At 50.4% G+C, this 1059949-nt stretch overlaps 13 protein-coding genes, 14 long non-coding RNA genes, 1 other non-coding gene and 8 pseudogenes across 164 annotated transcripts, besides 230 other annotated features; 21 read left to right on the forward strand and 15 right to left on the reverse strand.

Moving 5' to 3' along the window:
* The first annotated feature begins 978 nt into the window (after window positions 1–978).
* Window positions 979–19062, forward strand: LOC100507351 (uncharacterized). The gene is made up of 2 exons (NR_040050.1): window positions 979–1130; window positions 14983–19062. It is a non-coding gene; the product is annotated as an uncharacterized LOC100507351 (long non-coding RNA).
* On the reverse strand, window positions 12784–19932 carry LOC124904103 (uncharacterized). Its single transcript, XM_047437264.1, has 4 exons — window positions 15906–19932; window positions 15747–15852; window positions 15201–15404; window positions 12784–12885 (listed from the first exon to the last, which is right to left on the reverse strand). Exons 1-4 carry the CDS (start codon window positions 16817–16819, stop codon window positions 12784–12786), a joined length of 1326 nt encoding a protein of 441 aa, XP_047293220.1. The 5' UTR covers window positions 16820–19932.
* Window positions 17402–17902: an enhancer, noted in NCBI's record as "H3K4me1 hESC enhancer chr17:75559446-75559946 (GRCh37/hg19 assembly coordinates)". NCBI's record gives its function as "activates a minimal SCP1, AML or CMV promoter by ChIP-STARR-seq in primed H9 embryonic stem cells {active_cell/tissue: H9 hESC(primed)}" and the evidence as "EXISTENCE:reporter gene assay evidence [ECO:0000049][PMID:30033119]".
* Window positions 17903–18403: an enhancer, noted in NCBI's record as "H3K4me1 hESC enhancer chr17:75559947-75560447 (GRCh37/hg19 assembly coordinates)". NCBI's record gives its function as "activates a minimal SCP1, AML or CMV promoter by ChIP-STARR-seq in primed H9 embryonic stem cells {active_cell/tissue: H9 hESC(primed)}" and the evidence as "EXISTENCE:reporter gene assay evidence [ECO:0000049][PMID:30033119]".
* Window positions 25601–26540: an enhancer, noted in NCBI's record as "H3K4me1 hESC enhancer chr17:75567645-75568584 (GRCh37/hg19 assembly coordinates)". NCBI's record gives its function as "activates a minimal SCP1, AML or CMV promoter by ChIP-STARR-seq in primed H9 embryonic stem cells {active_cell/tissue: H9 hESC(primed)}" and the evidence as "EXISTENCE:reporter gene assay evidence [ECO:0000049][PMID:30033119]".
* Window positions 26541–27479: an enhancer, noted in NCBI's record as "H3K4me1 hESC enhancer chr17:75568585-75569523 (GRCh37/hg19 assembly coordinates)". NCBI's record gives its function as "activates a minimal SCP1, AML or CMV promoter by ChIP-STARR-seq in primed H9 embryonic stem cells {active_cell/tissue: H9 hESC(primed)}" and the evidence as "EXISTENCE:reporter gene assay evidence [ECO:0000049][PMID:30033119]".
* Window positions 33902–34011: an enhancer, noted in NCBI's record as "active region_12851". NCBI's record gives its function as "activates an Ori minimal core promoter by ATAC-STARR-seq in GM12878 lymphoblastoid cells {active_cell/tissue: GM12878}" and the evidence as "EXISTENCE:reporter gene assay evidence [ECO:0000049][PMID:35858748]".
* Window positions 45150–45650: an enhancer, noted in NCBI's record as "H3K4me1 hESC enhancer chr17:75587194-75587694 (GRCh37/hg19 assembly coordinates)". NCBI's record gives its function as "activates a minimal SCP1, AML or CMV promoter by ChIP-STARR-seq in naive H9 embryonic stem cells {active_cell/tissue: H9 hESC(naive)}" and the evidence as "EXISTENCE:reporter gene assay evidence [ECO:0000049][PMID:30033119]".
* Window positions 45651–46151: an enhancer, noted in NCBI's record as "H3K4me1 hESC enhancer chr17:75587695-75588195 (GRCh37/hg19 assembly coordinates)". NCBI's record gives its function as "activates a minimal SCP1, AML or CMV promoter by ChIP-STARR-seq in naive H9 embryonic stem cells {active_cell/tissue: H9 hESC(naive)}" and the evidence as "EXISTENCE:reporter gene assay evidence [ECO:0000049][PMID:30033119]".
* Window positions 70631–71132: an enhancer, noted in NCBI's record as "H3K4me1 hESC enhancer chr17:75612675-75613176 (GRCh37/hg19 assembly coordinates)". NCBI's record gives its function as "activates a minimal SCP1, AML or CMV promoter by ChIP-STARR-seq in naive H9 embryonic stem cells {active_cell/tissue: H9 hESC(naive)}" and the evidence as "EXISTENCE:reporter gene assay evidence [ECO:0000049][PMID:30033119]".
* Window positions 71133–71632: an enhancer, noted in NCBI's record as "H3K4me1 hESC enhancer chr17:75613177-75613676 (GRCh37/hg19 assembly coordinates)". NCBI's record gives its function as "activates a minimal SCP1, AML or CMV promoter by ChIP-STARR-seq in naive H9 embryonic stem cells {active_cell/tissue: H9 hESC(naive)}" and the evidence as "EXISTENCE:reporter gene assay evidence [ECO:0000049][PMID:30033119]".
* Window positions 91261–91430: an enhancer, noted in NCBI's record as "experimental_47418 CRE fragment used in MPRA reporter constructs". NCBI's record gives its function as "activates a minimal promoter by MPRAs in K562 erythroleukemia cells, with activity observed for both the introgressed and non-introgressed 17:75633390 variant alleles {active_cell/tissue: K562}" and the evidence as "EXISTENCE:reporter gene assay evidence [ECO:0000049][PMID:34662402]".
* Window positions 98661–98830: an enhancer, noted in NCBI's record as "experimental_47431 CRE fragment used in MPRA reporter constructs". NCBI's record gives its function as "activates a minimal promoter by MPRAs in K562 erythroleukemia cells, with activity observed for both the introgressed and non-introgressed 17:75640790 variant alleles {active_cell/tissue: K562}" and the evidence as "EXISTENCE:reporter gene assay evidence [ECO:0000049][PMID:34662402]".
* Window positions 99616–100179: an enhancer, noted in NCBI's record as "H3K4me1 hESC enhancer chr17:75641660-75642223 (GRCh37/hg19 assembly coordinates)". NCBI's record gives its function as "activates a minimal SCP1, AML or CMV promoter by ChIP-STARR-seq in naive H9 embryonic stem cells {active_cell/tissue: H9 hESC(naive)}" and the evidence as "EXISTENCE:reporter gene assay evidence [ECO:0000049][PMID:30033119]".
* Window positions 101555–102129: an enhancer, noted in NCBI's record as "H3K27ac-H3K4me1 hESC enhancer chr17:75643599-75644173 (GRCh37/hg19 assembly coordinates)". NCBI's record gives its function as "activates a minimal SCP1, AML or CMV promoter by ChIP-STARR-seq in naive and primed H9 embryonic stem cells {active_cell/tissue: H9 hESC(naive and primed)}" and the evidence as "EXISTENCE:reporter gene assay evidence [ECO:0000049][PMID:30033119]".
* LOC107985079 (uncharacterized) lies at window positions 121016–134792 on the forward strand. The gene is made up of 2 exons (XR_001753032.2): window positions 121016–121226; window positions 131341–134792. It is a non-coding gene; the product is annotated as an uncharacterized LOC107985079 (long non-coding RNA).
* Window positions 144606–145485: an enhancer, noted in NCBI's record as "H3K4me1 hESC enhancer chr17:75686650-75687529 (GRCh37/hg19 assembly coordinates)". NCBI's record gives its function as "activates a minimal SCP1, AML or CMV promoter by ChIP-STARR-seq in naive and primed H9 embryonic stem cells {active_cell/tissue: H9 hESC(naive and primed)}" and the evidence as "EXISTENCE:reporter gene assay evidence [ECO:0000049][PMID:30033119]".
* Window positions 145486–146364: an enhancer, noted in NCBI's record as "H3K4me1 hESC enhancer chr17:75687530-75688408 (GRCh37/hg19 assembly coordinates)". NCBI's record gives its function as "activates a minimal SCP1, AML or CMV promoter by ChIP-STARR-seq in naive H9 embryonic stem cells {active_cell/tissue: H9 hESC(naive)}" and the evidence as "EXISTENCE:reporter gene assay evidence [ECO:0000049][PMID:30033119]".
* Window positions 149447–150416: an enhancer, noted in NCBI's record as "H3K4me1 hESC enhancer chr17:75691491-75692460 (GRCh37/hg19 assembly coordinates)". NCBI's record gives its function as "activates a minimal SCP1, AML or CMV promoter by ChIP-STARR-seq in primed H9 embryonic stem cells {active_cell/tissue: H9 hESC(primed)}" and the evidence as "EXISTENCE:reporter gene assay evidence [ECO:0000049][PMID:30033119]".
* Window positions 153691–153860: an enhancer, noted in NCBI's record as "experimental_47447 CRE fragment used in MPRA reporter constructs". NCBI's record gives its function as "activates a minimal promoter by MPRAs in K562 erythroleukemia cells, with activity observed for both the introgressed and non-introgressed 17:75695820 variant alleles {active_cell/tissue: K562}" and the evidence as "EXISTENCE:reporter gene assay evidence [ECO:0000049][PMID:34662402]".
* Window positions 170479–171067: an enhancer, noted in NCBI's record as "OCT4-NANOG hESC enhancer chr17:75712523-75713111 (GRCh37/hg19 assembly coordinates)". NCBI's record gives its function as "activates a minimal SCP1, AML or CMV promoter by ChIP-STARR-seq in naive H9 embryonic stem cells {active_cell/tissue: H9 hESC(naive)}" and the evidence as "EXISTENCE:reporter gene assay evidence [ECO:0000049][PMID:30033119]".
* Window positions 172849–173349: an enhancer, noted in NCBI's record as "H3K4me1 hESC enhancer chr17:75714893-75715393 (GRCh37/hg19 assembly coordinates)". NCBI's record gives its function as "activates a minimal SCP1, AML or CMV promoter by ChIP-STARR-seq in naive and primed H9 embryonic stem cells {active_cell/tissue: H9 hESC(naive and primed)}" and the evidence as "EXISTENCE:reporter gene assay evidence [ECO:0000049][PMID:30033119]".
* On the reverse strand, window positions 176910–182597 carry LINC01987 (long intergenic non-protein coding RNA 1987). Its single transcript, NR_104134.1, has 2 exons — window positions 182448–182597; window positions 176910–179040 (listed from the first exon to the last, which is right to left on the reverse strand). It is a non-coding gene; the product is annotated as a long intergenic non-protein coding RNA 1987 (long non-coding RNA).
* Window positions 178540–179040: an enhancer, noted in NCBI's record as "H3K4me1 hESC enhancer chr17:75720584-75721084 (GRCh37/hg19 assembly coordinates)". NCBI's record gives its function as "activates a minimal SCP1, AML or CMV promoter by ChIP-STARR-seq in naive H9 embryonic stem cells {active_cell/tissue: H9 hESC(naive)}" and the evidence as "EXISTENCE:reporter gene assay evidence [ECO:0000049][PMID:30033119]".
* Window positions 223211–223711: an enhancer, noted in NCBI's record as "H3K4me1 hESC enhancer chr17:75765255-75765755 (GRCh37/hg19 assembly coordinates)". NCBI's record gives its function as "activates a minimal SCP1, AML or CMV promoter by ChIP-STARR-seq in primed H9 embryonic stem cells {active_cell/tissue: H9 hESC(primed)}" and the evidence as "EXISTENCE:reporter gene assay evidence [ECO:0000049][PMID:30033119]".
* Window positions 224059–224914: an enhancer, noted in NCBI's record as "H3K27ac-H3K4me1 hESC enhancer chr17:75766103-75766958 (GRCh37/hg19 assembly coordinates)". NCBI's record gives its function as "activates a minimal SCP1, AML or CMV promoter by ChIP-STARR-seq in naive H9 embryonic stem cells {active_cell/tissue: H9 hESC(naive)}" and the evidence as "EXISTENCE:reporter gene assay evidence [ECO:0000049][PMID:30033119]".
* Window positions 229251–229451: a silencer, noted in NCBI's record as "peak3013 fragment used in MPRA reporter construct". NCBI's record gives its function as "represses an SCP1 promoter by STARR-seq MPRAs in K562 erythroleukemia cells {active_cell/tissue: K562}" and the evidence as "EXISTENCE:reporter gene assay evidence [ECO:0000049][PMID:32103011]".
* Window positions 244459–245269: an enhancer, noted in NCBI's record as "H3K27ac-H3K4me1 hESC enhancer chr17:75786503-75787313 (GRCh37/hg19 assembly coordinates)". NCBI's record gives its function as "activates a minimal SCP1, AML or CMV promoter by ChIP-STARR-seq in primed H9 embryonic stem cells {active_cell/tissue: H9 hESC(primed)}" and the evidence as "EXISTENCE:reporter gene assay evidence [ECO:0000049][PMID:30033119]".
* Window positions 250917–251416: an enhancer, noted in NCBI's record as "H3K4me1 hESC enhancer chr17:75792961-75793460 (GRCh37/hg19 assembly coordinates)". NCBI's record gives its function as "activates a minimal SCP1, AML or CMV promoter by ChIP-STARR-seq in naive H9 embryonic stem cells {active_cell/tissue: H9 hESC(naive)}" and the evidence as "EXISTENCE:reporter gene assay evidence [ECO:0000049][PMID:30033119]".
* LOC105371908 (uncharacterized) lies at window positions 251694–294676 on the reverse strand. 4 transcript variants are annotated; one of them, XR_934999.2, is made up of 5 exons: window positions 256470–257138; window positions 255103–255185; window positions 253131–253306; window positions 252455–252824; window positions 251694–252280 (listed from the first exon to the last, which is right to left on the reverse strand). It is a non-coding gene; the product is annotated as an uncharacterized LOC105371908 (long non-coding RNA). The 4 variants fall into 4 exon arrangements; XR_935001.2 differs by lacking the exons at window positions 255103–255185; window positions 256470–257138 and adding exons at window positions 259124–259314; window positions 294522–294676 and having other exon boundaries at window positions 251694–252824; XR_934998.2 differs by having other exon boundaries at window positions 251694–252824.
* Window positions 252694–253194: an enhancer, noted in NCBI's record as "H3K4me1 hESC enhancer chr17:75794738-75795238 (GRCh37/hg19 assembly coordinates)". NCBI's record gives its function as "activates a minimal SCP1, AML or CMV promoter by ChIP-STARR-seq in primed H9 embryonic stem cells {active_cell/tissue: H9 hESC(primed)}" and the evidence as "EXISTENCE:reporter gene assay evidence [ECO:0000049][PMID:30033119]".
* Window positions 253195–253695: an enhancer, noted in NCBI's record as "H3K4me1 hESC enhancer chr17:75795239-75795739 (GRCh37/hg19 assembly coordinates)". NCBI's record gives its function as "activates a minimal SCP1, AML or CMV promoter by ChIP-STARR-seq in primed H9 embryonic stem cells {active_cell/tissue: H9 hESC(primed)}" and the evidence as "EXISTENCE:reporter gene assay evidence [ECO:0000049][PMID:30033119]".
* Window positions 255613–256566: an enhancer, noted in NCBI's record as "H3K4me1 hESC enhancer chr17:75797657-75798610 (GRCh37/hg19 assembly coordinates)". NCBI's record gives its function as "activates a minimal SCP1, AML or CMV promoter by ChIP-STARR-seq in primed H9 embryonic stem cells {active_cell/tissue: H9 hESC(primed)}" and the evidence as "EXISTENCE:reporter gene assay evidence [ECO:0000049][PMID:30033119]".
* Window positions 257519–258472: an enhancer, noted in NCBI's record as "H3K4me1 hESC enhancer chr17:75799563-75800516 (GRCh37/hg19 assembly coordinates)". NCBI's record gives its function as "activates a minimal SCP1, AML or CMV promoter by ChIP-STARR-seq in naive H9 embryonic stem cells {active_cell/tissue: H9 hESC(naive)}" and the evidence as "EXISTENCE:reporter gene assay evidence [ECO:0000049][PMID:30033119]".
* Window positions 262726–263226: an enhancer, noted in NCBI's record as "H3K4me1 hESC enhancer chr17:75804770-75805270 (GRCh37/hg19 assembly coordinates)". NCBI's record gives its function as "activates a minimal SCP1, AML or CMV promoter by ChIP-STARR-seq in primed H9 embryonic stem cells {active_cell/tissue: H9 hESC(primed)}" and the evidence as "EXISTENCE:reporter gene assay evidence [ECO:0000049][PMID:30033119]".
* Window positions 264464–265152: an enhancer, noted in NCBI's record as "OCT4-H3K27ac-H3K4me1 hESC enhancer chr17:75806508-75807196 (GRCh37/hg19 assembly coordinates)". NCBI's record gives its function as "activates a minimal SCP1, AML or CMV promoter by ChIP-STARR-seq in naive H9 embryonic stem cells {active_cell/tissue: H9 hESC(naive)}" and the evidence as "EXISTENCE:reporter gene assay evidence [ECO:0000049][PMID:30033119]".
* Window positions 282417–283063: an enhancer, noted in NCBI's record as "OCT4-H3K27ac-H3K4me1 hESC enhancer chr17:75824461-75825107 (GRCh37/hg19 assembly coordinates)". NCBI's record gives its function as "activates a minimal SCP1, AML or CMV promoter by ChIP-STARR-seq in naive H9 embryonic stem cells {active_cell/tissue: H9 hESC(naive)}" and the evidence as "EXISTENCE:reporter gene assay evidence [ECO:0000049][PMID:30033119]".
* Window positions 297774–297873: a silencer, noted in NCBI's record as "silent region_9036". NCBI's record gives its function as "represses an Ori minimal core promoter by ATAC-STARR-seq in GM12878 lymphoblastoid cells {active_cell/tissue: GM12878}" and the evidence as "EXISTENCE:reporter gene assay evidence [ECO:0000049][PMID:35858748]".
* Window positions 299493–300142: an enhancer, noted in NCBI's record as "H3K4me1 hESC enhancer chr17:75841537-75842186 (GRCh37/hg19 assembly coordinates)". NCBI's record gives its function as "activates a minimal SCP1, AML or CMV promoter by ChIP-STARR-seq in naive H9 embryonic stem cells {active_cell/tissue: H9 hESC(naive)}" and the evidence as "EXISTENCE:reporter gene assay evidence [ECO:0000049][PMID:30033119]".
* Window positions 300143–300790: an enhancer, noted in NCBI's record as "H3K27ac-H3K4me1 hESC enhancer chr17:75842187-75842834 (GRCh37/hg19 assembly coordinates)". NCBI's record gives its function as "activates a minimal SCP1, AML or CMV promoter by ChIP-STARR-seq in primed H9 embryonic stem cells {active_cell/tissue: H9 hESC(primed)}" and the evidence as "EXISTENCE:reporter gene assay evidence [ECO:0000049][PMID:30033119]".
* Window positions 300791–301440: an enhancer, noted in NCBI's record as "H3K27ac-H3K4me1 hESC enhancer chr17:75842835-75843484 (GRCh37/hg19 assembly coordinates)". NCBI's record gives its function as "activates a minimal SCP1, AML or CMV promoter by ChIP-STARR-seq in primed H9 embryonic stem cells {active_cell/tissue: H9 hESC(primed)}" and the evidence as "EXISTENCE:reporter gene assay evidence [ECO:0000049][PMID:30033119]".
* Window positions 306242–306847: an enhancer, noted in NCBI's record as "H3K4me1 hESC enhancer chr17:75848286-75848891 (GRCh37/hg19 assembly coordinates)". NCBI's record gives its function as "activates a minimal SCP1, AML or CMV promoter by ChIP-STARR-seq in primed H9 embryonic stem cells {active_cell/tissue: H9 hESC(primed)}" and the evidence as "EXISTENCE:reporter gene assay evidence [ECO:0000049][PMID:30033119]".
* Window positions 310719–311218: an enhancer, noted in NCBI's record as "H3K4me1 hESC enhancer chr17:75852763-75853262 (GRCh37/hg19 assembly coordinates)". NCBI's record gives its function as "activates a minimal SCP1, AML or CMV promoter by ChIP-STARR-seq in naive H9 embryonic stem cells {active_cell/tissue: H9 hESC(naive)}" and the evidence as "EXISTENCE:reporter gene assay evidence [ECO:0000049][PMID:30033119]".
* Window positions 312761–313262: an enhancer, noted in NCBI's record as "H3K4me1 hESC enhancer chr17:75854805-75855306 (GRCh37/hg19 assembly coordinates)". NCBI's record gives its function as "activates a minimal SCP1, AML or CMV promoter by ChIP-STARR-seq in naive H9 embryonic stem cells {active_cell/tissue: H9 hESC(naive)}" and the evidence as "EXISTENCE:reporter gene assay evidence [ECO:0000049][PMID:30033119]".
* Window positions 313263–313762: an enhancer, noted in NCBI's record as "H3K4me1 hESC enhancer chr17:75855307-75855806 (GRCh37/hg19 assembly coordinates)". NCBI's record gives its function as "activates a minimal SCP1, AML or CMV promoter by ChIP-STARR-seq in naive H9 embryonic stem cells {active_cell/tissue: H9 hESC(naive)}" and the evidence as "EXISTENCE:reporter gene assay evidence [ECO:0000049][PMID:30033119]".
* Window positions 323620–323709: an enhancer, noted in NCBI's record as "active region_12852". NCBI's record gives its function as "activates an Ori minimal core promoter by ATAC-STARR-seq in GM12878 lymphoblastoid cells {active_cell/tissue: GM12878}" and the evidence as "EXISTENCE:reporter gene assay evidence [ECO:0000049][PMID:35858748]".
* Window positions 326521–327022: an enhancer, noted in NCBI's record as "H3K4me1 hESC enhancer chr17:75868565-75869066 (GRCh37/hg19 assembly coordinates)". NCBI's record gives its function as "activates a minimal SCP1, AML or CMV promoter by ChIP-STARR-seq in naive H9 embryonic stem cells {active_cell/tissue: H9 hESC(naive)}" and the evidence as "EXISTENCE:reporter gene assay evidence [ECO:0000049][PMID:30033119]".
* Window positions 328573–329073: an enhancer, noted in NCBI's record as "H3K4me1 hESC enhancer chr17:75870617-75871117 (GRCh37/hg19 assembly coordinates)". NCBI's record gives its function as "activates a minimal SCP1, AML or CMV promoter by ChIP-STARR-seq in primed H9 embryonic stem cells {active_cell/tissue: H9 hESC(primed)}" and the evidence as "EXISTENCE:reporter gene assay evidence [ECO:0000049][PMID:30033119]".
* Window positions 330122–330307: a silencer, noted in NCBI's record as "fragment chr17:75872166-75872351 (GRCh37/hg19 assembly coordinates)". NCBI's record gives its function as "represses an EF-1alpha promoter that drives an FKBP-Casp9 reporter gene in an ReSE screen in HepG2 liver carcinoma cells {active_cell/tissue: HepG2}" and the evidence as "EXISTENCE:reporter gene assay evidence [ECO:0000049][PMID:32094911]".
* On the reverse strand, window positions 333039–338125 carry LINC01973 (long intergenic non-protein coding RNA 1973). The gene is made up of 2 exons (NR_028337.1): window positions 337960–338125; window positions 333039–337576 (listed from the first exon to the last, which is right to left on the reverse strand). It is a non-coding gene; the product is annotated as a long intergenic non-protein coding RNA 1973 (long non-coding RNA).
* Window positions 336603–336962: an enhancer, noted in NCBI's record as "active region_12853". NCBI's record gives its function as "activates an Ori minimal core promoter by ATAC-STARR-seq in GM12878 lymphoblastoid cells {active_cell/tissue: GM12878}" and the evidence as "EXISTENCE:reporter gene assay evidence [ECO:0000049][PMID:35858748]".
* A 4462-nt stretch (window positions 338126–342587) lies between the features above and the next one.
* Window positions 342588–347881, reverse strand: LOC107985087 (uncharacterized). The gene is made up of 4 exons (XR_001753033.2): window positions 347718–347881; window positions 344123–344262; window positions 343429–343644; window positions 342588–342699 (listed from the first exon to the last, which is right to left on the reverse strand). It is a non-coding gene; the product is annotated as an uncharacterized LOC107985087 (long non-coding RNA).
* Window positions 344365–344865: an enhancer, noted in NCBI's record as "H3K4me1 hESC enhancer chr17:75886409-75886909 (GRCh37/hg19 assembly coordinates)". NCBI's record gives its function as "activates a minimal SCP1, AML or CMV promoter by ChIP-STARR-seq in naive H9 embryonic stem cells {active_cell/tissue: H9 hESC(naive)}" and the evidence as "EXISTENCE:reporter gene assay evidence [ECO:0000049][PMID:30033119]".
* Window positions 345306–345854: an enhancer, noted in NCBI's record as "H3K4me1 hESC enhancer chr17:75887350-75887898 (GRCh37/hg19 assembly coordinates)". NCBI's record gives its function as "activates a minimal SCP1, AML or CMV promoter by ChIP-STARR-seq in primed H9 embryonic stem cells {active_cell/tissue: H9 hESC(primed)}" and the evidence as "EXISTENCE:reporter gene assay evidence [ECO:0000049][PMID:30033119]".
* Window positions 361312–361853: an enhancer, noted in NCBI's record as "H3K4me1 hESC enhancer chr17:75903356-75903897 (GRCh37/hg19 assembly coordinates)". NCBI's record gives its function as "activates a minimal SCP1, AML or CMV promoter by ChIP-STARR-seq in naive H9 embryonic stem cells {active_cell/tissue: H9 hESC(naive)}" and the evidence as "EXISTENCE:reporter gene assay evidence [ECO:0000049][PMID:30033119]".
* Window positions 370681–371202: an enhancer, noted in NCBI's record as "H3K4me1 hESC enhancer chr17:75912725-75913246 (GRCh37/hg19 assembly coordinates)". NCBI's record gives its function as "activates a minimal SCP1, AML or CMV promoter by ChIP-STARR-seq in naive H9 embryonic stem cells {active_cell/tissue: H9 hESC(naive)}" and the evidence as "EXISTENCE:reporter gene assay evidence [ECO:0000049][PMID:30033119]".
* On the forward strand, window positions 374136–374296 carry RNU1-80P (RNA, U1 small nuclear 80, pseudogene; annotated as a pseudogene).
* Window positions 374351–374555: a silencer, noted in NCBI's record as "fragment chr17:75916395-75916599 (GRCh37/hg19 assembly coordinates)". NCBI's record gives its function as "represses an EF-1alpha promoter that drives an FKBP-Casp9 reporter gene in an ReSE screen in phorbol 12-myristate 13-acetate-treated (for megakaryocytic differentiation) K562 erythroleukemia cells {active_cell/tissue: K562(+PMA)}" and the evidence as "EXISTENCE:reporter gene assay evidence [ECO:0000049][PMID:32094911]".
* Window positions 380310–389404, forward strand: LOC105371909 (uncharacterized). The gene is made up of 3 exons (XR_935002.3): window positions 380310–380546; window positions 388770–388938; window positions 389169–389404. It is a non-coding gene; the product is annotated as an uncharacterized LOC105371909 (long non-coding RNA).
* Window positions 383720–384665: an enhancer, noted in NCBI's record as "H3K4me1 hESC enhancer chr17:75925764-75926709 (GRCh37/hg19 assembly coordinates)". NCBI's record gives its function as "activates a minimal SCP1, AML or CMV promoter by ChIP-STARR-seq in naive H9 embryonic stem cells {active_cell/tissue: H9 hESC(naive)}" and the evidence as "EXISTENCE:reporter gene assay evidence [ECO:0000049][PMID:30033119]".
* Window positions 385638–386249: an enhancer, noted in NCBI's record as "H3K4me1 hESC enhancer chr17:75927682-75928293 (GRCh37/hg19 assembly coordinates)". NCBI's record gives its function as "activates a minimal SCP1, AML or CMV promoter by ChIP-STARR-seq in naive H9 embryonic stem cells {active_cell/tissue: H9 hESC(naive)}" and the evidence as "EXISTENCE:reporter gene assay evidence [ECO:0000049][PMID:30033119]".
* Window positions 389041–389542: an enhancer, noted in NCBI's record as "NANOG hESC enhancer chr17:75931085-75931586 (GRCh37/hg19 assembly coordinates)". NCBI's record gives its function as "activates a minimal SCP1, AML or CMV promoter by ChIP-STARR-seq in primed H9 embryonic stem cells {active_cell/tissue: H9 hESC(primed)}" and the evidence as "EXISTENCE:reporter gene assay evidence [ECO:0000049][PMID:30033119]".
* Window positions 402767–403297: an enhancer, noted in NCBI's record as "NANOG hESC enhancer chr17:75944811-75945341 (GRCh37/hg19 assembly coordinates)". NCBI's record gives its function as "activates a minimal SCP1, AML or CMV promoter by ChIP-STARR-seq in naive H9 embryonic stem cells {active_cell/tissue: H9 hESC(naive)}" and the evidence as "EXISTENCE:reporter gene assay evidence [ECO:0000049][PMID:30033119]".
* Window positions 406511–406711: a silencer, noted in NCBI's record as "peak3014 fragment used in MPRA reporter construct". NCBI's record gives its function as "represses an SCP1 promoter by STARR-seq MPRAs in K562 erythroleukemia cells {active_cell/tissue: K562}" and the evidence as "EXISTENCE:reporter gene assay evidence [ECO:0000049][PMID:32103011]".
* TNRC6C (trinucleotide repeat containing adaptor 6C) lies at window positions 411595–562873 on the forward strand. 21 transcript variants are annotated; one of them, NM_001395512.1, is made up of 23 exons: window positions 411595–411906; window positions 458208–458307; window positions 459096–459117; window positions 485554–485880; window positions 490277–490448; window positions 502883–505486; window positions 518760–518975; window positions 521795–521961; window positions 525123–525203; window positions 527075–527132; window positions 529174–529316; window positions 531223–531372; window positions 533433–533579; window positions 537085–537204; window positions 540541–540624; window positions 540891–541131; window positions 545478–545645; window positions 546971–547162; window positions 547658–547801; window positions 552381–552575; window positions 556512–556582; window positions 557452–557591; window positions 558523–562860. In NM_001395512.1, the coding sequence occupies exons 6-23, from the start codon at window positions 503101–503103 to the stop codon at window positions 558881–558883; spliced, it is 5064 nt and encodes a 1687-aa protein (NP_001382441.1). In that variant the 5' UTR covers window positions 411595–411906; window positions 458208–458307; window positions 459096–459117; window positions 485554–485880; window positions 490277–490448; window positions 502883–503100; the 3' UTR covers window positions 558884–562860. The 21 variants fall into 21 exon arrangements, with proteins under 21 accessions (NP_001382441.1, NP_001136112.2, NP_001382438.1 ...); NM_001142640.2 differs by lacking the exons at window positions 411595–411906; window positions 490277–490448 and adding exons at window positions 412741–413306; window positions 551783–551899; XM_047436496.1 differs by lacking the exons at window positions 411595–411906; window positions 490277–490448 and adding exons at window positions 466041–466098; window positions 551723–551899 and having other exon boundaries at window positions 502883–505495; window positions 558523–562873.
* Window positions 412356–412405: a silencer, noted in NCBI's record as "silent region_9037". NCBI's record gives its function as "represses an Ori minimal core promoter by ATAC-STARR-seq in GM12878 lymphoblastoid cells {active_cell/tissue: GM12878}" and the evidence as "EXISTENCE:reporter gene assay evidence [ECO:0000049][PMID:35858748]".
* Window positions 412426–412885: a silencer, noted in NCBI's record as "silent region_9038". NCBI's record gives its function as "represses an Ori minimal core promoter by ATAC-STARR-seq in GM12878 lymphoblastoid cells {active_cell/tissue: GM12878}" and the evidence as "EXISTENCE:reporter gene assay evidence [ECO:0000049][PMID:35858748]".
* Window positions 412426–413117: a biological region, named in NCBI's record as "H3K27ac hESC enhancer GRCh37_chr17:75954602-75955161".
* Window positions 412558–413117: an enhancer, noted in NCBI's record as "H3K27ac hESC enhancer chr17:75954602-75955161 (GRCh37/hg19 assembly coordinates)". NCBI's record gives its function as "activates a minimal SCP1, AML or CMV promoter by ChIP-STARR-seq in naive H9 embryonic stem cells {active_cell/tissue: H9 hESC(naive)}" and the evidence as "EXISTENCE:reporter gene assay evidence [ECO:0000049][PMID:30033119]".
* Window positions 413118–413676: an enhancer, noted in NCBI's record as "H3K27ac hESC enhancer chr17:75955162-75955720 (GRCh37/hg19 assembly coordinates)". NCBI's record gives its function as "activates a minimal SCP1, AML or CMV promoter by ChIP-STARR-seq in naive H9 embryonic stem cells {active_cell/tissue: H9 hESC(naive)}" and the evidence as "EXISTENCE:reporter gene assay evidence [ECO:0000049][PMID:30033119]".
* UBE2V2P2 (ubiquitin conjugating enzyme E2 V2 pseudogene 2) lies at window positions 520303–520685 on the reverse strand (annotated as a pseudogene).
* RNU6-625P (RNA, U6 small nuclear 625, pseudogene) lies at window positions 520985–521091 on the forward strand (annotated as a pseudogene).
* TMC6 (transmembrane channel like 6) lies at window positions 561435–586465 on the reverse strand. Of its 43 annotated transcripts, none has more exons than NR_168291.1 (22): window positions 582697–582793; window positions 580815–580944; window positions 580562–580686; window positions 580315–580404; window positions 579764–579922; window positions 579196–579301; window positions 578927–579023; window positions 578562–578819; window positions 578027–578217; window positions 576643–576787; window positions 575594–575749; window positions 575051–575202; window positions 574691–574870; window positions 573335–573430; window positions 573009–573084; window positions 571840–571973; window positions 571506–571682; window positions 571307–571385; window positions 567586–567662; window positions 567043–567249; window positions 563089–566363; window positions 561435–561878 (listed from the first exon to the last, which is right to left on the reverse strand). NR_168291.1 is itself a non-coding variant. In XM_047435260.1 (21 exons), the coding sequence occupies exons 2-20, from the start codon at window positions 580868–580870 to the stop codon at window positions 567186–567188; spliced, it is 2292 nt and encodes a 763-aa protein (XP_047291216.1). In that variant the 5' UTR covers window positions 580871–580944; window positions 586379–586465; the 3' UTR covers window positions 561435–561878; window positions 563089–567185. The 43 variants fall into 43 exon arrangements, 39 of the variants coding, with proteins under 39 accessions (XP_047291216.1, XP_047291209.1, XP_047291211.1 ...); NR_168288.1 differs by having other exon boundaries at window positions 582650–582793; NR_168289.1 differs by having other exon boundaries at window positions 563089–567249; window positions 582650–582793.
* Window positions 566629–566688: an enhancer, noted in NCBI's record as "active region_12854". NCBI's record gives its function as "activates an Ori minimal core promoter by ATAC-STARR-seq in GM12878 lymphoblastoid cells {active_cell/tissue: GM12878}" and the evidence as "EXISTENCE:reporter gene assay evidence [ECO:0000049][PMID:35858748]".
* Window positions 568529–570515: a meiotic recombination region, noted in NCBI's record as "meiotic double-strand break mapped by DNA meiotic recombinase 1 chromatin immunoprecipitation followed by single-stranded DNA enrichment and sequencing in the germ cells of some male individuals with the PRDM9 A/A, PRDM9 A/B and PRDM9 A/C genotypes". NCBI's record gives the evidence for it as "EXISTENCE:chromatin immunoprecipitation-seq evidence [ECO:0000229][PMID:25395542]".
* Window positions 569236–569976: a repeat instability region, noted in NCBI's record as "repeat instability region; AluI fragment, displaying instability at the CEB72 minisatellite". NCBI's record gives the evidence for it as "EXISTENCE:restriction fragment detection evidence [ECO:0001124][PMID:11121218]".
* Window positions 569313–569325: a nucleotide motif, noted in NCBI's record as "nucleotide motif; similarity to the predicted 13-mer PRDM9 A binding motif (LD hotspot motif), CCNCCNTNNCCNC".
* Window positions 569625–569637: a nucleotide motif, noted in NCBI's record as "nucleotide motif; similarity to the predicted 13-mer PRDM9 A binding motif (LD hotspot motif), CCNCCNTNNCCNC".
* Window positions 569657–569971: a minisatellite, noted in NCBI's record as "CEB72 (D17S888) VNTR, 21 nucleotide repeat".
* Window positions 575218–575277: an enhancer, noted in NCBI's record as "active region_12855". NCBI's record gives its function as "activates an Ori minimal core promoter by ATAC-STARR-seq in GM12878 lymphoblastoid cells {active_cell/tissue: GM12878}" and the evidence as "EXISTENCE:reporter gene assay evidence [ECO:0000049][PMID:35858748]".
* Window positions 575318–575447: an enhancer, noted in NCBI's record as "active region_12856". NCBI's record gives its function as "activates an Ori minimal core promoter by ATAC-STARR-seq in GM12878 lymphoblastoid cells {active_cell/tissue: GM12878}" and the evidence as "EXISTENCE:reporter gene assay evidence [ECO:0000049][PMID:35858748]".
* Window positions 576528–576677: an enhancer, noted in NCBI's record as "active region_12857". NCBI's record gives its function as "activates an Ori minimal core promoter by ATAC-STARR-seq in GM12878 lymphoblastoid cells {active_cell/tissue: GM12878}" and the evidence as "EXISTENCE:reporter gene assay evidence [ECO:0000049][PMID:35858748]".
* Window positions 578827–579076: a silencer, noted in NCBI's record as "silent region_9039". NCBI's record gives its function as "represses an Ori minimal core promoter by ATAC-STARR-seq in GM12878 lymphoblastoid cells {active_cell/tissue: GM12878}" and the evidence as "EXISTENCE:reporter gene assay evidence [ECO:0000049][PMID:35858748]".
* Window positions 580907–580956: a silencer, noted in NCBI's record as "silent region_9040". NCBI's record gives its function as "represses an Ori minimal core promoter by ATAC-STARR-seq in GM12878 lymphoblastoid cells {active_cell/tissue: GM12878}" and the evidence as "EXISTENCE:reporter gene assay evidence [ECO:0000049][PMID:35858748]".
* Window positions 581007–581086: a silencer, noted in NCBI's record as "silent region_9041". NCBI's record gives its function as "represses an Ori minimal core promoter by ATAC-STARR-seq in GM12878 lymphoblastoid cells {active_cell/tissue: GM12878}" and the evidence as "EXISTENCE:reporter gene assay evidence [ECO:0000049][PMID:35858748]".
* Window positions 581427–581676: an enhancer, noted in NCBI's record as "active region_12858". NCBI's record gives its function as "activates an Ori minimal core promoter by ATAC-STARR-seq in GM12878 lymphoblastoid cells {active_cell/tissue: GM12878}" and the evidence as "EXISTENCE:reporter gene assay evidence [ECO:0000049][PMID:35858748]".
* Window positions 582357–582886: a silencer, noted in NCBI's record as "silent region_9042". NCBI's record gives its function as "represses an Ori minimal core promoter by ATAC-STARR-seq in GM12878 lymphoblastoid cells {active_cell/tissue: GM12878}" and the evidence as "EXISTENCE:reporter gene assay evidence [ECO:0000049][PMID:35858748]".
* Window positions 584809–597006, forward strand: TMC8 (transmembrane channel like 8). Its single transcript, NM_152468.5, has 16 exons — window positions 584809–584889; window positions 585319–585775; window positions 585920–586068; window positions 586397–586546; window positions 586826–586908; window positions 587444–587580; window positions 587891–588038; window positions 588432–588602; window positions 588908–589047; window positions 591273–591396; window positions 591755–591852; window positions 592043–592226; window positions 592387–592517; window positions 592612–592770; window positions 593200–593278; window positions 594872–597006. The coding sequence occupies exons 2-16, from the start codon at window positions 585627–585629 to the stop codon at window positions 595148–595150; spliced, it is 2181 nt and encodes a 726-aa protein (NP_689681.2). The 5' UTR covers window positions 584809–584889; window positions 585319–585626; the 3' UTR covers window positions 595151–597006.
* Window positions 584887–585016: an enhancer, noted in NCBI's record as "active region_12859". NCBI's record gives its function as "activates an Ori minimal core promoter by ATAC-STARR-seq in GM12878 lymphoblastoid cells {active_cell/tissue: GM12878}" and the evidence as "EXISTENCE:reporter gene assay evidence [ECO:0000049][PMID:35858748]".
* Window positions 585497–586016: a silencer, noted in NCBI's record as "silent region_9043". NCBI's record gives its function as "represses an Ori minimal core promoter by ATAC-STARR-seq in GM12878 lymphoblastoid cells {active_cell/tissue: GM12878}" and the evidence as "EXISTENCE:reporter gene assay evidence [ECO:0000049][PMID:35858748]".
* Window positions 586127–586516: a silencer, noted in NCBI's record as "silent region_9044". NCBI's record gives its function as "represses an Ori minimal core promoter by ATAC-STARR-seq in GM12878 lymphoblastoid cells {active_cell/tissue: GM12878}" and the evidence as "EXISTENCE:reporter gene assay evidence [ECO:0000049][PMID:35858748]".
* Window positions 587780–588305: an enhancer, noted in NCBI's record as "H3K4me1 hESC enhancer chr17:76129823-76130348 (GRCh37/hg19 assembly coordinates)". NCBI's record gives its function as "activates a minimal SCP1, AML or CMV promoter by ChIP-STARR-seq in naive H9 embryonic stem cells {active_cell/tissue: H9 hESC(naive)}" and the evidence as "EXISTENCE:reporter gene assay evidence [ECO:0000049][PMID:30033119]".
* Window positions 588306–588831: an enhancer, noted in NCBI's record as "H3K4me1 hESC enhancer chr17:76130349-76130874 (GRCh37/hg19 assembly coordinates)". NCBI's record gives its function as "activates a minimal SCP1, AML or CMV promoter by ChIP-STARR-seq in naive H9 embryonic stem cells {active_cell/tissue: H9 hESC(naive)}" and the evidence as "EXISTENCE:reporter gene assay evidence [ECO:0000049][PMID:30033119]".
* Window positions 588546–588655: an enhancer, noted in NCBI's record as "active region_12860". NCBI's record gives its function as "activates an Ori minimal core promoter by ATAC-STARR-seq in GM12878 lymphoblastoid cells {active_cell/tissue: GM12878}" and the evidence as "EXISTENCE:reporter gene assay evidence [ECO:0000049][PMID:35858748]".
* Window positions 591250–591891: an enhancer, noted in NCBI's record as "H3K4me1 hESC enhancer chr17:76133293-76133934 (GRCh37/hg19 assembly coordinates)". NCBI's record gives its function as "activates a minimal SCP1, AML or CMV promoter by ChIP-STARR-seq in naive H9 embryonic stem cells {active_cell/tissue: H9 hESC(naive)}" and the evidence as "EXISTENCE:reporter gene assay evidence [ECO:0000049][PMID:30033119]".
* Window positions 591412–591501: an enhancer, noted in NCBI's record as "active region_12861". NCBI's record gives its function as "activates an Ori minimal core promoter by ATAC-STARR-seq in GM12878 lymphoblastoid cells {active_cell/tissue: GM12878}" and the evidence as "EXISTENCE:reporter gene assay evidence [ECO:0000049][PMID:35858748]".
* Window positions 591632–591681: an enhancer, noted in NCBI's record as "active region_12862". NCBI's record gives its function as "activates an Ori minimal core promoter by ATAC-STARR-seq in GM12878 lymphoblastoid cells {active_cell/tissue: GM12878}" and the evidence as "EXISTENCE:reporter gene assay evidence [ECO:0000049][PMID:35858748]".
* Window positions 591882–591991: an enhancer, noted in NCBI's record as "active region_12863". NCBI's record gives its function as "activates an Ori minimal core promoter by ATAC-STARR-seq in GM12878 lymphoblastoid cells {active_cell/tissue: GM12878}" and the evidence as "EXISTENCE:reporter gene assay evidence [ECO:0000049][PMID:35858748]".
* Window positions 592172–592341: an enhancer, noted in NCBI's record as "active region_12864". NCBI's record gives its function as "activates an Ori minimal core promoter by ATAC-STARR-seq in GM12878 lymphoblastoid cells {active_cell/tissue: GM12878}" and the evidence as "EXISTENCE:reporter gene assay evidence [ECO:0000049][PMID:35858748]".
* Window positions 592892–593061: an enhancer, noted in NCBI's record as "active region_12865". NCBI's record gives its function as "activates an Ori minimal core promoter by ATAC-STARR-seq in GM12878 lymphoblastoid cells {active_cell/tissue: GM12878}" and the evidence as "EXISTENCE:reporter gene assay evidence [ECO:0000049][PMID:35858748]".
* Window positions 593176–593815: an enhancer, noted in NCBI's record as "H3K4me1 hESC enhancer chr17:76135219-76135858 (GRCh37/hg19 assembly coordinates)". NCBI's record gives its function as "activates a minimal SCP1, AML or CMV promoter by ChIP-STARR-seq in naive H9 embryonic stem cells {active_cell/tissue: H9 hESC(naive)}" and the evidence as "EXISTENCE:reporter gene assay evidence [ECO:0000049][PMID:30033119]".
* Window positions 594655–594844: a silencer, noted in NCBI's record as "silent region_9045". NCBI's record gives its function as "represses an Ori minimal core promoter by ATAC-STARR-seq in GM12878 lymphoblastoid cells {active_cell/tissue: GM12878}" and the evidence as "EXISTENCE:reporter gene assay evidence [ECO:0000049][PMID:35858748]".
* Window positions 595452–596651: an enhancer, noted in NCBI's record as "CDK7 strongly-dependent group 2 enhancer chr17:76137495-76138694 (GRCh37/hg19 assembly coordinates)". NCBI's record gives its function as "activates an origin of replication core promoter dependent on BRD2, BRD4, P300/CBP, MED14 and CDK7 cofactors, with strong dependence on CDK7, by STARR-seq in HCT116 cells {active_cell/tissue: HCT116}" and the evidence as "EXISTENCE:reporter gene assay evidence [ECO:0000049][PMID:35650434]".
* Window positions 595452–596660: a biological region, named in NCBI's record as "CDK7 strongly-dependent group 2 enhancer GRCh37_chr17:76137495-76138694".
* Window positions 596294–596373: an enhancer, noted in NCBI's record as "active region_12866". NCBI's record gives its function as "activates an Ori minimal core promoter by ATAC-STARR-seq in GM12878 lymphoblastoid cells {active_cell/tissue: GM12878}" and the evidence as "EXISTENCE:reporter gene assay evidence [ECO:0000049][PMID:35858748]".
* Window positions 596366–596660: a silencer, noted in NCBI's record as "tiled region #9330; HepG2 Repressive non-DNase unmatched - State 20:ReprD, and K562 Repressive non-DNase unmatched - State 14:Gen5'". NCBI's record gives its function as "represses a minimal TATA promoter and a strong SV40 promoter by Sharpr-MPRA in HepG2 and K562 cells {active_cell/tissue: HepG2 | K562}" and the evidence as "EXISTENCE:reporter gene assay evidence [ECO:0000049][PMID:27701403]".
* Window positions 597929–597998: a silencer, noted in NCBI's record as "silent region_9046". NCBI's record gives its function as "represses an Ori minimal core promoter by ATAC-STARR-seq in GM12878 lymphoblastoid cells {active_cell/tissue: GM12878}" and the evidence as "EXISTENCE:reporter gene assay evidence [ECO:0000049][PMID:35858748]".
* C17orf99 (chromosome 17 open reading frame 99) lies at window positions 599609–620335 on the forward strand. 12 transcript variants are annotated; one of them, XM_047435058.1, is made up of 6 exons: window positions 599627–600178; window positions 600917–600949; window positions 614993–615292; window positions 618133–618402; window positions 618604–618700; window positions 619927–620335. In XM_047435058.1, the coding sequence occupies exons 1-6, from the start codon at window positions 600013–600015 to the stop codon at window positions 619931–619933; spliced, it is 873 nt and encodes a 290-aa protein (XP_047291014.1). In that variant the 5' UTR covers window positions 599627–600012; the 3' UTR covers window positions 619934–620335. The 12 variants fall into 12 exon arrangements, with proteins under 12 accessions (XP_016879486.2, XP_047291017.1, XP_047291014.1 ...); XM_047435060.1 differs by lacking the exon at window positions 599627–600178 and adding an exon at window positions 600423–600482; XM_047435061.1 differs by lacking the exon at window positions 618604–618700 and having other exon boundaries at window positions 599620–600178; window positions 618171–618402.
* Window positions 601446–601665: an enhancer, noted in NCBI's record as "active region_12867". NCBI's record gives its function as "activates an Ori minimal core promoter by ATAC-STARR-seq in GM12878 lymphoblastoid cells {active_cell/tissue: GM12878}" and the evidence as "EXISTENCE:reporter gene assay evidence [ECO:0000049][PMID:35858748]".
* Window positions 602880–603379: an enhancer, noted in NCBI's record as "H3K4me1 hESC enhancer chr17:76144923-76145422 (GRCh37/hg19 assembly coordinates)". NCBI's record gives its function as "activates a minimal SCP1, AML or CMV promoter by ChIP-STARR-seq in naive H9 embryonic stem cells {active_cell/tissue: H9 hESC(naive)}" and the evidence as "EXISTENCE:reporter gene assay evidence [ECO:0000049][PMID:30033119]".
* Window positions 605792–606369: an enhancer, noted in NCBI's record as "H3K27ac-H3K4me1 hESC enhancer chr17:76147835-76148412 (GRCh37/hg19 assembly coordinates)". NCBI's record gives its function as "activates a minimal SCP1, AML or CMV promoter by ChIP-STARR-seq in naive H9 embryonic stem cells {active_cell/tissue: H9 hESC(naive)}" and the evidence as "EXISTENCE:reporter gene assay evidence [ECO:0000049][PMID:30033119]".
* Window positions 606370–606946: an enhancer, noted in NCBI's record as "H3K27ac-H3K4me1 hESC enhancer chr17:76148413-76148989 (GRCh37/hg19 assembly coordinates)". NCBI's record gives its function as "activates a minimal SCP1, AML or CMV promoter by ChIP-STARR-seq in naive H9 embryonic stem cells {active_cell/tissue: H9 hESC(naive)}" and the evidence as "EXISTENCE:reporter gene assay evidence [ECO:0000049][PMID:30033119]".
* Window positions 608403–608472: a silencer, noted in NCBI's record as "silent region_9047". NCBI's record gives its function as "represses an Ori minimal core promoter by ATAC-STARR-seq in GM12878 lymphoblastoid cells {active_cell/tissue: GM12878}" and the evidence as "EXISTENCE:reporter gene assay evidence [ECO:0000049][PMID:35858748]".
* Window positions 609293–609672: an enhancer, noted in NCBI's record as "active region_12868". NCBI's record gives its function as "activates an Ori minimal core promoter by ATAC-STARR-seq in GM12878 lymphoblastoid cells {active_cell/tissue: GM12878}" and the evidence as "EXISTENCE:reporter gene assay evidence [ECO:0000049][PMID:35858748]".
* Window positions 611397–613173, forward strand: EIF5AP2 (eukaryotic translation initiation factor 5A pseudogene 2; annotated as a pseudogene).
* Window positions 611962–612463: an enhancer, noted in NCBI's record as "H3K4me1 hESC enhancer chr17:76154005-76154506 (GRCh37/hg19 assembly coordinates)". NCBI's record gives its function as "activates a minimal SCP1, AML or CMV promoter by ChIP-STARR-seq in naive H9 embryonic stem cells {active_cell/tissue: H9 hESC(naive)}" and the evidence as "EXISTENCE:reporter gene assay evidence [ECO:0000049][PMID:30033119]".
* Window positions 612808–612907: an enhancer, noted in NCBI's record as "active region_12869". NCBI's record gives its function as "activates an Ori minimal core promoter by ATAC-STARR-seq in GM12878 lymphoblastoid cells {active_cell/tissue: GM12878}" and the evidence as "EXISTENCE:reporter gene assay evidence [ECO:0000049][PMID:35858748]".
* Window positions 613948–614107: an enhancer, noted in NCBI's record as "active region_12870". NCBI's record gives its function as "activates an Ori minimal core promoter by ATAC-STARR-seq in GM12878 lymphoblastoid cells {active_cell/tissue: GM12878}" and the evidence as "EXISTENCE:reporter gene assay evidence [ECO:0000049][PMID:35858748]".
* Window positions 614328–614377: a silencer, noted in NCBI's record as "silent region_9048". NCBI's record gives its function as "represses an Ori minimal core promoter by ATAC-STARR-seq in GM12878 lymphoblastoid cells {active_cell/tissue: GM12878}" and the evidence as "EXISTENCE:reporter gene assay evidence [ECO:0000049][PMID:35858748]".
* Window positions 614418–614467: a silencer, noted in NCBI's record as "silent region_9049". NCBI's record gives its function as "represses an Ori minimal core promoter by ATAC-STARR-seq in GM12878 lymphoblastoid cells {active_cell/tissue: GM12878}" and the evidence as "EXISTENCE:reporter gene assay evidence [ECO:0000049][PMID:35858748]".
* Window positions 618099–618599: an enhancer, noted in NCBI's record as "H3K4me1 hESC enhancer chr17:76160142-76160642 (GRCh37/hg19 assembly coordinates)". NCBI's record gives its function as "activates a minimal SCP1, AML or CMV promoter by ChIP-STARR-seq in naive H9 embryonic stem cells {active_cell/tissue: H9 hESC(naive)}" and the evidence as "EXISTENCE:reporter gene assay evidence [ECO:0000049][PMID:30033119]".
* Window positions 622282–622891: a silencer, noted in NCBI's record as "silent region_9050". NCBI's record gives its function as "represses an Ori minimal core promoter by ATAC-STARR-seq in GM12878 lymphoblastoid cells {active_cell/tissue: GM12878}" and the evidence as "EXISTENCE:reporter gene assay evidence [ECO:0000049][PMID:35858748]".
* On the forward strand, window positions 622583–627002 carry SYNGR2 (synaptogyrin 2). 3 transcript variants are annotated; one of them, NM_004710.7, is made up of 4 exons: window positions 622619–622753; window positions 624855–625092; window positions 625548–625687; window positions 625777–626758. In NM_004710.7, the coding sequence occupies exons 1-4, from the start codon at window positions 622655–622657 to the stop codon at window positions 625972–625974; spliced, it is 675 nt and encodes a 224-aa protein (NP_004701.1). In that variant the 5' UTR covers window positions 622619–622654; the 3' UTR covers window positions 625975–626758. The 3 variants fall into 3 exon arrangements, with proteins under 3 accessions (NP_001350707.1, NP_001307452.1, NP_004701.1); NM_001363778.1 differs by having other exon boundaries at window positions 622583–622753; window positions 625548–627002; NM_001320523.2 differs by lacking the exon at window positions 625548–625687 and having other exon boundaries at window positions 622583–622753; window positions 625777–627002.
* Window positions 622922–623081: a silencer, noted in NCBI's record as "silent region_9051". NCBI's record gives its function as "represses an Ori minimal core promoter by ATAC-STARR-seq in GM12878 lymphoblastoid cells {active_cell/tissue: GM12878}" and the evidence as "EXISTENCE:reporter gene assay evidence [ECO:0000049][PMID:35858748]".
* Window positions 625911–625980: an enhancer, noted in NCBI's record as "active region_12871". NCBI's record gives its function as "activates an Ori minimal core promoter by ATAC-STARR-seq in GM12878 lymphoblastoid cells {active_cell/tissue: GM12878}" and the evidence as "EXISTENCE:reporter gene assay evidence [ECO:0000049][PMID:35858748]".
* Window positions 626801–627070: an enhancer, noted in NCBI's record as "active region_12872". NCBI's record gives its function as "activates an Ori minimal core promoter by ATAC-STARR-seq in GM12878 lymphoblastoid cells {active_cell/tissue: GM12878}" and the evidence as "EXISTENCE:reporter gene assay evidence [ECO:0000049][PMID:35858748]".
* Window positions 627261–627370: an enhancer, noted in NCBI's record as "active region_12873". NCBI's record gives its function as "activates an Ori minimal core promoter by ATAC-STARR-seq in GM12878 lymphoblastoid cells {active_cell/tissue: GM12878}" and the evidence as "EXISTENCE:reporter gene assay evidence [ECO:0000049][PMID:35858748]".
* Window positions 627931–628060: an enhancer, noted in NCBI's record as "active region_12874". NCBI's record gives its function as "activates an Ori minimal core promoter by ATAC-STARR-seq in GM12878 lymphoblastoid cells {active_cell/tissue: GM12878}" and the evidence as "EXISTENCE:reporter gene assay evidence [ECO:0000049][PMID:35858748]".
* On the reverse strand, window positions 628117–641242 carry TK1 (thymidine kinase 1). Of its 3 annotated transcripts, none has more exons than NM_001346663.2 (7): window positions 640967–641090; window positions 640825–640856; window positions 639093–639203; window positions 636627–636720; window positions 629567–629656; window positions 629088–629207; window positions 628129–628826 (listed from the first exon to the last, which is right to left on the reverse strand). In NM_001346663.2, the coding sequence occupies exons 1-7, from the start codon at window positions 641030–641032 to the stop codon at window positions 628797–628799; spliced, it is 543 nt and encodes a 180-aa protein (NP_001333592.1). In that variant the 5' UTR covers window positions 641033–641090; the 3' UTR covers window positions 628129–628796. The 3 variants fall into 3 exon arrangements, with proteins under 3 accessions (NP_001350777.1, NP_001333592.1, NP_003249.3); NM_003258.5 differs by having other exon boundaries at window positions 628129–628988; NM_001363848.1 differs by having other exon boundaries at window positions 628117–629207; window positions 640967–641242.
* Window positions 628361–628660: an enhancer, noted in NCBI's record as "active region_12875". NCBI's record gives its function as "activates an Ori minimal core promoter by ATAC-STARR-seq in GM12878 lymphoblastoid cells {active_cell/tissue: GM12878}" and the evidence as "EXISTENCE:reporter gene assay evidence [ECO:0000049][PMID:35858748]".
* Window positions 629471–629650: an enhancer, noted in NCBI's record as "active region_12876". NCBI's record gives its function as "activates an Ori minimal core promoter by ATAC-STARR-seq in GM12878 lymphoblastoid cells {active_cell/tissue: GM12878}" and the evidence as "EXISTENCE:reporter gene assay evidence [ECO:0000049][PMID:35858748]".
* Window positions 629671–629790: an enhancer, noted in NCBI's record as "active region_12877". NCBI's record gives its function as "activates an Ori minimal core promoter by ATAC-STARR-seq in GM12878 lymphoblastoid cells {active_cell/tissue: GM12878}" and the evidence as "EXISTENCE:reporter gene assay evidence [ECO:0000049][PMID:35858748]".
* Window positions 629800–630578: an enhancer, noted in NCBI's record as "H3K27ac-H3K4me1 hESC enhancer chr17:76171843-76172621 (GRCh37/hg19 assembly coordinates)". NCBI's record gives its function as "activates a minimal SCP1, AML or CMV promoter by ChIP-STARR-seq in primed H9 embryonic stem cells {active_cell/tissue: H9 hESC(primed)}" and the evidence as "EXISTENCE:reporter gene assay evidence [ECO:0000049][PMID:30033119]".
* Window positions 629801–629850: an enhancer, noted in NCBI's record as "active region_12878". NCBI's record gives its function as "activates an Ori minimal core promoter by ATAC-STARR-seq in GM12878 lymphoblastoid cells {active_cell/tissue: GM12878}" and the evidence as "EXISTENCE:reporter gene assay evidence [ECO:0000049][PMID:35858748]".
* Window positions 630579–631356: an enhancer, noted in NCBI's record as "H3K4me1 hESC enhancer chr17:76172622-76173399 (GRCh37/hg19 assembly coordinates)". NCBI's record gives its function as "activates a minimal SCP1, AML or CMV promoter by ChIP-STARR-seq in primed H9 embryonic stem cells {active_cell/tissue: H9 hESC(primed)}" and the evidence as "EXISTENCE:reporter gene assay evidence [ECO:0000049][PMID:30033119]".
* Window positions 638303–639204: an enhancer, noted in NCBI's record as "H3K4me1 hESC enhancer chr17:76180346-76181247 (GRCh37/hg19 assembly coordinates)". NCBI's record gives its function as "activates a minimal SCP1, AML or CMV promoter by ChIP-STARR-seq in naive H9 embryonic stem cells {active_cell/tissue: H9 hESC(naive)}" and the evidence as "EXISTENCE:reporter gene assay evidence [ECO:0000049][PMID:30033119]".
* Window positions 641243–641382: a silencer, noted in NCBI's record as "silent region_9052". NCBI's record gives its function as "represses an Ori minimal core promoter by ATAC-STARR-seq in GM12878 lymphoblastoid cells {active_cell/tissue: GM12878}" and the evidence as "EXISTENCE:reporter gene assay evidence [ECO:0000049][PMID:35858748]".
* On the forward strand, window positions 641400–661740 carry AFMID (arylformamidase). 14 transcript variants are annotated; one of them, NM_001145526.3, is made up of 11 exons: window positions 641400–641471; window positions 645008–645098; window positions 656537–656641; window positions 656741–656789; window positions 658694–658779; window positions 658866–658938; window positions 659131–659228; window positions 659478–659556; window positions 659641–659791; window positions 659984–660088; window positions 660949–661740. In NM_001145526.3, the coding sequence occupies exons 1-11, from the start codon at window positions 641409–641411 to the stop codon at window positions 660973–660975; spliced, it is 927 nt and encodes a 308-aa protein (NP_001138998.1). In that variant the 5' UTR covers window positions 641400–641408; the 3' UTR covers window positions 660976–661740. The 14 variants fall into 14 exon arrangements, 11 of the variants coding, with proteins under 11 accessions (NP_001138998.1, NP_001010982.2, NP_001378928.1 ...); NM_001010982.5 differs by having other exon boundaries at window positions 659641–659776; NM_001391999.1 differs by lacking the exon at window positions 659641–659791.
* Window positions 653226–653285: an enhancer, noted in NCBI's record as "active region_12879". NCBI's record gives its function as "activates an Ori minimal core promoter by ATAC-STARR-seq in GM12878 lymphoblastoid cells {active_cell/tissue: GM12878}" and the evidence as "EXISTENCE:reporter gene assay evidence [ECO:0000049][PMID:35858748]".
* Window positions 665936–666139: a silencer, noted in NCBI's record as "fragment chr17:76207979-76208182 (GRCh37/hg19 assembly coordinates)". NCBI's record gives its function as "represses an EF-1alpha promoter that drives an FKBP-Casp9 reporter gene in an ReSE screen in both phorbol 12-myristate 13-acetate-treated (for megakaryocytic differentiation) and untreated K562 erythroleukemia cells {active_cell/tissue: K562 | K562(+PMA)}" and the evidence as "EXISTENCE:reporter gene assay evidence [ECO:0000049][PMID:32094911]".
* Window positions 668036–668937: an enhancer, noted in NCBI's record as "H3K27ac-H3K4me1 hESC enhancer chr17:76210079-76210980 (GRCh37/hg19 assembly coordinates)". NCBI's record gives its function as "activates a minimal SCP1, AML or CMV promoter by ChIP-STARR-seq in naive H9 embryonic stem cells {active_cell/tissue: H9 hESC(naive)}" and the evidence as "EXISTENCE:reporter gene assay evidence [ECO:0000049][PMID:30033119]".
* Window positions 668291–679673, forward strand: BIRC5 (baculoviral IAP repeat containing 5). Of its 3 annotated transcripts, NM_001012271.2 has the most exons (5): window positions 668291–668465; window positions 668718–668827; window positions 670004–670072; window positions 670702–670819; window positions 677503–679673. In NM_001012271.2, the coding sequence occupies exons 1-5, from the start codon at window positions 668355–668357 to the stop codon at window positions 677590–677592; spliced, it is 498 nt and encodes a 165-aa protein (NP_001012271.1). In that variant the 5' UTR covers window positions 668291–668354; the 3' UTR covers window positions 677593–679673. The 3 variants fall into 3 exon arrangements, with proteins under 3 accessions (NP_001012271.1, NP_001159.2, NP_001012270.1); NM_001168.3 differs by lacking the exon at window positions 670004–670072; NM_001012270.2 differs by lacking the exons at window positions 670004–670072; window positions 670702–670819.
* Window positions 683173–683373: a silencer, noted in NCBI's record as "peak3015 fragment used in MPRA reporter construct". NCBI's record gives its function as "represses an SCP1 promoter by STARR-seq MPRAs in K562 erythroleukemia cells {active_cell/tissue: K562}" and the evidence as "EXISTENCE:reporter gene assay evidence [ECO:0000049][PMID:32103011]".
* TMEM235 (transmembrane protein 235) lies at window positions 685331–695025 on the forward strand. 12 transcript variants are annotated; one of them, NM_001388481.1, is made up of 9 exons: window positions 685331–685379; window positions 685470–686251; window positions 687933–688013; window positions 688099–688182; window positions 688631–688768; window positions 690426–690551; window positions 690893–690979; window positions 693062–693311; window positions 693818–695025. In NM_001388481.1, the coding sequence occupies exons 2-9, from the start codon at window positions 686062–686064 to the stop codon at window positions 693828–693830; spliced, it is 969 nt and encodes a 322-aa protein (NP_001375410.1). In that variant the 5' UTR covers window positions 685331–685379; window positions 685470–686061; the 3' UTR covers window positions 693831–695025. The 12 variants fall into 12 exon arrangements, with proteins under 12 accessions (NP_001375410.1, NP_001375409.1, XP_047291718.1 ...); NM_001388480.1 differs by lacking the exon at window positions 690893–690979 and having other exon boundaries at window positions 690477–690551; XM_011524620.3 differs by lacking the exons at window positions 685331–685379; window positions 688099–688182 and having other exon boundaries at window positions 685845–686251; window positions 690477–690551; window positions 693062–693300.
* Window positions 695653–695702: a silencer, noted in NCBI's record as "silent region_9053". NCBI's record gives its function as "represses an Ori minimal core promoter by ATAC-STARR-seq in GM12878 lymphoblastoid cells {active_cell/tissue: GM12878}" and the evidence as "EXISTENCE:reporter gene assay evidence [ECO:0000049][PMID:35858748]".
* Window positions 695863–695982: an enhancer, noted in NCBI's record as "active region_12880". NCBI's record gives its function as "activates an Ori minimal core promoter by ATAC-STARR-seq in GM12878 lymphoblastoid cells {active_cell/tissue: GM12878}" and the evidence as "EXISTENCE:reporter gene assay evidence [ECO:0000049][PMID:35858748]".
* Window positions 696453–696582: an enhancer, noted in NCBI's record as "active region_12881". NCBI's record gives its function as "activates an Ori minimal core promoter by ATAC-STARR-seq in GM12878 lymphoblastoid cells {active_cell/tissue: GM12878}" and the evidence as "EXISTENCE:reporter gene assay evidence [ECO:0000049][PMID:35858748]".
* Window positions 696593–696742: an enhancer, noted in NCBI's record as "active region_12882". NCBI's record gives its function as "activates an Ori minimal core promoter by ATAC-STARR-seq in GM12878 lymphoblastoid cells {active_cell/tissue: GM12878}" and the evidence as "EXISTENCE:reporter gene assay evidence [ECO:0000049][PMID:35858748]".
* Window positions 700513–700713: a silencer, noted in NCBI's record as "peak3016 fragment used in MPRA reporter construct". NCBI's record gives its function as "represses an SCP1 promoter by STARR-seq MPRAs in K562 erythroleukemia cells {active_cell/tissue: K562}" and the evidence as "EXISTENCE:reporter gene assay evidence [ECO:0000049][PMID:32103011]".
* Window positions 702354–706529, forward strand: LOC105371910 (uncharacterized). Its single transcript, NR_164160.1, has 2 exons — window positions 702354–702803; window positions 705260–706529. It is a non-coding gene; the product is annotated as an uncharacterized LOC105371910 (long non-coding RNA).
* Window positions 702628–710223, reverse strand: THA1P (threonine aldolase 1, pseudogene; annotated as a pseudogene).
* Window positions 704101–704746: an enhancer, noted in NCBI's record as "H3K4me1 hESC enhancer chr17:76246144-76246789 (GRCh37/hg19 assembly coordinates)". NCBI's record gives its function as "activates a minimal SCP1, AML or CMV promoter by ChIP-STARR-seq in naive H9 embryonic stem cells {active_cell/tissue: H9 hESC(naive)}" and the evidence as "EXISTENCE:reporter gene assay evidence [ECO:0000049][PMID:30033119]".
* Window positions 704928–704977: an enhancer, noted in NCBI's record as "active region_12883". NCBI's record gives its function as "activates an Ori minimal core promoter by ATAC-STARR-seq in GM12878 lymphoblastoid cells {active_cell/tissue: GM12878}" and the evidence as "EXISTENCE:reporter gene assay evidence [ECO:0000049][PMID:35858748]".
* Window positions 707441–708159: an enhancer, noted in NCBI's record as "H3K27ac-H3K4me1 hESC enhancer chr17:76249484-76250202 (GRCh37/hg19 assembly coordinates)". NCBI's record gives its function as "activates a minimal SCP1, AML or CMV promoter by ChIP-STARR-seq in naive H9 embryonic stem cells {active_cell/tissue: H9 hESC(naive)}" and the evidence as "EXISTENCE:reporter gene assay evidence [ECO:0000049][PMID:30033119]".
* Window positions 708160–708877: an enhancer, noted in NCBI's record as "H3K27ac-H3K4me1 hESC enhancer chr17:76250203-76250920 (GRCh37/hg19 assembly coordinates)". NCBI's record gives its function as "activates a minimal SCP1, AML or CMV promoter by ChIP-STARR-seq in naive and primed H9 embryonic stem cells {active_cell/tissue: H9 hESC(naive and primed)}" and the evidence as "EXISTENCE:reporter gene assay evidence [ECO:0000049][PMID:30033119]".
* Window positions 708248–708397: a silencer, noted in NCBI's record as "silent region_9054". NCBI's record gives its function as "represses an Ori minimal core promoter by ATAC-STARR-seq in GM12878 lymphoblastoid cells {active_cell/tissue: GM12878}" and the evidence as "EXISTENCE:reporter gene assay evidence [ECO:0000049][PMID:35858748]".
* Window positions 708428–708697: an enhancer, noted in NCBI's record as "active region_12884". NCBI's record gives its function as "activates an Ori minimal core promoter by ATAC-STARR-seq in GM12878 lymphoblastoid cells {active_cell/tissue: GM12878}" and the evidence as "EXISTENCE:reporter gene assay evidence [ECO:0000049][PMID:35858748]".
* Window positions 710595–711053: a transcriptional cis regulatory region, noted in NCBI's record as "candidate enhancer chr17.5434 targeted for multiplex CRISPR interference". NCBI's record gives its function as "positively regulates SOCS3 gene expression with high confidence in K562 cells {active_cell/tissue: K562}" and the evidence as "EXISTENCE:mutant phenotype evidence [ECO:0000015][PMID:30612741]".
* Window positions 712002–712051: an enhancer, noted in NCBI's record as "active region_12885". NCBI's record gives its function as "activates an Ori minimal core promoter by ATAC-STARR-seq in GM12878 lymphoblastoid cells {active_cell/tissue: GM12878}" and the evidence as "EXISTENCE:reporter gene assay evidence [ECO:0000049][PMID:35858748]".
* Window positions 712062–712381: an enhancer, noted in NCBI's record as "active region_12886". NCBI's record gives its function as "activates an Ori minimal core promoter by ATAC-STARR-seq in GM12878 lymphoblastoid cells {active_cell/tissue: GM12878}" and the evidence as "EXISTENCE:reporter gene assay evidence [ECO:0000049][PMID:35858748]".
* Window positions 712553–713141: a transcriptional cis regulatory region, noted in NCBI's record as "candidate enhancer chr17.5435 targeted for multiplex CRISPR interference". NCBI's record gives its function as "positively regulates SOCS3 gene expression with high confidence in K562 cells {active_cell/tissue: K562}" and the evidence as "EXISTENCE:mutant phenotype evidence [ECO:0000015][PMID:30612741]".
* Window positions 712553–713568: a biological region, named in NCBI's record as "CRISPRi-validated cis-regulatory element chr17.5435". NCBI's record gives its function as "regulatory_interactions: SOCS3".
* Window positions 712704–713568: an enhancer, noted in NCBI's record as "H3K4me1 hESC enhancer chr17:76254747-76255611 (GRCh37/hg19 assembly coordinates)". NCBI's record gives its function as "activates a minimal SCP1, AML or CMV promoter by ChIP-STARR-seq in naive H9 embryonic stem cells {active_cell/tissue: H9 hESC(naive)}" and the evidence as "EXISTENCE:reporter gene assay evidence [ECO:0000049][PMID:30033119]".
* Window positions 712792–712841: a silencer, noted in NCBI's record as "silent region_9055". NCBI's record gives its function as "represses an Ori minimal core promoter by ATAC-STARR-seq in GM12878 lymphoblastoid cells {active_cell/tissue: GM12878}" and the evidence as "EXISTENCE:reporter gene assay evidence [ECO:0000049][PMID:35858748]".
* Window positions 713114–713283: an enhancer, noted in NCBI's record as "experimental_47472 CRE fragment used in MPRA reporter constructs". NCBI's record gives its function as "activates a minimal promoter by MPRAs in K562 erythroleukemia cells, with activity observed for both the introgressed and non-introgressed 17:76255242 variant alleles {active_cell/tissue: K562}" and the evidence as "EXISTENCE:reporter gene assay evidence [ECO:0000049][PMID:34662402]".
* On the reverse strand, window positions 715387–732530 carry LINC01993 (long intergenic non-protein coding RNA 1993). The gene is made up of 7 exons (NR_073178.1): window positions 732482–732530; window positions 725290–726005; window positions 724690–724884; window positions 723808–723983; window positions 720015–720271; window positions 717285–718260; window positions 715387–715951 (listed from the first exon to the last, which is right to left on the reverse strand). It is a non-coding gene; the product is annotated as a long intergenic non-protein coding RNA 1993 (long non-coding RNA).
* Window positions 721278–722001: an enhancer, noted in NCBI's record as "H3K27ac-H3K4me1 hESC enhancer chr17:76263321-76264044 (GRCh37/hg19 assembly coordinates)". NCBI's record gives its function as "activates a minimal SCP1, AML or CMV promoter by ChIP-STARR-seq in primed H9 embryonic stem cells {active_cell/tissue: H9 hESC(primed)}" and the evidence as "EXISTENCE:reporter gene assay evidence [ECO:0000049][PMID:30033119]".
* Window positions 722002–722727: an enhancer, noted in NCBI's record as "H3K27ac-H3K4me1 hESC enhancer chr17:76264045-76264770 (GRCh37/hg19 assembly coordinates)". NCBI's record gives its function as "activates a minimal SCP1, AML or CMV promoter by ChIP-STARR-seq in primed H9 embryonic stem cells {active_cell/tissue: H9 hESC(primed)}" and the evidence as "EXISTENCE:reporter gene assay evidence [ECO:0000049][PMID:30033119]".
* Window positions 724178–724902: an enhancer, noted in NCBI's record as "H3K27ac-H3K4me1 hESC enhancer chr17:76266221-76266945 (GRCh37/hg19 assembly coordinates)". NCBI's record gives its function as "activates a minimal SCP1, AML or CMV promoter by ChIP-STARR-seq in naive H9 embryonic stem cells {active_cell/tissue: H9 hESC(naive)}" and the evidence as "EXISTENCE:reporter gene assay evidence [ECO:0000049][PMID:30033119]".
* Window positions 726270–726959: an enhancer, noted in NCBI's record as "H3K4me1 hESC enhancer chr17:76268313-76269002 (GRCh37/hg19 assembly coordinates)". NCBI's record gives its function as "activates a minimal SCP1, AML or CMV promoter by ChIP-STARR-seq in primed H9 embryonic stem cells {active_cell/tissue: H9 hESC(primed)}" and the evidence as "EXISTENCE:reporter gene assay evidence [ECO:0000049][PMID:30033119]".
* Window positions 730285–730554: an enhancer, noted in NCBI's record as "active region_12887". NCBI's record gives its function as "activates an Ori minimal core promoter by ATAC-STARR-seq in GM12878 lymphoblastoid cells {active_cell/tissue: GM12878}" and the evidence as "EXISTENCE:reporter gene assay evidence [ECO:0000049][PMID:35858748]".
* Window positions 730785–730834: an enhancer, noted in NCBI's record as "active region_12888". NCBI's record gives its function as "activates an Ori minimal core promoter by ATAC-STARR-seq in GM12878 lymphoblastoid cells {active_cell/tissue: GM12878}" and the evidence as "EXISTENCE:reporter gene assay evidence [ECO:0000049][PMID:35858748]".
* Window positions 731396–732229: an enhancer, noted in NCBI's record as "H3K27ac-H3K4me1 hESC enhancer chr17:76273439-76274272 (GRCh37/hg19 assembly coordinates)". NCBI's record gives its function as "activates a minimal SCP1, AML or CMV promoter by ChIP-STARR-seq in naive H9 embryonic stem cells {active_cell/tissue: H9 hESC(naive)}" and the evidence as "EXISTENCE:reporter gene assay evidence [ECO:0000049][PMID:30033119]".
* Window positions 732230–733063: an enhancer, noted in NCBI's record as "H3K27ac-H3K4me1 hESC enhancer chr17:76274273-76275106 (GRCh37/hg19 assembly coordinates)". NCBI's record gives its function as "activates a minimal SCP1, AML or CMV promoter by ChIP-STARR-seq in naive H9 embryonic stem cells {active_cell/tissue: H9 hESC(naive)}" and the evidence as "EXISTENCE:reporter gene assay evidence [ECO:0000049][PMID:30033119]".
* Window positions 741696–742197: an enhancer, noted in NCBI's record as "H3K4me1 hESC enhancer chr17:76283739-76284240 (GRCh37/hg19 assembly coordinates)". NCBI's record gives its function as "activates a minimal SCP1, AML or CMV promoter by ChIP-STARR-seq in primed H9 embryonic stem cells {active_cell/tissue: H9 hESC(primed)}" and the evidence as "EXISTENCE:reporter gene assay evidence [ECO:0000049][PMID:30033119]".
* Window positions 745769–746038: a silencer, noted in NCBI's record as "fragment chr17:76287812-76288081 (GRCh37/hg19 assembly coordinates)". NCBI's record gives its function as "represses an EF-1alpha promoter that drives an FKBP-Casp9 reporter gene in an ReSE screen in phorbol 12-myristate 13-acetate-treated (for megakaryocytic differentiation) K562 erythroleukemia cells {active_cell/tissue: K562(+PMA)}" and the evidence as "EXISTENCE:reporter gene assay evidence [ECO:0000049][PMID:32094911]".
* Window positions 755814–756332: an enhancer, noted in NCBI's record as "H3K4me1 hESC enhancer chr17:76297857-76298375 (GRCh37/hg19 assembly coordinates)". NCBI's record gives its function as "activates a minimal SCP1, AML or CMV promoter by ChIP-STARR-seq in naive H9 embryonic stem cells {active_cell/tissue: H9 hESC(naive)}" and the evidence as "EXISTENCE:reporter gene assay evidence [ECO:0000049][PMID:30033119]".
* Window positions 762416–762638: a silencer, noted in NCBI's record as "fragment chr17:76304459-76304681 (GRCh37/hg19 assembly coordinates)". NCBI's record gives its function as "represses an EF-1alpha promoter that drives an FKBP-Casp9 reporter gene in an ReSE screen in K562 erythroleukemia cells {active_cell/tissue: K562}" and the evidence as "EXISTENCE:reporter gene assay evidence [ECO:0000049][PMID:32094911]".
* Window positions 768036–768505: a silencer, noted in NCBI's record as "silent region_9056". NCBI's record gives its function as "represses an Ori minimal core promoter by ATAC-STARR-seq in GM12878 lymphoblastoid cells {active_cell/tissue: GM12878}" and the evidence as "EXISTENCE:reporter gene assay evidence [ECO:0000049][PMID:35858748]".
* Window positions 769171–769929: an enhancer, noted in NCBI's record as "H3K27ac-H3K4me1 hESC enhancer chr17:76311214-76311972 (GRCh37/hg19 assembly coordinates)". NCBI's record gives its function as "activates a minimal SCP1, AML or CMV promoter by ChIP-STARR-seq in naive H9 embryonic stem cells {active_cell/tissue: H9 hESC(naive)}" and the evidence as "EXISTENCE:reporter gene assay evidence [ECO:0000049][PMID:30033119]".
* Window positions 769443–769642: an enhancer, noted in NCBI's record as "active region_12889". NCBI's record gives its function as "activates an Ori minimal core promoter by ATAC-STARR-seq in GM12878 lymphoblastoid cells {active_cell/tissue: GM12878}" and the evidence as "EXISTENCE:reporter gene assay evidence [ECO:0000049][PMID:35858748]".
* Window positions 769606–769900: an enhancer, noted in NCBI's record as "tiled region #6493; HepG2 Activating non-DNase unmatched - State 4:PromP, and K562 Activating DNase unmatched - State 5:Enh". NCBI's record gives its function as "activates a minimal TATA promoter and a strong SV40 promoter by Sharpr-MPRA in HepG2 and K562 cells {active_cell/tissue: HepG2 | K562}" and the evidence as "EXISTENCE:reporter gene assay evidence [ECO:0000049][PMID:27701403]".
* Window positions 769713–769762: a silencer, noted in NCBI's record as "silent region_9057". NCBI's record gives its function as "represses an Ori minimal core promoter by ATAC-STARR-seq in GM12878 lymphoblastoid cells {active_cell/tissue: GM12878}" and the evidence as "EXISTENCE:reporter gene assay evidence [ECO:0000049][PMID:35858748]".
* LOC105371912 (uncharacterized) lies at window positions 769754–800415 on the forward strand. Of its 2 annotated transcripts, none has more exons than NR_188632.1 (2): window positions 769754–769826; window positions 798003–800415. It is a non-coding gene; the product is annotated as an uncharacterized LOC105371912 (long non-coding RNA). The 2 variants fall into 2 exon arrangements; NR_188633.1 differs by lacking the exon at window positions 769754–769826 and adding an exon at window positions 796105–797024.
* Window positions 771065–771134: an enhancer, noted in NCBI's record as "active region_12890". NCBI's record gives its function as "activates an Ori minimal core promoter by ATAC-STARR-seq in GM12878 lymphoblastoid cells {active_cell/tissue: GM12878}" and the evidence as "EXISTENCE:reporter gene assay evidence [ECO:0000049][PMID:35858748]".
* Window positions 771566–771860: an enhancer, noted in NCBI's record as "tiled region #775; HepG2 Activating DNase unmatched - State 4:PromP, and K562 Activating DNase unmatched - State 5:Enh". NCBI's record gives its function as "activates a minimal TATA promoter and a strong SV40 promoter by Sharpr-MPRA in HepG2 and K562 cells {active_cell/tissue: HepG2 | K562}" and the evidence as "EXISTENCE:reporter gene assay evidence [ECO:0000049][PMID:27701403]".
* Window positions 776377–776920: an enhancer, noted in NCBI's record as "H3K4me1 hESC enhancer chr17:76318420-76318963 (GRCh37/hg19 assembly coordinates)". NCBI's record gives its function as "activates a minimal SCP1, AML or CMV promoter by ChIP-STARR-seq in naive H9 embryonic stem cells {active_cell/tissue: H9 hESC(naive)}" and the evidence as "EXISTENCE:reporter gene assay evidence [ECO:0000049][PMID:30033119]".
* Window positions 778008–778549: an enhancer, noted in NCBI's record as "H3K27ac-H3K4me1 hESC enhancer chr17:76320051-76320592 (GRCh37/hg19 assembly coordinates)". NCBI's record gives its function as "activates a minimal SCP1, AML or CMV promoter by ChIP-STARR-seq in naive H9 embryonic stem cells {active_cell/tissue: H9 hESC(naive)}" and the evidence as "EXISTENCE:reporter gene assay evidence [ECO:0000049][PMID:30033119]".
* Window positions 778550–779093: an enhancer, noted in NCBI's record as "H3K27ac-H3K4me1 hESC enhancer chr17:76320593-76321136 (GRCh37/hg19 assembly coordinates)". NCBI's record gives its function as "activates a minimal SCP1, AML or CMV promoter by ChIP-STARR-seq in naive H9 embryonic stem cells {active_cell/tissue: H9 hESC(naive)}" and the evidence as "EXISTENCE:reporter gene assay evidence [ECO:0000049][PMID:30033119]".
* Window positions 779094–779635: an enhancer, noted in NCBI's record as "H3K27ac-H3K4me1 hESC enhancer chr17:76321137-76321678 (GRCh37/hg19 assembly coordinates)". NCBI's record gives its function as "activates a minimal SCP1, AML or CMV promoter by ChIP-STARR-seq in naive H9 embryonic stem cells {active_cell/tissue: H9 hESC(naive)}" and the evidence as "EXISTENCE:reporter gene assay evidence [ECO:0000049][PMID:30033119]".
* Window positions 793021–793130: a silencer, noted in NCBI's record as "silent region_9058". NCBI's record gives its function as "represses an Ori minimal core promoter by ATAC-STARR-seq in GM12878 lymphoblastoid cells {active_cell/tissue: GM12878}" and the evidence as "EXISTENCE:reporter gene assay evidence [ECO:0000049][PMID:35858748]".
* Window positions 795694–795953: a silencer, noted in NCBI's record as "silent region_9059". NCBI's record gives its function as "represses an Ori minimal core promoter by ATAC-STARR-seq in GM12878 lymphoblastoid cells {active_cell/tissue: GM12878}" and the evidence as "EXISTENCE:reporter gene assay evidence [ECO:0000049][PMID:35858748]".
* Window positions 796164–796273: a silencer, noted in NCBI's record as "silent region_9060". NCBI's record gives its function as "represses an Ori minimal core promoter by ATAC-STARR-seq in GM12878 lymphoblastoid cells {active_cell/tissue: GM12878}" and the evidence as "EXISTENCE:reporter gene assay evidence [ECO:0000049][PMID:35858748]".
* Window positions 796320–796825: an enhancer, noted in NCBI's record as "H3K27ac-H3K4me1 hESC enhancer chr17:76338363-76338868 (GRCh37/hg19 assembly coordinates)". NCBI's record gives its function as "activates a minimal SCP1, AML or CMV promoter by ChIP-STARR-seq in primed H9 embryonic stem cells {active_cell/tissue: H9 hESC(primed)}" and the evidence as "EXISTENCE:reporter gene assay evidence [ECO:0000049][PMID:30033119]".
* Window positions 798852–799356: an enhancer, noted in NCBI's record as "H3K4me1 hESC enhancer chr17:76340895-76341399 (GRCh37/hg19 assembly coordinates)". NCBI's record gives its function as "activates a minimal SCP1, AML or CMV promoter by ChIP-STARR-seq in naive H9 embryonic stem cells {active_cell/tissue: H9 hESC(naive)}" and the evidence as "EXISTENCE:reporter gene assay evidence [ECO:0000049][PMID:30033119]".
* Window positions 802452–802511: a silencer, noted in NCBI's record as "silent region_9061". NCBI's record gives its function as "represses an Ori minimal core promoter by ATAC-STARR-seq in GM12878 lymphoblastoid cells {active_cell/tissue: GM12878}" and the evidence as "EXISTENCE:reporter gene assay evidence [ECO:0000049][PMID:35858748]".
* Window positions 805306–806820, reverse strand: LOC124904064 (uncharacterized). Its single transcript, XR_007065920.1, has 2 exons — window positions 806474–806820; window positions 805306–806143 (listed from the first exon to the last, which is right to left on the reverse strand). It is a non-coding gene; the product is annotated as an uncharacterized LOC124904064 (long non-coding RNA).
* Window positions 805966–806781: an enhancer, noted in NCBI's record as "H3K27ac-H3K4me1 hESC enhancer chr17:76348009-76348824 (GRCh37/hg19 assembly coordinates)". NCBI's record gives its function as "activates a minimal SCP1, AML or CMV promoter by ChIP-STARR-seq in naive H9 embryonic stem cells {active_cell/tissue: H9 hESC(naive)}" and the evidence as "EXISTENCE:reporter gene assay evidence [ECO:0000049][PMID:30033119]".
* Window positions 806782–807598: an enhancer, noted in NCBI's record as "H3K27ac-H3K4me1 hESC enhancer chr17:76348825-76349641 (GRCh37/hg19 assembly coordinates)". NCBI's record gives its function as "activates a minimal SCP1, AML or CMV promoter by ChIP-STARR-seq in naive H9 embryonic stem cells {active_cell/tissue: H9 hESC(naive)}" and the evidence as "EXISTENCE:reporter gene assay evidence [ECO:0000049][PMID:30033119]".
* Window positions 807007–807326: a silencer, noted in NCBI's record as "silent region_9062". NCBI's record gives its function as "represses an Ori minimal core promoter by ATAC-STARR-seq in GM12878 lymphoblastoid cells {active_cell/tissue: GM12878}" and the evidence as "EXISTENCE:reporter gene assay evidence [ECO:0000049][PMID:35858748]".
* Window positions 808618–809119: an enhancer, noted in NCBI's record as "H3K4me1 hESC enhancer chr17:76350661-76351162 (GRCh37/hg19 assembly coordinates)". NCBI's record gives its function as "activates a minimal SCP1, AML or CMV promoter by ChIP-STARR-seq in naive H9 embryonic stem cells {active_cell/tissue: H9 hESC(naive)}" and the evidence as "EXISTENCE:reporter gene assay evidence [ECO:0000049][PMID:30033119]".
* Window positions 809443–809492: an enhancer, noted in NCBI's record as "active region_12891". NCBI's record gives its function as "activates an Ori minimal core promoter by ATAC-STARR-seq in GM12878 lymphoblastoid cells {active_cell/tissue: GM12878}" and the evidence as "EXISTENCE:reporter gene assay evidence [ECO:0000049][PMID:35858748]".
* Window positions 810318–810817: an enhancer, noted in NCBI's record as "NANOG-H3K4me1 hESC enhancer chr17:76352361-76352860 (GRCh37/hg19 assembly coordinates)". NCBI's record gives its function as "activates a minimal SCP1, AML or CMV promoter by ChIP-STARR-seq in naive H9 embryonic stem cells {active_cell/tissue: H9 hESC(naive)}" and the evidence as "EXISTENCE:reporter gene assay evidence [ECO:0000049][PMID:30033119]".
* Window positions 810552–810739: a silencer, noted in NCBI's record as "fragment chr17:76352595-76352782 (GRCh37/hg19 assembly coordinates)". NCBI's record gives its function as "represses an EF-1alpha promoter that drives an FKBP-Casp9 reporter gene in an ReSE screen in HepG2 liver carcinoma cells {active_cell/tissue: HepG2}" and the evidence as "EXISTENCE:reporter gene assay evidence [ECO:0000049][PMID:32094911]".
* On the reverse strand, window positions 810816–814963 carry SOCS3 (suppressor of cytokine signaling 3). Of its 3 annotated transcripts, none has more exons than NM_001378933.1 (2): window positions 814894–814963; window positions 810816–813221 (listed from the first exon to the last, which is right to left on the reverse strand). In NM_001378933.1, the coding sequence occupies exon 2, from the start codon at window positions 813131–813133 to the stop codon at window positions 812456–812458; it is 678 nt and encodes a 225-aa protein (NP_001365862.1). In that variant the 5' UTR covers window positions 813134–813221; window positions 814894–814963; the 3' UTR covers window positions 810816–812455. The 3 variants fall into 3 exon arrangements, with proteins under 3 accessions (NP_001365862.1, NP_003946.3, NP_001365861.1); NM_003955.5 differs by lacking the exon at window positions 814894–814963 and adding an exon at window positions 813788–814115; NM_001378932.1 differs by lacking the exon at window positions 814894–814963 and adding an exon at window positions 813683–813705.
* Window positions 810875–811524: an enhancer, noted in NCBI's record as "H3K4me1 hESC enhancer chr17:76352918-76353567 (GRCh37/hg19 assembly coordinates)". NCBI's record gives its function as "activates a minimal SCP1, AML or CMV promoter by ChIP-STARR-seq in naive H9 embryonic stem cells {active_cell/tissue: H9 hESC(naive)}" and the evidence as "EXISTENCE:reporter gene assay evidence [ECO:0000049][PMID:30033119]".
* Window positions 813227–813466: a silencer, noted in NCBI's record as "silent region_9063". NCBI's record gives its function as "represses an Ori minimal core promoter by ATAC-STARR-seq in GM12878 lymphoblastoid cells {active_cell/tissue: GM12878}" and the evidence as "EXISTENCE:reporter gene assay evidence [ECO:0000049][PMID:35858748]".
* Window positions 813471–814119: an enhancer, noted in NCBI's record as "H3K27ac hESC enhancer chr17:76355514-76356162 (GRCh37/hg19 assembly coordinates)". NCBI's record gives its function as "activates a minimal SCP1, AML or CMV promoter by ChIP-STARR-seq in naive H9 embryonic stem cells {active_cell/tissue: H9 hESC(naive)}" and the evidence as "EXISTENCE:reporter gene assay evidence [ECO:0000049][PMID:30033119]".
* Window positions 813471–814156: a biological region, named in NCBI's record as "H3K27ac hESC enhancer GRCh37_chr17:76355514-76356162".
* Window positions 813877–814156: a silencer, noted in NCBI's record as "silent region_9064". NCBI's record gives its function as "represses an Ori minimal core promoter by ATAC-STARR-seq in GM12878 lymphoblastoid cells {active_cell/tissue: GM12878}" and the evidence as "EXISTENCE:reporter gene assay evidence [ECO:0000049][PMID:35858748]".
* Window positions 814167–814476: a silencer, noted in NCBI's record as "silent region_9065". NCBI's record gives its function as "represses an Ori minimal core promoter by ATAC-STARR-seq in GM12878 lymphoblastoid cells {active_cell/tissue: GM12878}" and the evidence as "EXISTENCE:reporter gene assay evidence [ECO:0000049][PMID:35858748]".
* SOCS3-DT (SOCS3 divergent transcript) lies at window positions 814486–827947 on the forward strand. 3 transcript variants are annotated; one of them, NR_110847.1, is made up of 5 exons: window positions 814486–814811; window positions 816711–816789; window positions 821231–821304; window positions 822766–822931; window positions 827813–827947. It is a non-coding gene; the product is annotated as an SOCS3 divergent transcript (long non-coding RNA). The 3 variants fall into 3 exon arrangements; NR_110845.1 differs by lacking the exons at window positions 821231–821304; window positions 822766–822931; window positions 827813–827947 and adding exons at window positions 815804–815859; window positions 818535–818969; NR_110846.1 differs by lacking the exons at window positions 814486–814811; window positions 821231–821304; window positions 822766–822931; window positions 827813–827947 and adding exons at window positions 815040–815098; window positions 818535–818969.
* Window positions 814537–814736: a silencer, noted in NCBI's record as "silent region_9066". NCBI's record gives its function as "represses an Ori minimal core promoter by ATAC-STARR-seq in GM12878 lymphoblastoid cells {active_cell/tissue: GM12878}" and the evidence as "EXISTENCE:reporter gene assay evidence [ECO:0000049][PMID:35858748]".
* Window positions 814967–815016: a silencer, noted in NCBI's record as "silent region_9067". NCBI's record gives its function as "represses an Ori minimal core promoter by ATAC-STARR-seq in GM12878 lymphoblastoid cells {active_cell/tissue: GM12878}" and the evidence as "EXISTENCE:reporter gene assay evidence [ECO:0000049][PMID:35858748]".
* Window positions 817477–818054: an enhancer, noted in NCBI's record as "H3K4me1 hESC enhancer chr17:76359520-76360097 (GRCh37/hg19 assembly coordinates)". NCBI's record gives its function as "activates a minimal SCP1, AML or CMV promoter by ChIP-STARR-seq in naive and primed H9 embryonic stem cells {active_cell/tissue: H9 hESC(naive and primed)}" and the evidence as "EXISTENCE:reporter gene assay evidence [ECO:0000049][PMID:30033119]".
* Window positions 819210–819785: an enhancer, noted in NCBI's record as "NANOG-H3K27ac-H3K4me1 hESC enhancer chr17:76361253-76361828 (GRCh37/hg19 assembly coordinates)". NCBI's record gives its function as "activates a minimal SCP1, AML or CMV promoter by ChIP-STARR-seq in naive H9 embryonic stem cells {active_cell/tissue: H9 hESC(naive)}" and the evidence as "EXISTENCE:reporter gene assay evidence [ECO:0000049][PMID:30033119]".
* Window positions 819786–820363: an enhancer, noted in NCBI's record as "NANOG-H3K27ac-H3K4me1 hESC enhancer chr17:76361829-76362406 (GRCh37/hg19 assembly coordinates)". NCBI's record gives its function as "activates a minimal SCP1, AML or CMV promoter by ChIP-STARR-seq in naive H9 embryonic stem cells {active_cell/tissue: H9 hESC(naive)}" and the evidence as "EXISTENCE:reporter gene assay evidence [ECO:0000049][PMID:30033119]".
* Window positions 820364–820453: an enhancer, noted in NCBI's record as "active region_12892". NCBI's record gives its function as "activates an Ori minimal core promoter by ATAC-STARR-seq in GM12878 lymphoblastoid cells {active_cell/tissue: GM12878}" and the evidence as "EXISTENCE:reporter gene assay evidence [ECO:0000049][PMID:35858748]".
* Window positions 824890–825173, reverse strand: RN7SL236P (RNA, 7SL, cytoplasmic 236, pseudogene; annotated as a pseudogene).
* Window positions 825816–826383: an enhancer, noted in NCBI's record as "H3K27ac-H3K4me1 hESC enhancer chr17:76367859-76368426 (GRCh37/hg19 assembly coordinates)". NCBI's record gives its function as "activates a minimal SCP1, AML or CMV promoter by ChIP-STARR-seq in primed H9 embryonic stem cells {active_cell/tissue: H9 hESC(primed)}" and the evidence as "EXISTENCE:reporter gene assay evidence [ECO:0000049][PMID:30033119]".
* Window positions 826384–826951: an enhancer, noted in NCBI's record as "H3K27ac-H3K4me1 hESC enhancer chr17:76368427-76368994 (GRCh37/hg19 assembly coordinates)". NCBI's record gives its function as "activates a minimal SCP1, AML or CMV promoter by ChIP-STARR-seq in primed H9 embryonic stem cells {active_cell/tissue: H9 hESC(primed)}" and the evidence as "EXISTENCE:reporter gene assay evidence [ECO:0000049][PMID:30033119]".
* Window positions 832576–833537: an enhancer, noted in NCBI's record as "H3K27ac-H3K4me1 hESC enhancer chr17:76374619-76375580 (GRCh37/hg19 assembly coordinates)". NCBI's record gives its function as "activates a minimal SCP1, AML or CMV promoter by ChIP-STARR-seq in primed H9 embryonic stem cells {active_cell/tissue: H9 hESC(primed)}" and the evidence as "EXISTENCE:reporter gene assay evidence [ECO:0000049][PMID:30033119]".
* PGS1 (phosphatidylglycerophosphate synthase 1) lies at window positions 832687–878697 on the forward strand. 22 transcript variants are annotated; one of them, XR_007065546.1, is made up of 10 exons: window positions 832687–833277; window positions 846514–846703; window positions 850346–850423; window positions 852290–852389; window positions 853386–853575; window positions 854715–854893; window positions 857606–858127; window positions 868917–869065; window positions 873584–877333; window positions 878099–878697. XR_007065546.1 is itself a non-coding variant. In XM_017025358.2 (10 exons), exons 1-9 carry the CDS (start codon window positions 832865–832867, stop codon window positions 873701–873703), a joined length of 1941 nt encoding a protein of 646 aa, XP_016880847.1. In that variant the 5' UTR covers window positions 832687–832864; the 3' UTR covers window positions 873704–873713; window positions 874252–878697. The 22 variants fall into 22 exon arrangements, 15 of the variants coding, with proteins under 15 accessions (XP_016880847.1, XP_011523789.1, NP_077733.3 ...); XR_007065547.1 differs by having other exon boundaries at window positions 873584–874361; XR_001752683.2 differs by having other exon boundaries at window positions 873584–873763; window positions 874252–878697.
* Window positions 832733–832972: a silencer, noted in NCBI's record as "silent region_9068". NCBI's record gives its function as "represses an Ori minimal core promoter by ATAC-STARR-seq in GM12878 lymphoblastoid cells {active_cell/tissue: GM12878}" and the evidence as "EXISTENCE:reporter gene assay evidence [ECO:0000049][PMID:35858748]".
* Window positions 839415–839644: an enhancer, noted in NCBI's record as "active region_12893". NCBI's record gives its function as "activates an Ori minimal core promoter by ATAC-STARR-seq in GM12878 lymphoblastoid cells {active_cell/tissue: GM12878}" and the evidence as "EXISTENCE:reporter gene assay evidence [ECO:0000049][PMID:35858748]".
* Window positions 842588–842797: an enhancer, noted in NCBI's record as "active region_12894". NCBI's record gives its function as "activates an Ori minimal core promoter by ATAC-STARR-seq in GM12878 lymphoblastoid cells {active_cell/tissue: GM12878}" and the evidence as "EXISTENCE:reporter gene assay evidence [ECO:0000049][PMID:35858748]".
* On the forward strand, window positions 853973–854101 carry LOC124900399 (small nucleolar RNA SNORA30/SNORA37 family). The gene has a single exon (XR_007065992.1). It is a non-coding gene; the product is annotated as a small nucleolar RNA SNORA30/SNORA37 family (small nucleolar RNA).
* Window positions 854566–855071: an enhancer, noted in NCBI's record as "H3K4me1 hESC enhancer chr17:76396609-76397114 (GRCh37/hg19 assembly coordinates)". NCBI's record gives its function as "activates a minimal SCP1, AML or CMV promoter by ChIP-STARR-seq in naive H9 embryonic stem cells {active_cell/tissue: H9 hESC(naive)}" and the evidence as "EXISTENCE:reporter gene assay evidence [ECO:0000049][PMID:30033119]".
* Window positions 864746–865291: an enhancer, noted in NCBI's record as "H3K27ac-H3K4me1 hESC enhancer chr17:76406789-76407334 (GRCh37/hg19 assembly coordinates)". NCBI's record gives its function as "activates a minimal SCP1, AML or CMV promoter by ChIP-STARR-seq in naive H9 embryonic stem cells {active_cell/tissue: H9 hESC(naive)}" and the evidence as "EXISTENCE:reporter gene assay evidence [ECO:0000049][PMID:30033119]".
* Window positions 865292–865835: an enhancer, noted in NCBI's record as "H3K27ac-H3K4me1 hESC enhancer chr17:76407335-76407878 (GRCh37/hg19 assembly coordinates)". NCBI's record gives its function as "activates a minimal SCP1, AML or CMV promoter by ChIP-STARR-seq in naive and primed H9 embryonic stem cells {active_cell/tissue: H9 hESC(naive and primed)}" and the evidence as "EXISTENCE:reporter gene assay evidence [ECO:0000049][PMID:30033119]".
* Window positions 869122–869171: an enhancer, noted in NCBI's record as "active region_12895". NCBI's record gives its function as "activates an Ori minimal core promoter by ATAC-STARR-seq in GM12878 lymphoblastoid cells {active_cell/tissue: GM12878}" and the evidence as "EXISTENCE:reporter gene assay evidence [ECO:0000049][PMID:35858748]".
* Window positions 869786–870080: a silencer, noted in NCBI's record as "tiled region #14012; K562 Repressive non-DNase unmatched - State 14:Gen5'". NCBI's record gives its function as "represses a minimal TATA promoter and a strong SV40 promoter by Sharpr-MPRA in K562 cells {active_cell/tissue: K562}" and the evidence as "EXISTENCE:reporter gene assay evidence [ECO:0000049][PMID:27701403]".
* Window positions 871612–872120: an enhancer, noted in NCBI's record as "H3K4me1 hESC enhancer chr17:76413655-76414163 (GRCh37/hg19 assembly coordinates)". NCBI's record gives its function as "activates a minimal SCP1, AML or CMV promoter by ChIP-STARR-seq in primed H9 embryonic stem cells {active_cell/tissue: H9 hESC(primed)}" and the evidence as "EXISTENCE:reporter gene assay evidence [ECO:0000049][PMID:30033119]".
* Window positions 873630–874314: an enhancer, noted in NCBI's record as "H3K4me1 hESC enhancer chr17:76415673-76416357 (GRCh37/hg19 assembly coordinates)". NCBI's record gives its function as "activates a minimal SCP1, AML or CMV promoter by ChIP-STARR-seq in naive and primed H9 embryonic stem cells {active_cell/tissue: H9 hESC(naive and primed)}" and the evidence as "EXISTENCE:reporter gene assay evidence [ECO:0000049][PMID:30033119]".
* Window positions 876588–877167: an enhancer, noted in NCBI's record as "H3K27ac-H3K4me1 hESC enhancer chr17:76418631-76419210 (GRCh37/hg19 assembly coordinates)". NCBI's record gives its function as "activates a minimal SCP1, AML or CMV promoter by ChIP-STARR-seq in naive H9 embryonic stem cells {active_cell/tissue: H9 hESC(naive)}" and the evidence as "EXISTENCE:reporter gene assay evidence [ECO:0000049][PMID:30033119]".
* DNAH17 (dynein axonemal heavy chain 17) lies at window positions 877735–1031434 on the reverse strand. 5 transcript variants are annotated; one of them, NM_173628.4, is made up of 81 exons: window positions 1031333–1031434; window positions 1028751–1029120; window positions 1026739–1026932; window positions 1025628–1025820; window positions 1025317–1025416; window positions 1024986–1025071; window positions 1024285–1024410; window positions 1023413–1023565; window positions 1023204–1023290; window positions 1021037–1021204; window positions 1020652–1020768; window positions 1015753–1016018; window positions 1014778–1014973; window positions 1012146–1012292; window positions 1006735–1006843; window positions 1005573–1005676; window positions 997895–998035; window positions 993775–993918; window positions 991337–991519; window positions 986520–986774; window positions 984381–984550; window positions 983510–983732; window positions 980918–981034; window positions 980689–980775; window positions 979047–979199; window positions 968812–969060; window positions 964422–964544; window positions 961496–961843; window positions 961316–961407; window positions 960758–960884; window positions 959331–959483; window positions 956924–957049; window positions 956629–956736; window positions 955780–955911; window positions 955222–955382; window positions 954343–954499; window positions 953046–953150; window positions 949913–950070; window positions 948997–949135; window positions 948631–948858; window positions 948074–948211; window positions 946671–946803; window positions 945481–945608; window positions 944737–944885; window positions 940262–940544; window positions 939998–940171; window positions 939588–939795; window positions 938906–939071; window positions 934722–934824; window positions 933523–933670; window positions 933063–933154; window positions 930610–930771; window positions 929707–929871; window positions 929316–929507; window positions 922655–922921; window positions 920693–920854; window positions 916882–917115; window positions 915582–915746; window positions 914200–914295; window positions 913822–914039; window positions 913039–913246; window positions 912603–912718; window positions 909682–909874; window positions 908508–908743; window positions 907381–907503; window positions 905507–905711; window positions 904720–904884; window positions 904292–904432; window positions 903452–903622; window positions 899596–899718; window positions 898642–898835; window positions 895089–895237; window positions 893128–893255; window positions 891679–891906; window positions 888067–888258; window positions 883159–883338; window positions 882563–882745; window positions 880964–881146; window positions 880495–880638; window positions 879384–879609; window positions 877735–878191 (listed from the first exon to the last, which is right to left on the reverse strand). In NM_173628.4, exons 2-81 carry the CDS (start codon window positions 1029093–1029095, stop codon window positions 877944–877946), a joined length of 13389 nt encoding a protein of 4462 aa, NP_775899.3. In that variant the 5' UTR covers window positions 1029096–1029120; window positions 1031333–1031434; the 3' UTR covers window positions 877735–877943. The 5 variants fall into 5 exon arrangements, with proteins under 5 accessions (NP_775899.3, XP_011523718.1, XP_024306781.1 ...); XM_011525416.3 differs by having other exon boundaries at window positions 891679–891918; XM_024451013.2 differs by lacking the exon at window positions 993775–993918 and having other exon boundaries at window positions 891679–891918.
* Window positions 879961–880461: an enhancer, noted in NCBI's record as "H3K27ac hESC enhancer chr17:76422004-76422504 (GRCh37/hg19 assembly coordinates)". NCBI's record gives its function as "activates a minimal SCP1, AML or CMV promoter by ChIP-STARR-seq in naive H9 embryonic stem cells {active_cell/tissue: H9 hESC(naive)}" and the evidence as "EXISTENCE:reporter gene assay evidence [ECO:0000049][PMID:30033119]".
* Window positions 880462–880962: an enhancer, noted in NCBI's record as "H3K27ac hESC enhancer chr17:76422505-76423005 (GRCh37/hg19 assembly coordinates)". NCBI's record gives its function as "activates a minimal SCP1, AML or CMV promoter by ChIP-STARR-seq in naive H9 embryonic stem cells {active_cell/tissue: H9 hESC(naive)}" and the evidence as "EXISTENCE:reporter gene assay evidence [ECO:0000049][PMID:30033119]".
* Window positions 891168–891796: an enhancer, noted in NCBI's record as "H3K4me1 hESC enhancer chr17:76433212-76433840 (GRCh37/hg19 assembly coordinates)". NCBI's record gives its function as "activates a minimal SCP1, AML or CMV promoter by ChIP-STARR-seq in naive H9 embryonic stem cells {active_cell/tissue: H9 hESC(naive)}" and the evidence as "EXISTENCE:reporter gene assay evidence [ECO:0000049][PMID:30033119]".
* Window positions 904145–904366: a silencer, noted in NCBI's record as "fragment chr17:76446189-76446410 (GRCh37/hg19 assembly coordinates)". NCBI's record gives its function as "represses an EF-1alpha promoter that drives an FKBP-Casp9 reporter gene in an ReSE screen in phorbol 12-myristate 13-acetate-treated (for megakaryocytic differentiation) K562 erythroleukemia cells {active_cell/tissue: K562(+PMA)}" and the evidence as "EXISTENCE:reporter gene assay evidence [ECO:0000049][PMID:32094911]".
* Window positions 904496–905074: an enhancer, noted in NCBI's record as "H3K4me1 hESC enhancer chr17:76446540-76447118 (GRCh37/hg19 assembly coordinates)". NCBI's record gives its function as "activates a minimal SCP1, AML or CMV promoter by ChIP-STARR-seq in primed H9 embryonic stem cells {active_cell/tissue: H9 hESC(primed)}" and the evidence as "EXISTENCE:reporter gene assay evidence [ECO:0000049][PMID:30033119]".
* Window positions 919912–920574: an enhancer, noted in NCBI's record as "NANOG-H3K27ac-H3K4me1 hESC enhancer chr17:76461956-76462618 (GRCh37/hg19 assembly coordinates)". NCBI's record gives its function as "activates a minimal SCP1, AML or CMV promoter by ChIP-STARR-seq in naive H9 embryonic stem cells {active_cell/tissue: H9 hESC(naive)}" and the evidence as "EXISTENCE:reporter gene assay evidence [ECO:0000049][PMID:30033119]".
* Window positions 921238–921899: an enhancer, noted in NCBI's record as "H3K27ac-H3K4me1 hESC enhancer chr17:76463282-76463943 (GRCh37/hg19 assembly coordinates)". NCBI's record gives its function as "activates a minimal SCP1, AML or CMV promoter by ChIP-STARR-seq in primed H9 embryonic stem cells {active_cell/tissue: H9 hESC(primed)}" and the evidence as "EXISTENCE:reporter gene assay evidence [ECO:0000049][PMID:30033119]".
* Window positions 926749–926838: an enhancer, noted in NCBI's record as "active region_12896". NCBI's record gives its function as "activates an Ori minimal core promoter by ATAC-STARR-seq in GM12878 lymphoblastoid cells {active_cell/tissue: GM12878}" and the evidence as "EXISTENCE:reporter gene assay evidence [ECO:0000049][PMID:35858748]".
* Window positions 928981–929030: an enhancer, noted in NCBI's record as "active region_12897". NCBI's record gives its function as "activates an Ori minimal core promoter by ATAC-STARR-seq in GM12878 lymphoblastoid cells {active_cell/tissue: GM12878}" and the evidence as "EXISTENCE:reporter gene assay evidence [ECO:0000049][PMID:35858748]".
* Window positions 929581–929640: an enhancer, noted in NCBI's record as "active region_12898". NCBI's record gives its function as "activates an Ori minimal core promoter by ATAC-STARR-seq in GM12878 lymphoblastoid cells {active_cell/tissue: GM12878}" and the evidence as "EXISTENCE:reporter gene assay evidence [ECO:0000049][PMID:35858748]".
* Window positions 938461–938600: an enhancer, noted in NCBI's record as "active region_12899". NCBI's record gives its function as "activates an Ori minimal core promoter by ATAC-STARR-seq in GM12878 lymphoblastoid cells {active_cell/tissue: GM12878}" and the evidence as "EXISTENCE:reporter gene assay evidence [ECO:0000049][PMID:35858748]".
* Window positions 938631–938680: an enhancer, noted in NCBI's record as "active region_12900". NCBI's record gives its function as "activates an Ori minimal core promoter by ATAC-STARR-seq in GM12878 lymphoblastoid cells {active_cell/tissue: GM12878}" and the evidence as "EXISTENCE:reporter gene assay evidence [ECO:0000049][PMID:35858748]".
* Window positions 938751–938980: a silencer, noted in NCBI's record as "silent region_9069". NCBI's record gives its function as "represses an Ori minimal core promoter by ATAC-STARR-seq in GM12878 lymphoblastoid cells {active_cell/tissue: GM12878}" and the evidence as "EXISTENCE:reporter gene assay evidence [ECO:0000049][PMID:35858748]".
* On the forward strand, window positions 938948–957094 carry DNAH17-AS1 (DNAH17 antisense RNA 1). The gene is made up of 6 exons (NR_102401.1): window positions 938948–939200; window positions 943413–943612; window positions 947125–947256; window positions 948052–948235; window positions 950894–951074; window positions 952882–957094. It is a non-coding gene; the product is annotated as a DNAH17 antisense RNA 1 (long non-coding RNA).
* Window positions 947088–948287: an enhancer, noted in NCBI's record as "BRD4-independent group 4 enhancer chr17:76489132-76490331 (GRCh37/hg19 assembly coordinates)". NCBI's record gives its function as "activates an origin of replication core promoter dependent on BRD2, P300/CBP, MED14 and CDK7 cofactors, and independent of BRD4, by STARR-seq in HCT116 cells {active_cell/tissue: HCT116}" and the evidence as "EXISTENCE:reporter gene assay evidence [ECO:0000049][PMID:35650434]".
* Window positions 951428–951976: an enhancer, noted in NCBI's record as "H3K4me1 hESC enhancer chr17:76493472-76494020 (GRCh37/hg19 assembly coordinates)". NCBI's record gives its function as "activates a minimal SCP1, AML or CMV promoter by ChIP-STARR-seq in naive H9 embryonic stem cells {active_cell/tissue: H9 hESC(naive)}" and the evidence as "EXISTENCE:reporter gene assay evidence [ECO:0000049][PMID:30033119]".
* Window positions 951977–952525: an enhancer, noted in NCBI's record as "H3K4me1 hESC enhancer chr17:76494021-76494569 (GRCh37/hg19 assembly coordinates)". NCBI's record gives its function as "activates a minimal SCP1, AML or CMV promoter by ChIP-STARR-seq in naive H9 embryonic stem cells {active_cell/tissue: H9 hESC(naive)}" and the evidence as "EXISTENCE:reporter gene assay evidence [ECO:0000049][PMID:30033119]".
* Window positions 960824–962023: an enhancer, noted in NCBI's record as "MED14-independent group 3 enhancer chr17:76502868-76504067 (GRCh37/hg19 assembly coordinates)". NCBI's record gives its function as "activates an origin of replication core promoter dependent on BRD2, BRD4, P300/CBP and CDK7 cofactors, and independent of MED14, by STARR-seq in HCT116 cells {active_cell/tissue: HCT116}" and the evidence as "EXISTENCE:reporter gene assay evidence [ECO:0000049][PMID:35650434]".
* Window positions 961139–961640: an enhancer, noted in NCBI's record as "H3K4me1 hESC enhancer chr17:76503183-76503684 (GRCh37/hg19 assembly coordinates)". NCBI's record gives its function as "activates a minimal SCP1, AML or CMV promoter by ChIP-STARR-seq in naive H9 embryonic stem cells {active_cell/tissue: H9 hESC(naive)}" and the evidence as "EXISTENCE:reporter gene assay evidence [ECO:0000049][PMID:30033119]".
* Window positions 964165–965364: an enhancer, noted in NCBI's record as "P300/CBP strongly-dependent group 1 enhancer chr17:76506209-76507408 (GRCh37/hg19 assembly coordinates)". NCBI's record gives its function as "activates an origin of replication core promoter dependent on BRD2, BRD4, P300/CBP, MED14 and CDK7 cofactors, with strong dependence on P300/CBP, by STARR-seq in HCT116 cells {active_cell/tissue: HCT116}" and the evidence as "EXISTENCE:reporter gene assay evidence [ECO:0000049][PMID:35650434]".
* On the forward strand, window positions 976197–976908 carry LOC100419624 (RAN binding protein 1 pseudogene; annotated as a pseudogene).
* Window positions 979795–980410: an enhancer, noted in NCBI's record as "H3K27ac-H3K4me1 hESC enhancer chr17:76521839-76522454 (GRCh37/hg19 assembly coordinates)". NCBI's record gives its function as "activates a minimal SCP1, AML or CMV promoter by ChIP-STARR-seq in naive H9 embryonic stem cells {active_cell/tissue: H9 hESC(naive)}" and the evidence as "EXISTENCE:reporter gene assay evidence [ECO:0000049][PMID:30033119]".
* Window positions 986406–987605: an enhancer, noted in NCBI's record as "MED14-independent group 3 enhancer chr17:76528450-76529649 (GRCh37/hg19 assembly coordinates)". NCBI's record gives its function as "activates an origin of replication core promoter dependent on BRD2, BRD4, P300/CBP and CDK7 cofactors, and independent of MED14, by STARR-seq in HCT116 cells {active_cell/tissue: HCT116}" and the evidence as "EXISTENCE:reporter gene assay evidence [ECO:0000049][PMID:35650434]".
* Window positions 986851–987093, reverse strand: RN7SL454P (RNA, 7SL, cytoplasmic 454, pseudogene; annotated as a pseudogene).
* Window positions 996496–999212, forward strand: LOC124904065 (uncharacterized). The gene is made up of 3 exons (XR_007065921.1): window positions 996496–996834; window positions 998018–998116; window positions 999004–999212. It is a non-coding gene; the product is annotated as an uncharacterized LOC124904065 (long non-coding RNA).
* Window positions 1011965–1013164: an enhancer, noted in NCBI's record as "BRD4-independent group 4 enhancer chr17:76554009-76555208 (GRCh37/hg19 assembly coordinates)". NCBI's record gives its function as "activates an origin of replication core promoter dependent on BRD2, P300/CBP, MED14 and CDK7 cofactors, and independent of BRD4, by STARR-seq in HCT116 cells {active_cell/tissue: HCT116}" and the evidence as "EXISTENCE:reporter gene assay evidence [ECO:0000049][PMID:35650434]".
* Window positions 1034835–1035336: an enhancer, noted in NCBI's record as "H3K4me1 hESC enhancer chr17:76576879-76577380 (GRCh37/hg19 assembly coordinates)". NCBI's record gives its function as "activates a minimal SCP1, AML or CMV promoter by ChIP-STARR-seq in naive H9 embryonic stem cells {active_cell/tissue: H9 hESC(naive)}" and the evidence as "EXISTENCE:reporter gene assay evidence [ECO:0000049][PMID:30033119]".
* Window positions 1041164–1041325: a silencer, noted in NCBI's record as "fragment chr17:76583208-76583369 (GRCh37/hg19 assembly coordinates)". NCBI's record gives its function as "represses an EF-1alpha promoter that drives an FKBP-Casp9 reporter gene in an ReSE screen in K562 erythroleukemia cells {active_cell/tissue: K562}" and the evidence as "EXISTENCE:reporter gene assay evidence [ECO:0000049][PMID:32094911]".
* Window positions 1042326–1042838: an enhancer, noted in NCBI's record as "H3K4me1 hESC enhancer chr17:76584370-76584882 (GRCh37/hg19 assembly coordinates)". NCBI's record gives its function as "activates a minimal SCP1, AML or CMV promoter by ChIP-STARR-seq in naive H9 embryonic stem cells {active_cell/tissue: H9 hESC(naive)}" and the evidence as "EXISTENCE:reporter gene assay evidence [ECO:0000049][PMID:30033119]".
* Window positions 1042839–1043351: an enhancer, noted in NCBI's record as "H3K4me1 hESC enhancer chr17:76584883-76585395 (GRCh37/hg19 assembly coordinates)". NCBI's record gives its function as "activates a minimal SCP1, AML or CMV promoter by ChIP-STARR-seq in naive H9 embryonic stem cells {active_cell/tissue: H9 hESC(naive)}" and the evidence as "EXISTENCE:reporter gene assay evidence [ECO:0000049][PMID:30033119]".

The raw sequence follows: 1059949 nt of genomic DNA on the forward strand, positions 1-1059949 counted from the left end.
GAATGTGAGTGACCTCCAGAAGCTGGAAACAGCAAGGAAGTGAATTCTGCCCTAGACCCTCCGGAAGGTGCACAGCCCTGCTGATGCCTTGACTTGAGTGCAGTGAGACCCAAGCCAGATTTCTGGCCAAAAGAATTTGTAAGATAATAAATGTGTTTTAGTTTAAGCCACTGGATCGGTGGCCATTTGTTACGGCAGCAGTAGAAAAGGAATCCACACACCTGTTTACATGTTGGCATTGTTGTGAGAAAAACTGACCAGGAATCCAAACAGGCAATTCAGAATGACTGACTGACCATCAGTCAATGCACTGCACACTGTGGACCAAACTGAACTGTGTAAGACATGCATCCTGCCCCTGAAGAGTTTGCATTTCACTTGGGAAGTCAAGACACACACAAATAGAAGAGAAATATTAACAATTTCTAGGGCACAAAAACGTATTTATTTATTTATTTTGAGACATAGTCTCGCTCTTTCACCCAGGCTGGAATGCAGTGGCAACATCTCGGCTCACGGCAACCTCTGCCCCCAGGTTCAAGCAATCCTCCCACCTCAGCCTCCCCGAGTAGCTGGGACCACAGCGCCCACCACCGTGCCCGGCTAATTTTTGTATTTTTAGTAGAGATGGGGTTTCACCATGTTGACCAGGCTGGTCTCAAACTCCTGACCTCAAGTGATCCTCCTGCCTCGGCCTTCCAAAGTGCTGGGATTACAGGCGTGAGCCACAGCGTGCAGCCTAAGGCATGAAAACTTAATGACAAAGCTGAGGAGTTCAACTTTAAACAGTGCATGCACCCACCAGGGGTGACTCGGAGCTTTCACTGGAGGAAGGAGTCTGGGCCTTAAACGCAGGAATCCTCCAGGGAGAGCTGGGATTTAATGAGGGTGGGGGAGTTTCCCTTGGGCTTATGCAGTGCAGTGGGGTGGGGCTGGAAACAGCACTGGGAGGGGCTGAGCAGAAGCCACAGCGGGGCAGAACAAAGGCCTGGAGACTGGAGCGAGCTGCGTTCTTGGGGGTGGGGGGTGGGGCGGCAGCTGGAGAGTGGGGGCTTCCCCAGCGGGAGAGGGAGGACGATTCTGGATGGCTTCCCTCCTTGTGGACAGAGTGAGTCTCTGCTATGAGAAAGGTAGGAGCTCTTTCAGCTCCGGCTGAGAATGCTAGTGGAGCCGGCTGGAGGGAAGGGGCTCTCCGGGCATGAGTGGCAGGGTGGCTGTGCTGATGACGGCACCAAGAAACCTGCCGGCTTTCTAGATGCTTCCTCTTATTTCTTTCCTTGTCTCAAGGCCTCCATTTTTGCTTCTGTAAGTTTTCCTATGCAAGTTTTGAGGTACAGGAGTGTTTGTGCCACCCCAGCATGTGTGGTTTCCTGGTGCTAGGGGCAGGGGAGGGCCTTGCAGGAGTGGGGTGACCCTTTGCAAAATCCTGCAGCGGGTGGGGGAGCTGGATCCTTTTTTTTTTTTTTTGAGACGGAGTCTCCCTCTGTCGCCCAGGCTGGAGTGCAGTGGTGCAATCTGGGCTCACTGCAAGCTCCGCCTCCCGGGTTCACGCCATTGTCCTGCCTCAGCCTCCCCAGTAGCTGGGACTACAGGCGCCGGCCGCCACACCCGGCTAATTTTTTTGTATTTTTTTTAGTAAAGATGGGGTTTCACCGTGTTAGCCAGGATGGTCTCGATCTCCTGACCTCGTGATCCAGCCTCCTCGGCCTCCCAAAGTGCTGGGATTACAGGCGTAAGCTACCATGCCCAGCCTGGTTTTGTTTTTTGAGACAGGATCTTGCTCTGTTGCCCAGGCTGCATTGCAGTGGGGCAAGCATAGCTCACTGCAGCCTCAAACTCCTGGGCTCAAGTGATCCTCTTGCCTCAGCCTCCCAAGTAGCTGGGACTATAGGCATGCGCCACCATGCTCGGCTAATTTTAAAATGTTTGGTAGAGATGGGGTCTCCCGAGTAGCTGGGACTACAGGCGCCCGCCACCACTCCCGGCTGATTTTTTTGGATTTTTTTAGTAGAGACGGGGTTTCACCGTCTTAGCCAGGATGGTCTCGATCTCCTGACCTCGTGATCCGCCCGCCTCGGCCTCCCAAAGTGCTAGGACTAACAGGCGTGAGCCACCGCACCCGGCCAAGCTGGATCTTAAGCTTGCTTACCGGTGACTTGTTGACCTCATCTTGGCTCAAAGAAGACACGGCCCCAGGTGAGTGCCTGGAGGTTATTTCCCATGTGATGCCTGTTCCAGGGCAGGAATGTTAGCTCTGTGCTGGCCACCAGAGAAGAAACTGGTGGCCTGGTGACCGCCAGGCCTCTGCCTGCAAGGCTAAAGACCTCTGACAGATATTAGGGGGCAGGATGTGAGTTCAGATGGAAGCAGTCGGATCTTCCTGACCCTGCCTTACCTGGCAGTATCCACCTGCAGCCTCTGCACCTCCTGCCCAGCTGCCAACAACACCTGTGAGCCTGACGGCGTGCCCCACCCCCTCCCCAGGTGGGCGGTCTACGGCAGGCCCCGCCCACCAGCTCTGGCGCATGCGGCATGGCCTCAGCGTCTCCCTTCCTGAGCGGACGGCCCACCCCGGAATTAGCCTCTTCTCTCCCAGGTCTGTGCAATGCCCAGCTCCTCCTCTCCTGGCCGGCCTGGTCTCTCTTCTGGTCCCTTTCCTCACCGGGCTTTGGGGTTCTAGGGTCCTTGAAGAGATGGAGACCAGTCAGCCAACTTCAAGGTGGAGGAGTTTGGCTGGAACGAGCAGGTGTGTCTAGTTGGCTGGTGCTAGGGAAAGGGGAGGGCCCTGCAGGGGCGTTGCACCTGTGGAGTAAGCCTTTGCAGAATCATACAGTGGGTGGGTAGGGGGGCTGGATCTTAAGCTTGCTCACTGGTGACCTGTTGGGGCTGGACTGCCTGAGGCTCCCCCTTTGGCTAAGAATCAGGTGTGGGAGCTACGCCTGCTCCCTGGGAGGGCAGTTCCATAGGGATGGAGCCTGAGCATCTGAATTTCCAAAGCTCTGCGGTTGACTCTGATGGACAGCCTGGGCCGAGACCCCCAGGCAAGGCTTCTGGAAAGAGTTGGCCCCGCTCACAGACGGGGAACCTTCTCTGGAACCTGCCCTGGCAGGAGTGCTGTTTTGGGAACGTGGGTTTCAGACTCACACCTCTCTGGGTTTGAGCCTTGGCTCTTCCCTTAATGACCCTGTGACTTTAGACCAAGACTTCCCCTTTCTGAGCCTCAGAGTCCTTACCAGCGAAATGGAAGGAGTTCCTCCATAGCAGAGCCTGCCTGAGGTTGCTTAATTAATTAAGCAGAAAAAATGTTGATTGTAAAAATGGGGGGTTCCCTAGGGCCACAGGACCCTTGAGTTCAACTGGATGCTGGACTCTAGGTGTCTCCTTCCTCTGCCTTCTAGGCCTATCAATTCATAGACCGGGCACCCAGGGAAAGACCAACCTCCATGTGTGTCTGTTCCAAGTTCCCAAGTTAGGACCTCTGCTGGCTCCTGGTCCTTCACCTGTGCACAGGGGCCTCCTGTACAGTGCAGGGACTGTGGTTTCCCTGCAAGCGCCTGTTGTACTGAGGAGTTGCTAGCTCTGTGCAGAATACTGCCACGCGGAGCTGGAGGGCAGAGGCACGTCCTCCCAGGTGATGGGGCATCCTCTTAATATTTGGAGCACAGACAGGACAGTGGCAAGGAGGGTATGGGCCCCGCACACGGACAGGAGTAGTCTGGGCATTGCCCTCGGCCTGTCCCCCGGGCCAGGCACCAAGGGCGCAGAGGGAGAGTCAATTTCTCTAAGTGGAAGGAAGAAGCACTCTTCCAAGGGCTCTGGGCTTTGAAGGCCTTTCCTTAAACGAACAGGAGAGTTTATTTATCTTCGGTCAAGCTGTATAAATGTCAAAGGGCTGGCGACCCCTTTTAACTTGCAGTGCAGGGATGGCTAGGTTATTTGCTCATGAGTCTGGAAGAGCCCCAGAGGGGAGGGCTTGAGCCCTTTGCCTGTCTGTTCACATAATCCAGACAGAGTAGATGGCCCATGATGGCTGCCACTAAGTGACACCTGGCACGACTTAGGTGGCTTCAACACTGTCCTCCACTCAGCACACCACTCCGCCTACTGTTTCTCTGTTTCTCCCCCTTTTTCCCTTGGCTTGTCTCTTTTTTTCTTCCCCCCGCCTTTCCACTGTAGCTGTTATCAATCACGATCCCCGCCCACCCCACCATGCGCATTTATCAGCCCTCATGAATGACCAGAGGCTGTGGGCATGTGGAGATGGCGTCTCTTTCCAACCTCAGTTCCTGCCATCTCAGTGATGGCCCCAAACCTCTAGGCAGGAAAGAACAGGGACCATGGGAGGCATTGGATGGGCACATGGGACCCCAGCCTCCAAATGCAGAGCTTCAACTTGCCAGCAACATTTTTTTTTTTGTTTTGAGATGGAGTTTCACTCTTGTTGCCCAGGCTGGAGTGCAATGGCGTGATCTCGGCTCACTGCAACCTCAGCCTCCCGGGTTCAAGTGATTCTCCTGCCTCAGCCTCCAAGTAGCTGAGATTACAGATGACCGCCACCATGCCTGGCTAATTTTTGTATTTTTAGTAGAGATGGGGTTTCACCATGTTGGCCAGGCTGGTCTCAAACTCCTGACCTCAGGTGATCCACCCACCTCGGCCTCCCAAAGTGCTGGGATTACAGGCATGAGCCACTGCACCCGGCTCAGCAACATTTTTTTACATTAGGAGGGGAAAAGGCAATGGGGCTGCATAGAAAGTCTAAACACTACATCTACGGACTAAATCATTTAAAAAATAACTTGCGTATGACTTATGTTAATTATTTTACTTGACATTAACACACTTACTTGATCCACATGTCCTGTTTGTTGATAATAAATAAGTTATACTGCTATGACAAATGTGTATATTTTTTCTTTTAAACATTTTTAAAAGAGATGGGGGGTCTCACTATGTTTCCCAGGCTGGTCTGGAACTCCTGGACTCAAGCAATCCTCCCACCTTGGCTTCCCAAAGTGCTGGGATTATAGGCGTGAGCCGCTGCACCTGCCCTGACAAATTTATATTTTAATGAGTTCAATCTGAACTGACTTCCATACATGTTCTTTTCAGTCAGGGTGATGGAGGTATAATTTGCATACAATAAAATTTTTGCATTTTGGCACACAGTTCTGTGCGTTTTGATAAATGCAGGCAGTCGTTCAACCAGCCCTGTAATCAAGATGTGAACAGTTCATTTGCTCCTCCCAAAACATTCCCTCATGTTCCTTTGTAGTCAAAACTCCCTCTCTCCTTGGTCCCTGGAAACTAATCATCGGTGATCTTTCCCTATAGTTTCGTCTTTTCCAGAATGTCATAGAAATGGAATCATATGGTAGGTAGCCCTTTGAGTCTGGCTTTTTTTCCTTAGCATAATGCATTTGAGACTCATTCATGCTGGTGTGTATAACAGTAGTTTGTTGTTATTACTGAGTAGCATCCCATTGTATGGATGTACCACAGTTTATCTGTTTACCAAGTGAATGATGTTTAGAATGTTTCTGTTTCATTTTGTTTTGTTTTTTTGAGACAGGATCTTGCTCTGTTGCCCAGGCTGCATTGCGGTGGTGTGATCATAGCTCACTGCAGCCTCAAACTCCTGGGCTCAAGTGATCCTCCTGCCTCAGCCTCCCAAGTAGCTGGGACTACCGGCATGTGCCACCGTGCTTGGCTAATTTTAAAATTTTTGGTAGAGCTGGGGTCTCACTCTGTTGCCCAGGCTGGGCTTGAATTCCTGGGATCAAGTGATTCTTTTGCCTTGGCCTCCCAAAGTGCTAGGATTACAGGTGTGAGCCACTGTGCCTGACCTGCTTCTGGTTTTTAAAGATGAATAAGGCTGCTGTGAATGTTGACATACCGGGTTTTATGGGAACATATGGTCCCAGTATGGACTCTTGGGTTGTGTAGTACATGTATGCTTAACTTTGTAAGAAATGGCTGTACCATCTTGCATTCCCAGCAGCAATGAATGAGAATTCTGTATCTCAGCCAATACTTAATAGTATCAGATTTTTAAAAAATTCTAAGGCAGGGTGTGGTGGCTCATGCCTGTAATCCCAGCACTTTGGGAGGCCAAGGAAGGCAGATTACCTGAGGTCGGGAGTTCGAGACCAGCCTGGCCAACATGGTGAAACCCCGTCTCTACTAAAAATACAAAAATTAGCCATGCGTGGTGGCGCGTGCCTGTAATCCCAAATACTTGGGAGACTGAGGCAGGAGAATCGCTTAAACCTGGGAGGCGGAGGTTGCAGGGAGCCAAGATTGCGCCATTGCACTCAAGGTCTCCCACCTTTGCTACCACTAGAATTTGTAACATCGACGAGTGCAAACCTGATTTTCTCTGGGTCCCAGGGTCCTTTTTCTTCCCCCTGAAGATCACCTCAGTTTTTGAAAAGGTGCCCTGGAGGTTCTGCTGTTCTTTAGCTTTGATGGGTTCTGCAAACCCTGTGAGCTCCTCAGTGCCCAGCAAGCCTGTGAGCATGACTTTTGTGAGCTCTGCCAGATGAACGGCTTAGAAGTCCTGGAGAGAGGCACTGGGAAAGCATTTCCATGCTCCTCCTTCCTCTTGGATGGGATGTGGCCAGAGAACACAGAAACCTACCAGTGAATAAAGAGAACTCAGTTCTCTACCCTTGGAACCATCGAGGAGCTGGGATTTGCTTTAGAGAGGGGCAGCCCTTGGCATCTCCATGCTGGGAGTGGAGCTTCTGGCTTCTTAAGAAGTTGGTTACAATAGGCAGCCTCTGTGCTTTGGCCTGTTTGGATGTTTTCTGCTGTTCTCAGGTGGAAAAAGCAGATTTTGTTGCTGCCTACCTTTTGAAGACCAGGATGGAATGGAGCTACCTTCTGGGCACTTTCCTCAAAAGGGCCTGTGTGTTCTGGAACCAGGGCCTTCTGATGCATGAGAACCAAGGCAGCTAGTGTGTGTGTGTGTCTGTGTGTGTGTGCGTGCGTGTGTGTGCTCATCTCTAAAATCTGCCTATGGCAAGTCTCAGGTGGCTGCTGGCAGCTCCTTGGGGCTCCCTGCTGTTTTGGGTCATGTCTAGTAACAGAGAGCTTCTCTTTTCCAGCGTTTCAGGCAAAGGTTCCTAGCTTCGCACTAATTGGTCTGGGTTGGTTGATGTGCCTACCTTTGAACCCATTCCCTGTGGCAAAGGGATGGGAAATTCACTGACTGGCTTAGCGTGGGTCTTGCGCTGTATCCCTGGACCCAGGGATGGAGTCAGCCTTCTGAGACCAACACAGATCCCCAATTTAGAAATGGAGGCTGAGCTGGGCTCGGTGGCTCATACCTGTAATCCCAGCACTTTGGGAGGCCAAGGCAGTCAGATTGCTTTAGCTCAGGAGTTCAAGACCAGCCTGGGCAACATAGTGAGACCTCTGCCCCTTGTCTGTACAAAAAGTTAAGAAGCAAAGCATGGTGGCACATGCCTGTGGTCCCAGCTAGTTGGAAAGCTGAGGTGGGAGGTTGGCTTGAACCCAGGAGGTCAAGGCTGCAGTGAGCCGTATTGTGCCACTGCACTTCAGCCTGGGCAACAGAGCGAGACCCTGTCTCAAAAAAAAAAAAAAAAAAAAAGAGAGAGAGAAACAGAGGCTGTTGGGAAAAGGGCATAAAGGGCATGGATGCTAGAGAGGAGATCAACAGGTATTGTCTTATGAAGGTTGGGAAGGTCAAGGGCAGGTGGCCACATCCTTTGAGGTAGATGCTCACAAGAGGATTGTGCAGTGTGCAGGTAGAGGCCCACACTGGGTGTGAGTGTGCAGTGTGCAGGTAGAGGCCCACACTGGGTGTGAGTGTGTAGTGTGCAGGTAGAGGCCCACACTGGGTGTGAGTGTGTAGTGTGCAGGGGTGGTGCCCACACTGGGGAGTGTGCAGTGTGCAGGGGAGGTGGTGTGTTGGCCTAGGGACTGTTGGTGCCTCTTACACTCAACACCAGCAGGAAGATGGCCTCGACTCAGTGACCATGTGGGTTGGGCCGAGGGCAAACACAAAGACGGAAGCCAGCCCTTGTCTCTGGGGAGCTTAGCTAGGGTGCCCTGGTGGGAGACAGGCTTCCTTTCTCTCAGTTTCCTGGATCCTCTTCAATAAAGAGCCCCCCTCCACGGTTCTGCCCCTTACCAATGTTGTTTCTAGCTCCATCCCATCCTTCTACACCCAGAGTGTTGCTTTTTTTTTTTTTCTGTGGCGGAGTCTCACTCTGTTGCCCAGGCTGGAGTGCAGTGGCACAATCTCGGTTCACTGCAAGCTCTGCCTCCTGGGTTCACGCCATTCTCCTGCCTCAGCCTCCCAAGTAGCTGGGACTACAGGCACCTGCCACCACGCCCAGCCAATTTTTTTTTGTATTTTTAGTAGAGACGGGGTTTTACCGTGTTAGCCAGGATGGCAGAATGTTGCTTCTAATCAAAGCAATTCTTGCACATGGGAACAAGTTCCAGCACAGGGGAGCCCGTGATGGCAAACCACGGCTGTTGAGTGTCTACCCTTATATTTCTAAATCAAATGCTTAGCTTTAAATAGCATCGCTGACCTGACTGTGGACGTGAGTTTCTAGCATACTCTGACCATGGTCCTTTGTATTGCTTGACATCTAATTGTTTTATTGTCTGTCTTTGCAATTAAGAAAAATCTATTGTTAGAAATTCTTCACTTTGGGAGGCTGAGGCAGGCAGATCACCTGAGTTCAGGAGTTTGAGACCAGCCTGGCCAACATGGCGAAACCCCATCTCTACTAAAAATACAAAAATTAGCTGGGCATGGTGGCACACGCCTGTAGTCCCAGCTACTCAGGAGGCTGAGGTAGGAGAATTGCTGGAACCCGGGAGGTGGAGGTTGCAGTAAGCCAAGATTGAGCCATTGCACTCCAGCCTGGGTGACAGAGCAAGACTCCCTCTCAAAAAAAAAAAAAAAAAAAAGAAAAGAAATTCTTTATTCTTCTACTTATTTCATCAACATTAGGTCATCTACTGGAAAACATCATGCAGACTGCCACTGGGAGCCAGGGTCAGACTCTCTGGTTTCAAATCCTAGGGCCTCTGTTTTCTCCTCTGTGAAAAGAAACTAACAATCAAATCTACCACCTAGGGATGTCTGGAGGATTCCGTGGCCAAGGCACATCAAGGGCTCAGCCAGGTGGAGACCCGCGATTTGGGCCCGTGGGGTGGAGCTGATCCCTGGGCGACCTCCAGTCCACAGGCCATGGCCCAGAGGGCAGGAGAGGTGTCACTTTCGTGGCCCCTCAACCAGGCCTGGGATGGCTGTTTTGTCTGAGCACACCAGTCTTGCCCAAGTCTGAATGTTCAGCCCTCCTTGTGCCCAAGATCCTCTGCAGGGGAAGAGAAAAAGAGAGCGAGAGCGAGCACGCCCGGGAGCTGGGCGCCCGGGAGCTGGGTGCCCGGGAGCTGGGCGCATGCACACTTAGCATGTCCTCTGCGTACCCAGTGCAGCCGCTGTTAAAAATAGAACTGTGCTTTGCAGAGAGATTCTCAAATGACACCCACCAAGTGCCCATTAACTCATCAAAGTGGTGATTCCAAATTGATTATTTCGAGTGTAAGACATAATAACATGTTCATCATGGAAAATAATTAGCGGTGGAGTGGGGCCGGGATGGCCTGCTGCCTGCCTGCCTGGCTCCCCCCTGCAGCCGAGAGGGAGGGGTGGGTGGGCGCCAGGGCTTGATGTGGTTTTCACTGGGAGAGTTGGTGACTTACGACTAATACTCACCCTGCCACCCAGCCCCTCCCTTAGCCTGACTGGCCAGCCAGGCCCTCTCCCAGGCATGGTGTGGGTCTCCTGTAGCCCCCGAGCCCCCTCCACTCTGTCCTGGGCCAGCCTCTCCTTTTTGGCTCCTCCAAGTGGGCAGTAATTGGCTGGGCTCCAGCTGGGAGCCTGGGTTATGGTTGACACACATTTCTCACTTGCCGAGTGCGGGCAGCCGCTGCGCACCTTCACACCGTTTCCTTGGAAACCAAATTGCTTTGGCAGCATTCCACGGACACACACACACACACACACTCTCATGCACATGTGTGCCCCACGAGAAAATCAAGTGCTATGGGAGCTGTCATCTCACTTGCCCTCCACCCCTTTCCCCTGGAGCCCCTGTGCCCCTGCCAGGCAGCCCTAAACCCAGGCTGAGACCCCACAGGGGGATGGTTGGAAATGCTCCCCTCTGGGGAAGGCAGATGAAGCGTCTCCTAGAAGAGCCGGCGTCTGCTGAGGTAGCAGATTGAGCAAGATGTTTATGGGCACTTAGATGGGAAAATGGCTCCTGAGGGTGTGAGGAGAGCAGCCAGCTCATGAAATGAGGACGGGGCTCTGGAAGCCTCCCAGCATCCTCGGAGGGGGCTTTGGTCCAGATCCGTGTCCCTGGGGGCGAGGTGGGCTGTGCAGGAAGGGCCTCTGCAGCTGCTGCGCCCCTGCCCACCTCTCAGCCAGCTCTCTTCTCCCTTCCCACCTTCCCTTGCTGCTTTGCACGCCCCAGGTAGAAAACATCGTAGCAGGAAATACTTGGGAAAAGGCTGTCCTCGCCCTGATTGGGGGATGTCCACCGTCACCCGCTCCAGTCCTGGGAAGCTCATTCCTCCTGCTCAGCTCCAGCTGAGTCCTTCTCCTGGACTTGCCTTCAGCCAGAGACAGTGGGCTTCCCAAATTCATGCCGCCCTCCACAGGCAGCTTGCAGCCCACGCTGGCCGGTGCAGGGGATAAAGGCCTGTGCAGGAGATAAAGGCTGGGATGCCAAGAGTCAACTGGAGCAACCTTCCTCACCTCCTCCCCAGCTCCAGAGCTGCCTGTTAGGATGGCTGAGGCTTTGTTGCAGCTGCATTGCAGCTGGATGTCTCCAAACTCCTGCACGCGGATCTCCATCTCTGACTCAGCTCCCCAATGTCCTTCAGCTAACCGTGACCTTCCTTACTTCCATCCCTTCTTCCGTAATCCTTTAAACAGCTGCTATGTGCTGAGCACTGTCAACAAGACCAGGTTCCCATTTGCAGGGAGCGTGTGTTCTGGTCAGCACAGGTGGAAAAGAAACAGTAAAAAAAAAAAAAGAGGGCAAGAAGTGCCCCCGCAGGGTTGAAATAGGTGCTGTGCTAGCAATTGCCAGGGGTAGGGGCTTCTTTCTTTCTTCCTTTCCTTCCTTCCCTTCCTTCCCTTCCTTCCCTTCCTTCCCTTCCTTCCCTTCCCTTCCTTTCCTCCTTACCTTCCTTTTTCCCTTTCCTTCCCTTCTCTTTCTCTTTCTCTTTTTTTGAGGCAGAGTCTTGCTCTATTACCCAGGCTGGAGTGCAGTGGCGCAATTTTGGCTCACTGCAACCTCCGCCTCCCAGGTTCAAGTGATTCTCCTGCCTCAGCCTCCCAAGTAGCTGGGATTACAGGCACCTACCATCATGCCTGGCTAATTTTTGTATTTTTGTAGAGACGGGGTTTCACCATGTTGGCCAGGCTTGTCTTGAACTCCTGACCTAAGGTGATCCGTCTGCCTCAGCCTCCCAAAGTGCTGGGATTACAGGCGCGAGCCGCCGCGCCCGGCCTGCATCAGCACCCACAGTTCTTACAGGGGTCTGGACACTTAGGCACCTTCTGCTTGGCACACCCCAAAATTCCAGACTCCCAGAAGGAAAGCAGGTGCTCACCACGAGCCACATTTTTTACACACGTAGCCTAGGCACAGGGAGCCACGCTTGCGTTAGGGAATGGGCCACGCTTCTGCAATCGTGTCCCCAGATGCCGCCAAGGGCTGGCCTTCCAGGCAGGCCTTTCCAAGGGGAGCAGTCTTGGGCCAGAAATGGCAGCCCTTTCCTGGGCGGGGACAGGGACACCCTTCCACTGTGAAATCATTCCATTTTCCTGCCTAGGATTTAGTGCCTTTCATGTGTTTGGGTTCTGCCAGCTGGCGGGGAATCACGGGGCAATTTCAGTCACTCAAGTTTCTTTCCCAATCCAGGAGAAACCTCAAGTCTCACTAAGAAAGTGGTAGAAGGAGAGTAACAGGCTTGGTTTGCAGGGGGTGGGGGTGGGGGTGGGGGTCAAGACCCTTAGACGAGCTGCAGCTCCTTGCTGAGAACGTGCACACACTCAAAATTTGTGGGGGGCCCATGGTCCTCTGGGGCTCCTCCGGCACCCCAGGTGAAGCTTCTGAAATGGCTTTTCCACCTGGACAATCCCTCCCTCCCCAGGTGGAAGGTGAGGGGGTTCTGCTTCTCCCCGGGCAGAAGCAGAACCACAGCCCCTTTGTCCCCTTTGCCAGAGGCTTCAAGGGGCAGCGTCCCCCAGCGCCCCCCGAGCAAGCTCCCCATCTGACAAGGGAGGCCCTAGCTCATCCCAGAAGCATCAGAGTCATCCTTCACACTCACCACCATGCTGAGGACCCAGAGGGGCTCATGCCTCCAGTGTCAGACAGGATTGAGATCCAGGCTGTCTGGCTCCGGGGTCTTAGCCCTGACACTCGACTTCAGAGGGAGTTCTTGCCTGGGAGTGCCTTCAAAGCACAGTCCCTGGACACTTTCCCCTGCGACATTTAGTCCTTTAAGGAGGCTGTAAGCACGTTGACCTGCCCCAGAGCCAGTCGTGCCCTCACGTCCCTCAGGACGGCCCACCATGGCCAAGCACAGGCCAGAGAACAGCCTTGTTGTTGGCGTCAGGACTGTTGGCATCAGGGTCCTGCTTGTCAGGTTAGGAACGTGGTTCCTTTACCTGCACCTCCAGGTGATGCTGTCTCCATCCTTAGAACCTGAAGGCCTAGGTCCCTAAAAGTAGCAGCAGCAGCAGTAGTAGTAGCAGTAATAGTAGGAGAAGGAGGAGCTGAAGACCTCACAATAATCATTGCCCAACCGCGTGAACCAGCCCATCTTAAGCATGGAACACACACTGTCGAATTCTCACACCTCCTTTTGGAGCGGGTTCTCTCAATTATCCCATTTACAGACAAAGAATCTGAGACTCCAAGGGGCTAAATGATTTGCTCAAAGTCAGGGTAAGTGTGAGAACTGGAGCCGAAACCCAGCCTGCTGGACCTGAGCCCCTGACTCTCAACCTTAAGCCACGCTGTCTCCCATGGATCCCTCCAGGGCCAGGCAGTTGGTGCTCAATAATTGCATACTGCGTGGAGGTGAGCTGGGCTCTGGGTGTGGCCAGGTGGTGTCCCTGGAGGGCTCAGCACACCTTTCTCAGGTAGGTGGTATTAGGCAGTGGGCTCATGTGGTCCTGATTCAGAGGCGGAGAATGGGAGTGTTTCAGGGATGCAGGTATGAGCCTGGTCCTAGCACGCATCTCTAGGTGGGGACAGACTCCTCTCAGCCACCCCATTGCCCAGTGATAGTTCCTTTGCACTGATGCTGTCACATCCTTGTCATTCTGGGGGATTAAACTCTGCCCTCTGGATGTGTTCATGGGCAGCTCAGTAATACAAAGAAGTCATTCATAAGTTTACTTTGCTTTCGACTGCCCTTTCATGGTAACGTTGGTTCAAGGGAATCCTGTGATTCCCCAAATGTGGGGAGCAAATCGAGTCACCATGAGTCACCTCCCCAGGCTGATGTCTTCTCTGGCACATGTGGCCACGGGGGAGCCAGGATGGGTCTCCTTCCTCACTCCATCTGCTCGCTGGGTCTTGGTCTCAGGTGCCTCTTCCCTTCACTGCCTGTCTTTTATTCCTCTGTCTACCCTCTCCTCATACAGAAATTGGGATTTCTCATACAGAGAAATGGAGTGATTGCTCCTGATTGCACAGCCGGGAGGGCTGTACACTGGAGCCCCTCCTGCTGCAATTAACTTATTTTCCACCCCTGCGGTGTGTGGTTCCTGGAGCAACGCCTGCTACCTGCTTCTCTGCCCCATCCTCTGTGAGGAAGGGTCCATGCTGTTCCTTTTTCTGTCTCAAAAATGTGCTCATGTGCCCCAAGTTGTGTGAACCACCGACTCTGTGCTCCTTCCAGGCCCTGACCAGTGTGTTTGAGCATTAAAGCTCGCAGGTACATCAAAGGTGCTCAGTAAATGCTGGATAAATCAATCCATGCTTTCCTGGGCTCTCCTGGTGGGATGCATTCTTTTAGCTAAGCGTCCCTGCCAGGGGAGTGGTTGGTTTCCATGAGGCCAGAGGGGGAAAAGCTGGTTGACCCCTATCCTGGGCATTCAGAGTCATTTCCCGCTCCTTTCTGTGGCTGGAACCAGAAGAATATATCTCAGGTCTAATAGGGTATGGACTGCATAAAGCCTGGGATTTTTGTGCATTCTGTTCATGACAATGTCTCTAGCCTGTTGAACAGCCCATAGTAGGCACTCAGCAAACCAATAGGAACTGAGGGGGTCAAGGAAATGCCCTGTGATCCCCCTGAATCCAACCCCTCTGTCTTTGCCCACCTTTCCTCCGTTAAAACACAGCCTATATCAATGAGGGCCTGGGAGAAAACTGGGGTGGGGGAGGACTGTGCCTCTCTTGACCTTCATTTACAAAAAATAAGTTGGCTCCTAGACCCGTGTTGGAGCCACACTGCCCGGGACAGCCCTGAAGCAGCCACGTCCCCACCTTTCAGGAGTCGGCCAAGAGCACGGTGGCTGCAGAAGGCCCTGGCTGATGGAGATAACATTTGACAAACAGGGTGAGCGCCTTCCCCCTCCGCCCCTCTTTTAGAAACCCGGCGTTCTTTATGGCTTTGCTCAGGTAGATCATTCATTGCCATAAATTTTCTTATCTCCAGTGCTTTTCCAATTATGGATAACAACAGAAAAGCAGTCATTGGTTTCTAAAAGGTCATCAAGATATAAAGCCCGTTTGGGAAGGGAATGACTTACGCAGTGGGCTTGTATAAATCTGGAGAAGTTTTATGCACAAGTCGGACAAGAAATGTAAGTGAGATTCATAAAATATATAACGATTCATGGTGTCTCGGCTGATGAAAATTGTCTTTCCTTTTGCTGTTTGTGTGGGAATTATTTGTTCTTTCCAGGTGTTCTACATACGGCTCGGGAGCCAGCAAGTGCGTATGAAGCCCCTTCACATGGCTAGTGGCATCCTAAGGACCCGGCGACAATTAGTCATGGCGTCATCGAACACCAGGCTGGAGGAGGTCTTGGATGCCACAGCTCCTTTTGAATTTCAAAGACGTTCAAATCCCCATCTGGCTGTTACACTTTTAGGCTATTGAGAGTGAAAACAAGCACTGACATGAACACCCAACCAGCTGCCGGTGACATCGTCCCCTTCTGAGATCTGAGGACATGGATACCCAACCACCTGCCGGTGACATCGTCTCCTTCTGAGATCTGAGGACATGAACACCCAACCACCTGCCGGTGATATCGTCCCCTTCTGAGATCTGAGGACGTGGATATCCAACCACCTGCCGGTGACATTGTCTCCTTCTGAGATCTGAGGACATGGACACCAAACCACCTGCCGGTGACATTGTCTCCTTCTGAGATCTGAGGACATGAACACCAAACCACCTGCCAGTGACATCGTCCCCTTCTGAGATCTGAGGACATGGATACCCAACCACCTGCCGGTGACATCGTCTCCTTCTGAGATCTGAGGACATGGACACCCAACCACCTGCCGGTGACATCGTCTCCTTCTGAGATCTGAGGACATGAACACCCAACCACCTGCCGGTGATATCGTCCCCTTCTGAGATCTGAGGACGTGGATATCCAACCACCTGCCGGTGACATTGTCTCCTTCTGAGATCTGAGGACATGGACACCAAACCACCTGCCGGTGACATTGTCTCCTTCTGAGATCTGAGGACATGAACACCAAACCACCTGCCAGTGACATCGTCCCCTTCTGAGATCTGAGGACATGGATACCCAACCACCTGCCGGTGACATCATCTTCTTCTGAGATCTGAGGACATGGACACCCAACCACCTGCCGGTGACATCGTCTCCTTCTGAGATCTGAGGACATGGACACCAAACCACCTGCCGGTGACATCGTCTCCTTCTGAGATCTGAGGACATGAACACCCAACCACCTGCCGGTGATATCGTCCCCTTCTGAGATCTGAGGACGTGGATATCCAACCACCTGCCGGTGACATTGTCTCCTTCTGAGATCTGAGGACATGGACACCAAACCACCTGCTGGTGACATTGTCTCCTTCTGAGATCTGAGGACATGAACACCAAACCACCTGCCAGTGACATCGTCCCCTTCTGAGATCTGAGGACATGGATACCCAACCACCTGCCGGTGACATCATCTTCTTCTGAGATCTGAGGACATGGACACCCAACCACCTGCCGGTGACATCGTCTCCTTCTGAGATCTGAGGACATGGACACCAAACCACCTGCCGGTGACATCGTCTCCTTCTGAGATCTGAGGACATGAACACCCAACCACCTGCCGGTGACATCGTCCCCTTCTGAGATCTGAGGACATTGATACCCAGCCACCTGCCGGTGACATCGTCTCCTTCTGAGATCTGAGGATATGGACACCAAACCACCTGCCGGTGACATCGTCTCCTTCTGAGATCTGAGGACATGAACACCCAACCACCTGCCGGTGACATCGTCCCCTTCTGAGATCTGAGGACATGGATACCCAACCACCTGCCGGTGACATCGTCTCCTTCTGAGATCTGAGGACATGGACACCCAACCTGCTGCTGGTGACATCGTTCCCTTCTGAGATCTGAGGACATGGACACCAAACCACCTGCCAGTGACATCGTCTCCTTCTGAGATCTGAGGACATGGACACCAAACCTGCTGCCGGTGACATCGTCCCCTTCTGAGATCTGAGGACATGGACACCCAACCACCTGCCGGTGACATCGTCTCCTTCTGAGGTCTGAGGACAGACACTCACATGGACACCTAAACACCTGCCGATGATATTGTCTCCTTCTGAAATCTGAGGACATGGACACCCAACCAGCTGCTGGTGACATCATCTCCTTCTGAGATCTGAGGACAGACACTCACATAGACGCCCAATCAGCTGCTGGTGACATTGTCTCCTTCTGAAATCTGAGGGTTGGAACACATTGGCCTGGCTCAGTGTTTCTCCATGTGGTTTTGAGACCACCTGAGTTGGAACCGATATGGGTTCCCAGCCTCACGCCTGGAGAGCTGGATTTTGCGAGTGTGAGGTTAGGTCCAGCATCTGCATGTGTAACGAGCTCCCAGGTGTTTCGTAGATGCATTAGGGCTTGAGAAGCTCCTTTCTAGCACCATCTTCCTTTTTGCGCATGAGGGAGTTCAGGTCCAGAGAAATAAAGCAGCAAGGTTAGTGGCACAGCTGGCGCCCCCTGCTTTCTAGGAATTTAGAATATTATTGAAGAGAGAGGTATTAGAACCTGTGAAGTCAATACAGAGACCTCCAGGCGAGTGGCATCCTCACTGAAACCACTGACAAGTATGCTGAATAGAAAGTGTCATTTCTCCTGGAAGACCCTCAGTGACCCAGCTGGAGGGTCTCTCCTACTCATCAGCTGTCCCTCACTCTGCCATTTCAGCAGCTCTGCTCACCCTGAGCATGCAGAGAGAGCAGCTTTTAAATGAGTTCTAATCCAGACCAGCTTGGCTAGCATTGTCTGTGTAGAGGTGTGCTAGTAAGTCTAACAACTGGCTCTCTGAGAGAGAGTAGCCCTACCTAACTGGTAGCATTTGCCACTTCCCATGGTGTAAATACTCCCAGCATGGCCAACTTCAAGCTTACTAAGAGGATTTCGCTGATCATGGTTTTGGGGAGAGATGTGCAGATTGACTCCTGCCAGCTAGTAGGAGCCGGCTCCAGCACACCACGGCATCTGTGTCCAGGAACCAGGCTGAGATGTGGGAAGGCCAGAGAAGGAGGAGGCTGGCAGATGCCTGAGGGCTGGGAAGGATTGCATCCAGGAGGACGGCCGTGGTGGGCATCCCTGCATTGGGGGGCAGCCGGGCCCAAGATCCAGGGGGACAGAAAGCACAAATGGTGCTGGGGTTCAGTGCCACACTCACCCTGGGGCAGAGGAGGGTGACACTGGCCCTGCCACCTGACCTCAGCCTCAGGGGCTCCAGATCCTAGCCAGAGGCCTTGAGTGCTTCCTGCCACAAAGGCAGGGGGTGGCCTGGGATTTCCTCTCTGATCGGAGCTGATGTTTCCCTCCAGGAAACCATCCCTGCTCACCTTGCTAGGCCTGGGGCAAGTTGGAGTGAAGGGCAGGTCCCTCAGCCTTGCCTTTGAGACCTTACCTTCCACTTCATTCCCGTCTGTGGCTCTCATTCCTTCCCCACCCCTGCCCTATGCTCTGGTGAGAAGGTGCAACCCTGTGAGCCCCCATAGCAAGGTTCACTCCAGCCGTGCTTTCTGCTTGCTTTTGGTTTGTGAAAACCCTCCACTTTCTTAGAGGCCTTCTGCAAATGTCATTTCTTCATAAGGATCTTCCTACCCCGCCCGAGCCAGGGAGATCCCTCCCTTCTCTGAGCCTAGAGCACCATGTCCCTTCCCTGTAGCCCTGGTGACGTGCACCCTGGATGGTGGCCCTTCCAGTGACATGGAGGATGTTTTCCCTCTACAGACACTGTCTGGTTTTAGGATCCCGGAGCCAGGCATCTCGCTCACCCCTGTAGCCACCACAGCATTCAGCCCTGCAGCCTGGGACCTTGCTAAGGTCTTGCTTTACCCCTAAAAACCAAAAATAGTGTGTCACCTTTAGCAGTGATTGCCAACGCCTCTGGAGTGCTGGCTGGGACAGGCATCTCTATTTTCATCCTCACCAATCCTGCCAGGGAGCTACTCTGGGGAGCCCCATCCTGCTGATGAATGACCGAGTCTCGCAGCGATGACGGAACCTGCAGGTCCCAGGCTTGGGCCCAGGTCTGTCTTTCTCCAGGGGCCTCACATCCATCTCCTTCCCAGCTCTCCTTTTCTGTAAGACTTCACAGAACAGGTTCAAAATCCATTTGCTGGCCGAGCACAGTGGTTCACGCCTGTAATCCAGCACTGTGGGAGGCCTCGAGGCAGGTGGATCACCTGAGGTCAGGAGTTCGAGACCAGCCTGGCCAACATGGCGAAACCCCATCTCTACTAAAAATACAAAAAATTAGCCGGGCGTGGTATCAGGTGCCTGTAATCCTGGCTACTCGGGAGGCTGAGGCAGGAGAATCACTTGAACCCGGGAGGTGGATATTGCAGTGAGCTGGGATCATGCCATTGCACTCCAGCCTCGGCAACAAGAGTGAAACTCCATCTCGGACAAAAAAATCCATTTGCTAATACCAGGCTGAGGGTGAGCTGCTGTTCTCACCTGGGAGAGATGATTTGTCAGAACATGTCTTAAAACCGGCTGCTGCCATGCAGAGATAGCACATGACACGTGCCACCAGCCAGAGCCGCTAGTCCATGGGCCAGGTAGGGTCCTCCCCACCCCAGCTCCGGGAATGGGACCCCAGGATTGGCAACACCTGTGGATGCCACATGGGTCTGAGGTCACTGTGCAGTGCGGCGCTTGGGCAGTGACCTGGTCCTTTCACTCTTTCCTCCATACTTCCTTATCTCAAGGTAAGAAAGGAAGATTGACAACTCAGGCTGTAGAGTCAGAGAGTCCTGGGATCAAATCCCAGCTTAACCATATAATCTGTGTGACTTTGGGTGAATGATTGAAACGATCTGTGCTCCGTGTCACCATCCACACGGTAGGGATCACAGTTGGTCTCTGTCTCTGGGAGGTCTGTGGGCTTTAAATGAGACAGTAGAGATGAAGTGCTTAGAGCTGTGCCCCGTGCATGGCCAGTGTGCAATGAGATGGTCTCAGAGTATTATGGCTGGAGTCACCACTTGTATTACCAGGAAGCCCAGCCTCTGTGATTACAGGATTCCAACTATGGTGACTCTGCACCTCTTCCTTTTTCTCTTGCTTTCTCATTCGTCTTATTACCATTTGCTGAAATTAAATCAGAACACACAGGGGAAGCACCTATCCTTGCCCAGCACATAGTAGGCATCGTGCAGGAGTCTGTGAGTCACATGGTTTACTCTTGCCCTCCTCCCCATGGTTCCTAGCACGGTGTTGAATGTGTAGCAGGCCCTCCCTAATGGACCCAGGAGATCAGCCTGGGCACTCTCTCATTCTCCTCCTGCCTCCCACCCTTGATTCCCTCATAAGACAGCAGCACAAGTGACTTCTAGGGGAACCGTATTAGTCTGTTGCTAAGACCAGATAATTTATAAAGAAACGAGGTTTCATTGACTCACAGTTCTGCAGGCTGTACAGGAAGCATGGCTGGGGAGGCCTCAGGAAACTTACAGTAGTGGCAGAAGGCAAAGGAGGAGCAGGCGTCCTCACATGGCTGGAGCAGGAGGAAGGGAGAGAGCGGGGAGGCGCCATCACTTTTAAACAAACAGGTCTCGTGAGAACTCACTCACTGTACAGTCCCAAGGGGGAATGTGCCAAACCATTCATGAGAACTCCGCCCCTCTGATCCAGTCACCTCCCACCAGGTCCCACCTCCAACACTGGGGACTATAGTTCGACATAAGATTTGGGTGGGGTGGCAGATCCCAACCATATCAGAAAGGGTCTTTATGATCAGTGGAGAGTGGCAGGGAGGTGTGGACCATGGGGAGACACAGTCCTCCTGGACCTTGGAGTGAGAGGATTCAGTTTTAGCAAAAACAGGAGATAAGACTGTCTGGAATTGTCCTTCTGTGTGAATGACCCGCTCAAGGTCTCAAGGCAACTGCATGGCCCACCCGCTCCACTCATGGCCCTCTCACCCCCATTCGGCACCCCAGCCTTCTCCTTGTGGGGTCACCCCGCCCCACAGTCCGACCCGGGCTGGAGTGAAATCTCGGCTGACTGATGCGCCTTCACGGAAGATGGCATGGAGGGGATCCACTGTCCCCCTCAGGCCTCTTCTCCAAGACAAAGGACAGTCATGTACACTGGCTCACAGACCACAGAGATGCTGGTAGTTGGTGTGCAAGAGCATTTATCATGTTGGAGAATGACAAAGAGGGAGCAGGTGTCTGACCTGGGATGAGAGAACACGGAGCGGTGAAGGCACACCAGGGGTGGAGAGGGCAGAGACAGGCTGTCATTTTTCAGCACAATTTTCCTCCCTTTAATGTTCCCATAGATTATGGGACCGGATCATCTGATGGCCGAAAGAGATGTTTTATGGTGCCAGGGTGGAAGGTTTGAGGAGAGGGAAAAATGATTGTGAACTTTCTGTCCTACAAAGGCTCTCATGGTCTATAGAATACAAAGTTGATTTTGCTTTGCTTTTCTTGGAAATGTGCTAGAGAGGAGAAAGGTAAATAGGATTTACCAGCCTCCTCCTGCATGCAAAGCAAATGGAAAGAACCCTCCCCCCTTGAACCTCCGTTTTGCTTGGAAGAAGCGGGATGTGTCTTCTTGTTCCCCTTCAAGGGAGATTTAAGAGGTCCTCTCCTGGAACAGCACAGAGTTTAATGCTAAATACTTTTCAAAATCTTTTGGTCATCTACAGTTTTCTCTCCTCGGCTCTGCGGTCAGGAGGGTTTGAGGAAAGAGGTGGAAAGTTCTCTCTCCGAGGGACCCTGTCCCCAGGCCTCATGTGTTCCAGGGCCCCGTTTGCAGTTCTTGGCTGTATGAGTGAAAATCTTTATTGAAGAACCAGATTTCTTTTTTGCAAGGAGAAAAAAGAAAAGAAACCAATATCCAATTCAAGTAGGGGCCAACAAGCAAATGAAAACATGCTCAAATTGATTAGTTTTCAGGGACATTCAATTTAAAACCACATGAGATAGCATTTCATGCCCATTAGGACGGCTGGAGTCAAGACGGATGACAGCAAGTGTTGGTGAGTGTGTGGGGGGTTCAGAACCCTCGTGCCTTGCCTGTAGGAATGTGAAATGGGGCAGCCTCTTCGAAAAATGGTTTTGTAGTTCTTCAAAAAGTTAAACATGAAAGGCCAGGCATAGTGGGGTGGCTCACACTTGTAATTCCGGTACTTTGGGAGGCTGAGGTGGGAGGGTCACTTGAGCCCAGGAGTTTGAGAGCAGCCTGGGCAATGTGGTAAAACTCCATCTATACAAAAAATACAAAAACTAGCTGGGCATGGTGGTGTGCACCTGTAGTCCCAGCCACTCGGGAGGCTGAGGTGGGAGGATCGCCTGAGCCCAGGAATTTGTGGCTGCAGTGAGCCGTGATCATGCCACTGCACTCCAGCCTGAGAGACAGAGTAAGACCCTGTCTCAAAAAAAAGAAGAGAAAAAGTTAAACATTAAACTATCATATAACCCAGGAATTCTGTCCCTAGGTATATGCCCCAAATAATTGGGAACAAGTATGTTGTTTGTTTTTTTTTGTTTTTGTTTTTGAGATGGAGTTTTGCTCTTGTTGCCCAGGCTAGAGTGCAATGGCATGATCTTGGCTCACCTCAACCTCCGCCTCCCAAGTTCAAGCGATTCTCCTGCCTCAGCCTCCTGAGTAGCTGGGATTACAGGCATGCACCACCATGTCTGGCTAATTTTGTATTTTCAGTAGAGACGAGGTTTCTCCATGTTGGTCAGGCTGGTCTCAAACTCCTGACCTCAGGTGATCCACCCGCGTCGGCCTTCCAAAGTGCTGGGATTATAGGCATAAGCCACCACACGTAGCTGGGAACAGCTATTTAAACAAATGTTGTACACGAATGCCCGCAGCAGGACTACTGACAATAGCCCAAAACTGACAACAACCCAAATGTCTGTCAATGGATAAATAAATAAACTGTGGTCTATAAATACAATGGAATATTATTCAGCCATGAAAAGGAATCTAGTACTGACACATGATACGAGGTGGGTGAACCTCAAAAACATCACGCTAAGTGAAAGAAACCAGTCACGTGTTGTAGATCCTATTTATAGGAAATATCCAGCAGAGGGACACACGCAGAGACAAAAGGCAGATTGGGGGTTGCCAAGGTTGTGGGGAGGGGAAATGGGGAGTGACCACTGACAGGTACAGGGTTTTCTGTTGGGGTGAGTAAAATGTTTTGGAACTTGATTGATACAGCATTGTGAACATATAAAATGCTGCTGAATTGTTCACTATTTTTTTTTTTTCTTTTTGAGACAGGGTCTTGCTCTATCACCCAGGCTGGAGTGCAGTGACGCGATCACGGCTTACTGTAGCCTTGATCTCCCAGGCTCAAGTGATCCTCCCACCTCAGCCTCCTGAGTAGCTGGGACTATAGGCGTGAGCGACAACATGGAGCTAATTTTTTTATTTTATTTTTGAGATGGAGGCTTGTTCTGTTGCCCAGGATGGAGTGCAGTGGCTCGATCTTGGCTCACTGCAACCTCCGCCTCCCAGGTTCAAGCGATTCTCCTGCCTCAGTCTCCTGAGTAGCTGGGATTACAGGCATGCACCACCATGCCTGGCTAATTTTTGTGTTTTTAGTAGAGACTGGGTTTCATTATGTTGGTCAGGCTGGTCTCGAACTCCTGACCTCAGGTGAGCCACCTGCCTCAGCCTCCCAAAGTGCTGGGATTACAGGCATGCACCACTGCACCCGGCCAATTTTGTTTACTTTTCTTAGAGATGAGTTCTCACTATGTGGCCAAGGCTGGTCTCGAACTCCTGACCTCAAGTGATCCTCCCACCTTGCTTGGCCTTCCAAAATGCTGGGATTACAGGAGTGAGCCACTGCTCCTGGCCAGAATTGTTCACTTCTAAATCATTCATTTTATGTTATATGAATTTTACATCAATGAATAGATACATGTTTATGTCTATACAAAATTCAAGCAGGGCCCTGGGAAGCAGGCTGGGAGAGCCGGGCTGACTCAAGGGAAATTGTTGTGAATGGGTGAAGGGGAGGTTGGTTTTTCTTCAGAATTTCTTGCTTCCCCCATCTTAGTAATACAGGTGTGAGAAGAGCATCAGGTACTAGATAAACTCCTCCTTGGGAGTAACCTCGGACAGAGCCAAGAACGCAGGGGACACGAAATGGCATCTTACCAACCTTGCTTATCTTCTCTCCTGCTGCAAAATCCCCCTGCCCCCAATATGACCACCTGCCCAAATGTCCAGCCCTCCACCTAGGGAATAAGCTGGCCCGTGGGAACAGCACAGGTGAGGGGATGGCTCCAGGCAGCCAAGCACGTGGAAGGTGAGCCTGGCCCCCAGAGAGGCTGTGGCCCTTCTGTCTCCACCCACCTGTGGGCACCACGAGGGCCTGGCTGGGGATATCTGGTTCCTGCCATGGAGGTAGCCAGGGACAGCCCCTTAGGCTGGTTCCACAGTGGCGTCCATGGAGGAAAGGGTGAAACTCTCGGTGGTGCTGGGGTCCCAGGCAGCACGGGACCTTCGTGGATGGGATGGCGGACATTCTGCTACCTGCTCCGTTCCCCGGGATCACACCTCAGAGCTCTCCTTGCCGACTCCACTGTGGACTGGATTTTGAGAAGCCTCCTCCTGGAGGGCTGTCACGTTCCCGCGGGGCCTCTCCTGCCCTGCAAAGGCTGTGTGGGGCCTTCTGTGCATGGCGCGTGGGGCCTTCTCTGCATGGCGCCTGGGGCCACAAGGCAGAGATCAGCTGAACCTGCAGCTTCTGCTGCCCTGCCCACCAGCCCCCATGTTCACCCCACCCTGATTACGATCTTCTCCAGTGCCTAGTGATGCCCTTGGGACACCTTCCCTTCCTCCACTATGTCCCCACCTGGCTGCCTGTCCCCCTGGCTGGAAGCCCCTGGGAGGAGTGGGAGGCTGCTACTGGCCAGCCTGAGCTCAGCCTGGACACTGTCTAGCTAGGCTTGGGGGCGGCCTGGAAGGACCCACATGGAACAGTGGGCGGGGGACAGTGCCGGGACCCCTGGCTCTGGCAGTCCACCAGATCCGGTGGGCTAGAGGGCCCTGCGTGTGGTGGCCACACCGCCCAGGGGAGGCCTGGCTGGTTCCACAGGCCCTGGAGGCGGGCAGATAAGTTTGGCCTTGATCTTTAACCTCCTGATCCTTGCCCAAGGAAATTGTAGGAGCCCCCAAAGCCAGAATAAACTTCTCCCTCTTCTTCTGGATGGGCCCATCCACTGCGGCCAGCCATATCTTTATTATTTTAAGCAAAAAAACTAAAGCTCTGGCCCCGTCTAGAACAAGAACCAGAGGAGAGGCTTATAGAGTTGTGTAAGCCTTGGGGGGCAGTGAGAGAAAGGTCCCCGACCTTCCACCCTCTCTGGACAGAAGTGGCTGCTGAGGGTCTAGAGAGTGCCCTCTCTCCTTGCATTAACCCCATGCAGAGTGAGTCCCCGCAATTAACGCTGCCACCCCCTGAAACTAAAGGAGCGGGGTTCGGGTGTGGAAAATCTTCCCGGATCTTCATCTGCGGCGGCCCCTGCCCCACCCCCACTGCCCCTAGCCATGGGAGCCCGAATAATCCTTGCGAAGAGAGGATAATTAATTCAAAAAGGCCACATCCTGGGGCCTCGGCCCTTTGACAAGGGAGAGGAGGGGAGGCGGGAGGGGAGGCGAGGGCCGAGCGGGGCCGCGAAGGAGGCTGTTGGAATAATCCCCATCTCAGGGCAACATCTTTCCAGCCCTAATTAGACTCCGGGGCATTATCCCTGCATGCGTTGTCGATGGCGGCCAGGAAAAGGGCGAGGCCAACTTTATTTCTGAATTTGGACTGACTTAAAGAAGTGGCATCACATTTGAAGGGCACCCAATCGCTCCGTTGCCCTCGCTGCATGAAATTGTATCTGCTTGCCACTTCCTATCTCGCCGGGCGCAGCTGGGCTGTAAGTCATTGGTGATAACATTCTTTATTATGCCGTCGTGTTTATGAACTGTGCCTGGAAAGAGATGATAGAAATATGCAGCAATATGCAAAGGCATCGGGGAGGAGGGGGAAGGGGGAGCAAATGTTAGTTGCCAGGGCAACGATGGGGCTATTTTGGGCATCGGATTTTGCGGATGATGAAAACCATTTTCCTGCAACGGTTGGACTCTCCCCTCCCCCTTCCTGGAGGCGATAAATGCACAGTGAATATTTAGGAAGGGGATGGCTTAATTTCTTAATTAAAAATTATGATCTTTTCCTCTCTGCCTCCTTTAAAAACGGATAAAAAAAATCGAAGGGTGTTGAGAAGCATTCTTGAGTGGAAGGCGAGCTTTCGTTCTGGTGGAAGGAGATGTGTGAATAATGCACTCACTTTACTGATGCCTGCCACCTCCCCCATCAGGCTCATCCACCGCCTTTCACCTACGCCGACTTAACTCTGATAAACTCCCCAAGCAAAATCCCCGAGCCCCAGACCTCAGCCTAATCTCAAAACCTCCAGGTGTTTATAAGCAAGCTGAATTCCAATGAGTCTCGGGGCAACTTGGCTTCCGACGAGATGGCTGGAAGATGGCTCCATCTCTGGGCACAGATGTCCCTGAGAAACAAAAGCTCAGGACCAGGGGCTGGGACGATGCCCTCCTCCTGCCCCTCCATCTGAGACACAGGCTTCCCGGAGGAGGGATTCGCCCTCTGCAGGCACTGGGCTGCTTATGTAAGCCTGGTCAGCTCCACACCCAAAAGGAGGCGAGGCTGGTGCCCGTCTGGATTTGTGACTGTGTCCCGCCATCCCACGTGCTGTGTCTGTTTCCATAGGGTGGAGGAGCTAATGGGTTTCAACCTTGCCTCCTCCCTGCTGTTTCCTCAGTGGCTCTCCAAGTAGGGTCCCCTGACCGGCAGCCACAACCGCAGCGTCACCTGGGGATTTGTGGAAAATGCAAAATGTAGGGGTCCCACTCCAGACTTGCTGAATCAGAACTAGAGGCAGGTTCTAAGGAAGCCCCTGCAGGTGAGGCTGATGCAGCTGCAGGGTGAGAACCGCTGTGTTAAAGACAGATGGTGCCCAGGTATGCATTATCCTGCCCCCTTGCCTGCCACACGCCCTGCCTCATAGCCTGCAGGTGCTCGATAAGTGGGTGTGGAATGAATGGATCTGGGGAAATAATCCTGCAGTATAATCTCCCACCCTCTGGCCAGCCTCTGTGCCCACTGCCCACCTGCCAGCCTCCCCAGCATGCTCTGGTGTGTGATGGGAGAGCCGAGGGCCGTGAGGACACAGCAGGTGATTTTCCAGGCTCGCAACCCAAGGTCTGGGGTTGGAGAGGGATGACTCATGGCAGCCTTTTTTCCTACTTGTCTGGGCCTCTGTGACTGGCTGGCACCCCTCTGTCAGGTGCCCCTATGAACAGGTCACCCAGACATGTCACTGAGTTCTGGTACCAGGTCTAAGACATGCTCCTGGGTCCAGAACCATCTTGCGGGGACAGCTGGCTTCTGGAAAGTTCCATAGGTGTCAAAGTTGGAGGAACAGAATGCATCTCATTGGAGGGTGGGTGGCTCTTGCTTTGTGGTTGGAATGGGTTCGTGCAGTTAACGTGCTCTTTCTGTATCTCTGGCTTTGTGACAATGAGTCGTGCTGTGATTCCCAGTACCCCTTCCTGCCCACTCCCTCCACCAGAAGGAGGACCCCTGAAGATGTCTGTGGGCCAGTTTTGGGAGGTTCTTTGGGATAAATTAGGAGAGCAGGTGGCTGGTGTCTTCAGCTGTAGGCTCTTCTTGTGGGGATGTCAGTTATCAGAACATTATTACTCTGAGTCTGAAGAGAGTAAAATGATTTATGCTTTCTTTTGAAAACAAACTTTTAATTGCTTATCAGCCAAGTAATACATTCTCATGTAGAAAAATTGAAAAATATAGAAAGGTATGAAGAAATAAAGTATCTACAGTTTTCCTGTCTGGAGATAAAAGATAATCTTTTTCTGCCTTTTAGTTTTTCTCTTTATTTTTACAGACTTGAGATCATATCGTATTCTGCTTTTTTTAGCTATCATCATAATGTGAACATTTTTCCATTTCCTTAAATAGTCTTTAATACATCCTTTTTTTAGTGGCTGCATAATATTTTATAGTGTGGCTGTATCATAGTTAAGCGTTTTTTTTTGAATAAATGATTTTCCATGTCTCTTTCAGGCTATGGAAGTGGCAGCTTGTGATTTTAATACCAAAGAAAGCCCAGAGCTCAGAGAGAGGCAGAGGTGAGTCTCTTTGTGTTTGACGCCTGGCATTTGAGTTGTGCTGAAGGAAGAGAAGCCAATCCATCACTGGGGATTGAAGTTAGCTTCTGTGGTGACATTCATGGGTGAGAGACAAAATCACTTCCCGCAGGGCAAGTGGCAGCATTTGGCATTTCGCAGGTTACCAGTGAGGTAATGGAGTCAAATAGAAGTTCACTGGAAGCTTCTTTTTAATGCCCTTGAATGGGCTGTCAAAGGAGGAAGAGGAAGAGCTGCCACTCTGCCAAGACCCGCCCTCTGCAGAGCCCTGGATACGTACCAACTGCCCCTCAGGTGCAGTAGGCCAGCAGGCTGGGGCCTTGTGCTCTTTGGGTAGGTGGACCTGCTGGCAGGGCCCTCCCCACTCCTGTGGGGGAGAAGCAGAGATCAGCCTGGAGTCTTGGGTAATATTTCTGCTCCATTTTCCCCCTCTATTTTGGGGTCCACACACCATGAATGAGAGTGGCTGAAATGAAAATCTCGAATGAACGGTATGAAGGTCAGCCCACACAGCGAGGTTTCCCGCCTGCTCCACTCTGTCCTCTCTCCGATGACACCTCAAACTTTCCATGCTTCTTTGCAGCTCTTCTTTTGCAGGAATTGGAACTTGCCACTTGTTTCCAAAGCCCTTCCAAGTCCACTCCCTTCTTCCCATCATTCCCATTACAGCCAGCTCTACCAACAGGGAACCCCAAAGGCCATAGGCGTGGTTAAGCAATACTCGAACCATGGGGCCTCTTTTGTACAAAGTTATTTCGGCAGAATTTATTGCAGCATAAGTGTAAATACCCCATGATCCTCTGGGGCAGGGGTCTCTGCAATGGCATTGTTGACATACGGGACCAGATAATTCTGTGTTGTGAAGGCCCGTCCTGAACATTGTAGGACGTTAGCAGTGTCCCTGATCCCTACCCACTAGATGCCAGTAGTAGGGTGCCCTGATCCCTACACACTAGACCCACTCAGTCATGACAACCACATATGTATTTCTTTTCTTTTCTTTTTTTTGAGATGGAGTCTTGCTCTGTTACCCAGGCTGGAGTGCAGTGGTGTGTTCTCAGCTCACTGCAACCTCCAGCTTCTGAGTTCAAGCAATTCTCCTGCCTCAGCTTCCCAAGTAGCTGGGATTACAGGCACCTGCCACCAGACCTGGCTAATTTTTGTGTTTTTAGTAGAGACAGGGTTTCACCATGTTGCCCGAGCTGGTCTCAAACTCCTGACCTCAAGTGATCTGCCTGCCTTGGCCTCTCAAAGTGCTGGGATTACAGGCGTGAGCCACCGCACCTGGCCCCAAATATGTCTTTCAACATCATCAGTTGTCCCCTGGTCATGCCCAGTTAGAACTGCTGATCTAGAACACCATTTCCCAAAATGTGTTTTGTGGAACCCAAGTTTACTGGAATGCCAGTGAGTACTTTCTGAAAAGTGAGGTCCTGAAATCAGCAGAATTTGATCAACTGTGGGCTGAACACAGTTAAAAGATTTAACAGGGCTCTGCCTCCATTTGCTTTGGATCGCTTTTCTCACTTCTCTTCTGTTCTTTACCCGGCTTTCAGCAGAGTGTCCTCTCCTGTGATTCTTTCTAGAACATCTTCATTTCTTCAGGGGTTTTATTTTTATTTTTATTGTTTTTTCCTTCCACTTCTCTGCATTATTCCAGATCACAAACCATTTCCTCTTATCTCTCCTGAGCTCTTGTATCTCTGATCTATTCTTTTGTTTCATATAGGTTCTTGCCTTTAATTTGAGTAAAGACTTTGGCCACATTTTTCATAGTTCAGTGGCAACATTTTTGGTGATGTACTGTGAATACCTCATGGCCCTGCTGCCTGGAACGTGGCGGGCACAGCTTGTCTCCACATCTGCTTCCTGCTCTGCCTGAACCTCTCCATAGCCCCCCTGCCCTCAGGCCACAGCACTTTCCAATTCTTTTTTTTTGAGACGGAGTCTCGCCCTGTCGCCCAGGCTGGAGTGCAATGGTGAGATCTCAGCTCACTGCAACCTCCACCTCCCGGGTTCAAGCAATTCTCCTGCCTCAGCCTCCCGAGTAGCAGGGATTACAGGCACACGCCACCATGCCTAGCTAATTTTTGATATCTTTAGTAGAGACTGGGTTTCACCATGTTGTCCAGCTGGTCTCAAACTCCTGGCCTCAGGTGATCCACCCGCCTTGGCCTCCCAAAGTGCTGGGATTACAGGCGTGAGCCACCGTGCCTGGCCTGCACTTTCCAGTAAAATGATGTCATTCTAAGGATAACAAGCCATGTTTGTCCAACAGATGACCCAACATCACTGGGGAAGAAAAAACAAGTGTTTGGCATTGGTGGGGAATCATTTAAGCCTGTCTGTCCCATTGCTGAGTCTCGGAGACCAATACCTAGAGTGTTTAATGATGGTGCGGCTTGAGAACAACAGGTGTGGCTGTCAGAGAGGATCATGCCCAAAGAGGAACATTCTCGATGTGGAAGTTGGGCAGATCTGCCCAGATTAGTGACTCTTCAAGAGTGGAGGAGCACAGCTTGTTTATCTGTGTTTATGAAGGGCTCCAGAGTAGACAGTTCATGTATTTATCTCTTTAGTTCTTATCACACATGCTTTCCAGGAGGTGCAGGAGAGAAGCGATAGCGTCTACTGCGTCTTTTGCTAGACAAGGGGAGAGGAAGCATGCTGTATGTATGGAGATACTTATTTAGGTTATAAATTTACCACTCACAGTCTCTAAGTTGGATTGCCCATCGGCAGTGATTTGCTCTGTTACAGTATTTAGTTTTGTTTCAAAAGCCATTGGTGATTTTAACTCTCTCCCTCCTTGTGGGCTCTAGTCTTAAATCCTACAGGACTGACACTAAATTCGTCACCTTTCTTCTCCTTCCCTCCATTTCTCCCCACAGTTTCCTTCACATGGACCACATTGTTAAGAGTAGCAGCTCACACCGGGTGAGGTGGTTTTTGCCTATAATCCCAGCACTTTGGGAGGCTGAGGCAGGCGGATCACCTGAGGTGAGGAGTTTGAGACCAGCCTGGCCAACATGGTGAAACCTCATCTCTACTAAAAATACAAAAATTAGCTGGGCGTCGTGGTGCACCCCTGTAATCCCAGCTACTCGGGAGGCTGAGGCAGGAGAATCACTCGAACCTGGGAGGTAGAAGTTGCAGTGAGCTGAGATCGCGCCACTGCACTCCAGCCTAGTCAACAGAGTGAGACTCCATCTCAAAAAAAAAAAAAAAAAAAAAAAGAAAAGAAAAAAAAGAGTAGCAGCTCAACTCTTAGGTTATGAGACTTGGAGTCACTCATTGTCTCTACTCCTTCAAACTCTAGACATTATCTGTCATCATATTTATTGTCTTTTTCCTTCCAAAATGGTTCTCAGCATCATCCCCAAAGCCCCTGCCCAGACAAACCACAGAAATGCTGCAGGCAAAAGGATAGGTGTGAGAACGTATGGCAGGGTTATGTGACTTAGCCAGGAAGAGTTGGTGGGCGTTGATGTCCAGGGAAGCACCCTCTGGGGAAACAGCTTTCTGCCTGAGACCTGAAGGACCAGCATCGTAGGAGTTCGGCAACCTGGGTTTCCTCCCTCCAGCCTGTTCCCACGGTCCTTCAGCCTGGTCTTCCTCACCTAACCCTTTGTGGCAGTTTTCTGGGGCTCCTGTAGCCAAGTACCACACACCGAGGGGCTTGAAACCACAGAAGTGTATCCTCTCACAGTTCAGAAGGCCAGATGTCCAACATCGAGGGGTTGGCAGGGTCAGTTCCTTCTGGAGGCTGTAGGGGAGGATCTAACCCATGCCTCTTCCTAGGTTTTGGGGGCTTCCGACAATCTTTGGTGTCCTTTGGCAGCCTGCAGCTGCCTCCCGTTGATATCTGCTCCATCTTCACATGGCCTCCGCATGTGTGTGTGTGTGTGTGTGTGTGTGTGTGTGTGTCTTCTCTTCTTTTTATTTTCAAAGGACACCAGTCATATCCAATTTAGGGCCTCCTGTAGTCCAGTAGGACCTCATCTTAACTTTCATTACACCTGCAAAGGCCCTATTTACACAGTAGGCCACATTCACAGATTCTGAACCTTGAACCATGAATTCTGGTGAGACACGATTCAACCCAGTACACCCTTGTTTAAGAACCGACCCAAGAGACTGTTTGAAGCTGTGCAATGAATCCCAGTTCCTGGATATCAAGTCCAAACTTCCTAGGCAGGCTTTTACTTATTTATTTATCTATTTATTTTTTGAGGCAGCGTCTCACTTTGTCCCAAGGCTGGAGTACAGTGGGGCAATTATGGCTCATTGCAGCCTCCACTTCTCGGGCTTAAGCTATCCTCCCACCTCCGCCTCCTGAGTAGCTAGGACTAGAGGTGTGACCCACCATGCCTGGCTAATTTTTTTTAATGTTTTTGTAGAGATAGGGTCGCCCTACATTGCCCAGGCTGGTCTCAAATTTCTGGTCTCAACGGATCTTCCTGCTTTGGCCTCTCAAAGTGTTGAGATTACAGGTGTGAGTCACTGTGCCTGGCCCAGGCAGAGTTTTTATTTTTATTTTTATTTTTTTCCGAGATGGAGTCTCGCTCTGTCACCCAGGCTGCAGTGCAGTGGCATGATCTTGGCTCTCTGCAACCTCTGCCTCTCTGGCTCAAGTGATTCTCATGCCTCAGCCTCCCGAGTTGCTGGGACTACAGATGTGCGCCACCATACCCAGCTAATTTTGTATTTTATTTTATTTTTATTTATTTATTTATTTATTTATTTATTTTGAGACGGAGTCTCGCTGTCTCCCAGGCTGGAGTGCAGTGGTGCCATCTCGGCTCACTGCAAACTGCGCCTCCTGGGTTCACACCATTCTCCTGCCTCAGCCTCCCGAGTAGCTGGGACTACAGGCTTTCACCACCATGCCTGGCTAATTTTTTGTATTTTTAGTAGAGATGGGGTTTCACCGTGTTTGCCAGGATGGTCTCGATTTCCTGACCTCGTGATCCACCCGCCTTGGCCTCCCAAATTGCTGGGATTACAGGTGTGAGCCACTGTGCCCGGCCTCTAATTTTGTATTTTAGTAGAAATGGGGTTTCACCATATTGCCCAGGGTGGTCTCGAACTCCTGACCTCAGGTGATCTGCCCACCTTGGCCTCCCATAGCTCTGGGATTACAGGCGTGAATCACCGCACCCGGCTAAGGCTGAGTTTTTACAAACACCATTCCGATCTATGGACTCACCCTTATATCCCACCACCCCCAGGACCATCTTCTCAGTCGAGCTCATGTTCCCGGCCCTGCCCATGCTTCTTCTGGTCACTCCTCCTACCCTTGTTGAAAGATACATTGCCCCTGCCCTGGCGTACCCCTGTGGTCCTCAGCTCTGGCCTGTCTTTTCCACGGCTGCACCAAGGCTCTTTGCCTGAGACGCTCTGTTCCCATGAGGTTCTCTTGGCCTGTGGACAGCAGGAGTTAGGAAGCCCCAAGGAATTAGCACCTCCAGGGAGCAGCCCTTATCCAGTGACTTGTGGGAGTAAGTGAATAAAGACCTCATCTTTCTTGCTCTTCTGGTGAGATAATTCTGAGGCGCATGGCAAGGATGCCATTTTCCAGAGTTCTGCAGTGGGATTAAGCTCCGCTCTCTCTCGGAGGAGACATGTTGCTACCTCACCCTTTTGAGGTTGCTTCACCTTCCCTGCCCCACTTACCCCCTCCCCTGCAGGTGCTTCCCATGACCACCTGCCACATCCACCCCCAGAAACCCTGCAGCAGGCTCCACTTCAGTGAGGATCCCAGCCTCTCATACTGCTTTCTGCACTTAAAATGCCTATTCACGGCTGATATCAAATGTATGCTCCAAACCAGTTCCACTTCCTTCTCCACACTTTCTAGGATGACGTCAACCTGCACAATTTCTCTTTTCTCAGAACCGTGAGTGCCACAAGAGTCGGAACTCCTTTGGCCTTTCTGCTGCTTTTTGGCTTTGTTTGATTTCTCTTTCACAGAGACCATGTTTTTTGCATCTCATGTGGAGCACGTCAAACAACTTCCTAAAATTTCCCCAGAGCTCGTATAGAATCTGTGCTTCCTCCAAGTCTGCAAAATTCTGTTCCTTTTTCCTTGTCCTGTGTCACCTTTTTACCGTGGGCTTATTGTTTTTCTTCTCTTGTCTTTTTTCTTTTCTTTCTTTTTTTTTTTTTCATTTTTTGAGCCAGAGTTTCGCTCTTTTACCCAGGCTGGAGTGCAGTGGTGCAATCTCAGCTTGCTGCAACCTTCGCCTCCCAGGTTCAAGCGATTCTCCTGCCTCGGTCTCCCGAGTAGCTGGGATTGCAGGCATGTGCCACCACACCCTGCTAATTTTTGTATTTTTAGTAGAGACGGGATTTTGACATGTTGGCCAGGCTGGTCTTGAACTCCTGACCTCGTGATCCACTCAGCTCGGCCTCCCAAAGTGCTGGGATTACAGGTGTGAGGCACCGCACCTGGCCTTCCTTGTCTTTTTATTCATTCTTGCAGGAGGAAAGAAATTTCCAGAGCCAACTGACATTTACCATCATGTCTATTTGCTGAAAAAGAAAAACAAACAAAAACAAAACCCTACTGGCCTCCCTTTCTTGGGTCTGCAGTGGGGCAGCCGTTCTTGGCAGGGTCCTGGGGTCTAGTTGAGTTTTTCCATGTGGTTCTGCTGTATTCAAGTAGGATTTTCTCCCACCCCTTTCCACTTGATGACAACACTCAGAACCAGGTGGATTGCGTGGAACCGTCCGAGCCTCCGGCTGCTCTGGAGTGCAGGTAGCCTGCCACCTGCTCCTGCTCTGACTGTGGTCACTGGAGCCATATCCACAGCCTATTTGTGGTTCTGTGCTGGTTTTCTCTTTGATAGACTATTTTATCCAAGATGTGCTAGGAATCACAGACCAAGGCTGAGGCTGTGGCTTCTGCAAAAGTTTGTTAATTCCTGCTCTTCCCACCTCCTGCTTGCCCAATACCATCGAGAAAGAGCCAGAGAGAAAAAGGGAAATCCCCTCCACACTGCTCCCTGCATCCTGGCTCCTCAACTTGCTCATCCTCAGGCCCCATGAAAGCTGCAGGGGATGGGAGCACTTGGGATTGTGAGGAGGTGGCAGCTGCAGAGGCTCTTCCTCATGGGGTGTTTATGCAAAGGTTTGTGCCCCAGTTGGGTGTGGGAGGACACACACGAAGTGGTGGCCAGACCCCTGTCAGCCTCTGGGCCCTCATTAAAGGCCGGTCCTCTCTGGCTGTCTTCTCAGCCCCTTGGCCTTATGCTTTGGTGCATTCATGTTTCTTAATAGTGTAAGGTGAACAACAGTCTTGGTTTGCTCAGGACTAAGAGGATCCCCCAGATGCAGGGTCTTCAGTGCTAAGTTGGTGACCCTGGTAGTTAGGAAGCATTATTATTATTATTATTATTATTATTATTATTATTATTAGAGACAGGGTCTCACTGTGTCACCCAGGCTCAAGCTGGAGTGCAGTGGCACAATCATGGCTCAGTGCAGCCTCAAACCCCCAGGCTCAAGCGATCTACCTGTGTCAGCCTCCTGAGTGGCTGGAGGCATGCACCACCATGCCCAGCTAATTTTTTTGCACCACTATGCCCAGCTAATTTTTCTGTAGAGACAAGGCTTCACTATGTTGCCCAGGCTGGTTGTGAATGCCTGGCCTCAAGCAATGCTCCTGCCTCAGCCTCTTAAAGTGTTGGGATTATGGGCATGAGTCACTGTGTCTGGCCTGGATACGTGATTTTTTTTTTTTTTGCATTGACACAGTCACAGCTCCCAGCCTATGCTCAGTATTTTTAGCTAGTGTCCTTCTCTGTATCCTCTTGGCTACTCACTTGGTTTAAATGAATATATTATAGATGATATATCTAATATAACCAATGCAAGTAATTTTCTACTCTCTTAATTTTTGTACACAAAAGTCCTACTAAAAAGGCTTGCCACATCCCTCCTAAACTAGAGAGATGTCACTGACAGGCATGTTGGGGAGAGGGTGGACAGGCCCTGATGAGTGGCATGTCCCTTGAGTCCCCAATAGCTCTCAAGCAGACAGATGCCATTCTTCCCGGCTGCTCCCCTCGGCCCTGCTGGCTTTTAGGAGAGGCATGCCGTATGGGTGGGAAGAGAGGGGGCTTCTGGGTGGGGGTGGGGGGGGTCCCACACATGTGCTTCTCCAAAAAGCATCCCCGTGGAGTCTGCTGGCCCAACTTTCTGTGATGCACCTCAGACATTCTCTAATCACAAGGCTTCTATTTGTGTTATTATTTCTATATTTAATTAAGGTATATATACATTGCATTTTAAAAACCTGGATTCAGGCCAGGCACGGTGGCTCATGCCTGTAATCCCAGCACTTTGGGAGGCTGAGGTGGGTGGATCACCTGAGGTCAGGAGTTCGAGACCAGCCTGGCCAACATGGTGAAACTCCATCTCTACTAAAAATACAAAAATTAGCTGGACATGGTGGTGCGTGCCTATAATCTCACTACTTGGGAGGCTAAGGCAGGAGAATTGCTTGAACCTGGGAGATGGAGTTTGCAGTGAACCGAGATTACGCTACTGCACTCCAGCCTGGGTGACAAAGCAAGACTCCGTCTTGAAAAAAAACAAAAACAAAAAAAAAACTTGGATCTGGTTTTTAAAGGGTTTGAAAACCTGATTATTTCAAGAGAATGTGTGATGAGCCCTCTGTGCAGTGAGGGAAACTGTAGCTCATCCTGTGGGTGGAACTATTACCTTCAATTCAATTTATTTATATTATTAATTCGGAATTTATTTTTCGTAGAGTCTGGTCTGTCTGGATTTCAACAGGCTAATGGCCAGAAAGAAATCACTGTCTACTGAACAGAAGCTAGTTTACGTCCTGATAAATAGAAAGATACAGAAGGGTGTTGGCTTAAGAGTAAGTGACACCCCCACCTTCTTCAACCCTCTGCACTTCTCAGTCTCATTCCTCAGACAACCATAAGTAACAGATTCCTGAATACCCTGAATATCCTTCCAGAAGTTGTGTATGGATACATAACAAATATCTGTATATATTTTTTTTGCACAATTAGGATCATACTACATCTACAGTTTTAATCCTTTTTTTTCACTCTATAATAGATCTTGGATAATTTCATTTAGCTGTAGATTGATTTCAATTGTATTGTAATAGACACAGCATTCCAGTTTATGGGTCAGACCTGATTTATTTATTTAGTTTTTTTTTTTTTAATAGTAACTGTTAGAAGTGCTGCTGCATTGCACAGCTCTGCACGTCTCTCTCTGCAGTTGTGCTGGTGTATCATGGGGGAATACTCTCGGATGCAGAGTCACTGGGTTAAAGAATTAAACTTTGATTAAACATTCATCAAAGTTATGAGAGCAACAAATGCACAATATTACCAACGATTAAAAGGTAATTTAGGCCGGGCGCGGTGGCTCATGCTTGTAATCCCAGTACTTTGGGAGGCCGAGGGCTCGTAATCCCAGTACTTTGGGAGGCCGAGGCAGGCAGATCACTTGAGGCCAGGAGTTTGAGACCAGCCTGGCCAACATGGCAAAACCCTGTCTCTACTAAAAACGCAAACATTAGCTGGGCGTGGTGGCATGCACCTGTAATCTCAGCTACTTGGGAGGCTGCGGCAGGAGAATCACTTGAACCCGGGAGATTTTAGTGAGCCGAGATCGCACCACTGCGCTCCAGCCTGGGCGACAGAGCAAGACTCTGTCTCAAAAAAAAAAAAAAAAAAAAAAAGAAAAAGGTAATTTAGACAGGCAATTAGTGCCTGGGACAGCCACATCATTCATCTAGGTGCACCTCACTTTCGAAATCCGTTTCGCACCTTAGGTAACTGAAGCAGAACAGGCAGAGGAGGATGGACAATTCTGCCTGGTGGGGGTTGGGGTATTCAGACATGAACAAGCAAAAGTGCCCCAGCAGGCAGGGTGGGATGAATGGGAATCCAGGAGTGGTAATATTTGGAACCTGTGTGTCAATAAAATGTTGATCTTTGGAATGATTTCCCCATCGACTTGTAAGACATCATTGTTTCTGAGATGCTTTAACTTCGGTTGATCTTTTTTGGTATAAACTTTCTATTTTGAAATAATTTTAGATCTATCTATAATGCAAAGATGATGCAGAGAGTTCCTGATTCTCAACTAGGAGCAACGTCAATTTGGCAATGTCTGGAGACACTCTTGGTTGTCCCATCCTGGGATGGGGTGCGGTTCTTCCTGGCATCTTGGGGGTAGTAGAGGACAGGGAGGCTGCTGAACGTCCTATGGCACACAGGATGGCCCCACAACAACGAATGATCTAGCCCAACGTGGCAATAGTGCCAGAACTGAGAAGTCGGCCCATACCCTTCACCCAGCTTCTCCTAATGTCAGCATCTTATAATAACCACAGCACCTTTATTAAAACTAAGAAATTAACATTGTACGATTCTATGATCACTGGCTTTTTTTAAACCTCTGTCTGTCTACTTAGGCTGCTATAACAAAATGCCTTAGACTGGATAATTTATAAGCAACAGAAATTTCTTGCTTACAGCTCTGGAAGCTGGAAAGTCCACGATCAAGTTGCCATCAGATTCTGTGTCTGGTGAGGGCTCGCTCCTCATGGATGTCAACTTTTGTGTACTCATGTGACAGGAGTGAACAAGCTCCCTCGGGCCTCTTTTATTATTATTATTATTATTATTATTATTGAGATGGAGTCTCGCTCTGTCGCCCAGGCTGGAGTGCAGTGGCGCAATCTCGGCTCACTGCCACCTCCGCCTCCTGGGTTCAATCAATTCTCCTGTCTCAGTCTCCCGAGTAGTTGGGACTACAGGCGCTCGCCACCACACCCAGCTAATTTTTGTATTTTTAATAGAGATGGGGTTTCAGCATATTGGTCAGGCTGGTCTCGAACTCCTGACCTCAGGTGATCCACCTGCCTCCGCCTCCCAAAGTGCTGGGATTACAGGCGTGAGCCACTGCACCCGGCCTCTTTTATTATTTTTTAATTTTTAAAAATTTATTTTAGATCGGGGTTCCATGTGCAGGTTCCTTACATGGATATATTGCATGATGCTGATGTTTGGCTTCCGTTGAAACTATCACCCAAATAGTGAATGTTGTACACAATAGATAGTTTTTCAGTCCTTATCCCACCTCCTTTTGGAATCCCCAGTGTCTATTATTTCCATATTTATGTCCATTTGTACTCATTGTTTAACTCCTGTTTATAAGTAAGAATACGTGGCATTTGGTTTTCTGTTTCTGCATTAATTCACTTAGGATAGTGGCCTCCAGCTGCATCCATGTTGCTGTGAAGGACATAATTTCATTCTTTTCATGGCTGCATAGTATTCCATGGTGTATATGTACCACGTTTCTTTATCTAATCCCCCATTGATGGGCACCTTGGTTGATTCTATGTCTTTGCTATTGCGAATAGTGCCGGGAAAAACATGTCAGTGCAGGTGTCGTTTCAGTAGAATGATTTGTCTTCCTTTGGGTATATACCCAGTAATGGGATTGCGGGTTGAATGATAATTCTACTTTTAGTTCTTTGAGAAATCTCCAACCTGCTTTCCACAGGGGCTGAACTAATTTACAATCCCATCAATTGCATATTTGCATTCCCTTTTTGCTGCAACCTTGCCAACATTTGTTATTTTTTGACCTTTTAATAGTACCCATTCTGACTGGTATGAGATGGTATCTCATTGTGGTTTTGATTTGCATTTCTCTGACGATTAGTGATGTTGAGCATTTAAAAAATACGTTTTTGGCCGCTTATATGTTTTCTTTTGAGCAGTGTCTCAAAAGACACTGTGTGTCCTTTGCCCACTTTTTAATGGAGTTGTTTCTTTTTTTCTTCTTGATTTGCTTAAGCTCCTTATAGATTATGGACATGAATCCTGCGTCAGATGCATATTTTGCAAATTTTTCTCCCATTCTGTAAGTTGTCTGTTTATTCTGTTGATAATTTATATTGCTGCACAGAAGCTCCTTAGTTTAATTACGTCCCAATTGTCAATTTTTGGTTTTGTTGTGTTTGCTTTTAAGGATTTAGTCATAAATTGTTTGCCTAGGCCAATGTCCAGAAAAGTATTTCCTAGGTTTTCTTCTAGGATTTTTATAGGTTGAGGTCTTACATTTAAGTCTTTAATCCATCTTGAGTTCATTTTTGTATATGGTGAGAGGTAGGGGTCAAGTTTCATTCTTCTGCATATGGCTGGCTAGTTTTCCCAATACCATTTATTGAATAGGATGTCTTTTCCCCATTATTAATTTTTGTTGACTTTGTCAAAGATCAGTTGGTTGTAGTTATGCAGCTTTATTTCTTGGTTCTCTATTCTGTTCCATTAGTCTATATGTCCATTTTTGTACCAGCACCAAACTACTGTAGCCTTGTAGTGTAGTTTGAAGTCAGGTAATGTGAGCCTCCTCCCTTGTTCCTTTTGCTTAGGATTGCTTTGGCTATTTGGGCTCTTTTTCGGTTCCATATGAATTTTAGAATAGTTTTTTCTAATTCTGTGAAGAATGACCTTGGTAATTTTATAAGAATTGCATTGAATCTGTAGCTTGCTTTGGTCAGTATGGACATTTTAATGATATCAATTCTTCCAATCAATGAGCATGGAATGTTTTTCTATTTGTTTGTGTCATCTATGATTTATTTCAGCAGTGTTTGGTAGTCCTCCTTGTGGACATTTTTCACCTACTTGGTTAGATGTATTCCTAGGTATTTGTGTGTGTATGACTATTATAAATGGAACTACATTCTTCATTTGTTTCTCAACTTGAGCATTATTGGGGTATAGACATGCTACTGATTTTTGTATATTGGTTTTGTATCCTGAAACTTTACTGATCATTTATTAAAGTTTAGGAGTCTTTTGGTGGAATCTTTGAGTTTTCTAGTTATAGAATTATATCATCAGTGAAGAAAGATAATTTGACTTCCTCTTTTCCAATTTGGATGCCTTTTATTTCTTTCTCTTGCCTGATTGCTCTGGCTAGGACTTCCAGTACTACGTTGAATAGGAGTGGTGAGAGTGGACATCCTTGTCTTGTTTCAGTTCTTAGGGGGAATACTTCCAACCTTTGCCTATTCAGTATGATATTGGCTGTGGGTTTGTCATAAATGACTCTTATTGTTTTGAGGTATGTACCTTTGATGCCTAGTTTTTTGAGGGTTTTTATCATTAAGGGATGTTAGATTTTATTGAGTGCTTTTTTTCTGCATCTATTGAGATGATCATATGATTTTTGTTTTAAATTCTGTTTATGTGGTCAATCACATTTATTGATTTTCATATATTGAACCATCCTTGCATCCCTGGAAGCAAGCCCATTTGAACTTGGTGGATTATCTTTTTGATGTGCTGCTGGATCCAGTTTGCTAATATTTTGTTGAGGATTTTTGTGTCTATGTTCGTTAGGGATATCGTGATTTCTTTGTTGTTGTATCTTGGCATCAGGGATCTTTTATAAGGGCCCCTAATCCCATCCATGATGGCAGACCCCTCACAATCTAATCATCTCCCAAAGGCCCTACCTCTTAAAACTATCACCTGGGGATTAAATTTCAACATATGAATTTTAGGGAGACACAAACATTCAGACCATAGCACCCTCTTACCACATTTTTAGGTGTGTAGTATATTATTGGTAAGTATAAGCACAATGGTGTACAGCAGACCTCTAGAACTTTTCATCTTGTGCAACTGAAACTTTATACACACTGAACAGCTGTTCCCCACTTTCCTCTCCCTAGCTACAGGCAACTAACCATTCTACCCTCTGTTTATATGAGTCTGACTCTTAGATACCTCATATGAATGGAATCATGCATTGCTTTTCCTCTGTGTCTGGCTTATTTTACTTACCATTATGTCTTCCAGGTTCATGTGTGTTGTTGCATATGGCAGGACTTCCTTCTTTTTAAAGGATGAATGATATTCCATTATATTTACCATATTTATTTTATCCATTCATCAGTAAATGGGCAGTCAGTTTACTTCCACATCTTGGCTATTGTGAATAATGCTTTTTTTTTTTTTTTGAGATGGAGTCTCACTCTGTTGGCCAGGCACGATCTTGGCTCACTGCAACCTCCACCTCCCAGGTTCAAGCGATTCTCCTGCTTCAGCCTCCTGAGTAGTTGGGACTATAGTCATGCACCACCACACCCAGCTAATTTTTGCATTTTTAGTAGAAATGGGGTTTTGCCATGTTGGTCAGGCTGGTCCCGAACTCCTGACTTCAGGTGATCCACCCACCTCAGCCTCCCAAAGTGCTGGGATTACAGGCATGAGCCACTGCGCCTGGCCTGCTGTTGTGAATAGCACTGCAATGAACACAGAAGTGCAAATATCTCTTCAAGGTCCTGATTTTGGTTCCTTTGAATGAATACCCAGAAGTGGGATTGCTGGATCCTATGGTAATTCTATCTTTAATTTTTCGAGGAGCCTCCAGACTGTCTTCCACAGCAGCTGCACCATTTCACATTCCCACCAATCGTGCACAAGTGTGCCAATCTCTTCACATCCTCATCAACACACATTATTATTATTTTTAAAATGGCTGCTCTAACAGATGTGAGGTGGTATTTCACTGTTGTTTTGTCTACGTGATTAGCAATGTCGAGCATCTTTTGATGTTCCTGTTGGCCATTTGTACATATTCTTTGAAGAAATGCCTGTTCAAGTTCTTTTCCTCTTTTTAAAATTGGGTTATTTGTTTTTTGCTACTGAGTTGTAGGAGTTCCTTGTATTATTATGGATATTAACCCCTTATCAGATATGTGGTTTGAAAATATCTTCTGTCTGGGCGTGGTGGCTCACGCCTATAATCCCAGCACTTTGGGAGGCCGAGGCAGGTGGATCACCTGAGGTCAGGAGTTTGAGACCAGCCTGGCCAACATGGTGAAACCCTGCCTCTACTAAAAATAAGAAAATTAGCCAGGCGTGGTGGCGGGCACCTCTGTTATTCCAGCTACTTGGGAGCCTGAGGCAGGAGAATCGCTTGAATCCAGGAGGCGAAGGTTGCAGTGAGCCGAGATTGTGCCACTGCACTCCAGCCGGGGTGACAGAGTGAGACGCCATCTCAAAAAAAAAAAAAAAAAAATCTTCTCTCATTCCATAGGTTGCCTTTTATTTTTTATTTATTTATTTTTTGAGATGGAGTCTCACTCTGTCGCCCAGGCTGGAGTGCAGTGGCACGATCTTGGCTCACTGCAACTTCCGCCTCCTGGGTTCAAGCAATTCTCCTAACTGAGCCTCCTGAGTAGCTGGGATTACAGTTGCACACCACCACGCCTGACTAATTTTTTTGTATTTTTAGTAGAGACAGGGTTTCACCATGCTGGCCAGGCTGGTCTCGAACTCCTGACTTCAGGTGATCCACCCACCTTGGCCTCTCAAAGTGCTGGGATTACAGGTGTGAGCCACTGCTCCCAGCCTCATAGATTGCCTTTTAAAATTTATTTTTCAATTGACAATGAAAAGTATATACACTTATCATGTACAACATGTTCTTAAGTATGTATACATTAAAGAATGTCTAAATTGAGCTACTTAACATATGCATTACTCATATACTTATTTTTTTCGTGAGAAGACTTAAAAAGTACTCTCTTGGCAATTTTCAAGAATACAACAGGCTTAATAATATTCCATTGTGTATATATACCACATTTAAAAAAATTCACTCATCCGTTGATGGACACAAGTTGATTCCATATTTTGGCTACTGTGAATAGTGCTATAATAAACATGGGAGTGCAAATATCTCTTCGACATACTAAGTTTATTTCCTTTGGGTATGTACCCAGTAGTGGGATTGCTGGATCATATGGAGTTCTATTTTTAATTTTTTGAGGAACCTCCTACTGGTTTCCAAAATGGCTATACTAATTTACATTCCCATCAACAGTGTGCCAGGGCTTCCTTCTTCCACATCCTCAACAACACCTGTTATCTTTTGTCTTCTTCATAATAGTGATTCTAACAGGTGTGAGGTGACGTCTCATTGTAATTTTAATTTGCATTTCCCTGATGATTCGTGATGTTGAGCATTTTTTCATATACGTGTTGGTCATTTGTACTTCTTCTTTGGAGAAATGTCTATTCAGGTGCTTTGCCCATTTTTTAATTGGGTTATTAGTTTTCTTACTATTGAATAGTTTGGGTCCTTACATACTTTTTATGTTAATCCCTTGCCAGATGCAGGGTTTGCCGGTATCAGTTGCTTCCCAAGCTGTGCTGGCTACGTGAAGAGGGACCCAGCCTGCTCAGGGAGGAGGCGCCAGACACCTGGAGTGCAGGGTCCCACCTTCTCTCCCTCTGTGGGTTTTTCGCTCTGCTGATTGTTTCCTTGTTTTTTTTTTTTTTTTTTTTTTTTGAGACAGAGTCTCGCTGTGTCGCCCAGGCTGGAGTGCAGTGGCACGATCTCGGCTCACTGCAAGCTCCGCCTCCCGAGTTCACGCCATTCTCCTGCCTCAGCCTCCCAAGTAGCTGGGACTACAGGTGCCCGCCACCATGCCTGGCTAATTTTTTAATGTATTTTTTAGTAGAGACAGGGTTTCACCGTGTTAGCCAGGATGGTCTTGATCTCCTGACCTTGTGATCCACCTACCTCGGCCTCCCAGAGTGCTGGGATTACAGGGGTGAACCACTGCGCTCGGCTTTGCCACGATCAGCTTGGCTTTTTAAAACTTTAGTTTTGTTTTTATTACTCCATACCTCTTCAACTCTCAGTAAGTCACTAGTGGCCTGAAACAAAATGTAAGTGCGCTAGGGAGCTTCCTCTGTGGGATGAGCCATTTTATAACACAAAACCTTCTGCCACACGGATCGCCTTTTCATCATTAATTTGTCTGGTAAATATCACATTAGTCCAGGCTTTACAAAATCAGATACTAGATGTACTTCCCATGAAAACATGAACAAATCTGCATTTGGAAGATCTGGGTGGCAGGACACAGAGGTGAGGGACCTTTCCGGAGGGTCCAAGTCCTCCCTCTGGAGGACAGTCACTATCTAGAACTGTGTCTACAGGAACTGTTTTCATGCATCCAGATGTGGACATGAAGGACCAGCCCACGGTAATGACTGGCTAAGTCAATTCCATACATATTTACTGAGCATTCCCCATGCCCTGGGCGCTGAGAGGGTCCCCCTAGGAAGCAGGTGCATCCTGCCCTTGGTGAGATTAGGCTTCTGTCGTACTCAGTCAGTGCAATATCGTCAACTCCCAAGACCCCTACCTAGCCAGGTAGAGGAGAGGATTGGAGAGAAATCATTAAGTCACTTCAGCCCTTTTAATTAGCTTTTTCCAGTCTCAAGTGCTACTGCAGGTATGAGGGAAGTGAAGCCCTGAGCGCTGCTCCGGAGGATTTGGCATGCGAGTGAGTGGGAAAGAAAGAAAGCTCCTTCAATGACTGCCGTGGAAAAAGTGCCCCGGATTGGCGCATCTGAAGCTGACGTGCGCACGGGTCACCTGGGAGTCCTGTCAAAATGTAGGTTCTGATTTGCTGGATTGGGGTGTGGCCCAACAACCTGCATTTCCGGTTTGCCCAGGTGATGTTCATGCCACTGATCCTGAGCCACACTTTGAGAAGCCAGGTAAAGCCCCATGATCAGCACGGGAGGGGGCACAGGGAGCTGTGGTGATCTGGGGACACTGCAGGCTGCTGGGGGCTGCCTTGGACCTTGAAGGAGAGACAGGTTGGAGGCAGTAGCAGTTGTGGAGGCCAGGATGTCACAGGGCAGGAGTGGGGCTGGAAAGGGCAGAGGGGGGAGGCCCCCAGCCCCTGCCTAGGCTGCTTTTATTCTGTAAAGAGGTTTTTACTCTAGACCTTCCATTTTCCTGGAAGTGAAGGTCTGACATGCATTGATCCAGAAGGTAAAAACCGAAGGATGGGTGAACAGGCACACTCTTCCTCACTTCATTTAACTGGAATCAAAGCAACAGGGAAGTGGAGGTGGGGTGGGAGTTGGGGAGAGGGGTGGGGGTGGGAGAAGGGCTTTCCCAGGCAGGCAAGTTCCTGATGGGTGGGGAGTGGATAGGGAGCAGCAGGTGGCACGGGGTTTCTGTGACCGGGACCTGTGATCCTCTTGCCTTTGGGCAGCCAGTGGGTCCACAAGCCATCCAAGGGCAAAGTTTGTGCTTTTAGAAATTTCTTTCCGAGGAAGCGATTAGCCAGCCAGACCTGTTGTCCTTTTGCAAGCAGCAAATTACCCAGGAAAATGTAATTACCCATTTGCTTTGTTATTAGTGCACAGCTAAGAAGATTGAAGCAATCGCCCCTTTCATGGTATTTCAAAGCTTACTCACACGATGCATCCCTGATATTAAACACAATGAGACTTTTTTGAATTCAATTAAGCATTTGCCTACTGTGACTCTTTATTCATTGCAAATTGTCTCAGTAAATAATCTTCATCAAAAGTCAGAACCAATCCCCATTAGTTGTTTAGATTAATTAATGGGTCCCCCTGGAGCCACCCAAATCAATTCAATTTGAACGTCAACAACTTGGCGATGGAGTTTCCCAGGTTGGCATTAAGACAATATTAAACCTGCAATAAGTCACATTTAAAATGTTAATTCAGAGAAGCTCTCCATTTAGAGCATTTAATTAAATCCTTAAATAAACTGCCTGGGCTCAGTACCAGATGGTTCTGCGTTTTCATGGCAGCACAAAACCTTGAAGTCATTGTGGGAAGTAATATCGGAGGCGCGGTGAAGACAACCAGGATATATAGAGTAATAAAATCTAATCTCGTTTCCAGCGGGGAGATTCAGTGTATGTACACAACCCGGGCTCAAATTGTAAGTTAATTACATTAACCCCAGTGTACTCCAGGATCTGAGCAGCCAGAGATGAAATTAGTCTTTTTCCTATCATAAGATTCTTTTCAACTTCACTATATTAATTTTTAGCCAAATACTCACTCATAAGGAAAATTGAAGTTAATGTAACCAAAGATAAAGTAAGGCAGCCTTAATATTCTGAAGGGATTATGGAGACCCGTGAAAATATACTCTGCAAATATCATCGACGTGGAGTGGATTTATGGAGTTGGGCGGGGGAGAAGAAATGAAGACGCCAAGAAGACCCTCGTCTCTGCCCATTTTCCCCCCTGCCAGCCTAGGGTTAATAAAGGACCTAATCTAGGAAATGTAGTCCTTGGAGCAAACAGCCTCCCAAGGGTGGTGGAGGGTGCTGGGGGAGGAGACAGATGGCCTCTGAGAGCAGTTAGGCCTTCATGTCAGGGGCAGGTGAGGGGCCCAAGTGTCCCCTGGCAGCAGGATTACCTCTGTCCGCCCCCTGGGTGGCCCAGAAATCTCCATGGTTCAGCCTCTTAATCTCCCTACTCTGAGGAGACAAGTCACACTTCTCGGTCTTTCCCTTGGGATGTCAAGAGGGACCACTGGCTCCTCTGTCTGCCAACCCGGAGACCCTCAGGTAGCACCCTTAGTTACTGCAGTGGTCCCGTGGTGACTGAAGATCTAACGCAAATTTCTTTTAAAACAGCTTCCTCCAAAAGTCTATCAATTCTCCAACAACTAAGAAAAACTACACATCACCCATTCAGTCTTGGGAGCCTGCATTCCCAAGGGGCTGTGTCTCCCACTGCAGTCCCATCACCCTGCCATCTGGGGAAAGAAAGCAAACCGAAAACCTTGTGAGTTTGTCTCAAAAGCATTTTTCTGCTCTGATCATTCCAAGTGAAGCAGTAGGAACCGAATTTCTGACAACCTCCTCCTAGGAAACGACTCTGTCGTGACCCGGCACTCACCTTCACTTGACCTTCTGTGATCCTAGCCCTCTGCCCGATGCTTGGTGCCATCTTACCCTCCCAAACTGGAATATCCCGAACCCCTTTGGGCCCTCCTCCTCCATTCTGGTCTTTGGTCTGAGAGAAACCATCACAGCCTCAGGGACCTGATTCTGCCGGGCCTCTGGGCTACTGAGAGTCCACTTAGCTTCCTTTTCTGTCCCGAATGTCACTGTTGTGCTTGTCACTTAAGGGTCCCCACACTGAGGTGGCTCATAGGTTTCATCTGAATGCCAACTGCAATTGATTGGTAGTGGTTGTTCACAGTGTTAAGAAGGATTCTGAGCCTGAATCCAGTCTCCAAGAGGAAAAGAACACTGCAGATATTAGCAATACATTTCAAGTGTGTGTGTGTGTGTTTACACTATGAATACTTTCCAATGTTTTTAAATGAAAACATGTTAATGGCTATACCATCATTTATTTTAATTCCATTTCTTGTTTTTGCCTTTTTTTTCCCCTTCACTACTAAGGGTAAATGACACATCTTTGTACACGAACCTTTGAATGTCTGACCCTTTGTTCAGGTAAACTCCTAGAAAGGGAAGCACTAGACCAAAGATTGCAAACAAAGACCAAGTTATTTAAAAGTTGAGCTCTTTATTATGACCATATATTCCCACACATGTGAGTGCCAGGATGTTTATTTCAAGAAAAAATTAATACAGCCCAAGTTACAAATATTAACAGGCAGGGTGGCTCCCACCAGGCACCTGGCAAAACCTCAGCCCAGAGGGGCGAGAGGAGCTGATTCTGGGTTCATTCTGGAACGGCGGGGGTGGCCCTGTTTGCAGGTCCCTCTTGGGGTCCATGCTGTGCCTGGGTTCACTTTGGCCTGAAATGAAATGACCAATTCTTTGCAGTGGGGCGTGGACAGTTAGGATGCTCAATCATCTCCTCAGCTCGAACTGTTCAAAGTGCAGACTTTGAGCAGAGCACAGACATTCCTAATTATTCAAATTAAGAGATCACACATGAGAGCAAGATTTAAAGCAGTTTAAGTAGGGGATTATTGTGTTCTCTGTCAGTATCTTCATTTTCATAATTCCTAGTCATAGAATCAAAGACATTAGAGCTGGAAAGAAAACAGGAAACAGGAGGTTGAATCCAGCTGTCTTGATGGACAGAGGAAATGAGGTGCTCAGAGAAGGTAAGTGGTTTAACCAAGCCACACAGCCAGTTCGTGGCAGGCCAAATCCTGTTTCAGTGGTCTTACCACCACAGCTCACTTCCAGCCACCCCTGCTTACACATACTCACCTCCCTGGGGCTCTGCTGGTCCCTGGGCTTCACACTCAGTGAGTCCAGAGCCCTCCCTTCTCCGTACACTTTTGGCTGTGGCTACCTCACTGCCTATTCTGAAGCTTAGAGCAATGTTCTTGTGATTTTTTCTGCAGCGCATGTCTATTGCAATTGCCTCCACATGTCTCTCATTTTGCTCTTCCGCCTAGTTCCACGTGGCAAAAGTGAGAAGAGATCAATCCTGGTTATGCTGTGTCTACATCCATATGGTATGCTCGCTCTACTTTTTTTTTTTTTTTGAGACAGAGTCTCACTCTTGTTGCCCAGGTTGGAGTGCAGTGGTGTAATCTCGGCTCGCTGCAACCTCTGCCTCCCGGGTTTGAGCGATTCTGCTGCCTCAGTCTCCCAAGTAGCTGAGATTACAGGTGTGCAACACCACGCCTGGCTAATTTTTATATTTTTAATAGAGACGGGGTTTCACCATGTTGGCCAGGCTGGTCTTGGACTCCTGACCTCAGGTGATCCACCCGCCTCAGCCTCCCAAAGTGCTGGGATTACAGGCGTGAGCCACTGCACCTGGCCTGCTTGCTCCACTTTTTAAGGGAGATAATAAAACAGGCATTGCCTGTGTTTGGTTTGAGTTAGTTTTGCAGAGAGCACCACCTTCTTGCCCCACGTGAAAGGAAATTGCAGGCCCTTTGCAACAGCAGCCGAACTCCGACCTCAGCTGCAGTAACTAAGATGCCCTTGTCTGCCAGAAACACTTTCCTGAGTGAGCCAGTTGTTCTGGAAAGAGGGCAGCAAAGGGACTGAGCAGGGAAGGAGGGGATGAAAAGCCCGGCTCAAGGCTGGGAAGGAAGGAGAGTCTGTGCTTGGTGGATGGGGTGGGAACAGCTGGAGGGTGAGATGCAGGAATGCCCATGGAGCACTCACCTCTTGCAAGGTGGGGAGACACTAGTGGAAGGCAAAAGGGGGTTATTCTTGTACCGCCCAAATCCAGGACATCTGTAGAAACCGCTCGTGTCTGTGGGTCAGGACTGATGCCAGGAGAGCACCCATGAAAAGTAGAGAAGCTGGGTTCTTGGGCAGCGGGAGGTGGGTCTGTGGTCGGTGTGCCCTATGAGGGGCCAGCCTGTTACCTCCTAGCATTGCACAGGGCTGTGCAGTGGGGCGTCAGGCACAGTGAGAGCCCAGTTGCAGAATTATCATTGATACAGACACCAAAAGTCTGCACTTCGAGCAGTTCGAGATGACAAGATTGAGCGTCCTTACCATCCATGCCCCAATGCAAAGAATTGGTCATTCCATTTCAGGTCAAAGTGAACCCAGGCACAGTGTGGCCCCCAGAGGGGGACCAGCAAACAGGGCTACCCTGGCTGCTCCAGGAGGAACTCAGAAACAGCTTCTCTCATCCCACTGGGCCAAGGTTTTGCCAGGTGCCTGGTGGGAGAGGAGCTCGAGTTGCCAGCAGAGCCCCCTGTCTGTCATCTCTGTGTTGGGCTGTACTAACTTTCTCCTAAAATGCACAGCCCAGCACACCACGGCTGGCTCTCTAGGCTGTCAGGACATTTGATTCCGACACGGCTCCCCTGGGCGGCCCTGCCAAGGCTCCGTCTCTGCTTGAAGGTGGTAACTGTTCCCCTGCTACCTCGTCTTCTCCAGTGAGACGCATTCCCTGCAGGAACAGTCGTGCCTTCCGCAGCCTGCACCTTCATCCATAGCCAGGGAAGCTGCACAGGGCCCGCCCTTCCTGGGCCACATCGACCCCTCAGCTTGCAGCCTGTGCAGTGTCAGTGCGACAATCACACTATCTTGCAGCCAGCAAGCGCCGGGCTGGGAAACCCAGGTACCTGCAAATCAGATGCTTCCCAAGGACAGGCAGGCAGCTATGATGGAAGAGGAAAAGGGAGGGGCCGTCCTACCAAGACACAGCAGCCCTGAGACCCACCGCAGTAACCACGGGCCTGAACCACCATGGAGATGGGGAGGTGCCTTATTATCCTTCTCGCCCTCTCTGGGGTGGTCCTCATGACCTCAGCCTGGCTATCTCATAAGCCAGCAGTATTTGGGTCAGCTACAAGAGAGGCCAGAGGCATAGGTGTTTTGATTTGTGCATTTTGTTTTGTTTTGGAAGTACAGAAATGGCATGAGCCTTGAACATTTTTCTCTCCTCCTTTCTCAAAGAGAACAGTAAAAGCATTCATCGCGTGGCCGGCTGAGGCTTGAGCTTGCTGGAGAAGTGAGGTTTCTAAAGAGCTCTGCCCCACTGACACCTCAAGCTGCCCTGACTGCTCCTCCCTGAGCTGAGAGGTGCCATCAGCTGTCAGACCTGGCCTCAGGGTAACAGGCAACGAAGGCACAGGTGAGCAGTTGGTAGGGACCACAGAATAAAACGCTGCATGATTTTTATGAATTTAGCCTCCATTCCGTTTTTTCCTGCCTGCCCGGAGAGCAGGGCCACGCTCTCCTCTGAGCAAGAATCAGGGGCGATGGTGGGCTTTGCGGAGAGCCCTGAAAGCTTCCTGGCGGGGATTGTCACCCGAGGTGGGATAGCTTTTGCTTTGGAGCAGTGGTGGGGTGTGTACTTGCTGGGGGCAAACTTGCCTAGAGTCGCTAGCTAGGATCACTCCTCCCTGTTCTCACTTTTCCTCCGCCCTGCCATGCTTTCTGTTTTGTTGCGCCCTGGGCCAGCTGCGTCCTGGTCCCAGGTAGGAATGTGTTGCTCTCATTCCCTGTGGAGTGTGATTCTCTGGGCGGCAGTGCCACTACTCTGTAGGATGCACCATCCAGGATGGCTCTTGGATCTTCTCTGCCTGGCTGTTCCCCAGCCAGAGGCTGCTTTATCCCCAAGGTGGGCACTGCAATGAGGATCCCCAGCCTGAAGCAGCCTCCAGAGCTGAGTCAGTCAACAGATGTTAACTGGGCACCTTGGGGTTCCCTCCTGGCGATGGAATAAACAGAGGGCCTGGCCGCCGCCTCTCTGGGGCCTCCAGCTGGGGGTGTCTGCTGATTGCAGGTGGAGTTCCAGCTCCAGCCCATGGACAGCACCTCAGGCCCCTGCCACGCAGCTAGCCCAGCGGCATAGGTCAGAGGCAAGTGAGTCTTGTCTGAGGGCACATCCTGGCATCAAAGGCTCTGACCTGGAAGGGGCTGCAGGGGATGTGGCTGCCCAGTGGCAGGATGGGGCTGAGGCAGATTTTGGGAACAGGAGAGAGTCACAGAGTCCCTTGGGCATGACTGAAGGCAGAAGGTACCAAAGACGAGCTTTTGCCTCCAGGAGAGGTGGGGACCCACGGAAGCGGCACTGAGCCAGGAGCAGGGGCAGTGAGCAACTCATAGGCCTGGTCCATCTGATGGCCTCTGGCAGCAGTTGTCTGTGCTGGCCCAGATGGTCACAGGGAGGATTCCACACAGGGTGCTTTGAAGGTTCCCCTCCCATTGTTCAGAGGAAGCCCCTGCACCGGACCAATGAGAACACAAGGCCCTGAGAGGGAAATTGAGGACCCTGCTGGGTCCACAGCCTGGAGCTTTTCAACCCACATTCTGTGTTTTTTCCTCTATAACTCTCTCTCTCTCTTTCTATATATATATATATATATTTTTTTTTTTTTTTTTTTGAGACAGAGTCTCACTCTGACGCAGACTGGAATGCAGCAATCTCAGCTCACTGCAACCTCCGCCTCCTGGGTTCAAGTGATTCTCTTGCCTCAGTCTCCTGAGTGGCTGGGACTACAGGCCCGTGCCACCACGCCCGGCTAATTTTTGTATTTTTAGTAGAGATGGGGTTTCACCATGTTGGCCAGGATGGTCTTGATCTCTTGACCTCGTGATCTGCCCGCCTTGGCCTCCCAAAAAAAAAAAAAAAAAAAAAAAAAAAAAAATATATATATATATATATATATATACAAAATTTCTTTACATGGTTTTAATGAAGTTAGCATAGGTTCTGTGTTTTCCCTGGCTGCTGGGAGATTGGGACAGTGTCTTCTGTGGGAGAGGATATGAGATGATGGTGGGCTGTGCACAGTCCTGGGATGAGCCAGCCTTTCAGGACGGCCCTGATGGAAGCTTCTGGCTAGGGTTTCTCACCCCACTCTGGGATCACTTCTGTTGCTACTGCTCAGAGCAGAGTAGGCTATGCTTCTTAAGGGACTGCACCTGCTGGGCAAAAGTTCTTCCCCCCCCCCCAAGAAGGGTGCCCCCCGACACTGCCCACCAAACAGGGACAGGATTCCCTTTTTAGAGCACAAAGGATCTCTGACAACATGGCGTGGCCTGTACCCGTTTGAGGTTTACGCCACCAGCCTGGTCCCTAGAGGCAAACTCTGCTGGAATCTGGGGTGTTGTCCCCCTGCAGTGGTGTCAGAGACGCAGTGGCCCTGGGTCTCCACCAGCAAGGAAGACTAACCCTCAGGAAAGGTTGTGCTTGATTGTGCCTTTTCAAATCAGCATTGTGTTTCATTAAAATAACAGAAATACTGAATAAGCAGTGATCACCTATAGTCACTTACCGATGTTAGGAGGCAGCTAGGATTTCAGGAATGTCCCTCTTAGACACAGGCTGGTGCTGCCTTGCTCTCTTATGAACTGCCTTTTCAGTTGAGCTCAGATCTGGTGGGAGAAAAAAACCATAATGAGCTTTTGAATTAGACCAAGCCTGACTTTTGGCCCTGGCTCTGTCCAGCTCTTGCAGAGGGACTCTGTGAAAAGGTGCATTAGACACTGCCAGCACATGGCAGGGACTTGTAGTAATCAGGAGTCCTTTTCTAAGTGACCAAAATCCCAAATTCAAATAAAGAAGAGGAAAATTCATTGGCTACAACAGCTTCAGGTATGGCTGGATCCAGGTGCTCCAACAATATGGTCAGGATCCAGTGTCTCTCTGTCTCTTGCTGGTCTCCTGTGTGTTCACATAATTCCCAGGTGAGCTGTTTTTCCATGGTGGAAGCTCCACACTTTTGTCTCACCAACTTTAAGACCACCTGAAAGCCAGCTATGCTTTCCCAACAGGCTGTTGGAGAGACTGGAGCCAATCACAGCACATGCTGAATGGAGGGCTCATATTCGGGCAGGCAGCTGAGGGGAAGGTACAGCAGACACTTTCTGGGCCCATGGCCTCTTACCCCTGTGAGTTCAGGTGTGGCTGTGTGGGTAGGTCCCATCTTTCCTCCTGTCTTCTGACTCAGGGCTTTTTCCATAGCTAAGGGCAGGGTAAGCTTGGGAGATACCATGCCCTGGGACAACCGTCTGCCAATGGGGGACAATAGTCTGCGCCCATGGAGGGACAACTCAGAGGCAGATCCCACGGATTTTTCAGAGGGCTCCTGGTGGGTCTGAGCCCCTGTTGCCCGCACCGATCACCAGCCCAGTGTCATCCTCCCATTGACCACGCTGATCACCAGCCCAGTATCATCCTCACAATTGGCCACGCTGATCACCAGCCCAGTGGCATCCTCGCAATTGGCCACGCTGATCACCAGCCCAGTGACATCCTCACATTGGCTTTCTCCCCACCCGGATCTCACTGCCCTGCCCCTCACTCCAGCTTCCTGGAGTCACCTCCCACCTACACTACCTGCACCCAAGGCCTTGTCTCAGGCTCTGTTTTGGGGGAACCCCGAAAGGCAGAGAGGTCAACCTCACCTGAAGCAGGTGAATTGAGAGGTATTAGGGCCTTGAGGACACCTGAGTTTGACCGGCCAGGCGTCTGACCTCCCTCAGCAGCAGGACCCTGTCTCAATTGTTGTCTCGTGAATCCTCCCAGTGTATAAAGAGTACAAGAAAGGGGTTGGTCCAGCCTCACAAGCATTTACTGAGCACCTACTGTGTGCCAGGCTTACTCCCTCTTCACATGAACTCATCATCACCCCATTCTACAGATGCAGGGAGTGAGGCCTAAAATCATCAGGAAGGATCTGAGGCCACACAGCTGGTAAATGGCAGAGCGGGGGCTGGAGTCCAGGGCCTCTCACTCCAGGTGCGGGCTCCTGTCCTCGCCCCGCTGGCTGGTCTGAGGTGGCTCACTGAGCTGGGCGTAGCTTGAAGCCTCCCTTGGTCCCCTCCAGTCAAGACTGGATTTTCCCGCCAGCTCCCAGCCACTGTCCTTCCTCCCCAGGAACCTTCCGCTGTGTTTTTTGCAAAGTCAGGCTCTCCTAACTCTCTCTCACACCCCTTCCTGTTCAGGCTCCAACTTTCTCTGCCCAGAAGCCCTTGCTGGCATTGGTGCCTGTGCCAAGCTTGCTCAGTGGGAGGTGGGTTCACAGCCTCTCACCTCCTTCCCTGCTCGCTGTCCACAGGACTGTCCAAGTAAAGGTTCCCCTCAACACCACCCCTTCCCTCAACCCCGTCCCAGGTCACCACTCAGAATGACAGCGCTAACCCTTTCTACCCTGCTCAAATCCCAACCCTCACCTTCTGGGGCTGCCCCTGCCTGCCCAGATCACCTTCTTGCTGAGAAAATGGAAGCGTTAAACTCTCAATCCTCTTCAAAGCTCATTAGCCAGAGAAAGCTACACATCAAATTGATTTTAATTCTCCGGGTTCTGGCTAACGCAATGACTTCAGGCCACAGGCGGGGAGGGCAGGGTTATTTTTTTGAGGCTTGCTGGTGTCTCTCTGCCCTTTCCTTCTGGCTGGCTCATGATTCTTGCAATGTGACAAGCTCTGCGCAGTCCCAGGGCCAGGACGCAGGGCGAGCCTTGTGCTCCCCAGGGGCAGGATGGGGGCGGAGGGATGGAGGAGGTGCTGAGCCCACAGCAGTCTCCCTTCCCAGGGCCCTACCCAGAAGCTGTCCCGCCACTCATAAAGAGCCTGAAAGATGGAAAGGATCTCTCTCTTATTCTTGTAATATACTTTGCCCAGAATTCATGATGAAATACATTTTCTCCAGAACGTTTTATGCAGTTAATGGTGTAAAATCAAACCGACTGTTGTCAGACCATTCTCAGTGCCTCCCCTAACCCCAGTATTTGTGCTGAAGATGGTGGGAACTCAATTTGCCCTTCCAGAATATCGCAGAGCCTGGCCCCAGCCTGAGCAATGGCAGCTCTCCAGGAGCCTGAGGTCTGAATCTGCCTGGTACAGCATCCTGGAGAGCACGTGCAGACACAGAAGTACTGTGTGCCCTGTGAAATAGTGGGCCAGGTAGGCATTCTGTCCCATCTGTCATGTGCTCCCTCTGTGTGGCTGCCCTGGAGGTTCTGAGGAGGCCTGCGGGGAGGCCCTAGGTTGTTCCAAACCACCTCTATAAATAGCCAGCTTCAGGAATTCACTGGGAGCCAGGCTGTTTTTATAGGCTTGTATCTTCGTTTTTCCAGTAATCCAGCTGAGTGCTTCTGGACCCGGGCCCCCACCAGGGAACTGACAACCCCACATCTGCCACAGGCAGAAAACTTGTGGGGGTCAAGGGAAGCTCTTTCTCTGCCATTTAAGAAGGAATAGTGGGGGCCGGGGCTGCCAGCCCGCTTGGCTCACAACTTTTGGACTGTCTGGCATTGTGGCCAGCACGTGACTGTGGTTATTTGGGGCAAGCAGGGGTGCCCAAGTCCAGACACATCTCCTCCCAGGCCTGTCCCTCACTGACACATCTGGTAAGCATGCGACGGAGAGAACACTGTGTAACAGGAACCAACGCTGGGCTGTCCCAGGCATCCTTTATGGAGAAAAACTCTTTCTATGGGATCTGAATGCTTCTGCTCTTAAATAATCAGTGTGAATTTCTTCTAAGCAGCCAGTGACTAGCCAACAGTTCGAGTAGGGCAAAGTCAATGATGGACTGGATTTCATTTCTCATCAGTGGCATGAGGGGGGTGAACCAGGGGGTCTCCAGTCCCACTTAGACTCAATTCCATAACCTCAACCAAGCACCTGAGCACGCCGGGCACCTGGGGAACCGAGGGACTTGGTACCAGGAGTGGGGCCCACAGGGCCCTGTGAGCGTGTGGTCAGGGGTGGGGAGAAGCCACGGAGGTCGAGGCAGGGTTGTGCTCGCTCAGAGAACCAGATGGCCAAAAGTCCCAGGAAAGCTGGTCTCTATCCATGCTCAACACAGCTTTTCCTTGTGAAGGGAGAGGGAGGAAAGGGATTACCGGCGCCGGGGAGAAAGAGCCCAGAGCCCCGAGGGAGGTGTGGACAGAGCACTCATGAAGATGAGGAAGAGGAGCTTGAGCGCAGGGACAGTGCACAGCACAGTCTGCATCAGAGGAGATGTCTGGGGTCAGACAGAGACTGAGGGGCCTGCCCCTTGGGGCCCGGTGGCCAGGACTTGGTGCAAAAGCCCCCGCCCCCCACAGCCTCCCTGCTCCGAGCCCCTGGCCTTGTGCATCTCCTGCTCTCCTTCCTGAACTAGCGTTGACCTCACATCGCAGCTGCCCTTCCCTGGCTTCATTTATTCAGGAGAGATCTATGGACTACCGCCATGAGGCACGCTCACTCTCTGTTCAGACCTGACGGCGGATCCCGAGCCACGGACCCTGGCGTTCTCCCCACAGATCAGCTCACCTTCACCCTTTTGATGTTGCCACTTCCAGCTGTTCCAGGGAGATGCCTCCTTGGTCTAGCCCAGCCCCAGGCACACTCTGAACGCAGACCTCAGGCAGCCACCCCAGACCCAGCAGAGGGGACACCAGCATGGGCAGCGCAAGTGGGCCTGACATCAGGAAAGCGACCATCCCTGCCTGTCCCTCCAGGGCTAGAGTCATGACTGTATTTGGGTGTGATTCAGATTCATGTAACAGAGCACAAGTGACATTAAAGGGGAAGAAGAAGTAGATGAAGACATGGCTGAAAGCAGACATTAGCCAAATTCTTACTCTAAGGAGAAATGAGGGGTGAGAAGCCTTTTATCCCTGTTGCTGACTTGTCTCCAGCTCCCAGGTACCAGACTACAGGGGTGGGGGTGGGGCAGGCTCTAGGGAGATTCTCGCTTGGTACCCAGCTCCACACTCTGCAATAGTAGTTGATTTGTCATTGCTGTTGGAATTCATTTTTTTTTTTTTTGAGATGGAGTCTCACTCTGTTGTCCAGGCTGGAGTGCAGTGGTGCAATCTCGGCTCAATGCAACCTCTGCCTCCCGGGTTCAAGAGATTCTCCTGCCTCGGCCTCCTGAGTAGCTGGGACTATAGGTATGCCCCACCATGCCCAGCTAATTTTTGTATTTTTGGTAGAGACGGGGTTTCACCATGTTGGGCAGGATGGGCTCAATCTCTTGATCTCATGATCTGCCCCCCTTGGCCTCCCGAAGTGCTGGGATTACAGGCATGAGACACCGTGCCTGGCCTGGAACTCATTTTTAAATCATGCAACACAGGACTGATTCCCAAAACAGCATCCCTGTGCCTTTGCATGGCCACGTCCTCTTGAAGAAGACCTGTGGACTCCGAGTGGCCAAGGGTGTCCCTTTGGAGCCCAACAGATGGGGCTGAATTCCACTTCTGCTGGTTGCCCGCTGTGTGACCTTAGCCGAGTGTCTGGATCTGGGCCTTAGATCCCTCACCTGTTAAATGAGGCCAGAGCTGGCCACTTTTCAGGGCTGTTGATGAAATGAAGGAGATAAAAGATGCAAAGGAGCTCCGTTTGGTGCTGGGGACGTGCAAGCATCCAACAGGCGACATTTGCCATTCTTAGATAATCACTGTCATTAGAGTGCATGCATTCAAGAACCCACAGACAAGAGGTGGAGGCTCCGCTGGGGCTGGGGCAAAAGATGCTTGCCCAGGACACCACAGATGTCCCTACCCTCACAAGTGACCAGTGGGAAGTGACGGAGAGGAGGTGTGTGGCAAAGCCCTAAGGGTGCCTGCAGCCCGGCCCTGCCAGAGTGCGGTACATTGCCCACTTTCGCAATGGCATCTTCAAGTGGGGGCCTCCTTGACACATGGGCAGTCCCCACTTCTGGTCGCCTCTCCCGCCTTTGACTAATGGCTGACCTGACATCTTTCAGCAAGTGACCTTGTTGCAGCTGGTAATTCAAATATCTTTCAGTGTCAGAAATAATAAGCACCACCATGAGATGAACAAGCAGAGCTTAAGTTAAGCGCAGATTAATGGGGTTTTAATATTCCTAATTTAATCACTCCTTTCTGTCACACTGTGGGCAACATGATGTAGCAGCTAATTATTTTTTTAAACCATGTTGGGGATCTTTCCTAATCAATTTTATATTTAACATGAATGAAGGGAGGGCAGTGATTAATGGGAGAATAAATCTCAGCAAACAGGCACAAGCAGGCGATCAGTTAAAAATACGGCAGGATGACTTTGCCTTCTCCTGTAGTAAATTCTTCAGGGATGGGATGGGGCACAATTTTAAGTCTCTTTCAATCTAAAAAGGGGAAATGAGTTGAAGATTTAAAAACCATTTTGGCTGAAAAGTCATGAACACACATTTTCATTGATGTAAAACAGTATAGACTAATCAGTGTGGTGACATTCCATACCTCTTACATTATATTCTAGCATTATGGCATTTCATACCTGCTACAATGTATCCCAGTAAGTATGTGTTGTTTCATATCTGCTACAATGTATACCAGTAAGTATGTGGCATTTCATACCTGCTACAATGTATGCTAAAGAGTATTATGGCCTTCTATAGTTGCTACATTATTATTATTATTATTATTATTATTATTATTATTATTTGTAGACAAGTCTCTCTGTCGCCCAGGCTGGAGTACAGTGGCATGATCTCAGCTCGTGGCAACATCCGCCTCCCAGGTTCAAGTGATTCTGGTGCCTCAGCCTCCTTGAGTAGCTGGGACTACAGGCAGGCACCACCACGCCCCGCTAATTTTTGTATTTTTAGTAGAGACAGGGTTTCACCATGTTGGCTAGGCTGATCTCGAACTCCTGACCTCAAGTGATCCGCCTGCCTGAGCCTCCCAAAGTGCTGGGATTACAGGTGTGAGCCACCCTGCCCTGCCTAGTTGCTACATTGTATACTAGTAAGTATAGTGGCATTTCATAGCTGCTGCCATTTATAGGGAGCATGCTGAGGGGTGAAAGACACTGACTTTCATGTCAGGAAAACGTGTATATTCAAATGCTGGTGCTGCCCTTTATCATGTGACCTTGGGCCTCAGTTTTCTTATCTTTTAAATAGGTGTAATGATGCCCCTGGGAGCATTGTGAGGGCTCAGTGTGTGGATGCACACAGCATAGTGCCTGGCATGTGCGTGCTGCCAAATCTAACTTTAATTCTCGCAACACTAGAAAGTGTGTCTTAGGCTGAGGTCCCCAGGAGCAGGCCCTGGGAGGAGGACCTGCATGAAAGGGATTTGTTAGATGTGCCCTGGAAAGCTGCGCAATGGAACAGGGACTCAGAGAGACCAGGAGGAGGAGGCTACGCAGTGCAGGATCAGGCCAAGCACAGGCAAATTTTGGAGATGATGATGATCATGCCCGAGAGATGTCCCAGTCAGGGACCCAGGAGCTAAGAACGTAAAACTCAGCCTGTCAGTCACGGGCAAGGGAGACATAAATTCCTATGTGTTTCCAGTCCTCCTGCCAAGTGGCTTCTAGCTTTCTGGGAACAATGCTCCCAACAAGAGACCCAGGCACCGTCTATGGAGTGAGGACAAAAACGGTGATACCAGCAGAGGTGGACAGTGCCTGCCCAGGAGGCTGGTCATTTGCTCCGGGTCACACAAAGAAGGCGTGAGCTGGCATAGACCCCTGGTCAGGTCAGGAGGTGGCTGGGTAAGATGTGAACTTGCACCCAAGGAGCTATGGGTCCCCAAAGACCTGGAGTAGACTCCGCATTCTAATATCCCAACCCATGGGGAAGCCCTTGGGGCAGACTGCAGGACCCCTCAGGACAAAGGCTCCCCACGTAAGCATTTCTCATAACAAGCAGAGTTGGGCATCTTTGCCATGTTTTCATTCATTCATCATTCATTCATTCATTCATTCATTCATTCATTCATTCATTCATATATTCACTTATTCATCCGTATTCATCCAACCTTTGTTTAGCAAGCGCCTCCTGCTGGCTGGGCACTGTTGTAGACATGAGGCATAACAGTCAAAAGAATTTTTAAAAATTAATTCCTTTTCTCACGGAGCTGACATTCTAGAGGGAAGGGATGAGCAACAAGAATGGCAAAACACAGAGACAGCACGCATCTTAGAAGGTGACGGTTTCCATGCAGAAAACAAAGCAGAAAGAGCGGAGAGCCGGGGCTGGAAGGAGTGCTCTGTCCAATGTGCTTCCAGCAGAGCCTCACCAAGGAGCTGTAAGCACAGACCTGAAGGGACCTCATTGAGTCTTGTAGCTTTGAATACCATGTAGATGCTGACAACTCCCAAACTGTTTATCTCCAGCATGTCCTCTCTTCAACTCCAGCTGGTAATTCAAATATCTTTGAATTCAAGAGCATCTTCAAGAAGAGGTGTTCTTGAAAAAGACTATTCCACGCAGCAGGAATAGCAAGTGCACAGGCTAAGAGGTGGGAGCCCGCCTGGTCTGCGGGAAGATAGCAGGGAGCTGGCGCACCAGCCGCGGAGAGGTGAGCTCAGGCCAGAGCAGCCGAGGAGGATGCAGGCTTCGTGAACAGGCAAGTCTGGATGAGGCCTTGGCTTCCTCTCCAAGTGCATTAAGGCCGGAGAGTGACATCTGATTCGCATGTTAAAATGCTAGCTGTGATAGTACAGAACAGTCTATGGGGGCATGGGGATGGGGGAGGTGCAAGGAGACTCGTAGGAGGTGAAAGGTGATGGTGGCTGCTCCAGAGTGTTGGAGATGGCAGAGGTGGGAGCGGCTGGACACTGGGCACTTTCCAAGGTGGAGTTGGCAGCATGTGCTGGCGGGTGGATGGGGGGTGCAAGAGTCTTGGAGGAGTCAAGGGCAAGTCCAGGCAGTTGGAGGGCGGGAGCTGCTGTCAACTGAGATGGGAAGATTCGGGATGTGGAGTAGTGGGAAGCTGAGTTTGGGTATATCAGGCTCATTCAACGTCTGTCTGAGTGAAGGGGCTGAGGACACAGTGGGATGTGTAAGTCTGGAATTCGGAGGAGAGACCATGCTGGAGATAGCCAATATAGGACTTGTGGGCATCTATGTGGTATTCAAAGCCACAAGACTCAATGAAGTCCCAGGGAGAGTGAAGGTGGATACAGAAAAAAGTCGTCCAAGCCTCGGGTGGCTCGTGGGGTCAGAGTGTGAGGAGACTAGGGCTCCAGCGAAGGAGACCGAGAAGGAGCAGCCAGGCGGGCAGGAGGAGATCCAGGCAAAGTGGGGTCCTGTGGGCTAAGGGAAGAGAATTCTCAAGGGAAAGGGAAGATGGGCAGCTGTATCCACACCGCAGAAGGACCAAGTCATATGACTACCGAGAACCAACCACTGGACATACCACGTGGAGGCCACTGGTGATCTTTTCTTTTAACTATCAAATACACATAACATAAAACTTACCATAGTAACCATTTTTAAACGCACATTTCCATGGCCGTAAGCACCTTCCTAATGCCGTGAGATCATCAGCACTGTTGTGTTCCAGAACATTTTCCTTCCTCCAAAGGGGGCTCCACACCTGTCAGCAGTCACTCCCCGTCTCCCCGCCTTCAGCCCCCGGCAACCCCTCATCTGCCTTCTGCCTCTAGGGGTTTGCCTAATCTGAGTGTTTCATATCCGTGGAATCACACAATGTAGTGTTTTGTGCCTGGCTCCTTTCACCCAGCGTCGTGTCTTCCAGGTTCATGCACGTTGTAGCACATGTTGGTACTTCACTTCTTTTTGTTCTACATTTGAATTTAATTGTTAAAAAAAATTGACAAAATTTTATAGATATATATTTATGCTGTACAATGTGGTTTTGAAATATGTATGCATAGTGCAGTGACTACATTGAACAAATTAACACATGAATTACCTCATAAACTATCATTTTTCTGTGGTAAGAACACTTACAATCTACTCTTTTGGCGATTTTGTTTCTTTTTAAGGCGAATGGCATTCCACTGTATGGATAGACCACACTGCATTCACCCATCCATCTGTTGACGGCCGTTGGGCTGTTTCTAGCTTTGTGCTGCTGTGAGTAATGATGCTATGAACATGTGTGGCCGTGTCTCCTTTCGAGTCTCTGTTTTCAGTTCTTTGGGGGTGATCCCTAGGCATGGCATTTCTGGTGACCTGCACAACGGGAGCTTCCATGGGGTGATGGGGTCCATGCCCAGGCTGGATGCTGGGAGAGAATGAGAGGAGAGGAATGGAGATGGCAAGGGTGCACAGCTCTTTTGAGAAGTTTTGCTGCCAAGGAAAGGGGAGATGTGGAGTGATTGCTCGAGGGAAAAACAGGGCAAAAGGGTTTAGTTTGGTTTTTGGGGACAGGAGAAGTGGCATGTGCTGTCATGCTGGTGAGAATTGTCCCACAGTGAGGGAATCACCCATGGCAGATGGAATGGGAGGGAGGGAGATCAGACAGTGACCCCACGGGTGGAACGGGAGGGAGAGAGATCAGATATTGGCCCCACGGGTGGAACGGGAGGGAGGGAGATCAGACACTGGCCCCACGGGTGGAACGGGAGCGAGGGAGATCAGACAGTGACCCCACGGGTGGAACGGGAGGGAGAGAGATCAGACACTGGCCCCACGGGTGGAACGGGAGGGAGGGAGATCAGACATTGGCCCCACGAGTGGAACGGGAGGTAGGGAGATCAGACATTGGCCCCACGGGGAGGTGGATGCTGGGGTGGGAGCTCCTCAGGGGCCCCTCTGCTGTCTTTGAACGGGTTCCCTCCCAGGGTTCAGACAACACCCCTGACCTTCTCCTGATCTGTTACGGACTGCAAGAGGATTAAGGACTGTGGGCAGGTCAGATATTGAGAAGGAGAGAGTTCCTGGTGGATTTAATTCTGTGAAAAACATGGCAGCAGGCCTGCAGTCAGACCGTGGGTCCTGTTCTTCTCCACTGTGAAGCTGGAACCTCCATAGGAGCAAAAGAAGTTGGAAGGGGGTGAGGAAGGAAGAGGGGCCATGTTGTGAAGAGTAAAAATAAAACAATAAGGCTGTCATCACTGGGGGGCTGTCAGCGCTCAGGCCACACCCCCTCAGCAAGTGACAAGGACAAACAGTTGCACGGTGCTTAACAAGTTTAAAAAATATATAATATTTTCACTCTGATAAAAGAAAAACTTCAGCCGAATTAAATTGAAAGGAGTTGAACTGAGCAATGAACAATTCGTGAATCAGGCAGCCTCCCGAGCCAGAGTGGGCTCAGAGACTCCAGGGCAGCCACGTGGTGGAGTAAGATTTATGGACAGAAAGAGGAAATCGACTACAGAAAGCGAAAGTGAGGTACAGAAACAGCTGGATTGGTTACAGGTTGGTGTTTGCCTTATTTGAACACCGTTCAGTCGGCCCCCTTTGATTGGCCAAAACTCAGTGACTGGCACAAGTGCAGGCTACAGTCTGTTGATGCCTCCGCTTGTTACATCGATAGTTCACGATGTACAGAAAAACCTTTAGGCCGAACTTAAAATATGTAAGGAGGCAGCTTTAGGCTAAACTTGATTTAACAACATGCATTTAGCTTTCTGAACTCAATGTTATTTCAACTGCTCTTCCCCAAGCTTCCAGATGGGACCGGAGTTTCGGGGATGTGGTTTGCCCAAGGATGCACACCAGAGGGTGGCTGAGCCTGGCGGGTCCCCGATCTGTGCCCCAGAGTGAGTGGCACCAGAGAGAGGATGCAGCCCTCAATGTTTCTGCACTTTGAGCTGATTGCTTTCCCATTTGACCCTAGAAGTTGGATATAAACATTGTCTTGTGTTTGATTTCCTTTGTTTGGGGAGGTCATAAAAAGGCCCCAACAGGATTCTATTAAAGCTTTTTCTTCCAAGTGAGTATCTAAGGCCAAGTTATAAAGCGTTGCAGGGGAAAAGCGAATATTTGCCTTGAAACCTCTTCCCTTGCCTTATAGAAAACCAGAAGAGAAAGAGCACTGAGCAGAGGAGAAGCATATTGCTTCCTTCCCTTGTCCACGTCCTCTGGGCCCCCAGTCCACGTGACTGTGGGGCCTGGGCGCCTGCCCCATCCTCCCTCCACCGAGAAGGGAGCTTCCAGTGTGTTAAGGGGGGCAGCACCGCAGTTCTGTTGTTTTCTTTCCACAGGCTTGGGGTTCACAAACTCAGAAGGGATTTGTCCCTGAGCATTTTTCTCCCTTGGTTTTTTAAGCCATTTGGGTTTCAAGGAAATTGAATCCATGTGTGTTTGGATTAATTGCTTAACTCCTAAAAACGTTGTTTTGTAACAGCAATTTGACATCCAAAAAGCTTGTTAAGTTACTTTCCATCCTTTTTCTGTGGTCCCAATCGGGGGAAATGGGAGATCCCTCCTGCACCAGCCCCATGCTTACAGCTGGAAAGGGCTAATGAGGAATTAGCGTGATGTTCAGTTTATCCCCAAATAAGGCGGGCTTGCAAACCCCACTCTGAAATCCAGGAAGCCTCCTGGGTCCTGCTGGGTTTCTGGGCTTTAGAGAATGTGGACACCTTCTGTGGTCTCGTGTTCAATTTGAGATTTCCTTTTCCCTGGGTCTCGTTTCCAGAGCTTGACTGATCCTCTGGTGGTTCAAATCGCAGTGGAGGAGATGTCAGGCCCCCGAAGGGATGCATGTCTCAGCAGTCAGGGCTCTTGAGGTCTAGGAGGTGCTGCTGAGGGAGGGAAGGTTCGTGTGCTCTGCTCTAGAAATTGTTCTGATGTTCAGGCGTGGTGACTGATGGGATGGCCCCGTATCATGAGTCAAAGAGGAAGAGTGCACCTTCTTGAATGGCCAGGTCCATCAGGAGGCTCCGGGGTTAATGTCATCCGGAAGAGAGGAGTGCTCTTAGGCTGGGCATTTACCCCTAGACCTCAGTTTTCCCATCTGTTAAACAGGAATAACCCCTGACCTCAGAGTTGTTCCACGAGCCGTTTCCTGGTGCCCCCGGACTTCATGTGAGCAGGCATCTGCATTGGCCCCAGTGGACGCTGAGGGTTTCCTCAAGTGGACCCTTTCCTCCTGGGGCCTTCCATTACCTTCCTTCTGCCTGATCTCATTCATCTACTCCCCACCTGGCCTCTGATACCTTCCCTGATGACTTCAGTCAGGCAGGCGGTCTTCTGCTTCCCTAGCGACCATCACAGACCACAGAGATTAGCAAGCACGTCAGTGTTTCCAGAAGGAGGGCGGTCACCCATTCTCCATATTCCTACCCCCTGCAGCACTCGGCAGAGGGCCAGGCACAGCAGCAGCTGTTCACTAAGTTCCCCTTGATTGATAAACTGCTCGGGGGTGTAGATGGGTGTGGCTGTGGGTGTGGTGGTGATGTTGGTGTTCCCACAGGTTCTGCTTTCAGACCCTAAGAATCCAAATGAACCCGCCTAATGACTTGGCGGAAGTTGGCTAGCTCCAAGGTCCAACATTATTTCATCTTCGTCTCAGCAACTTGACCAGGACTTCACTTCTAGCGGTGTAGGACCGATTGCCTGTAGAGGCTCACATATGTGACTTCATTGGCTGACAGGCACAAAGCAAGGTGTCTATACCCACAAAGCAAAGTGTCTATACCCCACTTCTGTGCTCCTTTATGGCATAAACGGCATGATCAAACGGTTATCCACCATAATATCTGCAGTGCAGCTCTGACACTAACCACCTGGAGTTGGTGCAGATGACGGATTGGGGGCTCTGTGCCCTACAGGAAGGCCCTCACTTTAGATGTTGGCTGCAAGTTCTGGCCCCCCCGGATACATGCACCTCTGACCAACTAGCTACAAATTCAGGAGTTTCCCTGACCTCCTGGCATTCAGCAATTCACAATGATGAACCACACAACTCAGGAAAGTGCTGTACTTAGGATTGCGGTGTCATTAGCAAGGATATAAATCAGAACCAGCTACTGGGAGAGGCACAGAGGGGGAGGTCTGGGAGGGTCCCAAATTCAGAGCTTCCATGTCCTCAAGACTATGCAAAGCCTCCCGGGGGACTGATGTGTGATTACGAACCAGGGACAGTCATCTGAGCTTCTGATGCTCAGAGGTTTTACTGGGGTTTCATGATGTAGGAGTGACTGATAGGACTTGATCTCCAGTCCCTTTCTTCTCCAGGAGGTGATGGAGAAGGGCCTCAGCCTGCTGTTCACATGGTCAGTCTTTCTGGCATGGGCTGTCCTAACCCTGAGTCCCCTCATTAGCAAAGACTTTGAGGGCTCACTGTGAATAACAAAGACTTGCCAAGGATTTGGGGGTGACTTCCCAGGAACAAAGGCCAGTCCAATTCTGTGTTATACAACAATTTGCTGGTGCTATCCAATGACGTGCTCTCACCAGCCCTTGCCATGGGATGCCGACTCTATGACTCTTACAAAGGATTCTCCCTGACCCAGCTGACGGAAGCTGCGTCCCAAGTGCTTTGCAGAGACAGCAGAAACCGTCCAGAGAGGCCCTTTCAATGGCCAAGTGAGTGCTTTGTTCTGAAGGAAGTTACAGCCCAAGTTCGCACGACTATCATGAAATCTTCAAAACATTTCATTTTTTAAGTCATGAGATTCCCCTGAGCCCTCCCTGTCCAAGTTGTGTGATGCTCACTTTCAGAAGGAAAGGAGCCAGGACAGAAACTCGAAACTCATTCCCCTTACACGAATGAGTCTTGTTTCGAGGGGGACTCCTCTCCATGGTGGGATTTTCAGCTCAGCTCAGCGTCCCTCACGCACCAGGCAATGCAGGTTCAGTAGGGATGCAGGCTTGAGCCCCACGGTGGAAGGCTTGCAGCCTCAGGTGCAGAGGGGTGAGGCTGGATCACGGATACTGAGCAAGAATTTCAGTTTGGGCTGGGAAGAGGTATATGCCCGGAGGGCACTGGGAACACAGAGCAGGTGCCCCTGGCTCAGACCAGGAGGGTTAGGGTCATCTTGGTGTCTTTAAGGGATCAGTGGGGGTGGCTAGATGATTGTGGGTAAGAAGACAGCATGAATAAGGCAGAGAGGAGCCAAACAGCAACCCCAGGCTGTTTGAAAATGTGGAAGTTTTGAGTGGGGCTTGAGGGCTTTATCAGAAGAAAGCTGGCCAGGCGCGGTGGCTCACACCTGTAATCCCAGCACTTTGGGAGACTGAGATGGGAGAACCACTTGAGTTCAGGAGTTTGAGACCAGCCTGGCCAGAATGGTGAAACCCTGTCTCTACTAAAAATACAACAAAATTTGCTGAGTGTGGTGGCGCACGCCTGTAATCCAGCTACTAGGGAGGCTAAGGCACAACAATCACTTGAACTTGGGAGGCGGAGGCTGCAGTGAGCCGAGATCGCACCATTGCACTCCAGCCTGGGCAACAGAGCAAGACTCTGTCTCAAAAATAAACAAATAAATAAGTAAAAAAAATAAATAAACAAATAAAGGAGATAGCCAAGGAGCTCAGATTGTCCTGTATAAAGTAGAGCCATCAACAGATGAATGGAGAAATAAATTGTGTTATACACACACAAGGGAATAACATTCAACCCTAAAAAAGGAATGAAGTACATATTGAGACAGGCCACAACATAGACAAACTTTGAGAACATTAGCTAAGTGAAAGAAGCCAGACACAAAAGACCACATAGTGTATAGTTCTATTTACATGAAACGTCCAGGATAGGCAAACGCACAGAGACAGAAAGCACGTGGTCACCTGGGGTTAGCGGAGGGGAGGGAAGGGGAGGGACTGCTTGATGGGTACAGGGGTTGCTTTTGGGATGATGAAAATGTTTTGGCCCTAGATAGAGGGGGTGGCTGCACAACATTGTGAATGTACCTAATGCCCCTGAATTGTTTATTTTTACACGGTTAATTTATATTATATGAATTTCATCTCAATTTAAAATTGTAAAAGATGAGGCTGAGCAATGGTACGAATTAAGAATGGGGAATGGCCACAGTGGACTTTTAGAAGGTTGCTCAAAGGACAGGGTAGGTGACAAAAGCCATCCAGGCAGGGTGGCAGAAGGGAGTGTTCAAAGGCCATTTCTTTCTTTCTTTCTTTCTTTTTTCTAAGACGGAGTCTTGCTCTGTTGCCCAGGCTGGAGAGCAGTGGCATGATCTTGGCTCACTGCAACCTCCACCTCCCTGGTTCAAGTGATTCTCCTGCCTCAGCCTCCTGAGTAGCTGGGACTACAGGCGCCCACCACCACACCTGGCTAATTTTTTGTATTTTTAGTAGAGACGGGGTTTCACCATGTTGGCCAGGATGGTCTCGATCTCTTGACCTCGTGATCCACCCACCTTGGCCTCCCAGAGTGCTGGGATTACAGGTGTGAGCCACCGCGCCCAGCCCAAAGGCCATTTCAAAAGTCTCCATGAATGACAATAAGGTCTTAAACCTGGAGAGGATTTTCATGGAAGGATGGCATTAAGAATTTTTAGGGGCTTCAGTGGGCATGCAGGGTGACTATAAGGAACGTATTTTTTTCAGAATGGCACATTAATAGAAAGTGGTCCTAGGGCAGCGCTTTGCCTGGTAGACTCTGCCTTTGTGCTCTATGTCCAGCCCTTACCAAAGCCCAGGATTCATGCCCCAGAGGTAATTGGCCAACGTGGAGCTGGAGACCTTCACCCCCTTCCAAGAGAAAGCTGCCTAGGGTTAAGTAGGATGAACTTGAGGACAGTTCTGGGAACAGTAGGCTCGATAGCCTCTAAAATAAACTTAACTTCTGAGTCTCTCTCAGCTTTGCCTCTGGAATCAGAACTGGAATCATTTACATACTCGGGTCAAGTAGAAGTGGCAGAATCACGACCCCCTCCTTAGCCCCACTCTGAAACGTTGTCTGTTTGCATAGCCTGAATCCTTTGTACAGCCCTTCCCTGTCTGAACCCTCATGACTTTTCTGAAGAGGACTTTGTGCTTGTTCTGTGTGCCAGGAATTTTAAAATGGCATTTAGCCCAAAGCAAGAAAGTTCTGGCCTCATCTTTATAAAATTATTTTTTAAAGGGAGGGCAGTATTTAATGATGCACAGAGGGACTATCCATGCCCATAGCTGGTCCCTCATCACTCAGCATATGCCAGGGTAATTGCTCTTTCCTGGTGGTGGAGGTGACCCCAGGGGACCCTAACTAATTTGAATATCAAGTCTGATAAGAATGTAATTAGGAAAGGACTGCAGAAAATCTGGTGATGCATTTCTAAAGTCAGACAAACCATGATTTGCCCAATTTCTGCTGTATATTCAACTCTCTTTTGGGTTCTTGCATAAGGAACAAACACCTCAGAGGCATAGAGTCATAGACTCTTAGATGGAAACTTGCCATGTGTCATCCAGTTCAAGCCCCACACCCGTGAGGCTGACATCTGCCCTCACACACACACCTGTGCAGAGATGGTCCCCTGAGCTGTCCTGGCCCATTAGTGACTTCCATCCTCCTGGTTACAGTGATTTCTTCCAAGGTGGTCAAATTGTCAGAGATGTGTGAAATAGAGCAACTCTATCTTCAATAAGAGCTGAGTAAAATGAGACTGAGACCTACTGGGCTGCATTCCCAGACGGTTAGGCATTCTTAGTCACAGGATGAGACAGGAGGTCGGCACAAGATACAGGTCATAAAGACCTTGCTGATAAAACAGGCTGCAGTGAAGAAGCCAGTAAAAAACCCACCAAAACCAAGATGGTGATGAGAGTGGCCTCTGGTCATCCTCACTGCTACACTCCCATCAGCACCAAGACAGTTTACAAATGCCATGGCAACATCAGGAAGTTACCCTAGATGGTCTAAGAAGGGGAGGCATGAATAATCCACCCCTTGTTTAGCATATCCTCAAGAAATAACCATAAAAATGGGCAACCAGCAGGCGTTGGGGCTGCTCTGTCTATGGAGTAGACATTTCATTCCTCAACTTTCTTTCTTTTTTTTTTTTGAGACGGAGTCTCGCTCTGTCACCCAGGCTGGAGTGCAGTGGCGCAATCTCGGCTCACTGCAAGCTCCACCTCCTGGGTTCACGCAATTCTCCTGCCTCAGCCTCCCGAGTAGCTGGGACTGCAGGCGCCTGTGACCACGCCCGGCTAATTTTTTGTATTTTTAGTAGAGACGAGGTTTCACCATGTTAGCCAGGATGTTCTCGATCTCCTGACCTCGTGATCCGCCCGCCTCGGCTTCCCAAAATGCTGGGATTACAGGCTTGAGCCACTGCGCCCGGCCCACTCGTCTACTTTCTTAATAAACTTGCTTTCACTTTACTCTGTGGACTCGCCCTGACTTCTTTCTTGAGCAAGATCCCGATAACCCTCTCTTGGGGTCCGGATAAGGTCCTCTTTCCGGTAACGAAATCAGTCTCCCGTGAGTCAGTCCCGGGGTCTCAGCTGGTTCACAGGGAAAGGCTAGTTCTCTTTTCTTGGGTGTGCAGGGTCAGAAGGATGGAAGGCTGGAGTTGCTGTTTCTGCTGCTACTTGGGTAGAATCTGCCGGGAAATGAAGCCAGCACAGCGGAGTTGAGAGATGGTGAGAGGTTCTTGGAGACGTTGTCTGCTCATTTGAGTCCAGCCATGTGGAACATTCTGGACTTTTTAGTTATATGAACCACAACTTGCTCCCACCACCTTTTAAAAAACTTCAGCCAATTAAGCTGATCTCTGGCTCTTTGTCCTCTAGTGCCCCCTCCGTTATCTGTGTGCGTGACTGTCAACTTCGCCTAAAACCTGGGGGGTTAGATGGCATCCCATGGAGGCCCAGCCCATCATCGGCTCCTCTGTCTGGTGACAAGGACGCTCTCCCCAGTGGCCTCACCCAATGTCCTAATTCTCTTTAGGGAACAGCACGAAGCATGTTGACCCCTTTTGGGTAAAACGTCTTTGTTAGCTGAGCTCCAAAAATTCTTGCCTCAAACTCTTCATTTGCATGTGGGGGGACCCCACCTCCCTCCTGAGCTTCCTGCAGTCTAGGGGACAAGGAGAGCAGGTAGGGGGTAGCTACGGTTTTCCTCTCAGTCCTACCTTTGCTGAAGGGGCCCTCACCTCAGCATCCCCGGCACTGGCTGCCTATGGCCCCCATCATCCTGGAACACAGGTCTGTTTCCCCAACATGTTCGCACAAATATTTGTGTGCAAGCAACTGTGCAGTGTTTGACCTGGTGATGGAGAAAAGCTCACACCACAGCCCCACTCAACCAATAGCCCCAGTCATACATTAGAGAGCCGTCCCTCCACCTCCTTCACCTCCCACGAGTAGGACCCCCTCCCACCCCAGCACCTTTGCCCACTGGCTCAGGCACCTCCTTTCCTCCTAGCCCACTTCCTGCTTTACACACGCCCTGCCTCCTTCTCCCCCAGTTGAAGTCTCATTGGTGTTTTCTAGGGCCATATATTCCCAGCCCCCGTGGCCTCCAGGCTCCACCCTCGTTCCCCCTCTCCCCAGCTCTGACAACCGTGAGCCTCCACTTCCGCAGCACAGCAGCACTGCCAGGGTCCCCAAAGGCCCATGATTTTCTTCTTTGTTCCTCAGCAAGGGTAGGGGGCAGGAGGCCAGATTTAAGTCCCCCCCAGCAGGAGTTACACCTCTCTCCCTGGGAGGCAGGGCCAGCCACAGTCACTTTGGGTTTTCAATAACCATTTGTTTTCTCCCTGCAGCATGGGAAATACTTTCAGCCTGTGATAAGATCTGGTCCCTAACTGTCCTCCTTCCAAGCTCAAGCTCAGCTAACATTGTCTCTCCATCACTCCTCCTCTTTCCAGACCCTTCACCTTCTGTCCAGAATGTACTCCCCTGAATGCCTCTTCCGTGAATACACCCTTGTTTGCTCCCATCTTTCTTAAACCAGGGCGTCCAGAATGGAAGGCTGAATTCCAGATGTGACCTGACCAGCGGCGTGAGGCTTTCCCAGGGGTTAGCTTCACGCAATCCAGGCTGTGCTGGCTTCTCCTGGCAGTGTCCCCATCATCAACTTCCATGACATTTGCTATCCCTATCCATCGTCGGTCAGCAGCTTCCCACACGGCACCCTGCTGTTGGGCTAGGCTTCCCCAGCTTGTGAGGGCGCCCTAAGTGTGAAGGAGCTCCAGCAATGTCTGACCCACCGGTTTTGCCACAGTGAGGCATCTGATTTAGTTGATTTTCTGTATCGACTCCATTATCCTTCACTTGAAACATCCCTCCCAGGTGTGTGCCATTTGCAAATTTGACAAAAATGCCCCTGCTTCTCTCTAAGTCTCTATGGAAGTGCTGGCTGGCACCAAAACAAGGAGGCCTGGGGCCTCCACTGTGGCTGTCCTTCAGGGTGACCCATTGTCTGCAGCTGTCCATCTAGCTATGAATTGACCTGGTGGTGCTACCATCTAGTCCCTGTTTGAGCACCTAATTTACAAAGATATATGCCAGTCAGTATATTGTCTGAGACATTCTTTGGATCCATAAATCTGGTAACTCATGGAAAATGGAAATAAGGTCCTTTGTTGAGACAACCAGGTGGGAAGGGGTCCCAAGAGAAACTCCAGCCGGCCTGCGTACTGGGAGGAATCCGCCCTGGGGTGGAGCCACAGAAGTCTGCACCATGTGCAGTGGGGAGGAGCCTGGCTGCTCCTCTTCTTGGGTGAACCTGGGATTCAATCTGTGAGGTGGGAATGCTATACTAGGTGGACTTGCTCTGCTGAGTCTGTTTCCCCTTTTTTTCTTTTTTCTCAATAAATACTATTATTCCCACCCTTCAAATTGTCTGCGAGCCTAATCTTTCACAGCCGTGTGACAAGGAACCCGTCTTTAGCTGAACTTTAGCTGAAAATGTCCAACAATATTGTGATGTGTTTTATTCCTGAAGAGTTTCGGTTTTGTGTTGACTTCCTTTACACATTCATTAACCAGCTGTAAAATCATCCTTTTCTAACGATTTACATCACATTTACTGGACTATCATTTCTAGAATTTTCTTCCTTGCCCCTTTTTGAAATCAGGTCAGCAGCTCACGGCCTGTTTTCAGCACTTCTCTTGTCCTTCGTCATTTCTTAGAATTGTTGGTTATAGCTCTGAGACGTTGACTCCTGGAGGCTTAAATACCTGAGATGCGATTCATCAGGGTCTGGGGAAGGAACTTGTTTATAGCAGCTGGGGTAGCTATTTTCTCTTTTCACTTATATCTGGACTTATATCCAGCTGCTATCCCCTCTCTGCATTTAATTCAACAAACAGTTCCTGAGCTCCCACAATATGACTGGCATCATGCTTTGTTTTAACCTTTTCAATTCAAAAACCATTCTCTTTCCTGGAACAGGCAGAAATAGGACGAGAGTTGAGACTGTCTGCCTTTGTCCTCTTCTTGAGGGGGTGTATTTGTCCATTTTCCTGCTGCTGATAAAGACATACCCGAGACTGGGTAATTTATACAGGAAAAAGGGTTCCACATGGCTGGGGAGGCCTCACGATCATGGAGGAAGGCAAGGAGGAGCAAGTCATGTCTTACATGGATGGTGCAGGCAAAGAGAGAGCTTGTGCAGGGAAACTACCCCTTATAGAACCATCAGATCTCGTGAAACTTATTCACTATCACAGTAACAGCATGGAAAATACCTGCCTCCATGATTTAATTACCTCCCACCGGGCCCCTCCCACAACACATGGGAATTCAAGACTAGATTTGAGTGGGGACACAGCCAAACTATATAAGGGGGACTTGGTGTGTCCTTGTCCACCTTGCTGAGGGTTGCTGTAAAGGGTGTGTCTGAGTGTGTGTGCTGTGTCCTTTGAAGGCTCTGGTTTGTTCCCAGTTCATACCCTTCTCTTCCCTCCAGCTCCATGGGCTCATCTCTAGAAGATGGGAGTTCCTGGGGTTGGCTCATGCAGCCCCATCCACTTCTTAAGCTATAGCTCCAGCCCCTCTCCCAGTGGAGTCCTTGCAGTTGCAAGACCAGAATTCCATTTACAAAAACATTCCATGAGCCACTTATCCTGGGAGAGACTCAGACCAGGGGCTCCTGTCTCCCTCTGCAACCTGTTTTCTGTGGTAGGGAGGGCAGGGTGGCTTATTCCTTTGCCATTTTGGAGTCAGGGGGTTAGAATCATTTTATTAAGGTTTCTGTAACTTCTTTATTACCAGCTAGCTCTTACTATGAGAGTCGTGGAACAGTCTATAAATCCCATTTCTGAAAACACCACTAAATTTGTGCATATGTGTATAAGAAAAGACATAGAAAAAATCTGGATGGGGTCACACAAAAGATGTTAGCAGAAGTGACTTTTGGCGAGGGGTGAGATGGGTATCTGGAAGATAAGGAGAGGGGCCATTCACTTTTACCATATGTAACATACAAAGTGTAATTTTAAAAAATTATATATTTATAGTTAAATAAAAATTATAGGAGGTCATTTTTTTGGCCTTCGCTCCTGCACTAGGCCCCAACAGACCAGACTAAAAAGAAAAATGCAGTCACTCATAGTAAATTCCACATCACCAAACCAAAACTGAGTTGTTAGCTGGCCTTCTAAAAAACAGAGACAGATAACAGGCACATTTCCCAAACAGGCCAGTTTCACTAGGCTTGAGAATGAAGTTCCCACTGCTTTAATCCTTACCAAAAAAAGGTAACCTGCAGTAACCTTGTGTTAGCCAATCAGTCACCTCTCCAGTGCTCCCTGTTCCCACCTTACAAGGGATATAGCTTTAAAATGATCCATCTGCTTTTTGTTCTTTCTTTCTTTCTTTCTTTCTTTCTTTCTTTCTTTCTTTCTTTCTTTCTTTCTTCTTTCTTTCTTTCTTTTTTTTTTTGTATTCGAGGGAGTCTCACTCTTGTTGCCCAGGATAGAGTGCAATGGCACGATCTCGGCTCACCGCAACCTCTGCCTCCCAGGTTCAAGCAATTCTCCTGCCTCAGCCTCCCTAGTAGCTGGGATTACAGGTGCCCACCACCATGCCTGGCTAATTTTTGTATTTTTAGTAGAGACAGGCTTTCACCATGTTGGCTAGGCTGGTGTCAAACTTCTGGCCTCAGGTGATCCACCTTCCTCTGCCTCCCAAAGTACTGGGATTATAGGCGTGAGCCACCGCGCCCAGCCTGTTTTTGTTTTCCTCAACCCTTCTCTGTCTATAAAGCCAACTTCCTCTGCTTAGTTCATTGGAACACTTATTCTATTTTTCATTTTTCTTTTCTTTCTCTCTTTTTCTTTTTTGAGACAAGAGTCTTGCTCTGTTGCCCAGGTTGGAGTGTAGTGGTGCAATCACAGCTCACTGCAGCCTCGACCTCCTGGGCCAAAGCGATCCTCCATTTCATCCCATTCCCTAAGTAGCTGGGATTACAGGTGTGCGTCACTACGCCAAATTTTTTGCAGAGACAGGGTCTTGCTATGTTGCCCAGGCTGGTCTTGAATTCCTGGCCTCAAGCAATCCTCCAGCCTTGGCTTCCCAAAGTGCTGAGATTACAGGCATGAGCGGCCTCGCCATGCTGCTTATTCTATTTTATATAATGAAGTGTTGCCCTGACTGTAAAATCACAAATAAAGCCAATTAAGATATTTAAACTAAATTGTAATTTTTTCTTTTGATAATATATAATATACATATCTGTGATCTGTGAGTATAAACTTTTTTCTTCATGACAATTATTTCAGTGTCTGCCTATCTTATCAAACATACCTGATCATAGCAAGTCCCAGGTACATTTTCAAATGGGTACATTTGGGACTGGCTTTTTTTCACTCAGCGTAAGCCTCTGGAAATTCATCCAGGTTGCCGTGTGTATGAATGGCATGTTCTGTTCTGTTTTTTCCTTTTTTTTTTTTTTTTTTGCTGAGTGTATTCCATAGTATGTTTGTTTAGCCATTCTCTTCTTGAAAGACATCTGGGTTGCTTCCAGGTTTTTTTGCTATTATTCATAACACTGCAAAACCATTCATGTGCAGGTTTTGTGTACGTGTGAACATAAGACTTCATTTCTCTGGGACAAATGCCCAAGAGTGCCATTGCTGGATTGTATGGCAGTTGCATGTTTGGTGTTTTAAAGAAACTACCAAACTGTTTTCCAGAGTGTTTGCATTTCACGTTCCCACTGAAAATGTATGAATGATCCGATTTCTCTGCATCCTGGCCAGCATTGCGTGTGATTACTTTGTTTTGGCCATTCTTATAGGTGAGTCGTGCATCTCACTATGGTTTCAGTTTACATTTCCTCAATGGCTAATGAAGTGCCTTTTCATACACTTATTTCTCTTCTGTATATCCTCTTCAGTGAAATGTTTTTTCATGTCTTTTGCCCATTTTCTAATTGGGCTATTTGAATTTTTTCACAGTTACATTTGAGAGTTCTTTGTATATTCTAATTACTAGTCCTGTGTTTGACTTGTAGCCTGCAAATATTTTCCCCCCATCTGTAGGTTTTCTTTCCATCCTCTTAACAGGATCTTTCAATGAGCAGGAATTTTAAATTTATTTTTAATTTTTTTTTTTTTTGAGACAGGATCTCACTTCGTTACCCAGACTGGAGTGCAGTGGCACAATCTCGGCTCACTGCAACCCCTGCCTCCAGGATTCAAGCAATTCTTGTGCGTCAGCCTCCCGAGTAGCTAGGACTACAGACGTGCACCACCACGCTCAGCTAACTTTTGTATTTTTAGTAGAGACAGGCTTTTGCCATGTTGGCCAGGCTGATCTTGAACTCCTGACGTCAAGTGATCCGCCCACCTTGGCCTCCCAAAGTGCTGGGATTACAGGCGTGAGCGACAATGCCTGGCCTAGTTTTTAATTTTGATGAAGTCCAAATTATCAAATTTTCCTTTTATGAATCATGTTTTTGATGTCAAGTCTAAGAACTATTTGCCTAGCCCTAGGTCCCTAAGGTTTTCTCCTATGTTTTTTCTAAAAATGTTATAATTTTATATTTTATCTTTAAGTTTATGATCCATTTTGAGTTAATTCTTATGAAAGGTGTGAGACCTAAGTAGAATTTATTTTCTTTCTTTCTTCCTTTCTTTCTTTCTTCTTCTTCTTCTTCTTTTTTTCTTATGGATGTCCAGTTGCCTTAGTTTGTTGTGAAGGTGATCTTTCTTTTTTTTTCTTTTTTCTTTCTTTCTTTCTTTTTTTTTTTTTTTTGAGACAGAGTCTTACTCTATCACCCAGGCTGGAGCGCAGTGGTATGATCTTGGCTCACTGCAACCTCCACCTCCCAGGTTCAAGGAATTCTCCTGCCTCAGCCTCCTGAATAGCTGGGACTACAGGCACGTGCCACCATGCCTGGCTGATTTTTGTAGTTTTAGTAGTGACAGGGTTTCACCATGTTGGCCAGGCTGGTCTTGAACTCCTGACCTCAAGTGATCCACCCGCCTCGGCCTCCCAAAAAGCTGATCTGTGTTACATTGAATTGATTTTGTACCTTTGTCAAAGATCGGTTGGGCATATTCTTTTGGGTCTATTTCTGGGTTCTCTGTTCTGTTCCATTGATTAATGTATCTACTCTTCTGCCAAATACCAATCTTGATTAGTGCAGATATTAATACATACAAAGTCTTGAAATGGGGTAGGGTGATTCCCTCCCATTTTATTATTTTTCAAAATTGTTTTAGCTATTCTAGTTCCTTTACCTTTCCATTTAAATTTTAGAATAATCTCATCTATATGTACAAACAACCTTGCTGGAATTTTGGTAGAAATTACATTAAACCTGTATATCAATTTTGGAAGAACTGACATCATTACTACGTTGAGCCTTTCAATACATGAACACAATATATCTCTCCATTTATTCAGATTTTCTTGGATTTCTTTCACAAGTCTCGTGTAGTTTTCAGCATACAAATCCATGTTTTGTTAGATTTACACTTCAGTAGTTCTCTTTCTCTCTCTTTTTCATGATCGTAAATGACATTGTAGTTTTAATTTTGGTGCTAGTATATATAAATAAATAAAATTTTGTATAATTATCTTGTATCTTGCAACTTTGCTGAAGTTATTTATTCCAGGAGTTTTGTTTTGTTTTGATTTTTTGGGATTTTCTAGGTAGACAAGCATGCCTTCTCTTTTTTTTTTTTTTTTTTTGTTGAGACGGAGTCTCGCTCTGTGGCCCAGGCTGGAGTGCAGTGGTGCGGTTTTCTCTCACTGCAAGCTCCGCCTCCCAGGTTCACGCCATTCTCCGGCCTCAGCCTCCCGAGTAGCTGGGACTACGGGCGCCCGCCACTGCGCCTGGCTAATTTTTTTTTGTATTTTTAGTAGAGACGGGGTTTCACCGTGGTCTCGATCTCCTGACCTTGTGATCCGCCTGCCTCGGCCTCCCAAAGTGCTGGGATTACAGGCATGAGCCACCGCGCCCGGCCAGCATGCCTTCTCTTAATAGGCATAGTTGTATTTCTTCCTCTTAAATCTGGATGCTTTTAATTTCCTTCTCTTCTGTCGTTGCACTGGTGAGAACTTGCAGTATAATGTTGAATAAGAGTGGTGAGGGTGGACATTCTTGCCTTATTCTCGGTCTTAGCAGGAAAGCATTTTGTCTTTATTTAGCTGCTGGGTGTTTTGGTAAATGAGCTTTATCAAGTTAATATCAATATTCCTTTTTTCTCTAAGAGTTTTTAAAAATTATGAGAGTGTTGAATTTTGTCAGATGCTTTCACTGCATTGATTGACATGATCCTGTGGTTTTTCTTCTTTAGCCTGTTAATACGGTAGAGGACATTTATTTTGGGATCTTCAACCAGATTTGCATCCTTGTGATAGATCCTTGGTCATATTACATGATTCTTTTAATGTATGGCTGAATTCTCTGTCAATATTTTGTTAAGGATTTTTGCATTTAAATTCATGAGGCATATTGCTCTGTAATTTTCTTTCTTTTTTGTATGATCATTGTACAGTTTTGACATCAGGTTAATACTAGCTTCATAAAGTGATTGAGAAGTGTTACTTCCTCTTCTATTATCATGAACAGACTGTGTAGAATTGGTTTAAATTCTTCAAGTTCTTGCTAAAACTCTCCAATGATACCATCTACGCCTGGAGATTTCTTTACTAGGAGTTTCAAAATTATCAGCTGGATTTCTTAAACAGTTACAGGGGTTATTTAAATGATCTATTTTATATTGGGTGAGTTGTGGTAGTTTGTGGATTTGTCTGTTTGTTGAGGAAGTGGTCCATTTCATCTAGGTTGCCAAATTTATGTGCGTAGAGTTGTTCCTAGCATTCCCTTATCTACTTATCTATTGATTCATTCCTTTCACAATGTTTATTATGCACTTGCATTTTTCTCTTTTTAAAATTGTGGTAAAACATATATAACATAAAATTTACCATTCCACTTTCTGTCTCTATGAATTTGATACTGTAGGTATCTCACTTTAGTGGAATCATACAATATTTGTCCTTTTGTGCTGGTTTATTTAACTTAACATAATGTCTTCAAGGTTCATCCATGTTGTAGCAGGTGTCAGAATTATCTTCCTTTTTAATGCTAAATAATATTTCATTGTATGGATATCACACATTTGGTTTCTCTGTTTATATCTGTTGATGGACACTTGAGTTGCATCTACCTTTTGACTATTGTGAATAATGCTGCTGTGAACACGGTGGTGCAAACACCTGTTTGAGTTCCTGCTTTCAGTTCTTTTGTGTGGATACCCAGAAATTGGATTGCTGGATCATATGGTAATTCTGCGTTTAATTTTCTGAGCAACTGTCGTACTATTTTCCACAGCAGTTGCAGCATTTTACATTCCCAGCAGCAGGACACAGGATTCCAATCTTTTCACATGCATGCCAACACTTACTATTTTGTGGTATCTCATTGTGATTTTGATTTGCATATTCTTAATGATTAGAGACAAATATTAATTACCTTTTCTTGGGCTTACTGGCCATTTATGTGTGTGTGTGTGTGTGTGTGTGTGTGTGTGTGTGAGAAATATCACTTGTCATCCTTATGATAGCTGCAGGGTCTATAGTGAAACTCCCTTTTGCATTCCTTACATTGATACTTTGTGTCTTTCATTTTTATCAGTCTTGCTAGGGATTTGTTAACTTCATTGGTCTTTCAAAGAAATGGTTCCTTGTCTCAAAAATTTTGTTTTTTTCTTTTTGTTTTTAGTTCCATTGAACTATCTTTATTATTTCTTTCCTTCTGCTTGCTTTGGGTTTATTCTGCTGTTCTTTCTCTAGGTTGATGAGGTGGGAGCATAGATTGTTTGAGACTCTTTTCAAATGCATACATTTTAATCCTATGAATTTTCCTCTAAGCACTGCTTTAGCTGTGTCTCACAAATTTTGCATACATGCTGTACTTTCATTTTAATTCAATTCAATGTCAGTTTTCCCCCCTTGAAGCTGCCTCTTTGATCCATGGATTATTTAGAAGAATGTTATTTAGTTTCCAAGTGTTTTGAGATTTTCCTCTTATCTTTCGGTTTTTCTTTTCTAGTTTGATCCCATTTTGGCTAGAGAACACATTCTGTATGATTTTAACCATTTTAAATTTGTTGAGGTTTGATTACTTTGTTTGAGGACTAACTTGGTGTATGTTCCTTGCACACTGGAAAAAAATCTGTATTCTGCTGTTGTTGGATGGAACGGTATATAAATGCCAATTAGATCCTATTGGTTGATGGTGGTGTTGAGTTCTTTTGGGCTTGCTGAGGTTACTAAGGCTACTTTGTTGATAAATCCAGTGGATATTTTCTTGTCTTCATCCAACTTGAACTCTCCTGGGTTTTTGCAGTAGCATCTTCACTCATCCTGCCTCAGTGTTGGTTCCTCTAGTCCATTTTCCATTTGGCAGCCAGAGCTCACCTTCTAGCAGGTGGGTCTGGTCCTATGGGCTCTTCAGAGCCTTTAGATTAATTTAAATTCCTTAGTCCAGCATGCAAAGCCCTTTGCAATGTGGTCTTGTTCACCTCCCCAGCTTTGTTTTCTGCCATTCTTCCTTGTACCCCATGAACCAGCCATCCTTGACCAATGCCACTCTCCTTGAATAGGCTACCTCCCTCCTCTACTTAATGCTTTTGCATGCACTGTTTCCTGTGCATGGAACAACACTCAGGTTCCCCTTTATCCTGCCAGTCCTTCTCTTCCTCTCCACTCAGATGTCCCCTCTTCCCAGAAGCCTGCCTTGAACTTTCTCCCCATTCCAAAGAGATGGACCATCTATGTGTTGTCATACAGCTTTGAGGTTCTCTAGCTCAGCATTAATCATGCTGCCTTCCTTACTTTCAATTAGTCTGCTTTTCCCACAAGACAGGAGCTCTCTGAGGTTAAGGATTGTGGCTCAAGGGGCCCCTCAGGACATCTGGGGCTTAGCAGATGTGTAGATCCTGGCTGCTGAGTGAAGCAGAAGCAAATGGCGTGTACATTAGAACCCAAATAGAGAAGTTGCTTGTTTTTTCTTTCTTGAAATGCAGCAGCCACTCCTTACTGCACCAAGGATGTAAGTGGAGCTTGACATTGGACTTTCCGACTGCATGCTCCTAGAGGGCAGCTCTGTTTTGGCCTTGCTATCATCCCCCAAAACACTAGAGCGTGGGGGTTAGTTTCAGTGCTGATCTTTATTGCTCAGAAATTTTATTTTGTACTTACTCAAAGAGTTCTTTTAGAATTACTTAGATACAGTGGGTTTTTAAATCATATGTTGCTTTTATGCACAATAAAAAGGAAAATATAAACAAAACTAATGGTTAAGAAATTCCTGACACTTCTTTGCCTTCGGAGTGAGGGATGTCCTTGTTTTTCACACAGTATTGTCCTCTGAGCCATCAAGAGCCTTTGTCAGGCAGGATTCCTTAGAAGAATTCTCCTTGGCCACCTCCAGGATTGTCTCCCAAGGCATTGGTGCCTGTATTGCAGAATATGCTGGTGCCTTGGACGTTTGCCCACATTTGTCTTCTCCAATTCTCCCACCCAACTGACAGAACAATGACACTAATTTTTTTTTTTTTTTTTTTTTTGGAGATGGAGTCTCGCTCTGCTGCCCAGGCTGGAGTGCAGTGGTGCGATCTCGGCTCACTGCAAGCTCCGCCTCCCAGGTTCAAGCAATTCTCCTGCCTCACCCTCCTGAGTAGCTGAGACTACAGATGCATGCCACCACTCTCAGCTAATTTTTTGTATTTCAGTAGAGACAGAGTTTCACCGTGTTGCCCAGGCTGGTCTCGAACTCCTGAGCTCAGGCAATCTGCCCGCTTCGGCTTCCCAAGTGACAACAATTTTAAGACATATCCCAAGTGTAGCATCCTTAGAGTGTGGAAAAAAAAAGTGTATCTTAGAGTTAACAAAATTTGATTAAATAATCCTTCCTTTTCCATTGTTTTGAATCATTTTTACCTTATATTCAGTTTCCATATGAACACGAGGTCTAAGTTCTCAGTTCTCTTCCACCAGCTGATCAGTTCTTGTGTGAGTATCTGGCACTCTGCCTTCTTACTATGGTGTGGAATATGCCTTCATGTCCAGGATGGCAAGTCCCCTCTTTATTCCTTTTTTTCAGTGTTATTAACCTAGCCTTATTTTTATCTATCTATCTATCTATCTATCTATCTATCTATCATCTATCTATCTATCTATCTATCTATCTATCTATCTATCTATCATCTATCTACCTATCTATCTATTTTCTTGAGACAGGGTCTTGCTCTGTTGCGGAGGCTGGAGTGCAGTGAATTCCTGGGCTTAAGTGATCCTCCCACCTCAGCCTCCCAAGTGGCTGGAACTACAAGTGTGCACCATTGTGCCCAGCTAATTCTTAAATTTTTTGCAGAGATGTGGTATTGCCATGTTGCCCAGGCTTGTCTGGAACTCCTGAGCTCAAGTGATTCTCCCACCTCAGCCTCTCAAAGTGTTGAGATTACAGGCATGAGCCACTGTGCCTAGTCTACTTTTATTTCTCTGTATACATTTTAGAATAGGTTTATCAAGTTCCTTTAAAAAAATCCAAGTAGAATTCTGGGTTTTTGTATTGAGTTTATTGATTCATTACAGTGAATATATAATTTATAATTAATTTATAATACAATTAACACAAATTTAAATTACAAATTAATATAAAGAATGTTGTTAATATAATTAATTATAATTAACATCAATTTATATTCATTTACATTACAAATCAATATAAATAAATTATGTTATAGAATACATTGTATTATATATTATATAATAATTAATATAGATTAATTTTAATCTATATTAATAGATTGATTTGGTAAAAACTGATATCTTTATAATAAGTTATCCTATGCAAGAAATGAAGTGTCTCCTTTTAATTCAAATCGTCTTGTGTTTTAAGTCATGCTTATTGAGGTATAATTTACACACAGTAAAATTCACTCCTTTTAGATACACATTTCTATGCGTTTTGACGAATGTATACCGCGATGTAATCATTGCCACAATCAAGATATGGGCTATATTTGGGGTCTGTCTTTACTTGGGGAGAGCCCAGTCATCAAGCCAAGAAATCAAGTGTTGATTCTGGCCTTCAGCCCCCTTTGAAAAGAGCTGGGGAGGAATCAGCAAAGCCCCAGGAGTGGGGCATTTGCTGGTACGGAAGGTGGGAGTGAGATTTGCAAATGGGCCTTTCAGGCAGGGTCCTTCCATGGGGGCTAGGGTGAGAAATGACCTTAGTGCTGCCAACCAAGTCAACCACTGGGTAGATATGTATATTTTTTTTGAGACAGAGTTTCGCTCTGTCGCTCAGGCTGGAGTGCAATGGCACGATCTCTGCTCACTGCAACCTCCGCCTCCCAGGTTCAAGCAATTCTCTGCCTCAGCCTCCCGAGTAGCTGGGATTACAGGCACCCACCACCACGCCCGGCTAATTTTTTGTATTTTTTAGTAGAGACGGGGTTTCACCATTTTGGCCAGGCTGATCTTGAACTCCTGACCTCATGATCCACCCGCCTCGGCCTCCCAAAGTGCTGGGATTACAGGCATGAGCCACCGCGCCTGGCTTTTTTTTTTTTTTTTTTGAGACGGAGTCTTGCTCTGTTGCTCAGGCTAGAGTACAGTGGCGCCATCTTTGCTCACTGCAACCTCTGCCTCCTGAGTTCAAGTGATTCTCCTGCTTCAGCCTCCTGCATACCATAGTTGGGATTACAGGCGTGCACCACCACACCCAGCTAATTTTTTGTATTTTTAGTATAGATGAGGTTTCACCATGTTGGCCAGGCTGGTCTTGAACTCCTGACCTTACGTGATCCACCCACCTCGGCCTCCCAAAGTGCTGGGATTACAGGCATGAGCCATGGTGCCCGGCCCCACTGGGTAGATTTTAAGTTGATCTGGCGGAATGAATCCTTGCTTCCTGGTCTCTCATTTTCAGCTGTTTTGCAACTGTATTCTTCCCCTCTGGGCTCCCCACTTTTCAAAGTTGCTGTTGGTGATGGCGTTGGGTATGTGGGTCTATGTTTTAATTCTAACCTTCTTTATATTAAGAGGGAAAAAGGTTTGTCTGACCGTGGCCAGGACAGAGAAGGTGCAGGGCATACCCGAGGTCCTGCTGTGTCGTGGCAGCCGCCACCCTAGGTCCCGGGCGGAGGAGATGGAGAGGGGAACCAGAGCAGACAGAGACAGAAAGTCATTCAGCAGAGAGCATCAGAGACCCTGAGCGTGCTCACTCCCCTACCTGCAGCTCTCCTGCAGTAGCCCCCACTGCTTCATATATGTGCACTTACATTTTCAAAGGCAACTCTATAAAGGCCAGCCACAGCCCAGGAGAGGCTGCGACATCTTCAGTGCTCTCAGCTCCTGCACAAGGAGCTGACTTACTTAGCTTCTGGATAAGCTGTCACTGAGTGTACAAAAGGGGTGAGGGCCGCAGACACCCATCTTTTCTTTTTTTCTTTTTTCTTTCTTTTCTTTGAGGTGGAGTTTCGCTCTTGTTGCCCAGGCTGGAGTACAATGGTGCGATCTTGGCTCACTGCAACCTCCGCTTCCAGGGTTCAAGCAATTCTCCTGCCTCAGCCTCCTGAGTAGCTGGGATTACAGGTGTCCGCCACCATACCTGGCTAAGTTTTGTATTTTTAGTAGAGACAGGGTTATACCATGTTGGCCAGGCTGGTCTTGAACTCCTGACTTCAGGTGATCTGCCCGCCTCGGCCTCCCAAAGTGCTGGGATTATAGGCATGAGGCACCGCACCCAGCCCCCATCTTTTCTTTTTCAGAAAAATCTGAAAAATCCCATGGACCCTGGGAAGCTGCCAAGGGCCCCTCGCAGGAATCTGTAGTTAGGAAAATTCCATTGATAACAGCTGATGTGGATTGAGTCCAGGTGGCTGCCACTATGCTACAAACCTATGAGATATTGTTAGTTACCCCCATGTGATGGTTAATTTAATATATTAACTTAAATGGGGCATGGAATGCCCAGATACTTGCTCAGACATTATTCTGAGTGTTTCTGTGAGGGTGCTTTTGGACGAGATTAACACTTAAATCCATAGACTGAGTAAAGCAGATTACCCTTCGCAATGCACTGAATGTTCTTGTCTCTCCCCCCAAAATTGATATATTAAAAACCTAATCCCCAAGGTGATGCTGTCAGGAGATGGGGCCTTTGAGAGGCGGTCAGGTCACAAGGGTTGAGCCTTCATCAGTGGGATTAGTGCTCTTATAAAAGAGCCTCTGGAGGACCCCCCACCCTTCTACCATGTGAGGGCACAGCAAGAAGCTGGCCGTCTGCAACCTGGAAGAGGACCCCCAGGGGAACCCCACCGTGCTGGCATCCTGACCTCAAACTTTCAGCCTTCAGAATGATGAGAAATAACTCTCTGTTGTTTACAAGCCACCGAGTCTATGGGATTTTGTAAAAGCAGCCCAAATGGACGAAGACACCCTCCATCATGAGTGGGCCTCATCTAATCAGTTGAAGGTCTCAATGGTGTAGTTCAAGGTTAGCCCTTTGCTGAGTGAGTGAGAACTCTCCTACCTGATGGGCTGTGAGCTGGGACCTTGGCTCTCCCCGCTTCTGCAGCACTCCTCTGTTTTTCTGGAGAACTGTCACTAAGGCATTTTACAGATATGAAGAATGAAGCTGAAGGCCAGGCGTGGTGGCTCACACCAGCACTTTGGGAGGCCAAGGCAGGCAGATCACCTGAGATCAGGAGTTCAAGACCAGCCTGGCCAACATGGTGAAACCTTGTCTCTACTAAAAATACAAAAATTAGCCAGGTGTGGTGGCATGCACCTGTAATCCCAGCTTCTAAGGAGGCAGAGGCAGGAGAATTGCTTGAACTCAGGAGGCAGAGGTTGCCATGAGCCAAGATGGCACCACTACACTCCAGCCTGGGCAACAGAGTGAGACTTGGAACAGATGCAGAGTGAGCCAGTCCAACAACCCCTGCACTTCCGCCCCACGCCCCTCTCCAGATGTAAACACTGTGACATTTTAGAGCATGCTCAAATAGGCATATCTTCCAGATCTTTTCTGCACAATAATATACATACAACAGCTTACATAATTGTCTGTACAAGAATATATACACATATAGGCACAATATATATGTGTGTGTGTGTCTACATATTTATATATTTCTAGCTTTAGTTGTTAAAAAATATTAAAAACTACATAATTGTTTGAAGCTTGCTTTTTTGTCTAAAAATATATCTTGGAGAGCTTTCCACATCAGATCATTCAGTGACCTTCTGTGTGTTGACTGGTGCATAGTATTCCATGGGATGTGTGCACCACTATTCACTGTATCGTCTTATTCATGGACATTTATTTCCAATCTTTCCGCTCAGTTAGAGCAATGCTACAATGCACAGCCTTGGCTATTTTGTATTGCATTAAAAAAAAAATCAGGCCAGGCATGATGGCTCACTCACGCCTGTAATCCCAGCACTTTGGGAGGCCGAGACGGGCGGATCACGAGGTCAGGAGATCGATACCATCCTAGCTAACACAGTGAAACTCCGTCTCTACTAAAAATACAAAAAAAATTAGCCGGGCATGGTGGTGGGCACCTGTAGTCCCAGCTACTCGGGAGGCTGAGGCAGGAGAATGGCGTGAACCTGGGAGGCGGAGCTTGCAGTGAGCCGAGATCGCACCACTGAACTCCAGCCTGGGCGACAGAGCGAGACTTCGACTCAAAAAAAAAAAAAAAAATCAGATGGGACTTATTACAAAACATACTATTATCTTATGTGGCACCAAGAAGGAAAAAGATGCTGCTAGTTACAATATGGCACAATGTTCACTGTAAGCACATACAGTTCAGAGATGTGAACGTGTGAAAAAGTGTGTACCTTTGCTCTGTTGTTTGAGCAAACCTGTGGGAGAGCATCTTCGACGTGGAGGTGCTGGGCTGAGACGTGGAGGCTGCAAGGTGGACAGTACTTAGGGAGCAACATGGGCAAGGCGAAGGTTGGAGGCTGGGAGGGACATCGATTCAAATCATTGACAGAGGCTAACAGATGGTCCCGCATCAGGGCGGCACCAATCCATCTTCCATGTGGGAGTCTTTGAAAGTGTTGACTGGCTGGGCGCGGTGGCTCATGTCTGTAATCCCAGCACTTTGGGAGGCCGAGGCAGGCAGATCATCTGAGGTCAGGAGTTCGAGACCAGCCTGGTCAACATGGTGAAACCCCGTCTCTACTAAAAATACAAAATATTAGCTGGGCGTGGTGGCCAGTGCCTGTAATCCTGGCTACTTGAGAGGCTGAAGCAGGAGAATCGCTTGAACCTGGGAGACAGAGGTTGCAGTGAGCCAAGATCGAGCCACTGCACTCCAGCCTGGGCCACAGAGAGAGACTCCATCTCAAAAAGAAAAAAACCAAAGTGGTGACTGACGTGACTTAGTGCCTTGGGAGGAGATGAATTGGTTTCCTGTTGCTGCTGGAACAAATGACCCCACACTGCATGGCTTAGAACAATGGTTTTAGACACCAGGAGTCTGAAATCACCGTGTCTGCAGGGCCACACTCCCTCTCGAGGCTCTAGGGGAAAACCCTGCCCTGTCTTTTCCAGTTTCTGGGGCCCAGGTGTTTGCTGGCTTGACATGCAGCACTTCAGTCTCTGCTGCCATCTGCACGTGGCCTCCCCCTGTGTCTCTGAGTCTCAAATCTTCTGCCTTTCTCTCATGAGGACACTTGTTATTGGATTCAGGGTTCACTTGGATTATCCAGGATAATCTCATCTCAAATCCTTAACTTAATGACACCTGCAGAGACCCTTTTGCCAAATAAGGTCACATTCACCGGTTCTGGGTGGACATATGTTTTGGGGGCCTCTATTCCAATCTGCAACAGGAGGTGACTTCCTTGGGTGTGCTTGTCCACTCCTTAAGTCCCCAGTGTCCGGTCCAGAGCTGGTCACAGTGGCCCAGGAGCTGGGCAGACATAAGGGGTGAGCCTGTTTCTGGAGAAGCCCCATGTCCCACCAGTACCAGAGGCAGAATGTGAAGACTGGGAGCATGGGGCGGGAGAGTAACAAAGGCAGGTGGGAGGGGCTGCTCTGGGAACAGAGGGGAGGACGGGGACAGAGATGAGGAGGCTTCCCTCCTAGGGTACAATGGTTGCTCAGCTGAGGCCTGGGAACCTGGGGAGAGACACAGACATTCAGGCCTGATCCAGGAGGGTCGGGCTGGATTCAAGAGGTTGGGAAGACTTCTGCAGAATCAAGATATTTTAAACTAAGGCTTAAGACCTGCTGACACCAAGGCCTCAATCTTGCCATCTGTAATTGCCTGTGACCTTATAAAACCTGTCCTCCCCTCCGGGGTCGTGTTTGTCTCTTTCCTGTGAGCTGGCTGGAGGCTGGGCTGTCATTCACCATCCCCAGTAGCTATCAGGTCTCTATTTGGCAGTAGGCACACACGAAATGCACTCTTTGCCTGCAAAGCATCCTTGTCCTGGAGGAGAGAAATGAAGGTAAAGAGCTGTCAAAATGCAGTATGGTAAGTGCTGAGTGCTGCATGCTAAGTGCTGAGTGCTGCATGCTAAGTGCTGAGTGCTGCATGGTAAGTGCTGAGTGCTGTGTGGTAAGTGCTGAGTGCTGTGTGGTAAGTACTGAACGCAGCATGGTAAGTGCTGAGTGCTGTGTGGAAAGTGCCGAGTGCAGAGTGGTAAGTGTTGAGTGCTGAGTGCTGTGTGGAAAGTGCTGAGTGCTGTGTGGAAAGTGCCGAGTGCAGAGTGGTAAGTGTTGAGTGCTGAGTGCTGTGTGGAAAGTGCTGAGTGCAGAGTGGTAAGTGTTGAGTGCTGAGTGCTGCAGGCCACCCAGGTGCCTTCCACTCATGAGTGCCCCCACCCCCGTTTTACAGAAGAGGAAACTGAGACTCTGAGAGGGCGAGCTCCTGCCTAGCGACCCAGTGGTGATGGGGAAGGGCTAGAGCTCCACACTGCACCCATCAGATCCCAAAGTCTTGCTCTTTCTGGAATAATTCAGGAGTGAGAGAAGTTTGGTGGGGCGATGCCTGTGCAGGGAAGGAGGAGAGAGTGCAGGATGGGGCAGGAAGAGCCTCCCACTGGGGTGCCCTCTGACAAAGCCTAGGATCCCCCAACAGGGAGCTCCAGAACAAAGGTTGCCTTGGAAGGGTCATGTGAGTGGCCCACCTCCCAGCTCCTCTAGGACAGATAGGTGCCCAGAAATGTGGGGTTCATACCCCAGGCCTTGCGTGACTTTCCTGGGGCTGCCGTGATGAGTTACCACAAACTCAGCAGCTTAAAACAATGGAAATTGATTATCTCAAAGTTCTGGAGGCCACAGGTCCGAGATCAAGGTGTCAGTAAGGCTGTGCCCTCCACAGGCTCTAGGGGAGACCCCTCCTTGCCCCTTCCAGTTTCTGGCTTGAAGCTGCTTCACTGCAGCCTCTGTCCTCACACAGCCTTCATCTCTGTGTGTCCAGATCTCCCTCTCCTTATAAGGACACTGGTCTTTGGATTTAAGGCCCACCCAAATCTAGTGGGACCCCATCTGAACTAACCACATCCGCAAAGACCCTATTTTGAAATAAGGTCACCTTCTGAGGTTTCGGGTGAGCATTTTGGGGGACACCGTTCAACCTGGTACAAGTCCTGTCCAGAACTGGAGGAGTTTCTCAGAAATGAGATCTAAATGGACACCTGCAGGGGCCGGGAGGAGAGGGTTCTAGGCAGGGGATCAGCCTATGCACAGGCCCAGAGGCTAAAGATTGTGAAGCTGTTTCAGTACAGTGAGAACATTCTAGAAATAAGGATGGTGGGGGTCACAGGCAGGCATAGTGCCAAGGTCAGCAGGGCCGCATCAGGAAGGGGCCTCTGAGCCAGGTTCTGGAATCTGGCCTTTCTCCTGAGCCATGGAAAGGCCCTAACCCAGGCTCCAGGGGATTGGCCTCCTCCCTCTCTCCAGGGCATGGGGTCTCCCTGGATGTCTGTCCCCGCCTGGGGATGCTGAATCTCCCCTCCCCCTCATCTCTTCCCCTTCCCCTCCCCCAGCACCTGGGCTGCCTGCAGTGACAGGTTCCAGTAACCCATGCTCCTATCAGATCGCCAGACAGAACTGGGGCCAAGAGCACGAAGAGGATGGGGAGTGGGCGGGAGCGCTGTTGCTGGGAAATGTCTGGGACACTTGCCCTGCCTCACAGAGAGTGTCCGGCCACCTCTGATGCGGGACAGGAGCGCTCAGGGGAGGAAGGCGAGGACCTTAGGGCCTGTGCACCCTCCTCTCCAGGTAGGAAGACGGGAGGAGGGGGCCTTGGGGCAGCTCAGGACTGAGACTTTCTCCCTCCAGGTGGGGCGGAGCTGCCTGCACCTGCCTCTCTGAGCTCCTCTTGCATTGCTGGGGACTGAGGCGATTTCCAGGGCGTGGCACGAAAGCCTCTCTTCCTTTTGGATGACTTAAGAATCTGAGTTTCTTCCTGACAGTTGATCCCAGCCTGGAGGGTGTTCCTATCTTGTGTGGCGGTTTCAGATCTAGACCCCAGCCATGTCAGACTGGAAGGCAGCTCCTCCTCTGGGGCTCCCGAAAGAGACATTCCTGGGTAATCATCGTCAGCAACCCACCCCCACGGCACCACACGGCAGACCCCAGAGCCCTGGCTGCGCCTCTCTGCTCAGCCAGCAGGTTGCCATGGCAACGAGCCAGTATAAGCATCTCCATCAATAAGCCGGAGGCTTCCCAAGACTCCTCGGGAGCCTGGCCCCCGACACAGCCTTGGGGTGGGAAAGAAACCACAAGGTTCCATACAGAGGTGATTAAATAGCAAGGAGAGGAACTGGGCATGAGAAAGGGCTCAGAGATGATTGCATCAAATGTCTGTGTCTTTTGCAAGTCCAATCCTGACACTGCAGTGAGAATTATTTGCTTGATGGGAAATGGCAGAGGGGATGTTCTGGATCCCAGACTATGGTGCTCACCAGACTTTGATTTGGGGCTACGGGGATGCAGGCTGCTAGTCTGTCTTTTAGCTGGTACACGTGTGTCCCCTGTGGCTACACCAGGCCTAATGAACTCACAGGGGTGCCCCAGGCTGAGCTAAATGTGTCTGCAGGCAGGAGTGCATTCACGTCTGCACACAACTGAATGTGCAGACCTAGGAGAGACGGAAAGAAGTGGGGGCCAGGCGCAGTGGCTCATGCCTGTAATCCCAGCACTTTGGGAAGCTGAGGCAGGTGGATCACTTGCGGTCAGGAGTGTGAGACCAGCTTGGCCAACATGGCGAAATCTCGTCTCTGCTGAAAATACAAAAATTAACAGGGCATGGTGGCAGGAGCCTGTAATCCCAGCTACTCCGGAGGCTGAGGCAGGAGAATCGCTTGAACCCAGGAGGTGGAGGTTGCAGTGAGCCAAGATTGCATCACTGCACTCCAGTCTGGGCGACAGAGCGGGATTCTGTCTCAAAAAAAAAAGGGGGGGGGGTGGGGTGGGGGGGAAGCGGGGACTTCCTCAGTGACCTGCTCTGTGATTTGTGAAGAACTTCACTCCAGCCTGAATCCTGTGCTTGGCACTAGAGAACCAAACAGCCTCTGCCAACTTGGGTTTGTAAAGGGATAGAGAATGTTACAGGATAATAAGGTCTTTCCCTTTGGCTCTCCGCTTTCTCCAGGCATAATCTTGTCTACATGGAAGATCATCCCTGAGCAATGAGCTGCCTGCTGAGGGGGTGTGGTGAGTTGCACAGAGTTGAGGCACCAAGGTCGGGGGCAGAGCCGGACCAGCCACCCCAGCCCTCTTCAAAACACAGCAGGTCTGGGCTTCTCGCATAGATCGGCTGCCTTGTTAGAATAACCTGAATATAAACCAAGGTCTTGTGGGGCCCAGTCTCCAGACACTCAAAGAGGCTGGATCTGGCAGCCCCAAGAGGATTAAAGGGGATTCATGTCCCAGCATCCTTCCTCTCCTCCCTGGCTCTCTTAGATGTTGTAGCATCTAACTCACCAATGGCAAGGATCAGGCTGTGAGTCCACTTGGCCAGTCTGTAGCACCCAGTTATTTGATCAGACATGAAGCCAGGTGTTACTGTGAAGGTATGTTGTAGAGGTGGTTGACATCTACCATAAGCTGACTTTAAGTAAAAAAGATGACCCTCGAAAATGTGAATGAGCCTTGTCCCATCAGTGGAAGACCTTAAGGGCAAAAACTGAGGTTTCCCTGAGAAGAATAAATTCTGCCTCAAGCTTGCAGCATCTCCTCCTGCCTGGGGTCCAGCCTGCTGGCCTGTCTTACAGATGCCAGACTTACCAGTCCCCCTAATCAGGCAAGCCCGTTCCTTAAAAAGAGACCTCCCTCTGGAGACCCCTGACACCAAGCTTTCTGACCTTGTCCAGGCAGCAATTAGTCAATTTCTCTCTCCTCCCTCCCTCCTTCTCTCGCTCTCTCTTTCTTTCTGTCTCTCCAGCTGCTGCTGCTGCTGCTGCTGCTGCTGCTGCTTCTTCTTCTTCTTCTTCTTCTTCTTCTTCTTCTTCTTCTTCTTCTTCTTCTTCTTCTTCTTCTTCTTCCTCCTTCCTTCCTCCTTCCTCCTCCTCCTCCCTCCTCCTCTTCCCTCCTCCTCCCTCCTCCTCTTCCCTCCTCCTCCTTCTTCCTCTTCCTCTTCCTCCTCTTCCTCTTCTTCTTCTCCTGCTTTCTTCTTTCTTCTTCTTCCGTTTCCTCTGTTGCCCAGGCTGGAGTGCAGTGATACGATCTCAGCTCACTGCAACCTCTGCCTCCCAGGTTCAAGCAATTCTCCTGCCTCTGCCTCCCGAGTAGCTGGGATTACAGGTGCCCACCACCATACCTGGCTAATTTTTGTATTTTTAGGAGAGACGGGGTTTCACCACGTTGGCCAGGCTGGTCTTGAACTCCTGACCTCAAGTGATCCTCCTGCCTCGGCCTCTCTAAGTGCTGGGATTACAGGCATAAGTCACTTCACCTGGCCTCTCCAGCTCCTTTTTCACTTTCCCTTTTTACATCACCAATGACCTGGATTCTCCACAACAGAAGCCCAGGAACTGACTCCCCACATAAGATCTATTTCCTTTATTTCCTTTGGTCCAGTGCCTCTCTCCTCCTCTTTCCAGTTCCACTCCCCAGGAGGCCAGGAGCTAGGTGGGAGGGAACCTCTCCCAGGAGGCAGGGCATAGAGGCAGGAAGGTGGAGCTGGGGAGAGGCAGAGACAAAGCTCTTTCCCTTTGAAATGGGCTGGGGTGGACCTGGGTGGGGCCGGAGGAAGATGGGACACACAGGTGAGATAATAGATCTTTCCTTCCTCGCGTAAGATTTTATTTGAAGATTAGATTCTACAGCCAAAGAGAAGTTGAAAGCCGCTGGTCTAGACCAGCCCGTAGTCTAAGCTGGTGACTGAAGCCGAGGGTGTCAAAGTGGCTTAAGGTAGCCCTTGCAGCTTAAATGCAGGATGGGGGTTGGCACTGGGTCTTCTGACCCCGAAGTCTGCACTCTGTGCACCATGAGATGTGTCCTCTGCAGCAAAGAAGCTGAATGAAGGTGTCATATACGGAGTGCAAAGAGGACCCTGGGAGCAAATTCCATGTGCGTGTGTGGGCGGTGGTGGGGGTGGGAAGAGTTCCATGGGGAGGGTCATATCCTTCTGAGGGAGACTGAAGAGACCTTGTGGGAGAGATCTCATTGGAGGTGAACCTTGTACTGTGACCGGGCTGCAAGTACTAGAAGTCAAGGGAGGGAAGGCATTCCTCCAGGAGAGGGTAAGAGCAGGAGCCAGGGCCGGGGGAGCGCTGGGGAGCACTTAGACTACAGCCAGAGGTCTCTATTGTGCTCAGCATGCCTGGAGCTCTGAGTCTACATGGGTGCAGGTGGAGAAAAGACCAGAAAGGTTGCTGAGGCCATGTCTGCATGGCTTTGCATGGCAGGTGGTTGAGTGTGTGCTGAGTTTGTTTGGCAGTGAGGAAGTTTAGGGCTTTGAGCAAGACAGTGGCATCCTGGATTGTGGGACACAGTGGGCAGAGCCTAGAGCTGGGAGGCCAATGAGGGCCAGGATGCCAGGAGGATGAGCAGGGCAGAAGGGGAGATGTAGCTTTGCCTGGAGGCTGGGCGATCTGTTCAGGCTTGAACCTAAGGGTGGAAATGCAGCCGGGGAGTGACCCCTGAAGGGGTGAAAGCTGCCTCAGCAAGTGATCAGCAAAATCCATCGATACTTGAAATGGACCAAAGGGTCTTCTGTTTAGAAGAAGCTGCTTGCGGTGCAGCACCGTGGCTCACACCTGCAATGCCAGTGCTTTAGGAGGCTGAGGTGGGAGGATCACTTGAGGCCAGGAGTTGGAGATCAGCCTGGGCAACAGAGCAAGACCCCATCTCTACAAAATTAAAAATTAAAAATTAGCCAAATGTGGTGTCTCACACCTGTAATCCCAGGTTAAGGCAGGAGGATTCCCTGAGCCCAGGACTTCATGGCTGCAATGAGCTGTGATTATGCCACTGTACTCCAGCCTGGGTGACAGAGCAAGACCCTATCAAGGAAGACGAAGATGAAGACAAAGACGAAGACAAAGAAGAAGGAGGAGGAAGAGGAGGAGAGGAAGAGGAGGAGGACAAGGAACAGGAGGAGGAGGAGGAGGAAGGGAAGGAGGAGGAGGAGGAAGAGGAGTGGCAGCAGCAGCTGGTTGTAAAGTGAAGAATCATTTTACGATAGGATTAACCATGACCAACCCATGTCCGTATAAGTTTGGATTTCCATGGGTAGAATTTTTTAAAAATCACAGCCTGTCTGTGGCTGTCCATGCTGTCTGTCACTGGCCTGAATCTGAGTGGTAGAGAGAGCAACTCCTTCCTCCACACCGGCCCTGCCCCAACAAGTCAGGTAGGCCCCCTCCCTCCCTGCTGATTGGATGGTGAGTGCCCCAAGCACGGTGCTGCATCCTTTTGCAGAGGAATGGGCCAAGCAGAGCCTGGCATAGCTGGGGTGGGGGCAGGGCCTCCCTGCAGCATCTTTCCATGACATTGTCACAGAGGGAACAGGCAAGTTCCATTGGCATTGTATTAGCTTCCTAGGGCTGCTGTAACAAATTCCTACAAACTGGGTGGCGTAGAACAACAGCAGTGTCCCTTCTCACAGTGCTGAGGTTGGGAGTCTGAAATCAAGAGGTCATCAGGGTCGTGCTCCTGGCAGAGGCCCTAGGGGATTCTGTTCTCTGCCTCTTCCAGCTTCTGGTGGTCATCTTGATTCCCGCACTGTGGTGGCACCATTCCAACCTCTGCCTCTGTCTTTATGCGCCCTTCTCTTCTTCTCTCTGTTCTTCTCTTCTTGAGTTTCTTTTTTATTTTTATTTTTATTTTTTCTTGGGACGGAATTTCACTCTTATTGCCCAGGCTGGAGTGCAGTGGCGCGATCTCGGCTCACTGCAACCTCTGCCTCCTGGGTTTGAGCGATTCTCCTGCCTCAGTCTCCCAAGTAGCTGAGATTACAGGTGCCCACCACTACACCCAGCTGATTTTGTATTTTTAGTAGAGACAGGGTTTTACCATGTTGGTCAGGCTGGTCTCGAGCTCCTGACCTCAGGTGATCCACCAGCTTCGGCCTCCCAAAGTGCTGAGATTACAGGTGTGAGCCACCTTGCCCACCCCTCTTGAGTTTCTTATAAGGACATTTGTCATTGAGATAATCTAGGAGGATCTCATCTGAGATACTTCACTACATCCTCAAAGACCCTTTTCCCAAATACAGTCACATTCACAGGTTCTGGGGATTAGGATATGAACATACGGGTTTGGGGGCACCATTCTACCCGCTACAGGCCTGCAGAGGAGTGAGCTCCACGGGGGTGCCCCAGCCTCTGAGGTGCTGCGGCTGGTCTATGTTCCGGTTCTGTCTCTACCTGCCCTCTCCTTCACGCCCTCCTTGGGTGTTGGGTACCCTCTTCTCTTCCCTGGGTACCCACTGTTCCCTCTGTGGGACCCCACCTGTGTTTGTTCCCTCTACGCAATACCCCATCTCCTCACCTCCTTTCCTCCTGGGAAATGAGCGTATTTTGCATCCTGTCTGTAACCTGGCCTGACAAACCCTCCTGTCCTCATATCATAAAGATCCAACATACTCTGTGTGGTCCAAACAGCGGACTGGATCCTGGACATTACCAGGTGCGGGTTTGCAGCCCAGCTCAGAGCTACATTAGCATGGCGGCCAAGGTCAAATCCTCTGACTTCCCATGTCTTCCATTCCCCATATGTATCATGGAGATAACAAGGCCCTGTGCTCTTTTGACTAAAAAAAAAAAAATAGTTTCTGGAATGCATTTCCTTCCACCTCCATCTCGGCAATCTCTCTCTCTAATAATAGACTTAATTATTTAAATTTAATTTGTTAGAGGTTTGATGTTTAATTTGAGAAACCTAATGAATGATTAACATTTAATAAATAGTAAAATTTAATATCTATGAACTTGGGTATAAATATATAAATGATTTAATATCTTAATTCAATGCCTACTTTTTAAAAACAGATAGGAATTGCTCCTCAGAGTTATCATGCCCTGAGTAAGCGCTTGGCAAAACCGCCACCCCATTCTCTGTGAGTGAAAAACAGCACAGAGCGGGTCCTGAGTCCTTGGATGTACAAGGAAAGGAGAATTGATCAAGAGGAGGTTGGGTGGCCACCTTGTCCAGTGCCCAGATCCAGGAGCAGCTGTGGCCATGGAGGAGGCTGAGTTACAGTTTAGCTACAAAGTATCTCCAGTGAACACCTTCCCCAGTGGTGACTGCTGCAAAGGGGGTGGCCTCCCCCCAGGGAAGGGGAGGGAGGAGGCAGTCTGAAGAATGAGGCTTCTTACAGGGACATCAAACTGCACATAAATAGACGTGCCGTGCTTTTTATTTGAATATTAATTGGCATTGATGAACAGCATGTGTCTAGTTACATTGGCAATTAGTTACCAATGAGGTTCTGGGACGCCACACTGCTCCTGTAATTCTGATATGGAGGTTCCTGGAAAGCGCCGTGGAGCTCTCCCTGAAGCCGCTGTCCTTGCGAGGAAGGGTGGCTGCCTGCATCTACACAGAGGCCATGTATTTGCCTTTTCATGGATGTGCTAAGCAACAGCTCACAGGACGGATTCTAACTGCATCCTCCCTTTAGGAGGGAACCACCTGCGGTGAATGAGTCCTGTGAACCTGCAAGTCTCAACCATTCCTGGGTTCAGGGATTTAAGGAGAACAGAGGAGAGGGTCCCCCCATTTCCTTGCCCTTTTGGGAAGCTGGGGACCTTCCTCTGGTCAGTCTGTCTTCAGAGGGAAGAGTGAGGGAGGCAGCCTGGACAAGGGGCCTGGGATCCTGGGCAGGGCAGGGTCCAAGGACACAGGCCATCTGGCCAGGAGACACCCCACAGCGCTGGGTCGGCTGCCCAGGATCTTCTGTTACCTCTGGCCAACGTCCAGGCAGGCCCAGCATGTCACTGTGTGTAAGTCAGCCTCCCCCTCCAGACTGGAAGCCCCTTAAGAACATCTGCCTGGCCCTGCCCATCTGTGTGTGCCAAGCCTCTAGCACTATGCCCGGCACATGGCAGGTGCTCCAGGAGACAGGGATTGGAGAGAGACTCAGAGCCCAGGAGCTGCCAACCGCTGAAGGGAGTAGGAATCCGCTAGTCATTGAACCTGTGCTAGGGAGGCATAAAAGATGGGGGTGGGGGCATTTTCTAGCGGAGCTTCCCCGGGTGAGTCAGTGCCCATAGCCCCCTGACCAGTATCCCCTTCCAGCTTCAGCCCCCACCCAAGACCCACCTTCTCCTTCCTCCCCCATTCTGGGACCCCCATCCCAGCTGGGCCGGGGCAAGAAGAAGGCACCCTGGCCTCCCGGGCTCTGCTGCAGGGGGCCTCAGTGAGCAGCAGATGAAAAGCTGCCTCCGCTGGGGGCTAATCCTCTCACCTCCACGCTCCCGGTGGCTGCCTCGCCCTGCGGCTCAGGCTGAAGGATCTCGGGGAGTTTTAAATGGAGGAGAAGGAGCATTTCTGATCTCATTTTCCAGTATTTCAGCTGTGCCATAATCTATTTACCACACAATTTGTGTCACTTTGATAAGCGGCTGCTTCAAGACTGCATTTATTAAAATCAAGAGCGGGGACAGCTTTCAAGTCTCTCAAGAATTGTAATAAATGTTTGAAATTAGTCATTACGGTGTTTGCCATGGTTCATATCATATACTCCATCTCGGTGACAAACGGTCACATCTTGCACACGTTCTTTTTGGGTGATGATGGTGAAGGCTTCACTTTGACGTCCCTGCATGGGACTCGGGAGGGGACGCCGCGGGGCGAGAGCCCTTCCGGGGGCAGCCGGGGTCCCCCGGGGCCACAGCTCAGCCCCGTGAAATGCTCTTTTAGCCTAAGCTTCTGTACTTAAAGAGGAGTGAAATGGCCCAGAAAGACTTTTCTTCCCTTCCCTCCTCCCCCATCTAAACCACCAGGCTCTTATTTCATCCTGGGTGACGAGGCTTCTCCTCCACCACCACCCCCCCTGCCCAGCAGTGGCATCTAAGGACGCTGCAACTTTGCGGCTGGTTTACTGTTTCCTTTGGGGGGTTTTGTAGTTGCAGGAAGTAACCCTGGCCAAAACAATGTCACATTCCTAAAGGCTCCAGTACAGCAGGGCTCCGAGCCCTGGGAAGGGGAAAGGAGGGTCCCAGAGGCCATCAGAGGCTTATTCAAAGACTGTACAGGAACCAGGCACAGAGATGGGATCCCAGAGCCATGCTCCTCCTCTATGGTGACTTGTGGCTCCCAATCCTAAAGAGACACTCGGGAGATGACAATCAGGGCGTGAAAACCATCAGCATTGGAGGCAAGCTAGGAATGAGGCCCAGGGTACCCGAGGCCGGGTTCCGAGTGGGCACGGTGGGGAGGGCCAGGGGACCTACATTTCCTAATAATTGGGGGATTTTCTGTCTGTGGGGTCCTCAGAGCTGGTGGCCGTCTCCCTAGGTGCCCCTGGAGCTTGGTAGGCACTGTCTGCCGTGGGAAACTCTGGGTGGACACAGCGGGAGACAGACACCGAGGGGCTGGGGGTGGGGGTGATGCCACTCCGGGTGACAGCTTCTCTTCTATGGAGAAATACATCTGAATTTTGCTTGTGTTCAGGCTGGTGAAAGGAAGTCCTTTCTGTTTCACAAACATATTGAAAACAGGCCTTCATCTCCTTTGAGAAAAGAGGTTTAGTAGGGCAGCCACCTAAAGCTCGCATGTTTAACTAACCTTGTTGGGAGGACGTGTGGGAGTGACAGAGACAGACAGACACTACACTGCATTCACAGTCCTCTGTTTCACAGTTAACATTCTTACCCAAAGATGTGAATGGTGAAAAAGACATTTTTAACCATAGCTTTATATAAAAAAAGAAAGCTTGGCCGGGCACGGTGGCTCACATCTATAATCCCAGCACTTTGGGAGGCCAAGGTGGGCAGATCACCTGAGGTCAGGAGTTCGAGACCAGCCTGGCCAATATGGTGAAACCCTGTCTCTACTAAAAATACAAAAATTAGCTGGGCATGGTGACAAGCGCCTGTAATCCCAGCTACTGGGGAGGCTGAGGCAGGAGAATCGCTTGAACCCAGGAGGTGGAGGTTGCAATGAGCTGAGATCATGCCACTGCAGTCCACCCTGGGTGACAGAGCAAGACTCTGTCTCAAAAAATAAAAAGAAAGCTTTTGCGGGGCAGGGGTCTGACCTTAAGGGAAATCTGTCCTCATTCTGGAAAATACAGAAAAGAATAAAAACATATTTGAGATAGAGTCTTGCTCTATTGTCCCGGCTGGAGTGCAATGGCGCCATCTCTACTCACTGCAACCTCCGCCTCCCGGGTTCAAGCAATTCTCCTGTCTCAGCCTCCTGAGTAGCTGGGATTACAGGCATGTGCCACCACGTCCGGCTAATTTTAAACAAATATGTGTTTTAAAAAGAGGCACAATTGTGCAAGCTGGAGATGGCTGTGTGGATTTCCGTGTATTTAGTGTACTTTTGTGCAAGCTGGAGATGGCTGTGCGGATTTCTGTGTGTGTTAGTGCACTTTTGTGCAACCTGGAGATGGCCGTGCGGATTTCCGTGTGTTTAGTGTACTTTCGTGCAAGCTGGAGATGGCCGTGCGGATTTCCGTGTGTTTAGTGTACTTTCGTGCAAGCTGGAGATGGCCGTGCGGATTTCCGTGTGTTTAGTGTACTTTCGTGCAAGCTGGAGATGGCCGTGCGGATTTCTGTGTGTTTAGTGTACTTTCGTGCAAGCTGGAGATGGCTGTGCGGATTTCCATGTGTGTTAGTGCACTTTCTGCTTTGCAAGCAGTTGCACATCCTTGGTTTTCACTCTCCTGCACGAGCTCCTGCCCCCACCACCCTCATGGCCGCTACACTTTCAGGGTGATCCCTGCACCTTAGGACCCAGAGCCCAGCCGTGGCAGGTGCTCCTGGAGGTTGCCAAGGCAGAATCCCCGCTGGAAAACCATGGCTGCCCCTTGGAGGCCTAGGTGCACGTTCAAAAGCACACTGGCGTCTCATGGCGTGCTCTTTGCAGGGCCTGGAAGGGTCAGCATCCACTTTAAGGCCAAGATCTACCTTGAGAAGCAATGTCTAAAGGCCCATGGTCAGGCCTAAAATCGATGAGATTAAGAATCTCCTGCAGGACTGCGTTGGCCTTACCTGTATGCAGGGCCTCCTTCTGCAGCCAACCCTGGAAACTCTGAGGTTGCTGGTTTAGCAGGGTAATGCCTACACCCTCATTAGCATCTGATATTATTCTGGTACATTTGTCACAATTAATTAATCCATATTGGCACATTATTATTCACTCAAGCCTATAATTTATTCAGACTTCCCTAGTTTTTACCTACTGTCCTTTTCCTGTCCCAGGAGCCCATCCAGGACCCCGCATGACACTCAGGCTTCATCTCCTTAGACTCCTCTTGGCTGTGACAGTTTCTCAGTCTTTCCTTATTTTTGGTGACCTCAACAGTCGTGTGGATTCCTGGTCAGGCATTTTGTAGAATGTTCCTCTATTGGGGGTTGTCGGATGTTTTTCTTATGATTAGATGGAGGTTATGGGTCTTGGGGAGGAAGAGCACACAGGTAAAGTGGCGTTGTGAACTTGTCATATCAAGGGTATGCACTATCAACAGAACTTGTTGCCAGTGATGGTGACCTTGATTGCCTGGCTGAGATCGTGTCTGTCAGGGTTCTTCTCTGTGGAGTTACCTTTTTACCCCTTTCCATACTGTACTCTGTACAAGGAAGTCACTGTGCAGGGCCCACACTTAAACAGAGGAGAGTTATGTTCCACCTTCTTTGTTTGTTTGTTTTTTTTTTTGAGACAGAGTCTCGCTCTATCACCCAGGCTGGAGTGCAGTGACATGATCTCTGCTCACTGCAGCCTCTGCCTCCCAGGTTCAAGAGATTTGCATGCCTCAGCCTCCCAAGTAGCTGGGGCTACAGATGCCTGCCCCTGTGCCCAGCTAATTTTTGTATTTTTAGTAGAAACGGGGTTTTGCCATGTTGATGTTCCACCTTCTTGAGAGTGGGATATGTACATACATTCTCTGCAAGCTAGATTTACGTATTCTTCCCCGTTTATTGTCCTATTTAATCATTTATTTATATCCATATAGACTCATGGCTATTTATTTCATACTTTGGGTGATGACCCAATGCAATGTTATTTACTTTGTTGCTCAAGTTGTCCCAGCCTTGGCCATCGGGAGCTCTTTCAGTTGGTTCCTGTGTCCCTTTGACATATCCCATTAATGTGGTTGTTTTTTGTTTTGTTTTGTTTTGTTTTGTTTTTTTGTGTTTCCTTACTTTCTGATACTACATCATGCTCCAGACTCATTTTGTATCTTTCCAGGCCCAATCCAAGAATTAGTCATTTCTCCAAGGGGCCCTGGTTCTTTTTACTAGAGAAGGTAGCAACCATAGGCTGGTACAGAGTGTGCTCATAACTCCTGGGATGTCATTTTTTTTAGGCCCTCTCAGCAGACAGGAAAGAAGATATACATGTTTATACTAATCCGTGTATATATGCATCTATACCCCTTTCTAAATGCAACTACCTGTATCTATGTCAAGTATAGTTCATCTGTAAATACATATATTAAATATGAGTTGATAGTGACTTCTCCAAATCTCATCCATAATTGCATGCATCATTCTAACTTTCTCTCCTTGCTTGTTTGTAACTTTTCATTCCAAATGCAATGTGAAACTGTGGTAAAGGCTGGTTTGGCTGGTATTTGTTCCTGCTTCCTGGGGAAGAGTCTCTAAACCCTTGAATTTCCTGTGATAGGAGAATCTTTGTTGTTCACAGTGGGACCCTTGGACAATTCCTGGGGTTGTGCTAAGGAGGTAACACATGGTGGGCCCCTAGATAGTTCATTCTAACGAGATGATTCAAGATGGAGGCTGGCCAGGCCAGAAAGGCCAACTGTGTGGTTGGAGGGATGGAGGGATGGGGCTTTGAACCACGTGGTATCAGCTTAGCCTCCAGGGAGGAGATTGAGCTCCATCATGTGGCCAGTGACTCAATCAATCATTCCTACATAATAAAACCCCATAGAAACTCTGGTCCCCTGGCGGGTCCAGCCCATAGACTTTGGCCAAACGACGGATGAAGGAATGCACTCAGAGACAGGTATCCAGTGAAAGAGCAGGCTAGGGGACTGGGCTGCTTACAGACCCTGAGGAGGGTGCTGTAAAGAGTCGGCAGCCACAGCCTTGACCAGCTGGCACTGCGGATATTTATTCAGCACAGATTTCATGACAAAGGCTTTGAGTCAACACACTTGTGGTTAATCAACGTGGTCACCACCCCCACCCCAGAGAGAGTAGTCTTGGGTGCAGATGATTAAAGCCAGGTTTTGAGGCCTAAGTAAACTAACTTATCAACATCAGTTTCTTTACATCCTTTCGTTATCTAACTTAAGCTCTTCAGAGAATTCAGCTGCCTTCAGCCAAATTTTCTTTCAAAGCTTTGCAGACCCCTGGCCTTCTAAGGAGGTTTGCATCTTTCTACAGTTTTTCCCACCTGATCGATCTCCTACAGTCCCCAAAGCTTGGGTGAACTTCCGAGGTTAACAGCACTCTTCATATCATGCACATCAGCGTGGGGGGAAAATGATGCATCCTGACTCCAGAGGGAGAACATGCAGAAGCTTCACATTTGGGACCCTCCCTGGTCTTGCCTTATGAGTCTCTTCTTTCAGCTAGTCCTGATTGTATCTTTTTTGCTATAAGAAAACTGTAATAGCAAGTATAATGCTTTCCTGGGTCCTGTGAGGCATTGTTGCAAATTACCAAACCTGAGTGGGTCATGGGAACGCCTGCATTTGTCGCCAGCTGGTCAGAAGTGAGGGGCCCCCAAGCTTCATTCAGCTGGTGTCTGAAGTGAGGGCAGTCTGGGGAGGACTGTGTGCTTGACTTGTGAGGTTTGGCCTAACTCTGGGGAATTAATGTCACAACTGCTTTGTAGAAGCTGCCTCCCACCATCTGCCATCCATTTACCTAGTTGTTCAGTTCCTGTAGACATATATACTGTTTTCAGAATCATGAACCCATACCAGTATGGGACACAGCTTTATCAATTACAGCGCAGTGCTTGTGTACAGTTCCTTTTGCCTTTAGTTTCACAGACTCTGCTCGTTCCCAAAGTTACTTAAGTGAGCATCTTTTCCTCTGTCCACATTGGCGAGACTGTTTCATGCATTTGGAATATGTTTGGATTCTTTGGTCACATTCTGCATTCCACCTTAGGATCTCCTGACCTTCTAAATGACTTCAAAAATTTTGCATACATTAAGATTCGTTCTTTGGGCCGTGAAGTTCTGTGGGCTGGGGCAAATGCACAGCGTCATGTATCCACTATTACAATATCATATACAATAGTTTCACCTAAAAAAACTCTGTGTTTCCCCTCAGTTTTAAAAAATGTCAGATATATTAAGGTATAGTTTATATACAACAAAAGTCAGCCTCTATAAGTGTGCCATTTAAAACATTTTGGAAAACGTATATACCCATGTAACAACCATCATAATTAAGATATGGAATATTTATATCACCTGAAAATTTCACTCATGTCCCTTTGGGGACATTCCCTCCCTTCCCAGCAGGCAATACTGATCCACTTGCTGCTCCTATTATTTTGTCTTCTCTGGAATATCACACAAACGGAATCACAGATTATGCTACTCATTATTTGTTTCTACACACAGAACACTTTTGATACCAAATGTGTGGGCTTTTTTCCCCAACAGTCAATTCTCCAACTCTCCAGACACCAACTGGGTGTCCAATGGTTCAACTCATTAATTGCCGAGAGTGAGTGTCAGACTCCGCAGGTTAAGGGCTCCATCCCACAAGACTGCCCCCACTGCAAATATTGTGGGTACCCAGGGTACCCACACTTCTGTCCAGCTTGGCTACACAGTCAAGAGTTCTTATGCCCCGCTCCTTGGATTTGATAATTTGCTGGAGCAATTCACAGAACTCAGGAAAAACAATTTTCTTACATGTACTGCTTTATTATTAAGGATGCAATTCAGGATTAGCCAAATGGAAGAACATGCTTAGCGCAATGTATGAGGAAAGGGGCAGGGAGCTTCCACGCCTTTCAGCCACCCATCTGTCACTTGCACATGTTCACCAACCCGGATGCTCTCTGAACCTCATAGTTTAGGGGGTTTGATGGTTCTGTTACATAGGCATCATTGATTAAATCATTGGCCACTGGTGATTGACTCAATCTCGAGCCGTTCCTCCCTCCTCGAAGGTCACTGGGTGGAGCTGAAAGTTCCAACCCTCCAATCACATGGTTGGTCTTCCCTGCACCCAGCTCCACCCTGAAGCTGCGTAGGGGGCTCTGGCCACCAGTCATCTCATTAACATACAAAAAGACAACTTCAGGGATTCCAAGGGCCTTAGAAACTCTTGCCAACTTCAGGGATTCCAAGGGTCTTAGAAACTCTTGCATCAGGAACCAAAGACTGAGACTACATATTATAACAAAAGACACTCCTACCACCCCTATCACTCAGAAAATTACAAAGGTTTTAGGAGCTCTGTGCCAGGAACTGGGATGAAGACTAAGTATATATTTCTTATTATATCACAACATCACACCATGTTTTGTGCATTGAGCTGCCTCTGGCTTCTTTCAGTTGACATAATGCCTTTGAGATGCATCCACGTGGTTCCATGTGTCAATAGTTATTTCCTTTTTAGTATGGAGTAATCTTTCAGTGTAGGGGCGTACTTTGCTTGTTGATCTATTTACTAGATATAGATACATGCATGTGGCAAATTTTGGGCTATGATAAGCAAGGATCCCCTGAGTGTTCATGCACAGGTCTGTGTATGCACACATGTTTTTATTTCTCTTGGGCTGAGATTCCTGGGTCATATGATAAGTGTATGTTTAGCTTCATAAGAAACCGCTAGTTTCCAAAGTAGCTATACCAGTATTTTTTGGTGTTGTTTTTTGTTTTTTGTTTTTTGAGACGGAGTCTCGCTCTGTTGCCCAGCCTGGAATGCAGTGGCCTGATCTCGGTTCACTGCAAGCTCCACCTCCCAGGTTCATGCCATTCTCCTGCCTCAGCCTCCCGAGTAGCTGGGAATACAGGCACTCGCCACCACACCTGGCTAATTATTTTGTGTGTGTGTGTGTGTGTGTGTTTCTAGTAGAGATGGGGTTTCACCATGTTAGCCAGGATGGTCTCAATCTCCTGACCTCGTGATCTGCCCGCCTCGGCCTCCCAAAGTGCTGGGATTACAGGCGTGAACCACCGCACCCGGCCCAAAGCAGCTATACCATTTTACATCCCCACCGGCGATGTAGGAGAGTTCCAACTGTTCCACATTCTCATCAACATTTGGTGTTCTCAGTCTTTAAATTTTAGCCTTCTAGCAGCTGCATAGTGGTATCTCATTTTGTTTTTAGTTTTCATCTCCTGGATTAATGATGCAAGCATCTTTGCATGTGCTTATTGGCCTTTTTTTAAAAAGTATTTAAAAGGTTAAATTACTATATATGAGCAACTCATGGACCAAACCTGTTGGTCCATTTCATAGTGTAAACAGTGGACGTCCCTCTCTCTCCTGTCTGCCTTCTCCATTCAAAGTGACCACTTTCACCGCCTGGGTGTATATGGCCTTCCAGACCTGGGTCTGTGCATGAACAGTGTGCCTGTGCCTCTTCCCATGTCAGCATCCAGAAATCTACCTTCTTCATAACTGCTGCAGATCCCATTTTTTTACCAGTTCCCTAAACCTAGAATCATCCTTGTATCCCCTCCCTCCACCCTCTTGTCTAAACCATCACCAAGGCCTATGATTTTACCGCCCTCCAAATATCTCAATCACCTCCTCTCTCCACCTTCTTCACCACCACCCAAATCTCCATCACCTCTTGCCTGGACAGTGGTCCCCGCCTCCCAACTCTTCTCCCACCTCCTTCTACTCCATTCTCTGTAGAACAACTGGAGTAAATTTTTCAAAATGCAAAAGCGATAATGTCTTCCTTCCCCCCTTAATGCTCTCAGTGCCTTCCTTAAAGGTCTGAAGATAAAGCCCAGGTGCCGATGGTCACCTGCAGCAGGTGGTCCTGCCCTCCTCCCTGCTGCCTGCCCCTACTTTGAGCTCCAGCCCACCTGCCCAAGGTCAGCCATCAGACACACGGCAGCCCTCGGCACAGGCTGGGAATGCCTCCATCCTTTTCACCCAGGAAACCCCTGTCTCTCCTGAGATCTTGCCCTGATCCACCACTTCCTCCGAGAAGCCTCTTCTGATTTCTCCTGATCTTCCATTGCCAGGGGACCTTCCTCTTGTTCCTCCTGGTTCTCAATCCCACTGCCTCTCCTTCGTGGCCCACATCACGGTCACACATTTTTGTGGATCCAGAGATTGTCTGATGAATGCTCGGCACCATTCCTTCCCAGTCCATAGGTCCCATCCCAAGGGCAGGATGGGGGGTTGTATGGGGAGGTGCTGAACCCCAACAGGCACTTAGCATGCTCAGGTGAGCAGGCACCTCGTTCCTGGTTGTAGCCAACACCTCTTCTCCAGGCCTGCCTTGCCTCCTCTTTCCCTGGAGCTCGTGCTCTGCTGGGGCTCAGGCTGGTGTCTGCCTGGCAGGGCCTCCTGACAGCGCCTCACCTGGGCAAGGCCTGGTGCCACCCAGAGTGTGGGGGCCAATGTCCAGAGGGGACGGAAGCCAAAGTCCAGTCCCACCACCATCTCCCAGCCCAAGCAAAAGTGTATCCCTCCCACCCCTCCTGTCTGCTCCCTGGAGCCACACTTCTCAATAAAATCCCCCCAGCAAACCTGTCTCAGGCGGGCCCTGTTTCTGGGTCACTCAGAGGCTAAGACGCCAATTTTTCATTCTTATCCTTGGGTTTTTATCCATTAGGATACACAGGTTTCTATGTGGAAAGCCCACTTTGTAGCCATTGTTTGGGTGTGGGGGACCCCAGGTTTTTGTGTTGGGTGTAGGAATCCTTGCAGGAGCCTCCTTTCTCTCCACGGGCCATTTCCTGTCATTCTTTCTTGCCTCCCTGTCTTTCCCCTCTCCCGCTTTCAGAATTGTCTTGCGGGCATGCCCGCTGCTGATATTTAAACATGCAGATCCCGGCTTCTGTTTTGCATGAATGTGTGACCTTGGGTAGAGCTGCTCATGCAGGATGGATGTGTTGTGCTTGCATTCAATCATCGGGAGCAGCCCAAGCCTTGAGAAACCACAGAGACCCGGTTTCCCATCCCCGGCCTCGGGATGGTAATGAACTTCTGAGAAATGGCTCATCAATAAATGGAGCTAAGAGCTCAGGGCAGCCAACCCTCTCTGTCAGGACCTTAATTACAATCGCAGAAATAAGTTGGAGGGTGAGGAGCCACAGCGGGGAGGCGGGATGAGGCGCTTATGGTTAACCCCTGATTTCTCGGGTAGAGGTGGGTGGACAGGGGAAGTGAAGTCCTCCTCTCTGGGGAGGAAAGGTTGAGGCTGAGGAGGCTGGGATTTGATTTTTGGGAGTAATTGGTTCGTCTGTCTCTTTCTGCCTACACCAAGCTGAGAGCACAGAGGTTTTCCCAGCTGGGCAAGACCTGGCCCCTGGGAGGCTGCCCCGTGCTCCCTGAGAGCCCCCGGTTTGGAAGGAGCTGCCCCTCGTATGTTTTGGGTCACACCATGGTGGCTGTGGGGGTCTGTGCTGGGCCCCTGTGGGCAGCGAGGAGCAGAGGAAAGGCTGCAGACTGCAGTGGAATGGTTTGATTCTGCTGTCATCTTGACCCCACCTAGCTGGGAGACCCTGGGCAAATCCTATCCCCTCTCAAGGCTGTTTCTGAATCTCCACCTGGGAATCCTAAAACCTGGCTCTTGGGGTCATTGTGATGGCCAGCAAAGTATGAGGCAGGCCTGGACATGGAAGTGGAGCCCCTTAATGTGGGTTTACCCTCTGCCACCCCCGAAGACCCAGCCACACCATCCCTCTCCTCCCCATTGTCAGTCCAAGGCTGACTCCCTTTGGGGGTCTTCAGAGAGGGCCCTGCTAGGAACTCGGGAACCATGGTCACCTCCCCAGCAGCTCAGAGGGCCCCACAATCATTCCCCCTGCTTGCCCCTCACCCCCTCAAGAGATGAGGTTCAGCCCTGCCTCAGACCCTGCCTTTGACCCTCCTGCAGGCTGGACAGAGGCTGCAGGGTGGAGGGCGGGTCCAGCCTTTTCTGCTTGGTATCTTAGTGATTCCCATCCTGCACTCTGCACCCTGGATGAACAGGCTCGGGGTGGATGGGAGACAGGCGGTGCTGCCGGCCTGCACTGACCATCCACGCCCCGAGAGCTGTCTTGAGAGAAGGATGAGAAGAGGATTTTGAAAACCCCTAAGGTAACTCTCAGCCATAAGAAACGAGGATCACCACAACTGTCCCCCTCGGCCAAGAACCCACCGGGTGCCTGCACTTCCCAGGTCCGCCATTTACCCCTCCAAGAAGGAAGGATTAGCCTGGGCCACTCAACTGGCCAAGTGACCTGCCAAGAGTTCCAGGAGCTGGGGGTGGAGGTGGCATCCTGGCACTCCTAGAGTCCCTTTCTCCCAGGGGGTGATTGCCCATAAATAAAGTATTTTATTAAAAAAAAATTTAAAAATTAGATAAGACCTGCTTGACTTTTTGACTTTTTTTTTTTTAGAAGGGGTCTTGCTCTGTCACATTCAGACTCGTGTGTAGTGGTGGGAGCTTGGCTCACTGCAAACTCCGCCTCCCAGGTTCAAGTGATTCTCCTGCCTCAGCCTCCCGAGTAGCTGGGATTACAGGCACCCACCACCATACCTAGCTAATTTTTGTGTTTTTAGTAGAGACAGGGTTTCACCATCTTGGCCAAGGTGGTCTTGAACTCCCGACCTTCAGTGATCTACCTGTCTCGGCCTCCCAAATGTTGGGATTACAGGCGTGAGCCACTGCGCCAGGTCCCATTTGACTATTGCAGAAAAATTAAAATTCAGATAAGCAAAAAGAAAAAGAATGAAATATAAATCATTCTAAAGCCTGCCACCTGGAAAACCCACTAACACCGTGTGATATGCTCCAGGATAATTTTCTCAGGGGCTTTCCTCCTCCCGGCTTTATAATCACGGGAGGGGGTGAGTGTGTGTGCGTGCGTGAGTGTGTGTGTGTGTGTGTGTGTGTGTGTGTGTGTGTGATGAGAGCAGGCAGCAGCAAGAAGCAAGATGCTGAGATGCTGGGTTGTGGCAAGCCGCCTGCCTTGGGGCCGGAATTTTCCATGGCAGTAAATCCATCTCTTCTGAGAGGTGGTGGCACAGAGGACATGAGCGAGGTGCCAGCGTCAGTGCGGTGTTTACTGCACAGATAGAATATTTACAGCTCCATCTTTGGTGTAAAATGTGGCTCTTTCAGACCCTACGAAGGTCACTAGAATGTCAGGGAATTTATGGATGTTTTATAGTACATCGTGCTGGCGAGCAAGATAACAGGATTCTGTTCCTCTGCACCCAGTGCCGAGAGACACCCAGAGTGGGAAAACAGTGAGCAGCTGGCTGAGAATCAGCTCCCCCCGCCTGCTCCACCCCGCCCAATCCTGCTCATTTATGCTCGTGTGTATTCTATTTGTCCGTGTGCATGTAGAACATATGTTACTCCAGGCAGGGGAGGGGAGGTTCAAGTGTGCAGAAGGGAGAACAATTAGAAAAATCATGAATCACGAATCTGTTTCTGCTTCTACTGTTAGGGCTAATTATTTCTTGGTTTTACGTAAGAGATGCTGTCTTAATTAAAGCTGGTAAGGTCCTGGGTAGATTATAGTTCTAGATTCTAGCATCACAGCAAGGGGCAGGGACCTTAGAGATAATAAAATCCATAGTTGTCATTTTCAATGAGGAAACCAAAGTCTGAAGACCGTTTGCTGAATGTGCTTTCATGTTATTAGAGTTTTGGGGGAAAGATTTTGAATGTTACCTCTTGTGCATCTCAGAGGAGAGCTGAGTTTGGCTGGCTTCTCTGGGAGTGGTCCCTAATCATCCTCTGCAGTTGGTACCTAGCTAGTTAGAAACCAATAACCAGCCAATAGAAAGCCGCCTGCTTCCTATTGTTGACACACACTTCTGCCTTCTTACGGGTTTCTTCTGCCCAGGCACTGGTTGGATCCTCTCGAATTTAAGTCATGTGTTTATTCATTCATTTGCCCAACATGTCTCTGGGAGGGCATCCTAATTAGAGAGCCTGTGACGTGGCTCTGGGGGACACAGATGGGAACAACACAAAGCCAGTACCCAAGGAGTTTCTATCTCATAAGGCACTGGAACCACTGTTGCTAAGTCACAGCCAGCAAGTCCCGGCAACTGCAGAGAGCTCTGCTCCCAGGGACGCTTCCCCAGCTACAAGTACCAGGCCAGGAGCCCAAGCTCTGCCATGGTACTGTTCCTCTTGGCATTTCCCTTCTCTCCTTTTAGCTTCAGCCACGCTATCTGTAAAAGCATTTTGCTGAATTAAGTGAGTGTCCATAATTCTGGGTTGTTCTAACTCTAAGGAGGAAGTGGCCAGCCAGCCTGAAAAGTATGTTAGGGTTGAACCTGTTGCTGATGTCTTCAGTACGGGGTTGGCATGGAGGGGAATTTGGAGATGACGGAACATTACAGGGAACAAAAGTCCATGGAAACAAACAACCGGGGGCAGGGAAACCTTCATGGTAGGATGCCAAGGAATAAATACAGAAGGGATGACAGCGACAGAAAGGTCACCAACAGATGCTGACATTAGTGGGTGAGAGCACAATTAAGATCAAGGTATTTATGCACCTCCAAACATCTCTTCACAAATTGTTTATTAAATACAAAGAGAAGAGAGTAACGTCATTGTGGAAACACCTGGCAGACAGCACCTGAACCACATGATTAAGGGTAGTTTCACCAATATGATGACAAAGGGCCAGGTGCCTCCAGATATGATGCACTGGGGAGGACGCAGTGTCACTTCCATGGCGTTCCCAGAAAAAATGCCTGACCTGAACCGATCACTAAGAAACATCAGAAGAACCCAAATTGGGGTATGTTCTGCAAAATAACTGGCCCATAGTCTTCAAAAATGTTACGGTAAAGGAAGGTGAAGAAAGGCTGAGAAGTTGGTTCAGATTAAAGGAAGCTAATGAGAGTGGCCAATGCAGCTTGTGGTCGCCAGTTTGGTTCTGGACCACGCAGCTCATGGCAAGAAAGGATATTATTTGGATAACTGGTGGAATTTAATATGAACTGTGGGGCTGGGAGTGGTGGCTCACATCTGTAATCCCAGCACTTTGGGAGGCTGAGGTGGGCGGATCATCTGAGGTTGGGAGTTTGAGACCAGCCTGGCCAATATGGTCAAACCCTGTCTCTACTAAAAATACAAAAAAATTAGCCAGGCATGGTGGTGGGTGCCTGTAATCCCAGCTACTTGGGAGACTGAGGTGGGAGAATCACTTGAACCCAGGAGGCGGAGGTTGCAGTGAGCTGAGATCACACCACTGCACTCCAGCCTGGGTGACAGAGTGAGACTCTGTCTCAAAAAATAAATAAATAAACAAATAAATAAATAAAAGACTGTGGATGAGAAAATAATATCTTATCAATGGCAAGTTTCCTGATTTTGATTGTTGTACTTCAGTTAGGTAAGAGAAAGTCTTTATTCTCAGAAAAGTGCACCTAGAGGAAGAGACGTGATGTCTCAGACTTACTCTCAAAAGGTGCAGGAGAAAAAGAATGTGCACAGAGGGCCGGGTGTGGTGGCTCACGCCTGTAATCCCAGCACTTTGGGAGGACAAGGTGGGCGGATCATGAGGTCAAAAGATCGAGACCATCCTGGCCAACATGGTGAAACCCCGTCTCTACTAAATACACAAAAATTACCTGGGCGTGGCGGCGTGCACCTGTAATCCCAGCTACTTGGGAGGCTGAGGCAGGAGAATCGCTTGAACCTGGGAGGCGGAGGTTGCAGTGAGCCAAGATTGTGCCCCACTGCACTCCAGCCTGGGCAACAGACTCCATCTCAAAAAAAAAAAAAAAAGAATGTGCACAGAGAAAGCAAGACGGTGATAAAGCACAAATGGAACTCCATGGAATATGGTGGGGTATGTGGGAGTTCCTGCTGCTATTCTTGCAACTTTTCCTAATTTGAAACAATTTCAAAATAAAAATTTATGAAAAAAACGTAAAAGCAGCTCAGTACATTGTGGAATTTAATAAGTTATTGGTCTTCAATCAAAACCTACCTGATTTGAGATTGATCTGTTCATCAAGACCATAAAAGCATAATGCAAAGGAGCCAGTGCAATTAACCAGGCCACTGAGACTCTTGGGTCCTTTGCCCTTTCTCTGGTAAGTACTCAGGTAGCAAAAGAAACTCAGTTATTCATTACTTCTACCTGGCCAGCCAAAAAGTTGTCCCAGTCATAAACTGAATCAGTGACCTCTCTTTTCCTTCTTCCCTCCTTTCCTTCTTCCTTCTTTCCTTTCTCTCTTCCTTCTTTCCTCCTTCCCTTCCTTCCTTTTCTTATCTTTCTCTCCAATTTTCATTTCTTCTCTAATACTGAATTACCAGCATTTTCTTTCTCTTTCTTTCCCTCCTTCCTTCTTCTCTCCCTCCCTTCCTCCCTTCCTCTCTCTCTTTCTCTTTCCTTCTTTCTCATTTAGCCTCCATGTCAATAATTGCTTTGATGTGAAAGAACAGCTTCTTCGTTCTTGCTTTCCTGGTTTCCATTTTTCCAGATAGAAGTGGAAGAAACAGTCTTGAAAAGTGCTCAGTGAGAAAAAAAATAGCAGAGTTGAAATTAAATATTGTAATGATGTAAAACAGTAAGCAGCCCTGCTTGACAGCCCTGACAGCTATTTGTTCTAGAAAACAGCATTTATGATGTCAGTCCTATACTGGAGTATGTTTGAATTAAAATAATTATGGCTGATAGCACAACAAAGATCCCTGGAAGTCAATCATCCTTCACAAATACCACAGATAGAACCTTCCCGGTGGCGGGAAAAGACTCTGTCATAGATGGAAGCAACAAAGGACTTGCCGGAGATCCCTCCAGAAACCCAGATGTCCTCTGGGAAGCCAGAATGCCTCACCTCTGAAAGAAGCCCATGTGTGTATGACGTGGCCTCTGAGGCCGCGGTGCCTGTAGGACTGAGAGGACAGGTCACTGTCACTCCTGGGATACACTGCGTCCTTCTCAGGTCAACTGTGTTGACTGAATTGACATGCTTATTATTATTATTATTTGAGACAGGGTCTCGTTCTGTCACCCAGGTTGGAGTGCAGTGGCGTGATCATGGCTCACTACAGCCTCAACCTCACGAGCACCACTGATCTTCTCACCAAGCCTCCCCAGTAGCTGGGACTACATCCATGCATCACCACGCCTGGCTAATTTTTCAAGTTTTTTACAGAAGGTGATCTCATTATGTTGCCCAGGCTGGTCTTGAACTCCTGGCCTCAAGCAATCCACCTGCCTTGGCCTCCAAAAGTGCTGAGATTCCAGGTGTGAACCACCGTGCCCACTGACCCACTGTTTTGGTGATATCATATGGACAACCCAAAGTGAACATCTTTGTCCTCTTTCTCTATTGCAGTTTTAAATTTGAAATTACCAATAGCGCTGATTCAATTTTTGTGCCAAAAAGGGGATCATTGAGGACCTGGCTGAGATGGCCTGATGCCCAGAAACACTTCTTGACCCATAGGTAGACCTCTTTCCAGCTTATTCCTGTTGTTTAGGATTTAATTCTTGGGCTGGGCATGGTGGCTCATTCCTGTAATTCCAGCACTTTGGGAGGCTGAGGCGGGTGGATCACTTGAGGTCAGGAGTTCGAGACCAGCCTGAACAACATGGCAAAAACTCGTCTCTACTAAAAACACAAAAATTAGCCAGGCATGGTGGCGGGTGCCTGTAATCCCAGTAACTTGTGAGGCTAAGGCAAGAGAATCGCTTGAACCCGGGAGGTGGAGTTTGCACGTGAGCCGAGATTATGCCATTGCACTCCAGCCTGGGCAACAAGAGTGAAACTCTCTCTCAAAGAAAGGAAAAAAAAAAAAAAAGATTTCATTCTTTCCAGAGTAAAGCACCTCCAAGGGGGTCGCAGCTTGGCACCCTTCAGGCTTAAGGGAAGTTGTTGGGTTTGGGACTTAAAGCTACTGGGGCTTGAAGGGGTAGGGAAGGAGTGAGAGGAGGGTCAGGGGGGCAGGAGATAAGCAGAGAAATGGGGGGTTTCCTGGGGCCCAAAGCTGGGCCCTGGTAGTGGGGGAGCCTTGTCCCCTCCACTCCTTCAGCTCTGTGCAGGCTGGGCAGGGCAGAGCTTGCAGATCCTAGCCTGGGTCAGAGCCCCCCATGAACACTCCACCCCTTCATCCTGCTCCTTCCTTCTCCCCTTCCTCCACATTCTGGACCTGCTCATCCCAGCCCAGGTTGTGAAACTCTGTTCAGGCTGATCAGTTTCTCTGCATGAGCTCAGGACTGGGGGGTGTGGAGGAACTCCCTCTTCATCTCCATACTGACCTCCCTCTGCATGTCCCTCTGGGACGGAACAGTGTCACCCCAGAATTCCCATCTGCATGGAACTGCAGAGCAGGGCTTGGTTTGGAGTAAGGGTCTTCATAGACATAATTGAGTTAAGGGTCTAAATGCAATCACCCTGGATTTAGGGTGGGCTCTAAACTGAATGACTGGGGTCTTTGCAAGAGAAAGAAGAGAACATTTGGGATGCACAGACACAGAGAGGCAGATGGGAGCCATGTGTCTGTAAGCTAAGAAACCAAGGATCGCCGGGAGCCACAAGAAGCTGGGAGACAGGCCTGGACAGAGTCTCTCTCAGAGCCTCCAGAAGGAAATAACCCCCACCTTCATCTTGAACTTCCAGGCTCCAGAACCATGAGAGAATACATTTCTGTTCTTTGAAGCCACTCACTTGGTGACAATTTGTTACAGCAGCTCTAGGAGACTTCCTTTCTTAATGTTGCAAATATTTATTGAGCAGCTACTGTATTCCAGGGGCTCTGCAACATCCTGGAAGCAATACCAAGACCAGGCAGCCCATGCCACAGCACAGCCCTGAGTAGCAGGCAGGTCTACTGGGACTAGAACTCTAGATCCCATAGATCAGGGGACCTCAAGTCCTTGTTAGGAACCTGGCCTCGAAGCAGGAGATGAGCGGCAGGCCAGACAAGCAAGTGAAGCTTCATCTGTATTTACAGCCACTCCCCACTGCTTGCATCACCGCCTGAGCCCCACCTCTTGTCAGATCAGGGCAGCATTAGATTCTCACAGAAGTGTGAGCCCTATTGTGAACGGTGCCTGTGAGGGATCTAGGTTGCATGCTCCTTATGAGAATCTAATGCCTGATGATCTGTCACCATCTCCCATCACCCCCAGATGGGACCGTCTACTTGCAGGAAAACAGGCTCAGGGGTCCCACTGATTCTACGTGATAGTGCAGTTGTATAATGATTTCATTATATATTACAATGTAACAATAATAGAAACAAAGTGGACAATCAATGTAATGTGCTTGAATCATCCCGAAACTATACCACCCACAACTCTCGGTCCTTGGAAAAATTGTCTTGCCCAAAACGAGTCCCTGGTGCCAAAAAGTTTGGAGACCCCTGCCACAGACCATCACATTTCCCTTCTGCAGACCGAGGCTGGGTCCACAGTGAGTAGACGATGCACCATTTGGCATCCTCTATGTGGACTGCAGCCGCTGAGGAAACTGTAGCATTGTCCCGGTTATTCTGACACCAGGACACGTTCTTTCTCTGGTCGTAAACTGAGCTCCAAGTGCTTTCGAATTGCCCAGCCCTCAGCTCTGAATATGAAATGCTGTTCTTTCACAGAGCCAGGGAAGTTGCCCAGGAAGACCAAATAAAGGCTGGGCACGGTGGCTCACGCCTGTAATCCCAGCACTTTGGGAGGTCAAGGCAGGCAGATCACCTGAGGTCAGGAGATCAAGATCAGCCTGGCCAACAAGGTGAAACCGCGTCTCTACTAAAAATACAAAAATTAGCTGGGTGTCTTGGCATGTGCCTGTAGTCCCAGCTACTCGTGAGACTGAGGCACAAGAATCGCTTGAACCAGGGAGGCGGAGGTTGCAGTGAGCCGAGATCAGGCCACTGCACTCCAGCCTGGCAACAGAGCAAGACTCTGTCTCAAAAAAAAAAAAGAAAAGAAAAGAAAAGAAAAAGAAAACATAGACTGGAAAGGGGATGAGCTCCAACCAAAGAGCTTGAGAAATTGTGCTTTGGATGAGGAGTCAAGATGGAAACTAAAAGGAGAAAGGTGCATAGGGGAGCCCCACAGAGGTGGGCCTGTCCCTGGAGGGAGCAAGGCAGGGCCTGCAGCTCCCGGTGGTGAGTCTTCTCTCTGACGCTGACGATGCTGGCTGGCCGAGACACTGCCCTCGGCACAGGGAGAGGAAGGAGCTGAGCAGAGTGTTTACCTTTGGGGCTCTGGACGCCACCCAGCCGGATCTCGACTTTGAGGTGACAGCCAGCTGGTAGAAGCCCTTGGGCATCACCAGGAGCACCTTTGGGCCACTTTTCAAGCACATATGGGGCCGAGCGCTTTCCTGCTTGACATCATTTGCTTCTCACTGAGAATTCACAAGGGAGGTGTCAGTATCCCCATCTCACAGATGGGAAGACTGAGGCCCACAGGAAAGTAATACCTTCCTGAGGTCGAATAGCTAGTAAATGTAAGCTGCCTGGCTTTCTGTGTCCACAAGAGTAACACATGGTGAAACGTATGGCTAAGTTTAAAAGGCCTCTTTTAATAACTGGAAAATGACATGATAACTAAGAAGAAAGCATGGTGTCATATGTCAATCGGCAGCATTTTCTCTTTCTTAATGGCAGAGACATATAGGTGCATTTTATAATTGATGGTGTCTTAGATTCCATGATACACAGTATTTAATGTTTATTCATTCAATAGGCATTTATCGGTGCCTGCTAAGTGCTAGGCTTGGCACCAGGCTGTGCAAATGCAAGTTTGAGAAAGTGCCTGCCCTCAAGGAGCTGATGCCTCATAGGAGAAGTGAGGCAGATGATTGAAATATTTATAATGTAATTGAGAAGTCCCTTGAGAGGCAGGCAAAGTGCCTCTGGGTGCAGAGTATGACAGATTCTCCAGATGGGACAGTGTTTAAGAGGGTAAGGACTTAACAGGGAGGCAGAGACAGAGAGCTTAGCAGGGCACTCTGCATGCACTCTGACCCCATCTCCATCTGATATGGTTTGGCTGTGTCCCCACCCAAATCTCATCGTAAGTTGCAGCTCCCATAATTCCCTCGTGTTGTGGGAGGACCCAGTGCGAGTTAACTGAATCATGGGGCGGTTCCCCCATATGTTCCTGTGACAGTGAATAAGTCTCACAAGATCTGATGGTTTTATAAGGGGAAACCCCTTCCGCTTGGCTCTCAATCTCTCTCTCGCCTGCTGCCATGTAAGATGTGCCTTCCACCTTCTGCCATAATTGTGAGGCCTCCGCAGCCACGTGGAACTGTGAGTCCGTTAAACCTCTCTTTCTTATAAATTGCCCAGTCTCAGGTATGTCTTTATCAGCAGTGTGAAAACAGACTAATTCACTATCTATCCAGATTTCCTTTCAGGTCTGGTTGCCTGACTGCCCATTGAGCCCCCAGATATAGGGATCTGGCCCTATATCTGCAGCCTCCAGTGCAGAGCTGTGTGGGGAAGCCTGGAATGAAGGCTGTGAGGGGTGGGGTCAGAGTTCAGAGAACCACTCACCCTCTACGAGCTGTTTGCCTGGTGAGGGGTGGTAGAGGCAGGAGTGGGGGGAGTGTATTATGATTATTGGTAGGGAAAAATTCTACGGGCAAGCTCCAAACATCACCCACATGGGGAGAGAGTTTTAGATTCCACACTCTGATGCATGGAATTGGGGTCAAATTCCTTCTCCCCGACTATCTTCCCAGCACACAAAACTCTGTCCACAGCAGCAAAGTGGGTGGAAGCAAAGCTCTGATGATTTAGAAGCTAGTCAGCCTCTGAGAGTGATTCCCTGGACTTGGGTGCTTACTAGCTAGGAAAGTCATTCATTCACTCTTCATTCATTCACTCTTCATTCATTCACTCTTCATTCATTCATGCACTCATTCATTCATTCACTCACTCATTCATTCATTCGCTCTTCATTCACTCACTCTTCATTCACTCACTCATTCATTCATTCACACACTCATTCATTCATTCACTCTTCATTCACTCACTCATTCACTCTTCATTCACTCATTCATTCACTTACTCTTCATTCATTCACTCACTCATTCATTCATGCATTCGTTTGCTTAAAGATATGTTTTCTGAGTTTCTGCACGCACTGGGTGCTGTTCTAAGCATGGAGATCCAGCAGGGAACCGGACAGGTGTTTAGATTTTATCCTGAATGGGATGATGGGTCGCTTGGGATTTCAAGTCAAGAGCACAGCCCCTGATGCAGGGGCTGGGGCTGGGGATATAGGGGTGAGCACACCAGCCGCGCACCGAAGGGAGAAGGTCTGTGCGTGTTTATGTGTGGGTGTCATGGAGTGAATGGTTTAATTATAGCAGCACTGTGCACCGGCTTCCCATTAATAATGCAGTGAATTTCAGCAGCAGATTAAATCCTATAAAGGAGTAAATTGCCCAGGAAAGTGAAGTAACATCGTGGTTGAGGACAATCAGTACATTATAGGTCTTTGATTAGATAGAAGCCCACGGCAGCGGGCAGATGGGCTCTTAGAAACGCACACATAAGAGAAAAACAGGAAGTGCATCAATCAACTTATCAACATCGCTTAAAAGGAATGGGCTTGTGCTAAAGGTGCAAAGGCTGGGAAAGGATCGGCTGGTCCAGAAAGATTATGGCTCTCACATTAGCACCAGGGCTGGGCTGTGGCTTAGCTGCCTGTCCAGAGTTCTAGCTAATGGGTCTTTAAGAACTTTACTTCCCTGCCCACTTTCTGATAGTTAGAAAGCCCATCCATAAAGTTTCTTGCCTTGGGCAGAAAGTTTCTATCCCTATCTCAAAACAACATGTAGGGGCCCTTTAAGGCAAAAACCTTAAGCTATTTCCTGTCTTCTCTTTTGCATTCAGGAAATACTCTTTGAGCTGCTGAACACTTTAGTGTTCAGCCCCTTAACCTAAGGAGGAGCTACACAAATGAAGAACTGTGGAACTGACCTCAGATGCTCTCTCGTTGGAAATTGGCACGCAAACCACAACCACGATGGCGGCTTCTGAGAGGTGGAGGAGAGGGGTGTGGCAAAGCAGCAAGGAAGGGGGTCTGGGGTCCAGCCCAGCTGGGACAGTGAAGGTTCCCTGTTCAAGGGTAAGTAGGCCTTGATCACCTGCTTCAGGTTTGTGGCAGATGAACTGATAAAATGCAATGAAAGACAAGAAGCCAGTGTCAGCACGTAACACGCATCTTTGATGTATGATCAGGAACAAAATCATGGGCAGCCCAAGTGGCTGTTTTAACTCAGTGTGGGGACAGCTGTAAGGAGCAAAGGTGATTGTTTTATGTATTCAGCCATCGGAGAGCCTTGCTTTCAAATGCTCACTTTCTAATTAAGAAACAAAGTATCCTGTTTGATTGGCAGCCACAGTGGATGAAGTCCCCAAGAGGGAAGTAAATGCCACCTGTGATCTGGGAGAGAAAGAGAATCAAAGGACACAGAAGCTGCTGCCTCCTGCCCTTACCACAGCCATCCTGGGAACATCGTTTGTTTGTTTAGTCTTTAGATCATTCACTGGCTGATTCAGTCATTCCCTGGTTCATTATACATTCATTCATTCATTCATTCATAACTCATTCTTTGTTTCTCTCATACATCAACTAACTCACAACTTGCCTTACTCACTGTGACAGCTGACATTCATTGAGATGCTGTGTGACAGACACAGGCATTGCAGATGAATTTTGTAGTTTGTACTAAAAACTACAAACATTACTGAGAGAAAATCAAGAAGGTCTAAATAAATGAAGTGATAGACTCTAATTTTGAATTGGAAGACTTAATATCTTACTATGTCAATTCCTTTTAAATTGATTTGTAGATAAAAATGTAACCCCTATTAAAATCCTAGCAAGATTTTTTTTAAAAATTGATAAACGTATTATAAAACATTTATGGAAAGCCAAAGGGCCTACAATAACCCCAACAATCTTGACAAGAACAAATTTGGGAAACATTTTCTGATGTCAAGATTTTTTCAAGATTTGCTAATAGGTTGAGTACTTGTGTGTAGCCTGTTGCTCCACAGGAGTCCCTACAAGCTGATATGGCAGAAACAATGCTGTATGTGAAATAAAGATCAAGGCAACAGTCTTGCCCTCAGTAGGCTCCCAGGTGCGTTCACTGTTCTCTGAGCTTTCGTCTTCTCTGGCTGAATTCTAGTCCTGTAGCCAGTGCCCCATGCAGCTGCTGGGAGTACCCCCAGCGCCGTTTCCCCCACACCAGCTTATAGGGACTCCTGTGGAGCGCTTTTGTTGTCATATATTTTATCTCTACATACATTGTAAACCTCACAATACAAAATATGAATGTATAAACATATTTAAAAGTACTTCTTATTTACCCACTTATTTACCATTTATAATACTCTTCCTTCCTTTGTGTAGATCCAGATTTCCATCTCGTATTTTCCTTTTGCCCAAAGGACTTTTATTAACAGTTCTTATTGTACTGTTCTTCTGGTGATGGGTCATCTCAGTTTTTGTTTGTGTTCATTTTTAAAGGTATTTTTGCTGAGTTCAGAATGTTAAGTGGACTTTTTTTTTTTTTGAGGACTTTAAAGACCACTCCATTTTCTCTGCCTTGCATAATTTTATATGAGAAGTCTGTTGTCTTATGTTTGTCTTTTTCCCCAGCTTTCAATATTTCCTTTCTTTTTTTGCTATTTTCCAACAATATGTTTACATTGTGCTTAGTGGAGTGTTTCTTCTGTCTGGTGTTAGTCAGACCTCTCGGATCTGTGGGTTTTATAGTTTCATCAAATTTGGAACATTTTCAGCCATCATTTTTTTCAAATATTTTTCTCTCTTCCGCTCTTTCTCCTCTCCCCCTGGGACTCCAATTACATGATGGTAGAGCATGTAATATTGTCCCACAAGCAGCCACTATTGCTCGATTTATTTTTTCAGTGTTGTTTTCCTTTTGTTGTTGTTGTTGTTTTGATAATTCTTATTGCTGTTAATTTCATGGATAATTTTATCTGATGTGTCCAATCTGTTGTTAATACCATCCAATGTATCTTTATTTCAGATATTATACTTTTTATCTCTAGAAGTTTGATTTTTGACTTTTCTACATTTTTCATTTATCTTATCATGTTCATGTTTTCCTTTGCTAGCTGTTTTAACATCCTATTTGGCTAATTTTATCATCTGTGTCATTTCAGGGCCTTTTTCCCATTTCTTGATTTTTCTCCTGGTTGTGGGACATATATTCCTGATTATTTGGATGCCTTTTAATTAGATGCTAGACATTTTCATTTTACTACCTTTCATTGTATTCATTTAAATTGTTGAACCATGTTCTGGAACACTGTTAAGTTACTTGAAATCAACTTGGTTCTTTGGGGAATAATTTTTAAAGTTTTGCTAGAGTTATAAATATTTGTTCACATATATTCATTTTATAAGCCCTGAACACATCCAGAGTAGCATTTATTCTGGGGCCAGTTTGGTTTCAAACAACCCTAAGACAATGCTGAAGGGTGGAGTCATCAGAAATAATTTTATTATTTATATTATTTTACTTCATATTTGAAAGGTATTTTCACTAGATATATAATTCCAGGTTAACAATTCTTTCTTTCAGCCCTTTAAAGATGTTATTCCTTTATTTATTGGCTTCTAGTTTTTTTTGTAAGAAGTCAGTTGTGATTTTTTTTTTTTTTGAGATGAGTCTTGCTCTGTTGCCTGGGCCGGTGCAGTGGTGTAATCTCGGCTCACTGCAACCTCCACCTCCCGGATTCAAGCAATTCTCCTGCCTCAGCCTCCTGAGTAGCTGGGATTACAGGCGCATGCCACCATGCCTGGCTAATTTTTGTGTTTTTAGTAGAGATGGGGTTTCACTACGTTGGCCAGGCTGGTCTCGAACTCTTGACCTCATGATCCACCTACCTCAGCCTCCCAGAGTGCTGGGATTACAGGTGTGAGCCACAGCGCCCTGCCCAGTGATGATTCTTATTGAGTGATTTTTTTTTTCCTGTATGCAATTAATTTTTTTTGGCTGCTTTTACATTTTTCTCTTTATCTTTGGTTTTCAGAAATTTGACTCCGATATGCCTAGCAGAAGTTCCTTCGTGTTTATCCTGTTTGAAGTTTGTTGAGATTCTTGGATATGTGGATTGATATTTTAAATCAAATTTGAAATTTACAGTTACTATTTCTTCAAATATTGTTTTCTGCCCCATTTTTTTTATCCTCTCTGTTTGGGACTCCTGTTACATGTATTTTAGATTACGTAACATTGTTCCACAAATCACAGCGATTCTATTAATCTTGTTCACTCCCACTTCCCTTTGTACTTATGTTTGGAGAGTTCCTATTGGCCTGCCTTCAAGTTTACTGATGCTTTCTTTTGCAATGTATCTGCTGCTGTTAAGCCCATTCAGTGAATGTTACAATTTCAGATCTTTTATTTTTAAGTTCTACAAGTTCCATTCAGTTTATATATATATAATATATATATATATAGTGTCTATTTCTCCGTTGAGATTCCCCATCTGTTCACTTTTTACATATATATTCATTTTATTTATATATATATTTTACATATTTATTCATTTTACATATATTCATTTTATTCATATATATTCATTTTATAAGTCATGAACACATTTATAAGGGCTGTTTTAAAAATCGTGTTTGCTAATTCCCATATTTATATTATCTCTGGGTTTGTTTCTATTGACTTGGTGTTTCTCTTGGGTATTTTGTCACATTTTCCTGCTTCATATATCTAGAAATGTTTTACTATATTCCAAATATTGCTGACACATTATTGATCATTTGGATTATTTTGTCTTTATTTAAAGAGTGTTGGATTTTTTTCTGGCAGGTAGTTAATTTGCTGGTGGATCGGCTGAATCTTGTCTTGGCTTGGTTTTAAGCTTTGTTAACGTGGATCTGAAGTAGCTCTTACTCTAACGCTGTAGTAGCCCTATTCCTAAGGTGTGGACTTTTGAAATCTCCACTAAATTTTTGAATGTTCAGCAATGTCTCCCCACTTTGGCTGGTCAGAACTTCAATGTCTCCCAGCACGGTGCTGGGAGACATTGTGCTTTAGAATCTCCATTTAGCTCACAGCTCTCTAATAGTTGTTCTGTGTCAGGCCTTATGTAGTCTCCTCCTAAGCATAACCTGCTTAGTATTTGACCAAAAACTCTAGGGAACTCCATGTCAATCTTGGGACATACTTGTATGCATAGCTCTCTCTACTCTGGTACCCTGCCCTGCAAATTCCAGATTCCTCAGCAACCTTGAATTATTTTTATTTTTATTTTTTATTTTATTTATTTATTTATTTACTTATTTATTTTGAGCTGCAGTCTCACTCTGTCACCCAGGCTAGAGTGCAGTGGCACGACCTTGGCTCACTGCAACCTCCACTTCCTGGGTTCAAGCTATTCTCCTGCCTCAGCCTCCCGAGTAGCTGGGATTACAGGCAGCTGCCACCATGCCCAGCTAATTTTTTTGTATTTTTAGCAGAGATGAGGTTTCACCATGTTGGCCAGGCTGGTCTCAAACTCCTGGCCTCAAGCGATCTGCCCATCTTGGCCTGCCAAAGTGCCGGGATTACAGGTGTGAGGTACCACTCCCAGCCAGCAACCTTGCTTTCTGTTTTCTACTTTGTCCACCCAATGATAGAGCTTTCTGTTTGGGTTCTTCTTTCCCATACCTCAGTTTGGAAATGCTCCCAGGCAAAAATCCTAGGTAGAAATGGATCTTACCTTGTATGTTTTCATCCTCCCATGGATCTTAGCCTCGTGCCGTATTCTGCCCAAAGCCTGTTGTCAAAAGCCTGCCTGAAGTAAAACTGCTCCTTTACTTATTGTACCACCTCTGTAGTAGTCTGTAGCAAGGCGGTATGTCTGATGCCCATTATGCTACCACGGCAAAACTGCTAAATCTCTTTCTAGCTATGGAAATGTTACTTCTCAGAAGCCACCTCCAGCACCCCCACCCTGGCCTTATTGTACTTATCTTTATAATCTAATTGGCATCACAAGTTCATGTCTGAAACAGTCATTGACGAGGTGAGTGGAATCACCATGATTAATTTTGACTACATCAAGCTCCCGCTTGGGCTGGGGGAAGGGATTCCCCCTCCCTAAGCACATGCATGTCCAGGATCTGGGCATGATCAGGTTCCATTACTAAGGGAGAAGGGGACAATGAGTGTGGGTGGCTCAAGGGTCCTGCCTCCCTTGTCCTCTAACTTCTCAGTTTCCAGACCCCATCTCAGGAAGCCCAGCTCTGCTCTTATGTCGGTCCTCAGGAGTTTGTGTCTTCATTGTAACCTTCTGCACTGGGCTGAATTTGTCCCCTCAAAATTCATGTCCATCCAGGATCTATGAATGTGAGCTTATTTGGAAAAAGTGTCTTTGCAGGTGTAATCGGGTTAAGATGAGGGCACACTGGATTAGAGTGGCCCCGATCCAATGACTCGTCCTTATAAGAAGAGGAAAATGTGGGCACAAAAACATCCACAGAGGGAAGACAAAGCCAGACACAGGGAAGGTGGCCACGTGAAGACACAGGCAGAGGGTGGAATGAAGCACTGATAAGCCAATAAATGCCAAGGTCAGCCAGCAGCCACCAGAAGCTAGGGAAGAACATGGAGCAGATTTTTCCCTCCAAGTCTCCAGAAGGAACCAACCCTGCCACTACCTTGACTTTGGACTGCTGGGCTCCAGAACTGTAAGAGGAGACACTTCTGTTGTTTTAAGCCACCCATAGTTTGCAGTGCTTTGTTAGAGCAGTCCTAGGAGATGAATATACATTCCAATAACAGGCCATTTTGTTGAGCTGGTTTGAGCAGTTTTCTATCTCTTTGCTTAAAGCAAAGGAAAATCCTTCACCATCATGCTCCTCTTCCTCCTTCACCTTCTTTGGAAATTCCACTTCCTCCTGTCCTGTTAAGTCTGCACAATGCCCTCACCAGCCCTCCTTTTCTCTCACCAGGGACCAGCTTTTGCCCTTCACATGCCCTTGGCCCTCAGCCGCATGACCTCTATGGTTTATGTTGCAGACTCTGAGGGACATCTGTTCTGTCTTCTCCCAGTATCGGGGTCCCACTGTCAGCACCCAGAGAGTAGACAGACTGGTGTGTTACACAGTGTGTGATGGACCGGCACTGTGATGGTTAATTTTATGTCAACTTAACTGGGCTAAGGGATGCCCAGATAGCCGGGAGAATATTATTCTGGGAAGGCCTGTGAGGGTGTCTCTGGAGGAGGTTAGCATTTGAATCAGTAGTTTGGGAAGAGAAGATCCACCCCCACCCACGTGGGCAGTCATCTATCAACCCTTCGAGGGCCCAGAGAAAACACAAAAGCAGAGGAAGAGCAAACTCTGTCTCCCTCCTTGATCTGGGACATCCATCTTCTCCTGCCCTGACACTGGAGCTCCTGGTTCTCAGGAACTTCAGACTCCAGGACTTGCCCCAGCAGCACCAGGTTCTCAGGCCTTCAGCCTCAGACTAAGGGTTGTGCCACCAGTTCACCTGGATCTCAGACTTTCAGACTCAGACTGAATGACACCTCCAGCTTTCCACGTTGTCCAGCTGGCAGATGGGATATCATACGATTTCTCAGCCTCCATGATCATTGAGCCAATTCATCACCTGTATCAATATCAACATCTATATCTATATCATCTATTAATATATCTATGTCTATTTCTATACTATCCATTTCTGTCTGTCTATCCGACTGTCTATCCACCCATCCATCCATTTATCTATCTATCTATCCACTGTCTATCCATCTATTTGTCTATCTCTGTCTGTCTGTCTGTCTGTCTGTCTGTCTATCTATCTATCTATCTATCTATCTATCTATCTATCTATCTATATATCTCCTATTGATTCTGTTTCTCTGGAGAACCCTGACTAATGTGAGGCAACTATTGGGAGTGGTTTGGGGCTGCAGAAATCTGTGAATCTGAAGCCAGTCAACCAGATGGAGTCTGGAGAGGCCGAGCCCTCAGCGCCAGGGCCCTCTCCCACACTCCAGCTCCGCATTTGGAGCCAAGGCCCTTCATCTGCTAAATGCAAACCCAAAGTGAAGGGCCCCCGGGACCCAGGATTATGGACACTCAAAACTAATGCCAAATAAACAAGGCAAAATTATTTGTAATTACTCCTAAAGTCATTTACTTGTATCAGTAATTGACCTGTGCATTCTTTAATCTTTAATGCGCTTTTAAAATTCAGCCTCAGGGAGTCATCTTGCTTATTGACATTTGTCCTGGTGAGGACTCTGGAGGCATGAGGCTTTGGTTAAGATGTCTTAAAAAGAAATAACCAATTTAGGAAGCCATGACTTTCACACATCAGGGTAAGGAGGCACAGGGAGAGGGGCTGTAGCTGCCTGTGTTTTCCCTGGTCAGGACAACAATGGTAGTGACGACGATGATGATGATGGTGACGACGATGATGATGATGGTGACGACGATGATGATGATGATGGTGACGACGATGATGATGATGATGATGACGATGATGACGATGATGATGATGATGATGATGGCGGCACTAAGATTTATTGAAGAATCTGTATGACTTCAATTAATCCTCTTAAGGAAGCTTTAGAATAGGTGCTATTATGAGCTTCATTTTACTGGAGGAGACTATGGCATGGAGAAGCTACATACATTTCCTTAAGATACGCTTTGATTAGATACTGAAGGCAAACTCGACCTCACATCTGCAGAAGCCTCAAACCTTCATCCTACTGCCCCTGATAGGGTGGCCAACAACCACTGCCTTGCAAAGCGGCCGACTGAGGATGCCATACCTGCAGGTCACCTTGGGAAATTACCTGTCTCATCTGTGGTTTTCTTGTCTGCGGAATGGGCATCGTTTTTCACACGTTATTGCAGGTGGTGAGGACTACATGAGATTACACGAACGCGGCTGCTTTACAGACACAGCTCTCTTAGCTTCCTTCCATGCAAGACTGGAGCAAAGGATCTGAGCTGGGTGCAGATGGGGTTTTTCCCCCTCATCTTCTGAAGATGGAAATGTGGACAGACACTTTGCTAACTCTTTATTTTACCCCTTTGAGTGCTGCCAAAGCCAGTGTTTAGCATTGCGAAAGAAACCACACGGGGCTAGTTTGCTGCGGGAGTTATAAATCTCTCTTGGAACAGATTTGAAAACTGGTGACACAGAACAATTGCCCCTGGGGTCAGCAGCTGGGCCATTTGGGGGCCAGACACCACCTTTAGGATTCCCGGTGACGCCTCCCCTCCCATCCTGGTTCCAGGTTCTGCCACCAAGGGCAGGAGAATGCTGAGGAGCATTTCTGGAACCTCTAGACTTCCGACTCCCCCGCTCTGAAGGTGCACTTTGAGGAGGGCTGGACAGTGGAGGCTCCACCTAAGTGGTCCTCTGAGGCCTGAGGTCGGGTGAATTCTGGAGTCTCCAGACCTTACCCAAGAGCCCCTGTCTGTCCTCTTTCCCCATTAGTGTCCCCAGCGGGCCTTCCTGTCCACTGCCGCGGCTCCGTGGAGACCCACCCGGCCATCTCCAACCACATTGCTCCTGCTCCAACCCCAAAGCCCAAGCCCTCCTCCCCTCCCAGCCATGGGTGCTGACACCCCCACACTGTTCCTTCTAGCCTGAACCCTGGCACTTGCCTTTCTTTGGGGCCTCAGCTCTAATCAGGTGCAAGCTTTGCTAATCCTTCCTATGAGTGACCTCTTGTGCTCCTCCTCCCTCCTTCCTCCCTCCTCCATCTGAGATTCTGCATCAGCTCCATCCTAATCTCTAACTGGCCTCTGGATGAAGGAGCCCAGGTGAGCCCCTCCATTTGCTGACCTCCCCCTCCCCGCTGTGGGCCCTGCAACCTCCTTGAGCTGGTCCCCACCCACCCACATCTTCTTCTTCACACTCCCCAGCACTCAGCACACCCCAGCCAAAGCCACGTTGTCACTAAGCCAGACCATGTCACACCCAGCCCAGGCTCCTGCCTTTTGGGTGTAATTTCACAGTTGACATCCTCTGCTTTATTTCGAGCCGAGCTGAGCTTTATTTCGAGCTGAGCTGCCCCTTCAGCTCTCAGCCAGTTTCCTGCATTTGCAGCCCTGGCTTCTGGGTACCTCACCAACCTGCCACACTCCCTGGGCCGTCCGCAAGAACCCAGCCCCGTGCCCCCTTCCTGGAATTCCTCAGGAGCATGGAGTCTGTTTCACATCGGCCACTTTCTGGCGTGTCTTAGACCAGCCGCCTGATTCCCTTTCCCGGACGGCGAGCGCCAGGAATGTGCCATCCGCATTCCACTTTATCTTGTATCTCCCTGGGCTCCCAGCCCCGCGCCGGGCGAAGAGCCGGCACTCAATCAACGCCTGCCTAATGAATTGGCTGAATAAATTAATTTGGGGTTCATTTTCCCGGCCCCCTGCTTGGATGGGGAGGCTGCCTCCCTGACCTGTGGGGTGAGGCCCCTGAGGGCGGGACAGGACTGTGCACTGCCTAGTACATTAAACCGGGTCTCAGATTCCATTAAATCGAGGGGGAGGGAGTGCCTGCCGAGGAGGCTCACCCCAGAGGCCCTGCACGCGGCTCGGGCTGTTTAAGGAGGTTAAAACGAGAGGAGAAGGCTCTACAGCTAATTGTCCTTGTGCGTTAATCACAGTGTGCTGCGGGGGCGCCTGTTAGAATGTGTTAATTTGGTAATTACCGAGGAGGGGGAGGCTGCTCTGTAACCCTCGGCCTTTGTCATTATTTTTTAACTGAAATATGAAATGGAAATGGAAAGAGTGAGAAATTCCAGCCAGGATTTAAACCCAGATAGTGGAAATTCCCATCAGTTCACGTCCTCCTCTGCCGCTGCTGGAATGCCCCACGCAGGTGTCTCGTCTTCGTTTCTGCCCAGCCTAGATGTCTTTGCCCCCTTTTGAGCTTCCGGGTCCCAACACTGAGAGGGGCTCTGTCACCTTCTGTTTCTTGGAGAGACAGGAATGGCGGCCACACTTTATGACAGATATCATAATAGCCCAAAGATTCCAGACCCCGGGGCTCAAGCCCTCCTCCTTGCAGGTCTGGCCTGTATCCCCCACGGCCTTCGTTAATGGGCTGGGGGCTCCCCACTCCCCCAGATGGAATCTTCTCATCTCCCTGCTCAGGCAAGGCTTCTTTTTGCCTGTTGCACTAACTATGGTCCTTGATTTCATCTCTCTCCTCCCTGTTTCCCCACCCCAATCACAGCTCAGATACCAAGTATGCTGGGAACAACCAAGACCCAGGGGGCCGCTTGCTGCTAGCTTATTGTTTGCGGAGTCTTAAATGTGCATAACAGCTGTGCACAGTGTTGCAGAGCCATGCACGAAGCGGACATTGCAACCAACCAGGACTGGGAATTCCATCTTCTCTGCTTTCAAGAGCTCAGGCCTGATTGGTGGTCCTACCTCCCAACTATCTCTGGAATCTCTGCTTTTCTCCTAATTCCATTGCTGCAAAGAGTCTAGATGAAGACTTTGAACTTTTGCCTGGACACCTCCAGTATCCTGATGAAGTCGTTCCCTTCAGCCAGGCTCTGTTTCCTCTGAGCCTGGGTGGAAACAAACAGAGCCTGGTCACCCAAGGACATGAGTATTGGGAACACGGACTCGGATGAAAATCCCAAAAAAAGCCAAAGTCCTCCCAGCGGCCCTCATCCTCAGTGATCAGGCCCCGTTGCTGCTCGGACCTCTCTCTCTCTGCTCCGGCCCCGCTGCCTGCTCTGCTGCACTGGGCTTGTGGGGCTGGGGTGGCTCTGGACACTGGGATATTTTTATTTAACTCCCAAGGCAATTCTAACGTGCAGCCGGGTGGACAGCCAGGATCTCCAGGAGAAGTTCACGTCCTTCTCTGCCGCATCTCTAACCCGGCCTGGGTCTATGGCCCCGGCTCCTCTCCCTCCCCTCCCCATCTTCTTCTCTCCTCCCAGCCCCCCACGCTTAAATCACATCAAACCTCAGCCCGTTCTCTTTTCACCCCTCTGTGCCTTTGCACTTGCAATCGTTCCTGCAGAAAAGAACCTCTGTTAATGTTTTGGGATTTCCTCCAGTCTGGGCAGCCTCCCGTCATCTCCTCAGTGGACACGTATCGACCCCTTCTCGTTCACTGTCTTACTTCATCTTTCAGCTCCACAGAGCAGACTGTGTTTATCTCTAATAGTCCTCGTTCTGCTGCATTTTAATCATTTGTTTACCGGCTCTAAATGTGGAAATACAGGGGCTTTGGTGCCAGCAGACCTGGGTTGGAAGGCTAAGTTCCGCCACTTATATTCTGTGGCTTTGCGTAAGTCACAAAACAGCTCTGAGCCTCAGTTTCCTCATCTGTAAACCACAAGCCTTCACTCAACCCATTTTTTATTGAGCACCTACTAAGTACCATGCAGGTCAGACCCATCTTCTCATTTAACCTTTGCAGCACCCCTGTGAGCTAACACATGGCATTTATGAATCCAAGCTGGGGAGGGGACCAGCTCCAGCCTGGCTGGCCATAGACCTTGGCCAAATTGCTCAGGACCACCCCACCCCGCCTGCCAACTGCTGTCCCCAACCCTGGATGTCCCATGTTTGTCTCTGGTTCTGTGGGTGAGACACCCACTCCATGGGGATGTTGTGAGGGTCGTGTTCAATGTAGGCATGTGTGACTTAACACTGGGAAATGTTCTGAGACATTTTTCATTGTGTGGACATCACAGAGGGTACCTACACAAACCCAGGTGGTACAGCCTGTGGTATATGGTGTATGCCTGTGGACCCAGGCTACAAACCTGTACAGCACGTTAGTGTACTGCAGTACTGAATGCTGCAGGCAATTGGAACATGGTAGTAGGTATTCATGTTTCTTTTCTTTTCTTTTTCCTTTTTTTTTTCTTTTTTTTGAGATGGAGTCTTGCTCTGTCGCCCAGGCTGGAGTGCAGTGGCACAATCTCGGCTCACTGCGACCTCCACCTCCCAGGTTCAAGCAATTCTCCTGCCTCAGCCCCCCAAGTAACTGGGACTACAGGCGTCAGCCACCACACCCAGTTACTTTTTGTATTTTTAGTAGAGACTGGATTTCACCATGTTGGCCAGGATGGTCTCGATCTCTTGACCTCGTGATCCACCTTCATCGGCCTCCCAAAGTGCTGGGATTACAGGCGTGGGCCACCATGCCTGGTATTCATGTTTCTAAACACATCTAAACATAGAAAAGGTTGGGTCAAAATACAGTATTATAATCTTATGGAGCCACCATCATCAATGCGGTCTGTGCTGACGCAAATGTTGTTACATGGTGCATGACAGTAGCACCTGCCGAGCACTGAGAACAAGGAAGCCCTCAGTGCACGTTAGCTGTCATTGTCATCACTGTCTTCTCATCACCTGCCAGGTGGAGAAATGGCTCTTACACCTTCAGTCTTGTAGGATTGTTCAGAAGATTAAATGAGATAATAGAGTAAACTGCAGCATACAATAAATTTCTTAATAAATGTCCCTTTCCTTCCTTCCTTTTCCCCTGACCCCACTACCTCCTTTAGGGACTCTGTTCCTTGGACAATGATTGCTTCCTTTATGCTCTGGAGTCCAGCAGAGACTGACACACAGTTGGGGCTAAACACGTCTGAGGGTGATGAAACTCCCATTTCTGACGCCGTCAACTTGTTTTCTGTAATGTTAGCCCTGCCATATTCCAGCTCGACAGAGCTTGGGCAGCCCGAGGTGGTGACTGTATTTGGCCATCAGCCATGTCCCTTGCAGGGCCAGTCTCTGAGGTGCCATGAGACCTTCTGTGCCTGGCAAGCCGGGGCACTTCGGAGAATGGCAGCTGCCTGGTTTCTCAGGGGAGCAACTACATTCCTAAGTCGCTTGGGGATCGCTTGACTTCCCTCATTCATTCACCCATCCTTCCATCCATCTATTCCTTCATCCAGCAAATTGGACCCCTTCCGTGTGCCAGACACTGTTCTGAGCAGAAGCACCTGCCCTTGAGGAAGTGACACTCCAGTGGGGAGAGACAAGTAAGCTCACAAAGATCTATCTGCAAAATCAAATTCCAGGTAGTGATCAGTGCCACGAACAAAAATAAAAATGAATAAAGAGATGTAAAATGATTTCCTTCCCCAAGGGCAGAGGATTCTTTCTAGCAGGTTATTTGGAAAAGTTCCCTCTGAAGAGGTGACATTTGATCATTGTTAAAGTCACATGCATCATTGTGAACATTTCACAAAACACAGAAGAACCTAATGCTTTCGCACAAACCATCATCTAGAAATCACACCATCTCAACATCTTGTCGTTTAAAAATTGATATATAATAATGGTACATATTTCTGGGGTCCCTGTGATATTTTGATACATGCAGACAATGTGTAATGATCAAATCAGGGTAATTAGGCTATCCATCACTTCAAACATGTATCATTTCTTTGCCAATGCCTTGTCTTTTGTCGTCTTAAAGTACAGATTTGCATCATGCTTTTTAAAATTTAACATTACACTATAATTATTTTGTAGCTGTGTTTATGTTTTTCTGTTTTCAAGTATCAATATATAGTATGGATTTTTAAAAAATTGGTACTGTAAATGTACATGAAGTTTTTCTGTCTTTACAAAAGAAGTGCATATTGTTGTATGAATTCTAGAAAATCAAGATAAGGAAGAAAATTAAAATCCTTCATAATCCTACTCATTGAGCATACTGGTCTATGTCTTTCCCATTTTTTCCTTCCTTATAAACATGGAAAGACATCATACCTAGAGCATGTTCAGTTTGTGTCTGGCTTTTTCATAATCATACTTTAAAACTGGAAAGCTGGTGTGTGCAAGTGGCAGGGGGAGCTTACCTCACAGGACACAGCAGCAGAACCCATGGGCTTTGGCCCACTCTGCCCCTGACTTTAATGTTGCCAAGTCATTTAATCTCTGAGTCCCGGGTTTCCCGTGTGCAAGAGGGAGTCATAAGTCCTCTCTGGACCTCAGGCCTGGGCTAAGAACCAGAGGGCAGAGAGTGGCCCTACAAGGTCTCAAGGAGGAGGGATGCCTCTCTGTGACCTTGCCCTAGTGTGAACATGCAGAGTTGACTTGGGAAAGATTCCAAGCACCTGGGGATGGGGTCATATGAAGCTCTTCCAAGACACAGTGGCTCACGCCTGTAATCCCAGCACTTTGGGAGGCCGAGGCAGGCAGATCACCTGAGGCCAGGAGTTCGAGACCAGCCTGGCCAACATGGTGAAACCCCATCTCTACTAAAAATACAAACATTAGCCAGGCATGGTGGCAGGCACCTGTAATCCCAGCTATTCGGGAGGCTGAGGCAGGAGAATCGCTTGAACCCAGGAGGCAGAAGTTGCAGTGAGCTGAGATCACACCATTGCATTCCAGCCTGGGCAACAAGAGCAAGACTCCACCTCAAAAAAAACCCAAAACAAACAAACAAAACACATGTATTGAATCTTCGCTTTACATTTTCCTTCTTTTCTTCTCTTTTTTTTTTTTTTTGAGTCTCGCTTTGTCACCCAGCCTGGAGTGCAGTGGCGCAATCTCGGCTCGCTGCAACCTCTGCCTCCCAGGTTCAAGCAATTGTCTTGCCTCAGCCTCCCAAGTAGCTGGGATTACAGGCACACACCACCAGGCCCGGCTAATTTTTGTACTTTTTAGTATGGATGGGGTTTCACCATGTTGGCCAGGTTGGTCTCGAACTCCTGACCTTGTGATCTGCCTGCCTTGGCTTCCCAAAGGGTTGGGATTACAGGCATGAGCCACCGTGCCCAGCCCTACATGTTCTTCTTTAACCCTTGCAGCATCTCTTTGAAGTTGGCATTACTCAGCCCATGGGACAGATGAGGAAACCACCTCAGCCAGCCTAGGAAACCTGTCCTGAGTCCCACAGTTCAGGAGCGATGTGGGGATTTGCACCAGGATCCACATGGCCCGAGGCCATGCTCTGAACTGTTCAGCTGTAGAGGATAAACTGTCCTGGCGTCTCTATGAAGCGGTGCAGTGGGCAAGCTGCCCAGAGCGTCCTGGGAAGAGCACATTTTGTTTGCTGTGAAACTACTCAAGTTAAATTGTGAGAGAGAATCCACTAAATGAGTCCTAACATTTCCTTCTCTCCGAGTTGACACTGGGCCCTCCTGGAAACAGAATTCAATGCCAGAAAGCTGTCAGCCAGAACGATGCATCGGTTCCCCTCAGTCCCCCTCCGCTTAACCCATGTATGCCTGAGGTTGCAATTTTTTGAATTTTTGCAATCAGACCTTGGTGCTGACCTTGAGCAGTAGGCTGTAAATAACTCCCCCATGCTTAGCGTTCCAATAATGGAACAGTAGGCATAAACAGACCCAGGGACTGACACATGTAGCCGGGGACTGAGAAGCCCTGATTGAGACAGGGAGCGCATGTCTCTGATGAACCCGAGCTTATTCATTTAGAAAAAAATTAGAGGCTGGGCATGATGGCTCACGCCTCTAATCCCAGCACTTTGGGAGGCCAAGGCTGGCAGATCACGAGGTCAGGAGATCGAGACCATCCTGGCTAACATAGGGAAACCCCATCTCTACTAAAAATACAAAAAATTAGCCAGGTGCGGTGGCGGGCGCCTGTAGTCCCAGCTACTCAGGAGGCTGAGGCATGAGAATGGCGTGAACCCGGGAGGCGGAGCTTGCAGTGAGTGGAGATCGCGCCACTGCACTCCAGCCTGGGAGACAGAGCAAGACTCCGTCTCAAAAAAAAAAAAAAAAAAGAAGAAAAAAATTAGAAATATTTTCTTAATGAAAAAGTAACATTTTCAAAATATAACAAATAAATTAGTGACAAAAAATGATTTAAGAGTACCTCTCCCTCTCGCCCCAGGCCCCCAAGTCCTCCTTCTCAGAAGCAACTGTTGAGAATTTCTAGTGTATCCTTCCAGAAGTTCCTTGTGTACATGTGCTCATATATGTTTGTGTATCTTTATACACCACTCTGCATCCTTTGCAAATAACCTGTCTGATCTCTTTTAATATCAGCGCATTTGCATCTGCCTCAGTCGTTTTATTGGTTGCATTATTCCACTGCCTTGATTAGGCCCTGGTTTAATCTTTTTTTTTGTTTTTTTTTTGAGGCGGAGTCTTGCTCTGTCACCCAGGCTGGAGTGCAGTGGCGTGATCTCAGCTCACTGCAACCTCTGCCTCCCGGGTTCAAGTGATTCTCCTGCCTCAGCCTCCAGAGTAGCTGGGACTACAGGTGTGGGCCACCATGCCTGGTTAATTTTTGTGTGTGTGTGTGTATTTTTAGAAGAGATGAAGTTTTGCCATGTTGACCAGGCTGGTCTCAAACTCCTGACCTCAGACAATCCGCCCACCTTGGCCTCCCAAATTGCTGGGATTGTAGACGTGAGCCACTGTGCCTGGCCTGGCCCTGGTTCATCCAACGAGCCCCATGCTGATGGGAGTTTTGGGGGCATTTTACAGTGCTCTACTCTTTACAGATGCTGCTGCAATAAACATTCCCGCACAGGCATCTTTGGACCCTGGTATGGTTTGGATCTGCGCCCCCACCCAAATCTCATGTTGAATTGTAATCCCCAATGTTGGAGGTGGGTCCTGGTGGGAGGTGATTGGATCATGGGGGTGGTTTCTCCTGGTTTAGTACCACCCCCTGGTGCTGTCATTGCGATAGTGAGTTCTCGTAAGATCTGGTTGTTTTAAAAGTGTGTAAACTGCCCCGTCCTCCCGACCCTGTCTCTCTCTTGCTCCTACTCTGGCCAGGTAAGACGTGCCTGCTTGTCCTTACCCTTCTGCCATTAGTTTAAGTTTCCTGAGGCCCCCGAAGAAGGCAAGCGGATGCCAGCATTATGCTTCCCAAATAGCCTGCAGAACCGTGAGCCAATTAAAACTCTATAAATTACCCAGTCTCAGGTATTTCTTTACAGCAGGGAGAGAACAGACTAATACAAACTCATATCCAAATATACCTAAAAGCCACAGCAGATTTTATTAGTGCTCTGCAAGTCCTAACAAATGTGGAGTCTCGCTCTATCACCCAAGCTGGAGTGCAGTAGCATGATCTCTGCTCACTGCAACCTCCACCTTCCGGGTTCAAGCAATTCTCTGCCTCAGCTTCCTGAGTACCTGAGATTACAGGTGCCGGTCCACCACGTCCAGCTAAATTTTGTATTTTTAGTAGAGACAGGGTTTCACTTGTCCGGGTTGGTCTTGAACTCCTGACCTCATGATCCACCTGCCTCGGCTTCCCAAAGTGCTGGGATTACAGGCTTGAGCCACTGGGCCCAGTTGACAATAGAATCCTCTATGTAGAATATCCAGTAGACTCAACTGACAAATTATTAGAACTAGTAGGAGAATTCAGCAAGATGACTAGATAGAAGCTCAACATAAACAGAATCAATTGTTTTCACACACTCCAGCAATAACTAATCAGAAAATGTAATAGGAAAGAAAAAGAAGTGAAATTTCGGGGCCAAAATGTCCTCTAAAGCAGTGGTTCTCGAACTTCAGCCTATATCAGAATTACCTGGAGGGCTTGTTAGAATGCATATTCCTGGGCCCCACCTGCAGTTTCCAACCAGCAGGTCCTGACTGGTGCCTGGGAATCTGTATTTTTTTCAAGCTCTGGGTGAGGCTGATGCTGCTGGTCTTTAAACCCTGCTTTGAGTAGCAAGGATCTAAAGATATTATTCCTGTTTCCACTGCGCCTATTCCCAAAAAGCCTTTGCTGTTTTCCCAGTTGGATGGGTGAAAAATCTTATTTTGTGGTTGTAATTTGCATTTCTTTAATTATGAATGAGGCTGAGGCTCTGCCCACATGCTTGGCCTTGGCCTTGATTTTCATACCACCAGATGTTAAAGGGACAGCTATGGGTTGAGGTGAACTCACATGACCAGATGGCAGCGCCATCCCCCATTGGATTCTGCCCACCTCTGCAGCTATGAATTCCCATTTATAGTGAGAAGAGACCTTGAAGGCCCCACAGGACAGTCCCTGCCTCCAGGAAGACTCTGTTCCATCCATCCAACCGGGAGCCGGGAGCCAGTACTCACAGCCCACGTAAGAGCATTTTCCAACATTGAACTACCTTTTTGGTGGAAAGAGCAAAGAATTTGAAAGCAGAAAACCTACTATCTCAAGCCACAACTTCACTAAAAATGCAAAGTGACGCCAGATGGGCAAGTAAGTTGAATTGCAGCAGTGCTAGCATCTCAGGCAAGGGCTTTATTACGTATTTAAAGCAATGCTTTGACACTCGGGAAATAGCAAGATGGATCGGAGGAAGCTAGAGAGCCGCCCTGTGTGAGGTGAGCGTTTTCATGCCATTTAAATTGCGCAATTTTAGCAATGCATCCTGGCATGTTTGTTAATAAAGACACAGAGCCGAGGCAACACATAGTGTTTTTGTTTCAGCCCATTGTCTATCTCCAGAGAAATGTTATTGGAATCATATTGCATTTTCAGGTCCGATGAAGCTGCAGTAATATAAGCATTTTATGCAAATGTGTTGTGGTGGAAAGAATGGCATGTCATGTGCCATAAATCTTAAGGTAACCGCAGCCCTTGTTACTCCTCAGTTTTAACACATCCTGATAGGAGGCAATTATTTCGGACCAACAAACTGCCTTTCATAGAAGTTTGTCTCTGCTTGAAGCTAGAGCCTGTTTACTAGTATAGATTTATGAGGTCTGATGACAGGCCAGCCCAGGTGGCCATGAGCATGGCCATGGAAGGAGATGAAGGCTTGCCCATTCACCATTCACATATGCATCCCTCTCTCCCTCCATCCCTTCATCCCTCCATCCATCACTCCATGCCTCCACCTCTCCATCCTTCTATCCCTCCATTCACCCATCTATCTGTGCATACATTCTTCCATCCATGAATCCCTCTATGCTTCCTCCATCTATCCATCCATCCCTCTATTCCTCCTTCTGTCGCCCCATCCATCCACTCTCCATCTCTCTATTCCTCCATTCACCCATCTATCTGTCCATACATTCTTGCATTCATACAGCCCTCCAACCCTTCCTCCATCTATCCATCCATCCCTTCATCTGTCGCCCCATCCCTCCACCTCTCCATCCTTCTATCCCTCCATTCACCCATCTATCTGTCCATACATTCTTCCATCCATGCATCCCTCTATGCTTCCTCCATCTATCCATCCATCCCTCTATTCCTCCATCCGTTGCCCTATCCCTCCACCTATCCATCACTTTATCCCTTCATTCACCCATCTATCTGCCCATATGTTCTTCCATCCATGCATCCCTCCATCCCTTCCTCCATCTATCTATCCCATCCATCCATCCATCCATCCATCCATCCATCCATCCACACATTCTTCTCTCCTTCCATCTACCTATCTATTCTTCCACCCATCCCTCCATCCACCCATCTCTTTGTCCTTCTGGGAGTTAGAATCAAGTCATGGAAAAAAGGGCTCTGGCCTAAAGCTCCAGTGCTAGAGCAGCTGAGATAGAGTCTTAGCTCTTTCACTTACCACCTGGGTGATTTGGGGCAGAGGTCTTAACCCCCCTCAGTTTCAGTTTCCTCATCAGCAGTTGTCAGAATCAAAACGGAGTCCACGCTCACAAATAAACCTGGAGAAGACCATAAAGAGAGGGTTATTATGCATAAATGCCTGATAACAAAAACTGTCCAAAAGACTCTGCAAAATACACAACCTTGTACAAAGGTCATCACAACCTTACACAAAAGATACCTTCTGCATGACACCTGCTCAGAAATCGCCTGTCCGCTCTGGCATCACCCTTGTTATTGGTCCTTGTAGCTAAGGGTAATCATTTCAGAACAATTATTTAATCCTCCTTATTTTATTTTATTTTCCCTTTAATACTCTTTGCCTTGCTTTACCTCCCTCACATGTACATTGTTTACTACAGCACGCGTCTTCCCATTGCGATGCCCTATTCATGAATGAGTATCTTTTTCTTCTAGGGAGCTGCTCTCTGTGTGTTATTTACGTTGATGGCATAATAGAGATGACAATGGCTCTTGGGAGGATCAAGTGGGGCAATGCATGTCAAATGCCTAGCACAGTGCTTAGCGTTCTTCTTTCTCTGTACGCTTACCCATTATAACGTTTGTTCCGCAATTTAACAACAACAAAGCCACTGGGTACCCACTCCTTAGAAGGCCCAGATGAAAAGAACAGACTGAGAGTAGGGGCAGGAGTGGAACATGCTTGGGGTGTGGGGATGCCCTGCAGATTGGAAAGGGCTCTGCAGGCTCTCGGAACAGGGTCTGTCTCTGTGCTGTGTCTGTGGCCTTCTCCGTACATTGCCCACAAAGAGTTTGCAGCGATCTTTCAAGGGACCAGTCACTCTCCAGGTCTCCTCTGTTCTACCCACCAGCATCCTTCACTTGGAGATCTGAGACACCTTCCCGGAGTGTGGAAAAAGAGAAACCACCACTCCAAGTCTGTCTTCTGGTTTGACCTGGGGCCAGGGCCTTAACCTCTCTCAGTTTCAGTTTATTTTGTTTGTTTTGAGATGGAGTCTCGCTCTGTTGCCCAGACTAGAGATTGTGCAATGGCACAATCTCAGCTCACTGCAACCTCTGCCTTCCTGGTTCAAGCGATTCTCCTGCCTCAGCCTCCCTAGTAGCTGAGATTACAGGTATGCGCCACCATGCCTGCTAATTTGTTTATTTTTAGTAGAGACGGGGTTTCCCCATGTTGACCAGTCTGGTCTCATACTCCTGGCCTCAAGTGATCCACCCGCCTGGGCCTCCCAAAGTGTTGGGATTATAGGCACAGCTTCCCTAGGGATTTTTCACCCCACCTAGAGATATTTATTGGCCGCTTCATATATGAAGGCAGCAGGGATAACTCAGAGGTAGACAAGACCAACCCCTCCCTGCCAGGAGCCAGCAGTCCCACGGGAATGGAAGAAGTGGCCCAGGTGACTGTGACCTCTCAGGTGTTTGCGGCGTGCTGGAGAGGTGGTCGGGGGAGTGGAGCCTTGAAGGAAAGATTGGTTTTGCTTTCTCCTCCCATGACGAAGCAGAGATGCCTGGCGTTCCATGGGCGTGGTCCCGCCCTGACCTTGTTCCACGTCCCCCTCCGGCTCCACCATCAAAATCAAGGACTGTGGATATTTCACATAAATGGGATCAGGCCACATGTGGCCTTTATACCTGGGCTTCCTTCACTGAGCGTGTTTTCAAGGTCCACTGGTGTCGTCGCGTGTGGCCATCGTGTGGATTCGTCACATTGGGTTTATCCATTCATCAGTTGGGTTCCTTCAACCTTTTGGCTATTTCGAATAGTTGCCATCACTGTTTCTTAAAATGTGACTGATGCTTTGTTGTCTGACTTCTCTGCTGGAACGGAAGTCTTCAGGGGGCTGGGGGTGGGAGGGGTTGGTTTTATTGCTGTCATATCCCTCAGGCTCATAGGTTGTAACAGGGAGCCCCCAGGGGATGCAGGTGGGCCGGTGAGAGGAGACACCCCCATCGTCATTGCAGAATGATCTCCTGCCCAGCACACCCCCTGCCGATCCTCCAGCAGCCCCATGCTAAGGAAATAACAGCCTCCCTACCCACCTCCCCCAGCCTTCCCCTCTGCTCTCTGCTCCCTAGAGTTCCTGGAATAAAGTCAAAGGAGACAGGAACAGGGCAGGTATCCACCTGCTCACTCTCTCCAATCAACTCTTTAGGGGCTTTTGCTATCAATGCAGCCCTGGAAGGGTATAGATCAATTCCCCTCACCTTTCCACCCTCCCACCCACCCATCCACCCACAGAAATCATTGCAGCTGGAAAACTGTTGGATGTGGAGAGTAAATCTGCAAATCTGAGTGATATGGACAAAAAGGCATTTGAAGTTCTTAGGAGGGGAATCGTGTAGCCTTGAGAGGCGTGAGGTAAAAATGGCTGTGGCTTGGACCCCGTTCCATGTGAGGAAGCCAGGGATCTTTTCTTTAGAAGTCTTGCTAATGTGGTATTTAAAAAAAAAAAATCAATGCCACATTGCCACGAATGGACGCATCTATTCCAGGTAGAGAAGGCTGTTGTCTGGGAAGCATACAGCAGCTATTATAAACACTGAAAGTCAGTTGTTTAGCCCCCATTCATGGGCACTCTCTGAGGACCAGGCACATGGGGCTTCTGAGAGCATAAGGGAGCTCTCCATTTAGGAGGAACCAGGTGATGAGCAAACAGGATCCATTGAGGCTCTGAGATAGACGCTTCCACCTGGCGTCCAACCCATCCCAAGAACTCTGATGAGCAAGTGCTTCCCATTTTGCAGAAAAGGAGACTGAGATTCAGAGTGGAGAAGTGAGCACCAAGCTCATTCAGCCCATTTTACAGACAAGGAGACTGACATTCAGAGTGGAGAAGTGAGCACCAAGCTCATTCAGCCCATTTTACAGACAAGGAGACTGACATTCAGAGTGGAGAAGTGAGCACCAAGCTCATTCAGCCCATTTTACAGACAAGGAGACTGACATTCAGAGTGGAGAAGTGAGCACCAAGCTCATTCAGCCCATTTTACAGACAAGGAGACTGACATTCAGAGTGGAGAAGTGAGTGCTCAGCCCACTCAGGTCTCCAGGGCCAGAGCAGCCAGAATGGGTGCCAAAAAAGAAAAAAGAAAAATTGAATAAGACCTACTATTTGATAGCACAATAGGGTGACTATAGCCAACAATAACTTAATTGTACATTTTAAAATAACTTAAAGAGTGTCATTGGATTGTTTGTCACTCAAAAGATAAATGCTTGAGGGGATGGATACCCCACTCTCCATGGCGTGTGTATTTCCTATTGCATGCCTGTATCAAACATCTCATGTACCCCACAAATATGCACACCAACCACGTACCCAGAAAAATTAAAAATATAAATAAGGCCAGGCATGGTGGCTCACGCCTGTAATCCCAACACTTTGGGAGGCAGAGGCAGGCGGATCATTTGAGGTCAGGAGTTCAAGATCAGCCTGGACAACATAGCGAAACCTCATCTCTACTAAAAACACAAAAAATTAGCTGGGTGTGGTGGCATGCACCTGTAGTTTCAGCTACTCGGGAGGATGAGGCACGAGAATCGCTGGAACCTAGGAGGCAGAGGCTGCAGTGAGCTGAGATCATGCCACTGCCCTCCAGCCTGGGAGACAGAGTGAGAAAAAATAAAAAATAAAAATAAACTTAAAAATAAAAGAAAATAAACCCTCCAAGAATTCTGAGCTCCGCCTACTACGCCATGTCCTCCCTGGAAGGAAGAGGCAAGATTTTCCCTTTCCAAGCCCTGAAACAGCTGCACTGACCACTCCCATTCCAGGGACCAGGGTCTGAGACATCTGGGTGGCTGTCTGCCAGGCAGACCCCGTAAAATGGGACAGCCCACCCTGCTCCTGCCACGTCAGGCCACTGGGATGGGAAGCTCTAAACAGCCCCCGCCCCCCCAGGCTGCAGCTCGAGGAGGAGCGAAGCCTCTTTCCTTGCACTAATTTGCAGTGCAGTGTGCTGTCTGCCTCGTGGGCACATGGAACGTATATAAATTACCCCGCCAGGACGATTAACTGTTTGTCCAGGCTAATTGTCAGTATTAAATCTCGCTCAGTCACAGTTTTAAAGCTTAATTTAAATTCTCTATCTTTAAGAAATCCATACTCCCTCCCACCACGGGAGAAAAAATAGATTTAATGGGTTTAGTCCATTTCCGTTTGTAGCAACCCAAGTTATAATTAGGCATGTGCAAAGCGGATGTTTCGGCGGGCGGTGAGCCTGCAGACCTGCTCCTCTCCTTCCCGGCAGGGCCGGTCCTGGTGGGGAGTGCCCTTGTCTTTGCTGCCCTAGATAAATTTCTGAATTAGGAGTTATTGCTCAGAGACCCCTGAGCCTCCATGGCAGCCCCTCCCGATTATGGCATTAATCTTGTCAATGTGCTTAAAGGTGGAGAAAGAATTCATCCTCAAAGGTGGAAGGCACAAGAAAGCAGCCAGGAAACCCCTCTGCCCAGGAGCCAAGAGCTCGGGGGAGCCATGGGATGCAGGCGGATGGGGGGGCTTCCCCTCATGTCTTCCTGAGACCACTGCCCCGCCAGATGCCCCCTTGCCCTGAAGGCTGATGCTGCCACTGCAGCTTATCAGGAGTGAGGACCCCTCCTTCCTCTCCTCTTTCTTTCTGTTCCCAGATACCCGCTTAGAAGCAGGTTGGAGCCAGGAAAATGCAGACAACTAAGGCATAGATGTAGAGGATGCAAACTGAACAAAGCTACTGAAAGCCCCCACACTCATCCCCCTTAATGTCCTAGGGGGAACTGAGACTCAGAGAGAGGCGTGACTTGCCCAAGGGCACACAGCTGGCCTGGGTTGCAGCTGAATCCCAGGGGACTTGGCACCCATTGCCTTGCTACACATTCATGACCAGGGTGAGGTGCAATTCCTTGTTCAAGGGACACGCTTGGAAGAGGAATCTTCATCGCCCTTCCTAATTCTATGCATCATCAACACCAGGGCACGTATGTTTACGCTCATTGTCCCTCACTGGGCTTGCCCCATGCAGAGGGTGGCCTGGGGGAGCAGAGATGGCAGGGAGGGCAGCTGGAAGTCCAGGTCAGAGAGAGGAGAGTGTGACCAGGGTGGCAGCAGGAGGCATGGAAAAGACGGATGCATGGAGAGGGGTGAAGAGCGTGGGAACCAGGGCTGGGGCTGCCCAGACCTGGGCACTGGGGAGGGCAAGGGAAGCGTCAGTGACAACTCCAGGGTCTGAACCTGCGGGGTGAGGAAGCAGGTGGTAGCAGTGACTGCCCGGGAGTCTGAGGAGGGGGCTGGTTAAGTGGGGAAGGTGAGCGTGATGCCAGGTGTGCTGGCTGCAGGGGACAGAAGGTGTGCAGGGCTCTCCCCGGGGCCCCTAGGCTCCTGAAAGGCGGTGCCCTAAGCATCGGCTCCATCTCGTTGTCCCTACCCCCGTCCCTACCCCCGTCACAGTGGCCGGCAAGGGCCCAACACTTAGCAATTGTCAAAGAATCGGCAGACGTGTCCAGTGGGAGCTGAGGCAGGGACAGGGACATCAGGCCCACGTGTTGAAGGCGTGGGCCTCCCACACCACTGCCCTCAGTGTTGTGTAACTCAAAAACCCATGTGTAACTTTTGACTCTCCTAAAACTTAACTACGAATAGCCTGCTGTTGACCAGAAGCCTTACTGAGAACAGTCAATGAACACATATTTTGTATGTCATTATGTGTATTTTATTTTGTAAGTTATATGTTACTGCATTCTTATGATAAAGTAAGCTGGAGAAAAGAAAATGTTATAAAGAAGATGATAAGGGACAGAAAACATATTTACTCATTAGGTGGAAGCGGATCATCATAAAGGTCTTCACCCTTCTTGTCTTTACATTGAGGAGGCTGAAGAGGAGGATGAGGAGGGGTAGGTCTTGCTGTCTCGCAGGTGGCAGAGATGGAAGGAAATCTGTGCATAAGTGGACCATGCAGTTCAAACCCATGTTGTTCAAGGGTCACCTGGAGTTGAGGAAGGTGCCGTCTTTCTCCCAAGGCCCAGGGTTTTCTTTGCAGAGAGCCTCGTGATTTAGCCCTCTGGAGAGGAGGGAAGCGAGGCCAAGCTTAGCAGTGTGTCATGGATGTGTTGTTTGGGCCCCAGGGCATGAGTCACCTGCCCTAGTTTTTTTTTTTTTTTTTTTTTTTTTTTTTTTTTTGTAAAGGTCCTGCTGTTGGGTGGATTCATATTTTCGGTATCAGCCTGGGAGATCCTGAGTGCAGGATGTGGTTCTGCCCCTCTGGTCCCTGTTCTGTTGTGTGCATTTGTGTACACGTGCACCCACCTCCCCTTCTTCAAGGTGCTTGCCCTTCCGCCACCCGATGCCCAACAGGGACCCAACTTAAGACACACACAATTATTTCTGCAGGTCCCTTGAGCTCAAAGTCACCCGAATGTGAGCTGGAGTGAATGCAACCAAGCAGTCCCAGCAACACAGACTGCCCTGCTGGATGCCAGCATGACTGGGAATTTCACTCCCCCACTGACGGGGGAGCCTGGGGGTGTTCATGTGTGTTTTCCTCGGTGGTGTGAAGAAAGTCATTTGGTCCTGTAACGGCTGCCCTGTCACGGTGGGAAGTTAGAAAACAAACTTGGCAATCACACCCACCTTGACTTCCCAACCCTGCGAGAGAGCTTCACAGCAGGACCAGGAGAACAGTTCTTGGGACCTTTCTCTTTCCACCTGTTTCATCTCACACTGCTGCCCCTGCTTCTGTGACCTGCAGCAGTCTGCAGGGTTTGAACCCTTGATCTGCCAGAAGCCCACCCCAGGGCTGGGACCAACTTGCTCTGCTGCCAGTCCCACCCCCCCTGGCACAGGGACACATGGATGGGGACGTAGATGGGTGCTGACTGGTCATGAATGACCTCCAGAACAGGAACAGAGGAGGGTTTTTCAGTGGGGCGGCCCCAAGGTGCCAGCGCGGGGAAAAGTGGCTGCCCGGCCATTAGGTAGATGTATTATTTGTCCTCAAAGGTCTGCGCAGGATCCTGGGCCAACTGGGGCAGCTCTCAGGCTGGGCTTTGCCAGATCGGAGAGCAAGGCCCCCAGGCTGCTCCCACATGGAATGCACGCTAAGGCATCCTCCCTCCTCCGCTCTGTAGCCTTTCACAGAAAAACAAAAAATCAAACCTGTTCTCGTCTCTATCAAAGCTCACGTTGAAGATGACAGTGTTTCTCATTTCCTCGACTCTCTCTGAAAATATGTGAAATTAGGGGAAATGAAGAGAAGAAATTGAAATAACAAGTGAGGCTGGAGAAGAACCAGCCTCAGAAACAGAGGTGCCTGGAGAAGGAGGAGGGTGGGTTGTGGGAGGAGGAGGAGAGGAAACTCAGGGCTGGCGATTTCGGATGAGGCAGGTGCTGGCTCTCAGGAGGGAGAGAAGCCTGCGGTGGAGACAGCATCCTCGTCTGCCCCCTGGGAAGCGAGGGAAGGACCTTGGCCGAGGGGGACCTAGGAGCATGAAGAGCAGGAGAAAGCAGGGGGGTGCCTGATATGGTTTGGCTCTGTGTTCCCACTCAAATCTCATCTTGAATTGTAATCCCCTCATGTCAGGGGAGGGACCTGGAGGGAGGTGACTAGATCATGGGGGTGGATTTCCTTCATGCTGTTCTCGTGAAAGTGAGGGAGTTCTCACGAGATCTGACGGTTTAAAGTATGACACTTCCCGCCTCACTCTCAATCTCTCCTGCTGCCATATAAGACATGCTTTGCTCCCCCTTTGCCTCCATCATGACTGTAAGTTTCCTGAGGTCTCCCCATTCATGCAGAACTGTGAGTCCATTAAACCTGTTTTCTTTATAAATTACCCTATCTCAGGTAGTTCTTTCTAGCAGTGTGAGAACGGGCTCATACAGTGCCACCATCCTATCCAGCATCCCCTTTCTTCCCTGGCTCTTGTAGCTGCCCTGTGGGTGCTCCCCACTCACCTTCTTCCCAGAGGAGCCCTCTAGGGAGGGGTGCAGTCTGCAGAGCCTCGACACCCCACCCAGCTCCCAGCCCACGCAGAAGCTTGGGAACACCAGAGATGGCCACTCTTGCCCCAGGAGGATCCCCCACCCCTCAGGCAGTCTCTGCTCTGGGCTCCCACCTGCCGACTGGGGCTTTCTGTGAGGCTCTTCCTCCCAGGCCTCCTTCCCTCCCCACTCCCTGCACAGGCTGGTCCTGCATCATGGAAGGAAACTCTTCCTGCTCTCTTTCCTTTCTCCTTCACAGACATTTCCCTGCAACAAGTCTCATGGACATCCAATTCATTCCTGGCACCTGCTTCTCAGAGGACCCAAACCCACAACCCCTTGTGGCTCAGAGCAAGTGGCTCCTATGGGCCTCCCCGCCCTGACTCCCTTCCACTCCCAGCAAAGGGCCTTGCTCTCATCAAGCAGCCCAGCTTGCAGCCCACCTGAGAGCAGCTTAGCCCCTATCAGGCTCCCAGGGGCCCTGCCAGGGTGGGATAAGGCAGGTGGGGCAGGAGGGCTTTTAAGGCAGGGACAGATGTGACCCCTGCCTCCTACTCTGGCTTCAACAGGTCAAAGGTGCACACATGGGGAGGAAAAGCCCTTTTCTGCACCTGAGGGCACCTCCCGGGTCCTGGGCTGCCAGCTCCATCTTCTGCGCACCAGGAGTGAGGAGCATCAACCACACCGGGCCCCAGGAGGTGGCTGCCTGGCCACCATCACCCTCCCACTGAGGGGCCCAGGGGAGAGAAGACTGTAACTGCTCTGGAAGCTTCCGGCCTTTCTTCGGCAACGAATCTGGGGTGTGGCTGGACCTGGACCCTTTCATGCCTGGGATCTTAACATTCACCATCTGGGTGGATTCTCCTTCCTGGTCTCTCTGTGGATGGATCTTGTCAGTCTCCTGGAGGAAGGGAAGATGATGCTCCACTTTCCCCGGGATGCTGGGACACAGATCCACAAACCGGGCCACTTAAAGTGACAGACATTTTTCCTCTCCCAGTTCTGGAAGCAGAGGGGAGAAATCAAGGTGTCGGCAGGGCTGGTTCCCACTGAGGCTCTGAGGGAGAACCTATCCCAGGCCCCTCTCCCGGATCTGGGGCTCCCGGGGATCCTTGGCGTCCTTCGCATGGCTCCAATCTGCTGCTGCTTCACCTGGATTTGCCCGTGTGTCTCTGGGTCTTCATTCCTGTTTCTTGCCAGGACGCTCTCATTGGATTTAGGGCCCACCCTAACCCAGGATGACCTCATCTCCATCCTTACCTTAATCACACCTGCAAAGACCCTATTTCCAACAAGGCTGCATTCTCAGGTTCTGGGAGGACATGAATTCACAGGTTCACGATTCAGCCCAGTACAGGATGACCTGGAGTAGAGCCAGGATCCCGGAAGTCCCCGGGGGCTGATGGGGCCCAGCAGGGAAGCAGGGATGGGCAGGGTCTCCAGGGCACAGAGGAGGGGTGTTGTGCACCTGCCCCCTTCCTGGGCTCCCCTAGTGCAGCTCTTTCTGGGGCCTTCTACCCTCTCCATTTACCCACTCGCCCCTGCAGATGGGGGGCGCATGATGGCACCTTTTGATTTAACCAAGTTATTATGAGTAAGTGATTCGGGAGCTCTTCTTCAGGCAGGTGATCGGGGATGAGCAGGCAGCTGAGAACAAAAGAGATGCCGCCACCGTGGGAGACGCCTGGGTTGGCGGAGCGGTGGGGGGAAGGGCGAGGAGGGGAGGATTGCGGGGGTTCTTCTGCCACAGTCAGGCAGGGGGAGGCGCCGCCTTGCCCTTCCCTTCCCTTCCCTTCCCTTCCCTTCCCTTCCCTTCCCTTCCCTTCCCTTCCCTTCACCGGGAAGCAGCGGCCGCGATTTAATATGCAAAGGTGGAAAGTCTGGCATTGGGTGCATCGCCCCGCATGCCGTATTTCAAACAAAGAATACACAACAAAGGGCCGGCCGGCGCGGGGATTTGTCAGAATTCGGCGGTGGGAGAGATTTATCTAAGCTGAGTGGAGGGGCCTGTGACCTTGGGTTTGAGAGCTTTAAAAGGAACAGGCGGCTGTTGAAGACGAACAAAGAGATGCTTGTGATTATCATTATTTAATATAATGGCCTTAAACTGTTAGGAGGGGGAATTAAGTGGCACAAGAGAATTGTTTTTTATTCCAGGAGATGTAAGAAAGATGTAATGGACAGGAAAAAGCAGGGGGGAGGCGGAGGGAGGGAGAGGCTGGAGAGATTTCTGAGATGAAGTAGGAGAGTGAGCGAGCCTGCAGAGGCAGCAGGCGGTAAACAAGAAACGCTCCCCTCCCCTCTCCCTTCTCCTCCTCCTTCCCCTCTTCTCCCCTCCCCTCCAGTCCCCTCCCTTCCTGGCAGGTTCAACCTCAGCCCCAAAGACAAGACAGTAGCTGGGAAGGAGGTGACCAGCCTTGCGCCAGGAAGGGGTTGGGCAGAAAGAGTCCAAGAAAGGAGGACGGGGCCTGGAGCAGTGTCAAAGCCGGGATCAGGATGCGGCAGGGCTAGCAGCTTCCCCAGGCTGGGGGGCCAGGGCTGCCAGGAGACCTGGGCATCCTGTTCAGAGAAAGCCTGGCACGGGGGACGGGTGGGTGTGTGCTGCCCCGGGGCAGTGAGGGTCTGGGAAATGGAGGCTGGTAAGGTCCTTTCACTGGCGTCCCCAAGAAGGTGGACTGTGAGCCCTCCTGCCAGGGTTGGATGCTGAAAGTGCCAATGCTCTGAGCTGCTGCAGACGGGGGGACAGTGGGGGCGGGAGGAGATGGCTGGCCTGGCAGCTTTGCTGCAGGGTTGACCTAGGATGTCTCCCACCTGGGTTGAGGCTTGTCCAGGTGCCTACCGCTTCCCAGAGCCTGAGCAGAGATACAGCTGAAGCCCAGGAGCCTCCTCTCTTTCATGGGGCCTGGCTTTCTCTTTTCATTTGTAATTTTGTAATCTTTTTCTTAAAGAGCCCCCTCCCAAATCTGCTGAGCGTCACCTCCCACTAAAGCAAGACCAACTAGGTCTTCACAACCCGTCATGGGGAGCAACTGCAGTTCTCCCCGGAATGTGTGGAAGCCTAGTTCCCAGGCAGCTGGGGGAGGAGGGCACCCAGTAGAGCTTCAGAGCCAGGCAGGAGTGGGAGGTGGGGTGGGCAGCAGGAGCCGGCTTTGTCCTGGCAGCAGGGATGCCAGGTGGACACCCAGGTGGCCCAGGAGGGCCCCACACTTCCTGCCCTGGGGTGGTCAGCCATCGGGGTGTGTTCCCGCAGAAAGGGGAGCGGCTCCAGCCACAGGTGGACTCACGTCTGAGATCTGATAAACTAGAAGAGGAAGGTAAAACAGGAGTCAAACTGGAGAGGATGAGGCCACGCAGGAAGGAGAGGGTGTGAGCTCCCGGAGCCCGGTGCCCAGAAACCTTGCTCTCTGGCTGATCTCAGGAGGCAGCAGAGACTCAGAGGCCCACAGTTAGGGGGCAGGAGGAGGCCGTGTGGACCCAGCCCAAGCAGCTGGGTGCCAGCTGTGGGGCATTCACTGGCTGAAAGCTCCAGGAGACCCAGACACAGGCAGCATGGGTGCATGGGGTGACGCAGATCACCCTGCGTGAGGGACACCCCATGCTTTTGGTGGGTGACAGCCTCAGCCACAGTTAGGACACCTGGGCCATCTCTGCCACCCACTTGAGGCTTGGCCCTGGGCCTCAGTCTCGCCTTCTGTAAATTGAGGGCAAGGAGAGGACCCACCGTGGGCTGACTGAGGGTGGGATGAGGTGTGTGTGTGAGAGAGAGGGCTCTGGGGGATACAGAGGGGTCTTCTCACTCCATCCTGTCACTGCCTCCATCACCCACAAGAGCAGCCCCCTCTGTCAACCTGGAAGGAAGCCTGGCTGGGGGAGTCAGGGGGAGGGGTCTTTAACCACAGGGGATGCCTGCCTTTGCTTTTTCCTACATCACTAATAACCTCTCCAAGGCTCAGGTTCAAAGCCATCAAGCACTGGCTGGGAAATGGCTGGGTTGTTGAGGACCTGGTCAACTGTCAAGATTTTTTCAGTTGGCAAAACTGATGGTTCAGCCAGAAATAAGCACTCGCATCTCTCTGATCCCGTCTCTCTGTCCCTCTCCTCCTCTGTGTGCCCAGGGCATGCTCCTAAGGCTGCTAGTGAGGTTGTGACCTCAGTAGTATTTGGTATTTTGGCTGCTCTCTTGGTAATGGCCTGGTCCCTGGCACAGCCATTCCCTCCAAATGCGAACTGCTCCCTGGACCATGAAGCAGCCATGAGATCTCCTGCTTGTGGAACATGGAACATTGAGCATGTCTGCAACTCTCTCCTCCTACTGGAAAATCCTTCTTCCCATCTAACCTAGATCCTTTGTGCTGTGGCTTAAACTTTGCTTTTAATATTCATTCACTTCTCTATTTAATGGACTCTGATAGAAGGAGTTTATCAAACTCTTAATTCTGTCTCTGAAGCCTTTGTTCTCTCTCTGCTGCAGGGGAACCTCAGCCCATCAGGGCTGGTGCCCAGGCACCCTAGGTGAAGCCCTCAGCTCGGCCGCCACCCTGGCCTTGGCAGGATCCAGGCTCTGAGGTCCTCTTCTGGAGGCTGGGTCCTCTCTCATTTCACTCCACGTCATTATTAAGAGATGATGCAGGTCTTGGAGCAAGAACCCTTTGGCTCTGGAAAAATTATGTGTGACACTTTACATATGGATCAGGTAATTAATGGACGCCCGGATTTCCTCCGCCATAACATAAAGAGCGTGAAGACGGCGCTTTAATTCCAGATAATTAAAGAGCGATCAGTTCGCGAGTGCTGCTCGGGGAGTGCTGGCTGCTGTCATTAACACCACCGAGCCCGCTCCATTCTCCACACCTCACTGCAAACCGCGGGGCCTCCTGCTCCCCGGGGGATACTGAGCCACAGAGCCCACTGCACTGCTGTGTAATTGAAGTGGCCACATCTGCTGCACCGAGCTTATGGAATGGGAGTAGGTGTGTGCACACATGCATGTGCATGTGTTGGGTGAGGAGCCGCAGCATGGCCAGTCTAGAGTGGCCACACACGACCTTAGTGACCTGGCCCTAGGGAATGTGCAGAGCTCAGGTGGCTGTCACTGCCACCAGGGAAAACACGGGTCTCACTGTACAGAGCATCCTTAATGAGGGCATAGCATCCCCACTTCAGCCCCAAGAAACTGTTCCTCATCCTACCAGGTCACAGGAAACTCCCAGGACATGCAAGGGGCTGTGCCTTCCCCAGAGCTGAGTGTCCCTGGGTTTGAAAAGTGACAATAATTGGCCGGGCACAGTGGCTCACGCCTGTAATCCCAGCACTTTGGGAGGCCGAGGCGGGCAAATCACTTGAGGTCAGGAGTTCAAGACCAGACTGACCAACATGGTGAAACCCCGACTCTACTAAAAATACAAAAATTAGCTGGGTGTAGTGGCATGTACCTGTAATCCCAGCTACTCAGGAGGCTGAGGCATGATAATTGCTTGAACCTGGGAAGCGGAGGCTGCAGTGAGCTGATATGGCACCACTGCACTCCAGCCTGGGCGACAGAGCAAGACTTTGTCTCAAAAAAAAAAAAAAAAAAAGGAAAGCAACCATAATTAGTACTCTTCAAGATGAAGATAATCACATTCCAGAGGATCATCTTCTCCTGCTGAAGTCCAAGGTCACGGGCAGCTGCTCCTCCTGGGAGAAGAGCAGGGGTGGACGGACATCCCACTGCAAAGGCAGAGCCCAGAGTCCTCAGTGGCCTCCCTGGGAGAGTGAAGTAGCGGCTAATTACGGCCGAGGGCACTGACAGGTCTTCCTGGTTCACACAGCACATCTGTCACATTTCCTGATAAATATCAGCCCCTTGCACTGTCAGACAGAGCCTCTGAGGGTGTCCACGCTTCTTTGCCTGGCTCTGCTCACTCCTGGTTAGTGGCTTCCAGAAAATCACTTGTGCTGATTCCCACAAATATTTACAGAGTGTCTGTGAGGGGCCGGGCAGGCACTGGGCTGGTCTCAGGACCTGGAGGTGAATGAGAAGAGGCTGCTGTACAGAAGAAGCATGTGGGCACCCAGGAGAAGGGATGGAAAGAAACCCAGGCTGCACAACAGCGGGGGTGCAGGCATGACCCGGAGCTGGGGACGGCTGGGGCTGGGGAGGCAGGGAGGCCGGGCCTGTCAGAGGACTTATCCTTGCCTACCAGGCAGGGGAGGTCAGGAACAAGAGGGAGCTCGTGCAGGGGCGTGCACAGCAGGCATGGTTTTGCATGCACCTGGATCTGTGGGTACACAGGCCAGCATATGCCATGGTGGCTTTGCTGATTGATACCTTCTGTCTTCCTCATCCATCTGTCCTCTGCCTCACGTGGCTGTGGTCATCCTCCCTTCAGGCACTTAGCCACTTCTGCTGGGAAAAGATCTGTAAGAAGTCTCCAGGGATGGCTGGCTGGCTGGCAATCGTTGCCTTCTTTTCTCTATGGTTTTAGGACAGAGTGAAGTTTTTTCCTAAAACTCCCCTTTCTCTAAGCCTGGGTCCGGGGTCAGGGGGGTGGCCACTTAAGTTGCATTTTTATTTCAACCTAGACCTCTTTCTCTCAAACCCTAGACTCTGACATCCAATTACCTGCTCAACATGTCCACATGGATGGAATCTCAAATATAAAGTCAAAACTAAATGCCTCTTCTTCATCTCCTAATCTGTTCCCTTCTTGGCTAATAGCACCTCCACCCTTGCAGTGCCAAGACAAAGAGCTTGGGGTCATCTTTCACTCCTCGCCTTCCTGATTGGCCAGGAAATCCTTGTGGCTGGACCTTCAAATTAAATTCAGAAGCCAACATTAGTGGAGAAACTGGGGAAATTCTAATAAAAGTTTAGCGAATGGGATTGCGCCAGTGATAATTCCTCAGTTTTGCTAAGTGTGTGGTGGCTGTGTGAGATAACAGGGAAAGCCAGGGGAACACAGTGAAGGCAACATTCTGGAATATCTTTGCAACTCTTCTATTAATCTAAAATTATTTCCAAATAAAAAGTTCGATAGATACATAAATACGAGCATTCGTTTGTTAGGGCTGCTGTAACAAAGCATCACAAACTGGGTGGCTGAAAGCAACAGAAATGTATTCTCACCCAGGGCTGGAGGCCACGTCGGAAATCAAGGTGTCTGCAGGGCAGGTTCCTCTTGAGGGCTGTGAGGGAGGAGCTGCTCCAGGTCTCCCTCCTTGGCATGTGGATGGCATCTTCTCTCTGTGTCTCTTTCAAATAACACTGTAACACTTCACAGGTAGTGTGAGCACCTTAACATAACAAAACCATCCTCATTCCTCCCTTTCATACCTCGTATCATTGTGTAACAGTGAAACAGCAAGAAACTAACGTCACTCACTTCATTTTTCTTTAAGGGGCTTTTACCCCTTCCTGCACGTAGGCTAGGATAATTTTAGAGAACTGGGATGAAATGCGAAACAGCAATCATGTAGTTTTTGAAACTAACTCTGGGAGTAAAGGGTGTATTAGTCCGTTCTCACATTAGTATAAAGAACTGCCCGAGACTGGGTAATTTACAAAGGAAAGAAGTTTAAATGACTCACAGTTCTGCATGGCTGGGGAGGCCTCAGGAGACTTACAATCACTGCAGAAGGGGAAGCAAACACGTCCTTCCTCACATGATGGCAGGAAGGAGAAGGGCTGAGCAAAAGCGGGAACAGCCCCTTATAAAACCTTCAGATCTCATGAGAACTCACTCACTGTCACAAGAACAGCATGTGGAAACCACCCCCATGATTCAGTTACCTCCCACCAAGCCCCTCCCACCACACGTGGGGATTATGGGAACTAGTATTCAAGATGAGATTTGGGTGGGGACACAGCCAAACCATATCAAAGGGGAAGTTTGTAAACAACTAAGTCTGTTTTGTTGGAGATTTACAGAAGCATTGTGACCTAACCAAGGACAGAAAAGTTCCCAACCTCCTCGACCCCTCACTGGCACCCAAATGTTTGTGGTCCTCGGTCACCTCTTGATCCCAACCACTGCACGTAGCCTCCCCATATCCCCTCACCCATAAAAACCCTCTGGCCAGCCTGAAAAACTGAAAATGGTACTTTAGAATGCTAGTTTGCCATCCTCTTGGTTTGACTGACTTTCCAAATAAACCTGCTTTTCTTCCTACCAACCCTTGTCTCTAGTGGCTGGCTTTCAGGCAGCAAACAGTCAAACCTGGATTCCATTACAATTGCTGCAATTCAGTTCACTTATAGATCAGCATACATAAGCACAATATATATATAAGACACTACATAAGCTTATGTAACTGAATACATCATTGCTATTATTATGTTGAACCAACTGCTGTCTGTCAGGTCAATCAAGAATAAGAAAAATAAAAGTTTTTATTTTACCTTCACTTTTCCTTTCTTTAATGCACTTCCTTTCTTTATGCAGATCTGAGTTTCTTACCTATATTGTTTTCTCTAAAGAAATTTTCTTTTTAACATTTTTTGCCAGCCAAGTCTACTGGCAACAAATTCCCTCAATTCTGAGAATGTTTTTTTTTCTCTTTCACTTTTTCATCTTATCTATTTTTTTTTTTACTGGGGTAAAATATATGTAACATAAAATTTAACATCTTAGTTATTTTTAATTGTACAGTTCAGTAGCATTAAATATATTCATAATGTTGTATAACCATCACCACCATCCATCTCTATACCACTTTCATCTTATGAAACTGGAACTCTATCCTCATTAAACACTGACTTCCCATTCCCCTCTCCCAGGCCCTGGTGACCACTATTCTACTTTGTTTCTATGAGTCTGACTGCTATAGGTACCTCATATCAGTGGACTCTTACAATAGTCGTCCTTTTGTGCCTGGCTTATTTCACTCAGCATCATGTCCTCAAGGTTCATCTGTGTTTTAGCATGTGTCAGGCTTTCCTTTTTTAAGGCTGAATCATAATCGACTGTAATGTATACACCATATTTTGCTTATCCGTTCATCTGTTGATGGACACTTTGGTTGTTTCCACCTCTTAACTATTGTGAATAATGCTTCTAGAAACATGGGTGTACAAATACCTCTTCAAAACCCTGCTTTCAGTTCTTTAGAGTGTATACCTAGAAGTGGAATTGCTGGATCATATGGTAGTTCTGATGTAGGAGAGGCACACCCCAAAATTGGGGCTTAGCCCAGGAGGGTCCTTGGCTTCATCCAGGAAATAATTCAAGGGGAAGCCAGCAGTGTTAGACAGCAATCTTTTATTGAAACAGAGCTGCTCCTTGCAGAACAGGGCTAACTCATAGGCAGTGCACCTAGAGTCAGCAACGTATGGGCTGTTGGCAACTCTATTTATACTCATGTAAACCCACTTTCAATTACATGCAAATTAAGGGGTGGGTTAATGCTAAGGGTTCTAATGGATAAAGTAGTCAGCATGCAAGAATAGGTGGGCAATGTAACCAGAGACAGAAACCCTGAGAAAAACCAAAAAGGAAATGCAGGCAAACAACAGCACTAACAAAAATGAAGACTGACTTTGTTGGGCTTATCAGTTAGCTTGGATAGGGCTGAACAAAGAATCTCTGAACTGGAGGCTATATCAATAGAAACCTCCAGAACTAAAAAAGAAAGAGAACAAAGACTCAGGAAAACACAATAGAATATCCAAGAACTGTGGAACAACTATAAAAGGTATAACATACGCACAATGGGAGTACTGCTATGGGAGTCCCAGGAAACTAATACAATCTGCTGAGAGGCCGAACAATGCTGTATACTATAGTATTGGTCACCATTTGTTGACTGTGTGTGTACTTTAACCTACCAAGGAAGAGGGTATTGCTGTGCTCATTTCACAGATGAGGATGCTGAGACCCATGGTGGTTATGCATCCTTGCCAAGCCCCTGTTCCAGGAAGAGAAATTCCAGATCTAACTGACCTGAGCCTGTGTGCAGCTGCTGTGCTCTGCTACCCACATCTGTAGGCTCTGATGAGCCATGAGATGTTCACTCTAGCTTTGCTGAAGCCCCATGTCCAGACTGGCCATGTGGAGACCCACAGCACTGGGGATATATCTCTGGTTTCAGGTCCAGGAACCCGGTTCTGCAGCCCAACCTCAATGTCATGGGCTGCCTTGACAAATGCTGTGCCTGCTGACCTGGCCTGGGGCTCCCAACAGCTGCAGGGGGGCCTTCCACTGCCTCCCTGTCCTCTGTGCCATTTCCCCACCTGGCCCCAAACTGCTTGAAACCATCACTCGACTACCAGCCTCTTCCCACTACTGTCAGGGACATATTTGCTGCTGTCAGTGGCTGCATTGCACAGAAGCGAAGAGAAAAATGGTTTCAGACTCTGAAGCCACTACTGGAGGCGGAGGTGTTCGGATTAACTCTGCAGTCCTTTGGAACAGCTGTTTCCTGGCTGTTCCACTCTAACATGTGAATGCTCTCAAGGCTATTCACAATATTACTTCCACCTTCCTAGAGAAAGATGCTGCAGAAATAAGCCAGGCAAATTGTCTCTGTGCGATGACATACACAGTAGGTGCTTAAGAAATGTTGGCTGGATTGATCTGAAAATAAGCATGCACAAACAGCAGCCATGCGCTATTCCCTTCCATCTGCTGGAAGGCTGGCATTGAAACCTTCCTCCTCCTGGTAGTCTTTTGCCAGAGAACCAGGCATGCTTGCCCAGAGAGCTGCCTCTTGAGGGTAGGGCCCTGGAGGCTCCTGCTACAAAGCAATCTCAGAAGGCTTATCACAGAGTGTCAGGTGAAAAGGGCAAGATACAGCTGCACTTGCAGCATCATCTCAGCCGTGTGAAAAATATGTGCATAGAAAATGCCTGGAAGGGATGCAAAGAAGAAAGAGTTTATATAAGTAGATCCACAAATGCAGGTGGATGCATTTTTTTTTTCTGGAAAGAATCACAGAAACTGTTAAGTTAATTTGGGGGAAAGAGCTAGGTTGATGGGAAGGTGACTTTCACAGTGGCCCCCTTTTGTGGTCTGTTTTCTAACTTTATGTGTGTGTGACTTTTATTCATACTTCAAATGTTAGCAGGGTTATTGGGTAGCACAATTTTGGTCCTTTTGTTTGCTTTCTTTATCTGTACCTCTCCAGAGTAAAAAGCATTTTTAGTAATCAATTAATTTTTATTCATGTCGTCAAACAAATGAAATAGAAAATTCAACATGCAAAAAAAAAAAAAAAAGACTGAAAACAATATGGCAGGATTTTAATAATGGTAATCTCCAGTTAGGTAGATTATTGGATTAAGATTTTTTTTAATTTTATTATTATTATACTTTAAGTTTTAGGGTACATGTGCACAACGTGCAGGTTTGTTACATATGTATACATGTGCCATGTTGGTGTGCTGTACCCATTAACTCGTCATTTAGCATTAGGTATATCTCCTAATGCTATCCCTCCCCCCGCCCCCCACCCCACAACAGTCCCCAGAGTGTGATGTTCCCCTTCCTGTGTCCATGTGTTCTCATTGTTCAATTCCCACCTATGAGTGAGAACATGCGGTATTTGGGTTTTTGTCCTTGTGGTAGTTTCAGCAAACTGTCGCAAGATTTTATTTCTTCATGTTTGATCTCTCTTGCAGCCCAGACAAGTAATTGTAAAGGGAAAATAAAATACCCAGACAACAGCAGGGAAAACCATGAATTGGTGACTTTATTTGAGGAGAGGGCACCCAACTGTCCCCTCCCCAACCCATCATGCTTGCTCTGTCCTTAGTTGCAAATTCCCTTTGGGATCTGGATTCCTAATTCATGAACCCTCCCTTTTGCATGGATCAGGGCTAATGTGCTGTGTCAGTAATAGTTTTTGTTGCCTGAGAAAACACAAATTCAAAGAAAAATCTTAATAGTGAATTGTGGCCCCTGGGGGAAGACACTGAACAGACAATCAGGACCAATATGGTTAAGACCACTGCTTTGGGTTGGCTGTGTCCCCACCCAAATCTCATCTTGAATTATAGTTGCCATAATCCCTATGTGTCGTGGAGGAACCAGGTGGAGATAATTGACTCATGGGGGCAGTTTCCCTCTTCCTGTTCTCATGATAGTGAGTTCTTGCAAGATGTGATGGTTATATATGGGGTTTCCCCCTTCACTCAGCCCTTGTTCTTCTTCTCTTCCACCATGATTGTAAGTTTCCTGAGGCCTCTCCCGCCATGCTGAACTGTGAGTCAATTAAACTTCTTTCCTTCATAAATTACCCAGTCTCAGGTATGTCCTTAGATCAGCAAGAGAATGGGCCACTACAACCACAGACTCTGCAAGCAAACTCCCTGGAGTCCCCGTCCATTGGTTTACTAGCTGTGTGACTTTGGGCAAATGACTTAACTCCTCTGTGCTTCATGTCCTCATCTGTAAAATGGGTATAGTCAGTGTTCCTAACAGATAGGGTCATTTGTGAGGCTTCTAAGAAGGACAATGGGTGGTACATATGAAGTGCCTACCAAAGGATGGCTGTGATTCTTCTTGCAGGGTGGACGCCTTTCCCGGCAGTTCGTCTCAGCACCACAGCCTGGGTGCCTGCATCGCCTGCACCATGCATACAGAAGCTAACACCAGGCTGTATCAATTCCGGGGCCCAAGAGAGAAACAGGATGTCCCATGTGACTTCTGCTACTTTGGAGTGGGGTCTTCCAGGAATCTTTGTGATATGGCTTGGTTATGTCCCCACCCAAATCTCATCTTGAATTGTAATTCTCACAATTCCCACGTGTCATGGGAGGATCCCAGTGGGAGGTGATTGAATTAAGGAGAGGGGGAGTCTTTCCTGCACTGTTCTCGTGATAGTGAATGAGTCTTGCAAGAACCGATGGTTTTACAAATGGGAGTTTCCCTGCACACGCTCTTTTTGCCTGCTGCCATCCACATAAGATGTGACTTGCTCCTCCTTGCCTTCCATCACGATTGTGAGGCCTCCCTAGCCATGTGGAACTGTAGGTCCAATAAACCTTTTTCTTTTGTAAATTGCCCAGTCTCGGGTGTGTCTTTTTCAGCAGTGTGAAAACGGACTAATACACTTTGGGTAATAGGAAGAGCTGAGGGATGTTAAGTACATTTCCTCCAGCCCAGAGGTGAGGGGCAGGTGGAGTCGGGGAGAGGCAACTGCCACAGGCTGGACATCTGTATCCAGGCTGGCCCAAGTGGGCTCTGACAAGGCTAAGGATGGCAAGTGGGCAAGCACAGAGGAGGGGCCGGGAAACTGGCCCTCACCCGGCCCTGATGGGAGGGGAGGAAGAGGGTGGTTGGCTCTGGAGTGAGGGGGCCCTTGTGTTAGCTCTGACAGGAACTCTCTGCAGGCTTTGCAGAATGGCAAATTTTGAGTTGGGAGAATTCAAAATAATAGGAACTTTCAAAACCCATTCCTGCTTAGCCCTTTCCTGGTGCAGCAAAGATCCTGTGGATCAGGGAGCACTGCGGATGTTCATTTAACATCATAGAGACAGAAGGAAGCCTAACCGTGAGCTTCCAGGATGGTGTCTGTGGCCCCAGCGTAAGTGGAGGATGCCGGGAGCAAGTGCAACACACAGGTTTCTGACCTGAGACGCCCAGGGGTGTGCAGAGGTGGTGGTGGGCATATCAGTTATAAATAGGCACTGGTATAAGTTTCCCTTTCCTGTCACAATCACATACCACAGTCAGAGTGGCTCAGAAAACAAATGAATTTGCTCACAGCTCTGGAGGCTGAAGTCCAAGATCTAGGCATCAGCAGGGTTGGTTTCTTCCGAGGCCCCTTTCCTTGGCTTGTAGACATCTGATTTCTCCATGTCTTCACATTATCTTCCCTCTGTGTGTGTCTGCCCAGATCTCCTCTCCTTATAAGGACATCTGTCATCTTGGATTAAGGGCCACCCTAATGACCTTGTTTTAACTTAATTACCTCTCTAAAGACCCTGCTTTCAAATGCAGCCACACTCCGGAGGTACTGAGGGTTAGGGTTTCAACATATGAATTTTAGGAAGAACACAATTTAGTCCACAACAGCATGTATATAATATTAAGGGTTTTTTGTTTGTTTCTTTCTTGTTTTTCAGACAGAGTCTTGTTCTATCACTCAGGCTGGAGTGCAGTGGTGCAATCTCAGCTCACTGCAACCTCCACCTCCCAGGTTCACGTGATTCTCCTGCCTCAGCCTCCTGAGTAGCTGGGATTACAGGCACCCGCCACCATGCCCGGCTAATTTTTGTATTTTTAGTAGAGATGGGGTTTCACCATGTTGGCCAGGCTGGTCTCGAACTCCTGACCTCAGGTGATCTGCCCGCCTCCGCCTCTCCAAGTGCTGGGATTACAGGTGTGAGCCACTGTGCCCAGCTGGTATTTTTTTTAAACCAAAAATTACCTTTGATATGTCTGCACACATAGAATAAGCTGTCTGTTTGCTTTGCTTTGTCCGGGTGCAGTTGTCCTCTGATGACTCAAGTGCCAGTGACATCCACTCTGTCCTGGGACTTGCTACCATCCAAGTTCTGTCCCGGGTGTGTGGATGAGTCCCCAGCATGATCCATGCCTTCAAGGAGCTCAGGGGGATGAGGGGCAGGGGACACAGGAGTGTGGACAGCAGCCGCCGTGATCCCACACTGCTTCCCATCCAGAGAGGAAGAAGTGATGAACTGGTGTTGGGAAAATGGAGCTGAAGCTGATGACCGGGGAGCAGGTGGAGTTTGGAAAAGTGGCCTAGGGTTCCTCCAGCTTCAGAGGCAGAAGAGCTTTCCTGGAAGAGGAGCCACTCTCGGCCAAGGCAGGAAAATGTGAAGAAAACGCAGCACGTTGGTTGGATCTCATTTTGTCTGACGAATGTCAGGGCCCTGTGGGAGATGAGGAGGGAGGGGACACAGAGCACCCGAGGGAAGGGTCCTGCCATCCAGGCTGCAATTAGTTTACCCTGCGCAGGTGCGGAGCTGGTGAAGGATGTCAGTCGGGAGCAACACAATCAGACTCCATTTTCTTAGGATAACTCTGATATAAAAATGCATAACTAATTGCTAATAAATAATTTATCAACATTATTCAAAGCTTGGAGTCTGGGTGGGGGCTGGGTATAAGTCATAGGCTCATTGACTGTGAAGCGAGGAGACCCTCCCCAGCAGGGGTTTCTGTCTGCTGAGCCATCTCATCACCACGTGCTCTGAAATGGATGTCTCCTTCTCTGAACTTCAGCGTCCTTAACTGAGGAAAGGGCCTGAAAGTTGATCAATACCATCCATGCCAGCCCTAAAACTGTTAGCTTAGCATAAGAAACGGTACACACATCAAGGGATTCCAAGGAGCAGCAGGAGAGAGGAGAGCTCAGAGAAGCAACACTGTATTTACTTTTAAATACAGGTTTCAGCCAGGTGCAGCGGCTCATGCCTGTGATACCAGCACTTTGGGAGGCCAAGTTGGAAGCATCACTTGAGCTCAGGAATTTGAGACCAGTCTGGGCAATGTGGTGAGAACTCCATCCCTACAAAAAAATACAAAAATTAGCCATTCAGTCCTGGTGGCATGATCCTGTAGTCCCAGCTACTCAGGAGGCTGAGACGGGAGGATCCCTTTAGCCCAGGAGTTCCAGGTTGCAGTGAGCTATGATTGCGCCACTGCACTCAGCCTGAGCAACAGAGTAAGACTCTGTTTCAATGAATCAATCAATCATCAACAGGTTTCCATGTTAATCCTCACCACAGTCCTGATCATAAGATGTTATGATCTCATTTTACAGATGGGGCAACAGAGAGTGAGGTTAGGGGACTTGCCCAGGGTTACACAGTTAGCAAGCTGCAGAAGTGGGATTCGAACCTGGGTCCTCCCATCAACCCATGCTCTATCCCTACTGAGTTAACAAGCCACATCTCTGGCTAGTCCCTGACCAGTCCTAGCCCTCTCCCATCTCTGCCCCCTCTTTGCATCCAGCTGTCCCTTGAGCACTGAGTCCCAGTCACGCTAAAATAACTGACACCTTTTCCTCTCTCTCAGGTACAGTTGAGTCTGGGTTGTTATTGCTATGGATTCTCAGGGACACAGGGGTTAACTCCACTGGAAATCATATGAGTAAGGTGGCAACAGAGTAAAGCTCACAGTGATGAACAGATAATGACCTGATGAAAAATCGCCTCATTGCAGATCATTAGCTATCTTCCCTCAATAATGCGGTTGAGCCGAAGGCCACAGTAGGTTTTCCTCTGTTGTTTGTTTATTGGAATCTGTCTCCAAAAAGTATAAAAGTGTGGTGGGCTCCTCACACTGGCTGGAGAGTGCCCAGCTGCTCAAGGTGAATATTTGTGTTGGGGGGAATATCATCCTGGTATTGAAAAACAGGACAGAGCTCTCCAGAAGGATCTGGACACTGATTTTTAGTTACTAGCTAAGTGTTTGGGAAATCCACTTGTCGTAGGTGGGGTATTCTGAGAAGCAGATTCTGAGACAGAGCTCTGTGTGCAGAGAGGATTCGCGTCTATGGGGGCAAAGGATCAGCATCAGGCAGAGAGAGAAACTGAACTCTGCTGAGGTCGCAACAAAGACCTCAGTGGATCCCACGGAAGCGCTGGAGCCAGGATCACTTTTGTAGGGGCCTGACTGGTGAATTAAGGGGCAGAGGCATATGGACTGCATGTGTCCCTCCAAAATTTATATATTGAAGCCCTAACCCTCAGTGCGATTGTACTTGGAGATAGGGCCTTTACAGAATGAATTAAGGTGAAATGAGGCTGTAAATGTGGAGCTCTGATCCTATTGCACTGTGGCCTTACAAGAGGAGGAGACACCAGAGCTTGCTCGTGTGCTTTTGCTCTGCCCTCGACACCCTGTCTCCCTGAGCATCCACAGATAAAAAGCCACGTGAGGACACAGTGAAAAGACGGCTGTCCGAAGCCAGGACGACAGCCCTCACAGGGTACCAACTCTGCCAATACCTTGATCTTGGACTTCTAGCCCCTAGAACTCTAGGAACATAAATTTCCTGTTGCTTAAGCCCCCTATTCTGTGGTTGGTTCTTTGTTATGGACATTCTTTGTTAATATAGGGGACATATGACCACCTCTGCTCCCATTTCCTCAGGATGGAATATTGGTTTTGATTTTTCTTCTTTTTTAGTTAACTTTGTTGAAACAGAATTTGCATACAATAAATTTCGCCCATTTTAGTGTGCATTTGATGAGTTTTGACAAATGTAAGCAGTAGTGTAATCACCATCATAATCATACTATAGAACATTCCCATTACCTTGAAAAGTTTTCTCCTGCCCTTATATACTCAATTCTCTCTCCCTCATCCCCCGACCTCTGCCATCTGGGCTCCCGCCGATCTGCTTTCTCTCACTATAGTTTTGCCTTTTCCGGAATTTTATATAAATGGAATCATGTAATATGGAGTCTTCTGTATCTATCTTTTTTTACCTCCCACAATGCTTTGGAGATTCAACCATGTCATTGCCTGTGTCAGTAGGTCATTCCTTTTAATTGATGAGTAGCACAGCATTATATGGATATGCCAAATATTTATTCATTGATGGACATTTGGGTTTGCTCTGATTTGAATGTGTCCCCAAATTTCATGTGTTGGAAACTTAATCCCCAAATTGATATGCTGATGGCTTTTGGAGGTGGGGCCTTTGGGAGGTCATCAGGATTAGGTAAGGTCCTCAGGGTGGAGCCCTCATGATGAGACTGGTGGCTTTATAAAAAAAAAAAAAAGAAAAGAGATGGGAGTTGGCACCCTCTTGCCCTCTCATCACATGATGCCCTGTGCCACATGATGCCACAGCAAGAATGCCCTTACCAGATGCTGGCGCCATATTCTTGGACTTGTCAGGTTCCACAACTGTAAGAAATAAATTTCTTTTGTTTTATAAATTACCTAGTCTCAGGTATTCAATTGTAGCAACAGAAAATGGACTAAGACATGGTTGTTTTCAGTCTGCGGGTTTTATGAATAAAGCTGCCATGAATATGCAACATACAAGTCTTTGTATGGATCTATGTTTCATTTCTCTTGGCTAAATACCTAGGGGTGGGATTGCTGGGTCATATAAGTGTAGTTTAGCTATATTAGAAACTGCCCAACTGTTTCCCAAAATGGCCATGCCTTTTCAGATTTCCACCAACTATGTATAGAGTTCCAGTTGCTCCTTGTCTTCACCAACACTTGGCATTGCCAGCCTTTTTGATGCTAACCATTCTAGCAGGAGTGTAATGATTTCTCATTGTGGTTTTAATTTGCATTTCATTAATTATTGATGACATCATGCATGTCTTCAAGTGCTTATTTGCCATGTATATATATTCTGTGATGAAGCATTCCAAATAGTTCACCCTTTCAAAAAATCCAAATTTTTCACCCATTTAAAAAAATTGAATTGTTTATATAATTGAGTTCTAGATACAAGTCCTTTATCTCTTTATCTAATACATGTATGCAAGCCTTTTCTTTTAATCTAAGCATTGCCTTTTCATTTTCTTAACAGTTTATTTTGAAGAGCAAAAGTTTTTAATTTGATAAAATCCAATTTGACAATCTTTTTTATAGTTTCTGGCTTTTTGTTTACTTGTTTTGTTCTAAGAAACATTTCCCTGACATCTTCCATATTTTCTTCTGAACATCTTAGAGTTTCAGCATGTATATTATTGTCTATAATCCATTTTAAGTTAATTTTGTATATGATGTTTAAAAATTGAGATTTTTATTTTCCCGTGTGAATATTTAATTTTTTCAGCACCATTTGTTGATAAGGCCATCCTTTCTCCTACTGAATTACTGGTACTGTTATTAAAAACCAATTGGCCATATATGTGTGGACTCTGTTACATTGATCTACATGTCTATCTCTATGCCAATATCACACTGTCTTCATTACTGTAGCTTTATAATAAGTCTTAAAACCACATAGTGTAAGCTTTCCAACTTTATTCTCTTCAAAATTATTTCGGCTGTTCTAACTGCTTATCATTTCCATATAAATTTTAGAATCAACCTGTCAGTTTCTATTTTTAAAAAAGCTTGCTGACATTTTGATGTGATTACATTGTATATATAAATCAATTTGGGGAGGATGTGGAGTTTTACAGTATTGCTGCTTTGGATTCATTAACATGGTCTACTTCATTTATTTAGGTACTTTAAAATTTTTCTCAGAAGGTTTTGTAGTTTTCAATATATAGGTATTGTAATATTTTGTTAAATTATACCTAAGTATTTTACTTTTAGAAGTTCTTATAAACAGTATTGTTTCTTAATATAAATATCCAGTTTTCTGTTGCAAATATGTAGAAATACAATTTTTTATATTAACATTGCATCCTGTGACCTTGCTCACTTATTAGTTCCAGTAGCCTTTTTTGTACATTTCTTAGGATTGTCTACATAGACAATCATATCTTTTGTGAAATAAAATTTTCATTTTGTCTTTCTAATTGATATGCCATTTACATCTTTTAATTATCTTATTGCCCAGGCTATGACTTCCAGCAAAATATTAAATAAAAGATAAAAGTGGATATTCTTGCCTTGTTCCTGATCATAGAGAGGAGCATTCAACCTTATGCCATTAAGTATGATGTCAGCTGCAAATTTTTTGTAGATGCCCTTTATCAAGTTGAGGAAATTCTCTTCTATTCCTAGTTAACTGAATTGGTTTTTTTTTTGTAATCATAAATCGTTTTGAATTTTGTCCAGTGTTTTCTTTACTAGATATAGAGATCTTTATATTTACATATTGCTCTTAAGTGAGCTTTGGTAACTTGTTTCACTTAAGGAAGTAGTACATTTCATCCAAGTTGTTAAATTAAGCTTTAAAGGTCTGTAGGATCTGTAGTGATGCCCCTCTTTTATTCTTGATGCTAGTAACCTGTGCTTCTCTCATTTCTTCTCTTAATTAATCTGGCTATAAGTTAATCAATTTCATTGATCTTTTCTAGGAATCAGCTTTTGGTTTTAGTAATTTCTTTGTTATTTGTTTAAGTTTTATTTCATTGATTTTTGCTCTTACCCTTACTATTGCCTTTCTTCTACTTACCTTGGGTCTAATTTGCTCTTTCTGTAGCTTTTTAAGGTGAAATTTTAGGTCATCGATCTTAGGTTTTTCTTCTTTTCTAATATAATTATGTAATGCGTAAATTTATCATTAAGCACTCTTCAGCTGCATCTCACAAATTTTGATATATTGCATTTTCTTTATTTAGCAGTTCAATGCTTTTTCTAATTTTTCTTGTGACATATATGTAATCTAGAAATCTAATTTAAGTTTTGTTTAATTTCAAATTTTGGGGATTTCCAGATGTCTTTTTGTTATTGATTTTTTAAAATTTAATTTTGTTATCAGAAAGCATACTTCATATTACTTCAGTTCTATTAAATTTGTTAAGGTTTGTATTATGGCCAAGAATATGATCAATCTTGGTAAATATTACATATGCACTTAAAAGACTATGTATTCTGTTGCTGTTGGTTTTACAAATATCAATAAGGTCAAGTTGGTTGCTAGTGTAGTTTAAATCAATACATAATTATTTTCTATCTACTTGTTCCTTCACATATTGAGAGAAGAGTATTGAAATCTCTGCTATAATTATAGATTTGTATATTTCTTCTCTCTATTCTATTTGTTTTTGCTTTAAATATTTAAGATTACATTGTTTTCTTGATGAATTTACTTCTTTATAATTATGGAATTCTCCCCTTTATTCCTAGTAGTATGTCTTGGTCTGAAGTCTACTTTGACATGCTGATATAGCCACTCTAATTTTCTTTTGATTAGTGTGTGTATGATATTTCTTTTTCCATTCTTTTACTTTTTAACCTTTCTATAGCTTTCTTATTTTGGTAGGCTTCATGTAGATAGTCAATACTTGGATATTACTATTTTATCCAATCTGACAATACTTGCATTTTAACTGTAATGTTAGAATATTAACATGTAATGCAATAATTTATACAGATCTACCATAGTAATATTTGTTTTCTCTTTGTTCCATCTGGGGTTTTTGCCCTTTTTCTTTCTTTTCTTTTCTTTTGAATTTATAGAGCAATTTTTATAATTCTGTTTTATATCCTACTACTATTGTATTATAAGCTTTTGTTCTTATTTTTTTTAGTGGTTTTTTTTTTTTTTTTTTTTTTGGCGGAGTCTTGCTCTGTCTCCCAGGCTGGAGCGCAGTGGTGCATCTCTGCTCACTGCAAGCTCCGCCTCCCGGGTTCATGCCGTTCTCCTGCCTCAGCCTCCCACATAGCTGGGACTACAGGTGCCCGCCACCACACCTGGCTAATTTTTTGTATTTTTTTAGTAGAGACGGCGTTTCACGGTGTTAGTCAGGATGGTCTCAATCTCCTGACCTCGTGATCTGCCCGCCTCGGCCTCTCAAAGTGCTGGGATTACAGGCGTGAGCCACCGCGACCTGCCTTTTAGTGGTTGCTCCATAGTTTACAATGTACATCTTAATTTATCACGATCTACTTCCAAAGAATGTTATAGCATTTCACGTATGGTGTAAAGACCTTAAAACGGTTTATTGTCATCCCCTACCTTCTATTTTTTGTGCTATTGTTGCCATGTATTTTCTTCATATACCTCTCAATGCATAATTATCATTTTTGCTTTTCTAGTCAATTATCTTTTCATGAGATTTTTTTAAATTAAAAGATATCTTTTATACCTTCCCACATATTTACCATTTCTGATGCTCTTTATTTCTTTGTGTAGAGTCAAGTATTAATTTTCTGGCTGAAGAAATTTCTTTAACAGATCTTGTGGTGCATGCCTACCAGCAATAAATTCTCTCATTTTTTTTCTTTGTCTAAAAAGGTCTGTATTTCATCTTTTTTTGAAACTTATTTGATATTTTCTGCTGGCTATATAATTCCAGGTGACTTTTTTTTCTTCCAGCACTTTAAATATGTCAGTCCATTTTCTCCTGGCTCTCATGGTTTCCAATAAGAAGTCTTCTGATATTCTTATTTTCATTCTTGTCTTTGACATTCTGATGTTAGACTACTTGATATTCTCCCACAGGTCACTGAAACTCTTCCTTCCTTTAAGCATTTGTTTTAGTCCATTTGGGCTGCTATAACAGAATATCACAAACTGGCTAATTTACAAAGGACAGATATTTATTTATCCCTGTTCTGGAGGTCTGGAAGTTCAAGATCAAGTCACCGGCATTTGGTGTTTGATAAGGGCTGCATTCTCTGGAAGGCAGGAATGTTGCATCATCATATGGCAGAAAACCAGAAAAGAAAGCTAATTGAACACCACATGAAGCCTCTTTTATAAGCACCTTAATCCCATTCACAAGGAAGAAGCCTAATTACCTCTTAAATGCCCCTTGTCTTGCTCACATTAGCAACACCTGAATTTTGGAGGAGGTGCAGTCAAGCCATAGCAGCATTCTTTTTTTCTTCCTGAGCTTCTCTCTTTTTTTTTTTTTTTTTTTGAGATGGAGTCTTGCTTTGTCTCCCAGGCTGGAGTGCAGTGGTGAAATCTTGGCTCACTGCAACTTCCACCTCCCAGGTTCAAGCGATTCTCCTGTATCAGCCTCCTGAGTAGCTGGGATTACAGGCATGCACCACCACGCCCAGCTAATTTGTGTGTGTGTGTGTGTGTGTGTGTGTGTGTGTGTGTGTTTAGTAGAGATGGGGTTGCACTATGTTGGTCAGACTGGTCTTGAACTCCTGACCTCGTGATCCACCTTGTCTTGGCCTCCCAGCCGAACTTCCTTTTTTGGATAGTTTCTATTGCTGTGTCTTCTGGTGCTCTAATTTTTCTTCTTCATGTGCAATCTGTTTTCAATCACACCCAATTTATTGTGTTGCAGTGTGTTTTCCATTTCTAGCAGTTTTATTTGGGTCTTTTTAATAGCTCTCATTTTTCTCCTGTGTGTGTTTTGCTCTCCATGATTTTGCTTTCCACAGTTTCAGTTACCTGTGGTTAACTGCAGTCTGAAAATAGGTGAATTTAGCACAATAAGATATTTTGAGAGACAGAGAGAAAAAGACCATGATCACATAACTTTTATTATAGCTTATTGTTATATGTTCTATTTTACTATTATTTATTATTGTTAATCTGTTACTGAGCCTAATTTATACATTAAACAGTATTATAGGCATGTATGTATAAGAAAAACCAGGTATATATAAGGTTCAGGACTATTTGCAGTTTCAGGCATCTACTGGGGACTTTGGAACATATGCTCCATGGATAAGAGAACCACTGTATATAGTGTGTGGTGTGTGTGTGTGTGTGTGTGTGTGTGTGTGTGTGTGTGTGTGTGTGGAGAGAGAGGTCCTTGTCTATTAATTCCATCATTCTAAAATTTTTAGATATATTTCTATTTATTGATTTTTTTTTCCTGGTCGTGCCTCTTACTTTCCTATTTCTTAGCATGCCTGGTAATTGTTAAATAAAATGTTAGACATGGTGAATTTTACATTGTTGAACACTAGTTTTCCTTGCATCCCTTTAAATGTTTTCGGATTTTGTTCTAGCATGCAGTTAAGTTCATTGTTTGGTCCTTTTGAGGCTCATTTTTAAGCTTTGTTCAGGGGGATCCAGAATGGCTTTTAGACTAACACTAAATTAGCCCCGATACAAAGGCAACATTCTTCTGTGGACTCCACTTAATCCCCGGCATTATGAAGTTTCTTCACTTTACCTACTGGGAACATGAGCAAAGTCCCAGCCTTTTGTGAGGCCCATGAAATGTTTGGGTACTTCTTCCTCTTTGTTCTTTCCGCAGCTTTGTGGATTTTTACGACATGCACGTGTGGGTGCACACACAAACACACACACACACACTCTCTCTCACAGGTCAGTACTCTGCCACTGAGTTGTGGGGACCACTCTGCAGATTTCTGAATCAATCTCTGTCTCTCTGAGTTTGTGTGTGTGTGCACGCATGCATGTGTCTGTGTGTGTTTGTGTGTGCATGTGTGTGTGTCTGTGTGCACACATGCATGTGTTTGTGTGTTCACGCATGTGTGTGTCTGTGTGTGTGCACATGGATGTGTGTGTCTCTGTATGTGTGTGTGCACATGTGTGTGTGCACAGTGTGTCAGTGTGTGTGTGTGCACGCATGTGTGTGTCTGTGTGTGCACATGCATGTGTGTATGTGTGTGTGCACACATGCGTGTGTGGCCGTGTGTGTTTGTGTGTGTTTGCATGCATGTGTGTGTCTCTGTGTGTTTGTGGGTGCACGTGTGTGTGTCTGTGTGTATGCACGCATGCGTGTGTGTCTGTGTGTGCACGCATGTGTGTCTGTGTGTGCACGCATGCATGTGTGTCTGTGTTTGTGTGTGTGCATGTGTGTATGCCTGCATGCGTGTGTGTATGTGTGTGTATGCATGTGTGTGGTTGTGTGTGCACACACGCATGCATGTGTGTGTGTGCGTGCACACATGTGTTTGTGTGTGGTGCGCGCAAGCATGTGTGTGTCTGTGTGTGTGTGCGCACGCATATGCGTGTGTCTGTGTGTGTGCATGCGCATGCGTGTGTGTGTCTGTGTGTGAGTTTGTGTGTGCGTGCACACATGCCGCTGCATCTCTTCTGGACCTGCCCTGAAAATTCCTGCTGCCTCAGTCTCCCTGAACAGGAATCCCTTTTTCTTCCATTTAGTGGACTATTGAGCTCTGTTGGGTTCTCCTCCCTACCCAGGGGCCTGGAATCTGCCTCCAGGAAATAAGCTGGGAGAATCTTGAGGCTCACCCTATGTTTTTCTTTTCCCTTAGAGATCAGGGTCCTGTGATACCTGTGACTCAATGTCTGGAAGCAATTATTTTATGTATATTTTTTTTTATTGCTATGGCGGGAGGGTCATTCTCCTAGCAGTTAATTCTTCATGGGAAAACTACTGGATTCACCCTCTATCTTGGTCAGAGGTGGGGAGGGGTCTAGTTCAGAGGCTTCTACTTGGTCCATGCCTCTACAACAGCTCTTTCCCTACATGCCTAGAAACAACATGGCACTTCTGCCCACTACCAAGTATGTCCAACCGTACATCCAGGGACCAGAGAGATGACCTCCGGTGGATCCATGGAACCTAGAACCTAACTTGAGCTGGATCTGACCAGGACTCCCTTGATGATATGACCCCCTCTTTTAGTCAGTTTGGGATGCCCTAACACAGGGGTGTCTCATTTTGTGGTTTCCCTGGGTTACACTGGAAGAAATGTCTTGGGCCACACAAAATACACTAACACTACTGATAGCTGATGAGCTAAAAAAAAAAAAAAAAGAAATCACCAAAAAATCTCATAATGCTTTAAGAAAGCTTAGGAATTTGTGTTGGGCTGCATTCAAAGCCATCCTGGGCTGCATGCGGCCCATGGGCCACAGGTTGGACAAACTTGCTCTAACAAATATATCATAGGCATAGGCTGGTGGCTTAGACACAAGCATTTGCTTATCACAGTTCCAGAGGCTGGAAGTCCAAGATCAGGGTGCCAGCAGATCTGGTGTCTGATGAGGGCCTCTTTCTTGTTTGCAGGTGGTCAGTCATCTTGTTTTGTCCTCACGTGGCAGAAAGAGAGAGGAAGCAACCTCTCTCATGCCTCTTCTTATAAGGGCACTAATCCAAGCAAGACAGCTCCACTTCCATGATCTAATGACCTCCCAGAGGCCCTCCTTCGATACCATCACACTGGGGACTAGGCTTTGACATTTGGATTTTCGGGGACACAAATGTTCAGTCCATAGCCCTATGCCATTGCTCTAACAGAAGCTATGATAATGTATTGTCGTTATTATGATTATTAGTTAATTGAATGGGCATTTTTGTGCCAGGCATCGAGTTTTACCTGAAGATTCTCTCTTTCATTCCTCAAGATGCTCTCGAATAGGTACCGTCATATTCTATATCTTGTAGGTACAGAAGTTGAGACTTATAAGAATGAAGTTAACCTGCCCAAGGTCAAGGATCTGAACTCAGGCTTTCTGATTCTAACTTGACCATTCACTTCCCAGCATGACAGCAACTCACAGTTGTAGAGGGCAGAATAGTGCAGAGAGTGCTGGGAAATGCTGCAGAGGGGAATGGGATGTGGATCAAAGGGCAATGGGGGTGCCCTGTCCAGTTCAGTGCCTTTAGGCCACTGCAAAGGTAGTGGCTTACTCCACAAAGAATTGGGCCTCAGGCACCTGCTCAGGACAGACCTGTGAAGATCTTCCAAGATTTTCAATGGCATTTAAAATATTAAAACTAATACATCGGCTTCTGTTTCAAGGAACCTCAGTTTGATGACCCCCAGACTAATAAACCTACTCATCCTGGAAACTGGCATAAGATCCAGTGAGACTGTGTCCTGGAAAGTAGCACATGAGCCCTGTGCCAGGTGCTGGGGTGCAATGGACGCAAAGGTCATGTGCACCCACTGTGTCCAGGTCTCAATGTAGAATCTAGATCCACACCTGGAGGTACAGGCTTAACTGATCTGGGCATTGACCCAGGTTGGCTAAAAACAGCAAAACCAGAGAGAAAGACTAAAACCTGGATAGAAAATAGATTTAATTTCTCATGCCAGTTCTGAATGATTGCCCGAGGCTTCCTGGAATCTTTTATTGAGAAAGACTGGGAGGGTGTGGAAGGGTCCAGTAAACCAGAGTGCGATGATGGATTAGTAATGTCTGCTATGGTCAGGGAGGTGGAGAGTGGCTGCCTGAAGCTCATGATTTGCTGATTTGCTGACCCTGGTCTAAGCTACTGTGCAGGAGAGGGGCAGACAGTCCTAGCCAGAGCAGTGGTGCAGACTCTCAAAGCTGAGTTATAAGGAGAACCAGGAAACGGGGCCCGACACAAGAGGGTTTAGAACGTGTTGGAAGGAGGATCAGCCAGATGAAGGCAAGTGGACTGGGACAGTCCCCGAATGGCAGGTCTTTGCAGGTCTTTCGTGAACCGCTATTTTGAATGCCAACTTGTCCCCAGTTCCTTTGCTCCACGAGTCTCCCTAGATCTGCCGTCTCCTAACACACTGTACATAACATTTACTATGTTTTTCATTTCTTCTGTCTCCCTGCTGCTGGCACATAAACTCTGAGGATCTCTGTTTTGTTCACTGACATACACCAAGCACCTCTAGCAGTGTCTGGCACTTAGTAGGTATGCAAGATTCTGAGATGTTGGGGGAACCTCCCCCTCTCAGCCAAAGCTCCTAAGCCTTGGCTCCCGCCCGGGTCTGGCTGCTGCTCAGAAACTGTGATTGGCAGATACATATGTCTTTGATTAATACGAATGGGGAAACACATTCACACTTACTTAATACATTCAGTTTTGTTGGCAATATATTTCAAAATATGGAGCCCTTCGGGGGAGGCAGTGGGGGTGAGGATGATAATGAAGGAGTCCTTCCCTGGGAGTCCTGGCTCAGGAGGAGGGGAAGGGCCAGCCCCAAGCTGGAGGCACTGGCTAACTGTTCTCCAAGGGGGGCCCTCCCTCCTCACATCCTGGTCTGTAACACCGGGATGCCAGCATCAGCCCTGTGTACCTCACAGAGGTGTAAGGTTTCAAGGAGATAATCTGTGCTAAAAGATGCTTCGTGACATGGTACACCTTTGCACTCCTTTTGTTACTGTTGTTATGATGATGATGTTTCCTTAAGTGGATGGGCGTTTCTGTGCCAGGCATTGTGTGGGGAGTTTTACAGGCATTCTCTCTTTTGTTCCTCAAGGCCCCATGGAATAGGTACCGTTATATTCTATATCTTGTGGGTACAGAAATTGAGACTCATAAGAGTGAAGTTCACCTGCCCAAGGTCGAGGATCTGAACTCAGGCTTTGTGATTCACACTTGACTGAGCAGGACAGAAAGAGATGCCTGGCATCTTCCTGCTTTGCAAACCAGGAAGAGGGTCCTCACCAGACCCCAGATACTGACTGTCCCCAACTGCACATCCAGCCTGTTAGCCACTAGGAAAAGAATGACATCAGGGGAAGGCTGAACTGATGCGCATGGGAAGGCAAACCCTCCCGTCAGTGAATCAGGTCACCCTGGGCAAGGCGGATGACGGTAGTGGAAATACAGTTGGCCCTCGAGCACCATACGGGTTTGCCTGGTGAGAGTCCACATAAATGCAGATTTTTTCCAATAAAGCTTACACCGAGCGTGGCTGCCTTCCCTTCCACCTTCTTTGCCTCTTCTACCTCCACCATCCCTAAGACAGCAAGACCACCCCCTCCTTCTCCTCCTTCTCAGCCTCTTCAAGGTGAAGATAACAGGGATGAAGACCTTTATGGTGATCCCCTTCTGCTAAATGAATGCTAAATATATTTTCTCTTTCTTACCGTTTTCTTAATAACATCTCCTTCTCTTTGGCTCGTTTATGATAAGAATACAGTATATAACACATATGCAAAATATGTGTTCATCAACTATTTATGTTATTGGTAAGGCCTGCATCAATAACAGGCTATTAGTAGTTACATTGTTGTGGGCATCAAAAAAAAAAAGACCTGGGGACTTCAGCATCACCGGCCTGAATTCAAATGCCACGCTGCCACTCAACGGCTCTGTGCCTTCGGCCACGTGGCCACCGGGTTAGTTTTGTCTCCTTCTCTGTTAGGCGAAACTGCAACAGTAGTTGTGAGGATGAAATGATAAATGCAGCCCCTAGCCCAGGACTAGGCTCCCAGCGGGTGTTCCGGAATCCTAGCTTCCATGTCCCCTCGGCAAACTCCCATGGAATTCAGGAAACACTGTTGGCTCTCTAAGGAGCATGTGGCCTGTCACCCTGGGTCCCACCTCTATTGGCCAGCAGCCCCATTTCCTGGGACTCTAGGTGCTGTTGGAATTTTGCAAGCGTAACGACCGACCACCCCTGTCCCCAAAGGGAGTATGGCAGAGGCTGGTTGGGGGGATTTAATTTGGACATAGCTCCGTTCCAGTTTGTCAAACATGGCAGCTGCTGCCTTTGGCACGTGCGGTCCCAGCTGCTGGTCACTTGCCAAGGAAGCAGTGCCCTGGGCAGAAGGCAGCTTTGTGCTCCTGTCTCCAGAGACAGCTGTGCGGTGACTGAACAAGGGGTTTCTTTCTCCCTTTGGGAAGGTACGTAACAGCCCCCCAAGAATTCATGCCCTGTCTTTATCAACAAGAGGCCTTCCTCAGTGACTGGCGTGCCACTGGCTCAGCTCTCCAGCTCTGATGTTGGCCCCGGAGCGGCTGGTCTTGGCGTCACTATCTGGGCTCTGTGAGTCAGTTGGTTTGCAGGCTGCTGAACACCCTTCAGTGCTGGGGAGCCCCTATGCCACCTGGAGGGGGTGCCCAGGATGCCTGGGAAGCCAGTGCATCCCCTGTGTGTGAACAGCCAGGCTGGCAAATCGGAGACTGGGGGGCTTGAGCCACCGCGCCCAGCCAGGGTCATCGCAGCCACATTGTTGCAGATCTGGGATCTGAGCCCCTGCAGTGTGATCCCAGGCCTGTGCTTTAATCACGACACCACCCGCCTCCTTGTCCCACGCAGTTAGGATACCTGTTCCTCGTGAGCCAAACGTTTTCACAGCCACTGTGCCCTCTCCTGCCTCCTTTATTGACCGTGGTTGCAATAAATGGCCATGACAGAGACAAGGCCAGAGCATCCCGGAGGAGGGAAGGGAGCCCTCCCGGCTCAGGCGCTGTCCCACACAGGCCTGACAAACTGGGGTGCCTGGACTCTGGGGTGCCTGATGCAGAGCCCAGCCTGAGTCAGGAGGATGGGATTACAAGGCAGCTACGATGCAGGAGGGATGGTCTCGTCCACACTACAGCCTGTTCTTTCCTTCCAGAGTTCAGGCTCTCACCAACTGGCCTGGCCTAACCACCCTGGGTTCCCAAGGGCTTCCTGGGGCCCTCATCCTAGACAAGGTCGCCGTCACCTCTCACCTGCCTAGCCAGGGCCTGGCCTGCTCATGACCTCTCCTTTGCATCTGCTGCCTGAAGCCAGCTGGCTAAAGTCTTGGATGTCAGCCTGTGACTCCATTCTGCAAATGGCTTTGGTCTGGAGTGCCCGATGCACTTACTTTCTCTGTTTTATTAGCCTAGGGAAGAAAAGGGGTTATCCTGGGACCATGGGTGGGTGCCGTATCGGCCAAGGGTTTCTTCAAGGTGGGATGGAGACAGGAGCATGTTTGTAGGAAGAGGAGGACAGGAGGGTGTGAGAGAGGCAGCAAGGACGTTACCAAGATTCGCGGGGGAGAAGGCCTGATGGGGAGTTTCTAGAAGAGGCAGCTGGTGGTGTGGGAGCCCTGGGGAAACCGCAATGAGAACGAAGGGACCCTGCCCATCGCTGGTACTGAGAGCCATGTGGGGCAGAGGCTGCCCCTGGGGCCTTTCTTAGCTGAGAAAAGAAACCCCTCTGATTCTCACCCCTCCCTTGTCCCTGTGGGGGCATCTCACCCCGATCCTAATGACTTACTGCAGCCTGGCTCGGCAATTCAGGTGCTCGTCAGTTCCCCCTCGGTGCACACAGGTGTGCGTGCCAGCCAGGTGTGGGCGCCTGTCCAGCTTCTCTTTGCACCTGAAAGTCAGCACAAATGCTGTGGTCAAAATGGGAGCTGAGCTGGGGGTGGGGACAGAAAGGGAACTTTGCAAGCTGAGCAGGGCAGGTGGTGGCGGGTTTCAGGGGCCGCCCAGGACAAGTCAAACCCCTCAGTGGTATGTGGTGGCACCAGGGGATCTCTGGGGAGCCACTTGCTGCTGAGGAGACTGTGAAGAGGGAGACACGCCCCCTCCAGAGCCTCCCAGCGTCAGACAAACAGCTCTCCCGAGCTCTGGGGAGGCTCCGACACAGCAGTGGCCAGTGTGTCCTCAGCAGGCCTCAGTTCCCGTGAAACCAGCAGGTGGGACTGAGGGCACCTGGACCCCTTCAGAGTCTGAACCGCCGTGACCCTGTGGCCTGCCGCCGCTCCTGGCTTACCCTCGTGTTTCTAGAACGTCCTCTGTGCCTCCGAAGGCAACACCAGGTGCCGAGAACCACGTGTTGATGGTGTTGCAGGGCCCGCGTGTCCCTGACATGGCCTCGCACCTCAGAAACGCTCGTGCTAAGGTGCAGAAATGGCACAGAAATGGAAAATGAGGAGCCGGGGGTCTGTGAGGCTCTTGATGCAGATACAGAAAGCTCCTCTGGCTGAAGTAGGAGAAGGAGGTTGGAGGGAAGGCTATGGAGAAGGGAGAGGTCCTCCCAAGATGAGGAAGTGTGGGGAGCCGTCCTGCAGCCATGGCCTCATGCTCACTGGCTTGTTCGGCAACTCCCTGAATGACTTTGCCCAATTCCTGTCCATCTTGAGTCACTTCCTCAGGGGTCGGTGTCCCAGGAGATCATCAGATTGGCTGAGCTCAGGACACGTCTGCCCCTCTGGAGGTCCTAGGGCAAGGAACGAAGTGCTGGTCTCTTTGTCTTCTGTGATGGGAAGGGCACCTGGCTTCACACTCCTCTAAGCATCATGCCAATCGGAGGGGAGACACCCCGAGAAGAAAGCAGGGTCTCCTTGCAGGCATGAGGTGCCCCCATGACCATCAAGCCCCATGACCACTTAGTGAGCATCAGTGAAAGGCTTGAGCAGGCAAGGAGATGCCGCCTGAAGACCCCAGTGGAGTGCAGAGCTCTGGGTGGGGAGGGGGTGCTTGTGGAGAATGCCAAGCCCCAAGCAGAATGGATGGGGCAGGCCCCTCCCAGAGCAGCATTCCAGCTATTTCTGCAGACCATGTGTCCTATTTAGACAGTTAGACAGTGGTCCCCACACTAAGTGCTAATCTCCGCCTCACAAAACTTCTCCAAGGGAATCAGCTTAACTGAATGTCCCCAGACACTGTTCCCATGAAGCCAGTCGGAGTATGTTTGTGTGGCTTTCTTTGATCCGTCTGAGTTGGGAAACTTCTAGGGAAAAGGGAAAGGTCCTCTCCAAAAATCTCCATTCCCTCATCAGTCCTTATTTTAGTCAAGAAACCTCAATTTCACATATTTATATTCTTGGGGGCTGTGGTTTTTCCTCTTAAAAATTGAGCTGTTCCACTGCCTCTTTGCATAGCCAGACACACAGGGAGGCGGCCGATGCTCCAAGAGCCCAGAGCAGAGAAGATTTCTCACACCCTCCCATTGTCCTTGTGGGGGCACCTCACCCCCGATCCTAACAACATCCTGCAGCCTGGCTTGGCAATTCCAGCACTGCTCAGCTCTCCCTCCGTGCACAGAGGTGTGTGTGCAGGTGGGGAGCAGGCACCCGCCCAGCTTCACTCTGCACCTCAAAGTCAGCACAAACGTTGCTGTCAAAAGGGGAGCTCAGGCCCTGGGGGGACAAAGAGAAACCTGCAAGCTGAGTGGGGCAGGTTTGGGGGGCTTGGAGGCACAGACTTCTATGGCTCATCCCAAGGGGGCTGAAAACCAAGAGGAGCTTGGCCCTGCACAGGAGCTTTCCTCAAAGCCAGGCCCATCTTCCATGCCCTACACCCCTCAATCCCCAATTGATTGCTAGTGCTTGAGGCTGGGCTGGAGGGGCCCTGGCCCCCTCTTTGCATGTTCCCTGGCTGATTCCCACCCAGAAGCAGGGTCTCTGCATCTCAGTGTCCTCCTCCTTCCTCTAGATCCTAGACTGGAACCTCCTTGGTCATGGGGGAATCGGGGTCTAAGGAGTCTGCGGGGGGAAGTACTGTCCCGCCGCCCCACCCCGTCCCACTCCCCCCGCCCTTCTCCTTGCCCTTTCTGTTGCTATTGCCTGCGTTGGTTTGCATGCCGTTTTGCTTGTGGTCTCCATAGCAACAACTACCAAATGGCCTATGGATAATAGGGGGACTCTCGGGGTGGGAGGGGATCCCGATGAGGCATTTGACTTTAAAAAATGGAAACGGTGATTCTGCCGCAGGCCTGGCACGGATGGTCACCCTTCTCTGCCCATCATCACTCAAGCCCCTCAGTCCCCCTCACCCAAGGGCCTGCCTCCACCTTGGCTGGGGGAGGGCAGGGAGGCCGCAACCTGCAAGAACAATGGAAAGGCCGGAGGGAAGCTGAGGGGCCAGAGAGGGACAGGAGCATGGAGGGCAGCCAGGAGCCTCTGCAACTATCTCCATCTCATGGTAAAAATCTCTAGTCAGAGTCTTCTCTGTTGTCCAGCTTCGTTTCGTGTCTCACCACTTCCTTCCACCCTTCCCAGAATCCCTTTCTCTCTCTCTCTCTCTCTCTCTCTCTCTCTCTCTCACACACACACACACACACACACACACACACACACACACACAGAAGCGTTGCTTCATGTCTTGGGGCCTGGCTTCTAGGTCCAATGTCCTGGGAAATAAGTCTCTAATTGTTTCCATGTGTCCCGCCCTGAGCTGTTTACAACAGGCATTCATAGCCCTGGACCTCGAGCCCTGGTGAGGCCACAGGGTCAGCACAGGGATGGTTCCCATTTGAAGATGACCAAACTGATGTGAAGGGCAGAGGGAGGGACCCAGGCCTCCCCCAGCCCCGAGTGTCTTCCACAGTGAGCTGGAAACCTGTTCTCAAGTCTAAATATTTTACATTTTATCTGGACTAGACTTTCCCCATTTTATTTATTTTCAAAGCATTTTCCCAGATAGTGTCTCTTGTCTATTCCCACGGCTCCGTGAGTTCAGGAGATCGACCCTGGACGGGGCTCCTGCCCACGCCTCGGACTCTGCAATCCTTGGCAGCGACAACCGGAGAGCATGGTGAGAGTGTGGTGGGGAGAATATGCCATAAAAAACAGAAGACAGAAACCAAACACATTGCCTGGGGAGCAGGAACAAACCCCGATCGTTCCCTCAACAGATGAAACATCTGAAGCCCAGAGAGCTTAGGCAGTTTTCCTGAGCATGTCTGGACACACACACACACACACACACACAGAGCTTCCATTAGCAACAGATGTCACAAAAGGACAGGCGCCACCTGACGATAATCTTTCTACTCACCACTGTCCCCTGTAGGAAGGATTCTCCAGGCTTTTCACAGTCAGGCTAGTTGTTAAAATGTTTACATTCATGGGGTGGGAGAAGACCTGGTCAGGTTTCAAGGTGCGGGCAGAGTGGGCCTACCCATCAAGAGTGGTACACAGCGTGCTGAATGAAGCCCAGCTGGGCTTAGGTTAGGGCAGGGGAAGCCCAGACCCAGCCCTCTGCCTGTTTTGTAAATGGCATCATTGGAGCACAGCCATGCCCATTTGTTTGTGTACAGTACACTGCTGCTTGCAAGCTGCAACAGCAGTGTGGCTCACAAAGCCTACAAGATTTACTATCTGTCCCTTTAAGACAAAGTTTGCTGACCCCTTGTTTAAGGGATTAATCCCAAGAATGTTCTCAGGTTCATTTTTTTTCTTTCCCATGCAACAGAGTCATATGGTCATCCAATTCCTATCTGTCAATCACTATTGTAAGGGAACCATTTATTTAAGGACAGTTGATTGAACCCCTGTTATGTGTTAAGCACCCGAACAACCCAAAACACACATAGAAGGAACACGACGTCCCTCAAGGGGCTCACAAAATCCCAAGTGATGGTAGCCAAACACAGGCACAGGGTACAACAAGGACGATGGTGACTGATCCAGCGTAGGCTGGGGCTGCAGTGGTAAAGGTGGAGAAAGGCTGGAGAAGTTAGGGACTGTTTTCTGCTGAAGGAGACAACTTACTAAGTTTTAAAGAGCCACTAGCTCATGTCAGAGAAGGATCTGAAGCCATATGATTTGGAAAGAACATGAGTGCATTCGGTTTTGGGTATGTGGAGTTTGGGGTGCTGGTGACATACCCGGGTGGAGATGATTCAAATGTTTTGTTATGTGTAGGGGTCCAGAATTCAGGAGAGAGAGAATCTGGGCTGGAGATGTAGAGTTAGGGGTATATAGTTGGTGTGGTAGGGATGCTGCCTTCTTGGTGATAAAAGCCTTAACCAAGAGGTAGAAATAATTTTCTCTTCCTGTGAGCAATTCTAACAGCTTGCCTTTACTGCTCTAAAGATATTATGGCACTTTGCATTTCAATTTGTATGTAGTTGGTATCTCTCTCCATTGAACTGTAAACAACAGAGACTTTGGCCATGATGGAGTAAGCATTTATTATTCCACCCTAAATAACTAAAAATAGACCAACTATATACAACAATTTTCAGACATTGGACCGCAGGTGTCACAGAAGTGTAATCTCTGACAGAGGAGAAGCAAATGAGGTGAGACCCACAAGTGCCCCAGCTGACAACCTGGAGAGAGTTTCCACGCCACCATACAGGTAAGTGGAAACCACACAGTGTTCAGTGGCTTCACTGAATTAAGGAGATAGTGTTTAGGGTGTGGGGAGGCCAAGGCAGCTAACATTTGTAGGGCAGAGCCCTGGAGAGGAGAGAGCTGCACACAGAAAGAGAGGACTCTAGAGATCTGCAGACGACTCACTTAAGGCCTTCGGCTGAATATTGATCAGTGCATGCATATGAGAAAATTACTAAGGCTGTGGAAAAGGAAAGTAGCAGATAGAAGAACCCCAGGAGCTCACAAAGGCTGGAGAATATCTTACATGCCCAACAGCCAGTGGAAAGACCTCCTCACCCAGGAAATACCAAGCAGAGTCCTCAGAAAGGCATTGCTTCAGAAGAGGGACTAAATTAGCCCTAGACTAAAGGTTGTTCTAAACGTGTGAAACAAAGCTTAAAAGTAATACTTGAAGAAAAATCAGATTGTTTCCAAGTAACTTAACTATGAACTAGAAAAAGAGTACGAATATATTTAAAGGAATAATTAGAGGAATTAACAATGTCTGGCATCCAATTAAAAATTAGCAGACATGCAAAGAAGCAGGAACTAGGCTCTACAGCCAGAAGAAAAGCAGTTCATAGAAACAAACCAGTAAATGACAAAGATCATAAGTTTAGTACACAAGGGCCTTAAAGCAACTATTATAAAAATAATGTATATGTTCAAGAAAGTAGAGGTAAACATAAACATGATGAGAGAAATAGAAGATAACATATATATTTTAAATCTAAATAAAACTTTTAAAAGTAAAAAGAAAACTGAGATGAAAAATATTGTGGATGGGATCAACAACAGATTAGACACAGAAGAAGAAGGAATAGTTAAATTGAAGACATAAGAATAGAAACAATTCAAAAGGAACTTTAGGGAGAAAAATAATTGAAAAAATAAACAAAACATTAGTGAAGTGCAGGACAACATCAAACAATGTAATGTATGTATAGTTAACATCCCAGAAGGAGCAGAGAGAGAGAGAAAAGGACAGAAGAAAATTAATGACAAAAAATTTAATATGTGATGAAATCAATAAACCACAGATCCAAGAAAATCAATGAAGCTCAAGACAAGAAAACATGAAGAAAACCACACCAAGCCACCACATAATCAAATCATGAATAACCAGTAATAAAGAAAAAAACCTTGAAAGCAGCCAAAGAAAAAAGGATGGATAAATAAATTATGTTTATCTAATAATAAATACACAGGAAAAATATAAAAATGACAGCAGACTTCTCATCAGAAACAACACAAATCATAAGACATTGGAGCTAAAGTTCAGAAAGGGTGAGCAAATATCAATTTAAAACAATACCTTGTGAAAATAGCTTTTTAAATGAAGGTAAAATGGAGAATTTTCCAGGCATAAACAGAAATAATTTATTACCAGCAAACAAGCACCATACAAATTTTTTAAGGAAGTCCTTCAGGTAGAAGGAAAATGATATCAGATGGAAATTTATATCTACACAAAGGAATCAAAGATATCAGAAATGGAAAATATTTGCAAAATATAAAAATAACAATTTTCTTATGTTTTAAATCTCTTTAAAAGATAACCAAGACAAAAATAACAACAATAACAAGATATTGGAGTTTATCACATACTTTTGAGATTCATACATGCTGTTTCACATATCAACAGTTTGCTATTTTTATTGCTGAGTAATATTCCAATCTGTGAATATACCATAATTTGTTTATCCATTCACTAGTTGATGGAAGCTTTAGATGTTTCCAGTTTGCAGCTGTAATGAACAAAGCTGCTGTAAATATTCACATACAGTTTTATGGGGGCATATGCTTTCATTCCTCTTGGGTAAAAACTGGGGAGTAAAACTGCTGGGTTGTATGATAAGCGTATGTTAACTTTTTAAGAAACTGCCAAACTGCACCATGGAATGTCTGCACCATTTTGCATTCTCCCCAGAAGTACATGAGAGTTCCAGTTGCTCCACATTAACACCAAAACTTGGTATTCCCAGGCCTAGCACAGTGGCTCATGTCTGTAATCCCAGCACTTTGGGAGGCCGAGGTGGACCGATTACTTGAGGTCAGGAGTTTGAGACCAGCTTAGCCAACATGGTGAAACCCCATCTCTACTAAAAATATGAAAAATTAGCCAGGTATGATTGTCCATGCCTGTAATCCCTGCTACTCAGAAGGCTGAGGCATGAAAATTGCTTGAGGCTGGGAGGCGGAGGTTGCAGTGAGCCAGGATCGCACCATTGCACTCCAGCCCAGGCAACAGAGGGAAACGGTCTCAAAAAACAAAAACAAAAAAAACTTGGTATTACCAGTCTTTTGAACTTCAGTTGCTTTAATGCACATATGAATTTTGTATATGTGTTTTAATGTTCTTGCTTCACTGTGGCTTTAATGTGCATTTCCCCAATAACTAGGGATGTTGAGCATCATTTCATGTGCTTGCCATTCATATATCTTCTGTGGTCAAGAATCTGCTTAAATCTTTCCCCCATTCATGGGGTAGGGTGTTAACCGCTTTATCGTTGAGTTATAAGAGTTCTTTGTACATTCTGAGCACAAATCATTTATCAGAGATATGTTTTTCAAATGTTTCCCTCCAGTCTGTGTTTGTCTTTTCACAGTGAGGGGCAAAATTTTCAGTTTTGTTAAAATATGACTGATCAATTTTTTCCTTTTGTAGTTTGTGCTTTATGTGTCCCATCTTTGCCTAAGCCAAGGTTACTAAGATTTTCTTCCTATGTTTTCTTCTAAAATTTGTATATCTTTAGCACTTATATTTAGATTTAAAAATCCATTTCAAGCTTTTGTATATAAGGTGAGTTAGGAATTGAGGCTTTAAAAAAATATGGTTATCCAGTTGATTCAGAACTATTTGGTGAAAAGACTATATTGAATTTATTTGGCATGTATGTATTAATAGAAGTAAAATATATGACAATAGCACAAATGCTAGGAGAGGGAGAACTGAAAAGACATTGCTTTAGGGTTCTTAAATCATACACAAAGCAGCATAACATTATTTGAAGGTAGACTTCGATTAAAAGGTGTGTTATGTAAACTTAAAAGCAATGATTTTTTTAATAAGGTATAGTTAATAAGGCAACAGAGAAGATTACATGGAATCATAAAAAATACCAAATCTGTCAAAACAAGGCAGAAATGAAAGGAAAAGAAAACAAAGAACAGATGGGACAAATATAAAACAAATAGCAAGATGGGCAGATTTAAACCCAACCATAGTAATAGTCACATTAAACGTGAATAACCTAAACACCTCAGTTAAAAGGCAGAGATTGTTCTGCGAGGGTGGGAGTAGAGAAACACTGTATCATTCAATCCCTGGTAACCAAAATTCAACAAGAGACATGGTAAGGTCAAGATATAATGTTTAAGAAATTATCTGTGTCATACTGGTGGGACAGCCACATCAAATCTAGTCCTAAATCCCCTGGTGGAACAGCCACATCAAATCTAGTCCTGAGTCCCTTGGCAGCAGAGATACAGCAAGCTAAATAACCACCTCCACCTTCCCACCATCTTTTCCCCAGAAAGCAGGGAAGAGAAACCTTGTCTTCAGATTCCCAAATGATTAACTGGGGAGAGAAGGGGGTCTGTGGTCAGTAGGTGAGACTCTATCTGCAGACTTTCCATGAAAATACTTGATAGAGGTTAAGTTGGAGAGAGGGGAATGTTAAATTGGAAATTCAAAGTTGGTCTTTCTGTAGCTCAAGCCATGACACGAACCCAAACAATGTTCATAATGATTCTCTCAGTAACCATATAAGAAGAATGACTGTATCACCCAGCAAAGCAGACCCTGGAAACAATTCTTTTTTTAATCTAGTACTCAAACGAAAGGTAGATGAATTCAGATTTTTGTAGCAGTCCATCTTTGAACTCCAGGTTGGTCAAATTGCCTTTCTCTGAGCTTCCCCAGCTTTCTCTGCTCTGCTCCACACCCAGCACCACATACACTACCTTGAGGTGATTTTGACATCATACTTGTGCACATCTGAGCTCCATGCTCTGTGACACGGGGGATGGTCTTACTCAGAACAGCAACCCCAGGGCTTTGACCAGAGCCTGACACATGCATGGCAGAGGCTCAGTAAATATCCCTTGACTGATTGACACCCTCAATGTAGGGTTTGTGTTCGTTTCTCTTCCTGGGGCTCAATAAGAATAATGCATGTGGATTTAGGCTGCAGCCAAAACAATGGAAGTAGAACGTTAGGGTGATCATTGCAGCAAAAGTTGTTTGGTCTTTGTTTTTTGTTTTGTTTCATTTTTGAAGCACGGGGCCAGTTGCTGAAGACAAGAGCAGCCCTGATCAACAGAACATTCTGCAATGATGGCAACACCCTACCCGCACCATCCAGGGTGGCAACCACCAGCCACTGGTGGCTGCTGAGCACTTGAGATGGCAAACGAGGAACTGAATTTTACATTTTCTTTCATTTCATCTCATTTAGGCTTAAATAGCTGCATGTGACTAGTGGTTTCTGCACTGGATGGCACAGCCCTGGAGGCTGTCCCCTTCCTCGGTGTGCTCCTACCGGTGGGGCCTGATGAATGTTGGGGGGAGGGGACAGACACCCCCATCTGTTGAACTGGCAAGTGCGGGCGGGGGAGAGGAGGAATTGACCTCCAAACAGCTGGCTTTGTTCTAGGCAGAGTACCATTCCCCCATCTCCCACCACCTCCCCAGGCCCTGGCACGTGGCACTGCGTTGGACACTTGGCACATAGGACTTCTCTGCGTGCCAACTCCCCCGCCTGCCTTCCTCCCTCCTTAATTAACTCTGCAGCAGCAACTTTGTTTCCCTTTGCCAAGATCGGGAGAGGGTCCTGGCATGTGCCAGCAGGGCTGAGAGCACAGGAACAGACCCGCACGGCCTGGCTCCACCCCCTCGCTGGGCTCTAGGAGCCTCCCCAGCCCACCAGAGAGCCTCGGGTCCCAGGCAGGCCACTGGCAGGCCACTGACAGTCCCTGGGCTTTGCCTGTGAGTTAAGCCGGGAGTTGAGTAATTGCTGGCTGGGTTCTGGCTCCTCCCAGGATTCAGCTGGGGGCTAGAAGATGTCTCCATCCCGGGAAACCTGGCAGTCAGCCCAGGGGGCGGGGCTGAGCGGGAGTGGGGGAAGGAGGCCCCTGGGCAGCTCGGTGCCTCTCTCCCCACTCTGCCCTCCCGTCTCTGATGGGCACCAGCGCTCCCTGCTGAGAGAAGCTCCAGCTTGGGAGACGCCTGTGTTTCTCTCTAATAACCAGGGGGCTCCTACCTGCCCTGCCTGCCCTGCTAAACTTCCCGCTGCCCCTCCAGCCTAGGTCTTGCCACAGAGGCATCTGGTCGTCAGCACAGACCAGGCCCACCTGAGGGGGTTGACAGACATGCAGATTTCCAGGCCCAAACCCGGCTATTGCCACCCAACCATCTGGAACAGAACTGGGGACTCTGCATGTTTAACCATCCCCCACGGCGATCCTGGGACTGGCCACCCTGTAGCTCCCAGCTAGGCAGGGGCCAGGCTGCAAGGGGCCCTGCCTCAGCTCCTGCAGGCCGCAGAGGTACCGACTGGTCAACAGAAGCCCGGGGGTCGAAAAGGGACCTCCCCATGCCTGCTGGTTAGAAGATAAAGACGAAGAGTCTCTCTTTGGCTCACAGCCAGGATGAGGAGTCCGTAGGTAGAAGGAGGAGTCTCACAGTCCCTCCCCTGCCCCTAAGCCTCTGCAGAAGTGAGGATCCTGCTCTGAGGAGGAGGATCTACCCAGCAAGGGCCATGCCAGTATTTAACAGCCCAGCCTCCCTTCCTCCAGTGCAGGGCAAGCCTGTCTGCGCTTGCTTCCCCCTCAGGGATGATGTAGAAAAACCCTGTGACCCTGGCCCCTCCAGTCCTGCAGGTGGTCGGGAAGCCCTGCCTGCTTCTGGCCCAGTCCCTGGCTGGAGCTGGAGGCCCTGTTCAATGGGCAGGTGCTGCGTGGAAGACAAGGAACCTCTTCACACGGAGGGCACTCCAGCCTGCCAGGCCCAGCCTGCCCTGGGCGAGCAGCCTCCCTCCCTCCCTCCCCGCCCACTGCTCTCCCCTTAAATGGCCCCTGATGGGTGTCTGCAAACTGGAGCTGAATAAAAATAAACACTACAGAGTGCCTGGCACAGGGAAGGCTCTCTAATATTTGTGAAAAAGGGAGGGAGGGAGGAGGGGAGGGGAGGTCAAGGGAGGGAGGGATGGAGGGAGGCGGGGAGGTCGGATGGGGGAGAAGAGAAGGGGAGGAGAAGGATGGGAAGAGGAGAAGGGGAATGGAGGGGAGGAGAGAAAGGAAGAGAGAGGAGTGGGGAGGTGGCAGGAGGAAAAGGAGGGAGGGACAGAGGAATGAAGGGAGGGAGGAATCATTTTTACAAAGCCAATGGGAGAACAGAAAGAGTGCTGAACTGGAAATTAGAGGACCTGAATTTGGTTCTTTCCCTCTCCTTAACTAATAGCGAACCCTCTCTCTCCAGACCCTGTAGGGGACCCACTGTCTCCAGGCCTCCGTTTGCTCATCTGTAAAGCGAGGGGTGGGCCAGTCACCCCGGCATGAGCTTTGACATTTTAGGATCCCAGCCTTCCCGCTGTGGTTGCAGAAGTGGCTCTTAGGATCCCAGCCTTCCCGCTGTGGCTGCAGAAGTGGCTCCTCTCCAGAACAGCATTTATGGCGTCTGGACTCCCGCCCCAGCTCCCTAACGGGGCAGGGAGCTCGCCTGCTCCTGAAGCATCCGCCTCCCAGCCTCGCGCAGGTGAGGCTCATCAATAACGATGGGCGAGGATGTCAGGCTGCGTCTGAAGCCACCAGGGGCCCAGCAGGCTGCCGCGTGCTTTGTCATAAACTATGTTGTCACCTGGGGAAGAATCATCACCGATAACATATTTCAGGAGACAAAAACAAGAGGTGCATTGATTTTTTCCACGAGGTCAGACAACTTCTGGGAAGGCTCCTGGAACTCAAGTTGTCACGGCATCTCTCCCTGAATATCCGTTTGACCCGGGGTGTTAGTGGCCTCTGACCCAGGTGGGCTCTTTTTCCTGATCACGGGCTGTTCTTTTCAGAGGCCAGCACCATCACTGGCCTTTCTCAGACCCTGAGGATCGAGGCTGACTTGGATCCAGGGAAGATTTGCTCTCTGGCTTCCCCTGATCTGGCTCCGAGAAAGGTCTGCACAGGTGGCTCCGGGAGGGGCTCTGCTGACAGCCAAATCTGCCATTTGTTAAGCTTATGACACACACCAGAGTGACCTGTCTATTTCCCTGGCCACCACCCAGCCCAAAACTGAAGACAGAATGTTCAAAAATACAGTATATTAATAGAAAATCTGAGGCATAGTGAGGCCAACAGATCAGGAGACAACTGCCATTAAAAAGGTAGTTTGCGGCCGTGAGCGGTGGCTCACGCCTGTAATCCCAGCACTTTGGGAGGCCGAGGTGGGCAGATCACATGAGGTCAGGAGTTTTAGACTCGCCTGGCCAGCATGGTGGAACCACCCTATCTCTACTAAAAATATAAAAATTAGCTGGGTGTGGTGGCGGGAGCCTGTAATCCAAGCTACTCAGGAGGCTGAGGCAGGAGAATCACTGGAACCTGGAAGGTGGAGGCTGCAGTGAGCTGAGATCGCACCACTGCACTCCAGCCTGGGCAACAGAGTGAGACCCCATCTCAAAAAAAAAAAAAAAAAAGGTAGTTTGTTACTCACAGTTCCCAAGAGGAGGGGAGCACCACGCCATGCCGCGCCACGCCATGCCACGCCATGCCACGCCATGCCATGCCATGCCACGCCATGTGGGGGCCACACCCGGAGAGCCCCAGAGGGAGCAAGGGGCAGAACGCAGGCAAGCAGTTCCCATGGGAAGGAACAGGCGAGGCAGGGTACACAGGTTTAGGACTAGCTAGTTTGAATAATTTCAGCAGGCTCTGGGACATAGGAGCTGTCTGTAGTTGTCTGGTACCTGGCCCTGGGGGATACAGGCAGGTGGATAGGGGCCCAGAGTGTGGTTGGGAGGTGTGGGCTCTAGAGTGGGTGATTTGTATTTGAAAAGCACACTCCCAGGCCATTGTCTGCTGTCTCTAGGAACTATCTAATCCTGGGAGGGACTCTCTCCAGTGTCAGCAAAGCCCCTGATGTCAAAGTATCACAATACAGAGAATAAAAGACGCGGCCCGTACGCAGAGCTGAAGTGGCTCTCTGTTATTTGCAGATGGAAATTGGAATCTCTACAGCATGACAGACACTTGAGCAGAAATTCTAAGCTTTTATGGGTTGCCACAGGTCCCTTTCAGGAGGATGGCGAAGGCTATAGTCATGAGCCGTCTAAGGTGGAGGTCACGAGCGGCAGGTGGCTCTTAATAAGCACTTGACATACCACTTCTCCCAACTGAGATGTGCTGTACGCGTCAAATCCGAACTGGATTTTGAGGATTCAGAATGAATAAAAGATTGAAAAAATCTCATTCATGATTTGTATATTAATTACATGTTGAAATGATAATATGTTGGATATATTGGGCTAAATAAAATATATTATCAAATTTAAGTTTGCTTGTTTCTTTTTATTGTGTCTGCTAGAAAAATGTCCTCAGTTAAAATCACCTCAGTGGCTCACATTCTCTCTCTATTGGACAACAGGGCTCTTGACCTCCCTAGGGGAATGGACCCAGGCACACATGATGCAGGTAAAATATGGTATTGAGGGGTGTGATTCCAGGATCTGAGGGTACACCGACCCCAAGTTGATTTCACTCTCTCTTTCCAGAATTATAGGGTGAAAAGAACCCTAGAGAAGGATCCCTGGCCCCAGACACATAACTATCAGTGAGAACCCACAGCATTGAAAAGCAAATCTTTCCCAAAGCTTCATGTTTTGAGCCAGCCTGCTGTAAAACTTTGTTAAAAAAAATCAGTAGACAATAAAGAAGAAAATCAAACTTTTTAGCCTTGATTAAGTGGTTCGATGGAGAGAAGAGTGGTAGCGTGCTTTCCTCGTTGGCTGATAATCGATTCTTTTCTTGGTCTGAGCCTTGGTATGGCTTAGGAGCTTGCCCAAGCCAGCACTGGTGTGGGGCAGGCAGGGAAGGGCTGGGACTGGGAATTGCTTCCCCAGCCCTGGATTTAACTTCTCAGGACAGATGATGGCTTGTGCACGTCATCAGTTCTCCATGGAGAGAGGCTCTGTGTCCTTTCCCAGAAGCCCAAGCACTGGTTTTCACTCCCTGCGAGCCAGAAGCAATTCTCATGGCATTATACAGTTCCTCCGTTTCTGAAATGGAATTCCCCCTCTCCTCACTTGGTCTGCACTGGTCCCAGGGAAAGTTTGCTCAGCGCTCTTCCTCCACCCACCCTTCACATGGTGGCAGTGGCTCAGTTTAGGGGTTAAGCCCAGAGAGTTTGAGGCTGTCAGGTCTGAGAGCTGCCCTTGTCTGTCAGAGGCCAGCTGCAGGATTTGGAGCCAGTTACTTCCTCTCTCTCTCTCAGCCCCAGCCTAAGCTTGGCAAAAGGACAATGACAACACCTCTGTGGTATAATAAAGAGTATGTCTTTGTCCCTGGTTCCTGGCACAGAAAACCGTTGGAATTTCCTGAATGATAGGAGTGTCTTGATTGTGTTGATGGTGTGACTCCTGGCACATGCCAAGAGGACTTCAGGATGGAGGCTGACCACCAAAGACCAACCACGTGATAAGAGGGCTGGAACTTTTGGTCCACCCAAAGTCCGGAGAGGGGAGAGGGGCTGAAGATTGAGTTCAGTCATGAGGACAATGATTTAATCAGTCATGGCTACGTAATGAAATCCCAGTGAAAACTTTGGGTCTGGTGCAGTGGCTCATGCCTGTAATCCCAATGCTATGAGAAGATGAGGTGGGAGGATCACTTGAGCCCAGGAGTTCAAGACCACTCTGGATATCATAGTGAGACCTCCTCTCTACTAAAATTAAAAAAATAATAATTTTAAATCAACCAGGTATGGTGGTGCCCGCCTGTAGTCCCAGCTACTCAAGAGGCTGAAGCAGGAGGATCACTTGAGTCCAGGAGATCGAGGCTGCAGTGAGCCATGATCACACCACTGCACTCTAACCTGGGCAACAGAGCGAGACTCTATATCAAAAAGGAACAACAACAACGACAAAACTCTGGACACTGAAATCTCTTGAGGATATCAATTCCTTACCAGATACATGATTTGCAAATATTTTCTCCCATTCTGTGGGTTGCCTTTTTACTCTGTTGATAGTGTCTTTTGACTCACAAAAGGTTTTAATTTTTATGAAGTCCAATTTGTCTATTTTTTTCCTTTGTTGCTTGTGCCTTTGACGTTATATCTAAGAAATCGTCACCAAATCCAATGTCATGAAGCTGTATCCTTGTTTTCTTCTAAGAGTTTTATGGTTTTAGCTCCTACATGTAGGTCTGTAATCCATTTTGAATTAATTTTGGCATATGGTGTTAGGTCAGGGTCCAAATTCATTCTTATGTAGGTGGATATTCAGTTTTCCCAGCACTGTTTGTTGAAAAGACCTTCTTTTCCTCATTGAATGGTCTTGGCACCCTTGTCAAGAATCATTGGACCATATATGCGAGGGTTTATTTCTGGGGTCTCTATTCTACTCTTTTGGTCTATATGCCTGCCTTTATGCCGGCGCCATACTCTTTGGATTACTGTAGCTTTGCGGTGAGTTTCAAAGCTCAGTGGGGCCTCCTGGTTGAACACATGGATTTGCTGGGAAAGTGATGCATCCTGATTCCACAGGAGAAGGCATGAAAGCTGCAAGTCCAGGATGCTCCCAGACCTTGTTCTATGTGTATCCTTTATAATAATGCTGTAATCGTGGGTGTAGCACACACCCACGTTCTGTTAGTCATTCTAGTGAATTGTTGAACCTGAGAGTATCATGACAACCCTTGAATGTGTACCCAGCTGGTCAGAAGTGCAGGTGTCCTGGGGACCCCGGCTGGTGTCTGAGGCAGGGCAGTCTTGCGAAGGCCTGAGCCCTTGACTTCTGCGGTGTGACACTAACTTGGAGTGGTTAGTGTCCGAATTGAATGGAGTTCACCCAGTTGGGATAGAAGCAGAATGCCTTCATAACGTTGTTATAAGGATTAAATGAACTAATCATTATAAAAACTCTAGTGCCCTACACACATCAAAAACTCTGCTGACGGTAGGTAGCACTCTCATATTTGATTTTTTAAATAACTGTCTTCTTCTGCTTCTGCCAATGGAAGATAACACTAAAGCCTGTCCCAGCCTAACTGGCCTTGAAAGAGCCACGTCACCTCTCTGGGCCTCTTTTCTTCATCTGTTAAACGAAGAGACCAGGCAAGATCACTTCCCATGCAGCCTCAGTCTCTAAAATTTGATTTCATGTACCAAATTGTACCTAAAATATGCTTCCAATCTTGAAAATGTAATATTCTATGGTACTCCAGGCTTCCTCATTAATAAAGAGCTCTAGTTCAAGAAAGATTCATTTCCATGGGAAATCATAATTGAACGGCAGTGGGCTCCCCGCCTCTGAAACTGACGATGCTCAAACAGCAGGGGACACCAAAGCACAGCGCCCCCAGGTGAGCACTCACCCAAACTGCAGGCAAAGTACCTTGAAAATCAAATGCCACGGAGGCAGCTCCATCCTCAAGAGTGAAAGTGTCTGGTCTCAAGACTCAAGATAGCCAGGGGCCGAGTAAGCAGGATTTGGGCAGGACTATTCAATATTCATCGAGCCCAGCCTAACTTTGAAAGGCTGTGCAAATTGTCCAAGACCGAATTGGGCTCTGGTGAGTGTATTCAATGACTTCCATTGCTTCCTGATCCTCTTAAGTCCGTGACTGTGTGCTATTTAGATAACAGGAAGCTGGCTTTCACCTGTGAAATGCCATCTCTCCAGGTCTTTCCAAGCCTCCCTCCTCTGCCTGTCAGCCACGTCTGCCTTCTCTTTGCAGCCGGCTGTCCACCACAGACCTTGTTCTTTCTCACCTGGCTTCTGAGGGCCTGATGTTCTTGGCTTCTCATCCAGGCTCACGCCTTGTGCAGGGCCCACATCTCCAGCCCTGAGACCCTGCCCTGGGCCCACCCCTCGCTCTGGGAGGGGAGGCTTACTATCAGAGGAACGGAGTCTCCCAGTCTCCCTCCATCCCTGATGGCGGTTGTAGAGATGGGACAGTGGTGGTTTCTACTGGTAACTAGCCTGGCTCCCTCTAAAGCAGCAGTCCCCAACCTTTTTGGCATCGGGGACTGGTTTTTTGGAAGACAGTTTTTCCACAGACAGGACAGGGTGGAGGAGTGCAGGATAGTTTTGGGATGAAACTGTTCCACCTCAGATCATCAGGCATTTAGATTCTCATGAGGATGACACAGCCTGGATCCCACACATGCACAGTTCACAATGGGATTCATGCTCCTGTGAGAATCTAATGCTCAGGTGGCTCCTAACAGGGCACGAAGCAGCGCAGGTCCATGGCCCGGGGTTGGGGAACCCTGCTCTAACCGATGCAGGTTCTGTCAGAACCACATAGCATTTGTGCTGGAAGAACCTGAGGCATCTCCTGAAGCAACCCCTCACATCACCAATGAGGAAGGGACCCAAGGTCTGCAGAGGGGAATAGCCCTGCCCTGGGTTGCATCTTTCACAGGGGTGGTGTGAGTTCAGGAGGTCCCTAAGACCATCCTCAGGTTCAAAAATTTGCTAGAAGGACTCACAGGACTCGAAACAGGCATTCTACTGCCATCGGTACAGTTTATGACAGTGAGAGAATATGGATTAAAATCAGCCAGTGGGAGAGATACATGGGGCAGAGTTGTCCTGGAGAGACAGGCATGGGCTTCGATTGTCCTCTCCCAATGGAATTGTGTGGACGGTACTTGCTTCTCCAGCAAGGATGCGTGACAACACACACGGGGTACTGCCAACAGGGAAGTTCACCCAAACCTTGGTGTCCCGAGTTTTACTTGGCCTCGGTCAGGTAGACACGACTGACCATCCATGTGCCGATACCATGTGGCCCAAGGCCCCTACATTGAAGTGTAAACTAACTGGCTGCCCCAAGACCCCAGGGAAACAAAGACACTCATACCAAGGACATTCCAAGGGCTTAGCTTTTCCCTCTCAAGAGCCAGAAACAAAGAGCCAAACCTTTCTTTGGGGGAGGTTAATCCTTTACCACACAGAAGGGACCCCGTAGTGCTCCTTTGAAAATCCCCTCCATACCAGCTAGAGTTCTAGGCACACACCAGTTATTTAATAATAAATGCTTAGTGCATTGAAGGCATGACTTGTCAGCTCTTATTTTTTCTATGGACTCATCGAACATGATTCTTTTAAATTTCCTCACTGACTATCACGTTCACGTCTCCAGCAGCACACTGCCAAGAAACAGGAAGAAAAGAAAAAGGTCCCTGATTAGCCAAAATTGGTATCATATAGTCATATCCTTATCAGCCAGAAACTTGGGTCTCACCCACAGTCTACTCATTTTATCTACTTACTTAAACAGTTTGAGTACAAATAATTTGGTTTTACAACCCACAGTGCATTATAAACAGCAAATTACAGGGGGAGAGGCAGCAGGTAGAAAAGACAGAGTGTTGCAGACATATCAGTAGCAGGAAGACTTGAGAGCAGGCCAGGTGTGGTGGCACACACCTGTAATTCAGGCATTTTGGGAGGCCGAGGCAGGAGGATTGCTTGAGCCTAGGAGGTCAAAACCAGCCTGGGCAACAAAGTAAGACCGCATCTCTACAAAAATAAATAAGTTAGCCAAGCATGGTGGCGTGTGCCTGTAGTCGCGGCTACTTAAGACACTGAGGTGGGAGGACCACTTGAGCTCAGGAATTTAAGGCTGTAGTGGGCTATGATCGCACTACTGCGCTCCAGCCTAGGTGACAGAGTGAGACCCTGTCCAAAAAAGAAGAAGAACTGGGGACAGACAAGAGGAAGCAGGGAGCAGAAAAAATATGAAAGACACTCGAGAAACCAAACACTGGGGCCATTTTGCAGAAGGGCAGATGGGTCTCCAAGCTATAGCTGCCATGGGCTCAGCTGCAGTAGGACACAGCATGGTGATGAGTGGCCAGAGACATCATTCCTGAAACATCAAGGGAAGGTTAAGTGTGGTTTATCATCTAAGATGGCAGAAGGCAAGCCATGCATTTTAAAAAGACATTGGTAAACTTGCAGCTGGTGGAAAATTCTCCAGCCTGGAGTATCCCCTTTCCCACGGGTGCTGATTAAAAGCATCCGTGTGTGTGTCCTATTCTCTTAGAGACTTCTGCCCCCTTCCTTCTACCTGACACTTAACAGAGACTGAACACAAAACCTACTAAAAACTTGATTCTCAAGAGCTACATCCACTTCTGCCTCGAAGGGCTCCGATCCCCAGGTGAGCCAGTCTCGGGCTGTTCCCTGGGTGGTAGTTGTGGACTGCAAATGACCTTCAGGACATCTGCGAAGTTCATGAGGGTAGAGGGTGGGGATGATTTAAAAAGACAGCCCTGGAGGTCGGGATTCACAGGGCAACCGTCAGGAGGAAACTGGAAGGGCCCTCATGGGGTCCCTGGGGCCTCCCTCTCTCAGCCAGCGGGGAGGCGATGGGTCTGGTTCCTCGTTTGTTAAGCTCCAGGGACAAGCGAAACTGCCTCCCGGGGGACCCAGGCAAAAAGATCTCACTTCACTTTGAAACTCTGGGACTTTGTTTCTCTGGAGCAGACTCAGAGCTCTAGAGGCTGACCTGGGCCTGAACCTGGACGGGGCTTGGCTGTAGGAAAGCATTCTGACGCAACAGGCACCCGAGGGAGCCGGTGAGGCTGTCTTCCCATCTCTGCAGGCCTCATCCCTCGTTTCACGTCTTCCTGGTTCTCATTACCAGCAATGCTTTCCTCCCTTGCTACCCTCTTCTAAGCGGCCTCTGCTCCTCTCAGGCCTGGGTCCAATGTGCCCATGGAGATGCTCAGGCCTTCCCTGCCCACTATGGTCCTGGCCTCACCACTCACTGCTCTCCTGGCTCCTGCCTGTCCCCACACCATCCACGCCACACCCCGGCACACTGGACTGCGCTTTACTCTCTGCCCTGTGTGTCCTCAGCCAACCTCTCTCACTGGCAAACACCCAACCTCCTTCCCATTCAGTCTTCATCTTGTCTGGACCATAGACCATTGTGAGGTTTTGACCAACACCATGGGCCAGAACAGGGCCAAACACAGCATCTAGGGAGGCTCTGACCTCCCCCAGAGTCCAGCCACCAAGCCCCTGGAGGCCGATAGACCCAACTCCAGGCCACAGCTCAGAGGTCGCTGCTACAGCAGAGCCTCTTTGGCCCATTCCCCCATCAGCCAACTTTTACTGAGGGGTTGCCATGTGCCATGCCCAGGGGTGGGCACCACTAAGATAATTGATCAAGAAGTGCCTCTCCTCCTCCTGGAGCTCTTGGCTCATGCCTTTATCATGGTGCCTGTTGTCTGCTTTGCACTTTATCTGTTTCATGATCAGATCCCCAAGTACACAACAAAGTCTTCTAGGACACACACAATCACAAATCAATGTTTTCATACCCAGCAGAGCTAGCACTCAATTTAAATGTTTGTTGAATGAATGAAGGAATGCACAGTCACAGAACATGTTAAATAAACATGATGTTTGCAAGGCTGGCTGATTGGAAGGACATGATCACCAAAGGCCCTGCCTACACTTGGCCTGATCACCCAGGGCCCAACCATTCTTATTAAGAATCATGAAGTTCTGGCTCTTACATAGCCTTTGTTTCTCATTTGTATGCTGTGTTAGTCCATTCTCATGCTGCTAATAAAGACATACATACCCGAGACAGGGTAATTCATAAAGAAAAGAGGTTTAGTTGACTCACAGTTCCACATGGCTGGAGAGGCCTCACCATCATGGCAGAAGGCAAAGGAGGGGCAAAGTCACGTCTTACATGGTAGCAGGCAAGAGAGTGTGTGCAGGGAGAGTGTGCGCACAAAACTATCAGATCTCATGAGACTTATTCACTATCAGGAGTACAGCATGGGAAAAACCCGCCCTCATGATTCAATTACCTGCCACTAGGTCCTTCCCAGGACTCATGGGGATTATGGGAGCTACAATTCAAGATGAGATTTGGGTGAGGACACAGCCAAACCATATCATATGCTTTACACAGAAATGCTCCTTATTATGTTGACTCTTGTTCACTTTATTGTTTTATTGCATAGTGTGTATATAAATCATTTTTTCTGTATGTGACAGTGTGGTTAGAGAAACTGGGCATTCTTCTTAACTTTGAACCTGATTATAATAACACCCTTGGAGTGAAACACCACAGTTTTGCAAAATGATCATATCCACATGACCTCATCCTAACCTCATAATAGCTTTGTGAAATAAATGGGTATCGGCTCTTATCTCCAATGTTAAGACCAAGAACTGGTAGCTCCCAAGGATTAGAAGACTTGCCCAAGGTCTCGCAGTTACTACCCAGCCCTCCCTGCTACCCCTCCTAAAGATTCTGTTCCTCTTCTGGATCCCTGGTAGCTCACTGTCCCTTGCCCACAAAGCCCCTTACCCTCTTTCTCTGCTTTTGCCCTCCCACCTTGGAGAACTCACTGGTCACTCCAGTCTCCTGCCCCCAAGATGAGACCTTGAGAGAGTCAATTCTGCTCATCTCTTTCCGACTCCACGGGCTCAGTGACATCACACCAGTGGTGTGAGATCAGCTTTGGCGGGAGTATTTACACCATGGTAACTGGCCAAGTCCTAGCGTCCATCCCAGGCCCTCTATCCTGTTCCCTTGACTCTGCCTCCTGACTCCAACTGGTCAGGTCAGAACCCTGGAAGCTTTGGGTCTCTCTGAGAGAACTGCACCCTTTCCCCGAGCACTGTGGAGCAAGAGCTGCTGTGCTTTGCCGGGAAGGGTAGGTCCTGCCTGCGGAGACAGAAGGAGCCTCCCTGGGAGGGGGCGGGAGTCAGCAGCCAGGAGTTGAGCTGTGATGAGCCCTGGAGCTCATTTTCTCCTGCTTGAGCCTCCTCCAGAGCCCCCTTATAAATGCCAGTCAAACCTTATGATTTTCATCTTTCATTATTCAGTGAGGAGAAGGCAGATTAAAAATACATGATGGCATTTTCCAGGTCGGATCGCCAAGCATGGTGAGGGTGTTTATCAAGGGTCCTTGTTCCTGCTGTGGCACCTGGGATGTAAAGCTCAGCTCCCCTCCCTCTCAGCCCCCTGGGCCTGCCCCAGCCCAGAGCCCCCTCCGCCTCCCCATGCCTCATTCAGGCATCGGCTGTCTGGGAAGTGTAAGACCGTCTCCTGCCAGAAGAGGCAAGGCCTTTGTGTTTTATTGAAAGAGACAGGATTTATTTTCATTGTCCTTTGCCTTCTGTGCTTTGAGGTTCCCTAAAGCCGGGGGATTCAGGAATGAGCAAAGAAATCAGATCCTCCGTGAGAGTGGCTCTCTGGCATGTGGGCGCTGAGAGGATTAGCTGCGAATCCACTCCTGCTTTGAAATCTGCTTCCTCATTAGGCCTTATTGATCCTTAGGTAGGACAATTCCCAGCTCCGCTTTCATTTTAGGAAAATTGCTAGAAACCTCACCCTTTCTTTGTATAGGGCTTTGGTGTGGGGGATGCTTCAGGACAACCTAAGCTGTGCTGGCTCTGTCCCCATCCTGGGCCCCATCTCTCTCTCCAGACCTCCCTGACTGGCAGATCCATCAGTTTTCCCCCAAAAGCCACCAGGAAGTAGAACAAAGGCCCCTGAGGCACAAGGCAGGGGTGCCTGGGAAGGATGTGGGGTCTTCTGGGGCAAGGGTTGCAGGGCTGTGTATCCCCCCTCTACCCAGCAGCATGTTGGAGCCAGCTTGCACCAATTGAGAAGAGGCCATTCTTTCCAACGCTGTGTTTATCAACATCACTTTGGCAGCTTGCAGTTGGCCATAGTGGGGGTATCTACACCATGGAAATTGGCAAGTGTGACCATCAGGGCTTTTATTTTTCTGGAGAGCGACTTGTTCAGCATTTACCGGCACGCCACCTCCCTTCTGTGTGTTGCTTCTTTCCCTCCCCAGGACTAACCCGTCTGCCAGGCACGTCTGCAGGGAACTGCTGGGACTCAGAAAGCAATACCTTAATTGAAGGCCTCAGAAGCAAAAGCTTTTATCTGACCCTCTCCTGTCCACTATCTCTCAACCTCATTCTCCCCTGAGGCTAGCCATAGAAACTGCAACCCCTCTTCTCCAAGGGGGTCACTGAAACCAGAACCTCTTTTCCCCAAAGCCAGCCATAAAACCTAAAATACATGACTTTAACCTTCCCTCCACCTTTCTGTGTAAGAACTGGCCATAAATAAATGATCTGTCCTACCTTGTTTGACTGGAGGCCATAAGACCCCCATGCCAGAGAGGGTCCAGCTCCTCACCCAGAAGGAAGGAACACTGCACAGAGAGGCCAAGAAGAATCTAAGCGGATAGGCCTTACTGAGCTTCCCCACTCAGTCCGTCAGCATCAGCTCAAACCATGTGTGTTCACCCTGTTTCTACACGGCTGGTTATACTTCGATGAACATAAAATGGACAATTTCCCCTGTATCTTTTGGTCTTCATTCTGAAGGCTGCTGTGTACACTTCAATAAATTTTGCATGACTTTTCTTCAATGAATCTGCCTTTTGTAAGTTTGCAGCAAAAGTTCAGAGGGCAAAGGGAACATGGACCCTACAGAACCAACCAAGCAAGGACTAAGGAGGGTGAGTCAGAACCAGAAAAAGCCAGTGGGCGCACCCGCCTTTCCACATAACAGAGCTGGGGCCTTGCGTGGGCTTCTCCATTTATCCCAGCTGATGTGAATGGGGGCTCCTGAGCCAGGCTCAGTCAAAGCCCCCCACTCCATGCAGAGGCCCCTGTGGGGTGAGAAGGAGCACAGGGGAGAGACCCACAGGGGGACGCCCGTCTCCTCCCCACCCCAGGCTTTGGTTCCATCTCCATTCTGAGGGTGGTCTCTGTGCCTGGGGTTTGGGGGAGTGAGTAGTGGGGATCCTGCTTACTCTGGCTCAATGGCAGTGCGTGCAGGCATGTGGGGAGGGGAGGGTGTGGCGGCAGAAATGCTGCTCCCAACCACACATGGTGGCTCACGCCTGTAATCCCAACACTTTGGGAAGCCGAGGCAGGTGAATCATTTAAGGTCAGGAGTTCGAGACATGGCGAAACCCTGTCTCTACTAAAAATGCAAAAACTAGCTGGGCTTGGAGGCACACGCCTGTAGTCCCAGCTACTCAGGAGACTGAGGCAGCAGAATCACTTGAGCCCAGGAGGCAGAGATTGCTATGAGCTGAGATCACGCCACTGCACTCCAACCTGGGGCACAGAGTGGTTTTTTTCCATCTCAAAAAAAAAAAAAGAAAAAAAGAAAAGAAAAGAAAGAAGGAAATGCTGTTCCCCGAGCTGCGAGGCTGGGCACAGCCAGCTTCTGTTCATGATCCCAGAGGTAGATGCCTCAACACCCCTGCCTCAGCTAGCTCCAGAACTGAGCCCCCAATCTCCTTCCCGAAGTCTCCCCAAAGCCTTGTGGTTCCAGCCGCGGCTCTGTCATGGGGGCCTGCTCCCCAGGAAAGGGCTGCCACCTGTTTGAAGGAGCAGTCACCAGGTTTCCTCTAACCTGACCTTGGCCTCCTTCTGCTTTTAAAATTCGCTCCAAGAAGACATTAGCATGAATCCCAGGGGAGGGTTCCAGGCCATCTGGGGCTTTTCCTCAAGGACAATGACCCCAGGGGCCAGGGAGAGCACCAGTGTGGTAAGGAGCGGCCTGGCCGATGAGAGCCTGGCCCTGGTCTGGGCCGCCCCAGGAGAAGGAGCTCCAGCCCCATCTGCCCCTCAGGAGCTGCCTCTGCTGGCCCTGCAGGTGATGGGCCCCTCTGCTTCGCTGCAGGTCTCACCTAGGGTGTGGGTGGGGCCAGGGTTAGGAATTTCACTCCAGCTTGGTCTTGCCCATCCTGAGCAGCCCAGGAAGGCTCCGGCAGAGAGCAGGGCACACCCAGAAACTGGACCAGACAACTAGAACCCCTGGCCCAAAAAGGAAAAGGTGATGTCTGATGTCTGGCTTTTTGTCTCCTCTGGCTACCCTGACCCAGGGGATTGTCCCAGAGCAGTACATCAGTTGCCACTTCCTGGACACAACCTAGTGCTGGCCCATCTAGGGACTCTCCCTAGTTCATTCCAATTAAACAGAGGCTTTAGCCTGGCTCCCAGAAGGAAACAGCTCCGGCAAAGCAATGAAGTCCCCAACCATCTTTGCCTAACCCCCTTTCAAATTAAAAGGGGCTCTAAAGTCTAATTATGGCGGGGAACGTGTTGCCTCTTTAAACCAGAGGATCTGACTCCACTCAAGGGATATTTGTGCTTGCCTCCAGCCTCCCCTGAGCTAAAAAATTATATGCTTTCTCTCTCTGCTAAATTACAACATCCTCAGATTGGTGCTGGGCCTGAAGGGAGTCCCTGCCGGAAAACCCAAGTGTCGACTCTCTTTGCAAACTCTGAGCCAGTAATTGGTTTGGAAATACTGAGTGAATGGCTCAAAAGGCTTCAGGGGGATTAATGTGAAATAATGCATCCCCCGATGGCAAGGGGGGCACTTACGTGGGCATAGATGGTGGCAGGCACGGCCAGCTCCTGTTCATTCCTGTAAATTTCAGCCCATGGCGGAGAAGCATCATTAGACTTCCACTGGAAATGCAGCTTCTGGAGCCCAAACCAGCCCATAGAGCCAAACAATGTTGCACCTTCTCAGCCACAGCCCCTTCCTTCCCTCAGGGGGGCGTCTCACCTGCATTCCCCTCACTTGAGCATCCTTGCAGGCCAGGGAAGAATAAAATTTGGCTCAAGGCAAATCACTTAACCATTCTGAGCCTCAGTTTGCTCATCTGTAAAATGGGAAGAATGATTCCAGTGACTCATGATGAGGATGAGATGCAGATAAGAAGTGTCGGGCTCTGGGGCCAGCCATGATAGGTGCTGGGCACATGGTGATCAGTCATTATTAGGACAGGGCTTAGCTCTGCACCAGGCACATCGCAGGTTGTCAGTAAATACCTGTCAGGCACTGGATACCTTGGGGACTGGATACACAGGTAGTGACAGGATAAGAGTAGGAAGAGGTCAGGCAGCCTTCACCAGCTGGGCCAGCTATCCCTGCAATGCCACCCTCAGCAAAGACTCCTGCAGAGGAAGTAACAAGCCCATCTGCCTTAGGCTGGAGCAACCTGGGACCTCCTTCTCCCTTCAGGCGACACTAAGCCCAGGTTTCAGAGCAATGGGAACGAGAGGGGCAAGGTTTCTAACTCAGCAGATGCACTCAGAAGGTCACTCTGCAGATACCAGGGAACACAGAAATTGAACCAGTGATGTCTCCCACAGGGATGCCCTGGAAAGGAATTATGTGCCCAGAAGACCAAAGTCAGGTACATTCTGGTGTACCTCCCCACTGTCTCTTTCAATTACAATGACTTTCTCTTTTTTATTAGTTATGTTTAACAAATTCTAACAATGAGAACTGTTGATTGTAGAAAATTTTTAAAGCATAAAAAGTAATAAGAAAAAAAGTTTCCATACACTGACAACTCAGAGATACCTGTTGAACATTTCCTATGCATTTCCTTCCAGTCTTTTTTCTATGCTGCAGTTTTTAAAAACATAGAACTATCCAGTGCAGAGCAGTAGCCTGCACATCTGGAGTCACATAAGAGTCACTTAGAGGCCTTCGAAAATATAAATATTATTTCCCCTCTTCCTATCCCCCTCCCACCCTATGCTGAGATTCTGACTCTTTAAGTCTGAGATACAGACTGAAAAACTATCTTTTTAAATGACCTTTAAAGTCCCCTAAATGAATATTATGTGCAGTCAAATTTTGAAAACAATGTACAATATTGTACCTTGCTTTTGAACTTGATATCAAAAGATGGCTTTCAAAGCACTGTTCTTAAGGTCCTCACATTTGTTCCTATTTGTATGTGGCTCTCTGTCAGACTGCAATCTTTTTTTTTTTTTTTTTTTTTGAGATGGAGTTTTGCTCTTGTCCCCAGGCTGGAGTGCAATGGTGCAATCTTGGCTCACTGCAACCTCTGCCTCCTGGGTTCAAGCGATTTTCCTGCCTCAGCCTCCCGAGTAGCTAAAATTACAGGCACACGCCACCATGCCCATCTAATTTTTGTATTTTTAGTAGAGATGGGGTTTCACCATGTTGGCCAGGCTGGTCTCGAACTCCTGACCTCAGGTGATCCACCCGCCTTGGCCTCCCAAAGTGCTGGGATTAAAGACGTGAGCCACGATGCCCAGCCCAGACTGTAAGCTTTGCAGAGCTTCTGATGTGCTCTGGACATGGTAACAAAGTGGTTCCATTCCCACAGTCGCTTTGGGTGGCCACTCCTTGGCTTCCAATCACATGCCTTCATTCTTTCATTTGTGCATTCACTCATTCATGTAGTGGGTACTTCCTGTTACTGTCCCCAGAACCCTGGAAGCAGCTGCCTTTTTTTTTTTTTTCCTGAGACGGAGTCTTGCTCTGTCGCCCAGGCTGGAGTGCAGTGGTGTGATCTCGGTTCACTGCAACCTCTGCCTCCCGGGTTCAGTGAACCCAGCTCCCACCTCAGCCTCTAGAGTAGCTGGGATTCCAGGCACCTGCCACCATGCCCAGCTAAATTTTTTTGTATTTTTAGTAGAGACGGGGTTTCATCATGTTGGTCAGGCTGGTCTTGAACTCCTGACATCAGGTGATCTGCCCGCCTTGGCCTCCCAAAGTGCTGGGATTACAGACATGAGCCACCACGCCCAGCCAGCAGCTGCCTGTTAACATTAAGCAACTTGATCACGGTATGCCACAGAATCATAGTGACGCCTCAATTCACAAACATGCTGTGAAGAAAACTTCTCAATGAAATTCATAATGTTGTCACCATTAAAAAATATCTTCCTGTGTCACACAGACAGCGACTCTGCTGCATAACCAAGCAGACAGAAGCACGAAGGTGACCAAACTGCCATCTGCCGATTTCCTCAAGGATTTTGGTTTTTACGAATGTCCTGGGCCGGGAGATGGCCAGTATGGACACTATGCAGTTCCATGTTCGATGATTTTATGCCATCTTGGGCTTAAACAGTCTCGGCTGGGAAGAAGCCTGGGGAAGGCAGAGGATGAGCAGCTTGGGACTCCCCAGCAGCGAGAATGTTCTGCTTTCTTGACTCGGCGTAGCAACCATGGGCTTGAGGGCCAGAAAGACCTGAGTTTGAATCGCTCCTCTGAGACGTGCTGTGGGGCCACGGGTAAGGAGTGTAACCGCAGGAACCGTTTTCTCATTTGTGCAGTGGAGATTCTGATACTCACTGTAGTGACTATGAGGCTTAAGGGAGTGGGGTATAAAAGCATTTGTGCACTAATTATATGCAGTCCATGTTCAAGACGGGTTCCTGTCTTCATCTTCTCCAAAAAGATATTGACACTCTGCATTCTGGCATTCGACACTGTTTGGGAAGCTTTGTGTGTGTGTGCGAGAGACATTATCTCATTCTGTCACCCAGGCTGGAGTGCAGTGGTGCAATCACAGCTCACTGCTGTCTCTGTCTCCTGGACTCAGTCGATCCTCCCGCCTCAGCCTCTCGAGTAGCTGGGATGACAGGCGTGTAATTCCCACGCGTGTAATTCCCATGCCTGTAATACCTAGCTAATTTTGTTTATTTTTTGTAGAGACAAGAGCTCACTATGTTGCCCTGGCTGGTCTCGAACTCCTGGGCTCAAGTGATCTTCCTGTCCCACCCTCCCAAAGTGCTGGAATTAGAGGCATGAGCCACCATGGCTTGCCTGGGAAGCTCTTAATTTTGGGTCATAGGTGGTCTTTCCTGACACTCAATACTATGGTGCAGATGGAAAGAGCCATAGGAGATCCCACGGGCTCCAGAATCCCTCTCTCTCGTACACCCCATTGAGGAGGTGTGTGGGGGAGGGGCTAGAGAACCCTTTTGTTCAGTGACCCAGGTGATTCGGATGTGTAAGCAGGTGAGGAGATGCCTCCCTCCACTAGCAGCATCCTAACAATAAAGCAAGTCCTTGATAGCACATCACAGAAGCCTGGGGCGCTTCAGTAGGGGCTCTCTCTGAGACACGCAAACCCACCGTGTTTAGATCCCCCGGATCTTTAGCTTCTCTCCAGCTGAAGGCTCTGATGCTCACTGGCCCCAAGCTTCCCACGAAGGCAGACTGCGGTGCCCAGTTCACCCCACCTCTCTCCAGGTCCTGCCTCCCACCCCCAGCCCTGAAGCCATTAGCTCTGGCCTGGTGCCTGCAGACCCTGGCTCATGGAGAGGCAGCATGGTGCAGTGGCTAGGGGCGTGTGTGTGAGATCCACACTCGAGCTGTCTTATAAAGTAGCCGCCAGCCATTTGAGTTACTTTATAACTCGAATCCAAATTCATCAATTAAAAACCCAGCGCCTCAGTCTCACTAGTGAGAAGGAGAAATAAGGGCAGCCCTGGCCTCTGGAAGCTGGCCTGGGCCTCACTCGGGAGTCCTGTTCTCCCGTTCACTCCCTACTCAGACAAGGCCGCTCTGAAACCACAATGAAATGAGACAGAGCGAGGATGCACGTGATTTTGCCCTTGCCCTTTGAAGGCATTGAATCTGGAGTGAGCTCCTGACTCCTCAGACCCTCCCCTAAGTCAGCCATAGACCACATCCTAGAATAAGTCCTCTCTGACACCCCCTCCCTGTGACACCCTGTAGTTCCACATGGACGTGTTCTCCCTCACTGCAGCCAATAATAACTCAGCTTGTTCAACCGCAAGTGCATTCCTGGTGGTCTTTGACTGGGACGACATTGACTAGCTACACTTCAAGTGCTCAGTGGTCACATGTGGCCAGGGGCTACCACGCTGGACAGCATACCCAGAACCATTCTGCCACTGTAGAAAGTTCTGCTGAGTAGCACTGGTCTACATGATCTGACTCCAAATCTTGACTGCAATTAAGCAGCCGTGTGAACAAGGACACCTCCTGTAACCATTCTGAGCTTTGGTTTCCTCGTCTGTAAGATGGGAGTTGTCCTGAGGATTAAATGAGGCAACACATGTTAAGCACCTAACCTTACGCCTACTGTGGTAGTCTTTAAATATGTTCTTACATTCTTTGATTCTCCTCCCTTTAAGAGGTGGAATTTAATTTTTCTCTTCTTGAAGGTGGGCTGAACTTAGTGACTCCCTTCTAATGAATGAAATATTGCAGACATAACAACGCCACTTGCAAAACCAGGTCATAAAAGGCTGGGTGGCTTCTTCCTTTTGTTCTTCTTCACATGCTCAGGGAAAGTCGGCTGCCATGTTGTGAGGACACTCAAGCAGCCCTATGGGGAGGGCCACATGGCGATGAACAAAGGCCCCCAACCGACGGCAAAGTGAGGGAGCCACTGTAGATGTGGATTCTTCTGCCCCTGTTCAACCTGTAGAGGCAGTGGCCCTGGCTGACAGCTGCACTGCAACCTCATGAAAGACTTTGAGCCACAACCACCCAGTAAAGCCATGCTCAGATTCCCAAGACCTCAGAAACTTTGTGAGATAACCAACATTTCTTATTTTAAGCCACTAAGTTTTGGGGTAATTTGTTACACAGCAATAGGTAACTAATACACATGGCATATGAGTGGCACTTAGTTTGTGTTAGCCATGCTAGCCAATGGTCCGTGGAGCTGGCCTACAGGGAAAGAATCCAGATCAGCTCACATAGGCAGCGGGTCTGCCAAGTTGTTCTCCATATGGCAAATGGAGAACTGACCTCTGGTCTTTGATGTCAATCTGTGAGTGTGGTCAGCGGGGTCACTCCAGAGATGAGCCACTGGACTCAAAGCAACAGCCAGGAAATGAGTCGGGGATGACACATCGGGGTTCTGGCTGTCCATGGCCTAGGACAGCTCTCAGGTACAGCCTACCAGGGAGCACCTTGTGAGCCAGAGAGGGTCTTTCCAGCAGAACCTATGGGTCGCCTGGCATCCACACTGTAGCCCTGAGCCTGTAGCAGGCTGCCCAGGGACCCACGGGTGAATTTCCACTTTTCCAGGAGAGGAGCTATGAGGTTGGAAAGGCAGAGGGAAGCCCAGCATGCCCCGGCCTTGGCACCAGCCCTTCCTTAGCTCAGCCCTCCCCTGTCCCCACCAGAGCCACAGGCTGCTTCACCGAGGTGAACCCTTCCTGCTTCCTGGGAACACCACAGTGTCCCCCCAGGAACACACAATGTCCCTGGCACGAAGGACAGTCAGAGAGAGCATGCACCGCCCCACACCACTCAGAGACCCCCATCTCCAGAACCCCCTCCCTGCACAAATGGGCTAGAACCCCAGAGAGAAGAAGAGGGCAACCCAAAGCAAGAAGGCAGCCTGGGACCCCACGGCCCTTCAGCGTGTGACTCAGGGAACATGGTGCATTCATCCCAGAACTGAATGTGCACATCCCTGGTTCTCTCTCCACGTCCCACAGCCAGGGAAGGGAGGGTGACCCTGCCACAAGCACTTAACAAGTTAACCTGAAATGCCCCGTCCCTAGCTCCCCAGACCTCAGGGCCTCCAAAGGGAGTGAGGCAGGGACACCCAGAACCCTTGCAAGGACATTAATTGAATGTTGAACTCTGCACTCAAATGAAGAGGTATGTCACCCCCCACCCACCTTGAATGCACAGTCTAGAGCTCTCTACCATACTCTGCTGGGGCCCCTCCATCTGGTACCTAATGGCTATGAAGAACAGGGGACCCCCTCTTTTTTGAGTAACTGCAAGTAAGCCGTCTACACTGGGTTAACAATATGTATTTATGATACAAAATTGCCAGCGGCTTCTGCATTTTCACACGTGTTTGTTAATGAAAAGTAACCCGGGGGTCAGGTTATTATGTAAATATCCACTGTGGGTGAGGGGGTTGGAGGTGAAGCACCCCATAATGAGGTGCCTCCATCCATCTCTCAGGAGCGCTAATGAATATTGGATCTGGTCATTTGCCCGGCACTCAGGCCTCACTTTACCAAACAGAGGGACGGGAAGGACGTTTGAGCTCAAATGAACCACTTCTCCCTTCATTTCCGCGTGACCCCAGTGAATTTCAACCCTCCCACCTCCTCCCTCCCCATTCCACCATGCTCGGGTGTTCCCGAGCCCACAGAGGCGAGAGACAAGGGACATTGGCTGGAGAAGCTTCTGGCTGTTTATAGTTTGCAGGAATCACAAAAAAACCACCCACCCTGCCTTGCTGCCTCTGACTCAGAAACCATCAACCTGCGCCTCCCCCAGAAAATAAGATGAGTGAGGATAGAGTGGTATCCTGGAGTCCCACTCAGGGTGGGAGGCGTTAACCACGTGGTAGGGGACAGAGGTCCTGCAGTTGACCCAAGGAGGGGCAGCCAGCCTCTTGGCATCTGCAAACAGGAGTAGTGGACTGGACCAGGCTGCCAGGTGAGGCCAGGAGAGGCTGAGCAGCAAAGACCACCCTGTCAGGAAGGCAGACCAGCTGCACACACAGGGTTCCCAACTGCAGGCTGTAGGGAAGAGTCTACCTTGTATTTTTCCAGTGCCCAAGCTGAAGGCTCCAACCAATGCCATCAAAGGCAGGAGGCAGCTGGTCCCAGCAGGCTCAGTCTTCCTGACGGTGGAAGGTCCGCCTGCCCTCCCTCCCAGGGTCTGTGCAAAGCTCATTTAGGGCTCTGAGTAATGGAATGTTGCCACTGGGGTGTCTCTACAAACGAGATACTACATCTCCCAAGACTTCCCTGGGTAAATAAAAGCTAAATATAAATGATGTGACTGTGTCGCACTCCAGCTCTGCCTTTGACTAGAGGGAACATGCTGAAATGGTTGATTAAAAATAAATAAAATTAGGCTCTTCTAGTTCCTCCCAACATAAAGGCAGGGCTTCTCCCTCTGAGCCGCTGAGATAAAGCCGCCCAGCCTGTAGCAGGAGCTCCTGGGGTCCCGGCCATGCGTGGGTTATGGCTGGTTTTATGGCCGCTGTATGATTTACACCCACTTGCAGGCATGTAGCAAACAGATACATTTTTAAGCAGTAATTGTCATGTATATGGGCCCTTGAGTGTCTGGAGAAACGTCTCTCCAGAGGAAGACTGGTGTTCTGTCTCTCCCATCAAGAGCAGGATCGTGAAGAGCAGGTGACTGGGGATAAATTTCAGGGGCTCCCCCTGGGGACCAGGAAGTAGGGACATCAGTAAGCCCAGCCTGGCCTTCCTCTGCCCTTCTTGGAAATGCTGACAAACACCAACACTGGAAACTGCTACTGTCACCCCACTTCCCGCACGGCACCCTCCACAACAGGAAGACCCCCGCTGCAACATACTCCTTTCTCCCAGGCTCTGGGCTCGGGTGGGGAAGGACAAGGTCAGCACCTCACCTTTTCATGCTGCCCTCAGTGCTGGGGTTCCAACGCTCAGGTGGCTGGACCCACCAACAGGATGGAGGCAACCAAAGGAAGCAGCTTGGTCCTTTTTTTTTGAGATGGAGTTTCGTTCTTTTCGCCCAGGCTGGAGTACAATGGTGCAATCTCAGCTCACTGCAGCCTCCACCTCCTGGGTTCAAGCGATTCTCCTGCTTCAGCCTCCCAAGTAGCTGGGATTACAGGGGCCCACAACCACGCCCAGCTGATTTTTGTATTTTTAGTAGAGATGCGGTTTTGCCATTTTGGCCAGGCTGGTCTTGAACTCCTGACCTCAGGTGATCCGCTCGCCTCAGCCTCTCAAAGTGCTGGGATTACAGGTGTGAGCCACTGAACCCGGCCTATTGTTTTCTTTCTCTGGCCTTCTTCAAAGTTCTCCCTCACTCTCATCTCTCATTCTTTCTCTGCTTCCTCCTTTCCCTTCCTTTTTCTCCTCTATTTCAGCTTTTCTCTTTGTCTCCCTCCCATTAATTGGCCAGAATACATAACTGAAGTTTATAAACTTCTCTTTTTTTTTTTTTTTGAGATGGACTCTCGCTCTGTCTCCCAGGCTGGAGTGCAGTGGCACGATCTCGGCTCACTGCAAGTTCCGTCTCCCACGTTCACACCATTGTCCTGCCTCAGCCTCCCGAGTAGCTGGGACTACAGGCGCCCACCACCACGCCAGGCTAATTTTTTGTATTTTTAGTAGACACGGGGTTTCACTGTGTTAGCTAGGATGGTCTCAATCTCCTGACCTCGTGATCTGCTCGCCTCAGCCTCCCAAAGTGCTGGGATAACAGGCGTGAGCCACTGTGCCCAGCCATATTGCAGCCAATTTCAAACCAACGACATGACATCTCTGAACCCATGGTGGGAAAGAGATGTAGCCCTCATTTCATAATAGTTCCACCATGCGAATACAAGAAATATCACTCGCCAACAACACTGTGACTGTCACAGCACCATGACGGCATTCAACAGCACCTTGACTGCATTCAACAACACTGTGACTGTCACAGCACCGTGACGGCATTCAACAGCACCTTGACTGCATTCAACAACACTGTGACTGTCACAGCACCGTGACGGCGTTCAACGACACCGTGACTGCATTCAACAACACTGTGACTGTCACAGCACCGTGACGGCGTTCAACAGCACCTTGACTGCATTCAACAACACTGTGACTGTCACAGCACCGTGACGGCGTTCAACAGCACCTTGACTGCATTCAACAACACTGTGACTGTCACAGCACCATGACGGCATTCAACAACACTGTGACTGTCACAGCACCGTGACGGCATTCAACAGCACCTTGACTGCATTCAACAACACTGTGACTGTCACAGCACCATGACGGCATTCAACAGCACCTTGACTGCATTCAACAACACTGTGACTGTCACAGCACCGTGACGGCTTTCAACAGCACCTTGACTGCATTCAACAACACTGTGACTGTCACAGCACCATGACGGCATTCAACAACACTGTGACTGTCACAGCACCATGACGGCATTCAACAGCACCTTGACTGCATTCAACAACACTGTGACTGTCACAGCACCATGACGGCATTCAACAACACTGTGACTGTCACAGCACCGTGACGGCATTCAACAGCACCTTGACTGCATTCAACAACACTGTGACTGTCACAGCACCATGACGGCATTCAACAACACTGTGACTGTCACAGCACCGTGACGGCATTCAACAGCACCTTGACTGCATTCAACAACACTGTGACTGTCACAGCACCATGACGGCATTCAACAGCACCTTGACTGCATTCAACAACACTGTGACTGTCACAGCACCATGATGGCATTCAACAACACTGTGACTGTCACAGCACCATGATGGCATTCAACAACACTGTGACTGTCACAGCACCATGACGGCATTCAACAGCACCTTGACTGCATTCAACAACACTGTGACTGTCACAGCACCGTGACGGCATTCAACAGCACCTTGACTGCATTCAACAACACTGTGACTGTCACAGCACCGTGACGGCGTTCAACAGCACCTTGACTGCATTCAACAACACTGTGACTGTCACAGCACCGTGACGGCATTCAACAGCACCTTGACTGCATTCAACAACACTGTGACTGTCACAGCACCGTGACGGCATTCAACGACACCGTGACTGCATTCAACAACACTGTGACTGTCACAGCACCATGACGGCGTTCAACAGCACCTTGACTGCATTCAACAACACTGTGACTGTCACAGCACCGTGACGGCATTCAACAGCACCTTGACTGCATTCAACAACACTGTGACTGTCACAGCACCGTGACGGCATTCAACAGCACCTTGACTGCATTCAACAACACTGTGACTGTCACAGCACCGTGACGGCATTCAACAGCACCTTGACTGCATTCAACAACACTGTGACTGTCACAGCACCGTGACGGCGTTCAACAGCACCGTGACTGTGTTCAATGCCACCAAATTGTTGACTTTTAAAATGGTTCATTTTATTTTATGTAAATTTTACCTTCATATAAGAAAAAAAGGGATGAGTTGGTCCCTCAAACCCCTTCCAGGTGTCAAATTTTGTGGATTATCATCTCATGTGTTCCCATCACTGCACTCCCCCCTCGGCCAGACGTCTGGAGACACCTAGACACCCTAATGGTCCCTGGTATTGGAACAACTCACCACAGCGCCTCAATTAATGGAGAAGAGGGGATCCTTCGTGGCCAGAACCTCAAGGGAAACCCCACACAGGAGGAGCACGTGTTCCAGCGTGCCAGAGAAGGGTGGCAGTGATGTGGGGGCATCGTGAAGTGGCTGCATGGAGAGTACAGGATCCACCAAGAAGCTGGCGGCACCCATGGAGGAGACGGCCCTGGGTCAGGTCTGGGGAGCCTAGCGGGGAGGTGGGGTGCTGTCTGGGGGTGGGGTAGGGACTGGGGAGCCCCAAGTAGGGGACGGGGATCAAGGTGGAGGCCACAGAGGATATTCAAACTGGTCAAAAACCGTGACAAATCTGCACATCCCGAATATCCTGTTTCTTCCTATCACGCCCCAGGGTGCTGTATGGGAACACATGACATTTTCCTTAAAAGGTTAGGGCTCCATCCCTAAGCATCCCTAATTCCTCCCAATGACCCATCTGTGTATTAGAACATGCTTCCTGGATCTACATTTATATAGCGTAATGTGTCCAGAGACGTTTCCTGGGGAACCCGTGGTAATCTTTTGCTGAGACCTGCAGAGGTGAGGCGCATGTCCCTCACAAGCCCCCATCTCCCTCAACCGCCGTTCCATGGGCGTGTGGGTGAGTACACCCTGCTTCCTCCCAAACTTCCTTCCAAATGAGCCCTCCCGATGAGGACAGAGCCCTGCATGGGCCTGGGGGTGATTATGGAGTCCCCTTTGGGCCAGGGGCACGAGGACACAGAGCCCTGCTTTCGGGCCCAGCCTCGATCTGGGCCTTATGAGTCTCTCTGCCCAGTTCTCTTTATTCTCCCTTCATTTTTAGAAATGAGGACACCAGCCTGGCTTCTGCTCTACTAAGAAGAATGAGGAGAACAGAGTTTTTATTCTGCTTGGACATGAGTCTAAAAAAGTGAGTCCCCCATGGGTAAACCCCAGAGGGAAGGTGGCTCGCCCTGCCCACACCAGCCCCCCGACGCAGCCTCAGATGCATCTGCACTATGGTTTCTGTTGGTATGGGAGAAAACATTGATAATCCTTTTCTTCTGCAATGAGAACAATCCATGTAATGTGGAGAAATTAGAACTTACAGAAAACATGAAGAAGAAAATGTAAATCCCAGCTGAGTGTGGTGGCTCTCATCTGTAATCCCAACATTTTGGGAGGCCGAGGCGGGTGGATCACCCGAGGTCACGAGGTTGGGACCAGCCTGGCCAACATGGTGAAACTCTGTCTCTACTAAAAATACAAAAATTGGCCAGGCATGGTGTCGCACACCTGTAGTCCCAGCTCCTCGGGAGGCTGAGGCAGGAGAATAGCTTGAACTTGGGAGGCGGAGGTTGCAGGGAGCCGAGATCGCACCACTGCACTCCAGCCTGGGTGACAGAGCGAGACTCCATCTCAAAAAAAAAAATTTTTTTTTAAAGTAAATCCCTCTTATCCCACCCAGAAGTGTGTCCCTTAACACTTTGGGAAACATCTTTATAGAAAAATGCAGGGCCAGCTTCATGCACGTGGACCTGGGCAATGCTGGGCTCTGTGCTCAGAGGCGCCCCGAGCTGGGTTTAATGTTCTGCTATCACCATCTTGAAATTTTCCATTTTATTTTATTTTATGTTAGAAATGGGGTCTCACGATGTTGCCCAGGCTGGACTCCTCAAACTCCTGGACTCCAGCCTCAGCCTCCTGAGTAGCTGGAGCCGGGACTACAGGAACACATCACTGTGCTCAGCTCCTCAAATTCTTAATCACTTTTGAACAAGGGAACCTACATTTTCATTTTGCACTTGGCCCCCAAAATTATATAGCTAGTACTGGATACGAGTTTTTAACATCAAAATTGAGATTATATGGTGTTTGTACTATTTTAACAAGTTTATTTAAGATAAACCCCTTCGAGTAACATATAAATGGTTTTCAAAAAATCGAATGGTATAAGAAGTCTACGAGACTGTAAGCACCCAGTGCCTGAGGACTGCCCCTTGTGGCTCCTGGCTCAGCAACTGGCACAAGGCAGGTGAAATGGTCAAACAAGTGAATGAACAGGTCCTAGAATGCTGGAGGGGCCTGTGAGATTAGCTAAGCCCCATGTTTCCTAACTGTGTTCCAAGAACCCATGCCGGGAGGGGATGGGGGCAGGGCAGGAGCTGGGGGTGCTGGAGGGGTTGTGGGGAGAGAAGGTGCCAATCTCTCCTACTGCAATCGGAGAAGCTTTGTTTTTATCTATTCTATATAGTGGAGTCTCAAGCAAGATTTGATCGGGTGAAAGAGTTCCACCGCAAATGAACAACCACAGCAATCCGGCCCATCATTTGCTTTTGTAAATAAAGATTTTTTGGAACACAGCCACACCCATTCATGTGCAGATTGTCTCTAGCTGGTTTGCTGTGAAGCAGCAGAGGCGAGAAGTTGCCACAGAGATTTCCTGGCTGAAGTATTTATTATCTTACTCTACAGAACAAGCTCATTGACCCCTGATCTAGTCAAATTCTTCCATTTTATAGGCAAGTAAAGTGAGGCCTAGACACGTGGTCAAGGTCATAAGTTAAGACAACAGGGAACAGGGAATAAAACTCCAGTCCAGGGAATTCTTGTGCATGGAGAATTGCAACAGCCACCCCCAACCCCACAGCTCGCCTCCAGGAAACAGCAAACCTGAAGACCTAGTTTCTACCTTTTCCAGAAAAGTCTGCAGAGGGAGAATGTTGGGGTATGGCTCAGTACCTCCTTCTCCCTGCAATTCTTCAACTTTGGCTCATTGCATCCTCTCTGCTGACCACGGACAGGACAGAGTGCCGTCTTCCATGGCTTTGAGGACAGTACAGAAAAGAAAGTGGAGAGAGACAGAGCAATTTGTAAACAATCAGCCAGCCACCTCCCTCTCCCCACCCTCTTCTCTTTTACATGGAAGCATCCCCAGTCTCTTGGGCTTGGAAATTGGATCTGCCAGGAGCCCCGCGGTAAGCCCAGGTGAGCAGGGCTCAGGCACCATCAATAATGAGCAGAGAACAGGTTTGCTGATGATGGAGAGACCTTCAGAGGAACGAAACAACCACAGCAACCAGGAACCCAGGCATGCCCAGAGATACTGATGACCAGACTAAGTGGAGTGGACATGTCATTAACACCAGCCCAGCAAAATAATTACATGCAAAGGGAGCCTGTCAGCAAAAAGGAAAAACAGATCAGAGCCTTGCAGTGATCCAGTGGTGTAAGAAGTCCGCAAGACTGTAAGCACCCAGTGCCTGGGGGCTGCCCCTCGTGGCTCCTGGCTCAGCATCTGGCACAAGGCAGGTGAAATGGTCAAACAAGTGAATGAAGAACAGATCTTAGAATGCTGGAGGGGCCTGTGAGGTTAGCTAAGCCCCATGGTTTTCTAACTCTGTTCCAAGAACCCATGCCTGGAGAGGTTGGGGTAGGGCAGGAGCTGGGGGTGCTGGAGGGGTTGTGGGGACAGAAGGTGCCAATCTCCCGCACTGCAATCAGAGAAGTGTGCATTTAAGGAGAGGTGTGGATTTCCAAAGTCTGCAGGTGTCTGTGCACACAGACCTGGGAAGATCCAAGAGAAACGATAGGATGTGCTGAGGATTCTACCCCAGTGAGCGAGCACATAGCCCCACTTGGGGACAGAGAATGCTTGCTATTCATTCTGAAGGGCCATCCTGAGCCTGAAACCCGGACCTCCTCTGAGTTTGTCCTAGACAACGATGCCCTAGCGAGGCCCAATAGTATTAGAGAAAGACTATGGGCTTGAGGGTGGACAGGCCTGTGTGGTTTTGGACCAGTCGCTAAACCTCTCTGAGCATCTGTGTTCTCATCTATAGGATGTATTTACCTCAAAGTGTTGTGCGAGCAAGTAATTGTCTTGGGCATTGGCTGAAAGGAGTGAAAAGCTTCAGCTCAGGTTGAAAGGGGGAATCTCCATCCAGCAATACTCATTATATAACCTTTTTTATAACCTGCTCTGAGGGAGCTCATCTTCCCATTGTCCATCCATTGCTGGAGTTTGCTTTCTTCCATTGCCAGTTCAGCTTGCCACCTACAGGGACATTTTCTGCATCAAAGACGAGACACACCTGGCCCTGTCAGTGTCACGCCCAGAGGAGCAGGAAAGACACCCTTCTGTGTCCCCACTTACTTCCTCACCTAGAGTCTGCAGTGGGCCTGGGGGAGGGTCCCTCCCTCTCTCTCATGCTATTGCCCTCTCCCGAAATGCCGTTCCCTCCTTCTCTCTCTGACCAAAAACATAAGAACCCAGCATATGTACCACTTGCTCTGGTGAAGCCTTCTCCACGGTCTGCCATCCCAAAAGGTGGACAGGATTCCTCAGCCTCCTCCCACTTGCTGCAAGCTGGCTGTATGCATTAGAGTGATGGGAGCAAGAATGCAATCTCTGTGAGGGCAAAGACTATTGTCCACTCATCATTATTAGCCCAGCACCCAGCACAGCCCTAACACATGACCAATACCCAGTAAATATTTGTGGCATGCATGTATGCATGGATGGATGAATGTGCAGATGGGCGGATGGAGGGATGTGCAGATGGGAACTTAGATGGATGGGTGCATGGATGGATGAGTAGATGGGAAGTTGGATGGGTAGGTGGATGGGTGGATGAATGGATGGATGGATGGATAGATGGATGGATGGAAGGAAGGAAGGAAGGATGGATGGATGGATGGATGGATGGATGGATGGATGGATATGCAAATGGGAAGTTAGATGATGGATGGATAAATGGATGGATAGATGGGTGGGTGGGTGGATACATGAGTGGCTGGATGGGTGGGTGACAGCACCCACTTGAGACAGCTAATTCCTGGCTTTGGCAGCTTAGTGTCAGCAAATGGGAACAGATAATTCCAGCCCAAGGAGGCCCTGAGAACATGTGGGGACCTCTCCCTCAACAGCATCTCTGTTTCCATGCAGTGTTTCCCACTTCAGCCCTGGAGACCATGGAAATTGACTTGACAACAGCCCAGAGGGAGTTTCTGTCTTCAGGCTGCAGCTTTCAGAATCATTCTCCCATCATCAGAGCCTGCAAATAAAATAGTAACTATGCCTGGCAACCTCAGAGGATCAAAGGCAGCAAGAGAAAAGCACAATCAAATTACCCTGGATGGCAGCAGCTCCAGGAAGAAACATGTCTCGAGAAACTGAAAGCAGAAAGCCTGGAGCAGGGTTCCCCACCCCTTCTCTCCCACCAGTTGCTCAAGATTTAGAGCAGGCCGGGCGCGGTGGCTCACGCCTGTAATCCCAGCACTTTGGGAGGCCGAGGCGGGCGGATCACGAGGTCAGGAGATTGAGACCATCCCGGCTAAAACGGTGAAACCCCGTCTCTACTAAAAATACAAAAAATTAGCCAGGCGTAGTGGCAGGCGCCTGTAGTCCCAGCTACTTGGGAGGCTGAGGCAGGAGAATGGCGTGAACCCGGGAGGCGGAGCTTGCAGTGAGCCGAGATCCCGCCACTGCACTCCAGCCTGGGCGACAGAGCGAGACTCCGTCTCAAAAAAAAAAAAAAAAAAAAAAAAAGATTTAGAGCAAAGTTTGCAAAGTACCTGGGTAAGGAAGGAGAAGCCAGCACACAACAGTTTTGTTTGGCCTATATCATGCTTTTTGATTTTAAAATTTGGATTCTAACATTTAAAAATCAAGCTTTCACATAAAAATCTCTATGTCTGGCTCCTCTAGAGAAACCGGGTACTCTGCAGTCTCCCTCTTCCATGTGGCAGCAGTCCCCAGAGTGAGTAGTTGCTGCCCTGCTGCATGAAGGCATTCTCCAGGTGAGCCCAGGCCCACCCACCTGTACCTGCCAGGCCCCTGAACGTGGGTGAATGTGCCACACTTCTGTTCGTGGAGGATCCTGACTCCCCCAAAGTGCACTTGAATGTCCTTGGTTAGGAGCACTCTTCCTGGTCTTCCACAGGATGGAGCCAACATGATTGTCTCTCTTTCGTCCCTCTCATTCATCTTTATTTCCCAGGATCCCCCAGGCCAGTCTGTCATCTCTTGGACTCATCTGTCTAAAGGAAAGAGGCCAGTGGGGGCAACTGAGGCTCATCTCTGGCCGGTTCTCAGCTTTCAAAATCTGCTGTTGTTGAGTCAAGGGTTATATGGGGCCGAGTTGTGCCTCTCTCAAGTTTAAGGAACAAAAGGGAAACATGACAAGGGCTTCACCCAGCCACTGCCTACTCCAGAAGGAGTATCAGGATCCCCTGTTGTTCCCCCAACACTTGGGCTCTGTATTAGTCAGGGTTCTCCAGAGAAACAGAACCAATAGGATAGATGGATGAATAGATAGATAGATGATAGATAGATAGATAGATAGATAGAGAGATAGATTAGATATAGATAGATAGGTAATAGATATAGATAGATAGATAATAGATAGGCAGATAGAGATAGGCAGACAGATAATAGATAAGTAGATGGATGGATGGATAGATAGATAGATAGATAGATGTAGATAGATAATAGAAAGGCAGATAGACAAGTAGATAGATAGATGGTAGACAGACAGACAGCCATATAGGCAGACAGACAGGCAGGTAAATGATAGATACATAGATAGATAGACAGATAGATGATAATAGATAGGCAGATAGAGAGATAGACACACAGATAGATGATAGATAGATGATAGGCAGATAGACAGACAAGGGGATAGATAGGCAGACAGGCAGGCAGACAGGCAGATGATAGATTAGATAGATAGATAGATAGATAGATAGATAGATAGATAGATAGACTTCTTATGGAAATTGGCTCATGCAATTATGGAGGCCAAGAGTTCCATGATCTGCCATCTGCAAGCCCCAGAACCAGGAAAGCCAGTGGTGTGACTTAGTCCAGGTCCAAAGGCCCAAGAACCAATGGTGGCACTGGTGTAAGTCCTGGAGTCCAAAGGCCCAAGAACCAAAAGTGCCGATGTCCAAGGTCAGGGAAAAAATCGATGTCCCATCTCAGGGACAGAGAGAGAGAGTCCGCCCTTCCATTTCCTTTTTGTTCCATCCGGGCCCGCAGCAGATTGGATGATGCCCATCCACACTGGTGGGGGCCGAACTGCTTCCTCCAGCCCACTGACCACCCTCACAGACGCACCCGGAAAGGCATGCTTTCCCTGCTGGGCACTCCTCAGCCAGGCCAAACTGACACGTAAAATAAACCATCGCCAGCTGCCTTCCCTGCAACTCAAGCTGGAGATCCCCCACCTCTGGGTTCTGTTCTTGGACCGCTGTTTGCCTGGAGGAGGGAGATAGAGCGAGAAGAGAGAAAATGGCAGGCTCCATACCTGTTTGCACTTGGATAATGCAGTGGGCTGTGTGTGCAGGGAGGAGTGCCAGCCAGGGCTGTTTGTTCTAGGAATGGTTAATCCCTGTTCAAATTTATATCCTGAATCTTTAATGCAACTATGTCAATGAAGAGTCGGCAGCATTGCTCGGCACCGCTGGCTCTGACTTGCAGAGTACTTAACTCAAGCGTGAGGAGTTCCGAAGGTCCTCGAACACATTGGGATCCCACCCTCCTCCCATACACACTCACACATCCAGGAACCCTGGAAGGCTGGCCTGGGGGAGAGAGACAGATCAGAGCAATGCAGGGCCGGATTTTGTAAGTGGTGATGCTGACCGGCATCTGCCTCCTGTTCACTGTGTAGAGAAATCACACTACGTGGCTCCGTGTAGGGACCTTGCTTGGTTTCAGTTTGCAAGTATTTATTTAAAAAATAAGTTCTGGTGTTGGCCAGGAGTTGAATAATCTCAAGAAGCCGACTGAGAGCAGTACAGACTGTGTAACCAGCTACACACTAACTGTAGGGGGGTGTGGCAGCCTGAGCTCTGGGCAGAGGCAGGAGAGCCAGGAGAAGCTAGCAGCCAAGGGCTCCTGGGCAGGACTGTCCCCTCTAACTGGAGAGGAACCTCTACAGGGCCCCGCAGTATGCACTGGTGAAGGTTCCATGGCCAGGTCTCCAGTGAAACGGCCCTGATTTGGAGCGTGTGCCGATTCCCAGGTGTAAACGGTCCCCTGGGGCTCATTTCCAGCTGTCAAGGTGAGGTCACACACCTGTGCAGGACACCTGCAGCACACCACCAAACCAGCAAGCTTTTATGTTACTCTGAAGTTTTATTCTCTTTTCTGCTGAGCCGCAAGCAGAAGAAATAGAAAACTTGGAAGGAAAAGCAGGGTCCTTCACCAGAGGAACAAGAAGCAAACAGCAAAAACCTTTGCCTGCAAGTGAAAGGGCCAGAGGGCTGGCCAGAGGCCACCTGCAGGGACAAAACCACCTGGGAGCCCCAGACATCCCCACTCAAGTCCAGGCTGGCCCCAGCCAGGGGCAGCAGGGCTGGGGGTGCTGACCAAGGTCACAGCTCAGGTGGGAGTGGGTCCATGGCACAGGGAGCCATTCCTAAGGGAAGATCCCAAAGCTGGTGTCTTCACAGAAGAATGGTGGGAGCTGTTTCCTCATCTGTAAAATGGGGTGATAGCACATCCCCTTCAGAAGGCTGTCGTGAGAATTAAACGAGCAGGTGACTTGAAGTGCTTGGCAGGATGCCTGGCGCATACTATGAGCTCATGCAACAGGGACCCAGTGGTACAGATGCCAGCGGTGTGTGGTGGGAAGGCCAGCTTGGGAGTAACTAGAAGTGGACGGGACCTGTCTATACCATGGGCCCGGGGAGGGGAGGCACACACCACAGCTGTGGGCATCTGCTCGGTGGCTGAAGAGTTGATCTTCAGCAAGGACAGGGAGGAAATCAGGGGATCTTTGCGGAGCTGGGAGCATGGCCTGAGACTTGGAGGACAGGAGGACTGAGACCTGCAAACCCACAGCAGCGGATGGGAAGGGATCTCCAGAAAAACAAAACGCGGAGATGGGCGTGCTGGACTCTTTCTCACTCACTGCTTCTCCATAGGGTGCACTGGACTCTTTCTCACCCACTGCTTCTCCGTAGGGTGCTCTGAGGCAGTGATAGCTGCGGTTCATGAAGTCTTGACCACTTACTGGGCCAGTGTTTCCCAGACGCATTCCCTGGAAGACAGCAGCCGTTAGGTCAATAGGTGTCACCAAAACAGGTTCCACGACTAACGCCAGCCTGCCTCCTGCCACAGCTTCCCTGAGAGCGTCCCCAGCCCTTCTGAGCCTCAGCCGAGTGACCAGGGCTGCCGAATTAACGGGTGCTAGTGAACAAATGCCCTTCTCAGATCTCACGCTTACATTTTAAGCTGGGTCTCAGTGGGCTTGCCCAAAGGAATAAAGAATTGGCAATTTTGGGCAGGCTGAATCTCTGTGGCAGGGACCTATTAAGGTGGAGTCTTTCCAGTCTCTTCAAATTATAACACCCTAGTAAGAGGTCATGTCGCCCATGCAGGAAACGTGTGCCCTCTCTCTCTCTCCCTCCCCTGTCTTCCTCTCTTCCTCTTTCACACTCCCTCTCTTTCTCTCTCTCCCGTCTTCTCTCTCATCCTTACCTCCCTCCCTCTGTCCCTTCTCCTCCTCTCCTTTCCTTTCCCCATGTTCTGGAACTGAGGAATCCCTAGAGCCAAGCAGTCCCTGACTGACAGCTGACTTGGTGATGCAGGTGGAGACTGCAGCAGGGGGGGCTGGATGCGGTGCTGGGGGCAATGGGCCTGCTGGGTGCGTTGGGCGGGATGATGCCCAGGTTGGCAGGATCACCGTGAACCTGGATGAGTGGATCCCTGGGCGCCCACTTCTCCGAGGGAGGGCTGGACGCCTCCTCCTGTCTGAGGTCAGGGCAGCAGTCTTCCCAGCCCCAGGATTCTCAAGCCCATGGTGGCCTCTCCTGGTCTGATTCTCACCTCGCCTACTCACTGTGGGCCCCAGGCAGAGGCCCAGGGAGAATTTCTTCTCACCTCTGACGCAGACCCCGAAGGACTGAGGACAGCACCCCCACTGCGTCATCTGATGACGCAGGGAGGGAGGGCTTCCCCCAGCCCACCCCCGGCTGCAGCCGACCCTCTAGAGCCTGCCCCAGCCTGCCAGGCTCCATCCCCTGAGACCAGCCTTCAGCAAGCGTGGGACGGCTCAGCCCAGGCACCTCGTCAGCATGACTCAGTGCTAAATGATCAGATGAAATGGGCCTTCCCAAGGCCCAGCTGGAGGTGATGAGCTTCAGCAAGGAATTTGTTTTACCTCAAACTGGGATGTTTAACCCCAGGACAGGAAAAAAAAAAAAAGAAAGAAATCCCTGCTCACTGCCTTCCCTGGTGATTTCCCTGTGTGTGTGGAGGGGCTGAGTTGCTGGGCTGTTTGCAGGGACAGTTGGATGGAGCTAGATTCCGTGGCGGGAAATGGTATCTCTTGTAGCCACTTAAGACAGGGTGAGCCCTGAGCAAGGCAGAGGCTGGGGTCTTCCCCTGTGTGGAGGCTCCCGGCATCTGACGCCTCTGATGTCAGGAAGGGAGCCCGGCCCACCACAGCGGGACCCAAACCTCCATCACGTGCCCTGTGGAGGCACTGAGTGCAAGTCGGTTCTGGCTGGGACGAGTGAAGGTGGAATGATGCCCTGGTGAGATGCGAGCTGAGCCCCGGCTGCACCCCTTAGCAGCTGTATGACTGACAGAAGGTTCCCCGATCTCCCCAGCCTGGGGTTCCTCATTGCAAAACAGGGTCCCAGACTCCCAGGTCTGTTGCGAGGGCTTCTCTCGGCACAGAGCCTGGCACATGCCGGGTGCTTGTAGGGGGCCTCAAATGGAGTCAAGAGATGGAGAAAGACGGCTGGACTCCGGGGCAAGCCAAGGTCAAGGGGTCAGGAGTTTCTCCTGAGGCTAAAGGGGACCCTAACAGGGCACAGGGAGATAGAGATGTCTGCTGAGCTGGGGACAGGACCGGGCACCCTCTCAGGGGCCCTCTCAGGGGCCTGGGGAGACAGACGGCCTCGGCCTTGGGGCTGACAGGGCTGACACGGCAGAACACAGCCTGCGCCTCCCTGGACCCACCTCAAGTGCTGGCCCTCATATCTGAGGCTCCTTCTTCTTTGCACGTGGTCTCTCACTCAGGATGCCTGAGGGCTGGAGCAGGTAACCCCAAGGTGACCCTGGGGTCTGGCGATGTGGGTCCTGGTCCCACCTCTGCCTCTTCCTTGCAGTGAGATCTTGGGCACAAGACAACCCCAGAATGGAATGGGTCTAGGAGCGAGAATGGGGTGGGACGGGCATCTTCCAGGGGAGCTCCAACCTGGGCAGCCCCACCCAACATGCCCCAATCCCCAGGATTCAGGGCCTTCCCTCCCTGCAAACATCATTCTCCTCGCAGGCTCACAGGCTCGTTACAGGCTAATCCCAACCCAGCCTCAGGGCCTCAAGGGCAAAGGGAGGGCAGACAGGCTCCTGCTCCAGTCCTGGCTCCTGTGTGACCTCAGGCAAGTCACATAACCTCTCTGAGCCTCCAGGTCCTACCTCAAGGAAAGGGAATAATGAGCTCTTCCATCCAAGGCTGCTGTGGCAATGAAATGTCACATGTCATGTAGTTTTAAATAAGGTCATGTGTATAAAATGTGCGGGTGCTAGGAGCCACCCAGCACATGCTGGTTCCTTTCCTGTCCCTGGACCTAACTCTGATCCCAGACTGCTGAGTTCTTGGAGAACGTTATTCCCTGGGTTGCAAGCCACCTGCCCATCCCAGGCCTGTCCAAGGTCCCCCAGGGCTTTGTTCTACCAGGCGACTGAAGGCATTCCCCTTCCTGCCCCCATCTGCCTGTTCCCAGGCCCTCCAGATGAGGCCGCTGTCTGCCCTCAACCCGCCCACAGCAGCCCGGCCCCTCCTAGCCCGCGTTTGCAGGGCTTGGTCAGCCGCTGTGTCTGAGCCTGCTGGAATCTCAGATCCCTCTCCCCTTATCCCATGTGACTCAGTCTCCTTCCACCCATGGAATCTCCTCCTATCTCTCCCTGTGTCTATCCTCACCCCCTGCCTTGTGTAGGGTGGGAGACTGGAGTCCTGCCCACTGCTTCAGACCTCTCGTCCTGGAAGGCAGCCCTCTGGCTGGGCCCTGCCACCTGGGGCCACATCGGATTTTGCTGCATCTCCAGGGACCACCCTGCCCCCCTCACTTCCCTTTTCCTCTTCCCACCAGGATGCCCTGATCCCCCTGCCCAACCCAGAGTCTGGGCTGTCCCCAGCCAGTCCCAGCTACGGGTTCCCAGTCTCCACTCTCCCCAACCCCTCTCCAGCAAAGGCCAGCTCTGCGCTTCTCCTCGCTAGAGCCTTGCCCTTCAGGCCCTCTTCTGGCCGAGATTCACCCAGCCTCCACCCCTCACCTGGGTGAATGGCACCTCTGGCCTCACAGTTTGGGTGTCAGATTCTGGAGTCAGGTGCACAGATCTCAAAGCCTGCCTCTGGGCCACTGATGTGCTGAGTGATCTTGGGCGGGTCCACCCTCCCTTGCAGACCTTCAGTTTCCAGATCTGATAAAGCAGCAGTGATTATGCAGCTGAGTCGAACAATTAGAGTTTGAATTGCAAGAGTTCCCTTATGCTGGGATTTTCTGCCTCTGTCACCCCTGAGACAGCAAGACCAACTCCTCCTCCTCCTCCTCCTCTTCCTCCTCCTTCTCCTCCTCGGTCTCCTCAATGTGAAGACAAGGAGAATGAAGACCTTTATGATGATCCACTTCCACTTAATGAATACTAGACTTTCTCTTCCTTATGATTTTCTTTTCTTTTCTTTTTTGTGATGGAGTCTCACTCTATCACCCAGGCTGGAGTACAGTGGCGTGATCTTGGCTCACTGCAACCTCTGCCTCCCGGGTTCAAGCAATTCTCCTGCCTCAGTCTCCCAGATAGCTGGGATTACAGGGTCCCGCCACCACACCCAGCTAATTTTTGTATTTTTAGTAGAGATGGGGTTTCACCATGTTGCCCCAGCTGGTCTTGAACTCCTGACCTCAGGTGATCCCCCACCCCCAGCCTCCCAAAGTGCTGGCATTACAGGTGTGAGCCACCGCGCCCAGCCTCCTTATGATTTTCTTAATACCATTTTCTTTTCTGTAGCTTATTTTATTGTAAGATTGCAGCATATCATACATATAACATCCAAAATATGTGTATTAGCTCTTGGTGCTATCAGTAAGGCTTCTGGTCAAAAGGAGGCTCTTAGCACTTACATTTTGAGGAGTCAAAAGTTATACCCAGATTTTCGGCTGTGTGGAGTCAGCACTCTAATCCCCACATTGTCCAAGAGTCAACTGCACAACCTCACAGAGCTGTCGTGGGACTGAACAGGACACCATACATCAAGGGCCTTGCACACAGTGAGTTCAATCCACTGAGGTTGGGCATGATAACCCCCAGGGTGGCAGACACAGCCCCGATACACAAATCCTGTTTGGGGCCCTGCCACCTTTTTCCCGAGACACCAGCTGTTGGGCGTCCTCTGCTTCTGACGGGCCCCGTTGCATTCTGGCTTGACAAATGCCAGCTTTTGCCGAATCTCCCGCTCTGGGACGGGGGACATCACAGTTGAGCAGTTGGAACAGAGAAGAGTGTTTGAAAGGGCATGCGGTATCTGGGCCATGGAGGAGGAAATGGGGCATTGGTGGGTGGGATGGCAGGGCTGCCAGCATCTGACCCAGGAGGCTGGGAGGAGGCTGCTGTGTGAATACACGCTCGGCCTCTCACAGTGGCTGCCGCCGCATTAGCCCCTTGTGCTTCAGGGAACAGAGCATCCGTGATGGATGAGACTTTAATTAAAGTAATGAGACATTTATAATCGCGGTTATCTCCAAAATTAGGCCTTTTAGCAATTATTCCTGGGGAATATTCCTCCGGTAGATAGCTCCCTTTTTAGAACAACGTCGGGGGGTGGTCTGTACCTGAGAGAGATTTTCCCAGCAGGCCCTGGGCTGTGACAGGTCAACGATGAGGTTTCCCTGGAAAACAGGACGTGGCTTCTGCCTCAGGTTTCTCTCCAGAGGAGCAAAAGTTCGATGACCCTGGGCACCTAGTCAGGTCATAGGACACTTCTAGTGCCCTCAGAGAGGGTGCCTTTGGGCTCAGAACCTGAAGATCTGGGTTCAAGTCCTGACTTTACAACCTTGCTGTTGCTGAGACTGTTTGCCAAGTGGGATGTGATGGTTGATACTGAGTGTCAGCTTGATTGGACTGAAGGATGCAAAGTATTAGTCCTGGGTGTGTCTGGCAGGGTGTTGCCAAAAGAGATTAACATTTGAGTCAGTGGGCTGCAAAAGGCAGACCCACCCTCAATCTGGTGGGCGCCATCTCATCAGCTTCCAGCGAATATAAAGCAGGCAGAAAAACGTGAAAAAGCGAGACCGGCCTAGCCTCCCAGTCTACATCTTTCTCCCGTGCTGGATGCTTCCTGTCCGTGAACATCAGACTCCAAGTTCTTCAGTTTTGAGACTCAGACTGGTTTTCCTTGTTCTTCAAACTTGCAGACAGCCCATTGTGGGACTTTGTGATTGTGTCAGTGAATATTTAATAAATTCCCCTTTATATCTATCTATCTATCCTATTGGCTCTGTCCCTCTAGGGAACCCTCACTAATACACGGGATGAAAAGCACACGGGCTGAGAGGCGCCAAAGCCATAAGGTCTGTGAAAGTACTTTGTAAGGTCTCAGGCATCAGGCCCCAATATGTGACCATCATGTGTTCCTAACAGCAGATTCCAGAACATTCCTCTTTAAACTCCAGGACAGTCCCTTCCCTAGGGTAGGGCTTTGCCCCCAGAACTACTCATTGTCTGGGTTTCCAACACTGTTCATGGCCATTGATTAAAAAAAAAAAACAACCCTCTCCCTCTCCCTCTCCCTCTCCCTCTCCCCCTCCCCCTCCCCCTCCCCCTCCCCTTCCCTCTCCCTCCACGGTCTCCCTCTGATGCCGAGCCAAAGCTGGACGGTACTGCTGCCATCTCGGCTCACTGCAACCTCCCTGCCTGATTCTCCTGCCTCGGCCTGCCGAGTGCCTGCGATTGCAGGCGCGCGCCGCCACGCCTGACTGGTTTTCGTTTTTTTTTTTGGTGGAGACGGGGTTTCGCTGTGTTGGCCGGGCTGGTCTCCAGCTCCTAACCGCGAGTGATCCGCCAGCCTCGGCCTCCCGAGGTGCCGGGATTGCAGACGGAGTCTCGTTCACTCAGTGCTCAATGGTGCCCAGGCTGGAGTGCAGTGGCGTGATCTCGGCTCGCAACAACCACCTCCCAGCCGCCTGCCTTGGCCTCCCAAAGAGCCGAGATTGCAGCCTCTGCCCGGCCGCCACCCCGTCTGGGAAGTGAGGAGCGTCTCTGCCTGGCCCCCCATCGTCTGGGATATGAGGAGCCTCTCTGCCTGGCTGCCCAGTCTGGAAAGTGAGGAGCGTCTCTGCCCGGCCGCCATCCCATCTAGGAAGTGAGGAGCGTCTCTGCCCGGCCGCCCATCGTCTGAGATGTGGGGAGCACCTCTGCCCCGCCGCCCCGTCTGGGATGTGAGGAGCGCCTCTGCTGGGCCGCAACCCTGTCTGGGAGGTGAGGAGCGTCTCTGCCCGGCCACCCCGTCTGAGAAGTGAGGAAACCCTCTGCCTGGCAACCGCCCCGTCTGAGAAGTGAGGAGCCCCTCCGTCCGGCAACCACCCCGTCTGGGAAGTGAGGAGCGTCTCCGTCCGGCAGCCGCCCCGTCCGGGAGGGAGGTGGGGGGTCAGCCCCCCGCCCGGCCAGCCGCCCCGTCCGGGAGGTGAGGGGCGCCTCTGCCCGGCCGCCCCTACTGGGAAGTGAGGAGCCCCTCTGCCCGGCCAGCCGCCCCGTCCAGGAGGGAGGTGGGGGGGTCAGCCCCCCGCCCGGCCAGCCGCCCAGTCCGGGAGGTGAGGGGCGCCTCTGCCCGGCCGCCCCTACTGGGAAGTGAGGAGCCCCTCTGCCCGGCCAGCCGCCCCGCCCGGGAGGGAGGTGGGGGGGTCAGCCCCCCGCCTGGCCAGCCGCCCCGTCCGGGAGGGAGGTGGGGGGGTCAGCCCCCCGCCCGGCCAGCCGCCCCGTCCGGGAGGGGGGAGGGGGGGTCAGCCCCCTGCCCGGCCAGCCGCCCCGTCCGGGAGGGAGGTGGGGGGATCAGCCCCCTGCCTGGCCAGCCGCCCCGTCCGGGAGGTGAGGGGCGCCTCTGCCCGGCCGCCCCTACTGGGAAGTGAGGAGCCCCTCTGCCTGGCCAGCCGCCCCGTCCGGGAGGATGGTGGGGGGGTCAGCCCCCCGCCCGGCCAGCCGCCCCATCCGGGAGGTGAGGGGCGCTTCTGCCCGGCCGCCCCTACTGGGAAGTGAGGAGCCCCTCTGCCCGGCCACGACCCCGTCTGGGAGGTGTGCCCAGCGGCTCATTGGGGATGGGCCATGATGACAATGGCGGTTTTGTGGAATAGAAAGGCGGGAAGGGTGGGGAAAAAATTGAGAAATCAGATGGTTGCCGGGTCTGTGTGGATAGAAGTAGACATGGGAGACTTTTCATTTTGTTCTGTACTAAGAAAAATTCTTCTGCCTTGGGATCCTGTTGATCTGTGACCTTATCCCCAACCCTGTGCTCTCTGAAACATGTGCTGTGTCCACTCAGGGTTAAATGGATTAAGGGCGGTGCAAGATGTGCTTTGTTAAACAGATGCTTGAAGGCAGCATGCTCGTTAAGAGTCATCACCACTCCCTAATCTCAAGTTCCCAGGGACACAAACACTGCGGAAGGCCGCAGGGTCCTCTGCCTAGGAAAACCAGAGACCTTTGTTCACTTGTTTATCTGCTGACCTTCCCTCCACTATTGTCCTATGACCCTGCCAAATCCCCCTCTGCGAGAAACACCCAAGAATGATCAATAAAAAAAAAAATAAAAAAAAAAACAACCAATCAACAAACAACCTCATAAGCCCAGCAGACCGTGAAGGCCCCAGGAACTCAGGGCAGAAGTTAGCAATGTGGGTTCTGCCCTCGTTGGCCAGAAAGGTGCGGTGTGGCCATTTCACTTCCCTCGCTGGGCCTTGGATTTCCTTACCAGAAACATGATGGTCATAGTCACTGGCCAGTTGACTGCCCAGAGGTGGCACAAGGATGAAATGCAATTGGACTCAGAGAACCGTACCATGAGCCTAAAGCATCTCATCATTCAACCCCACAAATCTCAGGACAAAGTCAGTGCTCCACGGCGTCCATCCCCGGCTCCTCCCTCCCTAACTGGCAGAGACCAGAGGGACACACACGTGCCTCAAGTTCACACAGCAACATGGAACACCCAGGCCTCTCGTTTTCTGAAGCTTTTCCACCCCTCCAAACCTTTGCTATAATTATCACCACTGCAACTTTTAACTAAAACTGATTAAAAGTTTACCACGTGCCAGACACTATTTTAAGCATTTCTCCTGCATCATCGCATCAAATCCTCATAGTAACTCTGTGAGAGTTGTTATTGTTGTTGTTTCTGTTTCACAGACACAGAGGAGTTGAGAGATTTCCCCGAGGTCACACGGCGACGTGGACCCAGGTGTACGTCCCTTGCAAAGCTCGTGCTCTAACCATGACACCACACTGCCTCTGGCCCTGATGACTCTTGCAGACACTCTGACGGTTTGGTCCCAGTTCCTGGTTGGAGGGGGACCCCTGATAAACAGGGGTCACTGCTGATCTGGCCTTTCTGGAATTCTGCAGGGTCTGCCCTCACTTCCCTGCCACTCACCCTCACCCCACCCCCAGCCTCTCTGCTGTTTGCTGCTGTACCGCACAGCCTGTTCACCCCAGGATCTGCCCCTTCCTCTTCCAGGGTTCCAGGGCTTCCCAGAAGTCAGGCTTCCATTCCCGCAGGAAGGGTGCAAACAGGCCAGTTCCTGCTGTGGGGAGGAGTGGGTGCCACAGTCCCTCAGATCACTAATCTATTCGATCCTACTGTGTGCCAAGTGCTGCTCTAGGTGCAGATGAACAAGCCAGGTGGGGCCTGCCCTTGGGGAGCCTGAGGCCAATGTGCCCGAAGGGTGCCCAGTGCCCTACAGCCCGAGACAGACCCTGGCTGCATGAGGCTGCCCAGCACTGCACCCCAGGAGACAGGACAGCAGGAGAGCAGGAGTTGGACGCCCGCCTGCCCATCCAGCAGCAACAGGCACTGGGAAAGGGTGAGGCCCTGGGGAGAAAGAAGGCAAGGGAGCCGGGCAAGCAGCAGGCAGGAGAATCACAGAGCAGCTGTGCCCAGGAGCCCTGGCATGGGGGCCATGGCCAAGCAGCTGTGGCTGCTTCCTCTGTGTCTGTCTTTGTGGCCCTGGCCGGGATGGCGCTGGACCCCAAGAGGCTGCCTAAGCCAGTGGGCATGGCCTCCTTAGGCAGCCTGGGTGATGAAACGGACCAGACCCCTGGGTGTGGGCATCACTCTTGCTCTGCCAGGAAGAGGCAGAAGGACCAATGGCAGCGGCAGGGGTGGATTCTTGCCCAGCAACAGCTGCCAAGACTCTGGGTCCCGGAAGCAGCCCCTCCCTGCCTCCTTTCAGTGCCCTGGCTTTGCAATGCAGGGATTTGCCAGCCTGAGCTCTGCCAGCCTGGGTTCAGCAAATCCCGCAAGAAGAGCCGGCTCCCCACGGGATTGCCAGTGGACCAGTGAGATGCCTCCTTACCAGTGCCCACAGCGGGAGGGGTGTGAAATCGGGACTGGCTCCCTGAGAGCTGTTAGAGGCCACCCTAACTGCCCATGGGTATTCGGCTGAAATTCAGCTCCTCTGGGAGAAAAATCTGGAACAGAGAAGGAGGCTTTAATCTGTCCGCAGGCACTTCAAGGGGAGAGGAAGGATTCCTTTAGAAGGGGGCAGGGGTTGCTGGAAAACAAGGCTGTGGTTTTAGAGGAGGGCAGTTAGGGTGGCCCCTTCCTGGGGGTCTGGGCTTGGGGCCCTGCCTGCAGATGAGGGGGATCCGCCTGGGGCAAGGTCTTGAGAGAAGCCCCATAGATGGCCCCGTCATGTGGAGTCAGCGGCTGTGGTTCGGGGGAAACAGGGAGGCCACCGCCTGCTTTCCCGGGCACCGTGTGGCTGACCCACCGCAGTTGGAGGTCTTGGCTCTCAGGGAGCTTGTCCCGATTTCCCACCCCTCCCGCTTAAGGGAACTATGGGCCGCCTGGCCCTGTGCTGCCCGCCTGCACTGGTGCATCTTCAGCTGATGAGAGGATGTGAGGTCTGGAGTGAGGCCAGCATGGCTTCGCCTGCCAGGAGCCTTCCTCTGCTCGCTCCTCTCCCCCAGCCCCGGGACAGGTCCCCATGTCCCAGGCACAGTGACACTCTCTGGCATGGAGCCAAGGCAGAACTTGCAGCAGCCTGGGAAGGTGGATCCTGGGGCCACAGATCTGGATGAAGAACTTTCCTCCCGGAAGGCAAAGGCAGGCACCGCTGCTTGCCCCAGACGGTGGGGGTGCTGAGGCCTTGGCGCCACGCCTCTGTGGGGTGAGGGCCATCTTGAGCCAGAGCCTAGAGTGCATTCCAGAACCTGATCTTATCACTCCACCAAGGACGCTAGTATTCTGGGGGATTGATTTGCTGCAACCAGTGATGGATTTAAAACACATGAGGAAGCCAATTCATTCCTTCACCCTGGGCCTGCAGAACCATCCGAGCTGCACTGGGGCAGTTCTGTACATCTCCAGTGAATCCAGCCCTGCACCCCTCTGTTAACGTGCTTTTCAAACCAAACAGTGGAATGCATTGGTCATCACAGGGTTTGATCTGATGTGAAAAGTGTTATAAAGCCATTCCAATTAAAGTGCCTCTGGCCTTGTGTTTCCTGAAAGCTGCTATTGAGAGGAATATAATTGCATGAGAACAGCATCCCCTGAACTTGCTGCTTCTTGGGGACCCCACCACATGGCTTGGGTCAAACAGCACACTGACAGGATACCCTGGGCCACAGGAGGCAGCCTCCCACCCACACTTCTCTTCCTAATCTCCAAGTAGCCACTCCCCTGGGTCTGCCTTTGTCCCCAAACTGCCCGATCCCCAGTGTCCCCATCGGTGGGTCAGCATTTACAGGGCACCATCCTTGTCCCCATGATACAACTCTCACCCCACAGGAGCAGGGTGCTGGTGGCCCAGATTTCACAGAGGGCTTGGTGGGTTTCCAATCTTCGTCTGTGAGTCTCGAGTCCCTGAGGACAACGCCCCGCTTCTGTGTGTCTCTCCGGACTTGTGCGGGGGTACTCAGCAGACTCTTGGGTGATCCACCTAAGGTGCAGTGCCCTGCAAGAGCTGGACACCTTGAAAATAGAAAGGGGGTTCACTCCACGCGAATTATAATCCTGGGAGAAAGGTGCTTGGCCTGGCAGTAGCAGGGGGCAAAGAAAACACAGTGGAGGGAGAAGTAAGAGAATGGCCACTCCTGCCCCTCCAACTCCAGCAGTGCCCCCCCGACTCCAGCAGCCCCCACCACTCCAGCAGGCCCTCCCCACTCCAGCAGGCCCCCCCACTCCAGCAGGCCCTCCCAACTCCAGCAGTGCCCCCCCCCGACTCCAGCAGCCCCCACCACTCCAGCAGGCCCCCCCTACTCCAGTAGGTGCCCCTCACTACAACAGGCCCCCCCCACTCCAGCAGGCCCTCCCCACTCCAGCAGGCCCTCCCCACTCCAGCAGCCCCCCCCACTCCAGCAGGCCCCCCCTACTCCAGCAGTCCCCCCCACTCCAGCAGGCCCTCCCCACTCCAGCAGGCCCCCCCAATCCAGCAGGCCCTCCCCACTCCAGCAGGCCCCCCCACTCCAGCAGGCCCCCCCCACTCCAGCAGGCCCCCCTACTCCAGCAGGCCCCCCCACTCCAGCAGGCCCCCCCACTCCAGCAGGCCCCCCCCACTCCAGCAGGCCTCCCCCTATTCCAGCAGGCCCCCCCCCACTCCAGTAAGTGCCCCTCACTCCAGCAGGCCCTCTCCACTCCTTCTCTCCCTCCCTTCCCTTCCCATTCTGGGCCCTCGCCTTCATTCCCCTTTTCTCTTCGCCCTTTCTTTCCCCTCCTCTCTCCTCCTCAGAGTTAGAAAGACCTTGGTGGTGGGTCCCGGTAGGAGGAGAGGACGCTTGCTCCCCACTTCTTGGAGAGCGAGCCTTTGCTTGGCAGGGGTCTCAGAGAGCACCCCGAGCTGCTCACACCCCCCGTTGCTCACCACCAACCCCTTCAACGTCCAGGGTCCTGCAGAACTCTCAAATCCAGCCAGGTGGGTGTGGCTCAGGCCTCCGGCTACCTGTGCTGGGGTAGGGAACAGGGAAGGGGGCACAGCCTCTCTTTTATTGTTGTTTGGTTCTGGCCCTGCCACAGAAAGCATTTTGCAACTGGACCCTCCACCCACCTCCCCTGACCCCCTAGTGCCTGGCAGATGCTTCCTAGCGCAGGGGGAGGGAGGGAAGGAGCGGAACAGACGGCCCCCCCAGGGGTCTCACCTGCCATCAGCCTTCCAGTCTCCCTCATCCCCGCTTGCTGACCTCCCTCCTGGCCCCCAGGGGACCCACGAGGCACACCCTGCATGGACTGATGCCACCCAAGCCCTGGCTCCTTGCCCCCAGCCGACGCTCCACAGAGCTCTCTGCCTCGCTAACTTGGAACAGTCATAGCATGAGTGGGTTTTTTTCTCTTTTAGTCAAAATCAATGACAATGACAGAGTAATAAGGCGAGCCGTGGGGAAGAAGAAGAAAGCGCCTGGTGTCAGGATTGATGCAGGAGGCAGTTAGAGGGACCTATTAGGATTTCAGTTGCCTCAGGGTGTGCTTCTCCGGCGAGCAGGTGTGATGTCAGGGAACCCACTGGCAGGCAGGCAGCCTTGTCCCTGCACACCTGTCATTAATGTGGAAGGCGCAACATTGCAGCTATTAGTAGGGGGTGGCGGGGTGCGTGGTGGAGACATCTCAGTTATACAAGGGGGACTAAGAGTTCCACTGGGAGAAGAGAAGGAGGAACCCGAGGTGTCTGCCCCGACTCCAGGGCCCCGAGTCTGGAGAGAAGGGACCTCGGAGGGGGCGTTCACCACAGCGCAGTGGACAGGGCCTGACCGTCACAGGTAGGGGGTGCCTGGAGCCTGCCAGCCGGAGGAGTGGGGACCCCTTTGTTTTCCTCCCAAAGTCCACTGTTCCTGCTGGCTCCAGAACAGCCCCCAGGCATTGCCACGCTCCCTCCCTGGGCCACACTGGCTCCCCGCACCTCAAAAGGGAGAAAGACCCACAGGGCTGGGGGAGACGGCAGATCCCCCACCATGCACTCACATAGCTGGGGTTCTTGTCACTTTGCCAGGTCCCTTTCAATTTCCACTCTGAAAGAAGGGCTGGCACATGACAGCGTTAACCTCTGGCCTCCATTCTCTGCCCCCCAGAGAATGAAACAAAGGGAGAAAGGGGATCTCCCCAGGGATAAGGCAGGCTCAGGTCAGAGGCCCTCATTGCCCAGTCATCTTGGGCAGCTCCCTAGCTCTGCCCCTGGGTTTCCTGTCTGTAAAACAGGGTGCTAATACCTGCTTGCTTGGGGTCATTAGAAGTTGGATGCAGGACGGGCTACCTAATCTGTGGAGCCCAGTGCACATGACAAGGGGAGACCTTGTTAATAAAGTACTAAGAATTTCAGATCCAGGTGCAGTGGCTCACGGCTATAATCCCAGCACTTTGGGAGACCAAGACAGGAGGATCACCTGAGGTCAGGAGTTCAAGACCAGCCTGGCCGACATGTTGAAACCCCATCTTTAAAAAAATACAAAAATAAGCCAGGCATGATAATGGGTGCCTGTAATCCCAACTACTCAGGTGGCTGAGGCAGGAGAATCGCTTGAACCAGGGAGGCGGAGGTTACGGTGAGCCAAGATTGCACCATTGCACTCCAGCCTGGGCAACAGAAGGAGACTCTGTCTCAAACAAAAAAACAAAAAAACAAAAAAATTAAAAAAAAAGAAAAACTTCCGGACAGCAGTCGTTCTTGCTAAGAATTTCTAGAGTAGGAAGCAAGGGTCTTGCTCCCTGCCCACTGTGCAAATGAAAGAATCAAGTACAAGGAGTGAGAAAGACAGCCTAATGTTTCCTGGACATGGTGGCTGGGGACTGGCTGGAAGTTGGGGAGGGGACCCCCCCCAGCCTAGGTAGGCCCAGGTTCCTGCAGCCACAGCCTTGATGGTGATGGTCCAGGGAGAATGGCTGAGGGTGCCCACCTGGCAGGACCACAACTGTGATGAGTGAAATCAGCACGAGAAGGACTCTGGCACCCAGTTTGGGGGTGGGCAGGCAGGATGAGGCAGTGATGGACACGCGCAGCCCCCACCACACCTGCCTTCATCAGGGGCCTCCGGGTGCCCGGACGGATGCTGGTGACCATGGCAAGGGAGGGCTCAACGGTGCTGCCACAGCGGTGGTGCCTCTCGAGAGGCAGCTGGTTAGAAGTGAGAACGCAGTGTCTTCCGCCTCTCCACACCTTCTCAAGGAGGTGATTTCCCAGCCACCCGCGAGCAGCCGAGCATCCTCATTCAGCTCCTCAGGTGTCAGGGCACTGCTCTTGTTTACACTGTCATCGCCCTTGCACTGAACAGCAGAGGCGTGGACTCCTTTTGGCTGATCTTTGCTCTGAGCACCCAGCGCTATGCCAAGGATGGGGAGCCCCATCCAGAGCCCAGGCACCATCTCCAAGCAGATGGAGGAGCTAGGAACAGCTAGGAGGGTCTGTTACCAAAACAAAACTGGCTCCACTCACCCAGGTTGGTAAAGCCAAATACCCACACTGAGGTTTGCAGCAGGAGAAAGGAGGGCGTTTATTTGCCAGGTGCCAAGCAAGGAGAATCAGGCAGCTCACACTTAAGACCCAACATCCTCAATGGCTCACGAGCAACGGTTTTGTTTTTTCTTGTTGGTGGTTTCTTTTCTTGTTGTGTCTCACTCTGTCACCCAGGCTGGAGTTCAGTGGTGAGATCACGGTGCACTGCAACTTCTGCCTCTTGGGTTAAAGCAATTCTCCTGCCTCAGCCTCCTAAGTAGCTCAGACTACAGGCATGCACCACCATGCCTAGCTAATTTTTGTATTTTTTATAGAGTTGGGGTTTGGCCTTGTTGGCCAGGCTGATCTCAAACTCCTGACCTCAGTTGATCCGCCCACCTGGGCTTCCCAGAGTGCTGGGATTACAGGCATGAGCCACCACACCCGGCCACAAGCAAGGGTTTTCAAAGGCGGGAGTATATTTCAGGAAAGCAGAAGTTTCAGGCAAAATCGTTAATCAGTACATGAACATTATACATTGGTTTGGCCTCAAAAGGTGGGATATCTTGAAGTGAGGGGGCTTACAGGACCAGACGGGCAGAGAAAAGTCTCATCCGTCCCCCAACCCCCATCCTCAGAACTGGCCTGGCTTGCAAGGAGGGGATTTTGTCTCCATTTCACAGATATTAAGGAAATTGGGTGCAGAAACTTTCAAGAGCCTGCCCAGGATTCACAGAGTGAGAAGCCAGGGCAAAGCCAGAATTTAGACCTAGTGCTGTGTGGACTCACCCTTCCCACAGGAACATCCTGCTTCAGAACTGAACACCTGCAACTCAGCGTGGCTCACTCGATCCCAGCTCTAGGGGGTGACCCGGCCACCCACACCACTCTCTCCCCACCCCACACCATGGGTTCTGGGCTGCCTCACCCTCCCTCATTGCCTCCTGCGTGCACAGAACATCCTTTCCATGGGGGACATGCATCAGGAGTAGAGAAGGCTGGGCAGGGACATGGTGTGGGATCGCATGCGGCTGATATTCCTGTTAAATAAATACATTTTGCTAATTGGATTACTCAGACAGTATAATATACTACTGGATTTCCAACATGATGCTAATAAATTGTGTGAAGAACTTAATCATGTTAGCGTCCTGAAAGCTTATAAGAGATGAAATGAGAAAATCAGGCAACGTTGACACCCAGGGCCTCCTAAGGCTCTCAGGCTCCTGGAGCTTCCGTGAGCTCCCTTCGCCGGGCTCTCTGCAACAGAAGCTGCCGCTGGGCATGTGGGGTGCGTGTGGGGGTGTCAAGGGGAGGGAAGAAGGAGGTATTCAGCCAGAGAATGAGAGTCACTGTGCCAGGGACTCGAGGACCTGTCCCTGGGCCAGGGGAGAGAAGCTGGCCGAGCAAGGTTCCCAGCAGGTGAAGCCACCCTGGCCCTCACACTCCTCTCATCAGCTGAAGGCCCAGCGGGTGCAGGTGGGCAGCACAGGGCCAGGCGGCCTGTGGTTCTGTGAACCCAAAATATCTGAGACAGTCTCAGTTAATTTAGGAAGTTTATTTTGCCAAGGTTGAGGACGTGCGCCCATGACACAGCCTCAGGAGGTCCTGATGACATGTGCCCAAGGTGGTCAGGGCACAGCTCGGTTTTATACACTTTAGGGAGACAAGAGACATCAATCAACATATGTAAGATGAACATTGGTTCTGTCCCGGAAAGGCAGGACAACTGGAAGCAGGGAGAGGGCTTCCGCTCATAGGTAGAGAGGAGACAAATGGTAGCATTCTTTTGAGTTTCTGATGAGCCTCTCCAAAGGAGGCAATGCATGTATCTCAGAGAGCAAAGGGGGGACTTTGAATAGAACGGGAAGCAGGTTTGCCCTAAGCAGTTCCCAGCCTGACTTTCCCTTTAGTTCAGTGATTTTGAGGCCCCAAGATTTATTTTCCTTTCACAGTTCCCTCAAGGGTCTGTGCAAAAAGCATCAGGACCCTACCCACTCCCCTTGCTGCCAATGTCTTTCCAAAAGTGTTTCCACCCACATCTCCCTTCACACAGGGAACCACTGTGGGCTGAAGGTGGCCAAGAAGTTGTGGGAAGCACCTGCGGTTTTGAGGAGGGAAGGGCAGGGACTGAGCCAGGTGGCCGGAAGACAAGGCCAGGAGAGCCTCCATTAGTCCCTGAGAACTCCAGAGAGAGGTGGCTTCCCTCCTTGCCTTCCAGACTGGAAATCTGGGTGGTTGATGTTTAATTAACATTGGTATTGACTTGAAAAGCGAAGACCAGAATTTAAGAGCTCATTACCCCTCTTGCCTTCATATCTTGGCTCCTGGCTACCCAGGAGGGGATGAGGGATGAATGAGGGTCTGTGCTGCAGAGGCAATGAGACTTGCCGTCTCACCAAGCAAGCAAGTGCATAGCACGGGACAGGCCATTAGAACACCACGCACATGCACGTATGCACACTCACACCCAGGCACACTCACATGCATGCACACTCACACGCACACATGCACACACCTGAACTCAGCCCCCAAACAGGAGCACTCTTCAATGGCCATCATTAAAATAATAACTGGCTTCTGCAGCAGCTTCCCAGGTATTAATGCAAATGTTTTTCTAACTCTCCAGGTTCAAGAGCAACAGCTTACACAAGTCTAATTAGCATAACAAAATCCAGCCAGGAAGAGAAAACAAGCTCCTCTTATTTGATGCTTCCTGGTAATTAGCAAGAACAATTACTGCAGCATCCGGAATTTCCAACCCCCAAAGATGCCAGGGCCACACTTGAGCACATCAGGAATCAATTTAGAGAAGCCAAAATAAGGCCATTATGAGGGATGCTCAACCCGAGCGTGACATGTGTGTTTGCAAGCAAGCAAGCAAGCACTTCCCCGCCCACACCGCCCCTGTGCTGACCGCTGCAGCCTGCCTCCTGCCCTTCCCCGCGTCCACACACACACGCCCGTTCATACGCTCCTCGCCCAGGTCTTCGCGCATCCAGCATCCATTCATTCAGCAAATGTCAGCGACTGGACCTGCTGCTTTGTTCAGAAGGTGCAAAGGTGAGAAAGGCAAGGTCCTTGCACCCAAAGGGTCTGGTTGGGTGTGTTTAACCTGCATTTCATGCTGCCTTCTGTGTGCTGGGCCCGGTGGTGCAGTGCAGAGATCAGAACAAGACAGCACCCATCACCAAGAATGTCACGCCCATGAGGTATTGGATGCCTTCTAGGTGGTGAAGCCCGTGCCTGGCTCAAAGGGCACACAGAAGAGAGAGGGCCTCTCTCGTCCTGGGGTGGGTGGGTCATCAGAGACTTCATGAACCAGGTGACTGCAGAGCTGGGTTTGAGGATGAAAAGAAGTTGGTCATAGTGGGTGGACATAGGTCAGAAGAACAGAAAGAGTGCTTAGGTAGGCACTGTGGGATAAAGCCACAAAGGCAAGAAAAGGAGCGGGTGCTCAGGGACCTCGCAGCAGAGTGCAGAGGAGTGAAGGAAGGAGCCACAGGAGATGGGCCTGAGGAAGCTGGTGGCTGAAGGTCGTAGCAGGTTTCAGGGGCTGGGCCATGGATCGAGCAAGAGGGAATCAGGGTTCTGGTGCGGTGGCTCATGCCTGTAATCCCAGCACTTTGGGAGGCCGAGGCAGGAGGATCACTTGAAGTCAGGAGTTCAAGACCAGCCTGGCAAACATGGTGAAACCCCTTCTCTACTAAAAATACAAAAATTAGCTGGGTGTGGTGGCACGCACCTGTAGTCCCAGCTACTCTGGAGGCTGAGGCAGGAGAATCCTTGAACCTGGGAAACGGAGGTTGCAGTGAGCTGAGATCGCGCCATTGCACTCCAGCCTCAGAGTGAGAGTCTGTCTCAAAAAAAAAAAAAAGAGGGAGTCGGGAAAGGAGAGAAGACTGTATGGAAGAGGCACGGTCAGTGTCGGTGGCTGGAGAGGATGCCACTGTCCCATCCAGGTGGGGTGGACAGTCTCCTACCCCCAGGCCAAGAGGGTAGGCATGGATCCAAACGGGAAATGACAGATGCTGGACTCCCCGGGAGAGAAATCCTGACTGCCTGCATGTCAGGCAGAAGGGAGAGGGAGGAGATGTCCAGAATGACCACGTGGATGTGGGGAGGAGGCTGGGGGAGCTCTGCGTCGATGGGATGGGACCGTCGAGGCCAGCTGGGAAGAGGCCCCACTCACATGACTCATTCATGTGGGTCACAGCCTTCTGTGTCCAACCTGTGTCTTCTGTTCAGATCTGCACCCTTGTTGATACCCAACTACCCAGGTGGAAACAGAGCCCTGTCGTGACCATTCACAGACGACACAAGGCGTGGAGCCCCAAATAAGAGACTATGTCATGAGCTGAGCACCCCCACACCCATCTCTGCCTCAGAAACAGGTCTCCCAGGCTGAAAGGGAGGAACCCTTCTCTTCTCCTTTGTAATGGCAGCCTGAGAGGTCTCCGCGGCTTCTCTCAAGCACCCACACTGAGGCTTTGCTATAAAACCTTCCTTCCAGCCTGGGCAACATAACATGACCCCATGTCTACTAAAAATTAAAAAAAAAAGAATAGCTGGGCATGGTGGTGCATGCACCTGTAGTCCCAGGGTGTTGAAGTGGGAGGATCGCTGGAGCCCAGGAGTTCAAGGCTGCGGTGAGCTATCATCATGCCACTGCACTCCAGCCTGGGTAACAGAGTAAGACCCTGTCTTAAAAAAACAACAATAACAACAACAAACAAACAAACAAAAATCTTCCTTCCTTCCTGGTCTACTTCCCTGTGCTTCTGCTTAAGCTGATCTTACCTGGTGCCCAGTGGAAGCAAGACAACTGGGCACCTTCTTCCCTCTGCAGAGCCCGTGAACACCGTGGTGAATCTTTCGGGAGCTCCTTTGCTCAGGTAACCCTTTCCCTGGACACATGTTCCTGATTCGCAGGCAGGCCTCATCTTATCTGGGCCTTCAGTGAGGTGAGGCCTCACTCAGCATTTCAATCTGGAACATCGAGTTGACAGAGGGTAATTCACATAATTAACTTCCTTTTCTTTTTTTTTTTTTTTTTTTTGAGATGGAGTCTTACTCTGTTGTTGCCCAGGCTGGAGTGCAGTGGCTCAATCTCGGCTCACTGCAACCTCTGCCTCCCGGGTTCAAGCAATTCTCCTGTCTCAGCCTCCCAAGTAGCTGGGACTACAGTAGCATGCCACCGCACCTGGCTAATTTTTGTATTTTTGGTAGAGATGGGGTGTCACCATATTGGTCAGGCTGGTCTCAAACTCCTGACCTCAGGTGATCTACCAGCCTCAGCTTCCCAAAGTGCTGAGGTTACAGGTGTGAGCCACTGTGCCTGGCCCACATAATTAACTTCTAAATCAAAAGTTGGAACTGAAAATGCAGTTTTCCTTGTCCTTCACATTCCAGGTTGATTTCTCCCATCTCCCTTCCTTGGAGATGTGGGAAGAGAGGGCCGATGGTCCTTCTGGATGGGAAGCACAGCCGGTCCACACTGGTGTCCTTCTCAGTGCCCAGCGGTGGAACTCAGGGTATGCTGAATGAATGGAGGAAGGAAGCCGTCAATCCCCTACCTCCTTTCTCTCACCGCAGTAATGAAGTATGCGCTGCACTTTCTCATTAGGAAGCATTTCTCTTTCCATCCCCACATTTGCATCTTCCAAGCATTGTGATGCTTTTCCAATCTAGAAGGAGGAAGTGGAAACCCTAGTTTCTGTGGGCTTCGTCATAGTGCCTTTTTCCTAATCCATTGGCCTCTGGTTACTCTCCTCTGAGCCACGTTCCTGACGTGCAAAAAGCTGCAGGAGCCCCAGGGCCATTCCAATGCCATTTCTTGTCCAACCCGCTCTCCAGTCCTTGCAGTGCAAGGTGGCACCTCAGGGCAAGCCTCATGGGGCCAGAGTGGGGAGGCTCCCAGCCCACTCTGCTGACCCCTTTGTCTCCACCCGGCCAGCACCTTGGCTGCTGCATGAAGGTGGTAGGAATCAGGGGGCAAATGTAGAGAAGCACAAATACCAGGCCATGGTGCTTGCTGCAACTGGAGGTAAAACAACGTGAGTCATTTAAACTGCAGGCTCCAGGCTGGAAGGAAGTCTCCAGCAGTGAAAAGAGAAAGGAAGGGAAGGGGAGGGAAGAGGAGACAGGTGGCTGGGCAAAGGAGACGAGGGGAGGAGAATTCCGGGCATAGGAAACAGGATGTACAAAGGCTCCAAAGGCAAGGAGAGCTCAGGGAAATGCAGGCCAGCCAGAGCAAGGAGGGGGCAGGCCCAGGTGAAGGTGTGGGGTGGGCACAGGCAGCCTACAGGTGCCGAGGCCACAGTGTGCTGAAGCCAGCTCCCACCTGCCCAAGAGATCTCATTACTCAATTTCCGGAAATGTGATGAACTGGCTATTAAACTGGGCCATTTAAAACATTAATTTATATCAACTTACGATCAAATAAATTTTACTTGAAACAATGGTAATAAAAACCCCAAAGTCCTTTCCTCCTAATGATTTTGCTCTATTTGGTTATTAGCTGTATTCTGGAGGCGAGTGACATTTCTTGTATTCGCATGGTGGAACTATTATGAAATGAGGGCTACATCTCTTTCCCACCATGGGTTCAGAGATGTCATGTCGTTGGTTTGAAATTGGCTGCAATATGGCTGGGCACAGTGGCTCACGCCTGTTATCCCAGCACTTTGGGAGGCTGAGGCGAGCAGATCACGAGGTCAGGAGATTGAGACCATCCGGGCAAACACGGCGAAACCCCGTCTCTACTAAAAATACAAAAAATTAGCCGGGCATGGTGGTGGGCACCTGTAATCCCAGCTATTCGGGAGGCTGAGGGAGGAGAATCGCTTGAACCCGGGAGGCAGAGGTTGCAGTGAGCCGAGATCATGCCACTACACTCCAGCCTGGGCAACACAGCCAGACTCTGTCTCAAAAAAAAAAAAAAAAAAAAAGAGCGAAAGAAAAAAAGAAATTGGCTGCAATAGGAATAGCTACAACACAGACATTGGTAAACTATACAAATCAGTGCTTGATTTGTATAGTTTTGTTGATTGTCTAGACTTATGAATGTGATGGAGAAAATGTTAATAACACAGATTCAACTAAAACAGGTTCACTGCCCTTACATGGTGAATATCACAAAAAAGATAGTCAAATTACACTTGAATTGCAGCCATAGGCTGGCTACAGTCACAAGAGTTCAGCAAAAACCTGTGAAAGCATTCTGTGTAACTGGCTGTATGGAATTTACATTAAGGAATATTATATATCTTATTATTATTTGTAAATTGGGGCCACTCGTCCTGCGTATCAGTAAAACGCATACTCAACGTCTACACGTTTGTTTTTCAGGAAGCTGGCTGTCCAACACTCACCAGCACGCCGTGGCCTGAAAGCTGCATTCAGTGTGTGGACTTCATCCTGGGTGAAGGGGATATGGCTTTCGCTAGGATTGAAAGCACAGGCTGGGTGCAGTGGCTCACGCCTGTAATCCTAGCACTTTGGGAGGCCAAGGCGGGCTGATCACCTGAGGCCAGGAGTTTGAGACCAGTCTGGCCAAGATGGTGAAACCCCGTCTCTACTAAAAATACAAAAAATTGCAGCCATAAAAAATGATGAGTTCATGTCCTTTGTAGGGACATGGATGAAATTGGAAATCATCATTCTCAGTAAACTATTGCAAGGCCAAAAAAACCAAATACCGCATGTTCTCACTCATAGATAGGAATTGAACAATGAGAACACATGGACACAGGAAGGGGAACATCACACTCTGGGGACTGTTGTGGGGTGGGGGGAGGGGGTAGGGATAGCATTAGGAGATATACCTAATGCTAAATGACGAGTTAATGGGTGCAGCACACCAGCATGGCACACGTATACATATGTAACTAACCGGCACATTGTGCACATGTACCCTAAAACTTAAAGTATAATAATAAAAAAAAAAGAAAAAAATACAAAAAATTAGCTGGGCGTGGTGGTGTGCACCTGTAATCCCAGCTACTCGGGAGGCTGAGACAGGAGAATTGCTTGAACCCGGGAGGCAGAGGTTGCAGTGGGCCGAGATCACGCCACTGCACTCCAGCCTGGGTGACAGAGTGAGACTCTGTCTGAAAAAAAAGAAAAGAAAAGAAAGCACAAAGGGATCTGTCATTGGATTTGGGTTTTGGACACTGGTGATAAGGTGGGGAAGAGACAGGAGGCCACAAGCTAGGAGGCAGGGGACCCGTGAGGAGGCTGTCCTGACACCATGCACTGACAGCCGCGATGTGGGGGGGATAAGTGGCCCTGGGGTGGGGAGTGGGGAGGATGCCACCGAGAAGTCATGAACAAAGCCCCCCACCCACTCTCACGGCCTGCCAGGTAGAAGCCTGGAGCTCCTTACCCAGGTCTCAGTGAGTGTGAGGTCATTCTCCCGGGTCCGTGGCTGCTCACTCGTGCTGTGAGTTGCCAAGACCCGGGGTGATCTTATTTTGGAGACATTTGCCCCAGCCTCCAAAGCAAGGCATTCCAAAGTACAGGCTTCCACGCTGGACAGGTAGACCAGCTGCAGTCATCTGCCCTTGGTTATCCTCACATCCACGGTTTTCATTTGAACTGTCTTTATCAGGCACACAGAAGCCGCTTCTGAATTCCCTCGCAGCCTCCGTGTATCAGAGACCCAGTGCCAGCCTGGGCCGCCGGGGCTTGAGATGAGCGCTCTTCCTCCCTCCCGACCCCAGCCTGATGCCCCAAAGCCCTCCAGAGGAAATCAAAGCTGGCGAGAGCCACGCGGATGTTCAGAAGAAGTCTCTTATCCCGGCAGCCTTTCACAGGCTGTGGGGCCTCGTGCCCTCTGCCCCCCGACGCCGTGAGAGGCCGGCAGCCAATTCGCGGCATTGTCTGAAACCCCTGCGTGGTGCCATTGCCGCCGTCTTTCATCCCTTTTGGCAAAGAACCCGCGCCATCGGGTCCTCTGAAGTGCGGGAGACGGATCGCTGATCTGCCGGGGAATGTGCTCTACAAGGTTAAGCATGTTTGCCCAAGAAATACGGATAATGCTCTTAGCACGTATGACCTTTACGATATGTGGAACACTGTCCGTGACAAAAATGCCATTTTTTAAATGGTTTTCACGCCGGGGTATCCAGCCATTAATCATGCTGCATATGAGTGACTGTAGGGGCTGCCTAGAAAATCCTAGAGCCCCACGTTAGATTCCTGGCGGGCCAAGGGCTGTGTGTGAACCTTGACTTCATTAGGATCTGCACCGCCGATGGCTTCCTGGGCTGGGTGGCCCCCGGGGGCTCCTGCAAAAGAGCCTGGCTTCTCAGCACCTTCACAGGAGTGGCCACGGGCTCCTTATTTTAAGGTGTCTTTGTGTCCTTGGAGCTGATAAATAACTCATTTTGGATGCCTCTGCTGAGCCTGCATATTTAGTGCCCACGAACTGCATCTCAGATGCTGGAGGCTATGCCGCCCCTCTCCCTCCCTCTCCCGGCTGCAGAGCTGGGCATTGCTCAGTAGGGGAATGGCTGATGCTGGGCGCCGGCCTGATTGGAGGGAAGTGATAGAATTCAGGATTTTTACTTCCAAAAAGGCATTTTCCAGGGTCAGCCAGTTAATACCTGCACAGCCCCAGTCAGAGAGCCCCCAGACGCCTGTGGGTCCCAAGCACGAGAAAATGAGTCTGGTCTGTGTCGAGAGGCACTGGGTGTGCAGAACACACACAGGATTTCAAAAGCTTGATATAAAAAGCACAAACTACCTCATTCATAATTTTCACACTGATTAGATGTTGAAATGATAATGTTTTGGAGATACTGGGTTAGATCATATGTATTATTAAACTTAACTTTACCTTTTCTTTTTGACTTATTTCTTGTGGCCACTAGAAAGTTTAAAATTGCCGACGTGGCTTGCATCTTACCTCTGTCAGAAGCTCAGGCCACACACCCATGCAGAGACCCACCCTGGGAGTGGAGAAGTGGATGGAAGGACAGAAGAGAAGGCCCTTCCATGCCCTGGGGGCAGGGTGCTCCCAATCCCATTGCGGGGAAGGAGTGCTCACACAAGCACCTGTGCAACTGGCACCTTTTGGGGTCTGTTTGTGTTTTCCAGGCCTGACACTGGGGCAAGGAAAAGCCAAGACACATCGCACTTTATTAATCAACATTTAGTGATGCTTTTGGAGACAGGCAGAGGGAGCAAGGGGTGTCCTGAGTCCCCCTTTGGAAGGGAATGGGGATAGGGAGCAGGCAGCGGGCAGTGGGCACAGACAACCAGCAGTGCCCACCCAGATGATGCACTAATCTTCCCTCCCCCACCTCCCCTCCCCCGCAGTTTGATGCTTGGCTCTGTCCTGGTGGACTTCTTAAACCTGCACCAAGCGGCTGCTACTGCTGACCCCAGGGATGTCCTGACACTTTCTGGGTGGCCTCCAAGCCACATGCAAATATAACCCAATTTCCACCACTGTCTGAGGAAGGATGTGGGAAGTGCTGGTCCCCCCTGCAGCCCTCACCAATCTCCCCAGTGACCACACGGGAGCATCTCTCCATCACAGCCACTCTGGACCCATTGCAGACACAGGAAGAGTAACAGCATCCCAGCCTGGCGGCGTCAGACGGTTTGGCAGAGTCCCTGTGCACCAGATCCAGTGTTAGGTGCTGAGGATTCACAGCAAACGCATAACCCCTGGACCAGCATGTGAAGTGATCATCCCAAACCCATCATGAGAGACCAAAGGGGGTCTTGGGATTCCTAAGGGCATTTAGCCCAACCTAAGGATTTGAAAATGTACCTGCCGGACATGGAGAAACTGGCACCTTGGGTGTTTTAAAGGACAAATTGTAGGTACACAGGAAAAGAGAAGTGGGAGGGGCATAGAGGCAGGATATTGTAGAAGTAAGTGCTGATGAATGTGGGAGGGTCAACTGTGGGCAGTCTGTAGTGCAGGTGACGGTGGACTATACAGGCTAAGGCAGGGAGCGGCAGGAGACAAGGCCGGGAGAGTCACTGGGGTCTGGGGAAGGTCAGAAGGAGCCTTGAATGGCATACTCAGGATTCGATCTCCCTCCAATAGGCAAAGGGTGCCACCAAAGGGCTCTGAGCTGGGTGAGCGGCTTTGATTTAGAGTTTCCAGAAATGGCTCCGGCATCAGGGCATGAAGGAGGATTAACACCAAAGGCACAAAGTTTGGGACCTGAACTAGGACATTGGTATTAGGAAGAGAAAAGAGACAAATATCTAAGAAATATTTAAAAGATGTAACTGGCCAGACCAGGCATCAGAGTCAACATGGTGGGCAAGGAAGAGCTGCCATTGTGTGTCTCCCGGATATGGGCTCTGATCTCCAGGTCAGAGAAAACTGCAGGCTGGCCTCAGTAGATCCCAGAGGCAGAAGCGACATCCACCAAGCCTGCCTCACTGGGCTGGAGCAGCCTGGCATCTGTGCACCAGCCTCCTGCTGACCTCTCACCGGCTGTCAGGACAGCCCAGGGCAGAGAGGTGACATCCAGGCTACCCGAGGCAGCAGGTCAAACCCAGCTAAGTAACTAAATAAAGATATGATTGTAATGATGATTAAATATGAAGCACCTCATTAATTTCATGTGAGAGGTGGGGAAAACACAAGATAGCCCTTCCTCGAAACTCATTGTTTGCCTGGCCCTGAGACATCCCCACGCGATGTCTTGTTGGGTCTAATTTAAGTATGTACATTTAATGGTTCAGTAAGTAAAATTGCCTTTATTGTTTGGAATGGTTTTTGCAATAATTTATGGGCTTGGCTGGTTCATTTGACGGGTCCCTATGATGGAGTACGTGTCGGCCCTGAAGCGGGTATTTATATAAAGCACTCAGGGAGAATTCAGCCCTGCGGCCCTGAACATCATATTCCCAGGCAGCAAGGGAGACTGGTGGAGGCCACCCTGACCCGGGAGAGGCAGCTGCATACACCCAGGACCGCTGCAGCTTTGGGCACCCTGGAGGGTTGAGGGGCAGGAGCCCAGTGAGCCTAAACCCTTTATTCTTTGGTTCTGAAGTGCCCTGGCAGTGCAACTTGGCACACAGAAACTGGAAAGAATGAGAAGCACTCGGAATGGGCAAAAACCTAGATGTTTTCCCACCCACTTGCCCTGGCCGCCAAGGCCTGAGTCATCCATCACCCACTTTCTGACCCAGCCTGCATCTTGGTCCTCCTCCTTGGATTCTGGGAGGAGAGGGGAGGTTTCCATTGCTAGCCCCAACCCTGGCAAACACTCCACACCCATGCCTGCTGGGGGCAGCTGGGGACAGCTGGGAATGGGGAAACTCATCCACAGAGAATAAAGGGCCAGCAAGTGATGAGTGGACATGACCAGCAAATGGGCCAGGCCCAGGAATGGATCCTGACCCAGTCTGAGGAGGGGCCAGGGCCGGGGCAGGGGCCAGCTGGAGGACCAGAGGGAGGGTCCAGATGGGACCCAGGGTGTCCATCTCACTGGGGACGAGGCAAACGCAGCTACCATGAGAAGATGGAGGTCTGGGAGGCAGGGCCCCGAGGCTCTTCCACACATGATGGATTTACTAGGTGGGGGGATAGAGTAGGTTGTAGCAGAAATTTGATCCTCTTTCATTTTGCCCTGGGGTAACTGGTGAACAGTCTTGAGCTCCTGCCAGCTGGAGCCAAAGAGGGGGAGCTCAGGGACGGCAGGTCGTTTTATGCCGTTGATCAATTCCTTGACCCTGCCCCTCCATTCTTTTTCCATCTCCTCCCCCTGTACTTTTGAGCCCTCCTCACTCTTGAAAAAAAAAAAAAGCCAGTACTGGAAATTAAAATTGGGTAGACAGAGAACCATTTACCGCTTTGATTACCTAACTTCTTTCTTGAGCCGATGGTAAACTAGCCCAAGTTTAAAATATCCCACCTTTGGGCCTGGAGCTGTGGCTCCCACCTTGGGAGGCCAAGGCAGGCAGATCATTTGAGATCAGGAGTTTGAGACCAGGCTAACCAACGTGGTGAAACCCCATCTCTACTAAAAATACAAAAATTAGCCGGGTGTGGTGACCCATTCCTGTAATCCCAGCTACTCAGGAGGCTAAGGCAGGAGAATCACTTGAGCCCGGGAGGTGGAGGTTGCAGTGAGCCGAGATCACGCCACAGCACTCCAGCCCAGGTGACAGAGTGAGACTCCATCTCAAAAAAAAAAATCAAATAAAAAAATAAAACATCCCACCTTTAAAGGGCACAGACATTTTTAATCTGGTCTCAATGATGCTGCTACTGGCACACAGCAAATGGGTGGTGCCTCCAGAGGGAAGGACGGCAAGTGTGGTCCGGGAGCTGATAAGATGCCTCCCTCCCTGCACTCAGCTCCGGCCAGCAGCCTCCTTATTCTGGGAGGGGGCTTCTGTGGACTCCACTGAGCCCCCCACACTCTGTCCATGTTCAGGTTCACCGACAGCATCAGGTTCCATTCCTCCCTCTGCCTCCCCTTCCTCCCCTCATGATTGACCCTGTGGTGAGAGAGGGTGGTGACTCAAGATGCACAACACCTCTCGATTTTCCACTGAGCATGCACTGTGTGGACTATCTAAAGTCAATGTGTGCTTCCAGACCAGCATAATCGCACCCACGGCCCTCCCTACCCCGCATAAAACAGGGGTACTCCAGGGGGAAGCTGCTTATCTGCGATTTGGCCTTGGAAAAGTGCATTTCAGAGAGGAAAGCAAACCACTGTCCAAGCTGCGTCCCATGCTCAACAGATAAACGCCCCAGGCTTCTATCTGATGCTGAGCTGTGGATAGAGGAAGGAAACTGTCCTAAAATGAAGCGGTCTCTGTCTTTGCTTCTAGCTCACTTCTCCTTGTGGGGAGATGGGCCCCTCAAAACAGACTGATAACCACCAATTTTGCCACAATCCACTCTAACAGAGACAAGGACCTTGGCTATCCATCAAGGGCTCACTCACTTCCTGGCCATGGAGTCCATTTGGGTGGATTTTCTCATCTGTGCAGCCCACAGCTGGGCTCCCCAGAAGGCAGACTTTGAGACGAGGAGTTGACTGCAAGTCATTGAATTGGGAGAGGAATCCAGGAGTGGGGACAGGAGATGAGGACAGGAAGGCAACCAATAAAAATGCCTTATTCATACAATTATCACCATGATCGCCAGGCGCTCCATCCCGCTTGGGAGCTCCGGCAGACAGCACAAGCTACGGTGGTGCACCAATGGCCTGCGCACACCTGGCTGAGGGTTGCTCCCAGGTACTCACTCATCAGTACTGTCTCCTGCACCTCCACCTGGTGGGATCCTGCTTCACGGACTGAGTCCCAGGTGTTCTAAATAACAGAGGTGAAGATCAATGGGACATGAGGCATTGGGGTGGGGGTACTAGCAGGGTCTGCTACACCATTTCATAGAGAGGAGAGGAAAGGTCAGCTGCGATTTGGCCAAGGCCATGCAGCTCTTCATGGCCAACAGGAGACTCCAACTCCAAGGCCCAAACCCTCATGACTCTGTCAAAAGGCCTCCAGCCTGGCAACTCTCCCAGTTGAGCCATTGTCAATGGGTTCCCCACAGGACCCGGGGTCCCAGGTTAGAGGGATTAGCAACACTCCTGCTGTGAACACATCCCCCTCCATCACCTGACCCCGTGGAGAGCCACACAGGGGAAGGCTCCAACCAGTGCCTCAGGCAAAATCGAGGAGGTGGCCGGAGGCTGACGTTGAAAACCCTGTGGTCTCCCAGCAAAGATCCGAAGAGTTGACTGAGCGAAGATCTGGCAAGTGCTGGTGACGGGAGAGGTTGGATTCTTCACACGCTGCCGGTAGGAATGGAAAGTCGTGTAGCCAACCAAATTGTAAAATGGAAAATCATTTGGTTGTTCCCCAATAAGTTAAACATAGACTTGCCGTAAGATCCAGCAATTTCACTCCTAGAAATATACCCCGCAAAGGCCGGGCGCGGTGGCTCATGCCTGTAATCCCAGCACTGTGGGAGGCCAAGGCGGGTGGATCACGAGGTCAGGAGTTCAAGACCAGCCTGGGCAAGATGGTGAAACCCCATCTCTACTAAAAATACAAAAATTAGCCAGGTGCGGTGGCAGGTGCCTGTAATCCCAGCTACTTGGGAGGCTGAGGCAGGAGAATTGCTTGAACCTGGGGGACGGAGGTTGCAGTGAGCCAAGATCAAGCACTGCACTCCAGCCTGGGGACAGAGTGAGGCTCTGTGTCAAAAATAAATAAAATAAAATAACAAACAAACAAGAAATATACCCCCCCAGAATGAAGACAGGGGTTCAAACAAAAACTTGTCCACAGATGTGTGTAGCAGCACCAAACAACCCAAATGTCCATCAACTGATGGACGGACAAACAAAATGTGGTGTAGTCATAATACGAGCAAACGCAATTTCAGCCATAAAAAGTCATAAAGCAGCCCAGCACAGCGGCAACTCCTGTAATCCCAGCACTTTGGGAGGCCAAGGCGGGCGGATCACTTGAGGTCAGGAGTTCCAGACCAGCCTGGCCAACATGGTGAAACCCCGTCTCTGTTAAAACTACGAAAGTTAGCTGGGCATGGTGGCACGTGCCTGTAATCCAAGCTACTCTGGAGGTTTAGACTTCAGCCTGAGCGACACAGTGAGACTCCATCTCAAAAAAACCAAAAAGGAATGAAATACTGATACATGCTATAACATGGGTAAATTCTGAAGACACCATGCTCAGTGAAAGAAGCCAGACACAAAAGGCCTCCTACTGCCGATTCCATTCATATGAAACGTCCAGAATAGGCAAATCCACAGACAGAAAGCAGATTGGTGGTTGCCTAGGGCTGCGGAGGTGGGGCGGGGCGGGGGGTGGGGGGTGGTGGGAAAAAGAAATGAGGTGTAATTGCTTAATGGGCACAAGTTTCCTTTTGGGGTGATGAAAATGTTTTGGAATTAGGAATGGCAGTTGCCCAGCACTGTGAATGTACTAATTGCTACTGAAGTATCACTTTCAAACGGTTAAAATGATACATTTTAGGTAATGCATATTTTGTCATAAAAAAAATAGCCACCCATCCTCTACCCCAGGAGAAGGGAGGAGCGGTATTGAGATTATAAACATTTACTGCAAATAATTCAAAAGGGGCAGTTAAGAAACATGTGAGCAATCGGGACTCTTTTTCATGTCCCACATAGAGCCTGGGGAAAATCTGAACCAATAACAATAAAATAATAAGGCCTAACAGCTGTGGGAATACGATTGTCTCTTGGGCTCACATGTGGATAATCGAGAGTTAACTCTTAATAAAATAATAAAACGCAGGAGCAGTGGGAATAAAGATTACCTCCTTAGCCAACTGCCAGAGACCATATTCAGAAAATAATGACTCCCTTTCTACTCCCCTCATTTTATGGTATGAGATGTAATTGTAGCCGGGCTGTTCGCAAACTTCCAGGGGAAGGTAATTGTCAATCAAAATGAAAAATGTCATAATTTAAGCGTGTCCCAGCCTGACAAGAAGGTCCATATGGTCTTTCAGTGAGGCGCGTGGAGCGGTGATTTATGACTGTCACCAGCCCAGCGCTGTCTCCGAGACATTCAAGGACCGCGTGGGCTGGACACTCACCTTCGGTGGCAGGGCCACCGAGTCACACTCCACTCTCAGCTGCAGAGAGTTCCTGACCAGATGACGCCAACAACTGTAAGGTCCTTGGTGAGTCCCCACGGCGCAGGAAGAAAGATGATATAAAGAGATGATTGCCACCCAGAAAACACTGGGAGGAGAGAAAATGACAGAGAAAGAGGACCTGGCCTTAAAATGGGGGGTGAGGGAGGGGTTCTGCCCCACAGTTGCCCACAGCTTTAACCTTTATAGCAAAAACCATAAATTCTGGATGTCGCGGGGGGGTCAGTCGTATCTGGTTGGTTGTTGCATTGCTGTGTTTTTTTTGTCTTACGTTTGGAGGTTTTGTTTGTTTCCTTTCTAAGGATGCTTAAGTGGGAATGGGTATTAAGGTGGCCATATATTGTTGAGGTTGCCCTGGAAACCAGAAGATAAGAGATGCCCTCAAACCTGTACCCAGCCAGGGCCTGAGGAACCTCTACACTCCTTTTGCCAGAAGGAAATGTCATTTCAGGGACCCTCCCCCCACCCCCAGCCCCACCCACATAAACTAAGGCAGCTTTATGGGCTAGACCCTGCCCCTCGACACACACCATTCCCTAACCAGGAAACTGGAGGGTACATTTTCAGACACCCTAAAGCCAATAATTAGACCAGTCTGGGGTTAGAAAAATCCCTGAAGCAGAACAAACTCAACTGTCTGGGCATGTCTGGTGTTCAGCAGAAGGTGCCCTGCCATGTGTCCCTCAAGGAAACCCAGCACCGCATTTGGTGACCATCCTTTACCTCCTTTGCCTCCTTCTCAAATCCCATGTTCAGGGGCTTAAACTCCCACCTTTGAGGATGAACAGAACCCAGATCTTGTTCTGGCTCCTCCTGCTCTGAAGCTTGCCGTATGCAAGCCGGTGTGCACACACGCACGCATGCACACACATGCACGCACACGTACACACACGTGCACATGCATGCACACACACATATGTGCGCGCAAATACGTGTGCGCATGCACATAAATATACACACACTCGCATGCACACACGTGCGCATACACACGCACACAACGGTGCTGTTGTTTTTTTATTTGAAGTAAACACCATCTGTCACCCTAAACGCACAGCAGGGGCTCAGCTGACTGTGGACAGCAGCCTGTCTTCCCTTCACTCTCTCAGGTCCACTGGGCCAGGGGGGCGGGAGTTTCTCCCAAAAATCAGGAGATTAGGGAAGCTCCTGGAATGTCTGAGGACAACAGCAGGAGATTGCAGAGAGCATGTGTCTAATGCTGCGTGCACACACACACACACACACACTCTCACACACACTCTCTCACACGCCCTCCTTACTCTCAGGAGCACCCACCCCACACCCCACACCTCATTGCATCCAGTGCCATTAACTGATCGCTTCTCCCGCCGTAATATTCGAGGCTGTTCGGCAAACCTCCTTCTTTTGTTTCCTCTTCCCCGTGCTGCTCTGCCGTCCTTCTGAGGGGCCTGCTTTGATTAATATCAACCCTCCCTCCCAATCTCTTTCCCAACCATTTTAAAGGGCAATTCCTCTTTTCGGCAGGGGCATTGATCAATCGATACCAAGCAGGGGTCGGGATCGATACGGTTCCGGGGTCTTTGGATACTGGGGTTTGATATCTTTTTCTTCCCCGACCCTCCCCCTTCTGCTACCTAGACCCAGAGCTTTAAGTTCGACTGGAGGGGCTTCTAGAACGCACTGCTGGGGGCCTCAAGAAGCCCAATGACCTTTAAAACAATGTGATAATCAGCTGGGCGGGACGGCTGCCAAAGACCATCCTGCTAATCCTAGGTGGCAGTCCCCTCCCCTCCCCCATCTCTGAAGCTGCCTGCTCTGGTAGCAGCCCCTCTCGTTCAAGAAGCCAGCCTCCCTGATCCCCTGGCTCGCTGGGAGGAGGGCACCAGCCCAGGTGGGCAGGAGGGTGAGCCCTTGCCGGCCCTCCCACTTCCTCCCTCGCTCCATCCCACCACTTCTTTCCTGCGCTCCCAGATCTGCTGTAACTGACATTTTCCATCTGACAGGTTCTGTTTTCCCTGCCTCTGGTTGCCAGGGAAACAAGCGAAGAGGACCGCAGCCAGAGAGCTGTTAGCTGCCTTTTTAAGGCGCCCTGGACATAAACAGCACTTTCCATAATGGAAGCTGGGCACGGAGGCTTAAAAAAACCAAAACAATACAGAAGAGGAGGCTAAAGTGGGAAACAGTCGGGGTGGGGTCCCCACCAGGTTAATGGGAGAGTAAAAGAAGAAATAAAAATCCTAGAAAAATCTCACACTCTTGGACAAAACCAGCCCCCTTCCTGAAAGGTCTGATTCTCTCCTTGATGTGCAAAAAAGGAGAAACTGGACCTCCAGACCCCTACCTCCTAACGTCTTCTATGAAGCCAAAATCTCTGCAGCCAAGCCTCAGCCCAGCTACAGGGAACCTGGGCTCTATTGAGGTGCAGGGGAGCTATTCGGATTGAATCACCCTCCAGGCTAAAAGACGCTCTAATGGAAGTGATGGGGTCCGTCTCCAATTTGGAGACCGCGCAGGCCTATCCTTCAGAAAAGGTTAGAGGGTTTTTGTTTTTTGTTTTAATCTTGAGGGACGCTTGCTCCCCAGGCAGCTAGGAGGCCAGATGCTGGAGTTTGAGAGAAAATGGCTGAACTGTAAGGCAGGCGAGAAGGGAGGGGAGGGTGTCCTCTTCTTCTTTCAGAAAACTTACTAGGGTTGGGTAGACAGAGATAGCTGTCACTCATCCCTGGGTCTTCTCAAAGCTGCCCTTGCTGTGCATGCGTGTGTGTACGTGTGTGTGCATGCGTGTGTGCGTACATGTCTGTGTGCATGTGTATGTACATGTGTGTGCATGTGTGTGCGTGTGTGTGCGCATGCATGTCTGTGCACGTGCGTGTGTGTGCGTGTGTGAGTGTGTGTGTGCACAAGTGCCTAAACACATGGGCATACTTGGGTGGGCCTTAGTGAGCCCAGTGGGAAGCAGGCAATGTTTACTGGGGAGCCACCACAAGCAACACCCTGTTTCTTTTCCACTCCTCTTTCCTCCACCTTTACTTCCGCCCCAAGCAACTGAGTAATGGCTTGCTCTTCTCCACGACCACCTCCACCAGACTCTGCCCATCTCACCCCAAAAAACTCAGCCCAACACCCCACACTCCTGATCCTGTAGACCTCAATCTTCAAGGCAGGCGACACATCACCAGGAATCACCGGTCACTATTTATACTGCGTTTTTCGCCATGTGTTTGCACAGCGTTAGACCTTCTTTCATATGCCATTTGAATGATGTAAAATGCCCTGCCTTGGCCCTGAGTTTCAGGCCTGCACTTTTATCTTCCTTTGTGCCTTTCAACCTGGACGTCCCAGTGAGCCCATCAAACTCAATCAATTCAGAACAGAACTCATTGCCTTCTCCCCAAATTGGCTCCTTCACCCAGAGTTCCTGAGTCAAAGCTGCAGTGCAGTCCATCCCCCACTCCTCTGCCACCGCCACCCACACACACACACCGGGTCTGTCTATACGTCGTCGAACTTCAGATCCTACTTCTTGAGTATTTCCACTCTTTCCATCTGCTCCCATCTTGAGCAGCCCAGGCTCCCACAGTTTTCCCTGAGCTGTTGCAATTGCCTCCTGATCTGCCACCACCCCCCAACCACCCCTCCATGCCTTCTCCTCCCCTAAGCTGCTGCCAGCAGTCATCTTTCCTTACAGGGACCTGCCCTGCTGCGGAGCCCGCAGTGATTCTGCTTAAGAGCAGATGCAAAACCCTGAGCCTGGCACCCAATGCCCTTCGCCACCTGACCTTGACTGAGCTTCCCAGCTCCTTCCCTCTACGCCCGGCCCTCTGACCAGGCCTGCCACGCAGAGACTGGAAGCCCTTTCACACCTCCGTGTCCTCAACCTGGAAGTTTCTGCCTTATCCCTGCTCAGCCCAGCAAATGCTGACCCACGTCCCAGTCGAAGCCTCACCTGGCTGAACTGGGGTCCCCTCCATTCAACACTCACCTCTTCTGTGGAGCACCACGCCTTCGGTTTGGTTACAGGCTTGTTGCCCCACAGGTCTGAGCACTCTTCGGGGGTTGACACCTTGCCCTGCACCCCCAGCACGAGGTGCAGTGCATTGCATGTCACAGGTACTCATAAATGTTCTCTTTTTGTCTTCGCCGTGGGCCCCGGAAGGGGGAAAGACAGATCTCCTGTAGTAAAAAGGAGGACATGACTGTCGTCATCCTGAACGCTTGTCCACATGCATGACGACATCCCTGCATGAAGGAGCAAAGCCGCTGGCTGAGAGGAAGGACCGATTTTAAATGTATTCATTTCATAATCTTTACAGTGATATATTAGAAACATTCTAAAGGATTAAAATGGGGCCGGGCACGGTGCCTCACGCCTGTAATCCCAGCTACTCAGGAGGCTGAGACGGGACAATCGCTTGAACCCAGGAGGCTGAGCTTGCAGTGAGCTGAGATCGGGCCACTGTACTCCTGGGCAACAGAGCAAGACTCTGCCTCAAAAAAAAAAAAAAAAAAAAATGCAGAGAGACGGTCAGGCTCCAAATTGGAGGAAATGAACTGGGACTGTTTGGGAGGTGCCACAGAGGACGTGGCAAGGGGTCAGGACAGTGCAGCCTGGATTATGGCACAGAGGGGATGCCAGATGGGGGAGGGGACGCCAGATGGGGGAGGGGATGTCAGATGAGGGGTAGCTGCCGTACTGGCCAGGGGAGGCCAGTGGCTCACACCCTGAACATGCGTGGGGAAGAAAAGAGAATGACCCCAAGGAGGTGATACTCGAGAACACCTAATTTCACATCAGAAGAGACTGAAACAGGCAGCAAAGAGACCATGAGAGCCAGGTGTGGCAGCTCACACCTGTAATCGTAGCACTTTGGGAGGCTGAGGCGGGTGGATCACTTGAGGTCAGGAGTTTGAGACCAGCCTGGCCAACATGGCAAATCCCCATCTCTACTAAAAATGCAAAAATCAGCTGGGCGTGGTGGCAGGTGCCTGTAATCCCAGCTACTCGGGAGGCTGAGGCCCGAAAATCACTTGAACCCAGGAGGTGAAGGTTGCAGTGAGTCAATATTGCATCACTACACTCTACCCTAGTGAGACTCCTTCTCAAAAAAAAAAAAAAAAAAAAAAAGACAGAGACCATGAGAATATGTGTGTGATACAGCTGAGAACACGAAGAGCAGAGGCTGAGATGGACAGTCAGGCAGAGGGGCTCACGGGTGATCTATTTTTTCAAACATATATTTACAGTTGACTCTTGAATAACATGGGTTTGAACCCCATGGGTTCACTTATTCACAGATTTTTCTTCTGCCTCTGCCACCCCTGAGACAGCAAGACCAGCCTCCCCCCAACACACACACCTTCCTCTTCTTCCCCAGCCTACTCAAAGTGAAGACCTTTAGGATGATCCAATTCTGCTTAATGATTAGTAAATACGTTTCCTGTTTCTTACAATTTTCTTTTCTTTGCTTTTTTGAGACGGAGTCTCACTCCATCACCCAGGCTGGAGTGAATTGACACGATCTTGGCTCACTGCAACCTCCACCTCCCAGGTTCAAGCAATTCTCGTGCCTCGGCCTCCCAAGTAGCTGGGACTACAGGCACCGACCACCACACCTAGCTGATTTTAGTATTTTTAGTAGAGACGGGGTTTCACCACTTTGACCAGATTGGTCTCAAACTCCTGACCTCAAGTGATCCACCCACCTCGGCCTCCCAAACTGCTGGGATTACAGGCATGAACCAGCACTCCCAGCCTGCTATTTACAATTTTCTTAATACCGTTTTCTTTTCTGTAGCTTACTTTATTGTAAGAATAGAGCATATAACACATAAAGACATACAAAGTAGGTGTTCGTTGACTGCTTGTGATATTGGTAAGGCTTCTGATCAAGTAATTAAGTGTTGAGAAATTGAAATTTATACTCAAATTCTCCACTGCATCGGGGTCTCTAAGGGCCAGCGCCCCTCACCCCCACATTATTCAAGGGTCACCCGCAAGGCCGTTATGCTATTTTCACACTTACAAAAAAAAAAAAAGAAAACCCAGGGCAATTCCAATGAACCGTTTTGAGATGCTGTGGGGCCTGAGAGGTTGGGGTACTCAGGGGTGCCGACGTGGGTGTGCAGGCTGGACAGAGGCAAGGGGCTTTGCAAAGGACAGTCCACCAAGATGATGAAACTGGGAGGATGCCAGGGCAGGTGGAGCTGGAACAGCCCAGGTCGCCATGCCTCCCATCCTGTCTCCCCAGTTCCCTCCCCATCTTTCCACTTGGCTGTGATATGCACTGGGCTGGATATGGGCTTCAGTGACCAGCCATCAGCTCCTGCCTCACCTCCTCTAGGGATTCAGGTCACGTGTGACCAAGTGATGGAGACTGGCAACGGCTCCTGCAATGCCCAATACTGTTAATAACAGTAGGAATAAATTTTGCATTGCTGGTTTGGGGGTGACCGGGAGGGTCTCTAGGGCCACAGCCATCTTCTCCAGGTAGGCTGGAGCAAAGGCTTGGCTCTGAGGGTCTGGCTTGGATCTCCAGTGCCACCCTAGTACAGACACCACTGATGTCTGTGAGGGGGCCCTCAACACAACGATGCCAAGCGGCCAGAGACAGTGAAACAGCCCTGAGCTCACAGAAGCAGACAATTTAGGAGCTACCTCTCTGCATTATTCCAACCCTCAGAAACCTCGTGCTTTTCTTCCCAGAAGCAAAGGGTGCTGACTTGTTATAAATGCCAAGGTTGCCTCAGGAAGCTCAGGATCATTCCAGCATCCAGGTGGCCAAATCCCAGGAGACGAGAATGATCGTGCATGCACCTCATTTGCGTCACACTTTAATTCACAGAGTGCTTTCCATCTTTCATGTATTTTGTCCTCTCCATTACCCTGTCAGATAAGCAGGGAAGACATACGTTTACCTTTCCTGTATGTGCGTCACACTTGGACAGCTCACTAAATGGGTTGTCAAGTGATTGCAGAGGGAAACTGAGGCCCTAATACCTTAGGTCAACTGTCCAAGAGGCCAGAGTCAGAGCAGGCTCAAAAGGAGTTAGAAGACTAACTTCTAAGTCAGGACTCTACTTGGATACTATTACCTTCTAGAAGACATCCCTAATGATGATGATGATGATGATGATGATGATGATGATGGGGGCTTGTATAAGCTTCATGTTTTGCAGGTTCGTAATAGATAATAAAGTTGGAGAGGGGATGAAGAACCAGGCTAAAGAGGATCTTGGGTGTCAAGGTCAGAAGTTTCCACTTTTCTCAGGAGCAGTGGGACCCCACATGTCTTCAGCAGGAAGTATGTAGTGGATTGAATAATGGTCCCCAAAAAGGTGTGTTCATGTCCTAATCCCCAGAACCTGTGACTGAGCTCTTATTTGGAAAAAGGGTCTTTGCAGATGTAATTAAGTGGAAGGTCTTGAGATGAGGAGACCACCCTTCTGAGTCTGCTCAAACTCTGGCCCCTTAGACAGTTGGTATAAGGTTTCTGGGCCTCAGTATCCCTCTATAGTCATTTGACAACCCACTAGTGAATTGTCCAAGCGTGATGCACATACAAGAAGGGTAAACATATGTCTTCCCTGCTTATCTGACGGGCTTGTGGAGGGGACAAAATAAATGAAAGATGGGAAAGTGCTCTGTGAATTAAAGTGTGATGCAAATGAGATAATTATCCTGGAATTTGTGGGTGGGCCCTACGTCCAATCATAGGTATCCTTATAAAAGACAGGCAGAGGGAGATTATGCAGACAGCAGAGGTGGAGGTCATGTGACCACGGAGGCAGAGATTGGAGTGATATGGCCACAAACCAAGGAACACAGCAGCCGGCAAAAACTGGAAGAAGCAAGGAAGGGTTCTCCCCTAGAGCCTCCAAGAGGGAGCATGGCCCTACCGGATTTCAGACTTGAGGCCTCCAGAGTTGTGAGAGAATAAACTTCCATTGTTTGAAGCCACCAAGCCTGCACTAATTTGTTACGGCGGCCACAGGACACTCATACAGGGTGAAATGTGCAATGCTGGGGGTATGGGCTTGGTTTCATTTGCTGCTCCCTCCACACTCAGGGCAGGCCCTGCTCACCTCTTTGGACTGATAGAGAGCCAGCCTCTGGGCCTGACCCAAGGTCACAAGGTGGGTGAGTGCCAAGGTGGGACCAGGGCTTGAGTGTCCTCACCGCATCCCAGGTTCTCCCTCGCCAAACTCCAGAAGGCCAGGTGGGCCGCAGCCACTAAGAACTTTGTCCCTTCACACCCTACTCTGTTTATTTGCTACCTAGACCCTGCTCAGGATCTACAGATATTTCCATATGATTTTCACCAATGTAGTAAAGATTCAAAAGAAAAAATAGGGGGGTGGTTGGGAGGCAGGCCCCAAGTTCTAGGAATATTCATTCCCCTTTTCTCTGCCCATGCTATTGTGGTCATGCATAACTCAGTATAACTCTGAGGAGGCCATGATTGAGACTAGGGCATCCAGAGAGCCCTTGGTAATTCCTCCCATTCTCGGGATTATCCATCTTTGAGGTCAGACCCAAATCTCTCTGGTCCTCAGTTTTTGCCTCTGCAAAATGGGATCATTTTCATGTACTCCCCACAGCTGTTATGAAGGATAAATTCAATCAGATAATGTGTGCAACATGTTCAGGAAGATGGACATGTCAAACTCTCCATGGATGATAGTGATGATGATGATGATGATGGTAAAGATGATGGTGATGGTGGTGATGATGGTAATGGTGATGATGGTAGTGGTGATGGTGATGGTAGTTAGTGATGATGGTGATGGTGATGATAGTGATGATGATGGTGACGGTGGTAATAATGGTGATGGTGACAGTGGTGATGAAGGTGATGGTGATGGTGATAGTGGTGATGATGGTGATGGCGATGGTGATGGTGATAGTGGTGATGGTGATGATGGTGATGATGGTGATGATGGTGGTGATGGTAATGGTGATGATAATGGTGGTGATGGTGATGGAGGTGATGCTGGTGATGGTGATGGTAGTGGTGGTGATGGTGATAGTGGTGATGATGGTGATGGTGATGATGATGGTGATGGTGATGATGATGGTGATAGTGATGGTGGTGGTGATCATGGTGATGGTGATGGTGATGGTGGTGATGATGGTGATGGTGGCGATGATGGTGGTGGTAACGGGGTGATGGTGAAGATAACAAGTGATTGAAATGGGCAAGACTCCCAGGAGGCTGTGGGGCTCATTTAGGGGCCTAGGGAGTCCACAGGAAGAAATCCACATTCTCTAGCCTTTCTAAGTGAAGCAAACTTGCTGTGATCACACTAGAACAGCACATACAATGCCCAGGTCTCCAGGACCATGCCAGCTGCCCACCCGGAAAAGCTATTTTCCTTTGCTACCCATAGAAAACCTTTGGGTGCCTCCACTCCTGGGGCACCGGCAACCCCACCGTCAGCCCTTCATTTCTCTTGCCTTTCCTGGATCAAGGAGCACTGCCAGGCTGCCTCTATCCCTGAGAGTTAGATCCAAATAACTGCCTTTGTTATGTTAATTTTGCAAGTGTCTCCACTCCCCCCCCCCAATTATTTGTCATGCAGCAATTCCTATGTGTTGCTAAAAATACAAACACATGACTCACACAGCTTCTGGCATGGGTAAAGGAAAGAGAACATGCATGGCCTTTCTGCTCTTCGGAGCCCAGCCAGGACACCAATCCAGGCTGAGGGGCTGAGAATAAGCTTGTCTCCAGTTGCAGAAGGACAGAAAACAAAAGGCCCAGATGAGACAGAAGGCTCCAGGCTGGTCAGCTGCATCTCTGGGGCATGACACCACAGTTATGAAATCCTTTGCATCACTTGCTCTGCTATTTGGGGCATTACCTTGTGAAAGGTTCAGATCTCAGTTCTTGTTTAGGGTCTTCTGTATTCCACACCCACATGCTCATACCAGCCTCCATGTGCCCAGATGTGCCTGCTACTCTTGGGCCCTCCACAACCTTGCACCAGCAAGGGGCGGGATAAATCTTCAGGGCACCACCCTCATTCAGAAAAGGAAGACGGCTCCATTCTCACCCCTTCCCTGTGATTTCCCCCAGCAGTCCACGTGTCCCTACCCTGGGGATGCTTGTGCAGGTTGGACTTCATTTGCTTCAAGGACAGACCCTGGGGCCAAGAAGCAGCATCTCATGCCAGTGAAGAGATCAAACTCTAGAACTGGCAAATCCGGCTCAGGCAACCTCTGCTTTTTTATCATCCAAATGGGAGCATTAACAGACACCCTTTGAGGGTGATGTGAGGATTAAGGAAGAGACAACCTGCAAAACCATCAGCCCAATGCCTGACCCAGGGAAAGGTTCAATCAGTGTCATCACTGAGGAGCACATATTGTTTTTATTATCATATTCGTGTTCCCAAATCCAGAGGTCGTCTGGCTAGGCAGAGCCATACTTTGCTCTCCCAAATTCGGGGCTCACTTCACCCCATGCTCACCTTACATTGGGGCCTTCTGCCCCTGCTTCCTGGGCACTTCAGCCTCTGAGTCAAGAGGGTGGTTGGCTGAAAAGCAAACACTGTAAGTCCCTGCCCCTGAGACGCAGCAGCTGAAGAAAGCAAGCTTTCAAGAGCATTTGCTTGGCAGCCAAAGCCCTCTGATGAATCAGGGACCTTTTCTGATGACTTACTTTATTCTAGGTGACCTGCTGGGCCATATCCCACTTCCCTCCAGGGTGCTGAGCCGGCAGGAACGAGCATGCGGAGGAGGCAAAAGGGGATGGAGATGGATTTGTGCTTAGAAATAAGATGTGGAGGAGTCCGCCTCAGGTCCCCAGGAGAATCTGTATTGCCTTGGCTGGAGCTGAGGGACTGGACATCCGGTCCCATGCACGAAGACCATCTGCCAGGGCCACCACCTCCTTCCTCCTGAGATGTCCTCCTCCCCAAATGCTCAGCCTCCCTGCAAATCATTCTACTTCTCTGTGGTCAGTGTACAGAGAGGGATTTGGAAATGGGTTGGGGCTGGGGTAGAGCCACATAGAATACAGTGAGAATGATGCCCCAGGGCACTGTGGGGTCTCTGGGGTGCTTTTCATCCATTCGGCAAAATACGTCAAGCAACTACTGTCTAAGGTGTGGCATTCAGTGTCACAGTGAATAAGGAAAGGTTGTCCTGGGGGTCAGGAAGGGAAATGAGACCACACACAAGCAATCCCATCTCTAACCTGAGCACTGGCAGAAAGTAGCAGGGACTTCCTTCTAGGAAGGAAGTCACCATGTCCCAAGAAAGCTCAGCGGCCAAGCTTGCTGGGCCCTCTGTGGGAAGATGGCAAAAGCAGAAATTGACCTCGTCATCAATGAGTATGGCCCAGGGAGACAGATGGCAAGCTGAGCTCCTCACCTGGCTGATGTCTATTTCACTGAAGTCTGAGCTAGTCCAGCCGTTGGAGTCTGTGTGTCACTAGCATATTTGTAGGTCATAGAGTACTTGTTGGCTGATCAGGGCCCAGAGAGCAGCCACTGGGGTATCAGCCAGAACGTGGAGGTTGGGTTCAGGGCCAACACCAATGGGGTTGGGCTCTAGGGTGGGAGGTGCCTATGGACTGTACCCTGGAGAACCCAAAGACCATAGCCACCTTCCAGGCCTTCTTTACCCCAAAGGCCTGTGATTTCCAAAGCTAGGTCATAAGCACATTGCAGCCTTCACTTGCTCTCTCTTGCATCCCTTCCTCTAGGGAAAGAGCCGCCATATTGTGACGATACTCAAGAGCCCCATGGAAAATTCCACATGAAGAGGAACTGAGGCCTCCAGCCAACAGCCAGCAACTACTTGCTCACCACATGAATGAGCCATCTTGGAAGCAGACTCTCCCACCCCAGTTAAGCCTTCAAATGACTCTAGCCCTGCCAACATCTTGACAAAAGGCTCAGGAGAGATGCCAACCTAGAACCACCCAGCTAAGCTGCTCCTGAATTTCCTGAATCACAGAAACTATGGGCAATAACAAATAGTTATTATTATTTGAATCCCTTAAGTTTTGAGGAAATTTGTGATGCAGCCATAGATAATGAATAAAAGGAGTTTCCGTTCAGGTAGACATTCCTTGAGCTTTGATCTTTACTTGACCCTAGGAAGCAGGTGTTTCACCGAGCCTCCCACCTTATAGTCCTTTTCCCTGTACCTGCCTTGTCTTTTCCATCTAGTTCTTCTTGTCTATGCCACTTTACTTGTGATTTTCTCTATTTGGGGCCATCTAGGGATGTTTTTTAGAGCAAGATGGTCATGTTTAATTTTTTAAGCCAAAAACAGCTGTAATCGCCTTTTAATTATACATACAGGATAGAGACTGTGATATGGTTAGGCTGTGTCCCCACCCAAATCCCATCTTGAATTGTAATAATCCCCATGTGTCAAGGCAGGGCCAGGAGAAGATAATTGAATCATGGGGGCAGTTTCCCCCATACTGTTCTCGTGATAGTGAATGCATCTCACGAGTTCTGAGTATTTTATAAAGGGTAGTTCCCCTGCACATGCTCTCTTGCCTGCCGCCAAGTAAGATGTGACTTTGCTCCACATTCGCCTTCTGCCATGATTGTGAGGCCTCCCCAACCATATGAAACTGTGAGTCAATTAAATCTCTTCCCTTTATAAATTAGTCTTGGGTATGTCTTTATTATCAGTGTGAGAACAGACTAATAATACAGGCTGGAAGGGGCAAGGACAGAGAAAAGCTCATAATTAAACCTCTGAGTCAGAGAGGGGTACATCCTGGCAGAAAGCCAATTCCTAAACTGACCACTCCTTGTCTAACTTGGGCGTTAAGTAGGACTTTTTGTTATTAAGATGGTGAACTTTTAGAATGTTATTTTTATCATTTGCCTGCCAAAATAGATTCTATCTTCTTGCCCCTTTGGGATACATCGTTGGAATAATGGCCTCCAATTAATTCATGCCTGCCTGTACCCGTGCCCTGAGTAGCCCCCTCCTTGACTGATTCTGGGCTTGGCCATGTGTTTGACTTTGGCCAATGAAAGAATGGCAAGTGTGGCACCATCAGAGGCTTCGAAAGTGCTTGTGTACTAGGAGCCCTGAAACTACCTTGAGAAGAAGCCCAGGTCACCTCCTGGAGGATGAGAAGCAACATGGAGCAGAGATGGGCCATCTCAGCTGCAATTCTAGACCAACAAGCCTGCCACCTGCCAGAAGGCAAGCGAAGCCACCCCAGAGCCCCAGCGCCAGCCGAGCCAACAGCTTGCCATACGAATCAGCCAAACAGCCTAGAAAAGAACTGCCCAGCCAATCCACAGAAAACAGAAATAATCAATGTTATTTTAAGCCATTAAATGTTGAGGTGGTTTGTTACGCGTACACTTTCCAACCTCTATCCCACCATGTGTTGCTGGAGGACAAAGGTTCTATTTTATTTACATTTGCATTTCCATTCCATGTCTTTCCATGTGTATTTCCATTGCATGCCCTGTACACATGTATGGGCGTCCACATGCACATGTGTGGCACATGACACACACACATAGAAACATGCACACATGTACATGCAACATGTATGCACACACACTTCTCTCACATGCTTAACTCCTAAATTAATTGTAGACACGAATTTCTTTCTTTTTAGTTTAGTTTTTTTTTTTTTTTTTTTGAGATGGAGTTTTGCTATTGTTGCCCAGGCAAAGCACAAAGGCACGATCTCTGCTCACAGGCACCCGCCACCACGCCCAGCTGATTTTTGCATTTTTAGTAGAGACAGGGTTTCGCCGTGTTGGCCAGGCTGGTCTCGAACTCCTGACCACAGGTGATACACCCACCTCGGCCTCCCAAAGCGCTAGGATTACAGGAGTGAGCCACCACACCCGGCCTCTTTTTAATTTTTGTTTTAGATTCAGAGAGTACATGTGCAGGTTTGTTATGTGGATATATTTCATGATGCTGGAGTTTGAGCTTCTACTGAGTCCGTCACCCAAATAGTGAATATAGCACCCAATAGGTAGTTTTTCAAGCCTCGGCTCCCTCCCTCCCTCCCTCCCCACTTCTGGAGTCCCCCGTGTCTATTGTTCCGTCTTTATAACCATGTGAATCCAGTGTTCAGCTCTCACTTATAAGTAAGAACATAGCTGCATGAATCTCAAGCATCCCTTCTGCAACTTCCTGTTGGGATTTTTCACTGCACTGTCAGTGCCTGGCAGCCCCAGACAGCAGGTGTAGACGCCCTGCATTCTCAGGCTTTAGAGAAGGTCACTCTAAATCCTGACCGGGACACGGTCCTTCCCCTTCCAATGCTTCAACACCATAGACAGGTGGCGGAGGGGAAGAGCTGTCAGCGTGTTCTCGGCTAGCTGGGCGATGAGACCTGCAAGAGGTGGTGATGGAGACCTCACAGGGCAACAGAGACCACCCCCCTTAATTCCTTTTCCAGGGGTAGAACTTATGGGGTCCCAGGCCAGCTGCTGGAACTACCTCTGTCTACACAGTTGAGACTTTCCCCTGGCTGGGGCCTGAGTGAACTTAGCTATGACCAAAGTTTCTCGTGGCAGCCTGAGGGACTTTTTATAATCTGTGCTGTGATCTGAGCCTGAGAAATACCAGCCTGCCTCCCACTGGCCCCATAACAACAGGGCGCTTAACTCACCATCCTCTACATTCACCACTTGGGAGAGCTTCTCAGAGATTACGGGGTCCAAGGTCAGGCTTTCATTCTGAAGCAGCCCAACATTCAGAGCTACTTGCCAGAGACGGGCAGGTTAGACATAGGCCATGCCTGGGATCTGGGTCTGCACCAGGCTTGGTGCCTTACCTCTGGCCCTGCAGTCTCCAGCCTGGTGGCTGGTCCCAGGGAAGCCTTCCTCCTGCCCCTGTGAATGCCTGGGACCTGGAATTATTCCCCTGCTCTCAGTCCCAAAGGCCTAAGCCAATTCTATGAGAAATGCTCAGAAACTACTGCTTTTAACAAAATGTTGCCCCTAGATACAGTCAAACACTGTTTCGGGAGTGTAAGTTGCTGTAAGCTTTATGAGGATAATTTGACAATATATATAACATTTTAAAGTGGTCATTCCATTGACATAGCACTTTTACAAATTTACCTTCAAGTATACAAAGTTTAAGAATATTTAATTGAGCCGGGCGCAGTGGCTCACGCCTGTAATCCCAGCACTTTGGGAGGCCGAGGAGGGCGGATCACGAGGTCAGGAGATCGAGACCACAGTGAAACCCCGTGTCTTCTAAAAATACAAAAAATTAGCCGGGCGTGGTGGCGGGCGCCTGTAGTCCCAGCTACTCGGGAGGCTGAGGCAGGAGAATGGCGTGAACCCGGGAGGCGGAGCTTGCAGTGAGCCGAGATCGCGCCACTGCACTCCAGCCTGGGCGACAAAGCGAGACTCCGTCTCAAAAAAAAAATAATAATAAATAATATTTAATTCAGTGTTGCTCATAATAACAAAAGAAACTGGGAGCAAGGGATGGATCATCTGTGCCCCCAGGACAAGGCAGACCCAAAGAGCAAGTGAACAAAATGAAAAGGCACCAAAGAAAGGCAGTTTGTTTGTTTGGGGATTTTTTTGGCCAATTAGAATTCACACTTTTTAGGGTGAGAATAGAATACTCAAATATTACCTAATAATACTTATTTTTTATTTAGTTACATATTTTAAAGCATGTTATATAAAATAATAATTCAGAAATATTGCTTTTTTTCTACCCCTATATTTTGTGAAATAACCTCTTTCCGTTCATTTTTAACTGAGCGTCCTGGGCACCACAAATCCCCTTTTGGGTCATTGAGTAATTTTCAGAATGTGCCATCTCAGTGGAGATTTTATTCTGGGCCATCGGGGAACATTTACTTCATATGAGGACAGGCTTTCATTTGGTTTTGTTTCATCCATTCATCTTGCAAGGGAATATTCATGCTTTCCACAAGAGAGGTAGCTACTTACTTACCATATTGCTTTTTTTTTTTTTTTGGCAAGGTCTCACTCCATCACCCGGGCTGGAGTGCAGTGGCACGATCACAGCTCACTGCAGCCTCAACCTCCCAGGTCTAAGTGATCCTCCCACCCCAGCCTCCCAAAGTAGCTGGAATTATAGGCACGAACCACCAGGCCAGCTAATTTTTAGTATGTTTTTTGGTAGAGACCAGGTTTCTCCATGTTGCCTAGGCTGGTCTTGAACTCCTGGGCTCAAGAGGCCTCCCAAAGTGCTGGGATTATGTATTGCACTTTAAAATACTATTTAAAGTTCTATTTACAATACCATTGAGTAAAGTCTAATAGAGGAAATGTAAGATAATCTTTATTTTCGAGGGAATTATTTTTAAATCTTGCCTTATATTAACTTATGCACAATAAATGTCTATCAATAAGGGTTTCCCTTAATCAGTTATGGCACAGCCATGCAGTGGAGTACTATATAACCTTTAAACAGATCAAGAGATCTTGAGCACAGAAGATGTCTGCAGTGTATTTCTGAATGAAAAGAGCAAACTGCAGAACAATATATACAGTCTAATTCTATTTTTCAATACATATATGTGTTACTATCCACAGAAAATGATACAGATTAAAATGTCATATTACTAATAGTTACTGAAATTGATAGGATTGTGAAAGCTTTCACTTTTTCTTCCTATATATCTGTTGTCCTAAAATTTTCTTATAAATGAGTATAGCTTCCTTTTATAATTATAAAAAAGGTTAAAATTAAAAATAAATGTATTGTGCCAATCCTAAAATTACCAACCATAAGTTGCTCATCAGATTTATATGATAGACTTCATGATGCTTAATATTTGTGGATAAATTATCATTTCTGCTGTATAGATAATGCCACTTCATAAATATACAGAAAATCAAGTGGATTTCCAAAATCCGAAATAGACTCTCCTATAAATTAAAGGAGACTGAAGACCCTGGCATGATTCTCAGGGAACAAATGTTTCCATTGTAACCCCCTGAACTAATCCATGAGGACATACCAACCTCAGGGCTTAGAAGCTCTTGCAGGGGCCTCCTGGCATTGTGACTAAAACCACAGTTACATTCTCTTTTAATGAGCCCACAGGCACACCAGAGATCCCTGCTGCATTCGTCAGGATGTGCTAGGGGACAGGCTCGCTATGGACAACCAGTCCCCCACTGAGAGCTAGAAAGCTGGGTAACGTGAGACACCCAGGAGCTCTCAAGGCAGGAGGACTTGAACAGGCAGGCCAGGACCCCAGAGTGAAGGGAGACCCCATGGGCTAATCATGACATTCTACACTTCTTTCCTTCCTGGGGTGTCTGTTGATCCATAAATGGCTTGGACAGAGGGCCAAGAAGCTCACAAGACAACAGCCCCTAAGAGACGGAGAAACTGAGCCGTTTCAGCCATCCCATGGGGCTGGATGCCAAGCATTGGAATTCAGATCTATTTAGGAAGCCAGGATTTATAGGGATCAGGAGACAACAGGATCCCAGAGAGAAAAGAAGATGCCCAGAGAAGTCAGTTCGACACACTGGGCCACTGTTGTTTGCAAGGCACTCAGCGGTTTCGAAGTGGCACAGGCCACGAGGAGGTAGGTGGAGAGGCAGAGGCAATATCTGAAGAGATACCGGCTGGGAATTTTCAAACCTGACAAAAGACATCAAGACACATATTCAAGAAGCACTTAGAACCCCAAGCAGAAGCATTATAAACACACACACACACACACACACACACACACACACACACACACACACACACATATTCACAGTCTCCCTGGTACATCATCATAAACTTGCTGAAAGGCAAAGACAAAAAGAATATATCAAAAGCAACAACAACAACAAAAACATATTAGCTTCACAGGATCAAGAATTCAAATGATAGCTGATTCTCAACACAAACGTGGAATGGAATGACATCTTTAAAATTCCAAAAGAAACCAAAAATTGACTAGAAAACTAAAATATCCTTCAAAAGCAAGGTGAATGGACCCAATAGAAATGCAAACATTTGTTCACCAAGAGATATGCACAAGAGGGTTCACGGCAATGTTAAATACTATTATACTAATGTCAGACACCGGAAACAGACCAGGCGCTGTGGCTCACGCCTGGAATCCCAGCACTTTGGGAGGCAAAGGCGGGTGGATCACTTGAGGCCAGGAGTTCGAGACCAGCCTGGCCAACATGGTGAAACCCTGTCTCTACAAAAAATACAAAAATTAACAGGGCATGGTGGCACGTACCTGTAGTCCCTGCTACTTGGGAGGCTGGGGCAGGAGAATTGCTTGAACCCGGGAGGCAGAGGTTGCAGTGAGCTGAGATCATACCACTGCACTCCAGCAGTCTGGGCAACAGAGCGAGACTCCGTCAAAAAATAAAAATAAATAAATAAATAAAAACAACAACAAAACAAACAAAAAAACCTGGAAACAGCTCAGCACCCATCAACATTAGAAGAGATAAACTGTGGTAAGATTTATAACATTGAATGCTACATGGCAATGAGAATGAATGAACTAGGACTATACCTAACAGCCTGGAAGAATCTTTCAGACACTGAATGAAGATGGCAGAGACAAAAACAACAACAAGCTAACCTTTGTTGTCAGAAACCAGGGCAGTGTTTACCTTAGGAGCAATAGTGATGAGAAGAGCCTTGGGAGGCAGCAGGCGGGCGGGGGAAGGGGGAGGTTCTGGGGAACTGGTAACGTTCTGTTTCTTGATCTGGGATCTGGTTTCATAGCTATATTCACTTAGTGAAAATGTATCAAGCTGTGCATTTATAATGTATGTGACTTTCTGTATGTATGCTAGACTTTAATAAATAATTTACATATAACATGGAAGCTAAACTATAATTTTTACAAGACAAATTCGAGAGAAAGAGCTAATATTTAGTGCCAAATGCACAGTAGGTGGTGAATAATTTTTTTAAAGCCCAGAGAACCCTCAGATGTAAGATTACAGATCCCCGGCTTTCCCGGCGTTCCCGGCTTTTCTCTAAGCAATGACTCACACCTTTATTTAGTATACCTAAAGTTTTTTCTAATTACAAGAGGGAATATATAATTATTATAAGAAATTTAGAAAAATATAGAAAAAAAGTAAGGAAGAAAAATGTAAAATACCCACAACCCCACAACTCCAAGTTTATGTAAAGTGTTTTTATTTCTGATCATCTTTTTGCACACTTGTACACTAATGTTGTGTAAGTGTGTGTTTTTACCTTATTCATTTAGCAGCATGCAATAAACACTTTTCTTTGTTATAATGAAGTAAAGAAATAAAAGTGAGGGTAAGATAAAGACATTTCCAGACTTCCCCTCAAAAAAAAAAAGGAAAGAATTTATTGCCAACAACTCACACTAAAAGATAGGTAAAGAGGAGATTTTTGAGCAAAGGAGTGTAATCCCAGATGGAAACTAAAAAAATAAGGCAATAAAGAAAATCCCTGGAAAAGGTAAACATTTGGGCAAATATAAATGAATTTTTACTACATAAAACAAAATGAATAGGCAATAAAAATTCAGGTTAAAACATAAAAAGGATTAAATGACAAGGAAACAATAGCATAAAAAGGCAGGAGGGGTAAATAGTGTAAAAGCTTTCCAAAGTTCTGGCCTTGTCTGGGAAGTGGTAAAAGTTTTGCTCTATATTAGTCTTCAGTAAATCAAAGATGCATGCTATAACCTCAAGTAGAATCACCACTGCAAGAATAGTAAAAGACAGTCTCACTAACAAGCTAATGACAGAGGAAATGAAATAATAGGATTTACTCATTTCATCCCAAAAAAAAGGCAAGGAAGGAAAGAAAAAAATGAACATAGAATAGATGGGATAAATATAAAACCCACAGTAAGATGGTATGTTTAAACCCAAACAAATCAGTTATTGGATTAAATGTTCAACCAACATGCCAACATTTATTAAACAATATATAACAAGTGTTAAAGGTTGGACTAATATGGCGAAAATTGGACTGAATACTCCAATTCAAAGATGAAGATTTTCAGACTCGATTTTTTTTAATCAAACTATATGCTCCTTATGATATCACAGAAATGCTGAAAGTCAAAGGATGGAAAACAGCACAGGTTTATTTCTGGCTCCTGTAAGGGGCACCAGGCTCTGGGTGACCTCTGGGGCATGACTGGGCCTCCACGACCTTGGTGAGTGTCACGCAAGCATTCAATGCTCCCTAGAGGATGTGGCCAGCATTGCTGTATTCACATTTCATCGCCAAGGCACACCACACGGCCGCCACTCCCTCCAGGGACCAAGGAGCACAGCCCTTCATGCACAGAGGGAGCCCAGTGCCACACGGTCCCTGCAGGTGGCCAGCCCAGGGGGAGAGACCAAGAGTGGGCTGTGGCTTTCACTTTTGGCCATGGTCAAAGACTTCACCTCGGCCGGTCTCCAGCAGATGTCCTCTCCTGGTCATAACAGTCAGGGCAGCTGGGCATGGTGGCTCATGCCTGTAATCCCAGCACTTTGGGAGGCCGAGGCAGGAGGATCACTTGAGATCGGTAGTTTGAGACAAGCCTGGGCAACATAGCAAAGCCCCGTCTCTACAAAAAAAATACAAAAATTAGCCAGACATGGTGGCATACGCCTGTAGTCCCAGCTACTTGGGAGGCTGAGGTGGGAGGATCATTTCAGCCCAGGAGGTGGAGGTTGAAGTGAGCCGAGATCGCCCCACTGCATTCCAGCCTAGCCTATAGATCCAGACCATGTCTCAAAAAACAAAAACAAACAAACAAAAAAAAAAAACAAAAAACAGGGCAAGCACATACATGGACAGCTGGAAACCCATCTCGCCCGCACCTGCCCTCCTGCCAGGTGGTCATGGGCCTCACTTGGTCCAATTTTGTCCAGGTCACCAGTGGTTTCAGATTTGGATGAGAAGATAATGGCTTCACCTTGGATGCTCTGGGCCGATGCACTTGGGGAAGATTCTGTGAGCTTTTGGATTCTGGGAAGAGTCGGCATCCAGTAGGCAGTAAGGTGCACATGCCAGGGGCTCAGGGGAAGCCTTGCCCTAGAGACACAGGTGCAGATGTGCCCCAGTTATCTTTTGCTGCACAAATAACAGCCCCCAACTTGGTGGTGTCAAATGGCCATTTTATGATGCTCATCTGTGGGTCGTGAATTTGGATGAAACCATCCACAGCATGGACGGTTTGTGTCTGTGCTGGGGAATCTAGGACCTCAGGTGGGAAGAGATCTTGGGATGGGAGTGTGTGGCTGTGAGACCCAATCTCCATCCTGACCTGAGAAACGGTGTGACCTCAATACCGATGAGCTGTCAGAGGGAAATGAAGTGCCCGGCCACTTCCCTGGAGGCGCACGCCTCCCCTTAATCTCCTCTCTCCACACCAAATGCGGGCCTCGAGAGGGGGATCCCAGAGACCCCAAGGCCCATGCGCTGCTGCCCTCTGGAGACACCCCAGCCCCCCCGCTCCTCCACTCACACTCACACACACACCCTCACGCATGTATTCACACATCCTTGCACACATACACTCAGACCCTTCCGAACAGGCAAGACGGTGCCTCTTGCTCAGACCCCTTCCCGGACCAAAGGACAAACAGTGAAGCACGGGCTAGAGCCCTCCTCACCCAATTGTCATTTTTATTGGTAGCCCTGGATTCTTCCGGCAGTGGAGAGGGAGGAGGTGCTGACGAAATCTCACAGGGAAGCTGATGAGAAGCAACAGCCAAGAACTGCCCACTCGTGGGAGCAGCCTGTCTCTTCCCACCTCTGCCAGGAGGGTGTGGTCACCAGAATTCCCCAGCTGGACAAAGGAGGTCGAGGGAAGGTCACCCCTCCCAGCAAAGTAAGGAGAGTGCCCTGTGCCCTGTGCTCAGGAGAGATTGGGGCCGCACCCACCTGGCATTGCCACACCTCTGGCCTCTGCGCTCCCAGTCCCTTCATCACTGCAAGCCTCGGTTCCCGCCTCTGTCAAATGGGCATTTTCATGTCATAAAGCTTCCCAGGTCGTTTTCGGAGAATTCCATGGCAGCCCTTATGAAAGCACCCTGTACACTGTTAATGCAGGCACTGTAAAATACTATGATTAAAAATCATATTTTCTGGCCAGTTGTGGTGGCTCAAACCTGTAATCCCAGCCCTTTGGGAGGCTGAGGTGGGTGGATCACCGGAGGTCAGGAGTTCAAGACCAGCCTGGACAACATGGTGAAACCCTGTTTCTACTAAAAATACAAAAATTAGCCAGGCATGGTGGCAGGCACCTGTAATCTCAGCTACTCCGGAGGCTGAGGCATAAGAATTGCTTGAACTCGGGAGGCTGAGGTCGCAGTGAGCCGAGATGACGCCACTGCACTCCAGACTGTGCAACAGAGGGAGAGTCTGTCTCAAAAAAAATCCTATTTTCTGTTAGTGGAGGGGGCAGAGGACAGATTCTGGGAACTGTATGTGCACTCAGGACCTCTTCCAGCATTGCATGGAAATGATCTCTGGGGCCTAAGGAAGCAAGGGGAGGGCCGTAAAGGGTGCCCCGGAGCCAGGAAAGGGCATGGAGGCAGTGTGGCCTGTTAGGCAGGTGGCATCACAATTTCTGCCAGGCCCTGCCTCACCCCAAACGGTTTCCAGAAAAGGCACTGTTGCCGTGGGAACACTCGTCCAATTATTCTACTTTGCAGAAAATCACTTTTCAGCCAACTTGGTTAGAACACGTCCCTTCTACAGAGCAAAAATTGCATCTTGGTTTTTGACCTCACCCATGACCAAATATTTGAGTGGAGAAGTGGCCAGAGGACTCAGGCCACAAGAGAGATGGTCATCTAGCGGGAGATGGCAGGAGAGACCCAAGCCCTGTAATAAACCGCAGGTGGACTCCAGATGTCTGCAAATTGACAGACGAGTAGGAGCCTCCTTGAGGGACGAAGGGACAGCAGGAGTGGGGAAGGATTGAGGTTGCTCGATTCCACTCAACCAGTGGCCCTGAGGGCCAGGCCCTGCTAGACACTAGGAAAGCAGAGATGCTTCCGACACCACTTTCTGCCTCTGTGGGGGGCTCAGAGTCCAAAGGGGAGTGGACACTGGTGAGCAGATTAACAATAAGTGACAAGGACAAAGATAGAATATGTTCTAGGTAGTAAGAAGTAGCTCAAGGGAGGAGAGAGAATGGAGGAGGGTAACTTGGAGGCTGGGTTTTGACGTATGAATAGGAGTTTGCCAAGCAGACAAAGGGTAAGGGAGGGTGCTCTGGGCAGAGGAAGCACGAGTAAGGAATGGAGTCATGCAACAACAAAGTACATTATGAGAACAACAGGTTGTTGAGCAGCGTCCCGGTGGAAAACACCAAGGGGGAGAGACAGAATCGTCAGGTTGGAAGCTGAGTGCGCCCTGCAGAGTCCGGTGTTTGGCCTTTGTGCAGTGGGAAGAATCCCCATCGGACTGGCATTTGACAAAGGCAGGCAGGACAGAGGGCAGGAAGGAAGGGCAGAAGACCAGCCAGGAGGCAAGAGGCAAAGAAGCCTGAACCGGCGCCAGTGTCAGGCAAAAGGAGCAGGAAGAGAGGATCAGCAGGCCTGGGTCTTGGGGGATGGAGGGCCAGGGCCAGGAATGAGGAGAAGGCCCTGCCAGTTCTCAGCCTCGGGAGACAAAGTTTAGAGATGGCTTGAACCAAATGGGGGACAGAGGAAGGCTTGGTCTGGAGGGTGGAAATGGGGCAGATTGAGTCACATTGAGGAGGAGGGGCCCAGGGAGCATTGAGGAGGTTGGCAGGTGTCAAGTGCTATTGAGCCAAACTGCCTGAGTTCCAACTCCAGCACTGCAGAATACTAGCTGTGTGGCCTTAGGCAAATTACTGAACCTCTCTGAGGCTGTTTCATCTCTCTTATGAGGATTCACTGAAGTCCATGTGAAAAGCACGTAGCCCAGGAAGGGAGCTGATATGGGCTCTTAAGGCCCAGACTCCCTGGCTTCCTGGCCAGGGTCCTCCTGCAGCCTCCACGGCCTATGGCCCCTGCGAGACTCAGTAAAATGTGTTGCGTGCAGGGCCGCCCTTTACCAGGCCCATGAGCCTGCCTGGTGCCCTCCAGGGTGAAGACCACCTTGTCCAGCTGCCCCTCCTCCCCATAACTCACCTGGCCATGCTAGGCACAGCAGAGCGAAGATACATTTTCCCAAGCAAGCGAGACCCAAGTTACAGCTAGAAATGTATGGAATATGCTGTGTCACACGGAAAACGGCAATGCCTGAAATTCCAGGCTCCCTCCAGCTCCCCACTGAATGCACATCCTCCAGGGACATCCCAGAGGCAAAAGAGGTGGGAAGAAGGGGCAGGGCTCCCCCACACCTGAGTCCCTGCTGTGGGTTAGGGATGCCCGTCTGATCTCAGACTGGCAGCATCTATTCAACCATGTCTACCTCGTTCCCTGAGGGTGGGAAGGACTCGTTCTCTTACACGACTTGTTTCACCTTTAGGAATCAGCGGACAGTGGAGCATAGCAAGGAAATCCTCCCACCACTCAAATTAGAACAAAAGGTGCCTGCAATGGCTCTGCAGTGTTCCCCTCCTTCCTAGCTGCTTCTGGTGTGTGCAGAACCAACAGCATGATGAGGTCAAGGACCAGGCCAGGATCCGCTCAGCCCAGGAAGAAGGGAAGGCTTTCAAAAACCATGATTTGAACTCGCTTAGTTGCTCTTCAATGAAGTGCAGAGCCCTTGGTTCCCTGCACGCACACCAGCACGCCCAGCCTGCGCGTTCCTCTCTGCTCCTCCCGAGACACTGCAGGCTGCACCTACGCGAGCGCTTGGTCCTCCCTCCCTCGTGTCGTCTCAGGAGCTCCCTGCAAGAGGCCCACCCTGCCTATGAGTTCCTAGTCTCCGGGGCCCTGCCTTAGTTACTTTGCATGTGTTGATTGGACATTAATCCCAAGCTAGGTATTTTACCGACCTGGGTGACTTTACTTTTTGGGGAACAGAGGCGTTCTTTGTCAGCTTGCCCGCTCTGTGGACTTTGTGTGCATGTGGGTGGCTGTGTTCAATGGATGACCTGCTGGCACTTGGGATGGAACAGTCCAGTCTCCTACCTCCTGGCTGTGCCTTAGAGAAGTCTGAGGAAATGACTTCCCTGGACAATACACACCTCTCCACTAGATTGCTGCTGGCTCTTCACCAGCAAAGCCACCTGGAAGGTAGCTCTGGCATGGAGAGTTTTTCACCAACCCTGAGCTCCTCAAAGATGCTCACCTGGCTCAAGCCACTTCCACCTTCCTCCTTCTGTGCCTAGCACAGTGCCAGGCATGTAGGAGATGCTGGCAAATGTGTGTGAACTCATTCATTCATTCATTCATTCATTCATTCATCTCTAAGATGGTCTCAATTCTCCCTAAAGGCCAGCATTCCTCTGCAAGAGACTGGAGAACCTGGCGTGTATCTGTGTAAGAAAACCCTCTGTGGAGAGCTGGTAGGGCCATATGGCCCCCAAAGAACAAAATAGAATAAGCCGGTATGGGGGACTAGACAGGGGCATGTCCAGGTGCCAGGGAACATGAGTACCGGTAGGCAGCTCCACCAAGCCTGGCTGCTGACGGCAGAGAGCAGACTGGGGGAGTCCAGGCATAAAGGCCAAGGTGTGACCTTGACCCCCAAAGGAGTAGAGGAGAGACCGAGGCAGCAGGACTCTGGCTGGGGCTGACAGCCCAAAGTCTCTCCTACAGAGCAGTGGTCAGTGCCCGAGGAGCATTAGAAGGGCACTCCCTCAGGGTAGCTCCCCCCGCCCTGCCACCCCTCCCCATCACTGCCCCCACTCAGGAAGCAGAGGCTGGCTTCCCCGAGCCAGGAATTCCTAGACCCCCAGGGTGTCTGTGATCATCTCTATCCGCAACCCCCACCCCCACCCCCCGCCGCTTCCCACGTCAAGGAGACCTCACTGCCAACTCTTGGGAACCTTCATTGCTGGCATCTGCTAGAGATGGCCCCTGGGACCTTCAGGGCCTCAGACACCCACCCACACACCCACCCCAATTTCCCAGACCATGCAACAGTGTCCTTGAGAGGCCTCTCAGAGCAGGGCAGGATCGTGAGCTTGGGGGCTTCACAGACCTGGGATGGAAAACAGCACTTACAGTTGCCTGGCCTTGAACAAGCCACCCTCCCAGGCCTGAGGTTTGCTTGTCTATTCCGCAGAGGGGATGACACCGCCCCCACCCCCAGAACTGCTGGGAAGGGGAGCCATAGGGTGACATGCAGACAGCACCTGAGACAGAGCTTTCCCCTCCTCTCCACAGCCTCCCGCCCCACCCTGCTCCGTGAGTGGAGTGATCACATCTTCCGCACCCAAAATTGAAACACGTGGTTTGACAAAGGATTTCTGGGCTCTTGCTAGATACACAAGGGGGTTTGAAGGATTCCATCTGAATGTCAAAATGGCAGGAAATCCACATCCTGCAGGTGAAGCTGACTTTGAAAACAGGACTGCTCTGGGACTCCAGAGTGAGTCTCCTCCACAGACACAAGGGTTGGTCCTGCCTGACCCCAGATATCCAGCCTTCCCCCTCACCTGCTACCTTGCCCATTACCTGAGGCCTGGGCTGCAGGGTGCCCACCCCCATCCTTGATGCAGCAACAAGGACTGAACGTCCCTGGCTCAGCATGGAGCTGGTGCCAAGAGCAGCCCACCAGGCAGAGGAAGAGAACTGAATCCACCACTACTGCGGAGGGAAACGATGCAATTCATAAAAAGCATCAGACCCTCCCCGGCCCCGGCATCACTGCAGGTGGAGACAGACCCCAAACAGGTGCCTGGGCTTCCACTACAAATCACCCTATTGGGAAAAAAAGGGTGAAAGATCTCTATAATGGAAAACCATGACTCAGTTCTGTTGGTTTGTTTGTTTTTTAAGGCAAAGCTCTCAGCTCTGCAAAACAATCCCAGGGTCCTTATAATTTAATCAAAAGGTGGGGCATTTGGTCCACCCTGAAGAGCCAGGCATCATTTTCTGGATGTCTGTTCAGCTGGAAGGAGAATGAATCTCTTCCTTTCTAAAACAATAAAAAGGTGGATAATTAGCGTGTAATGGTTAATGGGTAATTTTACAGGGGCGAGCTGAGTTCATAACATCATTCTGAATATATTTGCATTTAACTGAACTCCTTTTTTCTGTCTCTCTTCTGTGATTTTTTTTGTTGTCACTGTAATTATTTTAATTGAGATCTTCCTGTAATGAAAACAAAGAACAATGTCTGTGGGAGGCTTCTGAGGTGGCCGTGAGCTTGGCGGTGCCTCCTCTCCCAAGTCAGCTCAGGGTCCGCAAGCCCCTCACTCAGCCTCTGGAGGCCTCTGCCCTCTCCACCTGCTCTCTCACTCGGCTCCACTGACGACAGGAACAGGCAGGGAGGCTTTGTGTATGCGTGTGTGCCTGTGTGTGTGAGGGCTTCTGTGTGCATGTGTGTGCATGTGCCCATGTGTGTGCATGTATATGCATGTGGGGTGTGCGTGCGTTCATGTGTGTGCATGTGTGTGAGCGTGTCCGTGTGTGTATGTATATGCATGTGGGGTGTGTGTGTGTCCATGTGTATGCACGTACATGCGTGTGGGGTGTGTGTGTGTCCATGCGTGTGTGCATCCATGTGTGTGCATGTATATGCATGTGGGGTGTGTATGCATTCGTGTGTGTGTGCGTGTATGCATGTATGATGTGTACATGTGTGTGCATGTACGTGTGTGTGCATCCATGTGTGCCCGTGTGTGTGCATGTATATGCATGTGGGGGTGTGTGTGTGTCCATGTGTATGCACGTACATGCATGTGGGGTGTGTGTGTGTCCATGCGTGTGTGCATCCATGTGTGTGCACGTATATGCATGTGGGGTGTGTATGCATTTGTGTGTGTGCACGTGTGTGCATGTATGATGTGTACATGTGTGTGCATGTACGTGTGTGCATCCATGTGTGCCCATGTGTGTGCATGCATATGCATGTGGGTGTGTGTGTGTCCATGTGTATGCACGTACATGCATGTGGGGTGTGTGTGTGTCCATGCGTGTGTGCATCCATGTGTGTGCATGTATATGCATGTGGGGTGTGTATGCATTCGTGTGTGTGCGTGTGTGCATGTATGATGTGTGCATGTGTGTGCATGTACGTGTGTGTGCATCCATGTGTGCCTGTGTGTGTGCATGTATATGCATGTGGGGGTGTGCGTGCACCCATGTGTGTCCACGTATATGCATGTGGGGTGCGCATGTGTTCATGTGTGCATGCATGCATGTGCGTGTATGCACGTGTGTGTGCATGTGCATGCTTTCGTGTGTGCATTTGCCTTCCTTCACTGACCCTCACCTGTTCCAGGACAGAGTCTTGCTATGTTGTCCAGGCTGGACAGTGCAGTGGCTATTCACAGGCGTGATCACAGCTCACTGCAGCCTCGATCTCCTAGCCTCAAGTGATCCTCCCGCCTCAGCCTCTGAGTAGCTGGGACCACAGGTGTCTGCTACTGCACCAGCTTCAGTGCAGACGTGCAAAGGTACAAAGTGAACACTCAGGAAGCTCAGAGAGAGCCTGTGGTCCCCAGGAAAGGCAGCTCAAAGGCAGCTTCTAGGGATAAGGCCAGCAAAGAGCTTCAGGCTGTGCATCACATGTCGACCACCTTGGCTTTGGGGTCCTAAATGTACCAAACACAGGGAGGATGGGAAGAGGTGCCTGCTCACAGAAGCCTCTGTCCCAGCACAGAGGGGGCTGCCCTCGTTTCTTCAGCTCCCTGTCTCTCCACATGGTCACCAGGAGCATTGCTCAGGAAGGCCAGTCCCTGGGAAGGAACAGTAACCTTCCCAGAATGAAAGCCGCAGTCTAAGCCACAATGGGGCCATCTGTGAGGCTGACAGGGCCTCAGCACAGCTGGGGACACAAGCAGGCAGCAGACCCTGGAAGACTCCATCCCTGGAAGTCCTGATCAGGAGGGGCACCGGCCCACCCACTCAGCCCAGCCCAGCAGGGCACCTCTCCCAGAGCCGGTCCCTTCTCCCTCTGCCCCAGTAACAAACCTTTCCTCCCAGGAGTGCTGAGTGGCGGGGGGGTGGGGCAGAGGAAACTCCACCCTGATTTTTCATTGTTTTTACAGAAAAGTTAGTTTCTGCCAAAAGGAAAAAATTAAAATGGGAACAGCCTCCCCCACCCCTGGGGAATTGTTATTCTCTTGATTAAGCCCTCGCCTGGCCTGGCCACCGATGCTGTGCCTGGCAAATCCTCTCTCCTCCTTAGCTAAAGAAGGCCTTCCCGCTTCCTGCTCAGAAGGCCCAGGCCTTGTTGGAGTTTGAAGCCAAAGCAAAAAAGAGGCAGGACCAGTCGACCTGGGCGTGAGCAGGAGGGGCCCGGAGAGAGGGCCCCAGTGCACAGCCATGACCCAGGACCACCTCCGGACCCCACCCACCCCTCTGGACACACAAGTTAGGGTTCTGATTCTGAAAAGTTGTCATTGAGTCTCTGCAGCCTCCAAGGCTCCGTCAGTCCTAAAGTTTATCCTCCCTCCCTCTCCTTGGAGAACCAGCCCACTCAGGCTCACCGTGAAAGCCGCTGAGCTGTGGGCGTTCTATTTTCCCTTTCCGGCCTCCTCTGAGTCACAGTGCTGGGAGGAGGGGGAAGCCACTCTTGGAGATGGGCCCTCTTCTCCCCTTCTTGGAAGGCCCTGGGGGTAACTGGCTTTTGATCCCCTACCCCAGCCTGTGGGTGGATGGCTGCACCCTGCTGTGCCCAGGCCAGTGTCCCTTCCCAGCCTGGCCCAGCTCGGCACATCCTGGCTCCCTGCTTCCCTGTCCCAGGCAGGTGATGTCTTCAAGCATCTGTCTCTGCTATTTGGGGAGGTCAGGTAGGGGTGGGTAGGGTTGACGCCTGGGCCGATAGTAAGTTGAAATGCTGGGAGGAGAGAACAGGAGACGTTCACCCCTCCCACCACCTCCAGAGAAATCCAAGGCAGAAGTGAGGCAAAGGCCAACGGGGCTGTATACAGGGCCGAAGGGGAAGGTGCAGGTGCGGGCACTGCCCGCAGCCCATTCCATTTCCGGGCTTGCTGACTGAGCTCCCACTGCCAGCGCCTGCGCCTCTTTCTCTGGCCACGAGCGCAGCAGACCAGAAGTGCCAGGGAAGCAACACCTGCCCCCAGCCAAAGCAGCCCTCAGTCAAAGCCCAGCAGGGTTTGGTGCATGAATGCCCCAGGTCCCTGGGTCCTGAGGGATGAGCCTCCACCTGCCTCCCAAAGGTTCTGGCAGGACTGCGCTCCAGCCACCTGCAGTGGTAACCGGCTTCACAGCCCACTTTTTGTGTGCAAAGGTCCTTCCCTTCCCCGGCTCATTTCTCACGCCCCTGCCTGTGCCCCTGGGATCACCTCCCAAATAAACTACTGGAACTCAAGTATTTGAGTCAGAGTCTGCTTCGGAGGGAATCCAAAATAAGTTGGGAGGGGTGGCGATGCTCTAGCCACCTGCTTCTCTGTCCTCTTTCACACAAATGTATCCTGCTTCTTTCCAGATGTCCGGCTTAATGGGACTGGATTTATCTTCAAAAGTCCTGGTTTGCCTCTGATTGAAAACCAGTGTGCTCCCCATGGTTACGGACGGCTGTGCAGGTTTTTGTTTTGTTGAAGGGAATTGGCTCACTCTGAGTCAGCCGTGCACCCGGGCTGCTGATGTAGTCTCAGTGTGATGGTTAAACTTTAAGTGTCAATTTGACTGGGCTAAGGAATGCCAGACATTATTTCCGGGAGAGTGTGTGACAATGTTTCCAGGAGATTCGCATTTGAATCAGTAAAGATCTGCCCTCACCAAGGTAGATGGGCATCAGTCAATCCATTGGGAGCCAACAGAACACAAAGGCAGAGGAAAAGCACATTTTCTCTCTGCTGGAGCGGGGACAACCATCTTCTCCCACCCTCGGACACTGGACATTGGAGCTTCTCCTGGGCCGATGCCAGCACCCGCCTCCTGCCCCCGCCTCGTTCTCAGGTCTTCGGACCCAGGCTGAGTTACAGCGCAGGCTTTCCTGGTCATCCAGCTTGCAGACAGCATTTCCTGGGACTTCTTGGCCTCCATAATCGTATGAGCCAATTCCCATAATAAGTCTTCTCTTACATATCTGTATATATCCTACTGGTTCTGTTTCTCTGGAAAACCCTGACTAATACACCTGGGCTCCATTACCAAAAGTACTGTCTCCTTAAGAAAGGAGATGAGAATAACTCACTCTCCTCCACTCTGGCCTGACACCCTCTAGCCCAGGGGTCCCCAGCCCCGGGGGACTACTGGACATTGGAGCTTCAGCAGGAAGTGAGCTGTGGGTGAGCGAGTGAAACGTCATCTGTATTTACAGCCGCTCCTGATCACTCCCATTGCCCCCGAGCTCTGCCTCCTTTCAGATCAGCAGCGGCATTCAATTCTCAAAGGAGCACAATCCCTATTGTGAACTGTGCACATGTGAGGGATCTAGGTTGCACGCTCCTTGTGAGAATCTAACGCCTGATGATCTGTCACTGTCTCCCATCACCCCCAGATGGGACCATCTAGTTGCAGGAAAACAAGCTCAGGGCTCCCTCTGATTCTACGTTATGGTGAGTTGTATAGTTATTTCATCGTATATTACAATGTAATAATAATAGAAATAAAGTGCACAGTCAAAGTAATGCGCTTAAATCATCCCGAAACCATCCCCTGCCCCTAGTCCATGGAGAAATTGTCTTCCACGAAAATGATCCCTGGTGCCAAAAAGGTTGAGGATCACTGCTCTGGCCTATTATTTAGTTTTGGTAAAAGGAGGAACAGGAGAGCAGAGAGTAAATCATATCACAGGGAACTAACTAGGAAGGTAAAGGTTGAAATCAGGCTTCTTGAAAAATTATTAGGACTGGAGAAGACAAACTCAGGAGGAACAAAAGCCTCTCTTCAAGAATGCTAGGGGCTGCACTGCTACAAAGAAAACAGATGCACTCGAGGCCAGGCACGGTGGCTCATGCCTGTAATCCCAGCACTTTGGGAGGCTGAGGTGGGTGGATCACGAGGTTAGGAGTTTAAGACCAGCTTGACCAGCATGGTGAAACCTCATCTCTGCTAAAAATACAAAAATCAGCCAGGCGTGGTGGCACGTGCCTGTAATCCCAGCTACTCAGGAGGCTGAGGCAGGAGACTCACTTGAACCCAGGAGGTGGAGTTTGCAGTGAGCCGAGATGGTGCCACTGCGCTCCAGCCTGGGCAACAGAGCGAGACTCTGTCTCAAAAAAAAAAAAAAAAAAAGAAATAGATGCACTCTGTGGGCCTCGTCTTAGCCCATTTGTGCTTCTATAAGAAAACACCTTAGACTCTTCTTACAGTTCCGGAGGTTGGCAAGTCCAAGATCGAGGCACTGCGTTGGTGTCTAGTGAGGGCTGCTGTCTCTCCAAGATGGCACCTTGGGGCTGCACCCTCACATGGCAGAAGGTGGAAGGGCAAGAGAGCACTCCCTTCAATCTCAGGACCCATATAATAGTGCTGATGCCATTCATGAAGGTGGGGCCCTCATGATTCAATCACCTCCCAAAGGACACACCTCTTAATACTCTTGCACTAGGATTAAGTTTCAATGGGAATCTGGAGGGGATGCCATCATTCACGAGGGATAAAGCTAAGATGAGTGAGTGAAAGCTCTAGGAATATGGATTTTCAGTCTCATAGCTGCCTCAAGATATCGTCAGCTGCTGTTGGAAGGTTGCTGAGGTCCTCATCACAGGAGGCATTCGAATACTGGAAAACTAATTTTGGAGAATAGCACAAGAGGACTCAGTTCAAGACTAAGACTTTGGGGTTTTCCCTGGCAGGTTTTAATTTGGCCCCATGGGTAAAATGATGGATTACTGTCTCTTTGATCTGACATGTGATAATACTCATTGAACATCGATTCAGATGGGAGGCTGAGCCCTGCATGGGAGAAAGAGCAGAAAGCTGTGTGGGAAGGAGTGTGGTGGGAATGGTAGCAGCCTCAGCCTCTCCGTGTTCAGCAGGTAATCAGACCTTCCCCGACAGAAGGCAGCTCACCTGTTAGGTTGTTCCCCTACCTCGCTGTCTGGGGAATCCCAGTCCCCCATTCCCCCTGCCCCCACCACCCCAGCAGCTGATTGAAAAAATCTTCCCACTACAAATAAGGGGTCCCTATAGAGTCTGGGATCTAGCATGTTCTGCTTTCTGTTGCACTTTGGGGATCAGTCTAATGCCCCAGGGATGCAATAGTGCTCCTGACTCTGAAGTCAAAGGACCTTTTGCTGCCTGTCACTCAACCATAACTGGAGCTGACTGGGCTGATCTGTCCAGACAGCGCTCCCAACCTCCCTCCCTGGGTGACCTCCAAAGCTGCACCCTGTTCTCAGGAGGCATCTTCCCCGGCCAGAATCTCCATGCAAACCCCAAGGTTCTGTTGGAGGATACTGCAGGGTGGTCACGCCTCTGAGATGACTCTGCGGACCCTCCCAGCCCTGAGATCCCACGAGGCTTTCCTACCTAGGCCTCTGGAATGCCAGGAAAGGAAAGCCAAATGCTCAGGGCTCCTCACGCTCGCCCCAGTCCCTGGCAGAAGGGAAGCTGCCCTAAGTCTCGCTGGCTGCGGCAGTCCTCCTGGCTGCTGAGTGACTCATCAGCCTCAGCAGAGCCTACTGTGACTGGCGTAGCTCCTCCCACGCTTGCCCTGACCACCCCACTGGGAGAAGGTTCTCAGAACAGATAAGAACTAAGTAGCAGTTACTCTTGGCCTCTCTAAGGCAGGGGGACAAAACGGACCAGGCTGACCAGAGGCAAAACCATGGAGCAGGTGAAGGATGGTCCCAGACCCCTCTCTTCTGCCAGCTCCTCCCACCCTCTTGCCATCCAAAGCAACCCCATTCCCAAGTGGGGGAGCCTCTTTGAGCTCCTTACCCCAATCAGCCCTTCCTCCTACAGGGGCTGCATGCCCCCAGGAGCCCCCTCTGTCCTTGCCTCCCCTAGCCCCATTTCTTCATTGCCCCCCTTAACTGGAGGCCTGGAGGAAGACAAGTGTGTCAGGGAAAATAGTGCAAGACCTTGGAATAGGCAAAAAAGATGAATGGGTATCTATCTAGCACACCTTTTGAGGTTATCTTCATTTTTCATTGTCTTTGAGCTATTTTGCCACTCTGCAAGTTGTAGGAAACTCATAATCATGCAAATGGCCCTTATCCATAGCAACACAAATGAATTGCATCCAGTGGAATGTGGTTGAATACAGCGGAGTATCCTGCAGAATGCAATTGACTGTTGCCCTGTTGCGTGTTTGTGAATTGACTTCAGCATTCCTTACTGCCTATGTATGTGAGGTTCTTTGAACCAGTTGTAACATTGCACTGGTATCTTCCTTAATTAACAAGTTAAATGAAATCACTGGCACGTATTCATTTTATATTTGTATGAGACTCAAGATCTTACCTTTTATCAAAATTATCCACTGGGTGTGTTGACTCACACCTGTAATTCAAGCAATCTGGGAGGCTGAAGTAGGAGTATCTCTTCAGCCCAGAAGTTAGGGGCCAGCCTGGGCAACAGAGCAAGACCCCACCTCTACAAAATTAGAAAGTTAGCCAGGCATGGTGGTACACACCTTTAGTCTCAGCTACTTGGGAGGCTGAGGCAGGAGGATTGCTTGAGCCCAGGAGTTTGAGGCTGCAGTGAGCTATGGCTCCAACACTGCACTCTGGCCTGGGCCACAGAGTGAAACCCTATCTCAAAAAAAAAATTTTTTTTTTTTTGAGATGGAGTCTTTCACTGTCCCCCGGGCTGGAGTGCAATGGCGTGATCTCAGCTCACTGCAACCTCCACCTCCTGGGTTCAAGTGATTCTCCTGCCTCAGCCCCCTGAGTAGCCAGGATTACAGGCGCTTGCCACCACGTCCAGCTAATTTTTTGTATTTTTAGTAGAGACAGGGTTTCACTATGTTAGCCAGGCTGGTCTTGAACTCCTGACCTCAAGATCCACCCACCTCGGCCTCCCAAAGTGCTGGGATTACAGAGGTGAGCCACCGTGCCCAGCAAAAAAAAAAAAACTTTTTAAAAAAAATTTTGAAATGATCCTTTAGCAAGCTTGAAAGACCACCACACTAATTGGTGGTCTTTCAAGCTCTGTGGGTAAGAGCTGGAGGATGGAGCATTTAAGGGTTTCTGTATTTGGAATGTCCAGCAGGAACAGGGAGGGAAAGGGGGCAGCTGTCCCTGTCTACCCTCGACCCTACATTCTCCTCCAAGCCAACTCTGGCCTTGCCCATTTTCCTTTGAGACCGACTCGGAAGTTCCCAGGACTCGGCTGGGCGTGGTGACTCACACCTATAATCTCAGCACTTTGGGAGGCCAAGGCAGGCCGATCACTTGAGGTCAGGAGTTCGAGACCAGCCTGGCCAACATGGTGAAACCGTCTTTACCCAAATACAAAAAAACAAAGAAGAAGTTCCCAGGACTCTGCCTTTAAAAACTGTCCCAGAACCGCCCCACCCCCACCCTGCCACCCCCGCCACTCCGCCTGCCCATCTCTGCAGTTGCTGAGTAACAGTAAGGTCTTGCTGCTGCTGCTGCTGCTGCTGTCACTTTTCCCTTGAAATGACTTACAGCACTTACTTAATAACAAGCATTAGGGGATTACATGTCCAACACATGCTTTCGGGGTCACATTCAAACCGTAGCTGGGATGATAGCTAAAAGGCACAAGGACTTGGGTTTTTTCCAAGGTGATGAAATTCTCCAAAGTTGACTTAAGTGATGATTGCACATATCTGTGAATATGCCAAGAACCACCTGCCAAAAACACAACAGGTGAGTCACATGGTGACTTCATTTGCCAGGGCTACTATAACAGAATACAACAGACTGGGTGCCTTCAACCACAGAAACCTATTTCCTCACAGTTCTGGGGGCTGGAAGTCTAAGAGAAGGTGTCAGCAGGGTTGGTTTCTTCTTTTGTTTTTTTTTTTGAGATGAGGTCTCACTCTGTCTCACTGGCAGTGGTGTGATCATGGCTCACTGCAGCCTCCTGCTCCCAGGCTCAAGCGATTCTCCCACCTCAGCCCCCCGAGTAGCTGGGACTACAGGTGTGTGCCACCACAGCTGGCTAATTTTTGTACTTTTTGTAGAGATGGGGTTTTGCCATATTGCCCAGGCTGGTCTTGAATTCCTGGGCTCAAGCGATCCTCCCGCCTCAGCCTCCCAAATGACTGGGATTATGGGCATGAGCCACTGTGCCCGGCCCACAGGGTCAGTTTCTTCTGAGGCCTCTGGCCCTGAGTTGCAGATGGCCACCTTCTCCTGGTGCCTGGTGTCACAGGGTCCTTCCTCTGCCTGTGGGCATCTCTGCTGTTTCTGTATGAGTCCAAATCTCCTTCTCTCAGGAGAACATCAATTGTTAGATTGGAGCCCATCCTAACAGGCTCATTTTAACTTAATCACCTCTTTAAAGGTCTATTTCCAAATACAGTCACATTTTGAGGGACTGGGGATGAGGGCCTCAACATAAATTTTGGAAGGACACAGTTTAGGCCATATGAATTATATCTCAATGCAACTGTGTTTTAGAAAATGAGCGAAAGATCCCCACAGCTTTTGTCAAACAGGGGGCTCTTATTCCTCTCCAAGGGAGGCCACCATTTAACTTCCTCCCATATTTCTCCGGAATCAAAGGTGACTGTCTCAGCTTCCCCTAACCTCAAATGGGCAGGCCAGGCCACAGGCAGAGGTTGATGGTTTGGAGTCTAGCAGACCTGGCTTTTGCACCTGGTGGGACAGGTGGACTCTCTGGGCTTGAAGCATCTCTAGGAGCCTCAACCCCTGCAAGGAGCCAGGTGTCCCTCCAAACATCCACGAGGAAATCTAACCTGGCTCGCTGACATGTACCAGGCTCTGTTAGGGGAGGTACAAAGGGAGGCGACTGGAGGCGAGTCCCCACAAAGTAACCTGTGCCCTGCCTTCGGGGGTATCACCAGGGTGGTCGTTGGCCCCGACCTCAGGCGGCTCATAGCCTGGCCAGGACCACCCCACTCAAACCTGAACCCAGGCCTAAGGGTGGGTGGGAGAGCTGGGGGGACTGGAGACTGAGCTCCCTCATCCACTCTCTTTCCCCAGCACCACAAGGGCTCCACACAGATGACCTGAACACAGAACAAATGGGGCTCACCATGGCAGCCGCCAGCAGTGGGTGTCTGAGGCAGGCCCTGGAGGGCCAGCTCCCTCTCCCAAGGCACACCGCCCACCAGGCTGCCTGTTGGAGCCTGTAGCCCCTGCCGATGCATCGGAAGGGCGATGCCTCCAAGATTTCGGGCCGTCTCTCCTTCTGTTGTGAATTGCTCTCCTGTGTGCTCCTGGCAGGCCTGGCACCTTCAAAGCATTCTGTGGATATTAACTAATTAGTGTAAACACTGCAATGCAGTGATGACCTATTAGGAGGCTGTTGTTGGTATCAGATGATTAAAGGTGGTGAAAGCCTCCCCGACAGCTCTTCTGGGACTCAGCTCCAACTTTTCTCCCTGCAAGCCTGGTCTCATGGCCTGGAGAAGCATAATGAGGTCAGAGTCTGGTGAATTCAGAGTAGGTAAGAAAACGCAGTGCCTGCTGCCTCCGCCAGCTAACCCAAAGAATCTGTGGCAATGGCTGCTCAAGAAGAAATCTTGGCCTGGACTACAGGAGACAAGAAGTTTGGACTCACGTGTGACCAAAGGATCTGGGACTCCCAGTGTCCATAGGTCAGCGCACAACTAGTGCCAAGGAGGACCCTAAAAGGAGAGCCATGCGGCGGGGAGGGTCACAGGAGCCAGGGGGCTGGCTGCTGGGCCCTGCTGGGACACTGACCGGCTCCCTGATCTCTGGAAAGTCACCTCATTCATTCATTCAACAAACTCTCCAAAGCATTAAAAACATAGATACCTGCATTCTTGTCTCATCAGCAAATCACGGCACTCTTGCCTTCTAAATTTATCCAGAATCAGCCACTTCTTACCTTCCCCAAATATCATCATGCGATGACTCCAGTAGCCTCCCAACAGCTCCCCATGCTTCCCCTAGCCCCCCGTCCCCCGCAGTGTCGGAACACATCGAGTGTCAACACAGCAACCTCTTTGGCTCAGAAAACCCCAGCGGCCTTCATCCTCATCAGAGGAAGCACACAACCCTCACAACTTCCTTCTCTCACTCCCAACAGGCCTTCTTGCCTTCCTCCACGGCACCCAGCGCATTCTGCTTTAGGGCCTTGACACTTGCAGTTCCCTGTGCCTTGAGCCGTCTCCCGCCAGAAACCGTTTGGCTCGCTTCTTCACCTTCCCCAAGAGGTCTTCCCTGTCCACACCATCTAAACAGCGATCAGCAAACTTTTTCTGGAAAGGGCCAGAATGTAAACATTTTCAGCTTTGCAAGCCGGGCAGTCTCCGCAGCAACTCTTCAACTCCAAGGCAGTCCTCGGCCACACATGCATGGAGGAAGAGCGCTGTATTCCAATAAAACTTTATTTATAAACACTGGCTACCATGGACTGATTTGACCCAGGGACCGTTGTTTGCCAACAGCTGATCTAAAAAATCAACTCACCATTCCCTCCTCTCTCCTCAGCTCAGTTGTTCTTGGTGGTATGCATTGACATGTGATATGTAGACAATTGTCTACCTCTTTGTCACCTGCCTCTGCCACTGGAACATCAGCTTCACAAGAACAAGGACTCGGTCTATTTTGCTTATTGCTGTATCTCTAAATCCTCAGACAGTGTCTGGCATACAATCAGCACTCGTATTAAAAATAAATACAAGCCACACATTATGCATCGGGGAGGAGGCCACCCACTGGCTTCTACAAAGATCTGGGTTCTGTAACGAAATCTTTTCAGCGTGGGTTTCTCTAAGGAGCAAGCAGGAAGAACAGGTATGAGGAGCAAGACCTTCAGACCAGCCCACTGCCTGGAGACTTTGGACTCAAATGAAAAGCACTGTCTGAGCCTTGTTTGGAAAGGAAACTCTCCAGTGTCTGAGCCTCATAATCAACCAGCAGGAATGCTTGTGACATTTCACAACAAATAATAACAATTTCTTACCTCCGTGGGCTTCCTAAGAGGCAGTCATACTGGCTCATTTGACTTGCACATACCTGTGAGTGGGTAAGTTCTATATTTTACCGATGAGGTACACAAAGCGCAGATAGCCTTGCCCAAGGTCACACCGGGAGGAAGCAGCCGGAGCCAGCCCAGAATCCAGGCTTCCAGCTTCCACCGCAGTGCTGCTCTGACACATCCTCCTTACAGGCCAGCCTCCTGTTTCCCCGATGCATAAGCCAGTGCTAACGCCACATATCACTTAACAGATATTCGCCGAGTCCCTATGTTATGCAAGAAACTGAACTAAGTGCAATGCAGGAGGTAAAGATACTCAAGTAAGTCCTGGTGGTAAAGAGACTCTACAGGAGAGCCAGTCTGACCTTCCAAGGCAGGAATCTCCTTCTCGGCATCGCATGCTGGTTATTCCTGTAAACCGAAGTCATCACAAACTTAAAACAACAGCTTAAAACAGCAGCTTAAAACAACACGCATTTGTTATCTCACAGTTTCTGTGGGTCAGGAGTCTGGGTGTGGCTTAGCTGGGCCCTCTGCTTCAGGGTCTCATCTAAAAGCTATAGCCAAGATCAGAGCTGCAGGCTTCTCTGAGGCTCAACCGAGGAAGGATCTGCTTCCCAGCTCCCATGGATGGTCGCAGCATTCAGTTGCTTGTGGCTTCTTAAATGGAAAGCCTCACTTTCTTGCTGGCTATTGGCCAGAGGTCACCATCATGTCATGCATTGGACAGAGGCTGCTGTCAGCTCCTTGCTTTGTGGGCCTCCCCAGTGTGGCCACTTACTCCATCAAGGCCAGCAAGAGAGTCTCTCAGCAAGACAGATGTCACAATCTTATGAAATCACAAGAGTGACATCCCGTCACTTTGCTGTATTCTCTTGCAACGTTAAAGGCAAGTCACAGGTGCTGCTTGCACTGAAGGCGAGAGGACTGCATAAGGCCGTGAACACCAGCAGGTAGGACCGTGGGGCCAGCATCCACCCTGTCCACCTCATCTGCTAGGTCTTCCAACTCTCCCTGAACATCTTCAGAGACACACTGACCACTCCCTCACAAGGCAGCTCATTCCATTCTGATGTCACTTGAATGGTTAGAAAGTTCTTCCTAGCCTCAAACCCAAATCCATCTCCCTATGGCTTTTAATCATTGTTCCAAGCCCTGCAGTCTGGAGTGACATAGAAAAATTCTAATCTGGGCCAGGCACGGTGGCTCACCCCTGTATTCCCAACACTTTGGGAGGCCAAGGCGGGCAGATCACTCGAGTTCAGGAGTTCAACACCAGCCTGGCCAATATGGTGAAACTCTATCTCTACTAAAAATACAAAAAAATTAGCTGGGCATGGTGGCACATGCCTATAGTCCCAGCTACTCGAGATGCTGAGGTGGAAGAATCTCTTGAACCCAGGAGGTGGAGGTTGCAGTGAGTCGAGATCACACCACTGCACTCCAGCCTGGGTGACACAGTGAGACTCCATCTCAAGAAAAAAAAAAAAAGAAAAATTCTAATCTGGCAGAAGTTGGACTCCAGGAGGGCAGGGATTTGCTGTATCCTCTTAGAAGAGGGTTGTTGGAAAGTTCCAGGCACATCAAAGATATTCCATAATTACATGTCGAGAATAGAGAACAGAGTGGTTCAAGAAGTTGTCTCAGCAGCTTATTCGCTGCTTTCAAATGCAGAGTTGGCCTTGTATGGGAACTTGCTTACCCTGTGTCTCGGGGGACAGACCTTCATAGCCTTCCTTGGGAGACCGGCACTTTAAGAGGCTCTATTCCAACCCTGACACATGACTTGCTCAAGGTCACATAGCTGGTAAATGGCAGGTGTCAGAAGCCAGGCCTCTTGACTGCCAGCATTTCTCTGCCTCTCTATCTTTGTGTGTGACTGAATGTGAGACAGGGACACCAGACAGGCCTAGACCCTGCATCCTGGGAGTTTGCAACTCAAAGATATTTCCTCTACTTTCTGTGAACTGCCTTGATCCCTGGCCAGCAAACTAGATGTGGTATCCTCAAAGCCAGACACAGGTGAGCAGCGGGCCTCTGCGGGCTGCAGCAGGGATCCAGGTAGTCATTTCCTGCTTTCACTTAGGACTGCTGTGCACCTGCTCTCCTTCTCCCACCAGGAATAACCACACCCAGTGTACCTCCTAGGGTGTCGGGGCCTCCCCAGCACTGAGTGCCCAGCCTAGTTCAGCCTCCAGGCTTCCAGTTTCCTGGCAGTCAAGTCCATTTGCTCTGGAGCTTTGCAAGGGGCCCCCAGGTCCTTCATCACTGCACCTGCAGCTGCAGTATAGGCCTTGACCCATGGCGAATTCAGCAAGGGTTGAATGGATGATTTGAGTCCACAGGATCTGAAGACCTTGGCTGGGAATGTCAGAGGCGAGGCACAGCCTGCCTGAGCCCAGTGAGAGGAGAGGCAGAGCATCTACAGGGCTTCAGGAGGCCCCTGCTGCAACCCTGCCTGCAAGTGAGTGAGTCGGCTGGAGCTGAGGCTGAGTTTCAAGTTCTAGGGAAATGGAAAGGCCACGAGAAGAAGTAGGACCCGAAAGAAACTTTCCCTTCTTGGAAACGTCCGTGTCGCCATTATCCCCAACAACTTCCTTTTCACCTCCCTGCCTCTAAGGGACCCTCCCACCATCAGCTTTCTCCTCTTTATCCTGTGCCTCCAACTTCCCCCTTCCATGGCTGCTACATAATAAGCATTCAATAAATATGAGTCATTAAATAGTCACTGCTGTTCCTGCCTCTTCCCCCTCTCTATATTAACACATTCAGTGTTCTATCACCTAAGAAAACTAAAACCTTCCAAAATGTTTCCCACATGTGGTCGGCTATTGATGATTTTTATTTCTGCCTTTGCATTTTTACATGTCAGAGGTCTCTACCATGCACATGTGTCTAAGAGGATTACAATGAATAAGAGCTGACATTGGCTGAGCAGGAACTCTGGGCCGTCCCCGGTGCTAGGAGTTTCCTATGCACCCTATTGGTTCAGCCTCTCGACAATCCCATGTAGGGTTACCAACTGTCCCAGATGGCCCAGGCCTGAGGGGCTTCCTGGGACAAGAGACTTCTATTGCAAAAACTGGGATAATCTCAGGCAAACCAGGAGGGTTGGCCACCTTCCACCAAGGAGGCGCTATCATGATCCCCATTTTATAGATGAGAAAATTGAGGCTCAAAGAGGCTTAAAACTCTCCCTCGGGGCCAGGCACGGTGGCTCATGCTTGTAATCCCAGCACTTTGGGAGGCCAAGGCGGGCAGATCACTTGAGGTTGGGAGTTTGAGACTAGCCTGGCCAACATGGTGAAACCCCGTCTCTACCAAAAAATACAAAAATTAGCCAGCTGTGGTGGCACATGCCTGTAGTCCTGGCTACTTGGGAGGCTGAGGCACGAGAATTGCTTGAACCCAGGAGGCGGAGGTTGCAGTGAGCTGAGATCGCACCACTGCACTCCAGCCTGGGTGACAAAGTGAGACTGTCTCAAAAAAAAAAAAAAAAAACCTGCCTGGGAATCTGATCAAAAAAGGGGCAAGCAAAGGACGTAAGTAGACATTTCTCCAGAGAAGACATACCAGTGGCCAAGAAGCCCACGAAAAGACGCTCACCAGCATTAGTCATCAGGCAAATGCAAATCAAAACCACAATGAGGTTGAGGTGCCACTTCACACGCTCGACAACAGCTATAATTTTGTTTTAAAACTGAAAATAAGCGTTGGTGAGGTTATAGAGAAATTAGAACACTTACACATTGCTGGTGGAAATGTAAAATGTTTCAGCCACTGTGGAAAACAATTTGGTGATTCCTCAAAAAGTTAATCATAAAATTGCTATATAATCCACAATTCCACTCCTATGAATATAGCCAGAAAAACCTGAAAATAGACACTCAAACAAATACATGTGCACACACGTTCATAGCAGCATTATTCATGCCAGCCAAAAGGTGGAAACAACCCAGATGTCCATCAAACAATGAATGGACAAATGAATTTTGGTCCATCCATACACCGGAATATGATTCCTTAAAGAGGAATGAAGCTCTTAGATGAATGAAGCCTAAGAACATAAAGCTCAGTGAGAGAGGCCACAGGCCACAGGCAAAAGCTCCCATTTAACCTGATTGCATTTTTTTTTTTTTTTTTTTTGAGATGGAGTCAGTGTCATTCTATCACTCAGGCTGGAGTGCAGCGGCACGATCTCGGCTCACTGCAACCTCTGCCTCCCAGGTTCAAGCCATTCTGCGTGAGCCTCCCAAGTAGCTGGGATTACAGGCATTCGCCACCACCTCCAGCTAATTTTTGTATGTTTTAGTAGAGAGGGGGCTTCACCGTGTTGGCCAGGCTGGTCTTGAACTCCTGATCTCAGGTGATCCGCCCGCCTCAGCCTCCCAAAGTACTGATTACATTTTTATTAATTGTTCAGAGGAGGCAATGCATGCAAACAACGCAGATTGGTGGCTTCCAGGGGCTGGAGGAGGAGGAAGGAGGACTGACTGCCACTGGGTACGAGGTTTCCTCTTGGGTGATGCCAAGGTTTGGGAACTTGCAGAAGTAGTGGCTGCACAACATTGAATATACTAAATGCCAGGAATTGTACACTTAAAAACGGCTCATTTTGAGCTGTGAGCTTCACCTTGATTTACCAAAAACAACAAAAACAAAACCTGTACTTCAGGTCACACAACTGATGAACACAGAGCCGGCCCCGGAGCATAGGACACCCACCAGCCCGCCTTCCGTGACCGCTGGAGCCTGTGTCGCTGCTAGTCCCCCCTAGCTCAGGCCTGCCTCCCCATGCTTCTCCAAAGGCTCTCTCTACTTGTCCACTCGCCATTTGCTTGTCACCGGGGTCAGGCTTCCCCGACCACCACCCTGTGCTGGTCACCCACCCTCTTCCACTGGGCAAGTCCAGTGAACGGCACTGGGGGGTATTTGCCATTCTCCCCACCAGACTGCTGCAAACTGCCTCATAAAATTACTCAGAAAAACCCAGGGAGGCCAAGCATGGTGGCTCGCACCTGTAATCCCAGCACTTTGGGAGGCCAATGTGGGCAGATCACTGAGGTCAGGAGTTCGAGACCAGCCTGGCCAACATGGCGAAACCCCGTCTCTACTAAAAACACAAAAATTAGCTGGGTGTGGTGACGGACCCCTGTAATCCCAGCTACTCAGGAGGCTGAGGTGGGAGAATCACTTCAACCCAGGAGGTGGAGGTTGCAGTGAGCCGAGATTGTGCCACTGCACTCCAGCCTGGGTGGCAGAGCGAGACCCCATCTCACAAAAAAAAAAAAAAAAAAAAAAAAAAGAGAGAGAGAGAGAGAGAGAGAACCGAAGGGAAAGGAAGAAAAGAAAAGATAAGAAAAACCCAGGGAGGACAAGACCCAAGCAGCCAAGCAGGTCACCTCCTGAGGCCGCTGCTTTGCCCCTCTAAGGACGTCTCAGGGCTATGTCTTCCTATGCCCCCCCTTTTCCTCTCAGTCAGCCCCCACCTCACGGGCCTGCCCTGCAGGGTGTCGGGGGGCTCTTCCTTCTTGTTTTTCTAGCCTTCGCTCAGCTCAGTCAGTCGGAGCCTGACCGTGGGGGCAGCTCCTCTCTGGGGCCGGAGAATCATTCCTGTCTCCTGTCGAAATGACCCTTGGTAGGAAGGTAAGTTCACTGTCCCCAGAAGGCCTGCGGGAAGAGGCACTGCATTTTACTCAGAGCCCCTGGCAGCTGGGGAGCTGAGGAGGGGCCGTCTGTCTCCTCTGTCTGTCAAGACACACTAGAGAAACAGGTGGGGAGAGAATCCGCAGAGCTGCCCGCAGGTGGCCCCCTGGGTGGGACTGGGCCTCTCTGCTTCCCGGGGCTGCAGGGAAGGTGTCACAGGCTAAGGGTGGACTCTGGACACGGCTGCAGCTCTCACCATTCAGCTGTGGGGTCTCTCTTCGCACCTCCATCCCGAGGGTCAGGGAAGGACTGGGCGGAAAAAAGCCAAGAAGCTGGTCTCATCCACAGACACATGGGGCTTCAAGGTGGAGGAGCCCCAGCCCAGTGGGGTGGACAAGGTGCCGGGGACTGCATAGTGACCGTCAGGGCAGCCATCAGCTCCTCCTATGAAACCCCACAGGGGTGGCTGGCACTTGTCACCCTGAAGAGGCTGCAATTCCCTCGCACAGGTCATCTTGGAACAGGCAAATTCATTATAGACCCCTGGGGTCAGGAGGGGGCTCAGTACAGTCCCAGAAGGTTCCATGAAAGCCAGAAGTAGTGCCCTCAGCTTCAGCCAGGACCCTCCTGCCTGCACATTTGTTGACCACCCAGGGCCTGGGTGCTCCTGCCTCCGGCCCCCTTTCCCCACCGTGAATCCATATGGTCCCTTCTTTCCCAGCACAGCCACAGGACAGCTCTGTCACACCCTCCCCAGTGACCTACCATGAGCCACCTGGGCCGACTGGCCCTCCTTCCCCACAGAGCCCCTGGCACCCAGGACTTCCTGGCAGGTGCTGGCCCTGAAGTCCTGGGCTTCCTCTGGGCTCCTATGTGAAGCCAGCGCCCTGGAGGCCAGGTGTTTCCTGTGGGTGGGGGGGCCTGGAAGGTTCTACCACACTCACATTCCACCTCCTCCTCTGGGGCCTCCCACTTGTGGCTCAGGCCCTGCTACTGTTAATCAGAGGGAAGAGAGAAGGCCCTGGGGATGGGGTGTGTGAAGGCCTGGACTGTCTACCGCAGGCTGGGCATGGGGTGGGGAAGTCTCAGGGTAGCAGCAAGGCAGGAAGGGGAGGAACACCCAGAGCTTGGGGGCAGAGATAAGTAAGGAGCCCCCAGTTCCAGGCAACCTGTGGGTGTGGCCTCTGGGGACCAGCCAGACAGCCTGGCATGGACAGCCTCACTCTTCTCACTGCTTTGCAAATGCCACAGGTGGTCAAGCACCCACGTGGTCTTCACACATCTGCACCTTGCAGGTCCAGGATGGAGCTGTGATCATCGCTGGATGGGAAAGCAGCTTCCTGTCTCCCTCTCAGCAAGTGGAGTGCAGTGGGGTGGGCAGCTGCTTGCTGCAGACTCACTCCTATCCCCAAAGAAGCCTTGAGAGGAGGCCCTACCATATGGGGAGACTGAAGATCTGAAAGGCCCAGCTTGCCCAAGGAACTCAGCCAGTGAGTGGCAGAGCCTCCTCCCGTCCCAAAACTCTGCCTCTGGCCACCCCCAAGCACTGCCCCTCTGATGGCATCAGGGACGCGATAAAGAAACCTCAGGCAGGGCCGGCCGAGAGCCCTTCTCCCAGGCTTGCCTCCAGCTGTGCAGGAAGCCCACCTGCCCAAGACTCACCTGCGGCATTTGGCGAAAAGCAGTCCTGGGCTCCCACCCTCCCCGGCCTACTTGAACAGGATCTCGAGGGGTGGACCCAGGACTCTGCCCAAGACTGTTGAGTCCCTCCCTCCCCGGTCTTTGAGGTGGCAAGGCTTCCCCTTTTGCCTCCACTCCCCTGTTCCTGCCACAGCAGCCTCCTAGGACTGTGTTGCTCTTTTCCTTTGAGTTGGTCTGGCTCTGCAGGGGTCACCCAGGCCCCAGGCTCTCAGTGGGTGGGGATCTGATGTAGCACTGACATGTTTCATCCACTTGACTGGCAGGTCAAGGACAGCCTGGAGGTGGGCAAGTCATCAGGACCCCAGACCAGGAACGATGGAGGCTCCAAAGTCCACCAGTAGAGGGAAGAAAATAGCCGCTGTCCCCAGGCAGAGCCACCAGTCACACAGGGACGAGATCTCAGAATGAGCACTGGGCAGGGTTCTCTGGGATGCTGAGCTCTGGTCTTCCCTGTGAGCGGCCTTGGACAAGTCATCTGCCCAGACCCTCCATACCCCGTGCTGTGTCTTCTCAGAGAGTGAGCGTTCGGAAGCATGGCGCTCTCTGAAGTCCGTGGCTGGGATGTCCATGGCTGTGACGACCTTCTGAAAACCATGTGGTCTCTGTCCCACTTTCAGCCTCACAGTGCACGAATGCAAGCCCGGAGTAAGCGCCCCCAACTGGGCTCAAGACCTTCTTCTTGGGGGTCCCTGTTGCATCAGCTTCTTTTAAGTTAACTTTCTCTTGCAGTACAGTATGAATAAAGAAAAGTCTAACACTATGTGTCCAACTCCATTTGGACTTTCACAAAGTGAGTACCTTCATGTCCTCAGCTCTCAGATCAAGAAGAAAATACTGCCAGCTCCCGAGTCCTCTTCTACCTCTTCCTGTCATTAATACCCCCAAGACAACGACGACCTTGACTACTAACGCCAGAGGTTAATCTGGCCTCCTTTGGAATTACACGACAGGTACGCTCTTGCATCTGGCCTCTCTCCTCCCACGTGGAGTCTGAGCCTCACCACATGACGTCATAGCTCCTTCCTCTCACTGCTGTAGCCCAGCCCATCTCATGAACAAAGCACCATCCATATATCCATATGCCTCTGTGGATGGATGCTTGGCTCGGTTTTCAGTCTGGGCTATTACGGTGCTGTCATGAGCAGTCTCCTGGTGAACATTTGCACACGTTTCCTTTGCGAAATGCCTGGGAAGGGAATTACTGGGCTGTTGGGTGGACATGTGTTTGGCTGCAGTAGGTCCTGCCAGCTTTCTCAAGTGGTCGTACCAATTCACCCTCCCTCCACCATTGTGGGAGGCCCCAAGCTGCCCCTCGGCACCAACATCTGGGATGTCTTTTTCTTTTGAACCACTCTCTTGGATTCGGTGTAATGCTGTGATTGTAATTTGTATTTCTGTGATGACTAATGTGGTTGAGCACCTTTTTCTACGCCATCACCTTCTTTTTTTACTTTGGGTTTTTAATAGACACATAATAATTGTACGTATTTATGGGGTATATGTGATATATTGGTACATGCATACAATCTGTAATGATCAAATTGGGATTTTAGGACATGTATCCCTTCAAACATTTACCATTTCCTTTTGTTAGGAACATTCTGAATCTTCTAGCTATTTTGAAATACACTACAAATTATTGATATCCATAGTCACCCTACCATGCTATTGAACACTAGAACACATTCCTTCTATCTAACTGTATTTTTGTACCCATTAACCAACCTCTCTTCATCTTCTTTCCAACTCCCTACCCTTCCCAGCCTCTGGGAACCACTGTTCTACTCTCTACTGCCATGAGATCCATTTTTTTAGCTCCCACATATAAGAACATGCAGTATCTGTCTTTCTGTGCCTGGCTAATTTCACTTAATATTATGACCTCCGGTTCCATCCATGTTGCTGCACATGATAGGATTTCATTCTTTTCGTGGCTGAATAATATTCCACTGGGCATATGAACCACATTTCCCTTATCCAGCGTCCTTGATGAACACTGAGGTTGATCTCATCTCTTGGCTACCGTGAATAGTGCTGCAGTAAACGTGGGGGCTCAGCTGTCCTTTCATACTGAAGTTCTTTATATATTCCGGGCACTAAACATAGACATAGATATGAGTATAGACATAGATATGGATATGGATATAGATATGGATATGGATATAGATATGGATATAGACATGGATATAGATATGGATAGATTGGAAATGGATATGGATGTGGATATAGATATAGATGTGGATATGGATATAGATATGGATGTAGATATTGATAAGGATATAGATATGGATAGATTGGATATGGATATAGATGTGGATATGGCTATAGATGTGGATACGGATATAGATATGGATAGGTTGAATATGGATATGGATATAGATATGGATATGGATATAGACATGGATATAGATATGGATAGATTGAAAATGGATATGGATGTGGATATGGATATAGATGTGGATATGGATATAGATATGGATGTAGATATTGATAAGGATATAGATATGGATATAGATATAGATATGGATATAGATATGGATAGATTGGATATGGATATAGATGTGAATATGGATATAGATGTGGATATGGATATAGATATGGATGTAGATATTGATAAGGATATAGATATGGATATAGATATGGATATAGATATGGATAGATTGGATATGGATATAGATGTGAATATGGATATAGATGTGGATATGGATGTAGATATGGATGTAGATATTGATAAGGATATAGATATGGATATAGATATGGATAGATTGGATATGGATATAGATGTGGATATAGATATAGATATGGATATAGATATGGATAGATTGGATATGGATATAGATGTGGATATGGATATAGATATGGATAGGTTGAATATGGATATGGATATAGATATGGATATAGACATGGATATAGATATGGATAGATTGGAAATGGATATGGATGTGGATATGGATATAGATATGGATGTAGATATTGATAAGGATATAGATATGGATATAGATATGGATAGATTAGATATGGATATAGATGTGGATATGGCTATAGATGTGGATATGGATATAGATATGGATAGGTTGAATATGGATATGGATATAGATATGGATATGGATATAGACATGGATATAGATATGGATAGATTGGAAATGGATATGGATGTGGATATGGATATGGATGTGGATATGGATATAGATATGGATGTAGATATTGATAAGGATATAGATATGGATATAGATATAGATATGGATATAGATATGGATATAGATATGGATAGATTGGATATGGATATAGATGTGAATATGGATATAGATGTGGATATGGATATAGATATGGATGTAGATATTGATAAGGATATGGATATGGATATAGATATAGATATGGATATAGATATGGATAGATTGGATATGGATATAGATGTGGATATAGATATAGATATGGATATAGATATGGATAGATTGGCTATGGATATAGATGTGGATATAGATATAGATATGGATATAGATGTGGATATAGATATAGATATGGATATAGATATGGATATGGATGTGGATATAGATATGGATATGGATGTGGATATAGCTATGGTTGTGGATATAGATATAAATATGTATAGACTGGATATGGATATGGATGTAGATATGGATATGGATATGGATATAAATATGGATACGGACATAGACATATCATAGATATGGATGTGGATTACAAATGCCCTCTCAGACTCTCTCAAGGTGAGGCTTCTCCTTTATTCAGTTAATGCAGTGACTTACACTGATAGGCTCTCCATTATTAAACCACCTCTCCCTTCCTGGAATAAACTCAACTTGGTTGTGACGTGTTCACTTTCTGCATGTTGTTTGGTTGGAGTTGCCAGTGTTTGTCTTAGGACGATTGCACTCATATTCATGAGTGAGGCCCACCTGTAATTTTCTTTTCTTTTCTCAACGTTTCGGTCGGAAGGTCTGTGTATCAGGGTTAAACTGCCTCATAAAAGGAGCCGAGAGGCATCCCTCCTTCTCTGTTCTCTGTGAGCATCAGTGCAAGGTGGGTTTGATGGACACGTTTGTTGTCGATTTGGGGAAAGGCCCACACGGCTCATCTCTGTCAGGCCAGGGGACCATGTCTGGGGGTCAGGCGTCAGTGGCCTTGTCTATGTTCTCATGGGGTAGGAGCATGGGGAGTGGGGAGAACTTGGATTGCCACATGACAAAAGCCCCTGAAATGGGCTTGAACAGGAGGACAGGGGCTGCAGCCAGGGCCTCTGCCTTCTCCTCCGTGTTCCTTCTCAGCTCTCTCTGTTCCTCCAGGGCCTCCCGCCATCCTCCTGCCCACTGTCCTGCTTTCCTCCTGTTCCATCTGGGCCCCTCTTCTTCTGTCTCCACCTCTCTCTGAGCCAGGACTATCCATAGACCCCTCCTGATGCCGTGCATGCGTATGTGTGTGTTTATGTGTCTGTGTGTGTTCGTGTGTGCTTGTGTGCATGCTTGTGTGTCTGTGTGTGCATGTGTTTGTGTGTGTGTGCATGTGTGTGTGCATGTGTGTATGTGTGCCTGTGCATCTGTGTGTGTCTGTGTGTGTGTGTTTAGGTGTGTGTATGTGTTTGTGTGTGTGCGTGTGTGTGTGCATGTGTTTATGTGTGCATATGCATCTGTGTGTCTGTGCATGTGAGTGTGTCTGTGTGTTTATGTATGTGTGTGCATGTTTGTGCATGCATGTGTGTGCGTTTATGTGTGCATGTGCATCTGTGTGTGTCTGTGTGTTTATGTGTGTGTGTTTGTGTGTTTCTGTGCGTTCTGTGTGTGTTTGTGTGTGCATGCGTTTGTGTGTGTGTGCATATGTTTGTGTGTGTTTATGTGTGTGTGTTTATGTGTGTTTGCGAGTTTCATGTGTTTGTGTTTGCGAGCATGTGTTTGTGTTCTGTGTATGTGTGTGTGTTTTGTGTGTGTGCATGTGTTTATGTGTGTTTATTTGTATATGTGTTTATGTGTGTGCACAAGCGTGTGTTTGTGTGTTTGTGTGTGTGTTTTTGTGTGTGTGCGCTTCCGCTCACATGCATGTGTGTGCACACGGCCAGCAGCAGTGCCCACTGCTGGGAGATTCCGCCTGCTTCTTGAAGCTGCCCTGGTCCTTCACCAGCTGAGGCTGGGACTCAGGTCTGTGCCTCCTCCGCGACCTCTCTCAGGCCCCCACCCCCACCTTCGCCACCTCTGCCTGCTCTGTTTCCCGACCCTGCTGCTGGAGCACGCAGCCCTGCAGTGACCCCGTCGCATATGCTTGAACAATATTCTAGAGCACCATGAAAGACTCAGGAGGGTAAAGCACTAGCGCATGTGCCGACTGAGCTCCCGGCTGGTGGAGGCAGAGAGGCGGCAGGGCAGAGCCGCGGCGTGGGCAGGAGCTGGGGTGGAGGGGGGCCCTGCACCGCGGGCAGCCTGGCTCCTGCCCTGGTCACACAGAGGGAGTGCCTCACCTCCGTGCCCCCAAGCCCAGAGTGCTGCTGCCAAGGCGAGGCGAGGAGGAGGGCGCCCTGTGGCTGACAATCAGGCGAGTGTTCCCTGCGAGCAGACACAGCACCTAAATCATGCATGGCCCAGGCCAGGTGCTGACTGGGCCGCCCAGGAGGGGGTTGCCCACTGCCTTTTTCAGGGATTGTTCCCTTAATGACACCTAAAAATGAGCAGGCAAGCATGGGCATTCAGCCGAACGCCCGCCCTTGCCTGATAGAAATGCAGCTGTCTGGTCTCAAAGCTGTGCCATCGACGCTCTGGGAATGGGGCCTTAGGGAAGGACCTAGCCACACCCGTGCCAGATCAGCCAGCTGTGATGATGGCTGACGCTCCCTGATGGAGGAGTCCCCCAGACTCCAAACGTTCCCAGCCAAGCCCTGGCCTCGGAGCCTCCCTGTCAAGCCTCTGGCTGGCCCTTTCCAGGAACTGGACCCAAAGCCCAGGCCACACCTGCCACATCATCAGCATGACCCTGGCTGGCCTGGGCAGAAGAGACAGGCGAAGGTAAGAGTCCAGCGAGAAGGGCCATGGCCTGCCCTGGCGAGGGCCGTCCTCTTCCACTGGCCCACATCTCTGGTCTAAGACCCCCAGCCCTCCTGGGAGAGGAAACACCAGGGAGCCCAGCAACCCGGATTGGAGCCCAGGGTTGGAGCCCGGAATTGGAGTCTGCGGATCTCTGGTCCAGGCCCTGCAGCTGCCTCACACCATGCCCCTGGGTACATCCCTTCCCTCGCTAGGCCCCATGGCCCTCTCCTCAAAGGAACAGATTATTCCAGGTGACAAGGACTGTCCCCACCCCAACAGTCTACAGCTCCATGGGACCTGGGCTCAATGAAGCCAATGTGTGGCCCTGGAGATCCCCGGGCTGCGAGGGGTGGTGGGACGAGCCCTCTTCAGTCCTGGAGAAGTGTCCCCGTGGGCTTTCTCCCAGCCAGGGCTTTTGTGGGTTCTCAGCAGAAGTTGTGTTCATTGTTATCATACATCGCAATAACGAAAATAATAGTAACATCCTAATCATAGGCTCCTGGGCAAGATGGTGGCTGCCTTAAAGGACTCTTTAACAACCGGGAGAGGAACTTTCTCAGAAACTAAAGAAGCTCCCCAGGCTTGGGGCTGCAGGGAAGTGACTGAGGGGAAAAGGCCTGCAACCCCAGCCATAACCCTTGGCCGCAGGTGGGCACCCTCTGCAGGGGGGCAACATCGACAGGAACATTTCCTGTCCCAGGGCTTGGCTCTGAAGCCCAGAGAGCCTGCCCTGGCCAAGGCTCACTCGTAGAAGCAGCAGAATCTCCAAGACAATCTTCTTCCCCCTGCACCTGCAGGAGCCCCTCCCCTGGCCTCTGCTGCAGGCACCTTATTTCAAAAGAGATCCTAGCAAGCTGAGTTCACCCAGTTGGTGCCGAGGAGAGGAGAGGGAGGTAAGGACAGGGAGGGAAAGGAGAAGGCGCTGGGAGAGCTTTGCCTGCAAGGAAGGGAACCCCAGCTTCAGCCAGGGGGTGGGGCGGAGCAGTGCCCTGGGGCAGAGATGCGCTGGCCCTGAGGGAGGGTAGCTGCGGAGCTAGCAAAGGCCCGACACCCAGGCACTGCCCCTTCTCCCACCCCCACCCTCCACTCCCGCCCCCCTCAGCAGAAGGTGGCTGCCTTCAGCAACTTCCCCCTGGGACCGCCCTCACCCAATGGCTGGGTCATAACAGTGGTCCCAAAGAGAACGGAGTTGATGGGCCGATCTGGGCCCAGTTCCTGGGCAGTTGTGGCCGGGGTGGTGGGGGAGGTCCCACAGAACCAACATGGGTTAAGGGGGTGGTAGTTAAAACGTGGGCCCCCAGCACTATGGGAGGCTGGGCCATCACCCTCAAAGGTGCCTGCCTGCTATGTAGTACATCCTGTTAATAGGAGGTGTGGAAGGCAGAGCTGGTTGAGTTTGATCTAAGAAACAAAAAGATTTATAGGGGTGGTGTTTGGCCTTCAGAAACTTGGACAGCAGCCAAGGGAGGGATGAGATGAGTTCTGTGGCCCCAGAACCCTGGGCGCAGTGGTGGCACATCGGGAAGCAGGAGCAGGCTTTAGCCTGACAGCAGGAACCTGCTAGGAACTAACAGAGCCGATGGGCAGGGAAAGGCCACCTCGTCAAGGAGTGAGCCCTGCAGTGCTGCGAATACCTGGGTGGACTCACATCCACCTGCCAGGGACAGGGTAGAGCGAGGTCCAATGCGGCCTCTAAGGCCCTCCTGACACAGCCCCAGGATCCTCCAGGGGTTCCTCCCTGTCCTCATGGGCCTGTTCACCTCGGCAGCCTCCTCGATGCCACGGCTCCCTCTGTGTCCTCCCTCTAGACGCTCAGGACCCCATAGGCCACATTCTCTCCTTTCCCGGGCTTGGCACCTGCAGATGTCTCTGCCATCCCCTACTCATCCTTCACTTCTCGTCATGAGCATCAGCTCTTCCAGGAAGATGAGAACCGCCTCTCCCTTATCATAAGGAACTCTCGTGCTTGTTTGAAAGCCTGTGTCCCCTGTGGACTTTCAGCATCACAAGGGCAGGGACCACCTCAGCCCGGTTTGCCTCTCCATCCTGGAGGAGATCACAGGGCCTGGCGCACAGCAAGTGTTTAAGAAGTAGGTGCTGAATGAATGAATGAGTGAATAATGTCAAAGGGACAGTCAACGGGCCTCCCAACACGGTACCCATGGGCCTCTCTAGAGACACTGACATCCCAGGGACTCTTCCTGGGGGTCCAGGTTAGGAAGATAAGCCCAGCTAGGGGAACCTCTAAGAGGTGAGGGTTGATGAAGACTAGAGGCAGCTGATGGGGTTGAGGTGAGGCAAGGTGCGACTGGCATTCAGGGAGCCAACAGAACGTGTCATTTTCTTGTTGGTTTCACCCCTCTCTTTATTTATATGTACACCCCACTTCTTCTCTGGAAGCATCAGGGAGTCGGGAGGTACGGATTCCAGTTCTGGGTCTGTTCTTGGGAAGCCCTAATGTAATGACTTCCCCTCTTGGGACCTCAATTTTCTCAACTTTGAACTTCACCACTTGGGCCGGATAATTTCTCAACCTTATATCCGTGGCTGGCATATGTCCTGGGGTCCGAAGGCCGGGTGAGCACTCCCAGAGCCTAAGTCTGAATCGGACTTCTGGTTTCCCCATGGCCACCCAGCCAGTGGGACAGAAGCCACCAGAAAAAGAGGCCTCTTCATCCAGGTGCGGTGGATCCTGCCTATAATCCCAGCACTGTGGGAGGCTGACACAGGCAGATCACTTGAGGTCAGGAGTTCAAGACCAGCCTGACCAACATGGGAAAACCCCGTCTCTACTAAAAATACAAAAAACTTAGCCAGGCGTGGTGGCACTTACCTGTAATCCCAGCTACTTGGGAGGCTGAGGCAGGAGAATTGCTTGAAGCCAGGAGGCAGAGGTTGCTGTGAGCCAAGATCACGCCACTGTACTCCAGTCTGGGCAACAGAGCGAGACTCCGTCTCAAAAAAGAAAAAAAAAATTAAAAAAACAAAAACAAATAACCTTTTCCCAGTTCATGTCCAGGAGGTCAGCATGGCTCCCCAGCTGCCCCTCCTCCCCAGAGTCAGGAAGGTGAGAAACGCAGCACTGCAGGCGCCTGGCTCCAGGGTGGAGTGTGGGTGTGGGTGGGCTTGCTGGAGCCCCCGCTTTCCTCCATCACAGGCAGTGCGACCCAGTGGTTTGGTGCAGTTGCTCGTGCCAGGCCCCCGGGGCCTGACTCCCACCTCTGCTGTGTATTAGCCCTGCGGGTGTGGGGCTGATGCCGTGTCTTGCATGCAAGGTCTTAGAAACGGTCTCCAGGAGACCAGGCTACTCCCATGCAGCAGACGGCAGGGAGAACTGAACCTGGCTGTTCTACAAGCCGCACAGCGTGTGTGCACACCAGACTTTTGATTTGTAATGAGTTTTACCCATATCTTGAATTGCAAAACGCATCTCCCACCTCCTTCCTCCTTGTGGGGCCACCTTTCTTGGGTCACTTTGGAGGGCACTGTGCTGAGACTAAGATGCATCTCCTCACCCCTACGACCTCACTTCCTTTCGTGGGGTGACTGACGTGTGCACACATCACCAGAGGACCTGGCAAACTCTGAGGAAGCCTTGTTGGGGGCTGGGGAGGGGGTGTTGGTGATGGTGGGGGATGGACGGGAGCTTTGCAGAGAAGGGGCTTTTGAGGTCCCTGGGTCCCAGCTGGGCTGAGCTGAGGTGCAAAAGTCTTCCTGCATCTGTTTTCTTAGGTCCTGTTTACAAGGAGGCTGAGTAGACTTCCAGGAGGAGAACGTGGGCCACGTCTGGACCTGGCTAGGGGCACCCACGGGCACATCTGTGAAGACTGGAGAACACGATGCCAGGGAGGGATGGGGCCCCTGAGGGGAGGATTCTGGTTCCCTGAGATAATGGAGTCACAGGGCTCAAGGACAAGTACCTGCACCCTCTCGGCCTGTCCTGGAAAGAAAAGTGATGAGTGTGGGGCCAGGTGAGCCTCCTGCACTCCTCCCTGCTGTCCTCCAGAGCTCAGGCAGCCTAGGATGGGGCCCCCAAGACCACAGAACAGCGAGGGGTGGATGGTTTCCCCATCCCTCCAAAGAAATCAGGCAAGGATTGAGGTCCAGGCCACCCATTATGACACCAAGGTGGCAGCCAGGAGTGATGGGAAGAGGTCAGGGCTGACCATCAAGGGCATGTGAGGGCCCCCAGTGGATGGTGGAAGGGGAGAGAACACAAACTGACTGAGGCCCAGGTTCTGCGCTAACACAGATAAAGATAAACACACCTGCACAGTTGGCTGTACACGTGACTGTGACTCATCCCCAAAGGCTTGGAAGACTGGGGGCGTTTGATCTGCATAACATAACTTGCCTAACATAAACATAATTTCAGTGGGCTGACATGTGAAGGAAGGGAATTACATGTGGAGGATAGATTTCAAGGTCTGATAGATTTCAAGGTCCAATAGATTCCCAAGGACTCCATCTTTTTCAAGCCAATCTGGATGAATAGCTACTTGGTGTGGTGGGTTAAAAATGGCTGCCAAGTCTTGGACTCTCCTCTTATTGAGAGGTGATGTCTAATTGTCTTCCAGGCAGCGGACACAGGCAGAAGCCAGAAGGCTTTTCCACCCTCACCTCAGCAGTCGCAAAGTATCACTTCCACTGCTTTCTATCACTCAAGCAAATCACTTACCCCTCATCCATTCATCCACTCATTCAACCATCCCTCCATTCTTCCATCACCCCTCCCATCTGCCCACCCACTCATTTATCCATCCAACCACCTGTCCACCCATCCACCCACCCACCCACCCCTCATCCAACTATCCAGTCATCCAACCATTCATTCATTTTTCCACTACATCTTCCGTTCACCCACCCACTCATCTATCCATGCAACTATCCATTCACCCATCCTTCCACCCATCCATTCATCCATCTATCCATTCAAACATCAACCCACCCATCTACCCACTCACCAACCACCCATCAATCCAAACACCTATCCACACACCCACTCACCCATCTATCTATCCATCCACCCATCCATCCACCCATCCACCCATCCACCCATCCATCCATCCATCCACCCATCCATCCATCCATCCTTCCACCCATCCATCCATCCTTCCATCCACCCATCCACCCATCCATCCATCCACCCATCCACCCATCCATCCATCCACCCATCCATCCATCCATCCATCCTTCCATCCATCCATCCTTCCATCCAACCAACCATACATCCATCCAGTCCATAAGCTGTGACTTTGGAGAGCCATGGGTATGAATCCTTTCCTGATGGCACTCACCCCCAGTGGGGAGAGTGACACACAAATACACGGGCCAAGTAACTGCAAACTGTGAGACATGCTTGAAGAAAAAGAACCAGGAGCTGTGAGGGAAAACATTACGGGAGCTCATCTAGATGGGGTGGGAGGAACGGCCAGCTGCTTGGAAGTATCTGGATGCTAACACGGCACACAGTAAAATCCAAACTGTAACCTCCTTTATTGGAGTGTTTGTATGATCCTGAAATCATTCAACAAATGGTCTGCAAGACCCAAAGTCCAACTCCAGCTCACTAGCAACTTTCAAAAGGCTGAAACCAGCAGTGCAAGCCCAGTCTGTCTCCCCTGGGCAAGCAGCCATGCTGCTGGCCACAGGCAGCCTCCCCGGGCTCAAGGGAGAGCCAGCAGTCGAGACCCCACCAGAGCCTCCTTTGCCTGCAGTTGCGTCATGAGCTGAGCCCCCTGTGCCAGCAGGGAGGCAGGAAAAGGAGACCTTGGAAGAGAGGGAGAGGGAGGCAGGACAAGCTCTGCTTCCCATTCCCCAGGGAGGCCAGAATGCTAATGTCTGCACTTAACCCAAATCTAAGCCCAGAAGGGAATGACAAATTGAAAGTCTGTCGTGATTCCCAGCCTTCTGTGTTTTCTGTTTTGGAATCTAGGAGGAAACTGGCAAATGCCAGAGTGGTCCCGTGGTACAAAGCCCCAGCACCACCACCACGCCTTCCTCTTGGGTACCTCCATCCAGAAAGAGCCCCTCAAGAACTTAGCTTGCTGGATCAGTGGTACCAGTCAGCCCTGGGCAGAATCGGTCAGACTCCCCAGGGCCCCTGTCACCCCCAATGCCTGGTCAGCACTGTCCTGTTCTTTCCCCTAGCCCAGCACCAGCTGCAGCCATCTCCCCTCAGAATGGCTGGTGGGATCCCCCCAGCAATCTCTCCCACCCCACCCCACATTGGCACCTCCAGTTCTCAGCCTGGACTAATTACAATCTTTGATGAGCAAAAGATACTCATGATGGAGACCTTCACCTGAAACAGGGGTGGCCAGCATCTGACGCCGTGTTCTGCTTGGCTGTGCCATCTGCTTCTGGGCAATGGACTCTTGAGGAACTAGCCTCATTGTGGAGCCCATTGAGGTGGCGGGGGGGGCGGGGGGTTACTGCAGACCCTCTCCCTTCCTCCTTCTGTCTTGTTGGCATCACAGTCAACCTCCATCAGAGTCTCTCTGTTCGTTGTCCTATCTGTTTCTGTCTTCTCTCATTGATATCCAAGGGGATGGGGAAGCAGGAGCTGGCCACATTATTGAATATAGAATGTAGATCTGGAAGGGACAAGGGCATGTGGGCCTGACCCCTGGGAGGCTACAGAGTCTTAATGCACAGACCAGGATCCACACACCCATCCTGCATGTGTAGCCTGAATAAATAATGCCCATCTCAGGGTTATTTTTCAAATGTATATGCATGCAGTTGCAAATAATCAAATACAAATTGATTTTAAACCACTACTGAATTCAAAGTAGCTTTTTGTCATTGTGAGTTTTCTCAACCAATGGAACCTAAAAATAAAAGTGCCGGCACGTGAAGAGATCCTCGAAGGGTTGGCATTAAAATGCAGTTCACGGGCTTGAAACGATGAAGAGCCACAATTCCATGGCAAATCCTTCTTTTTTGATAAAGAAATTGCTGTTCAGAGCAGTTAAAAGCCTTGGCCAAGGTCACACAGCTTGTGACAGTGGTAGAACCCGAACTCTCCCAGGCTCTGACCTCAGATCAGAGCAATTACCTTAATTCCTCTGAATTTCCACTTCCTCTTCTGTAAAATGGGATTGTTGAGAGAATTAAACGAAAGAATCTGGGCCTGGTGTTTGGTGTGATGCCAGCACACGGTAGGCACTCAGTAAGTGATGACCATCCCATTATTTTTCTCATTATCGCGATTATGTCCTGTTGCCTCATGCATTCTCCGTTTGCTTCTAAGGCAACTCACACTGGTGAAGTACTTGCCCACACACATACAATGGAGTTGGGTAGGCAACGCGGTCAGATAGCACAGTCCCCTTTAGCGCTATCCCACCGTGACCAGCACGCAGGAGTTGAGAAGCAAATGCCCCTCAGCATGGAGCCCTTGCACTGAGCTCCCACAGAGCTGGCACTTTTCCTCCTACAGCTCTGCTCTCTCAGAATTGTCTTTGCCTGGATCTGTGTCCTACATCAAAGAGCAAGCAAAGTGGGGATGGGAACCAGGTGAACACTTCACCAGGTAGCATCAATGCTTTACAGAACAATCAATCAATTGGTCAATGGGTGGATGGACGGGCAGATGAATGAATAAATGGGTGAAAGGTGGATGGATGGATGGATGGATGGATGGATGGATGAATGGATGGATGGATGGATGAATGGATGGAGGATGGGTGGGTGAATGGATGGATGGGTGAATGAGTGGAGGATGGGTGGGTGGGTAGATGAAAGAAAGGAAGGAAATACAGATAGATGAGTAGATGGATAAATGGACAGATTGATGAGTGGGTGGATGGACAGAAGGAAGGAAGAGAAGAAAGAGTGGATGGGTGGATGGATGAACAGGTTAATGAATGGATGAGTGGATAGAAGGAAGGGAGGAAGAAAATATGGATTGATAGATGGGTGGGTAGATGGGTCAATGGGTGGATGAATGAATGGGTGTGTGAGTAGAAGGAAGGAAGGAAATATGGATGAATAGATGGATCGGTGGGTAAATGGGTGGAGATGGGTGGCTGGATGGAAGGAAGGATGGAAGAAAACATGGAAGGATGTCCATTTGTAAATGAATAAAAGGACAGATGGATGGATGAGTGGGTTAATGGATAGAAGGAAGGAAGGAAAGATGGATGGATGGATGGATGGATGGATGGATGGATGGACAGATGAATGAATGGGTGGACGGATAGAAGCAAGGAAGGGCATATGGATGGGTGGATGGACCCTTTGCTCAAGATACTCCCTGGAACTGCAGAGAAAGGGGTTAAGCAAGAGGGTGAGGAAAGACTGGTTCAATACTTCAGGAAGGCTCCACATGAAATTTCCACAGGCACTAAAACCACCCAGCAGCTGTCCAGAGTCCTGGTGTCCCTGCTTACCCTAGTGTCTCTGCCCACACCTTGGAGATGGGAAGTGGAGGCCAACTGGGGAATAGGAGGAACCCAGAAAACCTCAGCAGTCGCCAGAGCAAACCACCTTCTGCCCTAAGCCGTGGAAAGGCTTAGAGGCCAGGCCTACCGGCCACAGAAAGTAGAAGAGAGTTGAATGGTGGTGGAATCAATGCAGTAGGCAGCAGCTAGCTAAGAAAGGATTTTCTCCGAGAAGGGCTCCAGGTCCCGGCCCAGGCCCTGGCCCTGCATGAAGGTTGGGGTGGGCCTCTTCCTCCCCGAGTCCAGGGCCAGGGCTCCACTCGGGGAGGGAGCTGGCAGCCACCTGGGGGCTCCTCGGGCTTGCATCTATTTGCAGCCTGGACTGCTTGCTTTATTTATTTGTGCTTTTGGCTCCCATGTGCCACAGACCCCGTGTGCTTTGTTCTGCCACTACACGGCCACATGGCCTTGGACAGTGCTGCAACCTTGCAACCCCCCAACCTCCTCCGCATCGACAACAGAAAGCCACCACACATGTGCACATACACACACACACACACACCAGTGCATGCACATATGCACACCAATGTGCACATGCACCTGCAGACATGAACACACACACGTGCCTGCAAGCACACACACACACACACACAAACACAAAGAGGCGCCCACTCTCTAGTCACAACTCTCCTCTCTCCTCTCTGGAGCCTGTCCCTGCTGTCTGGCCCATCCTCTGGCACCCCACTCACCTCTACTGATCCATGCATCTCTTTCTTCACACACACGAAAGCTTGTATCTGAAATGTTCACACTCATGTCTCAGCTTGAAAATTAAATCCCTTTAATGACTGAAGGTCCAGGTCCTTCTGCAAAGGAAACCCTGGAGCGAGTCCTTGGGTAAAGTTAAACATTCTTTTTGGAAGCCTGCCGGCCAGGCCCAGGCCAGATGCTGGAGAGGGAAGAGCCAGGGCTAGGTGGGCAGATTTCTCCTTTCTCCAGGTGTGAAGCTCAAGTGATCTCTTTGGGGACAACTAGCTGTAGCCAGCTGGGCTTACCAGCTCAGCCTCCCCGACAGCGTCCTAATGGAGAGCTATCTAGTGAATATTCCTTCAGGTCTTTTTTTCACTATTTTTATTAAAAGACAGTATAGGCCTGGGTTCAAATCCTGTTCTGCCACTTAGTAGCTGTGTGACTTTGGACAAGTCACTTAACCTCTCTGTGCCCTGATATCTTCAGTCTATAGAATGACGATAATGTCAATACCACCTCATTGCATTATTGTGAAGAGTGAATGGGAAGACACATACAGTCACTAGCACCGTGCCCAAGTTGTTAATAATGAAGATATTGCTGCCATTTTATTTACAGTGTACTAAATAGTGAACAATATGATTCTATTTACAGCAAACCGTGACGAATGGATGGCATGGGCTCAATGCCAGCTTCCAGCCCCAGTCACTAGGCTGCAGTTCAGCCCGCCTTGAGGTAAGGCTAAGGGAACTCGAGGCCCTGGCTCAGGCCTGGTCTATGCCTTGTCTTCTTGCTCCACGTCCTTGGATGCCGTTGCACACCCCACCCTGGGCTCACTGGGTTTTTCCCTTGGCCTCCACCTGCAGTTCCCAGGTTCAGATCTCAGGATATGTATCAAAGCTCAAGGAACAAGTTTCCTTCTGGGGCTGCCCATGTCCCCCAAGAATGGGCTGTCCCCTGGAAGAACCAGGGGAACACTCATCAGTCCTCTAGACCGTCTGAATCTGGTTGCTGGTGAGCCCAGAGAGGGGAAGCAACCTGCCCCGAGACACACAGCAAGGCAGCGGCAGGAGGCTCCCAAGGCTCTGAGCTCCAGCCTCTCACTCCACCACCAGACAAGTTTACAATGGAACTAGCTCACGCCCCAATGACATGGAAGGGAGAATGAGCCCTTGGTAAATATGAAAAGCCACCTCCTCCCTCCTGAAGTCTCCACCACCAACAGCTGCTCATACACTTCCTGCTATCTTCATGCTGTGGTCAAGGCTGACCTCTCTTCTCCGCCCTTCAGGAAGAGAAGACATTAAAGCATGTGAGAGAGGGGAGGGCCCTGGGGACGGGGAGCCGGCAGAGCCGCCAGCCTCGCTGAGTGCAGTGACAGAAAGCAGCCACTCCCGCCTTCAGTGTGGAGCCCAGGCCGCACCCAGCCTGGAGTCCGGGGCCTCGGGCAAGCTGCCTCCCTTCCAGGCCGGCGTGGGCCACTCCAGGACCCCGGGACTCCCTGCCCTCACTTTCACAGAGGCAGCTGGGTGTTCTGGGTGCACAGCTCCTGTCAGCAGAGCAGGCTCGGGAGCCCACTCGGCTTCAGGCAACCGTCAGCAAAAAACAGTAACAGCACGATCCCTCCTGCTCACAGGCACCTTCCATGCCAACAAGTCCTGCAGGAAAAGCCCAGATGACTCCAGGATGGGCCCCTGACTTCGAGGCAGGCCAGCCCCCTCGTTTCTTCACTTTTTTGACCCATGAGGAAACAGAAGCATTCATTAGCCAGAAGCATGTGGACGTCCATGCAGCCGGCAGCACCATGGCCTGGGCCAGCAGGGGCCGAGAACAGGACATCTGATTCTTTCCTCACCTTCCCTCAAGGACAAGGTCAGCCAACAGAGCATGGGGGCGAGGATGTGATGGAAGAATGCATTTATAACCAAGGAGAGCCAGACTGCCCTCACCGGCTAAGATTAGGCAATAAAGGAGTGCTGAGGTTTGCATAGAATCAGGGCTGCCTCCCTGGAAGAAGAGGACTGTGAACCAGGTTGAGAAGGCCCCAGGACTGAAGCATGTACCTAACTTCTGGTGTTAAAATGTCTGCACAGTTCTACCCGCCTGCTTGCTGGGCAGGGCAGCCACCTGCCAGCCGCTCCTGTGACCTCCGAGAATGGCTGAAACCTTTGAGGTGTCTGTCCAACACCAGCCGGGAAGTATTACAGCTGGGGCGTGTGTTTGGGGCTATTTCTGAGTGTCGCGGGAGAGAAGATGAAACGGCTGGTATTTCCTGATCACTCTCACTGGCTCATTGTGACCTTCGTGTAGCTTCAAGCAGTTCTGAGACTCCAGGAGCTGGGGTTGTATCAGACACTGCCAGTGAGTGGGGCAGACACGTTGAAGCAAGCTGGGCGTGGCAGAAAATCAGGTGTGCCCGAGGCCTGAGCACCCCCTCCCTTTTGGTCCTCACAGCAGTAGGATTCCCCCGTAGACATCTGGGTCCTGATTGCGTGGCTCTGGAGAGGGAGGAGAGGTTGTCCACAGCACCACCCCCTCTGCAGACACACACACACACACACACACACACGCACGCACACACCCACGCACACGCGCGGGCGCACACGCAAACACACACATGCACACACACACACACACATATCTGAACAGGCCAGGCTGGGTCAATGCAGTGTCTCGCTGTGAAACGAGGGGAGAGCAGACGCCCTGTCTGAGAGCCACATGAGCCAGCAGCCTGCGTAGGAGCAGCAAACCATGTCCGAGACTCTGGGTGGGCCTCGTTTATGTCTGGAAAGAAAAGGGATTCTGAGGAGGGCTGGGGCAGGCAGCCGGCTGCAGGGCAGGGAGCTCACCCCCATTCACCGCAGCCCGCAGCCCACCATATGGGCCAGGAGGCTCAGCAGGCCAGCCCTGGCTGCCAGGGTTCCCCGGGGACAGCTTTGGAGCGCCTGGCTCAGCGGCGCCTTTCTCTTGGATGTTTAACCTCCCAAAGCTGTTGGTGGTTGATCAGGCAAGCAGAGGGTGCTTCGACTCTGGCCGACTTGAAGAGCCCTCTTGCCTCTCCTGCATGGGATTTTCCTGCCCGTGGGTCTGTTGATGAAGGGGGGTATCCCTGGGTCACCACCAGCTAAAAGGCATTTCTTTAAAATAAAAAAAAAAAAGCCAGATATAGACAGCACTGCCTGCAGGAGCCAGGTGAAGAGCAGGATAGAAACAGTTGCCCAGATTCTCCAAGCCCAGGGATGACTCCCACCTTCACTGTCTGACCTCGGGCCTCAGGGCCCGGATAATTGTCTCATCGGGCCTCCACCCTAGACTGTCTGAATACTTCTGCAGCCCAGCCCTCACCACAGAGGCCATTGTCATTTTTTAAAAATAGTAATAATGGATAAACATTACATTTAAATTGTGATACATCTAGACAATGGAATATTACTCAGAGAGAAAGAGAAATGGGCTATCAAGCTACATAAAGACATGGAAGGAAATGTAAACACATATTGCTAGGTGAAAGAAGCCAGTTCCAAAGGCTGCAGCCTGTATGATTCTGACTATGTGACATTCTGGAAATGGTAAAACCGTGGGCCGGGCGCAGCGGCTCACACCTGTAATCCCAGCACTTTGGGAGGCTGAGGCAGGCGGATTATTTGAGGTCAGGAGTTCAAGACCAGCCTGACCAACATGACGAAACGCCATCTCTACTGAAAAAATGTATATACAAAAATTAGCTGGGCGTAGCAACATGGGCCTGTGGTCCCAGCTACTCAGGAGACTGAGGCAGAATTGCTTGAACCCCGGAGGCAGAGGTTGCAGTGAGCTGAGATCGTGCCACTGTACACCAGCCTGGGCAACAGAGCGAGACTCCCTCTCATGAAGACAGTAAACAGATCAGTGGCCACCGGGGTTTGGAGGGGAACGGAGGACGACTGTGTGGAGCGCAGGGGGTTTTGGTTAGTGAAATGATTCTATAACTTACTGGAACGGTGGATACAGGGCATTGTGCGTTTGCTGAAACCCACAGAGTATACAACACAAAGCGTGAACTCTAATGTTGACTGTGGACCCTAGTTAATGACAATGTATCGGCATTGGTTCAATTGGAACAAATGTGCCACACTAATGCAAGACCTCAGCAACAGGGAAAGTGTGTATGTTGGCAGTGGGGAGGGTAATACAGGAACACTGTATTTTCCACTCAATTTTTCTGTAGACCTAAAACTTCTCTAAAAAGTAGTCAATTAACTCTAGTCTGGGCAACATAGTGAGATCCCCATCTGTTAAAAAATATTTTTAGTAGACTCTAAATTAAATAATAATAACAGGCCGGGCGCAGTGGCTCACGCCTGTAATCCCAGCACTTTGGGAGGCCGAGGTGGGCGGATCACCTGAGGTCTGGAGTTGGAGACCAGCCTGACCAACATGGAGAAACCCTGTCTCTACTAAAAATACAAAATTAGCCGGGCGTGGTGACGCATGCCTGTAATCCCAGCTACTCGGGAGGCTGAGGCAGGAGAATTACTTGAACCCTGGAGGCGAAGGTTGTGGTGAGCCAGGATCACGCCATTGCACTCCAGCCTGGGCAACAAGAGCAAAACTCCATCTCAAAAAATAGTAACAGTAAATTACACACAGTGCACATTTCATTGTGTGTCTATTAACCATGCCTTTTATTTTCTGCATTCTGATGCTTTGACATCTTGGGGCCTTCCGGACCCTGGTGGGACTGCCCCCTCCCAGGGTTAGGTAATTTCTAAATGTAGCAAACAGCTCACCTTCTAAAGGGCCTTTCATATGCAAACCAACCAGTCCAGAGCCGACACCCCAGCCACCTCCTTTATCAGGCTCTGTCACTCTGGGCCACTATGCACCTGCCCTGATCACCCCAGGGCCAAGTGCCAGACATCTTGGGACAACCCCTATCCCCAGAGCCCTCTGAAACTATTCAAACTAGCAATCCTAAACCTGGTTACCCCACCCAGTCCTTCCCATGGAAACCACAGGAAAGGCTCCTGCCGGGCTCTACTTCCCTCTGCCTCTGGCCAGCCCTGGTGCTTCCCCGTGTGGCCTGCATGGTGTGGTCTGGGCCTTTCTCGAGGCTGTGAGTAATAAACTGTCTTGTCCATTGCCTGGTCCATTAGCCATATCAGACCTAAATAACAACAGCACCTACATTTTAAACAGCACTGACCTAGGACCGACACAGGGTGAGGCGCTGGACAAGTTATCCACCCGGGACTCTCGTTTTGAAGGTGAGCTTAGCTTGGTTTTCAGGGCAGCAGCAGCAGCTCCTAAATTGAAGGATTTTCAGCCTGTGGAGTAGCCATGAGACCCATGCTCTCTGGGAGTCCTGGACTGTGGGAGTAGGGATGGAGCCCACCCCGTTTACTCCCCAGGTGAATGAACTGAGGTCCAGAGAGGGGAGGATTTGCCCGAAGTAGCCAAGCTCACTAGCAGCCCATCTTGCACTTGGCACGTGTGGGAAGCCAGAGAAGCTGGGCACAGCTCAGTGTCTCATACCCTCTGCCATCCCTGGAGGGGTGAGGCTCAGACACCCACTGCCGACACAGACACCCAATTTCAGTCAAGCCCCCAGACCCCCAGCCTACCCATGGCAAGGACGTTCCAGCCAAGTTGCCTTTCTTCCTGTTCCTCGGTATCCTGTCCTCCTATCCGGGCCTCACCTGACCTCAGTGCCACCCAGGGCCCCAGCCCTCCAGTTCAGGAGGGCTCGAGACCTGCAGATAGGATCTTAGCACTGACACGTCAGAGGGTCCCCCGATGCACACGAGCCACCTCCCCTCCCTCACCGCTGCTGCGGGGCAAAGCCAAGCAGATGCTCTTAGCAGAGTGGCCCTGGGATGCCTTGGGAGGCACAACTGGTAGCTGCGTGCAGCTCAAAGCTGGAGCCACCTCCAATGCCCAGAGGAGGCTGGCCAGAGGGGCGAAGAGGAAACCAGGCTGTCACGTCAGGTCAAGTGATACATTCGGTGGTGGCCTGACCCCAGCCGGCTTGGGGAGGAAGCTTTGGGACCCGGACTCTCATGCCCAGACTCTGTGTGTGTGTGTGTGTGTGTGTGTGTGTGTACACGCGCATGTGCGTCTGTATGCACATACGTGTGTGTGCATACACGTGTGTGTGTGTGTGTGTGTGTGTGTGTGTGTGTGTGTGTGTGTGTAGGGGCAGAGTGGAGCTCTCCCTAAAAGTTCTTCTTAAATAGATAATGTTTATCAAGAAGTACCCAGACCAGCAGCGGGAAAAATACTTAATAACCACTTAAGTAAACAGCAAGATTGGCAGGAACCATTTTTCAAGAGAAAAGAGCTGGGAGAAGGCTGCCAAGCGATGGATGGAAAGTATAATAAATTCCACGTCACTGCAGAGGCTCTGGCTCTCCAAGGCACTCTGGGCCCATATCTGTCGCTAAGGCTCTGATGGGCCGGCACAGGACACTTCATCATCTTACTACTTTGACATATCACATCCCAAAAGGTGGTGCTGGGCTTGGGATGTGGTGGCTGTTCTTCCCAAACCACTGGGAGTTTGGAGAGTTCTGTGTCTGTGGAAGGGGAGCTGCGTCGAGCTCGCTGGGGCTGTGGCACCAGGAGGAAAGAGCATTTTCCAGGAGCCAGTGTCCCAGGCAGAGGATGGGAGGTGGCCTTAGGTGATGGCATATGAAGAGGGCCGTTCCTCCTCCTTCATGCAAGGATCATGCAGCTGGCCCTAAGCCAGCCTCCAGGCACTCTGGCCAAGCCTCATGTGCCCTTCCCCTTCCCCAGTAGTTCCCAGCGTGGGGCAAACAGTTCTGTCTTCTCAAGACCCAGGCGACGTGTCTCCTTTGCAGATGCTTCAGAATCCGGAGCAAGAACTCTGCAGAATGAGGCAGCTGAAGTGCCCCAGTGGAACCTCATTCTGCAGACCTAGCCCAGGGGAGGTTACCGGGCAGGCAGCTTCACAAACCCACACACAAGCAAAGGGATGTTTTATTTGAGACCACGAGGCCATGGTGATTCCCAACTCACCAATCCATGCTCCGGCACTGACCTGCTGTGTGAACTCAGACGAGCCCCTTAACCTCTCCTCCACCTCAGGTGTTCTCCCCCGTCAAATGCAATTCACAGTTTTAGCTCTGCCGGCCCCGCCAGGCTGTGGGCAGATCAGGTGAGAAAAAGGGATGTGAAAGCAAGTTTGTGAACGGCACAGCACGGAGCAAAGGCAGGACACTGTCACTTCCCATCATGGGTGCTGAACACAGAGCCACACCCCTGCCAGCCTCAGGCCGGGGTGCCCAGCCTCCCCCAAAAAGCTGCATCACAGGGCTCTCCCAAGCCCTTATTTGCATTTAGCTCCCCTCTGTGGTCCTCCCTGCAGTGGCTGAGGATGGTAATAATGACAGTAGCTGAGCTTCGTTGAGTGTGTTGCACAACAGCGCATTGCACTCTCCCAGCAACCCCGTTTTTCAGATGAGGAAGCTGAGGTGTAGAGAAGGTAAGAAATTGGCCAAAGTCAGAGTGAACGAGCAGTGAGGCTGGGTGTCCGCCTCGGATCTGTCCGGCAGCCCCTGGGCTGGGTTTCTCAGGCATTGGCCCTCCAGCTTGGTGATTTTTGCCAGCGTTGTGCCCACCCTGGACTATGATGTATAATATTGTGTGTGTATGTATTAGGTATAGTCATTTATTCAACACATTTTTATTGAGGACCTAATATATGTGCCAGGCATCACTCTGGCGTTAGACATAGGTAGTAAACCAAATGGACAAAAATACCTACCCATGTAGGGCTTTTTATTTTTTGAGACAGGGTCTTGCTGTGTCACCCAGGCTGGAGTGCAGTGGTGCAATCACGGCTCACTGCAGCCTCTGCCTCTGAGCTCAAGTGATCCTCCCACCTCAGCCTCCAAAGTACCTGGGACTACAGGTGCATACCGCCATGCCCACCTAGTTTTTGTTTTGTTTTGTTTTGTTTTTTTTGTAGAGACAAGTTTCACCATGTTCCCCAGGCTGGTCTCAAACTCCTGGGCTCAAAAGCAATCCGCCTACCTCAGTCTCCCAAAGTGCTGGGATTACAGGTATGAGCCACCCCTCCTGACCATGAACCTACTCACTTTTGAAGTAACGTTTATTTTCAGTCTGGGTATGGTGGCCTATAATCCCAGCACTTTGGGAGGCCAAGGCAGGTGGATCACTTGAGGTCAGGGGTTCAAGACCAGCCTGGTTAATACGGCCAAACCCCGTCTCTACCAAAAATACAAAAATTAGCCAGGTGTGGTGGTGCTCGCCTGTAGTCCCAGCTACTTGGGAGGCTGAGCCACAAGAATCACTTGAACCTGGGAGGTGGAGGTTGAAGTGAGCTGAGATCCTGCCACTGCCCTCCAGCCTAGGTGACAAAGGGAGACTCTGTCTCAAAAGAAAAAAATAATAATAATAACATTGATTTTTAAAAGACAAGTTCATGTCGCTACTACAAATGAAAATCCAGCATTGGATTTTCTGATCCTGTAAACATAAATAACATTAGAAATCAAGGTCAGCAAAGTCTAGCTGAGTGTTCTTGTCTGCTGAAGGCTTGAATCCTGAAGAACGCTCTTATTTGCTTAAAAAGGAGATTTCCAATCTTCAAAAATGTTTAAACATGGAATTATCCTATGACCCAGGAATTCCACTCTTAGTATACACCCAAAAGAATTGAAAACAGATATCCAAATACTTGCACATGAACGTTCACAGAAGCACAGTTCATCTCACAGAAGCAGAAAGGTAGAAACAACCCAAATGTCCACCCAGGGCTGAATGAATACACAAAGTGTGGTTGACCCACGCAGTGGAGTGTCACAAAAGGAGGGCCCATGGCTGGGCGCGGTGACTCATTCCTCTAATCCCAGCACTTTGGGAGCCCGAGGTGAGCAGATCACCTGAGGTCAGGAGTTCGAGACCAGCCTAGGCGACATGGTGAAACCCCATCTTTACTAAAAATACAAAAATTAGCCAGGTGGGGTGGTGGGCACCTGTAATCCCAGCTACTCGGGAGGCTGAGGCAGGAGAATTGCTTGAACCCCAGGAGGAGGAGGTGGCGGTGAGCCGAGATTGCACCACTCACTGTATTCCAGCAGTTTGAGTGACAGTGAGACTTCGTCTCAAAAAAAAAAAAAAAAAAAAAAAAGAAGGCCCACAAAAAGAGGGAAGCACCAATTCAGGCTGCAGCACGAAGGAACCTCCGAAACATCACGCTCAGTGAAAGATGCCACACACAAAAGGTCACATGTAAAATAATTACATTGCTATGAAATATCCAGAATAGGTAACTCCACAGAGACAAAAAGCAAGGTGCTGAATGCCAGGGGGTGGGGGGCGGGTGTGGAGATGGGGTGGGGGAAGGAGGAAGGAGTGGTTGCTTAATGAGTATGGGGTTTCCTTTTGGGGTGATGAAAAGTGTCCTAGAACTAGATAGAAGCGACAGTTCCACAACATTGTGAACACAATAAATGTCACAGAAGTGCGCACTTTAAAGTGGCTAGTGGTGAATTTTATGTTCAGTGAATTTTATCTAAATTTTTTTTCAAATGGGAGATTTCCAAGTGTTAGCAAGGTGTTAGAGACATACCTTCACCAAATGAGATTTTCTCCTTAATGCTGTAAGAGAAGAATGAACGAGAATGGCATATTGCCTGCTAATCTCCACGGTACTTTCGCCTGCAGTGTCTCCTTGGGTCTGCTCGGTGACCTTGGACTGCCGACGGGAAGGTGATGGTATCTGCATTCGTTTCCTGGGGCTGCCATCACGAAGAACCACAGACTGGGGGTGGCCTCAACATCAGAAATGTATCGTCTCACAGTGCTGGAGGTTAGAAGCTCAAGATCAAGGTGTCAGCAGGTTTGGCTTCTCCTCGGGCCTCTCTCCTTGGCTTGCAGGTGTCTGTCTTCCCACTGTGTCCTCACATGGTCTCTGGGCGCTCACACATCCCTGGTGTCTCTGTGTCCAAATTCTTGTGAGGACACCAGTTGGGTTGGATGAGGAGCCACCCTAACGGCCTCATTTCAACTTAATCACCTTTGAAAGGCCTCATCTCCAAATACTGTACAGTCACATTCTGGGGCACTGGGGGCTTGGGCTTTAGCACATAAATTTCGTCGAGAGAGGACACGATCTGGCCCCCAACGATGTCCCAGCTGACTTGATGAGGGACATGCAGAAGGCAGCTCAAGCCACAGAGTTGGTGGGAGCAGCACCGGCCAAGAGCCCGTGTGCTCAGAGCTCCCCCCATATATGCTCCTCCACACCTGCTGCTGCACCCAGGGGTGTGAATGACCATACACACACACACACGCGTGCACACACACACAGACCCACACACGCCCACAAACACACACGCACACACAAACACACGCACACACAAACACACACACGCACACACATGCACACACACAAACACATGCACACACAAACACATGCACGCACACGCACACAAGCACACACACGCACACACGCACACACAAACACACATGCAGACACAAACACATGCACACACATGCGCACACAAACACGCACACGCACATATGCACACACTTACACAAACATGCACACACTTACACAAACATGCACACACACACGTGCACACCATCTGTTTCAGAGATCAAGACTGTTCAGCCTCAGCTCCCTTGCCCTTGCCATCTCCACTGTGTCTCCCTCTCAATCCAACAGCTGCACAGGCCCCCACGAAGGCTCTGATCCAGCATCTGGGGGATGCATGTGACTAACTAATTAACTCTAATGAATTACGTGTCCACACGCCTGGTGAAAAGGACGCACACGGAGGATGCATGCTTTCCCGAGTTTGGACCTGGAGAGATTGATAACGACGACCATGCATTTGGAATTCAGAGTTGGGTCTTTGTTTAATATGCATCTTTCTTCTCCAGGCATCAAAGAGATTATTTTTTTTTTTTAGAGTAAACAGACTTCAAAACAGGATTTAGTCTCTGAAAGCCTGCACCTGATTTGTCAGTCCTGGCTCAGGCTGCCCCAAGCCTTAATCATTTTGCAGGTGGATGAAAGAGATCTGAGATAGTGACGGGGGGGAGAGGAGGGGAGAGGATGCGTGCGGAGGTGCCAAGCATACTGGCTCTGCTCCTGCAACTGAAGCAGACATCAGGACCCGGTCTGTTTGAGCCAGAAACAAAGGGCACCAAGCAATAAAAATGAGCCCATCTTCTCGTCCCACACCTCCCACGGCCATGGCCTCACAGGAGCCCCGTCTCCTCGCTGAATACGTCCAAGGATGTGTCCATTTCATCCTGGCTGTTTTAAAAAGCCATCCTGGAAAAGATGCTCACGTGGGTAGCCCTTTGCCTCAGCGTCAGCTGGTTGACTCCACTCGAAGCAGCCCCTTCCTGCACCAGTAGCCCCTCCACCCTGCTCAAACCCGAAACTGGGGTCCCCTTCAAGGTCTCTGTGCCCCTTGCCCCAGGCCAAGCCTGCAGAGTCCAGCCTTGCAGACCAAGCCTGCAAAGCCCATTTTCAAATAATATGTTCTCATTCTCGAGGGGCCCCTGCTCCCCCCATCCCTCCCCAGCCACATGGCTGGACTGAAGCTTGCACCTGTTTTGATATCCAGGGAAGGGTCTAGCCCAGTAGGTCACCTGTCTGATGGCTGCCCCTTAAATGCAGGTGGCATGCCCAGAAAGACTCAACCTGCCTCTGAAACCCTCCCTGGTCCCCACAGAGGGACAGCCACCCCCCTCCCTCCCTGCACCATCACCAAACACAGATCAGAGCCTGTATCTTCTTTCTTGTCCCACTGTGGTCTCAACAGCAAAGCAGTGTCCTGTTACATGATTGGGGGGTGGGGCGAGATGTTCGGGGAGGCCCGGTTCAGTCACACTGGTGGTGCCTATAGTATCCAGCAGCTGCCTGCACCCAGTATGTCTACACCCCCTCAGAAGCCGGGTTTCTGCACTGCCCCGCCTCCCCGCAGCAGAGTGTGGACCCTCAGTGCAAGACAAGCAGTGCCCAGAAGCTGGGTGTGGAGTCAGACAGAGCTGGACTAAACCCCAGCGTCTCCTCTTTGCAACTTTGGGCAACTTCTGAACCATCCTGAGCCTGTTTCCTCTTAGGAAGAATGGAGGTGATCATGGAACCTGCCCTCGGAGTGAGTGTGATGTGATAGATGGTGTGAAAATGCCTGGCACAGAGCGGGCACTCGGCACACACTAGCTCCTCTGCTTACTCCTGTGCCCCTCGGCTCCTTAGAAAGAGAAGGCTGCTCAGCGGAGAGAGGAAGGGTGCAGGGAGAGGGGAGGGCGCCAGGAGAAGGGAGGGTGCAGGGAGAGGGGATGGAGGGCCCTACTCCCCATTCAGGCCAAACTGCATTTCACCAATCTCCAGGTTCCCATGTGACCCCCAGCTCCTTGGGGCACCTACGTGCTCCCCTGAATCTCAGCCCCCACTTGTGGGCACTGAGGGAGCTCAGACTGCAGAAACATCCAGGCTGGCTCCAGCCCGGCCATTCTGACCACATACTCGTGCTAATTCCGCCAGAAAGACCAGCCTGTGGTTAGCAAGGGCAGCTATTATGGTTTCCAGAAAATTCCTTTGAGCAAAGAGAAGCTGTTTGCCATTCCTGAGGCCCCTCCAGCCTGTACAAATGTGGCTTTCCAATTAAGCTGGGGCTGCTCCCAGATCTCTATCTGCTTTCCTTCTAAAGTAAGAAAAATCCTAGAGCAGTAGGCACTCCTTTTTATTTTTCTAAATCACTTCCAGTTATTTTTTCTGATGACCCAAGTAGTGCCTTTTCTGTTACCCAGGAACATGGTAGAGGGGCTGATTGGGGTCAGAAGTCCGGGGGACCAAGTTGGGGACCTCATAAGGAGAGACAAGTTTGGGAGAAGGATGGCAAGCTCCTCTCTGGATGGGTTGAGCAAGAGGCACTTTAGAATTCTTGAATCTGCCTCTGGGCAGGAATGTCTGGGAGAGTTGGATGCCCAAGGCTGGCTCTCAGGTGTGGGCTGGAGTGGCAGACTTGGAGTTCCTTGGCACAGATACGACATCACATCATGGGCTTGGATGGGGTCTCTGGGACAGTGTGTGGAGTTGAGAGAGGAAAAGGCCAAGAATGAAACAAGGAAGAGAAAACCTGGAGAACAGAAATCATCAAAGTGTGGCAGGAACACAGAGGGGGACGAGACCAAGACAGAGGGATGCAGTGAAGCCGGGGAGGAGGGGGCTTCAAGAAGGGGCAGGTCAGCTACATCATGTGGCCAGAGAGCTCAGTTCAGATGAGGCCCCAAATGGCCCACTTGATGTGGTACTTGACATGTCAGCAGGCAACCAGGAGAACACAGCAAAAGTGACATTATGCCAGTTCTGGGTCCAGTCTTGAAGACTGGCACATTTCACTTCCTCTTTCTTAAAATGTGCTCTCTTGGGGCCCTCCCTCTCAGACCCAGGCACCCATGCTGTGAGAATCCCAGCCTAGGATACGTGTAGCCTCTCCAGTCAACAGCCCTGGTGGAGTGGCCAGCCCAGAGTGAGTCAGCATCAAATGCCAGATGTGAGTGATACATCTTGGGGACTCTGACTTAGTCATGTTTGTTTATGACTGAAGCCCCATCCAGAAGAACCTCCCAGCTGAGCCCAGTCAACTCATAAACTCATGAAATAACAAAATGGTTGGTTTTCACAAGCCAAAAAAAAAATGTGTCATCAGAGATTCCACCAGAACAACTTTAATGGCTTGATGGGGATAGACCCCTAACCAAGAGGGATAAAGCATGAACAAGCATGTGTATTGTGTGCACATAGGCATGTGTGCAGGGAGGAGAGACAGTGTTTAGAAGGGCTTCGTTGAGGAACTTGACTTTGGAAGGATTGCTCATTTCCCTTCACTATTTAAAAGGTCCCATCTTTGCCAGGTCTCAGGCAAATTTCCTACCAGGAAAAGCCCACCCACAGCTTGAGAAAGCGGCTTCATCAAAGATCTTGACCCTGTGATCAAGCAGTCTCAGAGCCTTAGGCAGGGAGCAGCAGCCTCAGGCCCCAGTCCCAGCCCTTCTACTTAAATTATTGGGTCTCAGTTGGAAACAGTGGCTCACGACTATAATCCCAGCACTTTGGGAGGCTAAGGCAGGTGGATCGCTTGAGGTCAGGAGTTCAAGTCCAGCCTGGTCAACATGGTGAAACCCTGTCTCTACTAAAAATACAAAAATTAGCCAGGCATGGTGGCACACGCCTGTAATCCCAGCTACTCGGAAGGTTGAGGCATGAGAATCACTTGAACCAGAAAGGTGGAGATTTCAGCGAGCTGAGATCGCACCACTGCACTCCAGCCTGGGTGACAAAGCGAGACTCTGTCTCAAAAAAAAAAAAAAAAAATTGGGTCTCAATTTCCTCCTCTCCAATGCAGGGTTAATGGCACTTCGCCTGCCAATTTCTCAGGGCCATTGCTGGAAAGAAATAAAATGAAGGATATAAAAACTATCAAGGCAAAGGCTAATGTAAAAGATTCTTCTGATTCCTACTCAAAGGGAGGAGGAGGTTGAGGGAGGAGGAGGTTGAGGTCCAACCAGAAGCTGGCGGCCTCCTGAAGTTTCGACAGCACACTTCTCTAAAAGCAAGCTTAGGAAGATCAAGGCACCCACAGGGCTTTGAATCTCACTAGCAACCTCTGGCAACCCTTCCATTCTGCTCAGATTGACATTGTGCTAAAGAGCCTGCCTTTGGCCCCTTTGAGGGCTTCTTGGATTTGCAGGGAAAGTTAGGGACTGCTTCTGTGACCAAAATCAGAAGCCATTTCTACAGCACCTGCTAGAAGAGCTGGCTTCCCTCTCTGTCTAACATAATCCCATTTTCTGCCTCCAACATCTATGGCTTGAAATCTGTGCTGCCTTATGGCATGGAGGAGAGAGCACCAGAAAATGAGCCTAAAAAGTCAGAAGTTCAAAAAAGAGAAACAGAAAACATTAGCACCTTTATCCTACTGACCTGCAGGCAGCATCCTGCACCAGGACTGTGAGGAAGCCAAGAGAAGCCGAGAGCAGGCATAAGATGCAAAACAGAGTAAAATAAATAAAAGTCACGCATCGTGTTAGGGAGAGGGTCCACGTGGCCGACCAATGGCAGCAGACAGCCCCTCCTGACAGCTGCAGCTTTAGGGGGCCTTCAGAGTGGTTTCCATGGCACCCGTGCCTTCATAATCCTCACCCAAGCGGCTCTCCTTCAGCTCACCTTGCGTCACCAAGCTGGAGGAGAAATGAAGTAAGTGTGACAAATATGCTGATATCCAGAGAGAAAGAGAAGGTGGGGGAAGGAGGGAGGCAAGCCCAGGGGCTTCCTCCAGGGCAAGTGGCTGGGGTCCCTGCCTGGGGCTCTGAGGGCATTTCTGGGGGACCAGGCCTAACCAAACTCTGATTTAGAAAAATCCAGGGACTCAAATACCCAAACAGTTTGGAGAGAAAGGTGATCTGAGCTCCTGTGGGCAGATGGTCGGGCCTTACACAGCAGGTCCCTGGGAACACAGAACCCTGGGGCACCAGGCTCCATGGCCACCACGGTCAGGTCTTATTGTGCTCACTCCCCTCCAGGCCCCTGGCAGAAAGTTCAGCCTTTATCTCCACGCTGGCATATAAGCTGTGTGGCCTGCATTCACCGTGTGACCTCGCAAAGCCTGTGCTCATCTCTCTGAAAAAATACTGGGTTGTCCTGAATATTGAAAATCCTATATTTAGATGTTCCCAGCTCATGCCTAGGACATAGAAGGATTGCAGACAGCTGCAGATTTTTAATATACCCATTTCGTTGAAGTACAATTCACATGCAATAAAACTCACTAATTTTAAGTATACCATTTGATGGATTTCAACATGTATATGTAGTCATGGAGCCACCACCCAATCGAGATAGAGAATGTCTCTATGATGCAGAAAAGTCCCTCCTGGCCCTCTGCAGTCAATCTTCTCCCCCCATCTTGGCCCCAAGCAACCACTGATGGATTTTCTGTCCCTAAAGCTCTGCCTTTTCCAGAATGTCATATATACAGAGGCCTCTGTGTCTGGCTTCCTTCACTTCGCACAATGCTTTCAAGGCTCACCCACATTGCTGCATGTACCAGTAGCTCCTTCCTTTTCCCTGCTGGATAGCATTCCATCCTTTGGATTAAACAGAAACTTTCTTGCGTGTGTGTGTGTGTATGTGTATGAGACTGGGTCTTGCTCTGTTGCCCAGACTGGAGTGTAGTGGCCTGATCATAGCTCACTGCAGCCTCGGCCTCCTAGACTCAAGCAATCCTGTTGCATCAGCCTCCCGAGTAGCTGGGACTGCAGGTGTGCACCACCATGCCCAGCTAAATTTTTTTATTTATTGTATTTTATTTCCTGTTTTTTTCTTGTTTTTTTTTTTTTTTTTTTTTTAGAGATGGGGTCTCACTATGTTGCCCATGCTGGTCTCAAACTCCTAGGCTAAAGCAATCTTCCTACCTTGGCCTCTCTAAGTGCTGGGATTAAAGCCGTGAGCCACTGCACCCAGTCAATAATAACTTTTTAAATATTTGATTATGTTTAATGATACTTGAAGTCCACCCTGAGTCCTGTTCCCCTTTGTAATACTCTGCTGTTTCTTCTTGGGTTCATCTCAGAGGTATCATCATGGTCACACCTTCCTGGCATGTTCCTGAGCTTTTATCTTCACGCAGACCCAGTAGTACCTGCTGGTGGGGAGAGGGGTAGGGAAGGGGTGGGGGTCGCCCACCCAACCCAGGCTCACCCCCAATCCCATGTGAAACTGCGCCCACCCGCCATGGCTGCACCCATGGGTGTCACCAGTGGGACAACAGTGCAGGCGTGGCCTTGCTGTAGCATGCCTGGTCCACCTAATGCTTTCCCAGCCCCTGCCTGACCTTTGCCAAATCTGTCCTTTCTTTCTCAGCCCTAGAGCCCCACAGAGAAGGTGGCGTGGAAGGTCCCCACAAAAGAATCCAGCCCTTCTCCATCCACTGATTTCTTTTCTTTCATTCATTCAACAAGAAATTATTGACGGGCTTCCTGTGCCAGGCACAGGCCAGGGGCTGGGTGGCAGGCAGAGGGGCAGCCTCCAGGGCCGCAGGGCCCAGCCAGGCCCACCTCCATCACCTCTCCTTCCCCGCCCCAGACTTGGCCCAATAGGCAGGACTGAAACGAAACCTCGCCCCTCCAGCATCCTCCAATTTCTTGCTCTTAGTTCAGACCCTGCACAGCAGCAGGCAATTGAAAAGGACTTCCGGATACCCGCTCACACTTTCATCCTTCTTTTCTCTCTGCCTTTTTTCATCTTCTTTTTAAAAATGCTCTTTAATAGTGGGAAAGTTAGCATGAAAAGGAGAGAAAATGAGGCTTGAAAAGAATGTGTCTGATGTGCAGCAATTTGTTCACCTGCGAGAGGTTCTTCCCCTCCTGAACCTCGCTGCTGGGGGGCCCAGCGCTGCCGGGCGGCAGGAGGCGGGAGGCGGCTGGGAAGCTAGAGGAGGCCCGCTCTTCTGCCCTTCTGAAAGCAGAGGCAGGAGGTGGGTCAAGGTAAGAGATTGGCCTCATGACAGCAAGTAAAGTCAGGGTCGTAGGAGACCAGGGTCACCTGCCATGTCCCTCTGGCATCTGTTGGAGCCACAATAGGGACCTGGAGAATTGTTCACCATAAGGCATTTCCTTTCCTGTCTTAAGGCAAGAGCCTGGTGTCCTGTGTGGTGGGGAAAGGGGGCCTAGAGTCAGGGAATGGGGTCCCAGCAGGGCAGGTTCAGGGCCTGGTCACCCCAGGACTCAGACCACCATTTCTTCCTCCCTCCTACTTGGGCTCCAGCCACATGCCCCACTGACCTCTGGAAGAGCCAGTCAGATCCCAGCGAAGGATCCTTCCCCGAGGATCCCAGCTGGGCTTAGGGTTTCAAGAAAGCCTCAACTGGCCTCCATCCACTCTGCGCTGGACTGAACCAGCTGCCCCCTCCCCTTACTCAATGAGAAAGCTCAGGACCCACATGCAAGACAGAGCCTGCAAGAGAAGACCCCCGTCGAGCTCCTTTCCTGCAAAGGAGACCATTCTTTGGCTCCTATCATGAGAGGCAGGGAGGCAGGGAGGCAGGGAGGCAGGGAGGCAGGGCCAAAGTACCCACAGGGCAGGTGCTGCTAGAGCTTGTTTCCCTGGGAAATGACAGAGGGGTACGACGCCAGCGAGCCTGGAGTCTTGACAGGCTGGACGGCCCAATGATTAGACAGTGGGCTCTGGGCCAGCCTGCCTGGGTTCAGATAAAATCAGATCAAATCCATTTGCTGCTTATTAGCTGTGTGGCCAGGACTGGAACCAGACAGAAACTGGGGGTGATTATAGCGGTGCCTCTCTGAGTCATTGTATAAGTTACCACCCATAATGCTCTTGGGATGGTACTTGGCACACAGTAGGTGCACGGAGAAGGCTGGTGTCCCGAGCTCAGCATCATTATTCAGCCAGACCCTCCCCAGCATAGTAGCGCCCACCCCGCTGGCAGGATAGGAGGATGGAGGATGGGTACTTCCCCCCTCCCCTTCCACCTGGGGCAGGGAGAATCTGCCAGGAGTGCCCCGTCCCTGAGCTCCAGCCTCCCCCACCACCCCCAGTGACAAAGACAGAGCTGGAGCTGGGCTGGGTAGCAAAAGCTGCAGACAGGGGGCTGGGCTGATACCTCAGGGTTGCCCCCACACTGCACAACTCTGGGGATGCCATTTACATCAACAGCCCATGGTGGCCCCTGCCCAGGGCCAAGGCACAAGCTCTGGAGGAGACAGGCCAGGGTTCCCTGAGATGCCGTTTGCCCACCAAAGGCTGCTTCAAAGCCCCAAAGAATAAGCCTGACAAGGCAGAGACAGAAGCATGGGCTGAGAAGGGCCTGGGAGCCCGATTTGCCGGTGGGCCCAGCCTGGGGGGACGTGGGTTTTCCCTTCTCCTGGAGCACAGTGGCCTAGTTTTGTCCTGGAGACTGAAAAGACAGACCCAGCGAAAAGCTTCATGCTGTCCCTCCCTCAAAGCCATCTCACGCCCACACATCTCCACACCCCTCCCCAGAGGCCAGAGCTGCGGGAACCCCAGTGAGAGTGTGGTTTCCTCTCAGCCTCGCCCCTCAGAGACTTCCGCTCAGCAGCAGCTGCGGCCAGGCCAGCTCGAGGCGAGACATCAGCCAGTCCTTGTGAAACCTCCCTGCACGGTGGAGACAGACAGAGACAGGGCACCAGGCCAGGCCCCTTCCAGTGGAGGGGGCAGCAAGTGAGCAGGGGCGGTCAGAGGGGTGGGAATCACAGGGGAGAACAGTGACTAGGGAGAGTGATAGAGAAGTGTGTGCCACTGCTGTGTGCATGTGCAAATGTGCATGTATGCACATAGGTATGTGTGCTGCACGCTCAAGTGTGTAGTATGTGTGCAAGTGTGTAGGTGGGTGTGTGCAAATGTGTGAGCAAGCACAGCTGTGTGCAAATGTGTAAGTGTGCACTGTATAGGCACAAACGGATATGTGTCAGTGTACAAGTGCTGCTTGTGCAAGTTTGTGGCTGTGTGTGCAAATGTATGCGAGTGTGTCTGTGCCTGTATGCAAATGGGTGTATGCAAGTGTGCAGGTGTGTCACACAAGTGCAAGGGTGCATTTCTGCAAATGCACATGTGTGCAAGTGTGTGGACATGCGTGCAAATGGGTGCTAGTGCACAGGTGTGTGGGTGTGCAAGTGGATGCAAACGCATATATGTGCACATGTGTTCAATGCATGTGTGTGCAACTGTGCACATGTGTGCAAGTGTGTGTGTGTGAGTGCCCTGGAAAAGAGAGAGGGAGAGGAGGAGGGAAGGAAGAGCAGAAAAATACCTATGGTAAAAGCCAGCACTGCCCAGCAGACATGTCCAATGGAGAGCACCAAGAGGCAGAAACAGCCTCTCTTTGTTCCTGTCTCAGTAGCGGGCATAGTAGCAGTACAATGACTTGTGCTGCCTGCCTGGCAGATCACACAGGTCACAGATGCCTCCTCGTCACAGGATGTGGTCGCTGCACCCTGTCCTAACTCCAGTCCTTTCCCTCACCTTCACCAGCTAACCCCTTCCCTCCAAACCCCCTCCCCTGATTGCTGTCAAGGTCAGCAGGCCCCGCCCCATCCATGAGCGAGCCAAGGGTAGTATCTGCTCAATGCCGTCACTCCGTGTGGGCCAGCTTCTCCTCGCCCAGGAACAAGGGGATTTCCTGACTGTCTCTTTAGGCAGGGTGACGTAAGCTGTTTTGCTAGTGTAGAGCCAAAGAGCCTTCCAGGCCTTCATTTATCTAGATGTGGAGTCCTTTGGGAATGAGCATAGCAGGCTTGTTCCTGCCCAGCATCTTGGAAGATCTCGGACTAGTGCTCCCTGCAGATGATTGGGACCTAAGAAACAGAGCCCTGCAGAAGGACTGGCAAGACCACATGTCCCGGGGTGGCCAGTGTTTCCAGCAGTGACACTTGGGATTGAAACCAACCTTTGCAGAGCGAGAGACCCCACAGTACCAGCTGTGCCACTGACTGGGAAGTGCCCAGCCTTGGCCCTAGAGTGGGAAAATGGCCTGGACATGAAATGTGTGGGGACCTGACACCTGTGCTGGCCCCTGCAGCAGAGGCAGAGGCCCAGGCAGGCGGGGACCTGCTTTTCCCAGGGCTCTCCAGGGAGTCCCTGCACAGCCCTCAAGAGCCTGCCCTGCGTTATCATCCTCAAGGTCAAGAAACTTCCTTGGGGGAGTCTCCAGAGACAGGCAGCCTGGCCATGCCCTGGCGGACCCACCCACTCTACTCCAGGACCTCCGGATTTGGTCTGGGAGTCTCGGCACAGGGGAGTCTGCCATCGAACCAGCCACCTGCATCAGAGCCGGGTCCACCTCCTCCGTCCCGCTGTGGCTCTTTGAGCCTCAGTTTCTTCATCTGTAAGGTGGGAGGTGAGGATGACCAATTCAGTGTCTGGTGAAGACAAAATTTATCCCCTTGTCCAGGGCTGGCCTGGAGCAGACCCTCCCCTTCCTCCTCATCTCGGCCCCAGGACAAGCATGGCTTCCCTCCCTAGCCTTCCTCCCTTGGAGCTCCAGGCACTGAGGACTCCTGGCAGATCTCATTCATCTCTCTCTCTCTCCCTCTCTCCCTCTCTCTCTCTCCCCGACCCCCCCCCCCCCGCCAGAAAGCCACGTAGATATCCCTCTCTCCTGGAAAACTTTCCTGCCCCCAAGCCCCGGTGGGGTGCCTCTCCTACGGCCTTGCATGTATCCCAAACTTTCCCTACCTTCCCATCAATCGTGGTGAGCTGGAATTACCTGATAATCTACCTGCCTCTCTCTTGGACTACAGTCCCCTTGAGAGTGAGACTGGGTCCAGTAGACTGTTGTCTGCCCAGTGCCCAGCACAGGGTAGATGTCCATGAAATATACATGGACCAGTGACCGACTGAGATTGAGACTTGACTGGAAGCATCTTCCAAATGGCTGCTGGGAGAGCAGCCCATCCGGCACCCCAGCTCATGCCCCATCCCCCACTCCTCCAGCTCCTCTCCTCCCAAGTCCCTGCCGTCACAGCCAAGCTCGCGCTCCAAGGCAGCTCTGCCATCATCTGATGCAGACTCGTCAGCTGTTGCCATGGAGACCAGCCAGCAGTGAGCTCTGTGCCCTCCTGCTGCAGGGGCCGAGCAGAGCATGGGGGCACCCTGAAGCGTGCAGAGAGAACCCATCAAGGAGGAGGCGGGGGGAACGCGTGGCTCTGCATCCAGGCAAACCTGGAGTTGGGCCCCATCTGCCCCTACTCTCCTTCCTACACCTGTGACACCTCAGGCAAGTTGCTTCATCTCCCTGAGCCTCCCGTGAAATGCAGAAGATCCCAGCCACCCACTGTTATTGAAGGATGGGATCGACCCATTAGGGCATGGAGCTGTCTCTGTGTCATTTTGGTGTGCCAACCCCTGCCTTGGCTTTCTGGGGGCTGTTTTGAGTGTTCTCTCCCCTTGAACTTTGTGTCCAACTCTCCCCACCTCAACTCAGATGAGGCTGAAGGAAGGAGAGATTCCATTCCTACAATAGCACAAAAAGATTTTCTGTGACATTTGAAAACAAGAAGAAGCCTACAGGTTTGTTAACCAAATTTTGAACTTGGTCTGGCTCTGAGGGCTACTAATGTGGGGGCCACATTGGTTGCTTCCTGCAGTGAGCTAAGGGCTATGGGCAACTCTGCTCATGAAGAGCTTAAGGTGGCATCTCACTTGCAGGACAGCCTCCAGGTCTCACTGGAGTCAGGGAAAGTGATGGTTGTCCTATCTCCTTGTTGCTTTAAATGGTAGCTATCTCTGAAGATGGCTGAATGTCCCTGTGCCCACTGGGGACTTTGGGAACAGAAACATGCCAAGATGCTACAACCGGCCCTGGGCACAAAGCCACCTCTCCAGCTTTCCATGCCCAGCATTAGTCCTGGCATGGAGCTGAACACCTGTGTCTGAGGCAGGCCTAGGCCCTGATGCAAAATGTACCACCCACCTCCTTCTGCCAAATGTCAACTCGACCCAGCTGCAAGGCAGAGAAAACTTGGCAGTGTTCCCAAAGGGGACAGGAGATTGTCTCTTTTGTTAAATGAATGGATGGATGGATGGAGGATGGATGGATAGATAGATAGATGGGTGGATGGGTGAAAGGGTGGGTGGATAGGTGGTTGGATGGATGGGTGGATGATTGGATGGATGGGTGGATGGATGGGTGGGTGGGTGGGTGGTGAATGGGTGGGTGGGTAGATAACTGGATGGGTGGATGGGTGGTTGAATCGGTGGATGACTAGGTGAAAGAATGGATGAATGGATGGGTGGGTGGATGAATGGATGGGTGGGTGGGTAGGTGGATGGATGGATGGGTGAGTGGGTGGATGGATGGATGGGCGGGTGGGTGGATGGATAGGTGGGTGGGTGGATGATTGGAGACAGGAAAGAAAGAGAGAGAGAGAGAGAGAAAGGGAGGGAGGGAGGGAAGGAGGGAGGGAGGGAGGAAAGAAAGAAGGGAAGGAAGGAAGGAAGGAAGGAAGGAAGGAAGGAAGGAAGGAAGGAAGGAGAGAGACAGAAAGAGAGAGAGAAAGAAAAGAAAGAGAGAGAGAAGGAAGGGAGGAAGGAAGGAAGGGAGGGAGGGAGGGAGAGAGGAAGGAAGGAAAGAAGGAAGGAAGGAGAGAGAAAGAGAGAGAGAGAAAGAAAAAGAAAGAAAGAAAGACACAAAGAGAGAGAGAAGGAAGGGAGAAAGGAAAGAAGGAAGGAAGGAAGACAGACAAAGTGAGGAAGATTGCACCAGGATTGCCTCAGATGGGTCTTGCTATGAATAAAATTCAATAATACCAAGAAGAGCTTTACAAAAAGAGAGAGAGAGATAAGGTCAAAGAGACTTTTATGTGCTTCATGAATGAAGAACACTAAGGAGAAACGTTCCAGAAAATTTAGAGGAAAAAAAAAGTGGCTGAACATAAATTTTTGGTGAGGATAATAAAAATAAATAATGCCATAAACTCTTAGAAAACCTGGTGGTTTTCCTTCAAGGGCTTCAGTTAACTCCAGAGTGAGCTGTGAGCTGTGTCCAATTCCGTCATTTCACGGAGCAGGACACTGAGCCACGGGCCATTGAGACTTGCGTGTAATGCGGAGCTGGCGAAACACAACAGTGAGGTGTTTATTGGAGAATTTTGAATATGACTAAGTCCTTCTTTACAGAGCTTAGCATTTTCATCGTCTGTTTTAGGATGAGAGAACAGCATCAGCAGCATTCGGCACGATTGACAGGTTGTGTTTGCTCTTTGCTTATACCTCCTAAAAAGTGGACTGTCTTGGAAGTTTTATTGTAGTTCCCCTCGAAGCAGCCGCAGGTGCTCACTGGCTCACTGACAGCGAGGAGGTGATGCAATGGGCGCAGTCATTCCTCACTGCCATCGGCGTGTGCAGCTTGGGGAAGCACCACAGCACCGGGCGTGGCTCAGTTGACCAGCTGAAGGTTCCAGATCATGGAGGCAGAGAGGAGAAGCTGGCGACAGAGGGCAAGGCGGGATCTGTGGAGGCTCTTCCTCTGCCACTGTGGAACCCTGAGCCAGCCCCCTGCCTCGGGCCTGTCTATATTCCCACAGAGATGTGGAGAGCTGTTATGTGTAGCTAGATGGGTTCTAACGTGTCTCCCAGGGCTGGTATTTGGAAGAAATAATAAAGAGGAAAAAGACATTGCTGATGGATCCCAGTGGATCATGCCTGAGGTTTGGGAGCAGCCCCGGTCTTCCTTATTGAGTCTGTGTGATCTAAGTTTCCCCTCCTGTGACCTGCAGCTTCCTCCCACAGAGCTTTGCAAACTGTTTTGGCATTAGGATCCTTCTGGGAAATAGCACCTTACTCAAGACCCCAAAATATGACACAGATTAAAAAGGAGGCATGTCGTTCTGGGTGGGACGTGGGCTGCCCTACCTGACACCCTGCCTGTTGGGGCTCCCATTTCCACCCTCTCCACCCCGAACTCTGAAAACCCCTGTGCGACAGGGAACTGGCTTTGTCTTGTCTCCTCACAGCCTGACAGCCACAACTCTATTATACAGTAAGACCCCCGAGGCTAGGGACTAAGTCCTGTCTTTTTATCTCCAGCTCCTAGCAGCATTCCTAACCCAAGGCAGCCACACAGTGTTTGTTGAGTGAATGAATGACCTGGGAACTAGTCGCTAGAATAATGCTACATAACAGACAACCCCAGAAATCTCAATGACCTACAGCAACAAAGATCAACATTTTTTCTTCTTAATGGGTACAGATCAGCAGAGGCTGGGCTCCATGTGTAATTTCAGGGCTCATGGCCACACCCAGCATTGACGCGGAGCAGGGAAAAATTCTGCACCCACTCTTGGCGGGGGAGGGCGGGAACGCACTGCAAAGCCACCTGGCGAAAGAGGCAAATGTGAAATTCTACACCAGGGAGGGAGGGAAGAATTAGAAACAGGAATCCAATCTGCCACAAACTAGAAAATGGAAACAATAAAAAAGAATGCCTCCGTGGCGTGGTAGAGGTTGTTACAGCGTCATGTGTTTCAAGCTGCTGTAGGCTACAAAGCCAGGGGTGAGTGGAGCAACCGCGTGCTGTTAATGCCACGTCCCCTCTGCTGCGATCACCGCGCAGTGACCGGAAGGAGAGCTCATTCTCACAGAGGGCGATGACGTGCCGGACACAGGGACCCTTGCGCAACAAGGTCCACCACACAGAGGGATTGAAGCCGTGCGTTCTGCTCTAACAACCGCCCGAGCTGCCCCTCCTCAGAAAATGACCGATTAGGAAGGGAGGCTGGCCTGGCATCTCAAAAGCTGTCAGGACAGAGAAAAATGGGGATATTGTCAGCACTTCAGGCTCGGTGGCGGTATATCCGAGGATGTGAGGGTGTCTGCGTAACTGGCATCGGAATCGAAAGGCCCCGCCTCCCCCATGCACGGGTGCGCGCACACACTCACACCCTCCCTCCCTCCTGCTCCCCCAAAGGGACTCGAATGAAAGGCGTAAATACACCGTGTCTGCCTACCCGAGGGCTGCTGTGAGTGTCAGATGAGAAAACGCCTGGGGTAGTGGCCCGAGACTGAAGCGCGCTCCACGCCTACCAAGTGCCGCTCAACCCCAATTCTGCTCTCGGGGAGAGAAGAGAACTCCTGCCAGACCCGAGTGTTTTCAGAAGTTTGTCAGTTTAGACTTTCCTTTTTTTCCTTTCCAAAGCTCCGCTCACCCAAGAGAATAATGTAAACATTCATGATGGCGTTTTCATAGTCCCGGAGGCATTGATCATGATTGTGAATCTGAAAAGAGCTGAGTTATTCATGTTTGACAATTCAGTCATGCAGCACTCCACATGTTACAATCTTTAATGGTGAACATTGCTTTTACTTTCCAAGCACTTTCTCATCTGTTGTCTCATAGGGGAGGAGTTATTCTCCCAATTAGGGCAATCAGAAAACAGGGATCAAGGCCAGGCACGACGGCTCATGCCTGTAATCCCAACACTTTGGGGGGCCGGGGCAGGAGGATCACCTGAAATCAGGAATTTGAGACCAGCCTGGTCAACATGATGAAACCCCATATCTACTAAAAAAAAAAAAAAAAAAAAAAAAAAAAAAAAGGTTGGGTATGGTGGCATGCACCTGTAATCCCAGCTACTCAGGAGGCTGAGGCAGGAGAATTGCTTGAACCCGAGAGGGGGAGGTTGCAGTGAGCCGAGATGGCACCACTGCACTCCAGCCTGGGTGACAGAGCAAGACTCTGAGAGAAAGAAAGAAGCAAGAAAGAGAGAGAGAGAGAAGAAAGAGAGAGAGAGAGAAAGAAAGAAAAAAAAAGAAAAAGAAGAAAGAAAGAAAGAAAGGGAAGAGGAAGGGGAAAGTGAAGAGGAAGGGAAGAAAGGGGAAGGGAAGGGAAAGCAGAGGTCAAAAAGGATCAGGCCACTCGCCTACTGGGGGATAGCGCATGGAGGAATCAGACCCCACAGCCTGCTCTTCTTCCCCCTAGAACCCTCACCACTGCCAGATCACTGGGCTATGCACTGCTTCCCTCAAAATGCCTTCAGCTTTCTTTCCCCAACCCCTGAGACTTAAGGATCCCACCTCCCTCCAGAGGCCTGTGTCCCGTCCCCATTTGTTCCTCATTTCCCTGGGGTCTTTTTGCATCTCCCTTCTCTCCCTCTGCACAGCCACCGTCCTGCCTCCCTATACAAACCCCAAAGTAACCTACTCTCCCCACAGATCCTCCAGACAGACAGACACCCACCTGCTGCCTTGGCATGGGCTCCCCTGAAAGCAGTGTCTGGGGCTCGAGCTGGTGGGCAGGCATGAATTTGTGTCTGCAGGGGTTTGAACTGTGTTCTCCAAGCGATCATACCCCCAGCAACTGTAAATGTGACCTTATTCTGGAATAGCATCTTTGCAGACGTAATCAAATTAAGGCGAGGTCATAGGGTGGGACTTCAGTCCAAAGGCTGGCATCCTTAAAATAAAGAGAATTTTTTTTTATTTTTTATTTTTGAGACAGTGTCTCGCTCTGTTGCCCAGGCTGGAGTGCAGTGACTCAATCTCAGCTCACTGAAATCTCCATCTTTCCGGTTCAAGTGATTCTCATGCCTCAGCCTCCCGAGTAGCTGGGATTACAGGCACCTGCCACCACGCCCAGCTAATTTTTGTATTTTTAGTAGAGATGGGGTTTCACCATGTTGGCCAGGCTGGTCTCCAACTCCTGACCTCAGGTGATCCGCCCTCCTCAGCCTCCCAAAGTGCTGGGATTACAGGAGTGAGTCGCCACGTCTGGCCAGAAAGGGAAATTTGGACACAGAGACACACGCATGAGACCACCAAGGCAGAGACTGGAGTCTACAAGCCAAGGAACGCTGAGGCCTGCAGGCAAGCGCCGGAAGCAAGAAGAGAGGCACAGGGTGGCTTCTTCCCTGGAGCCGTCAGAAGGAACCCACCTCGCTGACACCTTGATCCTGGGCTTCTGGCCTCCAGAGCCGTGAGAGGATCCATGCCTGCTGTTCGAAGGCTCTCAGTCTGTGCGAATTTGTTACAGCAGCCACAGGAAACCGACACAGTGTCCCTCTCCCTGAGGTGTCTACAGTCCTCAGAAAGAGATGAGGCCAGGGTCACTTGCAGAAAGTCCTTTGGGAAGCATCGTGATTGGAGCAGCTGTGGCCCGGCGGGGAAGGCAGGACTTGGAGCGGGAGAGAGCTCTGTGCCAACCCCAGCTTGTCCCCTCGGTGGGGGCAGGTGCTTAGTGTCCCCCACCAGGGGCTCCTCAACTCTCAAGAGGTGAGTTCAATGCCGATCTCCCAACGTTAATGATAATAATAAGAGAGCAGCAGCCCTTGCCAGGCACCCTGCTGGGCATTCGGAGATATGACTTCTCACCCTTCAAGACGAGTCTGGCCATTCCAGGTCAGAGGAACTGGCCGTGAAGAAGCACCCACAACAGCTGGGACACGGCAGGCAACCACCATGCTTCCAGCCTCTCCCGATGGGAAGGTGTCGGCGTGCAAGGAGCTCTTGCAGGAATGCTTGTATCAAAGACCCCAAACAGGGCAGCAGAGGCCCAAGGCTGGCTGGAGTGCCAGGTGTCAGGGCTGCGTGCCCCCCACCCTCCCATCCACTCTCCCCCACCCACCCCCCACAGTTGAGACTCCTCCCTCCTGGGCAAGGGTCTGGTCATCCCCCTGACACCTGGCTTCCTCTGAACTCTGCTCTGAGAGTCACCTTTCATGCATTCGTCATTCACTCAAAAAGCCCACTCTGAGCACCCAGGCTGTGCCCGATGCCATGCTGCAAAACGGAGCCCTTACTTGAAGATGCAAGCCCAGCACACCTCCAACAGAGGTCCAGGCCTTGGGGCAGTGGCAGAAACCTGAGGCCATGCTGGCTTCCCCCCAGCTCCCCATCCCCACCTCCTCCCCTGCCACCTCCCAGGGATGCCTGTAAGCCCAGGTTTCTCCAACTGGGGTCCTCAGGAGCTCTGGGTGAGGGGCTCAGGACACACTCATCAGCACAGCTTGCTGGAGTAATCATTTTACTTAAGTAGATTGGGATGGGAGGAGTAAATGTTGTTGTTGTCATTGTTGTTTTGAGACAGGGTCTTGCTCTGTCTCCCGGGGCTGCAGTGCAATGATGCACTATAGCCTCTAAACCCTGGGCTCAAGCGATCCTCCCACCTCAGCCTCCCAAGTCTTGGGTGCCACCACACTCAGATAACTTTAAAATATTTTGTAGAGATGGAGTCTCCTTATGTTGCTCAGGCTGGTCTCCAACTCCTGGGCTCAAGTGTTCCTCCTGGCCTGGCCTCCCAAAATGCTGGGATTTTAGAGATGAGCCACTGCGCCTGGCCGGTGTTAACTTAAGTAATTTGATTGTTGCACAACCTAAAGCATAATTGTTCTACTAAGACACATAGGACCATATTACAGGGCACAATGTAAAAGTCATGAATTTCTACAACAAGCCTCAGTGGTTCAGAAACTTCTGTTCCCTTCTGCCTGCAATCCCACAGGATCCGCTCTGGCCTGGAGCAAACTCTCATTTTCCCAAGAGAGCAGCGCCCCAGCCTCCCTCCAGGCCCCATTCCAGAATCGCAGCCTCCTCTTGGTCCAGAAGTACTCGTCCCGAAGCCTGCTGAAAGGCTGAAGCCTGGAGTCACAGGAGTGGCTCCTGGGCAGCCATGGAAGCCTCCTTCCCTGTGGTGGCGGCAGCAAGGACACCAGCCATTAATCACTCTTCTCTCCGTTTTGTCAGACCCAGCAGCCTCCTGAAGATGCTGCATAAACACATTTAACCTTTAAAGGGTCGGGTGGCAGCCCCAGGGAGGGAAAGCTCAACATCCTCACCCCTGGGGTAAGCCCCCCTCCCTCCTCTGCTCTCAGACTCTCCTGGTCAAGGAAGAGGAGGGAGTTTAAAACAAGAAGGAAGGGCTCTTGGTGACCCTCACTCCACCCGTCAAGCTGACAGAGCTCCGGCTACTGAGAATCCAGGGGAGGTTCTCCAAGGAGGACGAGGGTCTAGGAGAGATGTCAGCAGGAGTGGCTGCGCCTGTCTGTCATCGCTTCCCCAGGGGCCTCTGCCACTGTGGCCCCTGAGGATGGGGCCTTTCCTGTCCACAGGAGCAAGAAGCAGTGAGGGTCCCAGGCTGGGGGAAGGGGCTCTGCCTGGGGCCTGACACCTGGGGGTCTGCTTGGCTGGAGGGGGGCCTCCGCCACCCCTTCCCTTTTTCTCCCTCCCACATTCATTCAGCAAAATCAGGAGCCGCTTCCAGGTTCCAGGCATGGAACCTGGGAACCAACGATGAAAGGAGAAAGAAAAGACAGTGTCTGACCCCAGGGGACTCCTGGTGGGTGCAGGGTGGGGAGCAGGCTTGCGAGACACTATTTCCATAGGATGAATGTAAATTCCAGGATGGGTAGGAAGGAGGCGCTGTGGAGCCCTGAGAGGGGAACGGAGCTCCAGTGCTGGAGAGGTGGCTGTCAGAGACGGGCAGCTCAGCAAAGGTGACATTTGACCTCGGTCTTACAGTATGAGTAAGAGTTCTCTGAACAGACAGAGGGAACTTGAATGTACTGGCTAGGACCTGGGCGGTGAGGACGTGGAGGCCAAGGCTCAGGTCTCAGCCACCCTGGAGCGTCAGTGAGGCCAGCCCCGAGCACCAAGACCACGCAGTGGACGCAGGGCTCTCATGGTGGATGCGTTACCTGCTGCTGGCAGCTCGCCCCAGGACCCCTCAGCTACAGAGACCTGCCCACGGCGACGCCCTCCCCTGAGGGGCCACAGCCAAAGGCCTGTGCTGGAGAGCAGGGCTGGCTGCCTCAGCCCACTCAGGACAGCTCTGAGGGCTGCCCTGGCCAGGCTCTCCCGCAGCCGCTCCAGCGTCCGCCTCCATTGTTCCTCAATAACCATCCTGCAGACTCAGCCTGCTGCCTGGGAAACCAAACCCGCAACACACAGAGGGTGACGGTAAAGCTGTAATTTAGAAACCAATGGGCAGTAAACCAGATCAGAAATAAAAGCTCCCCATCAGCTGGAAACCCAAACTCATTCCAATCTCACAACCAAGGCTCACTCCCTCCAAATGCCCACTATGGAGGACCACAGAGATCGAGGCTTCCCGGGGAGCCGTTCGAGATTCTGTCTCCCATGTTCTTGAGGTTCCTAAACCCCTAAACCAGGACACCGCACACCCGGGACGCCACCGTAGGATAGAGGGGGTTTGTCCTAAAGAAACACTGTCACGTCAGACATGGGATGGCCTGGCGCAAAAGAATGCACCACAGCTTAAGTGACACCGAAGATGCAAAAGCCAGTGTCCCAGGATGCGGAGTAAGGGCACCCAGACACCGATGCTCAGAATATCTCAGAGACACACCTGCATCACCCCAGAGACGCTGGAAGCCACAGAGTGCACACAGATGGCTTTCTTACCCACCGTGCATGGCCTGCCCCAGCAAAAGGGGCCGGCTGAGTTTCCGGGGCAGCAGATGAAGAAACCTCGGCTCTCAGAGAGGGAAATCAGAGGTAACAGACAGAACTCACCTCTTCCTCCTCTTCTTCTCTCTGTATCACTGGCTAAGAGGTTTGAGGTGGGAAGCAAATGGGTGGCCTTTGAGTGCTTGAGTTTGTCCATCAATTACACTCTCCCGCCCGAGCCATTGCAACCTGCTTTCCATAGATATCGTGAACCTCTGGCCGGGCACTGACCTAACACCAGCTTGGAGTGGCTGCTGAATGGCACTTGTTCATTTGTTTGTGGTGAGGAAGCTTAGTTGCCAGGGATTTGTTAAAGAAGACATCATGGTATGTTGTTCATTAACTCTGACCTGCCTGGCTACCTTTATTTGTAGTGGAGAGAGGGAGGCATTCTGCCCTCTGGATTTCTAACGTGCCAAGCATGTATGACAATGGCTTACAAATGCCAGTCCCTGTGGGGATGGTTTGTTCCCGTGACAATGTGCAGGTGAGCAGGCATTTTCCCCTCTCTCCTCCTCCTCGTCAGGCCTCAGGGGGTTAAAGGCTGGGAGCATGAGGAGTCTCAGGGTGGAGGATGGAGGAGGCCTGAACTAGGACCAGGTGGAGACTCGCCCCACAGGTGAGATGGAGGAAGTGACCTGGGCACAGAGTGGGCTTGGAGTATGCAGTACACAGTGGCCCTTGTGGCTGGGGTGAGGCAGGTGTGAGCCCCTCCGGGGACAGCCCTGAGCCAGAGGGTGCTGAAGGGGTCTTACCATACGTGGCCTCAAGTAGCAAGCTGGTCACCTTGAATCCCGAGAGCAACGCCAGGTAGAAGCCTGAGGAGTTGCTGGGGACAAGGCAAAAGGGCTGGGCCTGGGGTTGCAAGGAAGCACAGTGTGGGATAGGACAGGGATAGCAGCCCCTGAGGCCCTTCGTGTGAGCTGCAGGTGTGGGCAGGGCCAGAAAGGACACACGCAGGAGTGGGCAGGCAAGAGCAATAGAACAACAAGCAGAACCAGGGCAGGGCCCTGGCAATGGGGCCTCAGCCAGGCACTGAGCTTCCAGGCCCACCCATCAGCCCCAACGGGCCAGGCTCCATCCCTGAGGACTCAGGGTCAGGCAGGGCCAACAGAAGGCCAGACAGGGAGAGCAGGAGCCAGGTGACTTCCATTCCAGGGAGCAGCGCTGCGCCAGGAGCAGGAGGGAGGAAGAGCAGGACGGGGCCTCCGCAAGCCTCTCTGGGGAGCAACCCTGGAGCTCAGCTACCTCCACTGCAGCTCAGGTCTCTGAGGCCTGCAGCTCAGCACAGCTTCTTATCTGAGATGCTTCATAAAGGGCCCTTCCCGGGCACCCCTGCCCCTGTCCCCCCTAAACTCCGGGAATGGGGTCTGCCCAGGTGGGCCTGCCCACTAACCTCTGAGAACCCATGCGGACTGGGCATGGTAGCTCACGCCTGTAATCCCAGCACTTTGGGAGGCTGAGGCAGGAGGATCGCTTGAGCCCAGGAATTTGAAACCAGCCTGGGCAACAAGGCAAAAGTCTGTCTCTACTAAAAATACAAAAATTAGCTGGGGACGCTGAGGTGGGAGGATCACCTGAGCCCGGGAAGTCAAGGCTACAGTGAGCCATGATTATGCCACTGCACTCCAGCCTGGGCGACAGAGTGAGACACTGTCTCAAAAAACAAAAAGAGAGAACCCATGGGGACTGGCGTGAGCTTCAGGTCGTGTTGTCTGGGTTCAAGATCTCCATCAGGCACTTAGTAGGGGTCCATCTTATAAGCGAACCTGAGCCTCAGTTTCCTCGTATGTAAATGACAAATAACAATTATTAATAGCTACCTCATAAGATTGATGTGATAATTTTATTTTTTGTACTGTTTTTAAATTTTTAAAATTTCTGTGGGTACACGGTAGGTGTACAAATATATATATATATATATATATATATATATATATTTATTTCTGGGGTACATGAGATGTTTGATACAGGCATGCAATGTGAAATAAGCTCATCATGGAGAGTGGGGTATCCATCCCCTCAAGCATTTATCCTTTGAGTTACAAACAATCCAATGACACTCTTTAAGTTATTTTAAAATGTACAATTAAGTTATTATTGACTATAGTCACCATATTGTGCTATCAAATAGTAGATCTTATTCTTTTTTTAACTATGTTTTGTACCCTTTAACCATCCCCACCGCCCCTCCAGCTTCCAACTACCCTTCCTAGTCTCTGGTAACCATCCTTTCACTCTCTAGGTCCATGAGTTCAATTGTTTTGATCTTTGGTGTGATAACTTTTTTTTTTTTTTTTGAGATGGAGTCTTGCTCTGTCACCCAGGCTGGAGTGCAGTGTCGCCATCTCGGCTCACTGCAACCTCCGCCTCCCAGGTTCAAGCGATCCTCCTGCCTCAGCGTACTGAGTATCTGGCATTACAGGCACGCACCACCACACCTGGCTAATTTTTGTATTTTTAATAGAGATTGGGTTTTGCCGTGTTGGCCAGGCTGGTCTTGAACTCCTTGCCTCAAGTGATCCGCCCACCTCGGCCTCCCAAAGTGCTGGGAATACAGGCCTGAGCCTGTGCGCCCGGTCCTATGATAACTTTTTAAACAATATACTTAAAAGATGCTTAGCACAAGGCCAAGCAAACCCTAAATGCTCAAAACACACTTTTTAAAACTTATTATTATTATTATTATTATTATTATTATTATTATTATTATTACCAGTGACAACTTCAGTCCCCGCCACAGAGGGCTGTAGGGACTACCCCAGTACATTCTTTTTCTCTATATATTTGTCTGATCCTCTGGCAAAGTGACATTTGGAGGTTTAGAGGTGGCCGATGACTCCAGCTTAAAAGAGCTGTGGAAAAAAATAGATGAAGAAACAGGAATCATTCCACCAAGCCCACAACCTAAAAATAAGCTGGGCGTGGTGGCACGCACCTGTGATCCCAGCTACTCAGGAAACTGAGGCAGGAGAATTGCTTGAACCTGGGAGGTGGAGATTGCAGTGAGCCAAGATTGCACCACTGCACTCCAGCCTGGGCGATGGAGTGAGACCCTGTCTCAAAAAAAAAAAAAAGAAAAAAGAAAATGAAAACTGTTCAGGGCCATCTTCTGATGCTCTCGCTGCCTCTTTTTTTTTTTTTTTTTTTGAGATGGAGTTTCGCTCTTGTTGCCCAGGCTGGAGTGCAATGGCACAATCTCAACTCACTGCAGCCTCCACCTCCTGGGTTCAAGTGATTCTCCTGCCTCAGCCTCCCTAGTAGCCGGGATTACAGGTGCCTGCCACCACACCTGGCTAATTTTTTCTATTTTCAGTACAGCCAGCGTTTCGCCATGTTGACCAGGCTGGTCTGGAACTCCTGACCTCATGTGATCCACCCGTCTCGGCCTCCCAAAGTGCTGGGATTACAGGCGTGAGCCACCGCGTGCCCAGACAACTCCTGCTGCCTCTTCACCTCTAATGTTTCCCATCTCATCTCCGAAGAGCAGCCAAGCAGAAGCTCAAAAGAACCGCTCCAGCTCCCCCCTGCTCCCAGGACCTGCTCAGACCCGGGGGGATGTCATGGCCCGGATCTGTCTGTCTTGTCTACAGGTAGAGGGCGGCTTATCTGTCCCCAGTAGACCCTGTCTGTACCCCTCTCACCCCATGAGACCCTACCTCGGCCTCTCCTTCTCGCTGAGACATCTCCTCCCTCCCTGGTCCTCCACCTTCAGGTCCTCACGGCTGAGAGCCCCTGGCAGCTCCGGGAATTATCGGGCGGCATCCTGACTCCCGCCTTGCTCCTCAGACCCCTCCCCACACCCTGGCCCATTCCGGGTACAAGGGCGACTTGGTTGCCTTCATTATAGACTATAGCACAAAAACACAATAAAATAAAATGAATGTTTTCTCCGCGAAAATCCATTAGATGAGTTACTGTTGTAATTTAATAATGGGATGGGAAACTACAGCAAGTTACCGAAGTATATAATTAAAGTAAATCTATTTTAAAGCCCTTTATTGCTTAGTATTTCTCAGATCCCAGTCTCTCTTTCGCCTCCGCTCCCCTCCCCCCACCACCCCCCTTCCCTTTTTCTGAGCCTGAGGAGGAGGCTGGGTGTCACGGGTTTCTCTGAAATTGTCAGTACCTCGGTGGCAAACACAGCTTCCTGCTCTTTCCAGGAGAGGATCCTATGCCTGGCATCCCTGAGGCCCCAGGCTGGCCTCCCTTTGTCAGAGCAGGGGCAGAATGATGCTGCTACTGACTGATCCAGGACCCACCTCTGCTAGATCCTGGGGAGTGAGGCTTGATTCTTGCCCTAAAAGCAAAGCCGCCAAAACTGGGCAGAGGGTGATGCAGGGGAGTAGGGAGATGTCTGCACTAAGAATCCCCTTCACAAAGGACAGATGCCGCTGAGCCCTGCACCTCAGATTTGCCAATGATCGCCAATTCCAAGACAGCATTGTGGTTAAGACGCAGCAGGAAGCTAAGGCTCAGAGAGGTTTGGAACTTGCCCAGGGTCACACAGCTATAAGTGTCAGAGCTGGAATTGGATCTCAGGCACCTGACACAGGCCCGGCTGCCTCCAAGAAGCTCCCAAGTCTGGATTCCTGTGTGCTGGATGTAAAAGCCAGTGAGCCTGGCCAATTATTGCCCATTTTCAAAGGAGGAAAGAGGAGAGGAAAGCTTGTGGCTATTACCTCCATGGTCATTGTCTGCTTTCTGAAGGAGAGCCCCAGGAGTGGCAGAGTCAAGCCACACCTGCAATCCTGCACACCCCAAATCCTCTCTCAGTTACACCCCAACCCCTCCTTGGTAAAGAGATGAATTACCTTCATCAGAAGGGCCAGGGTAGGTCCTTCGGGGGCTCACTGGAAGCCCTAGCACCTGAGATTGACCTGGCCTGCCATAGGGAAGGGGACTCTGCAGCCGGCCAGTTCAGGACAGGAAGGGGCCAGCCAAGCCTCTGGTCACTTGAAGTGAGCTTGATGAAAGAAGTTTTGTGGTTCATTCAAACACACAATGATGCATTCTCCCCCTTCTAGAGCCCCCGGACCGCACTCAGGGATCACTGTGCTACTGGCAGCCACAGAGAACCAAGTGACCCAAATGAAGCCACACGGGCACTTTGAAATCACAGTGAGCTCTTGGCATAACAGAGAAAATTACTCCCAAGGAAGACTCTCCCTGCCCACTGATGGGTTTTCCAGGGAAAGTTGGACCTCTGGAGATCCCACGCTTCCAGAGAAGCCAGTGTGCCACCCCAGCCCCGGGCATGAGTCCTGTCTCCCTCCTCGCCCAGCACAGAGCCAAGCTTCTGCAACCAAGAAAGCACCAGGAGCCCCAGGCGCCTAGGGGATGCTAGAGAGAGATGCAGGTTCTGCCAGGCTGTGAGTCCATGCAAATGAGATGCAAAGTGATATGCAAATCCAAGCTTCCCTTTCTGAATCTCAAGTTGTCATCTGGTGGCTGAGCCCTCCTAGTGCTCTGAAGGCCGCTGTCTCCTTCCAGCCTCGTGCATATCAAGGACAGGGAGCTCTGACGATGGGGTGATGGGGCGATTGGGGAAGGCAAGCAGAGTTTTGTAGATGGCAGGGGCAGGATGGTTGCCGACCCCCCTGCAGACCTGACAATCCCTCGGCATACCCGACCCAGTGCCGAGTTTCCTGGGGCTCAGTGGTTGCCACTTCCTTCTTTGCAGCCTTCCTTTTTGGCTCCAGAGAGGTGCCCCAAGACATGCACCTCAAAGCCCCAAGGGAATGCCCCAACCCAGGGCACCTCCAGGTTGAATGCTCAGCGACTTCGGGAATGCAGATGCCACACACATCCCTCACCTATTGGGCTGCAAGAGGTAGTTGTTAAACTTTGGAACCACTGAGAGTGGGATTCTCCACCAGGATTTTCAAGCTTAGAGCCATCTTGGGCTGCTTTCCAGATGAAGGAAGAAAGCCGAGCGGGGGAGTGCGCCCTGCCTGCTCAGCCAGGATCGTGCCTCCGAAAACACACTTCAGTGTGCCCAGGAGTTCAAGAGCTCAGGGCTCCCTCTCAGCCCCCATCTGGCACCTGTTCCCAGGCTGGGAGCACTTAGAACCTTCTTAGAAAGTGCTCCCTGCGGCGTGTAAGAGCTGCAGGGCTCTGAACTAGAGAAGGAGCCAAAATTCATAACCATGGTGACAAAGAGGCCAACAGCAGAGGGGCTGGCCTTGGAGCAGCCAATTAGAGGACTAGGAAGGTGAGAGCTGAGAAGGGAAGGGGCTCTGGAGGCAAAGGAAAAGCAGACAGTGCAAGAAAACTTCAAAAAGGGTCGAAGGAGTAAGGGTGGGGCCCAAAGACAAACACCCCCCAGCCCCACCCTCCAGCCCTGCCTGAGGTCTAGCCGCCATGCCCACGGACCTCATGAGGGCCCAAGATTTCTCTGCAGGGCTGCGGCCCTCAGCAGGCCCAGATACCTGGTCAAGGCCTCTGGCTTTTCTCTACTCTCCCTTGCCCCTCCAATACCTCCGCATCTGAGATGAGAAGAACATTCGGGGTGGAGGTGAAAAGGTGGAAGCACAGGTGGCGTCCCCCTTTATATCTCAGTCAGGGCATGGCCTTCTGAACCCTATGCTACTGGGCTAGTGCCTGGGGTGGGAGGTGCCATCAAAGGCAGGCACCTTCTTGCCCTGTGCAGCCTGAACGAAGCCCTGTTGGTCCTGTCCTCTGCCCCACTCTCCAGAGGAAGAGTGAGCTATTTCTTTTTTTTTTTTTTTTTTTTGAGATGGAGTCTTGCTCTGTCACCCAGGCTGGAGTGCAGTGGTGCAATCTCGGCTCACTGCAAGCTCCACCTCCCACGTTCACGCCATTCTCCTGCCTCAGTCTCCCCAGCAGCTGGGACTACAGGCACACGCCGTCACGCCTGGCTAATTTTTTTGTATTTTTATTAGAGACGGGGTTTCACCATGTTAGCCAGGATGCTCTCAATCTCCTGACCTCATGATCTGCCCGCCTCAGCCTCCCAAAGTGCTGGGATTACAGGCGTGAGCCACCACGCCTGGCAGAGTGAGCTGTTTCATAAATCATCCTCCGGTCGTGGATATGAACACTCTTTATGCCCACAGAGCTGTATACGAGAATATGATGTGCTTCTTCGGACCATGGGCACGTGCTGAGCTTCAGCTGCACGCTAGGCTCTGTGCTGGCCCCAGGGTTCAGGGATAGCTGGCAGGGGAAATTCTCTCTGGCACATCCCCTTTTCCCTTCCCATCCATGCCCACACTGGCTCTGTGCCTTCTGCAATTAATTTCAAAACTGAGGCTCCCCATTGCTCCTCCATGGTGAACATGACCCAGGGTACAACAAAGCCCTGAGAAAGAACAAGATAATTCACCAAACTAAATGGAAAGCCAAATCCTGACACTGAAGGTACTCCCCCATACTGAGAGGGTGCTGGCATCTCCCCTGATCATTAGGCAGGCCCTCTGGGTAATGTTGGTGGCAGCAGAGTGCTATAGACTGAATTGTGTCCCCTCCAAATTCATATGTTAAAGCCCTAACCCCCAAACCTAACAACGTGGTGGTATTTGGAGATGGGGCTTTTGGGGACGTGATTAACATTAGATGAGGTAATGAGGGTGGGACCCCCTGATGGGATTAGTGCCTTAATGAGGAGATACCAGAAGGATCATTCCCTCTCTGCCATGTGAGCACACAGCAAGAAGGCGGCCGTCTGCAAGCCAGGAAGAGAGCCCTCATCAGAATCAACCATGCTGCTCACTGATCTCGGCCTTCCACCCTCCAGAACTGCAAGAAAATAAATTTCTGTTATTTAAGCCCCCAAGTTTATGGTATTGCATTCCTAAGTGTACTTTTTAGAGCTGATTAACAGGCATGCAATAAGGTTTGCTTTAGAGACCACAAATAACTCTCTAGAAACAAAACATGGAAACAAGAGTCTTCTCTGCCCCAGATGCCAGGATGGGAGCCATCTGGATGCTGCCTGGATTACACACTTTCCCTGCCACCCTCCTGTGTGTCCACAGCTGGCTTTGCTGTGATCTACTGGACCAGCAGCTGCCAGCCAGCCCGCTGGGTGCACAACCCCAGACGCATGTCCTTGGCCTGCCTTGTGGGGCTTTCCAGCCCTGGCCAGCTCTGAGCTGTATGAGTGGGATGAAGAACCAACAGAGGAAGTTTGAGCTACAGTCACCATGTCCCAAGTGCACACTCCACCTGGGCAGCTCTTGGAAATCACACCAACTCTACATGTTGGTTGAGGGAACACCACAATTGCTGCCATTATAAACATCCTGGGTGCAGGAGTGGGCTGGGGGGCACATACCTGTTAGTGATGGAGAAGTGGGGTTTTATCCAGCTGGTCCTCTGATTAAAATCATCCCTTACAGCTTTATTATGTAGGTAACACTCCTAGTTATCTAACTAATATTGTGCTTTATTGAGAAATTTCTACAGAACAAGCATTTGGTTAAATACTCACATACAATATTTCATTTATTTATTCTGTGAGGAAAGGGGAGATACTATCTGATATGGTTTGGCTCTGTGTACCCACCCAAATCTCATCTCGAATTGTAATCCCCACATGTCCAGGGAGGGACCTGTAATCCCCCATATGGAGGGAGGGAGGTGATTGGATCATGGGGGCAGTTTCCCCCATGCTGTTCTTATGATAATAAGTGAGTTCTCATGAGATCTGATGGCTTTGTAAGTGTTTAGAAGTTCTTCCTTTGTTCTTGTCACTCCTGCCACCATGTGATGAAGGTGCTTGCTTCCCTTTCACCTTCCGCCATGACTGTAAGTTTCCTGAGGCCTCCCAAACCGTGTGGAACTGTGAGTCCATTAAACCTCTTTCCTTTATAAATTACCCAGTCTTGAGTATTTCTTTCTAGCAGTGTGAAAATGAACGAATACACTATCTCTACCTCCATTTTATATATGAGAAAACTCAGGCTCATGGAGGTGAGATAACACATCCAGCACCATGCAACTAAGAAGCAGTCAAGCTGGATTCACACCCAGATGTTCTGACTCCAGACCCTGCATCTTCATCACTGTCTGCTGAGGCCATCCTTGCTGTGACAACACCTGGAACAACAGCCAGTGCATGGAAGGCTGTCAGTAAATGGTGGCTACCCTCTCACCCTGTCGTTACTATTGTAGCATGGCCTCTTGTGTAAGTCAACCAACCTAAGCTCCCACATAGGTCTCTGCATGGTTTTGTTAATTAGCTTATTAGTTAGGGCTGCATAACAAATTATGCCAAAACGTAGTGGCTTAAGACAACACACATTTATTATTGCACAGTTTCATGGCTCAGGGTTCTGAGCACAACTTGGCTGGCTTCCCCAGCTCAGGCTCTCACAAAACTGCCATCGAGGTTGGGGCTGCAACATCATCTGAAGCCTGCCTGGGGAAGGATCATGTCCCGGATTCACAGAATGCAGGCGGAGAGGCAAGGGCAAGTGAAGGACTTGCCCGAGGCCAGCTTAGCGTCGGTGTTCACATTTCAGATTCCCACCAACTTCTGTGATGTTGCCCAGCCACATAGACACATCAAATAGATAAAGATGATGTTGCTATGGAGTCCTGGCATAGGTAGACCAGGGCCAGAAATGATCAAGGTAATTTGCAAATATCAAGGCAATCAACCCTAGACTGTGAGCCCCACGAGCCAGGAGAATATACATTTTACTCACTGCTGCATCCCAGCACCTAGGAGTGCATAGGACTACTTCCTGCCCAGCCAATAGCTGCTGGGTGAAATGAATGGTTCCGTTGATGGCAGCAATCAGGACTGGCTTCCACCCAGAGGATCATTTGTGAAGAGGGGGAGAAAGCAGGAGAGGAGGTGTGGGGTAGATAGCCAGGCATGGGACGGGGAGCACGCAGCACTTACTCCTCCTCCATGCCTGTCTTCTCATCATAAATGGTGAATAAACACAGTGCCTCACGCCTGTAATCCCAGCACTTTGGGAGGCCGAAGCAGGTGGATCACCTGAGGTCAGGAGTTCGAGGCCAGCCTGGCCAACAAGGTGAAACCCCGTCTCTGCTAAAAATACAAAAATTAGCCAGGTGTCCTGGCACACGCCTGTAATCACAGCTACTCAGGAGGTTGAGGCACAAGAATCACTTGAACCCAGGAGGCAGAAGTTGCAGTGAGCCAAGATCGCGCCACTACACTCCAGCCTGGGCAACAGAACGAGACACTGTCTCAAAAAAACAAAAACAAACAAACAAACAAAAATGGTGAATAAAGAAATAACCTATCCAAGGAGCCAGAGAAATCTTCCAACCACCTGGTCGGCCTGTGCTAGTTTCAAAGGGGATCATGTATCTACAGAAAACACAGGTAACCTCGGGTTGCATAGGGCAAGTAGGGAGATGATTTTCCCCCTAGAGCCGGGACTACCCTTCCAAGCCACAGCCCTTCACCTTTAGGAGGAAAGAAAAGGCTTTTTGATGAGAGTCCTCTTTAAAAGGAAAGAAATGCAGTCTCGTCAAAAGCCCAGTGGTAACACTTCCCTAACACAATGCGTGCTGGTGACAACGTCTAATGAAGACTTTTATGATAGGGATGTAATTGTAAAAAAAAAAAAAAAAAAAAAAAAAAAGATTAAAAAATTGGTTTCAATGCTTTGCCATCCAAGAGTTCATTTGTTTCCTCATTCATGCACTAAATAAGCCCCTAATTAATCTTGAACCTCGGAGAAAGGCGACTAGATTGCCATTTTCTCCGTAAGGACGCACTTCACATTTTGGGAAGTTTGAAGAGGCTCTTCAGCATTTTCCTTTAGTGGTATTTTATCAGCATTTTAGAGAAGCTTCATTAGGCTGCCGAAAGCTGCTAATTGCATTACCATATTTTTAAGCCTCACGGGTTCGGGTCAGATTCATCGTTCTCCCAATTCTCCCACGAATCTGCAGGTTTGACATGTCAGAGATCCAACCGTTGAGGAGAGAGGCCACCGTTCACACCAGCGTGTTGCTTTCTCAAGGAAAATTTAGCTTCAAAAGTCATTGTGGTGTCACCACTCCTAGGGAGAAAAAATAAACCTCCAGCTTTCCAGCCAAGAAAAGAAACACAAAAGGACTGTGTGTGTGCATGTGCGTGTTTGTGTATAGATAGATAGACATGAATATAGATGTACAAATGTGTGTTTAGAGATATATAAATATAATGTATATGCATAGAAATGAATATCTGTATATGTGTGTGTAGATATGAATATATGTATATGTGTGTAAACTGATATAAATATATGTATATGTGTGTAGACAAATATGAATATATGAGTATATGTATTTATCTGTAGATAGATATGAATATATGTATATATATACCTAGATATGAATATATGTATATATGTGGAGATGGATATGAATATGCACATATGAATATATAAATAGATATGAATAGATGTGTGTATGTGTATAGATGATGTGTGTGTATATCTGAATATATGCATAGATGTATATATGTAGATAATGACTACATATGTGTGTCACATATGTAGTAAGTGATGATGCTTATATTTTATCTGGATTCTCCCCTCTCTTTAAAGAAAATTTCAATGGAAAACTAATTTCCAAACCTAAGCAGCTGAACACCCTTCCAGAAGCCTCACAGACATTATCTCATTTAATCCTCTCTACAACCTTGTGAAGAGTTAACTACTATTTCTGTCATTTTGCAAAGAGGGAAATGGATTCTCAGAGTTCATAAGTCACAGAACCCACAAGTGTTAGAGTCGAAACTTGAAGCAAGGCCAAGGGGGTCGCCAGCATCCGTGTTTGGTTGGTAATATTCTGCCTGGGAGTCAGGAGTCTAGGAGGTGACGGACCTGGGTCCAAGCCAGCTCCGTGCCTCCACACAAGCATCTTGGCCCCGCTGAGTCTCCCGTCGATGAAGTGATGATGTCCACCCTTTGGAGATAAGAAGATGAAATGAGCCGAGGCGGGCGGATCACAAGGTCAAGAGATCAAGACCATCCTGGCCAACATGATGAAACCCCGTCTCTATTAAAAGTACAAAAATTAGCTGGGCGTAGTGGCGCATGCCTGTAATCTCAGCTACTCGGGAGGCTGAGGCAGGAGAATCGCTTGAACCCGGGAGGCAGAGGTTGCAGTGAGCCGGGATTGTGCCACTGCACTCCAGCCTGGCGACAGGGCGGGACTCCATCTCAAAAAAAAAAAAAAAAAAAAAAGAAGATGAAATGAGATAAAATGTGTAAAGCAATAAACCCTGGTCCGTCCACTAGCTGCTCACACAGGTGCAGCCCTGCAGCCCTGACTGGAGGCATCGCAAGACAGCTGAACCCCATAAAACCAGGGCAGGCACCCCACATCCTCAGGAGACCCCGGCCAACACACAAATCTGGGTCCTGCCAGCCGGCACCACTCAGAGACGGGATGGGGACAGTCCCATCTTCTGGCTTGAAAAGACTTACCCGGTTTCTCCTCTCCCGAACCTCACCCCTGGAGTCTAAATAGACACTGTGTTGGGTCGGGTTCCCGGCTGGGCATTGACACTTTTACCCCTCCTGCTCCATTTCTGGTCTCCAGAGTCTTTTTTCTTCTAACACAAGTGTCTGGGACCCAGCAGCCACTTTTCAAGCAGAGCTCCCCGACATGCCTTCCCTCCTACCCCCTCCCCACCTACTCACTCTCCATCTCTGATGCTCCATGCAAGCACAGGAATGACGGAGCTGGGCTTCGGGGCAGCAGAAAGAGATGACTGAGAGACCCCCTCCGACTGTGGCCTCTGGTCCCTGAGATTGCCACCTGGGGCATGCCGGCTGCAACTGGGGAGGGTTTTAGGCACTGACAGGGCCCAGGAAGGGCTCAGCGATTGGCGAAGAGGCTCTGTGTTCACACAATGACAGCCTCCGGAAATGTGCAGGCCCCCCGAGCTGGGAACACAGGGTCTCTGGGCCAGCACTGCCCAAGGACCATCTGAGTCTTTATTAATCACAAAATAAGGAGATCCCTCCACCCCAGGCTACCAGGCAAGGGTCACCTGGTCTGCCCAAGGAGGAAGGGGACAGCAGGTGGCCACAAGAGTCTCCAGGGCAAGACCCAGCTGGTTCCCTCCTGCCTGTGGCCTGCTCCCCAGGAAGCCCAAACCGTGTGCACCATGCCCAGCAAGCTGGACGCTGCCCTTCCACCAGCCATGCGGGGGATTGGGTGGGGGGTGTTGGCTACAGTGGGTCTGATGCCTGGGAATCTCTGGCTTCTCTGCTGCATTGGCAAGATTGGGGGATAAGCAGACGGGCTTCCGGTTTGTTCTGTAGGAACTGTCTGTGTCCCCATGTCTTACAGAGGGAGGATGGCAGCAAATGGGGTCGGGAAGTTGCTGGCATAGGAACCTGAGAGACAGACAGGAGTATCATTTGCAGCTTGGGTTTTGCACTCAGGTAGACACGGGTCCAAGTGTTGGCTCTGCCACATTCTACATGGGTGGCCTTGAGCAAGTGACACACCCTCCAGAAACCTGTTTCTTCCCTTGCAAAATGCAGCTAAGATTGTCACTACTTCTAGGATTGCTACAGGATTAAATGAGATTAAATGACACTTAAATAAAGATCAAATAGGGCCAGTCATTCCAGAAGTATTTCTTTTTTTTTTTTTTTTTTTTTTTTGAGATGGAGTCTCGCTCTGTCACCCAGGCTGGAGTGCAGTAGCGAGATCTCGACTCACTGCAAGCTCCGCCTCCCGGGTTCACACCATTCTCCTGCCTCAGCCTCCCGAGTAGCTGGGACTACAGGCTCCCGCCACCACGCCCGGCTGATTTTTTGTATTTTTAGTAGAGACGGGGTTTCATTGTGTTAGTCAGGATGGTCTCAATCTCCTGACCTCGTGATCCACCCACCTCGGCCTCCCAAAGTGCTGGGATTACAGGTGTGAGCCACTGCGCCCAGCCTCATTCCACAAGTATTTCTTGAGCAGCTACACTGGGAATACAAGTCCCTGGCCCCACACGGCACATGAGCTAGCTGAGGAGACAGATAATACACCGGGAAGACAACAAGCACGACAGGATCGATGGCAGGGAGTGCTGCGGAGGAGAAGGAGGAGGTGCCATCATGAAAACAGCAGGGACCGGCCGGGGGTCAGTGCAGGCCTGGTGCTTGGGCCAAGGGCTAAGGGATGAGAGGAGCCAGCCAGCTGAGGATGGGAGACCCAGGCAGAAGGGGGTGTGTCGGCCCTGAGTGGGGAAGGGCTCGGTGTGTTGAAAGAACTGAAAGTGGTCAGTGGGCTCGGACAGTGGTGAGCAGGGTGAGCCACGCAGGCACAGGGCTCGTGCTCCATCACTGTGGGGTGGCAGGCCCTGCAGCAAGGGTACCTGCCCATGACCACGCCCCTTCCCATCAGGAGGGCTTCCCAAGAGAGCTTCGTCTCCTGCCCCGAGGAAGCTTTCCACTGACAAATCTACATATGGAGCCCAGGAATGGCCGGGCGCAGAGAACCCACAAATGTACTCAGATCCCATCCCACCCTAGGACCCGGGCACTAAATCGTAAACAATATCACATGCCCTGAACGCTGTTTTCCCTTCTACCAGGGAATCCTATTTTATTCTGATTTCTCTTTTGGCTGATCTCACTAGAAACTCAGGCCAAGAGAAAACACATCATACAAGAAGCTAGGAACCATATTCTATTCCAGACCATTCATATCCTCTCTCTCTCTGCCTCTCTCTCTCTCTCTCCTTACACACACACACACACACACACACACACACGCCAGCCATAAGTCAAAACAAGGGCTACAGCGAACTCTAAAGATTCACAATAACACAGCTATTTCCACACCTGTGCAACATTAACCTACTATGGTCTTCACCACCAAAGAGTGATTTTTTAAAAAAACAAGCTAACATACAAACCCAACAAAACAGTTGTCAAATGTGGGTGATGTGGGTTTTACATGTAAAACATGCACACACACGCATACACACACACCCATATGCATGTATCTGCCTCAGGCAATGAAATTACCCACATGTTGCCCTTGAAGTATAGAGATTTTTATCCCATTTAACAGAAAGGGGTTTGAGGCCCCGTCACTCACCCCAGGGAACACCGTGACTAAGCTGGAGGGCCCGGAGATGCTGGCAGTGCTCCCACTCTCTGAAGCCTCCTGGCACTTTGTTTCCTGACAAGTGACACTTTTGGCCTGCCTTTTGTCCTGGCTCACTTACCTGAGAGCAGGGACCATGGCTCCTATACCTTGGTGTCTGTCCCTAGGACCTAGCCTGGTGCCTTTCATACAGTAGGTGCCCATGTAGCACCTATTGGATGAAATCTCCACAAAGCATAGGTTGGTAGGAATCAAGGCATAGAAAGGGTAACTTGGGGTCCCCACAGCACCGCCCTTTCCCCGCTCCCACTTCAACACTGTCCCACCTGCCTGGAAGCCCTGCCCTCCCCACACCTCACCCCAAGATGAAACGCCCAACTCAGACATCACCTGGCTTCCTCTAGGCGATAAATTTCAAAACAGAAACATAGGGAATGAACACGGATGACCCCCTCGTTTTCTGAGTAAGTATCATTTTCAAAGCATTTGCCGTCCCACATCACTATTGTTTTACAAAATAAAGCACTTTCTAACACCAAAAGGTAGAAGGGATGTACTCTCAGCAGACAGAGCTGTCCTTGAAAGGACCGCGCCCAGCTTTGTGAGAAACTCGCCACTCTGTCCTGGTTCTTTTCATCTTGTCTCCAACCACAGACCCGCATCAGATGCCGGAGCCGCGTTTAGGAAGCGCCGTCCGGGAGGACAGCCAGTGGTGCCAACGGGGAAAGGAGCCAGGCCAGGAAGCCAGAAGCAGCGTGAGAGGGAGGCGGCTCCCAGTCAGAGGAGTGCAGATGTAGAGGAGGTGCCCGGGGTCCTGACCAAGAACTCCCGCCCCACCAGAGAACTGGAGTCCAGAGCTGGGACGCCAGCCAGGCTGGAGCAGGGATTCTTCTGGAGAGCTGAGCGAAGAACTGCAAGTCCTAACGACTCCCTCTGGACCCCGAGAGCCTTTCAGCTTCTCAGTTCGAGAGCGGGTGGCAAACTGTGTTCCAGGCTGGATCTCCATCCAGTCTCTAATTTTACACGAACGTGGTTCTCATTTTCCACCGTCGTTCCCTGTGAAATTCAAGAATGTAGTGGTCAGGATGATAAGCAGGAAACAAGGGTGAGGAGGGCTACCTGCCCTCTCAAGGCTAACGGGAGACCCCCTAACTTCCTTGGCCACCTCCCCATCCCACCTGCCGCACCCGCAGCCTGTGGAGGGGGCCCTGCAAACATCAGCTAGAAAGCCTGGGCAGCCAGCCCGCCACCCCAGAGCCACCCCCATCCTCCGCTCCACCCCTACGTCCCACACCCCATCCAGCCACACACCTGGCACACAAGAGGGGAGTGCCTTTTCCATGCCAGGCACACACGCAATTCTCCTCCACCAAAGCGACCGGCCTGTGGGCCTTCCCTCACTGGGCCACGTGGGAGGAAACGGGGATTGGTCTTGGAGGCTTTCCTGCCCCTTCCCCTTCTCCGCCAGGCCCCCTCTCCCTGTCCTCACGCTGCATCTCCTGGGTGGTTCTATCTGGGGTGTTAATGTTTAAGTGTGATCGATGGCTAATCCCAGGGGGCCTTGGATCTGGCTGCAACCTGGTGAGAATCACTGAGGGGGGCTATACAAATTGGGGGTGCCTCAATGTACCAGCATCTCTGGGACACATTTAAAGCAGTGTGTAGAGGGAAATTTATAGCACTAAATGCCCACGAGAGAAAGCAGGAAAGATCTAAAATCGATACCCTAACATCACATTAAAAGAACTAGAGAAGCAAGAGGAAACAAATTGAAAAGCTAGCTGAAGGCAAGAAATAACTAAGATCAGAGTGGAACTGAAAGAGATAGAGACACAAAAACCCTTCAAAAAATCAATGAATCCAGGAGCTGGTTTTTGGAAAAGATCAACAAAATTGATAGACTGCTAGCAAGACTGATAAAGAAGAAAAGAGAGGAGAATCAAATAGATGCAATAAAAAATGATAAAGGGGATATCACCACCGATCCCACAGAAATACAAACTACCTTCAGAGAATTCTATAAACACCTCTAAGCAAATAAACTAGAAAATCCAGATGAAATGGATAAATTCCTGGACACATACACCCTCCAAGACTAAACCAGGAAGAAGTTGAATCTCTGAATAGACCAATAACGGCTCTGAAATTGAGGCAATAATTAAGAGCCTACCAACCAAAAAGAGTCCAGGACCAGATGGATTCACAGCCGAATTCCACCAGAGGCACAAAAAGGAGCTTGTACCATTCCTTCTGAAACTATTCCAATCAATAGAAAAAGAGGGAATCCTCCTTAACTCATTTTATGAGGCCAACACCATCCTGATACCAAAGCCTGGCAGAGACACAACAAAAAAAGAAAATTTTAGACCAATATCCATGATGAACATCGATGCAAAAATCCTCAATAAAGTACTGGCAAACCAAATCCAGCAGCATATCGAAAAGCTTATCCACCACAATCAAGTTGGCTTCATCCCTGGGATGCAAGGATGGTTCAACATATGCAAATCAATAAACATAATCCATCACATAAACAGAACCAATGACAAAAACCACATGATTATCTCAATAGATGCAGAAAAGGCCTTCGACAAAATTCAACAGCCCTTCATGCTAAAAACTCTCAATAAACTAGGTATTGATGGAACTTATCTCAAAATAATAAGAGCTATTTCTGACAAACCCACAGCCAATATCATACTGAATGGGCAAAAACTGGAAGCCTTCCCTTTGAAAACCAGCACAAGACAAGGATGCCCTCTCTCACCACTCCTATTCAACATAGTGTTGGAAGTTCTGGCCAGGGCAATCAGGCAAGAGAAAGAAATAAAGGGTATTCAGTTAGGAAAAGAGGAAGTCATATTGTCCCTGTTTGCAAATGACGTGATTGTATATTTAGAAAACCCCATAATCTCAGCCCAAAATCTCCTTAAGCTGATAAGCAACTTCAGCAAAGTCTCAGGATACAAAATCAATTTGCAAAAATCACAAGCATTCCTATACACCAATAACAGAGAGCCAAATCATGAATGAACTCCCATTCACAATTCACAAGAGAATAAAATACCTAGGAATCCAACTTACAAGGGATATGAAGGACCTCTTCAAGGAGAACTACAAACCACTGCTCAACGAAATAAAAGAGGACACAAACAAATGGAAGAACATTACATGCTCATGGATAGGAAGAATCAATATCATGAATGTGGCCATACTGCCCAAGGTAATTTATACAGTCAATGCCATCTCCATCAAGCTACCATGACTTTCCTCACAGAATTGGAAAAAATTACTTTAAAGTTCATATGGAACCAAAAAAGAGCCCGCATTGCCAAGACAATCCTAAGCAAAAAGAACAAAGCTAGAGGCATCATGCTACCTGACTTCAAACTATACTATAAGACTACAGTAGCCAAAACAGCATGGAATTAGTACCAAAACATATATGTAGACTAATGGAACAGAACAGAAGCCTCAGAAATAACACCATACATCTACAACCACCTGATCTTTGACAAACCTGACAAAAACAAGAAATGGGGAAAGGATTCCCTATTTAATAAATGTTGCTGGGAAAACTGGCTAGCCATATGTAGAAAGCTGAAACTGGATCCCTTCCTTACACCTTATACAAAAATTAATTCAAGATGGATTAAAGACTTAAATGTTAGACCTAAAACCATAAAAACCCTAGAAGAAAACCTAGGCAATACCAGTCAGGACATAGGCATGGGCAAGGACTTCATGGCTAAAACACCAAAAGTAACAGCAACAAAAGCCAAAATAGACAAATGGGATCTAATTAAACTAAAGAGCTTCCGCATGGCAAAAGAAACTACCATCAGAGTGAACGGGCAGCCTACAGAATGGGAGAAAATTTTTGCAATCTACCCATCTGACAAAGGGCTAATATCCAGAATCTATAAAGAACTCAAACAAATGTACAAGAAAAAAACAAACAACCCCATCAAAAAGTGGGCAAAGGATATGAACAGATGCTTCTCAAAAGAAGACATCTATGCAGCCAACAGACACATGAAGAAATGCTCATCGTCACTGGTCATCAGAGAAATGCAAATCAAAACCATAATGAGATACCATCTCACGCCAGTTAGAATGGCAATCATTAAAAAGTCAGGAAACAACATATGCTGGAGAGGAAGTGTAGAAATAGGAACACTTTTACACTGTTGGTGGGAGTGTAAATTAGTTCAACCATTGTGGAAGACAGTGAGGCGATCCCTCAAGGATCTAGAACTAGAAATACCATTTGACCCAGCAATCCCATTACTGGGTATATGCCCAAAGGATTCTAAATCATGCTACTATAAAGACACATGCACACGTATGTTTATTGTGGCACTATTCACAATAGCAAAGACTTGGAACCAACCCAAATGTCCATCAATGATAGACTGGATTAAGAAAACGTGACACATATACACCATGGAATACTAGGCAGCCATTAAAAAAAGGATGAGTTTGCCGGGTGCGGTGGCTCACGCCTGTAATCCCAGCACTTTGGGAGGCTGAGGCGGGCGGATCACGAGGTCAGGAGATCGAGACCATCCTGGCTAACACAGTGAAACCCTGTCTCTACTAAAAATACAAAAAATTAGCCGGGCGCGGTGGCGGGCACCTGTAGTCCCAGCTATTCGGGAGGCTGAGGCAGGAGAAAGGCATGAACCCGGGAGGCGGGGCTTGCAGTGAGCTGAGATCGTGCCACTGCACTCCAGCCTGGGTGACAGAGCGAGACTCCATCTCAAAAAAGAAAAAAAAAAAGAAAAAGAAAAAGAAAAAAAGATGAGTTCATGTCCTTTGCAGGGACATGGATGAATGGATGAAGCTGGAAACCATCATTCTCAGCAAACTATCACAAGGACAGAAAACCAAACACCACATGTTCTCACTCATAGGAGGGAACTGAACAATGAGATCACTTGGACACAGGGCGGGGAACATCACACACCGGGACCTGTCAGGGGGTGGGGGGCTGGGGGAGGGATAGCATTAGGAGAAATACCTAATGTAAATGACGAGTTGATGGGTGCAGCAAACCAACATGGTACATGTATACCTTTGTATCAAACCTGCACACTGTGCACATGTACCCTAGAACTTAAAGTGTAATAATAAAAATAATAATAATATAAATAAACAAAATTCGTAATTTAAAAAAAGGCCAGGCATGGTGGCTTACGTCTGTAATCCCAGAATTTTGGGAGGCCGAGGTGGGCAGGTCACCTGAGGTCAGGAGTTCGAGACCAGCCTGACCAACATAGTGAAACCCTGTCTCTACTAGAAATACAAAAAGTAGCCAGGCACGGTTGTGCACGCCTGTAATCCCAGCTACTTGGGAGGCTGAGGCAGGAGAATCACTTGAACCCAGGAGGCAGAGGTTGCAGTGAGCTGATATCGCGCCATTGCACTCCAGCCTGGGCAACAAGAGCGAAACTCAAAAGAAAAAAAAAAATTGGGGGTGCCCAGGCCTCACCCCAGAGACCCTGATCCAACAGGTCGAGGTGCGGCCCAGCCATCGAAGGTTTTAAAAGGTCCCCCGAAAATTCTAGTGTGCCGTTCAATTGAGAACCTCTGGTGCCAAAGGCCAAAGAGGCACCCCCGTGGGACCACTGTGTTAATAAATTGCCTCCCAGTCTTGTCATCTGGACAGAATGAAGCTCCAGGGCTTTGAGTGATTTAGAGCAGAACCACATGACACTTGGGGGTGGGGGCTCCAACTTGAGAAGCCATCCCAACACCCCAAGACAGGCACTGACCCAACACAAGAAATGTGCCCTTCTACTTCCCACTCCCATTCCCTGGGTCCTCCCTCTCCCCCTCTCAGATTCCAAGCTGGGCTCCAGGCTCAACGCCAATTCTCTGAAACCCAACTCTCCGAAGGGGGCCAACTCAGGGAGTTGTCTTAGCAGGCAAGTGGGGACTGGCCATCTTCCAGTAGGACCTCCCTCTGTGCTAGTTGTAAGGATGAAGTGAGATATTAAATGTAAAATGTTTTACTTTTTTTTACACGCGCATGGCGTATACACATGCTTCATAGAACCACGTACGCAGCTCTCAGAATTTCTCTTTTGCACCCATTTCAACTGTTCAGCTCTTCAATCCATCTTCAATTCCTCTTTCTCTGCTCCCCGAATATCCCCAGCGTCACTGCCTCAGCCCAGCACCTGGCGCAGCAGAGTGCTGCCCAGAGGTGGCGCTCAGTGAATGGCTGAAATGATGGGATAAATACAGGTTAGCCCCGAGCGGCAGGTATATCTGAACGGCACCACCATCCGCCGGCCACTCCAGGTGGACACCTGGGCCCAGCCCCTCACTCCCCACTCCCCCTCACCATCCTGAGCCTGGCACCAAACCCCCCGCCCCACCATCCTAAGACTGCACCATCCTCCTGCCCTTTTCTCTGCAGCTGCCCCACTTCCACTCCACTCTCCAAATCAGGTTGGTCTTTGTCCACTGGAAGATATACACATGAAATTACTTACTAACCATTCCACTTTACCCAAGTGATTTGCTTTTTAGAACACAAACTTGAACTGAGTCGAGGTCATTTTTCCTCCATGAAAGACATCTTCACTGGGTGCTTCCGATTCAGCACACATTCCTGAGAGCTGAGAACAGAGGGGTATAATCCCATGCCAGACCAAGGGAGTGTGGTTCCTGGGACGGGCACCTGTCTCATGGGACCTCTCTGTGTGCCTCAGTTTCCTCATCTGTAAAATGGGAGAATTACAGGAGCTCCCTGCAGAGTTGTTGTGAAGATTAAATGAGTTGCTACATGCAAAACTTGGAGCGCAGCCTGGTCCAGTGTGTTAACATTATTATTATCACCATCATTATTATTTTTAGGTGTGCAGAAAAAGGGCCTGAGGACTGCAGTTCTACACGGTAGCAAGTGATGGCTACAAAGTTGCTCAGTTGGTCACTTCCCTCCCCTCATAAAAATCCCTCCATGGCTCCCCGGTGCCCTCAGGCAAAGTCCTTCAGGATCTGGTCCCTGCTGATCTGGCAATCTCATTTTGCACCACACACGCCCAACCCAGTCAGCTGCAGCAACCAACTTCTCTGGACCAGGTGGTGATTGGTCAGCACAGGGTTAGCCCTGAAAAAGGTTTGCTTTAAATCTGTTAATGCGGCAGGGTGAGTTTGCACAGCATCAGATCACTATCCACCCTAGGCGGTGTCCTCTGGTTTAAGGGCAAAATGCAAATGATACATTTGGAAATAATCAGCAACCAAGATTACTTATCTGGGGCAAGGAGCTCTTCTTTCCCCAGCAAATGCTGCCCTATGGGGTCTGCCATATTTCCCGACCGCCGCTTGTGTGTGTTGCAGGCATCTTATCTCATTCGACATTATTATTTTCTAGAGGATAAGATAGCAATGTTTGCTCAACTCAGTATTATCAACCCATGATTGCAGCTACCTGTACTTTATATTCACCGCCAAAACAGAAAAACATCCTAAGACTTGTGAAATCAACCTGAATTGGGGGGTAGGCGTGGATATAAAAGAAAGAAGACCATCGTAAGAGCTCAGGAGTAACATATTATCCTGATTAAGTATGGGGGAGGAGTTAATGCACTGAGGTTAAAAATGCATCGTTTTTCTTTTCTTTTTTTTTTCTTTTTGCAAATTGTGTTCTTGTGTGTTTCATGATGACTGATATGATATATCCTTGGCTTTCAGAGCAAGAAAAGTCATCAGGGTTTCATTTGTTATGTTTATGCCAAGAGAAATCAATCTCCACAGACACAGAGAAGGCTGCTCACACTCACGATGCTGTCTGGGGAATCGGCCAGTCACGCCCTTGGCGGACGGCAGAAGAGATACTGGGTAAGATATGCTTTGGGCTTATTGATTACAAAGCTTCTTCATTACTTCTGTGGAGCTGCAGATCAATAGGCTCACAGAAACATAATAGATTTTTTTAGAAAATCAATTAAACAGAATATTTTTTACAGAATTGAGTTTGCACAGCCGTGTCGTTGGTGTGCAGCTTCACATTTTTAATGCAGTTTCTCTGTAAGAGCCACGTTATAATGAAGAGGTGGCAAACCCTTGGTTAAAAGTTCACGCATAGCAATACGAATGGGTCAGATTAGAGGGAGGGAGACAGGACCGACTCTCCAGGGAAAGCAGAGAGCATCGCAGCCGCAGCCTTGCTGGAGAGCAGTGGTGTGGGGCACCTGACCTGCCTATTGCCTACATATCATCATATGGGCAAAACCTATCCGTGTGCCTCCTCTCAGTCTAAAAAACGGAACTGAAACTTCTTGGAAAGCTCAGATTGACGTCTGAATTTCCCCATTCTGAAAGCAGAAGGAAGCTCAGCAGGCATAAAGGTGAAATACAGCCAGGCTGTGGCTGTCCAGATTTGCCGTGGCGTACACGCGGCTTTCTTTTCTAAGCTGTAGAGGAGTAGCTGCAGGAGCTGAGACGTGGGGTTCAGGCTTCGGAACAGTGGTGGGGAGGGGCTTTGGCCTGAACCCCAGGCCCATGGGCCACACACATGGAGCTTTTCAGGTCACAGGTAGGTAAGCCATTTCCCACAGTGCCAGGTTTATGCAGAGTGACCCTTGCAGGCGTGCTGCAGTGCCCCAAATCACAGTCCTGAGCCAGCAGGGGCTGACACCATCCCTGATTCACTGTGCTTCCCTCCTGTTGCCGTGTTCCTCCTGGTTTGGTATGATCCTGGAAGACAGGCATGAAGAAGAAAGAGAAGAAGGAGAAGGAAGAGGAGGAGGAGGAGGAGGGAGGAGGAGGGAGGAGGGAGAGGAGGAGGAGAGGAGAATGAAGAAGGGAAAAGAAGGAAGAAGGAGAAGGAGAAGGAGGAGGAGGAGAGGAGAATGAAGAAGGGAGAAGAAGGAAGGAGAGGAAGGAGAAGGGGGGGGAGGAGGAGGAGGAGGAGGATTAGAAGAATTATTAGCCATCCTGGCTAACCCGGTGAAACCCCGTCTCTACTAAAAATACAAAAAATTAGCCGGGCGTGGTGGCGGGCGCCTGTAGTCCCAGCTACTCGGGAGGCTGAGACAGGAGAAAAAAAAAAAAAGAAAAGAATTATTAGAAGAATTACTACAAGAATTGCAAGAAGAAAGTAGAAATTCCCCTCCCATTTCTGGGAACTCTACGAAGAACCGCTCACACGTATGCGGTGAGAAACCCAGCAGGAAAGCCTCCTGAAAGTACTCCAGCTCTGCCGAACACAGGACTTCAATGTTCCCAACAGTGCATGATAAATAACAAGGCTATAACTCCACAGAGAAGCCCATTGATGACATTTAGAAATCTCCCTTAGCTTCGTTCTCATGGTTTGCATCGTCAGAACCCCAGGATGGAATCTCAACCTCAATTGATGTCCATTTCGGGGGTGGATGTTGTTGAATCGCACTTCCTTTGTTCTGGCTCTTGTCCCCTTGGGCTTGTTCTTTGGTAGGCCCGGTGTTCCTCTGGGGGGCCTCTCTTCCTTCCCGCTCCACCCCAGGGAAGGACAGAGCGTTCTGCCCTCTGAAAATTTAGATTATTTACATCTCTAAAGGGGCATCACTAAAGGAGCAGTGTCTGGGCTTTGAGTTGCTTCTAACACTTCTCTGTAAATTCTCCCCATTTTGTTTTGTTTTGTTTTTACCCTGAATTAGTAAGATTCTGAATTGAATCCTGAAACCTGGAGTGAAATATGAAGTCCTCCTTTCTGCAGGGCTAGAATACAATCAGACCCCCAAATGAAGCTAAGGCAGCAGGCTGAGTTTGCCTGGAGACCAACACGTGCCCGAAGGTGGAGACATTCATTCCCTTGTTCCTTCGCCTCCCTACAGGTAGCATCACTGGGGAGCAATCCAAGGGTGCTGAGGCTGCAAGTGTTGTTTGAGAAAAGGGGAACATTAGAAGGAAGTGCAAATGGAAGTCTTTCTGATCCAATGATTTGGGGAAAATTATTTCTTCCAAGGCCATGTTTCCAGCCCAATGGATTTCATGGCACCTAGTATGTATCTCGGCAAAACAGCAACTGAGCCATCCAAGGATCCGCATTACCTTCTTTTCTTTTCTTTTCTTTTCTTTTTTTTTTTTTTTTTTTTTGAGAGGGAGTCTTGCTCTGTCGCCCAGGCTGGAGTGCAGTGGTGTGATCTCGGCTCACTGCAAGCTCCGCCTCCTGGGTTCACGCCATTCTCCTGCCTCAGCCTCCCGAGTAGCTGGGACTACAGGCGCCCACCACCACGCCCGGCTGATTTTTTGTATTTTTAGTAGAGACGGGGTTTCACCGTGTTAGCCAGGATGGTCTCGATCTCCTGACCTCGTGATCCGCCCGCCTCGGCCTCCCAAAGTGCTGGGATTACAGGTGTGAGCCACCGCGCCCGGCCAGCATTACCTTCTTTTCAAGGGCCTGTCTCCCTTGCCTCCATAACTGTTGTGGGTATTGACGGCCAGGCTTCTAAACCCCTTAAAACTCCCCAACTCTAGTGCCAACTTGGACAACATTCTTTTATGCACTCCTTTTTAGTTATCCCCACCTGCCCAGCTCCATTATTAGGTCGAGACATTTTAACTAAATTATCTGTCAGCCTTTCACGTTTAATCGTTCAAAACTCGACCTGGATCCACAATAGACACTAGAATGCAAGACTCTGAGAAAACTCTAGGGAAGAACAATAGCACTGCCACAAAAAACAATGTGGAAACTGTCAGGCCTCTGAGCCCAAGCTAAGCCATCATATCCCCTGTGACTTCCACGTATGCATCCAGATGGCCTGAAGCAACTGACGATCCACAAAAGAAGTGGAAATAGCCTTAGCTGATGACATTCCACCATTGTGATTTGTTTCTTCTCCACCCTTAAGAAGGTTCTTTGTAATCTCCCCCACCCTTAAGAAGGTTCTTTGTAATTCTCCCCACCCTTGAGAATGTGCTTTGTGAGATCCACCCGCTGCCAGCAAAACATTGCTCCTAACTTCAATGCCTATCCCAAAACCTAAAAGAACTAATGATAATCCCACCACCCTTTGCTGACTCCTTTTTTGGACTCAGCCCGCCTGCACCCAGGTGAAATAAACGGCCTTGTTGCTCACACAAAGCCTGTTTGGTGGTCTCTTCACACAGACACGTGAGACAGAAACAAGAAGCTCCCTCTATGTGCCCTGTAGGGACATTTTTCTTGGAGAATCGTAACTCTAAATTCTTACCTCGCAGAGAGGGACCCGATGGGACCTGTTTAGTAAATATTACTGAGTTCTGCCACTTGTCGACAATCTTCCAGGGAGATAACTCCTAATTAATTAGAAAAAGTGCCTGCCCTCGAGGCGCATACATTCTATGAGTGAGAGAAACAGACACAGATGTGACATGGATGCCGCAGCGCAAGGATTTTGTCTGCATGTTCATTGCTGAGTCCCCACGTTTAGAAGGGTACCCTGCATACTTACCTGGCAGAGGAGACACCATGATCACAAAGGTGGTTTTCCCAGGGTTAGGCTCACATTCCAGGTGTGCTGACCCCTGCAATTTTCCCAAATGCAGGAAATTCAACTGCATAATCGGTGGGGGAGTGGGGGGGACTGTGTTTGCGCTTTCCCCTGTGGGTTTTTTTTTTTTTTTTCTAATATTAAAAAAAAGAAGAGGCTGGGCGTGGTGGCTCACGCCTGTAAGCCCAGCACCTTGGGAGGCCAAGGAGGGTGGATCAACTGAGGTCAGGATTTCGATACCAGCCCGGCCAACGTGGTGAAACGCTGTCTCTACTAAAAATACAGATGTGGCCAGGCACAGTGGCTCACGTGTGTAATCATAGCACTTTGGGAGGCTGAGGCGGGTGGATTACCCGAGGTCAGGAGTTCAAGACCAGCCTGGCCAACATGGTGAAACCCCCGTCTCTACTAAAAATACAAAAAGTAGGCCGGGCGCGGTGGCTCACGCCTGTAATCTCAGCACTTTGGGAGGCTGAGACGGGCAGATCACGAGGTCAGGAGATCGAGACCATCCTGGCTAACATGGTGAAACCCCATCTCTACTAAATATACAAAAAAAAAAAAAATTAGCCGGGAGTGATGGTGGGCACCTATAGTCCTAGCTACTTGGGAGGCTGAGGCAGAATGGCGTGAACCCAGGAGATGGCGTTTGCAGTGAGCAGAAATCATGCCACTGCCCTCCAGCCTGGGTGACAGAGCGAGACTTCGTCTCAAAAAAATAAAATAAAATAAAATAAAAATAAAAAATAAAAATACAAAAAGTAGCTGGGCGTGGTGGCACACACCTGTAATCCCAGCTATTCAGGAGGCTGAGGCAGGAGAATCGCTTGAACCCGGGAGGCAGAGGTTGCAGTGAGCCGAGATCGTGCCACTGCACTCCAGCCTGGGTAACAAGAGCGAAACTCCATCTCAAGAAGAAAAAAAACCAAGAAGAGTGCAGGCTCTCAGTGAATTATGAACCAGACTGAGTCTGTATCATGGCATATGTCAGGTGGTAACAAGTGATGTGTGTGCCGGGAAAAGTCTTCATAAGCACAAAACATAAAGGCCTTACAGGTGCTGAGTGTAAATAGCCTTGACCCTGAAGGAGGACTGCATTTTATAGCCCTCAAAATAGCCCCACACTCACCCTTTGCACACCTCACAATCAAGCCTATGGACCCCACACACACACACACACACACACACCCCACATGCACAGGCACACATGTCATCTCATCTACAACAGAACCTGCTGTCCACAGGCATTTTCTGCAGTGCCATGCCTCAGGCCTCATTTTCACACCCAGTGTAGGTCATTTTTAACCCACTCCCCATACAACAAAAGGATTTTTGGTAATTGTGGTGGACTGAATAATGAGGCCCCAAAAATCCAGGTCCTAATCCCTAGAACCTTTCAATGTGACCGTATATGGAAAGAGGGACTTTGCAAATGTGATTAAATTAAGCAACTTGAGATGGGGAGATTATCCTGTTTTATCTGGGTGGGCCCTAAGAGTCATCAAATGGATCCTAGTCAGAGGAAGACAGAGGGAGACTTGAGAGCAGAGGAGACTGTGTAACCACGAAGGCAGAGATTGGAGTGAAGGGCTCTGAGAATTTAGGAAGGGGCCCTGAGCCAAGGAATGCAGGCTCAAAACCAGCACAGACTCCAAGTAAGTCCCTAGTGCAGCCTCTACGAGCTGGAAACGACAAGGCAAGGAATGCCTAGCAAGAGCCTGCAGAGGGAGCGCAGGCCTGCCAACACCCGGATGAAACCCATTTAAGACTTCTGGCCTCCAGAATTGTAAGATAAGACATTTATGCTGTGGCCGAAGTAGGAGCAATGCTTGAGGCCAGGAGCTCAAGACAAGCCTGGGCAACATAGTAAGACCCCAACTCTACAGAAAATTTAAAAATAGCCAGGCATGGTGGTGCACGCATGTAGTCCCAGCTACTTGGGAGGCTGAGGCTGGAGGATCGCTTGAGCCCAAGAGTTCGAGGCTGCAGTGAACCAAGGTCTTACCCCTGCACTCCAGCCTGGGCTATAGAGCAAGACCTTGTCTTAAATACATAAATACATTTCTGCTGCTTGAAGCCACCAAGTTTGTGGTACAATTTGTTACAGCAACCGTAGGATACTAATACAGCTATAAAGTAATAGACGTTCTTTTTTGGTTTATGATTTAAAACTGTTTTCATAGAAGAATAAATTTTCATGTTAAAAAATTATTCAAATTCAGTAAAATATTTCATGTATGAACTAAAATTTGTATTTACCAAACACTTCTCCTTGCAGTTCACACTGTTTCACTCTTTGTTTTTTTGTGATGAAGTTTTACTCTTGTCGTCCAGGCTGGAGTACAGTGGTGCAATCTCAGCTCACTGCAACCTCCACCTCCTGGGTTCAAGTGATTCTCCTGCCTCAGTCTCCTGAGTAGCTGAGATTACAGGCGTGTGCCGCCATGCCTGGCTAATGTTTGTTTTTTTAGTAGAAACGGGGGTTTCACCATGTTGCCCAGGCTGCTTTCGAACTCCTGACCTCAGGTGATCTGCCCGCCTCAGCCTCCCAAAGTGCTGGGATTACAGGCTTGAGCCACCACACATGGCCTCTTTCACTGTTTTAAATTTGAATTGCAGATAAGGAGGATTTGTGGTCACACAGAATGACGGAGCTGAAAGAAGTCCAGCTCTGTTGCTTCATCGTTGCAATCCCTGTGCTGTCATTGTGCATTTCTAATCTGTTTAATGAAGGAGAATGTAATTCTGCAGGGGTTGGTTACATAGACTACACCCAAGGCGCCTCAAATGATTCCACACCTTAGAAACGTGAAAACCAGTGGCCATCCTTGTGCTGGGAGCTGACTGTACAACTGGCATTTTCCAAATTAACTGTCACAAAGAATGCAATGTTTATCAGAGTAAGTAATAAAAATGTGCTAATTTGAAGCTTACATATATATTATTAGAACTCAACAGTAAGCAGAACTTGTTTAGAACAGAGGCCAACCAAAAAAATTTTCAGGGACATTGTTTAGAAGTGCGGATGCACGATGTTAATAAAAAGCAGACGAACTTTTAGCCAGTTTTATTATTGTTTGTAAATTTCCTACGGATACTGCATGTGCTCACTGCCTGCCCTGGGTGGCACACTGATTTCTCGTGGTGCAGGAGAAAGGAAGACTGTTATCTTGGCTTAGATGCTAAGCCTTCCTCGGGCCCCGCTGTGCCTAGAAACTGAGTGAAACCTCCAGGGCTGTGCCTGGTCTCTGAGCGCAGTGCTCAGAGAGCTGGTGGGCAGAGGACCTGGGAGGAGGGAACTCCACAAAGGCCCCTGAAGCTCTAACTGGGTATAAAGTCGAAGGAGGCTTCCCTCCATCCTGAGGCAGGGCAGCTTGCAAGGGATTTGAGGGCAGGGCCAGCCTAGACAAAACCAGCACAGACCCCCAGTGGGTCGCCTGTGCAGGCCCTTCTCCCCTGGGGTACCCCAGCCCCCTGAGCCTGACCTCCTAGAGACTTGTCCTCCCTCCCAGCCTTTGGAACTTCCTACACTGCCCTTACCCCCTCATCCCCAGGGACACACCCCCGACCTGGAACTCATCGCTCAGCTAGAGACCAGCCAGGTGCCACCCTGAGTGGCTGGCCCTGCAAATGGAGGGGATCTGGATGTCTCCTGGCATGTGGCGGTGCCAGGCTGGTGAAGGAATGAAGTCACCAGGAAACAGAGAGGCAGTGGGAACAAGAAAGCAAGAAAGCAGAGGCCACCTGGCCCACACCCTCCAACCACCCTGCACCTGCACCTGGTTGCTGCTTCCTAAGCATGCGACCTTTCTCCCCTGAATGCCCCAGGTTGCAGGTGGCCTCTTGGTGACAAGAAGACTCAGAGGTACTTATACACTTTGGAGTCGAGAGAAAGGGATTCAAACCCTGCCTGTCCCCTGTTTGCCCTCGGGCAACATTCCACCCCCCAGAAAATGAGACTGGAACTGGGCACAGTGATTCACACCTGTAATCCCAGCATTTTGGAAGGACAAGGTGGGTGGATTGCTTGATCCCAGGAATTTGACCAGCCTGGGCGACATGGTGAAACATCATCTCTACAAAAAATGTATGTAAAAATTAGCCAGGCATGCTGGCACGTGCCTGTAGTCCCGGCTACTCAGGAAGCTGAGGTGGGAGAATCACTTGAGCCCACGAAGTCAAGGCTACAGTGAGCCATGATCGCACCACTGCACTCCAGCCTGGGCAACAAAGTAAGACCCCATCTCAAAAAAAAAGAAGAAGAAAGAAAGAAAGAAAGAAAGAAAAACAAGGCTGGAAGGCTGAGCAGGGTAACGGTGCCTGTGAGGATACCTGGTGCAAGGGTGGGCAGTCAGCCTTCACCTCCCACTCCCCTCCTTCTGGGCAAATGCTCATGGGCACATCCAAATAGTAGGGCACAGTGTCATTTGCCCTGAGCCCCTCTTCCCTGGCCCCACAACCAGGAAGGGGCTGACTTGCTCCCTAGAGTTAGCTTCCACCATTTAATAGGAGCCTTTTGGAGAGATGGCAATCATTTTCAGCAGTCTCAGTGGAGGAGGCATTCAAGGACTTTAGGGTGACACCCAAGGTGGCTGCTGGGGCAGGCAGCCCTGTTTTGAGTTGAGCTGGAGTGGGAACAGGGTGGGAGAAGGAATGGAGGGTGAGCAGAGAGGCAGTTCCCACCCTGTCGGTATGCAAATCACTTGCTGCTGAGATAAATGATCCGGCAGGATGGCAGGCAGGGTTCCCAGCGGGAGTCATTTGTCATTTCTACTCCTGATGTGTGAGTGAGAGAGTGAGAGCCTCCCCCATCCCTCCCCGCGACACAGGTAGCTCAGCCAAGCCCCAGGTGCCCGGGACAAGAGGCATCTCCCAGACCTCCACCTCCCCGAGTCTGGAGAGGGGCCTGCCTGGCACAGTCCTGGACGTGGGTTCTCCCAGCGCTGAGCATGGGAGAATACTCCTTGGTGGCCAGAGAGTGGGCCCTTTGTCTCCTGGAAGGACGATGTCAAACCACAAACCTCCCTCTCTTGGCAGTCAGCTCCCTGGCTAGTTGACAAGGCGTGCGTTGCTAAGATTATTCATGACATCAGCAGAGCCCAACCATATCTGGGGTTCACAGGGCGGGCCTGGCACAGAGCAGGGAAGGGTCAGGCCAGGTTGTGTTCCAGCAAGAATGTGCGTCAAGTTTGGACCCCATGGGTTCGTGTGTAAATGATTGATGAAGGGACAGATGAATCAATCAATCCTGGAGATCCTGAATTTGCCAGAAATCCAATCCAACCATCCCGCCCTTTCCTATTTGGGCTCCTCGTCTTGAGAGCAAACGCTTGAGAACATCACACTAGGAAGGACTCAGAATGTCGGGGAACAGATGCCAGGCAGTAGTGATTTACTAAGAGAGGAATGGGCTGCCCGGGCCGGGCTCGGTGGCTCACGCCTGTAATCCCAGCACTTTGGGAGGCCGAGGTGGGCGGATCACCTGAGGTCAGGAGTTCAAGACCAGCTTGAACAACACGGAGAAACCCCATCTCTACTAAAAATACAAAAAAAATTAGCCAGGCATGGTGGCGCATGCCTGTAATCCCAGCTACTTGGGAGGCTGAGGTGAGAGAATTGCTTGAACCTGGGAGGCAGAGGTTGCAGTGAGCCGAGATCGCGCCATTGCACTCCAGCCTGGGCAACAAGAGCAAAACTCTGTCTCAAAAAAAAAAAAAAAGAAAGAAAGGAAGGAAGGAAGGAAGGAAGGAAGGAAGGAAGAAAGAAAGAAAGAAAGAAAGAAATGGGCTGCCCTTCCTCACAGCCAGGGATGCTGTCCCCACCCACGCTGATAAGCTTCCAGCGCTTAGAGACGGTTTCCCACCATCCGATGGCTGGGCTGGTGCGTCCAGCTAGAGCTCAGAACCTGCCCTTAGTAGGAGCCCAATAAATATTCGCTGATAAACAAACAATCAGAGAAGGCCCTCATAGGACCACATGGCATGGCCTTAATTCTGGAAAGAATTAAAACTTTTTGGCACAGTTAGGGATTGAACTTACAACTTGGTGTAAAAAGCATATGGTCTCATTTTGTTCTTTTATTCTCTTGTTCTTTCACTCACTCACTCACTCATTCATTCAAGAACTATTTCTTGAGGACTCACTATGTGCTCAGCATTGGACAATGATGACTCTCAGTATGTCATGGGTTGCCAGTGAGCAGGACCCTGAACAGCGACCAGGGGCCTCTCTGCTGACAATGGCCAGAAGTTTCTAGACACAAAGGGCCCCACAGCTCTTGGTGAACCCCAGATATCACTGGGCTCTGCTGATCATGGAAAATCTTCGCAGCTCATGCACAGGACGCACATTTGTCAATTAGCCGGTGAGTTCACAAGCCAAAAGAAAGTGGTTCGAAGCTTTCCGTTGCCTTTCCAGCAGATGGAGTGTCTTGGCCAAATCCCAGCACCACCCAGGCTGCCTCCTCGGGAGGGTTCTTCCTTCTCTTGATGGAGAGGGGCTGGACAGGTCTGCCATCTCTCACTTGAGGTCCCCATCAGAACACTCTGAGGTCAACTCCACCTACAGCCTCCTACCACCAAAACTTGGGAAAACTCCTGAAAGGCAGATTTGATTCAACTCACTTCAGCAACACATTCTTTGATACCTACGACGCGCAAGGTCCTACTAAGGCAGGGCAAGCGAGCTGTAAGATGGGGCTTAGTCCATGAGGGTTCTTGGTCTTGCCCAGGAAATAATTCAAAGGCAAGCAGGGGGTAGAAGAAAATGGCTTTGTTGAAGCAGCAGTGTTACAGTTGCGTGACAGCTCCATGACTGCCCCTGCAGAGCAGGGCTGCCCCATAGGCAGTGTGCTGAGAGCTGCCACTCAGGGCAGGTTAGCAGACATATTTATACCCACTTTTAATTGCATGCAGATTAAGGGGCAGTTTATGCAGAAATGTCTAGGGAATGAGCAGTAACTTTTGGGTCATCAACATTGTCATAGAAAGAGGCGGTAATTCCCGGCTGTTGCCATGGCAATGGGAACCTGACATAGCACACTGGTGGCCATGTCTGACTGGAAAGCTGCTTCTGCACTGGTCTGGTTTTAGCTAGTCCTCAATCTGTTCCAGTGTCTGAGCCCCACCTCTGGAGTCAGGTCCCACCTCCTACCTCATTATGTTCAAACTTACCAGGAGGAAAAAGACCCAGTCTCTTTTATGCAGGTACTGATGACCTAGAGAAGAGAGACACAAACACAAGTAGCTATAATGTAAGAGGGAGGTCAAGGGTTGCCGCCCACAAGGAGATGAGGTCACAGGGGATGCGATGCTGGTGAGAGGTGAGCCAGGGCTGCTCAGGGGCTGGGAGGCAGGGTCAGCAGGTGACAGCAATGGCATGGCAGCTTCCTCAAAAGAAGGGGGCTGGGGTGGGCGTGGTGGCTCACGCCTGTAATCCCAGCACTTTGGGAGGCCAAGGCAGGTGGATCATCTGAGTTCAGGAGTTCAAGACCAGCCTGGCCAACATGGTGAAAGCCCGTCACTAGTAAAAATACTAAAAACTACCCAGGGGTGGTGGTGTGTGACTGTAGTGCCAGCTACTCGGGAGGCTAAGGCAGGAGAACTGCTTGAACCGGGGAGGCGAAAATTGCAGTGAGCCAAGATCACACCATCGCACTCCAGCCAGGGCAACAAGAGTGAAACTTTGTCTCAAAAAAAAAAGAAGAAGAATGGGAGCTGGAACCTGGGGAGGCGACAGGGAACAGTGTCAGTTGGGAATCCCCCATGGGCAGGAGCTCAGGGCATCTCTTCCCATCCGTGAATGGGCCAGAGGAGCAGAGACACAGGTGAAGCCGTGGGAGACTGCCCCCTGAGGGAGGTGTGGCAGACATTGCAGGGGATCCAAATTCATTCCAAGAAGAGGATCCATGGCACTCTGCAGGGGAAACTGAAGGATGTGTCAGGCGCCTGTCCACTCAGAAGGAAAGGGCTTAGAAAGGGGCAGACAGGAGGCCTGGATGGGGAGGGTGGAAGAGGACAAAGATGGACAGCGGGCAAGGGGATCTCAGAATCAAAACCAGAGGGCCGCATCTGCTGCCTAGGCGTCACACAAAGCCTCTGCAGAGCCTGCAGCGTGAGGGCAATGTGCGTTTGCTGCGTCTGTTGCCATGTGCCCATGTGTGCATCTGTGACACGTCCCCAGTCATGCGTTTGCTGCAGACCCAGCCAGTGTGCATTCCCTGCCCTCTCAGAGCTCATGTTCCACTTGGGGAGAGAAACAACAAGCAAACGGACATGCTGAATGAAGAAAAGGAAGCAGGGTGTGGGGAGGGTAGTGGGAAGGGTGCGCAGAGAGGAGGATGGGTTACGAGCCTACATTCAAGGAACTGAAGAAAGGTCTCCTAGCTGAGCAAGATGGCTCATGCCTGCAATCCCAGCACTTTGGGAGGCCAAGGTGGGCAGACTGCTTGAGCCCAGGAGTTTGAGACCAGCCTAAGCAACATGGTGAAACCTCATCTCTATAAAACATATTTTAAAAATTAGCCAGGCGTGGTGGCATGCAGCTGTAGCCCCAGCCACTTGGTAGGCTAAGGTGGGAGGATAGCTTGAGCCTGGGAAGCTGAGGCTACAGTGAGCTGTGATGGCACCACTAAACCTGTCTCAAAAAAAAAAAGAAAAAAAGAAAGAAAAGAAAAGAAAAGAAAAAAGAAAAAGAAAGAAAAGAAAGGAGAAAAGGTTTATTTTCTCCTGGAAGGAGTAACCCCTGAGAGGCTGGCTTTTTTGAGTCTCCTTTCACCCTCCCTGGGAATGTGGGCTCCAGCAGGTGCACCCCACCGATCCCCCCTCCCCCAGGCTGCTGTCGAAGGGCCACAAGGGAGTAGCTGGCTTTGATGGTGTTCCTGTGGTCTGATCCTCTGGGTTTTATCTGAGCCTGGTCCCAGCAGGTGGCTGTGGGGCCCAGCAGGGCCACCTGAACCCCACTGAGAATGCATTCTCTGATCTTCTCTTTCTTGGCTGTGGAGAACAGAAGTTGAAGGAAGATTGCAGCTTTGGAAAAAGGCAACCTCAGGAAGCAAAGTTCATTCTCAGTTCCAACCTGGGAGAGGCACAGAGACCCCACAGTTCTCCCTCTGGGAACAGCAGGCCCCAGCCTGACGCAGGTCCTCTCCAGTCGGACACCACCACCATGATCCCAGCTGGTCCTCAGAGGGGCTGCTGGCCTCCAAAGCCTGCTTCCAACACTGCAGGGTGCAGTCATTTCTTTCTTGTCCATCAACATCCCCCTTCCTGCGTGAGAGTCCACCCACAGACTTCTCCCATCCAGAAGCAGCTTTACGGGTTTTTTAGGGGCCTATTGCCTGCCCTCCAGCGCCAGGAGTCTCTACCCCTGGGATCAGGAAATGGGGGCTGCGGGCAGGGTTACAGGGAGGAGTCACTTCCTGGCTGCAGGTATTGAGGCCAGAAGGATGCCAGCCCTGGGTAATGCCCAAGTGCCAGTCTCCCTCCTTCCTCCTTGGCCCCCACACCCCTCTTTCTGAGAGCGGAGGTCTTGCACTTGAACTTGGGAATGTGTCATTCCCCAAGACCCCCACACAGGGCCACCAGGACCTTGCCCTCCTTCTCCAGACCCCAAAGCTGGTTTCTCCTCCCTCTTCCTTGCTGTGCCCATCCTTCTTCCTCTCCCAGGGTCCCCACATCTCCCAGATCTTCCAAAGCCCCGAACTGCTCCGTAGAATCAGGTGTTCAGTTTTTCTCCTCCACTGAAATCAGGCAGCCATCAGCTACTCCTGCACTGAAGGTGGCGTTTGGGGCAAGGTGAGAGACCTGCCAGGGGAGGCAGTGGGCAGTGCGCTGCACTGTGGTCAGCAGCTGCGGGAACGGGGATTCCTGAGCAAAGGGCTGGCACCTTGCAGTCCTCAGCCAGACCCCCAGGCCCACCTGCCCCTCGACCGAGGCCAGACTCCCTGCAGGGCTGTGGCCCACACTCCCTTCCCCGGGGCCCGGCCAGGATCCTTTCTGCTTGTCCATGGCAGGCTGGGACTCACCCAAGGCTGTGTGTCCAGGAGGCCACTGAGCCTCCTGATGTCCACCGAGGAGTCCATGTGACCAGTGACAGGCACAGCCCCAAGCATGGGCCACAAACACATCACCAGGGCAGCAGGAGGGAGCCGGAGGCCAGCGCATCACATTTTTAAAAAGAACGTTCTGGCCCTAGGACTGGCTCCCCTGTCTGGAGGCTTTTCCACTCGCCTCTCTGTTCTCGGTCTCCTGCCCTTCTCTCTACCACTCCCAGCCTCCTTCCTGAAGCAAAGGGAGGGCCCCAGGGTGAAGAGTGAAGTCCCTTGCCTTGCCTCAGTCTCCCTTTTTGTGAAATAAACAATCCTATGACCCAGAATGAATAAAGGGCTTTGAATATACCCATTTCCTAGTCTCTGGATTTGAATCCTCCCAACCTAGGATTCCTCTGCTAGAGAGAAGGCCTGACTCGGCTCCCCAAAACCTCCCCCCAACCCAGCTCTGCCTCAAGCCTCCCGCTACCTCCATTCCAGCTCCCTTCGTCCCAGCTTCCCCCCTGCAGCTCCCCAGGCCCCAGTTCTGCCCCTACCCCACCTCCCCCAGCCCCACCTTCCCCACCCAGCTCCAACCTGCCCTGCCCCACAAGCTCCCCCTCCCCAACTCTCTCCCCCTCCCACCCCAGCCCTACCTCCCTGCCCCGCCCATCCCTACTTTGCCTTCCCCGCCTGATGAAGCCTCCCCTTCTGCCATCCCTCAGCTGTGGCCTGGCATGGAGATGTAATTACTGCATTAGCCCAGTGGCCTGAAGAAAGACTGGGGTTGGGAGCGGGGTGGGCTGAGAACTGGGGGAGAGGAAGGTTCTTTATTAAATGCAGATGTTTTTAAATCACTGTAATTAACTGGGATGGATACCACGAATCACAGGCATAAAAGCTAAATGGGCTTTTGTTTTAACTGTTTGTCATATATTTAAAAGGGTCATCAGAGAATATAGTACATGGAGAGGTTCTTGCTCTCTTCCTGCTTGCTTTTGCCTGGCAAAGGCTTTCTTCGGACACGTTGGTGAACACGCACGTGCCCATGCACACACACGCCTCCATCCATCCCCTCCTCTCTTTCTGAGTCTCTCTCACATCCACACACATCCACACTGCACACACACCCTCCGTTCTCTCACACACACACTCAGTGGGGCTGGCCTGGATAGGTCTTGGCTGCAAAGGAGTGGGTATCCACCAAGGCAGCTGTGGAAGAATCAAGTTCCCCGCCTTGGGAAGTTTCCTCGGAGGCCCGGGGGACGTCCTTCCCCAGCGGCTTCAGGAAGCACCGGCGGCTTCTCAGCGGACACACGCACAGACCCAAGCTCAGATACAAGAGGCATATCCGCGGAGACTTGCTGCCCCAACTCCTTCCTTGTTTCACTAAACAAGCTAGAGATAGACACACCTCCCTGTGGGCCAGACTCCCCGCTTCTCCCCGGGAATGTGGAATGTGGAGCCACTGTTCTACTTGGGCAAGCACTGTTTTTCCCAGGTCAAAGGCAGCAGGGAAGAGGCGGGTCCAGGCCCTGAGGGGTGGGCTGGGTGCTGAGAGGCTTTGAAGGGCCCCTCTGGCCAAACACTTCCACCTGCACCTCTTCTGGGGCCTGTCCCCAAAATACTTGAGCGAAGACAGGGCCTGCAGCCCATGCACGGCACGTGGCAGAGAGAAAGTGAATCGCACAAGCAGTGTGCATTGAAGGTCACAAAAGAGCATACCTTGACACAGCCTTGTGCACTAGTATTTTCTATTCTATTTTTCTTTTCTTTTCTTTCCTTTTTTTTTTTTTTAAGACAGAGTCTCACTCTGTTGCCCAGGCTGGAGTGCAACGGCACGATCTCAGCTCACCGCAACCTCTGCCTCCCAGGTTCAAGCGATTCTCCCTGCCTCAGCCTCCCGAGTAGCTGGGATTACAGGCGCCCGCCACCACACCCAGCTAAGGTTTGCATTTTTAGTAAAGACAGGGTTTTGCCTTGTTGGACAGGCTGGTCTCGAACTCCTGACCTCAGGTGATCTGCCCACATCAGTCTCCCAAAGTGCTGGGATTACAGGCGTGAGCCACCGTGCCCGGCCTAGGTTTTATATATATATATATATATATATATATATATATATATATATTTTTTTTTTTTTTTTTTTTTTTTTTTTTTTGAGACAGAGTTTTGCTCTGTCACCCAGGCTGGAGTGCAGTGGCATGATCATGGGTCAATATAGCCTCAACCTCTCAGCCTCAAGTGATCCTCCCACCTCAGCCTCCCAAGTAGCTGGGACACCAAGCACACATCACCACGTCTAGCTAATTTTTTAATGTTTTTGTAGATACAGGGTCTCACTGTGTTGCTCAGGTTGGTCTTGAACTTCCGGGCTCAAGTGATCCTCCACCTCAGCCTCCCAAAGGGCTGAGATTACAGGTGTGAGCCACCGAACCTGGCCAACATTATCTTTTCTATACTATTCTAATTCTAGTTTTCACAACCCACAACCCGGATTTTGAAACCTGGTGGGTGTCCTTCAGCAGTTTGAAAAACACAGCTCCTGCTCTTCTGTGACGCAGGCTTCAGAAAGCTCTCTAGGCCCAGGTGCCAGCTCTGCTCTCAGAAACATTCCAGGACTGGTCGGGCCAGGTGGCTCACGCCTGTAATCCCAGCACTTTGGGAGGCCAAGGGGGGCAGATCACCTAAGGTCAGGAGTTTGAGACCAGCCTGGCCAACATGGTAAAACCCTGCCTCTACTAAAAATACAAACATTCGCCAGGCGTGATGGCGGGCACCTGTAATCCCATCTACTCGGGAGGCTGAGGCAGGAGAATCACTTGAACCCAGGGGGCGGAGGTTGCAGTGAGCTGGGATCACGCCACTGCACTCCAGCCTGTGCAACAAGAGCTCCAGCCTGAGCGACAAGAGCAAGACTGTCTCAAAAAAAAAAAAAAAAAAAAAAAAAAGAAGAAGAAGAAGAAAAGAAAAAGAAACCTTCCAGGGCTGGTTTTATCCTTCCTTTCTCACCACCCAAAACACACATGGAAGAGAGTATCTTACCTTAGCTTTGACCTGCCACGCCATCCTTTCTTCTGGTCTCCTCTCCTGCTCACCTTCTGTCCTGGCACCACTAAGTCCATCTCCTTCCTCGCAGTTTCCTTCCAGTTTTTGAAACTCTTGAAAAGCCTCGTTAGAACATGACCTGAGTCTCCACCACTTTGAGAGCTCACAGGAAAGAAATCCAACTTCTTTCAATATGAAGAATCCAGCTGCATGTCTGAAGCTCAACTTGACATTCAACTGTCCTACTTCTAGCCAGCAAAGACATACTCTCAACTTGTAGAAAGGGTTTTTCAGGAAAGAGAGGAGCTGAGTGCTTATTGAGCAGTTACTATACACCCAGCACTCTCCTTGGAGTTCTAGTGGACATTATCTTTTTCACTGCTCTCGAGAACCTTATGAAAGCCAGGGCATAGTGGCTCATGCCTATGATCTCAGCACTTTGGGAGGCCAAGGCCAGAGGATTGCTTGAGCCCAGGAGTTCAAGACCAGGCTGGGCAACATACTGAGACTTCCTATCTCTACAAAAAATTTTAAAAATTAGCTGGGCGTGGTGGCACACGCCTGTGGCCCCAGCTACAGGGGAGGCTGAGGCAGGAGGATCACTTGAGCCCAGGAGTCTGAGGCTGCAGTAAGCTATGATCATGCCACTGCACTTCAGCCTAGGCGACAAAATGCGACCCTGTCTCAAAGGAAAAAAAAAAACACAAAACTTTACAAAACAGGACCTTATTACGACTCAGAAAAGGGAAGTGAGTTACCTAAGGCTTAGGGGCATCTATGGCATGGAGTTGGGTGGAGAGTGAGGAGAATTACGCCTTGGCCTGAGCATAACAAAGTCAAGTTTTTTCTGTTAGGGAGAATGCTTCCCTGGGGGGTGATCAGATGGCAGAACAGGTCTTCAGGCAAACAGGGATTGTTTTGCTAAATGAACGTGAACCAGTCTTTCCCAAAGCTTCCCACACATCCCTCCCACCCAGCTGTAAATTTCCAAGCTGAAGCCAACTGTTCTTAGTGTACCCTAGAACCAAACATGGGAAGGGTGGAGAGGAAGGAAAGGAAGAAGCGGTGCAGGGAAGAAAGCAGAGAAGTGGTGAGAAAGAGAAAAAGAGTAAGACAGAGGCAAAAATAGACAAAGAAAAAACAGTCATACCTTTTAATACATTTTCTCCATTTGAAAATAAACATTTTTGGCTGGGTGTGGTGGCTCACGCCTGTAATCCCAGCACTTAGGGAGGCCAAAATGGGTGGATCTCTTGAGGCCAGGAGTTCAAGACCAGCCTGGCCAACATGGTGAAACCCCGTCTGTACTAAAAATACAAAAATTAGCCGGGCGTGGTGGTGCATGCCTGTAATCCCAGCTGCTTGGGAGGCTGAGGCACGAGAATTGCTTGAACTTAGGAGGCGGAGGTTGCAGTGAGTCTAGATCACACCATTGCACTCCAGCCTGGGTGACAAAGAGAGACTCTGACTCAAGAAAAAAAAAAAGAAACATTTTTTCACTTTCTAACTTTCCAGAAATTGAAGTGCATCTTATAATAAACGTGGAAAGAAACTTGTCAGCTAATGATACATCTTACAACAGGGCGAATTGGAATGGAGGGAAAAACAGTAGTTGAAGATCATCCCTGTGGCTCCCAAGATGAAAGTTACTGGGGTGGCCTGAACTTCCCAGTGTGGCTCGAAGGTGTGTGTGGATTTTTCTTGTTTGCTATACGAAGGTTTCAACATAATCTGGTGACCATACTTTTAACCACACTGATTTATGGGGAAAGATGCTCTGGGGCCACAATTCTATTTCTATTTGCACAGCCTTATGTATTGATTTTCAGACGTATGCTCTCAGCAGAAAAAAAAATATTTTTTTTGCAGTAGCAATTAACCTAATAAACCACCTTTTCATCGTTCTGCATGTAGATTAACCACTTCAGAGAATACCAGATCAACACCGTGTTTTGCATGCCTGCACCTTCGGAGAGGAAGCTGTTATTTCAGAAGCCAGGCAGAACAAAGGGAGTCATCTGGTGCGATCCTAGTAATTAGAGAGAAGAGGCCCCTCAGGTGACTGCTGAGAAAGCTCCCTTAATTTGACCCTGTTTCACACAGTCCAATTTTCAATAAAAAGAGACACTTCAGCACTGTCCTTTAGGAAATCGCCTGGGAGTCCATAATCCCTCAGTCTTCCTGGGGGTTATTCTGTCTAAAGTCCTCCCTTCCGATCTGTTTGCGTCAAACCAGCCATCCCTCTTCCCGCTTCGGTATTTACCCAGGGACGTTTCCAGGGCCCAGGCCTCCGTGCCCGGTGGCAATGTTGACAAAAAACAGTCAAACTCTGTAAAATATTTGAAGAGATTTATTCTGAGCCAAATATGAGTGACGATGGCCCGTGACACAGCCCTCAGGAGGTCCTGAGAACATTTGCCCATGGTGGTCAGGGTGCAGCTTGGTTTTATACACTTAGGAAGGCATGAGACATCAATCAAATACATTTAAGAAATACATTGGTTTGGTTCAGAAAGGTGGGACAACTCAAAGTGGGGCAGGGCGGGGGAGGGGGAGGTGGTGGGGGGTGGGGCCGAGGGGGTTCAGGCGATCGGTAAATGTAAACATTTTCCGGTTGACAATTGGTTGAGTTTATCTGAAGACCTGGGGTAAAGGAAATGCTCAGGTTAAGATAAAGGATTGTGGAGACCAAGTTTTATTGTGCAGAGGAATGTCTCAGCAGACTTTAGAGAGAGAGCAGGTTGTAAAATGTTTCTTATCAGGCTAGTTGATTATCTCCTGGATCTGGAAAGGAGAGAAGGAAACAAAGGGGAAACGAGATTCTCTATAGGATGTGGATTTTTCCCACAAGAGACTTTGCAGGGCAATTTTAAGGTATGGCAAGGAAATATATTTTGGGGTAAAACATTTTGATTTTCTTCCTTGTTATGCCACAGTCAGATTGGAAAGTAAGTCACAATATACAGGGTCAAATAAAACCCATCTGATGAGAATTTATGGTTTGTAGGGCATGACTCCCCAGACCCCTTAGATAGGAATTTGGGCAAGATAAAAAAAAAAAATCAGAGTTTAGTCCTCAGCAATTATCAGCCAAGTGTGGAGGCTTCTTTCTCCTTTGGTTGGCACCACCCTTATCATTAGCACTGATGATTTGCTTGAGCTTGCTTCTCTTTCTCACCGTCAGTGGGAATCCAAAGCAGTATCTGATGGTTTGTTTATTATTTCCTTCAATGAAATACATTTGATTGTAGAAGTAGAAAAAGTAGAAAGTAGAAGAAGTAGAAAAAAATATATATGCCAGCTCCTCACCCCAAACTCCCCTCCCCTGCCCAACTCCGATATACTCAGGATATATGCTTTGAATCTGAAACAGCCCAAATGCACTGGCATGTTTTCTCTCCAGGTACTTTGGGTTCCAGGTTTGTTTTTTGTCCCCAGATTTCCCTCTTTGACGTTTCACCTCCTGGTAGCCCAGAACAGCAAGAGCGGCTGCGTCAAATGCAATCTTCCTTCTGGCAGAATTCTCTTCCAATGGACCATAAAATGTTCCACCCCGGTCCCCAGGAAGCCTGGGCATTTCTGGATAGCCACGATCCTGCCTTCAGTGCGTCCTCCTTCCCACGTGCCAGCATTTCCCACACAGACCTCTGCAGGCACACGGTCCTGGGTACCAAGAAGCACATCAAGGATTCAGGGCCTAGCTGCCCACAGCTCTGACACATGCTGCACCAGGACAGGATGGCTCTTCAGGTGAGCAGGTGGGCGGAGTTCACTCTGGCCCACCTGCCCATCCACGGCCTGGTCCTGCCTGCCATGCCGGCCTCACCTGAGTTGCTCCTTACTTCACACCGAATCCCCTGCGTGCACCGAGAGGCTCACAGCTTCCTGCCTTTGACCCACTCCGCTCGTGCAAGGCTTAGCTCAGGTATCTCTTCCTCCAGGAAACCTCCCAGGGTCCACGCTCAGCTCCTGGTCCCCCTGGAGACCCCAGTACCCACCCCACACTCATCGGAAGTTACCTGCTTGTCTATCTGTGCCCCTGACAAGACAGAAGGCTCTCCAAAGGTAGTGTATTGGAAAAGACTCCTTCAGCTACAAATGACATAAACCCAACCCAATGGGATTAAGCACAAGAAAAATGTGCTGGCTTCAGAGGCTGAAGGTTGGGCTGGCTTCCGATGGGGCTTGATGCTGGGGCTCCAGCCACATCCTCAGGACTTGTTTCTGTCGCCTCTTTGCTTAGCTTCATCAGCGTCATTCCCAGGCAGGTGCTCTCAGCTTCATATACAGTAGGGAACCAGCCTGGCCAACATGGCGAAACCCTGTCTCCACTAAAAATGTAAAAATTAGCCGGGCATGGTGGCACACACCTGTAGCCCCAGCTACTCGGGAGGCTGAGGCAAGAGAATCACTTGAACCCGGGAGGTGGAGGTTGCAGTGAGCCAAGATTGCACCACTGTACTCCAGCCTGGGCAACAGAGCGACACTCTCTCAAAAAAAAAAAAAAAAAAGAACCAACGACAACAACAACAAAAACATATACGGTAGGGAAGGGAAGAGAGTCTAGTTTCTTCATAGTTCAACTAAAATAATAGAAGAGAGTCTTGTTGGGCCTGGGTGGCTTGGCTTGCATCAGATAACTATCTCAAAACCAAGCCTGTGGCTGGGAGGATGCAATGGGTTAATTGAATCCAGGAGTTCACTGGAACCATATAATAATAATAATAATAATAATAATAATAATAATAATAGCTAATTATTAGTCATCTAAAGTAGAGAGTGGGTCCTTAAACAAAACTTGAGGTAACTATTATCATAAGAAGGTGCAGTAGAACTGAGCCACAAAATCACCAAAGCCAGCTGCTGGAGGCACTTCGCTTAACTATCTTGTCGGGGCGCAGGCCTAGGGTGCTGATGCAGGCTTCACACCCAATGCACTCTTGCTGACTTGAGCTGAAAGGAGGGAAGCAGCAAGGCAGCCACTGAGGCAAATTCCTGGGAGCCCTCTGACACCCATGCAGCATGCCAGGCAGCTGTAGACTTCTACGCCCTTTCATAACCTCAGGTAACTCATCCTCCTGTGTGTCTAGAGAAAGCTTTGCTGAAAGCCCCAACTGCCCAGCAGTCAGGGACACATGTCACTCCCTGAAGAGGAAACAAGGGAGATGCTGCAGGAGGCAGCTGGTCCCCGTTCCCGGCCCCCCAACTCCCTGGGAACAACTTCCTTGAAGGCCACCTGGATTTTCTGAGTGAGTTATTAAATCTTAAGCTGGAACGAAGAAGATACTCCAATACTGTTATTAGCCACTTTCATCAACTCTACCAACTACTAATTAAAATGCCTGCTGTTAAAGTTTATACTTTACTAAATGAAAACCAGGATGCAGCATATCAGCTATACTGTAAAAGTAATACTTGCTTGGTATGGAATATATTGAGAATATAAAAAATTATGGCAGGGGACGGTGGCTCACGCCTGTAATCCCAGCACTTGGGGAGGCCGAGGCAGATGGATCACTTGAGTTCAGGAATTCGAGATCAGCCTGGGCAACATAGTGAAACTCTGTCTCTACAAAAAATACAAAAATTAGCTGGGTGTGGTGGCACACGCCTGTGGTACCAGCTCCTCAGGAGGCTGAAGTGGGAGGATCACCTGAGCCTGCGATGCTGAGACTGCAGTAAGCAGTGATGGAGCCACTGCACTCCAGGCTGGGCGACAGAGGGAGACTCTGATTCAAAAAAAAAAAAAAAGAAAAAGAAAAGAAAAATAAAGAAATTATGAAAAATATGCACCCATAAAAAGGAAAAAGATCATGTCCTTTGCAGGGTCATGGATGGAGTTAGAAGCCATTATCCTCAGCAAACTAACGCAGGAATAGAAAACCAAACACTGCATGTTCTCACTTATAAGTGGGAGCTGAACAATGTGAACATGAAGACACAGGGAGGGGAACAACACACATGGTCTGGGTGGGGGGGGCAGGATGGAAGGAGAGCATCAGGAAAAATAGCTAACACATGCTGGGCTGAATACCTAGCTGATGGGTTGATAGGGGCAGCAACTCACACGTTTACGTGTGTAACAAACCTGCACATCCTGCACATGTACCTCGAACTAAAAATTAGAAAATAAAAAGAAATTGTAAAAAGTAAAAACAGTTACCAATAATCTCACCATCCAAAAACAACAACTAATAACATTTTGGGGGGTACTTTTCTTCTTCCAGTCTTTTTCTTTTCTTTCTTTCTTTTTTTTTTTTTTTTTGAGACAAAGTCTTGCTCTGTCGCCCAGGCTGGAGTGTAGCGGTGCCATCTCAACTCACTGAAACCTCCGCCTCACAGGTTCAAGCAATTCTTCTGCCTCAGCATCCCGAGTAGCTGGGATTACAGGCGCCCACCACCACGCCTGGCTAATTTTTGTATTTTTAGTAGATACGGAATTTCACCATGTTGGCCACGCTGGTCTCAAACTCCTGACCTTGTGATCCACCCACCTCAGCCACCCGAAGTGCTGTGATTACAGGTGTGAGCCACTGCGCCCGGCCCTTCCAGTCTTTTTCTAGATGTAGATGATGCAGATTTTTGGTAGCAGTGGTCATATTATCTGTATGTTTGATGTCTCGCTTTTTCCTCTCTGAATGCTTTACTTTTATCAGTTAACTTACAGCTTTTGTAAACATGTAATAGCTGTGTAATAGTACATTGAGATGATATATATTAATCTATTTAAGCACTTTATAATAGGCTGCTTTTAAATATGTGCTATTATACAAATGCAACCCGAAGTATTTTAAAAGTTTGAATTGGGCATAAGATGTATTTTGAAGTGGATGACAAATCTGACCTCAGACAACCATCACTGTGATCTTGATTTCCAGAGACTTCCTGAGTCTAGCTTCTCTCGCCTCTCCTTCGAACTGTGAGAAATAGAGGACATTTCGCCTGGCATTCTGAATGCCTCCAGCTTCAACTAGGGACTCGTACGGGGCTCTCTGGTGACGAATTCATCACGGGGATGTGACTGCCCTCCTAAAATTCTCTTCGGGGAACAATTCTCTGAGGTTTCATGTGGTGCCTAATTGACAACTTTCTGTAATGGGCTGGGATGATAACTCTTTCTTTAAGCCACAGATGATGATTAATGGAGTTCCAATAGGACAAGGTCCTCACTTTATTCTCACCTTCATTATTTTAATCTCTCTCTAAATGATTGGCTAATGGATCTGGATTGCTATAAGGTTCTGCGAATGGTGGATGGGTGTCTATAAATCCCTCAAAATCACTAGAGGTCCCCACCACTTGATTAAGGGGGTCGCCTCACCCCCAGGCTCAGGAGGGGGAGTATAACTGGCAGAAGTATGCATTAGACATGACTCTGGAGTGGCCAGATGACTTCGGCCTCCCCGAATGGCTGAATGGTGCCATCAAATTATATTTGCTCCTTGTGGGTAGGGATAAAGAGCAAAGGGTGAAATGGCAACTTGGAGGCCATCAAGAATGCAGAGGGTGGTGAGGAATCATTCATTAAGGTGTCACTCAGTGCATCCAGTCACTTAGCAATACTCTGAGCCAGCTGGTCTGTGCCAAGCACGGTGCAGGCATCGGGAAATCAACATCACCGGAATGGTCCCGGGTCTCACAGCCTCATTGTGGGAGGAAACAGCTACGATCTGGCAATAACCCTAGTGATAAAACTGCTGTTAAAGACATGTAAACTAACAGGGCCAACTTGCAGGGCCGACTTCATGTGTGGGTGTGTGACCTGTGTCATGCCACAGGGCCCGCAGGTAGAGAGACCTCTTGCTTGGTTTAACGTTCTGCTGGTGGGTTTTATTACCTGTGATAGTTGATAGCGGATGTCAACTTGATTGGATTGAAGGATGCCTAGATGGCTGGTAATGTATTGTTTCTGGGTGTGTCTAAGAGGGTGTTGCCAGAGGAGATTGGCATTGCTCCTCCTGCCCTTGGACCTCAAACCAAAGTCCAAAGGTTCTTCGGCCTTTGGACTCTGGGACTTACACCAGTGGTTTGCCGGGGGCTCTCAGGCCTTTGGCCGCAGACTGAAGGCTGCACTGTCGGTTTCCCCGCTTTTGAGGCTTTTGGACTGGGACTAAGCCACTACTGGCTGCTTTCTTCCCTAGCTTGCAGATGGTCTATCATGGGACTTTTCACCTTGTGATCATGTGAGCCAATTCTCCCTAATAAACTCCTCCCCCACTTTTTTTTTTTTTGAGACAGAGTCTCCCTCTGTTGCTCAGGCTAGAGTGCAGTGGCACGATCTTGCCTTACCACAACCTCCGCCTCTCAGGTTCAAGCAATTCTCCCACCTCAGTCTCCTGAGTAGCTGAGACTATAGGTGTGTACCACCACGCCCAGCTAATTTTTTGTATTTAGTAGAGACGGGGTTTCACCATGTTGGCCAGGCTGGTCTCAAACTCCTGACCTCAGGTGATCCACCCACCTCCGCCTCCCAAAGTGCTGGGATTAAAGGCATGAGCTACCATGCCTGGCCCCATTCGTCTATCTCTCTATCTACGTATCTATCTGCCTGTCTATCTGTCTACCTACCTACCTGCTTGCCTATCTATCTGTCTATCTACCTCTATCTCTACCTCTCTCTATCTTCTATTGATTCTGCTTCTCTGCGGAACCCTGATGGATACAGCAGTGTATAAGGCACGCTCTGCCATCCTCCCTGCTCCCTACCTGGGCCAGCTGTCAGAGTCAGGATGCAAGGGGATGGGGCTACTGAGCCTGGGATGCATCTGAAGACTCTTCTCCTCCAAGTTCCCACCACAAGTAGCCGTGGGAGCTGGCCCTACTTGTGCCCATGGGCTGGCTGCAGGTACCTTCTCATTTGCCTCTTTCAAGGACCCCGTGGTGTAAAAGCCCTGCACACTGCATCTCACCAAAGTCTGCCGCTGGGACATTAGTGCAGAAAGAGAGGTCTGCTTTCTTTCTGACTGCTATTGTATTTGGTTTGAGTTGGACCCCAGGATGGAGGCACTTGGTGGCAGTTAATGCCCTTAAATCAAGCCCAGTAAAACCTTTCATGCTGCTAATCACTGCACTGTGTGACACTCTGCACCCAGCAGTCTCCAGTGCTCACAGAATCTCTACAAAGGGACTGTGGCCTGCCGAGTGGTGGGGGGTGGTTGCTGCAGCCATTGGGATGATGTCTAACAAGGTCTTTTAGTGATGAGCACAGGATTCTCCAAAGAGATTTTTGCTGAAATGTCAGGCTCTGACACTTTTTTTTTTTTTTTTGTACATTGAAACACGTGTCATTGCTGCAGAACTGTGTTGTCTTCTGGGAACAAACACAGAGGCCCATTGTTTATGCTGCCAATTAGGAACCGTGTTTGGCCCCGACACACAAAGGCCCAGTTGTGTTCAGACGGCGGAGGGAAGTGTCTTGGATCTTTCGACACAGGTCTTTGGGCAGAGGAGCCTAGGCTAGTCACTTACAGGGTTCCAGGGAGCCATTTTCTCCTGCTTGGCTGAGCTGGCGATCTGGCTGGGACCTGGGAGAGTGCAGGTTGCTAGGGATGCCACTGGCTCCCATGACATCCCTCCGCTGACGGCTCTCCTGCTGGGCTTTCCAGGGGCTGCCACCCTGGGGTGTGCTGTCCTTGAGGTCATGCAGATCTCCTCCTGCAGAGCTGGAGGAGGAAGTTGGGCTTGGAAGAAGCAGCAGGTAAACTGAGCCTGTCAAAGGCTTCCTGGCTGGGCAGGGAAATGTTTGCATGCTCCCCATCAACAGGAATCCATTGCCTCCATAGGCTGGTCACAGAGGCAACACAGACCTTCATGAGTAATGCAATCAGTGTCCCTGTGCCCCAGAAAGAAGCTCTGCCCAGTGGCAGAGGCCCCCCAAATACAACATCAAAACCGCTTTAGTTTGACTTCTCTTAAGAAAGCTAGCCCACTAACTTGGCCTGTTTTAAAAGTAAAGATTAGTAGAAATAAGATTTCCCCCCCGCCACCAAAAAAAAAATGCAACAGTTGCTACAACCTGCTCTTCAGGGGCAAATTTCAATTGTTAAGTGGGTGAAGGCACTTCACTGAAAGGGAGGCAAATTTTCTTTCTTTCTTTTTATTTTTGAGAAAGAGTCTCACTCTGTCATCCAGGCTGGAGTGCAGTGGTATGATCACGGCTCACTGCAACCTCTGCCTCCTGGGTTCAAGCGATTCTCCTGCCTCAGCCTCCCATGTAGCTGGGATTACAGGCGCCAGCTACCACGCCTGGCTAATTTTTGTATTTTTAGTAGAGACAAGGTTTTGTCATGTTGGCCAGGCTGGCCTCGAACTCCTGACCTCAGGTGATCTGCCCGCACTGGCCTCCCAGAGTGCTGCGATTACAGTTGTGAGCCACCGCGCCCAGCCTGAGGAGGCAAATTTTCTAAACACACTGTGGCAAAACAATGCTGAGCTCTTCAATGCACCATTTCCATCGCTGTCCCTGGCATCACTAAACCACATCCACACTCCCAGTTCCATCAGAGAGGAGGACTTGGATCCGGCATCCTGGATCTAATGTCTAGTAGAAGTTTCCTTAAGTAAATTATGGCAAATTCATTTGATAAAACAATATGCCGGCTATGAAAATGATTGCTATAAAGCGCTTACTAAATAGCATGGAAGATTATAACGGGAAAAAGTTTCTTGCTCCTAGACTAAACGTGTTTCTCTTTTCCTCACAGAGTAATTCAAAACATCTTGTAAAACCATGAGCACATCTATAGATTTTTAAAAATTATGCTACGATATGAGTCTGGAAGGAAACATTTTTAAATGTTAACATAAGCTTCTTTGAGGGGCAATGTAATATTTTTCTTACTATCCTTCTATATTTTCTACATTGTTTCATAGCGAGTGTGTGTATTATTTTATAGTTGGAAAGAATAGAATAAACAAACAAGCGGTGGCTGAGATGACAGGATAGGGCAGGAATTCATTTTCTAGCCTCTCCCTCGTTCCAGTGGCTGGCTATGCCCCTGGTCTGACAACTGGCAGCTGGAGACCCTGCCCAGGTTATGAGAGGTGAACACCCAGGACCTCTTGGCCAACTCCAGGTTATACCAGATGTCAAGTTTAGAGGTTTGGCAACCTCTGAATTTCACTAGTTTGGGTTTGGAGTTTTCCCCCGACTTCTGGCTAGGGAGGTACACACACGCACACACACACACACACACACACACGAATCTACACATCTACACATCTCAACACGAGAGGCGCCCTGTAGGAACAGGCCATGTGGCACCTTGCACAGTCCCCTTGAAGGAAGCTGGACTCCTTGGTAGATGCTGTAATCTCAAATCTCCAAGGGACACTGGCCCTGGAAGCCTAGCTGCTGATGAGACAGGTTTTGGTGATAATCCCCCGAGTCATGCTTTCCAAAACAAAGTCTTTGTTCCAGGGGCGACTGTGAGCATCAGTACAAGGCACCTCCCAGGAGATTCTTCCTGTTAGTCCAAGGGCAGAACCTGTCTCCAGGTGGAAGGGAGCACACTCAGGTCCCAGGAGATTGGCAACACTGTGACTGGCTCCAGGTAAAGCTGCCCTCATTCCCAGTGCATCAACTGACTGACATCTGGGGCTTGGGCAGCTGCATTAAGCCAGTGAATTTCTCTCCTTGGCCCTGCTCCTCAGATTACTCAACCTGTTGCTTTTAACAAGAATTGCAGCTGAGTGTCTGAGATTAGACTCGTTCCCAAATGACCAACAAAAAGAATCTGCTTCCATTGCCCAAACCGGCTCCTTCACCCTTGTGTATACAGAACCCTGAGCCTGGAGCGCTGGCCCCTCCCTTGTTCCCCTGATACACACCCTCCTCTTCAGTTCTAGTACCATCTTCATGGCACCTCCCCTGACATCCACACGCAGAGGGAACCCAGTAATGTCTGGTACAGAAAGTCACGCATTCTAAATTAGTACAACATCTATGGAAAACAGTAAGGAGAGTTCTCGAGGAATTAAAGTAGATCTACCATTCAATCCAGCAATCCCACTACTGGGTATCTACCCAAAGGATCAGAAGTCATTATATGAAAAAGACACACGCACATGCATGTTTACAGCAGCACGATTTGCAATTGCAAAGCTATGGGACCAATATAAGTGCCCACTGAGCATCGAGTAGATAAAGAAAATACACCATGGAAAAGTACTCAGTCATAAAAAGGAACAAAATCATGTCCTTTGCAGCAACTTGGATGCAGCTGGAGGCCACTATTTTTTTTTTTTTTTTTTTTTGAGATGGAGTCTCGCTCTGTCTCCCAGGCTAGAGTGCAGTGGCGCGATCTCGGCTCACTGAAAGCTCCGCCTCCCGGGTTCACGCCATTCTCCTGCCTCAGCCTCCCAAGTAGCTGGGACTACAGGTGCCCGCCACCATGCCCGGCTAATTTTTTGTATTTTTAGTAGAGATGGGGTTTCGCCGTGTTAGCCAGGATGGTCTCGATCTCCTGACCTCGTGATCTGCCCGCCTTGGCCTCCCGAAGTGCTGGGATTACAGGTGTGAGCCACCAAGCCTTGCCTGGAGGCCGCTATTCTAAGTGAAGTAACTCAGGAATGGAAAACCAAATGCCATATGTTCTCACTTAGAAGTGGGAGCTAAGCCGTGAGGATGCAAAGACATACAGAGTGATAAAATAGGCTGTGGGATCTTGGAGTTGGGGAGGTTGGGTACAGTGCACACTGCCCCAGTGACAGGTGCACTAAATCTCAGAATCCACCACTATAGAATTCATCCATGTCGCCAAAAACTACCTGTACCCCAAAAACTAGGGAAATAAAAAATAATAATACAAAAAGAAAGTCATACATTCACCCAGTAAGTATTTACTGAAGGCCTGTTACACGCCGCACACTGGGGGATGCGACAGTGAGCCAACTGATACAGTCTGCTCAGGCCAAATCAGCTGGGCACTTAATAAAGCGGCCAAAAGGAAATGACTGGGGACCCAGCCCCACTGTCGGAGCACGGCAGGCAGCTGAGCCAAACGTCACAACATCTGGGATAACAGAGTGCGGAAATATCTTGGTTGAGACTGGGTTGAGGAGCCCTTGGGTTGACTTGAATCACAGGCTGAAGTGGTGTGAGATTTGTTTAACCAAACATTCCTAAAGGCAAACTATCATCTGACTGTTCACCAACTCCCCTCAGCCCTCCTAATCCTGCTCTTGAAACTGTCACTCACCTGGGCTCCTATGTGGAGCCACTTTGACACCCCAAGTCTCCTGCCCTTCAGTTAGCAGCCAAGTTCGTGTCTCTCTCTAAAATGGCTCCAGCTCTCTCATCATGGCCAATACCCTATTTATCTCCACATTACCAACAGCTGTCATCCCTTCCTTCAACAAACATTTATTTATTTATTTATTTTTATTTTTTGAGACGGAGTCTCACTCTGTCACCAGGCTGGAGTGCAGTGGCGCAATCTCGGCTCACTGCAAGCTCCGCCTCCCGGGTTCACGCCATTCTCCTGCCTCAGCCTCCTGAGTAGCTGGGACTACAGGCGCCCGCCACCACGCCCAGCTAATTTTTTTTTGTCTTTTTAGTAGAGACGGGGTTTCACCATGTTAGCCAGGATGGTCTCGATCCCCTGACCTCACGATCCGCCTGCCTCGGCCTCCCAAAGTGCTGGGATTACAGGCATGAGCCACCGCGCCTGGCCTCAACAAACATTTATTAAACACCTAACATGTGCCAGCCACTATGCCAGTGCTAAGACACAGTAACAACCAAAAGGGCAAGTGCAGAACCCACTGTGCAGTGGTAGAGACGGGCATTAACTAGGGCTCCCGTGTAAATGGAGATGAGAAAGTTGATAGAATAAACGCATGGATGAATGAATGAATGGCCCGTTGTTTGTACTGTCACATGACCCCTGCTCTCATCCACCCTACAGATGCTGCTGGGATAGCCATCCCCTACTACAGCTTTGCTCTTGCCACTTCCTGCCTTAAACCTTCAGTGGCTCCCTACAACACACTAGATTAAGTTCTAATTCCCTAGCCTGGTGGCTCTCCATGCTCTGGTTCCAAACCCCCTTTCTAGTTTTGTTTCCTTCTAACCTTCTAGGGATGACCTACATACTAATCTAACTATTGCTGTATCTGTTTGATTTGCCTGTCCAGAAAATGTACTCCCAATTCTGATGTTGAAATCTTACCCATCTGAGGGAAGGGAAGTATATAGGATGATGGGAGGTGGTGTACAAGAGTCACATCCTCATTCTCTAGAGTAGGAAGTCATGATGTTAAAACAGGAAAATCAAGAAGGAAGAGGGTGAGCATATTATTTAGAAACATTAAGGTAAATGGCGGAAGAAACAAAAAAGGATTTGAAAGTAGTTGACTCCAGGGGTAGAAATTCAGAGTGAGGAGGCTTGCAGGGCATAAGACTGGGTTTTGTTGTCGTTGTTGTTGTTGTTGTTGTTGTTTTGCTTGTTTTATTTCAAAATTAGTAATATGTAGTTGTCTTTTAAAACTATATACATGGGCGCGGTGGCTCACGCCTGTAATCCCAGTACTTTGGGAGGCAGAGGCAGGTGGATTGCTTGAGGCCAGGAGTTCAAGACCAGCCTGGCCAACATGGTGAAATCCCATCTCTACTAAAAATACAAAAAAAAAAAAAAAAAAATAGCTGGTTATGGTGGTGCACACTCTAATCCCAGCTACTCAGGAGGCTGAGGCAGGAGAATCACTTGAACCCGGGAGGCAGAGGTTGCAGTGAGCCAAGATCGTACCACTGCACTCCAGCCTGGGAAACAGAGTAAGACTCTGTCTCCAAATAATAATAATAATGATAAAATAAAACTATATATACGAATTACTTTGCATTTTAAAACTGTTTTTAAGGTCGGGCGTGGTGGCTCATGTCTGTAATCCCAACACTTTGGGAGGCTGAGGCGGGAGGATCACTTGAGCCTAAGAGTTGGAGACAAGCCTGGGCAACAAAATGAGACCCCCATCTCTACAAAAAGTCAAAAAATTAACTGGGTGTGATGGCACACACCTGTAGTCCTAGCTACTTGGGAGACTGAGGCAGGTGGATCACCTGAGCCTGGGAGGTCAACACTGCAGTGAGCTATGATCACGCTACTGCACTCCAGCCTGGGTAATAGAGTGAGACTCCATCCCAAAAAACCAAACTGTTTTTAATGCATACAATATAGCAAGAGAAATATTTAAATAAGAACTAAAAATATTAAAAGAGGTAATGTGTATAAAGTGCATAGCTAATGTCTGGCTTGTAATAAGCAAAGAAAAATAAGGTTATCATTACTTTTGTCTTTTCTATAAATTCTGTTGTATGCTAGGCTTCTTCAGGTTTTACCACATCACAACCCCGTGACAGCTTCCTAACTCACCTCTTAGCCTTCAGTGTTTCTCTCCCCATATCACACCATCCTGCCTGTCCATGGCATATTCATCTTCCTAAGACTATTTTTATTTTGCAATCCCTGTTGAAAGACTACAAAGGTTTCCTACTGTGTGTTAGGAGAGTGGTAGCTGCTATAACAAACAAACCCAGACTCTCAGTGGACTTACCTAACACATGTGCACTTTTCACTCATCTGGTGTTCCTGGTTTTTAGGAGATGTTTCCCCTCTTGAAGTTTAGGGACATGGGCCCTTTTCCTTTTGAGGCTCTTCCATCTACTGGGTCCTCTGCATCCAGGCAGGAGAGGGCACAACTGCCTCTCAATTGCCCAAGAAGAGAGAGCACAACTGCCTCTTAATGGCCTTAGCGTGGACATGAATCACATCACTTCGGCTCACATTCCTTTGTCCAGAACTGGTCACATGGCCCTGCCCGGAAAAGAAGGAGTTCTGGGAAATGTAGTCCTGGCTGGATACAGATGCCCCTTCTCAGTGGGAACTCACACTGGGGAAGTATAGTATGGATTTAGGTGGAGCCATCTCTTCCACATTCACCACCTGCAGAATCACATCCAAACTCTTAGCTCAGCCCAGTGGCTCTCTTTCTTAGCCAAACTGTTTGGATTCTGCCTCCTAACAAGAGCCTTCTGTAGTTACCATAACCAGATCTTGATGTCATCTCTAAGTTCTGTACATTTGATGGGACGCATTCCATCCATCTCAACACGGTGGAGCTTTTCAAGTGCAAATGCCATCTCCTCTTTGAAGACTTTCTCTTTTTTGTAGCCATCCACTGATCGAATTACTGGAACTGAATAGAGTTTGAGTTAGATGGGACCTTAGTTATAGAGTCCAATCCCACTGGTATAAGAAAAAGGGAATTCACCCAGGAAGGTGAAGGAAATCCCAAAAACATGGCATTCCTAGCAAACCGATGCCCCTACCTTGCCAAGAATCCAGCCAGAACCTGAAAAGCCATGACAGGTCATGACGCCATGAGTTTGAATTGTTTGTGATGCGAATGAGCCCAGCTGACCTCATGGCATTCGGTTTCAATGTGGATTTGTTGGATAGGAGCCAGCCTCCAAAATGGCCCCAAGGAGTTCCACCTCCTGGCACTCACACCTGGTGTGGTCCCCTTCCACACTGTGCCATGGTTGGTCTGGGTGGCCAATGGCATCAGGCAGAAGTGGTGTTCTTCTGATATTCAATTAGGAAGGACTTTGGCTTCAGCCATGGTGCTCTCTCTCTTGCACTCCTCACTTTGGCGTGAGCCGTGTCATGAGTGGCCCTGTGGAATGGTCCCTGTGGCAAGGGACTGAAGCCTCCTTCCCACAGACATGTGAGTGCCCCCGGAGAAGACACTCCAGCCCGGGCACATCTTTGGAGATTACAGACCAGGTTGACAGTTTGACTGCAACCTCACGAAAGACTCACTCTGCAAGACTACTCCTGGATTCCGGATTCTCAGAAACGGTGTGAGGCACACACGTTTGTTGTCTTAAGCTGCTAAATGTTGGAATAATTTGTTTCTCAGCAACAGATAACTAAAATTCCTTTTCATTGTCTACTCACAATCAAGCGTGCATTTTGGTTTACTTGGGAGAGGGAAAAAATTAAAATTATATAATACATTAAAGATTTTTTTAAATTGAGTTCTACAAAAGTCTCAGGAAATATCTGTCATAAATGTCAAATTTCTGGTTTGGGCGCGGTGGCTTCCACCTGTAGTCCCAGCACTTTGGGAGGCCGAGGCGGGTGGATCACTTGAGGTCAGGAGTTTGAGACCAGCCTGGTCAACATGGTGAAACCCTGTTTCTACTAAAAAAAAAAAAAAAATGAGCCAAGCATAATGGCGCATGCCTGTAGTCCCAGCTACTCGTGAGGCTGAGGCAGAAGAATCGCTTGAACCTGGGAGGCGGAGGTTGCAGTGAGCCAAGATTGAGCCACTGCACTCCAGCCTGGGCAACAGAGAGAGACTCCGTCTCAAAAATTACTAATAAATAAATAAATGTCAAATTGCTGTTATTTCTTCTGTGTGTTGTCCTGAGCTCTGAATAATTGGTACACTACTAAGGTAAAAGAAAAAGAGAAAGAGGAAAGAAAGGAGGAAGGAAGAAAATATGATGGATGGAAGGAAGGAGGGAGGGAGGGAAGGTAGATAGAAATGAAAAAAAGGAGGGGAGAAAGGAGAGGGGGGAGGGAGGAAAGGAAAGGACAGGAAGAGGGAAGGAAGGAAAGAAGGAACCCTATCGATTCCTTTAAAGCCATCTTGGATCCCATATCCCTTATGGAGCGTTCCCTGACCCACCCTCACATCTAATACCTGGATGTGATTTCTCCTCCAGCACATTGATATTAACTTTCTTATGACATTAATCCATTTATCTAAATTCGTTAATTTAACAAAAATATTTATGGAGCACCCAGTGCCAGCTCTGTTCTAAGTGCCTGAAATACATTAGTGAACAAAATGCACAAGGATCTCGTACTGGTGAAGCTGACAACATTACGATAAACCAGAAACACAGTAAGAAGCAAATGATAGATTATGGAAAGTGATGTTACAGAAAAGAGAACAAGGAGAATGGGGAGGTAAAATTGTGTCTACCTTTTTCACACTCTTGCTCCAACCATCAGTGGCTCTGGAGGGAGGACAGGAGGGGTGGCCAGGTTAGCTTGGAAAGGCTGCAGGGCTTTGCCAATGCCAGATGCTTGCAAATATTTGCTCAATTAACGTAAGAGTGAAGGAGCTAGTCTTGGAATGAGGAGTTCACTCGGAGGGCAAATCCAAAAGTTACTGGCTGTTGACACAAAGCCCTGCTTCTAGTTTATCACCAGATCTATCACCCAAAGTGGGGCCAGAGAAGCCCATCGGGGTAACAGCTCACGAGCAATCCTTTCCATGAGAGTCCGCAGCCTGACCCACCTTTTCTGTCTCCCTGGTACACCAGGTTGCCAGTTTCACAGAACTGGACCGAAGCAACCGCAGCGCCCCCAAAACCATCTGCCCAGTATCACAGGGCCCAGATAAATGAGGCTGTTTTCAGTGCCTGAGACCCCCCGAACAGGTGACATCCTCATCGCAACTTCATCAGTCATCTCCGGTTCCACACCCAGATGCTCTCCACAGATTTCCACCCCTGAGTCTTCTAGGGATAGAGTCAATGGAAAGAGAGACCTTTGCAATGTCCAAATACTGACCAAGGCTGGCCTCCGAAACATCGAAAGTGTCACTTTATGATTCAGACCCAAAGACACAAAGGGAAATGAAACATGCCTTCCACAGTTTAGATATGTGGTCCTATATACTTTGGAGGCTGGAATTTGCTTTAATAATAGGCAAAGATACAAGGTGTATGTTTTTCTATTAGGTTTAATACACCACAAACAGTAATTTCACAGCAATGCTATTAATATAAAATAAAACAATAACTTGTACTCAATACCTAGAAGCAGAACTTCAGATCTAGAAGAAATCTTAGACCACTTTCAACTTCACCAAAGAAATAAAGAAGACTGGGTATATGTCCTCCATTTTCCACAGACCACTCCCCAACACATGCATGCATGCACACACACAAGCTCACACACGTACACACACACAAACACAAGCACTCGCATGTACACACACAAACACTTATGCACACACACTCACATGTAAGCACAGGCGTGTGCTCGTGAACACATACACGCACACATGCATGTAGACTTACCTGCCTCTGCAGCTGTCTCCATTGCCTCTTGTGGTCTCAGAGATAGAAGTGATCTTCTCTCTCCCTGCACCATTGACAGGGTCCCGCCTCCACCATGTGCCCAAAGACCTTTCTTATTCCATACTCAACCCCTTTGGAACACCTTCCCCACCTGGGTTCCCTCCTCTGGCTCACTATTCTCAGCACATCCACTGCTTGAGTCGCTCCCTTTACAAACAAAACAAAACACTGAACCAAAACCACTTCCTTGGTCTCATATTGACCTTTAGTCCCATTCCTTCCTTTCATAGTGTGAGCGTCCTGGGGTTGCCATAAGAAGTATCACACACTGGGTGGCTTAAGCAACAGAAACTTCTTCTCTCCTATTTCTGGAGGCCAGAAGTCCAAGACGAAGGTGTCAGCAGGGCTGGTTCTTCTAAAGGCTCGGAGGGAGAACCTGTCCCAGGCATTTTCCCTAGGTTCTCACGGCTTGCTGGCAATCTTTGGCGTTCCTTGGCTTATAGAAGCATCACCCCGATCTCTGCCTTCATCCTCACATGGGCTCCTCCCTGTGTGTGCATCTCTGTGTCCAAATGTCCCCTTTTTAGAAAGGACACAGTCGTACTGGATTAGGAGCCATGCTAATGACTTTGCTTTGACTTAACTCTGTCTGCAAAGACTATTCCCAAATAACGTCACTTTCTGAGGTGTGGGGAGTGAGGACTTCAACATATCTTTTTGGGGGACACATTTCAACCCATTACAATGGCTCAACTTAAAAGCATGGTTCCTCCTCACTGTCAGTCTCTGTCTCCAGCCTTCCTCTCACCTTGCAACCTGCTGCCGGCCCCTGCTCTGTCTTCCTGAGGACAAAATGACCTCGAGGCTGCCTGATTCCATCGGTGTGCTCCTGTTCTTACCGCATGGATACTGTTGGCCACCTGCTCCTTTCTCGAACCCATTCCCCTTGTGGCCCCTCTAGTTCCATGGGGCATCCGGTGGGATTCAGCATCTCTGGCTGTCCCTTCTCAGCCTCCTTTAGGGTTTTCTTCTCTTCTTGGTGCTCCTCAGGCTCAGCACTCAGCCTTCTCACCATCCCTCCTCATCCCTATCCCCCGAGCTCATCATCTATGATCCTGCCTCCAACTTCCAGCCCTGTGCAGACTGTCCCCAGGAGACTTATCCAGCCCAGACACCCCACGTCTGACCATCACCACTTGACGTGCCCCAGGTGCCTGCAACTCCAAATGTACCAAACCAGGCTCACCCCTTCTTCCTCAGGGTCCCACCCAAAGACTCGAGCTCAGCCTACTCCTCCTTCCACAGTCCCTTCCTCACCATCCATCCTTTCTCACTGAGAAAGACAACGAGGCAACATCTTTTACCATTTTCTTACCCTCCAGATATGTCAGACCCCAAGTCCCCCAGAGCTGAATTTAAAGTTATCTTTCAAGCAGGTCTTCTCCGTTTAACCTCTATTGCTACTCTAGGGGATTCCATAAGTTCTAGTTTCCTGGCTGCAGAACTGTGCAGGCCGCCTACCCCCTGCCATCACCTCCTCCCTGGCCCTTCCTCTTCCAGGTCATCTGCTACAATGTTTCCAGAGAGCTCTCTTTAACAGTCAAGTGTAATAATGTCTGGAATCATCCAAGAGCTCCACATTGCCTTAAGGATAAAGTACCAACTCTTTAAGGTCACATGAAATGCTCCTTGTATTCATAATCTGGCCTTGGGTGTGGTGGCTCACAATTGTACTCCTAGCACTTTGGGAAGCCAAGGCGGGCGGATTGCCTGAGCTCAGGAGTTTGAGATGAGCCTGGGCAACATGGTGAAACCCCATCTCTACTAAAATACAAAAAATTAGACGGGCGTGGTGGTGCGCACCTGTAGCCCCAGCTACTTGGGAGGCTGAGTTAGGAGAATTGCTTGAACCCGGGAGGCAGAGGTTGCAGTGAGCCAAGATTGTGCCATTGCACTCCAGCCTGAGTGACAGAGCACGACTCCATCTCCAAAAAACAAAGATAATAATAATAATCTGGCCTCTGCTCATCTCTCCCATCTCCTCTTACCTGGGCTGTTGCAGCCCCACTAATGTCTTCCAGCCCCCTGAAAGTGCTGCGCTGCAAGCTCTCTTGGGTTTCCTTTACACTGACCTTTCCCTCTTTCTTCAGTGCCCTTCCATCAGCTTCTGACCTATTACTGCTTTCCCTTGCATCTTTCAAGACTCAGATCTGAGGCCCTTGGAGAAGTCTTCCTGAGCCCTTCAGAATGACCTGAGTCTCTTCTGTCTCCTGCAGCACCTCCATGCATTGTAATCATAGCTCAAGCACGGCTTGCAGCTTTAAATCCCTGGCACCTAGTTCGCTGCCTGGCACGTAATACACGGCAATTCAGCAAGTATCTCTAACTCAGTGAGGAGTACAAAGGAGAAGTCAGAGGCCCAGAAACTTGCCTAAGGTCAAACAATTAGTGAGCAGTGGAGTTGAGACTCACCCTTACTTTTATTGTAAGGTTCTAGTCTCTATTCCAATATTATTATCAGCATAGTGGGAGGACAAAGGCATCAGAATCACTTGGGGAGCTGATTAGACATGCAGATACATGGGCCTCATCTGGACCTAAGGTGAATTTGTAATTCAAACAAGCTACCCTGGCGATTCTCATCAACAGAAAGTTTGAGAACCGACGCCCTGTGCCTTGCTGCTTGTCTGAAAGGCCTCTGTAAATTTATCACATTTTTCTAAGTCAGTTCAGTTGCTATCTATCGGTGACAAGCAGGGAGAGCTGAGCCCGGCTTTCTTACATTTTCATTGAAAAGCAATCATTTGTTGGAGTCCTGAAGGTTTTCCCTTTAAGAGTCCATCATTAGGATGCAAATTATACGTGTAAAATCAACAGAAATAGGAGGATGGAGTAATTCAGGCACCAGTGTGTGGTAGGAAGTGACTGGGCATGGAGAGGGGTATTATACGCAAATACAGCCCTCAAAAAGGTGTCTTTATTACTCTCCTCCAATTTTCATCGCCTCAGAATCATCTGGAGGGCTGGCTAAGATGGAGATACCTGGGCCCCATCCCCAGAGGTTTCGATTCACTGGGTCTGGCAATGGGGTCTGAGAAGTTGCCCTTCTAACAAGCTCCTAGGTAAAGCCAATGCCGCTGGTCTGGGGGAACACACTTTGGGAAACCCTGAGCTAGTCAACACAGTAATCTGTTTTGCAATAGTCATGGAGATAGGGACGTGATCATCCTGTCTTTCCACTTAAACCCCTGCACAGATGTGGATCTTGCTACCTTTCTAAATGGAGTTTCTTTTTCTTCCCATAGCTTGTTGGAGTACAGGTGGTATTTGGTTACATGAGTAAGTTCTTTAGCGGTGATTTGTGAGATTTTGGTGCACACATCACCTGAGCAGTATATACTGCACCCTACGAAATGGAGTTTCTATTAATAACTCCATTTGATAGAAACTCCATTTTGTAGGGTGCAGTGTATATTTGAACTAATTTGCCTAATATCTACCACCCACTGATCTCAGGTTGGCTTCTCAGGATTTCAAAGAATATATCTGTACCTATTTGCATACAGGAGTTTCAAAAATATCTGAAAAGAGCCATCCTGGCCTGCTTGTCTCTTCTTCCCTGCACCAATCTCTTCTGCTTCTTCAGCTGTTGGTCAGACTGGAGGATTTCCATCAACAACTGGCTGTATTCTGAGTCAGTCTCTAACTTTGTCGATTTCTTTCTTGCACCCTGGTGCTCAGAACTGGCCAAAACACTCCATTTGGGATCTGACCAGCTCAGAGTGCAATCTCTTAAACTGGACACTATTTTAACGTAGTGTTGTTGTCGTCTTCAAGCAGTTCACACATTTAGCCTTGTTGAACGTGTGGTCATCTATAACTAGAATTTTTTACATTACCTTGTATCCAGCTAAGTCTTCTTCATTTGTCCTCAACTAGTTGACATTTTAATTTAAGAGACACATTTAACATTTAGTCCTCTTAAACGTAATTTTGTTGGTTTTACCCTTTTTTTTTTTGAGACAGAATCTAGCTCTGTCATCCAGACTGGAGTGCATTGGCGCCTTCTCTGCTCACTGCAACCTCTGCCTCCCAGGTTCAAGGGATTCTCCTGCCTCAACCTCCCAGGTAGCTGAGACTACAGGCGCCCGCCACCATGCCTGGCTAATTTTTTGTATTTTTAGTAGAGATGTCACCATGTTAGCCAGCATGGTCTCCATCTCCTGACCTCCTGATCCGTCTGCCTTGGCCTCCCAAAGTGCTGGGATTACAGGCGTGAGCCACCATGCCCAGCCCTATAGATGATCAACTTATACCTTAGTTATAAGGTGGTGGTGGCAGGGCTGATAACAGGATGACCAACCCGAAACATGAACGTACCCATTTTTACAGTTGTGCCTGGGGTTCCTACTCATACTTTATCAGTTCAAACAACCACTAATAAGTGACACTGCTCTGCAGTCTTAACATTCATGGCCACCATATGCCTCAATGTTTCTGGGTCAACTTTAGTTTCAAACATTATCTCTACTGTCACAGGTCCACATGCCAAACTATGAGTCCAGTTTGGGGTTCAGAACATATAGTCTCTATAGTTCTGCCTTTTCTCGGTGCTCAGAGTCTAATATCATTGGAGAAGAGGACGATTTTTGCCTGATTAAACTGAGGGAGGGGGATAAGAAAGGGAACCAAAGACAATGCTAAATAATGTATTTTGGTTCAATTTTCCAAAAAGTGAAGCTCTGCTTATCACAATGATTGGTCCACTCTGGTCCACCCAGATACCTGGATTCCTCATTTATGTAGCAGCAGTCTACTTCGTGGGCGCTGCCTATTTTGAAGATGTTATTTTGCACTCCCTTCTGGAGCATGTGATAATACCTCTACCTTTGAGAAATACAAAAGATGTAGGTTCTCTGCAGTCGAGAATTAAATGAACGTAAATAAAATGAATAGACAAGGCAGAAGCCTCCATGTCAGCTCCCTCTGCCTTCAGATCCTTCTAAGGGATGTGGGTTCTCGGGAGGGGAAATACACAACACGATACAACAGACATTTGACGACCCTTTAGAGGCTGGTTGTGAATCTGACTACCGGAGGGCTTAAAATATGGCAGTAAGAAGAAAGGAGCTCATGGGACCCTGAAGGGAAACGAGAGCGGGGAATTTGTCTCTTTCATCCACAGTCGTTTCAAAGCATGACACTTGCGGTAACAAAATTGCATTGCGAAAGTACTAGTGTGTTATTATCTCCTCTTCAAGACAGGGACACGTAGACAGGGAATGGCCTCTTCCAATACCAACTTCCAAGTAGCACTGCTGATCCTCCACTGAACGATGGGGGAAAAGCTAGCCTGCTTCTGCGACCTTGCATGAAAATGGAGAAAATTCTTGGTTTCAAAATCTTCTCCTGGCTTGAACCGAAAGTTAAAAAGGGACTTTTCGAATTGCACATTGCGCCTGACCTTACCTACCACTAATGAATAATGGATATCGAGGAGCCGTGGAATGGAGGATCACGGCGGCGTACGGAGCACCGGGGAGGAATCGTGGGGTGCGTAGGCGCCGGAGCGCCCGGGTTCGGCCCGGACCGAAGGCTTGCGCGGTGAAGGTGTGGTGTCTGTGCTCCGGGGAAAGGGCTGTCTCCCCGGGGGACTGTTTCGCAGCGAGGCTTGTTTTGCTCGCAGCTGGGCGCTCCCTGGGGAGCGACTGAGCGCAAGGGCGGGCCGGGAGGCGCGAGGCGAGCACGATGCTCCAGGGCCCCAAGGACTCGTGTGCGTGTGCGTGTGCAAAGTGGGGCGGTGCAGGGCGTGTGCACGGCACGGGCGAGACGCGCGCCGGTGCGGGCGCCGGGCGCCGCCGGGCGCAATTACAGCATAAAGCCCGGGCGCCGCGGGGCGCTGGCCCGGAGAACCCACCGGACGCGCAGAACCGGATCGGCACCCCTCCCGCCAGCACCCTAACGCGGAGCCACAGCGCCCAGGGACCGGAGGGCAGGCGGCGGCGGTAAAGGACACCACGCAAGTCTCCACGTAACCCCCCCGAGCAGTGCAAGCTCCCAGGACTGGCGCGCGTCCCGGCCACTCGGAGCGCGCACCGCTCGCACCCCGGCGCGCTCCCCGCGCGGTGCAGGGAACCACAGCGCGGGCGGGTATTAAGGGGAAAGGAGGAGGCGTGGCCTGGCCGAGGAGCCAATGGGCCGGGAGGGGCGCGCGGGGGAGGAGCTCAGGTGCAGAGTGCCGATTGGCCAGTTCGCCCTCCGGTATGCAGATACGGTGGGAGTCACGTGCTAGGGGCCGGGACGACTTCCTGTTGGAGGCCAACGCGGGGCGGGGAAGGGGGCGCGAGCGCCCCGTCTGGCTGAAGCGGGGGGAGGGGGGTTCTTGTCAGTTAGAGCAACAAGATGGCCGCGGTGGCAGCTCCGCACCTCAGCGCGACGGCCCCGGGAGCCGTAGCCGCCGCCGCCGGCCCCGCCGCCGCGCAGTCTTGAGCGCCGCCCGGGCCGCCCCCTGACAGGGCAGTCCCAGCGCCCGCCGCGCTCCCGCCGCCGTCACCGTCGCAGTAGCCGCGGGCCCGCCCGAGCCGGAGGCGGAGGGAGCGGAGCGGCCCCGCGCCCAGCCGTCCGCAGCTGCCACCGCCGCCGCCGCCGCCGCCTAGGACCCGGACCCCGCCGGAGCCGCATCCCGCCGGGCGTGAGGAGGAGGACGCGTCGCGGCGTTGCCGGGGCCGGACCTGGACCTGCCGGGACGCGCCGCCGCCCACTCGCCCGCGCCGCCGCCGCAGCCGCCGCCGCCGCCCGCGCCGGGACCTGAGTCCGTGGCGCCGGCGCTGAGCGGGCCCCCGCCGCCCGCGCACTCCCGAGGCCCTCGGGCGGTTGTTCGTGCCGCCGCCGCCGCCAGGCCCGCGCCACCGGAGCCCCGCGGAGCCGCCGCCGCCGCCGGGGACGGAGCCCAGGTGAGCGCGGCAGTCCGCCCGCTCCTCGCCGCAGCCGCAACTTTGCCGGGAGGTTCGCGGGCCCTTTGTTCGGCCGAGCCGAGCCGGGGCGGGCGCTGGCCCCTAGCGACCCGCGTGCGGCGCCAGGCCCCGGGCCGGCCGGGTTTGAGGGGAGCGGCGGGAAGCGGCCGGGGCCGGGGCGCGTGTGTGCTAGTGTGAGACGGGGCTGTGCAGACGCCCGGTGTGCATCACAATCAAACGGGAGTGGAATGGAGGGCTGAAGATGGATGTGCCCCCTCCCTTTTAAAACTCATGCAGCGGTGAAATTCGGTCCTTTCCGGGCAGCCCCCCGCAGATTTTGCACTGGTGATGGCAGGCGCGAACCCGCCGTGTTTTGGTGCAGGAGCCCGGTGCCGTTGTTTGGGGGAAGAGAAAAACCCGGGGCGTGCTGCGGGTGGGCGGAGAAGGACCCCTGGGCGCTCTGCGGCTCTGAAATCAGGTGGATTTTCTAACGGTGCTGCGGACTGCGGAGTAATGCGTATGAGGAAAACGAGCCGTACAACATCTGTCCTGTTATCAGATAACGTAACCCGAGCGCCTGGTTGCCGCCTCTGCTTTAAGCGGTGCCTCCTTTGCACCTTTACCTTGAGGACGAGATTTAATTAATTGATTCGTAGCTATGAAAATGTGCAGATGTGGATGTGGGGGTTCCCTGCCTGTTAACCTGGGGAAGAAATAACTGGCAAGCATGTTACACGGAGCTTTGGGGATCTTAGCAAAAATGAAGGCTTGCTGCTTGGATGTTGTGCCGGGAGGTAGGGGAGGAGGAGCCGCTAGATCGTGGCTGCACCTATTGCATTCGAAGGCATTTGACGGTATTGGTGATTCTGCACGTAATTAGTGGAGTTGTCTCAAACCTTTGCCTCCGCCAAATGAAACCTCCATTTGAGTGGTCCGCTCGGTTATTTCTAGGCGTGAACTGCGGATTCTAAACTCAAAATGGTGCTCTGTAGATGTCCAACTTCAGCGTCTTTAAGGAGTTGCAAGTTGGAGCCTTCTGACTGGGTTAATCCATTGTGTAGCCGAGGTTCGGTTTTTCTCGAGTGTCTGGTGTTCACGTTGACGTACTTCGGCCAGTACAAGGTAGCCAATTTATGGTGATCGCTGTGAGAGCCTCGTACGTCCCTGAATGTAATTTGAGCCTGCATAAGGCCTACTTTATGCAAGTGATTTCCTGCAGTTGGAATTGAATAACTATGCGAATGAGTTGAGACCCTGGAAACCTGGCTTGAGTGATTTCAGAGGACAGTGGTAGCTGGTTTGAAATGTGTAGGGGGTGTTGGCAATGATATTCATAGATTCCGGATTTCCTTCAGTACTGTATGAAAGAATAAATGATAAAACTTAGCCCCAGGCCAGATGAACTTGGTTAGTAGAGGGCACCTTGAAGAAATTTACATTGTTCCAGAACAGCAGAGGTGGCAATGGTCTTTGAGCATGTTTCACTGTAGCACCCCTAGGATGCTTTGTTGGGGGAAATAATGCAAAACAGGGTTTTTAAAATGACTAGTTCAGTTGTCGGAATTAATTTTGTGTGTATTAATAGAACAAAGTAATGATGTGAACAGTTGTAACTTTACCTATACTGAAAGTTTTTTTTCTACAGAAAGTTTTTAATATTTATTTTCATAAGAATAGACATTCTTGGAAGCTGTTTTTCATACAGATTTCTCATGACCTGACCATAGGCATAGTCAGGCCGTGAGAAATTGATAGCTCAGAAAACGGTAATAGTAAACACACACACACACTCGTTTTTATTATAAGGATCTGATTTTAAAAGCTTGTTTGTAACTCTTCTGTGCTTCTTGTCCAAAACAAAGACCTTGCTGACCTTACCTCGGTTTTACTTTTTTTTTTTTTTTTTGAGACAGTTTCGTTCTTGTTGCCCAGGCTGGAGTGCAATGGCACGATCTCGGGTCACTGCAACCTCCGCCTCCCGGGTTCAAGCGATTCTCTTGCCTCACCCTCCCGAGTAGCAGGGATTACAGGTGCCCGCCGCCACGCCCGGCTAATTTTTGTATTTTTAGTAGAGACGGGGTTTTGCCATGTTGGCCAGGCTGGTCTCGAACTCCTGACTTCAGGTGATCCGCCTGTCTCGGCCTCCCAAAGTGCTGGGATTACAGGCGTGAGCCACCACGCTCGGCCGGTTTTACTTTTAAGGTATGAAATTAAATACGGTTGATACTGAGACTGTCTGTCATAAGGTTTAATCTTAACAATTTCATTTCGGATTCTGCCATTTAAATATTCTGGTAGTAACCTGGAGTATATGTAAGTGTTGGTTTTAGATTTTCGTCCTTCGTGTTTATTGCGGGGGGCGAGGGTGGGTTTCGAGTAGCATATGTCTTAACACTAACATCATTTCGAAACAGGTTTACATTTATATTTAGTTGGCTTAGGAACTTTGGAGTAAATAGTTGCCTTTAGAATGCTGATTGTGAAGGTAGAGTGGAATGAACTGTTTCGTTTGACATTCGGTGATTAAAAAATAACTAAGTCATACAGAGGATATATGAAACTAAATACAGTATTTTTCATCACCGCTACCGCCACCTTTTTGTTAAACAGCTGGCTTTCCTGAGATACATTTGTGCTTTTCCAAATGCTGTCATCTGGCTTACTTCCAAAACCAAGCCAGAGGAGGGTCAGGGCTGGAGTAGGACAACCTTTCTCCTTAATGAAGGGAGTTTCCAGTTTGGAAAGAAATGGAAGACACAGTTCCTGCAGTGCTGGCTGGGAATGAGGTATTTACATTACCTCTCCAACCCCAATTGAAGGGGATGAGGTCTTGATTGTAACTTAGTCTTGCTTGGCCCAGGAAAGTGATGCTAACTTGACATTTTTTAAAAAAGACTACTGATGAAAGTTAATTGTTTGATTTGAGTATATAGAATATCTTTGGCATCGTAGAAGTTCACCAACAACCTTTTAAGATTGAAAAACCATTTAAAAGACTATTTGGGGGTCTTTTTGGCCTTCCCCAATAGGAATTGGAGCATTCGATTGCATGCTTATGCTTTGGATGACTGTTTATCTTTCAGTCAGGGTTTATTGTGCAAAGGTGATACTTAAGATTTTATAAGAAAGAAAATCGTTTGGCTGTGAACTCTAGGCTGTCCCGTATACCAAAGTAAAACACATGGGACAATTAAGATTTGGGGATAGAGCAAGCAAAGATTACCAAGAGCAACTGAAGCTGGTGGAGAAGGCACAAGAAATGGAGAGGAGGAGACAGGAACAGATTTATAGACGTCCTTGGAGCTGGCAGAAGGATAGGTTGAGGGAGCAGGAGGCGGAGTCCTGAACAGACTGAGCGTGAAAGGGTCTATATAAGCTGGGAAGAACCAGGTAACTTTATGTTTGTTTTGTTTTTGTTATCTTCCGTTGAACTTGTTTTGGCTTCTTTCTCATAATTTTAAGACATGGGTTTTTACCTTTTCTCCAGCTCTATCTCAGAGGGTCTTCAAATATTTTAGGTGAGAAGTAAGGAAATATTTTGAAGTGTTGGTGACACAGTCTTTGGTCTCTCTTGCATGACAACTGGTCCCAGTGAAGGTGACTGGATTTTAGTTACTTTAGATAGTTAACATCTTAATATTTTGTTTGAAGATGTCATAGATTTGAGTAGGGACAGCAAAATATCAGGTGAGAAGTGGCTCCTATTTTGTAGGGGGTAGATTGTACAGGTTTTCTTGCTTTTACTCAGTCTATGGCTATCCAAATTTATACAAATGAGTTTTTAAATAATTGTGTGGTCACGAGGAGAGCATTCTTTATAAAATGATATACAATAAGCTTTCTTTAAATAGACTTTAATGCAGTGGAGTCCATTTATAAATTTTCAGCTTATACATAACTTTTTAGGAATATAATTACTTAAAAATGTAAAGGTTACTTGTCAGAAATAACTATATAACCTTGTGCAGAAAGTGTATATCTGAAATTGAAACTGAGAAATGTATAATCTTAGCCAGTGAACTTGTTTGAATAACCCGATTAAAATAATGGTACAGTTTCCTATTGTACAGATCGTGCATTTGAAATGTTAATTTATTTAATGAAAAGTAAATTATGTAATTTTAAAAAATCTCCACCTGGGATATATATAACAAGGTTTTACATGTTTAAAACATGCTGAAAATCCATATCGTTTGTTCCATTTTTGGAGTTTTACTAAAAATGAATTCTTTTCTTAGCTTTAGATGTTTTCAGAGAATGAAGAAGCTATTGCAGGAATGGAGAGCTGTTTGTTAAGAATGCATTCCTCCTCTGTAGCCTTCAAAAGACTATAGAGCTGTGTGCAGAGCTAGACAATCTGGGCATCCAGCCATAAAACATCACTGCTGTAGCACAGATAGTTGTTCGCACTCTCCTGAGCCCTCTGTGGCTGCAAACCACAACAGAAGTAATGGTCTTGGGAAAGGAACACTCAATGTTATTTTGAACTCTTAATATTCTCTGTGTCTCTCTGAGTTCCAGCTATGCATTGGAACTTTGGTTTTCTAAAATATAGTAGTGATTAAGGATGAGCAATAATATAGCTTCTTAAGTATATTCCTCTTGTAAGCCAGTGGATTTAAATGTTTGCTCTAGGAAATAAGGGGTGTCTAGGAAATAAGAGTTGTCTGTCCCACCATCTTCCTCTTTATTTGCCTCTTTGTTGCAATACTTCTTTTCTGTTGGAGAACCACTGCCCTAAGACCCATATGATCACTGGGCCACACACAGTGCACATGGCCCAAAGAGTCATCTGGAATCTTCCAGATATTTTGTGGGATGGATTGGTCTAATTTGGCCCAGTTTCCACTTTCTCATGAACCTTTTTGGCATAACAAATTTTTAATTTTTTTGCACAAAAATGAAGAAGAGTGTGACTGGCATCTATTTGTATAAATCCAAATGGTTTACTCTGAAGACCCTCTCTGTTTTTCTTCTTCAGACCATTTTAGAAATTAATACTCTATTGTATCTTTATAACTTCCTTCTCTGAAGGATTGAACTACAAACCTATAGTATCACAGTGTCAAGTTGAATTATTCTCAGCAGTTGGATAACTCTTGTCTGTGGTTGAGTCCTTTACTAATGTGCAGACTGTCTTTTGACGTGGCTAATACCAGATGCAAGTTGGTGCCCAGGTGGTTATTGGGAATATGTGCTTTGTTTGATTCATTTTATGTGTGCCTTCTAGCTTATTAAGAATAAGATCTCTCACAGCTAAAATCAAGTGCTTGGTTTGAGCCTGGCAAAGATATTGTTTACTTTTTTATTCCCAAAGATCATTTCTTTTTAATTACTCTTTTAGGAAGCAGGGAAAATCTCAGTGAAAATAGCAACTGGGAATTAAACTAAGATCTGAAACTGGGAAATGGCAACGCGGGCACAGGTGTCACCTTTCCAACTGTTGTTGAGATGATGTGGACAACGGTTATTCAGAAATTACAGTGGGGAGGAGGGAGATGCACAAGTATTTTTTCTCATACTCCATATGAAATATGAAGTGCAGAGTGAGGGGCCCAGAGTGTAGGGAGGGAATTTAATAGGCTTTGTTCTTCAGGGGGCTATGGCTGATGTCTTAAACAAGGTCTTTTTTGGTAGGGAGGCACAGTAAGGGAAGAAGGTGATGGATTTGTGGGAACAAGTACATTTGAGTCACTGAGGACAATTGGGAATTGTGAAGTGGGAGTGGACGAGGTTAGAAAGCATCCTTAGGTAACCAGATCTCCATTTAAAACTAATCTGAGCATTTACAATGTGATTATGTGCCAAGGACATGAGTTTATCTTATTTAATCCTCACAACACTCCTGTGAAGTGGTTGCTTTTAACATTCCCATTTTACAGATGAGCAAAGGGAGTAATTTCCACAAGATCCTATAGCTTATAGGAGATGAAGCCAGAATTTAAACTCAATACACTTCAAAGCCCTCACATATGGAAAAAGCTTGGATTATTTTAATAGCTGCTTAATGAGTCTCTTCCTCTGTTCTGTGTCCTGCTATCCAGCTGCCAATATTAACTGACTGCCTTCTGAGCACTTTGTGTGTATGATCTCATTCATTTCTCCTCAGCAGCTTATAAGTTAGGAGCTGTGATTATATTCACTTTATACATGGAAGCTGAAACTGATGGAAGTTGAATAATTTGCCCCAAATCAGAGCCTTAATAAATGTGTCTAGGTCCTTGGAAGCCAGAGCTTGAGCTCTTTATCATTCCGCTGTGCTGCCTTCTGAAGCCTGAGCCTGATTACATCATTCCTTCCACAAAACCTTTATGTCTTCCCTGTGCAGCGGCCACAGGGGAAGGACATCAACTTCTTCCTGCCCTCCTGGAGCTGTCTTACTAGTATAGTGAGAGAAATGGGCACCAAACAAGTTGTTAAAAAAAGAGAGAAAGCAATACATGTGAAGAACGCCACATACACATATTAAAAAGTTGACAAAAACCTAAGGTAATAGATCATTATATAGCTGTATACTGGATCTCCTCTCTTAAGGACGCATGTCAAAATTTTGGATGCTCTGAGAACTCCAGCAGTGAAAGAAATATGTTTACCTTTATTGGCCCAGTATTTCCCAAACTTATGTGGCCATTGAACATTGTTTTCCCTTCATACCACTTTTTAGTTCAGTGGGACTGACTTTAACAAATTCAGAAAGGAAGAGTGCCTGGTCATCCCCAGAGAGGGCCTGTGGGCTGCAGTGGTTAGGCAAGACTTCACTTGAAATGAGTTCTGAAAGGCTGGCAAAGCTTGGTTGGATGAAAGGGATATTCTACAAGGAGACGAATGGGCAAGCCATGTTTGGAAATATTTTGTAAAGCGCGTAACATAATGGCTGAGACATAGTAGGGACGGGATATAGTTATTGACTGGATGAGTGCAGAGGCCTAGCTGTAAATGGAGGTTCTGTGTTGGCAATAAGGTTTAGAAGGGGCTCTATCAGGTGGAACCTCTAGTTGTTGGCTCCTTAGGAACCGTTGGTGGCTGTTGGTGGGCATGACATGAATCAGGTGTTGGATTAGAATCTTCCTTGAGCAGAGGTATGGTGTTAAAACTGGCTGTTGTAGCTGTCTGTGCAAGGTGATGCCTACATACTGGTAGGGTCAAACTGAAAAGCTGTTACAAAGAATCAGCAGGATAAAATAATACAAAATGATTGACGTGGGTTGTTGGAAAGAATGAGTTCTAAGAGGCATAGGGTACTTACTGCTCTTCCTAGAATCTGCCACAGAGGCTTTAAATTAATGAAGCTAATATTAAGATATTTGGTTAAATACACATAGTACATTCTTTTTAGATGCTGATGGGGAAAGATGACACACAAGATAGTAGTTTTAGGCGAGTTTATTGTATGAGGTTGTGTTCTGCAGTAGAGATTTGACTCACAGCATAAATCCAAGTATGTGATGAGCCATGTAATAATAGACGTCTGCTGTTAATTATGGTGGATACTCTCAATGAAATCAGATTTTCTTAGGGCCATACCCATAAAAAAATTCTTGACCTAGATCTTATATAACAGTCCCAGGTATATAGTAAATTTTATGCATATGGAATGTTGACAGGAAAGAAGAGAAAACAAAAATCTTTAATGTTTCAAGGAAGCATAAGATCAAATCATTACATAAATAGAATAGCAGCATTAGTAATTGTGTTGAAGTTACTAGAATTTTTAAATTTTAGGTAAACTTAAGAGATTCCTTAAACTTAAGGAATAATAGATTCTTTTTTACTCCTGTAGAGTGGGGAAACTTTAAAACAGATAAAAATATTTTTTATTTTATCAGTCAGGTGATGAATGAGGATCTTAGCCACTGTTGGACTTTTGTGTATATGTAGTGTGGCATTTAATTGAGCATTGTTATTTATTCTTTTCTATCAACTTTAGACTTTAAATTTCAGCACATTTCCTTGCAGATTAATGCTTTGCAAAAAAAACTTCATTATCATGATAATTTCTTAAGATTTGAGTTACTTATTAGCAGGGATAATAACATGTTCATCTTTGTAATCCCTACATCGTCTATAGTATTTTGAAGATATTTAGATAACAATCATCTGTTTCTTCAGAGATATTGCTTCCACAAGTCATGCGGGGGGGGAGAGAAGATTGATAATTGAACATGTTTCTTCGGTTTTTAATCTTTTAGAATAACGATCAACTGTGTTTTCAACTAGTAAGCCTGGTACGTGGGGCTGTATCTGCAGATTTGAGGGGAATTGGGAAGCTGACAGGTGAGGAACAGTCATCATAGGGGCTCCCTGCACTACTGTTTTCTGTAGGGTACCTGAAGGAGTGGCTAGTTCCTTTTCCTGAGGCCTCTGGGCACTGCCAATAAGTGCCACTGACCCAATCATGAAAAAACAATGTGTGACGCTTCTCATGCACAACAAAATTGTAGGTATGATAGATCAATTACAAGGTAATTCCTGGCTTGTCTTTCACAGATTTGATGATGGTCTTTAGATACTAGCCCATTGGAAAAATGAGTGTTATGACTAATGAGATTATTCTGGCCAAGCCAGAATGTCTGGTTAGCATTATTCTGGATAGACTTATATCCCGCCCTCCTTTAGGGAAAACTCTCTGGAAATAAGAGGATTTTTAAAAAGAGATTGTCAGTATTCTTTTTCTTGAAATCAATTTATGTTTACTCATAATTTCAGTACTCCTTTAAAGGTTACTTTATAAAAATTTGAGATGTAGTTATTATTCTTATTATTCTTATTCTTATTCTTATTTTGAGACAGAGCCTCGCTCTGTTGCCCAGGCTGGAGTGCTGTGGCATGGTCTCAGCTACTGCAACCTCTGCCTCTCAGGTTCAAGCGATTCTCCTCCCTCAGCCTCCTGAGTAGGCGGGATTACAGGTGCCTGCCACCACGCCCAGCTAATTTTTTGTATTTTTAGCAGAGATGGGGTTTCACCATGTTGGCCAGGCTGGTCTCAAACTCCTGACCTCGTGATTCGCCCACCTCGGCCTCCCAAAGCACTGGGATTACAGGCGTCAGCCACCGCGCCTGGCTGAGATGTAGTGGGTTGTTGTTGTTGTTTGAGACGTAGTCTTGTTCTGTCGCCCAGACTAGAGTGCGGTAGCGTGATGTCAGCTCACTGCAACCTCCGCCTCCCGGGTTCAAGCGACTCTTCTGCCTCAGCCTCCCAAGTAACTGGGACTACAGGCGCCCGCCACCACACCCAGCTAATTTTTGTATTTTTAGTAGAGACAGGGTTTCACCATGTTGGCCAGGATGGTCTCTTATCTCCTGACCTCAGGTGATCCGCCCACCTCGGCCTCCCAAAGTGCTGGGATTACAGGCGTGAGCCACCGTGCCCGGCCCGAGATGTAGTTATTTAAATAGCTTATGCACATGCCTATTTAGCCTTGGATGGCAGAATTTTGATTGGGTAGATCTTAAGTCTTCAGAAAATGGTTTGTTCTCTTTAACTTGTGATTTTCCAACTAAATCTTAAATTAGTGAACGTGAGTTTAAAAATTCAGCCTTTAGGAACACTCACAAAAGTTCTCATTAGTTTCTCTTACTTTTTATTTGTCTTTCCCACAACCTTTCCCCCCTGTTTTCCCACTTGCCCTCCTGAAACTGCACTTGAGAGTTGGGAGTAGAGAGAGACCTGGTTTGAGGCAACAGGGTGAACACAGCGTTCTTTCATTCTGTGTACTGTTGTGACGCTAAGCCTGTTAGCGTTGAGATACCAGCCCACAGCTGGTGAAAGGATTCCAGACTTCATACTGGCAGTTTATTGAGTGCCTACCATGTGCCAAGTACAGAGCACTTAATATGTTATTTCATTTATTCTCCTTAATAAGAGGAGAACACTGAGGCACTCTGAAGAAGCCAGGTCACCTAATTCCATTGGCTGTGCTCCTCACCGCTCTATTGCACTACCTCATTCAGACTGACTGAGGTAGTATAATTTCCATTATCTTTAATAAATTTTTTTTTTTTGAGGCAGAGTCTCGCTGTCACCAGGCTGGAGTGCAGTGGCGCAATCTCGGCTCACTGCAACCTCTGCAACCTGGGTTCAAGCGAGTCTCCTGCCTCAGCCTCCCAAGTATCTGGGATTACAGGTGCCCGCCACCATGCCCAGCTAATTTTTGTATTTTTAGTAGAGACGGGGTTTCACCATGTTGGCCAGGGTGGTCTCGAATTCCTGATCTCAGGTGATCCACCTGCCTCAGCCTCCCAAGGTGCTGGGATTACAGGCGTGAGTCACCACGCCCGGCAATTTCCATTATCTTTAAAAATCTGAGAGATCTTTGGGACCTCAAATTTGATCTGTGGCATCTGACCTATTAAGAGAAAACTAACGTTTATGTGTTTATAAGAATCGTTATTTATACTTGAAAAGCCTGATGTTCTTTTCTCTCTGATTTCTAACTCTGGCATCTAGAATGCAGTGTAGGCAGCAGTGTGCCTGGGAGACAAGCAGAGATCTCACGGATTCCTTTATTTTTCCTGCCATAGCAGCAAATTTTCCTTGGAGCACTATTTGAAAATTAACATTACTGAAAAAATTAAGCCCACTTAAAGGGACTCTAGTTTTTATCTAAATTATAAAAGGTGAGAAGACAGTTCTGAAAAAAATGTATCACCTTGAAACTAGAATGCTTTAGTTAATGGGGTAAGCTAGAAGTAAGCTGCCTTTGATAACTCATGTAAGAGCAGCATATGAATGGATGATAACTGTCTTTCTTCCATTTAATTCAGCTACTTCCTATTCAATCTCAAATCTCAGTTGGAAAGCAATTTCCCTCACTTGACCCATTTTTCTTCTGCATTATATCTTTCTTCTGGTTCTTCAACACAAAAAGTTTGAAAAGACTTGTAAGCAGATTCAGACACCTGGTTTGGGCTAAGCGTATTTCATTATTTGGCTTTCCAGTTGGAAGGATAACAGTTTTACTTCTTTACATTTTGTTTTGTTTCTTGGTTCTTTTTGAGACAGGTTCTCACTCTGTTGCCCAGGCTGGAGTGCAGTGGTACAGTCACAGCTCATCGCAGCCTCAGCCTCTCAGGCTCAAGCAGTCCTCCCACTTCAGCTTCCAAAGTAGCTGGGACCACAGGCATGCACTATCATGCCTGGCTAATTTTTAAAATTGTTTTTGTAAAGACAGGGTCTTCCTATGTTGCTGGGATTGCAAGTGTGAGCAACCTCACCTGGCTGCTGCTTTACTTTGATATCACAACTTTCAGGAGAGATATATGTTAAATGACTGAGACTGGTATAGAGTCATATGGGTATAGACCAAGCTTGCCCAACCTGCAGCCCGGGATAGCTTTGAATGCGGCCCAAAACAAATTAATAAACTTTCTTAAAATACTATGAGATTTGTGTGTGTGTGTGTGTATGTGTGTGTTTAAGCTCATCAGTTATTAATGTTAGTGTATTTTATGTGTGGCCCAAGACAATTCTTCTTCTTCCAAGGTGGCCCAGGGAAGTCAAAAGATTGGACACCCCTGGTATAGATAAAAGCAGGTAATTGGCCTAGCCTGGGCGACACAGCAAGACCCTTGTCTTTTAAAACATGAAAAAATTAGCTGAGCATGGTGGCACATACCTGTAGTCCTAGCTACTCAGGAGGCTGAGGTGGGAGGATCACTTGAGCTGTGGAGTTCAAGGTTACAGTGAGCTACGATCCTGCCACTACACTTTGGCATGGGTGATAGACCTTGTCTCAGAAAAAAAAAGAAAGAAAAGAAAAAAGTAGGTGGGGGGTATAAAATTCTTGTTTTAGTAACACGGGCAATGTAAAGATGTTATAATTTTAGTAAAGATATATGAAATAAGCCTCACATATCCATATTGTAAAATGTCTATCTGAGACCCAAGTCTCTGGAATTTGTTATCTAAATTAATCTATTAGTGGTATCATTAACACATGCATTAGTTACAGGTGTCTTGTAATAACATTTATTTCACACCTTGGGTGATAAAGTGCTTGAATTGGTTTCTGTCTTTGCCAGATCAAATTCTAAATTTCCTAAAATAGCTAACATGAAACCAGTCTCCTTTATGAACCCTTCTCTGACTTCTCTCATGATAAACTTTCTCTTCTCTATTCATTCCTTTGGTCATCTCATTCAGTCCTGTGACATTAAATACCACATACGCACTGAAGACACCAACCTAGACTGCTCCCCAGACTCAATATTTCCATATCCAGTTGCCTGTTCCACATCTTGATGGCTTTTTAATGGGCATTTCCACTGAACAGATCCAGAACTGCACCCCTGTTCTTGCCCCAAAATAACCTCAGGAGGTTATTTTGTCTTCACTGATGAATTCTGTCAAACATAGAACTAATATCGAGCCTTCACAAACATTTCCAGAGATTAAAATCTGCTCTGCTTGCATTCCTTCCCACTCACTGAAAAGCACTGCCATCCTTCCAGTTGCTCCACTCAAAAACTTTGGAGTCCCCATTGACTTCTCTCTTTCACTCCATGTATGTCCATCAGAAATTAAGTAAGAGATTTCTGAATAACCCATAGGTTAAAGAAGAGCTCACAAGGGAAAATTAGAAGATATTTTTAAGTGAGTTAAAAAAAAAAAAAAAGAACATGTCAAAATTGACATGATGCAACTAAACTGTACTAGGAGAGAAATGTATAGCTTTAAATGTATTAAATATGTATTAGAAAAGGAGAAAGATCACAGATCAGTCACTTAAGCTTCTACCTTCTGAATCTAGAGAGAACAAACTAAACCGATGGCAAACAAACAAAAAAAAAGTAGAGATTGGAGTGGAAACCAAAGAAATAGAAACATAAAAACAATAGAGAAGATCAGTAAAATCAGAAGCTGGATAATTGCAAAGATCAACAAAATTGACAAACCCATAGCTAGACTGACCAAGAGAAAACTAGAGGAGACACAGGTTACTAAAATCAAGAATGAAAGAGAGGGCCAGGCGCGGTGGCACACTCCTGAAATCCCATCACTTTGGGAGGCCGAGGTGGGAGGATCACCTGAAGTCAGGAGTTCAAGACCAGCCTGGCCAACATGGTGAAACCCCATCTCTACAAAAATACAAAAATTAGCTGGGCATGATGGCAGGTACCTGTAATCCCAGCTACTCTGGAGGCTGAGGCAGGAGAATCACTTGAACTTGGGAGGCAGAGGTTGCAGTGAGCCCAGATGGCGCCACTGCACTCCAGCCTGGAAGACAGAGCAAGACTCTGTCTTAAAAAAAAAAAAAAAGAATGAAAGAGGGGACATGACTGCTGATTTTATAGCGATTGAGGTAGGTACCATAAACAACTTTATACCAACAAAAGATGATTTAGATGAAAGTACAAATTCCTAGGAATAGACAAATTAACAAAAATTGATGCAGGAAAAATGGAAAATTTGAATGGACATATAGCAAGAAATTGGATTAGTAATTTAAAATCTTCTCACAAAGAAAATCCAGGTTATTTTGTCTTCACTGGTGAATTCTGTCAAACACATAGAACTAATACCAAGCCTTCACAAACATTTCCAGAAATTAAAAGAGGAAGGTACATTTACCAGCTGATCCAGTGAGGGCAATGTTACCACGATGCCAGAGCCAATAACATCATAAATAATAATATCATAAATTATTTATTTTTTGAGACAGAGTCTCGCAACTCTCTCTCAGGCTGGAGTGCAATGGCACGATCTCGGCTCACCACAACCTCCGCCTCCCAGGTTCAAGCGATTCTCCTGCCTCAGCCTCCTGCGTAGCTGGGATTACAGGCGCCTGCCATCACATCCAGCTAAATTTTTGTATTTTTAGTAAAGACGGGGTTTCACTATGTTGGCCAGGCTGGTTTTGAACTCCTGACTTCAGGTGATCCGCCCGTCTTGACTCCTAAAGTGCTGGGATTACAGGCGTGAGCCACTACGCCTGGGCAATACACCATATTAATAGATGAAGAACAAAACCACATGATCATCTCAATAAATGCAGAAAAAGCATTTGACAAAATCTAACATTCTTTCATGAGAAAAACTTTCAACAAATTAGGTATAAAAGAGAGCTGCTTCAACTTGATAAAAAGCACATATATGAAAAACCATACAAAACACAGTAATATTATACGGAAGAGTGAATGACGGAATGCTTTCTCTCCAAAACTGGGAAAAAAAGAATATCAGTTCAATGCTATTCAGCACTGATCTAGAGCTTCTAGCCTATGTAGTCAGGTAAGGGAAAGTAATAAAAGGCACCTGGATTAGAAAGGAAGCGGTGAAACCGTCCTTATCCACAGATGACATAACCCTGTGTATAGAAAATCCTTAGGAATCCACAAGAAAGGTTACTTGAACTAGTAAATAAGTTTAGTAAGGTCACAGCTTACAAGACCAGTGTTTGAAAATCATTTGTGTTTCTTGATGCTGGCAGTAAACAATCTGAAAATGAAATTAAGAAAACTCATTCACTATAACATCAAAAGCAACTAAATCCTGGGGAATAAATTTACAAAAGAAGTGAAGATGTTTACACCGAAACTGCAAAAACATTGCTGAGAGAAATTAAAGAGGATCCAAATAATTGGAGAGACATTCTGTGTTGATGGATGGGAAAACACAATATTGTTAATCTGGCACTCTACCTAGATTGATCTGTAGATTTGATGCATCTCTATCAAAATCCCAGAAGGCTTTTGTTGTTGTTGTTGTTGTTGTTTGTAAATTGACAGGCCAATTCTAAAATTTATGCAGAAATGCAAAAAGACCTGGAGAGAGGGAGGGAGGGAGGGGGAGGGGGGAGAGAGAGAGAGAGAAAGAAAGAAAAAGAATGGAGGTAAAACAGAACATGAAAAGTTAAAACAGGCTGAAGGAAAATATTTGCAAATCATAAAGCTAGTAAGGGACTTGTATTCAGAATATATAAAGAGCTCTCGTAACTTAATAATAAGACAAAGTACCCAATTTTAAAATGGGCGAAGGATTTCAATACACATGTCACCAAAAAAGATATACAAATAGCTGATAAACAGATGAGATTTCTTGCTATGTGTCCATTCAAATTTTCCATTTTTCCTGCATTGATTTTGTTAATTTGTCTATTCCTAGGAATTTGTACTTTCATCTAAATCATCTTTTGTTGGCATAAAGTTGTTTATGGTACCTACCTCAATTCCTGTAAAATCAGCAGTCATGTCCCCTCTTTCATTACCACCCCCGCCCCGCCCCAAAAAAAAAGTAAGAGGGAGAGATGGAGTCTTGCTGTGTTGCCCAGGCTGCCCTTGAACTCCTGGGCTTGAGAGATCCTCCCACCTTAACCTCAAGAGTAGCTGGGACTGCAGGCACGTGCCACTGCACCCTACTTGTGTATGTTTTTGGTTCATTTCGTTTTGGGTTTATATTACCATTGTTATTCAATGTTATGTGTAGTCAGGGTGATAATAGATTAGCAACAACAGTGCTATTAACAGGTATTATGTCTTGTTTCTCTGCTATGTTTCCAAGAACAAATCTTAACTCATTGAGTCTGTTCAAAATTCACAGTTCTGTAGAGTTCACCGAGGAGAAAACAGAGACCTAAAGAGGCAGTGTGACTTGCCCAAGATCAGGTAGTCCTGGGTTCAAACCCAGGTTTTGCAGAAAACTAATTCCATGCCTTTTGCCATAGGTAAATGAGCAAGGGAAAAAACAATTTGCAAAACAAATTTGTAAACAAACATCTTTAAAATGTATCTTTCTAGTAATCAAAGAAAGAAATAAGCCAGATTAAAAAAGAAACATTCAGTTGAGAAAACTTAAATATGATACTGAGGAGGATGAGAAAAGAAATTTCTTTAAGTCTCATGTATGGGGGGAAAAAAATTCTTCCATGCATCTTTTGCTGGTGGCCATGAAAACAGGTGTAAATACCTTCAGGTGGTGAAAATAATAATGTACATCAAAAGAATCAAATACGTTATTACCTTAGGAGGTTTTTTTTTAGCATCTGTATTAAGGTTTTTTTCTGATATACATTAAACTGCACATATTTAAAGTATAACATTCAATAAATGTTGATATACATATATATCTGTGAAACTACAGCCACAGTCAAGATAATGAGCATATCCACTGAGGTTGAGTGTTGAAATGTGCTGGTGGGAGGGCAGATGCAGTGTGCTGGAGGGAGAAAGAAGCCAAATTGTTAAAACTGGGCAACTGGTGGAAAGATGGTGGTGGAGGGAATGGGGAGACCTCCCTTATAATTTTGCCTATAAAGGCAGCTACACATAGCAGTTTTAAAAATATTTGTCATTCATGTAGGAAGGTAATCATTTCTTAAATATTTAATCAAACATTTTTCTTTTTTGGGTAAAATCTGGTCTTTTGAAAATATGAAATAGCATTGTGATTATGAGGCTTTGGGACATCATGTAAGAGTAAAGGTTCAACAACAGAAGTGGAAACTAATTTACAGTTGCCATCTTTTACTCTTGCCACATAAGACTTGAATAAAAAGTACCATGATATACTTTTATCATTACTTTATAAAGTAAAGGACTTTCTCATGCAAAGAAGTGGAAAGGATACCATCTTATAGGAGAATCCTATAAATTGAATAAATGCATCTTTATGAAAAATGTAGGTCGTCTTTATTTTTCTCATTCCATGGTGTTATAAAACTTTCTCAACTGATCATGGTCTTTAGAGTGAGTTGTCAACTCTGGGCTAGATTTCTAGGAATGCCACTTATTAGCTAGGTGACTTTGGGTTTAATTTTTATTTTCTCTGAGCCTTTGTTTGCTCAGCTAGAAGAAATGAATAATAATATATACTATTACAGGATTATTGTAAGAATTAAATGAGATAGTATGTAAGTTTCTCACATTGTAGGCTCATGTTATCTTCCTTATATTCAGCCCTGCGTAGTCTGTTTCTCACTATCACACATTTGCTCTTTAATTACATATTTGTGTATACGTTTCTGTAATTTCAAAGAAGTGAGTCAAATTTAACCCTATCATAGACATGACTATAGTAATCATTTTGGTATGTTTTATAAGGTGGGTGAGGGAGGTTGTTTTGCCCTGAAAACATCTACAAATGCTAGCATATAAAATTGAGCAAAAGATGTGGGATAGAGATTGAATTCATATTCTTTGTGAAGACTATTAGGATTTGTTCTTGTGATGATCAGATTGTCAGTTCAGTTTACTGTATTTCACACACAGTAGCCCCAGTTAGGGTTCCAGAAATGCTTATAAATTTGTCTCCTGTGGTATTATCTTAATGTGGTGTTGGATTCTTCATCGCTGAAGTCAGCTATTCAGGTAAAACTTTATTTGGTAAGATCAGATACCTAAGCAATATATAGTCACTAAGTCACTTCATATATAAAACTTGGGGCCGGATACGGTGGCTCATGCCTGTAATCCCAGCACTTTGGGACGCCAAGGCAGGTGGATCACCTGAGGTCAGGAGTTAGAGATCAGCCTAACCAATATGGTGAAACCCCATCTCTACTAAAAATACAAAAATTATCTGGGCGTGGTGGCAGGTGCTTATAATCCCAGCTATTGGGGAGGCTGAGGCAGGAGAATTGCTTGAATCCAGGTGGTGGAGGTTGCAGTGAGCCAAGATTGCACCATTGCACTCCAGCTCAGGCGACAAGAGCAAGACTCCATCTCAGAAAAAAAAAAAAAAAAAAAAAAAAAAAAACTTGGTTTCCCCTTCATTTTACAGGTATGTTAAAGAGGAAAAAAATAGAATGCTTAACATGTTGCTACTTGTGTACAAATTGTATTAATCATTATATGATAAATGTTTCCAGATGGTATCTATTTTATGGTACTTAGACTTTCTAACTTTTATAATGATTACTATATATACGTTTTCTTTCTCCTACTAGATTATAAACTCCTTGAAGGCAGGATTCATGTTTAGTTTATCTTTTCATAAAACTTAGCTGTGTGTATTGATTTATACATATGTATTTAGTAAATATAGCTTGATTAATTGAATAAATCTTCATATGTAGTAGATTTCTGTATTGACTTCTGCTGGTATAAATTTTCTCTACAAAGTTTGATGAGATAGGAGTGATGGGGAAAATATGAAGAGCATTAATGTATCATTTTCATTTCCACTAGTATCTTTGCTAGACCCCTAATCTCCAGTAGTTAAAGCTTTGGGTTATGAAAAGGAACTCCTTGTCTCCGAAGTGGTAGATATTTTTTATGATATGTTGCAAAACAAAAAGACAACTTTTTAGTTCAGAAGGGAACCAGCATTTATTAAGCCCTAGCTATGTGCTAGGATAGGATCTTTTAAGTAGTCCCAGATCCCTTTGAGAATTCAGAAAACCTAAATAAAACAAGAAAGAAATTTTAATTATAAAAGAATTATCTCCAAAAAGTTTCTCCTTTTCAACCTTTCATGCTTTTAATATTTACTATGTAAATTGCCTAAGAACTTAAAAAACAGGGACAGCTTTCCAGTTTATTTTATGAAGCTAACATACCAAAGACACAAAAAATGATAGGCAAATATCTAACTTTAGATTTTTGTCACATAAGTGTATGTGAGACTCTTAAAATAATTTACCAGAAAGTGTAATTCATCAGTATCAGTATTTTTTCTTTAAAACCTCTTTTTTTTTTTTTTTTTTTTTTGAGGCAGAGTCTCGCTCTGTCGTGCAGGCTGGAGTGCAGTGGCGCAATCTCGGCTCACTGCAAGCTCTGCCTCCCAGGTTCATACCATTCTTCTGCCTCAGCCTCCTGGGTAGCTGGGACTACAGGCGCCCGCCACCACGCCCAGCTAATTTTTTTTGTATTTTTAGTAGGCACGGGGTTTCACCATGTTAGCCAGGATGGTCTCGATCTCCTGACCTTGTGATCCACCCGCCTCAGCCTCCCGAAGTACTGGGATTACAGGCGTGAGCCACCGCGCCCGGCCTAAAACCTCTTTCTAAAGAGAATTTGAGACAAATGCAACAGCATATTAAAACAATAGAATAGTAGAAGTAAGGCTTATCTTTAGAATGCAAAGAACTCTACTAATATTCCTCCACATTGGTAGATCAAGGAAGTAAATTCATAAGATTATCTCACTTGCTACCTGTAAGGTCATATAGTAAAGCTCAGTATTATTTTGGGTGTCTGCTTCTGGCTAAGACAGACTAGCCAGTGTCAGACCAACCCTGCCGCCGGGAACTAAAATGCTTAGGTAAATAATAAAAAGCAACTGTTTGAAGGTATTAGAAGCTACTAGGACACTGAAGACTTTGAGGCCAAGATCCTAGAGAGAAGGGAGGTCTAAAGAGGCAGAATAAACATTTGGTGCCACATGACCCCTCAGAAGCATTTGCCAGCTTCAGTGCTAGGACTGAAAACCTGAACAAAAAGCTGAGGTTGAGCAGCTAAGCAGAGTTTTCAATAGATGTCAGAGGCGGGGGTCACAAAAACGGGAGTTCAGGGATGACAGACCCTGGTAAACATCCCAGGCTTTTGGTTGGAACCACCCTTCTTACCCCCTAAAAACCCCAACTTTTTACCCTAGGTGTATGGTGAACCTAAAAATTTTCCTGAAATCCAGCCCTCACAAAACACAAAAACTTAGTTTTGAATTGGCTGAAATAGATTAAAGTGATTCACCCTTGCTCTTAAATGCTTGTCAGAAGCAAAACTAAATCCTCTCTAGAGGAAGGTAACATTCACAGCCTCAGCCTATCTCCACAGTTTTGTGCATGCAAGATTAACATTCAGTCAAAAACTAAGCATATAAAAAGAGGCAGGCGATAAGGTTACCCACAGGAGATCTAGATATTAGGGTTATCAGACATGGACCTTAAGGTAATGTTGATAAATATGTTTAGTAAATTAAGTGACAAATGGAGGATTTCAGAAAGAACTGGACACTATTAAAAAAGTTAAATGGAAATTCTGGAATTGAAAAGTGCAATATAGGGTGACAATAGTTTACAATAATCTTTTGTATATTTTAAAATAGCTAGAAGAGAAGAATTTGAATTTTTTAACATAAAGACATTTAAGGTGATGGATATCCCAATTACACTGATTTGATCCTTACAAATCATATGAATGTACTAAATTATCACATGAATCCTGAAAGTATGTGTATCTGTTATGCATCAATTAAAAATTAAAAAGAACTTTTAAAAGTGCAGCAACTCAAATTAGGAATTAAACAGGAGGGTTTAATAGTATTCTTAGCTGAAGAAAAAATTAGTAAACTAGAAGATAGATCAGAAGACAATATCCATACCAAAGCACAGAGAGACAAAAGGATGGAAAATGAAAAGAAAAAGAAAAATATGTAAGAGACAAATGGGACACTGTTAAAAGTCTAAAATACTTATAATTGGAATCTCGGAGAGGAGAAAGAATAGGTCAGAAGCAATAGTAAAAGACATAATAACTTGAGAATCTTCCAAAACTAATACAGACTTGCATATTTGAGAATCACTGTAGCTCTAAGCAGAATCAATACCAAAAAACAAAAATAAAGGGAAAAGAGAGGAAAAATTGCCAAAACAAAGAAAATCTTAAAATCAGCCAAAGGAGGAAAAAGATACATTACCTTCAAAGGAGCGGCAGTAAAGACGGACAGTCTACTTTGCAAAGAAATGGAAATCAAAATACAGTGGAACGATATCTTCAAAGTGTTGTAAGAAAATAACTGCCAACCTAGAAATCTGTATGAAGCAAAAATATCTTTCAAAAATGAAGTGAGAATATAGACATCTTCAGACAGACAAAAATTAGAATTCATCACCAGCAGATCTACACTAGAGGTACTATAAAGAAAGTTCTTCAGGTAAAAGGAAAATTATCCCAGCTGGAAGCATGGAGATGCAGGAAGGAGTAAAGAGCACTGGAAAGGATAGATAGACGAATACATCTAAAATAATGTGAACTGTGTAAAACAGTAAAAATATTGATAGGTGCAGCAAACCACCATGGCACACGTTTACCTGTGTAACCTGCACATCCTGCGCATGTACCTGGAACTTAAAAATTTTTAAAGTAAAAATAATAAATGGCAACAGCAACACAGAAAGCTGGAAGAGAGTTCTGATGGGGGAAAAACACAGGTTATTTTTCCTCGGCTCTCACTCTACAACAGTGATCATCACAGAGGACTTCTTTGACCAAATGTGTGGATTTCTCCCCACGTGCCAAGCAAGCAGTCAGTTCTGCAGTGGACACCAGCTGGGTCGGTCTCAACACAGAAGACTTCTGTGAGCAAATGTGTGAGGGTTTCTTCTCACACATCAAACAAGCAAGGAGTTCTGCTGTGGATATCAGGTGGGTACCCTCCAATTCCATTTCAACATTATCTACCTGGAGATAACTCAGATCTCACAGGTTGAAGACTCAGTCTCCAGGACTGTCCCTCCTTGAGACACCAGTTGCAAGTCTGGGCCTCCAGAACTTCTGACCCACTAGCTTCAAGTTGGGATTCCCACCACCCCTCTTTGGGTTCAGTTAATTTGCTAGAGTGGCTCACAGAACTCAGGGAAATAATTACGTTTACCAGGTTATTACAAAGGATATTATGAAGGAAACAGATGAAGAAATGCCTAGAACAAGGTATGGGGGGTGGGTGCTTCCATGCCCTCTCTGTTGCACCGCCCTCCTGGCATCTCCATTTGCTCGGGCATTTGGAAGCTCTCCAAACCCAATCCTTTTGGGTTTGTTTTGTTTTGTTATGTTTTTTGGTTTTTTGGTTTTGGAGGCAGTCTCACTCTATTGTCCAGGCTGGAGTGCAGTGGTGCAGTTACGGCTCACTGCAGCCTCAACCTCCTGGACTCAAGCCATCCTCCCACCTCAGCCTCCTGAGTAGCTGGGACTCCAGGCACGTACCATCATGCTAGGCTAATTTTTTAAAAAAAATTTTGTAGAGGTGGGGGTCCCACTGTGTTGGCCAAACTAGTCCCACCTTGGCCTCCCAAAGTGCTGGGAGCCACTGCTCCTAGCCCCTTTTGGGTTTTTATGAGAACTTCATTATGAAGGCATCATTGATTAAGCCATTGGCCATTGGTGATCAACTTAACCTTCAGCCCCTCTACCCTCCCTGGAGATTGGAGGGTAGGGCTGAAAGTCCTAACCTTCTAATCCTGCCTTGGTGTTTATGGAGACCAGCCCCCATCCTGAAGCTAACAAGAGGCTGCCAGCTATCAGTCAACTCATTAGCATACAAAAAGACATTACTTTGGAGTTTGGAAGGATTTTAGGAATTATATGCCAGGAAGCAGGATCGAAGACCAAATATATATTTCACAATATTACAAAGATAAATATAGTTTAAATGTCCTCAGGTCTTTGTAATTTATATTAGATTTTAATGAGTCAGAGATAGTAATATCTAGGGTAGTCCTTCTCAATCACATTTGGTGAGAGAATCACATCATAATGTTCAAAGACAGCAAACTTCAACCTGTGGGTCAAATCTGGCCTGCCACCTATTTTAGTAAATAATGTTTTATTGGTGGAACACCGCTATGCCCGTTAGTTTACATATTGTCTATGGCTGGATTCATGCTGCACCGCCAGAATTGAGTAGCTGCTACAGAGACATTGTGGTCCACAAAGCTTACATTTATTGTCTAGCCCTTGATAGAAGAGATTTGACAACCCCTAGGTATTGTGGACTGAGTGTGTGTGTTCCCCAAAGATTTGTATGTTGAAATTCTAACCTCCAGCGTGATGGTGTTAGGAGGTGGGGCCTTTGGGAGGTATTTAGTTCGTGAAGGTGGAACCCTCACAAATGGGATTAGAGACACAGAGTTCTTGCTTCTTTCTGTCTACTCTCTGCCATATGGGGACACAGCAAGAAGAATGCCATCTGCAAGCCAGGAAGAGGGTCTTCACCAGAACTTGACCATGATGGAACCCTGGTCTTGGAGGGTCTATAGAACCCAGCCTCTAGAACTATGAGAAATGTTTGTTGTGTGAGCCACCCGGTCTATGGTATTTTTGTTAGTAGCAGCCAGAACTAAGACATCTGTGCTAAGGCATCTATTATATATTATGAATTAACTTCTTTACATTTAGAATGCCTTGTAAGAACTGAAAAAAAAAATAGTCACTCAGAATGTTTTCTGCAGGACATAATTCTTTCATAGAACTTGAGTTGATTAACTCTAGAGTAATCACTAAAAGGATAGAAAGAGAATTTATAGCTACCAAGCTAATAGAGAAGGAGAAAGGAAATAAAATAATAAAAACCATTTACTGTCCAAAAAAAGACAAAAAAGAAAAAAGGATCATAGAATAGGAGGAACAAGGCCAGGCGCGGTGGCTCATGCCTGTAGTCCCAGCACTATGGGAGGCTGAGGCGGGCAGATCACCTGAGGTCAGGAGTCCAAGACCAGCCTGGCCAACATGGTGAAACCCCATCTCTACTAAAAATAAAAAATCAGCTGGGTGTGGTGGCCCATGCCCATAGTCCCAGCTACTCGGGAGGCTAAGGCAGGAGAATTGTTTAAATCTAGGAGGCAGAGGTTGCAGTGAGCCGAGATTGTGCCACTGCACTCCAGCCTGGGTGACGGAGCAAGATTTCATGTCAAAAAAAAGGACAAGTTCAAAACAAGTAGTAAGATGGTTAATTTAAGTAGTAACAGACAAAATGGACTTTAAGGCAAGACATCCCTAGAAACAAGGAAAGTTTGTAATGAAAAATGAGTCAATCCACCAAGAAATATGTATGCACCTAATAACAGAGCTTTAAAAGACAAAAGCCAACAGAACCAAAAGGACAAAAAGATAGATTCAGTGTCCCTATTTCTTCTATTATACACAAATTAGGGAGAGCAGGATATTTGTTGAATATGGCGTAAATTCACAGACCAACTTTCATATTATACTTAATGGTAAAACCCTGAAAGCAGTCTCTTACTGTTATACCTTATAACCCACCCCTAGAATTTCTGCTTCCCATTCTAGCAACTGAGTTCTGCTGGGATTTGGAGTTCTTATTTTCCAATAGGGAATGTTACTACCAGAGGACACAGAAAGGTTCCATTGAATTGAAAGATGAGGCTATAACCCATTTGGGACTGTTGATGCCACTGAACCAACAGGTAGGAAAAGAGGTCACTCTCCTGACTAGAGTGCTTAATTCTGATTACCAAGGCAAAATGGGGTAATGCTATACAATGGGGGCAGGGAGGAGGATGTTTGTAACTCAGGATTCTCTAGAGTGTCTCTTAGTACTTCTTTGCACCATATTAGAGACAAAATGAAAAACTGCAGTACTCAAGAAAAGGCAGGTCTGTTGAGGAGTCACATGTTTCAGGAATGAAGGTTTAGGTCACCCTGTCATGTTGAGAACCCTGACTGGCTGAGGTTCTAATTGAGGTCACAAGACATGTTGGATGCATAGTGAGAGAAGAAAGTTAGGGACACCATCCATGCGTTCATAACCAGGTGCAGAAGCAAGGATTGTAGTAACTTAGCATATTTTTTCTTGTGTCTGTATGTTTATATGTATTAACTTTGCTTTTTCCCCCCTTATTTTATATATAATTACTGGAAGTTAATTAATTTGATCTTTAGAGAACAGAATATTTAGTGGGACTGTTAACTGAATTTTAAGGAGTAATTAATATAGCCAGTGATTAATACAATGTCTGTTCGGACTGCAGCTCCTCATTTTGGGGAGAAGGTGAGAACATGTTCATTTATAGGAAGGTAGCTGCATGTTACCTTCATGTGGAATCAGAGTTGTTTTGATACTTCAAATATAGAGGGTGTGTATGGAAGCCAAGTAGCCAAAGGGGTGGACTGTGCCAATTATTTATTGTTGCTCAGTTCCCAGTTTATGTAAATCCACATCCATTTATGCCCTGCTTTTGATACAGGAGATGGGCACTGTAGACATTTCCCTTTGGTGAGCTGGCTTCACTTTAGGCTTTGCCAATGGAAGCACTGGAGACACAATGTAAGGAGGAATAGAGGAGAAAAGGGTCTTCCCAGCCAGGCACGGTGGCTCACGCCTGTAATCCCAGCATTTTGGGAAACCGAGGCAGGATTGCTTGAGCCCAGGAGTTTGAGGCCAGACTGGGCAACATAGCAAGACCTCATCAATACTTAAAAAAAAAAAACAAAAAAAAAAACAGCCACGTGTGGTGGCGCATGCATTAGTGTCAGCTGCTCCAGAGGCTAAGGTGGGAGGATCGCTTGATTGAGGCTGCAGTGAGCTGTGGTTGCACCACTGCACCCCAGCCTAAATGTCAGAGCTAGATTCTATCTCAAAAAAAAGAAGTAGGGGGTATCTCTCCACTCCCTCCTTCAGTGCGTGTGCTTTTGGTGCAGCAGTCAGCAGGCTGGCATAGGAGAGCCCTGGCAGTGCTCACCTCAGTGGTGCCTATGAAGCAGCCTCAGCCCACCTGTACCCTCAAGGAAGTTTCTCTGCCTCCCAGTAGGGCCCTCCTGTGGACCACCTCTTCCCTGTTCCCTCTTCTAGGTCTTTCTGCTACTCTCTAGCTGTGTGTTCTGTGGCAGCCATGCCCTCTCCAGTCCTGCGTGGAGGGATCTTCCTCTGAGTTCTTAGCCTCTTATACGCACACACACACACACACACTCTTTTAGCTTGGAGCTATTATAGTAAGTATCTACTTTCTGCATTTGCTCTCTCTGGACCCCATAAGGAACTATTTTTACCCCTCTAAAAACATAACCACCTTTTACTAGTTAACACATCTTCATATTAACTCTATCCTGTTCTAGTTATTGGTATGGTTTCTGGCTCCTGACTATTCCCTAAGACTTACTAACAACATTACTATTTAATCTTTAACGTTGCTGTCTAAAGCTACGCCAGTTAAATAAGACAGGTGTATTCATTTTCTGTTTTTGCGTAACAAATTACCACAAACTTAAGAGGTTTAAAGCATGATCAGTGTTACTTCATAAGTCCTTCATAGTTCTTTTGGTTATAGGACTGAGGTCCTTGTTTCCTTGCTAGCTGTCAGAGGAGGAGTTCTCAATTCCTAGGCTACCCATGTTCCTTGCCTTGTAGCCTCCATCTTTAAAACAGCAACTGTGAGGCTGGGCGCAGTGGCTCACGCCTGTAATCCCAGCACTTTGGAAGGCCGAGGCGGGCGGATCATGAGGTCAGGAGATCGAGACCATCTGCCTAACACGGTGAAACCCCGTCTCTACTAAAAATACAAAAAAAAAAAAAAATTAGCCAGGTGTGGTGGCGGGCGCCTGTAGTCCCAGCTACTCGGGAGGCTGAGGCAGGAGAATGGCATGAACCCTGGAGGCAGAGGTTGCAGTGAGCCGAGATCGCGCCACTGCACTCCAGCCTGGGCAACAGAGCGAGACTCCGTCTCAAAAAAAAAAAAAAACCAGCAACTGTGTTGAATCTGTCTCATACTTTGAACTTCTGACGTCCTCTGTCTCTGACCTCTAAACCCAAATTTAAAGGGTTAATCGGGCCTACTTGGATGGATAGTCTCTCTGTCTTAAGGTCAACTGATTTGGGATTTGAATTAACGTCTGCACAGTCCCTGCAAATAGTACCTACATTCGTGTTTGATTAACTAGGGGAAGGTATGTGTATCCCAGGGGCCAGGAATCTTAGGAGGAATCTTAGAATTCTGACTACCAAAACAGGAAATAGAAATTAAGCCATGAAAAATGGTTGTTATTTACAGCTTGTATACCCAGAAAACCCAAGATGATAAGCTAAAAAATTATTTGATGCAGTATAGATAAGTCAGTAACTGGACTAGATACTTACCATCAGTAACCATTCAGGCAATCCACAGGATATTTGATCTAATACATAAAAATCAATTTTAAAAAAATTATAAAATACCTAGACATGAGCTTAACATGTACAGGAAATAAATATGAAGAAATGGGCTGGGCACAGTGGCTCACACCTGTAATCCCAGCACTTGGAAGGCCGAGGTGGGCGGATCACCCGAGGTCGGGAGTTTGAGACCATCCTGACCAACATGGAGAAACCTCGTCTCTATTAAAAATACAAAATTAGCCAGGCATGGTGGCACATGCCTGTAATCCCAGCCATTTGGGAGGCTGAGGCAGGAGAATCGTTTGAACGCGGGAGACAGGTTGTGGTGAGCCGAGATCGCGCCATTGCACTCCAGCCTGGACAACAAGAGTGAAACTCCATCTCAAAAAAAAAAAAAAAGAAGAAGAAGAAATGACAATTTCACTGAAAGAGGGAAAAAATGGAGAGATGTTCTCAAATAGGAAAATTAATTCTTACAGAGCTTTCAGTTAATTTGTATGTTTAAAGCAATTCTAATTTTTAAAAAATGTATTTTTCTTTTGGAGCATGACAATATGGTTGTAAATTTTATCTGGAAGGATAAAAGAATAAATACTTTAAAAAAATAATGAAAGGAACCTAGTGGTAGCAGATAACCAAAATTTTATGAAACTGGAATAATTTAAATAGTGTCATTGTGGCAGAAGCGTGCAGTTATTAATGGAGCAGAATGGTCTTCAGGCCCATCTGTTATACATGAATTTGATGTATGAAGAGCCATTGTCACAAATGAGCAGAGACAGGAAGGATCATTTAGTCCTCGTGCACTAAATGACTCCCAGGCACTGTTAGTTACAGAAAAGAAGGTAGATCCTAGTGTCTACCACATACCAAAATAAACTTTAAATGAAGTATCATCTGTATAATAGAAAAAATTTTAAGAAATCTAGAGAATAAAAAGAGCTAATTTGAATAGTTCCTACAAATACAAGTAAAATCTCATGAAAATTTTTGGTAGAATTTGATTAGCGTTTAAAACTTGGTGAATGCCAAAAACAAAAGGCAGACAAAAACTGGGGGAAGTGTTTACAGCAACATGATTAAAGGTTAATGTATTTAACATGTATAAACTTAATAAGTTCATTATGAAGAAGCCCACTAAGAACTGAAGAGACGGGCCAGGATATATAGACAGGCAATGTACAGAAAATGAAATTCATGTGGGATAACAAATATGGGGAAATATGTTCATTAATAGTCAAAGAATTGTAAATTAAGGCCACTGAAATACTTTATCAGATTAGCAAGGATTAAAAATTATAATACTCAGTGCTTATGAGATTGTTGTGAAATAAGCACACTTGTATTCAGCTAATAAAACTACAGATTATTAAAATGCTTTTGGAAGCAGTTTCATAATGAAACCCTTAATTATACCCTTTTGTTTTAGGAAGTCTGTTTCTGGAAATCTCTCCTAAGACAATCACAAATACAGAACAAACTGGAATAATCACCAATACAGAACAAATATAAACAAAGGGGATTAGTGATAAAAACAGTGTCAAATGGAAACACCTAAATAAGCAACCGGGGAATTAAGTAAATTATGGTCCATCAACAAAATATTTTGTTGTCATTACAAATTGTATTTGTGGAGTTTTTTTGTTGTTTGTTTGTTTTTTGGAGACAGAGTCTCTCTCTGTCGCCCAGGCTGGAGTGCAGTGGCGCGAGCACCATCTCAGCTCACCGCAACCTCTGCCTCCCGGGTTCAAGCGATTCTCCTGCTTCACCCTCCCAAGTAGCTGGGATTACAGGCATACACCACCATGCCTGGCTAATTTTTATATTTTTAGTAGAGATGGGGTTTCACCGTGTTGGTCAGGCTGGTCTCGAACTCCTGACCTCAAGTTATCCGCCCGCCTTGGCCTCTCAAAGTGCTGGGATTATAGATGTGAGCCACCGTGCCCGGCCTGAAGTAAGCATTTTTTAAGAGTGTAAATTAAGATGGTGGTCAACTGTGTACCAGCAGTACTGTGCCAATTAGAAATATTTATCAGCTATGGCCAGGCACAGTGGCTCATGCCTGTAATTCCAGCACTTTGGGAGGCCAAGGCAGGAGGATTGCTTTAGGCCAGAAGTTTGAGACCAGCCTGGGCAACAGGGTGAGACTCCGTCTCAAAAAATATGAGACCTTGTCTCTACAAAAAATTAAAAAACTAAAAAACTTAGCTGGGTGTGGTGTAGCCTGTGGTCCCAGCTACTCAGGAGGCTGAGGTGGGAGAGTCACTTGAGCCCAGGAGGTCGAGTGAACTCTGATAGCACCACTGCACTCCAGCCTGGGTGGCAGAGTGAGACGCTATCTCTTTATACACACACACACACATTTTCCAGCTATTTATTTTTCCATTGCATCTTCTTCCCAGCATCAGAATTTCTTCTCTTCATCTGCCCATCTGTGAATCTGTTCTCACAGAAGATTATTCCTGTACTTTAATGATTCCTCCCGTTAAAAACTCACAGCTTCCATTTTTGCTTTTCTCTTCTTTTATCTGAGCATAGAGTCCACAAAAGTTTGGTTATAATTAGCATTTTTACCACCAGGGGCTATTATTTGTATTTCAAACAGTTTTTCAAATTTTAAAACTGCTTCAGTGGAATTTGAAACTATGCAGTTGTTTCTTTCAGTGTTGAACATCATTCTTTGGGTGCTGAATGTTTAAATTCTGTGTTATGGTACATGTGTCTAGAAATGAAGAACAGTTAGTGGGGAAAATAACATTAATGTTCAAGGAGACTTTGTGTACTTTTACCTGAGAGATGCAAGGGTGTATAGATTTAAAATGTAAGAGCCACATTCTGGATCATCTTCATTTCAAGTAGTTGTGTTTACTGCCATTTTCTAAAATGTAAGCTCCACGAAAGCAGGGACCTAGAACATCATGTGGCACATATAGTACACTCTTAATAAGTATGTATTGAATGAAAGATTGAATTTTCACCGGGTGGAAGTATCTACAACTAGAAGTCATGAGTATGTAGACCTCAGAGCATCTGAATTTCTTGGAATTTGTGTCACTTAACACAATGTTACTTTCTTGGCTTAAAGTGGCAGTTCTGAAGAAGGGAGGGACCAGCCCCTTGGCAGACCTTTGGAAGGATGGACTTTTGTTTAGGGATGTCATGTGATTCGAGTTGGGCACAATGGCATTTAGTGGGTAGGAGCCAGAGATCCTAGGTATTCTGTGCCTGGACCTACTTCCATGCAAGTAAGACTATTAGTACATCTGTTATGACTTCTGAATTTCGCTCTGGATATTATTTGGGTGAAAAATTTACTTAAGCTTAGAACCTATTTTACATGTATAGAATTTTTTGTGCTGTTGTAATATATGCTGAGTTTCTGGAAACTCTGAAAAGCAACTGTCATATACATTCAGGGAAGGTTGTACTTTGTCTGGGACTTGCTCAGTAGTTAATTCATCATTTGGGAAATCTCTTCACCTGCTAATCAGTGCCAGTCATGGAATTTGAGTTGCAATGCCAACTTTATTTTCTTCATAGTACTTAGGAAATTACTTATGAAAAACTGAAATTACTTTGTTTATTTACCTGTGTTTGTATTTGTTTACCCACTAACTGTAAGCTCTTGATAATAGGGATCTTACGTATCTTGTCAGTGGATATCCTTATACCTAAAATCAACTCTGGCACATTGTGTGGCCAGTTATTAATAAATGATGCCCAAATAATGGACAGATGTTTGAATGAGTGAATCATCCCCTTGGGCGTGATCTTTATATGCTGTTGTTCCTTAAGCCCCCATCTCAGGCCCTCTTTCCTGTTTACTCTCAAACTCCCTTCCTACCTGATCTCAGCTATAACCCTCACTTTGATTTATATTTCTGCATTAACATCTCCTGAAATTTTTCTCCAGTCTGGATCTTTCCTGTGAACTCTGGAATTTTACATTCAGCTCCCTTCCCCAGTTTAATGTTTCAAGCATCTCAAACGCGAGGTGTCCTTCTCCAGTGTTTATCTTAGTGAACGGACCACCATACACTTAGTCACACTGGTGAGAAGCCTACGGATTGTTCTTGACACCTCCCTCTCCCTTATACCCATATCCAATTCATCACCCACTTCTGTTCATTTTGTCTTCTGAATGGTGTTCAAGCCTGCTTTGCATCCCCAGATCTAAACTACCAAGTCTAAACTCTTATATTGACTGCAGTAGCCTACGCATTGGTTTCCACCAGTCCACTCTTACCTTCTTGTAATCTATTCCACATAGGAGCCAGAATGATCTCATCAATAACTGATTGTTACTCCCTTGCTTAAAATTCTTCATTGGCTTCTCATTGCTCTGAAGATAAAGACAAAAAAATTTAACCTAAGTCTTCCCCACCAGACTGGGTGTAGCCATTTCTTTCATTGCTCTGCAGCCTTTAGGCCCCCCATCATCTTGCCGTTTCTCAAACATCCTGTGTGCCTTCCCACTGTAGAACTTTCATGCGTGTTGTCCCCTGTTGTGCCACCAGGTCTCCTTCAGAACTTAGCTCACTTTCGCAGGAAATCTGTGACCTCCTGACCAGCCAGAATCCTTCCTCTTAAGTGCTCTCATAGCACCCTGCACTTCTTATTAGCATGCTGTAATTAATGTATTATGAAGGAAATTGTCTGTCTTTCCCATAGAATTAGGTTTTAAAAAATTCATTAAGTGTAGGTATGGCCTCAGTATAATGTTTATCTATATTATCACCATAAAGAATGGCCTGCTAGCAACTATGGCAATTTGTCTTCCATTATCTAATTGGTTTTTACTCAGTAATTTCATAGGGTCAATCAGTTTGATTTGTTACTTCAGGGGCACGCTGTATTTCATTTATTCTAAGAAGCACATTTTTCCCATTTTTAACATCTCTGAAATTGACATGCATCTTACAGTCAATGGCCTATATATCATGGTATAATTGGCAGCATTTTTGTTTCTTAGTGATGCATAAAATAATGGTGCATCTTATATTCGAAGGTAGATTAGGTATAAAAGTTCGTATTTTATAACAAATTCATTCTGTAAGGGTTACCAGGGATGTATGTTGCTCGTTATTCTGTACAAGTGTTAATAGGATTTTTCTGTAGCTATAGCAGGTAACTGATGATATCTTGATCCCTTGAAGAAATTCTGGCTGAAATCATTTTCATCATATTCCTGTAGAGTCAAATCTCAGGGGCTTGATGTATGTATTGTTTGTTCAAGTCACACACAAACCCAAATTTGTATGTGTATCTGTTTTGTTTTAGAAAAATTATTTTTTATCTATGTGTGGAGGTGGGCAGCCATCCACTGGTTCCAGAGATGGTCAACTAACCCCCTGAATGCGTTCTCCCCATATCTTCATTTTGAAAGAAGTTTTAGATGGGCACGTTTAGAGACATTTTCCCCAGCCTTCCTTGTGTCTAGATGTGGGCAAGTTGTGGTCACTTGAATGTGAACAGAAATAATACGTAAACTTCCAGGGCATGAACCAAAAAGGAAATAATTTGCTCTTCAATTCCTCTTTTCCTTCCTCTAGTGAATAAAACAAACTTTGAACAAGGATGCTTGGCCAGCCTCTCTGGACTGCAGGAGAGAAACATCTTGAGCATGTTGTATTTTGGGGTCTCTTTATTATAGCAGCTTCGCTTTTACTCTAACTGATATATATATAAGAAATTGTTTTGATTATCCTCTTCAATTTCCAAAAAATGAGGTCAGCCTTACTATCAGTTCATTGTAAGTTTGAAGCATACGGCTGTCACTTTTGGACCGCAGTGAAGAATATATGCTCTTTAGGGATACAGCGTGGTATGGATGCAGCGTATGCTTGAAACTCAGTCCGACCTCAGTTGAATGACGACAGCTCTGTGGCTCTCTCACTTACTGTCTGTGTCTGTACGCAGAGGTCCTCTGAGCTTCATCCTCTGATCCTCTCCTTGAAGATGCAGGTGATACCTGTCTCAACAAGATCGATTTGAGGAGCGAATGAAGTCATCTATTTGAAAGACCTTCCGAGCCCAGTGCTGAGTAAATGACAGCTCTTGCTACCATTAGTTTTTCCAAAGACTGTCACTTCACACTGTCTGCTGCCCTAGTATCTTTGCAGTTGGAACTCGGTATTTATGGAGGATTGTTTGATTTTCTAAGTTTTATCTTAAGATTAAGCAAAACCGGCCGGGCGCGGTGGCTCACGCCTGTAATCCCAGCACTTTGGGAGGCCGAGACGGGCGGATCACGAGGTCAGGAGATCGAGACCATCCTGGCTAACACGGTGAAACCCCGTCTCTACTAAAAATACAAAAATTAGCCGGGCATGGTGGCGCGTGCCTGTAGTCCCAGCTACACAGGAGGCTGAGGCAGGAGAATGGCGTGAACCCGGGAGGCGGAGCTTGCAGTGAGTCGAGATCGCGCCACTGCACTCCAGCCTGGGCGACAGAGCGAGACTCCGTCTCAAAAAAAAAAAAAAAAAAAAAGATTAAGCAAAACCACTGGGAACGTTCACACTTGGACTGTGTTGCCTTGGCCCCCCAGATAATTGCTGACTTTTTGCAAATTCCTTGAGTTTTCCCGTCATGCTTTTTGGCTGTCAAGAGGCTGCAGAAGATGATTTAATAAAGCCTACCCTGGCACACACATGCTAGCGCAAAAAAGAAGCTGTCTAGTGCATGACTACGTCGCCTGTGTGAGGTACCCACTAAAATAACTTACTTTTAGACCTGAATGCTAGGGAAACTTTTTCTTCCCTTGTAGAACAGGTGGGTGTTCTTATGGTTCATGAGAATCCGTAAAGGACAGAGAGAGGAATTGAATCAAATAGTAAAATAACGTGGCAAATTTTAGGTTACCTCTGAGTACGTGTTAATCCATTAGTAGATGTGGTTCCATTAAAGTCTTGGAGGAGGTAAACTCTACACTTATTTTATTTTTATTTTTTTTTTGAGATGGAGTCTCACTCTGTTGCCCAGGCTGGAGTGCAGTGGCACGAACTTGGCTCACTGCAACCTCCGCCTCCTGGGTTCAAGCGATTCTCCTGCCTCAGCTTCCTGAGTAGCTGGGATTACACCCGCCATCATGCCCAGCTAATTTTTGTATATTTAGTAGAGACGGGGTTTTACCATGATGGCCAGGCTGGTCTCGAATTCCTGACCTCAGGTAATCCACCCGCCTCTGCCTCCCAAAGTGCTGGGATTACAGGCGTGAGCCACCGCGTGCGGCCCTATCACTTTTTTTTATTTTAAAAGAAACCAGAAAGCCAAAAGGTGGCAATTAGCAGTACATTGACTTTATGAGAGTAATAGGAAATATTTGCTTCTTGAGATTGGTATATGAACATAGTATTAGATTTACAGTTCATACCAATTTTATGCTTTGAATTTTAGTTTTTGATGTAAGATAGTAATTTCCAGGAAGTTGTTTAAGGGACAGAAACAACGAGCTATAACTAATAAATACTTGTTAGTATACAAAGTATGGGACTATGCAGCTCACAGTCTCAAATGTGATCTCAGTTTGCTCCAGTAATCAGTATACTGGTTTGTGTTTATTTAATGAATGACTAAAGACTAAACTTAATTAGAACCTTTTTTTTTCTTATGAGGTAGTTCCCTTAGGATCTCTGTCTAAACTTTTGCAGGGTGTGGGCAGCATCTGAACCTGTTGCGTGTTTGAAAACAGGAAATTAAAATGTTTTTCTGTTAATTGATATTTTTCAGGTAAATTTTCTTCATTTTATGAAATTTAAGTTTTTACATTTCACATTTTTAATGTGAAATATTGACAAGCTTCTTGGTACCTGTGGGGGTTGTTTCCTGCAGCAATATAATCAGTCACTTTTTTTTCTATTTTGTTTCATTATAGAAACTATTGGCTGGGCACCGTGTCTCCCGCCTGAAATTCCAGCACTGTAGGAGGCTGAGGTGGGCAGATCACCTGAGGTCAGGCGTTTGAGCCCAACCTGGTCAACATGGTGAAACCCCGTCTCTACTGAAAATACAAAAATTAGCCGGGCATTGTGGTGCATGCCTGTAATCCCAGCTACTCAGGAAGCTGAGGCAGGAGAATCGCTTGAACCCAGGAGGCGAAGGTTGCAGTGCACCGAGATTGTGCCATTGCACTCCAGCCTGGGTGACAGATTGAGACTGTCTCAAAAAATAAAAAAGAAACTATTTAGGCAGACATTCATGTCCTTTATCAGCTTATTACTCCAGTGTAAACCCCTGAAACTCCTGTTATTCTCACATGCAAGCCCTGGGCTTCACAGATGTTTCTGGATCAAGGGACTGGGTGGATGGTGGTATCATCTCTTTTTATATTTGATTTTTCTCTTGTGCAGATTGTCATCGGACTTTCTGCCCAGGTCTTGTATGCTCACCTGCTCTCCCAAATTAAAATCCACCTTTGAACATAAGTTAGTTTAATGGCTCCTGAAACTGAATCCACACAGTTAACAGTCCTTTTAGTTCACAAAATTGCAAAACCTTTGAATAGAAAGCCACCCTGGGGATCATCTGCAGTCAGTTCTCATGTAGTTGTTATATTGATAACTGCCCCAGGCTCCGTTTCATCACTTCAGTGACAGACCAACGCTTATATGGTGCTGGGACTTTGTCCTTTCTTTTTTGTAATTATGAAGGAGAACCTTTTCTAAACTTGCCCAAATATGCCACAAGTTTCAGAACACAGAAATACCATGAAGTTTAAAAAAAAAACAAAAACAAAACAACAGGCAAGTGCCAAATTCAAGCAAAAATAATTATTTCACTCCATCTGTCAGGGTTGATATTTCAGGTCTTTGTGCTATTGGTTAAATACAGCTTGTTGTTTTATACTTTGATGTAATGTTTTCATTTAGGCACATCTGTGAATTTTATTGATTGATTGGTGTGACAGTATTTAAAAGTCTCCAGTTTATTGATAGGATTGAAATAAGCTCTAATTTATGGGCTCCTCTATCAGCCAAGAGAGAGAAACCATACAGTTATGTGAACAGGGAAAGGTGACTGTCAAGAATTGTTAACTGTAATGGGATTAGAATAATGAGGGATTGGCTAGTCAGAATAAAGAAAGCCTTAGAGGATTCAGGAATAGCAGATATAAGGAGGAGACCCCTGCCCCCAGCCTGAGGTGGAACATCCAGTGAGAGATCACAGCCATGGCTCACGGGGTGGCAGAGAAGTCACTATGATGCTGTGTTGACGGAACTTGAAAGCAGTTCGTGGGAAGGCATCTCACCAGAGGCACTGTGTGTGCAGGGGTGGCGACATGGCTGGAGTGTGCCTGCAGGATCCTGCCAGGGAGCCCTCTAGCCAGGAGGCAGAACTCTTCTCCTGCTATGTCTCTAGTGCCCTGTACTGAAAAAGCTGAACATCATGCCAGCTGGCAAAGGAAAAATAGTTAAAGGTCACAGATCCATTTTCACAGAGCAGGCAAAAAGCAGAGTTTGGCACTGAGAGGCAATAAATCCCCACCTCCAAACTCCTAAGTAGTTTTTTGGGAAAAGCATTATGCTTATCAGTGGTTACAGAATACATATTCCTAAGATTTCTTGCAAACAATGAAATCCCAAGCATTATTAATAACCACTCTGTAACACATAGGCCAGGATGTACCAGCAAGGACTACTGTATCTGAGAGACTGATTGGAGATTTTCTTCTGTTACTTTAGCACATTTAAAGTACACACACACACACACACGTGTCATTATATAGTTGACTGAAAGTGGAGTGCTAGTAAAATTATACTGTCATTTTCTGACTTAATTTGAGGTGACTTTAAACTCAGAAATCAAGAAAAGGTTTTCACAACGTGGTACTTAAAACTCCCATACTTCTAGCATGGGCAACACAGCAAGACACTGTCTCCACAAAAAATTTAAAAATTAGCCAGGCATGGTGATCTGTGCCTGTAGTCCCAGCTACACAAGATTCTGAGGTGGGAGGGTTGCTTGAGCCCAGGAGTTCGAGGCTGCAGTGAGCTGTGATCATACCACTGCACTTTAACCTGGAAGAAAGAGTGAGACCCTGTCTCAAAAACAAACAACAATCCTCCCATATTTGTAATGGACATGTTAATATGGCAATACTAAAGTAATTTTTATAGTGGTAAAAGTGTTTACTGAACCTACTTAGTTAAGACAAATCGTAATCAAATAATGCTGCAGCCAGTCAGTGCTTACTGAGTAAGCCGAGGTTTAAATAAATAGATTGTTGATAAACTACATTATCAAGATTCCTTGGTTACAGACAGTGGGAAGCAACTGTACAAATTTAAGGAGAAAAAAAAGAGGAACATTTGGAAGGAAGTGAGGTAGATGACAAAATTGAAGGACAAGCTGGAAAACTAGGACACAACCCGTGCAGCCTAGAGAATCCAGGTAGCAGGCACTGATGGCAGGTTTTGTAGGGCACAGTCAGTGCGGTGAATCCACTCCAGGTGTCTGCCACTTCAATTCAGAGTTCCTATTCCAAGATATGTCTTGATTGGCCTACTGTGAGTCTCATGCTCACCCCTTGGTCAGGGGACGGCAAAGCACTGAGATACCAGGCTGCAAAAACAACTTATTCCTGAACTCAAGAGGGCATACCTCACAGACACTTAGTTTTTCTCTCCATTTCTTAGTTCCCTTCTTTGGTGTTGGCTTCATTTTTTGGCTCTCTCTGGTTGAAAGATGGTTGCAGTAACTTCCAGCCCTCTGATTCTGTTTGGTTCACATCCAGGGTCATCCCTGAATCTGAGCACTGTGGCCCAGGGGATGCTGTGCCCTTCGATTAGTCAGACACAAAATGGATCCCTGGAGCCACTGCCCCTAGAAGTCCACAGATTGTGGGTGAGAGGAAAATCAGGATACAGATACCAGTGAGAGGAGGAAAGGAAGCTGAGTGGCAGAGTAACAGACAGTTCATCAACCTTATTTCACAGAGACAGCCAACCAAAATGAGAAGCATTACTTGTTCTGTGATAAAAAGCCAAATGGAAGAAGATAATATAGAAAGACATTGGTGAAGCAAGGAGGTGGAATACCTGTGTCAGTGGCTAGACAAGAAGCACCATAAGATGCTGAAAAGGTGAGAGGCCAAGAGACGCGTTTCTTAAGAAGCGTGGTCAGTTCAGGCTGCGGTAACTCCATACTGGGCTGCGGGGCTTTGTCTTGTTTTGTTTGAGCCATGATAGTGAGTCTCGAGAATTAAATCCTGGGGCTGAAGTCTGTATTAACTCTAAAATGAAAATAATATCAGGGTTCCTTTGAAATACCTGAGACCAGCTGATTTTGTCATACCTCTCTTACGATCTCCGTGATTCTTCACCACCCTTCCGAAGTATAGGTCCCTGCTGTCATCTCTTCCTAACTAGTAATCAAATCCCAGTGCTGCTCTGAAGTTTCCTCATCCTTTTCTCCAGATCTTTTCCCCCTGCCTTGTGGTGCATGGTCCTCTGGTTAACAAAGACCTTTATCTTTAGCTCTGCACCCTCCTCAATGCCCCCAACACATACTGTCTGCACTTCATTGAAACCACTTCTCATCAGGCCAGGAATCAGGGTGGAGCGGAGGCATGAGGGAAGGATTCAACATTATCCTGAACCCTTTTCACCATAACCATTTATAACGTTGTTTTTTTTTTTTATTTTTTTGAGATGGAGTCTCGCTCTGTCACCCAGGCTGGAGTGCAGTGGCGCGATCTCAGCTCACTGCAAGCTCCGCCTCCTGGGTTCATGCCACTCCTGCCTCAGCCTCCCGAGTAGCTGGGACTACAGGCACCTGCCACCGCGCCTGGCTAATTTTTTGTATTTTTAGTAGAGACGGGGTTTCACCGTGTTAGCCAGGATGGTCTCGATGTCCTGACCTCGTGATCCACCCACCTCGGCCTCCCAACGTGCTGGGATTACAGGCGTGAGCCACTGCGCCTGGCCGACAACCATTTTATAATTTTTTTAAATTTTGTTTCCTGTCATTCCTTTTATTCACTTTTTTTAAAGTTTATTTGCAGTACCATTCACTCTGTGGTGTGTAGTTACGTGAGTTTTAACAAACACATACAACCATATAACCATCATCACGTGAAGATGCAGAATAATTCTGTCGCCCAACAAAACAACTCCCTTGCACTGCCCCTTTGTGGCCAGACCCTTCCTCCCACCGACAGTTGCTGGTCTATTTTCAGTTTCTACAATTTTGCCTTTTCAAGACTGTTATATAAGTGGACCCTACGTGACATAGTCTTTTGAGTTTGGCTGCTTACATTTAGTATACGTTATATCCAAGTATAGTTTTCTTTGAGTTTATCTTGTTTGGTATTCACAGAGCTTTTTGACTTATAAATTTATGTATATCACCAAATATGGGAAGTTTTTCACCACTATTTCTTCAAATATTTTTTTCTTCACTGATCTTCCTTCTCCACCTCTGGGCCTCCAGTGAAATGAATGTTGGGTCTTTTAGTATTATCCTTCAGGTCCCCGAGGTACTGTTCATTTTTTTCAGTCTCTTTGTTTTCCAAATTCAGTAATTTTTCTCTGTTAAGTTCACGTACTCTTTCCTCTTTCATGTCCATTCTTCTCTTGAGCCTATCCAATGAAGTTTTAAATTCAGATGGTTTAGTTTTTTAGTTCTAAACTTTTATTTGTTTACTCAAGTGTATTTTTATTTGCCTCCTGGAGCATAGTTATAATAACTGCTTTAAAGCCATTGTCTGATAATTCCAAAACTTGGGTCATTTGGCCATTGATGTCTGTTGTCTTTCGCCCTGACAGTTGGCCACATAGTCTGGTTCTTTGTATGAGGAGATATTTTGGATTTTATCCTGGACGTTTTGAGTATGTCATATAGACTTTTAGTACTATCAGACTCTTCTAGAAAACACTGGTTTGTTGTTTTGTTTTTGTTTTAGCAGGCAATCAGCCTGGGTAGGTTCAAGGCTTCCAGTGTCAGCTCAGTACTAGGCTCTCACTATGCTGCTTTGGGCCTGGCCCACATGTAGGAGTTAGTCTGAGGCTTGGGGCAGGGGGGTGTTGACATCGTAGTTCAGATCTCACAGCCTTTGTTCTGCTGTTTTGAGTCTGCCCCATAAATGCATAACTCAAAGGTGAGCCCAAAATGGTGAAGGTTTGTACACAGAATTGGGAGATTCCCTTTTCCAGCTGATTTCTCTCTGGGATCCCTGACTCTCCTGGGATACGTCCAGCTCACAGGTGCTCCTTTCTTTAGTCCTCTGCTGCGAAAGATGGGTTTCTCTTGGTTGTAGGTGTCAGTGCCATGCCTGCTACAGCATGGCTGTGATTGGGGCCCACTCCCTGGGCAAAGGTTTGAGAAAAGGAAATGAGAAAGTCACCCCCACACAGATTGCCTTCCCTACATTTTAACTCCTCTTCCCAAACCACCTACTTTTGTTACTTTTCATTATTTATGTGTTTGTGTTTATATTATACTTTGTCCAGTTTCGTTGTTGTTGTTGTTGTTGTAATTGGCAGGAGAGAGGCTGTAGCTGGCATAATCCATCTTGCCCAGACCCAGAAGGCCTGACTCCATCACTACCTGGTTTAGTTTGCTATGCTGCGTAACAAATACCACTAAATGTAGTGGCTTAAAGCAGTGCACATCCATTGCATGGTTTCCATGGGTTCAGGAGGCTGTACTTACCTGGGCCCTCTGCAAAGCTGTGCAGTCAAGGCCAGGAGCTGTTTTCATCTGGAGGCTCTGCTGGGTAGCGATTGGTATCCAGGCTTCCTCAGGCTGCTGGCTGAATGCCGTTCCTTGCAGCAGTAGGATTCATGACAGCTTGTTTCTTCAAAGCCAGCAGGGAAGAGGGAGACTCTAAAGCCAGTCTGCTAGAAAGTTGGAGTCTTACGTAACACAGCCAGGGAGTGACAACATACACCTTTGCCATATTTCAATGGCTAGAAGCAAGTCGCTGGTCTCTCTCATACTCCACAGGAAGGGATTATACAAAAGTGTGGAAATCAGAAGACCATAGAGTCTGTCAAGCACAGGTCTTCTTCACAACTTCTGGTCCTGTTGGTCAGAGCCATTTGGCAATGAGTCGCCTTTTCCACCCCAAGTCCAGGTGTCATGCTGAGTGACTTAAGCATTCTTAGAGGCAGTCCATCCAATATGCTGGCTTACAGGCTTTGGACCTTCTCTATACCAATGACTTTATTTCACTTTAGAACCCAGTCCTTGTGACTCTAAATCTCAAGCATACTCTCTATTCTGTTTCTTTCCATAGTCTATATAGAGTATTAAATATAATTAAAGTTTTACCTTGTCTTTCCTTTTAGATTTTATGCTCAAGGCTGAGACTATTTTGTCTTATCCTTCTCATACTGCCCACAAAAGTCTAGCAAATACTTCCTGCACATAGCAGATAGTCAAATACATGTTGAATAAATTAAGACCATAACTATTTCTATGACAACTGCATAGCCTACCAGTTCCGTCCCCTTCTCTTTTTAATTTTGTCTGATAACATTTTACCAGCCCTTCCTAACATAAACACTGAAAGGAAATTCTAATTGAATTAGTCAGTTTCAAAATAGTGGCATGTAACACACACACTCTCTGTCTCTCTTTCTCCCTCCGCCCCCCCCCCCCCACACACACACAAATTAGTGAATATTTTGATGACATGGCATTGGAGTCCAACCAGTATAACTTCAGAGTATGGTCTCTGGTGTTCTTTGTAGGTGAAACTAAGGACGAGAAACATTTACAATTTCTGATAACTAAACCTCAAAGACAAAAACAGGCCCCTGCCCTCTTTTATTGAATTTTCTTCTTTTACAAATATAGGAAGTAGTCAACTAACAAAAAGACTGGTAATTTGTAACATTTTTCATCCAGAATTGTTTTGCATGAAGTGGCTGGATTCTCAGTCTACCTACATAATTTCACCTTTTGAATCATTATTTCTCTTTCTCCATCAGAACCTCTGAAACAAAAATAAATTATTGTTTCTCTGGGAAAATCTACAGTTTAACTAGGAACACCGAAATGATACCCACAGAGGCCCATTTGTGGGAAATCTTTTCACCCTTTCCTCCTCCTAGCTGCCTCCAAAATATGAGTGTTGCTCCTTTTTCTACCCAGAGCCTCCTAATCTTGTGATTGCTAAATTATTTGAGAATGAAAGAAACAAAGGGAAAACCCAAGTTATTAAAAAATGTTTTCTTCCTAATAAAACTCAGTACAGAGGGATCCACTATAGTATACCTCACCATACCATATGAGGTATAGGTAATTTATATCCAATTTGGCCCTTCAAACTTGCTCTGGGCCCAGCAGTTGAGCCCATATCAGATTTCCTCCTTACCTAGTTGCCGTTGCTACTGAAACATAAGCTGAAACACCAATCGAAGGGATGCTTTTCTCTTCAGCAGAGCTGGATAGGACAGCTGGAGTTCTTTGCAGTGGCGGTATACTGGAAAGGAGGTGAAGATGTATGAATAGAAGAATGACTGAATAATATGATAACATTCACACCATGGTACATTATGGAGCCATTAGAAATAACAGATTGGACATCTCAGTAGGGGGAGGGAGAGAGAAGGGAGATCCTCCTTCCCTGCAAGTATTGAATGAGAAAAGCAAGTTGCAAAAAAGTTTCTATAACATAATCCCAGTTATACCAACAGTGATCCAATAAAATCTTTGTAAAAATGTTTAAGTATATATGTTTTTATACAGTTACACGAGCAGGGACAAAAACAAAGATATGAATCTAGGTGGTTTTAACGTGGGTCATGGGGGGAGGAGATATTTGACAGGGATATGGAAGGGGGAGAAAGTAGATAAGGGATGCCAAGCATGTCAGAAACAGGAAAGCAAATATTGTCCTGGGGGGAAGCATGATAAGATTATATTTACAAATGTATGTTGATCATGTATATTTAAACGTAATTTTAAAAAGAAAAAGTTCTGTGATTAAAAAGTAAAATTTTCCCAGTCTGGCCATTCCTTTTCTTTATTCTCCTTGCTTCTTGACTTATAAATTTATTTTACAACTTAGAAAAAATACAAATTGACTCTCCATTTAATTGATACATTTGTTTTTTTTTTCTTTTAATAGGTGAAAACACTTTTCAAATCCAAGTTTATAATTTCACTGTGCAAGGTAGACAGTAACTTTTTAAATACTACTTGATCATATCAGAAAATAAAGTTTTCCTTAAAAGGAAAACTTACAGATTTTCTCCACTGTAAATTTCAGCTGAGATTATATACCAGAAATTGGTACCAGAAATGCCCTGAAGAGTAACAGATTCTTCTCAGGGCCGCAGAGAAAGAGTCCTCCTACCAAGGCACTTATAGTCCAGAGGACAGAGGAAGCTCATAATCTCATTTAAAGCCAGGACATGTGGCTCCCGACTGTAACAGAAAAATAGCCTTTGCAGGAGGCCAGCGCCCAGGCAGATGCAGATGTTCATCTTGTCAAATTCTCACTGCATTTTATACTTGTTGCTGTTGTAATAGCGATAATTTGTTTTACTGATTTTTGTAAATATCTTTGAAAGTATATGTATTCTTATCTTGCTTCCTGCTATAATCCCAGAGCACTTATAAAGCTATTGTTCAGGCTGGGTGTGGTGGCCCACACCTGTAATCCCAGCACTTTGGGAGGCTGAGGTGGGAGGATCACTTGAGGCCAGGAGTTCGAGACTAGCCTGGACAACATAGCACGCCATCTCTGTTTACAAAAATAAACAAAGCTTTTCTTCAGAAAATACTTATTAAATGAATCAGTCCCCACCTCCCTCCATCCTTGTTTTTGTCCCTGGTGCTTACTACAATAAATAGCACATGTTAGTTGTATAGTTCTTCAGTGATTGAATTAGTGAACATATGAGATGGACTTGAGGTGTAGACTCTCTAGGAAAAGAAGTGATTAAAATAGCTTAGAAGAAAAAGGAAGAGTCAGGAAATGGGAAGATTCAGTGAGGATCAAGAACAGGTGCCATGTAAATAGTGATAAGAATAGGAAGTTATGGTCAGAATGCGGGATAGTGGCATCTAAAATTTCAGCAGTGGTGCAATTCTGGGTGGTTAGGGTCTAGTAGCTAATACTATAGATAAAGCACCCTGGTGATCAGGTGGGGGAAACTACATGTTTTGGCATTTGAGGTTGGACTGGTAAAACAGCCAGTTCCCTACCTAATATCCCTAAAGCAAAACCCACTGCGAAGGAAATCCATCCCATACATACAAAGCCCCTAATTGGTATTTCAGTGCCTGAACAGACAACCAAGGGTTACTACAGAGTTGAGGAAAGGCTTTCAGATCAGAGAGTATCTAAGGGAAGAGGCATCCAGAGAAGGAAAAAAGATATGCAGAAAACTTAGAAGATTTTCAGAGAAAAGAATAGAGATGATTTTGCATACCTAAAACAAGAACAGGGTGTTGTGGAAAAGGAGCATTCAAGAGCACAAGAAGGTTAACAATTTTAAACATCACAATAAAAAACTCAGTAGAAGGATTAGAAGATCAAGTTGAATCAAGCACCCTCAAAATAGAAGCACCAATAAAAGAGTAGAAAACATAAGAGAAACAACAAGTTACAGGTGATCAATCCAAGAGATTCAATATGTTGTTATTTAGAAACAGAAGGAAGGTGTTTTCAAGAAAATAGAGAACTGAAAGGTATGAGCTGAAAGCATCAGCCAAATGCCAAGCACAAATAATGGGGGAGAAAAGATACATCACCCTGAAATTTCAGAACCCTAGAGATCAAGTGGAAAAAATAAAGCATGGCCAGGCTTGGTGCGTCACACTGGTAATCCCAGCACTTTGGGAGGCCAGGGCAGGAGATCGCTTGAGCCCAGGTATTCGAGACCAGACTAGGGGCTGGACTGTAGGAGCTGTATCTTACTCCATATCATACCCTTATCCCCAGCAATGCCTGATGATGGGTTGGTGTTCAACAATGTGGACTGAATGAATGAGACAGCCGGCTACTGAAGAAGTCAGGGCAACCTGCAGTGCTGTTAGGGAAGTGTCCCTTTCTAGCACCTTCTCAGAGGGTCCTCCTGTATACCATATGCGAAATTCTGACTTAAGATTTGGAGCAGCTAGTGCTTTTTCATTGTTTGACTTAACATGATCATCAAACTTATACTAGTTTTCTTTGTATTTAATAGGGAGAAAGAGCAAGAAACACAAGAAGAGGAACGTTTGATGGAAGAAAAGAAAAAGAAAAAGCAGGAAGAAAAGAAAAAGAAGGAAGGTGCTCAGAAAAAGGTTTGGCTGAAGTTCCTGCTTCATTGTCTTTGTATCATTGTGTGTCTCATTTGCATCATCATAGCCATTATATGACAAGGTTTCATTCTGTTACTTTTTAAATCAATATGCCAAGTCTATAATTAGCGAATAATAGATATCCTACTGGTGAAATAAATACAGGTGACAGCCGTAAATGTCTAACTTGGAACTGGAAGTGTTAGAGCTGTGTTTTAAGGAAGCTGTGTTTTAGTTGCTGGTGGTGAAGTGTGTCCATGTTGTTCTACTTAAAATGAACTGTCCTGAACAACCATGTCTAATAAATGAAGAAGGGCCATTCAACTGATCTTATTAGAAAAGCTAGAAATATTTTTTTTTTGCAGCTTTGGCAAATGTTCTTTTACGAATCCTATTAGTAAAGATTAAAAATAAAAGCCCTACTGTAAACTTCATAGTCAAGCTTGAATTTTATGGCATTTAAAATACCAAGTTATGCCATTTGTCTTTGTTCTTACCTAGTTTAATGTATCTTGTAGTTTAAACAGTATACCTATTAGAGCCTGTTAAAATTATAGAGTTTAAATGAGCTCCAGATAGAATTTTTTGCCTTTAGATTAACATTGGTATATAATCAATGGCATGTACACATTTTTCCCACTAATAAATTGTAATAAATTAACTGGGCAAAAACTCATTTTTAAAATTTTCAATACTAAAAGTTTGCTTATAAACTTTCATAGATGTGTACATTCTACACATTATTCCTAAAGAGTTTCTTTCTTTCTTTCTCTCTCTTTTTTTTTTTTCAGGCTGCTGATCAAAAAACCAAAGGTAAGTTTATTTATATTTAGGGGGGTACATTTATGGCGGTACCAAAATTTTTATGACCAGGATGACTTTTTTTTTTAAATTGATGGTTAAAAAACGAGAATCTAAGCCTGCCTTTGAAACTATTTTTTATTATTCATTGTGAAATTCCTCATTTATCACTGGTTTTACATCTGCATCTCATTGGTATTTGGTTAATCTAAAAATGTCTGAAGAATGTTATATTAGCTTTCCAAACAATGCTTTTAAATTTTCTTTTGATTTCCACCAAACAGGATCGAACTGATAAAGTTGATTCAGTTTGAATAAGAACAACCAAAGGATATCTGCATTTTTTTAAGGTTCCAATTTCTCATTGCCAACTATCCTTTATAATAAAAAAGATATATTCTTTCTGGATTCCCTCTTTGCTTATTGATATGTAAAAGATTTCTCTTTTTATCCTCCAAGTCCAGAATTTGCTGGTTATCATAAAAGGTGTTGGTGGAAACACACGCATTTCTCACTGTTACTCAGGAACTCCTATGATGTGCTGGAGATTCAGAATGAACAAACTGAAAGCCATACTCCAAGCCTCTTCCTTTTATACCTGTATGTTTAGTTATTTCCCAGTGGTTAAGAGCACCCACTCAGGAGTCACATAAACTAGCTCTGTTTAATTTGGGACAAGTTACTTCACTTCTTTAGGCTTCAGTATCTCATATTTAAAATGAGAAAGGTAGTGAATGGTTCCTACCTCATAAAGCTGTTACAAAGACTTAATACGATTATTTGTCAATTCAAAATAAAATGTAAAAAAAAAAGACTAATTGAGATCATGCAGGAAAATGACTCAGTATCTAGCATATAATTGGTGCTCAGTAAAGGTTTACTATAACTGTTATTCTGAAGTTTTTTTCCACTGGACCATCACATGTACACAACTGTACATGTAGACACATGCACTCTCACAGCTAATACTATGCTTTTGTGAGACATTTTATAATTTTCAAAGTTAAGGTTATGTGTATTATCTCATTTGAACTTCATAGCTGAACAGGAAAGGAATTCGTTTACAGATAATCTCCTAGTGTGAATTAAGAGGCTGGTTCTTGGTTAAGAACCAGTTAATGGTAAAGGCAAGACTTGAGGGAGTCCAGGTCTCTGAACCTCTAGACTAGAGTCACATGAAGAGAGGGAGTTAATGCTCAATGAATATTAAAAAGCAGCATAGCAAAAAGGACATTTTTCTCTGTTATACTCTCAGAAGCACTGTGAATTTACATAACACTTTTCCAGAAGGGTCCAAAAGGTTTATGGTACATAGTTGTGTATGAATTTATGATCTTGAATGAAAAACAATGGTTTCTTACTATTGTCATTTCAAAATACAGAGTTAACTGTTCTGGATCATCCATTTCTTCTTCTTCTTCTTCTTTCTTCTTCTTCTTCTTCTTCTTCTTCTTCTTCTTCTTCTTCTTCTTCTTCTTCTTCTTCTTCTTCTTCCTTCTTCCTTCTTCCTTCTTCTTCCTTCTTCCTTCTTCCTCCTTCTTCCTTCTTCTTCTTTCTTCTTCTTCCTTCTTCTTGAATTTTTCTGTCTGGTTTAGTACCAGCTATATTCTTCATCATTGTCACTGTTTTCTACTCAAGTAGTAACAAATTGCTTATTACTGAACAGTGATTGTGAATTACATTGTCCCACCACTTTACGCAGAGCTATCATTTTCTATTACTGTTCTGATGAGAATTTTCTTTTATTTATTTATTTATTTATTTTTTTTTTTTTTGAGATGGAGTCTTGCTCTATCGCCCAGGCTGGGTGGAGTACAGTGGCATGATCTCGGCTCACTGCAACCTCCACCCCTCAGGTTCAAGTGGTTCTCCTGCCTCAGCATCACCCCACCCCCACCCCATAAGCTGGGGTTACAGGCACGCATGGCCACACCCAGCTAATTTTTTGTATTTTTAGTAGAGACAGGGTTTCACCATGTTGGCCAGGTTGGTCTCGAACTCCTGACCTCAAATGATTCCCCCCCACCTCGGCCTGCCAAAGTGCTGGGATTACAGGCGTGAGCCACCGCACCTGGCCTCTGTTGAGAATTTTCATTGCTAACTCCAAACTCTACTGGATTTTTCTCTTCTCCTTCTATATCCTCTAAAATACTGTTCCTTTGGGTACAGTTTATCAGTAACTACTAACTAGCCTTAGAATGGGTTGTAGTAATAATTAATGTCTTTCCAAACAAAAAATGCTTTTTGAATTATAAATAATCTAACAGTACTGCTAGGTAATTCATTGATGAATATTAGCAGCATCAAGGTTTACGTTTTTCTCAGACTCTTCATTATTACTGGTTCAAACCAAAATTCATTGCCTGAGAAATATTGGTTCCAACTTTCTGACTGGACACTTTTGTCGGGTGACACAGGTTGGCCTGACTGTACCTATGATACATGTTATAGTACTAGTATTAGTGTTCACACATAAAATTGATGCTTTCCTAACATTCTAGCATTTTGACTTCCCTCCCCTGCTCCAGATTGTGTGTCTATGAGGGCAGGGGCCACATTTGCCACAAGGCAGCACCCAGAAGTCTCAAGGCCCTGAGTTGTTTGAATATAGGAAAGTGTTTAGCAATTTGAGAGAGTCCGAGAGTTGGATACTCTTAAGAGAGAAGCTGCAGTTATAAATTAGATTGCATAATATACTGAATCAATCAACATTGTAGAAGTTTGAATAATTTTGGTTTTGATAATTAGCTCAAACTAGACCAAATCAATTAGAAATTCCCTTACTCTGCAATATTACACACCACTCAACTAGTAGCATTCGTAAAGCCATGCCCCAATTATTTAGCATTATATTTGACTTAATTTTCTCAATAATAGAAATGCTTTAAATTTGGATTTGTTTTAAACATTTTCAAGGAACTTTTTAGAATATATGACATGCTCATCTATGATACTCCTCTACCTTCTCCTGGAGAATATTAACTAGTCTAATCCGTTCTTAATAGATGAGTCTCCATTATAGCATTAATTATACTTAAAAAAATGTTTGCATCTGGCTATAACCATCAAACTTGAACTATGAATTCTTATTTAAAAGACTAATGCCGAACTGAAGCTAACTGGAAATATATGTTTTTTGAATAACTTAATATAATATGTAGCATGCTTTCCTACCCTCCCCCAACAAATTTGAAAATTAGATTTCTAGGAAGTCTGCTTTGTAAAATTACCACTGAACAGAAATTTTGTTCCTGGCTATCTTTTCAAATTCTGACCTGTGATATCTTTGGGTCATTTTCTTTTTAAGATTCAGGCCAAGTGAGTACGTTTGTGTGAAACACTATGCTGCCAACATTCATACCCCCATCCTACCCTGATGTGATCATGGGAACCACGTTTTCTCTGCAGCCAGGAGATACACTTTTATTCAGCCCCGGGGGTTTTCACTCAAATAGTTGATTCACTTTGGCTTTCATCAGTTTCTTCCTCTTGACTCCCCCTTGATTTTCCTCTATGCCTCTAAGTCTGCAAACCCTCCAGTGGGGTTGACATCCTGCACTCCTAAGGAGTCTGGGCATGTTTCTAAACCTGGAGGCCTTTTCCTTAGTTGTCTCAGAGTGTTGGGTTGTTGTTGTAGTCAACTTTTTCTTATTTTTCCCTCCTGTGATGAAAAACAAAAGTTATATATTCTGATTGAAAATAATTTGAGATTATCTAAAGAGAAATTAAAGTTCACTCGAAATTCCTCTGTCCTGAGATATTTACCCATTAACAGTTAGCCATCCTTGAATGCATCTCTCTATGAATTCATATACATAAATATATATTTATATGGACTCTCCACTGCTCCCCCGCAGTTAGCACTCCTGGATCCCTATCCCTTCAAGGAGCTGCACCAAGCAATTTGAAAACCTCTGTGGGAGCCTATTCATAAACTAGCCCTTTGTAAATTCTGCTGAATATCGTCTTTGCGTTGGTGACCAAAGAAAGAGACAGCCGAACACAATTACCTGTTACCTTAGTGAGACCCTAGATGCTCTTATACTGGGGGAAAAGGGAATCAGATATAATCCTGTTGCCATTAACTTGTGCATTGTAGCTCTCTGTGGAGTAACTGGGGTCCAAGTGTCACTTCAGACTGGCATGGGTTTTATGACCATAATGAGTAATCAGTTTTCTTTATTTTTGGCACTGCCCTTAATTGAGGCACAGGTAATAATAGCTTTATTTGTGATATGATGACCTTGGGAGCCTAAGTTTTCAGTATTGTTTTCTGGGTGTTTTCATGGATTGAGTGAGGGTTTTTTTAATGATTAACTATGATAATTTTCATAAATGTGAAAATTTAATTCAGTGCTTTTAGCCAGATTTGTTTAACTTCATAAAGTAGATGTTTTCATACAAAAAGCTCAAAGTTAATCTTACCATGTATGAAAGTGAATACCTTCATGACCCATTATGGTTCATGGTCCATATCATTAATGAATTATGTTTTTGTTTTTTTGAGATGGAGTTTTGCTCTTGTTGCCCAGGCTGGAATGCAGTGGTGCAATCTCGGCTCACTGGAACCTCTGCCTCCCAGGTTCAAGCAATTCTGCTGCCTCAGCCTCCAGAGTAGCTGGGACTACAGGTGCGCACCACCATGCCCAGCTAATTTTTGTATTTTTCATAGAGACAGGGTTTCACCATGTTTGCCAGGATAGTCTTAATCTCCTGACCTCGTGATCTGCCCACTTCGGCCTCCCAAAGTGCTGGGATTACAGGCGTGAGCCACTGCCCCTGGCCTGAATTATGATTTTTAAGTCATATACATCTGAATTTATACTTTTTTTGAGAGAGAGGGTCTAACTCTGTTGCCCAGGCTGGAGTGTAGTGGCACGAACACAGCTCACTGCAGCCACCACCTCCGAGGCTCAAGTGATACCCCAACCTCAGCCTCCCAAGTAGCTGACTACAGGTGCATGCCACAGTGCCTGGCTAATTTTTGTATTTTTTTATACAGGCAGGGTTTCGCCCTGTTGCCCAGGTTGGTCTCACACTCAAGCAGTCCACCCACTTTGGCCTCCCAAAGTGCTGGGATTACAGGCTTGAGCCACCAGCTCAGCCCAAATTCGTACATTTAATTAGTATCCTAATCTTGTTTATAAAGAGTATAATTTTAGTTTTGCAGTGAGGTATTAAACTTTACCATGCGTTCAGTTTGTAATTGGTAAACAAAACCTCTAGGTGCTTTTGTTAATAATGTAAGTCAGTTGAAGCCATAGTCTTCCAGTAGTCTTCAGTTGAGTGATGGAGGTTTTAGAGTCACAAAGTATTGGCAGTGTGCTTAGGCTCATTCTAAACATATAAAGTTTAATATCAATCAGAATGAAAAGTAGTAAGAATTGAGGTTTATAGCATATCTTCCCAATTTTATAGTCACACATAGAAATATATGTTTTTCATATGTTTTTTCTACAACCACATAATGGGGCTGGAGACATGAGTATTCTGTATTTGTTGTCAGTATAATTATTAATTTTAGGAAGGAACTTAGACACTTAGGATGTTTTCAAATAAGGCTGAAGGAAATTCCTAAGAAATTGATTGTATGAGGTATCTTTAGGGGATGGCATCTTTTAGGTTTGAAATATTAGATATGTCTTTCTTTAGCTATGTTGCTTTATATTTAAAGTGTTTATTTTACTGTTAAATTCCAGGGGGAAATATAATAAACATTAATTTTTTTCCATGGAAACAAAAAAAATATTAAGATGAGACATTTTAAAAATATATAGGTTATTCAAAAGGGTAAAAATGTATTGCCAGAACCTCTGAGTAGGTACATGAACGTATAAGTTCTTGAACAAATTGTGAAACAAAGGAAGTGAGCCTAGCGGCAAGGAAGCGGGGCGCTGTGCTCCGGGGGCGCCTCCCGAGGGCACTTCTCCTGAGTCTCAGATAAAGTGAAAGTTCACATCTCTGTTTCATATAACTTTTCACTAAAACTTTAAACATAAAGGCAGTTTCTAAGTTTAGACAAAGTTACAGTTTATAACTCTAAAGGATGCTGACAGTCTGCTGTCTAAAAAATAATTTGTTTACCCAGACCAGTTTCTTTTCTGTGTTTTTTTAAAAACAACTTTATTGAGTTATTGTGGACATTATATTTAAAGAGAAGAAATAGATAAGTGTTGGCATATATTCACCTGTTAAACCATCACCATGATCAAGATGACACCCATCATCCCTGAAGGTGTCCTTGTGACCTTTTCTGATCCATCTCCTCTGTCCCCACCCTACCCCCATCTGTCTCTAGGCAAACACTGATCTGCTTTCTGCCACTATAAAAGAGTTTTTATTTCTAGAACATTGTATTGAGGGACTCCTACACTGTGCACTTTGGCTCCTTTCACTCAGTGTATTGCTTTTGAAATTCATCCATGCTGTAGTGTGTATCAGTAGTTCATTCCTTTTTATTGCTGAGCAGTGTTCCATTGTGTAGGTGTATCACAGCTATTTATCCTCTTCATTCTCCTGTTCATGGACATCTGCGTTTTTCCAGTTTTGAGCTATTGAGTAAAGCTTCTTTTAACATTTATGTACAAGTCTTATATGGCTATATACTTTCATTTATCTTGAGTAAATGTATAATAGTAAAATGGCTATGGCATATGATAGGTGTATGTTTCATTTTTCAAGAAATTGCACACAGCTCTTTCCCAACGTGTTTATACTGTTTCACAGTTCTGCATCTTCACCAATGTGTGGTATGGTCATCTTCATAATTTTAGCCATTCTAATAGGTATGTAGTGGTATCTCATTACACTTTTAATTGGCATTAACCTAATGACTAATGTGGCACTTTATTTTAATGTGCTTATTTGTCATCTTGGTGAAGCGTCTTTTAAAGTCTTTTGCCCATTTTTCATTGTTATTTATTTTCTTTTTCCAGATTGGTTTCTGATACTAAATTGGCCTCTAGAGTTGGGCAGAAAGACTCATCGCTACAGGTTGTCTACATGCCTCAGTCATTGCCCTTCTATGTGTGTAGTTACTTGTAAATAGTAATATCAGAAAATATGCACTTTCAAATAGAATCACATTTTATCTAGCTTTTAGCATAACCAAAGATTACATTAATAAATGAGCTAAATATTAGTCACATTTTGCTACCTAGAGATGGCTAGTTAATTCATTAATTAACTTAAACAGTTAATAAATACCTGTTAGATGGCAGAGATCAGTTCCCTGTTCTCAAAGAAGGAAACTACAGACACTGGGTTCTCCTTGAGGGTGGAGGGTGGAAGGAGGGAGAGGAGCAGAAAAGATCAGTGTTGGGCACTGGGTTTCATACCTGGGTGATGAAATAATCTGTACATCAAGCCCCCCATGACATGAGTTTACCTGTGTAACAAACCTTCATATGTACCTCCTAACCTAAAATAAAGGCTTTTTTAAAAAAGTTCCCTGTTCTCAAAGAGATATTTTAGTGGGAAGAGCCAGGCAGATAAGCAAATATATGTATATGCAAATGAATGCAATAAAATGTTCTGGGCATTGTAACTGCTTTATCTCAGCCAGGTGTCAGTAGGTCAGTATAAGCATTTCATGGCCAGTGGCGGATAGGGAGCCAGTGCTTCCAGGTATGAGAAGTCAGGCTCTAAGGAAAGTACAAAAAAGAAATTTTACAATGTTGGCAGCAGAGGAGCTGCTGAGTGAGGTGGTGGCCAGTGCAGTGAGGACCCAGCAGATGGTCAGTGAAGTTGGTTGTGATTTATCTATCTCACACTTTCTACCTGAAAGGATTTAGGTTTGGTCATCTTTTCATCAAATATTTGCATCTCTATAAGAAAAGATAACTTGTTTTTAAAAGTAAGTGAGAGAATTGGGAAAGGAAAATACTGATATGAATGAGGTAAGTGCATACAAGAGCTGGGCCACTCCCAGTTGTGCCCTAAGTTTGCTATGAAAGCAAGGACAAGGAGGGGTTGCCTTATCCCAGTCATCTTAAACCCGTCCATCAGGTCATTAAAACTGAGCACCCTTACCAAGCTATTCTACCCAAAAAAGAGTTGAAACTGTTTTTCAGCTCTTTTGAGAGAGGTGGAAGGTGGGAAGCTAGCTCATAGAGTCCTTGAACACCTTCCTAAGGACTTTAGATCTTCTGGACCAGAGAGGGAGCCATTGGAGAGTTTTAAGTAGGAGAGTGACATCATGAGATTTGTGCTTTAGAAAGATCACTGAACCTGCAGAATTGAAGACGAATTAAACAGAGGAGGAGAGAGGGCTGGAGGCAGCAGGTACAGTTGGATCAGTGCATAGGTCAGACTCCAGCTTACTAGCTAAGTGGCGGGGGTAGACAGGGAAGGGTAGTGATGATTGATAGAGTAGGCAGAACTTAGAAACTAACTGAGCTAACTAATCATTTGATCCAGCAGATATTTATTGAGCACCTGCTATTTGCTTGGTACTGTGCTGATTGCTATGGGAAGAAAATGTTAAAATAGAGATACACTTCCCACTCTCATGGAGCTGAGTCTTATGAGGAATGGACATAAATCTCAACCACAGTGATACATGTATCCTTACTAACTGGGATGGTGACTGTGTGACAGCATCAACAAAGGAGCCCAAACTTGGCAGGAGTTGTGGAAGGTATCATTGAATCTGAAGGGTGAGCAGGACCCAACTAGGCCAGGGAACACTCCTACATAGAGAGGGAACAGCATCTGTAAAGAGCCTGTGGCCGTATGGAGTATGACATTTTCCATGAACTAAACAAACAGGAAGCTATGAAATAGCAGGGTATGAGGTGAGGCCAAAGTGAGAGATGGGGATTGGTTCACTATGCGAGGCATCAAAGAGGAGTTGTGCTCTTTTGCCTAAGAGAATAAGAAGGCTTTTCCAAATCAGTTTGAAATAAGGCCAATTTCTCTCCTCCTGCACCAGCCTTGTCTTACTAAATGTTGGAGTAGTTTAACTTTGGCTCCCTCTTCTGGCGGGTTGTAGGATTCTGCACTTTTGGAGAGAAAATACCTAAGATTACTGCTATTTCCCAATTTATCAGTCCTGGGAGAACACATTTGAGACATAATTCCACTTAAATCTTCTGTGTTTCATGAGATTTAGGATTTGCCATTTGTTCTGAGAGCTCATTTAGTTCAGGATGATTTAGCATGAAAAGAGATGTGGTCAAGAAGGAGTTAAGGGAACTGACAAGCTCTACACCCAGTGGACTTTCTTTGCCTTTAATGTTTTGTCCAGTGTGTTGCCTCACTTGGAGAGAGTTATGATCAATGTTACATATGAGAAGATTACAGGAGAGCCAGTAGGCATTAATGCTGTCTTGATTACTCAGCTTTAACATATGCTCTTAGCGGCATTTTCTAAATTGATCTTCTAAATAAGCCTGTTGTTTAAAAAGAACTTAGATGTGCTTGCATATATGATACATAGTACATTTTCTTACAGCAGGAATATCCAAGGGCCAAAACAAAGTAACCTTTTAATGAAATGATTCTTACTGTTTGTAGTCATTATTAAAATAATTTTGCTTTCTTTTAACATTCATGTTATCTAGTATGTGATGTATTGAGAGTGGCATTTGGTACCTTTTAGAGAGGTAACTGTAATATGCTAGAGTAGAAAATACCTCTGAACGGCATTTCTCATTAGCAACAGACACTAAGTTAATGTAGTTTGTAGTTAATGAGTCTGTGCTTGTTTTGAGTTGGGCTCCAAATGTTGCCACGGTGATAGATCAGCCAGAAGCATCCACTGAACAAACAGAAGGCACCACTTTGTATCCCTCCAGGACTGCTGATGAGCACAGCAGATGGACCCTCCGTACTCAGAGCTGTCTTCTGCTCGCATCTCATTGTTCTAAGGCAACTTCTCGCCACAATGTTTGCTGCTGTATAGGCTGCAGAAGAAATTGTAATAACAAAAATATTCCTTGGAATCACTGATTATGTTGGCACAAGAGAATAGTTCTCTTACATAGTCACATTTGCAAACAATCTTATATTTGAGTAAATTTAAAATGTTAAGAAACTCTGAATCTTTGAATATTTATTCTGAAATGACTAGAATTACTGCTTGATTTTTGACAATTTTTTTCATTGTGTGGGGTGTCCATGCATAAGAGAAGTTCTATGCTTTATCTTACAAAAGCTTGTTTCTTAAGTTCTGAGATGACATCAGTCATAGGACATATCATCTATTCAATAACGTCCTGTTGACAGAGGTGGAGCATGAATGAGGAAACCTTGTTGTATTTATACATCAATTGTAAGGGGCATCCAAATTTCAGAAAGAAGATGTGTTAAAATGTGTGGGTTAAAAATGTCCCTCCCAGTTAGCATTTTTACCTATAAAAAGTTAGTTTTAAAATATACTGCTCTCATCCATTTCACACCTACTTGTTATTATACTTTAGGCTAATGGTGGCAGCCCACGGGATTCTAATTGAGGATCCTTTTAACAGTAAATGCCATTACTGGGAAACAGTGGTATACCTAGCTCATACCACATACTGTGATGTTGTCTAGGTAGATGGAAGATTTAAATGTACTACTTGGGCCAGGCACAGTGGCTCAGCCTGTAATCCCAGCCACTTTGGGAGGCCGAGGTGGGCGGATCACCTGAGGTCAGGAGTTCCAGACCAGCCTGGCCAAGATGGCAGAACCGCATCTCTACTAAAAGTACAAAAATTAGCTGGGCGTGGTGGTGGGCGCCTGTGATCCCAGCTACTCGGGAGGCCAAGGCAGGAGAATTGCTGGAACCCAGGAAGCGGAGGTTGCAGTAAGCCGAGATCATGCCATTGCACTCCAGCCTGGGCAACAGAGCAAGACTCCATCTCAATAATAAATAAATAAAACTCCTTGCTAAAAAAGTCTATATGCTCTTAACCAGATTTCGGCTGAAGAATATAGAAACTACTCTAGCTGTTATAAGCAGAAATGGGTTTAAAATATGGAGGACTGGGTGCGTATAAAATCACTGAAAGGGCTGAAGGGGGTAAACTCTAGGCTGGGCCTTCAGAAATGACTCCCCAAAGAGTTCCCTGAAGAGCTGCTACCTCCAGGAATAATTGAGAGGCCCTATTGGCTCTCTTGACTTCTAGAGCACAGTGCCACTGCCGCAGACCAGGGGTCAGGAAGCGGCACTAACACTGTCTCTCTCAGCCACAAAAGGAGCGATTGGGAATGTGGCCCCTGCACAGAAACTGCCACCATCTCCAGTACTGTGCTTACAGGCACCCACAGCCAGTACCTGCCAGGTCACATGCACTCACATGTAACTGGGGGAACCAGATCCCTAGCCTCAGCTCTCCTTGCACGGAGGCTGCATAAGCTGTGTGCCAGGCTTGTCAGTCCTGCACCAGGTGTGCCTGTGGTGGTGGGTGGGAGAGACCATTTTAACTACTTGCTTTGTAAACATTTAAAATAATGGGATGGCTGTTCATTAACATTCATCTAGCGCCTAACACTTTCCAAACTGTTGGAGATATGGGAACCAAATTAAGGGGGGTGGTTTAGAACCAGAGTAAGATCTAATCCTCCATTCCTGAGTACAGCTGTCATTACCTCTTCTAAATTGCTGCAGTCTCTGCCTGCCTTCCCTTCTTTAGGTCATTCTCTGTGGTTCCTCCTTTAACATGATTATTTAACTTCTGTGGCTTCCATTGCTTCTGAGAGGAGGAGGATTATTATACTATAAACGCTTACTGTGTACTAAGTGCCAGTCACTGTTCTAAACCATTCTTTACGTAGATTAGCAATCAATCCTCAAGGAACTCTCTCAGTAAGGGATTCTTAGCTCCCTTTTATCCCCCCGCCCTTGCCCACATGTTATGGATGGCATGACTGAAGGATGGAGAAGCTAAGTAATTTATCCAGGATCCCCAGCAAAGAAGTGGCAGAGCTGAAGTTTCAACCCCAAGGCCATACTTGTAGCTACTGCACTCCCTCTCAGGAGAAGTGTATGGAACTGATAAACCCCCAGTTCTGAATGGTGATGATCTTTGCTGGGGGAAGGTGGAGTATACAGTCAGGGAGGGAAAGATAGGTGGGGCTTTGGTGGAATGGGGACATTTTATTTCTTAAGCTGGAGATTGGCTCCATGGAGATTTGTTGATTATTTGGTCTTTATGCCTTTTTAAAAATGTCTTAAATATTTCTAAATAAATTTTTAAAGAAAAGACTGTGTTGGTAGTTATGACTTGGGTGATTGAATAAGATAGAAGCACCTCAGCGTGCTCCCACTCCTGCTCTCCTGCTCTGTTCAGACCAGGGTGAGGAATGTAAGGTGGATCATAGGGAACTTCTTTTCCCATGTTGCATTCCTGCTCAGGTGGCGGAGCTGAACAAGGAGGGCACCGCTGCCTCCTCTCCCAACCACATGGCTCTAGAGTCTGCACAGGGTCTCAGAGACCTCAACAGCTTGAAGTGCTTGTTGAGCTTAGGTAACCCATGACTGCACAGCTGTTCAGCTCACCATGGGTTAACAATTGTAGCAACCTGTCTCTAGAGTTTCTCTCTGAAACTGGAGGCTCCAGGCTTCTCCTAGTGTGGCAGCCAGGCAGGAACACTGAGGAGTATCCATCCATGGAACCACCCAGTGCTCTCCCAGCTATAGGTCAAGTGATACAATCCAAAATCCTTCCAGGGTCTCTGCCTACCTCTCCAGCCTCCTGTGAAACAACCCTGCTAGGCTTCAGCCCCCGAAGGCGAGAAGCTCTTTTCCATTTCAGGGCCTTCCCATGCACTGTCTAGGCTGGTGGGAGTGAGTTTGTAGGTACGAGGTGCGCACACATACACACAGACATACTCTACCTCGCTAACCCTGACATACTTTTTCAGGCTCTGCTTAATTGTCACTTTCTCAAAGGAGCTTTCTGAATCCCTAAATTAGGTTATCTTGTCCCACTGTTCCTTTTATCATGCTTACAACAATGTGTAATTTTCTATTTGTGAAATCATTTTAAAGATAATGTCTCTTCTACTATATGATAAACTATAAAGACAGGAACCATATGTGTGTATATATATGGTTTTTGGTTTTTGGTTTTTGTTTTGTTTTTTTGGTTTTTTTGAGATGGAGTCTTGCTCTGTCGCCAGGCTGGAGTGCAGTGGCGCAGTCTCGGCTCACTGCAACCTCCACCTCCCGGGCTCAAGTGATTCTTCTGCCTTAGCCTCCAGAGTAGCTGGGACTACAGGTGTGCATCACCACGCCCGTCTAACTTTTGTATTTTTTTGAGTGGAGATGGGGTTTCACCATATTGGCCAGGCTGGTCTCGAACTCCTGACCTCGTGATCCGCCCCGCCTCGGCCTCCCAAAGTGCTGGGATTATAGGCGTGAGCCACCATGCCCAGCCGGAACCATGTTTTTTTATATAATACTCAGTATTCACAGTGCCTGGCACAGAATAGGAACCCATTAAATATTTTCTAAATAAGGAGAGGATAGGTGGGGATATTGACATGTTTGGGGGGGTGGAGCAAATGGTAGGCAGATTGCATGGGAAAACAACGAGTTTGAGCCCTTATTTACCGTGCTTTCCTTTTTTTGCAGCACTTTACACCTGGTGAACCATGTATCTTACTTACACATCAAGTTTATTATTGATCCTTTTTCTCTACTAAGATGTGAGCTCCACAGGGCCAGGGATCTCTCTTTTGTTCCTTGATACAGCCCCAGCCTAGAGGAGGCTGAGCTGTAGAAAACCTCTGTATTTATTGAATGAGTGAGTACTGTCTCTATAAACTAGAAATCCAGGCCATAGATTGAGAGAAGCTGGATGGCATCAGGATTCCAGAGTGCAGGAAAAGTTTTAAGCAGTTACAAGAGGGGGGTTTTGGCAGTCCATGTTAGGTTAGTAAGAGGAATTCTTGGTGGCAGCAGGTGCTTATGCTAGTGTTAGTAGGTAACAGAGCTCATTGCTGTTTCTGAGACTACATGTGGCAGTGTCAGGCGGTCTGGAAATGACTGAAGGTTGGGATGATACAGAAGTATGGATAGCAAGCATAGTGAAAGGAAGGAAGGTCGGGGGCCTCGGCTGTTACAGATGACGATATTGAAGTGACTGAGCATGATGAGACTCAAGCCAACTAAAATGGCTAGGAAAGAAGCAGAGAGAATGGGGTTGCAGCCAGGACTTGAAAAGGCTCAGACCCTAGCAAGGGTAGACTGGAGGCTAACGAGGCTGGGTCAGCAAGGCAAGTTCCTTCTGTCTTGGTATCTTAGAGATGACAATGTAGTAGAAAAGTCTGAAAAGGAGCTCTTTCAAAATCAAGTTCTCCAAAGTCTGAAGGGACAGCAGCCTGAACTTTGTGTCCATACTGTAGCCTGTCATTTTAGAAAAAGCAAAATGTGGGAATCTCTCTATTTGGCCCTGTTATGACAACACTACCTGAAAATTTTAGCTGAAAGCAGAAAATCCTTGGAAAGAAAATTGTTTTAAAAGACTGTTGCTTTCTTATATAAAGAGTTACCATCTACCTTTTCACCAGCAGATGTCACCCTCATTTAAAAAACAAAAGGCAAAAGCTTACTAGGCAAAGAGTAACCAAAATTTCCATCTTGCTGAAAGTTTTTTAAAATTATATATGTAGTTATTAAATGGTTGCTATCTTAATATTTCTTAAATAAAACAAATGATTTGTTGAAAAATCATAAAGAAACTAAAGTTCCCATTGCCTTCCTGTATTCTCCTGCTGCATGAAAATGCTGATATGCAAAAGGGTAGGTTCCCATGTGAGTCCTTATCTGTGAGGTATGGCCCTAGAGTCAGGTCTTTTTGAAGAAGGGGAATGTCAAGATTGCTTTGATGCCCTGGTTTTTTAGACAGTAATAGACCCATAAGTGAGGATCTGAAAAGAGTTTATGGCTAGACAAAAAAAGAAAATGCCCATTTAATTTATCTGTGTTACAAGAATAGATCCAGATTTTGAGATCTTCCACTTATCCCTTCAGATTATTAAGTGGCTGCTTGATTCAAAGATCCAAAAATTACTGGCTTAAGTCAGAAGGTTTATCACTGCATAATATAAAAGAGACCCAGAGGTGTACAGCTCAACTGGGTCAGAATTCCGCATTCCTCTGTCTGTTGCTTTGCTGAGTGAGGCTTCTCTTCCCTTTTCTTAGGGTCCAGGATGACCTGTAGACTACCAGCCATAGCATTAGCATTGCAAGCTGGAAATATCACTGTGAGAACAAGTACGTGGGTAAACTGAGTGTGCCATGCTTGCATTATACTCCGGGACCCTTGGTCTTTTTATTAATTGAATACATGCTTTGTGGCATTTTTTTCTGTTTGTAAAATAATGTGCTAGTACTTTAGTGTAGAGTAAATAGTTGTAAGGGAAATTCTCCCACCTGAAAAAGCTTGTGATCTGTCACAACTTGTAGTTTCTCAATCTCTGTTTCACTTTCAGTCTTTATGAAAACAGGTAATTATTTAGCGGTTTCTGAGAAACTAGCTTAAACTTTATCCTTTCCAATAATACAATGCCATTTCTAGACCAGCACCATTCAAAAGAAATAATGGAAGCCACAAATGTGAGCCACATGAATCATTTTAAATAGGCTAGTTGCATCATCTAAAAAGTAACAGGCGGAATTACTTTTAATAATGTTTAACTTGATATATCCAAAATATCGCCATTTCAATGTGAAAGCAACAGAAAAATTGTTAATGAGGTATTTCTCTTTTTTTTGGTGCTAAGTCTTTAGAATCCAGTATATGTTTTAATACTAAGTACATCTCAATTTAGACCTCAAGGCTCAATAGCCACACTTGGCCAGTGGCTGCTGTACTGGGCAGCACATGGTCATCCTTCCCCTCTACACTTGTCTGAGATTTCCAGTCAATTGCACAAGCTTTAAATACTCTGTGTGTCTTCTTTATTTCCCCAGTTCATTGTTGATTCACTTAAGTGAGAAACCTAAGTGCTCCAGTGCCTTCCTACGGCAACCAACACAGTCCTGGACTCAGACCAGGAAATTCTTGTTTGACTTTTGGATGTGTTTAGTAGGAAAGAAAGCTTCCTTCAGGCAGCACTGTCCAGTAGGTAGCTGAAGAAGGAGGCTGGACTTGGAGCTCGAGGGCAACACTGGGACAGTACTCAGGCATCAGTAGCACAGAAATGATGGTCAGAATGGTGAGCATGGACAACCTCTCCAGAGAGTCCAGGGCTGGAGAATGAGTACAAAGACTTGAAGTCCATTAGCAGTGAGAGGGCCAGCAGAGCACAAAGGCGTCTCTGAGGGGCACAGGAGGGGCGTGGGCCACGCATTCAGACAAGCCTGATGTGCTTGTGCTCGTTCACTGGTCCTGTTGTGCTCATAGCTCAAGGCTGTTATAAAGTAAAAGCACCTGCGTTTCTAAGAGAGTGATTTCATTTCTCCATACTTAATATGTTCCTGTTTCTTCTTGATAAATAGCATCATTTTAACTTTTCATTCAGTAATCATAAAAAAGATTATGGAGAGGAGACATGGAATAGGTTATTTATTTTTTTATTTTTATTTTCTTGAGATAGAGTCTCACTCTGTCACCCAGGCTGGAGTGCGATGGCGCAGTCTCGGCTCACTGCAACCTCTGCCTCCCTGGCTCAAGTCATTATTCTGCCTCAGCCTCCCAAGTAGCTGGAATTACAGGGGTATGCCACCATGCCCAGCTAATTTTGGTATTTTTAGTAGAGATGGGGTTTCACCATGTTGGCCAAGCTGGTCTTGAACTCCTGACTTCAGGTGATCTGCCTGCCTCGGCCTCCCAAAGTGCTGGGATTAAAGGTGTGAGCCACCATGCCTGGTCTATTTATTTATAATTTTTTAATTAAAATAAAACAATACCTACATAAGACTTTGGGATATATTACCAGGATTTTTCCTCTGGAAGGTTTCTATGTCTGATAGTCTAATATTACAAGTAGTTGGAACTCTATTAGTATCTGGCTCTTTTCCTGTAGGTCTAGCCTTTGGGCCAAAAAGATGCCCAGAGGCAGTGAGACTCTCACCAAGGTCATTCCCAGAATTTTAGACTTTGCTGGCCATATATGGTCTCTGTCATATATTTGTCTTTGAGTTTTTCCCCCATCCTTTAAAAATGTAAGGGGCATTCTTACTTCACCTGCCAGTCCTGCCCTACTCACATAACAGTTATTCAAGGTGGAAAGGGAAGACTGGTTAGGAATACTTTGACTCTTTAAAAATGAGTCTGTCTTAGATATAAGATTGACTACACATAATGCATCAGGCAGGTAGCACACAGGAAACCATATTCCATATCCAAATGTCTTAGAATTTGGTGGTTTATATTGAAAAATGGACTGATAACATTCATCTATGATTTGCTTACTTCTTCCTTTCTGTAGCATGAACTCCTTTTCCTCTGAAGGTTTTGAAGAAAAACAACCCTGAATTTGTCCTTCAGTCATTTAAGAAAGATTAACAGCAGCATGGTGGAAAAGCATGGTCAGAGATGTGAGTTCTAGTCCCAGTGGTAGCTGGGTCAGTCATCTCAGCCATATCATCTCGGTTGCCTGAGTCTGTGCAGATGAGGGTGGGACTGGATGATTTCTAAGGTTCCTGTCAGCTCAAATTCTTTGCTTCTGAGTCCTTGCCTAATTGTTTCCATCAGGTTTTGAGTTCTGGTGCATTTTCTTCATTTCGAGTCTTTTAAAAGGCAAAATGACAAGTAGAAGTACAAGTGTAGTTGGCACTCCTTATCTGTGGCTTCTGCATCCATGGATTTAACTAACTGTCAATCAAAAATATTTGAAATATAAATGGACAGTTGCATCTGTACTGATGCAGTGCATGTACTGTACATGTGCAGACCTTTTTTTCTTATTATTCCATAAACAATACAGTATAACAGCTATTTATATAGCATGTAAATTACATTAGGTATTATAAGTAATCTAGAGATTATTTAAATATATAGGAGAGCTGGGCATGGTGGTATGCACCTATTGTCCCAGCTATTTGGGAGGCTGAGGTGGGAGGAACACTTAAGCTCAGGAATTCAAGTCCAGCCCACCCTGGGCAACACAGTGAGACTCCGTCTCTAAAAAAAAAATTAAAAATTAACAACATAACGTATGCGGGAGGATATGCGTAGGTTATACGCAAATAATAACCTGTTTTATAACAGGGACTTGAGCATCTGTGGATTTTGGCATCCAAGGGGGTTTCTGGAACCAGTCCCTCTTGGATACTGAAGGATGACTGTACTTTGACTTTTATAGTAGCTAGCCATCCAGTGTCAGTTATTTACAAAAGAGAAACTGGGTTTTTCATCACAAAAATTTCTGTAGCTTGCTAATAGTTCTCTTTTTTTATTCCTTCCTTCTCCTGCTCCTCCTCCTCCTCCTCTTCTGCTGCTACTGCTTTTGAATTTTGTAGTAAAAGAACCAATATTCCTAGCTTCCCAAGAAGCACTTGTTGAGTCTAGAATAAAACTTTTGAGCTGGGCACAGTGGCTCATGCCTGTAATCCCAGCACTTGAGAGGCTGAGGTGGATAGACTGCTTGAGTCCAGGGGTTCAAGACCAGCCTGGGAAACATGTCAAAAACCCATCTCTACTAAAGATACAAAAAATTAGCTGGGCATGGTGATACACATCTGTCGTCCTAGCCACTTGGGAGGCTGAGGTGGGAGGATCACCTGAGCCCGGAAAGCCAAGGCTACAGTGAGCTGTGATCATGCCACTACACTTCAGCTTGGGCAACGGAAGTGAGACCCTGTCTCAAAAAACAAACAAAAAAGCCTGGCCGGGCACTGTGGCTCATGCCTGTAATCCCAGCACTTTGAAAGGCCAGGGTGGGTGGATCACCTATGGTCAGAAGTTCAAGACCAGCCTGGCCGACATGGTGAAACCCCATCTCTACTAAAAATACAAAAATTAGCCAGGCATGGTGGCGGGCACCTGTAATCCCAGCTACTTGGGAGGCTGAGGCAGGAGAATCACTTGAACCCAGGAGGCAGAGATTGTGCCATTGCACTCCAGCCTGAGCATCAAGAGCAAAAAAAACACCGTCTCAAAAAAAAGCAAAAACAAAAAAACCTTTTGAGGCAGATACATTAAAGTGTGTGAAAAAATAATTGTTAGTATGCTAATTGTAATTTTAAAACACATTGAGTGGTTCTAAGTTTACCAGACAAGTGTCTATGTATTGTGCTCTCAGTTTTATTTGGAAAGTTTGCTATTGTGAAAGAGACAGCAAGTTTTCTTCTCTGTTGTGGGTTGTATTTCCATTTTTTATTAATAGGCTGTATTATTTAGAGCAGTTTTTTTTGGTTTTTTTGTTTGTTTGTTTGTTTTTTTGGAGATGGAGTCTCTCTCTGTCTCCCAGGCTGGAGTGCAGTGGCCCGATCTTGGCTCACTGCAAGCTTCGCCTCCCAGGTTCACGCCATTCTCCTGCCTCAGTCCCCCAAGTAGCTGGGACTACAGGTACCTGCCACCACGCCCGGCTAATTTTTTGTATTTTAGTAGAGACGGGGTTTCACCATGTTAGCCAGGATGGTCTCAATCTCCTGACCTTGTGATCTGCCCACTTTGGCCTCCCAAAGTGCTGGGATTACAGGCGTGAGCCACCGCGCCTGGCCTATTTAGAGCAGTTTTAAGTTTACAAAACAATCGAGCTGAAAGTATAAAGTTCCCATGTATTCCCTCTCCTCACCACCACTAGTTTCCCATATTTGTGTGGAACATTTGATACAACTGATGTTCTAGTATTGATACTTTTTTTTTTTTAGGACAGAGTCTTGCTCTGTTGCCCAGGCTGGAGTGCAATGGTGCGATCTCAGCTCACTGCAGCCTCTGCCTCCAGGTTCAAGCAACTCTCCTGCCTCAGCCTCCCGAGTAGCTGGGATTACAGGTGTGCGCCATGACGCCCAGCTAATTTTTGTATTTTTAATAGAGACGGGGTTTCACCATGTTAGCCAGTGTGATCTCAAACTCCTGACAGGTGATCCACCCACCGCAGCCTCCCGAAGTGCTGGGATTACAGGCATGAGTCACCGCGCCCGGCCAATACATTATTATTAACTAAATGCCACAGTTTACATTAGGGTTCACTCTTTGTGTTATATATCTATGGGTTTTGACATGCACAGTATTGTGTATCTGTCATAGCAGTTTCCCTGCCCTAAAAATCCCCTGTGCTCCGCATAGTCATCCCCCACTCCCCTGGCAACCGCTGATCTTTTCACCATCCCTGTAGTTTTGCCTTCTCCAAAATGTCACGTAGTTGGAATCAGACAGTATCTACATACTGTGGATTTTCTACATACTGTACTTTCCTGATTGGCTTCTTTCACTTAACAGTATGCATTTATAGTTCCTCTATGTTTTCATGACTTGATAACTAATTTTTTTAAATCACGTAATGTTCCATTGTCTGAATGCACCAGTTTATCCATTCACGTACTGAAAAACATCTTGGTTGCTTCCAGTTTTTGACAATTATGAATAAAGCTGCTATAAACATTTGTGTGCAGGTTTTTGTATGAACGTAAAGTTTTCAACTCATTTGGGTAAATACCTATTAGCTTTTCTGTTATTATAATTAGCTGAAGGTCATTATCAGGAAAATATATATATATTTATATTTAAGAATCAACTTCAACTTGTAACAAATAGGTTCTGCACCTTTCTTTAAAAGATATAATGGATGTTCATTCTGTATAAAGGTAAAGAACTTTAAAATCTTAAGTAATCACAAAAAAGTATTTCATGTCTATATCAAGGCCAGGGAAATAGGAGCAGAGACAGGCTGGACATAGGGAAGAGGAAATCCGTGGACTCTGGAATGCTAGCCATCACAGAATTAAAACTGCATGTCATGTTCTCTGGGCTTCACTTCAACCATAGGCTTTCAGAATTAGAAGGAGCCTTAGAGTGTCAGCTAGTCTAAACCTTTCATTTCCAGATGAGAAAACTGAGGTCTAGGGATATGAAAATTACTTAATCCAGATCATATATATTATTAGTGGAAGTGAATCCAAGTTTTTGAGGTCTCTAGCCTTAGTATTTTTTTATTTCATCAACTAATTTTTTTACATGATGTTGCTGTCTCTGCATTTTTTAAACTTTATATGTTTGAGAAAAACAATCACTCCTTCAACATTTATTTAGCACTCACTGTTGTCAAACACTATGCTGCCATAATTTACAGCCTAGAGAAGAAGACAGTCATTTTAAAAAATAACATACACAATGCTGAGTGCTGTGCCAAATACCGGGTACTGTGGATGTTCAGTCAGAAGCACCTAGACTGGCTTAGGTGAGGAGGTGACATTTAGTCTGATATTTAAAGAATAGCTGGGAATTACCATGTTTTTTGACTCTGACATTATCAATTGCATTATGCACTATTTTATGTACCACTAAGAAAAAAATTGCCAGTTAAACTGATATATTCATTGTCAGTTATAATATGCATCCCAGTTTCAGAAATGTTGAAATATTTGGAAATGTGCCCTAGAATTGATGAAATGTGGTGGTTAGATGAAGAAGCAAGCAGCTCACAGGGGAGTTTAGCACTTGCTGAACCTCAAAGCTAAGTCTGGGGAACTGGGAGTCTTACTGCTCAGGACCACGTGGACCTTGCAGAGAGTTTGGATTTTATTCTGAGAGCGTTACAAGACCTCAGAGTTTTAAACCAGGGAGGAGATCTGCATTTCAGAAGGATCACACTGGCTGCAGTATAGATGATGGATTAGAGAGAGTCTCTTACAGTACTCCAGCTAAGAGATGAGGGTGCCCAGGTTCCAATGGTGACCGTTGGAATGAAAATAGATGGGTGAAATTGAGGGATATTTGAGGGTGGAGGGCATGTAGGAGCTATTAATAGAAATGACAAGGTTTGGTGATTGATTAGATGTAGGAGAGATTGAAATACTCAGAAGGGCGAGGCGAGAAAGCTGATGAGTATATGGGACATGTTGATTTTGAAGTGTATCAAGTATAAAAGAGTGGACAACAAAGCCATAAAAGAACAGGAAACCTGCCAAGGGGGATGGGAAATAGTGGCATAGAGAAGAAGGCAGGAGTGGCCGTCGCTGATAAAGACAACCTGAGGGGTCTTTTGGTCCAAAGACTGAGGGGTCAAAAGATAACAGGGCCTTGGATTTTAGCAGCAAGAAAGAAATTATGGCCTTGGCTAGTCAGTTTCCATGAAGGTTTGGCAGGAGGAGAGGAGAGAGTGGGAGGAGCTGGAGGAGAATGTGGAGTCCAGGAGAGGTGATTGTTGCCATTTGTGAAGAGATTAAATATTTGAACATGTTCAAGTGATGATGAGAAGGAGCTAATTACAGTAGCCAGACAGTCCCTGGGCCCGTTAGAGGTTGGAAATGCAATGTCTTTCACTCTGCACACAAACACCGCAACCCTCTTCTTTTTTATATTCAGTTCCATCATATGGAAACTCTGGCTAGAAAAAAAACAGAGAAATACTTGTAAAGCAAGGAATTGATCCAAGACCCAATCTTATGTTTTGGGCCTTCATATCTACTTTGGAGAGAGTTGTGAGTTGAAGACCCAGGACACGCAAAGTCCCTAAGATAGGATCCAGAGGTTTGGAGGGTGCCCCCTTGCATTGCCTCTCTGACCCCATTGATTGTGAGACATATCGGTATTGCACATACCATTAAGAAAGGAAAATATGCTGCCTGTGCACTGACATGGCATCATAAGACACATCCCAATGTAAGTGATGGTAACCTGTGAAGGGATGTGCGTCTTTGAGTTGATGGAATACAGTATTAGCCTTAGATAGGAATAACAGATGTGGGACAAAGAACAGGGTGACACTCATATATCTGTAGTGACAGAAACTTGGAGGTTTTTTTTTTTTTTTTTTGAGATGGAGTCTCGCCCAGGCTGGAGTGCAGTGGTGCGATCTCCGCTCATTGCAAGCTCCACCTCCCGGGTTCACGCCATTCTCCTGCCTCAGCCTCCCGAGTAGCTGGGACTGCAGGCGCCCGCCACCATGCCCGGCTAATTTTTTTTTGTATTTTTAGTAGAGACAGGGTTTCACCGTGTTAGTCAGGATGGTCTCGATCTGACCTTGTGATCTGCCCGCCTCGGCCTCCCAAAGTGCTGGGATTACAGGCGTGAGCCATCGCCCCCCGCTGAAACTTGGAGTTTTTACTTGATGGCTTTTATTTCTTCTGCAGAGTAGTCAAGTTCATTTTCTGGGGATGGGGAGAAGTGGGAACAAGGAGGTAGAGGGATTAGGAGCTCAGGAGTGGAAGATCTCTAAATGAATTGTTGACACCACTGGAACAAGGCAGACCCAGGAAGTTGCAGGATTGACAGGAAGCAGTGAGGGCGTTCTGAGGCCAGGACCATGCATTCGTAGCAGTACCAAACTGCATGTCACATGATTTTCTTGAGAGATACTTAGCAACCTGAGTCAGGAAGTAGGGAGAGTAGACAGTGGGTTCATCCAGGACTAAGGACTTGCCAGGCACTAGTGACAGATAGACAGTGAGGCAAAGACCTGGAGGATACTGGTAGTGTGGACAATGTAGCGTTCACATGGTAGATGGCCAAGTCCATGTTGAGAGACAAAAACTGCAGGTAGACTGGAGCTGACAATGTAAAGGGAAACAGTACCGTATCATGAACCACCCCCCAATGTTGACTTAAAATATTTTTTAATGTTTCTTCTACATAAAAGGTATGTACAGAACTAGGCATAAACTCATTTTGTACATAGCTGTTTCTCAGCTATCAAACCAGTGATGTTTACAAATTGAGTAGAAAACCAAAAATGTTTTCAAATAACAAAATAGATGTAATGTCCTGGATAATGATGTTTTGTGTACAAGATGAGGTGGGACTGACTATTGAGGCGCCGACTCTTGCACTTTACATGTCGGCGTGCAGAATTACTACTCGAATCACTGTTTGCATTCGGCATGCTAATTAGTAAACCCTATTATTAGGTTATCACCCAACTCTTCTGCTCCTTTTTTAAAATTTAAATTACTATGAGATCTTTGTTTATGCAACTTACTCTAATATGATTTTAGACCTTCACTTAATGCAAATTCATTATTCGCACAGTAGGCCCAACTGCATTCTTTCCCAGTAAATCTGGCAGAGTGTGGCAGTGCTACAGACGCCAAACCACAGTTGCTGACACTAAAATTCAGTAGTACGATCATACCTTGCTTGACAGAGAGATACGTTCTGAAAAATGCACCGTTAGGCTGTTTTGTCATTGTGCAAACCCAGATGGTACAGGTTGCTACTCACCTATGCCATGTGATAGAACCTTTTGCTCCTAGGCTGCAAGCCTCTACAGCATGTTACTATACTGAATACTGTAGGCAGTTGCAACACAATGGTAAGTATTTATGTTATCTAAACATAGGAAAGGGACAAGAAAAATACGCTATAAAGAATTTTTAAAAGGTACACCTGTATAGGGCACTTAACTATGAATGGAGCTTGCAGGACTGGAAGTTGCTCTGAGGAGTCAGTGAGTGGTGAGTGAATGTGAAGGCCTAGGACATGACTATACACTTAGGCCACACTAAACTTACTTAAAAAAATTTTTTTTCAGTAATAAAGCTTTTTAATTTTTTTAAGAGTTTTCACTCTTTCATAATAACACTTAGCTTAAAAGACACATTGCACAGCTGTACAAAAAATATTTTTCTTTCTTTATATCCTTATTCTGTAAGCTCTTTTCTGTGTTTAATTTTTTTTTTAACTTTTAAACTTATTAAAAACCTAGACACACACACACACACACACACACACACATAAGCCAAGGCCTACACGAGGTCAGGATCATCAGTATCACTATCTTCCACCTCCACATCTTGTCCCACTGGAAGATAACATGCATGGAGGTTTCATCTCCTGTGATAACAATGACTTCTGGATATCTCCTGAAGGACCTGCCTTAGGCTGTTTTACAGTTAACTGTTGTTTTTGGCTTTTTTTTATGTAGAAGCAATACACTCTAAAATAATGATAAAAAGCATAGTAAATACATAAACCAGTAATATAGTTATTATGAACCATTATGTACTACTGTACATAATTACTACTGTACATAATGTATGTGCTAGACTTTTTTTTTTGTTTTTGGAGACGGAGTCTCGCTCTGTCACCCAGCCTGGAGTGCAGTGGCACAGTCTCGGCTCACTGCAACCTCCACCTCCCGGGTTCAAGCAATTCTCCTGCCTCAGCCTCCTGAATAGCTGGGATTACCCGTACCTGCCACCACACCTGGCTTGTGTGTGTGCGTGTGTGTGTGTGTGTGTAGTAGAGACAGGGTTTCACCATTTTGGCCAGGCTGGTCTCGAACTCTTGACCTCAGGTGATCCGCCCACCGTGGCCTCCCTAGACTTTTTATGTGACTGGCAGGATGGTAGGTTTGTTACCACCAGCATCACCACAAACACGTGAGTAATGTGTTGTGACATTGCAACGGCTGTGTCACCAGACGATAGGAATTTTTCAATTCCATTATAATCTTACGGAACCACTGTCATATATGAGTCAGTTGTTGACTCAAACGTCATTATTTAGCTTTAATTATTCAGATAACCCAGAATGCACCAATATATGTTTTATACATTATCATCAGAATTAAAACAAAAATACATATAAATTCATGGACACCTAAAGATTCCTTCGTTTTATAAATATTGAACAAGAGCAGTGGTTCTCATAGAGAGGTGCTGGAACCAGCAGCATCAACATTGTCCCAGTAATTGTTAGAAATGCAAATTCCGGCCGGGCATGGTGGCTCACACCCGTAATCCCAGCACTTTAGGAGGCTGAGGCGAGCGGATCACTTGAGGTCAGGAGTTCGAGACCAGCCTGGCCAACATGGTGAAACCCCATCTCTACTAAAAATATAAAAAGTATCTGGGCTTGGTGGCCTGCGCCTGTAATCCCAGCTACTCTGGAGGCTGAGGCAGGAAGATCACTTGAATCCGGGAGGTGGAGGTTGCAGTGAGCTAAGATGGTGCCATACTGCCCTCCAGCCTGGGTGACAGAGTGAGACACTGTCTCACACTTAAAAAAAAAAAGAAAGAAAGAAATGCATATTCCCAGTTTCTCCTTGCTTTTTGACACTGAATCAGAAAGTCTGGAGGTTGGCACCAGGTGTCTGGGCTCTGATAAGCCCTCTAGGTGATTGTGATGCAAACCAAGGGTGAGAACTGCTGCTCCAGTCTTAATGTATCACCTTGATTTTACAGATGAGGAATCCAAGGCCCAGGAATAGCTGGCTCAGACTCTCAAGATTAGTTTGTGTGTAGCAAAACTAGGTCTCAAACTTGGAACTCTAGACTTTAGTCCAGTTCTGTTTCCAAAGCACTACATTGTCATTTTTTCTCAGTTTTTGGTTATGGTTTCCTTGGTTTGGGTTGGGTTTTAAAGGGGTCTAGCTAAAGTTTTGGGTTCTTTTGCCTTTCATTCATTTTAGTGCCAGAACCTACTAAGACCTGTTCAAGCCAGCCCCAACCTGCCGGTACCAGTACCAGTACTTCCACCAGCACTATCTCAAGCAGCAACAATGGCAAACGTGCATCTGCCAGTGGCCAGCAGCCAGCTGCATCCCGTTACCTGCCTCGTGAGGTGCCTCCACGCTTCCGCCAGCAAGAACAGAAGCAGCTATTAAAGAGAGGCCAGCCATTGCCTACGGGGACTCTAACCAGTGTGAGCCCAACCCAGGGTGCTGGGCCTGCAGGGGTAAGCCCACCTCCCCTACCTGGAGCCGGAACACAGCATCATCCCAGTAAGCTCCAACCAGGTAAAAACCACATAGGATGAGACATTGTTTTGATCTGAAAACTTTGCTATTTTCAACTTTGCTGCTGAGCAATAGAAATAGACATATTTTGGTCCATACTCACAACATACACAGAGACAGACAAATTCATTTCATTTTAAGTGGGTTTTAAAATTTAATTGTGTTTTCCCTCTATTTATTTACATTATTGGTCATGAGTTTGCAGATGGCATGAGCTACTTCAGCTGAGCTTATTTTTCATCAGAAACTAAAGGTCTGTACATTGGTCCATACGAACCCATCAAGGCAGTTACTTTAGAACCCAGAAGTGAAAACTTTTCAGTAAAACCCTTTTCTCTCAATTTCCTAGTCTGTCTTATGAGTGCACACAAGCATTTTTTGCAGGGAGGTACAGATCCTTCCACTAGGCGTTTCTAACTGTAACTTAGTCATACACATTGAGCCAAGCCTATCTGATACCTCCTCATCCTAAGCCCTGCTTCTTGTTGCTTCCTTGCCTGTAACTAGTTGTTAGCTTTCTTTTGGCTCCTAAGAAAAATCACCACTTGTTTATTTGCTTTCCAGCTGCCAAAATGCAGATGTCTCTCATTTCCTGTCAGCTTCTTTTCCAATCTCCTTGACTTGATGGATTTGTACTTTTGAAAAATTCATGTACTGTAGTTTTAAGGAATTTTTGGAAGAGAACAAAGTATTTGTGGTCAACTGCCATGTTCTCTGTTAGATTCTTCAATTTTTCGGTTTCAAGTAACAACTAATAATTGGTGCTGTTTCTGGAATGGAAACTTATCTGCTCATAGTTGTGAAATTAAGGTCTGTAATTAGATGTGCAAGGAGGCTTCTTAGATTGGAATTTAAAAGAAACATGGCACAAGTCATATTCTTGTTTTCTTTCATGTGCTGCTTTTTAATATGGGTAATAATTCTAGCATGACGTAGAAGTATTTATAGCAATGTTTTTCAAAACTGTGACTTTGTAGTATAGTCAGAACTAATATTTTTAGACAACTTTACCAAGTCTCTTCAAATAGTCTTGGCTTTCGTCTGCTAACCACTTGGTAGAGGGGATGTAGGTCAATGATTGTCACCAAAAAGCAAGGCAGAAAAGATAAAATATATTCACTGACCAAGAATATAGTCTCATCTATTTAGTTGCCAGCAGTTTACAATCAAACATGCTACTTTCCCAATATGGTCCTTGGGAAAATCTTAACAGAGACAAGGATTCTATAGTTAGACCTAAATAGCTTGGTGTTTTAATTTAAGGGTCTTATTTTGAAAAACTGAATAAGAAATGTAACAGCCCTGCCTGTTCTGGTTGTATCTGGTTGTGATGTGATTGGTTGACAGTATTGCATCAGTTTTCTCATCAAATGCTGCTGGTGCAGAATGTTACTGGTATCTTCTTAGATAAGTAGAAAATAAGCAATTAAGTCAATAAAATCTTGCTATGATATAATATTCCCTCATTAAATATTTATCTCTGTAAATATAACATTATCTAAGAAAATACTCCTAGTTCATAGTCCTTCTAAAATATATATTGTAGGCTGGGCACAGTGGCTCACGCCTGTAATCCCAGCACTTTGGGAAGCCAAGGTGGGCGGATCACCTGAGGTCGAGAGTTCGAGACCAGCCTGACCAACATGGAGAAACCCAGTCTGTACTAAAAATACAAAATTAGCTGGGCATGTTGGCACATGCCTGTAATCCCAGCTACTCGGGAGGCTGAGGCAGGAGAATCGCTTGAACCTGGGACGTGGAGGTTGCGGCGAGCCGAGATCACGCCATTGCACTCCAGCCTGGGTGACAAGAGTGAAACTCCGTTTCAAAAAAAAAAAGGTGTGTGAGTATATATATAAATATACATATAAACACACACACATATTGAAGAACATAAATCATTTTATGGATTGAAAACATCTCAAAAAATTGATCAATCTATGTAGTGAGCATAAAATAAGAAATTCATTCTTGACTCCCAAACAAAAATCTTCATTTTATACCAATTTCATCTCTTCCTCAGTAGTCTCTGGTATCACAGCCAGATGCATCTTTCTAACTCACCACCCTTCACTGACGAGGGGTCCCCTCACAAACCTGCCGTGGTCACCTAGTTACTAATGCACAAACTCTCCGTTTTTCTCTCTGGCTGTGAAGGCCCTTCATAGCCGAGTCTCCCCAACATTTTCCCCGCCTACTCTCCATGGCCTACTTTTTTCTTTTCTTTTGAGACTGAGTTTCTCTCTTGTTGCCCAGGCTGAAATGCGATGGCACAGTTTTGGCTCACCACAACCTCTGCCTCCCAGGTTCAAGTGATTCTCCTGCCTGCCTCAGCCTCCTGAGTAGCTGGGATTACAGGCGACCACCACCATGCCTGACTAATTTTGTATTTTTAGTAGAGAAGGCATTTCACCATGTTGGTCAGGATGGTCTCAAACTCCTGACCTCAGGTGATCCGCCTGCCTCAGCCTCCCAAAGTGCTGTGATTCCAGGCGTGAGCCACCACCCCCCAGCCTCCATGGCCTACTTTCTATTATGATTGGGATTGCTTTCTTACTGTCTCACAAGTGTGCCATGCTCACTGTCAAGTCCCTCCCATGCACACATGCTTAATTGCTGCCCCCCCAACCCCCACTTTACTTCCAGTTCATTGTCCCCCCGCACCCGTGAGGCTTCCCCAAGCAGCTCTGTCTCCATTCTGTTCTCACAGGTGTAATATGCCCACTTTGTAACATAACACCTTTGCACTTACTGTATACTGTATATCCTATATTTTTTGCTGATTAGGTCATAAGAGTCTTGCCTTTAAACTAAGTTGGAAATATCCTATGAAGAAAATGTTTGAGGTCGGGCGTGGTGGCTGATGCCTGTAATCCCAGCACTTTGAAGCCCTGGGCGGGTGAATTGCTTGAGCTCAGGAGTTCGAGGCCAGCCTGGGTGACACAGCAAAACCCCCTTTCTGCAAAAAGTACAAAAATTAGCCAGACATGGTGGCATGTGCCTGTGGTCCCAGCTACTCAAGAGGCTGAGGTGGGACAATCGCTTGAGTCTGGGAGGTGGAGGATGCAGTGAGCCAAGATCGAGTCACTGCATTCCAGCCTGGGCAACAGGAAAAAATAAATAACGTCTCTGAGCTTTCTATGACTAAGCAGAATGGGAAAATCTCTGAACCATAGGTGAGGACTTGGAAACTAGAACTTGTTATGCCACCAACTAGTCCTTCCATTTCTCATCTAAAATGAGAGGTTTGAACCTCTCATGATCTCTAAGGTCCTTTCCCTTAAATTTCTGACTCAGACACCATTCCAATGACTTTGTTTGATTTTGTCAGTGGAAGGACTTTCAGGAACACTGTCCCATGTTGTTACGGTGTTGGCACAGGGATTGTAGGTGAGCATCAGCAAGCATGGAGGCAGTATGGCAAAGTGGTCAAGAGACAGGCCCAATCCACTTTCCAGACCCACCACCTCCTGTGTGACCTTGACCAAATCACCTTCACTCCCTGTACTTTTGACTCATCTTTGAAATGAAGAGATTCCTAATTTTGAAGATGAGCTATTTATTTCATATGCAGCACAAGGTCTTGCTTATAGTAGGTGTTGAGTAATGCAGGTGATAGTTGTTAGTGTGAGACTGGTGAGACTTTGAAATATACAACAAATATGTACCCATCTTTGAAACACCATTGTGAAGCAGAGTGTTCACAAATCCCAGCTACCTGACAGGCTGAGGGAGAAGGATCGCTTGAGCCCAGGAATTCAAGACCAGCATGGACAACACAGCAAGACCTGTTTCAAAAAAATAGTCAAAATTTTTGACTGACTAAATTCTAAAACAGTGCAGTAAAGCTTTCTCATCACTCTGTGATTTGTGTATATTTTGAAGTTTCACTTGTCCTTCCTAGAGTTCTCTTTTTCATATTATAGTTGTTTAATGAATTCACATCCAGGTGAAATTCTATTGGTGTATTCCCGAGGAGTAACCAGATTTCTGGTCGCAGTGAAAGTATTTTTAGATACAGTTTGAAATAAAAGCTCTTATCAACTTTCTTAAAAGTAATACATAGATTTTCATTGTACTTTAATCTGTCACTTTAATGTGGAAGTGACTCCTACGGTCACTTCTACATTAAAACAAAAAAACAGAGTTTTATTCATGATTACATTTCTCTAACTTGTAAGGTTCAGTTAAAAAGAAGTACAAATGCTGGGTCCGTAGAACTAAGACTGAATTAACCAAGCAGGGGGCCGCTGAGGGAGGCGTCCTTAGGAATTTAGCAGTACACCATTTCTGATGAAGAGCAAAGTGAAGCTTGGAGTTCTTTCAGCTTCGCACACGAATTTCTGTGTTTTTCCCAGGTGTCTTAGTACGTAAACTCTTTGTGCCCTCCCCCCAGGTTTTAGTGTGCTTAGCGAAAACTAAAGAAAGTGAAGTATTCGTGGAAGGAATTGACGGAGTTTGAGTCACCTTTGTCATAGTTTTAAAAAGCTGCACGGTGGAGATTTGTGGGCATCCTTGTTTCCCCATAACTGAGTATTTGACCAGTTGCCTGCTGCTTTCCCATGGAAGTAAGTGTTATAGTCCTGTACTGTGCTAATGGAAAACTTACGTGTCCATTCCAGTAAACAGAGAGGATTTACAGATAAAATTAAACAATAGAGGAGCAGAAATGGGAAAGTTTTTAAAGAGTTAAAAGTGGAATTTGTAGCGTTTTTAGCTGTGTAAGAATAGATAAAATGTATATTTATATACTGTTACAGTACAAGGCAACGGGCGAAATTAGAGAAGAGACTTACATAGGCCGGGCGCGTTGGCTCACACCTGTAATCCCAGCAGTTTGAGAGGCCGAGGCAGGTGGATCACCTGAGGTCAGGAGTTTAAGACCAGCCTGGCCAACATAGCGAAACCCCATCTCTACTAAAAATACAAAAATTAGCTGGGTGTGATGGTAGGCGCCTGTAACCCCAGCTACTCGGGAGGCTGAGGCAAGAGAATCACTTGAATCCAGGAGGCAGAGGTTGCAGTGAGCTGAGATCACACCACTGCACTCCAGCCTGGGTGACAGAGCAAGATTCCATTAAAAAAAAAAAAGAAAGAAAGAAAGAATGGAAAGAGACTTAGTCTGACAGTTATTTATTTCATTATTCTTTTTCTTTATATAGAATATGCTTCCTAACGAGATGTAAATAGTAGATTAATCTGACTCTTAAAACATTTTGTCATAATTCACCTTTTGATTTACATTAATCTGCAAGCTTGCTTCTATAGAAAATTGCAACCACACATTTTGCCATTTCTTAGACAAACTAGTGTACTGGCTTCACACTTTTTCACTCTTTTTCCTTTTCTTCCTATATGAGAATGTTCAGGCAGCAGTGCCACACTCGGCTTGCACAGCTCTGAGAAGGGAAGAAGATGCTAGCCTTTCAGAACGGTGGTTTTGTCATGTGTGTCTTCATTTGTTCATTGAGCAGAACATTTGTTGAATGCCTACCAAACATCACATACCCTGCACTGGGGATGGACAATTCATGAGTGAAGTGTTTTGGAATAACCAATAAGTAAGTCAGCCACTTCAAGGTATTGTAACAGAGATAAGCATAGAGTGCCACATGGGAAGGACAACTAACCCAGACTACGGATAGGGGACTGCAAGGAAGCCTTTCTGGTGGAGGTGATATGAGCTGAGTTTCAAGTTAGCTGTGCTGGGCAAAGAAGGTGAAAGGGCGTCGCAGATGGAGTGACCTGCATGCATGAAAAGCGCAGACCCGCAGTTGTAAAGCCTCTCAGTAAGCGCTGCAGGCTCATTGTGGCGGGGGGCAGTGGGAAGATGTAAGGCTACAGAAGTTGGCTGTTGGTATTACTAAGTAATAGTAATAAACCAGCATAAAAGCTTCTTTTGGTAATAGAGCCAAATTAAATTCAGATTTAAAGCTCTTCCTCCAAGTTGCTTTTGGAACTTGATAGACTAATTCCAAACTTCATCTAGAAGAGCGAATGTACGTGAATAGAAGAGCCAAGAGACTGAAAAAGCATAATGAGCTATCACTTTGAGCTGTGATCCTCTAGTAATTTTAACAGCGTGTTTCTAGGGCAGGAGTAAACACAGATCCAGGAACTATGATATAAAGAGAGCAGGGGGAAAAACAGATGTATACACGGAGAGTTGCAGATCACTGAGAAAATAGTGGTTCAGATCAATATCGAGTGCTAGAAAGCCATATGCAAGACAAATATAAGAACTACAGAAAGATGACGTAAGAGAGTATTTTCTAAATCTTGGGATAAAATTTTAATCATAAGCCATGAAAAGAAAGACTGACAAGTTTGAGTGTATAAAAATTTAAAAGTTTTGTACATGAATATGAATAAAATCTGAGAGGACATGTTTACAGTGTAAATAGCAAAAGATAAATATCTCAAAAATACCAAGTGTTCCGACAAATCAAAAGAAAAACAGTCCCATAGAAGAATGGGCAAAGAATGTGAACGGGAAGATCATAGAACTACCACAAATGGGTCCTAAGTATGTTGAAAGTATTCCCTTGTGGCTGGGTGCGGTGGCTCACGCATGTAATCCCAGCACTTTGGGAGGCCGAGGCAGGTGGATCACGAGTTCAGGAGATTGAGACCATCCTGGCTAACACGGTGAAACCCCATCTCTACTAAAAAAAAAAATACAAAAAATTAGCCGGGCGTGGTGGCGGGCGCCTGTAGTCCCAGCTACTCGGGAGGCTGAGGCAGGAGAATGCCGTGAACCCGGGAGGCGGAGCTTGCAGTGAGCTGAGATGGTGCCACTGCACTCCAGCCTGGGCGACAGAGCGAGACTCCGTGTCAAAAAAAAAAAAAAAAAAAAGTATTTCCTTGTAATCAGGGAAAAGATAAATGGAAACAGCATTGATAGATCACTTTTCACTTACCAAATTGTCAAAACTTTAAATCTTGTTAATATTCCTCTATTGTAATAACACAGTACTATGGATTGAGTGCTTATCATTTGCAAGATCCAATTGCTTTACACATATTAACTCATTTAATCTTCTCAAGACCCTGTAATCACCGCAGGCGACCAGCGAGAGTGTGGGAAAAGGCGACGCTGGTGTGCTGTTGGTCGGAATGTAAGGAGGCATGTGGCAGGATTTATCAAAATGTTGGGTAATATGACGTAGTACATCCTGCAGACACCTAGAGCACAGCTCTTTACTGACGACTGAATGCTCTGCATTTGTCCTCTGCCCAGTGGCATGAATTAATAACAGGCAAGTTGGAACGTGTCGAGAGGCAGTAGGGACAAAAACAGAGTTGACTGTATTCGTTACAGAACAGGCACAGGTGTAGATAGCATTAGTCTTCCAGTGACCAGCAATCTCACTTTATCCTGTGATGATAAAGAGCAGCCTGTGTTTGAGAACCAGTTGAACTTTTGCTAGGCTGCAGGTCCCCACAGAACAGCAATTTCAAATCTTGCCCCCCCCCCCCACTCCCTACCTCTTACCAGGTCAGCCATCCCCTCTGTTCTTGGTGTCACCTTCTTGCCGTCACCCACGTTGGCCTGGGCATTGGGCAGAAGCTTCATTGGTTTTGTAGCGTTATTGATGTCAACAAGTATCCCATTTTAGAAGGTAACCAAGACTTCTAATACTTGCATGCAAAAATAAGTCCTAGATGCTTTTAATATTCGATAATGCTGATGTTGAAGTGAAATTCAGTCAAGTGAAACCAATTTTGTAATGGGCTGACAATTCTAAATGGAGCTTTCCAGCGTCCAGCTGACCCTCCTGCCAGTGGTTAATGCTGTGGCTGTTGTCAGGCAGCATCCTGTGGCTGCCATCCCTCGTGGGAAACACAGGCTTGCACACAAGGGCATCCAGAGCAGACAGGGCAATAAAGGCCTAGAAATGCCCACTAAGGACTGGGAGAACAACAGAGGGGAGCCTACAACAAGCCCGAGAGGAGGAGGGCCTGTGGGCATTTCAGCTGTCAAAGGGCTGTCCTGAGAGCCCGCTGCCCCCAGGCAGCCCCAGAGGACAGAGGTGGAACAAGAGTGGCGGAAATGTAGGGTGGTAGGCAGGGTTTTCAGATTTCTGGAAGAACTTTTATTCCTTCCCCCTTCACTGGCAGTAGCCAAGGAGAGATAGTCAGTTATTGCCAATGGTGGAAGGGCTTCTGCAAGACAGGTAGGCCAGGGTGCCTCCCAGCCCTGGTTCCAGGTTCTCTTTAGGTAAAGACTGTTATCAGCAAATGAAACATTGGCCTTCTCATAAAATAATACAGGGGAAACTAGATTTGTAAATTCATGTATTGATTTGGATGGGAGTATATTTAGCCAAATAGCAACAGATCTTAACTGGGAAGATGAGTATTAGTACGTACAGTGATTTCCAGAGATTCCAAAGAATGCCACCTGATCATGTCAGGTTCAGTGCAGATTATGTTTTGCAAGTCTGCAGGATAGCTCCAGCTTGAAACACTTGAGAGCTTTTATCTTTAAAAAATAATAATAATAATAAGTTCTTGTGCCAAAGGCAGAACAATGTATTGTTTTGGTGGCTGCTTTGTACATTTATAAACAGAGGCTTTGATTAATATACGGCAGTGTTTGCTACTTAGATCTTTTTTAGATAGAGGCAGGAAAGTAATTAAGAAGCTGGACACTTGCCAGTTTACATATGGGGCTCATTTAGAATATTACAGCTAGTGTTGGCATGCCAAATGTTTAGGAGTTGTTTAGAAAAAGGGAGAAAGAAGGAGCGGAAAACAAAGGCAGGATGAGAGAGCCGCAGTTTATTCGCCTGCAGCCAATAGGCAAAATGCCGTTATTCTTTTGGCTGACTTTCAAAAACACAGAAGAAAAGTGGCTGTGATGCTAATTGTAACTGGGTCCTGAAGTGAAAATGTTTGTGACAATCGAAAGAATTTAAAGAGGAAGGAAGATCGGTTTAGTGTCAGCTGCAATTAGATAATCAAAGCTGTAAAATCCCATCCGTCCATGCCTCCGCCCCTAGTTGAAGGGGATGAGTCGGGTGCCTCCTGGAGTAGAAAGGGCATTGCCCAGCCCTGCCCGGCTTGCGGCCGCGGGCGCCCGCGGGTGGCCCGGACGCAGACTGGCCCCGGGAGCTTCCTGGCAGCTCCCTGGCAGCTCTACAGGAGGCGGCTCTCGCTGTACCCAGCCGACATGTTGTAGCGAGAGGCCAGGCGAGCCTCGATGCAGGCGTAGAGGCAGCTGTGCACGCGAGGTGGCGTCTCCTAGGAGGGTTGGGCGGCACCGTCTGCAGGTATTTCCTCACCCGTCAGCCCCTCGTAGAGCAGGAGAAACGGAACAAACACGGAACAAATAGTGGCTGCTTCTCGCCAGTCCGTTTGTGACATAACATTCCAGCGTGTGAGTGGTAGCCCGGCGTCCCTAAGCTCTTGGCTGCAATTCAGATTGGATAAAATGGCGTCTTGGAAAAGAGCTGCTTGCTAAAGATCTGCCGCACGGAGCAGAGACTTACCCATGGCTTTCCCTACTGTGGTTTCTCTCTGCTGGGCTGGCACGGGCAGGCCTTCCCAAATTAGGAAGCAAGCCTCCTTTGCCCCCAGTTTCCTTCTTTATTTAATAGACTCTTAACCTTGAGGAAGCAATCTCATTTTACTGCCGTTTTGAAGAAAAACACAAGGCAACAAACTTATTCTTTTGGACACTATTTGTGTTTCCAATAAATCTTGTACTGTGTTCTGCGTTTCATAATTCCTTGTATTTATAGTAGTTGACAGATGAAATGTTTGGGAGTCTGTCCAGCAATGGAATTTTGAATTCAAAGTACTTTCTCCCTGAGATCTTTACACCCAGTAAATGCAGTAGAGGGGGAGGCATCTTTGGTTTTCAAAAGCTGAAGGCTGTTGTAGCATTTATCCTGCCCCTGAAAACCAAGCAGCGAAGGATTTGTGGTATCAGTAAGCCTTAGTAAACGTATACTATCAACTGTTGAAAGCATTGCGAACTAGTTTTTATAATACATATTATTTCAGTTAAAAGGACTGTGATGATAAAGAATGAACACATTTACTATTTGTCAGTGTTAGTACCAGTACAGCATTCTGCACACCTCTGAGTAAATCTTGTCCACACTTTCATATCTGATTAAATCTGATACCTAATTAAAATTTTGCTTACTATGGCTTTTGGAAGCTCTTCATTAAATATTTTCCAGGAAAATTTTATCTTTATATGCTAACATTTTGGAATTTAAAGACAAAGGAAAGCTTTTCTCTTTCAACCATGCTATTATGTAATCCTTTTTAATTTAATCACTTAAGACAGTTACGTTGCTTAGATTTTTATAGACACCTATTTATAGACTGTAAACCACTTAACAGCAGAAGAAAAGAGAATTTAACGTTATACATGAGCTTCATTTCTTTTTTCTTTTTAAGGCTTTTTTTAGGGGAAAAATTATTTGATAATAGAATGTTGTGGTGGGAAGAGCACTAGATTATATTCTGAAAACTCAGATTTCAGTTCATTCCTTACTGTTTATTAGTTACAAACCCTGGCCACTTAGCCTCTCTGAGCCTGTTTCTTCATCTGTAAAACTGACATTGTTTGTAAGGGTCAGCTAAGCCGACGTGTATGGAAATACTTCAAACTCCGAAATGGTATAAAGTATGTGATGTCTTGGTTCATTTCAGAGTTTTCATTCATTTCAAAATGGCTGCTCTTAAAATTCGGTCATTTCACAGATTTTTTTTTTTTTTTTAACGAAATTTAACCTTTTAGACTGCATTTTCATTTTTGGAGTAAATCCTGGTATTCTGATTAAAAGAATATGTGGTGATGGTGGTGATGATGATGGTGCTATTGGTGATGGTGATGATGGAGTTGGTGATGATGGTGGAGATAACAATGATGGTAGTGGTCATCATGATGCTGGTGGTGATCATGGTGGTGGTGCTGATGGTGGTGGTGGTGGTGTTGGTGATGACGGTGTTGGTGATGGTCGTAACAGTGGTGATGGTGGTGGTGGTGATGATGAGGAAGAGGAGACATTCAGGGATTTGATAGAACTAAAAGCATATTTTAATTAGCTCAGTATGCAATACAGTCCCCGGTTTGGGGGTTTTGTATGTATAATTTTCAGAGAGATTCCTAAGCCTACCCTTCAAAAAAGAGCTTATAAGTAGTAGGTGCTTTTCTCTTTCTCCGTGAACCTGCATTGAATTTTCAGTAAAATTAATTTGTGAAGAGCCAGATCATTTGATGAGGTGGAAGAACCAAGAAGTAAGGAACAAGAGAGCAGCTGAAGTATGGAAAAAAAGGAAAAAAGAATAGCAGTATGTCTCATAATGGTAGCCAAAGGTGGAATGTCAGCAGCTGCAGCCTGAAACTTCAGTGGGCTGGGCTGGGCTGGGCACACTCCCTGCTCCTCTCCTGTGACAGAAGATGTACCAGGCCACAGTGTGGCCCCGAGGCTGCAGCCTATCCCAAGAAGTGCAAGGAGGCTATAGAGGTGGGAGAAAAGAGATGGTTGGTTGGTTGATTGGTTCCTTCTTAAGTAAAATAGCATTGTTCCAAATTGACTTCTATAGTAAAACATATTTTTTATAATTTTTTTTATTTCTGTGGGTACATAGAAGGTATATATATTTATGGGTTACATGAGATATTTTGATACAGGCATGCAATGTGTAATAATCACATCAGGATAAATGGGGTATCAGTCATCTCAAGTATTTATCCATTGTGTTACAAATAATCCTATTATACTCTTTTATGTATTTTTTAAATGGACAGTGAAATTATTTTTAGCTATAGTAAGCCTGTTATGCTAGTAATTACTAGGTCTTATTTATTCTTTCTGATTATTTTTTGTACCCATTAACCCTTCTCCACTTCTCCCCACCCCTCACTCTCGCACTACCCTTCCTAGCCTCTATCTTCATAAGTTCAATTATGTTCGTTTTTAACTCCCACAAATAAGTGAGAACATGCAAAGCTTGTCTTCATGTGCCTGGCTTATTTTAATTAACATAGTGACCTCCAGTTCCATCCATGTTGTTGCAAATGACAGGATCTTATTCTTTTTATGGCTGAACAGTATTCCATTGTGTATATCTGCCATATTTTCTTTATTCATCTGTTTATGGACACATAGGTTGCTTCCAAATCTTGGTTGTTGTGAGTAGTGCTGCAGCAAACATCGAAGCTCTCTCTTCAATATACTGATCTCCTTTCTTTTGGGTATATACCTAGGATTGAGGTAGTATAACTTATTATCAAACCCTATCTATGTTTTCAACATAGATTCATAGTCTCAGTTGTAATTTTTTCTAACTAAAAAAGATTTTGAGCTATCAGTTCCTCTTGTACTAACTTCTCTGAATAGATAACCCAGTATTTTTGCAAGTAACTTCAGTTAAGTTGGTTGCTAGTCAACATGGCAACCTAAGCTTAATCTTAACTTTACCTTCAAGACTGAAAATTTAAGCATCATTTATATTACTAGCAAACTGCTTTCAAGTATTGATAAGAATTATTCATTCATTCAATGTATGTTTATTTACTGCTTCTTCTCTGTCAGATACTCTGCTGAACACTGGCAGTAAAAATAGAGCCAGAATAGGTACGCCTTGCCTTCATGGTGTTTACAGCCTAGAGGGAGAACCAGCCAGTCACACGATGACTCACACTAGAATGTGTGCTCCATGAGAGAAAGAAGTCGTTCATCTTGTTTATGGCTGTGTCCCCAGCACAGTAGCTGCATATAGGAGGCACTCAATAATAGTTATTGTTTCAATTGAGTTGGCAAGCTCTGGGCCCATGAGCCACATCTGGCCCATCACCTATTTTTGGAAATAAAGTTTTGTTGGCACACAGCCACACTCATTCTGCTTTTGTGCCACAGCAGCAGAATTGAGTAGTTGTGACAGAGACTATATGGCCCACAAAGCCTAAAGCATTTTGGCTATTAGGCCCTTTACAGAAATTGTTTGCCACCCTGGTTGGTCTAAGTGACTTGAAAGGAAGACTGTTACAATGAATGTATGAGGGAGTCCTAACTAGGGAACAAAAACGTCCCAAATTAAATGTCCATGGATTTGAGATGGGAAAAAAGAATAGACATTGAGCCCAGGCAGGGGATGGCACCTTTAACAGCCCTGTCTTTGGGAGGGCAGGACACAGATGGCACCTCAAGGAACTGTCTGGAGCACAGAGCAGGAGAAAGAATGATATGAATGGCCTCAAAAGAGACCCAACCATTGGTGACCCACTGGGCATTCATTTGGAAAAGAGCACTGTATGCAGTGTTGAGCACATTATTGTGGGTGGGGCAGTAGGGGGCATGGGAAGAGACCTGTTGGAAAGTTATTTACAGTAATCCAGTCAAGACATGAGGGTGCTTGGAACAGGGGCAGTCAGAGGGAAGTTTTATTTCTTGTTTTAATGGAAAAGGTTCTAGAAATACCCAATATGTAAACTCAACAGGCATGACTTCATCCTTATGGCATCCTATATGGCCATCCTTAGGGCACTTCAGCTATTGGGGATGGATATTGGCCTTTGTAGAAGTGACTTTGCTTCCTGCCAGTATTGCCCCATTGGTGGTTATTTTGCTGTGGCATAGTTGAGATCTACACCTCAAAGCCCGGGAAGGTCTGAGTAGGCGGCGTCATTGTAGTGGAAGTGGTTCCCTCAGAAGATGGACGTGCTTGTTCAAAGCAGTCTGGGCTGTACAAGTGCAGCTGATTGGTGACTTCAGCTAGAACTCAGATTGTAGCACTATGCATGTATGGTTTTGTTTGCCCAGGAAGCATATATTGTTTGCCTATATGTGGCAAGCATTTTGAATGGAAAACTAAAAAGATATTTGCCACGCCCTCAAGGAACTCACCTTCAGAAATTAGACACTTAATTCAGGGATCAGATGGGTTTTTAATCAGACTGCTCTGCCGCCTGATTTGTATCACATTTAAACATAAAAATTAAAAATTTTGAAAATATTTTTTCAATAGAAGAAAGTATATAGAAAATAATATAACTGTGTTCACAATAGAGATTTAACATAATATCATGCCATATTTGCTTCAGGGCTCTCTATTTTAAAAATGTTATAGGTATCATCCTCTAACCCCATTCTGGTCCCCATCCCACCCCCAGAGGGAACCACAATTCAAAAATTGTAGTGTTGTGTCACTTTCATCTACAGTGTGACATTAAAGTGCATTTCTTGATTATTAATGAGGTTGATTATTGTTTCATATGTTAATGGCTTATGAGTTTTCTCTTTTCTAAATTGCCTGTTCCTATCCTTTTCCCATTTCTGGTTGGGTTGTTGGCCTCTTTCTTACCGATTTTTAGGATTCTTTTTTTTTTTTTTGAGATGGAGTCTCACTGTGTTGCCCAGGCTGGAGTGCAGTGGCACAGTCTCGGCTCACTGCAACCTCCACCTCTTGGGTTCGAGTGATACTCCTGCCTCAACTCCCAAGTAGCTGGAACCACAGGCGTGCACCACCACACCCGGCTAATTTTTGTGTAAGTAGAGACGAGGTTTCACCATGTTGGCCAGGCTGGTCTCGAACTCCTGACCTCAGGTGATCCACCTGCCTCGGCCTCCCAAAGTGCTGGGATTACAGGCGAGAGCCACTGCGCCTGGCCGGGAATTCTTTAAGCTGATAACCATACATTATCTGTTGTATCTTCTCCCTGCCTGTGGCTTGTTTTTTTAGCTTTCATTATATGATATCTTTTGTTATATAGATGTTTTTAATATTAGCATAGTCAAATTTATCACCTGTTTATGTCTTACGTATTTCATGTCTTCTACAAGATGATACAATGTCCAAGGTCATAGAGATGGTCTCCTTTGCTTCCTTAATAAGCTTTAAGAAGTTTTGCTTTTCCTAATTCGCTCTTTACTTTATCTGGCATGTATACGATATAAGGGATCTACTTTCATTTCATGTGGCTAGACAGTTGTCCAACAGCATTTATTAGCCACCAGCTTATAATGCTATCCTTCTTTCAAACGTGTCATATAATTGAGTATGAACCTGTCAAATTGGGGGCTGAGCAATCCTCAAGTCCTCAAAGTAGACCATTAACAAAGGGCAGATCATTTTACAGTGTGACTGTTGTGGAATGGAACCAATAATACTGTGTATTCGAATGGCACCTCACATATGGAAAAGAATGCATTGGTCAGCCAGGTTGTTAACCCCCTGCTTTCTCGGTGTGGGTTGCAGTGAGTGCTGTCTTAGTCAAGAGGCAGCCTGCCTTATGGCACAACCTGTCCATGAGGGAACCCAAACTGATGGTAAAATGAAATGTGGTAATATTTGCTGGCAACAAGCCATAATCTCTGTGTGTTAACTTGGTCTTATTTTCTGTGTTAAATGAGGAATGGCTTATTTATCTCTTTAGTTAGTTATTATATTAGATAGTTTTTAGAGTATGTGCAAAACCAAATTGTCATAAACCAGGGTTATAGAGCCAACCCCTAATAATTGGCAGTGAAAAGAACCTAGTCATTTTATAGCAGTTTCAACATTTAAAGTTTTCTGTTGCCTGTCTTCATTTTTCCTTTGTAGTTTTCACCTGGAATTACGTACCTACTTTGAAATCACCTAGAGCATAATTCTAAAATCATTACATTACTCTTAAATCAGGCAATAAAAATCTCTTTTAGGTTGATATTAGCTTTAGTATGGTCTTTCTAATGCTAATTTTTTTTGCACACTTCCTTTTTTTCCTTTAGCTCCATCAAACTTTAAAAGAGAATTTATGTGGGAAATTCATGTTTTAATTGTCCATACGATTTTTCTTGTTAAAATAAATTTGAAGAGAACATAATTAAAAGGATCTAAAAGAGAAGAAAATATTTTATTGCAGTTTATTTGTATATTGTAGTATTTAGAGAAACTCACCAAGGATTTCTAAATCACATATGTGAGTTTGTTGTATGTTTGGGTTAAATTATTTTTTTAACATTTCTTTTACTTTATTTTTTAGTGATACATACTTGGAATAAAGTCTGCCAAAAAGTTGATCGAAATATAAGTTTGACTGCAATGTTGGAAATACTCAAATAATTGTTAAAGTCATAGGAAATAAAATGTAGATCCAAACAGGGGATTCTTTAAAAGGACCCGAAGAGTTAAATACTATAAGAAGATGGCATATAAAGTTATTCTAGGGATCTCCAAAGAAAAGGCTCTAAAGAAATAGAAAACAAGGATTGAGAGAATCTTTAGAGATCCAAAAAGATAGCACTTGTGGGGCTGAGATTCTTCTTCCTTCTTTTTCTTCTTTTAGTGATGTCCTTGAGCTACAGATTTTTTTTTTTTATTATGAATGTGCAGGAGACAGTGATAAACCAAATTGCAGATAAGATCAGATAAAGTAGTATACAGCTAATTAAACATTTCTAATCCTTAGTATTTTTGATAACATAAGATAGCATTGTCTCATATGTCTTTTCTCTCTTTCCTTCCGTCACCACTTCCCCCACCCCAAATATTGGTTCTGTTATGATTCTGCAATGCAATTTACAATTTTTTTCTACTGAAAGCCATGTTTCGCCTCTATATAATACTGTAACCTAATTAGAGGTCTTAAAGAGAACTACAAGTTTTATTCAAAACTCTACGTGAACTTACTGTCATTGCCAGTGTTTCTCAGTCTCTGTATTTATAGGAGTTGCAAAGTCACTTATCTTTCAAAGCTGCCTTTACTACAGATGCTTTCAGAGATGCTGATGTGCTAACGTGCATTGTGAGTATTCTCCAGGGGGAATAATAGTACAGTGTAGTGGTAAGAATTGATATAATTTTAAAAACATTAACGCTCTTTAAAATGGGATCTATTAAGAAGACAAATAGCTTTTTTCTTTAAGTCATTTTTTTAGTGTTTGTCATTCAGATTTGAAGACTTGAAATAAAGAGCTTCCCCAAAGACTAGTTAACAGTTGATTCATTGACAAATGAGTAGAAAATCTAATTTTGAATTTTGTTTCATCTTTTTCAGATCTCAGTCATAGTGGATTGGCAGATCATTATGAAAATTCCCACTGGGGACAGCAGCCTACTTACAGAAGCGAAGCCAACTGCAGCTGGGATAAAGTGATAATAGATAGGACTGACAAGGAGGCGTGGCCTTCCATCACAGGAACAGAGACTGAATCTGCCTCAGAATGTACTACAGACACTGACTCTGCCTCCAACTGTGGCTCAGAGAACAGTAGCATGGCTACAGGGAGTGCCCAGGGCAACTTCACTGGACATACCAAGAAGACAAATGGCAATAATGGCACCAATGGCGCACTCGTCCAAAGCCCTTCTAATCAGAGTGCCCTTGGAGCAGGGGGAGCGAACAGTAATGGAAGTGCGGCCAGAGTGTGGGGTGTAGCCACAGGCTCCAGCTCTGGCCTGGCTCACTGCTCTGTCAGTGGTGGGGATGGAAAAATGGACACTATGATTGGAGATGGGAGAAGTCAGAATTGCTGGGGTGCTTCCAACTCCAATGCTGGCATTAATCTTAACCTTAATCCTAATGCCAACCCAGCTGCCTGGCCTGTACTTGGACATGAAGGAACCGTGGCGACAGGCAACCCTTCCAGTATTTGCAGTCCAGTCAGTGCCATAGGTCAAAATATGGGCAACCAGAACGGGAACCCAACAGGCACTTTAGGTGCTTGGGGAAACTTGCTGCCACAAGAGAGCACAGAACCACAAACGTCCACTTCTCAGAATGTGTCTTTCAGCGCACAACCTCAGAACCTTAACACTGATGGACCAAATAACACTAACCCCATGAACTCTTCACCCAACCCTATCAATGCAATGCAGACAAATGGACTGCCAAACTGGGGCATGGCTGTTGGTATGGGGGCCATCATCCCGCCCCACCTGCAAGGCCTTCCTGGTGCTAATGGATCATCAGTTTCTCAAGTCAGTGGGGGCAGTGCTGAAGGAATAAGCAATTCTGTGTGGGGACTGTCCCCAGGTAACCCTGCCACAGGAAATAGCAATTCTGGGTTCAGTCAGGGGAATGGAGACACTGTGAACTCAGCATTAAGTGCTAAACAAAATGGATCCAGCAGTGCTGTGCAAAAGGAAGGAAGTGGAGGAAATGCTTGGGATTCAGGACCTCCTGCTGGTCCTGGAATACTCGCCTGGGGAAGGGGCAGTGGCAACAATGGCGTTGGTAATATCCATTCAGGAGCTTGGGGCCACCCCAGCCGAAGCACCTCTAACGGTGTGAATGGGGAATGGGGAAAGCCCCCAAACCAGCATTCCAACAGTGACATCAATGGGAAAGGATCAACAGGGTGGGAGAGTCCTAGTGTCACCAGCCAGAACCCTACCGTACAGCCTGGTGGTGAACACATGAACTCCTGGGCCAAAGCGGCATCTTCTGGAACTACAGCAAGTGAAGGAAGTAGTGATGGTTCTGGCAACCACAATGAAGGAAGCACTGGGAGGGAAGGAACGGGAGAAGGCCGAAGGCGAGATAAAGGGATTATAGACCAAGGGCACATCCAGTTGCCAAGGAATGATCTTGACCCAAGAGTTCTGTCTAATACTGGTTGGGGACAGACTCCTGTAAAGCAAAACACTGCCTGGGAATTTGAAGAATCCCCTAGGTCTGAAAGGAAAAATGACAATGGGACAGAGGCCTGGGGTTGTGCAGCTACTCAGGCTTCAAACTCAGGGGGGAAGAACGATGGGTCCATCATGAACAGTACAAATACCTCTTCAGTATCTGGGTGGGTCAACGCGCCACCTGCCGCTGTGCCAGCAAACACAGGTTGGGGAGACAGCAACAACAAAGCGCCAAGTGGCCCGGGGGTTTGGGGGGACTCGATAAGCTCTACTGCTGTTAGTACTGCTGCTGCTGCCAAGAGTGGCCATGCTTGGAGTGGGGCCGCAAATCAGGAGGACAAGTCACCCACCTGGGGTGAGCCTCCAAAGCCCAAATCCCAACACTGGGGAGATGGACAAAGATCAAATCCAGCCTGGAGTGCAGGAGGGGGAGATTGGGCAGATTCATCGTCTGTCCTTGGACACTTGGGGGATGGGAAAAAAAATGGATCTGGATGGGATGCTGACAGTAATAGGTCAGGGTCTGGTTGGAATGACACCACGAGATCTGGGAACAGTGGCTGGGGCAACAGCACAAATACAAAGGCCAATCCAGGTACAAACTGGGGGGAGACTTTAAAACCTGGCCCCCAACAGAACTGGGCTAGCAAACCCCAAGACAACAATGTGAGTAACTGGGGAGGAGCTGCTTCTGTGAAACAGACAGGAACAGGGTGGATCGGGGGGCCGGTACCGGTCAAACAGAAGGACAGCAGTGAAGCAACTGGCTGGGAAGAACCCTCTCCACCGTCCATTCGCCGCAAAATGGAAATTGATGATGGTACCTCAGCTTGGGGGGACCCAAGCAACTATAACAATAAAACTGTAAACATGTGGGATAGAAACAACCCGGTCATCCAGAGCAGTACCACGACCAATACCACCACCACCACCACCACTACCACGAGCAACACCACACACAGGGTCGAGACGCCGCCCCCGCACCAGGCCGGTACTCAGCTGAATCGATCACCGTTGCTTGGTCCAGGTAGGAAAGGTATTTCATGTTTCTTTACAAGTAAAAAAAAAAAAAAAAAAGCTTATTCTCATTATATATTCATGAATACTCCGAGTAGTGTTTTTTATAGCAAATAGCATTAAAATAATTTAAGTTCCCTATCACCGTGCAATATTGTATCTAAAGATTATCCAGTGAGAGCAAAGTAGGATCCTCTGGTGGTTTTCTATTCAAGAAAAAAATATATTAAGCACACTCAGTAGAACATCAAGCGAATGTTTTGGTGGTGGCGGTGGTGGCCTGGGGTGGAGATGATGGATTTGAAAGCAATGACAGTGCATGATTCCAAGATTTCGTAACCATTTGGATACAGGAGCAAAGAAGATAGGATAGACATGGTTCAGAACTTGGGCAAGTTGGCAGATGACTGTGTCAGTTCACTGACATGCCCATGAGCACAGCAGGAGGCACAGAGCTCCAAGTGTCCAGTGAGGACAATAAAAGGTCCCAGATACGGAAGACCAGTTCTCAGCCAGAGGGGCAAGGTCCAGAGTAGAGAGATTTTAAGGTGGCAAAGTCGTGAGCATGTTTCAGAGCTGTTAGAAAGGAACAAGTGGAGATGAGAATGAATGAAGAGGGAAGAGATCCCTGTGTCCAGCAGGACAAGGGCACTTCATCCATCTCGTGAAGCAAGGAGCAGGAAAGAGCGCTGCACAGGTGGGCCAGGCTGTCATGGCCAGAGGGCCAAGGCCACCTTCTGGGGTTCTTTTCTCTCTGGGAGTGTGAATACTAGCCCAGAGTGGAGGAGGGCTGGCTAGGAGCAGCAGCACGAGTAGAGAGGGAGCATGCATTAGCCCATGTAGAGGACAGGAACAGAGAACTGACTTGACTGGGGCCCCTGGAGGGTTGCTGGGCAATGTCAGGGCCCAGAGATCACCATACACAGTGAATTTATTGGGACCTGCCATGTACTAGGCTGTACTCTAGTAGCTGGGGAAACTGCAGGAAGCAAAACAGTCAAAACCCTGCCATGGAGGGGTCTAGATCTAGTGAGGGTGGCAAACAACACACGAATTAAAGTATATACGTAGTGTTGGGCAGTGATGGTGCAGGGAGGAAACAGTAAGCCCAGAAGGTCTGCATGCGGGGGCCACTGGAGTTGGGGAATCACCATCTTGTGTAGGGCAGCCTGGGCATTTGGGCACCTTTTTGGTTTTTGTCATAAGCGTTCAACAGGAGAATGTCCTGCCTGCTGCATTAATTCAATTATGACTGCCCTACAGGACCTCCCCTGGCCCACCAGCTGGGCCCTCCAGCCTCCTCGTAGACTTCTTGGTGGTTCACTTGTGTACCTCTCTGAGGCTGCCACATCAGGAATCCTTTATGGATCCTCAAGACAGTTTTAGCCTCCAGCTAACGCATCAGTGTCACTAAACCAGAGGTCAAAAATCAGTGGTCCGTGGGCTGCACCTAGTCCCACAAATGTGCCTTTTTGGCCCACATTTTTTCTGTGAATTGGCATTTTTTTAATGCAAATGTTTTATATTAAATTCCAGATTTCTGGCTTCCTTTGGAAACCTGAAAAGTCTGACATTGGATTCACATGGCAGCAGTCAGTCAGAGCCACTTGCCTTCATAAGGGCCTGTGCATTTTCTCCATACCATGTCACGTTGCCCCCCGACCCCTGACGGTTCCCAACACTGAGGCTTTTGATCAGTAGCCACTGAGCATCATCAAGCTTGCGCTGCTGTTCTTACGCTGGGCCTGTTTACGTTAACTGACTGGTTCCTTGGAGTACTTGAATTTGTGATTCCAATTGTTTACTAATATATGACTAATATTTCTAGGCCCTTACATTTTATAAAGTACTTGGGGGGATAAGGAGAAGCAGGAAGAAGGAAAATGAAGGGATTTGAAAAATAAGATTAGGTCGGGCGTGGTGGCTCATGCCTGTAATCCCAGTACTTTGGGAGGCCAAGGCGGGCAGATCATCTGAGGTCAGGAGTTCGAGACCAGCCTGACCAACAAGGTGAAACCCCATCTCTACTAAAAATACAAAATTAGCCGGGCATGGTGGCGCATGTCTCTAATCCCAGCTACTCAGGAGGTGAAGGCAGGAGAATCATTTGAACCCAGGAGGCGGAGGTTGCAGTGAGCTGAGATGGGGCCATTGCACTCCAGCCTGGGCGACAGAGCGAAACTCTGTCTCAAAAAAAAAAAAAGAAAGAAAGAAAAATAAGATTATTCCTAAGTAAGGAATAGTCTAGTGGGACAGGCTAGTAATATCAAATTTAATAGAGTTTAATTAGCATTATAGTAAAGGTATGCAGAAAGTGATCTGAGAGCCCCCACCTGTAATCCCAGCTACTTGGGAGGCTGAGGTGGAAGGATGGCTTGAGCCCAGGAGTTCAAAGCCTGCCTGGGCAACATAACGAGACCCCATTTCTTTAAACAAACAAACAAAAAAGCTCCAGGAACAGAATTAATACAGTCATGCATAGCTTAACAATGGTGATACATTCTAAGAAATGTGTCATCAGACAATTTCAGCATTGTGTTAACATTATAAAGTATAGTTACATAAACCTAGATGGCATAGCCTCCTGCTCACCTAGGCTATACGGTACAGCCTGTTGCTCCTAGGCTACAAACCTGCACAGCATATTACTGTACTGAATACTGTAGGCAGTTGTAGGACGATGGTAAGTATTTATATATCTAAACATGAAAAGGGGACATTAAAATATGGTATAAAATATTTAAAATGGTGCACCTGTATAGGGCACTTACCATGAGTGGAGCTTGCAGGACTGGAAGTGGCTGTGGGTGAGTCAGTGAGTTAGTGGTGAGTGAATGTGAAGGCTTGGGACACTACTGCACACTACTGCAGACTACGCACACCACTGCAGACTACTGCACACTACTGCAGACTACGCACACCACTGCAGACTACTGTACACTACTGGAGACTACTGCAGAGTACTGTGCACTACTATACACCACTGCAGACTACTGTAAACCACTGCAGACTACTGTATACTACTGCAGACTACTGCACGCCACTGCAGACTACTGTACACCACTGCAAAGTAGAGTTCACCACTGTATACCACTGCAGAGCACTGTACATCACTGTGGACTACTGCGCACCACTGCAGACTACTGTAGACTACTATACACCACTGCAGACTACTGTAGACTAGTATACACCACTGCAGACTACTGCACACCACTGCAGACTACTGTACGCTACTGGAGACTACTGCAGACTACTGTAGACTACTATACACCACTGCAGACTACTACAGACTACTGTACACTACTGGAGACTACTGTGGACTACTGTACACTACTATACATTACTGCAGACTACTGTACACTACTATACACCACTGCAGACTACTGTACGCTACCATACACCACTGCAGACTACTGTACACTACCATACACCACTGCAGACTACTGTACGCTACCATACACCACTGCGGACTACTGTATGCTACCATACACCACTGCGGACTACTGTACGCTACCATACACCACTGCGGACTACTGTACGCTACCATACACCACTGCGGACTACTGTACACCACTGCAAAGTAGAGTTCAGCACTGTACACCACTGCAGAGTACTGCGCACCACTGTAGACTGCTGTAGACTTGGTGAACACTGTACGCTTAGGCCACACTACATTTATTAAAAGATTAAAAGATACTTTCTTCAGTAACACTTAGCTTAAAACACACATTGTACAGCTTCACAAAAGTATTTTTTATATTCTTATTCTATGAGCTTTTTTTTTGTACCTTTTAAACTTTTTTGATAACTAAGACACAAACGCACACGTTAGCCTAGGCCTACACAGGGCCGGGATCTTCAGTATCACTGTTGTCCACCTCCACACGTTGTCCCATTGGAGATCCAATAACAGGAAGTACAGTAAAGACATAAACTGGTAACATAGTCTTGTATCAGCATCATCAGTTGTGTGTGCTAGACCTTGCTGTGACTGGCCGCACAGTAGGTTTGTTTACACGAGCATCACCACAAACACGTGGGGAATGCATTCCGCTACATTATGATGGGTATGGCGTCACTAGGTGATGGGAATTTTTCAGCTCCATTATATATAATCTTAGGGGACCATTGTCCTGTACGCAGTCAGTTGACCAAACCGTCATTATGCAGCCCATGACTATTTTAAATTGGCTTGTGTGTCCCATCCACCCTTAGTGGATAGTCCCAATTTGAATGCCAACTCCTGGAAGAGTTCAGGCTACAGAGGGCCCTATGCCTGGCACTGGAGTCGTGCAATAAATGTGGTCTGGCCATGGTTGGCAGTCATGTATGGAGCATTTTTATGGATCACCTCATTGGATTTTTACAGCTCCTTGGGCCTCATTTTACAAATGAGACCTAGGAGATTAAGTAGCTTTCCAAGGGTACATATGTGGGAGGGAGATGGTGAAGTCTCAGATGTGTAATATATACCATGACCTGCTGACATTTCTAAAATATTACATCCATGACACCCTACAGAGGTTAGAACCACATTGCATTTGTTGGGGGATCTCTCCCCTTTGATACGTGATCCTTAGAAACTTTTTCTTTTAGAGACAGAGTCTTGCTATGTTGCCCAGGCTGGTCTCAAACTCCTGGCCTCAAGCCATCCTCTCACTTTGGCCTCCCAAAGTGTTGGGATCATAGGTGTGAGCCACCATGCCTGGCCAGAAACTACTTTTTTTTTTTTTTCTTGAGGCAGAGTCTTACTCTGTTGCCTGGGCTAGAGTGCAGTGACACAATCTCGTCTTACTGCAACTTCCACCTCCCGGGTTCAAGCGATTCTCCTGCCTCAGCCTCCCAAGTAGCTGGGATTACAGGCGATCACCACCATGCCTGGCTAATTTTTGTATTTTTAGTAGAGATGGGGTTTCACCATGTTGGCCAGGCTGGTCTGGAACTCCTGACCTCAAGTGATCCACCCACCTCAGCCTCCCAAAGTGCTGGGATTACAGGCATGAACCACCATGGCCGGCCCAGAAACTACTTTTTTTTTTTTTTGAGACAGAGTCTTGCTCTGTTGCCCAGGCTAGAGTGCAGTGGCACAATCTCAGCTCACTGCAAGCTCCGCCTCCCAGGTTCACGCCATTCTCGTGCCTCAGCCTCCCGAGTAGCTAGGACTACAGGTGCCCGCCACCACGCTCGGCTAATTTTTTTTGTATTTTTAGTAGAGACGGGGTTTCATCATGTTAGCCAGGATGGTCTCGGTCTCCTGACCTTGTGATCAGCCAGCCTCGACCCCGCAAAGTGCTGGAATTACAGGCGTGAGCCACCACGCCTGGCCCAGAAACTACTTTTAACTTGTTTTTAGTAGCCAAAACATGGGAGCTTCATGCTGAGAAAGGCATTCTTGTTCAGTTAAAAGGGCCAAAATAATTCTCTTTTATATGAAAAATATTTATAGATTTTTTTAAACAAATTGCACATATTATCACCAAATATAAAGAAGAAAAATGTGCTGTAACTGCTACACCTTAACAGAGTGTTTCTGTACTCTGTTCTCCCCTGCAACTTTTGCAGCCTGTGCATGCGTGTGCTCTTTGTAGGTGTAGCAATACTATAGGAGCAGTTGCAAATCTAGTTTTACCAATTAAAAGAGACAAATAAAAAGTTACACAAATTTTTTTCCATGTGGAAGTGTGCTCACATGCTGAAAGTATGTTAAGTTTAGTATATTGTACAACATATGGGGTTATTTGTTCATTTTTTTCATTTATAACATTAATCTCTTTTTCTACCACTGGCATAAAGTGGCTACACTGAGTATTATTCCTGCCCTGTATTACCTGTGATGTTTAACTCTCAGACATGAACCAAGCCTTCTTTTGCAGTGAGAGCAAAGTTCATCACCCTTAAGAATTACAAGTAATCATAGCCTTTCACTCTCCAAACTTGTTAGACCAAGCTATTATTTGAGCCTGTAGAAGTAACAGTTCCACACCAGTTCCCTTCATAGAGGTGACAGCATGCAGGAGTGGCATTACCCCCGGTGGCAGCCCCTTGCCCTCCTCTCTGGGGACTGTGCCATCTGGGCAGTCAGGGTCAGCAAGGGCAGCAGCAGTCTCAGCACCTGCTGGGCCGTGCTGCCCACTGGCTTGAATGCCTGCGCAGCTTTCCATAGCTACTGGGATTCCCAGACAAAAGCCTTCCACTTGTGACTACTTCATGAAGTTTCTGCTATTTTTAAAGTTGGTGTTTTTAGGTTTTATTCAGCATAGGTTGACCTATGCTGAATTTATAGAATTTTCACTTATGTCAGAGTTTGGGTTTTAAGTTGTGGATCATTACCACTTAAGGGTATTGATCTCTCCTGTCTTATAAAATATGATTTCTGAATTACATTTTTGTGTGTGTGTGTGTGTTGTTTTAAAGGAACGAATGCTACAGTACAATCATTTTTGTCCTATGCTTGTTGATATTAATTAGTTTTCTGTGAGCCTGAGGAAAACTGGTAGTATTTTAGGAAATGCAGTATAGCTTCCTAAACTGGATTGTCTGGACCTGGTTCAGGTTCATTCTGGAGATAAAACAACAGTATTAGTCCAGAGAAATATCCCTGTGCCTGCCTTTTTATCAGAAATTGTAGGCTGCCTGAGAAGGGCTCCAGAGGCCGCACTTGACACTCCTCGAACATTGCCTCAATTACTCAGTCTCTGGTGCGAGCCAGAATTGCAGGACCTGCTACCTTGCGCTCTGCTGTGCATACAAAGCTATTAAGTCGTCATAAAATCAGTCTGCTGTTTTACCAGTTAGTGGGATGTGGCAGAAAGGGAGAAAGTGCAAACATAGCATTTATGTGTGTTCTAAGGGAATGAAAGCAGATCCTAAAAATACTCAGCAACATGATTACCTCGCATACTCAGACATAATATTCTGGGACACTTAAAAACCAACTTGCAGACACACAAGAGAACATTGAATATTAATTAACAAAACCATTTAGTGAGTAATGGAGCCTCATAGTTGGCTCTGAATCTAACAATGAGATTGAAGAAGAACTTCCAGGGATTTCATCTCTGAACTCAGATTTCACTGAAATGTAGATAATTTTAGAGTCAAATATGAAGGCCATTATACAGTTGATCCAAGCTAAACCAGCAGCAGTGGGGTAGTGACATCTTACTGTGTCTTCCAACAATGGCTAGAAGTAAAATATCATTACATATGCCAATCAGAAAACTGGCAGGCAGTATACTGCTAATACTGATCTTAGTCTAGAATTTGTTGTGTGTTCATTTTGCTGCCTATTTGCAGCTCTTCAGAGATGTATCTCAGCCATAGCAGGGATTCCAGCTGTGCTGGTGGTGACCACTGTGGGCTCCTACAAGTCGGCAAAGGCTCTAGCCAGAGGCACACTTTACTTTGCATGTGGGTACTTAATCTGGTGATATTTGCTTTAAAACTTAGTTTTCTGAAACAATTATCATCTTATAAAATATAAAACCAGAGGTTGTGTGCATTAATCATGGAAGAGGCATATCTCCAATTCACTAAACTAAAACTTGGAAAAAATTAGATTTAGGAAGCTTCTACCTAAAAAGATGAGACGTGTATTGTTTCTATAAGTCTCATTAGCAGCAGAAGCCAGAGAGCAGTGGCCTTCCTTCCAGACTCCTGTCCTAGGAAGTTTATCATTCTTTAGTATAAAAACTACACCAAAAGACAGTCACCTGCAGATGGAGTGAATCAGCAAGATCCTGTTACAGCTCAGCTGTTTTCACATAACTTCGGAAATAGATCCCATTGACCTCTGCAGCCAGAAGTAATTCTATTTTAAGCACTATGCAGTAGTTACTAAAAGAGAAATTATCTGAGTGATCTGTGCTTTTTGTGGATGTGGGATTTTTCTTGGGTTTGGATTTGGCTGGGTTGTTTTTGCTTTCCTGTGTTTGAGGGGTTTGGTAAGTGGGGCTGGACTTCAGCAAGGACTGGGGAGTTGGGAGCCTGCTACGGAAGTAGGAAGAGATGCTTCTCAGTGCAAGTCCGTGGCGTGAGACGTGTGAACCCCACATGCAAAGGCCTTAGCTTTAGGTACCTTCAATTCAAAATAGATAAATGATGAAGACAGTTGAAAATACAGTGTGAGGCCGGACACAGTGGCTCACGCCTGTAATCCCAGCACTTTGGGAGGCTGAGCCAGGTGGGTTGCTTGAACCCTGGAGTTTGAGAACAACCTGGGCAACCTAGTGAGACCCACGTCTCTACAAAAAATACAAAAATTAGCTGGGCATAGTGGCACACGCCTCTAGTCCCGGCTACTCAAGAGGCTGAGGCAGGAGGATCACCAGAGCCCAGGGAGGTGAAGGCTGCAGTGAGCTGTGGTTGCACCACCACACTCCATCCTGGACAACAGGAGACCCTGTCTCAAAAAAAAAAAAAAAAAGAAAAAGAAAATATAGTGTGCCCCCCGCCACCGATAGCAGTAGGAAAGAGTTAGCCCATTAAAATCTGTATTAGTATCGTGAAATCAAAACTGTATAAGATGGTTTTCCTTTTCTAATACTTCACATGATGACTCAATAAGGCAGGCAGAAGAAGCTGTTCTAAGGGAAGTTACTGTGCAGCTCAAGGCCCGTGGTCAGTTTCTAGAAGGGACCCCGAATCTGTAACCCTCAAACAGAGTCCCCTGACTTTGGAATGGAAGTGTCAAATGCCCACCACAAAGGCTTTCAGAAAAGTAGGATACTTTGCCATCTGACTGTACTCTTGTATAATGAGCAAACTCTTCTATATAAAGTTTCATTGTACAAAGACCCATCTTGATTTCAGATAAGAAAGTTTTATTGATCTTACAGCTATCAATTCTGCTCTGTTCCTCCATAAGCAAGTACCCAACCAGCCATCATAGTAAATTTGCATTAAGTTTAAAGGCCGTTGGTATGAGTAAAAAATCTCATCTCATTAATATTTAGGTCAGTACCTTAAAAAGCCAAGCACATAGCAAGCACTCAATAAATGCCTGATCGATTGCATTTTTAATCGTTTATCTTTTTTTTTTTTTTTTTTTTTGAGACAGAGTCTTAACTCTGTCGCCCAGGCTGGAGTGCAGTGGCACGATCTCAGCTCACTGCAACCTCTGCCTCCCAGGGTCAAGCAATTCTGGTGCCTCAGCCTCCTGAGTAGTGGGTACTACTACAGGTGTGTGCCACCATGTTGGCTAGGCTGGTCTCAAACTCCTGGCCTCAAGTGATCCACCTCAAGTGAGCCACCATGCCTGGCCTAGTCCTTTATCATATACTCTTAATTAATTACAATTGGCCACCTTTTAACTAAAACTTTCCTCCCAAAAAGGACTGCCCATCACACTTATAAAGCTATGTAAGTGGCATCTGTGGAACAAGCTATAATTAATTTCTTATTTCATAGAGGAAAGAATTTCATCCACTGACTTAATTATCTGTAGTGCTTAAGATGTGATGTGCTTAACAATGTTCAGTGAGAGAAAGATTCTCTGTTTCTTGGTCCTATTTCTTGGCCTTTTCTCTGTCTGCTGCTCATTTTTATACCCAGCTTCCAGATGCACTCTGTTTTCTCCATTCTGAAGGAAAGATGAAGAATGTATATTTTAAAATTGAATGAAAACTACATATCCTGGCTGTGTTTTATTATCCCCATCTCTGTTTGTTAATTTGAAGAAATTGAAGGGAGGTAACGATTCTAAGACCCCATAGTACGGAAATATTCTGCAAAAAGCAGTAGTATTTGAAGGATCATTTTTAAAAGTTTAATATCAGTATTTTAAATGTAAGAAATTTGTTCTACCTCATCAATTCTAACTTTAAAAGAATCCCTATAAATTATTAACAAAAAGATGCCAAATTCACTCTGATGATAAACACTTAACAGTGGAGATTATTTTAATTCTATGTACTTAAAATCATTTTCTGTGTGCTGAAAATACTTGTTTTGCATCAAAATTTTCTATTGCATTTCAGTTTTTAGCATCTCTTCTAGAACCTTTAGAGTGTCAGATGGTACATCCTAGTGTTTCTGTTAGGATGGCATTGTAGGTAAATTATAGTCTTGCCAGATTCAACTGAAAATGAAAATACTGGGCCAGGTGTGGGGGCAGGCATCTGTAATCTCAGCTACTCAGAAGCAGGAGGATCGCTTGAATCTAGGAGTTCGAGGCTGCAGCGCACTATGATCACACTTAAGAACAGCCACTGCACTTCAGCCCAGGCAACGTAACAAGACCCCATCTCTATTAAATAAATATCAAAATGGAAATATTTGGTTTTTTAATTTTTTTGAGTAAGCAAGTGTTCTTCCATTTCTAAGATTTTGAAACATGATGCTTGCAAGTCGTTTGCCTTCTCCATGAAAATACTTACTAGACATTTCTCCTGCCTTTAAGAGGAATTTTAAATTCTTTATAAAAATCAATGAACTATGCTTACCACAATCTTAGTATTTATCCTTAGTTTTGACTTAATTAAATAATTTGTAATACCTATTGCCTTCTCAAAGAGATGGAGGTCTAGAGATGATAAACAAATTCTAGGTGAGTTCATTATTTAATTACCTACAGTAAATTAGTATTTTTATAGCTAATTGGTCTTTAGCAACACATGAGTTATTTTAGCTTACTAAAACCTTGATAATTTTTATTAGCTATGTTAACGTCTCTGATTTAATTTTGTCCTTTCAATTTGTAAAACTACTTCTCCCAATATATATTATTGTCTTTTGTGTAATTAAAGGTAATATTATAGTTAGCAATTGCTGGCGATAACTGGTTAGGACTAACTCCCCTGTTATTGGTAACTATTTGCATAATATATTCCTCAGCATAGAGCTTGTAATTTAAAATGATTTTTAGGTTGCGTGTCCTTTTGTTATTAATCATTCTTACTGCATTTTCTTAGAATAAGAGTATCAAGGGAACTGATTCCATGCTATTTTTAGTCAGAAAATTAATACATTTTGTAATTGATATTGTAATATCCATGTTGAGGCCAAACAATGTAAAATTGATGGTTAACTATTTGCATTTTATACTGTAAGTTTTTCTCTTGCACACAGTCACATGCTTGCTACAGTTATGACTTAAAATATTTATATTTCTGTCTGAGCAAAATGTATCTATATGAAAATTACAACTGATACAAGCTGTCAACATATCAACAGTGTCAGGTGAGCTTATGGCAGAAGCAAAAGATTAGAATTTGAGTTTATTTGGAAAAATAAAATTGACCTATGCAATATAAAATGTTTTTTGTACTGAAGTGTGAAGGGCGTGGGGAAATCCTTCTTATTGCCTGGTTTCATAACCTCTTCTGTGCCTGTAGATAATGCAGTTGGCCCTTGAACAGTTTGGGATTAGGGTTACCAAAAGTATAACTTAGGACTTCCCAAAAACTTAACTACTTGACCAGAAGCCTTATTGATAGCAGTCAGTTAACACATACTTTTTATGCCTTCAGAGTTTTATACAATAAGATAAGCTAGAGAACAGAAGACATTATTAAGAAAATTGTAAAGACTGGGTACGGTAACTCACATCTGTAATCCCAGCACTTTGGGAGGCTGAAGCGGGGGGATCACTTGAGGTCAGGAGTTCGAGACCAGCCTGGCCAACATGGTGAAACCCTGTCCTTACTAAAAATTCAAAAATTAGCCGAGCATGTTGTTGCGTGCCTGTAGTCCCAGCTACTCAGGAGACTGAGGCATGAGAACCCCTTAACCCGGGAGGCGGTGGTTGCAGTGAGCCAAGATTGTGCTACTGCACTCCAGCCTGGGCAACAGAGCAAGACTCTGTCTCCAAAATATATATATATATATAAATAATATATATATATGTATAATTTTAATTGTAAGGAGAAAGTACACTTACTATTCATTAGGTGGAATTGGATCATCATAAAGGTCTTCATCCTCATCATCTTCATGTTGAGGAGCAGGCTGAGGAGGAAGGGGAGGGCTTGGTCTTGCTGTCTCTGGGGTGGTGGAGGTGGAAGAAAATTTGTATAAATGGATCACTGAAGTTCACACCCGTGTTGTCAAGGGTCACCTGTGATTCTATATGCATCTCTAACCTGTTTCCACAAGGGACCAATCCCTGAGGATGCTGTTGCAACAGGACTTGGCAAAGGAATGAAAGGGTTCCTGAAAAACCCTCCCAGAGTACCTGTAGGAACTACTCTGATCCATAATTCAACTCTCTTCTGCCTTCTAAGACAGATACCTCAGATCTCTCTCAGCTTGTGGGTGGTACCATAGAAACTGTCTGCATTTTCCAGTTATGACTTTACCTTTATGTTTTTAATCTGCCATCTTCTCATTTCTTTGCCCAGATAAGGTGATCTGTGTCTATGATGGTCAAAAGATAAACAAGAATAATATTTCAGTATATATTTGCAACTCACAAATTTTTCTTAGAATGATTTCTTTTATGTCATTACATATAATACAAGATGTAAACAAGCTATTTAACCATAGTTTTAAACTATTCTTTTAAACCCTACTATGTTGCAAATGCTGACAATTGAATAGGCTTTAATGTTTAATGGACTTTTAAAGTTGAAAATAGGTAGAGGGCAGGAGTTAGAAAATGGCAATTTTTTATTTTTTCATGTTTTGAGACAGATTCTTGCTCTGTCGCCCAGGCTAGAGTGCAGTGGCACAATCTTGGCTCACTGCAACCTCTGCCTCCCGGGTTACCAAAGTATAACTTAGGACTTCGTAAAACTTAACCACTTGGTTCCCGGGTTCAAGAGATTCTCCTGCCTCAGCCTCCCCAATAGCTCGGATTACAAGTGCACGCCACCATACCCAGCTAAATTTTTGTATTTTTAGTAGTGACAGGGTTTCACCATGTTGGCCAGACTGGTCTCGAACTCCTGACCTTAAGTAATCCACCTGACTCCCAAAGTGCTGGAATTACAGGCATGAGCCACCGCATCTGACCAGTTTTAAGAAGCCAAACAAGCCATGTGCAGTGACACGCCCCAGTAGTCCCAGCTACTTAGGAGGATTGAGTGAGCCCAGGAGTTGAGGGCAGCCTGGGCAACACAGCGAGTCCCCATCTCTAAATAAAAATAAATGAATAAAAATTTTAAAATACAAAGCTAAACAAATCTGATTACATGTAATACATTTGCCTCCTTTAAATTTTCTACTAAAGGCTATTCTAAGGATAGATTATCTTGAAATTATTTTGAAATTGAAAACTGAATTATATTTTTGCTTTTCTCTGATGCACTTTCATTATTTTCTCTACCCCTTGGAACCTTTTTCAGTTTCATCAGGCTGGGGAGAAATGCCTAATGTTCACTCAAAGACTGAAAACTCTTGGGGAGAACCATCCTCCCCTTCTACCCTGGTGGATAATGGCACAGCAGCATGGGGGAAGCCACCCAGCAGTGGCAGCGGGTGGGGAGATCACCCTGCAGAGCCGCCGGTGGCATTTGGAAGAGCTGGCGCACCTGTTGCTGCCTCAGCCCTGTGCAAACCAGGTAAGCCTAGCATCCTGCTTGCCCTGATCTGGCAATTTGGAAATGACTCAAAGTATTGAATTTTAAAGATTAGAGTTTTAGGATACTTTCCTCATTATATTTACACTTTAACTACAAACCAAGAGTCTTGGCCAAGCACAGTGCCTCACACCTATAATCCCAGCACTTTGGGAGTCCAGGGCAGGAGGATCGCTTGAGCGCAGGAGTTTGAGACCAGCCTAGGCAGCATAGTGAGACCTTGTCACTACAAAAAAAAATTGAAAAATTAGCCAGGCATGGTGGCACATGCCTGTAATCCCAGCTATTCGGGAGGCTATGGTGGGAGAATTGCTTGAGCCCGGGAGGTTAAGACTGCCCTGAGCCATGACTGTACCACTCATGAGCCTGAGCAATAGAGCAAGACCCCATCTCTTTAAAAAGGAAAAAAAAAAAGCCAAGATTATAAAATATTTGCCATGCCTGATACATGAACACAAAGGAGCTTTTAAGAGATGTCCATACCCTCCTTTTATAATAATACAAATAAATGCAAAAGTCAAAGCAACCCCGCATATTATGTTTGATTCTCCTGGTAATACCCACACTACTTCAGCAGTATTCTTGTACCTGCCACATTAAGTAATTTAAACCTGCTATTTCACTGAGCAAGATAGATAAAACATGTCATCTCCTTGAGATTAGTTTTTGAAAATATGTATTACCTCACAGCAGCCTAACGCATCTTGCCGTATTGCCCTGCTTTCATCTTGTCAACAGAATTCCACTGGGTGGAATTTGCCATGTTTGTTTTAAAGTTGTTTATGCCTAAACAACTTGAAAAAATTTTAAAAAGGTACATTTTCCTCCCATTTTCTGAAAGTGTAGCAAATATGCAGGTAATAAGTATCCTTATAAATGTCCAGATTATGTATACCAAGTGGAATTCTTATATGGGTGTTTTGCAATGTGATATTTGTAATATTAACATGAGTATAAGATTACTGATTTAAATCTGATATTAAAATTAATTGTGGCTGGGCATGGTAGCTCACGCCTGTAATCTCAGCACTTTGGGAGGCCAAGGTGGGTGGACCACCTGAGGTCAGGAGTTCGAAACCAGCCTGGCCAACAAGGTGAAACCCCATCTCTACTAAAAATACAAAAATTAGCTGGACATAGTGATGAGCGCCTCTAATCCCAGCTACTCAGGAGGCTGAGGCAGGAGAATCGCTTGAACCCGGGAGGCAGAGGTTGCAGTGAGCCAAGATCAGGCCACTGCACTGTAGCCTGGGAGACAGAGACTCCATCTCAAAAAAAAAAAAAAAAATTCGTTGTTCACATAACTGCAGAAGCTTCATCTTTTCTTTGGACATTATTAGATGTCCTAGATCTTAAAATGCAACTTTATTGGTTTTGTACTTTGTGGTTTTTTTTGGTTTTTTTTGTTTTTTGTTTTGCTAATACTCGATAGTATGTTCCATATAGCCACCACTCTGCTCAAAGTATTCCATTTATATTACTTTTTTTTACAAACCTAAAGGATAAGGGAACTTGTGAGTATTTAGATTCATGCGCCATTTTGAGCATTCTATTTTGAGAATTTGTCCTTGGAGGCACAGTTATGTGCCTATTCCATATGTTTATCAGCCTTGTATCTTCATTGAAGACCCAGCTAACTGTGCTCTTACCTAGTCTTTGCCCTTCTTCATATTCTTCCAAGAAGTGAAAATTTGGGGTAATTTTGATACCGAAAATCACTTTGTATTTTAAGATAGGAGGAAAAAACAATATCTGAAGTGGAAACTCGATAGTCACTTTGTAGCTCCATCTGCCTAAGGCCTCCATCCTGCTAGTCTGTAAGCATCTCCTGCGGGCTTGTTAGAAATGCAGCCTGTCGGGCCCAACCTCAGGCCTGCCAGACTTCACATGATCCAGCTGACTGTCACGAGTGGACAGGTTTGAGAAGCTCTGGTCTGTGTGACTTAATGCTCATAGGTTTGGATCAAGCAGTGATTAAGAATCAGACAGAGATGCTCATTTCAGCAGCACATGTACTAAAATTGGAACAATACAGAGAAGATTCGCGTGGTTCCTATGCAAGGATGAGATACAGATTTATGAAGCATCCCATATACAAATTTTCCTGCCACTTGTGATGGCTCATGACTGTAATCCCAACACTTTGGGATGCCGAGGCAGGAGGACTACTTGAGCCCAAGAGTTTGAGACCAGCCTGGGCAACATAGTGAGACCCCATCTCTATTAAAAAGAAAAAAAAAATTAGCTGGATGTGGTGGCACATGCCTGTAGTCCTAGCTACTTGAGAGGCTGAGGCAGGAGGATCACTTGAGCCCAGGAGTTTGAGGTTGCAGTGAGCTGTGATTGCACTACTATAATCCGGGCAACAGAGCAAGACCCTGTTTCAAAAAAAAGAAAAAAACCTACAAATTTTAAAAACCACACAGGACAATGAAATGTTTTAGGAATCTACATTTCTGTAGCCTTTTCATACCATGTAGAGATTGCCACCTTCCCTGGTGGCCCCAGGATTTGTTCTTAGCATGTTTATGTTTCAGAATGATGTGTAGTTGGTTAAGGAAGTTTAGAACAGCACAGAGTACAAATAGCTGATGTTTGAAGGAAAAATTATATACATATACATGTTTATTTACATATGTAGCAAGAGAAATTCAATTCTGAGATCTGGGAGAAATGAAGGCATAAAAAGGTAGATTACAATGCATCATTTGTCCCACGACCCCTAAATTATATGTTACAGTGGAAGCATTGTCTGCGTTAGGGACATGAATTTGATAAGTTCATGTTTGCTCTGTTTCTAGCTTCAAAATCTATGCAAGAAGGCTGGGGCAGTGGTGGGGATGAAATGAACCTCAGTACCAGCCAGTGGGAGGATGAAGAAGGGGACGTGTGGAATAATGCTGCTTCCCAAGAAAGCACCTCCTCCTGCAGCTCCTGGGGGAACGCCCCCAAAAAAGGACTTCAAAAGGTAAGTACAACACTCTTAACGACGGTACACCCTGAAAACCAAAGGTACTTCAGACACATTCAGTATCCAGTTAATCAGACAAAAAGATAGACCTGAGGTTCTCAAAGTAGTCTTAGGACCCTTGGAGGTCCCAGAGACCCTTTCAGGGGAGTAAGCAAGGTCACAACTATTATCATGCCAGTACTAAGACTGTCTTTTTCATTTGAAGTCTCTCTCCGGTATAGGGTAGAGGTGTCCAGAGAACTTTATTGTAGCAGAGAATGTGCAGAAACAGGCATGAAAATCCAGCCATTTCTCTTAAGCCAGACATAGAGATTTGCCAAAAGGCAAAACAGTGCCACCCTTCTCATGAAAAATTAATTACTTTTTATTTTAAAATGTTAGGTTAATGTGTAGTGACTATTATTTTTAAGCAAAATTATATTTTTAAATTTTCTCAGTTTTAATTTCTAATACAGTAAATAGCAATAGACACAACTCATGTCAACAGAAGTTCTTTGGGATCTTCAGTCTCTAAGAGAGTATTATAGGGTCCTGAGACCAAAAAGTTTGAGACAGATGGTTAAGAAGTCTTAAAACAGATGGGCAGGCAGGGCACAGTGGCTCACACCTGTAATCCCGGCACTTTGGGAGGCCAAAGTGGGTGGATCACTTGAGGTCAGGAGTTCAAGTCCAGCCTGGCCAACATGGTGAAACCCCATCTCTACTAAAAATACAAAAACTAGCTGGGCGTGGTGGTGGGTGCCTGTAATCCCAGCTACTCGGGAGGCTGAGGCAAGAGAATTGCTTAAACCTGGGAGGCGGAGGTTGCAGTTGCAGTGAGCCAAGATCGCCTCACTGCACTCCAGCCTGGGCGACAGAGCGAGACTCCCTCTCAAAAAAAAAGACACAAATGTGCGGTCATCTAGAAAACACTGAGATACACATCTCATATATACATGAGCTACATGAGACGTGTATCTCATTTTTTTCTAGATGACTGCCCAATTCAGTCCACATTCAGCATGACTGAATTTCAAGTAGGTCACAAACTTAAATATTAAAAATATGAAAACATGAAAGAACATTAAAAACAATTTTGGACTCAGAGAGGCCTAACTATGACCAAAATCTAAAAGCCATAAAATAAAATTTTTTTGTGTCAATAGATAAATGTAAAAACTGTACATGACAGAAAATACCATAATCAAAGTCAAAAGAAAAATAGCAAACTGGAAAAATATGTTTATAACTCATATCATAGAGAGGGCCAATCCCCTGATACATAAAGTCCTAGAAACTGATTTAAAAAAAAAATCAGCCAGAAACCCAGTAGAAAAAGGAGCACAGAATGTGAAGAGTAGCTGGTCCACAGAGAAGGAGCACCAGTGGCTCCTAGACACGGACTCACAGGAAGGCAGTGCAGTTCCAGACAGCACTCAGAGACACCTGCCATTTTTCATCTCTCAGACCCACAGAAAGCCAGCGTTTTGATTTTTTTATTTAAAAAAATTTTTTTAGAGACAGAGTCTTGCTGTGTCACCTTAGGGGCTGGAGTACAACCTTGAACTCCTGGGCTCGAATTGTCCTCCTGCCTCAGCCTCCTGAGTAGCTGGGTCTACAGGTGCATGCCACTCTGCCCAACTAATTTTATTTTTTATTTTTTCTGTAGAGACAGAGTCTCACTTTGTGGCATTTATACAGTTTTGTATTGCAGCATTTTTGTAGTAAAAAGATAACAATAATTTATGTGTACATTGATGGAGTAACAAGTTAATTATGTCACTTCTACATTATACAGAACTAAAAGGAAATTCTATCTATGTATTGATATGAAAAGATCACTAAAGTACATTGTTAAATTAAAAGCAAGGTGCAGAAAAACATGTACAGCACACACCCTATTTTGTGGGGTAGGAGGAAGAAAACGTGTGTGTGTGTATGTGAGTGTGTGTATGCATGCATGCACACGTAGTGTATCAGCTTCTACAGAATGTTCTAAATTCTCTGGAAGGGCAAATAAGAAACTGCTATGAGTAGTGCCTCTTCGAGAGAACAGGAACTAAGCAAATGGGGTGGCATGAGATGAAAACTTTCTTTATACCTTGTTTATACTTTTGAATCGTGTGAATGTATTCATGTTCAAAAAAATATAGTTTATAAAAGCATTCAGTTAATAATCAGCAGAAACCAGAAACTAAAATCAGAGCTCTCCGCTCATGAGGAGTAGAAGTGATTACAGACATCAAAAAGAATCCTTTTTACAGTTGGGCTGGCAAATAATCCAGTTAATGATGGGACCAAAAATAGCAAATTGGTAAATTAAAATCTTGACTAATCTGGCTCTGGCAGCATAGTAATGATTGAAATAGCCCCAAAATAAGCTAGTTCCTTGAGGAAAGAAAGCCTGTTTATAGAGCTCCATATGCTCCATGATATAGCTGTGGCAGGCTCAATTGTGAAAAACACTATGAAGAATATTTTTGGAAGGGAATTTTTTTCATATTGTAATAATGCATCATTAGAACCTTTGCATTTATAGGCTCAGAGGGAAGTTATTGAGAAGCCTCCTGGCTCTTCTGTGGTGCCGAGCCCTCCCCCACCCCCACTGCTCTTTCTGTAGCTGACCTTTTTCCTCATCCTCTCCTTCACTGACATTTTCCTCCTTATTCCTTTTCTCTACCCTATGAGCTATAAGTAACAAATAGTTAATAAAATTAACAGGTTGTTTCATCCTTTCTTCTTGCTGCCTCTTTACTCATTGGAATAAACCCCCTCATTTTATCATTTTTCAGAATAAAGCTTAGAAAAGGCAAAAAGTGTAATTTTTAGTAAACTTCACATAGGGCTGTGTTCAAGGGAGCGCTTAGGATTATTGGATAGTAAAAGTAGTCTATATTTGTGATAAACTAAATTAATTATCTGGGAAAGAGAAATAATTATCTTGCTTTAAGTTCATAAATTGCACATATATACCAACCTGCAAATGTACCTTGATGCTTTCCGTAGCAGTAGCCACGAAATACTGTTAGGGAGTTTCTGGAATACAGCATTATTCAATGTTAATACAAAAAGATCCTGTGACTTTTAAATGACCCTGAATTTAGGCTGTCTCCCATTTCTGGTAGAAATGCATTAAAATGTAGCTCATGGACTTCCCCCTTTCCCACACTTTGTTCAAGGGCATGAAGACGTCTGGCAAGCAGGATGAGGCCTGGATCATGAGCCGGCTGATCAAACAACTCACAGACATGGGCTTCCCGGTAACTGGCGTCGTAGTTTACTGCTACCCACCATGCTTCCCAAAATGAAATGCCCTCATTGTTTCCTCTCCATGTTTGTTATGTGTGTCAGAAGACACCAAGATTGTTTGAGGAATGAGATATTGACATCATCTAACTCTTAAATCTCCCTTTTACCTGGGTAGTTTGGGTTAGAGATCATTGCTTTGAACTACAGCAAAGACCCACACAATTTCTATCAAAAAGGGTGTGAGAGCCTTTTCCTAGAATAGAAAATGCTTTTTTTTTTTGGAGACAGGGTCTTGCTCTGGCACCTAGGCTGCAGTGCAGTGGTGTGATCAAGCAGTCCTCCTGTCTCGGCCTCCCGAGTAGAGCTGGGACTACAGGCGTGAGCCACCATGCTCGGCTAATTTTTGTATTTTTGGTAGAGACGAGGCTTCACTGTGTTGGCCAGGCTGGTCTCGAACACCTGGGCTCAAGCGATCTGCCCGCCTCGGCCTCCCAAAGTGCTGGGATTACAGGCATGAGTCACTACGCCCAGCCGGAAAATGCTGTGTGATTTTTAATTTTCATTGGTTTATACAGTTTTATGTTTACTTTTAATTTATAATTAAACGTGAATTTCATTAGTGTATAGAGTATATTGACAGAGATCACAAAAGAAAACTTGATGTAAAGTACTAAGGTTTCATATCCAGAAAAAGTATCCTAACCAGACCTACTTAGTTCCTAAGTTTCCAGTCATACGTAGGGAGAATTCATAATTGTAGGGCGTTCCCCTGAAAATACCACAGTCTGTTCAATTCCTGAGATTGGATGGCAGTTCAGATGGCAAGGGATGTCGCCCATATTCGCCATGTATTCGCTTCATGGGACTTCTTTCAAAATCCTTATTCAAATTAGTGTTTATCTTTCAGTTACCGTAGATGCTTCTAAAAGAATGAGTCCAGAATGGCCTCCATGTAGCGGAGGAACCCCATCCTTCACACTGGGCACAGGCCCTCTGTATTGGGCAGGGCATTGTGTTGGTGGCCCAGGCTCTGCCTGTGTGAGTGGGCAAGAGGTTGACGGTGGCTTCAGCGTGTCCTGATTTATACTGTCTCAGTTATCATGGCACCCTAGCGGCTTCAGTCATCCCCTGAGATTACTGTGTTCCAGTCATAAATTATCAAAATGAATCTACTTGTTTTGTTTTTCTGTTTCTTAGAGAAAAGTTGTTGATGGTGGAGCCTAGAGTTGATGAAGCGAAAAATGCAGCTCTGCACTCCGACAGTGACTGACATAGTTGCTGGGACTAGAGAGAGACATGGAGATGGGCCTCACTGGGACAGGAATCCTGTCCTAGGAGAGCATCCTGTCCTCATGGCAGGTGTCCTTGTCTGTGGCCCTGCTGTCTTGGCATAGATTGCACCTTTATGGAATCATTGCTACTCAGTGTTGTACAGAATGATTTTAGGACCAGACACAGTGGCTCACACCTGTAATCCCAACACTTTGGGAGCCCAAGGCAGGAGAACCACTTGAGCCCAGGAGTTTGAGACCAGCCAGGGCAACATGGAGAGAACATATCTCTACAAAAATAATACTAATAGTTACATTTTAAAAAAATGAAAATGATTTTAGGAGTACTTACAAGGTTTTACTGCCACTCTGCATTTTGTTTCCAAAGTGTTAAATACAAGGGCTTTACTTTGAAAATCAAGTCAGTACATTTTCTTATTACAAGTATTTTTAATTCAAAAGACATTGTCTCTAACCTCAACAGTGAAGAAATGTATTTCCAGTTCCAAAACCTAATAACTATGTCTTTAAGTTGATAGTGATTAAATTGTTTGTAACCTTTCCTTTTGTTAATTAATGTGCACTAATGAAAACTCTGTTTTCCTACACAGAGAGAGCCAGCTGAGGAGGCCTTGAAGAGTAACAATATGAATCTTGATCAGGCCATGAGTAAGTCATACAACATCCTTTTTAAAAAGGTACCCAGCTGTGAAGTTTTACTTTCCAGAAGCATTTGATTGTAGTCATGGTTTAATGGTTAATATGTCCTGGGTAGACAGGACCAGGCCACAGTGAAGGGGCAACCACACAACAAGCTGGAACCACAGAGGGAGCCTCTTGGGATTAGCGGACTTTGGAGGTGAATCGCCAATGCCATATTTGAAGCATGTTGGCTTTTCTCATATTTTCCCGTTATGTTTTGAGGGAAGGTAATAATGACACTCTGAGAGACACTGGAACCACACACTAGACTTCAGTGGACACTGAGTGCGTTCCTCGTGCCTTGCCCCAGAACGGACTTGCCTAGGGGCCACCAGAAGCGTTGCCTTGCTGGCTGAGCACCAACTGTTGTTGAGAGAGAAGATTTTCTGTCAAGGAACAAGCAACCCTAGTTCTAGAGCTGCTTTAATAATAATGTTAAATATTTACATTTAAATATAGTCGATTCTTATTTTCTTGGTAGTTATGTTCTATAAAGTCACCACAAACACTGAATTAACGAATACCGAACCAGTGCTCCTAGGAGACATACAGGGTTGGGTTCCTATGAGCCTCTGCTCACAACATTTTTGTCAACCAATCAATATATAACCTTGTTTTATATGTTTTTCTGTTTCAAGACACCTTATTTAATATTGATATATTAGCCAAGAAGGGTGTAACATTTTTCTGACCCTGGATAATGTGACCATAAATTTATTTGGCTTTCATACTCAAAACAATGCCGTCCACCACACTTCCTAGTCATCATCTCATGAATCCACAAATTTAGCCTCTTTTCCATAGCTCTGTCACATGCCCAGATGTTACTTGAGTACTTTCTGAGCAGCCGCACATACAGGTCAGTGAATTTTTTAGGATGTACCATATCATTGATTCATGATCATTGAACTCAGGGCCAACAGTGCTTTAACTCGTGCCTACATGAAGCTTACTTGACACATATTTCCTCTGTAAGGCGCTTTACTGCCTTCTTGAGCTTAGAAACATGAGACAGCACCTCAGCACCACACAGGGGGACCATTTTAAACACCAGAATCACTACAGAAAGCACAGAAATACGAAAAGCCTGGCAATAAATGGACCACAAAAAGGACACTTCTTTACAACCTGATATCTGAGGCTCAACCTGAACTGGGAACTTGGGCAACTCACATTTTTTTGCCAATCTGCACATGTCCACAAATAACCACAAACAGTGCCCCAATTACTGATTTGGGGGTTACAAATTTTAGCAAGTAGGCCAGCTTTACAAGTACAGAATTCATGAATAATGAGGATAGACTGCAGACTGTCTAATCGTGCACGTGCGACAACGTGTGGTGCAAACTGCCAGGGCGGGACAGAGCAGCGTGTGCTGCAAGAGGTGAATTCTAACTGTGGAGTAGGACAGAGTTAGGGTGGGCCAAACACACACTAGTCATTAAGCCAACAGAGCCGTGAGAACAGAAACAGTGTCTGTTTTGCACAGTATTGTATCCCCCACATCTGGAAGAATACTTGCAGATACAGGACTCGGTGAATGGAGAGGCATGGCCATGAAGTAGGAGAGGATCTTTTGCAGACAGAATAATCGGGAAGGCCCCTGCAAGAAAGCAACCACTGAGCCCACCCGAAATGAGGAAGCAAGTCTTGCAGAAAACTAGGGGAGGGGGTGCATCCCAGGGGAGAGGACAAGCTGAGCCCCTGAGGGCCAGCAGTGGCTGGTGTGGCTGCTGCGGAGAGGATAGAGGGCGGCAGGGCCAGATCACAGACTGCAGGAGCCACGGAAGGGTGCCTGGGGCCAACCCCCATCCCCTTGCCGTGAATCCTTGGCAGCCCCTTGTTGGGCTCAGCCCTAGCAAAGCAAGGGCTCTCTCTGCCCCTGGCTTCCCTGTGTTTGAAGGGGTGGAGGGTCTCCATCCCTCCTTGAGGCCTTAGCTGGTGCCTATCTTGTGCTCAGCACTCACTTGTTTTGTTTACAACATTGCTTCTGTTTGTTGTGCTCCAGGCGCTCTGCTGGAAAAGAAGGTGGACGTGGACAAGCGTGGGCTGGGAGTGACCGACCATAATGGAATGGCCGCCAAGCCCCTCGGCTGCCGCCCGCCAATCTCCAAAGAGTCTTCCGTGGACCGCCCCACCTTTCTTGACAAGGTATGAATATAGGTGGTTTGTTGTTTTTGCTTTTTTAACAAGAGGAGTTTTTCATTTCAACTGTGTCCTTAATACAAGCCAGATTAAAAACTTGCTGGACTATAATACTTAAGTGACTTTTATCCATTTTTTTCTAACATTATGAACATTTAACTCAAAGAAGGGAATGTCGTATTTCATAAGATGTTACTGAGAATGAAAAAGACTGGGATTGAAAACTGATTTTCATATTTATTGTGTGAACTTGGCTGGTTATCTGCTTCAATTTGTCCAATGGGCAAGGGTCATCAAATTTCCATTTTACTATCTCATTTTAAAAACACAGATCTTCCCTTTGGAAATTACGTGTTAGATGTTTATCCTCAGGAAAAGGGATTGGAAGTGGTGGGGCTTGGGCACCCATCTCTGGCTGGCCCTTGTCAGTTGGCCACATGAGTGACCACAGCTGGCATCTGTGGAAAACGCCCTGAATGTTTAGCCAGTCCGGTCACAGCTCAGCCCCCAGTGTTGTCATGTAATGATGTCCCCATGCCAGACTGGTGTGACTGCAAAGCGGAGAAAAGCATTGCACTAAATTCAATGCAAATGTCGAGCCTTGAAAATAAAATTGAAGTAAGGAAGGACACATTAAAAAAAAAAGATCAACAATGGAAGGAGGCTGGGTGCGGTGGCTCACTCCTGTAATCCCAGCACTTTGGGAGGCTGAGGTGGGTGGATCACCTGAGGTCAGGAGATCGAGACCAGCCTGGCCAACATGGTGAAACCCCGTCTCTACTAAAAATACAAGAATTAGCGAGCATGGTGGCACACGCCTGTGAACCCAGCTACTCGGGAGGCTGAGGCAGGAGAATTGCTTGAACCCGGGAGGCGGAGGTTGCAGTAAGCTGAGATCGTGCCATTGCACTCCAGCCTGGACGAGAGAGCGATACTCTGTCTCAAAAAAAAAAAGAAAAAGAAAAAAAAAAAAGGAAAGGCTCACAAGCAAAGAATATCAGAGATGGGACTTGATCTTATTTTGAGAGTCCTCCAGCACGTGATCTGCCTCAGCTGCAGCTGTGGGGTAGCCCAGGGTGAGGCTCACGTCTTCATCCTGCCCCTCGCCAGTGGGGACTGAGTTCAAACTCAGGATGCCCAGTGAAATTGGAATTACAGATAAATAATTTTTGAAATCATACTGTTTAAACTGATAAAATTACTGTTATCTGAAATTCCAATGTGAAATCATACTGTTTAAACTGATAAAATTACTGTTATCTGAAATTCCAATGTAACTCAGCATCGCATATGTTTATTTGCTAATCTGGCAACCCTAAATTGGGACCCTGACATTTAAAATATGGAATAATGCACAGGCTGGTTGTGATGTTAGATGACATAAATTTGCAAAAGACCTGGCACACAGCATGACCTCAGTAGATGTTAAAAAAAAATTAATAAGGTTCTGTCTTTTATTAGTTCTATAACTCACCCTCTTCTTAGATTACACCCTATGAAACTGCTGTGTTTGTAGGTCAAAAACAAATGTCATGGAATTCAACCTAATGTACACCTAGAGCTTTGGTAATAACTTCTCAAAAAGAATCTGTTTATTTGAAAATGGTTGTAAAGTGCTTGTTGCCATCCTTCCTCCGTGCTCCTACCTGAGGCAGGGCCAATAGTTAGGAGAATAGTAGCAGCTAATATATGTGTTTGTAAAATACTTTTAAACTGAAAACAGCATCTTAATCCTATTTCTTTTTCTTTTTCCCCTCTTCCTTTTGCACATGTTCTCCATTCCCTTATCCACACTTTTTTGATCTGTTAATTATTTATCCATCCACGCCTCCTCTGTTTCCTTGGGAAACTGTTTGGTGCTTTGTCTGCTGATGGACACTGCACACAGCTCACCCTTTCTTTCTCCAATCAGGATGGCGGCCTCGTGGAAGAGCCCACGCCTTCACCGTTCTTGCCTTCCCCAAGCCTGAAGCTCCCCCTTTCACACAGTGCACTCCCCAGTCAGGCCCTGGGTGGGATTGCCTCCGGGCTGGGCATGCAAAACTTGAATTCTTCTAGACAGGTAAGGCTGTTTGGAGAGAGCAAAACATGGCCTTTGTTTTACCTGCCTTCTAAAAAATGTGTTTGAGACATAAACTTACTTATTTATAGTTAATACCTCTATTTTTAAATGTGACTGAAAAAGTAGTTGAAATACTACCAGGATTTCCCTTCAGGTGACTTACTGGAGTCAAGAGTTGAAGTAGGAAATGCTTTAGTTATATTTATTCTTACACTTAACTAAAACGTGTTTGAGCTCTCAGCACCCTTGGTGCTAACTTGGGACTGGCTAAAGTGATGATGTGTTGCACAGTGGTCTTCGGCTGCCGGATGCATCCAGAGGTCCAGGTAGTGCCCACCCTCTTTCCTCATGGCAACCAAAACGACGTTACATCTGTTGATCTGCGAGAAAGCACCACATTCTCCCCCTTTTTCCCAGAAATAAAGATGACATCTCTTGCAAGGTGGTTCTCAGGAGTCACACTGGCATTTTTTTCCAGGCTTCAAAAGTCTGTGGGTACAGGTGGAAATCATCTTTCTAAATCAGTTAACTACAGGAAGGACCTGAGAGTGTTGTTTGCCACTTCATCTCACTTTTCTCATATAGACTCTTAACATGAAATGTTGTACCAAAAAACATATCATCCTTTCCCATCCCTAGGACATCCCTTCTCTCTGACTTTCTTAGGGATGAGGTTGACACACACACACACACCGCTTGGAGACATGTCTCTAAGTAGACACTGTGAGGTGTGGGTGGCCAAACAGCCTCTGTGTGCACATTGTCCCAGTGTTGTTACCAATAGTGCCCCTTCCACTCACCAGCGCCCGACTGTGTGATCCTGGCGATCTGACATTGCCCCCTTGGTGGTGGTGCAGTTTTCCATTGTTCTGCCAGCTTCAAGTCAGCAGCCCAGCTAGGGTGTGCACTGGGGTTAGGTTCACAGCTGTTAGCTTTGCAGAAGGGGTTCTCTCCCAGTGCCTCTCAGGCGGCTGTTCCCAAGTGAAGCTGTGCAATACCTTACCTCACCTATTTGTCAGGTAACTCATTACACAGAGTGAAAACTACAGCTACAATATCTTTATCATAGTTAACACAAAATTAACTACCTGAATTTGTCAGTTCATTCCATTTCAAGGTTTGTTGAAATAATAACTATATTTCCTGTTTGAAATGTTGCTATCCTCTCAGATTAGTAATCACCACACATTATTACCCTTTAATTTTTATCACATCCTTTTGGAAATGTATATTTTTCAAATAACCATATTCATGTTGCTGTTGTGTGTGAAACATTGTATGCTGGTAGTTTCTTTGAATGGGGTAGCCTTCTTGTTGTATAAACGACACTCATTAAAAATTCACTTGGGGCCGAACGAGGTGGCTCACGCCTGTAATCCTAGCACTTTGGGAGGCTGAGGTGAGTGGATCCCCTGAGGTCAGGAGTTTGAGACCAGCCAGGACAACATGGCAAAACCCCGTCTCTACTAAAAACACAAAAATTCGGGGTGGCTCACACCTGTAATCCCACCACTTTGGGAGGCCGAGGCAGGTGGATCACAAGGTCAGGAGTTCAAGACCAGCTTGGCCAACATGGTGAAACCCCGTCTCTACTAAAAATACAAAAAATTTAGCCGGGTATGGTGGCAGGCGACGGTAATCCCAGCTCCTCGGGAGACTGAGACAGAGAATTGCTTGAACCCAGGGGTAGAGGTTGCAGTGAGCTGAGATCGCACTACTGCATTCCAGCCTGGGTGACAGAGCAAAACTCCATCTAAAAAAAAAAAAAGCCAGGCATAGTGGCGGGGGTCTGTAATCCCAGCTACTCGGGAGGCTGAGGCAGGAGAATCACTTGGACCCAGGAGGCAGAGGCTACAGTGAGCCAAGACCGCGCTACTGCACTCCAGTCTGGGTGACAGAACAAGACTCTGTCTCAAAAAAATTCTCTTGGGTACAAGTTGACAGTGGTAGGAAGTAGAAACAATTTTGCATTCACTTGAAATAGATCATTTCACCCTACCTCCAAACAATGTTACTCTAATGCCTGCCTTGGTAACGTGTTTAATTCTGTCCCTGTGCAGATACCGAGTGGCAATCTGGGTATGTTTGGCAATAGTGGAGCAGCACAAGCCAGGACCATGCAGCAGCCGCCACAGCCACCAGTGCAGCCTCTTAACTCTTCCCAGCCCAGTCTCCGTGCTCAAGTGCCTCAGTTTCTATCCCCTCAGGTCAGACCCACATCCAAGCAGGACTGAGCAACAGGATATAGATGCCAGTGTTTCGTGGGGTCCTGTGTTATCTGGAAGTCACTATTTTAAAGTGAGAGCGGAGTTAATCCATGTTTAAGAGAAGGCCTTCTGGTTTTTAACCTATAAATTAATTTTAGACTATAAAGTAGTAAATGGATTCTCCTGACCCAGGAGACATTTTCAGAGCTTGCTCCTTGGAATGCCTCAGCCACCGAAACTAGCATTTGGCATCTTCCTGGTCAGAAGCAATATTGAGGGGGAAGGACCTGCCCAACACACTCCCATTGATGTGCTTTTGTCCCAGTCTTTGTCGAGAAAATTATTCAGGTGAACCCAGTGAACTGTCCTAGATTGGTGGGAGAGGAAAGTGACACGCTGTAGTATTGCTGAGGATGTAAAAGAAACCCTTAGAAGCAGCCAAGGACTGAATCATGCTTTAATGAGAAACTAAATGTGATCTCATATAATAGTGTATATATTATAGATTTTCAGTTATGTTTAATATTCAGAATTAGATCATTTTTGCCAATAGAGTTGGGTTTTTTTTCTTTCTTTCATCCCTTTTCAGGAGTGAACCATAGAGATTGTTAAGAAAAAAATGTTGCCGGGCGCGGCGGCTCACGCCTGTAATCCCAGCACTTTGGGAGGCCGAGGTGGGTGGATCACCTGAGGTCAGGAGTTCGAGACCAGCCTGGCCAATATGGCGAAACCCCATCTCTACTAAAAATACAAAATTAGCCAGGTGTGGTGGCGCATGCCTGTGATCCCAGCTACTTGGGAGGCTGAGGCAGGAGAATCGCTTGACCCGGGGAGGTGGAGATTGCGGTGAGCCAAGATCACACCATTGCACTCCAGCCTGGGCAACAAGAGCGGAAACTCCTTCTGAAAAAAAGAAAGAAAGGAAAAAAGGTCAAATCGAATTAAGGAAAAGGATATTGCTGTTTGGCATGGCTCTGAGGCCTAATATATATCAATTGTTCTTGTTAATATTGTTTATTTTTAGCACATTTTACAATTTTAGGCTTTGGACCAAGTTTTTAATTACAGTGTTAGTTCTTACCCCTTATAATATATTTGATAATCAATGGTATTGATAACATCTTTGCTGCGTGGGGTAACTCAGGGCTCTAGTTGATACGTAATTCTGGTGTGAAGGTTGACTGGAGCCCTGCCCTGAGAGAGCAGCAGCATCTTGAAGTACTTACAACATTCTAGCATTCTAGCAGAGAGGGAAAAAACTGCTTTCTTCCCCAAGAGACCTCTGATATCAAGAAGATAGTTAAAATTTCTGAGGGATCTTATGTTCAATCTGTTCCAAAAGAGAACGTGTTAATTCATCAATCTTCTATTATTCATAAAATTTAATTTAAATGTGTTTAGTTTGTTGGAATATGGTGTCTTAGTCCATTTGGGCTGCTGTAACAAAATACCTTAGACTGGGTCATTTACAACAGCATGAATGTATTGCTTGCAGTTCTGGAGGCTGAGAAGTCCAAGATCAAGGTGCCAGAAGATTCAGTGTCTGGTGAGGGCCCGTTTCTCATAGATGGCAACTTTTATGCATCCTCATGTGGTGGAAGGGGCAAACAGGCTTCCTCAGGCCTCTGTCATTAGGGTGCTGATCCAATTCATGGGGGCTCCTGATCACCTCCCAAAGGCCTCCGCTCTTAACACCACCACAATTAGGGTTTGGGTTTCAACATAGGAATTCTCGGGGGACGCAGACATTCAGACCATAGCATATGGGAAGGCAATGCTAGCATACGAAAAAGAGCAGGATGCACTGGGCACTGCATTGAGGGTAATTCTCGCTCTGTAATTGTTCAAACCCAGGTTTGTGCACTGAGTTGATAGTGCACAATTATCAATATAACTAATACATGTAACTATTATCAGGCAATAATAAAAGTTATTAGATAATAGTTAAATGTATTCATTAGGATATAGGATAAGCCACCATAACAAAGAGGCCTCAAAAAACAGTAGCTTAAACTAGGTAGACATTGATCTCTCTCAGGTTACAGTGCAGAAAGAAGCAGTGCAGGGATCGGGGGTGACTCTGCCATAGCCACTTCCCAGGAACAGGGGAAAAGGCAGCACTACTGTGCCGGTGGCCTTGAAATTGTACACACCACTTCCAGTCACATCCCACTGCCCAGACCTAGGCCACAGCTGCACCCAGTCTGAGAGGCAGTAGCAGAAGAAGCAGTTAGTCTTCCCCACACAAAGCAAACCAGCATGTCCCAAATGGCAAGGCATCTGTGTGCCGTCTCACTGTTTCTTCTGTATCTCCCTGTTACCTGTGAGTACTGATAGGAAGGACACAGAACCTTGGAAAGTTCATTTATAATTAAAATATTTGGAGGATGAGATCTCTGAAGACTTTCCTTCTTCCTTCCCTCCTTTCTTTTTCCTTTCTTTCTTATTCTTTACGTGCTAACTACTAATGTTAAAATGTCCATACATTTTTTAATGGCCTTTGACATTTCACCCATGAGACAAATATAATTATTATTGCAGGATCTGGCCAGCAGCCTGCGGTGCAACAGGGCTCTTTCTTTGTTCCCAGGCAGATTGGCAGGTCGAGAAATAAAAGACACACACGAGATAGTGAAAGCTGGGTCCGGGGGGTCACCGCCTTCTGATCCTGTGATGCCACCAATGCACTGGATATACCGGCATTTATTACTAAGTTTAGTGAGGGCAGGGGTAGGTTAGTGAGGGATTTAGGGTCGTTTGATTATGAGGTGAGATGATCACATGGGGATGAAGTAATTCTTTAACATAACATCGGTATGCAGAAGTACAGTATACAGGGATAAGAATTTACAATATAGTGTGTGCATCAGCAGTTTCTAACAGAGCCTTAAAACAGAAACACAGTCTGTCCATAACCTGTGTTTAGTAAGATACTAATCAGTAGTAATAATTGCAGCAAAAGCTGGTTGCAAACAATCAATAGAAACAGGACATGAAACTAGATAACTGTTTAGACCACAAATTCTCAGAAGGGAGTATGCCTTAACCCTAAAGAGACCTAGAAGAGCTGTGGCAAGATAAGGGCGTTTGTAACCCTATCTTATCCATATGAACAGGCGCCCCTCATGCATCCATTTATAGGCTCTCCCCAAGGGTCGCATTCCATTCCCAGAGCTATGAACATCTGCTTTTCTGGGATAGGAATCTTGGTGATGTGAAACCTCCCTGACTGCACATCCATTTATAGGCTCTCTGCAGGGGGAAGCACATCACGCGCTGTTGGCTCATTCTGGCAGCCCAACCTTGCATTGTCTTTACACAGTCCTGCATGCAATTTTGTATTTACAATAATCAGGAGCATTTCATCTTTTATTCCATAGCAGTAGTTTCAGGGGGTCTCCCTACAAATTATCATTTAATCATTTTTGAATTTTGAAAAACTACAGGTACAAGTAACTATTTTAACAGAGATACAACGGCTAATAGTATATTTTATGTTAAACAGGTTCAAGCACAGCTTTTGCAGTTTGCAGCAAAAAACATTGGTCTCAACCCTGCACTATTAACCTCGCCAATTAATCCTCAACATATGACGATGTTGAACCAGCTCTATCAGCTGCAGCTGGTGAGTGGATAGACCCATGCAAGTTAGAGCACGCAGGCCGAGTGCAGATGCACGGCACCTGCTGAGAGCAGCAGTTGTGATAATGTTTGTCTTCACGTCAGGGATGTCATTGAGACTCTCATGAAGTATTTAAACTCTTCATGAGTTAGGGAGTTCTCACTCAAAGGTGTCCTACTAGGTTTTGTAAATGTTTTGGCCTCTTTGTTTTTGTTTTTGTTTAGAGGCAGCATCTTACTATGTTGCCAGGCTGGTCTGGAACTCCTGGACTCAAGGGATCCTCCCACCTCAGCCACCTGAGTAGCTGAGACACCACGGGTGTGCACCACTGCACATGGCTTGGCCTCTTTGTGTTCAGAAAATCTACCAATCTACCAGATTTTATAATTAGGCATGTCTTTTCAGTTGAGCTCTCAGCCAGAGTTTCTGAGAACCACAGAACACAAAAAATCATTTGAGTGACTATTTTCTCAGTTATTCTAAGGATGGTATACATAAATACTATTCTAGAAGCACAGGAGAAAAATTGCTTTATTACATATAGTAGATGCCTTAGAGCATTAGAACTTAATTCTCTCATGAAACCCCGGTCAAGAATGGCTGATGTGACCTAATAATTCTTGAAAGTTTTGTAGCTTCACATAATCTTGATTTTTTTTTAATTTTCAATCAGTCTTACTGATTTTACTATAATTGCCATGTCATTGTATACCTAGATGCTTACTGAAATTATATACACTAAAAGACCCAGTTAATTATTTCATTCTTTAATGTGGGTATCTGATTTATTTAGCAATCTTAGCCAGCAACTTCATCACCTAGAAAATGACCAGGAATCGGCCGGGCACGGTGGCTCATGCCTATAATCCCAGCATTTTGGGAGGCCCAGGCGGGTGGATCACCTGAGGTCAGGAGTTCGAGATTAGTCTGGCCAACATGGTGAAACCCCGTCTCTACTAAAAATACAAAAATTAGCCGGGCATGATGGCGCATGTCTGTAATCCCAGCTATTCGGGAGGCTGAGGCAGGAGAATCGCTTGAACCTGGAAGGCGGAGGTTGCAGTGAGCCTCGCACCTTTGCACTCCAGCCTGGGCGACAGAGCAAGACTCCGTCTCAAGAAAAAAAAAAAAGAAAATCATGACCAGGAATCATGAAGGAGAAAAAAAAAAAAAAAAGAATGGGAACTCCAAAAGACAGAACCATTGGCATAAAACCTTTGCTAATGAGAGAGTACCTCAGCCCTCAGTCTTTCCCCTTTGCTGTTTTTTAGACACATGTCCAACAAGTTTGAGGTCTGCTTTTCTGTAAGCAGCAGGGGAGGATAGAAGGAAGGAGGGAAGGACGTGTCCCAGAGACACATGCTATGTGTCCTCGCTTTAATGGAAAGCACAGAGCTCTAGACATGAGGTCAGGACCAAGGCTTGGCCCTCAGAGACTGTTTTTTCTTTTTCTTTTTCTTTTTTTTTTTTTTTTGAGACGGCGTCTTGCTAGTCTTGCTCTGTTGCCCAGGCTGGAGTGCAGTGGCACGATCATGGCTCACTGCAGCCTCTGCCTTGTGGGTTCAAGCAATTCTCCTGTCTCAGCCTCCCGAGTAGCTGGGATTACAGGCGCCCGCCACCACGCCCAGCTAATTTTTGTATTTTTAGTAGAGACAGGGTTTCACCATGTTGGTCAGGCTGCTGGTCTCCAACTCCTTACCTCAGGTGATCCTCCCGCCTCAGACTCCCAAAGTGCTGGGATTACAGGCGTGAGCCACTGCGCCTGGCCAGAGACTGTTTTTCCATCTGTCAGAAGGGAGGTGGTGCTGTAGTGAGGAATCGCTGTGGGGAGGCAGTGCACATGTGCAGTCCTATTGCTTTCAGTCCTGCCCGCCGGAGACCACTGACCTCCAAAGGAAAGGAGACAGCTCTGAAAACAGGCACTCATAGAAAAAGCATGCAGGTTTAGAGCTGTTACTGTAGAGGAAGATCGCTTTCTGCCACTAGATGACGCTGCAGGCATTGCTGCAGCCCTGACACAGAGCTGATTATCTTACTGATGTGCTAGAATCTTTTAGTTATACAGTAAGTTTTTATTGACCTCTATAGTGTGAAAGACATCAAGAAAATGTTGAATTACCAATAGGGTGTTCTAATTTTAAAACAATGTATTCTGTTCTTAAATTTTTTTCCAGAAAAATTGGAAAAATAAAGTTTCAGTGCTTCCATAAGGTTAAGTTTTAGGCCTATAAGGATTCACTTAAGTGGGGTATTTTATTCCTCCATGATTACAGATGAAGGAGGCATTTCTAATAGTATAATCTCCACCTTTATTTGGATTCTACTTTGATGAGTCTTGCCAAAAATGTCCCTAAAATTCATGTTGTAAGAAAAAAAATCATGATATTCAACCAACATTTCAAAACAGTCAAATGACCAAAGCTTCTATGTCAGTGTACAGAAGAATATCATCATAACTTTAACCAACTTTGTAGATGACAAGTTTGTGTGACAAAAGTGCCCACAAATCTGCATTTCAGGTTCTCTCTTAGCTTTCATTCCCATGATGTTAGGGAGATAACCACGTTGTTTAACACACATTATTATTGAATGATTTGGGACAGTTACTACCAGTGTTTCACATTGTCTGGGCTGTCCTGGACTTCAGTCTCCATCATTATAGAATAGGTTGGTTTTTTGTTTTTTTTTTTTAAGTTTCAGTTTGTATGAATCAAGCAGAAGAATTTTGATTTCTTCATTAAATGAAAAATATTTGCTGACCAACATCATCACCAACACTAAACAGGTATTGACTCTGTGATTTTTTTTAGTTCTGCGCACTAAAAAAGTGGATAAGACATTAATCTTTTAAAAGTGCTCTGTGCCTCCAGAATATGTGTCAGCCATGGCTGGGCGCCGTGGCTCATGCCTGTAATCCCAGCACTTTGGGAGGCTGAGGCAGGCAGATCACGAAGTCAGTAGTTTGAGACCAGCCTGGCCAACATAATGAAACCCCGTCTCTACTAAAAATACAAAAATTAGCTGGGCGTGGTGGCACACGACTGCAATCCCAGCTACTCGGGAGGCTGAGGCAGGAGAATTGCTTGAACCCGGGAGGCAGAGGTGGCAGTGAGCTGAGATCACGCCATTACACTCCAGCCTGGATGACAGAGCGAGACTCCATCTAAAAAAAAAAAAAAAAAAAAAAAAAAAAAAAACAGTATGTGTCAGCCACAGTATGGGCCAAGAAGAGTGGCTAGGTTCTCTTTTTTTATTTTTTAACTAATGTCAGAAAGTTGAACCATTAGTTCAACTTACACTTAATTATCATACTATTTTAACTCTTCGTTCTGTCAACAGGCATACCAACGTTTACAAATCCAGCAGCAGATGTTACAGGCCCAGCGTAATGTGTCCGGATCCATGAGACAACAGGAGCAGCAAGTAGGTGCTACCCAGATTGATTTTTGTCATGAGCTATAATTTTCCCTGATAGAAGAGACGCTAATTGATGAACTATTAGATGATCATTGATTTTTCTCTAGCCAAGCCTTCCTTTGAAAATTCCTGGGTTCAGCTAGGTTTGGGAGGAGGTTGGCCTAGCCAGTAGTGGCCTCAGCATAAAGACAATGAAGAATGCATTTGGTCCCTAGACAAGCCATGAGTGTCCCTTCCCACCTAGTTAACGCACCTATGTCTCTGCCTGCCAGGTTGCGCGCACAATCACTAATCTGCAGCAGCAGATCCAGCAGCACCAGCGCCAGCTGGCCCAGGCCCTGCTCGTGAAGCAGCCACCACCGCCACCGCCCCCGCCGCACCTGTCTCTGCACCCCTCTGCAGGCAAATCGGCCATGGACAGCTTCCCCTCGCACCCACAGACTCCCGGCCTACCTGACCTGCAGACCAAAGAGCAGCAGTCTTCACCCAACACCTTTGCTCCTTACCCTCTCGGTGAGTGTCCCATGGTCTTCAACAGCCACATCAGGTAGAGAGGGTACCTGGAGTCCGTATGTGGTAGCCAGGGCAGCATTTCAGTGGTTAGGAGGACTGGCCAGCGCTGAAACCATAGCCTGTTGGAAATGCAGCCCCAGACAAAATCGGAGAGCAGGTATCTCAAGGCTTTTTAATTTTAAAAAAATTTTTTAATTATTTTTTTGAGAGATGGGGGTCTCACCATGTTGCTCAGGCTGGTCTTGAACTCCTGGGCTCAAGCAATCCTCCCACCTCAGCCTCTTAAAGTGCTGGGTTTATAGGTGTGAGCCACCATGCCCAGCCTCAAGGATTTGTAATAAGGGAACAACACTAACCACGTTGTATAGAGCAGGAGTTTTGCCGCTGCCAATAATACTCTCAGTATAAAACCTTTAAAGGTAGTACCAGTCAGAGCCCCCAAAATCTCATTTCCATTGTCAAATCTCCAAAGTTTGTTCTGTTCCTAGTCTACTCTGAACTGTACTTTACCAGCCACTGTCCTCCAGCCTAAACCACAGAGAAGACTTTATAATGGTTTGGTCAGTAAAAGTATTCAGATTTACATTAAAAGCACTTCTTAAAAAGCAGTGGTTGTTGATACAACTCATTTTGTATGAAATGTGATTTGTATAATCGACCAAATCAACATATATATGTTGAAATCTAACTTGTAGAAGCACACTCAGCACTTGAAACCCGCAGGTCAGTAGAAGACATGGTGCCAGGCCTCGAGGTCAGGCCAGTCAGGAGAGACACAGCTCACATACCTGAAGACACCAGAGGGTATAAATTAGTAAATTGATTCTGCATGGACTAATTTGCCGTAAGAATTCAGAAGTTAGTGAAAGCACTTTAGGCTTGTCTGTTGATTGCTATTAGAGTCTGTAGATACAGGACAAAGGGTTATCGGTAACTTGGAAAATACATCTGTAAAGGGGCAAAGGCCAGTTGAGTGGTAGTGAATTTGCTGCCAGCAGATAATATTCATTTATCTAATTCTATTCAATGTCTCTGAAAAGAGCGGTATATTGTAATCATATGAATCCTTTTTACTTGACATATTATAAATGTGGTATATCTTTAATATGAGATTGATAAATACTAGACTAGATGATCTCGTTCCTTAATTATTGTCTCATCCATTAGAGCCCTTTGTGTCGAAGTAGGTAAGACCTGACTTAGGAATTAGACTCCCTAGGTTTGAGTCCCAACTCACCACCAAGAGGCTCACTACTAACTTGGGCAACTTGCCTAGCTGCTGTTTGCTTCAATTTCTTTATTTTTCTTTCTTTTTTTTTTGGTAGAGACAGGGTCTTTCTATGTTGCCCAGGCAAGTCTCAAAACTCCTGGCCTCAAGTGATCCTCCCTAAGTGTTAGGATTACAGGCCTGAGACACCATACTGAGCCATGCCTTAATTTCTTCATCTGTAATGTGGAAATACTTAACTCCTAGGTTTGTTTTAAAGATTAAATGAGCTAATATGTAAAGTTCTCTTTTTTCTTTTTTTTTTCTCTCTCTTTTTTTTTTTGGCTGGAGTGCAGTGGCGTGATCATAGCTCATTGCAGCCTCAAACTCCTGGCCTTAAGTGATCCTGCTGGTCTCAGCTTCCCAAAGTGCTGTGATTACAGGCATGAGCCATCACACCTGGCCTAATATGTAAAGTTCTTAAATAGTGCCTAGCACATAGCAAACACTTTGTAAAATGTCAGCTACTTATGTAAGTGCTTCTGTTTTAGAAACAAATTTCATCCCACCTATTATCCTAAAATGCATTAGCTTCAGCTTTCTATTATTCACCTGTCTTCTTAACCTATATTTGGAGGATAAAGTACACTTATCGTTACTTTTTTTTTTTTTTTTTTTTTTTTTTGAGATAGAGTCTTGCTCTGTTGCCCAGGCTGGAGTGCGATGGCGCAGTCTCGGCTCACTGCAACCTCCACCTTCTGGATTCAAGCAATTCTCCTGCCTCAGCCTCCCAAATTGATGGGATTACAGGCATGCATCACCACGCCTGGCTAATTTTTGTATTTTTAGTAGAGACTGGGTTTCACCATGTTGGCCAGGCTGGTCTCAAACTCCTGACCTCAAGTGATCCGCTCACCTAAGCCTCCCAAAGTGTTGGGATTACAGGCGTGAGCCACCGTGCCCGACCACTTATCTTTACTCTTAAGGATTTTTTCTCTTAGTACAAGTTAAAGAATTCATGCAGTGAATCTTTGAAATTAGTTGAAAAATAATTTGGATAATATTTTATAATATTCACAGTAAAGTTATAAATGTATTAAAAGCAAATAACTAATAAAGTCTAGGAAACTTTGGTTGTAAAATTGCCTATCTTGTTGGCTCTCAGCATTTCTCTGCAGCAGCACCTATGTTGAAGAGCCTGTTAGACACTCATCAATTCATGTAAAGAAACCAGCAGCCCATGGTCAGTAGTGGGGGCTCCTAGCTACCTTCCTTCCCTCATGTTCAGCCTGTCGTTGTTATTCTCAGTCTTTTGCCACCTGGAGTTCGCCATCTAGATAGGAAGAGCAGGCATATAAATGGGAAAAAATAACCTTGATACCAGTGTCATGTGATTCTTACAGGGCTCTAGAGAAGGAAAAGTTCACTTTCACTTTGAGTGGTGAAAGAAAAATCAGAGAGTAGGATTAAGCTTGAACCTCAAATGATTGGATAGGATTACAGTAAATAAAGAGGAAGCCTTTCCAAATAAAGGGGAAGCCTCACGTAGCACAGAAGAAAGAGGCCTGGCTTGTTTCAGGGGCCCATTTTGCAAGGGCCAGGCCAGTCTAGCTGACTTTCCCAGAGGGGAAAGTTGGGAGAGATGGGTTGGCGCCAAATTGTGAAATTTGGAGCATTCTGAAGGCCAGGTTGAAGCCCTGACATTGTTGCCACCTTACCTGGCTAGATCTGTACAAGCTGAAACGAAAAGAACCCACACAGCAGAGATTGCAAGTAGGCAGCCCTGTGGCACTGATGGGCTTGCAAAGGCGTTTTGTTAGGTCTGCGAAGTGTGTGTGTGCATGTGCATAGGTGTGTGTTAATGCCAACATTCAAAAATTGGGGAAAGTGGCTTCTGGCTTCTCTTAAAAATGGCTATAGTGGGTCTATGTTCCAGGTAGCAATAGGTGGTTGGCCCCAGTAGCACCTGTTTATTTAGACAGGACAGACACTCTCTGGTTTGCCACAGTCCCCATGAAGCCCACTTCTTCATGTGCATGGCCCACCTGGCTCCTATGGGCATTTGAATTTGCAGCCTCTGAAATAAAGGTAAGAACCAGAATGTTCAGCACCTGGCTAAGTAGTAGAGGCTCACTGTGCTTACGTACCGTGTGGCGTAGTACTTACGGTAAGGACCTATGGGGTATGTGTATGTGGTAAGGGGAACTGCAGCTGGAAATACAAGGGGAGGGGGGCGCTTGTGCTGGTTATTCCCTTCCAAACAAGCAGTCTGTCCTGCTCCAAACTAGTGTCCTCATCAGAAACTCTTTACTTCAACCTTCTTTTCATTGTCCTCCTCATCATCTTTCTTTATTAACCTAGCTTAGTGCAGGTCCTGGACAAATAACCAGGTACCTGCTTTTAGCTATAAGGAATGAGCCCAGAAGCCTCAGCTCACCATCCCAGCTGGGGGCAGATGGCAGCACCCCCGCTGTCAAATAGTTCAGTTCCTTAAAAGTAGTTTGATACTTAATTCACAGACTCTTTCAGAGCAGACTTTTGTAAAGGAAACTCACTAAAGGTAGAACTGAATTATCCTATCAGTCTGTTTCATAGGTGGTACTTTAGAGTTCTGGAAAAGTGTTTTTGACCTGATGAGTTTCCGTAAGATATCCCAAAACAAAGAAAGATTTTCCTAATAGTTTGGACTTTTTCTATTTTCCTGTGGACTCTGAGAAGCCTCAGGACCATGTTTATTCAGCACTGAAACAAGTAAAATGAAGAGAATTGTGGGCCTTACTTAATCAAAGACTATTCACATTTTCACCTTAATTTAGGAATAATATTCCTAGAAATACATGTTGTTATGACGATAAGTAGTATTTTTTCACCAGCACTAAAAGTTATAGTTAAAATATTTTGCTGTATCCCAGCTACTTGGGAGGCTGAGGCAGGAGAATCGCTTGAACCTGGGAGGCGGAGGTTGCAATGAGCCAAGATTGTGCCATTGCACTCCAGCCTGGGCATCAAGAGCAAGACTCCGTCTCAAAAAAAAAAAAAAATTTGCTGTAAGCGAAGACTGAAATAGCTTCTATAGGAGAGCTTTAGAATGAAGTCATTTAGAGGAGCAGGCGAATCCTAACCGCATCTCTCTCTTTAGCTGGACTGAACCCAAACATGAATGTCAACAGCATGGACATGACCGGTGGCTTGTCGGTGAAGGACCCATCCCAGTCCCAGTCACGCCTCCCCCAGTGGACGCACCCCAACTCCATGGATAACTTGCCCAGTGCCGCTTCCCCCCTGGAGCAGAACCCTAGCAAGCATGGTACGTCTGAGCTAGGATGCCTGTGGTGGGATCACTGCTGGCTTATTAATCGATCGTCCTGTTGTATAGCATGGCCATTCTATACTTTTCTAAGAATTGAGCACTGAAAGTTGGATTTAAAATAACCCATTCCATTATAGTGCATATAAGATCTCAGCTAGTCACTGATCAAACTTCTTAAAACCCAACCATTAGATCTTAGCTACAAACTTAGAAATAATTTGAAAACCCCAGAGCAGCAAAGAATCTAGGTCATAGCCTGTGTACTTTTTTTATGTATCTATATTCATCAACAAAAACTTGAGTCTGCTGAAATGTTTTCAATAAAATGGTAAAACATAAATAGAAAATCAAATATACAGTATGTATGGGAACTGCAGCTGTAAATACTAGGGTGCATTTCTGTTGGTTATTCCCCTCCATCCAAGCAGTCTGTCTTACTCCAAACTGGTGTCCCCATCGGGAACTCTTTACTGATGGACACACGAGTAAGGTGGAAGCAAAAATGATAACCATAGGAGGTAATCTCACTCTCAAGCATTAAATTTAACTCTGAACTTCCTGGTAGAATAAACAGCAAAGGAAATTCAGTAGGTTACGTAGTTCTCTCTTGATAGGAAGCATTCTAAAAAGAAAAAGGAAACTATGTCTCATGGTTAACTTACGGAAAATCATCACACACTGCTGGCACCTTTCTTAGCAGGAGGGCTCTGCTGCCTGTAGCTGGTTGGTTTGGTTCTGTATGAATTTTTAACATCCACTGTGTTCTTCCGTAGTGAGGGTTTCAGACTAAAAGGAGGGAAGAGATAACAGCAAATTTGATAGCTAATCACAAAGACTCATAAGTTGTCCCCAAAAAGATTTATTAAGGGCAGCTTCCCATGGTATGGATATGTATTTTGTAAAGACTTCTTACTGGACAAACTGAAATTGTTCTTCAAGGGTTTCAATCTTTCAGGGCTGAAATTGTAGCTAACTGAAACAGTCACTGGCCAGGCATGGTGGCTCACACCTGTAGTTCCAGCTACTTGGGAGGCCAAGGTGGGAGGATCGCTTGAGCCCAGGAGGTTGAGCCCTGATCACATCACTACACTCCAGCCTGGGCCACAGAGTGAGAAGTTGTCTCAAAAAAATAAATAAATAAATAAATAAAGTCATTGATTCTTACAGAATCCTAGACAGACCAAGTCTTACAATTCATGTAACTGAATAGGGCAAGGCATTGGACCTAGAACAGAAGGTACATAGGGAGGCTTAGGGTATCTTCTGGTGTCTCTCAACTGGAGAGTATTCACTCGCTTCTTTGTTTCCTATTGTCCCCATAGGTGCTATCCCTGGAGGTCTAAGCATTGGGCCTCCAGGTAAGTCCTCCATTGATGACTCCTATGGCCGGTACGATTTAATCCAGAACAGTGAGTCACCAGCCAGTCCTCCCGTAGCTGTTCCCCATAGCTGGTCACGTGCCAAATCTGACAGTGATAAAATCTCAAATGGCTCTAGCATCAACTGGCCCCCAGGTAAGACCATGCAACACTTCTGTGCAACAGCAGCAGGTCAGAATGTGCTCCAAGCCTGCAGAGAGTGATTAGGCTGAGAGGACCCAGAATCTGAGCTAAGGATCTGGAAGCGTTAAGCCCAGAGCTTTGGCATTTTCCTTGGAAATCCATTTGTCAGATCAATTTTGGGTATGGTTAGCATCAGGCATTTTTCTGTAAACCCTTAGTTCAGCATGAGGAGTGGAAGGGGTGGCAGGGAGGAAGCACACTGCACACTATCCGGTAAAACTATTCCAACCCTGTGTGAAAACTAGCTTAATATGATAGCTGTGATACCTGGTTCTAGTTTGTTCCAAAGGATTGATTGCTTTAATGAAAGAGAGTATAAGGTGTACCTCTAATTTAATTAGCAGATTATAAAAATTTCTACAAACAGGACAAAACATCTTTTAAAATTTCGTGAATCAATGTGCCGGTGTTCTGATCTGTGGCTTCTCATTTTGGTTTCTTAAACAGAATTCCATCCGGGAGTTCCATGGAAAGGACTGCAGAATATTGACCCTGAGAATGACCCTGACGTCACTCCTGGCAGTGTCCCCACTGGGCCTACCATCAACACCACCATCCAGGATGTCAACCGCTACCTCCTCAAGAGTGGAGGTGAGGGTGCTGCTCTTCCTGCCTCTGCATGGACGGTCTCTCTAGACCCATTTGGAGATGTCAGGGGTGACAGGTTGGGCTGTGAGGCAGGGATGATACAAGGCACAGTTGGCGGGCACCTTTTCTAGTCACCTGAAGCAGCATGAAAAGACAGCAGGTAGTGCTTATGGAGAAATGGAAATCAATTTGAGTTTCTGCTGGATTTTTTATTATTATTACTTTTTTTTTTTTTTTGCGATGAAGTCTCACTCTGTCGCCCAGGATGGAGTGCAGTGGCATGATCTCAGCTCTCTGCAATCTCCACCTTCTGGGTTCAAGCGACTCTCCTGCCTCAGCCTCCCAAGTAGCTGGAATTACAGGCATGTGTGCCACCATACCAAGCTAATTTTTGTATTTTTAGTAGAGACAGGGTTTTGCCATGTTGGCCAGGCTGGTCTCGAACTCCTGACCTCAGGTGTCGCCCATGCTGCTGGATTTATTGATAAGTAATGTCTTATCATAGAAGTGCCATCTCTGATAAAGTTTTATCACAGCATGCTATTTTGTGGAAGGAAGAGCTAGATTGCCATAGGTACTATCACTAATAAGGCCACCTAGATAGTTCCCAAAACATTGAATTTCCCACTTGAAATATGACTCATTGGAGCCATGTGTTTTGTGTTTGCTTCTTTTGTTTCTTTTTTTTTTTTTTTTGAGACAGATTCTCGCTCTCTTGCCCAGGCTGGAGTATAGTGGCGTGATCTTGGCTCACTGCAACCTCCGCCTCGCAGGCTCAAGTGATTCTCATGCCTCAGCCTCCCGATTAGCTGGGACTACAGGCGTGCACCACCACACCCAGCTAATTTTTTCTATTTTTAGTAGAGATGGGGTTTCACCATGTTTGCCAGGCTGATCTCGAACTCCTGACCTCAAGTGATCCGCCTGCTTTGGCCTCCCAAAGTGCTGGGATTACAGGCGTGAGCCAGTGTGCCTGGCTGCTTCTGTGGTTCTTTAAAGTGATAGGCTTCTAAATGTGCCTGTGGTTTGGCTGGAAAGCCAACATAAGTACAGATTGCCCTTTCTGTTTAATGCTGTGTATTCCTTGGGGTTACACAGCTGCTTTTTGGATGCAGCTGCGTTTCGGAACAGGGATGTTACGGGTGTCCCTGCTGTCAGACACAGCCAAGTGGTGCAGGAAAAGGAGCCGTGTAAGATGGCAGAGGACAGGTGAGGCGCCAGCCAGAATCAGAGACCCAGCCCTCCCCGCTTGTCACACCTGGTGGGGCACCAGGGTTGTGCCAGACAGGAAAATTAGCATATTTTGAGGGATGTGGAGAAGTGGGATGCAGGTTGTACAGATCCAAGTCATAAGGGAAGTTGGAAAGAATCGAAGTTGCATGGCAGAGCTTCCCGAGTGGTGCCCAGATGAAGCATCAGGTAGCCCCTTAGCCTCCAGGCAGAACCAGGGCCACTGGGAGTGGCCTCAGCCATCGCCTGAGTGTGCCATGGTGTGAAGAAGATGGCCCGAGAAACACGTGACAGCTGTCCTCAAGCTCCACATGCAGCTGTCCTCCAGCTCCATAGCCTGCCCAGTTAAGGAGATCAACTTGCGGGGAGGGCAGAAGAGAACCTAAGCCTAGGAAATGCATTGGCCTTTGAGATAAGGCAAGGAAATGGCATCTCCAGCCCTGAGCCTAAGAACCAGCCAGCCAGCCAACCTGCCAACCGGGGTGACTTGTAGCTCCAAGTGAACATCGTTTGACTTCCCGGGTGCTCGACGTTTGGGTCTTGAGCCTGCCCTGGCACTTGTACACAGACATCAGTATTCAGCAGTAGCCAGTTCATGTGGCTCATGCCAGGCCTCCCCTTCAGCTCGTGACCAGCACGAGGAACCTTGTTGCTCCACTCTGGTACCTCTCTTGGTTGTGTTTAGGGATACATTAGGGTTTGTTATTGAAAGAAAGGGGAGTACAATGAACATCTCTTCACGTAGAAATTGCTAACCAGAAAGCACTAGCAGGCCGAGCACAGTGGCTTACACCTGTAATCCCAGCACTTTGGGTGGCCAACGTGGGAGAATCACTTGAGGCCAGGAATTTGAAACCAGCCTGGGCAATATAATGAGACCCTGGCTCTACAAAAAATTAAAAATGAAAAAATTAGCTGCGTGTGGTGGCACACGTCAGTGGTCCCAGCTACTCAGGAGGCTGAGACAGGAGAATCACTTGACCTTGGGAGGTCAAGGCTGCAGTGAGCTGTGATTGGGCCACTGCACTCCAGCCTGGGTGACAGAGCAAGACTTCGTCTCAAAAAAAGAAAAGGCCTCCCAAAGCGCTGGGATTACATGCGTGAGCCAGTGCGCACGGCCGAGCTGACACCCTTTTAAAGTAAAGACCTTCTTGAGGGAATTAACACAGGAACAGAGAACAGACAGCTCACACGTTCCCACTTACAAACGGGAGCCCAACACCGAGTTCACACAACACAAAGAAGGGAGCAGCAGACACCGGGGCCTGCTGTATGGTAGAGGGTGGGAGGAAGGAGAGGATTCAGAAACTGCCTGTGGGGTACTGTGCTCACTACCTAGGTGATGGAATGATCTCTACACCACACCCCCACGACGCACAGTTCACCTGTGTGACAAACCTGCACATGGACTCCCTGAACCCAAAATAAAAATTGGAAAAAATAAAAGTGAAGACCTGCAGATTACCCATAAATGTTAACTTGCCTCAGCTCTGGTGCCCTCATTCTAAAGAGGTCCCTTGCAGCAGGGCAGCTGCAAACAGCTGTGCAGGTTGGACACTGCACGTGTCCAGGAGGTGCCACACACCTGGTTATTCACTGCACAACGCCATGTGGGCCTACGGCTGAGATGCCATGGCTTTTCAGAAACCGTCCGATTCTGTTTATGGTCATCAGTTTAGCAGCCAGACTGTGCTCATGTTCCCTCTGCTAGCCAGGATACGTGCACTGGCAGAGTCATTGTCCCAATTAGAGCTCTTTCCATCCTGTGTTCACCCCAACTGTCACCATTATTCCATCCTCGCTCTTCTTCTCCAGCTTCTTGCTTTCTTCACAGAATTGAAAGGGAGAGCCACATTAGAAAATATGAAATAAAACCAAGCAGCGAGGAGCTGAGCTTTTACACAAGGGATTGAGGTGCCTTAAGGATGGCCCATTTATCCTAAGTCTCCCTTTCAGGCACAGGGACAAGCTTTCCTCAAAAAACTACAGTCCTAGGGATAGAATAACTCAAGTCCATATACACAGTTATTAGGACAGATGTCTCTTAATTATTCCTGTATTTAAAAAGGGAATCATGAGCCGGGTGTGGTGGCATGCACCTGTGGTCCCTGTGACTCCGGAGGCTGAGGCAAGAGGATCACTGAGCCCAGGAGGTTGAGGCTGCTGTGCACTGTGATCATGCCTGTGAACAGCCACTGTGCTGCAGCCTGGGTGACATTGCAACAGCCCCATCTCTTAAAAAAAAATTTTTTTTAAGCAAAATATGAGTGTAAGCTGATGGGACACCCCAGTCAGAAGAAATACTCAAATTTTTATGGCAAATTTTGTAATAAAAGGCTTGGAGTTTTGTTCTTCCATTTTGTGGCCATTGTTTGAACTGTGAAAGGATGTAGATTGCCCTGGATTTTTATTTTACCTTATTTGGGAGAGGAAATCAGTGTGGTCCTTTAAAACTCTTAAAACATGGTATTTTAAGCATTCTGGCGGGAATTCTCAAAGAAGCTCATGCTGCTTCTTGCCCTTTGATTCCTCTGCCTTCAGCAACATCCCAGGCCTCCCTGAGTGGGTACAGGGACCCAGAGTAGGAGGCATGCCCCGTTTCTTCTTTCCCACATGTCACTTTCATGTTCAGGCTTCTATTAAAAATGGCAGCCTAGGGAGAGGTTGATTCCTGATGGTTCTCACACCCCACAGTTAGAGTCATGAACCCGGACACCGCCACCACCTTGCTCAGTGCCGTGTTTGGTTCTGCAGGGTCCTCCCCGCCATCATCTCAGAATGCCACGCTGCCTTCTTCGAGTGCCTGGCCACTCAGTGCCTCCGGCTACAGTAGCTCTTTCAGCAGCATTGCATCCGCACCTAGTGTTGCAGGTACGCGCCTGGCCTCTAGACTTGCAGGTAGCATTTTCTTTCTTTTCCCAAACAAAACTTTGACAGGCCCCAGCTTTTCCTATTGGCTCTTTACTCACTCCCTGAGCTGGGAGGCCGTGTGGCGTGATGAAGGATGGGTGGGGGCCTTGCCCAGGCACAGTGGGCACGCTGGGCACATCAGCTTGCACGCACATGGAAGTGGTAACGTCTTCTCCATACAAGTGTGTGGGCCCACTGCCTTCTCTCTTCCTTTCCCCCATGGCCACAAGACAAGGGCTCTGCAAGGTTTTGAAAACTTAGAGGCAAAACACTTCTGGGAATTTGTGGTTACTTGAGTTTGCCAGGGGCTTGACTTGGTGTTTCTTTGCCTATCACACAGTCTGCTGGTGTTAGAGAGCACTCTGTGTGGCTCCCCAAACACAGCAGTGAGTTTTCTTCTTTGTCTCAAGACTGCATATGCTCCATCTCTCTGCCTTTCTAGGTAAACTGTCAGACATCAAATCGACGTGGTCCTCTGGCCCTACCTCCCACACGCAAGCCTCTCTGTCTCATGAACTATGGAAGGTGCCCAGAAACAGTACTGCACCCACGAGGCCACCTCCAGGGTTAACCAATCCCAAGCCCTCCTCCACCTGGGGTGCCAGCCCCCTCGGCTGGACCAGCTCCTACTCCTCGGGTAAGCTCCATGCTCCTCGTGTTCCGATGGGGGCCTTACCCTTTAGGGGATGTGCTTATCACTTTGTCCTGTACCTCCTTTGTAAGGACCCCTGCCTGTAACTCTGGAGCCTGGGAGGGCTTAGGAGGGCACCAGGGCCACCCTAGATGTCCATCCAGGGCAGTAGCTGGGTGAGCCTGGTGTTTTTAGCATCAGCCTAGGTGTGCCGGCACGCAGCAGGTTTGCTCTGGGCCAAGAGGTCCCAGGCAGTTCCAGCACCCATTGAGGGCCCACACTGGCCAATTCTATCCTCAGGAGTGTGGCTGCCCCACACTGGGCCATCAGAGGCCTGCACAGCGCTTTAGGCTCTCTGCCCCCATGACTCCCCTTCGCACAGGGATCTGGATTTCTGCTTTTTATATTTGCTTCTCCACAAGATGTCACTGGGACGTAAGGCTTTTGCAGGCCCAAAACAAAACAAACCCCACCAGTTTGAAAAAACAACTCTCATAATATTGCAGCTTCTCTCAGGTGCTGCATGTCGAACCTCAGAGATGAAAGAAATGTACTGGGAATTTAGGAAACTGAAGATTTACACCAGCGTGGGCAACAAAGTGAGACCCCATCTCCACAAAAAATAAATTAGTGGGGCATAGTGGCACATACCTGTGATCCCAACTGCTGGGGAGGCTGAGACAGGAGGATGGCTCAAGCCCAGGAGATTGAGGCTACAGTGAGCTATGCTTGAGCCACTGCACTCCAGCCTGGGTGTAATAATAATAAATAACAAAATTTTTAAAATCAGCTACAGATAGTGTATTAGTCCATTTTCACACTGCTGATGAAGACATACCCGAGACTGGGCAATTTATAAAAGAATGAGATTTATTGGACTTACAGTTCCATGTGTCTGGGGAGGCCTCACAATCCTGGTAGAAGGTGAAAGGCATGTCTCACATGGCAGCAGACAAGAAGAGAGAGAGAGCTTGTGCAGGGAAACTCCCATTTTTAAAACCATCAGCTCTCATGAGACTTACTCACTATCACGAGAACAGCATGGAAAAGACCTGCCCCCATGATTCAGTTAACCTCCCACTGGGTTCCTTCACGAAACATGGGAATTGTGGGAGTTACAATTCAAGATGAGATTTGGGTGGGGACACAGCCAAACCATATCATTCTGCCCCTGACCCCTCCCAAATCTCATGTCCTCACATTTCAAAACCAATCATGCCTTCCCAGCAGTCCCCTAAAGTCTTAACTCATTTCAGCATTAACTCAGAAGTCCACAGTCCAAAGTCTCATCTGAGGTAAGGCAAGTCCCTTCCACCTACAAGCCTGTAAAATCAAAAGCAACTTAGTTACTTCCTAGATACAATGGGGGTACAGGCATTGGGTAAATACAGTCATTCCAAATGGGAGAAATTGGCCAAAACAGAGGGGCTCAGGCCCCATGCAAGACCAAAATCCAGCAGGGCAGTCAAATCTCAAAGCTCCAAAATGATCTTTGACTTCATATCTCGCATCTGGGTCATGCTTAGGCAAGAGGTTGGTTACCATGGTCTTGGGCAGCTCTGCAGGGTACAGCCTCCCTCTTGGCTGTCTTCACGGGCTGGTATTGTCTGCAGCTTTTCCAGGCACACGGTGCAAGCTGTCAGTGGATCTACCATTCTGGGGTCTAGAGGACGGTGACCTTCTTCTCATAGCTCTACTAGGTGGTGCCCCAGTAGGGACTTTGTGTGGGGGCTCCAACCCCACATTTCCCTTCCACACTGCCCTAGCAGAGGTTGTCCATGAGAGCCCTGCCCCACAGCAAAGTATTGTCTGAACATCCAGGCATTTCCGTATATCCTCTGAAATCTAGGTGGAGGTTCCCAAACCTCAGTTCTTCACTTCTGTGCACCCAGAGTCTCAACACCACGTGGAAGCTGCCAAGGCTTGGAGATTGCTCCCTCTGAAGCCATGGCCCAAACTGTACCTTGGCCCCTTTCAGTCACAACTGGAGCGGCTGGGACACAAGGCACCAAATTCCTAAACTGCACACAGCATGTGGACCCTGGGCCTGGCCCATGAAGCCATTTTTTCCTTGTAGGCCTCTGGGCCTGTGATGGGAGGGGCTTCTCTGAAGACCTCTGACATGCTCTAGAGACAGTCTCCATTTTCCCCATTGTCTTAGGGATTAACATGCAGCTCCTCGTTACTTAGGCAAATTTCTGCACCCAGCTTGAATTTTTCCTCAGAAAATGGGATTTCCTTTTTTTTTTTTTTTTTTTTTTGAGATGGAGTTTCACTCTTGTCACCCAGGCCGGAGTACAGTGGCGTGATCTCGGCTCACTGCAACCTCTGCCTCCCAGGTTCAAGTGATTCTCCTGTCTCAGCCTCCCGAGTAGCTGGGACTACAGGTGCCTGCCACCATGCCCAGCTAATTTTTGTATTTTTAGTAGAGATGGGGTTTCCCCATGTTGGCCAGGCTGGTCTCAAACTCCTGACCTCCCGTAATCCACCCATCTCAGCCTCCCAAAATGCTGGGATTACAGGCGTGAGCCACCGTGCCTGGCCAATTTTCTGAACTTTCATGTTCGACTTTCCTTATAAAACGGAATGCTTTTAGCAGCACCCAAGTCACCTCTTGAAGGCTTTGCTGCTTAGAAATTTCTTCTGCCAGATACCCTCAATCATCCCTCTCAAGTTGAAAGCTCCACAAATCTCTAGGGCAGGGGCAAAATGCCGCCAGTCTCTTTGCTAAAACAACAAGAGCCACCTTTGCCCCAGTTCCCAACAAGTTCCTCATTTCCATCTGAGACCGCTGCAGCCTGGACTTTATTGTCCATATCCTTATCAGCAATTTGTCAAAGCCATTTCACAAGTCTCTAGGAAGTTCCAAACTTTCCCACATTCTCCCGTCTATTTCTGAGCCTTGAGTTCCAACCTCTGCCTGTTACCCAGTTCCAAAGTTGCTTCCGTGCCAAGACCAGCTTGATCAGGGAGACCCTAACCCAGAGGCACTAGAGGAATTAAAGACACACACACAGAAATAGAGCGGTGTGAAGTGGGAAATCGGGGGTCTCACAGCCTTCAGAGCTGAGAGCCCTAAACAGAGATTTACCCACGTATTTATTAACAGCAAGTCAGTCATTAGCATTGTTTCCGTAGATACTAGATTAACTACAAGTATCCCTTATGGGAGATAAAGGGATGGGTTTGGCTAGTTATCTGCAACAGGAGCATATCCTTAAGGCACAGATCGCTCGTGCTACTGTTTGTGGTTTAAGAACGCCTTTAAGCAGTCTTCCGCCCTGGGTGGGCCTGGTGTTCCTTGCCCTCATTCCGGTACACCCACAACCTTCCAGCATGGGCGTCATGGCCATCATGAACATGTCACAGTGCTGCAGAGAGTTTTTTTTATGGCCAGTTTTGGGGCCAGTTTAATGGCCAGATTTTGGGGTGGGGGTGGGAATCACGGGAGTTACAATTCAAGATGAGATTTGGATGGGGACACAGCCAAACCGTATCAGATAGTTGGAAAGTAATGGTTTCTGCCTTTTAGCGGCAGCCTTCAGGGATTTGCTCTGTTGTATTAACCAGAAGAACCTGGGAGCACTGATTCCACACCGGGTCTGGGGACAGGCAGAGGTGGAGAGCAGAGCTTCCCTGGAGATTCTCGGGCCTCATCACCCCCGTCTCTCCTGGCACAGATGGGAAAACACAGGCCTCCCGGGCTGGTGGGAAGATCCAAAAAGTCAGAGTCACCACGGGGAAGTGGGAAGGGGGTCTGCAGGGACTGTGAGGTTTTGGTTTACCAAAGATAGCATGGGCCTCCCAGGCTGAGAAAGGCTTTCCTAAAGCACGCAGTGACGGCCTGTGCTGTCCCACACTTCAGCACAATAAGAAGTGGGGAGGGCCGCACTATCCACTGGCACGGGGCCTTGTCAACCAGGTTCTCCCCTCTTGTTGCAGGTTCTGCCTGGAGCACCGACACCTCAGGAAGAACCAGCAGCTGGCTCGTTCTTCGAAACCTCACTCCCCAGGTGCAATATGGTGCCCCTGCATCACTGAGCATGATCCAGGGAGGGTTCCCGCTTGGCCCCCAATGCAGATGAGGCTGTCTGGTGGGGCAGGATAGTTGGGGGTTCTTGGTCAGGGTCCATAAGTGACGCTGCATGGGAGGAGATGAGCAAGTGCCAGGATTGGCTCCAGCAGCGGCAGCAGATGGGGCCCAGGGGCCTCTTTTAACCATGTTCCTGGTGAATTGTTTGTTTCCCCACCAGAGGCTGGAAAAGTGTGCTCTGTAAATAGAATTGTTTATTTTACAACTAGCCATTCAAGAGTGGTTGGGCCTGGCTGGGCGCAGTAGCTCATGCCTGTAATCCCAGCACTTTGGGAGGCCGAGGCCAGGGATCACCTGAGCCCAAGAGTTGGAGACCAGCCTGGGCAACATAGCAAGACCCCATGTGTGTATTTTTATAACATTTTTTAAAAGAGTCGTTTGGCCACATCAGACTGTGGGGCTAGCCAGTCCCTTCCCGGGACCCAGGCCACACCCACCTGCACGTCTCCCAAGTCTGTTGTCAGCAGCTGGACCCAGGTGCCTTTTGCAAACCAGAGGCTCTGTGCGACGTGCTCTGGTGAAAGGAGAGCAGAATTCAAAATGGGGTTTTTCTCCTTCCTCTGATTAGCCTAACTTATAAAATGTAACTGAAGCATCCAAGTTTTTAGTTACACGTTTGGCCACAGAGATATAAAACGTTAATGTTGTAAAACCACATATTATTAGGCCTTTTAAAGAAAAACATTCCTAGTGTTTAGTGTATCCAATTTCATACGTTTTTTCTTTGGAAGGCTGTAGTGAAAGAAATCAGAAGAAAGCTCATTCATGTCCCTGTGCTTCCTCTATCAGATTGATGGTTCTACACTGCGGACATTGTGTTTGCAACATGGGCCTCTTATCACATTCCACCTGAATCTGACTCAAGGCAATGCTGTGGTCCGGTACAGCTCCAAGGAGGAGGCTGCCAAGGCCCAGAAGTCTCTGCACATGTATGTTTTCTCACAGCCACCTCAGCGCTCCAAGTAGCTCCCCATCCCCCAGAGCATTAGGTTAGGGGTGTTGCAGGGGTGTCCTGAGCCACCATAGCAGAATCCCACAGGCTGGCCACCCTCCCACTTCTGGAGGCTGGAAGTCTGATACCCAAGATGAAGGTGTGGGCAGGGCTGGTTTCTCCTGAGGCCTCTCTCCTTGGCTGTAGACAGCTGCCTTCTCCCTCTGTTCTTATATGGTCGTCTCTTTGTGCATGTCTGTGCCGTAATCTCTCCTTATAAGGACACCAGTCCTGTTGGACTAGGGCCTACCCATGTGACCTCATCTAACTAACTTAATTCCCGCCTTAAAGACCCCATCTCCAAACGTAGTCACATGGGGAGGTACTGGGTGTTAGGACTTCAACAAAGGAATTGGGGAAAGGCGACACAGGTCAGTTCCTCACAGGTATCTTGGGACTTACTGGTTTTTTTCTGCTGCTGAGTTGCTGTGTCTACTCCCTCCCTGTGACACATTCCTACACAGGGCCCAGCAGTGGTCCTCACAGCCAACCCTTCACCCTAGTGAAAGGTTGCTTTTGATAGAAGTACGAGTAGACCTGATCAGTAACATCACTTGAGACGTTGGAACCTAGAAATTAGTCATTCCTGTTTTTAGCCCAGGATGCAAATGACACTGACCCTAAACGAGCCCACATTTAATGATCTGTTCACGCACTTGAAGATGTACTCTGTGTACCAGTACGATGTTGCCACTAGAAGTCTGAACTGAGCAAAACATTCACAGTCTGGGTTTGGAAATAGCAGTGGCAAAACAGAAGCCACAGGATGGCTTCCATGTGGGGCCGTTCCCAATACAGAGAAAGCCAGTGCCACGAACTCAGCAGGACTTGGGGTGGCCCTGTTCACGTGCCCCATCTTGCTGTTGCAGGTGCGTCCTGGGAAACACTACCATCCTGGCCGAGTTCGCTGGTGAAGAAGAAGTGAATCGCTTCTTAGCCCAAGGCCAGGCGCTGCCACCCACTTCCAGCTGGCAGTCCAGCAGCGCGTCCAGCCAGCCGCGGCTCAGCGCAGCGGGCAGCTCCCATGGCCTGGTACGCAGCGACGCTGGCCACTGGAACGCCCCGTGCCTGGGTGGCAAGGGGAGCAGTGAGCTGCTGTGGGGCGGGGTGCCCCAGTACTCCAGCAGCCTGTGGGGCCCGCCCAGCGCCGACGACAGCAGGGTGATAGGCAGCCCCACGCCGCTAACCACCCTGCTGCCTGGGGACCTGCTCAGCGGGGAGTCCCTGTAGGCTCTGCCATCATCAGCACCAGGAGAGCCGACCCCTCCCGGGACCCCTCCCGGCTGGGCGGCCCCACAGACCCGCTGGAACCCAGCAGCGGCCGCCCTTTTGAGTACCTCTGTCCAGGACTGAAGACGAACCTTGGCCGCAGTCCTTGCGAACTGTTCGCAAAACAGTGCGGGCTGCGGTGGGTCAGCGTCACATGCTAATGACAGGATGTTCCTCGTAGCTTTTTATTTTGTGCGTCTTATGTTTGTATAGTGTGTTGTCATTTTGATTTTTTTTTTTTTTTTAAGTATAAAAGCTGCTTAGAATAGTTCTATCATGAAGGGCACTTTTCAGATTGTGGGCTGGAAAGGGTTATTTTATCTGTGGGGGAGGGAGGGAGACGTGAAGCCTATTTAAAATGAGCCTGTGACGATTATGCACATGACCAGAGGCGGCCGGTAATCAGGGCAGAGTCTGGTGTGGACCGCCGGGCGCAGAGCGGCTCCGCGGCGGGAGCTGAGCGGAAGGCGCGGGCTGCGATCTGCTCTCTGTTCCCCTGGATCCGCCTATGCACATTACCCTTGTTTCATTACTTTTTCATGTCATTTTTTTATCCCAAAAAATATTTTTTAAAAGTTAAAAAAAGACATATCAAACATGCAAATACTTGAATCCAGCAGGCCAATAGTGAAATGTGAACACTTTCTAATTCTACACTTCCAGGTTGACATCAGTACACAGAAACAGGCTCTAGGAAAAATTTCTAAGTTCATAGCCTACGTGTGTGTATGTGTGCGTGTTGAAACAGAAGTGTGTGTGTGTGTGCATGTGTGGCGCGTGCTCCTGCACGGCGTGCAGTTTTCTGTGTTTGTGTGTTTGAAAGCGTGTGAGGATTTAACTGTGGGTTTTCCCTTGTATTCAGTATACGCTTTTTTTTTGGCGCATTGGTCAAACGGTTGTTATTATTAGCTTCTAACTTTGCACTGAGTGTCCTCGCCCTTCCTTTAGCTAATCCTATACATTACAGAGAATTCCTAGGACAGGGCTGGCGACAATTCATGTGTAAATGTTTACTCAAGGACTCTGTGACTGCGTTTAAAAAGTACAGTGTATATCTCTGGAGAAATAACATGTATACCTACCTTTAGCAGCTTTTTATTGTGGACTAATGCAAGAAAATTATTACCAGAGTATTGCACCATTTTTCCATTTGGAATATAAAGTTAAAGAGAAAAAAAAAAAAAACTGTTGTTGAACTGTGGCCATAGATACTTGTAAAGAATGGATGGTTCCGTGGAAGGAACAGAAACAAGCACTTGGGCGTGGGTTGTGACTGCTTTTGGGGGAGCCTGGGGTTTGGGCTCCCACCTGTTTACAGACCTTTTTTTCTCCTTCAGACTTTAAAATTTTAAAAATTTAAAAAGGAATTAAAAAAAAAAAAAGACTTCCGTCGTAAAGAAACCTATTTTCAGAATGCAGATGCGTTCCTTCAGAGCTCTGGGACGGGACAGTGTTGTTCCCTCGGCCATCGTCGTGGACTCTGTCGATTGCTTTCGCCCCTTCGTCAAGGTGACAGGCGTTGTGGCCACTGTCTTGCACATGCCGGACGCGCTCTCAGGAAAGCCAGGGCTCCCGAGGGCAGCTCCACACCATTTCATGTATTTTTAAACCCAACTCCTAGCACTGAAGATGTTATTTAAAAAAAAAAAAAACAAAACAAAACAAAAAAATGAAAAAAAAGAAAAAGAGGAAAAAAAAACACAAAGAAGAAAAATACCTAATCTCTAATGTGTAGCAGTTACATATTTACCAAATAATGGACTCAAAAGAAATAGATGTTTGAAGAGTGCTTTATATATTAAAAATTGCTTTATGTTTTAAAAATGATCAATGTTTTGATTGTTTTGCAAGGAAGAAAGACAATGGAATAACATACCTTCAAGTATGTTTTAAAAAATATATATATGAACATTGTGCTCCCTGCCTGCTTGATCAGGAAACTTGTGCATTACATTTTTTTAATTAGCTTTTTAATGGTTTTATCAAAACAAAAAAAATACAAAAAAAAAAAAAAAAGTCCTGCAAGACTGCAGATCCACAAAAGCTGGTTTTATAGAGGATCATGAACTATGCACAAACTGGGTTCAAGACTTTTTTTCTCAAGTTTAGTAGGATATTTAGAAAAACCAACCTTCCTCAGAGTGACTGCATCTCATTGCCATTACATGCGTTCTATATATTCGATGGACATACACCTGCGTATGTATATCCAATATGTGTGCGTGTGAGCATGCGTGTGCGTATGTGCGTCCGACATACCACTTCCCGTGCTGCCGGCGAGCATTGAGTTGTAGAAAAACTGTTGTTTTAAAATTGGGGATGGAAGTCAAGAATATGTTTGTTTGTTTTTGGGTTTTGTTGGGTTTGAGGGGTTTTTTGTTTGTTTGTTTTTTGTTTTTTTTACCTTTTATTTTGAACTTAATATGTCTGTAACTCTGAGATTAAACAACAAGTTCGTGGCTCTTAATGTTTTCCTCATAGAATGTGACTGTTGAAGAACATGCATCGAAAGTTGCTTTCGAAAGTACAACGCTTTATTGAATCTTAATAAATTGCAATTTTTTTCTTGGCTGTTCAAAGTAATGTGTTTTTCATTTTTCAAAAGACACTATGGATGTCTACTTTGCACGCTGCGATTGGGAGAGCTGTCCCGCTGCATGCGTTCCCTCTGTAATTTCCTCAGAGCTCACATACGTACCTCTCTCACGAGTGAACTCAGATTTTCCATTGTTTTGCTTTATTCTATCATTTGCTTTGTGGTTTTGCTGTAAATATTGAAATCTTAATCATCATCGAGAGGCACAGCCAAGCTTTCCAGCTCTCCACCCCCGTGGCCCATCCAAGTCTGTTCATCTGGTAACTTCTGTTGTCTGGGACGGCAGCAAGAAGATGCCGGGGCTTGCCTGGAGTCCTGGCAGAGGAGTGCCACTCACTTTTGCCTAGGGTCCAGTTGGGGCTTAAAAAATATTTGGAGAGAAGAGTAATGAGGATTTTTTGTGTTTCCTAGACATTTTATGCATCTATTTTTGTAAAATCACCTTCGCTAACTTTCACCAAGCACTTTGAGCACAGTGGAACTTCAGAAGCACAACCAGCCTAACCCCAGAATCTCAGGTGGCACAGCTAGAAATTGAGTCCCTTCCTAGGACACTGGCCGTGGCCTTCAGGGTGACCAGTCAGTGCCACCGGGTTGGCATTGGTGTTACAGACAGGCCTCTGAAGACAAACCGAGCACCCCAGCGGCCCCTCAAACTAAGCAAGGATCTTTTTTCTGTCTGCGCTCCCTGGGGCAAGGTCAAAGGTGGACCCGCCCACTGTGGGTCAATTCCTTCGAAAAGATGGGACCCGCACCCCCGCCACAGGCTGGCCCCCCCCCACCCATGGGGAAGGTGGTGTGCTGCTGGCTCTGACCATACTCTTTTGGAAATTGAGAAGGAAAGCATTGAGTGGGACCTAATCCGGAGAAGAAATTAAAGACCAGAAAAAGAAGGAAGCTGGGAATGAAACTCAAAATGCACTTGAACCTGGAAGCGGCAACCCTCAGCTCTGCGCGGCCGAGCCTCAGCAAGAGTTCGTTTTGTGCCTGAGTTACTACTACAGGGGCAAACTGTACCCGTGCCTGTGCGCTGGGAGAACAAGGTCAGCGCCCAAGGGTGTGCAAAGGATGTGGCAGGCTTCATGGAGGAGGTGGCATTTGCCCTGGGCCTGGGAGACCAGGTTGGATTTTGACAGACTGGGAACTCGGGGGACAGGAGGGCAGCACAGTGTAAGCTAAAGCCCTGTGTAGGGACCCCACGCAAAGACCTCGTGGGCCTGGGTGTCCAGGGCACCATTTCCACCCATGGGTGAAAAAGAGGCTTGAGGAAGACAACAGGTTCTTCACCTGCATCTGTGGATATATATTTTTTTAAGTTTATTAAATTTTTTTTTAAATGGCAGTTTCAGACCTGCCCTTTGTGGTTTGTGTTTTTGTTTGTTAATACAGGGTCTCTGTCTCCCACGCTGGAGTGCAGTGATGTAATCTCGGCTCACTGCAACCTTGACCTCAAGGTTAAGCTCCAGCGATCTTCCGACCTCAGCCTCCCAAGTAGCTGGGACCACAGGCATGCATGCGCCACCCCACCCAGCTCATTTCATTTTTTATTTTTGTAGAGATAGGGTCTCACCATGTTGCCCAGGCTGATCTCGAACTGCTGGGAATACAGGCATGAGCCAGGTGCCCAGCCTTTGTTGTTGTTGTTGTTGCTGCTATTTTGGCAACATCACGGCAGAACGGTAAAGGCAGAAAGCACAGTGCCCAGCAGCTAGCAGTGTGGCGTGCCAAGAAGGCTGTTCCAATGGGGGAGAAGCCAGCAGACACAGAGGCATCATGGCGAGCCCCGACTGAGTGTTCAGTGAAGAGGGAAAACAGAGACAGTGGGGCATCCCGAGAAGATCCTCTGCAGGAGTGCGGTGTCTACGGATGGACCAAGAAAACCTACGCAGGATCCACGTGGAAACAAAGCTGCTTAGCTCTGCATATCAGTGCTTCTCGGCGGAGCTGTGGCTGATGGGCTCCTGGTGCAGGACTGGCCCCTGAACAGCACAAGTGTAGTATGCCTGGGCCCCAGGTCATCATGAAAACCAGAAGCAGACACTCAGGAGGCTGAGGCGGGAGGATCACCTGAGCCCAGGAGGTCGAGGCTGCAGTGAGCTGTGATCGTGCCACTGTGCTCCGGGATGGGCAACAGAAAGACCCCATCTCAAAAAAGCAGAAGCACATTTCCGAAGCCCCCCAAGCCCACGGGCGTGAGTGCATGCATGCGTTTGTGACAGCCTGGTGCTCGGATGGGCCCAGAGCAGGGGTTCTCAACCTTGGCCCATTAGAATTACCTGAAAATTTTTAAGATAATTCACATCCGGCCAGGCATGGTGGCTCATGCCTGTAATCCCAGCACTTTGGGAGTCCGAGGCGGGCGGATCACCTGAGGTCAGGAGTTCAAGACCAGCCTGAGCAACATGGAGAAACCCTGTCTCTACTAAAAATACAAAATTAGCTGGGCATGGTAGCACATGCCTGTAATCCCAGCTACTTGGGAAGCTGAGGCAGGAGAATGGCTTGAACCCAGTAGGCGGAGGTTGCGGTGAGCCAAGATCGTCCCGTTGCACTCCAGCCTGGGGAACAAGAGTGAAACTCCATTCCAAGAAAAAAAAAAAAAATTCACATCCAAAATTTTAAAGATAATTCAAATCCAAATCAACTCAATCAGAATCTCTCGGGGTGGGCCTCAGGCACCAGTGTTTTTTTGTTTGTTGGGACAGGGTCTTGCCATTGCCCGTGCTGGATTCAAAACACCTGGGCTCGGCAGGTGTTGTGGTTCATGTCTGTAATCCCAGCACTTTGGGAGGCCGAGGCGGGCAGATCACTTGAGGTCAGGAGATCTTGACCAGCCTGACCATCATGGTGAAACCCCATCTCTACTAAAAATACGAAGATCAGCCAGGCCTGGTTGTATGCACCTGTAATCCCAGCTACTTGGGAGGCTGAGGCAGTGAGCCGAGATCATGGAACTGCACTCCAGCCTGGGCAAGAGCAAGACTCTGAAAAAGCAAATAAACCGAAACTCTTGGGCTCAAGCAATCCTCCGCCTCAGCCTCTGGAGCAGCTGCAATTACAGACAGGCGCCACCACCTCCAGCAAGTACCAGTGTTTTTAAAACCTCCCTGGTAGATTCCGTTGTGCAGCCCAGGCCGAGAAGCATCGCGGAGTCTTGTCATTCAGCCTGAAAATAGCATCAAGTTCCCATCCACTCGAACAACAGTTTGTAGATCTTAGGCTGCTCTCATCGAGCAAACATGGCCTCCTTGCAACACCTCAAATGGGTGCCAGGCATGGTACGCAGCACACAAACTGTGTCACTTGATACAGCGGCCCCATGAGGCGAGGAGCTGGGAGGTCACAGAACATGCCCCAGGGCACCCAGGGACACACTGAAGCCCAGGCCTCCAGCACGCAAGGGCTGCTCTGAAGAAATACGGGAGGTCCTCACTGGAGGGTCTGGGGCCACACGGTGGGTCCGGAGACAGAAACGAGGAGAGGACGGGCTCACCCAGCCGTGGGGCCGCGGGCTGGACATCCAGTGGGAGTGGGAAGCCGCCGTCTCAAGGCAGAATTCCCTCTCTGGGACACCTCGGGTTTTGCTCTTAAAGCTTTCAGCTGATAGGATGAGGCCCACCCACATTCTCAAGGATGATCTTTAGGTGAAATCGACTGTAGGTGTTCACCACATTCCAGCAGCACACGATCACAGCAACACCTCGGCCCCTCTCGATGAGATCACTGGGCCCCACAGCCTGGCCTGGTTGACACGAAAGACTGACTAGCACACACGGTAATTCTCCAGAAATATCCAGGCCAAGTTCTTCCACTTTCCTGTCATAAGCAGCTAGTACTGTCCTTTGTGAGGCTGGCAAGATGGGCTCAACAGGTCACAACCAATGATCATGCTGGCAAGCCAGCAGTGGCAGGCGCACGTCCCCAGCCAGAGAGGGACCGTGATGGTTTGGAGGACAGCATCTGCACAGATAGGGGCTGGAAACCCTACGTCGGTCCCTGTGGACTGTCACGTCACTTTCTGGACTGCCCACGCAGCTTCACCCAGCAGCACTCGCACCTGAAGATGCTGCCACAGTTGGCTGCCCAGAATCAGCACCAGCTACTTGCTGAGGCCCAGAAGCACCACTTGGCTCAGATCCACCCAGATGCCAACTCTGTCGGGCCCCTGTGGCAGCACCCAGATGTCTGCAGAGCACAGGAGCATCCCCATGGGATTGGGTGGGCTAGACCCAGCGTGGGGGTCTGCTAGCAGCCAGTGGCATCTCCATCTGGGTCTGACCCTTTTCTGGGCCCATCGCTCTTTGACCATTTCCCCACCTGGGTTCATTCCCCCAATCCCAAGCGCAGCTCCTGCAGGCCTGGAGCCCTGGGCTGTGACAGGCTGGTCCCCACAAGCCTGGAACCCTGCGCCGTGACGGGCTGGTCCCCACAGACCTGGAGCACTGGGGTCATGACGGGCTGGTCCCCGCAGGCCTGGAGCACTGGGGTCATGACGGGCTGGTTCCCGCAGGCCTGGAGCACAGGCTGACGGGCTGGTCCCCACAGACCTGGAGCACTGGGGTCATGACGGGCTGGTCCCCGCAGGCCTGGAGCACAGGCTGACGGGCTGGTCCCCGCAGGCCTGGAGCACTGAGGCTGACGGGCTGGTTCCTGCAGGCCTGGAGCACAGGCTGACGGGCTGGTCCCCACAGACCTGGAGCACTGGGGTCATGACGGGCTGGTCCCCGCAGGCCTGGAGAACTGAGGCTGACGGGCTGGTCCCCGCAGGCCTGGAGCCCTGGGCTGTGATGGGCTGGTCCCCGCAGACCTGGAGCCCTGGGCTGTCATGGGCTGGTCCCTGCAGACCTGGAGCACGGGGTCATGACGGGCTGGTCCCCGAATCCCTGTGCCCACCCCCCACAGCCTACGGTTTTCGGTATCCCACGGGCTCCTCAAACTCAGCCCAGTCAGACCCAGGATCACCACCCCCCAGCCAGCTGCTGGCAGCCAGAAGCAGGGGGCCAGCCCCACCTCACCAAGCCCTGTTCGCCTCCAAGCACAGGTGCTGGTTACCTATGCCTGGGAGGCAACTGTCCCCACAACTCATTTGCAACTGATATGTCTCCCCTCCAAGTCCCTCTCTAAATTTGTCTCCTGCTCCAGTAGATGCTACAGCATCACCCAATGGTTGACGCATCGCTCTGGTCACAATCCGTGCCTGCTCGGCTCACTTGTGCAGGTGTAAGCCCCTCCTGGGCGCGAGTTCAGGCTGGTCAAAGGCAGCAAGCGAATCAAGCCCTGGCGCGGTCCAGCCCCTGCCATCTGGGGCTTGGCCAGCAGAGGGCGCCCCCACTCCAGCTGAGGTTCCCAGGACCCAGACCTGCGCCTGGAGGTGGCCCCAGGGCAGCGGGAAGCAGGCCCCGGGTGTGGTCACAGACACAGAGCCCCAAGGGACAAGCCCATTTGCAAAACCCCTTTAATCAGAATAAATAGAGTCCCAGGCAGGGCAGAGTTCATTGGGGATGCCCAAGCCGGATTCACCCACCCTTCCAGCTCCAGCCTAGGCGCAGCTGCGGCTTTCGAGAGGCGAAACTGTCTTCCTTGTCCTGGTGTCCCAGCAGGGTCACTGGGAGGCAACAGTGTGGTCTCAGGGTGCTGGGCGGGCCCGTGAGGCCCATCGCCGTCCCCCTAGGCATCCTGTTCATCTGTGAGCAGGGCAGGGGGTGCCGCAGCCTCCTCGGTTGTCCCAACCCTGCCAGAAAGAGACATCACTGAGGGGACCCCATAAACATCAACATCCCTGCAACCTGGCTGGGCGCAGCCAAGGCCCGGCGAGGGACAGGCCAGACGCCCCACAGCCTTTCTCCTGAGATGTATTTTAGGTCCCTGTCAAAATGGCCAGGCTCCGGAGGCCAGAGAAGGCTCTAGAGAGAGTGAAGGTGGGCGCCGGGGGGGAGATTTTTGTAGGTCAAAAGCGGTCAAGTGTCAGCAATGTCGTGGTGTAGCCCCAGTGGCAGCCCTACTGTCCAGCCCTGGCCCCTCTCCCCTCCAGGCTCAGAGTGTCCCCAATCCCTCCACGGACCCTCACCTGCTCCTCTCCTCCCTCTCCTTCCTCTCGTAGATGGAGTGAAGCTTGTTGATTAAGAAGATTTTGTCCTCACCCTCCTAGAAAGGCCAGAACACAAAGGGGAGGAGAAATCATCCATCAGCCCATCCAGAGCCATCCTGTTCCAAACTGCATTTGAGGGAAAACTCACGAGGTGTATTCAACATCGCAAGCAGCAAAAACATAAAAGAAAAGGTGAAAGGGCCACCAAACAAGGACAAGGAAAAACCAAGAGCCAGGAAGTGGGCGTATGTGTGGATCTAAGCTTCCTAGTGGCCAAAGTGAAAAGGGAAATGTAATCAGCAGCCCAGAGCCAGCCTGACTCAATTTAAAACCAGCCCTGCCACGTACTGGCTCTGCCTTGGGTTACTAACTCTGTGACCTCAGTGGCAGCATCTGTAAAGGGGGATAATAACACAAGGCACAGGGTTTACATTAGTTTCCTGCTGCTGTCGTAACGAACTGTCATCAACTTCGTGGCTTAAAACACCACCGGTTTCTCAACTTTCAGTTCTGGAAGTGAGAAGTCCAAAATGAGTCTCACTGGGCTCCAGTCAAGCATGATCAGGGCTACATTCCTCCCGGAGGCTTCGGGGGAGAATCCTCTTCCTCGCCTTTTCCAACTTCTAGAGGCCCCTGGCTCTCAGCCCTTTCCTCCACTTCAAAGCCAGCAGTGGCTGCTCAAGTCCTGCTCACGTGGCACCACTCTGACCCTGACACTCCGGCCTCTGTTTTTCACCTCTAAGGACCCTGAGATCACGCTGGGCCACCACGATAATCTAGGGCCATCTCCTATCCAAAGTCAGCTGACTGGCAACTTTAATTCTACCTGCAATCGTAATTCCCCAGCCACGCAACGTAACGTATTCACAGGCTCCATCCAGTCTTAGGACGGGGACATCTTTGGGGCCAGTACTGGACTGACCCAGGGCTCTTTCGACAATGAAATGTGACAAGCAGAGGGGGCACTTAGCAAAGGATCTGGTGCACCGAAACACTGATCATCAGTGCCTGGGTCAGACCGGGATTCCCCGCCCGGAGCTTCACACAGAGAACAGGAGTTCTGTCAAGAGCCACACGGATTGGCTCTGGGCACCTGGCAACCTGGCTCAGCCTAGGAGGACCACTTAGAATACCTTCAAGGAGAGACCATGGGCCCCTTAAGCAACAACCTAAGTAGCTTCTATCGAGTTGCTGATGAGTATGGAGGGGCTGTGCACTTGAGCCATGCCGACCTGCACGGGGAAAACTCAGACCGACAGCCCCAAAGACGGGTCAGAGCTCGGCCTTGGGTAGACACCACAGCCAGCATCCGCCTGGAGAAAGGTCCTTCCCATCCCAGAGCAACGGTGGGTAGAGCTGGGATTCTCCCAGCACCACTCTGCATTCCCCGCCCGGACCCACCTGGCCCTACCTGGCCCCTGGGGGCTCTGAAATGCCACCCAGTAGGGCAGGAGCCATTCCCCACTTCCAATATCTACAGCCAGACAACCACCGCAGCCGAGATGCCAGGCTTTCAGCTCTATGTGGTGAAACGGGAAAGGCAGGAGATGGGACAGTGTGTACTACAGTGTTTACAACCCAAGCAATGTGGGAGCCGTCCCATGAGTGCTTGGGACGAGCTGGGACGAGCTGCCTGGAGCCCTGGATCCTGGCACCAACTAGCCAGCAGCAGGGTCACATGGCTGCCGAGGCCCACTGGCTGCACCCCGCCCTGCCCTCGCCTTGGCAGACGCCAGCCGCTGATCCCCACAAGCGCCCCCCTAGCCCTGGTGTGGAGCATGCCTAAGGACACTGGCACTCACCAGCCCCAGAGTGAAAACCTGCAGGAGGACAAATGGCAATGGGAGGGGATGGGGAGCCCTAGGGGGAGGGCAGAGCCCAGCAGCAGGACGCAAGCCTGGAAAAGCCACAGGACCTGCTTCACGGGGGGCCGTTCCCCAGGGGAGGGGCCTCGGGGAGGAGGCCAGGCTGGGTAGCCCGGGGGGAAAGTGCCTTGTCTCCAACTTGGTGGGTGCCCAGTGGGCAAGGAGGTCCTCCTGGGCAGAGAGGAGCGAAGGGAGTGGGCACAGGGGCGAAGGGAGTGGGCACAGGGGCGAAGGGAGTGGGCACAGGGGCGAAGGGAGTGGGCACAGGGGCGAAGGGAGTGGGCACAGGGGCGAAGGGAGTGGGCACAGGGGCGAAGGGAGTGGGCACAGGGGCGAAGGGAGTGGGCACAGGGGCGAAGGGAGTGGGCACAGGGGCGAAGGGAGTGGGCACAGGGGCGAAGGGAGTGGGCACAGGGGCGAAGGGAGTGGGCACAGGGGCGAAGGGAGTGGGCACAGGGGCGAAGGGAGTGGGCACAGGGGCGAAGGGAGTGGGCACAGGGACCAGCTGCCGGGTGGACAGTACTCCTGGGGGCTGCCTCTCCGGTATGGGGTCCGACCCCCTTCTGCAACTCACTCCCATGACACAGCATGAGGGCCTCAGCAACTCGCTCTGTCGCCCGGGCTGGAGTGCAGTGGCGCAATCTGGGCTGATTCTCCTGCCTCCGCCTCCTGAGTAGCTGGTACAGGTGGACGCCACCACGCCCAGCTGATTTTTGTACTTTTAGTAGAGACGGGGTTTTGCCATGATGGTCAGGCTGGTCTCGACCTCCTGACCTCAAGTGATCTGCTCACCTCGGCCTCCCAAAGTGCTGGGATTAGAGGCCTGAGCCCCCATGCCCAGGCTTTTTTTTTTTTTTTTTTATGAGACAGAGTTTCACTGTCACCCAGGCTGGAGCGCAGTGGCACAATCATAGCTCACTGCAGCCTCAACCTGGGCTCAAGCAATCTCCTCCCTCAGCCTCCCAAGTAGCTGGGACTACAGGTGCACACCACCACACCCAGCTAACTTTTAAAATTTTTATAGAGACGAGGTTTCACTCTGTTGCCCAGGCTGGTCTCGAACTCCTGGGCTCCAGCCATTCTCCCACCTTGGCCTCCCAAAGCATTGGGACTATAGGCATGAGCCCCACCACACCCGGTCAAACATTGTTTTCTTCATAAAAATGTTTTGGCCAGGCACGGTGGCTCATGCCTATAATCCTAGCACTTTGGGAGGCCAAGGTGGGTGGATTGCCTCAGGAGCTCGAGACCAGCCTGGGCAACACAGTGAAACTGCATCTGTACGAAAAACACAAAAAAGTAGCCGGAGTGGCGGCAGGCCCTGTACTCCCAGCTACTCGGGAGGCTGAGGCAAGACAGTTGCTTGAACCCAGGAGGCAGAGGTTGCAGTCAGCTGAGACTGTGCCACTGCACTCCAGCCTGGGTGACAGAGCGAGACTCCGTCTCCAAAAAAAAAAGTTTTAAGTCCTAACTCTCAACCTTAATCCACCTGTTTGTAAAATGAGTGAAGAGTCCATAGGGACCCAAAAATCCTCACAGAGACTGTCTAAACCCTCAGCGGGGCCACACCCGGGGGCTGAAATCACACCCCACCCCCCAGAGCCCTGGTCCCAGTGGGGCCCTGCGGGTCCTTGGGGATCAGGAGCCTGGCTCTGTCTCACGGCTACTTCGTCACTTGATCTGAAGTGCACGTATTGATCAGGGTCACTTGTTTGGCAAACAAACCCTTTCACCAGCCAAGGCCCACAGGAGATGTACAGGGGAGTGGAGGGGAGCGTCACCCTCAGGTGACCTGAGAGGGTGGGGGCTGAGAGCAGCCCAGGAGGGGCACTCACATTGCTGATCTGCTCCTTGAGCAGGCAGATGACCTTGCGCTGGCCCCGCACCACCTGGATGTTGAGGTAGATCACGGCCCTGCGGGAGAGGGGCTGTCGGGCAGGGCCCAGGGCCACAGCCCGGGAGCGGCCAGTCCCCACACGGTGCAGGCCCAGCGAGGGCCATCTCCCCAGGGCCGCCCCCACCTGCGGGACTCACAGCAGCAGGGCTGACACCAGGAAGACAAAGAAGGTGTTTTCCATCAGGTACCGGTGCACCCAGGGCAGCCAGGAGACCCTGGGGCCTGCCGCCTCCAGGTGGCGCACCCACACCCTGCCGGCCTCGTACATGGTGTCCAGGGTCCGGAAGGGGCCGCAGGTGCTCGAGGGCTTCACCCTGGGGAAGATGCCGACCAGGAACCCTCACCCCGAGCAACAGTTCACCCGGCTCCCTCCCAGCCCGTCCTCTGCACCCCTAAGCCTTGGGCCCCCCAGGCACCACCACCCAACCCCCAGATGACACAGAAGGGTCTCCCTCCACCCGCCCCACTCACTGCCAGACGGCGTAGCAGAGGAAGACAGCGGCGCCCAGGAAGGCGGGGAAGCAGAGCAGCGTGAGGAAGACGGTGCTCATGTGTGAGGCCAGCCAGGGCCGGCGCGGCGCCTGGCAGTTGGCCAGAAGGCTGGTCTGTGGGGAAAGGCTGCGCTCTGCCACCATCCTGCTACCCCTCAGCACCCCTCCAAGCCCTGGGGGAGCTCAAGAGGGAAGGGCGACCAGGGCTGTGCGTCCAGGCAGAGCCTGGACCCTGCTCCCTGCAGCCTCCTCATTTACAGAGGAAGACAGAAGCCTGCCGGTCACTTGCACGCAAACGGGTGATGCCAACAGCACCTCCATCTGCTGAAGGTCGCTGCCATGCCAGGCTCTGCACACAACACTGTACACACCACCTCCCTCAGTCCCCACTGGAACATGGTCCCCACTGCAGGGATGAGGAAACAAAAGGCCAGACGAGACAGGAGCCAGGATGGCCAGGTGCGGTGGCTCATGCCTGTAATCCCAGCACTTTGGGAGGCTGAGGTGGGCGATCACAAGGTCAGGAGATCAAGACCATCCTGGCTAACACAGTGAAACCCCATCTCTACTAAAAATACAAAAAAATTAGCTGGGTGTGGTGGCGGGCGCCTGTAGTCCCAGCCACTCGGGAGGCTGAGGCAGGAGAATGGCGTGAACCTGGGAGGCGGAGCTTGCAGTGAGCCGAGATTGCGCCACTGCACTCCAGCCTGGGCGACAAAGCAAGACTCTGTCTCAAAAAATAAAATAAAATAAAAAGACAGGAGCCAGGATGGGAAGAAAGGTCCCAGTTCTCAGCCACTGGGCATGACCCAGTTGCGGAGAGAGGCCCAGCATCACTTTTCCAGGGACCCAGAGGTCCCAAGGCTTGGTGTCTCCCAGAGCCCTGGCCCTACCCCTGGCCAGGTGCACACAGGTACCTGCTAATGACCTCTGAACCCAGCGATGCTTCCCAGCCTGCCGAAGACAGTGATGCCAAGAGGGGTCAGCCGTCCCTTGGGCGGAGGGACAGGCCAGGGCAGCCCCGAGCCGCCAGCCCCACTCCACTCAGGTGGGGAGGGTTCTAGTGTCCCAGGCTCTGCCCAGCTGAGTCCTGCCCCCACTGCCGGCCACCCTGCCAGCCCAGCCCTCCCCAGGCCTTGGCAGCCTCACCTTCTTGACATAGAAGACGAGCAGCAGCTTGATGATCTGCACGGCGGGGAGGAGGGGCGAGAAGAGCACCCCCAGCCTGGGGAGGGGGTGGCAGTTCAGGGGCTGCTCCAGTGCCCTCCCCTCCCCGAGATCAGGCTGGTTCCAGACCACGGGCAGGGCATGTGACAGTGGCCAAAACTGAGTCCCCGGGGTTAGGGTCTGCATCACTCCAGGGTCCATGGCCGGGCCTGGCTGTGGCCCCAGGGGGAGGCAGGTACAGGACCCCCGGGGGGAAAGGGGCACTGACCGAGGGGCCAGACAGTAGGAGGCAAGCAGAGGACCCTCACCAGGTCAGAGTCTGCCCATAAATCAGCTCCAGGACATTCCGGGCAATGTCAAACTCCGGCTTCCGCCTCCTCTTCAGCTTCTTCTCGGAGATAATCCTGCCTCCGAGGACCCCGGATCGTTAGATGGGAAAGCCATGCCCAGGGAGGCCAGCCTGAGTCCCCACACCCAGAGGCACCCCGCCCCCAGCCAGGGGACATCCTGGCCGTTCCACAGATAATGCCAAGAAGAGACAGCCACCAGCCTGGGGGACCCCACCAGGTGCTTGGTCACACCAGCCTCATCCTAAGTAGGTTCGGATACACCCGGAGTTAAACAAGCAGTATCAGCTCCAGCACCAAATGATTTTTTCTTTTTTGAAACAGGGTCTGGCTCTGTTGTCCGGGCTGGAGCACAGTGACGCAATCGTGGCTCACTGCAGCCTTGACCTCCTGGGATCAAGCAGTCCTCCCACCTCAGCCTCCTGAGTAGCTGGGACTACAGGCACACACCACCAGGCCCAGCTAATTTTTATTTATTTTTATTTTTATTTCTTTAGAGACAAGGTCTCACTCTGTTGCCGAGGCTGGTCTCAAACTCCTGGGCTTAAGTGATCCTCCCACCTCAGCCTCCCAAAGTGCTGGGATTACAGGCGTGAGCCACCACACCGGGCCTCCTACTGATTTTTTTAATCTTATTTTTTATTATTATTAAATTCATATATTCTCGAAGAAAACACCAAGAGGAAAAAAACAGCTGAAGTGCCAGAACCCACAGCGGAATACCTGGAACATTTTTTAAATGTTCCTCCGCTGTCTGTTCCCTGCTGTGTGTTTTTCCTTTGTATCCTAGACTGAGGTTGTGTCATATACACGTTACTTTTTTTTTTTTTTTTTTTTTTTTGGCAACACAGTCTTGCTCTGTCGCCCGGGCTGGAGTGCAGAGGCGCAATCTCAGCTCACTACAACCTCCGCTTCCCAGGTTCAAGCGATTCTCATGCCTCTGCCTCCCGAGTAGCTGGGACTACTGGTGTGCGCCACCACGCCCTGCTAATTTTTGTATTTTTAGTAGAGACGGGGTTTTGCCATGCTGGCCAGGCTGGTCTCAAACTCCTGACCTCAGGTGATCCACTCACCTCAGCCTCCCAAAGTGCTGGGATTACAGGCATGAGCCACCATGCCTGGCCATACACATCACTTTGAAACCTGTTTTCCTTTCCAATCTAAAAATGAGTTCGGTTCTATTTCCTGAGTCTTCCTCTGAAGGGTGGAGACACAGGGCCCTGATGGGAAAGGTCCAGGCCTGAGAACCTCCCGGCCACACGTCCCGGCCACTAAGGGGAGAACACTCACCACCCAGTCCGCCCAGGACCCCCTCACCTCCACACCAGTTCCCCAAAAAGCGTGTCCAGCAACATGAGGACGAAGTCCATCACCAGGAACCGGTACAGCTCCTGGCCCACAAAATCCTCCCAGCACTGGCCCTGCAGGACGCCCACCCTGCGGCCCAGCCAGTGGTAGCACAGTGTCCCCAGGATGGCCAGCTTGAGGATGAGGTTCCTGCGGAGGGCGGGGTGCAAAGGCTGAGGGGCGGGTACAGGGGACAGAAGATGCACCCCAGGGCCCCCACCAGGGGCTTGGTCACACCGGCCTCATCCTAAGTAGGTTTGGATACACCCGGAGCTAAACAACCAGTATCAGCTCCAGCACCAAATGATGTTTTCATGTGCGGCCACACACCTGCAGATGGCCACGTACACCTCCAGTACCGGGGAGTCATGCGGCTCCAGGGCGGCCAGGACACGGCACAGGTAGGGGGCCCCCAGGTTGAGGAGGCCAACCACCAGGGGCAGGACCAGCAGCACAGCCTCCTGGCCAGCAGCCTCTGGACTCTGCAGGGGTGCAGGGAGCGGTGTCATGGAAGCCCCCCATCCATGGTGGGAGCGGGCAGCTACAGGGAAGGGCCCGGGGTGGAACTGGCAGGTAGCACCTCCCTCCTCCAAGATCTGGCCCTCCCCAGGCCTCAAGTTCAAACCACACAGGAAGCAGGGAGGGGTACAAGTAGTGGAAAAGAAACCAGAAACCAAAAAATAAAACCGTGAGACAGGACAAGGGGCTGAGAAGTGGGGCTCGGAGGGGGCCCCAGCACGGGGCACAGCGTACGTGGCACCCTGGGCTGGCTGGGTGGAGGAGGAGAGGCAAGGCTGCCTCCCCAGGGGGCAGGTGCCCAGAGTCACTGGGGACACGTTCCAAGCAAGGGCCAGGCTCCCCCCATCCCCGCACCTGGATCATGAACTCCGAGAAGACGTGGACGGCCACGGCGCAGCCCAGCGCGGTCCCCAGACACAGCAGCCACACAAGCCCCAGCACAGCCGCCTGCCGCAGCCTCCCGCACACGCTCCTGGGGCTGTGCCGCAGCTGCCACTCGGCCAGCAGCTCCTGCAGGCGGCACCGTGTCCCCGTCACCCACACCAGAGCACGGGCACACGCAGACGTGCAGACACAGCACAACACACACAACACACATGAGACACACCAGGAGGCTTGAACCAGGACAGAGGGCCAGTTCCCCATGCCCCACCTGCCCTTTCATCTGCTGAGGGCCCTCCCTCCAGGCGCAGAGAGGACCCAGTCCCCCTGCCGAGAGGCCCCTGTGCCTGGGCTGGCGTTCACTCCCGAGGCCTGCCTCAACCCCTCTCCACCCACCTCCCCAGCCCTGCCCGCTGGGGCAGGGGCCTTGCTCAGAGGTCCTTTCCTGTTCCCTGTGGATGTGGGTGGCCCCCAGTGACCAGAAGCCCCCCTACACGGAATGGCTCATGACAGGTCACAGCTCTGAGCTCCTTGAAGCACAGAACCCCAGAAAGGCAGAGAATGTTCCACGAGGCCCGGCTCTGCAGCCTCCTGGCCCCGCAACCTCTACGAGGGCCTCGGCCTCTATGCCTCAGTCTCCTCTCTGAGGCACACAGAAGGTGACAGTCCTCACCCACTGGCCTCCTATGGCCACCAACCAAGCTAACGCCAGCCAGGGAGCATGTGCCAGCTGGGGCCTGAGGCCTCAGGGCTGGCTCCCGGGTGCCCACGGGGCCATGGCGCTACTACGCGCTAGCAGACAACAGAGGCAGCCCCTAACTGATGGGTGTGTGCCAGAGAAAAACTCAGGGCCTGCCCGTCACTGCAAGCAGAAGACCACGCCTGCCCAGCGCCCCGAGTTCAGCTCACGGACAGCTGGCCCTCCCTCTAGACCATGGTTCTGGTCACATGGTCCTAAGTGGACCCAGGGCCAGGCCTGCAGGGAGCTGGGCAGGCCAGCTTGGTGCTCCGGGGCCACTCACCTTCAGCCGGGTGCGAATATTGTCCTGCTGGAGGCGGGAGGCCCGCTTCTGCGTCACCTTGTAGTCCCAGGAGCAGAAGACGGTGATGGCGTGGATGCCAGAGGTGCTGCCCACCCGGTAGCTCTCCCCGAAAGAGTGAGCCATGCTGGGGAGAAGCAGACACAGACATGGCAACCAACAAGCTGACGGGCAGAGGCCAAGGGGAGAAGGCAGACCGGATGCTCTGGGCAGCCAGACCCCACCACCCACTCAGGAGCCATCTGGGCCCTGACTGGGCCTCCTGCCACACCCCTGCCCCACCACCAGCCCTCTACACCAGTCTCATCCAACATAGCACCCACCAGCCACATCTGCCTAGAAGAGGGGGCAGGGCTGCATTCACCGCGGACTTGGCTGGCTGCCTCCCAGCGAGACATGGACCAGAAGATGCTGGGCTCACCTCAGGGCCTTTGCACTGCTGGTCCCAATGACCAAAACATCTTCCCTGCTTCCTTATCCATCCCCACTCTTATCTAACCTTCCCCTCTCAGGGCAAGTGCCGCCTCCCCTGGGAAGCAGCCTGACTCCTTCCCCAGTGCTCCCATAACACTGGGGAAACACCACTAAGCCTCATGGATTGTCCCAGCCCATTCAGTGGTCCATCTTCTCCCAGAGACAGCAAGCCCCCCTAGGACATTTACCATCCTGCCCTGAGCTGAGCACAGAGAATGTTTGTGGAATACGTAGATGCATGGGTGGATGGGTGGATGGATGGATGAATAAATGTGTGGGTGGATGGGTGGATGGATGAACGGATGGGTGGATGAATGGGTGGATAGATAAGGAGGTGGATGGATGTGCGAATGGATGGATGCGTGGATGAATGAGTGGGTGGATGGATGAATGGGTGGATGGGTGGGTTAAACTGAGTGGATGGATGGGTGGGTAGATGGATGAATGGGTGGATGGGTGGGTGGATGGGTGAATGGGTGAATGTGTGAATGGATGGATGGGTGGGTGAATGGATGAATGGGTGGATGGGTGGATGGGTGGGTGAACTGATTGGGTGAATGGGTGGGTAGATGGATGGGTGGGTGAATTGAGTGGGTGGATGGGGGGGTGAATTGAGTGGGTAGATAGGTAGGTGGATGGCTGAATGGGTAAATGGGTGGGTGAATTGAGTGGGTGGATGGGTGGGTGGATGGATGAATGGGTGGATGGGTGGGTAGGTAGATGGATGGGTAGATGGGTGGGTAAGTGGATAGTTGGATAGGTGAGTGGATGAGAGCAGACAGGTAGATGGACAGAAGGAAGAAAGGAAGAGGGAAGAATCAATGAATGGGTCGAAAGATGAATGGATGGATGAGTGGAGCTCGGAGCCTGGGTCATGAGGTGGAGGCATTACCTGTACACCAGGGTGATGCAGGTGATAAAGAAGCTCACGCCCACAGTGGAGAGGTAGGCCAGGGGCATGTTGTAGGGCAGGCCACCCACCCTGGGTGTGCACTGGCTGCCATCCAGGGGGCTGCCACACGGCTGGTTCAGCGTGGCGTTACTGTAGTGGCCGTAGTACATGACGGTGTGGGTGAAGCAACCCTGCCACAGGGAGATCCAGCCGAGTCAGGGACTTTCCCCACGCCCCACCCGACCCTCAGGCCTGACAGCCACAGGGGCAGAGCAGGAGGAGGCCAGGCAGGGGCAGTGAGGGAAACAGGGAGGGGCCTTGGCCACAGCAATCTTGGGCCTCCAGCCCCATGGGAACCCCAGCACGATGAGCATCCAGGGTCATTGAGGGGGAGGCGGGGAGCTGGCTGTGGCCACCTGGAGTCACAGCGGGGCAAGGGTTGGGGGCCCCAGGGGAGCTGGGACAAGAAGGGAACACGGTACCAGGGTAGCAGAAGACAGGCACCCCCCGTCCCCCAGTCCTAGGGCTTCCTCACCGCGCCTGTGAGGAGCTCCAGGCCTGTGCAGACGGGGGCAGGGCCCGGCAGGGCGGGTGGGAAGGCGACCTGAGGGCCCATGATGAAGGCCACCAGCAGCAGCAGCAGGAGGGCATTGAAAGCCAGCAGGGTCTTGAGAAAGAGGAAGTAGGAGAGCACGCTGGAGCCGAACTGGCCCCCGATGCGCTTCAGGGCGTAGCGCCACGGCATCAGGGCCTGCAGGGCGGAGAGCAGCGCCAGGCCCAGGCTGTGCAAGGCCTGCGGGCACAGGCAGAGAGGCCCTGAGGGTGAGGCCGGAGGAGGCACTGAGGCCACCCCAGCCCTGCCCAGCCGCCCCAGCCCCAGGGCAGACCAGGGGCCCATACCAGCACGCAGGCATATCTGAGCCGGCCACAGCAGGAGCAGACCCCGCCGCTGCCCGGCTGGCCCCTCCACTTCCCCCTCGGGGTCCTGCTCTTCTCTCTGGGGACAGAGGCAGCCATAGGTGCCTGGACCAATGAGGGGCCTGACTCTCTCCTTCCTGGAGACCGGCCACCCACGGGCTCAGCCCCTTCTCCCCCACCACCTAGCCCAGCTGAGGAAGTGGGTCTGGGGGCGCAGCAGCGGCGGCATGGTCAGGGTCGGGGCTGCTCACCGCAGGCTGCGTTTCTCAGCCAGGCTTAAGGGCATCCCGCGAAGCATGTGGTCCCGCTGTGCCACTGCCAGGCTCTGGAGCTCCTTCACCAGGAGGCTCTGCTTCTCTGCGAGAGGGAGAGGGAGGTCCTGCCCATCCCCAAGTGCCCCTCCCTGCAGCCCGAAGCCGGGACCCTGGTCAGGCCTGTGTGTCCCTGCGGCACCGTCCCGAGACACCTCGGTGCCCTTATTTGAGCTTCAGTCGCCAATCAGCCGTGTGTTTGCTTCAGTCAGCGACAAGCAGGAAGCTCACAGAGCACAGGGGCCTGTTTCCCACGCACGGTCCCCGACTCGGGGCCCAGGGCCACAGCCCTCCAAGCACTCCAAGGCGCTTGTGAGGTAAGACCCCCACTTCCCTGTCCCCGTGGGTCCCTGCAGAGGGACGGGGGGGCCTTCAGGCAGCCTGCTAAGGGATAGGAGAGGGGCCTCTGGCTCTGCAGCACCCCAGCCACCGCCCAGGCCAGGCTGGCCTCTTGCACCCCACCCCAGGCCGGTGTCCGCCACTGGGGCTCCAGTGCCCACTCACTCACCCTCCTCCTCCAGGGCCGTGGGGTCCAGCTCCAGGTCGTACAGGCGGAGGCTGGGCCAGGCGGAGCGGACAAAGTTCCCGAGCAGGGGCCGGCTGCTCCTGCACCGAAGCTGCACCGTGCGGTTGTAGTACTGGGAGATGATGGCACCTCGGCTGCGGCCTATGGAGGCAGCTGGGCAGGGCCGGGCCGGGCAGGGCCAGGCCTCCCTCCCCTCAGGATGGGCTCACCACAGGCCTCTGCGTCCCTCACCCCTTCCCAGGACCCAGGAAAATCCTTTCAACAAAGACTTCAGGCACCACTGCATTCCGAAAGCCTATTTTTACCCCGTGATGACTCTGGAGTCATTTTTGGAGCCCAGCGAGGGCCACATGGGGCTGTGCTGGGCCCCCAGGCAGCAGATGGGATGGGCTAGGAGCCCGCCCTGGGCCTGGCTCTGAGCTACGGGAGCAGCCACTACCCAGGGAGATGCCTGGCAGGAAGCCCAGCCCAGCCCCAGGGACTGGGGTCAACTCGGGGCCGGGGCCGAGGCCGAGGCTGAGGGTCCCACTCACCAATGGTGCGGCTGGGCATGCTGGCCAGGATGCGGAGTGTGGCCGTGCTCTGGGTGCCCTCGGGCCGCCAGAGTGTCTGCTGGCTACTTCCTACAAAGCAAGAAAGACTCACCAGGGGTCCTGGAGATGCCATTGGCCACAGTATCTCCCACCCCATCCCAGGCCTGCAGAGCTGGGAGGCCCGTCCTGAGGGGCTGGGGCACCCAAGTCTTGGTCCACACCACCCAGCATCCAGGCCTGAGCTCACCTGTCACCTCCCGCTCTCTCTGCTGCAGCTCCAGCCCCTCCTGGGCCGTGCACTGGCTCTGCTCCTGGATGAGCTGCTGGAAGGAGTCGTGCACTTCGCTTTCATCATAGGGGCTGGGGCCCTGGCTGCAGAGGGGGTTGGCGGGGGGGTCAGGCTCCAGCCACCTCTCTCCTTCCAGCAGCCCCTGCTCAGGTGACCTCTCCGTGGGGGGTGGAACATTCCAGCCTCCAGCCCCCAGCCCCAGAGCGCTTACCCCTGGTCCCCTGGGGTCTCAGGGACATCGAGGATGAAGGCCAGTGGCTGGGCCATGTCTCTGGCCAATGCCCGCTAGTCTGCAGACCTAGGGTAGCTCAGAGCCTGGGCGCCACCTCCGGAGCCCCCATCTGATGAGACAGGGGCACAGAGCCAGGGGTGGTCTTCAACGCCTGGCAGCTGTCCACACCACCCATTCCTGGGGGAACCACAGGAGGTGCCACTCACAGCCCAGACAGTCCCGCCCACCCCCCTATCACCCCAGGTACATAAATGGTGAGGCACCGAATAAGCCTCATGCCAGAATGGAATGGGGGGCCCCCTCCAGTGTCAGGGGAGGGGAGAGAGGAAGGAAGGGTGTGGGGTCTGCAGTTCCACATCTGTTTCCTCGATGTCGCCAGTCCCTGGGAAATGGGGAAGAGGTAGGGTGCCTGTAGACACAGCCCCTTTCAGGATCTCCATGCCCAGGGTTCTGGCACAGAGACACCTCCTTTTTGGAGAGAAAGGTCAGAGTAGGCTGTAGGCCTTCTCTGCGTCTGCCCTGTGACCTCAAAGAACTTCCTCTAGCAGGAAATTAGCTGCTGGAGCCCTCACCCCCAACCAGCCCCAGGCGGAAGCAGCACAGGGGGCTCCTCCCCCACACACAGAGGTCACTCCATGCCACCGCCGTCAGGGCGCCAAGGTCCTCATGTTCTCAGAAGACCCACTGCCCTGCATTCCATCATCCCAGGGCGGCCGGCTGGGGGTGGCCAGGACCTCAACAGGCCTCCTTTGTCCTGGCTCTGCCGTCACCCGGCACAACTGGAACCAGAGCAGCCTTGTCTGGGGCCCTGGGCTCGGGGCCCGTTCATCTGTGAGAGTGGAGCCAGGACTCAGCTCCCAGCCACCAGCGAGTCCTGCCGGCCTCTGCCCTGGACTCCTCCTGCGCTCACCCTCAGGAACTCAGGGCTCAAAGTCGGCCGGGTTGAAGGGCGCTTTCCTCGGACAGGCAAAGCCCGGGGGCGCCCCGACAGAGCAGCTCCTTGCAGGGGTGCCAGTCACAGGACCGGACGGCGCCCTCCCTCAGTGTCCTGGGTGCCATCTTCGGGCCCAGGCCCCACACCACCCCCTCCCTCCAGCAGGAGCAAAGACGTGGGAAAACCAGCCCAGAGCTGGGTCCGAGGCGGCCCCACCCAGCCTAACACGGGACAGCTGCCGAAAGAGGGGCTGAGGACGCCCCACCCAGTCCCTAGAGCTGGAATCCCTTCCTCCAGACAGGCCCTTCTAAGCTCAGGGAACCCGGGGACTCGGGCACCCAGCGCCCCAGCACTCCGCCCCGAGGCCCAGGCAAGTCCAGCGGAGTTTCCAGGCGCACCATTCCTGAGCTAGGTGGGGAGAGGCTGGGTGGCGCCCGTTTCCAGGAACCCCCACCCCAGCCGGCAGCGAGCTTCCCGGGAGCAGCCGCTACCCAGGGAGAACCGCAACCTGGCCCCAGAGCCCAGAGCGGCTGCAACTCTGGGGCCACCGAACCCGTCCAGCCGGCCTCCCTGTCCCCCGCCCCTTCCCATCCCGGCCACACCCCCTCCCCTCCCCTCCCCGTGCCCTGGCGCTCGGCTGGGGGACCTGGGTGGGGGCTGCGGATTTTGCTCCCCGCACTGTCCTCCCCGCCCCTGCCGCTCCCAGCTCTGTCCGAGCCGGAGGGTCAAGCCCTGGGAGCTCCAGGAGCACCCGGGGAGGGAACTCGGCTGCCAAATGGCCCCAGAGGCCGAAAGGAATTCAGGGGGGATTGCCGCTGTCCCCGCATAGGAGAAGCAGCTGGGGCTGGCGGGACCCGGGACCGGGATCGCGGCCGCTCACCTGGGAGGCGCCGGGGAGGAGGGGCCGCGCGCGCAGCCAGGGCTCACCTGTGCCCCGCAAGAGCCGCCGGGAACTGAGGTCTCGGCTCTCCTTGCCAAGGGAGTGGCAAAGGGCCCCAGGGGCGACTGGGCCAGTCGCAGGTCTGCCGGGGCCGGGGGAGTAGCCGCACCTCCCGGCCCACGTGGGCGGGGGGGGGGGGGGCGGGCCTCGGCTATCACGTGACCCGGCCCGGCCCGCGGCGCCCCCGCCCTCCTCCGGGCGCCCCGCGGCGACTATGCCTTCCTCCCCTGCCAACTTCCGACCCCTCCTCCTGAGGTCTGAGCTGGGCTGGATTCATTCCAGCCCCTGGTTGAAGTCCCCAATTTTTCTGACGCTCAGTTTCCCCAAGTTCCAAAAAGGGGCAATATTTCCAGACTCATCTGCTTCCCATGGTTAGGGATCGTCCAAGTAAGATGCCGCCGAAAGCCCCAGGGACACAGAGTATCTCACTCCAGATTGGGCAGCGCCCCCCCCCCCGCCGCCCCCGCAAGCCTCCTGCTGACTCTCCCCGACCCCGGCGGGGGGAGCCTGGTTATCTCCCACTCCTGACACCTGGGCGGGGTTCATTGTTTATCTAGCAAGAGTTCTGGCTCACTTCCTGTGTGCTGTGTGGAGAGGAGGGGATGAAAAGGAGGACACGCTGACACTTAGGTGACTGTCCCCAGGTGCTGTACCCGTTGCCCTGTTTTCTGTTATTCCCCATGAGCCAGGAAGGTATGCACTGATATTCCCATTTCACAGATGAGGAAACTGAGGCTGAGAGAAGTTAATCACCCTTTAGGGTGCCCCCAGCCAAAGCAGGAGACTTAGTGGTCCACCTGGGAACTCTATGGAGGAAACTGCCTTTGAGATTGTACCCCCCACCCCAAGCCCATTTGGAAGGGAGGGTCATTCCTGGCGGGGAGAAGCCATGAAGCAGGCAGGGTGAATGTGAGCTGGGGCCCAGGAGGGCAGGAGAGGGCACTGCTGCAGGGGAGAGCAGGCAAGCAAAAGCGAGGACCAGGCAGGGGTCAAGGCTGGGGCCTTTTGGAGCTGCCAGTGTGGTCCTCAGATGGCTACCCCAAGCTGGTTCTTGGCAAGTGGCACCCTGGCATGGAGACCCAGCCCCTGCCTCTCCTCCCACTGCTTCCCCCTCCCTGCATACCCACACTGAATTTGCATGAATGCCACCTCCTCTGGGGAGCCTCCCCAGATTGAACCCTGGTGGAGCACCTACCACTTCCTATTGACATGTACATCTGTGGTTCTGTGCCCCCTCCTACCCCAGCCCACTGTGTGCCCAGCACCAGCACATAGCTTGCGCCTGACACACAGAAAGGACTCTGGAAACCAGGAAGGAGGTGGGCAGAGAGGCAGAAAAGCTATGAACATTCAGACCTGAGATGACTGGGCCCTATAGCAGGTAGAGAGGGAGCAGAGAGGAAGGGCTGCGGGCTTCCCAGGGGCCCAAGGACAGAGAATTGGCAAAGATATGTCTTAAACATCTAGCCTGGGAGAGCATGAATGGAGCCAATTCCTGAGCACTTACTACCGGCCAGGTGCTAGGCCTGGGTCTTGGCACAACCATAACGCCAATGACAGGGGCTGGAAGTACAGCAGTAACACCAAGAGTATCTGGAAACCCAGCAGCCAGGTTCTGGGGAGCCCACCATCCTGTCATTATCACACCCTCCAGGGTGAGGCCGGCAGATAAAGAGTTTGGCCCCTGTGCCCCCACCGTTCCCATCCCCACCCATGTCAGGCTCCCAGCTCAGGCCTCGAGGTCAAGTCCTGCCTATCCAGGCTGGAAGGAGTTGAACAGAGAGGGCCTCAGCTGCAGGCTGGACATCCCTGGAGGCAGCCAGGCGGCAGACCCGGACCAGTGGACCCTAGGGCTGCAGGAGACCAGGCCCTGACTCCTGTGCAGAGGGGAAGGGTGGGCCACCCGCAGCCCAGCATGCACAGAGCTCCCTGGGAGGCCAAGTGGCCTACGCCTGTCACCTTCACCTCTGCATCTCAGGGGCCCACAGGAAGTGCCTGCTTGGCCTCAGTTTAAAGCAGAGGAAACCATGGGGTGAGAGGGGAGGAGGGAGGTAGTGGAGAGGGAAGCTGGGTTTCCTGTCATATGACCCCTCCTCTGGGCTCCCTCACCACCCTGCCTGGCTTGGCAGGAGTCGTCTGAGAAGGGGACTCCTCCAGGGACTTGGTCCCTAGGTCCCCAGGTGAGCTGGATGTCCAGTGGAGGGAGAATGCAGAGGGTGAGGGGCTGTGGGGGCCAGCTAGAGCCCTGCAAGGGTAGCAGTGGGTCCCTGCTCCTGTCCCCACGGCTGGGGCTGTAGCCACAGGTCCTCATCAGGGGCTCGCGGGGTACCTGGGACTGGAGGCTGGACCACAAGAAGGAAGACAGAAGGGGGTCCCCCGACATCCAGAGTCAGATGTGGCAGATGCCGAGTCCCAGGAACTGTGGGGTTTGGGACACAGGCTCTTCCGGAAGGGCAAACTGCCACGTGGAGAAGAGAGGGAATTGTCTCTCCTTGGGGTGACGGTGGGCCCAGGCACAGGTGGATGCGGGGTGCAGCAGGTCTTGGCTTTCTTTGCCTGTGCCGGTCCAGACTTTCTGTGCCCTTTGGATCTTTCACCCCATTTGACAGATGGGGAGACTGAGGCCGTGGCTGTGTGTCCCTCTGAGAGTTGGAGCGGGGCTGGGCCCGAATTCGACCGCAGCAGGATTCTCTCTCATTTCTGAGCCCCGGAGGTGGCAGAGCGGCAGACCCGGGCAAGTGAACCCTAGGGCTGCAGGAGCCCAGGCCCCGACGCCGGCGCAGAGGGGACGGAAGGGCCCGCCCCCAGCCCAGCGTGCACAGAGGCCATAGCCAAGGCCTTAAGGCTCATCCAACCGGGGACTCATATCCCCCCCACCGGCAGCCCGGCGCCCCAGCCTCTACCCGTGCCCGCCGAGATGCTGCTGCCGCGGTCGGTGTCATCGGAGCGGGCCCCTGGGGTGCCGGAGCCGGAGGAGCTGTGGGAGGCAGAGATGGAGCGGCTGCGCGGCTCTGGGACGCCCGTGCGCGGGCTGCCCTATGCCATGATGGACAAGCGCCTCATCTGGTGGGTGCCACGCGGGCGCCAGACGGTGCGTGGGGGGGGTGCTGCGAGGCTGCCCCGTCGGATGGTGTGGGAGCACCCCGTCTGCTTGGCCCGGGTGGGCAGGGCGGGTGACTCAGGGGCGCCCCTGTCACCACCCCCGTCCAGGCAGCTGCGGGAGCCCGCGGGGGTGCAGACCTTGCGCTGGCAGCGGTGGCAGCGCCGGCGGCAGACGGTGGAAAGGCGCCTGCGGGAGGCAGCGCAGCGGCTGGCCCGGGGCCTTGGGCTCTGGGAGGGGGCGCTCTACGAGATCGGGGGTAGGACCCGCGCGACCCGCACCTCCCCTTGCCCTCTCTGGAGCCCCACTGCCCAGATCGGAAAAAGGAGAGTGGCATCATCCCACCTGCCTTCACCCGGGTCCCCCGACCAATCGGCCCCTCCCCCCTCCCACCCCTTCCGCCCGCAGGCACCGCAAACCTCGGGCCCACGCAGCACCCCCAGGTGACTGTCAGCGGTACCTCCGGACTCGGGCGGGTGGGAGCCTGGCGGGCACCCCACGCCGTCCGGTGGGCCCGCCCTTGGACTCTCAGCGCGGCCCCAGCCCCGGCCCCGGCCTCCCTGACCCACCCTGCTCTCCCACTGCAGGCCTCTTCGGCACAGGAATTCGGTCCTACTTCACCTTCCTCCGCTTCCTGCTGCTACTCAACCTGCTGAGCCTGCTGCTCACCGCAAGCTTCGTGCTGCTGCCCCTGGTCTGGCTCCGCCCCCCTGACCCAGGCCCCACCCTGAACTTGAGTGAGTGTGAGGCCCACCAGGGGAAGTGCTCCGGTGCCCACCTGCGCCATGGGGGGGCTGGCCCAGGGCCCAGAGCGTGGCGACAACGCTGGGCGTGGTCCTGCCGTGCAGGCCCCGGGGCTCTCTCTCCCTGACCTCGCCTTGTGTGGGGCACGCCTTTGGCACATCCTCAGCCCCCTGCCCAGGCCTCCCCAGGGTTGGGGGTTATAGAGCAGTAGCCGCAGAGCCTCACCTATGCCTTGGGGATCCCTCTCTATTGACCCCCTTCCTCCTCAACAGCCCTCCAGTGCCCTGGTAGCCGCCAGTCCCCGCCTGGCGTTTTGAGGTTCCACAATCAACTTTGGCATGTTTTGACTGGCAGGGTGAGTGAGGTCTGTCCCGGCTATGGTCCAGAGTCTGGGAGACCCAGGGAACTGGCTTCAGGGGACACAAGTCTAAGAGGACCTCTGCTCCTCCAGGGACATTTCGGCTCCTCAGGGGATGGTCTTACCTAGACAGACTGGCCTGGCCGGTGGTGGGGTTAGAGAGAGGCTGAGGCCACTGTGCCCAACATAGACTCATGGACACATGCCCGTGGTCCTCAGAGCCCAGCTGGTGTAGGCGGTGCCAGGGACAAAGGGGGAAAAGTGCCCCGGCCTCTGGGAGAAGCACTTCCCCACCCTCATCCTGGGAAGCCATCGAGTGGTCACCAATGGGGTTCCTGGGTTCCAGTCGTGGCTCTATTTCTCAAAGCCCTGTGACCGTGGGCACGTTGCCGAACCTCTGTGGGCCCTTGTAAGACGGGACACTCCCTACCTGATGGGGGGATTGCACGGGGGCTAACAAGATCATATATGGAAAGCACTTGAGCAGAGCCTGGTGCTCACCCGGGCTGGGTATCTTCGTCGCTGTCCCCAGGCCTTCACCAACACCTATCTCTTCTACGGTGCGTACCGAGTGGGGCCGGAGAGCAGCTCCGTGTACAGCATCCGCCTGGCCTACCTCCTCAGCCCGCTGGCCTGCCTGCTCCTCTGCTTCTGTGGGACTCTGCGGCGGTGAGAGCGAGGTCCACACCTTCACCCCTTCCCCAGGGAATCTTCCCTGATCACCCCTTCCTTGGCAGGGTACCCTCCCATTGGCAGGAAGGCCCATGGCCCGGCACAGCAGGCTCCTGGGTGCTTCCTCAGCCCAGGCTCTGGCCGCAAACCTTAGGAACAGGGCCACCGCCCCCTACCCCGACTCCTCACTCACCAGGACCTGCACCTGGGGCTGCAGGGGCCTTCCCAGACCCAGAGCCGAGCCAAGGCTGAGGCTGGATGGTAGAGGTGCCCCTCCTCCAGCAGCCCCTGGTCTCCTGCCCCGCAGGATGGTGAAGGGGCTGCCGCAGAAGACTCTGCTGGGTCAGGGCTATCAGGCGCCTCTCAGCGCCAAGGTCTTCTCCTCATGGGACTTCTGCATCCGGGTGCAGGAAGCAGCCACCATCAAGAAGCATGAGATCAGCAACGAGTTCAAGGTGTGTGCACGAGTGAGTGCCTGAGATCCACAAGCTCCAGGTATATGGGAGCGAGTGCGTGAGAGCCACGTGTTCCAGGTGTGTGCGAGCAAGTGCGACCGTGCCAGTGTGTGTGAGCGTGTGTGGGAGGGAGCCTGTGGGAGCGTGATGGAGAGCGTGTGAATGTGTGTGCATGTGTGGCCGAGTGTGAGGGCACATGTGACTGAATGGGTGATGGCGAGCACGCCTGTGAATGTGTGAATCTGAGTGTCTATGGGAGCATGACAGTGTGAGAGTTTGTGACTGTGTATGTGAGCGTGAATGGTTGTGACTGTGTGTGAGAGCGTTTCCTGCACCCTTTCCTCCCATGCCCACCCCGCCTGCAGCTGCCTCTGTCCCCACCCTTCCGGGCAGGTGGAGCTGGAGGAGGGCCGTCGCTTCCAGCTGATGCAGCAGCAGACCCGGGCCCAGACGGCCTGCCGCCTGCTCTCCTACCTGCGGGTCAACGTACTCAACGGGCTCCTGGTGGTTGGGGCCATCAGCGCCATCTTCTGGGCTACCAAGTACTCACAGGACAACAAGGAGGTGTCAGGCAACTGCATTCATTTAATCCTGGCCAGAACTGCGGGGGTGAGACAGGATGATCCCATTTTACAGATGAGGAAACCGAGGCTCAGAGAGGTTCAATCGGTCGTGGCCACAGGTCACGGCCAAGGCAGGCGGGCTCCCACTGGATATTCCCGCCAACTGCCAGGCTGCTGCAGGGAATAGCTTACAGGCGACCCTATTCTGGGCCTGCCCCAGAGTTACACTTTAGGGCACTGTGGGGGGCGGGGAGCAGACAGGGGCCCCCCAGCACGCGGGCTCCCCTGACCTGCCTTTTCCCGCAGGAGTCCCTGTTTCTGCTGCTCCAGTACCTGCCCCCTGGGGTCATCGCCCTGGTCAACTTCCTGGGTCCCCTGCTGTTCACATTTCTGGTCCAGCTGGAGAACTACCCTCCCAACACGGAGGTCAACCTCACTCTGATCTGGTGAGTGCCACCCTTGGTGGGGACAAGTGGGCATGTAACAAGTCTGCATCCTGCTGCTCTCTTTTGGTTGTCACCTGGCACCTGGGGTCCCCAGCTGAGAGGCTTCCCCCTTCACTAGTGGCCCAAGGGAAGGCAGGTACACACCTCACAGCACACGACCTCAGGGCCCCAGGTCTAAGGCTTTCCAATCCCCCACCTCCAAAGGAAGCCGCCAGTCTGGACCAAGCTCCGGCCATTCAGTGGAGCAAGGGACTGTGGCCAGGGGTGCTGGGAATGGGCTTTGCACACAGGAAAACCAGCAACACGGGACATGCAGAGCTTCTACATGCCGAGGGTTTACTCCCCTTACCTGGACAACCCTCACGTGACCCGTGAAGTCCAGACCATCCTCATCCCCCTTGAGGGATGAGGAAACTGAGGTTCACATGAGTGAAGCGCCCAGCCAAAGTCAAGCTCATCGTGCCTGCCAGGTGCAAGTTCAAAAGCAAGCCCTCGACCTCCTGGGCTCAAGCGATCCTCCCGCCGGAGCAGCTGGGACTACCACTCCCAGGTTCTGCCATCTTCTGTCTCAGCACTTAGGTCCTGTCTAGACCCCCTACTTCTCCACCCCTCATCCAGCTGCAGAAATTCTTGTGTAAAGCCCACCTGAGCTCCCACTGGCTTCTCTCCCTCACGCCACCCTCAGTCACCACTTGCCCTAACTGCTTTTCCCTCTGCTTCCTCAAAGTCAGCTGTGTTTGGTTTGCTTTGAAACTTTATTTTTTGAGGCCGGGCATGGTGGCTCACGCCTGTAATCCCAGAACTTTGGGAGGCCAAGGTGGATCACCTGAGGTCAGGAGTTCGAGACCAGCCTGGCCAACATGGTGAAACCCTGTCTCTACTAAAAACACAAAAATCAGCCAGGTGTGGTGGTGCACACCTGTAATCCCAGCTACCCGGGAAGCTGAGGCAGGAGAATCACTCGAACCCAGGAGACAGATGTTGCAGTGAGCAGAGATTGCGCCACTACACTCCAGCCTGGGTGACAGAGTGTGACTTCATCTCAAAAAAGAAAACAAAACAAAAAAAGCTCTCACCTACCCCTAGCTCCCTCAACAGGAGAACCACTGTTCCCAGCCACTCTGTAGCCCCATATCAGCAGTGGGAATGTTCACCCTTAGAGATAACACGCAACCAGGCACAGTGACTCACGCCTGTAAAGGCCAACACTTTGGAAGGCCAAGATGGGAGAATCACTTGATCCCAGGAGTTTGAGACCGGCCTGGGCAACATGGCAAGACCCCGTCTCTACAAAAAATACAAAAAAATTAACTGGGCATGATGAAAGACTAGGACACACAGTCCTAGCTACTAGAGAAGCTGAGGTGGGAGGATCACTTAAGCCCAGGAGGTCAAGGCTACAGGGAGCTGTGATCGCGTCACTGCACTCCAGCCTAGGCAATGGAGTGAGACCCTATCTCAAAAAAAAAAAGCAAAAACAGATAACATGCATGTGATGATGTTTCGTTTAGACAATCACCTATTTGGTCTGGTCATGCATTGTGCAGTACATATGTGTGGCACGTGTTTATGACATGCAAGCTTGTGTCAGTGGGCTTCAATGTCCATAGGCGGCGGAGGAAAGGAGGAGCTCGCCTGCAGTCAGGATCCTGAAAAGGCCACAGGCTTCTCCACCGCAGGGCTTGCTGCATGTGCCTCTCCACACCAGGCATGAGGGAACATGGCTGGACTGTGCAGTGTTTCTCAAACTGATCTAAAAACAGAACCCTTGGCCAGGCGCCGTGGCCCACACCTGTAATCCCAGCACTTTGGGAGGCCAAGGCGGGTGGATCACCTGAGGTCAGGAGTTCGAGACCAGCCTGGCCAACATGGCGAAACCCTGTCTGTACTCAAAATACAAAATTTAGTCAGAAATCGCTTGAACCCAGGAGGCAGAGGTGGCAGTGAGCCGAGGTCACAACACTGAACTCCTGCCTGGGTGACAGAGTGAGACTCGGTCTTGAAACAAAACGAAAACACAGAACCCTTTTTCCCATGAATCGCCTGGAGACTCGGACTCTGAGAACGCACTTTGGACCACATTGCCACAGACAGAGCAGGTTGGAAGGAGGCTGGGCCCAGGACACAACATGATCCCACTCGGACATCAGCCACACCTATAGCCTGGGTAGAGCCCGGTGCCCATGTGCCTGGGCCCCTCCACCTGACAAGGTCCCTGCCCCCAGGTGCGTGGTGCTGAAGCTGGCCAGCTTGGGGATGTTCTCCGTCTCCCTGGGTCAGACCATACTGTGCATTGGCAGAGACAAGAGCAGCTGTGAGTCCTACGGCTACAACGTTTGTGACTATCAGGTGGCTGGCAGCCCGGCGGGGCCTGTCCCTCCCTTCCTTCTCCCCAAAAAGCTCACCTCAAACTGTGCAGAGCCCTGTTCCTGCCCCTTTAGTCACCTTTGAGAGAAGCTGTGAGCAGGGCTGCCTGCACCGCCGCACACCTCCAGGGGGCGCCACTGCTGCCACATGGTGTAGTGTGGCTGCCCTGGCTGTGGGGCTTCCTGCTCTAATCCCATCCTCAAGGCCTGGGTTTCAACCTAACGATTCTATCAGACACCAGGCAAGGCACCTGCACCACAGAAACCCTCACAGGAGGCTAAGGGAAGGAAGGGCCGGGGTGGCCGTGAGTGGTGACGGGTCCCCTTCCCCTGCACCCCAGTGCTGGGAGAACTCCGTGGGGGAGGAGCTGTACAAGCTGAGTATCTTCAACTTCCTCCTCACCGTGGCCTTCGCCTTCCTGGTCACCCTGCCTCGGAGGTGAGCCCCGGGGTGACACCTCCAGAAGGGCGGGGGTGCCGCGAGCATGTTGGGGGTGGCCAGTGGCTACAGCCAAGGGTGAGCGGGTCCAGTGTGGAGCCCGGGAGTAAGTGGCAGGCTGTGGCCATGACCAATACAGCCCACGCATCTGTCTGGAGTGGTGAGTACCTGGACCCTCCCATCCCTGCAGGCTGCTGGTGGACCGGTTCTCAGGCCGGTTCTGGGCCTGGCTGGAACGGGAGGAGTTCCTGGTCCCCAAGAATGTGCTGGACATCGTGGCGGGGCAGACGGTCACCTGGATGGGCCTCTTCTACTGCCCCCTGCTGCCCCTGCTGAATAGCGTCTTCCTCTTCCTCACCTTCTACATCAAGAAGGTGACGGCTCATGGCTGGGGGGTATGGGGTTCGTGCCTCTGGGTGGATGCCTTGAGCTGGGCTCGCCTCCTGCTCCTGCTCCTGCCCCCTTCCCTGGGTGTCAGCCCCCTGGGGTCTGCATAACTCGCTGACTCCTGGTTGCTATTGCTTGCGCCCCCAGTACACCCTCCTGAAGAACTCCAGGGCATCTTCGCGGCCCTTCCGTGCCTCCAGCTCCACCTTCTTCTTCCAGCTAGTGCTCCTCCTGGGCCTGCTTCTGGCTGCAGTGCCCCTGGGCTATGTGGTCAGCAGGTGAGGGGAAGAGGAGGGGGGCACCCAGAGGCTGGCAGGGGCAGTTTCTCACCCAGGACCCTGATGCCAGCCCCACTTGGCCATCTCTCGCCAGCATCCACTCCTCCTGGGACTGCGGCCTCTTCACCAACTACTCAGCACCCTGGCAAGTGGTCCCGGAGCTGGTGGCCCTTGGGCTCCCGCCCATTGGCCAGCGTGCCCTCCACTACCTGGGCTCCCACGCCTTCAGCTTCCCCCTCCTCATCATGCTCAGGTTCTCAGGGCAGCCGGGGCCATGGGAGGGGACACCTGGAGGGGGAGGTCCTTCCTTCCATGGGGGTGGTGAGCCTGTGCACCCCCAACCAGGAGCCAGACGCAGAAAGCCAAGGGAAGCAGGGGCCTCTGAAAAGCAGGAACCTCCTGGGCCCACCCTCTGGGCTGCCATGGGGATTGCAGGATCACTGGGGAAGCACCGTGTCTGGGTGGCTGCAGCTGCTGAGCTATTGGTATTGCTGTGCCAGAGGGGAGGGGATGAGGGGCTCTGCGAGGAAGGAGAGGAGGGTCCCATCCTCAGATACAGCAGTGTGCAGTGAGAAGACCCCAGTACCGCGTATTGTAGAGATTGAGGTGGGGAGAGAGGAAGTCAGGGAGAGGCGCCTGTGGCCCCAGGGGCAACTGACCACGAATCCCCTTCCCACCCAAGCCTTGTCCTGACGGTGTGCGTCTCCCAGACCCAGGCCAATGCCAGGGCCATCCACAGGCTCCGGAAGCAGCTGGTGTGGGTGAGTGTCCTCGGGGCTGGTGAGGGGACAGCAGCTTCAGTGGAAACCCTTCCCTATGTGTGGCCGAGGGCCTAGAACACGTCTGAGCGGGTCAGGTGGGTTCTTCCCACTGGAGGGCGTGGCCTCAGGCTGAGAGTGAAGACGGGGAAGGGGAGGAAGAGAACAGCTCGGGCTCCTGAGACCAGGAGCCAGACCTGGTAAGTACATGACCTTAGGGGCTGGGCCTTTGCCTGTAATCCCAACGCTTTGGAGGCCCAGGCAGGAGGATCGGATCACTTGAAGCCATGAGTTAAAACCAGCCTGGGCAACAAAGCAAGACCCTGGTCTCCACCAAAAATAAGTAATTAATTTTTTAAAAGGAGAATGTGGCCGGGCGTGGTGACTCACGCCTGTAATCCCAGCACTTTCAGAGGCCGAGGTGGGTGGATCACCTGAGGTCAGGAGTTCAAGACCAGCCTGGCCAAAATAGCGAAACCCCGTCTCTACTTAAAAAAAAAAAAAAAAAAAAAAAAACCGGGCACGGTGGTTCGTGCCTGTAATCCAGCACTTTGGGAGGCCGAGGTGAGTGGATTGCCTGAGGTCAGGGGTTCAAGACCAGCCTGGCCAACATAGTGAAACCCCGTCTGTACTAAAAATACAAAAAATTAGCTGGGCGTGATGGTGGGCGCCTGTAATCCCAGCTACTAGGGAGGCTGAGGCAGGAGAATCGTTTAAACTCAGGAGGCGGAGGGGCGGAGGTTGCAGTGAGCTGAGACCGCCCCATTGCACTCCAGCCTGGGCAACAAGAGCAAAACTCCGTCTCAAAAAAGGAAAAAAGGATAACATGGCTGAGTGCAGTGGCTCACGCCGAGGCGTGAAGAGTGCTTGAGTTCAGGAGTTTGAGACCAGGCTGAGCAACATAGCAAGACCTCGTCTCTACTAAAAATCAAATAAATGAGCTGGGCGTGGTGGCGCGTGCCTGTGGTCACAGCTATTCCGGAGGCTGAGGTGGGAAGATCGCTTGAGCCTGAGAGGTCCAGGCTGCAGTGGGCTGTGGTCTTGCTACTGCAATCCTGCCTGGGCAACAGGGAGACACCCAGTTTCCACAAAAAAAAAAAAAAATTACGACTTTAGGCTTGGGGCCAGGGGCTTAATGGAGCTGAGGGAGGAACAGTGACCTGGCTAAGGCGTGGCCTCAGGGTGGGGCCTCTACCGGGGGCGTGGCCTTGGGCTGCTTGGGGACGGACTCTTAGCGGGCGTGGTCTAGATCTGCATGGGGTGGGACCCTAGTGGGGCGTGGTCTCAGGGTGCGTTGGGGGCGGGGCCCTTGGAGGTCGTGGTCTCGGGCGGGGACGTGGAAGGAGTGGCATCTGGCTGCGTTGTGGACGGGACTCCTGAGGGCGTGGTCTAGGGCTGCATCGGGGCGGGACCCTGGTGGGGCGTGGCCCTGGGAGGGTGTGGCCTCGAGCGGGGCGTGGCCTCGGGCGGGGCGTGGCCTCTGGCTACTTTGGGTGCGGGCTGGCCCATGGGCCGCAGAGTTGCTGCCGCTGCTGTCCTCACACCCGCTCGTGGGAAGCAGCGCCTGTCGCAACTCGCCACTTGTTCTCCTCACAGCAGGTTCAGGAGAAGTGGCACCTGGTGGAGGACCTGTCGCGACTGCTGCCGGAGCCAGGCCCGAGCGACTCTCCGGGCCCCAAGTACCCTGCCTCCCAAGCTTCGCGCCCGCAGTCCTTCTGCCCCGGATGCCCATGCCCTGGCTCCCCGGGCCACCAGGCCCCGCGGCCGGGCCCCTCCGTCGTGGATGCCGCGGGACTGCGTTCCCCTTGCCCTGGACAGCACGGTGCCCCGGCCTCCGCCCGCAGATTCCGCTTCCCCAGCGGCGCGGAGCTGTAACCCCTACCCCTGCCTCCCCGAAGCCTCCCTGGGGCCCCTTCAGGCCTCCTTACTCCATCTTCCAGACCCCTGGCGACCACCGCCCCTCTCAGTGGCTCCAGGGCCTCCCTCAGAGGTCCCCAAAGATGGACACACAACCCCAGCGGCAGCAGGAAAAACATATGGGAATTTTCTTTCTATATTTTAATCTCATCCCTTTAAAATGTCTATTTTTTATTGTGTTTTTTATAATATACATAATCTATTAGTATAGTATCTCTTGAATGCGATTTTTTCTAGAATGTGTTCTGCTGATTTGTTTTAGAGCCATGAGTGCAATTTATACACATACATCTATTGGGAATGCTCAGAAGTTGTTTACTGATGGAAGTGCCTTCAGAAGAGTCCGGGAACCACTTCCTAAGGAAGGAAAGAGCTGGCCACAGTTAGAGCAAGCCTGCCTGGGGCCCTGCTCTGTGTTCCAGCTGCAAACTGCCTGCATCATCCCTTCCTGTTACTCTTCCTTCACCTGAGACAGTCGAGGCCACAGCGTCAGCCAGGGCCAGAGCTGGGATTTGAACCCAGGCACTCGGGCTCCAGAGCCACACTGCCCCAGTGTGGGGCTTAGTGGCGGCTCCTGGCCCTGACTGAGGGGCTGACTGAAGCCTGGTGAGAGCGTGCTGGGTCAGCCTCTCCCTGGCGGGAATCCTCTCCGTCCAGTCTTCTAACCTAGCAGCCTCACGTCCACAGAGCTGCCTTGTGAAACTCAGCAGAGCCCTGGCTTCCTGCAGAGCCGTGTTCTCCCAGCCTGCTTCATGGCTCCCTGGTTGAGCCAAGCTTGCGGATCCGTGGGGTGAAGGTACCCGCACCGCCTGGGCCTTAGTGGTATGTACGGGCCTGCATCGTGAGCAGCGGGCGGGGGCCCAGGCAGGTGAGGCAGCTGGCCACAAGGGCAGGGCCCGGCCCCCCTCCCAAGGCTGTGTCTGATATTCTTGAGCCTGTTCGAGTTTCCTTTTCCAAGCCTCCTGTTCTCCCACCCCCACCCCTGCCATGCTGCAGTGACTAAATCTGTGGTTCTCATCCTTGGAGAACACCTGAGTAGCTGCTACAAGCTGGCCACAGCCCAGCGACTCTGATGTGGTTGGGCTGGGTGTGGCCAGCAGCCAGGGCATCGGGACTTTTCGAAGCTCCCAGGTGACTCACCGGCAGCTGGGGATGAGAACTGTCAGGAGGGAAGGTCAGAAGTCCCAGGATGCACTTGAAAAGCCTCTAGCTCCACCAGTGACCAGCTCCTGGCTGGACTCCTGGTCTGGACTCAGCATCAGGGAGGCTCTGGCCTCTCGCCCTCAGGGCTGGGGGCTTCTTCACATGGTCATCAAAGACTTGGCCAGTTCCGCCTCTCCCACGGCCGTCCTTGTCTCACCCAGCATCACGACGCATCAGTTCACCAACAAACACGATTCAGTGCTGCTAGTGCTGGGTCCTGTTCTGGGGGCTGGTGATGAGGCCAAGAGGGAAAGAGGGAGCTCTGTGTTCCATCGAGGGGGCGACAAGCCTGGACCAGATGAAAGTGACTCATGTTGTTAATTAGCGGCTTAGGGCCAAAGGTGGCCCCTGGACCAGTGGCCTCAGCATCACCTGGGAAAAGGTTAGAAATGAACATTCCCAGGCCCCACCTCAGCCTCCTGAATCAGAGCATCCCTTTGGCAAACCATACTGAGAAACAACCACGTGCATCACCAAGCGCTGTGAAGAAGGCAAGCTTTGAGACCTTGAAGGAATCATCAAACTCTGGGCCTCGGTGTGCTCACCCAGGGCGAGACAAAGACGCCATGCTCCTCCAAGTGGCCTCCAAGATTAAATGAGCAATGACTTTTTGTGTGTGTGTTTTTTTTTTTTTTGGGGGGTGGGGACAGAGTCTCTTTCTGTTGCCCAGGCTGGAGTGCAGTGGCAAGATCTTGGCTCACTGCAACCTCTGCCTCACAGGTTCAAGCCATCCTCCTGCCTCAGCCTCCCGAGTAGCTGGGACTACAGGTGCCCGACACCACACCCGGCTAATTTTTTGTATTTTTAGTAGAGATGGGGTTTCACCATGTTGGCCAGGCTGGTCTCTAACTCCTGACCTCAGGTGATCCACCTGCCTCGTCCCCCCAAGGTGCTGAGATTACATGTGTAATCCACCAAACTCGGCCCATACAGTGACTTTTGAAGTGTCCCCATGGGGACCTAGAAGTGCAGTGGCGGCTCCTATTACAATGTGGTCACTGGCCTGAAGGAGCCAAATGGGAGATGATGGGGAGTGGACCTGGGGCCCCCTGTGATCAGGACCACCCAGGAAGACAGCCCAGGGGGCCTCGAGCGATGGGCTTCTTCCCACAGGAGGGCTCTTGGAGCCAGTGACAGGCAGGACCTTGGAGAAAGGGAGGCTTTGGACAGGAGCTGAGGGCAGAGAGGGGGCCTGAGCAAAGATGTGGTAAAGGGGCCACGGTGGAGGCTGGGAAGCTGGAAATCTGAGGCCTCTAGACTGGGATGCAGGGCACACGGGGCCAGTGCGAAGACGGAACCGGTGCTCTGGCAGCGGGTGCCGTGGGCTAGGATGACTTTCTGTAGATGACGGAGCTGGGGGCCATGACCTAACAAGGGGCTCTGCCAGGAGCTTAGAAGTCCTGCCGGGCAGGGAGGGACTCTCTGGGGCTTATTGCAATAGATGCAGTAAAGGTCTCACCAGGTGGGAGAGCCCACCTAGGTGGGGTGTCCCAGCCACCCCCAGCCTTGGGGACTCCTGGGCCCTCCCCTGCCCAGCCCTGAGAGACTGCCCTGTCTTTCTGTGCCCCTGCAACCCCGCTATCCTGGCCAGGGCAGCCCAGAGCAGAGTCCCACCCGCAGGACCTTTCTGGGGACACAGTATGGGGGAGGAAACGCGGAGACGCTGGGAAGAGCATTTGTTACAGAGGACAGTGGCCTCTGCGAGCAAAAATCACAGAACATCAGCCTGAAGCGGGTGGCTAGAGAGCTTTTGGGGGCCCCCAAACTCCACACAGGGTGACCTGGGGGTGACCTTGGAGGCGTGGCTGCTGTGTCCTGGCTTACTCTGCAGTCTGGACAGAGGGGCAGCGCAGCCCAGAGAACTGGTCAGCCAGACCGGTGCACAAGTGATTCCTGGGGGCGGAGGGGTGCAGGAGAGATGTTTGGGTCCCCCAAGGCCTGGGGAAAATGGCCCATGAGTCTGCCTTCGCTCTCTGACCCCAGCTTCCCCACAGACTGGGAAGAGGAAGAGCTCCTCATGAGCTGCCTTAACTCAAGGTTCCCCTGAACACCACCACGTGGAGAAAAAGAGTGAGTTTCCCTGGCCTCCAGGCAAGAGGCTGCCAGCAGCCCAGGGCCTGGGCAGCCAGCCAGCTCCCCAGTGACCTCTGGCTCCCTTCAGTCTTCAGTTCCCTTCCCCACCCGCCTTCAGCAGAAGTGAGAACAGACTTTGGGAAGGGAAGGGAGTTTTACTAAGAAACTAAGAGAAAATGCTCTTGCTCCCCAGCTGGGAGAAACCGAAAACAGAGAGGCCGGTGGGTGCACAGGAGGCAGCCTCCATCCCCGGGACCATGGGTAGCAAGGTGCAGAAACGGACTCATGCCAGCTGGGAGAGGGGGCCACCGAGGGGTCAACAGAGCCAGTCTGCAGTGACCTCCAGGACACCTGCACCTGCCTCCCCACCATCCTTCTGGCCACTCCCTGGTCAGCAGGGCCACTCCCTCAGACCAGCTTCCCAACACACCCAGGCCTCCGGTGCAGCAAGTGCCTGGGAAAGGCTGAGAGGAGAGCTGGGCCGGGGCTGTGAGTGGCCTCCCTTGGTCAGGTGTTCACTCCTGGACGGTGCCCAGGGGCAGAGAGTGTGATTGACCGGTCAGGAGCCACAGGTGGCAGCAGCTCCCACAGGAGGCAATGGTCACCTGGTGGCAGGGGACATATTCCTGAAGGAGGCAGCCAGAAAAGGCATTCCCCACACAAAGTGTGGGAAACTGAGCCGGGCCAGAAAGTGACAGGCTGGTCCAGCAGCCCCAGGCTGAGCTTGGGCACAAAGCCGGGTGCAGTGGCCCACAGCGGAGCTGGCAGGGCCCCAGCCTCAATCCCTTGCGCCCTTACATCTCTCTGTGTTCCGGGGAATGCCTGGCCCCAGCCCTGGCCTCGGGGCTCTGGGAGGCCCTGCTCACCCCCACCCTCCCTGCATGTGCAGGAGGCTCTGTGGCTGAACTCTGCACACACACTGCCTGCGATGCAGCTGGGTCTGCTGCTGGCCAAGGCCAGCACTGGGGCCAGTTCCCTGGGGAATGACCATCCATGTGACCTCCCACCACCCTCAGTGGGGCCTGAGGGACTTCTGAAGGGCGGTGCTTGGGCACACCACGCTCCGGGACCCAGGACTCCAGGACCCATCACACTCCAGGACCAGGGGCCTCGTCGGTCTGGGGTTTCATTCTGGGGCTGGGTGCAGCCTTGGCCTCCCGGCTGTGAACCATCATGGGTGGGGCTGCCTTTTCTCAGCCCAGCAGGTCCCCAGCTGCTTGGAAAGGCCCCAGTGATTACATGAGGGTCACCTGGGTCATGTAGGACGGGCTCCTCCTCTCAAAATGAGAAGACTCACAGCCTTCATTCCCCTTGCCGCGTAGCATGGTGCTCACGGGCTCCAGAAGTTACAGCGTGGACATCTTTTTTTTTTTTTTTTTTTTTGAGATGGAATCTCACTCTGTTGCCCAGGCTGGAGTGCAGTAGCGTGATCTTGGCTCACTGCAACCTCCGCCTCCTGGGTTCAAGCAATTCTCCTGCCTCAGTCTCCCGAGTAGCTGGGATTACAGGCGCACGCCACCACGCCCGGCTGATTTTTAGTAGAGATGGAGTTTCGCCATGTTGGCCAGGCTGGTCTCGAACTCCTGACCTCAGGTGATCCGCCCATCCAGGCCTCCCAAAGTGCTGGGATTACAGGTGTGAGCCACTGTGCCCCGCGGAGCATGGACACCTTCTGCCCACCACGTGAGCCCGGGATCCTGCGGCTCAGAGGTGACTGCTGAGTCTAAGCCCTGGTCTGGCTTCAAGGTCCAAACTCCTTCCACTTCTCTGGGGATTGAGGGGGAGTTTGCTGTACCGGGCCTGCCGGGGCTCTCTGGGCCCCGCCCTGGTAGCTGAGGCCCTGGGGTGCTGCGGCCTCCAGGTTATCTCCCCACTGCAGGCACCCACCCAGGGAGCATCCCAGGGGCCTCAGGGTGGGGGAGGCCAGGAACTAGGAGGTTCTCACTGCCCGAGCAGAGGCCCTACACCCACCGAGGCATGGGGCTCCCTGGGCTGTTCTGCTTGGCCGTGCTGGGTGAGTCCACCAGGGACGTGATGGTGGGGCTGCTGCTGGGGCCTTGAGGTCTTGGGCTCAGGTGGGGGTACTGGGAGCACAGGAGAGATGAGGCCTGAAGGAAGGGCACCTCTGGAAACATGGACAGAGAGGGAAAGATCTGGGCTTGAGTCTCGGACCAGCCCCTAAACTTGCTGTATATGTGGTCCAGGGATTTCTGCACCATTCTGGGCTCACTACTTACCCATCTGCGAAATGGGCGGATGAGAGGCGATGTTGTGGGGGGAGGGGCGCAAAAGAGCTTTTGTGAGTGATGGTGCCAGCTGAGTCCTGGGGCCTCACTACCAAGAATCAGCCTGCTCCTCCCTCCTGGCTTCAGCAGGTGGGTCTCGAGGCTGTCTCTGGTCTCCCCTCCACACCAGGCCCTCTCCTTATCGCCCTTACCTCTCTTACAGCTGCCAGCAGCTTCTCCAAGGCACGGGAGGAAGGTAAGTGGCATAGCCTGCTGCAGGGAGAAGTCCCCCAGCTGGGACCCTGGTGTCAGAACCCCCATGGTGGAGGGCGCCTCGGCTGGGAAGGGAGTTACTAGTGGGGAGGTGTGTGCTGGAGGATGGCTGGACAGTTCTGGAACACTCTCTTCACCCTGCAGGGCCCTAGGAGTGATGGAGATGGGCAGGCCAAGCAGGCCAGTGTGGGGACCTCCGGGGCACACAGGCAGGGAAGTTGCTCAGCTTCCAGCCTTTGGCTGGGCTGTTTGGAGGGAAGATTCCCTGGGCAGGTGCATCCTCATCACTCTGCCCCAGGTCCCTGATCGGGAGCAGAAGCCCCCCCTGAGACCCTCACAGCTCTGCCCGGTGGGCGAGGCCCCGTGGAGGGCTGGGGAATTCTGGTGGGGCCTGGGAGGTTGGGATTCTCTGACCAGGAGGAGGGCCGTGAGAGGATGGTGAAGTTAAGGCTCCCCCAGGGGCCTGACATACACGAGGCTGCCTTCCTTATAGAGGCAGGTGGGGAGTGGAGAGTGTCTGGGACCCAGCTGGGTACAGGACCAGGGAGGAGGGGACGCTGGGGAAGGTCCCTGACAGCCCCTAGCCTGGCCTGCTTCCTCATCTTTGCCTGCTCCATCTTTCTGCCTGCACTTTCTTGCCCCATCCTTCCCTCCCCTCCCCTCATGTCCATTAAGGTGAGGATGGACAGTCACCTCCCTATATTGTCCCAACTAACCCTTGCCCCTTGTTGCTAGGCCATCAGGTTACAGAGCAGGGCCTTCCCCCTCTATTTTGCTAAAGGGCAGGTACAGGGTAATGATGACGCCATTCTCACTTGAATGAGGCCCAGGTTGAACCATTATTTCCTCATTTGCTTTAAAAACGGATACATTGTTGGTGTGGCTGCTAAAAAGAGAGCAGGCAGCTGGGGCTCCGGGAAGTACCTGTGCAGGGCAGTTCCGCCTCCCCCTCTTGGCTGGCTCCCGACTTCTCTGATTCTTGCCAACCAAGTCCTGCTAACTAAACTCCTAAGAGACTGACTGATAAATCATTTATTCATTCAACAAATACTTGAGCACCTGTTTGGTTGCAGGCACAATTCCAGGCCCTGAGAATGTGGCAAGGCACTGAAACAAACCCCTCCTGTATCTTACATTCTAGTGGGGGTTGGGGGGACAGATGATAATAAAAATAAGAACATTCAGTGGCTTATGCCTGTTATCCCGCACTTTGGGAGGCTGTAGCCAAAGGATCAGTTGAGCCCAGGAGTTCAAGACCAGCCTGACCGACACAGTGAGACCCCCATCTCTTAAAAAAAAAAAAAGAAAATGGCTCGATCTCAGCTTACTGCAACCTCTGCCTCCTGGGGTCAAGGGATTCTTCCACCCAGCCTCCTGAGTAGCTGAGATTACAGATATGCACCACCATGCCCAGCTGATTTTTTTGTATAAAGAAAATATTTTTTTAAATTAGCTGGGCATGGTGGGCGGTGCACCTGTTGTCCCAGCTACTCGGGAGGCTGAGGTGGGAGGATTGCTTGTCCGGGAAGTGAGGCTGCAGTGAACCGTAATCATTAACAGTGCACTTCAGCCTGGGTGGCAGAGCAAAAAAAGCACATTCTAAGGTATGTTAGTTAGAATGTTCTAGAGAAAAGCAAGCAGGGTAGAAGGAAAGGGAACACCAGGTAGGTAGGGGAAGGAGGGCAGCATTTGCAGGGGAGGGTGGAGTTTGGGAAGGGGCCGTGCAGCAAGGACCCGAAGGAGCCGACCGAGCAGGAAGTACCTGGGCAGGGACCCTGTGTGGCCAGAACACAGGAAGCAAGGGGCAAAGGGTATTGAATGAGGTCAGAGGCATGGTGTGGGGTTGGCCGGGGAGGGCCCTGTGGGGCGCAGCCATAGGAGGTTTGGAGGGGAAAACGCAATCTGATTTACCCTTGGCCGAGGTCATTTGGACACTGTGTGGATGGAGATCAAAGGCAAAATCCAAGAGAGCCATTAGGCTACTCGGGATCCAGAGGAGAGACTGGGCAATGCGGGAGAGGCAGGGAGATGGGGTGGACATACATTCTGGAGGCCAGCAGCAGCTGCTGGCAGATGGCATGGGATGGGATGGGATGAGGACAGCCATGAAAGATGGCGCCAAGCCGGGCGCAGCTGCTCACGCCTGGAATCCCAGCACTTTGGGAGGCCGAGGCAGGCAGATCACCTGAGGTCAGGAGTTTGAGACCAGCCTGACCAATATGGTGAAACCCAGTCTCTAATGAAAATACAAAAATTAGCCGGGCGTGGTGGCGCACGTCTGTAATCCCAGCTACTCGGGAGGCTGAGGTGGGAGAATCCCTTGAACCCGGCAGGCGGAGGTTGCAGTGAACCAAGATCGCACCACTGCACTCCAGCCTGGGCAACAGAGAGAGACTCTGCCTCAAAAAAAAAAAAAAAAAAAAAAAAAAAAAAGGCGCCAGTCCTTGGCCCATCTGGAAGGACTGGCTAAATAAAGTGCAGCCTGGAGATGGCATATTATGCAGCTGAAACAGCTTCAGTGGGAGTGGAAAGCTGGGTACACGTGAAGGACCTGAGGGATCAGGATATTCGAAAGATGATCTCTGCGTAGGTTGGCTTTTTGTTTTGTTCCATTTTGCTTTTAGACACAGGGTCTCGTTCTGTCACCAAGGCTAAAGTGCAGTGGCACAATCACCGCTCACTGCAGCCTTAACCGCCAGGGCTTAATCAATCCTCCTGCCCCAGCCTCCCAAGTACCTGGGACTACAGGCACACGCCATCACACCCAGCTAATATTTAATTTAATTTTTTTTTTTTTTTGAGACGGGGTCTCGCTCTGTCGCCCAGGCTGGAGTGCAGTGGTGCAATCTCGGCTCACTGCAACCTCCACCTCCCAGGTTCAAGGGATTCTCCTGCCTCAGCCTCCTCAGTAGCTGGGACTACAGGCACATGCCACCACGCCCAGCTAATTTTTTGTACTTTTACTAGAGATGGGGTTTCACCATGTTAGCCAGGATGGTGTTGATCGCTTGACCTCGTGATCTGCCCACCTTGGCCTCCCAAAGTGCTGGGATTACAGGCGAGAGCCACCACGCCCGGAAGCTAATTTTTTTTTTTTTGAGACAGGGTCTTGCCATGTTGCCCAGGTTGGAATGCAGTGGCACAAACTCGGCTCACTGCAACCTCCATCTCCCAGGCTCAAGCCATCATCCCGCCTCAGCCTCCAGAGTAACTGGGACTATAGGCATGCACCACCATGCCCAGCTAATTTTTGTATTTTTTGTAGAGACAGGGTTTTGCTGTGTTTGCCAGGCTCGTCTCAGACTCAAGCTCAAGTGATCTGCCCGCCTCAGCCTCCCAAAGTGCTGGGATTACAGGCATGAGCCACCCTGCCTGGCCTAATATTTCAAATTTTTTTGTAGCAATTGGGTCTTCCTATTTTGCCCAGCTGGTCTTGAACTCCTGGCCTCAAGCAATCCTCCCTCTTTAGCCTCCCGAAGTGCGGGGGTTACAGGTATGAGCCACTGTGCCAGTGTGTTTTGAAATCCCCAAGAATTCTGGCAAGTATAGCATTAAGCATGGTAGGAACCATGGACAGGCATCTTCAAGGAGGGATAGGTGTTGGTAGATAATTGTAACCCAGAAGACAGAGTGGAATGTATCTGAAGACATAACTGCTGTTTAGCAAGGAGAGGGGAGAAAAGTTTAGGGAAGGGGAAATGTCAAGAAGGTGTTGTCCCCCTTTGTCCTAGCCCCATGACATGAAGGCTGCCGGGATCCACATCGCCTGGGACACCTGAAGGGGTAGACAGGGCTCTGGGAAGGAGGGATCTGGTTTCCATTAGATGTAGAGGATGGAGGGTGTTGGTTGGAAGGTTGAGGATACAGGGGATTTTGATTCCGGCTGAGCCTACACTCCAAACGGCACAGAGGAGGCCGGACACAGTGGCTCACGTCTGTAATCGAGCACTTTGGGAGGCCGAGGTAGGCGGATCACTTGAGGTCAGGAGTTTAAGACCAGCCTGGCCAACATGGTGAAACCCCATTTCTATTAAAAATACAAACATTAGCCAGGCTTGGTGGCAGGCGCCTGTAATCCCAGCTACTCAGGAGGCTGAGGCAGGAGAATCGCTTGAACCCGGGAGGCGGAGGTTGCAGTGAGCCTGGATGGCACCACTGCACTGCAGCCTGGGCGACAGAGTGAGACTCTGTCTCACAAAAACAAAAACAAACAAGGCCAGGCACAATGGCTCAGGCCCATAATCCCAGCACTTTGGGAGGCCGAGGTGGGCGGATCACCTAAGGTCAGATGTTCCAGACCAGCCTGGCCAACATGCGGAAACCCTGTCTCTACTAAAAATGCAACAATCAGCCAGGTATGGTGGTGTGTGCCTGTAATCCCAGCTACTCAGGAGGCTGAAGCACAAGAATCGCTTGAAACCAGAGGCGGAGGTTGCAGTGAGCCGAGATCGTGCCACTGCACTCCAGCCTGAGCGACAGAGCAAGACTCTGTCTCAAAAAAAAAAAAAAAAAAAAAAAGCAAAAGACAAAAGACAACCAAAAAACAACACCAACAAGGAAGGAAACACATTCTCTGACAGTGCTGGAAGCTGCATTCCAAGACTCAGAGTCTGCAGGGCTGGGTCCTCCCAAGGCCCCGCGGGAGCACCTGCTCCTGGCTCCTGTCCTGGTTTCTGGGGGTTGCCTCCCTCATGCCATTCTCCCGGTGTGTGTCTGAGTCTCCTTTCCTCTTCTCCTCAGGCCCCACCCTAATCCAGCATGAATTACTGGAGTTAATATTTAACATGAGAGAGGGGGAGCCATCTGTAAAAACCTGATTTCCAAATATGTTCCCATGGGCAGGTCCTGGGAGTCACCATTGGAACCTATCTTTTTGGAGGACATAATTCAACCCTTAACGGACGGCGGCTTATTCAAAGTCAGATCTCAGAGCCCCTCCCTAGGTCTAATGAGTTGCAACCTCCAGGGTTGGGACTGGAATTTCTAAGCTTCCTGTTGTCACAGAGACCAGTCTGGAGAGGGGTAGCACAATCTGGAAGGGCCTTGGAGTCACTCAGAGCACCAGCACCATGTCCGGGCCTGGACATGAGCCCTCCACAGTTTCCCTGCAGTGACCCCGTGCCCAGCCTGGGCTTGGCTTAGCTTCCTGTCCCGAGGGCAGCCCTGTCGTCACTTTATCAAATTTTGAGTGTGCCATCCCATTATTTAAATGCTCTTGCAGAGCAGATGAATTTTATTTATTTATTTATTTATTTACTTACTTATTTTGAGACAGGGTCTCGCTCTGTCACCCAGGCTGGAGTGCAGTGGCGCGATTACAGCTCACTAAAGCCTCAACCTCCTGGGCTCAAACATCCTCCCATGTCAGCCTCCTGAGTAGCTGGTGCATACCACCATGCCTGCTTAATTTTTTTTTTTTTTTTTGAGACAGGGTCTCACTTTGTCACCCAGGCTGGAGTGCAGTGGTGCAATCTTGGCTCGCTGCAGCCTCCACCTTCCAGGTTCAAGAGATCCTCCCACCTCAACCTGCTGAGTAGCTGGGATTACAGGCACATGCCACCATGCCCAGCTAATTTTTGTATTTTTAGTAGAGATGGGGTTTTGCCATGTTGGCCCGGCTGGTCTCGAACTTCTGAGTTCAAGTGATTCACCCACCTTGACCTCCCAAAGTGTTAGGATTATAGGCATGAGCCACTGCACCCAGCCAATTTTTTTTTTTTTTTTCTTAGAGACAGGATCTTGCTTTTTTGCCCAGGCTGGTCTCAAACTCCTGGGCTCAAGGGATCCCCCTGCCTAGGCCTCCAAAAGCTCTGGGATTATAGGAGTGAGCCACCACACCCAGACAAGCAGAAGAATTTTGAATTAAATGATAGGCCAGGCGGGTGGCTCACGCCTATAATCCCAGCACTTTGGAAGGCTGAGGTGGGTGGATCACTTGAGGTCAGGAGTTGTAGACCAGCCTGGCCAACATGGTGAAACCCCATCTCTATTAAAAATACAAAAATTAGCCAAGCATGGTGGCATGCACCTGTAATACCAGCTACTCAGGAGGGTGAGGCGGAGAATCACTTGAAACAGGGAGGCAGAGGTTGCAGTGAATTGAGATCGTGCCGCTGCACTCAGGCCTGGGAGACAAAGCAAGAGCCTGTCTCAAAGAAAAAAATAAATTAAAAAAAAAATGATAGACCATCCTTTATTGGCAGGCTGATCCATAAACTAAATAATCAAAAGGAAAAAACCACACAAGTCTTGAGAGGATATAAAGTGAGTGTGCGGCCGGGGACGGTGGCTCACCCTGTAATCCCGGCACTCTGGGAGGCCGACGGGGGTGGATCTCCTGAGCTCAGGTGTTCAAGACCAGCCTGGCCAACATGGAGAAACCCCAGCTCTACTAAAAATACAAAAAATTAGCCGGGCGTGGTGGTGCATGCCTGTAATCCCAGCTACTCGGGAGGCTGAGGCAGGAGAATCACTTGAACCCAGGAGGCGGAGGTTGCAGTGAACCAAGATCGTGTCACTGCAGTCCAGCCTGGGCGACAGAGCAAGACTCCGTCTCAAAAAAAGAAAAAAAAAAGTGAATGTCCCTGGTACAGTGTACTTTCAAAATGGTTCCTGTCTGTGAATTTATGCAAATCAAGCTTCTATTAATGAAGACTGAAATGGAAATGAAGAGAGAGAAGTTTTTCTTTCCATTTTTGTAAGTCAAGATCGTTTCCCTTCGCAAAGGGAACAAAAAGAAAGGGTGATCGCGTGTCAGCCCTGGACGCCCACTTCCCCACGTGAGGCAGGCTTCTGGCCCCTGCGATAGTTTCTGGACCATGAAGAGAAGGCCTCTTGGCCCTGAGGGTCAAATTGACTAAAGAATCAGCAGAGGCATCTGCAAGAGGATGCCCCAGAGGGTGCCTTCACCTCCAGATACACCTTCACTTTCTTCAAATCGAAGATTTTTCCATGAAAGCCTGTTTAGGGAAAAAAAAAAAGTATTCCTTCTTTTTTTTTTTTTTTTTTTTTTTTTGAGACACAGTCTCACTCTGTCACCCAGGCTGGAGTACAGCAGCACAATCTCCGCTCACTGCAGCCTCCACCTCTCAGGTTCAAGTGATTCTCATGCCTCAGCCTCCCGAGTAGCTGGGACTACAGGCTCGAGCCACCACACCGGGCTAATTTGTGTATTTTTAATAGAGACAGGGTTTCACCATGTTGCCCAGGCTGGCTTTGAACTCCTGGCCTCAAACGATTCACCCTCTCAGCCTCCCAAAGTGCTGGAATGACAGGCGTGAGCCACTGTGCCAGGCCTGAAAAAAAAAAGTATTCTTCCCCATCTAAAAAGGAGAGTCTGGCTGGGTGCAGTGGCTCATGCCTGTAATCCCAGCACTTTGGGAGGCCAAGGTGGGTGGATCACCTGAGGTCAGGAGTTCGAAACCAGTCTGGCCAACTTGGTAAAACCCCATCTCTACCAAAAATACAAAATTAGACAGGCGTGGTGGCATGTGTCTGTAATCCCAGCTACTCGGGCAGCTGAGGCAGGAGAATCGCTTGAACCCGGGAGGCAGAGGTTGCAGTGAGCCAAGATTACACCACTGCCCTGAGGCCTGGGTGACAGGGTAAGACTTCGTCTCAAAAAAATAAATAGGTGGGGCGCAGTGGCTCACACCTGTAATCCCAGCACTTTGGGGGGCTGAGGCAGGTGGATCACCTGAGGTTGGGCGTTTGAGACCAGCCTAACCAACATGGAGAAACCCTGTCTCTACTAAAAATACAAAATTAGCCAGGCATGGTGACGCATGCCTGTAATCCCAGCTACTCAGGAGGCTAAGGCAGAAGAATTGCTTGAACCTGGGAAGCGGAGGTTGTGGTGAGACGAGATCACGACATTGCACTCCAGCCTGGGTAACAGAGTGAGACTCCATCTCAAAAATAAATAAATAAATAAATAAATATAAAAAGGAGAGTTATCATGAAATTTTCAAAGGGGCACAGATGAGAAAATAATTGTTGGTGTCTGTGCAGCCCTGGGCAGGGGAAGACATCCTGATTCTAGAAGGCTGCTGCCGGTTGTCTAGACCAGAGTTGTCAACCTCAGCACTCCTGACATTTGAGGCCAGACCATTCTTCGCGGTGGGGGCTGACTGTGCACTGTAGGATGCTTTGCGACATCCTTGGCCTCTACCCACTAAATGTCAGCAGCAACCCCTATTTTTTTTTTTTTTTTTTTGTGGAGATGGGGTCTTGCTGTGTTGCCCAAGCTAGTCCATCTCCCAATATTGACAACCAAAAATGTCCCCAGACCCAAAGTTCCCCTGGAGGCAAAATTGCTCCTGGTTGAGAGTTACTGGTCTAGAATGAAACATGCTTAGTGGTCACACACTCTAGTCTATTCCAGTTCTCTGCTCAATCAGCAGTTTCCTCATTGCAGGGTGGTTTCCAGAGCAGACATGCCCAGCCGAGCAAAGGCAATTCATGACGTCGATGATATTCAGATTTCACAGACCCTTCTTTCTACCCCTCCCCCAAGCACTGCCCCACCACACAGTATTCTTTTTTTCTTTTTAATTTTTCTTTCGATTAAATAGAGGTGGGGTCTCACTATGTTGCCTAGGCTGGTCTGGAACCCCTGGGCTTAAGCAATCCTCCCGCCTTGGCCTCCCAAAGTGCTGGTATTACGGGCCTGAGCTACTGTGCCCACCTGATACACACTATTCTTTTTCTTTTTTTTGAGACGGAGTCTTGCTCTGTCACCCATGCTAGAGTACAATGGCAGGATATTGGCTCACTGTAACCTCTGTCTCCTGGGTTCAAGTGATTCTCTGGCCTCAGTCTTCTGAGTAGCTGGGATTACAGGCATGTACCACCATGCCCAGATAATTTTTGTATTTTTAGTAGAGACGGGGTTTCTTCATGTTGGCCAGGCTGGTCTTGAACTCCTGACCTCAGGTGATCCACCTGCCTCGGCCTCACAGTGCTGGGAATACAGATGTGAGCCACCATGCCCGGCCTACACACTATTGTTGAAATGCAAACAGGTCCCCGCCATTGGTATAATACAACCCTCTCCCTCAAACCCCTATTCCAGAAACATTTTTGTTTAATCCCAATTGCTGTCTTAAAGAATCAGTAATGGCCAGGCACAGTGGCTCACACCTGTAATCCCAGCACTTTGGGAGGCCCAGGCAGGCGGATCACCTGAGGTCAAGAGTTCGAGACCAGCCTGGCCAATGTGGCGAAACCCAGTCTCTACTAAAAATACAAAAATTAGCTGGGTGTGGTTGTGGGCACCTGTAGTCCCAGCTACTTGGGAGGCTGAGGCAGGAGAATCACTTGAACCCGGGAGGCGGAGGTTGTAGTGAGCCAAGATTGCACCACTGCACTCCAGCCTGGGTGACAGAGCAAAACTCCTTCTCCAGAAAAAAAAAAAAAAAAAAAAAAGAATCAGCAAAGACAGCATCAGGCCCACTAGGAAGATCTCAGAGATGTTTTCCACAATGAAATTGACTCCAGGATTTGCTTCCAAAACAGAGAAGTCACTCGCAAGCAGAAAGCAGATACCTGGCGTAGGTGGGTGAAGGCCTGCTGGAATGCGCTGACGGGCTGGTTTTGATCTGGGTCTAGGGAGAAGAGCACTTTGGGTGCCGTGAGCAGGCTGGTCTCCTGCAGGAGCCTCGCATTCTTCAAAAGTCCTTTTAATTAATTAATTTTTTTAGAAACAGGGTCTCACTCTTTCACCCAGTCTGGAGTGCAGTGGCACGATCATAGCTCACTGTAGCTTCAGTCTCCCAAGCTCAAGTAAGTGATCCTCTCCCCTCAACCTCTGGAGTAGCTGGGACCGCAGGCGAGCACCACCACACCTGGCTAATTTTGTTTATTTATTTATTTTTAGAGTAGTTCTCACTGTGTTGTTGAAGCTGATCTCCGAGGCTCAAGCAATCCGTCCACCTCAGCCTCCCAAAGTGCTGGGATTCCAGGCGCAGTGGCCACCGTGCCTGGACACATTTTGTTTATATAGAAAAATATTCTGGAAAGAAACAGCCTAAACCCAGGAGGTAGCCCTTTTTCTAATATTTTCTTTTTTTAGAGGTGAAATTCACATAACAAAAAGTCAACCATTTAAAAGTGATAATTGGCCGTGCACGGTGGCTCACGCTTGTAATGCCAGTACTTTGGGAGGCCGAGGTGGGTGGATGACTTGAGGCCAGGAGTTCAAGACCAGCCTAACCAACATAGTGAAACTCCGTCTCTACTAAAAATACAAAACTTAGGCCGGGCACGGTGGCTCACACCTGTAATCCCAGCACTTTGGGAGGCCGAGGCGGGCGCATCATGAGGTCTGGAGTTCAAGAGCAGCCTGGCCAACACGGTGAAAACCCATCTCAGGTGCCTGCGTACTAAGACCTGTGTTCAGCAGCGGCGGCGGCGGCGGCGGTGGGCTCGGAGGCTCACAGCCAGTGGACAGGGTTGAGTCAGTGAGTTCGTGCGAGTTGGAATCGAAGCCTCTTAAAATGGCAGATGATTTGGACTTCGAGACAGGAGATGCAGGGCCTCAGCGACCTTCCCAATGCAGTCCTCAGCATTGTGTAAAAATGACTTTGTAGGCCGGGCGCGGTGGCTCACGCCCGTAATCCCATCACTTTGGAAGACCGAGGCAGGCGGATCACAAGGTCAGGAGATCGAAACCATCCTGGCTAAAATGGTGAAACCCCGTCTCTACTAAAAATACAAAAATTAGCCGGGCGTGGTGGCGGGCGCCTGTAGTCCCAGCTACTCTGGAGGCTGAGGCAGGAGAATGGCGTAAACCCGGGAGGCAGAGCTTGCGGTGAGCCGAGATTGTGCCACTGCACTCCAGCCTGGGCGACAGAGCGTGACTCTGTCTCGGAAAAAAAAAAAAAAAAAAAAAAAAAAGAATGGCTTTGTGGTACTCAAAGGCCGGCCACGTAAGATCGTCGAGATGTCTACTTCGATGACTGGCAAGCACGGCCATGCCAAGGTCCACCTGGTTGGTACTGACATCTTTACTGGGAAGAAATATGGAGATATCTGCCTGTCAACTCATAACATGGATGTCCCCAGCATCAAAAGGAATGACTTCCAGCTGATTGGCATCCAGGATGGGCACCTATCACTGCTCCAGGACAGCATGGAGGTGCGAGAGGACTTTCGTCTGCATGAGGGAGACCTTGGCAAAGAGACTGAGCAGAAGTACAGCTGTGGAGAAGAGATCCTGATCATGGTGCTGTCTGCCATGACCGAGGAGGCAGCTGCTGCAATCAAGGCTCCCAGGGTGGCGGTGGTGGCAGCAGTGATCCTCCCAAGAGGCCCCCTCCCCCAGGCTGGCTTGGCTCTGCCCTGGTCCTAGGCTGCTGGACTCCTCCTACACATTTTTTTTTTTTGAGATGGATTCTCGCCCTGTCGCCCAGGCTGGAGTGCAGTGGCACCATCTCGGCTCACTACAAGCTCCACCTCCCGGGCTCATGCCATTCTCCTGCCTCAGCCTCCCGAGTAGCTGGGACTACGGGCACCCACTGCCACGCCCGGCTAATTTTTTGTATTTTTTAGTAGAGACGGGGTTTCACCGTGTTAGCCAGGATGGTCTCGATCTCCTGACCTCGTGATCCACCCGCCTTGGCCTCCCAAAGTGCTGGGATTACAGGCGTGAGCCACCGCGCCCGGCCTCCTCCTACACAATTTATTTGATGTTTTATTTTGGTTTTTTGCATCACCTCAATCTGTTGGGGGAGCCCCTGCCCTTCACCTAGCTCCCTTGGCCAGGAGCAAGCGAAGCCGTGGCTTTGGGGAAGCTGCCCTCCTCTTCCCCCTCACACTACAGCCCTGCTCGGGGAGAAGGGGGTGGGTGCTGCTTGTGGTTTAGTTTTTGTTTGTTTGTTTTTGTTTTTTAATTCAATCTGGAATCAGAAAGCAGTGGATTCTGGCAAATGGTCCTTGTGCCCTCCCCACTCATCCCTGGTCTGGTCCCCTGTTACCCATAGCCCTGAGCACCACCCCAAAAGACTGGGGACCAGCCCCGTCCCCTGCCTGTGTCTCTCCCCAAACCCCTTCAGATGGGGAGGGAAGAGGAGGAGAGGGGAGGGGACCTGCCCCCTCCTCAGGCATCTGGGAGAGCCCTGCCCCCACGGGCTTTACCCTTCCCTGCAGGCTCTCTCCCCGACACATTTGTTAAAATCAAACCTGAATAAAACTACAAGTTTAATATGATTTAAAAAAAAAAGGAAAAGAAAAAACCCCGTCTCTACTAAAAATACAAAAATTAGCTGGGCATGGTGGTGCATGCCTGGAGTCCCCACTACATGGTAGGCTGAGACAGGAGAATCGCTTGAACCCAGGAGGTGGAGGTTGCAGTGAGCTGAGATCGTGCTACTGCACTCCATTCTGGACGACAGAGCAAGACTCTGTCTTTAAATAAATAAATAAAAGTGGGCCGGGCGCAGTGGCTCACATCTGTAATCCCAGCACTTTGGGAGGCTGAGGTGGCCAGACCACCTGAGGTCTCGAGTTCAAGACCAGTCTGGCCAACATGATGAAACCCCATGTCTACTAAAAATACAAAAATTAGCCAGGCGTAGTGGTGGGTGCCTGTAATCCCAGCTACTCTGGAGGCTGAGGCACGAGAATCTCTTGAACACGGGAGGCGACAGTGCAAGACTCTGTCTCAAAAAAAAAAAAAAGTGATAATTCAGCAGCATTTAGTGCATCCATAGTGTTGCTCAACCACCACCGCTATCTAGTTCCGAGAGATTTTCATCACCCCAAAAGGAAACCCCGTATCTATTAGGCAGTTACTCCCCATTTCCCCCTCCCCTGGGCCCCAGTAACCACCAATCTGCTTTCTGTCTCTGTGGGTTCTCCTGTTCTGAACTTTGCACACACATGGAATCATGCAACCGTTGCCCTTTGCGTCTGCCTTTTTGTTTAGTGGAATGTTGTTACGGCTCATCCCTGTTGCAGCCTGCATCTGTGCTCATTTCTTTCTAAGGCTGAGTAATATTCCTTATATGGATCAACCACATTCTATTTACCCATTCGTCCATTGATAGATATTTGGGCCGTTTCCACCATTTGGCTGTGGTGAATCACGCTGCCATGAGCGTGTGTGTACAGGTATCTGTTTGAGTCCCTGTTTTCTATTATTTGGTGTATGTCTAGGCCTGGAATTGTTGAGTCATATGGTAAGTCTGTTTAACTTTTTGAGGAACCACTAAATCAGTATTTTCTTTCTTTCTTTTTTCTTTACTCTGAGGTCTACTGGTTTCACTTATTTATTTGTAATTTTTAGGTTCAGGGGTACATGTGCAGGTTTGTTATAGAAGTAAATTGCAGCCGGGCGCGGTGGCTCACGCCTGTAATCCCAGCACTTTGGGAGGCCAAGGCGGGTGGATCACGAGGTCAGGAGTTTGAGACCAGCCTGACCAACATGGTGAAACCCTGTCTCTACTAAAAATACAAAAATTAGCCAGGCGTGGTGGCACGCGCCTGCAGTCCCAGCTATTCGGGAGGCTGAAGCAGGAGAATCACTTGAACTCAGGAGGCGAAGGTTGTGGTGAGCAGAGATCGCGCCACTGCACTCCAGCCTGGGTGACAGAGCAAGACTCCATCTAAAAAAAAAAAAAAGAGAGAGAGAGAGAGAACATGCTAAACCCAGCATCCTTTTTCTTTTTTTCCTGAGTCTCCCTCTGTCGCCCAGGCTGGAGTGCAGTGGTGTGATCTCGGCTCACTGCCACCTGCCACCTCCGCCTTCCTGGTTCAAGAGATTCTCCTGCCTTAGCTTCCCGAGTAGCAGGGATTACAGGTGGGCACCACCACGCCCGGCTAATTTTTGTATTTTAGTAGAGACAGACTTTCACCATGTTGGCTACACTGGTTTTGAACTCCTGACCTCAAGTGATCCGTCCACCTGGACCTCCCAAACACTGGGATTACAGGTGTTTGCCACCGAGCCTGGCCAAACCAGTACCTTCTTAAGGTGCTTGATCAATGTCGGTTTCTTTCTTCCTCCTTGGACCTTTTCATCTCCCAGAAATTACCCCTGTGGTCTCCATTGCCTACAAAGTCCTGGAAGTTTTCCCCAAAGGCCGCTGGGTGCTCATAACCTGCTGTGCACCCCAGCCACCACCGCCCATCACCTATTCCCTCTGTGGAACCAAGAACATCAAGGTGGCCAAGAAGGTGGTGAAGACCCACGAGCCGGCCTCCTTCAACCTCAACGTCACACTCAAGTCCAGTCCAGACCTGCTCACCTACTTCTGCTGGGCGTCCTCCACCTCAGGTGCCCATGTGGACAGTGCCAGGCTACAGATGCACTGGGAGCTGTGGTCCAGTGAGTGCGGTGGGGGGCACAGGGCTGAGGAGGCAGGTGGGGTGCAGATCAATGGGGAGCTCTGGGAGTGGGGATTGTGAACCTTGCTGGGGTTAGAGAGAGCCAGGGTGTGAGGGTGTGGACAAGGACAGGCTGCCACCTCCAAGGCCATTCTCAGTCCCTTGGGGCCTTTAATCAGGACTTGCTGTCCCTGGCTGGGGCCCTGAGGGCACAGTCTCCTGGCAGGGGCCTGAGGGCACAGAGGGAAAGAGCCCGATGGTGGCAGAAATGACTGGGCCCCAGTTGTCAGCTCGGACCTCAAGGTGATAAACTAGGCACGTTTGTCTGGGCGCAAATCCCAGCACTGTGGGAGGCCGAGACAGGCTGATCGCTTGAGCCCAGGAGTTCGATACCAGCCTGGGCAACATGGCGAAACCCTGTTCCTACTAAAATTACAAAGATTAGCTGGGCGTGGCGGGGTGCACCTGTAGTTCCAGCTACTCAGGAGGCTGAGGCAGGAGAATCGCTTGAACCCGGGAGGCAGAGGTTGCAGTGAGCCAAGATTGCGCCACTGTACTCCAGCCTGGGTAACAGAGCGTCTCCAAAAAAAAAAAAAAGAAAAAGAAACGAAAAAAAAGTTAGGCACGTTTTGTGCATTACTTCGCTTGATCTTCACAGCAGTGTCAGGGGTGGGGTCTGAGCCTCTGGGTCTATAGCTATGTAAGCTAAAACTCTGGGGAGTTAAGAAAGTTGCCCCAGGGGCTGGGTGTGGTGGCTCACGCCTATAAGCCCAGCATTTTGGGAGGCCCAGGCGGGAGGATCACTTGAGCTCAGGAGTTTGAGACCAGTCTGGCCAACGTAGTGAAACCCCATCTCTACTAAAAATACAAAAATTAGCTGGGTGTGGTGGTGGGCACCTATAATCCCAGCTACTGGGGAGGCTGAGGCAAGAGAGTCACTTGAACCCAGGAGATGAAGGTTGCAGTGAGCCAAGGTCGTGCTGCTGCATGCCAGCCTGGGTGACAGCGTAAGACTATCTCAAAAAAAAAAAAAAAAAAAAGTCGCCCCAGGCCACATGGCTGGCAAGTGGCCAAGGCTGCTTTCAAACCCCACTCTGTCCAGCTCCAAACCCTGCCTTCTTCCTGTTTCCATCCTGATAGTAACTCAGGTAACCTTCTTGGTGGGAGCTATGGGGTATGGGAACCAGGAAGTGTTGCCCGACTTAGGGTGGGACAAGGAATCGCCCCATTCATCCTTTGGCCCGCACCCTAAGAACACCAGGAAAAGACAGCCTAGGGGAGATGAGCCCAGGATCTGCAGCCCAACGGGTCCAAGGTTCAAATCCCTACACTTACTGGCTGGGGTCTTGAACAACTCATTGGACCGCTGAGCTTCAACTGCTTTATCTGCAAAAGGAAAATAATAACAGAGGCCAGTGAGGTGGCTCACACCTGTATTCCCAGCATTTTGGGAGGCCAAGGTGGGAGAATCCTTTGAAGCCAAGAGTTTGAGACCAGCCTGGACCACAGAGTGATACTCTGTGTCTGCAAAAAAATTATTTTCTTTTTTTGAGATGGAGTCTTGCTCTGTCGCCCAGGCTGAACTGCAGTGGCACGATCTCGGCTCACCGCAACCTCCGCCTCCCAGATTCAAGCGATTCTCCTGCCTCAGCCTCCCGAGTAGCTGGGACTACAGGCCCTTGCCCCCATGCCGGCTAATTTTTGTATTTTTAGTAGACACGGGGTTTCACCATGTTGGCCAGGCTGGTCTCAAACTCCTGACCTCAAGTGATCCACCTACCTAGGCCTCCTAAAGTGCTGGGATTATAGGCGTGAGCCACTGCACCCAGCCAATAGCAATTTTTTAAAAAATTAATCAGGTATGGTGGTGCATGCCTGTCGTCCCAGCTACTTGGGTGGCTGAGGTGGGAGGATCATTTGAGCCCAGGAGTTGGAGGCTGCAGTGAGCGGTGATCACACCATTGCACTCTAGCCTGGGCAACAGAGACCCTGTCTCTAAAATAATAATAGGTCCTACTTCAGGGGACCTATTAAATGAAAGCCTTTTAGTAGGTGGCAAGTGTGGTGGTGATTACTCATCAGTAAGAATGTCTAGAGCATTAGGCTCAAGGCCTGGGGGATTCTAGAATCTTCTACATGACAGTTTTTGTCCTGAAGTAGCTTGCCTTTCAGTAAAAAAGACGAGACTGAATGATAGAGTTGCCAGATAAATTTTACATAGGACATACGTATAGTAAAAGATTATTCATTGTTTATCTGAAATGAAAATTTAACTGTATTTTTATTTGCTAAGTCTGGCAATCTGAAATACGCTACACAAGAATAAAACCAGGCCGGGCACGGTGGCTCACGCCTAAAATCCCAGCACTTTGGGAGGCTGAGGCAGAAGATTGCTTGAGCCCAGGAGTTTGAGACCAGCCTGGCCAACATGGTGAAACCCCATCTCTGCAAAAAATACAAAAATTAGCTGGATGTGGTGGTGCACACCTGTAGTCCTAGCTACTCGGGAGGCTGAGATGGGAGAATTGCTCGAGCTGGGGAGGCGGAGGTTGCAGTGAGCCTAGATCGCGCCATTGCACTCCAGCCTGGGCGACAGAGCAAGACCCTGTCTCAAAATAAAGTAAGAATAAGATAAAAACCAAATGTGAAATTGTGTGGTACACACGGCAGGTAGGGCAGCAGCCCAGACACAAGGTGGAGGGCAAACTCTAGAAGGCGGCCTGGAGGAGGCGGCAGCCACAGCTAAGCTCATTAGGCATTTTGTAATGAGGAGAACTTACTGAGGAGGAGGGGTTTAAAACCGCTCAGCCATGCCTGTGCTACCTTCTCCCACCCTGCCAGAGCCAGTGTCTGAGCTGCGGGCCAACTTCACTCTGCAGGACAGAGGGGCAGGCCCCAGGGTGGAGATGATCTGCCAGGCGTCCTCGGGCAGCCCACCTATCACCAACAGCCTGATCGGGAAGGATGGGCAGGTCCACCTGCAGCAGAGACCATGCCACAGGCAGCCTGCCAACTTCTCCTTCCTGCCGAGCCAGACATCGGACTGGTTCTGGTGCCAGGCTGCAAACAACGCCAATGTCCAGCACAGCGCCCTCACAGTGGTGCCCCCAGGTGAGAGGGCCCTTGGATTTCCAGAGGGGCAGCTGGCGCTTCTGTGCCGGGAGGGTGCTAGTGTCCAAGACACAGGTCGATGGGAAGTGGGACAGCTCTACCCGGCCACTGCTGAGAGCAGAGAGGGCACAGGAGGCAACCATGCCCACCCTGGCCCCTGCCTAAAGGAAGCCCAACCCAGCTGCCTCCGCCCCCTCCCAGGAGGGTTGCCCAGGGCACCCACCATCGTGCTGGTTGGCAGCCTTGCCTCCACTGCGGCCATCACCTCCAGGATGCTGGGCTGGACCACGTGGGCCAGGTAGGAAATGGGTGCTCGATGCAGGGAGGAGGGAGAGCTGCTGATGGCCTGAGAGGTCCAACCGGGCCCTGGCTGCAGAGCTCAGGTGGTGGGGCTTGCAGGGCAGGGCTGTGGCCAGGGCAAAGAGCGGCCATCACCGCTTACGCATGACTCGAAGGTGTTTATGAGGACCTACTGTGTGCCATGTGCCTACTGAGGCTTACACATTCAAGGCGTTATCGGACCCTGACCAGTGCTCCCAGGTGCCCTGTAACACAGTCTGCTGGCCTCTGGGAGGGCAGTCTCCTAAGTTCTTTATGGGGTCTGAGCAGGGATTGCAGGGATGATGCCTCCAGGAGACCAAGGTGGACCAGGAGCTCCTGCCTTCTGTGAGAACCACCTTGGGCAGTCTTTCCGAGGTGGTGGCAAGAGCCTGGGGCCCAGCCTCCCAGGGTCCCCTCTCCAAGGCCATGGCTTTACTAACATGTAAAGTGACCAAGGCCTTTGTAGTGTCTGAGTGCAGGCACCACAGGCCTGTGTGCTCTGCCTGTCTGGCTTTGGTGGTGGCCAGCCCTGCCTCTGTGAACTCATCTCTCTTTGTTTGGGAGACACTGCCGTGTCCTGGTTCTCATCCTCTGCCCGTGGCCCAGGCCCTTACGTGGCTCTACCAGGAGTCTGTCCTTGGCACTTTCCCATCTCACTTCTACCAAGTCTGTTCTTTCCAGAAGCCAGACTCGTGGGTGAGCCATGTCACCTCGCCGAGCCTCAGTTTTTCCTTCTGTAAAATGGGGTACAGCCTTCATTTAGTGGGGTGAGTAAGCCTCATGTCTCTTCTGCTGGGGCACTGATGTGCTTGGCACCATAAAACTCCCAGAGGCAGGCCGGGCACAGTGGCTCATGCCTGGAATCTCAGCACTTTGGGAGGCTGAGGCAGGCGAATCACCTGAGGTCAGGAGTTCGAGACCAGCCTGGCCAACATGAAGAAACCCCGTCTCTACTAAAAATACAAAATTAGCCGGGCGTGGTGGTGCGCACCTGTAGTCCCAGCTACTCGGGAGACTGAGGCAGGAGAATCACTTGAACCCAGGAGGTGGAGGTTGCAGTGAGCCGAGATCGTGCCATTGCACTCCAGCCTGGACAAAAAGAGCAAAACTCCGTCTCAAAACAAACGAACACTCTCAGACGCCTCGGGAGGGGATGGCTGGGAGGTGAGCCTGCCTGACTTGAGTCTCCACTGCTTTGTCAAGGTGGTGACCAGAAGATGGAGGACTGGCAGGGTCCCCTGGAGAGCCCCATCCTTGCCTTGCCGCTCTACAGGAGCACCCGCCGTCTGAGTGAAGAGGAGTTTGGGGGGTTCAGGATAGGGAATGGGGAGGTCAGAGGACGCAAAGCAGCAGCCATGTAGAATGAACCGTCCAGAGAGCCAAGCACGGCAGAGGACTGCAGGCCATCAGCGTGCACTGTTCGTATTTGGAGTTCATGCAAAATGAGTGTGTTTTAGCTGCTCTTGCCACAAAAAAAAAAAAAAAAAAAAAAGGGTAACTATGAGAGATGGTGGATATGTTAACTTGCTTCGCTATAGGAACCTTTGTGCTATCTATATTATCTATATGAATCCCATCATATCAGGTTGTCTACCTTAAATATACACAAAAACATTTATTTAAAAAAAAGAAAAAAGCCTGCCAGCTGGGATTCTTGGAGTGCTGGTGGCCTTCAGCAAACACAGACACTGTTGGTGTGAGGGCTTCAGGAGGGTCACAGAAATAAGGGGGTCTGTGTGGCCCTGTCCTCGCCTCTCAGGTGCTGTCACATCTCTCTGGGTGTAGGGAGAGGGAGGGGGGCACACTGCGAAAAGGCCCAGCCCCTCCCCCCCACCTGCTCCCCTCTTCCCTGGAGAGGCACCCCACCTCCTGGTGGCCCAGTCCTATGGTTCAACTCTCACGTGGTCCAGCTCACCTGGGTTGACTGTGAGCCCCACCTGGCACACCTGCTGTTGTTAATCTGCACCTGCAACTAGCAAAGGGGGGTCTGGAATTCTTCCGGGTTCAGTCAGCCTGTGATCCCACACCTCTGTCTGTACAACCTCCGCTCCCCACTCCAACACACACAGAGCCTGCCCCAGCCTACCCTGCACCAGACCCTCTGTACCGGTTTTTCTTGGGATGGAGGTAGAGAGGGACGGAGGCGAGAGGGGGCTGAACTGGAACTGGATTAAACTTTGCCATCTGCCTGTCGCCCTGAAAACTTCATTTCTGTTTGCATGCCATATATATATTTTTTTATATGTGGTCTTTTCTTTTTTTTTTTTTTTGAGATGGAGTCTCGCTCTGTCGCAATGGTGCAATCTCGGCTCACTGCAACCTCCGCCTCCCGGGTTCAAGCGATTCTCCTGCCTCAGCCTGCCAAGTAGCTGGGACTACAGGCACGCGCCACCATGCCCAGCTAATTTTTGTATTTTTAGTGGAGACGGGGTTTCACCATGTTGGCCAGGGTGTTCTCGATCTCCTGACCTCGTGATCCGCCTGCTTCAGCCTCCCAAAGTGCTGGAATTACAGGCGTGAGCCACCACGCCCGGCCGATATGTGGTCTTACTCTGTCACCCAGGCTGGGGTGCAAAGGCGTGATCTTGGTTCACTGCAAACTCCGCCTCCTGGGCTCAGACAATTCTCCCACCTCAGCCTCTGGAATAGCTGGGACTGCTAGTAGCTGCCACCACGCCTCGCTAACTTTCGTTTTTGGTTTTGTTTGTTTGTTTGTTTGTTTGTTTGTTTTGTTTGTTTTGAGATGGACTCTTGCTCTGTTGCCCAGGCTGGGGTGTAGTGGCTCGATCTCAGCACACGGCCACCTCTGCCTACCGGTTTCAAGCAATTATCCTGCCTCAGCCTCCCAAGTAGCTGGGATTACAGGCGCTTACCACAACGCCCAGCTAATTTTTTTGTTGTTGTTGTATTTTTAGTAGAGACGGGGTTTCACCATGTTGGCCAGGCTGGTCTCAAACTCCTGACCTCAGGTGATCCAACCGCCTCGGCCTCCCAAAGTGCTGGGATTACAGGTGTGAGCCACTGCGCCCGGCCTTGCACACCATCTTTTTTTTTTTTTTTTTTTTTTTTTTTGACACAGAGTTTTGCTCTTGTTGCCCAGGCTGGAGTGCAATGGCACAATCTCGGCTCACCGCAACCTCCACCTCCCAGGTTCAAGCGATTCTCCTGCCTCAGCCTCCCGAGTAGCTGGGATTACAGGCATGCACCACCACACCAGGCTAATTTTTGTATTTTTAGTAGAGACGGGGTTTCTCCATGTTGGTCAGGCTGGTCTCGAACTCCTGACCTCAGGTGATCCAACCGCCTCGGCCTCCCAAAGTGCTGGGATTACAGGTGTGAGCCACCGCTCCCGGCCTTGCACACCATCTTAAGTGTGACGCCACACTGCCCTTCACAGCCTTGGGGCTCTGCCCAGACCAGGAGGAATGGGGAGGGGGTCTTTGACCCTACCCCAGGCTTAGCCCCAGAGAGGAGGAAAGAGTGGCAGGCCAGGCAGGGAGGGGCTCCAGGGTGTGGCCTGGGTTTTTCAGTGGGATGGGGGAGGGGTTGCTTATGAGCCTGGGTGGGTTCTTGGTAGGTGGTGGGCTTCCTAGAGGAGGCGGTGGGAGGGCAGGGGCAAAGAGGGTGAGCGGTCCTCAGTTCGTCCGTCTTCCCGGGGGACTCTCTGACCCTTTCTGGTCCGTGCTGCGGCCGGCGTGGCCCGGAGACTAGCCCCTCAACCCCGAGGTGGGGTGGACCCGGGTGCTCCGCGGCCACAGCCCCTCCCCGCCTCTAGAAGCGCAGTCCCGCGGCTCGCCCGCCGCTCGCGAGGGCCGCACTTTGCCCTCGGTCCCTAGCGGCGCCTGGCCACGCCCCCGGCGGGTGGAGTCGGGCGGGGCGCCGGGCAGGTTCCTCTGCGTTCCGCGGCGGCGGCAGCGGCGGCGACGGCGACATGGAGAGCGGGGCCTACGGCGCGGCCAAGGCGGGCGGCTCCTTCGACCTGCGGCGCTTCCTGACGCAGCCGCAGGTGGTGGCGCGCGCCGTGTGCTTGGTGAGCCCGGGGAGGGCGGGCCGAGGGCACCCTGGGGACCCCCTCTCCGTCGCCAGGCCCGGCGGGGCCCCTAGCCCACGAGCGCGACAGGTGGCGGCGGCCGCGTCCGGGGCCTGGCGGCGAGCGGGGCCGGCGTCCAGCGTCCCGGGCCCCGCCTTCCCGCCCTCCACAGTCTGTCCCGCTGTCCCCTCCCGGTCCCGGGTCCCGCCACCCACCCCACCCCCAGCCTCGCGCCCCGACGCGGGGTGTCCGGATCTCCGCAGGGAGCGGGCCCCTGCCTCGCTGGCAGTGGGAGGAGTTTGGGGGCGGCTCCCGGACAGGTGGCCCGCACGCCGCGACTCCCAGATTGGGGAGTTCACCGGGACGGGGTTTTCCGAAGCCACGTGGGGTAAGGGAGGGGGCGGGGGGCGACCCAACGCCCGGAAACAGGGTGTCCTTCCCACTCGGGGCAGGCCACGGGTCCGCCTTCCCACCCGAAGTTGAGGGACCCCAAGATGTACCCCCTCCCTGTAAGGTGGGCAATACCTCCAAAACCAGGTTTTGTGTGTGTGTGTGTGTGGCGGGGAGGGGGCCTGTTCTTGGACAGCCAGCCCTGAAAGCTGGAGGGGGTGGCATGAGGGGGCAGGCAGAGGTGGGCCTGCTGTGCCCAGACCATGCCTGGGCCTGGAGCTTCTGAGGTCCTCCAGGGCGCCCACACCAGCTCCCAGCCAGGCTGTGGGATCTGATCGCCTCTGTCCTGGGCTGTGTCCAAGAATCAGGTGCCCAGTGGGTCGGGATGGCAGTGCCAGGAGTCCTGGATGGGCACCCTGCTCCCATCATCCCGGAGATCCGGCTTCATCTCCATCTGGGGGCGGGGCCTGTGACTGCCAGCTCCAGAGCCCTATGGAGAGCTCCCTGGGACAACAGGGCAGGACTGGCAGGGGAGAGTCCTGGGGCCATCCCAGAGGGATCCTGATGCTCACAGACCTGTCCCACACCTGCTGAGGTGGAGCAGGCGTGGGTGGTGGCCTTCAAGTTTAGGGAGGTGGTATGGGGCTCTTCCCAAGGGGCTGGAGCTCCCCTACATCCACCCTGGGTCCTCCAGGTGTCTGAGTTCAGAGCTGTATCCACAGGCCTGAGTTAGTCCCCTTGTAGTGCCCTGTGCATGCAGGGCCCTCTGTGGGGTGGGAGACAGACTGGGAGGGACCAGGATGCCACAGAGGCTGCAAGTCCTTGTGTGGAGACAGCTGGCCAGGCTGAACCAGGGAGGGTTCCAGGGGTTCCAGGAGGTGAAGACACAGGGGCGCCAGCATGGCCTTCCCAAGAGGGCCTGTCCACCTTCACCAAGGTGTTCAGGCAGAGGCTGGGTGCTGTAGAAGTGACTTGGGCTGAAGGTGACGGGGGATGGGTAGTCTTTGTGACTTGGCCTGTCTTGGTTAAACCTCTTTCAAGGTGAGGTTGGGCTGGGGATGGAAGGACTGCCCTTCATCCATCAGGTACCTAAGCAGAATGATTCCTGCAGCAGGCCGATGGGGCAGGAGCAGCCCCTGCCTAGGAGGTCCCTGCCCATTCCCCACCCCTCCCCGGTCCAGGATTCCCAGGGGCAGGCCCCCTGGTGCCTGCAGATTCTCATCCTGGGGTGCATCAGGAAGCACTTTGCTCATCAGCTCACCTCCACAAGTTTGGAGGGGCTAAGATGTCAGCCTCCAAAAGGGGACAGCAGGCTGGGCGAGGTGGCTCATGCCTGTAATCCCAGCACTTTGGGAGGCCGAGGAGGGTGGATCACCTGAGGTCAGGAGTTCCAGACCAGCCTGGCCAACATGGTGAAACCCTATCTCTACTAAAAATACGGGTGTGGTGGAGGGCACCTGTAATCCCAGCTACTAGGGAGGCTGAGGCAGAATTGCTTGAACCCAGGAGGCAGAGGATGCAGTGAGCCGAGATCGCACTATTGCACTCCAGCCTGGGCAACAAGAGCAAGACTCCATCTCAAACAACAACAAAAACCCAAAAGGGGACAGCAGTAGTGGGAGAGGCCAGCATCTGTACACCCCATCAGGGTCCCCGCTGTGTGTGCCCCTCAGGCGGCCACCAGCCCTACCAGGTCCTCCCCTCCCGGCAGGTCTTCGCCTTGATCGTGTTCTCCTGCATCTATGGTGAGGGCTACAGCAATGCCCACGAGTCTAAGCAGATGTACTGCGTGTTCAACCGCAACGAGGATGCCTGCCGCTATGGCAGTGCCATCGGGGTGCTGGCCTTCCTGGCCTCGGCCTTCTTCTTGGTGGTCGACGCGTATTTCCCCCAGATCAGCAACGCCACTGACCGCAAGTACCTGGTCATTGGTGACCTGCTCTTCTCAGGTATCTGCCTGTGGCACCTCCATTTGATCTTGGGGGAGGCATTAACTCTAGGGTTCCGCAGCTGGGAGGGTCTCGGCCTCTCTGGGAGGGGCAGGGAGCAGCTCACTCCTCCAGGGCATTTTTAGGAAAGGGTTTTCAGCTAGTGTTTTTCCGTGCTTGAATGGCACCAGCCCTGCCTGGGGTAGCTAGAAGCTGAGTGGACCTGCAGCACACCCGAGCAGATGGGCTTTGCCTCTGCCCCTTTTGTCCCCTAGGCTGTCTGCTGTGGCCCACCCTGCCAAGGCCCGAGTGTGGGGGACTTTGGAGGTGGCTCCCGGCCCGGCTTCCAAGTCCTCCCCTCCATAGTGTGGAGGCTCCCCCGGGAGGTCCCTGCCCTACCTGCCCGCGTCCCCTCCCAGAGTCCTGGAAAGCCCCTCCCTTTCCATGGAACTGACGCTTCACCCGTCCTCCCCCAGCTCTCTGGACCTTCCTGTGGTTTGTTGGTTTCTGCTTCCTCACCAACCAGTGGGCAGTCACCAACCCGAAGGACGTGCTGGTGGGGGCCGACTCTGTGAGGGCAGCCATCACCTTCAGCTTCTTTTCCATCTTCTCCTGGGTAGGATGGCCAGGGGCCGGTTCTTGGGTCAAGGGTGGTGGAGGGTGGGGTCCCCCACCCACCTGTACCCTGCTGTGCTCCCCCTGCAGGGTGTGCTGGCCTCCCTGGCCTACCAGCGCTACAAGGCTGGCGTGGACGACTTCATCCAGAATTACGTTGACCCCACTCCGGACCCCAACACTGCCTACGCCTCCTACCCAGGTGCATCTGTGGACAACTACCAACAGCCACCCTTCACCCAGAACGCGGAGACCACCGAGGGCTACCAGCCGCCCCCTGTGTACTGAGCGGCGGTTAGCGTGGGAAGGGGGACAGAGAGGGCCCTCCCCTCTGCCCTGGACTTTCCCATGAGCCTCCTGGAACTGCCAGCCCCTCTCTTTCACCTGTTCCATCCTGTGCAGCTGACACACAGCTAAGGAGCCTCATAGCCTGGCGGGGGCTGGCAGAGCCACACCCCAAGTGCCTGTGCCCAGAGGGCTTCAGTCAGCCGCTCACTCCTCCAGGGCACTTTTAGGAAAGGGTTTTTAGCTAGTGTTTTTCCTCGCTTTTAATGACCTCAGCCCCGCCTGCAGTGGCTAGAAGCCAGCAGGTGCCCATGTGCTACTGACAAGTGCCTCAGCTTCCCCCCGGCCCGGGTCAGGCCGTGGGAGCCGCTATTATCTGCGTTCTCTGCCAAAGACTCGTGGGGGCCATCACACCTGCCCTGTGCAGCGGAGCCGGACCAGGCTCTTGTGTCCTCACTCAGGTTTGCTTCCCCTGTGCCCACTGCTGTATGATCTGGGGGCCACCACCCTGTGCCGGTGGCCTCTGGGCTGCCTCCCGTGGTGTGAGGGCGGGGCTGGTGCTCATGGCACTTCCTCCTTGCTCCCACCCCTGGCAGCAGGGAAGGGCTTTGCCTGACAACACCCAGCTTTATGTAAATATTCTGCAGTTGTTACTTAGGAAGCCTGGGGAGGGCAGGGGTGCCCCATGGCTCCCAGACTCTGTCTGTGCCGAGTGTATTATAAAATCGTGGGGGAGATGCCCGGCCTGGGATGCTGTTTGGAGACGGAATAAATGTTTTCTCATTCAGTCTCCAGTCATTGGTTGAGCCACAGCCTAGGGGTTGGAGGAAGACTCCACTCTGGGTACACCCTTAGGGGCTGGCTTTATGGAACTTGTAGTTTGAACAAGGCAGTGGCAATCCGCCCCCTCCAGCCTGCCTGGCTGGCCCCCTTCCCTCTGTCTGGGGTCGCATTCCGCACAAGCCTTTCATCAACATCTTAAAATAGTAACTGTGCTCAGCTTGTAAACAAGATGATTTTTCTGGCCTGCAGTGCCAGGGTCCTGCTGCTCCCTTCCTAGAGTGGGGGTGGGGGTACCTGGGAGTTGTCGGTGAATGCCCCTTTCTTGCACTGAATAGGGGTACCATAGGTAAGACCAGGTTTCTACCTTCCTCCAGGGTCAGCACCTCTGGAGCCTTCCTGGGACACGGCCTTGGCCGTCCAGCCCACCCCTCGGAGATAAGGCCCATCTCTGGAAGAGGTCAAGGCCCTAAAGCAACTTCTGGCTTCTTCTTTTGAGCAATGACAGAGGGAGCTGTCATCGGCAAGTCCCGATTGTTTAAAAATCCCCAGTACGAACTAACAGGGCACTGCTCCCAGCCTCACCCGATGGCTTTGGCTTGGGACACATCACTAGCGAAGGGGAGAGGGAGGCTGGGGAGGCCCTGGGAGTGGTGACCCTGCCTGCACAGGACACACCTTACCCCAGCGATGCTTGCCCCCAAGTGAGCTGCCAACAGCCCATCTCTGAGGCACAGCTGAGAGATGTCTTGACTCCTGAATTACCAAGAGTTTGTTTCACAAACAAAACCTGACCTCACAGGCCCAGCGGGCAGGACAGTGCCTCTTCCTTCCAACTGGGCCCCGGGCTCCTCTGTACACCCATTTTTGTCCTGACACTGGCCCAGACAGGAAGGCAGATGATGTTCTGCTTAGGACACACCCCATGATCATTTCTCAGTTCAAGGGTTGTGGTTAAGAGATCAGTATTACTACAGAAAGATCTGGGGGCCAGGTGCAGTGCCTCACGCCTGTAATCCCAGCACTTTGGGAGGCCGAGGCAGGTGGATCACTTGAGGCCAGGAGTTCGAGACCAGCCTGGCCAACATGGTGAAAACTCGTCTCTACTAAAAATACAAAAATTAGCCAGGTGTGGTGGTACACGCCTGTAATATCGGCTACTTGGGAGGCTGACGGGGGAGAATCACTTCAACTGGGGAAGCAGAGGCTGCAGTGAGCAGGGATTGCGTCACTGCACTCCAGCCTGGGCGACAGAGACCCTGTCTCAAAACAAAAGAAAAAAAGATCTGGAAGAAAATCCCCACCCAAATCAAGTTGGAGCTGTCCATGAGACCCAGGGAAACCCAGGTGAAAGAGAAATGTGCGTCCACCAACCAGTGAATTTTCAATTAGTTAATTTCATAAGCTACAGCAGAGGCGTGGACCCTGCCCTCTCCACACTTGAAGAGATAAGCCCCTGGGATCCAAGTCCCAGCAAGGTTGGTGCCACCCATCTTGGTGAAAGATGCTGTTGTTCCTGTGGAAACCATCACCAGAGGTAGGAAGGGCTTTGAGCCCAAAAGGAAACAAGAGGGCGTGAATCCAGGCCATCCTCAGGGGAGGGTGGGAGCCCATCCCAGGCAGAGAGGCCTAAGCCTCAGTGTGGGCCAAGGCTCAAAGGTGCTGGCACAGGCTTCCCAGGGAGAACAGAAACTCAGCAGTGAAAGCCGCAGAGGGGAAGAAGCAGGCTGATGTCAACAGCGTGGGGCTCTGTCCCTCACCCCAAGGAGAGGGAGTGTGCCAGATCCCAGGCCACCAAGCGGGGCCAGCTCCAGCCTGGGCGATCGTCCCAGCAGCTGAGAGGGAAGCTTTAAGCAGACCAGTGGGTAGGAGAGGAGGGAGCATGCGGCAGGTGGGGCAGCCACACAAAGGAGAGTTCCCAGAAGGCCAAGGTGTGGTCACCCTCCACGCCTCCCGACTTCCTCCTGGAGTGGCTGGGCAGCATGCAGGGCAGCGTCCAGTAGGCGGCAGTGGCAGGAAGGGAGCGGGCGGCCCTCGCAGGTCCCTCAGTTGGCAGGGCTGCATTGCAGAATCTGCTGTGGGGCAAAGAGCTTCCTGGCAGCCACGGCTTCCCCTGGCTTTCCTGGCACTGGGCAGTTCTCTTTGTTGTCCGGCCCGGCAGGCTGGCCTGAGGCCTTCTTGAAGTAGCAGAGCCGACACACGGAGTGGTACTTGTCTGCTCCCCCAATCACCTCGACCTGGCCGCAGGGACAGGGGATGGGTGAAGGGCCAGGACAGGAAGGAGGCAGAGCCATACCCCCACCCCGCCGGCCTGCAGGGAAGGCAGGTGGAGCTACCTCCTTCTCTGTGCCGAGCCTCTTGGTATAGGCGGCTTCCCGGAAGCACTCCATGCACACCGCCGTCAGCTTCACCACGCTCTCGGCCAGCGGCACCAGGTTCAGGATGGCCCCAAATGGCTGCGCTCCCATGGAAAGACAGAGGGCGCTCAGCCACCTTACCAGGTGGGTTTTTCTTTTAAACCCTCTGATTCACAAGCACTGAAGCCAGGAGAGTTTGCTCTGACCTTAGTCCTTCCCCCAACCCCCAGAGCACCATGCCCGGCTCTGTCCCTTTGCCAATTCAAAGCACCTGCCGCAACAGATGGCACGCAGTCTGCACAGACCATGGAGTCCCTTGGCTCAGCCAAGGCCTGAGCAGCTCGGCCGTAACCCTGTGGTGGCTGAGCCCTGGTCACCCAGAGCTGGTGTCTCTGTGCCCATCCAGAAGCCTCTTGCCCTCCTCAATCCCAGCTCCAGACCTGGATCAGACGCCTTACCTTCCTCTGGAAGGTCCCATCCAGTGCAGCCACAATTACGGTCTTCCCGGCGTTGGCCATGGCCTCGCAGAACTCCACGATGTCAGGGAACTGGAAAGGGCACGTGGAGAAAGAGTGTGAGAGCTTCCACCCCAGCAGCAGCTCCCTGGAGCCCCAGCGAAGACGCTGCCAGATCTGACAACTCCGGCCATTTGGCCCGGAGTAACTCTTAATTCTCCCACGAGGCTCCCCAGGCCGGGGGACTGTGTCCACCCGCACGCCCCCCAGCAGACGACAGGTACATCCACAACTGCGCAGCCCCTTCCCCCTGCAGCCAGCTTCCCTCCGAGTCCAGGTACCCAGGACTCAGCACCGGACTTCCACACCAGCTGTGCTGTTTAACACTGCAGTGGCCAAAGGCCTGCTGCCTTGGGCTCGGACACCACTCTTCGCTGGACCCATTATCTGTGTGACCTTGGCAATGAATTAACGTCTCTGAACCTGTTTCCTTTTCCTTAAGAGCAAGGAAGGTCCTGTTGTTTAAGGATGGAAGGCCCTAAGTTATATACATGCTCTTCGGTGAATAGGTGGGCGCTTTGTGCTCTTGCCTCCCCCGTTTTAAACGGGTAATGTGCCTTGAGAAGGGGCGGGGGTCCTACTGGCCATTTACAGAGCAGGATGACACAGCACAGCCTTCTAAATTCAGGACCTGCACAGAGCACATTTACTGTGTAAAGCAAACTTCACTTTGGCCCAGGGAGAAGCTGAAACTCTGGCAAGTGCTCTGGTGATTCTCATCAATCAATCATATCACTCTTAGCTGGTTGAGTTCATATGTCCAGACTGGCCTTTGGGTTGGGTGAAGCAGGGATGTCCTTGTCCTTGGGTGCAGGGTCTCTCTCCCAGGGCCACTCAGGCTTTCTCAGCCCAGGTACTGAGGTTTGAGGTTATTGAGACGTGAGGGCTTAGCAAGGTGAGGACTAAGGGGTGGCTCGAAAAATTCCAGTGAGATCCAAGCAAAGCCCAACGTGACTGATTGCGCTCAGCTGACTGCAGGGGTCTCTGGAGAAGGAAACCCAGAGACTCCAGCACGCCAGGGCCCCTCCCCACCATGCACTCGTTCCCTCTTTTTCTCTGAGGACTCATGACATGTCACGAAAATGCAGCTCCCAGCCTGCAAGGAGCTGTGGGCCGGCACACCACCTGCGCCAGGGGCGCGCCCCCTGGAGGGCTGACGCTGCCATGGCTGCCATTTGAGGCCGGATCTCGCTGTGTCCTGTGCAGTGTAGGGTGTTGGGCTGCGTCCCTCGCCCCCACCCATTAGATAGATGCCAGGAACACACCTCCCACCCCCCAGCTGCGACAAAATTGTTTCTAGTTGTTGTGAGATGTCCCCTGGGTGGGAATGGAGAGGGGAAGAACCCTCCTGAGTTGAGAACCTTGCTCCTTCACCCGCCACATGAGGGTAGAAGGCAGACCCCAGACTCTCCTGCATCAGGGTTTCAGGATGAAGGTCCTCAGCCCCCACTCACTCCACCTCTTGACCAACCTCAGGCTGAGGTCCATAGTCAAAGAGCTTGGTTCTTGCACCCGGCACTTCCCCACCCGTCCAGCACTTCCAGTGATCTGCCTGCCTCAGCCTCCCAAAGTGCTGGGATCACAGACGTGAGCCTCTGTGCCAGACCCTAACTTTTCCTAGATTAAACTTATTATAGATTGCATGTCTCTAACCTGAAAGGCTCCAAAATCTGAAACTTTTTGAGCGCCCACCACAAGTGGAAAATTCCACACCTGACCTCATGGGACAGGTCACAGTCAAAAACTGTGGCTCACGTCCAAATTACTAAATACATAAAATTACTCTCAGGCTATGTGCCTAAGATGTCTATAAAACATAAATGGATTTTGTGTTTACACTTGGGGCTCATTCCCAAGGTCTCATTATATTATGAACATGCAAATATTCGAAAACCTGAAATCCGAAACACTTCTGGTCCCAGGCATTTAGGTTAAGGAATACTCAACCTGTATTACTTGTGTAGTAGAACAGAAAACACAAAAAGGTCTATTTTTTTTTTTTTTTTGAGACGGAGTCTCGCTCTGTCGCCCAGGCTGGAGTGCAGTGGCGTGATCTCAGCTCACTGCAAGCTCCGCCTCCTGGGTTCACGCCACTCTCCTGCCTCAGCCTCCCGAGTAGCTGAGACTACAGGTGCCCGCCACCACGCCTGGCTAATTTTTTTGTATTTTCAGTAGAGACGGGGTTTCACCGTGTTAGCCAGGATGGTCTCGATCTCCTGACCTCGTGATTCACCCACCTCGGCCTCCCAAAGTGTTGGGATTACAGGCATGAGCCACTGCGCCTGGCTTTGTCTATTTTTTTTGAGACAGAGTCTCGCTCTGTCATCCAGGCTGGAGTGCAGTGGCATAATCTTGGCTCACTGCAACCTCTGCCTCCCAGGTTCAAGCAATTCTTGTGCCTCTGCCTCCCAAGTAGCTGGAATTACAGGTGTGTGCCACCACGCTTGGCTAATTTTTGTATTTTTAGTAGAGATGGGGTTTCACCATGTTGGCCTGGCTGGTCTCAAACTCCTGACCTCAAGTGATCCGCCCGCCTAGGCCTTCCAAAGTGCTGGGATTACAGGTGTGAGCCACCGTGCCCAGCCAGAAAAAAAGTTTAAAAAAATAAATCAGAGCTCCTACTATTGCCAAGCGACCCTGCAAGCCCACCACACACTGTGCAGCTGTTGATGCAAGGGTGCCCACCCACCACCAGCATCTGAAGCACAGCACCCCCAGCTAGGAGCTTCAGGTTTTCCAGAGATTTCCAGGTGAGTCTCTCTTGGATGCCAACAGTTTCTACAGAGCAGTGTGAGCACCTGTGTGTCTCGCCCGGGGTACAAAGAAGCACAGAAGCTTCTGACCCAGGGCCTTCCTCAGGATGGCACGGTGGCTACTCTGTGAAAGGCTTTCCCTGCTGACCCAGAAAACGGGAACAAGGCAGGTTCGGCTGGGCTTCATCCACTGTCCACGTAGACAATGAAGGAGCGAAGGACAGTCCTTCTGCTGGGTCCCATGCTAGGAACCCCTCTCCTCGATCTAGAACTGCTTGCAATGGGAAGACCCTGAACTTCTTTTGTTTTGTTTTGTTTTGAGACTGAGTTTTGCTCTTGTTGTTGCCCAGGCTTGGAGTGCAATGGGGCGATCTTGGCTCACTGCAACCTTCGCCTACCGGGTTCAAGCGATTCTCCTGCCTCAGCCTCCCAAGTAGCTGGGATTACAGGCATGCGCCACCACGCCTGGCTAATTTTTGTATTTTTAGTAGAGACGGAGTTTCTCCATGTTGGTCAGGCTGGTGACCCGGAACTTCTTGAAGAGAACAAGGGCACACAGAGGCCAGGGCAGAATGCTGATGTCTGGGTAGGGTGTAATAAATACTCACTGAATGAACTCAAGTTTTACTTGCTGGCCAGGGAGGAAGTAGACCGAGAAATCCCTCCTATAGGCTGAACAGGGGACAGGACTTCATACGCTGGCTCCTGACTCAGGGCATTTGGATGTCGAGGAAGGAGAAGGGAAAGGTTTCTGCCTCGGGGGTCTGGGTCAGCCTCTGTCAACAAGGTTTACGCAGAGCCAGGAGAACAGAGCTATTGAACAACTCACAGCGGCAGGTCTGAAGGAGGGAGAGCCTTGCCAAAGCTGAAGCTTCCTTGTTCTGAGAGGGCCATGTCCCCAAAGCTGATGCAAAATCCCTGGATGCATTCTGAGGCCACAGTTTGGGAGCAAAAGAGAACAGCTGCAGCCCTATTCCCAGCCTGGGCTCACTTTCTCGCCAGGAGTCCCTCAAGCACGGGGCAGCAACAACGACGTCTCCACGTACGCAGAGGCATGGGGGTGCTCAGGGGCGCACCTCTGAAGGTCAGAAACGGAATGGCCATACCCAAGCGGGGAGGAGATGCCAGCTGCCGGGTGGTCGGGAACCCAGAGCGGACACTGGCAGCCTCAACTCCACAGGGCAGATGCCCCGCACAGGGGAAGGGACCCGTCAGCCTCCCCACGGGAATGGAATTTGCAGCTGTGACTCATACAGAATGTTGGGCAAGAACAGAACCAGGAAGGCAGGACTGGCCTTTTGAGGGGACAGGCCCTGTGACGTCCGGGCAGGGTATTCAGGCCAGAGCGGCCTGGCTCTGTGCTGGGAGGCAGGGCGGGTAGAGACCTCGAAGCACTCACCAAACCAACTCATTTATTCTTCCTCCAGGGTATAGAACTAGACTAAGTGTGGCCAGGCGTGGTGGCTCACGCCTGTAATCCCAGCACTTTGGGAGGCTGAGGCAGGCAGATCACCTGAGGTTAGGAGTTCCAGACCAGCCCGGTCAACATGATGAAACCCCGTCTCTACTAAAAATACAAAAGGTTAGCTGGGCATGGTGGCAGAAGCCTGTAATCCCAGCTACTCAGGAGGCTGAGGCGGGAGAATCACTTGAACCTGGGAGATGGAGGTTATAGTGAGCCGAGACTGCGCCACTGCACTCCAGCCTGGGCCACAGAGCAAGACTGTTTTTAAAAACAAACAAAAAACGAACTGGACTAAGTATACTAAACGTATAGGTGGCCCTGTGCCCAGGTTCTAGTCTTTGAAAGATCAGCAGAAGTGACGTTTGCAGCTTCTGGTCAGGCCCATGAAAACCTCACACCCAGGGGCTCCGCCACGTCTCTTCCCCTCCGTGTCTGTATACAGCCAGCCAGGGCGACCTAAGCCGCCTCGTGGGCGGCCTCCCCATCAACCGGCCTGGAACCACGTAGGGGGTCTGTGAGCGAGAAATAAATTCCTGTTATGTTTATATCAAACCACCACATTGTGTACTTCGAGGCAACCCTAAAAGTACCTAAGAGGTCAAGTCTGCTAAACCCCTTGGAGAGAGTTTCAGTTTCATTCTTTGTGATAAACTAACAAAAATAAAATCTCCAAAGCAGAGGAAAGAAAACTAAGATAACAGAAAATAACCCAGAAACTCAACCACAGAATATGTTCCTGAGGAAATAGAAAAATCTGGAAAAGTCTAAGAAAAGATTTTCAGGAACATAATGGAAGGAACAGCATAAATTTAAAAATAACCCAACAGTAACTTGTCAAACAAAACGGAGCATGATGAATTAGAGCAGCAGATGTAAAAATAGTCACTGAAACAAAACACACTCTGGAAGATGGAACCCAGAACACCTCAGAGATGGATGAGGAGAGAAATACCTGAAGTGATAATGGCTTCATTCCTTCCCCAGAAATGAAAAGGCACACCAGCTATAAAGCAGGATAAATGAAACAAAGCTTCCCCTACACACATTGTGCTGAGAGAGAACAGATAGAATACCTGACCAGAGGTAACATTAGAGAGATGGCGGCCTTCCTCTGAGCAAAAACACAATGACCAGCGCTGCTACTTTTCAAAGCAACAAGATCAAGACCAGGCGTGGTGGCTCACGCCTGTAATCCCAGCACTTTGGGAGCTGAGGCATGCGGATCACCTGAGGTCAGGAGTTCCAGACCAGCTGGCCAACATGGTGAAACCCCATCTCTATTAAAAATACATAAATGAGCTACGCATGGTGGCACGCACCTGTGATCCCAGCTACCCGGAAGGATGAGGCAGAACTGCTTGAACCCAAAAGGCGGAGGTTGCTGTGAGCTAAGATCACGTCACTCCACTCCAGCCAGGGCAACAGAGCAAGACTCCATCTCAAAAAAAATAAAAATTAAAAAGGCCGGGCACGGCGGCTCATGCCTGTAATTCCAACACTTTGGGAAGCCAAGGCGGGTGGATCACCTGAGGTCAGGAGTTCAAGACCAGCCTAGCCAACATGGTGAACCCTTGTCTCTACAAAAATTAGCCAGGCATGATGGTGGGTGCCTGTAATCCCACCTACTTGGGAGGCGAGGTGGGAAAATCGCTTGAATCCGGGTGGCAGAGGTTGCAGTGAGCCGAGATCACGCCATTGCACTCCAGCCTGGGCGACAGAGTAAGACTCCGTCTCAAAAAAAAAAAAAAAACCCAAACCCACACAAGATCAACCTACCTCTTGCTGCCCAGCTTAAACTAGATGACAAAAGAAAGATTTCCATACAAAGACTGGCAGCTTCCCATCTATACCTCCTGGCTGCAAAAACTACTAAAAAAGGTACTTCAACAACAAGAAAATAAACGTATAAGAAACAAGCAAAAGGAACCATGAGGCAAACCAAACATTACTCCCCACCTCCCCCTTTTTTTTTTGAGACAGGGTCTGGCCTTGTCGCCCGGGCTGGAGTGCAGTGGTGCTATCACCACTCACTGCAGCCTCGACCTCCCAGGCTCCATCCTTCTGCCTCAGCCTCCTGAGTAGCAGGGACCACAGGTGTGCGCTGCTATGACTGGCTAATTTCTTTTTTTTTTTGGTAGAGATGGGGTTTTACTATGTTGCCCAGGTGAGTCTCCAACTCCTGGGCTCAAGTGATCTGTCCACCTTGGCCTCCCACAGGCTGAGATTACAGGTGTGAGTCACTGCATCTTGCCAGTAAATAGATATATGTATTTTTAAAAAGGTACAATGGCCAGGTGTGGTAGCTCATGCCTGTAATCCCAGCGCTTTGGGAGTTCAAGGCGGGGCGGATCACCTGAGGTTGGGAGTTTGAGACCAGCTTGACCAACATGGAGAAACCCCATCTCTACTAAAAATATAAAATTAGCTGGGCGTGGTGGCGCATGCCTGTAATCCCAGCTACTCGGGAGGCTGAGACAGGAGAGAATTGCTTGAACCCAGGAAGCAAAGTTTGCGGTGAGATTGTGCCATCGTACTCCGGCCTGGGCAACAAGAGCAAAACTCCGTCTCAAAAAAAAAAAAAAAAAAGTAAAACGAATCCTACAAGACTATGACACTATGACAGGGAAACTAGAAAGGGGCCTTCAGAGGGTATTCCAACACTAGTTGTAGCTATTTAACCTTGTTATTTTACTAAAAGATCAGATAACTTCCAAGTCAGCGAGGGAAAACGGGAGGACAGAGCGGAAGCTGGCAGGAAGAGTGATGCCAAGACAAGCCAACTTACAAACTGCCCCTCGTCGATGCCTATGACAGCCACGCCCAGGGCCTCCTGGGCCACGTCTCGGAGCAGGCAGGCGGGCAGTGCCTCCATGGTGTTCCTGGGAAGAGAAAGCCAGAGCGTGAGCAGGGCCAGGGAGGCCAGAAGCCACAATGCAGGGGCCAGGGAATGGCACTGTCGTGACCACCTGCTACCTGCAAAGCAGGCTCAGTGTTCACCCAGCCGGGCTTTGAGAAGTTAGCACCTATGGGAAAGGCCCTCGTCCAGAAAACCAGTTATTTATTTATTTTTTATGAAACAGAGTCTTGCTCTGTCACCCAGGCTGGAGTGCAGTGGCGCCATCTCGGCTCCCTGCAATCTCTACCTCCCAATTCTCAAGGGTCTCAAGCGATTCTCCCACCTCAGCCACAAGAGTAGCTGGGACTACTGGCACACACCATCACACCCAGCTAATTTTTGTATTTTTAGCAGACATGGGGTTTCACCATGTTGGCCAGGCTGGTCTCAGACTCCTAACTTTTAAGTGATCCACCCGCCTTAGCCTCCCAGAGGAAAACCAGTTATTTATACAAGCCACTTCACTTGATGCTTTGGATTAGAAATTAGTAATGTCCAGTACAAAGCTCAATGAGACTAAAAACTCTTCCACTGTTCAGGAGCTGGGGGCAGACTAGGCCAACTTCATCAGGTACCAGGGCCCATGATACCATTAGGGGCCAGCCAAATGTTTCCTTTTAAAATTCAGAAGAATGAATAACTAGAACTGGGCCTGGGTTATATTTGTCTTTATATTAATTATGTTGCAAAACATAAATTTTTAAAATCCTGTATTCTGGCCAGACACAGCAGCTCATGCCCGTAATCTTTGGGGAGGCCAAGACGGGAGGATCACTTGAACTCAGGAGTTCGAGACCAGCCTGGGTAACACAGCGAGACACTGTGTGAAAAAAATGTAAAAATTAACTGGGTGTGGTGGTGTGCGCCTGTAGTCCCACCTGCTCAGGGGGCTGAGGTGGGACGATCACTTGAGCCCAAGGGTTTGGGGTCACGTAACAGTAAGCTATGATTGAGCCACTGCACTCCAGCCTGGGTGACAGAGAGAGACCCTGTCCCAAAAACAAACAACAAACAAACAAAAAAACATACTTTACAACTATTGTTTCGTTATTACCTTGCTATAATCCTACTTCGAGTTCTGGAAAGAATGTGTGAAACAGTATTTTGGGCATTTTAAATTCCCTCTTCCCTCCCTAAACAGAGAAAGACAAAGTGAGGGCAGGTGGGAGGCCAGCTGTGGCCCCTGCAAGGGCAGCCTCTCGAGCCATCAATGCTGCTGGCCCAGCCTTGGCCTCTGTGGCCCGTGTTAGAGATGACTTGTGACACACGGGCAGAACTCATATTTAATCCCGGATCTGACTGACTCCAGAAGTTGTACTTCCAACAGCTGGAACGAAGTGACCTCCTCTGCTTTCCCTGTCCCCACCAGGTGTAACACCACCCTGTGCCGTGGACATCGCATCTTAGGAATGAGGAAGCAAATTTGGAAAAGTAAATGACCTACATCAGACAGCATGGTCACGAAGTGCGGTTAAATTCCCACATGCAACTCCAAGCCCCAAGCACCCTCCACTCCACCAGCATCTGGCTTCAGGAGCCCCTCAGCTCCCACCGAAGGCCACACGCCGGGTGGATCTGTTCTCTGCACAGCCATAGCAACTCTCGGATACAGCTCCCAGCCAGGGCTCTGAGGCTGAAGCCCTATAATGTGTGGCACAGCATGGCTTTGCCACTGGGTGCCCAGGTGGACAAGTCCAGAGGACCAAGCAAAGCGTCTCAGGCTCAGAAACATCAGGCCCACATCTGCTGCCAAGGAAGTGAATTTAACTCCCAAACTGAGGTTGCAGGCGGAAATGTCCAGCGAGCTCAAACAGCTACACATAAAACAGGGAAGCGTGAAGGCTGCCAGGTGACGGGGGAGCCAGCCAACAACGGACAACTAAAAAATTAAACAAAAATCAACGTGCAGGCCAAACCAAACCAGTCTGCAGCCTGTGTGAAGCTGAAACCCTACGGCAGAGTTTCTGAACACTGGCAGGCTCCTGACATTTGGGGCCAGCTCGTTCTTGCATGGGGGCCGTCCTCTGCACCATAGGACCCTTAGCAGCAGTGTCCCTGATTTCTACACATTAAAGCCCAAAAGCATCCCCTCCCCCCTCCAGTTGCAACAACTAGAAATGTCTTCAAACATTGTCAAATGGACCCTGGCGGCAAAATCACCCTCAGTGGAGAACCACTGGCTCCAGCCCAGGGAGTGGAGAGTGTGCGCTACCTTGCCAAGCACCTTGGAAAGTGTGCTGATTTGAATCATTCAATGTTCAAATGATTAACCATCCCCATTAAAGAGAGTCCTAACAGTGTGTCCTGTGCCTTGTGATTTTCCACTGGACAGGACTGCAGGGGGCAGGGACTGACCGGTCATGTGTGCAGAAGCTGCTGCTGTAGCGAGTGTCTTTGGCATACTTGATCACCAGGCACTTGTACTGAGCAATCTGGAAGCGACGGACGCGTCTCATCAACTCTGTGCTGCAAGAGGAGAGAGGGTCAGGTGAGGTCCACGGCGGGAGGAGTGGGAGAAGGAGACCCCTCCCCAACAAGCCTGGCTCCTCATTGTCCCTAGTGGTATGCAGACTGAGCCCACCACAGCCAGAAAAGAGCAGGGCAGAGCAGGCAGGGTATAATATCCCTACAAAGAGGGTTGGAAGTCAGAATTCTCTATGGGGAAGAGGTCCAGGAATGGTACTCAGGTGGTCCCAGGAAGTGTGGGAGGAGTAACCTTCTCCAAGATGTAGTGGGGAAGGCAGAAGCAAAGGCTACATGTAGAGGGAACCTGCGACTGCATTCCAAAGTAACCTCATCCCAGAGTTGTTCCCAGAGTTCAGAGTTTTTCTTTCTTTCTTTTTGGGGTGGAGTCTCGCTCTGTTGCCTAGGTTAGAGTGCAGTGGAGCGATCTCAGCTCACTGCAACCCCTGCCTTCCGGGTTCAAGAGATTCTCCTGCCTCAACCTCCCGAGTAGCTGGGATTACAGGAGGCTGCCACCATGCCCAGATAATTTTTGGTTTTTTTTTTCAGTAGAGATGGGGTTTTACCACGTTGACCAGGGTGGTCTCAAACTCCTAACCTCAAGTGATCAACGCACCTCAGCCTTCCAAAGCGCTGGGATTAAAGGCGTGGGCCACCACACCTGGCATACAGCTTTTCTAAATTAATTTCAGAAAGTCTTTGTGTGCAGCGTCAAAAGCACTTGCTTCTGGGTCCAAGAAGTCCAACTCTGAGCCACATCTTCCTGAGCAAGGGGTTTGAGCTGAAGTGATCCCCAGGGCCATAAAAGAATGTTGGGGCAGGGCATGGTGGCTAACATCTGTAATCCCAGCACTTTGGGATGCTGAAGTAGGAGGATTGCTTGAGACCAGGAGTTCAAGACCAGCTTGGGCAACATAGCAAGACCCCAGCTCTATAAAAATAAAATAAAATTAGCTGGGTGGAGGCGGGGGGGTGCACGCCTGTAGTCCCAGCTACTTGGGAGGCTGAGGTGAGAGAATTGCTTGAGCCCAGGAGTTTGAGACCAGCCTGGGCAACATAGCAAGATCCTACCTCTAGAAGAACAAAAACAAAACAAAAAGAATGGTGCGTGGGTAGTTTACTCAAGAAACTCACTAGCCCCACCCGGGTCAGGGAATGGTTCTATCACCTCAGGAGAGCAGAGGCTCCACGGCTTCAGACTCCTTGGTTTAGAAAGCGACTACGTTTCCTTGGCCTTAGAAGGAAACAGCCACATTGAATAGGGGTGTACAAAAAGGCCTGGCCTACAGGGGACACAACTGGTTGCCACCTTCTCAGAGGACTTGGTGGGGAAGACAGCTAAGCTGTAAGCAGCTGTCACCAGCTCCAGGAGGGAGTGGCGTCCACACAGGACGAGGGGCTTGGCCTGGGCAGAAGAGGGCAGAGACTTCCTCCTGGACTGAATTCAAGGGAGGAGCACCCCAGGCGGGAGCTGTAGGAGGCTGTGCTGGTCCTTCTAGGGGAAGGGAAGGGGAGGGAAGGGAAGGGGAGGGGAGGGGAGGGGAGGGAAGGGGAGGGGAGGGACGGGACAAGGGGTCCCCGGAGAAGAGGAAGGAGCTCCACCCCAGCCCCGCGAAGCCATTACCTTTTTCCTGAGAACATCGGCCCGAGAATCACCTAGGAGAGAAGGTGAGGTCATTTGAGGGCCCGCCCTGCGCGGATGCCTGGACACAGGCTATCACCACGACCACCTCATCCCCAGCCACGCGCAGGGCTGGCCCCCGCACCTGGATCTGCCCCCGGGTCTTGCTGGGGGAGCCAGGCAGCACAGTGGGCAGGTTAATGCAGCTCATTGCGCCTCCGGGAAGTTCACGAACCCGAGTACTCTCCAAGGCCGTCCCGCAGTAAGCCCCTGGTTCCCGCGCCGACCGCTTTAAACCACGGCGTGCTGGCCAATCACGAGCCGGCCCCGCCGCCATGGGGCCAATCAGCGCCCGGCCGCTGACCTGGCGGGAGATTTGGCCGCAGCCCGCCCCCTCGTGGGAGGAATCCGGGACGTGCGCCCAGGGACTGGGAGGGCCTGGAAATCAGGGCGATGGACGTGGCTGATCGGGGTGGGGCCTGGTCTGAGCCCCGCCTCGGTCCGCCCACCAAGTTTAAAGGGGCGGAGCGAGGCGGGGCTCTGGCCATATAAACAGAGGGACGCACGCCCATGCGGCTGTAGACGCCATGATGGATGTGTCTGGTGTGGGTTTCCCAAGCAAGGTTCCTTGGAAGAAGATGTCTGCAGAGGTAGGTGGATTGCAGGGAGGGACTAAGGGGCTGGGGCGGAGTTAGCTCATTTATTAGATTGGAATTCCAAGAAGGAAGCTTAGAAGCCGTCTAGAGCACTCCTGTGGGCATGCAGAGCGCCTAGTGCGTGCCAGGTCCCCAGTGCTTGAGCACCATGGTGTATTTTACCTTCTCCTAAGGATTTTTGTTAACCTGGTTTTCAGGATAAAGAAAATTGAAGTCCTGACTATGCTAATAATATCCGTAGACCCTGCCAGGCGTGGCGGCTCACACCTGTAATCCTAGCACTTTTGGCGGATCACGAGGTCAGGAGTTCGAGACCAGCCTGGCCAACATGGTGAAACCCCGTTTCTACTAAAAATACAAAAATTAGCCGGGCGTGGTGATGTACCTCTGTAATCCCAGCTACTGGGGAGGCTGAGACAGGAGAATCGCTTGAACCCAGGAGGTGGAGGTTGCAGTGAGCCGAGATCATGCCATTTGTACTCCAGCCTGGAAGGCTGGGCGATAGACCAAGACTTAGTCTCAAAAAAAAAAAAAAAAAAAAAAAAAAAAATCCATAGACCCGCAGGAGGTTAGGGGACAAAGTTCTGGACCTTGATCTGAGGTTACACAATGTTTTTGGGTCTGTGCTTATGTGGCACAGGCTGAAGGATTCAGAACAGCTGGTATTTACATTGGGGTTGTGAAGGTTAGAAACATACAGGCCGGGTGCGGTGGCTCAAAAAAAAAAAGAAAGAAAGAAAAGAAACCCATTGTATAATCATGATCATAAATAATAGCAACAAAGATGGTGGTAGTGATCACAGAGTGTGCCAGGTGTGGCTGTAAGGATCCTACAGGTAATAACCTTTCCAGGTACAGATTGGACAGATCCAAGGACCTCTGACAAAGAGCTCCTTCACTGGGAGGAAGAAGCAACCCACACTGACTGGCTTGCTTTATTTTACTCGCATGCTTTATCTCTTTTAACCTTGTGATTTGGATACATGCCTTCTTTTTTTGAGACACAGTCTCGCTCAGTCACCCAGGCTGGAGTGCAGTGGCATGATCTCGGCTCACTGCAACCTCTACCTCCCGGGTTCAAGTGATTCTCCTGCCTCAGCCTCCCGAGTGGCTGGGATTACAGGCACACTGTAGCTGGTACTACATGCCTGGCTAATTTTTTTTTTTTTTCTTTTGAGACAGAGTCTCGCTCTATCGCCCAGGCTGGAGTGCAGTGGCGCGATCTGGGCTCACTGCAACCTCTTCTTCCAGGGTTCACGCCATTCTCCGGCCTCAGCCTCCTGAGTAGCTGGGACTACATGCGCCCGCAACCATGCCCGGCTAATTTTTTTGTATTTTTAGTAGAGATGGGGTTTCACTGTGTTAGCCAGGATGGTCTCCAACTCCTGACCTCATGATCCGCCCCCCTTGGCCTCCCAAAGTGCTGGGTTTACAGGCATGAGCCACTGCGCCTGGCCAATTTTTGTATTTTTAATAGAGATGGGGTTTCGCCATGTTGGACAGACTGGTCTTGAACTCCTGGCCTCAAGTGATCCACCCGCCTCGGCCTCCCAAAGTGCTGAGATTACAGGTGTGAGCCACTGTGCCGGGCCTGGATAGATACCTTCTACCAGTCAGGAAACTGAATCTCAGAGACTAAGTAACTTGTTGAGGATAAAACAGTAAGTAAGTGAGGGAGGTCAGATGGCATTTGACCTCAGGCCTTGCCATGAGGCTGCCCTGACTTCCCATTTCTCATGATGGTTTTGAGCCCTTTCTTCAAAATCTGGTTCCTTGTTACTTTTTTTTTTTTTTTTTTTTGAGATGGAGTCTCGCTGTTGTCACCCAGGCTAGAGTGCAATGGTGGGATCTCAGCTCGCTGCAACCTCCACCTCCCGAGTTCCAGCGATTCTCCTGCCTCAGCCTCCCGAGTAGCTGAGATTACGGGCGCCCGCCACCATGCCCAGCTAATTTTTGTATTTTTAGTAGAGACGGAGTTTCACCATGTTGGCCAGGATGGTCTCGAACTCCTGACCTCAGGTGATTCACCCGCCTCAGCCTCCCAAAGTGCTGGGATTACAGGTGTGAGCCACCACGCCCAGTGTTTTGTTTTTTTTTTTTTGAAACAGGGTTTTGCTCTCTCAGGCTGGAGTGCAATGGCGCAATCTTGGCTCACTACAATCTCTGCTTCCTGGGCTCAAGCGATTCTCCTGCCTTAGCCTCCCGAATAGCTAGGACTACAGGTGTCCACCACCATGCCCGGTTGATTTTTCATATTTTTCGTAGAGATAGTGTTTCGCCATATTGCCCAGACTGGTCTGGAACTCCTGGACTCAAGTGATCTGCCTATCTTGGCCTCCCAAAGTGCTGGGATTACAGGCGAGAGCCACCGTGTCCAGCATTTTCTGTTGGTTTTTTTTTTTTTTTTTTTGAGATGGGGTCTCACTCTGTCGCCCAGGCTGGAGTGCAGTAGCATGATCCCGGCTCACTGCAACCTCTGCCTCCCTGGTTCAAGCTATTCTCCTGCTTCAGCCTCCTGAGTAGCTGGGATTACAGGCGCGCGTCACCATGCCTGGTTAATTTTTGTATTTTTAGTAGAAATGGGGTTTCATCATGTTGGTCAGGCTGATCTTGAACTCCTGACCTCGTGATCCCGCCTCCGCCTCCCAAAGTGCTGGGATTACAGGCGTGAGCCACCGCGCCCAGCCTCTGTTTTTTTTTTTCTTTTTTTAATTCTCCAAACTGCCTCAGAATGGTTCCTTGTTACTTTCTGCATAAAGTGTGAAGGTGTTAGCCCGACATTCACCGCCCCTCCTCCTCCAGCCCAGCCTCCCAGCCTCACCTCTGTGTGTCAGCCATAGGGCCTGCCAGCATTTGCAAACTGACCTTTCATTCCTTCCTCCTCACCTCTGTGCCTTTGACTGTGCAGTGACCTCCTGTGGTCAGAATCGCACCCTCTCAGCGCAGATCAGCTCCTCCTTTTTTAATTTTTTTGAGGTAGAGTCTTGCTCTGTCGCTAGGCTGGAGTGCAGTGGTGCGATCTCGGCTCACTGCAACCTCCACCTCCCAGGCTTAAGCAATTCTCCTGCCTCAGCCTCCCAAGTAGCTGGGATTACAGGTGCACACCACCACGCTCGGCTAGTTTTTGTTTTCAGTAGAGATGGGGTTTTGCCATGTTGGCCAGGCTGGTCTCAAACTTCTGACTTCAAGTGATCCACCTGCCTCAGGCTCCCAAAGTGCTAGGATTACAGGCGTGAGCCACCGGGCCACCTGGCCTCCCCTGGTCGTAACTGCTGTGGGAGTGGTGCCCATGATGGCATTAACTGAATTCGTTTGGGGGACCTCATCTCCCCTTAAGGCTGCCAGCTGGCTAAAGGCACAGCGGTCGCTGGTATACCTCTAGACCATGGATCTGAGGGCATCTTGGAGACCCTGGGATACTGGGGCGAGGGCTTCTAAGGCAGAGAGGAGCAGCCGGGCATGGGCGAGGGGGAGGGGCACACTCTGTTGAGAAGGAAAGTCTTACGGAGCCTCATGTTTGTGCCCTGCAGGAGCTGGAGAATCAGTACTGTCCCAGCCGATGGGTTGTCCGACTGGGAGCAGAGGAAGCCTTGAGGACCTACTCACAGATAGGAATTGAAGGTACTAGTGTGACCTCTCCGTGGCCGCATTGGGTGTCCTTAAGCATGTGGCAGTGATTCAGAATGCTGGGGGTTGGGGGGGCTGTGCTGCACCACCTGGGCCTCGAGGGGCATTTCCCAAACACCAGGCACTTTATAAACCTCCCTGCTCAGGGGCAGGTGCCCAGGACCCCTTGCTGCAGGGACTACTGGAGGCAGGAGAGGTCCGGGGGAGGTCCACGGCTCAGTCGACCATGCCTGGCCTTTCTTGCTCAGCCATCCATACCCAGGCCCGTAAGGCTGCGGGCTGTGGTTGGCATAGGGAGGTGAAGTGAACAGAGGAACGTTCCCCATCCGCTGCTGAATGTGGAATGCGGTCACTATTCCTAAAAAGCAATACTTTGGGAGGCCGAGGCAGGTATATCACTTGAGGCCAGGAGTTCAAGACCAGCCTGGCCAACATGGCAAAACCCTATCTCTACAAAAAAATACAAAAATTAGCTGGACACCTGTAATTCCAGCTACTCGGGAACCTGAGGCATGAGAATTGCTTCAACCTGGGAGGCAGAGGTTGCAGTGAGCTGAGATTACATCATTGCATGCCAGCCTGGGTAACAGTGAGACCCTGTCTCAAAAAAAAAAAAAAGCAATGAAGCCTCTTTTTTTTTTGAGACTGAGTCTTGCTCTGTTGCCCAGGCTGGAGTGCAGTGGCGCGATCTCAGCTCACTGCAACCTCTGCTTCCCGGGTTCAAGCGATTCTCCTGACTCAGCTTCCTGAGTAGCTGGGACTATAGGCGCACCTCTCCACACCCAGCTGATTTTTGTATTTTTAGTAGAGATGGGGCCACCATGTTGGCCAGGATGGTCTCCATCTCTTGACCTCGTGATCTGGCTGCCTCGGCCTCCCAAAGTGCTGGGATTACAGGCATGAGCCATCGTGCCTGGCCGCCTTTTCTTTCTTTCTTTTTTTTGTTTTTGAGACAGAGTTTCGCTCTTGTTGCCCAGGCTGGAGTGCAATGGCATGATCTCGACTCACCGCTAACTTCGCCTCCTGAGTTCAAGTGCTTCTCCTGCCTCAGCTTCCTGAGTAGCTGGGATTACAGGCATGCGCCACCACGCCCTGCTAAGTGTTTTGTATTTTTTTTTTTTTTTAGTAGAGATATGGTTTCTCCATGTTGGTCAGGCTGGTCTTGAACTCCTGACCTCAGGTGATTCGCCCTCCTCGGCCTCCCAAAGTGCTAGGATTACAGGTGTGAGCCACCATGGCTGGACTTTTTTTTTTTTTTTTTTTTTGAGACGGAGTTTTGCTCTTGCTGCCCAGGCTGGAGTGCAAAGGTGCAATCTCGGCTCACTGCAACCTCCACCTCCCAGGTTCAAGCGATTCTTCTGCCTCAGCCTCCTGAGTAGCTGGGATTACAGGCCTGTGCCACCAAGCCCAGCTAATTTTGTATTTTTAGTAGAGATGGGGTTTCTCCATGTTGGTTAGGCTGGTCTCAAACTCCCGACCTCAGGTCATCCACCTGCCTCGGCCTCCCAAAGTGCTGGGATTACAGGTATGAGCCACCGTGCCTGGACTTTCACCTTTTCTTTCTTTAAAGAAATCTGGACTTGGGAACCTGTAAACTAGTGAAGTCTTAAGGTCCATTTCCATCTCTACCCTGTATCTGCAAAGTGCTGTACCACGATCTGAACACCTGGTAATGCATCCGTGCTGGGATGGGGAGCAGGCCCCGAGGAGGAAGTGTAGGTGAGGACGCAGCCAACCATGCTTGGCAAATTAGCTCTGTTGCAGCAGGCTCAACACAGCCTTTCAGAGGCAGATGCCTGGGCTCCTGGGCTTGGTGGTTTTCTAAGCGGAGAGAACCCAGGAGGAGGAACAGACTTGTTAGAAGTGTATTCCAGCAATTCCACCATCCTCCTGTCTCAATAGATTGGGGGGGAGCTGTTTCCTGGGCTCTTCATGTTCCTTGCTGTGCTCAGCTCTGATCCAAATTCATCTCTATTTGCTCGATAAATACATGAGTGTGGTGAAACATACAAGAGCTGTAAGCAGCCAGGCGTGGTGGCTCATGCCTGTAATCCCAGCACTTTGGGAGGCCGAGGCGGGCGGATCATGAGGTCAGGAGATCGAGACCATCCTGGCTAACACGGTGAAACCCCATCTCTACTAAAAATATAAAAAATTAGCCAGGCATGGTGGCGGGCGCCTCTAGTCCCAGCTACTCAGGAGGCTGAGGCAGGAGAATGGTGTGAACCTGGGAGGTGGAGCTTGCAGTGAGCCGGGATCGCGCCACTGCACTCCAGCCTGGGCGACAGAGCGAGACTCTGTCTCAAAAAAAAAAAAAAAAAAAAAAAAAAAAGCTGTAAGCAAACCTATTTGCCTGTCTTAATTGTCTTGAGTGATAAAAAGAGCTGACCCTATTGAGAAAGAATGTCAGATGTAAAAAGCACGCACTATTGAAACTTCAAGTCATATGAATGAAAGAAAATTAAAAGGAAAGGATTAAAAAGGAAAAAAAAAAAAGAGGCCAGGAACTGTCACACACGCCTGTAATCCCAGTACTGTGGGAGGTCAAAGCACGAGGATCCTTTGAGGCCAGGAGTTTGAGACCAGCCTGGGCAACATAGCAATAACCTGCCTCTACAAAAAATTTAAAGGCCAGGCGTGGCAGCTCACGCATGTAATCCCAGCACTTTGCGGGGCTGAGGTGGGCAGATCACAAGGTCAGGAGATTGAGACCATCCTGGCTAACACGGTGAAACCCTGTCTCTACTAAAAATACAAAAAATTAGCTGGGCGTGGTGCGGGCACCTGTAGTCCCATCTACTCTGGAGACTGAGGCAGGAGAATGGCTTGAACCCAGAAGGTGGAGCTTGCAGTGAGCTGAGATCATGCCACTGCACTCCAGCCTGGGCGACAGAGCGAGACTCCATCTCAAAAAAAAAAAAAAAAATTTAAAAATTAGCAGGGTGCCGTAGTGTGCACCTGCAGTTCCACCTACTTGAGAGGCTGAAGTGGGAGGATTACTGCTGCCTTGGAGTTCAAGGCTGCATATTTCTTTATGTATTGGGTTTTTTTTTTTTTTCTTTGAGACAAGGCCTCGCTTTGTCACCCAGGCTGGAGTGCAGTGGCGTGATTTTGGCTCATTGCAACCTCTGCCTCCTGGGTTCAAGCCATTCTTGTGTCTCACATTCTTGTGTTTCAGCCTCCCGAGTAGCTGGAATTTACAGGCGCGTGCCACCACGCCAGCTAATTTTGTATTTTTAGTAGAGGCGGGGTTTCACCATGTTCGCCAGGTTGGTCTGGGACTCCTGGCCTCGAGTGATCTGCTCGCCTCCCAAAGTGCTGGGATTATAGGCGTGAGCCACACTTTGCCTTCTTTGCACCAGGGAGAATTATATTTTTTCTCATTTTTTATTTGTATTCGTCCTTACAATGCCAGCCTGTTAACTTGCAATGAGGGATGTTCGCTTTTAATGAGTAGACAGCCTCATCCCCATCAAGGCCTGGCCGCCCTCATCTGGGCTCAGGGAGAACAAAGTCTAACTGCTGTGTGAGTATGGTCAGGGCGCAGGAGGCTGGCAGAGAGGGGGTTTAAGAACCATTTCCTTTACCACTAGCTTTTAAATTAGTTTTACTGTGACCTTCAGTAAAAATACTTTTTTTTTTTTAAGACGGAGTTTTGCTCTTGTTGTCCAGGCTTGGAGTGCAATGGCGCAATCTCGGCTCACCGCAACCTCCGCCTCCCAGGTTCAAGCGATTCTCCTGCCTCAGCCTCCTGAGTATCTGGGATTACAGGCATGTGCCACCACGCCTGGCTGATTTTTTATTTTTAGTAGAGACGGGGTTTCTCCATGTTGGTCAGGCTGGTCTCAAACTCCCGACCTCAGGTGATCCACCTGCCTCAGCCTACCAAAGTGCTGGGATTACAGGCGTGAGCCACCGTACCCGGCCCAAAAAAATACATTTTACAGTCAGCAAAATGCTGTATATATTTTTTATCCAGATACAAAAGTTCAAATTCTGTATGATTTCATTTAAATGAGGTCCCTAGAGAAGTCAAATTAATAAAGACAAGAAATGGAATGGTGGTTGGTAGGGGCAAGGGGAGGGAGGAATGGGGAGTGAGTGTTTAAAGGGGACAGTTTCTTTCTTTTTTTTTTTCTTTTGAGACAGGGAGAGTCTCACTCTGTTGCCCAGGCTGGAGGGCAGTGGTGCTATGTCATCTCACTGCAACCTCCACCTCCTGGGTTCAAGCAGTTCTTGTGCCTCAGCTGCCCGAATAGCTGGGATTGCAGATGTGCACCACCACGCCCGGCTAATTTTTGTGTTTTTAGTAGAGACAGGGTTTCGCCATGTTGGCCAGGCTGGTCTCAAACTCCTGGCCTCAGGTGATCCGCCTGCCTCGACCTCCCAAAGTGCTGGGACTACAGGCATGAGTTGCCGCGTGCAGCCCTGCAGTCCTGTTTTTTTTTTTTTTGGGGCGGAGTTTCACTCTTGTTACCCAGGCTGGAGTGCAATGGCGCGATCTCAGCTCACCGCAACCTCTGCCTCCTGGGTTCAAGCAGTTCTCCTGCCTTGGCCTCCCAAGTAGCTGGGATTACAGGCGTGCGCCACCACGTCCAGCTAATTTTGTATTTTTAGTAGAGATGGGGTTTCTCCATGTTGGTCAGGCTGGTCTGGAACTCCCGACCTCAGGTCATCTGCCCGCCTCCCAAAGTGCTGGGATTACAGGCAAGAGCCACCACGCCCGGCCTTGCAGTCCTGTTTTTAATACCATGCACAGCATTATAAATTATTATTATTATTATTATTTTTGTTTTTGAGACGGAGTCTTGCTCTGTCACCCAGGCTGGAGTGCAGTGGCAAGATCTTGGCTCACTGCAAGCTCCGCCTCCCAGGTTCACGCCATTCTCCTGCCTCAGCCACCCAAGTAGCTGGTACTACAGGCGCCCACCACCATGCCCAGCTAATTTTTTGAATAGAGACGGGGTTTCACCGTGTTAGCCAGGATGGTAGCATTAGAAATTATTTCTAACCCAGGCTGGGCTCCATGGCTCATCCCTGTAATCCCAGCACTTTGGGAGGCCAAGGCGGTGGGAATCACTTGAGGTCAAGAGTTCACGGCCAGCCTGGCCAACATAGTGAAACCCCATCTCTACTAAAAACACAAAAAGTAGCCAGGCATGGTGGCGTGCGCCTATAATCTCAGCTACTTGAGAGGCCAAGGCAAGAGAATTGCTTGAACTCAGGAGGCAGAGGTTGCAATGAGCAAAGATTGCACCACTGCACTCTAGCCTGGGTGACAAAGCGAGACCTTGTCTCAGAAAAAAAAGAAAAGAAATTATTTCTACCCAGCCAGGCACAGAGGCTCACGCCTGTAATCCCAGCACTTTGGGAGGCCAGAGGGGGGCAGATCACTTGAGGTCAGGAGTTGGAGACCAGCCTGGCCAACACGACAAAACACCTTCTCTACTGAAAATACAAAAATGAGCCAGGCATAGTGGCACATGCCTGTAATCCCAGCCACCGGGGAGGCTGAAGTGGGAGAATAGCTTGAACCCAGGTTGGGGAGGTTGCAGTGAGTCGAGACCACGCCATTGCACTCCAGCCTGGGCAACAAAGAATGAAACTCCATCTGAAAAAAAAAACCCAGAAATTATTTCTAACCCAAAACAATTGAAAACAGGTACTCAAACAAGCATTTTTACACGCGTGTTCGTAGCACCATTTCCACATAGCCTGAGTTGTAAATAATAGCAATGAAGCTTTTGCTTTAATGAGAAAGGAAGTTTGCCATAAGGTTTGTTCTGGGGTGTCTTGCTGAAGCCCTCCTGTGTTCTTGCCCTGGGGTTCAGGGACTGGAGGGCCCTCTGTGGGGGGCATGAGTCACTTCATTCTCTGTCTCTGCACCCCAGCTGTCCTCTCCTAGAGAGAGGCAATTTCTCTTTCCCGAGGTTAGTAGAGTTTTTTAATATCTGAGAGAGGCTTATGCATGATAATGAACACCTATAGCTGCTTGGTTTTAATGGCCATTCCACTTAGAACATAAATTCCATGATGTTTTTCTTAATCGTAGCACAACTTTAATCTAGTCCATTTATAGGCTTGAGAACTCCTGTGTGAATTAAATCACGACCTTCTGATGAAGCCACTCCGATGAGCCTGTGAGGCACATTGTCTTCACACTGTGCTGGGGCAGGGTTGTTGGCAAACCCCCATGGATGGCAGCCGGCAATGGCCTCACAGTGACAAATGCGTCTGCCTTTTGACCCAGAATTCTACCCCTGAGAGTGCGTCCTACAGATGCTTGCAAGTGGTATGGTAATGGATGTACAAAGCTATTCACAGCAGGGGTGTTTGTGGTAGCATGGCCTGGGAGACAGCCCAGATGGCTTTCAGCAAAGGATTGGTGGCAGGTCTGCAGCCCTGGGGCTTATCAGACACCAACCCTGCTGGCACCTTGATCTTGGACTTCCAGTTTGCAGAACTGTGAGAAAATAAAATTTCCATTAAGTTTCCCCAGTCTGGTATTTTGTTATAGCCGCCCAGGCTGACTCAGACAGGAGCCCAGGATGGATGTGAGCGTGTTATAACCAGCTCACGCTTGTGGCTGTAGGGAGTCCGGGTAGAAGCTGGAAGAGCCTAGAGGGGTGGCTGCTGCCTTCCAGGGAACAGGTCAAAGGGTATCCAACCAGAGTGGTCTCAGTGCAGATGGGGAGGAGACTCTAGACCCAGGACAAGCAGTGGAGGGGGCATCCAAGGATTTCCTGATGATCAGATGTGGTTTGAGAAAGAGAGGGGGCCGGTGGCGCATGCCTGTAATCCCAGACTTTGGGAAACCAAAGCAGGAGGACGCTTGAGCCCAGGAGTTCGAAACCAGCTGGCAACATGCAAGACCTGGTCTCTACAAAAAAATTAAAAATTAGCTGGGTGTGGTGGTGCTTGGGAGGCTAAGGTGGGAGGATCACTTGAGCCCTGGAGTTCGAGAACAGCCTGGGCAACATGGCGAAACCCTGTCCCTACAAAAAATACAAAAGTTAGCCAGGCGTGGTGGCACACGCCTATAGTCTTAGCTACTCTGGTGGCAGAGGTGGGAAGCTTGTTTGAACCTAGGAGGTTAAGGCTGCAGTAAGCCGAGATTGCACCACTACACTCCAGCCTGTGTGACAGAGTGAAACCGTGTCTCAAAAATAAAAAGTGAATTCAGGAGTTCCAGACCAGCCTGGCCAACACCGTGAAAACCCATCTTTACTAAAAATACAAAAATTCGCCTGGGCCAGATGCACTGGCTCGCACCTGTAATCCCAGCACTTTGGGAGGCCAAGGCGGGGATATCACTCAAGGTCAGGAGTTCGAGACCAACCTGGCCAATATGGTGAAACCCCATCTCTACTACAAATACAAAAAAAAAAAAAATTAGCCATGCATGGTGGTGCGTGCCTGTAATCCCAGTTACTTGGGAGGCTGCGGCAGGAGAATCGCTTGAACCCAGGAAGCAGAGGTTGCAGATCACTTGAACCCAGGAAACAGAGGTTGGAGTGAGCGGAGATTGCGCCGTTGCACTCCAGCCTGGGTGACAAGAGCAAAGCTCTGTCTCAAAAAAAAAAAAAAAAAAAATTAGACAGGTGTGGTGGCGCACACCTGTAATCCCAGCTGCTCAGAAGGAGGAGACAGGAGAATCACTTGAACCCCAGAGGCGGAGGTTGCAGTGAGCCAAGATTGCACCAGTGGGCTCCAGCTTGGGCGACAGAGCGAGCCTCTGTCTCAAAAAAACAAAACAAAACAAAACAAAACCAAAACCACACAAGGCTTTTCAGTGAAATGCTCACTCCTCTTCCCTTTCGTGTGCCCAGTTCCCCTGGCCCCCGTCAAGGTGGCCACTGTTCTTCATATGGATATAGACTCCCCCTCCCTTTCATCCAAATGGCCCCGTAGTACACACAGTTCCACCCTGCCAGTTTCACTTAGTATTTCTTGGAGATGTTTCCTCATCTGTACGTAGATAGCTTCTCGTCAGTACGTCAGTACGCAGGGAGCCCTGCAGGGGCAAGTGGTTGGTAACGTGGGTGCTGGCAAAACAGGTTTTGCAACCTCACTGGCGTTCTGCAAAGGCAGCTTCCTGCCTGGATTGGCCCATGGGCAACTTCCCTTTGATTTCCCTCAGCTTTAATCCATCCAGCTGAAGTGGAGACAGCCCGGTTTATGGTTCTGCATTCTGGCATAGACGCAATTCGTACAAGCTCTCAGCCCCATGCTTTTTCTTCCTCTGCCGTGTTTACCCTTCTGGAGTTGCAGAATGAATCACCCACCCGAGGGAAGCACGGTTGTTTTTTTTTTTCTTTTCTTTTTTTTTGAGACAGTCTTGCTCTATTGCCCAGGCTGGAGTGCAGTGGTGCAATCTCGGCTCGCTGCAACCTCTGCTTCCTGGTTCAAGCAATTCTCCTTCCTCAGCCTCCTGAGTAGCTGGGAGTACAGGTGTGCGCCACCACGCCTGGCTAATTTTTGTATTTTTAGTAGAGATGGGGTTTCACCATATTGGCCAGGGTGGTCTCGAATGCCTGACCTTGTGGTCCACCCGCCTCGGCCTCCCAAAGTGCTGGGATTGCAGGTGTGCGCCGCCGCGCCCGGCCAGGCTTTTTTTTCTCTAGGCCTGCTGTGGCCACCAAGGCTGGGGACCAGGGGGCCTCCAGGGACAGGGATCCCAAGTTGCACGTTAATACACGGAGCCCTTTCTGAGATGCAGGTTCTACAGGGAACTGGATTCCACCTCTTTTGGGGAGATCAACCCAGCAGCCCAAGGATCCCCTGATGGTGCCTGAGCACAGCTGTGAGAAGGGGGTATCTGGATCCTTGGGGTGACAGGATGGGAGAGGTGGAGCATGGGCCTGCAGGCTGGCCCCCAGAGGCCTTAGGTCTCTGCTGACTAGCTAGAATTCTGAAAACTGTGTTATGTAAGACGTTTAGCATCTGCAGTGCCAAATAAAGGTGACCCCCACAACGACATAAAAAAAAAAAAAGATATGTCCAAATCCTAACCCTGGGAACCTATGAAAATCCTAACCCTGGGAACCTATGAAGGTATTTCCTTATTTGGTGTGTTTTGTTTTGGTTTGGTTTGGTTTGGTTTGTTTGATACAGAGTCTTGCTCTGTCGCCCAGGCTGGAGTGCAGTGGTGTGATCTCAGCTCACTGCAACCTCTGCCTCCGGGTTCAAGCGATTGTCCTGCCTCAGCCTCCCAAGTAGCTGGGATTACAGGCACGCGCCACCACGCCCAGATAATTTTTGTATTTTTAGTAGAGACAGGGTTTTACCATGTTGGCCGGGATGGTCTCAACTCCTGACCTCAAGTGATCTGCCCGCCTCAGCCTCCCTGTAACCAGCTGGGATTGCAGGTTCCCGGTTGGTATTTCCTTATTTGGAAAGACCATCTTTGTAGGTGTTATTAGCTAAAGTCAAGTCATTCTGGGTTAGGGTGGGCCCTAAATGCCATTGACTGCTATCCTGCTAAGAGACAGAAGAGGGAGGGACACACAGGGAGGGGACCACGTGAAGACGGAGGCAGAGACGGGAAGAGGCAGAGGTGACTGGAGTGACGTAGCCCCAGGCCTTGGAACGCCTGGAGCCACCAGGAGCTGCAGGAGGCAAAAGAGGCATTGGCAGAGTGTGGCAGTGTCCACACCTTAATTTCAGACTTCTGGCCTTTAGAACTGTGAGAGAATCACGTTCTACTGCTGTGAGACACTCAATTTGCAGTACTTTGTTACAGCTGCCCTGGTAAACAAATGCAATATTTATTTTCAGCAAAGCAGGGAGTTCCTGCAAAGATGACTAGACCAGGTTCCTTCTCCCAAGAGCGCAGTGTCCTAGCTGTGAATACTAGGAGTGCGTTGCTGCGGTGGGAGGGGAGGCAGGGTTTACTGACTGATCATTCCCAGTGGTCTGGATGCTCTCTTTCTTTCTTTCCTTTCTTTCGAGACAGAATCTCGCTCTGTCACCCAAGCTGGAGTGCAGTGGTGCAATCTCAGCTCACTGCAGCTTCTGCCTCCCAGGTTCAAGTAATCCTCCCACTTCAGCCTCCCGAGTAGCCGGAATTATAGGTGTCCACCACCACGTCCAGATAACTTTTTTTTTAATTTTTAGAAAATATAGGCTAAGGCACGAGAATTGCTGGAACCCAGGAGGCAGAAGTTGCAGTGAGCCAAGATGGCACCACTGCACTCCAGCCTGGGTGACAGAGCAAGACTCCGTCGCAAAAAAAAAAAAACGATGAATGCTAGGATAAAAAATAAAGCAAGAGGCCAGGCACAGTGGCTCATGCCTGTAATCCCAGCACTTTGGGAGGCCGAGGTGGATGGATCATCTGAGGTTGAGCTCGAGACCAGCCTCGCCAATACAGTGAAACCCCGTCTCTACTAAAAATACAAAAATTAGCCAGGTGTGGTGGCACGGGCCCATAATCCCAGCTACTCAGGAGGCTGAGGCTGGAGGATTGCTTGGCGCCGGGAGTTTGAGACTGTAGTATGCTTTGATTGCACCTGTGAATAGCCACTGTACTCCAGCCTGGGCAATATAGTGAGACCCTGTCCTTTAAAACAAAAAAGTATAGCGCACATAATAAGTGTGTAGTAAAGTCGTGCTGAAAAGGGTCCTCGCAGAACCACAGTTCACTTGTTGACAGACGTCAGGACTGGCAGTCTTTTTTTTTTGAGTTGGCGTCTCGCTCTGTCCCCCAGGCTAGAGTGCAGTGGCGTGATCTCAGCTCACTGCAAGCTCCACCTCCCGGATTCACGCCATTCTCCTGCCTCAGCCTCCTGAGTAGCTGGGACTACAGGCACCTGCCACCACGCCTGGCTAATTTTTTGTATTTTTAGTAGAGACAGGGTTTCACCATGTTAGCCAGGGTGGTCTCGATCTCCTGACCTCGTGATCCACCCGCCTCGGCCTCCCAGAGTGCTGGGATTATAGGCGTGAGCCACTGCACCCAGCCTGGCAGTCCTCTTTCGATGGGAGGTGCTCAGAGCTGAAGCTCAACACGCCAACTTAAGGGAGCTTTCAGCTGGAATGTTTCTACCTGAGCTGAAATAGAAATTGCCGCCACCTGGCTGGGCACAGTGGCTCATGCCTGTAATCCCAGCACTTTGGGAGGCCAAGGTGGGTGGATCACGAGGTCAGGAGTTCAAGACCAGCCTGGCCAACAACCCTGTCTCTACTAAAAAATATATATATATATATAAAAATTAGCTGGGCATAGTGGCGTGCACCTGTAGTCCCAGCTACTTGGGAGGCTGAGGCAGGAGAATCGCTTGAACCGGGGAGGTGGAGATTGCAGTGAGCCGAGATCGCGCCACTGCACTCCAGCTTGGGCAACAGAGTGAGACTTCGTCTCAAAAAAAAGAAAAGAAAAATTTCTACCACCTGAGCTTGTGCTGACAGCGACTTGTCCATTTCTGAGACAGCCACCACAAGGGCCCGGGCCACCAGGAAGAGCCTGCTGCATGTCCCCTATGGAGACGGCGAAGGGGAGAAAGTGGACATTTACTTCCCCGACGAGTCGTCTGAAGGTTGTCGGTGAAGGGGCTGGGGGTCCCGGGGCTTGGGGGTCCAGTGGCAGAGCTCAGCAGGGCGGGCCTTGCTCACACGCCCTGTGCTTGGTTTTGCAGCCTTGCCTTTCTTCCTGTTCTTTCACGGAGGATACTGGCAGAGCGGAAGGTGAGTCGGGGGATGTGGATGGTGGACTGCAAGAGAGATTCCACTTTCCCTGGGGGACTCCTCCTCCAGGGCTGCCGCAACCAAACTGCCACAAGCTGGGCACTCCTTGCAGGGCTGTGTCTCACAGCGCTGGAGAACGGAAGTCTCAAGTCAAATGTGGGCAGGGTTCCTAGGGAGGGTCCTTCCTGCCTTCTCCAGCTTCTGGTGGCCTTAGACAGCCCTTAGCTTGTGTCTGCATAGCTCCAGCCTCTGCCTCCATTCACATGTGATCCTGGTGTTCCTGGGTCTCAAATCTTCCTCTCTCTTTTTTTTTTTTTTTTTTTTTTTTTGAGACAGAGTCTCACTCTAACCCAGACTGGAACGCAGTGGTGCGACCTCAGCTCACTGCAACTTCTGCCTCCCGGGCTCAAGCAATTCTTCTGCCTCAGCCTCCCAAGTAGCTGGGATTACAGGTGCACGCCACCACACCCAGCTAATTTTTGTATTTTTAGTAGAGACAGGGTTTTACCATGTTGGCCAGGCTGGTCTTGAACTCCTGAGCTCAAGTGATCCTCCTGCCTTGACCTCTCAAAGTTCTGGGATTACAGGCGTGAGCCACCACACCAGCCTCCTTTTTTTTTTTTTTTTTTTTATAAGGTCATAGTCACAGGTTCTGGGGTTAGGATTTGGACATATCTTTTGGGGGGACACAGTTCAACCCACTACACCCAGTGAGAAGCATGTTCAGCCTCCTCTTGAATCAAGGGAAAAGCCAGAGTGACCAACCACTGTCCCAGTTTGCTTGGGACTGAGGAGGGGTTTCCCAGGACATGGGGTTTTCAGTACTTTAGGAAAAAAAAATGAGAGTCCCAGGTAAAATGGGACAGTTGGTCACTGTAAGCTAAGCAGTGGGTATTTGGGAATTTGGGATCTTGGCAGACACTGCTGTTCCCTAGGGTCTTCCTACAGAGTTGCCTTCAAGCATGTTCATGTTAATAGCTTACATTTAATGGCCAGGTACGGTGGCTCACGCCTGTAATCCCAACACTTTGGAAGGGCAAGGCGGACGGATCACTTGAGGTCAGGAGTTCGAGACCAGCCTGGCCAACGTGGTGAAACCCTGTCTCTACTAAAAATACAAAAATTAGCTGGACGTGGTGGTGTGTGCCTGTAATCCCAGCTACTCGGGAGGCTAATGCAGGAGAATCACTTGAACCCAGGAGGCGGAGGTTGCAGTGAGCTAAGATCATGCCACTGCACTCCACCCAGGGTGACAGAGCGAGACTCTGTCTCAAAAAAAAAAAAAAAAAAAGCTTACATTTATTGCACACAAAACTCTCTACACTGCTAGTCTTTAATTCTCAAAAACAGTTCCCTGAGAGAGGGAACATAATTGCCTCTATTTTACAGATGACAAAACCAGGCTTAGAAGTTACACAAATTGCCTTGCACAGTGGCTCACACCTATAATCCCACACATTGGGAGGCTGAGGCAGGAGGATTGAGTTAGAAACCAGCCTGGTCAACATAGCAAGACCCCCATCTCTACAAAAGAAAAGATAAATTTGCTGGGCATAGTGGTGCACACCTATACTCCTGCTTGGGAGGCTGAGGCAGGAGGATCGCTTGAGCCCAGGAGGTCGAGGCTACAGTGATCCATGATCGCACCATTGCACTCCAGCCTGGGCGACAGAGCGAGGCCCTATCGCTTAGAAAACAAAAAGTTACATGAAGTTCCCCCAAGGTCCCGTAGCTAGCATGTGATGTGGCAGGGAGAGAGCCTGTCCGCTTCACTCTCTCACATGGGACCAGAAAGGGGTGATGCTGTGCGTGGACAGGACATCTGGCAAGTGGTGTGTCCAGGACACAGGAAGCAGCGTAGTGGCCAAGCTGCCTCCAGCTGTCACATCTGTGTGTCTCTGCAGTAAGGATGAGTCTGCCTTCATGGTCCACCCGCTGACGGCACAGGGAGTGGCCGTGGTAATAGTGGCTTACGGCATCGCCCCCAAAGGTAATAGGAGTGGTTGCTGCAGGTCCGAGGGCCGGTGGGCTTTAGGAGGAAGTGCATCCCTGACCCAGCTCATGCTCTCTGTGCAGGCACCCTGGACCACATGGTAGACCAGGTGACCCGCAGCGTTGCGTTTGTCCAGAAGCGGTATCCAAGCAACAAGTGGGTGTTGCCAGTAGATTTTCTTCCTGTTGGACCTCAGTGGGTGGGAGGACAGTGCAATCAGTACCTAGGATACAGCCAAGCTGCCCCTCTGGCCTGTGGAGCAGAAAGCAAATTGGGACTCTTCGAAGGGGGCCTGATGTTGTGGGGAAACTGCGTGCAAATCCAGCTCTCTGCTCTGACCCCTCCCAGGGGAATTTACCTGTGTGGACACTCAGCCGGGGCCCACCTGGCTGCCATGATGCTCCTGGCCGACTGGACCAAGCATGGGGTCACGCCCAACCTCAGAGGTTTCCATGGGAGCTACAGCCTGGCTGGGCAACCTTCATCTCCCCATGAGCCTTGGGGTTTGGGCCAACTGCTTGAAATCCTCCCGGCCATGAGTGGCTTGACCGCAGGGCTTCGAGCCCTCTGAGCAAGGCCTTCTCTGCCTCCTCTGTGCCCCTTCCCCTGGTCCTGCCCCTCTGGCGGTGGGGGTGGGCTGGCCCTGCCTTGCTCCGCCTGGAGCCTGGCCCTGTGACAATTCTGTACCTTCACAGGCTTTTTCCTGGTGAGTGGGGTCTTTGACCTGGAGCCCATCGTGTATACTTCACAGAACGTTGCTCTCCAGCTGACCCTGTGAGTTACTTGGCCACCACCTCCCCTGGCTCACCAGGAGCCTGGCTCCTCTCTGTCCTGACCCCTGTCCACTCCCCACCCCAGGGAGGACGCTCAGAGGAATAGCCCCCAGCTGAAGGTGGCCCAGGCACAGCCGGTGGACCCCACCTGCCGTGTGCTGGTGGTCGTGGGCCAGTTCGACTCCCCCGAATTCCACCGACAGTCCTGGGAGTTTTACCAGGTACTCCCAGTGCAGGTTTGTGGCCAGAGGTCGAGGGTCATGTGGGCTCATTATTTTCCTCTTTCTTTTACCCAAGTGGACAAGACCCTCCATCATTTATTTAACACGTACTGAGTGAACCCTGACCTGTGCCAGGCATGGCCCCATGTCCTGCCCCACCTCCCCTCCCACTGCTCAGGCCCCTCTTCCCATGTCTCCCCTGCCCAGACCCTGTGTCAAGGAGAGTGGAAAGCCTCATTTGAAGAGCTCCACGATGTGGACCACTTTGAAATTGTTGAGAATCTGACCCAGAAGGACAACGTGCTCACCCAGGTGGGGCCTCATCCCTGGCAGCCCTTTCATGGTAGACAGCACAGGTCCTGTCGCAGCCCCTTAGATGTGCAAACCAGGAGTTCAAGACCAGCCTGGCCAACATGGAGAAACTCCGTGTCTACTAAAAATACAAAACAAATTAGCCAGATGTGATGGTACGTGCCTGTAATCCCAGCTACTCAGGAGGCTGAGGCATGAGAATTGCTTTAACCCAGGAGGCAGAGATTGCAGTGAGCCAAGATTGCACCACTGCACTCCGGCCTGAGCGACAGAGTAAGACTCTGTCTCAAAAAAAAAAAAAAAAAAAAAAGACCTGAGAACCTAGGAAAGAAAGAACCTAAGAAAGACCATCTTGTTTCTTTCTTTTTTTTTTTCTTTAGAGACAGGGTCTCCTCTCTTGCACCCAGGCTGGAGTATAGTGGCAAAATCTTAGCTCTCTGCTGCCTCCTGGGCTCAAGTGGTTATCCTGCCCCAGCCTCTCGAGTAGCTGGGACTACAAAGGCGTGCCACTGTGCCCTGCTAATTATTCAATGTTTTGTAGAGATGGGGTCTCTCTATGTTCCCCAGGCTGGTCGTCGTCGTCTTCCTTCTTCTTCTTCCTCCTTCCTCCTTCATCTTCTTTCTTCTCCTCCTCCCCCTACCCCCCCTTCTTCTTCTTCTTCCTTCATCTCAGCATATTATACCTCTAACCAGACTGTCTTCAACTCCTGAGTTCAAGTGATCTTCCCACCTCAGCCTCCCGAAGGGTTGGGGTTGCAGACGTGAGCCACTGCATCCAGCCCTGTCTCATTTCCTTAATCAAATTCCTGCAAAGAGCTGCTCTGATTCTGGGGCTTTTGTGTCTTCTCTTCCTGTTCCAGATTATCTTGAAAACAATCTTCCAGTAGTTCTGACGATACTTGGAGCCTGGTCCACGTGCATCCCACCTTGGGAAGCCTCTCCAAAGAGCTTTCGGAGCTGACACTGACAGCTTCAGTTTCCCCCAGCACCCAGGAGAGCCTTGCTGTGTCTGTCTGCCCGGCAAGAGTCCATTCTCACTGCTGGGACACTCATGAAAATCTCCACGTCCTCCCTCTTCCCAGCCTGGATGGAGCTCCAGGGCTGGGGAACGTCCGCAAGTCAATGCTCAGAGATGCCCGGAGCTGCCTCTTAGACTCGTCTGGCCCATCTACCTGCTGACAGAGCATGACAAAGATGACGCTCAAAAGTAATGCCATTACTTCTTTTTTTTTTTTTTTTTTTTTTTTTTTTGAGATGGAGTCTTACTCTGTCACCCAGGCTGGAGTGCAGTGGCGTGATCTTGGCTCACTGCAACCTCCACCTCCCGGGTTCAAGCAATTCTCCTGCCTCAGCCTCCTGAGCAGCTGGGACTACAGGCGCCTGCCATCATGCCTGGCTAATTTTTGTATTTTTAGTAGAGACGGGGTTTCAACATATTGGCCAGGCTGGTCTCAAACTCCTAACCTTGTGATTCGCCCGCCTTGGCCTCCCAAAGTGCTGGGATTCCAGGCGTGAGCCACTGCGCCCGGCCAGAATGGCATTATATTTAAATAGTTCATAAAGAAGCACAAAAGAATATTATTTCATAACATGTAAAAATTATATAAAACGTAAATTTCCATGTTGATAAATAAAGTTGTATTGGAACACGGCCCTGCTCGTTCATTTACGTATTGTCTAGGGCAGCTTTCAAGCTGCAGGGTGGAGCTGAGTGGTGGTGACAGTGACCTCCTGGCCCGTAGTGCCTGAAGCATTTCCTATCTGGCCCTTTTCAGGAAAAGTTTGCGGACCCCTGGGTAAGGGCTTCCCCAAGCCAGCTACCCTCTGCCTTCTGCTTCAGTCTCCTGTCTGCTCTGTCCTCCATCTCCCTGACATTTGGGTCTGTCCCTGAATGCCCCGGGGTCTCAGCGTTGGGGCCAACACCTTGACCTTGACAGGACAATGCTACCCACATGTAGGACAAGCTTCCTCTGCACCCGAGAGTGGTGTGCATGTCCCAAGAAGCCAGCTATATCCATCCACCACCCACCCCACCACACCGCCTCTTTCTCTCACACCGAATAGCATTCAAGAATTTCCACTGTGGGCTGGGCGCAGGGGCTAGTGCCTGTAATCCCAGCACTTTAGGAGGCCGAGGTGGGCGAATCACCTGAGGTCAGGAGTTCAAGACCAGCCTGGCCAACATGGCAAAACCCTGTCTCTACTAAAAATACAAAAATTAGCCAGGCGTGGTGGCTGGCGCCTGTAATCCTAGATACGTGGGAGGCTGAGTTAGGAGAATCTCTTGAATCCGGGAGGCAGAGGTTGCAGTGAGCTGAGATTGTGCCCCTGCACTCCAGCCTGGGTGACAAAGCCAGACTCCATCTCAAAGAAAAAAAAAAAAATTCCACTGTATGTGTGCAGCAAACCATCATGACACACATTTACCTGTGTAACAAACCTGCACATCCTACACATATACCCTGGAACTTAAAGTAAAAGTTGGGGGGGGGGGTAAAAAAGAATTTCCACCGTGACATTATTGAGTATAGCAAAAAAAAAAAAAACAAGAAACAGCCTAGTGTTCATTAGGGAATAAACGCATTCAAGCAGCATCAAACCCTGCAGCCATTACAAAGAGATCTATGTTGACCATGTGGAATATCTCCAAGAGCCACAGTAGCCTCCCTTATCTGTAGGATTCACTCCAAGACCCTCTGAAACCATGGATAATACTGAACCCTATATACACTATGTTTTTTCTTGTATATACATACCTACGATAAAGTTTAATTTATAAATTGGCAAAGGGTATATAAATATTCCTTCTAAGAGATTAACAATAACTAATAAAGTAGAACGATTAAAACAATATACTGTGATCAAAGTTATGTGAAGCCAGGTGCTGTGGCTCATGCCTGTAATCCCAGCACTTTGGGAGGCTGAGACAGGTGGATCACCTGAGGTCAGGAGTTGGAGACCAGCCTGGCCAACATGACAAAACCCCGTCTCTACTAAAGATAAAAAAAATTAGCCGGGCATGGTGACACATGCCTGTAATCCCAGCTACTTGGGAGGCTGAGGCAGGAGAATCGCTTGAACCTGGGAGGCGGAGGTTGCAGTGAGCTAAGATCACACCATTGCACTCCAGCCTGGGCAACAAGAGTGAAACTCTGTCTCAAAACAAAACAAAACAAAACAAACTTATGGGGTTGCTCTCTTTCTCTCAAAATATCCTTTTTTTGGCAGGGCACGGTGGCTCATGCCTGTAATCCCAGCACTTTGAGAGGCTGAGGTGGGTGAATCACCTGAGGTCAGGAGTTCAAGACCAGCCTGGCCAACATGGTGAAACCCCGTCTCTATTAAAAATACAAAAAATTAGCTGGGCGTGGTGGTGCAGGCCTGTAATCCCAGCTACTTGGGAGGCTGAGGCAGGAGAATCACTCGAACCCAGGAGCTGGAGTTTGCAGTGAGCCGAGATCATGCCATTGCACTCCAGCCTGGGCCACAGAGCAAGACTCCATCTCAAAAAAAAAAAAAAGAAAAAAAGAAAGTCTTTTTTTTTTTTGAGACTGTATCTCACTCTTTCTCCCAGGCTGGAGTGCAGTGGCCCAATCATGGCTCACTGCAGCCTCGACCTCCCAGGATCAAGTGATCCTTCCACCTCAGCCTCCCGAGTAGCTGGAAGTATAGGTGCACGCCCGACTGATTTTTTTTTTTTTTTTTAGACGGAGTCTCACTCTTGTTGCTCTGGCTGGAGTGCAATGGCAGGATCTCGGCTCACTGCAACCTCTGCCTCTTAGATTCAAGCGATTCTCGTGCCTCAGCCTCCCGAGTAGCTGGGATTACAGGTGCCCACCACCATGCCCGGATAATTTTTTGTATTTTTAATAGAGACAGGGTTTCACCATATTGGTCAGGCTGGTCTCAAACTCCTGACCTCAGGTGATCCACCTGCCTCAGCCTCCCAAACTGCTGGGATTACAGGCGTGAGCCACCGGGCATGGCCTTTCCTGGCTAATTTTTTAAATTTTTGATAGAGATGGGGTCTCAGTGTTGCCCAGGCTGATCTTGAACTCCTAGATTCAAGTGATCCTCCCTCCTTGGTCTCCCAAAGTGCTGAGATTACAGGCGTGAGCCACCGCCCCGGGCTGGAAAATACTTTTTTAAACGAGGGCAATGTGAATCTGAAATGCCATTTGAGGAAAGATCTGTTCGCCTGACATCCTGTTTGAGCCTGGGTGGACAGGACAGCACCTGCCAGCATCGGGAAGCACTGCAGATGGGAAGAGGCTTGGTCACTCTCCAAAGGTGGCAGGAGTTGGAGGGGGTGAGCTGAAGGTAAGGAGAAAGGAGGTGGGGACCCAGGAGACAGGGGCTGCGCAGCGGGCTCGGGGCTGACACCCCCACGGATACAGTTCACTGGGGCTCAAACATAAAAGGAACCCAACTATTGTGGGAGGAAAAGACTCTTCTGCCTTTCTGCCTTTTCTTTTTTTCTTTTTCTTTCTTTCTTTTTTTTTTTTTTTTTTTGAGACAGAGTCTTGCTCTATCGCCCAGGCTGGAGTGCAGTGGCGTGATCTCGGCTCACTGCAAGCTCTGCCTCCCGGGATCACGCCATTCTCCTGCCTCAACCTCCCGAGCAGCTGGGACTACAGGCGCCTGCCACCACACCCGGCTATTTTTTTGTATTTTTTAGTAGAGATGGGGTTTCACCGTGTTAGCCAGGACGGTCTCGATCTCCTGACCTTGTGATCCGCCCGCCTCGGCCTCCCAAAGTGCTGGGATTACAGGCGTGAGCCACCGCGCCTGGCTCTTTTTTCTTTCTTTTTTTTTTTTCCGAGACAGAGTTTCACTCTTGTTGCCCAGGCTGGAGTGCAGTGGCGCAATCTTGGCTCACTGCAACCTCCACCTCCAGGGTTCAAGCGATTCTCCTGCCTCAGCCTCCTGAGTAGCTGGGACTGCAGGCGCGCACCACCACGCCTGGCTAATTTTTGTATTTTTAGTAGAGACAGGGTTTCACCATATTGGCCAGGCTGGTCTCGAACTCCTGACCTTGTGATCTGCCCACCTCAGCCTCCCAAAGTCCTGGGATTACAGGCGTGAGCCACCGTGCCCAGCCTGACCCCTCTGCCCTTTCAAAAACTATGTTCGTTCTCTCACAGCCTTCTCTTGTCATATTAAGTCCACACCGCAGGCCTAATTTGTCCAGTGAATGCTATGCAAATATTTCATGCACCTGCTGATCGCAGGAATGATATGTACTTGGTACGCACTGATCGTACCTCGGGGTGGGAGAAGAGAGGGCAAGGAAGCAAAGAATAGCCCCCTCCTTTCCTGGTGCACCTTCAGATGTGCCGATGGGGCCCAGGCTCGCTGCAGATGGCCCCCTTCCCAGAGACAGGGGAGGATCCTCCACCCACTCCCCAGCCTCCAGGACCATCCTGACTCCTGCCTTCAGGCACTCAAGTTATGCGTCTAGACATGCGGATATATTCAAGCTGGGCACAGCACAGCAGCCCCACCCCAGGCAGCTTGAAATCAGAGCTGGGGTCCAAAGGGACCACACCCCGAGGGACTGTGTGGGGGTCGGGGCACACAGGCCACTGCTTCCCCCCGTCTTTCTCAGCCATTCCTGAAGTCAGCCTCACTCTGCTTCTCAGGGATTTCAAATGTGCAGAGACTCTGGCACTTTTGTAGAAGCCCCTTCTGGTCCTAACTTACACCTGGATGCTGTGGGGCTGCAGCTGCTGCTCGGGCTCGGGAGGATGCTGGGGGCCCGGTGCCCATGAGCTTTTGAAGCTCCTGGAACTCGGTTTTGAGGGTGTTCAGGTCCAGGTGGACACCTGGGCTGTCCTTGTCCATGCATTTGATGACATTGTGTGCAGAAGTGAAAAGGAGTTAGGCCGGGCATGCTGGCTTATGCCTGTAATCCCAGCACTTTGGGAGGCTGAGGCGGGTGGATCACGAGGTCAGGAGTTCAATACCAGCCTGGCCAAGATGGTGAAACCCCGTCTCTACTAAAAATACAAAAAAATTAGCCGGGCATGGTGGCGGGCGCATGTAATCCCAGCTACTGGGGGGGCTGAGGCAGAGAATTGCTGGAACCCAGGAGATGGAGGTTGCAGTGAGCCAAGATTGTGCCACTGCACTGCACTCCAGCCTGGCGACAGAGCAAGACTCTGTCTCAAAAAAAAAAAAAAAAAGTGAAAAGGAGTTGTTCCTTTCCTCCCTCCTGAGGGCAGGCAACTGCTGCGGTTGCCAGTGGAGGTGGTGCGTCCTTGGTCTGTGCCTGGGGGCCACCCCAGCAGAGGCCATGGTGGTGCCAGGGCCCGGTTAGCGAGCCAATCAGCAGGACCCAGGGGCGACCTGCCAAAGTCAACTGGATTTGATAACTGCAGCGAAGTTAAGTTTCCTGATTTTGATGATTGTGTTGTGGTTGTGTAAGAGAATGAAGTATTTCGGGGTAGTATGGTAATGCCTTCAACTTACAAACGGTTCAGGTAAACCACCCATATACATACATATACATGCATGTGATATATACACATACAGGGATGTGTGTGTGTTCACATATATGAGGGGAGAGAGACTAGGGGAGAGAAAGTAGGTTGGGGAGAGGGAGAGAGAAAGGAAAACAGGAGACAGAGAGAGAGCGGGGAGTAGAGAGAGGGAAGGGGTAAGAGAGGGAGAGGAGGAGAGAAAGGGAGGAAGAAGCAGAGAGTGAATGTTAAAGGAAACAGGCAAAACATAAACAGAAAATCTGGGTGAAGGGTATATGAGTATTCTTTGTACTATTCTTGCAATTATCTTTTATTTAAATTGACATCGGGCCGGGCGCAGTGGCTCACATCTGTAATCCCAGCACTTTGGGAGGCCGAGGCAGGCAGATCACTTGAGGTCAGGAGTTTGAGACCAGCCTGGCAAACATGGTGAAACCCCATCTCTACTAAAAATACAAAAATTAGCCTGGTGTGGTGGTGCATGCCTTTAATCTCAGCTACTCGGGAGGCTGAGGCAGGAGAATCGCTTGAACCCGTGGCGGGGAGGAGGTTGCAGTGAGCTGAGATCATGCCACTGCACTCCAGCCTGGGCGATAGAGCGAGACTCAGTTTCAAATAAATAAATAAACATCAAAATAAAAAGTTACTGTATTAAAGAATGGGGGCGGGGTGGGAGGGGTGGGGAGAGGTTGCAAAAATAAATAAATAAATAAATAAACCCCAAAATGAAAAAGACAGTGGAGGCACCAGGCCTGCGTGGGGCTGGAGGGCTAATAAGGCCAGGCCTCTTATCTCTGGCCATAGAACCAGAGAAGTGAGTGGATGTGATGCCCAGCTCCAGAAGTGACTCCAGAACACCCTGTTCCAAAGCAGAGGACACACTGATTTTTTTTTTAATAGGCTGCAGGACTTACTGTTGGTGGGACGCCCTGCTTTGCGAAGGGAAAGGAGGAGTTTGCCCTGAGCACAGGCCCCCACCCTCCACTGGGCTTTCCCCAGCTCCCTTGTCTTCTTATCACGGTAGTGGCCCAGTCCCTGGCCCCTGACTCCAGAAGGTGGCCCTCCTGGAAACCCAGGTCGTGCAGTCAACGATGTACTCGCCGGGACAGCGATGTCTGCTGCACTCCATCCCTCCCCTGTTCATTTGTCCTTCATGCCCGTCTGGAGTAGATGCTTTTTGCAGAGGTGGCACCCTGTAAAGCTCTCCTGTCTGACTTTTTTTTTTTTTTTAGACTGAGTTTTGCTCTTGTTGCCTAGGCTGGAGTGCAATGGCACAATCTCAGCTCACTGCACCCTCTGCCTCCCGGGTTCAAGCGATTCTCCTGCCTCAGCCTCCCGAGTAGTTGGGATTACAGGCATGCACCACCACGCCCAGCTAATTTTTGTATTTTTAGTAGAGACAAGGTTTCACCGTGATGGCCAGGCTGGTCTTGAACTCCAGGACTCAAGTGATGCTCCTGCCTAGGCCTCTCAAAGTGTTGGGATTACAGGCGTGAGCCACTGCACCCGGCCTGCACGCGTTCTTTGAAAGCAGTCGAGGGGGCGCTAGGTGTGGGCAGGGACGAGCTGGCGCGGCGTCGCTGGGTGCACCGCGACCACGGGCAGAGCCACGCGGCGGGAGGACTACAACTCCCGGCACACCCCGCGCCGCCCCGCCTCTACTCCCAGAAGGCCGCGGGGGGTGGACCGCCTAAGAGGGCGTGCGCTCCCGACATGCCCCGCGGCGCGCCATTAACCGCCAGATTTGAATCGCGGGACCCGTTGGCAGAGGTGGCGGCGGCGGCATGGGTGCCCCGACGTTGCCCCCTGCCTGGCAGCCCTTTCTCAAGGACCACCGCATCTCTACATTCAAGAACTGGCCCTTCTTGGAGGGCTGCGCCTGCACCCCGGAGCGGGTGAGACTGCCCGGCCTCCTGGGGTCCCCCACGCCCGCCTTGCCCTGTCCCTAGCGAGGCCACTGTGACTGGGCCTCGGGGGTACAAGCCGCCCTCCCCTCCCCGTCCTGTCCCCAGCGAGGCCACTGTGGCTGGGCCCCTTGGGTCCAGGCCGGCCTCCCCTCCCTGCTTTGTCCCCATCGAGGCCTTTGTGGCTGGGCCTCGGGGTTCCGGGCTGCCACGTCCACTCACGAGCTGTGCTGTCCCTTGCAGATGGCCGAGGCTGGCTTCATCCACTGCCCCACTGAGAACGAGCCAGACTTGGCCCAGTGTTTCTTCTGCTTCAAGGAGCTGGAAGGCTGGGAGCCAGATGACGACCCCATGTAAGTCTTCTCTGGCCAGCCTCGATGGGCTTTGTTTTGAACTGAGTTGTCAAAAGATTTGAGTTGCAAAGACACTTAGTATGGGAGGGTTGCTTTCCACCCTCATTGCTTCTTAAACAGCTGTTGTGAACGGATACCTCTCTATATGCTGGTGCCTTGGTGATGCTTACAACCTAATTAAATCTCATTTGACCAAAATGCCTTGGGGTGGACGTAAGATGCCTGATGCCTTTCATGTTCAACAGAATACATCAGCAGACCCTGTTGTTGTGAACTCCCAGGAACGTCCAAGTGCTTTTTTTGAGATTTTTTAAAAAACAGTTTAATTGAAATATAACCTACACAGCACAAAAATTACCCTTTGAAAGTGTGCACTTCACACTTTCGGAGGCTGAGGCGGGCGGATCACCTGAGGTCAGGAGTTCAAGACCTGCCTGGCCAACTTGGCGAAACCCCGTCTCTACTAAAAATACAAAAATTAGCCGGGCATGGTAGCGCACGCCCGTAATCCCAGCTACTCGGGAGGCTAAGGCAGGAGAATCGCTTGAACCTGGGAGGCGGAGGTTGCAGTGAGCCGAGATTGTGCCAATGCACTCCAGCCTCGGCGACAGAGCGAGACTCCGTCATAAAAATAAAAAATTGAAAAAAAAAAAAGAAAGAAAGCATATACTTCAGTGTTGTTCTGGATTTTTTTCTTCAAGATGCCTAGTTAATGACAATGAAATTCTGTACTCGGATGGTATCTGTCTTTCCACACTGTAATGCCATATTCTTTTCTCACCTTTTTTTCTGTCGGATTCAGTTGCTTCCACAGCTTTAATTTTTTTCCCCTGGAGAATCACCCCAGTTGTTTTTCTTTTTGGCCAGAAGAGAGTAGCTGTTTTTTTTCTTAGTATGTTTGCTATGGTGGTTATACTGCATCCCCGTAATCACTGGGAAAAGATCAGTGGTATTCTTCTTGAAAATGAATAAGTGTTATGATATTTTCAGATTAGAGTTACAACTGGCTGTCTTTTTGGACTTTGTGTGGCCATGTTTTCATTGTAATGCAGTTCTGGTAACGGTGATAGTCAGTTATACAGGGAGACTCCCCTAGCAGAAAATGAGAGTGTGAGCTAGGGGGTCCCTTGGGGAACCCGGGGCAATAATGCCCTTCTCTGCCCTTAATCCTTACAGTGGGCCGGGCACGGTGGCTTACGCCTGTAATACCAGCACTTTGGGAGGCCGAGGCGGGCGGATCACGAGGTCAGGAGATCGAGACCATCTTGGCTAATACGGTGAAACCCCGTCTCCACTAAAAATACAAAAAATTAGCCGGGCGTGGTGGTGGGCGCCTGTAGTCCCAGCTACTCGGGAGGCTGAGGCAGGAGAATGGCGTGAACCCAGGAGGCGGAGCTTGCAGTGAGCCGAGATTGCACCACTGCACTCCAGCCTGGGCGACAGAATGAGACTCCGTCTCAAAAAAAAAAAAAAAAGAAAAAAATCTTTACAGTGGATTACATAACAATTCCAGTGAAATGAAATTACTTCAAACAGTTCCTTGAGAATGTTGGAGGGATTTGACATGTAATTCCTTTGGACATATACCATGTAACACTTTTCCAACTAATTGCTAAGGAAGTCCAGATAAAATAGATACATTAGCCACACAGATGTGGGGGGAGATGTCCACAGGGAGAGAGAAGGTGCTAAGAGGTGCCATATGGGAATGTGGCTTGGGCAAAGCACTGATGCCATCAACTTCAGACTTGACGTCTTACTCCTGAGGCAGAGCAGGGTGTGCCTGTGGAGGGCGTGGGGAGGTGGCCCGTGGGGAGTGGACTGCCGCTTTAATCCCTTCAGCTGCCTTTCCGCTGTTGTTTTGATTTTTCTAGAGAGGAACATAAAAAGCATTCGTCCGGTTGCGCTTTCCTTTCTGTCAAGAAGCAGTTTGAAGAATTAACCCTTGGTGAATTTTTGAAACTGGACAGAGAAAGAGCCAAGAACAAAATTGTATGTATTGGGAATAAGAACTGCTCAAACCCTGTTCAATGTCTTTAGCACTAAACTACCTAGTCCCTCAAAGGGACTCTGTGTTTTCCTCAGGAAGCATTTTTTTTTTTTTTCTGAGATAGAGTTTCACTCTTGTTGCCCAGGCTGGAGTGCAATGGTGCAATCTTGGCTCACTGCAACCTCTGCCTCTCGGGTTCAAGTGATTCTCCTGCCTCAGCCTCCCAAGTAACTGGGATTACAGGGAAGTGCCACCACACCCAGCTAATTTTTGTATTTTTAGTAGAGATGGGGTTTCACCACATTGCCCAGGCTGGTCTTGAACTCCTGACCTCGTGATTCGCCCACCTTGGCCTCCCAAAGTGCTGGGATTACAGGCGTGAACCACCACGCCTGGCTTTTTTTTTTTTGTTCTGAGACACAGTTTCACTCTGTTACCCAGGCTGGAGTGGGGTGGCCTGATCTCGGATCACTGCAACCTCCGCCTCCTGGGCTCAAGTGATTTGCCTGCTTCAGCCTCCCAAGTAGCCGAGATTACAGGCATGTGCCACCACACCCAGGTAATTTTTGTATTTTTGGTAGAGACGAGGTTTCACCATGTTGGCCAGGCTGGTCTTGAACTCCTGACCTCAGGTGATCCACCCGCCTCAGCCTCCCAAAGTGCTGAGATTATAGGTGTGAGCCACCACACCTGGCCTCAGGAAGTATTTTTATTTTTAAATTTATTTATTTATTTGAGATGGAGTCTTGCTCTGTCGCCCAGGCTAGAGTGCAGCGACGGGATCTCGGCTCACTGCAAGCTCCGCCCCCCAGGTTCAAGCCATTCTCCTGCCTCAGCCTCCCGAGTAGCTGGGACTACAGGCGCCCGCCACCACACCCGGCTAATTTTTTTGTATTTTTAGTAGAGACGGGTTTTCACCGTGTTAGCCAGGAGGGTCTCGATCTCCTGACCTCGTGATCTGCCTGCCTCGGCCTCCCAAAGTGCTGGGATTACAGGTGTGAGCCACCACACCCGGCTATTTTTATTTTTTTGAGACAGGGACTCACTCTGTCACCTGGGCTGCAGTGCAGTGGTACACCATAGCTCACTGCAGCCTCGAACTCCTGAGCTCAAGTGATCCTCCCACCTCATCCTCCCAAGTAATTGGGACTACAGGCGCACCCCACCATGCCCACCTTATTTATTTATTTATTTATTTATTTATTTATTTTCATAGAGATGAGGGTTCCCTGTGTTGTCCAGGCTGGTCTTGAACTCCTGAGCTCAAGGGATCCTTTTGCCTGGGCCTCCCAAAGTGCTGAGATTACAGGCATGAGCCACCGTGCCCAGCTAGGAATCATTTTTAAAGCCCCTAGGATGTCTGTGTGATTTTAAAGCTCCTGGAGTGTGGCCGGTATAAGTATATACCGGTATAAGTAAATCCCACATTTTGTGTCAGTATTTACTAGAAACTTAGTCATTTATCTGAAGTTGAAATGTAACTGGGCTTTATTTATTTATTTATTTATTTATTTATTTTTAATTTTTTTTTTTGAGACGAGTCTCACTTTGTCACCCAGGCTGGAGTGCAGTGGCACGATCTCGGCTCACTGCAACCTCTGCCTCCCGGGGTCAAGCGATTCTCCTGCCTTAGCCTCCCGAGTAGCTGGGACTACAGGCACGCACCACCATGCCTGGCTAATTTTTGTATTTTTAGTAGACGGGGTTTCACCATGCTGGCCAAGCTGGTCTCAAACTCCTGACCTTGTGATCTGCCCGCTTTAGCCTCCCAGAGTGCTGGGATTACAGGCATGAGCCACCATGCGTGGTCTTTTTAAAATTTTTTGATTTTTTTTTTTTTTGAGACAGAGCCTTGCTCTGTCGCCCAGGCTGGAGTGCAGTGGCACGATCTCAGCTCACTACAAGCTCCGCCTCCCGGGTTCACGCCATTCTTCTGCCTCAGCCTCCTGAGTAGCTGGGACTACAGGTGCCCACCACCACGCCTGGCTAATTTTTTTTGGTATTTTTATTAGAGACAAGGTTTCATCATGTTGGCCAGGCTGGTCTCAAACTCCTGACCTCAAGTGATCTGCCTGCCTCGGCCTCCCAAAGCGCTGAGATTACAGGTGTGATCTACTGCACCAGGCCTGGGCGTCATATATTCTTATTTGCTAAGTCTGGCAGCCCCACACAGAATAAGTACTGGGGGATTCCATATCCTTGTAGCAAAGCCCTGGGTGGAGAGTCAGGAGATGTTGTAGTTCTGTCTCTGCCACTTGCAGACTTTGAGTTTAAGCCAGTCGTGCTCATGCTTTCCTTGCTAAATAGAGGTTAGACCCCCTATCCCATGGTTTCTCAGGTTGCTTTTCAGCTTGAAAATTGTATTCCTTTGTAGAGATCAGCGTAAAATAATTCTGTCCTTATATGTGGCTTTATTTTAATTTGAGACAGAGTGTCACTCAGTCGCCCAGGCTGGAGTGTGGTGGTGCGATCTTGGCTCACTGCGACCTCCACCTCCCAGGTTCAAGCGATTCTCGTGCCTCAGGCTCCCAAGTAGCTGAGATTATAGGTGTGTGCCACCAGGCCCAGCTAACTTTTGTATTTTTAGTAGAGACAGGGTTTTGCCATGTTGGCTAAGCTGGTCTCGAACTCCTGGCCTCAAGTGATCTGCCCGCCTTGGCATCCCAAAGTGCTGGGATTACAGGTGTGAACCACCACACCTGGCCTCAATATAGTGGCTTTTAAGTGCTAAGGACTGAGATTGTGTTTTGTCAGGAAGAGGCCAGTTGTGGGTGAAGCATGCTGTGAGAGAGCTTGTCACCTGGTTGAGGTTGTGGGAGCTGCAGCGTGGGAACTGGAAAGTGGGCTGGGGATCATCTTTTTCCAGGTCAGGGGTCAGCCAGCTTTTCTGCAGCGTGCCATAGACCATCTCTTAGCCCTCGTGGGTCAGAGTCTCTGTTGCATATTGTCTTTTGTTGTTTTTCACAACCTTTTAGAAACATAAAAAGCATTCTTAGCCCGTGGGCTGGACAAAAAAAGGCCATGACGGGCTGTATGGATTTGGCCCAGCAGGCCCTTGCTTGCCAAGCCCTGTTTTAGACAAGGAGCAGCTTGTGTGCCTGGAACCATCATGGGCACAGGGGAGGAGCAGAGTGGATGTGGAGGTGTGAGCTGGAAACCAGGTCCCAGAGCGCTGAGAAAGACAGAGGGTTTTTGCCCTTGCAAATAGAGCAACTGAAATCTGACACCATCCAGTTCCAGAAAGCCCTGAAGTGCTGGTGGACGCTGCGGGGTGCTCCGCTCTAGGGTTACAGGGATGAAGATGCAGTCTGGTAGGGGGAGTCCACTCACCTGTTGGAAGATGTGATTAAGAAAAGTAGACTTTCAGGGCCGGGCATGGTGGCTCACGCCTGTAATCCCAGCACTTTGGGAGGCCGAGGCGGGTGGATCACGAGGTCAGGAGATCGAGACCATCCTGGCTAACATGGTGAAACCCCGTCTTTACTAAAAATACAAAAAATTAGCTGGGCGTGGTGGCGGGCGCCTGTAGTCCCAGCTACTCGGGAGGCTGAGGCAGGAGAATGGCGTGAACCTGGGAGGTGGAGCTTGCAGTGAGCCGAGATCGCGCCACTGCACTCCAGCCTGGGCGACAGAGCGAGACTCCGTCTCAAAAAAAAAAAAAAAAAGTAGGCTTTCATGATGTGTGAGCTGAAGGCGCAGTAGGCAGAAGTAGAGGCCTCAGTCCCTGCAGGAGACCTCTCGGTCTCTATCTCCTGATAGTCAGACCCAGCCACACTGGAAAGAGGGGAGACATTACAGCCTGCAAGAAAAGTAGGGAGATTTAAAAACTGCTTGGCTTTTATTTTGAACTGTTTTTTTTGTTTGTTTGTTTTCCCCAATTCAGAATACAGAATACTTTTATGGATTTGTTTTTATTACTTTAATTTTGAAACAATATAATCTTTTTTTTGTTGTTTTTTTGAGACGGGGTCTTACTCTGTCACCCAGGCTGAGTGCAGTGGTGTGATCTTGGCTCACCTCAGCCTCGACCCCCTGGGCTCAAATGATTCTCCCACCTCAGCTTCCCAAGTAGCTGGGACCACAGGTGCGTGTGTTGCGCTATACAAATCCTGAAGACAAGGATGCTGTTGCTGGTGATGCTGGGGATTCCCAAGATCCCAGATTTGATGGCAGGATGCCCCTGTCTGCTGCCTTGCCAGGGTGCCAGGAGGGCGCTGCTGTGGAAGCTGAGGCCCGGCCATCCAGGGCGATGCATTGGGCGCTGATTCTTGTTCCTGCTGCTGCCTCGGTGCTTAGCTTTTGAAACAATGAAATAAATTAGAACCAGTGTGAAAATCGATCAGGAAATAAATTTAATGTGGAAATAAACTGAACAACTTAGTTCTTCATAAGAGTTTACTTGGTAAATACTTGTGATGAGGACAAAACGAAGCACTAGAAGGAGAGGCGAGTTGTAGACCTGGGTGGCAGGAGTGTTTTGTTTGTTTTCTTTGGCAGGGTCTTGCTCTGTTGCTCAGGCTGGAGTACAGTGGCGCAATCACAGCTCACTATAGCCTCGACCTCCTGGACTCAAGCAATCCTCCTGCCTCAGCCTCCCAGTAGCTGGGACTACAGGCGCATGCCACCATGCCTGGCTAATTTTAAATTTTTTTTTTTCTCTTTTTTGAGATGGAATCTCACTCTGTCGCCCAGGCTGGAGTGCAGTGGCGTGATCTCGGCTGACGGCAAGCTCCGCCTCCCAGGTTCACTCCATTCGCCTGCCTCAGCCTCCCAAGTAGCTGGGACTACAGGCGCTGGGATTACAAACCCAAACCCAAAGTGCTGGGATTACAGGCGTGAGCCACCGCACCCGGCCTGTTTTGTCTTTCAATAGCAAGAGTTGTGTTTGCTTCGCCCCTACCTTTAGTGGAAAAATGTATAAAATGGAGATATTGACCTCCACATTGGGGTGGTTAAATTATAGCATGTATGCAAAGGAGCTTCGCTAATTTAAGGCTTTTTTGAAAGAGAAGAAACTGAATAATCCATGTGTGTATATATATTTTAAAAGCCATGGTCATCTTTCCATATCAGTAAAGCTGAGGCTCCCTGGGACTGCAGAGTTGTCCATCACAGTCCATTATAAGTGCGCTGCTGGGCCAGGTGCAGTGGCTTGTGCCTGAATCCCAGCACTTTGGGAGGCCAAGGCAGGAGGATTCATTGAGCCCAGGAGTTTTGAGGCGAGCCTGGGCAATGTGGCCAGACCTCATCTCTTCAAAAAATACACAAAAAATTAGCCAGGCATGGTGGCACGTGCCTGTAGTCTCAGCTACTCAGGAGGCTGAGGTGGGAGGATCACTTTGAGCCTTGCAGGTCAAAGCTGCAGTAAGCCATGATCTTGCCACTGCATTCCAGCCTGGATGACAGAGCGAGACCCTGTCTCTAAAAAAAAAAAAACCAAACGGTGCACTGTTTTCTTTTTTCTTATCAATTTATTATTTTTAAATTAAATTTTCTTTTAATAATTTATAAATTATAAATTTATATTAAAAAATGACAAATTTTTATTACTTATACATGAGGTAAAACTTAGGATATATAAAGTACATATTGAAAAGTAATTTTTTGGCTGGCACAGTGGCTCACACCTGTAATCCCAGCACTTTGGGAGGCCGTGGCGGGCAGATCACATGAGATCATGAGTTCGAGACCAACCTGACCAACATGGAGAGACCCCATCTCTACTAAAAATACAAAATTAGCCGGGGTGGTGGCGCATGCCTGTAATCCCAGCTACTCGGGAGGCTGAGGCAGGAGAATCTCTTGAACCCGGGAGGCAGAGGTTGCGGTGAGCCAAGATCGTGCCTTTGCACACCAGCCAAGGCAACAAGAGCGAAAGTCCGTCTCAAAAAAAAAGTAATTTTTTTTAAGTTAACCTCTGTCAGCAAACAAATTTAACCCAATAAAGGTCTTTGTTTTTTAATGTAGTAGAGGAGTTAGGGTTTATAAAAAATATGGTAGGGAAGGGGGTCCCTGGATTTGCTAATGTGATTGTCATTTGCCCCTTAGGAGAGAGCTCTGTTAGCAGAATGAAAAAATTGGAAGCCAGATTCAGGGAGGGACTGGAAGCAAAAGAATTTCTGTTCGAGGAAGAGCCTGATGTTTGCCAGGGTCTGTTTAACTGGACATGAAGAGGAAGGCTCTGGACTTTCCTCCAGGAGTTTCAGGAGAAAGGTAGGGCAGTGGTTAAGAGCAGAGCTCTGCCTAGACTAGCTGGGGTGCCTAGACTAGCTGGGGTGCCCAGACTAGCTGGGGTGCCTAGACTAGCTGGGTACTTTGAGTGGCTCCTTCAGCCTGGACCTCGGTTTCCTCACCTGTATAGTAGAGATATGGGAGCACCCAGCGCAGGATCACTGTGAACATAAATCAGTTAATGGAGGAAGCAGGTAGAGTGGTGCTGGGTGCATACCAAGCACTCCGTCAGTGTTTCCTGTTATTCGATGATTAGGAGGCAGCTTAAACTAGAGGGAGTTGAGCTGAATCAGGATGTTTGTCCCAGGTAGCTGGGAATCTGCCTAGCCCAGTGCCCAGTTTATTTAGGTGCTCTCTCAGTGTTCCCTGATTGTTTTTTCCTTTGTCATCTTATCTACAGGATGTGACTGGGAAGCTCTGGTTTCAGTGTCATGTGTCTATTCTTTATTTCCAGGCAAAGGAAACCAACAATAAGAAGAAAGAATTTGAGGAAACTGCGGAGAAAGTGCGCCGTGCCATCGAGCAGCTGGCTGCCATGGATTGAGGCCTCTGGCCGGAGCTGCCTGGTCCCAGAGTGGCTGCACCACTTCCAGGGTTTATTCCCTGGTGCCACCAGCCTTCCTGTGGGCCCCTTAGCAATGTCTTAGGAAAGGAGATCAACATTTTCAAATTAGATGTTTCAACTGTGCTCTTGTTTTGTCTTGAAAGTGGCACCAGAGGTGCTTCTGCCTGTGCAGCGGGTGCTGCTGGTAACAGTGGCTGCTTCTCTCTCTCTCTCTCTTTTTTGGGGGCTCATTTTTGCTGTTTTGATTCCCGGGCTTACCAGGTGAGAAGTGAGGGAGGAAGAAGGCAGTGTCCCTTTTGCTAGAGCTGACAGCTTTGTTCGCGTGGGCAGAGCCTTCCACAGTGAATGTGTCTGGACCTCATGTTGTTGAGGCTGTCACAGTCCTGAGTGTGGACTTGGCAGGTGCCTGTTGAATCTGAGCTGCAGGTTCCTTATCTGTCACACCTGTGCCTCCTCAGAGGACAGTTTTTTTGTTGTTGTGTTTTTTTGTTTTTTTTTTTTTGGTAGATGCATGACTTGTGTGTGATGAGAGAATGGAGACAGAGTCCCTGGCTCCTCTACTGTTTAACAACATGGCTTTCTTATTTTGTTTGAATTGTTAATTCACAGAATAGCACAAACTACAATTAAAACTAAGCACAAAGCCATTCTAAGTCATTGGGGAAACGGGGTGAACTTCAGGTGGATGAGGAGACAGAATAGAGTGATAGGAAGCGTCTGGCAGATACTCCTTTTGCCACTGCTGTGTGATTAGACAGGCCCAGTGAGCCGCGGGGCACATGCTGGCCGCTCCTCCCTCAGAAAAAGGCAGTGGCCTAAATCCTTTTTAAATGACTTGGCTCGATGCTGTGGGGGACTGGCTGGGCTGCTGCAGGCCGTGTGTCTGTCAGCCCAACCTTCACATCTGTCACGTTCTCCACACGGGGGAGAGACGCAGTCCGCCCAGGTCCCCGCTTTCTTTGGAGGCAGCAGCTCCCGCAGGGCTGAAGTCTGGCGTAAGATGATGGATTTGATTCGCCCTCCTCCCTGTCATAGAGCTGCAGGGTGGATTGTTACAGCTTCGCTGGAAACCTCTGGAGGTCATCTCGGCTGTTCCTGAGAAATAAAAAGCCTGTCATTTCAAACACTGCTGTGGACCCTACTGGGTTTTTAAAATATTGTCAGTTTTTCATCGTCGTCCCTAGCCTGCCAACAGCCATCTGCCCAGACAGCCGCAGTGAGGATGAGCGTCCTGGCAGAGACGCAGTTGTCTCTGGGCGCTTGCCAGAGCCACGAACCCCAGACCTGTTTGTATCATCCGGGCTCCTTCCGGGCAGAAACAACTGAAAATGCACTTCAGACCCACTTATTTCTGCCACATCTGAGTCGGCCTGAGATAGACTTTTCCCTCTAAACTGGGAGAATATCACAGTGGTTTTTGTTAGCAGAAAATGCACTCCAGCCTCTGTACTCATCTAAGCTGCTTATTTTTGATATTTGTGTCAGTCTGTAAATGGATACTTCACTTTAATAACTGTTGCTTAGTAATTGGCTTTGTAGAGAAGCTGGAAAAAAATGGTTTTGTCTTCAACTCCTTTGCATGCCAGGCGGTGATGTGGATCTCGGCTTCTGTGAGCCTGTGCTGTGGGCAGGGCTGAGCTGGAGCCGCCCCTCTCAGCCCGCCTGCCACGGCCTTTCCTTAAAGGCCATCCTTAAAACCAGACCCTCATGGCTACCAGCACCTGAAAGCTTCCTCGACATCTGTTAATAAAGCCGTAGGCCCTTGTCTAAGTGCAACCGCCTAGACTTTCTTTCAGATACATGTCCACATGTCCATTTTTCAGGTTCTCTAAGTTGGAGTGGAGTCTGGGAAGGGTTGTGAATGAGGCTTCTGGGCTATGGGTGAGGTTCCAATGGCAGGTTAGAGCCCCTCGGGCCAACTGCCATCCTGGAAAGTAGAGACAGCAGTGCCCGCTGCCCAGAAGAGACCAGCAAGCCAAACTGGAGCCCCCATTGCAGGCTGTCGCCATGTGGAAAGAGTAACTCACAATTGCCAATAAAGTCTCATGTGGTTTTATCTACTTTTTTTTTCTTTTTCTTTTTTTTTGAGACAAGGCCTTGCCCTCCCAGGCTGGAGTGCAGTGGAATGACCACAGCTCACCGCAACCTCAAATTCTTGCGTTCAAGTGAACCTCCCACTTTAGCCTCCCAAGTAGCTGGGACTACAGGCGCACGCCATCACACCCGGCTAATTGAAAAATTTTTTTTTTTGTTTAGATGGAATCTCACTTTGTTGCCCAGGCTGGTCTCAAACTCCTGGGCTCAAGTGATCATCCTGCTTCAGCGTCCGACTTGTTGGTATTATAGGCGTGAGCCACTGGGCCTGACCTAGCTACCATTTTTTAATGCAGAAATGAAGACTTGTAGAAATGAAATAACTTGTCCAGGATAGTCGAATAAGTAACTTTTAGAGCTGGGATTTGAACCCAGGCAATCTGGCTCCAGAGCTGGGCCCTCACTGCTGAAGGACACTGTCAGCTTGGGAGGGTGGCTATGGTCGGCTGTCTGATTCTAGGGAGTGAGGGCTGTCTTTAAAGCACCCCATTCCATTTTCAGACAGCTTTGTCAGAAAGGCTGTCATATGGAGCTGACACCTGCCTCCCCAAGGCTTTCATAGATCCTCTCTGTACATTGTAACCTTTTATTTTGAAATGAAAATTCACAGGAAGTTGTAAGGCTAGTACAGGGGATCCCGCATACCGTTCTCCTCCTTTTCCCCGTTGTGAGGACAGTGCACTGTATTCACTTTCAACATCCAAGGTCTGTGTTGAGAGGGTGAGTTGTGCGGCCCAGCTTGCCCCAAGCCCGTCTTGCCATCACGAAGGATTTCCTGACTCAGCTGAATCTAGCTCAACAAAGCAAAGGACTAACTAAGCTGCAGATTTTCTCTCCGCTGGGCTTAGCCTACATTATTTACACCTGTTTTCAGCTGGATGGGACCAAACTGGGGCCTTGACTTCTGGGGTTTCCACGTGATCCCCAAAGAGGAGACATCCATTCATTCACTCAGGTATTTGCTTGTGCACCTACTGTGCGCCAGGTGCCAGATCCAGGAATTGAAGCCCAGGAACAACTCTTGCAGTGAGCTCCCCGGGTTTTTGTTTTCTGAACGGTGGGAAGACAGGTCAGCAAATAGCCATGCACGTCTGCACATGTGTGGCTGGTGTCTGCAGGAGTACCGAGAAGACGGTGAGCTCTGCCCTGGATGGCAACAGGAAAGGGCATCCCTGTGCAGCTGTTTGTCCTGGCACAGGTGGCAGGCTGCCAGCGGGACCAGGAAGGGAAGGGGAGGATGCACAGGTCGGAGGGAACGGAACGGGCACTGCAGGTGCGCTCTGCGATGTGAGGAAGGAAGCAAAGGCTGGTTCCGGGATGATGTCGGAGAAGCCTTGCAGCCTAGGGCACTGCCCATTCCACGTTACCCAGTGAGTCAAAGCCTCCCAGAAAGACATTTAGTCACTCAAAGCCAGTGCAGGTCTCAGCTTTGTCCGGGGAGGAACTTTCACTCTAGAAAACACGAACTCATTTCCCTTTGAGGAAGTTGTTTCTCCAGGATATCATTTCCAGCCACCATCCAGGATGCTGGGCAGGTGCTGCAGTGCCCAAGGCACGGCTGCCGAAGAAGCTTGTCCCTTAGAAACCCCTTGTGGCCTCGGAGGCGCCTGCCTGCCTCCCTGAGAATGGAACCCTGTTGGGCCGCCAGGCTCGCTGGGCAGGTGCTGGGGAAGGCTGGGTCACCGTGCTGAGCCCCTCACAGGCCTGGGAGTTGTGCTTGGGGAGGAGAGCTCCCAGCTCTTTGGCTGCCTCCCAATCATGGCCACATCTCACAAACAATACCACTGTCCACGAAAAATGAAAAGGTGCCTGGTTCTAACCCATGGCCCCAACCATGAAAGAGCCCTTAGAATGTGGGGGTTTGACTCGAACAGTGGCTTTGAGTCTCCCAGGGGGGATTAGTGTCCTAATGCCCTGAGTTAATGAATTGACTTGTTGGACAGGGAAACTCAGTGAGGTTCATTTTCTGTGGGGGGACGTTTGTCAAATGCTGTGAAATCAGTTGTAGCATACGCGACGCTCAGCTGCTCCGACAGTGACTCAGCCACGGCTCCAGCTGCTTCCCCAGCCCTGTAGTGGAGGTGGCAGATGGTGTCATCAGCCTGGCGCAGAGGGCTGTGCCCACTGGCATCACAAGGGCCAGGCCTGCTGGTCCTCCAGCCACTGGATCCAGGTAGTTACATATGGGTTTAAAAGAAGAGAGGCAGGGCCAGTTGCGGTGGCTCATGCCTGTAATCCCAGCACTTTGGGAAGCCGAGGTGGGTGATCATTTGAGGTTAGGAGTTCAAGATCAGCCTGACCAACATGGCGAAACCCAGCCTCCACTAAAAATACAAAAAAATTAGCTGGGCATAGTGCTGGGTGCCTGTAGTCCCAGCTACTCAGGAGGCTGAGGCAGGAGAATTGCTTGAACCCGGAAGGCAGAGGTTGCAATGAGTCAGGATCATGCCACTGCACTCCAGCCTGGGCAACAGAACGAGACTCTAAAAAAAAAAGATCAATAAATAAAATAAAAATAAGAGAGGCAGGGTGGGAATATTACTTGAGGCCAGGAGTTTGAGACCAGCCTGGGTAACAAAGCAAGACCCTGTCTCTACCAAAATAATAATTTAAAAAATTACCCGGGAATGGTGTGACATGCCTGTGGTCCCAGCTACTCTGGAGGCTGAGGTGGGAGGAACACTCGCACATAGGAAGTTGAGGCTGCAGTGAGCCGTGATCACACCACTGCACCACTCTAGCCTGGGTGACAGAGCAAGACCTCATCTCTGGGGAAAAAAAAAAAAAGAAGAGGCTTGGAAGCCACATTGTTTTTTGTCACTTATAACTAGAGTTTCGTCCATCAAAAGCCCATTCTGCACTGATTTCAGTGATAGGGGTCTGATGCTGGCTTGGAAGAGGGCCTGACAGCTTAGAGACAGGCTTGGAGTTCCAAGTTGATGAAAGAACGATGAATAATGAAAAATAATGTGTTGTTCTAAAGTAGTGCCTTTTCATACTGAGCTAGGGTATAATTTGGGTCCATTTCAAGGGAAATATACTAGCAGAATTCATCAAAGTAGCCCCTCGAAGACTGGTGCCTGCTGCCTACGGGACAATTTAATCAGTGGTTCCAGCTGCACATCTAGAGTTGGGAACACTGAACCCAGGCTTTCTCATGCAGATGGGGTGTGGATTGCTAAGGTGGCTGTCTCCTAGCGCTGCAGCATGAGTGAAACACGTGTCCATTCTACAGAGACGCGGCTCCGTGATGCTGAAACCTCCTTCTTTTTTTTTTTTTTTGAGACGGAGTCTTGCTCTGTCGCCCAGGCTGGAGTGCAGTGGCGATATCTTGGCTCACTGCAACCTCCGCCTCCTGGGTTCATGCAATTCTCCTCCCTCAGCCTCCTGAGTAGCTGGGACTACAGGCGCGTGCCACCATGCCTGGCTAATTTTTGTATTTTTAGTAGAGACAGGGTTTCACCGTGTTAGCCAGGATGGTCTCGATCTCCTGACCTCGTGATCTGCCTGCCTCGGCCTCCCAAAGTGCCGGGATTACAGGCGTGAGCCACTGCACCCCGCTGAAACCTCCTTCTAGATAACAGCGGCGTTAAGCATTTTTTTTTTTTTTTGAGATAGAGTGTTGCTCTGTTGCCCAGGCTGGAGTGCAGTGATGCGATCTCGGCTCACTGCAACCTCCACCTCCCAGGTTCAAGCAATTCTTCTGCCTCAGCCTCCCGAGTAGCTGGGACTACAGGCACACGCCACCAGGCCCAGCTAATTTTTGTATTTTTAGTAGAGACGGGGTTTCAGTATATTGGCCAGGCTGGTCTCGAACTCCTGACCTCATGATCCACCCGTCTCAGCCTCCCAAAGTGCTGGGATTACAGGCGTGAGCCACTGCACCTGGCCAAAACCTCCTCCTAGATAACAGTGGCGTTAAGCATTTTTTTTTTTTTTGAGATGGAGTCTTGCTCTGTTGCCCAGGCTGGAGTGCAGTGGTGTGATCTCAGTTCACTGCAACCTCTGCCTCCCGGGTTCAAGTGATTCTTCTGCCTCAGGCTCCTGAGTAGCTGGGATAACAGGCATGAGCCACCACTCCCAGCTAATTTTTGTATTTTTAGTAGAGACAGGGTTTTGCCATGTTGGCCAGGCTGGTCTGGAACTCCTGACCTCAAGTGATCCTCCCACCTCGGCCTCCCAAAGTGCTGAGATTACAGGCGTGAGCCACTGCACCTGGCCTTTTTTTGTTTTTTAAGACAGGGTCTCACTCTGTTGATCACAGCCACAGCTCACTGCAGCCTCAACCTCCTGCCTGGGTTCAAGCAATCCTCCCACCTTGGCCTCCCAGGTAGCTGAGACCACAGGCACAAGCCACCATATCTGGCCCTACGTAAGCTTTATGTGGGTGCAATAACAGATCTCAAACCAGCTCTCAGCTCAAGAGAAGGGGAAGCTGGGCACAGTGGCTCACGCCTATAATCCCAGCACTTTGGGAAGCCGAGGCAGGAGGATCACTTGAACCCAGGAGTTCGAGACCAGCCTGGGCAACATAGGGAGACCCCTGCCCTCCCTGTCTCTGAAAAAAAAAAAAAAAAAAAAAGAAAGGAGAGGCTGGGCTTGGTGGCTCACACCTGTAATCCCAGCACTTTGGGAAGCCCAGGCAGGAGGATCACTTGAACCCTGGAGTTTGAGTCCAGCCTGGGCAACATAGGGAGACCTTGTCTCTAAAAAAATAAATAGAGTGAGAGAGAGAAGGGGAAGTCACCGGGAGGACACACATGGAGCACGCAGCCCAAATGGGGCTCCTCTGTTCTCCCTGCAGAGTCAGTTCGTACCTTTCACATGCACAAAGGTGTTGATCCAACCGAAGCAATATTGATTCTTGTTATATTGCTTTATTGTGGGGTCAGTGTCAGAGTACCACGAGTTTTCATCACGCACCGTTCTTTCCCCAGCTGCAGTGTGTTTAGGGGGGGAACGAGGCCCCACCCCCTATCCCTATCGCCTCTGCCTTTATAACGGCTGCTACTCTCTGAGCACCTGTTGAGTTCTTTCACCTTCCAGATCTAATGTGCTATCCCCACCCCTAGAGAACAGGGCTGCTGGATGCCACATGGCTCCCAGAGAGGGGCTGTGGTCAGGGAAGCCCCAGCTCCAAGGGGGCTGGAAAACCCCAGAGCTGCCCACGTGCGGCAACACAGTCTGGTGCTGCAGGTGTGAGGACGGCTACAAAATACCTGAGCCATTCTGTCACTCTGTCTGAACTCTGTTTGAAATATTGTTTCAATAACTGCTAGGCTGGTTTTTCCTTCCTGACTATATTCCTCAAACCAACAAGAGCCTAGCAGAGGAAAGCATGGCCAAAACGCCCCAAGAAGAGAGCCTTGGCTTCACCTCCAAGGGCCACCATCCGGGAGGATGTCCTCAGACCTCTGATCCCCTCTCTGCAGGCTCTGCCCAGCCCTGTGTGGCAACCCAGAGGAAGCCTCCCCTTCGTTTGAGATTTAACCCCAGACCTTAGGCGATGGCTGCCCAGCCTGTCCCTTCCGCCTGTGTGGCTGCCCACGCGGGCGTTGCTCATGGGGCTAGTCCTGGGTGGATGGGTGGGGGCCTCTCGCCGGCTCCTCTGCCTCCCACCCCCACTGGCACCCCACGCCTGTCCTAGAAGGTTCTTTCTGCCTGTTTTCTCCGTGAGTGACTGGACAGGCAGAGGCCGGCCTTGCTGGAGGGGGCATTTGTAATTATGAGTGAATCCAAAACAAGGTTTTTTCCTTCCGCAGCCCCCCGCCCGGCTGTGGGGCCCAGCCACTGCACTTCACCGGATGCCGTCTGGTTGGTCCTCAGGACTGATACAGACCAGGACCCCAGGGCCAGCCCGTGCCAGGCTCCTATGCTTCCAGGAGCACGGGTGGGTGGTCCTGCTGCCTGGCCGGCCATCCTCCTGGGGTCGGTCTCTGGCCGATCCTCCCTCCTCCTCTCAAGCCCTGCACAGCCCGGCCAGGCAGGTGCATCTTGTTTGGCTGCTGAGGAGCCGGGGGTTCAGGGAAATTAAGGAACGTGCCCAGGGACCCGGGGCCAGCCCGTGGGGACGCTGGGATTGGAGCCCAAGCCCCAGGTTCGCCGCGCGGCTCTCGACTTCCTCTCCTTTCCCCCAGGGGCGAGCTCAGCGACCGCAGAGAGGTGGGGTCGATCTCCCTGCGACCCCAGGGGGCCCGCGAGGCCAGTGCGCGGGCAGGAGCGGGGACGTGCTCAGAAGAGCCGGGCGCCGCCGCGCCCGCCCGCCCCCCGTCCCCCGGCTCCCGGCTCCGCGCGCCCCCCGCCGCCCCCGGGGCCCTGCTACCCCCGACCCGTCCCCTCCCGCCGGCCGCCCCCATGGCCCGGCTGGGCGCGCTGCTCCTGGCCGCCGCCCTGGGTGCACTGCTCAGCTTCGCGCTCCTGGCCGCCGCGGTCGCCAGCGACTACTGGTACATCCTGGAGGTGGCGGACGCCGGCAATGGCAGCGCCTGGCCCGGGCGCGCAGAGCTGCTCTCCTCGCACTCGGGGCTCTGGCGCATCTGCGAAGGTAACCGGCCACCGCGCCGGCCCTCCTCCCTCCGCGACCTCGTCCCTCCGACACCCCCTTAACCCCGCCCTGCTCGTGTTGCCCCGCCAGACCCCCTTCCAGGACCCCTCTCTTGCATCCCGCTCTGCCCCAGGGTGTCTCTCCGCTCCCTCCCCATCACCCTCCGTCTTCCCCCAAAACTGACAGCCCAAGGGCTACAGGAGGGAGGGAGCCCAGTTCGGGGCCCCTCACAGCCGGAGGAGGGGGCTGTGGGGCGACAGTGGGGGAGGGAAGCCTAGAGGTGTGTAGTTGGGGGGCCTCATCCAAGTCACCAGGGGTTGTTTCTTGATCACGCTCCCCGGGGTTTGGGCCTGGCAGCCCCTTGTCCCCGTCCCTGTCAGGCACTGTCAGAGCTGTTCACCCCACACCTCCTGATGCCGCGGGGGCAGGGGTTCCAAATGTGTACAGAGGCTTCAGAGTCCGGGGAGAGAGAAGGGGATCCCAGCAGGCTGGAGGGTCCACAGGGCCCCCTCCGTTCCCCCCAGCTCCCTCCTCCGGAGCTGGGGCCAGCCTGGGGAGCTTCCCCTTCACAGCGCGAGGGCTGGCAGGGCAGGGGTGTGTGTGTGAGTGAGCATGTGTGTGCATCTGAATATGTGTGCATGTGCTGAACATGAACATGTGTGAGCACCTGGCTGTGTATGTAAATATGAATATGTGAGTGTGAGTGTATGTAGTTGTGTGTGCATGTGAATATGAGTGTGTGAGCATGTCAGTGTGCATGTGTGTGCATGTGAGAGTGTGTGGGCATGTATATGAGTGAGTGCATGTGTGGGTGGTGCACATGTGCTGGTGGCTTCCTCAGTGCAACTGGGGAGGAGTTAGGAGCCTTGTGTTCATCCAACAGACTGCCTAACTGTGCTCCAAAGACCTCCTGACATGCACCTGTGTGCACGTGTGCACACGCCTGTGCCTATGCAGGTGGCTCTGCACGCGTGTGAGAACCAGAGAGTATGTATGCCCACATGACACGAGTCAGGAAGATTCCAGAGCGAGGCTTCCCAGGAGCCCGTTTTGTACACCCTTTTTCCTTTCAGGCAAAGCCTGAGTTCCACACACAAACGCATTACAAGGACCCCTGCCTGAGGGACTCTGAGGGGGCCTCCATGGAGCGTTTGAAAGTTTAAACATGCACCTGTGCAGGCATAACTTGCACGTGAAAATAAACAAGGTGAAGGCTGGGCCCGGTGGCCCACGCCTGTAATCCCAGCACTTTGGGAGGCCGAGGCGGGTGGATCACGAGGTCAGGAGATCGAGACCACAGTGAAACCCCGTCTCTACTAAAAATACAAAAAATTAGCCGGGCACGGTGGCGGGTGCCTGTAGTCCCAGCTACTTGGGAGGCTGAGGCAGGAGAATGGCGCGAAACCGGGAGGCGGAGCTTGCAGTGAACCGAGATCGCGCCACTGCACTCCAGCCTGGGGTGACAGAGCGAGACTCCATCTCAAAAAAAAAAAAAAGAAAAAGAAAATAAACAAGGCTAAAGGTCTTGGGCCTTTTCATCCCACTTGGAGTCCCAGCCCTGAGTTTCAGCAGAAGAGAAGCTGGCAGGGCCCTGTGGTGCCAGGGGGTCCCCTGGGCTCGGGTAGGCTGCTGGGTGCACCACAGCGTCCAGGCCCCAGGCTTCGAGGCCTATGTTTCCCAGGGCAGAACGGCTGCATCCCGCTGGTCGACCCTTTTGCCAGTGAGAGCCTGGACGTCTCCACCTCGGTGCAGCACCTCATCTGTGAGTCCTGGGTGGGGCCACCTCCCCATCCTTTCCAAATATTCAGGCAAGGCAGATCCCAGCCATCCCCATCCCCATCCCGCAGCACTGCTTCCACTGCCCCTGCGTTTCCAAGAGGACGTTTCCACGCAGACCTGTCCCAGTGCTGTGCTGCTGTCCCTAACCACAGGTGCCCAGCTCCCAGCCTATCCTGTTTTCCCCTGTCTCAGTTTCCCTCTCAGTGGTGATGGCTCATCCCTTTGTTATTGGGGAAGCCAGGCAGCTCCCAGCTTGGCTGGATCCTGCGGGCCTTGCAGACTCCTGGCTCCCCATTTAGGACTCGATTCTTCCAGATGGCCTGCTGTCTACCTGGCTGGCACCTTCCACCTGGCGGGTTGGGGGACATGTGAGGCCTGGGGATGGGGGCTGGGAGTGTTCTGGGGACGCCTCCCCTCCTGGCCTTAGGAAGCCCCTGCCAGAGTCAGAGGGGGCCACTGGGAGGGTCCAGTGGTGTCCACAGAGATGGGCGTCAGCCGCTTTTCCTGAGAAGACGAAGCACCACGTCACTGTCCTCCGGCAGACAAGTGCTGAAGGGCCCACCTGGACCAGAATTCTCACCTGAGCCCCCTTTCCTGCAGTGCTGCACCGTGCAGTCATTGTGGTCCTGCCCCTGAGCCTGGTCCTTCTCGTGTGTGGCTGGATCTGCGGCCTGCTCAGCTCCCTGGCCCAGAGCGTGTCTCTGCTGCTTTTCACCGGCTGCTACTTCCTGCTGGGGAGTGAGTCTGGGGCCCTGGGGGAATGGCTCCAAAGATGGGAGCTGGGCCACAGGTCCCGGGAGTGGGGTGCTGCCTCTCCTGTTGCCCTCGTCCCCTGCTCCCTTCTGGGCGGGTGCTGAGTCTGGCGATGGAGCCGTGGCAGGCAGCTCCCTGTGGTTCCAGAAGGTACCCATGTATATTTGTTCTCACGTTGCTATAAAGAAATGCCTGAGACTGCGTAATTTATAAAGAAAAGAGGTTTAGGCCGGGAGCAGTGGCTCATGCCTGTGATCCCAGCACTTTGGGAGGCTGAGGTGGGTGGATCATCTGAGGTCAGGAGTTCAAGACCAGCCTGACCAACATGGTAAAACCCCATCTTTACTAAAAACACAAAAATTAGCTGGGCTTATAAAGAAAAGAGGTTTAATTGGCTCATGGTTCTGCATGCTGTAGAGGAAGCATGATGCTTGGCTTCTGGGGAGGCCTCAGGAAAATGACAATCACAGGCGGAAGGCCAAGGCAGGGAGCCAGCATTTCACATGGCTGGGACAGGAGGAAGAGAGTAGGGAGGTGTTACACACTTTTTTTTTTTTTTGAGATGGAGTTTCGCTCTTGTTGCCCAGGCTGGAGTGCAATCGCATGATCTCGACTCACTGCAACCTCCGCATCCTGGGTTCGAGCAATTCTCCTGCCTCAGCCTCCTGAGTAGCTGGGATTACAGGCATGCGCCACCACACCCAGCTAATTTTGTATTTTTGGTAGAGACGGGGTCTCTCCATGCTGGTGAGGCTGGTCTTGAACTCCTGACCTCAGGTAATCCACCTGCCTCAGCCTCCCTAAGTGCTGGGATTATAGGTGTGAGGCACCGTTCCCAGCTGGGTGCTACATAGTTTTTTTTTTTTTTTTTTTGAGACGGAGTCTCGCTCTGTCTCCTAGGCTGGAGTGCAGTGGCGCAATCTTCGCTCACTGCAAGCTCTGCCTCCCAGGTTCATGCCATTCTCTTGCCTCAGCCTCCTGAGCAGCTGGGACTACAGGCACCTGCCACCACGCCCGGCTAATTTTTTTGTATTTTTAGTAGAGATGGGGTTTCACCATGTTAGCCAGGATGGTCTCAATCTTCTGACCTTGTGATCCTCCTGCCTCGGCCTCCCAAAGTGCTGTGATTACAGGCATGAGCCACCATGCCCAGCCCTGGGTGCTACATACTTTTAAACAACCAGATCTCAGAACTCACTCACTATCCAGAGAACAGCACCAAGGGAAATGGTGCTAACCCATTCATGGGAAGCCACTGCCATGATCCAGTCATCTCCCACCAGGCGCCCCCTCCAACACTGGGGATTATCATTCCACATGCGATTCGGGCCGGGACACCAAACCCTAGCACCGTGATAGGAGCAGGGCTTCTGGTTGTGGGTCAGAGCCTGGGACAGGGAGGAGCACCGGGGTCCAAGCTTCTTGGTGCGGGGGGCATGAGGGCCTCCAGGGCAACCCCAGGACCTGCTCTACTGGGTCAGATCATGCGGGGGGGCCTGGGGCCAGCCCCTCACCACACCCTTCTCCTTCCTGTACTGTCCTGGTGGGAGGAGCAAGGGTTCCGGGGTTTGGCACAGATGAGGCAGGGCCAGGCATGAAGGCAGGTGAGACAGGGCACCAGAGGCCTCAGCTCTGACCCCAGCACAGGCTGAGACTGTAACCGGTAACCACCCATCCACTGACGCGGCTCCAGCTCTGACTACATGCCGAGTGCTGGCCAAGTGCTCCTCCGAAGGCTCCTCCGAGGGCCCCCCAGTCCCAGCTGCAGGTGAGAAATCTGAGGCCTGGAGAGGGCCGAGGGCCTGGGCTCCCCTTCACCCCCACTGGTGCTGTCTCCTCAGTTTCCACCGACTGCCCAGCACTGGCTGTTGCGGAAGGTGGACTAGGGGCTCCTGACAGTCTGTCCTCAGCCGCCCCTGTCAATCAAGGCTAGGCCCGAGCCAGGCCCTGATGTCTCAGGCCAGCTCCACTGTCAAGGCTGTGGCCACAAGGAGCAGACCATCCAGGGCTGGGGGCACCCTCCCTGTTTCTCTGGGAGGCCTCTGTCACTGAGGAGGCCCGACTGGGTGCAGAGATTGGGGAAACCAGCAGCCTTGGTATTGGTCACAGGCCACATGAGAACAACAGTGAAGTCAAGGTCTCCTCTAGACAATGAAATCAGGAAGAATCCAAATGACCTGACCCTGCGGCCCATCTGTGAGTGTTCAAAATCCAATTAAGAGGACCTTCGGGAGCCAGCGACTAGAGTGTAATTGGGTTGGGATTGTAACCAGAAGAACTTACAGGGACACGGACCCTCTGCATTGTGCCTGGGAGCGAAGGCACCGGCTAGGGGGTGGAGGGGCCGGAGGTAGCTGGTGGATGGGTGGGGGTTCCACTGCGACTCCAGCCTCCCCAGGCAGAGGGGGCCTCCATCCTAGTATGAGGGTCAGCTGTGGGCCGAAGCACAGAGGGCTCTCAGGATGTCACACCAAAGGCACCTGCCCAGGGTCAGCTCGGCCCTCACCCCTCACTAGCACTGCAAGGAGGGGGAGGGAGATAGAGGGCCCCAGATCGATTGGGTGCCCTTCCCTGAGACAGGATCTTGGGGGGCCTGGGGGACCGACAGGGCCCACGGTGACAGAGTCCTTTAGAGTTTCCCAGCTTGAGGTTGCAGGTGCCAGCCGCAGAGGCCTCCTTTAGGAGGTCTGCCAGGAGCTGAGCCTGGGCCCCATCACCAGGGATTTGGGAGGTACTTCAGGTCCCAGTTTGGGAGCTTACTCTTCACCTTCATTTTGGGAGAAAGGCCGTGTCCTCGGCCAGGCTACAGGAGGCAGCTGGTGTTTGGAGAGGGCTCAGCTGGTGGGGCGGCCTGCCAGGAAGTGGGGCCTTGGGCTGCAGCTGCAGCCAGTGCTACAGGCAGAGACAGGCAGAGACAGGCACCTCCTGCCGCACGGTCAGCCCCCGCTGCTGGGGGCTGACCCCCACCCCTGCTTCTCCCAGGGACCGCTTCATTCAATTTGGCTTCACATTCTTCCCCAAAATAAATCCATAATTTCTGTTGCTACGCTGCCCAGCCGGGCAGGCATCCGTGTGTCCTCCCTCCCTCAGCCTCCCCATGCCTTCTTCTCCCCACTCTCTGTCCCACTCTTCTTCCCAAGTTTGGTTCCCAGGAGGAATCACAGAAGACCAGGCTGTGTTGTGCCCCTTCACTGGGCACCAGTGAGATCCAGACCTGGCCCTGAATGTCAGCTTGGGTCAGTTGCCTTCTTTTGGCTGGGCAGTGCCCAGAGGGGACCCTGTGCACCCAGGAAGTGCCTGTGGGGAAATCAGGGCCACCTGCCCCCCTGGCTAACATTCCCTACAGTCGGCGCCAAGGACAGGCTTTCTCATCAGCCTGAAGCTGTGGGAAGGGGGTGGCACTCCGGGCTGGTTCCTCCAAGCTCAGTGGACAGGAAAATGCCCTGGAGGCATGGGCCGAGTCCCCTACCTAGCTCGTTGCTGGACCCTGAACTGCCGGATGAAGCCTGGTGCCCGCCACCCTGTGCAAAGCCCAGCTTCATTCCTTTGACAACAGCTTTGACCATGTGGAGAGCGGGAGGGAGGAGAGAGGAGGGCCCAGGGCAGGCATCCTCCCCTGGGGAAGGGCCTGAAACTCAGAGCTGGGAGGACAGGGGGGCTCTGGAAGGGGAGTCAGAGGGAGGGGGATGTTAGCCCCGGAGGTAGGGAGGGCAAAGGTGTGAGGAAGAGGAGGCGGGGGTGCAGGGCAGGGACTCACTCTGATCAGAGCACTGGGCAACGCTGCTGCCAGCAGAGGCCATGGCTCTGTGTGTGTGTGTGTGTGTGTGTGTGTGTGTGTGTGAATGTGTGCAAATGTGTTCGTGTAGGTGTGCATGTGCATGTGTGTGCTGGGGGCCATGGAGGGTACAGAGTGTGTGGGGGGCAGTTATGTGAGTGGGAACCATGTTGAGGGGCAGGTGGCACTGTTTGCAGGAGGCTTTATGGGATGAGGTCTCTGAGGTTTGAGGACTGAATTGGAGCCTCTTAAAGCTCCACTCCGCCAAATGCAGTTGACTACCTTTAGCCCTGTCCAACCCCAAGCAGGAGGTGGTGTCTGGGAGAGGCGGCCAGGTTGACAGCCAGGCAGGGCTAACCATGACAGGAAGGGCGGTGTGCTGCCTGCAGCTCTGCCTGAATGCTAGCGGGGCCGGGGATGCTGAGGCCATGTCTGCAGGACCACCTGGGCCTGGGCCCGCTAGAGCAGACACCGAGCAGCTGCCCTCCCCATCTCTCCCCCAGGTGTCCTGACACTGGCGGGGGTCAGCATCTACATCAGCTACTCGCACCTGGCCTTTGCGGAGACGGTGCAGCAGTATGGCCCGCAGCACATGCAGGGCGTCCGCGTCAGCTTCGGCTGGTCCATGGCCCTGGCCTGGGGCTCCTGTGCCTTGGAGGCATTCAGCGGAACCCTCCTGCTCTCAGCTGCCTGGACCCTCAGCCTGAGCCCCCCAATCTGTGGTCATCTGAGTCCCCAGCAGGTGGGAGGGAGGTAAGAGGGGGCTGGGTTTCCCTTTGCACCTCCCGGGATTGGGCGGTCAGGGCCAGGGCCCCTTGAGAGTCTGGGAATCCCTTCTCTGGGCCTCGCTGGGGTCCTGGCCAGGAAGGGGCTGGGGGTGACAAGGGGTGGAGGGCAGAGCCAAGAATCCAGCTCCTCATGTTTCTCTGTAGATATTTGGGGAGGCTCCCCTGCCCCGGCAGGCTTGTTAGGGACTAATTGGTTCAACCGCCTCTTAGAGATGAGAAGAGCCAGTCCAGAAAGAGGAAGTAAGTGGCCCAGGTGACACAGGCTGAGTGGCAGAGTTGGGTGGGGGCACCTCTCAAGGGTGTGGCCTGAACTCGCCCCTCCCCCAGCAGGCTAGTGAGTCACTGCTGCCCCCATTCCTAAGGACCTGGGAGAAAAGTAGGTGCCTGTTAAATGCCGCAGGACTGGGCTCCATGCTCCTCTCCAGCCCCGCAATGGCCCTACTCAATGACTACCCTTTATCCATTTTACAGAGGGGGAGACTGAGGCCCAGAGCGGCAGAGGGACCCACCCAGATCGCCTGGCGCCAGAGAGATGCCGTCTCAGGCCAAGGCCTCCCTGGCCTCTGTTCTGTCCACTCTCCCCGAAGGGCAGGCTTGGTGGAGAAGAGGCTGATGAGAGGGCCCGAGAGCCCCTCCGATTTGCAGGGGTGGGGGGCAAGGAGCTGAGCGATCCAGATGTACCCCTCTGCCCCCTCCCTTGTTCTCAAGCCTGCTAGGTACTTTTCACTGAGCACTTCCGGGAAGAGCAGGCACCCAGATCTCTGTCCTTGTCCTGGCACAGGCTGCTGCTGCTTCCGGCCCCCGACCCTTCCTCTCTGCAGCAACCCGGGGGAGGTATGCCACTGTGAGTGCCCTGGTGGGCACACTGAGCTGGCAGAGATGGAAGTCCCAGAAGGGTGGGGTGGGGGTGTCATGCCATGGTGGAGGAGTTTGGGGCCACTCCTTGCCTGCCTCAAAGGGGGCCTGGCTGAGGGTGCTTCTTGACCACAGGGGCCAGGGCTGCCTAGGGTGGCGCAGGGCTGGGCCTGGAGTTTGGGATGCAGGCTTGTTAAACACAGGGCAGAACCCCAGGTTGGGAGGGGCTCAGTTTGCAGGCCCAGGCCCGCAGGCCCACTGCTGGTCCCAGGGTGAGACAGGTGAGAAGAGGGATGGCCAGCACACACTTGAGTCCCCTTGGGCCACAAAGGCTGGGGCACGCCCACCGTTATGCAGATGGACAGTTGAGGTGGCTGCAGGAGAAGGGTTCCCAGGGCCTGTACAACACGTGGAAGCACTAAACGGCCCCGTTTGGGGTTTGGGGGCCCTTCCCGAGTCTTGAGAGGTCTTGAGAGGTGTGCTGGGGAAGGTGGCAGCCTCTTGTAGCTTGATCTTCCTCCACCCTGCCCCACCCCTAGGTCTCTTTATTGATTCAAAGGTTAAGGAAGCTCCTGGGGGCTTGAGGGGGTGGCACAGTTTTGGTGGGGCCCAGTGAGGACAAATCTGGGGGGTGAGCAGGGCCTCCTCTTCCTCCTGGTGTTTGAACGTTTACCATTCCATGTGGGACCATTGTGCCAATTTGTCCTTAAGTAAATCACTTGTGCTGTGTGCAGTATAAGCCTTTTATTTTTCTTAGAACTTTTCAAAATAGGTAACACATGCCTGTCTGTCATAAACAGTACAAACGTGAGCAAACACTGTCACCAGCTGTGCGCGTGTCTGTCTGTCCATCCAGAGGTGTTCTGAGAGCGTGTGTGCACGTGTGTGTGTGTCCACTGTGAAGTCATCTGTAGACATACAAGCCTACTTCTTATTCCCAGATCAGCACAGGGAGTGGGGAGGGGGGCCTGGGTCTCCGTTTTGGAAACGGGGGCTGGCTTCGTGGGCATGTCCTCTCAGCTTGGGAGGAAAGGTGTGGCGGACTCTTCCTCTCCTCCTCCTGGCCCCCAACTTCTGCTGATGAGGCTTCTCCTGGGGGTTTGCTGGGAAGCCAGGGATGTGAGCCTAACTTCAGGCCTCTCACGGCAGATGTGCTTGGGCTCTGGGGATAGGACACTGGGGAAGACACACCGGGGAGGGGCTGCTGGGACCACCAGCGTTCCCGGAGAGTGTGTGTGGTGGGGAGGGTGTGCTGCTTGACCCTTCCCTTCCAGAACAGAGCTGCCCACCTTGCCTCCACGTGTTCTGGGGCGTGTGGAACTTAGCCAGGCCAGGTAACTTCTTCACTCTCTCATTGGCCAGCCACATCCCTCACCCTCTGGTTGGTTAGTGGACTCCCTCACGCTCTGATTGGCTAGTCAACTCCTTCACTCTGACTGGCCAGCCACATCCCTCACCCTCTGATTGGCTAGTTGACTCCACTCTGGCCAGTTGATGCCCCACACTCTCTGATTGGCCAGTCAGTGTTCCTTACCCTCTGAATGGCCAGTTAACTCCCTCACTCTCTGGCTAGTCTCCACAGTGATTGGCCCAAGGGTTCTGTCTGTGTTCATGGTTCTCTGAGTGTCAGGCTTTGCAGCTGTGATTAAGAGGCGGATGAGTGCCTCCCAGGGAAGAGACAGTGCATGGTTCAAGGTCACCCAGAATAGACAACATGACATCAGGCTCAAATGGTGCTGCGTCGTTTACAGCAAGAGGAGAGAGCCTGTGCACCAAAACCGCTTGCAATGGTGGTTCCCACGGTGGGATCCACTGGCCCACGTGGGCCTCTTTCTTCAATTTTTTCTTAGAATTTTTCAAAATAGGTAACACGTGCCCTTGTGCCACAAATAGCACAAAGGCGAGTAAACACTGTCACCAGCTGTGCGCACGTCTGTCCATCCAGAGGTGTTCTGTGTGTGTGTGAGCAAGCGTGTGCACGTGCCAGAAACAAGCCCTGACTCAGAGGCCCTTCCCCCAGCATCGAAGGCGCTTGCTCCTCTCGCCACAGCAAAGCCCCTTCTCCAGGGATGGCCCAGCTCCGCCAGGTCCTGGGCCCACTGGCATCCCACTCGGGCATGTTTATCTGCACCACCTGGTAGGTGCCCCTGCCAGGGGCCTGACCTCTGTGAGGACAGGGGCCTCTCATCAGCTCAGGCCCTATGCCCAACCAGCATTTATAAATGCAGTAGGCAGCCCGCAAGAGAGCCCCCATCTGTCCTCATCTCCTGGTGCTCACGCCTCTGTAGGCCTTACCACACTGAGTCAGCGCTGACTTGGGTGTCAAGTAGGAAGTACCAGCGTGTGAGGGGGTCATAAAAAGGCAGCTTCTGCCTCGGTCTCAGACTGCTCACCCTAGGGGAAGCAAGTCATCAGACTGTGAAGACACTCAGGAAGCCCTGAGGAGATGCTCACATGGACAGGACTGAGGCCTCCGCCAACAGCAGCAGCAGCGTGTCAGCTGTGTGAGGACACCACCTGCGAGAGGATTATTCAGATAATGCAGTTCTCACTGATGTCTTGACGGCAACCTCGTGAGAAACTCCAAACCAGAACTTTCCAGCTGTAAGCCACTCCCAAATTCCGCCTCTCCCCCGCTTTTTTTTTGAGACAGGGTCTCACTCTGTCACCTAGGCTGGAGAGCAGTGGCTCCATCTCGGCTCACTGAGGCATGGCCCTTCTGGGCTCAAGTGATCCTCCCACCTCAGCCTCTCGAGTAGCTGGGACCACAGGTGTGAGTCACCAGGCCTGGTTACTTTTTTTGTTTGTTTGGTTTTGGTTTTTTTTGAGACAGAGTTTTTGCTCTGTCGCCCAGTCTGGAGTGCAGTGGTGCGATCTTGGCTCACTGCAACCTCTGCCTCCCGAGTTCAAGCGATTCTCCTGCCTCAGCCTCCCAAGTAGCTGGGATTACAGATGCGTGCTACCGTGCCTGGCTGATTTTTGTATTTTTAGTAGAGATGGGGTTTTACCATGTTGGCCAGGCTGATCTCCAACTTCTGACCTCAGGCGATACCCCATGCCTCGGCCTCCTAAAGTGCTGGGATTACAGACGTGAGCCACCACATCCAGCCACCTGGCTACTTTTTGTGTTTGTAGAGACGGAGTTGCACCATGTTGGCCAGGCTGGTCTCAAACTTCTGGGCTCAAGCAGTCCACCTGCCCCGGCGTTCCAAAGTGCTGGGATTGACTACAGGTGTGCGTGAGCCACCACACCCGGCTCACTCTCCAATTCCTAACCCACAGTGCTATGGGAAATAATGATTGTTGCTTTAAGGCAGTATGTTTTGGGGTCATTTGTTATGCAGCAATGGATAACCAATATAATGCACTTTTGCTGGTGCTTGCCCCAGACAGGGCAGTAAGGGAGACACGGAATTACAGGGGCTTAGAGTTACTGGCTTCCTTCTTTTTTTTTTTTTTTTTGAGACGGAGTCTTGCTCTTGTCACCCAGGCTGGAGTGCAATGGCGTGATATCGGCTCACCGCAACCTCCGCTTCCCGGGTTCAAGCGATTCTCCTGCCTCAGCCTCCTGAGTAGCTGGGATTACAGGCACCTGCCACCATGCCCTGCTGATTTTTGTGCTTTTAGTACAGATGGGGGTTTCTCCATGTTGGCCAGGCTGGTCTTGAACTCCTGACCTCAGGTGATCCACCTGCCTCGGCCTCCCAAAATGCTGGGATTACAGGCATGCGAGTTGCTGGCTTTCTTTTGATTCTCTGAGTTACCACCTTCTCCAGCACAGGACAGCAGTTCTGGGGCCCTGGGAACTCCTGTATACGGATCTTCCACAGTATGGATCTGGATTCTTCTAAGAGATGGAGGGACAGAGGGAAACTCCCCTTTGCCTGCCACGTGGACTCTTCTCCCCTTACACTCACTGCAGTCCAAGATTTCCACCGTCCCCTCCCTCCCTCCCTTCCTTCCTTTTCTTTCTTTCATTTCTTTCTTGAGACGGAGTTTCACTCTTCTCTGGTGCCCAGGCTGGAGTGCAATGGTGTGATCTCAGGTCACTGCAACCTCTGCCTCCCAGGTTCAAGTGATTCTCCTGCCTCAGCCTCCCGAGTAGCTGGGATTACAGGTATGTGCCACCACGCCCGGCTAATTTTGTATTTTTAGTAGAGATGGGGTTTCTCCATGTTGGTCAGGCTGGTCTTGAATTCCTGATCTCAGGTGATCCACCCACCTCAGCCTCCCTAAGTGCTGGGATTATAGGCATGACCCACCACACCCAGCCCATGCTGTGGTTTCTCATAGCTCTTCCTCTAGTCCAGGCCCCCTCCTGAGCTCTGTGCTTACATTCCTGGCAGCTTCTTAACCACCTCTTCTTGGGGTCTCAAAGTTAACAATCTTAAGCTAAAGTCTCTACTTTACCATTCTAAACAATCCTCCTTCTGGGATTCCTATTAAGGGCTTTCTAAAGCACTGATCTGACTGTATACCTCCCCTCTTTAATACACACACACACACACACACACACACACACACACACACACACACGCAGAGATTTATATACATATATACATATCCAGAATGAAATAGACAAAAATATTAATAGTTATTCTTAGATGATAAAAATACAGGTAATTTTTATTTTCTTCTTCTTCTTCTTTTTTTTTTTTTTTTTTTGAGATGGAGTCTCACTCTCTTGCCCAGGCTGAAGTGCAGTGGCGGGATCTCGGCTCACTGCAACCTCTGCCTCCTGGGTTCAAGCACTTCTTCTGCTTCAGCCCCCTGAGTAGCTGGGATTACAGGCACGCACCACCAGGCCTGGATACTTTTTTGTATTTTTAGTAGAGATGGGGTTTGCTATATTGGCCAGGCTGGTCTCAAACTCCTGACCTCAGGTGATCCACCTGCCTAAGCCTGCCAAAGTGCTGGGATTACAGGCATGAGCCACCATGCCCAGCCTCTTTATTCTTTTTAATATTATCACAAGTTATTTATTTATTTATTTATTTATTTATTTATTTTTTGAGATGGAGTTTTGCCCTTGTTGCCCAGGCTGGAGTGCAATGGCACGATCTCAGCTCACTGCAACCTCCACCTCCCGGGTTCAAGTGATTCTCCTGCCTCAGCCTCCTGAGTAGCTGGGATTACAGGCACATGCCATCATGCCTGGCTAATTTTGCATTTTTAGTAGAGACAGAGTTTCTCCATGTTGGTCAGGCTGGTCTTGAACTCCTGACCTCAGGTGATCTGCCCTCCTCGGCCTCCCAAAGTGCTGGGATTATAGGCATGAGCCACCGTGCCCAGCCATTATCACAAGTTATTTATACTTCCTTTCTCTTGTTCTTGATCAGTCTCATTAGAGGTTTATCAATTTTATTACTCTTTTCAAAGAACTATCTTTTGTTTATCTGGATATTTTCTCTTGATTTATCTCCCTCTTCACTAATTCTCTCTCCAGCTGTGTCTCATCTACTATTCAACCTATCTACTGAGTTCTTAAGTTATCATATTTTTCAGTTCTAGAATTTCCATGTGGCCTTCTTATAGTTCCAAGATTCCTGCCAAATTTTTTTTATCTTGACTTATAATTCCTTGAATATTTTATTTTTTATTTTTTTGAGATGGGGGTCTCTCTGTGTCACCCAGGCTGGAATGCAGTGGCACAATCTTAGCTCACTGCAACCTCCACCTCCTGGGAGGCTCAAGCAATCCTCCCACCTCAGTCCCCCATGTAGCTGGGTCTACAGGTGCCACATCTGGCTAATTTTTGTACTTTTAAGTAGAAACAGGGTTTTACCATGTTGCCCAGGCTGGTTTCAAACTCCTGGGTTCAAGCAATCTGCCTGCCTCGGACTCCCAAAATGCTGGGATTACAAGCATGAGCCACCACACCCAGCCTAGAATATTTAATTTAATTAATTAATTTATTTATTTATTTTGAGACGGAGTCTCACCGTCACCCAGGCTGGAGTGCAGTGGCGCAATCTTGGCTAACTGCAACCTCTGCCTCCCGGGTTCAAGCGATTCTCCTGCCTCAGCCTCCAGAGTAGCTGGGATTACAGGTGTGTGCCACCATGCCCAGCTAATTTTTGTATTTTTAGTAGAGATGGAGTTTCACCATGTTTGCTAGGCTGGTCTCGAACTCCTGATCTCAAGTGATCCACCCACCTCGGCCTCCCAAAGTGCTGGGATTGTAGGCATGAGCCACCACACTCAAGCTATTTATTTTTTTAGAGATGGGTCTCGCTCTGTCACCCAGGTTGGAGTGCAGTGGCATGATCACGGTTCACTGCAGCCTTGAACTCCTGGGCTCAAGTGATCCTCCCACCTCAGCCTCCTGGGTAGCTGGGACTACAGGCACAAGCCACTTTGTTATCTGGGTCACCTAAGGGTCTGTTTCTTTTTTTTTTTTTTTGGAGACAGAGTCTTGCTGTGTCACACAGGCTGGAGTACAACAGTGTGATCTTGGCTCACTGCAACCTCCACCTCCTGGGTTCAAATGATTCGCTTGCCTCAGCCTCCCGAATAGCTGGGATTACAGGCCCACACCACTATGACCAGCTAAATTTTTTTTTGGATTTTTAGTAGAGATGGGGTTTCACCATGTTGGCCAGGCTGGTCTCAAACTCCTGACCTCAAGTGATCTGCCCGCCTCTGCCTCCCAAAGTGCTGGGATTAGAGGCATGAGCCACTGCGCCTGGCCTCTTTTGTCCATTTTTTTCTCATTTTCAATCACATCTTGTCCCATTCTATACCTGGTTATTTCTGATTGAGTGGGGGCATCCCACATGAATAACTGTAGAGGAAATTGGAGGCTCTGGGAGACGTCACCTTCCTCCAGAGAAGACGGATCTTTACTTCTGGCAGGCAGCTAGGCCAGAGGCACCCACCACCCCAGATTGCCGTAATCAGGGATCACAGTGCTTCACAGCTGGCTTCACTTCTCACGATGGTCAGTCTACTTCCAATTGCCCTTACTCCTAGTGGGTGGCCCCTCAGGGACTCAACCCAAAGCTTGAGGGTTTTTTTGTTTGTTTGTTTGTTTTTTGAGACAGAGTCTTGCTTGAGGGACTCTTACCAGGGTCTTTCAGCAGGCCTTGAACTTCAGCTTCTGCCCTCAGCCCTGTGTGCCTGTGAAAAGTTCTGCTCAGTTCCTCAGCTCCCGAGCAGACGCGTCGAGGAAAAGTGTCCCAAATGCCAGGCTCACCTCTCTAGGTTCCCTCTTCTCCCAGATCTTGACCTCACAATTCATGACTGCCTTGCAGGCTCTTCAGTACTATCAGATTGTTTGTTTGTTTATTTGTTGAGACAGGGTCTCCCTCTGTCGCCCAGGCTGGAATGCAGTGGTGTGATCTCGGCTCACTGCAGACTCCACCTCCTGGACTTAAATGATCCTCCTACCCCAGGCTCCCACGTAGCTGGGACCACAGATGCACACCCCACCACGCCTGGCTTCATTTTTTTTTTTTTGACTGAGTCTGCCTGAACTACCCTAAGAGTTGCTAAAAGTAAGATTTACTCCCACATCATCTACAATACAGACATATTATTTTGTTAAGCAGAGTAATTTCTTTTCCTTTTTTTTTTTTTTGAGACGGAGTCTGGCTCTGTTACCCAGGCCGGAGTGCAGTGGCGTAATCTCGGCTCACTGCAACCCCCACCTCCCCAGTTCAAGCGATTCTCTCACCTCTGCCTCCCGAGTAGCTGGGACTACGGGTACGCACCACCACACCTGGCTAATTTTTGTATTTTTAGTAGAGATGGGGTTTCACCATGTTGGCCAGGCTGGTCTCGAACTCCTGACCTCAAGTGATCCACCCACCTCGGCCTCCCAAAGTGCTGGGATTACAGGCGTGAGCCACCATGCCCGGCCCTGAGTAATTTATTTTCTAAAAAGGAAAATACGTATTAGAGGACCACAAGATAAAATGGAAATCCCTCACCACGGCAGTTAAAGCCCTGACCATCAAGTTCCCATGTCCCTTTCTGCTTCCTTCTGACGTTTCCCTTCCTGAACTCAGGAAGCTGTAACTGGCCACGTGGCCCTGAAGAAAGGGCTCCTCTCTGACCTAGAGCGAAGGCCTGCCCCGCTGCCTCCCGAGCTCTGGTGACGGGAGCTGGAAGGGTGTCCTTCCTGTCCCTACACCCTGTCCCAGACACTGGAGGAATTCAGTGTGTGCTGACAAGCATGGGGGAGGTCCTAACCCTGAGTGTTGTGGGGGTGAAGGGGACCAAAGAGCCCCAGGAGCAGGTAACACCTCCTCTGCTGCCTGCTTGCTGGGAACACCTCCACTCCCTGCTTCCACCCCAGCCCGGGCACAGGGTCCCGGTCACTCCGTCCTCAGGACTCCAACGGCCTCAGCACAAACTCCCACTTCCTCAGCACCAGTTCAGTGTCCTACACCGAGACGTCGCGGTGCCACACGGAAGCACGGACTGCTCTGTCCATAGGAACAGTGGCACGCACGCCACGTGGCCAGTGTGGGCCAGCTCATCAGCACTCACGGCCCGCAACCCAGCCATGCTCACCACCACCATGTTCGTCTCCACGAAGGTGGGATCAACTGAGCAGACGGACAACACCAGCTCCTGGAGTCCTGGGCCAGGTCCTGAGGTGAGCAGAGGTGACCCCAGGCCCTGACCCTGACCCCATTGCCAGCAAGGTCACCCGGGAGGCAGGGGGCAGTTCGGTCACGGTAGGAGAAGGAAGGGCCCTGTGTCCTGACTTGGCCTTTGCAGTCACACAGACTGGGCTCTGCTGCGTTTAGCTATGTGATCTCAGACAAACCTATTGACCTCTCTGGGCCTCTGTTTCCTCATTGTGAAGTAGGGACATCATGGGATTGTTGGAGGACTCAGTGAGCAGATGGAAGACCCAGGTTAGAGGCTCTGCCAGACTCTGCAGAGCATCACAATCCTGGCCGTCCACCGAGGGCTTCCCCAGGCTGGACTCTGCGCTGAGTAGGGTCTGCTGAAGCAGCTGGTGCCCTGGGTCCCGCCCTAGTGACTCAATGGCCACCCTGAGTCCCAGGATCCAGAAGCCTGCAGGCCTGCTGGGGGACCCCCGACGGCACAGCTCAGGCCAAGTCAGAGGAAGCACAGGGAAGCGAGGGTGGGGCGTCCTGTCCAGGCACCTTGGGTGAATCTCTGGGCGTTCCCATGGTCTTGCCACAGTGCCTGCTTTGTGTCAACCAGTCCCACCAGGGCCACCGCAGCCAGCATCCCCACCTGGTGCATGCTTCCACCCAGGGCTTTTTGGAGGCGCCAGGCTTCTTCAATGAAGTCCTTGGGCCTCCCAGCCAGGGACCCCACTGGGGCGCCCAGGCCCTGGGAGGTGGAGAGGAGAGACTCCTGCCAGCTCACATCCCTGTCCTTGGGCCAGGGTGGGGACAGATGCGTAGCCCCATCTGCAGAGGTGTTAAAGGGGAACCTGGGGCCAGCTGCCAGGGATGGAGCTCAGGAATCCAACCCTGCCTCCTGCTGGGGCGCCCCACCCCACCTGTCTGTGGGAGGCCAGCCCAGGGCTTTCCCACCTTGGAGAGGCAGAAAGACACAGAGTCACAGTGCTCCACAATGTAGGTGGGCGGGACATGCAGGGCCAGCACCACGTTCATCAGCTGGGCCCTGTCCAGGTGGACCCAGGCCCCATAGGTCTGGGCCAGGAGGTGCACCTGGGGGTGAGGTGCAGGCAGAGTCAGAGGGGCCAGGCCTGAGGGAGGCATAGAGGGAGGAGGGTCCTGGGCTTAGCTGCCTGAGGAATCAGGAGGGATCAGGAGACCTGGCTGGTGACTGGCTCTGGTGATCTGGGACCCAAGCAGTCAGGCTGTGCTGCCTAAGCCTCCATGCTGGGCTCTGGGAGGATCTGGGGGTGCACATTTAACCCAGCTTTGTCGCACACTGAGCATGGGCCAAACGACCGTGGGCCAAGGGTAAATGTGTGTCACCTCATTTAGGCTGCACAACAACTCGAGGGAGACGCCGCTGCTCCCATTTCACAGGCAAGGAACGCAAGGCTTGGAGAGTTAGGCTGCTGCCTAACTAGTGTCTGGTAAACAGCAGAGCTCAGACACTGCGGCCTCCTCACCTCGCACGTGGGTGGCAAGGACCAGGTGGAGGGCACTCACACGAGCTTGTTCCTGCAGCCTCATGGGGCACACGTTTCTGCGCCAGGGCAGCAGGTCCTGGTGCTGCTCTGGGACTCAGCTCTGGGGACTTGGGGGTGGGGGCATCTCTGCTGTTGGGCTGGTGCAGGGACTAGGGGCCCTGACCTGGGGTAATAATTCCCTTTGTGTCTCAGCCTAGGACCACACATGTGTCCTTCCTGTGACAGGTCTGGCCGCTGATGGGTGCCCATGGCATAAATCAGAGGGGACTGAACCCCAGGATGGGCCAGGGGCACAGGAAGCCAGGATCAGGCTGGTGGGGGGCACACAGTGGTGGGGCTGGGCCTACCTGGCGTAGGTAGTTGATGGGGAGGATCCGGACCCCCGAGATGCTGTGTGAGTTCTCCAGGCAAATGAGCTCGCAGACCTGGTGGTAGGGACTCTGGAGGCCCCGCGTGATCATCCTCTCCAGCTCAGCCAGTCCAGAGTGCAGTGGGGCAGCTCTGGGAGGGAGTGGGAGTGCACTCCAGCCCTCTGTGGGTCAGGAAGAGGATGAGGGCTGAGGGGTCCAGGGGCACCTCTTGGCGGAGTGGGGGGCTCCTCTGGAGTAAGGAGCCAGACCCTGAGTCCTGTGTCTGCTCCCCCGAGGCCTGGGCCTTGGAGCCTTTCCTCTGTTCTGTGCATCTAGACAGACGTCCCAGCTGGGGGGCACTGGGCCCCTCCCCTATTAACTCTTCAGATGCTGCTGTCTGGCTCCCGTCGGGAGCGCGGGAGTGCTCCGAGTGTCCACTAGAGGGCACCAGGCACCAAGCACCGCCCAGGTGTCTGCCCGGCAAGCCTGGGGCCAGCCCCAGCCGCTGCCGCCCCCACGTGGCAAATCTGGGGCTCTGCTCTCCTTCCTTCCTCCCCTGGAGAGGCTGCCATCCCAGCCAGCTTCTCCATGGCTGTCCCTTTCTCCCCTCCGCAGGTCCCAGCCTGGTGCCTGGGAAGGGGGTTTGCCCCTGAGCAGCCTGTGCTGGCTGGAGGATGCCCAGGGCCCCAGGTGAGCAATGCCTGCTCCTTACCTGAGCCACCCCACCCTGCTCATAGACGTGGAGGTGGCACTCCTGCCCAAGGAGGAGCTGGGAGCCCCGGCGCCAGCAGTGACACATCACTGAGACAGAAGGAGGGCAGGTCTTGGCATTGAGTCTGGAGGCATGTGGCCCTGCTCAGCGTGGCTAGGCTGAGCCCTAAGGCTACAGTCAACTCACAAATGCCTGAGGCCGGCAAGGAAACAGCACCTTCAAGACACCTCAGTGCTACGTGCCAGAAGACCATCCCATTAAACACACAAGTCTAGGATAGCTGTGCTGCGCTGGGAATCGCTGGGCCACACCCAGCCTGCACACCTGCGCCTGGAGGCCCCTCCACAGAGCATCGCCTGCTGGAGAAGCTGCTGCAATGCTGCTTCTTGGTGGACACGCAGCCGAGGCACCTGCAGTCGTCAGACCCTGGCAGGAAACAGACGGCACACACACACTGGGAAACTGGCAGTGTTTAATCATGGGACGGTTTATAGAGGGGAGGCAGGAGCAGGGAAGCCCGGAGAACAGGCCTGAGGGGTGAGAGGAAGGTGTGGCTGCAGGAACCCGGAGCCAGGGCTATGTGGAGAGGTCCCTGACGCTGGCCCAGAGGCCCTGGGGACCCTCGGAAGAGGAGCTAGGGAGGAGCAGACCTGCAGCCCCCACTGTCCTCCTCCCCCATCTCCTTCCAGGGCTCCCCACCAACCCAACAGAAATGGAGGAATGTGGTCCATGAGTGTCAGAGCCCCCCCATATGCACTGAGGACCTGCTAGGCAGACAGAAGTCGCCCTGCGCTCACCAGAGATGAGGTTGGCCATAGTGTTGGAGGGCACAAAGAGGGTGCGCCCCAGCCCTAGCAGCTCCACAGCCATTTCTTGCAGCTCTGCGGAGGGACAGGGAAGCCGCTGTGCTTGCACACTCGGGTGTCAGCACCGTCCATGCTGCTTTCCCTGTGTCACTTGGGCCAGAGCACGCCCTGAGCCCAGGTGAGGCCCCTAGCCCGAGGCTCCGGTGAGCAGCTGAGTGGGTTTGGAGCCCCATCCACCAGCTGCACACTCTGTGGGCTTAGCAACCACACATCCAGCCCCACAGGGCCCTCAGTCAACTCTGCACCCCACCTACCCTGGGCCATGGCCTCTCCCCGCTCCCCCCAAGAACCTCTCTTGTGGTTTGAACCTGTCCCCGGCAGACCTCACACCTGTCTCACTTCCTTTCCCCTCAGCCCTTTGCAGGTGGGGCCTGTGGTTTCTCTGCTGACTTCCTTTCCTCGTCAGGAGGGATGAGTGGGGGGCTGGACGGGGTGTGAGGGTGCAGCTGGAGGGTGAGGAAGGCTCCCGCTCTTGCTGTAAAGCCCACTGTGGTCCCCCCAACTGTGGCATCAAGTCCTTAGCATGACACTCAGGGCTGGAGTGACCTGGCCTCTGCCCCCCCTCCTCAGAGCCTCCTGCACTCTCCACACCTGCCACATCCCCACCTGCGCCCTGAAGACCTTTCTCACCAGTCTGCTTCTGCTCCTGAAGACCCCTGCCCTGTGAGCCGGCGCTCCCTTCCCTGCCTGGGATGCTTCCACTCAGCCTGCAGGAGGGCTCCTCTGTGAAGCCCCCTTCCCCGTGAGCCACAGCCTCGCCCCATCCTCTGCTTCCCAGGGCACCCTCTCTAGACTCCCATCAACTCAAGCGCCTCCCCAGCCTCTCCTTGAGCGGCAGTGACTTGTTGACATGTGAGGCTGCCTGGGAGCATGGAGATCAGCATCTCCAGCAACGCTGGGCAGCAGCTGGATACATGCTTAGCCCCAGCCATCCCTTAACCCCTTAGCAGACGGGCCCTCGGGATTCAACTGGTGACCCCATGGCTTGTCCTGGCCTAGCTGAGGGGTGTGCACACCCCAACAGTCAAAGTGGTTCACTATGGCAACTCACAACCCAGGGCTGGGGCTGGGGGTCGCTGTACCCTGGAGACACTCCCTAGGTTATTAGAACCCACTCCTTGCGAGGTGCAGCCTGTAGAACCTGCCCCTTTCTACATCTATTTTCCATTTGCCTTCTGTGGGGGAAGGCAGTGCAGGAGAACAGTTGTGGGTTTCAGAGTCAGAAGACCCGGGTTCAAACCTTGGTTCTGCCATTTACTAAGTATGGGGCCTGGAGCGCCTCCCTCCACATCTCAGAACCCTCCTCTGCAAGACTGGACATCACCCATCTCAGGGGGCAGCTGGGTGACAATGCAGGACACACACAACCACCTGGTGAGCCTATAGAAATGCAGGTTCTTCTCGGCAGGCCATGTGAATCTGCATTTCTTTTATTTATTTATTTTTATTTTTATTTTTTTTTTTTTGAGATGGAGTCTCGCTCTTGTCGCCCAGGCTGGAATGCAGTGGGACGATCTCAGCTCACTGCAACCTCTGCCTCCCGGGTTCAAGTGATTCTCCTGCCTCAGCCTCCTGAGAAGCTGGGATTACGGGTGCCCACCACCACGCCCAGATAATTTTTGTATTTTTAGTAGAGATGGGGTTTCATCATGTTGGCCAGGCTGGTCTCGAACTCCTGACCTCGTGATCCGCCTGCCTTGGCCTCTCAAAATGCTAGGATTACAGGCTTGAGCCACTGCGCCCGGCCGGAATCTGCATTTCTAACTTTCAGGTAACAGCAGCACGCACGCAGACGGCAAGCCTATCCTGTGGCAGGTGTTCATTACACCCATTTATGTCGGAGGTTGCAATTTTTTGAATTTTTGCCATCAGACCTTGGCGATGACCTTGAGCAGTAGGACATAAATACCTCCCAGATGCTTAGCGTTCCAATAATGGAACACTAGGCATAAATGGGTTTTAAGCGCCAAGGGAGCCACTTCCCCTGCGTCCCAGACCATCACGGACAGCGCTCCGCTGCCGCCTCCACGACCCCCGGCCTGCACGCCGGTCTTCGCCGTAGTCGTCGTCCCCCACGACCGCCTCGGCCATGACGCACCTCATGGCCGGCCCGGGCCTGGTCACCTTGTCGCTGCGCAGGCCCACCACGTAGGCTGCGACCCCCGCGCTCCCACACCCCGCCCGGAGCGCCCCATGTACCGGGGCCGCCGCTCGGGCCAGTCTGCGGAGCATGGCGCGGGCAGCGCCCGACTCCCCACCCCGGCGGGAGCTGCTGACTCCTCTACTCCCCAGCGAAGGCGGCGAGAGCGACGTGGTCGGTGCGGCCAGAATTCCTAGAGCTGGGAAGCAGCCGCCCTGGGCCGGGGGTCCAGGGAGCGAGCCCCGTGGCACGCTGGGAGTTGTAGTTCGCGCTCCCTCGCGGCGGGCGTGCGCGAGCGTCTGCGAACGGGCCCCGTGGCACGCTGGGAGTTGTAGTACGGGCTGCGTCGCGGCGGAGAACCAGCGAGCCCGTGATGCTGAAGCAGAAGGTTCTGCTCATTGAAGGAGAAACCGAGGCCGAGCGAGTGTGTGTGTGTGTGTGTGTGTGTGTGTGTGTGTGTGTGTGTGTGACAGAGTCTCGCTTTGTCGCCCAGGCTGGAGTGCAGTGACGCGATCTTGACTCACTGCAACCTCCGCCTCACAGGTACAAGCAATTCTCCTGTCTCAGCCTCCCGAGTAGCTGGGATTACAGGCGCGCGCCACCACGCCCAGCTAATTTTTTTTTTTTTTTGTATTTTTAGTAGAGAGGAGTTTTCACCATGTTGGCCTGGCTGGTCTCGAACTCTTGACCTCAGGTGATCCACCCGACTTGACCTCCCAAATTGCTGGGATTACAGGCGTGAGCCACTGCACCCAGCCCTGGGCGAGCTTTTATAACACAGACGCTCATGTGGCACTTGCCATGTGCCAGGCTCTGCCCCAGGCCCTTTGCAAATGTTAGCTCAGTTAAACCTCCCAACGACTCTAGGAGACAAGCACTATTGCTATCCCTGTCTTGCAGATGGGGAACAGGAGACGCGGAGCTAACGGACAGCTGGAGGCCACTTGGGTAGGAATTGGTCCGGGCGGGGTACCGCTGTCTCCAGAGGGCAGCCCTAAATCACTGTTTCATGCTGCCCCTAAAACACAGCTTCCCTCGTTTACCATCTTCAGTATTGATTTGTTGAGCAAGTTCGGTGCGCCAGGCAGTGTCCAGGTGTCCAGGTGCCAGGCTGGGGGACAGGGCTATGTCTCCAGCCGGGTTCCAGTCTAAGGGGAGACCGCTAAAAGAATGCGTGGGGAGCCCCTCCTCCATAGGCCCCTGCCCCTGGGTGGACTGCCTCCATGGGGGCAGGGTGGTGCTGAAGTTCAAGCCAGCTGTGTGGCCTTGGACAAGCCATGTAGCTTCTTTGTGCCTCGGTTTCCTCAACTGCAGATTGGGCTGTTGTGAGCATTCAGTGACTGGATATGTGTTTGGTGCTGACCCCAATGCCTGGCTTGCTGTAAGCTCAGGGTGGTCACCCCACTGTGGCTGTTTTTTAATTTTTTAAGACAGGGTCTCACTCTATCCCCCAAGCTGGAGTGCAGTGGTGTGATTACAGCTCAGTGCATTCTTGACTTCCTGGGCTTGGGTGAACCTCCCACCTCAGCCTCCCAAGTAGTTGGGACTACAGGCAAGTGCTACTATGCCTGGCTAATCTTTCTGTGTTTTTCGTAGAGACAAGGTCTTGCTGTGTTGCTCAGGCTGGTCTCAAGCTCCTGAGCCCAAGTGATTCTCCCTCAGCCCCACAAAGTGCTGGGATTACAGGCGTGAGCCATCACGACCTGCCCAGCTGTGGCTGTTATTATCATTGTCGTTACTGATCCCAGCTTGGAACTCTGAGGGCCCGGGGGCTTTGGGGTGAACTCTGACACAGTCTAGACTGTGGGGTGCCCTTCCCCCACACAGGGAGCACAGGCACCCATTGCCACTCAGCGGCTCCTCTTCCTCTTTCTGTCCCCCATAGGAGAAAGATCCAGGAGGGGCCACAGCTGCTGGGCCAAGCGTCTGGTGAGGGTGGCCCTTGGTGAGGAGGACACCCATCCTAGATCAGTCATGGCCAGGCCTTTACCACAGGCCAGCTCCAGGTCAGGCCTGGGGACTTAGGGCGAGCAGAGGTGGCCTGCCCTCCAGAGCTCAGGTCCCAGGGGTGGGGGACAAGATGCTGGCCGTGAGAGGATGGCAGCGAGGAAGCAGCTCTAACAGTCCCAGTCCAGGCAGCAGGGCAGGCTTTTTGGAGGAAGCAGTGATTAGGCTGAGCTTCGAAGATGGAGCCGACTTTGGACAGAGGGATAGCAGGGGTGAAGCCTCTGGGTAGAGAGGAGCTGCTGCGTTTGTGGCCCTGAGGGCCAGCGTGGCTGGGGAAGTGAGCAGGGGTGGGGATGGAGCCCAAAAGCTACATCCGGGGCCTGATGACCTCTCAGGGGCTCTCCATCTCTCTTCCTTCAGCTTGGTGGGAATTGTAAGTACCCGCAGGGTCAGTGGTCCCAAGGACACCCATGTGATGGACAGGCTTGCTGCCTTCCCCTCCCCAGAGCCCTTCTGGGCCTGACCCACAATCTGCACCAAATTCCTGCCCTTAGAAAACAAGCCCCTTATCTCATTGTCTGGCTCCAGACCTTCTGCTGGGAAGTAGGGGGCGGGGAACGGAGGCCTCTGTGGGAAGGAAAGGAGGTGGTCTGGCGGGGCAGGGACTGGGGGCAGGGATAGCAGCGCTCAGGGGAGAAGGGGGACAAACAAATGGACCCCCGGCCCCTCGAGCTATGGCAGAATCACAGAATGGCCTCCTGTTTGCCAAGCTTCGCAGTCTGCAAAGCCTGCCCTCTGCAGCTTCCCTGCCAATGGTCCCAGCGGCTTTGCAGTGGAAGGATGGGCAGGGAGGCTGGGGTCACAGAGGCCCGAGGACCCTGCCCGAGAGGCACAGCTGGTCACCCAACAGGGCCTTTCTCCCTTTCTCCCAAATCAGAGCTGTCTCCCCAGATAGGTGGCCTCTCCCTGGGGGAACCTGGGGCAGAACAGTTTCCTTCTTCTGGGTCCTCCTATCTAGTCCCCGGGTCACCTGGGCCAGCCCTGCCTTGTCCCAGTGGGGTCTGACAGTGTGGAGGAGCAAGAAGGGTGGGCTCTCACACGGAAAGGTGCAGTGAGGCCTGTGGCAGGTGGACCCCATGACCCCAGCTTGGCCTCTGGGGGGTTGTCTGGGCTCCTACATGTGTGTGTGTGCATGCGTGTGTACATGGGTGTGTGTGTGTGTGTGCATGTGTGTGTGCGCACGTGTGTGTGTGTGACCCTGGCTGCAACTGAGATCTGAGTTGTCTTGCTGGTAAGCTGGGGACGGGCCGCAGTTCCCAGGCTGGGATGAGAAGCCCAAAGCCCTCTGTGGAGCCAACTCTACTTGCCCCCACCCCTGTCCCAGCACTGACCCTCTTCCCTCCCCTCTCTGCAGTTCTTCTTGACATTCTCACTAGAAGGGTCACCATCACTGGAGGTCCTGGGGTCATCTCCTGCCCCAACGCAGGCTGGCCCCACCCCCACATGCCAGCTGCTCCCTTCTCTCCTGAGCCCCTGCCCCCCAGGACTGACCCCTGCAGCCCAGCCCTTCCCAAACTTCTGAGCTCCTCTGTCCGTGGGTGCAGTGGGGCCCCTCGGCGGGGCTTCCTCCCTGGCCTCTGTGGGATCCAGCCCTTCTGCCTCCCAGACGCCTCCCCGCCCCACACTCTGGCTTGCAACACTTCTGTTCCCGAATGCGCTGGCCTCTCTTTCACCCCGAGACCTCTGCACCTGCATTCTGTCTGGAAAACCCCCAACCGTCGGCACGCATCCCTGGTCACCACCTTCTAAGTCTTCAGATCTTAGCTGAGACGCCTCATTCTCCATGAAGCCCTCCTGGCCCAGCCCAGTGGGGGATGGAGGTAGCCCTCCTCCTGTGCTGCCTATAGCACCTTTTCTTCCCACTGCGCACGGGTCACAGCTGCCTGTTTACTCCTCTGACTTCTCCGTGTGGCTGATGCCCTGTGCCTGCAGGGCCCAGACGCCCTCCTCCTTTGGTGTGTCCTGCATGCCTAGCCCAGTGCCAGGACCACAGGACTCAGTAAACACCAGCCAGGTGACTGACAATGGAGGGACATGTGGTTCGCCATCCCCTGCCCCTGGGACCCCCCAGGCAGAAGTGTGCACACCCCCCAGGGTGTGAGACCCCTGTGCAGAAGGACATGGCGAGGATTCCAGAGGAACAGGGGCTGGCCTGGCCTCAGCCTCTCAGAGTCAGGTCTGGGGGTCCTGAAGACAGCCCCCTCCCTGGCCTTCTTGAGAGATTTGCGGCTCCCCTGAGCAGTGGGAGGCCACTGGGCTGGCTGGAGGGGGCCTTGCGACATAAGCCCCAGGTGGGCTGCCTTTCACGGCGCCCCCGGCTCCCTGGCACCCGCCCAGGCGCAGGCGCTGGGGTGTGGGCACACACTCACATGCTGAGTTCAGTGTGCGGATTCCTGTAACGCTGGGCTGCTGGCAGGAAGTGCGCGCCGGGGAGGCTGCTGCTGGGAACCCAGGGCTGGCCCCGCTGAGATAAAGGGAGGCAGCAGATCGCAGCTGGAGATAGCGGCCCTGGGTCCTGGTAAACAGGTGGGGGGGGTGGGGGGGGGGAAATGTCCTTTCCATCCCATCCTCTTGGCCCTGAGCCTGCAGGATCTATAGCGCCCTAGCCTAAGCCCAGCCCCGATAGCTTGGGATCCAGAGGGGAGTTGTCGGCACTGCCATCATCATTCCCAGCCTGGGGGACTGGGTGGCAAAGGACAGGGCGCTGGGCCTGGGGGCCTGGCTGGGCCCATGGTGGGCATGCACTTGGCCCACGTGGGGGCCACTGGGTGTCAAGGTCATGTGTGCTGTTGGGAGGGTGGGAAGGGGAAGGGAGGGAGCTCCTCCAAGCCCCTGCACTTCCCCAACTGGGACCCCCTAGTGGGAAAGATGTCCCTCTCCAGGTTCGCCTTCAGCACCATCTCCGGAAATCCAGAGTGAGGTGCCATGAGGGTGCGAGACCGGGAGAGAATGGGGGGTGGAGTGAGGGGGGCGTGAGGGCTGTTCCCCAGCCAGGTGCAGAGCAGGGGGGCTACAGAGCTGGGGAGACCCTGTGCATGACTTCAACAGGAAGCCACAGGATGTTCACCTGCACTCCATCAGCTCACCGTGGGCTAGCGGGAGCTCGGCATGGCCCATCCCCAGTGCCCAACACAATGGGCGCTCAAATACACTTGCTTGTTTAAAAAATTAAGAAATTTACCACGCATACAGAAATGCTCATGAAGCATATTTGTACAGTGTTATGAATAAATACATATAAAATAAACTCCCGTGCCATAGCCACTCAGACCAATAAATAGTCCATGGTGGGGCGTGGTGGCTCACGCCTGTAACCCCAGGGCTTTGGGAGGCCAAGGCGGGTGGATCACCTGAAGTCAGGAGTTCGAGACCAGCCTGGCCAACATGGAGAAACCCCGTCTCTACCAAAAATACAAAAAATTACCCAGGCATGGTGGTGGGCGCTTGGAATCCCAGCTACTCGGGAGGCTGAGGCAGGAGAATCACTTGAACTCGGGAGGCAGAGGTTGCAGTGAGCCGAGATCGTGCCATTGCACTCCAGCCTGGGCGACAGAGCAAGACTGTGTCTCACACACACACATACACACAAACACAAACACACACACACACAAAAGAAATAGACCATGGCCAGGATTCCAGAAGCTTCCTTCCTATTTACAACCCTTCCCTCTGCAGAAGTTACTGCTGCCCTGACATTCTTCTTCATATATATATACACATATACATATACATACACATATATGTATACATATATATACACATATATATACACACACACATAGATAGATAGATAGATAGATGATAGATAGACAGATTTGAGATGGAGTCTAACTATGTTACCCAGGCTGGTTTCGAACTCCTGGACTCAAGCGGTCCTCCCACCTCTGCCTCCCAAATCTCTGGGATCACAGATGTGAGCCACCAGGCCTGGCCTGGCCTGACTTTTATGACCAGGACTTGCTTTTCTTTATGATTTTGCCACCGTAGATGTATCCCTTAATAGCAGTTGAGTGTTGAGTGTGGCCTGTGTGTGAACTTTACAGAAGTCGAATCAGGGTGTCTCCTTTTATGTCTGGCTTCATTAGGCTGTTTGCAAGAGTCACCCGTGCTGTGGCTGTCATTTATTCTCTGCTGCCAGGTACTTTTCCACTGGGTCCCTAGAGCATAGTTTATTTCTCCATTCTACCTGTTTAGGGACATTTGGGATTTTGTTTCCAGACTGGCCATGTACGGTGGTGCTGGTGGGCATTCTTATTCCTGTCTGCTGGGGCACAGGTGCCTGCTTCGGGAGGGCGGACGCCTGGCGGTGGGGCTGCTGATTCTGGGGTCTCTCATCTGCAGCTTTACTAGGTGTGCCAAATCCTTTCCCAAAGTGCTGGAAATGCCCTCCTCCCCCACTTTCCCACACTTCTCCATCTCGGTAACACTAGTGTTATCAGACTTCTTCATCTTAGCTGTCCTTGTGATATGTGGTGATATCTCCTGGCAATTTTAATCTGATCTTTTTTTTTTTTTTTTCTTTGATGGAATCTCACTCTGTCACCCAGGCTGGAGTGCAGTGACGCAATCTCGGCTCACTGCAACCTCTGTCTCCCGGGTTCAAGCGATTCTCCTGCCTCAGCCTCCCGAGTAGCTGGGATTACAGGTGCCCACCACCACGCCTGGTTAATTTTTGTATTTTTAGTAGATGGGGGTTTCACCATGTTAGCCAGGCTGGTCTTGAACTCTTGACCTCAGGTGATCTGCCTGCCTCGGCCTTCCAAAGTGGTGGGATTACAGGCATGAGCCACCGTGCCTGGCCTCTTTTTTTTTTTTTTTTTTTTTTTTGAAGAAACTGAGTCTTGCTCTGTCACCCAGGCTGCAGTGCAGTGGTGCAATCATAGCTCATTGCAGCCTGAACTCCTGGGCTTAAGCAATCCACCCCCATCAGCCTCCCAAGGTGCTGGGATTATAGGCATGAGCCACCACACTGGGCCCTGCTCTTTCTGTTAACTGCTAAAGGAGAGTACCTTTTATTATTTATTTATTTATTTATTTATTTTTTGAGACGGAGTCTCGCTCTATCGCCCAGGCTGGAGTGCAGTGGCGCGATCTCGGCTCACTGCAAGCTCCGCCTCCCAAGTTCACACCATTCTCCTGCCTCAGCCTCCCGAGTAGCTGGGACCACAGGCGCCCGCCACCATGCCCGGCTAATTTTTCTTGTATTTTTAGTAGAGACGGGGTTTCACCGTGTTAGCCAGGATGGTCTCGATCTCCTGACCTCGTGATACACCCGTCTTGGCCTCCCAAAGTGCTGGGATTACAGGCGTGAGCCACCGCGCCCAGCCCCTTTTCTTATGTTTTAGCCGTTTGAATTCCTCTTTGTGAAGAGCATGTTCTGGTCTTTTCTCATTGACTGGTCAGGCTGGTTGGTATGTGCAAGCATACTGATCCTTGCGGGTTCTGTGCGTTGCAAAGATTTCACCCCAGGGCTGGGTGCAGTGGCTCATGCCTTCAATCCCAGCACTTTGAGAGTCCAAGGCGGGCGGATCACAAGGTCAGCAGTTCGAGACCAGTCTGGTCAACATAGTGAAACCCCATATCTACCAAAAATACAAAAGATTATCTGGGTATGGTGGTATGTGCCTGTAATCCCAGCTACTTGGGAGACTGAGGCAGGAGAATCACATGAACCCAAGAGTCAGAGGTTGCAGTGAGCAGAGATCGAGCCATTGCGCTCCAGCCCGGGCAACAGTGCGAGACTCCATCTCAAAAAAAAAAAAAAAAAAATTTCCCCACAGTACAGCTGCGGTGGCTCTCGCCTATAATCCCAGCACTTTGGGAGGCCAAGGGACGGGGATCACTGGAGGTCAGGAGTTCGATACCAGCCTGGCCAACGTGGTGAAACCCTGTCTCTACTCAAAATACAGAAATTAGCCAGGCGTGGTGGCACATGCCTGTAATCCCAGCTACTGGGGAGGCTGAGGCAGGAGAATTGCTTGAACCCAGGAGGTGGAGGCTGCAGTGAGCTGACATCGAGCTACTGCACTCCAGCCTGGGTGACAGAGTGAGACTCTGTCAAAAAAAAAAAAAAAAAAAAAAATTTCCCCCGTGCTGTGGTTTGTCTTTTTTTGTTGTTATTGTTTGAGACAAGGTCTGACTCTTTTGCTCAGGTTGGAGTGCAGTGGTATGATCATAGCTCACTGTAGCCTCAACCTCCTGGGCTCAAGCAGTCCTCCGGCCTCAGCCTCCAGAGTAGCAGGGACATACCACCATGCCTGGCTATTTTATTTTATTTGCAGACATGAGGTCTTGCTATGTTGTCCAGGCTGGTCTCAAACTCTTGTCCTCAAGCAGTCCTCCCAACTTGGCCTCCCAAAGTGCTGGGATTACAGGCATGAGCCACTGCAGCTGGCTGGCTTTTCTTTTTCTTTTCTTTCTTTTTCTTCTTCTTTTTTTTTTTTTTTTTTTTTGAGATGGAGTCATGCTCTGTTGCCCAGGCTGGAGTACAGTGGTGCGATCTCAGCTCACTGCAACCTCCACCTCCCAGGTTCAAGCGATTCTCTGCCTCAGCCTCCCCAGTAGCTGAGATTACAGGCACCGACCACCACACGCAGCTAATTTTTGTGTTTAATAGAGAGGGGATTTCACCATGTTGGCCAGGCTGGTCTTGAACTCCTGCTCTCAAGTAATCCACCCGCCTTGGCCTTTCAAAGTGCTGGGATGACAGGTGTGAGCCGCTGCACCCGGCCCCGCTTCTGTCTTTAGATACGGTTGCAAGCTGTGGTGTGTGTGGACAGGGGAATGGGGACTTAGGGATTGGGCTGGGGGGACCCTCAGGAACCCCTCTACTGCCTTCCAGGTGTCCCCAGCTTGGGCTGAGACCAGGGCACCCCCTTGTGCCTTCTGCCCCCACCTGCTCCCTCCTGGGCCTACCAGCCTGCGGCCGCACTGGCTGCTGACAGCTGGGACGCTGGGGTCTGGCGTTATTTACTGCGGCAGCTTCCTCCTCCTTCCAGGAACTTGTCCTCTAACTTGGGGCGGCAGCGAGGCCTCTAATCTTTCGGATCTCGTTTACCGGCATTGGCCTCTCACTTCCTGTTGCTAGGCCTGGACCGAGGCACGGGGTCAGCTCCGTGCACTGCGCCTTGCCTGTTGCCGGGGCCTCTGTTCTGGCCCCTCGGCAGGGAGGACAGAGGGTCAGATGCCGGGCCTCAGGCACAGTGGCCATCTGGGGTAGGGCCAGCTCCACAGAGGCAGGGGACCCAAGGCTGAGCCGGCTGTGGGCTCTGCTTCCTGGAGTCCAGGGTCCAGCACGGGGACCAGGTTATTCCTTCGCTCCTCCTGGCTTGGCAGAGCGTCATGGAAGGTGGCCTTCCCCAGACTCCCCCACATCCCCTCCTCCCACTTCTGCAGCCACCAGAGCCAGGGCCCTTGTGGGAAAGGACAGGGAAGTCTCAGGAGTTTGGGCACAGACAAGATCCCTGGAGACCGTGGGGTCTGCTGCCCTGGAGATGTGGAATCCCAGGCCTTGCCCACCTCCTCCACCCTGGGTGGGTTCCCCAACCACCCAGAGGAGTGCTGGCATCTCGGGGCCACCAGGGCATGGGCAAGAGTGGCTGCCCAGCCCCTGCCAAGGGCCTGAAGCCAGCGCCAGGCAGACCCTGCCTTGTTGAGCAGTATCTTCAGTAAGGGCTCTGTGTGCCGAACACCTGCTGTGCGCCCTGCACACTTATCCCAGAGATGGGATTCAAACCCAGGTTGCCCAGCGCAGAGAAACAGCATTCTCCTTCTGCATCCGTGAAGGAAGCTTTGTCTTCTAAAAGCCCTAGCCCTTCTGTTACCTTGTCCTCAGCCGGCCTGCTTCTGTCCCTGTGCCATAAGCCAGATGAATTTCTCTCCCAGGCTGGCCCTGCAGAGGATGAGAGATGGCCCTTGTTAGAGGCACCCTGGGCACCCCAGGCATGGCTCCCCAGCTGATGATAGAACAACTGAGACAGACCCGGCATGGTGGCTCACACCTGTAATTCCAGCACTTTGGGAGGCCGAGGCAGGCGGATCACTTGAGGTCAGGAGTTCGAGACCACCCTGGCTAACATGGTGAAACCCTGTCTCTACTAAAAATACAAAAAATTAGCCGGGCGTGGTGGCAGGCGCCTGTAGTCCCAGCTACTCAGAAGGCTGAGGCAGGAGAATGGCGTGAACCCGGGAGGCAGAGCTTGCAGTGAGCCGAGATCTCACCACTGCACTCCAGCCTGGGTGACAGAGCGAGACTCTGTCTCAAAAAAAAAAAAAAAAAAAAACATCTGGGATCAGGAAACGAGGAAAAGTATGGTCTTCATAGTGGCAGAGTTTGCAGGGGTCTTTGGGAAGAAGGAAGGTTGGAACTTGAGGCTGGGGGATGGATCATAGGGGAGGGGCTCCATCCTAGCTGGGGAAGGGAGGGCTGTCCTGCTGACATTGGCCTCTAGAATGGGATATGCAGGATGACCCCCCTGGGGCAGGGAGGAGAATGTTATACTTAGCATTTAAATCTCGCTCTTTTTAAATGCCTATCTTTCGTGAATGTTTTATAATGCAAGTAATGTATTCATGCGGTCATGGAAACTTGTAATCTAAAAATAACTATGCATATATCATTTTTGTTGGTAAGGGTGCACGATCAAAATAGTGTGAAGGTTTGAAGGTCACTTTCTCCTAGGTCTTATTGTTTCTTTAATTACTTTTTATTTATTTATTTATTTTTTTGGAGATGGAGTCTTGCTTTGTAACCCAAGCTAAAGCTCACTGCATCCTCGAACTCCTGGGCTCAAGAGATCCTCCTGCCTCAGCCTCTAGGGTAGCTGGGACGGTAGGCGTGTGCCACCGCATCTGGCTCTAGGTCTTATAATTTCTGTCCTTGGCCACCCACCTGCTGATTCCAAGGTCTAGGATGGCAGGATGAAGGAAGGTCCCACATTTGGGGACCTGCAGGACAGGCTGCAACAGAAAGGCCTAGTTTAATGAGTAGCATGGGCGGGCCTGGAGACCGAGAGGTGATGTAGGCACGCATGGGGTTCAGGCCTCTCTGTGGTGAGCGCTTGCCCCCGCTGGAAGCAGAGACAAGACCCTGGCTGGGTCTTCTGTTTTGTTTTGTTTTGTTTTGTTTTCTGAGACAGAGTTTTGCTCTTGTTGCCCAGGCTGGAGTGCGATAGCGCAATGTTGGCTCACTGCAGCCTCTGCCTCCTGGGTGGAAGTGATTCTCCTGCCTCAGCGTCTCGAGTAGCTGGAATTACAGCCACACACCACCACGCCTGGCTAATTTTGTATTTTCAGTAGAGATGGGGTTTCTCTATGTTGGACAGGTTCCTCTCGAACTCCTGACCTCAGGTGATCCGCCCGCCTCGGCCTCCCAAAGTGCTGGGATTACAGGCGTGAGCCACTGCTCCCGGCCATGTGCCGTCTGATTAGGAACCCAAGAGCCCCTTCCTGGGAACAGAAGGACAACTGGCACCTGCTGAGGCACGCCCACTTGCCGAGCTGCCCTGGGATCCCTGGGCAGAGCGTCATCGCTTAAGAACCTAATTCCACAACAAATATTTGTCACGCTCCTGCCAGGGCCCTGGCAGGAGCAGAGGCGGTGTGTACTGCCATGCATTCCTGGTCTGTTGGGTGATTGACACATACAAGACGCCAGCGGTCCTGAGAGTCAGGTGCCTTCCTGGACCCCTTGGTGAGCGGAGGTGAGTTGCCATCAAGGAGGGAAGATTCAGGAAGATAACTCCAAGGTCCTCAATCCGTCCACCAGTCAGTGGATGGCAAACATAATCCATGGGCACTGATTAGGTTTGCCAGCCCATGCTGAGTGCTGGGTTCAGTGTCCTTCGTCTCCTGCCAAGGGGAGAGGACCTCGAATGGACGCCTGGGACCATGATCCCATTTTGCTGGGGAGGAAACAGATTAGGGAGGAAGGGAACCTTGGTGGTGAGCAGTAAAGCCAGGATTGGAACCCGCGCCGCTAAGGTCTCTGCCTCCCTGTAGGACCCACCCTGGCTGTGGGGAGGCACTAGCTTGGGGAGGAGCCCCTGGCTGGTCCTCCCAGGTGTGTGTGGAGTCAGCCAGGGGCAGTGCTGGCAGGGCCTCCAGGCACTGTCCAGCCTCCTCCTCTTCTGCACTTGGAAGAATTCCAGCTGTTTTTCAGCCTCTCTCTTCCTCCAGGAAGCCTTGCATGATAGCCCTACCCCTCTGCCAAGACACACACCCTCTTCTCCCTTTTTCCTTGGCACCTGGCTTATCTCACAGTTGCCTTTGTCGTCGGCCAGCGTCCCTCACTGGGTTTCAGGCTCATGGAGGGCAAGACCTGAGTCTTTCATTCTCAGGATCCCTAGCAGGGGGCTTAGGGCATAATGAGCATTCAGGAAATAACTGGAGAAACGTGGATGAGGAAACGGATAGCAGAGGGTGGAGAGGGGCTTGCTTCTAAAGGCGAGACGTGAACCTAGTGGGATGACCAGGCAGGGTGGGGGTGGTGGGGAGTTGTGGGGAGGCCAGTACAGAACAGCTCCAGGGAGGGCATGGAGCATGGTGTGAGCAGGAGGCCTGTCTGACCTCCGGGGATGGCCCCGTGGGACAGAGGACCTTGAAAGCCAGGCAGAGGGATGGGATCAGATACTAACGCCCATAGGGAGCCCTGGCAGGTCCTTGAGCAGGGGCATGGCAGGGCAAGCCTTCCTTTAGCCCAGGGTGAGCTTGCGCCAACCCGTGCTGCAGAGGAGAAGGGCATGGAGGATAGCTACTCCCTCTGGGTGTTCTTCCGGCCCGGCTACCCTCAGCCAGAGCTCAGGAATCACACTCCCCTGGAACCTGGAGTTTTGGATTCAATCTTTATTCAATAAATGGCTTATTGGGAACCGACAGGGTGGCTAGAGCCTGCCTGGTGTTGGGGTTGGGGGACCCTGCCTGGTGGTTTGGGCTCTGTGGGTGTGTGAGGACCACTCCACGGTGGTGCTGGCGTTCCCCATTCCACTCTGGGCTCAGCGCCCCTGACACACTCCCCCTGCCCACTCTGGAGGCCAGGCCCCCTGGTGCTGGGGGAGGCACTGGCTTGGAGAGGAGCCCCTGGCTGGTCCTCCTAGAAGAGAGAGTCTGTGGGGTGGGCCTCCACAGCCCTGCCGGGCCCCACACGGGCAGCTGTTCCCGGAATGGGGGTTTGAAACTTTTCTTTTGTTGGCGAATATGCATGTGGTCTTAATTATTAATATGCAGCACTTATCTCCCCCAAATGTTTTATCGGGATTCGGCAGATCCGAGTGTGCAGGCAGTGGGTGCGGGGGCAGGGCAGGGATATTATGGGAGCACAGGGAGGCCCCAGAAGTTGGAGTGTCCTCCAAATCAGCTGGATGACCCAGAGGAAGGAAAGACCCTGGTTAACGATGGTCAAGTTAACTCTTTCAGGCCCTGCCCAATGCTGCAAAATCGCACCTGGGTGTTTGGCCTGGGTAGGCCTACCGCGCCTTTCTGGGTTCTGGCCTATGCCGATGTCTCCCCTGCCCCGCAGGACCCTGGTGGACTGGAGGGAAGGTAGGGAGCCGCATCTCTCAGCAGCAACCCAGGACTTAAGGAGGGCCATTGCCCTTTTCTGGTGGGGGTGAAGGAGGAGGAAGCAGCGTGACCTTGGAATCCGTCACCTATTAACTTCCCGCGTATCACCTGATCTCATTCGGCGTCCACCACCCCCTGGAAGTGGGCTTATCGGGCCCATTTTTAGACGAGGAAACCAGAGTGAGACGAGTCACAGATCTGAGGACCTCCAGCAGAGCAGGGAGGTGCCCAGGTGGGGGGCGGGCGGGTGGTCTTTCTTTTGGGGCAGCATCCCAAAAGAAAGGAAAAACAGCAGGGGGCGTGGCTCCCCTCACTGCCCCGCAACCATCCCTGCCTGGCCAGGGCCTTTTGGGCAGTGCCACTGGAGATTCCTGGAAGTGCCTTCGGGCCACACACACACACATCCTCCGGGACCCTCCCAGCCCCCCACTCTGCGCTTCCCGGGTTTGCAGGAGGGCCCCAAGGCCAGCCGGGAGCCCTGCAGGACCTGGGAGGAACCTGAGCCTGAAGGGTCTAGGAGCCCGCCGTGTCTGCTCTCAAGTGCCCCGCGTTCCCTTGGCCTGATCCCCGATCCCGTGCACCCTGCACCCAGTAGGCCCTCCGGGGCCGGGGCTGAATCAGCTTCGGAGGCTTCAGCAAGGCATTGCAGGGGGTCCCTACGGGAGGTTTAGTCCAGGGCACTCGCAGTGTTGTGGGACGCTGGGCAGGGCTGATCCCAGCCACTGAGTCTTCCCGGGCAGAGAGCAGACAGGGGGGCATTGGGATTTGGAGGGGCACCCGGGAACCTCCTGTCCCTTCCGGGCCGCCTCCCCTTACCCTGATTTCCCTTGCAGGGAGGGCTGTGCAGGTTTGTGGTGGGGTGGGGAGGACTTCCTAGAATTTGTTGCTTTGATTGGAATCTTCCCTATTGGGGCAGGGTTGGGGTGAGCTCTTGCCCACCCTGCCCACCCCCTGCCGCCAGAATCCTGGGCTCCCTCCGTTGAGTTGTGTTGGGGTCGGGGAGCTTCGTTTATGGCATCCCTGAATTCACCCCAGGCTTTGAAGTCAGGCTCGCTCCACAGGAAAAGCTCTTCCAAGAGGGAGATTCCCTGGACCTCCTGGGCCTCCGCCTGGTAATTGGCGCTTCGATTAACAGCTCGGGTGCGAGGGGCACTTCAGTGGGGGGCAGGGCAGCTGAGTCAGGGGCCCAGCCCAGGGGAGATGTTACAGGAGGGAGGACGGGAAGGGAGGCGGGGAGGTTGGTAATTCCAGATTGAGGAGGGTCTCCGTAGCTCTCCGAGTGGGTGAGGACCCCTCGGAGGCAAGTGTGGGGTCCCCCAGGGCCTGCTGGGCCCCCTTGGGCCCCTGGAACAATGGGTTCCCACTAGCCAACCTGTTCCCACAGCCAGAAGTTGCCATGGTGACCCCCTCCCACCTTCAGCTACAGCTTTTCCAGTAAAACCACTGCAGAAATCCATACTTCCCGACAGGCACGCCCGGCCCCCCACCCCCCACTCTGCGCGGTCTTGGAGCCTCGGGGAGTTAACCCTGCGCATGCTGGTGTCTGTTGTTTGGGGGAGACGGGAGTGAGAGCCGGCAATGCGGGCCCCAGGCTGGAGAGGAGAGGGTGGACGGGGGCAAGACAAGCTGCCCTGTCCTTGAAGGCCCCAGCGAGTGACTTGAGCAACTCCAGGAAGCTGGAGCGGAGCAGTGAAGCTAGCTCTGACCTAGGGGCCCCCTTGGCACAGAGGAGGCCTAGCTGGGGCCCACAGCGCAGCTCACCCCTTCTAGAGTGACCCCCTGCCCGCAGTCGCTGGGACACGAGACCCTTCCCGGCCTGGCTGCAGCTGCTACCCTGTTAGCCGATCCCCTCTTCCTCCTCTCCCCTCCCGGCACAAACCTTTTTCCTGGAGGCAGAGAGGGCTCAGTCCCAGGTCCCCGTGGCCCTGCTGCCAGCACCTGGCGGCCCCCAAGGGCACTGCGTACCTGGAGCCCGGCTTTGCATCCACAGGTCTGCCCTAGGGGGCTGTTGAACTCCAGAAGTCGCTGCCTGCTCAGGGTCTCCGTGTCCTCCCCCTGAGAAGTGGGGATAATGATCTGGGCTGCTTCCAAGCTTGGGGAAGAGGATCCCCCTAGAAGGTTCTGTCCTGCTGCCTCTGCCAGGTGGAGGGGCCCCTGGGGACACCCCAGGCTGCAGGGGCTCAGGGGGCTCCGTGGCCCAGGCCCAGCCTCACTTCTGCAGCCAGAGTGAGCAAGGAGATGCTGTAATTGTTCTCTCTGTAGCCCAGGATGAATAATTGAGAGGTCTTTGAAGAGAATTAATTAGCCAGCTTATTGACTGGAAACGCTTTGCTGCAGATGATGGAGGATGGAAGCCTGCGTGGGGCCCGTTTGCCGGCTGGGGCCGCACCAGACATTCAATTCACACCCATGGCTGCTCAGCGGGACCAGGGGCTCGGCCTTTGCCTAGTACCTGCTCTCTCCTGCTCAGGAGGAAGTGGGGGAGCTGAGCCCCAACTTGGCACCCTGCTGTGGTTCTGTCCTGATTTCTGGTATGGGGAGGGGGGGCAGCACCCCTTAGACTCAACTCTGCTCTGTCTTCTAAGAGGCAAGATGGGGGCCTCTCCAGGAGTGGGGGTGGGTGTGGCTCAGTCTTGGGAGCAGTTCCCTTGCAGGATAGACTCTGGTCCTGGGCTCCTTCAGTCCAGCCCACCCCACCGCCTGAGCCCCAGCCCCTTTTCGGGAACTAGGGAGTGACAGGAAAAGACGAAAGCGTTCTTGCCTGCAGGCTGCAGGGGGTCAGACATGTCGATGTCCCTGGTGAGGCTGAGGAGGGCCGGTTCTCATGGAATGGACAAGGCGCTAGGCAGGAAATGCTGGATCACTAGCCCCGGGTACCAGTCATTAATAGTAGTAGTAAACATTCCTCCAGCAGGCCCTGTCCTAAGCACACTGCATGCACTAACTCCTGTAGACCCTGTGAAGACAGGGGGTGGGCTTGTTCCCCAGCTGGGTCTGCAGAGCCTCAGGGCAGAACCTGGCACAGATAAAGCTTTGTTGATTGAATGAATGAGTGAATGAAGGAAATGAATGTGAGGAAGCTGAGTGGCAAAGTTAGACTCACACATCGGGTTTGTTTGTTTGTTTTTTTGAGATAGAATCTCTCTCAGTTGCCCAGGCTGGAGTGCAATGGCGCAATCTTGGCTCACTGCAACCTCTGCCTCCCAGGTTCAAGCGATTCTCCTGCCTTAGCCTCCCGAGTAGCTGGGATTACAGGCATGTGCCACCACACCTGGCTAATTTTTGTATTTTTAGTAGAGATGGGATTTCACCATGTTGGCCAGGCTGGTCTTAAGCTCCTGACCTCAGGTGATCCACTCACCTCGGCCTCCCAAAGTGCTGGGATTACAGGCGTGAGCCACCGTGCCCGGCCTCACACACCGTTTTTAAGCTGGCTCAAGGATCCGTGCTCTGATGCATCCTCCAGTCCCAGGCGACGTCAACATGGAAGATGTGGGCAAGAGGCAAACAGTCATGAAGGGCTTGGGCCATGTGGAGGATGAGCAGGAGGTGGGGGCCCTGAGAGCGGGCCCAGGGTTCAGCCCTGCCTCTGCAGCTGCTGGAGCACCAGTGAAGAGAGGGCAGGTGCCAGCAGGCATGGTGCAACTGTGGGGGACATGGGCGGGGCAGGGGGTACCTGGGTGGAGCTGGTTGGGGACCATTGCTCTTGGTCCAGATAAGGCATGACAAGGCCTGGGCCAAGACCCCTGAAATGGGGCATGGAGAGTCTGTGACAGCTCTGAGATATGTGGAGGGGAAGGGGAATGGAACCTGGTGACTTGTGGACCTGCGGAATGGGGGACAGGAGTTGAGATGACTCCAGGTATCTCCCGACATGAGCACATGTATCTGCAAATGAGGCGGGGGTCAGGAAGCACAGGGAGCTTGCTCTTGCCCCGGGGGCCTAGGATGCCCTGGGCTGTCATCATTCCACACTCACCCCTGACCTGCTCCTGCTCGCTCAGGGAGGCTGCCTTACAGGGAGGTATCAGTGGCTCCCTCATCCTCTGCCTCTGTGGAGCCCACAGTGGGAGGCACCTGCAGAACATGGGGGTGGGGGACAGTGCAGTTGGGGGCGTGGGTGTTCCTTCCTCTATCTGCCTCCCTCACAGAGTTGTGATCAAGCGAGTTGTAGAGAAACGCCACTCTCTGAGACGAATTCAGGCTAGTGCTCAAAATTCTCTCCACCCCAAAGAAGGGGCTAGATTTTCTTTTATACTTTGTTTTAGAAAGGGGCGGTGGGGGGAGTCTAGTTAAAACAATCTTACAGAAGCAAAGCAGACAAAAAAGTTAAAAGGATAAATGGTTACGGGAAAGCAAACAGTTCCAGGTGCAGGGGCTTTAAATGTATTACAAGGTGATAGACGCGGGGCTTTGAGTGTTATCAACCGGATACAAACGCGGGGACTCTGGGTGCTATCAACCGGGCGAATTCCTAGGAACTGCGGATATAACTTGCCACAGTATCTTATCAGTTAATTGCATCCTTGGATGTGCTGGCAGTCTGCTTGCACAAGTTAAGTCCTTGAGGAAGGGGGTGGGTAAGGGGCTGTAAGTGAAGGAGCCAAGATGGAGTCTGTCTGGCTCTCTCAGCTAAGGGAGAGTCAATTCAGGTTAAAACAAGGTTGGGTATCACAATAGCCCTCTCCATGCCTCTCTGTCCAGGGCTGGGATTGGTTGGCATACTCTGCATGCCTTTCCCCAGCCCTCCAGCTGTCCTAGAGTTGGGCTGGGATAACCCTCCAGCCGCCCTGTGAGTTGCACTGGGATCAGTCAGGTGTACTCTGCATGCCTCACCCCAGCCCCCGAGCCGTCCCGTGGGTTGGAGTTGTTTGCGTCACTGGCTTTCTGTTCTCAGCTGACTTAGCTGGGACGTCAACAACTCCCTATGTCAGAGGCAAGTCTCCGCCTGCATCTGCCAGAGCTCCACACAGCTGCAGACACCTGTGGCTTCATCTGAGTCCTCATCTCGGCCTCTGGGAACCACTCCTTCCTACCCTTTGCCTGGAGACAGTGGAAGCCGAGGGACATTTCTCCGAATGGCGTTCACTTGGCTCCAGAAATGAGAACTGGAATGAGGAAGAGGAATCAGTCTCCCTCCAGGTGGCTGAAGCTAGGCACGTGGAACCTGGGAGCAGCGGGCAGCCACACTGGTGCCCTTCAGACAGCAGGAGGGGGCTCTTGTCCGAAGCTCTGAGTTCAAAACAGAGGGGACATGGGGGAACAGCAGGAGGTAGGATCAGGCCCCCCAACTCCTGCCGAGAGCTCACACCTGTCTTCAGCCCCTCCTGCATTCCTGCCAGTGGTAGCCATTTGCCCTTTTGGTTGCCTGGTGTCCAAATACCCTTTCTACGTTGGAGGTAGGGTCCTGGGGGTCCCTGCTCCCTTTCCCAGGCTCTGAAAACTGACTCCTGGGAATGTGACCAAAATGATTACATTAAATGCTTCCACCTGAATGTTTAATCGTGAAGATGAGATGCCAAGTTCAAGAGTAATTTAGGGGCCAGGTGTGGTGGCTTGCGCCTGTAACCCCAGCATTTTGGGAGGCCGAGGCAGGTGGATCACTGGAGACCAGGAGTTTGAGACAAGCCTGGCCAATATGGTGAAACCCTGTGTCTACTAAAAATGCAAAAATTAGTCAGGTGTGGTGGTGCACACCTATAATCCCAGCTACTCGGGAGGCTGAGACAGGAGAATCGCTTGAACCTGGGAGGTGGAGGTTGCAGTGAGCCAAGATCAGGTCACTGCACTCCAGCCTGGGCGACACAGCAAGACTCTGTCTCAAAAAAAAATAAAAAATAAAAAAAGAGTAATTTAGGATTGTTCCCAAGGGTTGTGGTAGAGCCAGACAGCACTGTGTCACAGCATGCAGTGAGTATCCAGCCTCGATACCCTATGCAGCCCATTCTATGCTAACGGTTACCCCCACTGAATTCCTTTTCTGCATAGGTTAACCAGAGTGCCACTGTCAGTCACAATACTGACTAGTGGCTTCTCTTGGGTTTCCTGAGAAACTCCCTATATCAGTTAGTGAGTGCCATAATCAGGCTGTGTAACAAGCAGCCCCGCAATCCTGGTGGCATTCTACAATAAGCATTTGTTTTGCTCACATCTCTGTGGGTCTGTGGGGGTTCACCAGATCCAGGCTTGGATTAGCTGGCTGGCGTCTGGGCTGTGAGTTGGGTCCAGGTTTGCTTCACATGTTTCTTATCAACCTCGGCCCAGCAAGCTACCTGAGGCGTGTTCCTTCCAGGGTGACTTCAGCAGTGAAAGAGAGCAAGTTCATTGTGCAAGCACAGTTCAAGTCTACTCACTCCATATCCCCTGACATCCCACTGATCAAAGCAAGTCCCATAGCTATGCCCCAAGTCAAGGATGTGAATGCATAATTCTACTACAAGGGAGTGAAGAAGCAGGACTGATCATTCCATCCTCCCCTTATTTGTTTTTAGTTTTTATTATGAAAAAAAAAATTTTTTTTTGAGACCGAGTCTTGTTCTGTCGCCCAGGCTGGCTGAAGTGCAGTGGTGTGATCTCAGCTCACTGCAACCTCCACCTCTCGGGTTTAAGCAATTCTCTTGCTTCAGCCCCCCCGAGTAGCTGGGACTACAGGCTTCTGCCACCACGCCCAGCTAATTTTTGTATTTTTAGTAGATACGGGGTTTTGCCATGTTGGCTAGGCTGGTCTCAAACTCCTGGACTCAGGTGATCTGCCCACCTCGGCCTCCTAAAGTGCTGGGATTATGGGCGTAAGCCACTGCACCAGGACCATGAAAATATTTTTTTAAAAATAGGCAGAAGGGGCCGGGCACGGTGGCTCACGCCTGTAATCCCAGCACTTTGGGAGGCAGAGGCAGGTAGATCACGAGGTCAGGAGATCGAGACCATCCTGGCTAACATGGTGAAACCCCATCTCTACTAAAAATACAAAAAAAATTAGCCGGGTTTGGTGGCGGGCGCCTGTAGTCCCAGCTACTCGAGAGGCTGAGGCAGGAGAATGGCGTGAACCCAGGAGGCAGAGCTTGCAGTGAGCCGAGATAGCGCCACTGCACTCCAGCCTGGGCGACAGAGCGAGACTCCATCTCAAAAAAATAAATAAGTAAAAATAAATAAAAATAGGCAGAAGGGTGTAATGAATCCCCATAGAACATCACCCAGATTCCACAATTATTATTATTTTCCCATATTTGTCTAACCTGTTTTTTTTCCCTTGGTAAAGTGTATTTTTTAAACTTTTTTTTCCCATATGTAAAACAAATAATTTATGTAAAGATATATGTATATATACACACATAACAAAATTTACCATTTTAACCATTTTCAAGTGTACAGTTCAGTGGCATTAAGTAATTACCACTGTTGCACAGTTGCTCTCCAGCTCCTGAACATTCTAATCTTCCCAAACTGAAACTGTCCCCATTAATTAACACTAGCTCCCCATTCCCCTGGACCCCAACCCCTGGCAACCACCATGCTATTTTCTGTCTCTATAAATCTAACAATCTCACATGAGTGGAATCACACGGTATGTGTCTTTGTGTGACTGGCTGATTTCATTTAGTGTGATGTCTTCAAGGTGCATCCACGTGATAGCATAGGTCAGAATTTCCTTCCTTTTTAAGGCTGAATAATATTCCACCGTATGGATAGACCATAGTTTGTTTATCCATTCATGCATCCATGGATACTAGGGTTGCTTCTATCTTCTGGCTATTGCAAATGAATAATGCTGCTATGAACGTGGGTGAACATATCTCTGAGTCTCTGCTTTTAATTCTTTTGGGGATAGATACAGGAGTGGAAGTGCTGGGTTATACGCTAATTCTATGTTTAATTTTTGGAGCATCTCACCACACTGTTTTCCACAGCAATTGTACCATTTTCCATTCCCACCAAAATTGAGTGCACAGGGCCAAGCGCTGTGGCTCACACCTGTAATCCCAGCACTTTGGGAGGCCATGGCGGGTGGATCACTTGAGGTCAGGAGTTTGAGACCGGCCTGGCCAACATGGTGAAACCCCGTCTCTACTAAAAATATAAAAATTAGTCGGGCCATGGTGAAGCATGCCTGTAATCCCAGCTACTCAGGAGGCTGAGGCACGAGAATCGCTTGAATCCAGGAGGTGGAGGTTGTGGTGGGCCGAGATAGTGCCACTGCACTCCAGCCTGGATGACAGTGAGACTCCACCTCAAAAAAAAAAATTGAGTGCACAGGATTCCAATTTCTCCACATCTTCACCAACACTTGTTATTTTCTGTTGTTTTTTTTTTAAAAAAAATAGTAGCCGTCCTAATAGGTATTGAGTGGCGTCGTCTTGTGGTTTTAGTTTGCATTTCAGGCTCCATTTGACTTCGGCTGGTTTGAGGTGAGTTTCTGTTTCTTGTAACTGGCGCTAGTTCAGGTAGGCTCAGCAGCTGCAGAACTCAAAGAGATATGTTCACCCGCGTTCATAGCAGCATTATTCATTTGCAATAGCCAAAAGATAGAAGCAACCCTAGTGTCCATGGATACATGAATGGATAAACAAACTATGGTCTATCCATACTGTGGAATATTATTCAGCCTTAACAAAGGAAGGAAATTCTGACCTATGCTATCATGTGGATGAACCTTGGAGACATCACACTAAGTGAAATCAGCCAGTCACACAAAGACACATACCAGCTCAGCAGCTGCAGCACGGTAGCCAACAATAGCAGCTGTGGCTTGTGGAGAAGTTTATTTCTCCTTCTGTAACAGCCCAGGGCGGGTGCACCCGGTCTATGCAGCCCTACTCCCTTAGGGGACCCAGGCGGATGCTGCTTTGCTACCTTGACGTGGAGTTTCTGAGCTCGCTCTGCCGGTTGCCACCTGGGTCCCCAGGTGGGAGGGTGGAGCACCTGCCAGGATTGATGGGCTAAGGGCGGAACTTTCCCCTTGCATTCCATCAGGGGTATTTATCTTTTTTTTTTTTTTTTTTTTTTTGAGATGGAGTCTTGCTCTGTCACCCAGGCTGGAGTGCAGTGGTGCGATCTCGGCTCACTGCAACCTCCGCCTCCCAGGTTCAAGCAATTCTCCTGCCTCAGCCTCCTGAGTAGCTGGGATTACAGGTGCCACCATGCCCAGCTAATTTTGTTATTTTTAGTAGAGACGGGGTTTTGCCATGTTGGCCAGGCTGGTCTCAAACTCCTGACCTCAGGTGATCCGCCCACCTCGGCCTCCCAAAGTGCTGGGATTACAGGAATGAGCCACCGCACCCGGTCTCAGTTGATATTTCTAAGAATCTGCATAGAATAGACCAGCCGACCCTGGATCCTATCAGAGGGTGGAGGCTGGGAGGAGGAAGAGGATCAGGAAAAATAACTAATGCGTACTAGACTTAGTACCTGCGTGCTGAAATAATCTGTACAACAAACCCCAATGTCACGGGCTTACCTATATAACAAACCTGCACGTGGACCCCTGAACTTAAAAGGTTTTTTTAAAAAAAGAGGGTCGGGTACAGTGGCTCACACCTGTAATCCCAGCACTTTGGGAGGCCAAGGTGGGTGGATCATCTGAGGTCAGGAGTTCCAGACCAGTCTGGCCAACATGGTGGAACCCTGTCGTCTCTACTAAAAATACAAAAATTAGCCGGGCATGGTGGTGGGCGTAATCCCATCTACTCGGGAGACTGAGGCAGGAGAATTGCTTGAACCTGGGAGGCGGAGGTTGCAGTCAGCCGAGATCACACCACTGCACTCCAGCCTGGGCGACAGGGCAAGACTCTGTCTCCAAAAAAAAAAAAAAAGGGGAAGCCTGTTGCCCAAAAGGGCTGCTGTGGTACCTAAAAATGTGGGCTTTCTCCTTCTGGGAGGGGGTAGGAAGAAGTCGCCCCCACTCTCCAGGCCCACGGCTGCCCCGCCCCTGCTCACCAGCCGGCTGGCTGTGGCAAAACTAAAGCCTGCCCCGTGCCCTGAGCCCGGCATGTTGTTCAGCCTCTCTGAAATGGTCTCCTTGGATCATGGGCAGAGATGGTACGATGGGATCCCACCCGAGGGGTCCCGGCCGGTGCTCACGGGGCTGGGACCAGCTGCTCTTACTCTGTTTTTCTACCTTTCTCAGCCACTTGGAGGAAGAGAGAATTTTGTTACCTTTTACAGGTAAGGACGCTGAGGTTCACAGGATAAGTCACTTCCAGCCAGGTGTGTGTGACCTCAGATCCATACTCAGAGGGAGGTGGGCTGGGCAGAGCCTCCCACCTGCTCCCCTGGAGGCCCATGAGTCTGGGCACTGGGGCCCCAATTCCTATAAACCGGGGTTGATTACGGAGGACTCCCCTCACCTGCAACCCCGCCTCCCACCACAGAGCCCAGGCAGCAGGGAAGCCTGGAGACAGGCGCAGAGCCTCTGGGCCTGGGTGCCTACCCCTGCCCACCCCCAGGGCCTCAGGCCACAGGAGACCACCTAAAGCAGGAGCCGGGAGTAGGGCCCAGGCTGGGCTGGCACAGCTGGGCCTGTGAGGGGTGGAGGGGCCGCTGGGGAAGGGACTTACCAGCAGCAGCTCTGCTGGGACCTGGGAGGCTCTCCTCATTTCCAGTAACAAGCGGGGGTGGGGGCAGTGGGAGGGAGGAGGCGGCTTTCCCCAGGTGCCAGCTGTGCTTGAAGACAGCCTGTCCCCTCTGCTGTCTCCTGTTCTCAGCTCCTTAATCCCCTCCCCGACCTCGTAGTTGACTCCTGGGCTGACTCCTCCCCTGGAAGGGAAAGAAGAGCCGGGCTCACCCACACCCAACAGGTGCAGCAGCTGCTTGAGGTCACAGTTGCTGAGAAGGGAAGCTGAGGCCAGTGGCAGCTCCAGCCAGGGTTGGTGCAGCCTGCTGAGGGGTCGAGGTCACCCAATCACCCACCCAGCTCCACCTGCCCCCACCCCTCCCACCCAGCCTGGCCACCAGCCCAGACACCTTCCTCACATGGCCTGAAGACCCCTGCTGACCTGTGGCACCATGTGGCCCAGCAGGGTGGCCAGGCTGGCCGGGGTCATGGGGTGGGGGACGCTGCTCCCCACCTGCCCTGGGGTGGTCGGTGCTGTTGGGGAGGCCACTCTCTAGGGGCATCTGCCAGGTAGGCAGACCAGAAACTTACCCCGAGTTCTGTGACCCGCTCCGGGGAGCGGGGCATCTCATGTCCTCTCAGCCACGTCTGAAAGCTGGGACATGGCAGAGTGGGCAGGGCTGCCCTCTGAGCTGACCCCCTTCCCCTCCTCCCCATCTTGTCTCTCCTCAGATCTAGGGCTCACTCTGAGGCGTGGGTGACACTTGCCCCCCAACCCCAGCCTCTTCAGTGCAGGGAGGCAGGGCCTGAACTTCGGAGGGCCTTGGGGCAGGTTCCTGGGGCTTGCAGTGAGGCCTCCCCTTTCCCAGGGAGAGGAAGGGAGAAGCCGCGTCTGGCGAGGGAAGCCTGTACCCTCACCCTCACTGTGTCCAGATCTGCACCCCTAACCTGGCCTGGGGAGACTGGCACCAGGTGGAGCTGGTCCCCAAGGAGCCCCAAACCCCAGAACATCTGCTGCAGGGGTCAGCTCTCAGGGGGCCCCAGGGCCAGTCCTCTCTGCACCCCACCTTCCCTGCTCAATGTGGCTTGTAGGAGGTTATGCAAAGCATTATGCAAAGCACATGCAAATGAGACCCAACCACAACTGGTCACTCTCTCCAGGCAAGACCACTGAAGCCCTCTGGTCATCAGCAGGAATGCAGGGGCGCCTATGGCAGGCCGGACTCCAGGTCAGGCCTTGGGGCAGTGAGGAAGAAGGTGCATGCCAGGTAAGCTATAGTCAAAAGGGAGGGACACACACCACCAGGCGAATGAATGAAGCAAATCAATGGCACTCCTCCCTGCCCCAGAATTCAAAATGACAGACCGGTGCAGACAGATGCATGTGTGTTCTGAGAGGTGGTTGTGTACAAGCAAGCTCACTCCTTCAGTCTCCCATTCATTCACTTATTCTGCAAACTCGGTGTCTATTATGAGCCTGGGCTGTTCCAGGGGCTGGGGATATCCCAGCAGATGAAAATGCCTGCTTTGCAGGGCTCCAGTAGGGAGAGAAAGATACAGGTGACAAGTCAGGATGAGCAAGGAGGACACACCGGTGTATGTTCCAGAAACCATAAGGAGGCTGGAGCCAGGCACAGGGAGCCCTGGGCCTTGGGAAGAGTATGGTCTGTGCAGGGGCCATGTAGTGGGAGGGGGCCCTGCAACATCAACCCAGGTGCCCTGGGGAGGTTGTGGTGGAAACAGGCAGAGCACGGAGGGAACCAAGTTCCCCGGGCAGGAGATGCCAGGGGCTGCGGCCAGGGGTGGCAGTGGAAGGGCTGAGAAGTGGTCGGATTCTGGGTTAGGAAGAGAAAGCTGCCCTTTGCCCTCTGAAGCTTCGCCGAAAAATCAGCGGACAAAAGGCAGATTCATAGGAGAAAAGGCTCACAAAATTTACTGTAACTGCATAGCACAGGACTCCCCGGACGTGATTACCCAGTAATCCAGAGGGGTCCAGAACCTGCCATGCCCTTCCTCATGGGAGAAGAGGTGGTGGGAAACCACCTCTTTGAGGCAAAGTCAATGATTTTTGGGGGGAAATGAAATGAATGGGCCCCTTGCTCAGACAATGGTTAGTGAATAATTCTCTTTGGGAATCAAATAGGACCAAAGAACAGACAATGGTTTGGGAGGAAGTTGGTCTGGGCTCTAGGTGTGGTGGTTCATTGCAGCCTCTTCCTTTGTGATGTGAGTTTTAATCTTCTCCGGTTAATAACATTTCAGGGAAGGCAATTGTGTTCCTCTTGGCCAGTCTGGTTTCTAGGTAGTTAAGGAAAGTCCGAGAACAGCCTCATCCTGTGCTTTGGGAAGACATGGGGCTGGAGGTAGGTCAGAGAGACCTTGGGGCCCCTTCTTGTCAAGGCGCCATATTTTCTGAGCCCCAACAGTGTATTTTGGGAATGCTGTTATATTTCCATCTAATTTGCATTAAGGAAAAGCTATATGTGTTTTGGTGCCTGGGTACCTGTGTTGGGGAGGCTGGGAGTGGGGACAGAGTGGGGGAGGGCATCTTCTGGGTGCTCTGCAGACCCAGGGGTCTGTGGTGTTCTCCTTCAGGGCAACCCCCCAAAACCCACCACCCAAACTCAGCGAAACTACAAGGTGGGGCTGTGATGGGGCCTAGAGGTTTATGTAACAATCATGGGAACGGAGGTCCTCACCCGTGGAGGCCCCGCTAGGGGTTGAGCCTATTCCAGGGGTTCCCTGGAGTTCACCTCTCCTCACTGCCTCCTGTTCTTATTGGTTTTCTGGTGGGGGAGGAAGGGGCAAAGCCGCTCTTCTGTGAAGGTGGATGTTTTTTTTTTGGCAGCAGCTGAAATCCATTTGCTACTAGGCCTAGGAGTAAGTGGGCGATCAAAACTGAATCGTGCAGTTTTTACTCCAAAACAAGCCCTGGCTCTTTAAGACTTGGGGCTGATTTTCACTCTCGGGTACCTGGGGCGAAGGTCGGGAAGCCAGGCCTTCTGTAAAGCTTTTAAGGACAGAAGGTGTAGCCTCCCAAGTTAGCACACTCTGGAGCCCCGAATGCAGTTGCCCTCTACAGACCTGGTCAGGGCCTCACCCTGCAGCCCAGGGGAAGGGACTGGGGGCTTTAAAGCTCTCGCAGGTCTCTGTTTGGCTGTGTGGCCCAGGACCAGCTCCTTCTACTCTCCTGCTGTGAATCAGCAGCACCACCCCCGACTTAGTAGCATAGTGTGAGGCTGACGTGCACGTGGGTGTGAATCCCGGTCAGCGCCACTCGTTGTGCCTTTGCGCTTCAATGGTCCCTGCCAAGGCTGTGGCAGCAGCTCCTGAGCTCCCCACCATACCTCGCCTAAAGCCTTAGGGACAAGTTCAGCCACCTGAGACCAAAAGCGCCCTGCCTGGCTAGCTCTAAGCCTCCAAATAACCCCTGGGATCCCAGCAGTTCTTCACTGTAAGAGTTTACTTGTGGCTGGGCATGGTGGTGAACACCTGTAGTCCCAGCTGCTTGGGAGGCTGAGGTGGGAGGATCACTTGAGCCCAGGAGGTTGAGATGGTAGTGAACCATGACTGCACCACTGTACTGTATGTAACCTGGGTGACAGAGTGAGTGAGACCCTGTCTCAAAAAAAAAAAAAAAAAAAAGTGGGCCGGGAGCAGTGGCTCACTCCTGTAATCCCAGCACTTTGGGAGGCCAAGGCGGACGGATCATGAGGTCAAGGTATCGAGATCAGGCCGGGCACGGTGGTTCACACCTGTAATCCCAGCACTTCGGGAGGCCAAGGCAGGCGGATCACGAGGTCAGGAGATCGAGACCATCCTGCCTAACATGGTGAAACCCCGTCTCTACTAAAAAAAAAAAAAAAATACAAAAAATTAGCCGGGCATGGTGATGGATGCCTGTAGTCCCAGCTACTCGGGAGGCTGAGGCAGGAGAATGGTGTGAACCCGGGAGGTGGAGCTTGCAGTGAGCCGAGATTGCGACACTGCACTCCAGCCTGGGCGACACAGCGAGACTCCGTTTCAAAAAAAAAAAAAAGATATCGAGATCATCCTGGCCAACATGATGAAACCCCATCTCCACTAAAAATACAAAAATTAGCTGGGTGTGGTGGCTACTCCGGAGGCTGAGGCAGAAAAATCGCTTGAACCCAGGAGGCAGAGGTTGCAGTGAGCTGAGACTGCGCCACTGCACTCCAGCCTGGTGACAGAGCGAGCCTCCGTCTCAAAAAAAAAAAAAAACAGAACAAAACAAAAAAAGTGTTCACAGATGGGCTTGGAGGTCCATGGTCCATCCTTGTTCTTCAGGCCAGCCAAAGGTGGCCAAATTTAGTAAAAAAGCAAACAAAAAACCAAGACACCTAGTTAAATTTGAATTTCAGAGAAATAACAAATACATTTTTAGTGTAAGTATATCCCATGCAATATGAGAGAGATACTTACTCTAAAAAATGTATTTGGCCAGGCGTGTGGGCTCACACCTGTAATCCCAGCACTTTGGGAGGCTGAGGTGGGTGGATCACTTGAGGTCAGGAGTTCGAGACCAGCCTGGCCAACATGGCAAAAACCCATCTCTACTAATACAAAAATTAGCCGGGCCTGGTGGCGAGCACCTGTAATCCCAGCTACCAGAGGGCTGAGGCATGAGAATTGCTTGAACCCAGGAGGTGGAGGTTGCAGTGAGCCAAGATCATGTCACTGCACTCCAGCTTGAGTGACAGAGTGAGACTGTGCCTCAAAAATAAAAAAAAATGTATTTGTTGTTTCTCTGAAATTCAAATTTAACTGAGCATCCTGTGTTTTATCTGGCAATCCTAGTCCCACCCTCTTCCAAATTCACATCTTTTTTTTTTTGAGACAGAGTTTCACTCTTAATGCCCAGGCTGGATTGCAGTGGCATGATCCCAGGTCACAGCAACCTCTGTCTCTTGGGTTCAAGCAATTCTCCTGCCTCAGCCTCCCGCGTAGCTGCCGTGCACCACCACGCCTGGCTAATTTTTGTATTTTTAGTACAACGGGGTTTCACCATGTTGGCTGGGCTAGTCTCGAACTCCTGACCTCAGGTGATCCACCTGCCTCGGCCTCCCAAAGTGCTGGGATTACAGGCGTGAGCCACCACGCCCGGCCCTCCAAATTCACGTCTATAAGAACGATTTTCCTGCCCCAACCATACATTTCTCACAGATAAAGGTGCATTTTTATCATTTCGTCTTTCCTGGGGCTGAAATGGCTTCTTCTTTTTGCATTTTATGGTTTTACAATTGTAGCAGTAAAACATTCTTGCCGGCAAGATGATTGAAAATTTAACTACAAAAGGCATCATTCATTTTATTTTTGTCTTCATTGGAGACATAAAATGGATTCGCAATCATCCCACCACAGTGGTTGAGTATTGTGGGTTTTAGAGTTGCTCACATAGCACATTTATACTCACCAGTGTGAGGGCTCTTTGCAGCCGCCAATGGAGTGATCGTTTGTGTTTTGGAAGCAGCAGTAACATTTATTCCTAATAATCCTGCTGCAGTGGGTTCTTGGTATTTTATAGTTGTTATTGCAGTAAAATTTATATCCTACAGAATTATGACAATATTCAGCTACTAATATGATTATTATTTGTGTGTGTGTGTTAAAACCACGGAAATAAAATTTACTCCCAACAATACAGTGGCAATTTTATGTCCCTAAACCTGACCGTAAATAATAAACATAACTACAGAATGCCTGTAAACACATAAAACATCCTTCTCGGAAAAAGTGAACTCTCCATTGCTATCCTGATGAGACCAGCAGCTGGGGAGCCTGGTCTAGCAGTTAGGGCTCCTGGGCAGACTTCAAAAGGATGAAGCAACTTCTTCACAGGACTCCTGGAGAGCAAGTTGCTTAACATTTCAGAGTCCAAGTCAGCCCGTCTCAGAGAACGTGGGCTGGTCCATCGCCTGATGAGTGCACGGATACAATGTGTGGTAACCACACTGTAGAACACTGCTTGGCCGTAAAGAGAATGCAGTTCTCATACACACTGCAACTCGGATGAGCCTTCGAGACATTATGCTCCACGAAAGAAGCCAGATACAGCCAGGTGCGGTGGCTCACTCCTGTAATCCCAGCACTTTGGGAGGCCGAGGCGGGCAGATCACAAGGTCAGGAGTTCAAGACCAGCCTGGCCAACATGGTGAAACCCTGTCTCTACTAAAAATACAAAATTAGCTGGGCATGGTGGCGCATGCCTGTAATCCCAGCTACTGGGGAGGCCGAGACAGGAGAATCGTTTGAAGCCAGGAGGCAGAGGTTTTGGTGAGTCAATATCGTGCCACTGCACTCCAGCCTGGGCAACAGAGCGAGACTCCATCTCAAAAAATAAAAGTAAAAAAAGCCAGACACAAACGATGTATACTTTTGATCCACATACTGTATGATCCCATTGAAATTAAATAGCCAGAAAAAGGCTAGGTGTGGTGGTTCACACCTGTTATCCCAGTACTTTGGGAGGCTGAGGTGGGAGGGTCGCTTGAGCTCAGGAGTTTGAGGCCAGCCTGGGTAACATAGCAAGACCCCCATCTCTACAAATAACTTAAAAATTAGGCAGGCATGGTGGTGTGCACCTGTAGTCCTGGCTACTTGGGAGGCTGAGGCAGGAGGATCCCTTGAACCCAAGAGGTTGAGGCTGCAGTGAGCCATGATCATGCTGTTGCACTCCAGCCTAGACAACAGAGTGAGACCCTGTCCGAAAAAACAAAAACAAAAACAAAAATTAAAAATATCTAGAAAAAGTAAATTTCCATAGACAGAAAGTAGACGAGTGGTTGTCAGGGGCTGGGGGAGGGAAGGGGAAATGGGAAGTGACCGCTCATGGATCCTTTTTTTTTTTTTTTTTTTTTTTTTGAGACAGAGTCTTGCTCTGTCACCCAGGCTGGAGTGCAGTGGTGCAATCTCGGCTCACTGCAACTTCCGCCTCCTGGGTTCAAGCGATTCTCCTGCCTCAGCCTCCTGAGTAGCTGGGATTACAGGCATGCGGCACCATGCCCAGCTAATTTTGTATTTTTTTAGTAGAGACGGGGTTTCACCATGTTGGTCAGGCTGGTCTCGAACTCCTGACCTCAGGTGATCTGCCTGCCTTGGCCTCCCAAAGTGCTGGGATTAGAGGTGTGAGCCACTGCGCCCGGCCTCATGGACACTTTTGAGATGATGAAAATGTTCTGGTAGGGCTGGGCAGGGTGGCTCATGCCTGCAATCCCAGCACTTTAGGAGGCCAAGGTTGGCGGATCACCTGAGGTCAGGAGTTCGAGACCAGCCTCAACATGAAGAAACCCCGTCTCTACTAAAAATACAAAATTAGCCGGGTGTGGTGGTGCATGCCTGTAATCCCAGCTACTCGGGAGGCTGAGGCAGGAGAATCACTTGAACCTGGGAGGCGGAGGTTGCGGTGAGCCGAGATCGCACCATTGCATTCCAGCCTGGGCAATAACAGCGAAACTCCGTCTAAAAAAAAAAAGAGAGAGAAAATAAAAAGAAAATGTTCTGTGGTTGACTACAGTGATGGTTGCACAATTCCATGAATTCACCAGAAGCTGTTGAGTGTATACTTTCAATGGGTGAATAGTGTGGTGTTTAAACGCTCTTAATAAAGTTGCTAAGGCCGGGCACGGTGGCTCACGCCTGTAATCCCAGCGCTTTGGGAGGCCAAGGCAGGCGGATCACCAGGTCAGGAGTTTGAGACCAGCCTGGCCAACATGGTGAAACCCCGTCTCTACTAAAGATACAAAAAAAAAAAAAAAAAAAAAATTAGCCGGGCGTGGTGGCACACGCCTGTAATCCGAGCTACTTGGGAGGCTGAGGCAGGAGAATCGCTTGAACCTGGGAAGCAGAGGTTGCAGTGAGCCAATATCGCACCATTGCACTCCAGCCTGGGCAACAGGGCGAGACTCTATCTCAAAAATAAATAAATAAATAAATAAATAATAAATAAAGCTGCTAAAATGAAAAAAGGAAGAAAACATGCTTCTGTTCCTCCTGCCCCCCACCCCTGCCTCCCCTGGGCTTTCAGCTGCTGTCTCTAGAGAATGTTTGGAACAGGTGTCTGGGAATAGCTAACAAAATCCCTCTGGCTTCTCCTTGCCTTGTGGGTTATGGATACTGCCCCCTTCCTCCATCGTGAAATGAAAAGTGACATGACCCTAAAATCTAAAAGGACCATAAGGCCCATTAGGCAATCTCAAGAGAGCCACCTGCAAGGGACAGAGGTGTGGCAGCAGCCCTGGAGAGAAGGAGGCCAAGCAGAGAGGGTGCAGGCTGCCAGGATGGAGCCTCTGCCCGCCACTCACTGGGCAGCAGTGGAGCTGCCTCTGCCTGTATCATCCCCATTTTATGAATGGGGAAGCTGAGGCAGAAGCAGTGATACAGCCAGAATGAACAGTCTTAGGCATCGTCCACAGACCAGCGAGTTACTCCACCAGGTGTCTGTATCACCCAAAGAACCTGAAGTGCATGGGCTCCTTGCGAGCTTTTTTCTCTCAAAAAAAAATTGTGGGGCTGGGCGCCGTGGCTCACACCTGTAGTCCCAGTACTTTGGGAGGCCAAGGCGGGTGGATCACTTGAGTTCAGGAGTTCAAGACCAGCCTGGGCAACATGGCAAAACCCCGTCTCTACTAAACACACAGACAGTTTGGCTGTAGTGGCGCATGCCTGTAGTCCCAGCTACTTGGGGGACTGAGGTGGGAGAATCGCTTGAGCCCAGGAGGCGGAGGTTGTAGGTGAGCCGAGATGGTGCCACTGCACTCCAGCCTGGGCGACAGAGTGAGATCCTGTCTCAAAAAAACTGTGGTAAAATAGGCCGGGGGTGGTGGCTTACGCCTGTAATCCCACCACTTTGGGAGGCCAAGGTGGGTGGCACCGGAGGTCAAGAGTTTGAGGCCAGCCTGGCCAACATGGTTAAACCCCTTCTCTACTAAAAATACCAGCGTTAGCTGGGTGTGGTGGTGCGCACCTATAGTCCCAGCTACTCGGGGGGCTGAGGCAGGAGAATCGCTAGAACCCAGGAGGTGGAGGTTGCAGTGAGCCGAGATCACATCACTGCACTCCAGCATGGGTGGCAGAGTGAGACTCTGTCTCAAAAAAAAAAAAAAAATTTGTGGTAAAAAACACATAGCATAAAATTTGCCACTTTAGCCTTTTTTTTTTTTTTTAGACAGAGTCTCGCTCTGTCGCCCAGGCTGGAGTGCAGCAGCACGATCTCGGCTCACTGCAAGCTCCGCCTCCCAGGTTCACACCATTCTCCTGCCTCAGCCTCCTGAGTAGCTGGGACCACAAGTGCCCGCCACCGTGCCTGGCTAATTTTTTGTATTTTTAGTAGAGATGGGGTTTCACCATGTCAGCCAGGATGGTCTCAATCTCCTGACCTCATGATCCACCTGCCTCGGCCTCCCAAAGTGCTGGGATTACAGGCGTAAGCCACCGCGCCCAGCCAACTTTAGCCATTTTTAAGTGTTTCAATTCAGTGGCAGTAAGTATCTTCACATCGTTGTGTGACCAAGTGTCAGAGGTGACGTGGGCTGTCCAGGACACATGACTGGTGGGAACTACAGGGTCCCCGTCCTGGTCCTCACACCGCTGTTGGCCCTGGACAAGGTATGTCTTCTGAGTGCGACCAGAGGCCCAGAGAGCACGGGATTGGCTGCGGTTGCCAGTGCCTGGGGCAGTTCCCGCTAATGCCATCGTCCTGGGGATCCCCTTGAGTCCCCTGCTCCTGCTTCTTAGTTTGCTGCACCCCAGAGGGTGACTGGGACCCCCATGCCTGGGACACTGGTTGCATAGGCAGCTTCCAGGGCCACCCCAGACCTCCCAGCTCAGAGTCCTGGGGCCTGGGGCTGTGAGTTAATCAGTGTCCAGGCAACCAGGGATGCCACAAGAAGTCAGGAAGTTTCCAGACTTGCCTGGTCTCAGAATTATCTAAGCTCCTTTTTTTATTTTTTTTTTTTTAAGACAGGGTCTCGCTCTGTTGCCCAGGCTGGAGTGCAGTGGTGGGATTTTGGCTCACTGCAGTCTCAACCTCCAGGGTTCAAGTGATTCTTTCACCTCAGCCTCCCAAGTAGCTAGGACCACAGGCGTGTACCACCATGCCCCAGCTAAGTTTTTAAATATTTTGCTGAGACAGATCTTGCCATGTTGCCCAGGCTGGTCTTGAACTTCTGGGCTCAAGCGATCCTCCCAACTTGGCCTCCCAAAGAGCTGGGATTACAGGTGTGAGCCACTGCGCCCGGCCCATCTGAGCTACTTTTAGAAGTATAGGTTCTCTGGCTTCTCTCCAGCTGAGACCAAACCACCTCTGAATCTATTGTTAAGAGGTACAAGGGGCTTGTGATACAAAAGTGGCAAAGCTGGACAGGCACAGTGGCTCATGCCTGTAATCCTAGCACTTTGGGAGGTTGAGGTGGGCCGATCACTTGAGGTCAGAAGTTCAAGGCCAGTCTGGCCAACATGGTGAAACCCTGTCTCTGCTAAAAATACAAAAATTAGCCTGGCATGGTGGTGCGTGCCTGTAGTCCCAGCTACTCGGGAGGCTGGGACAGGAGAATCACTTGAACCTGGGAGGCGGAGGTTGCAGTGAGCTGAGATCATGCTGCTGCACTCCAGCCTGGGCAACAGAACAAGACTCTGTCTCAAAACAAAACAAAACAAAAACAAAAACAAACCTGCAAGGCTGTCGGTTCATGCGCTCATTCCTTCACTCATTACTGCAGTCCTACTCTGTGTATTCATTATTGCAGTCCTACTGTGTGTGCCTCACCTCTGCAGCCGGATCCTGCCCCAGCCCCAGGCATGAAGGCATGGAGCCCCTGCCTGTGCACGTCCTTCTTCCTGGGCTACCCTGCCTCTCCCCTTGTGCCTGACATTGAGGGCTGTGAGACCTCCTACTCGTCACCCCTCAGCCAGCTCTGTTTGGCCCCCCAAAAGCCTTGGGACCTCCTCGGGTCCTGGACGTGGGACTGGCTCTGATTCTAGCCTCTGGGCTGGGCTGCTGCTGACAAGTGTTCAGCTCCTGCTGCTCAGATGAATGAAGGGACAGAAGGCGGGTGTCTAGGCATGGCCGGGACCTGGGATTCTATTTTTTTTTTTTTTTTTTGAGATGGAGTTTCGCTTTTGTCGCCCAGGCTGGAGTGCAGTGGTGCGATCTTGGCTTACTGCAACCTCTGCTTCCAGGGTTCAAGCGATTCTTCTGCCTCAGTCTCCCTAGTAGTTGGGATTACAGGCGTGCACCACCAAGCCCAGCTAATTTTGTATTTTTAGTAGAGACGGGGTTTCTCCACGTTGGTCAGGCTGGTCTCAAACTCCCGACCTCAGATGATCCGCCTGCCTCGGCCTCCCAAAGTGCTGGGATTACAGGTGTGAGCCACCATGCCCAACCCCCCAGCCAGGACGGGAACTTCTTAGGATCCGGCTGCAGCCCAGGGCAGAGGAGTTCCCGCGGCTTCCTCCAGTGAGTTAAGTCAGGCCTGAGTGAGCATCTACTCTTTCTGGGCCGCTAGAGGGAGACCTTCGCAGCCTCGTACTTGGCTCAAGACACCAGGCTAAGGGGTGTCAGTGTGTGTGAGTGTATGTGTGTGTGTGAGTATGTGTTTTGTGTGTGTGTGAGTGGCGTGTGTGTGTTGAGTGTGAGTGTGTGAATGAGTGTGTGTGTGTTTTGTGTGTGAGTGCGAGTGTGTTTGTGTGTTGAGTGTAAGTGTGAATGAGTGTGTGTGTTGTGTGTGTAAGTGCGAGTGTAAGTGTGTGTGAGAGAGAGTGTGTGTGTCCTACCTGGGCATGCACGGGTGGGTGTGGGCAGTGACCTGAGCCCTGCACGTACTGCCAGGTGGCCCGGCTTGCCAAAGGTGGGGAAGGGTTATTTACCCAAAGTGGGAGAGACCTGCAGGCTGGGCGGCAGCGGCAGGAAGAACAGCGAGCGAGGCCACAGTGGCATCCATGGAAGATGTTATTTGGGGCCTTTTCCGTGCCTGCTACTGTTCTTCGCATCCTGCGTGTATCACGAGAAGCAATCCTATCAAAGGAGGACCTATGAATACAATATCCACTTTACAGAGGAAGAAACTGAGGCTCAGAGAGGCTGAGTCACTTCCAGAGCTGAGATTTGAACCCAGGGAGTGGGGGCTGGGGCCTGGGCTCCACAGCACAAAGGAGCCCTGCCTGCTGGGACAAGGAGCTGCCTTGTGGTATGGCCAGTGTGCCCAAGCCAGCCTTTGGAGCCCGCTGGGCTGGCTCTGGGTTCCAGCTCTGCCGCCTGCCTGCTGAGTGTCCTTGGGAAAGTCCCTCCACCTCCCTGAGCCCCGCTTTCTCCTCTGTAAGATGGGACTAATGACACCTATTTCTCTGGTTGTTTAGAGGTTTAATGGTTCACTGTATGCAGAGGGAGGCAGACTTCAGGGCCTCCTCAGGAGCCTTGGCATGCGGCCACAGGGCCTTTGTATGTACTGTGTGTGCGCCTAAGATGCCCATTAGAAAGATAAGATGCCACCTCACTGCGGACTCCCCTTAATCTCCCTGCTGCAGGGCCAGCTCCAGGGGTGTGTGACCTATGGAGGTGCACTGGTCCCCATGCTCAGAGCACGCTGTGCTGGGTTTAATGATCTCCGTCACCATTTCGAAATTCTTAGTGATTTTTTAACAAGGAGCCCTGCATCTTCATTTTGCACTGGGCCCTGCCAGTGTCACAGCTGGGCCTGCCCTGCAGTTTCTTTTTCTTTCTTTCTTTTTTTTTTGAGATGGAGTCTCGCTTTTGTTGCCCAGGCTGGAGTGCAATGGCATGATCTTGGCTCACTGCAGCCTCCATCTCCTGGGCTCAAGTGATTCTCCTGCCTCAGCCTCCCAAGTAGCTGGGATTACAGGCGCCCACCACCACGCCCAGCTAATTTTTGTATTTTTAGTAGAGATGGGGTTTCACCATGTTGGCCAGGCTGGTCTCAAACTCCTGACCTCAGGTGATCCGCCCACCTCAGCCTCCCAAAGTGCAGGGATTACAGGCGTGAGCCATGGTGCCCGGCTGCCCTGCAGTTTCTCCTCCTGCGCCGTGCCCCGCATGATCTGCCCCCAGCGAGGAAGGAGACTGAAGAGCAGCAGGGAGGGTCCCTGGAGACAGAGCGGGCAGAGTGGGCTCGACGCACCCCTGACACCCATCAGCAGGCGCCTTCCTCAATGCGGACAGGCAGACCCTCCTCTCTTGGGCACACACTCAGTCAGCCCCTGGGTCAGTTGCTCCTCCTAAAATGGGACTGACAGTTGAAGACCTCCAAGCTTCCCAGTCATAGCAGTGGCCCCTCTCAGCCCACACCCAGTCCACTCTGGATTGCTAGTGGGGATCCCCCGAGACAGGGTTCTCCCCCAGGCTGGTCAGCCCCACATCTGTGAAGCTTTCTGGGCCTCTCCACACCCCCAGTTCTCTGAGGCAGGCGGGGTCTCCAGGGCAAACTCGTGTGAGCCTCACCTGTGTGTTGCACCGTCCTGTCTGCAAACAGAAACCCTCACGCTGCCGAGCCGATGCCTCTGTCCCCAGCACCTCCTTGGGGACGGTGGACTCCATGGTCAAAGGGCCAACTCAGGGGAGCCACAGTATCTGTGCTTCAGGCAGCCCGAGTTGAGGACGTGTGGCATTCTGCTGGCATCGTTCATGCCTCACTCTTGGCTCTGGGGCTGGGCACTTGCTTTCTGGCCCAGCCTGCCGCCAGGGTGAATGGCCTCTGGGGCAGATGGCGTTCTGGGAACAGGTAATGTCCTGGCCAGCGGGCAGGCCGGAGCTGGAGCCTGGGTGGAGGGCTCCCCAAGGACCACCCTGGGTCCCACTCGGCTTTCCCTGCGTGGGGGCGACACTGTTGCCAGTTACAGACCGCCCAAGAGTGCCCCGAGATCTAAGCATAGGACACAACAGGGGCTGGTCTCATCCACCTCGGATCCACCCACCTGCAGCCCAGTCCGGCTGTGTCCCTCAGGTCACACTCACTGTGTTTTGAGAACTCTCCTCCGGGCCTACAAAGTTTGCCAAGGCGAATGTCAAAGGGATATGGGGGCAACAGCTCCCAAGATCAGCCCTAATCCACCCTCCTCATCTGCCCTCTCCATGGGGCCTCACTCCATGTCTCCAACATCTCAGGTTGGTGTCCAAGCCACGGCCTCACATGGACTCACCTCCTGCTTCAGTCTCTGTTTCTGACCAGGCTTCTTGCTCCCAGGGAGGAGCGAGCTTGGACCGCTGCTCTCAGAAGGGACCCTCCTAGCTGGACCTGCCCCTGATTTGGCCGGGTGCCCTGGGCTCTGTGCCCATCTCCACCAACCTCCCAGAAGCGAGAGCTGGATACCTGCCTCTCTGTGTCCAGCTTCCTTCCTTCCTTCCTCAACAATCAGTTATTAAACACCCAGGATACAGATGCACGGTGCTGCTGCAGCTGTCCTCCAGGCTGCCTTTTTTTTTTTTTTTTTTTTTTTGAGACAAAGTCTCACTCTGTCGCTCAGGCTGGAGTGCAGTGGCACGATCACAGCTCACTACAACCTCAACCTTCTGGGCTCAGGTGATCCTCCTACCTCAACCTCCCAACTAACTGGGACCACAGGTGCATGCCACCATGCCTGGCTTGTATTTTGTGTAGAGATGAAGTTTTGCCATGTTGCCGAGGCTGATCTCGAACTCCTGGGCTCAAGTGATCCACCCACCTCGGCCTCCCAAAGTGCTGGGATTTCAGGCGTGAGCCACCGTGACTGGCCCCATGCTCTTGGCTTCTAATCATAGACTTTGGGGCTCATTCAGATCACCTCTCATAGTGAACTTTTGTCACTTTCTTCTCCACCATCCACTTTACCCCAGGGATGAGCCTTCATTGGTCTAAGCCAGTCTGACTCTCTCACCCCCTTGGTTATAACGATATAGGATACATGTCCCAACCCGGGTCAGATGGCCCTATAAATAGGTTTCAGTTGCTTTACCTACAAGTAGTTCCTTTTTTTTTTGAGATGGAGTCTTGCTTTGTCACCCAGGCTGGAGTGCAGTGGCACGACCTTGGCTCACTGCAACCTCCGCCTCCCAGGTTCAAGTGATTCTCCAGCCTCAGCCTCCCAAGTAGCTGCAATTACAGGCGCACACCACCACGCCCAGCTAATTTTTTTTTTTTTTTTTTGAGACGGAGTCTGGCTCTGTCCCCCAGGCTGGAGTGCAGTGGCACAATCTCGGCTCACTGCAAGCTCCACCTCCCGGGTTCACGCCATTCTCCAGCCTCAGCCTCCCGAGTAGCTGGGACTACAGGCGCCCGCCACCACGCCTGGCTAATTTTTTAGTATTTTTAGTAGAGATGGGGTTTCACCATGTTGGCCAGGATGGTCTCGATCTCCTGAGCTCGTGATCTGCCCTCCTCGGCCTCCCAAAGTGCTGGGATTACAGGCGTGAGCCACCGTGCCCGGCCTACACCCAGCTAATTTTTGTATTTTTAGTAGAGATGGGGTTTCACCATGTTGGCCAGGCTGGTCTTGAACCCCTGACCTCCGCTGATCCACCCACCTAGGCCTGCCAATGTGCTGTGATTACGGGCGTGAGCCACTGCACCCGGCCAAGTAGTTCCCTTTCTGTTGCATTGGGACCTAGAGGCACATGGCCTGGGCCTGCCCAAGGGTGTCTTGTGACCATGAGGGAGAGTCTGCAGAGGACAGGGCCCCTCCCCGTGCAGGAGGGCCTGGCTAGTTGAGTGAGTCTCTGATGAGGCAGTGCCTCCGAGGGTCAGTCATGCTCAAACTCAGTGTGCCCCAAGTCCTGACCCCTGGTATTCTGGGCTATCACTGCCCAGGAAAACAGCACTCCAAACCCTGGCCTTCAGGCCTGTTCCTTTATGCTTATCGCTGGAATCCCTGGTCCAGAGGGTCTTCAAATCCACACAAGCCCCTCCTGCTTGGCCCTAACCCGATGGGTTAAGCGTTTCAAGGGAGGGCTTGAGAGGTCCCCAGGACATGCCTGGAGGGCCAATAAATGACCGTGAACGGTGGTGAGTGAGGCAGGTGGAGAGTGTGACCATGAAGAGCAGGGCAGACTCCCCAGAGTACTGTAGGGAGGCAGCTGCAGTCTGGATGAAGAGTACACGCCAAGGCCAATTGTGGTTGCTGGTGGGATGCAGCTGGGAAAGCGAGAGTGAGGACCCCAGACCCTGGCGGCTGCAATGCCTGGGGGCATGTGACATGGTGGTGAAGGGGGAATTGTGTGTTGATCCTACCCTGGCCGCAAGTCCAGGCTCACAGGCCATGGCCACTGACCACAGGAAGAGGCCTCCCTCCTTAAAGTCGGGAGAATATCCCAGAACTAAGGCTAGTCCTGCATCCTGGCCGGGAATCCCAGGCCAACACCCTCCCCGCGATCTTAGGTGCTTAGCAGCCCTGGCTGGTGACCCCTGGGCGGAGAGAGTACGGTAATTTGCAAGAAATCCAAGAAAGCCCTGGTGAGTGGTTGCTTTTCCTATGTTGCAACCATCCGCGAAGTGAATGCTGCTCTGTGTCTCTATTGTTGTTTTGATGGTGTTCGAGATGATGAGGAGAACCTGAGTCACAGCCTTTACGAGTCTGATTTCCTCAATTTACAGGAGCTGCCTACGCGTTCTGGAAGAATTCACATGCTGATTTGTAGGCGGCCTGGCCAGGTGCTTCGGAGACTCCAGCAGCATCGAAGGTGTGATTTTAGATCTGTACTCCCGAGGCTCTTGTGTTATTTAAGAAGGTCAGTGTGAGGCCGGGCGCGGTGGCTCACACCTGTAATCCCAGCACTTTGGGAGGCCGAGGCGGGCGGATCACGAGGTCAGGAGATCGAGACCATCCTGGCTAACACAGTGTAAACCCCGTCTCAACCAAAAATACAAAAAATTAGCCGGCGTGGTGGTGGGCACCTGTAGTCCCAGCTACTCGGGAGGCTGAGGCAAGAGAATGGCGTGAACCCAGGAGGCGGAGGTTGCAGTGAGCCGAGATCACGCCACTGCACTCCAGCCTGGGCAACATAGCAAGACTCCGTCTCAAAAAAAAAGAAAAAAAGGTCAGTGTGGTTAAATGCATAAGAAGTAATCAGTGTGTTAAATGTATGAGTTAATTGAGCATAGCCCAAGTGAAAGTGATTGTGTTTTCATATTAAAATTAGATTTATAAAGAGAATGCTAAAACTTGTTGGATTTTGGAATGCAAGGTCTAAGTAAAGGTAGGTTTTAATATTGACAACTTTTACACTTGATATATTGACTCTTTTTTTTTTTGAGACTAGACTCTGTTGCCCAGGCTGGAGTGCAGTGCTGTAATCATGGCTCACTGCAGCCTCAACCTCCCAGGCTCAAGCAATCCTCCTACCTCAGTCTCTCAAAGTGCTTAGACTACAGGTGCATGCCACCATGCCCGACTAATTTTTTAAAAAAAATTTTTAGCGAGATGACTTAGTGAGAGGTCTCACTAAATTGTCCAGGCTAATCTCAAACTCCTGGGCTCAAGCAATCCTCCCACCTCAGCCTCCCAAGTAGCTGGGACTACAGGCACGCACCACCACACCCAGATAATTTTCAATTCTTTTTTTTGTCGATAGGGTCTTACTATTTTGTCCAGGCTGGTCTCAAACTCCTGGGCTCCAGCAATCCTCCCACCTCGGCCTCCCAAAGTGCTGGGATTACAGGTATGAGCCACCGTGGCCAGCCTTGACTCAATTCAAATTCAAGTCACTAAGTCTTCCTTGGAAAGCACAAAACCTCCCCCAGGCATTAAAATATTCAAGTGACACAGAAAAGGGAGAGGTGAAGAGGAGCTACCACCTGGAGGAGAAGGTGGGCTCTGAGCCGGGCCTGGAGCCAGGCAGGGAGGTCTTCTTAGCACCCAGCAAGCTGCACCACCCAAGCACTGCCCTCTGCCACCCCACCTCTGCTGGCATGGAAACCTCCCTCTGGGGGTCCCTCTGGCTTCTTGGGTGGAGCCTCTTTTTTTGAGACAGTCTCACTCTGTTGCCCAGGCTGGAGTGCAGGGGCACAATCTCGCCTCACCGCAACCTCTGCCTCCCGACTTCAAGCGATTCTCCTGCCTCAGTCTCTTCGCATAGCTGAGATTACAGGCACCTGCCACCACGTCTGGCTAATTTTTGGGTTTCACCATGTTGTCCAGGCAGGTCTCGAACTCTTGATCTCAAGCAATCCACCTGCCTCGGCCTCCCAAAGTGCTGGGATTACAGGCGTGAGCCACCACGCCTGGCCTTGAGTCGAGTCTTGATGTCTCAATCACACTGCCCCAAATCCATACACTTGTTTATTCATTCAGCAAACAATAAAGCACCTGGACACTCCAGGTTCCATGCCAGGAGCTGGAGTTCACAGGAGAGCACAGGCCTCGGCCCTGGGGCTGAGTCTTGCCGCCTTCTTCATGGCTTGTGACTGCTGTGGTCTGAATGCTGGTGTCCCGCAGATTCATGTGTTGGAACTTAATGCCTAATGGGATAGTACTAAGAGGTAGGGCCTTAGGGGGCTGGTTAAGTCATGAGGGCTTCACCCTCACAAATGGGATTCATGCCCTTATAAAAGAGGCTTGAGGGAGCATGTTTCCCCTTCCGCCACATGAGGACACAGCAAGAAGGTGCCGTTTGTAAGGAATGGGTCCTCGCCAGACACCAGATCGGCCAGTGCTTTGATGGTGGACTTCGCAGCCTCCAGCACTGTGAGCAATGAATTTCTGTCGTTAGAAAATTACCCAGTCTAAAGTATTTTGTCAGTCCGGGCGCGCTGCCTCACGCCTGTAATCCTAGCACTTTGGGAGGCCAAGGCGGGTGGATCACCAGGTCAAGAGATTGAGACCATTCTGGCCAACATGGTGAAACCCCGTCTCTACTAAAAATATAAAAATTAGCTGGGCCTGGTGGCACACGCATGTAATCCTAGCTACTCAGGAGGCTGAGGCAGGAGCATCGCTTGCACCTGGGAGGCAGAAGTTGCAGTAAGCCGAGATCACGCCATTGCACTCCAGCCCGGGAGACAAGAGTGAAACACCATCTCTAAATAAATAAATAAGAAAGTATTTTGTCATAGCAGCCTGAGCAGACTAAGCCCCTGGCCCTCACTCAGCCTCTCCTCAGCCTGCCACTCCTGATGGGGACCTACTCTGGCTCTGTCCTCCCCACCCAAACACAGCACCCCCACAAGCAGTGGGGAGAGGTCCCCAGTGGAGCAGGAGTCCTCCTGGACTTTGTACCTGGGGCCACCCCAGCAGTTACCGCTTTAAAAAGACCACAACAAATGCTAAGCTTTGGTGTTCTTTATAGAATTCTTTTTAAAAAACAAAAAAATGATCATCATGTTTTGTTTGTTTTCCATTTAGAAGAGAAACACTTTCTCATTATTTTAAAAATAGAAACATTACAGAATAGGTACTGTGGAAAGTGAAACTGTCCTTTCCCCCGCCAAGCCTCTGTCCCTCTCTTCTTTCTTCCTGGGGGCTCAGCCTGCCAGGGCCACTGAGCTCTACCATACAGGTTATAGCTACCTGTCACTTCTTTTTTTTTTTTTTTTTTTTGGCCCAGGCTGGAGTGCAGTGGCACGATCTCGGCTCACTGCAACCTCCGCCTCCCGGGTTCACGCCATTCTCCTGCCTCAGCCTCCCAAGTAGCTGGGACTACAGGCGCCCGCCACCACGCCTGGCTAATTTTTTGTATTTTTAGGAGAGATGGGGTTTCACTGTGTTAGCCAGGATGGTCTCGATCTCCTGACCTCGTGATCAGCCCGCCTTGGCCTCCCAAAGTGCTGGGATTACAGGCGTGAGCCACCGCGCCCGGCCCTTAATTTTCTTTTTAATGCTTCTCCGTATTTTCTAGCTTTCTACAAAGATTAAGTAATCCATAAATAATTTAAATAAAGTATCATTTAAAAGTCTATTCTTTTTGGCCGGGCGCTATGGCTCACGCCTGTAATCCCAACACTTTAGGAGGCCTAGGCAGGCGAATCACCTGAGCCCAGGAGTTCAAGACCAGTCTGGGCAACATGGTGAAACCCAGTCTCTACTAAAAATATAAAAATTAGTCAGGCTTGATGGTGCATGCCTGTAGTCCCAGCTACTCGGGAGACTGACGCAGGAGAATCGTTAGAACCCAGGAGGTGGAGGTTGAAGTGAGCTGAGACTGTGCCACTGCACTCCAGCCTGGGTGACAAAGCAAGACCTTGTCTCAAAGAAAGAAAAGAAAAAAAAAAAGTCTATTCTCTTTGATTCAATATTTACTCTTCTGGGAAAGCACCCCAAAGAAATAATTCTAAATCAAGAAAAAGGCCTGGTGTGGTGGCTCTCGCCTATAATCCCATCACTTTGGGAGGCCGAGGTGGACGGATCACCTGAGGTCAGGAGTTTGAGACCAGCCTGGCCAACATGGTGAAACCCCATCTCTACTAAAAATACAAAAATTAGCTGGGCTTGGTGCATGGTGGTGGTGCCTGTAATCCCAGCTACTCAGGAGGCTGATGCAGGAGAATCTCTTGAACTGGAGAGGTGGAAGTTGTGGTGAGCAGAGATCGCACCACTGCACTCCAGCCTGGGCAACAGAGACTCCGTCTCAAAAAAAAAAAAAAAAAAGTGTTGTGCAGGAACAAAAAGATTAAGCCAAGCAGATTTGAGCCTCCTCAAGAAGGCCCTTCCTGACCCACCCTCCAGCACACCTGTCTGGTGGGAGACTGAGGCACAAGAGCAGGCATCTGCGTGGGACCATCACTGTCTTCGGAGTTGAACTAAAAATAGTGGAGCGTGGCCAGTCTACACGGACACCAGCCATCCTCTTGTTTCGTGTTTGCTAAATGCTGTGCTCAGCACTTTTCTGCATTATTTTATTTTATTTTCCCAAGAACTCTGCGTGGGCAGCCACTCTTCTTATCCCCCGTTTCAAGAACTTACTCACGGAGGACCTGCTCAAGGGGGACTTGCACGCAGCTCAGTGGGGGCAGAGCTGGGACTCGGAGCAGGGCCCACCTACCTCCTGGTCCGTGCTCTTACCCTGCAGGCTGAGCCGCTGCAGTGTGGCTCGTCCAGCAGGGCCTCATGCTTTCGGGTGATGCCTAACAGCCATTCCCCCTCCTCCTCATTAACAGAGCTCCAGCCCCACGGGATGAATAGAGATGGGCCTAAGCTGGTCCTACCAACCCCCTGCTCTTTTGCCAGTGATTGATCTAGAGTGCCTATGTCACCCTCACCCAGGTCTGCCAGTGAAATGTAGCGGGGGGGATTTCTGGAGGGCATTTGCTCTTGCTCACTGCACTGTTACGTGAGGGGGTGATGCTTGGAGCTGTGGCAGCTCCTTTGTGCCCATGAGAAGCAGTAGCCCTAATACTAGGGTGAGCAGAAATCCGTTTGACTTCCTTCAATACAGGACTTTCAGCACCAAAACTGGGAAAGTACTAAGCAAATCAGTATGATTGGTCACCTTAAATTGATGACACGGGAAGATAGAAACTTGGGCCCTTGTCAAGATGCTAACCTCTGGACTTTTTTTATTTTTTATTTTTTGAGACAGAGTTTTGCTCTTGTAGTCCAGGCTGGAGCGCAATGGCGTGATCTCGGCTCACTGTAACTTCCGCCTCCTGGGTTCATGCAATTCTGCTGCCTCAGCCTCCCGAGTAGCTGTGATCATAGGCACGTGCCACCACACCCAGGTAATTTTTGTATTTTTAGTAGAGACAGTGTTTCATCATGTTGGCCAGGCTGGTCTCATACTCCTGACCTCAGATGATCCACCCACCCAGCCTCCCAAAGTGCTGGGATTACAGGCATGAACCACCATGCCCAGCCTGGACGTTTTGTTATGTAAACAATGACTGTCTTTTTTTTTTTTTTTTTTTTTTGAGACAGAGTCTCGCTCCGTCACCCAGGCTGGAGTGCAGTGGCCTGATCTCAGCTCACTGCAACCTCTGCCTCCTGGGTTCAAGTGATTCTCCTGCCTCAGCCTCCCAAGTAGCTGGGATTACAGGCGTGCACCACCATGCCTGGCTAAGTTTTGTATTTTTAGTAGAGATGGGGTTTCGCCATGTTGGCCAGGCTGGTCTTCACCCCTGACCTCAGGTGATCCACCCACCTCGGCCTCCCAAAGTGTTGGGATTACAGGTGTGAGCCACCTCGCCTGGCCACAATGACTGTCTTTATGGTTGAACTCTTCGTTTCTTGCGGCTGAAATCACAGGGGTGAGACTTGCTGGCCTCCCATGCCCTGTCACCCCTTGCGTTTATGCTGTTCCAGTCCCGGAGCCCCTGGCCCCCAGGTCTGCCATGGATACTGTGTCCATCCAGCCAGGCGCCTCCCTAAGGCCACCTCCTCCTCAGGGGCTTCCCAGGTGTCCCAGCAGCCAGGGGCAGGCGTGCCCCGGGGTTACTCCTTTTTTCTGACGTGTCTCATGCCCTGCCTTTGTCATGGGTCGCTGGGCAATCACTGCTTCTCTTCTCGCCTGTCCCCTCCACCTTCCTGTTCCCCCACAAACTGTGAGCCCATAGGGAGCAGAGAGTACGGCTTCCTGTATCTTTCCCTCATCCCAGCCTCATGGATCACATGGAGAGCAGGCCACAGACTCAGTTTAACCAGTCTGCTACATGTCTTCTCTGGGCCAGGAAACGAGGTCAGGCCTCCTCATTCCTTCCTGGGCCGGCGGGCTCCCTTCACCTCATCCTGTTCCTGGGTTATTCGCTTCTGACGCGAGGCCCTAGGGCCACCCCAGCTCCACATCGGCCTGTCTTCTCTGCGCCCTGTGGCTGACTCAGCCCTGAATCACCTCTTCCACCCCAGGTCCTCTTCCCGGGAGAAGCTCCACCATGGGTGCCATTTCTCCTTGTCCCAGGCTTTTCTTGCCTCTGGGGACTCCAAGCCCTTCTCCGGGGGATTTCACCCAGCTGCTGTATATGACTCTCTGTCCCCTCTCTGGGCCTTAGTCTTCTCCTCTGGTAAAAAAGGATTCACCTTGATGCTATCTAAGTCCCTCGAATGAGACTCTGGGGACAGGAAGTATTTCAGTCGATGTCGTCATGTTGCCAGCTTCACGGGGACCAACCAATGGGCAGGGGAAGGAAGGAGGGCCACGCCAGTGTGTCTCTTGTCCTGGCTAGGCATAGGGTCCCAAGCCAGAGTTGGGGACAAGCTGACCAAGCAAACCTCTTGGGGTGGCTGCTCCTTTCCCAGGGAATCCATGCGAGAGGGTGGCCAGGGTCTGCAGGCAATGCCACCGGGCCACTGTGGATGGGAGCCAGTGGACTTCCAGGAAGGGAAGCTAAAGATACCCTCTTCCCGGCATAGCCCAGAAAGGACCGGGATCTAGTTCCCTGTCCTGTTGTCTCTGGGGGCAGGGGTGGTGACCCTGAGGGCCCTGGAGCAGCTATGTGGGGCTGGGCACTTCTGGGGGCTGGAGTCTGGGACCGGGCATCTATTGGCCGAGACTCTGGACCGGTGGGCGAGGGCAGGGCAGGGTGGGTGAATTACTGGAAGCCCCACTGGCTCTGTCTCTCTGCCAAGCTGCCCACTGCATTCTTTGGCCTCCTATTTCCAGGCAGTGTCTGGGATGGGTCCCAGGCCTGGCCTGCCCTGCACCGGGGAGTCCGTGTTTGGAGTCAACTGAGCTACTGCTTAGGGCGGCAGCTGAGGTGGGTGGGTGCAGCTTGGACATGATGCTATCAGGGACGCTGGGTACCTGGAACAAGGACCGCCTCTCCCTAGTGCCATCCTGGGAGCTCAGGTGACCTGGGAGGGAAGGGACATGTGTGAGTGCCTGTGTGTGCGCAAGCGTTCATTGTGGGGGGTGTGCACGTGCGTGTGCACACGCTAGCATAGGTGGCTGCGTTGAGACGAGGGGTCACAGGCCCGCATGTGCCCGAGTGTCCTAGGATGTGTGGGTGAGTGCAAACCTTGGGCAGGCCCTGTCTTCTCTAGACATCCCCGTCTGGTGGGGTGGCCAGAGGGGTGGCATGGGCAGTTTGGGTCTGGATCCCTAACCCACAACCTGCCCCAGGGCAGCTGCCCAGAGTGCTTATGCCAGAACATCTCCAAGGCCGCCAGACGTTGGGATCGCATGTGCCACTGCATTGGCTGTCCCCACCCCCATCCCCACGCCTCTGCCCAGGGACTGTAGGGTCGGCGAGAAGCAAAGGCGTGCCCCCATGCACTCTGGTGGCTGCACCATGGACACTGAGGTTGATGCCTGGGGTTTTCTTAGTTTTTTTTTTAATTTTTAAAATTTAATTTTTTATTTACTTATATTTTTATTCTATTATATTTTTATTTAATTATTTGTTTTTATTTAATTATTTTTACTGTGCTCAAATATACATAACATAAAATCTACCATTTTATCACATTTATTTATTTATTTATTTGAGACAGAGTTTTGCTCTTGTTGCCCAGGCTGGAGTGTAGTGGCATGATCTTGGCTCCTGGGTTCAAGAGATTCTCCTGCCTCAGCCTCCCAAGTAGCTGAGATTACAGGCGCTTGCCACCATGCCCAGCTAATTTTTGAATTTTTAGTAAAGACAGGGTTTCACCATGTTGGCCAGGCTGGTCTTGAACCCCTGAGCTCAAGTGATCCACCTGCCTCGGCCTCCCAAAGTGCTGGGATTACAGGCATGACCCACTGCGCCTGGCCGTTTGTTTTTGAGGTGGAGTCTTGCTCTGTTGCCCAGGCTGGAGTGAAGTGGCATGATCTCAGCTCACTGCAACCTCTGCCTCCCAGGCTCAAGCGATTCTCCTGCCTCAGCCTCCCAAGCAGCTGGGATTACAGGCACCCACCACCACACCTGGTTAATTTTTGTAGTTTTAGTAGAGATGGGGTTTCACCATGTTGGCCAGGCTGGTCTCGAACTTCTGACCTCAAGTGATCCTCCTGTCTCGGCCTCCCAAAGTGCTGGGATTACAGGTGAGAGCCACCACACCTGGCCCCATTTTTACCACTTTTAAACGTACAGTTCTGTGACATTAAGCACATTCCCATTGTTGTGCAACCATCACTATGACCCATCTCCAGAGTGCTTTCATCTTCCCAAGTGAACGTCTGTTCCCATTAAACACCAATGCCCCATTCCCCCTGCCCCCAGCCCCTGCCCCCACCAATCTGCTTTCTGTCCCCACGAATCTGACTGCGCTAGGGACCTCCTGTCAGCAGAGTCACACGGCATTTGTGCACGGCATTTGTCCTTTTCTGCTGGGCTTATGGCAATCAGCACAGCGTCCCCAGGGCTCACCCATGCTGCAGCCTGTGCCTGGGTTTCTCTCCCTTCCAGGGCCGGCTGCTCCTCCGTGTGAGTTTCTCCGTGTCGTTTCCCCACTGATCCGCAGGTGGACACCTGGGCTGCACCTTCTGGCTGCAGTGAGGAGCCTAGATGTTAAGCCTGGCACTGGACAGTGGTGGGCACCTGGGCACGTGATGGGACCCCCTGAGTCTCACTTTCTTCAACTATGGGGCAGGATCTGTAACGGTTCTGGTGGTTTTATTTATTTATTTATTTATTTTGAGACAGCGTCTCGCTCTATCGCCCAGGCTGGAGTGCAGTGGCGTGAACTGGGCTCTCTGCAACCTCTGCCTCCTGGGTTCACACCATTCTCCTGCCTCAGCCTCCTGAGTAGCTGGGACCATAGGCGCGCACCACGCCCGGCTAATTTTTTTGTATTTTTAGTAGAGACAGGGTTTCACTGTGTTAGCCAGGATGGTCTCGATCTCCTGACCTCGTGATCTGCCTGCCTCGGCCTCCCAAAGTGCTGGGATTACAGGCGTGAGCCACCGTGCCCAGCCACGGTTCTGGTGTTTAAGTGAGGTCAGGCATCCTCTGGGAGGTCAGCCGTCGTATTGGGTTCCAGGCCCGTGACTACTCACGGGAGGAGTGAGCTGGGCCACTGACTCCGTCTCTCACAAGCCTGGAACTGGGGAGCAGGAGAATCCCTCACCTCGTGGGGCTGTGGTGGGGACACTTGTGTGGGATGCAGCCAGCTCAGGATAGGGGCAGCGAGGACCAGGCACGAGTGGGAGGAGCGGGGCCCTCAGGGCTCTGTAGGGTTCTTGACTTTTTCTCGCTTCTGTGGCCTCCTCCTATCTCCTTCCCTAGGGCCCCACCTGGCCTTCCGAATCCTCTCACGGGGCATATCAGATCTACCCCAGCTGCCTGACCGGGAGAGCATCCTGTTCTTCCCCTCTGGAATTCCGGGTCCACAGCTGTCTTCCTACTCACATCTGGCCTCGGCATTCCCGCCAAGCCCTCCCCTTGAAGCACAAGGATGTTTTGTCCAGGATCCTGAGCCCAGGGCCTTCCAGGTGGCAGAGAGAGATCCGGATGTCCAGCCAGCTCTGGGGGTTCCCCCATCCTGCCAGTGTGGGGACCTCCTTGCTGTAGCCAGGTCAGGCCAGCCCTAGGGAGACAGCAGGATGGTTCCAGGAAGCCTGGGCCGCTCCCCAGATCAATGCAGGGACGGACAGCAGCCAGCAGGCTGGGCCACGGCATCAGAGCTGGGGTCAAGAGGTTTCTAGCCCTCTTGTGGCTCTCAGCCCCGGGTCCTGGCTGCTTCCTGCTGGGCAGTGACCTCCCCAGTCCATTTCCCTCCCTCCTTCCTCCCCTGGCCTGAGCTCAGCTCATGGAAGGAGGCCCTGTGTGCAGGAACCTTGATCTGCACCTCTGAAGGATGTCAGGGCAGCTTTTTCTCTGGGCCTGTATGACTCAGCGCAGGATTTAGGGCAGGTGGCTCCACCGTGGAGCCTCAGTTTCCTCATCTGGATGATGTGGGTGGACAATACCCAGTGCAGGATCCGTCCAGGCTTACATGAGACAGCAATATAGAAGCCTAGCTGATCACGGCCCCCAACACACCTTAACCCCTTCCCACTCCCCAGCTCCCCATCTCTAGACCGAGGGAGCCAATTAGGCTCTCCCGCAGCAACAGGTGGTGAGATAGAAGCTTCGAGGTGGAGGTAAAGAGTGAGGACTGTGCAGCAATGAGGAGTGGCCCAGATGGGTCTCCCTCCCTTCCTGTGCCACTTCTGCAGGCCCCAGTGCCTGAGGGGTCCAGGGCCCTATTTGGAGAGCTCCATGGTGGAGGAGGCTGCTCCTCCTTCCTGTGGACCACTCCCTGTCCCAGGGGCTGCTGACCCTGCTTCACTGCCTGGTGGTGGATGACGAGGTCATTATGAGATTAGCACACACTCCAACGCTGGGTGGAGAAACTAGGGTGGGAGCCGAGATCTTCTCCAGCTAGTTCATGCCCTGAACAACATGAGAAGGAAGCTGGGGATGGTCTCACACTTTGAGCTTCTCCCACCTGTCAAGGTTCCCTGTCTTCCTTCCAGAGCCCTCTTCCAGCCCCTGCAGCCTCTGTCCCCACTGCCATCCCTTGTGTGGTGACCAGTCTCCAAGATGGCCCCCCAGATCCTTGTCTCTGGTATTCATGCCCTTGGGTAGCCCCTCCCACACCGAATCAGGCAGATTCACATGACTTCAGGTCTAGGGCATAAAGCATCGCCTCTTCCATCTGGTCTTTCAGCTCAGATACTCTGGGGGAAGCCAGTCACTATTCCACGAGGAAGTTCAACTACCCCACGGAGAAGCTCATGTAAAGAGGAACTGAGGCCACCAGCCAACAGCTGCATGAATGAGCCACCTTAGAAGCGATCCTCCAGCCCCAGTCAAGCCTTCAGATGACTGCAGCTCTGACCACCATCTCACTGCAGCCTCATGAGAGACCTCAGGCCAGAACCACCCAGCCAAACCACTCTTGAATTCCTGACCCACCAAAACTGTGAGAGGTAATAAATGATTATTGCTTTAAATGACCAGGTTTTGGGGTGAACTGTAATATAGCCAAAGTAACCAGAATACCTTGGGAAATTGTACCCCGACTCATTGAGAAAGGCATCCCGGTGTGTCTCCTCTCTGAAAGCTCAGTCCTCTGCAGGCTGCTGTGTTAGTTTTCTATGCTGTGCAACACATTATCACGCACTCAGGAACTAAGACAACACGCACATTTACTATATCACAATTTCTTCAGGTCAGAAGTCTGGAAACTGGCTGGGCATAGTGGCTTATGCCTGTAATGCAAGCACTTTGGGAGGCCAAGGGAGGAGGATTGCTTGGGGCCAGGAGTTCAAGGCCAGCCTGGGCAACATGGTGAGACTACACCTCTACAAAAAAAAAAAGAAAAGAAAAAATTAGTTGGGCATGGTGGTGTGTGCCTGCAGTCCCAGTTAGGAGGCTGAGGCCAGGGGATCACTTGAGCCTAAGAGTTCGAGGTTGCAGTGAGCAGTGATTGTGTCACTGCACTCCAGCCTGAGTGACGACAGCCTGAGTGACAGAGTGAGACTCTGACTCTTAAAAAAAAGTTAAAAAAAAAAAAAAAGGATAAGTCTGGAAACTGCTTTACTGCATCCTCTGTTTCAGATCTCCTCAGGTTGCAAACAAGGTGTCAGCTGGGCTGGGTTCTCATCTGGAGGCTCAACCGAGGAAGGCTCTGCTTCCAGAGCCATGCTAGTTATTGTCAGATTTCATATTCTTGCTGCTGTGTGCCTAAGGGCCTGAGGTTTTTGCTGGCTGGAGGCTGGAGACCACCTGCAGTTCCTAGAGGCTGCCAGCACTTCCTCACCTCATGGGCTTCCTCAATGTGGCTGCCTACTCCACCAAGCCAATGAGGAGGATCTCAGTCCAGTCAGCTAAGTTGGAGTCTTTTCTAATGTAATGTAATCATGAGAGTGATGTCATCATCTTTGCCGTGTTCTATTGGCTAGAAGAAACTCCTAGGCTTTGCCTACATGCCCAGAGGAGCTTACCCAAGGGTGACTGCTTGCAGTCATTTTAAGGTATGTCCACAGTTACTGATGGGGGTTTTCTTTGGCCAGAGCCTTGCTGGCTCTAAAGAGGGAGAGGGTCTCTGCCTCATGACTGGGTGCCCCATGACATGCATTTCCTGATCTCCATCCAGTTTTCTACAGCAGTGAGAGCTAAGAAGACTGGTTTCCCAACAATTAGGCTTTTTTCCCAGTTAAGATGGAATAGTCCCATTTGAATCATGCACGTTTGTTGGTTAACATGATTCTAACCCAATTCCTACAAAATAATGACTCTGGTACCACAATTGAGCTTACTGTGTGCCAGACACCAAATTAGGTACTTAAAAAAAATTGAGATGCAATTCCATTACGTTGCCCTGGCTGGTCTTGAACTCCTGGGTTCAAGTGATTCTCCAGCCTCAGCCTCCCTAGTAGCTGGGATTACAGGTGAGCGCCACCATGCCCGGCCTAATTAGGGACTTTAATTCATTATCTTATTTAAGAATCACAACAGCCTTATGAGTAGGTATTATTATTTTCAGGGAATATTCCTTCTGAGGCACGGAACACACAAGTGAAGTGTCCAAGGTCAGCTAATAGCTGTCAGCCAGGGCTTTTTGAAGCCAGTGTAAACTGCCCGAAGCAATTAGCAGGAGGTTGTATCACTGGCTCCCATGCAGAAACACAAAGGCTTAGAGCTGGGCCTCAGGCACAGTTGGATCTAGATTCACCAGTGATGTCACCTGGAAACTGTCCCTCTCCATCTCCCAGGTCGGCTTTCCTCTGCCATAGCTTCGCCCTCAGGCAGGCTCTCTCTAGCGGTAGCAGAAATGGCTGCAGCCAGCTCCAGGAAAAGGCCGGGGCTGGATGGCCTTGGCCTGGTTGGGTCTTGTCCCAACCGGGTCTGGACCAACTAGGGTGTGCATGCGGTGTTTGACCAGCCCTGAGCAGGTCAGGCCCATCGCTGAGCCACATACAGCAAGAGTGATGAAGGGGTAGAATCCAAGATGCTTCCACAAAGAGAAGAGAAAGTGGGTGCTGAGCAGGCAACAGCACTGGATGGCAGCCTGGGGACAGAACTAGATTCCAATCCAGTTCCATCTGACTCCAGGGTGCTGCTGTCAGTCACTGTGCTGAGAAGAGTCCCGGGTGTGGCCAGGACCTGTACTGGGTGCCAAACTCACTCCCAGGCGAGTCCTTCCCGGAAGGGGGGCACCGTGAAGGCACAGGCCCTCTGTAGAAAATAGGACACGGGCGGGGGAACAGCTTGCTTCTTTTTTTTTTTTTTTTTTTTTTTTTTTTAGAGATAGGATCTCACTCTGTCATCCAGGCCAGAGTGCAGTGGCATGATCATACCTCACTGCTCCCTGGAACTCCAGGGCTCAAGTGATCCTCCCATCTCAGGTTTCCAAGTGGCTGGGACTATAGGTGCAGCACGTCACCATGCCTGGCTAATTTTCTTTTCTTTTCTTTTTTTTTTTTTGAGACCGAGTTTTGCTCTTCTCGTCCAGGCTGGAGTGCAATGGTGTGATCTCCACTAACTGCAACCTCCACCTCCCGGGTTCAAACAATTCTCCTGCCTCAGCCTCCCAAGTAGCTGGGATTACAGGCACCCACCACCATGCCCAGCTAATTATTGTATTTTTAGTAGAGACAGGTTTTCACCATGTTAGCCAGGCTGGTCTTGAACTCCTGACCTCAAGTGATCCACCTGCCTTGGCCTCCCAAAGTGCTGGGATTACAAGCATGAGCCACCACACCCAACCTTTTTTTAGAGACAGGGTCTCACTCTGTTGCCCAGGCTGGCCTCGAACTCCTGGGCTCCAGCGATCCTCCCACCTTGACCTCCCACAATGCTGGGATTACAGCATGAGCGTGAGTCACCGTGTCCGGCCTGAGGGGCAGCTTTCTTTCCATGCTAGGGAGAGTAGAGCAGCTGAGTTAAGAATGGCTTCTGTTACCAGCTTTTCCATGACCAGCAGTTATTGCTTGGGAGGATTTGGGATGCTTCTTGTTGCAGGATTTAATCCCTGCAGCAGCCCTGGCAGGTAGGAAACATCACCACCCCCATCAGGAGGGAAGCTCGAGGCTCAAAGTCCTCCAGACCCAGGAGTCATGGGTCTTAATCCCTCACTTAGAGAGGAGAGAACTGAGGGCCAGGGAGGGGAATGACCCCTGAGCTTCCTGTCCCTGTCCTGGGTACCTCTGGTCTCACCTCCAGTCTCCTTTGATTGACATTGTATTTTTAGATGGGTAATACATTCATATGGTTCAAAATTCAGTCGTGAAAAGAGTTTACTGAGAAATGTCTGTCTTTGCGATCGGCCGAATAATGGGCCCCCAAAGGTGCCCATGTCCCGATTCCTGGAACCTGTGACTATGTCACCTTATATGGCAAAAGGGACTTTGCAAATGTGATGAAGCTTAGGCTCTTGAGATGGGAGATTATCCTGGATCATCTGGGTGGGCCCTAAATGTAATCACAGGGGTCCTTCTAAGAAGGAGGTCTGAGAGATCCCTGCCTGCTGACTTTGAAGGTGGAGGGAGAGTGTCTTAGCATGAGCTGCCAGAACAAAATTCCACACTGGGGGCTGAAACAACAGACACTTATTTCTCACCATTCTGGAGGCTGGGAAGTTCAAGGTCAAGGTTGTGGCTGACTCAGTTCCCCGTGAAGTTTCTCTTCTTGACTTGCAGAGTTGCCTTCTTTTTATTTTTTTTTTCAATTATTTATTTATTTATTTATTTTTTGAGACAGAGTCTTGCTCTGTTACCCAGGCTGGAATGCAGTGGTGCGATCTTGGCTCACTATAACATTTGCCTTCCTGATTCAAGCGAGTCTCCCGCCTCAGCCTCCCGAGTAGCTGTGATTACAGGCATGCGCCATAACGCCCGGCTAATTTTTGTAGTTTTAGTAGAGACGGAGTTTCACCACGTTGGCCAGGCTGATCTCGAACTCCTGACCTCAAGTGACCCGCCCACCTTGGCCTCCCAAAGTGCTGGGATTATAGGCCTGAGCCACCATGCCCAGCCTTTATTTTTTACTTTTTGAGACAGGGTCTCCTTCTGTTGCTTAGGCTGGAGTGCAGTGGCACAATCACAGCTTACTGCAGCCTCCACCTCCTGGGCTCAAGCAATCCTCTTGCCTCAGCCTCTGAAGTAGCTGGGACCACGGGCACACACCAGCACACCCAGCTAATTTTCTTATTTTTTGTACAGATGAGGGTCTCACTATGGTGCCCAGGTCGTTCTGGCCTCAAGACATCCTCCTGCCTCAGCCTCAAGAATTGCTGGAATTATAAACATGAGCCACTGCACTTGGCTCACAAATCGTTTTTTAAAATGTATGTTTCCAGGCCGGACACAGTGGCTTACGCCTGTAATCCCAGCACTTTAGGAGGCCAGGGTGAGAGGCCGAGGTGGGCGGATCACCTGAGGTCAGCCTGGCCAACGTAGTGAAACCCCATCTCTACTAAAAAAAAAAAAAAAAATGCAAAAATTAGCTGGGCGTGGTGGTGGGCACCTGTCATCCCAGCTACTCGGGAGGCTGAGGTAGGAGAATTGCTTAAACCCAGAGACAGAGGTTGCAGTGAGCCGAGATCGTGCCACACTGCACTCCAGCCTGGGTGACACAAGACTCCATCTCAAAAAAAAAAAAAAAAAAGTACGTTTCCTAGCATATTTTATGGACATGAAAGCAAATGCTTGCATATACATATACACTTTCTTCTTTCTTTCTTTCTTTTTTTTTTTTTTTTTGAGATGGAGTCTCGCTCTGTCGCCCAGGCTAGAGTGCAGTGGTACAATCTCGGCTCACTGCAACTTCCACCTTCTGGGTTCAAGTGATTCTCCTGCCTCAGCCTCCTGAGTGAGTAGGTAGGATTATAGGTGCATACCACCACACCTGGCTAATTTTTATATTTTTTTAGTAGAGATGGGGTTTCACTATGTTGGCCAGGCTGGTCTCAAGCTACTGACCTCAGGTGATCCGCCCACCTCAGCCTCCCAAAGTGCGGGGATTACAGGCATAAGCCACCACGCCCCGCCAAACTTTCTTCTTTCTACCCCCATACAAATCATAGCATGCCATACACACTCTTCCGCACCTTGATTTTTATCCCTTAATATGTATTAGACTGTCAGACTGTCCTCTATCAGCCTTGAAAGGGCTCTCGCTCTCTCCCTTCCAGTGTTCCTTTGGACAGATGCGCCAGCACCTATGTGCCCCATTGCTGCATTTTGCACTGTGTACCTGTCAGGGTTCTGTGCAAGGCGAATCCACCTCAGGTGGTTCAAGCCAAAAGGGATTTTAACATAAGGAATCAGGAATTCATAAAATCATTGGAAAAGATTCATGGGCTTGAGAAAAACAATCACTGGGAGAGATGGAAGGTCAAAGCTTTCTGGGGTAAGGCCACGCCTCCACCACAGTCCCCGATCCTCCCCACTCCCACACCCACAAATCAGGCACTGAGATGGCAGAATGGGAAATGGAGCCACTGCCAACCAGTGCTTCTGCTGGAACCCACTTTCATACCCATGCAGCTGCAGAAAGACAAGAGTCTGTCTTCCTTCCACTTTCCAATCCCACAAGAACGCATTGATTTGCAGAGAGAAAGTCACATCTAGAGAGAACCTGGGAAAGAGTTTCTAGCTTTCCCACTGCTGTGGTCTGAATGTAACCCCCATCATAACTCCATGCAATAGTGTTAAGAGGTGGGTTCTTTGGGAGGTGATTAGGTCAGGAGAGCTTCTCCCTCGTGAATGGGATTAAGACCTTTATAAAAGAGGCTTTGAAGGCTGGACGTGGTGGCTCACGCCTATAATCCCAGCACTTTGGGAGGCTAAGGCTGGCAGATCACCTGAGGTCAGGAGTTCAAGACCAGCCTGGTCAACATGGCGAGACCCGTCTCTATTAAAAATACAAAAAGTTAGCTGGGTGTGGTGGCCCAGGCCTGCAATCTCAGCTACTCGGAAGGCTGAGGCAGGAGAATCACTTGAACCTGAGAGGCAGAGGTTGCAGTGAGCTGAGATGGCGCCACTGCGCTCCAGCCTGGGTGACACAGGGCGAGGCTCTGTCGAAAGAAAGAAAGAGAGAGAGAGAGAGAGAAAGAAAGAAAGAAAGAAAGAAAGGCTTTGTAGAGTGTTCAATTCAGCTCATTTTTTGCCCTTCCATCCCTTCTGCCCTGTAAGGATGCAGTGTTCATTCTCTCCGGAGGGTGCAGCACCAAGTCACCATCTTGGAAGCAGAGAGCAGCCCTCACCAATACCAAACCTGCCAGCACCATGATCTTGGACTTCTCAGCCTCCAGAACTGTGAGAAATACATTTCTGTTCTTTGAAAATTACCCAGTCTAGGTATTTTGCTAAAGCAGCATGAATGGACCAAGACACCAACCATCTAAAAAAAAGATTAAAGGAGCTGATTCCACCAGCCAGCATCTTGCTGATCTTCCACACCATGGCATAAAAAGCAGCAAGAGCTTTCACCTAATGCTATACAACTGTGCCCCAAACACACACACACACACACACACACACACACACCCTCTCCCCAGAATGAAAAACCTGATGTTCTGATCAGTCACTCTCCAGCTGTGGGTGGTGCTCACTCCTCTTCTGGGCAGAAATCCCATGAGATTAATTAAAGTCACCCATCCCCAGGGCCCCCAGAGGCATAAGTATCATTTGCAATATAGATTTTTCCAATAGTGCCCTCTTGGAATTGTGCAGTGTGCAGCCTGGACAACATTATGTGGTGACCCTGGGTCCTATACTTTATGTAGAATAGTAAGGAAAAAAAAAGAGGGAAAAAAGGAAATTAGTTAACATAAACAAAAATGAACAGGATAAAGGGGAAAGGTGTATGGTGGTCCCTCACTCTGCCATAGTTTCTACTGATAACTTCCTCCTTCCACCATCTAGCCATAATCCCTCCCCCTTGGCCAGCACCTCATATGGTCGTGGTTCTACCTGGGGTAACCCCATCTGTATATAATACAGCCGTCCCGCTGCAGGCCAGGTCGTGAACCAAGCTTGCAATAGGAGATACCCGTGACACAGCCCCTGCCCTTGAGAGGAGTCTCAGGCAGTAACAAACACAGGCCACTGGCTGGGCATGGTGGCTCATGCCTGTAATCCCAGCACTTTGGGAGGCCAAGGCGGGCGGATCATTTGAGGTCAGGAGTTCGAGACCAGCCTGGCCAACATGGTGAACCCTCATCTCTACAAAAAATACAAAAATTAGCTAGGTGTGTTGGCGCGCGCCTGTAGTCCCAGCTACTTGGGAGGCTGAGGTGGAAGAATCACTTGAACCCGGGAGGTGGAGGTTGCAGTGAGCCGAGATGGCACCACTGCACTCCAACCTGGGTGACATAGCAAGACTCTGCCAAAAAAAAAAAAAAAAAAAAAAAAAGCTGGGGGAAGGGTGAGCGTAGAAAATAGTTGTAGTTAAGAGACGGGGTTGGCTGGTTCAGCTTCCAAAGTCTAGGATTTGGTATCTGATAGTAAGAGCAGTGGCCAATGCGGGGGTCTCCAGGCAGGGCCCTAAGCACCGCGCCAGGTTAATGCTCCTCGCAGCTCTTGGGCAGGACTGACTGTTGGAGGCTTGTCCAGCAGAGACAGGAATGAGGGGACCGAGGACCCAGGCATGATGGGGCGGGGGCGCGGGGACCTGCAGCCCAGCGGGCTCGGACGACCTCGGACCCCCGCCGCTCCACGGGCAGGAAGGGAGCCCGGAGCGGCGCGGGTGCGCATTGATCGTGGTGCGGATGCAGCCGCTGCGGCGCGGCCCCGGCTTCTCTGCGAGCCCGTGCCCGGGCCGGGCTGTCGGGAACTCGGCCCGGCTCCACTTGCTCGCGCTTACTGGAAACGTGCTCCCGAGCGGCGCAAGGCTCGGCGGCTGGAGCCCGGGGCGGCCCTTGGCCGAGGGCAGGGCCGAGCCAGGTGCTCGGGCGCCCCAGGCTGCCGCGCCCTGCTGGGCCACCCTGGGCGCGTGCCACCCCCGGGGACCCGTCCCGTCCTGAGGGCGCCCAGGGCCTCCCAGCGCCGCTCTCCCCAGGGTGAGCGGGAGGAGGGAGGGAGCTGGGGGCAGCCCGGGGAAGCCGTGGGGCGGGCTTTCAGCAGCTGCGAGGCGAACCCGCCTCCCTTCCCGGTATTCTCGCGGCCACCCGGTGGAAGGTGGCGCCACGCCAGGGCCAGGCGGAGGCGGGGAGCCAAGCCCGCAGCCACGCCCTGCCCAGGGCGCAGGTGGGCTCGGCTGGAGGAGGTGCTGGGGGTGGGTGTGTCTCCTGACACAGGAAGAGCTGCCTCCTGGCTGCCCCAGTCACAGAAATGTTTATTGAGCACCTACTAGGCAAGGTGCGACCACTGCAGTGGGGGTGGGGGCACTTTTCTCCCCGGGCGTGTATATTTATTTATTTATAAACCATAGGCACTTTATTACTGGGTTTATATATTATGTATCCATAGAAGTTGAGATTTAAAGAGGATGAATTAAAAAATAGAAACAGAGGGGTTGTTTTCCTTTCCGTATGCCAGTGAGTTGTCTTATACATGTCCCACTTTGGAGACCTGGGTTTAGTGGCTGTATCCTGCTGGGCGCCCCCCTCCCCAGAGCTGGAGACAAAACCCCCACCCGCCCCCTGGTTCACGTCATCCTGCCTCATGAGGCCCAGGGCTGAGCTGTTTTCGGGGCCCTGGTCTCGGCTTCACAGCCTGCAGTGGAGTGTAGCAGATGGCAGACTAGGGTAAGTGAGGATGCCTTGAGATCTGGGTTCAAATCTTGCGTCTGCTGCTCCCTGGCCCAGTGACCTCGCACCTCTCTGAGCCTCAGTTTCTTCTTCTGTAAAATAAAGGGAGTGGCATCTCCCTCTTGCCCGGAGGTGGGCCTGGGGGCTGCAGGCTGCCCTCCTGATCTGCTCTGCTGCCAGATGGGCACAGATAGGCGGGGGGATGACAGCCCTGAGTGAACCCAGAAGGCAAAGTGGTTAGGAACACACCCCAGAGGCCAGGCAGGGTCCTGCAGGGTCCTGCAGATTCAGAGAAAGAACCCATTTATCCTGGGGTTTGGCAGAGATTATGGTTCCGGTAAAGGGTGGTCATTAGTAAAGTCCATGTCATGCAGCCGAGGGCCTGTGGGAAAGGTAGGGTTCAAGGAGGAGTTAGTGGGAGAGGAGAGTGAGGAATCAGAGTTGGTCAGTCAGACAGTCAGTCAACAAACACAAACTGAGCATGGCCTCTGTGCCAGGCATGGTTTTAGGCTGTGGATAACCAAGGAGCTTGCTCAGCAGCCTGGGGTTCTTTGCAGCCCAGGGTGTCCCTGTCAGGAGTGGGCACTGTGTCTCTGAGGAGCAGTGGAGTCACCTGCAGGCCAAGGCTGGGAAACCCTCAGGAGTGTGGGGGAGGCCACCCCCTGAGGTGTGGTCCCCCCCTGGGTAGAGAGTGACTCAGGCCCCGCCCAGCCTCCCCACTGCCTGGGTTTGGTTTGTTTAAGAACAAATTAGTCACAGAGCAGGCAGCTTTCCCGAAAATAAAATGAGAATCCCCAGGAAACAGGGAAAATGGAAGGCGGGCGGTGAGTCAGCACGTGCTGCCCCCCGGGGCTCCAGTTTCCAAAAGGGCCTCCTGCCCTGCTCCTCCTCCTCCTCCTGGGTCTCTCTCTTTCTCTTTTACTTTTCCTCTGGTCCCCTGTTGACTTTTTCCCTCACCGAACTCACTGAATCTCAGTCCTCACACACGCGCACCCACTCACTTCCTGCCCCTTATCGTTTCCCTCCCTGCATCTGTCTGTCTGTCCAGCCTCGATCTGTGCACCCACTGGCTCCTTTGGTGTTTACAGAGCACCTACCAAGTCCAGGCACTGTGCACCACGGGAGGGAGTGGGGAGGCAGAGAAGGCCTAGGTCTCTCCTCCCAGAGCCCTTTCTTGTTGGAAAAGGAGACTTGTGCCGGGATGTGGCCAGCCACGGCCGCGCCTGGGTCCCCTTCCCCAGCCCCTGCTCCTGTGGTTGGTTCCCCCGGATGGACAGAGCTGGGCCCCCAACAGAGAACGATGCTTGAGGATCCCATTCCAAGCCAATGCCGTCTCTGCCTCCCTCCCGGCTCGGAGCACAAGGCCTGCACGCTGAGGGCGAGTGCGTGGTGGAGCAGGAGCTTCGGGGCGGTGTTTCTCACCCAGCCATGTCTCCCCTGCCCAGAACCGGGCATCAAGGGGAGTGAACTGCGGGCTGTTTTGAATTTGAGGGACAAGCTTGGTTGTCCCTTGTTCCCTGCCTCCCCATTCCAAGCCTCCTGTGGCAGAAGGAGGCCAGGCCATATCTTGAGGGAGGATTCTGGGCGTGCCTGCTTCACCCCAACAGCCCAAGGTCAGGGGAGGGGCTCCAGGCCGCAGGGGGTACAGCAAGGGGAAGCCACTCAGGCCCCTTCCCATCTGGACAAGTCCCTGAGTGCCAGGGCCCTTTGACTCTCTCCTGTCTCCCTCCTCCCCCATCTCCCAGCTAGAATCCAGGCTCTCCCACCACCCTCTGGGACCCCTGGGGCCGCTCACTTTCCAGACCCCTCTAATTCGGGCACTGGCCCCTCAGGAGCCGGGGAGGTGGCCCTGTGCCTGGGTCATGGGGCTGGGCTGGGGTCTCCTGCCTCTCGGGTCACTGTCCAATCTCTGTCTGCAGCTCTCGATGAATAATTTAGTTGTTCGAATTACAGGAAAGAGCTATTTAGCTTCCCTTCCCAAATCGTTAAGAGCTGATGATACAAGACGTCTTGGTTCCTTCTAAGGAAAGTCCCTTTCCCAGTGAAACTGAGCCTTGTGGGCGGGGATTTCTCCCCCTCCAACTCCCTCACCAATCATTAACCAATATCCGACAGTAATAGGGTTTTTTCTTTTTTCTTTTTTTTTTTTAAGCTCAGCTATATATATTCTAAAGTATATGTCAGTTCTTGGGAGCAGGGAAGTATAACTGATCTGAAGGGTGGGGTGGGGGTTCTGCTCTGGAAGGAGCCTTGGGTGAGCTAATGGTGACCCCAAGTCATAATTGCAGGTCCCTGGAGGGGATTTAAGATATAGGAAGTAGCACTTCGCAAGCCTGAGAGGAAGAAGCATGGGGTGTAAAACTGTTCAGGTGGTTCAAGAGTGCGTGTGCGTGTGTGCATGTGAGTGTGCATGTGTGTGTGAGAATGTGAATATGCACATGTATGCGTGTGCACGAGGGCGCACACGTGTATGCACAGATGCACACGCATACCTGTGTGATTGTGCATGTGTGCGCTGTGCATGTACATATGTGCGTATGTGTGCACGTGTGTGAGTGTGTACGTGTTTATAGGAGCATGACTGCCTGAGCGGCATGGCTGGAATGTGTGGACCGGGACCAGGTGGGGGTTTGCAGTGCAGGGACAGCACTTCTTGTTTTCAGAGCTGGGAGAGTTGGGGTGGGGAATCTGGGTAGGGCTGGCCTCCCAGTCAGGTGACTTGCAGGCAGGGAGGGGAGGGGCTTTAGGAAGTTCAGAGAGTGGGAGGGAGGAACAGGGAAGGGCAAGGGTGGGGACCTTGGCTGGAAGGTTCAATGCAAAGTGAGGCGACATCCAGGATTGAGCATTCTGGATCCTAGACCCAGGGATGGCTGGGAGGTGGGGCTCCCCTGGGTGAAGGAGCCAGGTGGGTGTGTGAGCCAAGAGTTAGCTGTGGCTGCCAGAGGAGGGGGCTGGAGACGAGGCTGCCAGCCTCAGCCTGGCTGAAGAGGACCTCCCAGCACCAGGCCAGGGGAAGGTGGACAGGTAGGGAGAGAAAAAGGAGGGAAGGAATGAGGACTGAGCTAGCAGGTCCCACACTTTGCAGGTGTGGTGAGGAGGAGAGAGGGAAGAAGGGGGACCCTCTGCAGTCCTGGCTGGCAGGAAGCTTGGCCTGTGCTCTGGCAAGCACACCCTGCCCTGCTGGACTCACTGGAGGAGTCTGTTCTCTGTGTGCCCGGCAGAGGGATAGACACGCATTTCCCACGACGTCACCCACCCCAGAACCACTTAGCCTGCAGCCTCCCCCAGATTCCCTGACTTCCCACCTGAGCAAGCCCAGCTGGCCTCCCGCATCCACTCAGGTGCCCTCCGTGTGTTGTCTTCCGGACAGGGGCACCCAACACAGGTGCAAGCAGTGCGTGCTAGGGCCGGAGAGGAGGACAGTGGAGGCTGCTCCCAGCCTCCTTTTTCTTCCGTACTCCCACCAGCACCTCCACCCCACCTCTGAAACTCCACCCCAATTCTGGGGAGTGTGGAGATGACTGAGGAAGGGGGGATATTTCCAGAGCCACTCCAACTGGTCCCAGATGCATCAGAGGGTGACCCTGGGAGGCCAGTCCTTAGGCAGCTGCCTAAGGACCCGACTCTGGAAGGGAACTCAGAGACAAATGAGGAGCAGACCAGCCCCAGCTCCGGGTTTGCAGATCTGGGCAGAGTGAGGAAAAGGCCGGGAAAGAAAAACCAACCCCCGGAATCTATCTCAGAGAAGCATCCGTCCAGGTAGAGAGGGACCCCAGCCCGACCGCCACCCTCACCCAGGGGAGAAGCCTAGCAGCTCCCTCTGGGTTGGGTGTGCATGTGTCATCCCACCAAAGTGTGCTGGGATTGGAATGGGCACGACCTTCCCCCAGAGAGATCGCCTGGGCAGCCCCGTAAGTGTCCAGGGGTCCCCTGAGAGCATTCTATGGTCCCAGCCTCCCACAGGAGCCCCAACAATGCTCTCTGGCTCCTCATCCTCCTTGGTGGCAGCTCCTCTCCCCACCAAAGGGCCATGTGGGTCCCAGCTGTGACCTCAGCACCCCTCAGCCAGATGTGGACCCGCCCCAGACTCCATCACTCTCTCTGCTCTCTTCACAGAAGAGAGGTGGAGGGAGGACCCCACGGGCCTCGCTGGTGGCAGGCGGTGGGGATGTAGCGGGGGAGTGTGTGGGGGGGGTTAGAGTTAGGACAGCAGCCCCTCCCCAAACCCCGATCCCTGAGCCCCAAGCCTGTCTTGGCTCCATGGGGCAAGGGAGGGGTAGTCAAGCCCCACAGAAGAGAGGCATCCCCCAGTTTCCATGGAGAAGGATCGGGGTGTCCTGATTTGGAGGCTTCCATGCTGTCTGCTGCTCCCTGTGGATACACAGTTGGGGCGCTCTCTGTTCCTCCCTAGTCCCTTCTCTCCTCCCTGCTTGCCTGGGAGGCTTGGGCAGGAGGGCACCTGGATGGTGGCCACTAGACAGAGCCCACCCCCCGCCGCTTGACCTCTGCCCTCTCCTGGGTGGGAATGGCAGGGCCCTCTTTGGTGTCAGGAGCTGGTGGCCTCTGTGGCCTCTGTCCCGCCCGCTCCCAACACCTGCCTTCCCTTCTCTGCTCCAGCTGCAGTCGGCTTCTGCCAATGCCCAGAACCTTGTAGTCTTTTGCCCGCTGGTTTTGCATGTGCTTCCCCTAGGCCAGAGGGCAGCAAACTTTCTCTGAAAAGGGCCAGGTAGTAAATATTTCAGCCTCTGCTTAGTGAGGAAGCAGCCATGGACCACTCACGAACAAGTGAGTATGGCTGTGTTCCAACACAACTGCGTACGCACACTGCAACTTGAATTCCGTGTGATTTTCACATCATGAAATATTCTTTTTTCTTTTGCTTGGTTTTTCAACCACTTAAAAATGTAAAAACCAGCCAGGCACAGTGGTTTACGTCTGTAATCCCAGCACTTTGGGAGGCCAAGGCGGGAGGATCACTTGAGCCCAGGAGTTCAAGATCAGCCTGGGAAACACAGTGGGATTCCGTCTTTACAAAAAATGAAGAAATTAGTCAGGCATGGTGGTGCACACCTGTGGTCCAAGCTAGTCAAGGAGGCTGAGGCAAGAGGACCCCTTGAGCCCAGGAGGTCAAGGCAGCAGTGAGCCATGATCACACCACTGCGCTGCAGCCTGGGCAACAGAGCGGGAACCTGTCTCAAAAAAATAATTAAAATTAAAATTAAAACATGTAGGCCGAGTGCGGTGGCTCACACCTGTAATCCCAGCACTTTGGGAGGCCGGGATGGGCAGATCATTTGAGGCCAGGAGTTCGAGACCAGTCTGGCCAACATGGTGAAACCCTGTCTCTACTAAAAATAGAAAAAAAATTAGCCAGATGTGGTGGCACACGCCTATAGTCCCAGCTACTTGGGAGACTGAGGCATGAGAATCACTTGGACTCAGAGGCAGAGGTTGCAGTCAGCTGAGATCGCACCACTGCACTCCAGCCTGGGCAACAGAGTGAGACCCTGTCTCAAAAAAAAAAAAGAAACTAAAACGTGTAAAAACCATTTTTTTTTTAGTGGAATCTTGCTCTGTTGCCCAGGCTGGCGTGCAGTGGCACAGTCTCGGCTCACCACAACTTCCACCTCCCGGGGTCAAGCCATTCTCCTGCCTCAGCCTCAGCCTCCCGAGTAGCTGGGATTACAGGCACGCACCACGATGCCGGGCTAATTTTTATATTTTTGAATAGAGATGGGGTTTCACCATGTTGGCCAGGCTGGTTTTGAACTCCTGACCTCGTGATCCACCCACCTCGGCCTCCCAAAGTGCTGGGATTACAGGTGTAAGCCACCGCGCCAGGCCTGTAAAAACCATTTTTTGCGGGCTGAACAAAAACAGGCAGCACGTTGGATTTAGCCTGGGGGCAGTGGTGGAGGTTTGCTGACCCCTGTACTAGGCTGCTCCATTGGGGAACTCTCTCAAGGTTCAGCGGAAGCCTCCCTTCCCGGACCAGGTGAGATGCCCCATAAGACCTGTACTGCCTCTCTTCTGGCAGGCCGCCTAGCACCCTAGGTGCTCAACAACAGTTTGTTTTGTTTTGAGACAGGGTCTCACTCCGTCACCCAGGCTGGAGTGACAGACCACGTCTTACTGCAGCCTTGACCTCCCAGGCCCAAGCAATCCTCCGGCCCTAGCCTCCCAAGTAGCTGGGACTACAGGCAGGCACCACCACACCTGGCAAATTTTTTCTATGTTTTCTTTTTTTTTTTTTTTCTGAGACAGTGTCTTGCTCTGTCACCCAGGCTGGAGTGCAGTGGCGTGATCTCGGCTCACCGCAACCTCCCCCTCCCAGTTTCAAGCAATTCTCCTGCCTCAGCCTCCCAAGTAGCTGGGATTACAGGCACGAGCCACCATGCCTAGCTAATTTTTGTATTTTTGGTAGAGACGGGGTTTCACCATTTTGGTCTGGCTGGTCTCAAACTCCTGACCTCAAGTGATCCACCCGCCTCGGCCTCCCAAAATGCTGGGATTACAGGCGTGAGCCACTGTGCCCAGCCCTTATTTTTTCTATTTTTTACAGAGATGAGGTCTCACTTGTTGCCCAGGATGGTCTTGAACTCCTGGGCTCAAGCAATCCTCCTGCCTCAGCCTCCCGAAGTTCTGGGATTGCAGGTGTGAGCCACTGCACCTGGCCTACTAGTTTGTTGATTAAAGGTGCTTCCTACACATTGTCTCCTTTGATCTTCACAATGTCTGAGCAAAGCATAGCAATTATCCCCATCCCTGTTTTTGTTTTGTTTTGTTTTGTTTTGTTTGAGACAGAGTCTCGCTCTGTTGTCCAGGCTGGAGTGCACTGGCACCATCTCAGCTCACTGCAACCTCCGCCTCCCAATTCTCCTGCCCCAGCCTCCTGAGTAGCTGGGACTACAGGAGTGCACCACCACGCCTGGCTAATTTTTCTGTTTTTAGTAGAGACGGTTTCACTGTGTTGGCCAGGCTGGTCTCGAACTCCTAACCTCAGGTGATCCACCCACCTTGGCCTCCCAAAGTGCTGAGATTTCAGGCGTGAGCCCCCACACCAGGCATATTATTCCCATTTTTTAAATTTATTTTTATTTATTTATTTATTTTGAGATGGAGTCTTGCTCTGTTGCCCAGGCTGGAGTGCAGTGTCGTGATCACGGCTCACTGCAAGCTCTGCCTCCTGGGTTCAAGTGATTCTCCTGCCTCAGCCTCCAAAGTAGCTGGGACTATAGGCGCCTGCCACCACGCCCGGCTAATTTTTTGTATTTTTTTTAGTAGAGACGGGGTTTCACCATGTTAGCCAGGATGGTCTCGATCTCCTGACCTTGTGATCCGCCAACCTCGGTCTCCCAAAGTGCTGGGATTACAGGCATGAGCCACCGTGCCCGGCCTATTATTCCCATTTTATAGACAAGGTAGTTGAAGTCTAGAGAGGTTAAGCAACTTGTCCAATGTCACCCCGCTGGCTGAGGCAGAGGCACAAAGGGAGTCCGCACACTGTTTTCCGGGCAGCTGGGCAGCTGGAGAGCCTGGCCTCTGTCCACTGGTCCAGGGCTTTAGGGGATGAGACCGGGCTGTTCCAGGGGTCCAGGGAGCCCAGCCTGCCTCCATCCCTGGTCTCAGGCTTGCTTGGGAACTGACGGGGGTGCTCCTTGACCTCCATCCACCGAAAGGCCCCTGCCCTTCTGTGGAGCAGCATTCTTTACGAGTCATTTCTAGGACTGGGCTTATGACTCCTGGTCTTCAGGGATTGAGTCCTGCCTTCTCAGTCATCCCAGGTCAGGGCTAGAGTTAGTGACTCTGATTCTGTAGTCCCTGGCCCACCCTTCCTGAGCCTTCCTTTGGAGCCATCACTTAGCCCAGCTGGGGCCAGTAACTGCTCTCTCCCCTGCCCCACCCCCAGCTGTGGACATGTCCCCATGGTCTCAGCCTCTTCTCAGCCCTGCTCCACTCAGCCTCCAGCCAGACCATCTCTGCCAGGCCTTCATCTCCCCATGCGTCAGAGGAGGATGACTGCCCGGCACCCTCCCACTCCCAGCGTCAGCCTGGGAATTGGGGCGTGCTCCTGGGCTGGGCCTGATGTACACGGTGTGCAGCTGTGGGCTCCCTCCCAATCACGGGGTATCTCAGGAGGTTTCTGAGGTTGGGGATGGGGGTGGCCCTCTCCTTTGGATTTGAGGCAGTGGCCCCAGGACCAGCGGGGTCACTCGGCTCAGCACTCCCTTCCAGTTCTTTCCCACAGAACATCCTGGCTTCAGGGATTCCCATCACGCGGCCAGAGTTCATCGGAAGTCCCCCTCCCTCATCCCCTGGAGGGAGGAAACAGACCAGGTCATCTGGCTGAGCGGGAGGAGAAGGCTCGGGTTCTGGGGAGGGGAGCCTGGGTGCGGCAGGGTCCAGGGACAGTTGGCATGGGCGTAAGTGCAGGTATAGAATTCCACATAGGGCCTCACAGCTTTGGGGGCCATGAGATGACAGCGTCACCAATATCAGTGATCATCACCTCCCATCCAGAGGCCGAAGAAGCAGGGCCCTGCCACAGGCAGCCAGGCTGGCTCTGCTGGGGGAACAGGCAGAAGAATTACAAGGAACCAGATGTGGTTCTTTTTTTTTTTTTTTTTTTTTTTTAAGATGAAGTCTTGCTCTTGTTGCCCAGGCTGGAGTATAATGGCACACGATCTTGGCTCACTGCAACCTCTGACTCCCTCTGACTCCTGGGTTCAAGCGATTCTCCTGCCTCAGCCTCCCGAGTAGCTGGGATTACAGGCACCCGCCACCACACCCAGCTAATTTTTGTATTTTTGGTAGAGACGGGGTTCGCCACGTTGGCCAGGCTGGTCTCGAACTCCTGACCTCATGATCCGCCTGCCTCGGCCTCCTAAAGTGCTGGGATTACAGGCATGAGCTGCCGTGCCCGGCTCCAGATGTTGTTCTTTAGAAGAGGCCCCAAAGCCCTCTTCTCTCTCCTTCCTGTGACTGCAGCTGAACTGCCCAGGGTCTCCAGCCAGTGAAAGCCAATGTGGTCATGCTGGCCCCTCCTGAAGGCCTCACTCTATGGGCAAAAGCAGCCCTCTGGTATCAGTCATATGCAGAGCCACCTGCCAGCTGTCACCAGGAGGATGGGGACATGTTTCCTAGGCTGGGGGCAGGGGCAATGCTGAACACTTGCAGAGCAAGTAGGAAGGAAAGAGGGAGAGTGGAAGGAAGGAAGGAAGGGAGGGAGGGAGGGAGGGGAGAGAGAGAGGGAAGGAGAGAGGGAGGAAAGATGGATAGAAGGGTAGAGGGGGGAAGGAATAAAATAAAGAAGGGAGAAAGGAGAGAGGAAGGAAGGAGGAAGTGGGAGAGGAGGGAAGGAGAGAGGAGGGACAGGGCGCCACTTTGTGAGGGGAAGCCGGGCTGAGAAGCGCCACTTGTGTATTTGCTTATTTCTTTGCTCTCCGGTGGAATTTCTCTGTCGTCCCCCCACGTGCCCTTATCTGTCTCCTTGCCATCTCCCTGGCTCTGGCCCCAGATCCAGCTGGGATTGGCAGCCCTGTGCCCACAGGCCCGGTTGCCTTGGCAACGCCCCTTTGTTAGGCACCAGCATCTGAAAATGTCAAACTGTTTCCAGTGGGTCAGACCTGCCTCCCTCCCTTTTTTTCCCCTTCTCCTTTTTCAGTTCCAGTTGCCACTGCCCAAGTTGCAAACTTCCTCTGTCTCCATGGGGATGGAGGAGGGCTGTCTCTCTTTTTCCGTCCCAAACATCTGTCTCTATAAACAGTTGTGTGTGCGGCACCTCCTCCTCCTGGGCCCGGGCTTCGGGGAGGAAGTGCTTTGTTGATCTGGAGGGGGTCGGTTTCCTTGCTCCTCTCTCGGGGCTGGCCCCGGTGCTGGACGGCTGCAGCCGTGGACTCCGGGAGCTCCAGGCATGTGGCCAGTACTCATGGCTCCTCTGGGGCCAGTGTCTGGAGAGAAGGGCAGAGGTTCTGCTCAGTCATCTGGTAGACCTCAGCTTTGCTTTGCTTGCTAGGTTGCCTTAGAGAGGTTACTGAAAGTCTCTGATACCCCTCTGTGCGGCGGGGATTTGTTGAGTGGGTAATGAGCTGATCTACGCAGAGTGTCAGGAGCAATTCCTGGGTCTTTGCGTCAGAACACTCCTGGAGTTCACGCTCCCAGTGATTCTGCACCCTACGGTGAAGATGCCATGATCATACTGCGATGATCAGCCCCCTTTGGGAGAATGTTCAGACTCAGAGAGGTTAATCGGCCCAGGGCTTACAGGGACTTGGTGGCAGAGACAAGATTCCACCCCAGGAGGCAAGCCCAGACATTTTCCAATCCACTGGGACCTCTATCAGAACCCTGGGCCCTCAGTTTGCAAACTGAAAAGCTTAGATTCAGTGACCTCCTTCCCAGCTTGAAACTTCTTTATTTCAGGGAAGAGGGTGGGGCGAGCTAAGAAGCTAGAAGCGTTTTGCCGTGAGCCAAGGACCAAGGACGGGAATGCACGATGTACGAGCGAGGAGTCAGGGACGGGGACTCCGATGGCCGATGACTCAGACCTGCTTTGCCTGGCTGGGGGAACTGGGCCATGGGAAGAACACAGGACTGGCCCCGGCCCAGGCCCAACCCCCGCTTGGCCACGGCGGAGAGCCTGCCCCAGGCCCACCTGGCCGAAGCACCAGCATCATTCCAGGGGCCTCACCCTGCCTAACTCCCAAGTCCATGTCCAACACCTTTTCCTGTGTCCACAATTCTCATGTGGTTCAAAGACGTAGATCCATTACTGTTTCCAGATGATCAAAGCAGCTACCTAATTAACAACCGAGTGAATGTCCAAGTTAGAGCTTTGGCGTTGGAACAGGAAGAACTGGATTTGAATCCAGCTCTACTAATTAGTGGCTGACTTGGATGGGTTAATCTCTCTGACACTTGTTTATATCATCAGTGAAATGAGTGGCAGGGTAACAGGACCCACTGGAGATGATGCCTACAAAGTGCTAGGGGTTTTGCGTGGCAAGTGGCTTCAGAAACAAGGAAAGTACCACTGTTGCGATTATTCAGTTGGCTCAGGCAGGCGGAGGCTGTGCTTCCACATCCCACAGGGCCCTGTGTCCCCAGAGAGCAGGACACGTAGGAATTTGCCATCTCAGTGCAGTGCACAAGGACAGAAGCAAGGGCAGCAGGGGCAGTCAGGCTGCCGGGGCAAGGGGCAAGCTTCTGTCCAAAGCAGAAACACTGGCTGGGCCTTCTTTGGTCCAGCAAACCTGGACCTTGGCAGGAAAATGGGTATAACAACGACCTCAGCTGGCGCTTGCGGGAACCCACGATAGGTGCAGACCCTCAGAGGTGCATGGGGTGTGACTCTCCCTCCACCTCTGTCCAGACCCCAACAATGGGAGAGGGTGGCAGGTTTTCTGGGTGGGGGATAGGAAGCCAGCATCCGAGAACCTGCCCCTGGATGGCAGGAGGCTAGGCCACGTGAAAGCCGAGGCTCCAAGCCCCCTGTGCTGGCTCCATTGTCCCATCAGACTCGACTTACAAATCACAAGTTTCAATTTGAAATTCAATTTCAAATTTTTTTTTTTTTTCAGATGGAGTCTCGCTCTGTCACCCAGGCTGGAGTACAGTGGCATGATTTCAGCTCACTGCAACCTCCGCTTCCCAGGTTCAAGCGCTTCTCCTGCCTCAGCCTCCAGAGTAGCTGGGATTACCGGTACCTGCCACCATGCCTGTCTAGTTTTTGTATTTTTAGTAGAGAGGGGGTTTCACCATGTTAGCCAGGCTGGTCTTGAACTCCTGACCTCAGGTGATCCGCCCACCTTGGCCTCCCAAAGCGCTGGGATTACAGGCATGAGCCACCACGCCTGGCCATATTTTTCTTTCTCTTTTTTTATTTTTGAGATGGAGTCTCGCTCTGTCACCCAGGCTGGAATGCAGTGGCCCAATCTTGGCTCACTGCAACCTCCTGGTTTCAAGCGATCCTCCTGCCTCAGCCTCCAAGTAGCTGGGATTACAGGTGCCCGCCACCATGCCCAGCTAATTTTTATATTTTTAGTAGAGACAGGGTTTCACCATATTGGCCAAGCTGGTCTTGAACTTCCAACCTCAAGTGATCTACCTGCCTCGGCCTCCCAAAGTGCTGGGATTACAGGCGTGAGCCACTGTGCTCAGCCAATTTCAAATTTTTCAAGATAAAATTAAGAATTTCACGGCCGGGCCTGGTGGCTCATGCCTGTAATGCCAGCACTTTGGGAGGCCGAGGTGGGTGGATCACGAGGTCAGGAGTTCGAGACCAGCCTGACCAACATGGTGAAACCCCATCTCTACTAAAAATACAAAAATTAAGCTGGGCGTGGTGGCTCACGCCTATAATCCCAGCACTTTGGGAGGCTGAGGTGGGTGGATCATGAGGTCAGGAGATCAAGACCATCCTGGCTAACACGGTGAAACCCCGTCTCTACTAAAAATACAAAAACAATTAGCCAGAAGTGGTGGCAGGCGCCTGTAGTCCCAGCTACTCGGGAGGCTGAGGCAGGAGAATGGCGTGAACCCGGGAGGCGGAGCTTGCAGTGAGCCGAGATCACACCACTGCACTCCAGCCTGGGCGACAGAGGGAGACTCCGTCTCAAAAAAAAAAAAAAAAAAAATTAGCCAGGCGTGGTGGCGGGCACCTGTAATCCCAGCTACTCAGGAGGCTGAAGCAGGAGACTTGCCTGAATCTGGGAGGCAGAGGTTGCAGTGAGCCGAGATCGCACGACTGCACTCCAGCCTGGGCGACAGGGAGACACTCTGTCTCACCAAAAAAATAAATAAATAAATAATAATTTCAAGGTGACTGTAGAGCATTAAACGCCCAAGCACTGAGTGTGGGGCCCTGCGTGACAGCCCTGCCCCTGAGTATCTAATGTGTGCGTTGACAGCCCTGCCCCTGAGTATCTAATGTGTGCGTGACAGCCCTGCCCCTGAGTATCTAATGTGACTGGCTGTTGTCTCCCGGGATATCTTCCAAGAGACAGAATAACCTGGATCTGAGGATAAATGCCAGGAGGAAGGGAGAATGTATCCATGGTTCCCATCTCCATTAGTCAAAGGTACCTCTACAGTGCCTTCACAGCCCAGGCCTCACTGCGCCTAGCGGCTCCTCAGCGTTTCAGGCTCAGCAGCAGCAGGGACACCACAAGTGGCCAGGTACAGCCTGGAACCCCTCCCAGGGCTGGCCCTAGAGGCAGGTAAAGTGAGGAGCACCTTAGATGGTGCATAAAAAGTGTCCAATGCAAGTGCCTTTCCTGAGGCTGATCACTGTACAGTGATTCTGTAAGAAAATGCCCTTATTTTTAGGAAATGCACACTAAGGCCAGGCGCGGTGGCTCACGCCTGTAATCCCAGCACTTTGGGAGGCCGAGGTGGGTGGATCACTTGAGGCCCAGAGTTCAAGACCAGCCTGGCCAACATGGTGAAACTCCATCTCTACTAAAAATACAAAAATTAGCCGGGTATGGTGGTGGGTACCTGTAATCTCAGCTACATAGGAGGCTGAGGCAGGAGAATCGCTTGAACCCAAGAGGTGAAGTTGCAGTGAGCTGAGATCGTACACTGCACTCCAGGCTGGCGACAGAGTGAGATTCCGTCTCAAAAAAAAATTAGCTTGGCGTGGTGGCATAAGTCTGTAGTCCCAGCTGCTCAGGAGGCTGAGGTGAGAGGATTGCTTGAGCCTCGGAGATCGAAGGTGCAGTGGGCTGTGATAGCACCACCGCACGCCACCCTGGGCAACAGGGCCAGACCCTGTCTCAAAAAATAAATAAATAAATAAGTAAAGAAAGAAAGAAACAAACACACATGGAAGTATTTCGAGGTAAAGAGGCATCACGCCTGTGACTTATGCTGAAATGTCTTAGAAAAAAATTGGGAGAGGGTACTGTGGCTCGCACCTGTAATCCCAGCACTTTGAAAGGCTGAGGCAGGAGGATTGTTTGAGGCCAGGAGTTTGAGACCAGCCTGGGCAGCATAGTGAGACTCTGCCTCTACACACAAAAAAATTAGCTGGCTGTGGTGATTCACACCTGTAGTCCCAGCTATTAAGAGGCTGAGGTGGGAGGATCGCTTGAGCTTGGGAAGTCGAGGCTGCAGTGAGCCTTGATCACACCCACTGCACTTCAGCCTGCAAGACTCTGTCTCAAAACAAAAAACAAAAAAGAAAGAAAAAAATGAGGATAGAGGGAGAGAGAGAAAATTAATACAAATGTGGTAAAATGTTCACATTTGGGGAATCTGGGTGAAGGTTATATGAACATTCTTTGTAGTATTTTTGCAACTTTTCTGTAAGCCTGAAATGATTTCAAAATAAAAAGTTGGGGGTTTTTTTGTTTTGTTTTTAAGGGTATGATGCAACCATTATTGCTGGGGGAGAAAGTACCAGCAAAGAGCCAGTCCTGCTGGCGGTAGGTGGATGGGTGCTGCTGGGAGGACTCTGGGTTCCACAGGAGGAACGTAGCCCAGGGAAAAGGGAGTTACGGGACTGCAGCGCCAGCTCCCCACTCCTGCCACCATTGGGCTCCAGCTTTCCGGCCTTGTGGCCAGTCTTTCCCTTTGGGGGGCCGGTGACTCAGCCACGGGTTCCATGTGGCAGGAAGTGGGCACAGTGACTCACGGGGTGGCTTGGTCCCCTCCTTTGTGGAGGCCGGGATAGCAGCTCAGGCCCCAGGCCAGTGATGGCCTGTAAGAGAGGAGGATTTGCACCCCACAGTGGCAAGCCCCAAGGAGGGCTGCCCTAGATGGTGGGGGGCCTGGAGCACTCAGCTGGGGTGGGGGCCCCGCCTCGCCCTCTTGGGGCCGGCAAAATCTACCCTCTGCCAGCTCTGACCACAGCCTGCAGAGTTTTCCAGCCACTTGTGGGCATGTGCACAGTGCTGGACACTCTGTAAGAATTCCCCACTGTCTGCAAAGCCGGCAACAGCTGCCAAGGTCTCCCACCCTGCTGGCTGCCCCCAGCCATGCACCTTCTCCGGGGGGCCTTGTTAGCACTCAGCAGGCATGCAGACCGCCAAAGGCTCAGTTCCCTGGGGCCCAGCCGCTTCCAGGCTGTTCAGGCTCAAGTTCCACTGGTTGGTGCCAGTGACTTGTCTACTGTCTCATCGGTAGGCTCAAAACTAACACCTTTAGAACTGTTCGTGATTGAGGCTAGATGCGGTGGCTCACGCCTGTAGTCTCAGCACTTTGGGAGGCCGAGACAGGTGGATCAGTTGAGCTCAGGAGTTAGAGAGCAGCCTGGGCAACACAGTGAGACCCCATCTCTACAAAAAATATTTTAAAAAATTAGCTGGGCATGGTGGCGGGCGCCTATAGTCCCAGCTACTTGGGAGGCTGAGGCAGGAGAATGGCGTGAACCCGGGAGGTGGAGCTTGCAGTGAGCCGAGGTCACACCACTGCACTCCAGCCTGGGAGACAGAGCAAGACTCCATCTAAAAAAAAAAAAAAGAACAGGTAGTGAATGAACCCTGCTGCTTAGGGGACGAGACTATGTCCCTCCTCTAAGACGTCCTGACCTCTGCAACTTCTCTTCTGCAGACTCCAGGAGCACTTAGGGCCGGGGTTGCTCCCTTTAACGTTAAGGCCGTGCTCACATTTGGTGGGAGGATGACCCAGTGCTTGTACATCTGCTGTTTCACATCCTCACAACAGAGAAGGAAACTAAGGCTCAGAGAGGTTCAGGAACTTGCCTGAGGTCACACAGCATGAAGTGGTGAAGTCGGGATTTGAACTCAGGCCTTCCTGACTCCCACGTTGGTCCTGCCCATATCCCACCTCAGGATGGCTGTGCTGTGCATTTTGACAGTTAATGGGCGTTCACCTCGCTGGATGGCAAATCTGGCAGGCTGGCCAGGACTGCGGCCTCCTCACTTTCTAAAGCCGTCCTGGCAGCCCCTGACATATCAGGAGTGTTCAGGCATGACTCACAAGTGGACTGAGTGCCCGATGGGTTCAAATCCTCTGCAGGTGGCTCTGGGCAAAGCACCAGCCTCTGCAGCAAACCCTGCCCCATCCCAGTGGAGCCTCCTGCCCCTCCCTCTTACCCCCACGGCTCCTTGTCAACAAACACTGGGCAGATCCCTTCCTCCACTACCACGTGCCGGCTCCTGTCTCCCGGATTCTCCCTTGCAGGCCTCGCCGTCTCTCTCTGGCCTCCCTTTTCCTGATCTGTTCATAACTTTCCTCCTCCTGTGTGTTTCCCTTTGCTCCTCTCTCTCTTTCTTTTCTTTTTTTCTTTTTGTTTTTGTTTTTGTTTTGTTCTGTTTTTGAGACCGAGTCTTGCTCTGTTGCCCAGGCTGGAGTGCAGTGGTGCCATCTCGACTCACTGCAACCTCTGCCTCCCGGATTCAAGCGATTCTCCTGCCTCAGTTCCCTGAGTAGCTAGCTGAGATTACAGGTGCACGTCACCATGCCCAGTTAATTTTTTTTTTTTTTTTTTTGTATTTTTGTAGAGATGGAGTTTCGCCATGTTGGCCAGGCTAAACTTGAACTCCTGACCTCAAGTGATCCGCCCACCTAGGCCTCCCAAAGTGCTAGGATTACAGGCGTGAACCACTGCACCCAGCCTGTTTTTGTTTGTTTGGTTTTGAGACAGTCTCGCTCTGTTGCCCAGGCTGGAGAGCAGTGGCGTGATCTCCGCTTACTGCAACCTCCGCCTCCCAGGTTCAAGCAATTCTCCTGCCTCAGCCTCCTGAGTACCTGGGATTACAGGCACCCGCCAGCATACCTGACTAATGTTTTTGTTGTTTGGCCGGGCACGGTGGCTCACGCCTGTAATCCCAGCACTTTGGGAGGCTGAGGCGGGCGGATCACGAGGTCAGGAGATCGAGACCATCTCTGGCCAACACAGTGAAAGCTCATCTCTACTAAAAATACAAAATAATTAGCTGGGCGTGGTGGTGGGCGCCTGTTGTCCCAGCTACTCGGGAGGCAGAGGCAGGAGAATGGCGTGAACCCGGAAGGCAGAGCTTGCAGTGAGCTGAGATCGCGCCACTGCACTCCAGTCTGGGTGACAGAGCGAGACTCCGTCTCAAAAAAAAAAAAAAATGTTTTTGTTGTTTGAAACGGATTTGCTTTGTCACCCAGGCTGGAGTGCAGTGGCATGATCTTGGCTCACTGCAACCTCCGCCTGCGAGGCTCAAGTGATCCTCATCTTGACTCTCTCATCTTGGCCTCAGCAGCCTAAGGAGGGACCGCAGATGCTGGGATTACCGCACCCGGCCCTCTTTCTCTCTTTCGAGTTCCCTTTCTGCTCCCCCTTGGCCTTCCCTCGATCCCCTTCCTCCTCTGTGTTGTCATCAGGCTGCTGTTACGAGTCCAATGTGGTCCCCCTCCTGTGTGCCAGTGCTGGGTCCACCCCTACTGACGGCACCTGCAGGACGAGGGTCACCACTTTGCTGGGTCACTTCCCATTTCCTCTGTGCTTCCAATGAGCTGGTGGGGATCCTGGGGTTGTCCCATCCAGCGTCCCTAGTGGTACCTCCCGAAGTCTGGTGTTTTTGAGTGGACGGCCCCGGGGGTTCAGAGTGACTCTTCCTCACCTGGTCTGTGTGATGAGGCAGTGAACACCCCAGGGGAGAGGCTCTTTGGAGGCTGGAAAAGATGCCCCTCTGAGAATCCGGTACTTGGAGGGCTCTTGGTGAATGATGTTTTTCTTTTCCGTCACTGTACTGAGTTGAAATCGGCCTCCTGGAAAGTTATTTCCCTGTGTTCTTTGATCTGGGTGAGGGAAGCCATCTCCCTGACTAGCTGACAGTCACTTGATCGTCAACTAGCTGGTGAACCTCGTCATAGCTTCTCTCTCTCCTGTAAATAACCTGGGTTCCATCAGCTGCTCCCACGGCTCTGAGCCTCAGACCCCTTTCCCTGCCTTTCTGTCCTCCTCGAAGGCCCCCCAGTCCTGAGACATCTGGGTAACCTGATTGCTGGACTCGATTTTCAATCCTGTTCAATTTCATCTGAGTCGTTCAACCTGTGGGTCTAGCCTATCATCCTTCTGGGGGTTACTCTCCAGTGTTATCTGCAAATCCAATCACATCATGGTCTTCATTCAAGTCATTGATAAAAACGTTAACTAGGACATGGTCTAGGTCACAGCCCTGTGGCACATCTCTGGAGACTTACTTCTAGATGAGCACTGGTTTACTTATCAACGGCCTTTTGTTTTGTTTTTAGTGAATCTTTCTACCTGCCACCGCCGCATTAAACTGTTTTCTAGGCTACTTTGTTTCCTGTCTTGTGTAAGGCTATCACAGGAAGTTGAATGTTCTGTGAAATCAAGGTATTCTATACCCATAGCATTTCCATGATCTGAAAATCTTGTCAAAGGAAAAAGGAGTTACTTAGGCCAGAGGTGCAAATAGGGTTTTGTTTTGTTTTTACCTTTGAAAAAATGATGATTTGTATATTCCTGCATTTGTTTTATGAAAATACCAAAATACAGATAAAGGAAAAAAGAATCTGAAAGCATTCTAAAACCCTCTATGCAGAGATAAGCACTTCAAACATTTTGGTATGTATTTCTGGAAGTTTCTTTTTTTTTTTTTTTTTTTTTTGAGATGGAGTTTCGCTCTTTCGCCCAGGCTGGAGTGAAGTGGCGCAATCTCGGCTCACTGCAACCTCTGCCCCCCGGGTTCAAGCGATTCTCCTGCCTCAGCCTCCCGAGTACCTGGGACTACAGGTGTGTGCCATACACCTGGCTAATTTTTGTATTTTTAGTAGAGATGAGGTTTCATAATGTTGGCCAGGTTGGTCTCAAACTCCTGACCTCAGGTGATCCACCTGCCTCGGCCACCCAGAGTGCTAGGAGTGAGCCACTGCAGACTGCCATTTCTGGAAATTTCTAAAAGCATCTCGAACTACATATACCAAAAACTCATAAAAATGCAATCAGTCTCTAAATACTCTTTTGTTATCTGCTTTTCTCATTTACTCATATTTCATGACTATCTTCACATGTGATTGAATATATATATGTACAGCTACATAAACTGTTTCTATTAGCTGGGTGGTATTGCATTATGTGGACATATCCTATTCAACAGATCCCATATTACTGGATTCCATTTTTTTGTCTTTATAAGCATTGTTATATATGCCTGTTATGAACATGTCTGGCTCCTTCCCTGAAATACGTTCAGATGCTATAGTCAGCCTTTTTCTAACTATTCAAGACCTATTTCTCCCTTGAATCCCTGTAGCTTTTTTTTTTTATCTGTGCTTTTTTGGTAAGCATATTTTCCACTACAATAATTATGTCCTGTCGCTGGCCAGGTGCAGTAGCACGCCTGTAATCCCATCACTTTGGGAGGCTGAGGCGGGCAGATCACGAGGTCAGGAGATCAAGACCATCCTGGCTAACAGGGCGAAACCCCATCTCTACTAAAAAAAAATACAAAAAAATTAGCCGGGCATGGTGGCAGGCGCCACCAGTAGCTCCCAGCTACTCGGGAGGCTGAGGCAAGAGAATGGCGTCAACCTGGGAGGAGGAGCTTGCAGTGAGCCGAGATCATGCTACTGCACTCCAGCCTGGGTGACAGAGCGAGACTCCGTCTCAAAAAAAATAAATAAATGAAATAAATAAAATAAAATTAATTATGTCCTGTCATCTCCCTGCTTGTAGCTACTAAGATCCCTTAGGAAAGATCCCATCCTGATTTAAGATTGCATCCCTAATACCTATAACACAATAACTTGCACTTACGGACATGCCATAGATATTTGTTGACTAAGGGCAAGAATATATGAATTTGTTTAGTGATTCACTGCAGTGTTTTGTGGGTGAGTAACATAGTCGTGAGTTTCTAGTTTCCCCAGTCTAGTTTCTGGCCCACAGTGGCCTTGTTTGTCATCTTTCTGTCCCTCTCCTCATCTCAGGCCAAGGGTGAAAGCCAGCAAGAGTCCGGGGCTGGCATCTACCCAGACAGCGTCTCACTCTGCTGCCCAGCCCACTTTCAAGTCAATGTGGAGCTTCCCAGCTCGCCCTCCCCATCCTGGATTTCAGATCCCTCCTACCCTCACCCTACTTTCTCTCGGAGTTTGACAGGGGAGCAGGTAGAACCTGGGGCAGATCTGCATTCCCCTGGGAGATGCTTCAAGCAGTGGCAGGGTCTTAGCCTCTGAGCTGCTCCCTGGTAGGAAGGAAGCAACTGCCCCTGGTCTGTGTTGGGAGATGGACAGAGCTTTAGGATGGACAGGCGTTGGGGATGCACCAGTACACATAGGCGCTCAATAACGGTGGTCTTTATTCTCTTTCCTCTTCTGTCATCTGACACGATTCGGTCTTCTCAGCTAAGGACTGGGTCTGTCCTTCGCTCGTCCTTGTAGCCGTGACTACAACCTTCCAAGCCATTTTTGTTTTCTTAGAGGTTTTATTGGGAGCTGAGGGTTAATAGCACCCCAGCCCCTCCCATCAGGCTCAAGGGGCTCTTTTGCCTTCACTTGTGGTTGAGAGTCCTCCCTCCCTCCTGCCCTCTTCTCTGTCCTTTTGAAATATGAGCTCAGCTCCCTAGAAGGTATCAGTGCTTTATTTTGTACCCCTACCAACTTTCTTTCTCTTTTTTTTTTTTTCGAGACGGAGTTTCACTGTTGTCGCCCAGGCTAGAATGCAATGGCGTGATCTCGGCTCACTGCAGCCTCCACCTCCTGGGTTCAAGCAATTCTCCTGCCTCAGCCTCCCGAGTAGCTGGGATTACAGGCGTGCACCACCATACCCAGCTAATTTTTTCTATTTTTAGTAGAGACGGGGTTTCTCCAGGTTGCTCAGGCTGGTGTCGAACTCCTGACCTCAGGTGATCCACCCGCCTGGGCCTCCCAAAGTGCTGGGATTACAGGCATGAGCCACCATGCCTGGCCTCTTTCTCATAGAAATCTTTTGTGATTGAATTGTCTGAATTGTGGATTTTTTTTGGTCTACCTTACCATTTTCCTTTTTAGAACCTACAGCTTTCTTTTTTTGGCCAGCATTTCTTTTTGGAGAAATTTCCCCTAAAGTATAGGGTACCTATGTGATAATTTCCAGTATCTCTTCCTGAGCTATTATAAACTCACAGGGAATCATCCTGTATGAAGAGTGACCCCACAATGAAATTCCTTTCCTGGGGTTCAAACAATAGACTTAAAAAAAAATTTAAGACACAGGGTCTTAGGTCGGGCATGGTGGCTCACGCCTGTAATCCCAGCTACTAGGGAGGCTGAGGCAGGAGAACCACTTGATGGAGGTTGCAGTGAGTAGAGATGAAGCCACTGCACTCCAGCCTGGGTGACAAAGCCAGACCCCATCTGGCCAGACCGCCATCGGGAGATGGAGGTTGTAGTGAGCCGAGATCCTGCCACTGCACTCCAGCCTGGGCTACAGAGCCAGATCCCATCCCGCCCCACCCCCCCAAAAAAAGAGAGAGAAAGACAGAGAGACAGGGTCTGGCTCTGTCACCCAGGCTACAGTGGATTGACTTGATCGTAGCTCACTCACTGCAGCCTTGAAGTCCTGGGCTCAAGTGATCCTCCTGCCTCGGCCTCCTGAGTACCTGGAACTACAGGCACCAGCCGGTGTGCCCTGCTCAAGCAGTAGACTTTCCCTTGGAATAAAGACCATTATAATCCCCTCCACCAACTCTCGCAAAGCCATAGTTTGCCAGAGCCATTACTGAACTTTTTGACAAGGCAATCAGCTCAAATGCACCCAAACAGGTTCGGGATTCCTGAACTCAGCCCAGGCTTCATTGATGATACCTAACACGCCTGACTCTATAAGCGGCTGACTTTTAAAATAATAACTTTTTTTTTTTTCTTTTTGAGATGGAGTCTCACTCTGTTGCTCAGGCTGGAGCGTAATGGCATGATCTCAGGCTCACTGCAACCTCCTCCTCTTGGGTTCAAGTGATTCTCCTGCTTCAGCCTCCCAAATAGCTGGGATTACAGGCGCCCACCACTATGCACAGCTAATCTTTTGTATAAAATAATGACTTTTAAAATAATCCAATACAATAAGATCTATTAAGCACCTAGTACATAACTATGAACCAGGGATTGGGGAGAGAAAGGAGGAAGGAGATTTGATCTCACCCTCGAAGGGTTTAGAATCTCTCCACTAAGATTTTTAGGAGTTAGAGTTGGAAACTTCACAATCTAAAGTGAAGAAAGACGAACAGGGTAAAACTCAAGACAGTTTTTGTAAAAAGAAATGTAAAACTGTTTGCCTTCCTGTTTCTTCGTCAGGGATAAGTAATTTCCAGTCATCCCATCCATTAAACAAATATGTATTAAGAAAGAAAAACAGTCCAGGAGCCTACTGCGGGCACAACCGGGGTGCACAGAACCCATCTCGGGAGGCTGGCTCTGCCCCTTGAGAAAGTTCAAGATGAAGGGGATGCCAAGGCCAGAGGCAAATGTCCAGCCCTCACTAGCGGGGATCACCTCGAGTTCCACGCGAGGGGCTCAGGGTTGGGTAATCGAGAGTGGAAAGCTCTGGAAAAACCCTAATACCCCTGTTGCAACATTCTAGGAAAATGGTCTGTCTATTGAATAAGAGTGAGTCACCATGGGAAAGTTGGGGCGGTCAACACTACCCCGCACTGCTCATCCCCATTCTTTGGCTCCTAGTGATGCTCCGGTCACCCTCTGGGGGCCATGGGGAGGAGGCAGTGACGCCGTGATCCGGAATTTCAACGAGACATATGCAAATGGCCCAATGGGCTGTGAAGGAAGTTCAGAGACAGGAGGATGAGGCAGCTCAGTGTTTCTAACCCACAAAGCAGAAGTGAGAATGGGTGAGAATTCCCAGTCACCTTCCCCTTCTCCTTTCCCTTCTCACTCTACCCCAACCCTACTCCCTGTGTGGGCCCTCTGCCCCTTCCCTGTTCAGAAATGAGATCACTGGGTGGGTGCAGTGGCTCATGCCTGTAATCCCAGCACTTCAGAAGGCCGAAGCCGGAGGATCACTTAAGGCCAGGAGTTCAAGACCAGCCTGGGCAACATAGTGAGACCCCCGTCTCTGCAAAAAAATTAAAATCAGCCAGGCGTGGTAGTGCACACCTGTGGTTCTAGCTACTTGAGAGGCTGAGGTTGGGGGATCACTTGAACTCAGGAGGTTGAGACTGCAGTGAGCTATGATCACACCATTGCACTCCAGCCTGGGTGACAAAGTGAGACCCTGTCTCTTTTTTGCTTGAGATGGAGTCTTGCTCTGTCGCCCAGGCTGGAGTGCAGTGGCTCAATCTTGGCTCACTGCAACTTCCGCCTCCCGGGTTCAAGCAATTCTCCTGCCTCAGATCTCCCCAGTGGCTGGGACTACAGATGCAAGCCACCACGCCTGGCTAATTTTTGTAATTTTAGTAGAGATGGGGTTTCACCATGTTGGCCAGGCTGGTCTTGAACAGGTGATCCACCTGCCTCAGCCTCCCAAATTCCTGGGATTACAAGCATGAGCCACCATGTCCAGCTGACCCTGTCTCTTAAAAAAGAAATTGAGATCTCTGACTTTTACCCAATTACCCAAGTCTGTCAAAGTACCCATCTGTAAAAGAAACCAGCCTTGTAAGGTTCCTTTCAACTCCAGAATTGAGGAGTGGGTTTGGGGGCAGTCAGAGGGGGGTGCTGGTGAGCAGGTGACAGGAGAAGGAAGAATCTCCAGTTGAGCCCCCACTATGTGTCAGGCCAGGAACCCAGGGACCTCACCAGAGCCCTCTGTAGAGGTCAGCATCCTCGTTTTACAGATGACACAATGACAGCCTAGTCGGAGGATGATGACACCAGGATCTGACCCAGTCTTCCCAGGCTCCCCCCCCCAACTGGAAGCCCCCCAAGATTGAGCAGACATATTCTTTCAGGAAACACCACCACTCTGGTTTATTTCAGCTGCAGGTCTGATCTCCATAACAGAAGCACACCTGAAAAATACTGCCTTAGCCGCTGAATTTTGATAGAGCAATTCTATATTCCTGGTAACTTCCTCTGTAATTAATCGTCAATTGATTACTCCGTCACTTACATGTGAGTGTGAAGGCGCTGGCTTCTTTGTCAGGAAGTGAACTCTCTATTGACGAATGAGTCAAAGCACTGGGCGGCTGTTACTTATTCATGAAGGAGGGCATTGGCGCGTTTAGGTTTCCCCTCACCTGTCCAGCACGCCCTGAAAGATTGTAGTACAGAGTCCTGGGGAGAAAGTGGTTTCCTGCCTCTCCCTGGGCTCATATTTGAATGGTACTTTCTTTCTCTCTCTCTCAGCAGACTAGGCTCCTCTCAGCAGATTTCCATCCCAAGTTTGGGTAGCTCTTGCCAAACCTTTTAACCCGTATTCTACAGCAATAATCCAAGTTATAAATAAAACTATTCAATTCAGCTATCTAGTTAATTAAAGAATTAGTAGCCACTTGTGGATAATATTTATTTTTCTGGGCAGTGAACTGAGTTAGTTGGACTGGGCATGGGGATGAGTTCAATATTTTATTAATTTTCCTTGAGGATAGCTATATATTTAGTACACATGTAATACAATGTATTAGTGTGATAACTTTTTTTTTTTTTTTTTTTGAGATGGAGTCTCACTCTGTCACCCAGGCTGGAGTGCAGTGGCACGATCTCAGCTTACTGCAACCTCTGCCTCCTGGGTTCAAGCAATTCTCATGCCTCAGCCTCCTGAGTAGCTGGGACTACAGGTGGACCCCACCATGCCTGGCTAATTTTTGTATTTTTAGTAGAGATGGGGTTTCACCATGTTGGCCAGACTGGTCTCAAACTCATGGCTTCATGTGATCCTCCCACCTCTGCCTCCCAAAGTGCTGAAATTACAGGCAACAGCCACCTCGCTCAGTCAACTTTCTTTAAAAAGGAAGGATGACTGGGCACAGTGGCTCATGCCTGTAATCACAGCACTTTAGGAGGCTAAGGCGGGAGGATGGCTTGAGCCCAGGAGTTCGAGACCAGTGTAAGCAACATAGGGAGACCCCCCCCCCACCCCCACCGTCTCTACAAAAAAATAGAAAAATTAGCCAGGTGTGGTGGCACATGCCTGTAGTCCCAGCTATTCAGGAGGTTGCGGCAGGAGGATCCATTGAGCCTAGGGGGCAGGGGCTGCAATGAGCTATGATCATGCCACTGCACTCCAGCCTGGGTGACAGAAGGAGACCCTGCCTCAAAAACAAAAGGAAGCTAAGGGGTGTAAACTGCCTGGGGAAGACTCTCTGGGGTCATAGAGAGTGGGTTTAGGATCTGGGGGACATTCTCTGTGGCCAGTCAGTCAGGGTGCTGGCCTGACTGCTCAACAAGCTTCTTAATGACTCTAAACCTCAGATTCTTCGTTTGAAAACCAGGCAGATGAGCTCAGAGAACTGCTGTGTGGATTCCCCCTCCCAGTTCCAGTGTGGCAGAGTCCTGGCAAGATAGAGTCTACCTAGAGCTGCTCAGAAATGCAGCATCTCATGGCCCACCCCAGCCAGATGAATCAGTCTGCAGTTTAACAAGATCCAGGTGATTGGTGCTGACGTGAAAGTTTGAGAGGCCAGGCTAAATAACATGACATATGTAAAACACCTGGCAGAGAGTGGGCATGGATGGGCGTCAGCTGCCCTCCTCCTCTCCCCCGAGCATCCTCAGACACCATCCCAGGGAGATCTTTTGCTTGGGAGGGAGAGATGTGGGTTGGATTGTGGGTGAAATGTGGGCGACCTGCATTCTCATGGTGCAGCACATATTTTGTCTCCTTGCAATCATTGATGTGGGCCAGACTGCAAAGTGTGGCCCCTAGGAGTTCAGCATATGGTCCTAAGGTTACAGGGTGAACCCAAGGCGACCAGGGCCACGTATGCAAGTACCCACAGCTTCTTCCACCAAGCCGCCACCACCCGTGGATGTGGTCACTCACTCTGGTGGGGCAAGGGGGCAAGAGGGCAGCTGGACCTCTAGTCCTCATATGGGTTTGCTGGTTGTATGTAAAAAGCCCCTTAGGGGCTGGTGTCCGCAATGTGATACTGAATGTGATGGTTTAACAGCTTTCATGACACACCCATTTTGGAAGCAGCCATCCTGTGCTGGGCACTGCGGATTCAACACAGACCAAATGGACCCATGGCAGGAAGGTCGTTAGAGTTAGGATGGGCAGAGAAGTAGCACATGGGGACAAGGGCTGAACCCAGGTCAGCACAGGGTGTTGGGAAGACCACCCTAGAAAGGAAGTGGGGGCCGGGCGCGGTGGCTCATGCCTGTAATCCCAGCACTTTGGGAGGCCGAGGCAGGCCGATCACTTGAGGTCAGGAGTTCGAAACCACCCTACCCTGGTCAACATGGTGAAACCCCATCTCTACTAAAAATACAAAAACTAGCCAGGTATGGTGGCGCGTGCCTGTAGTCCCAGCTACCCGGGAAGCTGAGGCAGGAGAATCGCCTGAACCGGGGAGGTAGAGGTTGCAGTGAGCTGAGATAGTGCCACTGCACTCCAGCCTGGGCAACAGAGCGAGGCCCTGTCTAAAAAAAAAATAATAAATAAAATAAAATAAAATAAATCAAGAAAAAGAAGGAAGTGGGGCCCAGGGCGGACAGGCTCAGGGCAAGGCACCTGCCCGGAGGGCACTGGGGTAGGGCACCGGATGGCCTTAGCCTCTGGACATTCTCAGCGACCTGGCACTAGGGAATGTTCCTGGCCTAAGGAAGGACCTGGGTCTGGCCAAAAAGGCGAGAGAGCTAGGCGCGGCCTGGGAGGAAGGTGCGGCGCTGGGGAGGGAGGGGAGCCCTGCCCTGGTGTGCCCTCGGTCCCGCGCCGCACACCCTGCCGGGAAGCCCGGGGCCGCAGCTGCTCGGGCGGCCCGGCCCAGAATAGCCTCCCTTCCGGGCAGGGCTGCCCCGGCCCGCAGCGCCAGCGCCCGAAATAGGGCTCGGCCGGGTGGCGGGCGCCAGGGGCCGCCCCAGCTGCAGGACTCGCCGGGGAGCCGGGGCCCGCGCGTGGACCGGGAGGGGCTGCGGGGTGCGGGCCCGGCCCTGGGACGCGAGGACCCGGGTGGGCGGGTCCGCGGGCGGGGTGGGGGCGGGGCGCGGGGCCGGGACCGGGATCCCGGGCGCGGGGCCAGCCCGAGGCGGGTGGAGCCGGGCGCTGACCTCACAGCCCGCGAGGAAGCCCGTCGGGGCCGGCGGGGCTGATGGAAGGCCTGAGGAATTCGCAGCCGGCGGCGCGGCCGGGCGCGTTCCCTTCCCCTCTCTCCGTTGCCCGGCGAGGGAGCCACAGCGCAGCGGTTGCCATGGCCACGGGCCGGGCGTGGGGCTGGGGGACCAGGGGCCGCTGAGCCTCGATCACCTTGTCCTGCTCGAGCCAGGTTGGCATGGACTGGAAGAACCCCGCGGCGGCGGGCGGGAGGTGCTGGGGCCAGGGGAGGCCCCGAGGGACCCCGCCGCCCGGTCTGCGCCCTGATCCCGCAGGGTCCTGTGGAAATGCGGTGTCTGCCTCCCCGCCTCCTGCGCTCACACATGCAGGCCTGGGGCCTGCGGGTCCCGGGGCTCTGAGCCTGCACAGCCCACGGGCCGCAGCCGCAGGCCCCGCACTGGTAGCTTAGGTGGACACGGAGGCTGAGGGGGAGTTTCCAAGGGGCCTGGCCTCACGCTCTGCCCGTCACAGCCGCCACCCCTCACCGGCCCTCCACCCACCCCTAACTCCTTAACCTCTCCCGGCCTCGGTTTCCTCACCTATTAACTAGAGATTAGTCATAGCTACCATCCAGGCTTGTTATATTAAAATAGAATAATTATGTAATGTGCCGTGTGCACTCCAAACGCGGTCCTCTTTCCCTGTCCCACACCTCCTTCCTCCTGCATCAGGCCTGGGGAGGGGGGCGTGCCGATGTCACCCCCAACCCCCAGGCCTAGAGTCCTGGACACATGGACGCCCCTGCCAGAGCTCCCCTCCCCGCGCTTGGGGTTACTTTGAACCCCGCCTCCTACAAGAGGATGGTCCAGCCTATTGTCGGAACCTGCAGGAATCCCAGGCTGCGACCCAAGAATATTAGCGGAGGCCCAGCCTGGCTGGGGTGAGTCAGCCTCTCCTCCCAAATTCAGTTGCGGCTTCAGCTGCCCTGTGCAGCTGGGGCTGCTAAGTTGCCAGCAAGAGGCAGCCTCTGAAAATCTCTGGAAAGACCAGCATGTCCTTGGGGTGGGATTCAGAGCACAGTGGGGTGGGGGAGGGTTGAGAAGGGGTCTTGATCCCCCTTCTCTTCCTCTAGGGGAGCCGAGGCTTGGGACCAGGGAAGCAGCGGTACCCCATGTGGGGAAGGGCGGGCCTGACTTACTGTAACTTCCTGGCCCAAAGCCTGATTGTCCTGTGGTTGGGCTGCCCGGCCAGAGAGGCCCCTGGTGTAGGGAGGACTCAGAGAGAACTTGCCTCCCGTTGCCAGGGCCCAGTGTGTGTGTACTGGGGGGCGGAGGGGCTGTGCTGTCACTGATTTCCTGAGACAGCTAGTAGACCAGATGAGGCTGCCTGGAAGGTGGCTCCTCTTCCCTAAGCAGGTTGGGCCACTACCTAAATGCCAGGTTATTTACAAGAAAAAAAAAAGGCTGTCCAGGGGCTCAGCCCCTTTTGGAGGGCATCAGAGCCGCCAGTGTTGACTGAGCACTCACCATGTACTACGCCATATGGGCGTTTGCTCACTGAACTGTCACAACCACCCAAGAAAACGGGAACTGTTGTTATCCCCATTGTACAGATGGGGAGCGGATTTAGAGTCCTGGGATGCAAACTGGGTTTCCCCGCTGGCTCCCGATCCCCACTCCATCTGGCCTATGAGCGTGGGAACCAGTGTGGCCCGGAAGAGTGGTGGATGGCCCAGCTGACTGCCCAGGTGCCCCCACCCCCCAGCCACATGGGCATGCGGCTTGCTCGGTACTCAGCTGACTTCCTGTCCCTGGAAGAGCAGCTGCCGGTATGCTGGGGCAGGGCGGTCCCCTTCCTGTGGTTCAGGTAAGGGCATAACCCCATGCCTTCTTGGCATCCTCCCTCTCTCCTTTCTCAGGCTCTGCAAGTCCGACCTGGGTGCCCCAGAGAGCTGCTCCGGGAAAGACGTTTACCTGCTGCCCAGAGCTGGGACTGCAGACCCTGATTGGCGAGGGCTTGGAGAGTAGCTGAGAACCTTCCCTTCAGCTACTGAAGACCAGACAGGGCTTTCTGTATCACGCTGCCTGACGATGATGAGGGTGCAGTGACTAAGAGTGCAGATGAAAGGCCCAGCTCTCCAACCAGGTGGATGGATTTGCAAGGAGCTTCTATCTGGGCGTGGTGGCTCATGCCTGTAATCCCAGCACTTTGGGAGGCTGAGGCGAGCGAACCACCTGAGGGTGGGAGTTCAAGACCAGCCTGACCAACATGGAGAAACCCCATCTCTACTAAAAATACAAAATTAGCCGGGCATGGTGGCAGGCACCTGTAATCCCAGCTACTCGGGAGGCTGAGGCAGGAGAATCGCTTGAACCCGGGAGGCGGAGGTTGCAGTGAGCCAAGATCGTGCCATTGCACTCCAGCCTGGGCGACAGAGTGAGACTCCATTTCAAAAAAAAAAAAAAAAAAGAAAGGAGCTTCTGAGAGATGGGGTCTCCACCTCCCCATCAGATACTCCAGGGCTTTGGAAAGAGCTGGCTGGCTCTTGGGCATCACCTCAACTTTCCCCTAGGTGACGCTGCCAAGGAACTGTGGCACTGTCCCTACTTCCCACATCCAGCTCCACGGTTCCACCTCCCACCCCCCTTGCCTGTGGAAGCTCAAAATAAGCTTTCTAGAGCATGATGTTTCTTGTGTGAGGGGTCATCTGAGGTTGTAAAGACTGAAGCTCTTCACCAGAGAAACGCAGGAAGCATCCCGCAGCTAAGTGAGGCAATGTCTGGGGCACGCCAGGCCACGCCAGGTAGCTCAGAGGGGAGGAACGCCCCTGGCTACACAGCCTGCGTCTGAGCCCTGCTGGTGGCCAGGCCATCTGCTGGGCTCCATCCCTGGGCGTCTTTCCAGCCTGTCTTCAGTGCTCAGGGCGTCTTTAGCAGAGCATAAAGTGGCATTTCACTTGTCCCTCTACCCAACAGCAAGGAAGTGGACCTCTCTTAGGCTTTTCTTGGAAGACGAAAGGAAAGAAAGAACGTTCTCAATGTGAGATCCTACAGGACCACTGTACTGGGTCGAATGGCGTCCCCCCCCACCAAATTCATGTCTGCATGGAACCTACAAATGTGACTTTGTTTGGAAAGAGGGTCTTTGCAGATGTAATTAAGATGTACTCCACAGGCCTGGGGAGATCAAGGCTAACAGCATGTTGTATGAGGATGGCCCCAGTCCAATGACTGATGCCCTTATATGAGGGAAATCTGGACACAGACACACAGAGAAGGCCACGCGGTGGTGGAGGCAGAGATGGGAGAGATGTGTCTACAAGCCAAGGAGCGAGCAGGACCGCCGGCCACCACCAGGAGCTGGCAGGGGCAAGGAAGTCATTCTTCCCTGGGGGCTTCAGAGGGAGCACGGTCCCAGTACACCTTGAGTGTTGGCCTTCTGGCCTCCAGAGCTGTGAGAGAATCCATTTTGGTTGTTTGAAGCTGCTGAGTTTGTGGCGTTTTGTTACGGCTGTCCCAGGAAAGGAATACAATCACCAAATGTCAAACACAGGGCAGCTGGGAAAAACAAGAGGGAAATGCATGAGGCACGTAAAGAAAAGACTTGGAAGAGACCAAGGAGGGACAGGAAGGAATGCTTCCTCAACTTCCTCCTCGCACCCGGACAGGAAGCCGGAGACCTAGTGGCTGAGCCTTGGAAGAAGCGGCTACCTATTCCCCCCCACAAGAGCGGGTGAGCTTGGATGTCGGATGAATGAGAAGGGTCTGAATCTTGCTGGGTCCCAGGGAGACCCTGTTAATAATAACAAACTCAAGATATGGTCTCGTCTCATCCTCACCACAGTGCCTAAAGCAGGTTTTATTGAAATCCCCGTGTATAGATTAGGAACAAGGCAGGGCGGTTGGGTGCCTGCCCAGGGTCATAGGCAGCAGCAGTGATCTGGAACTGGAGCCCAGCTTTCCCACACCCTGCCCTTACCACTTGTCCTCTCCTGATCCAGGGCTCCAGTGCCCATGTCCAGTGCCTTGGTGGGGCTGGGCCAAGAGGCACAGCGAGGGCCCTGGCCACAGGCAGGGGCGTTGGAGCCCTGCTGCCTAGGTTTGGATCCCAGCTCTACTCCTGGTGAGCTGTGTGACCTTGGGCAAGTTACATTACATCCCTGTTTTGCAGTTTCACCCACTGAGAAAATAGGGACAAGAATAGTACGTAACTCATGGAGTTGCTGGAGACCTCCATGGGTCAGTACGTTTCAGGTGCTTAGAATAGTGCTTGGCACACTGGAAGCACAGCCATAAAAGTGTTGTGAAATAAATAAAACCCGCTGGGCGAGAGAACTCTTTCTTTCATAGCTGGGGCCAAGGAGAGGGCTTCAGGATGGTGACCTGTCTTATTCTTACTCCACAGACATGGAGATATCAAGGCCAATAGCATTCTCATGCAGTTCTCTTCTATTTCCCATAGAACCCTCAAGACCAGCAAGGGGGACACCTGAGAGCAGAAAGCAGAGTTGCACCCACATTCTGGGCAGGCTGACTCAGTTGCTAGAATCCTGCCTCTAGGGCCAAGATTACTGTTTGATCCTGATCTGGGCCAGCTTTGTCCTACTGGAGGAAAGCTTGGAACCCTGAATCCTACTTGGTTGGTCTCCTGCTTGGCTGTTTTGCTCACAGTGGGAACCTGGTCTGGGGTGATTCACTATCACTCATCGCTCCACAGAAGGATGGTGCCCGGTGCACATCCCCAGGATAGTGTTAACCGTCACCTTTACGCATGGCACTCAGAATGCGCAGAGTGGTGTGTGCATGCAGCAACGTGTATACACCCTGTGCATCTGGGAGGTCCTCCAGTCATCTCTGGCCGCGTCCTGCGGAGGGTGCTGCAGCCTCTACCTGGCCTCTGGCTCTTTCTTTCCTTTCCTTTCTTTCTTTCCTTCTTTCTCTTCCTTTCTCTTCCTTTCCTTTCTTTCCTTTCTTTCCTTTCTCTTTCCTTTCTTTCCTTCCTTTCTTCCTTCCTTCCTTCCCTTTCTTCTTTCTTTTCTTTCCTTCCTTTCCTTCTTCCTTCCTTTCTTTCTTTTTCTTCTTTCTTTCTCTCTCTCTTTCTTTCTTTCTCTCTCTCTTTCTAGAGTCTTGCTCTGTCACCACGCTGGAGTGCAGTGGAGTGATCTCGGCTCATTGCAACCTCTGCGACCCAGCTTCAAGCGATTCTCCTGCCTCAGTCTCCCAAGTAGCTGGGACTATAGGCATGCACCACCACAAACAGTTAATTTTTTTTGTATTTTTAGTAGAGATGGGGTTTCACCATGTTGGCCAGGCTGGTCTTGAACTCCTGACCTCAGGTGATCCCCCCCACCTTGGCCTCCCAAAGTGCTGGGATTACAGAGGTGGCTCTTTTAATTGACTCCTCTCCAGGCATCTCTCCTTCCAGCCACAGAGCCTGGCCTGATGGTCCCAGGGCCCCAGGGCCCCAGGTGAAGGCCTCTCTCCTCCCCCACTCAGGTCTGACCAGCTCTGTTTCCATCCTGGTGTGGGCACAAGGTCTCTTGCTGCAGCTGGGCCAGTTTGCTGACCTTCTCAGCTCCTTCTCTTAGACTGGAGAGGCCTGGAAGGGTGCCCGAGGGAGGGTCTGGGCTGCTCTCCTGGGCTCCTCCCCTCCACTCCAGGACTCTGGCTGGAGCCTGGTCAGGGTCCTTACTGAGTTCTCAGCCAAGCGCCAGCCCTGTGATGGCCTGAGGGGTCTGGTGGGGAAGCCCCAAAGTGAGGGCTCCATAGCCCTCACTGTCCCTCCCCCAGCATTGTGCAGTGCCGGCGGTCTCTGAGTTCTTCTGGGTAGCCTTTCTACCACATCCTCTTGCCTACTTTCACCAGGTGGCCAAGGGACACTAAAAAAGGCAGTGAATAGCTAGAGGACCACTCTTGAAAATCAGCCTGCCTTCCTCCTGGTGCCAGCTCCTGTCCCTCCGGCCTCCTTTTCATAGAATTCTACAACAGGAGGAAACAGAGAGGTCATCTCCTCCACCTTCACCAAGTTTCCAGAACGGATGGGTTAGAGGGATCTGGCGTTCTCTGAGGCTTCGGGCCAAACCTTGGACATTGGGCTGGCCAGAGATCTTGCTGGGGTTGCCTTGGGAATTGTATATCCATTGGGAGCACTAGCCCTGAACACCTGGGGCTCCCCACCTGCTAGGAGCTGGGAGGACTCTGGTGTTCCCTGCAACCCCCCAGGGTCTGGGTGGACGGAATGGCAGCCCAGGACTGTTCCCCAGGCTGACCTGGACTCTGATGAGAGCCAAGAGTGGACCTAGCTGTCATTTAGATCCCTGGGGGAGCCTTCACAGTAGCTGCCAAGCAGAGGTCCTGGCACTGGGGAGGGTTCTCACACGTAGGAGGGGCAGTACTTAAGCAAGTAACAGTGGAGAGGGCACTGGATTTGACATCAGCTGAGAGGTGGTCCGTTTCTGCTTCTCTCACTGCTTATCTGTGATCTGAGGCAAGCCTAAACTCCTCTACAGCTTAGTTTACTCATCTGGAAAGTGTGGTATATTTTATTTTACCTGCCTTACATCTGAGGCATGGAGGAAGGACGGAATGAGATCACCTATTAAAATGCATTTTGAAAAAACAAAAGTGCTATTTATGCAAACACATGGTACTAAAAATAAAAGATGCCTGTTTGCTTCTGGAAGTAAAAGTTGTGAATGATGCCGGGCGCTGTGGCTCACACCTGTAATCCCAGCACTTTGGGAGGTCAAGGCGGGTGGATCACAAGGTCGAGAGATCGAGACCAACCTGGCCGACATGGGGAAACCCCATCTCTACTAAAAATACCAAAAAAATTAGCTGAGCACGGTGGCACACGCCTGTAGTCCCAGCTACTCAGGAGGCTGAGGCAGGAGAATCACTTGAACCCGGGAGGCGGAGGTTGCAGTGAGCCGAGATTGCGCCATTGCACTCCTGCACTCCAGCCTGGTGACAGAGCGAGACCATCCGTCTCAAAAAAAAAAAAAAAAAAAAGTTATGAATTAAGTGATATTTTAATGATCCAGGAACCCCATTATTTAAAGAACATTTTGTCTTTTGTACAGCCACAGAGCCAGTGTTTGATGAGTTTCCAGCAAGCATCACCCATTCTGCTAGATTTTGTGAGGAACATAAAAAAGCAGAAGATATAGGGCCTGGTACGGAGTTGGCATTCAATTAATAATCATTGGGCAGGGCACGGTGGCTCAGACCTGTGTTCCCAGCACTTTGGGAGGCTGAGGTGGGTGGATCACCTGAGGCCAAGAGTTCAAGACCGGCCTGGCCACCATGGTCAAACCCCATCTCTACTAAAAGTACAAAAATTAGCCGGGCCTGGTGGCACATGGCGGTAGTCCCAGCTACTCGGGAGGCTGAGGCAGGTGAATTGCTTGAGCCTGGGAGGCAGAAGTTGCAGTGAGCCAAGATCATGCCACTGCACTCCAGCCTGGGCGACACAGTGAGACTCTGTCTCAAAATATATATATATATTAATAATCATTGGATGAATAAGAGCGAATTTCTTCCATCTGAGAGTTCACAGTCCAGTTTGGACGGGGACAGTCATGTGACCGGGTGATGAATGAGTGGTGCAGGCTGTACATATAATATGCATTTGGAGGGAGGAGAGGTCTCCAGGGTGTGGGAGGCTTCAGGGAGGAGGCAGGAAGGGAGAAATCCTCAGCAGAGAGGGAGAACTAGAAGAGAGAATTGGAGGGGCTGGCTGGGAAGAAGGGCTAACCCCAACATGGGCTCCTAATCCCAAGTGAGCAGGGAAGTGATGAATATGGTGGGCAGGGAAGAAGACCACCCTGATGGGAAGAAGTTTGCCTCCTAGCGTGGGGTGGAGTGGGGGCAGAGTAAACTTCCCACTGGGGCTACAGTTGAAGGGTTTTGGAAACCCAGCTTAGTGGAAAATGCCAGGGGGAACCAGTATAGATCCTACAGGGATGGGCTGCCTGTGTGCATGACATCATGAAAGCAATATTTTTAGAAGATGAGTCTGGCATGGATGGGCCCATGGGGACATACCAAACTTCTTGAAGTTCCCCAAAGTTTCCCTTTTCCGGGCTATTTCCCTGTTTCTGAGAATGCCCCATTCTCCCAAGCCTGTGGAAGGAACACCTGCTGTTTCACCTTAACTTACGCATCACCTCTTCTGGGAAGCCACTAGAGGTCATTTCCTCCTGGGCACCCCCAGCTGTACCCTGTCTACCACTTTATTTTTACACCCATTCCTTTTTAGGATACTTCTTGGTTTTCACATCTGGTTCCCCTTTCAGACTGTGAGTCTCTTGAAGCCTGGAATATTTCCTGATTGTTATTTTTGTCCAGCAACAGGCATGGTGGCCAGAGCCGTGTTTCCACCTATGTTGGTATCACCTGGGGCACCTGGGTCCCAGGTGACACCTGGGTCAGGCAAACATCAGGTGCTGCTGATACACCCTAAAGTTTAGGAACACTGCAGCTCCACCTCTCTCACATGGCCTCATAGGACAACATCTACAAAGAGCATATCATGATATAAACAGCACCCCCTGGAGTTGTGCAGCACAGACACCTCCTGGAGGACCCAGGTCCTCATGGATTCAGTTTTTTTTTTTTCACTTTATTTTCTTTCTCTCTCTTTCTCCTTCCTTCCCTTCTCTTCCTCCCTTCTTCCTTCCTTCCTTCCTTCCTTTCTCTCTCTCTTTCTTTCTTGGTGTGTCACTCTGTGACTCAGGCTGGAGTGCAGTGGCACCATCTGGGCTCTCTGCAACTTCTGCCTTCTGGGTTCAAGCGATTCTCCTGCCTCAGCCTCCCGAGTAGCTGGGATTACAGGCGCCGCCACCACACCCGGCTAATTTTTGTATTTTTTGTAGAGATGGGGTTTTGCCATGTTGGCCAGGCTGGTCTCAAACTCCTGACCTCGAGTGATCCGTCCACCTCGGCCTCCCAAAGTGCTGGGATTACAGGCGTGAGCCACCATGCCCAGCCGGATTTAATTTTTCATGTCTGTACCTTCAACATTCTGTACATTACAGGCGCTAAATAACATTTTCTGTAGGAAAATACTATGATTGGAGATTTGGGGGAGGGGAGGTGAAAGAGAGGAAATATATCGTCTTGTGTAATGTAAATAATGAGCTTGCATTCTGTTTTTTATTTTTTTTGTTATTTTTTTTTAAATTTTTTTTTTTGAGCCGGGCGCGGTGGCTCACGCCTGGCTGTTTTTTATTTATTTTTATTTTTTATATCTGGGTTTGCAGTCTCTTCCTGAGGCTGGGCCTGAATAGTGCTGTGAATACCGGCAGTGATGGTGTTAACTGGAAGAGCCCAACGTCTTAGCATTCAGAACCCTAATTTCTTTTCTGAAAAAAAGCCTGAAGCCTACAACCCAGTGTTCCAGCCTGCAGCGCAGCCTTCCTTCCAGGCTGCATCCCAGCCTTCCAGCCTGCAGCCCAGCCTTCCAGGCCGCTACTGTTGCTTAAGGCTGTGCTGCAATCAGAGCGCTCAGGAGTGGGAAGTCCAGAGTTCTACCCGCTTCTGGGAACAGCCCCCCATCCCCCTCCCGGCACCAGCTTCCACAGGCAAGTCCTCATGACAGTGGGTCAGGCTCACCCGAGGATTTCACAAACGCCTGGCCTGTTCCCAGCACAGCACAGCTGGGAGGGCTCAGTGCCGGGGGGAAGGAGCATCCTCCTCCTCCTCTTCCCTTGGCCCTGCCGTCCTCCAGCTCAGGGAGAGGGAAGGGCTGCACTTGTCCATGCTTGCCGCCTACAGGCCCGCGAGCTCGGAACCTTCCCTCCCTGCTGATTTCCCAGCTTTGGCTTAGTCAAGGTACAAAGAGGAAATGCGCTGTCTCACGACAAAAGGAGCATCCAGGCTTGTCTGCCCTGAAGGCAGCTGCAAGAGGTCTCAGAGTCACCTGAGGAGGCGGTTATTCAGATTCCAAGGCTGTCTTCAGGCTTTGGATTCAGAAGAGCTGGGTCACAGTCCGGGAGTCAGCAGTTTCATGCACACCTCGGGGGACTGGCCGTAGGTGGTCCTCTGTGCTTTCAGAGGCCTTGAGGGGCAGAGAGGTGGAGCTCCAGGCAATGAAAAGCGTTTAGCTCATAGAACCCAGGATTCTAAGTTAGGGCCACCAGCTCTTTCTCTAGCTCCATGACAAGGAAAGAGCTGTCCTTGGATTTGGGGCCTCAGTTTCTCCATCTCTGAAATGGGTGTGTTCGGACCTGAGGGTACAGAGACCAACTGTCCTAGTTTGCCAGACTTTCAGAACTAAACTGGGACAAGCTGGCCACCCTACTGAGGGTGGATGCATGCTGTAATGGGAATGTGATTTGAAGATGCGTCTTCAAGGCACAGGCTATATTTATTTAATTTACATATTTACCCGTTATTGTCTGGTTGCTCCCACTTAACCTCTGGAGGGCAGGGTGAGCAGGGCCTTGTCTTGCTGGATATAGAACAGTCCTTGACCGTGGGATGTGTTCCACAGAGATTTGCTGAATGAATGAACGAGTGAATGAATGAGTGACTAGAAGGGGAGAGGGCTGAGGCTCCAAGAACAGGCTCCCTGAATAGAGCGTGTGTTGGGGGTGGGTTTGCTCCGCTGACCTGAAGGGGGTTCTCGGCTCCCCTGGGACAAGAAAACTTGACCCACTCACGGCCGGGAAAGAGTCCAGGCTTTCTGAGCAGCCGCCCCTGGGAGGGGTCAGTGACCCCCGGTGACGAACGCCTGACTCCCCCCTTCCCCCACGCGCCCAGCGCGGCCTGGTCCACCCTGTCTCCTCCCTCTCCCGCCCCCCACCCCAGGGAGGTGCGCCTGGCAGCCTCCCGGCCGAATTTCCTGGCACTGGGCTGAGAATAAACAGCGCTCTCCGCCCGTAATCCCGTTGCCCCGGCGACCGCGCTCCGCGGGCGGGGGCGTGGCGGGGGCGTGGCGGGGGCGTGGCGTGGCGGGGCCGTACCCGAGGCGCAAGCTCTGCAGGGCGCAGCGGCGGCTGCGGCCGCGGCGATGCGGGCCCGGGAGGTGCCACCCCCCGTACTCGGCGCGGACATTCTTCGCATAGCTCCGCCAGGGCTCCCGCGGTGTCCGGGAAGTGACTCTTCCTGGCAGAGGGCGGCCTCGAGGCGACGCGCCTGCCCGCCCGCCAGCCCGGCGGCCGCCAGATCTGGAGGGGAGTGGGGGCGGGGCGCAAGAAGGTGCTCCCAGCCCTGGGGCTCCTGTCACCCTCGGCCTCGATCATCCCGCCCCGCGCTCCTGGGACCGGAGTCCCTTACTCCCATAGACTCTCGACTGCCTCTCCGCCCAACCCCCGCCCGGTACCCTTGCGGTGCCCCCTCCCAAACATCCTTACTCATTCCTAAGACTAGGACACATCGTGCAGGCTGATTTTCCATCGCTGGCTCCCCTGTCTGAGGCCTCCTTCCCCCCCTCCCCCAGAGCAGGACTTAGATTTCCCATTCTTGGCTCTAGCCTCAGGAGGCCTGCCCTAAAACAGCACCACCGGAGAGAGGATAGGGCCTCTTGGGGTGGAGTCTTACAGCTCTAGAAGCAAGGTAATAGGGCACAGGGCTGGGAGCGGGGATTTCTCCCCTTTCTGTTGGCCGGGGACCCTCAGCCTTGTTTTTAACCAGGCCGAGGCACGAGTGCCTGCCCAAGCCAGGAGAAGCTGCCCACTGCCTGCAGGACACTTGTCAGCACATCTGGGAGCCAGGAATACCCCTCCTCCCCCAGCCAGGCCAGAGGGCCCCCGACTAAGTCCCTTAGAGGAGGGTGTCTTCCCTTCTGAGGATTGAGAAGTGCAGAAAGACTTCTGTTATGGGGTATGGGATGAGGAGAGAAGGGAGCCGGTGCTGAGCAGAGTCATCTGGGGGAGAGATTCTTTCCTGGCCTTCCCAGCAGCTTGTTGTGTGGGCTTGAGCATGTTGCTTCCCTTCTCTGGGTCTCGGTTTCCTTGTCTGCAAACCCAAAGGGTTGGTCCAGTCTGATCTGAAATGGAAAGACACACCAGGCGCGGTGGCTCACGCATGAAATCCCAGCGCTTTAAGAGGACGAGGTGGGCGGATTGCTTGAGCTTGGGAGTTAGAGACCAGCCTGGGCAACATAGCAAGATCCCATCTCTACAAGTAGTACAAAATTTAGCCAGGTGTGGTGGTGTGTGCCTGTAGTCCCACCTACTCAAGAGGCTGAGGTGGGAGGATCGCTTGTATTCTGGCAGTTGAGGCTGCAGTGAGTTGTGATCCTGCCACTGCACTCCAGCCTGGGTGACAGAGCTAGACCCTATCTGAAAAAAAAAAAAAAAAAAAGAAGAAGAAGAAGAAGTGGAAAGACAGAGGAAGGTTGGGATGGGCAGTGGTCTGGAGGAGGGAAATGAGTCTTCTTGCCTTTGCAACTCCACAAAACCAAGTTTCAACCTCCCTGGGGTGGGCAGGGAGAACTACTTCCTCCCTGGCCAGAGAAGATCAAATTCTTTTGCTAGCATTCTGTGAACACTGGACAACCTGGCTAAACAGCTGCCTTCTGGGTCAAGCACAGGGACCCAGTGGCTGGGCACAGTGGCTCATGCCTGTAATCCCAGCACTTTGGGAGGCTGAGGCTGGCAGATTGCTTGAGTTCAGGAGTTCGAGACCAGCCTGGGCAACATGGCGAGACCCTGTCTCTACGAAATATACAAAAAAAAAATTAAAAATTAAAAATAACTGGCCGTGGTGATAATGTGCCTGTAGTCCCAGCTACTCAGGAGGCTGACGTGGGAGGATTACCCAGACGTGGGAGGTTTACCCAAACCCGGGAGTTCAAACCTGCAGTGAGCTATAATAGCGCCACTGCACTCCAACCTGGGTGACAGAGTGAGACCCTGTCTCAAAAAACAAAAAAGTACAAGGACCCCAGGTTCACGGTTCCCTCATGGCTGTTATTCCAGTGAAAGGGGAACTCTGTGCAGCTGAAGGCAGTGGTGGCTGACCAGCAGACCCCAGGGCGAGGAAGACTCATCATCCTTCTGGAAGGCACTGGGGAGCCACACCCCACTGGGCCCCCTCACCTGCACTTGTGCTTTGGGAAGGTGGCCCTACCTGGGTTTACATTGCCAGTCTGGAGTTCCTTCATGATGCCTGTGGTGTGGCTCCCATATGCTCTGTCCCCTCAGCCGCCTCGTGCCTGGCCTGGCCCCTTCTCGTCACTTCAGGTCATTTTCTCCAAAAGTCCCAGGAAATAGGAAAGAAAAACGACTTTGTTTATTTACTCTCTGTTGCCTTTTGGACCCCGATTCCTGGAGCAGTATATTGGGTGCAAGGGGGCCAGGAAGAGGCTCTGGTATTTGTGTCATCTGAGAGAGATAAGGGCCCCTGACTTGGGGTTAACACTCATTTCCCAGCTGTCAGGTCACGGGGATCAGAGAAGGAGGCATGAAAGGAGAATACCTCAGAGAAGGTGGTTTTGTTTTTGTTTTTGGTTTCTGTTTTTTAAATGGAGACAGGGTCTCGCTATATTGCCCAGGCTGGTCTTGAACTTCTGGGCTCCAGCCCTTAGCCCACCTCGACCTCCCAAAGTGCTGGATTACAGGAGAGAAGACGTTTTTTGCTATTAGAAGAACCCTAGTGCTGAAACCCCAGAGTTGGGGGGAAGGGTACTAACCTCTTGGCTTTTAAGGAGGGACTCACTCCGGGGGCAGGTATATGCTGAGTGTATAGAGAGGCAGAGAGGCATGGGCTTTGGAAATCAAATGCTCCTGGGTTCCAATCCTGTTTTCCCCATATTCCCAAGTGGTGTGCCCTTGGCCAGGTTGCTTAACCTCCCTGAACCTGAGTTGCTGCCCCTACTTAGTTGACAAATATTTACTGAGCACCAATCTAGGCACCAGAAGTGACCAGTCCAAGTCCTGGCTCACATGGGGCACGTGGCCATGTCTGAGAACATGGGGATGAGAATGCCTGCCTTGTGGGAGCAGGTGGGATGCTTAATCCAGGTAACCTCTAAGTGCCCCTTAGTGTTTAAATGAGAGTGACTAAAAATAGATGGGCTGAGGGGAGGATACCTTCAGCCCGGGAGCTGGAGACCAGCCTGGGCAACATAGCGAACCCTGTTTCAAAAAAAGAGAGAGATGAATAGATGGGTGCTTTTTGGGAGGAGGGTGATCCTGTCCGCTGCTCAGGTTGGGGCCCCTAGGAACGGGGAAGGGAAGCAGGCATGGGGAGCAGTGGCCAGGAAGCCCCTGAATGCCTGGGGTCCTGTGGTGGGGGAGGGGGTGGGGCTCCACCTGCATGCAAGATTTGCTTCAGGACCACCCCTCCCCCCACTTCCAGTGAACCTGGCTAGACTGAGGTCATAGGTCACCACTAGGACCCCATGTCTGGGCTTTCTCGGAACGACTCCCTGCCAAGGAACCAGAGCGCCTCTAATAGCCTGGAGCCTCTAAAAGCTTTGACCACAGCTCAGCTTGCTCCCTGCAAGCCCTTTGAAGCGCTTCCTTCGAACTTGCTTTGCATATTCTGGTCAGATCTGAATCAGACTTGCAGGAATTACCCCTCTCGGTAAGTCTAGGTGGCTGCCTTAGCTTGTCAGTGACACACGAGGCAGGCGTGCTGACGTAAGGCTGAGACGTATTCGATTCCACCCTCTGCGGCTCTCTTCCTCCTCTCCGATGCAGAGTGTGGGTGTGGGTGAAAGAGAAAGCAAGGCACGGGGCGGGGGGCGGGGGGGCAGGGGTGCAGAAAAGGCTCAAGTCATGTTTTTCATTAAAAAATAGTGCTCTTTATTATAAATTACTGAAATGTTTCTTTTCTGAATATAAATATAAATATGTGCAAAGTTTGACTTGGATTGGGATTTTGTTGAGTTCTTCAAGCATCTCCTAATAGCCTCAAGGGCCTGAGTAGGGGGGAGGAGAGAGGACTGGAGGTGGAATCTTTATAAAAGACAGAGTGATTGAGGCAGATTGTAAACATTATTAAAAAACAAGAAACAAACAAAAAAATAGAGAAAAAAACCACCCCAACACACAACTGCCCTGTCCAGCCCAATACCTGACACAGAATACTTTGTGTTTGTTTAGTTGCCCCCCCCCACAAAAACAAAAACAAAAACAAAAACAAAAAACTGTTCCAGGTAATTCCATCGCTGCTACATTCCTGTAAATTGTCACTGATCAGTGCTATGGCAGAGCGGGAGCACCCGGGGTGGCAGCAGTCCAGCCTCTCCAATGACCTCCAGCCTCCCCCACCCAGGCAGGAGGGAGGGCTGTGCAGGGCTCGGGGCAGTGGGACCTGGTGGCTCTGCTCTGACCACGAGGCGCCTGACTGGCCAATACTTACTGGGCTGACATTCCCAGTGCTCAGCTGGGAGGCATGGGTTTCCGCCCCCCCTCCCCACTTCCCTGGCTGTGGGCTGGCTTGGTGCCCTCCAGTGAGTCCCTCAGCCTCTCCACCCATCCAGGCTGAGTATGTGGCTTTCCTATGCTGGGTCCCTCTCCATGGGACAGGGAGCATTTAAGGCGAATCTCTTAGCCAGACATAGTCAGGAGGCACAGAGTAGAATCCCCTGTCTTCTCTACCAGGAGCCTGAGGTGAAAGATGTCCCGTCTCCTCCATCCTCCCGCTCCATCCACCCAGGTACAGGAAGGTATAGTATGAGTAGGAAAAGGAGACCAGCTGACCAGCCCATCCATCCCCTCCAAATGTTGCTTCCCCCTTAAAACGGAGGAAGGGCCCTGGGCTCTCAGGCACCAGGTAGACTTTGGAACCTGTGTTTTCGGTGACTGTCCCGGAGGAGAGGATGTGGGGTACCAGGATGGTTCCCTTCAGGTCACCCCAAGCCCTTCTCCCCGGAGCCAGGGAGAGGAGCATGTCACCAGGATCCTCGCCTGGGGTGGGCGGGGGGTGTGACCATTTCCTTCGCCAGCCCGCAGCCCTGGGGCCCTCAGGACCTCTCTCTCTTCCACCTTTCCCAGGCTCCACAACCAGCTCAGGTTTAAACCAAATCAAAGAGCAAACAAGTTCCGTTGGAAAGTTTGAAGATTCCCTGGCAGTTCTCATTAGTTCAGCATTCCCGAAGTGTCCCCTGTTTGGAGGCAGAGGGGAAGCTGAGGAATTGAAGGAGAATCCACTTGTGGTTGCTATCGTCCCACCAGGACAGCTGGCTCCTCCGGAGAAGCTGGAGACTCAGGTGGTACTCCCCCTTCCCTCCAACACATTCCAGGTCCGCCTGCCACATTCTGCAGGGAGAGGGCAGAGGGAGGGGCCTGTCCGCCCTCTTTCCCCCCAGAGCTACAGGACTCTCTCCTGGTTGGCTTCTTGTGCTTGTGCCATGTGCCACGGAGGAGAGGGGCCTGCGTCCCCTCTCCCGACCCATGCCCTTTGCGCCCTTTACCCCTTAAAGCGGGGCATCGTACTGGTCCAGGAACTCCCGAATGGGCCCCGGCAGCTGGGTGACTTTCTCATAGGAGTCCAGGTGGCCGTTGACGGTCTTCCGACAGAGATGCTGAAGAGTGGCCACGTTGGAGGAGAGGGGCCGGCTCAACACCAGGGGGATCTTCTCGCCCCCGGAGTAGATGTAATAGGCTCTTCTGGGGGGACTCCCAGGGAGTGGCTGGGCAGACGGCTGCTCGGGCACCTCGGAGGAGGGTTCAGTAGGTGGCGAGGGGAAGGAGGGGGCTCCAGGGGGCGGCATGTAGTGGTGCACCAGCTTGAGCACGCAGTCGAAGCGGGGCACGGGCTGCGTGCTCCGGGGATCGCTCTGCAGAGAGAAGCTGCCCCCCTCACACTGGATGCGCAGGTTCTTGGTCCCAGACTGGGTCTTGACGCTGAGCGTGAAGAAGTGGCGCTGGTCCGAGCTGTCGCGGATCAGAAAGGTGCCGGCGGGCTCGGCACTGAGCAGCAGGTTCGCCTCGCCGCCGGTCACTGCGCTCCAGTAGAAGCCGCTCTCCTGCAGCTTGCGCACTGCGTTCACCACCAGCTGGTACTCGCTCTTGGAGCTGAAGGTCTTGAGGCGCAGGCTGGTGTCCAGGGGGCGGCTCATCCCGGCGGCGGGAAACTTGCTGTGGGTGACCATGGCGCACGGAGCCAGCGTGGATCTGCGCGGCGGCGGCTGCAGCTGCTTCGCGGCCTCCGCACAGCGGCCGCTACCGCATCCCGGGGGGCTGCGGAGAGGAAGGCGCGAGCGCGTTGAGTGCCCGGAACCCTCCAGCGCGCCCGGCCCGCCCCGGCTCCCCTGCCTTCGCCGAGCGACTGGGGCACCCACTGCCCCGGGGGCCCTCTCCTGGGCCCGCGCTCCGATCCAGGCGCCTCACGGAGCCCGCACGGCTCCCGCCCCTGCCGGCAGGGTGGCCCCGGGCAGCCCCTTCCCAGGCGCGCACTGCAAGGGCGCAGCGTGGGAAACTCGCGCGCGGAAGTTAGGTCTCCAGGAGTGTGGCCGGGTGGGGAGCAGGAGAAGGGCCCCCGGGACTGCCTGGGCGCCGCTCAGTCCAGTAGCCCCGGGCGGTGTGGACGGAGGGAGAAACCCGAGGCACGGGGGTAGGGAGGGGACAGGAGAAGCCCGAAGGCCCCAGCCGGAGTATTCCGGGAACCTGGGATCTCCGGCTTCCATCCGCTCTGCCCCTACCTCGTCACCTCCCTGCCGGGAATGACCCGGGAAGGGGAGGGGAAACCGGGAAAAGCTCCCGGGACTGAGCGAGACCCCTCCCCACGCCGCGCTCCTCCTTCCTACCTGGTCCCGAATCGAAGTCTCCGTCCTTGGGGCTGAGCCCCCTCGGGTCCCCAAGGCGACGCGGCGGCGAGACGGCCAGCGGTGGCCCGCGCTGCGCCCAGATGTTGGCGGCCGTGAAGTCCACAAAGGAGCCTTCGCGCGCGCGTCCCTCGAGCTTCCCCTGGGCGCCCGCCCTGCCCCCTGCGCACCCCCGGACCAACCGGGAGGGGACCAGGAGAGGGACCGCGGCAAGGGGCCGCGGCGGGAGCTGGGCCGGGCGGGCGGCTGGCGGCTGGCTGCGTGCGGGGCCGAAGCGGCAGCAGCGGAGCAGGGAGTCCAAGTCGGAGCCGCCGCGGAGGCCGCGCTCGCGGGTATATAGGCGGCCGCCGCGCCCCGCCCCCCGATTCCTGGAACTGCGCGGCCGGCCTTCTTGTAATGTTTAGTCACTACTCGCAGCAGAGAAAGGCTGAGCGCGGAGGGTGAGGGAGGGGCCGCGGGCGCCGAGGGCGGGCCGCGAGCAGGGGCAGGGACCGGGAGGGACGCGCGCGGAGACAAAGCGCGACGAGAGGCGGCCGAGGCGGCCGGTGGGCGCGGCGCCAGCCCCGGCGGCGCGTTCCTGGCAGCGGCCCCTCCCCGCCGCGCGCTCCGCCCCCAACTTCTCATTCACACTTTCCCCCCACCCCCCTCCCTTCTAAGAAGGCTGATTTCTGGCAGAGGCGGGGGCGCCGCTTCGGGAGAGCGGGCAGTTCTAGGAGGCCGACCTGGAGAGCCTCCCGGTTCCCCTTCCCCTTTTCCCGGACCCCGCGGGGACACCCCCTCGCCGCCACCCGGGCCTCCCCGAGGGCCCAACTGCGGGTCAGGCGGCCCGGGCCAGCCGAAAGGGAAGTGGGGCTACCCCACAGCCAGGCAGCGGGGCTGGGGTCAGACCCGGGAGCCGGAGGTTGGAGACGTGCGACAGTCACCTGCGGGCAGATTCCAGAGGGGAGACCCAGGGCTGCAGGGGACGCCCCTTCGTGGCAGCTACCCAGCCTCGGCCCACTGCCAGGTTCTTTGCCAACCCTGACGCGAGTGTGGAGCCCCCCTCCCCTCCCCTATGAAAACGCTTTCATGCACTGGGGTCTGCAAACCTGGTTGGTCCGGTGTGGGTTGGGCCAGGTGCTCTCGGCCGGGCTGGAGAGCTCGAGGTGGAACGATGGCCCCAACCTACGGCCCGCGTCCGCCAGAGGGCGCCCTGGGGTCTCCTAGGGGAGGGCAGTTTGGTGCTGCGCGGCCCAGGCCTTGGAATAGGCACGCCAGGGATCTGCGGGAATGGCTGTCTCCGGAGCTGGAAAGGTGGCCGAGAAGGGGGCATTCACACCCCAGGCTGGGGTCAGACCTGGGAATAAAATTCTAGCAGGAGAGAATTTCCGGAAAGCAGTTTTCCGGGGTTCAGGCTACTGCCAGATGGCCCACACCCCCTGGAATGTGACCCCCTGCCTCTCTTGGGGTGGGGGAGGACTTGATCACTGGCGGGGAGGGGGTAGAGGGGAGGAGAGGAAGTGATTGAGGTGAAAGATTGGTTTGCTGCTGGTCACGTTGGCACTGACGTAGATAGTTTGGGCTTGGAGACCCGGGGCCAGCCTTATGAAGGATGGCAAGTTTTGTCATCTTGTCCCCAAATGGGCTGTGTGGTGCTGGGGACACCCGAGAGCTGCCTCAGTGGCATTTAGATTTTCACCTCTCGGGATGCAGACGCTGTGGGCCTGGGGCCCTGCGCTCTTCCTAGATACCAGGATAATGAGGTGCTGAAAGGGAAGGAAGAGACTGCCGCCAGGGACAGGGAGCTTGGGATGCCAGAACCCAGAACTGGCCCTTTTGCCGGCCCTGGAATTGATAGGTGCGCACTGCCTTTGCCACTGTATCCTCAGTCCGTGCCATCACCTCTCCCCAGCATGTGCTGGGGACTCAGTGAGATTTGGACAAGACACACAGTTTCTCTGGGCTTCCGTTTTGCCACCTGTAAAACTGGAGCCAGAACCTTTTCCTTCCCTTTGGCAGGCGGAGGCGAGAGGATCACTTGAGCATGGACATTCAAGACCAGCCTGGGCAGCAAAGTGAGCACCCCCATCTCTGCAAAAAATAGAAAAAAGTTAGCCAGGAGTGGTGGCCTGTGCCTGTAGTCCCAGCTGCTTGGGAGGCCAAGGTGGAAGGATCGCTTGAGTCAGGGAGGTCAAGGCTGCGGTGAGCCATGATCGTGCCACTGCACTTTAGTCTGGGCAACAGAGTGAGACCCTGTTAAAAAAAATAATAATAAAATGAAATAAAAAGGGCCGGGCATGGTGGCTCATGCCTGTAATCCCAGCACTTTGGGAGGCTGAGGCGGGTGGATCACGAGGTCAGGAGATCGAGACCATCCTGGCCAACATGGTGAAACCTCGTCTCTACTAAAAATACAAAAATTAGCTGAGTGTGGTGGCACATGCTTGTAATCCCAGCTACTTGAGAGGCTGAGGCAGGAGAATCGCTTGAACCAGGGAGTCAGAGGTTGTGGTGAGCCGAGATCGCGCCATTGCACTCCAACCTGGCGACAGAGCTCTGTCTCAAAAAAAAAAAAAAAAAAAAAAAGAAAGAAAGAAAGAAAAGAAAAGGAAGAAAGAAAAAGAACCTTTTGCCATAAGAGATTTGAAATTAAAAAAAAAAAAAGATTCTGCACATCAAAGCGTGATAGAAATAGAAGTAACCCAGTTAGTTCAACTCTCCCTCCAGCCTATCAGGAGAGCAGAGGAGGAAACTGGTTTATTCAACACATTTCACAAATATTGAGCTCCATGCACCAGGCACTGGGCTGGGCATTGATATATAATGATGAGTAGGACCTGGTCTTTGCCCTCACAATGCTTGCAGGGTAATGAAATGGATTCTCCTTCTCTCTGTAATCAGTTCATTCTTTTTCTCATCCATTCAGTGTTACGTGGCTGCATGACCATACACTTCTGGGTAGAGCCCAGTGGAAGACAAAGAAGACTCAAGGAATAGCCCTTGAGGTAATGGATGAGAAAGTGCTTTGTAAATTACAATGCTCTGACACAAGTCAAGTTCATTCATCCATTCCATAAACCTCTGCCGAGAGCCTGCTTTTGCCAGGCACAGGGCGAAGTGCTGGAAGACAGAAGTGCTGGGTGAATCCTGCAGGGGGAGATGGCCAAGGCAATCGGCATGGAGCCCCCAGGTGATGAGTGAGGTGGGAGGTGCGGGGCTCCCTGCCTGCTCATCTCAGCAGGAGATCCAACTGCTGTTCGGGCTCTATCACCCAGTAGCTGTGTGACTTTAGGCAATCTGCCTTACCAGCTGTGCCTCGGTTTCCTTATTTGTAAAATGGTTGGAGAGTAGTACCTACCTCACTGAGTTGTCTGGAGCTCCCACATGCAAAATGCTTAGAGTGGTGCCTTGCACATAGGAAGTGCTCAATGCATATTAACTGTCATGATTTTGAAAGCACTGGGGAGGCTTTGAGGAGAGGGAGGAGTGAGCTGAGCTGCTGCAGCTTGGGCTCATAGGGTTGGCTATGGATGTAAGCTGCCTTGTTTTGGGGAACCGTACATCTCCTATGGAAGATACATTCCAAAAAGCTGCTTGTCTTGAAACAGGTCAGCCAGCCACCAAGCTTCTTTTTTTTTTTTTTGAGACGGAGTCCCACCTGTCACCCAGGCTGGAGTGCAGTGGTGCCATCTCGGCTCACTGCAACCTCCGCCTCCCAGGTTTAAGTGATTCTCTTGCCTCAGTCTCCCGAGTACTTGGGATTACAGGCATGTGCCACCATGCCTGGCTAATTTTTTTGTATTTTTAGTAGAGACAGGGTTTCGCTATGTTGGCCAGGCTGGTCTCGAACTCCTGACCTCAGGTGATCCGCCTGCCTTGGCCTCCCAAAGTGCTGGGATTACGGGCATGAGCCATCGTGCCTGGCCTTCCCTTTGGCATTCTAATCTCTCCCATGGTTTCCCATCACTTTCTGGATGAATCCAGACTCCTCGGTGCAGTGTGTGTCCCACGCTGCTCCATGTCAGTTTCATCGGCTGCCACTGCCTCAGCGACTGGTGCCTCGTGCTCTAGCTACATGGAGCTCCAAGCTGTCCAGAAGGTAACGTTCCTCAGTCCTGGGTTTCTGCACATTTGCTTCCCTGTCTGGGGACAAGGAGGGAACTACCTTCCACACCTTGGCTGATTTCTACTTTTCCTTTAAAATTTGGCAGACGGGCTGGGCGTGGTGGCACGTGCCAGTAATCCCAGCACTTTGGGAGGCCGAGGTGGGAGGATTGCTTGAGCTCAGGAGTTTGAGACCAGCTTGGGCAACATAGTGGAGACTCCATCTCTACAAAAAATTTTAAAAATTAGCCGGGCATGGTGGTGCGCGCCTGTGGTCCCAGCTACTCAGGAGGCTGAGGTGGGAGGATCGCTTGAGCCCAGCAGGTAGAGCCTGCGGTGAGCTATGATTGTGCCGCAGCATTCCAGCCTGGAAGACAGAGTGAGACTCTGTCTCCAAAAAAAAGACGGAAAAAGGCAGACACTCTAAACTTCCAGGTAGCTCTTTTTGCATTAACCAAAATGTTCTGACTATATCTCCAGTGAGGATCTTGGGGAAACAGACTATATTTGATTTTTTTTTCTTTTTAAGACTGGAACCTGGTACGTAGAATGAATCTCTAAGTCAAGGATGATGTTGACTTCTTTCCATTGTTTTTAGAGACCACAACCTGCTTTCTTCTAGAGTACTTTTTGGTTTTCCATGCAGGGCTCAGGAGCTATACAGATGGGATAGAGGGTGTGAGTGCTGGGAAGCCCCATCCATGGCTCGCTGGAGATTAGAGGCCTGTTAATCTGAAGACAAAGGAATGAAGACGAAAACGTTTCTGAAAATGTGGGTGGAGACACCTGGGCCTTTACAGGGTACGCTCCAGAGCTGCTTCCAGGCAGGGACCCCGGCTGAGAGAAGCCAGAGCCAGAGAGTCGCAGGCTTGCTTGCTCTTATCTTCCCTCTGCTGGGGGGGTCGAGGGGAGATCTGGCCCCTCTGCTCTGCCCTCCTGATTTCCCGTCTAAGGGATTTAGGAGACTTTTGCCTTTTCCTAATCTCTCCCTTTGCAGAATTTCTGCGAAGTCACAATCCCATTTCCAGGCAAAGGTGCTTGGTCATAAAGATAATAAAGATATTCATTCATGATGGAGGGGAAGTACACAGTGGTTTCAGCTGCCTGTAGGGCTCCACTTACTCATGGTGTGTGACAGATGCTGAGCCCTTCCCCAAATCTCATGGATGGGAAGGAAACCTGGCGCCGCGGGGTGGTCGCGGGAAGCCGTGGCATGGCTTGGTGAACACAGGCTCGCCGACCCGGGGGCGGATGCTGAGGTTGCCATTGTTGGTGGCTGCATCTGCAGTAGACGGGTCGGGATGCCGGCCTCAGACCACAGCGTTGCTAAATGCCAAACCCAAGGCCTCCCCGTCTTTAACACTGCTGGGCATTCTACAGCGCAAGGAGGCAGCTGGGGCTGGACTGCCCAGTGCCTGCCGTTGACTGTGCGTCTTCTGCCTGTGAGCTAGCCTGCCACACCTGGGGATACACGGTGGGGAAATCAATCAGCTTCCCTCCCTTCTAGAGCTTCAGGTCCGGCGTTGGTGTCTAGAGGCAAGGGGAGGAGGCAGGGAGGCCTCTTCTTTTCTGTCCCCCTTTCTCTTGGCCAATTTGGAGGAGATGGTGGGGGACCTGTCTCTCATCTGACCTCCTGGAAGCCCTGCCTGCTGCTCCAGTGTGGCTCTCCCAGGGCTGAGGCCTGGAACCTAGGGCTGGGCTACCTGGGGTGCTCAGCTCTGCCGCACCCCAGCCCTCCTCGGCTGCAGCCCTGGCTTCTTTTCTTACCCACTGGGATGGCCCGTGGGACTAACCTTGCAGCCTGCAGGACTATGGCCCAGATGACCTTTCCGGAGCAGGGGAAGAGTTCACAGGTCTCAGACCAGGTTGACCCCGAGCCCTCTCTTTCCTGCTTCGCATAGGGGCGGGCCAAGGGAGGCAGGGACAATGGCATTCCTGTTTGCAGGCCTTTGTTCCCGCCAGGAGGGCCCCCGGAGCTAATAAAAAGGTTTGTGGCTCCGATGTCTAAGAGGCAGTGGAGGAGTTCTTTCAAGCCTGACATTCCAGGCCCAGCCGGCCTCTGGCATTTCCCAGAAAAACTTCGAGGAGGGGAGGGGAAAGAAAACACTTGAGGGACCCACCCACCTACCCACTGCCCGCCTTCTCGGATTCCTCGTTCCCTCTGGGGATTGGGCTGGGCCGGAGTGCCAGGACCCCTGCCCTGGGGGGCCCATTCCTCCACCCACAGAGGGGCCCTGGGAAGTGTTGAGAGGGTGAGAGTGGGTAAGTGGGGGGTGACTCTAGGAGGGTGCAGAGAGGATGAAATGTTGGGGGCGCAGTGAGAAGAGGAGGAAAGTTTCTTCCCACTTTGTCAAAAAGGAATCCACATCTGCTACAAGTTTGGAGTTGGAGGGTGGGGAGTGAGGAGTTAGCTCCTAGCCAATATCTCCTCTGACCCCAAACCGACAAATGCTGCTCTGTCCGAGGCTGGGGTGGGAAGAGTTTTTATTTGCCCTGAAGCAGCTGCGGGAACAGACATCAGGGCAGCAGGGCAGTTCTGGGAAGTGAGGCTGTGGTGAACCATCTGGGCGGCAATGCAGACGAGGCAGTGCCCAGGACGGGGAGAGCCCGGGAGGGGGCGAGGAGGCCATGCTGTCTCTGGGAGACGTGCCTCTTGGGATGTCCTGGGCCCAGGCGCCCTTGGAGAGGCAGGAGCTGGTGGGGGACCAGCTGAGTGCAGCTGTTCGGCTCGCCCTGCAATACTGCAGTTGGGCTGGCTGCTGGAGCCAAGTGGTCACGGTCAGGTGCCCTGACTCTCCTGGGGCTCTGGGGCAGGTGCTCCTCATGACCATGGTGTGCCTGCAGCCTCTGGTCAAGCTCCTGCAGCCCGGGCGCAGGCTTCCTTCTGAGCCTCTCACCCTCTGGGAAGTCCCTGCCTCCTCCGCAGTGTGAAGCACCCCTGGTATGCACTGTGCCGTGCACTGATTCTTGGGCAAGTTCAAATAGAAAATGATAGGCTGGGTGTGGTGGCTCACGCCCGTAATCCCAGCACTTTGGGAGGCCAAGGCTGGTGGATCACCTGAGGTCAGGAGTTCCAGACCAGCCTGGCCAACATGGTGAAACCCTGTCTCTACTAAAAATACAAAATTAGCTGGGCGCAGTGGCGCATGCCTGTAATCCTAGCCCCTCAGGAGACTGAGGCAGGAGAATCGCTTCAAACTGGGAGGTGGAGATTTACAGTGAGCTGAGATTGTGCCATTGCGCTCCAGCCTGGGCGACAAGAGCAAAACTCCGTCTCAAAAAAAAGAAAAATGTAAAAGCAAAAGAAAAAAAGAAAATAATACCCTCTCTCTGGCTCCCAAGATCCTGAACCAACTTTGAAGGCAGAGAAGTGGGCTAGAAGAAGTGGGGTTGGAGCCTCCACCAAGGACAAGAAGGTGAGACTCTAAGGCGTCTAAGGTGAAACTGGGGCAGCTATCCCCACGTGTTCCTTCCTCCCTCCCCCTTGCCGGCACTGTACTCACTGGGCCTTAGGCTGGTGTTGTTCAGAGTTTCTTAACCTGGAGCATGTGAACTGCCCCTTCCCAGGTTTCATACTCCCCCAACAGCCACTCCCCCGATAATTGCAAACAAAATGCTGGTGGAGGGTCAGGCCCCTGGGGGCTGCAGGACCTGCCTGGAGTCACTTCTTGCCCCTGCAACACTTGTTTTTTGTTTGACACAGTATCAATCTGTTGCCCAGGCTGGAGTGCAGGGGCGCAATCTCAGCTCACTGCAACCTTTGCCTCTGGGGTTCAAGCGATTCTTCTGCCTCAGCCTGCTGAGTAGCTGGGATTACAGGTGCACACCACCACGCCTGGTTAATTTTTTGTATTTTTAGGTAGAGACGGTGTTTGCCATGTTGCCCAGACTTGTCTCGAACTCCTGAGCTCAGGCAATCCACTGGCCTCGCTCTCCCAAAATGCTGGGATCACAGGCGTGAGCCACTGTGCCCAGCCATAACACTTATTTTATACTACCATTTATTCCTTGAGTAGTTATTTATTTATTTATTTATTTGAGACAGAGTCTTGCTCTGTCGCCCAGGCTGGAGTGCAGTGGCACAATCTTGGCTCACTGCAACCTCTGCCTCCCGGTTCAAGTGATTCTCCTGCCTCAGCCTCCTGAGTAGCTGGGACTACAGGCGTCTGCCACCACGCCCGGCTAATTTTTGTATTTTTTAGTAGAGACGGGGTTTCACCATATTGGCTAGCCTCCTGACCTTCTGATCCATCCACCTCAGCCTCCCAAAGTGCTGGGATTACAGGCATGAGCCACTACACCTGGCCTTGAGTAGATATTTATTGAGCACCTGCTATGTGTCAGGGATTGAGTTAGGTGCCAGAAATTTATCAGTCTCGGATCTCATGGAGCTTAGATGTTTTTCCAGAAGGACAAGATTCTTCCAGAATTATATCGGGATTGATTAATTTTGACTGTGCTGCATACTATGAAGAAGTCCCAGGAGCTATGTGAGCCTATTATGGGGAGACCTAATCTATTGGGGGGACAACCAAGGGGGATTCCCTGAAGAAGTAACACACGTAGGCTGATGGGAAGCTGAGGTCTAGAGAGGTCCCTGCCTGGTGCGAGGTCTCCCAGTCAGATCGTGGCAGAGCTCCAGCTGGTGCCCAGGTTGGTTGACTAGACTCCCAGGCTTTCCCCACACACAGGCTCGTCTGGCCTCCCTCCAGGCCACTCGGTGGCATACACAGGGGAGGGGAGGATGGAGAGCTGGCAGAGGCAGGGAGGGCCTGCTGGTGGGACAGGCATTCTCCTGGTGCCACATGCCCGGGCCTCTGCTGCCCACTGTCTTTTCCCATTCACTTCTACTTCACTCTCCCTCTCACTCCCCAAAGGCCTTAGCCCCCTGCTTCCAGCTCAAGCTGAAGTGGCTGTGAGCTGAGCTAAGAAGACCCCACTTCGCCAGGAGGAGTGCCTCACGCCTGTAATCCCAGCACTTTGAAAGGCCGAGGCAGGTGGATCACGTGAGGTCAGGAGTTTAAGACCAGCCTGGCCAACATGGTGAGACCCCTTCTCTACTAAAAATACAAAAATTAGCCGGGAGTGGTGGCGCGCACCTGTAGTCCCAGCTACTCAGGAGGCTGAGGTGGAAGAATCTCTTGAATCGGGGAGACAGAGGCTGCAGCGGAGCTGAGATAGTGCCACTGCATTCCAGCCTGGGGGACAGAGTGAGACTGTCTCAAAAAAAAAAAAAAAAAAAAAAGAGAGAAAAGAACCCATTTAATTCTACCTGTGGGAGGTGGTTCAGGCATTTGTGGAACTTTGCAAATTGAAAACATAGTTTGTGAATACCTAAGACAGCCCCATAGGTCAGCATTCAAAAGGTGCAATCAGGTGAGCCAGAGTCTTCCCCTCCTATTCCCTGGCTTCCTGTGCCACCTGGGGCATTTTTTTTTCTTTTCTTTTTTATAGACCAGAAGATGCAGGCTACTGTGGGCACAATGCCTATGAATTAGCCCTGCTCTGCAAGAAGCAGCCAAAAAAAAAAAAAAAAGATGCAGAGTGGTGGCATGTGCACGGCTGAATGCAGTCTGTAGACGCAGTAGCTGTGTGGCCTATACAGAATTAAAACAATTTTTGAGATAACATTAAAAAAATCTGGAAATTTCACATCTACATTTGAATCTGGAGCTTTCCTTGGAAAAACAGGACACTGGTAGCAGTGGACCACGTTCTGGCACATTCCCGTTGGCCCTTCAGGTGGGGCATGGGCTCCCCAGGTCAGCACAGGCCCACCCTCCAGGGTGACCACCCTCCCCTTCCTTCCCTTCCCTGCCAGGGTCTGCAGGCATTGAGGCAGCAACTCAGCCTGACCTCTGCCTCTCCCAAGCTAAAGGGCAAGGAAGGCTATGGACTTTGGGGCATTTATTTTGAGTCTCTTTCCTAAATTCGAGGAGACTGGAAATAAATCAAGCCTGGCCAGGAGGAGGAGTCCAGCTCTTCCTGTCCCACTGGCCCTTCCCTCTTGGACCTCATCTTAAGCAGGTATGCTTGGCCTCTTCCTCTACTTCACTGTGGGGGCTGGGCAGGGAGAAGCTGCGGGGCGGGGGACCCTGGGATTCCCTGGGACATCACTGGGTTCCCCACGCTGTGGGCTGCTGGATCTCGAGGCCTGCAGCTCCTTGCTCGGGTGGCGCTGGCGACCCGCCATGCCACAAAAGGCTGAGATTCCCCTGAAACCTAGAGCTGCTTTTATCTCTCACTGGTGACAGAGAAACAAACCAGGATGCTCTGCCCAAAAGGCATTTCCAGAAATCTGGGCTCTGGCTTCTTGTTGATCAAATGCCAGAACGTCCTGGGCTTCTTTGTGGCGAGGGAGCCATTGAGCATGGGTGTTTTGTTTTGCAGATGACAAGATTTTCGACACTGAAAAGTTTAAATGATGAATGGAAGAGCTTTGAATGGCTCCCACCCCTGCACAGGGAGGTTGCTGATTCGAGCTTCTGTGTTTGTCAAATTTGTTCCTCACAACTTTCGGCTCTTTTGCACCTCCCCTCGGCTCCAACAGGCTCAGGACCCTAGTCCCAGAAATCCTCATCTCTTCCAGTTTTAGGGCCACACAGGTCTAGCAGAGCCCATGCCAGGTACATGGCTACGGCTGTGGGGAAAGCTGTTTTTTGTCGTTGTTTCTTTTTTTAAGTACAGGGTCTCAGGCTGGGTGCAGTGGCTCATGCCTGTAATCCCAGCACTTTGGGAGGCCAAGATGGGTGGATCGCTTGAGCTCAGGAGTTCAAGACCAGCCTGGGCAACATGGCAAAAGTCTGTCTCTAGAAAAAATACAAAAATTAGCCTGGCGTGGTGGTGTGCACTTGTAGTCCCAGCTACTTGGAAGGCTAAGGTGGGAGGATGGCTTGAGCCCAGGAGATGGGGGCTGCAGTGAGCCAAGATCATTCCACTGCACTCCAGTCTGGGCAACTGAGTGAGACCCTCTCTCAAAAAGAAAAAAAAGAAGAAAGAAAAAACACAGCGTCTCACTCTGTCACTCAGGCTGGAGTGCAAGTGGCTATTCACAGGCGCGATCTCGTTACTGACCTGCATGAGAATTTTCACCTGTCCCTTTTCCCACCTGGGCCGGTTCACCCCTCCTTGGGCAACCTGGTGGAGGCCACCATATTGATGCTGAATTTAGTGCGAACACCTGATTGGCATAGTGCACTGCAGCCGGAATTCCTGGGCTCAGGTGATCCTCCTGCCTCAGCCTCCCGAGTAGCTGAGACTATAGGCACGTGCCACTGTGCACAGCAGAAAACTTTTCTAACCCAGGAGTTGGCAAACTATGGGGCACGTGCTGGAGGACGATTTTTGGAAATAAGGTTTTATTGAATCACAGCCAGGCTCATTCAAATTGTCTGCGGCTGCTTTCACACCAGAGTTGAGTAGTTGCCACCGAGACCATCTGGCCTACAAAGTAGAACATATTTATTTATTTATTTGTGTGGGCTTTTTGTTTGTTTGTTTGGCTTTTTTGAGACAGGGTGTCACTCTGTCACCTAGGCTGGAGTGTAGTGGTGTGATCACGGCTCACTGCAGCCTCCACCTCCCAGGCCCAAGTGATCCTCCCACCTCAGCCTCCCAAGTAACTGGGACCACAGGCATGAGCCACCAGGCTGAGTTCATTAAAAAAAATTTTTTTTTGTAGAAATGGGGTTTCACTATGTTGTCCAGGCTGGTCTCAAACTCCTGGTCTGAAGCCATCTTCCCACTTGGCCTCCCAAAGTGTTGGGATTACAGGCGGGAGCCACTGCTCCTGGCCTAAAATATTTACTATTTGCCCTTTAAGAAAACATATGCTGGCCGGGCGCGGTGGCTCATGCTTGTAATCCCAGCGCTTTGGGAGGCTGAGGTGGGCAGATTGTTTGAAGTCAGGGGTTCGAGACCAGCCTGGCCAATATGGAGAAACCCTGTCTCTACAGAAATACAAAAAAATTAGCTGGGCATGGTGGTCCATGCCTGTAATCCCAGCTACGCTGGAGGCTGAGGCACGAGAATCTCTCTTTTTTTTTTTTTTTTGAGATGGACTCTCGCTCTGTCACCCAGGCTGGAGTGCAGTGGCACAATCTCGGCTCACTGCAAGCTCCGCCGCCTGGGTTCACGCCATTCTCCTGCCTCAGACTCCAGCTGGGACTGCAGGCGCCCACCACCACGCCCTGCTAATTTTTTTTATTATTTTTATTTTTAGTAGAGATGGGGTTTCACCGTGTTAGCCAGGATGGTCTCAATCTCCTGACCTTGTGATCCACCCGCCTCAGCCTCCCAAAGTCCTGGGATTACAGGCGTGAGCCACCGCCACCACCATGCCTGGCCGAGAATCTCTTAAACTCAGGGTGGAGTTTGCAGTAAGCGGAGATCACGCCACTGCATTCCAGCCCGGGTGATAGAGTGAGACTGTCTCAAAAAACAAAACAAAACTTGGCTGGGCTTGGTGGCTCATGCCTGTGATCCCAGCACTTTGGGAGGCTGGGGTGGGTGGATCACCTGAGGTCAGTAGATCAAGACCAGCCTGGTCCATGTGGCGAAATACTGTCTCTACTAAAAATACAAAAAATTAGCCGAACGTGGTAGCGGGCACCTGTAGTCCCAGCTACTCGGGAGGCTGAGGCAGGAGAATCGCTTGAACCCAGGAGGCGGAGGTTGCAGTGAGCTGAGATTGTGATTGCACCATTGCATTCCAGTTTGAGTGACAGGGCGAGACTCTGTCTCCAAAAAAACAAAACAAAACCAAAACGTATGCTGAGCCCTGCTTGGAGGGAAAAGAAGTCTGTCTTGTGCCAGGGAGAGCTGGAGTTAAGGCTTAGTGTTGGTGGGAACAGTATCAGGGACTGTTGGGAAAGATCAGAGTAACAGCTTAGCAGGGAGAGTAGAACTTGGGGAGGTGTTGGAGGGGGATGAAGACAGGAAAAGGGCTGGGGCCTGTGGGGAGACTGGGGGCTCAGGGAAGCCAGGCCCAAAAGGTGGACTGAGCTTTCAGCCTTGCAAACTGATAGCAAACAGTAGGTTAGAGGTCTTCCCAGGAGGCCAGGCCACCCTTGTCCCCACCATTGGTGGAAAAGCAAGACCACAGTGGTTCCCTGTTCCAGCCGGGAGGCCCCAGAGCTCACTGCCTTTGGCCCTGTGTGCATTCCTCACTCCAGCACTGGAGCCCGGTTCTGGGGCCAGATCCTATTCACAGTGCTCAGAGCACACAAAGATTCATGAGCTCGCCTTCTGATGGGGCAGAGACAAAACACACAACAGCAAACGATTAGGTCACTGTAAGGAAGAGGAAGAAACTAAAATCCTGTTATCCGGGTTGGAAAGCTGTTTCTAGGGGAGGGTGACATTTGGACAGAGCTCAGGATGAGATGAGCTGAGGGAAGGTGCTTCTGAGCAGAGGGAAGAGCAAATGTAAAGATGCTGAGGAAGGCCGGGCGCGGTGGCTCACACCTGTAATCCCAGTAGTTTGGCAAGGTCAGGAGTTCGAGACCAGCCTGGCCAACATGGTGAAACCTTGTCTCTACTAAGAATACGAAAAAAATAGCTGGGGGTGGTGGCAGGCACCTGTAATCCCAGCTACTCAGGGAGGCTGAGGCAGGAGAATTGCTTGAACCCCCGAGGCAGAGGTTGCAGTGAGCCGAGATTGTGCCATTGCACTCCAGCCTGGGTGACAAGGGCAAAACTTTATCTCAACAACAACAACAAAAAAGATGCTGAGGAGGATGCGGGCTTGAGAGAAGGCCAGGCCAGTGAGGCTGGACATATGACCAAGGGGAAGAATAGAGGGAGAGGGAGGCAGCCACTCCCAGGTGGGCTCTGAAACCGTCTTTGCAAAATTGTAACTGAGGAAATTATGACAGTAAAAGAAATCAGACCTAATCAACTCCATCTTCTTTTTTTTTTTTTGAGATGGAGTCTAGCTCTGTCGCCCAGGCTGGAGTACAGTGGCGTGATCTCGGCTCACTCCAACCTCCGCCTCCCGGGTTCAAGCGATTCTCCTGCCTCAGCCTCCTGGGTAGCTGGGACTACAGGCATGTGCCACCCCGCCTGGCTAATTTTTTTGTATTTTTAGTAGAGATGGGGTTTCACCGTGTTAGCCAGGATGGTCTCGATCTACTGACCTCATGATCCAACCACCTCGGCCTCCCAAAGTACTGGGATTACAGGTGTAAGCCACTACACCCAGCCCCCATCTTGCTTCTAGCCTTTAAGCAGTCCTTGTGGATTCCTGGGTGTAGGCCGAACTAACTTTGGGAAGGAATTCAGTTCATGGTTTGACTCTGAAACAAAATTGACAACAGCCCTTTCCCGAAAAGACCCCCTTCTTGCCTGGGGTCCAGTCGGCCTTTGCAGGACTAACAAATTAGCTATAAGATTAGAAATAAAAGTTTAGGGTCATGCAGCCTCTGGCTCCAAGAATCTGAACCTCCCCAAATTGCTCCTGGGGATAACATCACTATTGGAAAACCGCAGATCAGTGCGTGAGATATTTTGCAGACTCTGCATTCATGGATCAGCTGACACCACCCAGACCGGTTATCTGGCTCAACCAGTTCTGCCATCCCACCCAGGAATAGAAGATAGCAAGAAAAATTCACTTCAACCTTCTACGATTCCATCTCCAACCTGACCAATCAGCACTCCCCACTTCCCAAGCTCCTTTACTAGCCAAATTCTCTTTAAAAACTCTGATCCCCGAATGCTTGGGGAGACTGATTTGAGTAATAATAAAACTCTGGTCTCCCGCACAGTGGGCTCTGCGTGAATCACTCTTTCTCCATTGCAATGCCTCTGTCTTGATAAATCAGTTCTGTCTGGGCAGCAGGCAAGGTGAACCCATTGGGCAGTTACAGTTTCATCCCATCTCCAGCAAGCAGGCTGCATTCCTTTTAACAAAGAACAGGCTCCTCACAAACAGCTGAACAGCCCCTCGGGACAGTTTCTCATCTCTGGAGGCAGAAGGTGGGCCGGACAGCCACTTCCTCCCTTTGGAATTTGCTAACAGCCCTGTGTTTGGGAGAGACCCTCTCTAGGCAAGCAAGCTAGAGGAGGAGGGGCCTTCCTCTTGTGTTACTGTGATTTTCGGTTGAGGGAGTGAATCACAGGCAGTGAGGCATGGGCTGTTGGCTCAGGATTTCCTGGTGTTTCCTGCCTGGGAGAGCTGCCCCACTCTCAGGGGCAGCAGCCCACCACTCCTTGACGTCAACTCTCCCTCCAATGAATGGGTTTCCTTTTCCGTTTGGGAAGACATGGGATCTGCCGTCAATCCCGTCGACCCTGTCTTTCTAACCCTGGCACCTCCTGTCTGGGAAGGAGCGAGTGCGACTAACGAGAAGGCAGTGGGTGAGGGCAGGAGGGCGAGGGGGACTCAGAGGACAGATGTCTTCTCGCCCGCAGTCATTGAGATGGGCATCCAGAAACCCCATCCACAGCAGTAGTGTCTGACCCAGATTGAGAGCCGGCCACGCAGCTTTGGGACACCCTGAGTGCTCCCAGGCAGGCTCTCTGGGTCACCTTTGTTGTCTGGGAGGGTCTTATCTCCTCTACTTGTTTTCAGTAACTAGCCCAGATGAGACCTCCTGACACGAACAATGCATGTGCTGTCATCCTGTAAATGGAATCATTTAAAAATTGCACAATCTCTGAAAACCATTATTTAACATTTTTGCAACCTCAAAATGTATGTGTCCCCAGCAAAGTCGTGGTTGCCTCACTCTGGTGATAGCTCTGTCTGTTTTAAACTAGCCATGAAGGCCAGAGGCTCTCGATGTGTGGTTTCAGAAGGGACTGGGTCATTCCTTGATGTTATCCTTAGGGTAAATACTTATTAGTGTGACTTACCATGCTATCAATATTGCTGTCTGTTGCTAGCATTTCTTTAAGGTTGGGAATTCCCAGTGAGCCTGTACCATGGCTGTTTGTCTCAGTACCTCGCACAGCAAAGCACCCATGCAGAAAAGCTGCCAGCTCCTTCTAGGATGATAACCAGGCTCCCATAGCCCATGTGGCGCTCACCGCTGAGCATGACGGTGTAGCCATACAGCAAGTGTTTACTCTGCAACAACCGTGGGCCAGGAACAGTGCAAAAGTGGAACCATGCAATGGATGGCCTCATTCTAGTTACTGGAAGTTAGGAAATTTGATGATTCACCATTTCTAACTTGGAAGGGTTGAATCAAATTCCATGTAGTATTAGTAAAGCTATCTAAACGCAAAAGAAAACTTTAAGCCAATCTGAAATACTTGTTGATTGTCAACAATTTGGAAACTCCTTAATGGCACCAAATAACCAACATTAACATTTGGGGGTATTTACTTTCAGTCTTTCTGTGTACATACACGCATTTCCTCTTTCTTCCTCTCCTTTAATGAAATGAGATGGTCTCTACGCTACTCCTTGGTAATTTGGCTTTTACACTTAATGTCATTAAATATTCTTCCAGAACATGTTATTTTTATGATTGTGTGGTCTTCCAACATACCGATGTATCATTATTTAACCAACCCCCCTACCCTGAAGATTTGCTTCCACACTTCCGATATCATGAACAAGGCTGAGATGAACATTCTTGTGGGAATGTGTAGTTGATTTCCCTGCATAATCTGTGGAAGTGGACTTTGGAGTGTTTTTTTCAGTGTGTCCATATCTTTTTTTTTTGAGACTGAGTTTCGCTCTTGTTGCCCAGGCTGGAGTGCAATGGCGCGATCTCGACTCACTGCAACCTCCGCCTCCCGGGTTCAAGCGATTCTCCTGCCTCAGCCTTCCTGAGTAGCTAGGATTACAGGCATGTGCCACCATGCCCGTCTAATTTTGTATTTTTAGTAGAGACAGGGTTTCTCCATGTTGGTGAGGCTGGTCTCGAACTCCCGACCTCAGATGATCCGCCCGCCTCGGCCTCCCAAAGTGCTGGGATTACAGGTGTGAGCCACTGCGCCCGGCCCACGTGTCCATATCATTTTAACCTCACAACACGGCAGACTATGATTATGTCCTACAGCTTTTCCAGTTTCCAGGTCCCAGCCTATGTGGGTCAGCCAGGGAGCTGCATATTACAGATCAGAGATCACCTCTCCTGCCTTTCAGAATGCCACAAAGTTTTCCATTTTAAAATTAGCTGCAAAAAGTGTTCTTGGGCCGGGCGCGGTGGCTCACGCCTGTAATCCCAGCACTTTGGAAGGCCGAGTTGGGTGGATCACTTGAGGTCAGGAGTTTGAGACCAGCCTGGCCAACACGGTGAAACCCTGTCTCTACTAAAAATACAAAAATTAGCCAGGCGTGGTGGCGCACGCCTGTAATCCCAGCTATTCCGGAGGCTGAGACAGGAAAATCTCTTGATCCCAGGAGGCAGAGGTTGCAGTGAGCCAAGATTGCGCCATTGCACTCCAGCCTGGGTGACAAGAGTGAAACCCTGCCTCAAAAAAAAAAAAAAAAAAAAAGTGTTCTTGGTGTATGAGGATGTGCTCCGTCAGCTTTTTGGGCATAGAACTGTGTGTTGCCAGGGGCCAGTGATATCTGTGTACTTGGGCATATCAGGAGGGTGGAAGACTGTTCATCTCACACAGATTTGCTTAGGCTGTTCTGTGCCATGGAGCTGCAGCCTCTGGGGCTAACAGGGTGAAAAATGATTCCTCTCTCAGTCTGGTGGGGATTTTCCGTGGTTCTGTGCACCTTAGTGAGTCAGCGTTAACCAGGTTACAAGACTTTGTACAAGAACAGACTTTGTTCAAGTTTAACACCTTAGGGGTGTTGTACAAGTCTAAAGAACACCCTATCAATTAGAGCCTCAAACAGTAATTCCCTCACTTATCAGTGAGAAGTCCTTTTTTTTTTTTTTTTTTTTTTTTTTTGACGGAGTTTTGCTCTTGTTGCCCAGGCTGGAGTACAGTGGTTCGATCTTGGCTCACTGCAACCTCCACCTCCTGGGTTCAAGCGATTATCCTGCCTCAGCCTCCTGAGTAGTTTGGGATTACAGGCATGGGCCACTGCGCCCAGCTAATTTTTTGCATTTTTAGTAGAGACGGGGTTTCATCAGGTTGGCCAGGCTGGTCTCGAACTCCTGACTTCAGGTGATCCACCCGCCTCTGCCTCCCAGAGTGCAGGGATTACAGGCGTGAGCCACTGCGCCGGCCGAGGAGTCAATCTTGACAGCCAGTGGTCAGGCTCGGTGGCTCATGTCTGTAATGGCAACACTTTGGGAGGCTGAGGCTGGATGATCTCTTGAGCCCAGGAGCTCGAGACCGGCCTGGGCAACGTAGTGAGACCCCCATCTCGACAAAAAAGTAAAGAATTAGCCGGGCATGGTGGCACACGCACTTTGGTGGTCCCAGCACTTTGGGAGTGGTCCCAGCACTTTGAGAGGATCCCCTGAGGCCGGGAGGTCGAGGCTGCAATGCGCCAAGATCGCGCCACTGCACTCCAGCCTGGGACACAGACCGAGACTCTGTCTCAAAACAAACAAACAAAAGCTTTTTTGACAGCTGGTGAGTTGGAGCCAAGCGTGACGGTGCTAGAGCCCCTGCGCCGCATCCTTTCCTCCGCGACCTGTGACGAGTGACTGCAGGAATGCAGGCCACCTGGCGCCCTTACGGATTTAACGGGCCGGCTTCCGACCCCCTCCTGCGGCGCGACCACTGTTCCTCGCCTGTGTCCCCCAGAGGGGAAACTGAGGCTTGGGGGCGGTGCAGCGCCGCCCTCCCCGAGCCAGGGGTTCCGCGCCTGCGCGCCTGAGCCGTGTCCGCGCTCGCCTTTGTCAATAAAGTTCGCGCCCGCCGGGAGCGGAAGCGGAAGCGGCGAGTCTCCATGGCGGTGGCGGCGGCAGCTGCGGCGGGACCCGTGTTCTGGAGGCGACTGCTGGGCCTCCTGCCTGGCCGCCCAGGGCTGGCCGCGCTCCTGGGACGCCTGTCCGACCGCCTCGGCAGGAACCGGGACCGCCAGCGCAGGAGGTGAGAGGGGCGGCCGGGATGAGAGTGCAGCCCTCGCGGCTGCAGCCCGGCCCCCCGGCGCTCAAACTCCCGGCCCCAGCGTCCTGGGCATCCGCAGCGAGTCCCTCCCCGGTTTCCGGGCCCATTTCTGCCTCCCGGGGCTCGGCGCCTGACCTATGTGCTTCTTCACTGGCCTTCTTGAGGGAGGGTGGGCGGCTCGTGCTCCATTATCGGCCGGGTCCAGCCGGCGGGCCTCCTGCGCAGCCCGGCCAGTCCTTGCTCCCCGTCTACACCGTGCTTGTTGGCGAGCCCCGGCCACCGTGCACTTACACGTTAAAAGAGGGACTGTGTGTGCGTTCAGGGAGCTTCGGTCAAGCTCCAGAGGCTGTTTATATCATGGTTTCGGCCCCAGGATGTGAGTGTCGGAGAGTTCAGAGGGGTCTTTTCCTTAGGTAAGCCTGGCTGTGAGTGAATCACCGTTGCTGGGATTTTGTGTATAGAGCGTTTCTCACATCCTGCCAGAAAAAGCTGTGAAGCAATCCTTAGTAACACTCAGGCATGGGAAGAGGAGCCACTCGAAACACTTTTTACACATTTCAAAGGGCCTGTGTTCTGGAAAAGTACTGAAGTTATGTAAATGATGAAGTAGGCTTTGGAGCAATTTGTTCAGGCAGTGGTCTTTTAAAATAAACATTTGCCAAGAACATGCTGACCTGAGGCTTGCTAATATTAAAAAAAAGGGGATAAATAATTCTTGGCCGGGTGTGGTGGCTCACGCCTGTAATTCCAGCACTTTGGGAGGCCGAGGCAGGTGGATCACCTGAGGTCAGGAGTTTAAGACCAGCCTGACCAACATGGTGAAACCGTCTCTACTAAAAATACAAAATTAGCTGGGCATGGTGGTGCATGGCTGTAATCCCAGCTACTTGGGAGGCTGACCCTGAGGCAGGAGAATCGCTTGAACCCAGGAGGTGGAGTTTGCAGTGAGCCAAGATTGCCTCATTGCACTCCAGCCTAGGCAACAAGAGCAAAACTCTGTTTCAAAAAAAAAAAATTCTCTTGTGTGCAAATAGTTTTCTTTTCTTTTCTTTTTTTTTTGAGACGGAGTTTCACTCGTTGCCCAGACTGGAGTGCAATGGCGCAATCTTGGCTCACCTCAATCTCCACCTTCCAGGTTCAAGCGATTCTCCTGCCTCAGCCTCCCGAGTAGCTGGGATTACAGACATAAGCCACCACACCCGGCTAATTTTGTATTTTTAGTAGAGACAGGGTTTTTCCATGTTGGTCAGGCTGGTCTCTAACTCCCAGCCTCAGTTGATCCACCTGCCTCGGCCTCCCAAAGTGCTGGGATTACAGGCGTGAGCCACCGTGCCCGGCTGCAAATAGGTTTCTTAATTGAGTCTTACACTTGATCTTTAAAAAAAAAAATCTTAGAACTGCTTCCTTTAGTTGAGGTTGCATTGTGTTAGATTTTCTATCTGTACGTGTACTCCTCGGGTGAGATTTGACCTCCTGGGGTCAGACATCTAGTACAGAGATCTGGGGTCCAGTCATGTGTACTGATTCTAGGTACAGAAAAGAGCTTGCTTCATGGTGATCTATGGTGGAAGATTTTCATCGAAAACTCAAGTTTGATTTAGGGGAATTTTTAGGTGATAGAATCAGGGCAGGATGGCGCTCTTGGAAACCTGCTAGGTTTCACGTTGGTGAACCCAGCAGGACTGGGGCTGTAAAAGAAATGGCCTCTGCATTTTTTGCATTTTCATTTTTTCAGTGTTTAACAAAAGACCTGCTCATCTCTGGGTGACGAAGTCAGATGACTTCTACGTCCTGGCATCAAACCACTGAGATTTGGTTTACAGTTTCAAAAAAATGTTCTACCCTTGAAGACAAGATTTAGGTGACTTTGTCATTTCCCTCTATATGTTTAAACTATATGAAAAACACTTCATTATAAATCATTGTTCAACATTGGAATTGATTACTAAAGGATGTTGGGGCAGTTGACACAAATATTTTAAAAAAGAAATCTCTCATGAGTGTGCTTTTTTTCTTTTTCTTTTTCTTTTTTTTTTTGAGACAGAGTCTTGTTCTGTCACTCAGGCTGGAGTGCAGTGGTCTGATCTCGGCTCAGTGCAACCTCTACCTCGTGGGTTCAAGTGATTCTCCTGCCTCAGCCTCCAGAGTAGCTGGGTCTACAGACACATGCCACCACGTCCGGCTAATTTTTGTATCTTTAGTAGAGACAGGGTTTCACCATGTTGGCCAGGCTGGCCTCGATCTCCTGACCTTGTAACCTGCCCACCTCGGCCTCCCACAGTGCTGGGATTACAGGTGTGAGCCACTGCGCCCAGCCACTTTTTTGTTTTTTGGTGGTGGGAGGGGCAGTGTGGCAGTGGAGATAGTCTAAATTGACTTTCTAATCTCTTTTTTTTGTAAATTGTGTGAGTGGATGCAGTTTGTGTGCCTTCATCCTTCATTAAGCTGAGAGAGATGATTGTTTCTCTGGGACAACAGTTCAACCAGCAACTCAGTTTCTTGGGCATTAAGACAGAAGTTTTTGCTTTGTAATCCTCGGAAATAATGCCTATGGTAGGACTGAGGATAAATGCTTTGACCGGTATTGAGTGGTAGTGTAGGTTTCTGAGCCTTTCTTTGCCTTATTCGGTTTGCAGTTCTTTTCTGATTCGTTGTGGCCTTGGTGTTCGAGTTATTCATGTTTGTTGTGGCTGCTTACCCTTTATTAGCTGCTGACTTTGCTTTCTTCTCCATTATTCAGTTGCACCTCCCAATTTCTCATTCCCCGAATGATGTGGTTTCTTGTAACTCGCTGATCATTGATTCATTGATAATAGTTCTGTGCAGTCATGAGCTTGAATTATTTTAGGTTTTAGCTTGTCGATCTGAGTCAGCTGTTGGAGGGCCAGTGAACCCTCGTGAGGGGACGTTCCTTTTACTGCCGCGGTTTCCTTTCAGGCATAGAGACAGCCAGAGAGACAGAGAACTCTACTTAAAATTACTTCTGTTAATGATTTAGAAGCACTGTCATTTCCTCTTAAGCTAGCATCTGACTCATTATCATTAGGAACTGCTGGATCCGTTAATTTATTCATCATGTGTGTATTGAGCACTGCTGTGCTGTGCTAGGTACTCAGGAAGCAAAGATAAAGACACAGCCCCACCTCCAAGACGCTCAGACCCATAAACAATTACAAGAAGTAGGTAGAAGGTCATGGCAGTACCTTGGAGAGGTCATGGAAGGCTTCCTGGTGCAGTGGCTCAGAGCTGTTTTGAAGGAGGGGTCGGAGTAGTTAGGCTCGGTGAAGAAGAGGGGGAGTGGATGTTCAAGAAGTGATAGTGACATGGACTGCAGCGAAAGGCAATTCTGAGGTCCCACCAATACTGAAACCATTTCCAGGAGCTGACTAGGGGTACCGAGTAGGGGATGGAGGGAGGGAAGAAGAGGAGCTAGGAGCAAGCCAGTCTGGGCCAGAGACCCAGGAAGACAAGTTCTGAGATTCCATGTATGATTTCTTTTGATTCTGGTTCAGCCTGAGATGGTGGGGGCTTTTATATGAAGTCGGGGCAGTGGGAGCAGAAAAGAGGGCTGAGTGAGAATCAGTCTTGATGGGGCACATGGATGTTGGTACATTTCACGAAAACGGAGTAAAGAAGAGGCTCAGGTTTTGGGGATGATGGTAAAGTGCATTTGGGTTATGTTAATCAGTATCCAGGTTCCTCTAGGTGATGTGTTCAGTGTCCAGTTGACTGTGGCAGAACTGGAGCTCAGGAGAGGGAGACAGATGCTTCAGATAGGGTTTTTTTGAGTCATCCGGCTACACAGAATGGTTTTTTTTTTTTTTTTTTTTTTTTGAGATGGAGTCCCACTCTGTCGCCCAGGCTGGAGTGCAATGGCACGATCTCGGCTCACTGCAAGCTCCGCCTCCCGGGTTCAAGCGATTCTCCTGCCTCAGCCTCCGGAGTAGCTGGGAATACAGGTGCCCGCCACCACCCCCGGCTAATTTTTTTTTGTAATTTTAGTAGAGACGGGGTTTCACCATGTTAGCTAGGATGGTCTCGATCTCCTGACCTCGTGATCCCCCCGCCTCGGCCTCCCAAAGTGCTGGGATTATAGGCGTGAGCCACCGTGCCCGGCCCACAGAATGGCCTTGTTACTTGGAGTAGATGAGACCAAGTGGGAAATGTATCATGAAGGCATTAGTTCCTAATCTTGAACTTGCCTACTATACAAGGAAATATTTATCTGTGGCTTACTTTTTTTCCTTTTTAAACTATTTTTAAGTTTTAGCTATACATGCAGAATCATCTTTATGTTTGAAACTTTTTCACAATTTGAGGAGCTTGTGAGTGTGTGTGTTGGATGGGTTAGGGGTTCTTAACTTCTCTGAGTTATAAGAGGGAAACAGGTGTCCAGCAGATTGTTTTCAATTAGATTTTCTTTCCTTTTTTTTTTTTTGAGACGGAGTTTCACTCTTGATGCCCAGGCTGAGGTGCCGCAACCTCTGCCTCCTGGCTTCAAGCGATTCTCCTGCCTCAGCCTCTCGAGTAGCTGGGATTACAGGCATGTGCCACCACGCCCATCTAATTTTGTATTTTTAGTAGAGACGCGGTTTCTCCATGTTGGTCAGGCTGGTTTTGAACTCCTGACCTCAGGTGGTCCGCCCACCTCAGCCTCCCAAAGTGCTGGGATTACAGGGGTGAGCCACCGTGCCCGGCCTAGACTTTCTTACATTGTAGTGGCAGGTCACTTGTTCAACGTGTAAGTAGTTTTTACTCTGAGGGACCACCAGATTTCCAGAAGTTACTTTTCTTTGAACTTTGTGATGGGATTCGGTCTTCCTTACTCTTCAGAGTTTAGTATAACCATCTCTTCGTTTGTTTATAGCAGTATAATGGCTGGGAAGGGGATATTTAGAATCAAAGCATAGTTTTGCCAAATAATTCAGATTTGATTTTGCAGTGAATTAAAAGATTTACAACGGACTGACTTTCTCAATTGTAGCTTTAAGTGAATATTAATGTGAGTATCCCTGAGCACGTTATAGTTGGTGATGAATTAGACTCAATCAGTTGTCTGCTGGTAGGCAAATAGAACCCAGCCTGGGATTAAAATGGTCTGAATGATAATCCCTTTGTAATAGCGTGATCTGATTTATGTAAACGGGTCGATTTTGAGGGTGCTGGGAGTCAGGCTGACTGAAGCCCTTTGGAGTCATAGAACATGCGATTGGTTCTCGTCAGGCACTTTGATGTGCCTGGTGCATTTGGCCACCCAGGCTGTATTGTGGGTTATAAATATATTTTGGATTTCTGGCCCCCAATGTAATCGACTTCCTTTTGGCTAAGCCAAGGGGAGAGTCATCTAGTCAGCATGTAGCTGCATGCTGGCAGCCTGGGCCTCTCGTGCCGGACTTGTTATGGGAGTTCAGCAGGCCGTTGGTCTTTTGTAACCTACGGGAATCCACACTCATTTCCCTTACTCGGGGTTAGGTCTTGCATTAGTCAGGAAGGGCCGCCTGCTGCCAGGGTTGCAGGAAGTACGGTACCTTCTTGTAGTTTCTGGAGCCTTTCTCAGGAAGTGTTATGACTGTTGCTTTTTCTCATCAGTTCACTTTTTTACATTTAAATATCTGTGACTGAGAGGGTAGGGTGAGTTGTTCTCAAAAAGTAGTTTCTGAAAATATTGCAATCCAGAGAGCTCAGTTTCTTTTAAAAACTTCTTTTTTCATGGTTTTGTACAGATTTGGATGGGCTCCAGGCCACAGAGTCTGTACCGTGAATGTACCTTACGGTTAAAGAAGGGCCCCTGGACCTTCAGACCACGCCTCTGAGGGACACTGAATTACCGACCTGTGTTTGGTATGGAGAGCGCAACTTCTGCCCTGTTCAGTGAGGACAGCCCTCCAGCTTTACCGTACTCTTTCATCAAAGTCCTACATACCCTGTTTTGAAAAAACCCCAAGAAGTTGGCCTGTTACATGTGTCCCATTGGTAGTGGGTGACAGTCAGTACTGCAGCTCTAGGGGGAAACACGTGTTCTCTGACACCGGGAGAAGATGTGGAAGGGACGTCTAAAGGTGCAGTGTAGACCGCGGTGTAATTCCCTGGTGTTTGCTTGTCTTCAGTGGCATCCCTTCTCTGAGAAGCGGGCGCCCGGTAGGGCCTCCAGGCGCTGTTGACACGCGCTGAGGAGAAAGGCGAGGGGTGCCAGTGTTTTCCATGAAGCAGAGCACGCGCAGCTGCAGAACGGTGAAGTGGAAAACCGTCTCCTCCAAAAGGGAGAAATGCCTTCTGTTTTCCCCAGGTTTCTTTCTTTCTTTCTTTTTCTGAGATGGAGTCTTGCTCTGTCGCCCAGGCTGGAGTGCAGTGGCGCAATCTCGGCTCACTGCAACCTCTGCCTCCTGGGTTCAAGCCATTTTCGTGCCTCAACCTCCCAAGTAGCTGGGATTGCAGGTGCCTGCTACCATGCCCGGCTAATTTTTGTATTTTTTTTTTTTTGAGATGGAGTCTCGTACTTTCGCCCAGGTCAGAGTGCAGTGGCATGATCTTGCCTCACTACAAGCTCTGCCTGCCGAGTTCATGCCATTCTCCTGCCTCAGCCTCCCGAGTAGCTGGGACTGCAGGTGCCTGCCACCAGGCCCGGCTAATTTTTTGTAATTTTTAGTAGAGATGGGGTTTCACCATGTTAGCCAGGATGGTCTCGATCTCCTGACGTCGTGATCCGCCTGCTTCGGCCTCCCAAAGTGTTGGGATTACAGGCGTGAGCCGCTGTGCCTGGCCTAATTTTTGTATTTTTAGTAGAGATGGGGTTTCACTGTGTTGGCCAGGCTGGTCTTGAACTCCTGACCTCATCATCTGCCTGCTCGGCCTCTGAAAGTGCTGGGATTACAGCCGTGAGCCACTGTGCCCGGCCCCCGGGTTTCTTTTGTAAACAGGTGTGTTCCATAGCTTCTCAGCTGCTTCCTGCTCTCACTGTTTCAGTTTGGCTGATTATTGTGAGCTCAGTTCCCACTGAGGCCTCTCATGGGGGCAAGTGTGTGCAGGGCGCGTTGTCCTGCCTGGGGCTGCCTGGGTGGCTAAGCAGGCTTCCCTCTCCTTGCTTGGTGGCGGCCTCAGTCCTGGCTCGCCGCTTGGTCAGAGCGGTTCAGATGTGGGTCTTCCTCAAGATGATGGGAAGAAACTTTCCTCCCCTCCCCAAGGCACCCTGCTGAGGACCTCTCTCAGTCAGGGGTCCTCAGCACTTAGGCCCAGCCCATTCCTCAGTTCAGGGAATTTGCCTGCAGATTCCACGGGAAGCCTTAAATCAGGTGACTGAACCTTTCTCCTGAGTCAGGCTTCCTGGGGTGGTGGCTGGAGCCGGGCCACGGGCTGGTCCTCTGAGAAGATGCTGGTCTCATTTCACCTTTAGAGTGGCAGGCTGAGGATTGTTTTGCATTGTCTGTCATTTGTTTTGGTTGTTGCTGAGGTTGGTGTGGTGATGTAGTACGGCTGGTTTGATTTTGAATGCTGGAGCACTGGTGCTAGGGGATATCACTGGCTCTTGCCCTGGTCCTGCTCTCTAAACTTCTCCAATATTCCAGGGTAAAGGAGTGGCCTTCAGAGAGGCAAGGGTGGCAGAAGGTTATTATCTGACTCCCCAGCCCCCACCACTTCCTCCTTCCCATAACTAGAACTGGGCGCTAGATGGTGTCTAGAAAGAGATGATTCAGGGGAGCCCAGGTCTTGATGTGGAAATTGTGTGTGTACTGGTTTAGTTCTCTAAATGGTGAATGTGACATGTAACTAGACTTTTTTGGTAAAATAACCACAGCCTCTGCCTCCTCACGTCTCTTGGGGCTTTGGGACTGGGCCATGTGCTTTCTTGGTAAGTAAGCCTCCCTGGGATGGGGGAATTGAGCTTGCGCAGGTGGTCAGCCCCTGGAGGCTGGGATTATTATGCAGTGGGGGCTGCTTTAGCATGGGGATAAACCTTTTCTGAGCAAATTCCCAGGAGTTACATTGTGGAAAGCCGGGAACTGACCCCCATGGGGTTCTGTCTGATGTGAAAGAAAAAAATAGGTCCCTGAGCAGCGAGCAGTATAGTTTCAGAGCAAGAACTGGCTCCTTCTGTCCTGGCTGATGTGTTGCAGTTAGATGGTGATGATGGTGATGATGATGATGATGATGATGATGGTGATGATGGTGATGATGATGATGATGGTGATGATGATTAGCATTTTTGAGACACAGTCTCTCTCCATCACGCAGCCTGGAGTGCAGTGGTGTGACCTCTGCAACCTCCATCTTCCAGGTTCAACCAATTCTCCTGACTCAGCCTCCCGAGTAGCTGGGACTATAGGCGTGCGCCACCATGCCCAGCTAATTTTTGTATTTTTAGTAGAGATGGGGTTTTGCCATGTTGGCTAGGCTGGTCTCGATCTCCTGGCCTCAGGTGATCTGACTGTGCAGGCCTACCAAAATGTTGGGATTACAGGTGAGAGCCACTGCGCCCAGCCTTTTTTTTTTTTGAGACGGAGTTTTTCCTCTTGTTGCCCAGGCTGGTGCACAGTGGCGCGATCTGGGCTCACTGCAACCTCCGCCTCCCGGGTTCAAGTGAGTCTCCTTCCTCAGCCTCCCGAGTAGCTGGGATTACAGGCATGTGCCACCAGGCCCGGCTAATTTTGTATTTTTAGTAGAGATGGGGTTTCTCCATGTTGGTCAGGCTGGTCTTGAACTCCTGACCTCAGGTGATATGCCCGCCTTGGCCTCCCAAAGTGTTGGGATTACAGGTGTGAGCCATCGCGCCCAGCCTTTTTTTTTTTTTTTTTTTGAGGTGGAGTTTCGCTCTGTCGCCCAGGCTGGAGTGCAGTGGCACAATCTTGGCTCACTGCAGCTTCGAACACCTGGGTTTAAGCAGTCTTCCTGCCTCAGCCTCCCTGGTAGCTGGGACTACAGGTGCACGCCACCATGCCTGGCTAACTTTTAATTTTTCTAGAGAGGGGGTTTCTCTATGTTGCCCAAGTTGGTCTCGATCTCCTGGCCTCAAGTGATCCTCCTGCCTCAGCCTCCTAAAGCACTGGGATTATAGGCACATGCTACCGTGCCTGGCCATTTAGTTTTTTTGAGTGACACTAGTCCAGATGTGGTCTCCTTGGCATATGTTGTCATTGTGGCGACCTGTGTAAAACACTCAGCTCCTTTTTTATGCACCTTCCTTTTTTGGGTATTTAAAATTGCCACTTGAAGGTTGAGTCTCCTCCATAATGTATCCATGAAACGTAGTTGGCTTTCAGCTCCTTTTCCTCTCTAACAAAAATAAACCTGTCAGTACACAGATTAAACAGGAAGCCAGCATAAAAAAGCCTTCAAGAACTCTTGGCCTGAGGCCCTCGTGGAACATTCCCAGTGAGAGCTGCCTGGTAAGGAGGAGACCTGCCTAGGATAACTCCAGGGGCTCTGGGCTCATCAGCCCTGTACCTGCCAAAGTGGGTCTCCGCAGGTAGGACGGAGGTGATAGGTGAACCCTGACACCTGTGTAGGCTCTGTGTATGTGTGTTTTCTCTGGACTACTGAGGCCCTCTTGGGTTTTTCTGCTGAAAGTGGTCTTGTTCCTGTTTCTTTCTTTCTGCACTTGACCTCTAGGGTCACGCGATCGTCCCCCTCAATCTCCCGAGTAGCTGGGACTACAGGCACATGCCTCCACGCCTGGCTAATTTTTTTTTTTTATTTTTTATTTTTTGTAGAGACAGGGTCTTGCTATGTTGCCTAGGCTGGTCTGGAGCTCCTGGTGTCAAGTGATTCTCCTGCCTTAGACTCCAGAGTGCTGGGATTACAAGTGTGAGCCACTGCACCCAGCCCAGTTTCTTCTGCTTACGTCCCTTCACACTTCCTGCCTGAAACACCCTCCCCTCTGAGTTCCTTGTTTGAATCCTACCAGCTTTTTGAGGCCACTGGAGGAGAATGCTGCAGAACCTTCCCAGTAGCCCAGGCATCACCAGTTCCCCTTTTTGATGCCTTGAAGCACATGCACTATTTGGACATTGATTTAATTTTAGCATCTTTTCTTGTGTTCTTAGATGATGTCAGGTGTGTAAGTCTGTGAGGCTACCAAGGTTGTGGGAGGCAGAGACTGCCTGGTTCTTCATTTGTACCCTCCATGGTATGTCATATGTGCTTACATGATGGCTTTGTTGAGGGTTAAGTTGAACAAGTTGAACTTGCCCTCTCCTGGGTTGCTATGTGCCAAGGAGTGTTTCCTCTTCTTCCTTTTTTTTTTTTTTTTTTTTTTGCGGGGGGACAGAGTCTTCCTCTCTCACCCAGGTTGGAGTGCAATGGTGTGATCTCGGCTCACTGCAACCTCTGGCGCCCAGGTTCAAGCAGTTCTGCCTCAGCCACGGGCGGCTAATTTTTTTTTTTTGAGACGGAGTGTCGCTCTGTTGCCTAGGCTGGAGTGCAGCGGCAGCATCTCAGCTCACTGCAACCTCCGCCTCCCAGTTCGAGTGATTCTTCTGCCTCAGCCTCCTGAGTAGCTGGGACTACAGGTGTGTGCGCCACCATGCCCGGCTAATTTTTGTATTTTTAGAGAGACAGGGTTTCACCATATTGGCCAGGCTGTTCTCGAACTGCTAACCTCATGATCTGCCCGCCTTGGCCTCCCAAAGTGCTGAGATTACAAGCATGAGCCACCATGCCCGGCCCAATTTTTGTATTTTTAGTAGAGGCGGGGTTTCATCGTGTTGGCCAGGCTGGTCTTGGACTCCTGACCTCAGGTGATCCACCTGCCTCGGCCTCCCAAAGTACTGGAATTATAGGCGTGAGCCACCGTGCTCGGCCCCTTTTTTTTTGAGACGAAGTCTCACTCTGTCACTCAGGCTGGCATGCAGTGGTGCAATCTTGGCTCACTGCAACCTCCGCCTCCTGGGTTCAAGCGATTCTCCTGCTTCAGCCTTCCAAGTAGCTGGGATTACAGGCATGTACCACCACACCCAACTAATTTTTTTGTGTTTTTAGTAGAGACGGGGTTTCACCATATTGGCCAGGCTGGTTTTGAACTCCTGACCTCAAGTTTTCTTCCCGCCTTGGCCTCCCAAAGTGCTAAGATTATAGGCATGAGCCACTGTGCTGGGCTGCGGCTCTCAGCTTCTTTGAAGGCCGCGTGTGGACTGACCACATGACCTGGAGCAGTACAGCGGCACCTGATTTTTGGATGGTCTGAGAGATGGCAGAAATGCTGTGAGGCAGGGGAGACATTGATTTTATGCTGCTGTTGCCTGTTCCCCCGCCCCCGACCATGTTTCATTAGTGAATATGAGACTCTAGGCCCCTTGGGGCCTCGGGTTGATGGGTTGCTGTGCACCTTTCCCATTGTCCGGTGGTTTCTGCTGCACTGAAGGGTCCTTCGCTCTCCTCTCTTGAGCTTTGCAGGAGGGTGGCCCAGGATTTGGGAAACCCAGGCAGCGAGCCCTGCGTTACACATCTAGGCCCTTCATCTGCAAGCTGATGCCTGTGAGTGTCATCACCCCCTCTAGAGACGGGGGTGGGGGAGGAACAGCTGTTTCCCACCTCTGCACTGGGTGGCCACGGCCAGTCGCAGACTTCCAGGATCCACAGAGGCAGCACCTTCTGCTGTTGACTAAGGTTTTCTTGGCAGTGAATCGGCAGTGACAGACCGGTGGGCTTTCTGGGAAGTGCAGCTGTGGGCCATCTGTTGTCTGTGCAGGGACATTTACGAAGCCTGGGAAGATTGAGGGCTTTATCATGAAGCAAGTGAGTGAAATCATCTTCCTGGAATTTGTGGCCATTCAGGCCTTGGGATGTTTGAGCATCCTCTCCCCCACGTCCCTCTTGAGGTCACACACTGAAGAGGATTTTCCTGCTGCTGTTTGCAGGACTAGGATTCATAGTAGGTCAGGTCTGTGTGGGGCTCTGGGTGTGCGGTCCCTCCACCCCCATCTCCCGCAGGTTTTTAGTCATTGAGCAGCAGAAATGAAGTTCTGTGGGCAGAAATTCATCTCCTTCAGCCTTGGCCTCAGTGGAGTGTGGAGTCCGCTGGGGTGCAGCTTTATGTGGTCGAGCTAACACTGGCCAGAAATGGTGTGTGACCCCACCAAACAGGATGTGTCTGATGGTGAATGAGTATGGCTCATCATCACTCTTTTTTTTTTCTTCTTTGAGATGGAGTCTTGCTCTGTTGCCCAGGCTGGAGTGCAGTGGCACCATCTCAGCTCACTGCAATCTCCGCCTCCCAGGTTTAAGCGATTCTCCTGCCTCAGGCTCCTGAGTAGTTGGGATAACAGGCATCTGCATCATGCCCGGCTAATTTTTTTGTATTTTTATTTTTAGTAGAGATGGGGTTTCACCATGTTGGCTAGGCTTATCTTGAACTACTGACCTCAGGTAATCTGCACGCCTCGGCCTCCCAAAGTGGTGGGATTACAGGCGTGAGCCACCGTGCGCGGCCACGGCTCATCATCACTCTTGAGAGGAGCTCATTTGCTCCCGTCTCTCCCTGCTCCAGCTTTTCTTTCCGAGTCTGATTTTGATTGATTGAGACAGGGTCTCGCTGTGCCACCCAGGCTGGAATGCAATGGCATGATCATAGCTGGGAGAACAGCCTTGAACTCTTGGGCTCAGGAGATCCTCCTGCCTCAGCCTCTTGAGTAGCTGGGACTACAGGTTTGTGCTACCATGCCCAGGTAACTTTTTTTTGAGACAGAGTCTCGTTCTGTCACCCAGGCTGGGGTGCAGTGGTGCGATCTCGCCTCACTGCAACCTCCACCTCCCTGGTTCAAGCAATTCTCCTGCCTTAGCCTCCCAAGTAGCTGGGACTACAGTCACATACCACCACGCCCGGCTAATTTTTGTATTTTTAGTAGAGAGGGGGTTTCACCATATTGGTCAGGCTAGTCTCAAACACCTGACCTTAGGTTGTCTACCTGCCTCGGCCTCCCAAAGTGCTGGGATTACAGGTGTGAGCCACTGCACCCAGCCTGCCCAGCTAATTTTAAACAATTTTTTGTAGACACTGGGTCCTGCTATATTGCTCAGGCTGGTCCTGAGCTCCTTGACTCAAGCATTCGTCCTGCCTTGGCCTCCCAAAGTGCTAGGATTATAGGCCTGAGCCACCATGCTCGGCATAAATTGGATTTTTAAAGAGAAAAGTTTCTTTTTCTGGGTGCTTCCTTGAATAGAAATCTTGTTTATCTCATGAGTCATAAAGCGGGGCATCTGGGCTGTAATCATCAGACTTCTGCCAGACTTACCCTTCTGCTAGGTGTCTTTTAGTGGTGGCTGCAGGCAAATATTTTTGAGGTAGATTCATTAGAACGTTGCCATGTGGTAGCTAACCATGTGGTAGCTTTTATGAGTTTACTTGTGGATGCTCTAAATTTGGTTCCTGAGTTGTTTGGAATTAAAGTTTGGGATTTATCTATAGGTATTGACACTTCTCAAGTTGCTCAGTTAGTAGGCTCTTTAAGGAATAAGAGGAAAGGGGGCTGAAGGAAAAATCCTTTAGCAGAGCTTGAGTTGGGCTCACTTTTTAAAATGTTCTAGAAAATCTGACATTCATAACACAAGCAACGCACCCATCTCCCAGCCCCTCTTCACTCCCCAGTAACTGAGGGGGGCTTCTGCAGAAGTATTTGAGGTATTTGAGGTGTGACCCAGTTGCATATTTCTTTAACCAGGTCACCATGGCTGTTATTGGCTCCCTTGCTGTCCCCAGCTGTTCCCCAGGTCACCTCCCCACCTTGCTGCCTGTGTCCAGAAGGCGTGCACCGGTTCCAGTGGATCAGAAACCTGGTTCCAGAATTTGGAGTCTCCAGTTCTCACGTTAGGGTGCTTTCTTCCCCGGCAGAGTTTTTCGAGCTCATGAAGGTAAGTGGTATCTAAAGGAAAGAAGTTTGAGTTAGAGCTTTTGGGGGATCAGGTTGGTGAGTCCTGAGTGCTTTCTAGTCTAGAAACTTTGGATAGCTGCTCAAGCTTATTCCTTCTGGGTTTTACCTGTCAGGTTTCAGCTTCATAGATGGTTGAGCTGAGCCACAGTCAGAAACTTGCCTGTGGGGCCAGCGTCTCAGGTGGAGAAGCTCTGAGAAGGCAACAGTGAGAACAAGGACCTAGACCTTATTTTTATTTACTAATTTTGTTATTTTTGAGAAGGGGGTCTCACTATGTTACCCAGATGGGTCTTGAACCACTGGGCTCAAGTGATCCCCCTGCCTCGGCCTCCCAAAGTACTGGCCACTGTGTGCGGCCACGGGCCTAGACTTCGATTCTTTTTTTTTTTTTTTGAGATGGAGTCTCGCTCTGTCACCCAGGCTAGAGTGCAGTGGCTCAATCTTGGCTCACTGCAAGCTCCGCCTCTCGGGTTCACGCCATTCTCCTGCCTCAGCCTCCCGCATAGCTGGGACTACAGGCGCCTGCCACCACGCCCAGCTAATTTTTTGTATTTTTAGTAGAGATGGGGTTTCACTGTGTTAGCCAGGATGGTCTCGATCTCCTGACCTCGTGATCCACCCGCCTCGGCCTCCCAAAGTGCTGGGATTACAGGCATGAGCCACCGCGCCCGGCCTAGACTTTGATTCTTATGGGCGCACTGATTCCTTTTCCTCCATGGTGAAGTTGTGGACCACGGGAAGGGAGGTTGGTGAGGACTGAGGACCCGTGGGTCACATGGGTATGTCCTTGCTAAAGGTGACAGGGGAGGAGGGCATCTTTATCTAGTCTGTGTATGATGGACCCCTAACCCGGGAATCATCTCCAAACACAGTAGTGTCATCTTGGTAGATGTAGTAGGAAGTAAAAACTCGTGGGTGCGATTTGATATGCATGAAGAGGCCTTTCAAAGTAACTGGGAATCTAGACATCCTGGGTCTAAGGCTTGTAGTCTTGGTTCTTTAGGGACTCTGTCTTAAGTGTGTGCCTTTCCTCTCCTGGTAGTGATGTAAGTTTTGCATTTGGGGGGTTCAGCTTTCAACATGTTACTCAGGTTTACATGCCACATCTGGTTATTCTGGTTAAACTGCTCATTGGAATGAACACTAATCAACACTGATTTTTAACAGCATGAACTCTGAGTTTGTATTAGCAGTGATATTAGAATGAAGGTCTAGGCCAGGCGTGGTGGGGCCTATGCCTGTAATCCCAGCACTTTGGGAGGCTGAGGCCGGTGGATCACCTGAGGTCAGGAGTTCGAGAACAGCCTCGTCAACGTGGTGAAACCCTGTCTCTACCAAAAATACGGAAGGGTGGCACACACCTGTGGTCCTAGCTAGTCAGGAGGCTGAGGCAGGAGAATCGCTTGAACCCGGGAGGTGGAGGTTGCAGTAAGCCAAGATCGCGCCATTGCACTCCAGCCTGGGCAACAGAGCGAGACTCTATCTCCCAAAAAAAAAAAAAAAAAAAAAAAAAAGAATGAAGGTCTGATGGGGCCAGGCAAGCAGGTAGAATGCTGAGAGACAATAGGAAATCTGGGTAGAGACTCCCCTTTCACCTTTGTGCAGAAAATGAACTCACTCATTTGAGTGCCTGCCCATTTTCTCTCCTTTTGCGCTTTTGTTCTGTTTGTTGATCCACGCTTAGCTTGACTGGCTCATTCAGAGTGCATTCTTTGTGTGCACACAGGCGTGTCCTTTTGTTCTCCCCTCTCACCTGCCTCCCTGCTCTGCTCACCTGTCCTTGTTTGTACCGAATGATGCTGCAACTGTTGGCTCTTTGCTCCTAATTGATTTTCTCCTTGGCTTGAAGAAACAGGTTTTTCTTTTCTTTTCTTTTCTTTTTTTTTTAAGACGGAGTTTCGCTCTCGTTGCCCAGGCTGGAGTGCAATGGCACGATCTCGGCTCATCACAACCTCTGCCTCCTGGGTTCAAGTGATTCTCCTGCCTCAGCCTCCTTAGTAGCTGGGATTACAGGCATGCACCACCATGCCTGGCTAATTTTATATTTTTAGTAGAGACAGGGTTTCTCCATGTTGGCCAGGCTGGTCTCGAACTCCCGACTTCAGGTGATCCGCCTACCTCGGCCTCCCAAAGTGCTGGGATTACAGGCATTAGCCACCGTGCCCAGCCTGAAGAAACAGGTTTTTCAAAGGCAGTTTTCTCTGTCCTAATTGACTCTGGGAGGATGACTGACTGTCTCCACATAGTGATCCCCTGGCCAGGAGGTCGGGCCCTGCCTGAGGAGGGTGGGCTTGCAGAGAGCAGGAAGGGGCAGAGAGGCTTGCCTCAGCAGGCCGAGAAGACCCCAGGGCCTCCTTTCCCTGCCATCTGGGCTGAAGTGTGGGCAGATTCTTCTGGTTTGTGTCACACCGAGTAGCACGTGTTTCTTCCCAGGGCGCACAGCGAGAAGGGAGGACAGTGCTGGTTTCTGCCTGGTCCCCATGTCTTCATTATAGCTGTGGGGCCTGGTGTCCTGTAGTAAACAGTCAGATATGCTTCGGTTGCCTGAACTAAATTGTCTTATGCCTTATTTATTTTTTCCCTTTCTTTATAATCATCACCCCCACAAACATCTGTTTTAATTGGTAACAAAACAAAGGAAATAGCAACCTTGGGAAGTTGCTTTGTTTTTTCCTTGTCCGGAAGCCTTTCCTAGTGATTGTTCATGTTTCTGTCTAGTCAAGTTGCCTGTCTTCCTGTGTTGACAATGCAGGGTGGGCTGTGTTGTTCCTTCTCATAGGGAAGCAGGTAGATGTGAAGCTGCCTCCCTCTCACCTGGGTCTCCTATGTATCTTTTGGGGGTTTGACCTATGGTAGCACTGCCATTCTTTGTACCCCTGCCTCCTTCTCTGGGGTGGAGCTGCTAGGGAGAGGCCCCCTGGCTGTTAGGACTGATTTGGGGTATCATCTTGGGGCACTGATGTGTTCTGCTCATGTGTCTATATACCTGTCCATCTATGTTTCAAGAGTGATTCGTGCCCAGTATGGACATTGGAAACTGCAGATGGGTAGAAGGTAAAGAGGGCAGGTTTGAGACAGAATCTTGCTCTGTTGCCCAGGCTGGAGTGCAGTGGTGTGATCACAGCTCATTGCAACCTCTGCCTCCTGGGTTCAAGTGACTCTTCTGCCTCAGCCTCCCAGGTAGCTGGGATTACAGGCACGCGCCACCATGGCGTGGCTAATCTTTATGTTTTTAGTAGAGACAGGGTTTCGCCATGTTGGCCAGGCTGGTCTCAAACTCCTGGCTTCAAGTGATCTGCCTGCCTCGGCCTCCGAAAGTGCTGGGATTATAGGCGTGAGCCACTACACCCAGCCTGCCTTCATTCTTCTTAATGGCCGTGTTGCATTTTATAGTTGGCCTAGACTGAGCTTTACTTTTCAGGCTGAGTATTTTCATTTAGGATTGTGGGACCTTATTTGGGAGGTTACCATACACGTTTCGAGCTTGCTTTAAATATTAATTGGTGAAGACATAGGATAGTTCAGCTTGGAGTGGGATTTGCCTCCCAGGTCAAAGGGTTCTGTTTTCTTAGTGAACCATGAAAATGATGAATTTGAATTTTGAATTTTTCTCCTCTCTCAGGGGCAGATAAGAGTAGCCAAGAGGCGGGTCGTGATGGCATCCCTCTACCTGGGGACAGGTCCTTTGGAACAGGAGCTGGTAAGGTTTATGGGGAGATGGTTGTGGCAGCAATAGTGAATGGGCCCCAACATGCCACAGCTTTTTGTGCCATGCAGTTGGTGTGGAGCTGCCTTTCCTTGGCCTCCATGTCAGAGCCAGCTCTTGTTTTTGTTGCCCCAGATATGGGCATGTCAGGAGGGCCTGGTGAGGAGAGCATGGGGGAGGGCCTGGTGAGGAGAGCTTGAAGAGGTCTGGTCTGGGCCTTCTAGGCCTCACTGGCAGTGTCCTCCTACCCACACAGGGCCCCAGGCAGCTCTGTCTGCCAGTTCAGGGCTTGGCCGACTGTGGCCTGCCACCTGTTATGGTGTAGACTGTGAGCTAAGAAAGAATGGTTTTTACATTTTCAAATAATTGGGGAAGAGAAAAAATAATATTTTGTGACTTATGAAAACTTTAAATTTCTGTATTGGTAAACAAACTTTTGTTGGAACACAGCCACACTCATTCATTTGTGTATTGTCTGTGGTCACTTTCATGCTGCAGTGGCAGAACGGGGTAGTTGTGACAGTGCCCATTTGGCCCGTAAAGCTCCAAATATTTACTCTCTGGCCGTTTACACAAAAGGCTTTCTGACCCTGTACTAGACAAACGGACCTGAGTGCAAGTTGGGCTGGCTGGCTCGTTCTGCCAAGGGCTGGTGTCAAGTGCCAGGGCTGCGGCCAGCCTTGTTTCCCTCGGACTTGCTGTTGTGCCACACTTGTCACTTACAGTGAGATAGGTGGGTGGGAAGGAGCCAGCAGTCACCAGGTTTATATGAGGTGTTGGGGCCAGCGCAGGTTCTGGTGCATGGCGGGATCTGAGGCTCAGCTGAAGTGAGTCTGTGAATGAGATCACTGCTTTCTCTTGGGTCTCCTGGGATTGCTTTCCGCTCGGTATAGTGAAACAGACGGGCCCATTGCCCAGAGTTAGTGCCGTTTCTTGGTCTGTCCTTGTTCAGAGTTACTGGTGGGAGCTATAGGGATTGGAGTGTGGAGAGGGAGGTGCAGTGGGTTCACACCTCCCCTTTCTGCCTCTCCTAGGAAGGAGGCCTCCCTCTTTTTTTTTTTTGAGACGGAGTTTTGCTCTTGTTGCCCAGGCTGGAGTGCAATGGCGCGATCTCGGCTTGCCGCAACCTCCGCCTCCTGGGTTGAAGCGATTCTCCTGTCTCAGCCTCCCGAGTAGTTGGGATTACAGGCATGCGCCACCCCCCCAGCTAATTTTGTATTTTTAGTAGAGACGGGGTTTCTCCATGTTGGTCAGGCTGGTCTTAAACTCCTGACCTTGGGTGATGTGCCCACCTTGGCCTCCCAAAGTGCTGGGATTAGAGGCCTGAGCCACTGCGCCCGGCCGCCTCCCTCTATTTTTAGGATATACCCTCCACTCCAAGCCTGGAAGCCTGTGTGTTCTCATGGGAGAAGAATGGAATGTCCGCACTGCGGAGAGTGGCCAGTGGGCAGGCCGTGTCTTGGATTCATTCATCTGCCAAATATTTACTAAGCACTCTTTACGAGGAGGGCACTGTTGGTTGTGTCTGTGAGGATTGTCTGTGTTGAAATGTACGTGAGACCTGGTGTCGTAGCGTTTCCAGGGTGGCACGGGCTGGCTGTCAGGCAGCACGCCTCTGCCTGCAGGTCCCTTTCCATTCCTGGAGGCCTGGGCCGATCAGGCCCCTGGGTGCTTCTTCTGATGATCATGAAGGTGCTCTCAGACAGATAGCTTTTGTGGTGTTGGTGTCCGAGTGCTGATGGCACAAACCTATCTTTGGAGAAGATGACGAGGGCACTAGCCGATGGGGCGATTTGTTTTTCTTTAAATACACACACCTCTTTGGGTCTTAATCTTCTTTTCTGTGTTCTTTCTTGGTAGGTGGACTGCCTGGAAAGTACTCTAGAAAAGTCACTCCAAGCAAAGTTTCCTTCAAATCTCAAGGTCTCCATTCTCTTAGACTTCACGCGGGGCTCACGAGGTAGGTGGCATGCAAGCCTGGCCCCTCCTGCTTCCTGTGTCAGATCCTCAGTCCCAAGAGGGGTTACTGTCACCCCCTCATCCCCAGGCAGAGTCAAGGCTATTTGAAGATCATCCAAGCTGGCCCAGGGCTGCCTGATTGTGTGAGTTAGGATTTTTTTCTTCAGCAAGTGACTGAAAGCCCAACTAAAAACAGCTTAGGCAGGAGCCGAGTGCAGTGGCATGCCCTGTAGTCCCACTTGCGTGGGAGGCTGAGGTGGGAGGATTGCTTGAGCCAGGAGTTTGAGTCCAGCCTGGGCAACATAGCCAGACTTTGTCTCATGAAAAACTGCCTTAGGCAAAAAGACTTTTTGTGGACTCCTGTGACTGATCTGCTTTGGGTGGCTTGTGATTTGGGGTTTGGCCGTGTCACCAGGATTCATCCCCTAGCTGTTTCCTTTGGGCTGGCTTCCTTCTCAGGCTCTGTGTGGTGGCCCCTGGTGGCTTAGGCTTGTCTCCCCATGACACCTTGTCTTTTGGAAGAGTCTGATTCCATGAGAATCGGGTCAAAGCTCCTGACTGGCCTGACGGTGGCATGCCCAGCTGGGAGCTTGGAGTGTGCCGAGTAGCCCAGCCCAGGCCTGCGTGCTCCCTCATGGAGCTGGGGGTGAGGGGCAAGGTGGGTAGGGTCGTCTTCACCCAGAGCAGAAATGCTGCGAGTGGGTGGGGTAGTGCCCCAGGAGAAGGTTGGGTGCAGTTACCAGGAGAAGGGTGAATGGGTGCTGTGTGGCAAGAAGAGCAGGCGTCTGCCACGCTGAGGACTTCAGGCCTGAGACATGGCCAGCATGCAGGACAGAGGTTGGCCTGGAAGTCCTCTGGCTAGGAGTAGCCCCAGCTGGTGTGACTGATTCAGGTGGACGGCACAGGTGAAGGCGAGGCCACGTGGAGGTGGCTCCTCATTGGGGGCAGGACGCCTTCCTGTTGTGAGTCAGGTGCCGTTTTCTCTGTCCGTGTTCAGGCCGGAAGAACTCCCGCACAATGCTGCTCCCACTCCTGCGGAGGTTCCCAGAGCAGGTCCGAGTCTCCCTCTTTCACACGCCGCACCTCCGTGGGCTGCTTCGGCTCCTCATCCCTGAGCGCTTCAACGAGACCATCGGCCTCCAGCACATTAAGGTGTACCTCTTCGACAACAGCGTCATCTTGAGCGGGTGAGTGCTTCCCACCGTCAGTGCTTTTGCCCTCCTGCTCTGCAGGCTGGAGGGCAGTGGAATAGGAACAGTGGGAAACCCGTTCCCCTCAGTCTTGGAGAACCTGCTTGTAGGTCTGGCTGCTGTGCACCCGCGGCACCTCCCCGACACTGTCTCTGCCACTGAGGCTAGAATTCCCCGGGGGCTGACTGGAAGCCACTGTTGACAGGGCACTTAGTCTGTGCTGGCCACTCAGGTATGTTGTCTGTTTCCACCCTCAGTGACCCTCTGTAGTATTTTCCTCACTGTGTACATGTGGAAACAGATCAGAGAGGATGAGTCACTTTGTCAGGTAGACAGAGCCAGAAAAATAAACAAGAGTCAGACCTGGAAGTCCAGGTCCTTAGGCTGATAAATATGGGCCCTTTCACAGGCCCTCCCCTCGGCAGTGGGGCCAGGATTGGGTTGCTGGTGCTGAGAGAAAGCCCTTGATTGCATCCTTGCTCTGGGACTGTACCAGTGGCAGCTGTCACTTAGTGGGACAGAGAGAACAAACAAACATGGGCGCTGATAAATAGCCCTGCATGGGCCGGGCGCAGTGGCTCACGCCTGTAATCCCACATTTTGGGAGGCTGAGGCAGAGGGATCACCTGACGTTAGAAGTTCAAGACCAGCCTGGACAACATGGTGAAGCCCCGTCTCTACTAAAAATACAAAAATTAGCTGGGTGTGGTGGCACACACCTGTAATCCCAGCTACTCGGGAGGCTGAGGCAGGAGGATCACTTGAACCTGGGAGGCGGAGGCTGCAGGGAGCCAAGATCATGCCACTGCACTCCAGCCTGGGCGACAGAATGAGATTGTCTCAAAAAAAAAAAAAGCCCTGTGTGGTTAGTTGACTTTCTGTGTCTGCATCTCCTCTTCTCAGCTACACTGTCGGCTCCTTGAGAGGAGGAGGCTGTGGGTCACTTTGCTGTGTCACCTTGGATCAACTCTGGCTTTGTCTTTTGCACGTGTTCATTGCTGAGTAGCTATTTGTTAACTGCATCTTGACCTGAGTTTGTCACCCCCCTGCTAGTTCACCTGAGACCTGGGTCACCAGGACACGCTGCTGCATACCCTTGCCTGAGTCCTCCTCACCTGCATCTTCCCTCCCTGTAGTGCAAACCTGAGTGACTCCTACTTCACCAACCGCCAGGACCGCTACGTGTTCCTGCAGGACTGTGCGGAGATTGCCGACTTCTTCACGGAGCTGGTGGACGCGGTGGGGGATGTGTCCCTGCAGCTGCAGGGGGACGACACGGTGCAGGTGGTGGATGGGATGGTGCATCCTTACAAAGGTAGGGGCTGCCGCTGACACCCTTCTATGGCTGTGGGTGGGGTGGAGTGAGGGCCCGGGAGAGCACAACTCTAGGTGGTTCTGCCACAGGCATAGGGGACTTGGGTGGCAAGGCTTCATTCTGCTTTTGTCCTTGAAGCCAGACAGATGTGACTCACTGACCATCAGTCATGCTCTGTGGGTGAGAGAGCCAGCCCAGAAAGGTGGGAGCTTGGGCTTGGGACTCCTACTCCTTGAGGCGGAGTCACTCAGGTTTGCACTACAGGGAGGGAAGACGCAGGTGAGGAGGACTCAGGCAAGGGTATGCAGCAGCGTGTCCTAGTGACCCAGGTCTCAGGTGAACTAGCAGGGGGGTGACAAACTCAGGTCAGGACGCAGTTAACAAATAGCTACTCAGCAATGAACACGTGTGCCTGGGCGAGTGACCCAGAAGCCTGCCCTGCATCACAGGAAGCAACCAGGCCAGCAGCTGTTCGCCTAGGGCCCATTTCCCCAAGCCTATCACCTGGGCCTGTGGCTCCCAGCTCCCTTGAGCTCTGTGGCCCCCTGCCTGGAAAATGAAGTGGAAGAGCTCTCAGCTCTGCCCACTGGAACCAGGCAGGTTCTGGCGTGAGTGTTCTGGGGCATTTGCATTCCTGTGATTCCTGCGGCTGTGGCTCCCCCATGGCCTTTAGAGAGCTGCTGCTGGATTTGCAGCAGTGTCTGAACTTGGGGAGGAGGAGCTGAAGTTGGAACTTGTTGGGAGAAGAGCTCTCTGCGTCTTGTGGACCTAGAATGGAAGCATTTCAGTGGGCCGTCTGGTGGAAGCCCTGTCCTTGTGTCAGGGGAGCCCTGGGCCTCAGACCCCGACCGTGATGGTGTGATGCTCTGCCTGCCGCCATGCACTGTTCCTACTGTTGTATTTTGAATTTCATCTGTAAAGAGCTTGTGGAGCTCTGTATCTCTCTTGCTGAGTGCCTACCTAGCATCCTCAGCTTTGCCTTTTGGCCCAGAAAGCCTAAAATATTTACCATCTGACCCTTAAAGAAAATGTGTGTGGATCCCTGGTCTAATGTAACGGGCCAGGCATGGATATGAGAGAAAACAGGCCATGCTTAGGCCAGGATGAGAGCCAGCACGCTCCGAGCAGGAGCGGGGAGACTCGAGCCCAGCTGTGCTTGGGAGAATGAGTCCACAGAGAGGCTCAGGGTGTGCGCAGGGCCCCCCGGTGCTCCTCCCTCCGGCAGCCCTGTCCAGCATGTGGCAGTGTGACTCCTTTCTCCCCTGGAGGGTGTTGGCATCAACAGGCTAGACTCCTGCATGGGATGGTCCTTCTCTTTGTTCTGTAGCCCAGCCCTGAAAGGCACTGAGTGTCTGTTCCTGCCCCCAGCTCAGACCATGCAAGCCAGCAAGGATGACCTGGGACAGCCCTCCTTCCCTGTTTCACTTCCCTGATCAGCCTTGCCAAAGCCTTGTTGTTTTATCAATCGTTTATCAGACAATCAACTTTGGACAGTTGATATTCTCCATTTTTGTATCATTTTCATTCTAGTAATTTCTATTCATATATATATATATATATATATATATATATACACACACACACACACATATGTATGTATATATTTTTGAGATGGAGTTTTTGCTCTCGTCACCCAGGCTGGAGTGTGGTGGCACGATCTCAGCTCACTGCAACCTCTGCCTCCGAGGTTCAAGTGATTCTCCAGCCTCAGCTGCCCGAGTAGCTGGGGTTACAGGCACACAACACCACACCTGGCTAATGTTTGTACTCTTGGTAGAGACAGGGTTTCACCATGTTGGTCAGGCTGGTCTCAAACTCCTGGCCTCAGGTGATCTGCCCGCTCCTGCCTCCGTAAGTGCTGTGCTGGGATTATAGGCGTGAGCCACTGTGCCCGGCCTGTTCTTATTTTTATTTTTTGCTTCCCTATACTGTATTCTTGGTTTTATTCTGTTGTTTCTTTCCCCTGTCTTCCTGAGTTGGATGCTTAACTCATTAATTTTCAGCTTTGTCTTGTCTGATAATAGCATCTTTCCCTTCAGTGTGTCTGCATGGTCACCTGTCACCAGTGTCTTGTCCGAATACAAAAGGCACCCCATGCAGAGCCTGAGCCTGCCCGTTCTTCCTCTCTCTCAGGCACTGTCACTGCTGTGGGAAGCTTTCCCACATGGTGATGTGCTTATCCAAGGTGATGGCTTGCCCTGTGACCCCATCTGTGGAATACGCATGCTCCTTTTTTGGTTATACTTGCATGTCTTTATTTGACTGAGCTTCCTTATTGAAGTAGAACATGCACCCCGAGCACCAGTCGCAGGTGTACAGCCATGAACCTGCTGCTAGTGGACCTGCTTCCTGGAGGCCCCCCGTATGTCCCCCCCAAGGAATTATCCCAAAGGTAACCACTATCCTGATTTCTCTCCCTGTCAGTTTGTCTTGCCTGGTTTTGAGCTTGTTTGTAATTGGAATGATACGTCGACATGCCTTTCACTTCTGCCTGAGTGTGGGCTACTGTGGACCAGGCCCTTGTCTTGGGCAAACTATATCCCCAGAGGAGCCTCGCTCTGGGCTTGGGGTCCTGGGCCCACTCAGCGAGTGTTCAGTGAACATCCAGTTGTAGCGTCTGCACTTGCCTATCACATGCCCTGTCCCCTGAGCTGGGCAGAGTCCAGACCCTCCATTTCTCTTCCCTTCACTCTTCTTTCACGTCTTCCCCAGGGGACCGGGCCGAGTACTGCAAGGCAGCCAATAAGAGGGTCATGGATGTGATCAACTCAGCCAGGACCCGCCAGCAGATGCTGCATGCCCAGACCTTCCACAGCAACTCTCTTTTGACCCAGGAAGATGCAGCAGCTGCTGGGGATCGCAGACCAGCCCCTGACACCTGGATTTATCCGCTGATTCAGATGAAGCCCTTCGAGATTCAAATCGATGAGATTGTCACTGAGACCCTGTTGACTGAGGCGGAGCGCGGGGCAAAGGTCTACCTCACCACTGGCTATTTCAACCTGACCCAGGCCTACATGGACCTGGTCTTGGGCACTCGGGCTGAGTACCAGATCCTGCTGGCCTCACCAGAGGTGAATGGCTTCTTTGGGGCCAAGGGGGTGGCCGGCGCCATCCCAGCGGCCTATGTGCACATCGAGCGACAGTTCTTCAGTGAGGTGTGCAGCCTGGGACAGCAGGAGCGGGTCCAGCTTCAGGAGTACTGGCGGAGGGGCTGGACGTTCCACGCCAAAGGTGCGCAGCGGCTGGCTGGAGGACGTTCCAGTGTGGGACAGCCACAAACATGGGCAGGGGGTGGGGAGCCCTGGCGCCTACCTGTTAGAGTGCTGTACTTCTCCCTTCCTACCTTCCCAGCAGCCCTTGCAGGCACATCATAGCTGTCCCATGACTTGGGGAGAGGCGAGCATTCATCTCCTCAAGGGAATTTTTTTTTTTTTTTTTTTTTTGTGACAGTCTTGCTCTGTTTCCCAGGCTGGACTGCAGTAGCATGATCTCAGTTCACCGCAACCTCCACTTCCCGGTTCAAGCAGTCCTCCCACCGTAGCCTCCTGAGTAGCTGGGACTACAGGCGCGTGCCACCATGTCTGGCTAATTTTTGTATTTTTGTAGAGATGGGATTTTACCATGTTGCCCAGGCTGGTTTTGAACTCCGGAGCTCAAGTGGTCTGCCTGCCTTGCCTCCCAAGAAGTGAATTTCAGTTGTGTAAAATCCGTCTCTTTTATGCATCAAAGACTGTATATGGTCACATTATTTGGTGGCTGTGGTAAAGATGTGGTGACATAACCTCTCCTAAGAGATGGAGAGGAACATGCCTTAGCTGTGAGATGGAATGTCACTCTTGTCGCTCAGGCTGGAGTGCAATGGTGCGATCTTGGCTCACCGCAACCTCCTCCTCCTGGGTTCAAGCGATTCTCCTGCCTCAGCCTTCCGAGTAGATGGGATTACAGGCCTGTACCACCACGCCTGACTAATTTTTTATTTTTAGTAGAGATTGGGTTTCTCCATGTTGGTCAGGCTGGCCTTGAACTCCTGACTTGAGGTGATCCACCTGCCTTGGCCTCCCAAAGTGCTGGGATTACAGGTGTGAGCCACCACGCCCGGCCCTTAGCCTTGTGTTGATTGTCAGAGTTCCTGCTTGTTGGCAACTTTTTTTTTTTTTGAGACAGAGTCTTGCTCTGTTGCCCAGGCTGGAGTGCAGTGGCACGATCTCAGCTCACTGCTACCTCTGCCTCCCGGGTTCAAATGATTCTTGTGCCTCAGCCTCCCTAGTAGCTGAGATTACAGGCATGCACCATTACGCCTGGCTAATTTTTGTATTTTTAGTAGAGATGGGGTTCCACCATGTTGGCCAGGCTGGTCTCGAATGCCTGACCTTGTGAGCCACTTGTCTCAGCCTTCCACAGTGCTGGGATTACAGGCGTGAGCCACTGCGCCCGGCTGGCAATGCCTTTCTCAGGGAGAAAGAAGATTCATTAGGGATCATTTGTTTTGGCATCAGCAGCCCAGTTTTCTTGTCTTTTCCTCACTATTGCTATTGTTTTTTTCCCTATATGCCAATGTCTGCCTTTTTTCCCCATAGCTGAGGAAATGGAGGCTCTGTGCACAGTCTTGCTGGTGGGGGTGGTAGGAAGAGGGTCACACTCTGCAATGCATGTTTATCCCTCTCAGGCATCTGGCGGAGCAGCCGAAATGGGGCAGAATCCCAGGGGCAGCTCTCTAAGACATGGGTATAACATGCTGGAAACCCTGTGCTTAGCAGTGGGCTTACTGCATGGCCTCTTAATGCTGGGAGGGTGCCCGCCTCTAGCAGCGGGACCATGACTCCTTTCTGACGCTGGGGACCCCCAATCCTGGAGCTAGTCTGTCTAGAGAAGGGGAAATGGTGCCTGGAGGCCCCTGTGCCATGAGTACATCCCACGGCTTTTCTGGCTTCTCCCTGGGCAGTCCAGAGGCCTGTTTTGCTCCTTCTCTTGTCCTGGTTCTAGTGGCTTTCGGAAGAGCTGAGTGAGTGGGGGGCCTCCATGGATGGGGAATCTAGGCTGTGGACTGCAGTAGGCACACAGCTGTGTTGTTGAGACTCGAGGCATCTTCCGGTGCTCAGGTGGTTTGTTTTTGTTTTTGTTTTCTTTAAACCAATGTTTTTCAATTGGGGGATGCGTTGTAAGAAATACTGAAGCCGGCCAGGCGCGGTGGCTCACGCCTGTAATCCCAGCACTTTAGGAGGCTGAGGCAGGCAGATCATGAGGTCAGGAGATCCAGACCATTCTGGCTAACACGGTGAAACCCTGTTTCTACTAAAAAAATACAAAAAATTAGCGGGGCGTGGTGGCGGGCGCCTGTAGTCCCAGCCACTTGGGAGGCTGAGGCAGGAGAATGGCGTGAACCCGGGAGGTGGAGCTTGCAGTGAGCTGAGATCGTGCCACTGCATTCCAGCCTGGGCAACAGAGCGAGACTCTGTCTCAAAAAAAGAAAAAAAAAACTGAAGCCCAGGTTCCCCTAGACTTTCATCCACCTCTGTGGGGATTGAACCCACCATGGTGTTTAAAAAACGCCCCTAGGAGATTCTGATGCCTAGCCTAGCCTTAAGAACCACTGTCCCAGCTTGGAATGGGAAGCTTCTGGCATGTCCAGGGCATCCCACGTGCTGCTTTGAGGCCCACAGGCCTGTCTAGGCAGGTGGCATTGTTTGGTGTGGGAAGTGACTGCCACACTGTCCTGCAGGACCCATCCTGGCATGTGTTGTGGCTGAACCAGGCTGGTGGTCAGTGTCTCAGGGCAGGTGGCCCCAGCCCGTGGCGGGTGTGGAAAGTATTTTTGGATTGGCGTTACTTCTGGGAATAACAGCAGTACCCAGGGATGGGGTATTGAAAGAGTTGGCCAGTGGGGCAGCTTTGACCTTTGGGGAGGCCTCAGACCCACACTGTCGTGTGCTGGAGAGGTGCAGAGGAGTGGCTAGGCGTCGCTCTCCTCAACTGCACTGTGCTGGAACGATGAGGAGGCCCCTTAACTCAGCCTGGAGGGTGGGAGGCTCCTGGCCTGTGGCTTCTGACTCTGCCACGGGTTATTTCCCTGAAGTGGCTTTGATAAACGTGAGCTGACTCCCCAGTTACCGCTGAAACAGAAACACCCAACCTGCTTTTCTGGGGCGTCTTGCCTTTTCCCGGACTGATGTGCTTCTGCCACTCCCTCTCTCCTGCCCTGGTGTGGGTGGTGTTGGGTCGGGGCGGGGGGTGCCCTGCAACCCAGGAGTGCTGGATGAGTGGGAAATTGGGGATGATCTTACAGCTGGATCCCAGGGCACGTGCCCATGTGGGGGATGGGATTGGGGGAGAGTTGGCAGAGGTGGGTGAGGGATGGATGGTGTGTGGAGGGGGCTGCTGCTGAGCAGAGGGGCTTCACCCTAAAGCCAGGAACCAGAGGTCAGAGGTCACTTGATGCTGAAGTGAGAGGCGAGGGTCCTTCCCTGCTCAGTGGTTGTGTCCCCAGTGGGATCTTAAGTCAGCACCTCTTCAGGCCCATCTTTTGATGGTCACTTCCTCCAGGGCAGCGTGTGTCAGGTGAGAGATGAGTGGGCAGCCGCAGGGTGCTTGTGGATTTCGATGGCTGGCCCAGTGGACCATTCATTTCCTGACTGTCTGCCCTTTGCAAGGCACTTGCTGGGTACAGGCTCTGTGCCTCCTTGGGTGTGTCTGTGTTTGGGCCCCAGAAAATTCCTGCCGGTGGCTATGCACTGATACCTCCACTCCCTTACTCAGGTCCTGTAGGACAGGCCTGGGCTGATCTCAGCTCCTCCTGCTCCCAGAAGCCCTTGGGCAGAGACAGGTAGCCAGGACTCTGTGGATTCTAGATCCTTGCCCCTCAGACAGCACTCTGCTGTCAGCACAGCACTCTCTGGGAGCCAGGCAACAAGAGGCTTCACGGAGTGACTGTGTTGAACTTGCTGGTGGCCCCATGAGTGTGGTGATGCAAGGAAGAGCAGCGTGGGGGGAAGAGGCACCTTCTCATGTAAAATGACCCCGTGGCTCAGCAGCTGCCAGTGGATTTCAGTGCAGTCTGGTGACAGAAAATTCAGAGGGCTGGCCTTTATTCTTAAGGGTTTTCTGTGTTGTCAAGTATTGCCAGGACTGTCTGGCAGTTGCTTAGATGCCTTGTTGGAAAGATTCTTGTGTGATAACCATTTGCCGATCGTTCAACAGCCTGATACACCTCTTTTGCATACTATGCTGATTTCTTAACATATTTTATCTATCAATCAGTCAATCAGTCTATCATGTATCTCTATCACATTTCAATAAATTGAGCTGTTTCAAAGAACCAGAGGAACACTCAACTATTTAAAGGCATGCACTAGAGACTTCTTTTGCAATATGGTTTATCTATTTCATTCTTATTTGGATTTTTGTAAAGGGTGCCTATTCAGAATACTCAGGAGAAGCCATGCAAGTGTGATTTGGCATAGGGATTACTAGACTTGAAGTCTAGAAGCCTGGTTCTGAGTCCACATTTACCTGTGGCCACAGCTGAGGGGCCTGGCTTAACCTCTTTCCTGTGCAGTCGGGGGGATGGCTCTAGATTGTCAGGAGGACACGGGGAACAGGGCTGATATTTGACTTTCTATAAAATAACCGTATGGTTCCTAGGCCAGGTGAGGCACCTTGGTGGGGCGCGTGGAGGTTGAAATCACACTGGGGGCCGAGGGCTGCTGCGCGTCCCTGAGCGAATAGATTGGCAGAAGGGAGTGGGGTGGGGGCCTTGGATCCCTTGGTGCCGTGTCTCTGGCCTTGCTCCCTGTAGTTCTGTTGCGCTGATTCGGTCGTGAAGGAAGGTGCTGCCAGGCCGCTTCACCTGCATCGCCTTGGCTTTGGGAGGTGGGGCTGAGTGGGCATCTGGGTTGGATCTCAGGCAGGTGGCAGTTCCTCTGATTCATGGTTGTCAGTTTCCTGTTGCCTGGCCCTCGCTCCTCGCCCAGTAGGTGTGGTGGGACAAGGTTCTGGGAGCTGGGGTAGAATTTGGACTCTTAACGGGAAGTGCCTCGTGCTGCCGCAGACACATCTGGATGGGTGCTGAGCTTTCCTTCCCAAGCCTGGTCCTGATCGGGGGTGGGGTACAGGCAGGAGCAGCCCGGCCTTGTCAGCCGTTGAAAGTGTGGTATCTGCTGGGTTGCCAGTAAGCTCGCTTCGAGGTCTTGAGAGGCAGTGCAGGGGAGGCTGAGTATGAACCGTGTCAAGCCAGTTCTTATGTCTCTCTTCATCTTTCTGCTCCATGGAGGTGAGGGACAGAGTGAGTGGTGCCCATCCCATTATCACATTCAGGCAGGAACCATGCTGTGCTGAGCCAGGCTGTGTCCATCTGCTGGGACATGGGCTCTGCCCTCCGGCGTGCATTTCATGAGGAAGATCAGAAAGTGAGTTTTAGCATGTTGACTTCCATTTCTTCTGGACGCAGTATTCTAGCACTAACAACACAATGTGGGTGGCTAGGGCGGAGCAGGTGTTGGATTAAGAGATTTCTGGCTCATGCTGACAGGGAAATCTGTTAATGGTTGTGAGAATGTCACTATTTTTATTGCCTTCCTGATAGGCCAATTGGCGTTCTGCCCAAAGGTGAACTGATGGTGAGAGGCGGGCAGCCCCACCCTGTTTGCCTAGGCCACACGTGAGGCGGCTCTCCCCTGGGCACCCAGTGGGTGTGGTAGGGGTGCTGTGCCCGTGCAAATTGCTTGCTTCAGGCTGAGCACACACACCAGCCTGTGGGCCCTTACAGTTTCTCAGAGCTGTACTAATGTCAGAGCAGGTGAGTGCTTATCCTGTAAGGATAAGCCTGTGATGTCTTCTGTCCCCTCCGTGTTTTTACTGGAGTCTGAGAACCCTGTAAGATTTATTGCAGAATACTGTGGGAGTGCTTGAGGGAGGAGTATGTGTTCATGCATGTACTCTTAAAATGTTCATACACTTCTGCCTTAGAACTGCAAAGGCCTGGCGTGGTGGCTCACACCTATAATCCCAGCACTTTGGGAGGCCAAGGTAGGCGGATCACCTGAGGCCAGAAGTTTGAGACCAATCTGGCCAACATAGTGAAACTGTGTCTCTACTAAAAATACAAAAATTAGCCGGGTGTGGTGGTGCATGTCTGTAATCCCGGCTACTCGGGAGGTTGAGGCATGAGAATCACTTGAACCTGGGAGACGGAGGTTGCAGTGAGCTGAGCTCGTGCCACTGTACCCCAGTGTGGGTGAGACTCCGTCTCAAAAACAAAACAAAACAAAACAAAACAGAAAAACAAAATAGGCCAGGTGCAGTTGTGACTTACGCCTGTAATCCCAGCACTTTGGGAGGCAGAGGCGGGTGGATCACCTGAGGTCAGGAGTTTGAGACCCAGCCTGGCCAACATGGTGAAACCCCGTCTCTACTAAAAATACAAAAATTAGCTGGGCATGGTTACAGCCGCCTGTAATCTCAGCTACTCAGGAGGCTGAGGTGGGAGAATCGCTTGAACCCAGGAGCCGGAGGTTGCAGTGAGCCAAGATCGCGCCATTGCATTCCAGCCTGGGTGACAAGACGAAACTCTGTCTCAAAATAAAATAAAACAAAACCAAAACTTCAGAGCTTTTTTTTTTTTTTTTTTTTTTTTTTTTTGGGACGGAGTCTTGCTCTGTCACCCAGGCTGGAATGCAGTGGCGTGGTCTTGGCTCACTGCAACCTCCGCCTCCTGGGTTTAAGCCATTCTTCTGCTTCAGCCTCCCCAGTAGCTGGGATTACAGGCACGCACCAGAATGCCCAGCTAGTTTTTGTATTTTTAGTAGAGATGGGGTTTCACCATGATGGCCAGGCTGGTTTTGAACTCCTGACCTTGTGATCTGCCCGCCTTGGCCCCCCAAAGTCCTGGGATTACGGGGTTGAGCCACTGCGCCTGGCCGTCAGAGCTTTTTTTACACTTAATTTGACCTTTTTTGGGAGAGACATTATTACTCTCAGTTTGTTTATTTCATTCAAACAGATATCTAACAAATACCAGCTGTGTCCCAGGCATCATTCGGGACATTGGGAATGGGTCACTGGGTACCAGACAGACTAACTCCCTGCCCTCCTAAGGCTTATACTTTGATGGAAAGCAGATAATAAGCAGATGCGTCTCTACAAATATCGGAACGAGCTACGAAGAGCAGAGCAAGAGAAGGCTCCAGGCTGCTGCAGGATCTGTTACAAGGGGGCTCAGGGAGGGCCTCGCTGAGGAGTAGACACTCGGGCAGTTGGCCTGAGTGAAGAGGGAGCATCCATGCCACCGTCTGGGGCCGGAGTTTCCTGGCAGAGGGGAGAGAAATGAGGAGCCTCCTCGACCACATGGGGCTTGCAGAACAGCAGGGGCACTGGGAGTGGTGGGCACTGAGATTGGAGGGTGGGCAGGGCCTATTGGAAAGGGCCCAGAAGCCATGGCACGCTGCCATGGAGGCCAGGAGTGCCGAGGCCTGGATCAGCCTTCCGCAGGGCAGTATGACTGTGCAGAAGAGCAGGGGCAGGCGTCCTTTCTGAAGAGGAGGCCCAGAGCTGGGAGGCAGCAGCAGTCCCAACTCCAGGTCCTCCTCTGGTGTCCCCGCGACACTTGATTTATAGTGAGTGAGTGTGGAGTAGCAGCCGCCTCTGCTTCCCCTGCACCCTGCCCTCTCTGGCACCCAGGGCTGCAGTATTTATCTCTGCCCCATGAACTGCCAGCAGTCAGTCCCTTCCCAAAAGCACTTGGTCCGCAGAGGGCTGCTTCCTCCCTCCCCAGGCTATCGTTCCTGCTGCACGTCTCCCTCATCTGATGGTTCCTGGAATAGTAAAGATGTCAGGCCCAAAGGTCAGGCCCTGGGATGAAGAGTCGGGCGTGATAACCAGTTTACAGCCTTGGACTGGGAAACAGATTTCCCGACAGCGAGTCCCAGGCCTGATAGTCTTAGCCCTGTGTATACACAGCCTGACATCCTGACTGGTGGTGCGGGTCTGACCGGAGCTCCAGACCGCTCAGGCCTAGAGCGAGGGAGATGAAACAGAACTAAAGGGCTCCTGCTTTTTTTTTTTTTTTTTTTTTTTTTTTTGAGATAGGGTTTCTCTCTGTTGCCCAGGCTGGAGTGCAGTGGGGGTAATCTTAGCTCACTGCAGGCTTGACCTCTGTAAGGGCTTTTAGATTCCCCTTCTCCCGTTGGAAACTTCCCAGTTGTCCTCAGGGCACAGACCAATGGCTAAAACTGACTTGTGAGCTGAAATCTTGAAAAACCATTGTTCCCAGCTGCCCTGGCCTGTGGGGCATGCTGGGGTGTGGGCATCTCACAGCAGCACCCCGTGGCATCTCTGGACCTGGCAGGTGCTTGACTCATGCTGTCTACTTAGGGCTCCCCAGAGGGCATCAGACTGGCCTGTGGTCGTTATTTTCTTTCTGATGGAGAAAGATTGCAGTGCAAATAATTCTGGCGGGGAAGTTGTTGGGCAGTCTCAGGTATGTTGAAAACGTGAGCTACCTCTCAAATCCTGAGCACTCACCTGCTGAAAAACCCTTATTCTTTCTATATGGGAAACATAGATAGACATAGAGACTGTCTACAGATACGTATACAGTCTATCTTGGGGTCAGGAATGAGCAATAGATGGAGAAGCGGTTGTGCGTATGATGAAGTTGTGCACTGGAGGTGGCCTGTCTGCCTCAGCGCTGGCCTCTAGGTGGCCTCATAAAGAACCGAGCCAGTGCTTAGGTGGATTTGGCAAATAAAAAGCATGTGTAGAACCACGCACCTCCAGCCTTCCCCACCAGATTCTGTGGTCTAGGAGCTGTGGGGTGGACACCGAGTCATGGTGGCGTGACACAGAGCAGCCTGACCCTCGTCACCCATGTGGGCGTGTGGCCTTCCTACTCATCACTGTCAGTCTTCCCTCAGTGGGCTCAGGAGATCCAGCTGGACAAGCCACACTGAACAGACCCACTGTTTTAAGAGGCTGATCTTGTCATCAGAAAAGTTGGAATGAGCAATGGCAGGTGGGAGGAAGCTCCTGTCTCAGGTCTGAGGCTGGCGGACGCCTGCCTTGCACCTTGTCTTGCCAGCTCCATGCTCTGGGGAAGAGGGGGTGGGAGGGGGGCTCTGTGTACGAGGGGCCATGAGTGCTGTTCGGCTTGGACCAACCTGGGCAGCGTGAGCCATCTGGATCAGAGCCACCAGGGGAAGGGGGCAGCCTGCCCACACCTGTGGTCCTGTGAACGGCCTGCACGGCCAGTGGCCCAGCGGAGCGGTACTGTTTATGGCACAATGCACACAGGCCAGCAAGTGGCTTTGATGTGGCCCTTGGAGGGGTGGAGACGAGCCCATTACAGGAACAGGCGTAGGGCCTCGTCACCTCTTACCCAAGATGTTCTTGGAAATGCTCTTGCTCTGAGTGAAGATTAGGAAACCGTCTTCTATTTTAGGAGCCTGGTGTATGTTACATACTGTGTTGACTCGCCCATGACAGTTGTGTGGGTCCTTTGAAAGGGGTGTGTCAGTGGGGGAGAACTTGACACCCCATGGGGAGGGGCAACTCGGGGATGCTGGGATGAGTGCAGGGCACCCCAGAGGAGCCCGTGGCCACCTGCTTGCCCTCACTCACAGCTGCTCACACCACTTAAACTTGATCACACCTGCTTGCTCTTGCCCACAGCCACTCGCTCTTGCTCACACCTGCTCCCCCTCCCTCACACCTGCTCACTCTCATTACCTTCTCACCCCCACTCACACCTGCTCACACTGACATCAGGCAGGAAGCATTCTTGGTGCTGGTGAAGGGCAGCACGGAGAGAAGTCTTGAGCTCAGGCCGAGCCTGGGTGCCCTGTGGGAGGAAGGGCGTCTCAGGCAGCACGTGTCCTTGGGATGCTAGGTCTTGGTAACAGTCTTTTTAGAAGTAGTTCTGATGGGTGCTGGGCTGCGGGAGTCGGCCCTGGACCTCGGGAAGTTGTGGAACGGGGCGCAAAACTGTGCTTGTCATCTCAGGTAACACGTCAGTATTCTGAGGACGCCTGTGGCCTTGTTACAGAAATGGCCTCGTAGTGTGGCCCCCCCTGCCACACAGTGGCACCCCGTGCCCTGCTTTTTCTCCAACTGTGATACTGACTGGCTCATTTCCCAGCAAAAAGGGGGATATTGTTCTCTGGGTGTGACAGAAACTTACAGGGCCCTTTAGCTTTCTCCTCCATTGTCTTTTCCAGCCAGGAAGTCCCTGGGCCCTGTGGGCAGTGATGGCAGAGGTCCCAGGCCTGGACCCCCTTTGTCCTCACAGGGTTTTGGTGCATCAGCAACTTGAAATAGGGAGGCTGGGTCAGGGAGACTCACTACATGTTCCTCAGTCAGAAGGGCACAGACGGCCTACCCAGGACCTGTAAGGCAGCCAGCCTTCAAGGCAGACCTGTTCTTACCAGCCACTTTTGCCACCCCGCGTGACAACCCCACATCTGCTGGCTTGGGTCGCGTGGTTGTCCTTCACCATCTGCCGTGTTGCGCGCTGAGGTGGCTGCTTCTGAGAAGCACGCGTGAGCTGATTCTCAGTGCTCACAGGAAGGGATGGCCAGTGCAGGCTCTGAGCTTAGCAGGCAGGGTCAGCAGGTCTGGATGTGCAGAGGCAGTTCAGAGTGGGGTTCGAGGCCCTGAGCTCTCTGGGGAGAGGCTCAGTGGGCAGCTGGGCAGGGGTGTATGAGAGCAGGTCGGCAGGTGGCGTCACCATGTTCCCTCTGGGAAAGCCTGCTTCTCGTCCTGCTTGGGACACAAGGCCACAGTGTGAATGGTGAAAGCAAAGACCAGCAGTTGAGCTGAGGCTGCGCCCTGATCCTGGGTCCCTGCTTCCTGCCGCGCCGGGGTGGGGGTGGAAGAGTGAGTCCTGGTGTGGCCTGTCCGCCGCTCTGCAGCAGCCCCTCGTGTCCAGGCACCCAGGGCAGGCCGCCTTTCTCTTAGATTGCAGCAGCGTGTGGAGAGGACTTTGGTAGATGCTGTGCTCATTTCCTGTCTGCACGTTTCCTTTTCCCCGCAGGCCTCTGGCTGTACCTGGCAGGGAGCAGCCTGCCCTGTCTCACGCTGATTGGCTCTCCTAATTTTGGGTACAGGTCAGTTCACCGGGACCTGGAGGCCCAGATTGCGATCGTGACGGAGAACCAGGCCCTGCAGCAGCAGCTTCACCAGGTTGGTCGCAGCAAGTGGGATTTCCCAGGGCGCTGAGGGTGTGGCTGGGGGCCCAGGCTCACCCGTGCTGTGGGGCTGCCCTGAGAGCTGTTTCCTGAGGCAACGAGTGAGACTCAGAGCAGAGCAAGAAAGACTCTGGGTCTCCAAGAGTGCAGTGATGGGTGGCTGAGCCTTGGAAGATCATGCCTGTGACTTCCCAGACGCGTTGCACCCCACGTCCTGGGGACTTTTTCTTTCTCTGCACTAGGGGAGACCACCATTTTCTCCCTGGGACCTTTTCCTTTTAAGACAAAGGGTCAACTGTTAAAGGTTCGGCATTGGGGCTGGGTGTGGTGGCTCATGCCTGTAATCCCAGCACTTTGGGAGGTCGAGGCAGGTGGGTCGCCTGAGGTCAGGAGTTCAAGACCAGCCTGGCCAACATGGTGAAACCCCACCTTTACTAAAAATGCAAGAAAGTAGCCGGGCATGGTGGCGGGTGCCTGTAATCCCAGCTACTCGGGAGGCTGAGGCAGGAGAATCGCTTGAACCTAGGAAGCAGAGGTTGCAGTGAGCCAAGATCGTGCCATTGCACTCCAGCCTGGGCAACAAGAGCGAAACTCTGTCTCAAAAAATAAAAGGGTTCAACAGTGGTTTCGGCCCTCGTTTGATAATAGTAGCCCATTTTCTCTTTGAGGGAGATAAAAGAAGGTTACCAGGAGTTGGTGAATGCTTCGGGATGACCCTCTATTTGATGACCTGTGACAGTGTGGTTAGACTTTTGAAATGGGAGCGTGTTACCCTTTTGTCTGAGACCTCGATGGTGCCTTGGGCTCATGAATTCGTGACCTTTGCAATAACACTTTTCCATGGAAGGCACCAACTTCCCTTTTCCATTCCTGGAGATGCAGATAACACTGCCGCAGGCCAGAGCCCAGAGGCATCGGACGGTAACTTTGTGAAGCTTTTATGCTCCAGGGTTTGGGAATAACTGTTGCAAAATTGTCAGAGCCTTTGTTGATGGACGAGGAAATGGTCACTGATGTGTTCCCTGGGATCTGTCCTCCTGCAGCCTGGGAATCTTGTCAGTGACTGATTGATTGGGGCCTTGGTGCCAGGAAAGGCTTCACGACCACGACAGGCGCAAGAGGAAGTGAAGCGGTCATCCTCTGGGTGGGCCAGTGGGGTAATGGGTTTGCTCAGGTTTCTTCCTACAGTGAGGTTTACAGCAAATGACTGAGGAAGCCCCCACAAGCTGAGAGATTCCAGTAATAGGGTGACAAGCTGGCCTTGGAGCCAGGCTAGTGGGAAAGACCTGAGCCTGCAGCTTTCAACAGCGGGCTTTCCTGGACTTCTACTTCAATTGCAGAGAGCCGTTCGCAGAGACTTCCACTGTAGCTCTGTGCCAGGGCGGTAGAGAGTCCTTGGTGACTTTGGCCAGGGGCCAGGATGGGTTCTGCGTGGATCTGAGTTGCTTGGGGGAGCAAGTCCTCCAGGCCTGTGCCTGGGGTCCTGGTACTGACCGTCCTCCCCCACTGCCCTAGTAAGGGCACTGAACCCACATCCTGGATCTTGAGAAAAGCTGGGGCCGCCTGTGGTTAGCAGCTGCTTTCTCAAATGACATATTTGGGATATTTTCTTTTTCTTCCCAAACCTGAATCTCAGGGGCTTTTGCCTGTGGGAGGGTGGAGGGTGGTAGGTCTGCTACTGTAGCTCTTCCATTCTTTAGGGATAGACTGATTTCTCTGCCTGTGAAACGCAGAAATATGTTTCCAGATAATTCCACCTATGCTTATATACTGGGACGGCAGCTGCTCTCCTGAGCCCTACAGTGCCCGGTCCCTAGAGGCCAAATCCTGCTGGGACTGCCCAGCCTCTAGCCTCCCCACAACCCAGAAAGTCCCTAAAGCCCCAGCCACCGTGGGCTCCCTGCTCTCTGAAGCTGTCTCTGGAGATCTGCTTGGGAATTCAGGGAGGGGCCCTCCTATTCATGTCACATTGGGCACTGGGAATGGGGAGATATTTTTATCAGAATCTGAAGCCCCTCCCTCCACTTAGTACATACAATAAACACTGAAAGCTTCCTGGTTTTGTTCAGGGAACACAGTTTACCACTTGTGACCCAAGAAAGACTCCCTCGAACAGCGTCGTAACCTCGTCAGCTGACTTCCTTCTCCATCCCTGTTGTGGAGTCTGTGAGGAAACCTAAGTGTTTCTGGTAATTTAGTTGCAATCTTGGCCGGGTATTCATTTGAAGACACAAAGCTGGAGCCAGGTCTGTGGAGACTCCTGCAAACCAGCCCCCTGAGACCAGAGCTGGCTCTTCCATCAGGCACGTCCAGCCAGGGATTGGGACCTCAGCAGCAATTAGGAGGCCCCATGTCTGTGACACGCGGGGCTGCGGGGCTGCTCAGTTGGGAGTGTGGCATGGACCCACGATGGGGCCCACTGAGCATGGGACGGGGGCAGGGGGTAATGAAGTCGGGGCCTGGCTTTCCCCAGCTCTTGATGGGAAAAGCCAAGGCCACATTCTGTAGGGTTCTGGAGTGTGGGGTGACCCCTTCCTGACCCCCCGGGGCAGAGGAGTTGCCAGGGCTGTGTCCTCCCTCCCGGCCTCCTGAGCAGGGAGTGTGCCACTTTGAGTGGCACAGGCCACCGCTGCTGCTGTCCTGCGGTTGGCACTGTGCTTCTGTGGTCATCACCTGTGGTCCTCACGGCGGTGTGGATGTAGGTATGGCCCGGACATTACGGTGGAGAGCGCTGGAGACTCAGTGGAGGAGAGAGGGCTAGAGTCGCGGTGCAACTGTGTGAGCGCTGCCAGGCGCCCCACTGAGGACACTGAGGAGAGAGCACTTGGAGGGCAGACTCTTACAAGAGAAGCTTTTCAAAGATCCCAAACACCATTTCGGACAAAGCATATATAAATTTTTTTTTTTTTTTTTTTTTAATGGAGTCTTGTTCTGTCGCCCAGGCTGGAGTGCAGTGGCACGATCTCGGCTCACTGTAACCTCTGCCTCCCGGGTTCAAGCGATTCTCCTGCCTCAGCCTCCTGAGTAGCTGGGATTATGGGTGCATGCCATCACGCCCGGCTAATGTTTGTATTTTTGGTAGAGATGGGGTTTAATCACGTTGGCCAGGCTGGTCTCGAACTCCTGACCTCAAGTGATCCTCCCACCTTGGCCTCCCAAAGTGCTGGGATTACAGGTGTGAGCCACCGCGCCCGGCCGCATATATAAATGTTTTTAAACCTGTTTTTAAATATGAAATTAACATGTGTTCACTATAAAAATTAAGAAAAACGGAAAGAAACTAACCCTTTCTGTAGGGAAAACCACTGAAGCCATTGTGATGATTGGCCGCCTGCCTTCTGTGTACAGCGCACGGAGGCACAGCTTTAAGCATCAGATGACGATTCTGTCGTGTGTGTGTATTTCGTGTCCAGCTTCCTTTGCCTGCCGATTTCTGGGCACTTTCCCATATGATTAGGTCAACACTCTTCTCATGGCGAAAACTGGTTTGTCATATGAGTTGTTAATAAGTTCGTGGTGAATGCTGGTTTGTCATATGAGTTGTTAATAAGTTGACTGTTGGACATTTAGGTGGTTTCCAGTTTTTCCTTGTTATAAATATTGTGATAAATATCTGTATATAAAAATCTTAGCGCATAGTGATTTTCTTGGGGTAAGCTCTTGCAAAGGGAGCTTTATAAGGTTCTTGATACCTGTTGCCAGAGCTCACTCTAGAGGATGACTTGTCCCCCTTGCCCTCAGCACTAAGCGTTCATCAGTGTGGGGGATAATGACATCACAGATGTCATTGGCACAAATTGGCTTTGTGCCAATTTGATAGAAGAAAAACTGTGTCTCATTTAAAAAATACCTCATTTTAATATGCATTACCTCGTTTAGTGAGGGTGAACATTTAAAATATTTTTTCCACCAGTTATATTTCTTCAACTCTAAATTGAAGAAATTTAGAGTCCTTTACATGTCTTGGTCTTAAAAGCCTTTTGGGTTTTTTTTTTGAGACAAGGTCTCACTTTGCCACCCAGGCTGGATTGCAGTGGCAGCATCACAGCTCATGCAGCTTTGACCTCCCGGGCTGAAACCCTTGCCTACCTCAGCCTCCCAAGTTGCTGGGGCTACAGGCACACACCACCATACCCGGCTAATTTTTAGAATTTTTTCATAGAGATGATGTCTTCCCTGTGTTGCCCAGGGTGGCCTCAGACTCCTGAGCTCAAGCGATCCTCCTGTCTCAGCCTCCAAAAGTGTTGGGATTATAGGCTTTAGCCACTGTGCCCAGCCCTTAAAAGTCTTTAGGAACACGGCTTCTTAGCTTTTCTAAGGAATGTTTGACAGTGGCAACTTGTAGGGCCTGGCCTTGCCTGCCACCAGAGCACCCTGGGAATCTCTGGGCCAGGTAGACATGGGAAGTCAGGGTTTTCTGGGCTGGCCTGAGGGGCTGGGCTGGGGCCAGCCGGCCATGTGGTGTGGTGCTGGAGGGGACTCCTCACTATTCCTGTCTGTTCCTCTTCCTCAGGAGCAAGAGCAGCTCTACCTGAGGTCAGGTGTGGTGTCCTCTGCCACCTTCGAGCAGCCGAGTCGCCAGGTGAAGCTGTGGGTGAAGATGGTGACTCCACTGATCAAGAACTTCTTCTGAGGACAGACAGGTGCTGTCTCTAGCATCACCTCTCAGCACGATTTTCCCGAGAGTTCACAGGTGGGGCAGGTGGTTGTTCTGACTCAACCAGAGCTTCCAGAGGGCTCTTTGATCCCTTTCTCAGTTAAACACAGAGCAGCATCTTCAGGGGTATGGCAGCTGTCCTCAAAGTTAGAAGCTGGATGCTAAATTAGGCAGTCTGTTCACTTTCCATCTGGTACCCACTCCACTAAGTCCCAAGGCGCCTGTGCTGGGGTCGGCAGTGGCAGCCTGTAGTCCCCTTCTGCTCTCCCTTCCCAGGGGGTCCTGAAGAAGCCCTGGGGCAAGGGCTCAGGGATGAGGGGGCAGAAAGGCAGATTGAGCCCCTCCAAGCTGAGCACACTGGTGCAGGAGATGTAGACGTGGGAGGAGGGGAGCACGTTTGCTCGTGAGAGTGGCTCTGGCTTGCTGCCCTGGCCGGCTGTAGTGCACAGGGTGGGGCGTCGGTAGAGCCAGACCGTGGGCTGCTGCCTGGACGCCTCGCTGACATCCCTGTGCTGCGGTTACAGAGCTGCGCCCTTCTAGACTCTGGAAGTTGAGTAACAGGACCTGCTCTGCCCACCCAGGAGGGGCCTGCCGCTTCACCAGAGGCACCAGTGGGGTCCCACAGTCACCTGAGGTACCCCTGGACTGTCTTGACGCCTAGAGGTCCGGGCAGGGGGTGGCTGCCATTAAAGGTGGGGTCTTTGCTGAGTGACCTTTTGTGTCCTGGATCCCTCAGGGCCTGGACTGCACTCCGGGTGGGGTCAGGCTCCCGAGGCCCCTGCTCTCTGGTTCTGGATGTTGTGGGTAGTTCTGTTGCTTTGGATGGCTGGGCCTTTGGATGGTGGCTTGTGGGGAAGGGACGGTGAGGAGTCAAAGATGAGCCAGGACCCATGTGGCCGGCACATGCGCTAGTGCCGGCATCTCATGTGTGCAGCGTGGGCTCCCTTAGTGCCTGGCACCTTAGTGCTCTGCTAAGTCTCATTGTTTAAAAATGTGTAGTTTATCTGCAGCTTTTCCTAGTTATTTTAATTACTTTTCATTTTATTTGAATAGTGTGTGCAAATGTAGAGAGTAAAACAATACTGCGGCCATTTCCTGCCCTCCCTTCCCCCAGGCAGCCACTCTTGGCTTGTTTCTTCTGATGTGCACACGTGTCCGTATTTCTAAATAACGTGCATATCCTGCTGTCTTCCCCCAAAATGTGTACTTAACCAAAACAGCACCAGTGTCACTCCTGAAACAAAAATTACCAAGAATGTCTTAGTATCATCAAATACCTAAATGGTGTTCACAATTCCACTTGCCTTAAAATTAATTTTTTCGATTATTTGACTTGAAGTCCAATTAAGGACTACACCTTGTGATTGTTTTTTCCCTAGCAATTTATTTTTTGAAGAATGAACTTTATTTTTATTGGATCTACTTAAAACATTTTTGTGTCACCTAGTAGCAGGGGATTTTGAATACATGTCATGTGTGTTTATAAAGCCAGCTCTCCATATCCCCCAGTGTCTCCAGGAGCTGCTTTTGTGACCTCACTGCCTGATCTCTTTATCATCTTCAGGTGCTTGACCCTTGCACAGAGAGAAGCTTCCTGGGCTACAGGGCATGGCAGCCTGTCCTTTCGGGGAGTGAGATTAGATTTAGTCCCTGCACTTTGCCTCTCTAGAAGCAGCTTCTCGCCTTTCCCTCCCGAGGGCTGGCAGGAGTCACTGTCACCCTTCATGGGGTCTGAAAGGTTGCATAGGCTCACCTGGTCTTAGACAAGGACAGTTGCAGCTTCCGCACCAGGCAGACCTGCAGTTTGAGTGGCTGGGGATAGGTGGAGCGGCGGCCTGGCCACAGTGCCCTGGACAGCAGCACATCACATCAGTTAACACTGTTTGCCTTCCAACTAGTTATTACGGTGTCCTGTGGGACAATTAGACTGGAGGAGCCAAAGGAATGTGCAGGGGCACTGGGTTTCTGTTTGGAGAGAGGCTCTCGGTAAACAGAGTTCGCATTCCTCCAGATTCTGTGGGACCAGAGTAAATATCATTATGCCACAGCCAGGCTTAAGCAATCTATCTGCAGTGCCGTTCCCGCAGCGCACACTGCTCCCTCTGTCTCTGCTGATGACCTTCGAGGCTGTCCTAGGCAGGTTCTCCCTGAGGAGCTCCCCACACCAAGCCTCCCTAACTCTGCAAAGCAGCCGGAGCAACAGAGAGCAGCGGGCGGCGGGCGGCGGCCGCCGCAGTCCTCCCGGCTTTCTAGGTGCGCGGGGCTGTCGTGTTCCAGTCCCTGTGTTCCCCGTCGCTGGAGTGCAGCTTAAGTGCGAATCATTTCTTGGAAAGTTTAGAGATAATTTTGTCAACTACCCACAATATGTATGTGTGGACTAGATTACTTTCTTATTTCAGGATCTAAAGGCAAAATGGAAAAACGTCACATTTTGTGGTTATTACCAGGGACTGAAGTGAGTTGCCCGGTGGCCCCTGGTGGCTTTAGCTCCCCTGGTCACCTGAAGGGCTGCAGTGACCCCTCCTGGCCAGCAGAGGTATTGGCCCAGCCAGGCTGGGGGAGGCTGAAACTGCTTCCCTTCTCTGCAGCCACAAAGGGCTGGATTCCTTGGGCGCCAGGAGGGGAGGATTTTTCTTTTCCCTCCGATAGCCCTACTGGGCGCTAAGATTGTTGTGAATCATTACCCTCAGAATTTGGACTTTCTAGATGCTTCTTAACCCATGATTTAGGTGAGTAAACTTGGAAAAATGTTTTTGCAAAACTTGATGATCAAGCTGAACGTAGAACGATATTCCTAATGGGTGTGTTTGCCTTTTTTCCCCCTTTTGAGACAGGGTCTCACTCTGTCACCCAGGCTGGAGTGAGTGGCATGATCATGCCTCGCTGCGTACTTGACCTCATGGGCTCAAGCGACCCTCCTGCCTCAGCCTCCTGAGTAGCTGGGACCACAGGCACATACAACATTCCCAGCTAATTTTTTGTATTTTTGATTGATAGAGATGGTTTTGCCACGTTGCCCAGGCTGGTCTTAAACTCCTGGGCTCAAGTAAGATTGCCGTCCTGGGATTAGAGGCGTGAGCTGCTGCAGCGGCCTGCTTTTCTTTGAAGCCTGAGAAATGTTGAGGGCCGGGCACAGTGGTTGACACCTGTAATCCTGGCGCTTTGGGAGGCCGAGGTTGGTGAATCACCTGAGGTTAGAAGTTTGAGACCAGCCTGGCCAACATGGTGAAACCCCATCTCTACTAAAAATAAAAAAATTAGCTGCGTGTGGTGGTGGGTGCCTGTAACCCCAGCTACTTGGGAGGTTGAGGCAGGAGAATCGCTTGAGCCCAGGAGGTGGAGGTTGCAACGTGAGCCGAGATTGCGTCATTGCACTCCAGCCTGGGCGACAAGAGTGAAACTCTCACTCTCCCTCGAAAAAAAAAAAAAATGTTGATCCTGTCTTGGTCCCCCTGGGATCCGTCTTTTCTGACGTTTGCCGCTGTCTCCCCTCATCCCCCAGGTTGCTAGTTAATTCTCTCCCCTCGTGCCTGCACCCTGCTGCCCTAGCTAGCCTGGCCACCTCACTGCCGTGTCCTGCATCAGCCCAGCCACAGAGTCCTACAGGTCCGGGGCTTGCTTGTGGGAACGGCTTGTTCTTCTAGACTCTGGGGGCGGGGGCTTGGGTGTGTTTCCTTACTTGTAAAAGGTCCTGTTGTTTTTGGGAGCAGGGAGTAATGGCGGATGAGACGCTGTGTGGAGGCGGCAGCTCCTGGTATGGGGTAACGCCCTGTCCCCTCATTGGCAGGTGGTTTGCATGAAGCATCAGGCCAGAGGGTGTGAGTGCCAAGCCCTCACCCCACATGCTGCTCCTGTTAAAAGCAAACTCCACTGACCCCCCCGGGAAGTCAGGATTTGGGATTTACTTCCTGGAATGCTTGCCTCTGGCTGCTGGGAATTGGGGCCTTTCCCCAAAGCCTGAACCAGGCCTCACAGTGGCCATCAGGCACAGAATGGATGGGCACAGCTGAGTGGCTCCACTGGCTTTAATCTGCCCCACCTCTTCCACACCAACCTCCACCCTCTGGTTCCGATGTGCTTGGTTACAAAGCACCTGATTATTTAAGAGAACGAAAAACCACCACCAGTTCCTGTAAAGAATAAGTCACAGGTGCACAGGTGAAGGGCTGAGTTGTGGTCCAGCCCCAGGGAGTGTGGGCTGTGAGGCAGGAGCGAGCTAAACCTGTAGGAGCAGCGCCACGGCTGCCAGGATCCACTTCGCTGCCTTCTCTTTGGTCTTCAAGTTAAAGGTCCAGACATAGGTGGGGCCGCGGATGCGTGTTTTGTACACGGGACACTCATAGATGTTCTTGGTCTCCATGCGGTCCACAGGAATGGCCTTGATGAAGATGACAGGCATGGCCGGGGTCAGCTCTTTCAGCCGCGCTTCAGCGATGACTCCAGTCTGGGTGTCCCAGCGAGCCCCTGCAGGGACAGTATGGCTGAGGGTCAGGTGTGCTGCCAGTAAGTGAGGGAGGGGCTGGCAGGAAGGGTGGGGTCCTCACACTCCCCGCCCTCTGCAGAGCTGGGCTCTACCCCAAAAGGCTTCAGGCCAGCTGCCACGGCTGGAAGCAGAGGCCTTCGTAGGTGATGGCCTGCATGTTGTAACTACCCCGTCCCGCTGGGCTCAAGGAACAGCTCAGCTAAAGCCCTCGGGTTCCATCCGTTTAAATCTGTGGCATTTTCAGAGCCTCATCTGTCAGCCTTAATGTCAGTGGCAGGAAGTCATAACTCCAGCTAAAAATTACAGAGTAAAGTTCCCTGATTCTTAATGTGTAATGTCTGCCCTATGTGTACATACACAATATAATTATACATCTGTGCATATAAATATTGCCTTTAACCAGACTGCTATTATTTCTACTCGCCCTATTTAATGGTGTTTTTATTTCCTGTCTGAAATCTCAAAATAAACAAACATGGAGAGCTTATCTTTGGTTGTGTGGGAAATGGGGTGCCTGAGCCGTTGCTGGCCCAACCCTGCCACCCCACAGGTAATGGGGTGACGTCAGCTGTTGAAGGGGACAGGTATGTGGTGGTGGCATTGCTGCTCAACTCAGAGGCGGGCTGAGAAGATGGCCGGCCTCGGTGTCCTGGCTGACCTCTTCTGTGTAGCAGGACAGGGGTGATGTGGGGGCGGACTTCTAACAGGTGCCCCAGCCTCTTTTCCCTTGAACCCTGTGTTCCAGGAGTGGCAGCAGCTGGGGAGTGGGTGAGACTGGGCCAGCCAGCATGACCTGGAGTCTCAGTGCAGCCACAAAACGCACTTCTGCCCTGGGCTGACTGCTCCGTGGCAGGGAAAGCCTGGGCTTTTCAGCGCTTTTCATCACGTCGGAGCTGCTCTCTCACAAGCTCTGCTGTTTTCATTAAAGCAGAGGCCAGGTGACTGGGGTGTTTTTGGTCTCCTCCAGACCCTGCACATTCCCTGAATCCTCTCAACCCTCTCTAGGGTCAGCGTGGCTCTGACCTGCAGGCTGATGCCCCCTGAGAGCACCTCTCTCCTGCCTGTCCCCACAGCTCTTGAACAGCCTGTCTTTGCCAAGAGCTAGTTTTATCTTGTCTTGGCAAGTAGCACTGGCTCTGGAAGCTTCTGCAGACAGACAAGAGCCCTCCTTACCTTCCATGAAGAGTCCGTACACGTAGGAGCCCTCTCGCGGAGGAGCGGTCATGTCCTCTCGGTTTTTCTTGGTCACCTCGACAGACAGACACATCTTGTCCAGGGGCCACTCGTTCTTCCTGGCCATGGACTGCATGATGGCCGTGAGGAACGACTGGGGGTTGAAGAAGCCGGCCAGCCACACGGTGGTGGGCAGGGCAAAGTCTGTCGTCCAGGCCTCGAGTTCCTGCAAGGACACACGAGCCGCTAGGAGGAGAGGACATAGAATGACATGGGAACGACCGGGCCTTGGCCGTTCTGAGCAGGGGTCACGCCAGAACCTTCCACGGGCCACTCAGCGAGCTAGAAGTGCTGGACAGAGTAGGGGCCATGGAGCCCAGCCACCTACCATGACGCAACTTTGGTGTCTGCTTTTTTTTTTTTTTTTTTTTTTTTTTTGAGATGAAGTATCGCTCTGTCACCCAGGCTGGAGTGCAGTGGTGCAATCTTGGCTCAACGCAACCTCCGCCTCCCGGGTTCAAGCAATTCTCCTGCCTCAGCTTCCAGAGTAGCTGGGATTACAGGTGCAGGCCACCATGCCCAGCTTATTTTTGTATTTTTAGAGATGGGGTTTCGCCATGTTGGCCAGGCTGGTCTCGAACTCCTGGCTTCAAGTGATCTGCCTGCCTTGGTCTCCCAAAGTGCTGGGATTACAGGTGTGAACCACCGTGTCCAGCTGCTGTTTGCTCCATTTTAAACAAGGGAACAGGTAGAGAAGGGTCAGGAAGAAAATGGCTTCCTGTTTGTGGATAATTTAGGAGCCCAAAGAGGCTCTTGCCTTCATTGCCTCGCTCCTTATAGAGGACGGCTTACCCTTTGAGGGTCGCTTGAGGAGGAGCTGATGGAAGCTGCTCTGCGGCCTGGCTTGTTTTCCTCCTTTGGGAGGAAATGGCTGCACTGTCAGGGTGTGGGAGGGGCATGGGCTAGGCCCTTCTGGCCCTGATCTGACAGAGGACAGGCCCCCAGGAGCCTCCTGGCCATGCTCCTGCAGGCTCTAGGGTGTGGGGTGTGCCGAGCTCTGGGCACTCGGTCCCCGAGTCTTAGGAAGCCTCTCAGAGAAAACGGCACTTACCCTGATGCGGAGCAGCAGGTCTGCGTACCAGGCCGCCAGGCCCATCATGGAGGGGTAGGCCCGGGCCACCCACGTATCAGGCACGGTGTCATAGAAGAGAGCCGTGGACAGATCTTCCACGTCGGTCGTGATGGTCAGTTCTCCCTAGGAGACACACAGATGGGTGTGGGGAGCCCTGAGCTGGGGCCTGGGAGAGCACCAGCCCCAGTGCGTGTCATGAGTTGTCAACACAGTGTGGCTTTGTGCTGCGCCTCTGGAGACGCCCTGCATCAGGGCCACGCAAGCGCTTCCTGCTAAGGAACGGTCTAGATGAGCTCCCGGGGCTTGTTCTGGAACTGCCAGAGCTCTGGAGAGGGAGCAGTACCATGCTGATCCGGGGCCTGTGCTAGGCCTGGGTTGCCAGAGGCCTGGGTTTCTGCTGGTTTCACCATCCAGCCACGTCCCTGGGGCCGGGCTGACCCATGTTTACCTTCAGCCCCAGGTTCAGCTCCTTGAGCGAACGGCGCATTTCGTTGGTCAGGATGTTCATTCTTTCACATTCTTGAAAGGCGACTACCACGTAGGGGGTCTTTTCCGCTGCCTTTGCCATGATCTCAGCCATGTTGAAAGTCTCCGGAATCTTCTCCAGGATGTCGTCCAGCACGGCCTTCACCTGGAAGCCAGTCCCCGGACAGCCCCTGTCACTGCAAAGAGCCCACCCCACCCACTGCAGGGTCAGGGAGCCTGCCCAAAATGTTCCCAGCCCCAAGTCCTGGAGAGGAGGGAAGAGGCAAGTAGAGTTGCCAGAAATGCAGGGTCATGGGTGCAGCCACACATTTGATGAGGAGAGGGAGCCTTGGCCAGCGGCTCCGAGCATTCTGATCTCACTACAAGTCCCTGCAGCCGCGGCCATGAGCGCATCAGGCCACCTGGCTCGGTGCCTCATTTGTTCATTCCCACGCACCAGCCTCTGGTCAAATGTAGCCAGCGGTTGAGGGATTGCGACTTTGTCCTTTACGTGGGCTTTCTGTAGGGACCATGCTGGTCACACCCTGTTAAGGAGTGGCCCACACAGTGCAGTGGTCACCTGCACCACCGTCTGTCAGCCAATTCCTGATTTCAGTCATTAGACTAAGAGAAAGTCCTGGACCTAATAGGAATAAGGGTCTCACATCAAGAATTCAGTCTTTACCGGGAAGTCCTGTACTTAGCTAGTACGTAATAGAGCCTTTCCACATTCTATTAAGAAGTACAGGCCAGGTACAGTGGCTCACGCCTGTAACCCCAGCACTTTAGGAGGCCGAGGCGGGATGGTCACCTGAGATCAGGAGTTCAAAACCAGCCTGGCCAACATGGTGAAACTGTCTCTACCACAAATACAAAATTAGCCAGGTGTGGTGGCAGGCGCCTGTAATCCCAGCCTGGGAGGCTGAGCCAGGAGAATCGCTTGAACCTGGGAGGCGGAGGTTGCAGTGAGCCGAGATCGTGCCATTGCACTCCAGCCTGGGCAACGAGAGCAAAACTCCGTCTCAAAAAAAAAAAAAAAAAAAAAAGTGGAGGTACCCAGGAGGCAGCACAGAGCCACCCAGACAAGCGAGAATTTGTTCAGAACACTGGCATCCCCTGAACTCTTCTAATCCTTTGAGCAGTAACAGGACCTGCCATTGTGGCCACTGAGCGGCTCTGGAGTACCTGCCTGCACATCCGGCTGCCCGGTGCGAGCTGCTACTGCTGTTGTGCTGGCCAGGCCAGGGTGGGGAATGGTCGGTGCCCTTCCTGGCGCTCAGCTAGGGAAGCTGGAAGACTGCAGGGTGGAGGGCTGGGATGCTCTTGGAGCCGCATCCACACCCCCAAGGATCCCTTTTGTCTGGGCCCGTACGCTCACCCGAAGCCTGCAGCTGCCACGTCTGAGGACCTGCTGACCAGCCTGCGGGCCATACCCCAGTGTTTCTGATACCCAAGCCCAAGGCTGGGGCAGAGTGTACCTCACCAGCAAGTTCCCCTGTACTGCCGCCAGTCCCTGTGACCCCCTCCTCAGTTCTAGATCCTCCCCCTTCCTCTCGCTTGGGAGCAGTTTCAAAGATCCTGCCTTCTCCTCGCGGGACACTCCCGTGCCTGCCCCCGAGTCCGTCTCTTTTGGCTGCATTTCCAGGACAGTGCGGAACAGCTTCTCTGAGGTGACCGTCAGAAAGCCAATCTCTGCGTTGGGGTGCAGGCCATACAGATAGGGACTCTCAGGGGGCAGGTTCTCATCGATGTATTCGTGGTAACCCTGAAAAAGAGGGCAGTTTGTAAGCAGAGGCAAAGCTGTGCAGGCTGAAACCCATGTCCTGTTGGTTAAGCATTCCTTGCCAGAACGTTCACCCACACCTTGCTGTCTGTACAGATCCCACTTGTTTCCCAGCCCCCTTTGTGGGCTGCCCCCTGTGCTCCCAGCGACATAAAGGAAAATTCCATTCCCCCTTCCCTGAGGCTGCATTTCTTTCTTTAAAAAAAAAAAAAAAAAAAAAAGGTTGTTTGTATTAGCCTTGTGCTTCTTCCAAGTGAGACGCATTTCTCATCCTCTCTTATTTTGGCTGCCTGGGTTCTTGCTCAATTATTGACACTCCATTTGTGCTGGCAGGCTCTCACCGGGAGGCACGAGCCTTCATTACGTTGAGCTCCTGTTTAACTTGTCATCCTTACCTTGTAGTCCAGGTTGGGGGGGATCTGAAAGCCGGGGGCCAGCAGGACGTCTCCCTCCAGCATCTCCGTCCGGATGTATTCAGCCAGGTAGGTCCTGCACAGCCGACGGTCCCAGTCATCTGTGATGTGGCCGCCATACATGATTTCACCAAAAAGGTAGCGGAGATCGTCCCAGGGCACCTGAGGAAGGATGACAGCGGGTAGGGGAAAGTGCCCCTGTGCCCCTTCTCTGCCATGAGAGGGTCAGGCTCAGGCAGGCAGGGCGTGGGAACCCAGCCATTGGTGCTGTGTCCTTCTCGCCCTCCAGGTCAGCCTCCTGGCCATTTACCTTCAGGGTCACCAGGCCCCAGGGCCACCTTTCTTTCCATTCCGCGCCACCAGACGCCAATGTCCGGCCCCTTTGGCTTCTCTCACAAGGGGCTGTGTGGCACCTCCCTCCACCTTGGACAGCGCTTCCACAGCCGGCATGCTCTGCACCTCCCGTGGGGCAGGTGTTTCTGCTGTGCCTCACTGTGCCTCAGAGGCCACAGGGCTGAATCGGAACTCGCTCCCTCTGCCTCTCCCACTCTGTGTTACCATCTGAGACTCTGCCCTTCACGGTCCAATTTCAACACAAGTGGTTTGATTCTGTGTGGCTCAAGGATTGACTCCAGTGCCGTCAACCTTTTGGCCACGAAGTCGTTAGTCATGTCTTCAGATGCATCTGGTGAGTCTCCCTTCCACCCTGTGGAAGTAGAGTCCTTCCTGGTTCTCATCCTTCCAGTAGCTCCCGTGCCTCCAGGGTCTTTGCAGTCACATAGAGGGTTTGAGCAAGTGACTTATCTGACCTAGGCTGCCCGGGCCTTAGGGAACGAAGACCAAACTCGGCAGTGTGGACCAGAGCACACGCCAGGCGACCACACGCTTCCCACCCCGCCGCCGTTCCCACTCCCTTCATGCTTCCTTGCAGTCTCACGTCACACCTTTGCTCTGGAACATTCTTCTTCCTACAAAGCCTGGCTCATGGGCGGCCTCGCCATGAAGCCAGGCCCTTGTTCTTCCCGCCTCCATGTGCCCGTTTTGGAGCCTCTTTCTCCTGCACAGCGCAGTTCAGCAGAAGGACGGTGGGAGCCACGGATTGAGGCCACATGTGTCATTTTAAATTTTGTGGCAGCCACTTTAAAAGAGATCATTCCAACATGTAATTGGGATAAAAATAAGATAATTGATTCTTTTTTGGTACCCAGCATGTGAAATCCTGCCGCTCACAGTCAGCTTCTTCCTGCTTCCGCACACCTGTTCTTTCCCTGAAGTTTGCAGCTCCTGAAGGGCGAGGCAGATGTTTTCATAACATCACTTCCACTGTGCGCTGGCCGGAAGAGCTGTCATCAAATACCAGTGGGAGTTCATTGAATAAGAATCAGTTGATGAATCAATCATCTGATTTGGTCTCATGAATTTATATACATATGTATATATTTTTTAGGTTGCTTATTTTTGAGATGGAGTCTCGCTCTGTTGCCCAGGCTGGAGTGCAATGGTGCAGTCTCTGCTCACTGAAACTTCTGCCTCCTGGGTTCAAGCAATTCTCCTGCCTCAGCCTTCTGAGTAGCTGGGATTACAGGTGCACACCACCATAGCCAGCTAATATTTTGGATTTTTAGTAGAGATGAGATTTCACTGTGTTGGCCAGGCTGGTCTCGAACTCCTGACCTCAGGGGATCTGCCTGCCTCAGCCTCCCAAAGTGCTGGGATTACTGGTGTGAGCCACTGTGCCCAGCCCATATGTATATGTTTTTTAGACAGGATCTTGTTCCATGTCCCAGGCTGGAGTGCAGTGGTACAAACATGGCTCACTGCAGCCTTGATCTCCTGGGTTCAAGCGACCCTCCCACTTCAGCCTCCCAAGTAGCTGGGCCTACAGTCACACCACCATGCCAGACTAATTTTTTTATTTTTTGTAGAGACAGGGTCTTGCTGTGTTGGCCAGGCTGGTCTTGAACTCCTGGGCTCAAGCAGTCCTCCTGCCTCGGCCTCCCACAGTGCTGGGATTACAGGCTTGGGCCACTGCACTCGGCTTAGTCTCATGACTTTTTTACTCAAAACGTTAATGTTTTCCACATTATCATTAGCGACTTACAACCTTCTCTGTCTGGTCATCACAACTGTTTGCGGGCTGCTTTTCCTGCATCTTGCTTAGCAGCTTTGGAGGCAGCGTCTGTGTCTCCCGAGAGGCAGGAAGACCTGTGCCCCTCTCCCCCTCCTGGCCCCACACGCTCCTCAGGAGGGTTGCTTCCCGCAGGGGGTGGGGGTGAGTGCTGTCTGCATTTCCCGTACCTGCTGAGGGAACCCCCCACCCCGAGACTCCTGGGGGAGCTGTAGCTCTCAGGCCCCTCCCTGGGAGTCCCTGCAGGTTGCTCTGTGTTTCAAAGCAACGTTCCATCAGACTTTTGTGTTCCGTTCGCATGGGAATCCCTGATCTATTTCCTCAGAGCCCAGACGGCTAAACAGGCCGTGGACACAGATGACATCATTCCCGGTGGTCACTCAGCGTGTAGCATGACCTGTGCCATGAAGGGAATATGGGAGCCGGTGGGGAGTCTGTGGAGGGGGAGGGAGGCCTGAGGACAGAGGGAAGGTTGGCCAGCGCAGGCCACATCAGGACACAGCTCCTCAGGATGTGGCAGCCGCTGATGTACATGGTACTCGCGCGGCTTCTCAGCAGCTTAGAAGCTGCCCAGCGTGTGTCAATGGGCAACGGCTAAGGAAATGTCTTAAAAATCCTAACCTGGCCAGGTGCGGTGGCTCACGCCTGTAATCCTAGCACTTTGGGAGGCCGAGGTGGGCGGATGACTTGAGCCCAGGAGTTTGAGACCAGCTTAGGCAACATGGTAAAACCCCGTCTTTACAGAACAAAACAAAACAAAAACAAAAAAAACCTGGCATTGTGGCCGCTGTAGTCCCAGCTACTTGAGAGGCTGGGGTGGGAGGATCACCTGAGCCCAGGAGGTTAAGGCTGCAGTGAGCTGTGATTGTGCCACTGCACTCCTGCCCCAGTTAACAGTGAGGCCCTGTCTCAAAAATAAATAAATAAATAAATAAATAAAATAAATAAAAATTAAAAAAAAAATTCTAGCCAGACTGTTTCTCCCAAACTAGTCTCTGCGTGGTTTGGCCGTCTCTCCGTGCTGAAAGTCCCTTTGAACATCTTGGGTGCCTCTGGGAGTGTTTTCAGATCCGGGTCTTGTTCTGGGTGAAATGTCCGGCCGGCACCCTGCCCCATCGACCGGCAGACAGCAGAGGCTGCCTTTCCCCAGTGGCATCTATGGCCCATGGTGGCCCATTGCCAGGGAGCACAGGGAGCCAAGTCCCGGCCCAGTTCTGCTCCCTGCTACTCCAGGGCTGGTGTGCCTCCCAGGGAACTAAGCATACCAAGTTCCAGGCCCAGCCTTCGCCAGCAGCGATCCTGGGAGGTCGTTGTCCTCCAGTCTTGGTGAGGAGGCTCTGTCACAGCCTCCCAGGCCAGGTGCTTGACATCAGAGGTCACCTCCTGGGGGCCTTCTCAGGACACCCAATGGGAGCACGTGTGCCGTGCATGCCTGGGGCTTAGTGGCCCAGGTCTTGAGCTTTATTACAAGGAGATGGAAAAAAGGAGGGGGTTCCTGAGACTGGCATTGCCAGGCCAGGCTTCCCTCATTGAACCCCCAGGCCCTGAGGTGGAGGCCCATGAGGAAGCAGGCTTAGCGGTCCAGTGACTTGCTGGAGGTCTCAGTGAATGAGTAGCAGAGCAGGCTTCAAACGTGCCCCCCCCCCCCGACCCCGGTGCCAGCACCGTTTCTCACCATGTCACATCCAGGCCCTGGGAGTCCTCCAACCCCGAGGCCCCACGTAGGCAGCAGCCCTCCTGGGCAGCTGAGTGCAGCTTTCTTCCCATCCCCCTCCCAGTCTGTAAGAGGGTGCCCGGACCTTGCTCTCTCTGAGCCAGGGTCCATGTCGCTATTGATTTGGAGGCCGAGAGTGAGGAGGAGGACCCAGGGTTTATAGGGGTGTGCACCGCCCTCTGCCTTCTGGGCGAGGGGCTCCTGGGCCTGTGCCAGGCTTAGCCTGAGTCAAAGCTTCGTAAGAACCGTGCGTGGTGAGCACTACCGCTCTCTCCAGTTTATGGTTGGGGTGGCCAAGCCTTAGGAGACCGTAGATGGGGCTGCAGGGCCTAGCAGGGTACGTGCTGCTTACAGAGGGCCCCCTCCAGCGAATAGCAGGTCTGGGATTCATACGCTACCATCTGGTCCCAAACCTGTGCCCTCTGCTGTGCACCTTGCTCTGTGCCCCGACCTGTGCCTCCTGCTGCAGACCGTTTACGGAGGATGTGTGGCTTTCTACTCAGTCCTCTGTGGCAGTCTGCATGCGCCTTTATGCATTCTCATAATGGACACAGCACTCCCTTCTATCCGGGGAGGTTTTTTGTCCCTCCTGCTCCAAACCTGGGTTCTCTCCAGACACTGACAGAGCCGTGGTGAGGCCTGCAGCCCGGGAAGCCCTGCTTGTCCTCCCCACTGAGTCCCAGCTCACACCCTGTGGTGGCAGGATTCTGGGGGAATCCTCATCCAGGTGCAAGAGGGGCAGGTGGCGTGGAGTGTGCTAACAAGCAGAAGAGCTGTCCAAAAGCCGGCTCCTGCAGGAGGTGGGGGCAAAGGACTGGACCATCTTAATTACAGCAGGCTGGAGAGATCACAGATGGTGCTGCCTTTCAAGTTCTCTTTGGTTTGTGAAACCTACTTGATGTCTTTTAAGCCTAAGACAAAGACCAAAAGGAAAGGGAGGGAAGGAAGGAGGGAGGGAAGGAGGGAGGGAAGGAGGGAGGGAAGGAGGGAGGGAAGGAGGGAAAGAGGGAGGGATATGTCCAAGTACAGGGCACACACAGCCCCTCACCTTGGGGTTGGCCTCCAGGTAGTTGTAGAGCACGTTGATGGAGATGGTGAGGTCCCCGTTGTTGAAGGGGTACGACCGGTTCCAGCCCTGGGCGCCGAACTTGCGCCTCTCTGCCACCACAGCGTGGAAGTAGCACAGGGCGAAGAGCATGCACTTGAACTCCATCTCCTTGGTGCACATCTCCAGGGTGTCCTGTGGGGCACACGCTCCGGTCAGGTATTAGGGAGAGGGAGAAGTTTACACAGAAATGCCCCTGAGGGTGACCAGCGTCCAGCCCTTGCCAGATGCTTTGCTAGGGTGGGGGCGGTGGGGGGTACAAAGCTGTGGGCTGTGCAGGTCTCTATCAGACCCGCTGCAAGGAAAGCTGGGCTGTCATGGCTGAGTACGATCTTCTTGTTCCTTTCAGAAATGCAATTTTATCCCTTTTAAGTACTTAACTACAAGTTGAATTATTGATACTGCTTCCTAATATCTTCCCAAATCCTGGACATTTCGGGACTACTTTAATACGAAATAATGTTCCTTTGTAATTATCAACATTCCTCATCACTTATGCACAGTATCCCAAACTCTAAAAACAACTGGTAAAGTTCCATCAGGATGGGGGATGGGATAGAGGATGGGGGATGGGATAGAGGATGGGGGATGGGATGGGGTCGCTTCTCAAACCCTTTCTTTTTATCTGGCTCCAGGGAAGGGAAAACTGAGCCTAAATTGTGACTCCTACGTCTCTGGATTTGTGAGCTTTTACTCATTAACCTTTGCTACGTAGTGACTCCTGAACACACAGAGGCTTCTGGAAGCCAAGCTGTGCTCCACCTGCTCTACTCAGCGGCTGACGGAGCACCTCTGGGGCCAGGCACTCTGTGTGGGGGGAGGGCTTCAGGCACAGTGGCCGAGGATCCCGCTGGGGAGGGACAGATAAGTGCCAGGGGAAGTGTACTGGGTGGATCAAGAGCAGGGCCCTGTCCTGGGCATCATGGAAAGCCTGGCACAGGCCCCTCTGGCAACATGGACAAGAAGGGGAGCAGCTGGGGTTCCATCACTCGAGTATCCCCTCCTGGCTGCCTGGGACAGAGACGATGGGCCCAGGAGACTGGCCTGGCCAGTCCCTTTCAGACCTCAGCTCCCTGGGGAGGGCGCTGGCAGTGAACACGTGGAGAGCCAGAGTGACACCAGCCAATGGGAGACTCACCAGCCCCCAAGGACAAGGGAAGGCCTGGCGGGTGTCACCGTCCATCCATCCTCCAGAGTCCATCCGATCCGGTGCTTTTCACCAGCCTACCCGCACTCAGGTCTGGGGCATCGTGGACATACAGGTTCCACCCACCACCGCTTCTTCCTGTGGGCCCTTGTTTTCAGAGGCCCACAGCCCCTCCGAGGCAACTGGTCCCTGAACTTGTGAAGGGTCTCCTTACCCACAGGTCTCAGCTGTCACTCCCTGGCTACCCACCTCCCCAACCAGAGATGGGATGAGGTGCCACTCCCGTGTGCTGGCTGGCAGGGCTCCACGCTGGCTGGAAGTGAAGGCCCAGTCCCTGCCTCAGTGCCCCGATCCCTGTCTGTCGCTGACTGACACTTTGCAAAATACAATAAAACGAAACACCAAAGGAAGAACTGCCCCTGTGCTTGGATTCACAAGTGTCGGGTCGCTGCAGAGTTTGTTGAGTGCCTCCTGGATTTCTGCGCTGATCTCATACAGACTGGCAGAAACCGTTCCAGGACTGGTGCTGACCTCAGGGCTGCTGTGAGCTGCATGGCCCCATAGCACCGTGTGTACCCCACGCACTCATCACACTAGGGTGCTGCTTCCAGAACGTATCCTCGCGCCCCTCAGCAGGGTGCAGGCCAAGGCAGGAGGCGTGTGGTATTGATTGATTGGTTAATAGAACGGGGGACCTATTTTAAACATTTGTTTTTCTGCTTTTTCTTTTACTTTCACACTTTGACAAGGGTGTGTCCTTTAAAAGCTGGTTGGGAATTGTTAATGGGTGACTCTGATATTTCCATATAAGTAGTTTTTAAAAATGTATCAGGCATGGAAGCCACACATTCATGGACCGATACACCCCATAAGTAGATCTTTGTTAAGTGTTATAGAATGATACAGGGTGTTGGCCGGGCGTGGTGGCTCACGCCTGTAATCCCAGCTATTTGGGAGGCCGAGGTGGGTGGATCACCTGAGGTGAGGAGTTTAAGGCCAGCGTGGCCAACATGGTGAAACCCCATCTCTACTAAAAATACAAAAAACTAGCCAGGAGTGGTGGTGGGTGTCTGTAATCCCAGCTACTTGGGAGCCTGAGGCAGCAGAATCACTTGAACCCAGGAGGCAGAGGTGGCAGTCAGCCGAGGTTGTGCCCTTGCACTCCAGCCTGGGCAATAAGAGCGAAACTCCATCTCCAAAAAAATAGGGTGTCAAACCTCAAAAAAGTTCTAGGCTCCACTTGGGAGATCAAGTTTGTGCACACAAAAAGTTCTAGACAGAGAAAATGCTGAGGTGCCAAAAGGAGAAATATCGACATGAGGACCTGCAGAGGCAGGAGCACCCCCGAGGACAAGAGTGGCCAAGATTTGGGAGCCTGAGGCAGGTGGATCACCTGAGGTCAGGAGTTTGAGACCAGCCTGGCCAACATAGCGAAATCTCATCTCTACCAAAAATCCAAAATATTAGCTGGGTGTGGTGGTGCATGCCTGTAATCCCAGCTACTCGGGAGTCTGAGGCACAAGAATTGCTTGAACTCGGGAGGCAGAGGTTGCAGTGAGCCGAGATTACACCATTGCACTCCAGCCTGGGTGACAGAGTGAGACTCCATCTCCAAACAAACAAACAAACAAACAAACAAACAAACAAACACGTGGCCAGGAAGGCTGTGGAGAAGGCTGCATCTGGGGGAAGCCTTGAGGTCTGTGAGGGAAGAGTCAGGTGAGGACAGACCCCAGGCAGATGCAGAAGTGGGATCCCAGCCAAGGAGGGTCCTCGAGCCCCAGGTGCCAGGCAGGCCCTCACCCTCCGTCCTGGAGGCAACCAGCAGCCACTACAGCTGTTAGCAGAGGAGGACCGGGCTCCCTAGCTAGCTGTGTTTTGCCAGCTGTTCCTGCTGATGGTGGGTCAGAGGGGGGCTGAAGGCAAGGAAACCTGGTCACAGATCCAGAGCCTCAGCGAGTACAGCAACCCCATCTACCCTGGTTGCCCATAGCCTCCAGCAGTGGGGCTCTGTACTCCCAGGAAAGCTGACCAGCCTCCAGGGAGTACCCCACGGAGCTTGGCCCCATTTCCAAGGACCAGTCATGACGTGTTCCATGCTCTTTAAACACAATGGACAGCATCTACCAGCCCTCATTTGCAGGTTCATAGAACTGATTAAAAACTATGTGTTTCTGCATCTACAGCTTTAAGTAATAAATAGTGCCAGAGCACCTTAAATTATTTGCATTTTTCCGTCTTTTAGAAATACATTGATTTTGACTGCGAGGGGTGTGTGGACAGGGGAAGCCCAGAGGGGAGGTGTCCCCAGAGTTCAGAGCGGTCCTCAGTGGTCCTCGGGGCCCCAAGGGATGGATGCCAGGCCGTGGCATGGGATGGGGAGGCAGCCCGAGCAGGCGTGGCCCTACCTGGGTGAACAGGTCCAGGGCCTTGTGCAAGTTGGCGTGCATGCCCGTGGGGGGCTCGTTGGTGATCTTGATGGCGTTCTCCAGAATGCCCTGGGGGATGATGTGGGTCTCGGGGCTGGGGGCAGGCTCCGCGCTGATGAACACCCGGTAGTCCTCATGGCTGCCCGTGCTGTAGTGCTCCAGCTTCTTGTCCAGTGTTCCCAGCCACCGGGCCACCAGGTGGATATTCTGCAGCCAAGACTAGAGGCTGGTTACACACTTTGCCCAGCTCCTGGCCCACGAGGAGAGACTGGCACGTGGCTATGTTCCCTGGTGAGGGCAGGGCTCTTCTGCCAGCACCCCACACTTGCCTGGTGCTGGCACTGCCCCACCCCTCACCTGTCCACCCTAACCAGGTGCTGGGCATGCCAGGATGTCTTCGGCGAAGCAACTGAGGCCCCAGAATCTATTTTTGTGTTCAATGAATTGCAAACCTCCAGCCTTACGGTGAGTCCTTTGTGTCCTCCCTGGCATAAGGCTGAGATTCTGTGGTCCCCACCCCTCCTCTTGAAGCTGAGGGCTTCCCACCGGGGCCAGGCTTAGCCCTGTGGATTGAGGTCGACACACACTGTAAGACCCGTGGAAGCTGGGACAGGCCCAGAGGCGCTCGAGGACAAGCGGTAGTGAGAAGGGGTCTTGGATGGGCTCCAGGGCTGAGGAGGGGTGGTCGTGCTAGCGTTGAACCAAATGTGCAGAGAGCATCTCCTGGGCGCTCTGGGCTTTGCTGCCTGCCCCAAGTGAGGAGAAGGAGGAGGAGGAGGAGGAGGGAGGAGGGAGGAGGAGGAGGAGATGCTTTTGTCAACCCAGCACTTGTCATCTTTTTTTTTTATTTTTTTGAGATGGAGTCTCACTCTGTCGCCCGGGCTGGAGTGCAGTGGTGCACTCTTGGCTCACTGCAACCTCTGCCTCCCCGGGTTCAAGCGATTTTCCTGCCTCAGCCTCCCAAGTAGTTGAGGTTACAGGCATGTGCCAGCACACTTGGCTAATTTTTGTATTTTTAGTAGAGACAGGGTTTCGCCATGTTGGTCAGGCTGGTCTCGAACTCCTGACCTCAGGTGATCCGCCTGCCTTGGCCTCCCAAAGTGCTGGGCCTACAGGTGTGAGCCACCGTGCCCAACCATCTGTTGTTTAAATAATCTCTGTTTGGGGTACTCTCGTATAAAGCCCAGCTTCCCTCTCACCGTTGAAGAATCCACGCTTTCCTCTGGGCAGTCATGGCGTGCCACACCACCCAGCTGACCCCAGCAGAGCCGACACTGGGGATGCCTCCTCCTTCAGTGGTGTTAGGATTTCCACCCACATTTCTGAATGCAAACTCCACATCCTGCTTCCTTCCGGGCCTTCTGGCCCATCCCCATTGGCCACCTCAGTGCGGGGAGCCCTTACCCTGCAGTGCTGGCCCCCTCGTACCTGCAGAATGACCCAGTGTCCTTTCTCTGCAGCCACGTCCAGGGCGTTCTCAGCCACCACCTCTTGTCCCTGCCCCAGGGACACATTATGGAGTTTTCCATTGTCTATGGTAAACCCTAGTTTTTTTCCTAAAGAAAAGAAAAACAGGAAAAAAACACCACGTAATTAAATGACACAGGTTCAGGCTCTGTGATCTACAGCCAGGAATTCCACATGCCTCCCTCATTTAGTTTCGGTGGTGAAATACACATGACATAAAACTTGCTGTTTTAAAACCCATCTTAAAGCGTACAGTGCACCGACATTCAGTATATTCACAATGCTGTGCAATCATCCGTTTGGTTCTAGAACATTGTCATGGCCCAAGAGGTGGTCCCCATACCCATTAGGCAGTCGCTCCCAATCTCCTCCAGGAGCCACTCGTCTACAGTCTCCTTTGTGTCTCCATGGATTTATCCATTCTGGATATTTCATATCAAGGGAACTGCACAATATGGGGCCTTTGTGTCTGGCTTCTGTCACTGAGCATAGTGTTTTTGAGGTCCATCCACGTTGTAGCATGTATCAGTACTTCACTTTTTTTTTTTTTTTTTTTTTTGAGATGGAGTCTCACTCTGTCGCCCAGGCTGGAGTGCAGTGGTGCCATCTCTGCTCACTGCAACCTCCACCTCCCGGGTTCAAGTGATTCTCCTGCCTCAGCCTCCTGAGTAGCTGGGACTACAGGCGCCCGCCACCACACCTGGCTAATGTTTGTATTTTTAGTAGAGATGGGGTTTCATCATGTTGGCTAGGCTGGTCTCAAACTCCTGACCTCAGGCGATCCACCTGCCTTGGCCTCCCAAAGTGCTGGGATTATGGGTGTGAGCCACTGTGGCTGGCCTCACTTTTTTTTGAGACAGGGTCTCAACTCTGTCACCTAGCCTGAACTCCACTCCCCAAGCTCAAGTGATCCTTCTGCCTTGGCCTCCAGAGTAGCTGGGACCACAGGCATGCACCACTATGCCCAGCTAATTTATAAAATTATCTGTAGAGACAAGCTCTCCCTGTGTTGACCAGGCTGATCTTGAACTCCAGGGCTCAGGTGCTCCTCCTGTCTCAGACTCCCAAAGTTCTGGGACTACAGCTGTGAGCCACTGCACCTGGCCGACTTCATGCTTTTTTTTTTTTTTTTTTTTTTTTTTTTTTGAGACAGGGTCTTACTCGGTCGCCCAGGCTGGAGTGAAGTGGCTTGATCACGGCTCACTACAGCTTCAACCTTTTGGGCTCAAGTGATCCTCCCACCTCAGCCTCACAGGTAACTGGGACTACAGGCGTACACCACCATACCTGGCTACGTTTTCTTGTATGTTTTGTAGAGACGGGGTTTTGCCATGTTGCCAAGGCTGGTCTTGAACTCCTGTGATCAAGCGATCCGCCCACCCTGGCCTCCCAAAGTGCTGGGATACAGGTGTGAGCTACCGCCCCCGGCCTGCTTCACTCTTTTTTAATCGAGGGATACTATTCCACCATATAGAGCCACCATATTCTGTTTATCCACTTATCCATTTGTCAGTTAATGGACATTTGGGTTGTTTCTGCCTTTTGGCTATTATGAATGAACGTCTGTGTAGAGTACTTGCTTGAACACAGATTTAAATTTCCAGTTCTTTTGGGTGTATACTCAGGCGTGGAATTGCTGGCTCTTGTGCCAATTCTATATGTAACTTACTGAGAAACCACCAGACTGTTTTCCACAGCAGCGGCCCCATTTTACATCCGCTCAGCAACCTACAAGGGTCGCAGTTCTCAGGCCTCACAACTCGTGTTATTTTCCTGTTCTTGATCATTGCCATCCTACCGGCGTGAAGCCGCGTCTTGGGTGTGAAGTGGTGTCTCATGTGCTTTTGGTGTGCATTTTCCTGGTGCCTGGTGATGCTGACAATACTCCGTCTTTGAGAACATCACTTGCCTGCTACACTTACCCAGGGCTTCCACGTCTTTCAAGGGGTCAACCCCCGGGGAGAGGATGAAGAAGATTGACGTGGAGGGGCTGCTCTCCTCGTAGGACTTAGAAAACTCAACACTCCGGCCTTCCACGAACTTGCTGCCCATCTTTTCCTCCACGAAGTTCCTAGGGGTGGAGTGCATCAGAGGCAGCGGAACCTGAGGCTCTGGGCCAGGGCGGGGCGCTCGGGGTGGGCTGTGGCCCAGGCAGGGGGGCCATTTTTTGGTGGACTTTCTTCAGCGGGACAAGGCCTGTGGCAGGAGAGCAGAGTCTTTACCGGGCTTTCCTTTCTGCGAGGGATTGGCCTTGTTTGCCTCGGGCACCCTTTCTTTCCCGAGGGGCCCCGCACTGTGCTCCTCCTTGGAGCAGCCTAAGCAGGTGCAGGGAGAGGCCAGCCTTGGAAGGCACCCAGGGTCAACTGCGGGGGGTGGGGGCGCTGAGAAGGAAGGAAGTTCAGATTAGAGCAAAGCTTTGGTGAGCCTAAAAAAGTCAAAGAAAAAAGCAACTTCAGATGATATAAACACCTCTCTCTACAAAAGCCCCCAACTCTTTCTAACATGACCCCAATAAGTCTGGGGTCAGTCGGGGTCTCGGCTAATCCTCCCATGGAGGACCGAGTGATGTTCTGGCGGTCTTTGGATCAGGTGTTGGCCTTTCTTCTGTGATCACAGAGGGCTGAGCTTACTGTAATGTATAAAGAATGAATCACCTGAGCTAAGATTAGTAAACTTGCCAGTGTGGTGGCTCATGCCTGTAATCTCAGCACTTTGGGAGGCCAAGGAGGGCAGATCACTTGAGGTTAGGAGTTTGAGACCAGCCTGACCAACATGACAAAACCCTCTCTACTAAAAATACAAAAAGTAGCCAGGTGTGGTGGCACAGGCCTGTAATTCCAGCCACTTAGGAGGCTGAGGCAGGAGAATCTCTGGAACCCAGGAGGCAGAGGTTGCAGTGAGGTGAGATGGCGCCATTGCACTCCAGCCTGGGCAAGAGAGCGAGACTCCATCTCAGAAAAAAAAAAATTAGTAAGATTTTAGTGGCCAGCTGGTCTCTGAAAGGAGGACAAATGGCCGCATCCCGAAGGGTGAGAACTGCTCGTCCCTGGGCAGGTGAACGCCCGAGTGCTCTGAGAGTCTGGGTCGACTTTCAGAAGGCTCTGCTCACACTCATGCCACCCAGCACACCTCACCTCCTCTGGTTCAACCAGCAATCAGCCGGCTATTGCCTGTCCATGCCCTTGGGACTTTCTGGGGACACCTGGATCTGCTATTCCTTTCCCTGCACTGGCCTTTGCTGGCTTGTCTCTGGTGTCCTGAACTGGGGCCAGCCTCAGGCAAGGGTGGGGAGGAGTTGCTCCTCCTGAAGGCCCCCAATTCTTTTTGGAACTCTGGAATGGCCTCAGACCCTAGATGCTGTGATCCTTGTCTAGGAAGGAACTTCCAGAACATATGAAGTCCTGCCCCTAGGCAGGAATGACTCTAGATCACCTTTGCTAATTACTTGGCCAGGCCAAATGGTCATCGGCTGTGGATGAATTAATGATGCAGAAGCATGCAGGCTGGGTTCGTCAGACCTCACCACCTCTGACATGGTGGCTTTGACAAAGGAGTGCTGGAGCCGGCTGGTGACAGCTTTCAGCAGACCCCGGCAACTAGTGCAACCGGCCACAGAGGAAGCACTTACGCCATGGAAATTGGCACATGCTGTGCGTCAGGGTTTGTGTTGCGCACGTGGGGGTGGCCTGGCCTGCCCTCCCAGTGCCTGTGACCTGAGTGTGGAAGTGCTCCCGCGGCTGTCAGTGCTTGCAACAGTGCCTGACACGAGACACCCTTGGCCAGTGCTGGCTTTGTTATTAGTCACGTCTGTTTCAATCTCCTTGCTTTTAAGCGACCCCCTCCCTATACAATCAGGGCAGTAAATCTGCTTTGCTCCACGTCATAGAAATGTGAAACACGTCAATGCTGAGGGATGATCTGCGCTCATGGGTGTTTGGGATGGTCCAAGGCCACCGCAGAGCACGCAAATGCTTCCGCAGTGGGTGGCTGTTTCCTTCTTTTAGGTGGCCAGAGTGCAGTCACACAGGCTAACTTAGGCGATTCTCAGAAGCTCTCAGGAGATGGGGAAGGTCACCTCACCTCATCCTCTAGACGAGGAATCGGATGCACACTGGGTCTTGTGACCCAAACATGCTGCACACTCCCACAGGAGAGGGTGATCCCGCTGCGATGGCCGAGGGACCTTTACCTTGGCCTTTCCCAAACCCTGACCCCCGCTTCCTCCAGCTCTGACCCTGGGACACAGCTGGCATTCTCCCTGGACCTCGCTGCTCTCCTGCATCACAGTGACTTCTGGCTTCATTCCACCCCCTCCTCCCCACCACTCCCGGTCCCTGTCCTCTCCTATCGGAGGAAAACAAGGCAAAACTAAACTCAGTCCTGGGAGTTAGGCCTCTGCTTTGTCAGAAGGGAATTCTTTTTATTTTTATTTTTATTTTGAGGCAGGGTCTCGCTCTGTCACCCAGGCTGGAGCGCAGTGGCACAATCTCGGCCCACTGCAGCCTCCACCTCCCGGGCTCAACCAATTCTCCCACCTCAGCCTTCTGAGTAACTGGGACTATAGGAGCCCGCCACCGCGCCCTGCTAATTTTTAGACTTTTTGTAGAGATGGGGTCTCACTATGTTTCCCAGGCTGGTCTCAAACTCCTGGGCTCAAGTGATCCTCCCCAAAGTACTGGGATTACAGGTGTGAGCCACTGCACCTGGCCATCAGAGGGTAATTCTATTAGGGACATGAGTGTCCTTTGGGAAACCTGGCTGCTTTCAGGCTACTTGGAGAAATGAAAAGGGGAGAAGCCAGACAGGCCACAGGTGCTCTGAGGACAGACCCCAGGCTCGTTTCTGTGCTAAACGTCACCTCCTTCCTTCAACAGCCCATCCTTCCAACAGGGAAGGGTTTCAGGTCTGGAGAAATTGTTGGTGAAATCAGAACAGTTCTCTTGCAAACTAGCCATACTAATATACCTCGATTGACTTTACGTTTTGCCACAGAGGTACTCAAAGTCCTCGAATGCTGATGGGTTTGCCATTGTTTTCTCCCTCAAAACATCTTAAAAGGACCCCATTTGTATGGCCTCAGTGCTTATTCACGTCCACACTTGACATCTTACTTTCAATGTAGGAGGCTCATGTGGGGAGTCTTTTCTTCCTATCATGTATCGCAGGGCACCCCTCCTCAGTCAGGTTAGCGGGGGACAAGGGGTTCCCCTAATGATACTCTGAGACATTAAGGATTAACAAGAACTCAGGACTGGAGTCCGCAGCCTGGGGTGGAATCCTGCCTCTGTCCTCGAAGAACTTTGTGTGAAATGATTTACCCCTCTAAGCCCTGTTTCGTTTCTGTGTAAAATGGGGAGAAGAAAAAAGTTCAGGGGATCAACTCAAGTCCACAGAGAGTCTAGCACAGCCGCTCGGTCAAGCTTCCATCAGGCCTGGGCCTCGGGGGCGGGGCCCCCGGCGCGGCGGGACACTCACTTGATAGCGTAGGTCATGCGATCTGGCCGCAGGCAGCGCACCATGCACAGCTTCTGCAGGGCCGTCTTGTTCTTCCACTCCTTGGGGAAGATCTCCTTCTCGGGGGCTTCCGACTCCACCAGCTTTTTCCAGCGCTTGGCAGATCCTTCGATGTCACTGTCCAGATTTTTGAACTCATCCATCTCCGAGAGGGCCTAGGGGCAGAGGCAGCGGGCCCTGTGACTCTTCCCACTTACCCGGGTCCCGAGAGCCTTCCTGTACAGTTCATTCAAGGAGGAGAGGCCATTACCCTCCGAGGAAACCGGGGCTCTGGGATAAGGAAGCCCGAGAGGCTGGCCACCAAAGCAGGAGCTGTCCATGCCCAGCTCAGGCATCCCAGGACAGCGCCGGGAGCCTCCTCGGCAGGGTCTAACCTGCGGACATGAGGCCTGGGATGGGCTAGGGGCTGCTTCTCTAGGGGTCTCTGCAAATGGGGCCATTCTAGCTCAGGGGACGACCTTCTTCAGGTCTTTTTGAACAGACCTTGAGACTCGAGGGTCCCTGACTGTGTCCAGGAATCTGAAGAACAAACTTTTCACTTGCCACTTCCCTTACGCTGGGAGGAGGGGAGGCTGGGGGGAGGAGGGGAGGCTGGGGGGAGGAGGAGAGGTTGAGGGAGGGATGGTAAGAGGCCCTGAGGCCTCTTCTGGCCCCCAGAGGATATCACTCTCTGCTTGCTGTGTGCAGGTCTCAGGGACCTAACACATGTCACATTCCCTATAGGAACGCAGAGCTATCTGTGAGCTGGCAGCCAGCCCATCTTGGTCTCCATCCCTATGTGCGGGGCCTCCTTGCTTTACTGAATTTATGGGCCACAGAGCCTGGTATTCTGGCCTTGGAAACATCCGCAGCATCAGCTGGAGGGGGCTCCACGGCGGGGAGAAAGCACAACGTGTTCAACGTCTAAAGACGAACCTTGATCCCGCCCCAGCCTTGATGCTGGAGGAAGTCCACTGGTGAGACCACTCCGGCCTTAAAAGGGAACCGCAGGAGGAAATCCAGCTCCACTGGGTTCAGCTCCTTCTTCATGGACAGGACCTGGGGGAACATCGAGGTGTACACACTTAACGCAGCCAGTAAAACGTCAGCAGCCCTGAAGATGCGCGCTGGACTCGAAGAGGAGTTCACACTCCCGGCCTGCAGGGGGCGCCCTGTCCTGCCCCTTTGGTTTGGGGTAAAGTTTTGTCTTCACCTCGTCTCGCTTTTTAAGTTGTGAAATACACATACCATAAAATTGACCATTTTGGCCGGGCACAGTGACTCACGCCTGTAATCCCAGCACTTTGGGAGGCCGAGGAGGGGGTGGATCACTTGAGCTCAGGAGTTCGAGACCAGCCTGGCCAACATGGTGAAACCCTGTTTCTACTAAAAATACAAAAAAATTAGCCGGGCGTGGTGGTGCATGCCTGTAGTCCTAGCTACTCGGGATGCTGAGGCAGGAGAATCACTTGAACCTGGGAGGCAGAGGTTACAGTAAGCCGAGATTACGCCACTGCGCTCTAGCCTGGGCAACAGAGTGAGACTCTGTCTCAAAAAAAAAAAAAAAAAAAAAAAAATTGACAATTGTAACCATATTTTAGTGTGCAATTCAGTGGCATTTCACATGATTCGCAGCATCGTGCAACCATCAGCACTCTCTAGTTCCAGGACTTTTTTGTTACCCCCTCGCCCCTGAAGCAGCCACTCCCCATCGCCCCTTGCCTCTGAGAGCTGCTCATCTGCCTTCTGCCTAGGGATGCCCCTGTTGTGGATGCTTTGTATAAATGGAAGCACACGACATGCCCCGTTTGCATCTGGCATCTTTCACTTAGCGTGATGCTTCTGAGGTTCATCCATATTGTAGATGTGTCAGAACCTCCTTCCTCTGTAAGGCCGAGTAATACTCCATTCTTGAATATAACCACGCTGGCATTCTCCATTCACCTGCTGATGGACAGCGGGTCGTTTTGGCTGTTGTGAATTGATTAGCTTTGCTGATTTTTTAAATTTATTTTATTATTTATTATTATTTATTTTTTTGAGACAGAGTCTCACTCTGTCACCCAGGCTGGAGCGCAGTAGCGCAATCTCGGCTCACTGCAACTTCCACCTCCTGGGTTCAAGCAATCCTCCTGCCTCAGCCTCCCAAGTAGCTGGAATTACAGGTGTGTGCCACCATGCCCGGCTAATTTTTGCATTTTTTGTAGAGACAGGGTTTCACCGTGTTGGCCAGGCTGGTCTTGAACTACTGGCCTCAAGTGATCTGCCCACCTTGGCCTCCCAACGTACCAGGATTACAGGTGAGAGCCACTGTGCCCGGCCTTGTTGTCTTTGAGAGACAGGGTGTTGCTCTGTTGCCCCGGCTGGAGTGTAGTGCTGTGATCATGGCTCACTGCAGCCTTGAACTCTTGGGCTCAAGTGACCCGCCTATCTCAGCCTCCCAAGTAACTGGGACTACAGGTGTACATCACCTCACCTAGCTATTTTTTTGTGGAGATGGGGTCTTGCTATATTGACTGGGCTAGTCTCAAACCGCCTCAAGTGATCCTCTTGCTTTGACCTCCCAAAGTGTTGGGATACTAGGCATGAGCCTCAGTGCCCGGCCTCATCTGGCTTTTGGCTGCTGCGATTAATGCTGTTGTGAATGCTGATGTACAGGAATGTGGACAGATGCTGGACACCTGTTTACAGGTCTTGTGGGTGTGTGCCCAGAAGTGGAAGCCTGGGTCATATTCCATGCCATCTTGTCGCTTGTGCATGCCGGCCCTCTGGACCTCCTGTGGGCAGGGTCTGGGTCATTTTGAAGTGGTGTATTGGGCAGCTAACCTGGCACCCTCTGTCTCAGATGGGCAGCAGGTGGCTGGGAGCAGGGGCAATGGCCACTGCCATCTCCTCAGTCAAGTGCCCAAACGGTCTGTTTTTCAGATCCCATAGAGAGTTTCTTCCTGAGCTGGACTCTTTCTTTTGGTCAAACAAAACGTTCTTTGGGACCAAAGAGAATGCTTTCTACCCTGGAAAATTAGGGGGAGCACTGAGGAACTCTTATCCTGATGACCTCTCAGCCAGGAGAAAATCTCATAGTGAACCTATGATTCAGAGATTCACATGTAAAAGGAACCTTCATAATATGGACCCCATTGGTTCAAAGTTTGAGTTTGAATTGAAAGCCAGGCTTACACTGATGCCCAACCTGTTTATACAATTAGTGTTGCCCAGCCTGGGCAATGTAGCAAGACCCTGTTTCTTTAAAAACATTTTAAAAAATTAGGGCCGGGTGCGGTGGCTCATGCCTGTAATCCCAGCACTTTGGGAGGCCGAGGCTAGTGGATCACCTAAGATCGGGAGTTCGAGACCAGCCTGACCAACATGGAGAAACCCCGTCTCAACTAAAAATACAAAAATTAGCCAGGCATGGTGGTGCATGCCTGTAATCCCAGCTACTCGGAAGACTGAGGTAGGGGAACTGCTTGAACCCGGGAGGTGGAGGTTGTGGTGGGCTGAGATTGCACCATTGCACCCCAGCCCGGGCAACAAGAGGAAAACTCCGTCTAAAAAACAAACAAACAAAAAAACCAGAACAGAAAAAAAAAAAAATTAGCTAGGCACAGCAGTGTACACTTGTATTCCCAGCTACAGGGAGGTTGAGGCAGAAGGATCACTTGAGCCCAGGAGTTCAAGACCGGCCTGGGCAACAGAGCGAGACTTTGTCTCTACTAAAAAATAAATAAATAAATAAAAAATTAAAAAACTGAAGAATTAGCCTAGCATGGTGGCACATGCCTGTAGTCCCAGCTACTGAGGCGGCTGAAGTGGGAGGATTGCTTGAGTCCAGGAATTCAAGGCTACAGTGAACTATGATTGCACCACTGCACTCTAGCCTGGGTGACAGAGTGAGATTGTCTCAAAATAGCAGCAGTAGCAACAACAACAAAAACTAGTGTTTCCAACCATACTTATGGCACAGTGTAAAGGAAATTGCAGAGGGGCTGTACTATGGTTTGAATGTGTTCCCCAAAAAGCATATGTTGGAAACTGAATCCTCAGTGCAACAGTGTTGGGAGGTGGGGTCTGAGAGGCAGTTGGGCCGTGACAGCAGAGTGAATGGCTTAATGTCATGATCAAGGGAGTGGGTTTGTTACACAAGGAGTTTGGCCCGTTTTGTGCTCTCTCTCGCCCTCTAGCCTTCCACCATGGGATGACACAGCAAGAAGGCCCTTGCCAGATGCCAGCACTTTCATATGGAACTTCCCAGACCCCAGGACCATGAGAAATAAATTTCTATTGTTTATAGATTACTCAGCCTTGGGTATTCTGTTATAGCCGCACAAAACAAATTAAGACAGGCTGTTTAATCAATTTCAGAGAATGCAGATCTTTAAATATTTTAGCAGGGCTGTATAAACAGGAGGAATATTTGTTTATTCATACACTTATTTCTTAAGAAACATCAGTCACCCCACAGTGGGCTAAGCACTAATGCAGGACTATTTACTCAGCACAACTTACATGTAAAATGAATTTCCTTGTGAAATTCTCCTTAAAACACCACCCCTTCACTAGCTCCCATTGGAATACTGTGCCAGCTTCCCAAATATCAACTAGGAGAGCCCCAGGCCTGTTCCACGTCAGGCATCTCAGACTTTATAATCACCTGGGTATATTGCTAAAATGCGGGTTTGAAATCACCAGGTTTGGGTGGGGGCCCAACAATCTGCCTTTCCACAAAGCTCCCAGGGGTCAGTGACACCGCTGGTCCACGGACCACACTAGGAACAGTGAGGCTAGACATTACCTGAAACGTAACTTGTGCCAGGAAAATGAGTTTGTCCCTCTCGAAGAGTCCCCGGGCCGTGTACATGTAGACGGAGTAGGTGATCTCGTCCGTCAGGTTGATCACCCGCTGCTTCACCTCGTTGGCAGGGGTGGTCCTCTGGATGGCTTTCTCAAACACCACGTTGAAGGCCTGGGGATCCGCCACCGAGAGCCATGGAGGCGTGCAGAGATGGAGCCCTTCACCACTCCCCGCCACCACTCCCTGCCACCTGTGGTGGCCTCCAGTTTGTTTTGTTTCTTTGAGACAGAGTCTTGCTCTGTCGCCCAGGCTGGAGTGCAGTGGCGTGATCTTGGCTCACTGCACCCTCTGCAGTGAGGGAGGTTGCAGTGTTCAAGCGATTCTCCTGCCTCAGCCTCCCAAGGCGCACACCACCACACCTGGCTAATTTTTTTTTATTTTTAGTACAGACAGGGTTTCACCATGTTGGTCAGGCTGGTCTTGAACTCCTGACCTCAGGTGATCCACCCGCCTCGGCCCCCCATAGTGCTGAGATGACAGGCATGAGCCACCATGCCAGGCCATCCAGTTTGTTTTGATTGGGTTGTGAGTGCCTGGAGGCACCAGGGGAAGAGCAGGGAGGAGGGAGCAGCTCATACCCTCTCCTGGGGAGAATGGGTGTAGGACTGATGGGGGCCCCTGGCTCCCCCTCTTCCAGCTCCATCTGCAGGCTGGACCAGGTCTGCCCTCTGAGGGTGGCCCTGGCACTGCCCGATGGCTGTGTGGGCAACAGGCCTGGCTGTGGAGCCCAGATGCAGCCCCACCTTGAGGGAGGCACCCAGCCCCAGCTGCAGGGCGCACCTTGAGGGAGAACTGGTAGACGGGGTTGATTTTGTTGAGATCGTTCAGTATGAAGTAGAGCAGAGATGCCCTCTCCGCAGCCGGGCGGTAGTTCTCTCTCGCTTCGTTGATTTTAACTTCTGTGATTTTTGCCTCCACCACCTCGACACAAACAAAAGGGGTGTGAATGACACAGCAGATGGGCAGTGCCATGAGCAGGTGGGCTCATTCCCAGCCACCAGCCTCGCTCCCTGGGAAGCCACCCAAGGGCTCTCAGCAGCAGCTGGGTGCAGGATGGGAGCCCAGACCCCTTCTCCTGCCCTGGGCCCACTCGGGCACGTATGACCGAAGCTGCTTTTCTCCTTTCTCATGGTAGGGAGGCGCCGATCGCCCGTGGCCCAGCCTCCCAAGCCCTGGCTGCCAGGGCACGTCACCGAGGCAGCTCTGACCTTCTCCTCGATCTCGCTGGCTGTGTGCTTGGTGGTCTCCAGATTCTCCACCAAGGCCGTGTCTCCCAGAAAGTTCCCCGACGCAGCCGACAGACGGGCCAGGAGCGAATCTTCCAGCTCTTTCAGAACAATCTTAAATTCGTTTTGAGACTTGGTGAGGTTTGCCTGCAAGGGGAGGTGCAGGAGTCACTGCATTGCCTGGCTCTGTCCACCGGGCACCCGGGCCTCCCTCAGGTGGCCATGTAGCTGAGCCAAGGCCCAGGCTTTGAGCGGGAGGAACGAGCTCAGGTCCTGGAAGGGGCTGCAGAAGCAGAGCCCCTGGAACCTCAGAGAGGCCCTGGCCCTGCTCCCAGCCTTGAGGCTTCCTGTCACGGAGACTGTAGGGGGCAGAACGGGGACAGGCGGGCCTGGGCCTCCTGAGCCCATGCAAGTGGCTATAACAGCCAGAAATGTGGCAGGTGCAAGGGCTGGCAGCCAGGCCATTCTTGCAGGGCAGCGCTTTGGAGCTTAGAGCCCCCGAGGACCGCTGTGACTCATGTTCTTTAAGCAAAGAGGTCATGTGACTTAGAATTAAATTTGGGAGCAGGAAGAGGGGACAGCTGGGGAAGGAAATGAGCCATCCTGTCGTATGAGAAGCTGTGATGCCGTGGGACACACTGAGGCACCTTCAGAGAGAAGCAACGACACACACTGGACTGGCAGCCCTGGTCGGGGACCCTCACAGTGACCTGGCCCCCTCTGTGTGGGACGGCACCTCCTCCCGTGTGACCAAACTTCAGGCCATTACCTTCAGCTGTTCCAGATCTGGGCGCTCTTTGGCCACCACAGCGGCCAAGAGTTGGTCCTCGAGTCCATCCCTGGTGACCAGGAAGTTGATGAGGGTGCACTGAGCCTGCATCTCTGGCTTGTAGTGTGGGTTGAAGTACTTGGTGTGTAGGATCAGGCGGAACTTGGGGTGGTACTCCACCTCCTTGTCACCGATCTTAATGTACCTGGCGGTTGGTGGAGGAAAGGGTTAGTGGGCCTCCCAGTGACCAGGGGAGAGGAACACAAGTACAGACCACCTTTCACCCCAGCCCCAGGCCAGGCCGCCACCTTGAACCCTCCCTTCTGGTCCCTGGAAGAGCACTGCACCTCTCCTTGTCTGTTCCTCCTCCCTGGCCTGTGACGTGGGCCCTTCTGGGAGATGCACCTGCTCTTTCCTTGGGTGATCAGGCTCATCTTTGCAGCAGGGTTTACACCCCTCTGGCGATACTCTGTCCTCCCCTGGGAGCCCTGACCGAAACCTTCTGCTTGGCCTCCACCCAGACTCATTTACAACATTCGTCCATTCTGGAAGCTCCCAGGACTGCAACCCTGGGTCTGCTCATCCACTGTGGGGGGCGCTTCTCTCCGGCTCTACACCCTGCTGTCCCCTCTTTGTAGCTGGGCTCACTTTGAGGGGCCTCTGGCTAGCTTCACCCCTCAGCACTCACACCAGGCCCCTCCCAGAGTCTAGGACCTCTGCATATTGATTTGCCACCTCCTGGGTTCTGGGTTTCTGCATGCATCTCTGCATTTAAAGGTGGCTCCTGTCAGCTCTGACATTTACATTTTTAAAGTAGATTTAATTTTTTAAAATTGTAAAATGAATAATGCAAGCTCCACGCATCAGCTGATGAGTGGACAAACACAATGCGCCCGGCCACACGTGGAAAATGATTCTGCCATCAAGAGGAATGAAGGACTGACACATGCGACCACGTGCATGACCCCAAAAAACATGCTAAGTAAAGGCCGGGCGCGGTGGCTCCCGCCTGTAATCCCAGCACTTGGGGAGGCCGAGGCAGGTGGATCACCTGAGGTCAGGAGTTCGAGATCATCCTGGCCAACATGGGGAAACCCCGTCTCTACTAAAAATACAAAAATTAGCTGGGCACGTTGGTGTGTTCCTGTAATCCCAGCTACTTGGGAGGCTGAGGCAGGAGAATCACTTGAACCCAGGAGGCAGAGGCTGCAGTGAGCAGAGATCGTACCACTGGACTCCAGCCTGGACGACAGAGCGAGACTCCATCTCAAAAAACAAACAAAAAATGCTGAGTAAAAAGAGCCAGACACAAAAAGACACATGTTGCTTGATTCTCTTCAGAGGAAATGTCCAGAATAGGCAAATCCACAGACACAGAGAGCAGAGTAGTGGATGTTAGGGCTCAGGAGGGAGGGGAATGAAGAAGAGTGGGTACAGGGCTTCCTTTCGGGGTGGTGAAAATGTGCAACTGGACAGATGTGTTTGTACAACATCGTGAGTGTACCAAATGCTCAATTGTGTATTTTAATGTGGTTAATTTTACGTTATGTGAATTTTTAAAGGTAATGCAGTCCCAAGATTTGCAAAATGCCTAAGAACAGAATGAAGACAGACATCACCTTCAAGCCTCCCCATCTGGAGGCCATCACTGATAAAATGTTGGCGGAGATATTCCTAATTGGGAAGTGGCCCCTCTTTCCAGTCTTTCCTCAGGAGCTGGGGGTTCCTTCCCACCAGCAGGCACTTTGTCAAAGCCCTTGCTGCTTACCAGGGAAGCAAAGGAAATTCCGGGCGTTTTCTCTACATGCACACGCCCAGGCCTCGGGCCTGAAGATGTTTACCTGGCTCAAGCCACGGAGGCGGAAACAACTCACTTTCCCTTTTTAATCGTGTTCCTGCCCAGTAGAGGGTCCAGCACGGGGTCCACGGTTTCGCCGATGTTCTCAATGAGCAAGGTGTCCCCTTCCGAGATGGCCTGCTCGATGACATCCAGGTAGCTGCGGGCACAACACGGAAGCTGGTTCATGGCAGAGGGCCTCGTGATGGAACGGTGCGCACGCTCCGACCAGCAGCCCCTGCCCTCTGAGCGAGACAGCGCCAAGCGAGGGGTGACCTAGGAGCCCACAACTTGTTCCCAACAGCTCGCCCTTTCCTGAAAGGAGCCGAGGGGCTTCTTTGTAAACTGCCCCCGTGCTCTTATGGGAGTGGAGATGAAAATGGAAACAGTTTTGCTTTTTGAGACAGGGTCTCATTCTCTGGCCCAGGCTGGAGTGCAGTGGCATGAGCAGGGTTCACTGCAACCTTGACCTCCCAGGCTCAAGTGATCCTCCCATCGCAGCCTCCTGAGTAGCTGGGACTACAGGCTCATGCCACCACACCCAACTAGGTTTTTTTTGTTTGTTTGTTTTTTGTTTTTTGTTGGAGAGACAAGGTCTCACTATGTTGCACAGGCTGGGCTCAAACTCCTGAGCTCAAGCGATCCTCCTTCCTCAGCCTCCCAGAGTGCTGAGATTACAGGTACGAGCCACCACACCCGGGCTGGAAGCAGCTTTGAGTAGCTTTATGGCCACAGAGACAAATGTTTTCATATCCACCCGCCATTGGATTTTCCAGCACCGCTAGGAAGCAGGGCATCACTGTACCTGTGTCGTTATAGCCATTGTTTCTCAACTGTGATGAGAATACAGACCACGAGACCCAGGAACATGACCAGCCTCAAACCTCCCAGCCAGCAAATGGCCAAGCGGGAGGCAACCCCAGGCCTGAGCCTCCGTCTCACTCTCCTTTCCCTGCAGGAGCAGCAGGTGATGGGGACAGGGGAAGGGAAAAGAGCTCCTCATTTCATTCTTTACTACTGCTGCTGTTCCCCAGGCCAGATTTAAAACCTGTGGGCTAGTACTTGTATTGAAAGACCCACCCATCCATTGAACCAATATGGAATGCCTAAGGCGTGCTTCCAAGCAGAGCCGGGCTTCGGCCCAGGTCCTGCGCCCGCACACACCTCTTCTGTCCCAGGCGGATGGCTTTCAGTTCACTCCTGTATTTGTTTTTGATCCACTTGATTCCTTGGAGCTGGGCGTCCACGATCAGCGGCCACCGCTCGGTGTTGCCCAGGATGGTGGCATTCTCGGTGGACATGCGGTCGCTGGGGAGGCCCTGGTTGTTCCAGGTGGCCACGTCCGCGTCATCTGTCAGCAGGCTCAAGGGATCCAGGCCATTCGTGATCGGGATGGGGACCTGCCCAGGGAGGCACACTTTCTTAGAGGGGGTAATGCGACCTTATTACTTACTAGAAAATAGCTCTCCAAATAATGCTCTGTCTGGTGCTGCGGTTAGGGGTGGACCAGCAGGACGACCTGGGAGAAGCCAGCCATTTCCATCACTCTGGACAGAGCAGCTTTGTAACTCGGCCAGAAACGATGTCAGCACAGCAACACCGGGCCACGTTTTTTTTTTCCCCTGACAGAGTCTCACTCTGTCACCCAGGCTGGAGTGCAGTGGTGTGATCTTGGCCCACCGTAACCTCTGTCTCTCGAGTTCAAGAGATTCTCCTGCCTTGGCCTTCTGGGTAGTTGGGATTACAGGTGCCCGCCACCATGCCCAGCTAATTTTCGTAGTTTTAGTAGAGACGAGGTTTCACCATGTTGGCCAGGTTGGTTTTGAACTCCTGACCTCAGGTGATCTGCCTGCCTCAGCCTCCCAAAGTGCTGGGATTACAGGCGTGAGCCACCATGCAATGCCACTGGGCCACATTCTCATCCCCAAAGGGGCCTGAGCCTCATCACGGAAGTCAAGGTGCCATGTGGCTGGTTCTGCCCTGCTGGGACCTCCCCACATTTCCCGAGTGATGAGTAGGACTCCATTTTTTTTTTTTTAAGATGGGGTCTCGCTGTGTCGTCCAGGTTGGAATGCAGTAGTGTGATCTCTGCTCACTGCAACCTCCGCCTCCAAGGTTCAAGTGATTCTCCTGCCTCAGCCTCCCCAGTAGCTGGGATTAAGGCGCCCCCCACCAAGCCTGGCTAATTTTTTTTTAAATTTAATAGAGATGGGGTTTCACCATGTTGGCCAGGCTGCTCATGAACTCCTGGCCTCAAGTAATCCGCCCGCCTCGGCCTCCCAAAGTGCTGGCATTACAGGCGTGAGCCACCGCGCCTGGCCAGGACTCCACTCCTTACCTTTAAGTTATGTATGTAAGGGATCCAGAATTTCTCCATCAGCTCATTCCGGTATTTCTTGGTGAAGTAGCCCACGTAGGACACGAAGGCAGAGATGAGCAGGACGTCCCCACACAGCGTGACCCCCTGGCTCCTGAAGTTCTCCACAGACTCAGCCCAGCGGATGTTTTCCGATGCTAATCCCCCGACCAGCCTAAAGTGGGATGAGAGAGAATAAAACATATTTGCACAAGTGAGGGGACTGGACCAGACAAGCCTCCACCTCTGCACCTCTGTGAATCTTCAGAGTTTCCCGTCTGCACCTGGCTCAGTGGCTCAATGATGAAAATGCTTTTGGGAGGAAATGCTTTAGAGAAGCCCGAATCATGCTTTGTGGCCGGGCGTGGTGGTCATGCCTGCAATCCCAGCACTTTGGGAGGCTGAGGCGGGTGGATCACTTGAGGTCAGGGGGTCGATACCAGCCTGGCCAATATGGTGAAACCCCGTCTCTACTAAAAATACAAAAATTAGCCAGGCGTGGTGGCCCATGCCTGTAATCCCAGCTATTCAAGAAGCCGAGGCGGGAGAATTGCTTGAACCCGGGAGGCGGAGGTTGCAGGGAGCCGAGATTGGGCCACTGCATTCCAGCCTGGGTAACAGAGCAAGACTTCATCTCAAAACAAAAACAAAAACAAAAAATAAAACAAACAAAAAACTCCTTGGCAGCCCTTAGGAATGCTGTGTTTCCTCTTCCCAAGTCACCCGCATTGACACCCAAGTTGCCCACATTGACACCCGGCTATGGCTGATGCCATTTGATTGCCTCTCTCCTGTGCTGAAGATGCTGCCAGATACCACAGAGCACTGTCTCGACCAGCTGGTGACAGAGCCCGGGTGAGGACCACGGTGGCCACAGAACAATGTGGCATCCAGAAGGCACCTGGCCCTGCATGGAATGGGGACTCCACGATGCGCCTCGTGCTTCTCGGGCCACCATCTTGAGGACTGGTCCCTAACCCTCAGAGGCACACCACGGGTCTGAAAGTGTTGGCATGTTTGTTGCAAGTCCAGGTTGCCTGTTAGAGCCACTGAGGGTCTGTCTGTGGCACCATCTGAGCAGCCCTTACTTCCCAGTGACCTAGAGACCATTTCGATTTGGCAGGTGAGGTTAAATCCCTCATACCCGGGGCACCACCCTGAAGACCAGCCTCATGCAGCCTGGGGCACTCACAGCTGACAACTGGCCCATCAGTGGCAGCCACCCACTTGGGAGGAGAAAACACAGCTTGCAGGCCTGGAACAGACTCAGCCCCAGGCTCTGCTGAGGCTCCGGGTGCTCCCCTGTGAGAACAGGAAAGGCACACTCCCCTGTTGTTCAGCAGGCAGCTGCCAGCCCTGGGGCTCCCAAACACTGGGACCACGGCAGGTCTGCTCTGAGATGTGCTCTGTGTTAAAAGGCATGAAGGGGCCGGGCGTGGTGGCTCACGCCTGTAATCCCAGCACTTTGGGAGGCCGAGGCAGGTGGATCACCTGAGGTCAGGAGTTCGAGACCACCCCGGCCAACATGGTGAAACCCTGTCTCTACTAAAAATACAAAAATTAGCCGGGTGTGGTGGCACGCATCTGTGGTCCCATCTACTTGGGAGACTGAGGCAGAAGAACTACTTGAACCCGGGAGATGGAGGTTGCAGTGAGCCAAGATCGTGCCACTGTACTGCAGCCTGGGTGACGGAGTGAGACTCCCCTGTCTCCAAAACAAAACAAAACAAAACAAAAAAACAAAAAAAGACATGCAGGGTGTCAGGGCTCAGGATGAAAACAAGCACAGGAAATACCTCATTGATAATTTTTATATTAGTTACGTGTTGAAATAATATTTTGGATATTTGGGGTTAAATAAAATTATAACTGTTTCTTTGTACTTAAAAAATTTTTTTGTAGAGATGGGGTGTCACTATGTTGCTCAGGCTGGTTTCAAACTCCCACCTCAGCCCTCCAAGTGCTGGGACTACAGGTGCGCACAGCCGTGCCTGGCTTTTTTTTTTTTTTTTTTTTTTTAGACAGTTTTACTCTTGTCACCCAGGCTGGAGTACAATGGCGCGATCTCGGCTCACTGCAACCTCCGCCTCCTGGGTTCAGGTGATTCTCCTCCCTCAGCCTCCCAAATAGCTGGGATAACAGGCGACTGCCACCACACCCAGCTAATTTTTGTATTTTTAGTAGAGACAGGGTTTTACCATGTTGGCCAGGCTGCTCTCGAACCCCTGTTCTCAGGTGATCCACCCACCTTGGCCTCCCAAAGTGCTGGGATTACAGGCGTGAGCCACTGCGCCCAGCTAGTCTGGCTAATTTTTGTATTTTTAGTAAGATGGGGTTTCGTCATATTGGCCAGGCTGGTCTCGAACTCCTGACCTCCAGTGATCCGCCTGCCTCGGCCTCCCAAACTGCTGGGATTACAGGCGTGAGCCACTGTGCCCAGCCAGCCTCTGTACTTTTTAAATGTGGCTGCTGGAAAAGTTAAGGTGACACATCCACATCTGGCACCTGGCATTATATCCCTAGTGGACGACGCTACTCTGGAGCCCCAAACCATGATGTAATCCGTGAAATGACTGTCCACTGGCTGCGAAAGGATCCTGGAAGCCACGTGGTGGCTGAAAGTGGGTTATGACCGAGTAATGCCCCGGATCAAGCCCCGTGGGACCCAGTGTCCCAGGCCAGTGTGGGTTACTTGGAACCACGCGACAGGGCATATTTTGTGGAGGCCACTGACTATGCAAGAGGCCAAGTTTTATCCTAATTACTTTGAGCTCAAGAAGTGAAAGTGGCAACCTGGCTGCTTCCACCTGGGCTCCCTCCTCTTCCTCCCAAGGCAGTTGTGTGGGCTTGTCCCTTTCAGGGGGTCTGAGAGCAGGAGGGTGGTCTCGGGGAGGAGCTGATACCTGTTCGCCAGTAAGATCACCCTGTTCGTGGCATCGGCCTCTTGCTGACACTTGATTTTCTCAGCTGTTGCTTTTTCAAACGCTGAGGTTAGGTTGCTCAGGTTGGCGTTAAGTTCCTGCAAAACCAAGTTGGAAAGCTGCTGGAAAACCCCACGAGGCATCTCTAGCCCCCTGCAGCGGCAGCAGGGCTGGGCCCTGTGAGCGCTGAGCGTGGAAGAGGCTCCCACAAAGGCTGAGAGCCCTCTGGAGCATGGAGGCTAAGGACACCAAGCGGCTCCCGGCACCATCTGGCCCCTGCCTCTGCCTGCATCCTCTTGCACTGCTGAATAATTCATGACGGCGGGCCGTGCCAACCCATTTTCAACAGAGGTATTGACTGGCAGCGCGAGCAAGCGGCTCTGGTGTTTCGCAGGGACGGGAGCGAGCCGGCACTTACGGCAATCTTGTTTTTGATCCGGGACAGCTTCTCTTGTGCCTCTGCCAGCTCTGCATTAGCCTCCTCCAGTGCCTGCCTCTTGGGCGCCACGTCGCAGTAGACCTCGTAGAAGCGGACGATGTTGATGCACCAGGAGCACAGGCCGGCGGCGGCCGTGGACTTGGAGCGGATGAACTCGGGGTCGAACGTCGGGTTGCCTTGGTAGGGCCTAGCGAGGGAACCAGAGGGCCGGAGTCGTCACCCTGTCCTGCTCTGGCAAAACGGGCCCAGAGAAGCTGAGTGTCTTGCCCAGGGTGGCACAGCTCTGGAGGGGCAGCGCTGGGATTCACACAGTCAGGCTGGCCCTAGAGGCCACCCCCCACCGGCTCTGCTCTCCCACTCCCATTACCCCACAGTGGCATTGCCCAGTTTTCCAAGTCGGGCACCAGGAGACTGAAACTATAAGGTTAGAGGGATGAGATGCAGACGAGATGACGTGGCAGGTGTTACATTTTGGGGACGGTATTCGTGTGTGCAATGCATGTGCTCGTGTGGTCAGCTGCTCTCACAGGTGCTGCTGACCTCTGTGGGGCCTGGCTGGCCTCTCTCTCAGACCTGTAGCCTGAAGGTTCCCGCTGCTGAGCTTGTCAGCTGTGTTCTTGGGGTGCTGTATGGGGAAGGGGCTGCCTAGATTTTGAGCCACAGGCCCCAAGAGCCTGAGGCCATGCTTCACCTCAGCATCGTGCCTTGGCCTGATGGAGAATCGGAGGGAAGCCCCGGCTACGAGGCCCAGCCCCGACTCACTTGAAGGCCTTCAGGCAGGCCTCAGGGATGTGCTCCTTGTCGAACTTCTTCAGGGAGTCTAGGAAGGTGTCCACCTTGCCCATCATGATCTTGGCCGCCTTCCAGCTCTTGTCCTTGGGGATCTTGCCCCCAGGTGCGGTCAGAATCATGACGGCGGCGGTGACGTTGACCACAGCATCCGGCGGGGACCCAAAGGACTTCAGCTCTGTCAGGTTGTTCTGCAAATGACAGACGGGATGGGTCCGATGGGAGTTTGGACCGGGTCCTCGGTGATGCCCCGAAGAAGCCGCCATGAGTGTGTCACCACCCACGCCAACAGCGAAGGCAGCTTCCTCTCCAACCAGGCCAGGGGTCCCCTTTCTTTCCCTCCCCCTTTACCTTATTCAGAGTGTCCAGAGCCTCCTGGGCTGCCAGCAGGGCCGGTTCTGCTTTGGCCAGGTCTGTTTCACAGGCCTTTTGCTTCTCAGTGACGTTCTGGAAGGAAGATGGACAGGAGAGGTTACTGCAGGCCTGTCCATGTGCCTGTGGGGGCGTGTACGTGCATGTGTGTGCATGTGTGTGCATGTGTGTGCATGTATGCACGTGCATGAGTGTATGTGTGCATATATGTGCATGAGTGTATGTGTGTGCATGTATGTGTATGTGCATCCATGTGCATATGTGCATGTGTAGGCAGCAGTGGTGAGGGGCGGCCCAGGCCCCAGCAGGTCTGAGCTCCATAAGAGAGGCTGCCCCTCCGGCCACCACTCATTTGCTGTATTTGCTGAATGTGCTCCTTTGCCGACATCCCTGTGTGTGTGCTTGGCCCCTGTCTGGAGCCCACCTTCCTCCCTGACGCCTCTACTCTGCCCCACAACGCTCAGGTCAGAATGAGCAATGCCTCGACAGTTGGGTGGGATTCTGGAATGGGAACTGTTCCTTCTATCGGCTTGAGCTTCCAAGACTGGAGGGGAAATCCGGGGGCCACTGAGACCGCCTTGACTTTGCAGTCTTATTGTTTCTGGGGCTGTTTCATAATCCATCCAAAATGGAACGTCTCAGAGTGTATAGCTCACACCCCTCTAAGAAAGTAGCACCTCCTTCATTCATGTACATACTCATTCATTCACTCAGGAGACAGTGGGCCATGACTGGAACGCTCTTCAATAATTACACAGATGTAGGACTGATGACAAAAAAAGCACCCAGGGAGGGGTCATGAGAAGCTGCTCCAATGATGCTGTAACCTTCAGGCTCCAAAGATGATGAAGACGCTCCCGCTAAGCCGTGGTTCTCAACCTCAGCCACCCCCAACCAGCAAGGAGCCCACCCCCAGGCCAGTAACGTCCTACCCTCTCGGGGGGGGCCCGGAGCCGCACGTCTGAGGACCAGGCTCCAGTGAGGTCTTCTCAACCCCTCCCATGCTCACGGATCGCGGGCATTTCGTTACCATGCAGGCCCCATTGAGCAGAGCTGAGCTGGAGCCCGAGAGCCTGCATTTCTCACAAGCTTCTGGTGAGGCTGCCGCTGTAGGCTGGGGGCTGAACATGGAGGAGCTCGGCCACGGGATGGGAGTTTTCTAAGGAAAGCCTGCTTCTGAGCGGGGGCCCTCCCCTGGGAGAGACTCCTTCGGGGGTCCCACTGGTTTAGGAACCTTGTCCTTCTATGTAAGTCTCAGCCTTTCCCACGCCTGTCGGTGGCACCTGACCACACGTGGAAGCCCAGGAGGCCTGGCCAGTGCAGCAGCCTTCCTGAAGGCACGCTGGGCTGCCTTCACCTACCTTATTGATGACCTCGACCTTGACTTCTTCCTGGTCAGCAATGGCCTTCTCTTTGCTGACCTTCTCGGCCTCGATGCCGACCACCTGGATCAGTTGGTCTGCGCTCTCATTCTTCTGCTTGAGCTCAGCCTCCTGAATCGCCAACTTGGCTTTCAAATCATCCACCTGGGGAAGGAGAAACCGAGAAACAGCAAGTGTGGGCCGCAGCCGACACACGCCGCCCTGCACTGGGCAGACGAGGGCTGGGAGCCACAGAGGGGCAGAACGGCAGGGCCGTGTCTTACGACTCCCAGTGACTCGTTTTGGAGAGTCTTTTCAATATCTTAAAAGTAAGTTATAAACCCTGACTGCGTACACAGGGTCACAAGTATGAGACATTCCTGGTGCTCAAAGGAGTTGGCAAGGTGACTGAATAGAAACATATCAACTGCAGCCTGGGCAACCGAGTGAGACCCTGTCTGTATAAATAATAAAAAAAATTAGCAAGGCATGGTGGCCTGTGCCCATGGTCCCAGCTACCTGGGAGGCTGAGGTGGGAGGATCACTTGAGCCCAGGAAGTCCAGGCTGCAGTGAGCCACGATCGCACCACTGCATCCCAGCTTGGATGACAGAGCGAGACTCTGTCTCAAATGCCAAGTGAGTTGCAGTGCCGAGCAGGGCTGGCCAGGGCCCCTCCAGGCTGGTGGGAGAGTGACAGCGAGAGTTTGGTAGGGGGGTGGGGGGGTGGGGGCAGGGGTGCGAAAGCTCCCCTGGAAGCAAGTGGGAGGTCCCAGTCTGTTCACAACTCCAGCAGGGAGGTGGCAGCTATTTTCAGGCCCCCTCACAGGGTGTCAATGGTGGGCAATAAAGATGAAGGAGCCGGGACTGCACGATGGAGGAGGTCTGAAGCAGGCAGAACCCTTCAAGATCCATACGGTGTGGAGGAAAGGATCCAGGGAGGTTTTTGAGCCAGGCCCCATGGTATGAATGGTATTTACGAATGAACAAATGCATTTGTATTGACTGCATTGGGCATGATGATCAAATCTCACCCGACATGGGGCAGGTGCCATCCCCTGTGTAATGCGCCCTCCATACAATCAACATTGTGAAAGCATTTTGAGTCTGTTTTTTGTTACGACAAGTATACTAACTCTGGCCTAGGAGTAAATGCTTCTCAAAGGCAGGAAGCGTGCTCATCTTACTTTAGGCAGTGCTGAGCCCCAGTGTGACCAGCCCGTGGATGCCTGTGACAGTAGCAGCTCCTGCGAGGCCTCCAGGGAACGGCACAGGAGCTGGCAGCCAGCCCCCCTCTCCTACCTGGGAAGCCGTGCTCTGCAGCTTCATCAGGCCGTTCTCCAGCCTCTCGATTTTGGCAACAAGTTCCGTTCTCTTCTTGGCCAGCAGGTTCTGGTACAGTTTGATCTGCTCCAGAAAGGTTTTGGGTGTGGTGTAGTTGTAGCGCCTCTCAGTAGCCAGGTATACCCTGGACATCTCGTTGACGGTGGTGTGCACGTAGGACATGAAGAAGCTGATGGAGGCCTTGACTTCCCACTACAAAGATGAGACAGCCAGTCATCCCTGGGACCCCATCCTGCAAATCAGCAAAGTGGGGCTCCCCAGACTCACCAGGGGCCCTGGACAAGGTGCCCTGAGACCGCTCTCAACCTCAGTGTCTTCAACTGCCCAAAGGGGCTCCTGAGAGCAACAGATCCTGGGGCCCTTGTGAGCACTGCACCATGGAAGGGTTTAGCTCAGCGCACAGGACACAGCAGAGCTTATTATCATTATCTCTGACACACAGACGCATACATGCACACACATGCATACACACACACGTATATGTGCACATTCACATACCTGCATATATACGCGTGCACACGCATTCACATACCTGCATATATACACGTGCATACGCATTCACATACCTGTATATATACACGTGCATACGCATTCACATACCTGTATATATACACGTGCATATGCATTCACATACCTGCATATGTACACGTGCACATGCATTCACATACCTGCACATATACACATGCACACACATTCACATACCTGCCTATATGCACGTGCATGTGCATTCACATACCTGCATACCTGAAAAAGTACAAGGCTGAGAATGTGTTTTCATATCCCAGGTAATTCTGCAAATATTTATTGTTCATTACCAAGGCTGGGTCCTGGGATTTAGAACTTCTTTCCCCAGCCCTCTGGGCCTGCCCACCTACCTGAACGCAGGCACTGGGAGCTTTGCCCCAGAAATTGTCTCAGCAATGTTAATTTTAATTCAGGACATTTTGAAAAGTAATGAATTCATCCAACACAGACATTTCAGGGTATATATATATAGTGCTGGTGGTGGGGCCAATGCCTGTTTCTAGGAAGTCTCTGCCTTGGGAACTAGAAACCCAAATCTATGCTCCAAGGGACACCTTTGAACTGCAGAGTTCCTGGGAGTGGCCAGTCTCATAAATGAATGCTCTAATGGCAAGTAGGCTCTTTTTCCCATCTTTAAAAACTAGGAAAAAGAGAAGCTAGTTTCAGGTTTATTCTGTCCTACTTAATAACTGGATATGTGTTCAAAAGAAACAAGAGATGGTAATAAAGGGAGGTTTATTCCAAGGGCTGCTCATCCCCCCTACTGAGTTGGTCAAAAGTGAGCCAGGGTTTATGGGTAATTTCCAGGCAAGCATTGAGCTCAAACAGTGAACATGGGCGCCATCTTTCACTGTTTTTTGTTTTTTTGAGATGGAGTCTTGCTCTATTGCCCAGGCTAGAGTGCAGTGGCACAATCTTGGCTTACTGAAACTTCCGCCTCCCGGGTTCAAGTGATTCTCCTGCCTTAGCCTCTGGAGTAGCTAGGATTACAGGCATGCACCACCACACCCGGCTAATTTTTTATATTTTTGGTAGAGATGGGGTTTCACCATGTTGGCCAGGCTGATCTCGAACTCCTGACCTCAAGTGATCTGCCCGCTTTGGCCCCCCAAAGTGCTGGGATTATAGGCGTGAGCCACTGCCCCCAGCCCTCGGCACCATCTTTCAATGAAAAGAGACTGCAAGAGAATGTCGGACCCGTCTTTCCTCTGAGGTGCACAAGGCAATGGTGTGTGCCCTTGTGTATACTTATTCCAGCAAATACAGGCTTTCCAGCCAAGTGCTCGAGGCAAGGCAGAAAGCCTGAGTCGCCCGATCTGTCCGCACGCTGCATGTCCTCAGCCTTCCTGAACTGGCCCTGGAGCCTTGGCTGCGCCGGGGCTGATTGGAAACCACCCCTCCCTGGCACAGGATTGCAGGACAATGAAACAAAAAAACCCAACAGCCCACCTTGGTTTACAATTCTGATGATTTGTTCATCATGAATTTTTTAGCGCTAATTTGATTTTCAAAAATATTACATTAAAACCTCACTTATCGCTCTCCCTCTCCCTCTCCCCACGGTCTCCCTCTCATGCTGAGCCGAGGCTGGACTGTGCTGCTGCCATCTCGGCTCGCTGCAGCCTCCCTGCCTGATTCTCCTGACTCAGCCTGCCCAGTGCCTGCGATTGCAGGCTCGCGCCGCCACGCCTGACTGGTTTTGGTGGAGACGGGGTTTCGCTGTGTTGCCCAGGCCAGTCTCCAGCCCCTAACCGCAAGTGATCCGCCAGCCTCGGCCTCCCGAGGTGCCGGGATTGCAGACGGAGTCTCATTCACTCAGTGCTCAATGGTGCCCAGGCTGGAGTGCAGTGGCGTGATCTCGGCTCGCTACAACCTCCACCTCCCAGCTGCCTGCCTTGGCCTCCCAAGGTGCCGAGATTGCAGCCTCTGCCCGGCCGCCACCCCGTCTGGGAAGTGAGGAGCGTCTCTGCCTGGCCGCCCATCATCTGGGATGTGAGGAGCCCCTCTGCCTGGCTGCCCAGTCTGGAAAGTGAGGAGCGTCTCCGCCCGGCTGCCATCCCACCTAGGAAGTGAGGAACACCTCTTCCCGGCCGCCATCACATCTAGGAAGTGAGGAGCGTCTCTGCCCGGCCGCCCATCGTCTGAGATGTGGGGAGCGCCTCTGCCCCGCCGCCCCATCTGGGATGTGAGGAGCGCCTCTGCCCGGCCGAGACCCCGTCTGGGAGGTGAGGAGCGTCTCTGCCTGGCCGCCCCGTCTGAGAAGTGAGGAGACCCTCTGCCCGGCAACCGCCCCGTCTGAGAAGTGAGGAGCCTCTCCGCCCGGCAGCCACCCCGTCCGGGAGGGAGGTGGGGGCGGTCAGCCCCCGCCAGGCCAGCCGCCCCGTCCAGGAGGGAGGTGGGGGGTCAGCCCCCCGCCCGGCCAGCCGCCCCGTCCGGGAGGTGAGGGGCGCCTCTGCCCAGCCGCCCCTACTGGGAAGTGAGGAGCCCCTCTGCCCGGCCACCACCCCGTCTGGGAGGTGTGCCCAGCAGCTCATTGAGAGCGGGCCAGGATGACAGTGGCGGCTTTGTGGAATGGAGAGGCGGGAGGGGTGGGGAAGGGATTGAGAAATCGGATGGTTGCCGTGTCTGTGTAGAAAGAAGTAGACATGGGAGACTTTTCATTTTGTTCTGTACTAAGAAAACTTCTTCTGCCTTGGGATCCTGTTGATCTGTGACCTTACCCCCAGCCCTGTGCTCTCTGAAACATGTGCTGTGTCCACTCAGGGTTGAATGGATTAAGGGCGGTGCAAGATGTGCTTTGTTAAACAGATGCTTGAAGGCAGCATGCTCGTTAAGAGTCATCACCACTCCCTAATCTCAAGTACCCAGGGACACAAACACTGCCGAAGGCCGGAAGGCCTCAGGGTCCTCTGCCTAGGAAAACCAGAGACCTTTGTTCACTTGTTTATCTGCTGACCTTCCCTCCACTATTGTCCTATGACCCTGCCAAGTCCCCCTCTGTGAGAAACACCCAAGAATTATCAATAAAAAATAAATAAATTAAAAAAAAATAAAAAATAAAAAATAAAACCTCACTTATCTTGATGCCTGAGTTTCTGGCAGCCTCTTAAACGTTGAGCCCAAGGCGGACGCCTCACTTGGCTCACCCTAATCCCAGCGCCCTTTTCTCCCAGGGAGCCAGCCCTTGGGCCTGTCCTTGTCCTCTGGGCTCTACACTCAGGCAGAGGTGGCCTCAGTGACTCACCGGAATCCCCTCAGTCTCCTCCAGGAAGCGGGCGCTGACGGACACCAGCGCATCTTCCGGCCACTCGTGGAACCAGTCGATGGCCGTGCAGTTGACCACAGCTGGGAACTTTCTGGCTCGTACCCGCAGCACGGAGCCCACAGGGGAGAAACACAGGATCACCTGGGTGTGGGAGACACAGATGCGCTGCCTACTGGGACTGCAGTGCTGGGGCCTAATCCATCACTCTGCAGAAAGCTCTGCCAGAAAGCAACGCGCCCTGCCGGGCTCAGCCGCCCAGGGCCTGGGCAGCACAGTCCTGGTTCTGGGTTTGAAGGGCGGCCGCTGCATTGCCGTGGATAAATGCTCATCTGGCTTCATGCCTCTCGCTAGCAGTCCCAATCCCTCTGGAAGGGGCCCTTGCCTCTCTAAAAAAGGCCGGGCAAAGGAAGGAATGGGGAGTGGGCATCCACATTGGGCAGATGAGGCCCCAGAACGGGCCGGGCTCCCAAGCCCTTCGGTTCAGCAGGAAGGGTCCCCGCTGGGCCCTGAGGGATAGTGGCTAATTCCCAGAAAGGGCAGGGAGTCCCTGGGATCCCAGCTGGAGAAGGTGCTGTGGAGACAGGCCTGGGGGGCTCTCTGGCTAGATAAGGACCTCCCTTGTAATGGGTCTCAGCCTCCCAGCTGCTCTTGCTCTCTAGTCCCCTTTCGTGGCATAGGTGTTGCACGGACGCTGCCATTGAATGGGGTGGCTCACTGCTTAGCTGACTTTGCACCCCTCACTGCGTGATGACGTGAGGGTGCAGGACAGAGCCGGCACTGGCAGGGCACCAAAGAGGATCCAGGAGCAGGCAGCACCTATCAGGGGATGCCTTTGGCTCACAGATAACATTCACTAATTGGGCTATGCAGCCCGCAGAGGGGAGGGAGGACCCTGCTCTGTTTGAGTCAAGCAGGGGAAAACGATGGCCGGCAGGTGTCCAGGAGAGCTATGGGATTGGCACCCCGCAAAGGGCAGCACCACTGAACTCTGGAGAGGACGGGGCCAATAGGTCCAAGGGGTTCTCTGTCCTACTAGGGGAGTTTAGCCTGCTTACCCTAGAGGTGATGTCGAAAATCAAGGTGTGGCCAGGCAGCACTTTGGGAGGCCGAGGCAGGTGTATCACCTGAGGTCAGGAGTTCAAGACCAGCCTGGCCACCATGGTGAAATGCTGTCTCTACTAAAAATAAAAAATTTAGCCAGGTGTGGTGGTGGGCACCTGTAATCCCAGCTACTCAGGAAGCTGAGGCTGGAGAATCATTTTAACCCAGGAGGCAGAGGTTGCAGTGAGCTAAGATCACGCCATTGCACTCCAGCCTGGGCGACAAGTGAAACTCCATCTCAAAAAAAAAAAAAAAAAGAGAGAGAGAGAGAGTATCAAGGTGCATTTATCTACTTAAACTAGCTGTGTGTGGGGAGGGGGTCCACATAGAGTCGGTTGTCTGTCCACATCTGTGGATTTAACCAACCATGGACTGAAAATTGTTAAAAAAAAATAATAAAAAATAATACAAATAAAAATATAGTATAACAACTATTTACATAGCATTCTACATTATATTAGGTATTATAAGTAATCTAGAGATGATTTAAAGTAGAGGGGAGCATCTTCAAAAATACGACACTGTTTTATATCGGGCCCTTGAGCATCCATCCCTCCGTGGATTCTGGTATCCATGGCGGTCCTGGAATCCAACCTCCTCAGATACCAAAGGACGACTGTAAAACATTTCTTTTGGCCCCAAGATACCTCTAACGACCCACGTGAAAAAGTCTCCAGGCTCCGGTTCATCAGACAGCCCCACCCCTCACACTCTCCTAACAGGATTTCACATCCCATGAAGGATCAGTCCTCCTGCTCTATGCAGAGCAAAAACCCATACCCTGTAGGCCACGGGCACCAAGCTGGGCTCTTGAGGCCCTGCCGAAGACGGGAGCCCCACCTTGAGCTGTCTGCGCACTTTTTCGATGAAGAACTTCCAACATGTTTCCCGAGTGTCATTCATGCCAAGGGACTTGACTTGGGGTCGCATGGAGGAGATGATGTTCTCCACCTCGTCCTCCATAAACAGCCCAGGGATCTCTCCTGAGGCCAGCAGGTCATTGATCAGCACCAGAAACTGCTCCTCGGCCACCTGGGAGTCTGTCATCAGGAACACCGAGGGAACGTTCTTCACGGCAGCCTTTATGTACTGAGCAGCGAGGTCAATCTGGACGGAGTGAGGACACGCTTAGGGGCCTTGGTAAAAAGATGCTCAATTAGAGACATCCTCCACAACCAACCAGAGCACAGGGCCATTTTTTCTTTGAGACGGAGTCTCGCTCTGTCGCCCAGGCTGGAGTGCAATGGCACAATCTCGGCTCACTGCAACCTCCGTCTCCTGGGTTCAAGCAATTCTCTTGCCTCAGCCTCCCAAGTAACTGGGATTACAGGCACACGCCGCCATGGGGCCAACTTTCTTTTTTCTGTCTTTTTCTTTTTTTTTGAGACTGAGTCTCGCTCTGTCACCCAGGCTGGAGTGCAGTGATGCAATCTCGGCTCACTGCAAGCTCCACCTCCCAGGTTCACGCCATTCTCCTGCCTCAGCCTCCCGAGTAGCTGGGACTACAGGCACCCGCCACCACGCCTGGCTAATTTTTTGTATTTTAAGTAGAGACAGGGTTTCACTATGTTAGCCAGGAGGGCCTCGATCTCTTGACCTTGTGATCCACCCGCCTCGGCCTCCCAAAGTGCTGGGATTACAGGTGTGAGCCACTGTGCCCGGCCCACAGGGACAACTTTCTAAGAAACACAGGCCAGGTGCGGTGGCTCATGCTTATAATTCTAGGGCTTTGGGAGGCCAAGGTGGGAGGATCAATTGAGGCCAGGAGCTCAAGACCAGCCTGAGCAACATAGCAAGACCTTGTCTCTAAGGAAAAGAATAAAAGAAGGGTGCAGGAGACCCAAAACCTTGAACAGAGCACAGCCAGGTTCACAGCAGCCATCAGGACAACCCAAGTGTCCATCCATGCATGAACAGGTACATAAAACGTGGTCCATCTGTGCAATGGAATATGATTTGGTCTTAAAAAGGGGAGGAAATTCTGACACGTGCTATAGCACGGACAGACCTTCAGGACATGACGCTGAGTAAAATAAGCCAGACACGAAAGGACAAATACCGTGTGATTCCACTTACATGAGGTCCCTAAAGTAGTCAAAGTCAGGGACAGAAAGAAGAATGGAGGTTGCCAGGGGCGGGGCTGGGGGAATGGGGAGTTGTTTAATGGAGACAGAGCTTCTGTTTGGGAAGATGAAAGGGTCCTGGAGAGGGACAGTGGTGATGGTCACACAACAGTGTGAATGTGCTTCATGCCACCGAACTAGATGTTAAAAGTGGTGAAAATGTCTTACTCTTTTTTTTTTTTTTTTTTTTTTGAGACAGTCTCTCACTCTGTTGCCCAGGCTGGAGTGCAGTGTCGCGATCTTGGCTCACTTCAACCTCCGCCTCCCGGGTTCAAGGAGTTCTCCTGCCTCAGCCTCCTGAGAGATTACAGGCATGTGCCACCATGCTCAGCTAATTTTTGTATTTTTGGTAGAGACAGGGTTTTACCATGTTGGCCAGGCTGGTCTTGAACTCCGGACCTCAAGTGATCTGCCCACCTCGGCCTCCCAAAGTGCTGGGATAACAGGCATGAGCCACCGTGCCCAGCCGAAAATGTCTATTTGTCTTAGAAAAAAAAATTAAAAAACAGGCCGGGCACGGTGGCTCACACCTGTAATCCCAGCACTTTGGGAGGCCGAGGAGGGTGGATCACCTGAGGTTAGGAGTTGGAGACCACCTGGCCAACATGGTGAAACCCCATCTCTACAAAAAATACAACAATTAGCCAGGCGTGGTGGCACGCACCTGTAATCCCAGGTACTTGGGAAGCTGAGGCAGGAGAATTGCTTGAACCCAGGAGGTGGAGGTTGCAGTGAGCCGATATTGTGCCATTGCACTCCAGTCTGGGCAACAGAGTGAGACTCCGTCTCAAAGAAAAGAAATAAGTAACAGTGAAAATGGTCAATTTTATACTATGTATATTTTACCACATATGCAAAAGGAAAGAAAAAAATCTTAAATGGAGACCCTAAAAGAGGCCCTGAATAAATATACTGCAGGCTTGGACTGGGAGCCTTAACAGGCAACCCCCTTTCAGAGTCATCCACAGCAGGATTTAAGGACAGGGCGAGAAGATGGTTTCATAGGAATTTTGCAAGAATAAATGAAAAGTTTTTTTTAAAGCATTTTACAGAGCAGTAGGAATAGCTCGTTATTTTTGAATATGCCATTTCCATGTATATATATGTTCAGAAATGCCTGCCAGTTTCATCCAAGTAGTGATGTGTATTTCCAGCGTTTTGGCGATTTGCTTATCTATAATATTTAATTTAAAAAACAAGACCTATGGGCTTCTGTACTTATTGAAGAGGCTTTAAAAGTGTCCATATAGGCACCCCAGTGGCTGCTCCATCCTTCGGAAGCAAGTCCGACTCCCTGAAATCTCTCTGTTCAGAGAAACCTCACCAGGCCTCCTCTTTGGGAGCTGACTGGGGTCAGAAGCCAGCCTCAAATCTCCTATCTCTTGACAAGCTAAGAAAAAGCAAGGGGAAGCTCTGAGCCTGGAAAAGCAGGTGGGCAGCAGGTGGGCCGCAGGTGGGACTTGAGCCAAGGCTATGTCCTTGGACCCTGCCTCGAGGTAAGGAGCGTAGTGTGAGAGCCAGCAATGACCTTGAGTCAAAGACGAATCACTCTTCTCATTTCACAGTGTAGCAAGGACATTGGGTGGAGACTGACCATACCAGAAATCTTTTCCTTTTTTGTTCCTTTTTCTGACTTTACTTTTTTAGAGATAGGGCCTCACTCTGTCGCCCAGGCTGGAGAGCAGTGGCATGATCATAGCTTATTGCAGCCTCGACCTCCTGGGCTCAAGGGATCCTCCTTGCCTTGGCCTCTCAAAGTGCTAGGATTACAGGCTTGAGCCACCGCTCCCGGCCCGTCTGGCTTTCACAGCCACACTGTCCCATATGGAGTGGCCCTTACCCTGCCCACTGTGACCGCTGGGCTGTCCCCACCTCACCTTCCCCGCTCACTCTCTGGCACAGTCCCCTCCACTCCCGTCCTCTTATGCTGCTGAGGCTGGCCCCCACATCTCTACCCGCATCCTATCCCTGCACTTCCCAGCCCCATGTGTCCCGCTGTGCGATGGCCGCCTCATCCCCAGGTATCTCATCTCCTCCGGGCCTGGCCCCAGGGCAGTTCTCCCCCACCCTCCCTCCTATCTTGGTTGAGAGCCCCATGGTGCTACTGAAGCTGGATCTGCCTGCGTCCCTATCATCACTGTCAGCCAAGGACGGCAATCGTCACCTGTATCTAGGCCCGTCTAGGGACCAGCCATTAATAAGGGGCACAGGCTTCCCTTTCTTTGGCCAAAACATCAGCAGCAGTGCCTTTCCTTGCCATAGCCAATGCCACTGGCAGTAGACAGGCAGGACACGGAGCCGAGATTTGGGAGTGGGGGTGTGTGAGACATTAGGGTTATGGAGTAGGGGTGCGAGGGTTAGGGTTAGGGAGTAGGGGTGCGAGGGTTAGGGTTAGGGAGTGGGGGTGCGAGGGTTAGGGTTAGGGAATGGGGGTGCGAGGATTAGGGTTAGGATTTGGGAGTGGCGGGTGCGAGACACGCAGCAAGGCCTCCTCCCTGAGAATAACATGAGGCCAAGCCCCCACCCCACCCGATGGCTGCTTCTCACCCCTTCCCTCTCATTTGCAGGAAGCTGGCGGGGAGGCGGGGACCTGAGCCGCTGAGACCACGGCCCCTCATTCTGCTGACAGGCTTTCTTCATGGGGCAGCCCAGCTCTGGCTGCTGACTCAGGCTGGGGTGAAGGTTTCACAGAAATAAAAACTCCCCACCGCCTGGCCCCGGGGGCTGTGTGTGGGGTGTGGGGAGGGGAGCTGGGGTAGCACCTGAAGGTTTCGGATCCTGGACCCCAGCCGAGTCCCCGAGGTCACGCACGCTGTCTCGGCAGGCACAGCCCTCGCTGGCCCTGGTTTCCCCTCCCCCTCCGTTCTCCCTTCTCGTCGCACCTGCCCACTTTCAGCCTTTGTGGGGTCACAGAGCTTGTGCCCCAGCTCCACCCAGGTCACCCTTCAGCAGTTTCTGTGCTTTCAAACTATCCTTCCTGTGTCCTAGAACACTACCACATCCTGCCCGCTCTATCCCCTGATCAGACATCTTGATGTAGTCTCGTTTTCTTGGGACCAAGCCCAGGGCTTTTCACACGGCACACTGTCCTCCAGGGTCCACCCTCCACCCCTTTCCTGTGCACCCCTAGCCTCCAGCAGGTGCCACAGCTTCCGGGACCTACTTTATAATATTACATAATCACAAACATATATGTTACCCCCATAGGGGTGAGCCTATTACTATGGCAGCACCATTAGAACGATAATCATGTCGAATGGCTCAGGAGTCTAGCTCCCCCAATACAATTCAGGAACTTATAGCCCTGTTTACCTCTGCCCTTAGTTCTGAATCCACAGAAGCGGCTTAAGAAATGACAGTGATGGCCGGGCGCAGTGGCTCACGCCTGTAATCCCAGCACTCTGGGAGGCTGAGGCGGGCAGATCACGAGGTCAGGAGATTGAGACCATCCAGGCTAACACGGTGAAACCCCGTCTCTACTAAAAATACAAAAAATTAGACGGGCGTGGTGGCGGGCGCGTGTAGTCCCAGCTACTCAGGAGGCTGAGGCAGGAGAATGGTGTGAACCCGGGAAGCGGAGCTTGCAGTGAGCTGAGATCGCGCCACTGCACTCCAGCCTGGGCGACAGAGTGAGACTCTGTCTCAAAAAAAAAAAAAAAAAAAAAAGAAATGACAGTGATAGCAAAGCTGATTTGTGATGGGTGCAGGGACAGTGAAATTCCACAGCCCAGATCACAGAGCCACAGCAGCTGATGAATAAAATAGTACCGCTGAGGCTGAGGCTGAGGCTGAGCACCCACAATCAGCCCCAACAGGAAGGATCAGGGAGAAAATCCCCGCAGGGACGCAGAGCAAGGAAACGATGCCGTCATGAACGTAAACCAACGTGATTTAGTTAATAGACTAGAGACTTCAATGGAGAAAGCTCAGTAAAACCATACGGCTCCAGGTTCAAATGACACTTGAGTGGCCGCAGATACCAATGTGAACTAACTCCATCAGATGCGCTGAGAACCCATGACACACTACCGCTCATGGGTCCAGAGGACAGGGCTGTGTTCAGGAGTGCCCATCTGAGGAGTTCAAAAAAGAGCAGGCCGGCCCCTTTATACATGGAGTAGAATCTGCTGGGAAGGCAGAGAACAGCCAGCCAGAAACTGGAGGCTCTCCCAGAGGTTGGCCGTCCCTGGCACAGCCTGCACTGCCCCTCCAGGGTCTCTGCCTGCAGACACCTCCCACTGCTCCCAGCATCACTGGCTCCAGGTCTGCCTGCTAAAGCCACCAGCCCAGCGACTGTCTGAGGGCCACGTACTGCGGGAGGGTCCCCTTAGGTTCCCCCTTGGGTCTGGCATCGTCCTGGCCCCACAACAGCGGCCCCAGCACACAGAGAAGGCATGGCCGTGTAGGACGGCCCAATCGATTTCAGGTCTAATCTCAAGCACGATGATTCCTTCTGAACTAATGGCACGCAGTTGCCTGGGAGAGCAGATTTTCAGGAACAAGAAATCAATAAAAACCCTCAGCAGTGTGTGTTGGGCATGGGAGACCTTATGTTTAGTCTAATGTTTATTTCATTCATTCCAAAAGCAGCCATTCAGCATCTCAGGCATGCAGTTAGACACCCAGTCATGGCTCTGAATTCTGTAGTCTGGAGAGAATAGGTAACAATTTGGAACACTCAGTGACCAAGGGCAGGGATCCAACCTCTCTGCCTCTGTGATCTGGGTTGATTCTGTGGACTTGTGTCCATCGAGTAGTTGACAGACACACTCTTCACCTCAGTCACACGGACACGCACACTGGCTGGAAGGTTTCACACCCTTCACCTCAGTCACACTGGCCAGATTTCACACCCTTTACCTCAGTCACGCGGGCTGGAGGGTTTCACACTCTTCACCTCAGTCACCCGGGCACACACACTGGCCGGAAGGTTTCACTCTCTTCACCTCAGTCATGCGGGCCGGAAGATTTCACACCCTTCACCTCAGTCACATGGGCCGGGAGGTTTCACACGCTTCACCTCAGTCACACGGGCCGAAAGGTTTCAGACCCTTCACCTCAGTCACATGGGCTGGAAGGTTTCACACGCTTCACCTCAGTCACATGGACATGCACACTGGCTGGAAGGTTTCAGACCCTTCACCTCAGTCACACGGGCTGGAAGGTTTCACACTCTTCACCTCAGTCACACGGGCACGCACGCTGGCTGGAAGGTTTTCTGGCCTCTGCTTTCTAAGATAAAGACCCTTTGGATAAGGACTATTGGTGATGCTCGGATTCCCTGTACTCGCTGGCTTCATTTTGGAAAAGGGAGTGAAGTTTTTCTTTACTCCCTGACCCTACCCTGAAAGGCAGCCTATTGAACAGTAAGCTCTCACCTTGAGGTCGGGGATCCCGTAGCCCTTCTTGAGGGTGATCTGAAACACGTCAAGCCCGCTGATGTACGCTGCCAGGCGGGAGAGGCTCTGTTTGCCACTGCCGCCCACCCCCACCAGCAGGGCATTCCCCCGGGGAGACTCCAGGATGCGATTAATCCTGCAGATGTGAGCCACGGCGTCCTCAAACAGCACCTGCAGAAACCGGAGAGATCCCACAACATCTTGTAGCACCTGGAATCACCTCTGTCACCAGCACGGACTCTGCACATGCTGAGGTGTGCACTGTGTGCCACGCAGCCCCACACAATGCCACTCGGATGTCGATAATGCAACCGGAGAGGGTGACCCGGTCCAGGTCCCGTGCCCTTGCTATCAGCTCCAGCCTGCTCACCAAATTCATGACTGCATTAACTTCATTGTAGCTGTCCAGGACGTCCACGAGGAGCTTGTTCAGAGGAGCCATGTCGGTTACAGGAACATATTTGGGATCGCCAATCCCTTGAGCAAAGTGGCAGAAGATATTTGGCTTGGCAAATAAGAGTTCATCACCAAGATCCTAGAAAAAGAAAAAAAAAGACGATACTTCCGGTTTTTGCCACCATGACCACACAGATAGTTAACAGCAATTCAGTACTTTGCCAAGGTGGCCTAGGAGGTCACCACGGGGTCCCAGGCCAAGTCTCCAGGGGCCCAAACCTGCTGCCGTGGGCCCAGCAAACCACTGGGGCAAAATTTCCTAGAGTGGGAGGGTCTGATCCCCACTGTATCAGAAATGAATTCATAGTCCAAAGAAATGATTCCACCAAGAACACACGGGACACACCAGCGAGGCACACAGAGCCAAGCAGGGCCTTTCTCCACCCCAAGTGGACAGAGGGAGGTGATCACACCCTGATCTACTGAGCACTCAATTCCTCCTCACTCAGACCCACAGCCACGTGCCGGAGTTATCGCGTGGAACCCTCGGACCCACAGCCACGTGCCAGAGTTATCGCGTGGAACCCTCGGACCCACAGCCAAGTGCCGGAATTATCACGTGGAACCCTCGGACCCACAGCCACGTGCCGGAGTTATCGCGTGGAACCCTCGGACCCACAGCCACGTGCCGGAGTTATCGCGTGGAACCCTCGGATCCACAGCCACTTGCTGGAATGATCGCGTGGAACCTAACACGGATCTTCCCACCCCCAACAAAGGGCCCTTCTGAGAGGGCTGCAGTTCTCATTGGCCGCCGACACTCCACCCTCCTGGAGCCATTCTGGGCTCGGCAGAGGGACTGGGCAGCTTGACTTACATCAAAGAACTTCTTGGTGGAGGCCATGGTGACTCTATGCAATGTTTCCTGGTCTTTTTCGTCAACCATTTTGTCACCATACACTCGTTCAGTCTCATGTAGCCAAAGGCGGACGAGGTCCAGTGGGGTTTTCAGAACTTCTGCTGTGGAAAATAAGAGTCCCTGCCCCAAACACAGGATGATCAGCACCGTCAGCTGTTACGAAGGCGAGCCCAGAGCTGGACACAGATGACCCTGAGGAGCAGCCCCCTCCCCCGGGGCGAGGGGACCTGTTCAGCTGTTGGCACAGCATTCACTTGGGGCCAGGGAAGCCACTCATCACGGAGGTCCCAAAAATCCCGGATGCCAGTGTGTGTGTGTGTCCTGAGAGATGTGGAGTTTTCCTCATAGGACAGGGTTGGGGCCTCATCCTCCAGAAGAGTGAATGGTGGAGGAGGGACAAGGGAGGCTAATTGCAAAGGAAAGCAGGTGACCGATGCCATAGGGCAGGTCACAAGCTTGGGTACCACAGCAAGCCTATCTGGTCCAGTCCTGGCTTGGCCATTTACTAAGCAAGTGACTCTAGGCAAGCTCGACAAGAGCTTATTGAGGGCCTGGAATTTCCCAGGCACAGCGATGATGCAACAGAACCTGACGCTGTGGAGTTGACATGCTAGCGGGGGAGGTGGCCAGGTACACAAAGAAATAAGGTAATTGCACACTATGGTGTATGCTCTGAATGACAAACCCAGGGCAGTAAGACAGAGTGTGAGGGCTGAGGAGTGGCCTCTGTGAGAGCATGGCATTTGGGCTGATACTTTATTTTTTTTTTTATTGATACTTTTTGATATGTAGTCTCACTCTGTTGCCCAGGCTGGAGTGCAGTGGCACGATCTCAGCTTACTGCAACCTCTGCCTCCTGGGTTCAAGTGATTCTCACATCAGCCTCCCGAGTAGCTGGGACTACAGAGGCACACTCCACCATGCCCAGCTAATTTTTGTATTTTTAGTAGACACAGGGTTTCACCATGTTGGCCAGGCTGGTCTCGAACTCCTGACCTCGTGATCTGCCCGCCTTGGCCTCCCAAAGTGCTGGGATTACAGGCATGAACCACTGCACCCGGCTGGGCTGATACTTTACGTGGGAGGAGGTGGGCATAACTTAGCCTCCCTCAGCCACAAACTCCTGCTCAGTAAAATGGGGATATAAGCACCAAACTTATGTGTTGTTGGAGAAGGAGAAAATGGGAATGTAAGGGGCCAAACCCAATCTCTGACTCAGAGTAAGCAGTCAGTAAATGAGAGGAAATATTATTACCATCACCACCACCATCGCTATCATCACCACCATCATCATTACCACATCACCATCACCACCATCATCACCACCATCACCATTATCATCTCCACCATCACCACCACCATCATCATCACCACCATCACCACCACCATCATCACCATCATCACCATCACCACCACCATCACACCACCATCATTACCATTATCATCTCCACCATCACCACCACCATCATCACCATCACCACCACCATCATCATCATCTCCACCATCACCACCACGTGGCATCATCACATCACCATCATCACCATTACCACCATAACATCACCATCATCACCATTATCACCATCATATCACCACCACCACCATCATCACCACATCACCATCACCACCATCATCACCACCATCACCATTATCATCTCCACCACCATCACCATTATCATCTCCACCACCATCACCACAATCACATCACCACCACCACCATTATCACCATCACATCACCCACATCACCATCACCACCACCATCACTGCCACCACTATTATCATCAGCACCACCATCACTACCACTATCACCATCATCACCACCATCATTACCAACATTACCATCACCATCACTATTGCCATCATCACCACCATCACTATCACCATCATTATCACCACCATCACCCTCACCACCACCATCACTATCATCACCACCATCATGACAATCACCATCATCATGACCATCACCATTACCACCATCACTACCACTGTCACCACCACCGTCATCACCCCCATTATTATAATCATTATCACCATTACCATCACCACCATCACTACCATCACTACCACCATCATCACAATTATTACCATCATTACCATCACCACCACTATTGCCATCATCACCACCATCATCACCATCACCACCATCACTATCATCATCACATCACCATCACTATCATCATAACCATCACTACCACCATCATCACATCACCATCATCACGACCATCACCATTACCACCATCACTACCACTGTCACCACCACCATTACCATCACCACCATTATTATCATCATTATCATTACCACCATCACCACCATCATCAGTCCACACCTCCCTGAGAGCTGTGATGAGGAAAGCACCTGTGGATCAGGCACTGGACCGTAAGGCAGGCATGACATAAAGCTACAAGAGCAGTACCTGGAAAATATTGGAGAGGTCCCTGAGGTTGAAGACATAATGAAACTTAATGGCCGTGGGAAGAAATGTTGCCGTGATTTTCTGATGCAAAGCTGTTAGAGGAAAAGGACGTGTCAATTCTCATGTACTCTTGATGGCCCCAGGAAGTGCAAGCCTCAAGTTTCTAAAGCCAATGGACTACGAAATGGTGACAACTGGAGTAAGAAATCTGCACAGCTCTTTGAAGTGGGAGGGAATTTGCTGTTCTCCTTAAATCATTTGTGTATAGAATTTCCTAGCCCCTACCTCCCCATGAAGCAATTGTATTTCACAATTTCTCCTGTCGAAACATAGCATCGTTTTTAAGATATTGATTTAGAATTATAAATAAAATATTTATCAAGGGAAAATGTGAAGAACCATCAGCCCACAGAGCCATAGGTTTTACCGATGGGAGAGGGGATGAGGCCAGCCAGCTTACCCAGGGCCGCGGCCACCAGCTGGCTGCTTATCCTCTGGATAGCCATGGAGACCGAGCGGAAGGCCAGGTGCTGCGTCAGGATTGTGTTGTAGATGGTGGTGAGGGCCTCCTGGCCGGGGAAGCTCACAGCAAACACGCAGAAATGGCGCTACCCCAAAACAACCAAACACTCCAGTCAGCCAGCTCTTGGGGACCTGCCTGGGGCCAGGGCCACCTTCGCGGGAGAGTGGCCCCTGTCCTCATGTTCTAAGGTCTTTTGGGCATTGTCAGAATGGGCAGTTACCCTCCTTGTGCCTTGCATGTGGTAAAACTGCATTAAGTATCATTACACATGAAACAGACAAATTTACTTCATGCTCTCAAGAAGAATTTTGGCAAAGGCAAGAGATGGGCTCAGAGTACAGGCCTGGGTTTAAATCCAGATCTCTGTGTGTTTAGATAACTTAGAGGCAAAGTCTGTCTGGGTAAGGGCTACAGATAAAATACAGGATGCCCTGCTAAATCTGAATTTCAGATAAACAACAAGTACTTTTTTTTTTTTTTTTTTTTTTTTTTTTTTTTTTTTAAAAAAAGTATGTCCCAGGCCGGGCACGGTGACTCCCACCTGTAATCCCAGCACTTTGGGAGGCCGAGGAGGGCAGATCACTTGAGGTCAGAAGTTCGAGACCAGCCTGGCCAATATGGTGAAACCCCGTCCCTACTAAAAATACAAAAATTAGCCAGGTGTGGTGGCGCACACCTGTAGCCTCAGCTGCTTGGGAGGCTGAGGCAGGAGAATTGCTTAAACCCGGGAAGCGGAGGTTGCAGTGAGCTCAGATCACACCATTGCACTCCAGCCTGGGTGACAGAGTGAGACTCAGCCTCAAAACAAAAACAAAACAACAAAAAAAGAACGGTATGTCCCAAATATTGTATGTAACATACTTAGACTAAAAACATATTTATTTATCTGGAGTTTGGATTTAACTGCAATTTTATTTGCTAACTCTGCCAGTTGACCGGGTCACAGGGAAGGCTGGCTAGCTGCTCATCCTCTCCATGCCCTGGAATTTTCTGACACATTCTGCAAAGTTAAGGAGTTCTCCAGAAAATGTCGGCCTGCAGCCCTAACACCCTAAACCAAAGCTTTTCCTCTCATTTGCCAGAAGCAAGCCTCAGACTCATGGCAGGTGACGGGGATGAGTATGGTTTCTGCTTACCTGAAGCCTGGAGTCGATGGTGAAGGATCCGGAAGTGGGGTTCATGCAGGCCACGTACTGACAATTATGGATATCTTTTAACGTCAGCTTATGTCTGTCATACCTGAGGGGGGAAACCAGCATTCATGTTGTGCCCCTGGCCTGGAGGAACCATCCCCTGCCCCCACTGTGCTCCCAAGAATGCCCTCCTTATTATTATTTTTTTGAGACAGAGTCTCGCTCTGTTGCCCAGGCTGGAGTGCAGTGGCACAATCTCGGCTCACTGCAAGCTTTGCCTAATTTTTTGCATTTTTAGTTGAGACGGGGTTTCGCCGTGTTAGCCAGGATGGTCTCGATCTCCTAACCTCGTGATGCGCCCGCCTCAGCCTCCCAAAGTGCTGAGATTACAAGTGTGAGCCACCACGCCCGCCCCCCATCCCCCGGCTTTTTTTTTTTTTGAGATGGAGTCTCACTCAGTCACTCAGGCCGGAGTGCAGTGGCATGATCTTGGCTCACTGCAACCTCCGCCTCCTGGGTTCGCCCCATTCTCCTGCCTCAGCCTCCCGAGTAGCTGAGACTACAGGTGCCCGCCACCATGCCTGGCTAATTTTTTTGTACTTTTAGTAGAGACTGGGTTTCACCGTGTTAGCCAGGATGGTCTTGATCTCCTGACCTTGTGATCCGCCCGCCTCAGCCTCCCAAATGCTGGGATTACTCCATGTGGTCTTAAAAACCCTCCACAGATACTGATAATATGTGAAGCAGCTGCTGTGACTTCATGCTCTCCAGAGAAATTTTGAAACAAGAGGCAAAAGAGTGGCTCAGAGAGCAGGCTGGGGTTTATGTTCCAGCTCTTCCCCTAAGCAGTGCTGGGGCTCTGGGAAGTTGGTTAACATCTCTGTGCCTTAATATTCTCACCTGTGCAATGGGTCATGAGGAGGATAAAATGAGCTAACATATGAAAAAACACTGGGAAGAGTACCTGACATACAGTAAGTATGCAATAAATATTCACCATCCCTGTTATCAGGATAATTATTAATGGCTGCTATTATTAAATAAGCTGAATAGGCCAGGCACAGTGGCTCATGCCTGTAATCCTAGCACTTTGGGAGGCTGAGATGGGCAGATCACTTGAGGTCAGGAGATCAAGATCAGCCTGGCTAGCATAGTGAAACCCCATCTCTACTAAAAATACAAAAATTAGCCAGGCATGGTGGCAGGCACCTGTAATCCCAGCTACTTGGGAGGCTGAGGCAGGAGAATTGCTTGAACCTGGGAGGTGGAGGCTGCAGTGAGCCAAGATCATGCTATTGCACTCCAGCCTGGGCAACAGAGCAAGATTTCATTTCAAAAATAAAATAAAATAAGCTGAATAATTTCCTTGATGTCACACTACACTAGTTACTTTTTTTTTTTTTTTTTTTTCCCCCGAGACAGGGTCTTGCTCTCTCACCCCGGCTGGAGTGCAGTGGTGAACACAGCTCACGGCAGCCTCTATCTCCTGGGCTCAAGCTGTCCTCCCAACCTCAGCCTCACACTACCATGCCCGGCTAAGTTTTTGTAGAGACAGGGTCTCACTATATGACCTGGGTTCAAGTGATCCTCCTGCCTCCACCTCCTAAAGTGTTGAGATTACAGGCCTGAGCCACTGCGCCCAGCACTTTTGTTTTTTTCCCCCATTATGCACTTTGTGTGTTGGAAGTTGACGTCTGTTAGTTTCTAGTAATTCCTTGTATATTTCAGATATTAATCCACTGTCAATTTTATACATTGCAAATGTTTTCTTCCATTCTTTTATTTCTCCATTATATATGTCCATGGTGTCTCTCACTGAGCAAAATTCCTTAACTTTCATTTAAATCACAGCCATCAATTTTTTGCCCTTCTGTGTGTGCCTCTGAAACTTTTGCCTGCGCAGTCCTCTCCTGTGCACACTTCTCAGGTCACAGATGTTGTCCCTGTTTGCTTCTGCCCACCTCACAGCTCACCCTTTCCCTGCGGGCCCATCCTTCCCACGGGCCCCACCCTTGTCTGCCTTTTTCTTCCACAGGTGAGCATTTTCCTGACACATCCACTAAACAGTCCATCCTTCCCTGTTGTCGTGGGGCCATGTTAATCTGATATTCTAGAAGGATCTTTTGAAAACTCAAATCTCACTCTGCCACCCCTCCTGAAGATCCTTCAGGGTAAACTCCAGGGCAGATGTGGACCTAGGGCTGAAGCTTAAGAATGTGGAGGCTCCTCCTTGAGGAAAAGAAAGCAAAAATCTTAAACAAATTTTACAAGGGCACATGACCGTGTGCAACCCTTGGAAGGGGCCTCGCGAGTTGCAGGGAAACCGAGGCTGAGCCGCCACAGCCCTCACAGTAGACCTGCCTGCAGAGAGGAACGGGTGGGCTCTCATGCATGCACCTGTCCTCCTCTCCTGTCTGGGTACCCTCAAATCTCCCACCCCACACCACGTTAGGTTCTCCTCAAATGATGTCAAACTCTCTCCAGGCTCCCTCCTCAGAGTGGCAGCTTTGTCACCTCCCCCAGGGAGCCACCTCTGATGCCTCCGTCCCCACATCACAGCCTGCAGCCCAGAGTAGGCTTCCTATAGTCGTGAGCTCTGGGAGTGTCGTTTAGTGAGGAAAAGGCAAGTGATGGAGTCAGACATATCTGAACTCAAAATCCAGTTCTGGCTGAGCGTGGTGGCTCACGCCTGTAGTCCCAGCACTTTGGGAGCCCGAGGCGGGCAGATCACCTGAGGTCAGGAGTTAGAGACCTGCCTGGCCAATATAGTTAAGCCCCGTTTCTACTAAAAATACAAAAATTAGGTGGGCATGGTGGCAGGCACCTATAATTTCAGCTACTTGGGAGACTGAGGCAGGAGAATCGCTGGAACCCAGGAGGCAGAGGTTGCAGTGAGCCAAGATCACGCCATTGGACTCCAGCCTGGGCAGCAAGAGCGAAACTCTGTCTTGGAAATAATAATAATAATAATAATAATAACCCAGCTCCGCCACTCATTAGGACCATGACCTCAAGTAGACTACCTAACCCCCCATGCCTGCCTTTCTCGGCATGAGGCCAGGCTTCATGAACGAGCAGACTAGTTTCTAGGCTCTTTTGGCCTGAGCTACTTGCTTATTTTAAGAGACAACTATGGCTGGGCACGGTGGCTCACACCTCTAATCCCAGCACTTTGTGAGGCCAAGGCGGGCGGATCACCTGAGGTCAGGAGTTCGAGAACAGCCTGGCCAACATGGCGAAACCCCTTCTCTACTAAAAGTACAAAAATTAGCCGGCGTGGTGGTGGGCACCTGTATTACCAGCTACTCAGGAGGCTGAGGAAGGAGAATTCCTTGAACCCAGGAGGCGGAGGTTGCAGTAAGCCAAGATCGAGCCATTGCACTCCAGCCTGAGAGACAGAGCGAGATTTCTCCTCAAAAAAAAAAAAAAAAAAAAAAAAAAAAAAGACAACTGAACTGAATGTTCTCATCTTTCCAAACTGCAAACCTAAACGTGCCACCTTTGGTTTCTCGGTGCCGTTAGGAGAAAATCTGCACTCTGTCCCGAGGCCCTGGGATTCTGGCTGCAGCTGCCCTGGGCACCCTCTGCCTCTGGCTCTCACATCCTTGCCACACCGGCCTTCCTGGGCTTCTTCACGTGTGGCAGGGCATTTACACGTGGCAATCTCTCCACCCAGAATGCTCTCCCTCTAAGGTCCCACAGCCAGCAGGACACTGCTGCCAGCTTCCAGCTGTGCACCATCTCCCCAGGGGCATCTCTCTGCTGGGGCTCCCAGCTGGGAGGCTCCTCTGTGACTGCACTGGGGGTTTTCCTCAGGGCTCTTCCTTTACCGGGTAATGTGCTTCTTCCTCTCCCGGCGGGACAGACACCTCGGTGGAAGGGGGGAAGGAGGATCCCCCCCTCCGCGGGGGCTCTAGGCCACTGCTGCATGTTTGTGAAATGGGTGATGGACGAAACTGATAGAACCTCTCCCCTACCCTGGCCCTACCTCAATGCCTTGTGGCCCCACAAACTTGGGGGCCCAGCTACGACCCGTGTCTCCCTACCCACGTTGCAGCACCCCCCCCACCGCCCCACACCAGTCCTGCCCTACTGCCCTGGGGCTCCGCCTCTTCCTGCGCCCCGCCCTGGCCCCGCCCTCACCGCCCCGGGGCCACGCCTTCCCCTCCGGCCCCGCCCCGTCTAACCAGTGCCGGTGGTCCATGTGCTGCCGGATGAGGGTGTGCGGGGCCACCGTCCCATACTTGTCCACCTCGGGCATGTTCATGTCGTCGATGAAGTAGACGAGCTTCTTAGTGCCTGGCGGCCCGTAGTTCCTCCCCGATTTCTTCTCCAGCGGCTTCTCCAGCACCCCTAGAGAGGGCAGAGGGTCAGCTGCCCGCCTGCGCCTCCTGAGCCAGAGCCTGTTAGGTAGGGAGGGGCGCTACCTGCTTCCCCGGAGGACAGAAGGTGGGACCTGGCTGGGATCCAAGTTTACCAAAGGTACCTGCCCTGGGAGTGGCCCTTGAGGGGGCACCGGGTACAGCCCCAGGAATAAACAGAGCGATCAGAGGCGAGGGTGGCAGGAACCTTGCTCTCCGTCACCTTTGGGTCGCCTTAGATTGGCTGAGACACTCCCGGGGGACCTGCTGCCTCGACTGGCCATCAAAACCCCATCACCATGCCCACAAGGGAGCACCAGAAAGAGGGGTCCCGGCTGCTCCTCCTCTGTCTCCGACTCAGGAAGGAAAGGCCAGCGGGTGGGGCATGGGAAGTGAGGAGGTGCAAAGTGGCTAGTGAGTGCCTGGGCCTGCAGTGAGAGGGGACAGGAGGGAACGGGGACTGGCGGGGGGCAGCCGGGTAGGCAGGGCGTGGCCGGACCAGCCTCACCCTGCAGCATGGCTGAGGTCGTGTAGAAGTTGAAGGGCACAGCCTGCACCAGGTAGTTGTCCGTGTTCAGGCTTTCCAGCTTGTCCCCCATCAGCACCGACTTGCCCGTCCCCGCGTTCCCCACCAGCATCACCGGCCAGGACTTCTCCATGAGCAGGTCCATGAAGTAGCGGATGCGGATGGTTTCCGTGGTGTGGACCAAAGAGGCCTGGGGCAGGGGAGGGAAGGGGAGGGAGCTGTGATTCTCAGACACTTCTGCCTCTCGTGGGTGTGCAGGCCATGTTCTACCGAACAGGTCCTAATGTTGAAAATCGGTTGTGTTTGGACATTCCGTGCAGGCGTGTGGAGGGTACTGCACCGATTCCTGCCTCTAAATCACCAGTCGGTGGCCCTGCTTTGGGGACAGTTACCTGCAGTGGGACATCGGGATCCAGCTCAAAGGAGGGCACTTTATCTGTCCAGGGCAGGAACTTTTTTGTGTCAGGATCAATGTAGTAGTCAAAAATCGTTCCCTGCGAGGGGAACTTGATAGTCTTGAATTCGTTGATCCACCATTTACTGAACTCCACTCGATAATCCACAAGCTGTTGAGACACAGAAGTAAAAATCAGGGCCCAGCTAAGCAGGATGCTGAGAGACCCTGTGTGGGTGGCCGGGCCCCCCAGGTGCATCACCTGGTCCTGGAACATGGCGCCACCGAAGGCCCAGAAGCAGGTGAACACGAAGTACAGCTCGTACAGCTCCCTGGGGGAGTCGGGGGGCACGGTCTTCTCCGTGAGCAGGCACTCCAGCAGGTACAGAATCGTTTGGATCACCGTGATCTCCGGCACTGGCGTGATCTTCTTGAACCCAAAGCGCAACTTGTCCAGGCACGTGGGCAGGTACTTGTCAAAGAGGATCATCAGGTTGGCCTTCTCCGACTGCACCTTGCGCCTCTCGATCCAGCTGCTCACCACCCTGGGGGTGACAGGAGGCGCCGATGACACAGCCGCTGCTCTGGGTCTGCCAGTGTCCCTGCCTTGGTAAACGCCCCTCCCTACCTCCACCCAATTCTGCTGGGGCTGCCCTCAGGGTCACCATGCCTGCATGGCAATGGGTCCAAACGAGGGTGCCAGAGGGGCCAGTTGCAGGCCCTGAAAGGGTCGGAGGAGGATGCCAGGGTCGTGGGGGCTGTGCCCTCTCTGGGGTTGCTAGCTATGGGGGTGCTGTAGGTCTAGAACAGTTGGAAGCCATTCTTGCTACCACACGGGAAGCACATACCAAGGGCTGGTGGATGGGGCAGAACAGAAAAGGAGAAAGATCTCATGATGTCATGTGGGGGGCACGAAGGTGGGGACAGTAAGGGAGCAGAAAGGAGAGACAAGGATAGGAGCAGGGACATTTCATTACATCATCTGGACTCCTGAATCCAGCCATGCCTGAAGCACCCCTTGGTGCTTTTTTTTTTTTTTTTTTTTTAAGCTTCAGTTAGTTTGAGTTGAATTTGCCATGTTCAGTGTAAGAGTACAAATCAATACAACCAGCAATCCTTGAAGAGCCGTGCCAGACTGTTGGCCACAGACATCTCTGGGTGGCTCGTGTGGAGGTGGCCCACCACGGCGGTGAGGGGTGTGGACTCTGGGGCCTGACTGCCCAGGCTTGAGTCAGCTCTACCATGGCCAGCTGCTGCTTTAGGCAGGTTACTGCACATGCCTGAGTCCCTGGTTTCTCATCTGTAAACAGGGGTGATGTTTCCATGACCCTCATTTCCAAGGACTACATGGGCTGATATTTTTAAAGCTCAGAGAAGGGGGCCTGGTCCAGGGTAAGTGTTGCCAAATCAGCATCTGCTGAAAGCATCACTAGTGCCTGGCCCCCTCGAGTGCCAGTGAGCTCAGCACGTGCATCATTTCCAGGATGCCCAGGGCCTAAGCAGGAAGCTCCTGTTAACACACACAGCCAGCCTGCCCTGCGCTGACCGGCAGACGTGCCTCTTTAGACAGAGACTCATTTTTTTTCTTCTTCTGAGATGGAGTCTTGCTCTGTAGTGCAGGGGTGCGATCTCGGCTCACTGCAACTTCTGCCTCCTGGGTTCAAGCAATTCTCCTGTTTCGGCCTTCCAAGTAGCTGGGATCACAGGCGTGCACCATCACACCTGGCTAATTTTCATATTTTTAGTAGAGACAGGGTTTCGCCACGTTGGCCAGGCTGGTCTTGAACTCCTGACCTTAGATGATCTGCCCGCCTCAGCTTCCCAAAGTGCTGCGATTACAGACATGAGGCACTGTGCTTGGCCAGACACACACTCTTCTGTGAGTGTGCTCTGGGGGAGCTCCGCTTCTTCCTGAACCTCTATCACAAGAGAGAATTAAGAGCTGAACGTCTTTGCCGCATAGCACCCTGTATTATCCAGCGTAATAGAGTAAACCTTTCTATGTCCCTAAGCGAATCAGGGTGTCTCCATGCCTGTCGCAACTAAGAACTGAATTCCAAGTCCAGTTGGTCTTCAGTAGGGGAGATTGATTTGCAAATCTACGCAGAGGCTGCTGCTTTCTGCCTTCTACTTTGAAGATGTTTGTGTCAAAAATTTGTGATGCTGCCTTGGTAGGAGTCACTGAGTGCGGGTCGGTGTGTGTGCTGTCTCTGATATGCGTAGCACAGGCCCCAGGAGAGACACATGCTTGCGAGACAGGCCGACTTTCTCACCTCTGGTCCATACGGCTTCTTGCCCTGTCCCCAAGGCCATCCTGGGTGCATCCGGCATCCCTGCCCCTGGCAGTTGCCTATAGGAGGGCTGCTCCTGCTGTCTGGGGACCCTGTGTCTGCTTCTCGCCCATTTCCATTCTCTCCTCTGCCAATACTCAGGTCTCCTCCTCCTGCTTCCTCCAGGTCACTCCTTGGAGGTGTCCAGTTCCTGCCTTGGCCCACGCTGCCTTCGTTTCTGGCTCCCTCTTCTCTGCTCCCATAGGGTGTCCCCCTGAGGACTCCACGATCCTGTCTTTTTCCTGTCCCCGTGTCTCAGCAGCTCCTACCCAGGCTTCATTTCAGTTCCCCGGACATTGTCTTTGCCTACCCTGAAAACTCCCACACATGGTACAGTGGGTAGGATGGTGGTGCTACAAAAGAATGTCCACCCAGAACCCAGAATGTGCCCTGATTTGGAGAAAGGGCATTAGCAGATGTCATCAAGGATCTTGAGACAAGATCATCCTGGATTTAGGGTGGACCCTGAATCCAATGACTGTGTCCTTATAAGCAAATGGGAAATTTGGACACAGACATACAGAGAAGGCCACGTGGAGACAGAGGCGGAGATGGGAGGGGTGTGTCCATAAGCCAAGGGATGCCAAGGACCGCCGAGAGCCCCCAGGAGCTGGGAGAGAGGCCTGGGACAGGTTCTCCCGCAGAGCCTCAGAGGGAACCAGCACTGCCTACTCCTTGACTTCTGGCCTCCAGCACTGGGAGAGGATAAATGTCTGTTGTTTGAAGCTGCCCCATTAGTGGTCATTGTTTCAGCAGCTGGAGAATGCTGTATAAGCAGGCAAGTGTTGCTGGAGAAGCCGGCACAGAGGCACCCAGGCTCAGCAGCTCCTGGCCCTGTCCCCATAGGGAACATTCCACTTGGTATCCCTCTCAAACCCTGGCCACACTGTGCTGCCTGCCTCCCAGCAGAGGGTCTCACTTCCCACGCAGAGAGCAAAGAAGTGCACCAGCATGAACTCCGGAAACTTAATTTTCTCTGCCTATAGACTTGCATGCACCTGAAAACAGCCATGCCTGCATCCCATGGCCAAACATCATTCTTGTCTCGACAAATACTACAAAGCTTCATTCCTCTTGTTCCAGCCCTACCCTCCAGCACTCCAAGGCAGGACTCGCCTCACTTCTGGCGCCTCCTGCTGCCTCCTCCATACCTCATTGCCATCTGGCTCTGCCCTCAACACGCCCTGAAGCTGTTCTCCCTGAGTGATGGAGATGCGCCTAGCTCCCAAATGCAATGGGAACTCTTCTGTCCTTGGCTTGACTCTGGGTGCCATCCTACTGAGGTGAATGCTCCCTCCTGAAGCTTTTGTTGCTGGGTGTCTGGGATGACGCGTCCTGGGTTCCCTTCTGCCTTTGGTTTGTTCCACCTGTGAATCCCTCACATATTCTTCTTCCTCCCCCACGGTGCTGGTTTTTCTCAGAAAACCAGCTTTTTTCATCACTCTCTACATCTTTCCTGGAGAGCCCAGCTCCCCAGCATGGAATATCCTGGGGTTGGACACACATGGCAGGTGTGCGAAGTACTGGGTGGGCGGGAGGGTGAATGGATGGGTGAGTGGGTGGGTGGGCGGATGGATGGATGGATGGATGAACTGTGACCTCCAGCCAAGACGCTCCTCTGGAGCCTCTTGCCTCAGGAACACCTCACTGGGATTTCTGCCTAAGTCCACGCAGGACATTTGCACAAAGCTGTCATTTCTATGTCCCCAGGAAATCCCTTACTCTGTCAATCACCAGCCACGTGTCCAAGCCCGAAAATATGCCTCTGGAATCAATATCAAGTCTTCCATTTCTCCAGATTTCAGATATTTCTTAAACCCATCCCTTCCTCTCTGATCCCTAGAGGCCCCCATCTTGCTGGCATGACCAGCTGCTTTTCCCTCGTCACATTGGAAAGGGACACTTGCACCTTGGCCCAGCATCAGCGCCTTCCCGTCAGGAGCAGCCTCCGCCTTTATGCTCTGGCCAGGAGAACCCGACCACTGCCCATCCGGCAATGCCCCACTCCCCACCATGCCCTGTGAACGCGGGTTCTTGTCTGGTGTGCTTCTCTGTTTTCACCCCTTAGAGGCAGCCTGACCCTTTGGATGGCAGCCCAAACTTCAATCACCTGGGAAGACTTCCCACCTCCACAGAGGCCAAGACCTCCCTTCCCACACCAGCCCTTGTTCCCTGGCACTTTGTGCAAACATCCGTTTGCTCAGCTGCCCTGCCTCGTGTCACTGTGAATTTACACCATTTATTCCCAGGTCTCTCACCCCTTCACTGCTGTGACACTGGTGCCTGGTGAGGGCCTGATACACAGTTTGTGACATGAATGATGAATGAATATGCAACTCTGAAACAGGCCAACAAGTTCGTTTTTCCCTGCCGAGGTTTGGAACAGGAAAGCCAAAGCCCCACTCACGGGTTCCATCCCAGGTCGGCTGGGTTGATGTAGAGGATGCCGGCTCTGGAAACGGTGGCTGGGGTGGCCGTCCTCAGGTGGCTGATTTCGAACACCAGCCTCATGGTGCGGTTCAGGGGGATCCGCTCGTTGCTGGCCAGGGTGAGGACCTAGGAGGGGGACAGCAGCCCGTGGGGTCCTAAGGCGACACCTGCCATCCCAATGGTGTTCTGGGGTGGGGGTTACTCGGAGCAAACCTCCGAGCAAGGAGGAGGGGCCCAGGCCAGCCCTGCCACCCCTGGCCCACAGCCCTAGTCCCTTGGCCCAGGGCTTCTCTGCCTTCCCTGAATCCAGCAGCCTCTAGACGCCCACACCGTGAGGGCTGCAGCATGGAGTCAGGGCTGCTTTCTCAAACCATCACCCCTCCCCATCCTGGAAAGTATTGTGTTCCTTCCTGCATCCAACTGAGGAGCATTTTTAGAAAATGGCTTCTAGACAATTCTACATAACCATTTCTGCTTCCCAGGCCTTTACTCTGAACCCATCCTGCTAAAATGTAAGGTGAGGCGCATGCAAAACCACAACGCATGTGACAAAGTCTCACGACAAGGTGCCCCTCACTCATAGCTTCCTGTGGAGATCCAGACACGCCACCTGCGCCAAGCCTGGCATGCAGGGCCTGAGTGCTCCGTAGGCGCCTCCCTGTGAGCCCCCGTTGTCCCTGCCTTGGGTGGCCTTGGGGCTTAGAGTCCAGGGCCCGCGAACCTTGTTGTCATCCATGACTGTGTTGAGAGACTCGATCCACATGGGGTCTATGTCTCCGTCAAGGATGATCCACTTGGGGCCGTCATGGGTGATGTTGGCCAGGTCTCGCATGATGGTGGAGAACAGGCCTGGGGGAGGCGCGTGGTATGACCCCGGGCCCTTCACTCCGGCCCCATTCCAGTCCCCACCAGTCCTGACCCTGGCCTCTCTCTCTGGGAGGGAGCCTGTCCCCTACTTCAGAGGAACAGCAGAGGCCCTCGGGCATGAGGTGCCCAGGCTCCCTGCCCTCCGTTCTCTGTGGCCTCCCTCCTACGTGCCCTCTCCATGCCTGAGGCCCTGCCTGTCCTCCTCCGACCCTGCACCCTCCCTGTCAGCCCCTCTTTGTGGCCCTGGCTGGCTCAGTTTTTCCAGGCTCAACATCCCACGGGGCGCAGCACCTGTGCACCCAGCTCTGTCCATCTGTCCACTCACACGCTCAGCAGAAGTCTGCGGAGCACGCTTCATGCGTCAGGCATGGAATGGAGCAAGGTGGGGGCTGGGGGTACAGAGCTTGACTTCTAGTAGGGGAAGTGAGCTGTACATGCAGAAGCCAGCGAAGGGGGACAGGGAAAGCGGGTCAGGGGTAGGGCCACTTCTGATGGGTAGGGTGCGGGGGACAGGCTAGGCACAGCCCTCCCCTAGGCTCCTGGTCAGGACCACCCTGCTCCCGCTGACTCCTCCTCAGCTCTCGCAGCTCCTTTCTGCAGCCCACTCTCCAACGTCCGGAGTTCCTTTCATAAAGTGCAAACCCAGTGACGCCACCTCCTGGGGGAAGCTTCTCCCCAGAGCCCACCGACTGAGGCCAGGGCTCCCCGGGCAGCCTCCAGCCTGCATGTCTGGGCTCCCATGCACTCCTCACGGGTCACACCTGTCCTTGCTCTGCCCTCTCCCCTTGGCCTGCTCGGGGCAGGCCTGCAGTCCTCACCGTCCCAGCTCCTGTGGCCCCCATTCCTTATCCCCCAGCCCGGGTGCTACGTGCCCACTGCTCCCCATAAACTTTGTTACCATGGTGCCACCATTGCAGGCCACGTGCCTGTGTGCCCCACCCTAGCCTGGGGAGGCTGGCCTTCCACGTGGGAACGGCTGAGCACACGCTCACTGCACTGGACCAGGAGTGCCCCTGCAGCCTGTCCCGGGACCACCCTCGTTACCATCTTTCCATTCCCTGGTCACTGGGTTGATGATGCCAAAGAGCTCGTCGCAGGTGACGGCCTTGGGGTCCAGGTCCACGGCGACCGGCTTCCTCTTCAGGTTCTGATAGGTCTTGTTGAGGGATTTGAGGACCTGGCGAAGGTGGGGGTCACTCACGTGTGACTCCATGTTCCTGGCACATCCTGCCCCACTAGCCTCAGGACCATGGGTGGGCCTGGATGGTTTTTTTTTTTTTGAGATGGAGTTTCACTCTTGTCACCGAGGCTGGAGTGCAGTGGTGTGATCTCAGCTCACTGCAACCTCTGCCTCAGGGTTCAAGTGATTCTCTTGCCTTAGCTTCCCAAGTAGCTGGGATTACAGGCGCCCATGACCACACCCGGCTAATTTTTGTACTTTTAGTAGAGACAGGGTTTCACCATGTTGGTCAGGCTGGTCTCAAACTCCTGATCTCAGGTGATCAGCCCGCCTTGGCCTCCCAAAGTGCTGGGATTACAGGAGTGAGCCGCTGCGCCCGGCCCTGGATGCCTTTTATGAACCACCAGGCTGAACCCTTCTCTGGATCACGTTTGCTCTGGAGACACACAGGTGAGTTTACACCCCCCAACCATGGCTGAGGCGAAGGAGGCCTGGGTGATGGGAAGCTAACTGTTCACTGTGCGTGTCTGCAGCCCGCAGAGAGCTGCTTGCCCTAGACTGTGCGAGGCTCTGAAAACATTCACATTCCTTTCTTCCTCATGGTACAAGTAATACGCACTCACTGAAAAACCATCTAGGAAAACTCCCCACAATCCTCCATTCAGGGAAAAGGAGCTTTAAAGACACGGTTGAGGACATTTCCTGTATGTGTATGTCCGAGTTCCTTTTTAGGAAACTGGGTCCATGCGGCCTCTGCCTTTTAAAACATCACTTCTGGTGAGCTTCCCCATGTGACTGGCGGTGGGAGTGATCTCAAACAATAGCAGAAGGGTCCAGCCTGTGGGCCTCTGGCCGGACACTTGGCTGGCATGGAATTTTCCACATCACAGACATCAGTCACATCCGCCACCACCCTCCACATGTCACCACTCCCTAGGCCATGGCAGGTGACAGGAGGGCGATGGGTTGGGCCGGCCACAGGGACAGGGAGACAAGTGACTGACGTCAAGGAGAGAAGAGCAGGAAGACAAGGAGGAACAGGGAGGGAGGCCTCACCCAGGGATCAGGGATCAGGGGCTGTGGCAGCTCCTCCCCTCCTCCTCGGCCCCCAGCTTCCTCCCTGGCCCATGACTCAGGCCGGAGGGCTCCCAGGATGTACTGGGTTGGGGTCTCCGGGGTGGCGGGGAGTGATGGAGGGCCGACCCTTCGCCCCAGCCCTCCCCCACCATGCCGGATCCCTGCAAGGTCCCTGGAGCGGGTGACACACCTGAGATTTGCCGCTGCCCGCATTCCCGACGATGAACACGGAGTGGCGGACCTGCAGCAGCTCCTCCAGCTGCACCACCTTCAGCACGAAGCTGTCCTCCGCCTGCAGCTTGAGCTCCACGATGCTCTGCTTGATGATCTGGGGAGACATGGATGAGGCTGGGTGAGGAACTGAAGCAGCTTTTCTTTCTTCTCGCTGGGAGGCTGGGGGGCTTCCTGCCCCGTGGGGGAGATGATAAAGGCGCCCTTGCCCTCCGATGCACGTGCGTCTGCAAGTTCTGCTGTCAATGCCGAGAGTTGACATAGCTCCACCGCGACCTCATGCAGGGGGTCGGTTTGCCTGAAGCCCCCCCAGCCTCAGTTGAGAGAGTGACCTCCCCCAGCACTGACAGGGTGGGGCTGGCCAGGGCCACGGAGGCAGCTGTGGCTCAGAGGTCTCTTTGTAGCATCGGGAAACGTGCGTGTGTGACACGGGTCTCCACCCGTCCAACATCAGTGGGAAGGAAGCCCCAGCCAGGCAGGCTTCTCCGGACAGACCTGAGACCCAGGAGTCCCGACCTTTTCAAAATTCAGGTCCCGTTTCCGAGGCACGTCCAGAGCCGGGAAGAGGTCCCCGATCAGTCCCATGAATACGGGCAGGTCGTCTGTCACAATCTTGGGGATGTTGAAGTCTCTCAGCGCCCGCATGAGCACCTGGTCCTCTGCCCGGCTGGGGTCGCCCCTCTTCAGGGAGCCGGCCACCACCAGCACAGACTTGATGGCTCTCAGGCCCCAGTCGTAATGATCCTGCGGGCAGTGGGCACAGGTGGGCAGACGTGAGCTCACCTTCCTGTGGCCAGCAGGCAGGTCTGGAAGCCAACCCTGGCTGCTGCCCGCATCTCAAACTCCCACCCACACCCGCCGTGAGCTCCAGGACACACACACCTGCTTCGAGAGCAGCTCCTTGCACAAGGTGTACAGGGTGATGAACTTCCTGGCCAGAAGGCGGGCTTCCAGAAAGCCCTCGGCCATGAGCATGATCTCACATATCAGTTCGAAGTCGGGGACGACCATGGCACAGGGCCTGGGGAGGTCAGCGGTGCCTGTGGGCTTCTGCCCACTCCCTCCCCAACCTACACCCCTGCCTGTCCCTCTTCACCTAGGAGAGCACACCTCGACTGCCAGGTAGACCACAGCAGAGTGTTGAACCTTCGGTCCTGGAGCCGGGCTCCCAGCCCGCCTGCTCCCTACTTCCCTCCTCCTCCCACATCATCCACTGGGTGCACCTTCAGGGCCCCTCCTCTGAGAGCCACCCCAACCCCCCAACCCTGCTTTCCATCACTGTGTCCCAGGTGCGGTCCTCCCACCCAGGGGAAGACAGAGTGCTTTCTAAGGAGGCCCTCGCCTGCCTCATCCTGGGAGTGTTTTTTTTTTTTTTTTTGAGACAGAGTTTTGTTCTTGTTGCCCAGGCTGGAGTGCAATGGTGCCATCCCGGCTCACTGCAACCTCCGCCTCCCAGGTTCAAGCGATTCTCCTGCCTCAGCCTCCTGAGTAGCTGTGATTACAGGCATGCACCACCACACCGAGCTAATTTTTGTATTTTTAGTAGGGACGGGGTTTCACCATCTTGACCGGGCTGGTCTTGAACTCCTGACCTCAGGTGATCCACCCTCCTCAGCCGCCCAAAGTGCTGACATTACAGAAGTGAGTTACTGTGCCCGGCCATCTTGGGAGCTTTTGATGACTTCTTCCCTCCCCAGCTTGCCCTCTGCCCCTCCCCTCTGCCCACTCCTTGGCACTGGGACGTTGCTGTGGCCGGCCTGGCTCACTGCAGCCACTCACTTTCACCTGGGCCACGTACCTGAATAAGGCTTTTAGGTTCTCAGGCAGCTCCGCGCGTCCGGCGTACCCAGGGTTCATGGTGATGAAGATACCGACGGTGGGAATGAGGCCTATGATCTCTCCCAGGAAATTGAATGCTTTTTTCTTGGCCCGAATTGCATCCTGGACACATTTTACCTGCACGGTTGGTGACACAGACATGTTAGCATGGAAATGGCCAGCTTCCACACACCAGAGAGGCCTTCACATATGTTAAAGCATGAGGCTGCGAATTTGCGCCTGCAAATTCAAACCTCCTAGTTTATTTTTTAAATTAAGCCTTTTATTTTTGAGAAAGTTGTAGATTTGCATGCCATGTAGGAAATAATACAGAGGGCCAGGCACAGTGGCTCACACCTGTAATCCCAGCACTTTGGGAGGCTGAGGCTGGAGGATGATTTGAGCCCAGCCTAGGCAACATAGCAAGACCCTGTCTCAATAAAAAATACAAAAGACAGTGATTGGGGGGAAGAAAAAAAAATACAAAGGCAATTCTGTGTACTCTCTGCCCCATGTAGCCTGATGGGAACATCTTGCCTAATAACAGTACCAGTCACAGCGGGGGTGGTGGGCGGGGGGAGGGTGGGCGCGACACTGAGGCCAGCATTGCTGTCACCATGGGGTGACAGCCCTCTTATAGCCACACCCCTTCCCTCTTGCCCCCTTCCCTCCGTTTGACCCCTGGCAACCATGTCCTTTTTTTCTGTGATTTGGTCATTTCATGGATGTTATATAAGTGGAATTGTATCATACACGATCTTCCCAGATGGACTTTTTTTTTTTTTTTTTTTTTTTAAGACTGAGTGTCACTCTGTTGCCCAGGCTGGAGTGCAGTGGTGTGGTCTCGGCTCACTACAACCTCCACCTCCTGGGTTCGCCCCATTCTCCTGCCTCAGCCTCCCGAGTAGCTGGGACTACAGGCGCCCGCCACCACGCCCGGCTAATTTTTTGTATTTTTTAGTAGAGACAGGGTTTCACCATGCTAGCAAGGATGGTCTCGATCTCCTGACCTCGTGATCCGCCCGCCTCGGCCTCCCAAAGTACTGGGATTACAGGCGTGAGCCACCACGCCCGGCCCCCAGATGGACTTTTATCACTCAGCAGAATTCTCTGGAGATGCACCCAGGCTGTTGCAGGAACCAGTAAGTATTTCAACACCTTGTCCCTGCTGAGTTGGGTTCCACTCCCAGCCCTTTTCTGTCCTGTTACTACTCTGGCAATGACCTGTCAGAGGACTGGTTAGCGGCCACCTCCGTATCAGACAGTCTTGAAGGCCAACTGTCAGCTACGAGGTTAAACCTAGAGCATCAGGGGCCGTTGCCTGCTTGAGGTCTCCTCTGGAAACCTGCAGAAGACAGCTGTGTCTCTCCAAGTCACCACTTGAGGGGGCCCAATACTCGCGGTAAAGCTGCTCCCAGCACCTGCCTTTCCCTGTCTTCCCCAGGACAGCCAAGTCCTGGTGCCCTGGTGATCCCAGACACCCCCATGCCCAGTCTGCTGAGCGTGCAGCTTGTCCCCTGGCAGGACTGGGGCCTTTCGGAACAGCACCGCTTCCAGCTAGGCCAAGCCTCTCCTGTGGTCTCCATTGGAGCCCGTGAACATTCAGTGCCCAGAGTAGGGGCTATATAAATATTCTGGGGTTTGTTCATGGACGTCGGAGGTGCTCAGCAGCTCTGCTCCTGTGCTGGGGGCAAGGGAGAGGGTCCCCACGGTAACAGCCAGCACTGCCCATGGTTTGGGGTCCCCATTCTCTTGGTCATGGGGCCTCCAGCCCTGGGGCTGGGGAATGACTGAGGCAGAGGGAGCATAAGGAGAGGAGGAAGCAGCCACCCCAGGCACCTCTAATCCTGCTGGCAGACCTGTGTCACCAACACCGCCTTACAGGTTAGAAGGTGGAGGCAGAGGGAGTCCACATCACTGCCAAGCCGAGAGTCAGGGGTTAAGTTGGTGTATAAAGCAGGCTCTCAGCCGGGCACAACGGCTCACGCCTGTAATCCCAGCAGTTTGGGAGGCCGAGGTGGGTGGATCACCTGAGGTCAGGAGTTCAAGACCAACCTGACCAACACGGAGAAACCCCATCTCTACTAAAAATACAAAATTAGCCGGGCGTGGTGGTGCACGCCTGCAATCCCAGCTACTCGGGAGGCTGAGGCAGGAGAATTGCTTAAACCCGGGAGGCGGAGGTTCAGTGAACCGAGACTGTGCCATTGCACTCCAGCCTGGGCAACAAGAGTAAAACTCCGTCTCAAAAAAACAAAACATAAATAAATAAATAAATAAATAAATAAATAAATAAATAAAGCAGGCTCTCCACCCAGGTTGTGGGGCTTAAGCAGCCCAGGAGGCATTTGCACGTCCACACCCCACATGCTCCTGGTCTATCCTGTGGTGGGAGGACCTTGACACCGCCAACGCCCTGACTTGCATTTCCTTTTGGAAGAGCACAATTGTCCCAGGCCGCTAGGTCGGCCTCCACTTACCTTAGACAGCCCAGTGCTTCTCAACCCCCAGCATGCGTCAGGATCACCTGAGGCATTTGTTTAAAATGCAGAAATGCTCCTCCTAACAAGTGGGGCCCACGCTGGAGATTTTAACAAGCATCAGTGGGGGTGGGGCGCTGGCCCAGGCTGCTCCCCAATCCGAAGTCCCTGCACCCAGGTCGCCCCAGCCACTCCGCTGCACGCTCTGTGCCCCGGCATGGTTGTTCCCAAAACACACGGGCGCATTTCCTCCCTCCTCCTCTTCCTCCCTCTCCCCCTCCTTTCTTTCTTTCCTGCCATTCCCTTTCAGCACCTCCTATGCCCAGCTCCGCTGATACCAATAACAAAGCACTTTGTCTTTCTTTCCTAAGCAAAATTAATTATTCTCCCACCTGTATTTTGTTACACGTTTGCTACCATACATGTAACCTGTAATCTGATTCTGTTTTCAATGTGTTTGCCTAACCAGGCTTTGGGACCCTGGAGGGCAAGAGCTCAATGGCACCACACCACCCTTCGGTGCTTGGAACGTTGCAGAGAGGCAAGGAGGGTCTATCTGGCGTGTGAGGTCACAGGAAAGCTGACGAGCCAGTCACCCGACGTGACCCCGAGGCCGCAGGCAGGGGACTTTACCTGCACGGCAATCACAGACAAGACTTCCACTGAGATGCGATTAAACTCGTCAAAGCAGCCCCAGGCTCCCGTCTGGGCCAGGCCCTTGTAGATATTTCCACAGGACTGGAAAGGGCGAGATGGAGAAAGGAAGAGCTGGGAGGGTGACAGGGAGGGCGGGCGCTGCAGGGGCCTCCCCCTGCCTCTTCGGCTGTGTTTTCTCTTCCCAAAGCTTGCTCAGGCCCCGGTGCATTGGAGCCTTCCGCAGGCCAGCAGGCAGGTCAGCTTACTGCCCAGGGTAACACCGTGGAGGGCTGGACACGAGGAAGAGCCATCCTTTCACCCTTGCCTCCCAGACCCCAGGATGGGGACTTCCTGGAGTCCCTAATAAGGGGCTCAGACAAGCACATTTAAGTTCTAAACCTTGCATGTTTTCTCAGCCCTTTTCTTTCTTGCGTGGAGAGGAGAGGGAGTCCTCTAAGGCGGGATGGGGGCACGTCTAGCAGGCCGGAGGCTTTCCCTCAAGACATCTGTGTCTCTCTAGGCCCCACCTGGGCCAATCAGAAGGACTCGTCCCATCTACACCTGGGATTCCAGGTGGATGTTAAGTCCCTTCCAGGGAGATCCAACTTCAGATTTCACTTTTCTAAAATCCAGGAGGCGGATGTGGACTGCGTGGCCCTGACAGTGAACATGGGCTGCTGGTCCCATCCTCAGCCTCAGGAGGGGGCCCCCAGATTGTGGGGCTCAGATCCAAGCTGGGGAGGGGAGACCCTCTGCAGGCCTAGGGTCCAAAACTCAGGGTTCCATCCCCCTTGCCTTCCCGTCTTGCAAGAGGCTGCTGCAGCCTGGAGCTCCGAGGTATCCCCTTCCCCTCCCTGGCCTCCTGTGAGCCGACGATGTCCTGTGCAGGCTCTAATGACTGATGGGACCGGGCCAATCCCCTGCTCCCCTCCCAAACCCACCTGGACACTGCTTGTACCCCACCCCATGCTGAACCATGAGGGAGGTGCTCACCCCTGTGCGGAGTCCCCAGTTCGGGGCAATCTTAACAACTGAAATTGAGAGAGGGTCACCTCCAGGGCAGGGGCTGGGGCAGGACATTTGGGGCTGCGTCTGTCCACCCTGGAAGTCTTTCCAGAGGGACCACCTGAGGGGGATGCTACCAGCAAGTGGGGGCCCTGGCACCTCCTCTCCAGTGCCATTCACAGGTATCCAGAGATCTGGAGTTTACTGTGGGGCCTCGGAGGACAGGGTGCTAGGATCTGCTTCTATAAAAGAAGACTCTGGGTCCCTCCTCCGGACCCCGGCCGCGTACCTTGTAGTCCATCTGCTCGGAGCAGTTGAAGACGTAGACCATGGTGCCCAGGGCTCTGCCCAGGTCCTTGGTCGTCTCAGTCTTGCCGGTCCCAGCGGGGCCGGCAGGGGCTCCACCCATGATGAGATGGAGGGACTGGGTCAGGGTGATATAGCACCTGCAAGTGACCACAGGTAAGCGTGTGTGCCAGCGACCCCATGGCCTCCCTGCTTTTATTTTTTTGAGACAGAGTCTCACTCTGTCACCCAGGCTGGAGTGCAGTGGTACAATCTTGGCTCACTGCAACCTCTGCCTCCTGGGTTCAAATGATTCTCATGCCTCAGCCTCCCAAGTAGCTGGGACTATAGGCGCCCGCCACCATGCCCGGCTAATTTTTGTATTTTCAGTAGAGATGAGGTTTTGCTATGTTGGCCAGGCTGGTCTCGAACTCCTGACGTCAGGTGATCCACCCACCTCGGCCTCCCAAAGTGCTGGGATTACAGGCATGAGCCCCAGGAGACACATGGGAGAGGGCAGAAAACCTTCAGGTGTGAAGGAGGAACCACAACCGTGGAGCAGAGGCAGCCCAGGTGCCTTTCCCACCTGTGGCATTCAGGGAGGTGGGCACTGCTACGACAACCAGAGTCTGCTCATGAGGGTCCATAAAACATGACCCCAACTCAGCAGGCCCACAGAGGGGTGCAGGAACTCTCCCAAGGCCACACAGCCGGTGCTAGAACAAGGACACAGTGGTAGAACTGAATGTGAACACAGGTCCACCTGACGCAAATGCCCAGTCCTTCCAGCCTCCACAGCTGACCTCCAAGTCGGACAGTTCCAAGAATCATGCGGAAGGGACCCACCAAGAGCACATGTGAGTTACTCAGGGACGGGCCTCACCTGTCAGTGAGTGGGGTGATGACCAGCCGCGGCGTGTTGCCCAGATACTCATAGGAATACTGGATTTGGGCATCGCAGATGTTGGCAAAGCAGTGTCGCTTCTCTTCGTCCCAGCGATGCCGGAGCTGGGCCTGCCAGGTGAAGGCCTGAGAACTCTCCACCTGCAGGATGAGCCGGAGCTCTTGTTGCCAGGTGGAATACAAGAGCTAGGGCTGCCTAAGGAAGGCCAGCATGCCTCCAAGGCCGGTCCCCTGCTGCCCAGGGAACCCTCCCTGGCCCTCTTTCCCCCTCCAGCACCCACATCCAACTGTATGGCCACCCTCAGTGGAATCTCGCTACAGAATGGCACTTCCAATGGGCGGGCACCGCTCATCTGACTGCTGTGTGTTGCTCACCAGGGGTGAGTCCGGGCAAGGAGGTTAGGAGGCAGCTGCAGCCAGCAACAGAGTCAGTGCCCCAGGAAGAGGAAGTGGCAGGGTCTGAAGTCCCTGAATGCACTGCCCTGAACCCGGTGTCCCCTTGCCCTTCCCCTGGCCCCTGGGACAGGGGCGCTCATGCCTTGGCCACGATCATTTTGGCCACCACGTCCCGTGCGTGCACATCGATGGTGCAGATGGTCATGATCTTCATCCTGTCGCCAGCGTTGAGGTTCCCCATGAGCAGCGTGATGAGTACGTTCAGCTGGCTAATCTGCGGGGGAGAGTGCCTTCGATGAGACACCACGGGTGCCCACATGCACTGGGGGGTCTTGTGGCTGGGTGCCCACAGCTGCATAGGGAACACCACCATGCTTTTGTTTACAGTAATGAAAAACAAGAGCGCCCTCGGTAGGCCCCAGCCAGGCACTGGTTTCACCAGGGTGCGGCCCTGATGGGACACCTGGCAGTGGCTAGCATGGACGTAGTAGAAGGAAATTCAAGGCCACGAGAGAGGGTGGATGAGAAGCAAAAACAGCTGACTTTAACGCCATCCAGAGTCTGTATATTTTTACATATAAATCAATTATACACACACAGAGTAACAGGTTGCATAAGGGCCCTGCAGTGTCATGCTTGGGTTGTGGAATTACAGGTAAATTCTCCTTCTTTTCAAGATGATCTTTTGTTTCCATATTTCTAACCAAGGACATTTTTTTTTTAAAGACTCTCAGTAGCATCTGCCAATTTTCAGGCGAGAAATCAAAGTACATATTTCTGAAGGTGTCTGTTACTCGTGGGGAGAGGTGCCTGGGGCTGTGGTGCGTGGCTGTTATTTGGCCTGTGGAAACGACGGTTTTGCGGGGCTCAGCCTCCGAGAAGAAGCCGCTCCAGGTACTCGCCCGGCAGGTTTCAGAAGGATACACGGGCCCATGCACCTGCTTTTTAAACAAGTTTTAAAAACGTAACTAACTACACACTAGTAACACACCTGCTTTTTGTTATAATCTCTGATAGCGTTTTCATAGCCTTCCTCCAGCCTGGCAAATGCCAGGCCCACCTCGGTCGTCCACCAGATCTGGGTGCAAGTCAGGGCCACCTGAAAGTACATACCCCCCATTGCCCACGCAGTGAGCGATCGCTGGCGCCTGCTAACGCAGACATTCCTGCTGAAAGCTTAGATGGTTTTCCAGGGGACCACAGTTAACAGCGGAGCCCATGAACGCAAAGAAACTCGCCCCTTATCTCAGCCACGAGGCGCCGCCGAGCCCCCACCCGCCTCAGACCTGGGCTGGGTAGTCCAGGATCCACTGCTCCCTCGGCTTCTCTTCGTAGGTCACCACGGCCTCTGGGATTTCGTGCCGGAGGGTAGAGCACATTCGGTCCAGCACTCGATTCAGCCACACTTCCACCTGGGGACGGGAGCCACGGTGACCAATACAGCCATGTGTGCCTGCCTCTAGTTCCAATAATTTTGTTTGTATTTGTTGTAAAGAAAAACATTTCTCATCATCCTCATCCCAGGGGCAGACAGGTCAAGGATTTTACAGAGCAGTAACAGTGACACACCTTTTTTTTTTTTTTTTTTTTTTTTTTTTAAGATGGAGTCTTGCTCTGTCACCCAGGCTGGAGTGCAGTGGCATGATCTCGGCTCATTGCAAGCTCCACCTCCCGGGTTCACGCCATTCTCCTGCCTCAGCCTCCCGAGTAGCTGGGACTACAGGCGCCCGCCCCCACTCCCGGCATTTTTTTTTTTTTTGTATTTTTACTAGAGGTGGGGTTTCACCATGTTAGCCAGGATGGTCTCGATCTCCTGACCTCATGATCCGCCCACCTCGGCCTCCTAAAGTGCTGGGATTACAGGCATGAGCCACCACGCTCGGCCACATATTTTCTTCTTAAATTGAGATAGGATCTCGCTCTGCTGCCCCGGCTGCTGTGCAGTAACTGCAGTCCTGGCTCACTGCAGCCTCCACCTGTGGGCTCAAGCGATGCTTCCACCTCAGCCTCTCAAGCAACTGGGACTACAGGTGTGCACCACCACACCCGGCTAATCAAAGACTCACCTAAAAAATGTGGCTGGGGTCCAGGCGCAGTGGCTCATGTCTGTAATCCCAGCACTTTGGGAGGCTGAGGCGGGTGGATCACCTGAGGTCAGGAGTTCAAAACCAGCCTGGCCAACATGGTGAAAACCCGTCTCTACTAAAAATACAAAAATTAGCCGGGCACGGTGGCAGGCACCTGTAATCCTAGGTACTCTGGAGGCTTAGACAGGAGAATCACTTGAACCCGAGAAGTGGAGGTTGCAGTGAGCCAAGATCGTGCCATTGCACTCCAGCCTGGGCGACAAGAGTGAGACTCCATCTCAAAAACAAACAAACAAACAAAAAACAAATGAACAAAAAAAAAACCATACTCACAAAAGTAACTGCCACTGGGAGAAAAAAACCCTCAAGTGGACATGAGGGTAGATTTTTTTTTTTGGAGATGAAGTCTCACTCTATTACCCAGACTGGAGTGTAGTGGCGTGATCTCGGCTCACTGCAACCTCTGTCTCCTAGGTTCAAGTGACTCTCATGCCTCAACCTCCCGAGTAGCTGGGACTACAGGTGTCTGCCACCACACCTGGTTAATTTTTGTATTTTTAGTAGAGACCAGTTTCGCCGTGTTAGCCAGGCTGGTCTTGAACTCCCGACCTCAGATGATCCGCCCACCTCGACCTCCCAAAGTGCTGGGATTATTGGCATGAGCTACCGCGCCCGGCCAGATTTTTCCTTTTAACTGGAAACACAGTGCAGGCAGGCCTCGCTGTGGTCTGCAGTTCTGTTTGTAAGGGGTAAGCCCAGGAAGCGAATCTAGACAGATGCTGTCACCACCCCACCCACCCCACCCACCCCATCCACGTAGAGCAGGCCACGTGTGTGCTGTGTTCAACTCTTTGAACCTCAGGTTTTCTCGAGATTTTTTTTTCTTCTTCCTACAACTGATTTACCTCTGCATTGTATTTTCCTCAGGCTGATGTTAAAATGGTTTCTATTGCTTGATCAATAGTTGGGTAATGAGACAGGGGAGGGGGCAGCCCGGAAGTTTTCTGACGGCAGAAGGAGCCCGCCCTGAGCCGGGGGACGCGCTTGCTGGGGAAGGAAGAGGCTGTGGAGACCACTCTGAGTGGTGGGCTGTGCAGCCGATTATTTCAGACAGGTGATGGGAATTGGCAGTTCAGAGATGTGCAACCCCTTTTAAAGCAGTCCCTTTGGCAAAAGCCATGGAAAGGATTCAATGATATTAACAGGGCTTTTTTTTTTTTTTTTTTTTTTTTTTTTTGAGACGGAGTCTCACTCTGTCACCCAGGCTGGAGTGCAGTGGCGCGATCTTGGCTCACGGCAACCTCTGCCTCCCGGGTTCAAGCGATTCTCCTGCCTCAGCCTCCCGAACAGGGCTTTTCTCCCGTCCTTTCCCCTCCCCTTTCTCCCTAAGGATACACTGGTGCTATATGGGTAAGGCTGGGCTGGAAATTCTATAAAGAGGCCCATCCCTTAAGTGTTTTCTAGAGAGGGAGAGGAGAGGAGCAGGGGCGGGCTGGCAGCTGCACAGGGTGCTGGTTCTCCGGACATCGCCATCTGAGGGCGTGTGGCCCACACGCGTGCTGCACCCTTGTCCTGGGTTCCCTGTGTGGTGTGCGCACACACTCACCTGCCCCGAGAGGTCGCATTCCTGATCAAAAACCATGTACTCGTCCTCCTTGCTGTACATTCCCAGGCCCACCTTGAGAGGTTTGTCACTGGCATCGAGCCGGAACTTCAGTTTACACAGGCTATCGAAGAGTTTGGACAGGTGGCGGCTCACCTGGGAGGAGGCAAGAAGCGGGAATTATGCAACGGGGGATTTGAAAGGCATGTGCGTGGCTTGGGCTTTCCGTGGGTGGTTTTAGGCATCGTTCTTTTTGGAATATACTCCCCATCTTTGATCAACGTTGACTAAACATGACTAAGTCAACAAAAGGAACCAGCGAAGACTGCTCTGAGTCAGGACACAGAAACCAGGCCAGGAACCGCAGCCCTTCTAAGCCAAACATCCATTCTGGAAGATTTCTTTTTGGTGGGGCATGGTGGCTCACACCTGTAATCCCAGCACTTTGGGAGGCCGAGGCAGGTGGATCACCCGAGGTCAGGAGTTCGAGACCAGCCTGACCAATGTGGAGAAACCCCATCTCTACTAAAAATACAAACTTAGCCAGACGTGGTGGTGCATGCCTGTAATCCCAGCTACTTGGGAGGCTGAGGCAGGAGAATCACCTGAACCCAGGAGGCAGAGGTTGTGGTGAGCCGAGATCGCGCCATTGCACTCCAGCCTGGGCAACAAGAGCGAAACTCCATCTCAAAATAAAAAAAATTAATAAATAAGATTTCTTCTTTTTGAGAAGGTTCTGTCCCAGATCCCAAGCCACACACTCAGTCTATTCTTGCATATCCCTTCTTCTTGTGTAACCTCTAACCTTACGGTCAAAATAAAATGCAAGCGCTTTCCCTTCACCTAGTTAATTTTTTTTTTTTTTTTTTGAGACAGAGTCTCACTCTGTCGCCCAGGCTGGAGTGCAGTGGTGCGATCTTGGCTCACGGCAACCCTCTGCCTCTCGGGTTCAAGCAATTATCATGCCACAGCCTCCTGAGTAGCTGGGATTACAGGTGTGAGCCACTGTGCCTGACCTCTTTTCTCTTTTAGAATAGCCCCAAGGAGGCACCTGTTCCTTGCTCTTGGGACCCTGAGATTTAACCAGCTGACCAGAGCAAGACCCACTGAGAGGTGTGTCTTTCAGAAACAGTGTCTTACTAAGCCTCTGGCATACGACCCATTTTCTAGAAGGGGAAAATGAGGCACAGAGAGGCAAATTAACTTCTCAAAAGCCAGGCCAAGTGCAGAGCAGGATGTGAGGCGAGTCCTGCCACGTTTCTGCCATGGCTGGGGACCCCAGGGCAGCTTCTGGTGCAGAGGGCCTCCTGGAGATGATGGGGCACGTCCAAGGACACTTACCCCACCCTAGGGCGGTTGAGGTAGAGGTGCCCACCTGGGGTCTGGCATGATGTTGGCTTAAACACCGGAATGCAAGGGGCCCCGCCTACCTCCACGGGGTCATTGCCATTGGAGAGAATGTCCAGGAGGTCAGCCGAGGAGACAAAATAGAACCGGGGGAAAGCCAGTCTTTTCGTCTCTAAATACTCTGCCAAAGCCTTTTCACAGATGGCCAAGCTGGGAGGAAGGAAGGAAGTAGAGGAGGCCGGTGACCCTACTCTGTAGGGATGTCTGCCACCCACCCTGTCGGCGAAGGAAACTGATCATCCTGGAGATGCCTGGACTGCTGTTCACAGGCCTGGTTTAATTCAGAATCTCCTACCGGAGGCTCTCGTTTCTTTGCCATCCCCTGACCTTGTGGGCACTCCTAGGCAAGAGGGAGCATCATTTATTCTCCGGGTCATTGCTTCCTTCAAGGCCAAGGCATCACGTGGTGGGATGAGGCCGGGGAGTGTGTGCTCCCCAGGGAAAGGCAATTGATTAACCCAGGACCCATGGTTTTGCCCTGTCCTGGCCAGCAGGCTGCACAAGACTTAAGTTCCGTCAGACTTAAGACTTAGGGAATCTGCACCACTGACTCCCCTGGTCTGGATAGGTGTGAGCCGCACCTCTTCTTCAGGGCCTCCAGTTTATTGTAGAGGCCGGGTTTGCTGGTGGCTTCCACCACGTTGGGTGTTTTCACTGCATCTTCCATCAAGGCCTGGGAAGAGAAGGGGATCGCCAAGGCATTAGGGATCGCCACACACAGTCATTTCTGAAGTGCGTGGGAACCACCGGGCTGTGCTCACCTTGAATTCCTGGTTGATGTCGTCAAAGCGCTGGGAGTCCCCCGGGAGCTGGGTGCGGATGTCTTCGGAGCCGATGAAGATGCTCTCCAGGTGGCTCCAGGTTCGCTGGACCTCAAACCAGATGGAGATGACGGAGTCCGCCGTGGACAGCTTCTGCTGCCAGCTTGTCACCTCCTTCAGGAAGTGGGCCAGGTACTTGGACATCATCAGGTTCTGCAGCTGCACCTGGTTGTCCTCCAGCGTCTCCACCAGCACCTCGCTGGACTTGAGCATCATGGTGCCTGTCCGCGGGTGCGGCTCGTGCTGGAATTCCATCATGCTCCAGGTACTGTCCAGGGCTTTCAGCACCTTTTGGGGGAACAGAAAAATAAGGTCACTGAGCATTTGGCATGCAAAGCTCAGGCAGGACCCAGAGTTTCCAGGACATAGACTGAAGCTCCATGATCAGAAAGCAAAAAGGCTCAAACCAACGTATTCACAGGAGCCAAAGGCAGATCCAACCCGAACCTTCATCCCCCAATGATGGATGCATGCGATCTCTGTCCATATAATGGAACATAAGCCACTAAAGGAATGAAGTACAGACACCTGCCACAACGCGGATAAACCTGAAGACCCTAGGCTGAGTGAAAGAAGCCACACGCTCAGACCACATAGTGCACGCAAAGGAGATCAGAACGTGCCACCCCAAAATATGCCATCCTGCAATTGACAATTTTGAGTCAGAGGCACTTGAAGGGCAGCAGATGCAGGACTCTCTCTCTGAGCCTCATGCTGTTCCTGGGAAGCAGGAGATGCAATTCCCAGGTGAATGATGCTCTTCTGATACCAGAATGAAACGATCATTCTCATCACTAGGATGGGAAGTGGAGGCGGAAAGAATCCTGTCTGCTCAGACCCTTTTAGAACAGCTCTCACCTTCCAGCCTCTTACACAGATTACTTTTCTACAACTTACGCTTTCTGCAACTCAGTACTTAAGTGTTCAACTCTAACTGTGTTTTGGAGTCTTCCTTTCCTCCCATACCACAGAAAACTTGGATTTAAATAATTTGCATACTTTTCTCCTCTTGATCTATCTTACGTCAATGGAATTCTCAGACCCAGCTGGAAAAAACCCTAAAAGCATAGTGAAAATGTTGCCTCCTCTACCTATGATGCCATTCCTATGAAAGTGTGGAAGAGGGGGATCTATAGAGGGGGAAAGTGGATTAGTGGTTGCCTAGAGCTGGAGATGGGGACATGTGAGAGGAAAGGGGTAGGGGATGATGGCTAAAGGATATGGGTTTCTTTTTGAGGTGATGAAAATATTCTAAAATTTGTTAATTCTATTTTTTATTTTTATTTTTTTAAAAATTATAATTTTTTTTAGGGACAGGGTCCAGCCCAGGCTGGAGTGCAGCAGCATGATCACAGCTCACCGCAGCCTCCATCTCCTGAGCTCAATTCATCCTCCCACTTCAGCCTCCCAAGTAGCTGGGACTACAGGTGTGTGTCATCATGTGCCCAGCTGTTTTTTTTTTTTTTTGAGATGGAGTCTCACTTTGTCACCCAGGCTGGACTGCAGTGGCGCGATCTCAGCTCACTGCAACTTCTCCCTCCCAGGTTCAAGCGATTCTCCTGCCTCAGCCTCCCAAAGCGCTGGGATTACAGGCATGCGCCACCACGCCTGGCTAATTTTTGTATTTTTAGCAAAGATGGGTTTTCACCATGTTGGCCAGGCTGGTCTCAATCTCCTGATCTTGTGATCCACCCACCTTGGCCTCCCCAAAGCGTTGGGATTACAGGCGTGAGCCACCGTGCCCGGTCCCCCGCTAATTTTTTTAAATTTATTTATTTTTTTTGTAGAGATGGGGTCTGCCTATGTTGCCCAGGCTGGCCTTCTCTTGAACTCCTGGGCTCAAGCGCTCCTCCTGCCTCCCAAAGTGCTGGGATTATAGGCAGGAGCCCCCACCCTCTGCTGTTGAATATGTGCTGATTACACACTTGTAACTATGCTAAAAGCCACTGCACACTTTAAACAGGCGAACTGTATGGTATGTGAATTATATCTAATAAAGTTTTTTTGTTGTTGTTTTTATTTTTGTTTTTAAAGCAAGTCAAAATGTGACAATTCAAACTCACAAAACAGGCTGAGGAGAGAGATTTGAACCGCAAAAGGAGTTTTCCTGGATACTGGAACTGCCGGTAGCCAGTGGCGCATTAACAAGTTCAGGTACCAGCTGGGGGCCATCCCCCACCCATCCCCAACCCTCCCGTCAGCTGCGGAGTCAGAAGAAACAACTGACGTCCATGGAGGAGTCAGACGGGACCACAGACAAAGACGCTTGAGGCAAAGGAAATGCGAGTTCTGGTTATTTACAAAATGTTCCAAACTATTGCATGTACGGGGCGGGCAGAGCTATAGCCGCAAATTGGGTTTTCTAAGAAAAATTCCAGAAGTAGGCTGGCGCAGTGGCTCACGCCTGTAATCCTAGCCCTTTGGGAGGCTGAGGCGAGCGGGTCAGTTGAAGTCAGGAGCTCGAGACCAGACTGGCCAACATGGTGAAACCCCGCCTCTACTAAAAGTATGAAAATTAGCTGGGCGTGGTGGTGCACACCTGTAATCCCAGCTACTTGGGAGGCTGAGGCAGGAGAATCTCTTGAACCCAGGAGGTGGAGGTTGCAGTGAGCCAAGATCGTGCCACTGCACTCCAGCCTGGGCAACAGAGAGAGACTCTGTCTCAAAAACAATAAAAAATAATAAACAAACAAATAGATTCCAGAATTATTTTTTAAGATTTGTCACAGGTTGGGTAAGAAAGGCCCGCCAGACTTCCCGTGAGAGCCTTGGGGCTGCAGGACCCCTCTGGGCGCTCTCAGTGGTTGGAGGGGGCAGTTTCAGGCTGATCCCACGTTGCACAGACAGCACCGCCAGCACGGCCTACCTTTTCCATGCCCGACTCCTTCACGGCCTTGTCCACGATGTTGCGGACCTCATCCTCGTAACTGTGGAGGTTCAGCTGCAGTAAATCTGCCAGGGTCGTCTCTTCTGACATTTTAAATTTCACCTAAGGGAAAAAAATCCAGGCAGGATTCATTTCAGGTCATGTGCACTCTGCAGTGGGCAGACGTCATGATCCTTCATGGAGAGCCATTGCCGGGGCACGATCCCGGGCTGCTGGAGGGAGGGAGGCGAGCTCTGCTCTGCCATTTTCAGCTCTGAGACTTGAGGAAGTGACTTCTCCAAGCCTCACCTTCCTTCCCTGTAAAACCGCATAAGAGCAGAACGCACCTGCACTGGGCGGAATTGCGGCCCCCCCGCAAAATTCACATCCGCCCAGAACCTTCACGTGTCACCTTATTTGGAAATAGGGTCTTTGCAGATACTAAGGATCTTGAGGTGAGTTCATCCTGGATTTTCCGGTGAGACATAAATCCAGGGCCAAGTGTCCTCGTGACAGGAAGGAGAGGGACATCTGAGGCACACAGGAAAGAGGGCCTTGTGGAGACCAAGGCAGAGACAGGCATGATGCGGCCACAGGCCAAGGAATGCCTGGAGCCCCCAGAAGCTGGAGGAGGCAGGAAGGACCCTCCCCCGGAGCCTCTAGAAGGAGTGCAGCCTGCTGACACCCTGATTTCAGAGTCCTGGCCTCCAGCACTGTGAGAAAACACAGGTCTGTTTTCTTTCTTTCTTTTGAGACAGAGTCTCGCTTTGTCACCTGGGCTGGAGTGCATCTTGGCTCACTGGAACCTCCACCTCCCGGGTTCAAGCGATTCTCCTGCCTCAGCCTCCCAAGTAGCTGGGACTACAGGCACGTACCACCACGTGCAGCTAATTTTTGTATTTTTAGTAGAGACGGGGTTTCACCAAGTCAGACAGGCTGGTCTCAAACTCCTGAACTCAGATGATCCGCCTGCCTCAGCCTCCCAAAGTGCTGGGATTACAGGCATGAGCCACCGCACCCCCGGCTAGATCTGCTGTTTTAAGCCTCCTGGTTTGTGGTCCTTTGTCATGGCAGCCCCAGGAAGTGAATCCACCACCTTTGGCAGCTGCCGCATTCACAATAGGCAAAGCGCTCTGTGGCAGTGGCCGAATCACAGGTACTGTTACTCTAGTACCAGATCACCGTTAGTCTAGTACGAACATACCAGGTACTTGCCTAGTGCCACCCACTTCCCAAATCGCTTCCACGTCCCTTGTCTAATATTCTTTTTGGTGTCACATAGTCAGATGTTTCTGAGCATTGATTCTGAGCCCACTGTGGAATTTTAACCAACAGATGGAACCTTGCATCTCTAATCACATTTGGGGACATATGTGCCCGAGGCTCACCAAGACCTCAGCTGTGCCCAGCTCCTTTCATGGAGATATTTAGCTGGTTGTTTATCACCGCCCAAGCGTCTCTCCCAGGGCACCCGGAAGGGGCACATGAACCTGTTACCAGGCATCCGGGAAATTTTTTGTCTCAACACTCGAAAGGCACCCCCAGGGGCTGGCTCCCAGACACCCAGATCCCTGGGGAGCAAGTGGGTGCCCCTGTGCCCTCAGGGTGGCCTGCATAGCTGGGTTTGCTTTTCCTTCCTTGGGCCTAGGGAGCAGAAGGGCCCTGGACAGTGTGGTGGGGGCGGAGCAGGAGCCTCTAACACTCCTCCTAGGTGGGCACCCTCCTGGGCTGGCTGGGACTTAATGAGAGATGGAGGGAACCATTTGTCCCCATTCTCCTACTTCCTGCATAGGTACGGATCTCTTGGGAAGCCGTGGGCTAAGCATTGCCGCTGTGCAGGCTTTGGGCCATGCTGCCCTTGGTCCTTGGGGTATGTTCTCACCGTTGTTCTTGCATTCTTTCATGCCAAGACCTGTCCCAGCCTTTCTGCTTGTCTTCACAGTTCTCACTCCCAAGGCCCAAGCCAAATTTCACACTCACTCAGAGCTTTTCCTTCCCTTCCCACCGCTTGAAGGTGGCACCCTCCTCTAGGTCTCAGGATCATCACTAAATATCTCCTGCACTTGGCATTCAAACCTGATTATGGAGGTTGGCAGAATTTGCCACCAAAATACGCCACTTTGGCTTAAGGTTTATTTTGAGCTGAAGGCACTTGAGAAGAAGCAGATACAAGAGAAGCTCTCTGTCCTCCCCCTATTTGCCTACAAGCAGGAAATAAATTTGCCAAGGAGTCCCACCGCCCCCTCTACCAAGAATGATAGAAGTTAATCAATGGAGGCCAGGTGCGGTGGCTCACACCTGTAATCCCAGCACTTTGGGAGGCCAAGGCTGGTGGATCACCTGAGGTCAGGAGTTTGAGACCAGCTTGGCCAAGGTGAAACCCTGTCTCTACTAAAAATACAAACAAATCAGCCAGGCGTGATGGCATGTGCCTATAATCCCAGCTACTCAGGAGGCTGAATCAGGAGAATCACTTGAACCTGGGAGGTGGAGGTTGCAGTGAGCTGAGATTGTGTCACTGAACTCCAGCCTGGGCAACAGAGAGAGACTCTAACTCAAAAAAAAAAAAAAAAAAAAAAAAGAATTAATGGAGACAGCTTCAGCCCCTTATCAGCCCAGAGGAAGGGGAGGAATCTACACAATGCACCTTACTGAAGCTCACCTCATCCTGCTGTAAAGCAAAAATAAAATCCTAAGCCCCCGAACAAATTGAATGAACCCCCCCTCTGCTAGGGGCATTCCAAAGTAAACCGGAAAAATGAGTTCAGGCCATGACGGGAAGGAGGCTGGGGGACAGGCCTCATTATACCCCCCTCCCTTTGGGATTCAGGCACAGCTGACCAGCATTAACATCAACACAGAGAACCTAAGACTGACCAAACAGAATGTTTGTAGCAACATGATACAACACATGACAGATAGCAGGCCCTGAAAGAAATCGCAGTATTTTACCCCAAAATATGTTTCTTTGACATAGTTTGAAATAGTCCTGCAAAGCTGTCTCTTGTAGGGGAAATCTGCATTCTGTAGAGAATCCCCTTCTCTTTCCTGGTCTTTTCCTATTTTGTTAGAGACACAGTTTCACTCTGTCACCCAGGCTAGAGTACAGTGGCATGATCTCGGCTCACTGCAACCTCCACCTCCCAGGTTCAAGCGATTCTCCTGCCTCAGCCACGCAAGTAGCTGGGACTACAGGTGTGCGCTACCACGCTCGGCTGATTTTTGTATTTTTAGCAGGGATGGGGTTTCACCATGTTGGCCAGGCTGGTCTCAAACTCCTGGCCTCAAGTGATCCACCCACCTCGGCCTCCCAAGGTGCTGGGATTACAGGCATGAGCCACCGCACCCGGCTTTCCTCTATTTAATCTGTCTCTCATCAGTCTAATTTACAGGAGCCCCAGCCAGGGAACCTAAGATGGATAGATGGAAAAATAATTTTTTTCCTCTGCTGTAATTGTCAGTACTATTATTTCTCTGCTTCCTTGAGAGCAGGGGCCATGTCTCCTGTCTCTCTGTATCCTTTGCAGCTAGGTGGGGCCTCTGCAGAGTAGCTGCTTAAAGTCATTTTGTTCAGTGTTGGCTGAGAGAGGGGAGCGTTCCTGTTAGCCTTCTGGAGGTGTCAAGGCCAGTGCCTGCCAGTACTGTGGGATATTCCTGGAAAGATTCAGGTGCTAAGACTCTGAGTTCCTGGGGTCATGAGGACCCTAGCGAAGCTGTTCATTTGCCCCAAACTTCCTGAGCCTTATGAACATGCAACCTACAACCAGAACGGCCTACCTAATTTGCAGAGCCCAGTGCAAAATGGAAATGCGGGAACTCCTGTTCAAAAATTACTAAGAATTGGCTGGCGCAGTGGCTCATGCCTGTAATGCCAGCACTTTGGGAGGCTGAGGCAGGCGGATCATGAGGTCAGGAGTTCGAGACCAGCCTGGCCAATATGGTGAAACCCCGTCTGTACTAAAAATACAAAAATTAGCTGGGTGTGGTGGTGGGTGCCTGTGGTCCCAGCTACTTGGGAGGCTAAGGCAGAAGAACTGCTTGAACCTGGGAGGCGGAGGTTGCAGTGAGCCAAGATCGCGCCACTGCACTCCAACCTGGTGACAGAACTAGACTCCGTCTCAAAAAAAAAAAAAAAAAAAGAAAAAGAAAATTACTAAGAATTTTGAGATGGTGAAGTTGAGATGGTAAACGGAGCCTGCCCCACCACCCCCAACCAGCGTGGAGCCCAGTGTGACTGCGCAGGTCACTTGTGCACGAAGCCAGCCCTGCCCACATTGGCTTTACCAGCATCGGGCCCTGAACACCTTGGCTAGGCAGCTCAGGCCAGCCCATCCTGCAGCAGAGCTGGCCGCCAGGGGCGGTCCCCTCCGCCCACCATGGTGCATGGTACCTGGGTGGCCTGCATGAGCTGCTGCCAGTGGCGTTCCCGAATGGCAGGGTTCTGCAGCTCGCTCACGGCACGCAGGGACGTGATCACGTTTTTCACGGTGTTGTCGAGCCCCACGAAGGCATCCCAGGTTTTCATCTCCTTGTCCAAAGACCTCATGTCCTTGGCAAACTTCTTACAATCTATGTCCATCTGCTCAACGTTGATATCTTTCCACTTGGTGGTCTTCCAGTCCTCGATGCTGGTATTTACCTGAAACGAAAACATCCCGTTTCTCCTTCCACTCTCATCAAGGAGAATTCAGGAAGAAAACCCTCTTACCTTTCTGCACTTACTCGCAGGGAGCAAAGCCCAGTGAGGAATATTTAGAACTAATACCCGAGATCAGTAAAGTGATTAGATACAAGAAAAAACAACCGTGGCGTCACAAAAGGTAAGATTTAAAAGTTAACAGTTGGCCGGGCACGGTGGCCCACGTCTATAACCCCACTACTTTGGGAGGCCGAGGTGAGCAGATTACCTGAGGTCAGGAGTTCGAGACCAGCCTGACCAACATGGTGAAACCCCGTCTGTACTAAAAATACAAAAATTAGCTGGGTGTGGTGGTGCACACCTGTAATCCCAGCTACTTGGGAGGCTGAGACAGGAGAATCACTTGATCCTGGGAGACAAGGGCTGCAGTGAGCCGAGATCATGCCACTGCACTTCGGCCTGGGTGACAGAGTGAGACTCCATCTCAAAAAAAATAAATAAAAATAAAAGTTAGCAGTTAAAAGGCATTTTAGCAAAAGGCTGTGTTAGGGCCCTGCTGTTGCTGGCCAGGACCCAGTTTTCTCTCACTTCTCAGTATGTCCATGTAGCTTGTCTTGGCCAAGGAAAGGTGAGTGATGCCTGACAATACCCAGCTTGGCATTCCCCTTGCCTGCCTTGGCAATCACAAAGGGGCATCGCCGAAATACAGCCTGCACTGTGGAACCAGTCCTTGGCAGGTAGCTTCCCAGGAAACAACTGCTTGGAACTACAGCATGCACTTTGCATGAATGAGAAATACACTTTTGTTCAGTACACAGAGATGTGTGGGGTTGTTACCGCACAGTAACGCAGCTTCCACTGACTGGTAAAAAGACAACAGAAGAAACTTCACTCACAACAATATGAAACAAAATATACAAACTACCCAGGAATAACCCCACCAACAGTATAAACATGAAAATGGCTGTGAAGCTGGAAACTGCTAGTCATTGAGGGAATGAGAGATTGTTGACATGGGCACTTACAGTGAGAAGATCTGGACTTGAGAAACATCTGAGCTTGAGAACGTAAAAACTGGGAGTGTTCACAAGATGTTTGCCTTGAAGATACGATGATTTGAAACCTTAATCTACACAGGAGTTGATGGCTTTTTCTGGCAGGTTCGAGATTACCCTGCATCCTATTATCATAAAATGTCTTGGCTAGTGTGTTTTGGAGAGTTTTTCTTGAATTATCCTGACTGCAAATGCTGTCATCTCCTGGGAAATGTGGACTTTATTCTCCTGTCTACACAAACAATTTTTTGTCATGGGAAAGCGTATATCCCATTCTCTCAGATGCCTGCTATGTTCTGTAATGCCACTCATGTAAAAGAAACTTGAGGCCGGGTGCGGCGGCTCACGCCTGCAATCCCAGCACTTTGGGAGGCCGAGGCGGGTGGATCACCTGAGGTCAGGAGTTCGATACCAGCCTGACCAACATGGTGAAACCCCATCTCTACTAAAAAAAATACAAAAATTAGCCGGGCGTGATGGCAGGTGCCTGTAATCCCAGCTACTGGGGAGGCTGAGGCAGGAGAATCGCTTGAACCTGGGAGGCAGAGGTTGCAGCGAGTGGACATCACATCACTGCACTCCAGCCTGGGCCACAGAGCAAGACTCCATCTCAGAAAAAAAAAAAAAAAAAAAAAGAGAGAGAGACAGACTCAAAATCAGTTAATTGTTGAAAAAGTATCAAGAGGCCTTCAATTTGTACCTTCTGTTAAGGCCTGGCTGTAATAAAGCCTGTGTCTCCAAACATGTTTCTCCCCCTGTGTAAGAAATATGTAGACTTGGTATGGTCAGCATGAAGACATTTACTATAATGTATTTTAAAAATTAAATAAAAGAAGAGACAGAGCACGCTCTTGTATGGGAACATGGAATACTGCCAAGAGATTAATTTTCCTCAAATGAGTTAATTCAATTCCATTTAAAGTCATAATAGCTTCCTTTTGGAGGGGAGGAAGATTTGACAAATGATTCTTTTGTTTTTGAGACAGAGTCTCACTCACTCTGTCGCCCAGGCTGGAGTACAGTGACGTGATCTCAGCTCACTGCAACCTCCACCTCCTGGGTTCAAGTGATCCTCCTGCCTCAGCCTCCCCAGTAGCTGGGACTACAGGCACATGTCAACCTCACCCAGCTAATTTTTATATTTTTAGTAGAGATGGGGTTTTGCCATGTTGGCCAGACCGGTCTCAAACTCCCGGCCTCAAGTGATCCGCCCACCTTGGCCTCCCAAAGTGCTGGGATTACAGGCGTGAGCCACCGCACCAGGCCGGATTTGAAAAAAGTTCATTCAAAAAAGTAAAAGAGGAAAGAGTTCAACTATTTTTGAAAACAGATGAGTGACGAGGAGACAGAAAGGCAGAAACCAACATATGCACACACACAGAAGAAGAAATACTTGGGAAAAAGAGGCCCTGTGCTTGGAGTCCAGCCTCCCTTCACACACTGAGACTTGGCCTGTCCTTATCTTTCTGCTGCCTAGGAGGCCACATGGCAGCCTACAGAGACATGATCCAGACTGCCCTCGTTTGGCAAATTCCCAGGCTCCCGAATTGCCTCCTCTTCTCCCTGAATATCACCCTCTCCACAACCTACCCAAATTCCCATTTCCTCAGGGCTGTCTTAGCATCTGACCCAAACAAAAAGCCTGCTGGCATTCTTTAAAAAGTTGTCAGTTCTTTCAGTTCTGCCAAGATGGAGCAGCCCTGTTACTTCCAGCTTCTCTCTCTTACAACTGAAAAACCTTGGACATATCACAACAAACAAGACCATGGAAGATTACTCATATATTGAGGAAATACATAAGACAGTTATGTTATAGTTAAGAGGGGCAGAGGTGAGGGCAAAGAGATCTAAATGGAAGTGAGGTTTCTACACACAAAAGTGACAAAATGTTGATATCAGTGACTGTCAAACAGCCACTAAGAAAACTATATAAAGCGCTATGTTCAGAATCACTCTAAATAAATCAGGATGGATCCTAAAAATGTTAAAATAAAAGAGAGTCAGAGGAATAAGAAACAAAGGGAACAAACAGAAAACAAAATGGCAGACATAGGCTGTAACATGACAATAATTACCTTAAATGCAAAATGGTCTAAACAGATCAATTAAAAGCCAGAGACTGGCAGAGTGGACGAAAAAACATGACCCAATCATATGCTGTATATAAGAAACTCAGTTCAAACACAAAAATATAGGTAGCTTGAAAATTTAAAAATGGAGAAAGATCAGGACGAACACTAGTCAAAAACAATAGAAAAAACAGAAGTAGCTATACTAGTATCAGATCAAGCCAACCTTAGAGCAAAGAAAATTCCTAGAGACAAAAGGAACATTACATAATGGGAAAAAGGGTCAACCTATAAGAAGACAATAATCCCAAATCTGTACACACCAAGCAACAGAGCCTCAAAATACACAAAGCAAAAACTGATGGAGCTGAAAGGAGAAATAAACACATCTATAATTATAGTTGGAGAGATTTCAGCACCCCACTCTCAGCAGTTTATGGAACTGCTAGACAGAAAATTAGCAAGACTATAAAAGGACAGAACAACACAACCAACTGACAGGATCTAATTGACACGTATAAAACACTCCGCCCAACAGAAGCAGAATACGCATTCTGTTCAAGTGCCCATGGGACATTCCCCCAGACAGACTATATCCTGATCCATAAAATAAAGCTTAATACATTTAAAATAATGAAAGTTATATACAGTGTGTTCTTTGACCATAATGGAATCAAACTAGAAATCAATAATAGAAAGGAAACAGGAAAATCTCTAAACGCTTAGAAATTTAAAATACAGGCCAGGCGTGGTGGCTCACGCCTGTAATCCCAGCACTTTGGGAAGCCGAAGTGGGCTGATCACAAGGTCAGGAGATCGAGACCATTCTGGCTAACATGGTGAAACCCCGTCTCTACTAAAAATACAAAAAATTAGCCGGGCGTGGTGGCGGGCACCTGTAGTCCCAGATACTCGGGAGGCTGAGGCAGGAGAATGGCGTGAACCCAGGAGGTGGAGCTTACAGTGAGCCAAGATAGCGCCACTGCAGTCTGGCCTGGGTGAAAGAGCGAGACTCCGTCTCAAAAAAAAAAAAAAAAAAAAAAAAAAGAAATGTAAAATATACTTCTAAATCATCCATGGGTCAAAGAGGAAGCCTCAAAAGAAATTAAAAAACACACAGAACTGAATGTAATATCAAAATACGTGGGACGCAGCTAATGTAGAGAGGGAAATTTTATAGCACGAAGTGTTTCCTTTAGAAAAGAGAAAAGGTCTCAAATCAATAATCCAAGTTTCTACCTCAATAAACTAGAAAATGAGCAAGATAAACCCAAAGCAAAGGAAGGAACAAAATAATAAAGACCAGAAACTGATGAAGTTTAAAATAAAACAGCACAAAAGTTAAACAAAAATCTTTTTCTTTGAAAAATCAATAAAGTTTATAAACCTCTATTATGACCGACAAAGATGAAGAGTGAAGACATAAGTCACCAACACTAGGAATGAAATAGAAGATACCACTGCTGAGCTTGCAGCCATCTAGAGGATAGTATGGAACTAGTATAAACAACTTTATGCTTGCTTGAATTAAACAATTTAGAAGAAATAAACCAATTCCTCAAAAACCACAAGCTACCAAAATTCACTACCAAGATTTTCACAAATTTGAAACAGACCAACGTGAACAAGCCTGTATGGCCATTAAAGAAATTGAATTTGTAACTAAAAATCTCATGGAAATGGCCGGGCATGGTGGCTCACGCCTGTAATCCCAGCACTTTGGGAGGCTGAGGTGGGTGGATCACCTGCGGTCAGGAGTTTGAGACCAGCCTGACCAACATAGTGAAACCCTGTCTCTATTAAAAATACAAAAAATTAGCTGGGTGTGGTGGTGGGCACCTGTAATCCCAGCTACTCAGGAGGCTGAGGTGGGAGAATCGCTTGAACCCAGGAGGCAGAGGTTGCAGTGAGCCAAAATCACACCACTGCACTCCAGGCCTGGGCGATAGAACGAAACTCTGTTTCAAGAAAAAAAAAGTCAGTGTAATCAATTATCTTAGCAGACTAAACAAAAATCAATCATATCAGTAAACACAAAAAAATTTGACAAGATCTAACACCTGTTCATGATGAATAAAAAGAAAAGGAATAGAATTTCCTCAATTTGAAAACTTACAGCTAATATACATAATGGCAAAGTGGTTTTCCTCTTAGATTGGGAACAATGCAAGGATGTGTGAACTCACCACTCTTATTCAACAGAGTACTGGAAGTTCAGGCCACTGCAATAAGGCAAGAAAGAGAAGTAAAAGACATACAGAATGGAAAGGAAAAATAAAACTGTTCCTATTTGCAGATGACATTATTGTCTATGTACAAAATCCCTAAGGAGTCTAAAAAAGCCATCCTAGAACTAGTAAGTGAGTTTAGCAAGGCCACAAGAGAAAAACAAACACATAAAAATTATTCACATTTGTATATACCCAAACAAACATGTGCAAACCAAAATTTAAGATGCAACGCCACTTATTAATACAATCACTTCTAAAAAGAAAAGGAAAGACACATGAGGTATAAATGTAACAAAACATGTATAGGATCTTAAATGCTATAACAAAATGAAATCACAAAAAAATCAAAGAAGAGCCAAATAAATGGAGAGATACATTATGTTATGGACTGGGAGACAGAGTCAACATGTCAGTTCTCTCCAAATTGATTAATAGTTTTAACGCAATTCCTATAAAAACCCCAATAAGGTTTTATTTTTTTATAAGCATAACAAGCTTATTCTAAAATTTATATGGAAAAGTACAAGTCCTAGAAGAGCAAACCAATCTTGACAAAAAAGGATAAAGTGGGAGGAATCGCTCTGATAACAAACCTTACTAGATTGCTCTAGGAATCAAGACTGTGCAGTATCATGGAGGGACAGACACGAAGACCAATGGAACAGAGCACAGAACCCATCAACAGCAGCAGTCTAAGGTGCCCAACTGACTTTTGATAAAGATGCAAAATAAATTAAATGGAGCGGGGCCAGGCGCTGTGGCTCACGCCTGTAATCCCAGTACTTTGGGAGGCTGAGGCAGGTGGATCGCTTGAGGTCATGAGTTCAAGACCAGCCTGGCCAACATGGCGAAACCCCATCTCTACTGAAAATACAAAAATTAGCTGGGTGGAGTGGTGTGTGTCTGTAATCCCAGCTACTCAGGAGGCTGAGGCAGGAGAATCGCTTGAACCGGGGAGGTGGAGGTTGCAGTGAGCCAAGATCGCACCACAGCACTCCAGCCTGGGTGACAAGAGCGACACTCCATCTCAAAGAAAAAAAGAATTTTTTTTAATGGAGGGACCGACTTGTCTACAAACATGCTGGAGCAATTAGACATCCATAAACAAACAAAAATAATAAATGAACCTTAACCCAATAAACCTCACTCCTTATACAAAAATTAACTCAAAATGGCTCATAGACAAACAGAAAGCAGAAAACTATAAAAGCATAGGAGAAAATCTTTAGGATCTAGGAAAAGAGTTCATAATCTATGAAAGGAAAAATTGATAAAATGGATTATACCCAAGTTTCATATTAAAAACTTTAAAGATTATACTAAAACTGGCCGGGCATGGTGGCTCACACCTGTAATCCTAGCACTTTGGGAGGCCAAGGCGGGCGCATTGCCTGAGCTTAGGAATTAGAGACCAGCCTGGTCAACATGATGAAACCCCATCTCTCCTAAAAATACAAAAATTAGCCAAGTGTGGTGGCGTGCGCCTGTAATCCCAGCTGCTCGGGAGGCTGAGGCGAGAGAATCCTTGAACCCAGGAGACAGAGGTTGCAGTGAGTTGAGATCGTGCCACTGTACTCCAGCCTGGGCGACAGAGTGAGACTCCGCCTCAAAACCAAAATTATACTAAAACTCTTGCTCAGCGAAATACCCTGTTAAGAGAATGAAAAGACAAGTTACAGACTAGGAGAAATTACTCGCAATCACAACCTGACAAATAGCTAGATTCTAGAACATATAAAGAACGCTCAAAATTTAACAGTAAAAAACTTAGTTTTGGTTGCCGGGCAGGAGGAAGGTGCTGGCTGCAGAGGGAAGGAGCTCCCAGTGGCTGTGGAGAACCCAGCCCAGCTGAGCCGAGCCACGGCCACCATGGCGGCTACCGAGGACGCTCACGAGAACCACAGTACCTCCACTGAGAATGCAGACAAGTCCAACCAGGACCCTCAGTATGAGCCAATAGTTTCTACTCCTGAGCAAGAAATTAAAATGCTAGAGGAAGAGGAAGAGGGACTTTTTAATATGTGAGTGCAACTATTCTGATTTGTTTCAGGGAACAATCTTCTGGAATGGAAGGGTGGAGGCACTGGCAACATCAAGCTCCTGAAGCACAAGGAGAAAGGGGCCTCACGAGGAGGGACAAGACCCTGAAGATCTGCCAGCCCCTAAGTCACACCCATGTTGGAGCTGAAGCCCAACGCAGGCAGCCACTGGGCCTGGGTCTGCAACACCCACGCCGACTTCACCCATGAGTGCCCAGGCCAGAGCTGCTGGCCGGCTGCTTCCTGAATGCTGAGCATGCACGGAAATTCCAAAGTTCAGAGAATGCAAAAAAGACATCAAAGAGAGACAAAAGAAAGGACCAGGCAAAAACAATAATGCCGAAAAAGTGGTGGAAAAGCTAGAAGCTCTTTTGGTAAAGAGGAGACCAAGGAAGACACTGAGGAAAAGCATTAAATTCTTCCTTTCTTTCCTTTTTCTTTCTTTTTTTTTTTTGAGATGTGGTTTCACTCTTATAGCCCAGGCTGGAGTGCAGTGGCTCCATCATAGCTCACTGTAGCCTCCACCTCCTGGGCTCAAGTGATCCTCTCACCTCAGCCTCCTGAGTAGCTGGGATCACAAGTGCACACCACCACGCCCAGCTAATTTTTTGTATTTTTAGTAGAAACAGGGGTCTTGCTATGTTGCCTAGTCTGGTCTTGAACTCCTGAACTCAAGTGATCCACCTGCCTCGGCCTCCCAAAGTGCTGGGATTATAGGCATGAGCCACTACACCTAGCCTCCTTTTTCTATTTATTTGAGATGGAGTCTCACTCTGTCCCCCAGGCTGGAGTGTGATGGCGAGATCTTGGCTCACTGCAACCTCCGCCTCCCGAGTAGCTGAGATTACAGGCACCTGCCACCATGCCCAACTAATTTTTGTATTTTTAGTAGAGACGGGGTTTCACCATGTTGGCCAGGCTGCTCTTGAACTCCTGGCTTCAGGTGATCCACCTGCCTTGGCCTCCCAAAGTGCTGGGATTACAGGCGTGAGCCACCCCGCCTGGCCTCCTTTTTCAATTTTACCCTGCCTCTCCTTTTCAGTTTGTTTTTATTGTATTTTATTTTTACAAGGGACTGTATATGAATAACTGGATTAAAAAAACTTAAAAAAAGTCAATTGGAAAAAAAAAGTCAACTAGAAAATGGATAAAAGACATGAATATGCAGTTCACCAAGGAGGATATATAGATGTCAAATAAGCCCATGAGAAGATACTGGAGGCTGATGCCTGTAATACCAGCACTTTAGAAGGCTGAGACGGATGGATCGCTTGAGCCCAGAAGTTCAAGACCAGCCTGGGCAACACAGCAAGATTCCATCTCTACATAGAAATGTAAAAATTAGCTAGACGTAGTGGCGCAAGCCTGTAGTCCCAGTTACTTGCGAGGCTGAGAGGCAGGAGGATTGCTCGAGCCCAGGAGGCAGAGGTTGCAGTCAGCTGAGATCGTGCCACTGCACCCCAGCCTGGGCAACAGAGCAGGACCTTGTCTCAAAAATAAATAAAAATACTTTTTAAAAAAGAAAATATGCTGGCATCGTTAGTCAGTAGGAAATACAAATGAAACCACAAAATCTTTCTCATAGATTGAGCCTCTGATGGTCTGAATATTCCCCCCAAAATTTCTCTGTTGAAATCCTTACCTCGTATTAGGAGGCAGGGCCTTTGGGAGGTGATGAGGTCATCGGGGCGTGGCCCTCAGGAATGTGATTTGTGCTCTTATTTATGTGTTTATTTTTTGAGATGGAGTCTCACTCTATCGCCCAGGCTGGAGTACAGTGGCACGATCTTGGCTCACTGCAACCTCTGCCTCCCAGGTTCAAGCAATTCTTCTACCTCAGCTTCCCGAGTAGCTGGGATTACAGGTGCACACCACCACGCCCAGTTAATTTTCGTATTTTTCGTAGAGACGGGGTTTCATCATGTTGGCTAGGCTGTTCTCAAACTTCTGACCTCAGGTGATCCACCTGCCTCGGCCTCCCAAAGTGCTGAGATTACAGGCATGAGCCACCACACCGGGCCTGATTCATGCTCTTATAAAAGGGACCCTGGAGCGATTTCTCAGCCCCGGCCTGCTCCACTTCCACCACATGAGGATGCAGTGAGAGGGGACTGTCTATGAGCCACAAAGTGCGTCCTCACCAGACATTACATCTGCCTTGACTGTGGACTTCCCAGCCTCCAGAACGGTGAGGAATAAAATGTTGTTTATGAGCCACTGAGTTTATGGGATTTTGTTAGAGCACCTTGAACAGACTAAGTGGTATTCCTTACTTAAAAAAATTTCTTTAAAAAAGGTGAGATGTGAGAGAGAATGAGAGGAGGAGGAAAAAGACGAAGGGAGGGGAAAAAAGAAAGGGGGGCAGTCAAAGGCGAGCCCCCACCCACATACAGAGAGAGGTGAACATATCCTGCTTTAGCGGAGGGACCCCACCTCGCGATCTCAGGGCCCTTCGGATGCCTCCACCCAACACCAGAAACCTTCTTGTCACATTCTTACAACCAAAGGGTGCCCAGAGCCTGCCCTCTTGTTGCCGGGGGCAGCTCCCTGCAGAATCCCGGGCCCCACCCACGCGGCGTGCCCTGCACTCACCACAACAACCATGTCCCAGAGCTCCTTCAGTAGGCGGACCTCCCGGTGGCAGGCCTTGAGCTGCTTGTAGTCTGGGACGGGGACCTCGAACAGGCCCCCGGACTTGGACAGCGCCTCCATGATGCCTTCCATGGCGGAGATGCTCTTTTGTTGCTAGGGGCGGCGAGGGGGCCGTCAGTAGGGCTACCTACCCTCAGCGGTGCCCCACCCCACTCCCCGACGTTCTGCCCGTCTCTCCAGTGTGCCCTCCCTGATAAACCTTCTGGGAGGAGGTGTCCATACAACGGTGTCCCACCTGGAGGGAGGACAGAGCCCTCCATCCCCCAAGGCCTCCTGGGTCCTGCCTGCAGGGGAGGGCGGGTGACCTCTACCCACACCAGCGTGGGGACTGACTCCCAATGGGCATGGTAAATGCCTCATTTCCTCCTGAGAGTTTCTGATTTCCCAGCATTTCTTCAACTTTCATATTATATTTTTATCTTATTAAAAATGACTTAAGTAATGCTTTGAAAATGAGATAATTCAGATAAGCAAAGAGGAAAAATCCGTAGTGTCCTCTCAAATCCCATGACTAAGAGTTGGCCGTCGTAGCACCTGGTGATAGTGGGTGTGTTTGCGTGGACACGTAACAGGCAGGCTGTGGCAAAGGTGGGCTCGGAGCGTGTGCACACACATGGACACGCAGGGACTGCCTGCTCTGGTCACCAGCTGGAGCTCCACAGCTCCCCTTGGATGGGCATGGGGCACCCCTCACCCCAAATCTTTCCAGAAAATCCAGCCCGGGGCCCTAGGGAGAGAATGGCTGCATCTCCATCGTGGCTTGAGGAATGCGACATGAGGAAACGGCCATGAGGAAAGGTCGGATTGGAGCTGGAGGCCAAAGAGCCGAAGCTCAGGGAGGGGAAGAGTGAGGCAACCCTGAGGACCCTGGGGTTCACATTTGCTAGAGCCTGTGAGGCGGAGGTGCAGGTGGGGCCGACCCAGCAGTACCTGGGCACCGTACTGGGAGCAAAGAGGAACTGACAAGGGCCCCACTGGGCCCCAAGAGGCCCCCCTGGGCCCTGAGCACCCCACATGCTCCTGCCCACAAGGGCCTTTTGGGCCTGAGCTTGAGTGGGCTGCCAGGTCCAGGGCTGTGTGAATTTGTGCACTGGACGTGACCATGAACTTGGACAGTGGGAACAGAGTGGGAACACGAGTGAAGCCTGGCTGCTGCCCGATGTGGTGGGTCAGGAGAGGCAGGAGGCAGGGAGAGATGGCAGGTGAGTATTAAGCCCAGGGGACAGGAAGCTGCTGAATGTGAACAGAGTGGAGATTAGGGGGCGGAGTCAGGCTAAGGGACTATGGGTCACACAGGGTGTTAAGGGGCCTGAGCCGTGGGCCTGGAGCCATGCTCTGAGCTGCGAGACACAGAGGGGACACCATGTGGTCTGGGGGGCTGCTCGGTTTGCATGTTCACGTACACACCCATGCATGTGCTCGCACACGTATGTGCATGCATACACATAAGAGCACTCGTGCACGGCCCCAAGGTCAGTCCGGCGGAGACCACGTTTCTGGACTTGAAAGGATAACTACTTGAGAAAAGAAAGCAGTGGGGTTCCCAGACTTACCCCCTGATCTCACCCTTGAGCAAAAATACCTTATTCAGGGACTTGTAGGGGTTGGGGTCGCTGAAGGAGAACGGGGCCTCGCGCCTGAACCTCTCCCTGAACTCATGTTGCTTGAGCTGCGAGAGAAGAGTGCAAAGTACAGAGAGTCACGGGGCGGCCACCTGCCCCAAGGGTGGCCCCACCCTGTATGCCGCAGGGCCCTGGGTGAGCCCCACGCTGCTCCCCGGAAATCCCGCCACCCTGCCCCAGGTATAATACCTCGAATTGCTGGCATTTCCGCCGCAGGATGCTGACCTCGTTGGCCTGGAGTGGTGCCACGGTCAGCTTCACCTGAATGGCCAGTTTCTTGGTATTTGCCCAGTGCTCCGGCAGCTCCTGCGGGAAGCAAAGGCAGAGGAGGGCTCCTTTCTCATTTCTTTTCTTAAACCTTCTATTGTGAAATAATTAGAGACTGGTAAGAAGCTGCAAAAACAGTGCAGGGGCCGGCGCGGTGGCTCACACCTGTAATCTCAGCACTTTGGGAGGCTGAGATGGAAGGATCACTTGAGCCCAGGAGTTCGAGACCAGCCTGGGCAACAAAGTGAGACCCCATCTCTACAAAAAATACAAATTCTTTTTAGCTGGGCGTGATGATATGGGCCTGTAGTCCCAGCTACTCAGGAGGCTGAGCTGGGATGATCACTTGGACTAGGAAGGCAGAGGCTACTGTGAGCAAGATTGTACCACTGCACTCCAGCCTGGGTGACAGAGTGGGACCCTGTCTCAAAAAAACAAAAACAAAAACCAGCCTCCTTAATGGCGAACTAGGACATTGACATTGGTGTCTCTGTTAACTAGACCAGAGAATGTACTCACCTTTCATCATGTTTTTAAACCTGAATCCATTTGTGGGTGTGGGTGTGGGTGTGGTCTCCCATGCAATTTTATCCCACGTATGGATTTGTGCAAACACCGCCACAATCAAGATATGGATTGTCCATTACAACAGAGGAATTCCCTTTCTATCCCTCCACCACAATCCTGCCCCTGGGGACCGCTAAGCTCTTCTCCAGCTCTATAATGTTGTCATTTCCAGAATGGCTGCAACAATCAGATGAATTTTGGTATTTCCCAAGTTCCCCACACTTGGGTAAATACTATAGTTGTAAATATTTAATTATTATTTATTCATTTTTGAGACAGAGTCTCACTCTACTGCTGAGGCTGGAGTGCAGTGGTGCGATCTTGGCTCACCACAACCGCTGCCTTCTGGGTTCAAGTGATTCTCATGCCTCAACCTCCCGAGCAGCTAGGATTACAGGCGCCTGCCACCACGCCTGGCTAATTTTTAAATTTTTAGTAGAGATGGGATTTTGCCATGTTGCCCAGACTGGTCTTGAACTCCTTGGCTCAAGTAATCTGCCCGCCTCGGCCTCCCAAAGTGCTGAAATTACAGGCATGAGCCACCACACCGGGCCATAAAATATTTTAAAGAAAAAAAAAATCCCAGCCCATGAACTTTTTGCCTGCAGTGGAGACTTCTCTAGTTCTTCTATGGTTGCTGGCTGTATGGTTTCTGTCTGCATTTTTACTACCCCAGTTGCCTCGTGTGTGGCTTGGAGCACCTCAGGGTGGGACGGCTGAGAACCTGCTCAGTCCTTTTATTTTCTTTCTTTTGACACAGGGTCTTGGCTCTGTCACCCAGGCTAGAGTCCAGTGGTACAATCATACATCACTGCAGCCTTGACTTCCTGGGCTCAACTGATCCTCCCACCTCCTGAGCAGCTGGGACTACAGGTGTGCGCCACCATGCCTGGCTAATTTTTTAAATTTTTTGTAGAGACAGGGTTTTCCTGTGCTGCCCAGGCCGGGGCCCCTCCCTCTTGTCACCCCCAGGGCTGTGGGGTCTTGGGCACTGTCTGGAGTCGGTGCATAAGACAGGAGGGTGGGCCCTGTCTGTGGCTGGACACAGAGAAGGGGAGAGGGCGGGAGGAGGGGTGGACGGGCTGGGAGGAGTTGGAAACTCCAGGCCAGACTCAAGAGATGAGGGAGCGGGGTCTCCTCGGTGGCCACACCTAGACGTGGCTGGGAGGCAGCTCTAGGACACACCCTCTCCATCCTCCCACCCTCGCCCAGCCTGCACACACCCCTCCACGCTGACAGCTGAGGTTCTTTGAATTCGCTATCAAGTGCTGTGCAAACGCAGCTGCCAGCCCCGCCCCCTTCAGCTGCCTAATCCCTCCCCAGGGTCCCCCTGACCTTGTTCTCTCTCCACCATCCTGGCACCCACCTCCACCAGCACTCCCACCAGACACTCAGGAGGAGACATGGGACATAAAGGCATTTTGTATTTTTTTTTTTTTTTAAGACAGAATCTCTGTCGCCCAGGCTGGAGTGCAGTGGTGCGATCTCAGCTCACTGCAACATCTGCCTCCCTGGTTCAAGCAATTCTCCTGCCTCAGCCTCCTGAGTAGCTGAGACTACACTAGCCAGCCACAGCTGGCTAATTTTCTATATTTTTGTAGAGATGGGCTTTCTCCCACGTTGCTCAGGCTGGTCTCAAACTCGAGCTCAGGCAATCTGCCCACCTTGGCCTCCCAAAGTGCTGGGATTACAATGAAGACATTTTTAATCCAACAAAACACCAATGGAACGGAGGGAGCACTGGCCTCACCGTGGAGGCAGTCCCCAGGGTCTCCTGTCCCCCAGAAACCTCCTCCCTGCACCTCCCTGTTCCATGGGGATCTGATGTCCAGAGAGGATCTAGCCCACAGCATCCCCCATGGTTGCGTTTGATGGGCTGGTCCATGGTCGCGGCCGGGATGGCTCTCCCTGCTCACCTGGACGCAGCCACACCCACCCACCACGTACCTGCAGCTTCAAGTGGATCTCCTCTGGCATCTCCTCCCCGTAGGTCTTGAGCAGCTCGATGGTTTGCTTCAGGGGCTCAAACATGTTGTCGGTGGCTGCTTGCCTCTCCTTGACTTTCATCAGGTGCCCCATCACCTCCACAAGCCCATCATAGTCCCCCTCCTTGAGGGGCTTGGTCAAGCCCATTCTGGCGACTTTCATGAAGGCTTCCAGGTCAGCCAGGCTAAGGGACAAGGGGACCATTTGTGTGGCCCCAGCCCCCCTTAGGCCCACCCTTGATGGTACGGAGCCCCATGAGAGGGGGACGACCGCGGTGAGGTCAACTGGCCATCACTGAAGGCCCCAGGTGGGGAGGGAGCGCCCCTGCCCACCTTGGATCCCTCCAGCTCACTCAGCCCCTGCCCAGACATCACCCCAAGCCTCAGCAACTTAGCTCAAGCCCATCCTCAAGTCCCAAGCTACGGCCACATCCCAGAGGCCTTCACTAGCCTCCCGGATGGAATTCAGCCAGGCAATGCTCTCTCCTGGCACTGTGCCCATCATGGCCCTGATGGCCGCCTATAATCCCACAGCTGCCAGTCTGTTTGTTCAGCGCCAGCCTTCCCTGACAGACTTCTGGTTTCCTCCGCATCTGGCACCCGGACAGAGCAGGTGCTCGGTACACCGGGTTTGGAGAAGGGATAATGTTTGCTCGCAGCCCGGTGACACCTTTCTGCTCACGCTTGGTGGGGTAGTTGGCCTTGAAGCCCAGCCTCCACCCCCTGCTACCCCAGAGGAGGCACCTGACAAATGCCACCCACTCAAGTGGAAGGCCACTCCCTGGTGCTCTGCACATTCCTTGGGCTCCCCGAGTACATGGCTGGGGACCCACCTGTTGGTGACGTGGTTGCTCAGGTGCCGCTTGAACATGAAGCCCCAGCGCCGGATTGTGCTGAGCAGGGCCTGCTTGAAGGGGCGGCAGTCGCACTGCAGCCAGCCGTGGAACACCTTGGTGTTCTCGCACTTGGACACCTCCTCATACAGCTTCTCGTAGGAGTCGATCTGGAAAACACGGCCACCGGCGGCCTGTCATAGCCTGCAAGCCTAGGGGGGGCGTCAGCACAGGGCCTCAGTCCAGGGCCTTCCTGCACTGCACCTGCGCTGCTCACCTGCCGGCCACTCTGGGGCCAGGGTCAGCAAAGGGCAGTACGGGACACATGGGGGCCCTCATTCCAAGTTATTGTTCCTTCCAGCCCCAGAGTCTAGCCCCAGAAGGTGCCAGTCCATCAGAAAGGGGCAGAAGGGGTCATGGCAGCAGGACTTCTGAAGCTGGGTAGGACAGAAGCTTCAAGAGGTGAACCAGGTCACAGGCTCCTAAAGGGCATCCCTAGCTCATCCTTCTACCTGAGGCCTCTGTCACTCCTCCTGCTGCCCCAACCCTGTGCTACAGAATGTACCCCTGGGCATGGGTCACCCTTGCCCACGGGGCCCTCTTTCTCACTGTGCATTGGGAACAGAGCTAGAGGTTTGTGCGTTAACTATGTTTTCTTATTTTATGCATTCTTTCTGCAGCTGTTGGGTAAAGTGTTCTGTAGCTGTCTGTTGGTCCCTGTGATCTAAAGTGCAGTTTAACTCCAATGTTTCTTTGCTGATTTTCTGTCTAGATGATCTGTCTGACGCTGAGAGCAGGGTGTTGAAAACCCTAACTGTTACTGTACTGGGGTCTCTCCCTTTAGATCTACCACTGTTTGCTTTATATATCTGGGTGCTCTGGTGCTGGGCGCATAGATATGTAGAATTGTTAAATCCTCTCGCTGAGTTGATCCTTTTGTCATTACATAGTGACCTTCTTGGTCTCGTTTTACTGTTTGTGACATAAAGTCTGTCTTTTTTTTTTTTTTTTTTTTGAGATGGAGTCTTGCTCTGTCACCAGGCTGGAGTGCAGTGGCGTGATCTTGACTCACTGCAAGCTCCGCCTCCTGGGTTCACACCATTCTCTTGCCTCAGCCTCCCGAGTAGCTGGAACTACAGGCGCCTGCCACCACGCCCAGCTAATTTTTTGTATTTTCAGTACAGATGGGGTTTCACCGTGTTAGCCAGGATGGTCTCGATCTCCTGACCTCACGATCCAACCGCCTCGGCCTCCCAAAGTGCTGGTATCACAGGCGTGAGCCACCACGCCCGGCCGACATAAAGTCTGTCTTATCTGATGTAACTATAGTTATTCCTACTTGTTCTTGGTTTCTGTTTGTGTGGAATCTCTTTTTCTATTCTTTTGCATTCAATCTGTCTTTACAGGTGAAGTGAGTTTCTTCTAAGCAGCATATATTGGGGTTACCTTCATCCATTCAGACAATCTATATCTTTTAAGTGGGGAATTGAATCCATTTACATTTGAGGTTATTACACTGACAGGTGTGATTTTCTGTGTTCTTCATGCTCTGACATCTGGGGCCTTGCCCATGGACGACCCCTCCCAGGCCTAGTCAATTTTGAGAGACAACAAACAATTCACCTGGGGGTGTGGTTTCATATGCAAATGAGCCAACCCGGAGCCCACACCTCCGACCATCCCCTTGATGGGGCTCTCACAGGGTTTTACCTTCTGGGCTGCTACCCACTAGCCCTCAGCCCTCATCTCCCTGAGGTCAGGTACCAGACAGCCCCTATAGCCTAGAGCCTGCTGAAATTATTCAAACTTGCCAACCCTAAGCCTGTGACCTCTGCCCATTCCTTCCCTGGAAGCCACAATAAAGGCTCTTTATTTTCCCCACATTTTCCCCAGCTCCCTCTGCCTCCTGACTGACCCTGATGCTACCCCGTGCAGGCCTGTGTGGTGTGCTATGCCCCCTTCTTGGGAACTGTAAGTAACAAACTGCCTTTCTAATGGTGGTCACCTCCTGATGTTTGCCTTGCCCTACCTGGAAACCTGCATCTTAAAACAATTCACCCAAGTTTTAAAGCAAGCCTGGTGATCCTCTCCTGGAAGACTCTGGAGACAAGGAGGCTGGTGGGTGAGGTCTGCACGCACCTGCTCCTGGAACTGAGCCAGGGTGGGCGGTGTCTTGGGGATGGTGTCATCTGTCCAGGTGTCCAAGTCCTCCGCAGTGACTGCACACCCATATATCAGGAAATTCTTCATAAACTCCTGCAGGTTGTCCGTCCAGAGGTAGGAGTACCTCTCAAAGGAATCCTGGTACTCCTCGGCCTCCTTCATGGCATTGATGACCAGGCTGGACACCTCCTCCCTCATCTCTATGAGGTCTGTGTTATCTTCCAGGTCCATCTGAAAGGGGCAGGGGAGAAGCAAAAAGGGGAGGTATGTTGCCTGGTTCATAATTTAGGTGTTGTCCTCTCGGCCTTGAGAAGTGGTTCTCTGTTGGCGAAAGGGCTTCCAATCTCTCATGATGACCTGCTCTTTTTCCAGCCTGGGCCGATCACCCCTCTTTAGGCAACCTGGTGGTCCCCCACTCCTGGGAGGTCACCATACTGATGCCAAACTTAGTGGATAGCACACTACAGCCCAGAACTCCTGGGCTCAAGCGATCCTCCTGCCTCAGCCTCCCAAGTAGCTGGGACCACAGGCACGTGCCACTGTGCCTGGCCCAAGCTCTCACCACGGGAAATAGGAACCTTTGCCGATTTGCAATATTCTGCCATGGGAAGGTATGCCAAGTGTGACGTTTGTCTGGGGAACCCCGAGATGACTCACACATTGATTCATTCATTCGATAGCTCGCTCTCACTGCGTACCACATGCTGGGATAGATACTGGGGCACAGGCAGGGAGTGTACAGCCCAGGAATGGGGTCTGACATTCATCAAAGAATCACAGAAAAAAGCATCTCCACCCTCCCCCTTGCTTCAGGTGAAATGGGGAGCAGGTCAGGGAATGGCCCCGAGGAAATGGCCATTGGTCTGAGAGCTGATGGATGGGTAGACAAGGAGCAAGAGAAGCGGCTTTCCTGGCAACAGCAAAGCACGTGCAAAGGCCCCGTGGTGGGAGGAGGCAGCGTGTTAGGGGAACTAAAGGAAGTCTACTGTCGGTGGCTAGAGCAGAGAGCACGAGAGGCCAGTGCTATACGGATCTTTTTAGTTGCCAGTGACAGAAAACCCAACCCAAACTGGTTAAGCAAAGAGAGAACTCGTTGGCTTATATACAGGACTGGAGAATCCCAAGGTGGTCGGTGTGTGTATTAATCACATTTTTATTGTCTGCATCTTATGAAATTTTGACATCTTATTTCTTTTTGAGACAGAGTTTCGGTCTGTCACCCAGGCCGGAGTGCAGTGGCCCGATCTCAGCTCACTACACCCTCTGCCTCCCAGGTTCAAGTGATTCTCCTGCCTCAGCCTCCCAAATAGCTGGGATTACAGGCTCCCACCACCATGCCTGGCTAATTTTTTGCATTTTTATTAGAGGCGGGGTTTCACCGTGTTGGTCAGGCTGGTCTCAAACTCCTGACCTCAGGTGATCCACCTGCCTCAGCCTCCCAAAGTGTTGGGATTACAGGCGTGAGCCAATGCGCCCAGCCCAATTTTGACATCTTAAAAAAATAAAATAAAAAAACCTTATGGGCCAGGAAGAGCCGGCCTTTCCCAGGGCTAGGCAATTCTTTGAGATAGCAAAAGGCTCATCTGGGGGCATGCATATGCAAACCAGCCGACCCTCAACCACTCCCCTTTACCCAACTCTCACACCAAGCCAGTATTTCCCCTGCCCTAAATCACCCAGGGTCAGGTACCAGACAACTGAAGACAGCCTATAGCCCAGAGCCCACATGACAGCTGCAGAGAGGCCCCATCGGGACCCAGATGTGCATGGAGATCTTGTCTGTGCAGGGGACCTCGTTGGTAAGGGGTGGCACGAGGAAACGGTGTAATTGAGGAGGTGAAGTCAGTGGGGCTGGGATGGAAGGGGAAGGTTGGCCCTAGGGCTGGGCCGGGCCACCCTGCATGTAAGTTGTGGATGGAAAGAAGCCACAGGGGAGAGAAACCTGAAGCTCCTCGTGGCTGCAGGAAAGCATTTGGTGTGTGCTTCAGAATTCAGCCATGGGCTCGCCTGTGCCTGACATTTGGCTCCCACCCCTCCTCATGGCCCCTCTTTCTGCTCAGGGTTGGGAGTGCAGTGTTCAGAGCACAGGCAGGTGCTTCTGGATTTCAGTGTTGTAACTTCCAGGCATCTACCTGCTCCAGCTGAGATTGTCCCCTGCAGTCCTTTGGATCTCCCCAGGTGGGATCCAAGTTCCAGTTGGGCTGGGCTGGTGGCAGCCTGGCATACCAGAGGCAGGTGAGACCTGCTGCCTGGGGTCTCTGCCCCTTGCTGGTGTCCCCTGTGGGCAGCTCAGCTCTCTAAATCCCTGTGGCAGCCTGGGGCCCACATTCTATCTCCTCCTTGTCCTGACCCAACTCCTCTGGGTTGGCCACCCTGGTACCCATGGGAAGCATCCCTTGGGTACTCTCTGCCACCAAGCTAGGGTACTTGGGTCTCTGGGAAGTGGCCCTGGGACCCAGCAGTCTAGATGCCTGACTCTCTCATTGTCTTCCACAGCTTGGCACCAGGTAAGACTCTGCTAGACCAGCAGGCTTTCGAGGGACCCTTCTCCTGGGCAACAGGCCCTTCAGCTCTGGAATGTTCTGCCTGAGCGTCCCAGGGTGTCTGCAAGGCAGCCTGAGTGTTTGTGCTGGCAGAGCCCAGGGGTGGAGCAGCTCTGTCTGCAGCAACCGTGGGTGCCCAAGAGCAGCCTGCTTTGGGGACAGTGGGAGGGGCACACCCGGGACACACTGATTCTGAGGACATGTGCTAACCTAGCGTCTGCATAACTGGGGCAAATTCTATTCTCAACTCTGGAACAGCTTGCTGCTTGCACTTGGGCCTAAAATCACAGCCATCTTCTCAGCATGGAAACCTCCTCCCACCCTTCCAGAATCCGCTCACACGCCCACTCCTCTCAGGAGCTGTCCTTGACCTTCTCAGGTCATTAGCTGTTCCCTCGTGTCCTCATGTCACCTCTGTACAAGCATGCCTCCCCACCACACATGCAAATACGCACACGGGCACATATGCATCCAAGCACACGCGTACACACACGAGCACACGCACATCCCTCCCTCCTGGACAGGACAGCTCATCTCGCTGTAAATATATGTTATGACAAATCATACGTGTCCATTATTTTACAATTCAAACAACGCAGAAATGCATGAGAGGAAACGCCTGCAGCCACATCCCTCTCCCCTCCCCTCCTTCCTCCCTTCCTGGTAAGCACTCACCCAGATTTTTGCTTGTTTAAGCAAATGAAACCATATTCTAAACATTGTTCTGTAACTTGATAAATGTCTAATAACCTGTCACAACACCTTTCCATCCTTGGCTCATTGTGACAATTCACAGAATCTGGGTTTGGGCCAGAATTGGTCAAGCCACTCCCCTCTTCCACAAACATTTAGGTCACTTAAGTCTTTTCAGATTTTTTTTTATTGCTATACAAATAGGTGCTTTGACAAACACACCACCTCAAACCTCCCTTAAGCGGGGAGCTGAATTTCCCATGACTTTTGTTGTCCTTCCTACCCCAGAGCCTGGCCAGGCTCTCCGTGTGTCTTGTTTGATGCGTTTAGACGAGATGATTTCAGAAGGCAGTGGGAGGCACATTTGTCAAATTGCCTGAGTACTGGGAGAATCAGTGTTTACATTACAGGACTGAGGCCGGGCACGGTGGCTCACACCTGTAATCCCAGCACTTTGGGAGGCCAAGGCGGGTGGATCACAAGGTCGGGAGATTGAGACCATCCTGGCCAACATGGTGAAACCCCGTCTCTACTAAAAATATATAAAAAAAAAGAAAAATTAGCCAGGCATGGTGGCATGCACCTGTAGTCCCAGCTACTCAGGAGGCTGAGGCAGGAGAATCGCTTGAACCCAGGAGGCGGAGGTTGCAGTCAGCTGAGATTATGCTACTGCACTCCAGCCTGGGCAACAGAGCAAGACTCTGTCTCAAAAAATAAAAAAATTAAGAAGTTTAAGACCACTCTGGGCAACAACATGGCAAAACCCCATCTCTACAAAAAAATACATCACCAAGCTGGGCTTGGTGATGCATGCTCGTAATCCCAGCTACTTGGGAGACTGAGGCGGGAGGATCAATTGGGCCCGGGAGGCAGAGGCTGCAGTCAGCCGAGATTGAACCACTGCACTCCAGCCTGGGTGACAGAGTGAGACCTTGTCTCAAAAAAATTACAGGACTGAGTGAACAGTCAGGAAGTTGGGAAAGGTTACCCTCTTGGCATCGTGTCGGGGGGTTGGAAGGATGATGAGGGAATGAAACCCAGGCAGGTTGACTGAGAAGAAGCTGCTTTGGGAAGGACGACAGATGTGGGAGTGGGGAGAGAAGTGGCCATGTCATCCTAGAGGTCACACGATGTCATTTAAAAGGTAAGCAGGGCCGGGCGCGGTGGCTCACGCCTATAATCCCAGCACTTTGGGAGGCCGAGGCGGGTGGATCATGAGTTCAGGAGATCCAGACCATCCTGGCTAACACGGTTAAACCCAGTCTCTACTAAAAAAAAATAAAAAAATTAGCCGGGTGTGGTGGCGGGTGCCTGTAATCCCAGCTACTCGGGACGCTGAGGCAGGAGAATGGCTTGAACCCAGGAGGCGGAGGTTGCAGTGAGCCAAGATCGCGCCACTGCACTCCAGCCTGGGCGACAGAGTGAGATTCCGTCTCAAAAAAAAAAAAAGAAAAAAAGAAAAGGTAAACGGCGAAGCCTTGCCGAGTTAGGGCGGCAACACCAAATGGGGAAAGCAATGGATGACCCTGTGTACGGCCAGAAGAGGCCAGGACTGACCTTGTAGTTCATCCTGTCCTTGGCCAGCCGAGGGATGAGCCTGGCTACGTTGTAGATGTCGTTGACCAGGCCCTCGATCAGTGCCAGGAAGCCGCGATCTGAGCCCACCTCCAGGGTCGGGTTGAAGGTCAGCCCATCCTCGTCCAGCTCCATGCGGATCTCAAACAGGGGAGCGATACTCTCCTGAAAGAGGGGTGGGGTTGGCAGTGGTCAACACCTCTGTCCTCCATCGGATGATTCTCAGTGCCCTGATCATCCACTCCGTACCATCAATGTGTCACTGCCTTCCACTTATCTGGGAAGCTTCTGAGAGCTCGTGTCTCAGCGCACCCCGCTCCTTGAGCAATCGCTACAGAGCCAAATGTACAGCCACAAGGCCAAAAGCAGGCAGGGGCAGGTTGGGGCAAGGGGAGGGGCAGGATCAGGTAGAACTCAGACCTCGGTTCAAAGCCCACACCTGCTACTTGCCAGCTCTGAGGCCTTGGGGAGTCACTTAACTCCCAGTTTCCCCAAATATATAAAATGAGGCTAAATATTTTATAGAATGGAGACATTGTTGGCTAGGCGCAGTGGCTCATGCCTGTAATCCCAGCACTTTGGGAGGCCAAGGCGGGTGGATCACCTGAGGTCAGGAGTTTGAGACCAGCCTGGCCCACATGGCGAAGCCCCGTCTCTACTAAAAATACAAAATAATTAGCTGGGCCTGGTGGTGGGTGTCTGGAACCCCAGCTACTCGGGAGGCTGAGGCAGGAAATCGCTTGAACCCAAGAGGCGGAGGTTGCAATGAGCTGAGATTGTGCCATTGCACTCCAGCCTGGGCAAGAGCAAAACTCTGTCTCCAAAAAAAAAAAAAAAAAAAAAAAAAGAATGGAGACATTGTTTCCATTGTTCTGGGTTACTACAGGGGCTAAATGAATCACTGACACACAAAGCAGGTACTGCAGGGGCTGGCCAAGCCTGCCTGTCCCTCTCCCTTGGAAGTCCCCGTTTACAGAGTTCTGGAGGCCCCTGTGAGGCTGCAGGGCTGCAGGTGCTGCTCTGGTTTACAGTGATGGGATTGAGAACCCAAGTGCTCTTCCTGCCAAACTAACGATTCTCAAAATGTGGGCCAGGATCCACCAGGCTGTGAGATCACACTGTGGCCACTGATCTCCCCCTGAATGAGTCCCCATTGGACCTGTGGGTTATGAGCTTTTGAGCCCCCCAATTTGTCTATGAGCAGGAGGGGGCTGTATCAGTATCTGAGTGAGGTGCTAATTGGGACAAACGGTCAATTGTGTGACCAGACTTCTCTAAAGACTCAGGTCGGCTCCTGCCCCCAGGCTACTCACAAAGTAGGAGGACTCCCTGGAACTCTTTGAGGAGAACCCTTTGTTACTGGGACTTCTTTATGGTTTTTGTTGAGACGCTTTCACTGGGACAGTCTGTAGTGACGAGTACTTTCGTCAACTGAATTTTGGGTCTGTGACTGGTTACCAGCTGGCATCTGAGACCCATATGCCAGACTCAAACACCATCCACCCTCCCTGGTCGGTACAAGGGCACGACACTGCCACGTTCCTTTGTTGTTGGTAGCCTGGGGGAGCCTTTGATCTTGGCCTCCTGGCGGTACTCAAAATCATTTAGAAACCATCTCAACAAAAAAGATGCAGGGCTGGGCACAGTGGTTCACGCCTGTAATCCCAGCACTTTGGGAGGCCGAGGTTGGTCGATCATGAGGTCAGGAATTCAAGACCAGCCTGGCTAAGATGGTGAACCCTTGCCTCTACTAAAAATACAAAAATTAGCCAGGCGTGGTGGCGGGCACCTATAATCCCAGCTACTTGGGAGGCTGAGGTAGAGAACTGCTTGAACCCAGGAGGTGGAGTTTGCAGTGAGCTGAGATCATGCTACTGCACTCCAGCCTGGGCAACAGAGCGGGACTCTGTCTCAAAAAAATAAAAAAATAAAATAAAAAGAAGATACAGGTAGGAAAGGGGCCATTGCCATGGAAAGCATGCCTCCATGGGATTAACCAGCACAACCTCTTTGCTGACTGGTTTACCTTCTACTCAGCCGTATATAATCAAGTAGGTGAGTGGCTGTTGTTGCTGACAGGAGACCCTCCCCCCAATCCACATGAGTAGGGGGCAGTGGTGTCCACTTTCCTTCACCTGGCAGTGAGGCAGGACCAGCCTCTTAGGTCTCTTGAGGTTTTCTGCAGCCAATTTATGTTATGGCAGATTTAAAGTGACCAGTGGTCCTGAGTGCCTGGGACTGAGGGGATTCTGGAATGCAGGACTTCCAGGTTTAAAACCAGGTCAAGTAGATTGCATAAGATATATTTTAATAAGTCTATTTATAAAATGATAGCCTGTTCATCAAGAAACTAGAAACTATAGATTCTAACAGATAAGAATACATATACATAAATATATTACCTTATGTTGATAACTTACATCTATAACCATGTTGTCCATTAGGAAACTCAGAGATTTGCGAATGAACTGGTCAAATTCATCTAAGACCATGTCGTCAATGTAGATGACATAATCCTTCCAGGGCAGGCTCAGTGTGTCTGCCCTGAATAGTTCTGCGTTTTCCTGCAAACAGAAGCGCACAGTTGGGCCTCACTTCACTGGCTGTGCTTGCTCTTTGATCACACTGTTTAGTGCCTCTCTGGACCGCCCGTCCATGTTCACACGCCGGACACACGGGGCTGCTTTGAGCATCTTGCTGGTGCTGGCCGCCTTCCTACTCGAGGCTTTGCACGGCTGCTCCCTCACTTTCTTGCTGGGTCTGGCTTCCAATCTTTTTGATTTCAGCTCAAATGTCCCTTCCTCCCAAAGGAATCCTCCATCTCTAGTTGGGTTTCCTCTAGCAAACTGTTATTTATGCCTACCATGGCTCAGAGGGCCACTCAGAATTATTTTATTTGTCTTTGTCTTTGGTCTGCATGCCCTTTTGATGCCCAAATTCATGAAGGTGAAGGTTGACCATCCTCTCCACCACTGTACCCCCAGCACTCAGCAGTAGGCCTAGCACAGAGCAGGGGCTGGTGGGTGGGTGGGGTGGGTGGATGGACAGATGAATGGGGTGGACGGATAGCTGGATGGATGGATGGGGTTGGTAGATGGGTGAGTGGGTGGATGGATGGATGGATGGATGGATGGGTGGGTGGGTGGGTGGGTATGTGGATGTGTGAGTGGGTGGGTGGATGGGTGGGTGGGTGACTGGGTGGGTGGGTGAGTGGATGGGTGGATGGGTGGGTGGGTGGCCGAGTGGATGGATGGGTACGTGGCTGGATAAGTGGGGTGGGTGAATGAATAGATGAATAGAGTGGGTAGGTGTGTGAGTCCATGGATGGATGAACGGGGTGGGTAGATGTATGAGTAGATGGACAGATGGATGGGTGGATGGGTGGAGAGATGAATGGGGTGGGCAGATGTGTGAGTAGATGGGTGAGTGGGTGGGTGGGTGGGGTGAGTGGATGGGTGGGTGGGGTGGGTGGATGGGTGGGTGGGGTGGGTGGATGAGTGGACAGATGAATGGGGTGGGTAGATGTGTAAGTAGGTGGATGGGTGGGTGGATGGGTGGGTGGATGGGTGGATGGATGGGTGGGTGGGTGGGTGGGTGGGTGGATGGGTGGGTGGGTGGGTGGGTGGGTGGATCGGTGGATGAGTGGATGGGTGGATGGGTGGGTGGCGTGGGTGGGTGAGCGGATGGGTGGGTGAGCAGATGGGTGGGTGGCGTGGGTGGGTGAGCGGATGGGTGGGTGGCGTGGGTGGGTGAGCGGATGGGTGGGTGAGCGGATGGGTGGGTGAGCGGGGTGGGGGGGTGAGCGGGGTGGGGGGGTGAGCGGGGTGGGGGGGTGAGCGGGGTGGGGGGATGAGCAGATGGGTGGGTGAGCGGGGTGGGGGGGTGAGCGGATGGGTGGGTGGGGGGGTGAGCGGATGGGTGGGTGGGGGGGTGAGCAGATGGGTGGGGGGGTGGGGGGTAAGCAAGCAGATGGGTGGGTGGGGTGGGTGGGTGAGTGAGTGGATGGGTGGGTAGGGTGGGTGGATGAGTGGACAGATGAATGTGGTGGGTAGATGTGTAAGTGGATGGATGGATGGATGGATGGGTGGATGGTTGGATGGATGGATGAATCTCTAGGATACTAAGTGCTATAGGGAAACTCAAAGATTAATTTCACTCAGTCTATACCCTCAGGCAGGTCTATTCTAATAAGGGAGAGAAGACTTGGGCTCAAATAACTTCAGCATAAGATAAAAAGAAATGGCTCTAATGACTGTCATGAGAGTAGCCATACGTGGTGACAGAGTTGTGCACAAGAGACAACACCATCTCATCACAGTTGGGGAACAGAATAGGCTGGCTTGTTGCCTCTGCCCCTCTTAGGCTCCTGTCCCTGCTGCTTGGCTTCAACCTCAGCCCAGTCCTGCCTCCTCGCCTGCCCTCTTGCTATGCTCCTGCCCTCTGAAACTTTACTAACCCTAAGTCAAATCTCTCTCCTGTGCTCTGTTTCCAACCCTTCTGAGAGTGTTAACAAGCTAATCAGTTAACTCTTCCAAGTAACATTTTTGCAGTTTAGCATTTTAATTCAGAGGGAGCTACTGGCACCGTGGCAGGGAGGGGAGGGATGGGAACTGGGAATGAGGCACAACAGACTCTGGTTCAGTCAAGTCACTTCCTGGGGTGACGATCTTTAGAGCAATGATGTGACAATAGGAACAGCCAATAATGGCCCATCCCCCGGGTGTGGCCTGCTGGTCTGTCTAGATGATGTGACTCATCATTAAAGTCCACACCACTGATTTGCACCACCCACTGGAAACCGCCCCCCCCAAAAACTGCCCTAAAATACTTTTTTTTTTTTTTTTTTCTGAGGTGGAGTCTCACTCTTGTCGCCCAGGCTGGAATGCAGTGGTGCAATCTTGGTTCACTGCAACCTCCGCCTCCCAGGTTCAAGCAATTCTCCTGCCTCAGCCTCCCAAGTAGCTAGGATTACAGGTTCCTACCACTATACCTGGCTAATTTTTGTATTTTTAGTAGAGACAGGGTTTCACCATGTTGGCCAGGCTGGTCTCAAACTCCTGACGTCAAGTGATCCACCCACCTCGGCCTCCCAAAGTGCTGGGACTACCAGCGTGAGCCACTACGCCCAGCCGTTATTTGAGCTCAAGGGAGAATATTCTCTTTTACAAGCCAATGCAAAGCTCCACCTTTCACATTCTCCTCAGAGACAAACTAAAATGCAAGCTGGGTGAAATTACTACCAAGTGAGGAGGATATGAAAACCCCTACAATACAATGTCAGGACTCCAGACAAAGCACCCAGGAATGCCAGTCTACTGTTCTGCATTCTCCCACTGAATGTGCCAACCATGGGGGCTCCCAGGAGGCTGGTAGGGACATAGAGTCATATGCTGTTGGGACTACTGGCAAGAAGGACCAGCTGGCATCCTAGGTAGCAAAGCAGGCGTGCATTATCACATTCTACCCATTCACATATGCAGGTAGTGATACACCCTGTGCACGTTCAAATGGTCCTCGCTCTTCCCATGTTACTGTTCCCTACCCACACTCATGGATGGGAAATCCACGGGGGATACCGATAAACACACGGTGCCCACCCTCGGCAGCTCATCCTGGGAAGACAAGATTTGTTGACCTAGTATGAAGACGTTACTTGGCCATACCCACATTGTGCTGGGCGAGGGCTCTGGTACCCTTAGCAGAGGGCAGGCCCATCATAAGAGGAACCAGGCTTGGAAGTGTACAGCAAGGGTGGTCTACTACTTAAAGATAAGGCTCGCTTGGATTAAAGATCATAGGTTTTGTTTTGTTTTGTTTTGAGATAGTCTCACTCTTTCACCCAGGCTGGGGTGCAGTGGTGCGATCTTGGTTCACTGCCACCTCCGCCTCCCAGGGTCAAGCGATTCTCCTGCCTCAGCCTCCCGAGTAGCTGGGATTACAGGCATGTGCCAACGTGCCCGGTTAATTTTTGTTTTTTTTTTTTTTGAGACGGAGTCTCGCTCTGTCGCCCAAGCCGGACTGCGGATTGCAGTGGCGCAATCTTGGCTCACTGCAAGCTCCGCTTCCCGGGTTCACGCCATTCTCCTGCCTCAGCCTCCCAAGTAGCTGGGACTACAAGCGCCCGCCACCGCGCCCGGCTAATTTTTTGTATTTTTAGTAGAGACGGGGTTTCACCTTGTTAGCCAGGATGGTCTCGATCTCCTGACCTCATGATCCACCCGCCTCGGCCTCCCAAAGTGCTGGGATTACAGGCGTGAGCCACCGCGCCCGGCCAATTTTTGTATTTTTAGTAAAGGCAGGGTTTCACCACGTTGGTCAAGCTGGTCTCGATCTCCTGACATTAGGTGATCCGCCCGACTCAGCCTCCCAGAGTGCTGGGATTACAGGTGAGAGCCACTGCATCCAGCCAGGTCACAGACTTCTATGACTACAAGAAATGTGTCACTAATCATTTTTATGAAATCTCCAGCCCTGGGTTTACTCTCTCCTCCCTGCTAAAAGCAAGTGGGTTCTCAAAAAACCTCCTGGGTGTTTCCTTACTGCAACCATGGCTTGGATCTTCACTCCAGCATCCCTGACTGCTGCGTAGCGCTTGTTGAGGTTGGCAATTCTTCCATCCAAGTCTAACAGGGCCTCTTTCTTATTGTCCTTTCTTTCAAACAGCGGGTTGGCCGACCAGTCCTGGAAGGAAAGCACAGGAGTGAGAAAAGGTGTTCTGGAGAAACTGCTTTCAGTCGCAGTCCTTTGCTGTGTGCTTTTGATGTGAGTTTCGTCACTGCTGCCTGATCTTGGATTGGAGTCTAGTTCTCCACGATCCATGCCCATCAGGGGCTACTAAGGACCTGTGCCTAATTGACTGTTGACCAGAGAACCTTAAATAATTTAGCTCAAAACCAAAACCAGGGCCTAGGGGAACCACAGAAAGACCATTGAGATGTTTCACTCAACTGGGCCAGAATGGGGTCACTCTCAGGAAAGGAGCATCTAATTCTCTCTTTAGGGGGACGGAAGGACCCGAGCGTCGAGGAGTGTGTGGTCAATACTGGGTGGATCGTCCATAGCTGCAAACGGAGGGCCACGTGGGAGTAAGTCCCTTTTGTGGGGGCCACTGATCTGCCGACAAGGGTGGGAAAGGGTAGAGAGTAGGGTCAGGACCCTGGCTCCCCTGCAAGTGGGAGTTCTACCACAAGGGTGGTGGCCACTTGGCCGGGCGCGGTGGCCCATGCCTGTAATCCCAGCACTTTGGGAGGCTGAGGCAGGCGGATCACGAGGTCAGGAGATCGAGACCATCCTGGCTAACACGGTGAAACCCTGTCTCTACTAAAAATACAAAAAATTAGCCGCGCATGGTGGCGGGCACCTGTAGTCCCAGCTACCAGGAGGCTGAGGCAGGAGAATGGCGTGAACCCGGGAGGCAGAGCTTGCAGTGAGCCGAGATCACGCCACTCCACTCCAGCCTGGGGCACAGAGCGAGACTCAGTCTCAAAAAAAAAAAAAAAAAAAAAAAAGGTGGGGGTGGTGGCCACTTTTAATTATGATTTGGACTTTACTGTTATCTGTCATTAGATTTTTTTTCCCTACACATCTCCATTAAAGTGATACATATATGGTAACAAAACACCTAATAAGTTTTTTTTGTCAAAAAACAGTCTTTGGCCATATCTCCCTATCCTCCATCCCATCCCCCACTGGAAACATGAGGGAACCTCACCTTTCCTCCTCCTCACGGCTGCCTCTGTCACTCTTATCATTTACGGACTCTACATCATCAATTCAGCTGTTTCTCAGCTGCCTCTGTGACTCTGGGGTGAACGATGAAGACTTAGATCACCCGCCTCCCTCCTCTGGCCAGTGTTTGATATTTACGTGAGTACTTATAGTTTTTCTACTGATGCTTTTGTGTGAACATAAACGATATGATTAAGCCTGTGTTTACCTTGTTAGAAGGATTTCCTTTTTTTATTAGCAGTTTTATTGCTTCATGGTCAGAAAAACGCGTTCTGTATATGTCTTAGTCAGCTTAGATTACTATAAGCAAAATACCATATACTAGGGGGCTTAAGCAACAGACATTTCTCACAGGTTTAGAGGTTAGAAATCTGAGATCAAGGTGCCGGCATGTTTGGTTCCAGGTGAGGGCTCTCTTCCTGGTGGGCAGATGATGATGGCCGCCTTCTTGTTGTGACCTCACATGGCGGAGGGGCAGAGTGAGCTCTCTCATGTCTGTTGCTATAAGGGCACGAATCTCCTTCGTGATGGCTCTATTCTCATGTTCTGATTGCCTCCCCAGGGCCACGTCTCCAAGACCCATCACAGCAGGGATCACGGCTTCCACAAAGGAGTGTTTGAGAGTCACAAACGTACAGTCCATGGCAGTATAATAATGCTGTGTTAGCCTTCCCATTACATTTGCGTTCTGCCCATTTTTCAACTCTTCTAATAGCTTTTGCTTTTATTTATATAGCTATATTAACAATATTCTCATTGGGAACACAACATTTTAGGACAACTATAATTTTTATATAGATTTTACTTGATTTTGTATGGTTAGCTAAATATATATTTTTGCCTCTAGTTGTTCTTTGCTGATTAATATTTTATGTGTATGTATGTATGCAAGGATGTATATATGTCTGTGAATAAGACTACCATTTGAAATTTTTTTTTTTTTCCTTTGAAACAGGGTCGTGCTTTGTCACTCAGGCTGGAGGGCAGTGGCACAATCTCAGGTCACTGCAGCCTCGACCTCCCAGGCTCAAAAGTGATCCTCCCACGTCAGCCTCCAGAATAGCTGGGACCACAGGTGTTGTCCAGCCTGAGCAACATAGGAAGGCCCTAGGCTCAAGCAATACTCCTGCTTGGGCTTCCCAAAGTGTTTGGACTACAGGCATGAGCCATTGAGCTCGGCTGTGAGAACTGCCATCTTTTAAAGGTCAAAAATGGTCAATTATTGGAAGTTTCATATGGTTTCACCTACTTGTCAATCATTTTATCTTCAACCTTTCCATTTTGTTTTAGATATCTCTTGGAAGTAGCATATAACTACATTTTTAAACAATCTATTTTGCTTTTAAATACTTTATATATACTGTAACTAATGTTTGCCCTTTGTTATCACGTTTTATCCTTTCTGCTTTCTCACCGTTTCCCTTTGTTGTGGTATTTTGCTTTAAAAACTATAGCTTATTTGCTTTTATATTCTTTACTGATTTGGATAGGAGAAATCCTGTTTCTAATTCCACTAGAACTTGCCATTAAGTTTATTAAGTCTTTTAAATGTTTCTCTAATTTTGGAAATAAAAATTGCAGCTGGGCATGGTGATTCATGCCCGTAATCTCAGAACTTTGGCAGGCCAAGGCTGATGGATCACCTGAGGCCAGGAATTTGAGACCTGCCTGAACAACATGGTGAAACCCCATCTCTACTAAAAATACAAAAATTTACCAGGCATGGTGGCCCATGCCTGTAATCCCAGCTATTTGGGAGGCTGAAGCAGGAGAATCGCTTGAACCCAGAGGCGGAGGTTGCAGCAAGCCGAGATTGTGCCATTGTACTCCAGCCTGGGTGACAGAGTAAGACTCCATCTCAAGAAAGAAAAAAAAAAATTGCTTTTGATTCTCATTATCCACGTTTAGGAATTCAGGATATGGTTAACTTCCCTGCCCCAACTTTTTTCCTCCTCCTAACTACCAATTATCAATCATGTTTATCACCATGGATATGGTTTCTACCATTTATATTTTTCTACAAGTATTGCTTTTGACTTTGGAATGTAACCTTTTACAACCGTATTTATCTCTTTATATACTTACCTCTTTATATTTAATTGGTTCCAAGCTCATTGCTAGTCTTTTTAAATGTTAATGCTCTCCTTGGTACTCTAGAATGTGGTTGACCTCTTGGTATCCTGGAATACATCCTGGAATAGGTTTCTCAGGAAGGGTATCCAAATGGTATTTTTCCAAGCCCCTGCATGTGTGAGGATGACTTTACTGCTGCATTCACAGATAATTGTCAGGAGTCTTTCTCAAGACTGGCCATTTTTATCATGTTCTGGAGATCTGTGTAAAGTCAAAAGGCTGCCTGATTTTTGTTTCTGTGTGGGCTACCTGCTTGGTAGAAACATGCAGAATATTGTTCTGTATCCTTGGGATTGTAAACTTTGGTCAGAATATGTCTACATGTGTCATCTGGCCTGGAAATCAGTTACCCACTTTGACCACCACACTCAGGCCTTCCTTTAATTTTTGTCTCCCCAGCTTGAGAAAATTTTCTTCTATTACATCTTTGTTCATTACTATTTTTTTTTTTTTTTTTTGAGATGGAGTCTCACTCTGTCTCCCAGGCTGGAGTGCAGTGGTGTGACCTCAGCTCACTGCAACCTCCACCTCCCAGGTTCAAGCAATTCTCCTGCCTCAGCCTCTCTAGTAGCTGGGATCATAGGTGTGTGCCACCACACCTGGCTCCTTTTTGTATTTTTAGTAGAGACAGGGTTTCGCCATGTGGGCCAGGCTGGTCTTGAACTCCTGACCTCAAGTGATCGGCCTGCCTTGGCCTCCCAAAGTGCTGGGATTACAGGTGTGAGCCACCATGCCCAGCCTATTACTTCTTTAGTAACAACTATGATTTTTATGTTGTTCGTCTCCCTCATCTTACACATTATCTATTGTTATTTCCCTTTGCATATTAGCAATTTCCTAAAATTGTCCTCCGTTTAATATATCCACTGTTACACAGCACTAGTTCTAGTCTAACTGGTGCTTCAGTATATTTTAATTCTGCTTTTGCAGTTTTGACTTTCTTAGCCATGTCCTTTCCCTTCTCTGCTTTCCTCTCATTCTGTTCTTAGTTCTCATTCTGTTGTTATTTCGTAGATGTCATGGCCTTTTTTTTTTTTTTTTTTTGGAGACAGAGTCTTGCTCTGTCACCCAGGCTGGAGTGCAGTGGCACGATCTCGGCTCACTGCAAGCTCCGCCTCCTGGGTTCACAACATTCTCCTGCCTCAGCCTCCCAAGTAGCTGGAACTACAGGCGCCCGCCACTACACCTGGCTAATTTTTTGTATTTTTAGTAGAGACGGAGTTTCACCGTGTTAGCCAGGATGGTCTCGATCTCCTGACCTCGTGATCCACCCGCCTCGGCCTCCCAAAGTGCTGGGATTACACGCATGAGCCACTGCACCCGGCCACGGCCTTTTTAATTTAAGAAAAAATGTCTTAGGTTTACTAAATAAAGAGCTTCAGTCGGTCTGTGTTTTTCTGAGATATCTAAACGACTTGTTACTCTCAAATGCTGCACAATCTTTGAACAGCCTCCTTTTGGTCCTAACCCCTTTGCTGTTCACACCTGAGGGCTAAGGGCACAGCCTGAGAATGTACAAACTCCAAACAGGAATTGTTGATTCCAGGCCTGATGGACTGAGTTTGAGCCATTTTCTTTTCCTATTGCTTGGTTTTCTCACTAAGCTGGGGAGCTAGATGCTGCTGGCTGTCATGTCTGTTTTTGCTAGTTTTGAGACGGCATCTGAGGGCATGTGCCTGGGAGCCAGTGTTCTCCCCGGCTCTGCTTCCGCACCTAAGTGCAGAGCATGCTGGTCCCCTCCACCAAGCCCCTTGGCTTTCAGCCTGGTCACTGTGCAGCTGCTGCAGCTTCAGAATGGACGTGATGAGGAAAGTGATGGGGATGGAGACACAGGAGGTCAGCTGATTCTGTGACCAGTTTAGTGATTATTCTCCTTATAATGGGGGTTAGCAGAGCCCCTATTGGGTGAGTGTTATGAACTGCACGTCTGTGTTCTCTCATCTCCCAAAATTCACATATTCGAGTCCTAGCTCCTGTGTGGTTGTAATAGGAGGCAGGGACCTTGGCAAGTGCTTGGGTTTAGATGAGATAATGAGATCATGAGAGTAGGGCCCACCCCTGATGAGGTTAGTGTCCTTTAAGCAGAGAAAGAGACACCAGAGCAACCTCTCTCTACTACGTGAGGCACATCGAGAAGGCAGCCGTCTGCACACCAGGAAGAGGGCCCTCACCAGGAACTCAGTCTGCAGTATTTTCTTGTAGCCTCCTGAAATGACCAGGACAGTGGGCCCAAGTGTTTGCCTTCCCTCCTCGGAGGTCACCTTTGCTTTTCTGATGCAGAGGTGAACTTCTTCAAAACTCACCCCTGAACCCAACAACCTCAGAATTGGCAAACAGATCATTCCTTCCTTGGTGCCCAGAGACCCAACTACCGGGCTTCAGCATCTCAGCTCAGCACCAGGAGAAAGCAAATACTTTGTGGTTTAGTTAAAAACTTCTGGTGCAAACAAGCTAGCTCAGGTAAAGGGGGGTTTATGTAAGACAGTGGGTCTCAGAGACAGAGAGAAAGTGCTGCCCTGGTCCTCTGTAGCGGGTGGTGGGCAGTGGTCAAGCTGGGGCCTCAGGGGCAGCAGGAATCTCTGCAGGATCTGCCTCCAGAGTGGGCCTCCTCCCGTCTCCTGCTCGCTCCCCACCGCCCAGAGCCTGCAGCCAACCCTCTGAGACCCTGCACCTGCTGCGGCCCCTGCTGAAGATTCAGAAGCCCGTGGGGTTTGAACGGCCTGGTTTCTGGATTTAACAGTTCAGTAGAGGAGAGAGAGAGAACAGCCACAGAGGAGGCTGGGTGAGCATTGCAGGTAACAGAAAGGACAGAGACCCCTTGGCATGAAACAAAGTGAAGAGATCGAGAAGCCACACGTGCAGAGACAGACAAGAGACCTGGCCCCCAGACCTGAGACACTGGGGAAATGGCCTGTGTGCCAGAGCAGACAGGGAGGTGTGGGGAGGCGTGGGGAGGAGGAGGAGCGACGTCATGCCCACTAGCTGGCGAGACAACGCCATCAACAGGCTAGAAGAATGTTACGACGTCCAGCGGACATTAACACAAGGAGGCACACGTCTGGACACTTTGGTGACATTTTCTGACCCTAAAGATAACGAAGAACTCTGCACGCCCCAGACAGAGAGGACAGGCTCATGCAGGAAGGAGGCAGAGCACTGCCAGCCTGCCCAGCACTGAAACTGAGGCAGGGCTGGTAGGGGCTGAACTGTGCCCCCCAAATCCGTGTGTAGGGGCCCTGACACCCATACCTCAGAATGCAATGGCATTTGGAGATGAGAGCTTTAAAGAGGTGCTTAAGTTAATATGAGGTCATTAGTGTGGGCCCTCATCCAGCATGACCAGTGTCCTTATGAGACAAGGAGATGAGGACACAGACACACAGAGGGAGGACCCTGTGAAGCCACAGGGAGAAGACAGCATCTATAACTAACCAGAGAGTCCTGGGGGAGCCAACCCTGCCGACACCTTAACCTTGGCCTTCCAGCCTCCAGAACTGTGAGAAGAGAAACGTCTGTTGTTGAAGTCGCCCAGACTGTGGCAGTTTGTGATGGCCGCCCTAGCAAACACACACAGGGCCGTTTCTGGAGCAGTGAAAGAAAAGGACCGTATCAAGAAACCCCTGACCTGGACAAGATCATTGTAGATGAGGTCAAAAGAAAGATATTTTGGACAAGGGAGGACTCAAAGTATGCTATCAATGAGCCCTTTCTGAGGAAATTGCGTGAGAAATTATTCCCGTCAATTGAAAATTGAATCAGAGCCAGATGCGGTGGCTCACGCCTGTAATCCCAGCACTTTGGGAAGCTGAGACAGGCGGATCATTTGAGGTCAGGAGTTCAAGACCAGCCTGGGCAACATGGTGAAACCTCATCTCCACTAAAAAAACAAAAACAAAAACAAAATTCCTTTTGGATATATTGCTGCAAGTGTTTTTGCACATTAGAGCATCAGTGACAGACCAGACCACCTAGAAGGCTAATGAAGGATTCCCCCAGTGCTCCGGAAGGAGCTTGAGTTAGAACTGTACTGCTTCTGTACTGAGCAACGGGCTCGTTCCCAGTGGGGGTGAGTCTTGGCAGATCTCTTTCCACCCCTTGCTACTGGCACTGGCCTGGCACAGAGGGGGCCTTGTGGAGCTCAGCAGAATGGAGCAGAACTGAATTTCACAGAGCAACTGGGCTCTTTCTGCCCTGGGACCACTCTGATATCATCCTACCGGTGGAGAGCACTGCACGGCAGCTCCCACTGCACCCCACACATCGCAGCACTTTCCATGGGCCTCTACGTAGCCTGGTTTGCCCCAGGGCAGCCCCAGGCCCCCACAAAGCCCCACTCTGTGCTCTGCCCCTTGCTTACCTTCATAGCCTGGGAAATTCCTTCTATATTTTGTTTTGCCTTTTGCATCCTGTTCTGCAAGTTGTGCAGAATTTCTCGCACCTCTTGAATGTACTGAAACACACCTAAAATGGAAATGTAGAGGAATCTTACAAAATGAACAATTCAGGCTGGGCGCGGTGGCTCAAGCTTGTAATCTCAGCCCTTTGGGAGGTCAGGGCAGGCGAATCACGAGGTCGGGAGTTCGAGACCAGCCTGGGCAACATGGTGAAACCCCATCTCTACTAAAAATACAAAAAATTAGCTGGGCATAGCAGTGGGCACCTGTAATCCCAGCTACTCGGGAGGCTGAGGCAGTAGAATAGCTTGAACCCGGGAGGCAGAGGTTGCAGTGAGCCGAGATTGTGCCATTGTACTCCAGCCCAGGCAACAGAGTGAGACTCTATCTCAGGAAAAAAAAAAAAAAAATTCAGCAGGATGAAAACTTTTCTTGGGTTGGCTTAACACTCATCACTATGAGACAGCCCTGGGAAAATACTCCTATTCTGGAACATGATTCCCAGAAGAAATCGCTGGGCGTTCTCTGAAATGAAATGCCAAGGAATCACAAATATAGTGTCCCTTTGGACATAGGGTTTGGAGAATGTGTGGACCCTTCACCCCACGTAGGAGCCCCAGACTCCTCACGTTAAAGGGTTCCACCTCTGGGAGCATCAGAGATGGGGCCAGGGGGTCGGGGGCCTTCTGCCTCGTCCAGTGGTGGAATGAAGGGAAGACAGGGACTCGTGACTACACTTCTTCCTACTTTGCTGACGTCTGCCCTGAGTTAGCCAAGATGTGCACCAGCTCTGCTCACCAGCTGTGCATGCTCTGTGCATGCTTGATAAACCAACAGTGGAAACTGGGCCTCCAGCAAGCCCAGTTTGGGAAACTTGGAAACCTCTTGGCAGTTCCCAGGGAGTCTTTGCCGGATTCCGTTTCTAAGTGACACAGATGGGCTTTTTTTTTTTTTTTTTGCCTGGGCAGGCAGGTGGAAGTAACTATCCTTTAGCCCCCTTGAAGTTAAAGCAGATCCACACAGCCAGGAGGCAGAAGTGACCACTCTAGTGGTGTTTGAGGACAGATGCTGGGCAGGTTGGACTCCCAAGTTTAATCCAATGTGGGAGGAATGTGGCCTCCGTACCTTCGCCATTCCAGAATAATGTCGTTTCAGCGCTCAATAACTTGACATCAATTGCTTCCAGTTCTGACTTTATTAGTAGAAATTCTACTGCCTTCACTATAGTCTTTATCTGAAAAACAGAGGTGACAGGTTTTGTTCCGAGTCCAACCAGATTTTAAATTGTTCTCTGGTAAGGACCTTTTATTCCTCAACACCAACTAATACGGTTTGGATCTGTGTCCCCACTCAGGTCTCATGTTGAATTGTAATCCCCAGTGTTGGAGGTGGGGCCTGGTGGGAGGTGACTGGATCATGGGGACAATGATCTCATGAATGGTGTAGCATCACCCCCCGATGCCGTTCTTGGGATAGTGAATGAATTCTCGTGCAATCTCCTTTTTAAACAGGTGTAGCACCTCCCCCACTTCTCTCTCGATCCTGGCTTGTGCCAAGTGATGTGCCTGCTTCCCCTTCACCTTCCACCATGATTCCAAGTTTCCTGAGGTCCCCCCAGAAACAGAAACCACTATGCTTCCTGTACAGCCTGCAGAGCCATGAGCTAATTAAACCTCTTTTCTTTATAAATTACCCAGTCCCAGGTTTTTGTGTTTTTTTTTTTTTTTTTTTTTTTTTTTTTTTTTTTTAAGATGGAGTCTCACTCTGTCACCCAGGCTGGAGTACAGTGGCGTGATCTTGGCTCACTGCAATCTCTGCCTCCCGGGTTCAAGCAATTCTCCTGCCTCAGCCTCCCCAGTAGCTGGGACTATAGGCATGCGCCACCATGCCCAGCTAATTTTTGTATTTTTAGTAGACGCAGGGTTTCACTATGTTGGCCAGGCTGGTCTTGAACTCCTGACCTCAAATGATCCACCCACCTTGGCCTCTCAAAGTCCCAGGTGTCAAGTATTTCTTTATAGCAATGTAACAGCCTAATACACCAACAAAGCCAATGATGATTGTTTTTTATTTGGAAATCGTATTTCAGGACACTCCACAATTTTTAGAATGACTTTTATCACTGAGGATTTATGTACGGTTACTGTTTTATGTTATAGTATTCCTATCTCTTTCTAGCCCATACCATGACTAATTAAGAATTAACTGTGTATAGGTTGGTGTAAAAGTAATTGCCATCTTTTCCGTTACTTTTAATACATAAATCCTCAGTATATAATCACAAAGGTTTGTACTTGATTTCTTTTTGTGATTCTAAGCCAAAGAAATACATGTGGATCACTGAGCATTTCTTGGCTCAGACCCTTTCCCTGGTCAATCTAAAGCTCAAAATCTTTTTTTTAATATAGAGATGGGATCTTGCTATGTTGCCCAGGCTGGTCTCAAACTCCTGAGCTCCAGCCATCTTCCCACTTCAGTCTCCCAAAGTGCTGGGATTACAGGTGTGAGTCATGGTGCCCAGCCTAAAGCCTGAAGTTCAGTTATACAACAGAAAACCCAGGATCTGCAGAGAAACTATTCAAGTTGTTAATGGATCAGTGTTAACAATAGTATAGTTTCTCACTTTGGGAGGCCGAGGCAGGCAGATCACTTAAGGTCAGGAGTTCAAGACCAGCCTGGCCAACATGGTGAAATCTTGTCTCTACTAAAAATACAAAAATTAGCCCGGTGTGGTGGTGTGCACCTGTAATCCCTACTTGGGAGGCCAAGGTGCGAGAATCGCTTGAACCCAGGAGGTGAAGGTTGCAGTGAGCCAAGATCGCACCACTGCACTCCAGCCTGGACAATAGAATGAGACTCTGTCTCAAAAAAAAAAAAAAAAAAAAAAAAAAAAAAAAAAAGGATAGGTTCTATATAGTTTTGTTCTAGTTTGCCCTACTCTAAGAAATTAATTTAATGCTTGAAATCCTGAATTTACAAAACAGAACAAACAAGGGAGAAGTTTTCATGATTCCCTTAAATAATAAGCACCATTTAGGCCTAGGAATCTCATCGTACCAAGCAACATCTTGTTTCATGACTTCTCTAGGACCCTTCTACATGAAGTATGGAATCACAGAGTTAAAAATACACACTAGATGCTGATTTGCCTTTCAGAATAATTCTTTACATACATTTTGGTACTTTATTTTTTGAGACGGAGTCTCGCTCTGCCACCCAGGCTGGAGTGCAGTGGCGTGATCTTGGCTCACTGCAACCTCCGCCTGCCAGGTTCAAGCGATTCTCCTGTCTCAGCTTCCTGAGTAGCTGGAACTACAGGCGCCCACCACCAAGCCCAGGTAATTTTTTTATTTTTTGTAGGGATAGGGTATTAGCACGTTGGCCAGGCTGGCCTCGAACTCCTGACCTCAAGTGATCCACCCACCTCGGCCTCCCAAAGTGCTGAGATTACAGGCATGAGCCACTGCGCCCAGCCCATTTTAGTGCTTTAAATAGTGTACTTCCACCCATGCCTTCGAATGTTTTCTGACCATTAACTCGTAGGATAGGTGCTTAGGAAAGAGAAATAGAGTATAAGAGCTGTTACCGGCTGAAAACCAGACAGAAGTAAAGGATGCATCTACAGGATTACAAAGCAAGACGATGTGTAGCAGGATTCCGTCCATCAGGGTTGGGTTGTTAAACAATGACAAGGACAGTGGTCTCTTCCCAGTCGAGGAACCCTGCTCTGAGACTACACCCTACGTGAGAGAATCTCAGAACACACCTCTTTAGTGTGCTCGTGACTAAATCATGGTGCTCCTACCATACCTGGAGTCCAAGGCGGGAGCTCTTTAGACAGAATCTAACCAGCTGGAGAAAGGTGCTGTGTTTCTAATGAATGGACCATGGACAAAGATATTACGGCCCCTGGTGATCAGAATCTGGGGAGCCCTGCCACGGCTGCCGGGGAGAGGAGCAAGATTCCGTCACAAAAAAAAAAAAAAAAAAAAAAAGAGGCAAGAAGGTCAAAAGAGAAGGCATCAGTGTGATGACGGAAGCACAAGTTGGAGTGATGTGCTTCGAACATGAAATAATGTGGCCGCGAGGGTTAATTTGTCAACAGGACTGTGCCACAGGGTGCCCAGATTAAACATGGTTTCTGAGGTGCGTGAGGTTGTTTCTGGATGAGATAAGCATTGGAATGGGTGGGCTCAGGAAAGCAGATAGCCCTCCCCAGTGTGGGTGGGTCTCATCCAACCGTTGAGGGCCTGAATAGCACAAAAGGCGGAGGAAGGAGGAATTCACCCCTTGTTTCTGCCTCATGGCCTGAGCTGGGCCATCTCATCATCTTCAGCCTTTGGACTGGGATTTACACCATCTGTTCCCCTAGTTGTCAGGCTTTGGACTCAGAGTAACACCACCTGCTTTCCTGAGTTTCCAACTTGCAGACAGCAGGCTGTAAGACTTCTTACCCTCTGTAATTGCGTGAGGCAATTCCTCACAATAAATCTCCATATATACATGTCTATATCTCTGTCTGTCCATCCATCTCCATCCATCCATCTGTATCTATCCCCCCCATCTATAGCTATCTATCCATTCATCCACCTATATAATCTATCCATCCATCTACCTGCTTTCCTATCTCTCTAGCTACCGATCTATCTATCCATCCATCCCTCCATCCTCCCATCTGTCTATCCCATTGGTTCTGTTTCTCTGGAGAACTCTAACTAATACAATGGCCATGAGCCCAGGAAGGTGCAGCCTCTAGACGCTGGAAAAGACAAGGAGACAGACCATCCCCTTGAGCCTCCAGAAGGAGGCAGCCCAGCGGATGCCTTGACTCCAGCAGAATGAAACAGATCCAGGACTTCTGACCTCCAGAACTAGAAGGTAGGAAATACGTGCCGTTTAAAGTCACTCAGTTTGTGGTGATTTGTTACAGCAGCAACAGGAAATGAACAGTGTCCAGACTGGCCCTGTTGTACTGTGGCTTGGGGTGGGGTCAAAGTTGTATGGTACAAATGGTCGCCTTTCCCAGGGTATATGAGTGGAATCCATAAGAAATGGTGTCTAGAAGGAGGACAAGCACAGTGACTGCCCGCTGAGCCCCACAGCCACGCTCTCCGGGCCCCTCCTGATTGTACAGGGATGTTTGTAGCAGCTTTATTTGTAAAAGCGAAAACTGAAAACAACCCGAATGCCCATCAACAGAGGAATGGATAATAGTGCTATATCCATGCGACACATTGCCACTCAGCAATAAAATTGACTCACGTTTAAAAAGAAGAAGAATGGTGCTACATGCAACAACATAGATTAACTCAAAATAATTAACCGAGTGAAAGCAGACAGAGAAAACAGAACACGTATGATACCATTGCCCTCCGGTTCCCGACTCGGCTTCCAGGGCCTCGTGCCAGGAAGGAGGTGCCCTCAACAAGCCCTGTGTTGCTGGACGGGACCGCCCCCCACCTCCAACAATTACTGGGAAGTTTTTCCAAAGTCAACCTCTTGATTACTGCGTCAGGTCCCTAGATCAGATGGTGCCAGGAATCAAGGCCAAAAAGGAGTTCTTGAACCAAAGAGCTGAGCAGGGACCGCCACCTCCTAGCCCCTCACACACAGCTTCCTCATGATAATCCTACTCTGGGTTCCAGGAAATGCCCATCCAGTCCTCCCCACATTAACAGAAGTAATGGAAGCAATGTTGAATGACTTTAATATTATCCAAAATTTGTTCAGGAGGGTAAATAGATCTATAAAGAATCATGTAATTGGCCAGGCTTGGGGCCTTATGCCTGTAATCCCAACACTTTGGGAGGCAGAGGCGGGCAAATCACCTAAGGTCAAGAGTTCGAGACCAGCCTGGCCAATGTGGTGAAACTGTGTCTCTACTAAAAATACAAAAATTATTTGTATTTTTACTACCACCAGCTGGGCTTGGTGGTACACGCCTGTAGTCCCAGCTACTCAGGAGGCTGAGCCAGGAGAATCGCTTGAACTTGGGAGGCAGAGGTTACAGTGAGCCTAGATTGTGCCACTGCACTCCAGCCTGGGTGACAGAGTGAGACTGTCTCAAAAAAAAAAAAAAAAAAAAAAAAAAAGTAACGTAAGCCAAAGCCCAGTGGGAATAAGATATTCATCACCAGCTGTTCTGAGTCATCACTATCTTTGCTGCTATTTGCATGAATAATGAAGACTGGCTTGAACCATGTCTAAATATTAAAATACACACTAATTTAATTCTGTTCTGCTTGGAGATCTTACACCAGAAGTTGTTGGGTGACAACAAATGCTGGTGTAAGATCTCCAAGTGGAACAGAACAGGACGGCAGGACAGAGATCTCTGACTCCCTGGCTCAGGAATTTATCCCAAGCACATACACATAGCAGGTACTCAGTAAGTATGCAGTGAATGGAAGAATGAATTTGAGTGAATGGGAAGATTTCCCAGGAAGAGCCACATCTCTGAAACACACAAACAAACTTGACAAAAAACCAAAACAATACAAAGCTGCATCAGGAATAGTACCGACTCACCAACTCACCTCATTATACCAGCCAACGATGAGCTCCAGGTTGCCCACAAACTTCCGGAAAGTTTCGTTCTCTGAGAACAGACTCTCCGCACTGTCTGGAATCTCTTTCTGTTGCTGGAAATTCAAATACTTGACTTCTCTCAGAACTGCCACCAACTAAATGACAAACGAAGATCAAAGAACATGTCAGCAGGTCAGGTCAACAGTGCAGTGTTCAAGCAACAGAAATGAGCATCTGCCCTGGGATGTTTTGACAGCCGGGGGGGATCTCAAAGTTGGTGGGAGGCAGTATTTGTTGGCAGGACCAGGACGTTTTCACCCTGTTGGCTGATCCTGAGCCGGAAAGCACTGACATCACCCTCATGGGTGGATGACATCACCCTCATGGGTGGATGACATCACCCTCATGGGTGGATGACATCACCCTCATGGGTGGATGACATCATCATTGCATGTGTATGACATCATTGTCATCACCACGGGTGGGTGACATTATCCTTATGGGTGGATGATGTCATCATTGTAGGTGGATGATATCATCATCACCATGGGTGGCTGACATCATCCTAATTTTCTTATCTCTGTCCTCTCCTACCTACTACCCACAAGTGGTTTGGAGTAAGACTTCGGGTCTTCACTTGTTTCCTCGCTGGAATCTAACCTTCTGTTTTCTCTCTGCTTTCACCCGGTTATGACCCGAGATCAACAACAGGGACATCCCTTCCAACAGTGCTTCTGTCCACAAAGCTATTCTCAAAGTTGAGATAACCTCCATATTGCTGAATCCACTGGTCACATCACGGGCCTCATCTCATGGGATCGCCCAGCCGCTGGCACTCTTTCCTTCTGGGCACACAGTGTCCTCCTGGCTTCCAGGACACTAGACATTCCTGGTCACCATTATTAGTCTCTTTTGATAATCTCAAGATGTCCATGATGGGGAGCCACAGACCTTGTTCCTTCTCAATTTACCCTCAGTTGAATGAGGTGTGATGTCATCCAACGTTATAGCTGCCTTGACCAGCCAGCCCATTTGTCATCTCCGCTGAATGAGGTAATGAGATGTCCAGTGTTGTGGCTACAAGTACCATCTCTGTGTGGGTGGCTCCCACGTTTATGTCTCCAACCCCAGCCTCTCTCGTGACTTCCAGCCTTCTGTATCCACCCGCCTACTCAGCTCCTCTCTTTGGATGTCCAGGTGACATCTCACACCCAACAAGGCTAAAGCACAGCAGCCCATCCTCCCCTGTGGCCTCTGCCCCACCTGCCCTCTTGGCCAATGGCAATTCTACCTGTCTACTCACCTGACCCTAAAACATTGGGACTGACTCCCCTCTTCCAATCACGCTCCATTTCCAACCTACTAGGAGTCTCCATGGCACTATATTCAAGTCCAGAAGCTCACCACCACCTTCACTGCTGCCACTCTGGTTCCAGCCACCACCTCCCAGCTGTCATCTCTTGCCTGGACTGTGCCAACAGGCTCCCAACTGATTTTCCTGCTCTTTCCTCCAGCCCCAGCTCCGTTCAATCTACGCACCTCACAGCGTGGAGAAGGGTCCTTTACAACTAGAAATCTAATCGCAGCACACCTCTGTCTGACACCCTGCAGGGGCTGCCATCTTGCTCAAACCAAACTCCAAGTCCCTCTGTGGTCCATGGGGCCCTTCCTCGTCACCTCTCATCTCTTCTCCTACGACCTTCCCCTTTGCCCATTCCCCCGCCCCACTGGCCTCCTTGCTGCTCCTGGACTGCACCAGGCTCTCGGGCGCCACCTGGCCTTTTCTTTACCCGCATGCCGTGCTGCAAAGCTGTTCCCTCCATCTCTGCTCAGCGGCACTCTGACCTCCCACAAGTCTCTGCTCACATCTAAAATTGCACCTGCCCCTTCTACCGGCTCTATTGATCTTCTTAACCTGCCCTTCCTGCTCTTCCTTCCGCGGAACCTGTTGCACCTTCTACCATATCATACACTTGACTCCCTCGTGAATGCTAGCTGATCATCCTCCCCGCCCTCCTGCCTGGAGGTAGGCTCTAGGAGGGCAGGACAGACAGCTCTCTGACTGTCTGGATCACTAATTTATCCCAAGCACATACATGTAGTAGGTGCTCAGTAAGTATTTGGTGAACGAAAGAATGAATGTTAGTGAGTGGGAAGATTTCCAAGGAAGAGCCGCATCTCTGGTTTCCCTGCCTTGCCACGTGCAGATTGGGCAGCTCTGGGGCTGTGCTTGTAGGAATTCGGTTCCATCCTCTGCTCATCTGAACTTTCCGGGTTTTAGCCATAGAACCCACATCCCAGAGCCCACAAGTGTGAATTCTCCCCAGTGTGCCTGCCTTGACCAGCCAGTGCATTTATCTAGATTCGGCAAAGACTTTTTCCCCCCCCCCAGTTTCAAATTGTCATTTCTTCTTGGGATCACAGGAACGCTTTCAAGAAGATACTCATTGAAGCTATTGTCAAAGTTGCTTCTGCTTTCCCTCATGTCTTAAATATACCCTGGACACACTTAAGAAGTAAAGCTTTAGGCGAACTGTGATATAAACATCGACCTCCATAAATCCGTGCTGAGGGAACCTTGGCAGGCCCTCCCCCCGCTCCCAAGGAGCCTTTGACGCGGTCCCCACTCCTGGCACCCACCGCTTTGCTGAAGTTGACGTGGATGAGGTTGCTAGCGGCGTCCCGCAGAATCAGCGGCTGCCCCAGGTTAAAGTGGCAGTCCTGGTCCACGCCCGCCACCCACTGCTGGTAGATCTTCTCGCGGTGGCACCTCAGCAGCTCCATCATCTCGTCATACTTCTGATAGGTCAGCTTGGCCTCTGCTCCAGACATGACCCTGGAATCAGAGCGGGAAGGCGAGGCCCCACTGGATATCTCCTGTGGGGTGTCTTCGGCACGTCCCATCGTTGCTGCCCGATCTGGGGTGCCGAAGCGGCCGGCCACCCAATTACTCGAGGCTCACAGACTGAATATGCAAACAAGCAGTGGCCAGACCAAATGTTCAAATGGAACTCCGACCTGCAGTCTGCAGCCACCAGCCCAGGAGGCCAAAATAGAACCCACGCAGCAACTGGCTCCCGACCGCCAGGCCTGGATGAATGACAGCCAGCCCCTCTCCAACTTTCCTTCTCCCTTCCAACCTGGGGCCAACTAGATGAAAGCAAATACGCCCCCCAAACAACCACATAAAAGGCCCCCCTCCTAGTCAGCTGCACCGGCCTCCCCAGGCCAAGCCGGGGCTCCCCTGCAGCCGTCCCTGCGTCCACCGTGAAGCCTCCCCGGCCCCTGGCTGTCCAGGAGACTTGGCCAAGTGCACGCAACAGTGGCTCAGTCAGCTGCATACACAGCCTCTTCCTGTTCCTGCCTGGGTGGTCTTCATGTCTACCAGGCTGGTGGGCAAGGGTGGGGACCAGCCAGATTTCTCCTGAGCACTCCCACCAAGAAGGTGATCAGGGGAGGAGGGAGGACCAGAAGGGGTCTCTTCTGGGCTTTTGCTCTGGGAGGTAACAGTCTGGTCGACAGGAGGGGTGGTCCCGCTCGGGGTTGGGACAGTCCCTCTCGCTCTCCCGCACCATGGAGGCGGGGTGCCTGCCCCTGCCCAGGGCTGTGACTCACGGGTGTTCGACGTGCTTCAGGTGTTTCATGGACACCTCTAGCCTCTCCTGCAGCTCCAGGCTCCATTTGAGCTGCCCGGCCACGGGAGGCATGTTTTTGTGGATCAGGGGGATGTTCCCCTCCTCGGAGGCCGCCATCTGGGCATCGTACAAGATCTTAGCATTGTCTAGCTCAGCGTCAAACAGCTCCAGCATGACTGAATACCTGGGCGCCACCTCGGCAAGAATCAGGGGCCGCTCCATGAGGCCCCCACACATGTACAGGAGCTGAGGACAAAGGAGAAGGGGGCCTCTTCACCACAGTCTCCTCCCCTTCCCCAGCCTGTGGCTGTGGACAAAACGGGCAGGGCCAATCTTCAGGAGTGAGAGAATGTGTACCTTGCCAAAACAAAACAATCCACTGGAACCTTTGTGTGTGTCAACTGGCTCAGTGGAAGCCTCTATGCTTTTCTCATTGACTTAGGCCGAGTCCCCAAATACTTGGCTTATAATCCCACAGTACAAATAAGTCCAAGGGCTACAAGAGTTTTTTCTAAGCCTAGGAAAAATCAGAATTCTGGTAAGGAAGACTTAAACAATTAAAAAATAGGCTGAGCACCATGGCTCACACCTGTTATTCCAACACTTTGAGGGGCCGAGGCGGGAGGGTCACTTGAGCCCAGGAGTTTGAGACCAGCCTGGGCAACACAGCAAAATCCTGTTTCTACAAAAAATAAAAATAAAAAATACAAAGAATACATGAAACTAGCGGGGTCCAGTTTTTGTATTCTTTTGGGTGTGCGCTTATAGTTCCAGCTACTCAGGAGGCTGAGATGGGAGGATTACTTGAGCCCCAGAGGTCAAGGCTGCAGTGAGCCAAGATTGCACCACTGCACCCCAGCCTGGGCAACAGAGCAAGACCCTGTCTCCAGAAAAAACAAACCCAAAACAACTCCAAGTAAACAATTTTAAAATAGCCATAACGTTGCATTTATATACCTGGGCTTCTACTCTGATACAGATAAATGAAGAAATATTTTATCCACAGGAAGCGTTCCTCTTAGGAAGAGCACTGCCACTCTCAAGGGCAGCTGAGGCAAGAAAACCACCATCAGGAAATGTGTTTCGCTCTGAGAAAGCTCTGGGGGTCAGACCAAGTGGGAGGGGGACCAGAGAGAGGGAAGACAACCTCACACGAAACAGGGTCCCCCAGTGCTGGGTGTGAGTGGGAAATCCAAGAGAGTTTCCCGGGGCTGCCATAACCCACGCCCAATGGGGGCCAGACCAGCTGCGGTGAGCCTGAGTCTCAGACTTTCCCCAGACTTGGGTCTGAGAAAGGTGACCACTGTCCCTAGAAATGGCCACAGGAGGAAAAACCAAAACATGACTGCGAAGAGAGGGAGATTTTTCAGGCCCCCAAGAGTACAGATTTCCCAAATGCAAGATTGCGGCTATTTTTAAGTTAATTGTGTTTTTCAAAATTGTTCAAATCTTCCTTACCCAAATTCTGATTTCTCCTGGGCTTAGAAAAAAATTGTCACCCTTGGACCTATTTGTATTGTGAGTTGTACAAATGGAGCAGCCGTGGACTCTCAGGCAGACATGGAAACGCTGGTGTCCTGCCAGCTACCGCCTTCCTCCACGGTCGCCTGCTGACGTATGAGGTCACCAGTTTCATTTGTTCAAAGCATTGACATGGGGCAGTTGGAAAAAAAAAATGTTCCTCTTAATGGTTTATGACTATCCTGTAATGCGGGTAGATGTTTTACTTGGAAGTCAGAAAAATAGAAAAAAACCCCAAAAACCTGAAGACCCATCATCCAGACAACCGACACACCTGTAATCCCAACACTTTGAGGGGCCGAGGCGGGAGGCATTTTTATTTTTCTCTGTCTTCCCATTTCTCTCTCCTCCTTTTCATGTTTATATAGTTTTTAGTTTAATGACTTTTGGAAAGGAAGCGAATTCTATTTTCCGCCAAAAGGAGATCATGTGGAAAATTGCTCTAGAACGTTCCTGGCTGTGTGCGAGTTGCTGATAATGAGAACTAACTCCGGAACAGGCAGGGGCTGGAAGGGACAACAAGGGAGAGAAACCCCAGGGCCCTATCCTATTTAGAGCACAGGGCTGTCAAACCAGGGGGAAAATGTTCTTAGGTCAAAGAGAAACGTGAACAGATGGCGATGGAAATGGGTTACAAGAGTTATTTCTCCCCCTGCCTCCCTCCCCTCCGCTTTTCTTTGTTTTAAATTGAGCATAAACATACGTGAAAATTTTTAAAAAGAGATCTTTCTTTTAGAGCCCAAAAGCCCCTCTTGACCCTAACAGGTGCCAGGGATGCAGGGGAAAGCCTGGGGCGGGGTGACTGCATTTGTTCCTCGCTAGCTCCATTCTGCAGAGGTCGGGTTGGGTTTCTTCCAGGACCTCCTGCTCCTCACAGGGTAGGGGCCTAGGGCTCCCGAGGGGTCACAAAGTTGAACTCGCCAACCCAGCTCCCTCCCCACTGCCGGATCCCCTAGTGAACCCTGGGGGAGGTTCAGCCCAGACCCGTACGCTGGTCCTTATCTGCTCTTCCCCTTGTGCCAAACTAGATGCAGGTGGCACAATCTCCATGTTGGGGACAGCAAGACTCTGGGGACTCATCTGGCCCTGGCCGGGTGACCAAGTTACTTAATTTTTCAGATTTTTCCACATCGGAACAGCAGCAGGGAGTCACAGCACCTCCCCGTGGAGCCAGTGTTAGGGGTGCAGGAGCCACAGAAGCCAGCTGCCCGCCCGCCCAGCCCATAAGCCTGTGCCCCATCTTTAATTTTGGAGACCCAAAAGTGAGGTTTCCAAATGAAAGAATTGGCTCCATTGGGACCCTTCTGCGCTGGGGCAGTCCTGACGCTTTTGTGTTATCCTTCAGGGGCTCCACGTGGAAGGCTTATGCTAGAGCGAAACTACCTCCCAACAACATTCAGAACAACCAGCCTCCCTTGTCAAGAGCCAGTTGTGCACTGCAGGAAATACTCAGAAGCGCCTGCCCTGTGCTAGGCTCAGTTCTAAGGGAACTCAAATCCAGTGCCTGACCTCAGGGAGTTTACCTTCTAGTCAGGAAGACAACGAACACACAGACATTAGTATACAAATGAATATGAGGGAAGGCCATTGCTGAGAAGGGACCAGCCTGGGGGCATTTGAGTGGAAGGAAGGAAGTGAGGACCCTGCAACTAGATGCAGCTACCTGGGGAAGAGCCTTCTGAGAAAGGGAATGTTGCCAGATTCTTTGCTTAGCCAAAGATTCTCATCAGGGTCTCCATCCTCCACCATCCCGCAGGGGATGTCTGATTACCCTAACCTGCTTCCAGCTAGAATCTTGAAGTTGGTTTAGCTAGAATCCCCCAACCCCTGATGTCCCCTCTAAGTAATTTTCTATCCATGGACTCCCACCCTGCTCCTTTGCTAGAAATTCCTACTTACCTGCAGTGTATTCAAAGCTGAGCTCCCATCGCTCTCCCTACACCTGTATCTATTGAGATGGTATAAATCGTGAGTAAGGTCTGAATCAAGTCAGCCTCATCTTGCTTTAGCAAGTATAACTGAATAATTTTTTCAACCACAGCAAGGAGGTGCTGTATTAATTTGCATTCATTGATATTTTGCCTGGAACACCAACTCGATCCAAGACTTACTTGATCCTTAATTTGCGGAGCTTCAAACTCTCATGTATTTGCATTTTTGCAAGAGCATTCAAAAGGGCAAAGGAACATCCTGACGTTTGTCGGGGAGAGATCTTTGTCCTTAGCAATCTCAGCCTTGAAATCCTCCTGAAAGATGACCACCAGCCCAGGCTGCCCAGGCCAACCCAATTGCCTTCACAGTCATGGGAGCTGGTCCGGCTAAACTGTTCAGATCAGGGGCCCTGGAAGCAGTCAAGCCCAGAACTCATGGGCCTGGGAAACATAGCAAAACCTTGTCTCTACAGAAACAAAAAGTAGGCCAGGCGTGGTAGCTCACGCCTGTAATCCCAGCACTTTGGGAGGCTGAGGTGGGCGGATCACCTGAGGTCAGGAGTTCGAGACCAGCCCAACATGGCAAAACCCCATCTCTAGCAAAAATAGAAAAATTAGCCAGGTGTGGTGGCGTATGCCTATAATTCCAGCTACTAGGGAGGCTGAGGCAGGAGAATCGTTTGAACCCGGGAGGCGGAGGTTGCAGTGTGCTGGGATTGTGCCACTACACTCCAGCCTGGGCAACAAGAACAAGACTCCATCTCAAAAAACAAACAAACAACAAAAACAAAACAAAACAAAAAACAAACAAACCCCTTAAAACTAAAAATAGAGACCCCAGAGACCTCCCTTGCCCCTTCTGCCATGTAAGGACCAAATGAAAAGATGGCCTTCTAGGAACGGAAGTAGACCCTCACCAGACACCGAGTCTGCTGGACCTCCCAGCCTCCAGAACTGAGAGAAGTGAAATGTTTGTTGTTTAAGCCACCCGGTCTACAGCAGTTTGTTATAGTAGCCTGCATGGACGAAGGCACTCTATAAATTCAGCTCAGTGGGCCAAAATCTGCATTAATTTTATTTTTACACCAACTTTACCTCTTTAACTTTCACTCCTTTTGAGTAGTGGGAAAACTGAATCAAGAATAAATGGTCCCCTTGTTTCTTAGTGAGCATAAGAAGTATCAGTAAAATAATGCCATCTCACACTCACTTGCTCCTCTTCCTCTAGGATGTGGCAGTAAGAACCATCAGGAGCTACACTGGGTGTTCACGGCTGACTGACTCTGAGGCACAGGAGACGGGCCCTCCCTCCCTGGACATCAGCTCTACATGGAGAGGATGAAATGGTCTCCAAGATCGTTCTCGACATGAATCCACCACCACAGTGCCAGGCTCCAGATCTGCCTGCGTCTCCACTGCATGCTTACCTTTGCGGAGGACTTGATACAGCTGCAGTCATCAAATCCTTGGCAAAAGATCGTGGCCAGCCTCCTATCCAGGTCTTGGATTTTGATCTCAAAATCAGCATAATCACGGTCAAAATTCTAAAAGCAAATGGAAATGTCAACCTTGTAATCAGCGTGCAAAGCAAGCCAAGGGCACCCTCTCCAGCCCCTGCCCTGCTGAGAGGACTCGGGACTGAGGCGCAGCTGAATGTGCTGTTGCGGGGACCGCTCTACACAGTTTTCAAAGTGTTGGGATCACCTGGCACCTGCTTCCTCCGTGTGCCCTCCCATCACACCCCTAAGCTGGTACCGAGGCTGGTGCTGTTCTCACCGAGTCCAGTTCATCCAACCCTGCCCGAGGACCTACCGAGTCTCCAGGGTCCAAGGGATCATATTTGCAGTCGGCAAAAACCTTCACCAGCTCAAAGACCTCATCATAGATACGGGTCACCAGGCTCCCGAGGAGGTTCCCACGCACGCCCCCAAGCTCGATTTTCTCCAGCTTCAGAAACTCAATTGCTGTTTTATAGAGTTCCTAGTGGAGGAGAAAAACACAGTCAATTCATCTTCACAACCCAACTCACGGGTCCAGTTACAAAACTAGCTCTGACCCCAGGCAGGAGGAGCTGGGGAGCAAAATGTCCCCAGGAGACACCAACCATGGGGGTGGGAGGACACCCTCTGTGTCTGTGCTGTTCTTTAAGCAAATATTCCATCCCCTGCAGAAAGAGGGGATGGAAGGAAGGGCTCTGTGAATTATCTATGAGGTGTGAATGAGGAGGAGCTGGAGAGGATAAAGTTTGGGATCCTGTCCTGACCCCAGACTGGCCAAACCGCATCTCTAAATAAATCACACTCTGCTGGGACCTCCGTTTTCTCCGCTGTGGGAAGCGGTTGGAATGGTGCTGAAGATTTCTGATGCTCTTGCTAAGCTTTAAATTCCCCGCTACCTGGAAGACCATCCTATGCAGAGTGCCGTGTCCCGAAGGTGATCCAAGAAGAAAGCGGCTGGAATGCTTGGATGGACACACGTGTAGAAAATTCTGCTTCCTCGCCGGTGTGGCTCATGCCCCCTCTCCCTGAAGCGCTCCCTGACTATTTTGGCCCATAGCAATGCATTCCTTCCCAGGGGCCCGGTCTCCCATCTGCGCCGCTTGTGTTTGCTTTAGTCACGTTCAGGCCCATCCCGTTAGCTGGTTGTGTGTGTGCAGTTCCTGTTTCCCAAATGAGGTCTCCAAGGCTCCCTGGATGCTCTTCTGTGCCCCTGCACCTACCAGGCACAGTGCAGGCAGAGTTTAGACTGGAGATCTTCCTGTGGACTTGACATCACTCCCCTGAACTGGTGCTGAGGTTGGTGCTATTCTCCCAGGTCCACGAAGCATCAGGCCACGCACCAACACCACCCCGAGGAGACAGGCACCGAGGACCAGGAGCTCTTGGCTCTTCCACCCGACGCGGAGGACACAGACAAGCTGGCATGGCCTGTTGTCAGGGGGTGGACAGCAAAGCCATTTCCTCCACCTCCAAAGTCCCTTCCTACCCAGAATCTTCCTTCTGATTCAGAATCAGTCATGTGGGAACCAGAGCTCCTTGGCCCAAAGTGTGACTGTGACTCTCCTCCACATTCTCGGTCTGGGAGATTTCAGGCATTAGTCCGCGCTCTGTGACTGCAATTTTGAACTCCTGAGCGGGCCTCCCTCCCCTGCCCCCCAGGAGGTGTAGAAGAGAACTGGACAAGCCTCTCCCAAGCCTCTGACAATGGTGTCCACCCTTAAGTCAATGCTTTACAGTTCCAGGATGATTTTCCCCTTTTTTAAGGATGTGAGTTATACAGTTATATGTGCACAAAGTTTTTAAAAATTACACCATGCAGAAGATACAAAAGGCAAAACTTTCTTGCCCTACCCCGTCTTGATCCCTCTCATCTCTTCTCTCCAGAGCCCCAGAGAAAACCGCCTTGAAGCTTTTTTTTGAAACAGGGTCTCACTTTGTCGCTCAGGCTGGACTGCAGTGGCGCAATCATGACTCACCACAGCCTCAAACTTCTGAGCTCAAGTGATCCTCCCTCCTCGGCCTGCCAGAGTTCTGGGATTACAGGTGTGAGCCACTGGGCTGGGCCATGCACCATTTTTAAGTTTTTATCTGCTGTGCGTCACTCCGTGTATCCACATGGTGCTTGCACGGGGGCCTTCATAAGTCTCCATTTGTAATAATTGAGTCCCACTAAGTGACTGCTGTTGGCCCCCAGGCGTCCTGAACGTGGGGGTTTAACTTATCAGTAACCCGCTCATGATAGGATGCACGAGATAAGGGGAGAAGCACCCGAAGTGGGTCATTTTTATTCTTGGCTAACAGCTCTGGCCACGGCAGATGCTGCCGCAAAGCCTTGGTTTCCTCATAACAGATATTTGGGCCTCACTTATTTTCTGCCTGGGGGATTATTGGCAAGGGGGGTAGGGATGGACGCTGCAGGTGTCCTAGGGTAGGAGCAGTCTGGGAAGTGGAGGTCAAGATGCACCGAGTTCTGTTTTTACCTCAATGGTCTGGATGCGCTGGAAGAAGGAATTTATCCTGGAAAAGGCAAGAGAAGAAGGGAATTCCCAAGGCACGGGCTCTTTGTCCTTAGAGGAGAGAAAGAGAGATGAGGCCACGTTTGCTTCAAATGTCCCAAGTTTATCAAATATCGGGGCTCATATGAACTCACTCGTCCTGCCTTGGCCCTCGCCCTGCGAGGAAGGGGTACCTTAAAGAAAAGCTTCATGTTCACGCAGCAGAAGTCGTACGTCTGGTAGAGCTCCTTCAGCACATTTACAGCCAGGGAGATGCCACTCAGGACTTCCTCGATTTCACCTTGCAGGCCCTTCAGCACCTCTTCCGGGCTCAGGAAGGTTCGTGTCTGGGCAAAAGAGAAGACAGACATCTAAAGCTCCGACAAGCCATTTGGGGTGACGTCCAGGCACGCCGCCTGCAGGACCTGTGATCTGTTCTGACATATGGATATCTGAAAATAACCCCTCCTATCTGCCCACTGCTGGGCCGTTTTTAGGGGACCGAGCTGCTTCCCCTCCTCGGCCCCTCATCCTTTGCCAAGGCTGCAGCATAAATGGGTGGGGGTCGCAGATGATGAGAGGCCCTCCAGGGACAGGGGACCCCGGTGCCCTTCTGGTCCTGCAGACGGGGCCACAGCATGGTTTTATTATATAGAGGTGGCCCAGGGATACAGCCCTTCAGCTCGAACGCCATGGCTGGCTAGCAGGTGCTTATGAATGGGAAGAAGGAAAAGAAGTCTCTGCTAAGGGAGACGGAAGGTGGTTTGATGTGCGATTAGAGAAGCCCACAAAGCACTAGATGGGTCTCGGGGTACGGGGACTCTCAGGGCAGACCTCCTCCTCTGTCCCCGTCTTCCCTTTCTTTTCCCTCAGTACCCTCCCCTAGAAGAACTCTAGGTAGCCTTGAAGAGGGCTCCATCTCAGCTCGGGGCCTGAAAAGGCTTGTGCTGACATCTTGGCCTGCTTTCAAACTGCTGGGGAACATGGGCAGCAGGAAAACAGTGAACCGGGGAGGGGACCCAGCCAGGAGGGGAGGAAGGGGACCCAGGGGCCAGGGGAGGGTTACCATCTCGATGATTTGGTTGCAGAACTCCTGCAGGATGACGATGATCCTGGCAGGTGTGTTATAGTACTCAGAGGTGGCCCAGATGAAGCAGATGGTGTCCAGCACCTTGGCAATGAAGGTGGGGAGCTGGGGGGAGACAGGCCCAGGCACACTGGAGGGGACTGGCCGCTGCACCTTATCCCGGTGTCCCAGCCCTTCCCTTCCCATGGCTCTCACTGGGTATCCAGCAGAGGGTTCCCAAAGAGGAGGGGAGAGGCAACTCCCTAGGCCCACACATCTGATGGCAGCCAAGAAACCCACGGCCCCACATGCCTTGAAGAAACAAGACCCAGGCCGGGCGTGGTGGCTCACGCCTGTAATCCCAGCACTTTGGGAGGCCGAGGTGGGCGGATCATGAGGTCAGGAGATCGAGACCATCCTGGCCAACATAATGAAACCCCATCTCTACTAAAAATACAAAAATTAGCTGGGCATGGTGGCACATGCCTGTAATCCCAGCTACTCGGGAGGCAGAGGCAGGAGAATCCCTTGAACCAGGGAGTTGGAGGTTGCAGTGAGCCGAGATCGCGCCACAGCACTCTAGCCTGGTGACAGAGCGAGACTCCCTCTCAAAAAAAAAAAAAAAAAAAAAAGAAAAAAGAAAAGAAAAGAAAAGAAACAAGACCCTCCCCACCAAAGCCGGCTCTCCCTTGCCTGCGCACCATCGTGAAGTCGGCTTGTTCCATCTCCTCCAGCAGGATCCGTAGGGGCTTCAAATAGAGCACGATGTCGTTGGCTTCCTTCAGCCCTGCACGGAACAAGAACAAGTGCCCACCGGTAAGAGAGCAGAAATTGCTCAGAAACGATGAGGGTGCGGCTCCATGTGCTGAGACCTGCTCCTTCAGGAAATGGGGCCTTTCTCAAGTGGAGGGGGCTGAGAAAGCTGCTCGCAGAGGGAGGCCAACATCCTAGGGTTGGTGACAAGTCTGACCCAGCCCTCCCAGGAGGCACAAACAGCTTCGTGCAGAACTCATGACAGGGTCACAGGCTCACCTTCAGTGACGTTGGTGTAAACGTTTTGCAGGGCTGGCCAGTAGCAGCTTTTGGCTTTCTCTAGGATCTCAACAATCTTGTTCACTTTGGGTCTGTTTAGCTGAGAAGGGGAGTGAAGATCCACCTTTCATTGACCTGGAAGACCCTAAGGCGAGGCCAACCTGACCTTGTGGCTGGCTGGAGCTGCAGAATTTACGCAGGTCATCAGAGCCCTCAGGACTCCTGGGAGGTTGGCACTGGGAGGCGGAGAGCTCGGCCCGGTCGCCCAGCTGGGACGAGGCTGCAGCCCCACAGGAGAGAGGAGGCCGTACCTGTTCATGGATGCACTTGAGGTTCAGCAGCCGAGTGTCCCAGAACTCGAACTCCACTTGGGGCAGGGGGTGCAGCCCATCCAGCAGCGCCTGGGCTGAGTCTTTGCTCAGCACATCCCGGATCTGGTGGGACCAGTCGATGATGGTGGTTTCAATGGCGTGCAGGAGCAAGTTGTCCAGTGAAGAGGGGATCCTGCCCAGTGGAAGGTTGGGGCATTGCTCTCATGGCGACACACACGTGGGTCCCACCAAGCTCTCCCATGAATCCTTCTGCCCACCAATCCCAAACCACCAGCAGCAGCACCGTCTGGTCTCATGTCCCTGGTGCCTCCAGCCACCTCGGGGACGCTAAAGAAGTTCCCAAGACTCCCAGCTAGGAAGAGAGCCCAGGGAAATAATGGGCGTGGTCAGAGATACCAGGGCCTGGAGGCGCTCACCTCCAAGGAAGCGGGAGAGAATTAAGTAAACCCTATTTAAACCCTATTCAAGATGGCTCCCCTGGTGTCACCACCGGACATGGTGCTTGGGGCTTTGTGAATGATCAGTGGAGGACTTGCCCACGTGAGGCAAAATACGGAACTAATTGTCACGGGGGTCTCACATATCAGGGCGGTTGCAAATTGTGGCAAGGCAGGTGCGAGGGGACACCTTGGAGTCCCTTGGGCTTCCCAGGGCCTCTGGGGGCACCGCAGCCTCTACACAGACTTGCATGTACCTGCTGAGAGTCCCTCCCACTCCCACTCACTGACCCTGTCCCACATCTTAAAGCTGTGCCTCCTGTTTCCTGGCCATGCTGACAGGTGGGACACCTTCTGCTTGCTGGGTGGTGACTGGATCGGCACACATGTGTGACCCAGCGGGGGGTGTGGGGTGCAGGTGCCAGAGCCCCAGGGGCTGCAGAGCCTGCTCCCTCCCTGCCCTGGTTTCAACTTCCTCAGTCTCAGCACCACCTAACGCACCACCTTGCCCTGCATTTCCCCGGCTTTAACATGTGAAGCCACTCTGCAGGGAAACAACGGGTCGGAGTGGGGTGGAGTGGGGTGGGGGGTGGGGGTCAAGCATGTGCCTCTTCCCCACCCAGCGGCAGCCGGAAGCAGCTGGGCCCACACACCTCTCCATGGACTCCAGCGTGCCATCCAGGCTGCCCAGGTGCTCCGGAATAGGCAGCAAGGTTTTGCCTTTGATCTTGCCACTCATCACAAACATTTCATTCTTCAGCCTGTGGACCTGCTTCACGATGTCTTCCGAGACCACCTGGGGCCATCCAGCCATGTTCTCACTTTGGTTTAACAGAGAAGAGAGGACCTAAAAGGAAACACTTCTGTGGTTCCGCCCCCTGTGCCTTCACCAGCTCGGCAACCGCACAGAGCCAGGTCCCCGGGGGGTTCCAAAGACCCGGTGTCTGGAGCCCTGGGAAAACTGGGTCCCGCACAGAGCCAGGTCCCCAGGGGGATTCCAAAGACCTGGTGTCTGGAGCCCTGGGAAAACTGGATCCTTCTTCCAGAAGGAGGTGTGGCCGGTCATGGAGTTTATACCAGCTGCCCTGTCCTGGTGGTACCAAAGCCATCCCCAAGCTCTTGCACCCATAGCACACACTCCTTGCTAAAAGCCTAGGAGGACTGTGATGGGTCAAACTGTGTCCCCCAAATCCATCTGCTGAAGCCCTAACTCCCAGCACCTTAGAATGTGACTATTTGGAGATAGGGTCTTTAAAGAGGTGAGTAAGGGCTGGGGGCGGTAGCTCATACCTGTAAATCCTAGGACTTAGGGAGGCCGAGGCAGGTACATCACCTGAGGTCAAGAGTTTGAGACCAGCCTGGCCAACATGGTGAAACCTCGTCTCTACTGAAAATATAAAAATTAGCCAGGCATGGTGGCACCTGCCTATAATCCCAGCTATTTGGGAGGCTGAGGCAAGAGAATCATTTGAACCTGGGAGGTGGAGGTTGCAGTGAGCTGAGATCACACCATTGCCCTCCAGACTGGACAACAGAGCAAAAATACTGTCAAAAAAAAAAAAAAAGAGGTGAGTAATTAAAATCAGATTACTAGGGTGGGCCCTAGTCTGACAGGTGTCCTTACGAGGAGGGGAGATTAGACATGCACAGAAGGCCGACCACATGAGGACCCAGGGAGAAGATGTCCATCTGCAAGTCAAGGAGAGAGGCCTTGGGGAAAACCAACCCCGCCGACACCTTCAACTTCAACCTCTAGCCTCCAGGACTGTGAGAAAATGTCTGGTGTACAAGCGAAGCACACAGGCCCCTGTACTGCAGATGAGAAGAGTGATGACCAGGAAGGATAAGGCACCCCCATTCTGGAGGTCCGAATCCCCAAAGTGTGTCCCCCCCACCTACACAGCACCTGCCAAGGGGGACAGCAGAGGGACACATAAAATGACACTCCATTTTTTCCCCTTTCTTAAGTCAAAGTCTCAAAATTGGAGAAACCTATCTGCCAGTACTCAGTCCCCACCTTCCCAGGCCATGGGCAGCAACCGTACCCGGCACAGCATGGCAGTCTCAATGCTGTCCAGAGAGAACAAGGGGATGCTCGGGGCTTCTCAGACTTCAAGGGCACGAGCACCACCTGGAGGTCTTGTTAGACAGCAGGTCTGTGGCCGGGCATGATGGCTCACGCCTATAATCCCAACAGTTTGGGAGGTTGAGGCAGGAGGATCGCTTGAGCCCAGGAGTCTTGAGACCAGCCTGGGCAACAGGCTATTTTTTGGTGAGACCTCATCTCTTACCAAAAAATACGAAAATTAGCCAGGTGTGGTGGTGCATGCCTGTGGTCCCAGCTACTCAGGAGGCTGAGGCTGGAGGATTGGTTGAGCTTAGGAGGTTGAGGCTGCAGTGAGCTGTGCTCCCACCACTGCACTCCAGCCTGGGAAGCAGAGTGAGACCCTGTCTCAAAAAAAAAAAAAAATTTAAAAACCAAAAGCAAGCAGGTCTGTCTCAGCAGGTCAGGGTGGACGGGGCCCGAGCGCCTGCATTTCCAATCCCTCCCCGGCTCTGCAGCTGCTGCTGGCCCAGGGACTCCAGGCTGAGCAGCAGGACTCAAGGCCGCTCCCGAGAAGTCGGTCGTGCTCGACACCCCGGATGGCAGCCTGGACGCACTCACCTCCTCCACCACCGCGATCAGCTGGTCCACGGGTGTGGGGCTGATGTCGCCGTAAAGGAGCCGGGCCCTGTAGTTGTCCTTGTTGATGTTCTCGGACTTTGTCTTGATGAAGTAAACCCCTTTGGACTTGAGGGACTGGGGGAAGCCCAGGCAGGGTATGATCATGCCGGCTGCATTGAGCGTCAGCACCAGCACCTGGACGTCGGGCTTTTCAAAGAACTCTGTGAACAGGGCCACGTTCTCCTCGGCGCCTATCAGCTTGCTCCACTTGTCCGGCTTGAACTTCAGGACGATGGAGGCAACTTCCTCCAGATACTCTAGTCTGACGTCCGGGGCCATTGTCATCTTGGCCTTTCCTTACACTGTGTATCTGTTAAGAGTGCAAGAAACAGGTACGAACTGTCTCCCGGGCTCCCCAATTTCCCACCCATCCCTGGCACCGCAGGAAATCTCTGTTTCTACCGGAGCAGGAACAAAACAGTTGGTCGAGAGTGTGCAGTTTTTAGCTGTGGTTGGGTTGGGGTGGGGGTGCTTTAGCAGGTGCTGGCACCTGCCCCGGCCCCGCCATGGGGGGTGCCCCGGGAGTGAGGCTGCCCAAAAGTGGTGTGTGCTTACAATCCTGTGACCATAAAGTTCAGAGGATGGGAAAGATAGAGATGAATGCTGGAGAAAGAGAGAAAAGGAAATGGCCGCAACCAGACAGTGTGAAGGGGATGGGGTAGGAAAAGGCAGAACAAGAGGCTGGGGGGTCAGGTTGAAAGGTCCTGGGAAAGCAATAAAAGACGTCGCAGCCCCAGAGTATGTGTGAAACGCAAGAAGGAAGCAGACCCCACGTGCAGGCCGTGAGGCTCAGCGCTCAGTCTTAGCCGCAGCCGTGGTGCACCTTAACTTTCACTCTGCTCTGCACCCTTTCTCCCTCCAGCCCCCAGCGTGCACCCCTAAAAGAATCGAGCTGCAAATTCCTGACAGACCCCTCACAAGCTGCTCAGATGCTCGGGGGTAGGGTTAACTAGAGAATTGGGGGGAAGGGATCCCCTTAAAGAACACCCTGAAGTCCCAAAGTTTAGGCAAGTGAGGTACTTACAGAATTTAAAGACACACCCAAACAGTCATCAAGAGAAAAGGCATGTCAATATTTTTAAACATCAAAATGAATGCAAACAAATTTATGAACAAAATACCAAAGTTTCAAATAAAGACAGGCTCTGGCAAGAGGCCTGAGGTGGGGGCCTTGGAGGCGAGTTCTGCAAGGGCAGGGTTGAATGCAAAGGGTCGCCTGATGCTGTGTTTTCATCACAATCTGGGAGGTATGCAGCTCCTGAATTTCAAGGGGAACCCTGGGGTATTCAGCTGCTCTGGGGGTCCGTGGGCTGGGGCTGGCCTGCTCCAGACCTGGCAGCTGCTGAAAAGCATCAGGGTGGACAGATGACGTTGGAAGCACTCACAAATTCTGCCTTTTGGTTTGACCCAAGCTATTGCTTTTAAGTTTGTAACAGCCTACAGTTCCCCAAAAGACACGTAATACCACGGAACAGGTTTATTTCACCCTGGCCACTATATATCGGCAAAACAACTATATGATGGGAAGCAGTAGTGGATAGCATTTGGATGCTATTCAAATGGTCTGAGATTTATTCAAGGCTCCAAACATCTCTGAGAGAGGACTTGGGGAATATTTGGCCAGCAAATGGCAGAAACATGGCGGTCCACGAGCAAAGCCACCCGATTCAGGCACATCTGTGAAAGAAAAAGGGGACACCACCAGGCAAGTAGGAGGAGCACCGCGTGGCATTTATGGAGATGACTCGTTCACCAGGTTCCCACAGGGCTTTCAGCATGCTGCTGAATTAATCTCCACCCAGGATCTCCGAGACCCGGGGACGCGTCACGTCGTCATTTCCTAGGGGGATCAGGAACTCAGGGGAGCCCGAGTCCTGGAAGGTTCCTGATTGGAAGTCTCGCCAAGCTGGTCAGGCGACTGGACTGGAGGGAAACATCCTCTGGTTTACTGATTTTGTGGATTTGGGCTTTCACAAAGTCATCTTTTCTTCCAAGAACGGCATGGGGTGGGCTGCCTCCCAAGCCATAACATGTGTGGGCTGAGGGGCCCCTACACCCCGCAAGTTTCTTGCACGATCGGGAGGTCTCATCTCAGGCTCCCACCCAGCCGTTTCCTGGGCTGAAGGCCAGGAGGTCCCAGTTAACAATAGGGTTGTCCCAGGCCATGCTTCCGGAGGGGCAGAGACGGCTTCTCTGGGAGGTGGCCCATGCCCCAGGCCTTCAGGACTCCACAGGAGGAAGCTGGGGCTAGGGGCTTCCAGGAGAAGCCAGGGGGCTGAGGCAAGGCCTTCCCAGGAGCAGGGAAGAGTCTGGAGCCCTGGAAGGGGTCAGGCTGGTACGTGGCAGCCAGCCTCGGGGTCCCAGAGCCATGAACAGCTCCCGGTGGCGAGCAGAGCCACTTCTGGGGTAAGTGGAGGGTCTGCTGTCTGCCAGGGCCTAGGTCCCACCTCCATCCTCTGAAGGCCTCCCTGCTCCCTCCACCTTGGCCTCCGACTCCCCCAGCATGGTTGAAGGCCGCTCACCAGCTGAAGGCAAACAGCTTCTCCCGCAAACTGATGAGCAACTCTTTCCCAAACCAGGAAAGAAAATGGCTCCCTTCCCTCGAGGGGCTCCAACTGCCACATAACTTCTGGGAGTCTCCTCACGGTACCTGGGGCTTCTAGAACCTTCCCCTTGGGACCCAAGTAACCAATGATAGCGCAGCAAATGAGGAACCAACCGTCACCCCACAGTGGAAAGGCTCTTAGATGATCATTTTGAGGGGAGGTTGGAGGGGGGACAGGGTCGCGCTCTGTTACCCAGGCTGGAGTGCAGTGGTACAATCATAACTCACTGCAGCCTCAAACTCCTGGGCTTACGTGATCCCCCCCCCTCAGCCTCCTGAGAAGTTAGGACAACAGACGCACATCACCACACCTGGCTAATTTTTGTACTTTTTGTAGAGATGAGGTCTCACTCTGTTGCCCAGGCTGGTCTCAAACTCCTGGCCTCAAGCAATCCTCCCAAAGTGGAAAGGAAGACATTATCTCTGTTTACAATAAGGTGATCTTGTATGTAGAAAATCCCAAGAAATCCATAAAATTGTAGAGCTAATAGAGGAATTCAGCAAGTTTGCAGTATACAAGATATTTGAAAATTAATTATATTTCTCTGTAATTATATTATGAACAATCTGATGATGAAATTTAGAAAACAATTGTCCCCATAATGAACAATCTGATCATGAAATTTAGAAAACAACTCCCATTTACAACAGCATCAAAATAATTTCGTTTACAATAGCGTCAAAAACAACAAAATACTTAGGAATAAACTTTAAAAAGAAGTGTTAAGACTTGTACACTGAAAACTGCAAAACATCATGGAAATAAAGACAACCTAAATCAATGGAAGGACATGCTGTGTTCATGGGTTAGAAGATTGTTAAGACGGGCCAGGCGTGATGGCTCACGCCTGTAATCCCAGCACTTTGGGAGGCCAAGGCGGGTGGATCACGAGGTCAGGAGATCGAGACCATCCTGGCTAACACGGTGAAACCCCATCTCTACTAAAAATACAAAAAAATTAGCCGGGCGTGGTGGTGGGTGCCTGTAGTTCCAGCTACTCAGGAGGCTGAGGCAGGAGAATGGCATGTACCTGGGAGGCGGAGCTTGCAGTGAGCCGAGATCCCGCCATTGCCCTCCAGCCTGGGAGACAGAGTGAGACTCCGTCTCAAAAAAAAAAAAAAAAGAAGATTGTTAAGATGACGACAGTTCTCCTCAAGTTGATCTGCAGATTCAACACAATCCTTATCAAACTCTCAGCTGCCTTTTTTGTAGAAATGACCCTAGATTTTATAGGGAAGTATGAGGGAACAAAAACCATCCAAACAACTTTGAAAAAGAACAAAGTCTGAAGACACACACTTCCTGATTTCAAAACTCACTACAAAGCTACAGTTATCAAGACAGTGCTACCAGCATAACAATAGACAGAGATCACTAGAATAGAATTGAGGTTCCAGAAATAAATGCATCCATTTATGGACGATTGAGTTAGCAAAGGTGCCAAGACAACTCAATGGGAAAAGAATCACCTTTTCAACAAATGGTATTGGAATAACTGAATACCCACATGCGGAAAAACGAAGCTGGGCCCTTACCTCACGCCATCTACACGAATTAACTCAGCATAGATTAACAGAATGCAAGAGCCAAATGTAAGAGCTAAAACTATAAAACTCTTAGAAGAGCACACAGGAGTTGATCTGACCTCAGATGAGGCAATGATGTCTTACATATGATGCCAAAAGCATAAGTGAGCAAAGGAAAAAAGATAAGTTTAACTTCATCAAAACCAAAAACTTTTATGCTTCAAAAGGCACCCTAAAAAAGGGAAAAGATGACCCATAGAATGGGAGAAAATATTTGCAAATCATATATCTGACAAGGGACTTGTCGTAATACAATAAAACAACCTAATTTTAAGGAGTAAAGGATATAGATATTTCTTCAAGAAAGATACACAAATGACCAGTATGCACATGGAAAGCAGCTTGATATCATTAGCCATTAGGAAAATGCAAATCAAAGTAAAATGAACTTCAATGAGGTCCCTAGAGTAGTCAAATTCATTAAGTAGAATGGAGGTTGCCAAGGGCTAGGGAGGGAGAATAGGAATTTATTTTTTAATGGGGCCGTCAGAGGCATTTGAACCAGAGCCACTCCATTTTGAATGGGGTCTGGGTAAAATAAGGCCCTACTGCATTCCCAGGAGGTGAAGGCATTCTTAGTCACAGGGTGAGACGGGGGTTCAGCACAAGTCATAAAGAGCTTGCTGATAAAACAGGTTGCGGTAAAGAAGCTGGCCAAAGCCCACCAAAACCAAGATGACCTCTGGTGGTCCTCACTGCTACACTCCCACCAGCACCGTAACAGTTTGCAAATGCCATGGCAATGTCAGGAAGTTACCCTAGATGGTCTAAAAAGGGGAGGCATGAATAATCCACCCCTTGTTTAGCATATCCTCAAGAAATAACCATAAAAATGGGCAACCAGCAGCCCTCAGGCTGCTCTGCCTATGGAGTTGCCATTCTTTCATTCCTTTACTTTCTTAATAAACTTGTTTCACTTTACTCTATGGACTCACCCTGAATTTCTTCTTGCACGAGATCCAAGAACCCTCTCTTGGGGTCTGGATCTGGACCCCTTTCTGGTAACAGGGTCAGAGTTTCAATTTGGGATAGTGAAGAAGTTCTAGAGATGGATGGTGGTGGTGTTTTTACAACGATGTAAGTGTACTCAGTGCCACGGAACTGTACACTTAAAATGGCTAAAATGGTAAATGTTATGCTCTGTGTATTTTCCCACACAAAAAAACCCCAATTCATTCCCACTAGAATGGATAAAATTGAGAAGACAGAAAAAAACAAAACAAAACACCAGGCACGGGCAAGGATGTGAAGGAATTGGCACCCTCATCCACGGCTGATATGGTATAAACATTGCAGCCACTTTGGAAAAGTGACAGTTCCCCAAAAGGTTAAACATGGGGCTACCAATTAGCTACCCCCTCCTAGGGGTGCACCAGGGAGAAATCAAAACACACACATATTCGCAGCAGCATTCTTCATAATAAACTAAAAGTAGAGGTGAAGGAAGACCTCTGTCCCGGCTCAGAGGGACATGGGAGGGGTGGCAGGGTCCTGTCCCCGGTGGGCTGAGGGCAGCCACATTGGCAGCAGGGTGCCCGGCAGCATCCCTGCCATGTGAGGATAGGAAGGCCACCCTCGGGCTCTCCAGAAGCTACCAGGGAAGGGCAATGAACGGAACAGACTTTGTACAATCTTAGGGTGTGTCCACCACAGAAGTTGGCACTGTCCCACACCAACATCCAGGAGCAAAATCAGTGCCACTAAACCGTCACTTCAGTTCTGCATATCACCCCAGAGCTCCCAGACACAGGGGTACTCAGCAAGCCCCCACAAATTCCAGCTGTCTGCCACTTGAGCTAGTAACCAGGCCCCTCTGGAGACGTCAGCTTCCTCGGCCACAGTTCTGAGGATGAGTATCCCTGAGCCATGGGGCGTTAGGGGCAAGAAGGGCATTCCTGGTTCCAGAAACACATGGTGCTTATTGCAAAGGAGAGCTGGCCAGCTCATGCCCACATTGGCCTAAGAAGAGTCCTGGCTACCGTTTTCTGAGCGATCACCGGGTGGCAGGTTCTACACTTCATGAGCCTCCTGGAAGGCACAGGAGCTCCATCCTTCTTCAGCTTCTGCCTGTGGCCCTGCCCTCGACCCTGGGATGTCACCTCCTTCCCCCTGGGGAGGTAGCAGCTTCCTGCTGCTGATCTCTGGGTCACCTCCCAGTCCCGCTGGGCTCCTCAGCTCTCCTGTCGTGTGCAACACAGCCTCTCCGGCTTGAGTACCCACGTGGTTCTCCTCCATGTTCTGCTTAGATACTGTCGCAGTTTCTTGTGGCTGCTATCAAAGCACCACAACCTTAGGCGGCTAAGACAACAAAAAGTTCTCTCTCCCGGGGGCTGAGGTCTGAATCAAGGTGTCGGGCAGAGCTGTGCTCCCTCCGCAGCTCTGGGAGACTTCTTGGCCTTTTCCAGCCTTTGGTGGCCGCCATCAAGCAGTCCTCGGCATTCCTGGCCTGTGGCTGCATCCCTCCCATCATTGCCTCTGTCCTCACACAGCCAGCTCTGTGTGTGTTGGGAGCAATCTCCCTTTGTCTCTCTCTTACAAGGACCCCTGGGAGGGCATTTAGGTTCTCCCCACGTAATCCAGGATTACATCATCATCTCCAGATTCTTAATCACATCTGCAAAGGCCCTTTTTCCAAATAGGGTAGCATTCATATGCTGAAGCTTTAACCCCCAACATGGCTGTATCTGAGATGGGGTCCTTAGGAGGTAAAGTCAAATGAGGTCATTAGAGAGGGGCTATAATTCAGTGGGATTTTAAGAAGAGAAAGAGCAGCTGGGAATGGTGGCTCACGCCTGTAATCCCAGCAGTGTGGGAGGCCCAGGTGGGTGGATTACCTGAGGTCAGGAGTTCAAGACCAGCCTGACCAACATGGTAAAACCTCGTCTCTACTAAAAATACAAAAAAAAAAAAAAAAAATAGCTGGGCATGGTGGCAGGTGCCTGTAATCCCAGCTACTAGAGAGGCTGAGGCAGAAGAGTCGCTTGAACCCTGCAGGCAGAGGTTGCAGTGAGCTGAGATCATGCCATTGCACTACAGCTTGGGCCACAGAGCCAGACTCCATCTCAAAAAATAATAACAACAAAAGAGAGATCTCTTTCTCTCTCCACCCTGCGAGGACACAGCAAGAAGTCAGAGTCTATAACCCAGGTGAGGGTCCTCACCAGAACCCAACCATGCTGGTCCCTGATCTCCGACTTCCAGCCTCAAGAACTGTGAGAACATGAATCTCCGCTCTTTAAACCTCCCAGTCTGTGCCAGCACATAGTTCATTTTACCCATCAGCTGGAACAGCCATGGTGCCCAGATTAAGCATTAATTCTGGGTGTGTCTGTGAGGGGGTTTCTGGATGAGCCTGGCATTTGATAGTGAACTTGGTAGATTGCCCTCCCCAGTGGGCAGGCATCCCCTAATTCTTCAAGGTCTTGAATAGAACCAAAAGCAGAAAGAGAAATTCACCCATCTGCTCCTGCCTTTGTGTCTGGGCTGAGACATCTCATCTTCTCTTGCCCTTGGGCTGCTGTTGACACCATCAGCGCCCCTGCTTCCCAGGCCTTCAGACTTGGACTAAACTACACTGTGGGCTTTCCTGGTTCTCCAGTTTGCAGACAGCAGAGTGGGACTTCTCAGCCTTCATAATCACGTGAGCCAATCCTCATGAAACTGCTGTCCCTCTATCTTGCCTATTGGTTCTGCTTCCCTGGAGGGCACTGATACGCGTATATGATATACAGCATGAGCAGTCCAATCCTTTCCTCATCTGTCTCCAACCTCTTCTATCATCTTTCAAACAGCTCAAGTCACTACCATCTTGGAAAAAGCAATCCTGTTCAAGCTCTTCGCCCTCTCCATCTCTACGCCTCTTCACTGCCACATTTCTCTAAAGAATGGCCTGGCCAGGCAGGGTGGCTCACACTTGTAATCCCAGCACTTTGGGAGGCCAAGGCAAGTGGATCACAAGGTCAGGAGTTCGAGACCAGCCTGGCCAATATGGTGAAGCCCTGTCTCTACTAAAAATACAAAAAATTAGCCGGGCATGGTGGCACGCACCTGTAGTCCCAGCTACTCGGGAGGCTGAGGCAGGAGAATCACCTGAATCTGGGAAACAGAGATTACAGTGAGCCGAGATCACACCATTGCACTCCAGCCTGGGTGAGACGCTGTCTCAAAAAGAGAATGGCCTGGAACATATATTTCTACTTTCCCATTCTTTCTCTCCACACCACCACTCCCATGTGGCTTCCTCCCTGCCCACTGCACCAACCCTGGGAAGCCAGAAGAACTGAACTGGAGGGAAGAGATGTAACCTGAATGCCTTAACCCAGAGGCTGCTCATAGCTCGTTGGCTCACCCCATATTGGTCACGCCAGGTCACATGGTCACATCTCACTGCACAGGAGGCTGGGAAATGTAGTCTTTGGCTGTGATGTGGTTTGGATGCTTGTCTCCTCGAAATTTCATGTTGAAATGTGATCCCCCATGTTGGAGGTGGGGCCTAGTGCAAGGTATTGGGTCATGGGGGCAGATTCCTCATGAATGGTTTGGTACCCTCCATGCAGTAATGAGTGCCTTCTTGCTCTGTGAGTTCATGTGAGATCCAGTTGTTTAAAAGAACTTGGAACTCTGGCTGGGCGTGGTGGCTCATGCCTGTAATCCCAGCATGTTGGGAGGTCGAGATGGGTGGATTGCTTGAGGCCAGGAGTTCAAGACCAGCCTAGCCAACACAGTGAAACCCCATCACTACTAAAAATACAAAAATTAGCCAGGCATGGTGGCTCATGGCTGTAGTCCTAGCTACTAGGGAGGGTAAGTCATGAGAATTGCTGGAACCCAGGAGGCAGAGGTTGCAGTGAGTCAAGATCACGCCACTGCACTCCAGCCTGGGTGACAGAGTGAGACTCCGTCTCAAAAAAATTAAAAAAAATAAAAGATAAAATAAAATCCTGAAACTCCTTCCTTACTCTCTCACTCCTTCTCTTGCCATGTTCTTACCATGTGATACTCCAGCTCCCCCTTCATCTCCCATCATGATTGGAAGCTTCCTGAAGCCTCCCAGAAGTTGAGCAGATGCCAGTGCCATGCTTGTGCAAGCCTGCAGAACTGTGAGCCAAATAATAGACCTCTTTCCTTTATAAATTACCCAGTCTTAGGTATTCCTTTATAGCAATGCAAAATGGACTAACACAGGCTGGCATCCAGCTGTCCACCCTAGACTTGGAGAGTTGTGTTACTAAATGGACCAAGAGAGTCCATGGAAGGATTGTCCACAGCCAATCTCCACCACACTCGCCTAGATTCATCCTGAGCTCAAAGAAACTCCTTGGAAGCCTCATGGGACCCTCAAAACTCAACATGTACAAAACCGACCTCTGCCCATGCCCCCCCCCCACCCTGCCATCCCCACACTCCTGGTCGTCTTTCAGGTTCCCTGGCTCCGTGAGTGACCCACAGCTGCTCAGGCACCCAGAGGACCCTCGCCCTCACTGTGGTACCATTCAGTCTTACCTCCTCAATCTCTCTGAGCTCTGTCCACCTCTTTCCACAGCTAATCCTCCTGGTCTAAGCCACTCTCACCCTCCCCAGGCCTATGGATACCCTCATTCCTTTCTTAACAACTTCTTTTGTCCCCATATAGCCCATTCTCCAGCATCTTTAAAAAGACAACTCTCAGGCCAGGTGCCATGTCTCACACCTGTAATTCCAACACTTTGGGAGGCCAAGGCAGGCGGATCACTTGAGGCCAGGAGTTCCAGACCAGTCTGGCCAACATGGCAAAACCCCATCTCTACTAAACAAAAATACAAAAATTAGCCAGGCATGGTGGCAGGCGCCTGTAGTCCCAGCTACTGGGGAGGCTGAGGCAGGAGAATGGCTTGAACCCAGGAGGTGGAGGTTGCAGTGAGCTGAGATTGTGCCACTGCACTCCAGTCTGGGCAACACAGACTCGGTCTCAGAATATAAAACATTTTAATTAAAAAAACAGAAAAAGACAACTCTCAATGCCTTGCTTAAAACCCATGAACTATTGCTCCTAGGATACAATTCAAATGCCCTCCATGGGCCCTGTAAGATTTGATCCCTGCCTTGCCCACTCTCCTGGGGTCCAATCCTGGCTCGTGCTATAGTCACATTGGTCTCTTTCAGGTCCTCCAAGACATCTGCCAACCATAGGGTCCTCCTGCCTGGCCAAGAATCCTATGCACGCGCACACACACACGTATACATATGCAGACATATGCACGCACACCCATGCATGCATGTACACACACCCCTACCAGCTCCTACTCAGCCCTGAGAGCCCAGCTTCAGTATCATTCCTTACTGTCTCCCGTCAATCTCCCCAGTAGGCTCTTTTTATCATAGCTCCTTGTGTTCCTGTGTGGCACCCATTCCAGCTGCAGTGAGCCAATCACCTAAGCACTCATGGGTTACCTCACTGCCGCCTCTCACACCTAGGGCCACCCCTTCTGATCAGCACCATCACTCTGGAATCTGACACTGTGTCTGGCCCACAGCCAGCCTTTGATAAACATCACTGAAGGGACAGCAGCTCTGGGAAGCCCTGTTGCAAAGACTCATCTAACCTCACCTTACCCAGTGATCCCCAAACTTGCTTGGCCGTGGAAGCCTTCTTTCCTTTCAGTTTGTGTTTGGTTGTTTTTTGTTTGTTGTTTATGTTTGTGTGTGTGCGTGTGCGTGTGTGTGTTTTGTGTGATGGAATCTCCCTCTGTCACCCAGGCTGGAGTGCAATGATGTGATCTCTGCTCACTGCAACCCCCAGGTTCAAGCGATTCTCCTGCCTCAGCCTCCAGAGTAGCTGGGATTGCAGGCATGTGCCACCACATCTGGCTAATCTTTGTATTTTTAGTAGAGACAGGGTTTCACTATGTTGGCCAGGCTGGTCTCAAACTCTTGACCCCAAGTGATCCACCCACCTCAGCCTCCCAAAGTGCTGGGGTTACAGGCATGAGCCACTGCACCTGTCCTGCTAAATCAAGTTTATCCTAAAGCTGCCTTCTTACATATTTTAAGTTTGGTCTAAAGGTTTCTCTGTATGTAGTGAGCTATAACCTAAATAGAGTCATAAACAGACTGTAACCTACTCTTGTGCCAGTCACAGGGTTTTGGCCAATCAAAGATGGCCGACTGTTCAAACCACGTTCAAGTCCAACATGGAGCTGTAACCAATCCTGCTGGTCTGTGCTTCACTTCCATTTTCTACATATCACTTTTCCTTCTTCTGTCCATAAATCGTCCACCACGTGGCTGCCCTGGAGTCTGAGCTTACTCTGGCTTGGGAAGCTGCCCGATTTGCAAATTGGTCTTTGCCCAATTAAACGGTTACATTTAATTTGTCTAAGGTTTTTAACACCTGAAGCCTTATCACTACTCTGAGGAACAGTTTGAAGAACACTAGACCAAGGTCTCAGTGGGTCCAGCTCCCACCGGAGCTGTGCTTCTCTGGGGTCTCCGAGTTCAAGGGCTCCATGACAGATGCAGGAGGCAGATAAGCGGGAGGTCCCCAGAGAATCTCCAACCTGCGCACTGGTTGGACCGGGTGGAGCCACTGGAGGTTCTCGCTGTTTGCATGGGGGAGGTAAGCCTGGCCTCTTTAGTCCCTGGATGTGTGGCCCGGAATCAATCTATGAGGTGGGGGGCCTGTTAGCGCGGCTCCCTCTCACTTTGCTGGGAGTTTTTTATTTTTCATTTTTGCCCAGTAAATTCCGTTCCCCTCCTGCTTCAGTGTGTCTGCGTGCCTAATTTTTCCTGGTCGTGTGACAAAAGCCTGGTTTTAGCTGAATGAAGGAGCTAAGTTCTGCAACACCAAGACTGGGACATCTGTTGGTGACGTGGTGACCTGAAGGGAGTTGGGGATGTGGCCCCTTGAGCCTCAAACTGCAGCACTAGGGCTCTGCTGGGCATTGCAGGAGGCTTGAGGGATGTGGAGAAACAGCTTCCAGCTGCCCCGACATCACACCTGAGGACCTTGTGCAAAGAAGATAGAGAAGGACCCTCACTTTCCAGGAGCACAGCCAGCTTTTTGGGGTGGATGCACCATGCTGTCCACGGTGCAGCAGAAACATCAGGCCCTCAGGAAGTGGCGAGAGCAGTGGGGACAGAGTATGACAGGCAGGGGACAGAGGAGTATGACAGGCAGGGGACAGAGGAGTATGACAGGCAGGGGACAGAGGAGTATGACAGGCAGGGGACAGAGGAGTATGACAGGCAGGGGACAGAGTATGACAGGCAGGGGACAGAGTATGACAGGCAGATAAATCTTGGGAACCCCAAACTCGCTAAGCCAAAGGGAAAAGTCAAGCTGGGAACTGGACCATGCGCTCCCATTTTTGTTCCTAAGTGAGACAGCTACAAGACAAGGCCACACACCTCCCTCACATTGCGCCCACAAGGAAATTCCCCTTTAAATACTGAAGCCCTCAAAATCATCAGAGAAAGGCATCAACTTGCCTCCCAAGCACGTGTCCTTAACTTTTGCAGATAAACCTCCTGAAATGATTTCATTTTCCTCAATTGGCAGGAGCTCGCTGTGTTTCTCTTCCTGACTGGGCGTTGGATTGGTGTGTGTGGGGTTGTCTGGCTTCAGTCCTCACTGCCAGGGCCACCAGCCAAGGGCCCCCTTCACTCATTTTTTTGAGTGAAATTTCTTGTGGGCCCCAAGATCTTTACCCTAAAGGGTTTCTGTTAAATTTCACCATGGCAATGTCAATTGATAGCTTACCTTCACAGGTGTCGGGGAGACACTGCACTGACTGAGACATCCCTCTGCCCACCTGAGGCAAGTGCATAGCTGATTGCTTCCTCTGCCCCATTGTCTACGTTATCTTAGGTAACAATGCAGATTCACCAAGCCAGACAAAGGCATGAATGACTATTTTCCCCTACCTCCCTCTCACATGAAAACTGTGTATTTCTGGCTGGGCACAGTGGCTTACACCTGTAATCCCAGCACTTTGGGAGGCCGAGGCAGGTGGATCACTTGAGGTCAGGAGTTCCAGACCAGCTTGGCTAACATGGTAAAACCCCGTCTCCACTATGACTACAAAAAAATTAGCTGAGCATGATGATGTACACCTGTAGTCCCAGCTACTAGGGAGGGTGAGGCAGGAGAATCACTTGAACCCAGGAGATGGGGGTTGTGGTGAGCTGAGATTGCACCACTGCACTCCAGCCTGGGCAACAGAGTAAAACTCCATCTCCCAAAAAAAAAAAAAAAGAAGAGAAAGAAAATTGTATTTCTCAATAGCCTGCCCTTTTCCCTTTAAATATTGAAGCCCTCAAAATCATCTTCAGAGAAAAGCATAGACCTGCCTCCCAGGCATATGTCCTTAATTTTGGCAAATAAACCTCCTGAAATGATTGAGACTCACCTGGCTCATTTTCCTTGATTGACAGGCACTTGCCTCATGTTTCTCTTCCTGGCTGGGTGTTGGATTGGGGGCAGGGGAGTGGGTGTCTGGCTTCAGTCCTCCCTGCCAGGGCCACCAGCCGAGGATGCCCTTCACTCTTTTTTTGCTTCTGTCAGTCACAGCCCACATCGAGGTAGGGCCGGGATGAGCTGAGAGAACTCAGTCATCCCCAGGGGCAACACTTCCTCCCAGCTGAATGAACTTGGAAGGCAAATTTCATGAAGACATTACCCATCATTAAAGAAAATCGCAGGTCCCTTTCCCGCTGCCGGGGATGCTTGCAGACAGGAGAGGCCGGGCCGTCTGTGTTTCATCAGGCTCCCCACCTCCCTCTGTCTACTGGGGCCCTGCCGCGTGTCCTCCTGCTGCGTTCCCAGCAGAGGAACAGGAGGTGGCCTTTGTCCTCCTGCCCAGGCGCGTCCTTACCCTTGAAGTTGGGTGGAAAGGGAGGGCTGGGCCTGAGCAGTCAGGCTGGCCAGGTAGACCACCCTTCCCTTCAGGGGCAGGACACCGCGGCCAGAGAAGTCCCTGCCAGCCAGGTTTCCAAAGGTCACAGCAAGGGTACACGCTGTGGAGACCTGGGAACCTTTTCTCTTTAGGAGTCTCTGCACACAGGTCCTAAGGGTGAGGCCCCCAACAAAGCACAGAAATGCATGGATTCCAAGCCATCCAGGCTGGGAAACAGTGTGGGGTCTCTGGAGGAGTTTGCCTCCGCCCACACAGGGAGACGTACCTGGGGCACAGGCAGTGGTCACAGACACACCTCATGTAGACTCAAAGAGATAGGGACAGACCATATACGGGATGTTGCAACCGGGGAAAGAGCCGAACTTGATCCCAACACCACCCTGCAGATGGGGACTTACAGCCATGAGCAGCGAGGGGTCAGTGGATGGAAAATTGCTAAGAGGAGAACTTCAAGTGGGGGTTCTTGCTAAAGGCAGACCAAGGACCTGGATATGGCCGGGGGAAAGCAGAGGTGCTGAGGAACTCGATCAGATTTCAAGGGTTGGGGTGACTCAGTAGGATTCTCTGCTGAGACTGGCGTGGGCAGGCTGAGGACCGGGCTCGAGAACGGAGGCCTTATCAAAAGAGGGTTCAGTGGGCCAGGCACAGTGGCTCACGCCTGTAATCCCAGCACTTTGGAAGGCCGAGGCGGGTGGATTGCCTGAGGTCAGAAGTTTGAGACCAGCCTGGCCAACATGGTGAAACCCCGTCCCTACTAAAATACAAAAATTAGCCAGGCGTGGTGGCAGGCGCCTGTAATCCCAGCCACTTGGGAGGCTGAGGCAGGAGAATCGCTTGAACCAGAGAGGCAGAGGTTGCAGTGAGCCGAGATCGCACCACTGCACTCCAGCCTAGGTGATAGAGTGAGATTCTGTCTCAAAAAAAAAAAAAAAGAGGGCTCAGCAGAGTCTGCCTGAAGTTGGGTCAAGGAGGGAGCCTTTTGTCAGGCCTCAGCATAATAAGGGGGTTCTGAATCTGGGGGAGGAGGAAAGGTAGATTCTCAGGACTCCAGGCAGGGCGCGTCCCTCCCCTGGGGCGTGGTCTGGCTCCTGGGGGCTGGTGTCTGTTCTCAGCCCTCAGTAGGAACCCTTCCACTTCACATGGGCTGCCTGTGATGTCAGCATCGCCAAGCCCTGTCCCTCCTGCCATCTCCCCATCCGCACATTCTGTGTCCACCGCAAGCACCTTCAGGTGGCATCGGTCCATCTGACGCGTGCTGAGAAGGCAGTCCGGCCCGCAGGCATGGGGCCGCCCCTCCCTGCCCTTCCTCTCTGCTCGGTCATGCTGTGATTATGCTGAGAACTGACAGCACCTGCAACCTGCATTTTTATTAATTAGATAACACAAGTCTTCTATAATTTTCATTTTTATTCCCCACCCCCCCCCACCGCCACTCCACTTAGAGCGGAGGTTCTCAGAGTGGGGCCCCTGGGCCAACAGCCTCTGCATCAGCTGGATTCTCGTTGGGATCACAGAGCCCGGGGCCACCCCAGATTGTGGGGCAGCAATCTGTATTTCACAAGCCCCCAATGGACTCTGATGCAGGCTAAGGTTTGAGAGTCACTGATTTAGAGTAAAATTTTGGTTTCTGTTTTAAGCAAATTCACTGAAAGTAGCCAGTTATCCTTGTTAAAAAGGCTTTCAGTGTTTCCCTATTTTAGGGGTCTTGCTGTCTGCCCAGGCTGGAGTGCAGTGGCACAATCATACCTCGCTGCAATCTTGACATCTGGGGCTCAAACCAACCTCCCACCTCAGCTCCTGAGTAGCTGGGACTACAGGGGCACACAACCATGCCTGGCTTTTTTTATTTTTTAATTTTTTGAAAGAAAGGGTATTTCTATATTGCCCAGGCTGGCCTTGACTCAAGCAATCCTCCCATCTCAGCTTCCCGAGTAGCTGAGACTACAGGCCCTTGCCACCACGCCTGGCTAATTTTATTTTTTGTAGAGACAAAAAAGTAAGACTCACGTTGTTGCCCAGGCTGGTCTCAAGCTCCTGGTCTCAGACAATCCTCCTGTCTCGGCCTCCCGAAGTTCTCGGCGCGCAGGTATGAACCCCCACGCCCAGCCTTCCCTGCTTTATGGTCATTCACACCTGAGGCCTGAGTTGCCTTCAACAAGCCCCACGGGTTACCTGAGTGGCAGGTGTAACTTAAGGCTGAGGTTCTCTGCTTAGCCACGGGCAGAATCACCTGGGACGCTTTGAGAATTAAGGGCACTGGAGGGTCGGGGCCAAGCGTGGAGGCTTTCAAAGCACCTGTTTGGGTCCAAGTACACACAGGGCGGGGAATCTTTGCTCCATGGGTCCACGCTCCTCAGAAGTGACCCTTGCTGCTCTGGGTCTATTTCAGCAGAACCATCACCAACCAAACAAATGAGAAATCAGGGCGGATTGGACTCAGAGACAAATGCTTTCCGGTGAGCAGCCAGGCGCACAGCAGAACGATAGAGGAGCGCTCAGAACTCGGGAGTACCTGTCACCTCTGCCATGGTGGCTGGGCTCGCTCACGGTGACTGTTTCCCTAGCAGGAGAGACCCTGGCTGTGACCCTGCAGCCTGTGCCTCCTGCTGCTGCAGGGAGAGAGGGAGTGCCCGGCGCCTACCTGGGCTTTTCCGGGCCGTCCGTCCGCTCATCATGCCCCTTGCCCCAGCTCACTTCACATCTTCGCTGGGTGGGGATTCAAGGACAGGCTGGGCTCTAGGAGGTCAATGGTCCCTCCCCGGGCTTCCAGCATGTTGTAGCTCAACTTCTACCAGACATCTGGAAATACCAAATTTCTTTCCTTAAAGGGACAAAGACCCCTTTTCTTTGGAATATATATATATATATATATATATATATATTTTATTTATTTATTTTTTTTGAGACAGAGTTTCACTCTTGTGCAGGCTGGAGTGCAATGGTACAATCTCGGCTCACTGCAATCTCCGCCTGCCGGGTTCAGGTGATTCTCCTGCCTCAGCCTCCAGAGTAACTGGAATTACAGGTGTGCACCACCACACCCAGCTAATTTTGTATTTTTTGTAGAGACGGGGGGGGGGTTTCACCATGTTGGCCAGGCTGGTCTCGAACTCCTGACCTCAGGTAATCCACCTGCCTTGGCCTCCCAAAGTGCTGGGATTACAGGCGTGAGCCACTGTGCCCGGCCCTGGAATATATTTTTTTAAACCCTAAACTGTATTATAGAATAATCTCTTCCTCAGTGACTTGGTTTATAATATATTGGGAAAAAAAAAACTCTATGATGAAAATCAAGTGCTGTAAGTTAAATATCTGAGTCCAAATGATGTCAAAAAGCGGCAAGGCACTGGGCTTCCCCCATTCAGAGAGCACCCTCCCCTTCCTGCCCCGCGCTTCTGTTGACCTTTGGTCCTGTTTGCAGGAAGCTCTCAAGTTTAACTCTGAACTTGAAGGGAAGGAAGGGAGTGAACCACATGGCCCTGGGGTCGGGGCCTCTGGCCGAAGGGCGCTCAGCTTGGTCTGTAAAATGAAATGTGTTTTGAATGTCATGAGTCAGGAAAAAAGAATTTGAGCGCAGTCTGGAAATGAAATTTCCTGCCTGTGGTTTGACTCACGTCTGTCTGTCTCGAAATCTACCCCAAGGACATTTATTCCACTGTGACAGGGCTCATCTCTGAGGAGCACCAGACTCCTGCGGTGGGGAGGGAAGATTATCCGCGCTGCAGAGACTAGCTGGCCTCCGGAAGCCGCCTCCTGACCCCGCGTCAAGCACCGCGGTGGATGGCGCAACCCAGCTTTGGGAATTAATTACCCAAGGCGCGTTTCCGTGCAGTCTGGCCTCCCTCCCTGAAGGCTTCTTAAGCAATAGGGAACTAGGAGGAGTTGAGACCAGCCTGGCAAACGTGGTGAAACCCCATCTCTATTAAAAATACAGATGGGGGCAGGGCGCGGTGGCTCACGCCTGTAATCCCAGCACTTTGGGAGGCCGAGGCAGGTGGATCACTTGAGGTCAGGAGCTTGAGACCAGCCTGGCCAACATGGTGAAACCCCGTCTCTACTAAGAATACAAAAATTAGCCGGGCGTGCATGCGCCTGTAATCCCAGCTACTGGGGAGGCTGAGGCAGGAGAATCGCTTGAACCCAGGAGGCGGAGATTGCAGTGAGCTGAGATCACACCACTGCACTCCAGCCTGGGTGACAGAGGGAGACTCTCTCTCAAAAAAAAAAAAAAAAAAAAAAAATTATAGATGGGAACGAGGAATCGCAACAGTCCTTACTGCCTTTCTTGTCTTGCCTGGCTAGTGCTAAAGTATGTTGAGGAAGGAAAAAAATTATTTTTTACGATTTCAAAGTTAGTTTTATTTAGAAGTTTTATTGAGGACTAGAGACCGACCACAGCCTGGGAGAAGTCTTTTAGAGGGGGTTTGTCGGACTGTTTTGAAATAGTGTTTTAATTTACAGTTTATATACAGGTAGTGGGGGTTTAGTAGGTGTAAAATTATATTAAAGCTTGGGTATAAGAGTATATCTGGTTGTAGATTATAGAATAATTATTAAAAATGAAAAATAAAATCCTGAGCCTCACCACCAACTGAATGAACCCCCTCTTGGCCAAGTTGACCACATAGTCACCTGAAAAATTGAATTCCCAGCCCGATCTCCCAGGGAGGTGAGGCATACCTGCTTATATCCCCTCTCTCTCTTTCTCTTTGTTTTTTTTGTTTCTGTTTTTTTTTTTTTTTTTTTTTTTGAGACGGAGTCTCGCTCTGTTGCCCAGGCTGGAGTACAGTGGCGCGATCTTGGCTCACTGCACCCTCCACCTCACAGGTTCAAGCGATTCTCCTGCCTCAGCCTCCTGAGTAGCTGGGATTACAGGCGCCCTCCACCACACCTGGCTACTTTTTTGTATTTTTAGTAGAGACGGGGTTTCACCATGTTAGTCAGGATGGTCTCTATCCCCTCTCTTTTGGAGTTTAGGCACAGATGACCAGCACTAAGGTTAGAAAAGAGATCAGAAGTCTGGCAGAAGAGACTCCTGTGGCAATGAGATACCATGTTCCAACTTGGCCCTGGTGTAGTATCACATGACAGATGGCAGACCCTGAAGGAAATCAAAATATTTTACCCCACAATATATTTTTTTCTTTTTTTTGGAGACAGGGTCTCGCTCTGTTGCCCAAGCTGGAGTGCAGTGGCACATCTCAGCTCACTGCAACCTCCGCCTCCTGGGTTCAGATGATTCTCCTGCCTCAGCCTCTCGAGTAGTTGGGATGACAGGCGCCCACCACCACACCCAGCTAATTTTTGTATTTTTAGTAGAGACGGGGTTTCACCATGTTGGCCAGGCTTGTCTCGAACTCCTGACCTCAGATGATCCGCCCGCCTAGGCCTCCCAAGGTGCTGGGATTACTGGCGTGACATATGTTGAAACGGCCCTACAAAGCTGTCTTTTGTGAGGGAAATTTGCATTCTGTAGAAAAGCACCATTAATGCAGCCAGGTCTTTCCCAGATCTAGGAAATACTAAGAGTCTGACACGTTTAAGGTCTGAAAAGAGACATTGACCACCTATTTCCTCTGAAGGCTGTTACCTGGAGATTTCATCTATACAACAAGAACCTTGGTCTCCACAACCCCCCTTATCTTAACTCAAGCATTTCTTTCTACTGACCTCAAGACTTTAGCCAAAGCTTAACTCTTTCAACCAATTGCCAATTGGAAAATCTTTGAATCTTCCTGTGACCTGTAAGCCCTCCAACTCCCACTTCAAGGTATCCCACCACTTTAGGCTGAACCAATGTATACGCTCCATGTACTGATTTATGTCTTTGCCTGTAACTTTGGTCTCCCTAAAATGCACTGTAAACCAAAAATACAATTCTAAGCTCCCCCATCATCTGAATGGACCTCTCCTCTTGGCCAAGGGCTTTCCAAAGTCAACCTGAAAAACAGTTCAACACTTTAAACATTTTAGCAAAACTATTACTTCGTTATGTTCCAAATTATTCCATTCAATTCAGAAGATATTTTCTGAGAGTGCCTATTACACGGAAAAGGTAATCACAGAATCTGTTACACAAACTGGGATACCTTTTTTTTAAGAGACAGAGTCTCGCTATGTTGCCTAGGCTGGTCTGGAACTCCAGCCTAGAAGGGGATGTTGGACATGCCTCATTATGTCCTCTTCCCTTTGGAACTCAGGCACAGCTGACCAGCAGTAACATCAACACAGAGACCCTAAGACTGATAGAACAGACTCTTTAGATCTGATAAGAAACATTTACCATCTATTCTCTCTGAAGCCTGCCTCCTGGAGGCTTCGTCTGTGTGGTAAAACCTTGGTCTCCACAACCCCTTATCTTAACCCAGACATTCCAGGTCTTTAGAGAATAGCTCTTTAAACCAATTGCCAATCCGAAAATCTTTGAATCTACCTATGACCTGGAAGTCCCCCCAACCCCCACCCCGACTTCCAGTTGTCCCGCCTTTCTGGACCCAACCAATGTACATCTTACGTGTAATGACTGATGCCTCATGTCTCCATAAAATGTATAGAACCAAGCTGGAACCCAATCACCGTGGACACACGTTCTCAGGATCTCCGGGGGCCACTGGTCACTCATATTTGGCTCAGAATAAATCTCTTCAAATATTTCACACAGTTTGACTCTTTTTTGTCAACAGTATAAAACCAAATTGTAACTTCACCACCCTGGGCACACTTTCTCAGGAACTCTTGAGACAGTTCTGCCACTGTGGTTGCTCATGTTGGCTCAGGATAAGCATCTCTGAATATTTTACAGAGTTTGGTTTTCTCATCAACATTGTGACTCTCATCAGTGGTTACCATGTGTGTAGGAAACAACAAGGGGTCAGGTTTTTTTTTTTTTTTTTTTTTTTTGAGATAGAGTTTCATTCTTGTTGCCCAGACTGGAGTGCAATGGCACGATCTCAGCTCACGGCAACCTCCGCCTCCCGGCTTCAAGCAGTTCTCCCACCTCAGCCTCCCGAGTAGCTGGGATTGTAGGCATGCGCCACCACACCCGGCTGATTTTGTACTTTTAGTAGAGATAGGGTTTCTCCATGTTGGTCAGGCTGGTCTCGAACTCCTGACCTCAGGTGATCTGCCTGCCTCGGCCTCGGCCAAAAATCTGTAAACTCTGGGTTCTCTGAGTTTGCTGAAACGCAAAACCTCTGAGCTCACAGCTGCTCACTCAGCCCAAAGTGCTGGGATTACAGGTGTGATCCACTGCGCCTGGCCAGGTCAGGTATTTTTTAAGGAATATAGTGACTTAGGTAAGAGATGTTGAAGGGGCAGGTGTTTTGTTTTGTCTTTTAAATATTTTTGTGGAGAGTTACATGTCAGCACAGAGTCAGGGGCTATGCGAAATTATGCTCACAAGCAGAAATGAGTAAACACGGCTTTTTATATTTATTTCATTTTGTAAGTTTTCTCTTTTGCTCATAAATCCACCATCCAGTTATGTTTATAAGACCAGTGTTGACTGTCTCATGGTTAGGAAGCTTCTTTTTTAGGAAGACATGTAATTTGTACTTGTAAGGAATGAGTATTGGGCCCAGTGTGTATATTTGTCTATTTATCGGAAAATATGTTTTGGATTATATCTATTTTTTAATTAATATGAGCTGGCGTTTTTTTTTCTGAGACAGGTTCTCACTCTGTCACCCAGGCTGGAGTGGAGTGATATGATCGCAGCTCACTGCAGCCTTGACCTCCCGGGCTCAAGTAATCCTTCCACCTCAGCCTCCTGCATAATGGGACTGCAGGCACATGCCACCATGATCAGTGTGACACACTGGCCTCCTGGCCACATCTGCACTGTAGCAAACGGCTTCCTGAGAGAGGAAAATGCAAACTCCTCATCAGGCTGCGAACTCTCTGTGGCTGGAAATTTGTAAACTCTGAGTTCTCTGAGTTTGCTGAAATGCAAAAACTCTGAGCTCACAGCTGCTCACAGGGATTTTTGAGGATTTTGCAAGGGGCTAGGTCTGCCCCTAACCCTTCCTTCAAGTTCACAGCCTACCTTAGGGGTGGCAGAGGTCAGCAAACCTCCCACAAAGGGCCAGGGTGTACTTTAGGCTTTGAGAGCCAGATGATCTCTGCGGCAGCATTTCAACTCTGACACTGGAGTTCTACAGCAGTCACAGACAATATGTAAGTGAATAGGCGTGGCTGTGTGCCAATAAAACTTTACTTAAAACAGGCAGAGGGCTAGATTTGGGTCCGCTTCAGTCACCCCAGTAATTGGGAGAGGCAAACTCCCATTTCTAAACTATTCCTCTCTGTTGCCTTCTCAGAAACTTTTTGCCTGCTATTGTCCCTACCCCCACTTTCTCCTCGTCTACCAGCTCGCTGCCACCAAAATGCAAATATGCCATAGAATCCCGCATCTCAAAAACAAGACAAGGCCACCTCCCTCCAGCTGCCACCCCCCTCCAGCTGCCACCCCATCCCTCTGCTTCAAGTAGCGGATTCAAAAAGCCCATAGCCCACCCACTCCTCAGCCGCCTCTGTGGCTTTGACCTCCATCCTCACCTTCTCTAAACCAGCTCTCATCAAAGTCCCATACAGATCCCTCCAACCATTTTTGCCTGGGGCAGTGTGTGTAGCCAGGCCAGCAGGCCCAGGGGGCAGGTTAGGGAGGTTCAGAGCACAAGGAAACAGGAAGAGGAAAACCTTACTTAGCCTTTCAAAATGTTTACTGACCTCATAGAAAGCCCTAAAAAAGGCAAATGGTTAGTTACCGGGCTGGCTGGGCCTTGCGTGCTGGCATCTGTTGGTTTACAGCATGACTGGTATTTAGAATGACCTGGAAGCTCCCAACTTCGAATTGTCCCAAACCTTTCCAGACCGAACCAATGTATACCTTATATGTATTGATTGATGTCTTATTTACCCCCAGAAGTTCTATAGGTTATACACCTCCCATTTTGTCAGTTGCTGAGACTATTGAATTGCAGAAAATGTACACCTCATGTCTCGCAAACCTATGAATCGTCACAGTGGTTGCTCCGTGGTCTTTGCCTCGTATCTGTTGTCTAAACCCAAGCCCCAATGGGGACATATGTTCTTATCCAAGATGTCCATTTTCCTCACAAGGCATAAGCCAGAGATCTCTGAAATCCACACAGCCAAGCTCCTCAGGGTCCATGCTCAGCCATCCACATCACAGCATAGCATCTGCGGCAGAATCACTGAAGCAAGAGCGGCAGTTTTGGGAGGGTCAGAATCTTGTCACTTCCAGCCACGTGACTCCTAAACCACGATTTCTAATCTTGTGGCTCATGTTAGTCCTACAAAGGCAATCTAGTCCCCAGGCAAGAAGGTCTGCCTTGGGAAGGGGCTGTTATCGTCTTTGTTTTAAACCATAAATCATAGAGTTATAAACTATAAACTAAGTTTCTCCCAAAGCTAGTTCAGGAATGAGCTTTGGAATGAGCTCATTCCACCCACGGCCAAGAATGAGCAAGGACAGCTTGGAGGTTAGAAGCAAGATGGGGTCGGTTAAGTCAGATCTTTCACTGTCTCAGTCATCAGTTTGCAAAGGCAGTTTCGACACCACACTGTCACGATTACTGGAGCTTTATAGTAAGTTTTAAAAATGGAGCAGTGGAGGTCTTGCAATTGTGTTCTTTTTTTTCTTTCTTTCTTCTTTTTTTTTTTTTTTTTTTTTGAGACGGAGTCTCACTCTATCACCCAGGCTGGAGTGCAGCGGCGCGATCTCAGCTCACTGCAAGCTCCACCTCCCGGGTTCATGCCATTCTCCTGCCTCAGCCTCCCGAGTAGCTGGGACTACAGGCGCCCGCCACCACGCCCGGCTAATTTTTTTTTTTTTTGTATTTTTAGTGGAGACGGGGTTTCACCGTATTAGCCAGGATGGACTCGATCTCCTGACCTCGTGATCCGCCCGCCTCGGCCTCCCAAAGTGCTGGGATTACAGGCATGAGCCACCGCGCCTTGGCCGTGTTCTTCTTTTCAAAGGCGTTTTGGTTAGCCTAGGTCCTTCACATTTCCATAGCAATCTTAGAATCAGATTGTGAATTCCTATTTTTAAAAAATTATCTACTGGCATATTTGTCGGGACTGCAATAAATCTGTAGATCAACTTGGGGAGAACTGACATCTTTACAATATTGAGTCTTCTGATCCGTGAGCATGGCGTATCTCTCCGTATATTTAGGTCTTTGAAATTTTCTCTTAACAAATGTTTGCAGCTTTTAGTCAATAAATTGCTACCCAGCAGATATTTAAACACACACACACACACACACACACACACACACACACACACACTCCACTTCTGTAATGCCAAGATAATGTCTTAACAATGAATGAGAAAATAACTACTTTTGAAGCAAATTCTTCCTACAGATCACACTGTTTTGAAAATAGATGTTGGGAAGTATCTCTATGGTTATACTGTTTTTGTTGCCGAATATGATCTAACTCTTTCACTTATTAGAAACTCTCATATTTGTATACTTTCAATCATGTTGTTACTTCTTTAGAAATCCTCAAGGGCTAGTACCATTTGTTTACAAGAAAACCTGACTGACGTGAAGAGAAATGGAAATTTCCTAGTCACATTTCAGGGGAAAAATCATTGCATTATTGGTAGCTGAAAATGAACAGTGAATACCATGATGTAATCAACAGAGCGAATGATGTAACTCTATCCGTGGGGTCTTATTGGGATTCAGCAAGCTGTGATAAGACCATATGGTGCACAACTAGAAAGCTCTTTTTGTTCATGGCAGCAGCTACCAAAATATCCCAGAGGGGAGAGCTAGCCCCCCCCACCTCCAATCTCACAGCCAGATGATCATAAAGCAAGGCTCGGAGCAGAGTCTACCACACAAAATGGCATTTATTATACAAACAGTAATCAGCAGAGCAGGCACCAAACATTCATATGTCCTGCAAGCATGACCGACATCTAAAGTTTGTCCCATAGGTGCCCTGAAAGTGCACATGGGCACCCAGCAGGATCTCCTTTTTTTTTTTTTTTTTTTTTTTTGAGACGAAGTCTCACTTTTTCACCCAGGCTGGAGTGCAATGGCACAATCTCAGCTCATTGCAACTTCCACCTCCCGGGTTCAAGCGATTCTCCTGCCTCAGCCTCCCAAGTAGCTGGGATTACAGATGCCCACCACCACGCCCAGTTAATTTTTTGTAGAGACGGGGTTTCACCATGTTGATCAGGCTGGTCTTGAACTCCTGACCTCAGGTGATCCACCCACCTCGGCCTCCCAAAGTGCTGGGATTATACTGCAATCTCACTGCCTCTGGTCAGCGTCATGCTGTGGGAATCCCCCAGTACCCCTGGCTGGACAAAGGACCTCCTAGGACTCCTGCTGCAGCCACCCCTAAGGGGTGAAGGGTGCAGGCCGGGGGGACTCTTCCACCCTGTCTGCGCAGGGGCAGGGAAGGTCTCCAAACCACAGCGGACTCACATACCCTGGTGGTCATTAGCCAGTCTCTAATCTCAACAATAGAAAAGAAGCTATTTTTGACACCCTTTTGGCAAAGTGCCGGTTGCAAATGGGGATGCCAATAGCAGGACTTGTAGTCACCACCTCGAGAGGGTGGCTCTTTCTGATAAAACGCCGGCTGACCACCTGGCCTGTGCCTATGAGAGTGCAAGTAAGTCAATGACTAATTCGTCAAGTTAAAGCTTCAACCTTCTCACATACATGACATCACACTAATGATGGTGGGGTGTTTTCGAGTGAATTACAGACATTGTAATTGACACATTTAATTTCTTACAGTCACTTTCCTCCTCTGCCAGCTATTCAAGCCAAAAAGCGAATCTACTGTGAATTTTAGAATGACTGCCAAGAAACACAAAAGTACAGCCCTGGAGACAATCATGGAGATGAAATGAAATCATAAAATACATAGTCTGGGCCAGGCGTGGTGCCTCACACCTGTAATCCCAGCACTTTGGGAGGCTGAGGCAGGCGAATCACCTGAGGTCAGGAGTTTGAGACCAGCCTGACCAACATGGAGAAACCCCGCCTCTACTAAAAATACAAAAATTAACCGGGCACGGTGGCACATGCCTGTAATCCCAGCTACTTGGGAGGGTGAGGCAGGAGAATTGCTTGAACCAGGGAGGTGGAGGTTGCGGTGAGCCAAGATTGCACCATTGCACTCCAGCCTAGGCAACAAGAGTGAAACTCTGTCTCAAAAAATAAATAAAAATAACCTAGTCTGAAAGAAAGCAGAGAAACAGGGGAAGCGAATGAGAGATGGATGGAACAAGTTGAAAACAAATAGCAAGACAGTAGGTTTACATTCATTCCTATCAATGATTACATTACACAGCCAGGCCTGAGCTGAGAGTGAAGGTGGGGGTGGAGGTGGGGGTCGGGGAGGAGAGATGGGGATGAGAATGAGGATGAGGGAGAAGCTCTTTAGCGGGTGAGAGACTGAAGTTATGATTTAGACCTTTGGACCTTTTTAAAATCATTATTATTATTATTATTATTATTATTATTTTTGAGACAGGGTCTCACTCTGTCACCCAGGCTGGAGTGCAGTGGCATGATCACGGCTCACTGCATCTGTGACCTGCTGGGCTTAAGTGATCCTCCTACCTTAGCCACCTGAGTAGCTGGGACTGCAGGCATGCACCACCATGCCCAGCTAATAGTTTAAAATTTTTTTTGTAGAGACGAGGTCTCATTGTGTTGCCTAGGCTGGTCTCAAACTCCTGAGCTCAAGCAATCCTCCCACCTCAGCCTCCCAAAGTTCTGTGATTATAGGCGTGAGCCACTTCATCCGGCCGACCTTTGGTCCTTTTAATGCCCAAAAATGAGAAATCCTGTGAAGAAACCCACATAGCTGGGAACCTGCCCAAGGTCACACACAGCTTTACTGAAATGGCATCACAGCGAGAACCTGCGAAGGTCCAGGTCGGGAGATTCCAGCGTCATGACCAGGCTTGGTGCTGAAGGACACCCAGGGGCCCACCTTTCTCTGATTCCTAGTAAGGAAAAGTACAGAGTGCCCATGAACTCCAACTTACAAACAGCTGAAAGTCTCCCCTACAAGGCAAATAGAAATGACTGCTGTCAGCAGCAACGCTGATCTAATAGCAACTACATCTCTGGATTTGCAAGACAGATGACACCTGGGGGTTTTAAAGATGGACTGTTTATGGGGTGCGTTCATTCATCACTGTTTCTTCAACACATCACCAACTGCTTGTGAGGTCCTGGGCTGGGGGCTGGGGGAACTTGTTTCTGAAACCCTAAGTGTGTTTATAAAAGAGCAGGAATGTGCCTGCCTAGGGTGGGAGAGGATGGGGCTCCCCAAAGTCATCCAGCTCCGTCTGCTCTTTGTCCACGCAGGTGTCTCACATGCTGGTTCTGACAGTTGTTTCCATGATAGAAGGAATGCCTGGACGAAGGAAGCTTTTCCCCCTTGGAGACATCTAAGCCTGTCTTGAGGGCCCGAGGCATTTGGCTCAGCTCCCTCTCCCAATATGCATGTTGCCCACCAGGGACTTCAAAATCTGAGTGGGGGCAATGCTGGCTCCCAGGCCCCTCCCAGGACCCCTTCTCATCCACCCCGACAAGGTTGAGCAGCCGGGGATTTGCAGAGCCGCAGGGTCTACAGGCGAGGAAGACACCCATGAGCTTCATTAGGGCAAAGGCTTTGCTCCCTCTTGAATCCTGGCACCTGCCACAGTTCTTGGACCAGAGCTGGCTCAAGAAATATTTGTACAATGAATTAATTATTAATTAACAAAAGGTTATGCAGAAATCATGACTGAAACCTAAAAATCCATTTACACTGTGAGGGGTCTACTCACCCACCCAGGAACACTCCACGTGGAGGGGCACTGTGGGCTCCACAGCAGGGAGGGAGCACGGAGGCCAGCGAGGCCCTCGCCTGGGGTGCACAATTGAAGGGGGCCCCCAAAGCTCAGTGACAGAGATAACTCATATTTAAATGCAATATTTGAAGAAAACCAAATTTAATGCAAACATTCATGATAACAAAATATCCAAATTTGCCATAAAGACAGGATTAGCGATAGTGCTGTAGCCGATATTGGAACCAGAGGCAAAAGGAAGAATCGGTCACTCTGGCCCAACCCCTTGACTTCCCACTGATTTTGTGCCCAAGGAAAAATTGCACCCACCTAGTCTTGGCACTGCTAGAAAAAGAAACCAGGAGGGCAGAGAAGAAAAGAAAACCCCAAACCTCCCTTGGCAACAGATGGCAGAGATAAGGGGCTTCTTAACCCCAAAGGTGGCGCTGGCTAAAAACAGGGACACACAGGGGTTCAGCAGAGGCCAAGGTAGATTTAGAGCTGGGTTGTTAGGGGTGCTTGGGGTGTATTCATCTGCTTTCGAATTTTAGGTCATGGGAGGCACTGAGGCCCTCTGTGCAGTGAGACCCATCAGCTCTGATAGCTGAGCCATCGCCGGATCCGTGGGACAGTTCCCATTCTGTATCACAGTGTAGCCCCGGATAAGTGCGTAGGAAGATGCTTGGGCAGAGGATGCCAGGAACCAGCACCCTGAGTGGGCCTCCCTCCCCTCTCAGTACCCCTACCTCCAAGCTCCCTGGCTTTTCTAGGCTGCCTGGCTATCTCAAACCGTGGAGGCAGAGAGCTCCTGGGGGTCATTTTAGTCCCTGCAGAGAGGACCGCATAGGGCTCTGGCAGTCACTATGGAGGCCACTCGGGAAACCCACAGTGTGGCCCTCCGTTCCCACCCAAGGGTGTAGCGCCTCCCAGCACCTGGGTCTGCGAGTCCTTCCCATTGGTGCCATGGTCTTTGGTGTTCCTGGGAACTGCTGTCCATCAGAGCACGATGCCGTGGAATTCGTGGGAACCCCAGTCCCAGGATCCTGGAGAACTTTCTCACTTAGTGCAAGAGATCAAGGCCGGGCGTGGTGGTGCACGCCTGGAATCCCAGCACTTTGGGAGGCTGAAGAAGGTGGATCACCTGAGGTCAGGAGTTCGAGACCAGCCTAGCCAACATGGAAAACCCTATCTCTACTAAAAATACAAAAATCAGCCGGGCGTGGTGGTGCGTGCCTATAGTCCCAGTTACCGGGGAGGCTGAGGCTGGAGAATCACTTGAACCCGGGAGGCAGAGGTTGCAATGAGCCGAGATTGCCCCATTGCACTCCAGCCTTGGGTGACAAGAGCGAAACTCTGTCTCCAAAAAAAAAAAAAAAGAGGTCGAGCACACAGTCGGGCCACAGCCAGACCCTATAGGACAACAGAACTCTGGCCCACCACCTCTGCAGCCATCCTGCCAAGCTGGCCAGGACTTGGGCAGGGACCACCAGCTTCCCTAATTTTTGTCCCTGTTTCCAACTCAGGACCAACCAGAAAAAAGCAAATACGTTCCCCTGACCAATCAAGGCCCGCTTGTAACCAGCCGCACGCCAGCCTCCCTGTGCCAACAGCCTCCAATCAGGCCCTCCGGAGCCTCCCCTCCTCCACCTGCCTGAGTCCCTCCCCAGCGCCAGCCTGGTGGCTGACTCCTTACCCTAGCGAGCTCTGAGTAGACAGCCTCTGCTTGTTCTCATCTGGGAAGTCTTCATCCATTTCCAGGAGAAGATGGAGCTGCTGCGGAGAGGCCACCCTCAGACAGGGCAGGCTTAGCTACTGTGGGTTTGGACCTGTTTGTTCTCTTCTCAAAGTCAAGACAACGCAGACATTTTGTTGTTGTTGTTCATTCTAATTGCTTGGTCTCAGACCGTCCTGGCAAAGCCAGCAAGAGGCTTTCTAAAACCTTCCAGCTTCGTGCCCTGGGCATAAGGAGCCTCGCTGAGGGACAGATGATGTCCCAGCACTCCCTCTCTGAGTGGGCTGAAATGGCGTGCTCTGGGGGTCCTGGGTGCCGGGACCCTGGGTGGGAAGCAGGGGTGTTCCCTCCACCCGGGACAGCATTTCCCAACTCGCCAAGAAGGATGATGGGTGCTTGCTGAGAGGCAGGATGGCATCGTAGGCAGGAGCCCAGATATGGAGCCAAATTGCCGGGTGTAATGAGTTGCTTCTGCATCCATTCTGAATATACATTCTCAGGCCAGAAGCAGGGCACAGTCACCCTCAACCCAGCTTCCAGTTCTCCTCTTCCTCCCAGTTCCTCAAGGCAGTTGATCCAGAGACCTGCCTTATACCACCATCTCCTGGTGACTACCTGCCTGGCTAATTTTTGTATTTTTAGTAGAGATGGGGTTTCACCACATTGGCCAGGCTGGTCTTGAACTCCTGACATTGTGATCCCCCCGGCCTCAGCCTCCCAAAGTGCTGGGATTACAGGCATGAGCTGCCGTACTCAGCTGGAATTAGCAATTCTTTTATTATTTTTTATTTATTTAATTTTTGAGATGGAGTTTCACTCTTGTTGCCCAGGCTGGAGTGCAATGGTGCCATCTCAGCTCACTGCAACCTCCGCCTCCCGGGTTCAAGCGATTCTTCTGCCTCAGCCTCCCGAAGCAATTTTTTAACAACAATAATCTGCTCACTGGTTTAGCTCAGTGGACTCGGTGTTCAACTGTGAAAGAGAAGAACAAAATTGAGGAATGTGCACAAAAGGCTGGAAAGAGAGTGTCAAGGTTGTCTAAAAGCTGCAGTGAAATTAGTACTTTCTAGCTTTCAGGGTGAAAAAAATTCCATGTGACCATGTGACTTTATTGTTCTACTTGGCAGTACATAAAATGGAGACAGGTGATAAAAATAGGTAAGGCTGATTCACACCCACTGTATACACCAGGACTGTTCTAAGAGCTTTATAAATATTAACTCACTCAATCCTCACAACCACCCTAGGAGCTAGGTACGTCTCTTATGCCCCATTCAGAAAGGAGGAGACTGAGGCATAACAGTAGCACCTGGCTCCTAGGGTGGTTGTGAGGATTGAACGAGTTAGTATTTATCAGCTAAGCTGGGATAGCTACGTGCAGCCTACTGGACTCACCCCACTGATCCCACACCCCACACGGACTGTGCAGTGACCACCCTTCAGTCACAGGGTGACCCCACAGAGCTCGTGATGCTC

This window comes from Homo sapiens, chromosome 17, assembly GCF_000001405.40.
Source record: "Homo sapiens chromosome 17, GRCh38.p14 Primary Assembly".
Taxonomy (NCBI): domain Eukaryota; kingdom Metazoa; phylum Chordata; class Mammalia; order Primates; family Hominidae; genus Homo; species Homo sapiens.

What these genes read in the sequence shown, in the direction of transcription:
- LOC124904103 (XM_047437264.1), bottom strand. Translation starts at nt 16,819, where the DNA reads ATGTCACCGGCAGGTGGTTGGGTGTCCATGTCCTCAGATCTCAGAAGG. An exon ending in GGAGACGATGTCACCGGCAG is followed by an intron (nt 15,853 to 15,905) that starts GTGGTTGGGTGT and finishes TGTCACCGGCAG; the next exon opens with GTGGTTGGGTATCCATGTCC. An exon ending in GCAGCTGGTTGGGTGTTCAT is followed by an intron (nt 12,886 to 15,200) that starts GTCAGTGCTTGT and finishes TCCATGCTTAAG; the next exon opens with ATGGGCTGGTTCACGCGGTT.
- TNRC6C (XM_047436485.1), top strand. Translation starts at nt 458,245, where the DNA reads ATGGAAGAAAAGAAAAAGAAAAAGCAGGAAGAAAAGAAAAAGAAGGAA. An exon ending in TGCTGATCAAAAAACCAAAG is followed by an intron (nt 459,118 to 485,553) that starts GTAAGTTTATTT and finishes CATTCATTTTAG; the next exon opens with TGCCAGAACCTACTAAGACC. An exon ending in CTTTGCTCCTTACCCTCTCG is followed by an intron (nt 541,132 to 545,477) that starts GTGAGTGTCCCA and finishes CTCTCTCTTTAG; the next exon opens with CTGGACTGAACCCAAACATG.
- TMC6 (XM_047435253.1), bottom strand. Translation starts at nt 580,870, where the DNA reads ATGGCCCAGCCACTGGCCTTCATCCTCGATGTCCCTGAGACCCCAGGG. An exon ending in GAGACCCCAGGGGACCAGGG is followed by an intron (nt 580,687 to 580,814) that starts GTAAGCGCTCTG and finishes CCCCCTCTGCAG; the next exon opens with CCAGGGCCCCAGCCCCTATG. An exon ending in GAGAGGGAGGAGAGGAGCAG is followed by an intron (nt 567,250 to 567,585) that starts GTGAGGGTCCGT and finishes TCTTTCTGGCAG; the next exon opens with GGTTGGGACAACCGAGGAGG.
- TMC8 (NM_152468.5), top strand. Translation starts at nt 585,627, where the DNA reads ATGCTGCTGCCGCGGTCGGTGTCATCGGAGCGGGCCCCTGGGGTGCCG. An exon ending in TTCTGTGGGACTCTGCGGCG is followed by an intron (nt 587,581 to 587,890) that starts GTGAGAGCGAGG and finishes CCTGCCCCGCAG; the next exon opens with GATGGTGAAGGGGCTGCCGC. An exon ending in AGATCAGCAACGAGTTCAAG is followed by an intron (nt 588,039 to 588,431) that starts GTGTGTGCACGA and finishes CCTTCCGGGCAG; the next exon opens with GTGGAGCTGGAGGAGGGCCG.
- C17orf99 (XM_017023997.2), top strand. Translation starts at nt 600,013, where the DNA reads ATGGAGTTTCGCCATGTTGGCCAGGCTGGTCTCGAACTCCTGACCTCA. An exon ending in CGGGATCCTGCGGCTCAGAG is followed by an intron (nt 600,179 to 600,916) that starts GTGACTGCTGAG and finishes CCTCTCTTACAG; the next exon opens with CTGCCAGCAGCTTCTCCAAG. An exon ending in CTCCAAGGCACGGGAGGAAG is followed by an intron (nt 600,950 to 614,992) that starts GTAAGTGGCATA and finishes TTCATCTCCCAG; the next exon opens with AAATTACCCCTGTGGTCTCC.
- SYNGR2 (NM_001363778.1), top strand. Translation starts at nt 622,655, where the DNA reads ATGGAGAGCGGGGCCTACGGCGCGGCCAAGGCGGGCGGCTCCTTCGAC. An exon ending in TGGCGCGCGCCGTGTGCTTG is followed by an intron (nt 622,754 to 624,854) that starts GTGAGCCCGGGG and finishes CCCTCCCGGCAG; the next exon opens with GTCTTCGCCTTGATCGTGTT. An exon ending in TGGTGACCTGCTCTTCTCAG is followed by an intron (nt 625,093 to 625,547) that starts GTATCTGCCTGT and finishes GTCCTCCCCCAG; the next exon opens with CTCTCTGGACCTTCCTGTGG.
- TK1 (NM_001363848.1), bottom strand. Translation starts at nt 641,032, where the DNA reads ATGAGCTGCATTAACCTGCCCACTGTGCTGCCTGGCTCCCCCAGCAAG. An exon ending in AGCTTCTGCACACATGACCG is followed by an intron (nt 636,721 to 639,092) that starts GTCAGTCCCTGC and finishes TTCTCTTCCCAG; the next exon opens with GAACACCATGGAGGCACTGC. An exon ending in ATGGGACCTTCCAGAGGAAG is followed by an intron (nt 629,208 to 629,566) that starts GTAAGGCGTCTG and finishes ATGGGAGCGCAG; the next exon opens with CCATTTGGGGCCATCCTGAA.
- AFMID (NM_001145526.3), top strand. Translation starts at nt 641,409, where the DNA reads ATGATGGATGTGTCTGGTGTGGGTTTCCCAAGCAAGGTTCCTTGGAAG. An exon ending in CCCCGACGAGTCGTCTGAAG is followed by an intron (nt 656,642 to 656,740) that starts GTTGTCGGTGAA and finishes TTGGTTTTGCAG; the next exon opens with CCTTGCCTTTCTTCCTGTTC. An exon ending in GTTGCTCTCCAGCTGACCCT is followed by an intron (nt 659,557 to 659,640) that starts GTGAGTTACTTG and finishes TCCCCACCCCAG; the next exon opens with GGAGGACGCTCAGAGGAATA.
- BIRC5 (NM_001012271.2), top strand. Translation starts at nt 668,355, where the DNA reads ATGGGTGCCCCGACGTTGCCCCCTGCCTGGCAGCCCTTTCTCAAGGAC. An exon ending in GCGCCTGCACCCCGGAGCGG is followed by an intron (nt 668,466 to 668,717) that starts GTGAGACTGCCC and finishes TGTCCCTTGCAG; the next exon opens with ATGGCCGAGGCTGGCTTCAT. An exon ending in CGAGGCGGGCGGATCACGAG is followed by an intron (nt 670,073 to 670,701) that starts GTCAGGAGATCG and finishes TGATTTTTCTAG; the next exon opens with AGAGGAACATAAAAAGCATT.
- TMEM235 (XM_011524620.3), top strand. Translation starts at nt 686,062, where the DNA reads ATGGCCCGGCTGGGCGCGCTGCTCCTGGCCGCCGCCCTGGGTGCACTG. An exon ending in GCTCTGGCGCATCTGCGAAG is followed by an intron (nt 686,252 to 687,932) that starts GTAACCGGCCAC and finishes TATGTTTCCCAG; the next exon opens with GGCAGAACGGCTGCATCCCG. An exon ending in CTGCTACTTCCTGCTGGGGA is followed by an intron (nt 688,769 to 690,476) that starts GTGAGTCTGGGG and finishes ACGCGGCTCCAG; the next exon opens with CTCTGACTACATGCCGAGTG.
- SOCS3 (NM_001378933.1), bottom strand. Translation starts at nt 813,133, where the DNA reads ATGGTCACCCACAGCAAGTTTCCCGCCGCCGGGATGAGCCGCCCCCTG.
- PGS1 (XM_017025357.2), top strand. Translation starts at nt 832,865, where the DNA reads ATGAGAGTGCAGCCCTCGCGGCTGCAGCCCGGCCCCCCGGCGCTCAAA. An exon ending in CTTCACGCGGGGCTCACGAG is followed by an intron (nt 852,390 to 853,385) that starts GTAGGTGGCATG and finishes GTCCGTGTTCAG; the next exon opens with GCCGGAAGAACTCCCGCACA. An exon ending in AACAGCGTCATCTTGAGCGG is followed by an intron (nt 853,576 to 854,714) that starts GTGAGTGCTTCC and finishes CCCTCCCTGTAG; the next exon opens with TGCAAACCTGAGTGACTCCT.
- DNAH17 (XM_011525416.3), bottom strand. Translation starts at nt 1,029,095, where the DNA reads ATGACAATGGCCCCGGACGTCAGACTAGAGTATCTGGAGGAAGTTGCC. An exon ending in AACACGATTAAAAAGGGAAA is followed by an intron (nt 905,712 to 907,380) that starts GTGAGTTGTTTC and finishes ACCAACCGCCAG; the next exon opens with GTACATTAAGATCGGTGACA. An exon ending in AGCTGAACCTGGGGCTGAAG is followed by an intron (nt 880,639 to 880,963) that starts GTAAACATGGGT and finishes TGTGTCTCCTAG; the next exon opens with GGAGAACTGACCATCACGAC.